The following is a 1153433-nucleotide window of genomic DNA, read 5'->3' on the forward strand; positions in this document are numbered from 1 at the left end:
TGTAGAAAAGTATGTTGTTGTATAACATGTATCTGTCTTGTAAAGTGTCATTGTGTTGTTGTACTATGATTTGTTTTATTTTGTACCAGTGTGGATCTGAATCTTGTAGCGTTGCCATGTTCTTGCATAGGTCTATGTAGTATTGTGTAAACTGTTTGTCTTGCATGAGTAGTATTCTGTAATCGTGTGTGTTCTCAAAGTCTGTATTGTTATGGTGTAATCCTTGCGGTAGTCTTGAAAGTGTGTCAGCTATTATGTTGTCTTTTCCCTTGATGTGCTTGATTTCAAAAGAGTAATTCTGTAATGCAAGTGCCCATCGTGTAAGTCTAGGGTGAATGAGTTTACATGACAAAAGGAATGTAAGTGCTTGATGGTCAGTGTATATAATGGTATGTCTTCCATATAGATAATAATTAAACTTTTTAAATGCCCATATAATAGATAATGTTTCCAATTCTGTGGTGGAGTAAGATCTTTCACATTCTGTTAAAGTACGACTGGCAAAACCAATGATCTTAATATGTTCTGAAGTTTCTGTATTAACAAGTTGAAATAAACAACATCCCAAACCAATGTTTGATGCATCACAAGCAATACAAAAGTTCAAATTGAAGTCTGGATGTTCCAGCATGTTAGAATTTACTAAGGCTTCTTTGATTTTAGTAAAGTCATTTTCACAGTCATGGTTCCAAATCCATACCTGGTTCTTCTTTAATAAGTTTAGTAAGTATCTGCTATTGAGTAACTGTTTAGGTATGAATCGTCTGAAAAACGAGCATAGACCGAGAAATGATTTTAACTGTTTCTTATTAGTGGGACTGGGGAAATGTCTGATAGCATCTAATTTTGAAGGGTCAGGTTTAATGCCTTGTGTGTTGATGATGTGTCCTAGGTATTTGATCTCACAACAAGCAAATCTAGATTTACAAATATTGGCAGTGATACCAGCTTGTGTGAATCTGCATAGTAAAGTGTTCAGGGTATCAGTGTGATCCTTCCAGGTTTTTGAGGCAATCAGTATGTCATCTACATAGTGTGTAACAGTTTCTAGTAAATCATCACCGAGTACAGAGTTTAGTGCAGTAATGAATACTCCTGAGCTTACATTTAGGCCAAATGGTAATACACAAAATTGATAAGTTCTGCCACCAAACATAAAGGCTGTATATTTTCTGGATTCTTTGCTTATTGGCACCTGCCAAAACGAATTTTTAAGGTCTATTGTAGAGAAATATTTTGCATCCAAGAACTTCTGAAGTTGTTCGTCAAGATTTTCTGGTTGTGTCCTCACAGGTAAGATAATTTGGTTGATAGCTCTTGCATCTAATACTAACCTGATACTTCCATTGTGTCTTTTCACTACATGCAAAGGGCTACAATATGGAGATGTTGATGGTTCTATAATATTCCATGTAATCATTTTCTTTAGTTCTTCCCAAACTGCAGGTCGCAGAGCTAGAGGTACATTGTATGACTTGTGGTAATAGATTTGGTGAGGCTTGACTTCAATCATATACATATATGTGTTGATCCTACCTGGCTTACTAGTGAAAACATCCTTATTCTTAAGTAAAATATGTTTAAGCTGGGATCTCTCCTCTACATTAATAGCATCACATTCTGATAACTTAGAATTAATTTGTGTAAGTACATCATTCACTCCCTCACCGTGTGATACAGGTTGTTGTGGGGAATCTATATCAGTCTCACGTATAATCTGTATCTTGTAGCCAGAACAGTGCTTGTTATGGTCTACTAGTCGAGTGTCCAAGTTCAAAACTATGTCTCTGCCTTCATACTTAAAATAACAAATGCCTTTGGAGAAGTCTATAGTACAGTCCTTCTCGCAAAGAAAATCAATACCCAATATACAATTGGCAGCAAGGTTTTGGACAACTAGGAAAGGCCATTGTACGATTCCATTTCCCATATTAACAGTCACAAATACCTGCTTATTAACTCTACTTGACTTATTACCTAATGCAGTTAATATTAAACAGTTCTGAACTGGGAACTCTGGTATCTTAGAAGTTTTCTTCATCATAGTATAAAAATTGTGAGAAATCACACTGACAGCAGCTCCTGTATCAATAATTATGTTAGTAGGTATACCTCCTACAATGCCTGAGGTGGAAGACAGTACAAATCTTTTCTTTACATTGTGACATTGTGTGTTGTCATTTATCAGATCATCAGCTAAGTTTCCACTTTCATTATATCTTAAGAATAGTGTAGGCAACTCTTGTTGTGTAAATGTTAATTTTTCTTGTTTCACAGTTTCACTAGCAAGTGTGTATTCAAACATAGTTTCTAAATTGAAGTTGCCCCCCAAATGTTCCTCAGTCACGACCTGGGGCTCAGTAATGACTGGTTCTAGTTTACCTGGTTTGTCTGGTCATTGGTAAGTGTAGTTGTAGTTTCATTAGCTACCTCAATAATATTTACATTTGGATACTGTCTTTGCCAATCACCTGTCTGTTTTCGGTTGGCTGAAGTCACTTGTTGGTTTGTGTTGCTTGTTTGCACAAAATTCCCTTGTGGCATCTGAACATGATTTTGTGGTGGCGGTTGCGGTGTTTGCCACTGTCTCACATAATACTGGTTGTCGTTCTGATTAAAGTGCGGTGTAAGTGTTCCATTTCTTGTGTAATCTGTGTTGTTGTTTCTTTGCCAGTGTTTCTGTTTGCTTTGTGTGCGTTGTTGTTTCCACTATTCCTTCTTGAATTAAAATTGTTGTTTCTTCGTTTTTTGTACGGGTTATCTCCCTGCGTATAGTCGTAGTTGTTTGTATGCAGCTCTGAGTTTTGGTGATTGTTTTGCATGTTTACTGTGTGTTGTGAATTTTGCTGTGTGTTTGGTAATGTAGCAATGTAGACATGTTCATTCCTACTGCGTGGGTTGTGTGTTGGTTCTCGTTCTTCATATAGTAAATCAACAGCATCTAACTTTTCCAAAAAATATTCAGGATCGTCGTCCGGTAAGTACAGTAATTTCTCTTTAATATTAAAAGGAAGTCTTGCTTTCAGTGATCGGATCACATCTTTTGGTTTCACTGGTTCATTAAGGAAGTGTGTCATGTTTAGGTACTTCTCGAAATATCTGCGCAGGTTGCCGTTTTTAGGATTGAAGTGTTCGGGTTCAGTGACTTGTTTGCGGATACGTTCCTGCACAGTGGGTGACCAAAACTTATTCAAGAAGGCGCGTTCAAACTGCTCGTATGTTACACATCTGTCGCTTTCATGGTAAGCCCAGACAGCAGCGTCCCCTTGAATGTAATCCACAACGTACGCAATGCGTTTGTGGTCGCTCCACGAACGTGGGAATGCGTTCCTAAAAGCTTTTAAGAAGATGACAGGGTGTACAGTGTTTTTGCCTGGTATAAAAGGTTGGAATTTACGGTGCTTGAATAGACTTTCTTCTTGTTTGTTACGTGTTCGTCTGTTTCTTTCCGTGTAATCATTGAATTCTTCCCTGTGTGTACATGGTTCTTCATCAGAATAATTGTATTGTATTTCAGGTGATGGGTATCTGTTGCTATGCGTGTCAGTGTATTGTGTATTTGAGTGTGGAAATTCGTGTGTGTACATGTGTTCATTTCCGAATCGAGATTTTCTTCTGTGTGTGTAAAAATGTGTAGTGGGTGTACTATTCTGTTGTGCTTGGCATTGAGTTGTCTTTGTTTGCATATCGTCATCGATTACTTGTCTATTGTTGTTCATGTATTCCACTACAGAATCGTGCACAATATGTGGCAATTTGTTTTGTATACATTCTTCAAAAATTTCGTCTTTGTGTGCCGTCCATTCTTTAAATTGTGAATTAATGCGAGACAAATGGGGTTCAGCCTCTATCTGTATTGTTGTGTGAATCTGTTTGTGGATGTCAGCTACGTTTGTTTCTATTGTATTCACCTTTAAATTAATTTCGTCACATGCGTGCGTGTTTGATTCTAGTTTGCAATTAATAGTTTCACAGGTTTTTGTCAAGTCATTGATGTGGTTGGCATTGTCGCTTTGTCGTAATTCTAAATTTTCGAATTTTTCCGTAAGATCGTCGACCTGTTTGGAAAGACGTGCGTTAATTTCATCTACCTTTTGAGTCAGTGTGGCGAAGTCTGATTTTATGTCATTTCTGAAGGCTGCATTGTCTGTCATTAATTGTGAGAATTTTTCGTCATTGTCTTGCTTAATATTGGATATGCCTTCCAAAATTGAATTCAGTATAGCACCAAAATTTTGATTGCAAAATGAGCTTGCCCCCGCCGCGTCATTAGACGTGACGTGGTCTCTCAGGTTTGGTTCTGAATTGCTCCTCTCGGCGTTTATTTGTGTCTGTAGCGGATTATTTTGATGTGTTTGCGTGTCTGTATTAATTTCTGTGTCTGAATGTGTCTGTGTATCCATGTTTGCATTACTTGATTGTTGTTCCATTGTGTACTGGTGTCGAGTTTTTACCATATCGTGAATAAATTGTGTGCAAGAAAAAAATCGTTTAAACGCGTAGTGTGAAAATGTACTGCCTATGTGTGTGTTTAAATGACTGAGAATGATTGAGAGATGACTTTAAAGATCGAAAGTAGCATACGTGTTAATGGTGACTAGCCATGTTGCTTGAATCTTGTACAATGTCGGCCATATTGTGCAATGTAACTTGCGTATTGTTGGATCGGAATGTAATCGTCTGAATAATGAGATTTCGTGGAATTTGGAAAAAATTACTGAATGGAAACTGAATACTGAATTTAATGCTGAGAAAAATAATTTTGAATGAAAAATGTGCTTGGAATCAATTGTGGATGCGCGAGTGCTGCGTCTTACCGTACATATCGTCTTGATGAGAAGATTGCATTTCCAGTCCAAATTGTCTCCAGATTTTATTCGTTTTCTTCAATATTCTCGTCACATAGGTTGTTACCGGTCAGGATGTACATGAAAAAGAACAATTAGTTGTAGTACAGATACAATAATGAGTCCTGGCACATAGTCGCCAGTGTAACAAATAAAAAATATTAAAATAAAATAATAATAAAATATAATAATAATAATTTGTAATAATAATAATTGTTAGTTTGGATAAGTAATTGAGGGATTAAAATTTTACGCCGTGAATTTATCGAGCTTCGCACGTCCGAAGATGTACGGAACGTAGCCAGGGCTCATTATGTATTTTTTTTGTAGACAGAGTCTGATATCTGACCTCAGCTTCAATCATGAAGATGGAGTGACTAAAACTACTAAAACAAAGCAAAGCATAAGATTAAATAAACATATATTCATTTCAACACATACATTACGATATAAATTACACTTACGTAAAATTCTAGATAAATAATGGCAGATCATTCACAAATGAGAGCGACTTATTAATTCTGCGCCTCTTTTCTGCTAATAAATATCAATATGGCTAACTGTGGAGCCGCACAAAATATTAAATCCTTCTAGGACAACGAATGACATGAGAGTGTTGATGCCTACTCGCTGTGACAAGAGAGCGGTGTTAATTGCTTTATTTTGCATTCTCTTGTCTTAAAAAATCGATACATATAATCTAAGTTAACTAACTTAAATATTATCTGTGCTCTAGTGCAAATGGTTCCTTAAAAACGTCAATAAATGTTTATTGAAGACTATGTCATAAATAGTTGCTCTACATTGGCAATTACGGTATTTTGTGGAGGAGATGAAAATTAATTTCTTCGGAAGAACAAATTATAATTTTTTGTATATGTTGGAAACTGGAAAGGTGTTTCATGGGTCGTGCGGCTAAAAGTTAGTGGATTACTTATATATTTGAAGACAACTTGAAAAAGAATACAAATTTGATTCATTCACATTCGTCATGACTATTCAACGTATCCCATTAACTTTTTCTTCGCTTACTGTACAAAGTCCCAGCTATCCGAGAAGGGAAATTTAAATTATCAATTAATGAATAATTTTGGTGGACAGCAGAGAAGCTACGACTCTGACGAGCTTGTTTGCTGTCTGAATCGTTATGTGGTCTTCAACAATGTGAGCTCCAAGTTCACTATGCAGAAAACTACTCACATTTACACTACTGGCCATTAAAATTGCTACACCACGAAGATGACATGCTACAGACGCGAAATGTAACCGACAGGAAACAGTTGCTGCGATGTGCAAATTATTAGCTTTCCAGAGCATTCACTCAAGCTTGGCGCCGGTGGCGACACCTACAGCGTGCTGACATGAGGAAAGTTTCCAACCGATTTCTCATACACAAACAGCAGTTGACCGGCGTTGCCTGGTGAAACGTTGTTGTGATGCCTCGTGTAAGGAGGAGAAATGCGTACTATCACGTTTCCCACTTTGATAAAAGTCGGATTGTAGCCTATCGCGGTTGCGGTTTATCGTATCGCGACATTGCTGCTCGCGTTGGTCGACATCCAATAACTGTTAGCAGAATATGGAATCGGTGGGCTCAGGAGGGTAATATGGAACACCGTGCTGGCTCCCAACGACCTCGTATCACTAGCAGTCGAGGTGACAGGCATCTTATCCGCATGGCAATAACGGATTGTGCAGCCACGTCTCGATCCCTGAGTCAGCAGTTGGGGACGTTTGCAAGACAACAACCATCTTCACGAACAGTTCGACGACGTTTGCAGCAGCACGGACTATCAGCTCGGAGACCATGGCTGCGGTTACCCTTGACGCTGCATCACAGACAGGAGCGCCTGCGATGGTGTACTCAACGACGAACCTGGGTGCACGAATGGCTAAACGTCATTTTTTCAGATGAATCCAGGTTCTGTTTACATCATGATGGTCGCATCCGTGTTTGGTGACATCGCGGTGAACGCACATTGGACTTGTGTATTCGTCATCGCCATACTGGCGTATCACCCGGCGTGATGGTATGGGGTGGCATTGGTTACACGTCTCGGCCACCTCTTGTTCGTACTGATGGCACTTTGAACAGTGGATGTTACATTTCATATGTGTTACGACTCGTGGTTCTACCCTTCACTATCCCTGCGAAACACTACATTTCAGCAGGATAATGCAGGACCGCATGTTGCAGGTCCTGTACGGGCCTTTCTGGATACAGAAAATGTTCGACTGCTGCCCTGGCCAGCACATTCTCCAGATCTCTCACCAATTGAAAACGTCTGGTCAATGGTGGCTGAGCAACTGGCTCGTCACAATACGGCAGTCACTACTCTTGATGAACAGTGGTATCGTGTAGAAGCTGCATGGGCAGCTGTACCTGTACACGCCATCCAAGCTCTGTTTGACTCAATGCCCACGCGTACCAAGGCCGTTGTTACGGCCAGACGTGGTTGTTCTGGGTACTGATTTCTCAGGATCTATGCACCCAAATTGCGTGAAAATGTAATCACATGTCAATTCTAGTACAATATATTTGTCAAATGAATACCCGTTTATCATCTGCATTTCTTCTTGGTGTAACAATTTTAGTGGCCAGGAGTGTAGTTTAAGTAGTGCATAAGTCTAGGGACCGATGACCTCAGCAGTTTGGTCCCTTAGGAATTCACACACATGTGAACATTTAGTTCTACCAACTTTCCATGCCGGCCGGTGTGGCCGAGCGTTTCTAGGCGCTTCAGTCTGGAACCGCGCCACCGCTACGGCCGCAGGTTCGAATCCTGCCTCGGGCATGGATGTGTGTGATGTCCTTACGTTAGTTCGGTTTAACTAGTACTAAGTTCTAGGGTACTGATGACCTAAGCTTTTAAGTCCCATGGTGCTCAGAGCCATTTGAACCAGCCAACTTTCTATTACGTCACCGTCTCCGTCTTTTCCTTTTTCTTGAAATCTAGGAGACAACTTATTTTATCGTCGATCATAATCCTTTTGGCGAAACATCACGCCGTTCTTCATTTGGTTTTCATTACAGTCGTAATTACGAATTCCGCTCTGCCATGTTGCCTCATCGAACGTTTTCGTTTCCTCGTAGTAATTCCCGCAATACATCTTCTCATATATCGCTAAGCCACCCTCTATTCTTGGATGGTTTTTGCGGTAAAATGTATGTCTCTTACTCACAAGTCATGACTGCTGATAAACATATTGTAAACTTCCATTTTCAAACACACTGGAAGTTTCGGAAATATCATAACTTTTGTAGATACCTATTCTACTCGTCAGAACTTACGAGTCTGAAGTATAGAGTGTGGCAACGATGATAACGAATGCAGCGAAGCGAGTGAATTTACAGCTTGACCCACAACATGCGCTGGCCAACACCGACTAATTATGGTATTAATATAAATAAGTCGAACCCTCAGACATTTAACTGTTCTATGGTTTAGTAAAGAAGTCTGCAATGAACGTGAGAGTTTTTGACTGAATCTTAAGTACGTGAAAGGAATACACTAATTTAAAAATTGAAATGATAAATCATGGACCTTGCCGTTGGCGGTAAGGTTTGTGTGTCTCAGCGATACAGATAGCCGTACCATAGCTGCAACCACAATGGAGAGGTAACTGTTGAGAGGCCAAACAACGTGTGGTTCCTGAAGAGGAGCAGCAGCCATTTCAGTAGTTACAGGCGGAACAGTCTGGATGTTTGACTGATCTGGCCTTTCAACATCAACCAAAGCAGCATTGCTGTGCTGGTACTGCGAACGGCTGAAAGCAAGGGGAAACTACAGCCGCAATTTTTTCCGAGAGCATACGGCTTTACTGAACGATTAAATGATGATGGCGTCCTCTTGGGCAAAATACTCCGTAGGTAAAATTGTCCCAATTCGGATGTCTGGTCGGGGACTACTCTGAATGAAAACTGGCGTTCTATGGATCGGAGCGTGGAATGTCATATCGCTTAATCGGACAGATAGGTTAGAAAATTTTTAAAGGGCAGTGGATAAGTTAACGTTAGATATAGTCGTAATTGGTGAAGTTCGGTGGCAGGAGGAACAAGACTTCTGGTCAGGTGAATATAGGGATATAAATACAAAATCAGATAGAGGTAATGCAGGAGTAGGTTTAATAATTAATAAAAAGAATAGGAGCGCGGGTAAGCTACTATGAACAGCATAGTGAGCACATTATTGTAGCCAAGATAGACATGAAGCCCACGCCTACCACAGTAGTACAAGTTTATGTGCCAGCTAGCGCCGCAGATGACGAAGAGATTGAAGAAATGTATGATGCGATAGAAGAAATTACTCAGATAGTTAAGGGAGACGAAAATTTAATAGTCGTGGAGGACTGGATTTCTGTAATAGGAACGGAAGAGTAGGAAAAGTAGTAGGTGAATAAGGGCTGGGTATAAAGAATAAAAAAGGAATCCACCTGGTAGAATTTTGCACAGAGCGTAACTTAATCACAGTTAACACTTGGTTTAAGAATCATGAAAGAACATTGTATACGTGGAAGAGGCCTGGAGACATGAGAAGATTTCAAATAGATTATGTAATGGTAAGACAGAGATTTAGGAACCAAGTTTTTCACTGTAAGACATTTCCAAGGGCAGATATGGACTCTGACCACAATTTATTGGTTATGAACTGTAGATTAGGACTGAAGAAACTACAAAAAGGTAGGAATTTAAGGAGATGGGACCTGGATAAACAGATAGAACCAGAGGCTGTAGGGAGTTCCAGAGGAAGCGTTAGGGAACGATTGACAAGAACAGGGGAAAGGAATACCGTAGAGTACAGAACATTAAGTAGACGTCAGCGTTTTCAGCGTCTGAGGTCTACTGACTGTTCTAGACATGGTCAACTTCAGCTGATGGTGCTTGTCTGAAGATGGCCTCAGACTAGGCCGAAACCGGTTATTTTAAATAAAATAACCATTGCGACCCAAACTCCTTTTCACTGATAATAGCTTACAAGATTTCTATTCACGAAGAATGTTACCAAAAATTTTGATCGACAGTGTTCCTTGGAAGAGAATGTAAATTTGATTTCTACACCTATAATTCTACTGACAGGCTATAAACTTGGGATAATAATCGATATTTTAATTTTGTGGTTACTTCAGGGTGAAAAATGGACACCATCTGAAAGTGATGGGATATCATCAACTTGTGACTTTTCGTTCACCCTCTCACCGCGCCTGTTTCCTTCAAGTGCGCCATCTTTGCTAGAGACAGTGAGACCAGTTTCTGCCACAGTCTCAACGCCCTATCGATCGAGATCTCCCTACTCCTTCACGTTCATCAGAATTTTTCAGACCTCATACGAAGTTGTAAATAATAGCAACATAAAACCGGTTATTTCAGTTTATTTTGAGCGGTGTTAACCCTCGAATTAAACTGAAGACAAGTAATACCGATTTACCAGAAAACCAGTTCTTCCAGTGATACCCACCATCCTTAATCAGAGCTTGCACGAAAGATTTAAGTCACCAATGTATCGACTTGTTACTACTGTGGGCCGCAAACCCATCAACTTAATTACGTAAAGCTCGCAAGAAGGGTAAAAAAAGAATTACATAAATATTTCTCATCATTTGTTTCACAAAGATTTAATTTTTTAATAAACATATTTTTCTTCTGACTGGTTTGGTGGGACGCACCACGAATTCCTCTTCTGTGTCAACCTCTTCGTTTTAGAGTAACACTTGCAACCTACATGCTCCATTATTTGCTGGATATATTCCGATCTCTATCTTCCTCTAATACCATGGAAGTTATTCCCTTATGTCTTAACTGATGCCTTACCATCTTGTCCCTTCTATCTGTCAGCGTTTTCCACACATTCCTTTGTTCACCGATTCTCCTATGGACCACCTCATTCCTTATCAGTCCACCCAATTTTCAACATTCTTCTGTACCACCGCATCTCCAATGCTTCGAGTCTCTTCTTCTCCGATTTCCCACAGTCACTGTTTCACTACCATGCAACGTTGTGCTCCAAATGTGCATTATCAGAAATTTCTTCCTGAGACTGGCGGCCTATGTTTGAAATTAGTTGACTTCTCTCGGCTAGGTATGCCCTGTTGCCAGTGCTATTCTGCTGTGATGTCCTACTCGGTTCATCTGTCATGGGTTATTTTGCTGCCTAGGTAGCAGAATTCCTTAACTTCATCTACTCCGTGATCACCAGTCCCGATGTTTAGTTTCACACTGTTCTCACTTCTGCGACTTTTCATTCCTTTCGTCTTTCTCCGATTTACTCTCAGTCCATATTTTTTACTCATTAGACTGTTCATTCCCTTCACCAGAGCCCGTAATTCTTCTTCACTTTCACTCAAGATAGCAATGTCATCAGCGAATCGTGTCATTGGTATCAGTTTACTTTGAATTTTAATTCCAGTCTTGAACCTTTATTTTATTTCCGTTATTGCTCCATCGATGTATAAAATGAACAGTAGGGGTGAAAGCATCCTTGTCTTACACCTTTAATTCGAAAACCTCGCTCTTCGTCTCCCACTCTTATTAATCACTCTTGGTTCTTGTACGTTTCGCGCCGTTTCACATTGTCCAACGCTTTTTCCAGGTCGACAAATTCTGTGAAGGTGTCTTGATTTTTCTTTAGTCTTGCTTCCATTTCTTCAGTCTAGTTTCCATTATCAACTGCAATATCAGAATTGCCTCTCTTGTGCCTTTATCTTTTCTACAGCCAAATTGATCCTTCCTGTTCTGTTTTCCATTCTTTTATATATTACCCTTGTCAGCATATTTAAGGTGACTTTGCGATAATTCTCGCACACTCCACATTGTATTCTCCAGAGAACAGATTTCTACAAGGAACCGCCCTCTCATTTTCGGTAAGGAACGAAAGATAAGTAAAAAGCTAACGGAACGAAGGGCGAGGAATGCACCACAATCAGATCAATAGGGGGCGACATCTAGCTAGCGGCCGGAGATGCGTGCATCTCCTATTTAAGTGTTTGTTTTAATCGCGAGCTTTTCGATGCTGATGCTGAGTAAGTGTTGAAGGAGAGCATACAGCTGAAGTAATCAGCCTCCTGTTCACCTCCCAGGACAGAAACAGTGTACCCAGTCCGCCTGTGTATAGAATAAATTCTGTGTGCATGTGTGAGAAAGTGTTCGAAATGTTTGCAAATCTTGTATCTAAGGCGGAACGTGGGAACAAGACCGATATTCACCTAGTGGAATGTGGGAAACCGCATAAAATGCGCATCCAGGCTGGCCGGCACACCTAGTCCTTAACTATCTGGATGGATCCGATCTGGGGCCGGTATACCCCCCCCCCCCCTCCCTCTCACAAATGCTCGCGCGTTAATACGCGCCGATACACGGGCGAGTATGACATTCAAGAATGGAACGGTAGAGAAACACGCTGAAGGTGGTTCGATGAACATTCTGCCAACCACGTATGTTTCAGCTACAGAGTATTTATGTAGGTGTAGATGTTCAGTAATAGCGCTGTCAGGAAGACTATGGAATACTGATGTACAGGCAAGATGCTGCGAAATTCGTAGTGCAAATAATTCACCATGTCATTTCTTTGACAAATATGCTAAAATAAATTGGCAGTGGTTTTGTTTTAAGGAACTAATCTGACTTCCACATCACCTGTTCGAAAGAAACCATGAGAAGGCAATAAGGCAATAAGTCTCACGCAGACCTCGGAATGCGACAGTACGAGAACAATGTGTGAGTCCCAGCATTAATGCGTTCCGAGTGTCTGTGGGCACCACAATTGAACTTAACGAATGCAGCTGTCTTCAAACAGATGACAAGTTTTGAACGGCGTGTTCACTTCCATCCGCGATTATCGAACAATAGAGAGGGACAAAGTCACTTTGCACATTGAATTAGTTAGGGTGCAGCGCAAGACGACGGTGTATTAACTTGCTGTAGACCAGGTTTTGTCACTTAGGAGGTAAATCTCCTGTTATCCTTCTGTCATATGACCTGGCAATAATTTTATGTTTTCATTACTAATTTCAACATAATGTCTGGTGCTTGTAAATTTATGTATTTTATTCTATTCATAACTACATACAATAAAACCCTGGACTGACTGTTGAAGGAAGAGGTTATACTTTCAGCTCTTCCAGTAAACAGTGATGTATTGTTATCATGGGAAAATATCTCCTAACTGACAGAAGCAATAGACAATGCATTTGATAAAGGGGTCATTATTCAAGAAGAAAACCATACTAGTGAAGAAAGCATTCATCACACATTAGAAGCAGAAGACTGGGCTTCAGACAATGAGATTAGTAGTGACAATTTGCAAACTGTAGAAATAGTTCAGTCGAAAGACAAAAACACTCTGATTGGGCATCCAGTGGAAACAAAATGAAATTAATGAGGTTAGTAGTGACAATTTGCAAACTGTAGAAATAGTTCAGTCGAAAGACAAAAACACTATGATTGGGCATCCAGTGGAAACAAAATGAAATGAACATGTGGTCCAACCAGATATGCTACGTGCAGTATAAATGATATCAAATCTGCTTAGGAGTCAATTTGAGCAGCCATCTTGGGCTGTTTGTTGATGACGTTATCTTTTACTAAACTCATCAGAAGATAGAAACAAATTGCAAAACTATTTGCCGCGCTCGGTAACCGCGCGGTCTTAGGCGCCTTGCCTCGGTTCGTGCGGCTACCCCCATCGGAGATTCGAGTCCTCCCACGGGCATGGATGTGTGTGTTGTCCTTAGCGTAAGTTAGTTTAAGTTAGATTAAGTAGTGTGTAAGCCTTGGGACCGATGACCTCAGCAATTTGGTGTCCCATAGGAACCTACCACTACCGCAAAACGAACTAGAAGAGATACCTGAATGGTGTGAAACTTGAGAATTGATCCTAAATAATGAAAAGTGTGAAGTAATTCATATGAGTGCTAAAAGGAATCCGTTAAGCTTCGGTTACACGATAAATCAGTCAAATATAAAGACTGTAAATTCAACTAAATACCTAGGAGTTACAATTACGTAAGACTGAAATTGGAAAGATCACATAGAAAATGTTGTGGGAACGACAAACCAAAGACTGCGTTTCATTGGCACAACACTTATAAAATTTAACAGGTCTACTGAAAAGACTGCCTTCACTAAGCTTGTCTTTTGGACTACTGCTGCACGGTTTGGGTCCTTACCGTGTAGAACTAACGGAGTGCATGAAGAAAGGTCAAAGAAGGGCAGCACGTTTTGTATTATCGCGCAATGGGGAGAGAGTGTCACGGACATGACACAAGATCTGGAATGAACATCATTAAATCAAAGGCGTTTTTTGTTGTGTCGGAATGTTCTCACGAGATTTAGATCACCAACTTTCTCCTCCGAATGCGAAAATAATTTGTTGACACCTACCTACACAGGAAAGTCAGAGCTCGCACGGAAAGGTATAAGTGTTTTTTCCGCGCACTGTTCGAGAGTGGAATAATGGAGAAGAGTGGAATAATAGAGAATTATTGTGTAGGTGGTATGATGAATCCTCTGCCAGTCACAAGTGTGATTTTCAGAGTATCCCTGTAGATGTAGATGAAGTAATTATGAAGAGAGCTGTCTACAACATTGTGTTACAAATAATTAACGTTGAAGGCCAAAGAGTGTATGGTTACAAATAGGAACATTTAGATGAAATTAGATTATAAGCATATACTGGAGTATTATTGCTTGCTGGTGTTTATAAATCGTATGGCGAATCAACAAGCAGCTCATGGGATCCCAAATCTGGCTGAGCAATTTTTCGTGCCACAGGATCACTGAAGAAATTCTTTCGCATCTCCCGAGTGTTGTGTTTTGATAATAGGTCTGATCGATGAGTGAAAAGGGGAAATGACACCTATAAGGACTTATGCGAACAGTGGGTGAAAGTACTTGTAAATTTATAGAATGCTGGAGAAAATGTTATTGTTAATGAGAGATCGCTCTCCATTCAAACAATGTATTCCAAGTAAACACGCCATGTATGGAAAAAATATACGGACACTGTGCAACAGTGCTAATTCGTATGCTCTGAAAACATAAATCTACATAACAAAACCACCTGCCGTAGCACGTGAGATAAACGATAGTTTGCGTGTTGCCGTGGACCTGACATATGAGCTAAGATGACAGAATGACGCCTAAGTTATCACACGAAGACGGCCACGGTTCAGAATCCTGTTACCCAGAAGATACTATGGTGGATTCCTACAATGTAAAGAAACAAACGAACGTCGTGCTGACGATTACAATGCGAAATAATAATGAAATAACAAAGGAAATAGCAAGCGAAAAATGATATTAGGCTACAATACCACGAAAGGTGTAGTTGACAGGCTCGACCAACTTATTGCCACATGAAAGTGGCCTGTAATTGTATTTTACAACATGCTTGACACTGTTGCCTACAATGCTTTTATACCATAGAAAGAAATCAATCCAGAGTGGAAAGGGAATTTTCTTCACAAAAGAACAATATCTTCGACATATTAGGAAGACTTCTTATTACTTCGTACATTGAACCCAGGAGGAAACGGTTCCCACAAAATTCAACATCCATTGCAAATGCGAGAAAGACATAAACACTGGATCTGTCTATATTAGGTTCTACACCAAGCTGTAACAGCTACAAGCAAACTTACAACTGCGCCAGATGTAAATTTTGTCCTTCTATCTGTGACAATGACATTGCTGTTGTGTAGTCCAGATTCTGAGAAACATATTAGTAAAAGTCATGTTGCATCTTACTGCACAAGACGTAAAAAGTAATGTGTTATCACTGTAGTGTTCTGTGTCCAAAGCTACCATATCCACTATTATTTAACTGCATTTAGATGAACGATTTGCACTGAACAAGCACGTTATGTGCTAGACGTATAAAAAGAAACTTCCATGCACAAACGCACACATGCACGCACACACATACTCACACACATAAACACTCGCACACCTCTCTCTCTCTCTCTCTCTCTCTATCACACACACATACACATACACACACACACACACACACACACACACACACACACACACACACACACGCTTTGTGCTGGAAAGAAGTTTGTGCATTGTTACATTTTTGCATTTTGATCAATGTTTTACAACCAGGATACGTTGAGATTTATTTATATTTTGATATTCTTTGTTGAAAATAGATTTAACCAATATTTTTATTGTATTTTGAACTACGCAATAAAGAAAAGAATAAACTGATATTTACTTGTATTTTTCCGAAGTTTAATGGGAAGTTATCCACGTTACTTTGCTTGAATTTTAATTAGTACCAATATTACATTACATAATAATGCTTCACTCGGGTCAAACGAGAATTAAATCATATTAAATTTCATGTAATAATATTTCCTTCACTCAGCCTCCTAGAATTTTGTCCATTGGGTCATTATGATCCGATGTACCAAGACTATATACTACACACATCGAAAAAAGTTCTGCATCATCAGAAGATAGACATTGACTGTGGATATTTTGTCACAGATACAGTCCCTTTGACTGTTCCGAGATGTCACTAAACCCGCCCAACGATGGAAACAACAATGCATGAGCAGCGCCTATTAGACGGAGGGGTCCCGATAGCTGACCAGTTCCAGTCATTCCACCAGGAAGGAGGTACCCGCCTCGTGTTGTATGTAATTCAACCATGCCTAGACGGTCAATAGTGCGGTTTGATCGCGTCCGCATTGTTACTTTGTGCCAGGAAGCACGCGACCTCTATGGTCCCAGGTTCGAATCCTACCTCGGGCGTGGATGTGTATGATGTCCTTAGGTTAGTTAGGTTTAAGTAGTTCTAAGTTCTAGAGGACTGATGACCTCAGATGTTATGTCCCATAGTGATCAGAGCCATTTCAACATTTTTTTGTGCCAGGAAGGGCTCTCAACAAGGGAAGTATCCAGGTGTCTCGGAATGAGCCAAATCGATGTTGTTCGGACATGGAGGAGGTGCCTCGCTAAGGCCGCCCAAGGACTACTACTGCAGTGGATGACCGCTACCTACGGATTATGGCTGGGTGGAACACTGACAGCAACGCCAACATGTTGAATAATGCATTTCGTGCAACCACGGGACGTCGTTTTACGACACAAATTGTGCCCATGATGCACAACTTCACACCCTACGTTCATGATGGGTCCATCGTTGCAAACATTACACCATGCAGCGCGGTGCAGATGGGCACAACAACATGCCGAATGGACCACTCAGGATTGGCATCACGTTCTCTTGCACATGCTTTCAACCAGAAAAACGTCGGACACGTGTTTGGGGGCAACCCGGTCAGGCTGAACGTCTTAGGCACACTGTCCAGCGAGTGCTGCAAGATGGGGGTTCCCTGATATTTTAGGGTGGCATTATGTAGGGCCGACTTACGCCGCCGGTGGTAATGAAACGCTCCGTAATGGCAGTACGATACGTGAACGCCATCCTCCGACCGATAGCGCAACCATATCGGCAGCATATTGGCAAGACATTCGTCTTCATGGCCGAAAATTCAAGCTCCCATCGTGCACATCTTGTGAATGCCTTCCTTCAGGATAACGACATCGCTCGACTAGAGTAACCAGCATGTTGTCCAGACATGAACACTATCTAAAATGCCTGGGATAGATTGAAAAGGACGGTTTATGTGCGACATAACCCACCAACCACTCTGAGGGATCTACGCCAAATCGCCGTGGAGGAGTGGGACAATCCGGACTAACAGTTTTCATTTTACCAGATATAGACTGGGACACTCAGATGTTTAGGACGGGTGGTAGGGACAGAGCATTGAGTGACATTATACTGAGTGCACTATCCGAAAATTACCTCGAGCAATTAAACAGAGAACCGTCTCGTGGAGATAACGTCTTGGACCTACTGATAACAAACAGACCCGAACTTTTCGACTCTGTATGTGCAGAACAGGGAATCAGTGATCATAAGGCCGTTGCAGCATCCCTGAATATGGAAGTTAATAGGAATATAAAAAAAGGGAGGAAGGTTTATCTGTTTATCTGTTTAGCAAGAGTAATAGAAGGCAGATTTCAGACTACCTAACAGATCAAAACGAAAATTTCTGTTCCGACACTGACAATGTTGAGTGTTTATGGAAAAAGTTCAAGGCAATCGTAAAATGCATTTTAGACAGGTACGTGCCGAGTAAAACTATGAGGGACGGGAAAAACCCACCGTGGTTCAACAACAAAGTTAGGAAACTACTGCGAAAGCAAAGAGAGCTTCACTGCAAGTTTAAACGCAGCCAAAACCTCCCAGACAAACAGCAGCTAAACGATGTCAAAGTTAGCGTAAGGAGGGCTATGCGTGAAGCGTTCAGTGAATTCGAAAGTAAAATTCTATGTACCGACTTGTCAGAAAACCCTAGGAAGTTCTGGTCTTACGTTAAATCAGTAAGTGGCTCGAAACAGCATATCCAGACACTCCGGGATGATGATGGAATTGAAACAGAGGATGACACGCGTAAAGCTGAAATACTAAACACCTTTTTTTTTCCTTCTCTAAATCCACGCGCTAATGAAAAAATGGCTGACATCGAAATAAGTGTCCAAGGAATAGAAAAGCAACTGGAATCACTCGACAGAGGAAAGTCCACTGGACCTGACGGGATACCAATTCGATTCTACACAGAGTACGCGAAAGAGCTTGCCCCCCTTCTAACAGCTGTGTACCGCAAGTCTCTAGAGGAACGGAAGGTTCCAAATGATTGGAAAAGAGCACTGGTAGTCCCAGTCTTCAAGAAGGGTCGTCGAGCAGATGCGCAAAACTATAGGCCTATCTGACGTCGATCTGTTGTCGAATTTTAGAACATGTTTTTTGCTCGCGTATCATGTCGTTTCTGGAAACCCAGAATCTACTCTGTAGGAATCAACATGGATTCCGGAAACAGCGATCGTGTGAAACCAAACTCGCTTTATTTGTTCATGAGACCCAGAAAATATTAGATACAGGCTCCCAAGTAGATGCCATTTTCCTTGACTTCCGCACTGTCGCCTGATAAACAAAGTAAGAGCCTACGGAATATCAGACCAGCTGTGCGGCTGGATTGAAGAGTTTTTATCAAACAGAACACAGCATGTTGTCCTCAATGGAGAGACGTCTACAGACGTTAAAGTAACCTCTGGCGTGCCACAGGGGAGTGTTATGGGACCATTGCTTTTCACAATATATATAAATGACCTAGTAGATAGTGTCGGAAGTTCCATGCGGCTTTTCGCGGATGATGCTGTAGTACACAGAGAAGTTGCAGCATTAGAAAATTGTAGCGAAATGCAGGAAGATCTGCAGCGGATAGGCACTTGGTGCAGGGAGTGGCAGCAGACCCTTAACATAGACAAATGTAATGTATTGCGAATACATAGAAAGAAGGATCCTTTATTGTATGATTATATGATAGCGGAACAAACACTGATAGCAGTTACTTCTGTAAAATATCTGGGAGTATGCGTGCGGAACGATTTGAAGTGGAATGATGACATAAAATTAATTGTTAGTAAGGCGAGTACCAGGTTGAGATTCATTTGGAGAGTCCTTAGAAAATGTAGTCCATCAACAATGGAGGTGGCTTACAAAACACTCGTTCGACCTATACTTGAGTATAGCTCATCAGTGTGGGATCCGTGCCAGGTCGGGTTGACGGAGGAGATAGAGAAGATCCAATGAAGAGCGGCGCGTTTTCGTCACAGCGTTATTTGGTAAGCGTGATAGCGTTACGGAGATGTTTAGCAAACTCAAGTGGCAGACTCTGCAAGAGAGGCGCTCTGGATCGCGGTGTAGCTTGCTCGCCAGGTTTCGAGAGGGTGCGTTTCTGGATGAGGTATCGAATATATTGCTTCCCCCTACTTATACCTCCCGAGGAGATCACGAATGTAAAATTAGAGAGATTCGAGCGCGCACGGAGGCTTTCCAGCAGTCGTTCTCCCCGCGAAACATACGCGACTGGAACAGGAAACGGAGGTAATGACAGTGGTACGTAAAGTGCCCTCCGGCACACACCGTTGGGTGGCTTGCGGAGTATAAATGTAGATGTAGATGTAGAACAGTGTCTTGACGAACTTGTGGATAGTATGCCACAAGGAATATAGGCATGCATCAATACAAGAGGGCGTGCTTCTGGGTATTAGAGTTACCGGTGTGTACAGCAATCTGAACTACCACTTCTGAAGGTCTAGCTGTACGGTGGTACAACGTGCAATGTGTGGTTTCCATGACCAATAAAAAGGGCGGAAATGATGTTTATGTTGATCTCTATTCAAATTTTCAGTACAGATTCCGGAACTCTCGGAACCGAGGTTATGCAAAACTTTTTTGATGTGCTACGTGAGCTGTCGAGATTCAACGTTTTCGTGTACACTCTTTAAGACAGAGGTACTTTCCTGGCGTTTATAGGTATTTAATTAAGATGTTTACAGGGTATGCTTGCTTATTTCCTAGTTCATAACCAAATTTTGCGTCAGTGAAACTTTGTAGTGCTTCTTTCTAACACTAGCTTGTTTCACGTGCGCTATGGGACATTCTATTCTATCTTCCATATAAAGAAACTCGAAGTTTGATGTAAGTACTGCAGGTTTAGTTATCTGAGCAATTTTGAAAGTTTTTTTACTTCTGGCTTCCTGTATCGAATAATTACCATAGTTCACCTTTATTAATCTGTTAGTTGTTTGAACTGTGTGTAAATTTATTCGAATTTGTTGAATAAGGCAAAAGTTATAAATTTGTTAAAATTGTGATAATATTAATAAATGTGCGATGTGTTAATGCAACTGTGATTCAATGCCTCGTTTCCATCCTTTCTTCTCCTAAGACCCCAGTAAATGCTACACAACTGCGCCATCAATAGTTATGTCTCACATTATCAACGAGTATAATGAGAATCTCTAGCAACATCAGCGTTTTAATGAGGATTGGTGTCATAAATTCATTTTTACTTTCCAACTTTGCTTTTCAGGATAGGGAGGACAAGTATAATGGCATGTGTAACTTCATTATTCTCACTGAAAGACGTACAGTCACTATTAATGAGTCATGGCTATATTTCATTAAACCACTTATGCTTGGGAGCTGATGCTACCAAAATTCGATTTCCCTATTTGCTGACTTTGCCAACCGTTGTCTGCTAAATTTCATTGTAACTAATGTCCTCTATGAGGTTCCAGATATTTGCATGGGATTTTTTCTTTTACCTTTGCACGTGAAACTTTATAATTAATTTTGTATTTACATAAGTCACGTTTTTGATTTCATAGACAGTAAATCCAATCTCAATCAAAATACGTGAATACCCCCACTCAGGAAACAGCGCTCAGGGCCAAAATTCATTTATAGCGTTAATCAGTCCGTTACATAACTTTCAATTAAGTTTAATTAAGCACTTAACCCCGAGGAGAAGTCTCTCTAGTTCCAGAAATTTACGAAATAGATCGTAACAGTCAGCTCAGGCGGGGTTTCGCAACTGAAATAAATTGTCCGTATTGAGTTTAGCAGCAACAAGAAAACCGCTAGTTTGACCAAAAACTGCAATTTAAATTGCAGTCACTGCTATCGTTGGATTCCAACACACAATGAATACAAAGACAGTAGAGGAAAAGGATAGGAAACCACGTAAGTAAGAACGTCGTGTCTGTATCAAAAATTACCAGTCTGTAAATTCAAATGACAAAGTCCAGCTGTAGTTAGCATACAGTACCTTTAGTCTGGAGTCCGAATAAAGAGGGTAAGAGGCCACGATCAGGAGTCAATTACGAAAGCTTCCGAGCAGGTGTCACCTTGGCATCGGTGATCAGCCAAGCTTCAATGAGGTAGGTCAACAAATGTGTGTTCAACTGTAATGTCTGCGCGTCGCTGACGAGAATGACGTGCAACAATTCCTACGAGTGTCCGCTTAACCAAAGTATAGGACATTCACATCGTAGTGGAGCAGGCATGAAGGTTTGTGCCGTTTATGATCATTCCCATGAACCTGAAACGTCTGCAACTATTGTTCACGCACATGGCTGTGAAAACGTGCTGGTGCAGAATCATGCTAGAAGCACATCTGTTGTCTTCGCTGGCATGGTACATCCTCCAACAACCATGCAATACGTTGCTGACAATAGCTACTGACTAACAATATTTACGTTACAGAGATTGTGAGCGGTGTTGTTTGACAAGTCGCGGATGCTGAGTTTGAAAATTAAATACTTCTTTTAGTTATCGGGCTAAGTGTTTCTAATGGCATACTACCTTCTACCTATCGAAATCGGTGGAAACACTGCATATTATTTTGTGACGTAACTTAAATATCTTGCAGATTTAATTGTTGATAAATAATGGAAGTAGGTATAAGGAGCTACCACACATGACCTTCAGTTTGGAAATTTATCTCCAGAAAATGAAGGTTGTGTGGCAGTACGGTCAATGAGTCATGCTTGAACACACAACTGCATTTTTTGTTTGTTGACACTTGCATCTCAGCATTGAGAGTTCGGACAGTTGCTGAAAGTGGCTGTCTTTCCTAAAGGTTTGTGCTTTGTGTCTTACGTTTTCTCTGAAGAAGAAATGCTTAGTAAGTAGAACAAGATTTTTTTGTATCTAGAGAGTTAAACCTCAAACAGCCAATCTGACACATAATCTTGTTGGAAATAAGTGCTACGAACTTTATTTCGAGTATAAGCGTAGCGTTCAGGACGAGAATTGGGACACCAACATTATATTCGTCGTCATGCACTGCTGGCAGGCTGGTTAAAAGAATTTCATGCCCTTTGATGCCCCTTGTTTTGAGGAGTGATGAATATCCGATACCTGTTCCTCCTGGGAACGTGAAAATGAGTAATGTCAAATACCTCAAAGAAAACGCAGAACAAAACAAACGGGATGTGCATGTCAACTCTACGGTTCGAGGCCACGGTGATTTAAATTTGTCGAACCGACAGGCCTAGCCCTTTATTTTCTTAGTAAAAGGATGGTTCTTGTTGTCAATGCGGAAGTGATTGTTTATTGTGAGTGATGCACCGTTTCCTTCTTAATATTTCTGCAAGAAGGAAAACGATTTTTGTAATGATACCGAATTCCCCGTGATGACTCTTCGCCCCAATTTCAGTATAAAGAAGTGGCGCTCGCTCATGAATTCCAGGAAATTTTATCTCAAATGCTTATCCTACCATCGCTACACATCACACTGGGTTTTGTCAAAAACTTCGCGAAAGCAATAAACAAACCTTCACCTGAATTCATATATATGAAATAAAAGTTTCCAAGGATCAATGAAGCAAAGATAGATGAAGGAATATTTGTACGATCGCCATAGAAGTGTCTGTAAATCTTTAGTTAAGCGTGGTCCACAGAACTATCGCGATATTCTACAAAAACCGCTATGATCATATCACCTTATGGGACGCAACATGTCATTAAAACTACAGTTCTAAAATGATTATTTGGAGTTCCACCTTGTCAAACCTGGCGCCACTATTGACAAATATGGATAACGGTTCCATCAGGGCGCTTCTGCAAGGGAGAGGCAAAGGAAGCATCACAACGTTGTCGGTTTGTTCTTACGAAGCAACGTCCATGAGGAAACATTTCGCAGGGAGTACGGATTGAAACATTTGTAGCTATGACTGTTTACATTTCATTACTCATATGGTATTCATTTCTTTTATTAAGTTGTGTTCTGTCAGATTTTTTATTGTTTGTATTTGGAATCCTTATTGTGAGGTCATGTCATATTGCAAGATACATATAACATATACGTAAGATGAAATGAGCATTTACAAAAACTATTTTTACGTAGATACGGAGGCTGGTACAAAAATTTTTAAATAATATCTGCATTTACGAGGGAATTATCTCTCAAAAACACTGCATAATGTTTTTATTACCTATCCAAAGTGTGTCATAAAGTGAGGACATGTAACACGTTGGTTATCTGTACATTGGATGGTAACGTGAAGATTCGTTACCCCATTCATGACGTTCACGAGAATACGATATCTGCTGGCACTAGATTTCGTCCACTCCATTCTCTCATCTTCATCATTATCGTCATCGTCATCATACAACACAAACATAAGACTGTAGGTACAACGAAAAGACTGTTATAAATTGATCTTTTGGACAAAACCTTCTTCTGACCGGAAACACACAGACATTCACACAAGCTAGCAACCGAGCACAGTTCTTTCTAGAGTGGCGGAAGATAAGTCATATGTGTGTTGGGTGTCTTTGCTTGTGCGAATGTGTGTATTTCCATTCTGAAGAAAGGTTTGACCAAAAGCTCAGTGAGTAACAATCTTTTCGTTGTACCTGACTGCAGCTCAAGACGTAACTTTTACGTTGAGTAGCAATCTATCCTTTGTTTTATATTGTTGAATTTCCAACCAGGACTCGGCATTGTTTAAATCTACACTCTACAAATACACATACTACACAGTTCTCACATATCCTTATGGTATGGGTCCAACGTATGTGCAGGCAATTAAGATATAACAGCAACAATGTCGAATGTTTACGTTTCTTTTAAAAAGACCGCATGCTGATACATTAATTGAATACAGCGCTGACGCTCTCTTTCTCAAGATGAAGATTTACTTCAGTCCACACATGCTGATTACTGAAATCCGCAAATTCACCTCTTTGAAGACTGTGTTGAATGTAAACAGAGGACCTGCACCATACATTTTCAATATCCATTGAATGAGCTGTAATATGCCACGGTGGTCTTGTGGCTACCAAATATCTAGATTGCTTTGTTTACCTTTGTGACCTACAGCAATGATGTTGACCTAGATTCTGATCAACTTTGGTTCCATCATGTGACTCAGGTCGCTGACCACTTAATGATAACATCACGAGACACACCACCTTAGCTGTGAGGTCATCAATCCCCATCCCATTTCCCCCTTCCCTCCCTCTCCCATCCCGTCCCCCCTTCCCCCCCCCCCTCCCCAGCCAATCACAGCACAATAAAAAAAATGGAACAACCAATCAAAGTCTAAGATGGTGGCACTAGTCCATTTGTGCTACTATGAAAATTAAGGAAAGAAAATATGCCCCATTCTGCCCTTGCGCCCCGCCCCCCTCTCCAGCCAATCACAATACAGTAATAAAATACATATAAAAATACAAATTCATGTAAACTGGTAAAGATATTTGCCACCCCTAGACGCACACGTATTTTTTAAAAATTTTATGGCGTGTTCAAAAGTACACAGTTATAATGCAGTGTTTCACTTAGTATCAAAAAATTATCTCCCTGCAGCTAACACCTCCAGCTGTTGTCACCCTCAGTAGCTGACATCCTCAGCAGGTGAGATCTACCACAGTAGCTGACACCCATGCACTGTATGCTTAAATGTTTGCACCACATTCAGGAAAAGTATAAATATTCGTTCTAAACACATACACACGCACACACAGAGCAGAAATATGGATTACTTCATTTATGTATGAAATTGGGCATGTTGTGCTTTTGAGTACCTACTTTCAGCTGCATTTAAAGGTCATCCAACTACCAACTTACAGCTATTTTGCAATATCAACATTCAAGACACACAACACAAAAATTGAATTCACATAGGAATTTTGGTAGGGTAGCAAAAACGAAAACAAATATTGTAACAAATCTTTACTGAAATTTTCAAATACATTTAGATACAGAGAACAATTATTTCCTCATTTTTATTCACTGTAGTTTTAATAATACCCAGCTTACTTTTTAACTTATAATTTGCATGTTCATCTGAATCATCTAATTCTTTCGCCAGCCTATAATTTGACAAAAGCATAGAAGGTATGTTCTGATTTCTAATACATATCTAATTTCTTTCATATAAACTATTTCTTTGATGGATTTACCAATTAATTCCATTGCTTCTGGCAATTCTTCTAGCTGAAATAATTCATGGATTCTAAGTTTTTGTTTTATTCCTGGCATTACACTTTTGTTAATACATTCCACATCATCTTGGATGTATGTTACAGATTCATCTCCTCCACATTCTTGAGCACTTTTCTGTATAGGACTTTAACTTAATAATAATTAGCAAATGGATGCTCATTAAAAATAGTTACTATATTGGTTTTAAACTCTGCAAATGGCTTTTCTGTTGCAACATGCACAATTTCCAGTCCTCCACACTTAGATGTAATTTAAATGTCCTTTTTAAGCAGATCAAAAAGAGAATGAAAGTTTATAAACCGAATTTTCTTATATCCTCTAATGTAGTAGACTTCTTCTGAGAATCCTGCAATGCATGGCCACTTTCTGTTGGCATTTGCAGTGAATGCTGATATTTTGTATTCCCCAATAGTCTTCAGATTTTTCTAAATGCTATGGTTAAAGTAATATGTAGGACTTGCTTGCATCTCTGCAATGGCTTCTTCATTTTGCAGTTGTAGTTTACATTCTTCCACTATCGCAGTTTTTTACGTTATACTCCAGTTTTCGTTTTTTGACTTCATTCTCTGCTACTTCCTGGTTTCTTTTGCACATGAATAACACATTAATTGCACTTAAAGATCTTTAATAGGAAATGGGTTGTGTCTGTGTAATGCATGTATTATTTATTGTAAGATTCATGGAATAAAATTATTTGTAGGAACTAGTCCTAATTTGGCTATGTCTAATTTGGTGAAACTGTGGACAACAGTGTCCTGGATTGAGAAAACTATGTTTCCACACACTTCTGTATGACAGTTATGTAGTTTTTGTTGAAGTCTGTCGGTTTTGACATAATTTACAGGTAATTAAATGAAACTATAGGCAGGTAGAACAAACTTTATGTAAGTTTCTCTTTTGATTGTGTGGAAGGTCTAATCACAGGCTATTCAACTTTTGTCTATTCTTCGACCCCAAGTACATAAACTGCTGAACACTGTTGAACAACTGTAAGTTTTCCAATAATTTACATCACACAGGAAAGAAAGGAGCACATTGGAAATACCGTTTGTTGGCATTTCATACACTTGAACAATTTTCCACAGAGTCAGACACACCATACATCTAAAGCTATGGTTCAGCTTCCAGTATGGTAACACCATGTTCTTTAGTAAACCAAGAAGTAAAAGTTTCTGATACATAAATATTAAGGCCCTTTATAAAATCAGGATCATGGTTAGCAACATCTTTGTTCACTCCTAGGATTATAATTCAACATACTAATTTGTTATACACCTGTACAAATGAAACTCATCTACATTAGCAGTCAATCCTAAATGTCTTATCTTTCCCTACAATAGATATAGAATCAACATTTATTTGTAGGATGTGTCTACTACATTTCAGTAGCAAGGAAATGTTAGATAACCACATATCAAATTGTTTAGTTAACAAACCATTAAAAGAAGAATCACCAAAAAAAGAATCATATGTAAATTTTCAAACTTCCTGATTTACACAAAATTGTCCTTTGTTATTTATGCCGATTTGGAGAGTTTCTTATTTAAGATGGATAATTGTCAGCCAGATCCAGAAAAATTCATATGCATGGAAATATCAAGTATATTAATGGACATTATAAAGATCAAGATGTTTATCATGGACCAAATTGCCATAAGAACTTAACTGAATGTATAAATTAAGATGCTGACAAAATTGGAGAATTTATTCTAAAATTGAAGTTATGGAACCATTAGCACCCAAAGAAGACTCAAGGCAAGCACGATCTAAAGTTTGCATATTGTGTAGATGTTATTATACAAGAAACAATAAAAAAAGTATATCAGTCCACAATGTAATAATTGTAATTTAAACTACAGTGTCCCAGTTCTGCACCTATTTATTCACATAATTTATCAGATATATTCTCATTTATTTGTGAGAGAACTTGATTATGATAAAGAAGAACTAGACATAATACCAAATACTGAAGAAAAATATATCAGTTTTGGTAACAAAAAAGCAAATCTGAGGATGAGATTTATTGACACATTTCGGTTTATGACTTATTCATTTGGCAAACTTTAATCAGATTTGAAGAGAGATGAAATGAAAAACATTAGAAAGTTTTTCCCAGGATTTATTCAATCCAATGATCAGAAAATGTGTTTATCTATATGATTACATAGATTCTTGGAAGAAATTTCAAAAGGCACAGTTACCAGCAAAAGAAGAATTTAACAGTAAACTGAGTGTTGTGAAACAACAGATGAAGATTATAAACATGCAAAAATAGTTTGCAAAAAATTTAAGAAAAAAGATCTTGGTGAATATCATGATCTGTATCTTAAAATTGGTGTGCCATAATTGGCTGACATATTTGAAAATTTTATAAAAACTTGTATAGAAGCTTATGGTTTAGACCCATCTACGTATTTCACAGGATGCAATGTTCAAAATAACAAAAAAACTACTAGAATTATTACATGATTACACTATAACTCTTATAGCTGAAAAAGGAATTTGATGAGGAATATCACATTGTTGTAAAAGACATATCAAGGCAAGTAATAAATATATGAAAGACTTTGATGATAAAAATATGTCAAATTATCTAGTATATTTAGACACAAACAGTCTATTCAGCTATGCTATGAGTCTATATTTACCGTTTGGGGGATCTGAATGGGATGAACCACAAAATAAGCAAAAATTCTGACACTTCGCAAATTGGTTACATTTTTGAAGTTAATTTAAGGTAACCAAAAGAACTACATGATTTATATAAAGATTTACCTTTTGCCCCCAAAAATAGAATTGTACCTGGAACAAAGGAAAGTAAGTTAATGACCTCTTTGAATCACAAATATAATTATATAGTTCACTATAAAAATCTGGAACAGTATTCATCTCTTGGAATAAAGCTAACTAAAAAACATATAGTTTTACAATTTAAGCAATATGGTTGAAAAAGTATATAGACTTATGCAGAAATGAGGACGAAATTGAAGACTGATTTTGAAAAAGATTTTGTCAAATTGATGAATAATTCCGTGTTTTGCAAGAGAAAGGAAAATATAAGAAACAGATTGGATATAAAATTAGTGTCAGTGGAAAAAAGTGTGATAAACTGGTAGGAAAACCAAACATTAAAAGGAGAACTGTATTTAATGAAAATCTAGTTGCCATCCATGTGAACAAGACAAAATACACATTTAACAGACCTATCTAAATTGGTATGAGTGTACCTGATTTATCAAAAGAAGTGATGTATGATTTTCACTATGGAATAATGAAACTGAAATATGGAGAAAATATTGAGTTGTGTTATCAAGATATGGACAGTCATATATACAATATACAAACCAAAGATTTCTATGGAGACATGAAATTTATTATTTTCATATGAGTGATTACCCAACAGATAATATTTTCGATATTCCACAAGTAAGCAAGGAAGTTTAAGATAAAATGGAACATGGATGTTATGGAAAAATAATGGAAGAGCTCTATGGTGTAAGAGCATAAATGTATGGCTATAAAGTTGGTGACAAGGAAGAGAAAAAATCTAAAGGAGTTAAAAAATGTGTTGTTAAAAAACGAATAAACCTAGATGATTATAGAGCTTGTTTGTTTAACAATAGAGAACATTACAGAACTATGAATTTAATATGAAGTTCACATATGGAATTATACAGTTGAGGTAAACAGGGAAGCATTGGGTCCTCATTATAATGGAAGATATGTTCTGGAAAATCAGATACTTACATTACCATATAGAAATAGTTTTCTATTTCTTTTAATGTTTTCTAATTTAGGTTCTTTGATTATTGAGTGAGAGACTTTTGAAACTGATCTATAAGCTTTAATATACATTTTTAATATTTTTGGTAAATTATTTATCGGTAAATTATTATTCGCTATTCCTTTATGGTCAGAAGGCAATCTGAGTTTTCCACTTCTTCCCTTATTTCTATGTCACTTTCCCCATAACTATCAAATCTCCCTTTGTATTTTTGCTCTGCATAAACTCTTTGATAGATGAATACTCTGTGTTCATTACTTCCCAAATGATCTATAATTAAATATTGTTTAAAATATTCTCTACAAGTAATACATTCAACCTGCTTCTCTCTTGGTTTGTTATTTCTCTCAATAAAAATGTCAAATTTAAATTTGTTCCACACATTACTCATATTTATATAAAGATTATAAGAATCTTATTATTTTTCAGGCCTCAAGCCTCAGACTGGTAATTGTTGGCAGATGAGGCCTAAAAATATTGATAATGAATTTCACAATGTCCAATTTTTGATTTAATTGATTACCACTGTTTATCTCATTTTCTTCTTGGGTGCACCTAGGTGTTTGTGTTTCTTTGATTAAAAAACTTAAAATTTCGGTAAGTTCAATGCAAAAATAATGAATGGAGTAAAATCCATGCACCAAGGTGGCTTTGTTTTTTTATTTAAAAATCTACTCTGTTTGTGTATGTTTTTATAAACAAAAATATCGATTTCTGCAAACTTACACAGTAACACCTTTTGATTACTACTCACATTTGTTCATCCCTGGCCCGACCTATCGTCAGTGCCTCATACCAGCAGTAATAAATACTCAGTCTTCCAAGCCTTTGTGTTCAATTTTTATGTTACAGTACGTCAGCTACGAGGCCGAGCCTGTGACGTGCTTCTACTGTTTGCCAAGATGACACCACCTCTGAGGCTTCTACTTCACTGATTTACCATATTCCTACACTTTGTGCTGCCGACCTCTCAACCACTGATGAGAAGAGTTGAAGACATCTACCTACGGCTCGCTGCAATATTTAGGACGGATGATGACTGCTGCTGCTGCCCCAATTGCAGCATGAAGGCAGCCATCGATATCCTTTGGTGGAAGGGCTATGCTGTGGACCATCTTCTCCACGTGCAGAGCAGCTGAGAGGTTACCCAAGCACAATCCCATTGACGTTGAACGAGAATGCTCTGCCAATTCGCAGTTTTCGTCTTGGTCAGCTTCGCCTGCCGGATCGGCTATGCTGTTTGCCCCTGAGGCCTGTCACCGGAACGTGAGATACGCTCTGACGGCGACGTCCGCCAGAGTTCACTAAGACAGCATCAGCAACTTCAAGGCTCTGATGCAGCACTGCTGCCAGCCTGTACACCGACACAGAAGAGACTCTACTGTTGTAATAGTCAATGAGCAAATTCTTGTTCCCTTTATGATATATCATTAGCGAACGCACCTACTATCCTGCTCCACCACACACCACAAGAGCTCTCAGCCCAGGTCACTACAGAGTCCCTCTGAGCTCCATGCTTACTTGCTTTAGAGCAGAGTTAACCAAGGGCTGACCATGACGCCACAGAACTTGCACAAAGAGCTGCCGCTTAAAACCGTATTTTTCATTTGTAGGCAGGCTACTTGTAGCTCCTCCAGTTACCAATACACGATATTCTTTGTTGAAATTCTTACACTTGTTTCCTAAGTTTTCTGTTACATAGCTACAACAAGCACTCAGTTTCGTGAACCTTGTGACCTTATACTCTGTATCTATTTTTTCGTGAAGCTGCTGGCCTACACATGTCCAATGACTAATACCTAGTAGGAGAACTCTTATTTTCCTGGAACTTCCTGGCAGATTAAAACTGTGTGCCGGACCGACACTCGAGCTCGGGACCTTTGCCTTTCGCGGGCAACTGCTCTGCCATCTGAGCTACCCATGCACGACACACGACCCGTTCTCACAGCTTTACTTCTGCCTGTATCTCGTCTCCTACCTTTCAAACTTAGGCAAAGGTCCCGAGTGCGAGTCTCGCTCCGGCACCCAGTTTCAATCTGCTGAGAAGTTTCAGCGCACACTCCACGGCCGAGTGAAAATCTCATTCTTCTTTTCCTGTTCTTGGAATTATCAGTGAGTTTCCTAAATATGTTAGACTGCACCATACATGCCTTTACATCTGTATCAGGCGCCCACTTCTCTAAATCTGCCAGCAAGCGAAATATATTACTTAGTTGAATTTGGAATTTACTAACAATATTTTGCACTATCTGCCCTTTGCATACCACTTTTCTCCTAATACCCCTTACCGTTTTTCCACTTCAAGTGTCACATCATAATTCGCACTTTATAACTATGCTTGAAGAGCCTCCTGTTCCTTTATTTCCCAGTCTATCTGGTATAATCAACAATTCCACAGTAGAACCTCATTGACCACTCCATTCTCTGTCCCACTCCAATCTTACCAGTAAAACCATAACCTACAACTTTTGCAAAACACTCCCCATTTAACTAACCTGCAGCATCATCCATAATTATCACACATGGCTAATCGATTTTATAAAGCATTAACCTTGATACAATGGAAGGAAAGCCTAGAGTTACTCAACAGGAGGCCAAGTCGATTCTGCATCACAAATAAAATATTGGTTAGCTTCAGTGATACACTTTAATAGCTATTACTTAACTTCAATGCAGTTCCTGTCCACTTGAATGACAATATATATTTATTACTGGCATAGAGCTCAAGGATAACTGGAACAGTACTGAACGACAGTTACATATCATGGTACATCTGACAGGCAACTATAGCACTGTATTGTGTATAATCTCCTACCTCAAATAGCAGTGCAGATACAGGCAAAACCTGTTTTTTCATCCCCTGGAGTATAGGCTGCCCTGCACAACAGGCATGTTTTGTGGGGACAGTATTAGCCTGCCAAAGCAACCAGCCTTACAGACCAGCCTACATTTACAGAAAAGAGACAGTTGTCTGGGTCTCAACATGTTGGCTGGCCTACATAAAAGGCATGTTGTGTTAGAATAATATCAGCCTGCTTCATCAACTTGATTTGCGTGGCGGCCTGTACATCAGGAGTAAATGGACGATTTTTAAGCCCCTGATTTGTAGCCAGTGCTGCATGACAGGTGTGTTGTGGGAGTCGTATGGGACTGGTTTAATGAACTGAACTTCAAGGGCCATGTATGCCAATGAGTGTGGCTGGAGACAGGTTGAGATGGATAGAGGGGGGTATGGACACAGCAAGGGAGAGAAGGACATGGACAGAGGAAGAGGAGGAGGAGGAGATGCATGAGGCAGGTGGAAGGTGCACAGAGGGGTAGAGGGCAGGTCGAAAAGGAAGGGGAAGAGCCAAAGACTGAAAAAACAGTTGGGGAGTAGGATATGCTCAGAGGCAGGGGGAAGGTCAGAGACAGGGGGTGTGGAAATGGACAAGGAGAAAGGGAGGAAGAGATGACGATCCAGAGAGAATGGCGAGGATGAGATAGACCTAGGCAGATAGAAGTGGAAGGACGAGCTGGGCAGAGTGTGGGAGGGAGAGGTGGACACAGAGAGTGGAAGGGGGAGATGTGTTCAGTAAATGCGTTGAACACATACATGGACAAAGCCAGCCATAGGGAAAAGGCTTGTTTAACTGTAAACTTTGGTACACAGTTCTGACTGGAGCACTGCACCCTAACGTAAGTACTCCTGCAGTGGTGATGGCGTTTGAATCGCTTGAGGTCGTGTCTTAGGTGACGATTCTCATTAATGGCTGAGTCTGGCAGCAAAGTCTAGCTTGTCGTTCCGTCGTCAGGTAGCAACTGTGACCTGGGACCAAACTCTCCAGATGACGCGACAGGAATGAAATAGAAATTTTTGTTACTCTTTTCCTAAAAATTTCGTTCGTAAAATTAGACCTAAAATTATGACTTTAGGCACTAGAAAAAAAAACATAGTTTTTACAGTTTTTTGCCTTACTTAACACTTCATTAAAAGTTCAGTAATGTAAAAACACATATTTATAACAAGATACGCTTAAAATTGATTATACTCTGTGATTTACGTAATAATTCGTGGCAGCGCAATTTACAACGATGTCGCGGACGCAGTGTTTGAGGTCAGGAGCGTCATAGACGGCATTCGTTACTTTGTTGTACAGTAAGTAAAATTTGTGCTTACAGAACTGTAGGACCGGAGATTTAATTGCATTCTGGACTTTCTATCAGACATAACGCATTGTTCTTAAATGGAAAAAAATGTGATATGTAAGGTAATTTGACGAATACCCCAAGGAAGTGTGATAGGGACATTACTGTTTACAATATATGTGGACGATCTAGTGGGTTCGTAGACGATACAGTTGACTTCAGGAAGATAGTAACGCTAGGAGACTGTAAAGAAATGCAGAAAAGCGTGAGAAGGATCGATGATGGTTGCACGGACTGGCAATTGATCCTGAACGTACACACTTATGCGCAAAAATTAACGAAGATATTTGCTATTAATTAATTAGATTACTGGCGAAAAATGACTGGAAATATTTGAATCACTGGAGCGACCTAAAGTGAGATCACCACATAAAACAAATTGCAGGAATGACAAGTGTCGGACTGAAACTCATTGGAACTGTCTTAAGAAAATGTTATTCATCCACGAAAGAAGTGTCTTACAAGGCGCTTGTTCGCCCAATTTTTGAGTAGTTAGTATCACTATGGAGCCCTTACCAGGCTGTATTAACAGAAGTGATACGGAAGATCCAGAGAAGAGCGATGTATCGATGTATTCCGCCATGGGATTGTTTGGCCGTAACGCGAAATGGATGCAACGATAAATCCAGAGAAGTTAAATCTCATACGGAGGGTCACCGACAGTCTTTCTTCCCAAGCACCATTCGTGAAGGGTGGAAGATGTAGTGGTACCCTCCGCCATACGCTGTAAAGTGGCTTGCGGAGCACAGATGTAGCTGTAGCAGCAAGGTATGAGGTGATGATGCTTTACGCCATGATTAAGGAACTGTGCGCATACTCTTTCTTGGTAGGCCCTTGTTTTAGCGGTACAGAAAAGTGATTTAGCTGGACATGGAAAAGGCGAGAAAAGAACGCGCAACTACATTGTAAGTACAGTTGAAGACCATACTGAGCTGAGAGCAACATTCGGTAAATGGAAGTTCTTGTAGAATACGTTATACGGACTTCCTAGTTTATGAGGAAATGGAAACGTTTACAAACAGTTGTGCACTGCAAGAAAATTATTCAGCCCTCGACAAAGATGCAACGCAAAATGCATGATTTGAATAAATTTCTAGGTTTAGTTACAGGAAAGGAATATGAATCACAGTTCCTGTACAAGAAAGAAGATAAATTTCAGCGAATATAAATCACATTTCCCGTACAAGAAAGAAAGTAAATTGCAGTATTATAAATTAGTGGATTTATTAATAATTGTGATTGTGCAATTCTGAATTAATTCCATCTGATACGACACAAGATGTTAACGCTAGAAGAAATCCTTACGAAGTACTGAGGACAACTAATGGCAGACTCTGTTGAAAGTGAGCGTGTATTGTATCATAGAGGAAAACATGAGTTTCAAAACAAATTAATTTCAGGTTACATGATATCTTTATAATTGGTGTCAGTGAAATTCACCTGATACGGCAGCAGATGACAATCGACAAATTATGTCGGAAAACGCACGTAATCCTATACCAGCGTTATCGAAGCCTCTTCGCTACAAGCGCCCACTTAAAAGCAGGGTCCAAGTTTCTCATGACGCACATGTTCAGTGACATTGGAATATAAGTTACTTGTTTCATCGTCCTACTGGGAAAGTACGAATCCACCGAATCTCATCATTATTTGTTAATTCTATGCAGAGAGGCTATATTTTAGTGCGTTTCCATTGTTAGTGCGTTTTCCTCATTACTCTTGCATCATCAGCTAAGAAACTTACGTTGTTAATATCGCTCTCACGCTCTTTAGACTTCCTGCTTCTGAGTATTTCAACGTTAAAGATAATGTCGTTGTGCAATAGACCGAAATACAATTGTTCAGACACACAACTGTGTACAAGGATTAGAATCTTTTGTCCTAAGATAACAAATCACGTCTATTGCAACGCCTTTAGGGTAACGAATAAATGTATAAATAATAATAACTATGTTTTCAATTCCACGTTGTACTAATACTTGCGCTACTATCGTAACGTAAAAGGTGAACTCTGTTCCGAAAACAACGTGTACAGCTTCTTCTAAAAAGAGGTATTTGCCTCTAATTTGTGAATTGCTACCTGTCACCACATAGCACAAAAAGCAAGTCGACTATTTTGAATCTACTAACAGCATTTTATCCATTCATCCAAAAGAATATTCTGTTTACCACTTTTTACAACTGAATGATTTATTTCGAACGAAAAAAAATTTCTGTATTAAAAATAAAGTCGTTTACTGCTGTCAAATAGAGGGAAGCGCAGGTAAAAGTATAAAGGAAATGCAGCGAAATTAGAGAAACGAAAATCTGAAACGGGCTTACCATTTATTTACAATGAACAATACACTTATAGAAGATGTTGAACGTGACCCCTTGTAACAACAGCACACGGCTGCGCACGTCTTAGCATATTCAGATAAACTCCGCGTGAAATTCAGATATCGGTGGCGGCAACTTCACGGCTAACATTGTCTTTCAGTTCCTGTATTGCGTGTGGATTTGTTTCATAGACCTTGCTCTTCATCAAGTGTCCCCACAGGGAAAAAATCTCATGCTGTTAGATCCGGCAAACGTGGTGGCCGTAAGTGTTTGCCGACAATTCGTTCCTCAGTGAAGACGTTATGGACCAATTCCAGGGTACCTTAGACGCGTGGCATGTTGCCCGACATCTTGCTGGAATGGGTGGTAATGTTTTTCAATATTCAGTGAGTTGAGCACAAAGTCTATCAAAAATTTCCGTATATGAAACAGTTTTTCTTCAGCAAACGTCTGCAATAACTTCTGGTGTGCGAACTGAAGGGATTATTTGTCGTTTTACGTTTTGCACAGATCCGTCGGTGCGTCAGTTTTTGTACAGACTGTGTATTACTCTCTTTGCTGGTAGTCCTTGGCGGCGAAAATTTCACGAATTTCCTTTATCCAACCTGTTTTCACAAATGCTTTCACAATTATAATTCTTTCATGTATCGGGAAACTCATTTTGCAGCCTGCAAAGACAAACGTCTAGCTTCATCTATGAAATAAACTGAAATGCTGGCAGAAGCACTAACAATCGATTATTGCATAAAACTGTCCATTGTTGCAGTTGTTTACTCTATTTCAGATGTCGAAATATTGCATTCGCATTCAAAGGGGAAGCGAGTTACTTCAAACTGGGCCACCCTGTATATTTGTAAACCTGTGGAGCGATTTTTATACTGCTCTGTCAAATAAAGCGCGAAAAAGTATCTGCTCGAAAGTCATTGAAGAACACTACGGTAGTAGTCTTCCACTGACCAGTAACCGGGCTCTCATTCATGCTGTGGTAGGAAATGATGGTGTGTCCGTTTCTTATATGACGAAGTGGTGCTTCCGATAAATAGTCCTCTGAACAAATACCCTGCTCCACCTTTTCTTTTCACTTGACTTCCAGAGTTTAAACTCAACTTATTCATCTAAAACATGTTTATGCATGTAGTATACATAATTGTACAGAGAAAATACACAAGCGCTTGTTTATAGAATTGAGAGCTGAATATGTCAATCTTCTCTTTTTATTTTTTTTTTTTTTTTACAGTATAAATTTTCAGCACATGGTATGAGAGTATGTTAGACAAATAAAAATAGTCATACCACTGACACCAAACATTTTTCCCTATATTCTTAAGAAAATTAGCACTCGGTTTATAAATTCAAATGTCTTTAGTAAACGCAAGAGAAGAGGCTGGTTCATGGAGGGGTGACCCATTCACACCACAGTCCGAACATTCGGAGTCAAGTTTTAGACACGGAAACAAGATGTAGCTTTCATCAGATTCTGACTGAGAATCATGCTCAAATGCAAGGAAATAATAAATATTGATACTATACAGGGCGTTCTGAAATTCTCAGTACGGTCTAGGACTTGTGGACGGGAGTGAATGCATAATATTTTGAATGGGACCTCATGTCCGGAAACATCATCCAACGACGCTACACAGCTTCTAAGTTACAGGCGCCAACACCTGTAAATGAATGTATACAGGATGTTCATTTTAACTGAAGACATTGAAATATCTCGAAAATTATACCACGGATCGAAAAAAGGTATAATTCCAATATGTTTGTCTCGCTCGGCGCACAGGCTATACCACATTCGACCCGCCACCCTACCCCAGGCGAGGGTGGCGGAGCGTAACTTCTTCAATGGGAGCCACGTTTTTTATTGCAGATTACGATTATACGGCAAAATGGAGGTATTTTCTTTGTTCCGCCACAGATAGCGGCGTAATCTCTGGAATGGAAATGGGTACACAATGGTAATTTACGACTTGCTACTCAGTTGCCCTTGAATATCCATGCTGCGAGTGTAGGACTGGCCATTCGCAACGTTGTACTTCTCCGACTTATCGAACAGGGGCTACTCGATGAGTGGCCATGTAGTGAACTACGACATATCACAACAAGCAGTACACCGCAACCGGAGCACATGTATCCTGCAGATGTAGAACAGATAGCGACTCTAAATGTTACAGTACTTGCGCAGTGTATTGCCTACACAACTACCTGTCACTTAGGGAACAAACGTGCAAGTGAACGATGAATGTTGCAACAACATAAGAAAAAATTTAAATGAACCTTATTTACGGAGAACGTAGAGAAATCTTGAGGCTGCTGTTGCCTTGTATGCCGAGCGTTTTCCTGGGAAGACTAGCTCTCGTTTGTTCTCTCACAAGGTTGAGAACGCCTTCATGTCTGATGGCAGCGTGCAGACCAGTAAACGGAAACGATGCAAACGTATTACAGAAGAAACTAATGAAACACGTGTACTAGTGGCAGTGCACCACAACCCACGGATAAGCAACCGACAGTTACACTGGCCCTTAAAATTGCTACACCAAAAAGAAATACAGATGATAGACGGGTATTCATTGGACACATATATTATACTAGAACTGACATGTAATTACATTTTCACGCAGTTTGGATGCATAGATCCGGAGAAATCGGTGCCCAGAACAACCACCTCTGGCCGTAATAATGGCCTTGATACACCTGCGCATTGAGTCAAACGGAGCTTGGATGGCGTGTACAGGTACAGCTGCCCATGCAGCTTCATCACGTTACCACAGTTCATCAAGAGTAGTGACTGGCGTATTGTAACGATACAGTTGCTCGGCCACCATTGACCAGACGTTTTCAATTGGTGAGAGAGCATCTATATCCATATCCTAACAAAATAACGGTAAAGTTCGCGTCATAAGGTACTCTTTATTAAGCCACACATTAGAGTTCCTGCTCCAATAAAGTAGGAAACACAAAAATAAGGGATGATTCACTCACATTTGTGTGAGCCATAGTCTAATCCTATTTTCTCGATTGCCACAAAATGACGTGTGATAGTTCTAGACACTTATGCGAAGCTAAGGCATTATAATATTATTTCGAGATGTTTTCCCTATATAATAGATTTTATTCGAAAACCGCCTACGATTTTAGAACTCCCAATACTTATACGATCATCTCACTATACCTGGAATTCTATAAACATATGACTACTGAAGCGTTTTCCTTTTCAATTTACTACAAGAAAAACACTGAGATATTTTAAATGAAAATTTAACCAGTAAGTCAATGCAAGAACGAAATATGATTATTAAAGCGTTGATTATAATCCAACACCGTGACGAACGAGAGAAACGTACAAAGATGGCAAACGTGATCCAAAATTATAGATAAATGGAGTGCATGATTGCTGTTCAAAGACGCACTCACGTAATATTTCAGGTTGCAGCCTATTGATTTGTTGTGGCACAATACGTCAAGCCAATGGAGCGTTTACCGACGTCATTGTTCGAATGCAATTGACCGATCAACTAACAAGTTCATTACGTAACAACCATACGCAAAAAACTAAAAGAAGTGATCGTCAAATTTATTTCGAGGAGGTTCTGCTTAGTGATACAGTATAAATAACGAAGAAACGTAATGTATTCTGTCGTCACACCCTAGAACAATTCGTCACGAATCTTCTCTTTACGGTGCCTGAAAAAATTCAGAAATTCGTACCAAGTTATGGTTATTAACGTGAGAAACAATCACACCTAATGTTTTGAGTGAATTCCACATTTACAATTATAACAGGACCTCCTGTTTAAGTCAAAATTACGGTACACAGAAACATCGATTCTTACGTTACAACTGCCAGACATTACACATGGCGAGAATAATTTAAGCAAGCTCTTTCGCCTGTTTTTACAAAAGCTTACCTAGATTTTTGTCGTTTCAGCAATTTTTCCTCGCTTGTGAAGTCTGTGACCAAAAATACATCCATTAGTATTAAAGACAAAGTATTCCACACACTGAATGAAACGAAAAGTCACATTTATCCCCGAATCAACACATTATTATCGATGTAGAATTACTGTATGATTTATAGTTTCACGCAACATCGTGAGAGGTTGCATACATATAGATTGATGATAAATTATATATTGCTATAATATCTGCACTCTTACTTTTGTTTAAATTCAGTGTCATGTGGTTGTCCTATGTGACGTACGTCCAATTCGCGTCAGCAGTATTCTGATATTGTCCGGGAATAACTCTTACGTTTTGTATGCAGCTTCTTAGGTATATAAACGAATCGAAGTCAGGCATTTGCTTTACCAGTGGCTGAATGTCGCTGATCAACATTCCATTCATCCTCCACCATTGTCAGTCCCGAGTACTTATATGACGTTTGGGAATTGTACGACTACCAGTATCATAGTTACCTCCGATACCTTTGCCGATTAGTCACCAGCTGTTCTTTTAACACTGCTTGCATCTACCTCTAATCACCAACAGCAGTGGACCTTCTCGGTCCACCACGTCAATAGTTTTCTGCACTCGCCTGTACTCCATCCCAATAAGCTCATATCTTGCCACATTCGTTATCCCTCTACTGACGTTCCCCAGCTACCCCGTCAGCGGAGAAGTTCTGTAGTTTAACACTATATATCTCCAGTGTCTAAGTTCACCAGGTATTTGCTCGACGTTTTCTGATGTCATCGGAATATACAAATACGCTCATTAAAGAATGTAATACTCTAACAATTCATTTTACAATCATTCCTTAATACAACAAATATTCGCTTTTTTCCACTGTGCAACATACGTAGCTGATCGGCCTTCCTTGTTACTTTAACTTCAGCCTACCTGAAGTGTTGGCAGAAGAGCCAACACCGTGTTGCTAGAGGAGGCCGAAATGCAAGATTTTAAGCTCACGCAGATTGGCGTGAGGTCTGGAACATTACAAGGAAATGAGAACTTAGGAAAACGGACGTAACTGGTAGAATACTTAACTTTAATCCACAATTGGTGTACATCGCTCTTGACTGTACATGCTTCACAATATAAGTATCAAATGCTATGGCGCCTTGCTAGGTCGTAGTAAATGACGTAGCTGAAGGCTATGCTAACTATCGTCTCGGCAAATGAGAGCGTATTTGTCAGTGTAGCATCGCTAGCAAAGTCGGCTGTACAACTGGGGCGAGTGCCAGGAAGTCTCACTAGACCTGCCGTGTGGCGGCGCTCGGTCTGCAATCACTGACAGTGGCGACACGCGGGTCCGACGTATACTAATGGACCGCGGCCGATTTAAAGGCTACCACCTTGCAAGTGTGGTGTCTGGCGGTGACACCACACTACCGACAGAGAAATGTCACACATTGACCAGCAGAACGAGCTCATGAACTTACAGAGACAAGTCATTCTCGTGCAAAACTTATACGTACAAGCCCAATGTGACAGCACGTAGATACTTTAGGAAAATTTTTAATCGGAGTAAGTCCGGGAGAGTTGGATCACTTTTTCTTTTTTTTTTTTTTCTGGCAGCATATTTGTATAGAGCGTCATATGACTTTACGTATAACGCATTATTGAGATACTTACACTTTTAAAATACAAGAGATGTGATAAAATGAAAATATAAATATGAGTTCATCCTACCCATAGATGAGTATGGGTGAGGTGGACCACTCTACTGGGAGACATGGTCCGTATAAAAATAACTGTATTTGAAGAAAAGAGCCAACTAAAATTGCGTATTTTACTTGGAATATGTTGCAATGAATGCAGAACTATGTTATTAAATATCTCATCAGTTTGTTATAAACCTTGACTGAGCATTCGTTTTTGTAATGAATCCTTCGTTTTGTTCAGCCACTTGCCTGTCTTTCTCTCACCATAGCAATTACACTTGTTACCAAATGTTGAATGACGATCATGTGACCATCGTGAACAGGAAATACACTCAAAGCCACATTGTGATTTTTATTAGTTTCTTAATCGATTCCACCACATTCTAGGCATTCATCTTCATCCAGTTCAGCAGAGTTATTTTCGTAATCTTCTATTATGTCCGCATCTGAAGATTTGCAGTACTTTTTTTTATTCTGCAGCCTTTTTGTCCCTTTAGTGATCTTTTTGCGGCTTCTTTTTGTTTCCTTTCTGTTCTTATCCCTCTTTTTCTTTACAGTTTCAACATTTTCAGCAGAGTTTAGCCCTTTGGATACAGTTGCTGCTTTCCTCTTCAAATTCATGCTTTTATAAATAGAAGAAATGGGTGCTATTTCTTTCGTAAGTTTTGTATTTTTTTGCTTAGGAGTAGTCAGTTTTGAGGTGATAATCTTGGAAATTTTAAGTTTAGTGGGAGAGGTGTCCGAAGTTCTGTCCATGAAGGAATTTGACGTAAGCAGATAATTCTACTCTTTTGATACTATCTCTGGTACTAGCTCTGAAGCCGTTAGTTGGCGTTTGTGTGAGATTCTGCCGTTTGTTGCCACTGTTCTATCTGTGCAAATAAGCCTTGTCTGGGACTACGCCCATCCTCAGTGGTATTATTCCACGTGCCTTGAAGCTATATTTAATACTGCTCCCTCTGTCCCACATTAAAACGAGTGGTCCATCTCCCCCAAATAACACCGGTGCATCTATCCCGATTGTCTGGGAGAGATAGACCACCTCGATCTCGACCCGCAGGTAGCGAACTCGGTTGCCTCCATCTTTCTCAAGCTGGTAATAATAAAACTGCATCAGTATTGTGCAAAATAAGCCTTAATACTGAAATTATGTGACTACAGGATAAAACTTCTTGGCTTACCAGAAAAAAGGATGAGATTTTTCTTCAAAAGTAAAACGAAAATGATAGAAAGTCTCGTGCACCACATTACCATGTCGATGACATCAACTATTCAGATGCTTAGCCAGACGTTAAGTAAATGCCATCAGTGCTCCATCACTCTGGACATACAAGTGAAACATGAGTTTTGCCTTTATTTGAGTTGATTGCTACATTATGTGGTTTGGTAGAACCTAATATGATGCCTGCAGCGCAGGCTGCAGAGACATTCCATTGTCATTGTCTGCGATAGAAGTGGCAAGTTCGCAAAAGCAGAGCAAACAAGATTTGTGAGAAAATGTAGGATATAACTGAATTGTACTTAGAATGTGATAACACTGTCTCACGTCTGACTTCATACAACATCTTCCACTACCGAAATGTCCTATGCGTTATATCTACTTACGTCAACTATGCACCAAGCGCTTCTGTATCAACAGCTTAAGGACCAAAATATCTCAGTTATTTTTTATCATGAAATGGAACAAAGAAAGGAGCTAATGAAGTATGTAGCATATTGTTCAAATAAGTAAATCATTCTTGATCTCGTTAAGCAAATAATCTTTACTTCTTTTTGGTCCTTTGTCCTGGATAAAAATGAAAACACATGATGATGATTTGATTTTGTCTTTTGTAACTGATTGCGACAAGATAATGCAGAATTTTCTCATTAAAAACTTTCCTTGCTTTCGAATATACCAGATTTAGGTTCAATAAAGAAAAACGCAGCCGGATGGAAAGGTGTGAATGTTTGACAATGGTAAATATGGCCTCGCTACATCATTCTGGTTTCCCAACACTGCAGTAGTCACGTATCAAAAGCCACAGTGACCATAGTATCTTGATCTTTGCTACAAACTCTTCGATTCCGCTGTGATTCAACTACTTTAAAAAATCCAAGTTTGCACTTCGGTAGCAAATAAGAGAATACCGCATGACACAAAACTATGCATACTTTGTAAAGCTGACTCTATAGGGGATGCATGTATTAACATATATTGTTTCAATCAAATGTATGTGTTTATTACCTGTACTTCTGTAGTCTACAGATACGTTAACCTCAATATGTTAATTGTGTACAAACGCAGAGTTTTACAGGTAAATCCCCTTCATGAATGATGAAATACACAAATCTGCGTATTTTAAAATTATCTGTGTTCGGTTTTAGCCTTTCGAGATGGAGCACTGCGACTGTAAGTCCAGCTTTCTTAGCCACCATCTGGCCTTTCCCTGGAAGTAACGCAAGGTCATGTTGATAACAAGAAGTTTCAAAAATGTGGCAGGTAAGCGTTACAATGTTATCTAATCTTTCCGCTGGTAATCACTTCTATTGTTTATCAACAAATTCTTGCACTTAGTGAAACGTGCAGACGTACGTGATGAAGCGACTGTGTTCTATATGGGAACACTTTGATTTTTGCCTCTAGCCATCCATGTAAGTATGAAAAGGCCCACCAATTCAGTTCAGAACCTGTAAGAGATTTCCTTCCACTTGGTGTATAACACATGAATAAACACGAGAATAAATTCAGTTGGGAACGTCATGCCACAGAATTACTGAAGCGCGTAAGGAAGTCTGTATTTGTAATGCGAATGATGTCAGATGTAGGACTCAACTTGATCCAAAACGGGGTCCAATATTCAGGAACACACATTTTCAATAAATTAACGGCACTCGTTAAAACCTTGGTTTCAGATATAGCACAGTTTAGTGTTTGAAAGCTTTTCTTTTCCTTACTCTATAGATGAATATCTGAACTGCGACTGTTGGACCAATTTAAGTAAAAATAACTTCAATTTCGACAACACTTGGTCACAACAGCTAAGATTAGGTGTATTGTGTGTCATAAATTTATTAAAAGTGATTATTTTTTTGTAACTATTAGCAGTTTCAGTTTACTGTAACTTGTTGGCATGTCTTGACAATCTCCTACGTTTTTTATGCTATACTTTCTGACAAGTTCCATATCAACGAGAATCATTTCATTTTCCGGTCCATGGAACAAAAACTGGAGCTAATCTAATATAGCGGAAGTTTAGTGTATTTTCTTATTGCGATTTTAAATGAAAGGCATTTTTTGAGTTTATACAACATCGTCATGCACCAAGGAACAAATATTGTACGTAAATTAAAAAGAGTTGCAATCGAGAAAATCTTGTCAAACCTGCATTTAATAATCTATCCGTTACCTTTTTATTCTATTACATGCCAACTATCAGTGAGTTAAATAAAATTAAGTGGAACTACGTACATGAAAAAAAGTTCAGAGAGTTCCGGAATCTGTACAGAAAATAGAGATCAACATAAACATCGTTTCCGCCGTTTTTATTGCTCATGAAAACCACACATTGCATGCTGTACCACCATATAGCGAGAACGTCAGAAGCAGTGGTCCAGATTGCTGTACACACAGGTACCTCTAATACCCGGTAGCACGTCCTCTTGTATTGAAGCATGCTTGTATTCGTCGTGGCATACTATCCACAAGTTCATCAAGGCACTTTGGTCCAGACTGTCCCACTCCTCAACGGCGATTCGGCGTAGATCCGTCAGAGTGGTTGGTGGGTCACGTCGCCCATAAGGATCCCTTTTCAACCTATCCCAGGCATGTTCGATAGGGTTCATGTCTGGCCACTCTAGTTAAGCAATGTCGTTATCCTGAAGGAAGTCATTCACGAGATGCGCACGATGGGGGCGCGAATTGTCGTCCATGAAGACGAGTGTTTCGCCAATACGTTGCCGATATGTTTGCATTATCGGTCGGAGGATGCTATTCACATATCATACAGCCGTTACGGCGCCTTCCATGTCAACAAGCGCCGTACGTCGGCCCCACATAATGCCATCCCAAAACAGCAGAGAATCTCCACCTTGCTGCACTCGCTGGACAGTGTGCCTAAGGCGTTCCGCCTGGCCAGGTTGCCTCGAAACAAGTCTCCGACGATTGTCTGGTTGAAGCCATATGCGACACTTATTGGTAAAGAGAACGTAATGCCAATCCTGGGCGTGTTGTTGGGGCCATCTGCACCACGCTGCATGGTATCGTGGTTGCAAAGATGGGCCTCGCCATGTACGCGTTCTGCCCCATGCAGCCTATTGCGCACAGTCTGTCGTAACACGACGTCCTGTGGTTGCACGAAAAGCATTGTTCAACATGGTGTCGTTGCTGCCAGTGTTCCTCCGAGCCATAATCCGTAGGTAGCGGTCACCCACTGCACTAGTAGCCCTTGGGCGGCTTGAGTGAGGCATGTCATCGACAGTTCCTGTCTCTCTGTATCCCCTCCATGTCCGAACAACATCCCTTTGGGTCACTCCGATGCGCCTTGGCACTTCCGTTGTTGAGAGCCCTTCCTGGCAAAAAGTAACAATACGGACGCGATCGAACCGCGGTACTGACCGTCTAGGCATTGTTGAACTACAGACAACATGAGCCATGTACCTCCTTCCTGTTGGAATGACTGGAACTGATCGGCTGGCGGACTCTCTCCGTCTAATAGGCGCTGCTCATTCATGGTTGTTTACATCTTTGGGCGGGTTTAGTGGCATCTCTGAACAGTCAAAGGGACTGTGTCTGTTACAGAACATCCACAATTATTTTTAGGAGTTCTGGGAACTGGGGTGATACAAAACTTTTTTTGATGTATTTATTATTAAAAAAATCAGTTACAAGTTGATTGCATTTTGACGTAGAAACTATTGCAAACTAATATAGATTTCCATTTTGAAGAAACATAAAATTATTAAGACATCAGAGAAGTTCATATCACTTGCAAATGACAAATATTCCAAGGTAGAAGACTTGCTTCCACTTAAACGTACAAAATGCTGCATGACTGATGAAGTATGGCCTAAGTGTCCAAATGTTATGTAACTAGATTTAAAAATGCATAGAATTTCAGTCACCACTAAATTCTGTTACTGTAGAATTAACAATGTTTTTCAAGTAGTTTTAATATATTACACATATCTTAAATGTGTAGAAATAAAAATCTTTACAAATTTAGCACAAAACACTTTATGTCTCACAACAACAATCAAAATATGAAATGCTGGAGACTGTTTATGGCTTTCCCTAGAGCACATTGCTTCAAATAATTCTGAAAGTAGTCACTTAATTGAAACACCTCCAAGGTAACTGTCCTCAAGGCACGACAGTGTAACCTACATCCAAAGCGCAACAGTTTCTTATTTTTTCATATTTCACGAGTGCATATGAATGGTTTGGGCTGTAAAGTACTGCATATCAGTACCATCTTTCATGCGCTGTGAGTATGCGAATGTGTCCATCGCTACCTCTAAATCAACACTCCAGTGTTGACCTCATTACCAGGCAAACTATAATACAACTGCACTATTAATGTGTGTAAGTGTGTTAATCTAAATTATACTGTTTATGTGAACAACAGTTCCATTTTTATACCATTTAATCTGATCTTAAGAGAAAATATTTGTGAAACAGTATGCAGCAGCCAATATTTGTTCTTGAGCTCTGATTTCTATAGGTTCTATATTCAGCCAGTGTCATAATGTCTTTACATTTGAAAAAGTGTCTTCCAGAACATGAGAATAATCTGCTCTGCTTTACCTGCAATATGGTTATGAGCTCATCTTGTTGGTGATTTATGGAAAGTGTTTAAATGAAAGAAGGCTCAGAATCTTTCGCTCTGAGCTATAAATAACTGTTTTTGCTTTCTATGTTGGAACCAACAATTGTATAAGAAACTAGTACCAATTGCACAATACCAATTAAACATGCTTGACATTTTGTCAAAGAAAACATTTTCCACTTTTTTATTTGCAATACGAGCGTCATTCTTGCACTCTCAGCATTGCAACGCAGGTGTTACTTTTATCAATATTTTTGTGCAGTCTCACATCGTATGTCATCGATCCCTTGACAGCTGTCTTCTAACCCACACACTCTCACTGCTGAGGCATACCTCAAGCCAGTTGCGTCCAACTGTGTTTTATGCTGTAGTCACATGAAAGCCTACAGAATTTGACACCAAAAAAGCAATGAAACAAGCGCCATAGACATGCCCATGACAGATGCGAATAGTTTCTTCCTTTATGGTACTTTTATAATCACACCTGCAAATAAGGGGCCACTGAGTCCAATGGCGAATTTAATTTTTAATTTACTTATAAAGAATTTTAATTATTTGTACATTAATGACAATGGGGTGTGACATCTAAAGTAACCAAGTGTATGATCCCCTTACATACCTTCCCCACAAAACAATAGCAAATTTTCCTTAAAATTCTTTATCAGTATTTGTAGTAATTCAGCTTTTAGAGCAAAGGAAATCCTATGCTCTGAACTTCACATAACATGATAAAAGAACATGGAGACTGAATCAAATTAAAGTTGAAAAATGTGTGATTAATACTACACACTTCCCTAACGCATTCTAACCAAGAATGATTCTAGGGAACCCAACTGCCCTACCTAAACACTTGGTTGTCCTTACAAATAATGTCTTTAGAACTGTAAAACACAAAAATACTGTATCTAAAATTGAGTAAATTAAAGGTCAATAGAAATAATGTCAAAGTTTAATAAAAATACTAACATTTAGAGAAGCTTCATAAAATGCTGTTGACTGATGAAGTGTTGGTCTCTTTTGAATTATCCACCCCAGCGCTAATGTTGTTGTTGCCAGGAAGTCCTTTGCTCACTTTTCATTATTTACTTGTATGATCATGAGATATTCTCATGTAACCATTACATGTAAAGCAAGAAACAAAAGAAATGTAATTAGTAAAAACCTAAGTTTATAAAGTTGGTTATATGCAACTCACAATGATTATAAAGATTCAAATTAGACATAACAGATATTCTTCACGAAAATAAGTCCCACAAAATGTCAACATGTCCTAGAATTAAGACCAATACAATAAAATTCCCATCACCCATATGTAATGTTCATAAATGATATACATATTGTGATCACAGCTCTCTATTCTGGGCTAACTGTGTCTATAAACCATGGTCAACGTCTTCTTTAACAATAGGAACCATTTTAAATTATTCATAAATGTAATGAGATTAGGAGTGTGGTATTTTCGCTAGATCTTCCTGCTGTATAGTGTTTCCAATTTCACAATACAAGAATACAGAATACCTTTTAGTTGTAAAAGACCTCTAAATATACTCAAGACCTTCTTATATTTATTTCTCTGTTTCCCAGAAAGATTATGAGTTGTCACTAAAACTTTTTATCTCAAAAAGAATGTCTTCAGCCTTGTATTCAAATTTTCTCCTGTTTCTGAATTCTGCTGCTTTCTGTGCAATTCGACTGTGATATCCCCTACATAATGTGTCCTTAACGGTTGTGAATAGGGAAATCTTATTGTATCGCTGATAATGTCACTAGGTTCCATATTAAAAAGAACTTAATTCTGCTGATGCAAGTAGTATGTTACTTAAACACTTCCTGAAGAAACATATCTGGAATCCGAAGCATTGGGACGTCGATGGCAATATATATAGCACATTTTCCCAATTCTCTTGCTATTCATCCTATCGAATTTTATGTCAGATGTTACAGAGTAGTGTAAATGGGCTTGATGCCTAACTAAGCACCTCAGGGGGCTCACGGTTCTTTCGTGAGTCTGTGCATGGCATACATGGGGCCCCAAGATATTGCAGCTAATTCCTACTTCCCCGGTGCGTTTCCTTTACCCTGCCCTCTCTCCCTATCCTCGCCCCTTCCCTTTTGCCCCTTCCTTCCTCTCTCGGTTTTATTATTTATGTCGACCTGGCTATCCACCTGGTTTCCTGTATTGGTTGCAATTTTGTTTTCTTTTGCCTGTTCTTCGATCCTTTTTGGCGTTTGGGTCCCCATTTGAGGTTTGATCTGCACTTCAAAATTTCCTGTTTTTAGTGTTAGCCACTTGGAGAAGAACTCCCTCCCTAGCATCTATGGTGTGAATTCCTCTGCCCCCTTCCTTCTCCTCTCCTTTCCTTGCTGTAGCCCCCTTCGACCATGCTAGATGACCAGCACATGTAGCCAGTCCGTGTGGTGGGACTGTTATGTACCCATATGGCTGAGCCCCCTGACAACACAGGTATCACACTAGTGATACCTGAGCTGTCCCCTCCTCATGTATGCCAAGGAGTGGTTGCTTATCTTCTTGGAGCATCAGAACTCCCAGTAATGGCTGCCTTGCCAGACAGCTCCAGCTGTGGCTGGGTGGCGCCCATGAGGAGAGCCCCTGGTTGGAGTGGGTGGTATCAGGGCAGATGCTTCCCGCATGAAGAGTACGAAGCTGCAAAAATCTGGTCATCCTCAAATGGTTATCTCTTCGATAGGTGAAGGATCACTGAATGCTTCTTTGTATGACCTGGCAACTTTCCCTCCCTTGCTACACCATGGCAGGAGGCCCAGGATCAACATCTTGGGATAGAACTCTTTCCCTGTTACCTCATGTCTAGGATGGATGGGGGCCCATCCACCGCCAGGAAGCCATTGTTTTTCGTGGAAAATACTGAGAACAAGTGTGGTGAAGGAAGATGCAGTTGGGCTTCCTGTTGATCAAAGCTTCTTCTGCCACCCAAACCGCACCACTTCATGTCTGTGATCATCTTGGCAATGTCCCAGTGTCTATTACTCCTCACCAATCTCTGAATATGGTCCAGCGAGTGATTTTTTATAGGGACCTGCAAACTGATGAGGAACTCCAGGCTAATATGGAGTGACGTGGTGTTCATTTTGTTCAATGTGTGCAGAAGGGTCGCAAAGACAACTGCACTGGTACTGGCGCTTTCACTCTGGCTTTCGAGGGAGGTACTTTCCCAGAGAAGGTCAAGGTTATGTGCTACAGATGTGCTGTGAAGGCGTGCAGTGCTTTCGGTGCTTGTGTTTTGGGCATATGTCTTTCCATTGCACGGCGGACCCTCTGTCTGGAGACTGTGGACATCCACTCCATGAGGGAAGCCCCTGTGTTCCACCACCTGTGTGTGTGAATTGTGCTTACCGCCACTGCCCTCGTTCATCAGATTGCCCAGCTTACAAGAGAGAAATGAAGATTGAAGAATAGTAGTCCCTAGATCTACTGTCCAGAACTGAGGCTCACCAAAAGTATGAGAGACTCTATCCAGTGTCACTATCTTCAACTTTTGTCTCTATTATTCATTTCCTCCTCCTACCTCTTCCTTATCCCAGCCCCATCCTCCTCTCCCCTCCCCCTCCCGCGCAGTTCCCACGACTTCCTGCCCAGGAGCCGTTCCCCCTCAACATCCCTTCTGCCCCCAGCGTCTCTCAGGCTGGGAGACTCCTACCATGACTCGGCCATGAGACTCACTGTGTGTGCGCCCCAGAGTCGTCCGGTCTCTTTCGGTTCCAGATCTTGCAGATGCCTGTCCCTCTGTACCCTGCCCTACGCCCCCTTTGATGGAGATGAAGCAACATAAATCCCAAGACAAGGCAGCCACGGTGCGCCGGAGGTTCCATCTGCATCTTGTTAGTGACGACTACTGCCTAAGTGTCATAACCTCCTCTCGGCTTCTTTACATCTCATTTGTACCCCACCATATGATCATCCAGTAGAGTTGTAACGGATACTATTGTCGCCTACCGGAAACGCAACTTTTTGTTTCCTCCTATTCTGCATTCTGTCTCGTTCTTCTCAAGAAATGCATTTCTGTGATGACCACTCTCCAGTCGCATTCGGGAGGATGACGTGCAACAGGAATCTTGATGCTGCTGACATCTCTCTGACGGTTCAACCCTTCTCTAAGAACATCGTGGACTAGCCGTCTCGTTGAATGTGATCTCAACCCTTTGGAATGCAGTGCGACCACAATGCCCGCTCTGCTCTACAGGTTGGAACCACTTGAGACCATTCAAAACCATTCTATGAAATTTGACAGAGATCCGAAGCAGCAAAGAATTCTTTTTCATTGCTCCTGTTTCAAGACCTCTTGTGGCGCGGTCACTGAGGGTACGACATTGACACATGTTTGAATAAAGCGGCAAAGTGTTCTTCTAAAGCCCTTAAGTTCGGCAATAACTTCGGTTGCAGCCGCCCACATTTATTGGTTTAGAACGCTTCCCAGCGGCTCCACTCTGTATACCAGAGCAAACACTGCAATCGCACTGCACTCCAAGCTGTGCGATCACATTCAATGGGACTGCTAGGCCACGATGTCATTAGAGAAGGGCTGAAGTGTCACGGAGGGCAGCATCAAAGATTGTCAAAAACCTCTTCCTGTTGCACATCGTACAGCAAATTGTCGTTTTCCACCGCGAAATACGTGGGAATCAATGATCCAATTAGAGCGGTGGTTACATTGATGCCCTTTATGCCACACCCTGAGCCCATTTCGCGACGATTGCGACCGGCGGCATGGGTAGAATTGTGGTAAAATTTGGTGGCAATGTGACTTCATTAAACTACTTTACACGTAGCATGAACTTCTGAGCTCTGACTTTTTTTCGTATGTACCGACATCTTGCTTTTGTACCGTCGTCGAGAGCGAGGGTGATGTCGCACGGCCAACACTTTTGTACCGTTATTGAGGAAAGTTATAGGCTTTGAGCCAAATTTCAGATTTATGCGTTGAAGTGCGAAATGATTACGGGGTTTCGAAAAAGTGATCCTTTAATTCTGTTGCGTAGTGTAGTATTAGGACAGACTCCTGCAATACCACACGCGTTTAACTAGTACAGATCTTCCTGTAATATTCTGGCTTTGCAATCTAACATTATTTGTTCTTTCCGGTTGCGACTCAGCAGTTCGTAGTGATGAAATGTTTCTGTTTCTCATAATGCTATCACTGCCACACCGCAGTTGATTTCCGACTTCGATCGCATCAGTCTGATGCAAGAGGTCAATCATTTGCATCTTACCAGATGTCGGTAGGCTGCAGTGTTATATCTGTTTTGAGACGAGAACTAATCAGTACACATTTTGTTTACTTGGTTATCTACAAATGAGGCTGTAATTGCGTCATACGAAATTCGTTTTTCCTAGCATAAGAAGTTTTTACGAGTGGAAGATAATCTTTTATGGCAGATTGAGTGACAAACCAAAGTGCTGGTGCTTTGAAATAGCTTCTGTTGTCAGGGTGATAGGCTGCGTCTGTTGTTTTTCTCGATCTGCGTAGTACATTGCTGGCGGAATAAAAATCAGAATGTAGACTAGAAAATGTCAACTCACTGTGCTCATCTTTGTCACAGAGCTGATTTAATGTGGGGGTACATAAAATCGGGACAAAACGAATTTTTTTATGAGAATGGCATGGCTTCCTGATATACATTTCAGAACAGAGGTAGTACGACAGGTCTTTAAAACGGAAGTTGCACTTGTCGTCTCACGCTATGACCTTTGTGCAACAAAAATGGCGCATTGTCAGATGAGAGTAAATGTCGTTTGTGTGCTGCAAACACAGTTCTGCTGCAGAATGGATAACACTGCATCACAGCGTGGGGATGAAATGATGCGCAACTGGAAACGTAGGGGGAGTCTTCTACCTTGGAACACTTTACAGATTTCCAACTCTAGCGAGTCCTGTAATAGATGTTTAGTATACTTTCTTATTCCATTTTTAAATGACGGAAGTCATTCTTTATGTGCTGCAGCCTTTTACTGAAATTACAAAAACTCTTCCGGAAAATAAATGTTTTTCCAAGTGTAATAACATGATCCGAGGTACAACATGGTCATGTACCTAGGAACAAATACAGCAGAGTCCCGCTAATCCGAACCCTGGTAATCCGAACGTTCGGTTAAACTGAGCATGAAAAATATTAGCCTATGTATGGAAAATTGTGCCGTAAACTGCTGTACATACGCACTATTTTAATTTACACAGTACAGTAGACGTGTTTTAGAAAAATTGGTAAGAATACATTAAGTTTAAACAATGCATAACAATGAAATAAAAGCTGTCAAAGTTACTAAAATACAGCGGACATTTTATCCCTCCTTTTTAGATGACAAAAACTCAGTCTTCTTTTTGGCATAATGATGACAGTGTGTTATATGACGCATGATTGCGCCATCGTCTCATAAACATCAAATCAGCAGGTGTAGCAGGGGGCTGTTGCTCCAAATAACGTAGCGCGAGGTCAAGGGCTTCTGCTGCGTCAATATGTGGCACCAGCTCTCCTTTATCGCTTTCAGGCTCATTGTCACTTCCGTTACAGCAGTCCACTTCTTCCTCGTCTCGAGTCACAGCAGCAACTAAATCAGCGTCAGTAAGGTTCTCCACACGTGCCCCATCCGATGCCATCCACTCACCTACGTCTCCTTCAATACCTTCTTCACATCCAGGGATTGACTGTATTATTTGTAGTAGATTTTCCTCTTCACTTTCAACTAGGTTGTCCTGAAATTCAAGAGATGTCCACAGTTTTCCCCACAATTTTCTCGGAGTAGTTTCTGAAATATTCTGCCATGCCTCAGTGGCCCAAAAAACAACATCTTTCACATTGGTCTTTTTTATTTGCTTGGATCAAAATTTTTAAAAGTTGTTTTCTGTAAATTAGTTTTACTGTTTGCAGTACACCCTAGTCCATCGGCTGTAAAATGGGTGTAACATTCGGCGGCACACTTCGCCACACATTTTTTCCATCACATAATTCCTTAGTGCTGGGGTGAGATGGCGCGTTACCAATCAAAACGATTGCACGGGGAGACAAATGATTTTCCTTAGAAAACCGTCGAACAGAAGGAACAAACTGGCCGTGAAACCATTCTTTGTACAGTTTAACATCCATCCATGTTTTTCTTCTGGTTGCGATATTATACGGACGGGTAGTTTTTAAAATCTCTGGGCCCAGCAGATTTGCCGATCAGCATTAAAGGCAGCTTGTGATCACCAGCAGCGTTGCTGCACGCTAATAAAGTCACACGATCTTTGCACATTTTAAAACCAGGAGCATGGTCTTCTGCTTTTGATGTCAGGCATTTTGTTGGCAATGCCCTAAAATTAAGGCCGGTCTCGTGAGCGTTATAAATTTGTTGGGGAGAATACCATACCTTTCTTATCATTTTTGCAGACTCATCCAAGTATTCCTTCGCTGCATCACGGTCAGAAAAAATTCCTCTCCTGTAATCGTTAGCTGACGGAATCCATGACGTTTTTCGAATCTGTCCAACCAACCTGTACTCGCACTAAAAGACTCATCACCATTCATTACGCAGGCCACGATGGCCGTGCGGTTCTGGCGCTGGAGTCCGGAACCGCGGGACTGCTACGGTCGCAGGTTCGAATCCTGCCTCGGGCATGGGTGTGTGTGATGTCCTTAGGTTAGTTAGGTTTAAGTAGTTCTCAGTTCTAGCGGACTTATGACCTAAGATGTTGAGTCCCATAGTGCTCAGAGCCATTTATGAACCATTCATTACCTTTTTCAGGTAAACAGGTAAACAGCCTTCTCGTGAACGAATGCTCCACTCAAAAGAGTTCCCCTTTCTCTTTCCTGCGTAAACCAAAGGAGAAGAGCTTCATCCACTTTATCGTACTGGGACTGTTTCAAAATCTGCCCAATTTCGAGTGTCTTTCCCGAAGACATTGCACAGGACTGTTCAAGCTTCACTTGGTTATTCTTCTAATCACTAATGGTTGCTTTACCAATACCCAGTTCCGTTGCCAGTTTAGATACATTCTCACCATTGTCTATCCGCTTCAAAGCATTCAGTTTTTCATTGAGGGTTAACGTTGTATGTTTCCGTTTACTCATGACGAAAATACGTACACCATTACACCTGAACGAATACAATACCGTACAAGTGTTACATGTGCCAGCGATCGATAACTAACATAAACATGCGCTTTGCGAGCCAACTGACAGTGCGCTGACCTCAGACACTACAAAGGTCTCAACAACGCACAACAACAAGTTCATGGAGTGAGAGTGAGCCATTGTTCCCACATTTGTTCCCATTTGTTACCATGGTGTACCTACTTATCTGCTTGGTATACCTCTTTCTCGAAACTCGTCACCGTAATTCCGGCTAATCCGAACAAATCGGTAATCCGAACAATGTCCGGTCCCAGTTAGTTCGGATTAACGGGACTCTACTGTATTCCATTGAAATTCAAAAGCGTTGCAATCGAAAATAATATTCTTCAATAAAATTCTTCAGGGTATCAGACCGCATCGTCATAATTTAAAATGCGCCAACGTTTCGGCCAGCGTTGCAGCTAGCCTTCATCAGGGCCTTACGTTAACTGCTAAATGAACACACTTGATTCCTTAAATAGCTGCACGAGAAAACCGTGTCGTTACTTGATTGGCTGTAAAGGGAGGAGGAGGAGGGGTGAAAGGTATGCTTTATTGGTGTTTCCTTTATTATCTGTCATTGGCTGAAATAGCTGTTTTCTATTGGTCTTTATATTAATCCACCCCATTGGAGGAGACGGACGAATAGCGAACAGGTGATGGCTGTGACGTCACACTGTTTCCATGCTGTCCAGAAGCCGGCTGCGGCGTCCCATTGCTCTGTGCGCTCGCGACCACTGCGGCTCTCCGCGTGTCTGCATGGGCCGCCACGGCTCTGCCGCCGCTCCGTAGCCCTGCTATTGCAGGCAGCCAAGACCTCGGAAGCTTGTACCCGTCCTCTCTATTCATGTTGGCGGGTCTTTTGGCTATTTCTATCGCCTCTCTAATCTTTCTTTTGAAAGTGAGAGGCTGTTTCGCCAGGACGCGGGCTTCTTGAAAAAATATTGGTTTCCCGCACTTGTCTCGGTGTTCCGCCACTGCTGACTTAGTGTGTTGTTTCAGGCGGATATATCTTTCATGTTCCGAGAGCCTTGTGCTAATCGGACGTCCCGTCTCACCTATGTAGACTAATCCACACGCACAACCAATTTCATACACGCCAGCTGTGTGTAGTTTGTCAACTGCGTCCTTGGTAGAACCGAGCATGTCTAATATTTTGTTTCTGCTTCGGAAAATTGGTTTGATGTCGGCTTTTCGTAGAATTTTGCCAATACGTTCGGTGACCCCTTGTACATATGGTAACACAGCAATGCTCTGTGCCTCCTTCTCCTCTTCCCTATTAATCTTCTCCCTTGTCGACATGGTGCTGTCTATCATCTGCTTCCCATAGCCATTAGTTCCGAAGATGGACCTGAGGCGTTCAAGTTCTGTCTTCAGATGTTCTTCGTCGCTTATCCTGTACGCTCTCTTCGTTAGCGTGTGCAGGGCGGACTTCTTCTGCGTGGGGTGATGGTGGGAGGAGGCGTGAAGGTACCTGTCCGTATTGGTTGGTTTCCTGTACACTTTGTGGCCAAGTTTACCATCAGGTTTTCGATAAACTTCCACGTCGAGAAAAGGCAGCACCCCATTCTTCTCTGTTTCCATTGTAAACTGAATTTTCCTATGCTGTTGGTTAAGGTGCTTGTGGAAGTTCTGTAACTCCTCTTCTCCGTGGGGCCAGATGACGAAAGTATCATCGACATAGCGAAGCCAACAATTTGGGCGTAATGGTGCGGACTGGAGGGCTGTTTCCTCAAATGCCTCCATGAAAATTTCTGCTGCGATAGGCGATAGGGGTGAGCCCATAGCTACACCGTCAGTTTGTTCATAAAATTGACCTCTCCACTTGAAATAGGTGGTCGTCAGACAGTGGCGCACAAGCTCACATATATCAGGTGCCACGCGTTCTTCTAGGATGTTCACAGTATCTGACACTGGGACATTCGTGAATAGGGATTTGACGTCGAAACTAACCATCAGATCTTGGTCCGTAACACGCATTTCCTTTAGGAGAGACACGAAGTGAGTGGAATCCTTAACGTAGGACTCGGTTTGGTGCACTAGGTGTCGGAGCCTAGGTGCCAGTTCTTTCGCTAGGTTGAAGAAGACAACGGCCGCGGAAGCCTACGCTTACGAAAATAATATTGTCAATACCGTATTTAGTCACACAACATTTACGTTATTTCATTACTAAACATCAAAAATCAGTAAGTGACATCAGATTAAGCGGAAGTATTATCAGAAACCAGTTACAAGTTAATTACATTTTGAGATTGAAGCTATTGGAAACTGACATAGGGCTTAAGTATGTATAACTCGAAATATTTACAAATGCTGCACAAAACACAATCCCATGTCCAACAACAATAAAAACTGTGTAAAAAGGTGAAAACTACTTATGGCGGCCTCTAGTGCACATTCCGACAAGTGATTCTAAAATCACTCAGTGGACTGAAGTACCGATGAAGACCAATATGTTTTCCTATGTGTTCTATCCTCTAGGTACAACTCTCCCCCTAGTTGAAGAAGCCGGACAATACGATTGTTGCTGGCAAGAAGTCTAAATTGTATACATATTCACCGTGAAATGATGATGGAATGTGGACCAAATGCAATGTCGCATCCCAACTATTTGCCCAAGTCGCACATGAATGACTGATGTTGATCTGGAATTTCAGACGTTGGACTGTGCGATTACCACCTTTTCAGCAAGATAAAAGAATATTTTGGAAAATGGATGTTGTAATGCCAAAGGCGTTCATACAGTGGTACGCGAATGCATCCGTGGCAAAGTGGTGGGTTTCTGTCTTGAAGGAATTGAGCGATTGATAGAACGCTTGCAGAAAATTGATGACTGTGCTGAAAAAGTGTCATATACCTGTGTATATTATGCGATTGTTTTTGTCAAAGTTGTCATGTGCAACAATTAAATTCCAATAAAGTAACTGATCCAGCCCATCTAAGTTAACCTTTAGCTAGACACCACAGTACAAATACGATTAAAGTTAATATCAGTGATTGCCTGAACGAAATCATGGTATGTAAGCCACTTCCAAAGCGCCACAGAGTATCTTCCAGCCCACACCATCCACACACTGAGGGTTGAAAGCTTCATGTGGTTTTCTGTGCGCTCAGTACCTTGCACCTTTTGAAAAGACTCGCATCTCCTCAGGTCACACTACAAGCGTCCATCTGCCTAGTGTTCAGTTTCTGTGTTGCTTGGCTCATTCCAAAAGTTTAGTGTCATGTAGCGGTGTGACCAATGGCCTGACTCTAAAACTCCGTGTCATGTAGTCCCCTTCGCAATGCTCATCTGTGAACTGCTTTGAAATGGAGCTGCAACCAGTGACAGCAGAAATAAATTCTTGCCTTATTGGAAACCTATTGTCATTGACAAGAAGTGACACTCGTCTCGGCTCACTGTCATTTAGAGTATTGCTATGACCACTGCTCCTATGCCCTGTTACACGGATGTGAATGGTAGACCTATCCTTGTAGACGCCTTCGACAGTTCGCATGGTACACCAATAAATCGAGAAACTGCATTCACGGTATGGCCATTGTCACGTCCAGAAACAATAGCTTCTTTCTGCCGCTGACATTTCTCCACGTCAGACTCTTTACTCTGTTGATACAACTGACAGGTGTGTACACACCACATCACTGCCATTAGTTAGATCAGCAGTGGAGAGTCACTTGACCACCTTGTACAATTTCAACATCTATATCACACCAAACGAACTTGGTGTTAGCTTTTTTTATTAAGCTTGTGAAGAGCGAACCGTGAAGAAATGTCACGGTTGCTTCTCTGCATGTCTTTCTTGTCTGTAGCGCTTTCCTTTTCAAATTCCCGCTTCGCGCTCTGCTGCTTCCTTACCCCGGTCAGAGGGCGCTGTGGCGTTGCTGCGGCCGGCTGCCTGCCGTGTTTGCGAGAGTGTCGATCTGGAGGAGAGACTCTATTGCAGACGTCGGAGATCGTACAGGAGGCCACGCCGTTTTGTTGATTTTTTGGGGTGACTCGTGTCAGGTGTGATGCATCTTTAAGACCGTGATAGCAGCCAATGTTACTGTCGTGTGACTAGGGCCTCCCGTCGGGTAGACCGTTCGCCGGGTGCAAGTCTTTCTATTTGACGCCACTTCGGCGACTTGCTCGTCGATGGAGATGAAATTATTAGGTCAACACAACACCCAGTCCCTGAGCGGAGAAAATCTCCGACCGAGCCGGGAATCGAACCCGGGCCATTAGAGCCGGCCGCGGTGGTCTAGCGGTTCTAGGCGCGCAGTCCGGAACCGCGCGACTGCTACGGTCGCAGGCTCGAATCCTGCCTCGGGCATGGATGTGTGTGATGTCCTTAGGTTAGTTAGGTTTAAGTAGTTCTAAGTTCTAGGGGAGTGATGACCACAGTAGTTAAGTCCCATAGTGCTCAGAGCCATTTTTTGAAACGGGCTGTTAAGATTGACATTCCGTAGCGCAGACCACTTAGCTACCGGGGCGGACCAATGTTTTGGTCACAGATGGATCAAAGGCGATGAGGCCTGGTTGTCCATTGAAACTCCTATCCTACGAATGTCGTCGGACTTTAACTAAGACGTTTTGACCATTATTTTGCGTTATTTGCAAGCAACTGCGTATAACGAAGCGAAAATCCCTATTAATGTACCAGTACAAAATAAATGCCCAGTCTTTGGAAGCGGTAACGTCCGTCAAGTATCTGGTGTGACTATTCGAAATGATCTCTAATGGAATGAAAGTAACGGATAAGGCGAACTCTAGGTTGCGGTTTATTGGTAGAATCCTGAAGCGATGCAGTCTTTCAACAAAGGAAATAGCTTACAATACATTAGTTCGTCCAGTCTTGGAGTACTGTTCGTCTGTATGGGACCCTTACAAGTTCGATCCGATTCAAGAGATTGAGCAGGTCCAAAGAAGAGCGACAAGATTCGTGACTGGTACATTTAGCCATCGCGAGAGCGTTACAAATCTCGTAGAAAGTTTGGAGTGGGACACACTTGCAGTTAGACGGCGCGCTAAACAGAAGGGGCTGCTCACTAAATTCCGAAATCCGATCTTCACCGAGGGTGTAGAGCACATATTATTACCACCACTTTCAGCAGTGATCACGATTCAAAGATAAGCGAAGTAAAAGCTCGTACTGAAGCGTTCAGACAGTCGTTTTTCCCTTGCGCGATCCGCGAGTGGCGAGTGGGACAGAGGAGGGGGTGGGGGGGGGGGGGGGAATACGACTTTGGAGCGAATTGTGCCCTCCGCCACACACCGCTTGGTGGCTAACGGAGTATATAATTATGTAGATGTAGACAACTGGGGATTCCGGCGTCTACAGTAATTCGGCGAAGATTGTTTCGTCGGAGTGCAAATGACTGGACAAGGAGCAGATTATTTAATGTTCACATTATGCTCGTGTTCCGCGTGTGCTGTTTGCGAGTGTAAACTTGACTCTCACCTTTGTTTGTTGAAATGGTTCAAATGGCTCTGAGCACTATGGGACTTAACAGCTATGGTCATCAGTCCCCTAGAACTTAGAACTACTTAAACCTAACTAACTTAAGGACATCACACAACACCCAGTCATCACGAGGCAGAGAAAATCCCTGACCCCGCCGGGAATCGAACCCGGGAACCCGGGCGCGGGAAGCGAGAACGATAACGCACGACCACGAGCTGCGGACTTTGGTTGTTGATTTTGAGCACATCGTCAAATACTGAATCCAAGTAGTGACTTTCAGTTAATTAGCTGGATTATTCCTTTCCCTCGTCACGTCGCGTGTTAAATGGCAAAGTAGAATTGTAGACCTTAACTTACTACCTCATTTGCGTGAATTCAGTAACAGAGCCTAGCCTGTTAACTAATTAAGACTTGTGGTAAACAAAGGTATTTAAGTATGTTGTTTTAAAATATCTCAAATGTGTCAATGATTTATGTTGCGTTAATTGATTCTGGGGTATGAACGGATGTGCTGGCACGTCTGCCGTGTAAGGGAATCCTGCTAGTTTGATTACCTTCTGACCAGGGTCCTTGCTCGACGCTTGTCTTTAAATACGCCTCTAACCTAGTTGGCGTGTGTTGTGGCTATTGTAAATTAATCACTGCTCAATAGCCCAAGACCGTCAGCCATCAGAAGCCGTGTATGTGTTATTTATTCCTTTATTCTAGTCAATCTATAAGCATGCTATTCTTAATTTGTCACTCTAGGTAGCCATTAAGTTGCCATTTTCGGGGTGTCTAGATGGAGTGCGGCTCCTTTGAGTATAAATTTGTCAATTTCCAATTTATTGTTTTTCCACCAATTTTTAATTGTGCATATATATATATATATATATATATATATATATATATATATATATATATATATATATATATATATGCACAAAGGAAATAGCTTACAATACATTAGTTTGTCCAGTCTTGGAGTACTGTTCGTCTGTATGGGACCCTTACAAGTTCGGTCCGATTCAAGATATTACAAATTATTGAAGCGATTTAACAGCCGTACAATAACTTTATTATTTGAGATATTTTCACAACGCTTTGTACACACATACAAAAACCAAAAAAAGTTTTTTGGGCATTCACAAATGTTCGATATGTGCCCCTTTAGTGATTCGGTGGACATCAAGCCGTTAATCAAGTTCCTCCCACACTCGGCGCAGCATGTCCCCATCAATGAGTTCGAAAGCATCGTTGATGCGAGCTCGCAGTTCTGGCACGTTTCTTGGTAGAGGAGGTTTAAACACTGAATCTTTCACATAACCCCACAGAAAGAAATCGCATGGGGTTAAGTCGGGAGAGCGTGGAGGCTATGACATGAATTGCTGATCATGATCTCCACCACGACCGATCCATCGGTTTTCCAATCTCCTGTTTAAGAAATGCCGAACATCATGATGGAAGTGCGGTGGAGCACCATCCTGCTGAAAGATGAAGTCGGCGCTGTCGGTCTCCAGTTGTGGCATGAGCCAATTTTCCAGCATGTCCAGATACACGTGTCCTGTAACGTTTTTTTCGCAGAAGAAAAAGGGGCCGTAAACGTTAAACCGTGAGATTGCACAAAACACGTTAACTTTTGGTGAATTGCGAATTTGCTGCACGAATGCGTGAGGATTCTCTACCGCCCAGATTTGCACACTGTGTCTGTTCACTTCACCATTAAGTAAAAATGTTGCTTCATCACTGAAAACAAGTTTCGCACTGAACGCATCCTCTTCCATGAGCTGTTGCAACCGCGCCGAAAATTCAAAGCGTTTGACTTTGTCATCGGGTGTCAGGGCTTGTAGCAATTGTAAACGGTAAGGCTTCTGCTTTAGCCTTTTCCGTAAGATTTTCCAAACCGTCGGCTGTGGTACGTTTAGCTCCCTGCTTGCTTTATTCGTCGACTTCCGCGGGCTACGCGTGAAACTTGCCCGCACGCGTTCAACCGTTTCTTCGCTCACTGCAGGCCGACCCGTTGATTTCCCCTTACAGAGGCATCCAGAAGCTTTAAACTGCGCATACCATCGCCGAATGAAGTTAGCAGTTGGTGGATCTTTGTTGAACGTCCTGAAGTGTCGTTGCACTGTTATGACTGATTGATGTGAGTGCATTTCAAGCACGACACACGCTTTCTTGGCTCCTGTCGCCATTTTGTCTCACTGCGCTCTCGAGCGCTCTGGCGGCAGAAACCTGAAGTGCGGCTTCAGCCAAACAAAACTTTATAAGTTTTTCTACGTATCTGTAGTGTGTTGTGACCATATGTCAATGAATGGAGTTACAGTGAATTTATGAAATCGCTTCAATCATTTGTAATAGTCCTCTATATATATATGGTGTTACAAAAAGGTACGGTCAAACTTTCAGGAAACATTCCTCACACGCTTAATTTCCATGTTAGAGTTCATTTTAGTTTCGTCAGTATGTACTCCAACGTGATCAAATTGTAAATTTTCACAATCAACATGTGTGGGCTGACGAGAATCCGCACGCAATTGTGCAATCACGTCATCAACACAGATTTTCTGTGAACGTTTGGGCAGGCATTGTTGGTGATGTCTTGATTGGGCCCCATGTTCTTCCACCTACGCTCAATGGAGCACGTTATCATGATTTCATACGGGATACTCTACCTGTGCTGCTAGAACATGTGCATTTACAAGTACGACACAACATATGGTTCATGCACGATGGAGCTCCTGCACATTTCAGCCCAAGTGTTCGTACGCTTCTCAACAACAGATTCGGTGACCGATGGATTGATAGAGACGGACCAATTCCATGGCCTCCGCGCTCTCCTGACCTCAACCCTCTTGACTTTCATTTATGGGGGCATTTGAAAGCTCTTGTGTACGCAACCCCGGTACCAAATGTAGAGACTATTCGTGCTCGTATTGTGGACGGCTGTGGTACAATACGCCATTCTCCAGGGCTGCATCAGCGCATCAGGTATTCCATGCGACGGAGGGTGGATGCATGTATTTTCGCTACGGAGGGCATTTTGAACATCATTTCCTGTAACAAAGTGTTTGAAGTCATGCTGGTACGTTCTGTTGCTGTGTGTTTCCATTCCATGATTAAGGTGATTTGAAGAGAAGTAATAAAATGAGCTCTAACATGGAAAGTAAGCGTTTCCGGCCACATGTGCACATAACATATTTTCTTTCTTTGTGTGTGAGGAATGTTTCCTGAAAGTTTGGCCGTACCTTTTTGTAACACCATATATATATATATATATATATATGGGTGGAACCTAAGTTTTTATTACTTTCGAGCTGTAATTAATGTCATATTGTAAAGTGGAAATTAACTGTCGCCGTAAGGTGTTGTGATCGGTGCACTTTACTCATATTCATCTTGATGTTCCAGTCAATGTTTAAACTTGCTAATTTTTTCTTTACATGGAGTGTGCCTGCCTTGATGTTATAAGTGACTGTTTCATAACCAGTCTTTTTTTAACGCGCCTAGGTGCATATTAAATTTGTGGGAGAAGTTAAAGTGTGGTCCTCTGTTGAACTTCAACAAAAAGTGCAGTAAACTGAATCAGGTGTTTGTTATTGTTCTAGTGCTATTATCTGTCAAGTGTAACACACGACATTTTCTTGGTCTGTTACTAATTGTTACAATAAATGCAAATTTCAGTGAAGCGATGAGCTATTTCAGTTGTTCCCGTGATTTCCTATCTCCGCATTTGTTAATCTAAACTCATAATACTTAATTGCTTAAGTACTGGAGGGAGGTACGCGTGTCCCAGCGAGTAAGAAATATATGCCTTTGATCGACAGATACATCTTCGGTGGTTGTGACTAGGTGGCAAGCGGAACATTAGGAACATAGAGACGCCCATGCACTGATAGTGCTGTCTGGTGACAGTGCTCTCAGAGCACTGCTCTGGTCTGCAAGCAGGGTGAGCGCCGAGTTCTCGGAAAGAGTAACCAGCTGTGTTTCCGGGTCTGTCCCGGCGCAGGAGGCCGGTGCATTGTAGCTGATAGTCGGCAGTATGCAACAGGGCTCTGTCTCCCGTCAAGAGCCGTGACTCTTCAAATGGCTCTGCGCACTAAGGAACTTAACATCTGAGGTCATCAGTTCCCTAGACCTTAGAACTACTTAAACCTAAGGACATCACACACATCCATGCCCGAGGCAGGATTCGAACCTGCGACCGTAGCAGTCGCGCGGTTCCAGACTGAAGCGCCTAGAACCGCTCGGCCACTAAAGGCCGGCACCGTGACTCTTCGAGAGGGTTCGATAGTCAGGGGCATAGAGGACAGATTTATCTCTAGAATGGTGTGTCTTGAAAGACGACATTGCCAGGGCAGCACGGCAGTTGGGCCTTGTATTCGTAGTTTAATTGCGTCTCGCTGCAGTTCCACTATGCCAGCATGTCTTGAGCGTACTACGTCGGTGTTAGAATGATGAGTCTCATTACGTTGTTTCAAGAAATTACCCGGCTTTCTCCAGGCAGCGTACCAGGCTATATCGTCCTGGTTTCCAGTGTGTTGTTTACTACGAGCTCACTGAGAGTGCAGCGCAGTATAAGCCGTATTTAGAATAAGGTATAACATCAGTATGTATTCCCCGACTTTACACCAAGAAATCTTTATAACTTATGAAGAGTTTCTGTGTAATTCTGACCCGAGTGATGGGCAAGTGCTGTTTCTATTCAGTTACAGTAACGGCTAATTAGTACCTCTTGATTCTGGCCTGTAAATTTCCTGAGCCGTTCTTTCAAGCAAAGTGCTTTAACCCTAGATCACTAAACCCGTCGCACCGAGCGAGGTGGCGCAGTGGTTAGACACTGGACTCGCATTCGGGCGGACGACGGTTCAATACTGCGTCGGACCGTCCTGATTTAGGTTTTCCGTGATTTCCCTAAATCGCTCCAGGCAAATGCGGGGATGGTTCCTTTGAAAGGGAACGGCTGACTTCCTTCCCCGTCCTTCCCTAATCCGATGAGACCGATGACCTCGCTGTCTGGTCTCCTTCCCCAAACAACCCTACCCCCCCCCCCCCCCCTCCAGCCTAAACCATCGAAAAATTTATAGTTGGTACCGATTCGCGGTTCCCGCCAATCTGTTATGTCAATATGTGTGTAAAACAGTATATTTCTTACTTATTTTTTGTGTGATATACGAGTGGAGACTTTATTATTGTAATTAACTAATGCATAAATTGCAAATTATGACTTACACTGAATAAAATATGGAGCAGCAAAATTTACGACGGTTTAGTAAGAATGTAACAGTAACCTCCTTTAATGTTCTAGGATTAAAGTTATTAGCTCATTCAGCTGTCGCCGTTGTGTGGTAATTTAAAAATTATTTACAGATTTTAAGTATTTTTGGCTGTTGAACTTAGGAAGGTTTCCTTTATCGTATGTGTGCGTTAACTGTATCAGAATCGCTTATTCGTAAACGGAGATAAGGTATAAAAGTAATGTTTTGGGGAATGAGAATAAAACTTGTAAATCTTTTCCGTTCATAGGGAGTCAAACTTTACATTCATTACTTGATTTGTCCATATACGTAGGACAAAAGGTTTCGTACCTAAACAATGCAGTATAATTGCAAAAATATATTCGAATTTTGAAAATTTTCTTGCCTTACGCCTTTATATAAATAAATACATAAATATATAAATAAACGCTCATATTTGAGGAAAAAATATTGAAGAATATTATATGCCCATTAACTACTTTATTTTCACCTCTTTTAGAATAAACAAATGGTTTAAAATATACATAATGCCATTTAACGAATGCCTGAAATTTACGAAACGTTATTACCGAGAATAATTGTTTATGGACCACTGGAGGAGAGGTCTATGGAAGTCTTTATGCTCGTCTTGTATGTTTTTCGTGGTTTTAGGTAAGTCCATAATTTTATGATTGATAGGCAGTTTTTCATCATAAAACGCTCCTACACTTGGAATTACTCATGAGACATTCATATGAAACTTGTGCCTTACCGCAAAAGTGTGCGCTGTTAAACATATGTGTTGTGAACTATGCCTGTAGTGTTTTCGTTGTACTCAGACTGCATGAAACTAGCGAAGTTGAAACGTTTTTTTTTGGGGGGGTGGGGTGGGGGAGGAAGGACGTGTCGTGCTACAGTTTGGAAGGTAGGAGACGGAGTACTGGCGGAAGTAAAGCTGTGAGGACGGGGCGTGTGTCGTGCTTGGCTAGCTCAGATGGTACAGCATTTGCCCGCGAAAGGCAAAGGTCCCGAGTTCGAGTCTCGGCCCGGCACACAGTTTTAATCTGTCAGGAAGTTTCACAGTATACAATTGAAGAAACGCATTTTTGGGCACTTCCAGCATGTGGTCTCCGCTCATTGCATGGGACGTGAAAGATGAACTGTTTTGTTCATTTATAAAGGGACATAAGTCAGGTCACTTAAGACGTTACACAAATAAACGAAAAAAAGACCAGGCTTGTTTGTTCCATTCTAAGCATCAGACTTAGTTTCTTTCATTATCAAATAATGTCTACAATCAAAGAAATGGTTTCCACCAGTAACTCATTTTCACCAAAAACTGACTTATGTCCTTTCACAAATAAGCGATTCTTTCTTGGTTACACATATTTCGTGTGTTACAGCTAACTATTTACTGGATTGCAAAAGCCTTGTAAATATAAGCGTTAACGGGGAGGCCGTGGCGTACGCTATAGTAAATACAGGTCGTTTGTTGTGACCACACTGCCACTTGGTCTCCACATTGTACATGGAAGCTAACATCGCCGCTGGTTCTGTAAATTACTATCATAATCTGTGTTTTTTCCAATAGCATTTGTTTAAGTATTGTAGGTTTATTCTTTTAAAGTTCACGCGTTATCATTTGCTGCAGAACGTAACTAAAGGAACTTAAAGTTTTCAATAATAAGTTAGTTTAATAATTCTTTTTGGTTGGAGTTATTTTTAATTAATTTTATTCCGATCAAGATTATTACTTTCTTGTTCTGAGCGACCGTGTTTTATTATAAAAGAAAATGTGAAATCTGTTTTCACACTCTGAGTTTTTAAATTTTATAGGTAAATTTGTTTAAAGTATAATGGCTTTTATTAAAGTCCAGCACCATACCACTCCACCATCTAGCTCTCAACCACTTGAGCCATTAGTATCCCCTTTTAAGGGGTTGACTAATACTTCGGTCAGTGAGGTTACCAAAATGGAATAAATGCGAACACCTATCAGTTGGAGCGCAGAATCAGGAAATTACGTAATAGTCCAAAATGTGTGCTTATACTGCTGTCTAGTAAGCCAAGGATCAAAGTTAAATTCCTGAAAGTTATAGTTTAGAATTTGACCGACACCCGAGATGGGTAACGATCAAGAAAAACACCCACATCCTTGTGAAAGGGAACCCTCCAAGCATTTGCTTCAAATAATTTACGAAAACCACAGAATACTAAAAGAGGTCGTGGAAGTTCCCTGTTTCAGTTACAACGCTGTATTCACGAGCTGTGCCAGGAACAGATTGGAGGTGACGAAGAAAGCTTTGTCTCGTAAAAGGGTGTGCTGGCGTCAGATATTGCTAGAGAGTTGATGAATATTCCTTTTTACTGAACATTTGTCCCAGTTTGGCTAAATGCTCTGAGCACTATGGGACGTAACTTCTGAGGTCATCAGTCCCCTAGAACTTAGAACTACTTAAACCTAACTAACCTAAGGACATCACACACATCCATGCCCGAGGCAGGATTCGAACCTGCGACCGTAACGGTCGCGCGGTTCCAGACTGAAGCGCCAAGAACCGCTCGGCCACCCCGGCCGGCTGTCCCAGTTTAAAACTTTCTTCAACCTCATGACGGGACTTTAATAGTGCAACGCTGAAAAATTCGGGCGTTGCGGGAGCTATCAGCTAAGCAATAACTTTAATATTCTAAGAAACACAGCTTTACTTTCGGAATGAGTTGTGTTAGAACGTAGCAGCTAACGTGGTTAGTCAACTTGCTGAATTCGTAGTTTATTAAATAGGATGAAATAAGTTTATCTACACTAGTATAAACGTAGACGTGACCACCAGTGACTTTAGTCTGACATCGTTCCAGACCTCCCTCCCTCACAGAAGTCCGAGGACCGATGAGGTATAGGATACTGAACGCGGCTTGTGGTACGCCGAAGGCAGCGACGCTATGGGGGCGCTCTCCACTATAGTGACTGACCAATAACAGTTGAGAGGGACAGGGGAGCGGGGGTAAGGGAGGTGTCAGTTTATTCTTAATGTTTCACATATATTTCATTTGAGATCAGATGACTTCTGGCAGGTCAATGCTTTGGTTCGCGCCTTTTATTATGAGACAGCTACAAGCGAAAGATATTTGCAGAACTCTGCTAGTACGTACACTGATCATCCAGCACATTGTGACCACCCATCCAAGACACGGTATGTTCACCTTTAGCGCGGATAACAGCGGCGACGCATCGTGGCATGATGGTAATGAGGCCTTGGTAGGTCGTTGGAGGAATTTGGTACCACATCTGCACAAACAAATTATCCAGTTCTTGTAAATTGTAGGGAGGGGGGCGATGAGCTCTGACGCCACGTTCAATCACATTCCAGATGCGTTCGAACGGGGTCAGATCTGGCGAGTCAGAAACCAGCAAATGAGCTGAAACTCGCCACTGTGTTCCTCGAACCACTCCATCACACTCCTGGTATGGAAATGCCATGAGCCTAGGGCCTCCCGTCGGGTAGACCGTTCGCCTAGTGCAAGTCTTTTGAGTTGACGCCACTCCGGCGACTTGCGTGTCTATGGGGATGAAATGACAATAATTAGTACAACACAACACTCAGTCCCTGAGCGGAGAAAATCTCCATCCCAGCCGGGAATCGAACCTGGGCCGTTAGGTATGACATTCCGTCGCGCTAACCACTGAGCTACCAGGGACGGGCACACTCCTGGTGACATGGAGCATTATCTTGTTGAAAGTAATGTGGTCATCATGAAGGCTGTAAGTGGTCTGCAACCTGGGTACAATACTCCTTGGCAGTCATGGTACCTTGCAAGAGCTGCACTGGACCCGTGAATGGTTCAAATGGTTCAAATGGCTCTGAGCACTATGGGACTCAACATCTTAGGTCATAAGTCCCCTAGAACTTAGAACTACTTAAACCTAACTAACCTAAGGACATCACACACACCCATGCCCGAGGCAGGATTTGAACCTGCGACCGTAGCAGTCCCGCGGTTCCGGACTGCAGCGCCAGAACCGCTAGACCACCGCGGCCGGCGGACCCGTGAATGCCCACGTTAATGTTCCTCAGTACATAATGGAGCTACTGCCAGCTTGTTTTCGTCCCGCAGTACAGGTGTCAGGGAGTTGTTCCCCTGGAAGACGACGGGGTCGCGCCCTTCTATCGGTCTCATGAAGAATGAATCGGAATTAATTAGACCATCCAGTGCTGTGCCCCTAAGCCAATGTCCAGTGCTGATGGTCATGCGGCCATTTCAGTCATAGTTGCCGATGTGGTTTCACCACGTGTCCATCACAGCACTCCTCGAAAACCCGACAAGTCGTGCAGGTTCCGTAACGCTCGTGCCGAGCCTCCGGTCAAACAGGAACAGATCGCACACCTTTCCCATCCTACACACCAACGGCACGGTCGCTCATACTACATGCAACGTGTGTGTGACTGCTACCAGCCATTCCTCACCAAGTGACGTTGCTGTCGCCTGGACCAGTTTGTATCAATAGTGAGACGGTGGCCGTAACGCCTGGATATCAGTGTATGTGATGTAGCGTGCTAGACTTTCCGGTGCACAACGTTACTGGAGAACTGAGTTACGCTTAGTTTATATTATTTTTAAGTGTTATCTTTATTGTAAGTCGTGTTAAAGTACGTAACTTTTTTTATTTTGTCTGTTGCGTGCAACTTACCGAGAGGAGAGGAGAGAGGACCAGCGTCTGGTCAGTAACGGTCGCGGAAAACCAACCAGCCGATGGCCATCCGACAAGAGAAGACGCCACTGGAACCATCTGCATAAGTTATATTTAATTATTCTGTAGTGTTAAGGAAAAGTAAATGTGTTATTATAAAAGACGAAACGTTGTGAGATCGCAAATAGGTTAGTCTACGCCCATCTGCCAAACTCTGTTCTATCTGCCAAATTGTTAACAGGACTGAAAGTATTATATATCTGTTTATGATAACAAGTTTTCTTATATACTGCATTTGATTATTTCTGAAGAATATAATAAAGTTCATTCAGAAGTTTTTCATTGTACAGGACGAGGAAGAAGTTGTTGGAAAAGTTAAAAATGCATTAGAAAAAAAAATTGGGAGACTGTTAATGAACATCTCTTATTTTGCAGCGATTAAATCCATTTCAGCCAAAGAAAAGAAATGAGTAGTGGAAGTTAGACTTTCTTTCCTATTCATTTCTTCGAAGACACAGGTAAAGTCTATAGCCAGTAATGAAATTCATATGTCAAAATTCAGTAACAACACGTCGCTTGCAATATACGAGGCAGTGGTTAGCACGCTGGACTCCCATTTGGGAGGAAGACGGTTCAATCCCGCGTCCAGCCACCCCGATTTAGGTTTTCCGTGGTTTCCCTAAATCTCTCCAGGCAAATGCCGGGATGGTTCCTTTGAAATGGCACGGCCGACGTCCTTCCCCATCCTTCCCTAATCCGATGAGACCGATGATCTCGCTGTCTCTTCCCCAAACAACCCAACCCAATATACGAGGTTTATTCGAAAAGTAAGCAACGATCGGTCGCGAAATGGAAACCACAGTGAAAATCCGATGAAGGTTTGCACAGGTGTGTTGAGCAGAGGCTCTAGTATGCCAGTCGATCGCGTCACGTCATTCTTTTTAGTTCTGAGCACACAGGGAGCACATAAAGATACCTAGAACAATAGTGTCTCCCGCCAGGTACGAGGGCCTGGTGAGAAATTTCGCCTGAAGCTATACAGCCAACATTACCTAACTGTCGTGCGTTTCCTTCTTCAAGAGAATTCTCAGCTGCATTCTGCAGGGGCAATGAAGATGCTCTTGCATCGTTTTCAATTGGAAATGTTTGATTACCGACAATACAGCCCGTAATTGTCTCCCTCTGCTCGCATGAACCGCTGGTTATGAAGACAACATTTCGGCACAGACAACAAGTTGTAGGCCAGCGTAGAGAATTGGCGGAAAGTACTGGCAGCTGCCTTCTATAACGATGGTATTGGAAAGTTGGTACAACGCTACGACAAAGTCTAATCGGTGACTGTGGAGATAAGTAGCTGGAAGTTGTAGCTAACTGTTGCAAATAAAACAGTTTTGATTTTCACTCTAGCTTCCATTTCCCACCCTATCGTTCCTTACTTTCCGAATAGCCTTCGTATGAACAATGGATGACCTCTAGGACAAGAAATTCCGATACACACTCTAAGTTTTCATAGCTACAGAAAACTCAGTATGAGAAAAAGACGAATTTTAACGACAGAATGAGATGAATATGTAACGATGTGTGGCCAGAATAGACCACAGATATTTCAAGAGAGGTTCAGAAAAAGATTCCTCTAAATACTGACCATGTCTAACAAATTATCGAACGCGATGACGATTTGCAGCCAGGCCCATCGTATTATCAAATGGTTCAAATGGCTCTGAGCACTATTGGACTTAACTTCTTAGGTCATCAGTCCACTAGAACTTAGAAGTACTTAAACCTAACTAACCTAAGGACATCACAAACATCCATGTCCGAGGCAGGATTCGAACCTGCGACCGTAGCGGACACGCGGTTCCAGACTGAAGCGCCTAGAACCGCACGGCCACACCGGCCGGCATCGTATTATCCCCCTGTTGCTAGTATGTTGCAGTGGGACATAATGGCAGGCTATAACACAACCCTAGATGCTAAGCTGTGACAAATCAGTTGATTCAATAACAGAAGCAAGACGGCCTTCACAGTATCTCTTGCATGTTACGGCAAAGGTAAGTCATTCTCTATACTTAATACACTACTGGCCATTAAAGTTGCTACACCGAGAAGAAATGCAGATGATAAACGGGTATTCACTGGACAAATATACTAGAACTGACATGTGATTACATTTTCACGCAATTTGGGTGCATACATCCTGAGAAATCGGTACCCATAACAACCACCTCTGGCCGTAATAACGGCCTTGATACGCCTGGACATTGAGTCAAACAGAGCTTGGATGGCGTGTAGAGGTACAGCTGCCCATGCAGCTTCAACACGATACCACAGTTTATAAAGGGTAATGATTGGCGTATTGTGACGAACCAGTTGCTCGGCCACCACTGACCAGACGTTTTCAATTGGTGAGTGTCTGAAGAATGTGCTGGCCAGGGCAGCAGCCGAACATTATCTGTATCCAGTAAGGCCCCTACAGGACCTGCAACATGCGGTCGTGCATTATCGTGCTGAAATGTAGGGTTTCGCAGGGATCGAATGATGGGTAGAGCCACGGGTCGTAACACATCTGAAATGTAACGTCCACTGTTCAAAGTGCAGTCAATGCGAACAAGAGGTGACCGAGACGTGTAACCAATGGCACCCCATACCATCACGCCGGGTGATACGCCAGTAGGGGCGATGACGAATACACGCTTCCAATGTGCGTTCACCGCGATGTCGCAAACACGGATGTGACCATCATGATGCTGTAAACAGAACCTGGATTCATCCGAAAAAATGACATTTTGCCATTCGTGCACCCAGGTTCGTCGTTGAGTACACCATTGCAGGCGTTCCTGTGATACAGCGTCAAGGGTAACCGCAGCCATGGTCTCCGAGCTGATAGTTCATGCTGCTGCAAACGTTGTCTAACTGTTCGTGCAGACGGTTGTTGTCTTGCAAATGTCCCCATCTTCTGACTCAGGAATCGAGACGTGTCTGCAACGATCCGTTACAGCCGTGCGGATACGATGCCTGTAATCTCGACTGCTATTGATACGAGGCCGTTGGGATTCAGCACGGCGTTCCGTATTACCCTCCTGAACCCACCGATTCCATAGTCTGCTAACAGCATGTCGCGATACGATAAATCGCAATCGCGATAGGCTACAATCCGACCTTTATCAAAGTCGGAAACGTGATGGTACACATTTCTCCTCCTTACACGAGGCATCACAACAACGTTTCACCAGGCAACGCTGTCAACTGCTAGTTGTGTTTGAGAAATCGGTTAGAAACTTTTCTCATGTCAGCACGTTGTAGGTTTCGCCACCGGCGCCAATCTTGGTGAATGCTCTGAAAAGCTAATCATTTGCATATCACAGCATCTTTTTCCTGTCGGTTAAATTTCGCGTCTGGAGCACGTCACCTTCGTGGTGTAGCAATTTTAATGGCCAGTGGTGTATATTGCTCTTTCTCCAACAACTAGAGCTATGACCCACCGATTTGAACTGATATACTCTTTATCGTAGAGATACATCACACGTCAATTAGCCAGGAAGTTCTATCTGACAAGTTCGCATCAATCAAATCATGACTGTGACAGAAAAACAAATGATGCAGAGAGAAGAGTTTCTGTGATGGTTACACAACGCAGTGGACAGGTTGCCCGCGGCTTTAGAGACTCGTCAACTTCTGCCGTGCTGTCATTGGCCACTAAGAAAATAATGGAGTAATTACTGTCAGTGTATATTCTATAGTTACAAAAAGCGTTCGTCTGCTCACGTTTCGAGAACTCTCAAAATTCGAGAAATCACCTGACACTATTTAGTCGCCTTGTATGACACAATATTCACTGCCTGGTCACAAATGTTTCCGACGGACTTTGGTGCAAGACAGTTTGATACTCCAATTTTCCCCAACAACACAATTTCGTCAGAAAGAATAAACTGCCTTCTACTCCATTATTTGCGTCTCGCAGAACGATTAGAAGCCTAGATACTGGACTACGCAAGACCTGTTCGTTCTTCGGCGACTACCCAAAAATGAAGGTTTCGCACTCTGTCGGCTTAGCAGTATCATACTGATTAGATAACATTACAAGTATCTAATTATCTACAGCTACATCTACATCCATACTCCGCAAGCCACCTGGCGTTGTGTGGCGGAGGGTACCCTGAGTACCTCTATCGGTTCTCCCTTCTATTCCAGTCTCGTATTGTTCGTGGAAAGAAGGATTGTCGGTATGCTTCTGTGTGGGCTCTAATCTCTCTGATCTTATCCTCATGGTCTCTTCGCGAGATATACGTAGAAGGGAGCAATATACTGCTTGACTCTTCGGTGAAGGTATGTTCTCGAAACTTCAACAAAAGCCCGTACCGAGCTACTGAGCGTCTCTGCTGCAGAGTCTTACACTGGAGTTTATCTATCATCTCCGTAACGCTTTCGCGATTACTAAATGATCCTGTAACGAAGTGCGCTGCTCTCCGTTGGATCTTCTCTATCTCTTCTATCAACCATATCTGGTACGGATCCCACACTGCTGAGCAGTATTCAAGCAGTGGGCGAACAAGCGTACTGTAACCTACTTCCTTTGTTTTCGGATTGCATTTCCTTAGGATTCTTCCAATGAATCTCAGTCTGGCATCTGCTTTACTGACGATCAACTTTATATGACCATTCCATTTTAAATCACTCCTAATGCGTACTCCCAGATAATTTATGGAATTAACTGCTTCCAGTTGCTGACCTGCTATTTTGTAGCTAAATGATAAGGGATCTATCTTCCTATGTATTCGCAGCACATTACACTTGTCTACATTGAGATTCAATTGCCATTGCCTGCACCATGCATCAATTCGCTGCAGATCCTCCTACATTTCAGTACAATTTTCCATTGCTACAACCTCTCGATACACCACAGCGTCATCTTCAAAAAGCCTCAGTGAACTTCCGTTGTCATCCACCAGGTCATTTATGTATATTGTGAATAGCAACGGTCCTATGACACTCCCCTGCGGCACACCTGAAATCACTCTTACTTCGGGAGACTTCTCTCCATTGAGAATGACATGCTGCGTTCTGTTATCTAGAAACTCCTCAATCCAATCACACAATTGGTCTGATAGTCCATATGCTCTTACTTTGTTCATTAAACGACTGTGGGGAACTGTATCGAACGCCTTGCGGAAGTCAAGAAACACGGCATCTACCTGTGAACCCGTGTCTATGGCCCTCTGAGTCTCGTGGACGAATAGCGGGAGCTGGGTTTCACACGACCTTTTCGAAACCCATGCTGATTCCTACAGAGGAAATTTCTAGTTTCCAGAAAAGTCATTATACTCGAACATAATACATGTTCCAAAATTCTACAACTGATCGACGTTAGAGATATAGGTCTATAGTTCTGCACATCTGTTCGACGTCCCTTCTTGAAAACGGGGATGATCTGTGCCCTTTTCCAATCCTTTGGAACGCTACGCTCTTCTAGAGACCTACGGTACACCGCTCCAAGAAGGGGGGCACGTTCCTTCGCGTACTCTGTGTAAAATCGAACTGGTACCCAATCAGGTCCAGCGGCCTTTCCTCTTCTGAGCGATTTTAATTGTTTCTCTATCCCTCTGTCGTCTATTTCGATATCTACCATTTTGTCATCTGTGGGACAATCTAGAGAAGGAACTACAGTGCAGTCTTCCTCTGTGAAACAGCTTTGGAAAAAGACATTTAGTATTTCGGCCTTTAGTCTGTCATCCTCTGTTTCAGTACCATTTTGGTCACAGAGTGTCTGGACATTTTGTTTTGATCCACCTACCGCTTTGACATAAGACCAAAATTTCTTAGGATTTTCTGCCAACTCAGTACATAGAACTTTACTTTAGAATTCATTGAACGCCTCTCGCATAGCCCTCCTCACACTATATTTCGCTTCGCGTAATTTTTGTTTGTCTGCAAGGCTTTGGCTATGTTTATGTTTGCTGTGAAGTTCCCTTATACAGCGCTAAATGGCATTGCTTTGGAGACTGGAAAATTTTTCATTCAAAAATTAGTTATTTTGACTTGGAGGGAAAAACTAAATCTTCTTTTTGCAGTAATTTGATTTAATTATCAAGTGATCTTGGATTTAGCAGTTGATTTAGTATCGGCATAATTCGTGCAAGCAGCGGCGGTTATACGATTGATACAAGTGATTATTATTGGTTAAGACAGTTGTTTATATTTTTTGGGTTAATATATATATATTTGTAAGGTGAAAATTGAAATTTATTTGTAGCTATTTTTATGAATCTGTGAAATTTAAATAATAAACTAGCATTAGATACCCTATTATTTTAAATGTTAATTATACTTACCAATGTACTATTAGTTAAGATCTTTAAACCCAAAGAATTTGGCGGTATCTCATTCCATTCAGAAGAACCTACCCCGTGATAGATAATACACGCCGCGCGGGACTAGCCGAGCGGTCTCAGGCGCTGCAGTCATGTGCTGTGCGGCTGGTCCCGGCTGAGCTTCGAGTCCTCCCTCGGGCATGGGTGTGTGTGTTTGTCCTGAGGATAATTTAGGTTAAGTAGTGTGTAAGCTTAGGGACTGATGACCTTAGCAGTTAAGTCCCATAAGGTTTCACACACATTTGAACATTTGATAATACACGATTTATTCTACTTAATTTACTAATTTGTATATCTCCGATATCAGAGAACCTTTTTAGAGTTATATTTCTCAGGATATATAATTATAAAATATTTCAGATCAAGGTACAGCTTCATTAATAGAAATGGATGTTGATACATTTACGTATAGCCACTATACGGGTCTTATTTTTCATGTACATCTAGACTGCACAAACCACCTAAAGGTGCGTGTTGGACGGTACTTGTGACATCGCTAGTACGTCTCTTCCATCGTCGTTTAACTAGTGAGGGCTACACGGGAAGAGCGTATGCCGCACGAGATTGTAGAGCAACTCCGTAACGCTCTGGTGGTTACTAATCCAAGAGCTCCGCACTGAGCAACAACAGTCAAGCACCCATCGAACTAATTTCTGAGTCACTCATCTTGTGGATGAATTAAATTTCCTTAAGATGTTTTCGATAAATCTCAGTCCGCCGCTTGCTTACCCTATAACTAGTTTTATGTGGCCATCCCAGTTTAGGTCACTAGTAGATACAGGGTGACAATTATTGAACTACATGAAAAAAAAAACGTAAATCATTTACAAACTACAGCGTGCACACACTTTATTCAACATGTGACCGTCACTACAGATGATCGGATTAAGGTTATGACATGTTCGATATGTCTGCCATCATTGGCGATGATATGATGCACACGAATAGCGAAATTCTGCATGACCCGCTGATGTGTCGGAACGTCGATGCTGTCGATGACCTCCTGAATAGCTGGTTTCTGCTCAGCAATGATTTTGGGGCTACTGCTGTACACATTGTCTTTATTTATCCCCAAAAAGGAGCCGCGTGTGTTGACATCCGGAGAATACGGCGGCCAATCGAGGTCCGTGCCAGTGGCCTCTGAGTACCTCACAGCCAGAATGCGGTCCCCAAATTGCTCCTCCAGGACGTCACACACTCTTCTGCTTCGATGGGGTAGAGCTCCGACTTGCATGAACCACATCTTGCTGAAATCAGGTTCACTTTGGATAACAGGGATGATAACACCTTCCAAAACTTTCACGTACCGTTCGGTAGTCATCGTGCCATCAAAGAATATCGCACCGATTATTCTGTTACTGAACATTGCACACCGCACAGTCACCCGTTGAGGGTGAAGAGACTTCTCGATCGTGAAATGCGGCTTCTCACGCCCCCAGATGCGCGAGTTTTGCTTATTGACGAACCCATCCAAATGAAAGTGGGCTACGCGCGTGCATGCGCATCATGCCCCACGGCCAACTGTGTAGTCTGAGCATCCTACCGCAAATCGTTCAGAAGTTATGACGGTTTTCTTTCATGTAGTTCGATAATTGTCACCATGTATTTACCCACCAGTGGTGTCATTGACGTCTCCCGTCAGCTGAGACCCCGCACCAATCATCCACCCTTCGCAGGTCATCCTGCATTTCGCTACACTCACCTGACGTTTGAAATTTCTTCTGGATATCAGCATCATCTGCAAACATCCTCACAAAGTTTCGGTCTTTATAAACTAGATCTGTTATATATTTCGTAAATAGTAACTGTCACATAACACTTCCCTGTGCTATCCTCGGCCGGCCGAAGAGGCCGTGCGGATAAAGGCGCTGCAGTCTGGAACCGCAAGACAGCTACGGTCGCAGAATCGAATCCTGCCTCGGGCATGGATGTTTGTGATGTCCTTAGGTTAGTTAGGTTTAACTAGTTCTAAGTTCTAGGGGACTAATGACCTAAGCAGTTGAGTCCCATAGTGCTCAGAGCCATTTGAACCATTTGTGCTAACCTCGGAGCATCATTATCCGTAGATTTTCTGCTAGGAAGTCCTGAATGCAGCCCCACATCTGATCTGATACTCTGTAAGTTAGTATTTGGTTCAGTAAATGATGATGTTTGGTTTGTGGGGTGCTCAACTGCGCGGTTATTAGCGCCTGTACAAATGCCCACGCTTTGCTCAGTCAAATCTCGCCACTTTCATGAATGAAGATGAAATGATGAGGGAAACACAAACACCCAGTCACATGGAGACAGGTAAAAATCCCTGACCCCGCCGGGAATCGAACCCCGGACCCCGTTCTGGGGAAAGGTGAACGCGACCGCGAAACCACGAGCCGCGGACGATCAGTAAATGAAAGAGAAGATCCATATCGAGTGCTTTCTAGAAGTCAAGGAACACGACATCAATCTACACACCGATGTCAACGGTACTCTGGATTTCATGGAGGAACAGAGCGAACTCAGTTTATGGAACCCAAGGTGATCTTGAGATTTTAATTCACAAGAAAATGACGTGAGCGTAAAACACTTACCAAAATTTCACAGCTCATCTATGCAGGTATACATTTACGTCCACCTGTCCGACAAATGTTCTTCAAAATTTGTGAATGTTATTCCTTCTTCTGAACCTGGGACGCTACTGACAATCTAAGTCATGGAAATCCAACATCGCAGCCGTATTTTCAAAGTATTTATTATTCGGACGACTAGTTTCGACGCTACAATTGCGTCATCTTCAGATCCTATTATTAACCAAAGAAATACTTCCAGTCAATGGCTCACGTATGTTAGGACCTGTACAATAACTATGTGTCGTGAACCGATTTTCATCAGGAGTGTATAATCCGAACGGGGGAATGAGCAGTGAATGCGCGTTCTGAATATGCACACCTGATGAATAGCGGTCCACGGCACATAGTTACTGTTCGGATCCATGAGCCAACGACGAGGTACTTATTTGGTTAATAGTAGGACCTAAAGATGACGCAAATGTGACGTTGAAAGTAGACGTCTGAATAATAAATACTATAACAATACGGCTGTAGTGGTCGATTTCTATTACACCTTGAAAATGGCCTGTACTTTGTCTAGTCGCTTGCTACCTTCAGTTGATACAGCGAGCTACGATAAACTGGATAAGGTGCAAGTTTCGTCACTTAGTGGTGTACGCTCAGTTGTTTGACTTTTATTTGTATTGCATTAATTTTATAACAAATCTGGTCTGGTCATTTGATAGCGCTGATCATACACTTCGTCTCAGTTGCATAATTAGTTGGGAAGTTACTAGTTTTTTTAAACATCAAACTCAACACATTTAGGCGCTCAATGTAAACTGAGTACTGCCCATACAGATTGAGCCTCTTTTTACACGTGCTTAATCGATATGATTAGTCCTCTCTGTCCTTAGTACTCTCTACTTTGTAACTTCACTCATTCGGTTTCTATTATTGGGGTGGGTTTAGGCGACTTTGAATTTGGACCACTGAGTGCTGCGTCAGACCTGTAGTTACTTCTGTGCGCGCCAGGAATGATCATACGTTTGCTAATTTTACAAGGTTAGTACACTTTGTATTTCAGCGCTGAAATTATTAATCACCCTGACGTCACCCTACCAAACCACACGTTGTGAAATAAAAAATTTTATTTCGTAATTTATAACGGCGCAGTGTCTGAAACAGTATTTTTGTGCCGCTCTTATCATGACAGCAATTGCATATTGATTTTCAGCAGTAGCTGATCAGTATATCTCTCACTGGGTTATGTCTGATGGCCTATCCTAGGTTTTAGCCAAACGTATCGACCGTGAAATGCCATCACACACCTTTATTTAGTTCTGGTCTCTAAGCAGAACGCACAGTCGCAACGACTAAATAAAGACCTGTGTAAGGAGATGGAGTTCACCCTTTAATAACAGAACACTGTTCTTCTCTGAAAGATATTAAGTGAAACTCATCAATGAAAAGACCCAGAAAAAAATTTACGTGTAGTGAGAAGTCTAAAACCCCAAAATAACGTGTTTAATTAAATCAGCAAAAGTATGGAAGCAAATATTCCACAGTATACAGCGCGAAGCAGACTACACTGATGAAAAGCTTTCTGGTTTCCATCTGGGTAGCACTGTCTAAACACAGCGACGCTTCTACCAGTGTCATATTCATCATTTTCTGTTTATCCTATTGGAAAACAGAGCTTCCATCACTGGTATATGCTGGTAGGTCTATATCCACCTGTGCGGCTGGTCCTGGCGGAGGTTCGAGTCCTCCCTCGGGCATGGGTGTGTGTGTTTGCCCTTAGGATAATTTAGGTTAAGTAGTGTGTAAGCTTAGGGACTGATGACCTTAGCAGTTACGTCCCATAAGATTTGACACATTTGAACATTTTTCTATATCCATGCAAACAAAAAAGAACGTCGCCTCAAAGAAATCCTTGGATACTGAAACTGAACGACCAGTAACATTTTTGTGTTTACGTAGCGCAGAAAGTGTACTGGAAGTTTTCTCTGTTTGGCACGGCAAGAGGAGATATTTCATTGCTGTATTCTGGGGTATGTCAGATATCAGAAACAGCTGTACATCAAGCGATAGCTGAATTTTACTGAATTGTCGTAGTGAGGTGTAGTGTACCTTCAGTTTTTACGCCACCATCCAGAAGCTGAGGCTATCTGTCGTATATCAGTGGTAGGACATAAGCAACCCAGCAGCAGTAGGATATACTCCTGTCCAGCGTGGAGATATCCTTTGAGTTACAACGTTCTCTTCCAGCCCTGTATCAATTTAGGGGAGCACACAACAGACACGTGCCTTTCTGCTTCACTGGGAAAGCACACTTTGACAAAATTAGTATACCTGGTGTTTTAAAACTCTGAATGGTTTATTCACTCACCTCATCGAAGCAATCATTCATCTCATTTGCTGGTCTTTCGGCTATTCACAAATCCTGCGTATTGTTCTAGTGTTGATGTCCTGAACGCATGTCGTTACTGCGTACTCTCTTGTTTTTTACCTAGATCTTGATTTCAAATATGTACAGGAGAAACGTGTCTTCCTAAAGACGCCCCACAGCATCTGCAAGGGCTACTTAGCGCACGTCAGCGTGGCTGATTGATACATTTACTGAAAGTCTTTAACAAGTGAAAATGTAACAGCGGGTTTATCGTTAAACAGTTTTATATCACTAATTTCTTTCGTTCCACCATTCATCTTTAGCCAGTGAAATATCTTTTTTTTAGTATATGCATGACGAGTACCGCTTCACTGTTGGAATCAGTTTGCCCTGATCTATGAGAACACAACAGCGTGGATTCCGTAATCTCACTGTGATGCCTCACTAAGACATGCCTTGATGTCCCTAGGCGACTGTTTTAATTGTAAAGAAAATCCAGCTAAATATAGGATACAGCATAAAGATAAGATGACAAACTTCGAGTACAAGTGCTCGTGTTAAGTTAAAAATGGCACGCAATACAGATCACTTCTTCCAGCTATGTGAATATATTTGAATGTTGAGCTCATATTGCGTTGCGGTAAAAAATTGTGTACATCGTAGGATCGGCGTAACACTAGCAACACTAAACAAATATTATCATAAGATTTAGTCCACAGTGGAGCACACAAAATATATTTCCAGTGCAAGGAAGATGTCATGTTTCAAAATAAATGATTTCAATGTTATTAAATTTATTGACAAGATTATTTCCAACTCAAACAATAAAGACTGAATCATCTTACATCTTATAAATATAAGAGAACCATATCAAACACGTAAATTTAACAAATTACGGCAGATGAGTTCACAAATGCGAGTTGCCTAACTGAAATATATTATTCTTATAACGAGATACACAAACCTTCTTTTTCGCTCCAGATGTATGTTATGATTAGATAACCTCCTAGAGTATTGTGTGCTGATTAATGATTATTATAAGTGGCCCATTTGCGAATCTTCCGATTATAATGTAAGTGACAAACGAAAGTTATATCTGGAAACGCGTGTAAGTCTACATCAGCATTAGCGAGGCCACTTCAGCACAAGGAGACACTTCAAACTGACCTTCTTGGTGCTATGGACATCTCATCACACTCACAGCTAGTGACATTTGAGGAAAGATGTTTCACCATCTTACCGAGTAAGAAGAAATGCGTCTCGTTTTCTCACTGACACTAAGTTTTCTCCTAAGAAGAAGATCGATTCAGTTCTCTACTACGTGTGAAGATAGTTAGGCAATTTCGAAGTCTTCACTGGATCTCAGTTATTACCTTGGTTGTCGATTATAATATATTCCTCGAGTTTTTTAAGTATTCAGATGTTTTCCAAAGATTGCCGATATACGACCAACTGGTTTTCCAGTTGTCGTTAAAGTAAAAGTTCTTGGACGTATCAGACGATACTCAAGCGTTGGCGTTGCTCCTGGGCCGAATGGTAGTTCAAAGCGTCTCTCTTCTTCTCCGCATGATAAGTCGACATCAAAAGTAGTGTGGTTTTGGAGCCCCTAATACAAGCAGTAATCAGCCAAAAAATTCACCTTATGATCATTGAAAACAACGGATAGAGAAGATGTGCGTTAGGATAATTTAGGAGAGAATCTAACTTCAAAGATCAGTAAGCCGTATCAAGTGATTTATCAGGGCGAAATTCTCTACACATATCTCCAAAGGAAACAGATTGGAAAAACCGAATTTATAGCTTTGTATCTGGTGACCTGCGATCGAAAAGGTGCATGAGCAACCCACTCTTCTTTCGTACCAGTTGAGACTGGGCGCTATCATTTGGTGTTGTGTGTGGGTTCACTTTCGCTTGGCATTCTGGTTAGTTGTCCCGACTGAGTTCCTGGTTGGTTGTCATCAGTTTGGCATGTAGTGTTTCCTTAGAAGTCAGCATGTGGAGCACTTACATGGTGCAGTAGGGCAGAGCGGATGCTGCTGCACTCATACATCCTTCCAGTTAATCGTCGAGGCCATGGATAGACGATTTCGTAATAGCTAATAAAAGTTGGCAATACCTGTGAAGAAAGGCAGTCATCAGAAAGTCGTTCGCTGGAACAACATTTCTTTTGACAGCGCGAAGAAGCATCTTCACAAATCAAAAGATGCTTTCCTAACTGTTCAAACATTGTTCAACACAGTAAGTCTACACTAGCACGCCTCCTGTCAGATCTAAATTATCAACTTGTCCACACACCATTAATGTAGTGCCACTTGTTCATTATAGTTATTAATGCTGCATTTCACTGATTCCCATAAGAGTTTGAGCCTGATATGGTGTGCGTCGTCTGTACTGAAGGGATCGTTGGCTGTCTCGCCTATATATTATGTGATCAAAAGTGTGCGGACACCGCCAAGAAATACGTTGTTCATATTAGGTGCATTTTGCTGCCATTTACTGCCAGATAATCCATATCAGCGACATCAGTAGTCATTAGACGTCGTGTGAGAGTAGAATGGGGCCTTCCGCGTAATTCATGGATTTAGAACGTGGTCAGGTGATTGGGTGTCACTTGTGTCATACGTCTGTACGCGAGATTTCCTAAACATCCCTAGGTCAACTGTTTCAGATGTGATAGTGAAGTGGAAACGTAGGAGAACACGTTCAGCACAAAAGCGTACAGGCCGACCTCGTCTGTTGACTGACAGAGACCGCCGACAGTTGAAGAGGGTCGTAATGTGTAATAGGCAGACATCTATCCAGACCATCAGACAGGAATTCCAAACGGCATCAGGGTCCACTGCAAGTATATGACAATTAGGCAGGAGGTGAGAAAACTTGGATTTCATGGTCGAGCGGCTGCTCATAAGCCACACATCACGCCGGTAACTGCCAAACGACGCCTCACTTGGTGTAAGGAGCGTCAACATTGGACGATTGAACAATGGAAAAACTATTGTGTGGAGTGGCGAAGCACGGTGTACAATGTGGCGATCCGATGGCAGGGTGTGGGTATGGGTAAGGCCGGTGAACGTCATCTGCCAGCGTGTACAGTACCAACAGTAAAATTGGGAGGCGGTGGTGTTATGGTGTGATCCGGTTTTTCAAGGAGGGAGCTTGCAGCCCTTGTTGTTTTGCGTGGCACTATCACAGCACAGGCTTACATTGATGCCGGCTGCTGTGACCGAGCGGTTCTTGGCGCTTCAGTCCGGAACCGCGCGACTGCTACGGTCGCAGGTTCGAATCCTCCCTCAGGCATGGATGTGTGTGATGTCCTTAGGTTAGTTAGGTTTAAGTAGTTCTAGGGGGCTGATGACCTCCGATGTTAAGTCCCATAGTGCTTAGAGCCATTTGAACCTACATTGATGTTTTAAGCACCTTCTTGCTTCCCATTGCTAAAGAGTAATCCGAGGATGGTGGTTCCATCTTCCAATACGATCGATCACCTGTTCATAATGTACGGCCAGAGGTGGAGTGGTTACACGACAGTACCATCCCTGTAATGGAGTAGTCTGCACAGACTCCTGATCTTATAGAACACTTTCGGGATGTTTTGGAACACCGATATCGATACCTCTCCTCAGTGCAGCACTCCGCGTAGAATGGGCTGCCATTTTCCAATAAACCTTCCAGCACCTGACTGGACGTATGCCTGCGAGAGTGGAATTTGTCATCAAAGCAAGGGTCGGCCAACACCACATTGAATTCCAGCATTAGCGATGGAGGGCGTCACGAACTTATAAGTCATTTTCAGCAATGTGTCGTGATACTTCTGAGAACATACACACACACACCCACACACACACACATATATATATATATATATATATATATATATATATATATATATATATATATATATGTGTGTGTGTGTGTGTGTGTGTGTGTGTGTGTGTGTGTGTCATTTCAGTCATTTTTTAATTGTTTGTCCCGATACCGTTTTTGTCGTTTTTGCGGTGATTAATAACAGAAGAGTATCTACCACTTTCCATTCTTCTTCATACGCCATAAACAGAGGTTTTACCATAGGTGTCCTCTACTATTGATACGAATAAATAGTAGTATCCTATTCAGGACAGTGGACCTGTCTCCGACTGACTCACCCAAAGCGTAAGTAGACCTGTACCCCACCATCCCTATTCTCTGCTCCCCATTGCGACTTCTTGACACTAAACGGCACTACACGACTTACTTGGCAACATTCGAGCAGCCTTCGCTTTTAGTACAGGGGCAAGCCGGCTGATCTGCCCCTCTGTTAGACACAGATCAGGCGAATTCGGGCCTGTCTGCCATGCTCGATGTCACAATGACCTCTCTGGCAGGTAGAGATCATTCCAGTGGTGTAAAGTACAGCAACAAGGAGGATGCATCATTTTGTGTGTTGCTAAGTGCTTTTTCGAACATCTATCCTCAATTTCGATTGACACAATTCAGCATTGCTGTCTCCTAGCGCCTAATGCTTTAATCTGATCAAAACTTCTGTATCCCACACCATACTCATTCATGCATTTATTCACTCACTCATTCGCAAATCGTGTTCCATTAATCCCACCACGAAGAAATGCCTTCAGACGTGTGTAAATGATACTTCTGTAAAGTATGCAACAGTAAATAATAATTAATGCTACCCTATTCACATTGATAATTGTAGAATTACATCTAAACTGTGTTGTAATTACCTTGTTGCACTGCAGAAAGATATATCAGGCAATTGAAATTGTTTTTAAATTTTCCCCAATCAGGCCAAGCCAAACAAAGACAAGCTCGAGTGCAGTTTCACAACCAGAATGTCAAACAGGCAGGAGATCCGACACTCAAACATCGTGGCATACTGCCGAGATCACCGCTACACATCTCTAGATGGAGACGTCTGAATAGCCAATCCAGCAATGTGATCTCACTGTGAATTTAACATAACCTCATTCTGACAGCACTGCAATGTGCCATAATGACACACAAATCTTACACAATAACGCCCGACAGTCTCCTGTTATCACAGAATGCGCCAAGCTGAAGAGTTGAAACCCACAACTGAGCACTGAGGAATGGCGAAGAACACTGATGAACCCCAAAAACGAGGCCACAGTCCGTCATCCTCATCGACTCATGACGCCATTGCCTCTGCTAGACAGCTACAAATACTCAGGCTGCAAAGCCCTTCTGTATTCCAGCTACAGTGAGCCAGTTTCAAGACAGAACTGATGCTATGCTGACTACCATTTGCCGGGTGGCTACTATGTTCGAGGTTGCAGGCAGCCTTGTGTGCTGGACTCAGTAGCATGAGCTGCCGACCCCTCCCTTTCTACTACCAACTCACTTTCAGTCAAACTGATGTGAAGACATGGAGTCTTCCAGCACCAGTTCGTTGGGGACCAAACTGGTGGTGTCTGGTACACTGTCAAAATGTCACTGTACAGGGGAGGCGCGCTAGCTGCTGCTGCTGCTGCCACCCAACTTACATATGTGAGAGGACACTGGGGTCAACGGTCTTCCTCTTGGGGGAAAGGCTATGATGTACGTACCACTACCGTCGTCCATGCAGAGCTGCTGGAAGCTTTCTGGGGCACTTCTTAGGTATCCACAAGTATGCCTTACTGAAAGGTGTCGTCGAGCTGCGGCATGTAACTGAAACCGAAACTAAAATGTCTAAACCGCTAGTGCTGTCTCATTAGCGCCCAGGAAGCCAGACAGGTCGTCACCCCCGTGCTTCCCTCTTCGTCATCCTTCATCAATAATGGTCACAGCCCACTGAACCTTGCAATATGTAGGAGGGTGAGTCAAATGAAAAACTTAAATATTTTTTTTTAATATTACTTATTGTGCAGAAGTGGTACAAAGCTGTATCACTTTTCAACATAATCTTCCCCACGCTCAATGCAAGTCCTCCAGCGCTTACAAATTGCATAAATTCCTTTAGAGAAAAATTCTGTTGGTAGTCCGCGCAACCACTCATGCACCGCGTGGCGTACCTCTTCATCAGAACGAAACTTCCTTCTTCCCATTGCGTCTTTGAGTGGTCTAAACACATGGAAATCATTTGGGGCAAGGTCTGGTGAGTATGATGGATGAGGAAGACACTCAAAATGCAGGTCTGTGATTGTTGTAACTGTTGTATGGGCAGTGTGGGGTCTTGCATTGTCATGCTGCAAAAGGACACCCACTGACAGCAATCCACGTCGCTTTGATTTGATTGCAGACCGCGGATGATTTTCTAGGAGATCTGTGTATGATGCACTGGTGACAGTGGTCCCTCTAGGCGTTTAATGCTCCAAAATGGCGCCTTTTTCGTCCCAAAAGAGAGTCAGCATAACGTTCCCTGCTGATGGTTCTGTTCGAAACTTCTTTCGTTTCAGTGATGAGGAATGGCTCCATTCCTTGCTCGCTCTCTTCGTTTCCGGTTGGCGGAAGTGAGCCCAGGCTTCGTCCCCAGTAACGATTCTTCCAAGGAAGCCATAACCTTCTTGTTCAAAGCGCCAAAGAAGTTCTTCACAAGCATCAAGACGTCGTTCTCTCATTTCAGGAGTCAGCTGCCGTGGCACCCATCTTGCAGACACTTTGTGAAACTGGAGCACATCATGCACAATGTGGTGTGCTGACCCATGACTAATCTGTAAACATGCTGCAGTGTCATTCAGTGCGACTCGGTGGTTTCCCTTCACTACGACTTCAACCGCTGCAATGTTCTGTGGAGTCACAACTCGTTGTGCCTGACCTGGACGAGGAGCACCTTCCACTGAAGTCACACCATTTGCGAATTTCCTACTCGATTCGTAGACTTGCTGCTGTGACAAACATGCATTAGCGTACTGAACCTTCATTCGTCGATGAATTTCAATAGGTTTCACACCTTCACTACGCAAATACCGGACAACAGAACGCTGTGCTTCCCTGGTGCAAGTCGCAAGTGAGGGGGTCATCCTTATACTGATACTGCGACGGTATGTGTGCATCTGCACTATGCTGCCACCTACAAGCCGTTCTGCAAGCTGTTTGTAGCACGCTAACGAACCTACAGGATAACGGCGCGAAATTTCGATTTGTTATTACAAATTTAAGGTATTAATTTGACTCACCCTCGTATGTCAGGAAAAAAACATACTTTGAAAAAAAAAGCCATTTTTTCTCTTCTTGTACAATCAGATGCTGTTTTTACCTGTCCCTTCAAGCAAACTTCACAGAGGTTAATTGCACCTGTCTATACAAAGCCAAAGTCAAGGTCCATTTAATACAAACATTAGAATTAGGCACTGTTTACATACCCGAGTTTAAATATTCTGACATTAGAGAAGAGCTAATTAATAAGTTATTGTTTTAGATTATTTTGAACATATGAGGTTTTCAGTTTCCTGTCTGATATCTACTTAATGCTGTTTCAGACTTTTCACCAGATTTAGAACTTTAAAACTTAATTCTGAACACTAGATCTGGACGTTTAGTCAGGTTGGAAATTAATTTTACTTCCGTTATTATGGTTGCGAATTCCGCAACTCATCCCAAAGTCACCATAGCTATTAATCACAAAGTGATTAATATGTCTAAGTACTGGCAAGTAAGTGTAAGAATCCCCACGTGGATTCTGCGAGACGTTCAGTTACTCAATTTTCACAATAGTCTTACTGCAAGTAATTTAGGATAATTATTTCTTGTGCTGAGCTGCGATACCCCAGAAGATCATACCACCTGACTATACTGAGTGTAATTACACAAATTAACACAATGACAGACATTTCAAAGCCCAAAACGGGCAGAACTTATCGACGTCCTGGTGGCACAAGAATTTCTTAACCATCCCGATTGCTAGGAACTTCACAAATAGTGTCTCATCCAATGTTTGCTCGTTGCGTTCTACTTATGGTGCCTGCAACACATTTTTATTTGACTGGAATTGTCAAGTATGAATTTTTATAAAACTAAAGGTTTAGATACTTGCTGTGAAGGAGTCGCAAGCTGTTTCCATAATTCTCTGGAGTGTGTCTCATACGTGCGCGTTTGGACCCTTTATCAGTATATTTGTGTCAACAGCAAATATGGCAGATTTGTAAGAGTTCTAGAACAGCCCCGATGCATCATTTATTTAGATCAAGAACAGGAGCGAATTAAGCACCGAAAATTGCGGGGCATCATATTTAATGTTTCCCCATTCCCGATATAGGCCCTTTCTGTCCAGTCAGTTGTTAGATGACCCTCTGCGTTGTGTTGTTTATGACTCCACTTAACGTCATACCATATTAGATTTTGTGGGAGAGTTTTTACAGTCGAAAGATTTGGCAACGTTACAAAAAATGTGAACAAGATAATTCTTCAAGCTATACGAACATGGAGCTTCGTGAGATCATATATTGGGAAGCAAAATAAAATGTTCAAATTACCTTCCATTAAGAATGTGGGTGCACTTAACGATTATGAATCACTTTCAAATTACAGAGCACAGCAGTCAGTCGTCCTGTTCTTTCAGGTTTCATTAGGCAAATCTATAATCGGCAAGTGTCTAGTCATTATCAACGCAATATATCATGGTATCAAAGCATGTTCTAGTACGTCAGTCCCTTGTTGTTCTGGCTTCTGTCACTGCTTGTTCAAGACTCAAGAACTGTGACGTACTACGACATGCGTTGATACCATGAAATAGTGCACTGATAATAGGTAAGCAATAGCCGAAATCTAGACTTGCCTAATAAAATCTGGCCGGCCGGAGTGACCGTGCGGTTCTAGGCGCTACAGTCTGGAACCGAGCGACCGCTACGGTCGCAGGTTCGAATCTTGCCTAGGGCATTGATGTGTGTGATGTCCTTAGGTTTGTTAGGTTTAATTAGTTCTAAGTTCTAGGTGACTGATGACCTCAGACGTTAAGTCGCATAGTGCTCAGCGCCATTTGAACCATTTAATAAAATCTTAAAGAAAAGGACGACTGATTGCTGCGCTCTGTCATTTGAAAATGCGTTGTTGTTAAAATGTCGTTTCCACAAACATGATTCGCTACCCTTCAGTAAGCTACCCTCTGAAATAAGGAACGTATATCTATAATTTTAGAGGCTAGTTGCTACCACAATACGTCTTAATTGAATGACTCCTTACAAAGTTAACTCAGTGAGGGCGCTACCGAGTCACTACAAGATTTTAATACTGTCATGTATACACATATCAAGACATACCCAATCAATTTTTTTCTTTCATAATACCTTCAACTACAGTATTAGTTACGACTCATCTCGTAACACATGGGCAACCTTTCTATCTGTTTCATTCACTGTGTTCTTTGTTGGCCGTATTTTTGTAATTAATTCATTGCAGGACATTTCCTTTTCAAGGGCGTGTGTTATGAAAAAACAGAGGACTACACCCATTAGCAGTGGTGATCAAGCCCAGTAACCTTCAAGCCGTGCAAAATTTATAATAGTCATCTACATCTATACTCCGCGAGCCACCTTACGGTGTGTGGCGGAGGGTACTTATTGTACCACTATCTGATCCCCCCTTGCCAGTTCCATTCACGAATTGTGCGTGGGAAGAACGACTGCTTGTAAGTCTCCGTATTTGCTCTAATTTCTCGGATCTTTTCGTTGTGATCATTACGCGAGATATATGTGGGCGGTAGTAATATGTTGCCCATCTCTTCCCGGAATGTGCTCTCTCGTAATTTCGATAATAAACCTCTCCGTATTGCGTAACGCCTTTCTTGAAGTGTCCGCCACTGGAGCTTGTTCAGCATCTCCGTAACGCTCTCGCGCTGACTAAATGTCCCCATGACGAATCGCGCTGCTTTTCGCTGGATCATGTCTATCTCTTCTATTAATCCAACCTGGTAAGGGTCCCATGCTGATGAGCAATACTCAAGAATCGGACGAACAAGCGTTTTGTAAGCTACTTCTTTCGTCGATGAGTCACATTTTCTTAGAATTCTTCCTATGAATCTCAACCTGGCGCCTGCTTTTCCCACTATTTGTTTTATGTGATCATTCCACTTCAGATCGCTCCGGATAGTAACTCCTAAGTATTTTACGGTCGTTACCGCTTCCAATGATTTACCACCTATGGCATAATCGTACTGGAATGGATTTCTGCCCCTATGTATGCGCATTATATTACATTTATCTACGTTTAGGGAAAGCTGCCAGCTGTCGCACCATGCATTAATCCTCTGCAGGTCCTCCTGGAGTACGTACGAGTCTTCTGATGTTGCTACTTTCTTGTAGACAACCGTGTCATCTGCAAATAGCCTCACGGAGCTACCGATGTTGTCAACTAAGTCATTTATGTATATTGTAAACAATAAAGGTCCTATCACGCTTCCCTGCGGTACTCCCGAAATTACCTCTACATCTGCAGATTTTGAACCGTTAAGAATGACATGTTGTGTTCTTTCTTCTAGGAAATCCTGAATCCAATCACAAACCTGGTCCGATATTCCGTAAGCTCGTATTTTTTTCACTAAACGTGAGTGCGGAACCGTATCAAATGCCTTCCTGAAGTCCAGGAATACGGCATCAATCTGCTCGCCAGTGTCTACGGCACTGTGAATTTCTTGGGCAAATAGAGCGAGCTGAGTTTCACATGATCTCTGTTTGCGGAATCCATGTTGGTTATGATGAAGGAGATTTGTATTATCTAAGAACGTCATAATACGAGAACACAAAACATGTTCCATTACTCTACAACAGATTGACGTAAGCGAAATAGGCCTATAATTATTCGCATCTGATTTATGACCCTTCTTGAAAATGGGAACGACCTGCGCTTTCTTCCAGTCGCTAGGTACTTTACGTTCTTCCAGCGATCTACGATAAATTGCTGATAGAAAGGGGGCAAGTTCTTTAGCATAATCACTGTAGAATCTTAAGGGTATCTCGTCTGGTCCGGATGCTTTTCCGCTACTAAGTGATAGCAGTTGTTTTTCAATTCCGATATCGTTTATTTCAATATTTTCCATTTTGGCGTCCGTGCGACGGCTGAAGTCAGGGACCGTGTTACGATTTTCCGCAGTGAAACAGTTTCGGAACACTGAATTCAGTATTTCTGCCTTTCTTCGGTCGTCCTCTGTTTCGGTGGCATCGTGGTCAACGAGTGACTGAATAGGGGATTTAGATCCGCTTACCGATTTTACATATGACCAAAACTTTTTAGGGTTCTTGTTTAGATTGTTTGCCAATGTTTTATGTTCGAATTCGTTGAATGCTTCTCTCATTGCTCTCTTTACGCTGTTTTTCGCTTCGTTCAGCTTTTCCTTATCAGCTATGATTCGACTACTCTTAAACCTATGATGAAGCTTTCTTTGTTTCCGTAGTACCTTTCGTACATGATTGTTATACCACGGTGGATCTTTCCCCTCGCTTTGGACCTTAGTCGATACGAACTTATCTAAGGCGTACTGGACGATGTTTCTGAATTTTTTCCATTTTTGTTCCACATCCTCTTCCTCAGAAATGAACGTTTGATGGTGGTCACTCAGATATTCTGCGATTTGTGCCCTATCACTCTTGTTAAGCAAATATATTTTCCTTCCTTTCTTGGCATTTCTTATTAAACTTGTAGTCATTGATGCAACCACTGACTTATGATCACTGATACCCTCTTCTACATTCACGGAGTCGAAAAGTTCCGGTCTATTTGTTGCTATGAGGTCTAAAACGTTAGCTTCACGAGTTGGTTCTCTAACTATCTGCTCGAAGTAATTCGCGGACAAGGCAGTCAGGATAATGTCACAAGAGTCTCTGTCCCTGGCTCCAGTTCTGATTGTGTGACTATCCCATTCTATACCTGGTAGATTGAAGTCTCCCCCTATTACAATAGTATGATCACGAAACTTCTTCACGACGTTCTGCAGGTTCTCTCTGAGGCGCTCAACTACTACGGTTGCTGATGCAGGTGGTCTATAGAAGCATCCGACTATCATATCTGACCCACCTTTGATACTTAACTTAACCCAGATTATTTCGCATTCGCATTCGCTAATAACTTCACTGGATATTATTGAATTCTTTACTGCTATAAATACTCCTCCACCATTGGCGTTTATCCTATCCTTGCGGTATATGTTCCATTCTGTGTCTAGGATATCGTTACTGTTCACTTCCGGTTTTAACCAACTTTCCGTTCCTAATACTATATGCGCACTATTTCCTTCAATAAGAGATACTAATTCAGGAACCTTGCCCTGGATACTCCTGCAGTTTACCAATATTACGTTTTTTCCTGTTTTTGGCCTCAGAAAAACAGTTTGCTAAGGCTGTCTGATTCGTGAAGTTCAACAGAAATAGTCACAGACACGTACTTTCATAATTCAGCGCACCTGAAAAAAATGGGCTTGCATAGCTATTATTTGAATATTGTAATGTGAGTGTTGGCTCGTAGTAACAGTGAACCAAATCGAACAAGTGTTATCTTTCTACTTATAGCGTTCAGCTGTGCGACGATGACGATTCCTCAGTTTTGGAAGCAATGACCTGGAACAGAAAGGATTTGTAAATCATCTGAAAGAACATATAATTTCTAAATATTGTCTTTATTTAACATCATAGTAATCTGCGAAATCCTTCCATGCGATATGTACGAAACAGCAGTCGGCCAAACACCCATCAACCCGCTTAGCTGCACTTGGAACGTAACAGCATACAGAGAAAAGTTGCTTATTACGAGGGCGTGCTGAATCGTAATGCCTCCGAAATTTGTATGTGAAAACCCTTAAAACTTTTTTAATAAAACAAACGTTATTAACATTCCACGTGTTTATTCTTCCCCAAATGGGAGACCAGTTTGATGATACCGTTATTCTAGAGTGTATGAGTTTCTTGACGAGGCCACAACCTCACCTCTGCTAGCACCGATTCATCACTATCAAATTGAAGTCTTCCAAACCTTGGGAACAGATAAAAATCGTACGGCACTAAATCGGGACTGTATTGAGGATGGTCAGTGACAGTGAACCCACGACGCTGGATTGTTGCAGATGGCGCATCGCTCGTTTGTGGTCTGACGTTATTATGCTGAAGGGGAAAATGCTCCATGAGCGGACGAACTCTTCGTATGCGAAACTCGATTAAAGCACGCTATTCCCCTCGCACCAACGTAGTTGTTACAAACCTGGATGTTACACGCTACAATTTGGAACCCTCTAGTTTTACTTGAAAACAAAGATGTACAGAGTGTCCATAAATTATCTTTACAACTTAAAACTTTAGTGTCTTTAAAACTATACTAGATATTAAGAAATGGTTTTCAACATGTGAAAACTCATAAAGTTTTGTTTCCTCATTCATACACATCAATGTGTGCACCCTTAATCGCACGGATAATGTGTGGTCGGAATTCCATTTCCCTCCTCGCACGATTCAAGATTTCTACGGTGACATGTTAAAAATGCATTACAAATCCGTAAGATCAAGTCCTGTAGGTCTCTAACCTTGCTTCGATACACCATATCCCTCAAAAAATCTGATGGTGTTTAGTCAGGAGATTGTGACAACCGCTGAGTTGTACCATCTCGTTCAATCCACCTATCCGGAAACCTTTTATCTAGACACTGGTGGACATTTAATTAGCAGTGAGGTGGTACCCCATCCTGCTGGAATATGACATCTGGTTGTAGGTGTTCCAATTATGGCACAGCAAACTCCACTAAGATGCCCAGGTGATTAAAAAGAATGGGCTAATGATGCAATCATGCTTCAGTCCCCAACAAACATTGACCTTGAGACTGCCTTTTCCATTTCACGTGTAACTCGAGGATGCTGTGAAACCCATATATGAACATTATGAGGTTTCAATTCGCCAGACAGATTAAACGTTGCCTCATCGGCGAAATAAATCTTTTCCATAGTTTTCGACAATCTTGCCTAGCATATCATCTGCGAACTGTTCGCACTGAGGTTTGCCCGCAGGCCTTAACGCCTGAAGCAGCTGCACCTCGTAGGGATATAGACGTCGCCTCTGAACGTTAGACATCGAGCACTGTTGAAAGTCTGAAGTTGGAAAGATAATTTATGGGTGTATTTTGAAACTCTTCCGTTGGCCCATGTTTGCATAAAAACAACAATATGGGATTGTGGGCCTCCCTTGATGCAACACACTTTTGTTTAATTTTCTTTACCGAACTAGTTTCAGCGAAAATATCATTATCATCAGTGATTTTTCTCTATTCTAAAACATGCAATATTAGCGTCGTTATAAACAGTACAAAACGTTATTACATGTTAATTGTTTGGTCAAGACATTATATTGTGGGAATACTTTTATAAAACCTTATTTCCTTTAACAAAGCATAGTTTCTACGCTCGTTGCCTTAGTAACCAACGAACCTGAGTACATAATAGATTGCGTAACAGCATAGCGCACATCAAAATTATATCTACAATGTCATCGCAATTCCCAATAGCATAACACTGATGTACCGAAGTTCACAATTTCATATTTGTTAATTTCAGCCGCTGATACAGTTACAGATGACAAGCAGTATGCCGAAGAAACGGCAAAAAAGACAACCACAAAAAATGTGACATAAATTACTGAAACAAAACTAAAAACCATACTGTGACTTAAAGTAAATAAGGTATTTAAAGCTATTCACACGAAACAATATTTGGAAGAAAACAGTACACAAGTCATTACTTTTTATAACGTATATATTGGCGCTAATTTTGCGTGTTTTGGAATAAAGTGAAATCCATTGATGATGGCGATATTGTCGCTAAAACTAGTTTCGAAAATAAAATAAAATAAAAGTGTTTTGAATCAAGGCAGACCCACAATTCCGTATTGATGTAGAATATTAATAACGTTTGTTTTATTTAAAATAGTTTTCACAGAATAAATCGGAGGCATTACTTTTCAGCACGTCCTCGTACCAATTTCTTGTAAGGTTTGAATTCAATATTTTATTTGTGATATGGTCTGAATATTTGTGGATCACGAAGCCCGGCGGCAATATTCAACAAGAGAGTGGTCTTGCAACGTGGCACTATCGAGTGCCATAATACAAGCAATAATAAAGAATACGAAAGAAATCCGAAAGAAGTGGATCGATAAACAGTTATCTTGTAACTGAACAGAAAGAAATTCGTTTACAAGATCGCATGGGTACTCAAATCTAAAAGGCCAAGTTCCAGACTAACACGAGAAAACTGGAACATCATGTACACATTTCACGGTTTTAAAAAAAGCAAAAACTATTTTATGCTTCAGGAGAGGGTGAAAAATTTGAATTTACGGCATGGCGAATTTAAAAAGTAATGTACGGCGCTATAACCGGCATCGATTCAACTAAGTATGAGCAGCCTATTAGCTTCCGTTTTACAAGGCGCCACTCCCTATCGTGGAGTAATCAAAATCAAGCCCTGCCAGAATAACTCACCACTTTCACTGAGCTTCACCATGGAAAATAAATCCAAATAGTCTCACCCAACCCTTTATGTATTGTACAATCTCAACAACAGCACGGACCTCCACCAGACAAATGTAGAATTCTTTCCGAACATGACTCCACCAAATAGCATCCCATCAGAATCGGGAACAGAAAATAGACTAGACTGGCGAATATTCTTTCAAATAAGAATGGTCTCATGTGTTGGTCGAAAACAAAGCGACTCCCCAAAGATGTGAAACTGCTTCAGTGACCACGCAAAGAGATTACTGCAGAACTTACATCGATTAATCAAAACTGATTAGGGCAGACCCGCGTAAAGTAGTGATCCAGTAAAAGTACAGTATAATGGGAAGAAACGAAAGTGCCAACAGTACAGGAAAATTTCACATTCCTTACACGACAATTTCATTTCATCTTCACCAGTCTCCTGCCAAGTACAATCTCAAAGTCTTCCAGTGATTTGATTTCTGTCTTTCCCACTGACCAGATTTCGCACGCATATTGTAATCACAGTTTTTTATAAATCTTGTTCTGATGTCAAAATTCAGTTAGTAAAAATTTCTTTTTATGGAATAACCCTTTAGCTTGCGCAATCCTCTCTCCTATGCCTTTCTTGGGTCTTCCTCGTTTATCTATTGTACTTCCGAGGTAGCAAAATTCGTCACCGTCTTCAAGAGCTACTTGAACAAGTTTAATATTTAACCATACAACGTGTCCTCCTGCTGCGTACACCGTTACCGTACTTGTTTTTCTTTCTCTCATCCATACTGTACCCATCTATTGGCATACGCTATACTCCATTAATGAATTCTTGTTCACTTTTGGTGATTACGGCACATCACAGCGAGTGTACTGTCCTGATTTCTTGCCTATGAGCTTCGAGTACGTCAATATCACAAGTGACAAGTCTGGGAATCTCCTAGCCTATGCACAGCTGGTTTTGTTCCCAATACAAGAACCGTACACGGCTTGCAACGTGCTCACCAATAATAATGGAAGCAGCTACCATCCAAACTTTCCGGCGTTATTGAAGGAGTGTAGTGCCAGAGCTAATATTGTACTGCTCTTAGTCGCTCTAGCATTTCTTACCAGTTGTTCTAGTTCGGTATTAGTCTCTTCAAAACTCATTTCGAAAAAATTTCTTCGCAGTCCTTTAGTGCCCACTCTTTTATTTCTCTCTCAGCTGCTGACTCACAGATGAGCGTTGGCTATCGCAAGTCGCTCCGATCCCTGTAAAAACTTTCCTCAGATTACGCAGCGCGTCATCCTGACAACACCTCGTTACCGCACAGTGACGATATTTTGATTTATCATGGGACCCGTGAGAATGGCTTCTACTCCATTTGTTAAGAATCTCGTATCTGAAATAACACCAAATTAATGTAATGACACTGCATCCTTCGTTCAAGATAATTAGAAAAACAAGACGTATATAAATCATCGCAAAACAGACAGAACACTATGGGCTTGCAGTAGCCTGCAAACATCTTACAGTTGACGTGAACTGTAAGTGTCCCACTACTTTACAAAATTTTAGTTCATAATGACTGTTTTTTAATGTCAGTGGTTGATGCATTTCTATCTCTCACAATTTCTAAAAGACTCGTGAAGTGTTTCACATTCTAGTAAGTGTAGTACTATTTGTATATATGAATAAGTAAAAAACAGCAGTTATAAAAGTAATATAAGCGTCATTTACGTGTGCTTCGGGGTAGTACCTTCGAGTTATTAAATCTGTTGGATTTATCAAATGTATGTTTCTGTCAAATGAGACATAATGCTTTTACGCAGCGTTGTCAATGTTCTGGACAGGTTTACAAGTCTTTATAATGATAGTTTTCGCGTTTATCTGCCATTGCTATCTTCCGAATTGAGCGGCCGATATTTTTCCGATAGACTGGTGACATGTCACCAGTCTCACGAATTCTACACACCAAACTGAATAATCGTTTGGTTTCCACTTCCGCAGAGATTTTGCAAATTTCGCTGAGATATATTCTATCCCTTCTGGCGGTCCGGAGTGGCCGAGAGGTTCTAGGAGCTTCAGTCTGGAGCCGCGCGACCGCTACGGTCGCAGGTTCGAATCCTGCCTCGGGCGTGGATGTGTGTGATGTCCTTAGGTTAGTTAGGTTTAAGTAGTTCTAAGTTCTAGGGGACTGATGACCTCAGATGTTATGTCCCATAGTGCTCAGAGTCATTTGAACCATTTCTTATCCCTTCTGCCTTATAGCTACATCTACATCTATATACATACTCCGTACAGTGCGTGACGGAGAGTACATGTAACACAACTAGTTTTCCTTTCCTTTTCCGCTCGCAGACAGAGCGAGGGTAAATCGACTGTCTATACGCCTCAGTATGAGCCCTAATTTCTCGTAGCTTTTGTTCGTGGTCTCTATGCGAAATGTATGTTGGCGGCAGTAGGATAGTTCTGCAATCAGCTTCAAAAGCGGGTTCTCTAAACTTTCTCAGTGGTGTTCTTCGAAATGAATATCTTCTTCCGTCCAGCGATTCCCACTTGTGCTCCCAAAGCTCATCTACAACACTTGCATGCTGATCGAACGTACCACCAACAAATCTAGCACCTCGCCTCTGAACTGATTCAATGTATTCTTTCAATCCGACCTAGTACGGATCCCAAACACCCGAGCAGTACTCAAGAACAGATCGCCCTAGCATTCTATATGCGGTCTCCTTTACACATGAACAACACTTTCCTAAAATCCTCCCAATAATCGAAGTCGACCATTCGCCTTCTTAGCCACAATTATCACATGCCCGTTCCATTTCATATAGCTTCGCAGTGTTACGCCCAGATACTTAAACGACGTGACTGCGTCAAGCAGGTCTCAGCCAATGCTGTATCCGAACATTTTTTCTACACTAAGATCCACCTGCCATTCATCACACCAACAAGACATTTTGTCTACGTTAACCTACTGTCACTTATCTTCGACACCTTCCAATGCAGCACAGCGTCATCAGCAAACAACCGCAGATTACTGCCCCTCTGTCTGCCAGATCATTTATGTATATAGAGACTAGCAACGGTGCTATCACACTCTCCTGGGGCACTCCTGATGTTACCCCAGTCTCCGATGAACACTCGCTGTCGAGGACAACAAATAAATGGTTCAAATTGCTCTGAGCACTATGGGACTTAACTTCTTAGGTCATCAGTTCCCTAGAACTTAGAACTACTTAAACCTAACTAACCTAAGGACATCACACACATCCATGCCCGAGGCAGGATTCGAACCTGCGACCGTAGCGGTCGCGCGGTTTCAGACTGTAGCGCCTAGAACCGCTCGGCCACCCCGGCCGGCCGAGGACAACATACTGAGTCATATTACTTCAGAAGTCTTCGAACCATTCACAAATCTGGGAGCCTATTCCGTATGCATGTACATTCGTAAACAGTCTACAGTGAGGTCCCGTGTCTAATGCTTTTCGGAAATCTGCATGTTGCCCTTCATCCACAGTTCGCAGTATATTACGTTTCTGGGTTTCGCACGAGCGATGCTTTCTAAATCACTGCTGTTTCGTGGACATTAGCTTTTTGATCTCAAGGTCATTTATTGCATTAGGACTCAGAATATGTTCTAGAACTCTGCAGCAGACCGATGTTACGATCACTAGTCCCTAATTTTGCGGGTCCGTTCTCTTAGCCTGTAATATACAGAAGTGACCTGCGCGTTTTCCAGTCGCTTTGCGCTGGCTGAGAGCTTCGCGATAAATGCAAACTAAGTAAGAGGCCCATTCTTCGTAAAAATGAATTGGGATTCCAATCTGATCTCAAATTTTCCACAGTCCTTTTAAATTCTAATATTGGATCCCCTATCTCTTCCAGATCGACTCGAATTTCTTCTGTCGCTTCATCAGACACCACCTCCAACTCATAGAAGCCTTCGGTGTACTCCTTTCACGTACCCGCTCTCTCCGCCTTTAACAGTAGAAACCCCACTGCACTTAATATTACCACCCTTGCTTTTAATTTCACCGTAGGTTGTTTTGACTTTTCTATGTGCTGAGTCTGTCCTCGCATCGATCTTTTTTTTTCCTTCGTTTTCTTCACATTTTTTCCTGCAGCCATTTCGCATTGGCTGCCCTTTTTATTTCTCTCTTAACTGATTTATATTGCTGCATTCCTGTTTTTTTCTGGACATTTTTGTACGACCTTTTCTAGCAACAGAATTATTTCTTCTGTTACCAAACGCTTCCTCGCAGTTACGATCCTTGTACCCATGTTTGTCTATTCTAGCCATTTTTAGTGATGTCCACTCTTCTTCAACGCAACTGCCTACTCTGACATTCCTCACCGCAGTGTGCACATCATTAGTGAACGAACGCATCACATTGTTCCTCAGTACTTTTGTATGCTACTCCTCCCACACTGATTCTTCCGGACGATCCTCTTCAACTTCAATCTACTCTTCATCATTACGAAATCGTGATCTGAATCTATATCTGTCCCTGGGAACGCCTTACAATTAAGTATCTGCTTTCTGAATCTTTGTATGGCCATGACGTAATCTTGCTGGAACCGTCCCGTGTTTCCGAGTCTTCTCCTAGTATACCTCCTCCGCTTGTGATTCTTAAACAGAGTTTTCGCTATTACCACCTGAAATTAGTCTTCTCCACTGTCATTCTTGCTGTCAACTCATATTTTTCCATAAACCTTTCTTCTTTTCTTTCCCAACAACCCCCTTCAATCCTCCATGATTATTAGATTTTCATCTCCGTTTACATACTGAATTACCTGATCAATATCGTCATATACTTTCTCTATCGCCTTCGACGTATATACCTGAATTATCGTAGTCGGCACTGGTTTGCTGTCGAATCTGTTAAGAATAAAACTGTCACTGAACTGTTTACAGTAGCTTACTCTATGCCCCGCTTTGCTATTCGTATTGATACTACCCTATATACGTCTGACCAGAAATCCTTGCCTTCTTTCCATTTCACTTTACGAACTCTGGATTGAGCCTTTACATTTCCCTTTTCCTATTAGGTTTAAACTTCTAACATCTCATGCTGTGACACGTAGAATGTTACTCCTTCGTTGTTTATTCCATCTTATTCTCATGGTCACCTCCCATTTGGCAGTACCCTTCACGAGATCCAAATGGGGGACTAAAGTGGGATGTCTGCCAATGGAGAGGTCATAGTGAGTGTAATTATGTAATACGAAGATCACTGAATGTGTGATTGAGAGCTAACAGTAACAACTACATACTCTGGAGCTACGAAGAAACATGTTGCCAACTACCTTGCTCGCTGTATGTTGTAAGGTGGTGCCTTGTAGCAGAATGGGGCCCTGAGAGACTTACACATGAGTGTCATTGCTGTGACAGCCATGTGTACATTTCCAGCATAACAAGGCATTATAGTGATAGCTGTTCTGAGTCTGACTGTTGGCAGAGACATCTGGGGAGGATGCGACTGCTGGTGGTGGTGGCGAGTGTGTGGCTGGTGGCCGCCGTGGGGCAGGCAGGGGCCAAGCCGCCCAACATCGTCTTCATCGTCGCCGACGACATGGTGAGTCGCCATGCACTGAAATCCTTTTTTGTTAAGTTTTCAAGAGGGACTGTCGGACAGATGCGCTCAACTATAGCTGTAGGTGTACATCACTGACATCAGTTGTTAGAATTATGGGACACGTTTTGCGGCAGCATTTTATGACCTCTTTGGATAGTGAAAATTTCTATCGCAGTTTATTAGATCGTGCAAGTTTATCACATGTAAGGCAACCTTATACTGTGTGACATGGAGTAGAATGAACTCGACTCATCAGAATCACAATGTCATGACTATGGTCTTCAAAGTTAATAGTTCACTTTACTTTTTGCCAATCTGGGAACCAGGTAGGATCAAAGCGAACTGAGTTGTTAAGTTTACGATCTCTCTTATTATTAAGCACAGATCTAAAGATTGTACTGGCAGTGGAATAGAAAGTGAAAGCTTTCACTTAGTTTCGATCCCACAAATTATTCGTCTCGTCTCTAGGTTTGAGGCGTATTACTGACAACCGTGATAAATCGATTGAATAATAAAGAGAAGTTATGGTTAAACTACCAACAACCACAACATCTGTAGTTGTAAACTTTCGAATTAAATGGCTTTTCTACTTTAAGCTCTATATGGTTGCAGATAGCAAACTGTTGAAAGGAAAGCAAGTACAACCCAAAACATAAAAACCATAAAACCACAGCATGTGTTAACAAGGTGTACCTGTACATCTACAGAAATTCGTCTGTTTTTCAGATTTGTAAGTACCAGCTTAAAGACCCAATTTTATATTTGCATGCATATTAAAGAATATCTTTCGTGCTCAGTAAAAAGGAAATAGAAGCTCACAGACGACGGTGAAATTACAGCGAAATGCGTCTGAGTTACAGAAAGAAAGAAAAAAATGGTGTGTAGCTCAAGGCGGACCCCCCCTCCAAAAACAAGAGTGCAAGTCATTTTTCAGCGTATTAAGTAAGAGGTAACGCCATAGCAGATAGTATTCTTGTAGTTTGCTATGGCTAGTCACTTCTTTCCTCATTGGTGTTGGTCTATCTAAGCACTCCTTTTTTTTCAATCTGGACGCGCAAAATTTTGAAAATCTGATTTTTTACATCGGCCAACATTCCTTAAATGGAAAATCCTGTGATATCTCAGAGGATCAGAATAAAATGGCGCTCTGAACTGACTGAGATCTGCTACTGACTCATAAATCCTCTGCAGTCCATGTGCTAGGCACAGTCTCACCTCTGATCCCACAAAAACTGCATATGTTAATACCTTAGCCATAACGTCTATTTATTATTCAATCGGTTTACGAGGTTCGACACTAGTACGCAATAGACATAGGGACGAGAAGAATAACCTGTGGGACGGAAACTAAGTGAAAAGGTCTTTAGTAATAAACAGAGAAAATGAGAAAATGAAATATTCTATAGGGAAAATAGCACTCAACTTTGTGGTTTGAACACAGAACAATTCCAGCGTTACGGAGGACAGTACCGGAACAGCCGTGAAAACTGGAATGGGAACATTACAGTCTTAAGATAGGAAAATAATATCGTACATTTTCAAGATTATTGAGAAAAATGGGTGCTTCAAAGGAAAAAGAGCAGGAAGATAATATTTCGTGAGAATGTAGTTCACAACCTAAATAAATTGCGTAAAAGTTTAAAACAACGGTTAAGAATAAAGGTTTGGAGAAAATTATGTTATAAATTAAACGTGAACAATAAAAGGAAGGGGGAAAAAAGAAGGTGACACCATTTGAAGAGTGACACTACGTAAGGCTTTAAAAATTTCCTGTATCAGAGTGTCTGGATTTTCGGTACAGGAATTGTGGAATACGAAATGTTTGGAACGTCTCATAAAACTGAAGACTACACTACTGACCATGCAAATTGCTAAACCAAGAAGAAACGCAGATGATAAACGGGTATTCATTGGACAAATATATTATACTAGAACTGACATGTGGTTACATTTTCACGCTATTTGGGTGCATAGATCCTGAGAAATCAGTACCCAGAACAACCACGTCTGGCCGTAATAACGGCCTTGATACGCCTGGGCATTGAGTCAAACAGAGCTTGGATGGCGTGTACAGGTACAACTGCCCATGCAGCTTCAACACGATACCACAGTTCATCAAGAGTAGTGACTGGCGTATTGTGACGAGCCAGTTGCTCGTCCACCATTGACCAGTCGTTTTCAATTGGTGAGAGATGTCGAGAATGTGCTGGCCAGGGCAGCAGTCGAACATTTTCTGTATCCAGAAAGGCCTGTACAGGACCTGCAACATGCGGTCGTGCATTATCGTGCTGAAATGTAGGGTTTCGCAGGGATCGAATAAAGGGTAGAGCCACGGGTCGTAACACATCTGAAATGTAACGTCCATTGTTCAAAGTGCCGTCAATGCGAACAAGAGGTGATCGTGACATGTAACCAATGGCACCCCATACCATCACGCCGGCTGATACGCCAGTAGGGGCGATGACGAATACACGCTTCCAATGTGCGTTCACCGCGATGTCGCCAAACATGGATGCGACCATAATGATGCTGTAAACAGAACCTGGATTCATCCGAAAAAAATGATGTTCTGCCATTCGTGCACCCAGGTTCGCCGTTGAGTACACCATCGCAGGCGCTCCTGTCTGTGATGCAGTGTCAAGGGTAACCACAGTCATTGTCTCCGAGCTGATAGTCCATGCTGCTGCAAAAATCGTCGAACTGTTCGTGCAGATGGTTGTTGTCTTGCAAACGTCCCCATCTGTTGACTCAGGGATCGAGGCGTGGCTGCACGATCCGTTACAGTCATGAGGATAAGATGCCTGTCATCTCGACTGATAGTGATACGAGGCCGTTGAGATCCAGTCCGGCGTTCCGTGTTACCCTCCTGAACCCACCGATTCCATATTCTGCTAACAGTCATTGGATCTCGACCAAGGCGAGCAGCAATGTCGCGATACGATAAACCGCAATCGCGATAGGCTGCAATCCGACCTTTATCAAAGTCGGAAACGTGATGGTACGCATTTCTCCTCCTTACACGAGGTATGACAAGAACGATTCACCAGGTAACGTCAACTGCTGTTTGTGTATGAGAAATCAGTCGGAAACTTTCCTCATGACAGGACGATGTAGGTGTCGCCACCGGCGCCAACCTTGTTTGAATGCTCTGAAAAGCTAATCATTTGCATATCACAGCATCTTCTTCGTGTCGGTTAAATTTCGCGTTTGTAGCACGTCATCTTTGCGGTGTAGCAATTTTAATGGCCAGTAGCGTAATATTGGAAAATAATATCGTTCATTTTGAAGATTATTCGGAAGAAATGGATGCTTTAAAGGAAAAAGAGCAGGAAGATAATCTTTCATGAGAATGTAGTCTACAATATAAATACATTGCGTCAAATTTTAAAATAACGATTAAGGATAAAGGTTTGGAGAACATTATGTTATAAATTGAAAGTGAACAATAAAAGGACGGGGGAAAGAAGAAGGTGAAACTATTTGAAGGGTGGCAGTTCGTAAGGCTTTAAAAATTTCATGTATCAGAGTGTCTGGATTTTCGGTACAGAAATTGTGGAGTACGAAACGTTTGGAACGTCTTATGAAGCTGAAGACTAGCTTTGTTGGATACGCGATTTAATAGCCAAACAGGGAGGAAACAGTTTTCTTCAGCTTATTCAAACGCGTGACACGGAACAGTGGTAAACAGATATAATCGATGACATTTTGTCTTTATATTTCATGGCGCTTCCCTCAGTACCACTGTATCTTTAATCCGTTAATCCACCGTAATACCTGTGTAAAATAGGCCCAAATGATTAATAATAAAATACGGTAGTTTCATTACAGACGTGTGCTCATGAGCTAAGGAATGTGTGTGACGTAGCAAAACGTGTTGCAGGGCTGGAACGACGTGAGCTTCCACGGTTCGGACCAGGTGCCCACGCCCAACATCGACGCCTTGGCGTACCACGGGGTGATCCTCAACGGCCACTACGTGCAGCCAGTCTGCACGCCGTCCCGGTCGGCCATCATGACCGGGAAGTACCCCGTCCGGCTGGGTGAGTCTGACGTCAGCGACGGTCCGTGCTTAGCGCTGCACCAGCGCTTTCTCATTATAATGCCATGTGAGAAGATTGATCACAGGAAACTCCTCTAGTGTCTCTCAAACTTGCTTTGTGTATAGTCCCTTTCATGTTACCTCTGTGTAAGTTTTCGTTCTGGTTCTCAATTTCTGATACCTCTTCTTCAATTGGAAGTAGAATTGTAACCCACTTCCTTCCTACGACCTCGTCAGTAATTGTGATATTTGTGTGTTCAAGCCCCTTTTGTTTACTCAGCTAACTGCAGAGAGCAAATGCTGTTGCGTTACCAGCAGATGGATTGCTCCACTGGTTTTCCATCTACGTGTGTGCGCTGTGACATTGGACACATCGTGTTGTTGCAGGCATGCAGGGCCACGTGATCCTGGGGGACGAGGTGCACGCGCTGCCCGAGGGCAAGATCCTGCCGCAGTACCTCAAGGACCTGGGCTACGTGACCAGAGCCATCGGCAAGTGGCACCTGGGCCACTACTCCAAGGTCTACACGCCCACCTACCGCGGGTTCGACTCCCACCTCGGCTACTGGAACGCCGGCGTCGGCTACTACGACTACATATTTGCAGACCAGGTAACCAGTCGGCTTCTTTTTTGCACTACAAGTCACCTCTTTTTTTTATAATTCAGTCACGAAACTTTTTGGATTACGGGATTGTGCGCTTGGGCCCCTAACGCAATAGTATAAGATCCTTAAGCTGATGGTTTTAAGGCTTTTGGTGTTTTACATAGCCCTCCATGCACTGAGCCTTCTTAGAATCATGTGAAATAGTTATAAAAGCCCTTCTTTGAGATGTTGTTCAACTCAAGCGTCACGTTGGCCTGAGTGTCGGTTATTTCGTCAAAGCGTTGCCCCTTCATGAGAATTTCGGCATTTTGTTGTTTTGTGGTAGGTTCGTGTTGATAATCGTTATTCGTGATGATTTTTTTTTTTTTTTTTTGAGAAAAGCTTGTTTTACATTTCAATCAAGTCGTGGCAGGCATCCATGCATCGTTGTTTTTGTTTGAAAGGTGTGCTGGACAAACTCTGCACACATTTTCCTCTTCTTCAAAGTTTTGTACATGGCTGCACGTTCAGAGACCGTGAATAGTTGCAACTGAAAGAAAACAGCCCTCGGTCACTGTTTTTAACAAATTAACTGGGTTTCAACACTGCTAGAAGTGTCTTCCTCAGAATTTAAATCAAAGAATGGTCTATAACATGGTCACAGAATTATGACTAAAAACGTATGATACAGAGTATAAGTACAGAATCATCGTAAAAGACTGGCAGTACTTATATATCATTTATAAAATAATAAATATGCCAAAAGGGCATTAGTCACAAAGATATTTAAGATAAAATTGTGATGGCGAGCCACTAAGGTCTCCTCGTTACCTGCGCGGTTACAGATTTTGTGACTAATGCCCTTTTGGCATATTTATTATTTTATAAATTACATATAAGAATTGCCAGTCTTTCACGATGATTCTGTACTTATACTCTTATACTCTGTATCATACGTCTTTAGTCATAATTCTGTGACCATGTTATAGACCATTCTTTGGCCGCGCGGGATTAGCCGAGCGGTCTCAGGCGCTATTTCATGGACTGTGTGGCTGGTCCCGGCAGAGGTGCGAGTCCTCCCTTGGGCATCGGTGTATGTGTTTGTCCTTAGGATAATTTAGGTTAAGCAGTGTGTAAGCTTACGGACTGATGACCTGAGCAGTTAAGTACCATAAGATTTCACACACATTTGAACAGACCAGTCTTTGACATAAATTCTGAGGAAGACACTCCTAGCAGTGTTGAAACCCGGTTAATTCGTTAAAAATAGTGACCGAGGGCTGTTTTCTTTCAATTGTGTCTTCTTCAAAGTATTGTGTAGAATGTCTTGAACGTGGATTTAGAGATGTTGCGAGATACAACAACGTTGACGTACTACAGTAGCACGTCCACGGTTCAACTCTGTCAGCACACAACTGACTTGCCGAATACACGTCTCTTGTTTACAGTATTTGGTTCAAGCTACCGCCGTAGTTATTGAGCTGACGTCGGGTATACGCCAGGAATAAAATCAGTCTCTGAGCTTTCTGTAGAGACGATGTATTAACTACCACAGCTTAACTACAGGCTCAGACGCTTCTCCTGATGCGATAACGAGACACTTCTTGATGTCAATCTCTACTCCGCACTGAACAATGCCTCTGACAAATGTCATCAGGTACATACGTGCAACGTTGGTTTCAAACTTACATAATATCTCCACATTGCGTTAGACAAAAAGTTCCACGTTACTTTCATTGTCTCGGAATGGCCTCTGTTTGATATCATGAATGGACAAACACCTGTGATCTTATTGCCCGCCCATAAGATGCAAAACGTTCTGTGTATTTTTGGTACATCAGCCAGGTGTGTAATGAATTTGGTGATTTTAGTTTCTGAACTCGTAATTTCATTGCGCTCCCTTACATTATAAAGCATTGTGGGCATTAGACTGACGTGTGTCATATTACGACGACACAGGCGATTATCCTTCGGTAATGGCTTCTTGACCAGAGGTGATCTTTTTTCTCGATCATTAATTCGTTTTTTGATAGGATTGTTACAAGAACTATAAAAATTTCTTGTTATTGTGGAGAGTAAATGAGGTTCTCTGAGTAAAACCACATCACACTTGTGGCTGAGTGATATCCTTTCACTAGATGGTTTCTTGACTACCAACTGTCCTTCACATGCAGTGTGTAAGACGCGGAGAACAACACGAGCTTCTCTGAGACAATGTCCCGTCGGTAGCTGAGTGTTGCGTTTTCCCCGGCAGGGTGCCCACGGGTACGACCTGCGCGAGAACCTGACGACGGCGTGGCAGTACAACGGCAAGTACGCGACGGACGTGTTCACCGAGGAGGCGGAGCGGCTGATCCGGGACCACGACACGGAGCGGCCGCTGTTCCTCTACTTGGCGCACCTCGCCTGCCACCCCGGGGACCACTCGCAGCTCATCAACGCCCCGCAGGACCTCATCAACAGCTTCTCCTACATCTCGCACCCTGACCGCCGCATACTCGCAGGTGACCCGTGTCGCACTCTGTTACTGCTTTCCGTCCTCCTATGAACACCTTCACCACCAGTGAGGTGATATTGGGACGGAACATTTAGTGTCCAAAGTGGCACTTCAGCGTGTTGTTCATAGCTTATGGTATTAATATGACTCAGATATTGTTATACACCACGGTCTGTAAATTATGGTATAATAAGTGGGAATATTCTTATGTTGACAGCGGTGATGGCAAAGATGGACGAGTCTGTGGGGCGTGTGGTGACAGCCCTCCACGAGCGCGACATGCTCAACAACTCCATCATAGTGTTCGTCGCCGACAACGGGGCGGGCAGCGACGTCAACTGGGGGTCCAACTTCCCGTTCAGAGGCGTGAGTTAAATCCTCCTATACTCTCGTACAGTCTGAAGTCGGAATTGTGTTGTGTTATTTTGGACACATTTTCTTAATGAAATGTAATCCCCTTCGTAGCCATCCTCCGTAGCCGAGATCGCTAACACACGTTTTTGTCCTGGAGCTGACTCTGAGGCAGACTCGTTCGAATCCTGGTCTATTTGGTGCTATTCGAGAGAAAAATATCTGCCGGCACCAGGTTTCACCTTCTGCCTTCTCTCTTCATCATCGTACAAGATAAATATAACACTAGCTGTACAAGCCTGCATTACACTGACCTAACCTCTATATAGAGCCAACGGCCTTGCCGCAGTGGTAACACCGGTTCCCGTCAGGTCACCGAAGTTAAGCGCTGTCGGCCTGTCACTGTTCTGAAACGGGGTGCACTCAGCCCTTGTGAGGCCAACTGAGGAGCTACTTCGGTCTCGTAAACTGACATACAGCCGGGAGAGCGGTGTACTGACCACATGTTCCTCCATATCCGCATCCAGTGGCCCCGGTAGGCTAAGGATGACACGGCGGCCGGTCGGTAGTATTGGGCCTCCACAGCCTGTTCGGAATGAATTTAGTTTTTTAGTTTAATCTCTATATAGACACGTGTGAAACACCTCTCGTTTCTCCGTAAGGAAAGGCGCCAATGAGTGTGGAGGAAGAACAACATTTTCAACAGGAGGCTGAGCCGAAACAGTGGGATTTCAGGTCTACGATATCATACATTTACGTTTTTACTGCTCTATAGCGTCAAGTGTCCTAATTGCAACGTAGTGGTTGCACTCTTGGTTTTGGAAGGACCATAAAACTCTTACAGCGGGTATAGGAAGATGTTATTGCTCTCTTCCTCCTGTTGATGGTTCCTCTGGAAATATGCAACAAAAGCTATAGGCAACCCTGTCTACGTTGGTGGCACAGAGCAGAAGAGGAATGTGAGAACCGCTCTCAGAGGGAAATATATCGTACAATATTTCACAACTGATTTATTAAACAGCAAAAATTACGAAAGGTAATTACAATACTCGTATCAAACAGCCACATTTGATTAAACTTAGGAGTTCAGCCAGTAAACAAATCAGAATATGAGACTCAGAGAACTTCCATTCAAAATGATGAACTCTGTGACACTGTAATTATTCGAAAATCATAAAGTAATCTTACATATTTTTTTATAATTTTCAGTGCGATAGCGTCCGCAGCTGCGATGAATTTTTGAATGATTTCTTGAAGCCTTCAGCTGCCATTTTCTTTATTTCCTGTACGATTGTACAATTTCCGCCTTAGGCCATTTTCAAGTATTTTATGGACAAGTTTTTGGTAACAGATTATGCCATATACGTCCTTGCTCCTATGACATCATGTTATGCTCATAAATTAGTTCGAGGTGTTCACGCTATTTTAGGAGCACGTTACTTTTGAGCAGTTGTTGAAAGCTTACCAAAAATTCATCCATAAAATACTTGAAAATGGCGTAAGGCCGATACAGTCGTACAAGAAATAAAGAAATTGGAAAGTAAAGGCTTCAAGAAATCATTCAGAAAAAATTATATTGTTGAAAATAGTGGCCTAGTTCACTGTCTTAAAGATTTGCGTCACTGAGTAGTGACTCTGTTAATAATGTTTAATGATCACAATATAATCTTATATAAAAGGCCAGCTTGGATTAGAGATATTACGAAAAAATATCGGCAAAGACACGAACAAAATTTATCCAACAGAATGAAACGCTACTCTCCACAGTAAGTGGTGACTGTGGTGACTATGGAAATGACTTATTCAATGATATTACTCCAAGCACCAAATGACCCTAACAGCAAGTAACTGCCATGAGAGGAATACAATAAGATGTTATATTACTGCTCCGCCAACACGTGGAAGTCCGGCACCAAATCGCTCAGTGTTCCTCGCACCAACGGAATGAAAACTGAAGTAGACACGCCAGCCGGCTGGTTGCCGTCAGGGACAACTCTCCACAGGTGGCACGTACCTGTTTGCCTGAGCCAACGTGAGGCCATCAGCGTCCTCCATATGGCCCAGCGGCCTCACTTGCCAAAACAGACGGGAAAACCACCTTGAACGGACTGTGCCAATCGCTCCTCAGTTGATACTTCTGTATCGTTCCCGCCGCTGGCTTCTCCAGGAAGCCCAAGACATTGTCGTTGGATCTTCTTCTTCTGCAACCTGCTGGTGGCTCGAATTGAAATTTCCAGATTAATCGCTTTCGTATTGCCTCACCTGTCCCTTGCAAAATGTCATGTTTCAAATTACAGCTGTTCACAGAGAACTGCTTCAAGAGTATGGTGTTATATTTTCTGGCCAACTTGTGTCCTTTCAATGGTCAGAAAACCCCAGATTCGGCGATTTCCTAAGGATGATGGTGGTTCTTCCCAAGTTATCTATTCATTGGAAGCATAATCAATTTTCTTTAAGTAAGAGTTTTTCAAAAACCATCAGACCCAGAAAAAGGCCACTGCAGTCGTGGCCGAAACGTTGGTTTTTTCTCCAGCAGCAGTAGTTTTTACATTATGACGCGGTACCATACCCAGGAAACCTTTATGTCGACTGACTTGTGCCACGGAAGCCAACGCAACTGTATTTTTCAAAAATGTTTAGCAGTGTGTTTCTCAGATATTGTTCTACTACCTAAATTTCGTTCAGAGGTATTGTGAAAAAAAGATTGAGTGGGTTCAAAGTACATGTTATATTTCGTCACAGGGTGTTTCAAAGGGGTGACAGATCACGTCATGCGAAACAACTTTTGTTAGAGAGAAAATGTTCGCTGACACCTCCCAGAGACGCCAGAAGTCCCTTAGCATTCACTGTTACTGTGAAGAAGAAGCTTCACCGAACTAATAAAGTCTATTAACCATGTGTGGAGCACACTATCTACCCCAGTAAACATAGATTTTCAACAAGAAAATCTGTGAGTGTCTCTAACCGGGGGAAGATATTTTAGAAGTGAATGAGTAATTTCATTTATGCTCGTTCTACCGCCTTTCACACGGAACAGATGTCTGGTTGATAGGCAACACACATTGCATACGAGTGCCGCAAAATGCCTGTGCCCTGCTGCCTATCAGGTGCATAACCAGTCTTAACGAAGCCTAACCTAGCCGGGAAAACTTCAGCGAATATTTTGTCGCTAACAAATATTTCTCCCCATGGCGCTATCTATCGGCCCTAAACGTCTGTCGCAATGACTCTGAAACACCCATTATATGCAATACAAGAGTGCCAGAATATGCGCAGAAGCCTGCAACTCCATGTGCTGAAACTAAGGTGGTCAGCAAGTACAGAACAAATTTTGAAATACCAGAAGGCTCCTTGTGAGAGGCACAATATATTACTTTCAACGATATAGTAACCGAGTAGTGTTCATCATAGGGAGACTAGAGGGAATCCCATACATGCAAGGATATAAAACATTCTTTCACACAACACTCGAGAGCGTAATGGGGAAGGAGATGCATAATACATGTGTACGTACTTCACAGCTTCCTCCGTATACTTTGCGGCGGTTTGCGGAACAATAATGTAGTTGCAGTATGTGCAGTACACATTCTATCTGTGTCTGCCTGAAGAGATGTACACTTGCCGTATTTGAGTGAAACAATTGTTTTTCTTATGTACTGTGTCCCGAAACGCTGCATTAAATTTCTTACCTATAGAACATTATATGCAATTTGTAATACGGTACGTGTCATGCTGTGACGTGTCGCGTTGCTTTGTTTGCAGATAAAGAACAGCCTGTGGGAGGGTGCGGTGCACGGCGTGGCTGCCGTGTGGAGCCCCCTGCTGCAGATCACGTCCAGGGTGGACCACGAGCTGATGCACATATCGGACTGGCTGCCCACGCTGTACGCCGCAGCAGGTATGTCCAGGGGATAGAGGTGGTGGGAAGAGGGGGCAGGGTGCTCATTTGGGAGGGCACCCAGGGAAACGGTCGCATCTGATGCAATCGTCAATACCACTCGCATGTAATGCCAGTATTTCCACACAGGACGTCCAGAGCAGTGTGGGGGGAGGGGTGGAGCTCATTTGTTGGGAGAGCTGGCCACCAGATCGGTCACGACAAATGTTGGCCATACTGGGGAGTCCCATCCTTGTGGTTGGTTGTTGTCGTCTTCACTTTGAAGTCTGGTTCGATACAGCTCCCTATGCTAGTTAGTTCTGTGCAAGCCCCTTGAGCTCTACTACTAAAACCTATATCCACTTGAACATACTTGTTGTATTCCAATCATGGTCTCGAATTTTTACCCCCACACTTCCCTCCATACGAATCTGACAATTCATTAACATCTCACAAGGAACCCTTGAATGCCAGATCGAAATTTCAATATTTAGTAAGGTTCGTTTGAAGAAAACACTTATGACAGGACAAATGTTGGCTGCCAATGAGTCTCCATGTGCATTAGTAGGGCGACAGAAAATGAGAGTCCGCAAGGGGAAGAGATCAACCTTCTACGGTATGTATGTAACATATTTCACAAAATGGACATCGTCGACGTTTAAGCAATGTTCGAAACAAACCATTAACTTGCACCTTGAACACTGAATAAAAAATAGCGCGCCACAGTGATCATAAATGTTCGCACCATCAAGAGCGAAGACGTGCTCCTTGGCAGTTACAAACCCTGCAGGACGTCCAGTTTGGTATCCACTGTTAAAGAATGCTTACACAGACAACTTTGTGCAACTGAGAACTGGTGGAATGGATAGCATGCGACCGAATGCGCAACTGTCTCTCGAGGAGCTTATTGGGAAGCTGGCTGAATTTGTCCAGTGGTTCCAGGTGAACTGCAATGTCACACACTTTTCAGGAGGGACAGTTTTCTCTTTGAAGTATGATTTTTAAATGCAGACCAGGGATCAAGGAAAAACAAGTTTTTTGACTAGCTATTGGTGAGAAGCAGTGCTCATACCATAGTCGCAGTTGTCTTACGCCCATTTTCCCACTATTGCTTGCTGTAAGGTAAATATCCCTCTCTGCCCTTGCAAGATCACGCACACGAGAAAGAATCGTAGGGGGCGGGGCTCCTCCAACTTCTCGCAGCACAATAAGTAACTTTCCAGACAATTTACCATTCAGATTAACAGCCGGCATAAATGTATAGAAATGCATCAAGTCATTGATGCTACTTATCTTGATACAACTCTCTTGGTATCTCAGATTTCCTGGAATCCTTTCATAAGCATTTCCTCTTCAAATACGGATTGGTCAGAACTGAAAGCAAATTTCTTTACTGAACGATAAGTTCGTTTATATCATCTTCGGGCGGATTCCGCAGTTTGCTATGCATCGTTAAGTTGACGGTTGGTTTGAAATGTCATTATCTTACATCTTGCAATTCTGTAGCACTTTTATGCAACTATCCACTGGTTCCCTTGATGATGATGGCGATGTTTGGTTTGTGGGGCGCTCAACTGCGTGGTTATCAGCGCCCGTACTCATACCCAATCTGTACACAGTCCAAACGGGCTACATTCATGAATGGTGATGGAATGATGAGGACAACACAAACATCCCGTCCACGGACAGAGAAAAATCCCCAACCCGGCCGGGAATAGAGCCCGGAACCCCGTGATCCACAGGCAGCAATGCTAGCCACTAGACCACCAGCTGCGGACCCACTGCTTCCCTTGAAATCACTATAATCTATGTCGTAACCGATTTGATGAGCATAAAGTAGCAGGTCACTGTCATACACATCCTATAAATTGTGTCGAGCATCCCTGAAACGCGCAAACACCAGTTTTTGTAACAAGTGCGCCTTGTCCTCCCTTGAACATCCGTAATTTTCCTAACGCACTACAATGACGCATTGCTGCGAACTTATTCAAAATCTACTCATAACTGTTTTTGTACTATGCAGAGAATGACCTTGTATGTACGTAATTATTTATAGTACCTGCTCCTTGAACAACGACTGTCCTTTTCTACGTTTCACTGGAGACAGGATTTGTGGCTTCCTGTCCGACAAGGATTATAAACTTAATGGCTCTACACATTTTTCTACATCACTTTCACTTGCTAAGCACGTTTCGTCGTGATTTTACTCCTCAGTATATTGTCCGAACAGTCGAGGGTATACGAAACCACACACATCCCACTGACTCACCTTGAAGAAATACTAATACATCATCTGCCACTTCTTTTCCACTCAGCGAAATTTCTTGGCTTCCTTTCTGATGAAATGTCAACTACTACAATTCTTTTTGTAGATATAATGCAATGTTTGCTTTGATTATCATTGCCATTGCTCTGCTTTGTATCAGCTCCACTAGCACTGTAGCACTGCTGCGAGTTACTCGTGGATTAAGCAATTCAGCTACGCTCCAGTAGTCTCATACGGTGCTCACCGTTGGGTGTCTGCAGTCCCACCCCCTGCTGCCATTGGCAACCAATGCTGTGGTTTCATGGTAGACAATGTGTGGAGTGACGAACGCCGTGAACATCTTTGGTCTTTTGCGATCCTACACACAAGGCATTCCTTGTCAGATTGTAACATGTCAACCGATCCCTTCTTTTAGACAAACTGTGCCATTTATATCTTTTACTCACAGTTCGATTCAACAGCGCTCATTAGTTGTTCGATCTTCCGATCTACTTTCGAGAATTCTTCTGTAGTTTCCCATTTGGACACCTCTTGTTCTCTTCTTGCCTGAGCTATGCATCATCCATATTCCATTTCCGTACAATGCTACACTTGACAAATACCTCTCTATTTCGGCCAGCATCAGTTATTTTGCTGCCCAATTACCAAGATTAATCTGCTGCTGTTAGTTTCCCATTTCCCAGCCTAGCTCCCTAAGTAGCGTATGATTCAATTCAGCCTCACTCAGTTACCCCTCATTTACTTTTTTGACGTTCTTTTTAGTACAGATCTTTTTGAAATGTGGTGCTTCAGAATAATGCTGAAGATTTTATGCTAATAAATAGGTATTAAATCAGTGGACAAGCGAAATTTGTGGCACAAATTGATTTAAAATAGGAGTCGCTTTAAAAGGCACATTATGAGGCACCAAGTAACTGGGGGGAGGATTAAAAGCGGAGCGGGAGACCAAGGCTTGAAAACAGTAAGCAGGTGCAAATGGATGCTGAAGGTAGCAGTCATGTACAGATAGACAGGCTTGCACAGGAGAGATCAGGGTGGGGAGCTGCATAAAACCAGTCTTAGAACAGAAGACCACAAACTACCTCTTAAAAGAACAACTTCTGTAACCAAAAACAAAGGTCCTTTGAGTTAAAGTGTGAACGTATCGTAGCGAACTGTTCATTCTGCATTAATATTGAAACGTCCTTAAATTTTATTGTAAGTTTCATAGCAGCTAGATCCAATGCAGCTCTTCTGTATGTGCACACTGAAGCCTGAATGTAGGCCCATACCCTTACGCAGCTGCCTTTTGCAGGAGGTAATGCGTCAGACCTGCCGGACGACCTGGACGGCGTGAACATGTGGCCGCGGCTGGTCTCTGGAGAGCCCAGCCAGCGCACGGAGATACTCCTCAACTACGACGAGGTGGCCGAGAACGGCGCCGTCCGCGTCGGCGACTGGAAGCTCGTCAAAGGTCAGTAGCAGCCCGGTCCGCGCTGGCGTTATCTGGAATACCACTCCACGTGTAACAACAGTACTAACGGTGCAAAGGCACAGTAAGTAGACAAGTTCAGAGATACGTTGCACAATCTGTGGTTCCAATGACCATAGAGACCAGAATAGATAACTCTGATGTGTCCTTTAGAGATATAACTACTATGTGTTAAGAGCTAGTGATATTTTATTTCGTAGGTCGAAGAATAGTTCATAACGAATTGTCTCCAGAACACAATCCAGCGGTACATCGGCAGGAACAAGAGATATTTAGATGCAAGTAGTTCTTCAGGTATTTGTATGATAGTGATATTTTGCTACCAGAGTTCTGCCATGAAAGATAAGAAAGCTCGTACAGCCAAAAGTGTGGAGAAGAATGGAAAGGACACTGTAGGATTTAGCTCTAGAAAAGGCAATCATGAATTCGAATTAATACCAGAAAAACGATTGACAGAGGACAGAGAAACATCTATGACTTTCTTTAGCAGTTAGTTAACTGGCAGAGCATTTAGAAAGGGAAGTACGAAACATAGAGTGAATAGTTTTGTGACGTTGGTATGTATCTCAAGCCATAGAATGTGTACTGTAATTTTCAGATGATGTAAGACAAAAACTTGTAAGAGAGCAAGAAGCGAGAGTATATGAAGAAGTAATAGCGACATGATGTTGGGCAGTTGCATTTAGTGTATACACAATCTGGTAAAAAGTATTCGGACACCCCTATGTAAAGAGGAATTGACCACTAGACACCACGACAGGTGGATCCTCCAGTATAAAAAGATATGGGCAGTATTGTGGTATCGATGGGTTAGTCGAGAGAGCTCAGAGACTTTGAACGTGGACTAGTTATTGCACATCACCTGAGAAACAAATCCACTGCGGACATTTCAACCCTTCCAAAGCTGTCCAAGTTGACTTTTGGCAACGACATGGAAACGTCAAGGAATAACTACAGCTAAACTAAGACCAGGTAAACCTCATGTACTGATGGAAAGGGATTTTGTGCGGGCAACTCATTTCCGAAGTAAGTGCTAAACGAAGTTTGAGGTGATCCAAGGAACGACACGACTGGACATTGGATGACGAGCCATTCAAAGAGATAGATCATGCTACACCCTGTTTGAATCCAGTGGAAAGATTTGGATTTGGCGAATGCCTGGAGAACGTTTCGTGCCATTACATCTAGTGCCAACAGTGAAATACAGAGAAGGTGATGGTATGATATAGAGGTGTCTTTCGTGGTTAGGGTGTGGCACCCTTATTGAACTTAAGTAATCGCTATATGGAGAAGGATATGAAGACATTTTCCAGAATTGTGTATTGTGTACAGTAGGGGACATAGATGATAAGTGATTGTATCAGAACGACATTGCGCAATGTCGTAAAGGAGTATTTGTGAGGTGATGGCTGGTGAACAATAACATTCTTGAAATCCATTTTTCTACCCAGAATCCCAACCTGAACGCAATAGAACACCTTTAGACTGAGTTACATCTACATCTACATCTACATACATACTCCGCAATCCACCATACGGTGCGTGGCGGAGTGTACCTCGTACCACAACTATCATCTTCTCTCCCTGTTCCACTCCCAAACATAACGAGGGAAAATTGACTGCCTATATGCCTCTGTACGAGCCCTAATCTCTCTTATCTTATCTTTGCGGTCGTTCCGCGAAATATAAGTTGGCGGTAGTAAAATTGTACTGCAGTCAGCCTCAAATGCTGGTTCTCTAAATTTCCTCAGTAGCGATTCACGAAAAGAACGCCTCCTTTCCTCCAGAGATTCCCACCCGAGTTCCTGAAGCATTTCCGTAACACTCGCGTGACGATCAAACCTACCAGTAACAAATCTAGCAGCCCGCCTCTGAACTGCTTCTGTGTCCTCCCTCAATCCGACCTGATAGGGATCCCAAACGCTCGCGCAATGCTCAAGAATAGCTCGTATTAGTGTTTTATAAGCAGTCTCCTTTACAGATGAACCACATCTTCCCAAAATTCTTCCAATGAACCGAAGACGACTATCCGCCTTCCTGCCATTACATGCTTGTCCCACTTCATATCGCTCTGCAATATTACACCCAAATATTTAATCGACGTGACTGTGTCAAGCGCTACACTACTAATGGAGTATTCAAACATTACGGGATTCTTTTCCTATTCATCTGAAATAATTTACATTTATCTATTTTTAGAGTTAGATCACCTACTTCGCTCCAAATCCCAGCATCCAACATCATTACCTTCTCTGGCTTCGGCTCTGGAGGGAGAATGGGCTGCCATTCCTACAAAGACATTCAGACACCTCACTGAAGATGGCCCCAGAATAGTTCAAGCCGTCATAAATGTAGAGGTGGACACGCCGCATATTAATGTCCAGTAATATGTGGCAGGATACTTTTATCAGATAATATACATGATATTGTAAGTAGTTTGGACAACAGCAGTAATAGCTGTGTTGGCGCGGCAGGTGTGCAGAACAATGACTACTACGCCGGGGCGAGCGGCGCTGAGGACCCGCTGTTCACGCCGGCCTACGACCCAGAGGAGGTGCTGGCCAGCCCAGTGGGGCAGGCGCTCTCCAGCGTGGTCGGGGCGTCCCCGGAGGCGGAGGACGTGCTGAGGCTGCGCGCTGAGGCGACCGTGTCCTGCCCGGAGCGGCCCGCCCACGGACTGTGCAACATCACGAGCAGCAGCGGCTGGTGCGTCTTCAACATCAGGCAGGACCCGTGCGAGGCGGGCGACGGCGCTCCCGCCGACATGCCGGAGGGCCTGGTGGACACACTGCTGGAGCGGCTGGAGACGCTGTCGCAGCCGCTGATGCCGCAGCCGGGGGCCAACGTCACGCAGACCGACCTGGCCGACCCCAAGCGCTGGAACAACACCTGGGTGCCCTGGGTCGACTGCCTCGAAGACGAAACGGATCCCATGTGCAATGTCATCACGTAGATACTTCTCTCTCGCTCAACACATATTTTGTACCAATACTTTGATGTGCCTAGTTGAAATACCAATAAAAGTGTGTCACATATCGTACTTCGTGATTTTCTCTCAATATCAGTTCCAGTGGAAAACCAACAAAAGTTGCCTGCATTAAATAGAAAAATATAGAGGAATCTTCGGTAGATATCACAGAGGGAAGCCAACTCCAAAAGCCTATTTTTGGTGGCAAAAGGTCAAATCTGTGTCTCAAGCCGGTTACCTGGAACCTCTCTATTCACCGCGGCACTAGGAGGGTTAGGGGTGATGGGCGACTCACCCCAGCCGCCTTTTACCCCAGGGAGACATCCCCAATAGTTATATTGACAGCAGGCTTAGTGGACCTGTGGCCGTCCTAGAGGGGATGGAACAGGATAAATCCTCGACCTGGTATCTCCTGGCTGGAGCCTAATAATCTACCTACTAGACCATGACGGCCATCAGTTTACGATGGCGTCCTCAAGAAAGCAATTCGTACAACTAAATGCAGTAAACACATTGTCCAGTAGCACGTAACGTAAGGCTAACCGAAAAATATGCCGTTATAAATAAGTAACAGGATTTAGACATTCAGAATTATCCATCTTCGTGTATGCAGAATAAATCAATTAGCTAGCTTGCAACCGTAAACGAGGGAAACACATTATCTACAGGACTTCAACGAGTACCGAGAACAGCATCGTGAGAGTGATGAGGGATATGCCTTATCAATGTACAGGGTTCAAAGCCAACATCAGAGTATATACTCCATTATTGCCATCCCATCCTCAAGTGTATGAGTATCCTGTATAACCTTTCAGACCTTCTATGAACTGTCAATGACTGTTAGCTTCCACATTACTAGTGACGTACAATCATATAGAACATTTGTGAGCGAAGTGGAAGAAAGAATTGCTAACAGTCCAGAGCATTACATGGTTAGCCCGGTAAGAGACTAAGTCGCCCTCGCTGGAGTGAGTGAAGATACAAGAACATAGTACAGAGTGAAAAACATAAAAGCGAATCCCTAATGAAACCGCTATCTGACTTTACGTATGAAAGGCTCTAAGACAACTAGTGCGACTTGCGGGTAAATACATTAGTACTGATTACTGCTGCCGTTTATCAGATGGCCAGCAGTCAGTATGATATTGTGAGTGCAGCTGTGATCATGTAATATGTCTTATTCTATCCCGAAGAGGATGTCTATAGTTGAGGCCTATATTCGTCCACACTCGTTTGAATTAAAAACGTCAAGCGATCATCGTAGGAAAAATTCGGAATGTCAGTTACCAGCGAAGAGTAGCATACACGATTTACTGAACAAATTGGCCAAGTGTGAGTAGGGTTCGCGCACTGAGTGTTCGGTACAAACTTAATTATGGATATATATAGTTCATTCTTGCCGAGTCCGCGGCGGGGGGTCTCGGGTTCGATTCTCGGCGGGGTCGGGGATTTTCTCTGTCTCGAGATGACTGGGTGTTGTGTGTCTTTCATCATCATTTCATCCTCATTCACTCGCAAGTCGCCGTAGTGGCGTTACAGAACTTGTGGAGCGGCGGCCGAACCGCCCCGCGAGGAGTCTCCCGGCCACCAATGCCATACGCTCATTATTATTGTTCTTGCCGAGAATCAAGAATCTGAAAATTTTTTCTCTTTTATCGATAATGGCAAAATATCGGCCCCGGGAATTCCAAGACCGTATCAAAATCTTTACACTAGTTCCTCAGACTAGCGCGAAGATACAAAAAAAGCGAGCATGGGACTTCAGTTTACATATAAGATACAAAACATTTAATATAACATTTTATTTACTTACTAAAACATGATAACACACTTCATTTTTGCATGCAGTAATATTTTTCTGTTATGCTTTTGATGGCGGATAACTGCGTTGTAAGTTCTAATGGTAAAATGATATTCTTATATGATATTACAATTTTTTCCTTTTCTTGTACTGTGGAACCTTGCTTGTCGCCAGATTTCATGAATCTAGGTCAACGTTTAGTACCATATAGGTTTTGATGAATGAGTTTGCGAGTATCAGAATATGTGCCACAAATCACCGTATCTTTTGGATGCATTGACTTAGAAGCCAAAATGTGTTTCACCAGCAAGGGACCGTAGACCTTACCCTAAAAGCTGTGTACAACAGGTTAGATGTTAAATACAAAACTAAATAGACAATCTGCCTTTACAGATCCACAGACTGCTGCCGGTAATGGAAAGAGACTTTAGACCAGCCCATAAACATCAGTTCCAAGTTATCCCATCAACTAGGTGTTAAATACAGCGGGGTCCAGAAAACTGTTGAACTCTTTGACAGTTAATATCTTTGGAACAAAGTCACATACCATTGAAATTTTTCGCGGTAGCGCAGTCCATTGTTTTCTCAACAGGTCTCGACGCGCGTTTTGCAGCAGCTGGCAGTGCATCAATGAATGATGTATGATTTTCATTTAAGCAACGCGCAAGTGGTACTGGAAGTGCGTAAACATGATAGAGGTACAACGGCAATGGCGTTATGTGTATGAACTCAGCAAAGAACACGTATAACAGTTTATGGGATTAGGGATAAATCTGAAGCCGACGGTACTATTCAGGATGTGCATGAGGAAAGGTCTGGCCGACCAAAGACATCAACAAGTCTAGCATCCAGGGCCGTTGTGTTGTGACATTTAACTCGGTCGTCTCAAAAATCTATAAAACAGGGTGCACGTGAAAGCCGGGTCGGCCGATGAACTTTACAACAAATTCTGAAGGCTGCAAAGTTGAAGATCAATGCACGATATGAACGAGGACGACCCGGATCGAAGGTTGGAGTACTGTGGGTGGTCTGAAGGCATGCTTCGCGTGGATGAACAATTTGCAAGGTTGGTTATCTGGTCTGACGAGGCGCATTTCAGACTGAACTGTACTGTAAACAGCCACAACTGCAAGGACTGGTCTCTTGAAAATCCTCAAGTTCACGTGGATAAACATGGTACTCTACCGGGTGTTAAGGTGTAGTGTGGTCATGCCATCGCGCAGTTTGATTGGCCCATTCTTCTTTGAAGGTACCGTGCAGGTAAGGTGCTGCAAACAACAATTTACCTGCCATCCGAGAGGCGTTTGGAAATCCAAGATTTTATGTTCAACATAGCACTCCCCATCACTACCACAGAGATGTCAAAGCTTACTTGGATGAAAATGAACCTGTTCGATGGATATATCGAAAAGGAGCTGTTGAAAATCCACCAGAACTACACCTCTTAACTTCTACCTATGGGGACCTTGAAAAATGAAGTATATAACCAGAAGTCAGCGACAATGAACGCGCTACAAGAAACCATCGAGGCGCCCCGTGAGGCAACACTGACAGCCGTAGATCAGTCAGTAGTTCAGTGCCATCGACGTTGTTTAGCTGCCAATGGGGGTTACCTTGAGTAGATAAAATAGCCTTCCCCCCGCGCAAGAATTGTAACGACATGTCATTTAATATGGACTATTAAAAAGTATCTACATTTCTCTGGACCCCTCTGTACATATCATGCCTAAACTTCTTTGTGAATTAGTTATTGCAACTGGCTTCTCGAAAACACTGTTGGTAGACAGATAAACCTGATGTATTTTACGGCAGATGAGGCATTATTTCAGTTATCCGGCTTTGGTCAATCGGGGAATAAAATGTACTAGATGCTGCGGAATCCTCAAGAGATATTCGAAAGTCCACTTGTTTGATGTGCAGTTGTGCGGTTTCCTGTAACCGCTTTTTTTTTTTTTGTCATCAATCTACTGACTGGTTTGATGCGACCCGCCACGAATTCCTTTCCTGTGCTAACCTCTTCAACTCAGAGTAGCACTTGCAACCTACGCCCTCAATTATTTGCTTGACGTATTCCAATCTCTGTCTTCCTCTACAGTTTTTGCCCTCTACAGCTCCCTCTAGTACCGTGGAAGTCATTCCCTCATGTCTTAGCAGATGTCCTATCATCCTGTCCCTTATCAGTGTTTTCCACATATCCCTTTCCTCTTCGATTCTGCGTAGAACCTCCTCATTCCTTACCTTATCAGTCCACCTAATTTTCAACATTCGTCTATAGCGCCACATCTCAAAATCTTCGATTCTCTTCTGTTCCGGTTTTCCCACAGTCCATGTTTCACTACCATACAATGCTGTTTGCTCCGTCCGTCATTGGTTATTTTACTGCCTAGGTAGCAGAATTCCTTAACTTCATTGACTTCGTGACCATCAACCCTGATGTTAAGTTTCTCGCTGTTCTCATTTCTACTACTTCTCATTACCTTCGTCTTTCTCCGATTTACTCTCAAACCATACTGTGTACTCATTAGACTGTTCATTCCGTTCAGCAGATCATTTAATTCTTCTTCACTTTCACTCAGGATAGCAACGTCATCAGCGAATCGTATCATTGATATCCTTTCACCTTGTATTTTAATTCCACTCCTGAACCTTTCTTTTATTTCCATCATTGCTTCCTCGATGTACAGATTGAAGAGTAGGGGCGAAAGGCTACAGCCTTGTCTTACACCCTTCTTAATACGAGCACTTCGTTCTTGATCGTCCACTCTTATTATTCCCTCTTGGTTGTTGTACATATTGTATATGACCCGTCTCTCCCTATAGCTTACCCCTACGTTTTCCAGAATCTCGAACAGCTTGCACCATTTTATACTGTCGAACGCTTTTTCCAGGTCGACAAATCCTATGAAAGTGTCTTGATTATTCTTTAGCCTTGCTTCCATTATTAGCCGTAACGTCAGAATTGCCTCTCTCGTCCCTTTACTTTTCCTAAAGCCAAACTGATCGTCACCTAGCGCATTCTCAATTTTCTTTTCCATTCTTCTGTATATTATTCTTGTAAGCAGCTTCGATGCATGAGCTGTTAAGCTGATTGTGCGATAATTCTCGCACTTGTCAGATCTTGCCGTCTTCGGAATTGTGTGGATGATGCTTTTCCGAAAGTCAGATGGTATATCGCCAGACTCATATATTCTAAACGTGAATAGTCGTTTTGTTGCCACTTCCCCCAATGATTTTAGAAATTCTGATGGAATGTTATCTATCCCTTTTGCCTTATTTGACCGTAAGTCCTTCAAAGCTCTTTTAAATTCCGATTCTAATACTGGATCCCCTATCTCTTCTAAATCGACTCCTGTTTCTTCTTCTATCACATCAGACAAATCTTCACCCTCATAGAGGCTTTCAATGCATTCTTTCCACCTATCTGCTCTCTCCTCTGCATTTAACAGTGGAATTCCCGTTGCACTCTTAATGTTACCACCGTTGCTTTTAATGTCACCAAAGGTTGTTTTGACTTTCCTGTATGCTGAGTCTGCCCTTCCGACAATCATATCTTTTTCGATGTCTTCACATTTTTCCTGCAGCAATTTCGTCTTAGCTTCCCTGCACTTCCTATTTATTTCATTCCTCAGCGACTTGTATTTCTGTATTCCTGATTTTCCCGGAACATGTTTGTACTTCCTCCTTTCATCAATCAACTGAAGTATTTCTTCTGTTACCCATGGTTTCTTCGCAGCTACCTTCTTTGTACCTATGTTTTCCTTCCCAACTTCTGTGATGGTCCTTTTTAGAGATGTCCATTCCTCTTCAACTGTACTGCCTACTGCGCTATTCCTTATTGCTGTATCTATAGCGTTAGAGAACTTCAAACGTATCTCGTCATTCCTTAGTACTTCCGTATCCCACTTCTTTGCGTATTGATTCTTCCTGACTAATGTCTTGAACTTCAGCCTACTCTTCATCACTACTATATTGTGATCTGAGTCTATATCTGCTCCTGGGTACGCCTTACAAACCAGTATCTGATTTAGGAATCTCTGTCTGACCATGATGTAATCTAATTGAAATCTTCCCGTATCTCCCGGCCTTTTCCAAGTATACCTCCTCCTCTTGTGATTCTTGAACAGGGTATTCGCTATTACTAGCTGAAACTTGTTACAGAACTCAATTAGTCTTTCTCCTCTTTCATTCCTTGTCCCAAGCCCATATTCTCCTGTAACCTTTTCTTCTACTCCTTCCCCTACAACTTCGCTCCAGTCGCCCATGACTATTAGATTTTCGTCCCCCTTTACATACTGCATTACCCTTTCAATATCCTCATACACTTTCTCTATCTGTTCATCTTGAGCTTGCGACGTCGGCATGTATACCTGAACTATCGTTGTCGGTGTTGGTTTGCTGTCGATTCTGATTAGAACAACCCGGTCACTGAACTGTTCACAGTAACACACCCTCTGCCCTACCTTCCTATTCATAACGAATCCTACACCTGTTATACCATTTTCTGCTGCTGTTGATATTACCAGATACTCATCTGACCAGAAATCCTTGTCTTCCTTCCACTTCACTTCACTGACCCCTACTATATCTAGACTGAGCCTTTGCATTTCCCTTTTCAGATTTTCTAGTTTCCCTACCACGTTCAAGCTTCTGACATTCCACGCCCCGATTCATAGAACGTTATCCTTTCGTTGATTATTCAATCTTTTTCTCATGGTAACCTCCCACTTGGCAGTCCCCTCCCGGAGATCCGAATGGGGAACTATTCCGGAATCTTTTGCCAATGGAGAGATCATCATGACACTTCTTCAAATACAGGCCACATATCCTGTGGATACACGTTACGTGTCTTTAATGCAGTGGTTTCCATTGCCTTCTGCATCCTCATGTCGTTGATCATTGCTGATTCTTCCGCCTTTAGGGGCAATTTCCCACCCCTAGGGCAAGAGAGTGCCCTGAACCTCTATCCGCTCCTCCGCCCTCTTTGACAAGGCCGTTGGCAGAATGAGGCTGACTTCTTATGCCGGAAGTCTTCGGCCGCCAATGCTGATTATTTATCAGAATTTAGGCAGTGGCGGGGATCGAACGCGGGACCGAAGACGTTTCGATTATGAATCTAAGACGCTACCCCTAGACCACGGGTACAGTCGTAACCGCACAGTGAGAATAATATTTTTTGATCGGATTATCGGCACCCGAACATACTTCAGAATCCTCGAAGACCTGTATGCGCTATCAATTGACAATTTTTTTATTCGTGTCAAAGACGTCAATTACAAGGGAATTAACAGAAATTAACAGTTATAAAACATGCAAGTAGACAGTGAACATTGATCCAAATGGCTCTGAGCACTATGGGACTTCAACGTCTGAGGTCATCAGTCCCATAGAACGTACCTAACTAACCTAAGGACAACGCGCACATCCATACCCGAGACAGGATTCGAACCTGCGGCCGTAGCAGTTGCGGGGTTCTGGACTGAAGCGCCTAGAACCGCTCAGCCACCGCGGCCTGGCACAATTAACATTAACATTTAAACATTAAAAAGGACAAAGAGATCTATAATTAACTTGCTTTTGCCCAAAAGTGAGCTTCGTTCGAAGCATTACTGTAATCAAACAGTTAGAAGTAATTGTACATAAATGAAAATTCATAAATACACTTAAGTATAGACTAACAGGCATTGAATTACTCGTAAATTGTCTTCGCCCAGAAATGGGCAACGTCCAAGGCTTTAGAACTGGCCAGCATCAAGTCTTCTTCGCCGGCCGTTGTGGCCGAGTGGTTCTAGGCGCTTCAGTCTGGAACCGCGCTGCTGCTGCGGTCGTAGGTTCGAATCCTGCCATGGGCATGAATGTGTGTGCTGTCCTTAGGTTAGGTTTAAGTCGTTCTAATTCTAGGGGACTGATGACGTCAGATGTTAAGACCCATAGTGCCCAGAGCTATTTCATTTAAACACTTCTTCGGTGCATGATGACGGGCACAGACGACAGTTGCGCAGGAGAGACATCGTCTGCTCCTCTCCACGCTCACAAGTTGAGCGTCCTCTAGCGTATCCCCATTTTTCAAGAGTTTCTTTACACCGCCCAACACCGTAATCTACTGAGAGACTTCCAGGTACACCAGGAGCTCTTTTTTTCTCCACATGCCTAGCCTTTGATTTGTGTTGTTGTTGTTAACATAGACCCTCTCGAAACTTTTTCTAGACTTCAAGCAAGACGGTGATGGCGAATAGCCAAATAATGCGTGAGCGTCAGATGTCAGGGCTCTACGTCCTTCTGCTTGAGCAGCTGTTTCACGCCTGATGTAGGGTGGAGCTATACCTGCTAGATGATGCAGCTGCTCCACTTTAGTGGGTCTCAGGCACCCAGTGATTATGCGGCACGTCTCATTCAGAGCGGTGTCCACACGTATAGCATGGTAGGCGTTATGCCAGACAGGCGCTGCATATTCGCCCGCAGAGTAGAACAACCCCAGAGCCGAAGTCCGAATACTGACTGGCTGCGCACTCCAGTTAGATCCCTTTAGTTTTCGTATGATATTATTCCTTGCGGAATCTTTCATTTTGGTGTTCTGACAATGCGTTTTGAACGATAGGGTCCGATCTAAGGTCACCCCAAGATATTCTGGGGAAAATGAATGTTCAAGTTGTTTGCCATTCCGTGAAATATTTAGTTGTTGGTTGGCCTGTCTGTTTCTTAAGTGGAAAGTACAGACTTGCGTTTTCGTAGGGTTATGCCTTTAGCTATTATTTTTGTAGAACCGTCCTAGTTCTACCAGTGCTTCAGACAGCTTATTTTTGACGTTATGTAAATCCATTCCCTGGGTGATCGATGCAAGATACGCATAGAGAAAACTCCTGGTGTACAGTGGGAGTGGTCGGTCGTTCGTATACATATTAAAGAGTATAAGGGCTAGAACACTACCCTGGGATAGCCCAGTTCTCTGTAGTCTCCATCTACTGCGTCGTCCTTTAAAATCCCACGATAAATCTCCTGTTGCTAAGGAAGTTGGCTATTAAGGTGGTTAAAGTAGAGTCATTAGTGATGTCATAAAATTTTTTCAGGAGTAATTTATTGTTCACAGTGTCGTATGCAGCAGACAGGTCAACAAAGGTCACGCCGGCTACCATACGTGATTCAAAACCGTCTTCGATGTACTGGGTGAGACTGAGTATCTGTAATGTGCGGCTTCTACCCGGGCTAAAGCCAGCCTGTTGAGGTATGAGCGCAGAGTCAATTGCTTCTGTCAAGTGGTACACAATCATTCTCTCCAAGATTTTATACAAATGCCAAAGAAGAGATATGGGGCGGTAGTTCTTAGGGTCATTGCTCTCTTTGCCAGGTTTAAGGATAGCGATATCATGAGCTTTCCGCCAGGCTTTGGGGATCCTACCACATTATACGAAGTTGTTGAAAAGATCTAGAATCCATTTTAGTATTGCAGGACCAAACCATTTTATTTGTCCATTCCTAAGATCATCTAGCCCAGCAGCCTTTCATGTTTTACACTTACTAATCGCTCTCTGCAGCTCTTCTGAAAAGGAAGATCTACACAGGTCGGTAACAGAAGTACGCATGTGACTAGACTTTGGCTTGATGTTTCGGTTATCCGATTTCCCATGGTTGATGGGCAATATCGTTGGCTGTTATTTTTTCTTGGAGGGTCGTTCTAGCAGGGTCATTATTAAGGCGTCTCATAAGTTTCTAGGCTTTCTGGCTGTTCTTACTGAATTCAGTTTGCTCCATAAGCTTGATCCACTTATCCAACTTGGCGGTTGATATTGATTCAAGTAATTGCAATCCACGAGATATTGTTTCTTCGCCTAAAGGGTCTTGCTCAAATACTGTGTAGTAGCGATCAAGACCTGATGCTAACTCAGGGGAGAGTCCTTGCACGTATTTAGTTCGACATGCACGAGGGATGGACTTTCTAGAACATTTGCTCACAGCTCTTACGAAACGATCGTATTGCTCAGCGTGTGGGCTGATAGGTGTTACCTCTTGATCAAGAAGAGTTGTAAACTTCTAGTTTGCTTTTATCAAGTTATACCAGCTGCGGAGCAGACTGTAGACGTATTGCAGGCAAGATCTGACACATGATTGGTCTATGTTGAGATTTAGGGATCGGCGAGCATACTGTCTTTCTGAACAGTTGTGTGATGGTGTCGCTGGCAAATATGAGGTCAGGATTGTATCCACGCTTCAATTGCGCACAGTTAAAAGATGTGTATAAGTGTCATAGACCCAGAATCCGCACAGTTTAGTACTGCATCTCCATTGTCGTCATCTTCACTATAACCCCAACTGGTACTATGGCTGTTAAAGTAGTCTATTTCACACTTAGTTGGCTGGCTATGTGAATTAGGTGTTTCTTGAGAAATGAAGTCTTCTGTGGGAGGTTTATAAACGGATGTTACCGTGACACCATGCAGCTCAACTGTTATGATTTCAATATTGTTATTTGCAGTAATTCGAGTAGAGTTAATATTTAAGCTGGATTTTGCAAAAATGGTGCTGCCATACTGTCCATGAGATCGTTCTGCGACGTCATGCCAAGTACTCTGTAGCGCCTGGCTTGAAAGCCCCGATGTGTCTCCTGGATGCAGAGTATGTCACGACTACTGCGCTGGCACAGCTCCTTAAGGAATTCCTCCTACCGGTTGGTTAAGCATTCTATATTAACAGAGACTATAGTCAAAGCTGGCCCTGATATGGGCAATTTTGAAACACGCTGGGTTGCCATTTCGGTGGCTGATGTCTTCGGAGTGGAAGGATTAGCCGGCTGTTACACCGTTATCAGGGGACGCCCGGATGTGCTCTAGATCAGATATATTCACACCCTGCAGGGAGGCTCCATCCGTGTCCGCCAACTGACAATTAAAAAGAATAAAGCTTCTTCCAACAAGACGGAGCAAAGTGCCTCACATGAAACGTTTCACTTAAAGATATGAACGTTCCCCCAAAGGTTGTGAGTTTGTCGTTTGGGGCTACTTAAGCGGGAGAGTTTATGCATCTAATCCCCACGATATTGATGAAGTAAAGGTGGATATTCTACGAGAAATCACGCAATCGACAAGAACTTTTTGCGTCAGACGACTCTCAATACGATCGGTCGAGCAAAAAAGTGTATCGATACCCACGGTAATGGTTTTGAAAATCGTTTATAACAATAATGTTGAGCCGGTGCGAAGCTGGTTGGGGAGTGGTAAGCTGCTGGGTTAACAAAATTGTATGTATCATTCTTAAACAGTTGCTTATTATCAGTTAGCGACTGAATACTTTACAATTAGTAAAATACGCAATTTAACAGTGGGAGCACTCTTGATTAGTAAATAAGGCTGTTAAAGACAGAGGCTCACCACGTCAATACATACAATTTTTAAAATGCGTTGGTCAAAGATGACAATTTAAAAAAAGACGAAGAACGCTGTACTTTTGCAATCACAAAACAAAACCCCTTTTCTTTTCCTACCAAATAATTTAAAATACTAAGCAGATGCAGCAAGAATTATTAATTTCCACATGGCCCTGCTCGTCAACACACTACTACAGGTCATGAACCTCAGCTGATCAAACAAATAATTACACTTAGCAACTGTACAAACGGCTTAAGGTCCAATGATAAGTGTTTACCACGGTGGAGCTCTTCCAACTAATTAAATAGCACATAAAGACCACCTTACGCAGCACAGACCAATCTTAAGTGAGCAAAATTTCACAACTCAAAAACCTTTAAAAGCATTTAAGACAGATGCAAGACAACAGAATCAACTACCGGCGGCCGTGCATACAAGTTTTACAATGGGCGACGGTGCTTTAGGGTTTACACGAACTTTGGTTATGAATAATTACTATAAAGGACCTTAACCTAATGACCAAACATGCATCCATGGGCAGGCAGACTATCAGGCTCATAACCACAGTTATGTAAACGGAATTTAGAAGCATTCAGCTGTAGTAAATCGTATGTTAAATTAATTACAATTATATGTAAAAGTCCTCTGGCTTTTATCATATACAACTGAAATAGAACGCCAAACTAAGGCAAAAACTTAATTTCATGGAGTTACAGGTAAGCAAGGTCCAGAGATAAGGATTTGTGTGGCATTTTTATGGATGTCTTGTCCGAAAATTACCTTGAGCAGATAGAGAACCTATTCGTTAGGGTAACGTCTTAGGCCTCCTGGCAACGAACAGACCTGAACTTACTGAATCAATTGACATAGAGGAAGGTATCAGTGATCATAAGGCTGTGACACCATCTATGATGACGGGTCCTACAAGGAATGTTAAGAACACTAGGAAGATATATTTGCTCAGCAAGGGTGACAGGATACAAATTTCAGAACATACAATTCAAAGGCCTATTCAACATGCCCTAGACAAGTACACTCTATGATCAAAAGTATCCGGACAGCACCAAAAACATACGTTTTTCATATAGGGTGCATTCTACTGCCACCTACTGCCAGGTACTCCGTATCAGCGACCTTAGTAGTCATTAGACATCGTGAGAGAATAGAATGGGCCACTCTGCGGAAATCGCGGACTTCTAACGTGGTCAGGTGATTGGGTGTCACTTGTTTGATACGTCTGTACGTGAGATTTACACACTCCTAAACATCCCTAGGTCCACTGTTTCCGATGTGATAGTGAACTGGAAACGTGAAGCGACACGTACAGCATAAAAGTGTGCAGGCTGACCTTCTTGAATGTGAAGAGGTCTTGGAGAAGGAGCAGGTTATAGGCTAATTTGATCCACACTCGTGAGGCTGAAATGCAGAAGCAGATGGAGAAAAAAATTTAGAGTTACGCAAAAGTACATCCATGATATTGGACGGATCCGATCCTGGTATTGCATTTGTGAAATAATGACAAGTATTTAATAGGTGAGTAGAGGTATTGAGAACGCCAGTGGCTAAGAAACAGATGGGGTAAACAGAGGGTGTGAAAATCTCGCCGCCTATCCGGTCGCGTCCGACCTGAGCGTACGAAAGAGTGATACAGTCAAACAGCCGGATGGTGCAGACATACCGTATGGCAGGATTCGTCGTTTCCTCGAGTCTTCTGGAATTTTCACTGTACAGTTCAATTACCCTATCGATCTCGTTTTATGCAACTCTCAATGTTATATCCGGCCTTCAAAAACCATCCACCTGTTTTTAATATTCTCTCACTCGCTACGCAGAAACTGGTAGTCCTACAGAGAAAAATGAGTAGGACATTTTTGTAGGAAATTTAATGTAGTTCTGGATGGAGGCCACGATTTTCCATGTATTAAAAAAAGCCGTATAAAAGTGGCCTTCAAACGCATTTTCATCTTCTACTCATTCCTCACTAGTAATGATTTCTACTTTGTTGTTCATGGCACTCCCTCCTACCACTGTACAAAAATATCCGACAACGTGAGCTAACCCGGTATTTGACGTTTCTTGGTCTCTATTGGCTGGGCTATTTCGCCACCAACATAGTCGGCTATTTCGTTAACATTATTAATCTAAAGGCGCCCGTGAGGGTAAGGAAAGAAAACTGAATTTTGTAAACGTTACGCTAAAACTAATTACGTTGACAATTCTATCTAAACTTCATCCTTACAAGCACAGTAGTTTCGTAGTCAGAAGGCCTGACTAATACAACACTGTAATTGCTTTTTTATGCTGTTACAAGTCTGAAAATTGTTAGGTAAAATTTACACAAACGTCAATTTTACAATTTGTAAGTGCTCGAGAAAGCCAGTGGCGTAATAAGGCCAGTAAATGAAGACCTGAAAAGGCTGAATGCGAAAAACAATGCATACAATCGTTAATTTTAGTACAGTGGTTGGAAGAAGTGCCATAAGCAACATACTAGAAATCCTGACCGGTGGGGGCTGAATGTGGGAGTGTAGATACGTTTGGAGATCACTTCTGCACGCTTTTGCCAAATAAATCGAAAACTATGGCCTCTAGCAGAAATGTATCTCACTACAAAATATAACAGCATTAAATTTCCTACAAAAAGGTGTTGTTCACTTTTCCTGTAGGACTAATACTTTGCGCCTAGCGAGAGAGAAAATATGATAATCCCCCAAGTGGTTTTTGAAGGGCAGTTTTATCATTGAGGGTTGCATAAAACGACATTGGTAAGGGCAGCTGAATCAGCCTGTGTGTGCCGTGTTGAACTATAAAATTAGTAAATACATATTTGGCAGGACTATAGATTGGACAAATTCTCGTTTCAATGGAGGTGGAAATATTTTTCTAAATTTTTAGTGTGCTTATAAGCAAGGTAAAGATTTGCTGACACTCGTAGTTACCGTGCATGTGATTACAGTGTTACTAGATTGTCAATCTTTAACGTCCATTTACTACCGGAAATATGCACAGGACGGAATTTTGTGAGAAACATTTTTGTATTTTCAGTATGTGCGTTGCGATGTTCGAGTGCGTAGGTTCCAGTTTTTGTTTACTAGTCCTTATTACTTTTCGTTAATTGCTTCTTATTCGTAACGAATTTGAGTGTGAGAGACTTAAGAAATTTAATGACAGTTCGAGTGTATAGTTGGCGACCAAAGGGTCGGGTTTGGCGGCTTTGGCGTTATTTGTACTCACGATTTTTTTGTTAAATCCTGCCCCGTAACATTTGTGGCTGCTTGTGTATCTAATTTTTTCATGTAAGATATAAGATTATCTAAGGTCGTTCAAGAACACTGGCCAACCATGAGAAGCAGTGTGGACATATCAAGTACTATATAGGATGTGGTAGGTACTATGAAGAAAACTTCGAAAAAAGGACCGTAAACACAACTGAAGAAGGCAAGAACTGGATACACGAGCTGTTGTGGGAGAGGCATTCCAGAAAGGAAAGCACAAGCTTCCGTTTGATAAGACCTATGACCTTGCAAACACGAGCTGATATTACGAGAGACTGTACAGGAATGCAATAGAGATTACTACACACACACACACCAGCATAGACAAATGCGAAGCTTAATGTTACCTGGCTCTTGTTAAATCGAAAAAGGTTGTGCAGCAGTGACCAGCCTCCCACCACTGTGCGATATCAAAAGTATTTACAAGTGCAGCGACCATCTCGAAATTCAGAAACAATCAACGTCACGTCCTTGCGTTTAGGTTCGCGGCAGCAAATACACTGACAGAAAAAAAGATCGTAATACCAAGTAGTTGTGCGCCATAAACGAAAGTCTTCCTACATCTGAAAAATGTTTATCCAAACTTGGCGCCAGTTGCATAAGAATGGGGTTAGCAACGCCACTATGAGGAAGCAAATCTGCATTAAATACACGATGTAACGGTCGTCAGCATTAGTTACCCTTGAGGTTGGACGTTATTAGTTGTGCTCGTCAAGAACATCTTTCAGGCCACAAAGACGCCATTACCAGCACGTCACTGAGTTTGAACGAGATCGTGCAATAGGGTTACCAGAAGCTGGATGTTCCTTTTGCGATATTGCAGAAAGACTTTGGAGGAATATGACTACTGTACATGACTGCTGACAGTGGTGGTCACGAGAATGTACAGTCGCAAGAGGACCGGGCTCGGTACGGCCACGTGGCACTACCGATAGCAATAGCCGATCGTACTGCATCTGCAGGTGCAATTTAAGCTGCAGTTGGCACCAGTGACTCAACGAATCTTTACAAATCGGTTATTTTAATGACAGCTCCGAACAAGAGACCCTGTAGTGTGCATTCCTCTGACTGCAAACTACGGTCATATGCAACTTGTGTCAAGCGAAAGCTCATTGAAGGGCAGGGTGAAGGTCTGTTGTGTTTTCCGTTGAAAGCTGGTTCTACGGTACCAGTTAGGAGGTGGCCAGCTGAGGGCCTGCAGTCGACCTGTCTGAATGCTAGAAACACCGGACCTACACCTGCAGTTACGGTCTGGGCACGACTTCATATAAAAGCAGGAGCGCTCTTGTGGTTATCCCACGCACTCTGACTGCAAAACTGTACGTCAGTCTTGTGATTCGACATGCTGTGCTGCCATTCGTGAGCAGCATTCCAGGGGGTACTTTCCAACAGAATAACGCTCGTCCACGTACTGCTGTTGTAATCAAACATGCTCTACAGAGTGTCGACATATTGCCTTTATCTATTCGAAGACCAGGTATGTCTCCAATAGAGCACATATGGGACATCGTAGGTGACAACTCCAGCGTCTTCCATAAACAGTATTAACCGTCCCTGTATTAACCAAGTGCTACAGGCATGGAACTCCATCCACACCCGGCACAGTGCATGAACAATTGCTTTCTTGCATTCAACATTCTGGGGCTTACGGCGGTGATAAATTACCAGTATTTTGCATTTTCAACGGCTTGTCTCGCGCTTTCGTTAACTTGTGATCCTGCAATGTTAATCACTTTAATGTGTTACCAAGACAAATGTATTCCCGAAATTTCACTACTCTACATGAATTATTGTTTAGTGTTGCGATTTTTTTCCCGTTGGTGCGTTAGCTTCAGTCAGCAGTGAGCCATTGTGTGAGTCGATCGCATATACAAGCCAAGATTTTATGCTTGTGTAGAGACGAAACCTCGGTCTTACCAAGAAAATCAGTGGAACCACCACATAACTGCCCGGAGAATTTTGATGAAAGCGGCAATTCCAATCATTAAAATTATTATGGAGAGTTTCTTCCGCAGTACACCGGAGAAGAAATATCGGGTTTATCAATGAAAGTAATGGGACTATTACATGACTTCAATAAATTGTCTCGAATGAAAAACAGCCCACAGTTGCACTAAATTATGTTTATTTTAAACCTTGACATGGTTTCAGCTATAATAATATAGCCTTCTTCATAAGTCATATACACTAATAAATGAAAAATGTCTTAGACCAGAGGCTGCGTCAAGACCAATAAAATAATTTCAACAGACATAAGCCTGTTTCGAACATAAGTAAAATTGCATATGGCACCGAATGTTCTCCACCACTACCTCTATGTAACCATATGTAATTTTACTTATCTTCGAAACAGGCTTATGTCTGTTGAAGTTATTTTATTGATCTTGACGCAGCCGCTGGGTTAAGACATTTCTCATGTATTAGTGTGTATGACTTCTTATTTTTTTTTTTTTTTTATTTATTTATTGTTCCGTGGGACCACATTTAGGAGAAGTCTCCATGGTCATGGAACGAGTCAATACATGAAATTATAACACGATTGTAAAAACAGATAAAATGAAATATAAGAAATATATTCAGGCGACAAGTCGTTAGTTTAAATAAAGAAAATCAAGAATGTAACACTGGAATTTGCTTAATTTTTTAGCTCTTCCAGGAGCTCCTCGACAGAATAGAAGGAGTGAGCCATGAGGAAACTCTTCAGTTTAGACTTAAAAATGTTTGGGCTACTGCTAAGATTTTTGAGATCTTGTGGTAGCTTATTGAAAATGGATGCAGCAGAATACTGCACTCCTTTCTGCACAAGAGTCAAGGAAGTGCATTCCACATGCAGATTTGATTTCTGCCTAGTATTAACTGAGTGAAAGCTGCTAACTCTTGGGAATAAGCTAATATTGCTAACAACAAACGACATTAAAGAAAATACATACTGTGAGGGCAATGTCAAAATTCCCAGACTATTGAATAGGGGTCGACAAGAGGTTTTCGAACTTACACCATACATAGCTCGAACAGCCCGTTTTTGAGCCAAAAATACCCTTTTTGAATCAGAAGAATTACCCCAAAAAATAATACCATATGACATAAGCGTATGAAAATATGCGAAGTATACTACTTTTCGTGTTGAAATGTCACTTATTTCAGATACTGTTCTAATGGTAAATAAAGCGGCATTTAGTTTCTGAACAAGATCCTGAACATGGGCTTTCCACAACAGCTTACTATCTATCCGTACGCCTAGGAACTTGAACTGTTCCGTCTCGCTTATAACATGCCCATTCTGTCTGATTAAAATGTCAGTTCTTGTTGAATTGTGGGTTAGAAACTGTAAAAACTGAGTCTTACTGTGATTTAGCATCAAATTATTTTCCATAAGCCACGAACTTATATCATGAACTACATTATTTGATAATGTTTCAATATTACACACAAGATCCTTCACTACCAAGGTGGTGTCATCAGCAAACAGAAATATTTTTGAATCACCTGTAATACTAGAAGGCATATCATTTACATAAATAAGAAACAGCAGTGGCCCCAGCACCGACCCTTGGGGAACGCCCCATTTAACAGTGCCCCATTGGGACTGAACATCATTACTACTCTCAATATTGCGGAGGATTACCTTCTGCTTTCTGTTCTTAAAGTAGGAGGCGAACCAATTGTAAGCTACTCCCCTTACTCCATAATGTTCCAACTTCTGCAGTAATATTTTGTGGTCAACACAGTCAAAAGCCTTCGTTAAATCAAAGAAAACACCTAACGTTCGCACCCTTTTATTTAATCCGTCCAAAACCTCACAGAGAAAAGAGACTATAGCATTTTCAGTTGTTAAGTCATTTCTAAAACCAAACTGTACATTTGACAGCAAATTATGTGAATTTAAATGCTGCAGTAACCTTGTATATACAACCCTCTCGATAACTTTAGCAAACACCGATGGCATAGAAATAGGTCTATAATTGTCAACATTATCCCTGTCTCCCTTTTTATAAAGTGGCTTCACTACCGAGTACTTTAATCGGTCAGGAAACCGACCACTCTTAAGAAGGCTATATTATTACCATGGTCAAGGTTTAAAATAAACACAATTTAGTGCAACTGTGGGCTGCTTTTCATTTGATACAAGTTCGTAACGGTTGCTGTTGTCGCTGCCGTGATGAAAATAAAAATAATTTTAGTAAATGTAGCACTTCCAGGAGTAACATTAATCGTTATAGATTTTTCTCTTAATGCTCAAGATTTTTCTTTCCTTTTTTTTTTTTTTGCTATTTTCTCCATTCACATACTATTCTCGCGAATACAGCCCCAAAAACACGTACATTTCATTTAATCAATGTCAGATCCTAGTGTTATATTCCTACTATGCCTGAGGCTGCTACCGATGCTCATTTATTCTCATTCTGTGTCTGACTTGTCACTTAAATATCTCTCTTTCTCTCTCTCGCTATGTTTCTATATCCTTCTCCTCCTTCAGTTCACATGTGCATTCTGTAGAATAGACGTATTCGAATCGTGATTACTAGACAAGGTGATAGGAGAATGATGGTGTTAATTTAATCCAACATTACACTTCATTTTTATGTGTTCATAAACTGGTAGCAACACCTCATCGCGAACGAGTTTTTGGACACAAACACCGTGATGTCGTGGATGTCAGTGTAAGCAAGGGCCATACCCCGAACCAATTTCAGGTACTCATAGCTATAAGAAAAACTACTAAAATGACTACAACTGTGTTATAAACACACACATTTATTCAATGACACACAAATACTCAACTTCAGCCCGCATCTCGTGGTCGTGCGGTAGCGTTCTCGCTTCCCACGCCCGGGTTCCCGGGTTCGATTCCCGGCGGGGTCAGGGATTTTCTCTGCCTCGTGATGGCTGGGTGTTGTGTGATGTCCTTAGGTTAGTTAGGTTTAAGTAGTTCTAAGTTCTAGGGGACTGATGACCATAGATGTTAAGTCCCATAGTGCTCAGAGCCATCTGAACTCAACTTCAAGAGATCGTTGTACATTATTCCTCGCCTGTGGTAACTGTTCACAGACTATTGAATCCTGTTAGTACACACTGGTCTTCTGTCCGTTGTAGGCACTGTCGTGGTGGTGTCGAGCTCTGTCAGAGAGCGGTCGAACCTTCTTCGGACAGGTGAGCAGTGATGAACTGGAGCGCTGGTGACGACGGCGACTGTGGTATTTCGACGAGTTCTCGCTGGAACTCTCGCAGGAAAACACTCCCGACCACACTCTGCTGGTCAAGCCACGCAGCCCGGGTTACAGCATGATCGGCAGTGGCACTAAGCTGCGGACTATGATACCGGATACGGAACAGCGATACGCGTATATACAGATGGCGGAAAGTATGGCGTACCCAAGGTGTAACAGGGCAGTGCACTGGCGCAGCTGTTATTTGTACTCAGGTTATTCATGGGGAAAGGTTTCCGAAATGAGTATTGCCTCACGACGGGAATTGACAGACTTTGAACGCAAAATGCCAGTTGGAGCTAGACGCGTGGGACATTTCATTTGGGAAATCGTTGGGGAATTCTATTTTCCGAGATCCACAGTGCCGAGAATAACAAATTTCATGCATTACATCTCACCACGGACAACGCAGTGGCCAACGACCTCCACTTAACTACTGAGAGCAGCGGCGTTTGTGTAGAGTTGCCATTGCTGACAACAAGAAATACTGCGTGAAGTAAGCTCAGAAATCAATACAGAACGTACGACAAACTTACCCGTTAGTACAGTGCAGTGAAATTTGACTATGGCAGCAGACCACCTACTCGAGTGCCTTTGCTAACAAGACGGCATCGCCTGCAGTGCCTCTCCTGGGCTCGTGGCCATATCGATTGGACCCTAGGTGACTGGAAAACCGTGGCCTGATTATATGACTCCAGATTTCAGTTGACGGTAGGGATTGAGTGTAGACCCCACAATGCAACGGACCCAGATTCTCGAGAAGGCACTGTGCATCCTGTTCGTGGCTCAGTAACGATGAGAGTCATGTCTACGTGGAATGCCGGCCGGGGTGGCCGAGCGGTTCTAGGCGCTACAGGCTGGAACCGCGCGACCGCTACGGTCGCAAGTTCGAATCCTGCCTCGGGTATGGTTGTGTGTGATGTCCTTAGGTTAGTTAGCTTTAAGTAGTTCTAAGTTCTAGGGGACTGATGACCTCAGCAGTTAAGTCCCATAGTGCTCAGAGCCATTTGAACGATTTTTTCTACGTGGAATGAACACGGTCCTCTGACGAACTCAACCGATCATTGACTTCAGACTGTTATGTTAGGCAATTTCTAGACCATGTACAGGCATTCATGGACTTCATGTTTCCGATGCAACTTTTATGGATGTCAATATCGGACATTTATGAAACGTAATCGAGAGGCCAGTTCGTGCACAAAATCCTGCACCGGGAACACTTTCGCAATTATGGACGGCTATACAGAGAGAATGACTCAATATTTCCGCAGGAGACTTGCAGCAGCTGTAAGTAGGCTGTTTAGGTTTTCTTATTGGTAACGCCACGTAGCGCTCTGTATGAAAATCACTGGCTGTGCTGTGTGCAGTCTGTGGCTAGTTTGCATTGTTGTCTGCCATTGCAGTGTTGGGCAGCTGGATGTTAACAGCGCATAGCGTTCGGCAGTTGGAGGTGAGCCGCCAGCAGTGGTGGATGTGGGGAGTGAGATGGCGGAGTTTTTAAATTTATAAGACTGGATGTCATTCTATATATATTATGACTATTAAGGTAAATACATCATTTGTTCTCTATCAAAATCTTTCGTTTGCTAACTATGCCTATCAGTAGTTAGTGCCTTCAGTAGTTAGAATCTTTTATTTATCTGGCAGTAGTGGCGCTCGCTATATTGCAGTAGTTCGAGTAACGAAGATTTTTGTGAGGTAAGTGATTTGTGAAAGGTATAGGTTAATGTTAGTCAGGCCCATTCTTTTGTAGGGATTATTGAAACTCAGATTGCGTTGCGCTAAAAACATTGTGTGTCAGTTTAAGCCCAGTCACGTACATAATTTTTCAAAAGGGGATGTTTCACAGCTTGTTAAATAAATAAATGTCGTGCGACTAGGGCTTCCCGTCGGGTAGACCACCGGGATCTTTCGATTTCACGCCACTTCGGCGACTTGCGCGTCGAATGGGATGAAATGATGATGATTACGACAACACAACGCCCAGTCCCTGAGCGGAGAAAATCTCCGACCCAGCCGAGAATCGAACCCAGCCCTTAGGATTGAAATTCTGTCGCGCTGACCACACAGCTACCGGGGGCGGCAGTGGCTTGTTGGGTCCACGCGACGTCGAGCTGCTGCACTACGATTTTGACGTTTTATTAGTTCCTAACCAGGAGCGAATTGTATATTTTCACCTGTGTGCTTTAGTAGTTTCATTTCTTGAGTTTCTGCGTGTTACTTCAATACTTAATAGACACACTTCTCACGTTCCCGTTTGCGCCGGAAAGTCAACCAATTCTGTGACATATTACAAGTTCCCAATCGGGAATGAATTACTTAGTCTCACCTGCGTGTTTTGGTAGTTCAGTTTTTGAATCTCTGTGTGTTAATCTAATTTAATGGACACTGTTCTTCCGCTTTCCTCCATTTCCGCAGTGCATTTCCGTAACGCGTTTCGGTTGTCCTTGTTTGACTGTGTTGTGTAGTTTTCCACGGTCTTTAGTATGAATAGGGACTGTGATAGCTGTATGCGGATGCGAACCGAGCTGGTGACACTTCGCTCTCAGCTCCAGGCTTCAGTTACACAGCTTGAAGCTGCAGTGGATGGGCATCACTGTTGTTGGCCGGCCGTGCGGATGTATCGGACGTCCAGCACGTCTGAGGCGGCCAACGGGCCCGCACCCGTGGCCAACCCAGTTACTGCTCGCACTGAGGTTGACAACTCACCCGTGGGAAGTCGCCTCGTGGCGTGGCAGGCAGTGAAAGTCTTCCCAGGGGCCGCACGTATGACCTCACGGATTAGTCTGACAAGCAGGTTCCATGCGCTGACCCTCATCCAGATGCAATCGCTTGTTCTGTTTCAGAGGGAACCTCTCAGCGTGCAAGATCCGGTCACAGAGAGGGGGATTACCGGTAGTTAGGAGCTCCAACGTTAGGCGTGCTGTGGGGCCTTTTTGGACATGGCTGCCAAGGAGGGGAAGAAAGCCAATGTATGCTCCGTATGAATACATGGGTGGAGTCATTCCATACGCCGAAAGGATCCTTCCGGACGGCATGAAGAGCACAGGGAGCAGCCAACTGCAGGTGGTGGCTCCAATAATGTGTGTCACTTTGAATCAGAAGAGATTCTCTCTGGTTTCATGCGGCTTGTAGACGTGGTAAAGGCTATCAGTCTTGGACGCGAGTGAAATCGGAGGTCACCATTTTCAGCATAGTCCACAGGACCGATTGCGGACCTTTGCTACAGAGACGAGTGGAGGATCTGAATCAAAAGCTCAGACGGTGCTGTGACCGTGTAGACTGCAGATTCCTCGAGTTGCACGATAGGGTGGCTGGGCTTCGGGTTCCGCTGAATAGGTCAGGAGTCCACTACACGTATGAAGCGGCTGCACGCGTAGCAGGGACATTGTGGCGTGGACTGGGCGACGTTTTAGGTTACAGGATCTCGGGGAAATATGAAAGGGCTTCAGTTTCAAATGATGCAGTTCGAACATAGAAAGAACGTAGATACAGGGACCTTCGGTATATCAGCTGTAAACTGTCGAAGCTGTGTCGGGAAAGTACCAGAACTCCAAGCAATAACAGAAAGCACTGATGCTCAAATCGTTATAGGCACTGAAAGCTGACTGAAGCCATAAAAATGTTCATTTTTGAGAAGAAGCTAAAAGTGTTTCGAAAGGATAGGCTAAACACATTTGGCGGTGACGCGTTTGTTGCTGTTGAAGTAGTTATCTCGTAGTGAAAGTGAAGCAGATAGTTCGTGTGAGTTAGTATGGGCAGAGGTCATTCATGGCAATCGGAATAAAATGATAATTGGTTCCTTTTACTGACCTCCCAACTCAGATGATACAATTGCTGAAAGATTCAAAGAAAACTTGAGTTTAATTTCAATCACGTACCCGACTCACAAAATTTTAGTTGATGGTGACTTTAATTTACCCTCTATATGTTCGAGAAAATAGATGTTTAAATCCGGAGGTGCGCATACAAATCATCCGAAATTATGCTAAACATATTCTATGAGTTATTTCGAACAATTATTTCATGAGCCCACGCCAATAGTAAACGGTTGCGAAAACACACTTGACCACTTAGCACCAAATAATCCTGAGCTAATAACGAGCATCAAAACGGCTATAGTCATTGTTGACCACAGGTTTGTCGTAGCGAGATTTAATATTGTAACCTTCAAATCCTCCAAAAATAAACGAAAAATACACCTATTCAAAAAAGCAGATAAAAATTCACTTGATACCTTCCTGAGAGACAATCTCCACTCCTTCCAAATTAGTAATGTAGGTGTAGATCAGATATGGCTTGAATTCAGAGAAATATTATCAACAGAAATTGAGAGATTGATACCCAATAAATTAACAAACGACTGAGCTGAGCCCCCTTGGCATACAAAATGTATCAGAGCACTGTTGCAGAGCACGCCAAATTAAAACGAACGTAAAAACCCCAAGATTGGCGATCTTCTACAGAAACTCGAAATTTAGCGCCGACATCAATGCGAGATGCTTATAACAGTCATACCACGAAACTTTATCTCGAAACTTGGCAGAAAATCCAAAGAGATTCTGGTCGTATGTAAAGTACGCTAGCGCCAAGACACAGTCAGTGTCTTCTCTGCGCGAGAGTAATGGAAATACTATCGACGAAGGCAGAGTTACTAAGAACAGCCTTTCGAATTCCTTTATCAAAAGGAGAAGAAGTAAATATTTCAGAATTCGAATCAAGAACAGCTGCCAACATGAGTAGCTTGGAAGTAGATATCCTCTGAGTAGTAAAGAAACTTAAGTCACTTAATACAAGCCAGTTTTCTGGTCCAGACTGTATACCAATTAGACTCCATACATACTGACGCAATAGCTCCATACTTAATAACCAGATACAACTGCTCGCTCGATCAAAGATCCGCACCCAAAATCTAGAAAGTTCGACAGGTCACACATAGGTGTAATCCACTAAATTGCGGGCCTATGTCATTAACGTCAATAAGCAGCAGGATTTTGGAACATATATTGCGTTCGAACATTATGAATTACGTCGAAGCGAACGGCATATTGCCTCACAGTCAACACAACTAGCTCTTTACGAACACGAAGTGTTGAGTGCTATTGACAAGGGATTTCAAATTTATTCCGTATTTTTAGATTTCCAAAATACTGTTGACACTGAACCACACAAGCGACTTATAGTGAAATTGCGTTCTTGTGGAATATCGTCTCAATTATGTGACTGGATTCGTGATTTACTTTCAGAGGGGCCACAATCCGTAGTAACTGACAGAAAGCCATCGAGTAAAGCAGAAGTGATTTCTGACGTTCCCCAAGGTAGTGTTATAGGCCGTCTGCTGTTCCTTATATTTATAAACTATTTAAGAGACACTCAGAACAGCCGTCTTAGATTGTTTGCAGACGATGTTGTCGTTTATCGTCTTGTAAACTCATCAGAAGATCAAAACAAATTGCAAAACGATTTCGAAAAGATGTCGCAATGGTGTGAATATTGGCAGTTGGCCATAAATAATGAAAAGTGTGAGGTCATGCACATAAGTGCTATAAGTAACCCACTAAACTTCTGTTACACGGTAAATCAGTCTGATCTAAAAGCCGTAAATTCAACTAAGTGCCTAGGAATTTCAGTTACGAACAATTTAAATTCTAAAGAACACATAGAAAATGTTGTGGTGAAGGCAAACTAAAGACTGTATTTTATTGGCAGAACACTTAGAAAAGCAACAGAGCCACTAAAGAGACTCCCTACACTACGCCCGTCCGTCCTCATTAGGAGTACTGCTGCGCAGTGTGGGATCCCAACCAGACAGGAAGTTCAAAGAAGAGCAGCACGTTTTGTATTGTCGCGGAATAGGGAAGAGAGTGTCACGGACACGATACAGGATATTTGGAGTGGATACCATTAAAACAAAGGCGTTTTTCATTGCAGCGGAATCTTCTCACGAAGTTTCGATCACCAACTATCTGCTAGGAATGCGAAAATATTTTGCCGTCGCCAACCTACATAGGAAGAAGCGACTTCATAATAAAATAAGTGGAATCAGAGCTCGCAAAGATATAGATTTCTTATGCGCACTGTTCGAGGGTGGAATAATAGAGAATTATTGTGAAGATGGTTCGATAAACCCTCTGCCAGGCACTTAAGTGCGATTTTCAGAGTATCCATGTATTTGTAAATGTAGAAATGCCGTTCAAAAGCAGTTTCTACACAATGTTTGAATGTATTCCATGACTTTTGTCAGATAAGTATAGTTCCGACCGCAGGTCACTAGAATTTGCTGAAGGGCTCCTTCGCCTTCCGAAGTAGCTATCCAGCAAAGATTGTGTCGTTTGAGGGAAATCTATCTTGCAGGAGTTGCCCGTCGCTTTTACAACACACAAAATGCTATTAGAAATTAGTTTCATATTGATGGCACTGTCATCAGTTACTAAAATGCGTACAAAATTCTAGTTTTATCGAGTAATATGGAATAGAGAATATGTTGATTAAAGTTTTCAGCCACAAAGACGCGTCAGTAAAATTATAGTGTTACCAGAGGCAGAAGAAACCAGGATAAACTGCGTTCAACGACTTTCCATATATTCAAGAGATATTCGAAAGTTTTAGAAGATACGCTATGAGCTTCTCTCACTTTTAATATAGATGCCCTACTTCGTAAGGTATTTCCGCCAGTGAGGGCCTAAACTAGGTATTCTAGTTTTTCTCTCTTCCATCCACTGAAGTGACAACCAGCATCAACATCAAGGTACAAGACTATGACAACACAGCAACAATACTATCAAAAGAGAAATATAGCAATGTTCCTCAGTAACGCAGTAAATTCAATAATTAACATTTAGTGCTTGTGCCATGTACTGTCATACCCAAAAGCATCCTAACGACCTGAATTGCGGTTGGCCTGATTTGTATGCAGCCCACATAGCGTAGCTGTCTTAAGGTCCTCTAATTTCTTTCTAGTATAATCGTTTGACTATACAAAATGCATACCACATGAGCACACTAGAGAACACTGTCCTTTTTAAGTAATCAGTCCAGGTTGCAAATCCTAGGAAATGCGTCACTAGAGGTAAGATACTCCTTAACGCTTGTAAACTCAATTTTATTACAGTAAGAAACATTTCAAAATCACCACCACATTCATTAGAATTTGAATTAACTAACTCTGTCACATAAGTGATACCAGTATTCTTTAGGCAAAATTAAATATTTTTATGAACAAGACGTTTTGAGATAATATATGGACCCCTAACGTTCTACGACAATTGGAACTATTTTTCCTCTTCAAAAGACTTTTCTACACATGTGAAACGTCGTTCCCCATACAAAAGGTTGGTCATAAACTGGATGTTGAACTAATCAGTTAAAAGCAACGTGATTAACAGCGGCAAACGCTCTACGGGAACTTCAAGTTAACATCGTAATCACTAGTAACATCTCCGTGCTCATGACTGAGAAATTATTCGTGCACATTTTTTTTAAATTTTAACGACATGATGAACTTACTTGTTCTGGATCTGGACGGAAACAGAGCACGAACAGCCATTGTAACCAGAAAATGTTTTCTTGCCTGACCAAAAATTCGATAACAGCAACATTCGTCATTGGTGACCAGGCATAAAGAGCCATCGAATACCGAAATTTTCATCAGCATCAGTTAGCAAATCTGAACTTGAAAATATATGCGCTCTGCCTGGAATCCTGATAAGATCCTTATTTCCTTGTTAACTAGCCGCTAAATAATTTCAAGTAACAAAGTTTGCAATTGTTTAAAACGAAGTGATATGATGTAAAATTTTGTGACGAGCCTAGCACGTAATCAGATTAGTCACTAAGTAAAATCAGATGTTGGATAACGAATTTTTTCACCAGCTGCGAGATGTCTGAATCTGAAATGAGGATACAATTCTTTTACCTGACCGAGAATCGACCCCGGACTTACCACCGTTGGTTTCTATCCATTATTTGCTTGCTCACCAGTGGTGAGATGTGTGACTGTTTGACTAGAAATTACTGCTCCTATTGTTATTGTTGGCAGCGCGAGGTAGCCGTGCAGTCTCAGGCGTCTTGTCACTGTTCGCGCGACTACCCGCGTCGGAGGTTCGAGTCCTCCCTCGGTAATGGGTGTGTGTGTGTTGTCCTTACTGTAAGTTAGTTTAAGTTAGATTAAGTAGTGCGTAAGTCTAGGGACCGATGACCTCAGTAGTTTGGTCCCATAGTCCTAATAAAATATTTCCAATTGTTATTGTTGACAACTCATGAAGACACATTAAAAATGAAAATTATTTATCACTGGTAGTCCGTCCGGGTGCATATGCTATGGTTTGAAATGAAACCAAGAATATTTTGGGACAGGACCAGGATTCTAACCAACATACATGCATTTCTTGGAGACCCAGAGGAGTTTGAGTCTTGGGGAAAACAACGAAATGATCGAACTGTATCGCACTGTGTGGGTCAGATACCAAGAAAGAGGAGGTCCGAATTCGAAACCCATCCAGCACCAAAATTTTCAACGTCTCAACATCAAATAAAGTAAAAGCTCTTCGACCTTAAATAATCATTGATTCATTAAATAAAATCAAATTTCTAGTGTAAGAAAGCTCACTGGCAACAATCTGTTCGCAGCACCTCTGGCCTCTAGTATGGCCAAAACTAAACCGGCTCTGCCCCAGTTGCTAGTGAAAAGAAACGATGTTTGTAATGCGATTTCAGAACTGCCGTGCAACCTGATGTTCTTCACTTAGCGTTACAAGCGGTGAGAAAGGTCTGCTAGTGTGTGTTTAAAATACAGGTCCGAAGTGGAAATCGTACTCAGACAACTCAGACTCTAAGACCAATCCACCAGACCACATTATTCTCCACATGCTATCTTCAGCATGTAAGTTACGGTGCGCTTAGCTTACAAATTACACTCCTGGAAATTGAAATAAGAACACCGTGAATTCATTGTCCCAGGAAGGGGAAACTTTATTGACACATTCCTGGGGTCAGATACATCACATGATCACGCTGACAGAACCACAGGTACATAGACACAGGCAACAGAGCATGCACAATGTCGGCACTAGTACAGTGTATATCCACCTTTCGCAGCAATACAGGCTACTATTCTCCCATGGAGACGATCGTAGAGATGCTGGATGTAGTCCTGTGGAACGGCTTGCCATGCCATTTCCACCTGGCGCCTCAGTTGGACCAGCGTTCGTGCTGGACGTGCAGACCGCGTGAGACGACGCTTCATCCAGTCCCAAACATGCTCAAGGGGGGACAGATCCGGAGATCTTGCTGGCCAGGGTAGTTGACTTACACCTTCTAGAGCACGTTGGGTGGCACGGGATACATGCGGACGTGCATTGTCCTGTTGGAACAGCAAGTTCCCTTGCCGGTCTAGGAATGGTAGAACGATGGGTTCGATGACGGTTTGGATGTACCGTGCACTATTCAGTGTCCCCTCGACGATCACCAGTGGTGTACGGCCAGTGTAGGAGATCGCTCCCCACACCATGATGCCGGGTGTTGGCCCTGTGTGCCTCGGTCGTATGCAGTCCTGATTGTGGCGCTCACCTGCACGGCGCCAAACACGCATACGACCATCATTGGCACCAAGGCAGAAGCGACTCTCATCGCTGAAGACGACACGTCTCCATTCGTCCCTCCATTCACGCCTGTCGCGACACCACAGGAGGCGGGCTGCACGATGTTGGGGCGTGAGCGGAAGACGCCCTAACGGTGTGCGGGACCGTAGCCCAGCTTCATGGAGACGGTTGCGAATGGTCCTCGCCGATACCCCAGGAGCAACAGTGTCCCTAATTTGCTGGGAAGTGGCGGTGCGGTCCCCTACGGCACTGCGTAGGATCCTACGGTCTTGGCGTGCATCCGTGCGTCGCTGCGGTCCGGTCCCAGGCCGACGGGCACGTACACCTTCCGCCGACCACTGGCGACAACATCGATGTACTGTGGAGACCTCACGCCCCACGTGTTGAGCAATTCGGCGGTACGTCCACCCGGCCTCCCGCATGCCCACTATACGCCCTCGCTCAAAGTCCGTCAACTGCACATACGGTTCACGTCCACGCTGTCGCGGCATGCTACCAGTGTTAAAGATTGCGATGGAGCTCCGTATGCCACGGCAAACTGGCTGACACTGACGGCGGCGGTGCACAAATGCTGCGCAGCTAGCGCCATTCGACGGCCAACACCGCGGTTCCTGGTGTGTCCGCTGTGCCGTGCGTGTGATCATTGCTTGTACAGCCCTCTCGCAGTGTCCGGAGCAAGTATGGTGGGTCTGACACACCGGTGTCAATGTGTTCTTTTTTCCATTTCCAGGAGTGTAGAAAAGGTGAAAAAACTAAGTTCTCCATTAACTGGTTAATTATCAACACGGAAATTATTCTAGTCTCTTGTCAGAGGGCTGCGAAGAGGCTTTTGGCATCATAGCCTCGATTTGAAGCCATTTCGAAATTTTCAGTATTTCAAGAAATTTCTTAGACCGAAAAATGCCATTGTAGAGTGCGAAGTTACCAAATATTTCGATTATTAACTTCTTCCATCTGCTGCTCGTCCACGCGTGCTTATAGGAATCATTTAATGCTTCCAGGTCAGCAGTTGCCCACAAACAGGTAAATATTTACACGGTAACGCCAAAGGAACTGGAATAGGCACGGTTATTCAAATACAGAGATATGTAAACAGACAGAATACGGCGCTGCGGTCGGCAGTGCCAATATAAGACAGGTGTCTGGCGCAGTTCTTAGATCTGTTACTGCTGCTACAATGGAAGGTTATCAACATTTAACTGAGTCTGAACGTGGTTTTTGTAGTCGGCGCACGAGCGATGGGACGCAGCATCTCCGAGGTAGCGATGAAGTGGGAAATTTCCGGTACGACCATTTCACGAGTATACAGTGAATATCAGGAATTCGGTAAAACATCAAATCTTCGACATCGCTGCGGCCGGAAAAAGATACTGCAGGAACAGGACCAATGACAACTGAAGAGAATCGTTCAGCCTGACAGAAGTGCAACCTTTGCGCAAATTGCTGCAGATTTCTATGCTGGGCCCTCAATAAGTGTCAGCGTGCGAACCATTCAACGTAACACCATCGATATGGGCTTTCGGAGCCGAATGCCCACTCGTGTACCCTTGATGACTGCACGACACAAAGCTTTACGCGTCGCCTAGGCCCGTCGACACTGACATTAGATTAGACTGTTGATGACAGGAAACATGTTGCCTGGTCGGACGAGTCTCGGTTCAAACTGCATCTAGGAATGGACGTGTACAGGTGTGGGGACAACCTCATGAATACATGGTCCTTCATGTCAGCAAGGGACTGTTCAAGCTGGTGAAGGCTCTGTAATGGTGTGGGACGTAGGCAGCTGGCGTGATATGGAAACGCTAATACGTCTAGATATGACTCTGACAGATGACACGAAACATCCTGTCTGATCACCTGCATCCAGTCATGTCCAGTGTGCACTCCGAAGGGCAATTCCAACAGAACAATGCGACATCCCACACGTCCAGAATTGCAACAGAGTGGCTTCAGGAACCCACTTCCTCTGGCACACCAACCTCTCCAGACATGAAGATTATTGAACGTATCTGGGATGCCTTGCAACGCGCTGTTTAGAAGAGATCTCCACCCCCTCGTACTCTTACGGGTTAGCCCTGATGGGTTAATGGTGTCAATTCCCTCCAGCACTACTTCAGACATTAGTCGAGTCCCACGTCGTATTGTGGCACTTCTGCGTGCTCACTGGGGCCCTGCACGGTATTAGGCAGGTGTACCAGTTTCTTGGGCTCTTCAGTTGAAGTTCGCAGCAAATGGTTACGGCGTTCGGTGTCAACTGGACGTTAACAAGTACCTATTTAGCTCCAGAATTAAATATAGACTTTGCAGCACAGTGTGCGCTGATATGAAACTTCCTGACAGATTAAAATTGTGTGCCGGACCGATACTGGAACTCGTGAACTTTGCCTGTCGCGGACAAGTGCTCTACTTACTGAGCTAACCAAGCACAACTCACAACCCGTCCTAAAGCTTTAATTCTGACAGTATCTCTTCTACTAATTTCCAAACTTCACAGAAGCTCTTCTACGAAAGATGCAGAATTAGCATTCCTGGAAGAAAGGATATTTCGCAGACATGACATAGCCAAAGCCTCGGGGATGTTTCCAGAACGCAATTTTCATTCTGTAGCGAAACGTACGCTGTTTCATATCAGGAATCCTCGATAACAGACATATTGGCTGAAGCGTCGTGCGACCTTTGCATTCAAAGGCAACCTTCAGAAATGGGAGCAGCAGTACTACGCGCTCTAATTTAAAATAAAAATCTCAAAGAGCAGACCATCAATGCATTTTTTTGATTGTTATCAGTTGGTTTATTGAGAATTCTAAAACAATATTCCTACTGGTGACTACATATGATATCTTTTCATTAACTTCTTGAGAAAAATTAATGGCTGATCGCTGACGAAAGTCATATACTCGAGCAGAAGGCAGTGTGAATATAATATTTTGCTTGGAGTGGCTAAATTAGGGTATCGTGCATCACGGAACCTCCCCAAGGAGGAAAATACGGCAACTGGAGTTTTGGCCAACAATTTAGGCATGTATTGGTCGTAGTGTAAGAAATACGACGTACAAAATTTCATCCTGTTTTGATACAATACGCTAACGCACGCTACCGATTTCTCTAACAAAACTGTCGAAGAACTTGAGAAGTCATCCCTTGCGCGCTTATTTTCTGTTCTTATGGTCTCGTATGTTTATCTTGCAAGCTCCTTATCGAAAACCAGTCAAGAAAATTCCTCTCTCGATGGAAAGTTACTTCAAACCTCGTCTGAGAAAGTCTTTAACTCAGACCCACTAGGTTTCTGCAGGCATAGGATCGTAACCTACCTGAGCGTTGTCAGACTGTTTTAGATAATGTAACAGAATATACAGCTGATGATCAATTTCCCTCTGATGTTTACTGTTTTGTTCAATAAAATGATGATGAAAGTTAACCCTGTAGGGACTATATAAATGACTGAGAATGAAGCAAAATTTTCTAGAGTTCTAACAACATTTATTTTTCAAAAGAATAAAAAACAGACATAAATTATGGTAAACAAGTTTTGATTGAATACTGTAAACAACTAACAGGCGGTTTAAGACCACAATGGACAAGGATCCTGGGTGGCAATTTGAATTGATCTGACGCTGAGCAGACTTTGATTGATCAAATCTACTGCGGTCTCACTGAATAGGTGCAGCTGAGAGCAAGTGGCGATTGAGATGTACGCCCTGGCAATGTCGGAGCGGCAGTACGATACCCTGTTTACTTCGTGCGGCGATGTAACTTGCAGCTGGCGAGACGGAAATGGCAGAGGTGAGACGTAAGGCGGCCCCTGTGAATCGACCGTGGCCACGAAAGAAATGCAAAAATCTCACGGTCAAGCGATCAGGCAGACGGATCGCAATTTACCCTCTACCAGGGACCTGAAATCACAGTTGATTTCAGTGCGTGACACACTCGTTAGCTGGTCGTACCAAGGACCAATTTGGCTCACTTATACGACAGAGCACACAAGGATACCAAACGTCAAGGCTGGTAAACCAAAAACGAATAAGTGTGCCCCTCAGCAAACGAGTAGTCCGAGACATTTGAAGTCACACTGTCGGCACTGTAATAACTTCACCAGAGGTTCCCCAGTCTAAACTACTCGCAAGTGAAGTCATTTTTAGGACAGGTCTCAGGAACCAACTACGAGCAGAAGTTGCTTCGAGTCCAGCACCCAAGTGCTTCGCATCCCTCACGAGAAAAATTTAAAAAAAGAAAAAAAAATCGGTTTTCCAACAAAGTGCATAAACGACACCGCCTTCACGCCATCTTGTGCCAATCACAGGGGTTCTATTGGTACTAAATCTCCCCTTCCACACGACATCACAAACTCATGTTGACCCAGGGCAACAGTTAAGAAACCTGCACCTCTGGGAAAAAAAAGAAACCGCCAATTACTGGCTTTTTTAAGTTTTCGTGGAGGGGGAAGATGTTTTTATCTGAAGTCATGTTGCTGCCCACACCATGAAGTGGACCCGTAGATATTTATCTAAATAGCCTGTGCCTTGGAGCCTGTTAGTCCTAGCTATGAGGTGTAATAAAGACTATCTCTAAACGTTTCTCATACATCCACAGAGCACAGAAGGATATAGAGCGGCCTTGGGCCGGCGTGGGATATGCCAGGTAACCCCGCCTCCCTGGACACCTACCGCGCTGGGGCCCTGCGCTGCCGTTCCCGCCTCGGTACCGTTAATTCCTTCCTTTATGCGAACAGGTGTGCAGTCTAGAGCTTTTCGTTGATCAGTCCAGTGTTGGTTCGGTGTAGAGTCGGAAACAGGTTGTTATTGTGTGAGATTTTGCTGTTGTGCGCGAAAATTTTCCTGCTTTCGAATGGGTATGTGTGTGGCGAACGGTTGTAATAACCGTAGAAAAAAAAATCGAGAGGAGAAGAATTTCTTTCCACCGCTTTCCTTACGATCCAGAACTGAAGGAGAAATGGACTCGAGTAATCAGAAGAGACAACTGGAAACCTTCAACTCACAGCCGTATCTGCAGCTGTCATTTCAGCGAGGAAGACTTCGAGAAACCTTCTCCTTTCCGAAGATATTTGAAAAAAGATGCAGTTCCTCCGACATTTAGTTCACATCCACCACATCTACAGCCATCAACATCAGCTTCAAAGATAAGAAGAGTTCTCAAACGTGTTACTTCGCCTATTCCATCGTCAGTGAGCGAAAAAGTACCAAAAACTGATTTAACGATAACTAAAGAAAAACTAGAAAAGACCCAACAAAAACTATATGAGTCTAGAATAAAACTGCGGAATATGAAACTGAAACAAAAGATACTGCAATTAAAAGTGACTAGTTTAACAGATATCGTTAAAGAATTAAAAAGAAAAAATCTTATTCAGTCAGAGCACGGCGATTTGTTGTGCAACATTTCTCCAACATCTTTGTGTCTTGTGCAGAGAGAGTCAGAAAACCGAGTGAATCCAAACATGAAGAAACAGTACGATGACTGCATACGGAATTTCGCCACGACGTTCCATTTCCTCTCTCCTAAGGCTCACAACTTTGTACGACACACTTTTCAGTCTTCCCTGCCGCATCCACGAACAATTGCTAAGTGGTTTTCCTCCATCAATGCTGAACCAGGTTTCAGCTCAGAAGTCTTCAGGTACTGAAAGAAAAATGCAAACTTCATCATAGACTTGTGTGCAGTTTGATATTCGATTCAATGGCCATTCGACAGCATGTTGATTGGGATGGAAAAAAGTTGTATGGATACATGGACCTCGGGTGTGGAAATACGGACGACGGAGCCCCAATTGACAATGAAGTATTCGCCATTCATCTCCTGTGCATCAATTCATTGTGGAAAATTCCTCTGGGTTACTTCTTCATTAAAGGGATCACTAGCGAACAAATTTATTGTCTGATTTCTCAGTGTTTGCAACTTCTGTCAGACATAAACGTAAAAGTCGTCTCAGTCACCTGTGATGGTACTTCATCCAATTTTACGTGTTTCGGAAAATTTAGTTGTAATTTCAAAGATCCAAAGCAGCTGGTAACGCATTTCGAAACAGGACCTCATCATGTCAATGTGTTTTTCGATCCATCACACATGCTAAAGTTAGTACACAATTCTCTCCATGACTTGCAAGAATTAGTGGACTCAGATGGGAGAGGTATATGCTGGAAAGTCTTCAGTAAACTGTTACATTTGCAACAAATGGAAGGTATGAGTGTGGCTAATAAAATAAAAAATCAGCATGTCTGGTTCAAAAATCAAAAAATGAAAGTGAAGCTAGCAGCTCAGTTGCTTAGTAGGAGTGTGACGGATGCACTGAAATATTGTAAAATGATAGGCATTCCAGGATTCGAAGACTGCGATGGAACTATCAAATTCGTAAATATTTTTAATGATTTATTTGATGTACTAAATTCCAGAACTATTAGAGAAAAATATTTAAAACAAGCAATAAATGAAAATAATGAACTTGATGTTTGTCTAACTTTCGAGAGCGCAAAAACTTACATTCTGCAACTAAAAGGAAAAAACAGCAGATTATTACTCAATGGTCCCGGTAAAACTGGTTTTACGGGTTTTCTGATATGCATCAACAGCATGCGCAGAATGTATGTCAGACTTATAAAAGAGGAGAAGTTGCTGAAATATATACCCATCTATAAAATAAGTCAAGACCATTTGGAGAGACTCTTCTGCTATATCAGAAGGAGAGGAGGAAACAACGACAACCCAAGTGCTTACGAGTTTTGCCACTTGTTCAGGAAAATTATTGTGCATAAGCAGTTGCATGGAAGTGATGTTAACAGTGGAAACGTAGTACCACTTGATAATATTGACCTTTTAGGACTTGGAATTGGAACTAAATTAAGCATTGAAGATAAAATAAATGTGTCTACGCCTAAATCAAGCTTGTTGGATGCAGAAGTTTCAAGGAGCAGTGATGAAGAAGATGAACCCTTCTTACAAATGGAGCCAGTTTTTTCCTCGTTATGTATGGATGTTGTGGAATACAGTGGAGGATACGTTGTGTGGAGCCTAGGGCGGAAAATAAAATGTGAAGAATGTTTGGTGGCAATCAGTCGACATAACTAAAATATGCCTTTGAACTTAGCTGTCAGTTTGGTTTCAATTAAAAACCGTGGAGGGTTGGTGCAGCCTTTGTCTGATGTGAATCGCATATGTAGGATTTGTGAAAACATTTTTAAGGCAAGCACATTGAAAGGGAGCACAAAGAGCAATCTTACCTTTTATTGCAACAGTTTGCTCAACCAGTGCTCAAATCTCAATTTATTTGTCGATCCGCCACACTTCTCAAATGGTAGGGAAGACAATCACAGAAACTGGATAATTGACAGCATTGGGAAAATTTATTTTGCTATTAGAATCAAGAAATATATATGCGTTAAAAACCAGAATATTGAGGAACAAAAAATTAGACAAAAACTTAAAAAAATTGTTCAAGACCAATAATAAAAATTTGTTAGAAATAATTAAGCTTACTCCTTTATTTATTTACTCATTTTAATTTATGATAATGTCCAAATTAATAAGATATTAATGCTGAATTATGCTAGGATTAAAAAACAGATTTTCTGATATGATTTCTAAGAAGAGAATGGTGCAGACAGACAATGAAAAAGAATTGTGCACAACCTATTTGCTTTCTCCGATATTTCTTTTGTGAATATATTAAACATAACAATAATCTACAGGTAATTTTGGATGCTTATTGCCATGCAAAAGTAATAAAATTAGCAAGCAATTATACACTCCTGGAAATGGAAAATAGAACACATTGACACCGGTGTGTCAGACCCACCATACTTGCTCCGGACACTGCGAGAGGGCTGTACAAGCAATGATCACACGCACGGCACAGCGGACACACCAGGAACCACGGTGTTGGCCGTCGAATGGCGCTAGCTGCGCAGCATTTGTGCACCGCCGCCGTCAGTGTCAGCCAGTTTGCCGTGGCATACGGAGCTCCATCGCAGTCTTTAACACTGGTAGCATGCCGCGACAGCGTGGACGTGAACCGTATGTGCAGTTGACGGACTTTGAGCGAGGGCGTATAGTGGGCATGCGGGAGGCCGGGTGGACGTACCGCCGAATTGCTCAACACGTGGGGCGTGAGGTCTCCACAGTACATCGATGTTGTCGCCAGTGGTCGGCGGAAGGTGCACGTGCCCGTCGACCTGGGACCGGACCGCAGCGACGCACGGAAGCACGCCAAGACCGTAGGATCCTACGCAGTGCCGTAGGGGACCGCACCGCCACTTCCCAGCAAATTAGGGACACTGTTGCTCCTGGGGTATCGGCGAGGACCATTCGCAACCGTCTCCATGAAGCTGGGCTACGGTCCCGCTCACCGTTAGGCCGCCTTCCGCTCACGCCCCAACATCGTGCAGCCCGCCTCCAGTGGTGTCGCGACAGGCGTGAATGGAGGGGCGAATGGAGACGTGTCGTCTTCAGCGATGAGAGTCGCTTCTGCCTTGGTGCCAATGATGGTCGTATGCGTGTTTGGCGCCGTGCAGGTGAGCGCCACAATCAGGACTGCATACGACCGAGGCACACAGGGCCAACACCCGGCATCATGGTGTGGGGAGTGATCTCCTACACTGGCCGTACACCACTGGTGATCGTCGAGGGGACACTGAATAGTGCACGGTACATCCAAACCGTCATCGAACCCATCGTTCTACCATTCCTAGACCGGCAAGGGAACTTGCTGTTCCAACAGGACAATGCACGTCCGCATGTATCCCGTGCCACCCAACGTGCTCTAGAAGGTGTAAGTCAACTACCCTGGCCAGCAAGATCTCCGGATCTGTCCCCCATTGAGCATGTTTGGGACTGGATGAAGCGTCGTCTCACGCGGTCTGCACGTCCAGCACGAACGCTGGTCCAACTGAGGCGCCAGGTGGAAATGACATGGCAAGCCGTTCCACAGGACTACATCCAGCATCTCTACGATCGTCTCCATGGGAGAATAGCAGCCTGTATTGCTGCGAAAGGTGGATATACACTGTACTAGTGCCGACATTGTGCATGCTCTGTTGCCTGTGTCTATGTGCCTGTGGTTGTGTCAGTGTGATCATGTGATGTATCTGACCCCAGGAATGTGTCAATAAAGTTTCCCCTTCCTGGGACAATGAATTCACGGTGTTCTTATTTCAATTTCCAGGAGTGTAGTATGTGTTAAAAAAAGTAAGTTTTTCAGTGAAAGTAATGCCATGCAATTTGATTGGTTTTTAAGTTTTTTTTATCTCGCCACCTATATTATTTAGTTTATTTGTTCATCTCAATGAATACGTTAATAACTAACAACTAGAGATCAGAAAATCAGGTGAGATAAGGTAGGAAGCAAAAAATTAGGAAGGAAACAGAAGTGCGGGCTGTGCCCAGCCGGCCAGGTAGGTGCCCAGAGGGGTGAGACAGGCGAGCACTTGCCGACCGGGCCTCCTCCGTGGGGGAGGCCGCTCTATATCCTTCTATGCTCTGTGCATACACCAGAGTTTCTTATACAACTGAGGTGGCCGATGGAAGTGGTTCACAGGCCTATTTGCAGTATTGGCAAACACAAAAACTCGCAAATTTTTATTATGCATGGCTCTGCACACAACGCCCGGTTTACAACTCTACTGTGTAGATGCGTTCTTTCAGTCTCTCATACCCAGCCCACCCTTCCACTGGCACTGCTGCAGGTAGCTCGCCATTGTTCTGCTGGAGACCTGTCGTGATGAAGGGCTGCCCTGTATGGCTGTGGGCCTGTCCGGCAAGATTTACTGAGGGATGGGCTCGCCGCCAACTGGATTCAACTCCAAACATGCTGTTTCTACGAGTAAAGAACCATAAAAATACCTCATGCTTTTAGCGCCCTACCAGGCTCCATCAACGTCTGCGCAGGCTGTTAACTTTCTAGAGTCTTGCTAAGGTGTGTCAGGTTGTAACAAAATCTTTAATAATTTTCCGTGTACAAAATCTAGGTGAGAGAGTAACTTGTCCTCTCTCAATGGACAATGCTATTAAATTATGCAATTTACTTATTAAAATGAAATTCAAACTAACGTGTTATCCTTATGAAAAAAGTCTACTTTAATGAAACATGAAGCGTCTGTAACAGGAGCGTCCTATATCAGCATGAATTAGTCTCATACTTCTCATTCTGGAAGTTGAAACGGTCTGTGTTTACTTGTTGTCCTGTGTCATGATGATGTATTTTGGAAGTGTGGCGTTTCATTAGTAAAGTTTCCTTACTGATTTTAGATCTGTCTGCATGTAACGACTAAAAATATATGCGTTAGCGAGACTAGATCCAAACAGCCCCCACTTTACACATTACATGATATTTAGCAGAACGTTGCAGCAGTGTGCTAGGACATACAACCTCCAACATAAAAGAGGACGTTAACTGAAATTTCCACGTCTAACGACTTTCCTGGGCTCAAAAACACAAATTAATAATTTTATTTCAAGACTTATGTGAAAATCACTCAGACAATTTGCTGCAAATGATATGATGTTTCAAATGAATATTTTAAGCTAATTCTTTGTCATCAAGGAAGTAACTAGTCGGTCACAAGGTTGCCAAACATATCCTGCATTGTGGCCAAGATTCGGTTACCCTTCTAACAGGAAGAATACCAGCTTCGAGTAGTTTAGGAAGTGAATACAATTCGTGTTTCAAAGTTGTGGCAGCCGAACGCCGGAATAACAAATTATATGTCAATGATTCTTATTTGCATTTCTGTAACTGAGTCTAGGGACTAGAACACCGAGTACAAACAAGACAACACAAATCATTAATTGCCATAATTATTTGTGTTTTTTTCTCTCTTAAGGGTACTGAAATTCAAAAACTCATCACTAGATACGTTTCACATTTTTAGAACATCATTATGAGTAGTCAAGGCATATTTTTTATCATAACAGATTTGGAAAATATTTTTCTTTAAATAGATGTCATTGGCACTTTCCATGAAAGACGCGCACATAAATGAAGACGCAACAACACCGCATCGATTCCAATACGTAACATCCACAGGGGGATTTCGTAAGCTACGATAACATGAAGTTTCAAATCAAGAAATGCTACTATGCAGGGAACCATAAGAAATGACAGAAAATACCGGCTTAAAATTCCGTTGAAAATTAAATTAGCATTCTGCTCAACTTCGATTCCAGCTTCTAGTAATACGAATGGAGAAGTTGTTATAAGAAAGTGGAACAAGGAACACAAAACGCTTGAGTAAAAATGCCATTCAGTTCATAAATACTGAAAGAAAGATAGGTGTCATCTATTTAGGATTATTAAAATATAAAAGTTGCTGATACTTTGTCAACAAAAGCAGAAGCTCGTGTGTTGAAGATCTTTTCAACGTGTAGCATGTTTAAGACAGAGAGAATCCGAAATAACCAGGTTCACCAAGCTGACCGTGGTGCTGAGAGTCTATGCGTCGCTTCCGCAGAGTGTCATTAATTTAGCTCCTAACGTTTTAGTATTAACGACGCTTTAGGCTACCACAACAGCCTTATGAGAATTATCGAGTACTATTTCGGCGGCTCAGTTGGGCAGACAGCTCTAGAATTTGCAGAGACTATCCATATGCTACTGAATCATAACGCGAAACTACCACTACAATAGATTATACACCATACTTAACTTATGCCTGTGACAGAATTACTCGACAGGGGGTGAATAGCGTCAGCAGCACTGTACCCCGCTGTAAACACGACACTGTCTCAGTAAATGACAGTTAATCGCTGCAAAACGCTCTATGTTCACATTTTTCTGCCAACGACTTTATCATAGGATTACCACCCGGTAATCGGGTCGATAGATGAGTGTTGTGGTCTACCTCTCCACCGTTCACACCCACTCCCTCTCCCCCACCCACCCACCATACCCACTCTGGATGTCTCATAAGTTACGACACCGAACGCAGATTAAACCTAAATGAAACAGCTTATTATCAGATTTTCTGACTGGGTATTCCACCGTTGTTCTGAAGAGAAACACTTACGGAAAACACGGATATTCCGTATGGCGATTATCCAATGGTTCCATTCTTCCAGGCCCATTAATCGAAAAATTGTGAAAATAAGCAACAGAGAAGTAGCTATGAATTAATACATAACGGTCAGTGAAATGTGGAATACTCTATTAGTCATCTGATGGTTTATGAAAAACTACTGTTTGACTTACACAGCACTGCAGTACGAACTTAGGGGTTCTGTAGGAATGTGGTACTTAAATTCGTTGCGGTATTTATCAGTTAAGATAGAGGAGAAAGAGAAAGTTTGTGGTTGAGCATATTATTCCAGCGGGATTTGAGCCTGTGGCTATACAATATTAGTAGCACTCACTAAGGAATCAGGAAAGTGAACATTCTCGCAATGGTGTAGTACATATTGAGGGAGAGAGAAATAGTTTAATTATGTATCTTATAATTTAAAGTACAGGATGTTTCAAAAAGAATATACGTATTTCCAACGCACATATTTACTAAACTTTAAGACATACGAATATGAAACTTTACACACATATTTACGAACCTCTCAAGTTCAGATCACAGATATTCAATATGCCCTCCATCAGCGACACGAACAATATCTCATAGATACTCAAATTCCTCCCATTCTCGGGAAAGCATGTCCTTCGTCACTGATGTTATGGCAGTACGGATCCGGTTCTTCAACTCTTCCAGGTTCTGTGGGAGTGGTGATACATAAACGTTGTCTTTAACGAAACCGCACAGGAAGATGTCAGAAGGCGTCAAATCCGGTGATGGTGTAGCCCAGCTGAGACACGCTAAGTCGCCAGCTCCTTGACGACCAATCCAACGATTCGGTACAGTTTCATTCAGATATTCACGCACTTGGCGACTCCAGTGAGGGGGTACCCCGTCTTCGTGCAGCCTCGAAAACGACCAGTTTTGTATCATAGCGAGATACTGCTGACTGTTAACAGTGTTTCCATCAATGAAGAAAGGGCCGTAAACAGATGATCGGGATATCGCACAAAACACATTGACTTCGGGCGAATCTCGTACAGGTTTGATGGCTGCATGTGGGTTCTGTAAACCCCAAATTCGAACATTGTGTTTGTTTACCTAACCAATAACATAGAAAGTCGCTTAATCACTGAACACGATGCGCTCTGCGAAAGTCTTTATCATTATTAATAGCATCAAGAATCTCGTTACAAAATGCTACACGTTTGCGTTTCTCAACAGGACGCAGAGCTTGCAATAGCTGTGACTTGTACGGCTTCATAACCAACCGACGTCTCAAAACACGCCAAATTGTTGTTGTAGGCAGTTGTAACTCCCAATTGGCGCGACGAGTTGATTTTGAAGGACTACGTTGGAAAGCAGTTTGATTTGGTGCAACATTTTCTTCAGGAACACGAGAAAGGCCAGGACTGTTTCCTTTACATACACATCCTGTACCTAGAGACTGTCGATAACGTCTGTGAATGTTCCACCCATTCGGAGGATTAGTTTGCTACTTCAACCTGAAACGTCTTCTCACTGTAATCACGAAATTGCACTTCGCAAACTCGTGAACACAATATGAATTCTGCTGCGGAGTAGCCATTTTAAACATATGAATTATCAAGCAAAACAGAAGACAACTGACATCTATCGGCCGTTAATATAAACTAGACTACGTATTTGTTTCTCCAATACCCGAGCTGAAGCGCAGCGACCGATATAGTTTAGACAAAATAATACTTTGTAATACGTATATTCTTTTTGAAACACCCTGCAATGCAACGCATTTCAAGCATGATTTGTTCATCATCAGACACTTACGTATACAGAAAACTGTTACATTAAGATAACTTATGTTAATTTAACTTAACGTAGAATTGTTTTATTCACTGTTCTCTAGAGTGTCTGTTGGAGGTTCGGCGGAAAGTGCGTCAGTGAATGGTCAGAGATCAACGTCGAGTGGTGTCTTCAGCTGGCGTGGAGCTGTGTTTCGTTGTTATTGACACCATAGATTGTGCGGGAAACCGATAGTTTTGCAACAGTTACTGGGGTGCAGTATTGTGTGATGCACTTTTTACATGATAAACAGACAAGCGTCGCTTTATAGCTTTTCTCCGACATAAAAGTCCATTACCTTCCAGTCGCTTTCTCGCGGTTCATGTATTGCTAAAGAACTGAGAATTCTCTCCCAGATGACGGCAACTGAAGAATGGATTTCTGCATATGTTGTCGAACAGACATTAGTCGGCTCTATCGCTGGACATAATGGCTGTGTGTATGTGTATGTATATGTTTCGTGTGTTTTGTGTATAAAAGAGAAGAAACAACAAAAATTGCATTCAGTATCAATGTGCAGTAGTTTAATGCAACATCAAATTTTAAAATCAATTTTTACTCAGTGTGTGTCCTGTGTATTACGTTAGTCAAAGTCTTGGAGGATGTATTTCGTCTGTAATATGTTTGGCATACACAGTGTGCTCTGGACGGCGTGACTCGCGAAAAGAGCAGCGGCAAACACTGCACAAGTGTTGATATTGGCTGACCGACACACACTGAGGTATACGCTAAGACATAAACAGGAAGCCACCACCGTGGCTCTGAATGTAGCGTGCCGAAATCACTATCTGCGCGATCTTCCAGTAGTCAAAGAGAGACTCTGTTCTCATATGCGATGGAGCAAGTGGGACAAGTATCATTTTATTAGTCATGAAAAAATTAACAAGTGATAGTATCCACTCTCATTTGACTCCAAAAGAAAGACAACCTTCTCACAAAGGAACGTGACGTAATATTTATTCAACACACTAAAAGAACTAAGGAGCTTTCCTGCCCTGATGGTTGTTGTTTTGTTGTGGTCTTCAGTCCTGAGACTGGTTTGATGCAGCTCTCCATGCTCTATCTTGTGCAAGCTTCTTCATCTCCCAGTATCCACTTCAACCTACATCCTTCTGAATCTGTTTAGTGTATTCATCTCTTGGCCTCCCTCTACGATTTTTACCCTCCACGCTGCCCTCCAATACTAAACTGGTGATCCCTTGATGCCTCAGGACATATCCTACCAACCAATCCCTTCTTCTAGTTGTGCCACAAATTACTCTTCTCCCCAATTCTATTCAATACCTCCTCATTAGTTGTGTGATCTACCCATTTAATCTTCAGCATTCTTCTGTAGCACCACATTTCAAAGGCTTCTATTCTCTTCTTGTCCAAACTATTTATCGTCCATGTTTCACTTCCATACATGGCTACACTCCATACAAGTACTTTCAGAAACGACTTCGTGACATTTAAATCTATACTCGATGTTAACAAATTTCTCTTCTTCAGAAACGCTTTCCTTGCCATTGCCAGTCTACATTTTATATCCTCTCTACTTCGACCATCATCAGTTACTTTGCTCCCCAAATAGCAAAACTCCTTTACTACTTTAAGTGTCTCATTTCCTAATCTAATTCCCTCAACATCGCCCGAGTTAACTAGACTACATTCCATTATTCTCGTTTTGCTTTTGTTGATGTTCATCTTATATCATCCTTTCAAGACACTGACCATTCCGTTCAACTGCTCTTCCAAGTCCTTTGCTGTCTCTGACAGAATTACAATGTCATCGGCGAACCTTAAAGTTTTTATTTCTTCTCCATGGATTTTAATACCTACTCCGAATTTTTCTTTTGTTTCCTTTACTGCTTGCTCAATATACAGATTGAATAACATCGGGGAGAGGCTACAACCCTGTCTCACTCCCTTCCCAACCACTGCTTCCCTTTCATGTCCCTCGACTCTTATAACTGCCATCTGGTTTCTGTACAAATTGTAAATAGTCTTTCGCTCACTGTATTTTACCCCTGCCACCTTCAGAATTTGAAAGAGATTATTCCAGTCAACATTGTCAAAAGCTTTCTCCAAGTCTACAAACGCTAGAAACGTAGGTTTCCCTTTTCTTAATCTAGCTCCTAAGATAAGTCGTAGGGTCAGTATTGCCTCACGTGTTCCCATATTTCTACAGAATCGAAACTGATCTTCCCCGAGGTCGGCTTCTACCAGTTTTTCTATTCGTCTGTACAGAATTCGCTTTAGTATTTTGCAGCCGTGACTTATTAAACTGACAGTTCGGTAATTTTCACATCTGTCAACGCCTGCTTTCTTTAGGATTGGAATTATTATATTCTTCTTGAAGTCTGAGGGTATTTCGCCTGTCTCATACATTTTGCTCACCAGATGGTAGAGTTTTGTCAGGACTGGCTCTCCCAAGGCTGTCAGTAGTTCTAATGTAATGTTGTCTACTCCCGGGGCCTTGTTTCGACTTAGGTCTTTCAGTGCTCTATCAAGTTCTTCACGCAGTATCATATCTCCCATTTCATCTTCATCTACATTCTCTTCCTTTTCCATAATATTGTCCTCAAGAACATCGCCCTTGTATAGACCCTCTGTATACTCCTTCCACCTTTCTGCTTTCCCTTCTTTGCTTAGAACTGGGTTTCCATCTGAGCACTTGATATTCATATAAGTGGTTCTCTTTTCTCCAAAGGTCTCTTTAATTTTCCTGTAGGCAGTATCTATCTTACCCCTAGTGAGGTAAGCCTCTACATCCTTACATTTGTCCTCTAGCCATCCCTGCTTAGCCATTTTGCACTTCCTGTCGATCTCATTTTTGAGACGTTTGTATTCCTTTTTGCCTGCTTCATTTACTGCATTTTTATATTTTCTCCTTTCATCAATTAAATACAGTATTTCTTCTGTCAGCCAAGGATTTCTACTAGCCCTCGTCTTTTTACCTACTTGATCCTCTGCTGCCTTCACTACTTCATCCCTCAAAGCTATCCATTCTGCTTCTGCTGTATTTCTTTCCCCCATTCTTGTCAATTGTTCCTTTATGCTCTTCCTGAAACTCTCTACTACCTCTGGTTCCTTCAGTTTATCCAGGTCCCATCTCCTCAAATTCCCACCTTTTTGCAATTCCTTCAGTTTTAATCTACAGTTCATAACCAATAGATTGTGGTCAGAGTCCACATCTGCCCCTGGAAATGTCTTACAATTTAAAACCTGGTTCCTAAATCTCTGTCTTACCATTATATAATCTATCTGAAATCTTCTAGTATCTCCAGGGTTCTTCCATGTATACAACCTTCTTTCATGATTCTTGAACCAAGTGTTACCTGGTGGTAGGATAGTAGATCTTTGTGTATATCTGCATTCAGCACTGACAGCTGCCACAACCCTTTACAGAACTGACGTGGCAGGGAGCATCATTATCATAACATTTCAAACATCTTTCAGTAAGCCGTCAGGAGATGAACCGAAAGTCTAATTAACGCCGCTGTCCGTGTCCTATTCATCCCATAATGGAGTGTTAGGTAAAGTAGTCTCATGTTCCAGCAATTACACTTTGACAATGCCCATTCGAAAATTCTGATGGCCGAAAGGAGCGGTTAGTGTGATAAAATACCAGGCATTAATTAAGATCAGACTGCTACAATTCGAGGAGTACTGAAAATGGAAATTCACCTTCACAGGCGCTTTTCGCTTTTCTTGGCAAAGCATCAGCAGCAATTATACTGTAATCATCACGAGTAGATGATAGAACGGTATGGGCGCTCGGAGAATGTGGTGGTGGTACACGATCTACCTGTTCTGAATGACGTTAATGATTGTGCACTGAATCTAACGCTGCCCACCTCGGTAAATACAGCGTGTTGGCGTTGTCGCTTCTTATGACAAACAAATCTGATTAAGCTCTACCTATATCATCTTGCTCTGCAAGGTAGCATACACTATGCAGTGATGTGTGACTATGAACATCTCCCCCCTGATATGCCGTCTCATGTTACCCTCTAAAACAAGCAATTAATAGAACCAAAAAACTCCTCACATTACAAGGGAAACACCTGTCAATCTGCTCAGTATAATATATGTAACAGCTATCTCATTAGCACTAAGGAGGCACAGAATTTATTCTTGCGGTAAATATTACTTAATTTCTGCAGACAACTGCTCAACAAATAACTGTCTGCTATATAACTGTAATTAAAGTCATTACACAGCTCTTGTATGTCACAGTTAGTTAAGTAATCAGCTTGCTATAATGTCGCTTCTACTGTTCTGAAATATACTAATCCTTAGTTATTTGAATAAATGGACACTACACTCTGGGTCATATGTATTTGACATGTTTTATCGCCATCACAAAACTGTGATTCACGAAAGGGTGCGGTTAAATCCGCATTACACGAATAGTAAAATAAATGTGTTTGCGTATTTCCTCAGAAAACAGTTACATATAAAACGCCATCTGAGGAACGTTTGGCTGCTCAGTAACAGTCAACGGACTTCCAGGACTGGAACTAAATTAGTCTACTTAGTCCACTACATATATACTTGTGATTTTGATGAAATTTCCTGAATCGTTCGTGCATAATACGTACCAAGGTTGCAAACTTTAAGTTTTGGACTGCAAGAAGGTTATTTACAGGAAAATTACAATGCCTCATCAGGTTACCTTCCATTAGGAAAGTTGGTGCACTCAGCGACTGTGGTATTACTTATAAATTATATAGCGCAGCAATCAGTCGCCCTTTTCTGTAGGATTTATTTGGCAAATCCAGATTTCGGCTAGTGCCTAGCCATTATCAATGTACTATTTTCTAGTCTTGATACATGCCAGTTCCCTGTTGCTCTGGAGTCAGTCACAGTTCTTTGAAAACTAATCTTTGAGCAATTGAGTAGTATTCAAAGAACTGTGACTGACGTCCGAACAACAGAGAACTGACATGTATCGAGACTAGATAATAGCGCATTGATAATGCCTAGACAGTAGCCGAAATCTATATTTGCCAAGTAAAACCTACAAAAAAGGGCGACTGATTGCTGCGCTATATAATTTATAAATTTACAAAGTACAATTCCTCTCATCAATTATTTTGTTCATTAATTGTTGTCATCCTTGCTAAGTTTAGGATCCAGGATTCTGTAGAATAATATCGTCCAAATCGGTGGCAGACTACACATTGCAACACTGTAACGTTACGGCACAGTTGCTCCAGAGTACCAATAAATCACATAAACTTTGGGAAGCCTAAATCGTAAGTGAACAACTGACAGACAGAAAGTCTACCACACGATACTGCACCACAATAACTGCTGTAAAAGATCCACCGAATGGCGCGTGGTCGAGGGTACCTCGTACCATTATTAGTCGTTTCGTTTCCTATTCCACTTGCAAATAGAACGAAGGAAAAACAATTGTCTATATGACTACGTAGGAGCTCTAGTTTACAGTATCCTATCTTCGTGGTCCTAATGCACGTTGTATGTTGGATGCAGCAGAATTGTTCTGCAGTCATCCTCCACCGAGGATAACACGGCAGTCGGATGGTCCCGGTAGGCCACTCGTGGCCTGAAGACGGAGTGCTTTTTAGCTTCAAATGCCGGTCCTATAAATTTTCTCAATAGCGCTTCTCGAAAAGAATGCCGGCTTCACTCTAGGGATTCCCACCTGGTATACAAAGCATGTCCGCAATACTTGTGTGTTGTTCGAAGTTACCGGTAACAAATATAGCAGCAAGCCTGTGAACTCCTTCGGTGTCTTCCATTAATCCGCCCTGGTACGGATCCCATACACTCGAGCGGCACTCAAGAGAAGATCGCACCAGCGTCTTAAACGCGGTCTCCTTTACAGATAATACATACTTTCTTAGAATTCTCCCAATAAACCGAAGTCTACCATTCGCCTTTCCTATCACAATCCCCACATCCTCTTTCCATTTCATATTGCTTTGCAACGTACTCCCAGATACTTATAGGACTAACTGTGTCAAACAGGACCATTACGGGATTGTTTTTCCTATCATTAACTTACATTTTTCTACATTTAGACCTAGTTGCCATTCATCACACCAACAAGAAATTTTGTTTAAGTCATCTTGTATCTTCCTGCAGTCACTCAATTGCAACAGCTTACCGTACTCCACGGCATCATCAGCAAACAACTGCAGATTGCTGCCCTCCCTGCCCGCCAAATCATTTATATAGATAGGGATCAACATCGATACTATTACACTTCCCTGGGGCACTCCTGATGATACCCTTGTCTCTCACAACCTACGGGATTCTATTATTTAAGAAGCCTTAGAGCAACTCACATATCTCTGAACTTATTCCATTAGCTCGTACCTCCGTTAACAGCTTGCAATGGGGCACCGCACGAAACACTTTAGGGAAATCTAGAAATAAGGAATCTGCCTGTCATCCTACATCCACAGTTCGCAGTATATCCCTTGAGCGATGCTTTCTAAAACCATGCTGATTCCTGAACATAAGCTCCTCGGTCTCAAGAAAATTTATTATAGTCGAAATGAGAATACGTTCAAAGATTCTGTAGCAAACCGATGTTGGGGATGCTGGTAAGCAGTTTTGTGGGTCCACTCTTTTGTCCTCATACACAGGAATAAGATGCGCTTTTTTACAGTCGTGTGCGCAGGGCGAGAAATTCAAGCTAGGTAAGGCGCCAATGCCGCAGAGTACTGAAACTTCCTGGCCGATTAAAGCTGTGTGCCGGACCGAGACCCGAACTCGGGACATTTGCCTCGGTCCGGCACGCAGTTTTAATCTGCCAGGAAGTTTTATATCAGCGCACACTCCGCTGCAGAGTGAAAATCTCATTCTGGAAACATCCCCCAGGCTGTGGCTAAGCCATGTCTCCGCAATATCCTTTCTTTCAGGAGCGCTTGTTCTGCAAGGTTCGCAGGAGAGCTTCTGTACAGTCTGGAAGGTAGGAACGAGGTACTGACAGAAGTAAAGCTGTGAGAGAGGGCGTGAGTCGTGCTTGGGTAGCTCAGATGGTAGAGCACTTGCCCGCGAAAGGCAAAGGTCCCGAGTTAGTGTCTCGGTCCGGCACACAGTTTTAATCTGCCAGGAAGTTTCGAATCAGCGCACACTCCACTGCAGAGTGAAAATCTCATTCCGCAGTATACTGTTTAAAAAACCGAACTGGGATTCCATCTGTACCTGGTGTCCTACTCGTTTTCAACTCCTTCAGTTGTTTCTGTAAGCCAGAGATGATTATTACTATGTTGTCCATACGAAGTCTGTCGACTGGTCAAATGATGGTATGCTTCTACGATATTACTGTGTAGACGATTTCTTGAAATTTAAAACTTTGGCTTTCGTTTTGCTATCTTCAGCTGCCACACCGAACTGACCAAGAAGTGACTGGATAGAAGCATTAGGCGCACATAACGATTTTACATGTGACAATTAATGATCTGTTTTGTTTAGTTTGCAGTCGGCGCATCTGAGTATTATCAGCGACGACGCAATATTCCTTAAACCCAGTTACAGAAAGGTATAATATGGTATTTCAGTGCTCGGGCGCGACGTCTTTGAGACACGATCAGTGCTCACTTCCTAGACCGCAATAGGCTGATATTCTTCCTGCTGGAAGTGTAACCGAATCTTGACAAAGATGGAGGATATGTTTGGCAACCCTGTGACCGACAAGTTACTTCCTGGATGACAGAATTAGCCTACAATATTCACTGGATTCATTCACGTCACATTCATTAAATAATCTTAGTGATTCTCACATAAGGTATCAAATGAAGTTATCATTTTTGTGTTTTTCAGTCCAGGAAAATAATTCAACGTGAAAATTGCAGTTAATCTGCCCTTTTACGTTGCGACCTTATATGTCCTATCCAGCACCGGAGCCATAAAGTACAGTACGATGCTGCAGTATTCTGCTAGCTGTGTGGCAAAATGTTTGCAAAATGTTTGTGGAGGCTGCTCTGTTTCCCAGTTCCTGTCTCACTAAATCATACATTTTTAGCCGTTTCGTGTCAGTTATATGCAGTCAGATCTAAATTTGATAAGGAAACTTTATTTATGAAACACTGCTTCATCATGACTCAGGACAACACATAAACACAAACTGTTTCGAAGTAAAGACTGAGTAACATCTTATTAATTCGTGTTGATATAGACACACTCCTGTTACAGATACTTTATGTTTCATTATGATAGAAACATGTTAATATTAATTTCATTTGAATTACTTCAGAGCATATTTTAACAGCGTTGCGCATTGTTTTATTTAATAAGATAGTAAATATAAGAAATTAATCACCAACAGCATATTATCTACAGTAGTCTGACGATGCTCAGGTAATCAATGAGGAAACTTTATTTATGAAACGCCATATTTCCAAACTATTCCAAGACTGTAGAAACCTATTGGATCTGAGTTGAAGATGTCATCAGATTCCAAAGAGGAATTTACTGATTGATTTTCGGTAAGGAGCTTGAGAGATAAACATTTGAGGCCATAAGATCAGAAGAATAAGCACGTAAGGGATTACTTTTCAAGTTCCTCAACAGTTTTGTTAGTGAAGTCGGCAGAGAGCGTGTTGCACTAACACGTGATTTGAAGTTTTGAATGGCATTTTTCTTACACTACGACCAATATATGCCTAAGTTCTTGGCAAAAATACCACCTGCGGTATTCTCTCACCTGGAGACGTTTTCGTAATACACCACATCCTTTTTCAGCACTAGGGGCAAAATAATATATTGACAGTGACCTTTGATACAGTATATGTCTTTTGTCAGGGCTCAAACATTAATTTATCATAAGAAGTTAGTATAAAGACATCGTAACAGTCATCAGTGGAAATATTGCATTACAATTTTCAATAAGCCAACTTATGACGAGCAAACAAAAATTCGTTAATAGTCTCCTCTTGGACATTTTGTTTTAATTTAGAAGATATAGTACTACTGCTCCCGACTTCTGAATTTTGCTTTTGAACGTAAATGTCGGACTTCAGTCAATATGTCTGTTGTCGAGACTGCCTGAATATGCAAAATCATTCATGCCAGAACGTTCATTCTTGAAGCAAAATTTTCTTATACTGTTTTACCCAAAAGCACTCACCCCACATACAAAACAAAGGTTCAGAGTTGTGTCTGTCACCTTCACTTCTCTATTAAACCCAAAGCGAACAATATGTCACAAATGTTAGACCTTTCCCCATTGCGACTATTTTTTGTCACACTTGAACTCACTACGCAACTGTTCAAAAATGGCTCTGAGCACTATGGAACTTAACTGCTGAGGTCATCAGTCCCCTAGAACTTAGAACTTTTTAAACCTAACTAACCTAAGGACATCACACACATCCATGCCCGAGGCAGGATTCGAACCTGCGACCGTAGCGGTCGCGCGGTTCCAGACTGTAGCGTCTAGAACCGCTCGGCCACTCCAGCCGGCATCACTACACAACTGTGAGATAAATACAAGAGCTTCAAATAAGAAAATGACTGTGAAACTTTTTGCTATTGCAGGTCGATTAGGAAATTAATCGAATGATATCTGAAGTTCCACCAGACTGATAACTTTAAGTGGGGTAGGACGTCAAACTGGCCGACTTGGAGCACGAGAGGCATCACAGGACATTTTAATTTCCACTGCCTATACTTTTACAAATAAACTCATAAAACTTTGTCAGCATGATCAGGAAGGGTTCAGGATTCATGCTCATAGCTGTGGAAGTTCAAAAATATAACAAAATATAGTATTTTTCTTACATGTGAAATGTCATCATTTTTTCACTTACTATTGGCTGCATTCGTTGCTATAGGCACACTTTTCTTCATAAGTAAGGGAGATTCTTCGATCTAGGCGCTCAGTCCGGAACCGCGCGACTGCTACGGTCGCAGGTTCGAATCCTGCCTCGGGCATGGATGTGTTTGAGGTCCTTAGGTTAGTTAGGTTTAAGTAGTTCTAAGTTCTAGGGGACTGATGACCAGAGATGTTAAGTCCCATAGTGCTCAGAGCCATTTGAACCATTTGATTCTTCGATGAATTTTGCACAGCATACAAACCATACTTACAAGTGTATGAAACTCTAGAATTTTCCAAATCTATTAAAAACTGTGATAAAAATTGAGACAATTAACCATAAAAATTTGAGTTTTTTCTAAACGTGAAGTTTCAAATGTAACAGTTCATTCATTTTTTCAGTAATTAAATAAATTCTAGAGTTTCATAGACCTGTAAGTATGGTTTGTATGCTGTGCAAAATTCATAGAAGAATCTCTCTTACTTGTGAAGAAAAATGTACCTATAGCAACAAATGCAGCCAATAGTAAATGAAAAAATGATGACATTTCACATGTAAAAAAATTTATTTTGTTGTACTTTTCAACTTACATTGCTATGAGTTTGAATCCTGAATCCTTCCTGGTCGTGTTGACAAAGTTTTATGAATTTATTTGTAAAAGTATAGACAGTGGAAATTAAAATGTCGTGTGGTGCCTCTGCTGCTCCAAGTCGGCCCGTTTGACGTCCTACCCCCCTTAATCGATTATCCGATATGCGATTTAAAGAAGCTGCGGAATGGAGGGGACTCAAACGCACGACTTTATGTTTAGAATTTCTGGAATGACTTATGTGACAGAATTAGCTTACAGGCGTTGAGGAGTATCTCATCTCTAGTGACGCGTTTCCTAGTATTTTCAATATTGTGATGTTAATTTGTATCTGGACTTATTAACCTAAAAAGTACAGTGTTCTCGAGTGTGCTTTTGTGGTACACATTTTATGTAGTGGAAGGACAGTAATAGAAAGAGGAGACAATTACGCTATGTGAGCTAATGCAAATCAGGGTTAACACAATTCAGGTCGGTCGCTTACTTTAGGGTATGATAGTACGTTAATTTCAAATTTTACTGCGTAACTGGTCAGCACCATTAAAGGCGCACTTTTTCTAAATCCCGTAGTTATCTCCCTTTGCTCTAAGCGGCCTACCTAGAACCATCCTGTGAAATGGCGCAAAAGCATGACACCCTCCGGTCCGGTGAAGCTTCAAACAGCAAGCTACCGATACATGCAAAAAAAGGCCAAACCTCACAAGTTCATTTGGTGTGTAAGGTGGGTTAATGATGTCACATTTGGCACAAAATTTCAGCGCAGTTCTTCCCAGAGCCATCGTGGACATGTGTCGTGGTGAGAATGTCGTCGCACGCCTTCCTACCCACGTTTCACCCCCTCTTTCAACGTCTCTGCGATGTAGGTTACATCCGCGGCGCCAAGCGTTTAAATCGCGAGACTTTCTTACGTGTTGCAAGGAAAAATTTCAGATACACCGCCGCTCAGTATCGATCTGGGAATGCCTCAGAGGGTAGCATAAAGAGCGTCAATGGAACCATCCCTTCTTTGGAACGATTCATCCCTTCTCTAGGACATCGTGGGGTTGCAAATACGTCGAATGCAAGCGCACCTCTTTGGAGTGTAGCGTGACGACAATTTTTGCTCCGGCGTGCAGGATAGAATCACTAGGGATCGTGCAAAATCATTCAAAGAAATCTGGAAGTGATCGGAGAAAGCAAAGGGTGTTCATTGTTTCACAGTACAGTCCTCCTGCTCTGCGCACTCATGTGGAGTGATCACAGCGGGCAAGGCGAAGGCGGAGCGTGTTGACGGGGGGGGGGGGGGGGTGAGGGGGTGAGGGCGGAGGTTCGACAGTGAAACATGCGTGAATGAAACGGAGATGGGTTCCTGTATGTCCCGCCAATTCCGCAACATCCTCGGTGCAATGACAGACTGTCTCTGTACGGGTATATTCTTAAAGTCCCCAACAAAAGTTAGAGAGCGGCACGAGGCTGTTGCAAAACTGGGGGGTTTGCCGTTTTATTCAAGCATATGTCAATAACACATGCCCGCTATCACACCACAGAAGGGCGCGGAGAAGGAGGACTGTAAAAGGATAACACCGCGCATTCATATCATAGATACACCTAGCTGGGCAATGGATCCAACCTCCTTCGGTGTGGATGCACAAATAAGTCTGATCTTCTGTGGGAATCGCAGAGTAGCGAACACGGAATCAATGGACACGGACTGCTGGAAACTTGGCACTCGGTGGTAATGTGGATCGGCCGTGAGATGTGGCGAGATAGTGCAGTTGCGATAGCTAAAATGGTTCAAATGGCTCTAAGCACTATGGGACTTAATATCTGAGGTCATCAGTCCTCTAGACTTAGAATTACTTAAACCAAACTAACCTAAGGAGATCACACACATCCATGCCCGAGGCCCGATTCGAAGCTGTGACCGTAGCAGCAGCGCGGTTCCGGAGTGAACCGCCTAGAATCGCTCGGCCACAGCGGCCAACTGTTGCGATAGCGCTGTGTCCCGGATGGCGCAGTGGTTAACGCACCTGCCTCGTAAGCAGGCGATCCCTGTTTCGAATTTCAGTCCGATACACATTTATCTCGTTGCCGCTGATTCCGCATAATGACAGCAGTGATCCCCTTCGATTTACTTATGAGGATGAACACCTGCCATGCACACGACGTTCGCCTACATGCATCGGCAACTTCTCAGACAATGAACCATCATGGTGTTGCATGCCCACAAGGCGTAGCATCCGCGGACTGCGTCGACCACAACAAGGAGGACAGACGGCACGACAAATGCCACCAGAGGTCTTCTGTGCCAGGGACCTGTTTTCTCCCCCGTGTCACGTGTACGGAACTGGATCGGCGCGAGTTTCTCCGCGCCCCGACTGTATAGGGCAATGCAAGCCAACATGTAGGCAGTTTGCGCCACCAAAGCTCTGGGCCAATTCATGCGCCGCCACTTAGCAGCTCATCAGTCAGAGCCTGGTCGGAAGCAAACGCAGCGATATCCCGTGACGTACCTGTCTGCCAACTACGCCGAAAACTCAAGCTCCGGAGTTAAGGATTATCAGTTCCATTGTCTTCACGTCGTACTACGTTTACTCACTGTGCGGTCAGATGTATGCCTATTAGTGTCTGAGCAGTTGTATTGTTTTCTATTGAGAATCCTCAATTATTTGCTAGATGTATTCCAATCTCTGTCTTCCTCTACAGTTTTTTCCCCTGTACAGGTCCCTCTAGTACCATGAAAGTCATTCCCTCATGTCTTAACAGATATCCTATCATCCTGTCCCATCTCCTTATCAGTGTTTTCCACATATTCCTTTCCTCTCCGATTCTGCGCAGAACCTCCTCATTCCTTACCTTATCAGTCCACCTAATTTTCAACATTCATCTGTAGCACCACATCTCAAATGTTTCGATTCTCATCTGTTCCGGTTTTCCCTCAGTCCATGTTTCACTACCATACAATGCTGTACTCCAGACGTACATCCTCAGAAATTTCTTCCTCAAGTTAAGGCTGATATTTCATATTAGTAGACTTCTCTTCGCCAGGAATGCCATAGCTAGTCTGCTGTCGATTTCCTCCTTGTTTCGTCCGTCACTGGTTTTTTTTTTTTTTCTGCCTAGGTAGCAGATATTCCTTAACTTAATCTACTTCGTGACCATCATCAATCCTGGTGTTAAGTTTCTCGCTTTTCTCATTTCTACTACTTCTCATTTCCTTCGTCTTTCTTCGGTTTAATCTCAATCAGTACTCTGTACTCATTAGACTGTTCATTCCGTTCAGCAGATCGTGTAATTCTTCTTCACTTTCACTCAGGATAGCAATGTCATCAGCGAATCGTATAATTGATATCCTTTCACCTTGTATTTTAATTCCACTCCTGAACCTTTCTTTTATTTCCATCATTGCTTCCTCGATGTACAGATTGAAGAGTAGGGGCGAAAGGCTACATCCTTGTCTTACACCATCTTTAATACGAGCACTTCGTTCTTGGTCGTCCACTCTTATTATTCCCTCTTGCCTGTTGTACATATTCTATATGACCCATGTCTCCCTATAGCTTACCGCTACTTTTTTCAGAATTTCGAACATCTTGCACCATTTTACATTGTCGAACGCTTTTCCCAAGTCGACAAATCGTATGAACGTGTCTTGATTTTTCTTTAGTCTTGCTTCCATTATTAACCGCAACGTCAGAATTGCCTCTCTCGTGCCTTAACTTTTCCGAAAACCAAAGTGATCGTCATCATCAACTTTCTTCTCCATTATTCTGTATATTATTCTTGTAAGCAACTTGGATGCATGAGCTGTTAAGCTGATTGTGCGATAATTCTCGCACTTGTCAGCTCTTGTTGCCTTCGGAGTTGTGTGGATGATGCTTTTCCGAAAGTCAGGTGGTATGTGGCCAGACTCATACATTCTACACAACAACGTGAATAGTCGTTTTGTTGCCACTTCTCCCAATGATTTTAGAAATTGTGATGGAATGTTATCTATCCCTTCTGCCTTATTTGACCATAAGTCCTCCAGAGCTCTTTTAAATTCTGATTCTAATACTGGATCCCCTATCTCTTCTAAATCGACTCCTGTTTCTTCTTCTATCACATTAGACAAATCTCCCCCTCATAGAGGCTTTCAATGTGTTCTTTCCACCTATCCGCTCTCTCCTCTGCATTTAACAGTGGAATTCCCGTTGCACTCTTAATGTTGCCACCCTTGCTTTTAATGCCACCGAAGGTTGTTTTGACTTTCCTGTATGCTGAGTCTGTCCTTCCGACAATCATTTCTTTTTTGATGTCTTAGCTTCCATGCACTTCCTACTTATTTCATTCCTCAGCTACTTGTGTGTCTGTATTCCTGAGTTTCCCGCAACAGTTTTTTACTTCCTCCATACATCAATCAATGTCTAATTATTGCTTATCAAGCATCTTCCCTGGGAGATATAGCAACACCCTTGCAATCGTGCTTCAGTCCAAAGTGGTGAGATCTCGCTGAATGGGGTTGCAAGCCTACGATGTCCGTAAAGAACGTTTAAATCGCCCAGTGAGAGTATCCAAGTGTCAAAGGGTGCGGGGCAAAAGCAGGACATGTGGGTACCAAGCAGCAATCGGTATTGCAATTCTAAACTGTCGAAGCTGCGTTGGTAAAATACCGGAACTTCAAGCGCTGATACAAAGCACCGAACCTGAAATCGTTATAGGTACGGAAAGCTGGCTGAAGCCAGAGATAAATTCTGACGAATTTTTTTACGAAGACACAGACGGTGTTTAGAAAGGATAGATTGCATGCAACCGGTGGTGACGTGTTTTTCGCTGTTTGTAGTAGTTTATCCTGTAGTGAAATAGAAGTGGATAGTTCCTGTGAATTATTATGGGTGGAGGTTATACTCAACAACCGAGCTAGGTTAACAATTGGCTCCTTTTACCGACCTCCCGACTCAGCAGCATTAGTGGCAGAACAACTCAGAGAAAATCTGGAATACATTTCATATAAATTTCCTCAGCATGCTATAGTCTTAGGTGGAGATTTCAATTTACCAGGTATAGACTGGGACACTCAGATGTTTAGGACGGATGGCAGGGACAGAGCATCGAGCGACATTATACTGAGTGCACTATCTGAAAATTACCTCGAGCAATTAAATAGAGAACCGACTCGTGGACATAACATCTTGGACCTACTGATAAGAAACATATCCAAACTTTTCGACTCTGTAAGCGTAGAACAGGGAATCAGTGATCATAAGGCCGTTGCAGCATCCCTGAATATGGAAGTAAATAGGAATATAAAAAAGGATGGAATGTTTACCTGTTTAGCAAGAGTAATAGGAGGCAGATTTCAGACTACCTAACAGATCAAAACGAAAATTTCTGTTCCGACACTGGCAATGTTGAGTGTTTATTGAAAAAGTTCAAGGCAATCGCATAATGCGTTTTAGACAGGTACGTGCCGAGTAGAACTGTGAGGGACGGGAAAAAACCATGGTGGTTCAACTACAAAGTTAGGAAACTACTGCGAAATCAAAGAGAGCTTCACTGCAAGTTTAAACGCAACCAGAGCCTCTCAGACAAACAGAAGCTAAACGATGTCAAAGTTAGCGTAAGGAGGACTATGCGTGAAGCGTTCAGTGAATTCTAAAGTAAAATTCTATGTACCGACTTGACAGAAAATTCTAGGAAGTTCTGGTCTTACGTTAAATCAGTAAGTGGCTCGAAACAGCATATCCAGACACTCTGGGATGATAATGGCATTGAAACAGAGGATGACACGAGTAAAGCTTAAATACTAAACATCTTTTTCCAAAGCTGTTTCACAGAGGAAGACCGCACTGCAGTTCCTTCTCTAAATCCTCGCACGAACGAAAAAATGGCTGACATCGAAATAAGTGTCCAAGGAATAGAAAAGCAACTGAAATCACTCAGCAGAGGAAAGTCCACTGGACCTGACGGGATACAAATTCGATTCTACACACAGTACGCGAAAGAACTTGCCCCCCTTCTAACAGCCGTGTACCGCAAAGTCTCTAGAGGAACGGAAGGTTCGAAATGAGTGGAAAAGAGGTCAGGGAGTTCCAGTTTTCAAGAAGGGTCGTCGACTAGATGCGCAAAACTATAGGCCTATATCTCGATCTGTTGTAGAATTTTAGAACACATTTTTTGCTCGCGTATCATGTCGTTTCTGGAAACCCAGAATCTACTCTGTAGGAATCAACATGGATTCCGGAAACAGCGATCGCGTGAGACCCAACTCGCTTTACTTGTTCATTAAACCTAGAAAATATTAGATACAGGCTCCCAGGTAGATGCCATTTTCCTTGACTTCCGGAAGGCGTACGATACAGTTCCGCACTGTCGCCTAATAAACGAAGTAAGAGCCTACGGAATATCACACCAGCTGTGTGGCTGGCTTGAAGAGTTTTTGGCAAACAGAACACAGCATGTTATTCTCAATGGAGAGACGTCTACAGACGTTAAAGTAACCTCTGGCGTGCCACAGGGGAGTGTTATGGGACCAATGCTTTTCACAATATATATAAATGACCTAGTAGATAGTGTCGGAAGTTCCATGCGGCTTTTCGCGGATAATGCTGTAGTATACAGAGAAGTTGCAGCATTAGAAAATTGCAGAGAAATGCAGGAATATCTGCAGGGAGTGGCAATGACCCTTAACATAGACAAATGTAATGTATTGCGAATACATAGAAAGAAGGATCCTTTATTGTATGATTATATGATAGCGGAACAAACACTGGTAGCAGTTACTTCTGTAAAATATCTGGGAGTATGCGTACGGAGCGATTTGAAGTGGACTGATCATATAAAATTAATTGCTGGTAAGGCGGGTGCCAGGTTGAGATTCATTGGGAGAGTCCTTAGAAAATGTGATCCACCAATAAAGGAGGTGGCTTACAAAACATTGATTCGACCTATACTTGAGTATTGCTGATCAGTGTGGGATCTGTACCAGGTTGGGTTGACAGAGGAGATAGAAAAGATCCAAAGAAGAGCGGCGCGTTGGGTCACAGGGTTATTTGGTAAGCGTGATAGCGTTACGGAGATGTTTAGCAAACTCAAGTGGCAGACTTTGCGAGAGAGGCGCTCAGCATCACGGTGTAGCTTGCTGGCCAGGTTTCGAGAGGGTGCGTTTCTGGATGAGGTATCGAATATATTGCTTCCCCCTACTTATACCTCCCGAGGAGATCACGAATGTAAAATTAGAGAGATCCGAGCGCGCACGGAGGCTTTCTGCCAGTCGTTCTTCCCGCGAACCTTTCGTGACTGGAACAGGAAAGGGAGGTAATGACAGTGGCACGTAAAGTGCGCTCCGCCACACACCGTTGGGTGGCTTGCGGAGTGTAAATGTAGGTGTAGATGTAGAAAGAGTGTGCAGAACGTCGTCCAGTTGCTGAGTATCGCACTACGAACCGTAGTTTTCGACTGCGAAACGTGTGGAAATCAACGCACCAAGGCACGGGTGGTTTCACTGACGCCCTTTCTGTCGCCTTCTGAGGTCATTTCGGGTCGATGTTCAGCGGTGGTGTGTCTGAAGTGTTTTTTCTTCGGACACAAAGAAGAAAACCGTTATTTTATCTCTGGGCGTCGCTGGTGTGACCTCTGTCGCAGAGGCGTCAAAAGAAGCAGTGAAATGTGGTTGCTGTGTACAGATGCGAGCAGAGTTGACGATTCTTCGCTCACAGCTCCAGGCTGCGTTGGCTTCCGTCACACAGCTTGAGGCTGCTGCCAAGGGGCATGACTGTGGTGGGTCGCTTGCAGGGATGCAACAGACGTCGAGCATGGTCCACGTATCCCCCGATCAGTCCACTGCTGTGGCTGCCCCGGGTACTGCCTGCACTGAGGTTGACCCTTCACCCATGGTTGAGTGGGAGATCATTCCAAAGTCTAGCAGGCAGCGAAAAACTTTCTGAGAGACCGATCGTAGGGCCTCCCTGGTTCATTTGACGATCAGGTTTCCGGCGTTATCTGTAGCAGACGATGTCTCTGAGCCGGATGCAGTCGTCCAACCTGTTCCAGATGAGGCTTCTCCGGCTGCAAGGTCGGGGCATTTTCTGAGGGTGGGTTTGCTGGTAATTGGGAGCTCCAACGTTAGGCGCGTAATGGGACCCCTTATGAACATGGTTACCAAGGAGGGGAAGGAAGCTAGTGTGCACTCCGTCTGGATGCCATGGGGAGTCATTCCGGATGTGGAAAGGCTGCTTCTAGAGCACATTCTCTCTAGTTTCGGGTGGCTAGCGGAAAAGGTAAAGACAACCAGTTTTGCCTGTGAGATTAAGGCGAAGCTCACCATCTGCAGCATTGTCGATAGAACTGACTGTGGTCCTTTGGTGCAGAGCCGAGTGGAGGGTCTGAATCAGAGGCTCAGGCGGTTCTGTGACCGTGTAGGCTGCAGATTCCTTCACTGTCACCATCTGGTGGTCGGTTTCCCTGTTCCGCGTAAGAGGTCTGGGGTATACTACACACAGGAAGCGGCTACACGGGTGACAGAGGCTGTATGGAAGGGACTGGGTGGTTTTTTAGGTTAGAGTGTCGCAGGGAACCACAGAAAGGGCGTCTGTCAAAAAGAGGACAGGTAAAACACAGTAAGTTAGTTGGAGAAACGATCGGTATTGTAGTTGTAAATTGTCGTAGTTGTATTGGTAAAGAACCAGAGCTCCAAGCCCTAACAGAAAGCACTGAAGCTCAAATAGTTATAGGTACAGAAAGCTCGCTAAAGCCTAAGATAAGTTAACGCGATTTTTTTTTCAAACGATCTAACAGTGTTCAGAAAGGATAGTTGGTGGTGGAGTGTTTATTGCTACCACAAGGAGTTTGCCTTGTAGTGAAATTGAAGTAGATAGTTCCTGCAAAATAGTATGGGTAGAGGTTATACTTGACAATCTGACAAAACTATTAATTGGGTCGTTTTACCGGCCCCCCGACTCCGAAGATATAGGTGCTGAACAGTTCAAAGAAAACTTGAATCTTATTTCCAATAGGTCCCCCACACAAACAATTATAGTTGGTGGTGACTTCAATCTACCCTCGATACGCTGGAAAAATTATACGTTTAAAGCAGGCAGCAGGCATAAAACGTCATCCGAAACCGTACTGAATGCTTTCTCAGAAAATTATTTTGAACAATTAGTTCATGAGCCCACTCGAAGCGTAAATATTTGCGAAAGCATACTTGACCTCTTGGCAACAAGTAATCCTTGACAAACAGTGAGTATAGTGAAGAATACAGGGATTAGCCACCACAAACAGTTGCTGCTAGGCTGAATGCCGTAACACCTACAAGCATCAAAAAGAAACGCAAAGTACATCTGTTTAAAAAAACTGATAAAAATGCTCTTAAGGCCGTTTTAAGAGAAGTCTTCACTCCTTCCGATAAGTCCCCAAGACTGATAGAGTTTTACAGAAGTTAGAAATATAGCGCGTACTTCAATGCGAGACGCTTTTAATAATTTCCATAACGAAACTCTGTCTCGAAATTTGGCAGAAAACCCAAAGACATTCTGGTCATACATAAACACACCCGTGGCAAGACGCAATCAATACCGTCACTGCGCGATAACAACGGTGAAGTCACTGATGAAAAACATGGCTCTGAGCACTATGGGACTCAACTGCTGTGGTCATCAGTCCCCTAGAACTTAGAACTACTTAAACCTAACTAACCTAAGGACATCACACACATCCATGCCAGAGGCAGGATTCGAACCTGCGACCGTAGCAGTCTCACGGTTCCGGACTGCGCGCCTAGAACCGCGAGACCCCCGCGCCCGGCGAAGTCATTGATGACAGCGCTACTAAAGCAGAGTTATGAAACACCTTTTTCCGAAACTCCTTCACCTATGAAAACGAGGTAAATATTCCTGAATTCCAATCAAGAACTACTGCCAAGATGAGAAACATCGTCGGCTGCCGTAGCCGAGCGGTTCTAGGCGATTCGGTCCGGAACCGCTCGACCGCTACGGTCGCAGGTTCGAATCCTGCCTCGGGCATGGATGTGTGTGATGTCCTTAGGTTAGTTAGGTTTAAGTAGTTCTAAGTCCTAGGGGACTGATGACCTCAGATGTTAAGTCCCATAGTCCTTAGAGCCATTTTGAGAAACATCGAAGTAAATATCCTCGGTGTCGCAAAGCAGCTTAAATCACTTAATAAAGGCAAGGCATCTGGTCCAGACTGTATACTAATCAGGTTCCTCTCGGAGTATGCTGATAATAGCTCCATATGTAGCAATTATATACTACCGCTCGCTCACAGAAAGATACGTACGTAAAGACGGCAAAATTGCTAAAGTCACACCAATTCCCAAAAAGGGGAGTAGGGATAATCTGTTGAATTACAGGCCCATATCACTAACGTCGATTTGCAGTAGGGTTTTGGAACATATACTGTATTCGAACGTTATGAAGCACCTCGAAGAAAACGATTTATTGACACGTAACACGGATTCAGAAAATATCGTTTTTGCGAAACACAACTAGCTCTTATACTCATGAATTAATGAGTGCTATCGACAGGGGATGTCAAATTGGTTCCATATTTTACATATCCAGAAGGCTTTCGACCCCGTTCCTCACAAACGTCTTCTAACTAACCTGCTTGCCTATGGAATTTCGCCTCAGTTGTGCGACTGGTTTCTTCATTTCCTATCAGTAAGGTCACAGTTCGTAGTTATAAAGTAAAACCAAAATAATATCCGGCGTTCCTCAAGGAAGTGTTATAGGCCCTCTATTGTTCCTGATCTATGTTAACGACATAGGAGACAATCTTAGTAGCCGATTTACATTGTTTGCAGATGATGCTGTAATTTACCGTCTTGTAAAGTCGTCAGATGACCAAAACGAAATGCAAAATGATTCAAATAAGATACCTGTATGGTGCGAAAAGTGGCAATTGGCCCTGAATAAAGAAAAGTGTGCAGTTATCCACATGAGTACTAAAAGAAATCCGCTAAATTTCGATTACGCGATAAGTCACACAAATCTGAAAACTATAAATTCAACTAAATACTAGGGATTACCATTACAAAATTGGAACGATCACATAGATAATGTTGTGGGTAGAGCGAACCAAAGACTGCGCTTCATTGGCAGAACACTTAGAAGGTGCATCAGGTCTACTAAAGAGACTGCTTACACTACGCTTGTCCGCCCTATTCTGGAGTATTGCTGTGCGGTGTGGGATCCGCATCAGGTGAGACTGACGGATGACATCGAAAAAGTACAAAGAAGGGCAGCTCGTTTTGTATTATCGCGAAATGGGGGAGATAGTTCCACAGACATAATACGTGAATTGGAGTGCAATCATTAAAACAATGGCGTTTTTCGTTGCGACGGGATCTTCTCATGAAATTACAATCACCAGTTTTCTTCTCCGATTGAGAAAACATTCTGTTGGCACCCACCTACATAGGGAGAAATGATCATCATGATAAAGTAAGAGAAATCAGGCTCGCACAGAAAAATTTAAGTGCTGGTTTTTCCCGCGCGCCGTTCGAGAGTGGAACGGAAGAGAGATAGCTTGCAGGTGGTTCATTGAACCCTCTGCCAGGCACTTTGTTGTGAATTTCCCATCGTGTGACACGTCCACGGAAGCGATGGGTAGATTTATGGTGAAATTAACCCACCTTATACGTCACATGAACTTCTCAGATAAGGGCTATTTTTTGCTATTTGAAGCGCCGTAGAAGCCCAGAGGGCGACGTCGCATAGATCAGTTACCGATGAAGGATGAAGGCATCTTTGAGCCAAATTCGAACTTCTGAGTTGTAATGAGAGACAATCACGGAGCTTCTAAAAAGTTACGATTTAATTGTGTTGCACAGTATGTTGTAGTAGTAGTAGTAGCAGAAATACACTCCTGGAAATGGAAAAAAGAACACATTGACACCGGTGTGTCAGACCCACCATACTTGCTCCGGACACTGCGAGAGGGCTGTACAAGCAATGATCACACGCACGGCACAGCGGACACACCAGGAACCGCGGTGTTGGCCGTCGAATGGCGTAGCTGCGCAGCATTTGTGCACCGCCGCCGTCAGTGTCAGCCAGTTTGCCGTGGCATACGGAGCTCCATCGCAGTCTTTAACACTGGTAGCATGCCGCGACAGCGTGGACGTGAACCGTATGTGCAGTTGACGGACTTTGAGCGAGGGCGTATAGTGGGCATGCGGGAGGCCGGGTGGACGTACCGCCGAATTGCTCAACACGTGGGGCGTGAGGTCTCCACAGTACATCGATGTTGTCGCCAGTGGTCGGCGGAAGGTGCACGTGCCCGTCGACCTGGGACCGGACCGCAGCGACGCACGGATGCACGCCAAGACCGTAGGATCCTACGCAGTGCCGTAGGGGACCGCACCGCCACTTCCCAGCAAATTAGGGACACTGTTGCTCCTGGGGTATCGGCGAGGACCATTCGCAACCGTCTCCATGAAGCTGGGCTACGGTCCCGCACACCGTTAGGCAGTCTTCCGCTCACGCCCCAACATCGTGCAGCCCGCCTCCAGTGGTGTCGCGACAGGCGTGAATGGAGGGACGAATGGAGACGTGTCGTCTTCAGCGATGAGAGTCGCTTCTGGCTTGGTGCCAATGATGGTCGTATGCGTGTTTGGCGCCGTGCAGGTGAGCGCCACAATCAGGACTGCATACGACCGAGGCACACAGGGCCAACACCCGGCATCATGGTGTGGGGAGCGATCTCCTACACTGGCCGTACACCACTGGTGATCGTCGAGGGGACACTGAATAGTGCACGGTACATCCAAACCGTCATCGAACCCATCGTTCTACCATTCCTAGACCGGCAAGGGAACTTGCTGTTCCAACAGGACAATGCACGTCCGCATGTATCCCGTGCCACCCAACGTGCTCTAGAAGGTGTAAGTGAACTACCCTGGCCAGCAAGATCTCCGGATCTGTCCCCCATTGAGCATGTTTGGGACTGGATGAAGCATCGTCTCACGCGGTCTGCACGTCCAGCACGAACGCTGGTCCAACTGAGGCGCCAGGTGGAAATGGCATGGCAAGCCGTTCCACAGGACTACATCCAGCATCTCTACGATCGTCTCCATGGGAGAATAGCAGCCTGCATTGCTGCGAAAGGTGGATATACACTGTCCTAGTGCCGACATTGTGCATGCTCTGTTGCCTGTGTCTATGTGCCTGTGGTTCTGTCAGTGTGATCATGTGATGTATCTGACCCCAGGAATGTGTCAATAAAGTTTCCCCTTCCTGGGACAATGAATTCACGGTGTTCTTATTTCAATTTCCAGGAGTGTAGTACTACTTGTTGTTCTCTTTAGTCTGACGACTGGTTTGATGCAGATCTCCATGTTAGTCTTCATAACTATTACAACCCACAACACCCATTTGGACATGTTTACTCCAGCCATGCCTTGCTCCTCCTCTATAATTTTTACTGTTCCGCCCCCTTCTCCCCCCCTCTCCCCCCCTCCCCACCAGCTCTCCTCCCACATACATACCTCTACAAGAAAATTCAGGATTCCTTGATACCCCTTGATGTGTCATATCAACTGATTTAGTATTTTAGTCAGATTGTATCAAAATGTTCTACCCAACTAATATTCTATATTGTTCTATAGCACCATACTTCAACAGCTATATATCGGTCACATATCCTACACTATCACTTTAGCATCTAGGCTACACTCCAGACACATACCTTCAGAAAAAAACTTCCTGTCACTTATATGCACACTCGACGCTGACAAATTTCGCTTTTTCAAAAATGCTTTTTCTGTAATTCCCAATCCGGATGTTATATCCTCCCTACTTTCTTATCTAATTCACACAGCATTGCCTAATTTAATTCGACTACATTCCATTACTCCTGTTTTACTTTTGTCGGTGTTCAACTTATAACCTCTTTTGAAGACACTATCCACTTAGTTCAACTAAAATTCGAACTCCTTCGCTGTCTGTAACAGATAACAGTCTCACTGGGAAACCTCAAAGTTCTTCTCCCTGAACTTTAATTTCCTGTCCAAATCTCTACTTGATTTGCTTTACTCCATGTACAGATTGAATAACATTGACGGTACGCTAAAACTCGCTCCGTATTCTTCTCAAATAACTTCTCCCTTTCAACACCTTCGACACATAATTGCATACCGCTTTCTACACAAGTTGTAGATAATAGATAACATTCTCTATTTTATCGTAGCTACATTCATTGTTTCGTAATATAAGTTCCAGTCAGAATTGTCAAAAACATTCTAAAAGTCTACAAGCGCTACAGGCGTGTGCTTGCCTTTCAGTAGTCTATCTTTTAAGATAAGTCGTAGGATCACTATTCGCTGGTGTGTTCCTACATTTCTCCGGAACCCAAACTTGGTTTCCAAGAGTCTTTTAATTCTTCCCTTAATAATCCGTGTCTCATTAAACGGATGGTTGTGGTTTATTCATAACTGCAAACACCTGCCTTATTTCGAATTGTAATTGCTACATACGCGTTGAATTCAGACGGTATTTGCCTATATCATACATCTTACAAGACAGGTGAAATAATTTCTGATAGTCATTATTATGAGTAGAATGTTTTAACATCTCCATGTGTTCAATAATGCATGTTGCAATGAACGTTGATTCCTATTTTCGCAGACTTTCTCTTTAAAATGTATGATGTTAATTTTTGCGTGCTTAATATTTAGATGCTATCCTTACTTTTTTATGCTGCCTCATACTCTTTGTTCCGATCCTTCTGATTCATAAATATTCATTTTCATTTTTAGTGTCATCTTGACTCGATATTTTGGCCTCTCAGGTGTTTAGTTCATTTTATTTTTCGATGAACATAATATACTTTTTCATGAAGTACATGATGTGCCCAGTATTAGTACCTACATTTCTCATCGCAAGCACCGTTTGTTTATACTCTACCTCGCATTTTACATCGCTTGATAGATTTTAAAAAAGATTTAGTACTTTCTATGTATTTTTTTATATATAGTATTGATTGCTACTGAAATTGGCGCTCTGTTTCTTTCATTGAGCGATCTATATTAGTTTATTTTTCACTTGGTGTATGACAAGGAACAAAGTCCACGTGAGGTTTCCAATCTTTGCTCCTTGGTTCCATACAGTCTTTAAAATAATGTGATGTGGTACTATTTATTTACTTAATATAAGATGTATATACATGAGGAATATGTTGGTATTCTTATTTGTCCAATAAAGTGTGCCTCAAAATGAAAGTTTATTATATTTGCAGCATTTCTCTGTTCGATATTAGTATCATTACTTATCCATTTTGGTGAAATATACGGCGAACATAAAGACACATGTTAGTATTTATAAATTGTGAATTATGCTGACTCAACATTGATATTATAATTTCAAAATATTTATGGAATTTATACCTTTATGGATCATTCTCCTGTAAAAAATGTCAAAGGTTGGTCTCCGTGCGTCTACACGTATCATTCAGGTGCTGATGACCTACGATATAAGGCATTCGTTAAGTCTAGCAGGCAGCAATTAATACATTCCTCATTTTTCAGTATTTCATGTAATTTGTGCTTATTTCATATATTACTTTAACGTACTGTATAAAATATTTTATTACGTCTGTTTGTATGCCCTTAAGTGATTACCTGATATACCATACACAACTAAAAGTCTGGCATGCCAGCAATATACTCGATTTAGGCGTGCGAAACGGACGCGAACACACAACTCACGAAGTGCCCGACGTCATGGACGCGAACACAACTCACGAAGTGCCCGACGTCATCTCAAAATGAGGCATATGCGCTGCACGCAGCAGAGTGGCGCAGTGGAAGCGTGCTGGGCCCATAACCCAGAGGTCCGTGGATCGAAACCACGCTCTGCTAAATTTTTTTTTTTCGTCGATCTCGATTATTAAGCATACGTCACATGTAGTATTGAAACGTTTTTGATGTGCATTCAATCCAAATGCAATTATGGATTATGACGTCTGGTTTTGCGCTTGTAAAGTAAAATAATCTGATAATTACAATATTTAAGTAGGATTTTTGGACTGTAGTGTGGTATATTAATGTGAGTTGTCTAATGTATTATTTATACATGGCGAAGTATGCAGGCAATGCAGTGCTCTTCCACGTTAGTTTTTGCAGGTGCTGGTAAATGACCAATGGTCGAAATTAGTTAACCACTGTATTTCAATAAACAATGTTCACGTTACATCTATAAAGGATCATGGTTTCTTTTGTAAAGTACACCCATCAAAAAAAGTTTTGCATCACCTGGGTTCCGAGAGTTTCGGAATCTGTACAGAAAATTGGAATGGAGATCAACATAAACAACATTTCCGCCCTTTTTATTGCTCATGAAAACCACACATTGCGTGTTGCACCACCATACAGCGAGACCTTCAGAGGTGTTGGTCCAGATTATTGTACCTCTAATACCCAGTAACACGTCCTCTTGCACTGATGCATACCTGTGTTCGTCGTGGCATATTATCCACAAGTTCATCAAGGCACTGTTTGTCCAGATTGTTCCACTCCTCAGCGGCGATTCGACGTAGATCCTCAGAATGATTGGTGGGTCCATAAACAGCCCTTTTCAATCTATCCCAGGAATGTTCGATAGGGTTCATGTCTGGAGAACATGCTGGCTACTCTATTCGAACGAAGTCATTATCCTGAAGGAAGTCATTCACAAGATGTGCACGATGGGGGCGGGAATTGTCACCCACGAAGACGAATGCCTCGCCAATATTCTGCCGATATGATTGCACTATAGGGCCGTTACGGGCCTTCCATGACCACCAGCGGTATACGTCGGCCCCACATAATGCCACCCCAAAACAGCAGGGAACCTCCAGCTTGCTGCACTCGCTGCACAGTGTGTCTAAGGCGTTCAGCCTGAACGGGTTTTCTCCGACGACTGTCTGGTTGACGGCGTATACGACACTCGTCGGTGAAGAGAACGTGATGCCAATTCTGAGCGGACCATTCGACATGTTGTTGGGCCCATCTGGAACGCGCTGCATGGTGTCGTGGTTGCAAAGATGGACCTCGCCATGGACGTCGGAAGTGAAGTTGTGCACCATGCAGCCTATTGCGCACAATTTTGAGTCGTGTAACACGACTTCCTGTGGCTACACGGAAAGCATCATTCAACACGATGGCTTCGCTCTCAGGGTTCCTCCGAGCCATAATTGGTAGATAGCCGTCATCCACTACAGTAGTAGCTCTTCGGCGGCCTGAGCGAGGCATCTCATCGACAGTTCCTGTCTCTCTGTATCTCCTCCATGTCCTAACAACATCGTTTTAGTTTATTCCGAGACGTCTGGACACTTCCCTTGTTGAGCGCCCTTCCTGGCACAAAGTAACAATGCGGACATGGTCAAACCGCGGTATTGACCGTATAGGTATGGTTGAACTACAGACAACACGAGTCGTGTACCTCCTCCCCGGTGGAATGACTGCAACTAATCGGCTGTCGGGCCCCCTCCGTCTAATAGGCGCTGCTCATGCACGGTTGTTTACAGCTTTGGGCGGGCTTAGTGACATCTCTGAACAGTCAAAAGGACTGTGTCTGTGATATGATATCCACAGTCAACGTCTATCTTCAGGAGTTCTGGGAACCGGGTTGATGCAAAACTTTTTTTGATGTGTGTTTAGAGGCTGTGGATCCGAAGAGAAACAAAATGTTTCGTCGTGGTTTGTTCTCCCACAGATATTAATAATTCTGATGGAGTGTAATAACGTCTGTTCATATTAGGTCTTTACGAGGTCTTCTCACGGTCCCGTATCTCCCGTATCATCTTCGCCTACTTTCTCTTGACTTCCCGTTCGTTTCCTTTGTATACCCTTTCTATATATTCTTTTCACCTTTGAGGCTTTCCTTCTTTTCTTCGAACTGGTTTGTCATCTGAACTCTTAGTATGTGTACAAGTGCTTCTCTTCTCTCCAAAGCTCCTTTCAGTTCTTCTCTTGGCGGAATGTATCTTTCTGATAATCATGCATGCTACTTAACTTTTATTCGTCTGATTCATATTTTTCCCGCTTCACTTTCTGTACGTTTATATTTTCTCCTTTCATCAATTGCATTCAATAACTCGTGTGTTATCCAAGGGTTTCCATTAAGTGTCATCTCTTTGCTGAGTTGTTCGTCACCTGCCTTCATTATACCGGCTTGAAAAGCTACCCCGTCTTCTTTATTGACTTTTTTTCCTTTGCTTCGCTCAATATTTGCACAATGCTTCCTTAGAAACTCTTAACAAGCTGCGATTCCTTCAAACCATCAATGTCTCACCCTCATAATTTCTTATCACTCTCCTGGTCCCGGCGGAGGTTCGAGTCCTCCCACGGGCTTGGATGTGTGTGTTTTCCTTAGGATAATTTAGGTTAAGTAGTGTGTAGGCTTAGGGACTGATGACCTTAGCAGTTAAGTCCCATAAGCTTTCACACAGATTTGAACATTTTTTATCTTATCACTCTCCAGTTTCTACGGTTTTAACCTGCAGTTCGTAGCCAAAAAATTATGGTTAGAGGCTACGTCTGCTCCTGAAAATGTTTTACAGTTTAAAATAAGATTTCAGAATCTCTGTCTTACCATTAAATAATCAATCTTGAACGTTCGTATCTTCAGATCTCTTCCATGAATACAACATTCTTCCATGTTTCTTCAACGAAGTTTAGCAATGATTGAATTGTGCTCTATGGAAAATTCTAACACACGGTTCCCCTTCCATTCCTTTCCTCCTTCTTCTGCTATTTTTCCTTCTCTTCATTTTCCTCATACCGAATTCCAGTCGCTCAACACAATTAAGCTTTCATCTCCCTTAACAATTTGGATGATTACTTTTATTTCATCACATATTCTCTCAATATCTTCATCTGCAAAGCTAGTAGACATTTAAACTTGTACCACAAGGCTGGATGTGGACTTTCTGTCTTACCTAGGAGACCCAAATTCTATAGTGATGCACAAATTTTCACTGCTACCTTCTGTTTTGGATTGAACTATGAGTCCTTCATCACTGCCACTTCTGATGTCTGCAGTTTCAATTCGATCTTTCCAGTTTACAATTGTCAAATTCCTTTCAAATGTCCTATTTCGGACTCTGTTTTTTTTCTGCTCCCACTTAATGTCCACATGCAGTGGAAGACGTAAATCTTCTTCGCGGTAGTAGCTGATATAAAGCCTAAGACATTTGAGAACTGATACTTGTTCAAGGATCTAGCCAGTAACAACAATTTTACAGCTGTCTAGTTATTTTCTATAGGAAACCAACATTTCCATTCCTCACGGCTCATTAAGGTTTCATTTTCCAGATGATCTGTATAAAATGAAGACACACTTGTACAGTTTATGTTCATCATCCTGGATGATTGTCACCTCATAGGCGAGGAACGGTCAGTTAATGTAACATTTTCTGTTTACAGCAACCCTTGAAGGACTACCAGGCATCACTTGATGTATCCTAAACACACACAAAAAAGTCCTCTGACCTTACAACGTATAGTTATATATGCAATAAAGAAAACTTAACACACAGCAGCTAAGTGCTGCTTCAGACTGAAACCTGAAACAAAACAAAAATGCACTCAGCACGCAGTACTTAGGAGATACCTTCGAACTGCACAAAAAGGAGTACTCACATTGTGATACAACACGTTCGTAGCACTGTCCATCATCTATATAAATATTACTGTTAGAAAGAAATTTTTAGTATTAACTTAATCTCATACTATTTGTCTTCTGCTTTTCGTTTAAGATCTCATTTGTGCTGTAAGTCTCCATAAGAAATAAGAAGCGGGATTAAGATTTAAGAAGGATAGTGATGTCCATATCTACAGCACCAGAGGAAGAACTGATCACCCGTTATTAAAACTGTCAGTGGCTTAGGAAAGAATTCAATATCGAGCACCAAAAATTTTCGTCATTTATCCAATAGCATAAAGCGTTTGACACGTAGAGAAACAAGTTTTAAATCTAATCTAAAATCGTCTCTCCATGACAACTCTCTCTATTCCTTGGACGAATTTTTATTTCAATCTGGTAGCCTGAAAAAAATCGCACTTTTGAAGTGTAGTTTCATGACTACAAAGTTTAGCCATGCGGAGTGGCCGCGAGGTTTGAGGCGTCATGTCACGGACTGCGGGGCCTCTCCCGCCGGAGGTTCGAGTCCTCCCTTGGTCATGAGTGTGTGTGTTGTTCTTACCATAAGTTAGTTTAAGTAGTGTGTCAGTCTAGGGACCGATGACGTAAGCAGTTTGGTCCTCTAGGAATTCACACACATTTGAACATTTTAACTACAAAGTTATGTGTTAATTAATGTTAATACTGATCATGTATGCATGTCCTGCAAATAGACTCGTTCCACATCAATAAAAGAATTGTTCAATTGTTCAGATGTTCTGTGGAACATGTAACTAAGATTGTGATATTAAACATGGCTTACGACACTCATAATAAAAATACAAAGGCAGACACATCAAAGTTTCTTTTAAAAAGATCCTGCAAGATATCCTAGACATAACATCGAAGGACTAGCAAACAGATACAACGCGCGATCTATATCTACATCCACATCTAAATTTAAAATGGCAAGCTATCTTTCAGAATGTGTCGGAGGCAGCGACGGGCGCCACCACTGCGTCACTTGCCCCTGTATCTGTTCCATGCGCAAATAGTGTGTGGGAGTAATCACTGTCGGCAAGCGTTCTTATGAGTCATAATTTCATTGATTTTTCTCGTTGTGGCTATTTCACAAGAGGTATGTGGAAGGAAGTAATACGTTGCGCCACTCTTCTTGGTGCATACTGTGTGTCCGGTTAACAGTAAATCTCTCTGTGATGCACAGCGTCTCCTTTTAAGATCTGGCCCCGGAGTTTGTCGATACTAAAAGAACTTTTGAGGAAAAACACCATCTTCGTTCGATTTTCTTTATCTCTCCTGTTAATTCAACATTATAGGAATCCCAGGCTGACATTAATGTCCAAGCATGAGTCGTGAGAGCATTTTGTAAGCCGCTTTTTAATAGCTGAAGTACATGCCCTTAGCATTCTTCTTCTGACGTTTCCCTTGTTACATGCTTTTTTTTTTTACAACTAGTGAACGCGGTCATTTCGTGTTCGTTCGCTCCAGATGGTTATTCCCACATGTCCTACTGCTGTTACTGACTGCAGTGATTTATCGTAATCCAACAATAATGAAACTGAAACTTCCTGGCAGATTAAAACTGTGTGCCCGACCGAGACTCGAACTCGGGACCTTTGCCTTTCGCGGGCAAGTGCTCTACCAACTGAGCTACCGAAGCACGACTCACGTCCGGTACTCACAGCTTTACTTCTGCCAGTACCTCGTCTCCTACCTTCCAAACTTTACAGAAGCTCTCCTGCGAACCTTGCAGGACTAGCACTCCTGAAAGAAAGGATATTGCGGAGACATGGCTTAGCCACAGCCTGGGGGATGTTTCCAGAATGAGATTTTCACTCTGCAGCGGAGTGTGCGCTGATATGAAACTTCCTGGCAGATTAAAACTGTGTGCCCGACCGAGACTCGAACTCGGTTCGCAGGAGAGCTTCTGTAAAGTTTGGAAGGTAGGAGACGAGGTACTGGCAGAAGTAAAGCTGTGAGTACCGGACATGAGTCGTGCTTCGGTAGCTCAGTTGGTAGAGCACTTGCCCGCGAAAGGCAAAGGTCCCGAGTTCGAGTCTCGGTCGGGCACACAGTTTTAATCTGCCAGGAAGTTTCATATCAGCGCACACTCCGCTGCAGAGTGAAAATCTCATTCTGGAATAATGAAACTCTTCGCCTATTTACGGCAAATGCGCTTAGTTTCGTTCAACGTAAGCTACCAGACCCTGTACGAAGTGTTGACTGGGAACGGCAAACGCTGAACGCGGAACTGTGAGAAAACAGGAACAATCCAGGGCAGATTCGCTTTACATACCACTCTTTTCGAACATATACAAATTACGATAGTTTCACATTTGTAACATCTGACAGAAAAAACGTTGCAAAACTGTAATAAGTTAAGATATTTAAAAAATATAAAATTGAAAATGGCGCTTCTGAAACTGACGAGGCCCATATATAAATTAGGACATATACCAGTCGACTTCCAGAAATACCTCATGGTTTCTATATCGAAGAAAGCGGCAAACTACAAAATATAAACAGTACCGAACCTTAAGTCTAATATCACATGCAACAGAGATTGTCATAACGATAATTCTGAAGAGACTGAACGGAAGGTGGATGACACGCTGAGCGACTATCAGACTGGATTCAGAAGCGGATCAGTAACAAAAGAGGCGATTCTGACATTAACGCTCCTAATAGAAAAGCAAATAGAGAAAAGTGAAACAAGGTACATTGGCTTTTTAGACCAAAAAAATGCATTTCATATGCTCCCAGAATGAGATTTTCACTCTGCAGCGGAGTGTGCGCTGTTATGAAACGTCCTGGCAGATTAAAACTGTGTGCCGGACCGAGACTCGAACTCGGGACCTTTGCCTTTCGCGGGCAAGTGCTCTTCAAACTTTTTCTTTTAATCTCATTTTGTTCGTTTTCGTTCGTTGTATCTGCTCTGGGCGGACGACGAAAGACACCCGTTCCAGTTCGTTGTTGATCCATTAACTCAGTTTTTTTTTTTTTTATTACAGAGGGCTAGCCCTCTGAGCGAGCTCGCTGAGCTACCGTGCCGTCAGCCAACTGAGCTACGCAAGCACGACTCACGCCCCATCCTCACAGCTTTAATTCCGCCAGTAACTAGTCTCCTAACTTCCAAACTTTGCAGAACTAGCACTCCTGAAAGAAAGGATATTGCGGAGACATGGCTTAGCCACAGCCTGGAGGATGTTTCCAGAGCACTTGCCCGCGAAAGGTAAAGGTCCCGAGTTCGAGTCTCGGTCCGGCACACAGTTTTAATCTGCCAGGAAGTTTCATTTTATATGCTGTCTAGAAAGATATGTTGAGAGTACGGAAGAAAGAACGTCTAAAATACAAAGACAAACGAGTGATAGAATTTGTACGTACGAAATGGTTGTGATTAGGAACTCTCATTTGGAAAAATAAGCAAAATTCAGAAAATTAGAATCAATGCTTACCTGCTGAGAGCCAAAGACAAAGTTCGCGAAACAGCTAGGGTGGTTATCAATATTATTACGTAGATCTTAGATAAGCTGCATTACGCAGATGGTATTGCTGTGGTGATGGAGACGAAAAGAGATCTAGACAGGGTCCTCAACAAAATGGAGAGGATTTTCTGTAATCAGTATGGTATGAGAACAAACAACCGAAACACTAAAATTGTGCTATGTGATACTGAAGGAGAATATACTGAGGTGATAAAAGTCAAGGAATAGTGATATGCAGGTACACAGATGGCGGTAGTATCGCGTACACAAGATATAAAAGCCAGTGCACTGGCAGAACTGTCATATGCTGTCAGGTGATTCATGTCAAAAGGCTTCCGAAGTGATTATGGCCGCACGACGTGAATTAACAGAGTTTGAACGAGGAATTGTAGTTTGACCTAGACGCATGTGACATTCCATTTTGGAAATCGTTACGTAATTCAGTATTCCGCGGTCCACAGTGTCAAGACTGTACCGAGAATACCAGATTGCCGTCATTATTTCCCAGCACAGACAACACAATGGCCAACGGCGTTTACTTAACGACCGAGTTGCCACTGATGACAAACAAGCAACACTGCGTGAAAGAACAGCAGGAATCAACGTGGGACATACGACGAGCGTATCTGTTATGACAGTGTGGCGAAATTTAGCATCAGTGGGCTATGGCAGCAGAAGAACGACGCGAGTACCAATGAAAAAAGACGACATCGCCCGCAGCGCCTCTCCTGGGCTCGTGACCATACCAGTTGGGCCCTAGAAGACTAGCAAATCGTGGACTGGTCGGATGAGTCCAGAGCTCAGTTTGTAATAGCTGATGGTAGGATTACAGTGTAGCGCAGACCTTAACAAGTCATGGGCCGAGTTATTCAACAAGGCGCTTCCAAGGTGGTGCTGACTCCATAATGGTGTGGCTCCATTTACATGCAATGGACTGGGTCCTCTGGTCCAACCAAACCGATAATTGACCGGAAATTGTCATGTTCGGCTACTTGGAGACCATTTGTAGCCATTCATGAACTTCATGTTCCCAAGCAACAATTGTTTGTGATGGGTTCGAAGAATTTCATGGGCATTTCGAGCGAATGATTTGGCCACCCATCGAACATTTATGGCCAATTCGCACAGAAAATCCTGAATGAGCAACGCTTTTGCAATTGGAGGTTTCCCAAGACTTTTGTCACCACAGTGTATGAACCTTTAAGAATGAGAACGGGAATAGAGGAGCAAGAAGTAATAGAGGAATTTACCTATTTGGGAATGAGGATCACAACGGATGACAGAAGCAGAAAATAAATTGTGATTATAATACAGTGGGCGAAATTTCATTTAATTTGAGAAAGAACTTACTACCAGCAAGATTACCAATCTGGAAATAAGGAAACATATCATGAAAGCATTTGTTTGGATTGTGACCACATACGGGTATGAAACTTGGACAATAGGAAAAGTGAGTAAAGCAGACGACTAGATCCTGTAGAAGTTTGGTGTTACAGGAGGAAAATGAAGATTAGCTGAGGAGACAGTTATCAATAAAAAGGCGCTGAGAAGGGTACTGGAAGCCAGGTCTGTGTGGAGGTACATCCATAAAATAAGAGACAAACTCGTGGGACACTTTTTAAAACACAATAACGTCATTCGAACAATAGCAGAAGGAGCTATTGTTGAGGGAACAGATCGCCAGTTGCAACCAAGGATTATGAATTGTAAGGTATGTAGTACTATGCAGAAATGAAGAGGAAGGCAGACAGAAGAAATGGCGTACTTCAGGATTGAACACTTGAGAGAGGGAGAGAGAGAGAAATGCAAGTTTAGGTAAAGATGTAACTACAAATGCTTCACATCCAACGAATCACTGAATGTGCACAGCATTACCTCGTTTTTTTCTGAACAGTAACAAAGAATACGCTATCGACATCACTGTCACAACTAGAATCAAAATTCCCTGTTTTTCAAATACAGAAAATCGACGATGGCTAGTAGCTCCTTAATCTTCCAGCACTTAATTTGCTGGTCAGTGGAAGGTGAGGAAGTTTCGTAGGATGGAAAGATCATGCAGTATGAAACCTAAAATCACCCCACATTTTCTTTACACTGATGGAAAAAAATCACAACATCAAGAAGGTGTTGTGCGGCATAAATGGAAGTTTGTAGGCATGTTGTTACAGCTGAAAGATGATGTCTATTCAAATATCATACCAGTGGCATAAGAGTGCCATAGTAGTGGCACTAAGAGGATGCAAATCAGGTTTGCTTTAAATACACGCTGAAACGGTCGTGAGTGTTAGTTAACTTAGAGATCGGACATGGTCAGTTGAAACATGGCTGCTTCGTTCAGTGACCGTTTCTAAATTAATACTGAAACAAATGTGCCCTCGGTCACTATTTTTTGTCTTATTGACCAGGTTTCAACACTTCTAAGAGAGACTTCAACAGAATTAAAACAATTAAAATTGGCTGTTCATTATTTTATATGTGACATGTAAGTACTGCCTCTGTCTTTTATTGTTAGTCAGTACTTACAATTTTATACAAAAAATGTCTTTTCCTATAAATTTGTAACTATGTTATAGGCCATTATATTAGAACAAATAAGCCCTCGGTCACAAATATTAAGTCAAAATTGACAGGTTTCGACGCTACTATGAGCGTCGTATTCAGAATAAACTAACTGTTCTAAAACATATTAGGTATATAATACATTAATAAAATTAAAGTTTGTAGTGACTGGAAAGAGATGCAGTACTTACAAGTCACATTTAAAAAAAATCTAAGCCGGAAAGGCGACGTCATGAATAGTTTTAAATAAGATGGCGAGCCGCTGAGGGCTGCTCGTACTTGCGTGAACAAGGGTTGCAACAAGACTGAACCTTAGCAACTATGTTCAAAGTTTTATGTTATAGGCCATTTTAATTGTTTTAATTTCGATGAAGGCATTCTTAAAAGCGATGAAACCTGGCCAATAAGACAGTGACGGAGGGCTCATTTGTTTCAATTTTAACGGTCAGTTGATGTTAGTCAAGCAGCCCTTTAAGGTAACAAAGACACCATTATTAACGCCCCCCTGAGTTTGAACGAGGTCGTGTAATAGTGTTACGAGAAGCTGTATGTGTCTTCTGTGCTATTGCAGAAAGGCTTGGCAGGAATGTAGCCACGGTACGTGATTGCTGGCGGCGGTGGTAACGGGAATGTACGGTCGCAAGGAAACCGGTCTCCGGACGACCTCGTGGCACTACCGAGGGGGAACACCCTTCAGCAGCAATTGGCACCACAGTGAGACAACGAACTGTTACAAATCGGTTGCTTCAAGGACAGTTCTGAGCCAGACACCCTGTAGCGTGCACTGCGCTGACCCCATACACCGCAATTTGCGACTTCAGCGGTGTCAAGCGACTGCTCATTGAGGGCAACATGGCAACATGGTGGTCTGTTGTGTTTTCTGATGAAAGCTAGTCCTGCCTCTGTGGCAGTGATGACCGTGTGTTGGTTAGAAGAAGGCCAGTTGAGGGCATGCAGCCAACCTGTCCTCGTTCTAGACACACTGGACCCATACCTGGAGTTATGGTGAGGGATGCGATTTCTAGGACAGCAGGAGCACTTTCGTGGTTATCTCGCGCATCATGACTGCGAAATTGGACGCGGTTTGGTGTTTCGATCTGTTGTGCTGTCTTTCACGAAGAGCATTGCATGGGATGTTTTACAAATTGATAACGCTAGCCCACATACCTGTTGTAATCCATCAAGCTGCACAGAGTGTCGATATGTTGCCTTGTCCTGCTCGATCACCAGATCTGTTGCCAGTCGAACAAATGTAGGAAATCATCGGACTACAGCTCCAACGTCGTCTGCAAACAGCATTAACCGTCCATGTACTGAGCGACCAAGTGCAACAGGCATGGAACGACATCCCACGAACTGACATCTAGCACTTGCTAAACGCACCGCATGCACGGTTGCATGCTTGTGTTCAACATGCTGGCGGGTACACCGGTTATTAACGTACCACCATTTCACATTTGCGTTTACGCAAACCCTTGAATATGCTACCTAGACCAATGTATTTCATATTTCATTATGCTGCACAGTATGAAGTTAAATTCTAACGATTTCAGCTTACATCACGTTGTGTTTGTCAGTTCTGAGCAACAGCTGTCCCTTTGTTCGCTTATATGCGGCTTCCTTGAATACTATCTCAGTATTGTCGTTAATGTTTCTACTCTGACCTTTCCTTTCCATCACAATGCACTGGACCAAACTGGACTGAAATGAAGTAAAATATGCTACCATTCTTTGCTTGTAGGAAAGCGAGCGAGAAACAATTTCAGCGTTTCCCATTTCCAGTCTTCAGCTGGCAATACTCTTAAATGGCTCTGAGCACTATGGGACTTAACATCTCAGGTCATCAGTCCCCTAGAACTTAGAACTACTTAAACCTAACTAACCTAAGGACATCACCCCCATCCATGCCCAAGCAGGATTCGAACCTGCGACCGTAGCAGTCGCGCGGTTCCAGACTGAAGCGCCTAGAATCGCATGGCCACCGCGGCTGACTGGCGATACTCAGCTTTTTTTCCCTACGCCAAGTTCCCTGTCGCGCTTGCAATGACCCAGGCGGCTGTTATGTACTGTTAATAACTTCCATTTACTGCGTATTGGTCAAAGAGGTAAATTTATCGATCTTCAGATCCATAAATAATATTTTTCTTGAGACATTTACAAAAATCTCACTCAGCTTGTTTCGAAACAACTGAAGAGATCCGAAGTAATGTATCTCTTCCTTCCTGCCTCCATGTCCTAGTAGAGGTCAGACGATAGTAACTGTTCTCGCTCTAAACTGTACGTTAATCATATGCATAGGCTGTGGATCAGCTCTTAATAAACCAGGTTATGTACCAAAACCTTTTATCATATATAACGATCAATGTGAATCAACTTCCTGGACAATTTTCTTCTAGTTTTTTTTAAATCTTAGCACTATCGCTACCAAAGTTCGACTGTATGTTATCCGCTACGAAGTACTCTTCTTCAATGATACGAGAGGTAAAACTTTAACTAATCCGTAGGTGTAGGCCGATGTCACCACAAGCAATAGGAACACAGACCCAGCAGATATTGATTAGACGTGGCAACTTTCCTACAGATACAAGCATTTGCCGCAAACAGCTCCTCACCGCTTTCGGCGTCAACCATAAAATCATTTATACGTGTGTAAACTGTAACGCCGATGTAGCACTCCGTGACGTAATTCCGAAATTATTTATGCGCCCCTCGATTTCGTCTGTGTTAAGAGCGGCGTGATGAGTTCTACTTGCTAGGGGAGAATGGAGCTTCTTCTGAGAGGCAGAAATAAAGCTTATTCAGACGCCTGACGTAAGATTCACAATGGCTTGCGGTTGCGTGACGCACATAAACAGGAAGCCGACATTTTCCGGGATGAAGTCTGATAAACAGCATCCCATCTCCAGCGAGATGAGGTACCAGATTCTGCAGCAGACTTCAGCTAATTCAGTTGCCGTTTAACGTCCGCGATGCAAGTTGCACGGTTCGTGCTGTGTGTACTGCCCCTTGCCTCTCTTGCTTCGAGCAGACAGGTCGCTCATATCGGGCTCCAACGGCAGAAGAGCATCGATTCCAATGATTTGGAAAATAGAGGAAGCGAGAGTGGACGACTGAAAGATTACGGGTTTGACGCGACAGGTGGTCTAGAGAAAACGCCTCGTAGAATTTCCGCAACAAATGGAGTGCAGGAACCGCTTCTGGCGAAAAGTGTCTACGATGGTGGCAAGGACTTCCGGAGACAGGTTGCATCTTCCGATGAGTCTATTGGTAGCGTCGTGGAGTTTCAAGAAGAATACAAAGAAGCCGAACGTAAGCCATTTTCACCACCGATTGAGAGGATTATCTTCTCCTTCGCCAAGCGTCGCTTGGAAGGTGACGCTGAGAGGACAGACGACGAGAGACCCTCAGGAAATAACATCGGAGCTACACCTGGAGAGCACGAACCACAGAGGGAGGACGCTAACTCCGCACACAAAGGTGACAACGGCAACGTCGATCACCCGTCTCCCGACCAAGACGAAGACTCGTCAACTGGCGGAGATCTCGTCCGGATCCGGCGTGGTGTCTTCTCCGTGCCGGGCCTGAAGACGATCCCGGAAGTGCTGGACATGGGCCGTGGCAGGTGCAGAAATCCGCACCGCCTGGGCCGCGGCCAGGTTTTCTGCCGCCCAGTGTGGTAGGCAGCTCCCATGTTTTTTAATCTCTCGCCTCCCCCTGAACGCCTTCCTTTCCTTTGCCCTCCTCTCTGTCTGCCCGAAACAGTAATCCACTAACAGCCTCCCTCTCGCATATTCCTTACCCGAGCCCAAAATCTTGTCCCAGCGATACAAATAAAGTCAGTTCAAAATACTTCATACAAAATCGTATTTTTTCTACATTTAATAAATCTAGCCACGGATAGCTTAAAACCGCATGGGTCCCTATTCAGCGAAATGTACTCATATTTTTTAACTGTATTATTTTACATCAGTAAAACAGTTGAAAGAAACCTCGAATAAAGTGTTGTTTCATTTATTACAAAAGTAACTAGCGTCGTGTACCTTGATTTTTGAATCATCATCTCAGTAACAAGTCAACACTTCTCTGACTGCTACATTATTAAAACTATCCTTCACAAATGACTTATTCTCCAGAAGCAAAATAAAAAATACATCAAGTAGATGTCGTTTAAATACTATATATATATCGTCAGAAACAATACTTACAATATATATCGTCAGAAACAATACTTACAATTTTGGGTCTGCATAAGCTGCCAGTCTATTGGAGCTTATACTTCTACACAAATATACAATCAATCCATTCCTTACTCTTAAGATTCCTTATACATACGTTTGTTTCAGCAAAATAACCAGATTTTAACCTAAGCGTTTACTACTATCTTGCTTCATAAATTATACACCCACGCTGCGAAAAACTACTTTTTTCTTGTTATTCACCCTAATATCGCTTTTATACTATTGAGTATCAAAGAAGTCTTTAATAAAAACGTATTCTTACATCCTCAAAAGTTATTTACTGTTCACTGTATGCCTCCGAAGTGTTGTAATTATGAAACAGAATGATAATCTCTTTTCGAGTTTGCTATATATATAAGCAGCTCTATCTTGTAAATGAAACGATTTATTTTTCTTACTGTACATATGTTCAATCAAAGCCTTCTTTGCTCTACTAATAAATAAGTATTATGCGAAATAGCTCTTCATATAATAAATATATTTCTTTTGTTTTTTAGAGTAGCGATAACTCGGTGATGTTATACTTTCCTAGTCAGAGATCACTCATTCTGACTCTTGATTATTCCTGGTAAAGAGATTCTTTCAAATCGTTTAAAAGATTCAAAACTAATTATTCTCCCTGCATTTACCAAACTCATTGAATTAGTTTTAATCTGACTGTGATTTCTTGTAGGTGAGTTGAGAATGAGGGTAAAAGGGGTTGTTAATAACTGACGTCATGCCTGCACTGCCGAACCAGTCTGTCGAGTTGAAAGTACTGGAATGTGTTGCAAGCAGTATGCGTTTGGACGGGCACGAGCGAGTAGAAGGAAGGGGGAGGAAGAGATGGAGAGTGAGTGCGAGGAGGACGAGATGGACAGACAGAGGGAGGAGGAGCAGCAGGAGGTGGACAGATGGGTGATGAGGAGGAGATGGATAGGCAAAATGGGGGAAAGGAGATGGATGGTGGATAGATAGAGGAGGAAGGAGGAGATGAAGAGATAAAGGGGAGGAGTAGATGGATGGGGAAGAGAGGAGCAGATGGACACAGAGAGGGGTGTTTGGAGATGGACAGAGAGATGGGTGAGGAGGAAGTGGATAGAATGGGGAGAAAGGAGGAAGGAGGAGGTAAAGAGATGTAGGTGGAGGAGGAAATGGAGCCCGCATCTCGTGGTCGTGCGGTAGCGTTCTCGTTTCCCACGCCCGGGTTCTCGGGTTCGATTCCCGGCGGGGTCAGGGATTTTCTCTGCCTCGTGATGGCTGGGTATTGTGTGATGTCCTTAGGTTAGTTAGGTTTAAGTAGTTCTAAGTTCTAGGGGACTGATGACCATAGATGTTAAGTCCCGTAGTGCTCAGAGCCATTTGAACCATTTTTTTGAGGAAATGGACAGGCAGGGAAGGAGCTGACGGACAGAGAGAGACAGAGAAAGACAGAGAGAGGTGTAGAAGATGAACAGAGAGATGGGTAGGGTGGAGATGGACAGAATGGGGGTAAAGGAGGTGGACAGATAGACGAGGAAAGAATGGGGTGGAGGAGAAGGACAGATAGAGGGGGAGGAGAAGGTGGACAGACATGGGACGAGAGGGGTAAGGAGGAGAGCGACAGAGAAAGGGTGAGGAACAGAAAGAGGGGACAGGAGGAGCCGTGTGCAATACATGTGAAATTTGCATACACAGGTGAAGCCACGGGTAAAAAGCCAGTTGATTTTAAGTTGTAACAGTTTTTGTCAATGCGTCACATTTTAGACTTGAACTGTGGACCTAAGGACAGAAAAATTTTCGTATCACACTCCATAATTCAGCGTCACACAGTAAAACGTCGTGACATTTTGGCTGTGAAAGCCTGATTTGTGTAATCCTTAGTGCAGGAAGCTGGACACCTTACACTGCAACATTCAGTGCAACACAATGGATGGAATATTAAACATGCATGAAACCTGGAGGATAAACATACAGACTGTATACACACAATGTGCTGGAAGATGAAAATTAGTGATAGGGAAATAAAATAGGTTCCCAAAACCAGCACTAATTGTGAGATAGATTAGCACTAACCATACGTCTAACGAATAGATGCCAGGGTTTGACTGTACTCTGTTTGTTCAACTGTGTCGGTCTACGCCATTTGGTGGAAGGTTACGCCAACAAATTACTTTCAGGTGAACAAAAAAATCACTGTCGTTAAAATGTGCCGTAGAGAATGATCAAAATAGTGCACAGTATAGAATATTGGAAGAGAACATGTATATAACTCCATTTGGAAAAATGTTTGCAATACTTAAAAGGGGGGTTGATGACATAGCATGGCGTTGAGTGTGTTCTTGAAATGTTAGAAAATATGATTTCTTATGTAAATGATACTTACTTCTAGTGTTTGAAAAACTGAGCAGTGATGAGCAAATAAGCCTAAATAGTGTTATATTATCGACAAATAACTGCTAATGGTAAATTTTTGACCGAAAATGCACGCCGCCCGCAGCATATGCAACAGGTACTGTACTTTATGGGTAAACCGCCATTGAATTGACTCTAGCCTTAAATAGAAACAGTATCGGTTACTCAGGGAGTGAAACCATTTAAACATCCTGAATCTCAAGACATTGTGGATACCAACGAGAAGTTTATTACCCAAAGGAGGTGGTCGCCTAAGCTGACGTTCACATTTGAAGGTAAACAGACGAAGTAAGCTCTTATTTTCACTATCACATAAAATTACATGAGCCGTAAAGACCTAGATAGCTCACAAGATGCTGCGAAACATGCGTCTAACGGAGATGCATGTTAGCAGCAAATCCTAACGCCTGAGTGTTTTGGCAGTATGTTGCAAGCAAGACTACTTAAACAATTCGTGTTACAACTGCAACAGCATCTATATGAAGTTAAGTGAGTGACCTTAAATTTTTCAGATTTTTCAGTTACATTACTAACAAGTTTGTCGGACAGAACTACCTGCATGCTAATTTAAAAGTTTTCCGAATTTTCCATCAGTCCGTCAGTGTAACATATTTTGCTTTTACTGCTATGATTACTTTATTATCAGTCGAATCATACTCTGTGCTGTAGCAGCATTAGACATCGCTGATCCATGTAGGAGCGTAATCTGGAAAGTTTCCCACCTAACAAAAAAGTAACGTATTTTTTCGTCAAATTTATATTTATTTTTCAGCATAATCTCCTTGTAAGTCTATACACTTCTCTCAGAAATGCTGCCCTCGCTTTAATTCGTCCTAAGGCGAAGGTGATGCTCTCTTCATTCGACGATAATTTCTGTTCTCGGAGTTAAACTTTTACCAGAGGGAACAAAGAAAAGTCGCTTGGAGCTCGATCAGGTGAGTAAGGAGGATGGTTGCCCAGCTGAAACCGCAGTTCGTGGATTTTCGCCACGGCACCCGCTCAGGTGTGAGGTGTCACAGAATGAGCAATTGTGGCACCCAGCGCGCGGTCAGTTTTCTCATTCCTAAATTTACAATCAGTATGTGACAAACACATTCCTCAATTATGCTCATAACCTCTGCTATCTCCCTTGTCTAAATTCGACAGTCATCTAGCACAGTTTGGTGAACTTCAGCAAACGACTATCAAACAAATCTGAGGGCCCTGAATGGCTGAATGTTTGATGAGTACCTCACTACGTAAGCCCAAACAAATGCCCCAACTTTTATTGACATGTGCTGCTGACAGGCAATTAGATTTAAGATATGGTCGGCAGTCTGCAGCCATGTATTTCATGCCGCAAGTGTGCGAGCAACATAAAACAATTTTAGACCAGGTACGTTTTTATTTTTTGTTCATCATTGAGTGAAAAGCAAATTTCTCAAATTACTACATTATTTTGCGTCTCCAGAGAGGTCCAATCGGGGCTGTAATTACAGTATGATAGTGAAACTTGGTAAACATTCTAATGCGTTAATGCGAAATCGATTTATAGTGGAGAAAAGTTAGTTGCGAACTTGGCCACCAGGTGCAAATCTAGTGCTGTGAATGCAAAAAGAACTATTTAAATGTTTCCATATGTAATAGATCAAAAATGAGACGTAGGCAGAAAAGGTCAATCAAGTGAGAAAAGCCGGTCGGAGTGGCCGAGCGGTTCCAGGCGCTACAGTCTGGAACCGCGCGACCGCTACGGTCGCAGGTTCGAATCCTGCCAATGGATGTGTGTGTTGTCCTTAGGTTAGTTAGGTTTAAGTAGTTCTAAGTTCTAGGGGACGGATGACCTCAGCAGTGAAGTCCCATAGTGCTCAGAGCCATTTGAACCATTTTTGAAGTGAGAAAAACACAATGTTAGAGTACAAATGTTCAAATGTGTGTGAATGTCTAAGGAACAAAACTGCTGAGTTCATCGGTCCCTAGAGTTATACACTATTTAAACTAACATAAACTAACTTATACTAAGAACAACACACACACAGCCATGCCCGAGGGAGGACTCGAACCTTCGGCAGGAGGGACCGCGCGGCCAGTAGAGTACAAAGAGCAAGGTTCTTGTTACTGATGATATCAAGGACTTTGATAAAAACCGTTACCGTTGCTAATTTGATGATTTCGTAGCCACTGAGCCAGTGTGATAAAACTAAGCTTAAAGAAGCTCAGATAGTTATCTGCAGCAAATTCAGAGTGAGATATCGACTAAAGGCACACAAAGTGACTCGTCATGACCGGCAAGATGTTAAATTCCTTCAGAACAACGTTGCAATCGGAGTTCGTACGTGGACTGTTAGGAATGAGAAAGTTACTAGGAATAATAAGTTCCCTTCGATGCCGATATGCTGTGAAGATACAGCTGTACTACTCCAGCTGAATATGGATGAAAACTCGAGTGGTCTCTCGTAACATTTATCTTGCCAGTGGCTGTGTTCAGCCAGTACATGTACGTTTCGCAGTGTGATCCTACAAAAATCTGCCGTTGGCCAGTCTCTTGCCTGCTTCTTGTTCGATAAATGTTAAACGAATTCTTGGGTGGGAATACGGAATTCTTAAATTTCTCCATATGGTACCACGTCACTTTACATTGACTGTAGGATGTGTGAAATATGAATACATTCAAGGAAAATCGTTGCGGCTCGTTGAAGGGCCTTTGAACAAACTCGTTGTGGAAATGGCACCTACAGAGTTCGGAGGTGTATAATACAAGCAAACTTGTGTACACAGTTTCACGCAACGTGTTCGAACTATCATCACATCCACAACAACCAGTCACCATGAATATTGCTGACTTCTAGTAAATGAGTTTTCGCTCCCCACGTCGCTCGTCGCCGTCGTAAATCAATGTAATATCTCGACGTTTACGATGATCTTCATATGCCACGGCAAAGACTGCTTTATCGACCAACTTAACAAACGAATATTTTTCCAAATCATTTCTCGTTGTGCTACATTCTGAGGTGCTTAAGTCACTGTATCGCTTTAAAGATGATCTATGGTTGAAGACGATTTTGGTTAGCTACGTCCCCACACTTAGTGCTCAAGGCTTCTGTGATGTTGCAGTTACTTCTTATTATTTCATTAAGTTGTCATCACCCTGGAATGTTTCACTCCTGATAAATTATACGTTGTACAAATGCCATCCATAAAAAAGAGGTCAGGTCCGAATGCAACCCTGACAAGACACACATGGCGAAGGAGTACAGTGTTGTAATAACGTTCATAGGTGGGTATACCGTGTTCAAAGATGTGGTCAGTACCCCAACGCAACACTCTGCCTCCCCACACCATACCACCTGGCCCATCAAAACGACCACATTCGATAACGTTCGTCAATGCGTTATATACCGTCATATGGTGAGAGATGGTAACACGTAATGTACCCAGAACATTCGTGCGTCTTTTCAGAGCTTCACCGGCCCTGAATTCATTTTAATGGATGACAATGCTCGACTTCATCGACTTGTGCTCGTGGCTGTGCTCTTGGAAGAAGAGGATACTCGGCAAATGGACGGGCCTGCCCGTTCCCCCCGACTTAAATCCCATCGATCTCGCGTAGGATGCGTTTTAGAGACTTATTGTAGCACCTTCATAGAAGACTTCATAACATTTAAATTTATATCCTATGTTAACAAACTTTGTCATTTTCAAAAATTCTTCACTTACTATTGTTAGTCTGCATTTTATATTCTCTTCAGTTTGACCATCATTAGTTATCCTAATCCCCTAACAGCAAAACTCATCTACTACTTCCAGTGTCTCATTTCCTAAGGAAATTCCTTAAGTATTTGACTACTTTTCATTTCTGTTGTTTAATTTTTCTTTATGTTCATCTTCTGACCTCTTTCCATGGCAGTATCTACGTTCTTGAACTGTTCTTCAAATCCGTTGTCATCCCTGAAAGGATTACATTGTCATCAGCAAACTTTAAACTTGTTATTAGCTTTCTCTTTCCACATTTCCCCTTGGTTTCCTTTACTGCATGCTGAATGTACGAACTGAAGAACATCTGGAATAGCCTACAATCCAATCTCCTTCACTTCTCAACTACCGTGTAAGTTTTGTATAATCTTTCACTCGATGTATTTTATCCCTGCTACATTTAGGATTTCTAATACTCTATTCCAATCACCGTTGTCAAAAGTCTTCAAATGCTGCAGAAGTAGGTTTTTTTCCCTTCTATCTTCCAAAATAATTCCTAGGGCTAGTTTTACCTCGCGCTTTTTTGGGACTGAAATTATTACATCCTTCTTGGAGTCTAACGGTATTTTGTCTGTCTTATATGTCTTACACTGCACACCACGTGGAATAGATTTGTCACGGCCGGATTTCAAAGAGATCTAAATAATTCTAAGCGAATTGCAGTGTAGATGACTATGTGATTAGTCTAACACTTCAACTTTTTCCACTCGTTAACTAGATCCTTGTAAGAAAGTAATCGAAAATTTACAAATGTGTCCCATACATAGTTGCTACGAAGTCGAAAGCTGTGTCGTAATGATATGTTCTGAGTGCATTATAACTGTCATATGTTCCAGTCATTCCCCCCCCCCCCCCTCCCCATCAACAACAGTATGTACTGTCTGAGTTTGTTATCAGTTTCAGCCGTTTTAGAGTCTGCGTACGCGAGTCTCTTAATGAGAACTAGTGACCAGCCAACTCCTAATTCTTTATAGAACCCCCGCGTATAAAACATGTTCAATATTTATGAGAACATATATCCCGAATTATGTGTTGCACAGTGATATTATTCTGAGAGGTAATTCAGTGCTATATGTGGACACCGCCAACAAAGTGTATTGCAAATAGAGTTAGGAGCAAATAAGTAAAAAATAAAAACATCACACCTGATGCTAAAGTATTACTGCGTGAACAGAGAGAATGTAGTAAACGATTTTTTCCTTTCATTATTTTGAAGAGAGCGTCAGCGAGAAAATTTTTAGAAATGCGTTGAAATTATGTACAAAGTTGATGGAAGTCGCTTAGTGCTGTTGTTCTGATACTGGATCGATACCGTCTGGGTAATTTGCCTGTTGTCAGTTAAACTACCACAAGACGTGTACAAAGTTTAACTTTGATATTTAACTTAATGTGTTAAACCTTTAAGATTACACATTTTATCTATAATTCTAAGCCACTATCTCAGAACCCGGATCCCTGTACCACTTGCATTTTGCTTATCCAGGGGAAACAAACATTTGACAATCAATATCTCGTGTAATTATTGTCCACACTTAAAACTTTAAAATGCTATCACACTATACTCATTAACAGATACAGTCTCATCTTAAAAATTTAACACAATAAAACTATGCGTCTTTTTTGAGGCAGCGTAACTGACGGCGTGTAAATACCTGGACTTCATTCACCCATCACTTCAGAATGACAGCACCTAGCGACTTCCAATAGACTTTACACGTAATCTCAGATAAAACTTTTTCTCGCTGTCGCTCCCCACAAAATGATGAAAGGAAAGAAGTTTATCGCTTACTACATTTTCGCTGTTGATATACACTGAAGCGCCCAAGAAACTGGTATAGGTATGCTTATTCAAATACAGGCATACGCAAACAGGCAGAAAACGGCGCTGCTGTCGGCAGCGCCTATATAAGACAACCACTGTCTGGCACAGTTGTTAGATTGGTTACTGCTGCTACAATGGCAGGTTACCAAGATTAGGTGAGGTTGAATGTGGTGTTATAGTGGCGCAAGAGCGATGGGACACAGCATCTCTGAGGTAGCGATGAACTGCGAATTTTCCAATACGACAATTTCACGAGTGTTCGTTGAATATCATGAATCCAGTAAAACATCAAATCTTCGACATCGCTGTCGCCGGAAAAAGATCCCACAAGAACGGGACCAACGACGACTGAAGAGGATCGTTCAACGTGACAGAAGTGCCACCCTGCAGATTTCAAAGCTAGGCCATCAACAAGAGTCAACATGTCAACCATTCAACGAAACATCATCGATATGGGCTTTCGGAGCCGAAGGCCTAGTCGTGTACCCTTGAGAACTGCACGACGCAAAACTTTACACCTTGTCTGGGTCCGTCAACATCGACATTGGACTGTTAATGACTGGAAACATGTTGCCCGGTCGGACGATTCTCGTTTCAAATTTTATCGAGTGGATGGACGCGTTCAGGTATGGAGACAACCTCATAAATCCCTGGACCCTGCATGTCAGCAGGGGACTGTTCAGACTGCCGGAGGCTCTATAATGGTGTGGGGCGTGAGCAGTTGGAGAGATATGGTACCCGTGATAGGTCTAGATACGACTGACAGGTGACACGTACGTAACCATCCTGTCTGATCACTTGCATCCATTCATGTCCATTGTGCATTCCGACGGACTTGGACAATTCCAGTAGGACAATGCGACGCCCCACACGCCCAGATTGCTACAGAGTGGATCCAGGAACACTCTTCTAAGTTTAAACAGTTCCGCTCGCCACCATATTCATCAGACATGAACAATATTGAGCATATCTGGGATGCTTTGCTACTTGGTGTTCAGAACAGATCTCCACCTCCTCGTACTCTTACGGATTTACAGACAGCGTTGCAGCACTGATGGTGTCAGTTCCCTCCAGCACTACTTCAGAAATTAGTCGAGTCCATGCCAAGTCGTCTTGCGGCACTTCTGCGTGCTCGAGGGGGCCGTACACGATATTAGGCAGGTGTACCAGTTTCTTTGACTCTTCAGTGTATAACGTGCGTTGTAATAAAATGAATCTTTGAATGTGAAACTTTATTTAGTTACCCTAAAGGATTTTAACGTGATTGAATATTTTGAGAACTATGATCTTAATCTGCATTCATCAGAAGAAGATTAATTTTGAGGGTCAAGTCTCCTTGAAAATTATTGGAAGTTATTGAAGTCTGAAACAAAACATAACAGTTGCGGCACTCCGAGGCGTTTTTGTTACCCACAGTCTTAGCAGAGCCCCAAGTGGCCAGCAGGAAACAGTTCTGAATTCTATCGAATGGGTGCTAATAATGACGTTTATATTGATTTCTAATATAGTTTTTACAATATAGAGTGTATACATAGCAATACAAATCGAAAATAGTTAAAAATGACACTAAATTTGTTATTCTTTAATATCCTAAGGATCCGGGAGGTACGAAACAGTACATTAAAGGACGGTTTATTTGCGATTCTCTTCTAACACAGAGGTACTTAACGAAGTCGTTTTCCTTTAATAAGAAAAAGTTGCTAGTAAACAGTGATAGACCTGTCTTTTTGCAGAAAGATGTCGTATATCTACCCTGCAAAGCAGAGTTTTGTTCGCTACACTGTTAGCCAAATCAGTGAATGTGGAATCTAGGGAACTTATATGGAATGTAATACCCATATTATTTAACGCACTACATAAGCCACCACACCAGTAGCTTAAGCGAAAACCGCACAGGTGTGATAACAATAAGTCATCAAAAGTAATAAAACTGTTTCCCAACACAGAAGAACACAATTGCACACTTGTTGCTAAAACTGAGCTGCAAACGGCAAGAATCTACAGCAGATTCGCATTTGAAGCAAAAGTAATTACACTTACAAAACTATTCGTATATTAGGAAATAAAGTGAAATGTAAAAAGTGGCGAATCATTAGACTCCACAAAAATTTTTAAGTATCAAGGAAAGTATATATGATAGAAACAAGAAACAACAGAAATATATTCTTTTCATGAATGAAATACGTGGTTATATTCTCTTGCTGTCAGAGGAGTAAGCTGAAAATACACACATCAAAATAAGTTTTGCATCACCTCGGTTCCGAGAGTTCCGGAACCTTTACAGAAAACTGGAAAAGAGATCAACATAAACATCATTTCCGCCCGTTTTATTGCTCATGAAAACCTTACACTGCATGTTGTACCACCATACAGCGAGACCTTCAGAGGTACCTCTAATACCCAGTAGCACGTCATCTTGCATTGATGCATGGCTTTATTCGTCGTGCCATACTATCCACAAGTTTATCAAGGCACTGTTGGTCCAGATTGTCCCACTCCTCAACGGCGATTCGGCGTAGATCCGTCAGAGTGGTTAGTGGGTCACGTGGTCCATAAACAGCCGTTTTCAATCTATCCCAGGCATGTTCGATAGTGTTTGGCCACTCTAGTCGAGCGATGTCGTTATCCTGAAGGAAGTCATTCCCCAGATGTGCACGATGGGCGCGCGAGTGCCTCGCCAATATGCTGCCGATTTGGTTGCACTGTCGGTCGGAGGATGGCATTCACGTATCGTGCAGCTCTTACGACGCCTTTCATGACCACCGGTGGTGTACGTCGGCTCCACATAATGCCACCCCAAAACAGCAGGGAACCTCCACCTTGCTGCACTCGCTGGACAGTGTATCTACGGCGTTCAGCCTGACCGAGCTGCCTCCAAACACGTCTCCGACGATTGTCTGGTTGAAGGCATATGCGACACTCATCGGTGGAGAGAACGTGATGCCAGTCCTGAGCGGTCCATTCGGCATGCTGTTGGGCCCATCTGTACCGCGCAGCATGGTGTCGTGGTTGCAAAGATGGGTGTCGGGAGTGAAGCTGTGCATCATGCGGCCTATTGCGCATAGTGTGAGCCGTAACACGATATCGTGTGGCTACACGAAAGGCATTATTCAACATGGTGGCGTTGCTGTCAGGGTTCCTTTGAGCCATAATCCGTAGGTAGCGGTCATCCACTGCAGTAGTAGCCCTTTGGCGGCCTGTGCGAGGCATGTCATAGACAGTTCCTGTCTGTCTGTCTGTATCTCCTCCATGTCCGAACAACATCGCTTTGGTTCACTCCGAGATGCTTGGACAGTTCCCTTGCTGAGAGTCCTTCCTGGCACAAAGCAACAATGCGGACGCGATTGAACCGCGTTATTGACCGTCTAGGCATGGTTGAGCTACAGACAACACGAGCTGGATACCTCCTTCCTGGTGGAATGACTGGAACTGATCGGCTGTCGGATCCCCTCCGTCTAATAGGCGCTGTTCATGCATGGTTGTTTACATCTTTGGGTAGGTTTAGTAATATCTCTGAACAGTCAAAGGGACTGTGTCTGTGGTACAATATCCAGAGTCAACGTTTATCTTCAGGGGTTCTGGGAACCAGGGTGACAAACTCTTTTTGATGTGTGTATATACGTATTCTAAAGTATTTCTGCGTGGATAAGTTGTCGCTTATGTCATTTTATATTTATTTCAAGATAATTCACGTCTCTTGGTAACCAACGCACAGAAAGCAAAAATATAACAACTATTTCGATAATTAAGTAGAAAATAATTAAGAAAACACATTATGCTTCCGACACATATGACTGTTCGCTTTCCCACCGCTTGGAGCGCTAGTGTCGCTAGAACTGTCAAACAGTAACAATTTACGCATCACAGTGTGTCGCGTAAATGTATGTATTTGGACTGGATTTGAAGTGAGTCATCAATCGATATCGTTATAGTCAAGATCAGATACACAAACTGGCTTTCTTTAATTTTCGAAGGCACAGAAGTTTGTGGAACAGGTGATAAACAAATAATTGAAATTTTGTCTCTATCTACTTCTGAGCCTGCAGAAAGTCCATCTGATTAGTTCACTGAAGTAATTCAAATTCGTTGTTGTGTACACCTCTGGAAAGGAAGTCTGATACGGTCAGGCCGGATTACCATACGTAACTGATTACCGGTGTTGTATGGTAAAAAAAAAATAAACAAGAGAAAGATGGTCACGTGGAGCTGCTCGTGGCGGCCGTGACCACGAAACGCAAGAACAGACGTCGATTGATGCACAGTTTGAGAGGAGAGTGAGTGATTGCAGTGAAGGATCACGCTTTCGTCGCGTGGCCAGCGAACAACGGCTACAACGTGCAGTGTCCTGATGCTACCAGCCGGGCGACCGACGTCGCGAGTAACGAACAACAAGACGCAGAGTTTGTGCGATAAAGTAGCAGCCGAGCGCTGTTGATAGAGAAATTTGGAATTCTGGGTAGCAGCAGCCGGGAAGGACCGCCACCGACTCGTCGCGTCCTGGTGGTAACTCCCACGCATCACCAGCATCGAGTAACACGTCCTGTTGGGCGCCTTCATCGACCTGACTTCTCTGGCAAAAGTCCTGCGCATCCTAACCAGGCAGTACAAACGAAGGACACTACAGCTACTGGCAGGCTGCAGTCTGCACCACTAGCCAGCTCTCCACCAGTGGAAACTTACTCGGTGAGTGCAGTTCACATTGACAGACAATGCGAGTGTCCAGTGATATGTCGGAGAAACAGACTTAACTTTGCCAGTGTGATAATGATAAAAAGATCCGAGTTTTAAATTAATAGTAGTCCCATCAGAGGACAGTATAATGCAGGGCCGGCCAGAAATTCCGCACGCGTGCGGTGCTCCTGCTCATGTGCAACTTCCGGGTCACAGCGTGCACGCCGCAGCCTTCACCATTCATGTAGTGCACGTTTCTACGCACAGATGCTTTATCCACTTGCTGGGATATTCTGTACCGGCGCATTCTAGTGCTCTTACCACAGCTTGCAAGCCAACCGTGGGAAGGTATTTCGCATATTAAACATTTCAAATACTGTCACAGTCTACTCTGAGACGTCTACTTTTATTGTAACAGTTTAACCCAGTGAAACAAGTGATACAGTTAACAACCGTGGGTTTTTATTAAAGCAGCTTGACTGACGGCACGTAAATACGCGTAACGTTTTTGATCTAGTATTTAAGAAAGAGAGCGCTTTGCGACTTCCAACGAACCTTAATCATGATTTCAAATAACATTAAACTAATGCAAGGTTTCCTATAACTAATTCTCGGTGCCCTCAGTTACACCCACATAATTTCTGTCTCACTGACCTCTGCACAGAATGATAACAACAAAATCAAATGGCTCTGAGCACTATGGGACTTAACTTCTTTGGTCATCAGTCCCCTAGAACTTAGAACTACTTAAACCTAACTAACCTAAGGACATAACACACATCCATGCCCGAGGCAGGATTCGAACCTGCGACCGTAGGGGTCGCGCGGTTCCAGACTGTAGGACCTAGAACCGCATGGCCACTGCGGCCGGCCCAATGATAACAACAGACCTCTCGATGATCACCTGTTATTTCAATACCATTATTGCTATATCTTTCATCAGTTACGTCTGAAATCTGCATAATAACCGACAATTAGATGAATGTTATGTTTTATCGACTTCAGCTGAGCGTAGCCCTTCACACATTAAAAAAAACCCTAAATGTAAGTATACATTGGAACAATCGGTTTAATGACCAACTTTCCTGATAACAATGTAACATGGAGCAGAATGAGGCAATAATGCATAGTTAGTAAACAATAATTTTTAATTATGAAAGGAGTAAATCCAAACACGTTTATCACTGGTCATGAGAAATGATAATCAAGTTGATGTGTCGCATCCATTTTCTTAAGGACATTTAATTTTGCTTGCCGTTCTGCACCGTTGCGTACACTACACTCGTGTTCGTGATATGTATTGTAGTGTCTTTCAATTGAAAACTTACGCTGGCCGCCTATTATTCGGCGGCCCAGCAAGCATTGTGAGTTTTCACCAACGGCTACAAAAAAGATTTGCAGTTCCCAGTCATTTTTAAACGACTGAGAACATAGATCTCCCGTCCTTTGCTTTTTCACAGTAACTGCCATTTCTCAGTACTTCTCTGTTAAGGATACGGTTACCAGGGGTAAACGAGACTGGGTATGATGCGCTCTTGCTTGTACTACATAAACAGGGAAGTGGAGCCGCCGCCGTTCATTCAGGACATATTTCTAATAACAGATGTCGCTGTCGCACACGTGCGCACATGTGCAGCACTTCCGCACGTCTGCACACTGTGCAGCGTTTGGCCGGCCCTGGTATAGTGGATACGAAACAATGACCTTTGTAGGGAAGAGTGATAAACTAGAAATTAGGCACATGAAATGCATTCGCAGTTGCGAATATGGACGACCATCAGCTTTAAATGGAATGACGACAGTAAAAATTTGTGCCTGTTCGAGAGTCGAACACGAATTTCCCACTTATCGCGAGGGGTCGCCTTCTTTTTAAAAATATTTCTGGAAAACATTAATAAGTATGATGACTAACTGAAACCCTCAACTGCCGACAGGTGCTGTTGATATACCTCGATATGGACAGCTGAAAATGTGTGCCGATCTCCTTCTTACATGGCAGACGCTCTATCCATCCTTTTTTTTTTTTTTTACTCATTTTGTTCGATTTTTGTTCGTTGCATCTGCTTGGGGCGGACGTCGTAAAACATCCGTTGAAGTTCGTTGTTGATCGATTTACTCAGTTTTTTTATTACAGAGGGAGCTAACCCTCTGACCGAACACGCTGAGCTACCGTGCCGGCTTAAAAGGTCTCTGAGCACTATGGAACTTAGCTTCTGAGGTCATCGGTACCCTAGAACTTGGAACTACTTAAACCTAACTAACCTAAGAACATCACACACATCCATGCCCGAGGCAGGATTCGAGCCTGCGACCGCAGCGGTCGCGCAGTTCCGGACTGTAGCGCCTAGAACCGCTCGGCCACTCCGGCCGGCATCTGAGCCACCGAGGAGACAGATGAATGGCGCGACTGCAGGGATTTATCCCTTGCACGCTTCCCGTGAGACTAACATTCCCAACTGTCCACAATTCTACATATGTAATGTTCCTTATAGACATTTGCCCATCCATCAACAACACCTGTAGGCAGCTGAGGGTTTCAGTTAGTCATCATTTATTCCAGGGAAAAGCTGCACGGTCATCAACAGTATTCTGTTCTTTCGAGAACAGTTACTGTCTTCACATATATAATTAAAGGCTACCCAGTCATTGACCTTCGTCTGTGCGAATGCGCACAGGTTGGCCAAACTCTTACGGGAATCGCCAAAGCGTGCGCGAGTAATGGATGGATGGGCAAATGTCTATAAGGAATGTGAGTCTCACGGGAAGCTTGCAAGGGATAAGTCCCTGCAGTCACGCTATTCATCTGTGTCCTCGGTGGCTCAGGTGCGCAGTCAGCCTTCGGCGGCGCAGCGGTTCGGACGGTGTTTACGTCCCTGCCGCACGTCTGCGCAAGAGGTGTTTACGTTACGTGTGTAGCGGTGTGTGGCGGTATACATAGAACGAATCATGGCCTTGTCGTTCCGCAAATCGACACTGAAATTTAGTTTTGCTAACGAATATTCTCGACCGAAAGCTTACGAGATCGAACGTTATTTACGGGACGAGGTGAAAATCGAACCTGACGTTCTAGTTGGAATACACTTATCTATAGTCAGCAGCGTGGTCTGTGTCAAGCTCATAAATGAAACGGCATGTGACGAACTACTACTTCGACACCGACAAGGACTTCGTTTCTGCCATTCGGACGGGATGTTGGAGCGGTAACAGTTGAACACGCCGGCATGGGCCTCCGAACGATCCGCGTCTTTGAGCTTCCATTCGAAGTGCCAGAAGAATTGGTGACAGACGCCCTGCGTCCTTACGGAACGGTCCTATCCCACGTGGCTGAAAAATGGGCGAGTTTCAAGACGTATCCTGTCCTCAATGGGGTCAGACAAATACGGATCGAACTCCGAAAACACGTCCCGTCATACTTGTACATCGCCGGTTGTCGGGCGATTGTCATTTACGACGGACAACCAAGGACGTGCTCTGGATGTGGGAAGGAGGGACACATACGTGTGCTCAACGAAGGTTATTACAGCTGCCACGGGATGATCCACCCCTCACGCCGCATCCGACTGTGCTCCCCATGACTTACGTCGCCGCATTACGCGATGACGTAGGCCGCGAGACAGACGCGTACCAGAACACACAGACAGCGACGGATCGTGGCGAGCCACAGAAAGACGACGTTGCGGTGGACCGCCTGCAGCAGTCACAAGACGCCCTCTCTTCGGTTCCGCTTGCGGCCCCTTCACATAACGCACTTGGAGACGTCGATCATACGACGGCGCACGATTCCGACGTCCCCCACGAACAACTGGAGACCATGCTGACCTCTGATTCCGAGGCCCGGCAACGTAAATAGCGATCACCAAAACGCCGGAAGAAGCGTCGCCTCACGGTGGAGAACGACCACTCTGATCTAGCAGACAATTCTGAGAAGTTTACGGGTACAGAACAGACGACCAGGGATACAGAAGAACTGCCTAGCGTGGATGCAACGGTGGCCAGCGGGACGGCGGCACGACCTACCGCTGACGATGCTCCAGAGACAGCGAAGGAGCTCGATAGACGGCAACAGGCTACTGAGGAGGCTACGGCGCCTGCACCGCACGACAACGATGGGACACTAGGGGACTGGTCAGAAGAGCCACCCCCGTGGGGAACAGACGATGCCGAAGGAACTGCTCCCAAGCACTCTCCCGGTGTAAGGCCGGCAGGGTGCACGGAATAACGGCAGACCATATGAGGGTACGGCGGGGGACGTTAGTACGACAGCAGCCTATGTACGGAAGAATTAGCGACCGTACGGTGCCCTATCTACGTTGACAGCCGTGCAACAAGCTTATCGGATAGGGTCTGTTAACATCAATAGCACTGGGACGCCGGTAAAAACCAAGATGCTCAGTGACATGATAAAGGCTGCGGATTTAGACATAGCACTATTACAAGAAGTTCGGGTACTTCCCCCCTCGGACTTTTACGGTTACGACATTTACTGTTCCCCGTGTGACGAGAGGGGCGTTGGCACAGCTATACTATTAAAGGAAGGGATACGTGCAGACGAAGTAGAATATTTGCCTTCTGCCCGTGGTACGGCCGTGACCATAGGTGGAATACGTTTGATCAACATATACGCACCGTCAGGCTCGGATAAGAGAAGGGACAGAGCAGATTTTTACGCCCATGAGGTTACACCGTTGTTCCAGGGACGATACGATGGTTGCATGCTCGGCGGAGGTTTTAATTGTGTGCTCGATAGAAATGACCAACAACCTAATTATACTACTTGCCAAGAACTTAGGGAGCTGGTCAACGGGATGGAATTAGTCGATACATGGGACCTGAAGTATCGAAACCAACCAGGATATACATTTTTTACTAGCCACTCCGCGGGCCGTTTGGACCGGATCTACGTTTCAAGGGCGTTAGCAACGTCGACGGTGGACGCAGAAATATGGCCGACGGCGTTTACGGACCACGAGGCATATATTTGTACGGTTAACCTTAATAGACAGCAGGTGTGGAGACGGAGGGGTAATTGGAAGATGAACGTCTCCCACCTGCGAGATGCAGAATGCCGACGCATGGTGGAGGACGCGTGGCATGGCTGCCTCCGTCGACGAAATTCTTTCGGTTCTGTCCTGCAGTGGTGGATCGAGTGCGCGAAGCCACCTTTACGGAGGACGTTAATAGGTTACGGGAAGGAGGTTTCTCAATGGCAGCGCACGACCACGGAGTTTTACTTTACGGCTCTCCGGGAACTGTTAGCTCAACCACCTACACCAGAACGCCAGACGGCCGTCCACCGAGTTAAGGCGAAGCTGGTACAACTTGCGACGCAGCGGATGGCAGGTACGATGATACGCGCGAGGTCGCAGGATTTCCTGCCCAACGAGGTTCCCTCGATGCATTATGTGATAAAGGAAAGACGAAGAAGACGCAGGAATTTAATACATGAGATCGATCTCGGCGATGGCCGTCGTTTTACAACACAGAGGGGCATAGCACAGGCGTTCATGGATCATTTTAGCAGATCCTATGCGAGCAACGGGGAGGGTCAGAGGGAGCTGGGGAACGTCCTGGAAGAGATCCCAGACGCGACGAGTGTGAACGGGGAAGCGGACGGGTTATCTGAAATTACGTGTGAAGAGCTGGAGGAAGCGATTGCACGAGGTGCCTGCAACAAGTCCCCAGGTCCAGACGGATTCCCGTTGGAATTTTACCGTGCCTTTGTGACCATTATGACACCGATGTGGCTATGTATGTTTAATGAGCTTCTGCAGCAAGAAGTACCGGTTCACATTCAATTCACGGAAGGGCTCATGATACCACTACCAAAGCCCCGTGGTGGCAAACGGCCTTGTGATTATCGCCCCTTGACCCTCCTTAATAGTGACTACAAGATCTTCATGCGCATCCTGGGAAGTCGTATCAAAAAGTCGCTGGAGAATCGAATACATGCCGATCAGACTTGTCTTGGCGGCATCAGTAATATCCACACAGCCTTGGGAGACTATCGTGACGTCGTCGCCCTCGCGGCTGCATGCCGCCTCCGTGGGGCGATGGTTGCAGTAGATTTCGATCATGCATTTGATCGCGTGGATGTGTCTCGCCATTATTGACCAATGCTGTGATGCGGTTGTTGCACGGCGCCAGATCAGCGATGGTGGTCAACGGAGGGAGAACTGAGTATTTTAAGATCTTAAGATCAGTAAGACAGGGTTGCTCCACGTCGATCCTCCTTTATGCAATCGCCTTAGAACCGTGTCTCGCAGGCCTTCGCTGCCGTCTTAGCGGGATCTCCCTACGGCAATTATCATTCAAATGCAGAGCATACGCGGATGATATTGTGTTCCTCGTACGGAATGAGAGGGAGACTCAAACAGCACTGGATTGGCTACAGACGTATGGGATGGCAGCTGGAAGTGTGGTCAACTACCGAAAATCACAATTCATGCATGTGGGGCGTGGCCTAGAAAAAGGAACGGAAGGACCCTTACCTGCGGTGGAAACCCTCCGCTGTTTGGGTATCACCTTTCATAAAGAGACAGCGAGAACAGCTGCGGACAACTACCGAAGACTGTTACTCAGAGTCCGCACGGCAGTACGACTAAACGCCCTACGGTCGATGGATATGCTGCAGCGAGTGTTACTCGTCAACCTTCATCTCGCGCCCATGATGTGCCACCTGACGCACCTTCTTCCCTTGACGCGCACGATGGCTATGAGGATTCAGGCGGCTTTTGGGTACTATGTGTGCATGGGACAACTCTTTAAGGTACAGTACAACACGCTTACCCTCCCAGCGCGAGAGGGGGGCGTTGGTTTAGTGAACGTGCACGAGAAGGCGCGTGCCATGTATATTAATACTATGCTCAAACGGTGGCGCAACAGGAATCACTCGCTTACGGGGACGATCATCGAAGAACTCGTACCCACATCGCATCTTCCTCCAGTCAGTGTCGGCCATATATCACCCCCTTTAACGTATGTGCGCACGTTCCTCGTGGAACACAGTTACGTTCGAGAGCGTTTACCGACGACCCGACAGTCGACATCGAAGGACGTGTACCATCCGCTTCTTCGACAGATCGCCCGGAATAGGGTGGAACGCAAACATCCAGCTGTTAATTGGCACGTGGTGTGGCGCACGGTCCACCACCCCCACCTACCTACATCTGTCAGCTCAACATGGTACATTGTCGTCAACAGAAAATACCCTACAAATGATAAAAAGTACGCAATACATTTGGCGGATTCGCCCTTGTGTCAGCAATGCGGCGTGCTGGATACGGACGACCATCGGCTGGTCTGCGGCGAGGCATTGGCTGTCTGGACTCTCGCAAGAAAGATAATTGCGTTCATGCGGCGCACTATCTATACAGCAGTATGTTCTGACATAGTATTTTTTCCAGAGGAAACGTATTTTCCGCGTCATAAGACGAACGCAGTGGCGTGGATCACCGGTATGACGGTCCATTACATCTATCGAGACACACGTACGAACTTACTGAACGTCCTGGATTACTGGCAATACTTGCAAGATGGACACACAAAACTATTACGGCTACAAAGGTACAAGAATTGGTATGCCAATTTCCTGGTAACGGTATTTGCGGACCCGCCATATACTTGGGGTGTGCCGGGTAGGCAAAGATGAGCGGCGGTGCTTTCGTTGTGAAACCGACCAAGTAATGTGATCGACTAAGAACACTATGCGCGTATACATCATTACAAAGAGTATTTAAAAAGGTTTTTTTTCACTCAAAAACAAGTTCAGAGATGTTCAATATGGCCCCCTCCAGACACACGAGCAATATCAACCCGATACTCCAATTCGTTCCACACTCTCTGTAGCATATCAGGCGTAACAGTTTGGATAGCTGCTGTTATTTCTCGTTTCAAATCATCAATGGTGGCTGGGAGAGGTGGCCGAAACACCATATCCTTAACATACCCCCATAAGAAAAAATCGCTGCGGGTAAGATCAGGGCTTCTTGGAGGCCAGTGATGACGTGCTCTGTCACGGGCTGCCTGGCGGCCGATCCATCGCCTCGGGTAGTTGACGTTCAGGTAGTTACGGACAGATAAGTGCCAATGTGGTGGCGCTCCATCCTGCTGAAATATGAATGGTTGTGCTTCTTGTTCGAGCTGAGGGAACAGCCAATTCTCTAACATCTCCAGATACTGTAGTCCAGTTGTAGTAGCACCTTCGAAGAAAAAGGGACCAAAAACTTTATTGGCTGAAATGGCGAACAAATGTACAACTAAAAGAAACTTTATAGCTCCCTTAATTCGCCGACAGATAGTGCTTAGCTCTGCCTTTTGTCGTTGCAGAGTTTTAAATTCCTAAAGTTGTGGTATTCTTTTTGAATCACCCTGTATTTCTTCGACATCCCTTTTTTTCCAAAGCAGAAATCATATCCCTTTTTTTATTTATTTAGATCGCATAGCATGCCCTCCAGGCGAAAAATGATGATGTGCGATTAGCATCAATAACAAACAAAACGAAAGTGTAATTAAAAACACCGCTGGCCGTGGTGGCCGAGTGGTTCTAGGCGCTTCAGTCCGGAAACGCGCCACTGCTACGGTCGCACGTTCGAATCCTGCCTCGAGTATGGACGTATGTGATGTCCTTAGGTTAGTTAGGTTTAAGTAGTTCTAAGTTCTAGGGGACTAGTGACCTCAGATGTTAAGTCCCATAGTGCTCAGAGCCATTTGAACATTTTTTTTTTAAATTCAAACACCCTCCTGGTAAAACAAACAAATTGGCATCCGCGTCCCGCCAACTTGTTGGTAGAAGCAGTCCGAATCCTAAGACTATCAGATAAGTTCCACGTCTTCACGAAGAATATTCCATTTTGTCGGTACACTGAACCGAGTCCTGGTATTACACACTCACACTGAAATCATCTTCTCATAGCCGGAGCGCCCCAACTGCAGGGGGGGAGTCGAAGAAGGCACCACCCAAAAAGTTGGCACAGTACTCAAGGTACCTCGGATGGGGCATGAGAAAAGTCGATCTTGCAGGAATGTCCAAAAATCTAGAACACTCTTATCGTCTTCATGGAACAAATAAGAGATCGAGAGACCTTTTATCCAGTTCACCACGTTGGTCTTCGTACGTGGGAAATAAGTCTCATCTGGGAACATAAGTACCTTCGGTGTAATGGCATGGGGAGCCGTACGTAGAAGAAGGGCAAGCATTTTCTGAATCGGTTGCCATACTTCTGCAGAAGATCAAAGGGTTCAAATGGCTCTGAGCACTATGCGACTTAACTTCTGAGGTCATCAGTCGCCTAGAACTTAGAACTAATTAAACCTAACTAACCTAAGGACATCACACACATCCATGCCCGAGGCAGGATTCGAACCTGCGACCGCAGCGCAGAAGATCCACACATCAGTCGATGATCGTATCAAGCGTGTGACAACGAGGGCAAAGCGGCGAATCTGCCATGAGCGTATGGCATCGTTAGCCAGGAGGCCCCATTTGGGGAAGTTCGGCCGGCAAGTGCAAGTCTTATTTCATTTGACGCCATATTGGGCGACTTGCGTGCCAGTGATGAAGATGAAATGACGAGGATAATACAAAACTCAGTCCACGAGCAGAGAAAATCTCCAGCCCGGTCGGGAATCAAACCCGGGCCCGCTTGCATGGGAGGCAAGCATAGTACCACCCACCTAAACAGTCGCACATTAACAACGCCATACCAAGTCACATAAGCGTACGTGTCGAGGAGGACATGGTGCACAGAACGCCAAACCACGGTCCATGCGACAATAGGATATCGGCTTTCCACAATATTCCGGGTATGATTTCTCATGATTAGGCGATAAATATCACGTGCCATAGGGTTCCTGGCATTGGGGAAGTCGGCATGGAAGCCATTTGGCTATCCGAGAACGACTCACGGGCAGACCCAAACTTCCATATTTCGTCATCCACGTGCCATGTGCCCACATTCCGTTACACAGCTGATGGTAGTCCATACTCGCAATGGCGAATACATTTCATGCATTTCAGGACGGTTGTAGTCGCCACAGCGCCTGTTCCTTCGTACACGCATACATGTCCAACGGAACTTTACATCGTAATTCGGAATAACACAGGCACTGCAATATCGTAGAAATTGGACAGTACTAATAAACAGTTAATCATTTTAACTTGGCTACCTCAGGCTACTTTTTGTTCCCCAATTTGAAGAAATGGCTGGTGGGACAAAGATTTTATTCAAACGAGGAGGTGATTGCAGGAAATAACAGCTATTTTGCAGACTTGGACAATGTCGCGGTGTGTGAGCGGCATAAACAACGCGCTGCAAGTCACCTCGGCGGCCATTTTTTTGGGTAAATAATCCCCCTCTCTTTTTCTGTCCGTTTTGAATCTAACCACTGACGATGACTAACCAATAGCGGAAGCAGGCATTTCAACCAATAACCCTTCTCCAGCATAAGTGTGGAATAGTCCTTTCTATCCAATTGACGATGGACCGCCAATGGTATTCACAGGAGATGTGCTGCCAGCGCCCCTTCTTCTGCACCAGAGCGGGAATATTAGCCTATGACTATGGCCCACCAATGGTAGACATATGAATTTTAACCAATACTATCACTTCTCCAGCACGAACGCCAGAAAACTCCCCCTATTTAAGTGGACGCGACACTCGTCTCTGACAGTGGTCTAGCAGTAGTGGACACCAAAAGATCCTGAAGAATATCCTAGCAGAGGGGTCGAAACGTCGAACATTTTAGAAAAAACACGACGCGGGCTAATAACTCAGAAGACTTTAACTTCAATGCCTATTATTTGGAAGGGATCAACAAATTAGAACAGCGTTAGACAAAGTGTATAAGTCTAAAAGGAGACTATGTCGAAAAATAAAGAAGGTTTACCCCAACCACATAAGTAGTTTTTATTTTTGCACGGACTTTTCAAACGCCCCTCGTATTCCTACGCCGCCCGGGGCATTTAAGTGCATACAACATCTCACTCCAGGAAAGCTCGTCTTGAACTTCACTACCGCTGATACCGCAGGCATGCAAATGCTTAACGTCTAATATGTAACAAATTAACTCATTTGTAAAGTAATTAGCAGTATGGAACTGCTTTATTCATGAGAATTCAATTCTTTGAGGAATCGGGAGGTTTGCTTTTTGAGTAGATTACGACAGCATTTCAAATTTTTAAATTCAGTCAATAATTCAATACCGTAAATCAAATTTTTGGTGGCTATCTGCAACTTTTGTGGTCCTGTCCTCCTCAGTTGCGCGTAATACTACGGTATATTGATAATTAAAAACAGCAAATTGGCGCTCATAGGAAGAACAACACCAAAAATGCAACAGGAGAGTAATATGTAAAAAACTGTCTACGCAACCTGCCACTGATGATGCCTTGCAGAAAATAAAGGCGAAACGCGTATGGCACTAAAATTGTGTTTTTTGGTGGCTGTCTAAGCCAACCTATAAATGAAATGATCGTATCGCATTGTTGGCCGGGAGGGCCCCATTTGGGGGAGTTCTGCCGCCGCATTGCAAGTCTTTTTAGGTGAGGCCACATCGGCGACTTGCGAGTCAATGATTTATTTATTTAACCTGATCAGATTTGGGCCATCATGCCCTCTCTTACATCGGACCAGTGTTCCACACATGTAGCATTTCACACATCAAAGTTACATCATGACAATAGATTAAATAAGAAAATTAGATTACTCTTGTGATAATATGAATAAAGAGTAATGACTAAGACCCAATAAAGTAAATGCTGGCTGTATTTTTACATCGGCTGCTATACATACAAATTATGATAAAAGCATTAATAATAACAGTAAAAAAATCAAATAATAATGATAAACATGAGAAAAATTGGCACTAGTAATGAAGATTTGTGCTGATGTACGCTGTGTAAAGTAGATGTCTACTAGTATAGCGAGTTTGGGGAAGGGAGATTTAAGGAGGGGGAAAGAGGGGAGTAATGAGGTGAAGTGCATTCATGTACAGAGGAAGACATTAATGTTGCTTAAGTAGATACGTCATTAACTGTTTTTTGAAGCCGGACATGTTTTTAAGTTCTCTAACATAACGAGGGAGGTTATTCCAGAGTCGGGTTCCCGCTACTGTAAAGGACTTGGAGAAGGTGACTGAGCGATGCAGTGGAACAGAGAGGATTTCATTATGATGGGAACGTGTGTTTCTGTCATGTTGTTCCGACATAAGCGTTAAGGACGAGGAGAGATATGAGGGACGGTGTACATTTATAAGGCAGTAGATGAGACAGAGTCTGCACGCAGCCAGGACAATTTTGCATATGCTGGTGAAATGTGATCAAAAAGTCGAACGTCACAGATATATCGGACGCAGGCATTCATAACCAGTTCCAGACGTCGCGAATTTTCCTGAGAGAGGCCTTGTAGGATAATATCGCTGTAGTCAATGATTGGGAGTATAAGCGTTTGTAGTAATTTCTTTTTCAGATCGAAAGGGAAGAGTTTTTTATATTTTTGTAGGATATGAATGGATGCTGATGACAAAGGATGACAGCCAAATCAGTTGCAGGATAAAAATTTATTAAAATTCCTGAACAAGGTTTGGGTATATATTAATATATCTTCATCAGAAGTAAAAAATCTAAAATTACATCATGCAATGGAGATTAATAAAACAATTGTGCCAAAGGCGTCGTCAATAATTAAGACATCTTCTCCATTTGTACAACATGACTATAGGCACAGGGACAATGCGAATAGTGCCTGTCCCTATAGTGATGTTGTACAAATGGAGAAGATGTCTTAATTACTGACGACGCCTTTGGCACAATTGTTTTATTAATCTCCAGTGCATGATGTAATTTTAGAAGGTATATTTATTTATATATACCGAAACCTTGGTCAAGAATTTTAATAAATTTTTATCCTGCAACTATTTTTGTTGTCATCCTTTATCGTGAAGAATTTCAACAGTTGCTGTTTCAGCCATGTTTAAAATCTTGGGATGCTGATGCTTTTTTGCACACTGCAGTTACGTGCTCTGTCCAATTTAGATTTTCATCTATTATTACTCCTAAACTCTTTGCTGAGGGAGAGAAGTTAATATTTGTTCCATTTAGGATAAGAGATGGTACGGATTCCCGATGTTTTGGGCTAATGAGCTTAGAGTGACCAACAAGTACTACTTGGATTTAAAAAAAAAATGGTTCAAATGGCTCTGAGCACTATGGGACTCAACATCTGAGGTCATCAGTCCCCTAGAACTTAGAACTACTTAAACCTAACTAACCTAAGGACATCACATACAATCATGCCCGAGGCAGGATTCGAACCTGCGACCGTAGCGGTCGCGCGGCCCCAGACTGAAGCGCCTAGAACCGCTCAGCCACACTGGCCGGCACTTGGATTTTAGATGGGCTTAGTTTTTTGATAGTGCATCGAGGTCAGTATTGAAATTTTCAATAGCTTTCTTATGATTGCTTGGTTTCGCACTAAGATACAGTTGAAGGTCATCAGCATACACATGATATTTGCAGTAGGTCAGAACCGATGACACATCATTGACATACAGAGAGAGAAGGACAGACAACACCCAATCCCCTGCCGGGAATCGAACCTGGGATCCCTGCGTGGTAGGCGGTAAGCCGGCCTGAGTGGCCGAGGGGTTCTAGGCGCTCCAATCTGGAACCAAATGGCTCTGAGTACTATGGGACTTAACATCTGAGGTCATCAGTCCCCTAGAACTTAGAACTACTTAAACCTAACTAAGCTAAAGACATCACACACATCCATGCCCGAGGCAGGATTCGAACCTGCGACCGTAGCGGTCGCGTCGTTCCAGACTGCCGGCCGGAGTGGCCGAGCGGTTCTAGGCGCTACAGTCTGGAACCGCGTGACCGCTACGTCGCAGGTTCGAATCCTGCCTCGTGCATGGATATGTGTGATGTCTTTAGCTTAGTTAGGTTTAAGTAGTTCTAAGTTCTAGGGGACTGATGACCTCCGATGTTAAGTCCCATAGTGCTCAGAGCCATTTGAACCATTTTTTTGGTAGGCTGTAATGGTACCGCTACCCTGCGGAGGCGGACCTGTAACTGGGGCCTAGTGATTTTAGACATTTAGTTACATGAATTGCCTTTACAAAATAAAGTTACCTTTTTTTAATTAACATATTCATATCCTTCATTTACATGGTCCAATATGGAAAATAAGTATTTATTTAAAAAACACAAAGTAAGCCACTCAACACAGCTCGACTTCAGTTTGAACTCAGTTTTAGACATTTAGTTACATGAATTGCCTTTAGAAAATTAAGTTACCTATTTTTAATTAACATATTCATATCCCTCATTTACATTGTCCAATATGCAAGATAAGTATTTATTTTAAAAAACACAAAGAAAGCCACTCAACACAGCTGGACTTCAGTTTGTACTCAGGAAGGTGCCACGAAGGGCTGGAGAGCGGCAGCGGCACGCTAGACTCCAGTAGTGTCCCTGATCCAGGCCCTGGCGCTGGCCACGTTGCCGTAGACGGCGACCGGGCCGAGGCAGCTGGAGTTCCCCCAGGAGACGACGCCCAGCTGCGTGCCGGCGTGCACGAGCGCGCTCCCCGAGTCGCCGTGGCAGACGGCGCGGCTGGGGTGGCCGGCGCACAGCATGCTGGCCGTCACGTGGTGGACTTCGCCCAGGCGCGCCTCGCACTCGGACCGGTCCAGCACCTCGAGGTCGGCGCTCTGCAGCTCCTCCGCCGCCCCGCCGTCCTGGGTGGTGCCCCAGCCGGTGGCGGTGACGGGCAGCCCTGCCGGAGGGTCGTAGCCCTCAGCGGGCAGGACCACGGGCTGCACTGTGGGGCCCAGCGGGAAGGGCTCAGCAACCTGCGCAACGTAAGCGTCGCAGACAAAGGCTAGGCGCAAATTGAGATGCGTATAGCGCGTGTGGCGCGACGCAGCGCAGCGCGCGTTTTTGTAACATCACAGGCTCAAATGGGACCCCGCAAATTGCGACGCGACGCGACTGGCACGCGACACGCGCCTGCGCCAGGTCGCGCGGCGTTGTGGTTGTGGCACAGTTTCTCGCGCCGCGCGTCGCGCGTGCCTCGCTAGCACCGTGGGAAATTTGAGGCGGGGAGCGGAAAAGCAGCCCGGCCACATGCTCACATCGGAACGGCGCATATGAGCAGTGTACTCATACGATAAATTTTGCCTCACCGTGTACTAAATTTTATTGCCTTTAGGTAGTGTTTCGTTTTTCGCCATTTAAACGCTCCCGCTTTCTCCGTTAGTAAATTATACTTTTCTGTTATTTATATCTGTATAGTTTTGCATTGTTTTTCTTCTGTCAAGAAAAATGCATACTTCAGTAACTGACGAGCCATGGGCCGCTGGAATTGTATCATATGCCTCCGCGATGTTTTCAGATCGAAAGAAGGGACAGAGGGTAGTGAATAAGGAAGCAAGCGATATTATAAAATCATACGATTAAGAATTAAGACAGGAAAGTAAAACAGGGTTATCTTCTCGCTGCCTAATATGCTGGCCTATCTGTACAATCTGTTACAAAAATTTAACAATTGGCAAAACACTCTCCTCCTTAAGCGCTATCATTCGCCAAACTTACGTTTCGATGTCTCGAGCGGTTTAGGAGATATGAGAGATGTTGCGAGTATTTCATTCTCGAGGGCGTGAGATCGCAAGTGAGAGCGCTACATGGGATCCATTTTCTCGAGATCGGAGGCAAATAGACCTCCTCCCAAGAAAAATTCAGCATGTTAGCTAAATTTCATACGCAGCAACATATGGTGTAATACGCACGAAACGCAAAATCATAGCGACCCCTAATTTTGGTTGCAAACTTTTTGAGTTTTGCGTAGTGTCTTACTAAAATGAGTACCGTGTGATCAAAAAGTCAGCATAAATTTGAAAACTTAATAAACAACGGAATAATGTAGATAGAGAAGTAAAAATTGACACACATGCTTGGAATGACATGGGGTTTTATTAGAACAAAAAAAACACCCCATATTGCTAGACGCGTGAAATATCTCTTGCACGCGTCGTTTGGTAATGATCGTGTGCTCAGCCACCACTTTCGTCATGCTTGGCCCCCCAGGTCCCCAGACCTCAGTCTGTGCGATTATTGGCTTTGGGGTTACCTGAAGTCGCAAGTGTGTCGTGATCGACCGACGTCTCTAGGGATGCTGAAAGACAACATCCGACGCCAATGCCTCACCATAACTCCGGACATGCTTTACAGTGCTGTTCACAACATTATTCCTCGACTACAGCTATTGTTGAGGAATGATGGTGGACATATTGAGGATTTCCTGTAAAGAACATAATCTTTGCTTTGTCTTGCTTTGTTATGCTAATTATTGCTATTCTGATCAGATGAAGCGCCATCTATAGGACATTTTTTGAACGTTTGCATTTCTTGGGTTCTACTAAAACCTCATGTCATTCCAAGCATGAGTGTCAATTTGTACCACTCTATCTACATTATTCCGTGATTTATTCAGTTTTCAAATTTATACTGACTTTTTGATCATCCGGTATATCACAATAAGAATCGTCATTAGCGAGGTAATGGGCACTTCACCACGAAGCTGACATATAACGTTAGAAGTAAGGCAAAAATCATATATTTTCAGTGAATAGTTTCTGTAAAATCGTTTGAGAAAGATAACAGGTTGCGCGCGCTTCGGTTCTGCCAGCGCAGAGCGGCCCCAGTCGGCGTGTGCGAAGTATTGTACACGTCGCAATATGCGCTGGACCCGCGCGACTCGTGCGGCACGTGCGTGTCGCGCTGTAGTGTCGTGTCACGTCACACGTGCTATACGTGTCTCAATTTGCGCCTAGCCTAAATCTGGTTGCTGAAAATGAGGGTGAGATTTGCGTGTACTTTCGTGTTTAACCCACCAACTCAGTTACCGTAACTCTCCCAGCCTTATGTACACAATGATCAAAATCTAGGTATGCAATATACACCATTGTGACCGATTGATTTGAAGTGAATACAATAGCTGGGCACAGCTGTTTCCCGACTGAATCAAGTCTCACCAACTGCGACATGGTCGCGTATACAAACAGTGATCCAATACTGTGAAATGTCTTTTTTTTTTTTCAGTCTTTGATCACAATATGAATTCTTTAGACGGTGACCGGTTTCATTCCGTAAAGACCATCCTCAGATCTTTTATACACCATGTCCTAAAGTGATTAGGCCATAATGGCAATACTTATATGTTTTGACGATGCCATGATGGCCTAATCACTTTAGGCGTAAAAAAGATCTGAGGATGGTGATTACGGACTGAAACCGGTCATCATCGAAAGAATTCATATTTTGATCAAAGACTGAAATAAAAAACATTTGAATCAAGTCTGATAATGACAAAAAAACGTAGGTGCTCATATGCTGTATGAAGGACAAGGTACGCGGCGTGTTTTTTAAGTAAGTACCGTTTTGAAATTAAAAAAAGACGTTCTAAGATATCTCAATAATTTTTACATGAAAGCCTGTACCTTACTCTACGCACTGACGCCATTACAGTCTGATTCTTCCTTGTTTACGTCGTGTACTGAGTGTTTAAGATGCCTCCGATAGTCGTGAGTCCCGCCGACTGTGAAGTACGGGCTGTTATAAGATTTCTTAGTGCTAAAGGCCTATAAAAGCGATCGATATTCATCGTGAGATCTGTACAGTTTACGGAGAAAACATTATCAGTGATGGAATGCTACGAAAGTGGGTGAGAGCATTTAAAGATGGCCGCACAAATGTGCATGATGAACAACGGAGTGAGCGTCCTTCGGTCGTTAATGAAAGTTTAGTGCAGTAAGTGGACAATCGACATCTACATTTATACTCCGCAAGCCACCTCACGGTGTGTGGCAAAGGGCACTTTACGTGCCACTGTCATTACCTCCCTTTCCTGTTCCACTCGCGTATGGTTCGCGGGAAGAAAGATTGCCGGAAAGCCTCCGTGCGCGCTCGAAACTGTAGAGACTGAAGCAGAAATATTCCACGATGTCCTACAACAAATTCCGCATGTTTTCAACCGAAATTGGCCGAGAAAAGGACGTGTTGCATTACTTATTGACCGCCCCTCGTAGATGGTATACCAATCATGTAGCATTTTCTCCTTTTTAAGACTCCCAATGGCCTGCCTGAAGTCCACGTAGAGGTTATGAAGCTCAGTTTTACTATCTCATTTCTGTTCATGTACTTGCCTCAGGACAAATATGATCTGTTGTTGACCAATAATTCCTGCATCCACACAGTTGTTCTCCCAATAAGTCTTCTGCATATGGAGCTGGCTTGTACGTAATACTAGACAATTCCTTACACTGTACATTCAGTACAGGGTACTTCGGCAGTAATTAGAACGTCAAGTCTTGACCCTTTTCAAATTCTCACTTGATACCGTATCCGTAGTTGCGTGGCTTCGCTCCCTTCTCCCCATTTTTTAGGCAGTACCTACAATACTTACTATTAGCTGGATTCTTCTGTCTTTGGATGTACAATATCTACATCTACAACTACATTTATACTCCGCAAGCCACCCACCGCTGTGTGGCGGAGGGCACTCTACGTGCCACTGTTATTACCTCCCTTTCCTGTTCCACTCCCGTATGGTTCGCGGGAAGAACAACTGCCGGAAAGCCTCCGTGCGCGCTCGAATCTTTCTAATTCGTGATCTCCTCGGGACGTATAAGTAGGGGGAATCAATATGATACCTCAACCAGAAACGCAGCCTCTCGAAACATGAACAGCAAAATACACCGCGATGCAGAGCGTCTCTCTTGCAGAGTCTGCCACTTGCGTTTGCTAAACATCTCCGTAACGTTATCACGCTTACCAAATAACCCTTTGACGAAACGCGCCGTTCTTCTTTGGGTCTTCTCTATCTCCTCTGTCAGCCCGACCTGGTACGGATCCCACACTGATGAGCAATACTCAAGTACAGGTCGAACGAGTGTTTTGTAAGCCACCTCCTTTGTTGATGGACTACATTTTCTAAGGACTCTCCCTATGAATCTCAACCTGCACCCGCCATAACAACAATTGATTTTATATGATCATTCCACTTCAAATCGTTCCGTACGCATACTCCCAGATATTTTACAGAAGTAACTGCTACCAGTGTTTGTTCCGCTATCATATAATCATACAATAAAGGATCCTTCTTTCTATGTATTCGCAATACATTACGTTTGTCTATGTTAAGGGTGAGTTGCCACTCCCTGCACCAAGTGCCCATCTGCTGCAGATCTTCCTGCATTTCGCTGCAATTTTCTAATGCTGCAACTTCTCTGTATACTACAGCATCACCCGCGAAAAGCCGCATGGAACTTCCGACACTATCTACTAGGTCATATATTGTGAAAATCAATGGTCCCATAACACTCCCCTGTGGTACGCCACAGGGTACTTTAACGTCTGTAGACGTCTCTCCATTGAGAACAACATGCTGTGTTCTGTTTGCTAAAAACTCTTCAATCGAGCTACACAGCTTGTCTGATATTCCGTAGGCTCTTACTTTGTTTATAAGGCGACAGTGCGGAACTGTATCGAACGCCTTCCGGAAGTCAAGGAAAATGGCATCTACCTGGGAGCCTGTCTCATGAACAAATAAAGCGAGTTGGGTCTCACATGATTGCTGTTTCCGGAATCCATGTTGATTCCTACAGAGTAGATTCTGGGTTTCCACAAATGACATGATACGCGAGCAAAAAAGATGTTCTAAAACTACAGCAGAGATATAGGCCTAGATTTTGAGCATCTGCTCGACGACCCTTCTTGAAAACTAGGACTACCTGTGCTCTTTTCCAATCATTTGGAACCTTCCGTTTACGTTGTGTACTGAGTGTTTAAGATGCCTCCGTTAATCGTGAGTTCCGCCGACTGTGAAAAATGTTCAAATGTATGTGAAACCTTATGGGACTTAACTGCTAAGGTCATCAGTCCCTAAGCTTACACACTACTTAACCTAAATTATCCTAAGGAGAAACACACACACCCATGCCCGAGGGAGGACTCGAACGTCCGCCTCAGAGCGCTCGGCTAATCCCGCGAGGCCCGACTGTGAAGTACGGGCTGTCACAAGATTTCTTAGTGCTAAAGGCCTATAAAACCGATCGATATTCGTCGTGAGATCTGTGCAGTTTACGGAGAAAACATTATGATTGATAGAATGGTAAGAAAGTGGGTGAGAGCATTTAAAGATGCCCACACAAATGTGCATGATGAACAACGGAGTGGGCGTACTTCGGTCGTTAATGAAAGTTTAGTGCAGGAATGGGACAATAAGGTGAGAGAAAACAGGCGCTTTACGATTTCCTCCTTGCGGGATGACTTTCCTAATGTTTCTCGTTGTGTTTTGTATGGCATTGTGACCGAGCACATGAATTACCGAAAATTGTGCGCACGTTGGGTACCGAAAATGTTGACGGATGTGCACAAAACGAAACGTTTAGACAGTGCATTGACTTTCCTTGAGCGGTACACCAAGGACGGTGATGATTTCTTAAGCCAAATTGTTACGGGCGATGAAACATGGGTGGCCTACGTCACACCAGAACCAAAGCAACAGTCCATGGAAGTCGAGCAAGGGCACCGTTTTGCTGCAAGACAATGCCCGTCCGCATTTGGCAAATCAGTCCAAAGATCTCATCACATCTTTTCGATGGGAAACTCTAGATCATCCTCCGTACAGCCCCGATCTTGCGCCCAGTGACTACCATCTGTTCCTAAACTTGAAGAAACACCTGGGCGGTCAGCGTCTTCAAGACGATGACGAGGTCAAAACAGTGGTGATGTAGTGGTCAACAAGTCAGGCGACAGACTTCTATGAGGAGGGTATTAAAAAACTGGTACAACGTTATGACAAGTGCCTCAATATTGACGGAAATTATGTAGAAAAGTAGATTAAGGTACAGGCTTTCATGTAAAAATAAAATTATTGAGATATCTTGGCACATCTTTTTTTAATTTCAAAACGGTACTTACTTAAAAAACACGCCTCGTACCTTGTCCTTCACACAGCATATGAGCACTTATGGTTAGTTTTTTTGTCATTATCAGGTTTGATTAAGTCGGGAAACAGCTGTGCCCAGCTATTGTATAGTAAACACTACATCAATCCGTCACATTGGTGTATATTGCGTATCTAGATTTTGATCACTGTGTGGGCATCTTCAGTGCTAAAAAAACATGTGAAGAACAATTTACAATAAGGTAATATGCATGCCAGTATATTTCCAGAAGGTGGTGCCCCACATCTCTTATATGTTTGAAAAATGTCGTATTACCGCTTTTAACTGCTGAGAAAATACTTCATTTACACAACCAGTTTCAGTCAAAAAAATGGTTCAAATGGCTCTGAGCACTATGGGACTTATTAACCTGAGCCACCATCTTACTCTGTTACTCGCTCCTGTGAACGGGAACGCGTTATGCAGATCTTGGTGCCTCTCGCGTCCATCTAGAAAAGATAACCTGAAGATGCCTAAATAAGGCAGAACGCGTGGTTGAAAAATAAAAAGAAAATTGCAACCACGACAGTTTTTTAACCAATACTGTTAACCACTGGTTTGCTGTATGCCACATATGGACTGAAAGAATTACTATGGGACTTAACATCTGAGGTCATCAGTCCTCTACACTTAGAACTACTTAAACCTAACCAACTTAAGTACATCACACACATCCATGCCCGAGGCAGGATTCGAACCTACGACCGGACTGAAGCGCATAGAACCGCTCGCCCACAGCGGCCGGCTCCAGTTTCAGTCGTCTGATCGGCATAAAATTATACGTGACAAACATTACAGGCTTAAACCGTCACGAATCTGTTAACTGATGTAAATGCTAACACCAACACACACATAACGGAATATCACATACTCACATGAGAGTATTCACGGTATCATGTCAGGCGAAATATGAAATCATTATCGTTAGTTGATAAAACTGAATAACACTCTGGAAACTAAAGTATACAATAACACAGTGAAGTGACTCTTTACAAAAAGCGCATACCATAAAGACGTAAATGGTTAACATTTGCACAGTTACCTATCATCATGCTTTAACATGCAGGGTGAATCAGGAAGATATACAAATATTTTAGTATGTCATTCTACAAGTAAAACTAAAGAAAAAAGCTCATATAAACATAGGTCCGCAAATTTTTAGTTACGGAGTTACGGCTAATGAAAGATTTTGCCTGAAATTTAGCAACTTCGCAAATATGAAGCCATTGCAAAACTGTACGGGATTAAAATAAAGCACAATTGCCGTTTATTTTGTTGTTATTGGTCTGGTGAATCTAATAAAAGATGTTCCAGTCGTGTGTCTGCAATACAGTTTTGCGATGGCTTCGTATTAGACAAATTGCTAAATTTCAAGTAAAATCTTTTATTAGCCGTAACCCCGTAACTAAACATTTTCGGACCTATGGTTTTCTTTAGTCTTGCTTGCAAAATAACATATTAAAATATTTGCATATCTTCGTGAATCACTCTGTATATTATGTCGTCATAATACATATTATGGCATGCTTGTATGTGCTTTTTGTAATGAGCTATGCTAGGAGTAATGGTTTACATGTACTCGTAGGCACTAGTGTGAAACGAGGTGTAGTCACATTCATGTGTGTACTGCCTCACTGCGCAGTAGCTTTTATGGGACACGTCGTACGGATACATACAATGGGAAATGTCTATATATATTATACTATTACAGAAATAACGCTGCAGTGGTAACACCGGTTCCCGTAAGATCACCGAAGGTCTGCACTGTTGGGCTGGGCTAGCACTTGAATGGGTGACCATCCGGTCTGCCGAACGCTGTTGGCTAACGGGGTGCTCTCAGCGCTTGTGAGGCAAACTGAGGAGCTACTTGATTGAGAATTAGTGGCCCCGGTGTCGTAAACTGACACAGGGCAGGGAGAGCGGTGTGCTGACCACATGCCCCTCCATATCCGCATCCAGTGACGCCAGTGAACTCAGGATAACACGGCGGCCGGTCGGTAACGTTGGGCCTTCCAAAGCCTGGTCGGACGGAGGATAAGTAATATACTCAGTTTCAGCACCTCACATACACACACTAAAGCGGCACTTGCGTGCAATCTACGACCACCTGAAGGTTGTAACAGATACGGAGACGTAAGTTGGCTGAAATCATGTTCCATGAAGTGATCAGCTAATTAAACTCAATAATTGTTCATATTATGACATATAAAAGATCTTATGTAGACGGACATGACAACTGTTGGACATAATAAGCTTCTAGGCCCAACTATGTTTAACTTGTGTGCAGTGAGGTTACTTGGCGTTACAGATACAGCAATTACTTTTATAGATGTAAAAAAAAATAGCTGGATAATGTGTACAAGTCAGTCTCATTCTGCCAACGGCCTTGTCAAAGAGGGAGGAGGAGCGGACAGAGGTTAAGGACACTCTCTTGTGCTTGGGATGGGGAAACTGCCCCTAAATGTGGAAGAATCAGCAATGATCAACGGCATGAGGATGCAGAAGGCAACGGAAAACACTGCATTAAAGACATATAACATGTATCCACAGGAAACATGGCCTGTAACTGAAGAAGTGTCAAGACGATTTCTCCATTGGTAAAAGATTCCGAAATAGTCCGCCATTCGGATCTCTTGGAGGGGACTGCCAATGAGAAGGTTACCATGAGAAAAAGATTAATTAATCAACGAAGGACAACGTTCTACGAGTCGGGGAGTGGAATGTCAGACGTTTGAATGTGGTAGGGAAGCTAGAAAATCTAAAAAGGGAAATGCAAAGGCTCAATCTAGATATAGCAGGTGTCAGTGAAGTGAAATGGAAAGAAGTCAAGAATTTCTGGTCAGATGAGTGTAGAGTTATATCAACAGCAGCAGAATATGGTATAACGGGAGTAGGATTCGTTATGAATAGAAAGGTAGGACAAAGAGTGTGTTACAGTGAACAGTTCAGTGACAGAGTTGTTCTTATTAGAATTGATAGCAAACCAACACCGACAATGATAGTTCAGGTATACGTGCCGACAGCGTAAGCTGAAGATAAAGAGATAGAGGTATATGAGGATATTGAAGGGGTAATACAGTACATAAAGGAAGATGAAAATCTAATAGCCACGGGGGACTGGAATGCAGTTGTAGGGGAAGGAGTAGAAGAAAAGGTTACAGGAAAATATGGCCTTGGGACAAGGAATGAGAGGAAAAAGACTGCTTGAGTTCTGTAATAAATTTCAGCTGGTAATAGCGAATACTTTATTCAAGAATCACTAGACCAGGTGATAAAAATCATATATTGGATTGTAAGGCGTACCCAGGAGCAGGTATAGACTCAGATCACAATATAGTAGTGATGAGGAGGATGCTGAGATTAGTAACGAAGAATCAATATGCAAAGAAGTGAGATACGGAAGTACTAAGAGATGACGAGGCGTACTTCAAGTTCTCCAAAGCTAAAGATACGGCAGATAGCAGTAGCTCAGTTGGCAGTAGAGTTGAAGAGGAATGAACATCTCTAAAAAGGGCAATCACAGACGTTGGAACGAAAAACATAGGGTAGAAAGAACGTAACTGCAAAGAAACCAAGGGTAACAGAAGAAATACCTTAGTTGATCAATGAATGAAGGAAACACAAAAATATTCAAGGAAATTCAAGAATACAGACATACAAGTGGCTGAGGAATGAAATAAATAGGAAGTGCAGGGAAGCTAAGACGAAACGGCTGCTTGAAAAATGTGAAGAGATCGAAAAAGACAAGAGTGTCGGAAGGACAATAGGAAAGTCAAAGCATATAGGAAAGTCAAAACAACCTTCGGTGATATTAAAAGCAAGAGTGTCAGCAGAAAAAATGCAATGGGAAGCCCACTGTTGAATGCAGAGGAGAAATGCGATAGATGGAAAGGGTAAATTGAAGGCCTCAATGAGGGTAACATTTGTCTGATGTGATACAAGAAGAAACAGAAGTCGATTTAGAAGTGATAGGAGACCCAGTACTAGAATCATAATTTAAGAGAGCTTTGGAGCACTTAAGCTCAAATAAGGCAGAAGGGAAAGATAACATTCCATCAGAATTTCCAAAATCACTGGGGGAAGTGGCAACAAAACGACTCTTCACGTTGATGTGTAGAATGCATGAGTCTGGCGACATACCTTCTGACTTTCGGAAAACTATCATCCATACAATTTCGAAGACTGCAAGAGCTGACAAGTGCGAGAATGATCGCACAATCAGCTTAACAGCTCATACATCCAAGTTGCTAAAAAGGTTAATATACAGAAGTATGGAAAATAAAATTGAGGATGTGTTAGATGACGATTAGTTTGGCTTCAGAAAAGGTAAAGATACCCGAGAGGCAATTCTGAATTTGGGGTTCATAATGGAAGCAAGACTAAAGAAAAATCAAGACACTGTCATTGGATTTGTCGACCTGGAAAAAGCTTTCGACAATGTAAAATGTTGCAAGATGTTCGAAACTCTGAGAGAAAAAGGGGTAAGCTATAGGGAGAGACAGGTAATATACAATATGTACAAGAGCCAAGCGGGAATAATAAGAATGGACGACGGATTACAAGGGGCGTGCAAAAATAAAAACTACTTACGTGTTCGGGGTAACCTTTTTTTATTTTTCGACATAGTCTCCTTTTATACTTATACACTTCGTCCAACGCTGTTCTAATTTGTTGATCCCTTCCGAATAATAGAAATTGTAGAAGTCTGCAAAATAGCTATTAGTAGCTGCAATCACCTCCTCGTTTGAATAAAATTTGTCCCGCCAGCCATTTCTTCAAATTGGGAAACAAATAGTAGTCCGAGGGAACCAAGTCTGGAGAATAGAGTGGATGTGAAACGAGTTGGAATCCTATTTTGGGACCACAACCGCTGAGGTGTGTGCTGGTGCATTGTCGTGATGGAAAAGGACTTTTTTGCGTTCCAATCGCCGGCGTTCTCTTGCATCTCGGTTTTCAGACGATCCAATAACGAGGAATAATAAGCACCTGTAATAGTTTGACCCTTTCCCAAATAGTCGATGAGGATTATCCCTTGCGAATCCCAAAAGACAGTCGCCATAACCTTTCCGGCCGAAGGAATTGTCTCCGACGTTTTTGGTGCTGATTCTCCCTTGGTAACACATTGTTTAGTTTGTTGTTTCGTCTCAATAGTATAGTTATGTCCCCCCATGAACCATGAACCTTGCCGTTGGTGGGGAGGCTTGCGTGCCTCAGCGATACAGATAGCCATACCGTAGGTGCAACCACAACGGAGGGGTATCTGTTGAGAGGCCAGACAAACGTGTGGTTCCTGAAGAGGGGCAGCAGCCTTTTCAGTAGTTGCAAGGGCGACAGTCTGGATGATTGACTGATCTAGCCTTGTAACAATAACCAAAACGGCCTTGCTGTGCTGGTACTGCGAACGGCTGAAAGCAAGGGGAAACTACAGCCGTAATTTTTCCCGAGGGCATGCAGCTTTACTGTATGATTACATGATGATGGCGTCCTCTTGGGTAAAATATTCCGGAGGTAAAATAGTCCCCCATTCGGATCTCCGGGCGGGGACTACTCAAGAGGATGTCGTTATCAGGAGAAAGAAAACTGGCGTTCTACGGATCGGAGCGTGGAATGTCAGATCCCTTAATCGGGCAGGTAGGTTAGAAAATTTAAAAAGGGAAATGGATAGGTTGAAGTTAGATATAGTGGGAATTAGTGAAGTTCGGTGGCAGGAGGAACAAGACTTCTGGTCAGGTGACTACAGGGTTATAAACACAAAATCAAATAGGGGTAATGCAGGAGTAGGTTTAATAATGAATAGGAAAATAGGAATGCGGGTAAGCTACCACAAACAGCATAGTGAACGCATTATTGTGGCCAAGATAGACACGAAGCCCACACCTACTACAGTAGTACAAGTTTATATGCCAACTAGCTCTGCAGATGACGAAGAAATTGAAGAAATGTATGATGAAATAAAAGAAATTATTCAGATTGGAAGGGAGACGATAATTTAATAGTCATGGGTGACTGGAATTCGAGTGTAGGAAAAGGGACAGAAGGAAACATAGTAGGTGAATATGGATTGGGGGACAGAAATGAAAGAGGAAGCCGCCTGGTAGAATTTTGCACAGAGCACAACATAATCATAACTAACACTTGGTTTAAGAATCATGAAAGAAGGTTGTATACCTGGAAGAATCCTGGAGATACTAAAAGGTATCAGATAGATTATATAATGGTAAGACAGAGATTTAGGAACCAGGTTTTAAATTGTAAGACATTTCCAGGGGCAGATGTGGACTCTGACCACAATCTATTGGTTATGACCTGTAGATTAAAACTGAAGAAACTGCAAAAAGGTGGGAATTTAAGGAGATGGGACCTGGATAAACTAAAAGAACCAGAGGTTGTACAGAGATTCAGGGAGAGCATAAGGGAGCAATTGACAGGAATGGGGGAAATAAATACAGTAGAAGAAGAATGGGTAGCTTTGAGGGATGAAGTAGTGAAGGCTGCAGAGGATCAAGTAGGTAAAAAGACGAGGGTTAGTATAAATCCTTGGGTAACAGAAGAAATATTGAATTTAATTGATGAAAGGAGAAAATATAAAAATGTAGTAAGTGAAACAGGCAAAAAGGAATACAAACGTCTCAAAAATGAGATCGACAGGAAATGCAAAATGGCTAAGCAGGGATGGCTAGAGGACAAATGTAAGGATGTAGAGGCCTATCTCACTAGGGGTAAGATAGATACCGCCTACAGGAAAATTAAAGAGACCTATGGAGATAAGAGAACGACTTGTATGAATATCAAGAGCTCAGATGGAAACCCAGTTCTAAGCAAAGAAGGGAAAGCAGAAAGGTGGAAGGAGTATATAGAGGGTCTATACAAGGGCGATGTACTTGAGGACAATATTATGGAAATGGAAGAGGATGTAGATGAAGATGAAATGGGAGATACGATACTGCGTGAAGAGTTTGACAGAGCACTGAAAGACCTGAGTCGAAACAAGGCCCCCGGAGTAGACAATATTCCATTGGAACTACTGACGGCCTTGGGAGAGCCAGTCCTGACAAAACTCTACCATCTGGTGAGCAAGATGTATGAAACAGGCGAAATACCCTCAGACTTCAAGAAGAATATAATAATTCCAATCCCAAAGAAAGCAGGTGTTGACAGATGTGAAAATTACCGAACTATCAGCTTAATAAGTCACAGCTGCAAAATACTAACACGAATTCTTTACAGACGAATGGAAAAACTGGCAGAAGCCAACCTCGGGGAAGATCAGTTTGGTTTCCGTAGAAACACTGGAACACGTGAGGCAATACTGACCTTACGACTTATCTTAGAAGAAAGATTAAGGAAAGGCAAACCTACGTTTCTAGCATTTGTAGACTTAGAGAAAGCTTTTGACAATGTCGACTGGAATACTCTCTTTCAAATTCTAAAGGTGGCAGGGGTAAAATACAGGGAGCGAAAGGCTATTTACAATTTGTACAGAAACCAGATGGCAGTTATAAGAGTCGAGGGACATGAAAGGGAAGCAGTGGTTGGGAAGGGAGTAAGACAGGGTTGTAGCCTCTCCCCGATGTTGTTCAATCTGTATATTGAGCAAGCAGTAAAGGAAACAAAAGAAAAATTCGGGGTAGGTATTAAAATACATGGAGAAGAAATAAAAACTTTGAGGTTCGCCGATGACATTGTAATTCTGTCAGGACTTGGAAGAGCAGTTGAATGGAATGGACAGTGTCTTGAAAGGAGGATATAAGATAAACATCAACAAAAGCAAAACAAGGATAATGGAATGTAGTCTAATTAAGTCGGGTGATGCTGAGGGAATTAGATTAGGAAATGAGGCACTTTAAGTAGTAAAGGAGTTTTGCTATTTGGGGAGCAAAATAACTGATGATGGTCGAAGTAGAGAGGATATAAAATGTAGGCTGGCAATGGCAAGGAAAGCGTTTCTGAAGAAGAGAAATTTCTTAACATCCAGTATTGGATTTAAGTGTCAGGAAGTCATTTCTGAAAGCATTCGTATGGAGTGTAACCATGTATGGAAGTGAAACATGGACGATAAATAGTTTGGACAAGAAGAGAATAGAAGCTTTCGAAATGTGGTGCTACAGAAGAATGCTGAAGATTAGATGGGTAGATCACATAACTAATGAGGAGGTGTTGAATAGGATTGAGGAGGAGAGGAGTTTGTGGCACAACTTGACCAGAAGAAGGGATCGGTTGGTAGAACATGTTCTGAGGCATCAAGGGATCACCAATTTAGTATTGGAGGGCAGCGTGGAGGGTAAAAATCGTAGAGGGAGACCAAGAGATGAATACACTAAGCAGATTCAGAAGGATGTAGGTTGCAGTAGGTACTGGGAGATGAAAAAGCTTGCACAGGATAGAGTAGCATGGAGAGCTGCATCAAACCAGTCTCAGGACTGAAGACCACAACAACAACAGTATAGTTATGTAGCCATGTTTCATCCACAATGACGAAACGACGCTTAAAGTGCTGCGGACTCTTCCGGAACAGCTGCAAACCATCCTTGCAACACTTAACACGGTTCCGTTTTTCGTCAAGAGTGAGCAATCGCGGAACCCATCTTGCGGATAGCTTTCTCATGTCTAAATGTTTATGCAAAATATTATATACCCGTTCATTCGAGACGCCCACAGCAATAGCAATCTCACGCACCTTAACTCTTCTGTCATCCATCACCATATCATGGATTTTATTAATGATTTCTGGAGTCTTAACCTCCACACGGCGTCAAGAATGTTCAGCATCACTTGTGCCCTTATTGCACACTTAGAAAATTTTGAAAACACTTATAAACTCTTTTAATTGAAGGTCCAGAGTCACCGGAATGTTTATCACGCTTCTATTTAGTCGCCTGAGTCGTTTTGCCTTTCATAAAGTAATGTTTAATCATCACACGAAATTCTTTTTCGTCCATTTTTTGACATTCACTCGACTTCCTTGATTCACACGAATTCCAAACGTCAAGAAATAGACCAATATGGCTCAAACTTGGTGTGCGTTCTTTCCAAAGATGCTACTAACTAAACATGACCTCGATACCTATCTACAGCGATCTCCTTACACGTATGATGCATTGACAACATGTATTAACTTTATTTTTCCTTCACAGTTCGTACGCTTTATCATTTTATTTGTTATTTTATCCTTTTAAAAACTTATACAGTATATATAAAACAAACAAGGTGGTTTCAACTAAAAGCAGTGAACAATGTTTTGCAGTTGTACGTGGTGGTAACTGCGTGTACTAGTCAGTGGCGTCAGTTAGCACATTTTACAACTGAAAAGATTTTAAAAATACAAAGCATCTCGTTCACATATTTTATTAACTTAGGTATTATTTTTATGATCAACTGCAGGAGCCTTGTGATATAATACATAGACACCAAAATAGCCTCTCGTGACTAGATTGCCACACTGGCCATGGAAGAGACCTTCAAAAGTATGTGTGCTAATGAAATTCTATAGGATGAAACTAGTGATAACGGTTTGAAGGTTGCCTACTTTGCTTCATTGAACAACGTCTGCCTTGACCAGAGGACGTCGCCAAGGAGGCTCCGAAGAAGGGCACAGCTGTTCGCGGAAGCGGGTGCGGTAAGATCCTGCCATATGTTTTGGCGGCGAATGCGGTTACCTCCTTTAAAGGCAGCTGCCGCTAGACCACTGCAAGTGCCTGGAATACAGTGACTGTGCGTGCCGAATTCGCCTCCCTGTACGCAAGTCCAGGACCGGGTCGACACGGCTGCACTCGGTCACCGTGAGAATATTCGTTGTCTTTCCCTCCAATTCTTGTTATCCGGTCGATTGCGTCTGGCCCGCCACCGTCTGTAGGCGTGAAGTGTTCTACCAATGAGTCACACATGGCTAGCGCCTAGCAGCCAGTACCAGCCTCCTGCATGTTCTGTAACCGCAGCAGGCCGGAGTGACCGAGCGGTTCTAGGCACTTCAGTCTGGAACCGCGTGACCTGCTTCGGGCATGGATGTGTGTGATGTCCTGGTTATTTACGTTTAAGTAGTTCTGAGTTCTAGGGGACTGATGACCTCAGATGTTAAGTTCCATAGTGCTCAGAGCCATTTGAACCATTCGTAACCGCAGGTGATTTTCCGATTTTTTCATCCAAAATCGTGGGACATTTCTATTCGATAATTAGGTTGAAAAGACAGAATTATGGAAATGCAACAAGAAAACACCAAATTTACTTTATAGTTGAATTTCAATTGACATTTATGGTAAATAACGCAGGAAATGTGAAAATCGCTTCAGCGTTATAAAAGCAGAATAAACTTACCGATAAATTTTTTGAGGGTTGTTTATCGTGAAGCAGTGCTCCACACACAAGCTCAGAAATACGGATAATAAACTGCTGTTACAAGAAAGTTTCTGCATGAGAATGTGAGTTACATTGGAAGATGCAAAAAACGCTATTCCCGATGTTCCAGCGGCGAAGAGAGCAACCTCCCATGTTCCAGAGCAACACAAAATAATTTGACAGGAAAATAGCAGCATACGATGCTGCGGAGCAACAGAAAAGTATTCGACGGGAAAATGGCGACTTCCGTGTTACAAAATAGAACTGAAGTTAGATCCGACGCGATTGTCGCTGGCGCTGCACAGAACTGAACGCACATGTCCGCGTCACCCGCAGCTGGAGGCTCAGGATGCGTTCAGTAACACGAGAACCGGACATTTCGGCGTGGGTCCTCTGCATTCACGTAAATAAAGCTAAATTCTTGCTGTCACTGTAGCAATCAATGGCTGGATGTCGTCCCCTCCATCTAGAGTTTTTTAAAAAGTCGGTAGTTGGGGTCAGAGAAGAAGAATTTTGGCCACTTGTCACGCAGAAGAGCCGTTCAGAGTAGGAAAGCTTATAGCGTTTCCCAAGCCCTCTACCAAGTAGATGAGCGTCATCTCACTGGTAGTGGAACATTCATGATTAAACTGAGCTTTAAATAGCTTTGTGATTCATTATTCTAGACAGCTTCGCGCTTGTTAAGTTGGAGCTATTTCTCAGTCAACGTCAAGAGAGATTATTTTCATTAACACTAACGGAAAAAAATCGCAACACCGGGAAAGAATTTTGCGACATAAATAAAAGTTGGTAGACGTGTTGCTACACCTTATGTCTACTAAAATTTCGCTCAAATCGCATAATAGTGCTCTAATAGTGCCCTAAATAACTAAAAGTGTGAGGTTATCCACGTGAGTGCTGAAAGGAACTCGTTAAACTTCCATTACACGATAAATCAGTCTAATCCAAAAGCCGTAAATTCAACTAAATGCATAGGTATTACAATTACGAACAACTTAAATTGGAAGGAACACATAGAAAATGCTGTGGGGAAGGCTAACGAAAGACTGCGTTTTATTGGCAGCACACTTAGAAAATGTAACAGACCTACTAAGGAGACTGCCTACTCTACGCTTGTCCGTCCTCTTTTAGAATACTGCTCCGCGGTGTGGGATCCTTACCAGATAGGACTGACGGAGTACATCGGAAAAGTTCAAAGAAAGGCAGCATGTTTTGTATTATCGTCAAATATGGGAGAGAGTGTCACAGAAATGATACAGGATATGGGTTGGACGTAATTAAAAGAAAGGCGTTTTTCGTTGCGACGGAATCTTCTCACGAAATTCCAGTCACCAACTTTCTCCTCCCCAATGCGAAAATATCTTGTTGACACCGACCTTCATAGGGAGAAACGATCACCACGATTAAATAAGGGAAATCAGAGCTCGTACGGAAAGATATAGGTGTTCATTCTTTCCTCGCGCTATACGAGATTGGAATAATAGAGAATTGTGAAGATGGTTCGATGAACCCCCTACCAGGCACTTAAATGTGATTTGCACAGTATCTATGTAGATGTAGATCTGAGGACGCAAATCAGGTTTGCTTTAAATAAACACTGTAATGCTTTCCTTTGATATTGGATGTGGTGAGCCGATGTTAATCAAGAATGCCTTTAACGAGACAAAGATAACATTATCAACATCTTGCTGAGCTTCAACGGGGTCGTATAATAGGGATACAAGAAGCTGGATGTTGCTTCTGCGACATTAGAGAAAAACGTGAAAGGAATGTAGTAAATGTGCATCATTGCTGGCAGTGCTAGTCCCGAGAATGCACGCTCGCAAGAACACCGGGCTCCGAACGACGACGTGGCACTACCGAGTGGGAAGCCCGCCCGGTTAGCCGAGCCGTCTAACGCACGGCTTTCCGGATTGGGAAGGAGCGCCTGGACCCGGCACGAATCCGCCCGGGGGACTTGGGTCGAGGTCCGCTGAGCCGGCTTATCTGTGGATGGTTTTTAGGCGGTTTTCCATCTGCCTCGGCGAATCCGGGCTGGTTTCCCTTATTCCGCCTCAGCTACACTATGTTGGTGATTGCTGCGCAGACAAGTTATCCACGTACGCGTACACCGCCATTACTCGACCACGCAAACATAGGGGTTACACTCATCTGGTGTGAGACGTTCTCGGGGGGGGGGGGGGGGGGGGGTCCACCGAAAGAGGAAAGAGTGGTTCGGTGTGGGGTGGCGGAGGGGTGAAGTGGACTGCGGTACTCGTCGTGGGGTTGTGGACTACTGCGGCTGCAACGGGGACGGAGCCTCTCCATCGTTTCTAGACCCCCGGTTAACATACAATACAGTACCGAGAGGGAAGACCATCGTATTCGGCCTATGGCTCTACCGGATCGTACTGCATCTGCAGCAGCAATATGAACAGCAGTTGGCATCATAGTGGCACAACGCACTGTTACAAATTGGTTACTTCAAGAACGGCTCCGAGACAGACGCCCTGCAACGAGCATTCCACTGACCACAACCCACCGCCATTTGTGACTTCAGTGGTGTCAAGCGAGAGCTCATTGGAGGGCAGGGTGGAGGTCTGTTGTATTTTCTGATGAAAGCTGGTTTCCCTCGGTGCCAGAGATGGCCGAGTGTTGGTTAGAAGTCGGCCAGTAGAGGGCGTGCAACCAACGTGTCTGCGTGCTAGACACATCTGACCTACATCTAGAATTACGGTCTAGGATTCAATTTCGTATGACTGCAGGAGCACTCTCGCGGTTATTCCATCCATCCTGACTGCAAATCTGTAGTCAGTCTGGTGATTCGACCAGTTGTGTTGCCATTCATGAACAGCTTTCCAGGGGGGGGGGGGGGGGGGGTGTGTTTTCCAACAGGATAAAGTTCGCCCAAATAACGCTGTTGTAATACAGCATGCACTACAGAGTTTCGACACTTTGCCTCGCTTTACTCGATCTACAGATCTGTCTCCAGTCCAGCATATATGGGTTATCGTCAGAAGCCAACTCCAGCGTCATCCACAAACAGCAGCCACGCGGGTTGGAGTCGCGCGGTTTGAGGCACCATGTCACGGATTGCGCGGCCCCTCCCGCCGGAGTTTCGAGTCCTTGAGTGTGTGTGTGTGTGTGTGTTGTTCTTAGCATCAATTAGTTTAAGAAGTGCGTAAGTCTATGGGTCCATGACCTCTGCAGTTTGGTCCATTAGGAATTCACATCCATTTGCATTTGCGCAAACAGCATTAAACGTCCCTGTATTCACCGACCAAGTGCAACAAGCACGGAACTCCATCCCGCAAACTGAAGTCGGCCGCGGTGGTCTAGCGGTTCTAGGCGCTTCAGTCTGGAACCACGCGACTACTACGGTCGCAGGTTCAGATCCTGCCTCGGGCATGGATGTATGTAGGTTAGTTAAGTTTAAGTAGTTCTAAGTTCTAGGGGACTGATAACCTCAGATGTTGGGTCTCAGAGCCATTTGAACCGCAAACTGATATCCGGGACCTGTACAGCACAATGCATGCACATTTGTATGCTTGCATTCAACTTTCTGGCGGTGACACCGGTTATTAATGTACGAGCATTTCGCATTTGCAATGGCTTATCTCGCATTTAGTATTATGTCAGTGTTAATCACTGAAATATGTTACCTAGACACATGTATTACCGAAATTTGATTGCTCTACATTAATTGTATATTGGTGTTGCGATTTCTTTTGTCAGTGTAGTTGCAATATGTTTTCTGTCATTTTAATAGTATACATCCAGATTTAAGGTAACAAAAAAAGGACTTACTAATTCCAGACTTGATTTGAATCTAAGAACTAAATGCCTGTCCTACAATTGATTATAGTTATGTGATACTTATAATAACTGTAACCCCTGCATTCCTAATTTGCTTTCCTCAATGTGATGGTATTCGATTGGAAAGCAGGTGGCAACGTTTTTGTTTAAATATGAAATGTGAGAATATTTCGAGGTGTGATTACTATTTATGGTTTAGAAGCATTGCACTGAGCTCATCTCAGACGGGTTGAAGGCAGGTTAAAGAGAGAAATGGCTCTGAGCACTATGGGACTTAACATCTGAGGTCATCAGTCCCCTAGAACTTTGAACTACTTAAACCTAAGGACATCACACACATCCATGCCCGAGGCAGGATTCAAACTTCGACCGTAGCAGTCGCGCGGTTCCGGACTGAAGCGACTAGAACCGCTCGGTCACCGCGGCCGGCTAAAGAGAGAAGAAAGTAAAGATAGGCAGCAGTGCTTATGTTCAGCTGGTATTGAGGAGCTGGGCGTCTGATACGTAAAATGTGCACTCTTGCAGGGTGGCTAATTCAGATTCTGACTACTACTTAGTAGGAACAAAGAAGAAGTTTGTCACAGGTGCTGAGGGAAATAACATCGCAGTAAAGAAAGGTAACGCAGAACAAATGACAGATCTACAGTTGGTGATTCTCAGAGCATACTGAAACAGGAGCTACAAACAGAGGATGTTGGAAACCAAGAGAACAACAGCAAGAGAACAATAGCAGAGGAAAATAAAAATACGGTTTTTATTACCTAAGAGTAGTGGTAATTTGTCTAAGAGGTCCTTCACAACTATGGGATATTTAAGGAATTTGGGTCTAGATGTAGCAGATGGACTTGTTTGTTATTTATTACCCATCAAACTGTTTCGTATACTGGACCATCTTCAGGTTGTAAAACATGATCAACTGAGTATAATGAAGAAGCTACCCACACATGCAAAACGTGCCAAAAATCATATGTAAATGGTCGCTTGTTCTCACAATAGTTGTATAGCATATTTACAACGTTATGAGAACGTTGCACCAGTAAAAATGATGACTTAATTTTATCGTTTTCATGTCCACTGCTCGTGGTCTTCTGACTAACATCAAGTCCTCTTGATCACAGTGCCCCCAGTTTGATTCCTGGCTGGATCAGTTTTCTTCGCACGGGTCATGGATGTTTGCGTTGTCCTAACCACTCCATCTCATCGCCAACACAAGGCCGAACAACCCCATATGAAATCTCCTAGCCAATAATGCCATACTACAATTTCATTTTCATAATTTTCATTTTTTGTTAGTGTTATATGCCATGGTCGCATTGTAAATATGGCTTTTGTGTGATGATCAGCTGATCATGTTTTATGTAGGCTGACGATGGTCCAGTATAGACCGAAATCGGTTGCTGAATAATTAACACGAACAACTGCAGCTGTTGTATACACAATGAAATTCACAAATAAAACTGGTCACATTGATATGTTGCTGTCAGGGATATGTTGCAGTATCACTCGAAATTATTTTCGAAGGGTGGCAATGTGGACTGGTTGTTACAGCCTAACGTTTCACGAAGGAGCGGCTGTTGGACGTGTTCACTTCCGGTACACGTCGCAAAAGTTCTGTCTGTTCACCTAGCTACCTGTAATAGCTGTGTCTCTCTGGCAGAAGATCTCGCACAGCCGTAGGACCGCTGATTACACCCGTTGTGACTGTAACGACAATCGAAGATTCTCTAAATCTGCTGAATGCGTTCGTAATTTTTAGTGATGCCGGAGTAGTTTGTTGCCGTGGTGCAATGTGAGCCACCACACTTCATTATCGCAAAGCAATGACTACACATGAATTAAAAACGCTTTGTCACACTATGTCCATGCCACAGCCATTGAGCTGAAGTGATACCAGAAAGCCGATGTCCAGGTGTTCTCCTTTCAGTCATTTAGAGGCCAGGAAAGCCTATGAGATACGAGAAAACTTATCTCTCTGTTCTTTCACGTGTCACCTTCGCATTTTCTCTGTAGTTTCACGTGTCAGCCACGTACCGAGCGTGTGATTACGCCGTATCACAAGGCAATGTGCGTTGTTCAGTCGCGTTTAACCGATACAGATAGACGGAAACTAACCCGACAAACAGTACTAACATAATTTCAAAAACCGATTTTCAATGATGATTTTAGGAATATACAACCCCGTACATACATGGATAGTGAAGAAAAGATTAGGTGAATTACAACATTCATAGAGGCATTTAAACAATAATATGTGACTGGAGCTTTCAGACCAGTTTCCCGTGAACTGCGGTGTAAGACAAGGCTGTTTACTGGCTCCCACACTCTTCTCACTTTATTTCACAGCTGTTATGAGAGATGCGACCAAAGCCTGCAGTGGTCAAATGGGTCTTGACTCGAGAACAGACAAAAGTGTCTTCAACATCTCTCGCCTCAGAACAAAAAGACGCGTAAATAAAATATGTATCTTAGAAATTCTTTATGTACATGACATATGTATGATGGCTAATTCTCCTGAATCTCTCCAAACATACATGAACCCGCTAATTGACTCCTGCAGAAGATTTTGTTTAGTCATAAGCATTACCAAGACGCAAGTTCTTCAAGAACCACTTAAGGGTTCCAATACAGACGACTGCAATATTAAGCTGGACAACGAACATTTGGAAAACGTGTCACACTTTAAATATCTAGGTAGCCAAATTAGAAGCGACAACATACCGACAACAGAAATTGCAGCTCGTATAGCCAATGCAGCCTCAGTTTCCGGCTAACTGAATCATATGGAAATCACATGATCTCAGACTACAAACTAAAATTGCTGTCTACAGAGCAATAATATTACCAACTTTACGCCTCTGAAATCTGGTGCTGTTATAAATCTGACGTTAGGAAGCTAGACACCTTTCGTCTTCTCTGTCTGAGATCAATTCTCCGCATGAAATGAGAAGACCGTGTTCCAAACACGGAGATTTTGCGTCGCCTGAAACTGCCTGGCTTTGAAGCTCTCTTAATGAAACACCAATTGAGATGAAGTGGCCATATCATACGCATGGACGACAGTACACTTCCCAAAGCGGTGTTCTATTCAGAGCTCTCGTGTGGAAAGCGGCGGCAAGGTGGCCAACACCTGCGATATAAAGACACCATCAAACGCCACATCACAGCCTGTGGCTTTCCGAGCAAACGTCGTGAAGAGCTTGCATTGCACCGATCAGAGTGGCGGTCAACTGTACACAAGAGTGTGGAACAATTCGAACGTATCCGCCTAAAGAACCTGGACGATAAACGAAAGCTCCGCAAATCTAAGCCCAAGCCTAATTACATATATACGTGTAACTCCATTTGGCAACTGTATTGTACTTCGTCCGACCGGATCTTCAAAGCAAAGCTCGGTTTTGCAAGCCACATCCGAGCCCGCCACAATACGGACTAAACGACTGATGGAGTCGCTGTCACCGGACACAGCGAGGAGGACATCGTGTGACTGGAACGGAGAAAAGCCCTAATAACTGGCATAGTGGAACGTACCCTCTGTCATGCACTTCACAATGGTTCCCAAAGTATAGATGTAAATCTTCTGCAAGGGTCAATTAGCCATTAATGTTGCATTTTGATTATAATGGTGGTATTCGACACGCTTGAGATGGTCAGCACCGGAAAAAATGTGGAAATGGAATGTGATTGTGAGAACGAAAGTCAAGATGGGATGTAGGCAGAGAGTTGATGGCGGCTTGTGGGTTGGAGACAGAATTTGTCATGTGCCACTACGAAGGTTGAGATGGAAGGGAGGAAGAGAGACTGTGGTTTAATGCCCCGTCAACAATGAGTTCATTGGAGATGGAACACAAACTCGGATAGAGGAACTATACAGCACGAAATCGTCCGTATATTTTTCAAAGGAAAGATCACAGCATTCGCCTAAAATAGTTCAGGGAACGACAAGAAATCTATATTTGGATGGCCGGATATGGAGATTTGAAATGCCATCCTTCCAAATACGAGTTCAGTGTATTATCGTCTAGCCACTTCGCTCGGCGATTGAGCGAGACAAAATATGTACTTGATGCAAGGATTGGAGATGCCGTGCTAGACAAGGTGAGAGTAAGATCAAAGAACCTTCTTTAGATGGAAGAAGGGGCAGTGGAAGTGGTATTGGGAATATGTAGAGGTAGCAATTAGGGTTAGCTAGTGTAGTTTTTTGAAGCACATGGGAACGTACAAGGAGGTGGATGTTTAGTAGAATGATGGTTACAAAACGAATTATATCTTCGGTTGTTGGTGTGACTCATCGGGAATTGTTTGGGGGGAATTATGTGTCGATAGCGCGGTTACGGACGTTTAATTCAGTTTTCGGCGGGCAGGCTTCACCTGAAGTCCATATCATATGCATCAAGTTTCGTCAAAGTTTGCCTGTTGGTTAACAGCTACCGGGGCTGGAAGTCTCACCTGCCGGACAGTGTAAGGACTGCGGCAAGTTGATTGGTGGCAAAAATGTCTGTTTCACGAGTCAGCTTTCAGAAGATATTAACATTATTAGTTGGTTTTCGAGGTTAGGCTAAAGAGCGAAGAAAAAGAGCGAAAGAGTTGTCAATAAAAAGCAAAAGTTCAGAAACTCTGGTTTTGTTGTCTTCACGTTTCACGAAGAATTATTCTCCCTGTTTAACATCCAAGAGTCCAGTGAATTCTTAAACTCGCACTGCAGCCTTAAAACCAGCCATGATTGCGTGAATGAGTGAGACATATTTACGACTGGCTTTCAATAAACAATACAACACTTTTTTTCTGAGAACGGGTTAGTTTTATTCAGGATTCCAATTCTCCATATTATTTCTCACTCTTTTGGCTACAAAATGGTGGCATAATCTAGGTTCAATGCGACGGCCTTATGCCACATTACTGGGAGAACCTGTAGGCGCACATGGTACGCCACTCCACTGATCGACGTGTAAGCAACGTTTTGCTGCATCAATAACTTCCCCTTCAAGGCGGATAGTTTTCTTCGGTTCATTGGTAGAATTTTGGGAAGATGTGGTTCATCTGTAAAGGAGACCGCTTATAAAACACTAATACGACCTATTCTTGAGTACTGCTCGAGCGTTTGGGATCCCTATCAGGTCGGATTGAGGAAGGACATAGAAGCAATTCAGAGGCGGGCTGCTAGATTTGTTACTGATAGGTTTGATCATCACGCGAGTGTTACGGAAATGCTTCAGGAACTCAGGTGGGAGTCTCTAAAGGAAAGGAGGCGTTCTTTTCGTGAATCGCTACTGAGGAAATTTAGAAAACCAGCATTTGAGGCTGACTGCAGTACAGTTTTACTGCCGCCAACTTACATTTCGCGGAAAGACCACAAAGATAAGATAAGAGAGATTAGGGCTCGTACAGAGGCATGTAGGCAGTCATTTTTCCCTCGTTCTCTTTGGCAGTGCAACAGGGAGAGAAGATGCTAGTTGTTGTACGAGGTACCCTCCGCCACGCACCGTATGGTGGATTGCGGAGTATGTATGTAGATGTAGATGTAGAGAAGTGCGCCTGCAGTTTTGTGGCCATGAACACGCTGAAGTCGATTATTCAGTTTCTTGAGGGTAGCAAAATACATTTCTGAGTTGATCGTCGCACCACGAGGGATGACATTAAACGGAATGACTTCTTCAGAGTCCCAGAAGACCATCATCGTGGCTTTACCGGCTGGCTTTCAACTTTTTATTGGGAGGAGAGGTGGCGTGCCGCCACTCCATTGATTGCCGTTTTGTTTCCGGTTCGAAGTAGTGAACATGTATTTCATCGCCTTTGACGATCTTTGACAAAAATTGTCACGATCAGTCTCGTAACGCGCAAGCAGTTCCTCACAGATGGTCCTTCGTTGCTCTTCATGGTCTTCTGTTGGGCGGCGAGGAACTCAGCAGGAACACACATTTGAGTATCCCAACTGGTGGACGAATGTGCCGGAACTACTAACTAGGCGTTTGGCTGTGATCCATCGATCATCTCCAATGAGAGTGTCCGCACGCTCCAACGTTGCAGGAGTCACAGTTGCTTGCCGCCGGCTGGCATGCGGGAGACCGAACGGGTCATCGCAACCTTGTTGCGATGTTGCCAGACGCCTCGCCCAGTGATTCCCCGTGCTTTTGTTCACTACCAGGTCTCCATAGATATTGCACAAACGCCTATGAATATCTGCGATGCTCTGGTTCCCCGCCAAAAGAAACTCAGTGACAGCTCGCTGCTTGGAACACACCTCCGCTTTAGACGCCATTTTGAGGGCTACACATAGAACCTCCACTTTATGAACCTATAGAGACTGAAGCAGAAATATTCCACGATGTCCTACAACAAATTCCGCATTTTTTCAATCGAAATTGGCCGAGAAAAAGACGTGTTGCATTACTTATTGACTGCCCCTCGTAGATGGTATACCAATCATGTACCATTTTCTTCTTGTTAAGACTCCGAATGACCTGCCTGAAGACCACGTAGAGGTTATGAAGCTCAGTTTTACTTTCTCATTTCTGTTCATGTATTTTCCTCAGGACAAATCTGATCTGTTATTGACCAATAATTCCTGAATCCACACAGTTGTTCTCCCAATAAGTCTTCTGCATATGGAGCTGGCTTGTAGGTAATACTAGACAATGCCTTACACAGTACATTCAGTACAGGGTACTTTGGCAGTAATTAGAACGTCAAGTCTTGACCCTTTTCAAATTCTCTCTTGATACCATATCTTTAGTTGCGTGGCTTCGCTCCCTTCTCCCCATTTTTTAGGCAGTACCTTCAACACTTACTTTAAGCTGGATTATTCTGTCTTTGGATGTACAATATCTACATCTACATTTATACTCCGCAAGCCACCCAACGGTGTGTGGCGGAGGGCACTTTACGTGCCACTGTTATTGCCTCCCTTTCCTGTTCCAGTCGCGTATGGTTCGCGGGAAGAACGACTGCCGGAAAGCCTCTGTGCGCGCTCGAATCTCTCTAATTTTACATTCGTGATCTCCTCTGGAGGTATAAGTAGGGGGAAGCAATATATTCGATACCTCATCCAGAAACACACCCTCTCGAAACCTGGACAGCAAGCTATGCCGCGATGCTCTTGCAGAGCCTGCCACTTGAGTTTGCTAAACATCTCCGTAACGCTATCACGCTTACCAAATAACCCTTTGACGAAACGCGCCGCTCTTCTTTGGATCTTCTCTATCTCCTCTGTCAACCCGAATGTTGGACGGTAGCTGTACATTTATGGTGAGATCGTCTTCTGAATTCCAATAAATTACTCTTTCCATCTATTCAGGATGTCTTATTAATCTGTCAGCTAATTTTTCCATTACACGCTATTATTTTAAGTCTAGGTTTCCTCAAAGTCTTTGATCCATCAATATTTTGGGTGCCATTATCAGAACAGCAGTATTAAGAGAGTTCCATTCTCTGTCTTCATGCAAAATCTGTGTAGGTTAAGATCAGAAACATAGCTTCTGTAAGGACATTCCAAAAAGGGAATTAAACACAATAAGGGAAACAAAAAGCGATAGTTAACAACATGGCGCCCAGGGGCCCCACTAATAGTTTTCACTTCCCTCATCCTTCCCACCATTCCATCCCTCTCAGTACTTAATCGTTTTCTTCTTCTTGCGGATTATCTACTGATGGCACCGCTTCTCTGTCCTCAGTTGCCTTCTGTCTTGACGTTCCTCAAGATTCCTACACAGGCTGTTCTGAAAATCCCATTACCAACTTCTAGGACTGGTAGAGAGGAGCGAATGCAGAATATTTTGAATAGGAACCCATGTCCGGAAACAAACCGATTCCGTTCTATGACGGTTTCAGTTCAGATGGGTAAAGCGTCCACGTCTGACATACCTCCTTCCACTCAAGCTAACTGATCCTGCATACTTGATCTTCCTACAAGACGTACTGGACCCGTTATTGAAAGCTGTGCACGAACTGACCTCTCACTTATGTCTCATAAATGTTCTATCGGATTCATGTCGGGCGATCTGGGTGGCCATATCGTTAGCCCGAATTGTCCAGAATGTTCTCCAAAAAAGTCGAGAACAAGTGTGGGCCGGTAACGTGTTTGGGAACATGAATTTCATGAATGACAGAATATCGTCTTCATGTAGCCGAACATAAATATTTCCAATCAATGAACGGTTCATATGGACCATAAGACCCAGTCTATTCCATGTTAACACAGTGCACACCATTATGGAGCCACCAGCAGCTTGCAAAGCGCCTTGTTGACAATCTGGGTCCAGCCAACCATCAACTGAAATCGGGACTCCTATGACCAAGTGTGATAAACCTTTTGCATTTCCTTTATGTTTTCGTCTTCCTTAAAGGCAAAGAGACAAGATGAAGCGGTAGCCCATCATAGAGCCTATGCCTACCGTCATGTATTTTTTAACTTTCAGTTGTTAATAAACAGAGGATTTTTTCTGGTACCGGTAGGAGGAAGGAGGGATTCGCGCTCAGCTAGTGAAAGAGTGAGAAGCACGTCAATTTTTTAGCGAGTAATTGTAGACCGCCATTTTGGGGTCGCTAGGAATAAGTGAGGAGTATGGATTTCATATGTGCACCGTTTAGAGAAATACAGTATTGTTTTATTAACAGATAGGTCGTGTGAGTTGTTATTTCAAATAGTACAATAATTACAATCACTGAAGCCCACCTGTGTACTTTGGAAAATTACGAAGATCCGATAAGCTTAATAGGAACACGGTCAAGACTTCAAAGGTGAACGCGGCGACCAAACATAGTATTATAAAGAATGGTAAGCACAAATCTACAGCGGAGAAAGAAACTACTCCGCCCTGCAAAATAATATGAACTAATACGGACTTATTTCCAGGCACAGCTCAGCTTATTGTGCTTGTCATTCACGCCGAAAAATTAATCTCATTAATTCAATACATTTTAAGAAGCCACACATTTTATTATCATCTATTTCATTATTTTATTATAATATAAAGTGGCGACAGGTGACAGGCACGATACGCAGTGGGCAAAACTGTGAGTACTAGTATTGTTAGGAAAATGAATATACATGTATGTTAACGATTTCTTTATGTTCCATGTACGCTGATGATGTGACGGAGACGATGATGTGGTACTGAAGAAATGCTATAAAAAGGAAATAATAAATAAATTAGAAGGAAAAAAGGCGACAGTACCGAGAGCACACAACAAAGCACAATAGAGGAAGTACGATTTACAAGACAACAATCAGGTAGGACTGCGCAATGCATATAGAGAATGCGTTCCCAGTAGACCTATTAGAAAATCCATCCACCTATTTCCTAAATTCCAGAACCTAAAGCTTCAGATATTAACGCTATTGTAGTCAAGTGGAGATAATGACATTTCTTTATTAGTATAGAAAGTATATTGACTAAAGAATAGCTGAGACTATAATTACATACAACTGTATATGCATTTTTTTTTCGCGTGAGAAGTAGCGCGGAAGTAAAATCTTAAAAAAGAAAATTTTTATTTTGATAACTGCAGTGGTATAAGGATTTCTATAATGGAGGGTCAAAACAATAAGGAAATGTCATTCGAAAATCATAATGCGAATGTAGTGGATGTTCATTTGCAAAATGCAACAATGAGTGGTTTGGAACTGTTTAACGGTGATTATTTGGATGCTGGGCGCGACATGCCATTGTTGCATTCGACGCCCGTGAATACAGAACATTTAATTACAAGCAATACGTTAATTACAGTAGACGTAACTAACGGCACCTCGAGGCCAGAGAATATTTTAAATGAGAGCAGTACGCGTAGTACGGACGCAGATGCTGACAGGCGTAGGCCGGAAGTGAATACGGAAGATATGCAAGCCTTATTTCGAGCCTTAACAGAATCCATACAAACAAGCATGAATGCAATGAAAGCAGACATAAATTCAAAAATGTCGGGCTTAGAGACTAAAATGTCAAGTTTACAAACGATACAAGCAGACATGACTAACATGAAAGCAGACATGACCACAGTGAAGTCCGAGATCGAGAAGGTTAATACAAACATGACACACATTTCAGACGACGTAAAAAATTTGCGCACAGAACTCAGTAGTCTGGACACGAAGTTCACACAGCAGATTTCACAAATCTCCACGGAGGTGGATAGTAAAATTAATGAACAAGTACAAATTTCGGTTCACGATATGGGTGAGAAATTAAAAGGCATAGTGGGCGAAAAATTTGAAACACTAACACACACGTATCGACAGGAGCTATCCGGAATTAGAGAAACCCAAGAGAATTTACAGGCAATGCAAAAGAATACGCAGGTCAACTTAGACAATTACAGTCAGATGTAGCGAAACTACATTCTTTCTGTAACGACTTGCCAGAAAATGTAGAAAAAATCACATTGGAGGTAGGATTACTTAAGTTAGAACACAAGAGGATCAACTCAGACATTTTGCACCTTTATGAATCGGTAAAGAGCAATGCAAAGGACGACAATACAACGTTCGCAGAAAAATGCGTACGTGAACAGCGTACCTATGTGGAAGCAGTAAAGGAAGTAATGGGGGACAAGGAAGAAGAAATCTTAAAACGCGTAGAACATGATATCAGGCAGTTAGAACAACGGTTAAGAGACGAAATAGTTAACAAAGTACGGTAATATCATCGCCTGGGGCGGTAAGCGGAGCGATAAACAGCCATCCGCCAATGGGAGGAATCAGTGGCGCGGACAACAATGCCCAACCCACGCCGCGCGACCGCATGTCGACGCGCGACGCGAGCAGCGGGCAAAACTTTGCTGAAACAAATATACCATCACCGCAGGGAAATGCTGTTCCGCCGTGCTGGACAGCGTTGTTAATGGATGAGAGCTTAATAAAACATCGACAGTTTCCCGTATTCTCAAATGAGAAAAAGCGAATGCACCCAGTGGTGTTTGTCCGAGCCTTTAGAAACGTACTGCCCAGGACTTGGACAGAAGCTCAAAAAATTAAATATGTAGTAGGACACATCGAGGGCGATGCCCTTTTGTGGGCTACGGAGATGTCAGAACTTTGCGAGACATATGAGCAGTTTGAGAATGCATTTTTAGATAAATACTGGTCAACAGCTATCCAGGAGAGGTTAAGACGAGAGGTATTTAACCCAGTACCATATCATTCAAAATTCGGGGGGCTAAGAAGCTATTTTGAAAAATACCTAAACAAGACCCGTTACTGGAATAATCCGATATCTCATGTCGATGTACTGAAAATCTTAAAGAACAAGTTACCTGCAAATGTTAGGGAAAAATTAATAACTGTTCCCGAATATGATCTGGAGTATTTTCTTTCAGTGCTCGACTCAATAGATCTGATTCATGAGGATGGGCAAGCCACACCTAGTTATCGTAACGGTAATGAGCACAACCCAAACGGGAAGAACTACGGTAACGGCAACGGCTTTGGAAATTATAACGGTCGTGTGCGTATGAATGAATGGCATCCGTATGTACCGCCGCGCCACAACGGAAATCCGTACAATCGGTCTACCTACCAGCCACAGAGTGGCCGAGGGTCGTACGAAACTAAATATCAGCCGTATAGGTACGGTAATGGCAGAGACAATAGAAACTCGAGGGAAAACTTCGACAATGGGCGACAAGGAAATGCAAATTACCAGGAACGGAATATGCAACACAGGGATCCGAGAGATAACAGGCAGCCCGTACAGTCAAATCGAAACAACCGGGACACGAACTGGCGAGCACGCGAACATACAGTAAACATAGTAGAAGTGACGGCAGAAAATGAAACAATACCTTTACCGGCCCCAGGAAATAACAATCGAGCGTGACTAGAGGAAGAAGGTAATGAACTGTCAGTGTCCCACAGTACTAATATGAGCGACTTAAACACTAAAGCGAACAGGAATGGAAAGGAGGAAGCAGACACTGAAACAAACCTACACATACAGCATATCCGGAATCTATTTTTAAGGTATGATAAGGGCGCAGAAATGAAAGAAGACTTGTTTATCGAAGAGAAAGAAACAACACGCAAGGTAAGTGAAATTATTCAAGCAATAATAAAGGTAAAGGTGGGAAACATAGATGTACTAGTTGTTTTGGATACTGGCGCGTCGACAAGCCTGATGTCTACTAGCTTGTTCAAAGAGATAGCGAGGGAAGTAAATGTTCCCACACTACCTGTAGAGAACTGTAAGATCGTAACGGCGACGGGAAGTAAATCTAAAGTTATAAAATTACAGGCCAGCATACCCATTAGCATATGTGGCGTAATTTTGCAGTGTACTTTCTTGTTGGTAGACAAACTTATAGTGAACTGTATGCTTGGTATGGAGGTGTTCAGAAGATATGGGATAAAAATAGATATTGGCAGCGGGGAATGCCAGTTTCATGTAGGGGAGCGCACGCTGACTATGGACTTAATAAGAACTACAATGACAAATCAGGTTAGGCCGATACCAGACATTAATGTTAAATTTGTCTACCCTCAACCCATAGTGGTAAAGGAGATGGAACTTGATGACTCTGGTAGGGAGATCCTCGATGAGCAAATAGTAGACAGTAAAATAAATAAATCCACTTGTCTTAACAGTGAACAGCGAAGTGAACTGACAAAATTACTCTTCAAATATCATAACATTTTTCGTAAACAACCTAGTGTTATTAAGGGATATGAATATAAAATGGAAGTATACCCGCATGAAACTTATTGTAGAACGTCTTATGGCACCCCTTGGGCAAAGAAAGAGGCAGTAAGAGAGGAAATAGAGCGCATGATTAGTTGGAGGGTTATTGAAACATCGCACTCACCTTACTGCAGTCCGATTCTCGCAGTTGGTAAAACCGACGGAACGGTGCGGTTGGTGTTAGACGCGAGGGAAATAAACAAAATCATCGTTCCTCTAAGAACAAGGCCAGAGAATCTAGAAGAGCAGTTATTAAAGTTCCATGGCGTTAAGTATTTAACATCCCTTGATTTGAAAGCTTCGTACTGGCAAATTTTATTACATGAAGAGAGTAGAAAGTATACAGCTTTCATAAATGCCGGGAGGAGCTACCAATTTAGGGTGCTGCCTTTCGGATTAAATGTGAGCGCTGGTGTCTTTATTGAAGCATTAGACAGGGTTCTTGGACCGGAACTGCTTAGCCAGGTTACACTCTACGTTGATGATTTATTAATTGCAACTCAAACATGGGATGAACATGTAAGTATTTTGGAAAGGATTTTGCAAAAATTTGATGAATACAATGTCACAGTTAACTTTAAAAAGTCTGAATTCGGAAAGGAAAAAGTAAAATTCTTAGGGCATATTATTTCACCAGTAGGAATTCTACCTGACCCCAGTAAACTAGATGCGATACGGAATTTCCCAACACCCTATACTAAGAAACAATTAAAAGGTTTTCTAGGTATGGCCTCGTTTTTCAGGAAGTTCCTGCCACAACAATTATTGAACAGTAGTTCACTATTAAACTTACTGCGTAAAAACCACAGTTGGTTGTGGACTAAAGAATGTGAAAATGATTTTCAGCAGATTAAGCAGGCGCTGATTAACGCGCCTATCCTGAAACACCCAAATATGGAGTTGGATTTTTGTTTAAGCACCGATGCTAGTTATCAGGGGCTCGGTGCGTGCCTGTTTCAAATAATAACAAAGGATGGTAAGGAAGAAGTCAATGTAATCAGTTTTGCCAGTAGAACCCTCACAGAATGTGAAAGATCTTATTCGGTAACTGAGCTAGAAGCATTAGCAGTAGTTTGGGCGTTTCGTAAATTTCAATATTACCTTTGGGGAAAACATACCAAAGTTTACTGTGATCATCAAGCCTTGTCTTTTCTTCTGACGTGCAAGTTGTTACATAAGAGAATAGCGAGGTGGTGCCTGTATGTCCAAGAGTTTGATTTTGAGATGGTGTACATAAAAGGGGAACAGAATGTTTTGGCAGATGCACTATCACGGTTACCTCAAGGTCTTACCGATTTCCACGAGTTAGAGGAACAAACATCAGACTTCAAGGTCCTTTTAATAGAGGATGGAACCTTTAAACCATATTATATTAAAATGTGCAAAAACATGCAACGTTTACAGGAAGAAGACCCGAGATGGAGCAAGGTAAGGAAAAAATTGCAAGTTAGAACACACGAACGTTTAGAGCAGTATTACATTATACATAATGGCGTCCTCTTTCACAGAAGAGATCGACGAATGGATAAGTGGTGTGTGTGCATACCTCAGGAATATGTGGAAAACTTAATTCAACACACGCACCGCACATGGGGGCACTATGGAGTGCTGAAGTGTGCCGCCAAAATTTCTACGTATTGTTATTTCCCTAATATGAGGCGACGTATAGAGCAAGTAATCAGACGCTGTGCGGTGTGTCAAAAGGTCAAACATCAGAATAGGACCAGTCTTAACGCACTAAACCCAATAATACCAAAGCAACCAAGAGATCTTGTATCTATTGACGCCGCAGGTCCTTATCCCCAAGCCCGCGGCGGAGTTAAATACATCGTAGCCCTGTATGATGTTTTTAGTAAGTATCTCCAGCTGTACGCAGTCAAAACAGTTAGGTCAGGGCCAATTATAAGGCGAATTCTGGAAGACTACATACCACGCATCGGGAAACCACAGGCAGTCCTAACTGATAACGCCTCAAATTTTACATGTGACCAATGGAAATCATTTTTAAAATCACAAAACATACGTCATATTTTAGTATCCAAGTTCCACCCGGAAGCAAGTCCCGTCGAACGGTGCTTCCGTGAATTTAATAGGTTTATCCGCGCATATATACCACAGAACCAAAGGAAATGGATAGAATACCTGGGTCCGTTTCAGCACATAGTAAATCACCTACCACACACATCCACAGGGCACACACCAGCCGAACTAATGTTTGAAAAGATGGGGCTAGATGAATGGGCAAAACCGATACCTAAATTAAGGCACAAAGACGTAATCTTAGAAGAGAAAGTACGGCGAGCGCTAATAACATTGGAAGAGCAAGCTCAGATAAGGAAAGGAATTTACGACAGGAAATTGAAAAACGTAACAGAATTCCAGATTGGACAGGAGGTACTACTAAGAACGCATCCGAAATCATCGAAATTAAAGGCATTGAATAGAAAATGGCAACTGTTATATGTTGGTCCGTATATCATCGTTGACAAGCCACATCCGGGGTGCTACTTGATAGGAAATATAAAAAATGGTAAAATAAAAGGCATGTATCCACATAAAGATTTGCGGAAATTTATTAAATGAAAATTCAAATCTCATTCTGTCCTTATCTGTTGCATCAGTAAAACGCAAGAAGGTAGGAGGTTTGTCGCTCTTTGACGAATAAACCGACTGGCGCTCGGTTCCTCTCCAGCTAGGGGGTACAATATTTATATTTCCGGTGCCCTCTCCCTCTTCTACTATCCTGCTTAATCAATAAGGAATGTTCAATCTTCTTTTACTATCTAACATGCAGAGAGTGAGATTCAGCCTAGTGAAAATAAACTTTTCTTGTATTTTGATATTGTACTTTCTTAAGATTTAATTCACAGCGCGCGAGCTTTAAGCGAGAGGCAAGAGCGATGGGGTATACTGAGCCGTGCTGCCGCGCTTAAAGCAGAGCGTACTTCAACAATTATATACGGAGCGGCTTAACAGCTGATCGTAGGGGCCAAGTAGGCAAAAAGCAAGGTTGAGTTCAGTGTCCCCTGTACGATGCGCAAGACACACTGCGCACCGCGACGGAAACCATTCTAGAATTTAAGCGAATCGGCATCCACACCGCCTAACCAGCTGGACAAAATAGGAGCAATAGGAAATAGAGTACCTATCAGCTAGTTACTCTGACGTAGGTGAGCAACACAAACTAAACGAACAGAGACATTTATTCCTAAGTCGGTGACTATACTGTAAAGAGCATTAATGTTAAGAGTAAATCATTAGTTTAAGCATATGCAGCTTTAAGAAAATGAGCACATGGACGCAAGTAAGCTATAAGGAGAGTAGAATACGCTAAATTTGTGAACTCAACATATTCTATTGAATGTACATAGCTAGGAATAAGTATAAGTATTCGAAGTAGAAGAGAATATATACAGGAAATGACCTATCCGACTATATACAACAGGACTAAGACAAGTTGAAAAGGGAAGTAACAACATGTACACTTGAAAGAACGCGATTAGCACATAACTTAAGAACTAAGCGACTTACATACAACACATACGCGAGCGACGATGTGAAAGGTAGAATGAGACATAAACATAGAAAAATGCGTGTGACTGAGACGTGCGTGTGACTGAGGCATAAACTATAAAATAACATATCGTAGAACTACACTTCTTTACAGACAACATTAGAAGTAGTGAGCTTAATGTACAGGGAGAATACATATCCACAAATTTGTTATTACAGAGCTCACCTATGTTAGTTGCTATTAATTACACGATACCTTATAGTATAAGCAGCAAAATAAAGCTGTAAACATGAATTGAACAACACGCGGGAGATAAGCTAAGTAAATACAAACACCAACCAATACGCACACAACGTAATTGCATGAACTTAAAACAAAAGAACTGAGGTAAGTACTGTATGTTTGCAAAAGCGATATGGAGAAATAAATGAAATTTCACTGCTGGATAATATTTTGAAGTAGAGAGATTAATTAGTTAATCTACGTTTGTGGTGACTTACCGTGCATGGAGCGAATCTAGGAGAAGAGAATGAAAGTGTATTAGAGTAATACGAGTTTATTTATATTTGTGGAAAGAAATAAATAGTGCGGTGGTTCTAGTGTGAGAACCCGGTGGGTAGTACATGAGTATAAATGGCGATTTATGTGGAATATTTTTAATGAATAATTATATGGGTATACGGCGACGAATATGAAGATTAATGTTACAAGGGTACCTAGGAAAGGGCCACGAAGCTGACGTAAGAAAGAATACCCTATATAGTTTTAAGTCTTAGAATGAATGGTTGTATGAGTGGGGAAAACAAAGTATGATGATGCATGTACGGTAAGTAATTATGAAAACGAACATCACGAAGAAGCAGTGAGTAGTATAGGACAAACAGTGAAGTCGATAGTAACAATGGTACATGATAAACATTTGAAACACACCACAGCACAGTGATTTGCTACACAGACATCAGAATGTAAAACAACCTAGTATGAAAAATATTTCCTTAGCGACTAACTGTTACAGCTCGAGAAACTATAAGGTTAATATAAATGAAAATATGATACACGATTCGTATGAGGAATGAACACAAAATGCAGTGAAACAATATTTTCTACACTGAGTTCTTGCACGCAGAAGCGAAAGCATCATTTTAGCACTTGCGCGTTCTTATCTATCGGTAATGAATTATGAGTGGAGCAACATATGACAAAAATACGGTAAAATTATCGGTCACACGTCACAAAGGTAAACATGTACATGTCGTCGAATCAATAAGGCAGAAATATGGCTTGAAATATATATTCACGAATGTGGAATATTACGACGATTAACAAGCAGTGATGAAGTCAGGTTTGTCAAGGGATAAAACATTCACCACACTCACTCACAAACGAGCATTTGTAATTATTATACATAGTATGAAGATTTATCAAATGCCAAGGATAGAATAAGTACACTAACGACGCACTACAAATAGCAATCCTAGAAGTAGCTTGATCTCTGAAGCAGACCTTAGCAAATCCTGTTTTCCATGTAGTGAGTAGTGCTGGAACGTATTTTCTATGTGTATTTTTGATGCTAAAAAGACGCAGGAGGTTGGACCTGCAAGTCAAGAGAAAAACAAAAATTCAGAACAAATGAGAGATTCCTTCTAATTTACTTATTAGTGTGTAAGATGGATGATGCCTAACATGGAACCCATATAGGAAATGTGAAGGTGACTTGTACATTTATGTGTCAACTTTGCTATTGTCAATGTCGATGTCTATGAAAATATGTATGTAGTATTGGATGTAAAAACGCGCAGGAGGTCGGTCCTGCAAGACAATAACAAGAAAGAGCAAACATTCAGAACAAATGCAAGATTCCTTCTAATATACTTATTGCTGTGTCAGATGCTGCTTAACATAGAGTCCATATACGAAATGTGAATGTGAATTGGACATTTATTTGCCAACTATATAATTGTTAATGTCGATGTCCATATAAAATGTATGTATGTACTCTTTTCTTCTTTTCTATGTGTATTTGTGGACGTAAAAACGCGCAGGAGGTCGGTCCTGCAAGACAAGAATAGAAAATGCGAATGTTCGGGATAAATGAAAGATACTTCCTGATTTACGTATTAGTGTGTAAGAGGGTGCATGTCATGGAGTCCGTATATGAAATGTGGATGTGAATTGTAAATTTATGTGTCAACTCTATTATTGTCAATGTTTATGTCTATGTATGTACTATTATCAATTTTATGTGAGATTTTATACTTGAAGAAGAACAACTTATGTATGTATGTGAAGTGCAACGCGACGGACGAGTAAAACACTCGCACGTGTGAAGTGATACAAAAATATTAAGGCGTGATAATATTGAAAATAACGGCTCGGCCGTAATATGAGTAAACGCTGCAGTCTAGCAAAGTGAATGCAGAGAGCGTGATGCGTGTGCGACGGAGATATCAGAGGAAATCAGTATGACCACGAGTTGAGGTGTGAGAACCGCTAACTATAATGCACGACGGAAGATAATGCCGTATCCTGCAGTGCGGCTCTTACCTTCAATGTCACTGGCCGAAATCCTCGCCCAGGCGCGAGATGAGGTATTGGTGTTCTTCGGTTGAGCGTTGGAGCTGAATCCGTCGTATCCAGTATCCGGACTGGAGGGCAAATACAACACCGACTTCACGAGCCTGGAGCGACATTACAGTGTGGGCGCGGGCAGTGCTGCTGCTCACGTGGCGTTTGCGTCACTGAGTAGGGTGCGTTAAACAATGAGCTGCTGCTGGCCGTAAGTGCAGCGAACAATGAGATAACGTGTGTCGAAAGGGCAGTTTATCAGAATGGCTAATAAACCAAACACCAAGGAGAAAAACAATTATTAAAATATGGTGAAAGGACAATGTAAGAAATGTAACATTTTCCTCCTGATAATACTACTTAATAAATGTAAGGAGAAATAAGAGACTACGACGTTAGCACGCCATGGACGTGCGATATGTAATATGAATATATGTGAATGTAATTACGTGATATAAGTATATGTGAATGTATTTATATGTATGAATTTGTAATGGCCAAGAAAATGAGCTTTTTAGATATATTTGTAGTAACATAAGGGTATTAAAACTCCATTGACGTGCACCAAGTGACTGAACTATGAGCCCCAAGGTTAATAAGACTACTGTATACTGTCTCCCTAAATAAAGAGACTTATTTCCGACAGTATACAGTAGGGGGGCATTTGTGATAAACCTTTTGCATTTCCTTTATGTTTTCGTCTTCCTTAAAGGCAAAGAGACAAGATGAAGCGGTAGCCCATCATAGAGCCTATGCCTACCGTCATGTATTTTTTAACTTTCAGTTGTTAATAAACAGAGGATTTTTTCTGGTACCGGTAGGAGGAAGGAGGGATTCGCGCTCAGCTAGTGAAAGAGTGAGAAGCACGTCAATTTTTTAGCGAGTAATTGTAGACCGCCATTTTGGGGTCGCTAGGAATAAGTGAGGAGTATGGATTTCATATGTGCACCGTTTAGAGAAATACAGTATTGTTTTATTAACAGAAAGGTCGTGTGAGTTGTTATTTCAAATAGTACAATAATTACAATCACTGAAGCCCACCTGTGTACTTTGGAAAATTACGAAGATCCGATAAGCTTAATAGGAACACGGTCAAGACTTCAAAGGTGAACGCGGCGACCAAACATAGTATTATAAAGAATGGTAAGCACAAATCTACAGCGGAGAAAGAAACTACTCCGCCCTGCAAAATAATATGAACTAATACGGACTTATTTCCAGGCACAGCTCAGCTTATTGTGCTTGTCATTCACGCCGAAAAATTAATCTCATTAATTCAATACATTTTAAGAAGCCACACATTTTATTATCATCTATTTCATTATTTTATTATACTATACAAGCCACAATTTTCCCGTCGTCTAGAGTCCAACCGATACGGCCACGAACCCAGGAGAGTCGCTGCAAGCAAAGGTACTAGCATCGGTGGCCTGCTGGCACAGCCATTAACGCCAGATTCCACCATACCGCCCTAAAGGATACGTTCGTCGTACGTCCCACATTGATTTCTGCGGTTACTCCATGCGGCGTTGCTTGTCAGTTAGGACTGAAAAGTAGACGCAAAAGCCGCTGCTCTCGGTCCTCAAGTGAAGGCTATCGGCCACTTCGTTGTTCGCCGTGGGAGGCAATGCCTGAGATATTGTATTCTCGGCACACTCTTGACACTGTGGATCTCGGAATATTGAATTCCCTGGCGATTTCCGAAGTGGTTGTAAGTAGGTTGTTTATGTTTTTTCTTATTGGAAACGTTACGTAGCGCTCTGTATGAAAATCACTGGCTGTGCTGTGTGCAGTCTGTGGCTAGTTTGCATTGTTGTCTGTCATTGTAGTGTTGGGCAGCGGCAGCTGGATGTTAACAGCGCGTAGCGTTGCGCAGTTGGAGGTGAGCCGCCAGCAGTGGTGGATGTGGGGAGAGAGATGGCGGAGTTTTGAAATTTGTAAGACTGTCATGAACTGCTAGCTGGCAGTAGTGGCGCTCGCTGTATTGCAGTAGTTTCGAGTAACGAAGATTTTTGTGAGGTAAGTGATTTGTGAAAGGTGTAGGTTAATGTTAGTCAGGGCCATTCTTTTGTAGGGATTTTTGAAAGTCAGATTGCGTTGCGCTAAAAATACTGAGTGTCAGTTTAAGCACAGTCATGTATAATTCTTCAAAAAGGGGACGTTTCGTATGTCGACCCTTAGCCTAGGATATCTCACTGGGATCTTCTGATTTTTTCTTGTAGTATGTGTAATTAGTGTAGCTTTTGTTTATTGCTAGCGCGTAATTGTAGAGAAAATCTCCTTTGTAGTTGCAGTCTTTCATTGTTGTACAGTAAAACAGTTGTGGCATGCATGTAGATTTGCACCAAGTATTTCGCAGCTGCAATTAACTAGATATTATTTTCAGTGTTATGTTAATGTGTTCTCTTATTTTTGCTATTCAAATTGTGCTTTTCTGTGTTATCGTGTGAAATATTGTGACAATAATGGCGTGTGAAAAACGTAACACTAGGCTCCAAAGTAAACTGAGAAATAATAGTGACGACGAGCGTAGCTTATCAGCACCACTGTGTAATGAAGTAACAGACATTCAAAGTAGTAATATGGTAACTGTGCATAGGGAAATGGAGCGGGCGTCAAATAATGGTGTAGACAGTGAAACAGGTAGTGAACAGGGAAGCGTTATCGATCGATCGGTCGGCAACAGTTCGCCTCAGGAATCGGGAATGACAGAACACAATATTGCAAATACTGTAGACTCAGATTTTGGGTTCTCACCGTTTTCTCAAATGAGTCAAAACACATTTTCCGCTTGTCAAAATGAGAATGTTGCCGGTGCAAATTCACTGCCGAAAAGCACTGAGGAACATGTTTTAGACACCAGTGCATTGTTATTACAATTAATGCAGCAAATGGGACAAAAGCTTCAAAAGTTAGACACAATGGAACAAAATCAGAGACAAACACAGCAAAAGCTTCAAAAGTTGGACACAATGGAACAAAATCTGAAACAAACACAGCAAAGGCTTCAAAAGTTAGACACAATGGAACAAAATCAGAGACAAACACAGCAACAGCTTCAAAAGTTAGACTCATTGGAACAAACTCTTGAACAAACACGTGAAGATTTAACTACTGAGTTACATAACATTGAATCGAAATGTCAAAAAGTCTGTAATGACGTAAAAACTCAAATTTGTGAGCATTTTCAACCTATTTTTTCGCGGCATGAAAATGCATTACAGAATCACGAAGCAGCCATAAAAGAACGGCAAACTATTGTTCATGAAAATCATGAGACCTTGCAAGCTAAATTTGACTCAGTTGCATCTACCGATTTGGTTATGCAACTTGCAAAAACTCAGGAAAACTTAAAGGACACAGTAGATACTCTGAAACTTGGTTCAGAAAAACACACTGAGGAAATAAGTACACTATCGGAGAAAGTAGCCGAACTTTCGGATCAGTTCACTAATTTATCTACGAAGGTAGATGACAATCTGAATGGCACAAAACCGGTAGTCTTTAATGACACAGAAGAGTGCGAACAAATTAGGAAATTCAATCAAAATCAAATCAATATACAGTACAAAAGAGAAATCCGGGAAGTACAAGATCAGTTGGCACAAATAATACAAAAATTACAAATTTCAGAGGACACTCGCGCTCCAACACGGGAAGAGGGACTTAGAAATACGGAAAAGCCGCAAAATAATAACACAGGGCATTTCGGAAGTTATGAAAGAAATTGGCAATGTGCACTGAATTTTGAGATGGAACCGCCGACACGACCTAACAATGACCGATATGCGACTCGCCGACACGATGATTTTGACTATAAGCTGTTCATTACTACACGTAAATTCAAACCATTTAAGAATTCTGGCAACGACATTCATCCACAAGCGTGGCTTCATCAATTCTCTCATTGTTTTCCTCCCAACTGGTCATTACAACACAGATTAGAATTTATGTGTGGCTACTTAGAGAATGAACCAGCTGTAAGAATGCGATCGGTCATTCACGACTGTCACAGTGAAGGAGAATTTTATCATGCCTTCCTCTCAGCATATTGGTCTCAAGCTACACAAGACCGAGTAAAACATAGTATCATAATGAGGAAACATTTCGAACAATCTGAATTCTCCAGTCTTGTGAAATATTTTGAAGACATGTTGCACAAGAATCAGTACCTGTCAAACCCATACAGCCCCTCAGAACTCATCCGCATTTGCTTAATCAAATTACCTGAACATTTACGACACATTATTTTGGCAGGACGTTGCAAAGACGACATTGAAGCTTTTCAAGGACTCTTACAAGAATTAGAAATTGACACAGACAGTCGCGGGATGCGAAAACAGGAAAACAATCACTACAGGTCACATCCGTCACAATTCCGTGACAACAGAAACAATAACTGGACACGACAAGTCTATTCTTACAACGCAAATCGTGACCAAAACAGACACCACCCATATGACAACCACTGGCAGAGTAATACCAGTTACAGAGAAAGATCCCATTTCCGTAGTAATGAATATGACAGAGATTACCATAGAAACAGACAATATGGGAACAAAAACAATTATTATCAAGGGAGACAGAATAACTTCAGACGCAACAGTTCAGCGCGCAGTTACAATTCTGGGAGAAATTCTCCACCACATGACCGACAGACAAGAAACTACAGGAACTACCGACATGACGACAGACGATATAATCATAACGACAGACCTGAATTTCATCAGAACTGGCGAGCTTCAAACAGGGCAGGGCCTTCTCGTCAGGGTGAATTTGTAGAAGTTAGGTCTCCTAATCCCAATAACGACGCGCGCCAACAAAGAAACAATGACCCGCACCGCAGGCAGCCGCGTGCGCCGGCCGGCTCAGAGAAAAATAACATAGACGCTAACCTTGAGAAAAATTTTAGCACTCCTCACCGACATATACCACATGATAATTGCGTTAAAGTTGAAACTCTGCGTACTAGGAAGAGTAAAGGTTTACACCACATTTCACATGTAAAACCGTTTATTGAAAGATAATCTGCTTTTTAACTTAGTCTTTGCCATAAAATTTTTCACGTCACATTTCTAGTATGCTTTGCCAGACTTAAGAAACTGTTAACATGCAACACTGTTTGAAGTTAAATATCCAGTCAAGAACCACGAGAACGTATTTAAACAGAAATTATGAAGGCATTGTTTTAGTGAACAGACGACACAGTGTTGTATTTGTACATTCTTGCTTGTTAGTTGCACGATTATGTAACGACTATCAGGCTTACATACTTAGGACACATACTGGTACTGCTAATGAGATTTTAATGCAACATTTTGGTTTACTTGAAAATACATTCTGGATTTAAAGTACTTTCAGTGAGATACCAGATGACACCGTGGTTAGTTTATGTGACAGCCACACGATTTTATCACGACGCTACTAATGAGTGACAATTTACAATGTTGCTTTTTCAGGGTTTCTGTTTTATATCTGCACAGTTTTTCTGTATTATTCTGGAAATTAAAACATGTTTTAGTAGTAACTTTTGTGGTATAGCTACAATGAGACTGCCTTTTCCGTAGCACAACAATACGTTACAGCACAGTACTTTCTTCATCACGGCAATAAGCGTAATAACTAAGATATCTATACGCAAAGCATTTCACTTTTGTTTATCATGAGGTAAGTACATTGTCTTTTGCAGAACTTAGCTTTCGGAGGACAATAAATATGACACTTCCACAGAGATTATCTTACAACAAGACGCACAGTTTAGCGCTACAGTACACGTATTTGAGTGATTAATTTTGTACTTAAAACATTTATTTTTAAAGATATTTGAAGTACAATGATACAAAGGTTTTCCATGATACATTTCATTCCATTGCTGTAATCTGTAACACCTGAGGGTATAATTACATTAATCCTCAGGGGGGTACACGCTTACTTTGTGTACCATGTGTTTGGCAAGCACAAGGAGCCCTAGCTAATATGGTATCTGCTTATACAACTTTACACATCGGTACCATGTTTCTCTAACACAGAATTACACAGCTATCTGATTATTTAGCTGAGAGAGACAAACATTTATTTTACTACATCAGTGACAGATGTTTACGTAATTATACCGTTGGATAACTTCGCACTTACGAAATTGTATTTTGTCTGTACTTTGTGAACTGTTAATATTTTTTCGGAATCATTGTGATACTATGAGAGCTTTGAATGATGTATTTGGTATGGGATCATGATTTTTAAAGTACATTTGAGGCAGATGACACTTTTGACATGAGCAGAGAACTTTTTTTTTGTTTTGAAATTATTGGAGGAAGCTATGACGATTTTGAGAGTTGACTGAGGTGTTATGATGTTATTATTACGATGACTATGTGTATTATGCTGTTGCGGTATGTTTATGATCAGTAAGCTGATGCTATATGAGTTACTTGATTATGCTACGTATCTGTTATGATGAAATATTGAAGAAATGTCGACGAATGAGGTAAGGAATAAAGAGTAGTGGTTGTGAAAAAGGTTGTTGGAAACCAAGAATCGTACTTTAAGAGTTGTGAAATGTATGTAAATGCGTGAATGTATTACAATGCCGACAAAAATTTTTTGGACACTGTTATATCAATAGGATTTTGTTTCTACACATTTGTAACGCAAATTCTCAACCTGTGGAATTTTTTTATATGAGACTGTCACTGTAGCGCAAACTGCTGTCGTAAATATTTCGGTAAGAAAGTTATGTGACCACCTTCACGTAATGCGTCGTGGGCACCCAGCTGCGCGACTGATGCCTGGAAAAAAGCCATTAATGTGTGCCTTTCAGAGGCATGGGTGGAAAAAAAAGAGGCCATTATCCTCGCTATTGACATTTCTTTGTCGAAAGCATCACACATACGACACGCTCAAACTTGAAAACGTATGATAACACTGTGGCGCTCTTAATTTATTATATTTACTGAAATGTCTAATGAAATGATGAGAAATATTTTATGTCTATACACCTGATTATGACTACTGTCTTTCTAGTTGAGAGATTTTCTGTACTACCTTATGAAATGCCATATGGTGAATGAATGATGTTTCATGCCTTCCTTTGTACATATTTGCTCATTTTCTTTAATATCTAGTTTCTAGCTGCACTGCAGCATTGGTTAAAATAGAATTTTATAGATGTACTAATATAAATATTTTCTGTCTACAGATCCAGTAAATACTAATTTTGTAATACACTTTTCAAAAAAATGAGGGCGCACAAAAAGACATTTACCGTCACAGGAACTGCATATATAATTTTCTTTTCAAGTACTTGGTAATTTCTTTTGTAGAAATAGTTGTGGTGCACCACTTTAATTACATAGACATTAAAATGTGATTATACATTTCCTTTATCTGCATTGTTGTCTTTAGTGTACTATTTTTTCTGCTTGAGTTCTGTCATGCTTAGGTGTAAATTATAGCATTTGATGCTGCTGTTTGCCAGGCGTAGTGCTACTAAATTTCACTTTGCATTAAGCCAGTTTTACTACTGATTTATTTTTCTTGTTTGCTGCTCATTGCCTTATATTAGCTGTAATACTGATACTTGCTTTGCCAATTTGAATATTTTGTCTTGCTGTTTGTGTTAACTGTTTTGTGCTGCTGCATTGCCTCATCCCTTAGTTTAGCCTCTGAGCTCAGTAGATTTAAGTTTGCTTAAGATGGGGTAGGCAATATAAGAGAACGAGTTGTGATGAATTGGAAGAAATGCATTGAGAAGTTATATGACAAATATTTGGGCCAGAATGAGTATTGTACAATGAGAAATAATTATTTTGAAAGAAATATGAATAGAATACAGAAAGGAGGTATAGGTAGGACTTTTTGGGAATAATGAAGAACGAAGGGAGATCTCCAAGAAGTAAAGAATGTTTTGTTTTTTTTTTTTTTTTTGCAAAATACTGCAGTAAAACAATCCCTGTCCTTTCCCCTTGTGTTATTACACTTTGTGAATTTGTGTTTTTCTTGTCTTTATGTGTTTAGCTAATAAGATTTACGTCATAGAATTTTTCTGATAATGTGTTATTTACTTTGTAAAGATGCTTAGACATTATTTATTCTGTTTTGTTTTAATGCTCATGTGTGAAGTTGATGTTTCAAAAGTTATTCTGATCTATTATGTATGAACTTATGTCATAATTCCTGTAACACTGATGTATATGTATATTTCTATTCTTTTGTAAATCCTGTATTACTACAAATGTTATCTGTATAGTTATGTTCTTTAATGATGTATTTTGTACCTTTGTTATTGTATTCTCATGTTATAATATTGTAATTGACACCAGTTCTTCAAATTAAGTATCATTTCACTGCACACGTTTCTGTTGGTCATAATATATGCACAGTATGTGAGCAGTGTGGACTGTTAGTGTTTGGACATGTGTTAATAATTCAGCAAGGGACTGGTTAACAGCATTGCTGGTTCTAAGGACATTCCAAAAAGTTTTGTGAGTACACAGGTGGTGGTTTATGGACTTGCTATATTGTCCGCAAGACTCTTCGATGGTGATTGTGCACCTGCACAGTCGCAACAGATGGCTGCTGGCCGTCTCTACATGGACTACAGTGGGTCTGCATCTTTGATGGCACACCAATACCATTATCTCTACAAGGGCTATAGTGGGTCTGCATCTTTGGTGGCCCACCAATACCATAATCTCTACGAGGACTGCAGTGGGTCTGCTCTGTGGTGACCTACCTACCAATATTCTTCAAAACTTCGACTGACTCTGCTGTGGGTTTGTTCTGTTGTGGACCATTGCCTGTCTGCATGTCAAGAGTCAGCACTGACTTTCCGTTGGAAGGACAACACTACTTCTTCAAGACTGCATGGAAATCCACTACTTCCGCGTGCATTTTCTTGTCATTGCTCAGACTTTGAGAAAAACACTGCTATTTTACTGAGATGAACGATCAGGACTGTCTTTATGGACTGTGATAAAATTTTAGCTTTTGACCAACATTGTATCAATAAGTGTGTGCATTTGATTTCTTTGTTATTGTAATTATGAAAAATTTTATCAAATCATTATTGGCCACTGCCCAAACAATTTGTAAAATTTTTTGTGGGGAGCATGGGGGCTATGTAAGTAGGCTGTTTATGTTTTCTTATTGGAAACGTTACATAGCGCTCTGTATGAAAATCACTGGCTGTGCTGTGTGCAGTCTGTGGCTAGTTTGCATTGTTGTCTGCCATTGTAGTGTTGGGCAGCGGCAGCTGGATGTTAACAGCGCGTAGCGCTGCGCAGTTGGAGGTGAGCCGCCAGCTGTGGTGGATGTGGGGAGAGAGATGGCGGAGTTTTGAAATTTGTAGGACTGTCATGAACTGCTATATATATTATGACTATTAAGGTAAATACATTGTTTGTTCTCTATTAAAATCTTTCATTTGCTAACTATGCCTATCAGTAGTTGGTGCCTTCCGTAGTTTGAATCTTTTATTTAGCTGGCAGTAGTGGCGCTCGCTGTATTGCAGTAGTTTCGAGTAACGAAGATTTTTGTGAGGTAAGTGATTTGTGAAAGGTGTAGGTTAATGTTAGTCAGGGCCATTCTTTTGTAGGGATTTTTGAAAGTCAGATTGCGTTGCGCTAAAATTACTGAGTGTCAGTTTAAGCACAGTCATGTATAATTCTTCAAAAAGGGGACGTTTCATGGTATATCCGATGCAGTCTAGCTTCATCTACCATTGTGCTTTCAAAGTCTGTTAATACCCTTCGTACGGCCACAATCACGTCGGAAACCTTTTCACACGAATCACCTGAGTACAAACGACAGCTTCGCCAGTGCCCTCTCCTTTTATACAGTGTATATGCGGTGGGGTTGGGTTGTTTGGGGGGAAGAGACCAAACAGCGAGGTCATCGGTGTCATCGGATTAGGGAAGGATGGGGAAGGAAGTTGGCCGTGCCCTTTCAAAGGAACCATGCTGGCATTTGCCTGAAGCGATTCAGAGAAATCACGGAAAACTTAAATCAGGATGGCCAGACGTGGAATTGAACCATCGTCTTCCAGAATGCGAGTGTGCTAACCTCAGCGCCACCTCGCTCGGTATATATACGATGCTATAGCCATTTCCATATGTGTATATTGCTATCGCATGACTTTTGTCACCTCAACGTAATGATGATGATGATTATGATGATGTTTAGCTTGTGGTGCACTCAACTGCGCGGTCATCAGTGCCCGTACGAAGTCCCAGTTTTTACACAGTCCATTTTCTTTTCACAATCCAATCTGGTCACTCTCACAAGTGATGATGATCATGAAATGATGAGGACAACACAAACATCCAGTTCCCGGGCAGAGAAAATCCCCAACCAGGCCGGGAATCGAACCCGGGACCAAATGGCTCTGAGCACTATGGGACTTAACTTCAGAGGTCATCAGTCCCCTAGAACTTAGAAGTACTTAAACCTAACTAACCTAAGGACATCACACACATCCATGCCCGAGGCAGGATTCGAACCTGCGACCGTAGTGGTCGCGCGGTTCCAGACTGTAGCGCCTAGAACCGCTCGGCCACCCCGGCCGGCCGAGGACAACATACTGAGTCATATTACTTCAGAAGTCAGTCGGCGAACCCGGGACCCCATGATCCTGAGGCAGCAATGCTAGCCCCTAAACCAAGAGCTGCGGACATCAGCGTAACGAACAGCGTTGTGTAATGGGTGTACTTTACTGACCATTAAAATTGCTACACTACGAAGATGACGTGCTACAAACGCGAAATTTAACAGAAACGAAGAAGATGCTGTGATATGCAAACGATTAGCTTTTCTGAGCATTCACACAAGGTTGGCGCCGGTGGCGACACCGACAACGTGCTGACATGAGGAAAGTTTCCAACCGATTTCTCATACACAAACAGCAGTTGACCGGCGTTGCCTCGTGAAACGTTGTTGTGATGCCTCGTGTAAGGAGGAGAAATGCGTATCATCACGTTTCCGACTTTGATAAAGGTCGGATTATAGCCTATCGCGATTGCGGATTATCGTACCGCGACATTGCGTTGGTCGAGATCCAAAGACTGTTAGCTGAATATGGAACAGGCGGGTTCAGGAGGGTAATAAGGAACGCCGTGCTGGATCCCAACGGCCTCGTATCACTAGCAGTCGAGATGACAGGCGTTTTATCCACATGGCTGTAACGGATCGTGCAGCCACGTCTCGATCCCTGAGTCAACATTTGGGGACATCTGCAAGACAACAACCATCTGCACGAACAGTTCGACGACGTTTGCAGCAGCATGGACTATCAGCTCGGAGACCATGGCTGCGGTTACCCTTGACGCTGTATCACAGATAGGTGTACTCAACTACGAACCTGGGTGAACGAATGGCAAAACTTCATTTTTTCGGATGAATCCAGGTTCTGTTTACAGCATCATGATGATCGCATCCGTGTTTGGCGACGTCGCGGTGAACGCACATTGGAAGCGTGTATTCGTCATCGCCATACTGGCACATCACCTGGCGTGATGGTATGGGGTGCCATTGGTTGGTGTCTCGGTCACGTGTTGTTCCCATTAACGGCACTTTGAACAGTGGACGTTAGATTTGAGATTTGTTACGACCCGTGGCTCTACCCTTCATTCGATCCCTGCGTAACCCGTAATTTCAGCAGAATAGTGCACGACCACATGTTGCAAGTCCTGTACGGCCCTTTCTGGATACAGAAAATGTTCGACTGCTGCCCTGGCTAGCACGTTCTCCAGATCTCTCACCAACTGAAAACGTCTGGTCAATGGTGGCCGAACAACTGGCTCGTCACAATACGCCAGTCACTACTCTTGATGAACTGTGGTACCGTCTTGAAGCTGCATGGGCAGCTGTACCTGTACACGCCATCTAAGCTCTGTTTGACTCAATGCCCAGGCGTATCAAGGCCGTTATTACGGCCAGAGGTGGTTGTTTTGGGTACTGATTTCTCAGGCTCTATGCACCCAAATTGCGTAAAAATGTAATGACATGTCAGTTCTAGTATAATATTTTTGTCCCATGAATACCCGTTGATCACCTGTATTTCTTCATGGTGTAGCAATTTTAATGGGCAGTAGTGTATTATGAAACAGCAGATGTAGTGGCCCACCTGTACAACGGCGATGTCGTATTCGGCAGAAATGATGCTGAACTCGTCGTGGATGATGGCCTGCGAGACGTTGAGGACGACCCCGCCGCTGCCCCGCGTGGACGTGCCCGCCCTCACGGTCATGTTGGCCACCTCGTGCCGGAAGACGCAGTGCGCGGCCGTGAGCGCCCAGCTGTCGCCGATGACGGAGGCGCCGCACCAGTGGTCGCCCGCCAGCTGCAGCGACACCATCCACGGGAAGTCGGCGATGCTGGCGTCGGTGCCGTTGATGATGCGTCCGTGGCCGCTGGCGGACCACGGCGCCCCGGCTGTGGGCGCCGCAAGCGCGCACGCCTGCAGGCAGAGCAAGGCAACCACACCGCGCAGCATGGCGACGACTGGTGAATCCAGCACGCTCCTGTCGGCGCGTGCTCTTATAACGCCGAAATGCAGAAAATGGAGCTGGCCTTCAACCTTGTTTCCTGTGCGGGAATCTGTCAATCGAACTCGAACAATGGCTGCGAGGTGTTATCAGAGCTGATAATGACCGCGCTCATACACAGAAGCTTACAGATCACAAGATCGTATCTCCAAAAAACCGACCAACCTTAAAGTAGGTGGATGAAAACACAATGAAGTGTTCACTCTTATCTACCAGTCACTGAACCTTCTAATATCAAGGCGTACGTAACACTACGATAAGATAAATCAAAATATCATGAAGGTAATTGATATTTTATTTACTGCAGCTCTCCTCTTTAATGTCAAGATATTAAGGACTTCATTTATTTAGTAAATGACAACTTAATGAAGGCTTTAAACTCATCTTCCACTCCCCGTAACTTCTCTTTAATGTCAAGGTATCAACTATTTTATAAACGGAAATTTAATGATGATGGTGGGCAGTTAGGTGGTGGAGTGGTAATAAGGTTCTGGACGCAATTTAAATACAAATATATTTTCAACGTCAATTTATTTATTTATTTATTTTATTTTGCATATGGCAATATAGCGACAATATTTTATATAAGTACAACAATATGTAAAAGAAATGTATAAAACAAAACAATGTGTACTGGCAGAAGTAAAGCTGTGAGTACCGGGCGTGACTCGTGCTTCGGTACCTCAGTTGGTAGAGCACTTGCCCGCGAAAGGCAAAGGTCCCGAGTTCGAGTCTCGGTCGGGCACATAGTTTTAATCTGCCAGGAAGTTTCATATCAGCGCACACTCCGCTGCAGAGTGAAAATCTCATTCTGAAAACAATGTGTAAATAGTACATGTGTAAAAAATAAGCAATAGCACAAAAGGATAAAGTACAAACACTCAAGACAAGATAACTACACGTTAAAAGCTTGGCAAACCTGACTAGAAACTCATTCATATATTTAAAGCTCAATATCTAGATTGCACAGCCATTCCAAAGCAGAGGGTTTCACATATATAACCTCAGAGACAGGTCCGTCGTATTTTCTTAAGGGGCATTCCTCAATAATATGGCGGACGTTCTCTTCTGGCGCTCCACAGTCACAGGCTGGTGAGTCGCATAGATCCCGGGCAACGGACTGCGATAGCAGGACGGCAGAAAGTCTACACAAATGGCGGCCTATCATTGATCTCTCACGGCCGCACACAGCGACAAAACCAACGTCAATTTATTTACCATAAATAAATAATAACAACTACTACCGTTTGACAGAACCTCCACAAAGATCAATTAAGAACGCCTAAAGTTTTAGTTACAGAGGAATGAAATTTGAATGTTCAATTTAAAAACAAAATCTTTTAAAATTGCCTTAAAGTTTAGGTTCAGAATTACCCAACTTTCAAAACATGTAAAATGAATATCATTGATTTAGCAGAACATATAGAATAATAACCTCCTTAAACGGCAAAATAAATTACAACAGTTACAGGCAGCAACTTTGAAAAGCAACGCCCTTCTCATAACCCACTACAGTTTCAACTATTCTAATGCTCAATACAGAAAACCTGTCCGCAACATGAAACACCCCCGTTTAAATTCCTTTATTAGATTTTGCGTGTGATTTACCGAAGCCGCCAAACAGTTAATTATTATGATTATATGACCGTGTGCTTAATGGATGAAAGGCTACCGGTTTTTCTGCTGTGGTTTCTGGGGTATTTCAGTTAAGTGCGGCTGCTCTGAGACGGAATTGTTAATGACTGAAAGTTTGTCTATTATTAAAGACTATAAAGATTGCGATGTACAAACTGATATGTATTTTCTATAATAACACGCAAATTCTGAGGCAGTTGCTACCTTTGCCTTACACGTTTAATTATGGTTATATCTTTTTATTGGTTGCTGATTTTAAGTACTTCGTCACACGTAATGATGATGGTTAACATTTACAACAATCCTCACTGCAATCCATGGTTTTTGCTGGCCGACGCGGTTGACGCTAAACACGTAATTCGGCACTTGTCACTTTTGGTTTCATATGACTCTCGAATCGGTATCGATGAGGGTCCACCCCACAACGATCAGGGGGACGCGCTCATTTGTCATACTCCGGTGAATTTACCGTTTACTACTCACTCAACACTCGCCTCACTGCCTCCTGCAGCGCTCGACAATCGACTCCTGTCTGCTATCGACCTGGGTATCGAATACTAGCATCTATATTCGTGGATTCACGGATCCCTCACAAACACATCAAAATCTTTATAGACAAGAGCAATACGTAATAGCTGCGTTAAATAGAACTAAACCTGACACCACTACGGGATCTAATTTTCTCATTAAAAGCTTCGAAAACTGCATTTGATTCGGCCAATATTGGATGTAGCCGCAAAATGATGGCTGCCAAGATAATTAGCTAACGGCCTCACCCTCTTAAGCTATGCTATGACAAAAAAAGTCAAGCTGTGCAACACACGAATACTCACAAAAGTGTGATACTTTGCTCATATCCTCCAGCTGGAAAAAAAAAGAAAAAAGGAGTCTATAGAACAAGCGATATACTGGTTTATATGGAGGGATGAAATCATTTAGGTTCCTCTTCACACCTCCACCCTCAGCTTAAATAAGGATGAACTGGGACTAAACGGCAGTTTTCGTCAACAGAACTAAGTGTGTAAGAGAAAAGTGACCACACTCGACAACTGTTGTAATGTTTCACAAATATCGCCCGACATCAGAGCTAGCGCCAGTTAATATTATCAGAATCCCACACTCATTGAACTTTGACCGAAATTATTAACTCAATGAAACCTACGACCAACAGATCTCTTAAAACAAGAGAAAGTTCGTTACATGCCCATTGCTGTCAAAGAAATACCAATTCCTAATAAATGGGAGCTGCGACTACCACAGCTCAACTGGAAAATCGTGTGGGAAAATTTATGAAAATAATACCAAAAAGCGGCAGATCGACTTGATACAAAATGATAAACCGGACATTAGCGACCAACTGCAAGCTTTACTCCATTCATTTAAAACCGTTATCCGCACGTGGAAATTGCAATTCGGAGGACACGATCGAACACCGTTTTGAGTGTCAGAAATTTGTCGCGATATTGCACACAGCAAGGGGCATGATTCGACTGTTTAATAGAATGGACATACGCAGTATATTGGTTTCTAACGAAATGATACCCATGTAATGTCCCCACAGAAAATACCCTCTACCACGCACCAATTAATCACTGTCAATCAAACCATCCACATTCATTCACTTTGGAAAAGAATCTGATCTGATTTTCTCGTTATATATGCGGCGACAGCTCGTCGACGCCAAAGTATTTTCTAGTACGTTTATTCTTTGAAATAACAGAGATGCATATATGCATTCTCCATGGTTGTTAGAGTGGTAACTAGGACAGCTTCTGGAGTATCTGTTGAGGGATTGACGTGTTTCTGAGAGATACATATTCTGCTTTTCTTCTCGCTAAAGCGAGCCAATTAACATTTGTGCCGCTAGCGGTTTGTTTGAAGAGAAAGAGACTGTAAACGGAAAATAATTAAGACGTGGAATCACCGGAGATCTGGACATGTATTGGAGATGGATTTAATACACGATTTCCTTCATAAATAAGGTTTGTGACTTTTTTGTTCTGGAGTGAATGAACGAATGAGTTTTTTCTGAATCATTTGATGATCACGTTGGCCCTGTAATTAGTGGGGAAGTTTCAGCTGTGTCGAAGAGAGCCTGCAATCACTGAGTCTGTGTTAAATCGTCCAAAAAGGCTTCGTACACATCTGGAATCCGCAATCTTTCGTAAAAGGAACAAATTGTCCACACGATTGGTTCTCCCGACTGAATGCAGTGTTTAACAGTAATAATAAATGTAAAGATCTCTTACAGCAAGCCAGCCGCTGATTACCAAGACGAAGGACTCCACCAAAGATTCTATTTGGCTGATTTCACGTAATGAAATATTATATTAAAAACTGTACATAGATAAAGGAGAGAGAGAGAGAGAGCGAATGAAAATAGAGATAATACTAATAATCCTCCATTAGTCTAACTTTTCGCCTGTCTTATCACGGATCAGCCAACAAATGGGAGGCCCTTACTTTACTGTATAGATTTATGTGTGAAGGTGAAGGGATCTTAAAGGCAATAGATACACGTCCATACAGACAAGACATTACACAAAGTTAGCGGCCAGCTGCATTCATCATCTATTCTTAGATGAAGAGACAGCAACTTATTATCCTCAACAATTAAGAAAAAAGTTAAACCCAAATGGAAATCATTTCCAAAATCAGAGCCATAGATCATAGTACATACAATTCATATCATTCTTAGATTTAAATTAACGGACAACTTACAGTACCTGGCATACTTCGGGGATGAATACGAGAAAGTAACTGATCATCCTAAATACAGACTTACGTACGCGAATTTTCTCAAGATTCCAGTGTGTAAAGTTTACCATAATGTTTTGAGATGCAACCTCACACACACACAAAAAAGAAATATGATGTGAATTCTACAAACGTGTCATCTAAAAAATAACTCAATGGTCAATTTCTTGCAGATTTCCGTGCAACAGACTGAAATGTGAATGTGTTATAATGCACACTGAAGCGCCAAAGAAACTGGTGAAGGCATCAGTATTCAAATACAGAGATGTAAGAGCAGACAGAACACTGCGCTGCGGTCGGCAACACCTATATAAGTCAACTAGCGCACGGAGCAGTTGTTAGATCGGTTACTACTGCTACAATGAAAGGTTCTCAAGATTTAAGTGAGTTTGAACGTGGTATTACAGTCGGCGCACGAGCGATGGAACACAGCATCTCCGAGGTAGCGATGAAGTGGGGATTTTCCAGTACGACCATTCCACGAGTGTACCGTCAATAGGAGGAATCCGGTAAAACATCAAATATCCGACATCGCTGCGGCCGGAAGAAAGTCCTGCAAGATCAGGGCCATCGACGATTAAAGAGAATCGTTCAACGTGACAGAAGTGCAACCCTTCCGCAAATTGCTGCAGATTTCAATTCTGGCCATCAACAAATGTCAGCGTGCGAACCTTGCAACGATACATCACCGATATGGGCTTTCGGAGCTGAAGGCCCACTCATGTACCCTTGATGACTGCACTATACAAAGCTTTACACTTCGCCTGGGCCCGTCAACACCGATATTGGACTGTTGATGACTGCAAACATGTTGCCTGGCTGGATGAGTCTCGTTTCAAATTGTATCGAGAGGATACAATTGTCAGCAGGGCACTGTTGAAAATGGTGGAGCCTCTGTGATGGTGTGGGACGCGTGCAGTTGATGTGATATGGGACCCCTGATACGTCTAGATACGACTCTGACAGGTGACCCGTAAGTAAGGATTCTGTCTGATCATCTGCATCCATTGATATCCATTGTGCATTCAGACGATCTTGGACAATTCCAGCAGGACAATGCTACACCCCACACGTCCAGAATTGTTACAGAGTGGCTCCTGGAACACGCTTCTGAGTTTAGACACCTCCGCCGGCAACCAAACTCCTCAGACACAGGCATTATCGAGCATATCTGGGACGCCTTGCACCTTGCTGTTGAGATCTCCATCCCCTCGTACTGTTACAGATTTATCGTCGGCCCTGCAGGATTCATGGTGTCAGTTTCCTCCAATACTACTTCAGACATTACGTGAGTCCATGCCACGTCGTGTTGCGGCAACTTTGGCTCTTCAGTGTAGGCTATATAATTACTTTTAAAATGAGTTTGTTTTCTCTTGTTATATGAAACTGTTAAATGTAAATAAATATCCTTGAAAAAAATACTGAAATGCATCTACATCTAAATCCACATCTACATGGTTACTCTGCAATTCACACTTAAGTGCCTGGCAGAAGGTTCATCGAACCATTTTCATACTACTTCTCTACTATTCTCGAATGGCGCGTGGGATAAAGGAACACCTAAAGCTCTGATTTCTCTTGTTTTATTATGATCATCATTTCTCCCTACGTAGGTGGGTGTCAACAAAATACGCATTCGGAAGAGAAAGTTGGTGACTGAAATTTCGTAAAGAGATTTCGCCGCAAAGGAAACCGCCTTTGTTTCAGTGACTACCACCCCAACTCGCGTATCATATCAGTGACACTCTCACCCCTACTGCGTGATAACACGAAACGAGCTGCCCTTCTTTGCACTTTTTCGATATCCTCCGTCAATCCTACCTGGTAACGATCCCACACCGCACAGCAATATTCCAGCAGAGGATGGACAAGTGTAATGTAGGCTTTTTAGTGGGTTTGTCGCATCTTCTAAGTGTTCTGCCAACGAAGCGCAGTCTTTGTTTCGCCATCCCCACAATACTATATATGTGGTCTTTCCAAATTAAGTTGCTCGTAATTGTAATTCCTAGGTATTTAGTCGAATTGACAGCCCTTAGATTTGTGCGATTTATCGTATAGCCAAAATGTATCGGATTTCTTTTATTACCCATGTGGATGACCTCGCACTTTTCTTAGTTTAGTGCCAATTGCCACTTTTCGCACGATACAGAAATTCTCTCTAGATCATTTTGTAATTGGAATTGATCGTCTGATGATTTTACTAGGCTGTAAATTACAGCGCGATCTGCAAACAATCTAAGGGGGCTGCTCAGATTATTACTTAGGTCATTTATGTAAATCAGGAACAGCAGAGGACCTATGACACTAATTTGCGGAACACCAGATATCACTTCTGTTCTACTCGATGATTTACCGTCTATCACTGCGAACTGTGACCTCTCAGAGAAAAAAATCACAAGAATTCAACAGTACTTTAATGCACAGATAACTCATAATTCAGCTGCCTGCCAACAACACATTTCTTCTGAATTCTCCTATTCTATTTTACCACCATAAATATAGAGTATTTTTCAAACATGCATTAAAATGGAAAGTCCTTAATTCAGATTTACAGATAAACAAGACACAGATAGGTTCAATATATATAAATAGAAAAACAAATTGTAACACTGGCCCAAGTGAACCACATAATTCCGAAAACATATTAGCTCTATCAGGGAAGGCTCTTGGGCGTATTCAAGATACGGACGTGGAAAAATAATAAAAGACCTTTTAACAACTGAGCATTGCATCAGTATTAAAACTATTACGTTAAGAACCAAACTTCAGACAGGGAAACCATGGCAGCGGCAGGTACGGCAGGCCAGGTATGAATATCATGGTTTACAATAACGGGCAGTACTGGGTAAATTACGCCCGATTGCTACAAGATAGAAAACATGAGGAATGCCGTACTGAACCGGGAGGCCGTAACGTCACAGAGGCTACGGTGAAACGGGAAGCGACGCGGACTGGTTGCGCCCGGTGAACCGGCGGATAACCAAAAATACCCCGGACCAGCGCCTCCAAACGCTACGAACAGCTCGTAAGGCCACAGCCGTAGGCAATTTTATAGTCGCTACACCAGTCGGAGAAGCAACAACTTCCAATACAAATCAGACTCAATTTCGATCTCAGTGGTCACTAACACACATGGCGGCCCACAAGAGCAGAGCAGACGGCATCAGAAAATGCACAGCACTCTTACACCCATAACAGCACCTATGCGTCCGTAATGCCGGGTAAATCAGCTGCGTCGACATTAGGCCCAGGTATTGCCGACAATACAACTCTAGCGACCCACTGACTCGGATGTGGTCAACAAGTCGGCCAAGCAACTACAACCAAAGACTCAACTAACAGGCCACCGAAGCGCTACCCGGCGACTAGACAGAGACGGATCGTGCCAGTAGGCAAAGATGTAAAAACAGAACGAGCGATATCTAAAAGGAATGCAGCAGTGGCTTTAGTCACATTCAAGTTACGTGTTAACAGTTTCCGCCAAGCAGAGAAACCATACTGCTAAACTCGAACCTTGTCTTCTGCTGCAATAAGAGGCTCGAAATGGCGGGTAAATAGACCTTCTCGAACGTTCTGCCCAAGCTGCTAAGAAAACTGACAGGTCGATAGTTGGTAGCAAGCGTCAATACTTCCACGCCTTGGGGAGTGGGACCACCTTAGCAATCTTCCAAGTCGACGGAAAATCCTGTGTGAGAAGAGCCCTTATAAATTCTCACGAGGAGCACCAAGGGTTTAGGAGGCAATACTTCAGGCGTAGGTTGGCAATCTTGTCCACACCAGGCACGTTATTCCCATTCAGTTTTCTCGTAACAGCCCTTACTTCGCTGGGCGGCGTTAAACGTGCTTGCAGATGGTCGTCATCCGTGATGATCCTGTACACGTTCTTACTCCCCTAGGAGTGAGATCAGCCCGTAAATTCTTGACCAACTTCCATTCTTCCCTGGTCTGTATAAGGAAGGAAGACTCCATACTCTGTTCCAAAATCATACGCCTGCCTGTCCACTCTATGTAACAGTCAGTGGTAAGCCGAGTTTCTCGTCCATTGCTACAGTTTGCATGACCAAGCTCTTCAAACAAAGGAGGTAGTGTATCGGAGGTCCGTTGGTCCTCCATTACTGTGAAAGAGGATAGCTTGTAAGCTTTCCGAATTTTGCGTGCGAGGTAATCCACAGCGTAATCGATTTGGGGCGGTGTCTGCACCTCCAAAGCAGGAACAACATTGCTGTTCAACTAACGCTGGAATTGGGTCCTGTTAGTTTCCAGGTAGACATGGCGAGACTGACAGCTGACATCTCTTTTGCGATAGCGTTGCCAGGACAGGGCTATAATCCGATGATAAGTGGCTGACCGTCTCGAACCGACGGTCCACACCAAGCCTGTAGGTGATGGCAATATCACCCAGAAGTTGGCGAAATATTGGTCGGCTCTATGGGACCCCAGACTTTCAAATCAATTCCTGTTCCAGTCTGCATAGAGCAAGGCCATTGGGGTTGGTGGTACGCGAGTGCGTTCTAGAGAACGCATGCTCACGCCGTCATACAACCGACTCGCATGTCGCTGCCCCCTAGCTTCTCAAAGACCACAACTCCACAGAGACAGTAATCGATAGCCCCTGTACCACGGCTCACTTGATTTTGAACGTACCTCACTATTCTCCAGTTGAGGGTCAAGGTATTGAAAATGTTATTTACTTTATACTTCAGTTACAACAACATACCTCCGTAGCCGAGGTCGCTAATGCACTCGGGTGCAGCAGCGGTCTACATTTCAGGTAGCGAAAACAAACGACATTAAAGTGGTATTTTCAAAGGTTACATAGCCCGCCGGTTCTAGGCGCTTCAGTCTGGAACGGCGCTACCGCTACGGTCGCAGGTTCGAATTCTGCCTCGGGCATGGATGTGTGTGATGTCCTTAGGTTAATTAGGTTTAAGTAGTTCTAAATTCTAGGGGACTGATGGCCTCAGATGTTAAGTCCCATAGTTCTCACAAGGGAACCTCCCCATCGCACCCCCCTCAGATTTAGTTATAAGTTGGCACAGTGGATAGGCCTTGAAAAACTGAACACATATCAATCGAGAAAATAGGAAGAAGTTGTGTGGAACAATGAAAAAAATTAGTAAAATATACAAACTGAGTAGTCCATGTCCAAGATATGCAACATCAAGGAGAATGTGAGCTCAGGAGGTCCCGTGGTCCCGTGGTTAGCGTGAGTAGCTGCACAACGAGAGGTCCTTGGTTCAAGTCTTCCCTCGACTGAAAATTTTACTTTCTTTATTTTTGTAAAGTTATGATCTGTCCGTTCGTTCATTGATGTCTCTGTTCACTGTAATAAGATTAGTGTCTGTTTTTCGACCGCACCGCAAAACCGTGCGATTAGTAGACGAAAGTACGTGCCGCTCCAATGGGAACCGAAAACATTTGATCGCAAGGCCATAGGTCAACCGATTCCTCCACGGGAAAACACGTCTGATACATTCTATACGACACTGGTGACGGCATGTGCGTCACATGACAGGAATATGTTGTCGACCCACCTAACTTGTACACTTGGCGAATGGGTAAAAAGATTCTTCTACCTTGCGCGATTTAGGTTTTCTTGTGGATGTGATAATCACTCCCAAAAAGTGATGAAAACATAAGAGTTTGTCACATAAACTGAAAATAAAAAACTAAACTTTTCACTCGAGGGAAGACTTGAACCTAGGACCTCTCGTTCCGTAGCTACTCTCGCTAACCACGGGACCACTGCGCTCCCTGTCTCCCAGTCTCCTTGATGTTGCCTATCTTCGCATGGACTACTCAGTTTGTATATTTTACTAATTTTTTTCATAGTTCCACACAACTTCTTCCTGTTTTCTCGATTGATCTGTGTTCAGTTTTTCAAGGCCTATCCACTGTGCCAACTTATAACTAAATCTGAGGGGGGTGCGATGGGGAGGTTCCCTTGTCAGAGCCATTTGAATCATTTGAAAGATGGCATATTTCCCGCAACGTTCATTCCAGCTTTCTCTCGTAGCAAGTTTTAAGATAAATAAAAATTAGATCTGCAACAGGATCTGGTATTTGGCTGGGAACTGAGACTTTGTTTTGACAGCCTTACTCACATTTCAGACTGCGTGCTGGGTACCTCTCTTGTTGATATTAATCGTAACACACTCGACCCAGTCACGTTAATGTGACCACCGCCTAGGTTCGACGACAACTTGCAATAACCAGACGGCAGGTATCAACACTAGCAGTGGAAGGCATATAAAGCTTGTCGGGGCTGAAGGTGGCCTTTTCAGATGAATCACGCTTCATATTTCATCGGACAGATGATCGTCGGCGTGAAACGTCTGAAAGCAAACATCCTGCAACAATAGTCGGAAGGAACCAGTCTGGTGCAGGGAACGTCATGGTCTAGGGAATGTTTTTGTGGCATTCCGTGTGTGGCTCTGAGCACTATGCGACTTAACTTCTAAGGTCATCAGTCGCTAGAACTTAGAACTAATTAAACCTAACTAACCTAAGGACATCACACACATCCATGCCCAAGGCAGGATTCGAACCTGCGACCGCAGCGGTCACGCGGTTCCAGACTGAAGCGCCTTTAACCGCACGGCCACACCGGCCGGCATTCCGTGTGTGATCTCGTCATTCTGGAAGGCACAATTGGTTAACACAAGTATGATCTATCCTTGGGGATCATATTCAGCCTTGTGACAGGTGTCCACATTAATGCGACTGGGCAGAGTGTAGCGATAACTTACATGTGGCCGACAGATCAGTTCCTTTCGAGAAGAGTAGGCAACGTACCAGCACCTCTTCCCAGTTCTCTCCCAGTTTTTAACCCTAACAGTACAAACACAGTAGGACGATTCAAAAGTACTCATCACTGTCATCCGTAATAAACCGCCGGCCGGAGTGGCCGTGCGGTTCTAGGCGCTACAGTCTGGAACCGGGCGACCGCTACGGTCGCAGGTTCGAATCCTTCCTCGGGCGTGGGTGTGTGTGATGTCCTTAGGTTAGTTAGGTTTAATTAGTTCTAAGTTCTAGGCGACTGATGACCTCAGAAGTTAAGTCCCATAGTGCTCAGAGCCATTTGAACCATTTTTTTCGTAATACACGGATACGTCGACGAGGCAATTTAAAAAGTGAGTTACACATTACCATGTCACACCAAGTAACTTTTATTGAACGCTGCAATGCACTTCAAGGCGTGACAGATACAAGACATTATTTTTAAACACAATCATCACCAAGTCAGTGAAAACAAAGAGCGAGGGAGAAAACCGGTCGTTACGTTCTACCAAATGTTTAATTCTTCTTCGACGATAGAATTCCGCTCCTTGCTTACTGTGAAAGTCATCGCTGGGAAATTTCTTTGCACCCCTACCCCTCTCCCCCCCCCTCCCCCCCTCCCTCAAGTTGAGATGAATTGTGTGTGAATTCCTAAGGCTGCTGAGGTCATCGGTCCCTAGACTTACACACTACCTAAAATAACTTATGCTAAGAACTACACACACACCCATTCCCGAGGGAGGACTCGAACCTCCGGCGGGAGAGGCCGCGCAATCAGTGACATGGCGCCCCTAACTGCGCGACCACTCCGCGCGCTTCCCCCGCAGGAGTTCCTTCAGCTTGCCAAAAAGATCGACTGGACATCGACGTCCGAGGTCGATGTTGATTGCCTTCCTTCCCCATCAGCGTTCACCCACGTTAGTGCGACCTTTGGCAAACTGCACTGCATTTGGTTCGTATGCCACCAGAATTTCACGTTGAATTTCGTTCGATTTCGATGTATGGCCCACAAGAATCTTACCGTCACGCGTACTTCAACTTTGAAGTACGTTTTCAATTGTGGCACAATTTCACTCGCAAACTGTGATGCACATCTACATCTACATGATTACTCTGCAGCTCACAGTTCATCGACCAACCTCCAAGCTATTTCGCAACTGTACCAATCTCGAACGACGCACGGGAAAAGCGAACTCTTACATATTTCTGTGAGAGCTGTGATTTCTGTTATTTTATTTTGATGATCATTTCTCCCTGTATAGGTGGGCGCCAACAAAATATTTTCGCGTTTGGAGGAGAAAGTCGGTAATTGAAATTTCATGAGAAGATATCGCCGCAATGATAAACGTCTTTGTTTTAAGGATTGCCGCACCAAATAGCGTATAAGTGACACCCTTTCCTTCATTTCGTGATAATACAAAACGAGTTCCCTTTCTTTGAACTTTTTCGATGTCCTCCGTCAATCCTGTCTGATGCAGATCTCACAACACACAGTAATACCCCAGAAGAGGGCGGACAAACGTAGTGTAAGCAGTCTGTCTTCTAGACCTGCTTCATTTTTTAATTGTTCTACTAATAAATCGCAGTCTTTAGTTTGTTTTCCCCACAACTTTACCTATGTGGTCGTTCCAAATTATTTCTTATTGAATTCCCTAAGTATTTAGTTGCATTTACAGCCTTTAGATTTGTGTGATTCATCGTATAACCGAAATTTAGAGGATTCCTTTTAGTACCTCATGTCGATGACTTCACACGTGCTGTCCACACCACCACGGAACTGTTTCCACAGGAAACCAAGAACATGTACTCTGTCCTGACACTGCATCACTCTTGTTGTGCAATGGTCTTATTGTGGGACGATGCGCGTAACGTACTTTCTGAAGTCGCTACGTATGTCCGCACTCCGCAAGTCATCTCAGGGTGTATGGCGGAGGATACTTCTGGAGATTCAATCATTTTCCCCTTTTTCTGCCCCATGCACGAATGGTTTTGGCAAAAACGACATTCTATCAGCGTCCGTCCGAAATCTTCTCTCTCTGCTTTCCCATCATTGTGCTTTCATGTGATGTACATTGCTTGACAAAAAATGCGAAGGACTCAGAGAAGAGGGAGGAGTAGAAATGAAACTTCACGAGTTCACAGGTTATGTCAACTTAGAAAGAACTTCGCAGTATGAGCTAATTATCAGTATGACGTAGCACTCCCTATCTTATCCTGACACAAGCTCGTCCACAACCGTCGTGAATGGTCCTTGATATCCTGAGTACTGGGATGATATTGACGTCCAAGCAGGTCTGTTGCGATATGAGTTAAGCGAGAATATATAGTACATTGCCGAGCAAGATACACTACTGGCCATTAAAATTGCTACACCAAGAGGAAATGCAGATGATAAACAGGTAGTCATTGGACAAATAAATTATACTAGGACTGACATGTGATTATATTATCACGCAATTTGGGTGCATACATCCTGAGTAATCAGTACCCAGAACAACCACCTCTGGCCGTAATAACGGCCTTGATACGCCTGGGCATTGAGTCAAACAGAGCTTGGATGACGTGCCCATGCAGCTTCAACACGATACCACAGTTCATCAATAGTAGTGACTGGCGCATTGTGACGAGCCAGTTGCTCGGCCACCATTGACCAGACGTTCTCAATTGGTGAGAGATCTGGAGAATGTGCTGGCCAGGGCAGCAGTCGAACATTTTCTGTATTCAGAAAGCCGGCCGAAGTGGCCGAGAGTTTTTACGCGCTACAGTCTGGAACCGCGCGACCGCTACGGTCGCAGGTTCGAATCCTGCCTCGGGCATGGATGTGTGTAATGTCCTTAGGTTAGTTTGGTTTAAGTAGTTTTAAGTTCTAGGGGACTGATGACCTCAGAAGTTAAGTCCCATAGAGCTCAGAGCCATTTGAACTATTTTTTGTATCCAGAAAGGCCCGTACAAGACCTGCTACATGCGATCTTGCATTATCCTGCTGAAATGTAGGGTTTCGCAGGGATCGAATGAAGGGCAGAGGCACGGGTCGTAGCACATCTGAAATGTAACGTCCACTGTTCAAAGTGCCGTCAATGCGAACAAGAGGTGACCGAGACGTGTAACCAATGGCACCCCATACCATCACGCCGGGTGATACGCCAGTATGTTGACGACGAATACACGCATCCAATGGGCGTTCACTGCGATATCGCCAAACACGGATGCGACCATCCAAACCTGGATTCATCCGAAAAAATGACGATCTGCCATTCGTGCACCCAGGTTGGTCGTTGAGTACATCCAAACCTGGATTCATCCGAAAAAATGACGATCTGCCATTCGTGCACCCAGGTTGGTCGTTGAGTACGCCATCGCAGGTGCTCCTCTCTGTGATGCGGCGTCAAGGGTAACCGCAGCCATGGTCTCAGAGCTGCTGCAGACGCCGTCGAACTGTTCGTGCAGATGGTTGTTGCTTGCAAGCGTCCCCATCTGTTGACTCTGCGATCGAGACATGGCTGCACGATCCGTTACAGCCATGCGGATAAGATCTCTGTCATCTCGAGTGCTAGTGATGCGAGGCCGTTGGGATCCAACACGGTGTTTCGTATTACCCATCTGAACCCACCGAGGCCATATTCTGCTAAGAGTCATTGGAACTCGATCAACGCGAGCAGCGTTTCGCTGCCCAACCCCAGTTAGCTGCCCTTTCGCGTCTATAGCACATGATCTTTATTCTGTTGCAACTTGTATGGCCAGTAGCGTTTTATTTGAAGCTTACTCGCATGCAACTGACTGCGAGAAAGCGGCATTTTGGCTGACGCTCTCTCTATTCGTTGAACTAAGAGAGCTTTGCTTCGATGTTAACTATTGTGAAAAAATATAGTCTAGCTTATGATCTTAATGAGTATGGACGAGTATTTTACAGCTTAAGAGAGAAGGCATTGTTGCGAGACAGCCATCTTTAATTGAAAGTCATTTTCTGATTTTGTGCGAGAATAATAAACCAATAAACTTAATTTCTCGGTGGCATAAATAAGTTGTGCATTGCGTAAATTATTCTCCATCTTATGGTTTCACATTTTCAAACATTTGTACATGCTTAACACTACGAGACATTTCCTTACACTGAGCAAGCTCGAATCTGCAAACTCTATACGGCCATTAATTTAAAGACTTTTAAACAAATCCACTTCGACGGACAGGCTTCCATAGAAAGGAAATTGGACCGTAGTTAACGTAAGATTCCTACAGATTCAGCACGCAGTTCGACGACCGGCAGAGACATTGGATACAGCTTACAGTCAGCGTACAGCAGCAAATCTCTAGTCTACCATGCACAGTGCCCTGAACATAAACGTCGTCTAGTAGGATCTGTTTAGTTATTTATTCATTCCAAAGACCTATACTCTTTTCTTAGCGAGACTGAATACTAAAGAACTAATTCCTTGAATCAGTAATAATAATAATTATTATTAAATCAAAGCAGTAGTTAAATGATTAATAATAATAATAAAAGCAGTTCATCTAAGTTACTTTGTCTCTGAAAGGAAAGTTTCAACACAGATCTCCATACAATAACTGGCTTCAGGGTGAAATAACGAGTTCTCTCATGAATCATTACATCTCAGTCAAATTAAAACAACTTACTTTTCACGTGAGAGGCAGTTACAGGTCCCGCACGTATTGTAGCTGGGACAGATCAGGGGATCTGGCCACAGGATTATCTCAATATCATGCAAGCAGTTGATAGATATGTGCCATGTATGGACGAGGATTGTCCTGCTGAAAAATGGCACCGCGATACTGCCATGCAGACGTGACGCATGAGGAGGCAGCATGTCCGTGATGTACCGTTGCTCCGTCAGAGTTCCCTCAGTCACTACCAGCCGTGACCTAAGGACTCTCCACACAAGACATCAAGAGTAACACCGCTGTGTCACTCCAACATGTTGGAAGAATGGGACCTCTACCCAGGCTGACACATTACTCGCCGACAGTGGTCATCTGTATCAGCGCAGAACTGCCATTCACAGTTGTATCCTCATCAGCACGCCACGATTCCCGGTAATGCAACCACTGAAAGCGCAACCGCTTGTGAAGTTACCAGCATCCTACGCATGGAACGGTAATTACCTAGTCCAGCTGTTATTAGTTTGTGGCCAATGATATGGGATGACGCAGAATGTTCCAGGGACTCCAGCACTTATTCTCGAATGACAGCACAGATGTGATGTGATGTGATGTGATGTGCTTAGTACACAATACGCCAGTCCTTGCTTCTAGTGGTCAGATGTGTTTGACCGGAAACTTGGCGACAGTCATGCCTGCCCTTTTGCTCCCACGCAGTCCAACATCAGGGCACTGTCACGTCCGAAAACAATACAAATCTGGATGTTGCACGATTCGACCCAGCAAGCCAAATGGAGATCCACCGTGAGTTCCCTTTGAAACTTCGACTGTTGCTGTAATGCTGACTCACACGGGTATGTCTTTTACAGTGATCACTCGACACCTGACGCTGTTCACCCACCCTATATCCCTTAACACACTAAACACGAGCAACACTAATGCATGAGCCGTGGCGGCGGTACTAGGGTGTTCGACTTGCATCGCTGATATCGATATTCGGATGTCCTGCTATCTTTGACTGCTCCCCCGGCGGGTTTTCCGGGTGAACGTGTGACGAGTGATGGTTCAAATGGCTCTGAGCACTATGGGACTTAACATCTGTGGTCATCAGTCCCCTAGAACTTAGAACTACTTAAACCTAACTAACCTAAGGACATCACACACATCCATGCCCGAGGCAGGAGTCGAACCTGCGACCGTAGCGGTCACGCGGTTCCAGACTCAAGCGCCTAGAACCGCACGGCCACACCGGCCGGCCTGTGACGAGTGAGTCTCCGGTCGGCGTTCAACGAGCCAACTTGTGTTGAAAACAAACCGGCGTCCCTAACCGTGGTGCATGGGCCTCGCCGTGCTCGCCGCCCTTGTCTTTTGGCGCGCCGGATGTACGGTGCTGATCATTGGGCGCCTTGACGTGCAAAATCGTGGTGGGTTCGTCGTTTCACGCTGAACAGCTTCCCAGCTCGTAATTCGCAAGCTCCAAGTTACGTATGACTTTTATTCTGTGTTTAACTAAGAAGATTGTTGAAATTTATTGTGGCATGGGTAGCTGCCGGAGATAATTCTGAACTTGGTTCCAGTGGCTATTTTAAGGAGGCTGATGTTCCTCATTCCGTTTCTAATCATCCATGGAATGAGTGTTTTAAGTGGTTTTCGTGTAAATTTTAACTTGTTTTTGGACATATTGTCCGCTTTGGGACTGACTGCGGTTGTGTACGTGCCCGCAGCCGTAGAGTTAATGGTTTAATCATTTGTCACGGCAGCATTCTGTACGTTTATATAATGTTGAAAGTGCCTTAATGCAACAGGAAGTGATCTCTAAGTTTTCGGCTAATTTACTTGGAGACGGGTAATGTGAGAGTATTGCTCCTTAAGAATTTGGGGGCGTGCTTATTATATATTCCAGTGTGGCTGTGATTTGACGCCGGCCGATGTGACCGAGCGGCTCTAGGCGCTTTAGTCTGGTACCGCGCGACCGCTACGGTTGCAGGTTCGCATCCTGACTAGGGCATGGATGTGTGTGATGTCCTTAGTTTAGTTCGGTGTAAGTAGTTCTAAGTTCTAGGGGGCTGATGACCTCCGATGTTAAGTCCCATAGTGCTCAGAACCATTTTTGTGATTTGAGTGTTTTCATTGTAATCTATTTGTACTGCAGGCCATTTGTTAAGACTGTTCGTTCCCTTGCGTCGGCGCGGTTATGGATTCTTGTCAGGACCGCTCATTGTGGGGCCTGTCGGATTATATATAAATATACACCGCCTGCTATGTGACCTTGTGCACAACCCGTGGGGAGTGAACGCTAATATTGCCTACCGGCCGTAGCGTTGTTGCTTCCAAACACTGCTGTGGGCCTTAACGCTGTTCTCTTAAGTGCAATTTTGGAATCATTCTGTGTCATTATGTCCGTTAAATGAGGCCACCTTGTTAATATTGGCGTTTCTGTAAGTCATTTCATTGATTGAGTTATTACTAGCCCTTCTTATTTAACACTTGTGTTAATCATTTGTCTATTTTTAATGAACGTGCAACTTGTTATTATTCCTGTGTGCAAATTTTGCGACCTTGGTTGGCCCAATTTGTATTTTTAGTATAAGCATGTTTCACTGTGAACCTTTATGTGGGCACTTCAGTTTCATCAATCTTTAAGATCTCTTTTTCTTTATGAAACTGTGGTATTACGTTGCTGTGTAACTTTGGTTGGAAGTGTATAGTGTTATTAGTCTCTTGAGACATGGTTAACCAAGAACGATTGTTTGTGATTGATTATTCACCGTCCCTACTGTCAATAATTTTGGTACCGGACGCAAAATAATATGATTCTTACTCGTGTTTCTGTAATTCAATCAAAGTGAAGATTTGTATATTGCATCAGTAAGAGGGCAAATGTCCGAATTGAAGTTTATAATAAAGTCTGTTTTGAGTCAAATTAAAATTGTAAAACAATCACAAGCTTGTCCATCACCAGTGACCCGGACTTCCCATTTCCTTTAAATAACTGTGGTGAGATTTTATTTTTGATTTTCTAAAGAACTGGGTAGTACCACGGTTCAATGCACACTGGTGGCCATTCTACCTGTCACAGAGGACTGCACTTCTAATCAGTTACTCGTAATCCAATTGTGTGTACTTGTACAAAGTCGCATTCACATCCAACCACGTATTCTGGATGCTTCATTTTTTGCTAGGCAGTATGTATGGGGTGGAGTATAAGCATCACGGACAAAAAGTACCCCTCAGTCACAGGAGACATCATGTTACTACAGTGTAACATCGTCTCTAGTCTTTGTAATGGCCTTAGTTTGGTGAGGAAGAGAGTCCACAAGTTTCTTCAGATATACCGTATTTGACACACTGTAAACACTCATTGATGATTAGATCACACAGAACTACCAAACTGAGCTGACGTTAATTGCTATGTTTCATTTGTTGTTCCAGAATGTCCAAAAGTTTTCAGCGGGATTAAGATCGAGTGACTTAATTGGCTAGCAGAGTTGCTATAGGATGCCTCAGTGTCAAAGCGTGGAATGAATGCATGCAGCCATTGTGACAACTTTGTTGCCATCTTGGAAGATATATGTGATTTCAATCTTTCTCGGCGTATTCCACTGATGAATTCTTCTCGGACTGAAGCTTCCTGGCAGATTAAAACTGTGTGCCGGACCGAGACTCGAACTCAGGACCTTTGCCTTTCGCGGACAAGTGCTCTACCAACTGAGCTACCCAAGCACGACTCACGCCCCGTCCTCACAAATTTACTTCTTTCTGCCAGTACCTCGCCTCCTACCTTCCAAACTTAACAGAAGCTCTCCTGCGAACCTTGCAGAATTAGCACTCCAGAAAGAAAGGATATTGCCGAGACATGGCTTAGCCACAGCCTGGGGGATGTTTCTAGAACGAAATTTTCACGCTATAGAGTGCTTCCCATTAGAACATTCTCAACAGGATACTGGGAGTAAAAGGCAGCCTGGGTGGCTGACTAGTAGGATAAGGATATCATGTAGAACAAAGTGGGAATTATATTAAAATGTTAGAAGTAGTCACAATCAAGTTACAGTAGCCCATTACAAACAGTATTGGAAGGTGCTTAAAAATGTTATTAGGAAGGCAAAGAATATGTGAGTACACAAACAGAATAGCTAATTCACAGGTTAAAATTAAAACCATATGGTAAATTGTGAAGGAAGTGTCTGGTCAGCAGCACAAGGTCGACTTTATTAAGTCAGTTTCTATTACTGATAAATCAGATATAAGCACAGTATTTAACAATCATTTTCTGAGCATTGCTGGTGAATTAAATAAAAATTTAGTTTCTACAGGGAATCATATAACTCTCTTACCAAATGCCTTTCTGAGACTGATGTCTGAAATACTCCTCTGTAATACTGATAAGGGGGAGATTGAGTAAATAATTAAACCACTGAAGACTAAGGGCTCTCATGGATTTGATGGAGTGCCTAGCAGAATATTAAATTACTGTGCTGCACATACTAGTACTGTACTTAGCCATATTCGTAATTTTTCCCTTAAGGAATGGTCAGTTTCCTGACTGATTCTCAGCAGTAAAGCCGCTTAATGAAAAGGGAGAAAGGGCTAATGCAGACAATTTTAGACCTATTTCTATGCCATCAATGTTTGCTAAAGTTATGGAAAAGTCTGTGTACATAAGGATAATTGATCGTTTTATTTCACTTAATTTGATATCACACTTACAGTTCGGTTTTAGAAGCGTTACAACAACTGAAAATGCTATATTATCTTTTCTCTGTGAGGTACTGGATGTATTAAACAAAAGGTTTCGATCGGTACACATCTTTTTTGATTTAACTAAGGCGTTTGATTGTATTGATCACAAAATATAGCTCCAGAAGTTGGACCATTATCGAATAGAGGGAGTAGCTCACAATTGGTTTACCTCTTACTTTAACAACAGACAGCAAAAGGCCATTCTTCACAGTGTTGAGAATGGCTATGATGTATGGTCTGAGTGGGAACAGCAAATAGGGGGTGCCCCAGGAATCAGTGCTAGGACCACTTCTGTTCCTTATTTATACAGGGTGGTCCATTGATTGTGACCGGGCCAAATATCTCACGAAATAAGCATCAAACGAAAAAACTACAAAGAACGAAACTTGTCTAGCTTGAAGGGGGAAACCAGATGGCGCTATGGTTGGCCTGCTAGATGGCGCTGCCATAGGTCATCCAAGTACGACATCATCCAAGTGTCCTGACCGTTCGCCGGATAGTTACGTTATTTAAGGAAACAGGAAGTGTTCAGCCACATGTGAAACGTCAACCACGACCTGCAACAAATGATGATGCCCAAGTAGGTGTTTTAGCTGCTGTTGCGGCTAATCCACACATCAGCAGCAGACAAACTGCGCTAGAATCTGGAATCTCAAAAATGTCGGTGTTGAGAATGCTACATCAACATCAACTGCACCCGTACCATATTTCTATGCACCAGGAATTGCATGGCGACGACTTTGAATGTCGTGTAGTTCTGCCACTGGGCACAAGAGGAATTAAGGGACGATGACAGATTTTTTGTACGCGTTCTATTTAGAGACGAAGCGTCATTCACCAACAGCGGTAACGTAAACCAGCATAATATGCACTACTGGGCAACGGAAAATCCACAATGGCTGCAACAAGTGGAACATTAGCGACCTTGGCGGGTTCATGTATGGTGCAGCGTTATGGGAGGAAGGATAATTAGCCTCCATTTTGTCGATGGCAATCTAAATTGTGCAATGTATGCTGATTTCTTACGTAATGTTCTACCGATGTTACTACACGATTTTTCACTGCATGACAGAATGGCGATGTACTTCCAACATGATGAATGTCTGGCACATAGCTCGCGTGTGGTTGAAGCGGTATTGAATAGCATATTTCATGACAGGTGGATTGGTCGTCAAAGCACCATACCATGGCCCGCACGTTCACTGGATCTGACGTCCCTGCATTTCTTTCTGTGGGGAAAGTTGAAGGATATTTGCTATCATGATCCACCGACAACGCCTGACAATATGCGTCAGCGCATTGTAGATGCATGTGCGAACATTACGGAAGGCGAACTACTCGCTGTTGAGAGGACTGTCGTTACACGTACTGCCAAACGCATTGAGGTTGACGGACATCATTTTGAACATTTATTGCATTAATATGATATTTACAGGTAATCATGCTGTAATAGCATGCGTTCACAAAGGTACATGTACCACATTGGAACAACCGAAATGAAATGTTCAAACGTACCTGCATTCTGTATTTTAATTTAAAAAACCTACCTGTTACCAACTGTTCGTCTAAAATTGTGAGCCATATGTTTGTGACTATTACAGCGCAATCTATCACAAAACGAAGAAAGTGGTCCAACTAAAACATTCATATTTCTTTACGTACTACACGAATATGTATTAAAAAATGGGGGTTCCTATTTAGAAAAAACGCAGTTGATATCTGTTTGACCTATGGCAGCGCCATCTAGCGGGCCAACCATAGCGCCATCTGGTTTCCCTCTTCAAGCTAGACAAATTTCGTCCTTTGTAGTTTTTTCGTTTGACGCTTATTTCGTGAGATATTTGGCCCGGTCACGATCAATGGACCACCCTGTATAAATGATATGCCCTCTAGTATTACAGGTAACTCGAAAATATTTATGTTTGCTGATGGAACTAGTTTGGTAGTAAAGGATGTTGTGTGCAACATTGACTCTGTTTCAAATAATGCAATTCATGACATACGCTCATGGCTTGTAGAAAATAAACTAACGCTAAGTCACAGTGACACTGAGTTTTACAGTTTCTAACATACAATTCAATAAAACCTGACGTTTTAATTTCAGAGAATGGGCGTATGATTAGTGAAACTGTATAGTTGAAATTTCTAGGTGTTCAGCATACATTCAGGAAAGCATGCATTCAGGATCTTGTTCAAACACATAATGCTGCCATTTTTACTATTTGAATGGTATCTGAAGTAAGTGGTCGTTCGATACGAAAATTAGTCTACTTTGCTTTATTTTCATTCACTTATGACGTACGGTATAATATTTTGGGGTAACTCTTCCCATTCTCAAAGGATATGTTTGGCTCAGAAACGGGTGGTTCGGGAAGTGGTGTAAGTTCACGAACCTCTTGTCGACCTCTGTTTATTAGTCTGGATATTCTGGAATTGACCTCTCAATATATAATATATTCTTCACTTTCGCTTCTTGTTAACAATATCAGCTTATTCTCAAGAATTAGCAGCTTTTTCTCACTTAATACTAGGTAGAAATCCAATCTGTATTTGGATCGTACTTCCTTGACTCTCGAGCAGAAAGTTGTAGTATATTTCTGCACCCATTTTCAATAAGCTACCACAAGAATTCAAAAATCTTAGCAGTAATCCACGTACTTTCAAATCTAAACTGAAGAATTTCCTCATGGGTCACGCCGCATATTCTGTCTTAGACTTCCTTGAAAAATTGAGCTGATTACTGTGTTATATTGATGACTGCATTTACATAAACTTACGGATTCTTTTTTGGGTTCATAAACATTTTATTTTATCTGTTATTACTTTTAAATTGTAATTTTATGTACTGACACGTTCCATGACCTTGGAGATTTGCTCCTCAATTTGGTCCAACGGAACTAGATGTTTAAAATGAAATAGATAAATTAAGGTAGGCCTACGTTTATAATATCAAGCTAAGGTTTCCCCTAAAGTTCTCGGTTCCATATGGTGGTGTCTTGGCGTCGGTAGAAGAATATTACTGTAAATCTGTGCCCAACTTTGACACTGAGTCTTGCTCAAACAATCTACCATGCAGCTCTAATTTCTGTCTTGACTGATTTGCGCGCTGCGACGAGTACACCACCTTCATTTCCTATTAGGAAGCAGAAACTGTTGCATCATGAAGCATTAGTCCGATATTGACCAATCTTTACGGAGATAATTAAACTTTCATTCCACTCATAACTGATATCGATCTTTAGCATCAGTATGATATGGGACCATCAAAGGCATGAATACGCTCTTGTGTCTGTTGTAATATGAAAATACACAGGCCCCGACTGTCACTTCGAAGATTGCCTACCCACGTCTGTGTCAGTTCATGAAGATTACTGTATGGATGCTGGTATGAAAGTATGTCTTCCCATCACATCCAAGACATGCTCCGTGGTTAGCAAATCAGGGGATCATGAGGACAGTCAAGTATCCGTACATTCTTCAAGACTTTTGTGGGATAAACTGCAGTTTGAGGTCTTGCATTATCTTAGTGCAATATGCCATTTGCTACCTTGGCCATGAAGGGTATAACAACAAGTTTTACCATCCTTTACACATACTGCTGAGCATTCAACCTTCCTCCAACGCTTACCGGATTAGTCTCGTTTTTATATCGGTTAACTTCCTACACCATGATTCCAGGAGTTGGAGAGATATGTGTCTCGAAAATCAATGTCTCCTGTGACCATTCAACAGTTCGTCTGTGAACATGTTGGAATCGATCTCAGGCCCAGGAACAGGAATGATGCTCATCCCTGAAGACCACAGAACGCCACTCCATGTTCCAGTTGTCTCTGGCCCTGCACCATGCAAGTCTGTCTTGTCTACAAGCAACTCGCAACTTGTCCTAAGTTGTTCTAGACACTTCATGGTGACACTCTGCTTGTAACCTATGACCAGATATCACCTGTTCCCATCTGTCTACGCCGTGTGTCCCAGTTCTGTTAGGATTGTTTGCATGAAATTCCAAACTGCGAATCTATCTCGTGCTGAGCTGCGGCGTTACGATCCTTGAAGCTTCAACAACAGCCGTGTAGAAGGTCCAAGCGCTAGCCTCGCTGCAGCAGGCGCCCCAGCCGCGAATGTAACAATACGTGGCTGACACTCGGCGGAGAATGGCGAAGCAGTAGCACGGCAACTTCAAGTTTTATGTTTGTGGGCGAGAATATGTCGAATTTGTCCCGAATACCGAAAGGCTGGTCCCTGGTCGATCTTCCACAACGACGACCCAACCATTCCCTGATGTCTTGACGAATGTCCTATCATTCAGGTGCTTCTTATCTTCAGTGTTCCCACATGTTAATTTCTTTGCCAGTTTTGCGGAGAACATTCCCATTTCACCAGTAAATCTAACCTTCAACATCCTTCTGTCGCACCACATCTCAAATGATTCGATTCTCTTCTCTTTCAGTTTTTCCAGTACATGATTCTGCAACAAATGCATATTCTCAAAAATTTCTTCAGTCAAACTCCGAGTAGCTCCACTGTTGCTATCTCAGCCATATTCAAAAGTGTTCAAACCACTTGTATTACTTATGAAAATCGGTAAGTTGTGTAAATTGGGGTCATGTTAAAAACATCTAAAATAATAAGAATTTTTTTGCATCATATTCGAAAACGCAAAGATATTGACGACACTCGCGCAATTTACAGTATTTTCATGTCAAAAAATGAGCAAACACACACACGTATTTCACTAAAAATGTTTACTTCAAATGGTGTCTTATCTCATCAGTAAATTCCGTCTCAGATCTTCCGATTTTACTGGAAACTATGTAGCATCATTGTGGAATATGGGAACAAGTATAAAACATAAACAGTCAAAAATCAAAATTCACTTTTGCAATTTAATCAACGAATTAAAAATACATATCCTACAAGACTTCAAAATGCGAAATAAATCAACTGAATCTTCATGTGTGTGTTTCTTATTATCGTCAACACATGGTAGCAAAAAAATGCAATGTTAATGCCAAGTGTCACAATGTCGAAATGAATCGCGCTCTCTCTCTCTCTCTCTCTCTCAAACACACACACACACAAATATCTGTCAAAATGTACGCGAAAACACAACTGTGAATTCTCAAATGATGTCCCTTTGTTATTTCCATGGCTAAATTGTTGCAAAACATCTGTGGCCAAAAAATAACATGCTAAGCAGACAGTTGACATTCCATTTTTAACCCTGTACTTGGTGTAAGCCACAATGTGCACTCAAACATTTCTACATCTACACTGTTCTATAAAGGAAATTATGCTTGGCAACTGTTGATATGTTAATTGAGTGCCTAAAATGTCTGCAAAAATACGTCAGCAAGACAAAAATGCAATGTTTACGTTTACTCTCTCTCTCTCTCTCTCACACACACACACACACACACACACACACACACACACACACAAATATCAATCAAAACTGATGCCTAAAATATGACTGTGGAGTCACAAATGAAAATGCCCCCATGCTATTTTCATGTCTAAATCGCTACAAAAACATGAACTTTGCTAAAATATCGTGCTAAGTAGATAGATAGCTACTGATTTTAGGCCTATGTGCAAAAAACCTAATTTCATGGAAGGCTGTGAATATACCATTCGGAAATATGGTGACAAGCTCTCTAATATGTTTACTAAATGTTTTACCATAATAAATTACTAAATAACACCAAAATCTAATTTTAATCCTTCAAAATATGAGATGTAAAACATACAGCATAGCCAAAAACAAACTAATTGCCCAAGTGTCATTTTAGGAGACGAAGAAAGTGTTTTGATGAAATCATGGTTGCATTTTGTAATACGCAAGGAGACCTTCATAATGCCCAGAATGTGAATGTAGCTTGTCATATAGTCTTCTATACAACACTCTCAGCAGAATTTTAGCTGCATTGACCAAAGACAATGGTGGACAACATCCAACACGCAGAGATGAAGATGCTTAGTGGTGGAAGCTAGGAACCCATCACTGCAGCTTTCAGAAATGAGAACATTTTCTGCTGGACTGTTATTAAATAACAGAATGAAAGGCCACCATCAAACTGTATTCAAGGTAGAGTTGAGCACTTCGTGGCCAGACACATTGTTGAACACAACATGCTTGATTTCAGTGGCTGATTTCCCTCTCCCAAGGCTTCTCTCAATCATATAAATGTGAACTGGAAATTGTCATTACAGCACATCCTTCTGAGGTGGATGCTCGGGTCAGTTACACCAAACAACACCTTGTTGTCAGGAGTTCATTTATTCACCTCTTCACACAAGCAAGGATTACAAAGAACTGGATGGTGGAACTGCACAATGATAATGTTTAGCTTAGTTCAAAGACGATACTCAGATCAATACTGGTGTCGACCTCATCGGTGCCACATAGCCCCCCCCCCCTCCCACAGTACGGAGTATTCTTGAGAGGCCAGTGGGAGGAGGGGGGGTGACTATGGTGTCAGCAGGGGTGGTCCACGGGAGCCGGACCACGGTCAGCTCGACAGCGTCGTTGGGTAGCTATGTGGGTAGATGTCGTGAAGGAAGATCCGGCCACCGAACCTGGAAGTCGCTGAAGCACACCGGGCGTTGTACTGGACGTGCTGGTCGTGCAGCGACAGGTAGGCCGGCGGTTTGCAGGAGGAATGGAACGACGATGACGATGTTTCCGGAGGGCATGGCAAACACACGAAACATGCCCAGGTCGATGTTGGGCAAGAGGTGGACACGTTTCACCAGGTGGCAGGGAATGGCGGAGCTTGTGTCATGAGCACTGGATGAAGGGATGGTGGAACTGCACAAAGATAACGTTTAGCTTAGTTCAAAGACAATACTCAGATCGATACTGGTGTCGACCTCATCAGTGCCACACTTCAATCCCATAATGCATCTGGCTTCAATCTGTGCTATCCCATGTCCCATTCCCACCTCCATCCCCAACACTACAACCCTATGCCCCGCACTTCACTCAATCTACACTCACTGTCTCCTCTCCGTGTTATTATTTCTGCCCCTTCCACTAATTATCACCTTGTTCAGTAATGAACGATTCACTTAGTCTAAGGAGGGACCTATTCTCATTCAGATGGCCATAATTCTGATTTCACTAGAAGTTTGGCCATCAAAGTAAAATAGTGTTTAGTCAACATAATTATTGTCACCTTACATTATTTTACTCAGACAAGCACTGCAATAGGAAATTCTTAGTAGTGTTAGATCAGATGAAGGATGTCTGACATTGGAAGTGACAAGGAGCTTTCTGTGAATGCCATGAGAATTGAAAATTTGTACCACACTGTGATTCAAACCCAGATTTTCTGCTTGCCTCACTCACTGGGTTACATGAGTATGCAACCAAGACTGACTATAACTTCAATTGTCACTGGAATTTTCACCTATGATTTCTGTATCTTCATTAGTTACAACAAATTTAGTACACTGCAGGAAGTTTGACTGTTTCTCGATGATTTTTGTTAATATTGTTTCCTGTCTTTGCACATTTACTTATTTCTTCTCCCATCAATGCTTTCATTTCATTGGTTTTAATTCGGTTCTACTCGTTAAAAGCAGTCTGGCACAAATTTTCATTAGTGACAACATGTTGGGTAGAATGACAATTGACAAAAAATAAAATGTTTGAGCTTAATGCCACTTTAACAACAAGCTCAATACAGATGAACAATGGGTTCATATTGAACAAAGATTGGGTAGGTTTCTGATCATTGACTTTTTGAAAGAACAATTCTGGCATTCATGAGATGTAATTTAAGTTGAACCTAGAAAATCTAAGTATGACATTATGGATAGAGATTTCAACTCTGTTCCTCCTAAATCCAAGTACAGTCTCCCAACTACCTTACATGGTACAAAGAACACTGTTGATGTAATTACACACTTGATTTCTACCTATCCCCAACATTCCCAGTTTTTACCAATGCAACTGTGTTTTAGTCACTGGGAGTACCCCTTTCACTTCTATTCATTTCCACAGCCCCCATAAGAACATGAACATTCACAGTACATGATACTACACTGCAACAGCTCTAGTCACAGAATCACACTTACCTGTGCACACTTGACGTACTATGCTGATGAAGTGTGTTAGTTAGCATACACATACCTCAGTAAAAGAATATGTTACCAAATTACACAAACCTATGAAAATCATAATATTCAGGCACTGACTGATAACTAGCCTCATTAATAGCAAATGCCATAAAAATAAATTGGTGTGAGATATGAAGATAATGACTTTTTTAAATTCTTTTGCACGATTATTACTCAATGACTGTAAACTATGTTTTTGTTATTTTTATTTCCGTTGAACAAATACTATATCACTGTTTGTATATTATCTCAGAAAAATACACCTAAAAAAAAGGCCAAAAGTGAAAAACATAGCTGGCCGAAGTGGCCGTGTGGTTCTAGGCGCTGCAGTCTGGAACCGCGAGACCGCTATGGTCGCAGGTTCGAATCCTGCCTCGGGCATGGATGTGTGTGATGTCCTTAGGTTGGTTAGGTTTAACTAGTTCTAAGTTCCAGGGCACTAATGACCTTAGAAGTTGAGTCCCATAATGCTCAGAGCCATTTGAACCATTTTTTTGAAAAACATAACATATGCCATTTTTGTTTTCTATTTCTGTTTTTACATCTAAATCTCCATCTGCATCCATAATCTGCAAACCACTGTGAAGTGCACTGCAACAGATACTTCCTACTGTAGGACATGTAATGTTTCTTCCCATTCCATTTTCATGTGGATGGCAGCAAGAATGACTCCTTAAATTCTTGTGTATGCTGTAATTAGTATAATCTAGTCCTCATGGTCCCATAGGGAATGGTATGTAGAGAGGTGCAGTGTATGTTTCGATGTGTCACTTGACTGCTGTTCTTGGAACTGTCCATGTTTGCTTTCCTGGAATAGTCTGTCTTTAGGTTGCTGTCAGTTAGAGTTTATTACCATTTCAGTCACACACTCCTGTAAGTCAAGCAAACCTGTCGTCATCTGTACTGCCACTCATTACATACACACACTATCAACAAGTATTCCTATTTGGTGTGGGTCCTACATACTTCAGCAATATTCTAGGACAGACGGAATGAGAGTTTTGGAAGCAATCTTCTTTGTAGACTGACAGCATTTTCTGGAGTACCCTACCAATGAACTGAAGTCCGCCACCTATTTTACTGATGTGATTATTCTATTTCATATCCCTATAAATTGTTGCAACCAGGTATTTGTATATTTGACTGATTCTATTTGTAGCTCATGATACTGTAACCACAGGACACTTCACTTTTGCTTTTTGTGAAATGCACACTTTTTATATCAACGAAGAATTAAAGCCACAGTAGTTGTCAATCCTTACACCATTTAGAAATCTTGTTGGGTACTGACTAAATGTATGAGCATCTTTTTTAAGACATATCTTCATTCTAGATAACTGCACCATCTTGAAAGAGGCTGTATGGTCATTAAAACACAAATTAACAATAAAGGACCTGTTTTCTGCTTCCCTGAGACATGACTGAGGTTATTTCTACATCTGTCAATCACTCAGCATCCAAGATAACATACATCACAAATGTCATTGGATATCTCATATAATAGACCTTTCATTAATAAGAGTTTGTGTACTATTGTGCCAAATGCTTTTGAAAACAAAACAAAAATACTCTATGCACCAGATTGCCTTGATTCATACATAGCTTTCAGGATACCTTCCGAGAAAAGATAGAGTCGTGTTTTGCATTACTGATATTTTTTGAAAAAGCTGGTTGGCATGAAGGACATCATTCTGTTTTAATACATCTTACTATGTTTGAGCTCAGAATATATTCTAAGAAGGGAAACTCCCCCCTCGGATTTAGTGGTAAGAGGGCCAAGTGGACAGCCTGTCAACAACTGAACACAAATAAAGCATGGAGATGAGAAGAAGGTGTAATGAACTATGAAAACAAAAGCAAAATAGAAACAGTGAATGGTCCAAGGACAAGAAGTAAAATATAGTGCAGCCTAAAACAGCAATAGTGTCCTGGTAAAGTGGCACTGTGTTAAACTCCCAAGCATGCCAAGCAGGTAACCCATGTTCAAGCCTCCCTCGTGCCCAGTATTATTATTATTATTATTATTATTATTATTATTATTATTATTTTCCACTGTTCGCTTATCTCAAATTTGTGTCTGAGTCATGGTGTAATGTCTGTTTGCAACAGCAAGGTGTAAGATAGGGACCTATAATGACAGTTGATTCTGCCCAACTAGTCTGTTAGCAGCCAAAAGGAAGTGGCTCATGAATGGGAACCACAAGTGTTTAATAACAAACAACTGAATCCTCCATCAAAAACCATGTCTGATGTGACATACATGGCATTAGTGGCAGTACGTGCGTCATATGATAGGAATATCTTACTGACACACCTAATTTGTATGCATGGTGAGTCAGAAATGCCTCCTTGCCCGATTTAGGATTTTCCTATGAATGAGAATGTGATCACTCCCAAGGAAATGATGACAACATAATAGTTTTGTCACATAAGCTGCAACAAATGAATGCAACAGTTCTGCAATCACACAGTCTCTCCGTGCTCTTTCAAAACATAAATTTTTAATGTTGCTTAAGTTGCATTCCATTTTGGAAGTTTTGACTCTCGAATTCTTTTGTTGTAACATAGTCCATACCCATTTATTTGTTGTTTTCATTTCTGTGAGATGTCTGTGTGGTATCTTGCCTGTTCTCACTATTCATCATGTTTACTTGTGACAGTAACATATTCCTACCACATGACTCATATTTGATAGCAAATGTGTAGTATGGCAGCTGCCAAGACAACAGAAAGAGAACAAACATTTCAATGAGAGGATGGACAGTTCATAATGTTGTGAAAAACAAATAAATGGCAGGAGGGAGTTTTGAACACAGCTTGTCTGCTTTACAATCCAGCACCATGACCACTTAACACGACAATTAATCTTCGTTCGATACTGCACTTCTTACACTTGGACCATTCACTGTTCCTGTTTCCTCCCCCCACAGTTCAGTACATTTTCTTCCTGTTTTCATGCTTCAGTTTTTAACAGGCTATCCACTGGGCCACCTTACCACTAAATCTGAGGGGAGTGTGATTGAGAGTTTCCGTTGTAAGATTATACAACAAATTGGTTTTACATTATTGGACAACAGCTTTGTGGTCCACTTCAACCACTCTTCTTATATATGGGCATTACCTATGGGTGCAGTTCTTTGTTTGAGGAATATGTAATATATTATGGTCAAAAGAAGGGCTCAGTTGCATCTTCTGTACAGAATTTGACAGTGGTTACATCAGGTCCTGAGGTCTTGTTCAAGTTTATTGATTTTAGCTGCTTCTGAACACTACTGATGCTAATATCTGTAGTATTCGACTCTACAGTGATATGAGAATTAAACTGGGCCAGTACTCCTGGATCCTTTGTAAAGGAATATTTTATGTACATTTTAGCATTCCTCTTTCTACTTTGCTACCCTCAATTTCAGGTCCTGTGTCACCCAAGCTCTAAGTTTGGTGCTTTTATATTTTACATTTTTTTGGGTTTTGTCAGAGATCTTTTAACAAGATTTTGCTACGGTAGTTGTTGAAGGTTCCATGCATGCACTGCACTTTTGATGTTATAGATGTAGTGTTCAGTCAATTATTCTCTCCTGTTCTGAGCTAAAAGTTTGAAGTAGTTACTGAAATATGACACTACTGCTGCTTTATCTAATTTACTGAACATAAAAATATTACTTCCTTAAGTTGACATTTGTACCTTGGAAATCATTGCTGCTGATACTGCCTCATGGTCACTGATTTCCATTATATTTAATGTATTTTTGTCATAAGTTATCTTCTGAGAAAGCATTTAATATTGTTTTTAAAGAGGTTTTCATGCCCAAAACTTACAAAACTGTAATTTTTTTTTCCAGTCACTTATTAGAAGATTATACACCCTCCAAAGATGACAATAGGACTGGGAAACAAACATACTACTGAGGTACCCTTTAAAATTTGTTGACATATGGAGTTTGTAGTTAATAAACTGAAAAAATTTTCTCAATGGTAAACAAGCTGAATAGAATTTTTCAATCAACTTGTCAGTTTGTTTCTGCCCACATTTCAGTCATTTTATACATGACCATCAGTATCTATTTTCAAAGTCAATTTGACAGTCTTATTTTGTGCTTGGTTTTACTCCATTATCATATAGGTTACTACACAATTGTGGAGTTACATGTTTTTAAAAAAACACACTCCAGTTTACTGCAGCCTTATCACTGCATCATGCAGTGCCACTGTATTGGCTATAGTGCATAAAAATAAACAAGTGATTGTGGTCAGTGCACATGTTTCAGTTTCTACACGTTAAAAAATACGAGGGCTGTTTTTCTTTCAACCTCCGATCGTCCATCTAAGCAAGTAAGGGGTAGGGAGGGGCCGGACCTGCACATCATGCAATTGCGCAGCTCCCCCATCACAACCTCTGCCGTTTTCAGCTGCTGTGTGTCAGTCATAGCCGAGCTACGTCCGTGTAAACATGGCTGCTAAGCTCGATGTTCCCGCCAAATGTGAGTTACGAAGTGTAATCCGTTTTCTGCAAGCAGAAGGATGTAGTGTTGTGGAAATCCATCGCAGAATGAGCAACGTGTATGGTGATAATGTTATGAGTGATGGTAGTGTTCGGGAATGGTGTCGAAAATTTAAAGAAGGACGAACAGACGACCATTATGAAGGTGGACAAGGTCACAAGTCTGTTGCCACTGTAGGCTTCGTTGAGCGTGTTGATCAGGCGGTGAGATGCAAACGAAGGTTTACAATTAGCGAACTGTCTGATGAATTTCCAGACATTTCAAGGTCTGCTTTGTACACAATTGTGACTCAAGACCTAGGCTATCGAAAATTGTGTGCACGTTGGATCCCAAAAATGCTGAGTACCGACCACAAAACGCAAAGGATGGCGTCAGCATTATCGTTTCTCACACGTTATGCCAATGAGGGAAACGTTTTTTTTAAGTCGATTGTTACTGGCGATGAAACGTGGGTCCTCTATGACAATCCTGAAACAAAGGAACAATCAATGCAGTGGATGCACACAGCTTCCCCAAGCAAGCCAAAAAAGTTTAAACATTCACTGACGAAAAGAAAAACAATGGGCACTGTGTTTTGGGACCATAAAGGAGTGCTGCTGGTGGACTTTATGGAGCAAGCTACGACGATAACCAAGGAAGTTTATTGTGAAACTTTACGTCATCTATGCAGAGCCATTCAAAACAAACGCAGAGGAATGCTTTCATCTGGCATTGTTTTGATCCGTGACAATGCCCGACCACACAGTGCCAACATGACAAAAGACCTCATCAGAAAGTTTAAAAGGGAAGTTTTTGAACATCCACCGTACAGCCCGGACCTAGCACCAAGTGATTATCACCTGTTCCAAGAACTGACGTCATGGTTAGGTGGGCAGCACTTCGCTACTAATGAAGAACTTCAGGATGCCATCAAGACTTAGCTGTCCTCACTGGCGGCAACATCCTTCGAGGAAGGCATCGAAAAGCTTGTGTCACGGTATGACAAGTGCCTCAATCGTTTTGGCGATTATGTAGAAAAATAAGTTAAGACTTTACTGTACTTTTGGTAATAAAATTATTATTTTCTGTGCATTTTTCTTTTATTTACAGCCAATCGGAGGTTGAAAAAGAAAAACAGCCCTCGTATGTAGTAAATATCAAGTGCTGCAGTAAAACATCAGCTGCACTTCCTTAGTTTCTCCTGGTTTTTCACATGAAAAGTTCAGGTCTAAATCCGACCTCTATCCTGATTCAAACTGAGGTGTTATTGATAAAATAAGGAAGAAATAAGTTTAGTCTCTGTAACTGAAATTTTCAAAACAACAAGGTAGCAACAAAACACAAATTTAAAGATACTGCGACACAAATGGGGTATTGAATAGGGAAATGTTAGCTCACACAGGTACGAGCTCTTAGCATGGAGTAAGGATCTATGTTTATGCCACTCGAGAGACCTAATAACTATATTCCATAGGAAGTTATAGTCGTATGACAGAAAGCATGCACCTGTAATGTTTTATGCAGGTTCCACTTCACTTGTGAAAAGCTAATGCATTCTGAAACATTTGTTTCCACACAAAATGATCTCAGTATTTACAGGCTGTCAAATGAATTAGGAAGATTAGTAATGTGTTACAGCTAATTTTTCCTACAATTTCTTCAACATTATGGTCTTCATCTTCTACTTATTATTCTGTTTCCAAAAACCCACTGTTCCATCCAACTACCTCCCCTTCCTCCTCTCCCCCTCCACCTCACACACACACACACACACACACACACACACACACACACACAAACACACAAACACACACTTGCTTGTGTATCAGAGTTCAGACAAACATTTCATTTTTTCTTACATCTGTACATTTTTTCTTCCAGCAAAGAATAGATCAAAAGGTTAAGACTGTAACATCCCATTTATGATGTGACCATTACAGACAGGATGTAATAATGCACTGAAGAAGTATGTGGAAGGAAATCAACATTGATGTTTTTAAATCAGTCAACTTAGCAGTCGCTTTAAAATATGTTTCCAAAACCCAGAAATGATTATTCCTGCAAAAAGCATGGTCACTGCTTTAAACGAAACCCTGTGTCATCTGATCTGGCTCCACATCTGTTCTGATTATAGCTGTTGGTAAACAGATGTTGTTCTGTGCCACATCTGACTGTCAATGAGTAGCATAATACCAGAGACTGTGCTGTAGAATGTAACTTCGTGTTAGTGCTGACGAAATTACCAATTTAAAAACAAATGTTGCATGACAAAATCCTGAATATGCCTACTTCATGTATAGCATTTACCATTGTACGTTTTTATAGTAACACTAATTATTATTATTACAATTTTGATAATACAAATACACTTCTTCGGTTTTCTGCTGGATCGTATTGTGTAACTCACACAATATTTCATCGATGTAACTGCTCGACATCATCAGGTGGTGGTAGCTGCTGCTGTCACTGCTGCAGGGCACGACTGACGATAATCGTACAGTGGCCTCGGAATTTATCATGCTGGGAGCAGGTAATACGTGAGTGCAGGAAGACGCTCGTAGTTGGAGGAAAGCGTCGCTCCTGGTGCTCCCTGCTCAGAGCCACAGAAAGGCCATCCATGCATGCACTATGGGCAATGACTGTGCTGCTGGATGCTCCTGCGCTTAAAGTCTGAACTAAATCTCAGTTACGCATTGTGTCACTTGATGAATTGGAAGTTCTTGTTTTTCCCTGTTGCGATTTAATGGTAGCCAGTGCCAGAATACAGGTAGTGCTTAGTTGAAAACCTGCATCCCTGTTGATAAGATTGTCCGCCGAACGGATATGTATGGCCTCCTTAACAACACAGTCCCAGAAAGATGACACTGGGGATAAAATTTTCATCTGTTCATAAAGCATGCAATGTCCCGTGTCCAGGCAATGCTCCACTACTGCTGATTTATCAGGTTGCCCCAGTGTGTATGATGATGATGTTCAACGCAATGTTCTTGCACAGTTTGGCATGTCTGTCCAATATAAGATTTTCTGTGTTGGCATGGGATGTTTTACATGCCACATTTCCTAAGGCCAAGGTTGTCTTTGACTGAGCACAAGAAATTCCTCAATTTTGCTGTTGGCTGAAAAACACACTTGATAACGTGCTTTTTGAGGATTCTTTCTATTTTTGAAGACATGCCACCAAAATAGGGCAAGAGCGCAGTTGTAGTGGGTGCCTCTGCATCTTCATTTACATCCCTGCTTCAAGTCTGCTTAGAACAGAATGCACGGTGTATCTGCCTGTCGGAATAGCCATTCTGTTGCAGTACCGTTCTCAGGTGTTGTAGCTCACCAGGTAGACTGTCGGCATCTGAGATTATATGTGCTCTATGCACCAAACAGTGTAGGACACTACCATATTGCACAGGATGATAGCAATTTGTGGCCTGCAAATATAGCTCTGTACGAGTTGATTTGCGAGATGGACGCTTTGTCCCAGTATATCATCAGTTTTTCTTCTAAGATGTCCAGGAATGGTAAGATGCCATCCTTTTCCACTAAGATTTTAAACTGTATATTGGGACGGAGTAAGTTCTGATGCCGGAGAAACACAGGTAATGCCTCTATTCTGTGGGGCCACACCACAAATGTATCGTCTACACACTGCCAGACACAATAAGGTTTGAGACTTGCCGACCTCAAAATCTTCCATAAAACAGTTGGCCACCATGAGAGACAGAGGACTTCCCATGGCGATACTGTCCACTTGTTCAAAATACTGGTCATTGAATAAGAAGTAAACTGAGGTAAGCACATGTTCAAATAATGCCACAATGTCTCTCTCAAACTGGCTGCTGATAAGCTCTAATGATTCCTACAGAGGTAATTTTGTAAATGAAGATATAACATCAAAACTAACCAAAATATCCAACACTTGTAGCTTAAGTGTCTTCAGGCATCCTATGAGTCCTCTGCTTATCAGCAGCCAGTTTGAGAGAGACATTATGGCATTATTTAAACATGTGCTTACCTCAACATATTTCATATTCAGTGACAACTATTTTGAACAAGTGGACAGTGTCATCATGGGAAGTCCTCTGTCTCTCATGGTGGCCAACTCTTTTATGGAAGACTTTGAGGAAAAAGCACTGTAGTCGGCAAGTCTCAAACCTTCTTGTTTCTCGCAGTATGTAAACAATACATTTGTGGTGTGGCCCCATGGAATAGAGATATTACCTGTTTTTCTCCAGCATCTGAACTCACTCCATCCCAATATACAGTTCGAAATCTTAGTAGAAAAGGATAGCATCTTAGCATTCCTGGATGTCTTAGTCAGAAGAAAAGCTGATGGTATACTGGGACACAGCGTCTATCATAAATCAACTCATACGGAGCTATATTTGCAGGGCACAAATTGCCATCATCCTGTGCAATGTGGTAGTGTCCTACGCTGTTTGGTGCATAGAGCACATATAGTCTCAGATGCCGACAGTCTACCTGGTGAGCTCCAACACTTGAGAACGGTACTGCAACAGAATGGCTATTCCGACAGGCAGATACACCGTGCATTCTGTTCTAAGCAGACTCGAAGCAGGGATGCAAATGAAGATGCAGAGGCACCCACTACAACTGCGCTCTTGCCCAATTTTGGTGGCATGTCTTCAAAAATAGAAAGTATCCTCAAAAAGCACGTTATCAAGTGTGTTTTTCAGCCAACAGCAAAATTGAGGAATTTCTTGTGCTCGGTCAAAGATGACCTTGGCCTTAGGAAATGTGGTGTGTATAAAATCCCATGCCAATGTGGAAAATCTTATATTGGACAGGCATGCCGAACCGTGTAACATCATCGTCATACATGCCTGGGGCAACCTGATAAATCAGCAGTAGCGGAGCATTGCCTGAACACGGGACATCCCATACTTTATGAACAGATGGAAATTTTATTCCCAGTGTCATCTTTCTCGGACTGTGTTGTTATGGAGGCCATACATATCTGTAAAGTGGACAATCTTATCAACAGTGATGCAGGTTTTCAACTAAGCACTCACCTGGAATCCAGAACTGGTTGCCATTAAATATAACAGGGAAAACAAGAACTTCTGATTCATCAAGTGATGCAATGCGCAACTGAGGTTTAGTTCAGACTTTTACCGCAGGAGCATCCAGCAGCACAGTCATTGCCCATAGCGCACGCACAGATGGCCTTTCTGCAGCTCCGAGTAGGGGGCAGCAGGAGCGCCGCTTTCCTCAAACTACAAGTGTCTTCCCGCGTATGCATATTGCCTGCTCCCAACATGATAGATTCTGACGCCACCACATGATTGTCATCAATCACCCCCTGAAGCAGTGACAGCAGCAGCTACCACCACCTGATGATGTCAAGCAGTTGCATCAATGAAATATTGTGCGAGTTACACAATACGATCCGACGGCAAACCCGAGAAGCGTATTTGCAACAGGACTGTCGGAAAAGCATGAAAAGTCACAATTTTGATAATAATAAAGAAAGTAATAAATACCAATCTCTGTATGAAGTTTTTATGTTTCAGCCATGACTTTTACAACACAAGGTAGTTTCTTTCTTATCTTCTCAAAGCATTGTTCCACAGCGTACATAAAGTACATAAATTACAAAATGGTTATATTTCCTCATGACTTAAATTAGCAGAAATTCAAAAGAAACAGATCAAAATTCAGTAACAAAAATAAACAACTTCAGGAAAAAAGATTTTTCCAACTAATATCAGTAATAATAATAGTAGTAGTAATACATTTGCTTGGCAGCTCATATTAATGACAAGAATACAGTAATTATGTATGTAGGCCCCTAAGCATCTCACAAAACATTCAACCTTCATTGAAAATACATTCATATTTTAAAAGTAATTTTCTTTTCTACATGTAATAGTCAATTCTTGATACATTCTTAGACCGATGTTCCAGGAATGTAATTTTTGTTAATCTTCATTATTTACTGTCATACCAATGTTAAACTTCAAAACATTACAAAAAATTATTATTGCCTTCTATTTTGATAGTCTTGTATTTATGTTGTTATTTTACACATGAAAATACAAATGTTTTTTTCTGAAATAACCAGGTTAATTTTACATCGGTTTGAAGCTCCTTTCTTTTAATGCCTTATGGAAAAGGGCTTTAAGGAATATCAAATTTTGACAAGAGAAAATTACAATAAATAATGTACAATTATTTCATACACATTCAACTGTAGGTGTAACACAATGTAATCAGGTATAAGGTTTAATTCTTATAAAAAAATCACCGATGTGGAATATACTTTATATTATGGCTATTTACATCTCTTCATAGTGAAAGTATTTGGCAAATGAAAATTCAATGATACTGGACAATTTCAGTGTCAAAATACATCAGTCTCCAACAGTACAAGAGCGTACTTCCATCAATAAATCAATGGATCTAATAGTCCATGCATTCTTCCAGCACAGTAAGATTTCTATCACCATTTTCGCAGCCCAAGCAATTTAGATCCACAGGGTCTAAAACAAACAAAGTTGTCTTGAGTTAATAAATTTGGCCACCAGTGACAGTAAAAGTAAAAATATTGTGATTGCCAGTTTAAATCAGCAAATTAAAATCATGAAAAAGAATTGGTCTTCATATCACAATCCTCCAAGCAATGAAATGAGTGCTCTGGTGAAAGTAGATAACTGTTTAAGTTTTCTGAGTTTCACATCTTTTTCAAAAGTTGAGAATGTGAAGAGAGACATATTGGTGAGAATTAGGAAAGGATACACAAAATATAGTATTATGCAATCATACAGAGAGATAATAGTAACCAAAATTATGGCTGCAATACGGAAGGAAGCAAATATACAATACAAAAAAAAATTAAAATGTGACATCAGTAAGGATGCTAAAATCAAATGAAAGATGACCATCCCCTGAAGCCTCATCTGTAGTCCCATTCACAGATGAACACTACATCCTCCATCTTGTCCAGAAATAAATATCCTCTGCCTCATCATCACATGGCTCACATACCCACTGAGAAGCCAGAAAATTGTGCCCACTTCATTACACAGTTCTACCTACAATTGAAACAACTGAACAACATTAGCTACTAGGGCTTTCTACCCCTCTGAACATGAAATTAGTTCACACACCCGAGCAAAGGTCTTTTTCAAAAAGTCTTAAGACTGAAGTCATTTTATTGTAGTGCAAGTGTTGTGAATTAATATTCTTCACAACACAAAGCTTCCTGCAGCAGTACATCATGGCAAGCATGTTTTCCATCTTTCATACATCCTCTGGAAGTGGGCAGCCACAAGGAACTTCAGGCTGCATTCTGGAGTTACTTGTACTGCTTAAACTGCCCTAAAATCATCTGAATTCTAGCAGATCTCATAGATGATATCCAAGGTCTCTATATTAGATTTAGTCAGTTCAACACAAAATTTGATGAAAATTCTAAGGTTCTCTATTTGTCACCCAAAACAGAGAAGGCATTCAGATGGTGGAGAGCAGTGTATACAGCTTTCCTTCTCGTCCCATCCAGTAAGTCTCCTCTGACCCGGGGTTCAGGGTGACTTTCTGAACTCTCCCCATTTCCTACACCTCACCAACCCTTTCCCTTCATAATTCTTCCTTCCACTTCAGCACTTCTGCCACAAGGAGGAGCCACTGGCTCTGGAAGCTAGCAGATTGCAATAGCTTTATATGTGTGTTCTCCTGCTGCCACTTCAAGCGTAGATTATTTTATTTACATTTTGCATGCAGCTTAGGCAACATGTGTGTTTTGGATTTTAAAAAGTCACATACTAAACAACATGGAAACATTTACTAATGAATGTTGTTGTTGACAGAAACTTACAGAAAAGAGGATATGGAAAAAGAAATTACAAGAGTCTGTGTCTCATTTAAGTCAACGCTGCACTTTGGCTGCCTGGCTACAAGACCAGTACGTGTCTTTCACAAATCATTGGAGCAAAGCAGATGACAAATGACTGACACTGCATCTCAACACATGTGAAAGTCCGTAAGATTGTACAAGGTGTCTCCAGTGGACATTGACACAATGGTCAATGCTTTGAATTCACATTTGAGAGAATGGGAACCAGAATTCCTGTCTGGTTAATGAGATTTGGGTTCCCCTAAACAGAATACTGCACTGATCCCTCTGAAAAGGCCATGACCAATTTTTCTACCTATGCCTTGTCCATTCCCTGCTTGTGCCGTATCTTTAATGTCTACCCATTGGCACAACATTAAACCCCAATCCTATTTTCACTCTTTTTGTTAAATTACTAGAAATATCCTCTCCAAGTAGAGTTCCACTTCTGAATTCTACTTGTTCACATGGCTGGGAAGTACACTTCTCATCATGGCTGTGGGAGTGTGTGTCTGGGTGGTCATGCATGTCAATGTGGGTACTTTTGCTAGAAAACAGAGTAAAAGCTTAAAACCTGGTATGAATTTTCTGTTACATGTTTCTAGGCTCCACTTATCAGTCCATTATAGGCGAGTGGTTGCCTTACCCTTATTTTATGTATTATTCCATTCTGGAATTTCCATCATTGTTCTACACTGAAGAAAGACTGCTTCATGAACTCTGAGGAAGAGAGAGTAAATATAATGAACAAGGTGTATACACTGACAAGGGAAAAAATGCTTGGATTTTTCTTGGATTCCCAGTTAAAAATGCACTTTTTCTGTGTTAAGTGAGAGGATACTTTCCCTCAGAACTGTGAGGCATACAAATCCTTTGAATGGTTAAGGTTTTGTACATTGGTGTATAACTTCTTCCTGGCACTTTAGAAAAGGAAACTTAAGAGAAAAAAAAGAACAACACATTTTTGGAAGGATCTTTGATGTGCACATGTACACTGCATATTTTTGTATTATGAAAGTATAAATTTGAATTCCACCAAACACAGCACCTTTGTTTCTGAAGCATTGAAATCGATATTGTGATATGCTTTTGTGAGCCAATCATAGTTCATGTCACGTGATCTCACCACCAGATGACAGCAGATATTCAGAGCATAGGACATGTGATGTAGTCAACCGTTAAGTAGCACAAGCACACAAATAGAAAATGTTAAGGTTTAAATTAATATACACAGAGTAGCTATAAGAAGAGACAAGCTTTCACATATACTATTGGTATTTCTTTGCATGTGTTACATGTTAAGATACATCACACCAATGTTCCAGTAAAATTTTAAATAATGTCATAAATGTCCAGTCTTCTGGGCACAAAATTCTTCTAAGTGGCTGGTCCTCAAAGTGTCAAGTTTTAAATGATGAGAGTCAAATGCTCTGTGATATAAGAAATTCATTGCCCATCTCACACATAACATAATTCATCATGCATAAAAGAAAATTTACTTTCAAAGTAAGGCTTTCCAAACCACCCTTCACAATATTTTCTCATGACCTGTTAGAAATAAGTTTATTCAGCAGTTGCCAGAGAGCACCAGAAAACAGGTGTTATCACACATGCACAGTTACGACGAGGCAGGAAGCCCATATGTTATACATATATAGCATTAAGAGGTCTCTCACTACGCCACAGAGAAACACTTAACAACATCAGAGGACAATGCAAGAGCATTGGAATTTCATAAATCATACTAAAACGCATAATTCAGATTAAAGTGTACATTTGTATGTTCAGATTCAGGCTGAAGTAGGCCCCAACCTGATATTAAGCTTTTCGGCACGCAAATTTTCTCGGTGTATCAATACTGTATTACCTCATATTAGGTTCTTTATTATGGCAAAATGCCATATGTGCAGAAGATTAAAATGTGCACTTGAAATTACGTGAACAGCTGAAAGTAGCCAATAGTGTGGCTTTGTTTCAAATAAATTGACTGCCTCTGTGAAAAGATTAATGAAAGCCAAATTTCTTTATCAAACTGACAAAAATAACTTCAATGTTCTGCAGGACGATTAATGTTTGATTGCTGAAAATGTGGAAATAGAATAAAATCAGAAAACCGAAACCAATACACATTTTAGCTTTCCGTAATTATGTGAATGTATTTTAATTCACTTCACAGCTCCTGGCCACAGTTCATTGTTTTCATTTGATGTGAGAGCTATAAATGAAGAAGAAACAACAAAATCACTAGACAGACACAGGTCACAAGGAAACTACCCCCCATCTCCACTCCAACTCACACTGCTCTGCACATGTGTGAATCTGGCAGCTTCGGTGTGCCACAAAATTTTTTGAGGTAGCCAGAAGCAGGAAAAGCTACTGCTCATATGCGACTAACTGCATACGCACATGAGCCCTGGAAACTACTCCAATGAATCTACTGTAAACAGTTGTGACTTCACACTCACGGGAAGCTGTTTGTTGTTAAGTTACATAGTCTTCATCCTGAAGCCTTTGACACAGTTTGCTGTTGGTAGACACTTGTGTGTTCACTGTGTTTTGTTGTTGTAAATGGCACATTTCCTTTTGCAACTTAAGTTTTATTTTGGTTTTTCCTCTCGTTTATGTTTTATTGCTGCAGCATTATTCTGCAGTAGTGAGATACAGTAAAATTCTTTATTATAATATCAGTTCTTAACAGTAAAAATTACAAAAATTTAACAGAAGCCAGCCAGTGTGGCCGTGCGGTTCTAAGCGCTTCAGTTTGGAACCGCGTGAACGCTACGGTCACAGGTTCGAATCCTGCCTCGGGCGTGGATGTGTGTGATGTCCTTAGGTTAGTTAGGTTTAAGTAGTTCTAAGTTCTAGGGGACTGATGACCTTAGAACTTAAGTCCCATAGTGCTCAGAGCCATTTGAACCATTTTAACAGAAAACAAACAGTGAAAAATTTCTGGAATCCTAATAATAATAATAATAATAATAATAATAATAATAATAATAATAATCCAGGTTTTCTCCTGGATGAAAAAGTTCCTGCATTTTTCTCAGTTGTCCTGGGGCATATACACCGTGAATGAAGCAACTGAAGACATTTTTGATAAACAGTTCCCCAAGTGTTTTGACCAGCTGCCTAGAGTGTGTCGATGAAGAAGAGGAGGAATACTGAAAGGAAGCTTTTTTACCAATTCCATGACTTTTTAATTGACATAAAAATGTTAAAGATTATCATTATAAGAGTGATGCAGAACTCTCACTTGATGATTACTGATCTTGTATATTAAGCCCACCATTTATTTTATCAGTCCAATAAGGACTCACTACTTAACAGAGTACGTGAATAAGACACACTACAAAAGGCACCTAGATAGCACTCCAAAACACTTTCACATGGCCTATCACATATTAACAGATGCATACTATTTCACCGTTACAGCACTGAGAATGCATCTGCTAGTTATGAAAAAACTATAATGAATTGTGTGTCCAGCATGGCGCCATGTAGATGCACAGACATGTGTGGATGAGGGTACATGCACATGTGTTCTCTGTATGTATCTGTACTCTAGCTCAAGAAAGGATTATTCCCAAAGCTAACAAGTTTTCTTTCTTTTTTTGTGTGAGCCTGTCCACGACTCAATGCTTTTGCTTTTCAGTGAGTATTCTCCTCCACTCCTAAAGTATAAACAATGGCATATCACATAAATTTGAGTTTACCAAAATAGTGAGGGTACTGCACATCTGTCACTGGTAACTTAGCTAGGCAAGGATTAGATAATGAACTCCCAATGGTCTTGAAAGCATCACACTGGCACTCACTTGAAATAATTTCACCAAACTGCAAACAACCTAATATTTAGATATCCCTTTCTAGATGTGACTAACAAAAAATGGTTCAAATGGCTCTGAGCACTATGGGACTTAACATCTATGGTCATCAGTCCCCTAGAACTTAGAACTACTTAAACCTAACTAACCTAAGGACATCACACAACACCCAGTCATCACGAGGCAGAGAAAATCCCTGATCCCGCTGGGAATCGAACCCGGGCGCGGGAAGCGAGAACGCTACCGTGCGACCATGAGCTGCGGACTATGACTAACAATGTGGAACTTTGCTTACTAACTGATCACTGTGCACATGTGTGTTCTAGTGTAATTACCATCAACTGTAATCAACACTGATATCAATGAAAGATAAATTTCTAACCTATTAAACAGGAAATAAAAAAAAATTAACAGTCTGCCCAAAAGTAGATGTTCCTTTAAGCCTACATATAATTCAGTAAAATATAACTTTATACTTACAAAGCTTAGTTGGGCTCTAGCTTCCAACAGCATCTCAAGCTGCGAAAATTGTGCAAAAAGCTGTCCGATTTTTCTTAATGTTTTCTCCACAGCGAGTCATCTCTTTATACAAAATTTCTTTTACTGGCTTCCATTTGACATTAATTACTGGAGCTTTAGATGGTTCCTCAGATTCTAGTAATGCTTGAGAAGAATACATGTATTTTATAGCTTCTTAAATGGCACTTCAGCACTTTTTAATCACAATGTCAGCAGTGTTCCTTGATATAAAGAACATGTATTTCTATAAAAGAATGAGATCAATTGTATATTCAACCACAAATAAATAAGATGTGCTTAACATTTATGTTTTTCAATTACATTTGGCTTTCTCAAATATATGCAACACTATCAATTATACACTGTGCTAACAATAGTCTATATATAGTTTTTTTACACAACTCCTTTAATCGTCTCTGAAAATTTAAAGTAAATAACAGTTCTAATTCTTAACAGATATTTGTCTTTTAAATTCTATACATGTATACTAAACTTTATCACATGGTATCTGGATTAGGAGTAACATCTACTAACACCAAATAAGAGCTGAAAACATTTATCACAATTCCAGGAAAATGAAAATTAGCAAAGAAGGACCGACATCAAATACACAGACATAAAAGGCATTTAAAACACTATTTGTACAATAAATAACACAAAACACAAAATTACTGTCATTATTAGATGTCTATTTACAGTGGCAAACTACAAGCTAATTTAGGAAATCATTATCCTGATTTCAATTATGTAACTGCACTTGGATCACTGAGATTATATACATATTCAACTGATGTCAGTGGTCCAATGAAAAATGAAGAGTGGGGTAAATATTAACTGACCATCAGCTCAGACACTTAGGAACCTATAAGACTGTGTTATGTATTAGACCAATGAGTATTCATACCCATTCACTTCTAAAAAAAATGCCCAGTCAACACCAAGATCTGCAAGTTTCTTACTCTCAGATTGCTCCTTACATACTGAAGTTCATGTGGCAAAGCTTATTTCACACTAAACCCAGTTTTAAGTCTTCTAAACACAGCTTAAAAACTATGCTTGCAAAACGACATCTACAAAATAATGACTATTGTGCTGTACAAATAAGAAACACTCTTAAAGAGAGCTCACAACAGATTTGATTTTACTTAAACATAGACCAGTTTAAATTATTCTTGATAAAAATACAAAACAAAGGTTTGCTGTTATTTACATTCACACTCTAGATAAACACTTCCCTGTCTACAAAGACTATGGCAGTTGTATTGACAAGAGGTCACATATTATGTATTTTATATATCCTCTTCTTTCACAGAAAGCTGGGATCACCAATCATCTGCAAAAGATTGAAAAAGTCATTAATAATTGCATACTACATAAGACATCACAGCATCATTAGTAAAGTAAAATTTAAATAGATGGGAAACTACTAACACTTGTTCAGAGTTCTCAGTGTATACCAATGTTCAATTAATTTTGTATCTTGAAATATTATTTTACACCTGAGTATCAATATATAATATTCTCCGAATCTATGGAAAAGCCAAGTTGATTTGCTATGAAATCCATCACAGAATCTACCTCAAAAAAGCAAACATTGCATTCTTCATTGCTTGATACTCTATGGACATCTGTGGGGAATACTATCCAACTGAGGAAATTCAGGAAAAGTAAAATAATATTACTCAGTGCAGAGATAATAACACAGCTGTACCATACAAAAAGGCTCTTTTATATCAGCTAAATCATTGTGAAAAGGATAGGACATTACAGAACACTTTACAGGTGAATTATGAAGGAGAATGCATTTTCAGCAACATTAAATGATAATTTTTTGAAAGATTTCATGATGCCTTCAGCTGCCATTCTCTTTATTTCATGTATCATTGTATAATTTTGGCCTTAGGCCATTTCCAAGTATCTAAAACCAAAGCATTATACATCAGAGACAGCTACACTTGTGATTTTGATGTAGGAACAGAGACATTAGTTACACTTCTGATTTTGATGTAGGAACAAGTCATATCTGTAGATATCCTAGGCACATTATAATTTACTTTATGGATGAGTTTTTAGTAGTAAATTATGCCATTATGTCGTTCCTATGATTCCATGTTATGCTCATAAAATTAATCCGAGCTGTTTTATACTATTTTAGAAGCACGTTACTTTCGAGCAGTTGTTGCAAAAGTCTTTGATATAAGGAAGATTATAATTATTTTACGGAAATTTGTTAATTAACCTGCATATGCTTTTGTTGTCAAATATATTTAACTATCGTTCATCATTGGTGTAAATATGTCTGTAAGCAATTTCTTTAAAATAATTTGCAAAAATTTGTTGTTTTATTGTGGTAGCATGTAATTTTCATTTTTGAATAGTTGGTACAAAGGTCTTATATATGAAAATTACAAGACGCTGCAAGTTTTCCATTATGGGACCTGGAAATAATTGCTATGTTCATGGCAAAAGGCCTTGGTTGATATGCTACAGATAATATAAAGAAACATGAAAAAGCAAAAAAAAGACACACTTGCAAATTATTATATTTTGAGAACCATAGATATCAATGTTAAATCCCACATTCTAACCTGTGAAATGTTTAAGGAAATGTTACAAATATATCAGAAGACTACAGACTCAATACTGTACACGGAGAGTTCTATAACTTTGAATACAACAGAACTCTTGATACAATGTCCAATATTGATAAAGTGCAAACCATAGCATTCATCTCTTACTGCCTGGCACAGAATATTGACGAAATAGCACTGATCTCAAAACTGCCTGACAAATACAAACTTTTGGAAGTGCTTAGGACTCATTAGTAAGGAGGAGTAAGCATTGGGAAAACTGAAATAAAGACTTCAAGAAGAAGAAAAAGATAAAATGAATAAAAATAAAGAAGAAATGTTTTCCATTCAAAGCCACAGATTACAAGAAGAAAGGTCAAAATAAGAAAAACGATAAATCTGCGAAGTGCTTTGTATGTGGAAGTTCAGGTCACCATGCAAGCAACTGTAAAAAGAAGCATTGTGGTGACATGAACAAAATACAGTGTTCTACGTGTGGAAAATATCATCTGGGAGAGTGTTGGGCAACAAACAAACTACCCCTATCTAAGTAAAAAAAAAAACAAAAAAAACCAGAAATCATTCAACTGAAAAATGTTACTAAAAAGGGGAACGTGAGAAGATGAAGAAATCATCAAAGACATTTTTTCTTTTAGAAGTATTTGTGACAGTAAAAGAAGAGAGTAAGACTCATAAAATAGATACAAAGTTTGTTGTTGAGAGTGGAAGTAATGAGCACACGTCACAGAAAAGGAAAATTATATCAAATGTCAAGAGCTGCAAAGATACTAAAATTAAGATTGCAAATAGAAAGTTCATGTGTTTTAATCTTGCTGGTGAGTTTGCATCACGACAGCTGTTGTTGAAAAATGTGTCCCATCTCCCTGAATTGTCAAAAATTTTACTGCCAGCAAATGCCATTTCCGAAAAAGGAGGAGTGGCAATATTTGACAAGGAAAAGATAAAGATTGTGAAAGATGGAGAGGTTATTTTGGAGGGCAACAAATCAGAAAATGGACTGCACATACTGACATAAGAAGTGACCATAAAAATAACCACCAATGATACAAAATAAGAAAACCATTCAGCAGCACAAAAAACTATGATGCCTGAATTTCAATTACCTGAAGAAAATATCAGAACTGTTAAAAGGTGTAGACAAAATTGTGTTGGAAGAGGACATGCCTTGTAAATGTGTGTCACGGCAAAGCAAGTAATAAAATAATTCAACACTGTGCATTGCAGAGAAACAAGCAAGATCTCTTGAGATTATTCACACTGATGAATGTGGTAAGGTAAACCCAACAACATATCTCAATGAAGAATATTTTTTAACGTGTCCATTATACACATTTCTTAAAAGTTTATCTTCTGCACACAAAAGATGAAATGGAAGACCACATCAGAAAAGATGTAAATGAGAGTTAAGCTCATTTCAATCTGAAGACATAAAAAATAAAACGTGACAGAGGAGGAGAGTACAGAAGCACTGACTTCAAAGAAAGGTGTAAAAAGAAAGGTATAATGATTGACTACATTATTAAATAATTTCCTCAACTGTATGGTAAGGAAGAAAGAATAACCTTAATATTACAAATAAAGTAAGGGCCATATTGTTTGATTCAAAAATCGGAAACAAAATGTGGGGTTTTGCTGTTTTGACTGCAGCTTATCTCATGAACAGAACTTCTACTACAGCTGTTGATGTGACTCCAGCTCACATGTGGTAGGGTAGAAGATCAAATTTGTAAAGACTGGATATTTTTGGATCTCTGGTGTTCACAAAATAACTTGGGTATTTAAAAGAACTGAGTGTAAGAGGTGAATGAGGTGTTCTTGTAGGATGGGTACGTCATATGGCGTCCTAAGATTGGAAAATTTTCTGAAGCAAGCGATACTGAGTGTATTCACCAATATGAAGACAAAAATGAGGAAACAAAAGAAGAAGGAACAAATGTAGCTGTAGAAATCCAAATTTTTGAAGAACTATATGAAAGAAGAAAAGAACCACAAGAACAAAGAGAAAAACCAGGAGAAAGAAGAGGCCATGTGTCCTCAGCAGCCAGAGACTGCGAGCATGTGAGTCTGAGTTGTGCTTGTGTGGATGTGTGTGCATGTTCCACATCCAATGAAGGCCTTGTTGGCCAAAAGCTCATTTTCTGACAGTCTTTTTGTTGTACCTATCTGTGACTCAGCATCTCCACTATATGGTGAGTATCAACTATCCTTTTTGCCCCTCCTTTTTCATAATATTGTTGGTAAGTCAAACTGCAACCATGGACAGTGTTTTGATATTTGAACTCAGTACTGTTGAGTTTATGATGGAAAAAGAAGAGCAGGAATGAAAATCAGAATATCCAGAATGGATTACAGACCTCAGATATTTTGACGAGCACAGTTCAGTTTCATAAGCTCATGCTGGCCGTTTGCCATTCCAGTGGAAAGCACCTCTGAGCATATGCAGATGTAACTGACTGACCTGCAAGGGAATTCCCATTTTAATGGCAAGTTCTTTTACGTAAAAAGTGTCCATGACATCTCCATTGCTTTCCTCAGGTAGTTTTTCCAAAGTCTCCTTAATGAGGTTGCAAACGTGCTACAATATTTTGATCAACAAATTTCTGTGAAAGACCTTATTTCAACTATGAAACTACGGGGGCAAATCAGAAAGTCTTTGCCCCTCCTTTTTAGCCAAATTATGGCTGTATATGTAAAGTCAACATATTCATTCCCAGCTTTGGATCCTTCTTGGTATGTGCAAGCCTTATCAGCTGGTAACTCCACTGCATGGAACTGCTGTCAGTTGTTAAAGATGATGGTTGTGCTTCACGTATCCACAGCATTAGAGCAACGAAGTTTGATTCATTTTCTATGAAGCAAGGTATGAACACACTTCGAGATCTAAGGGAAATTCAGCCCACATATGGGGAAAACTGTGACTGAGAACTGTGAGATCACGGTGGTGTAAGTTCGACACAGTCCGTAAAGTCTTCAATGACAATGAGTGGTCCACGAGCTCGTGTTCGTCACTGACTGATGACAACACTTCCCTTGTAAATGCAATGGTGACAGAAGATCAGCATGCGCACATCACGGACATTTCCTGGCAGTTCAGCATATCATATGGGAGTGCTTACTTCATCATTCATGGCCCTTAGGGTACCAGAAAGTTTCATCTCGGTGGGTGCCTCAGCTGTTGGATGACATCATGAAAGGCAAGTGAATGATGTCTTCACTGAATCATCTGGAATGGTATTCCAAGGAAGGTGAAGATTTCCTGGACTGCACTGCTACTGATGATGAAACATGGATACTGCACTACATGCCAGAATCCAAGCAGCAGAGCACAGTATGTAAACATCTGGATTCACCTGTGACAAAGAAATTTCTATACGGTGCCATCTTTTGGGAAAGTGATGTTAATAGCCTCCTGGTATAATTGTGGGCAACTCCAGCTGGATTTCATGCCACAAAAAGCAACAATCAATGTTGACAGTTATCGTTCCACACTGTCATGTCTGAGAGCTGCTATCAGATGAAAGCACTGATGGATTCTCGATGTGGACAATGTGATTCTGCTCCACGAGAATGCGAGACAACATATGGCAATCAGAACTGCTGAAAATCTCTGAGCATTTCACTGGGAGATTCTGGACCACCCATCATACAGCCCAGACCTCGCCACTAGTGATTAATCATACTTTTGAGAAGTTCCTGGCAGGACAGTGATCCACAAGTAGTGATGAACCCAAGACATAAGTCCAACAATGGTTTCATAGTCAGCTGGATGAATTTTACCAGAGGGGCACCTCAAATTTAGTGCTGTGATGGAACAAATACGTAAACTAATGCGGGGACTATGTGAAAAAATAATGTAACGTACATGGAATAGGATGTGTATTTGCCATTACCTGCATGTACCTTACTTTGGCTCATAAAAAATAGGGGCAAAGACTTTCTGATTTGCCCTCATAAATGAGTCGTGATTACATGGCAACTTGAGTGTGAAAACCTGTGAAACTGTTCACATGTCAACAGTTTGTACCATATAAAAATCATGTATTCAATGCACCAAAAATAATTAAATAATATTGAAAATTTATTTTGTATGTGATCTATGTTGTTGAGAAATGTGGAATATAAAACCAAGTGGTATGCAGTGTGATTCCTCTGCCAATTAAAAGCATCACATTCACAGTTTCCCCGTCTTCCCCCTCATGCTCAGACACTGTGTCATGGCGTTGGGGTGGATGTGGATTAAAGCTGAGTGCTATGACACCTTTATCAGGTATTGCCCACGAGCTGAAATCCTGACTGCTCTTGATGTAAAAGAAAAGTCTTCGTGGGATTTCCAGAAGGATACAAGGCACCTGGGAAAATTAGCCTGCTCAAGAAGGCACTTTATGGTTTGAATTAAGTTTCTCTGAATAAGAAACTGAATTAGTTTCTTAAGAATGAAAAACCCATCCAACTGAAATCCAACTATTGTGCTTGCAAATCAGATACTGAGAAGAAATTACACATTGACAATGGGTTTCTATTTGGAGAAGACATCTGTCAAACGCAAAAGTCTTGCAATAAGTGGAGAAAATTTTTGACATTAGAGCTGATGAAGAACCGACAGTTTATCTTGGCCTTGAGATAAAAAGAATGAAAGAAAGTACTTATATTCACCAAGAAAAATATGCTAAAGAAGTGATGAAAATGTATATAATAAATATTCAAAAACTATGACAACTCCAATTTCATGGCAAGGAAAAACTGAAGAAATCAGGGCAGCAAAGTCAAATGTTCCATATTGTAAAGTGATAAGCAGTTTTTTGTATTTAGCATGTAAAACCAGATTAGACTTGGCATATATAGCAAACTATGAAAGCAGATCAATGAGTAATCCAAATCATTCAGATATCCAAAATCAGATGAGTACTTTAAGGTACCTAAATTCAGCGACAAGGGTTGAAATATTCAACTTGTCAGAAAAAACAAGTACAAGAATAATTGACTTACTGTGATGCACATTTCACAGGTGACAGGGAAGATAGAAAAAACACTACAAGTTACATATTTCTGAACAATAATGTTCCAATCATTTGGTGCTGCAAGAAACAGTGTGTTGTTGCACTATCTACTACTGAAGCAGAATATGTATCTGCAGCACAAATATCAAGAGATGAAAGTTCTGAAGTGTTTCATGGAACAACTGCTGAATAAAAACAGGAAAATTACACTCTGTGTGGACAACCAATGCGCAACAGCAATGATGAAATATAGTCAAACGTCAAGAAGAAGTAAGCACATTGATGTGAAGTATCATTTCAGCAGTGATGAACTAAATCACAGATTGTTTAACTTACAATACTGCCAAACTTGAGAACAACTTGCTGATATTCTAACTAAATTTCTCCAGGGTAGTGCTTTTAAAAGACTGAAAGAAAAGTTGATGTTTAATTGAAATTGAAATCTTTTGTTTGCTTTTATTAATTCAGAGACTATGGTCAGAACTGTTTTGTGAAATATCATACACTTTCGTTTAAGGGAATGTGTTGGATTTACAAAGATCCTACTAAAGAAAACAATCTGTATGTATTAATGTAAGATCTCTGTTGGTTGCTATTTACAATAATGGATGAAGACTCATTTCTTTTTAGTCTTGTGGCTTTCTGTACTCTCTTAAAATAAGAATCTCCCCAGAATTTTCTGTGTTATCCTGAGTCATAGATTTCATAATGAGAAAAACTAAGGACAAATCCAACATGGGCATAAACTGGAATGAGTAATCTAGGCTTACCACATCTGTATTTTTCTGATAATACTGTTCTTCTGGTGGAAATTTAAAAAAATAATGATTACCAAGCTGGGTGGAATGGCCAGTTCTGTTCAGCCAAAAATAAATGACTATAACTCAAACACAAAGTGCACAAAAGGTGGATATCTATTTACTCAAATTATAGCATAACAGAAAGTACAAGATGCTAACTGATCTGCGTATCTCAGCAATATTATCTGTAATGGTGGGTATATAGAAGCCAATTTTAGCAGCAGAAATGAGTAAGCTTTCGCAGTCTTCCAAAGAATATCATCCATATGGCTAATAAACTCTTCAAGTATGTCCACAAAACTCTGGTTGTACTCCTCCACCATCCTACCAACGGCCACAAACATATGTGGGGCCTCGAAAATGTCAGTAAATTCAACACACACACTCTCAATGTTTTCCACCAATGTTGTTTGTTAATAATTTTGAAAGTCAGTTATTATAACCACATTTCATATGATGAAGTGCTGAGAATAAGTGATCTATACAGCCTGCACAAAATCATTGCTGAAAGAATACTGAAGCTTGCTGGGCATGCTCACTACATGAAAGATGGAAGAATCTCCAAATAAGCATTGTTGTGGAAACCAACAGATGGATACAGAAGCAGAAGAACACCTTGTAACATTGGAAATGAACTATTGCAAAAGATCTCCAACCCATGCACACAAAATGAGAGGAAGCTGAAAATGCAGCAGCTGATTGAGTTTTCAGGAGGAAACTTTTCATCTGATGTGCTACTTGGCATTAGAGGAACTAATTCTTAGTAAGTACTCAGTTACATGTTAAGTTATTTGGCAAGTAACAACATAGTAAGATCACAACAGTTGAGGTGAAATTAGGTCAAGGGCACTTCAGTCAAAGCTACTAAACAGTTGTGTTTGGTGCTTGTAAAACATGCTGATGGATGAGAACTGGGTGTAAAGATAAACTTAAACTTGCAACATTTCTCCAATAAATTATAATGGTACACAATTTAAAATACACCCTTAATTAAGCACAAAGAAGAGAACTATTCATATAGACTTATACAAGCATGACAATTACAGGTGGAATGTTGACAGCTACAAGTGAAAACAGTCTGAAACACAATCCTTAAATTCTGACACTAGAATTTCTGTTTTTAACAGAGGATTCATTTGGGGATGTCTTTGCTTACAACTACTTTAAAAACAGTATACAGTTATATAAAAGTATATGGTTATATAACTTTCCAGAGTTTCTTAACCACGAACCTCTTCATCATTCCTAAAATCCCTCAACATGCAAGCTAGCCTTTCACCTGCAGAAAGAACCACAAACGTCATTTACAACTGTTTTGAAAACATCACCTCTGAATGACAAGATGAGCAGTATGTGGTTGTATAAAAATAATCTCTTCCTGTTAACTTTCCAGAATTTCTTAACCTCAAACCTCATTGTCGTTCCTCAAAACCCTCAACATGCAAGCTAACCTTACATTCGCAGAAAGAACCACAATGCACCTACTAAAACTGATCCCAACCTTATAATCCTACCTGCTGACACAGGCTCTACTAGTGTTGCTTGGAACCACAAGGATTACTTGGTGGAAGGATTTGTAGGTGTCAGATTCATTCACATCCAAACACTGCCACAGTGACCCCATTCCAGAAATCCAACAGGATCTCCAGTCTCTCCTCAAATCCCTATGTCGATCCCAGAACCTCTCCCTGGATTACACCTCTCTCCTCAGATCTACAATTCCCCACACTCCTATCTTCTACATGATTCCTAAAGTCCATAAACCCAACCACCTCGAGTGCCCCATTGTGGCCAGTTACTATGCCCATACCGAGAGAATCTCTGCTCTCATAGATCAACACCTTCAGCCTATTACCCACAACCTACCCTCCTATATAAAAGATACAAACCATTTCCTCCACAGACTCCCCACGGTTCCTGTTCCTTTACCACAAGATGCCCTGCTTGTCACTACTTACAACACCTCTCTTTACACTATCATCCCTAATGCCCATGGCCTTTGCCACTATCTATCACTACCTGTACCAATGCCCGATGGATTCCAAACCTACAACCTGCTTCCTGGTCACCATGGCCAACTATATCCTCAACCACAAATGAAGGTATCACCTACAAATAAACCCAGATTGTGGCATTTGTCGACCGCACGGCACCATGCTATGCCAGTCTCTCTGCAGATCATCTAGAGGAATCCTTCCCATTCACTCAGAATTCCAAACTCCTCACTTGGTTCAGATTCACTGATGACATCTTTGTGGTCTGGGGCAAGGGTGAGGACAGACAGATTATCCACTTTCCTCCAGAACCTCAAAACCTTCTCCCCCATTTGCTTAATCTGGTCCTCCTCAACTCAACAAGCCACCTTATCCTTCCCACACCTCTCACAGTGATATTCCAGCACCCACCAAACCTACACAATATCCTTGTCCATCCCTATTCAACCACTGCTCCCAACCCCTTGCCTCATAGCTCAGATCCCTGTAATAGACCTCGATGTAAGACCTGTTCCATATACCCTCCCAACACCATCTACTCCAGTCCAGTCACAGCTATCACCTATCACATCAATGGCAGGTCTACCTGTGAAACCAGTCCTGCGATCTACAAGCTATGCTGCAACTATTATTCTGCATTCTAAATGGGCATTGCATCAAACAAGCTGCCTGTCTGCATGAATGGACACTGACAAACTGTGGCCAAGAAACAGCTCGACCGTCCAGTTGTTGAGCACACTGCCCGGCACAATGTTCTTCATTTCAATGACTGCTTCACAACCTGTACCATCTGGATCCTTCTCATCACCAAACTGCCCAAGTGGGAACTATCCCTGCAATATAGGCTACATTCCTGTAACCCTCCTTGCCTCAATCTTCGTTAGTCACTGTACTTCACCCAGCTATCCCCTTCCTTGTTCCCACTCCAGCACTGCACAGCCTTCTATTCCCCCAACACACCCACAGTCTTTTTACCTCTCTCCTTTTCCGCTCCTGCCCCTGTCTAACCTCCCGACTGCACCTAGCAACCCAAGCGCGTTACTGGCCACTCCCACAAGCAGCATTACACCCTCCCCCACCCAAACCCTGCTATCCCTCCCCCCCCCCCCCCTCGCCCACCCCACCCCAGCCTCTTGCTTACTCCCATCATGCGTTGTTGCTCGTAGTCTGGCCTCAGCACCCACAGACACTGGTCGTGTGTGTGTGTGTGTGTGTGTGTGTGTGTGTGTGTGTGTGTGTGTGTGTGTGTAGTCTAATTCAGAAGGAGGTCTTTTGGCCAAAACCTTACTTGTTGAGCAGTCTGTGTGTTGTGCCTGTCTGTGACTCGGCATCTCTACTATGTGGCGAGTAGCAGTCTATCCTTTTCGTAATACTGTCATTACTCCATCCCAGATTTTCCATCGCTTAGTTATATCATAAGTAGGGTTCAGCTAAACATGCAGTAAAAAATGACAAAATATGTGCTTATAATATGGGCTTAAAAATATAAAATATGGAAAAATTATGGAGACAAAAAACTACAATTTTCAAATAAACCACGCTTTATTACACCAAAAACAAACAATTTTATGCTTCTCCAGTTTCATGCGCTTTTTTTTATTTTCAAAATTAAAACTATTTCTGTTTGAACAGAAGAATTGTATTGACAAAGATCTTTGAAACTGCAGGATGTGACTGGAGCAAACTTAAATTTGGACAATTCTGGAACTGAGTATGGGACATGAAGTTCATCATCTATTCTTCCATACAGCATACTGTTAATTTTGTCAGCAGATTAAGACCTTTATTTTTCTCAAGTGCCTAGTTCAATTTTTCCTTTACCAGCTTAGCAATGGATCCTTCTGCTTTGCTAATTTTCATTTTTATGCCTTCGATAATCTTTACATTATGTCCATTATAATTATCCGGGCTGTTATGCTGTGGTCGGTTGATGAATTCTGTGTCCATTCTCAACGTTTCGTCTCCGACTGCAGGAGACATCTTCAAGGGGGTCCGTAGCTCGATGGAAGGTCCAACACACCCACTGGCTCACTACTGACAGTAGTCATGGACATGATATTTCTGGCCGTGAAAATCTACATTTTAGTATCAATCTTTACATTGTCTTTCAATTATGTTCAAGGGTTTTCCAGTCCCTTAATATGATGCAACAAAAAACAATAATTGTTTTTGATGTGCACTAAATCACTCTGTAGAGTATCATTTTCAGGAAGTTCTTTCGTATTCAAAATACAAGCAGACTCATGTTCAAACTGAAAAATAATTGTTTTAATGTCACAGAAATCCTCAACATAGTATTCAACTTGTCAGCATTGGTTTCTTCAAATGCCAACAGAAAGGATTTGCTTGATTTATCTTCAGATAGTCATCCAATTACTACAATGCCAATGCACTGCCTTGGGTGGCCATAGTCTCATCGATTGTGACCCATATAGGACCATCCTGAATTACGTCTCGAATCGACACCGTACAATCCTTGTAAATGCTGCCGACATAGTTTTTTTAAATGTAGATTCATCAGGAATATGTTTGCCTGAATATCTCTCTAGGATGCTTTTTTTAAAAAATCGGTTGTTTAATTTCCATACAGGTATATCTGCACATATAATGGCATAACACATATCTTTCGAGAAGGTAGAACTTTGGGACCCACTGGCTGTTGCATCATCAAAAAACTGTTGTTTGAATTGATTCTCTTTTTAATTTCTACCTGTGTTTTAAGATAGATAGGCACTGTGATATTAAAAAAGTTGCTCAGTTGACACAGCTTTTCACAGGTATTACAAAACAGTACTTTGCCGTCTGTACTCAAAGACTGCTTTGGAAATCTTCACTCAATTTTTGCAATTTCAAACACAACAGTTGCTTGTACATGAAAGAACATAGACGTGCAAAAAATACAATGATGCGCAGCAGCAAACATCATTGTTATCAACAGCAAATGACATGGATGTGAAGTTATACATAAGGCTAGCAAAATACTTGTGGAGGTGTGCATCAGATGTTGCGCATTGACTGAAACACTCGAGTATAACAGTGAGGGAACATTTAATGCTGAAGCCTTATTGTGCACGTTGGTGGCATGAACTATCCAACCAGATTGTAAGGTCTAACTGGAGTTCCACATGAAAGATAATTGAATGACAAAACAGAAAATATGTAGAAACAGAAATCACATAACATATCTATAACGAAAACAGCATATGAGGCACTGTCTCTAAACTTCTTAGTAAGCCCTTGTACTCTAGTTTCAACTGACAGGTTTCACAGATGTCAAAGAGTACCGACAACCTTAGTCATCGAAAGAAATTGTGTTTTAGCTGCCTTAATTTAATATCACATTCATTAATACAAACAAGTGTCATTTTATAACAGTGTGTTTATAAATATGCTTTCATGAAATCTTATAACTTTGGTGAGACAGTTTCACTACAGGAGACGACTGGTAGGGAAGGGCATGTTCACAGCAGTGGAAAACCATGTCAAAAACTGTCCAAAAACATCATTTCTGTGCTTCGCTATCCTGAAGAGATTTTGCTTATTTCCCTCTTCCCACAACATTAACAGGGTTGTAGGCTATCTGAAAGACTAGGCTGCTTCAGATGGTGCGATTTGTGCTTTCGGCTCGTCCATTCCGAGACCAAGAATCTCACTTTGAAGTGTCATTTAATGAATTTTTTAATGCTATTACACTTTAAAAAGATCAGGTTTATATAATGTTGTGTTGAAAATATGGGCTTATGCAATTCTGATACAAAAATATGGACTAAACTTTGAAATATGGAAAATGAAAGTTACATTTTCAGACTTCAAATGTCATGATTTATGTAGAAAACTACTAAAAGAGTGAAAATTATCAAAACAAAAAAATAATTAGTTATTTGCAAAATAATTTAAACAGATAGATATAAATTCTACTCATCAAGCGGTGGTGGCAGGAGAACACACACACAAAAGGTTTATCTTTCACAAGCTTTTGAAGCAAATGTCTCTGCCTTCTAGCAGAAGAGTTCAAGGGGACAGAAGAGAGCTGAGGGGAAAGGGATGGAAAGGTTTAGGTACAGTGCAGAGAAGTCAACCAGAACCCTGGGTCTGGGGAGATTTACCAAATGGGATGAAAAGGAAAGACTCCTTCTCATTCCATCCAGTAAGTCTCGTCTGACCCTGGGTTCACTGTACCCCTTTCCTTAAACCTCTGCATTCCTTTTCTTTCACCCCTCTTCCTTCCACTTTAACTCTTCTGTGAGAAGAAGGAGCCACTGGCTTCAAAAGCTTGTAAAAGTAAAAAAAAAAAAAAAAAAATTTGTGTGTGTTTTCTACTGCCACTGCTTGGTGAGTAAAGTTTTTATCCAAACATTTGCATTAAAATGAAAATATGTAGTTACATATTAATCTGGGCCCTCATCATCAGCTAGACTAATTACCAGTAAACCCTATTCTTAAAGAATCAAACTCCAGCATATAAAACAGATTGAAACATCTGATCATTTTGCAAATGAGTTAACATGTTAAATATTTGACATAAAGCATGTAAGTGAGAAAAAGTTACAAAAGATTTGAAATTACATGTAGAGTTTACTGGAAGTTGCTAAATACTCCCATTCTCAAATACTGGATAAATAAAGTTTGAGTATTTGTGCGCTATCAGTTATGCTGCCTCAATACAAACAAGCAATTTCTAACTGTAACACTTGTCTTATTGTGTTAAACTATTAAGATACGATTATAACTCTTAATGAGTAGATTATGAGGCCATTTTAAATTTTTAAATTAGGTCAATAATCATGCTAAATACTGAAAATCAGTTTCTGTTGCCCTTAGAAACCATTAGATCAGCAACCTGCAACTGGTATTGCATTCTGGGATAGTCACTCTGTAATAGCATGCTTTAATGTATATCACTGTAATGGCATGTATTGTTTCAAGTAAATTCATATCTTGTTTGATGCAGACTGAAAAATGTATGAAATTTCTACTGTATCGCACCTCAGAGGGGAGTTTCCTTACGCCACTGAAAGCCATTGTTCTTCGGTTGTTGCAAACGGCTTGCTGCTGTGGTATGTTTCCGCCCTGCTGCAGCATCCAGTCCATTCTTCACACCTGCCACAATTCGTAGGGCAGGATTTGTCACAATGCCATTTCGCCGTGGCTTCAGTAGTCCTCTGCAACAAATGTACACCACCTCCTTTTAAAATTTTACGTTTGAAAACTGCATAATAAAACAATAATACAATACTGGACAATCACAGATGGAATGCAATGCCTATTAAACACACCTCATGTGTCACAGACATACAAGGTGGAGCATATCAAATATCAAAATTTATTCCAAGTGATAGCATTATTTAATTCTACCAATAAAATGTTTACTTACCTGGATTTTCTCCTTCCTTCCTGAAAGGAAAGTAGCTGAAGGCACTTACATAACTACACAAAAAAACCAACTTCAAAGAAAAGAAAGACACTTATCTTACTTACAACTGCCTTTCTTTATTGTTTTTCTCTTATTTTGTTGCCTGTACATTCCTCATATTTTTTATTATTTCAATAAAACATGCAATGAGGGCATTTAAGGAAACAACAATAAATGAAGTGCCAATGGCTTGAGCAAGGAACCATTACGCAGCTTAAATAAACCAAAATCACTATGATCTGATCAAGATAACCAAAGAATACAGTAGTGTAACTTCAACTGCTAATAAAATGGAGTTGCTTTGCTTTCTTATGCAATAACAAGAATAAAATTTAGTTTTGCAACACATTCTTTAATGTAAATGGCAGTAAATAATTTATATTAATGAACATAGAGGTTGGACAAAATTATATGAATGTGTACTGAAGCATCCAAAACAATCTCTGAAGCATATTTAAATCCTGAATGGTGCTCAATGGAATTTTATAACCAAAAAAGCTGTCCCAGTTCAATGAGAGGTCTCATTAGATAGCAACAGTGTCTTTATAAATACAACGACAATGGCTTCATGATAAACAGATTGTGGACAGCAAAGGAGATGTTTTATTCCATTCTTGTATTTGTTGAACATACTTACTGAATTTGAAGTTATACCACTGGCAATTTTATAGTCTACGAATAGGCATTCCATGCTAGAAACAGGGCTTGGATCACTGCACATGATCACATACAATGGTTTTTTTTAAACCTTACAACATATAGACAAGCATTATTTGGTTATATTTTGACTAAAGTTCAGTCTTGATCACACGCAGTTGACTGCGTAGCAGCGAGGAGAGCTCCGCCTACCATCCTAAGGGAGCCATGAGTCTGATGATGGTTTTGTAAAGAGAACCGAAACCGGTTACCTATATCATTAAAACATAAATAGTGTGATCAAGACTGAACTTTAGTCAAAATATAATAATTAATTGATCACTGTTTTCCAAAAATGTTTACCAAAATTGTACATTATATGGTTGTCAAAATCTTTATAAAAACTCCACTTCTTTCACAGTTGAAGGCAATCTGTGTAATGTGTTTGCAAGATGTCTGCCAATAGTAGCCACACCTCAAATGTTTAGTTTATCATTCCTGTTGAAAGACTCTTGTTAACTCTTGAGCTCTTTAAGTGTGTATTAAGCTCAGCAGATACTTTCACGGCAGTGGTCTTTTAGGTATCATAAATAATAATCTGATATATCTGCCAGCATGTTTACTTTTTACTCTGTGATATCAGATGTATTACTGTATATGCAACCGATATTGTGGATGCAGCAATTAAGTGAATACTATCACAGCTGAAGGATGAAATAGTAAGCAATGGGCAATAAACACTATATGATAATTAGGGCTTCAACACTGGACTTGGCCAATTGCATTTTCTTAATTTTTAAAGTTTTTAAAGAGAGAAAGAGAGAGAGAGAGAGAGAAAGAGAGAAGTGGCCAGTTGTGAGTGAGATTCACATACTGAGGACTCTGTACAAATTTAATTATGTATAATATAAATGGCCATATCTTTTGATTGCATTGGCTTAGAAGCTTACATTTATTGCGCTCCTGAGAAACCTTAATGTGTGGCATAAACTTCAGCTTGATACCTCTATCCACTCCTGAGATAAAGGTTTAACAGCTAGACAGACAGACAACAAAGCGATCATATAACGCTTTAGTTTTAACAGATACACGGAACCCCAAAGAGTGTCTGAATATGTGTGACTGTATGTGGATTGGTGAAAATGAGAAAAGAATATGGGTGCAAGAGTAAAGCAAAAATAATATGATGACCAGGGGTGGATCCTCTTGAAGCTCTGTAATAGATATTGTGGAACAAACCACCAAAGTCTAAAAACAATGTGGTATGTAGAAATAAAAATGACAAAGAGGTGAGAGACAATGGAGGAAAGACTATAATGAAGATATACAGAGAAAACAGCATAATTGTGAAAGTAATGAAGTAGACAATATGGAAATTAGTAAGTGAGAAGTTAAATAAATCGTAATATAGAGGTTATTTACAATCAGATTTGTTTTCATACAAGGACTATATTTCACTTCTAAACTAGCACTGCCTAAATCTCTTACACTTTGCACAGGCTATCATTAGTGAATAGTTGCTAAAAGATTCTTGATCATTACTGACAAGTACCACCAAATCATCATTAAGTGTCCAGCTTCTAGAACCAGTCTGCTGTGGAAGTTGTTATCATCTGACAGTTGGAGCAACACTAGCTACCCTAGCAAGTAAGCTAGCCATAAGATTAATGCCTTTTAATTATATTTCTACCTAATTAACACAGTGGTTGTTGTATTTTTTCATTCCGTGCATTAGCAAATTTTCAAGGGACATGAACAATAATGAAATAATTGTAAAAGCAACTGAATCTCACTGATTCAGTTACATAAGCTAGAAGTTACGGATGAAGAAATACTTTCGAATATGTGTATAACTGCAGCTTGCTACACTGAAAGCAAGAGGATGTAAATACACATTTCAGGCATGAGAAGCATATATTTCTGTTTTTGTCTGTTAGTTATTACAATAGGTATTTTCCATGATACGTAACAATTTTGTATGTAGTCTAATAATTCATACAGTCGTACACTTCACCTGACTTTCTGACATCTTAACATTTTTGTAAATTTTGTTACTTTTGCTTCAAATGCATATGTGTGTAAGATTCTTGCCATTTGTGGCTCTGTTGTAGCAACAATGTGGAACTGGTTTCTTTGCTAGTTTGATACAGTGTTATTGCTTTTGACACACTATTACTACATCTGTGCAGTTTTCTCTTGAGTTACAGTCATGTTGACTTATTTGGTATGTTCAATAATATAGATATTGGATTCCAGTCAAGGTTCCTACATTCCACATTCACTGATTTGACTGGAAACTAAGTGAACAACATTTCACATTGTTGAGCAGATACACATCTATCTGCAAAAGTTCAGGTCTTCTGCAGTTTACCATCCATTTTTTTCTTAAAAGGAAATGATGTTCTTCAGTAGATATCTGTAGGTTATAATCATAAGTAAACTGTCCTGTAATGTATGATTTCATACCTCCCGGGCAAGGGTGCAAATACTGCTTTTCCTTCTGTATTCTCTGATGGCAATTTTAAATCTCCATTTCCTAGATAAATAACTTACGTCACCCATTTCTCATTGCAAGCTTTCAGAATCTTTGCTTATAACCTCTTCTCCCTCAACAGTTTTACTAACTATTCTTTCTTCATCAATTACCACTTCCAGGTTTGGAGGATCGGGTCGTGAAGTGGAAAATCTTTATCATTCTTTTAGCAATTTAGATACTGGACCAACAACACTATAAAATTACTTATATTTTAGAAAAAATTTTCATCATTTTTGTCTGTCTTGCAAGAGTTAACTTTGTATCATCTTTCTTATGACACCGTAAATCAAAATGTCAACAAAAACTCATGTTTTACAGCCATAAAGTCATCAAACTGTGAATTTGTTCTTCCTCATTTTTGGACTCAGTAAGCACAGCACTAACAGTAACACTCAAAATATGCCATGCTATACTCCACGAAAACCTTTGTACACTGTAAATGCGAAAACACAAGAATGAACTTATAGAAATATATTCTCTGTAATGTCATATACAATGGAATAACACATGTGAGGAGGATGTGAACAAACACTGAAGCACATTCTGCATCACATTCCATTGTTCTTGATTAGTGCCATGACTAAAAAAAATTTTTTAATGACAGCACTCTTATTCGAATGTACAGTATTTCACCACCAAATCCCACATTCTTCCGGGATAATTCTCACCTCCCCCTGCCTCCCCCCTCCAGTTTTTACTCTTGCTAACAGTCAGATATAAATTATAACTCCTTCATGAGCCCTAACATTACTTACTTAAAGCATGTCACTGACAAATAAAAACTGTTGTGTGAGAGAATGAAAGTGCACATACCACCTGCTCATTCTCTTATGACCACCTGTTTTCAACACAATATTTTATGGAAAGAAATTCTCCACCAGAACAAGTATATACCATCTATGATTAAGTTGTGGATACAGTGTTCTTGTGCACTCCATATCTACATTTACATTTGCACACTATAAAGCATAATATGGCACATGCCAGAAGATATTAATTGCACCACCATTCCAGTTTCAAAAACATGTAGTGTGTGGGAAAAACAACTGTAGGTGATTTAACCAAGTCACAATGAAAGGTTTACATATGAAGAAATAACAAGATTTTTACCTTACCTGTCTTGCACAACATCTAACTGGAGTTTGTGAGAGTTTCTGTGACTAATGTTGACCTGACAAGCTTGCGGTAAATCGCAAAGCTCTTATTTAAATCTTTTCTAGTGTTTCCTTTAATCCAACTCTTTAGGATTCCCAGATGGGTGAAGAAATCCTAAGATTAGTCAGATGAGAAATTTTATAAGGGATTCACTTGATGGATGAACCAAACTTACGCAATCTTCAACTGAATCTTCATCAAGCAACTTAATTTTCTGCAGATGAATAACTCTACAGTTTTGATCTTTTTGTATGTTCCCAATTTTTCACCATTTCATGTATGTTTTATTAAATTTTCTTCATGGGGTACCCACACACAAATTAGCTAACTAATCATCCACATGCCTTATTTCACATTTGCTATCTCTGCAAAAGAAAGAATTTATGTTCTCATTGGAAAAGAGTGATGGGGAGTATCTCAGCTATTAATTTCAGTTTTGTGTGTGAAGAATGTTTATTACAGATTACTAGCAACCCAGTTTGGCTTTACACAGATGGTACTAAATATCTAAGACCAGACAATCTGACTGATGTAGCAGTAATTCCGTTTATGGGGTACTGCATAGAGGTATTGGGGAATAATGTTATGTATTGAATATCATCACTTTCATATAAATTTAAAAATTAATGCAGCACACACTACTTGGTGGCATACTGCAGCACATAGAGGCTTTAATGGACTGCCTGACTGCAACACCCAAACAGTGTAAACTGTGTCTCTGTGGTCACTCATATGTTGGTGAGATGATCTGCCCCAAGTATCAAAACCCTACAGCAGCTCCACAGATGAGTAATAATAAGAATAATAATAATAATAATAATAATTTCATTTCCCTCAATGTCCCGATGCAAATTTTTCTAACTGGACATCACTTCACTGTTTTCTGTCTCCCCAATCAATTATTTAACATGGAAGCCAAACCACATTTCACATCTGGCAATGTCCACATCATTGACAGGTGAATGCTATGTTCAAAGACTGAGTTTTCAGACAGACTCTAGACCACCAGGCCTGACTCAAATTCTCCTGGTGTCTGTACCACTGGCTGTACCCCAAGATGGCAATACATCTATTTTTTGGAGCGACAGTGGATTTTAATTAATCACAGTTCAGCCAATTTCCATGAAACATTTATAAATTATATACATTAACGTTCCTCACCAATCAAACAATATATTAGTCAAAATCCTTACAGTAATTCCTGAGATTAGCCCATACATACAAACAGAAGTGAACGGGAAACTTCAATTTATGAATACAAAGACTATTGCCTCTAACGAAACTATCTTCATTCATTTTGCTCTTTCTTTTTTAATTTAGTTGTCACATATTGTTTTCATCCTAAAGCACTTATACCTCAATCAAATCTGTAACAAAGTCCACTTGGTCCTCAACATTATCATACATTTCTGGACCTTACTGCAATTGGCACATTTATGTAAATAATTTTTTTCTTATTAATTTCTTGATAACTGTAGATATCGGCATTCCATACCTTTATTTGCATCATGTAAATTCTTATATTTCTTACCCATCAATCGTTTATCCTGTCATTACATCCCATGCTTGCCAAATCACTTATGACCACTATGTAACACTGTGCAGTATAACACCATCTCCACTGATGAACAGGTCCTGGTAAATATTTATTTTTTTATTTCATCTCATTTTCAGCAGAAATTGTGATTCAGTAACTAAGCACATAATAAAAACTAGTGTTTCCTTTCAATGTTTGTTGTTTCATGTTTAAAGGAGTAATATGCATTTGATATTCGGATACTCATATTATGTTGCAATCACAGTATATCTCACAAATTTACTGGTTGTGGTTATCATACCCACATCATTGCTCAAAACATAAATCTTATTCAAACAGTAAAAGCTATTTACTGTGATGACACATTTAATATATTTTTTATATATCTGGGAGATTAAATTTTTCATTAACAGATTTCCACCTTTTGTTATAAAACAAACATTTCCATTTGAAAATGACAAACCTCAGGACTGAATTGGTAGGAACTATCTGTATCAAATTGGGGAGACGAAAATGTGTTTCGATAGGTATTTTACCTTTTTCTGTGTTTCAGCCAGACTTTTGCTGTTGCCTTCATAAGTGATGATCTTGTGCCTATCTTGACATGTTTTTGAAGCATCCCAGCATTCCATATTTTGTACCTGGCAATATTGAAAATGTACCTCAAATTAAACTTCCACCAACCGATATTGTATAGGAATTTTGACTGCTTATAAAAGCATTAGTGTGGTAAATTCATGTATGAAAACTGAATTAGTGCTTCAGCACTTTGTATAGGTAAAAGTAAAATTGTTCCCAATATAAGTATGATCATTACATTTCCTTTGTTATGTAACTTTTCTACTCAGAACTAGTACAAAAAAAAAAAAAATTAATAAAATGAAACCTAGGAAAAGTAGCACAGAAATAAGAGGGAACAATCTTCTCTTTACCTAAATACTCATTGGTTGAATGAAATCTGGTGCCTCATGGCAGCAAAGAATACATATATTTGTAAGTTTCAATGATGGATTATTTATATTTACAATTAGTAGAAATGACTTTTAGACTGGTGCAAGGTAATGGAGCCAACAGACCGTATTTTACTGCCTTTGAGACATATGTATGACTGGAATATTTTGAATTTTTATACAGAATATTTCCTTTTTATGTTTTATTCCTTTCCGTTCATCAAAAAATGACAAATCTCATCCAAACAGCTGTTTGATAACACCAGATCTTGACACTTCATATTTCATTCTGTCACCCTCTCCTCCTAAGCAGACGTGACCGAGCCAGATTGTAGCCTTTTCACCATAATGCAAAATCTACATGTTGTAAACTCCTTGTGAAGACAATCCAGTAAAAGAAATTTAAGTTATAAATAATGAAATAAAAGCACATGCATGACGTGAAGGCCAATGTATCTTTTTCTGCTTCACTCCCTGAGCAACGGTTAAATTTATGACACTGTTTCATCCAGAGTGACAGCATCCTCATGTTTCTTATTTAGGGTGACTATAGTGTGGACCAGAACATTTTTCATAACATAAATGCCTACCTAACTGGAGTATTATTAATGATGAATATTCCTCTTGATTTCAGACCTACAACAGATTGTGTAAGTTCCACTGTCAGTAGCCAGTTATTATCTAACAATATTTTTCATTCATTCATCATGCTCCATACGACCCATTAGGAAGGGGACTCTTCAAGGATGTAAAATGACTCAAGGTATTTATAAACAAAAGACAAGAAAATTTATACTTAAAACTGTTTTCCCCAAATATCTAGACTCCTGAAACTAAAACCTCTCAGAAACTACATCTGCAATTCTTAACACATTTACCTTCACTGCTTATTTATCAGCAAAGTCCAAGAGGCCTTCCACAGAGAGTAGCTGTGTATTAAAACTATCTTCATACTATACATATATTTCAGTTAATGTACTGAATATCAAATATTCAGTTGAATATTTGCCTCGAGTTTAACAGCTATGAAATAAAGTAATTACTATTCCCCAATACTACAGCAAGAAAAATAAAGCTGCAGCCTTAACATGATACTGAAAAGTCCTGGATGGAATAGAAAGAATAAATATGATCTATCAACAAATAGTTACGATGCTGAGCAGTAGATGCACACAGACATGGTTGAGCTTGTGGCTAAGCTTTCTCAGGAATATCAGTCCCTTAGGAATCATACACAGAGGCACTTCAGCAGTCATTTTTCCCACACTCCATACACAAATGTAACTAGAAGTACAATAGTGTACACTCTACCATGCACTACACAATGGTTCAGAGCACAGGTGCAGATGTAGATGGTACAGGTGCAGACGTAAATGTAGATGAAGACCTAACAAGCAAACAGAACACGCAGCACTGGAAAAATGCCACTGTTTGTTTATTAGCTCTGAGAAAGGGCACTGTCCAAAAGCTTAGCTATAAGCTTAATCTACATTATGTGCCTGGTTACTGCTTTAAGCATCAACTTTATGGCAGGTGATTCTCTTTATTCTTCCAACAACTTCATAGAGTGCATTGGAAAGTTTGACTGAAAATGAATTATAATGACACTAAAAGTACAATGAACACAACAAAAAGGAAAATAATATGAATATTAAGTTTTGAAACTAGCATATCAGAAGTCAAAGACAGAAACTGGCAGAAAAATATAAGAGTGAAAAATGCATGGAAAAAATTTGGAAAGATGAACAGGGTTTTTGAATTAAGTAATGTCTGAACTGGAGAATTTATAATAAAAATCAATTACCCAGTTTTGGCTTATGATAGTGGAACGGACTTTTAAAGCAAAAGACATTTTAAAAAGGATTGCTCAAAGAGCAATGGAATGAAGAAAGACAGTAAAACAATCAAACTGATCAGGAAACAGGCTGGAGTGGAAGACAATTATGATTATAATGGAGATGGATGAAACATGTAACCAGATGAACAGATGCTAAATGAAGGAAGAGAGGTGCCCAGATTAAAGACGAATAGATGACATAGAAAAACATGCACAGTTGCACATAGCTGAAGATTCTAACGCATGGAAAAGTTTAGTGGAGGCCTCTTTACAAGAAATATTATATAGGGTGGTAAGAAAGTCTGAAAAGCCTGTAAGGATGTTGGACGGTAGGCTGTGCCGTGAAATAATTTTTAAGAAAAAAATTCAATATGTTCTGTCACTTCTGAGTTAATTATCACAGCTATTCAGGCTGTTGTGTGTGAAAATTCAAGTGGCCTGCCAATTAACTCTAACTCAATAACAGTTCTCAAATCTTTTTCTTAAAAATTACTTCTCACCACAACCTATCCTGTAACACCCAAACAACCTTTCCAGATTGTTTCTGAAAACACGTAAAGAAATAAAAAAATTCAAATGTGATTATCTGACATTTCCACACACCATGACCCTCAAACAACTGTAAATTACAAGTATTTCATTCTCTTTTAGTTAGCGTCTGTAAATTCATCTATTCACACCACAATAATTAAGCTCTTACTTTCCAAAGTATCTGAGTGTAAATCCTTTGTGTACTAAAGATTAAGACAAATCAAACACAGTGTGTCCTCTGATCTTCATGACATAAAAATACTATGTATAATCATTTACTACATATAACTCTTTAACTGAAATTAACATTTTTAGAGGAGACCTGATGACTGACATTCAGTTGTTTTTCTAAATCAAGGTTCTGAGTAGGTACACATGATTTGAACTCCAACATGTCATTAAAAAATATATTTTAGTACTACAGTCTGGGCACGATTCAGTTACTATAAATAAAATATTAAAAATCAGCATATGTGGAATCAAAAACCCACAGTTAGACATAACCAAAAATCTTTTAAAACATTGAATTAAACACTCATTAATAATAATGACATACACAAACTCTAAATACCTTGATAAAGTCAAATAGCTGCAAGGAAGAAAGTCCTTCAGCCATATAGCATTACAGAACTAATTACATTCAAAAAAACTAGCTATACAGATCTGTACTGTAAAATGAATCATCCTTAAGTCCTCAAATTTTGCTCACTATTTGACTTTACAAACTGAAAATTTGACAAACAAAAGCAAATATGACTACTTGCTCCACCATTACATGCAACTTACCCGCCACCAGAGTTGGCATTTGTGTATTCAGATGCACCCTGAGATGACAGAAGACCTGGAGGCCCTCGACCCACAGCACTTGCACTGTTACCGAGAATTATCCTCATGTGTGTGTCACGTGCAAAGTGGGGGTCTGCCATTAGGGATGCGTTCCTATAAAGGAAAGTGGTGTCAGTGTGTAGTGTATGGCAGAGTCTGAACTGTATATACAATCAAGAGTACATGTGAAACCAATGATCATGATGAAAAAGGCCACTTCAGATATATGATAAATCTTTATTTCTGGTGCAACTAGTTTCATAAAGCTGAAGCGGTCTTACTCATCATGGTTCAATTCTGCAGAGGTGGACGACCACAGTACAAAATTTTCTGCAATGCTGATCAAACACTACACTGCTAAGTATCTGTAATTATAAAACATAGCATTATCTTTGAAACAACTGTGCTGTAATGATGTTGACATAGCTGAACACAATTTTAAAAAAGTTTTTAAATGCATGTCTATGTGTGTGTTATCAAATAATTTCTTTCTCTCTCTCTCTCTCTCTCTCTCTCTCTCTCTCTCTCTCTCTCTCTCTCTCACACACACACACACACACACACACACACACACACACACACACACACACACACACAGAGAGAGAGAGAGAGAGAGAGAGAGAGAGAGAATCAGTGAGCTCACTCTGAATTGGACAGAGATCCCATTATTGCCAGACATGTTTTGCAAGAAATCTGAAAAATCCATCGTGTAGAGCAAAGACAACCAAATATAACAAATGCCACAATTCATTATGATGTACCCAAAAAGCTGCATTTCTAATGTTAAACTTCAATGGCTTCACATTATTCCACAAATCACAACCAATGACAACTGGTTCCTATGCTTATGCTGCAGGGTTGTCAGATTGACTTACCTACATAGACAAGGCTAAATATCATGTTTTGGTAAAGTGAACACACATGGATCCAAAATTGCGACTGCATCATTATTCACTATGAACTCAGTAGCTGAAAAACGGATGGACGTTGACATTGTGGTAGGTTGATACTGTAAAGTTACAAAAGTGAAGATAAGGATGGGCAGGAATTTCAACTAGGCTTTAGAAAGAAAAATCCTGACATTTGCCTACAAATAATGCAGGAAAACCTAAATCTGAATGGTGGAAAGCTATCCTTAGTTAGAAAACAAGAGGCACATGTTAGTCCTGCTACAGCCCATCAACAGTAGCCAACTCTCATGGAAGCACAACAACTACGTACCAAAGAAGCTACAGCTAGTAACAAGATCTTACTTATTTTGTAACACACTGTGCTGAAGTTTCAGTGATATGTTCTTGAATGGAGTTGTTGATGTGTATGACCGATATATCCTAACTTTATTTGATGGATATTCTACACATCGTTTCTCTTGCAGAAAGGAGAATCTTTATTATCAGAGTTCTCACAAAGCAGCAAAGAAACTTTTTAACTTATAGAGGGATCGGAGCTCACTGCAGCTTACAATACCACCATTTCATATTCATTAAATTTAGTGATGTGTAAATGACAATTCTGAAAGATCACACAATCACATACCTATATAAGATGACTGAAAAGGAAAAAGCGAGTTTCAGAATATCAATGGCCAACTACTTTTTTATAGACAATTGATTGACATTACATCACACGCCTAGAAATGTAAGGAATTAAGCCATTTTACAGGTATCACCAGGAACCATTTATTAATGTAACTGTCTCCCTTCCCATTATATCAACACAAGTCCCTCTATTCAGGAGACATTTTCTGATAGCTGTAATATTTACAGGAGTCATTTTGTTGGGGCTTGACCACAATTATATATTTTTCCCTGAGACTGTCTGTTAAAGAATGAAAACATAGTTCCTACTACATGTGGTGTTCATGTAGAGATGTACTAAAACTAATCTTTCCTCATCTAAATACATTCAGATTGATATATTTATCATAAGAATAGGTTAGTTACCAATGCCGGCAGCATATTTACTGCTCTGGCAACAGAGTATTTAATGCTCTGAAGAATTCAGTAATATCTAGTGAGGTTATCACAGATCCTGAATGTCATTTAATCTGAGTGAAGTTAAGCATCAAAGGTGGGTCAGAATGGTAATCACATGCTTTTATACACCTGTGTCTGGCTCTGTAGTGGTAGAGTGTCTCAGAGAGTACTTGCAGAATTTGGTAAATAAGTTTCCTGATCATGTTTTTGTAATAGGAGTGACTTCAACCTGCCAGGCATTGATTGGGAGAGTCAAGCTATCAAAGCTGGTACCAGAGCCAGAGGCAGGGATTCATGTAACATGATTTTTAATGTCTTGTCTGAAAGTTAACACAAGCAGGTAGTTAGAGAACCAATTGGTGAAGGTAACATCTTAGATCCCACAGTAATAAACAGATCTGGAAGATTCTTGAATCAGTTAATGTAGAGGAGGTATCTATGACTACCAGTGCTGCAAGGAATGTTAACAAAGATAAGAAAATATTTTTGCTTAGTAAGAGTGACAGCAAACAAATTGCAAGGTATCTGAATAGGCAAAATCAAACATTTCAGTACCAAGGATGAAAGTGTGGAGCACAAATAGAAAAAATACAAAAGCATCATTCAATATACCTTAGACAAATGTGTTGCGAGCAAGGTGTTAGGGGATGGGAAAGACCCACCATGGTTTATGAGCCATGTTACAAAACTGATATGTAAACAAAGAGAGATTTGTCACAGATTCAAGAGAAATCAAAACCTAGCTACCAAACAAAAGCCCAACAAAGCAAAAATGATCCTAATGAGAGCAATGAAAGAAGCATTTAATGTCTTAGAGAGTAAAATATTGTTAAAAGGGAAAATGACAGCCACAAGGCTGAAATAGTGAATTTTATCTTCCAAAATTATTTCACTGGATCCACCATCCAACTATCATACGAATTTTGATATGGCAATATTGAAATTGGACATCAAAACAAAAAAAACAACTATTAGGTGGTACAAAATACTCTCCATTACAACTAATACATTTACCCCACTGGTGCTTCCACTGTTTGAAACATTTTGGTAGTCATCTTTAGAAATGGGTGACAGCTCCTCCATTGTTTTCTTTCTTGACTTCTTAAATGTTAAACATTAAAACACTTTCTTAAAAGTTGTCAAATTGGTGCCCTTTCATGCCCACTTTCACGCATTGAAATATGAAAAAGCCACACAGAGCCAGGTCAAGCAAATAAGGCGCATGGGGCAACAAAACCATGGCATTTTTAGCCAAAAACTGGCTAACAGAGATGGCTGTTTGTGTACATGTGTAGTCATTGTGGAAGAACCAGTCTCCTGAGTGCCACAAATTGGGTCTTCTTAAACGAGCACTGTCGTGCAATTTCTGACAGTTGATCAGTTGTCAGTCGATGGTCTGTGAACACAGGCCCTGGATTTTTTTCAATATTTCCATCAATTCAGGCAGTTTATGGAAGTCTAGAACAAGGTTTGTCATCGATCAACATGTCGCCATTTTTAAATTGAGCAAATCACTCTCTTACACTCGAGTTTTTCCCGTAGTGTCATCATGGAAAGCTGTTTACAACATTAAAACAGTTTCAGCTGCATGTTGTTCACTTAAACTAACCATCATAAAAAACAAAACAAGAACAAAACAGTGCTTGCAAAAACAATCATAATTAGCAATGAGTTGCACTATACACATCTAGTGGCAGAAATGCATACTACACAAGCTCCGCCCAAGGTGAAGGGTTTTTTTTACATCCTTGTACAGTTGCTTTGCAGTGGAATGGTGTCAGGGCCAGATAACATACCTGCAAGATTCTACAGAGATCAAGAGAAAGAACATGCTCCCCTTCTATCTGAAGTTTATCATTGGTCACTGGAGCAACAAAGGGTACATTCTGACAGGAAAAGAAGAAAGCACCTCAGTCCTGTTTTCAAAAAGAGTTGTAGGAGATGCACGTAATTGTAGGCTTCTATCATTGATGTCAATCTGTTATAGAATTATAGAACTTGTTTCATGCAAATGTGTTATGACAAACTTTAAGAACAACAGTTTTCTCTGTAAAATTCAACACGGATTCCACAGAAAGACACCTTGCAAAACTCAGCTCATGCTGGTCCTCCACAAGATCACAACACAGCAGACGTCAGCACTCAAGTTAATGCCATGTTCTTCAACTTCAATAAAACACCCGACAGTGCCCTGCTCGCCGTTTAGTGAAAAAATAAAAGCTTACTGAGTATTGGACCAGATTTGTAATTGGATTCTACACTTCCTTGCAAATAGTGTGGACCATTACTGTTTACAATGTATATAAATGATCTAGTAGAATCAAACAATGGAAAATCCAGGATGGAATGTAACACTACGAGAGAAGGAAAGTTGCTACTCACCATACAGCGGAGATGCTGAGCCGTGATAGGCACAATAAAAAGATTCACACAATCATAGCTTTCGGCCATTAAGGCCTTTGTCAGCAGTACACACACACACACACACACACACACACACACACACACACACACACACACACACACACACTAATGCAAGCGCAACTTACACACACATCTGCAGTCTCAGAGAGCTGAAACTGATCTAGTAGAATGCGTCAGAAGCTCTTTTGAACTGTTTGCAGATGATACAGCTGTCTATAAGAAGGTACCAATGGAAGAAGACAGCAGAAGGACCTACAGAGGTTTGATGAACAGTCCACAGACTTTGACGCTGCATTTAAAGAAATATAACACACTGTGTATTCATAGGAAAATAAGTCCACTAATGTAGAACTACTCTATTGATGACAAATTGCTGGAAATAGTAACCATCACAAAATATCTATGAGCATTTATATAGAGCGACTTTAAGTGCATTGGCTGCATAAAACTAATAGTAGGAAAATCAGGTACCAGACAGATTCCCAGAAAGAATCTTAAGGCAATTTAATTCAACCACTAAAGAAGTGGCTTACAGGGTGCTTGTTTGACTGCTTTTTGAGTAGTGTTCATCAGTCTGAGACCCTTACTAGGTAAAACTGATGGAAGAGAGAGATTATATAGGGTGGGGGAATGGAGAGAGTACTCTCCGAGAAGCTTCGGACAACATATTACTTTCACCTACATATGTTTCATGAGATGACCATAATAAGAAAATTCAAAAAATGGAACCAGTGCAGAGGCTTACCAACACTCATTCTTCCCACGAGCCATTTGCAAGTGGAAAAGGAAAGAAGGGGATCGGTCAGTGATACCAGAAGTACCCTCTGTCACATACTGTCAGGTGGCGTGCAGAGTGGAGATGTAGATAAACACAAATGTGCAGAATTTTGGCTACTAGCAACATGGCTGTGCCACCTTCTCCACAAGGAAGAAGAGATGCAGTGTCCACACCTCCACTCCAATATGACTGCAACTGCAGCACACCCATGTGGGGTGGGTGGCCTGGCCTTAAGCATTGTACACTTTCTACTCAGGCATCTACAGGCCAGCTACGACCACAACAGTCCTGAGTTGTATCTCCTTCATTACATGCAACTTACCCGCCACCAAACTTGGAATTTGTGCATTCAGATGCAATCTGAGATGACAGAAGACTTGGAGGTCCTCGTCCCTCAGTGCTTGAGCTTTTACCAAGAATTATCCTCATGTGCGTGTCACTTGGCGAGTCTGCCATTGGGGATGCAGTCCTGTAACGCAAAGTTGTGCTGCTGTATAGGATACGAGTGTACAGCACACAGTTAACTGCAGATACAATCAAGAGTACATGCGAAACCAGTGCTGATCAAACATTACACTGCTAAGTACACTAGTCAACAGCCATTTTGCATCTGGGATACGATATATTTACTAGTATGTATTTTGGTGTATAGAATCCGAATATACCTTTCAAAATGTTCTAGAACATACCATTTTTGAGTTTTTAAAGGTTTTTTTATTTTTTGTATTCAGTATTTCGCTTTTTGCTGTTCTTCTGTTTTGATGTTTAATTGTTTGTTTTTGATTTGCAGAGGGGAGCTAGAAGATCTACAAATCGTCAGTAAGTGGTTGGAGTGGTAATCCAGTGGTGTGAAAGAGATCCTCAGTGAGCATTTCCTGTGAAAGATAGCGTAAACTTTGTGTGTTTAAAACTTACACTAAGAAAAATGGCAATTAGTGAGTCTCGTTGCGGCCTAAACCACCCCGACAACTTTTGTATGTATGTGGGAAATTCACTCCAAAAGCCCAAAGAAAACCATACACTGATTTGGTTAAGAAGGCATATAAATTGTATTTTGATTGTGCTGTTGATCAAGGTAAAAATTTCGCACCTCATATTGCCTGCATAAATTGTACTACAACCTCAACCAAGTGGATGAAAGGAAAACTCCGAGCCACGCCATTCGCTGCTCCGATGGTGTAGTGTGAGCCTATAGACCATTATTCAGACTGTTACTTCTGTCTTACAAATATTTTGGGACATTCAAGCAAAACTAAAAATAAAGTATCCAAATGTATCTTCAGTGCATTTGCCCATGCCCCATGATGAGGGGTTGCCTGTTCCTGTCTGTAACTTGAAAGCCACCGAACCATACACCATGTCAAGTGAATCAGAAAGTATTGAACAGAGAGAAGAGTACTGCCCTCAGTATCATGACACTTCACCTCAGATCTTTAATCAAAAGGAACTGAACAATTTGGTTCATGAACTAAAACATTAAAAACAGCAAGCTGAACTCTTGGTGTTCAGACTGTGACAACAGAACCTTCTAGCTCCAGGGACAAAAATTTCCTGTTTCAGATCAAGAGGTGCTTCCCTTGCTCAGTATTCTGATATGCAGAATTCAATGTGTGTATGCAGAGATGTCAATGGTCTGATATGCAGCTAGGTGTACAACATAATCCACAGAAGTGGCGACTATCTATTGACTCCAGTAAAAAATGCATAATGGCAATGCATTTCCATCGGTACCTTTGGCTTACACAGAAGACATGAAAGAAACTTATGAAACCATGGCTTTGCTGCTGGAGGCAATCAAATAGAAGAATCATGAACGGCAGCTTTGCTGTGATTTAAAAGTTGCACTCCTTACAGGTTTACAGGCTGGATACACAAAATACAGCTGCTTTTTATGCCTTTGGGACAGCCGTGGCACCAAGAACCACTATACAGTCAAGGAATGGCCTATAAGGAAGTCACATAATCCTGAAAAAGTAAATGTGAACAATACCCCATTTGTGGAGCCCGATAAAATCATTTTTCCTCCCCTTCATATCAAATTGGGCCTTATCAAAGACTTTGTAAAAGCTCTGGATAAAGAAGGTGAGGCCTTCAATCACTTAAAGGGAAAGTTTCCCAAATTAAGTGAGGCAAAGCTGAAAGAGGGTGTATTTGTTGGACCACAAATAAGAAAATTACTGAAAGATCCAACCTTCGATACCAAACTCACAGATATCCAATTAGCTGCACGGTCTTCTTTTAAAGCAATTGTAAAAGGCTTTCTGGGTAACAGAAAAGACAAAAACTATGTTATCATTGCGAATGATCTGTTGGACAACTATAAGAACATGGGGTGTAGAATGTCGCTTAAAATTCACTTCTTACATCCTCACCTTGATTTCTTCCAAGAAGATTTGGGAGCCGTAAGTGATGAACATAGTGAACACTTTCACCAAGACATTCTTACCATGGAACACCATTACCAAAGGCAATGGAACCCTTCAATGGTGAGTGTCTACTGCTGGGGTCTTGTTTGGGAGAGCAATGAAACGGCAAACAAAAGAAGAGCTCAATCATCGCATTTTTCAAAAATCAAAGTCGATTAAAGGTGAAAATATCTTCTCAACTAATTTGGACCTTTTATAGGCATCATGCCCATATATACATACGAAATAGTATTGATTTCAAAAGTTCTGAATGTGTATTTTTGTTTGTCATAATTGTGTCAATTTGCGCTATTAGCATTTTTTATTCTGCTGTGTATCTAGGAAATATGACATCATACAGAAAAACTGATTTTACCAGTGTATTCAGCACCCCAAAATGTAATTTTTACATAAATCCACCCATTTACAAACCAGATGCAGAAAAAAAGTTTAAATTTGTTAACTAGTAGTATCTGTCATTGTAACACGCAGTGTAATCTTTGAAACCATTGTGCAGTAAGGAGGTTTACATAGCTGGAAATCTACAACATATAACATATTTTTAAACATAGGTCTGTATGTTTTATCAAAGCACACGCACACGCACACGCACACGCACACGCACACATTGAAGGCAGTCAGGTCAATCTGAAGATGACAGAGATATCTGCTGAAATATCAGCTTACTAACTGGAGTTCTTACGATCATTAGCTTTTTTTGTAAGAAATCCAAAAAATTAAGTCATGCAGAGGGAAGACAGATTAATACAATAAAAACCGTAATTCATTATAATGAACACAAGAACTTGCATTTCTATTGTTAAACTTCAACCATGACACATTATTCCCCACATGTCATGGCTATACTGCATGGTTCTGAGACTGACTTACCTACTTAGAGAAGGCTACACGTCATGGTTACGGTAAAGTGAACATAAACAGCTTCAAGATTGGCGCTGCATCATTATTCACTACAAATGCAATGGCTGAAACATGAATGTGTGGTGATGTTGGAGAAGGCGTAAACTGTAAAGGTACAAAAGGGCATATTTTTAAGATAGTATGAAGAAAAAGAGTGCACAGAAATTATTAGATGGAAAGTAAATGTCTATAGATACAATTCTGATGTTGTTTCAGTGACTCACTCATCAAAAATGAAATCCAAGTAAGAACTGAATAAGGATGGGGGAGAAATTTCAACTAGACTTTTGAAAGGAAAATCCTGACATCTGCCTACAAATAATGCACGCAAAACTAAATCTGGATGGCTGTGCAGAGGTCCTTAGTTATAAAATGGGAGATACATGTTAGATTTGGTATAGGCGATCAGCAGCCATAGAATGAACAGTAGCCAATTCACATGGAACCACAACAATCACATACCAAAGAAGCTACAGCTAGCCACAAGACCTAACTTATTTTTTAATACATTGTTCCAAATTTTCAATGATAATGTTCTTGAATGGAGTTGTTGTCATGTATGATAGGCAAGTCCTAACTTTACTGGATGTACATCGTACACATCATTTCTCATGTAGAAAGGAGAATCTTTATTATCTGAATTTTAACAAAGTAGCAAAGAAACTTTTTAACTTATAGAGGGATCGGAGCTCACTGCAGCTTACAATATCACCATTTCATATGCATTAAATTTAGTGATGTGTAAACTACAAATCTGAATGATCCCACAATCAGATACATATACAGGGTGGTCCATCTCATGAAATAAGCATCAAATGAAAAATCTACAAAGAATGAAACCCGTCTAGCTTGAAGGGGGAAACCAGATGGCGCTATGGTTGGCCCGCTAGATGGTGCTGCCATAGGTCAAACGGATATCAACTGTGTTTTTTAAAATAGGAACCCCCATTTTTAATTACTACTTATGTAGTACGTAAAGTAGTTGAACCACTTTTATTGCTTTGTGATAGATGGTGCTGTAATAGTCACAAATGTATAAGTACATGGTATCACGTAACATTCCTCCAATGCGGACGGTATTTGCTTCGTGATACATTACCCGTGTTAAAATGGACCATTTACCAACTGCGGAAAAGGTCGATATCATGTTGATGTATGGCTATTGTGATCAAAATGCCCAACGGGCGTGTGCTATGTATGCTGCTTGGTATCCTGGACGACATCATCCAAGTGTCCGGACTGTTCATCGGATAGTTATGTTATTTTGAGGAAACAGGAAGTGTTCAGCCTCTTGTGAAACATCAACCATGCCCTGCAACAAATGATGATGCCCAAGTAGGTGTGTTAGCTGCTGTCACAGCTAATCTGCCCATCAGTAGCAGACAAATTGTGTGAGAATCGTGAATCTCAAAAACGTCGGTGTTAAGAATGCTACACCAACATCGACTGCACCCGTCCCATATTTCTATGCACCAGGAATTGCATGGCGATGACTTTGAATGACGTGTACAGTTATGCCACTGGGAACAAGAGGAATTACGGGATGATGACAGATTTTTTGCGCGCGTTCTATTTAGCGACGAAGCATCATTCAGCAACAGTGGTAACATAAACCGGCATAATATGCACTATTGAGCAATGGAAAATCAACTATGGCTGCAACAAGTGGAACATCAGCAACCTTGGCGGGTTAATGTATGGTGCGGCATTATGGGAGGAAGGATAATTGGCCCCCATTTTATCGATGGCAATCTAAATGGTACAATGTATGCTGATTTCCTACGTAATGTTCTACTGATGTTACAAAAAGATGTTTCACAGCATGACAGAATGGCGATGTACTTCCAACATGATGGATGTCCGGCACATAGCTCGCGTGTGGTTGAAGTAGTATTGAATAGCATATTTCATGACAGGTGGATTGGTCGTCGAAGCACCATACCATGGTCCGCACGTTCACCCGATCTGATGTCCCCGCATTTCTTTCTGTGGGGAAAGTTGAAGGATATTTGCTATCATGATCCACCGACAACGCCTGACAATATGCGTCAGTGCATTGTCGATGCATGTGCGAACATTACGGAAGGCGAACTACTCGCTGTTGAGAGGAATGTCGTTACACGTACTGCCTAACGCATTGAGGTTGACGGACATCATTTTGAGCATTTATTGCATTAATATGATATTTTCAGGTAATCATGCTGTAATAGCATGCATTCTCAGAAATGGTAAGTTCACAAAGGTACATGTACCACATTGGAACAACCGAAATGAAATGTTCAAACGTACCTGCATTCTGTATTTTAATTTAAGAAACCTACCTGTTACCAACTGTTCGTCTAAAATTGTGAGCCATTTGTTTGTGACTATTACAGCGCCTTCTATCACAAAGTGAAAAAAGTGGTCCAACTAAAACATTCATATTTCTTTATGTACTACACGAATATGTAATAAAAAATGGGGTTCCTATTTTAAAAAATGCAGTTAATATCTGTTTGACCTATGGCAGCGCCATCTAGCGGGCCAACCATAGCCCCATCTGGTTTCCCCCTTCAAGCTAGACATGTTTCGTCCTTTGTAGTTTTTTCGTTTGACATTTCGTGAGATATTTTGCCCAGTCACAATCAATGGACCACCCTGTATAAGATGACTGAAAAAGGAAAAAATGGGATTCAGAGTATCAATGGCCTATTATTTCACAGAGAATTGACTGACATCACATTAGATGCCTAGAAACGAAAGAAATTAAGAGATTTTACAGTTATCATCAGGAACCAACTATTAATGTAACTGTCTCCCATCTCATTATATCAACACAAGTCCCCTTATTGAGGAGACATTTCCTAATTGCTGTAATATTTAGAGGAGTCATTTTGTTGAGACTTGACCACAATTATATATTTTTCACTGTGATTGTTTGTTAAAGAATGAAAACATAGTCCCTACTACATGTGATGTTCACGTAGAGATGTACTAAAACTAATCTTTCCTCATCTAGATACATTCAGATTGGAATATTTATCATAATAATAGGTTAGTTACCAATCACCACAGTATATTTACTGATTTAAGGAATTCATTAATACGTAGTGAAGTTATCATGGATCTCGAATGTCATTTAATCTTGGTGAAATTAAGCATCAAATGTGAGTCAAGATGGTAATCACATGCTTTTACAGACCTCCTGTGTCTGGCTCTGTAGTGGTAGAGTGTTTAAAAGAGAACTTGCAGAATTTTATCAATAAGTTTCCTGATCATGCTTTTAAAATAGGGGCGACTTCTACCTGTCAGGTATTGATTGGGAGAGTCAAGCTGTCAAAGCTGGTGCCAGAGACAGGGATTCATGTAACATGATTCTAATGTCTTGTCTGAAAATTACTACAAGGAGGAAGTTAGAGAACCAATTGGTGAAGGTAACGTCTTGGATCCCATAGTAACAAACAGACCTGGAAAATTCTCGAATCAGTTAATGTCGAGGAGGGTCTTAGTGTTCATACAGCATCTATGACTACAGGTGTTACAAGGAATGTTAACAAAGGAAGGGAAATATTATTGCTTAGCAACAATGACAGGATACAAATTGCAGGGTATCTGAGTAGGCAAAATCAAATACTTCAGTATCAAGGATGAAACTGTGGAGGACAAATGGAAAAATACAAAAGCTTCATTCAAAACACCTTAGGCAAATGTGTTGCAAGCAATGTGTTAAGGGATGGGAAGACTCACCATGGTTCATGAGCCATGTTACAAAACTGCTATGTAAACAAAGAGAGATTCATCACAGATTCAAGAGAAATCAAAATTTAGTTGCCAAACAAAAGCCCAGCAAAGCGAAAATGATCATAAGGAGAGCAATGAAAGATGCATTTTACGACTTTGAGAGTAAAATATTGTCAAACGATCTGTCTCAAAACCTTGAGAAATATTTTTCATATATAAAATAAGTAAGCAATTTGAAATCATCTGATCAGCCACTCAGTGAACATAATAGAACTCAAAGGGAAAATGACAGCCATAAGGCTGAACTACTGAATTTGGTTTTCCAAAATTATTTCACTGGAGGAGATCGTAATACAGACCCACCTTTCAACTATCATACGAACTTCAAAATGGCAGATATTGAGATAGCAGATCATGGAATAGAACAACATCTACAGTTGCTTTGGAGTGGAAAGACATCAAAGACATCAGGACTGGACCTGTTATAGCAGCAGTTTACCATTGGTCACTTGAGCAACAAAGGGTACTTAGTGACTGCAAAAAAAAAAAAAAAAAAAAAAAACCACCTGTTTTAGAATTGTGGAACTTGTTTCACGCACATGTCTTATGATGATCCTTAAGAACAACAATTTCCTCAATAAAATTCAACACATATTCTGCTGACAGACATCTCAGCTCATGCAGTTCCTCCACGAGATCCACAACACAGCAGATGTCGGCCGTCAAGTTGGTGACATGTCCTCAACTTCAAGCAGACAGTTGACAGGGTCCAGCACTGTGATTTATTGAAAAAATTAAATCTGACTGAATATCGGACCAGGTTTGTAATTCGCTTCAAGACTTCTTTGCAGATAGAACTCAACATGTCTTAATGGAGCAAAATCAACAGATGTAAAGACAATTTCTGGAATCTTCAAGGATATGTGACAGTACCATTACTGTTTACATTGGATATAAATGATCTAATAGAGGGCATTAGAAGCTCTTTTGAACTGTTCGCAGATGACACAGTTATCTATACGAAGTTACCAATGCCAGAAGACAGTAATGACTTGCAGAAGGACCTACAGAGGATTGATTGAACAGTCAATGGACTGGCAGTTGACCCTGAATGTAAATAAATGTGACACATTGTGCATTCATAAGAAAATAAGTCCACTAATGTATAACTACTCTATTGATGACAAATTGCTGGAAATAGTAACCATCACAAAAATCTAGGAGCATGTATTAAGAGCGACTAAGTGCAATGGTTGCATAAATCTAATTGTAGGAAAAGCATGAGCCAGACAGATTCACAGGAAGAATCTTAAGGAAATTTAATTCCACCACTAAAGAGTGTCTTACAAGGTGCTTACTCGACCACTTCTTGAGTACTGTTCGACAGTCAGACACTTACCAGGTAACACAGATAGAAGAGAGAGATAAATCCAAGAAAGAAAGGAGAGTTTCATCATAGGGCCATTTAACCAGCACAAGAGCATTACTGAGATGCTCAAAAAACTCCAAGGGTAGATGTTACAAGAGAGCAATAGTTCATTGTGCAGAAGTTTACTACTTAAATTTAGAGAGAATACTCTTCAGAAAGCTTCGAACACATTACTTTCTCCCACATACATCTGCTGTGTTGGGGATCTGATGGAAGAACAGAGTGAATCCATGTTGAATTTTATAAAGAGAATTGTTGTTCTTAAAGATCGTCATAATACATGAGCTCAGAATGAGTTCCGTAATTCTATAACAGATTGGAGTCAATGATAGTGGCGGCATACAATTATATGCATCTCCTATGACTCTTAGACAAAAAAGGGAATGAATTGCTATTTTTTTCCTGTCACTATGTACCCTTTGTTACTCCAGTGACCAATGATAAATTGCTGCTAGAAGGGTAGCATGTTCTTTCTCATGATCTCTATAAAATCTTACGGGTATGTTGTCTGGTCCTGATGCCTTTCCACTGCAAAGCAGCTGTAGTTGTTTTTTCATTCCATGATCTGCTATCTCAGTATCTGCCATTTCGAGGCTTCCCAACAGTCATTCTTACCACGAGCCATTCACAAGTGGAAAATAAAATGGGAATGGGAGGGAGGGGAGGGGGGGGGGGGGGGGAGATTAGTCAGTCTGTCAGTGATACCAGAAGTATCCTCTGTCACATACTGTCAGGTGGCGTACAGAGTGGAGATGTAGATAAACACAAATGTGCAGAATTTATGGCTACTAGCAACATGGCTGTGCCATCTTCTCCACAAGGAAGAAGAGATGCAGTGTCCACACCTCCACTCCAATATGACAGCAACTGCAGCACACCCACGTGGGGTGGGTGGCTCAGGCTCAAGCATTGTACACTTCCTACTCAGGCATCTACAGGCCAGCTACGACCACAACAGTCCTGAGTAGCAGCTCCATCATTACATGCAACTTACCCACCACCAAACTTGGAATTTGTGCATTCAGATGCAACCTGAGGTGACAGAAGACCTGGAGGTCCTCGTCCCTCAGTGCCTGAGCTGTTACCAAGAATTATCCTCATGTGCGTGTCACGTGCAAAGTGCGAATCTGCCATTAGGGATGCAGTCCTGTAAAGCAAAGTTGTGTTGCTGTGTAGGATATGAGCGTACAGCACACACTGAATTGCAGACACAATCAAGAGTACATATGAAACCAATGCTGATCAAACTACACTGCTAAGTATCTGTCATCATAACACACAGTGTTATCTGTGAAACTGTTGTGCTGTAAGGAGGGCGATATAGCTGAAAAACTATAACTAAAAACATATTTTTAAACATATGTCTGCGTTTTTTATCAAATATAGTCTTCAGTTTGATTTTACATACATACATACATACACACACACACACACACACACACACACACACACACACACACACACACACACACACACACACATGCGAGTGCACACGCACACGCAGTGAAGTCAGTCAGCGCAATCTGAAAATGACAGATGTATCGATCAAAATACCAGCATAATAACTGAAGTTCCTATGACATTAGGCTTGTTTTGTAAGAAATTCGAAAAAACAAGTCCTGCTTAGGGAAGACAAACTTCAAACACAGCACAATATTCCACAAATCACCAACACTGACTACAGGTTCCGATGCTTACACTGCATGGTTCTGAGACTGATTTACCTCCTTAGAGGAGCCTACGCATCATGGTTTTGGCAAAGTGAATATACACAGTTCCAAGACTGGGGCTACATCATTATTCACAATTAATGTAATACCTGAATCATAAATGTATGGTGATGTTGGGGGAGGTTGATATCATAAACGTACAAAAGAAAAGATTTTTTACACTGTAAACAGAAAGAGTATATACAGGGTGAAGCGAAATTCACGCACTCGGGCTTCGCAGTGAGTCTCCTCACATGCCAGCGACAAAAAAATGTCTCTCACAAAATTTCATTAAGCGAGTGCATCTGGCAGAAAAAGGATGTTACAGAGCGGCAATCTGGCAACATTGTAATCACATGTATGGTAACTAGCTTCATCAGCACATCGTAGTTGTGCTGCACAGTTGGTGCAGAGGATAGAGTTTTGGGTCAGCATGCAGGAGGTCGTGGGTTCGATCCTGGATTAGGGCGCAATTCTTTTATTTTCTAATTTCATTCTGACATTTCATACTGTAATATACGCCGTTTCTTATGTCACATGTATCCTAAATTTACAACATTTTGTAACTCTGAACATAAAAAATATGTGGTTAGACAAATAAGAAATATAGCTGAAGCAAATGACCTGTCTTAGGACAGAATAACTACAAAAACAATATCAATTTCGAGATGCTAAAGATGCACCAGTTCCATGTAATGCACATTACCCCTCTAACAGACATTGTTCTGCATGATTCATACGGACATCGCTAATTGTGAAATGTTCTGTTTTGAATTACACTGTGTCCCTAATGGTAATAGACATGATGTTTCCACAATCCCATCGATATAATAATAATAATAATAATAATAATAATAATAATAATAATAATAACAACAATGCATTGAAATACGTACTAAACAGCATGCGGTTACTAGCCTCGTGTTGAAAGGCTTGGGACCATGGTGGTATCACATACAAATAGTAACCAAGTTTGGACATTATTCACAAAGCACATTGGCAGTCCTTTTGGTAACATTAAGGCCCTAACCAAATGTATGGAATAATAGTTGCTACTAATCTCTGGGACCATTGGAGGAGGATACAAAGAAAACAGGTTTCACATCTAGTGGATGAGGTAATTGTGAAAATCCACGACATGAAAAGCACTTCTTTCAAAGCTGACTAATCTTCCATTTCTATGATTGTAGTATGTAAGTGCAAGTGTTTTCTAGAGGACCCACTGCAATCACTGTTGATGATTAAGATGGCAGATAAAGAACCACCTACACTACATTTACCAAATAAAAAACATAGGCCTCAACCCAGTATCAAACTGTCAAACTGCTGCATGCTAACCCAAAACTCTATCCATTGCACCAACTGTACAGCACAATGAATATGTGCTGACAGAGGTAGTTACCATACAAGTGGCTACAGTGTTGCCAAATTGCCACTCTTTAACGTTCTTTTTCTGCTGGATGTATTAGCCAGCAGAAATTTTGTTAGAGACCTTTTATTATCGCTGGCAAGTGAGTTGTGCTTCAAAGCCCGAGTGCGTGAATTTCGCTTCACTCTGTACATAGGAAAATATATATATAGGAAAATACATATATAGGAAAATACATATATAGGAAAAGATCAAACAATGGAAAATTCCGGACGGAATGTAAGAATGGCAGTGTGGTTTCAGTTGCCTGAGACTGCAGTCGTGTGTGAGAATTTCTTTGTGTGTGTGTGTGTGTGTGTGTGTGTGTGTGTGTGTGTTGGGGGGTGGGAGGGGTGCACACACACTTTTGTGTGTCTATTGTTGACAAAGGCCAATGGCCGAAAGCTTTAACTGTGACAGTCATTTTGTTGTGCCTCTCTGCTACTCAGAATCTCCGCAATATTGGAAGGAAAAGAAATTACTTATATTAAATTTTAATGGTGGTCAGTGATTCACACATTAGAAATGAAATCCAACTTGGGATTGGATAAGGATGGGGAAGGAATTTCTACCAGACTTTTGAAAGGAGAATCCTGACATCTGCCTACAAATAATGTGGGAAAACCTAAATCTGGATGGTTGGGCAGAAGTCCTTAGTTATAAAATGACAGGTACATGTTAGTCTCTGCATGGCCAATCAACAGCCATAGAATAAACAGTGGCCAATTCATATGGATGCACACCAATTTTTAAAGAAGCTACTAGCCACAAGATCTACATTTCACAGCTATCACCAAGAACAAATTATCAGCATAACTGTGTACATTCCCATTATATCAGTACAAGTCCATTTATTGAGGAGACATTTCCTGATAGCCATAATATTTACAGGAATCATTTTATTGAGTCTTGACCACAATTATACATTTTTCTCTATGACTATTTGTTGAAGAATGAAGACATAGTCCCTCTAACATATGGTGCTCACGTAGAGATCTACTAAAACTCTATCTAGATAAATTCAGATTGGAATATTTGTCATAAGAATAGGTTAGTCACCAATGACAGTGGCATGCTTATTGCTGTAAAGAATTTTATAATTTTTATTGATGTGATCACAGATCCCACCTATCACTTAATCTGGGTGAAGTTAAGCATCAAAGGTGGGTTAAAATTGGTACTCAGATGCTTTTGCAGACCACCTGTGTCTGGCACTGTAGTGGCAGAGCACTTCAGAAAGAACTTGCGGATTTTTGTAGATAAGTTTCCTGATTGTGCTATTGATATAGAGGTAATTTCAACCTGCCAGGTATAGATTGAGAGAGTCATGCTATCAAAGCTGGTGCCAGAGACATGCACGATTCTTAATGTCTTGTCCAAAAATTACTTCAAGCAGCTAGTTAGAGAATCAATTTTTGAAGGTTGCCCCTAGCAACAAGCAGGTCTGAATGTTCTCAAATCAGTTAATGCAGAGGAGGGTGTCAGTGTTCATAAGGCTCTGATATCATCTATGACTACAGCTGTGACAAGCAATGTTAAGAAAGATAGAACAATGATTTTAACCATTATTTTTATATTCCTTCCTGGATTTTCGATTGAGAAAAATAATTTTCTTTAACAAGAGTGACAGGATACAAACTGCAGGGTGTCCGAGTACACAATGTCAAATATTCAGTGCTGAGGATAAGGAAGTGCAGCACAAATACAAAAAATTCAAAAGTATCATTCAATACACCTTATAAAAGTGTAAACCAAGTTCATGCCATTTTCATGGCCTTTAGGAAGGTACTGGGCACTGTCTTGCACTGCCATTTAAGTGAAAAAATAAAAGCTTACCGAATATCGCACCATATTTGTGAAACTTCCTGGCAGATTAAAACCTTGTGCTGGACCGAGACTCGAACTCGGGACCTTTGCCTTTTGTGGGCAAGTGCTCTACCATCTGAGCTACCCAAGCACAACTCACGCCCCATCATCGTAGCTTTACTTCCGTCAGTACCTTGTCTCGTACTTTCCAAACTTCACAGAAGCTCTCCTGATAACCTTGCAGAACTAGCACTCCTGCAAGGTTCGCAGGAGAGCTTCTGTGAAATTTGGAAAGTAGGAGACAAGGTACTGGTGGAAGTAAAGTTGTGAGCGCGGGGCGTGAGTCATGCTTGGGTAGCTCAGATGGTAGAGCACTTGCTCGCAAAAGGCAAATGCCCTGAGTTCGAGTCTTGGTCCGGCACACAGTTTTACTCTGCCAGGAAGTTTCTTACCAGCGCATACTCTGCTGCAGAGTGAAAATGTCATTCTGACACCATATTTGTGACTGGATTCCAGACTTCCTTTTAGAGAGAATTCAACATGTCACTCTTAACAGAAAAAAATCGACAGATCTAAAAGCAATTACCGGAATTCCCCAAGGATGTGTGATGGGATCATTACTGTTTACAACATATAAAAATGATCTAGAAGAATGGGTCGTAAGCTCTTTTAGACTGTTCGCAGATGATACTGTTGTCTATAAGAAGGTACCAATGCCAGAAGGCAGTAATGATTTGCAGAAGGACCTACACAGGATTGATGAACAGTCCATAGACTGGCAGTTGATGCTAAATAAGTATAAAATGTTGTGCATTCACAGGAAAAGAAATACACTACTGTATAACTACTTTATTGATGACAACATGCTGGAAACAGTAACAGTCACAAAATATTTAGGAGCATTTATCCAAAGTGACTTAAAAGTGCAAAGACCCTATAAAACTAATAGCAAGAAAAGCAGGTCCCAGAAAGATTCACAGGAAGAATCTTAAGGGAATTCAATGCAACCCCTAAAGAAGTGGCTTACGAGGTGCTTGTTCGTCCACTTCTTGAGTACTGTTCATCAGTCTGAGATCCTTACTAGGTAGAACTGTAGGAAGAGAGAGAGGTAATATCCAAGAAAGAGAGAAAAGTTTCACCACTGGATCGTTTAGTCCCAGGGTGTCGAACCTTTTATCTTACCTGGGGCACACTGCAAGAAGACTAGTATTTTTTGGGCTGCACATAGTGAACTTAACACTAATGATAACTACTGCTGAGAAAGAGAGAGAGAGAGAGAGAGAGAGAGAGAGAGAGAGAGAATCATCATGTGGTGAGAGTTTCAAATTGAAAATGCAATCTGTTGTAACTTTATATAAATAGAATTTTTTGAATTTTTTTACCATTCATGTGGATGCTCACTTCTTGGGGCACACTGAAACTTGCTCTGGGCTGCATGTTGCCCACAGGTCATGAGTTAAATGCCTCTGGTGTAGCCCATGTGAGAGCATTACGGAGAAACTCAACAAACTCCAGTTGTGACACTACCAAGAGAGGCACTGTGCTCCATGGAGAGGTTTGCTATTGAAATTTTAAGAGAATACTTTCTGAGAAGATTTGGACAACATATTACTTCCTCCCACATACATCTCGTAAGATGCTGACAATAAAAAAATTCAAGAAATAGAACTACTGCAGAGGCCTACCAATCATCATTCTTCCCATGCAATGTTAACAAATGGAACAAGGAAGGGGGGGGGGGGGGGGGGGGAGATCAGTTAGTGGTACCAGAAATACCCTGTCACACACCAACTGGTGGTTTGCAGAATATTGATGTAGATGGAGGTAAACACCAATGTGCAGGATTTTTGGCTACAAGCTAGATGGCTCCACTATCTTCTCCACAAGGAAGAAAGGATGTGGTGTCTGCATTTCTACTCCAATATGACTAACTGCAACCCACCCATGCATGGTGGGTGGTCCAGTGTCAGACATTGTCCACTTTCTGCTCAGGCATCTACAGGCGATCCACAACCTCAACAGGCAAGCTATAGCCGCAACAGTCCAGAGCAGCAAGGAAGCAACGATGAATACAACACAGCTAGACTTGGGGCGCTACCAGTGCAGTCACTGCTCTCACTATCTGTCAACATTCCCAGCCAGTGTGGGACTATCCCCCATCACACTGTACACCTCTGCCATGGCAGTACTTTGGCCAGTGCACAGCCTCTGATATGCCACTCATCATTAGGAATTACGCCAAGCAATTATGCGGACTGCTCCATGGACCCTCAGTCAGTGGACACTCCTGATCAGGGTAAACCTCCACCAACCTGAGAAGTAATCTCTCGACGGATCCTGACTCGCAGACCTAAGCTTCATTCTATGTCTCAATGTGCTACAGTTTTACCTTGCACCTTCCACACAGTGACTTGATAGGATTAGCTCATCCTGTAAATCATATCAGAGCTGTACCATTACCTGTAGTATTATTTCTTCTTCTAATCGCATCAAGAACAAATGAGTTGTTATTTCCAATCTACTGGGCTGCAATAATTACTGTGTGCACTTTCACAACTCAATCACACAGATACTTCACAATGCAACACAGAGAATGAATTCAGAAAACCATGTCTGTTTTGTTTATCATTTCACTCCCAGACATGCTGTGCTTACAAAAAATGTTACACTGAAGCTGAAAGAGTGAGCTATTTGCCAGCTCTTGTGCTTCTATTATTACATATACATATCCTACAAATTAAATTGAAGTTTGAGAATCAGCAAAGACAACATAACAGTATATATTTAAAAATGCACAGTGCTTACGTCGTGAGCAGGCCTCCCTTGTGCAGCCCTGTCTGCTGCTGCTGAAGCGGCAACTGCTGGTGCTGTGGTGCAAGAGCTGCGGGGTTCAGGGCAAGGGGAGAGCTAGGCACCGCCACGTCACTCAGAGGCGAATGGGGCGGTGAAGCGTAGATTGGGCTCTGGGGCTCCGACTGCAGTGGTGACAGCAGCCGGCTCAGTGGGCGGGTTCTCGTACCCCTCGAACACTGTTGTAGTTGTTGCGTGAATGACAGTACAGCCTGCAAGGATGACCATGCACCATTGTAAGTGATTACATTCTTAATCGGACTATGTTGCTTTTTAAAATATATTAAGACAGTTGATAATAACAACAGCGTTTAATACGAAGGCTAAATCTTTCTGCCACATGTTGTTGTGGTCTTCAGTCCTGAGACTGTTTTGATGCAGCTCTCCATGCTACTCTATCCTGTGCCAGCTTCTTCATCTCCCAGTACCTACTGCAACCTACATCCTTCTGAATCTGCTTAGTGTATTCATCTCTTGGTCTCCCTCTTAGATTTTTACCCTCCACACTGCCTTCCAATACTAAATTGGTGATCCCTTGATGCCTCAGAACATGTCCTACCAACCGATCCCTTCTTCTGGTCAAGTTGTGCCACAAACTTCTCTTCTCCCCAATCTATTCAACACCTTCTGATTAGTTATGTGATCTACCCATCTAATCTTCAGCATTCTTCTGTAGCACCACATTTCAAAAGCTTCTATTCTCTTCTTGTCCAAACTATTTATCGTCCATGTTTCACTTCCATACATGGCTACACTCCATACAAATACTTTCAGAAATGACTTCCTGACACTTAAATCTATACTCGATGTTAGCAAATTTCTCTTCTTCAAAAACACTTTCCTTGCCACTGCCAGTCTACATTTTATATCCTCTCTACTTCGACCATCATCAGTTATTTTGCTCCCCAAATAGCAAAACTCCTTTACTACTTTATCTCATTTCCTAATCTAATTCCCTCAGCATCACCCGACTTAATTCGACTACATTCCATTATCCTCGTTTTGCTTTTGTTGATGTTCATCTTATATCCTCCTTTCAAGACACTATCCATTCCATTCAACTGCTCTTCCAAGTCCTTTGCTGTCTCTGACAGAATTACTATGTCATCGGCGAACCTCAAAGTTTTTATTTCTTCTCCATGGATTTTAATACCTACTCCGAATTTTTCTTTTGTTTCCTTTACTGCTTGCTCAATATACAGATTGAATAACATCGGGGAGAGGCTACAACCCTGTCTTACTCCCTTCCCAACAACTGCTTCCCTTTCATGCCCCTCGACTCTTATAACTGCCATCTGGTTTCTGTACAAATTGTAAATAGCCTTCCGCTCCCTGTATTTTACCCTTGCCATCTTTAGAATTTGAAAGAGAGTATTCCAGTCAACATTGTCAAAAGCTTTCTCTAAGTCTAGAAATGCTAGAAACGTAGGTTTGCCTTTCCTTAATCTTTCTTCTAAGATAAGTCGTAAGGTCAGTATTGCCTCACGTGTTCCAGTATTTCTACGGAATCCAAACTGATCTTCCCCGAGGTCGGCTTCTACGGCTTTTCCATTCGTCTGTAAAGAATTCGTGTTAGTATTTTGCAGCTGTGGCTTATTAAACTGATTGTTCGGTAATTTTCTCATCTGTCAACATCTGCTTTCTTTGGGATTGGAATTATTATATTCTTCTTGAAGTCTGAGGGTATTTCGCCTGTTTCATACATCTTGCTCACCAGATGGTAGAGTTTTGTCAGGACTGGCTCTCCCAAGGCCGTCAGTAGTTCCAATGGAATGTTGTCTACTCCGGGGGCCTTGTTTCGACTCAGGTCTTTCAGTGCTCTGTCAAACTCTTCACGCAGTATCTTATCCCCCATTTCATCTTCATCTACATCCTCCTCCATTTCCATAATATTGTCCTCAAGTACATCGCCCTTGTATAGACCCTCTATATACTCCTTCCACCTTTCTGCTTTACCTTCTTTGCTTAGAACTGGGTTTCCATCTGAGCTCTTTATGTTCATACAGGTGGTTCCCTGATCTCCAAAGGTCTCTCTAATTTTCCTGTAGGCAATATCTATCTCACCCCTAGTAATATACGTCTCTACATCCTTACATTTGTCTTCTAGCCATCCCTGCTTAGCCATTTTGCACTTCCTGTCGATCTCAATTTTGAGACGTTTGTATTCCTTTTTGCCTGCTTCATTTACTGCATTTTTATATTTTCTCCTTTCATCAATTAAATTCAATATTTCTTCTGTTACCCAAGGATTTCTACTAGCCCTCGTCTTTTTACCTACTTGATCCTCTGCTGCCTTCACTACTTCATCCCTCAAAGCTACCCATTCTTCTTCTACTGTATTTCTTTCCCCCATTCCTGTCAATTGTTCCCTTATGCTCTCCCTGAAACTCTGTACAACCTTTGGTTCTTTCAGTTTATCCAGGTCCCATCTCCTTACGTTCCCACCTTTTTGCAGTTTCTTCAGTTTTAATCCACAGTTCATAACCAATAGATTGTAGTCAGAGTCCACATCTGCCCCTGGAAATGTCTTACAATTTAAAACCTGGTTCCTAAATCTCTGCCTAAATCTTCTGCCACGTATGGTAACAATATTTATTTTGAGATGGGCTTTAAGGTTCTTGAGGCAATCCTTGGGTGGCAACTAAAATAATTGTATATAAATTATGCAACACACAAAGAAGCATAGTAGATAAAATAGAAGTTGTTGGTCAGCACTGTCATAATTATGTAATTTACATAAATGCATGCATATATTAAACAATGGAGACTCCATGTAGGAATATCAACATGTAGGAAATGACAGATTGCTACTTCCTGCAAAGAAGACGCGTCAAGTGCCTTAATAGTGCCTGTCTGTAATTTGGTTCAGTAGCAATCTGCCTTTTCCAACAATTAAGTTAAGATCCTAGAACATCTAATTTTTTATCATTAGTGTGGCTTTCCATAAGATCATCATCAATAAATGTTAAATTAGTTTTTTGTAAACTATAGGTTCTCACTCACTCAGGAAACCCAACTGCCACTAGTTGACAACCTATGGGCGCCGATCAACAAAGACTGAGACTAATATTTGCCTGTTGCCTCCATGATAGTTTTCTGTCAGTACTGTGAATATTTCAAAAGAGATGATTTTTATGTATAAATGTCCATAGGTGCTGCAGCACTCTTATCAGTACATTGGTAGTAAAGCGCTAATTTGTAGACACATTTTGCATTTCACATACCAAACATTGGAGGTAACACAAGATGAAAAGTACGGTGCAGTAAAATTGTGTGTTCATTTAAAGTTTGCAGCCACTGATACTTACAGAAAGCTGTAGCAAGCATCTGCGGAGATGCACTACATTGTGCAACGGTGTTTAGGTGGTTCAAGGACTTCAAAGAAGGCTGACTTGTCTGTGTTAATTAATGTGGGCCTGGTGCTTTGGCTTTTGCTTTGACTGAAGTCCCCATCAACACAGTTGCTGTGGCTGTCTGTGAGGATCAGCGAACAACATTATGTAACATAGTGAAGTATTGAGAAGTGTCTTTACAATTCTGCATGATCATCTCTGTATGACCCCTATTTGTGCCCATTGGCTGCCACCCCTGTTGACTCAAGAACAGAAGGCTATGTGAATGGAGACAAGCCATGTGGTGCTGTGCCTCTGCAACTTCTCTTTTATGCATTTCTGGAATCGGTTATCACAGGTGACACTCATGACTGCATCATTATGATCTGAAGGAAAACAAGCCGGCACAGTGTGGAAATCATCACATATTCCAACACAAAAAAAAAAAAGGTGAAAGTTGTTCCATCTCTACAGAGAGTGATGGTAGCCACATTTTTTGACTGTCATGGTATGATTTACCAGCATGCAGTTCCCCTCACAATACTATTACAGCTGCATACAACACATTAGTACAGGCTGTGTGACAACTATCATAGTCGTATACAAAGTGACTTTTTCCACTGTGTACGAGCTCTAGGGATTGATCAATGAGAAGATATGGAACAAAAAAGGTCTGATTAACTAATGTCTGGAAATGCACCCTCTCCTGCCATAGTAATTGGTAATGTTATGTCCAATTCACTTCTCTTACTGACTTAGCTTGTAGTGGATGTAATACGGCATTGTGCATAATGGTTCCATATTCAAATCAAGAGCTTGCCGACACGGTGTTTACTTATGGAAAGGCAAATGGGAACTGGCAGTGGGCAGCAAGGTTGGATTGGGAGACCTATCTCCACCAACAACAACCACAGCATTCAATGTTTGCAACAGTGTTTCGTCATTTGTCTGAGAGGTATCTTCAACTTTCATAAGTCATCTGTGAGACAGTATGCAGAACCCCCATGATATGGTGACAGCGAATCATCAGCATCGGTGAAGCCAGAATACGTGGGCCTGAATAATTGGTGATCACAGTTTGGGACCAGTCCTCCTTCCATGTTGCCTAACAGGCCGGAACTACTGGCATTTCTTGCAGGGGACTTTGCCATCCCCTACTGCAAGAAGTATCACTGATGATTTGAAGGGTTATGTGGCTGCTACATGTTAGTGCTACAGCCCACTTCACCATTAACATTCAGATGCATTTCAGTTGTCTTCTCTGGTTGATGGATCAGACAAGGGGGTCCAGCTGCTTGGCCTGCTCATTCACCAGATCTCAACCAGTGCGATTTCTAGTTATGGGGCCATCTCAAAAATACTGTGTATGCAGAGCCCATTTCAGAAGTGGAGACACTGGGGCAGAGTATTCATGCTGCCATTGACACAGTTCGGATGCAGCCTGGCTGATGTGAATGTGTGAGACAAGGCATGCTATGGCATGAACATGCATGCACTGAGGCACATGGAAACCATTGTCAGCTCCTACTGTAACTGTGGCTGCATGGTGCAGTGTGTATTAGACTGCAGTCTCTGTAATACTGTATTACTGAATAAATGGTCTCTAGCATGGAAACCATGCATTTCCGAACATAAGATCATTAAACCTTTTTTATTCCATATCCTCTCATCTATCAGTCCCTAGAGGTTGTACACAGTGAAAAAAATCACACTGTATAAATTATGCAGCACACAAACAAATATAGTAGCTAAAATAGAAGTTGTTGATCAGTACTCTCATAATTAAGTAAGCACATTCCAAGGAAATGATCAGATCTTTCTCAGATGGGGTTGTGACTCATCGCAGCAATGCATAGTCTCACACCACAAATCAAATCATGCAGTTTCTGGCTCAATTCAACATTAACTGAGTCTGCATACACCTCATGGCCCTGATCTTACAGCCTGTGATTTCTTTTTATTCCCATCGCTAAAGACAAAGCTTCAGGCCATTCGATTTGAGAATTCCTGACGTGATCAAGAAAAGTGAGAAGATTTTCACGTACCGGACAAAAATGGGCTGCATAATGTGTCTGAGGACTGGCAGAGCTGCTACAAAAAGTACATTCAAGTAGGAGGTGAGTACTTTGAAAAATATCATGTAAACTTTGTATTGGAGTAATAAACATCTTTGAAAAAAATCAGTCTCAGTCTTTGTTGGTCAGCTCTCATACATATAATTTTACACAGAGCTGACAACTGATTTTAGACTCCCATGAATGGCTAGATTAACGGCTAACTAATATTTTATCTACATTGTTGCAGTTCATGTTGTTATTAATGTTACACAAATGACTGTATTTGTGAAATTTTTATTTCTTTGTGTGCTTCCCTGTAACTATTTTCACATTCTGTTATGCACCAGCACAGAATTCTATTAATGTTGACAACATATGGTGTGTATGAGGAACAAGGTAAGGTCAGAAGACTGGATTGTTTTTTATAAGTACTATATTGCAAACTGACTCAAAAGAAGGGTAGTGCTGAAAGGACACATGATGAAGCATCAAGGAATAGTTCATGTGGTAATGGAGAGAAATGAGAGGGTGGAAATCACAGAGGGAAACCTAGGCTTGAATAAAGTAAGTAGGTTCATATGGATAGAGGCTGCAGTAACTATCTACAGTAGTTGCACAGGATAGATTAGTGTGGAGAACAGCAGTGAACAAATCTTCAGAAAAAAAAGTTTGCAGTACTCTGCATAGGTGACAGTTGTTATACAGTGGCTAAGCCAATGAATGATGAAATCATTGCTAATTGGATGCATAAGAGACTGCTCCTTGGTATCCTCTCTATACTCTTATAAATTTTGAAATTTTTTGTTCACATTTCTAAGTTCCAGTACTTTACATTAGACTATCAATTTGCTTCTCTCGCTTTGTTTTCATACCACAGCGATAGGTGCCAATCCCATTGTTTGCAAGATAACACACAGGACACAAAGAGGGGCAAGCAACAATCATGAGAGCATCTCCAAATTCACATATGTACACACTCTTCACAGCTATAAGACTCATGCCAAACTTTTGATGGTGCAATGATGTGAGAAGTATCTAAAATTTAAATTTAATCTGTGTGCTGCCTCCCTGCACTTGTCTCAGGATCTTTGGCTGACTTGTGTAATTGCTAGCCTTACTTTTGCTGGCACAAGTCACTAGCTCTTCCATTTCTTGTAGGTGAAATGCCAACAAAAGAACTAAATAACCATTGCACAAAGAAGACCCCAAAAATAACAACGGGAGAAGATGTATCAGGAAATGGTTGTCAAAGCCCCACAGATAAAAATTAAAATTTCATGTCCTAATGTCTCGGAATATAATGGGCTATCAGCTACCCAAAACCAAGTCACATTCTGCCTAGTGTATGAACAGCAGTAATGGGAAGACAGGTGTTCACAAGACTACCCTCATTATAGCTGATGTAGACAATCCAATGCATATCTCCTCAATAATTCTCACAAGGCTGGGTCTCACCAAGGTAAATTTCTGCACCTTACCAAGAACTGAACCTGTGCCTCTCATGTGGCAGTTGGCCACCCTGCTCTCACAACTGCCACAGAAGTAGACTTGATGACAGAATCATAAACTAAACTGAATCACAATGGCAACAATGATCTGTGACTATTGATCTGGCACAGAAATATTATGTACTGTAAAAAATATGTACACATATTAGGAAAGCATGCCTCATTTGCTTGTAACTATTATATCTTTTTCATTTTCTCTTTCTAAGAAAATCAGCCCTCCAAACTAGTATGCAAGCAGACCTTCCATGCCATGTCCACACTTTGGCCTAATCCACCATCTGTCCTAATGAATCAGTTGCAAAGAAGTACACATCATTACCCAACACTTCCCTGGACTGGAGCAACTTAACCACATCCTTCACAATGACTTTACTAGAAATGAGAAACGTCCTTCCCATAATACTTCTCATCTCTCTCAAAGTTGTATTCTGCTGTCCACCAAAGCTATGAAATAGCCTGGTCCATCCTAATGCCTGTGGAGCCATCCGAAACCCTTTTCCTGTGGAAGACCTAGTCTTTACACCTGCCTTGTTCAACCCTTCCCCCTCCCCATCAGGAAATCCTCTTTCAGTCACAACTCAGGCACGTCCTAAACTATCAGAGGAATGACTGTCTGTGAAAGCTGTCATGTTATACACCAATTGTGCTGAAACTTTTACACAGCTTTTTACACAGGCATGACCACCAACCAGCTGTCCCTCAAATGAATGTCCAATACCAAACTGGGGGATAAAACACAGACAAGCACAACAAGAATGAATTCATTGGTTGCACCACCACCTAGACCATCTGGATCCTCCGCATCCAATACCAGTATCTCTGAAATAGGGTGGTTGGACAAAAATGTGTAAACACAGTGGAAAATGCATGTTTCAACATGTATGCAGATGCTAACCAAGTCTGCTGGTTGTGCAGTTGTATTTGACCATAAACGGCACATGTGCAGTGTCCTCAATATGTTACAACTGTCAGTTATGGTCAGAAGAATGTTATGTGTAATTGTGAGTGCATTATGCTGGAGTTAAGTGATTTCAAATGTGGGCAAGTTGTTGGTGCTTGGACAGTGGCTGCTTCTATAACAATGGTAGCTGAAGTGTTTGGTGTTTCAACAGGCACCACATTGAAAATTCATACCACATACCGAACTAAAACTAAATTCTGTCCAAAGAAGCCTTGGACGGCTCTGTGGTACTGACCAACTGCCGTGTTATCCTCAGCCTATTGAACACTGGATGCGGATGAGGAGGGGCATGTGGTTATCACACCGCTCTCCCAGCCGTTGTCCGTTTTCATGACCAGAGTCACTACTTCTCAATCAAGCATCTCCTCAATTTGCCTCACAAGGGCTGAGTGCACTCCGCTTGCCAACAGTGCTCGGCAGACCACACTGTCACCCATTCAAGTGCTAGCCAAGCCCAACAGCACTGAACTTTGGTGATCTGGCATGGACTGATGTTTCCACTGTGGCAAGGGTGTTGGCTATACTACATACAGGAAAAGCAGGAAAACATCATCTGGGAAGTCACAAAGTGGACAAAAGTGTGCATTGGGTGACCATTACAGATAGTCACTGAAGAGGATTGTGACAAAAAATAAGGGAACAAGAGATTGAAAAGGCATTGCATAAATGAATGTCACATTCATGAAGTCTGTCAGCACTAAAACAACATAAAGGAAGTTTAATAAACAGGGAACTGCAGGATGAGCTGAAACTCCAAAATAACTCGTGTGAGACGCAAATGCCTGTAAAAGGAAAATGTGCAGCCGAAGCCATAAAAACTGGGGTATGGAGCAATGGAAGAATGTCATTTGGTCAGACGATTCTTGTTTCACACTGTTTCCAGCTTCTGACTGAGTTTGCATCCCAAGAGCGAAACAAGGAAGGGGCTTGGTGAAGATATGGATAGCGGTATCATAGTATTCTGTGATCCCATTGATACTATGCAAAATACATTACTGGATTATGCAACCATTTTGGTTGATCAGGTCCATCCTATGGTACAATGTTCATTCTGAAATGGTGATGCTGTATTCCAAGACAGTAGGGCCCCATTTCAGACAGCTCACATTGTTTTCTTGTGTGCATGAGGAGGAATTGTTGCATCTCCCCTGGCAACCAGACTCACCAGATCTCAATGTTATTCAGCCTTTGTGGTTTATACTTTGGAGAGAAAGGTGCACAATTGCCATCCACCTCCATCGTCCTTAAGTGAACCAGCCACTGTCTTGCAGGAAGAAGGGTATAAGATTTCCTTAAAAACCATACAGCACATGAATTTATCCATTTCGAGATGACTGAAAGCTGCATTAAATGCCAACACATTCCCTACATTTTATTAAGCATGGTCATGTTTTGTGCATCTTTGGTGCTTCAATATTTTTCTCCATTCCATGTGTGTAATAGAGCATTTTCTTCACGATATATCTTTTGGTTACTCAATCCTCCTTGTGTGAATTCTGCTAATGCTTGTCCCACGTCCATTTCTATTCCTGTCACATCACATCATTAATCTACACTTATACTTACCCCTCTCTCTCTTTTCCTGTGCTCTACGTATCACCACCCCCACAATTCTTCCACTCCAATCCTACATATCACTGTGTGCCACACACAACTTCTTGTGCCTGCACCAGACTCAGCTCACCACTGCCACATTCCTAAAACATTCCCTTGCTGCCTCTCGCTCCCAGCCATCAGCCACTCTTCTCACCACCCCTTCCACCTCCTCCCCATGTCCTTAATCCTAAGGTCCCACTCCACCTTAGAACCATTCACAAAAGTTAGGCTGCAGTACCGGAATAATGTTGTTAGCTTGGATATTGGAGCCACACTTTTGTGCATAGTTGTGCCTGTTGAGTGTTTGACACTTCATCTACATGAGGGTTATATTTACCCTTCCGTTATTTGTATTCTACCCAGTACTTCCCCATACTGCATTATAATCAGCTGCATGTATAGTAGTTCATCACAGTTTGTGGTTGTAATCCGCCATCCAGAACAAAACGTATTCAAAAGACAGTGTTAGAATCTAAAGATTGCAGAAGTGAAATACAAGCTTTCGATATGTACTGAGATTAGAACTATCCTGCACATATTACTGTCACAATAATGTAATTTAAATGGTAATGGCTCATTATCCAGGAAACTAGTTCACTGTACTAGTGGCTACACAATTACCTGATGTTGAGGATGCTGCATCGGTGTAGACGGAGCTCCTAAAGCAGTACTAGCAGTGCTCGTACCACCAGCAGCCCCAGGCTCCTGGGATCTCTGCGAGCTCTTTGTAGAGCCAGTGAAGTTGCTGCTGGACTTGCTGTTGCTGGAGTTGTTACCAAGTGACACAAAGGAGCGCCGCTTGCCAGAGTCCGGAGACTCGACAGGTGAGCAACTTCGGCAAGGCCCCGGCCCCGGAGGGCACAGCACCGCCGAGGAAGGTTTCGTCTCTGCTGTTGAACCCGAAGTCAGCGAGGTTGCACTGCTGCTGCCACCTGCCACATTAACAAAGATAGTAACGTCATTGTCTACGTAAGTAGTTTCTTGAAGATGGAATCTACACTGAAAAATCATCATACTCTGATTGAAACTATTTGTTAATTCACTTTGCCACATGCCACTACTGTGCTTCCTGGCTATGGGTGGTAATGCATGCTGTTATGTAAATCTGTGTGTCTCCCAGATCTATGTTGGGATCACCAGAGGTAAAATATGAGAACATATGTCTTTTGTTGACACTGTTTGTAAGGGTCAACAAGACAACAGGAGGCTGGCGGGTCTCATGTACCAACCACCCACAACTTCAAAATATGCAATTATTTAAGAAAATGAAGGTCATCAGTATGTGGCAGTGACTGCTAAACTGTTCATCATGGTCACTATCTGAGTCACAAACTTAAGTCACCCCTTTTCTTTCCTCATCCTGACAACAGTCTCACAATGTGTTGTATATTACTTAAAATCCAAATCATATACTCAAAATTAGTATCTTTTATTTCTCATAAAAATATGTATCATCATGCAGCTGTGTTTTCTTGTTCCATAAACATTTTGTGGTCTGAATTCATTTTGTGTATAAAATCAAGACTCAGTGAAGTTCACCGTTTCCAAATGGTTAAGATTCATGCAATACGGTAAAAACTTACATAAAATGAATGCTTTCTACAATTATGATAATAATTGTATAAATCACGGGGAATCACATTTGCTATGCATTTCTGAACATTCCTCCTCTTATCTCATGTATCAAGACATGGAAGTCCTGTTTCATTGACATTTTTCTCTTATTTTTCCTTGATAGTAATACACACAACCATTCTACTTGCACACGTCAAGCTGACTGTTGACTGTTTGTACGAATACTTTGGGAACTGATATGGGAGGTCTCCCATTTTCCATTTCTCTCTCAAAGTATTATCACACACTGGATACAAATTGACACTATCTTCATTTAAGTGAAATTCCTTGTTCAGCCTCCTTTGCTGTTGTGTTTCAATCATGAGCCCAGGGACTGTGCCTTTTATTTCGTATTTACCCCACTAAAGATGACAAAAGTCATGGGATACCTCCCGACATCGTGTCAAACCACCTCCTGCAAAGTGTACCACAGCAGTTCGACGTGGCACAGACTCAACTGGAAATCCCCTGCAGAAATATCAAGCAATGTTACCTCTACAGCTGCCCGTGATTGCGAAAGTAGTGTTGGTGCAGGACTTTGTTCATGAACTGACCTCTTGATTATGTCCCATAAATGATTGATTGGATTCATGTTGGGCAATTTGGTTGGCCAAGTCATTTGCTCAAATTGCCCTGAGTGTTATCCAAACCAACTGCGAAGACTTGTGGCATGGTGACATGGCACACTATCATCCATAAAAAGTCCAGCATTGAATGACTGCAAATTGTCTCCATGTAGCCGAATATAACCAGTTTCAGTCAATGATCTGTTCATTTGGACCAGAGGACCTAGTCCATTCCACGTAAACATAGCCCACACAATTATGGAGGCACCACCAGTTTGCACTGTGCCTTGTTGACAACTTGGGTCGATGGCTTCGTGAGGTCTGCGTCACACTCAAACCCTATCATCAGCTCTTACCATCTGAAATCGTGACTCATGTGACCAGATCATGGTTTTACAGCCCTCTCAGATCCAACTGATGTAATCACGAACATAGGAGAGGTGCTGCAGATGATGATGTGTTGTTAGCAAAGGCATTCGCATTGGTCATCTGCTCCCATAACCCGTTAACACCAAATTTCACCGCACTAGCTTGACAGACACATTCGTCGTACATACCACATTGATTTCTGCCATTACATCACACAGTGTTGCTTGTCTGTTAGCACTGATAACTCTATACAAATGCCACTGCTCTTGGTCATTAAGTGCAGGCTGCCAGCCACTGCATTGTCCACGATTAGAGGTAATGCACGACATGTGGTATTCTCAGCACATTCTTGACACTGGATCTCAGAATGTTTAATTCCCTAACAATATCCAAACTGGAATGCCCCATGCATCTAGCTCCAACTACCATTCCACATTCAAAGTTTGTTAGTTCCCATTGTGCAGCTATAATCACATCCAAAACCTTTTCACATGAATCACCTGAGTACAAATGACAGTTCTGCCAATGCACTGACCTCTTAAACCGTGTGTATGTGATAATACTGCCATCTTTATATGTGCATATTGCTATCCCATGACTTTTGTCACCTCAGGGTACAATATTGGTGGCAGAATGTGTGTGTTTTCTACACCACATTTATTGGCATGTGAACCTGTGAGTTCTAATGAGAGGAAAACAGTTCCAATGAGTGAAGTGTCTAATAACAAATAATTTGAATCTGAATATTATATTCTCAATGCTTACTCTCCTCAACTAATAGAATTATTTTTCATTTCACACAGCTAAGGTTAAAAGATGATTATTCTAAACCAGCATAGTAATAAAATTTCTTTGGCATGCAAGGAAACTGTCTGTGATAGACAAAAGATTAAAATAATGAACAAAATAACTCCTACTTGACAGAAGAAAACTATGTGATCTATTTTTATACAAATTTGGGAAAAAAGTGCAATCAGTTACAGGGTAATTATTTAATTTTTCATTTGAGATGAATGGTTTGATTGCATTCAACAAGGAAATCGGGTAGATTTTTTACTGTTTAAATATTCAAAACTATGATAAAAACAGTTAATGAAATCAAATATTGAGTAAGCAGAGAGATGTAAGATTCAATATGACGATGTCTGATGAAGATACAAGAATAATGATACGAAATTACAGTAAGGTATCTATTCATTTCATGGCTGGAATACAAATGGGATACTGTGTGTGGTATTACTGCATTTTATCACTGTCTTCTTCAAGTGCATATAACGGTAATTTCTGGATAGGCACTTCAGATCAGTGTTGTAAGACTAACAAGCTAGCCTCAAACGTTACACAGTTATATTCATTAGCAAAACGGAATAATATTGTTGAATACACACATTTTTTGCACATAGTTAACCTTGATGCTTTTTCTGATAATGTTATGAGATTGTGGAACTACAGATAGAGAGTGATGGAGATGAACACAGGAGTGAATAGACAGGGAGGAGGAAGAGGAGTACAGGCACTGGGGAGAGCACACATTTTTTTCCCAAAAGGCCTTTTACCTCCACTAGTACTTCTGGCTTGTGATGTCCTGTGTGAAATAGAAAACTCCTCAAGGAGTCTCACGACACCCTCATGACCGCTCTTGGCAGCGACGCGTAGAGCGTTGCGGCCACAGCGATCAGAGTGATTAGGATCTGCACCGTGCTCTAGGAGTGCACGGACACAGCCTTCATGTCCCTCCTGAGCAGCTATACCTGGAATTTTGTGGATAGGTATGATACAGGTTTAGTTTACAAATATAGGAAGGCAATGAAATTAGTTGATAAACATATAAAACACCTTTAATAATACAACAAATATAATTGCACCGAAATTTAAAGTGAGCTGTTTACAAATAATTTAATTTGTTTCAGGGTAATTTTTTCCTAATCACACTAAGGTATGGTATCTTCATACATATGAAATTCACTGATTTTAGAAATGTTTGTTTCTACTTTTTTTCAAATCAAATTTAAGATAAGAAAAATATATTCCCTGAAATTTACAGAAATCCTGTTCAATGAAAAGCCCAATATTTCTTGTTCTTCATTTTTCTCACTTTCACTGAAAAATAACACCACCTGTAAGCCTGCACATCTGCCCCAAAACAGGCATCTGATCCCATACTTCGACAAGTCATACATCCTCTGGTAGTGATGTCTTTTTATTAAGAAAGCCCGGTGGTCTCCCATTCCATTTCTGAGATAAGAAGCCACCAATCAACTGTCCCACAAGTCCCAGCAGAAAGCTCAGTCGATGGTTATCTTGATATTCTCTACTTAAAACACTGAAGCATCAGTAACTGTCATGTCAATTAGGAAATAATTCCAGCATTTGAGAGTATGTTAGCTGACTGCACACAGCATTCTCATTCTCATACATGATCAAAGTTATCAGCAGCTTTCATGAACTCACTGTATGTGACAATAGGTGGTAAGCTTAGTATCCTTTTAGTTTGTGTTCATTTTCCTAAATAGTGTTGAGTTGTCTTTGGGACTGTCCTATGTTGTGACTATGGCCACATGTTTTCTGTCCTTTCACTACATGACAACAATACCATCTCTGTACTGAAACTGTAAAGCCTTTGGATAAGAGCGAAGACAGCTTATTCTTTTAAAGATATATTGCATATTTAGTATCAATGAACACATCTTCTGCAAGTTCTGAAAGCTTATGCTGGATATTAGATGAGATCAGAACTGGTAATGTTTACCAAGAACATAGAACATCATTATGTCATTGGGATGTATACTTCCCATGGAGTTGGAAAGGTTTAACACCAAAGTTTATAAATATGACTAGTTTATTCCAGTGCTTACAGAAGAGCACTTAATCATAATTACATCAGCTTGATCATATTTACATCAGCTTACCTAGTGCAGTGGCCCCCTGATTACACGTGTGGTCAGGTCTTGCCCCATGTTCCAGAAGCAGCTGCACAATGGCCGCATGTCCCTGCCATGAAGCCGAGTGCAGTGCTGTACGGTTCTCATTGTCTGTGGCATCAACATCTGCACCTCCAACAGTCAGCAGTAGTGCCACCATTTCTGCATGTCCCTGCCATGCACTTACGTGCAACGGGGTACGACCCTGTTTGAAATGGAAATCCAACCATCAATAATTGTTTACTTACGAAAACTCATGAAATAATATTCATTTAAAATATGATCACAAACAGGCATTTACCTCAGAATCTCTTGTTTCAACATCTGCATTCCCCTCCTCTAATAACAGCCTTGCCATGGCCAATCTGTTCTCAAGAGCAAGAACATAGAGAGTGCTCCGTCCGTCTGCATCTAATACGTTAACATCAGCACCGTGGGCCAGAAGGCTGATCACAACATCACTGTGACCTTCCACTGCTGCTAACCTAGGAGAAAATTATAATGTTACAGTGTATATGGTGTAAATATACTATCTGCAGGCATTTTATTTGTCTCTGGCACGAATAATAAGTCATAAAAGAAATAGTTTATCTGACAGTCTTTGTGCTCAGACAACAGGATAGCACAGCATCATCCACAGTGCCAGTGTTTAATGAAGTGTGTCAGTCATCACACTGCATTTCAAGAATTTTTTGTGTTAAAACAAGTGATGAAAAATATTTTGTATCATCACATTTTCTGTTCACTAGGACCTATCACATACAGCTTCCGTTGGATACACAAGTCAATTTAAACCTTGTTATAGACTCTACAACTATACCTACTCTCTGCAAAACACTGCACAGAGCTTGGCAGAGGACATGTCCCACTCTGCCAATTATTAGGGCTTTCTCCCATTCCCTTCATACACGGATCGCACAAGGAATGATTGCTTAAATGCCTATCTGCATGCTGCAATTAGTCCAAGATTGACTTTGTGATCCCTATTGAAGTAATGTGTAGATCAATCATTTAAAGTCAGTTCTAGAAACTTTCTAAGCAAGTTCTCATTACATAGCCTGTTTTTATCTTCAATTGTCTGTCAGCTCAGTTTTTTCAGCATCTCTGTGACACTCTCCCATGGGTCAAACAAACATGTGACTGCTTGTGCTGTATCCATTCAAAATCCTTACTAGTCCTATCTCGTATGGGTCCCACACACTTTAACAATAATCTAGGATGGGCTACATGAGTCTTTTATTTGAAGTCTCCTGTGTAGACTGATAGCATTTCTCTAGTATTCTACCTATGAATCACGGTCTGCCAACTGTTTTAGCTATGATTAAGACTATGCAATCATTCCACTTCATATTCCTACAACTTGTTACATCAATGCATTTGTATGAATTGACCGATTCCAACAGTAACTCAATGATATTATTATAGTCATAAGATACCTTCCTCTCCCCCATTCTGTGGAGTGCACAGTTTCACATTCATGAACATTTACAGCAAGCTGCCAATCTTTGCACTATTTTTCAGTATTATCAAGATCTCACTGTATGTTTGCACAGCTTCTTTCAGACATTACTTCATTATAGAGGACTGCATGGTCATGCAAAAAGTCTGAGATTACTATTAATGTTGTCTGCAAGATCATTAATACACAACATGAAGAGCAAGGATCCTGACATTCTTCCTTGGGGTATACCCAAAGTTTCTTCTACATCTGTCAACGACTCTCCATCCAAGATAGTTTGCAGTGCCCTCTCTACCAAAAAATCCTGGGTCCAGTTAAAAATTTTGCTTGATATACCACATGGTCATACTTTTGATAATAAGGGCTGAGGTGGTACTAAGTCAAATGCTTGTTGGAAATCAAGGAATACCCACAGCAAAGCACAAACAAAAGGGTCATTTATGTGTAAAATCAGTACAGCCTACTTCATATATCCCCAACTCTTCACTATCTCTTTCTGAAATAGAACATAAGCAGCATAACAGTAGTACACAGATGAATGATACATTGAAACCATTTGTTCTCATGAGCATTCTTCAGTACCTTGTTCATTAACCATACAATAGTTTTGTCTGTCAAATGAACATCTGTCTGTTCTAATTCTTTGAATAGTAAATTGTATGTCATCATCATACCCATTTTAGATGTTCGTATACCATGAGTTAAGGCAATAGAGGTGTCACTAAAATGCACTACAATAAGATCAGTCCACGAGAAATCTGTAAATTACATGAAAATACTATGGGGAGGTAAGTGTGGAAAAAGGATCATGTAAACTAGACAGTAGAGAAACCATGGCTATTCTGTATATAGAAACAAATCCTACAAAAGAAAATACTGAAAGTAAGTAAACTGTACTGTGATCGGGTCTCAGCACCTGTAGACAACAGTGGCCATGTGTGTGCGAGTTGTGCTTGTGTGAATAAGCGTGAGTTTTCCATGTCCGATGAGAGACTTAGTCCAAAAGCTGAATATATCTTGCATTCTTTTTCAATGTGCTTGTCAGCAACTCAGCACCACTCCTATGTGGTGAGTAGTGTTCTATCCTCTTCATATTACAAATAGTTGGGAAATAAAGAATTCTTGCTTTTAAGTGTGATGTATCTCTTACATGAAACAATGTTCTATTTTCTTTTCTTGGTGAAGATGAAAGCACAAAATGCTGAAAGCTATGCTGGATGATTAGTTTTAGACACATGGTGTTTTAAATTACTCTTGCAATATCTGTTTTGTTTATTATAAACACAAAGTCTTCTGTGAGGGATTTGTTCTTCTGTATTAATTATTCTTCATTTATTGATTCAAGGAAGAGTAGTCAGAGGACTATAAACCTATTAAATCTATACAAAAGTTTCACTCGCCAGCTACTGTATGACTCACACCAAAAAGGAAGATGGATATCAACATTTCACCATGAAAGGCTACTTCAACCACAGAGAGAGATAAAGGACGAAAGCTCTCACATAAGATTTCAATTTATTTCAGTACCATGCAAAACAGCTGCTTTACTGATTTGTGCCTCTTTTAGTTTTATGTTGAACTAGGACAAGAAGACTTTGCAACACTGTATCACCGTTAGTTCAAAGTGTACGTGACCAGTACCTGAGGGCAGTTTTCCCATCGTGTGCACGCTGGTCAGGAGGGGCAGCATGCTCTGAGAGCAGCATCTCCACTAGCAGCGAGTGCCCTTCCTGGGCGGCCAGCAGCAGCGGTCCTTTCCCGTCATTGTCCGCTTCATCCACCCTCGCTCCTGCCTCCAGGAGAGCTTCACACACATCCTTATGACCTTCAAATGCTGCATAATGCAATGGAGTCCATCCAGAATTATCTCGATGCTGTTCATCTAACCCTGTAATGTTGAAAAATTCAATTTGCTACAGAAAAATCTGGAAATAATTCATCAAGCACTACAAACTGAGATTTTACATTTAAAAAAAGAAATTTGCAACACAAAGCTGTTCTCAACGCTAGCATTGGTATGAACTCTGCAACTGACGATATCAGTACTGCCATCATCCAGGTGAATGATGATATTCTTCAATGTTCAGATGTGCGCAACAACTAGGACTTAAAGTATGTGTAAAAATTTCCCAAGTAGTTTTAGTATCCGCTCAGAAATTAATTAATTCATTAAGTCTGTGAACAACTGCCTCTTATTCTTCTCAACAGTTTCCCAATACTGTATCAAAAAATAATGCAGTGCTTGCCCTCAAATGGACATAAAATACTGTGTGAGGATTGATGGTGCCACCTTCAGTCGTGTTTTTAAAATTCCTTTATTCACTGTATGAGGCTTTGGTGCTACACTGTCATCAGGCCTTCAGTTGGCAATAATTGGCTCTGCATCTACATATATAAAGGGCTTGCTATGCACATAAAAAAGTTAGAGTATTTATTTGACATGTGTAGTGAGCCCTTCAAACATGAACTGAACTGCAGACACTGATTTAATTTATCCCTCGTAATGGTAGGATGGATAGTTGGTTTTAATCCAATCATCGTCAATTGAGGTCCTGACAATGGTCCAGTGTAGTGCCAAAACAAGTCACACTGAATGAAGGAATTTTAAAGCACCAGCTGAAGGTGGTACCATCAATGCTCACATCTTTCCAGTTGCCAAATACAGATAGATATACAAAAACTAAAATACTGATGTCACATGCTAGAAGACTCCTGCTATCCTCTATGCCCTCCAGAAGATTCGGAACATATTTCCACAGGATTTCAAACATAAACTTGTTTTATGACACACACTATGAAACAACCACTATTGTGGTGTAATTCAACACATCATATGATTAGTGAAAACTCTAGAATTAAATGTGAATTGTTGTGTATGTTACATCTGCAGCAGCCATCTCTTTGCTTCATATGCTCAGCTACAATTGTTGCAACCAGACAAATTATATGACCACTATACACTATGTCTACTCCATCAGCTCCTCAGTACACATGCATTCTAGTACCTCTCATCAGAGATCACATATTTGTCCTCTCATAATAAATGAAATACCAGGTCTCCCTTACCTAGTATCCTACATGTGCCCATCTATAAAACAAAAACATTTACAAACAGCTTCTCTGTTGCTGTTGTCAGCCTCCAGAACAAGCAAGCCTGCACAATGCGCACAATTCAATGCCATGTTGCTTTTAAGAAGCCGAAGCACTTGCTTCTGCCAATCTTGTAATGTTTCTCCAAAAATCAATGTAAATGGCCTGCCACACAGTAAAGCAAATGCTTCAATCTCCTCCCAGTCTTCAGTAACACCACTTGATTTTCCCCCACCTACTCTCTCTCTCTCTCTCTCTCTCTCTCTCTCTCTCTCTCTCTCTCATCCCTTCTCTTATGTCCACTGTTCCTAGCACTTGCAGTAATAAACTCTATGTCATAGTAAATGTAACTCATAACACACTCGTAGTGTAATATTTATATAGAACACCTGGTTAAATGCATGAGGAGGTAGACCTAGTCTTGCCAGGTTAAATAAATAAATAATAAACTACAACTGAAACTTGGATTACAAACCCCTGTCGAGCAGCTGCCGGACAACATCGGTGCCACCTTGTGCAGCAGCAACACTCAGCACAGTACGCCCTTCAGGGTCAATGCTATCAACATAACAGCCCCAGAACAGAAGCAGCTCCACTACCGATGAATGCCCCATGGATGACGCAGCCCACAGTGGAGTGCGACCTGCTCGATCTGCGTGGTCAACATCAGCCTCGTACTCCAGAAGTAATTCACAAACATCCCTGGCAACATAAAGACGTTTTTAGAATGGTTCAGTTGTCTCAGTTATTCAGAGATGCATAACACAATTACAGCAATGACATCCACTGCAACTGGAGCATCAAAAGAAATATTGTTCCTTGACAAGCACAATATCTGAGTCATTAATACGAATTTTCAATTGAGCACAAAAATATAATAATTGTAAATTAAGCAAAAGAGTATCTACAACTTTTAAAGAAACCAGCCTGCAATTATAAGACTCTTAAGCACATGAATGTGAAGGATTAGTGGAGAAGAGAGTAACACAGGGTTGATGGGTGCATTGAATGGCTAATTATGGGGTGCTGAATTGAACCAGAGGGAAAAGAAATTTATACCACAATTAAATAATTAAAAGAAGGTCTGTTGATAGGATATACCCCGAGACATCAATAATCATCAATTTGGTAATGGACAGAAGTGTGGAGGGTAAGAACTGACAGGGCAACCAAAGCTTCAATACAATAATCAAGTTCAAATGGAGGCACGTATTATTTAAATATTTAAAATCATAAACAAAGTACCTTTGCTAGACCTCACACTGGTCATTTTGATACCACATATGTCTGCTTCCAACTATTTGTCTGGCTATGAAAATCTGGATAAAAATCCATTGTACAGTTTACAGGGAGTATTTGTTTTCACTCTGCTAAAGCATTTGACCAAAAGTTATGCCCAATAAAAAGAAAGCTGATTCAACTGATTTTATTATATGAGTAATTAGTACTGTTCCTTAAGTTTTTATTATTTAGTTTAAACAAAGCAAACGAATTCTATGACAAGTAATGCATTACATACCTGTGACCTTCAAAGGCAGCAACCAGCAGTGGGGTCATTCCATCTTTGTCCTGGTGGTCCACAGCAGCTCCACGTTCAAGGAGGATATTTACTACCTGAAGTGCAAATACAATCATTGGAGATTCACCATATTGTGTAATCATAAACTGGCAAGTGTAATAACAACAAATATCAGGATAATATGAACACAGCTCAGAAATTCTGTAAATATCTGGATATAGTTAAACTGCTGCAGTGTATGTGACTGCTGATAATTTGAGAAGCCACACCATTTGGGAGGCAGATAGGTGGACACAAATGAAGAATATTACAATTATAATCCAACTGTTATAACATATTTTTAATAATATGTATTATTGGATGGGGGTGAGAGTACTTCACTCCCACTCTAAAAAAAATAATTAAAAAAGCACAATTTGTAATTGTAGTTGACTTATATTAACAACATACTTTTTAAAGAGGTATCGATGACAGTAGTGTCCAGAACTTGATAACATCTTTAGCACACTCTTTGCAATACCAGTGCATTTTCAGTAATGTGTACTACCAAGAGCATGTGGTGTTGGGGCATTGGAGGGGGAGAGGGTGGCAGTACTTCATGACCACCAGAAAAAATTTCTTTAAAAATTAATTTTGTTAAGTATTGTTGACTTTTACTAAGAACATACTTTTTTAAGACATATGCATGTTAATAAGCAACCTGAACATGAAAATTTTGAATATGACATTCAATGTGAAATTATGGGTTAAGTTTAAACAAAAAATTTAAAACATTTAGGGATTCTGGTATAAAATTTCATTAAGAGCAAGAAATATTTTTTTCAAATTTTTAAAATACAGCATCTGACTAGATTACAGTATTTTAAAAAGGTGAGCACAAAGTACACCCCCTGCTCCACAAAAACTGGTATTGCAATGATTAAGGGGGGATGTAACAGATTTTTGTCCAAAAAAATCGAGTTTTCAAAAATATTATTTTCTTGATCTACACAGTTTAATCCATGTTGTGTGTGCATTTTATCACAACAGCAGCTTTAGAAATGCCTTTAAATTGTTAAACTGATTAACTCTGCACTGGCGGCCGCTCCCACCTTTCCGACATTTGGGAAACTGCTTGCTTCATCAGAATTTTTGTCAGCGTGAAGGCTATTTTTTTTTCAATATCTTTGGCTGACTTCTATATCTCTGGCTGACTTCTATATCTTTGCCTGTAAAATTTCTTGCATGTGGTTTATTTACATTTTGACAATAGTAACACATATTAGTAGGTGGAAGGTTGGATTCAGAAACCTTTACGTGGAAGTCAAGATTTATGCATAATGGGTGGTGGAAAAACTATGTTTAGGAAATTGAGGTTTCATGGAAATCAGTTTACCAACAAAAACGAGGAAGCAGCACTAAATAAAGAACACAAGCTCTCAGCTTCAGCATCAAAACTTGAGACAGGAGAATTGTACAGGTGCATGAATGATGTTGATATGGATTCCACTTATTGATTTAAAGCTTCTCATCAAATAGAATTTGTTGAAATCTGCTGGACCACAATGAAGCTGAAGGTGACAATTTTCTGGATAGCACTGTCACCGGAGATGAGACATGGTGTCACCACTATGAGCCGGAATCCAAAAGACAGTCCATGGAATGACGGCATGTGTATTCTCCATCAAAGAAGAAATTCAAGAGTGAAGTGGTGTGTACAGTCTTCTGGGATAGCCAGGGTACGGTTCTTTTGGATGTCCTGGAGCCTGGAGAAACTGTCAATTCAGCAAGCTATGAGATGACACTGACTAAGCTGAAAGCTTGAATTTCTAGGGTAAGGCCAGAGAAGGAGGCCAACTTTCACCTGCAACATGATAATGCCAGGCCCTACACCAGTTCTGTGACCACAAAACTCATTGCAAAATTCAGCTTGGCTGTTTCACCACATCCACCATACAGTCCCGATTTTCAGACTTCCATCTCTTTGAGTCTCTGAAAGATGGACTACATGGCGAACATTTTAAAGATTCAGATGCTGTTGTCAAAGCTGTAAGGAAGTGGTTAGCCTCAGCTGGTTCTGATTTTTACAAGCATGGCATGCAGACTCTGGTTCATCATTGGCAAAAGTGGATAATGAATGGTGGTGACTATGTGGAAAGATGAGAAATCTGTAGCTGAAATATTGCTCTATTCAGCTGTGCTGTTGTGATTTATGTATCTCCTGTAGTTTCCATTAATCAAAATAGGAGGCATTACTTTCGAAACAACCCTCGTCTGTCATGAATAAACTGTATTGGTACAGAAAAAGTTTCATGTTAATTAAAATTTCAGTTTTGCGGTTTGTGGTTTCATAATAAACACTGCTTGTACAATGTCCTAGCATGCAAGTCATGGTGGTCAGCCAAACCATGCTCAAATTCACACTGTGGATTAATAACTGTAGGCTGGTACTCCAACCAGTCTGAGTGTGGTTTCTATAAGGTTTCCCATCCATGTTTAGGCAAATGCTGAGCTGCTCTCCAAATTCTGCCTCAGAGAATATGATACACAACCAGTTAAAACATAACAACACACAGAACAATGTTTACATCATTCACAGGCAGATGCCGCACATTAATTTCTTCCCTTAGATTACCATGACGACTGTGATATCAGGAAAAGCATCTGCCACAAAGTTTAATGAAATAAAATTTGTCAAATCCTTATGAAATGGACCCCACACCGGACAGGTAAACTCTGCAGAAAAGAAGAAGAAGAAGAAGAAGAAGAAGAAGAGAAGAAGAAGGAGACGATTATAAACACTGTATTCCAATACTCTGCTTATGTCAGTGTCACAACATTCAAGCTTATCCAATGTCGTCATTCTTTTTAAAGCCACTATGTGACATACTGTGGTTACAAAGAAATTACAAAACCTGTGGTGGAGCAAGAGTTGATAATATTATAACACTGAGAATGGATGAGTGCTGTGAATACATCATCACCAAAGTGTTGCAATTCAATTTTTGTAGTTTGACCACAAGCACTGAAACTTAATTGTGGTGTGACAATTGCTGTGCAACTATTCATGAGACACTGGTTCCCCAGAACAATAAGAAGATTAATAATATAAATCAAGCTCCATCTAATCAGTAGAGTACTCAACTACAGAAACCACATCAAAAATAATATACATCACTCTAACATAAATATCAGCATCTCAGCACTTTCCACACACTCCGTAAGTTTTCAAACTAAATTTCTTCTGACATCTTTTAAATTTTAACAATAACCCCGTCACTATTTAGCTCCCCGCAAAAACATCTTTAAACAGTTATAAACATTACCCCAGCCAGAATTGCACTCCTCGTCCATTCAGAGCATTGCAACAGCAATTTTGGAAAAAATATACATAGCATATTTTTGAAGTATTTTAAAATTTAAACAAATATTCACTTAACAATAAATATTTGCATAACTATAAACTACAGCACACAGGTCAATGACTTGATTTCATTTCTTAGTGAAAGATACTTTGAAATGAAGAACGTTTGCTGATATAGAGCCTAGGTGTATGGGACCCGTACCAAATAGAACTAACAGGGAATATAGAACATATACAAAGAAGGGCACCATGAATAGTCATAGGTTTGTTTGAGCCTTGGAAAAGTGCCACAGAGATACTGAACGAACTGAACTGGCAGACTCTTGAAGATAGGCATAAGCTATCCTGAGAAAGTCTGTTACTAAAGTTTCAAGAACCAGCTTTAAATGAGTATACTACAACCCTCTATGTGTCACTCATGTAGGGATCCTGAGGATAAGATTAGACTAATTAAGGCATGCACAGAGGCATTAAAAATCATTTCTCTCACACTCCATACATGAATGGAATGGGAAGAAACCCTAATAGCTGGTACAATGGGACGTGCTCTATGCCATGCACTTCACAGTCATTTGTACAGTGTAGATGTAGATGCAGACATAGTTGTGAGTGAGTTAGTCACTACCTTGGAGAGGACCATAACTAGGGACATCATTTTTACCTTTTATCTTAAGAAGTCACACAGTTTTCCTAAGTAATTATTTTCTATCAAAACAATAACACCAATGAGTTCCAAAGTGGGGTAAAAAAGCATCATGTTTTCTCTTCAAATCGGTAGTTTGAAAAGTTCCAATTTTTATTCCATAACTGCACAAACAATGGAATATTACCATGTATCAAAGATATTTGTGTGTCAGTTATTAAGTGTTATTCTGATTGCAAAAGTGTCTTACATTTCAAACTTGAGCGCTCAGGGAATCTCAACTATTTGTGTAAGTACCAGCCACTTTACAATTTACATTAAAGATCACCAATAGCCTGTACTCTAGTTATTGTAAAATATTTGACTGATAGTATTTCAATACTTCTTCATTGAGTTGTCCTAAAATAAGCAACAAATTACCTAAGCTTTTCATTTTTCAACAATCATTGATGTATAGTAACACATTTATCTTTTGGATGGAAACATGTTTTAGTAAGAAAAATATAAAAATACATCCTGCCAATGGAACAGATCTATTTATGGTACACTTCTCCACTGCATAGTGTGAAAACTGGCAACTGACCCTGAATGATGAAAAGTACCAGGCCCTCCACATGAATATTAAAAAAAAATTCAATAAACTTTGATTACACAATAAATCATACAAATTTAAAGTTGTCAGTTTAGATAAATACCTGGGCATTATTATTACAAACAACTTAAATGTGAACCATCAGAAAGAAAATGTTGTAGAAAAGACATACTAAAGACTATACTGAACAAGATGGTGCAGTGGTTAGTAAGGACAATAGTTCAACCTGTGTCCGGCCATCCTGATTTGAGTTTCCCATGATTTCCCTAAATTGCTTCAAGCAAATGGCGGAATGATTCTTTGAAACGGCATGGCTGACTTCCTTTCCTAATCTGATGGAACCGATGACCCCTCTGTTTGATCCCTCTCCAAAACACCAACAACCAACCAACTACTGAATACTACATTTTATTGCCAGTATACTTAGAAGACACAACAAATATACTAAAGAGACTGCCTACAATACAGTGGTCCATCCTCTTCTGGAATATTGTTGTGCATTATGGAATCTTTATCAAACAGGTTGACAGAGGACACCAAAAAAGTTCAAAGGACATGTTGTTTTGTACTACTGCAAAATATGGGGGAAGAGTGCCACGAATATGACATGCAAGTTAGAGTAACAAAAATTAAAGCAAAGGCATTTCTCCATTGTGGCCAGATATTTTCATGAAATTTCAATAACCAACTTCGTCCTCCAAATGCAAAAATATTTTGTTTGGAAGAAAGACCATGATGATAAAGTAAAATAAATCAGAGCTCACATGGAAAGATTTAGGAGCTCAGTTTTCCCATGTGACTATTTGAGAGAGAAACAGTTGAGAAATAGTCTAATAGTGGTTCTATCAATTCTCTGTCAAACATGTAAGAGTGAACTGCATGTTAGTCATGTAGATGTATACAAAAATGTGACTACTTTTGTGCTCCTTTCAAATACCATGCAGAAAAGTTGCATGAATAAAGGTTATGCTTATGTTTAGTTACCTTCACATATCCTTCATTTGCAGGCACACAGAGAGCTGCTACAGACAGTGCTGTTCGACCATCAGCATCTTCATGGTTGATCTCTGCTCCAAAGTCGAGCAAATGCTCAACTATCTCAGAATGACCCATATATGCTGCAGCAATCAAGGCCGTTCGCCCCTCATCATCTGTTCGATTTACGTCAGCACCGTGTCGAAGCAGGGCCAGGACGATGTCCTCATGTCCTCCCCATGCGGCAGCTCGCAGTGCTGTCCTCTGGTCAGAGTCTGCACAGTCAACAGCTGCACCGTGCGCCAGAAGTGCTTCCACAACCTGAGAAACAGTTCTTTGTCTTCACAACATACTACACAGCAACAGCACAGAGTAACAAATGTGACATCATTTTTGCCCACAACAGACAAACTGAATACTGGAACTATTATGTCCTTTTGGATAAATCTCAAAGCATCAGTGGGTTACATTCGGGGACACAGCTGCCTTCGATGACAATCTTCCTTACAGCAGTAAACGCTATGCAAAACTCAGAATACAAAGGACGGATTCGCTCTGAACATTTAACATGAACAGCAACACCATTCTAACAATTCACAGCAGGTTCAGACACTGCTGCCAGTAGAATTTTTACCTATTTTTTGCAAACTAACTCTTACAGAAACATCTTGTTTTCATACTGCACTAAGATGTGCAATGTTTACAAAAGATTACATCATCTGCTTCAATAGCCAGAATTAAGCTAATCAACAGACATTTGCTTTCAATTTTTGGGCTGTTATTGTAAAAGAACTATTGATTGGCTGTATAGAAACATCTAAAACACCAAGTATCTCTTGTAAAACATCCCATAGTAATTAACAGCCAGTTTCAGCATGACAGGGCAACAACACATCTTGTGCGCAACATTTGTGGCCAACTTAGTGTCTAGTTTGGGTAATGATTTATTGGTCACAGATAGTCTTATGAAGTCTTGAGAACCATATAGTTTGTGGTATGACTGTGAGGTTTGTAGTAGCCACTGAAGTTTTGTACCAATTTCCTGGGATACTAGAGCATGTAAACTGTGTTGTACTACTAGCAGTCAACATTTTAAGCAGTTAAAATGAAAACATTATGTACTGTAAAAGAACATGTAGTAAAGAGCACAGTAATTAGTGTACATGTTTTACTTGAAGACTGTAGGCTTACTCATATAATTTTGGTTATCTGTTCTTGCATGCATTTTACAGTAAAGAGACAGAATTTATTTATTCAACCCTATCTGATTAGGATTGTCAAGACCATCTCTTACAGCAGACCAGGATACACACACACCTTTTTTACATCATAAGTACCTAAGAAATAACAGCTTCAATACGACAAGTAACATTAAAATGAAACTTCCTGGCAGATCAAAATTGTGTGCAGAACCAAGACTCAAACTCTGAACTGTTGCCTTTCGCAGGCAAATGCTCTACTATCTGAGCTACCCAAGCACAACTCACGACCCATTCTCACGGATTTAATTCCACTAGTGCACATCTCCTACCTTCCAAACTTCACAGAAGCTCTCCTGCAGAACTTGCAGAACTAGCACTCCTGCAAGAAAAGATATTGTGGAGAATGGCTTAGCCACAGCCTTGGGGATTTTTCCAGAATGAAATTTTCATTCTGCAGCAGAGCGGGCATTGATATGAAACTTCCTGGCAGATTAAAACTGTGTGCCGGACCGAGCACTTGCCCATGAAAGGCAATGGTCCCGAGTTTGAGTCTTGATCTAGCACACAGTTTTAATCTGCCATGAAGTTTCATACCAGTGCACACTCCACTGCAGAGTGAAAATACCATTCTGGAATATTAAAATGATCACAGTGTCTGAATTGAAATGCGAGTAACTAATATTGCAAAAATTGGCAGTTGACCCTAAATAGTGGAAAATGAGAGGTCATCCACATGAGTGCTAAAAGGAGTCCGTTAAACTTCGGTTACATGATAAATCAGTCTAATCTAAAGGCTGTAAATTCAACTGAATACCTATGTACTACAGTTACAAACAACTTAAATTGGAAGGAACACACAGAAAATGTTGTGGGGAAGGTTAACCAAAGACTGTATTTTATTGGCAGGACACTTACAAAATGTAACAGTTCTACTAAGGAGACTGCCTACACTATGCTTGTCTGTCCTCTTTTAGAATACAGCTGCAGAGTGTGGGGTCCATACCAGATAGGACTGATGGAGTACATTGAAAAAGTTCAAAGTAGGACAGCGCATTTTGTATTATCGTGAAATATAGGAGAGAGTGTCACAGAAATGATACAGGATTTGGGATGGACTTCATTAAAAAAAAAAGACGTTTTTTGTTGTAATGGAATCTTCTCACGAAATTCCAATCACCAACTTTCTCCTCCAAATGCGAAAATACTTTGTTGACACTGATCTACGTACAGAGAAACGATCACCATGATAAAATAAGGGAAATCAGAGCTCGTATGGAAAGATATAGGTGTTCATTCTTTCCGCACGCTATACGAGATAACAGAGAATTGTTAAGGTGGTTCGATGAACCCTCTGCCAGGCATTTAAATGTGATTTGCAGAGTATCCATGCAGAGGTAGATGTAGATGTACTATATCAAAAGCCGTACACGATCCTAGATGATTATAAATCTAGTATGTCAGTCCCAAATTGCTCAATAACAATGAACTGTGAAGTGTGTCTTCCCCATGCCAAAGCACTAGGTGAAAATTTCCAAATAAACTATAACACTATATCAACAATGCAAGGAAAAGACAGATTGCTACTTACTGTAAAGATGACATGTTAGGCTGCAGACAGGCACAATTAAGAGATTTACAATGCTTTTGGCCACAGCTTTCATCAGCAAAAGAAAAACACACACAATTCCTACACACAAGCAACTGCCAACTTCAACACCTCAAATCAGAATACAACTATCACGTGGGATGCACACAGGAACCTGGAGGCGGATCCCTCCAGATTGCTGCTTGCATCCATATGACAGCTGCATTCCAGCTCAAGATACTGGAGTTGATGATCATGTTTGCCTGAGGTATGCTTGCTTGTGTGGATGAATGGTGTGTGTTTCTCCCTTGCTGACAAAGGCTGCGACCAAAATCTGTACGTAAGTCCCTTTTATCAGTGCCTGTCTGCAACTTAAGATGACTTCTTTATGGTAAGTAGGAATCTATCTTTCCTACACAATTAAAAGACACTTACACACTAGCTTTCAGCCACAGCCTTCATCAGAAAAAGAAACACACACACATTCATTCACACAAGCAAGTGCACCTGATGCACAATTGACTAATAGCTCAGACCAGGCATTTTGGTCTGAGCGGAGCGACGGTGACCATGTCCCCATGAGGTGTGATTGCTTGTATGAATGGATGTGTGTATGTTTCTTTTTCTTTCTCTGGTGAAGGCTATGGCCGAAAGCTAGTGTTAAGTGTTTTTTAATAGTGCCTGTCTGCAACTTAACACATCATCTTTATGGTAAGTAACAATCTACCTTTCCTTGCATTTTTGATATTCCAACCTGGAGTTTCCATTGTTTGATAATACTATGTCATTAAGGATGCATATACACTCCTGGAAATTGAAATAAGAACACCGTGAATTCATTGTCCCAGGAAGGGGAAACTTTATTGACACATTCCTGGGGTCAGATACATCACATGATCACACTGACAGAACCACAGGCACATAGACACAGGCAACAGAGCATGCACAATGTCGGCACTAGTACAGTGTATATCCACCTTTCGCAGCAATGCAGGCTGCTATTCTCCCATGGAGACGATCGTAGAGATGCTGGATGTAGTCCTGTGGAGTGGCTTGCCATGCCATTTCCACCTGGCGCCTCAGTTGGACCAGCGTTCGTGCTGGACGTGCAGACCGCGTGAGACGACGCTTCATCCAGTCCCAAACATGCTCAATGGGGGACAGATCCGGAGATCTTGCTGGCCAGGGTAGTTGACTTACACCTTCTAGAGCATGTTGGGTAGCACGGGATACATGCGGACGTGCATTGTCCTGTTGGAACAGCAAGTTCCCTTGCCGGTCTAGGAATGGTAGAACGATGGGTTCGATGACGGTTTGGATGTACCGTGCACTATTCAGTGTCCCCTCAACGATCACCAGTGGTGTACGGCCAGTGTAGGAGATCACTCCCCACACCATGATGCCGGGTGTTGGCCCTGTGTGCCTCGGTCGTATGCAGTCCTGATTGTGACGCTCACCTGCACGGCGCCAAACACGCATACGACCATCATTGGCACCAAGGCAGAAGCGACTCTCATCGCTGAGGACGACACGTCTCCATTCGTCCCTCCATTCACGCCTGTCGCGACACCACTGGAGGCGGGCTGCACGATGTTGGGGCGTGAGCGGAAGACGGCCTAACGGTGTGCGGGACCGTAGCCCAGCTTCATGGAGACGGTTGCGAATGGTCCTCGCCGATACCCCAGGAGCACCAGTGTCCCTAATTTGCTGGGAAGTGGCGGTGCGGTCCCCTACGGCACTGCGTAGGATCCTACGGCCTTGGCGTGCATCCATGCGTCGCTGCGGTCCGGTCACAGGTCGACGGGCACGTGCACCTTCCGCCGACCACTGGCGACAACATCGATGTACTGTGGAGACCTCACGCCCCACGTGTTGAGCAATTTGGCGGTACGTCCACCCGGCCTCCCGCATGCCCACTATACGCCCTCGCTCAAAGTTCGTCAACTGCACATACGGTTCACGTCCACGCTGTCGCGGCATGCTACCAGTGTTAAAGACTGCGATGGAGCTCCGTATGCCACGGCAAACTGGCTGACACTGACGGCGGCGGTGCACAAATGCTGCGCAGCTAGCGCCATTCGACGGCCAACACCGCGGTTCCCGGTGTGTCCGCTGTGCCGTGCGTGTGATCATTGCTTGTACAGCCCTCTCGCAGTGTCCGGAGCAAGTATGGTGGGTCTGACACACCGGTGTCAATGTGTTCTTTTTTCCATTTCCAGGAGTGTATGTCTCGAATATATTGTTTTGGAGCATACACACCATTTTCATACTAATTTCCATTCAGTTGTGTTTGTTGTTTTCTTTATTTGCAATTGATTTCAAAGCCTTTATGGCTTCACCTTCAGGCACACAGGCACAGCTGTTTAACAAGGTTTACCTGTGGATGTATTTCAGTTGTACCCAAGCATCTGAAGATGAAGTAATAGAAGACTTTGAAACCAATTGCAAATAAAACAAGCTACAAGCAGGGCTGTGTGGGAAATTACCACAGCATATAACACGTATAGTTAAAAACAAAATAATTTATAGCTGAAGTTCCCATTATCAAGTGTCATGGAAGCAACAAGATTACTTGATTATTTCTTTAATGAAAATGTCAGCAGTTCAAAATCTTATTTAGACTCACGTCAACATCTGTTTACGAGATAATTAATCTCTGCCAAAGTACAGTACAGTAACAAATTCATACTTCCGTTCAATATGCAATCATCAGAATAAGATGCAACAATAAGAATAAAAATCAACCACTAAAAATCTGGCAAGCCAGTAATTACCTGAGTGTGACCACCCCAGGCTGCAGCCCTGAGTGCTGTCCAGCCATCGCAGTCTGCATGGTCCGCGCGCGCCCCTGCCGCCAACAGGGCTGCCACAACTGCAGCATGCCCATGCCTCGCAGCCAGATTCAGAGGTGTCTGGCCATGTCTGTGGAATAGAAGCAATAGAAAGTAAACAGAATCTATACAGCGGAGGTGAGAAACTAAAAGACACAGAATCTTGTGGCTATATATAAAGTGGTATATTTACTGTCCTCTTTATTTGTGAGATGAGTAGAAGGGAGAAAGGTAGATTTCAACGTCTCATTGTTGTGCAGATAATTACACATTAGAACTACATCAGCTAATTGGATACGAGAGGAAACTGCAATGGTTTTCTTGAAGCAATCATCCCAATGTTCGTTTGACATCACTTAAGTGATTTCTGGCATTCCCCAAAATAGTGTTATAGACCCTCTGCTGTTCCTTATCTATACTAACAATTTAGGAGACAATCTGAACGGTCATCTTAGATTGCTTGCAGATGATGCTGCCATTTATCATCTATTAAAGTCATCAGAAGAACAAAACACATTGCAAAATGATTTAGAAAAGATATCTGTATGGTGCAAAAATTGGCAACTGACCCTAAAAAACAAAAAGTTTGAAGTCATCCACACGAGTGCTAAAAGGAATCAGTTAAACTTCAGGTACATGATATTTCAGTCAAGTATGAAGGCCTTAAATTCAACTAAATACTTAGGAATTACAATTATGAACAACTTAAATTGGAAAGAACACACAGAAAACATTGTGGGGAAGGCTAACCAAAAATTGCATTGTTTTATTGGCAAAACACTAAGAAAATATAACAGATCTACTAAAATGACTGCCTACACTATGCTTGTCCATCCTCTTTTGGAGTAATGCTGTGCAGTCTGGGATCCTTACCAGATAGTAATAACAGAGCACATTGAGAAAGTTTAAAGAAGAGTATCACATTTTGTATTATCATGAAATAGGGGAGAGAGTGTCACTGACATGATACAGGATTTAGGGTGGACATAATTAAAACAAAGATGTTCTTCACTGCGGCAGAATCTTATTAAATATTTATCACCAACTTTCTCCTCTGAATGTGAAAATATTTTGTTGATGTGAACCAAATGAAATGATCATCACAATAAAATAAGGGACATCAGAGCTCGCACAGAAAGATACAGATGTTGGTTTTTTCCGTGCGCTGTCTGAGATTGGAATAACAGAGAATTATTATGAAGGTGGTTCGATGAACCCTGTCAGGTGCTTAAGTATGATATGCAGAACATCCATGTAGATGCAAAAGGAAAATGGGGCAAACCTAAATCTGTGTCAGTGGATAGAGGATTGAAAATTGTAAACATAAGCCCTGTGTGTCAAAAAATCAATCATTATTTTGCTCACTTTTAAAGAAGGTGTCATCAAAACTTTCAAGTTTTTCAAGCATGAGCATCAAGTTTGTCCATTAGAGCCTGGATAGAATTCTTCTTTTCAAATACTGCTTGCCACATACACATGTTAATAATTTTAGAACACTGTTATTGGGGATTTTTTACTCAAGCCCTTCAGGAAGACAGTATACAATCACTGACCTTGCTGGCACACATATAGAGGGATTTCTGGGACAATTCAAGGGCAGCCAACTCAATGAATGGATGATACTGATTTCAGAATTATGGTCTCCACTAAAAATAAATACGGTAATTTCTCTGCTGATGATTCATGATTCTCATTGTTTTCTTGCATAAGATGAGCATGAGAAAGGAAGAGGAGGAGGAGAAACAATTTATGTTAATTTTTAGATTTCTTACTCTTCATTAACACTGTTGTTTAAAGGCAAAATTAATCTGCTGATTTCACAGTGCAGAAAATACATTTTCAAATTAAAAGGTTAGCAGATGGCACTAAATATATAATTTTCTTTTTCGGTTCACTATCATGTAACAATAGCTTAACATGGCAGAGAAATCTACAGTGCATATAATATGCAGTACAGCACACTAGTTTTATGTCATAGAACCAGCTAACATTACAATCCATGTTTTCACACCAGCATCTGCCATTTCACGTAATGATTGCGTGATGCACATTTTCTTCATAAATTTTGTAGTGATAGCATGCTGGAATGTAAACAACTGCTAAGACTCTGAGGAAGTCTTAAAATTTTTAAAACTAGTCATTAAAACAAGAAAATATAATTAAGAGAACATTTCACAATGCTATTTGGGAAAACATATAAACAAATTCATGTGAAATGGAAACCAGAAACAGCTGCATATTAAGATCCTTTACTTGAAACCACAACCAGTTTCATAGCTTAAAGCCTCATCTTCAGGTGAGATCAATTACATCTTGTGATACCCAAAAGTAGGGATGGATATAACACCCAACATTCACTATCCAAATAATAGTAATCTGCCAAGTGAACATACTGTTACATAATAACTAGACAAAATTCAAGAGCAAGATCTTGCACTATATGGGCTCCAAGCACCAACACGTTAGCCCTGAGCCTGGAGGAGCAGATGGCAAGTACACTATGTACACTCACTTGGCGAATTACTATTACTGGGGCAGCAGATGTTGGGCCTTCTATACAATCCCACTTTTGGGTCTCACGTGATGTAATTTATATATCCACCTGAACATGTGGTTCTAAGCTATGAAACCAATTGTGTTTACAAATAAAGGACCTTACACACAACTGTTAGTGGTTTTCATCCCACAAGATGTATGTCTACAGCAATGGTTTCCTGAACACAAAGGAGATTGCAATACAAACAGATGAAATGGATACTTGTAAAACAAAGAATAAACATTCAAAGGAAACCATACAATTTTGTCATAAAATGTTTAGACATACCAAGTGACATGATATATCATGACATTCAGTTACAAAAAACAATGAATTAAGACTTTTAAAAAAGGAATATATTGATATGTTTGCAAAATTAGTTGACAACAAATGTAAGAATTCTTCAATTGAAAACTCTACAATATTGATTATGCGAGGCAGATCTCTGTTTTCTACATACTGCCATAGACATTCCCATATAATAATCTCTATCACATACACTACCCACATTGCATTGCAGCATTCTATAGAACTTTCTTGCTGTGCAGATAAAGCAACCTCTTGTGAGTGTGGACATAGTCTCATTACTGTGAAAGATTGGAATTTCCACCAGTTTCCTTTCTGTTTAAGCTTGCAGTGACTCAATTTTCTGACCTATCCAGTTAAAATTTAACTCTTACATTCCAAGGCTGATCTTCTTTTCAATAGCAATTTAACCCATTTAGTATGGGACCCCCTCCTTCAGGATATGGCAAATTTTATTTTGGTATTTAGTTCTGTTGCCAGATGCCCTTCAAGGAGGTTGTGGGTGCCATCTGTGTGTTTATTGTGTCAACTTTTTTCTGTGTGTTATCATATTTCAACTGTTTGTATATAATATTCTCCAAGTCAGAAATTTCAGACCAGCCCAGCACTTGCCTAAATGAGCGTAGGAAAATTCCTGAAACCACACCCAGCCTGACTTGTGTAACTGCCCACAGTCATTACTCCACCACATGGCTACAGCTTTATATGAAAAAAATGCACTACATGCTGGGCTGAAGCTAGCCAATGCCCTACCAAAAAGTCTCACAACCCTTCCTACTAACAAATTAAAACATCAGCTAAAAAGAATTCTAATTGAAAACCCTTTTTATTCCCTAGACGAGTATTGTATCTGTATGAAAAGTGCTTCATAAGTATGTCAAGCTCATAGTTTTAAGTAACCTACAACTAATATAATGTTGATAAAAACAATATTTGTAATATTGTGATTGTATACTACCAAACGTAAAATCCATCAAAATGTAAAATTTATTAATACAACCAAATCTTTAGTTTGTAATTTATAAACTGACGTATTCAGAAGAATAATCTGTATGATGTCCTGAAACTGTATTATTTCTAGGGATTGTATTTGATTATTCGATGTTGAATAAATATTATTATTATTATTATTATTATTATTATTATTACAATCTGGGTCTCACATACCTTCCTGCCTCACAAGCTAGCATTCTGCTTATTGTGCTATAGGAGCAGGTGATTTACTAAGATTGATAACACAGGTATTTCTTATTGTTTGAATTTTCGGGTCAGGTACACAAACATCAGAGGTAAAATTAGTGAAGTATTTTCAGCATTAATTTATTAGATGTTACAAAAATCACAAATCAATTTTCCTCAGTGGCAACACAGGGTAAAGTACTGGCTTCAATAAATATTTGTGGACTGTTGAGTCCACCAAAGACAGTACCTGTCAGTCGCCTCCAGACAAGCGCCAGGCCTGGCGGCTGCCAGCGCCAGTAGAGCTGCATCTCCCTCGGCAGCGAGGGCGTGCAGCAGCGTCCTGCCACCAGAGTCGGCTCGGTTCACATCTCCGTCTGCCCCCAGTAGTTCCAGCAATGGATCTACGGGGGAGATAGGGCGTAGAGGGCTGGCGTTGCCATCTACGGATATCTGCATTGTGAAACAAAAGAATCACTTCAGCTGACCTATCAAATTCTCCTATGTGGAAAATATCGCTACCTATTCTTGTAGAGGTATAACAGCCCTGGCAGTCAGTAGCTTTTTACTTGGGGTGACGATGGCAGAGAGAGCTGTTGGAAACTGAAGTACTTTATTCAAAATTACATGGCTTGAAGACTGAGAAGTTTTATTCAGACATGACACCATGAATGACTCCAGGGACTGACAGCATACCAAAACTAATAACAGTAGTTCAGGTACACACACCGACACCACAAGAAGTAGATAAAGGGAGTATATTTGCGGACCGAGTGTGTAAATAAGTATGTAATGGAAGACAAAAAATATAATAATCATAGTGGACTGGACTGTTGTGATAAGAGAAGGAATGGCAAAGAGAGTTATAGAAAAATATGGGTTCAGTGTTAAGGATGACAGAGAAGGAACTCTATAGGTTCTGCAATAAAGTTTAGCTATTAATAATAAACACACTACTCAACAATCACAAGAGGAGGAGGTGTACTTGGAAAAGTCCTATACACACAGAAAGATGCCAGATGTATTATATCACAGTGAGACAGAAATTCCAAAACCAGATGTTCGATTGTATGGCATATCCGTAAGCAGATATAATCTCAGCTCAAAAGTTAAAAATTATGGAGAAAAGACTAAAATTTAAGAATGTGGTCAGGAAGAATAACTGTGCCAGGAGGTGAGATAATGAAGTACTGAGGAAGATAACGTGTGTTTCAAATTCTCTGAGGCTGTAAATATTATGATAATGAAAACTTATGAATCCTTATTAGCAGTTCAGTTGAAGAGAAACTGTCTTCCTAAAAAGGTCAGTCACAGGAGGTGGGCAGATGAATATGGGCACAAGGAAACTAACTGCAAAGAAACCTTGAGTAATAGAAGAAATAATTCAACTGATCCATGAAAGAAAGAGATACAAAAATGTCAAGAAAAGGAAGGTATACAGCAGTGTCAGTCACTTAGGAATTAAATTCACACTAAATGCACGGTATCTCAAACAAAATGGTTATTATATGAATGTAATAGAGGGAAACATTCCACGTGGGAAAAATATATCTAAAAACAAAGATTCTGTAACTTACCAAATGAAAGTGTTGGTACGTTGATAGAGACAATAACAAACATGTTATTGTCTTTATCAACGTACCAACGCTTTTGTTTGGTAAGTTACAGAATCTTTGTTTTTAGATATAAAATGGTTATTATAGACATAGAAAGTAAGCAAAATGGAAACTGTTGTTGGTAGAACAGATTCAGTATGCAGAAAATTCAAAATAACTTCTGGTGAAATTAAAATCAAAGTTATCGACATTAAGAGTGCAAAAGGAATTCCAGTGTTAAACATAGAGGAGAGAGGAAATAGGTGGATAGAGTAAACTGTGGACTGTACGAAGAAGAGGAAATGTCTGCTGAAATAAATCAGGATGACAGTGAGACAGGGTACCCAGTACTAAAGTTACAGCCCTGACAGAACTTTGGAAGGCTTGTAATCACACAAGGCAGAACAGAGAGAGGACTTTCCTTTGGAATTCCTAAATTTGTTGAGTCAACTGTCAACAAAATTATTATTTAGGTTAATGCACAGGATCTATGAACTGGACACATACAATATGTACAAAAATCAAGGAGGAGCAATAAGAATGTAAGAACAATGAAAAATTGCTCAGATTAAAAGAAAGAGTGTAAGAGGGGGATACAGTCTTTCTCATTTACTGTTCAAACTGTACATTGTAGAAGCAATGGTGGAATTAAAAGAAAGGTTCCAAACTGAGATTAAAATTCAGGGTGAAAGGCCTGTCAATGATTTACTGATAACATTCCTCTCCTCAATGAATTATAGAAGAATACAATACCTGTTGCATTGAATGAAGTCTACTGAACGCAGAGCAAGGATTGACAGTAAACCAAGGAAAGACACAAAATTTACACAACAAAACCATGAAGATACCAGCGAAAGGTAAAGGTAAGGGCAAAGGTAAATTCTGTGGCACAAGCCTGTGACTGGGCTATTGCACTGGCTGCAGAAGGAGTGCAGGCCTCCTTCACTTAAGCACTAGGACGGGGAGAGCAGCAAGCACATCACCCCAGTTCCCTTTCACCCTTGGGAAGGATCCGTGACATTCATCTGACAGCAGGCTTAATGGAGCTGGTGCCACCCTGGAAGGATAGGAACAAGGAAAATTTCCCCTCCCTTCCACAACTCGGGATTGAACCCGAGACATCCATAGCCAGGATCTCGTGCTCGTCACACAAGCACATGAAGACACCAATTAATACTTATCTGTGTTACAGTCTTATAGTCATAAATTTTGTTTTCTCAATTTACAACTAACAAAAAGCATGAAATCAAGTCTGCATATTAGAACAAGGTGAAAATTTCTCAACTTAATGCTGAGGTGGTATTGATATCAATTAAATTCTGTTTTAGTTAAAATGTTTTTGTCATAATACATTCAAATGTCAAGCTGACATACAGAACAAGTGAATTGGTTCAAATGGCTCTACTATGGGACTTAACATCTGAGGCCATCAATCCCAAAGACTTAGAACTACTTAAACCTAGCTAACCTAAGGACATCACACACATCCATGCCCGAGGCAGGATTCGAACCTGTGACCATAAACAAGTGTATTATATATTTTTATAGCAGCCATGTTGCACAATTCACTGACATGGACAAACCTGATTACTATGCCTTCTTGTTTTCCTTTGAAAGTTTATCACTAATAAACATTCATGTACAGCTGGTGTAGTCCTATTGGGAGCCTGTTCCTGATATCCAGTAGTGGGCCAACAATGTTGAGGTGAATGTGTGTGAACCAGTGTTGTGTGGGTGAAGGTGGCCACAGGGGAGTGAACATGGAACATAGGATGGGGCCCAGTTGCTGCAGTCACACTGAATGCCCAGCCAGATGAAGTACTGTTTCATGAGGATGGCAGAAGTATGGATACCTGGATGAGTGAGGCCATGGACACAGTCAAATGCCAGTTTTCAGAAGGTGCGTGTGTGTGTGTGGGGGGGGGGGGGGGGGAGGGGGAAGGGCAGGGGCGATTGTTGGAACCATCAGGTTATGAAGGATCCACAAGGATATCACATCAGATCTTATGGTCAGAGTCCGCTGTGGATCTTAGCTGGAGCTTGAGGCCCAGTTAGCATTCTGAAGGGCATGGGCTAGGTCCACATCCCCCTCTTGAGCAGCAGCTAGGACACTGTCATCTACGGCTTGCACAATGGTGCACGAACGGCTGAGGCAACCTGCCATAAGGTTGTTGATGCCAGCAACATGCCGGACATCAGTAGTGAATTGTGCAATCTACTCATGTAGCATAAGCTGTCACTGTGAGATCTGGTTTATGTATTTTTTGCAAAAACAAGAGGAGGGGGGCAGTAGTGTGTGAATATTATAAAGATGCTTACCTCAACTGAAGATCAGAAATAGCAGATGGCTTCATGAACTATGAGCAGCTCACGGTCATATGCACAAGGCATGGCTGGAGGTGCGAGCACGATGCGTTCGGCTGACCCAATGGGGACAGATTTTGTGAGCACACGGAGTGTGCTAATTGGAATAATAATAAAAAAGAAAACCAAGCATATTTAGGTAATGAGACTCTGTACTTTGGTTCAGAGGGGACCATCAGTGAAGGAACGATTTAGGTTCCTTTCTATGTTCCTAAGGGGCATCACTAAGGAAGGTAACAATAAATAATTGGGCATGCTGGAAGAAGTGCACAAGCCGATTCAAAGATGATATTCCTAAAAGCTAACAACTACAGCAGAATTTAATGAGTTACTGCCTCTTAATCTGGGAGGGCACTTGTTTGTAGTCGAGTCTTTGAATAGGGAGGACCATTAACGGCTTACAGCCTTTGTTCAGCATCATCTGGCAGCATGGGAAAATCCACTTCAGTGGCGGGCTTGGCAGCAAAGGGGTGCCAAAATGGTGAGGTACGGAATAGTAATAAACCCACCTGATCCTCTTGGTGCACACTGCACTTCAGTTCACTATTTACACTGCACGCAGTATTCCAGGTGCTGATACCAGGGGGACAAACCAGGCATCCAGCATCAGGCTTTGTACATCCGCAATCAAGGGAAGCACCTCAGGGGACAACAGTTCAGGAAGGTGGTGCAGAAAATGTGGTAACACTCCTATTGTTAAGTGAACTGTGACTAAACACAGGCACTGGATGAGGAGTAAGACTTCTGCTGTTTGTGTGTACCATGGCAACGAGTGGAACACGATGACGCGAGACACATTGCTTTACATGGGCGAGCTGCTAGAGGACTCCCGGGAGATGATTCTCATCGAAGGGGAAAAAGAGATTGCCTGAGTGATGGTTAGGTGGCCATTGCATCCAGAAAGCATGGCCATCTAAGCTCTACCTCCAGCAGAAGTGAACGGCGAGCATGTTGGGAGGGATGTGGTGGTACCTCGGCTGGCAGGTGCTTCACTGATCACTAGTTTTCAGTCTGCGCAGGCCACTGTCTGCTGCTACAGGTGGAGGTGATGGAAGGAGTAGCCACAAGGAGAAATGATCGCCTAAGAGAAATCGGAGCTTGAACAGAAAGATCTAAGTGCGTGTTTTTCAAGTATACTTTTTGAAAGTGTAATAGTAGAGAAAGCATGTGAAAATAGTTCAATGAACCATCTGCCAGGAACTTGATTGTGAACTGCAGAGCAGTCATGCAGATGTAGATGCAGACATAGTTGTATACATATCCATGATAATGTGTTGGAAATGAGATACCAGAAAGTTTAGCAACTACAAATTTCTGTAATATTCTCCATTCTCACACTACATCTGGTGTGCTCCAACTTCCACTTGTCCTATATCTGAAGAGATTTGTGGCTGAAAACAGGTTTTGAGTCCAAAGAAGACATTGTAGCAGCAGCAGGTGAGTACCTTGCAGAGTTTCCACAATCACTCTTCAAGGATGGTATTTACAAACTAGAAAAATATTCATTCCTACCTTGTGTACAACAATTTTTATTTTAAATAAATGAAAAAATCTTAGCTATAAAACGTAGACTACTGGATGTATGCAACTGGTATCTTCACTGTTGCTGACCTGACTAGAAAGTGCTACATCTTCCGTGCTATCTATGATAGCTAAGGTACTAATGTCTAAGGCTGTCGATAAGGCCGCATCACTATGGACTTGCTCCTCTGTAGGCACCCTGGCCCCTGCATCTGCCAGGAGCCTCAGCACCCTGTTGTCCTTCGGCAGTGGCAGCGTCCTCCATGCATTTGCTGTTGTGTAGTCTCCGTCATCAACCTGAATGTGCAAGAAGTACACAATAAGTGACTTATCCAATGGAAGAAGCTGCAAAAATCATTTTTAATAGTAAATAAATACTTTGTGCTATTCTCAACCAAGAACATTCCATTTGATATGATGTGACTTGGTGATTTGTGACTCAGTATTTTTTAATCAGGCAACTTCTCCTTGGCATCTCTGGAGCAGAACCCCTTACACACAGCAGGAAAGAGGGAAGTGGTCACCAGGAATCAAAAGTGAGATCTCTGCATTAGTAGCCAATGAAATCAGAGATTATTACTGGTGTGTGCAGTAGTCTGCGAGTTTTGCTAAATGGGCAGTGAAATAACTAATCATGGTCACAGTAGACAGAACGTAAAATACAGGCTGGTTGCAACATAAAAGCGTTTCTGAAAAGTTGAAATTTTTTGACACAGAATATAAATTTAAGTGTTAGGAAGTCTTTTCTGAAGGCATTTGCTTTCTGAGTAACGGTGTATAGATGTGAAATGTGGACAATAAATAGTTCAGACAAAAAGAAGTACAAGCTTCTGAAATGAGGTGCTACAGAAGAATGCTGAAAATTAGCTTGGTAGTACTAACTGTACTGGGGAAAATTAAATTTATGGTACAAGTTGACTAAAAGAAGGGATCTCTTGACAGGACACATCTGAGGCACTAAGGAATTGCCAATCTGGTAGTGGACAGTAGTGGAGGGTGTGTGTGTGTGTGTGTGTGTGTGTGTGTGTGTGTGTGGAGTCGTAAATATTTTAGAGGGAGATCAAGGCTTGAATACAATAAACAAATTCAAATAAACATAGGTTACAACAGCTACACAGTGATAAGATGCCTGTACAGGATAGATTAGTGCAGAGAGCTACATCAAATGAATATTTACAATGAAGACCAAAGTAACAACACATCTCATAAAATGACTGACTGGTTGGATGCAGCTTGCTACAATTTCCTGTCTTCATCTCAGAGTACCATTCACACCCAACATTCTCCATTATTTGTAAGATTTACTCCCCTGTATTGCTTTTCCTCTAAAGCTCCATTCTGGAACCATGGGAATCGTTCCAAGACATCTTAATACATCTCCTGTCACTCCGTCCCTTCTTCTAGCCAGTATTATTCACATATTCCTTCCCTTGCAATTCAGTGGAGATCCTGCTGATTTCTTATCATATCAAGCCACTTAATTTTCAGCACTCTTCTGTAACACCAACTCTGTTCTTTCCTGTACTCCCACGATCCCTGATTCATTTCCATACTATACTGTGTTGCAAAGTTACATCCTCAGAGACTTTGTTACCAAATTAAGACTTGTTTGATACTAGTTTACTTCTTTTGGTAAAGAAACTACTCTCTGTCTCTGATATTCTGCTTCTTATGTCTTCATTGCACTGTCTGTCAGGGACTATTTTCCTTTCAAGGTAGCATAAATCCTTTAATTATTCTAATAACTGGTCACCAATTTTGACACTTATTTCATTACTACTGCTCTTCATTTTCATCTTTATTTGTTTTATCCTCAACGTATATTTTGAATTCTATACCCTTTTCATTCCTTTGAACAGATCATGTAATTCTTCCTCACTTTCACAGAGGAAAGTAATTTCACCAGTGAACCTTAACATCGATATCCTTTCAACCTGAATTTTAATCCCACTTCTAAACTCTTCTTTTATTTCCTTCACTGCTTTGACACACAGACTGTATAGCAGAGGAGAAAGTCTGCCAATCCTGCCTTATGCGCTTTTTAATTCAAGCACTTCTCTCCTGGTCTTTCAATCTTAATGTTCTTTTTGGCCCATATAACATGTTGTGTATACATACCTATGCTGTGTGTTTCCCACCTACTCCAATAGTGGAGTGTCATTGTGGTTTTCAGTTTGAGGACTGGATTGATGCAGCTCACCATGCTAGTCTAACTGCATGCGCCTCTTCATAACTGCTGGAATCTACCTCCACTCAAGTGTGTTTACTACCACAAGCCTTAGTGTCCCTTTATTATTTGCCACTTTTTGAAAGTATCTATTCTCCTCATGCCTTATCCATGTTTCACTTCCATGTATGGGTACACTCCAGATAAAAGCTTTTTGGAAATACTTCGTAACACAGAAATTTGATGATAGCAATTTCTTGGTATTGTCATTCTGCATTTTAAATTCTCTTTACTTTGGCAACCATCAGTTGTTTTTCTGTGCAAACAGCAAAGTTCATCTATTAGTTTTAACCTTTCATTTCCTAATCTAATTCCCACAGCATCACTTGAGTTAATTCATGACTACTCTCCATTTCTTTGTTTCTCTTTTTTTCAATGCTCATCTTATAACCTCTTTTCTAGATATTATCCATTCCCCTGAACTGATCTTCCAAGTTCTGACAGAATTACAGTTTACCCAGCAAATCACAAAGATTTCATTTTGTCTCCTTGAAATTTAATTTCCTTTCCTAATCTCTCCTTCATTTCCTTTACAGCTTGTTCAATGTACACATTGAATAATAATGGTAATAAGCTACATACTTGTCTCACTCGTCCTCAACTACTGCTCCCTTTCACGTTCTTTGAGTCTTACAGCTGCAGTTTAGCTCTCTCTGCAAGTTGTAGATAATCTTTTGCTCACTGTATTTTAATACTTCTGTCTTCATAATGTCAAATAATGTATTCCAGTCAGCAATGTCAAAAGTTTTCTCTACATCTATAAAGACATAGATGACTATTTGTCATTTGCCTTTCTTAAACCTATATTCCAAATTAAGCATCAGTACTGAGTCATAAGTTTCTATATTTCTCCTGAACTCTACATGAGGTCAGCTTCTACCAGTTTTTCCATGTTCCTGTAGATAACTTGTGTTTATATTCTGCAACCATGACTTATTAAATTGACAGCTTGAAAATCATAAAACCTTAGACAACACTTGACAAATAACTAATTGAAGTGTTGTTTGTTTGCAACTAATTCTAAATAACAAATACAAATCCTGCAACCATATTTTTTGAGTGTGCCAAAAATAACATACCTCTAACAGACAGTCTTCAACAGGTGCCCCACTGTCAATGAGCCACAGCACGAGCACAGTGTGCGGGTCAAGGCCAGCAGGCAGGGCCTGCACCTGTGCTGCCGGCTGTGGCTGCGGTGGCGGCCACTGCGACCGGACCATGTGCATGGCCAATGACGGGACCTCCTCCACGGGGAGCTGCCGCCCAAACTGGGAGAGCGACACGGCCAGCATGCCGTGACCCGCCGCAGCAGAGCACAAGTACTTCTGCGTGCAGTGCTTCACATCGAGCAGCCACTCGGCGAAACTGTGGTGGAAGAGCTGTGGTGGGCTCCCGCTGCTGCCACCCTGCGGTCAAAGAGGAGTGTACTGTTAATGACAGCATGGACTCACTTATATTGAACAACACAATTAATCAACAGGTGTTATTGCAAATCACTGCATTTCTTGTATTCAAAAAATACAGTTCATTTGCTCATATTTAATCGTTGGTGCTAAGTTTGTCATGGAGCAGTTCTCCTGGAAGTAAATCTTTTGTGCCATTACAGTCTAAGCCTCACAGATGCTGTGACTGAATAGGGTCCAAGTAAATTTCCAACAGATGGCCTCTATGGACTCGGGGTAGTGTCACGTTCTGAAATCCCACATGCAGGGTGAGTAACCTACTTCACTTCCGAAAATTTTTTAATACACTAAATATGTTCTTAATCTATTCTCAGTTTGATGAACAGTCACTACAGCCTCATAACGTAGGCAACAGGGTGTTACTGTAATCTGATTAACCACCACCATTTACGTATGAAACTAATTTTTTCAGATGAAATTAGGTGGCTTTATGATTCCATAACAGTAATTCAAGTTGAGTTCTGCTGCTTGTTATCTATTCTCCTTAAGTACATATATCCTCAGCTAATTCTTCATTACAGAAAATCAGTGCAGATCTAAAACACATATACAAATTAATAAAGCTACACTACTAAATATTTTATGAGAGGCACAAATTAAATGGGCTTCAGCATTTTTTCTACTACACCTGATGTATGCACACTTTCAATTCCACTGTACATCATTCACAATTAATCAACTATCTCCTAGCTTGTCAAAATATTTTATTATTAACAGAAGCATAAAATTCTGATTAGTCTTTATTCAATAAAACAAAAGAATATCAGATAAATCTAGTATGTACTTCAAGACATCCTCTCTTTTTTTGACCCTTCATCATAATTATCTACATCTACACTCTGCAAACCACTGTGATGTGCATGGCAGAGTGTACATCCCATCTTCCATTCATGTAAGATGTGCAGGAAGAGTGATTGTTTGAATGCCTCTGTCCATTCAGTAATTATTCTAATCTTATCCTCTTGATCCTTATGTGAGTAATATATAAGGGATTGTAGTATATTCCTACAGTAATAATTTAAAGCTGGTTCTTGAAAATTTGCTAATACATTTCCTCAGGATAGTTTACACCTATCTTCAAGAGTCTTCCAGTTCAATACCTTCAGTATCCCTGTGACACTTTCCCACAGATTAAGCAAACCTGTGGCCATTCATTCTGCCCTTCTCTGCTTATGTTCAGTATTCCTTTGTTAGTCCTATCAGGTACAGATTCCACACACTTGAGCAATATTCTAGAATCGGACGCACAAGCGATTTGTAAGCACTCTCCTTTGTAGATTGATTACACTTACCCAGTATTCTATCAATAAACTGAAGTCTACCGCGTGCTTTACCCATGACTGAACCTGTGTTGACCATTCCATTTCATATCCCTACAAATTGTTATACCCAGGTATTTTGTATGTGTTCCACAGTGACTCATTGATATTATAGTTATAGGATAGCACATATTTTTGATGTGTGAAGCACACAATTTTACATTTCTGAACATTTAGAGCAAGTTGCCAATCTCTGCGCCACACTGAAATCTTATTAAAATCTGACTGAATACTTATGATGTTTCTTTCAGATACAATTCATTATAGATAACTGCATCATCTGCAAAAAATAAACTGGTTTTACTGTTAATACTGTCTGCAAAACCATTAATACACAACATGAACAGCAAGGGTTCTAACAGACTTCCCTGGGACACACCCAAAGTTACTTCTATGTCTGATGATGACTCTCCATCCAAAGTAACATGACGTGTCCTCCCTACCAAAAAGTCCTCAACCCAGTCACAAATTTCACTTGATACCCCCATATGTTGTACTTTTGACAATAAATGCAGGTGTGACACTGAGTCAACTTGCTTTCCAGAAATTGAGAAATATTGCATCTACCTGGTTGCCGTGATCGAAAGTTTTCAGTACGCTGTATGAGGAAACTGCAAGTTAGGTTTCACAAATCCATGCTGGTTGGTATTGAGGAGGCCTTCTGTTCAAGAAATCTCATTGTGTTTGAGGTCAGAGTATGTTCCAAAATCTTACAACAAATCGACGTCTAGGATACTGAACAGTAGTTTTGTGTCTGTCTGTCTATAGCCCTACGCTAATGTTTATGGCACAATTTTAAGTTACTATGGAGATTAGATGCTGCTCCAACTGTGGCAATGGACTGCCCACACAATCATACTTGCAAGACAAACCTTTGATCTACATAAACTACAACAGATATGCTTCTCTGTATGACACAAAGTATACAGGAATACACTGTGGCAATGTATATCCACAACCTTTCATCAAATGACCACCTCATCCACTTCCTCATCTTCCCTAAGACATCACTGTAGATAAACCCAGGGAAAACACACTAAGTGACAGTCTGGTTTACTCATATGTTGGCCAGACTAAATATCTGTTTATACTTTTGATCAGATGCCTGAACACCTGTTGGCTCAAGTTGGGCTCCAATTGTTCTTTGGCAGCTAAGATAGTATTGGAGGTAATTGGTGTACACTACTCAGAACTCTTGAGTTGCTCATCAGTTCACAGGGCCTACTGAGCAGCTTTAGGTGGCAGTTCAGAATGAAGTTTCACGATGCAGCATCATTTGTGGATTGTTTATGCAGTCACAGAAATCATTGCTTAGAATCAATAGTTGTTCAACAGAATCAAAACAACCAACAAAAAACTGTTGCTTCCCCATTTGCAAAGTGTGTGCTGTAATATGATTTTTTTTTTTTTGTGCAAAAGGATCTTAAGCATCTCAAACTCATGAGGATGTGTGCCTACAGTAATGAGTGGAGGAAAGTTTACACAATGATTTTGATACTTTAAAAGGAACTTCTAAAATGCTGGTGATGTGATGATTTGCAGAGTGACTGCCCCAGGTATGTAGACCACTGGAATCTTATAACTAGTGGGCCACAAACTGTGATCTGATCCACAATTGATGCCCTGGTTGACAAAGTTATTTGTGTTGGATGCACCATTGTTTACACAATTGACACTGAGAAGATCAAATAACAAAACTGTGTGCAAGGTGCATACTGAAAATGGTTATCGAACACCACAAAAACAGAAAAGAATATCAAACAGCTGAGTATTTTTTACTGTTGTCAACAAGATGGAGATGATTTGTTTTCTGGCATGGTTATGAGTGGATTTGTTTTCTGGCATGGTTATGAGTGACAAGACACTAGTATCTTATATCAATGCAGAATAACAATGGCAACCAATGCAGAGGTGCCATTCAACTTCACCAGAACCAAAAAAATTCAGGCAATCTCATTACTGAGTTGTAAAATGTTGGCTACCATTTTCTAGGATGAAAAGTGTGTTCTTTCCTTGACTTCATGGAATTTGGGTCAACTATTACAGCTGATGTGTACTGTGAAACACTCAGCAAACTAAGATGTACCATTTAAAACTTAAAGTCTAGACAACATTCAGCATTTCTGTTAGGAGCTTTTCAATCGTTTGTTCTATAGTTCCAACCACACACCCAGTGACTCTTGCCTATCAAATAAATTTTCACTCTATGGAGTAGTGCACACTGGCCTGAAACTTCCCGGCAGGTGAAAACTGTGAGCCTACCCAGAACAACATCTGGATATATCCATCAGCAGAGCATTTCCGAACACAAAAGATGAAGGTTCAAGGTTTGAGTCCCTGTCTGGTACACAATTTTGATCTGGTAGGATGTTTCACTATTATTTCATTTTGCATTTGAAACAACAGGTTGTTCAAAGAACACAAGACTCCTAGTCAGTTGGTTTAATTAATTTGCAGAGTTCTTCCTTGCAGATGAACTGAAGATGTTACTGTGACTCACAAAAAGGTGCTTGGAAGTGGATGGCAATTACGTGGAAAAGAGGATTACATTTTCAGGGAAAAACTGCCAATAAAACCTTTTCTAATGAATACAAAGTGAACACCAATAAAACTGACAAACTATAGGGATGGGTTTCCGACTGGAAATGGAAGAAAAAGGTCCTACGAACATATGTCTGGAAACAGACAGTGTATGTGGAACGACAACAAATTGTCTTGGAAGACAAAACAGAACTGCACTGCACTGCACCGCACTGCAGTCATGTCACAACAGATGTCCAAAGTGGCCTCCATCAGATACAGTGCATTCAGTTGTCATGCATGATACACAATCATACTTTGGCTTACACCATGTTGGCAGGCCACTAGCACTAAGCTTGTACTAGGGTTTTTCTCAGTATCGTGTAGAACAAGGTCTTTCAATCTGATGTACGCACAGTCTGCCACCTCCCTATACATTCATCTGTCTGAAAGGACCCCTGATCACACAAATGTTCAAAAAAAGACTTGAAATATTGTGTGATGTATTAGGTGTCTTTGGGTGTTTTTGTTTTGTTATAGCCATGCTGCCTCTCCATCTGCTTGGCGGTACACAAACACCATCTCAACTTGTTCCCAACATGAGTACCAGACCATTATGCTGCTTACAGTATGCTACGTCAATCACAAAGCCTGCAACACACAAGGAGCAACATCACATGGTCAGAGGAACTTTCATTTATCAGCACCGCCTACTGTGCTAACAATGCATTTGGAGGCATACGTTTTTCCTCCATTTTCTGTTATGAATCTGTTCCTGCAGTTTGTCAGTTTTATTAATGTTCACCTTGTATTTTTATTATGGTAGAACAGCTCTTACCTTTTGAACACACCTCATATGTTTATGAACACAGACTCTTTCCCAAACATGCCAATGACATAATTAATGTGGCTCATAGTGTACTTTAGGAACAGGACCTGGTTTGTGGACTCTATTTTTCACAGCAGCTACAGAAATTATTATTCCTTTTATAATGAGCAAATTGCCTTTTTGCTCAAAACTTCTCCACATTGTACAGGGTAATTCAAGAAGAATACCGAAACTTTGAAAATCTGTATTTAATCAAATAAACATGAGGGGACCTTGGGTAACTAATCAATGTGAAAAGTACTTGAAGTTTTTTTTTCAGTAGAACGCAAGTTCATAAATGTTCAATATGACTGCCTTTAGACCCTCGAGCGACATCCCCCTGATACTCGAACTCATTCCACACTCTGTAGCATCTCCGGCATAACAGTTTGGATAGCTGCAGTTATTCCTTCTTTTAGTTTCTCAGTGTTAGCTGGTAGATGTAGTTGAAACACCATATCTTTAACATATCCTCATAGAAAAAAATTACAGAGGCTGAGGTCATGGCTTATTGGAGGCCAGTGATGAAGGGCTCTGTCATGAGCTGCCTGGCAGCCAGTCCATTGCCATGTATATCTTTCATTCAAATAGGCACGGTCAGATAAGTGCCAATGAGGTGGTGCCCCATCCTGCTGGAATATGAATGGACATACCACTTCTTCAAGTTGAGGGGACAGCCAATACTGCAACATAACCAGATAGGTTTGCCCAATTACAGTTGCACCTTTGAAGAAAAAGGGAACAAAAACTTTATTGGCTGAAATGGCACAGAAAACATTCACCTTAGGTGAATCACATTCATGTTGAAATTTTTCCCAAAGATTTTCAGTGCCCCATATATGGACACTGTGCAGATTCACTTTCCATGCTATGTGAAATGTTGCTTCAGCGCTAAAACTAGCTTTGAAATAAACCAGTCATCTGTTCCCATTTGCTCAAAGACAGACTAGCAGAACTCTATTCTTTTCATCTTATCACCTTTGTGAAGTACTTGAACCAATTGCAGATGATAAGGTTTCCTTACTAACCTTTTCCTTAGGACTCAGCAAATGGACAGATGCAGAATTTGCAGCTCTATGCTAGCTTGGTGGGTTGATTTTCTTGGACTGCAAGCCAATGCTTCCTGAATGCAGCCAACATTTACTTCACTCGAGCATGGCTGTTTGGAACTTTCTTTGGTTGATTGGTTAGTTGATTTGGAGGAGAAACCAAACAGTGAGGTCGTTGGTTCCATCAGGTTAGGGAAGGATGGGGAAGGAAATCGACCATGTCCTTTCAAAGAAACCATCCTGGCAATTGCCTGAAGTGATTTAGAGAAATCACAGAAAAACTATATCAGGATGGCCAGATGCGGGTTTGAATCGTCATCCTCCTGAATGTGAGTCTAGTGTGCTAACCACTGCACCATCTCACTCATTCACCCTTTCTTTGTGAATTGTTTATATCAAAGTACGTTTGCTGTACTCAATAGCACAAAAAGCTTTTTGATGAGTCATCCCCATCATGACAATGGAAATGAAGGTTACATGTTCAACAGCACTCCTAGTGACCAAATGAAACTTCAGAGATTCCTTCAATCAGCAACAGAAAGAGTGTAGCTCTTTTTTTCTTCTTTTCAGAGTTCTTGATTTTCAAAGTTGTGGTATTCATTTTTGAGCCTTTGATTGTGGCACCATACACAATCATTAAACTGGCTCCAGGGAGGTAGGGCCCCTTCCTTATTCCTCCACTGGGGAAATTCCTGTATGGCGCATCCACACATTGCGGGGGTGAGCATCCTACACTTCAGTTGTCCGGGGTGCTATGATGGCTGAGTTCAGGAAGGGACCCAATCCCGTGGGGTATAACACGGAACCCATGCCCAGGGTTACGGGTGAAGAACTTAAATGGCAGCGATGGCGGAGAAGAAAAACTTAGGAGTAGCGTAGCTGGCAGATGGGGCAACCCTCCTTTCTGGGGATTAAATGAAAAGGGAACCACTGCCTTGTGGTGGAGGAGAAACTACAAAGGCTAAGGGAGACAACTCCAACAGAAAATTCTTGCATTGGGCCTAGCAAGCTTGTAGGAAAGTCTTCATATATTGCTTTCAAAACACAGACAAGCCTCAGAATGAACCACTCAGGATTTGACCCCAATGCTTCTTCTTTAAGTACTGGTGTGAATGATGGGAGACCTGATGATATTCATCAGTACAAGAAAAGGAAACCAAATGGACTAAAAAATAACCTACATATTGACACTATTAATATATTAACCCTGAATGGAAAAATGGAAGACATGACAGATGCACTAACAGAGAGAAAGTTAGATATTTTGGGATTAACCGAAATGAAGTGGAAGGGAAAAGCTGAGAAGAATTTGAGAGGAGGAGGAAAACTGTACTGGAGTGGGAACAACAGGTTTGGAAGAAATGGTGTGGCAGTGATGGTGAATAAGAATGTACAAAGCTGTATTGAAAGTGTGAGATGTATATCAAACAGGATCATAATCTTAAACCTGAGATTAGAAAAAGAAACACTAAAAGTTATCCAGATTTATGCACCTCATGCACGATGTAGCGAAGAAGAGAAGATGGACTTTGAAAATGAGTTAGAGAATCATATAGAGAGTGCTAATATAGTGATGGGAGATTTTAATGCACAGGTAGGCAAAGACAGAAAGGGATTTGAGCATGTATTGGGATGTTTTGGATATGGAGGCAGAAATGAAGAAAGGGAAAGACTCCTGGCTTTGTGCCATAGGAATGGAATGAAAATAGCAAACAGCTGGTTTATGAAGAGAGGAAGACATGTTATCACCAGATACAGTTGGAATGGAAGAATCAAGAGTAATTGATTATATTCTAGTAGATAGTGAATGGGGAGAGAAAGTAACAAATGTGAAGGTAATTCCAAGTATGAGTGCAGATGGAGACCATATATTACTGTTGGGACAATGGAAAATGGATCAATGTGTGACAAATAGAAAACACAATAAAGTTATGAGGATACAGGATTGGGAACTGAAGGAGAGTGAAAGTGCTGAGAAGTATAGAGAATTAATCAAACAAAAATTTCCAAAAGAAGTTTTCTGCAATGTATAAAAAAAATGGAGTTTATTCACAGGCACTTTAGTCAAAGCAGCACAAAAAGTACGTGTTAGAACATCTGGAAAGGAAAAAGTAAGACAGACATGTTGGTGGGATGATACCACAATCCAAGCAGTTAGAAGAAAAAAATGGAGCATGAAGAAAGTGGTGGAAAACTAAAAATGACGAGGACCATAAAATGTATAGAGAGGAAAAGAAGGCGTGCAAAGAAATAGTGGAAACAGCAAAGAAAAAGGCATGGGAAGAGTTTACACACACACACACACACACACACACACACACACACACACACACACACGCACACACACACACAACTTGAAGATGTGAAGAGCAATAAGAAAATGTTCTATAAAATGATGAAAAATAAAAGGAAGGCTTCTGAAGATGGAAACAGAGGATGGTACTGTGACTGAAGATCCAGGGAATAAAAAAGATCTCTGGAGAGAACATTTTAAGAAACTGTTAAATGCTGAGGAGCACGTACACAAGGAAACAACAAATAATGCAGAAATTGAGAGAAGTTGGGAAGCGGAATTAGGACAAATTACACAGGAAGAAATAGAAATAGGTGCGAAGAAGATGAATGGGTTGGGGTGGGGTGGGGGTGGGGGGGGGGGGGGGGGGGGGAAGCCCCAGGACTTGGTGAAGTATCAGTGGACATGATAAGAGCAATAGGTCCAGTGGGAATGAAGTGGCTGTATAGAGTACTACCAAGTGTGTGCAGAAATAGTACAATACCTGATGATTGGAGAAGAGGAGACATTGTTCCCTTCTTCAAAAAAGGCAATAGAAGACTTTGTAAAAACTACAGAGGAATAACCCTTAAGAGTCATACAGCCAAGATTTTTTTTTTTTAACTTACTAAATCGAATAAGTGGAAAGGAAGAGAAAGAGCCGAGTGAAGAACAGCATGGGTTTAGGAAAGGAAGAAGCACGATCAACCTGATATTTTCTACCTGTCAACTGTTGGAAAAAAGTTGGGAGCATAACAAAAGGGTTTTTATAGACCTAGAAAAGGGAAAGACTCTGGGAAGAATCGAAGAAGATAGATACATTAATGTACATAGGACACAATTGTAGAATTAGAACACCATTGGGGAACTCTGAATACTTCAAAATAAGACAAGGACTTAAACAAGGAAGTATTCTATCTCCTGCACTTTTTAATATTGTGATGGCAGGAATGAATGGGACAGTTAAAGATATAGTAAAAGAAAAAGCAAAAAGATTATTTTTGCAGATGATGTGGTAATATGGGGTGATAAAGAGGTAGATGTACAGTTACAACATGGTGCGTGGAAGGAAATAATGAAAAGGCATCGATTAAAAATAAATAAAGATAAGAGTGAAGTAATGGCATTTGGAAGAGACAAAGGGATCAATGGAAATATTACTGTGAATGGAGAACCCCTAAAAGTGGTAGACAGTTTCACTTATTTAGGGAGTGAAATATCTAGTGATGGAAGAATAACCTACAAAATTAATAGGAGGTACAGAAGGGAGGCAATTTCTACCAAACAATAAAACACCTGATTTGAAATAAGGAAGTTTCAGAAAAAGCAAAACTCCTTATGTATAAGAGTTATTACTTCCATATTGTCACCTGTGGAGGAGAAACATGGACAATGACAAAAAGGGACTGGAGCAGACTGCAATCAGGGGAAATGAAATTTCTCAGAGCAGTTAAGGTAAAAACAAGAATGAGAGTAGTAAGGAATGTAAATATTAGAAAGGGCCTTAAACAAGAAAGTATGAGAGAAGAAATTGAAAAAGAGTGATTAAGCTGGTATGGGCATGTTAAGAAGATGTGTGGGCAGACTCTCCCCAAAATTATGGGAGAACTAAAGATGGATGGAAAAAGACATAGAGGGTACGCAAGAACATGGTGAAATATGGGAGTGAGAATATCTGTTGAAAGGAGAGGTGTGACCTGGCAACAAGTGGAGGAAGATAAGTGGTGGGAGGACCGAGCCAAATGGAGAGGACTCATCAGCACCCAGCAGAGAGAAAGAGAGAGAGAGAGAGTGTGTGTGTTTTAGTTATCCCTATTGCCCAAAACCTCAAAAACATTACTAGTTTTGTTTATAACTGTGCCGCTCACTTAACCAAATAGTGATTGCTCTCATTATTTGCATTTCACACCAGTGACTAATTCATCAAATTATTATTTGTTGATATTAAATGCTCTTAATCTCAGCCCATCACAGATTTAGGTTTAAGTAATTGCAATTGAAAGCCTCTGTTATCCATGCACACCTCAATAAATTTCTATCAGACATCTAACAAGCTTTTTTATTTTATTTTATTTTATTTTATTTTTAAGGTGTGCTAAGTCGGACTGCAAAGTTTTAATTTTGATAAAATGTGGGAACAGTAATAGTGGCTTCTAAATAAAATTATTTACCATCAAATTGTGGTTAATTGTTGTTTTACCTTCTAAAATATTCAGTAATACAAATTTTAAGTGGAAAGCTGTCTCTTCCAGAAGGCAATAACAGCTCAGAACCCTCCATTAAACAAGAGAGAAAAACATAGAATGTATAGTCTGGCACATATAAGGCAAGAATTGCACACTCTTATAGAATCTGAAGCTCTAGACACATTAAAATATACCTGTGCGAGTACTCTCCTCAAGAGGTGCAGTCTTCTAGCAAAGTCCTCTCTCGTGATCTGGCAGTTGTGCACCCTCACACACCGGAAGAGCGCGTCGTGGGACAGAGGCCGCCTCGCAGCTAGCATTGCATTGAGCAGTGGCTGAACCTTGGCGAACTGTTTCCTGCTGAACAGCCGCTGGCACAGCCACAGGTACAGGCCATTCAGAGTTCCCGGTATTTCGCGAACCTGAGGATGTCGTATACAGACACATTTTAAAAAGGCACATTTATCTAAAATTACATTACAGTAATCATATTCTATATGAATATTTAGAGGGGTGTCCAAGATATGAAAAGAAGTCAGAGATACATGTGCTATATGACTGAGGACGTATTTTAAACTGCAGGCTTTCTCAGTGAATTCCACTGATGAAATCTTGAATTATCAGTTGAGTATAGTATCTCAATAAGTTTCCTACTCATCATCATCATCCAGTGAAGTTCACAGGAAGATTAAAAATAGGAAACATGTCAACCCTTTGCTTCAAGACAATGATGATATTGACAACACACTACAATAAGTAACACATCCCTATAATATGTCTTCACAAACATTACTTCAGTGTGCCATTTGTGTGCGGATTGTTCACTGGTGCAAGTGCAGTGGAAGATTAGTTACATTGCGAATTAACATATGTACTATTTTAAATCTCTGGTACTGATTTGTTCTGGCCAAAATTAAGCCCTGCCTATGGTAGCAGTAGCATTGGGGATTTTAGTACCTTCTAGATTTCTCACTTAATAGAGATTCTTGAACCTATAGAAGCAGGCTTTCATAGCACTACTGGTGAGTCTATTCAAATGTAACCAGTTCAGCTTTTTTAGCACTCCCTTCACATTAAACTGTGTGTCTAACCAACATGCAACCACTCATAATATCTTCCTTTGCATACGTTCAGTACCCCTATAGTATTTGGCATGGAGCCTACACACATTAGCAGTGTTTATTTATTTATTTATTTATTTATTTATCAGTCATGCCATTGTAGAAATGATCTTGTCATACACAGAAATTAAGAATATGGAATGTGCAAAATGAAACTGCCTACTACATGTATCAGTAAATCTAAAATTTCTTTACATAAGAATAGTGTATAATAATTTCTTTCCCATCAATAACTACATAGGCCTATAGAATAAATGGTAATACATTGGGTTGGAGCATAAATTCACAGCATTTCTCCATACTTTTAATAAACACAACAAATACACATACCGGAGACCATAATCACCAACAATATATTCTCCCTCGCTATTTACAACAGTCTGCCAATACTGCAGTAACTTTCCAAACCTGTGACTGTAGAAATCACATGGTTTTGAAGCAACGAACTTGTCGAGCCATCTTTGGAGCGCATTTTAATCTGGAGAGAAAGTTCCTTTAAGGTTGTTCAACAGAGAGCAGAAAAGATGAAAATCTGAGGGCACTAAATCAGGTGAATAAGGTGCATACAATTGCTCTTGGACTGCGCCTACAAGACATCTCAGTTGCTGACAATAAATGTCAGCAGTGTCAGTTACACCCCGGGGAAGCAATCTGTAGTACACCCATTGTCGCTGGTCCATCAGATGCATAATGTTATCTTTTATGGATGTGCGTGTTTGTACTGGGACCTGCTGCTTATGTTAGCATAAGTGCACCATTTCTCATTAGCAGTAACAATACAGGATAGGAATGATTGGTGTTGTGCATGAGCCAATTTATTAATGGCAAGCAGAGATGCACACAGGCCACCTGCTGATTTTTTTTATTTTGGTTTAAAGCATGTGGAACCCATATGCCTGATTTTTTAACCTTGCCCAATGCATGAAAATGTTGCATGATGGTGGAATGATCACTGCTCAAAAAGAGAAAACAATTTTCTTGTCATGTTCTGTCCACTGGGATTATCCCCGTACATGTTACAAATGTTTTTGGCTGCATAAGCTGCTTTCAGCCCTCTACTGAACTCAATTAGAAGAATATTTTGGAAATGTTTTGATTACTCCACTGGGCTCTCCATTTTCTAGCATCCACAGCTCCACTCACTATCCCTAAATGACAAATCAACATTATGTAAACACAAACAGCAACACTGAACGACAAATAAAAAATGACAGTAGATAAATAAACCCATTGCAAGCAGAATACCAACATAAAAAACAAAAATGCTATGAACTGATGCACCAAACTAATAGATAGTAAAGTGGTACAATATAAAGTGAAATACACAAAAATATGAACTTCTCATACGAGTTATCACACAACTGCATTATATATACATTGGAGATTAACTTATAAAATAAGCTTCTTGCCCTTAAAAATGTTGATTTATTAAAGAGCAACATTTATCAATTAAAAATTTTCTACGTATTAATTTAAAATTTATATTATCCTGTAAGTCTTTCATGAACTGCGCCAATGCATTATAGGGTTTAATATCCAAATGGCTTAAATGTTTCTGAGTTCGTGATCTTTTGATTTCTTCTATGTGGATACCATTCCCCTTGACAGCATTTGTGTGGAGACTGCTTAGATTTGCTTTGCTTAAGAGTTCAAAAAGAATCACCCAATTTTTAAAAAAAAGTAACAATTTTGTTGTGTGAGATACGCGTGTGAACAAAGCGTTGTTGGAAAGAGCAAACTCTTGAGCTCTGCATGGTTCCCACTAGGTAGCCACACTGGCATCTGGAATTATGGGAATTTTTAAATCAAAGGATTACTGAATGATGGATCGGTCACACTGGACCAAATGATTCAGCCTTATGTTACTGGCCTCCAAGGTCATCAGACCTTGCTGTATGTGATTTTTTTCTTGTGGCTGTTAATAAAAGACTCTATTTATATGCCACCACTACCAACAACAATGAATGAACTGAGACATCGCATAACAGCAGCTGTGAAAGCTATAACTAAAGACATGTTTGCTGCAGTGTAGGAACAATTTGAATACCACATTGACATATGTCATGCATCTCAAGGCATATTGAACACCTATGAAAATGTGTAAAAAAATCATTGTATGTGTTTATTAGTTTCAGAAATACAGATGTGCCAAATCGGATGGTTCTTTTTGATACACCTAGTATAAAGTGATGGCAGAGTAAGTATTCCCAGTTTCCGGAAAAGAGGTCTGCAGTGAGCTCATGTAGGACTATGAGTAATTAAACAAACAGTCCACTTTTGAAAAATAAAAATTTATTTTAAATTAGATTTTGAACTGATCCAGAATGCTGTTCCACATGAGGCAACGGAATGAAAATATATCATTCTGATGCCTTTTAAAGTGCAAACATTTTCAGTAACTCTCAGTGCAAAGCAAGCTGATTTAAGTCTGTGCGTAAGGAAACTTAGAGTGTCATCCAGTTCTAGGTTGATGTCTTTGTCGTGACTCATTTTACCAAACTGTATATACTTTGTTTTCTTTGCATTCAGTGTAGGTCTAAGCTTATTTGCACAGAACCAAGTCTCAATACTTATTGGGATGTTATCAGTGATGGAACGTCAAGAGTTTTTAAAGTTGCTCACTATTAGACTTGTTTCATCTGCATATAATACAATTTAGGCAGTATCCTTTTGTAACTTGGAATCACTCACATATATGTGAGAAAAGGTAGTGGTCCCAAGATGCTGCCTTAGGGTACTTCTCAAGGAACTCCTTTCTAGGAGAGGTTGTGTTAGTGAAAACTTAATTGAGTCATTGGAGGTATGTAAATCTGAAGTACGACAGATGGCATATGGGTGGAGGGCGGGATTCTAATACAGTTAAACCAACGTGACCCCTGTAAACAATGAAGTAATAAGCCAAAGTAGTCAACAGTTTACAAATATCTTGTGGTCACCAAGGATTTCATGAAAGAATGTAATGGAATTTTCCAAAATTCGATGCAACACGATGGCTATGAGGCACTCGCAGCCTGTGGTTTGGCCGTATTGGGGAAGGCTACGAATGTGTTACCCGTGTGGTCAAATTCTTAAGCGTAAGTGAGGCCTACAGATTTTTCTCTATTTCCTTCAATAATTTCTACAAATATGACCTTAAGACACATACATGTAAGGGATACGAAAACCATAAAAACGCACCTTAAGAAACAAAAAGAAACTTTCAAATAGCGTACGCGAAAAAGCAACCGCCGTTAGAAAGCAATGGACTTGATAGCAACTGAGAGTAATGACAGATTTTGAATCTTCATTTCATCTAACCGTTCGTGAAACTCGCGCTAGGTGGTGAAATTTACATTACTGTATTGTAGTGCAAGTAGCGTGCCTTTGCGACAGTGGATAAAATTTTTGATGGGAAAAAAAAACTTGAACCGTATCACAAAATTCATATTAAACGTCGATTAATGGCGTGTTAAAACACACACACACACACACACACACACACACACACACACACACACACACACACACACCTGTAAGCACAGGAACCTGAAAATTGTGTAGAAATTGTTATGACTCCTCTTACGCTCAACTCGTTGATCGTTCTGCTACAAAATAATGGCTCTGAGCACTATGGGACTCAACTGCTGAGGTCATTAGTCCCCTAGAACTTAGAACTAGTTAAACCTAACTAACGTAAGGACATCACAAACATCCATGCCCGAGGCAGGATTCGAACCTGCGACCGTAGCGGTCTTGCGGTTCCAGACTGCAGCGCCTTTAACCGCACGGCCACTTCGGCCGGCCGTTCTGCTACAGCCACGGCCCAAACTCTACCACATGGAGCTAACCGGCATTTCATGTCACAGCCTTCAGACTAGCTATTAGTCGTTTGAAAGACAACAATCAGTATCAACAGTTTCAAAAAGATGACTATTATTGGTTAAAACCACTTAGAAAACGCACATTGCTTTCTGATAATTCAAATGCTGCAATATGTCACTTACAAAGTCGCGCCGTTTGGTTCATCACTGGAGTTGCAAGTAATGTACTTAATTCTACCTGTAGATAGCAGCACAATCTCAAGAAGTGTAATGCCTCCATAGTACACCTCAATTTTCTAACTGCTGTCATCACAAGAGCAGACAACATAAAGTGTGATCATCAAGCACAGCACTGGGTGACTTGTTTTCTGTGGGAGCAGATGTAAACATTGCGGATGTTTAACGACGATTGGTAGCAGTATGTGAATAGAGTTCGTTGTCGCACCCACTGCAGGACAGCTCCTCGCAGATTCGTAAGTCTGCGAAAAGACGTCTGCTCAGAGGTTTCTTCATAGCCCCGAATGGGTGGTAATTACAAGGGGTAAAGTCGGGAAGATGGTTCAAATGGCTCTGAGCACTATGGGACTTAACTTCTAAGGTCATCAGTCCCCTAGAACTTAGAACTACTTAAACCTAACTAACCTAAGGACATCACACACAGCCATGCCCGAGGCAGGATTCAAACCTGCGACCGTAGGGGTCACGCGGTTCCAGACTGTAGCGCCTATAACCGCACGGCCACGCAGGCCGGCAAAGTCAGGAAGACACAGTGGGTGTGGCAGTATTTGGAACCCCATTTCAGCGATGGTTGCTGTGGTTTCCCGACTCATGTGGGGATGGGCGTTGTGTTGCAAGAGCACATTTCATGGCGGTGCACGCTCTCCACACACTGTAACCACTCGACTGTGTGCATACGCAGCGCTTACGCGCTCCTTCCACATAAAACATGTCGTCCAGCGTTGTCCTTGATTATCACACTTCATGTCGTCCGATGGTGTAATGACAGGAGTTGGAAAATAGCGGTATACTGTGGAGGGATTACAGTTTCGTGATTGTGCTGCCACCTGCATTTAGACAAAAGTACTACATACTTGCAACTGTAATGAGCAGTCAACCGAATAAATGACAGGAAAATGTACACGCGCAAACAAACTTGACACCGGCGCCGTGGCTGATGGGAGCGACCGTAAGGCATTTCCCATGTATAGTCGCTCCCATCAGCCACCGCGCTCAGTATCAACTGTGTTCGCACGTGTAAATAAATCAAAGGGAAAGCCCTTCGCAATATACAGCATGCCATAAAACTTGTGCATCTATTTGAAATGCAAATAAAACGTTTCATAAATTAACTATAAACTTTTTGTTTGTTTGCTGCAGATTGTTGCTGTGACTTTGGAGATTAAGCACGAATACGCGGAGTAATAAAGAACATTTTTCTACAATTGAATTGTACTTCGTGCAGGGACAACAAAGTGTTCAGCGAGCCCAGCGGCATACAACAGAAAACTCCGTACTGCAGCAAAAAACATGTCATAAAGAAGAGATGTCTGTCAGTCTAGTGTAACTGGCAATGTTGCAGACTAAGTCAGTGGTGGCTGTCCAAAATCCCCGCGGGACGCAGGGAATATTGACAACGCCCGCGCATCAATGGCAAGCAGTCTCTCAAAGTCAGTTCACCGTTGGTCTCAAGAAGTTGGCATGCCAAAATCTTCATTATGAAGAATTTTAACAGCTTACTTCTACACATTCCCCTACAAAATTTAAATTTCCAAAAGGATATTGCCTGCAAAAATATTGAAATTTGCAAATGAATTTCTTTTACTGGCAGAAGAACACAGTTTCCACATGAAACTTATGATAAGCGATTAAGCTCATTGCCACTTCAGCAGCCTTATAAATAAAACGGTCGCATTTGGGGCACAGAACAGCCATAACTTATCCGCAAAACCGCAAAAGATCTCTCCACAACTAACGTGTTGTGAGAGATCGTGTTGCATTGTACGTTCTGTACATTCTTCTTTTTCGAAAATGCACAAAAATGATTATTACTATGAATGTTGGACATTACCTTGACACGTTAAACACTTTTCCAAGGCTATTAATGGCTGTGAAAAAAGACTGTTTTCAGCAAGACGGCGTAACCTGCCATATGGCATGTCAGACCACAGCACTTCATCGATAAATGTTTCCTGGTCGAGTTGTGCCTTGTAATGGAAACATCAGCTGGCCACCACAATAGCCGGAACTCTCGAATCCTGAGATTATTTATTTAGGGTTTTCTCCGGAATTTCGAGGATCGCATGATATTCTATAGCAGACATTAGCAACCTTACGTGACCCACGAGCCTGATCCACACTGAAGCTTACGGGCCACCTGGTCACGTGACACAACAGCAGAGCACCTAGCGCATACTGTCAGAACTATGGCGTCAGTGACAATGTTTCTGTGGTAACGGACCGATGTGCAAGACACCCCTTTGCCGACACGCCACGGCAAGAAATTATGCCTCAGTACACGCGTTTTTGAGATGCATTCAATTCATAACAACCCCATCTTCAGATGTTTACATTTATTTATGCATCGTGAGCATTGTTTACATACGCTGTTTGACAATAGCTACGTATCTTAAAAAGTTCGGCAGCAAAATTTTGCAACGCAGTTAGTAAAGAAATAATGTTCATAACATGTAAGTAAGTGCAAACATCTGTTCAGATGGGAAGCCAGGCATCTTGAAATGAGATCATGGAAAAATAAACGCCCCTTTAGGCAACTGGCTGCATGTATTTTATAACGAATTACTTTCAGTTTCAACAGTTGCGTTCCAAAACGCCTATAATGATGATTAATTATTTATTAATGTTTATATGAGAAAGAACAGGAAAACAAAATATGGCAATGAGATAAGAAATGGCCGTCGACAAGCCATTTGGAGTAACAATGTTTTTTTTTTTTTAAAAAAAAAAAAGCTCAACGCTGGATAGGGCGCACGGCACTCCGAGACACAGTGCTGCACAAGGTATATATAACTCCCAGACGCCCTTGCGCGCCTGGACGCCACGGAGAGGACGTTGCAGTGCTGTGCATTCAGTGGAAGACGGAAGTGGTAGTGTACATTCAATAAAAGTAATTTTTTTGAGACAGTCATGAGCAATGGTCACCGTAACTGTGCCGTGGCACATTGCATTAATACTCCTCGAACGACGACGGCCGTTATTTATCACGTTTTTCCCAAGGATGAGCACTTGCAACGTGAGTGGATAGTTCGATGCAAACGCAAGGACAAAGTGAATGTGAAAACTGCACGTGTGTGATCAGCTCATTTTCGGCTTGAAGATTATGAACGGGATCTGAGAAATGAGCGTCTAGGGTTACCTTCAAGAAAGAAGTTATTACCAACAGCAATCCCCTACATAAAAAATGAAAATTGAAATTTGTGTGAAATCTTATGGGACTTAACTGTTAAGGTCATCCAGTCCCTAAGCCGCACAGTCCACGATTGCAGCACCTGAGACCGTTCGGCTAATCTCGCGCGGCAATCCCCTACATAAATATTCCGAACTGACATGGGGAAGAAATTGCGGAAAGTGGTGTTGCAAACGAAAGGGTAAGACGTCTGCACATACATAACACTTTGAATAATTAAAACTGAAAAATTACCGTAATACAAACGAATTCACATAAATGCAACGCTTTTTGACGCATTAATGTATTGCTTTACGGGAGTGAATGACCCGCTATATTGTACAGGCAATAAATAATGTTGCTCAGGTGTATTTCCTTTTCCTCCTGGATATAATAGCTTCATTTGTCGTAGAAATAGCCGTTATTTTTACGTATTCTCGATATGTTAACTATTTAAAGGTAGTATATAGTTCAAATGACAAAATCAGCATATTTCGCGTAATTTGTTTAGATTTAGTTGTGTAAGAATAGCCGACACGGACCAGTTGACTTCGTAGCGTAGTGGTATGGTTTCTGTCTCTTATGTTGGAGGTCATGGGTTCGTATACCTGTATTTCGTTTTACAATTTTATTTTTACATTTTATCAAATTAAGCTATTGGAGCCGCTTATGCCACTGATATTTAATCGCTTTTGTCAATTTATCTGATTTTTAGTGAGAAATTAATGCAGTTGTACAGTACTTAGTAAAAAATTTTAGGAATAGTAGGCCTACACGGTAAAAAATTTTAGGAAGAATAAAATTAAATTCATTCTTTAGGGATCCGGAAGTCGTGCACAATGCTGTGGAGCAAGAAGTTTCCAAAAGCGAGCTTTGACGACTTTAAAAACTGTCACCGAAGAAAAAGAAAGTCGACCGAACCACATGTACAGATTGCGTTCATGAACTCACTGAAGTAGTGAATAAGGATTTGGAAATTAAGGAACTGAGGGCCGAGCTTGAACTTTTAAAAAAAACTGAATGCACAGAAAGAAGCGGCATCAAAAAAATGTTTTACGAAGTAAAACGAACGATCTCCGACGTGTTCTTTCGTTAAAGCGGGCAGAAAAGTCATCTGACGCGAAAGAAAAAGTCAAATTGCACAAAAGTGTAAATTGTGTGTTGTCAAAGTGTTTTACACCGGCGCAAATAAGATGCCTATTAAACGAAAATAAAAGGGTAAGTATAATTCAGAGGACATTGCCCATGCATTGACTTTAAGAGCTCTGTCACTTAAAGCGCCGGCCTTGTGTCCGAGCGGTTCTAGGCGCTTCAGTCTGGAACCGCGCGACCGCTACGTTCGCAGGTTCGAATCCTGCCTCGGGCATGGATGTGTGTGATGCCCTTAGGTTAGTTAGGTTAATTAGTTCTAAGTTCTAGGGGACTGATGACCTCAGATGTTAAGTCCCATCGTGCTCAGAGCCATTTTAACCATTTTCACCTAAAGCATAGACTTATTTGCGAAAGCGAAATACTCCTTTGCCGTGCAGGGCAGCCTTTCAGAAATGAATTTAAATGCAGCCCGGATATTCTTGAAGATATCCCGTGTTTATTGAAAGCCAAGTCACACACTTTTACTACTCAAGGGAGACTAGCAGTTCTGACATTTGACGAAATGAATGTTGATGGCCGCATATGTTAACGATTCGTCTGAAGACGTAGTAGTCGGACCACATTCCAGTGTACAAGTTTGCATGACACATGGGTTGTGTAAGCAGTGGAAACAACCAGTTTACTATGATTTCGACACTGTGATGACTAGTAATTTGCTTCAGAGCATCATTAAGGCAGTTGAGGAATCAGGAATGAGTGTTGTTGCTGTGACGTGTGATATGGGCGGAAAAAATATAAAACTCTGGAAGGAACTGTCTGTCGATACAGGGAGAACTTATTTCGTAAATCCAGCAGACGACACCAGGAATGTATGGGTTTTCTTCGATGTACCATATCTATTAAAGTTATTACGGAACCATTTTTTGGATACAGGCATTACGCTACCTGATGGATCCAAAATATCTAAGGCAGCTATACAGGAACTTTTAAAGCCTCGAAAGAGTGACTTAACGATAAAACACCACATTACTGAAGCGCACTTAAACGTAACTGGACGAGCAAGGCAGAATGTACGGATGGCAGCGCGCCTATTTTCACGACGAACAGCTCAGGCTTTGAAGTATGTTCTTCATTAAGACGTTGAAAGTAATTTTATTGAACTCGTTAACGACTTCTTTGACGTCCTGAACTCTTAGAGTTCCAAAAGATGAATGCTCACCCCTGCGTATTGGGTTTGGAATGAATCTCACAATTCAAGAAAATACTTTGAAGAGATTCTTAGTATCTGTTCAGCAATGCACGTTGGTGACAAAGAAAGAATGTTGCCTTTCCAAAAAGGTTTCATAACTTCAATAAAATCTCTCTTTGGTCTTTTCGAAAGTCTGAAAAGTATGGAAGTTAGCTATATATTAACTTGTAGACGGAATCAAGATTGCCTGGAAAACTTTTTTTCTAGGGTACGAGGATTAGGTATATTTCATAACAATCCTACACCTTTTGAAGTATGGAACAGTATACGTTTCCTTATCTGACGGGTAATGCAAGTGATATTTCTTATTCTGGGAACACGCCAGTTACTAAAGAATTAAACACAGAGTCTTCCTAGTGTGACGTCGGACCGGATTCTGCATCCCTAAGTTTCATTACCAGTGAGCTCTGTAAATGTTGCTGACGAAGCGCACCTACGAGAAATCCCAGAAACTGTGAATGTGGAAGAAAATTTACTGACAGACGTCGTAACAATGGGGGATGACTCTGTAATTTCAGATGTTCTTCCAGATGCGGTAAAATGCATTGCAGGCTATATTGCATTTAAATGCCACAACATTGATAAATCACTAGGCTTTCCAGGAGCAAAAAATGAAGGAGATAATGCTGCAGACTGGATATCAATTATATCTCGTGGTGGTCTTTACACTCCAACGTCAGCATGGGAAAACAGAATGTTGCAGTTTGAAGAAGAATTTGCTGCTTTTCACAGAAATGGAGTGTGTAAACAATAAAATGTCGTTAAGTTCTGTGCTCTGTTTTAAAACAAAAGTTTCCTGAGGTTCATGAAGCAGTTATTACTCTTTACGTAAAAACGAGAACATTTATAAGGATTAGGCATCTCAATCAAGAAGCAAAGTTGGAAGCAATGAAGAAATGTGCCGCAAAGAGGAAGCAGTTATGGATTGCATCGTCGTCTGGTAAACGACAGTAGAAACAGACTACTTTAACATTTGCTTCTTCATCAAACGAGTGAGTTATGTTTCATCTTAATTATCATTTATTTACTTTTAATGTGTACAAAACCTGTCATGCCCCTTGTTTTGACTTGTACAGATGCGTATCGAACGAAACCGAAAGTAAAATGATCGAGTATCATGGCACTGAGTCTGTGGTACAGCGCATTTGCCGTGTAAGCATACAGCTACGTTGCGCTAGGGTCCTCGTCGTGACGTCACGGCGCTCCACCCAATAGCAAGCGTTTTCGCCTGAGTGCCCCCCCCCCCCCCCCCCCGCCCTCCCTGAGTCCTGCATACGTGGCCTCCAAGATCGCCAGACATTACCCCAAGCGATTTCTTCTTATGGGGTATGTGAAGGAAAGTGTGTTCCTCTCTCCGTTACCTCGTGACGTCTAGATGTTGTTCGTGCTGCTGGTGGACATTTAAAGGATGTGTAATAACATAGCAAAAACTTTTAAGATTTTGCGAGTATTTTTTAGTTCATTCCATGTTGGTAGTATATTTTTTTTCGATAAATATGAGTTTTGAAATCATGTCATTCTTTTTGAAGCACCCTGTACTATACAGAAGCCAAACTGGAAACGGGCGAACAACACAACGACTTGTCAAACCGAAAATACTCGCCCTCTCACGCTCAATACGTAATGGTCATACGGAGAATATTTTCGTCGGAATCAATACTGATCTTCAATATTTCTAACTAAACTTCCGCCGGGTCATCCTCTGCCGATAGGCGTCACGGCAAGCAGATATGGAGGGGCATGTTGCCAGCATTCCACTCTTTCAGCCGTTATCAGTTTTCGTGACCAGTGCCGCTACTTCCCAGTCAAGGAGATCATCAATTGGCCTGACAAAGGCTGACTGCAGCCCTCCTCCAAACAGCGTTCGGCAGAGTCGGACGCTCACCCATCCAAGTACTAGCCAAGCCCAACTGCGTTTAATTTCAGTGATCTGACGAGAACCGATGTTATCACTGCAGCAGGGCCTTTGGCTATCAATATTTCTCGTACTGACAATACGACAACACTCACCATCAGAATGTTATTATGAGGGTAATCCTATTTTTTTATAAGTACATAGACCTGTTTATTTCTACAATGGTTTACATCAGTTTACAGCTTGAACATTTAGCTATTTTTCGACGTAATCACCATTTCTGTCGATACATTTTTGTAGACGCTGTGGCAGTTTTTGTATGCCCATGTCACATCAGCTCGCCGCCATCCTGTTCAGAAAGTTATGAACCTCTTCTTTCACCTCGTCGTCGGAGCTGAATCGCAAGGTTTCGTCACCTGTGACGATTGGGTCCAGAAAGTTGTCCTGTTCGGCTGCAAGGCGTTGAAGAAATGCGCGGGAAGCATCAACTCGTACCGAGCGAGGTGGCGCAGTGGCTAGCACACTGGACTCGCATTCGGGAGGACGACGGTTCAATCCCGCGTCCGGCCATCCTGATTTAGGTTTTCCGTGAATCGCTTCAGGCAAAAGCCGGGACGGTTCCTTTGAACGAGCACGGCTGACTTCCTTCCCCGTCCTTCCCTAATCCGATGAGACCGATGACCTAACTGTCTGGTCTCCTACCCCAAACAACCCAACCGATCAACTTGTTGCCGAATGTGGTCCTCAGTCAACATGCGTGTCACCCATCTTACGCACACCTTCCGGTAGTTCAATGTTTCCGTTAAAATTCTGTGAGCGGTGCTTCGGGAAACCTCAGGAACCAACGTGCAGAGATCATCCACGGTGGTCCGCCGATCTTCACGCATGCTTTGCTCAACATTCAACACTGTCTCCTCAGAAATTGACCGTCTCCCGCTCCGCTGTTCGTAGCGAATTTCGGTCCGACCAGCTGCAGACACACTACACCACTTCGAGCATTTTTGACATCCATGCACGACTCAACACACGTTTCCTTCAATTGGCGATGGATTTCAATTGGCGCAGTGCCCTTTGCGTTCAAAAACCGAATGACCGCGCAATTCGCACTTGGCGGTAACATGCAGCGGGAGCTCCATTCTCAACGGCTGCCAAGCCAGGATTGAGCGCCTCAGCGCAGCGTGCGCATGTTTACACACAGCGCGTGAAGCACTCTTCATAACAGTGTGACCAACTGCCACACAAGCGGAGTTCTGCACTTATATAAAAAAAGGAGACCTTATTTTTGGGATTACCCTCGTATAATGACGTACTGACAATAACATTGAAACAGTGCGGCTTCCTTCCTTTCCGTTGGTTGGTTGGTTGGTTGGGGACCAAACAGCGAAGTCATCGGTCCCATCGGATTTGAGAAGAATGGGGAACGAAGCCGGCCGTGCCCTTTTAAAGGAACCTAAATCTGGATGGCCGAACACGGGTTTCAACCGTCGTGCACGCGAATGCGAGTTCAGTGTGCTAACCATCGCGCCATCTCGTTCGGTCTTTCCTTCCTTGTGACATTTGTTCTATGCTTGGGATTCCTGACAACAATACATCGATATATCTGAATCAGTTACGCGATATTTTTAATCGATATTAATCCAGTCGTTATACCGGTAACATCAATATTTTGTGGCGATATAATCAGAAAACAATATTTCGGTCATCTACTCGTAACAGAGAAAATTTAACTTTTACTTCATTTTTTAATACTGAAATAATTACAGAACAAGAACGGTAGCCATAGTTTTTCCTTTAAAGGTCTTAGAGAAATTTTGACTTGTCAGTTGTGTAGTTTGGTAACCTTCTATCTTTTGAAAGTAACTGTGGTAGAACAGTTTGAAATGTAATTCTCGAAACGTGGAAGGTAAAAAGAGAGGAACTCTAGACATTGAAGACATTTCTCCAGAATTATTAGTATATTTATAGAATCAATAATCCTTGCACAACCTGGATAGAAATATCTCAGTCGAGTTCCAGTCTGTATTTCATAGCTACGCAATATTCATCAGCTGAGGGAACTTCAGTTGCAGCAGGAAGACTATTATGAAAAGCTGGTGAAGAAATTTCTGGTCAGAGAAGTAGATAAAAAGCAGAACATGCCAACAAATTACTTTTTTAAATTTCGTAGACAGTAAATTTCATTCATATTATCCGTATTTTGAGTCTTTTTCGTAAGACTTTTCTGATGATATCTAAAATAATGTATTATTAAATTTGGTTTTTCCTTAATTTTTTTATCAATCCAGAAAACCGACTCCTCACAGTTTTAAATAACACGTGATATTATTAAGTTATTGTTCGATTAATCACCGTTATCGGTTTTTTTAGCGGTGATATCCGATTCTAGCGAATATTGATATTCATCATTCGAAGTCCCATCCCTAAATGTTCCATTACAGACGATAGGCACGAATCTTATGTTGTTAGCACCGTACGAAATGGCCGGAACTGCTCAAACCAATGACAGCAAAACTTATTGAAACCTTTACAGGCTGTACGGCCAATAAGAAAGCATTACTCATGTAGCGAGCCGAGCGTTGGCGGAAATTTCCGAAAATGTATCCCAGGCGTAGTGTAACTGGATAATTTCACTCTCTCTTGCACTAAATTTCCTCTGCGGACCGGTTTGAAACAAATGGCTGGCGGATCTGGGTCGTGGCCGCCAGTTGCCGATCAGCTGTGCTACAGATTCCTTTCTGTCAAAACGTGAAAAGTGGACATACCTGGCCCTGGTCTTTCACAAATGAATTCCAGACTTTCTTTTTCTACCGCCTTTATCCCGCATTGTGCGCAGGGTCGGCATGGTTAAGTACGGAATTGGCTTGGTTAATTTTAAGGGGTGGCCGGATGCCCTTCCTGCCACCACCCCATACCCCCCCAGGACGGAAGTAGTCTAACCCACCTGTCTGCGTCTAGTGTAAATCGTGAAATAGTGTGAATGTGTTTCAAATGTCTGCGTGTAACTGAGGCGGGACGTGGGAATAGGCCCGGTATTCACCTAGTAGGATGTGGAAAACCGCCTAAAAACCGCATCCAGGCTGGCCGGCACACCCGTTGTCGTCGGTAATCCGCCGAGCGGATTCGATCCAGGGCCGGCGCGCCTACCCGAGTCCAGGAAGCAGCGCGTTAGTGCTCCCGGCTAGCCTGGCGGGTCAAATGAATTCCACACTATAGGCTGTAAATAGCTACGAACATTTCAGTCGTAACGAAACAAATTATCTGCTTTTGGGACACCCTGTATCTTTTAGCGCGGCTCCGCCACCGAGCTTTGTACTATGAACCGTTCTTGTTATGAGCTATCCTCATGCCAAGACATCTTGACAATGGCGGCAGGAGGCCTAGACAAGTAGGTCAGAGCAGAGTAGAGCAGCGTAGAGCAGTGCAGCCAGAGACTCACCTCCCTGAGCACGATGAAGTTCTCAGCGACGCCGTCGAGCACCTTCTCGAGGTAGAGGAAGCAGCCGTTGCTCTTGATGTGCAGCTGGTTGAGCATCTCGGCGGTGTCGCGGCTGATGTGCTGCCGCAGCGCGTCCTCCTGGTCGAGCCGCGCCAGGATGTACTGCTGGACGTCGCGCACCACCTGCGACTTGCGCAGGTCGTCCAGCGCGATGCGCCGGAAGCCCGCGAACAGGCGCGCCACCGCGCGGCTGTGCCTGCCACCACAACAAACCCTCCTGTAATCCTTCACTCTCCCGACAGCCTCACATTCCTCATGCGAGGTCGGTCTAAACTGTTTTGAACGATATCGGTTACAGTTTCACTGGGTATCAGTCTCTTGGTATCGGTCATTTCTTTATTTTTGTATGTTCAGTTTTATTTTCTGTGCAAATAACAGTTGTGTACGTTGTTCTGTTATATCTAGATAATTAACCAAAATGGTTCAGTCCCCTAGAACTTAGAACTACTTAAAACTAACTAACCTAAGGACATCACAAACATCCATGCCCGAGGCAGGATTCGAACCTGCGACCGTAGCGATCGCGCGGTTCCAGACTGTAGCGCCTAGAACCGCTCGGCCACCCCGGCCGGCGATAATTAACCAGCTTAATGTGTAACTGACACTTCGTGAATAACCAAATAACATGGATAATCCAAAAACACAAGTTTTTATCAGAAAATGCTATTTACGAGGGTGAGTCAAATGAAAACCTTAAATATTTTTTTAAGTTCTATTTATTGTGCAGAAGTGGTACGAAGCTGTATCACTTATCAACATAATCTCCCCCACGCTCAATACAAGTCCTCCAGCGCTTACAAAGTGCATAAATTCCTTTAGAAAAAAATTCTTTTGGTAGTCCGCGCAGCCACTCATGCACCGGGTGGCGTACCTCTTCATCAGAACGGAACTTCTTTCCTTCCATTGCGTTTTTGAGTTGTCCAGATATATGGAAATCTCTTGGGGCAAGGTCTGATGAGCATGGTGGATGAGGAATACACTCAAAATGCTGGTCTGTGATTGTTGCAACTGTTGTACGGGCAGTGTGGGGACTTGCATTGTCATGTTGCAAAAGGACACCTGCTGACAGCAATCCTCGTCGCTTTGATTTGATTGCAGGCCGCAGATGATTCTTTAGGAGAGCTGTGTATGACGTACTGGTGACAGTCGTCCCTCTAGGCATGTAATGCTCCAAAATAACGCCTTTTTCGTCCCAAAAGAGTGTCAGCACAACTTTCCCTGCTGATGGTTCTGTTCGAAACTTGTTTGGCTTTGGTGATGAGGAATGGCGCTATTCCTTGCTCGCTCTCTTCGTTTCCGGTTGGTGGAAGTGAACCCAGGTTTCGTCCCCAGTAACGATTTTTGCAAGGAAGCCATCTCCTTCTCGTGCAAAGCGCCGAAGAAGTTCTTCACTAGCATCAACACATGGTTCTCTCATTTCAGGAGTCAGCTGCCGTGGCACCCATCTTGCAGACTCTTTGTGAAACTGGACCACATCATGCACAATGTGGTGTGCTGACCCATGACTGATCTGTAAACATGCTGCAATGTCATTTAGTGTCACTCGGCGGTTTTCCTTCACCATGGCTTCAACTGCTGCAATGTTCTGTGCAGTCACAACTCGTTGTGTCTGACCTGGACGAGGAGCATCTTCCACCGAAGTCACATCATTTGCGAACTTCCTACTCCATTCGTGGACTTGCTGCTGTGACAAACACGTATCACCGTACTGAACCTTCATTCGTCGATGAATTTCAATAGGTTTCACGCCATCACTACGCAAAAACCGAATAACAGAACGCTGTTCTTCTCTGGTGCAAGTCGCAAGTGGGGCGGCCATCTTTATACTGATACTGCAACGGTATGTGTGCATCTACACTATGCTACCACCTACAGGCCATTCTACACGCTATTTGTAGCACGCTTACCAACTTACAGGATAACGGCGCGAAATTTCGATTTGTTATTACAAATTTAAAGTTTTCATTTGACTCACCCTCGTACAAGATACAAAGGGCGTTCAAAAAGTTTTGCATAGTCGTTTCTAATTTTTTTATTTTTTGCAGAAGGAGAATGAAATTTTTTGTGAAGACACTTGGAAAATTTACCTATATGTTGGTATACAGGGTGGTCCCGAATTCATGGTACAAACTTTAATGGTAGGTGCAGGACATTGTAACAAGGATATATTGTATAGGAATGTATAGTCCCAGGTGACGCGGTGAGGCGTAAACAGGGGAAATAACGGCCGAAAGGAAAACGAAAGATTTTATTGAAATCGTTGTTGACAAGTGTCATGTTTACAGTAAGTGTTCAAAATTGCGTCCACCATGAGCGATACATGCTTGACAGCGTCGGTGCAGCGATTGGCGTACACGTTCAAAGATGCCTGGTATTTCACGCACACCTGCAGCAGCTACAGATATGCGAGCAACGAGATCCTCATCTGAGTCAACTGGAGTCTCATAAACAAGACTCTTAAGATGTCCCCATAAAAAGTAATCGAGGCAAGAGAAATCAGGAGATCGGGGTGGCCAAGGGACTGGTCCACCACGCCCAATCCATCTAGCACCAAACGTGGCATTCAGGTAATTCCGTACAGCAGTGCTGAAGTGTGCTGGCGCTCCATCGTGCTGAAACCACATGCGGTTACGAATGGCGAGCGGAACATCTTGCAGCAGTTCTGGTAACACTTCTTGCAGAAAAATAAGATAGCTTTCGCCACAGAGTCGCGTGGGTAGTAAGTATGGCCCAATCAAAAAGTCGTTCACAATACCAGCCCACACATTAATACCGAAACGTTGTTGATACGCATGTGGACGCGTTGCATGTGGATTATCTGTTGCCCACACATGGGAATTGTGCGCATTAAAGACACCCTCGCGTGAAAATGTCGCTTCATCTGTAAATAGCACATGACCTACGAAATCCGGCTGCAACGCACATTGCTGCAACAACCACTGGCAGAAGTTCACGCGAAGAGGATAATCTGCCGGATTCAATGCTTGTACTTTTTGAAAATGGAAGGGGTGTAAGCGATTTTCATTTAACACTCTGCATACAGTCTGATGACTCACATGTACGTCACGCGCAACAGTTCTTGTGCTTGACTCGGGTCTATCAGCCACTATGTTCAAGATGCGTTCTTCCAGTCTTGGAGTGCGTACAGCTCTTAATCGACCAGCGTCATGTCTGTTGACGTCGAACGTACCTGTTTCACAAAGTTGACGATGTAACCGTTGAAAAATTCTATGATCCGGCATTCGTCGATTAGGATACTCCGCGCGATACATTCGTAACGCAGCTCTGGCGTTACCATTTGCACGGCCGTACATGTAATGCATGTCTGCTTTTTCTGCATACGTAAAGTCACCCATCGTCTACGGCAGCACAATTGTGAATGGCGCTTGTCCCTACTGCGATACATCATGTTCATCTACTGCCCTCTACCGGCAGTGACACCAACCGATCACTCCATTTCTCTTTCCCCTGTTTACGCCTCACCGCGTCACCTGCGACTATACATTCCTATACAATAAATCCTTGTTACAATGTCCTGTACCTACCATTAAAGTTTGTACCATGAATTCGGGACCACCCTGTATAAAAGTATTTTCTTTTATTTACAGGTGAACCATAATGTACCATGAAGTAGATGTCAGGTTGCGACAACGGTCGGTAATGGAGTTCCTCTTTAAGACCAGCGATGACTCTGCCACATCGATTCACAAGAAGTTGCCCCCTGTTTATGGGAGGACACAGTGGACCGCAGCAGTATCCAGCGGTGGTTGTAGAGGTTTGAAGATGGTGATTTCTGTCTATTGGACAATCCGCGATGCGGTAGGCCATCCACGACAGTGAGTGACGTTAGTAAGGACACCATTGATCAAATCATTAAAAATGACAGATGTTTGGCGACACGACAGCTTGCTGAAATGACTCGTTTGTCATTGGGTAGTGTGGTATCACTGGTAGAGTCACCAGGGTACAGAACAATCTGTGCAAGTTGGGTGCCTCGATTATTGATAAGAGAAATGAAAACGATGAGGAAGAACGTGTGCGAGAGTCTCATGAAGACCTTTACTGAAGAGTGGAAACTGTTTTGACGGCGTCGTTACCCAGGATGAAACATGGTTGTTTTTGTCCGAACCTGAGTGCAAAGCCAGAGCATGGAGTGGCGTCGTCCAGGTACCCCTCGGAAGAAGAAACCAAGACTTTCACGAACATCAGGCCGAAAGATGATGGTCTCCTTCTTCTGCGATCCGTGTGGTGTCATATTCATCGAATTTTTGGAACCTGGCTCCACAATTAACCGGGACCGTGACTGTTATTGGACAAGCTGCGACGTGCCATCGAGACCCACAGCTTCAGGGCCAGCTGTTCATCAGACTACAACATGACAACGCCAATTCACATACAGCTCTTATGACGCAGAAGAAAATCAGGAAAATGGGTTCGAAAATTGTTCCTCATCCTCCCTACAGTCCGGAGTTGTCTCCGTCTGATTTTTAACTCTTTGGTCGTCTGAAGGCCCACCTGCGCGGTAAAACATTTGATAGTGAGAAAGACCTTATTTCCTGTGTCAAGCGATGGTGTAGAAGTCAATCCCCAAAATTTTACCAAAGTGCATTTACGTCATGGAAATAACGTTGGGCCAGATACGTCACAGCTGAAGGAGGCTGCATTTAGTACATCTACATCTACATCTACATGGATACTCTGCAAATCACATTTGAGTGCCTGGTACAGGGTTCATCGAACCGCCTTCACAATTCTCTATTATTCCAATCTTGTATAGCGCGCGGAAAGAATGAACACCTATATCTTTCCGTACTAGTTCTGATTTCCCTTGTTGTATCGTGGTGATCGTTCCTCCCTACGTAGATCGGTGCCAACAAAATATTTTCGCATTCGGAGGAGAAAGGTGATTGGAATTTCGTGAGAAGTTTCCGTCGCAACGAAAAACGCCTTCCTTTTAATGATTTCCAGCCCAAATCCTGTATCATTTCTGTGACACTCTCTCCCATATTTCGCGATAATTCAAAACGTTTTGCCTTTCTTTGAACTTTTTCGATGTACTCCGTCAGTCCTATCTGGAAAGGATCCCACACCGCGTAGCAGTATTCTAAAAGAGGACGGACAGACAAGTGCAGTCTCCTTAGGACGTCTGTTACATTTTCCAAGTGTCCTGCCAACAAAACGCAGTCTTTGGTTAGCCTTCCCCACAACATTTTCTGTGTGTCCCTTCCAATTTCAATTGTTCGTAATTGTTATACCTAGGTATTTAGTTCAATTTACGACTTTTAGATTAGACTGATTTATCTTGTAACCGAAGTTTAACGAGCTCCTTCTAGCACTCATGTGGATGACCTCACACTTTTCGTGCCATTCAGATAGCTTTTAAGTAGCTAAATGTTCCAAATATGTTCAGAAAAAATTTCATTATTTTCCTACAAAAAACAAAAAAATTAGAGACGACTGTGCAAAACTTTTTGAGCGCCCTCTGCACAGTGTCTCAGGTTTGTTGTGACTGCTTGTGTGAAAATTCAAACTGCAATGCTATCTCGTGGTGAGTTCCAGCGTTATGATTGTTCTTGTTTCAACAACAGCCGTGTAGAAGATCAAAGCGCTGGCATCGCTGCAACAGGCGTTCTGGCCGCGAACGGAACACTGTGTCTGACGCTCGTCAAGTTTTTTGAGCCCCCATCGTTTATGACTGAGGAGTTTTTGGATCACAATGCTGGATCACCCACGGTATTCTCCGGATTTGGCTCCAGCCGACTTTGGTTGTTCCGCAAATTGAAATAGGCTATGAAAAGACGACGTCAACGACGCAGTTACGGACACCCAAGAAAACTGTACTGCAGCACTAAACCCAGTTGCGAAAAAGTACTACAATGACTCTTTAAAAACCCTTTTAAACGATTTCACCTGTGTACTGATTCAGTGGGAGACCACTATGAATAAATAAAGTAATTTTGTAAACATAATGCACGGCTTATTTTTCAGAGCCACAGTCACAATGGAACTGGAACAGAGTGCATTCGCAAAACAAACTAAATGTCAAATTTAAAAGCATTACTTAGGCGTTACACGCCGCAAAATGACAACTGATTTACAAAATTATTTTTAAATACACCGAATTTTGTTGTATTTCAGTTCAGCTTCGCGAAATAATTGGTCAATTTTTTCTGATCCTGACGAAAGATCACTCTTTTTCCGGAGAGTCTAAACATCAGTATACGCAAATGAATTTATTCCTGCATACTATAACAACATATCAGCGCATTTCAGTGGTTAGTTATGCTAGATGACGGACTTCTAGGTACCCTCATCTTTGCTGTTCTCCTCTAACGAGCACAATTAGTTTTCTACATCCGTTTCACTAAGCAGTTCAAATCGCGGTTCATAAGCGTCGCTGTTTAACTACTGGTGGATGTCTCCGTCGTCTACGCCTTCACAGACAGAAATTTAGATTCACTCTAATCGTAACAGAATACTTCAGGCTTCATTTTTTTTATTTTCTTTTTCTAAAATCACCATACCATGCAAACAAGGTAAATTATCTCCTCACACATGCTGTAATTGGGAGTTTGCTGTATTTTTTAACACAATATAAAATTTCGATATTTTTAAAAGTTATTTTATTTTATAAAATTTATTTATGTACAATTGAAACATGCAATTATCAGTTTAAGACCCAAAATATTAGTTAAAAATATTGTACGTAACTCTTAGAACTACATACGTATTTGGCAGCCATGTTTAGTATTCATGACAGCATGTTTCTATGTTCCGTCCTTACAGTTAAATGAAAGGCAGTTTGTTTATTGCCATATGGGTTTCGCTTCTTTTATTAATGAAGCATTATCATCAGTGGTTTTTAACACTATGCAACAATGAAATTACTACTGGGTGAAATTAATGTGAGTGTTGTGTAGTAGTGTGCGCTGATACCGATTTTGCAATCAGGAATGTTGTAAGACGTCTGGATTTAGCGTTATAGCTGAAAGTCATGTGATATTAAAAGCCTGTACATGGATTAATGCATCACCGACCAGTGTTCGATGTACAAGTGTGTGTGTGTGTGTGTGTGTGTGTGTGTGTGTGTGTGTGTTCTCAAGTTTAGTCTCCTTTATGCGTTTGTGGAAAGGTAAGTGTGCAGTAGTAAAAACGAACAGGCAGGCTTGCACAAGTTCTAACTAGTTCGCGACAAGTTCTAACTTGTCCGTGAGCTTGAGCATGCAGGCAGGTTTCAACATATTTTGTAACAATTTCTTCTGTTTATCCATCGGTCTGATTCAGAGGTGACTAGAGAATAGTTCGTGCTAGTGTAGTTCTGCGTTTTAGTAGTCAACAGTCGCAGTAACATGCATTTAATCCTAGGACGCCTAAGGGGGGGGGGGGGGGGTCGTTGAACCCACAATTTTTTTATGTCCCCTGCTTTTGCACAAGAAACTTTCATACTACATATTCCCTTTGAGTTATTTTTTGTTGGCTGTTTTATGAAATGTATTTTATAGAAAATTCCGGCTTTGAAAGAAAAAATAAATAAACTTATTATGGGTCCAACAAACTCTCCCCCCCCCCCCCCCCGCCCCATTAGGCTTCCATGCTATAGAAAATTTCCCTTAGTAGGATTTCGTATTTCTCATCTCTACAACAATGCAAGTTAGTTTCTTGTTGGTTGGTATTCTTGATATACACAAAAATCGGTTGATGGCAGTCAGCTGTTATTTATCTCGTAAACTTGGAGTGAGTTAGTGCAGTTCCCTACTGTTCACACCCAGATTTAGAAATGACTAAAAGAATACGTGACTCGTCTTTAGAAAGAGTTCTAAATGAAATTTTAGATGAAGATTCTGACTCGGGGAATGAAAGTGAATATGAGGATGGTGTATGGAGTATGATTCAGATCGGGAAGGTGATGTGGGTGTTAGAGAGGATGAAGATGGCGCAGCTTCAGGCAGTGACCATCAGGATGTTATTGTGGCCAAGTCTGGAAGAAGGTACGTAACCACACAACCTAGAATTCCTCGGAGGTCTGTTGCTAATATAGTAAGAGAGCAGGCAGGAGTAACTCCAGCTGGTGTTTGCCATTCACCTGGAGAAGCCTTGAAGTTACTTCTTACGCCTGACATCATGGATGTTATATAAAACATTCAAATGAAGAGGCAGCTAGGCGAAATGTTACTTTGACTAATGAGAAAGAATTGTATACTTTTATAGGAATCCTGATACCTATGGGGGCAAATAACGACAATTCTGTCAGTGTACACGATCTTTGGTCAGACCTAATGGGGCGGCCTGGATACAATGGTATTATGGCAAGAGAACGTTTCAAGGAACTTATTGCAATCATAAGGGATCTAATGAAGGGTAGAGCCCACGGGTCGTAACACATCTGAAATGTAACGTTCACTGTTCAAAGTGCCGTCAAAGCGAACAAGAGGTGACTGCGACGTGTAATCAATGGTACCCCATACAATCACGCCGGGTGATACGCCAGTATGGCGATGACGAGTACACGCTTACAATGTGCGTTCACCGCGATGTCGCCAAACACGGATGCGACCATCATTATGCTGTAAACAGAACCTAGATTCATCCGAAAAAATGACGTTTTGCCATTCGTGCACCCAGGTTCGTCGTTGAGTACACCATCGCAGGCGCTCCTGTCTGTGATGCAGCGTCAAGGGTAACCGCAGCCACGATCTCCGAGCTGATAGTCCATGCTGCTGCAAACGTCGTCGAATTGTTCGTGCAGATGATTGTTGTCTTGTAAACGTCCCCATCTGTTGACTCTGCGATCGAGACGTGGCTGCACGATCCGTTACAGCCATGCGGATAAGATGCCTGTCATCTCGACTGCTAGCGATACGAGGCCGTTGGGATTCCGCGCGGCGTTCCGTATTACCCTCCTGAACCCACCGATTCCATACTCTGCTAACAGTCACTGGATCTCGACCAACGCGAGCAGCAATGTCGCGATACGATAAACCGCAATCGCGATAGGCTACGATCCGACCTTTATCAAAGTCGGAAACGTGATGGTACGCATTTCCCCTCCTTACACGAGGCACCACAACAACACTTCACCAGGCAACGTCGGTCAACTGCTGTTTGTGTATGAGAAATCGACTGGAAACTTTCCTCATGTCAGCACGTTGTAGGTGTCGCTACCGGCGCCAACCTTGTGTGAATGATGTGAGAAGCTAATCATTTGTGTATTACAGTATCTTCTTCCTGTCGGTTAAAAATCGCGTCTGTAGCACGTCATCTTCGTGGTGCAGCAATTTTAATGGCCAGTAGTGTATGTACATAGAGAAGAGGAGAGACATGTTTCTCAGAGCTCAGCAGGAAGCTTGCAGCCTTAATGCGAAAGCAGCGTCGGACTGACCTGCGAGCGGTGCAGACGAGGGCGAGCCAGTGCGGGAAGAGGTGGTGCGTGGCGGCGAGCAGTTCTGCCACGGTGCGCGACGGCCCCCCGCCCGCGCTGCCGCGGCGCGCGCTGCTGCTGTTACTGCCGCCCCCGCCGCCCCCGCCGCCCGAGGCCAGCGAGGAGCCGCCGGCGGAGGAGGTCTGCGCCTCGTCGATGGAGTCGACGAGCAGGAAGAGCGCGTGCCGCGGCGGCTCCAGCTCCAGCAGCGGGAACAGCACGGCACGCTTCAGGGCCTCGTCAGGGTCGCGCTCAACGCTCTCCGGCCGCAGCGCCGCCACGATCTCGGGGTCCGTGCGCACCTGCGGGCACGCCGGCGCACATCCGCCCATCAGAACACCTTTCTGGGGAAGCAGCAGTCTCAGGCTCGAGGAGGGAACATGTCGAAAAACTGCACATACTGAGGTGACGGAAGTCGTGGGACACCTCCTAATGTGACGACATTCTTTCGCCGGACGTAGTGTAGCAACTCGACATGCAGAAACCTTGAACCATGTTGCCTCTACAGGTGCCCACAATTGCGAAAGTCATGCCGGTGCAGGATTTTGTGCACGAACAGAGCTCTCTATTATGTCCCATAAATGTTCAGTGGGATCCATGTGGGGTGATCTGGGTGACCGAATCATTCGCCCCAACCGTCCAGAACGTTCTTCAACCAGTCGCGAACAATTGTGTCCCGGCGACATCCATAGACGTTCCATCGTTGTGTGGGAACATGCTGTCCATGAATGGCTGCAGATGGAGCAATAGGACCGGGCACATTCTATGTAAACACAGAGCACATCATACTGAGTCACCACCAGCTTGCACAGTGCTTTGTTGACATCTTGGGTCCATGGCTTCGTGGAGCCTGCTCCAGACTCGAACTCTACCATCAACTCTTACCAACCGAAATCGGGACTCATCTGACCAGGTCACGGTTTTCCGATCGTCTAGGGTTCAACCGATGTAGTCACGTGCCCAGGAGAGGCGCTGCAGGCGATGTTGTGCTATAAGCAAAGGCCGTCTGCTGCCATAGACCATTAACGCCAAATTTTGCCATCCTAACGCATGTGTTCGTCGTACGTCCCACGTTGATTTCTGTGGTTATTTCTCGCAGTGTTGGCTATCTGTTAGCACTGACAACTCTGCCCAAACTGCGCTGTGTTGCCTGTGATGAGCTCTCGATCTTTAAGTGAAGGTCGTCGGCCTCTGCGTTCTCCGTTGTTGGAGGTACGGTTCAAATTTGGTATTCTCGGCACACTCCTGGCACTGTGGATGTCCAAATATTGAATTCCCTGATGATTTCCTAAAGAAAAAGTCCCATGCCTCCAGTTACAACTACCATTCAGCGTTCATTGTCTGTCAGTTCTCGTCAACTGGTCATGATCTCGTCGGGCACCTTTTCACACGAATGACATGAGTACAGACGACAGCTCCGCCAATTCACTGTTCTTTTATACATCTACATATATACTCCGCTAGCCACCAAGCGGAGTGTGGCGGAGGTCACAATTCACGCCAAAGTCACATTCCCCTCCCCCCCCCTCCTCCCCCCGTCCCCCTCTGTTCCGCTCGCGGATCAAAAAAATGGCTCTGAGCACTATGGGACTTAACATCTATGGTCATCAGTCCCCTAGAACGTAGAACTACTTAAACCTAACAAACCTAAGGACAGCACACAACACCCAGCCATCACGAGGCGCTCGCGGATCGCGCGAGGGAAAAACGACTGTCTGGACGCATCAGTACGAGCTCTTATTTCCCTTATCTTCGAATGATGATCATTACGCGATTTGAAAGATAGTGGTAATAATATGTACCAGTCACGAATCTTGCCGCTCTTCTTTGGACCCTCTCAATCCCCTGAATCAGCCCCAATTGGTAAGGGTCCCATACAGACGAACAATACTCTAAAACTGGACGAACTAACGTATTGTACGCTATTGCCTTTGTTGAAGGACTGCATCGCTTCAGGATTCTACCAATAAACCGCAATCTAGAGTTCGCCTTACCCGTTACTTGTGTAATCTGATCATTCCATTTGAGATTATTTCGAATAGTCACACCCAGGTACTTGACTGATGCTACCGCTTCCAAAGGCTGATCATTTATTTTGTACTCATACGTTAACTTACAGTTATAAATGATATGTCAAATGAAACAGCAACTCAGTTGTGTTTGCCACCAGTGCGCATGCGCAGCGCACAATGTTTCCGCCGCAAGTAGCGAAGATGGCGACTAGTGAACAGAATACGTTTCGTGTCTTGCAGTTTGCAAAGACCGAATCTGCAGTTACTGTACAACGTGCGTTCCATCTGAAGTTCGGTTGTGATCCTCCAAGTGATAATAACATTCATAGATGGTATTATCAATTTGAAGATGCCGGCTGCCTTTGTAAAGGGAAGAGCACAGGACGACCAAGAGTTAGTGAAGAGACCGTTGAGCGAGTGAGAGAGTCGTTCACTCACAGCCCAAAGAAATCAGTCTGGAAGGCTAGTCGTGAATTACAAGTTCCCGTGTCGACTATATGGAAAGTTTTAAGAAAACGCTTACAACTACGTCCTTACCGTTTACAGTTATTACAGGCTCTAAAGCCGGCAAAACATGGATTACGTGCCAACTTCGCAAATGAAACGTTGTTTCATGACGATGAAGATTTTCTGGATCATGTTGTCTTCAGTGATGAATCGACCTTTCACCTTAGTTGACGTGTTAACACTCATAATATGCGCATCTGGGGCTCAGAAAATCCTCACGAGGTAGTACAAATGCAATGAGATTCCCCTAAAGTGACTGTTTTTTGTGCAGTATCGCGGCGGAATGTTTATGGGCCTTTCTTTTTTGGTGTACCTACTGTAACTAGCACTTCTTACCTTGATACCCTGGAGCAATGGCTCTTCCCTCAGTTGGAAGAAGATGAACTAGAGAACTTCATTTTCCAGCAAGATGGTGCGCCACCCCACTGACGTAGCGAAGTACACGATTGGTTGAACTTCACCGTACCCAAGTGCTGGATAGGCCGCAAGGGGCCCAATGACAAGGCTTGCTTTGCATGGCCTCCGCGTTCACCCGACCTAACGCCATGCGATTTTATTCCTTTGGGGCTTCATCAAGGATCGTGCGAACGTGCCTCCGCTACTAGCAGACTTCCCTGAATTAAGAAACCGGATTGAAGCAGCTGTTGTTACAATCACTGAAGACACACTTATCAACGTTTGGGAAGAACTCGGCTATAAACTTGATGTGTGCCGTGTGACAAATGGCGCCCACATTGAACATTTATAAAGTTCTTGGTAAAACTGTGAGTTGCTCTTTCATTTGACATATAATTTATAACAGTAAGTTTAATGTATTAAATATTATAAAGTGTTAAAACCCTGATATTCATTTATAACCACCCTGTATGTTAATTCCTGTCGCGCGGCCATAACGACGGCGGAAACATTTTCACATGAATCGCCTGAGCACAAATGACAGCTCCGCTAATGCACTGCGCTTTTATACCTTCTGTACGCGATACTGAACCCATCTGTATATGTGCATATCTCTATCCCATGACTTTTGTTATATAATTTTGGTACCTATTTTGATTCTACCTGTTTTTGTATTTTAGCACCAATGGTGACCATGTTATAGCGGAAATCTAGATCTGCAATATTTTGCGACTGGCTGCTGTTCATTTTTTAATCTGAACAATCAACAGTCTCCGTGGACACAGGCACCCAAAGGATTCCAATTCAATTAAGCTGATAGAATGTTTTGCAAAGACAGCATGAGTGCCTGTGAGCGGAGAAAGATATTTTAGAAGCTAATTTTGCTCATCCCAGTCCCTTTCAAACGGAGCATAGGACTAGCTCGTAGGCAATACACGCTACATACATATGCACACACTGCCATCTCTCAGGGGCATATCCAATACGAAATGACGACTGGCATCGCCGCGGAGTGTCAGTGAAGTTTTTGTCGCTAACAAAAATCGTACCCCATGATGTGAGCTATCATCCCTAAACGTGATGGAAAGACTTTGAAACATCCTTTATATGAAATGTGGAGAAACACAAAATTTTGCAAAAATAACAGCGAATTTGACAAAAAATAATATCGAATTTGGAAAAGCACCAAATTTTGAAAAAAAAACAATTTGGCCAAAAATAACACCAGACTGAGAAAAACACTGAATTTGGCAAAAACTACACCGAATTCAGCAAAAACAACCCGGAATTCGGCAAAAATAATGCAGAATTTGGCAAAAATAACAGCACAAAAAATACGGTAAAAACACCGAATATTGCAAGAAAAAAACAAGACCGAATATGAAAGTTCCTGGCAGATTAAAACTGTGTGCCGGACCGAGACTCGAACTCGGGACCTTTGCTTTTAGCGGGCAAGTGCTCTACCGACGGAGTTACCCAAGCACGACTCACGCCCCGTCCTCACAGCTTTAATTCCGCCAGTACCTCGTCTCCTACCTTCCAAACTTCACAGAAGCTCTCCTGCGGTAGAGCACTTGCCCGCGAAACGCAAAGGTCCCGAGTTCGAGTCTCGGTCCGGCACACAGTTTTAATCTGCCAGGAAGTTTCATATCAGCGCACACTCCGCTGTAGAGTGAAAATTTCATTCTTTAAAGACCGAATATGTCAAAAATATCTAATTTGGAAAACAATGAATTTGGCGAAAAAGTTACTGCCAATTTGGAAGAAATAATCGAACTTTTCAAAAAATAGGACCCAATTTTGCAAAAAGTACCACTGAATTTGGCAAAAAATAGCACCAAATATGGCAAAAAAATCACTGAATTTGGAAAACTGTAACACAGAATTTCACAAACAGTGGCACTGAATTTGGAAAAAAATACCAAATTCGGAAAAAAATCACTTTAGTTGGCAAAAAAAATTACAGAATAATGCAAAAATATATCACAGAAACCGCAAATAAATCGATGAATGTGGCTAAAAAGGAACAATGAATCTGTCCAAAAAAAATCAATGAATATGGCAAAAAAGTATCACTGAAAGTGCCAAAAAAATAAAACCAAATCTGGTGAATGATAACACTGAATTTGGCAGAAAATAACACCGATTATGGTCATAAAATCAAACGATTTTTTCCTTTCCTTAGTTCGGAGGTAAAGATAGGGATAGAGTAGTTTGCGGAGGTGCACGAAACCAGTCTTCGGACTGACGACCACAACAGCGAGTGACGAGACAGACACACGTCGGCGCGGCGCCGGACCCACCTTCTCTGCGTATCCGTCGGCGGTGGCGCCGAACGCCTTGGGCAGGTGCGGCGACGAGGGCGAGGTGGCGGCGTCGGCGGGCGCGGGCGGCGGCGGCTGCGAGCGCGCCAGGAGCTGCGCGACGAGCGCGCGCACGAAGTTGGCGGGCGCCAGCGTCGCCTCGTCGGCCGCCTGGCAGAAGTGGAAGGCGAGCAGCCGGCGGCGCAGCGCGCGCTGCTGCCGCCCGGAGGGGCCCGCGCGCGGCCACACCAGCTCCCGGCACAGCGCCGTCTTGCCCGTGCCCGGACCTGCGCACCCAGCACACACGCCGCTGCTTCACCTCGCACGAACGCTGCCGCTTTAAGGCGCGAGGCCCGTTGCAATTGAGACGCGTATAGCACGTGTGAAGTGACACGATATGCGGGGGTTGTCTTTTAAGTAAGGGCCGTTCGCGCGTATAGTCCCGTAGTTCGCGCGGACGCCGCAACGAGCCACCGCGCCACTTGCCGGCATCCTTGCCGTTCACACTGGTGCAAGTTGCAGCTCTGTAGCTGACGTGTACGCATCGCTGTGCTACTTTATAATGTTTACGATTATTGAATCGCCCGCCGCGTGTGAGATACGGTCAGTGATACGTTTTTTGACCGCGAGAAGCCTATCAGCTGCAGAAATTCATCGTCAGTTAACAGAAGTTTATGGCTTGAATGCAATGAGTGAAGGTAAAGTGCGTCAATGGGTTACAGAGTTTAAAAATGGTCGTCAAAACGTCCATGACGAAGAACGCTCAGGCCAGCCCTCAGTGATCACTGATGATTTGGTGACTGCAGTCGAAACAAAGATTCGTGAGGACAGAAGATTCACAATTTCCACTCTTTCTTTGGAATTTCCACAAGTTTCAAGATCGGTTTTGTACAAAATTGTGTCTGAAAACCTAAACTTTAAGAAACTGTGTTCCCGGTGGGTACCCAGACTCCTCACAGAGGACCACAAAGGGAAGAGATTTGCCACTTCATTGGACTTTTTGATTCGTTACGAGGAAGAAGGGGATGACATGTTGAGTCAAATTGTCACTGGAGATGAAACATGGGTATCCCATATCACTCCCGAAAGCAAGCGACAATCGATGGAATGGCGACACACAACCTCACCCGTCAAGGTCAAAGCCAAACAGACGCTGTCAAAGCGCAAGATTATGGCAACTGTGTTCTGGGACCGGCGCGGTGTTTTGCTAGTGGACTTTATGCCACGAGGAGCGACAATCAACTCAGATGCCTACTGTGCAACTCTAAAGAAGCTCCGCAGAGCAATTCAAAACAAAAGGCGCGGCATGCTGACAAAAGGAGTTTTGCTCCTGCACGATAACGCTAGGCCTCACACCTCTCAAAAGACTCGGGATTTGATTCTTTTGGTTGGGAAGTTTTGGACCGTGCACCATACAGCCCCGACCTTGCTCCTAGCGATTTTCACCTTTTCCGGTACCTGAAACACCATCTTGGCGGGCAGCGCTTCAATGACGACGATGAAGTGAAAGCGGCCGTGAACTTCTGGCTGTCGGAGCAGGCGACCGAATTCTTTGAAGAGGGAATTAAAAACTTAGTTGTACGGTATGACAAGTGCTTAAATAAACAAGGCAACTATGTAGAAAAATAGGTAAAATTGTGTAGAATCAGAAAATAAAAGTTTTTTACAAAAGTATTTGTATCTTTTTTTTTAAATAAAAACGGCCCTTACTTAAAAAACAACCCTCGTACAATGCGACGTACGTACCGTGCAGCCCTGCACATACTAGGGCACGTATGAGTGTGCCCTCCAGGCGGAGAGACGCGCACATTCCAGATGCTGGTTACTCGCTTACGGCTTGCCAAACTGAGAACGTGTGGTACCCGAATAAATTGTGCTCGTCACAGTTACAGTTGGGTTCCGAGGAGGAGGAGATTAGTTTTTAACGTCCCGTCGACAACGAGGTCATTAGAGACGGAGCACAAGCTTCGGTGAGGGAACGATGGGGAAGGAAATCGGCCGCGCCCTTTCAAAGGAACCATTCCGGCACTTGCCTGAAGAGATTTAGAGATTTAGGTGCAAATGGTTCAAATGGCTATGAGTACTATGGGACTTAACAACTATGGTCATCAGTCCCCTAGAACTTAGAACTACTTAAACCTAACTAACCTAAGGACATCACACAACACCCAGCCATCACGAGGCAGAGAAAATCCCTGATCCCGCCGGGAATCGAACCCGGGCGCCGGAAGCGAGAACGCTACCGCACGACCACGAGCTCGGACAAGAGATTTAGGGAGATAACGGAAAACCTAAATCAGGATGGCCGGAGACGGTATTGAACCGTCGCCTCCCAAATGGGAGTTGTGGTAGATTCTTTCAGTGTTTGTCTATTTTTTGTTTGTCTGTTGTCGATGTATTATGTTCGCAGTAAAAGGTCGTAACAACGTGATGAAATTGTCTCTGACAGTGCTGTTAAAAGAATTACTGTTTGTTGCGCGTATGAAGAGTCTTGGGAGAGACGACTGGATATTTTTAGTAACTATTCATACATGAGATTGCAGGTTCGAGTGCTGTTGTCCACGTCTCTTCCCGTACACGTCGCATTCAATCTGAAACAATTCTTCTATTTCAATACTTCCAAAAATACTAATAAAGGTCGTGACGCTCACCTTTGTTCTCATGAAATAATAACAGTTTATTGTGTGTCTTGTAGAATTCTCCACATAACATCAAAATAAACGAACAGAAAACTCTAGTTACCCTTAGTTACGAGTAAACCACAGAGAGAGTAATATTCCGAGTCAACGATATAATTATCATAGAGTCTCTCAGATAATGTCTTTGCCACTTAGCTTTCTCACAGTCGATTCAGTACATTATATATTTATTACACTACAGAGTCCAGTAGTGAATTAAAATCACCTAATACAATGAAATGCCAAAGAAACTGGTACATCTGCCTAATATCGTGTAGGACCCCCGCGAGCAGACAGAAGTGCCGTAATACGATTTGGCATGGACTCGGCTAATGTCTGAAGTAGTGCTGGAGGGGATGGACACCACGAATCCTGCAGGGCTATTCGTAGGTCCGTAAGAATACGAGTAGATGGAGATCTATTCTGAACAGCCCGTTGCAAGACATCCCAGATATCCTCAATAATGTCCATCTCTGGGGAGTTTTGTGGCCAGGTGAAGTAGTAAATCTGGATGGGTGGGGTATCGCATTTTCCTGCTGGAATTTCCCATGGGAATGCACAATGGACATGAATGGATGCAGAGAATGCTTACATACGTGTCACCTGTTTGAGCGTCCGCCCCAATAGCTTAATGTTCAGTGTGACGGACTGCCGTCTTCAGGGGCCCGGGTTCGATTCTCGGATGGGTCGGGGATTTTCTCCGCTCACGGACTGGGTGTTGAGTTGTCTTCACAATTTCCTCCCCATCCGGCGCGCAGGTCGCCCAATGTGGCGTCGAATGTAATAAGACCTGCACCAAGGCGGCCGGTCCTGCCCCGTAAGGGGCCTCCCGGCCAATGACGCCAAACGCTCATTTCCATTTACCTCTCAGAGTCGTATCTAGACGTATCAGGGTCCCCTATCACTCCAACTGCACACGCCCCGCACCTTTACAGAGCCTCCACCAGCTTGAACAGTTCCGTGCCGACATGCTGGGCCCATTGATTCATGAGGTTGTCTCCATGCACCTACACGTCCATCCGCTCGAGACAATTTGAAACGAGATTCGTCCGACCAGGCAACATGCTTCCAATCATCAACAGTCCATTATCGGTGTTAACGGGCCCAGGCGTAAAGCTTTGTGTCGTGCGGTCATCAAGGATACACGAGTGGGCCATCGGCTCCGAAAGCCCACGTCGATGACGTTTCGTTGAATGTTCCGCACACTGACACTCGTTGATGCCCCAGCATTGAAATCTGCAGCTATTTGCGGAAGGATTGCACTTCTCCTATGTTGAATGATTCTCTTTAGTCGTCGTTGGTCCCGTTCTTGCAGGGCCTTTTTCTAGCCGCAGCGATGTCGGAGATTTGATGTTTTACCCGATTCCTGATATTCACGGTACACTCGTGAAATGGCCGTACCTGAAAATCCCCACCTCATCGCTACCTCGAAGATACTATGTCCCGTCGCTCGTAGGCCGACTATAACACGGAGTCCATACCAGCTTAAATCTTGATAACCTGCCATTGTAGCAGCAGTAACCTGTGCCAGACACTTGTTGCCTTATATAGGCGTTACCGACCGCAGCGCCGTATTCTGACTGTTCACAATCTTAGTATTTGAATACGCAAGCCTATACCAGTTTCTTTGGCGCTTCAGTATAAATATACAGATCGTTTCAAAAACAATACACGCGTTACAAAGTAGTATGTGATCAAAACTATGCATAGCTGCACCTCGACTTGGTTACTGGAGGAACGAATACATTCTCTAGTTTATATTCATTCGCGCTAGATGTCAGGTGTCTTCTGTTTGCATGATTACCGTCACATGTTGCAAAATGACTACTCCATAGCAGACATTATGTTGTATTCTCGAGTTTGCGGAGCGGAATTCCGTGACTACAGTGCAAATAGGATTCGGGTTCAAGTAGCAAACTGATCCTTCAAATTCGCAGGTGCTATCGACAGTTTGTAGACACAGCATCTGTATGTAAAGGAAAGAGTTCTCGACGCCCTTTTGTTTCTGACGGAAATGTGGCACGATTTCAAACCGTTTTCCAACGTATTCCTATAAAATCTTTTCGTCGTGCCAGTCGGGAGTTACAACCGTCAGCAAAAACAATTTGGCATGTTCTGAGACGTGGTAGGTTTTGAAGCTGTAAAAGGTACAGATGCTGCAGGCTATACGCCATGACGACAAATGCAAACGTGTGGCATTTTCTGACAAGCTTCAGAATGCTACTGACAATTGTATCACTTTTGTGCAATGCATCTTGCTCACTGATGATGCGCCTTTCTGTCCGCCTCGATAGCTGAGTGGTCAGTGCGACGGAATGCCATGCAAAGGGTCCCGGGCTCGATTCCCGGCTGGGTCGGAGATTTTCTCCGCTCAGGGACTGGGTGTTGTGTTGCCTTCATCATCATCTCATTCCCATCGACACGCAAGTCGCCGAAGTGGGGTCACCTAAAAACGACTTGCACCAGGTTACCGGTCTACCCGTGGGAGGTCCTAGCCACACAACATTTCATTTCATGCGACTTTCCATCTTAGAGGGAAAGTAAACACAACGTTCGAATTGGGAGCGTACAGTACCCACATGCACACACTGAACATGAATGAGGTTCATCAAACGTCAATGTGTTTTATACGATATCTCACTGATCTGTTTACGGTCCATTCTCCTTTGATGGGAGAACCATTAACGGTCAGATCTATGTTGCTATGTTACAAAACTGGTTGTTTCCGAGGCTGACCGAGGACATCTTCATTTTTCAAAAAGACGTATACCCCTGACGCGAGTCCTCAAGTCCATGAATATCTGAATGAAGCCCTACCGAGCCCTTCAGTTCGTCGTCAAAACGTCAACGACTTAGCACGCTTCATCTGGCCTCCACGGTCACCTGATTTGACGATCTGTGGCTTCGTCCTGTGGGGTCCATTAAGGATAAAGTTTACGCACCAAAACTACCACAATATCTACAGCAGTTCAAGAACCGGGTCCGTACTACCGTAACGTCAGTGACTATGGACACGCTTACCCGAGTATCGGAGGAATTCGAGTATTGAAGTGATACTGTTCGTGTCACCGGTGGAGGACATATTGAAGATCTGTAATCTAAACTTGATTCCTAAATACATGTCCCAAGTTTCATAGTTGCACGTCTTACAGTTTAATAACTATATGCGTTCGAAATAGGCACTGCATACTCTTTTTGAAACACCCTGTATTTTGTCTGAAAGGAAAAGCTGTGGACGATTTCAAACTACGGCGAAAATGAGTAATGCAGATTTTACAAATTACTTCAGAAAGAGTAGAAAGCACTTCTCCGAATTATATGGCATCATACAGCACGCCATTGACTCAAATGAATGTAACGCATAGGAGCCGATTGCAACTGAACAAAAACTGAGTATTATTGAGGCAGGTGATGGACACTGACATTGATTCTTTTCTTGAGATCTGAAGACACTGTGGAGGCAGTAGATACAATCCCAGTGGCTAATGGTTCACCAGTAATTGGACTGTGCACAGTTCTTGACAAAAGAAAAACAAAACTCAAAACTATGTGAGCCGTGCTGCGGATCGCGTTGGTTAGCATCGTTTAGTTGGTATAGTTACGGTTGTCTTCTTCTTATGTTCATTGGCGCCACTCCGTTTGCAAGCGTTGTCTGTCCGCTAGTGGCAGCAGCGGCGGTTATCAATATCTAGTGACGGTGGTACTATCTTTGGGGCGACGTTGTGGTGTTTCCGTATCGTGAGAATCGGCAGTTCGGTTGATGACGGACGAGCAGCCAGGTCCGCGCAGCACGCGAACACGCCGGGACCACTGGCGGCATTCATGCACTGCCGGATGGAAGGGCTGTAGTCACGAGGGGTACAACCTCATTGTCAACCAGAGTTGATCGGGCCTTAATTCAAGTAGTCAAACCCCCACCATTTTGAGATCTCGCTATTTGCTTGCGTGTTGCTACTCGCAGTGTCACCGAGACGAAGAGCAGCGAGTGGAGCGTCTGGGAAAGGCGAACCCAATTAGTCTTCCTCCACTTCTTATTATGAATTGTTGCATTCTGTATGTTATTATTTGTGAAGTTCAACTAGTGGTATTTTTCCTGCCTTGTGGCCACTAACACTACAGATACATGCCCTGGAGCTTAGTGTATGTTACGGCAGTGTACTTTTCCTCGCCTTGCCACTGCTGTCCGGTAAGGCGTGTAGTTCGACAGCTTCCTTAATTTGTGGGCTGGGGGGTGCTTTTTTCCCCTACCCTGGTAGTAGTGGTTCCTTTCTGCTTTTGGATGCTCTAAAGACTGGAGTCTTAAGACGTAGTGCTGACTGCCGGTTCCGGCTTGGGTGTGTTATTCCATCGTTGCATTGGTCATCGCACGTTAGGTAGATTCGGCAAATGATTATTGGTCATCCAGAATGATATTTTCGCTCTGCAGCGGAATTTGCAGTGATATGAAACTTCCTGGCAGATTAAAAATGTGTGCCGGACCGAGACTCAAACTCGGGACCTTTGCCTTTCGCGGGAAAGTGCTCTAGTATCTTCACAGAAGCTCTTCTCTTCGCAGAAGGTAGGAGACGAGGTACTGGCAGAATTGAAGCTGTGAGGACGGGTCGTGAGTCGTGCTTGGGTAGCTCAGTTGGCAGAGCACTTGCCCGCGAAAGGCAAAGGTCCCGAGTTCGAGTCTCGGTCGGGCACACAGTTTTAATCTGCCAGGAAGTTTCATTATTGGTCATTCGTTTAAACTGCCACTAGTCTGAGTTAGCATCTCGTGAAGTGAACGCAACTCTTGGCTGCCTGTCTCATTGCTTGTGAAGTTTTGACGGTACTTTCCCAGGTCGATCCTTGGAGCAACGTCTGCGGACCCCCTCCTCTCCCCCCCTCTCCCACTTGGCTTGGTTAGATTTGATGATTGTTTAAAAAAAAAATATATATATATATATATATATATATATATATATATATATATATATTAAAGACTGTAATTTCAAGTTTGAAGATGTTTTAACTGGTTCTTAAGAGGATTGCTGGTCAGGCCTTCAGGAATGAAACAGTTTTAAATTATCACTATTGGGGCCTTCAGCTGAGAAATAATTGATTTTGTTGTCATTAGGGCTTTCAGCTATAGAACACTTATTAATTTATTGTTACCTTTTATCTGTTATTGTTTCCAAATAAAGTGTATGTGATTGATTACGGCCCCGTCCACAACAGGAACCCAGTCCTGTCTTCCTTGGTACCAAGTCTCACTATATGTATGTAAATAAGTGAAAAGTATAATGTACTAATGAAAAAAGATCGACAGCTACAGTGGCGAAAACGAAATGCTACTCAGTGAGAGTGAAGTTCAGAAATAGTGCAGTATTTTTCGCACGGCCAATACTGCCGTTGCTCATATGCACTGTGCCGAAGGGAGGGCGATGGGGGAGGACCGCTTTGCCGCTCCCCGCTTCACCTCTCCCACGGCGTCGCGCGGCGCGACAAACTGTGCCACAACCACACCACCACGCGATATGGCACAGGCGCGAGTCGCGCCACTGAAGTGTCGCGGACCAATCGGAGCGGTCCCACTTCAACCAGTTAAGTAACAAAAATGCGCGTTGCCCTGTGCCGCGCCACACACGCTATGCGCGTCTCAGTTTGCGTCTTGGGAAATGGACTACCGGCCTCTATTCAGCAGCAAAGGGGCCCGTGTAATTCTAAAAGGACAGTTACTAAAATTAGAAGGAAGGTCAGCGTTGGCCGTAATTTTGATGATTTATTAACAGCAAAATCGATTTATTGTGATCGTTTCATAGCTCCTGTTACTGCTAATAACTAGACACCAGTGCCTACGAGCCTTAATTTGTACGCTAAAGCACTGAAGGTGATCATTATGTGATCGAAAATCGATTTTGCTGTTAATAAATCATTAAAATTACGGCCGACGCTGACCTCCTTGTCGTTGAGTATACAGCACTCTATGGAGTCGCCAATCAAGGATAGTTACTATTTACAATATATACACTATCAGATCAAAAGTATGCGGACACCTATTAGTGGACATTAACATGCGGTGTGTGCACCCTTCGCCTACATAATAGCTTGAACTCTGCTGGGGACACTTTCAGTCCGGTGTCTCAATGTCTGTGGTGGAATGGCAGCCCATTCTTCCTCAGGAGCCGAAACTAGCAAAAAATGGTGACTTGGGACGCTGTCGCCTGGAGCGAAGTCGATGTTCTAAGTGAAAAGTGTTCCATTGTGCTCATATCGGGACTCGGGACAGGAGAGTCCATTTCAAGAATATTGTTGTCCACAAACCATTGCCTCACAGATGCTGCTTTATGACAGGGTGCATTGTCATCCTGATACAACCAGTCACCGTCTCCGAACTGTTCCTCTATTTATATGAAGATAGCATCTGTTCTTTCAGAGATGGCCGAAAGAACAGATACCATCGGTGACCGTGCAGCTCGTTAGAATGAAATTACAATTAAATCAATACAATGAAACGAATACCCTTAGCTGCATACAGGCGTTGATATACAGATACCCCATCTTGCATATATATATATAGTTAAGGCTCACCGGTCATTTGACCATCTTCTGTGCGGATGCACAAACAGTGCCCGAACTCTTACGGGAATCGGTAAAGCCGCGAGTAATGAGTGTAATGGGCAGGGGCACTACGAATATAGTGCGGGACAGTAAGTTGGGAAAGTGGGTCTCACGGGAAGCGTGCCAGAGATAAGTCCCTGCAGTCGCACTATCCTCTGTGTCCTCGGTGGCTCAGATGGATAGAGCTTCTGCCATGTAAGCAGGAGATCCGAGGTTTGAGCCCCAATTGACGTATATCAACGCCTGTATGCAGCTAAGGGTATTCATTTCATTGTATTGATTTAACTGTAATTTTGTTCTTCGATTGTGCGCAGAACACAATGTTGTTAAACGTGTTCATATTCTTCGGCATTTAAGCATTTCTTGATCGCAATAAGAGAACTACGCCCTAACCACGAGAAACACCCCCACGCCACAAACTACCGCCCCGCCGGCCGGGGTGGCCGAGCGGTTATAGGCGCTACAGTCTGGAACCGAGCGACAGCTACGGTCGCAGGTTCGAATCCTGCCTCGGGCATGGATGTGTGTGATGTCCTTAGGTTAGTTAGGTTTAAGTAGTTCTAAGTTCTAGGGGACTGATGACCTGAGTAGTTAAGTCCCATAGTGCTCAGAGCCATTTGAACCATTTTGAACTACCGCCCCCGTACTTCAAATATGGCCAAATAACTTTTTGCAACCATTAGCCAAATCCAAACCGTACCAGTGGATTTGCATAGGGTACAGTGTGATTCATCAATGCAAATCCCTCGTTTCCAGTCATCCTCAGTTTATTAGCGTCGGACTTAAGCGTCGTTTAGCAATCACTACAGAAATTTGTGGCTTACTGGGAGATACTCGACCATCGTACCCCATTCTTTTTAACTTGGCACGTGCAATCATTGCAGCTGGACTGTCGATGTCACTTTTTAACTCATCTGTGATTCCTTACGCTGATTTCATGCACTTTTTTCAGCCACTCTCCGCAACGCTCGACCGTCCCCTGTCTGTCGGTACCGAGGAGATTTCAAAAAATAATGCAACACATTTTTTCTCCGCCAGTTTCGGTTGAAAGACTGCGGAAATTGTTATGGCAAATGATGGAATATTCCCACTTCAGACCCTACACTTCCATGAAGTTCCGATAGGTCGCAGCGCTGTACGTAGCCTTCAAAATGACGTCTGTAACGGAGGTGGGTTCCAGGCAGAGAGCTGTCATTCAGTTTCTTTTGGAGGAAAGTCGGAGGGTCGAAAGACGTTCATAGTTGCTTGAGGAATGTCGATGCAGAACTGGCAGTGAACAAAAGCACGGTGAGTCGCTTGGCGAGGCGACTATCATCATCACAAAAAGTTCACGCAAAACTGTAAAATCTCTCGCGTACTGCCTGGTAGTAGACAGCTGTGGCTCTTGCAGTGCTATCCTGAGGAAACGACTTGAGGGTGTTCGTCATCACGAAAATGCAAACTAACTTCTCCTTCTCCGTTACAAAGCAAGCCATCATCCAAGTCTGCGCATCCGAGAGGAGCTCACAAAACTTCACTGGACTGTTCTTCCTCATCCACCCTACAGTCCGGATCTCGCTCCATCTGAATTCCGTCTGTTTGGCCCAACGAGAGATGCACTCCGCTGTAAACTGTAGATGATGGGGACTTTATTTTATTGTTGCAGGACGACGTAGGCTCCGACGTCGACCAGCTGAGTGGTAAAAAAAAAAAAAAAAAAAAAATGCGGGCTCACTCACTCATCTTATACTGTCCCCTCTTTGGGGAAGCGTGTGGGGGAGTTCGTAGCCTTTCGGGTTTTACGCCTCTGTGTACTTGTGTGTGTGATTTTATCTGTGATTTTTTGGTGTCTGTGAAATGTGATGAATGTTCTGTATGTGTCTGGTACTTTTCTGAGGTTGGCGTGATGTTTGGCAGTATGTGGGAGGGAGCAGGATTAGGGACTGGATATTGGGATTTTCTCTTCGACTTAGTCGTCGAATATCGTCATTGGGCGTTTGCGCTTATCGCTAGGGAGTGGATGAGAACGTTTCCTCATCTGGAAGAGCCCTCATAGAAGGCCCTTGCCAGATCTTGGAAACGCTTTCTAAGGACTGGGATTTCACCTGGGGCGTGCAGATCATCGGTAGGGAATCCGAGACGTAGATGCAGTGACCCCCTGAGGGCGCGGTTCTGCGGCCTCTGGAGTTTGTCCAGGTGCTGCTTTGCCGCGTATCCCCAGACATTCTGGCGCAGACTTTCCTGTGGACTTCCTCTATGTGGGGTTTCCACGTAAGACGAGAGTCCAAGGTTACGCCAAGGTACTTGGCGGTTCTGCGCCAGGGGAGTTGGTTTCCGTTTAGGTGAAGGTGGAAGGGGGGGTGGTGGGAGGGGCGTTGAGGAGGTTCGCGCCTTCCGAGCCTCCGGGTAATCAGCGTAGCCTGCGTCTTTTCAGAGTTGATGGTGATGTGCCAGTGACGGTCCCAAGTTTCTGTGCCATCTAAAACCCTTTGTAGCCTACGGATGACCAGTTCCTTGTTCGCATTTCTCGTATAAAAGGCTGTTTCGTCTGCGTACTGTGCGGTGTGCACCAGGGGGGCCGTTGGTGTATCCGACGTGTACAGGCTGAACAAAACGGGTCCCCAGGACCGATCCCTGTGGTACCCCAGAATGAATAAGCCTTTTGGTGCAGGTGGCAGTTTCTACTTTGCCAGAGACAGTTATGCCCGTGAGACAGCTTTTGATCTGGTTAACTATGCTCCTGGGAAACCCTTGTGTGTATAACTTGTAGAGTAGCCCTCAATGCCGTACTGAGACGAAGGCTTTGGCTACGTCTAGTAGCACTATCCCGTAGTAGCCTCTGTGGTCGAAGCCCTCTGTGGCTGCTTCAACCACTCTCATGATCTGTTGTGGGGCAGAGTGGTTCTGCCGGAATCCGAATTGGAAATCCGGCAGAAGTTGCTCTCTGGTGATATGTTCCTGTATGGGTATTAGCTGGAGGCGCTCATAGATCTTGCTGAGAATTGGCAAGAGGCTAATCGGCCTGTAGTGCTGGGGGAATAGAGGGTCTTTCCCTGGTTTGTGTAACGACAATGCGGGCATGCAGCCCATCCAATCAGGTGGTGTAAGGCGATGACGTTGAACGCAAAATATGTTCAAAAATAGAGTTTTCTAGTTTAAAGATTGGATAATAATACGGGGTATTATAATCCTGAATAAAACCAACCTGCTTTCAGAAAAAAGAGTTTTGCGTTACTCGTCGAACCCCCCCCCCCCCTCCTCCCTCCGTAAGTGAAGTCTGCCTGGCTTGGTTTAGCAGTGGTTGTTCCTTCGCGTTTCCGCTTCACAGTCACATCACTAACAGTCGACCTGGACACCTTTAGGATGATTGAAATGTCCCTGATGAGTTGTTCAATGACTAGTCCACGTTCGAAGTCTCTGAGCCCTCTTAACAAATCCATTCTGTTGTTACTCCATCTCTGCTGACAACACAATAGTCCTCGACTCCGTCCTTATCACAATGGGGTGTCGCGATACTTCAGATCAGACAGTGTTTTAGGTGGGGAGACAAAGGGGGTCAGATCAGACAGTGGGAGAGAGAGAGAGAGAGAAAGAGAGAGAGAGAGAGAGAGAGAGAGAGAGAGAGAGAGACGGCGGGCCGTACTCACCGCCCACGATTACGGTGCCTCCAGAGCCCGCACCCTTGCCACCTGCGGAGGCCCTCTGGTGCTGCTCCAGCGAGTGCGCCAGCTTGGCGAACGCCCACTCCCTGCAGAAGAAGCGCTTGCTGCCCCCGGCGGGCGGCGCGTCGCCCACGCCGCCCGCAGGCGCCGCCCCCACAGCCGCAGTCGCCACCGCAGCAGCCGTGTTGCCCTCGGGGGACGACATCTCACTGGTCGGCAGCCGGCGCCATGGCAAAACAGGTACCCTCGCGTGTCAACACAGCTCCCCAACTGGAAGATTTCTAGATTCTCCCCCTCCTCGTAACCACCTTAAAAGAATAACACAAAAAACACGCCTCTCTCGGTAGCAAAAAAGTGGTGTGTTATTAACTGGCGCTTGAGTTACTCTACACAGCTCTTGAGACGGATCGAAGTATAAATATACTGTGGACGACAATTTGCGGTGAACAGGTATATTCCCTATGGTAGTCTTCAACGACGCTAATTACTATCACTTAGATATAAACGAGGAACTTTTCTTGCTGTGTCTTTCCCACTGATCACGACAGTCTGCAAATAACCGTGACTGAGAACTGAGGGAACGCTCCTCTCACGTCCAGTTATTTGAGGATCCTGTCCACACTAAGGCCACTAATTACTCTAAGACTCACAGCACCTGAAGTGAATGGTAGGCCATTCGGTAATACTGCCTGACACTTGGGAACTTATCTCGACTACTGCTTTGGCTATAAACAGGTAACTGCGGGAGCGTCAAAACAAATGTTTCTCTCTCTCGATCAGCCTTGACACTTCCCTAAATAGTTAAACGCTTTGGTATTGTGGGTAACTCGCGAAGCACTCCGCCTAGAATCGTGTTGTCACGAAAGACGCGAGAGTCGACGCTCGCTAGGCTCGGCCAGACACCTCGCCGCTCGGTGAGGTTCCGGACAGGTGTCGACCAGTTGGCCGGCTCTGAGGCTACGTCCCGCAGAAGAGCCCGGGTGGACCCAGCGCCGGGTCCGTGGAGCAGAGACACGGCAGAGGAGACGGCATGCCCCTATCTGGGGACGCGGCAGCATCGGGCGGCGGGCGAACTGCCGCCGCTGCAGCGATGTGTTGTCAGGGCACAGGCGTTGCTGGTCGCGGCACGCATCAGTTCGGCATCCATCTTCGGCAAAGTAGTCTTCAGTGGCACGACGTCATCACGCCCAGTCTGAAAAGAAGGAAGATTCCACTAAAAACACGCGCTGACATCAAGGTTCTCTACTCCAACATTACCTTTCACAATAAAAATAAACTCTGAGCTGTAACCTGTCATGTACTCAAGCAAATGCTACCTTAGGAATTCTGCGATACCAGGGGAGATCGGTATCTTCATTTAAAATAAATAAATTCATATTGCACGTATTTAAAACAATGTTGAATTATTTTAAATAATCTTTGTAAATTCATTTCTATCAATTTTGCTAAACGTGTACCAGTGATTATCTCCGTCGTTCATATTGAGGGGGGTAGGACGTCTACATCTACATCTACGTGTACATCTACATTTATACTCCGCAAGCCACCCAACGGTGTGTGGCGGAGGGCACTTTACGTGCCACTGTCATTATCTCCCTTTTCTGTTCCAGTCGCGTATGGTTCGTGGGAAGAACGACTGTCTGAAATCCTCCGTGCGCGCTCGAATCTCCCTAATTTTACTTTCGTGATCTCTTCGGGAGGTATAAGTAGGGGGAAGCAATATATTCGACACATCATCCAGAAACGCACCCTCTCGAAACCTGGCGAGCAAGCTACATCGCGATGCAGAGCGCCTCTCTTGCAGAGTCTGCCACTTGAGTTTGCTAAACATCTCCGTAACGCTATCACGGTTACCAAATTACCCTATGACGAAACGCGCCGCTCTTCTTTGGATCTTCTCTATCTCCTCCGTCAACCCGATCTGGTACGGATCCCACACTGATGAGCAATACTCAAGTATAGGTCGAACGAGTGTTTTGTAAGCCACCTCCTTTGTTGATGGACTACATTTTCTAAGGACTCTCCCAATGAATCTCAACCTGGTACCCGCCTTACCAACAATTAATTTTATATAATCATTCCACTTCAAATCGTTCCACACTCATACTCCCAGATATTTTACAGAAGTAACTGCTACCAGTGTTTGTTCCGCTATCATATAATCATACAATAAAGGATCCTTCTTTCTATGTACTCGCAATACATTACATTTGTCTATGTTAAGCGTCAGTTGCCACTCCCTGCACCAAGTGCCTATCCGCTGCAGATCTTCCTGAATTTCGCTACAATTTTCTAATGCTGCAACTTCTCTGTATACTACTGCATCATCCGCGAAAAGCCGCATGGAACTTCCGACACTATCTACTAGGTCATTTATATATATTGTGAAAAGCAATGGTCCCATAACACTCCCCCTGTGGCACGCCAGAGGTTACCTTAACGTCTGTAGACGTCTCTTCATTGATAACAACATGCTGTGTTCTGTTTACTAAAAACTCTTCAATCCAGCCACACAGCTGGTCTGATATTCCGTAGGCTCGTACTTTATCAGGCGACAGTGCGGAACTGTATCGAACGCCTTCCGGAAGTCAAGGAAAATAGCATCTACCTGGGAGCCTGTATCTAATATTTTCTGGGTCTCATGAACAAATAAAGCGAGTTGGGTCTCACACGATCGCTGTTTCCGGAATCCATGTTGATTCCTACAGAGTAGATTCTCGGTTTCCAAAAACGACATGATACTCGAGCAAAAAACATGTTCTAAAATTGTACAACAGATCGACGTCAGAGATATAGGTCTATTGTTTTGCGCATCTGCTCGACGACTCTTCTTGAAGACTGGGACTATCTGTGCTCTTTTCCAATCGTTTGGAACCTTCCGTTCCTCTAGAGACTTGCGGTACACGGCTGTTAGAAGGGGGGCAAGTTCTTTCGCGTACTCTGTGTAGAATCGAATTGGTATCCCATCAGGTCCAGTCAAACTGGACGACTTGGAGCAAGAGAGGTACGAGAGGACATTTTAATTTCCACTGTCTATACTTTTACGAATAACTTCATAAAACTTTGTCAGAATGGCCAGAAAGGATTCAGGATTTACACTCATAGCATTGGAAGTTCAAAAATATAAGAAAATAATTTTTTTTACATTTAAAAGTTGACATTTTTTCACTTACCATTGGCTGCACTTGTTGCTATAGGTACACTTTCCTTCATAAGTAAGGGAGATTCTTCGATGAATTTTGCACAGCATACAAACCATACTTACAGGTGTATGAAACTCTAGAATTTTCCAAATCTATTGAAAACTGTGGTAATAATTGAGATAATTAACTATAAAATTTGAGTTTTTTCTAAACACGAAGTTTAAAAGGTAACAGCACATTCATTTTTCCATAAATTAAATAATTTCTAGAGTTTCATACACCTGTAAGTATGGTTTGTATGCTGTACAAAATTCATCGAAGAATCTCTCTTACTTATGAAGGAACGTGTACCTGTAGCAACAAACGCAGCCAAAAGTAAGTGAAAAAAATTATGTAAGTTCACATGCAAAAAATAATTCTTTTTAATGTTTTTGAACTTCCACTGCTATGAGTGTGAATCCTGAATCCTTCCTGGTCATGCTGACAAAGTTTTCTGAATTTATTCGTAAATGTATAGACAGTGGGAATTAAAATGTCCTGTGGTGTCTCTCCTGCTCCAAGACGGCCCGTTTAACGTCCTACCCCCCTTAACTCTCTGCTTTTTACAGTATCTCTGTTCTTCGCTGTGTATGGACTTGGCGGAAAGTGGTTGTAGATGGGAGTCGAGTAGTTTCTGATGCTACATAAAGCAAATGTAATGTACGCTGCGTTCGTTCATATTGTGTCGTCATAATATGCGAAATGTTGCAGAATACAGAAGTTTAAAAGTTCAAATACTCTACAGCATTCAGTATATCGAGAATTTCTTTCCGTGTCTGAAGAGGACCATCGGACATTATTCTGCCTCTACGGAAGACAACGAAGCCATCTTCAAAATAATCAACTAAGTAAAATTTCATCTTTTCATGTGTGGATCTGTCCTTCGATGCAGTTAACTTAAAAATAATGACAACGCGTAGTTTCAGTGTAAGTAATTGAATGTACAACATTTAGTAAGGACATTACAACCATTAGATACCCTCTCCTTTACATTATATATGTAGGAAGCTAGCAGGAGCAGGTGAGGTAGAAAACTTGATACTGCAATTAAAATTGGTTTTACTATGTACTTGGCTTGCATGGTCTTTCTTGCTTTGAAGACAAGTGATTGAGTATACAGCACTGAAGAGGCACAACATAACCCTAAGATATCCTTTCCTCTACATTAGATAGGTATGGTGTCTGCTCTTCCAGTCATGGTACGTAGTACGTAAGCCTGACGGCATATCGATCTTTCGGTGCAAAATGCACAATAACGTCCGACGTCTCGCGGGAATACATTAGGGCTGCGAGCGAAGAGGAATAACAGATAGGGGACACGGCTCTGTGGTGTGCAGCATATGGAGATTTTCGTCGGGTGGCAGACGTCAACGGATAGCCAAACGGTTAAGACGCTCGATCGCGTGAAGCAGGAAATTTTGGTTCGACTCGCAGTCCGGTACAAAGTTTTACTTGTCGCCAACGAGTTATTTCAATGCAGCAAAAATTTATTTCTTGACACGTTGTTCTAAAGGTACAACATTCCAACCGACATGTACACATATGAGTAAAGAGATCATGATGACCGAGCGAGGTGGCGCAGTGGTTAGCACACTGGACTCACATTCGGGAGGACGACGGTTCAATCCCGCAACCGCCCATCCTGATTAGGTTTTCCCTAAGTCGCCTCAGGCAAATGCCGGGATGGTTCCTTCGAAAGGGCACGGCCGACTTCCTTCCCCATCCTTCCCTACCCGATGACCTCGCAGTTTGGTCTCCTCCCCCCAAATCAACCCAACCCCATCGTCATGATGATTGCCCACTGCCAGACTAATGCCGCCTGGTCGAGTTGCGTGGACGTGACGCAGTAAGGAAAGTGTATAAACGGAGTACAGACATATAGGGAATCATTCCAGCAATGATACGTTGCACAAAACGGGGAAATCGATTGATATTAGCTACTCTGTTCTGGGTACGAGCATCTCATAAACGGCGGAGCTGGTCGGCTGTTCGCGTGCTACGTTTCGCGAGTGTCTGAGGAAAGTGGTTGGAGGATGGTGAAACCATAAACGAGAGAAAAGGTCTTGGACATACACGAATCAACAAACACAGTCTGAAAAGCAGGACAGGAGGCGTTCTGTGGGACATCTGTGAGAGGCTACACTGCTGGTGAAGAAACAACTGTTTTGGAGCTCGGCGTTCAGAGCACTACAGTCGAATATGGGACTCTGCAACAGGTGACCCCTATGTTGACCCAACAACGCCGTCATTTACGATTGCAGTGGGAACGTGATCGTCCAAATTGAAAGATGGATTAATGGAAACGTCTCCGCTCCGTAGGTGGTGTGAGGCGAGTATTGGTTAAAAAGAGACAGGGAGCAGGCGAAAGATAGCGGATAATGGACACAGGAGAGCTAATAATAGGTGGAAGGATGTGAGTAACAAAAATAAGTACGAGATGGAGAGAGATGCCTATGGTAGCTGACGAGGAGAAGGCGTGAGAGAGAGCTGAGTGTTTTGGAATAAGTGGTTCGTCAGGAAAGAGAGAGAGATAGGGAGTGAGTAATATGGGAGTTTACTATTTTTGTTAAATCCAGCAGAAATTGCTGATAAATACACATCATTAACTTCCGATTTCACTGACGCTCTTTACTCATTTATGCAAATCTTAATGTATGCAAAGTAGTACTCGGTGGAGCTGAACTGCTCCAAATAGTGCAACACACCAACGTATCTCCCATCGCCAGAATATGCGACTACAATTTTTTTCCTTTATTGTTAGGTAATGTCATAATTTCTGCTGCTATGTAGCTAGCAGATGAATGAAATGACATCAGGCTTAAACAACTAAACGCGATGAAACCTTGTTGGTCGGGTGTAGAAAGAGTAGTGTTGTTATGAACAGCTGCGCGCCTGGCTGGTTGTAATGCCGCGTGAAAGTGCCGCTGTGCGGGTTGCCGCTCGATGCAGCGCCAGGCGTCAACCCCACGCGACATTGTCTGGCTCGATACGACTGCCCCGTACACGGTAGTGTCTCGCGTCACACAGCGCACACGTGTGTCTCTGCGCGGCAGCCACCGGTCGGGACGGAATACAGCACTACAGGACTTACCCGATGCTCTGTCATAACTCCCTAATAAACAGACTAGGAGGTACCATTCTGTCATCACACGTCACCCACGATTTCGTTTGCAATTTGTGGAACGAAGTGAGGAAGTTGATTACAGTTTGCCACATGTCTTCCCCATGGCTAGATTAACGTGGCTGTTTCACCTAATAACGTTCCTGACAGATACTACTAGTGATTTCTGGCTTATGACCAATTCCATTGACTGGTCGCCGATCCCTCCACAGAATTATCTGAATGATAACTCTTTCGCCATTTGATTGATTATTAATTTCCTTCTAGATACACTTCTAGAACTTCCATTTTGGAACCTTTTTCAAGTGATTCATTATTGCATTTCAGAAATTAGTTACATTTCATGTCATAGTACATCACGGCTACAGCCAATTTTTCGTCACTTGTATAATAGTATAATTACCATTCCCCTTGTCCTGTTCCTTTCATCTGTGATTCAGCATATTTGTTATTCGACCTTACAGAAATCATCTTGTTAACGCCACTTACATGGTTTGTTAGAGAACCAAGTGCAAGCATCATGTAGGCTGTCAAAAATTTGTACTGAAACCCTCCCTCAAATTCTGCTGAAATTCTGTGAAGTTGAGAAAGTAAACATTGAAGCTGTGAAGCTACATCATGAACAGTGTCCGAATGAATCGACGGCTTTCGGTGTTCAACTGAGTTGGTGAATCCATTTTTATGCACAATGTTTCGGATGCCGACATCGCCGCGTTCTTCAGGTTGTGCGGTCTGTGTTATGTGTATTCCAACCTGACGGTGAAGTCTTGTTGCTGGTGAGCCGCTGTTTATTTTTCACAGATTGCACTGTTATTTCGTGACGCACCCACGCTCTTACCGTTTCCCGGTTCTAGTGGATGAAATGCCCTGCGATATCTTGATAAATTGAGTGCTGGTCCCCAAATATTGTTCAAATTGAAAACTCCGCCACTCTTCATTAAGTTTTCGGTTATCTAGGCCACTAGTACCTATAACAACACAGCTCAAAACACCTGAGAAGACGACTGGACCAGTCCTCGAAATACCGCAAAGAAAATGGAACCTATAACTCGGCTGAACACCCTAAAGCACCCTAATAATCAAACGCGACGAAAAACATGACAGATCCCAATTTGTTTGACAACACTAGGTTAGAGTCTCGGTGGGGTACACGGTTCAAATAGCCTAGAAATATGAAAACATGGAAAATTCCGCAGAAAGGTGTATAAGAAACTGAGATACATAGCAACCTACGACGCCAACCGAAGTTTGCGATTTCACTTTATTTTCGGTTTCCGTAGTCCGACCAGGACTCGATCCGCTATCTGTTACCAGGCACGCAGTTTACCGCTAGGCCATCAGGATTGACATGAAAACGCAACAGTATGTACAGCATCAAATTATTAGCGAGTGCTGTCGAGAAATCCCGCGCCATGTGTAATTCCTTGGAATGAGTTGGTGATTTCGGAAGCACGGCCACTAGGATGTGTAGATTACTAGTGTACTGGAGTGGACTGTGATCTTGCCAGTGTCGGCATATTCTACATACAGAACAGAAAATAAATTATGTACAACAGTAAGTTGTATTTATACATGAACAAATGTTATACACTGAAGAACCCGGACAATATTTAGAGTAAGCAATAATTGCCTAGCCGACGACAGAAGAAAATTTCTAACCGAAGATGAACATATATACATAGTATTTTGTAATTCGTTTCCAATTGTCCAATACTGCACGCAATCTTGCGGTCAATCGATAGGAAAATGCTGAATATTTCAGTCTCTTGATGTGAGAACGAAGACAAATACCTAAATTTATCTTTACAGTTTTTATTTTTCATTTGTGTAGCGAACTGTATATCGTTGCAGCAGTCGAGCGGTCTTTTAGAAGTCTCACATCAACTGCACGTAAGCTCAACTGTCTCTTACGTAATGCACAGTGAAGCATATAGACAGCCATCTGCTTATGACACAACCAGTACTTCATGCATTTTATGTAACATTGGTTATGAAATGTGGTTTAACACCTGCGGGCGGCAGAACGGGCATACGGCCTTTTTTTTTCTTTTTCTCTCCTCTCATTTCCTTGCTTCAGTAACCACAGGATTTTTACGCACATACGGTAACGTAACTCTATTGCTCGGCAAAGCAATCTGTAGATCTAGCTGTTGTGGGAAGTGACTTGCTCACGTGACAAGGTATAGCAACGTTCCTGTTGAAGGCAGTGCAGTGCAGCTACACAAAGAAATCCCAAAGCCACAGCACAGCAGCACGCCGCTAGAGGAATCAAAGAAATGGCGCAGCCCACTAATAAAACGGAGACGAGCTGCGCCATCTTTTTTAGGGTCCTGTAACGGCGTGCTACGGTACTCTCCTGCTGGAACTTCTTTGCTTATCGGGACTGCAAACATGTACCTAGAACCAATAAAAATTACTTTACTTTTTTTGCAGGTAATCATTAAAAGTTTATGATTACGCTCGTAACGGGACGAAATGGTAAGAGTCGAGTGGGATTAGCCGAGCGGTCTAGGGCGCTGCGGTCATGGGCTGTGCGGCTGATATCGGCGGAGGTTCGAGTCCTCCCTCGGGCACGGGTGCATGTGTTAGTATAATTTAGGTTAAGTGGTGTGTAGGCTTAGGGACTGATGACCTTAGCAGTTAAGACCCATAAGATTTCACACACATTTGAACATTTGAAATGGTAAGGTGTAAAAGTTACTGCAGCAGGATAACAAGGCAGTGTGTTGCGCTGTTAGAAGTTGCTGCAGCAGGATCACAAGGCAGTGTGTTGCGCTGTTAGAAGTTGCTGCAGCAGGATCACAAGGCAGTGTGTTGCACTGTTAGACAACCCGCACATGAAGAGGCATAAATGAAGCCCCTTGCCTACTCGAGTTGGTAACCGGTCGAATGTGTATCTCTTCCTGTGCCGATAAACAGGGCTTCAAGACTGCGTGACTGCAAAAGTGACTCTCCAGTAAATCGCTTGCAGTGCGTTGCCAGTCAGTTGCCAGCGACTCGGCGCCCGCGTTGGCAAGCGAACTGAGTTGGATCGTCACCTCGAACAATGCTATGTGTATGTTTAATTCAAAGAAAAACGAGAAAATTATGACGACTGGCTTTCAACGGGAAGCGGAAAGACATCCCATTTTATATAACTACAAGCTCCCAGGCTATTACAGGAAGGATTTGCCAGAGAAAGCGCGGTCTGAAGCATGGAAAGAATTTCATGTGAACTGTATGTCGTGTACTGCATGTTTATTGTTCACAATAAAGTTACTGGTGCATCAACGGGAATACATGTACAAATAATGGAAAGCATCCCGGGAGTGGTCTTTTGTGTCACTAGCTGGCTGTGTCGTATAAAATCACATTGTCAAGCGCAAACGAACAGTGGAAACAACGGGAAACGACTACAAATCTCCGATACGCGTAAAAGCATTGGTGTCCACATATAAATGATAAAGTGCACAAACCTCAATCACATTACCCTATTTATACAGGATGTTACAAAAAGGTACGGCCAAACTTTCAGGAAACATTCCTCACGCACAAATAAAGAAAAGATGTTATGTGGACATGTGTCCGGAAACGCTTAATTTCCATGTTAGAGATCATTTTAGTTTCGTCAGTATGTATTGTACTTCCTCGATTCACCGCCAGTTGGCCCAATTGAAGGAAGGTAATGTTGACTTCGGTGCTTGTGTTGACATGCGACTCATTGCTCTACAGTACTAGCATCAAGCACATCAGTACGTACCATCAACAGGTTAGTGTTCATCACGAACGTGATTTTGCAGTCTGTGCAATGTTTACAAATGCGGAGTTGGCAGATGCCCATTTGATATATGGATTAGCACGGGGCAATAGCCGTGGCGCGGTACGTTTGTATCGAGACAGATTTCCAGAACGAAGGTGTCCCGACACGAAGACGTTCGAAGGAAGCAATTGATCGGCGTCTTAGGGAGCACGGAACATTCCAGCCTATGACTCGCGACTAGGGAAGACCTAGAACGACGAGGACACCTGCAATGGACGAGGCAGTTCTTCGTGCAGTTGACGATAACCCTAATGTCAGCGTCAGAGAAGTTACTGCTGTCAAGGTAACGTTGACCACGTCACTGTATGGAGAGTGTTACGGGAGAACCAGTTGTTTCCGTACCATGTACAGCGTGTGTACGCACTATCAGCAGCTGATTGGCCTCCACGGGTACACTTCTGCGAATGGTTCATCCAACAATGTGTCAATCCTCATTTCAGTGCAAATGTTCTCTTTACGGATGAGGCTTCGTTCCAACGTGATCAAATTGTAAATTTTCACAATCAACATGTGTGGCCTGAAGTGAATCCGCACGCAATTGTGCAATCACGTCATCAACACAGATTTTCTGTGAACGTTTGGGCAGCCATTGTTGGTGATGTCTTGATTGGGCCCCATGTTCTTCCACCTACGCTCAATGGAGCACGTTATCATGATTTCATACGGGATACTCTACCTGTGCTGCTAGAACATGTGCCTTTACAAGTACCACACAACATGTGGTTCATGCACGATGGGGCTCCTGCACATTTCAGTTGAAGTGTTCGTACGCTTCTCAACAACAGATTCGGTGACCGATGGATTGGTAGAGGCGGACCAATTCCATGGCCTCCACGCTCTCCTGACCTCAACCCTCTTGACTTTCATTTATGGGGGCATTTGAAAGCTCTTTTGTAGGCAACCCCGGTACCAAATGTACAGACTTTTCGTGCTCGTATTGTGAACGACTGTGATACAACACGCCATTTTCCAACAGGGCTGCATCAGCGCATCAGGGATTCCATGCGACGGAGGGTGGATGCATGTATCCTCGCTAACGGAGGACATTTTGAACATTTCCTGTAACAAAATGTTTGAAGTCACGCTGGTACGTTCTGTTGCTGTGTGTTTCCATTCCATGATTAATGTGATTTGAAGAGAAGTAATAAAATGAGCTCTAACATGGAAAGTAAGCGTTTCCGGACACATGTCCACATAACATATTTTCTTTCTTTGTGTGTGAGGAATATTTCCTGAAAGTTTGGCCGTACCTTCTTGTAACACCCTGTAAATCTCAAAATTTTTCAAAGTAAAAGTAACGATGTGTTAAGGCGGAAGAAATCAACTGAGCCAAATCACTGTAGTACTGTTCAGTCGTTCTATGAAAAGCTATGGCCTTCGACTCTATCTTTCCAGCAACTTGGACGCTACATAAAGTCTTCGGTTTACGTTCCTTCTACGGATGAGTCCTTTATTTTCTTCGGTTTCTCACTGCAACAACATCTTCCTCTGTGCTCGACATGCCGAGTATAACCAGAAGATGTTGATGCTACGAAGAATACTCGCCCGCTCCCTCGCCCGCACGCGGCGACTGCAGTTGCTCACTTCAGAGTTTCGCGGTGTGCAGTACTGCGCTGCCAACCAATCGGCAACCAGCTGCCAATAAACAGGGTGGAGCGAATAACAGTGGCCCGGGAGAGAGGATTACGACTGGACGTGATTGTACGAGATGCTATCCAAAATTTTCGAGACTGGTGCTGTCATCTGTTGAAAACCTTAACTTTGGGCTAATGGTCACCATCACCCTAGAAGTAATTCCCATACGCACATACACACTGGTTCCAGCCTCTCTGTCACTGGTCAAACGTTTTCTGGAAGTCCTGTTCTTTGAGGTTGTTTATCACCGCCAATGATTCTTCTTGAATCCTCTCTAGAGTGTCGAACCGACGGCCTTTCAACTTGAGTTTCAGTTTTGAGAATAGCGCGAAGTCGCAAGGCGCCAAATCTGGTGTGTACGGTGGGTGGGGTACAACCGCCATGTTGTTTTTTGCCGAAAAGGTCCTGGTGAGCAAGGACGTGTGACAGGGCGCGTTGTCGTGATGCAGCAGCCAGTTCCCTTGACGTCAAAGTTCGGGCCGTCGTCGCCGCACGTTTTCACGGAGCCGTCGCGAAACGTCACAGTAGTACGCGGTATTCACTGTTTGGTTGGGTGGGACGATTTCTTTGTGCACAATTCCACTGGTATCAAAGTAAACGGTGATAATACTCTTCACTTTGCTCTTCACCTGTCTCGCTTTTTTGGGTATTGGAGAGCCGGAGCTCTTCCACTCAAACACACACGTACGGCTTATGCTCTGTCCCCCAAACACTTGTTCAATCATTGCAAGGGTCTCCGTGTTTGTGTCTCTCGTCACGTAAATGGAACTGCATAATATTGCGAAACGGTATGCCATTTCTTTTTGCGTTAAATTGTGTGAAAACGCAACGAAAACTTACGGTCAGATTCAGAAGGCTTTTGGAGAGGAGGTTGTGCCAAGAGCTCAAGTTTTTCGTTGCCATAAAATGTTTAGTGAAGGCAAAACTAATGTTGAAGATGAAGACCGCAGTGGACGACCATCAACCTCACGGACGGGTGTCAACTTGGCCAGGGTGAGTGAACTCGTACAATCTGATCGAAGATTATCCGTGAAAATGATTGCAGAACAACTGAACATCAATCGAGAAACGGTTCGTCTAATAATAACTGAAGATCTTGGTATGAGAAAGATTTGTGTAAAAATGGTCCCCAAAAATCTCACACCACAACAGCGAGAAAAACAGAAAAATGTGGTAGCCGATCTGTTAGAGCAAACGGAAATCAATCCAGAGTTGTTCAATCGTGTTATCACTGGTGATGAAAGTTGTTTTTTTCAGTACGATCCAGAGACAAAACGCCAAAGATAGCAAAGGTGCTCAAAGGGATCACCCAGACCAAAAAAAGCTCGCATGTCAAAGTCAAAAGTGAAATGCATGCTTGTGTGCTTCTTTGATTCCAAGGGAATTGTTCATAAAGAGTGGGTGCCTCCTGGACAAACAGTTAACCAATATTACTACTAAGAAATTTTAGAAGGACTTCGTAAAAGAGTTCCTCGTATCCGTACCAACATTGCTGATAATTGGATTCTGCATCACGATAATGCGCCATCCCATACTGATCTGTCAGTACAGCAATTTTTAACCTCAAAACAAATTTCACTACGACCACGGCCACCTTATTCACCAGATATCGCTCCGTGTGACTTTTTTCTATTTCCAAGAGTCAAAACGGCGGTCAAGGGACACCATTTTCAAACAACACAAGGTGTCCGAAAAGCTGTGACGACGGTCTTGAAGGATATTACAGAAGATGAGTTCCAGAAATGTTACCATCAATGGCAGAAGCGCTGGAAAAAGTGTGTGCAGTCAGAAGGGAACTACTTTGAAGGAGACAACACTAAACTTGACTAAATCGGTAAACAACATTTTTTTCACATCAGTCTATTTATTGTCGCACCCCGTATTTGATCGCTACCCACTTCCATCGTCGTTACCGGAACTCGCCTCGATTCTTCAGGTAGAGTAGTATAATATTCTCTTTAAAACTATACAGGGCCTTCAGTTATCTATTCAGAGACGACCGAAACGAGTGTCCTACACCGTATTAGGCTCGGCAGTGTGTTGTGGTTTTGGTGTTTCCATGCTTTTGTCCAATCCCAGTACGTACAGCGAGATTGGACTGAGAAAAGTTTGGGACTTGTACGGGCACTGATAACCAGGCAGTTGAGCACCCCACAAACCAAACGTCATCATCATCATCATCATCATCATCATCATTATGTGGATTTTCTCATTTTCGGCCCGTATTGCCGGTGGAATAAATCCCCAATCGTCTCTGCTCAGATATATACTTTCCTTATCGTGTAACATTCCAGCAATACCACAATGCGGCATTCGGCGCACGGTGGATAGTGTTTATAATTTTTTGACCCATCGGTGCACGTGGATGTAAATTGGGACTCAAATTATCCCGGTTAGACTATACTGCACAGTATTTCGCACATGTCAACAGCATTACACACACACCATTACATCAAAGCTCACGTCTGGTGAAATTTTCATCGTTCTAGAAAAGACTGTGGATATCTACATATCGTGAGAGAAGTTCTTCTTTTAAAGGTCACCTGCTATTAACGCGGACTGTGAGCGTCGTGTTGTGACGTGAAAAACCGAGCCCTAATACCAACGCCGGTTTCACTCACACTACCGAAGTAACGCCAACGACACACAAACAGCGGGCTATACTATTAGCGGAACAGCAGTTGGGACCATGTTACGCAGTTGGCAACATTTTCTTTTTTTTCTGGCCCATCAGGGAAAAATTTAAAGCAATTTCCGCGCAGCAACACCCGTTTCCATGAAAACGGCGTACGCAATTACGAAGGGCAGTTTGTGTTGTGCGCAATATGCACGCACATCGCGGCTCTGTGAATGTGCGACACACTGCAATTTCGCAACTAACACCAGTCACTGTAAAACGCCTCAGCCTTTCTTCAAAGCAGCCTGTAGTATTTTCGCTATGTCCTCCAGCTTACAGACAACGTTTTTCTAACAGTTACAACCACTCTGAATTAATGTTACATAGTACATACACAACTGGCCATTAAAATTGCTACACCAAGAAGAAATGCAGATGATAAACGGGTATTCATTGGACAAATATATTATACTAGAACTGACATGTGATTACATTTTCACGCAATTTGGGTGCATAGATCCTGAGAAATCAGTACCCAGAACAACCGCCTCTGGCCGTAATAACGGCTTTGATACACCTGGGCATTGAGTCAAACAGAGCTTGGATGGCGTGTACAGGTACAGCTGCCCTTGCAGCTACAACACGATACCACAGTTCATCAAGAGTAGTGACTAGCGTATTGTGACGAGCCAGTTGTTCGGCCACCATTGACCAGAAGTTTTCAATTGGTGAGAGATCTGGAGAGGGCAGCAGTCGTTCTATATTAATAAAGGCCCTGCAACATGCGGTCGTGCATTATCCTGCTGAAATGTAGGGTTTCCCTGTTGACTCAGGGATCAAGACGTGGCTGCACGATGAAGGGTAGAGCCACGGGTCGTAACACATCTGAAATGTAACGTGCCGTCAATATGAACAAGAGGTGACCGAGACGTGTAACCAATGGCACCCCATACCATCATGCCGGGTGATACGCCAGTATGGCGATGACGAATACACGCTTCCAATGTGCGTTCACCGCGATGTCACCAAACACGGATGCGACCATCACGAAGCTGTAAACAGAACCTGGATTCATCCGAAAAAAATGACGTTTTTCCATTCGTGCACCGAGGTTCGTCGTTGAGTACACCATCGTAGGCGCTCCTGTCTGTGGTAAACGCAGCCATGGTCTCCGAGCTGATAGTCCATGCTGCTGCAAACGTCGTCAAACTGTTCGTGAAGATGGTTGTTGTCTTGCGAACGTCCCCATTTGTTGACTCAGGGATTAAGACGTGGCTGCACGATCCGTTACAGCCATACGGATAAGATGCCTGTCATCTCGACTGCTAGTGATACGAGGCCGTTGGGATCCAGCACAGCGTTCTGTATTACCCTCCTGAACCCACCGATTCCATATTCTCCTAACAGTCGTTGGATCTCGACCAACGATAAACCGCAATCGCGATAGGCTACAATCGGACCTTTATCAAAGTCGGAGACGTGATGGTTCGCATTTCTCCTCCTTACACGAGGCATCACAACAACGTGTCACCAGGCAACGCCGGTCAACTGCTGTTTGTGTATGACAAATCGGTTGGAAACTTTCCTCATGTCAGCACGTTGTAGCTGTCGCCACCGGCGCCAACCTTGTGTGAATAGTCTGAAAAGCTAATCACTTGCATATCACAGCATCTTCTTCCTGTCGGTTAAATTTCGCGTCTGTAGCACGTCATCTTCGTGGTGTAGCAATTTTAATGGCAAGTAGCGTACATTAATGTTACGTAGTACTTACCTCTACCTCTATATGATTACTCTGCAATTCATACATCAGCAGTACAAGAAACTGCACAATTTATTAGCTACATGAAAATTTGTGCCGGACCGGGATTCGAACCCGGATTTCCTGCTTCACGCGAGTATTAGCCTAAAACTCTTCGACTATCCGACACGCCTCTCGGACCGATCAGGCCCACATATGCCACTGCGTCCACGTCCTGCTGTTTGTTGGCGTTCCCGCACACGGAATACTTTATTATCGTTGTACGGACTGTGTGGGCATGTAATACTATTTTGCAGAGTTTGCGTTTTATGATGTACTATGCAGGAATGTCTGAAGGGCATTGCATACTACACCGTAAGACACACAGATTGCAAAATAGTGTCACACTTAAGTGCCTGAACCACTTTAAAATTATTTCTCTGCCGTCTGACTCTCGAATTGATTCGATTAATTAACATTTAAATCTTTCCGTGCGACCTCTGATTTGTCTTTTAGCGCGGTGGTCATTTCTCGGTGGGAGTCAACAAAATGTTTAGGCATTAGGATAAAGTTGGTGGTGATTGAAGTTCCGTGAAAAGATGTTTCACAACGAAAAATTACTGTTTTAATGATCGGCACCTCAACTCCCTTATCATATCGTGACACTCTCTCCCCTCTTTCGCAATAGTATACAACGAGCTGCCGCGCGGGATTAGCCGAGCTGTCTCGGGCGCTGCAGTCCTGGACTGTGTGGCTGGTCCCGGCGGAGGTTCGAGTCCTCCCTCGGGCATGGATGTGTGTGTTTGTCCTTAGGATAATTTAGGTTAAATAGTGTGTAAGCTTAGGGACTGATGACCTTAGCAATTAAATCCCTTATCTGGAAAATGCTCCCGTCTCGCTATCAGCTTTGTTTCCCGTTTTTCACACCAACAGCACTGCAGTGCCAAGTCGTGTAATCTGAGCGGTGAAAAAATATTAGAAAGTTGGCACGAACATAGAAGCATCCGAGAGAACCATGTGTTTCATAGATGTGATACGTGCATCTACGGCCACAGGTATGAACGTCCAAATGAATATACACACTGAAAATGGACGTTCTCACTGCCATCGTTGTGGTACATGGCGTACGTATTCTACATACACTGATCAGCAAGAACATTATGACAACCTATCTAACAGCGTGTATTCAACCTTTAGCACGGATAACAGCGGCACACGTCGTGGTATGGAAACAACGATGCTTTGGTAGGTCGCTGTAGGGAGTTGGTACCACATATGCACACAAAAGTCACCAAATTCTTGTAAATTCCGGAGAAAGAGAGAGAGAGAGAGAGAGAGAGAGAGAGAGAGAGAGAGAGAGAGAGAGAGAGAGAGAGAGAGGGAGGGGATGAGCTCTAACGCCACATTCCGTCACATCCCAGATTTGTTCGATTGCATGAGTTAGGGGGCCAGCGCATCAATTGGAGCTCGCCAGTGTGTTCCTCTAACCACTCCATCACACTCCTGGCCTTGTGACGTGGCGTATTATCATGTTGAAAAATGGCACTACCATCGGGAAACATGGTCTTCATGAAGAGGTGTACGTGGTACGTAACCAGTGCACGATACACCTTGGCCGTCATGGTGTCTTGCAGAAGCACCGCTGGACCCACAGATGCCTACTTGTACGTTCCCCAGAGCATATGGAGCCACCGTCAGCTTTACTCCATCCCACAGCACAGATGTCAAGGAGCAGTCCCCTGGAAGACGATTCATGAGACCGTACAACGCTCTGCCACTGCGCCAGCGTCCAGTACCCTCGGCCACGTGCCCATTTCCGTCGTAGTTGCCGATGGCGTGGTGTTACGTTGGCACATGCATGAGTTGTTGGCTGGAGAGACCCACCGGTTGGAGTGTTCGGTGTACTGTATGCTAACACACACTTATACTCTGCCCACCATTAAAGTCAGATGTTAGTTCAGTCACAGTTCGCCGCCTGTTCTCTTTTACCTGACTGCCCAGCTATGAGACCGCCAAATCCCACGACGTCTGGACGTGGTTACACCACATGTTGAAGACACTCACCACGCACTCCACGAACACACGACAAGTCGAGCAGTTTCCGTGCCGAGCCTCCGGGTCATCACAATTTGCCCTCGGTCTATCTCAGACAGATAGCGCGCCTTTCCCATTCTACATACGGACAGCAAGCTCACTGATGCTACACGCACCTTGCATCGCCAGGTGACGCTGCTATCGCCTGAACGGTTTTATATCGTCAGTAGCGGGCCTATGGGGTATCGTCTCAGTTGTGCGACTGGATTCGTGATTTCCTGTCAGCAAGGTCGCAGTTCGTAGTAATATGCGGCAAATCATCGAGTAAAACTGAAGTGATATCAGGTGTTCCCCAGCGAAGCGTCCTGGGACCTCTGCTGTTCCTGATCTATATAAATGACCTCTGTGACAATCTGAGCAGTTCTCTTAGGTTGTTCGCAGATGATGCTGTAATTTACCGTCTAGTAAGGTCATCCGAAGACCAGTACCAGTTGCAAAGCGATTTTGAAAAGATTGCTGTGTGGTGTGGCAGGTGGCAGTTGACGCTAAATAACGAAAAGTGTGAGGTGATCCATATGAGTTCCAAAGGAAATCCGTTGGAATTCGATTACTCGATAAATAGTACAATTCTCAAGGCTGACAATTCAACTAAGTACCTGGGTGTAAAAATTACGAACAAGTTCAGTTGGAAAGACCACATAGATAATATTGTGGGGAAGGCGAGCCAAAGGTTGCGTTTCATTGGCAGGACACTTAGAAGATGCAACAAGTCTACTAAAGAGACAGCTTACACTACACTCGTTCGTCCTCTGTTAGAATATTGCTGCGCGGTGTGGGATCCTTACCAGGTGGGACTGACGGACGACATCGAAAGGACCCAAAAAAGGGCAGGTCGTTTTGTATTATCACGTAATAGGGGAGAGAGTGTGGCAGATACGATACGCGAATTGGGATGGAAGTCATTAAAGCGAAGACGTTTTTCGTCGCGGCGAGATCTATTTACGAAATTTCAGTCACCAACTTTCTCTTCCGAATGTGAAAATATTTTGTTGAGCCCAACCTACATAGGTAGGAATGATCATCAAAATAAAATAAGAGAAATAAGAGCTCGAACAGAAAGATTTAGGTGTTCGTTTCTGCCACGCGCTGTCCGAGAGTGGAATGGTAGAGAGGCAGTATGATTGTGGTTCGATGAACCCTCTGCCAAGCACTTAAAGGTGAATTGCAGAGTAATCATGTAGATGTAGATGGTGGTCGGTGGTCATAATGTTCTGGTTGATCAGCGTAGGTTACGAACTCTAAACCTTTCTCAAGCTTCAGCACCTGTGTTTTCATTTTCAAGGGCAGAAACTTGTCAACTACCCGCAGGCAAAAACGGAAGTGTGATCACAAATCCGGATGAAAATCGATACGTAGTTGATATTAGTGTCGTGAATTCTCGTTGGGCTCCATTTATGATATATTCAAAAAACCTTAAAAATCAAGAAACCTTTTTTTCAAAAATCTTTGAACTGCCTGGATGGCATACATAGATAATGTAGACTAGTTTCAACTGTGAATGCAACCATTCTCCGATCATGCTTGTACGAGACGTAATCTGTACAAAAACTGGATGTATCATGCAGTATCTTGCAGGCAAGTTCAATGAACAATTTTTTGGTTGTGACAGCACAACAATAATAGGACGCCATGGGTAATAAAATCAGAGTTAGACGTAAAACATAAAAAGGTCGTCGTTACACCATGTAGTATGTTAACTTTGCTGTCGCATAGCATAACGGCGAACTTTTTATATTCCATGAGTGTGGTGCGTCCAACGGCGATAGTAGAAACAGGAGTGTCTCAAAAAGCGCTTTCACAGTGTCAGTGTAGATACAGGACTTGCTGAGTATAAGCCCACCTCGTGCGTCATTGTATGTGATACAGCTGTACGATCCTTGCACGCTCAGGCGAACAATACGTCACTCTTCTCGGACGCTATAGTCGCGTGGGGCTATTGAGATCCTGCATGGTGTTGAGCCTCGGCTTTCCGAATCCGCCCTCATCCGCCCCAGTACTGCATCATTCACAGAAGACAGTCTTGGGATTCTGGCTGGTGCGAGACGCAGTATTTCAGAATAATGAATTGCAGTCTCGATAGGCCATGATGGTGCCTCTGTAGAATTCTGGTAGTTATTGCCAGATGCTTCTCCTTGTTTCATCAGTCACAACTCGTGACCGCTTGTGCAAAATTTCACCAGTGTGCAACAGTATGGTGGCCTTTTGACTTATAAGGCTAGTAATCGTAACTAAATTTAGTATATTAATTTTATATATATATAAACTGATTTGTATAAATGTATTTAAATTTTATAATTAATCGTTTAACATTGCAAGGAATAAAAGGAACTGAAAAAAAATTATGGTGGCAGCCCGAATCGAAACCCAGCAGACGAATTGCCAGTCAGTGTGCTTGACCACTGTGTTACAGAGCCAATGCATAAACTGCTGCTCAAAAACCTCTTGTACTCTGCACGTAAATCTTTAAAGAGCGGTTTACCTCTTCCTACATCCTACTCAGGAGAAATATACTAGAAACTTGAAAGGGGCGAGTACCTGCTTCTATTAACATAGTTCGAGCCGAATCAGTAAGTCTCGTCCACACCCTTCTGTTATTGGATTTTCACTTGGAGTAAATCTTCTTAACTCAAAACTGCTCTTTCTCCTTCAGAGATGCACTGTAAAACAGCCTTTTCATAGATCATTTGCAGAAAACACTTTCATAATAAATTTCCTCATGTAAGTGCGTGCCGGCCGCTGTGCCCGAGCTGTTCTAGGCACTACAGTCTGGAAACGCGCGACCGCTACTCTCGCAGGTTCGAATCCTGCCTCGGGCATGGATGTGTGTGATGTGCTTAGGTTAGGTAGCTTTAAGTAGTTCTAAGTTCTAGGGGGCTGATGACCTCAGATGTTAAGTCCCACAATGCTCAGAGCCATTTGAACCATGTAAGTGCTTTGTTTACCATCAATAATCTTCTGACTTGGAACGGTGGTAATTGAAAATAAACTGAATACATTAATTTTATGTATATAACTGAACCGTTCAAATGTATTTAAATTTTATAACTGATAGTATAACATTTCGAAGAATAAAATAAAATGAAACAAGAGATTATGATAGTAGCAGGAATCGAACCCGAGCTAATGAATTGCCAGTCAGTGCGCATAATCACTCCGCCACAGTGCCATTATATAAACTAGACTTCAAGAATCTTTCACACTCTATGCTTCCACAGTAGGCTACACGCACTTTCAAAGATAAACACTGCTCTAGTGCTGTGAGCAACATAGCACTCACAGTGCCGGAAGCGATGATGTCACCTCCGAACTTGCGAACTAAGAAGAAACAGCTGCGACACCTCACCGAGTTGATCACAGCGCGGCTGTTTACCATATCAGCACTCAACACTAGTTTCTACTTATCGCAGAGACAAAAATAGCTTCTCGTCCGTTTTATTTGCATATCAGCATGCATTTGAAGAGAAATGGCGTAATTTTAATCCCATTTCCGGCACGTATTCGAAGAGAAACAGCGTAATTTTAGTACAATATCTACACTGTGCTATAGCACATTAGCACATGATAGCCGGCCGGTGCTGGTCATAACACGATCTTCTCGCAAACAAACAACATTGAAATTCGAGATCAAAATCAGAAACACACTGTACAATCAGTCTTTATATATAGAATGCAAATGGCGTTACTCCTACGTAGGCCAGCGGCTGGACTGAAATGCTAATACACTGGCGGAAAAAAAATCGCAACACCAAGAAGGAGTTGTGCGACATACACGAAAGTTGGTTGACGCGTTTCTACGTCTGAATAATGAAGTCTACTCAAATTTCGCGACAATTGCATAATGGCACCGCTATGAGGGTGCAGGTTTGCTTTACAAATACACTGTAACGGTCGTGAAAGTTAGTTGCCTTTGAGCTTGGACGTAGTGACTTTAGGTTAGCCTACAATTCCTTTAAAGCAACAAAAACGCCATCATTAGTACCTCACCGAATTTGAAAGAGGTCGTGTAATAGGGCTACGAGAAGTTGGATGTTCCTTCTGCGATATTGCAGAAGGACTTCACAGGAATATAGCCTCTGTATATGATAGCTGGCAGCGGTAGTCACGGAAATGTTCGGTCGCAAGAAGACCGGACTCCGGACGGCCACGTGGCACTACCGATAGGTAAGAATGGTTCAAATGGCTCTAAGCACTATGGGAGTTAACAAACGTGAAATCTTATGGGACTTAACTGCTAAGGTCATCAGCCGGGAGTTAACATCTGAGGTCATTAGTCCCCTAGAACTTAGCACTACTTAAACCTAACTAACTTAAGGACATCACATACATCCATGCCCGAGGCATGGATGCGACCGTAGCAGCAGCGCGGTTCCGGAATGAAGCGCCTAGACCCGCTCGGTTACAGCGGCCGGCTCGTTGTGCATCATGCAGACTATTACGCACAGTTTGAGTCGTAACACGACGTCCTGTGATTGCACGAAAAGCATTATTCAACATGGTGGCGTTGCTGTCAGGGTTCCTCCGAGCCATAATCCGTAGGTAGCGGTCTTCCACTGCAGTAGTAGTCCTTGGGCCACCTGAGCGAGACATGTAATCGATAATTCCTGTCTCTCTGTGTCTCCTCCATGTCAGAACAACATCCCTTTGCTTCACTCCGAGACGCTTGGACACATCCCTTGTTGAGAGTCCTTCCTGGCACAAAGTAACGATGCGGACGTGATCGAACTTCGGTATTGACCGTCTAGACATGGTTCACTACAGACAACACCTTCCTGGTGGAATGACTGGAACTGATCGGCTGTCGGTACCCCTTCGTCTACTAGGCGCTGCTCATGCATGGTTGTTTACATCTTTGGGCGGATTTAGTGACATCTCTGAACAGTCAGAGGGACTGTGTCTGTGATACACTACCCACAGTCAACGTCTATCTTCAGGAGTTCTAAGAACCGTGGTGATACAAAACTTTTTTTGATGTGTGTATATTCCTGAAATTTCATTACTCTGCATTAATTATTTTTTGGTATCACTACTTTTTTCCGTCTGTGTAATATGCATGTCCGAGCATGTAGTCCACTTCAAGGCAGTGTGACGCCACCTTCATGGTGTTGCACGTTTAATAACCACTAGCGTACAAACGTGACGCGCCACTTCAGATGTAGGCTTGGGGCCTTTTTGGAGGGACCACCGCTCGTCCTCCGCCGCCGAGCGCTGCAGCAGGTGCCGTGTTCTTCTGGGGGCTGTTTCGCCGAGATCTGGGGAGATGCCGGATGGCGCTGATTAGCGGAGACTTAATTACGGCAGAGCGTGGGCGGTGCGCGGGGCGGGGGCGGGGGGCGGGGGCGGCACCTGGCTTGAGTAATGGCGGCAGACGCGCTGTGACCGCCTGCCCCCGGGCTGGCCGCTTCATTACTCCGGAGGCGGCGTAATTAGCCGCGCCCACGACTCGTCCTCCGACGCCACTGCAGGTGCTCGCGCAGAAGACCACCACTCCAGCGAAATTTCCTTCTTTCCTTCTCAGCCCGCCGAGATTGCCAGGGTTGTCCCACGACGTGCGACTGTCGGTCGGTTTGAGCCAGAAGGCAGAGTATGATTTAACTCGTATGTATCTTGTTTGTTAATGGTACTGTTTCTGTCGTTACAAGTGCGTATCATAACTAATGATTTGGAGATTATGCATGGTGAATTACGCCAAAGAAGAACGACTAAATATAGTGCAATTTTATTTTAAAAATAACAGCTCTATTTCTGATGCAAAGAGCTTATCGCAACCATTTTCAAGTCAGACACGGACCGTCAGCGACGATGATTCATCAACTAATGGCACGCTCAGAGGAAAAGGGTTCTGTGATGAGCCTTCCGCCTACTGGCAGACCATATTCGGCTCGCAAAGAAGAGAACGCTGAAAACGTTATGTCCAGTGTCGAAGAAGAACCAGAAACACCAAAGAGAAGACGTTCGAGGGAATTTGACAGGTCCTGAACATCCTTAAGGAGGATTTTAAAACACGATTAACCGAGGATTCCATACAAAATAAACTTAATGCAGCAACAGATACCCGTGGACCACGAACTTCGCCGAAATTTTGCGATTCGCATCCAAGAATTGGCCAGAGAAAACAATGAATTTATTCATCAAAGTTATCATGTCAGAGGAAGCTCATTTCTATCTGAACGGCTTCGTAAATAAACAGAACCGTTGATTCTGGTGTACTGCGAATTAAAGGATAATTCATCAGCGCCAACTGCACCCTATCAAGCATACGGTTTGGTGTAGGGTGACCTCGCAGGAAGTAATCGTGTCTTGCTTCTCTGAAGCTGATAACAGTGACAAATTGCCAATTATTAGTGAGAGATATCGGGACATGAGTGATAATTTTTGCGTCCTGCAGTAGAAAATCGTCCCGAAATGTGTGTTTCAGCAGTATGGGTCAGCCCCCCCCCCCCCCCCCCCCCCCCCCCGCACCCCCACCCATACAACCAGAGCCATAATGAACCTCCTGACGCAAATGTTCGGTGAGAGGAAAATTTCAAGGAATTCCATGTTAATTGGCCGCCACATTACCCCGACCTTACGGGCACCAATTGCTACCTCTGGGGATAGCTTAAAGAAAAAATTTGGAAATTTGTGGTAAGGTCCTACGGGACCAAACTGCTGCGGTTATCGGTCCCTAGGCTTACACACTACTTAATCTAACTTAAGCTAAGGACGAGACGCACACACCCATGCCAGAGAGAGGTCTCGAATCTCCGACGGTGGGAAGCCGTGCGAACCGTGGCAAGATGCCTTAGAACGCGCGGCTATCTTAAGGAACGTGTGTACGGGAACAATGCTGAGGTGTATGCTTCATCCGAGACAAACAGGTCCTTGAGTGCTGATTTTCCTATTTTGTACTCTAACCAGAGCCTACGAACTTGTCGAATTAGCGGCCATACTGGCATGTCGCCAGCATTATCTTACAAGTCTTTTGAGATCTGACCTTATAAATGTTTATATAACAGCTACCTGTATGTGGCTACGTGCTTCTGTGGCTCCCAAAGAAACACACGCGGGTTTAAACAAACGATTTTGATGAAACTTGGAGAGTATGTACAGGGGTCAAAATAATCCAATATGTATTTTTTTTGTTTTTTCCCCAATTTCGCTTTTAAGGGCTAAAATATGCTCCGAAAGGTAATTTGGTATCTTGGCTTAGAGGGAATATCTTCGAAACCATGGTACATAAATAATGTGTTTCGTATAAAAGTTGAAATGTAATGAACGTTCTTGAAAAATGTGCAATCTATCTTCTTAATAATCGGAAATTTCCAACAGACTCTACCACAATTAATTAATTTTTAAAAATGAAATTTTTTATGCAACATAAACTAAAGGAGCTATCACGCCTCAACTACCTGTGTGTAATAGTGCTAGTTTCTCAAATACCGGTTTTGGGGAAAAAGCTGTACGTAATGTTCTATCAGAGAATTTTCAATATATCTAACTACCATGTGAGTATCTAAATCTGTTAGGTACAGTCGCCCTTCCTCTGTTGAGCGAATTTAGTCGATTTCCTATCCCGTGGTCACTTATTTCGATATCTTGCACGATTCCATTTCCTTTGCAAGAAATGAAGGACGGCGTTCAGCGAGAGAAACATAGTTGGTAACGGAACTTTTTTGTTTTCCATTTTTCATGTAGCCCTCGACTGCCTTTCCCTCGGTATAAGAAACGTGGGCCCAGGTTGAAAGATGCAGTAAGGGCAACAGTCAGAGCAGTGGGCACAGGGGGTGGACCAGCAGCATCCGAAGTGACGCCGAGGTGACAGCAAGTAATTCGTATTCGGGAGGAACGTTTGAGATCCGTGTTTCCACAAACATTCAGGTGCTTCCCTGCATGGCTACTAGAAAACAGCATTCTGCAACAAGGGGGGGGGGGGGGGGGGGTCGCTATCTGCAGGTGCTCTGAGGGCTGCGGGAATTTCTCGGATTACAAGACCACACAAACTACAGAGCTATTTGGAAAGGGGAGCTGCAGTGTAGTGAAGTGTGTAAGTATATGTCGAGAATAGCACACCCTAGGCAGTTATGTTAACCGGGGGGCCTGGAAACTACGGAGAGGCTCCGCCCCGCCGCAGCTGCAGTGGTCCGCAACCCCACGACGACTACCGCAGTCCACTTCATCCCTCCGCCGCCCCACACCGAACCCAGGGTTATTGTGCTAGTTTCCCCCCAGGGAACGTCTCACACCAGACGAGTGTAACCCCTATGTTTGCGTGGTAAAGTAATGGTGGTGTACGCGTACTTGGAGAACTTGTTTGCGCAGCTGTCGCCGACATAGTGTAGCTGAGGCGGAATAAAGGGAACCAGCCCGCATTTGCCGAGGCAGATGCAAAATTGCCTAAAAACCATCCACAGACTGGCCGGCTCACCGGACCTCGACACAAATCCGCCGGCTGGATTCGTGCCGGAGACCGGCGCTCCTTCCCGCCCGGAAAGCCGTGCGTTAGACCGCACGGACAACCGGACGGGCTACCCTAGACAGTACGATTATGTAAAATACAATACTATTAGGACTCATATGTGAGAACTATCATCATCATCATCATCATCATCATCGTCATCATCATCATGTCTTTTGGGTGGTTGTCAGCTCTCCACTTGGATCTGTTAGAAGCCAAAAATGGTTCAAATGGCTCTGAGCACTATGGGACTTAACTTCTGAGGTCATCAGTTCCCTAGAATTAGAACTACTTAAACCTAACTAACCGAAGAACATCACACACATCCATGCCCGAGGCAGGATTCGAACCTGCGACCGTAGCGGTCGCGCGGTTCCATACTGTAGCGTCTAGAACCGCTCGGCCACCCCGGCCGGCGCACACTTAAAGATTCCTGTATTATGTAGGCCTATAGGTTCAAATGGCTCTGAGCACTATGGGACTTAACTTCTGAGGTCATCAGTCGCCTAGAACTTAGAACTAATTAAACCTAATTAACCTAAGGACAATACACATATCCATGCCCGAGGCAGGATTCGAACCTGCGACCGTAGCGGTCGCTCGGTTCCAGACTGTAGCACCTAGAACCGCACGGCCACTCCGGCCGGCGTAGGCCTATAGCTTGTTTTAAAACTGCCAGTCACGGTCTTTCTCAAGCTATATTTCCTTGTGATGTTCCTTCAAGAACATTTACAAGGAAGTGCTTGTGTTATGTGAGCAATCCACCTGTGGTTTCGCCGCTCTATTATCCTCCAAAATCACCTTTCTTCGTCAATAATTTGCAAGATGGCCTGTATATTTCCACAAAATGTATTGTTACCGATATACGACTGGTGGCACGAAGGACGTGTGTTATGAACCGCTTCACAGGGATGTGTCCTTCGCACTAGATATCTGCTGCGAACAAATGAGATTCCTAGCAGTCGCAGAGTAGTAAATGCGACCTGGAAGACAGCACCGCGGAGCTTGTTTGGCAAACACGCCTACTGCATGTCTTCTATTCTCGCATCCACATATGTTCACCTTTCTCACCCCTTATCGATCAACCACAAAGAAAGTTGTTTTGTTTTGCCGACTGCGCTTTAAACGGGGCTTAACTCAGAATTAGCAGTCGCTCCACGCGTGGGATCGAAAAACTACTTGCGCATCATTAGACAGTTTTCAGTAATAAGGTGAAATATATTGTTTACAATTTCTCTGATATTTGTATACATTTTGTACAATAACCTAACGAGAAACGCTATTAATATGCACTACACTAATACAACTGATGTCTCATCATAATACAGGGTGAAAGTTATTGAACTGTATGAAATAAAGTCGTCATAACTTTGGAACAGTTTGCGTTAGGACGTAGAAACTGCACGATTGGCCGCGGGGCATGATGGGAATTACTATGCGCCGTATGGTTTGGTTTCGCGACGAAGCCCAGTTTCATTTAGATGGGTTCGTCAATAAGCAAAACTGGCGCATTTGGGGGACTGAGAAACCGCATTTCTCGATCGAGAAGACTCTTCACCCTCAACGGGTGACAATGTGGTGTGCAATGTCCGGTTACGGAATAATCGGTGCGATATTCCTTGATGGTGCAGTGACTACCGAAAGGTACTTGAAGGTTTTGGAAGATGATTTCATCTTCATTATCCAAAGAGACCATGATTTCGACAAGATGTGGTTAAAGCAAGATTGAGCTCGACCCCATCGAAGCAGGAGAGTGTTTGATGTCCTGGGGACCGCATTCTGGCTCTGGGGTACCAAGGACACTGGCATGGGCCTCAATTGGTCGCCATGTTCTCCAGATGTGAACACATATGACTCCTTTTTGTAAGGCTATATTAAAGACAAGGTGTACAGCAATAACCCAAAAACCATTTCTGAACTGGAAACAGTCATTCAGAAGGTCGTCGACAGCATCGATATTCCAACACTTCAGTGGGTCATGCATATTTCGCTATTCGTCTGCGCCGCATCATCGCCAATGATGAAAGGCATATCGAACACGTCATAACGCAAATATGAATATCTGTAGTGACGTTTACTAATTTAATAAAGTGTGTTCACGCCGTAGTTTATGACTAATTTGCGTTTTTCATATTTTTCAATAACTGTCTCTCTGTACCAACAACGAATGGCCATCTTAATTAAGTGCGAAGGCCTTTGTCACATTCAAGTAGCTTTACCAGATTACAATGTAAATACGACAATGAGCCTATGAGAATAGTTGCTGAATGAAACACAGTTAACAGAGCATTCAGTGATACGATTTTATTAACAGATTTCTGTATTTTCAGTAGCGGTTCCGCAGTATTTTATGTTTCTTCCCTCCAGACCTGCTCCTTACTGGATGAAGCGAGACGTCTTGTGATGACAAAATTTCCAGAGATATCGTTCTGAGTTCGATATAGCCGTTTGTAGCTGTCACAAAGGAGGTAAAATGTTACTCTCGCTCCAGTTTAGAATTAAGAGCTACTGCTTCTTACTCTTTACAGTGAATCGACATTTTCATGGAGCAAGTGACCAACTGCAGCATTCATCGCCTCCCCATTGCCCTCGTGATGGCTGATACAGATAATTCGCAATGCAGGCAACGAGATTTGCTGTGCTAAAGTTATCTCCCCTGTCTGTAAACATAATCGATGACACACCAAAGTGGAATTCATTCAGAATCTTTGACTGGTATACTGTCCGCCCCCGGTAGCTGCGTGGCACGCCAGCACGGTAACTCAGCGTGTTCGGTCAGAGGGTTAGCTGTCCTCTGTAATAAAAAAAACTGAGTTAATGGATCAGCGACGCCCGCCACGAGCAGATAAAAAAATAAATAAAAAAACAGTGGTCAGCGCGGCAGAATGTCAATCTTAAGGGCCCGGGTTCGATTCCCAGCTGGGTCGGAGATTTCCTCCGCTCAGAGACTAGGTGTTGTGTTATCCTAATCATCATCATTTTATCCCCATCGACGCGCAAGTCGCCGAAGAGGCGCCAAATCGAAAGAACGGTCTACCCGACGGGAGGCCATAGTCACACGATATTTACCTTTTTATTGGTATACCACGAATACATAAAGTGAATCTTGCAAGATAATTCACTGTCATTCCAGAAACTAACAAAACTATCACAGCGTCAACAGACATATTCCACTTTCATAGTCGTAGCAGGATACTTATATTTCTACAGGCAATGTCTTTGTTGAGTGGGCTAACAATTTAGGACTGCACCTTGTGCATCAACGGTGCAGCAGCTTAATTACTTCTCTGACGACGTCGTGAGGAGTATTCTAGTATGTATGATGAGGGCGAAGAATTGAAAGTTGCACAGACTACTGCAATACATACGAAAGAAAATAAACGTAATCCGCTGAGTTAGAGATCCATTTCATTGACATCGACATGTAGCACGACGGGTATACAAATACTTCGTTTCGACGTCATGAAATACCCGGAACTATATTACCTATTGACATCAAACCAGTACGGTTTTGGAAAGTATCACTCTTGTGAGACACAGCTGGCACTTTATTCGCACGACGTACTGCGTATAGGGGGATGTGAAATCGATTCCATATTTATAGAGTTCCGAAAAGGCTTTTGATATCATCCGTCATAGGCGGCTTCCAACCACACTGCTTTCCTACACCGTCTCAGCTGCGCACCTGGTTCGTGATTGCCTGTCCGAAAGGTCACAGTTCGCAGTAACTGACGGGACGTCACCTAGTGAAACAGAAGTGATAAGTCTGATCCCGCAAGTAGAGTGATGTAGACCTTCTGCTAACTATTTAGCAGACAATCAGAACATGTCTCTTAGATTTGTGGCAGGTAATCCTGCGCGTAGTGAACTCCTCAGAAGAGCAAAGCGAATTGCAAAATGATGTTGTTAATATATTTTCACGGTGAAAAACGTAGCAATTGATCCTAAACAAGAATATGTGTAATTTTCTCCACATGATTACTAAGAAGGTTTCGTCAAGCTTCGAGAAAGTGAAACAAATTTGAGATAATGTTTGTTATGACTTATCCACTATTTCCGCCTTATGAAGTTACCATATGATACTTCAAATCGCCATCAGTCCACATTGACGTAGGTTTATGGTGACAACCTTAAATTATTACGGCAAATGCCTGGATCAGTCCTTTGAAAGTACACAGACTACTTCCTTCCCCATCCTTCCCAGTTCGAGATTCTGCTTCACGTCTAATCTCATTTTCAAGGAGACGTTTTACAGTAATTCTCCACCTTTTCTTTTAGCCTTAATTGTCGCACGAAGATTAATTAGTCGTCTCACTTGCCAATTATCGGATACACTGCCATTGGCCATAGTAGTCGCAGAAGCGTCCTTCATCAACGCCTGTGTCGCCTTTCTGAATGTGATGATTAATTTATCTCAAAACTATCGTACTTGAAACGATACAACTTGATTTTTTCGATAGCACTCACTCCATACAGTGCACAGGTGTTTCGAAGTGGGTCAACTGCTTTCACCCTTTTAATAAAACCAGAGAAAAAATGTCACAAATGTTAGATTTTACTGCGTTTTAGACTCCGTTTTCTAATGCATAAACGACGTTCCTCATAACGTTTAAAATGAGAAGTATTCAAGTTGTCATGGCACTTGCTGTAGAACAAATTTGAAGAAAATAAGACCGTAAATAAATACGCTTAAAGCAACATGCCACACAAAATCTTCCGGAGGATGCTGAAACATGGTATTATATCATACGCAACATTACATAATGCTATACTTGCTAATTCGAGCTCAGATAAGTCCGCTCTAGATCACAGGCTCTATGCCCAATGCGTCGCGATCACTTGGGAGCAAGTAGGTCTGTATCAAGTGGCCGCTGGCTGATGGCTCTGAAATTACTCTTATCTTGACAGAAACTCAAGAGCCCTTTTACAAACATGTTCCCGCAACGTTTTTCTATTACTCGCTGGTTAGAAAATCAACGAGACTGTCTCTGACCTACTGTCAGACTGACCTCTTAGCAGACAGAATCAATACGGCTTAAAAAAGAAAGGAAAATGTTGGGTTTGACATCACGGCTTTCCGTCCGCACTGCGTGACGTTGACTACTAGATCACGAACACGTTATTCACAACAGCAGCTCAAGTGGAAGTCAATAATTCACGTGCCATGTGCTGCGTACCCCATTATGACAAAAACGTGATGCAAACACATGTGAAATTCCGTGGTTGGTTGGGCTGAGGCTAGCGTTTTAAATGAACGCATTTTGGTATATTAGTTCTATTTATTTATATCACAAGAATTGCGTCAAGTGAAATGGTTCAAATGGTTCCGAGCACTATGGGACTTAACATCTATGGTCATCAGTCCCCTAGAACTTAGAACTACTTAAACATAACTAACCTAAGGACAGCACACAACACCAAGTCGTCACGAGGCAGAGAAAATCCCTGACCCCGCCGGGAATCGAACCCGGGAACCCGGGCGTCAAGTAAAATATTTCAAGTGAAATATTTCAACCTAAAGCAATTACTATACTACAACTTTCACAATATGAATCTTCGTTATATCAGCAATTTGACTGTATTGTTGTTTATTTAATTATGACCTAGGTTTCGGCCTTTTATGCCATTTTCAAGTGTTTGAGTTTATGTCATTAACATATATTGCAGGACATTAAATAAACAATAATACAGTCAAATAGCGGTTTGTTCATTTACAAGTTATAGTATAGCTGTTGCTCAAACATAAAAAACTGAGGCTAGCTTTTAACGGCTAAGGTGTAGGTTTGATTCTCGCTGGAGGGGTATCAGTTTTTAACAGCCACAAACATACACACACTATATCCGTAACGCCAAATAAAAAACGCAGGACTGTACCGTGGTTCAAACTCAACATTAAACATGTCAATTCTCTACTGACTGAAACAGAGTTGGATTAGTTTTGGCTGACAGAGGCAGAAGTCGCTGCATGCTCTCTGGTAAGCTTTCTTACAGTAGTAATGTTATTTTAGTTCATGAACCAATCCTCATTGAAGGTCGTAGGACCTTAATTTCTTAGTTTAAGTGACCTTGAGAGTTTGAAAATATTGGCACTGGACTGGAACTCGAGTTCCGATTCCAATATTTCTCTGGATTTGGTACCCTTAGAGAGGATACTATCCCATCACTCCGTTGTTTCCTCACGACGCCAAACCCCTCCAGGTCTCTACGAAGAGCACGATCCTAACTACTAGTGAAAGGGAATTCGATAGCTGATAACTCTACGTGTGGGGTGAACAATGATTATATGCGCGGGGTTGGAGTCCCAGGCAGCACAGAACTATTCGTTGCGTTGCTTCTAGCCGAATATGAGCTCATCTCGCTATTGCTGAAGAAAGAATGAATATTTTATGTCTATACGCAGCTATACGACAATAGCGAAATGTGCCGGGTTCGAATCCCTGCCAGGCAAAACTCATTGGTATCATCGTTTCAGATTCCAATATGATGCTATCAATTCATATAGGTACTGGGTTCTACTCCCCGTCCATCACCACAGCTTTACTTCATGGCGTTTCACATTTGTGTGCTGCACATTATTAAATACCTTTCGTGGTTGTTTCTCAGGAGCAATGAAAGCTTCATGGGACTCCCGCCACAGTGGTAAATGTATCGTCATTTATTTACAGGTTCGGACATTCGGCCTTGTAAACTGATACTGGTGAAAACTTTGATATTTTACGTCTCTTTATGCCTAGTCGCGTCTCTATCAACACGCTAGTTTCATTTGGGTAACGGTGGGTTCAAATTCAGATCACGAACAAAAACTAGTCATGTCATTTAATGGGTATGAAAGGATTTCTGAAGTGTACTTATTATAATGAAGTTTAATTTAGAAGCGTTAGGGACGGTCTCATCTCTTATAACGTGTTTTCTAATATTTGTTGTATTGCGATATTAATTCACATCTGGACTGACTGCCATAATGAGCAGTGTTCTCTCGTGGTAACCATTGTGCAGAGTCAAACGACTGTACCCCACACTTTTTCAGCGTTTAGAGGACCTGCGACACAGCTACGTCATGTTGGCTGCATTCAGCAGTGCCCCCCCCCCCCTCCATTTTTTTTGTCAAGTGTACCTGGTGCGCCAATGTCCAAGGGCTTTTACGTGGTCATTTCCGGTTGGTTTTCCCCTTGCTACCTGCAACCGTCATCCGCAGCAGCACCGGGAATCCAGGATCCCTTCACCTTGAAACTTTCTTCTTTCTTATTGAAGCTGAGCAGGCGGGATAGATAGCTCTTCTTTAGAGCCACAACTTCCGTGTCGGCTAATTTTACTAACTGGTCGGTATCACACAGCGCTTGTTCTGCCAAGACCGATTTCCCCACCGGCCTCAACCTGCAAATGCCGCTTATGTTCTGTTATCCTGGTGTTGATTGATCGTCCAGTCATTCCAACATAAATTTTTCCGCATGTACATGGTGTGCAGTATATTCCCGAAATTGCAGGTGGGCCCCTTTTTTCCTTTGCCGATCACGGACTCTCTCTGATCTTATTTGTCAGTTTATAAATAGTCTTACGCAATGCTTGCGAACTATACGGCGGATTATGACCGTTATTCTGGGAATGTATGGCTGAAAGGCCGTACCCGGCATTTCTTTTTCCAATGTGTCACTTGTTTGACTCTATGACACCTCTTATGTAACTGGTGGAGTACCTATTGCTCCCCAGAACGCTTTCCATGTGTTGCGGCTCACATATCCGTCTTAGTGTATTAATCATGCCTCTTTTCTAGCTCGGGTGGCGATTTGACAGTTTGTGTAAGTATCGGTCCGTATGTGTCGGTTTTCGACACACGGTGTCCCATGTTTTCACCATCCCTTGTAATCAGAACATCTAGAAATGGTAGCTGCTTCTACTTTTCTAACTCTATGGTAAATTTATGTCGGCATGGAGGCTGTGCAAGTGTCTTAGGAAGTAACCTAACTGCTTCTCGCCATGGCTCCACATAGCGAATGTATCATCAGTGTATCTGTACAACAGCTTAGGTTTACAAGTAGCCAAGTGCAGTGACAGTGCTTCGAAATGTTCCATGAAGAAGCTGGCCAACAATGGACTAAGAGGACTACGCATGGTGACGCCTTCCAGCTATTCGTAGAAGTTGCAATACCGCGTGAAATGAATGAATGTCGTGTGACTAGGGTCTCCCGTCGGGTAGACCGTTCGCCGGGTGCAAGTCTTTCGATTGGACGCCACTTCCGCGACTTGCGCGTCGATGGGGACGAAATTATGAAGACTAGGGCAACACAACACCCAGTCCCTGAGCGGAGAAAATCTCCGACCGGGAATCGAACCCAGGCCCTTAGGATTGACATTCTGTCGCGCTGACCACTCAGCTACCGGGGGCGGACCCGCGTGAAACAGTTCGCGCTGAGACATGCATGAAAGAGCTTGTTGATGTTTTGAGGGAAAATAGAACCGATGCGCTCCAGAGAGTCACTGAGTGACACTTTAGTAAACAAAGAAAGAACATCAACGCTTACCAGGATGTCGTTTGATCCAAGTTTTAGTTTCTTCAGCTTCTCAATGAAATGTCGTGAGTCCTTTACGAGTGTGTCAGTCTTCACCACGTGCGGCTGGAGCAGAGAGACCACGTGTTCCACTAGTTTATAATTCAGTCAGCTAGGACTGTTAAAATCGGTCTGTGGTTACTAGACACTTCTTGTAGAAAACAATGAAAATAGCACTACCTGTCTCTGGACTGTATTCAAAACAAACACTAGCACTACTGGCACTATGGCTGACTAAAGAGATTGCCGGCCGAAGTGGCCGTGCGCTTAAAGGCGCTGCAGTCTGGAACCGCAAGACCGCTACGGTCGCAGGTTCGAATCCTGCCTCGGGCATGGATGTTTGTGATGTCCTTAGGTTAGTTAGGTTTAACTAGTTCTAAGTTCTAGGGGACTAATGACCTTAGCAGCTGAGTCCCATAGTGCTCAGAGCCATTTGAACCATTTGAACTAAAGAGATTCTCTCCGACTGTATTCAAAACAAACACGAAAACTATGGAACACTATTACTAGCACTCGACAATTAAAGCTTCCAAAAAGCAAAAACACACGTCGCTCAGTTGTAGAATTTTGGAACACGTATTATGTTCGAGTATAATGACTTTTCTGGAGACTAGAAATCTACTCTGTAGGAATCACCATGGGTTTCGAAAAAGACGATCGTGTGAAACCCAGCTCGCGCTATTCGTCCACGAGACTCAGAGAGCCATAGACACGAGTTCCCAGGTAGATGCCGTGTTTATTGACTTCTGCAAGGCGTTCGAAACAATTCCCCACAGTCGCTTAATGAACAAAGTAAGAGCATATGGACTATCATACCAATTGTGTGATTGGATTGAAGAGTTACTAGATAACAGAGCGCAGCATGCCATTCTCAATGGAGAGAAGTCTTCCGAAGTAAGAGTGATTTCAGGTGTACCGCAGGGGAGTGTCGTAGGACCGTTGCTATTCACAATATACATAAATGGCCTTGTGGATGACATCGGAAGTTCACTGAGGCCTTTTGCGGATGATGCTGTGGTATATCGAGAGGTTGTAACAATGGAAAATTGTACTGAAATGCAGGAGGATCTGCAGCTAATTGACGCATGGTGCAGGGAATGGCAATTGAATCTCAATGTAGACAAGTGTAATGTGCTGCGAATACCTAGAAAGAAAGATCCTTTATCATTTAGCTACAATATAGCAGGTCAGTAACTGGAAGCAGTTAATTCCATAAATTATCTGGGAGTACGCATTAGGAGTGATTTAAAATGGAATGATCATATAAAGTTGATCGTCGGTAAAGCAGATGCCAGACTGAGATTCATTGGAAGAATCCTACGGAAATGCTATCCGAAAACAAAGGAAGTAGGATACAGCACGCTTGTTCGCCCACTGCTTGAACACTGCTCAGCAGTGTGGCATCCGTACCAGATAGGGTTGATAGAAGAGATAGAGAAGATCCAACGGAGAGCAGCGCGCTTCGTTACAGGATCATTTAGTAATCGCGAAAGCGTTACGGAGATGATAGATAAACTCCAGTGGAAGACGCTGCAGGAGAGACGCTCAGTAGCTCGGTACGGGCTTTTGTTGAAGTTTCGAGAACATACCTTCACCGAGGAGGCAAGCAGTATATTGCTCCGTCCTACGTATATCTCGCGAAGAGACCATGAGGATAAAATCAGAGAGATTAGAGCCCACACAGAAGCATACCGACAATCCTTCTTTCCACGAACAATACGAGACTGGAATAGAAGGGAGAACCGATAGTGGTACTCAGGGTACCCTCCGCCACACACTGTCAGGTGGCTTGCGGAGTATGGTTGTAGATGTAGATGTAGGTCTTAATGCAACATTATTCTTATGGATCTTTGGTAATTCACACGGCCGAGGTGGTACAGATTACCAAGGATCCATAAGAACAATGTTCCGTTACGGCCTGTGTGGACGTGCGCGTATGACCAGCGTTCCCACGCAGGCTCGCGTGCACGGCGGGAACAAAAAGCTAAGTATGCGGTCGCTTCCTGCTGTTGCGACGCATTAACTAGACCCGCTTCCAGTGACGTCACCGACAAGTGCTGCCTCTCCGACCTCAGGCGCTCCTTGTGGCCTCCGTACTGTGGCCGCTTCCTCGCGTCCGCCTACATCACCGTCTCCATACATTCTCCGGAAAACACTGAAGTGCATGACAGAGGGTACTTAGCATGGGTGAAAAGTATTTAAACCGACAAACTCTGGCAGGTTGTAGAGGACATCAAAACAAATATTTTTCCCCAATGTCATTTTTTCCTATGAGGATTATTTAAACCGGTGGAGGCCGTATTACGCTCTTCAGTTGTTAGAGGCCGTATTACGATCTTCAGTAGTTAGAGGGCGTATTACGCTCTTCAGTTGCAGGCAACTGCTGTCCACCAGTGTATTAGTGCTTTGTCTCTGTTTACTAATGGAGCGATACACCTGGAGTGAGTACACCGATATGCTTGGTGTGTACTACGTAGCGCACCACAACGGACGAGCTGCACAGCGAGTTTATCAACAACACTATCCTAATCTCCGTACCCCGCATCATACGACCTTTGCTGCTGTGTACCAATGTCTGCGTGAGAGCAGGCCATTTTGCAGATTACCTGGGCAGGGACGCCGTCGCACGGTAAGACCGCTGCAATTGGAGGGAGCGGTCTTGCAGCATGTGGGGCGGGATCCTTCAGTCAGCACTCGTGTAATTGCACATAACATGGGGACGAATCAGACGAATGTAAGAATAGTCCTTCGAGAGCAATTGTTACGTCCACTTCACTTACAGGATGCCCACAACCTGGAATCAGTTGATTATCCACCCAGAGCACAATGTTCGCAGTGGTACCTGGAACAGTGTGAAATGCATCCTACATTTCCATCCTCTGTGTTGTTTACCGATGAAGCAACTTTCGGGCGTGATGGAGTCTTAACCATGCACAATTCGCATGTTTGGAGTGAGGATAAACCACATGCCACAGTTACTAGCGCTCATCAAGTGCGGTTCTTCGTTAATGTGTGGGTCGGTGTTGTTGGGGACTGTATCTGCTACCTAGGACATTAAATAGCAGGCAATATTACATAAATTCTCGCCAGAGGATTGCCAGATTTGCTGGAAGACGTCCCGCTCCCTACAAGACAACACATGTGGTTCCAACATGACGGGGCGCCAGTACATTTCAGTCAACATGTGCGTCGATTCCTGGACCGACGGTTCCCAGAAACGTGGATTGGCAGAGGTGGTCCTGTACCGTGGCCTGCTCGATCCCCAGATATGTCCCCTCCGGACTTTTGTGTGGAGAGAGATGCGCAACCTTGTTTACGCAACTCCTGTTGCATCAGAAGAGGATCTGGTTGCCCGGATAGTAGCAACAGCAGGAACAATTCAGAATACTCCTGGGGTTTTTGCCCGTGTCAGACAGAACATGATCCGAAAGTGTAACCTTTGTTTATGTGTCAATGGAGGCATTTTTGAAAATCTATTGTAATTGAAATTGGGTTTTGTTAATGTGTTGTCTCCTGGTCATAAAAAAATGGAAAAGTGTTTGTTGGTTTAATTAATTTGCCGCCAGAGAAATCTTCCTCTGCCGGTTTAAATACTCCTCATAGGAAAAAATGACATTAGGGAAAAATATTTGTTTTGATGTCCCCTACAACCTCCCAGAGTTTGTCGGTTTAAATACTTTTCACTCTGTAATCAGGATTTCTTCCGGTTAAAATTGCGTACGAAGAGAGGGGACGAATTCTTAAATGCCTCTGCGCGCGCCATAATTAGTCTAAATCTTGTCTGCATCTCTAAGGAAGCGACGCGTATGGGCTGTATTATATTTCTATATTTGTCACATAATACTGGTTTTTGAGATTCTGTAATTGGGCTTTGCGTCTGTCTTGAAGAGTCAGCCAGTTCAAGTTTTTCATTTCCGTGATCTTCTCCGATGAATCAATCAAGCCTGTGACCATGGCGATGACGTTCTTTGTATACGTTCAACATCGCCGTTAGCCCCATTTGGTACGGGTCCCGTGCACTTAAGGCGGTATTACACGTCATACATAACGCGTACAAGTCAGGTAATGACGGCCTGCCAACTAGCGGCAGAGCGGATGAAGCTACGATTTTGGCAGACGGTTTATCCGCCGGCAAGTAATAGGAGTCGTTCTACTCTGCAGTGGATTCGCGCATGCATAGTAGAGCCGATGTATACACGCATGCGCAGAACACAGCATTTCGAGTTGGCGTTCTGCTTTTTAATGTTTTTGACCTGCAATCAACAGACTTGTTCGCTATTGCGCGAAATATATACACTTGTTTCAGTTATTTTTTATAAATACATAAATAAAACAAATGAGAATTCTGTTTTTATACAGCCATTGAAAAGAGCTGTATACCTAACGACAGCTTCTGATTCTATAAATGAAATGGAACAAAAGTAAGCGTCCTTATTGAGGCTTATAGGAAGGAAAGGTACGTATGTGATTCTCTAGATACGCTGTACTATAACAACTACATGTACAAAAAATTCTAAGCTTATACAGGGTGTTACAAAAAGGTAAGGCCAAACTTTCAGGAAACATTCCTCACACACAAATAAAGAAAAGATGCCCGGAAACGCTTAATTTCCATGTTAGAGCTCATTTTAGTCTCATCAGTACGTACTGTAAATTTTCACAATCAACATGTGTGGGCTGACGAGAATCCGCACGCAATTGTGCAATCACGTCATCAACGCAGATTTTCTGTGAACGTTTGGGCAGGCATTGTTGGTAATGTCTTGATTGGGCCCCATGTTCTTCCACCTACGCTCAATGGAGCACGTTATCATGATTTCATACGGGATACTCTACCTGTGCTGCTAGAACATGTGCCTTTACAAGTACCACACAACATGTGGTTCATGCACGATGGAGCTCCTGCACATTTCAGTCGAAGTGTTCGTACGCTTCTCAACAACAGATTCGGTGACCGATGGATTGGTAGAGGCGGACCAATGCCATGGCCTCCACGCTCACCTGACCTCAACCCTCTTGACTTTCATTTATGGGGGCATTTGAAAGCTCTTGTCTACACAACCCCGGTACCAAATGTAAAGACTCTTCGTGCTCGTATTGTGGACGGCTGTGATACAATACGCCATTCTCCAGGGCTGCATCAGCGCATCAGGGATTCCATGCGACGGAGGGTGGATGCATGTATCCTCGCTAACGGAGGGCATTTTGAACATTTCCTGTAACAAAGTGTTTGAAGTCACGCTGGTACGTTCTGTTGCTGTGTGTTTCCATTTCATGATTAATGTGATTTGAAGAGAAGTAATAAAATAAGCTCTAACATGGAAAGTAAGCGTTTCCGGACACATGTCCACATAACATATTTTCTTTCTTTGTGTGTGAGGAATGTTTCCTGAAAGTTTGGCCGTACCTTTTTGTAACACCCTGTATGTTTTACGCGAAGGAGCATATACTTTTACTTTCGGTATGTGCACATATCACCACAATTGCTGAACGTACCGAAGTGTTTGTTTTGACTGTATCTTTTCTATTATTTCAGCATGACAGGAAGGATGTGACTCCTTTTCGTGAGGCTATATTAAAGACAAGGTGTACAGCAATAACCCCAAAACCATTGCTAAGCTAAAAACAGCCTTTCAGGAGGTATTGACAGCTTCGATGTTCCGATACTTCGGTGGCTCAAGCAGAATTTCGCTATTCGTCCGCGCCACATCATCGCCAATGATGAGAGGCATAACGAATATGTCATAACCCAAATCCGAATATCTGTAGTGACGTTTACATGTTTAATAATGTGTGTGCACGCCGAAGTTTGTAACTAATTTACGTTTTTTCTTCATATAGTTAAATAATGGACACCCTGTACATTTTGCATTCAGCCGTTTCGTTAAGGGCGCCCGTAGTAGCGGGACATTATTTAAATGTACTCAGACGCTAAATTTAGTGTCTCAATGACGTTATTTACGCTGGTAACTGAAATTTTCCAGGGGACTTATTCTGTCAGGCCCCTTAGTACGATGGTTCACTCGAGACAAGCTTTAATGACTAAATTATTACTAAACTTTGCGCTCGAGATTGAATGACATTTAATGAAATTCAAACCTCATTTTATGAAAGGTAGCCGCCACAGCGTGTGGCTGAGGGCACTGTGTGTACCACTGTCCTGTTCTTCGAGCGGGGTGGCGCAGTGGTTAGCACATTGGATGCGCCGTCGGGAGGACAGCGGTTCAAACCCGCGTCCATCCGCCCGGATTTAGGTTTTCCGTGATTTCCCTAAATCACTCCAGGCATACGCCGCGATGGATCCTTTGAAAGAACACGGCCGATTTCCTTCTCCATCTTTGGCACAATCCGAGCTTGTGCTCCGTCTCTAATGACCTCGATGTCGACGGGACGTTAAGCCCAACCCTCCTTCCTTTCCCGTTCCAGCCGCGAGTGGTGTGCAGGAACGCGTGAACTCAGCTTAATTTTACCTTCATGGTCTTCTCAGTCAACAATAGCCATCCACGTTAAGAACACTGGGCACCCATTCAGTGTGTTAAAAAAAACTCCGTTATGTACTGCGTAAGATGGACAAAGGATCCCAAATGGATTTATACGAAGAACTTGAGATCTTCATAGAAGCCACAATACATTGTAACCATGTCGCTGAATAACAGGTTAGAATGTTACAATGTAAATTTCTTTAAAAAAAATTCCCGTGCTGAATGTTTATTCCAATTATAGCGAAGAGCCTTCGGTAATATTTATCCAACAACACTAGACGTAATTATGTACTGGTTTTTCAACAGAAAAAAAAACAAACTGAACAACACTGAATAAGTAATTAAATACTGAATAATCACACTGTATAACTTCTGCCATGATGTAAATATGCTCGTGTAAATAATGACTGTATTGTTAGTGTCTGTATTATCTTAGCAGTTGAAGCATGGAGACATTATAAAGGTTCGCTATCATTTCAAGAAATCGTAAATTGGATACTTTTAGAAAGAGATAATCGTGGTTTGTTCGAAAGCGTTTAGCAGCTCGTAAAGTTATTTTCCTTTGTCCTTTGGTGCAGATTTGACTTGGAGTGCATCAAAATGGCAACAGACCATGAGAAGGCAGAATCCAGATCTGAGACAACGGAGCTGCGAAATTATAGACGCCAGCATGGGAGAGCATCACGGCAGGAAACCAAGCATGATGGTTATGGTTCAAAAACTTAAGAGAGACAGGCAGGTTCAAATATCTTGCTCTAAATGGAGTTCATCTTCTGTCTCATACAAGCCATTAGATTTCTTTTTGTGCGGTTACGCCAGAGATCGCGCGTACACGCAGCCAATCAGTGACATTACTAGACTTCTTGCATGAACCAGTGAATAAAGTGAAGCCGATGGTGCCGCCATGCTAACCCGTACATGGGAATAACTTTAGTATTCCTTGACCTTCTACGAGACGAGGGTACACACAAATTCTCGCATAAGGGAAAAAAGAGATACTTTCTGGCTGCTGAACGTGTTACAACGAACTGCATCCTCTATGTCTAACAGTTTCAATAGTTATGATTTTCTGAAATGATAGCGGGACTTTATCGACACCCTGTAGGTGTTACCTTAGCAGATGGAGAATCAAGGTGCAGTCCATAGGAGTTTGAGTTGAAGAATCGTCAGCATGCTCTATCTATTCCACTGTAAACAACCGAATGAGAAATTGGAAATGACTCGTCCATCCTTGTGCTCCATGTCCCACATAAGGATACATTCTTACTGCATGCATTTAAGAAATTCCTTGAGATTATTTAAAAATACAGCACACGGAAAGGCATGCACTACAGAAATTAATTTTTCATTGGTGGTCAACAGTATTTAGAAACATAACAAAAACGGAACACCCAGCAATAAATCTTATAGCTCTTAAAAGGAATGTGTAATTAACAAGTGACGTTCAGGTAACAGTTAGGCACACAATGATGGCAGCATGCTACGGCAACGAATATGTAAGTAAATACTGAATAACAAAAGTGACTCAAGCCCAGAAGTGTTGTTTTACAAGCTACATTAGGCACACAATGATGGCAGCATGCTGCGGCAACGAATATGTAAGTAAATACTGAATAACAAAAGTGACTCAAGCCCAGAAGTGTTGTTTTACAAGCTACATTAGGCACACAATGATGGCAGCATGCTGCAGGCCAGAAGTGTTGTTTTACAAGCTACGTTTTAATAGTAAACGATGTGCGGCAAGCAATTCTGCCAATGATTTTGAAACAGGTTATGTCAACGGCTTACTTTACATTTTCTAATCGATAGGAGAGAAAGTAGTTACTGTAAATTCTAAACTGTTTACACCGATAAGAAGCTAAATATCCTTTTCTGATCTTTTCTCATCACAAAGCATCCAGTCTACGATCCTCAAATCTCTTTATAATTTTTGCTCTAAAAGTTTGTGACACACTTCAGGTATAGCACCAGATGATGTGTGTCCCAAACGAAACGATTCATTTTCATGAAAACCATGTAATCAGCTCCTCCTTCGTGGGTATTTGGCATGCTCTCTATGTAAAAGAAATAATAGCGATTGTTTCCCGATAAATTGGCGGTAAAACATTCCAGGAGGTGCGTGAGCTGCACTGCCACAGATATAGAAAAGACCCAGCAACAAGGATCATTGTCAAATAACGACCATCAGCATCTAATGACGTAGTTCGGAGCGTTGATGAGGCACTGAAAGGAGTCCTTGGGCGTTCTTTCGCCGTATGAGCCGCGAGTTGGAACATTTCACGACCCGGTGTCCTAGAGTACTCATCCTTTTAGGCTGAGGAAGAGGGTGCAACGCGACATCTGGAGGAACAAAATTATGCCGCCGGTATGGAAATGGGTGCCGACATTTTGCAGGCCGTGGAAAATGAAAACCTGTTAGATAACATACTCTGCTCATATACAACCGTTCGCTCGACGATAGATCCGTATCCAAAGACTGGAAAGTTGCACAGGTCACACCAATATTCAAGAAAGGTAGTAGGAGTAATCCACTAAATTACAGGTCCATATCGTTAACGTCGATATGCAGCAGGATTTTTGAACATATATTGTGTTCGAACATTATGAATTACCTCGAAGGAAACGGTATATTGACACACAGTCAACATGGGTTTAGAAAACATCGTTCCTGTGAAACACAATTAGCTCTTTATTCACATGAAGTTTTGAGTGCTATTAACAAGGGATTTCAGATCGATTCCGTATTCCTGGATTTCCGGAAGGCTTTTGATACTGTACCACACAAGCGGCTCGTTGTGAAATTGCGTGCTTATGGAATATCGTCTCAGTTAAGTGACTGAATTTGCGATTTCCTGTCAGAGAGGTCACAGTTCGTAGTAATTGACGGAAAGTCATCGAGTAAAACAGAAGTGATTTCTGGCGTTCCCCAAAGTAATGCTATAGGCCGATTGGTGTTCCTTATCTACATAAACGATTTGGGAGACCATCTGAGCAGCCGTCTTAGGTTGTTTGCAGATGACGCTGTCTTTAATCGACTAATAAAGTCATCAGAAGATCAAAACAAACTGCAAAACTATTTGGAAAAATATCTGAATGGTGCGAAAAGTGGCAGTTGACCCTAAATAACGAAAAGTGTGAGGTCATCCACATGAGTACTAAAAGGAACTCGTTAAACTTCGGTTACACGATAAATCAGTCTAATCTAAAAGCCGTAAATTCAACTAAATACCTAGGTATTACAATTACGAACAACTTAAATTGGAAGGAACACATACAAAATGTTGTGGGGAAGGTTAACCAAAGGCTGCGTTTTATTGGCAGGACACTTAGAAAACGTAACAGGCCTACTAAGGAGACTGCCTACACTACGCTTGTCCGTCCTCTTTTAGAATACTGCTGCGCGGTGTGGGATTCTTACCAGATAGGACTGACGGAGTACATCGAAAAAGTTCAAAGAAAGGCAGCATGTTTTGAATTATCGCGAATATGGGAGAGAGTGGCACAGAAATGACACAGTATTTGGGATGGAAATCATTAAAAGAATGGCGATATTCGTTGCGACGGAATCTTCTCCCGAAATTCCAATCACCAACTTTCTCCTCCGAATGCGAAAATATTTTGTTGACACCGACCTACACACGAAGGAAAGATCACGAAGATAAAGTAAGGGAAATCAAAGCTCGTACGGAAAGATATAGGTGTTCATTCTTTCCGCGCGCTATTCGAGATTGGAATAACAGAACTGTGAAGGTGGTTCGATGAACCCTCTGCCACGCACTTCAATGTGATTTGCAGAGTACCCATGTAGACGTAGATGTAGATTTTACACACGTGGTTTCGTGATCCGTCTCAACTGCCGGATATTCGTCGAGAACAATCCTCATAAGGAGCTATAATCGGAAACAAACATTTCGAAACTGAACTTCCGCCTTTTTTTCCAGAGCAAAAGTTGTCATGTCCAGTTAGCTTGACATGCTTGAGTTTTTCCTGGAAGAGCAACTGGATCTGAATTCCGTTGTGCAATAGCAGGACGGGGCTCCTCCCCATTTTGTTTTCATTATTTGAGATTACCGCAACCGCATTTTCCCTAGACCCTGGATCGTTAGATGTTCACCGCGTTTGGCGGCTCCGAAGGCATCTTCCACGTGTAAAGGGATAAAACTCAGTAGGTTTCCCCTGATCAGATTGCGGAGACGGATAATAGCACGACACCCGATCAACTACGGAACGTGGTCTAGTCTATGGCGAAAATGTGGTCTCTGTGTTGACATGCAGGTTGGGCATTTTGAACTTTAATGGTTTCTAAAGCCTCGTATGTGCCCTTGTTGTATGTACTATGATTCAGTGATGATATTACGCATTGATGATGAAGAAGGGTAAATATACCAGTTTCAGGTACGGGGTCCCAATTCGGAAACGACCCTGGGAAAGGTATAAGCGAAACTCTACTCGAAGTCCTCTGAGTGCTCCCCAACACCCTTACGCAATTTTCCCTATCGATACACCAGTAACGGCGTCCCTGTCTGCATGTCAGAGAGGCTGAAAATCCTAAATCTACGGTACAGTAATAATGAATGCCGAAACTTCCTGGCAGACTAAAACTGTGTGCCGAACCGAGACTAGTACTCGGGACCTTTGCCTTTCGCGGGCAAGTGCCGGCTACCAACTGAGCTACCCAAGCACGACTCACGCCCCGTCTTCACAGCTTTACTTTTGCCAGTACCTCGTCTCCAACCCTCCAAACTTAACAGAAGCTCTCCTGCGAACCTGCAGAACTTGCCCGCGAAAGGCAAAGGTCCCGAGTTCGAGTCTCGGTCCGGCACACAGTTTTAATCTGCCAGGAAGTTTCATATCAGCGCGCACTCCGCTGCAGAGTGAAAATCTCATTCTGGAATAATGAATTCCATTTACCTGCACAAGTTTGAGGAGCTGGTACATTTACAACAGTTGCTCACAATGGCGTTCCCCAGAGTCAATAGAAGCATAGCATCGTCGCACAAAGTTGTGCCTTACCCGTTATAATATCCCGGCATCGCTTGCATACCATCACAGGCAGCGAAAATTCTTGCCAGGAGATCCTTTTCAGTCTCGACAGGCATAGCGAACACAAGACTTTCCACTTCGCCCCACAAGAAGACATGAAATGCGATGAGATCAGATGAATGTTCTCTCTGCCTATCCATTTTTCACGTACTGTGTGAGCCAGGTGTTCTCGAAGCCTCACTGTAAACTGAGGTGGGACTCCATGTTGCAACCACGACCGTTGACGAATAACAAGTGAGATAGGTTCCAGGAACCTGTGTATTGCCCTGTCAGAAGTAAAAGAACGATTTTTGCTTATAACTTTCCACTCGGTCGTTACCGCACCAGTGTCACTCACCTCGAATTGATACATTTACCCTTGTCCGTCATCGATGAAAGTTTGTAGCATAATCACGGAATCATCCTATACATTCTAAAGTTAGTGCCGAGTCGATGCAACCATACTCATCTGTCACTGCATGTTCGTTTCAGTTCCATACAGTTGTCACGTCCTATCTTCTTTTCTATGTCTTCTCATAAATACACTACTGGCCATTAAAATCTCTACACCACGAAGATGACGTGCTACAGACGCGAAATTTAACCCACAGGAAGAAGATGCTATGATATGCAAATGATTAGCTTTTCAGATCATTCATACAAGGTTGGCGCCGGTGGAGACACCTACAACGTGCTGACATAAGGAAAGTTTCCAACCGATTTCTCATACAAAAACAGCAATTGACCGGCGTTGCCTGGTGAAACGTTGTTGTGATGCCTCGTGTAAGGAGGATAAATGTGTAACATCACGTTTCCGACTTTGATAAAGGTCGTATTGTAGCCTATCGCGATTGCGGTTTATCGTATCGCGACATTGCTGCTCGCGTTGGTCGAGATCCAATGACTGTTAGCAGAATATGGAATCGGTGGGTTCAGGAGGGTAATACGGGACGCCGTGCTGGATCCCAACGGCCTCGTATCACTAGCAGTCGAGATCACAGCCATCTTATCTGCATGGCTGTAACGGATCTTGCAGCCACGTCTCGATCCCTGAGTCAACAGATGGGGACGTTTGCAAGACAACAACCATCTGCACGAACAGTTGGACGACGTTTACAGCAGCATGGACTATCAGCTCGGAGACCATGGCTGCAGTTACCCTTGACGCTGCATCACAGACAGGAGCGCCTGCGATGGTGTACTCAACGACGAACCTGGGTGTACGAATGACGAAACGTCATTTTTTCGGACGTGAACGCACATTGGAAGCGTGTATTCATCACCGCCATATTGGCTTATCACCCGGCGTGATGGTATGGGGTGCCATTGGTTACATGTCTCGGTCACCTCTTGTTCGCACTGACGGCACTTTGAACAGTGGACGTTACATTTCAGATGTGTTACGACCCGTGGCTCTACCCTTCATTTGATCCCTGCGAAACACTACATTTCAGCAGGGTAATGCACGATCACATGTTGCAGGTCCTGTACGGGCCTTTCTGGATACAGAAAATGTTCGACTGCTGCCCTGGCCAGCGCATTCTCCAGATCTCTCACAAATTGAAAACGTCTGGTCAATGCTGGCCGAGCAATTGGCTTGTCACAATACGCCAGTCACTACTCTTGATGAACTGTGGTATCGTGTTGAAGATGCATGGGCAGCTGTACCTGTACACGTCATCCAAGCTCTGTTTGACTCAATGCCCAAGCGTATTAAGGCCGTTATTACGGCCAGAGGTGGTTGTTCTGGGTACTGATTTCTCAGGATGTATGCACCCAAATTGCGTAAAAATGTAATCATATGTCGGTTCTAGTATAATATATTTGTCCAATGCATACAAGTTTATCATCTGCATTTCTTCTTGGTGTAGCAATTTTAATGGCCAGTAATGTACTTCACCCTACGCCGTGCTGTCCCTTTATTTCCTAGCACTTGCCCTTCAAGAATATTAATGATGTGTTGTGTCTGATGGCATGTCCAATTTTTTTTCCATTTCGTTTAATATAGAGAAATATGTCTTTACTATTAAACATTAGTTTCATGAAAACGATCGTTACTTTTGAGGCACCCTGTAATGTCTTCCCTCGTCTTGTGACACTTCTCTGCTATGAAAGAAGAATCACTCGACCCCTTCGCGAACCTGACCTTGAACTGTTCAGCAGAATAGCAAACACTTGTTCAGCCAGACGGCCACCAGCCGCAAGTACGCATATCTGTTTAGCTGACGGCTCAAAGTGGAACGGAAACGAAAGCAGGCACATTGTCGCGTGACGCACAATGCAGCTTGTTTACAGCCTTGGACGGCTGCCAAGTGGGCATAAAGCAGCCCGACCGCAAATGCTAACAAATCGTTTAGAGTCATAAGCGGGACTTGCGTTTCACACGCGCTCCGTATTCTCTCCTCTTGGGCGCTGGCCAACGTACCAAACACGTACTCGCGGAAAGAATGTTACCCGTGGGCACGCCGTTTTAGCGTGGCCAACTTCGCTACAGTATATCGAGGACTCTGAGAAAGTTATTAAGAGGGGCATTCAATAAGTAATGCAACATTTTTTTCTGAAAGGTGTTTTTATTCAGGAGTCCAGTACACGATATTATTACTCACTCTTTTTGCTACGAAAACGTATTTTTCAACATAAACTCCGTTCAATGCGATGGCATTACACCATCTCTCATGGTACCACTCTACTGGTCGACGTCGGAGACAACGTCTTACTGTATTCATAACCTCCCAATCATCCGCTTTCCGCGGAAAGCATCCTTCATTGGGCAAACAGATGGAAGTCTGAAGGAGCAAGATATGCGTAGAAGGGATGAGCAAGAACAGTCCACTGAAGTTTTTTTTAAGTTTTCTCTGGTTCCAAAACTTATGTTTAGCCTTGCTTTGTCATGGAGAAGTTCGTTTTCATTTATGTGGGTGAAGTCGTTTCTTCAATTTCCTGAGTGTCGCACAATAAACTTCAGAGTTGCACCAGGAGGGAAGTCATCAAACAGGAAAACCGCTTCAGAGTCCCAGAAGGCCATCGTCATGACTTCACAGGCTGACGGTACGGTTTTGCACTTTTTCTTCGGAGGAGAGATGGTGTCGCGCCACTGTATGGATTGCCGTTTTATTTCCGGCTTCCGATTGCCGTTTTATTTTCCGGTTTCCGATTGCCGTTTTATTAGTTTGTGATCCGTCAATCACCTCGAATGAGTGTATTCGCACGTTCCAAAATTATAAGAGTCGCAGCAGTGTACGGGCGGTCAGCTCACGGGATATCGGATACGTCTGATCGACGCAGTTGCGATAATGACCGACGCCTCTCCCAACGACTCGTCGTGCTTTTGTTCACTGCCCGGTCTCCGAAGACATTCTGCAAGCGCCTATGTTGCTTGTGACGATGTTCGACAAAAATTTGTCACGATCAGTCTCATAACGCGCTAGGAATCCCGCGCAGATGGGCCTTCGTTGCTTTTTATGGTTTTCTGTTAGGCGGTGAGGAATCAAATGGGCCACGCACCTTTGAGTACCCCCGCTGGTGGACGAGTATGTCAGCACTACCAGCTGAAATGTCCAGTTGAGCAGCGATCTATTAGTTTGTGATCCGTCGATCACCTCGAATGAGTGTGTCCGCACGTTCCAAAATTGCAAGAGTCACAGCACTGTACGGGCGGTCAGCACACGGGATATCGGACACGTCTATTCGATGCTGTTGCGATAGTGACATACACCTCGCCCAACGACTCATCGTGCTTTTGTTCACTGCCAGGTTTCCGAAGACAATCTGCAAGCGCCTATGAATATCTGCGATGACCTGTTTTTCGCCAAAAGGAACTCAATGACAGCTGGCAGCTTGGAACGCACCGCCGTCATAGCCGCCAGTTTAAAGGCTAAGTGTAGCTCCGCCAACTTTAGGAACTTCATTAAAAACTAAAGGGTCTGAAGCGGGAATAATGCACGATGGCCCACAAAAATTCTGCATTTTTCAGAAACTGGCGAAGAAAAAGACGTGTTGTATTATTGCACGCCTGTCGCAGATACAGTATCTTTGGTTATCTGTGCTAGTAGGTGGCTAGTGCTACAGACGAGATCTAAACTGAAACATCCTAGCGTTTAAAACTGTGTGCTGGGTCGCTACTCGAATCTGGGAGCTTTGCCTTCCGCGGGCACGCACTCCACCCACTGAGGTATCCAAGCAGGACGGACTCGCCGTCACAGATTGCCTTCCGCCAGTACCTCATTCTGGAGACCTAAACCGATGGGGGTCAGGAACGAATTCAAAAGGAAGGAAGGGGCCATGGGATATATGAAAGAACATTTTACTAGACGTTCTAATTCTTTTTACATGTATCAGATTCGAAATCACTCAGCTAATTTCCGAATGATAAAATAGCGTGAAACGGAGTTTCTCGTACATGGCTGGAAATTTTAGGAAATTGGGAGTTATGTTTAACACAGAGTACACGTCAGTAGCTTACCCAACCAGAAAAAACAAAAAAAAAACAAAAAAAAAAACAGTGCAACAAAGGCACTTTTATACTTCTTAAATCAATTGCATGAGATACGTAAGTCTCAAACTTTAGAAACATTTGAAGAGTATGTATGCCCAGGTCGGCTACTAGGTACGGTAACGTCGCAGTTTCTGAAATTTTATCGATTATTTTCAGGTTCACCCTGTAGAGATTACTCACATTCTTGCGCTTGTGCCTTTGTCCCGCAGGTACGCAGGGTCAGTATGGTTAATAGGCCGGATGCCCTTCCCGCTGCCACTCCGTACCCCCCAGGATGGAATTAGTGTACCCCAACTGTCTGTGGCGAGTGTAATCCATGGAATAATGCGAAAGTGTACAGATGTCTGCGAGCCATGTAATTGAGGCGGGAAGTGGGGACCAGCCCGGCAGTCACCTAGGGGGATGTGGGAAACCGCCTAAAAACAACACCCAGGCTGGCCGGGACACCGACTGTCGTCGTTAATCCGCCGGGCGGATTCGATCCGGGGCCGGCGCGACTACCCGAGTCCACGAAGCAGCGCGTTAGTGCTCTCGGCTTTATTTCATGAAATAAAAAATTAAAATATTCAGCAACCCATTTTCCAGAGCGTAGAAGAGACGGCCGATGCGTTGTTCCCTCTTCGACAAAAGTTAGGACATCTGTTCCAGAACACGCAACGTCGTATTTCTATATTCCTTCCTTTAATTCTGTGATTACTTTGTCAGCACGAGTTTTTTTTCCACGTTCTTCTTTGTTGCCCAATTAAAAACTCTAGCTAGATGCATGTAGCAGTTGTTTTCTCCTTGTTGGAAATAATGCTGCCGAGGGATTGGCTAGCAGGGCGCCAAAGGAGAGACAGTAGCGGTGCGTAGAACGGCCATCATATTTGGGGAAGAGTTGCCAGCTAATTTAAGGACAACATCTACCTAAACAGCTTCATAGATGAGAGTGGCGGCGCGTGATGGAGCAATTTGGGTGATGGGCTGTCTGGCTGGTACCTGGTGCGTGCCTAGCGGCCGTAAGTCCGTCCTTAAAGGGGCGTGGGGGAGGGGTTGAGGGGGGGGGGGGGGAGGGGCTCCGAACCGACACAGGCGGCCCTACTGCCCTTACTGCCTACCGACTACTCGACCGCCTGCCCTGGAACTTGGCACTGGCGCTTCCACTGCGTTCGTACCATAGTTCATTCTGGGAGTCCGGTGGTAATGGTTGGTGGTTTCCAGAATGAGATTTTCACTCTGCAGCGGAGTGTGCGCTGATATGAAGCTTCCTGGCAGATTAAAACTGTGTGCCGGACCGAGACTCGAACTCGGGACCTTTGCCTTTCGTGGGCAAGTGCTCTACGAACTGACCTACCCAAGCACGTCTCACGCCCCGCCCTCACAGGATTACTTCCGCCAGTACCTCGTCTCCTACTATCCAAACTTCACAGAAGCTCTCCTGCGAACCTTGCAGAACTAGCACTCCTGGAAGAAAGGATATTGCGGAGACATGGGTTAGCCACAGCCTCTGGGATGTTTCCAGAATGAGATTTTCACTCTGCAGCGGAGTGTGCGCTCATATGAAACTTCCTGGCAGATTAAAACTGTGTGCCGGACCGAGACTCGAACTCAGGTCCCGTTTCATGGTTGGTGGTGTTTGCTTGTCCACCCTAGTGCCTTCCTCCACACGGACAGTTTTAACGTGAAGCACGCCAAACATTATTTCCAACGTGACTGGTGTACGCTCAGAAACGAGCTGGTACGTCATACAGAGCGTGCATCTCAACGTGATCTGCTGCGCAATCCAGCGGCAGTTGTAGTTACATCTTAGGAGCAAGCCACAGTATTTGTTTGCGGAAGAGCACACGCGTAAAGTAGGTACGTTACCTGTGCTAGCGGTCGGCGAATATCAGCAGAGGGTATTGCGAAGCAGCTGATGGACTGCACAACGAATTGTCACTCATATTTAACACTTTGCCTGACGTGCCTTTGGAGTCATTAACTCCACCCTTAGGCATTTTACTTTTCAAAATACACGGGAGAGCGTCTCAGCTCGGCAGCGTTTATTGTGGTAATTGTCACTTTTAACTGTTTATCTTTCAGCGTGTCTAATAAGGGCGGTAGAACGTCAAACGGGACGACCTGGGGCAGGATGGCACCACAGGACATTTTAATTTCCACTGTCTATACTTTCACAAATAAATTCATAGAACTTTGTCAGCGTGACCAGAAAGGATTGAGGTTTCACACTCGTAGCAGTGGAAGGTCAAACACATAACAAAAACTTTTCTTACGTGTGAAATTTCATCATTTTTTTCATTTACTATTGGCTGCATTTGTTGCTGTAGGTACACTTTTCTTCATAAGTAAGACAGATTCTTCGATGAATTTTGCACAGCATACAAACCATAGTTACTGGTGTATGAAACTCTATAAATTATTTAATTTATGAAAAAATTAATGAGCTGTTACATTTTAAACTTCATGTTTAGAAAAAACTCTAATTTTATAGTTAATTATCTCAATTTTTTCAGTTTTTAATATGTATGGAAAATTCTACAGTTTCATACACCTGTAAGTATGGTTTGTATGCTGTACAAAATTCATCGAAGAATATCTCTTACCTATGAAGAAAAATATGCATAAGCCGGGCGCCTGCTGCGGAGCACCATACGCAACAATGGTCACTTAACGGTTGTTGAGAAGACACTGTTGACAGCCCCTTGGTTCCTCTGGGCGGTCCATTGCTCAACAGTTCCACATATATTCGCTCGTACACATCTTCGCAGCCGTCGTTTACCCGTCCCCTGTAGTCCGTAGTGCACCACAGTTTCCTCGGTCCGATTTTGGATAGCACCATTTTACCACACACTGTGTATTTTAACCACGGCTGCATGCGGACAGTTTACAAACTTTGCCGTTTCAGAAAGGCTTCCAGCTTTGGCACAACTCAATGATTATGTCCTTTTGCACTTTAGACAAATTGCTTCGTTCCCAAATTACGACAGAAACAGCACTGTCCCCCCACCAACCCTCCGACACGCTTTGTATCCCCTCTACTGCTAGTGCTGCTACCTATCACCTGTGCATGGTTACTGCATATTGGCGTCGAACGTGGCCGAGCGGTTCTAGGCGCTTCAGTCCGGAACCGCGCTGCTGCTACGGTCGCAGGTTCAAATTCTGCCTCGTGCATGATGTGTGTGATGTCCTTAGATTAGTTAGGTTTAAATAGTTCTAGGGGACTGATGACCACAGATGTTATGTCCCGTAGTGGTTACAGCCATTTGAACCATTTTTTGACGTCGACCACATTAATGTGACTGCATCTCACTGGCAACGTGTCTCTCCTCGAAGCAAATTCTGACGAACCACATTCAATCGTTCATGCTGGGACATGCGCAGCAACGTGAAATTCCACGTTGTGACCTCAAAAAACTCGACCACAGTGGCTTTCACGTCCCATGTGAGGACAGCTCAAGGCATTAGATTCACAAACGGAAGGAGCGAGGTTCAAATCCGCCTAAGGCCATACTGATTTAAATTTTCTGTGAATTTCCTAAGGCGATATGGGAAAATACCAGGATGATTCCTCTGTAAAGGTTACGGGCGATTTATCCTTCCCCAATCTGAACTTGGGCTGCGTCTTTAATGACCTCATCGTCGACGGGATATTACGTACCAATCTTCAGGTTGCTAATATTTAAAATTACGAGACCGTCACGTTCATATTACTTTTCCTCATATTTCAACAAATAAAACTTAATATTTTCAACTTCCGTAACAACATGCACAGAGTAGTACGAAATGGGATAAAATGGTACAAAGAATGGCACTGGATGAGTAACAAAGTGCTACCCACAGGTCCAGCGAAGCTGCAAATAAAAATATTTGGAGTACTTACTGACTGTACCGTAACGGAAGAGAGCTCTGCGAACTTACCTGAAACAGAAACATGACATGGTCATTGCACAGGTAAATTTAACAGTCACATTGTGGTGAATTACACGATGGGACCTTAAATCTATTGTGAGACAAAGGGTATTGCTTGCAAATTGCTTGGTGTGTTACAAGACGACTACCTAGCCCTAGCAGGATCCGGCTGTAGCCTTCCTGTTCTTTTCCCTCCTCACACCTCAGCCCCCCCCCCCCCCCACCCCCCTCGCGGCTGAACTCGGAGCGCTACGCAGTAGCATTCGTGCTTACAGAGCGCTGGATGGCCAAGTCTGGCGTAGAGTTGGAATGAAAATTCAGAGAACAGGGTTATCTAAATGAATATTAACTCCAAATTCATTAATTTAAACGATTTAAGGAGGGAACGCCAGGAAAGTTCTGAGGGCACGACTAAGTCGACAAACACCATCATAGTTCAGCCAGTTTGCCAGTATTTGTATCATCTAAAGTGAGTCAAAATCCCTACAGTTGTTTCTGAGATTAGCCTTCATATATGGACAGAAAATCTCGGCAGGGTGCTTTAAGTTATAATACATGGTGTTTCCCACTACGCTTTTCTAAGGCTAGCACCCTCATCTTCAGATTAGAGAGATGAATATCTATTGTGTTTCCTTTAAATTTCCCTTGTGTATAAAATAATTACTCCGTGCATTGATTTATTGTAAAACGCCGCCGCGCGGGATTAGCCGTGCGGCTGGTCCCGGCGGAGGTTCGAGTCCTCCCTCGGGCATGGGTGTGTGTGTTTGTCCTTAGGATAATTCAGGTTAAGTAGTGTGTAAGCTTAGAGACTGATGACCTTAGCAGTTAAGTCTCATAAGATTTCACACACATCTGAACATTCTTTTGTAAAACGCCATATAAGTCAAACAATGTAAACAGGAGTGAAGTCGATTACAAAGTAAGCTGCACACAGCACAGAGCTGTCATATACACGCGTTTATAGCCGTGAAATGTATCCATTATCGAAATCAGTCCTTGAATCATTTATCACTTCAGTGACATTTAAGGATAAGGCGAAGCACGTACTAATTCACACATATTATAAAATTCGATGTGTGTGTGTGTGTGTGTGTGTGTGTGTGTGTGTGTGTGTGTGTTTTCCTAAACCACACAAGCGATTTCAACCAAACTTGGTACAAATATCCTTTACTGTCAGGTAACAATCTTTGTGGGGATAAGAACTACTTACCTAACATATTTCAGGAAATATAACATCATACAATGATGAAAGGAGAAAATATAAAAATGTTGTAAACGAAGCAGGCAAAAAGGAATACAAACGTCTCAAAAATGAGATCGACAGGAAGTGCAAAATGGCTAAGTAGGCATGGCTAGAGGACAAATGTAAGGATGTAGAGGCTTATCTCACTAGGGGTAAGATAGATACTGCCTACAGGAAAATTAAAGGGACCTTTGGAGATAAGAGAACGACTTGTATGAATATCAAGAGCTCAGATGGAAACCCAGTTCTAAGCAAAGAAGGGAAAGCAGAAAGGTGGAAGGAGTATATAGAGGGTCTATAAAAGGGCGATGTACTTGAGGACAATATTATGGAAATGGAAGAGGATGTAGATGAAGATGAAATGGGAGATACGATACTGCGTGAAGAGTTTGACAGAGCACTGAAAGACCTGAGTCGAAACAAGGCCCCGGGAGTAGACAACATTCCATTAGAACTACTAACGGCCTTGGGAGAGCCAGTCCTGACAAAACTCTACCATCTGGTGAGCAAGATGTATGAAACAGGTGAAATACCCTCAGACTTCAAGAAGAATATAATAATGCCAATCCCAAAGGAAGCAGGTGTTGACAGATGAGAAAATTACCGAACTATCAGTTTAATAAGTCACAGCTGCAAAATACTAACACGAATTCTTTACAGACGAATGGAAAAACTATTAGAAGCCAACCTCGGGGAAGATCAGTTTGGATTCCGTAGAAACACTGGAACACGTGAGGCAATACTGACCTTACGACTTATCTTAGAAGAAAGATTAAGGAAAGCCAAACCTACGTTTCTAGCATTTGTAGACTTAAAGAAAGCTTTTGACAATGTTGACTGGAATATTCTCTTTCAAATTCCAAAGGTGGCAGGGGTAAAATATAGGGAGCGAAAGGCTATTTACAATTTGTACAGAAACCAGATGGCAGTTATAAGAGTCGAGGGACATGAAAGAGAAGCAGTGGTTGCGAAGGGAGTAAGACAGGGTTGTCGCCTCTCCCCGATGTTGTTCAATCTGTATATTGAGCAAGCAGTAAAGGAAACAAAAGAAAAATTTGGAGTAGCTATTAAAATCCATGGAGAAGAAATAAAAACTTTGAGGTTCGCCGATGACATTGTAATTCTGTCAGAGACAGCAAAGGACTTGGAAGAGCAGTTGAATGGAATGGATAGTGTCTTGAAAGGAGGATATAAGATGAACATCAACAAAAGCAAAACGAGGATAATGGAATGTAGTCGAATTAAGTCGGGTGATGCTGAGGGAATTAGATTAGGAAATGAGACACTTAAAGTAATAAAGGAGTTTGGTATTTGGGGAGCAAAATAACTGATGATGGTCGAAGTAGAGAGGATATAAAATGTAGACTGGCAATGGCAAGGAAAGCGTTTCTGAAGAAGAGAAATTTGTTAACATCGAGTATAGATTTGTCAGGAAGTCATTTCTGAAAGTATTTGTATGGAGTGTAGCCATGTATGGAAGTGAAACATGGACGATAAATAGTTTGGACAAGAAGAGAATAGAAGCTTTCGAAATGTGGTGCTACAGAAGAATGCTGAAGATTAGATGGGTAGATCACATAACTAATGAGGAAGTATTGAATAGGATTGGGGAGAAGAGAAGTTTGTGGCACAACTTGACCAGAAGAAGGGATCGGTTGGTAGGACATGTTCTGAGGCATCAAGGGATCACCAATTTAGTATTGGAGGGCAGCGTGGAGGGTAAAAATCGTAGAGGGAGACCAAGAGATGAATACACTAAGCAGATTCTAAAGGATGTAGGTTGCAGTAGGTACTGGGAGATGAAGAAGCTTGCACAGGATAGAGTAGCATGGAGAGCTGCATCAAACCAGTCTCAGGACTGAAGACCACAACAACAACAACAATGAGATACGTGAGAAACTGCCGCACTTTGCATAGATTTTAAATGTTTTATATCTTTGCTATCAACTGTATTCGCAATAAATATCGCAGAAAAAGTCCATCTATGCCGCAAAGTACACCTACAAAAGTATATCGCGGTACCACATATAATGTAGTAAATATGACGTCATGAACACTGAGATGCGTGGAAAACTCTCGCATTGTGCATGACGTTTAACCTCACTAGTTCTTTGCTAGGAACTCTATTCGCAACATGTTTTGCAGACAGTATCCACATATGCCGCTGGATGTATCTACAAAATTATATCATTGTATGGCACACAGATCAGGAGATATTACGTCATAAACACTGAGATACATGAAAAATTGCTGCATCATGGATGAAGCTTTAATACATGTATTCTTTGGTACTAAGACACTCGTACAGGCAAGTCAAATTAAGGAAATCGCTGATACCTGGCAGCGTTTTTGACAGCTTTCAACTGGGAAGCGCAAACGGCTACAGGCGAAAACCGTAGCCGTTTATCGAGCTATGAAGAGGCGTCGCCATATAGAGTTTACAAAATCGTGTTGTACACACGCGCAGCAGCCGCGCCCAGCCTACAGAAATTGCCCGGGATCATGTCCCTTAATGCAGATATTCTACTTATACATTTGAACATTGCGCACTTTTCTTTGTACGACTGTTTCATAATTTCAAAAGTGTTTTCAGGGACACATGAAAATGAAATTTTTTCGGTATTCACTAAAAATACAGTTCATTTATTGTTTTCGTTTTTAACAGAGAAGTGTAAAAATTAATACACGGGAAACACCGGGTTAGTCAGTTATTTTCATTGGATGTTAAAGAAATGTGACTTTAGCTGTGTCTGAGCATGTAGCCCACCAGCATAACAGAATAGTGGCGCGGGTAGCCGAAGCAGTAACTCGTAGGGGCCAAGGCAACGACAGCAAAAACAACATGATTTCGCCATCACAATAACAGCCACATCTTGTTGTCAAGGTAAGTTAGGACGATCCTGCTGCGAAACAGGCCAAGGGCCGCTTATGCCCGTCGGCAAAGTCGTTGTGGCATCCGAGGCGACGGATCAAAAGATTTTGGAAAGGTCTCGTCTTGTCGTAAGAGTTCGTCGCGTGCTCTTTAAATGTGTCAAATACAAGTTCCTCATCAGCTGCGTCGTAAATGTACGCCGCTGGGAAGTTCCTCGGGGCATCATATATCCGTCGTAGAGCTTTGTTTTGGAGGCGTTGGGGTTTGCTGAGATGAGTCTTCGCAGTTGCTGCCGAGACGGTGCAGGCGTAGTCCATTATTAGCCGGATGTAAAACCTATAAAGCTGAAGGCCACAGGCAGTGCCCAGAGCTGAACGCCGATTGTTCAGCAGATAAAGAGCGTCCAGGGTGTTGGTCGTGTTCTTCTGGACTTCATCGACGTGGTGCTTCCAGAGGCGCTGGCGGTCCAGTCACACCGAAGTACTTCACAGCTGGTGTCCATGAACTGCCAAGTCGAAGAGCGTAACGTGGGGGATGTTTGGCGGTCGCCTCCCAGTCAGCAGCAGAGCTTGACTATTCGCGGCGTTACGCAGCGACCACGAGCATTCGCCTCGCCGACGCAGGTGACTGCCGCAACGCCCATAGAACACGCAGCAAACGCCGGCCTAATTTCTCCGCATTGTCGCGTGATTGCAAACAGCCGACACCAAATCCTTTCTCCAGTACAGTACTTTCAGCGTTGCACGATCAATGTCCGTCAGTTCGAAGCCTACCGCTAGCCTGGTAATGCCGCCAGCGGAGTCAACCACGAACTGCTAGCATTCAACGTCTCCGACACATTGAGACTTGTCTCACAAGGTTCTGTGTCCCCCCCCCCCCCCCCCTCCAATATATGGTTCAAATCTGCGTACGGCCATCCTGATTTAGGTTTTCCGTGATTTCCCTAAACCGATTCCGGCAAATCCGGGATGGTTCCTTTGAAAGGGGACAGCCGACTTCATGCCGCATCCCTCCCCATATAAACCAACCTCCCCCCCCCCCCCAATGTGGTATATCACGGCTTACTACTACTTTGTTATGTTCTCGAACAACCGCTATAAACTGTGGTGCTTCTGGACATAGAACTTTGGCACTTAGAATCAGCATGCCTGCCTATCTCGGCAAACAGTATTAAACTAAACAGAGGCGATAAAAGTCATGGGATACCTCCTAATAGCGTGTCGGACCTCATTTTGCCCGGTATAGTGCAGTAACTCGATGCGGCTGGAACTCCTCCGCAGAAATTTTGAGTAATACTGCCTCATAGCCGTCCATAATTGCGAAAATCTCTCGATTATGCCCTATAAATGTTCGATCGGATTTATGTCGGACGATTTGGGTGGTCAATGATTCGCTCGAATTGCGCAGAATGTTCTTCAAATCAGTCGCGAACAACTGTGGCGAGGTGACATAGCGCAATGTCATCCACAAATATTCCAACGTTGTTTGAGAACATTAATGGTTGAAAATGGTGTCCAAGTACAGGAACATAACTATTCCCAGTCACTTATCGGTTCACTGGGCCAAAGGACCCAATCCAGTCCATCTAAACACAGCCCATACCATTATGGAGCCACCACCAGCTTGCACAGTACTATGTTCACAACCTGGGTCCATAGTTTCGTAGAGTCTGCCCCACACTCGAACCCTACCATCAGCTCTTACCAACTGAAATTGGGACTCATCTGTCCATGCTGCGGTTTTCCAGTCGTCTAACGTCCAATCTATATGGTCACGAGCCCAGGAGAGGCACTACAAGCGATGTGTGTTAGCAATGGTAGCACTAACAACTCTACACAAACGACGCTGCTCTTGGTGTTTAAATGAAGGACGTCGGGTATGTATTTATTATTTATTCGAATCTTCTGACTGTCTGTTCCTCTCCTCCCCCCCCCCCCCTGGCCTCTCTCACTCTCTCTCTGTCTGTCCCCACTTACACCCTTCCCTCTCCACACTATCATACCTACCCCAGGAGGAGGTTGCTGTCTCTTAACCTCAGAGAATCTCTCTCTAAACAGTAAATAGCATGTGTACCAAGTTTGGCTGAAACCAATACAGAGGTATAGGAGGACCTTTTTCCCCGTGGCTTCGAATATATTTAAGAAACACTTGGGGAAAAAATTAATTCCCCCCCTTAGAGCTATCAACTCACTCAAGATTTATTGTTGCAACAGTGCATATGGAGGACACATTAAATGAGTACATTTACAGATCAGTAGCACACGCGGTTCTGAAGTACAAGGCATCAATCCATGCTGAAGCATCCACATTAGTACGTGGTGTGCCTCCACATGAGACAAAGCAGGTGTTGACTGTGGCATTCAGTCCATGGTATATATGGCGAATACTGTCGTGGGATACGTTATCCCACGTCTGCTCGACCTGGTCATGTAGTTCCGTGAGAGTCGTTGGTTGATGAGTCTCGCCCCACATACCGCACACATTCTGGAGTGGACATAAGTCCAGAGATCGTGCTGGTCAGGGAGCTGCTGCACGCTTTGCAGAGCACGTTGAGTTTCATGGGCATAGTGTGGGCGAGCATTGTCCTGTTGGAACAACACATCACCTTTCTGTTGCAAGAACGGCAAAAGAACGGCCTAACATGCATCACGTGTCGAGCGCTAGCCAGCGTCCCCTCCACAACCACCAAAAGTGAACGATAGTTGTAGCTTGTCGCACCCCAAACCATAAGGCCTAGTGTGGGGCCAGTGAATCTTGGACAAATGCACTCTATGAGAAAGCCCTCACCAGGTCTACGTCGTGTGTACATACGACCATCACTTTCGCACAGGCATAATCTGCTTTCAAGAATTAGATTTTCACTCTGCAGCGGAGTGTGCGCTGATATGAAACTTCCTGGCAGATTAAAACTGTGTGCCCGACCGAGACTCGAACTCGGGACCTTTGCCTTTCGCGGGCAAGTGCTCTACCATCTGAGCTACCGAAGCACGACTCACGCCCGGTCTCACAGCTTTACTTCTGCCAGTATCTCGTCTCCTAACTTCCAAACTTTACAGAAGCTCTCCTGCGAACCTTGCAGAACTAGCACTCCTGAAATAAAGGATATTGCGGAGACATGGATTAGCCACAGCCTGGGGGATGTTTCCAGAATGAGACTTTCACTCTGCAGCGGAGTGTGCGCTGATATGAAACCTCCTGGCAGATTAAAACTGTGTGCCCGACCGAGACTCGAACTCGGGACCTTTGCTTCGGTAGCTCAGATGGTAGAGCACTTGCCCGCGAAAGGCAAAGGTCCCGAGTTCGAGTCTCGGTCGGGCACACAGTTTTAATCTGCCAGGAAGTTTCATAATCTGCTTTCATTGCTGAAGACCACGTGCGCCATTCTGTTCCAAGTGATCCTCTGACGGAACCAGACGAGTCGTGTACGTAGTTGCTGTGGCGTCAGTGGAAAACGGCTAGAGATACGCATACCCATAGCTCCACAGCTAATAACCGGTTAGCAACAGTTCGCGTTGACACGTGTGGTCTCACAAGGCCTCTTATGTGCGCAGTGGTACACTACTGGCCATTAAAACAGCTACACCAAGACGAAATGCAGATGATAAACGGGTATTCATTGGATAAATATATTATTCTAGAACTGACATGTGATTACATTTTCACGCAATTTGGGTGCATAGATCCTGAGAAATCAGTACCCAGAACAACCACCTTTGGCCGTAATAACGGCCTTGATACGCCTGGGCATTGAGTCGAACAGAGCTTGGATGGCGTGTACAGGTACAGCTGCCCCTGCAGCGTCAACACGATACCACAGTTCATCAAGAGTAGTGGCGTATTGTGACGAGCCAGTTGCTCAGCCACCATTGAACAGACGTTTTGAATTGGTGAGAGATCTGGAGAATGTGCTGCCCAGGGCAGCAGTCGAACATTTTCTGTATCGAGAAAGGCCCGTACAGGACTTGCAACATGCGGTCGTGCATTATCCTGCTGAAATGTAGGGTTTCGCAGGGTAGGAAGGTAGAGCCACGGTCCGTAACACATCTGAAATGTAGTGTCCACTGTTCAAAGTGCCGTCAATGCGAACGAGAGGTGACCGAGACGTGTAACCAATGGCACCCAGTACCATCACGCCGGGTGATACGCCACTATGACGATGACGAATACACGTTTCCACTGTGCGTTCACCGCGATGTCGCCAAACACGGATGCGACCATCATGATGCTGTAAACAGAACCTGGATTCATACGAAAAAATGACTTTTTGCCATTCGTACACCCAGGTTCGTCGTTGAGTACACCATCGCAGGCGCTTCTGTCTGTGATGCAGCGTCAAGGGTAACCGTAGCCATGGTCTCCGATAGTCCATGCTGCTGCAAACGTCGTCGAACTGTTCGTGCAGATGGTTGTTGGAAACGTCCCCATCTATTGACTCAGCGATCGAGACGTGGCTGCACCATCCGTTACAGCCATGCGGATAAGATGCCTATCGCCTCGAGTGTTAGTAATACGAGGCCGTTGGGATCCAGCACGGCGTCCGTATTACCCTCCTGAACCCACCGATTCGATATTCTGCTCACAGTCATTGGATATCGACCAACGCGAGCAGCAATGTCGCGATACGATAAACCGCAATCGCGATAGACTACAATCCGACCTTTATCAAACTCGGAATTTAACCAAAGGGTCACAAGTGTCTAATTTAGGGCGTGTAATGCGAAAGGTGCGGTGCAACCACTAAACGAGTTTGAGCCGAGAAATTTCGACGAAGAGAAACAGCATGTGAGCCAGAACATCTTTGTGATGTTAGCTACCGCGGTTTTAAGGCATTGTAGTATTTATTACGTTCAACTTACAATTGTAAATAATACATCAGACGAAAAAGCAACTCAAACTGTTTTCTTTGTATACCTGTGCGCAATGGGAAGAGTATGGAATGACAAAGAGGGACTGAAAAACGTGTTGAACGATTGCGAGTCTTTCACGCTTAGCCCCAAGAAATATCACCGCGGAAAGTTTATGGGCCTTTCTTTTTTGCCGAATCAATTGTAACTGATGTTTCTTATCTTGATAAGCTACAACTACGGCCCGTGCGTCAATGGGAAGAAGATGAACAGCACATCTTTATTCGGGAGCAAGATGGTGCGCCGCCTCACTGGCATAACTCAGTACGCGATTGGTTAAACGACATTGTATCTGATCGGTGGATTGGGCGAAGGGGCCGGTTGACACAGCATTTTATGCGTGACCTCCACGTTCACACACGATCTGGAGCGAGCATGTGTACGTGCCTCCGATAGCAGCTGATCTGTCCGACTTTAGAAACAGCGTTACTGCAACAGTTACTCCTGACACATTGATCAAGGTTTCGGAGCAACTCGCCTATCGACTCGATGTGTGATCGGTGTTCACACCGAATAATTGTAAGAAAAACTGTGTTTTTCTTTCATTTTGTGTATTATTTATAAGTTTAAGGTGAATGTAATATATTCCCTATATTCATTTTGAAACACCCTATATTATATGTGGCCGAACACACAGTCTGAGTCTGTCAGTATAATTTGCTGTAAGACATAAAAGTTTGCAAGTACACTCATTAAAATCCTTCTGAATGTACTTTCTTTTATTTTTTATTTGCTGCTGTATGCATCTGACCTGTCACGTGACTATGATAAGCTGTGTTTCCACTGTACATCTACGTAAAATGGAATTGCTTAAAACTGACAATTTTTGTGTTAAGAAAATAGGACAATAGGAAGTTAGGAAAGAGTGTAGATTTACTGAGTGCCATCACCGTTACTTTCGACGATGGAGTACCTCAGAGAGCCATTGGGTCTCTCGCTCCTGGGCAGCCACCACCCCATATACCGCTTCATGCCACCCGAGGGCGAGGACCTCACAGTCCAATCTCCATTATTTTTTCGTAACATTCCCGTAACAATGACCAGTCACATTTAGTCATAGCTCATTTATTACTCTACACCTTTTTTTAGAATTCTGCTATGTGTGAATACATATGTATGTTGCGTCATGTATACTCTAGTGATCAGTACTGTTCTATGGTTAGGACATTTGAGCTGGTTGCATTAAAGTTAGTATTTCTAGTGCACCAGATAGCCTCTGTTAGTATCTAGCATTAGTGCTGTGTTGGTCCATCTTCGCCTCCGCTGCTATCATCTGATCACTATCACTACTACTGCCGCGTGTCTCGCTAGTATTGTACTGTATTCGCCACATGCATTTTGTATCAAACGTATATTGTGGCAGGAAGAGACACCCCACCACCATCGAAGCCGTTGCTGTTATGAAATGGCTTGCTTGCACGCACCATCTACACGAAATTGCCCCAGGGCTAAATAGGGTAACACAGATTAGCAACAATTTATAATGATTTATTGATAGAAGTTTAGCAATACTTACCTGGAGTATGAAAGTATGAAGACTGTGCATGGCAAAATAGTTTAGTGTTTACCTAATCTGACCTGTTTCTAAACAATAGTACAACCCTAAACCCCATTATTGACGACTAGCATCTTTTGTACTGTATAATGCCCATTTGGACCTTTTTTTGCAGCGCTGTATGTAAGACCAGAGACACTGCCCTCATACCGTCTGACGATTGTCTTGAGGTACTGCCTGTTACATGGAGCTGTGCACTGCTTCTATTCAGATTTGACGGGTCGATGTCCAGTTGACAGCTATTAGTATCAAGTGAGAGCAGATGCAGAACATAGTTATTGTAGCGTGCGCCCTCCGTTGAGTCCAACTGCAACTAAGTTGCCCCTGAGTGACAGGCAGTGTCCCGCATCTCTCGGAGAACACAGCATGTTGTTTGTGGAGTCTTTCGTCGCCTGCGCTCGTTGGTACCTGAACTCTCTTCATTGCAGGTACTCTGCAGGTAGCGTTCCAGATAATGAGTGTATTGAAGCGTTAGGTTATAAAATACTAAAGCGGTAAAATAGTAGCTTGCCTTCACTCTGAGTAAGGCCGCTACTCCACTGTTGAAAAGTCTCCCATATTACTCTCTTTTTTTTTTTTTTTTTTTAGTTCGAGGATTGTTTCAAAACTCCTGTTCACGGCTCATGCGCTACCGTTACAGTGGCGAGAGCAAGTTGAAATTCATGTTAGTTGTGAGCGAGACTTTCGGCGTGACGGTCGTATATGTGTTTGTTGGTTCGTGTGGCTGCGTCGTGTGTAATTCAGTTTCAAACTGGAAGCTGAAAAAGAAGTGGAAGTCCATCAACTGCAACAGACTACACCCCTCAGCTTATTGGTAATGACATTTTGAGAGAGGATCGACGTAATAAACATGTGAGAAAATTCCATATGAGGCCAGACTATCTGTCACTTCGGTTTACAGAGACATAACTGAAAGGTTAAAGATGAGAACAGCTGCAGGCAGATGGGTTCAGCACGATCTGAATGAAGAGGAGAAAGCCAAAGAATCGCAGAGGAATTGGTTCAACGTTATCGAACAGACGTAAAATAGTTTCTGAAATGGACTGTTTCACTTGAGGAGTACTGGATATGAGATTTTGAGATAGAACGGAAATCTCAGGCGTCACATTGAGAAAGTTTTGAATCTCCATACCCGAAAAATTTCCGTCACCGACAGGTTAAAGATGAAACTTATGATGATCTTTGTGTATGACATGAATGGAATCAGAGCTACAAATAACCTGTCTCAGGAGACGTCTGTAACAAGCTGCTTCTACAAAATGTTTTGTGCCCGAAAATTCACCACAGAAGGCCTGGGATGCTTGCCACTGGTGTCCTCATTTTGCATTGCAATGTAGCGAAATGCAGGAAGATCTGCAGCGGATAGGCACTTGGTGCAGGGAATGGCAACTGACCCTTAACATAGACAAATGTAATGTATTGCGAATACATAGAAAGAAGGATCCTTTATTGTATGATTATATGATAGCGGAACAAACACTGGTAGCAGTTACTTCTGTAAAATATCTGGGAGTATGCGTGTGGAACGATTTGAAGTGGAATGATCATATAAAATTAATTGTTGGTAAGGCGGGTACCAGGTTGAGATTCATTGGGAGAGTGCTTAGAAAATGTAGTCCATCAACAAAGGAGGTGGCTTACAAAACACTCGTTCGACCTATACTTGAGTATTGCTCATCAGTGTGGGATCCGTACCAGATCGGTCTGACGGAGGAGATAGAGAAGATCCAAAGAAGAGCGGCGCGTTTGGTAACCGTGATAGCGTTACGGAGATGTTTAATAAACTCAAGTGGCAGACTCTGCAAGAGAGGCGCTCTGCATCGCGGTGTAGCTTGCTCGCCAGGTTTCGAGAGGGTGCGTTTCTGGATGAGGTATCGAATATATTGCTTCCCCCTACTTATACCTCCCGAGGAGATCACGAATGTAAAATTAGAGAGATTAGAGCGCGCACGGAGGCTTTCAGACAGTCGTTCTTCCCGCGAACCATACGCGACTGGAATAGGATAGGGAGGTAATGACAGTGGCACGTAAAGTGCCCTCCGCCACACACCGTTGGGTGGCTTGCGGAGTATCGATGTAGATGTAGATGTAGATGTAGTGCCCTACAAGTGACAGAATCGCTCGACAAATACGGATGGGAAATACTTCCTTCCCCACCACACAATCCTGATTGAGGCCACCAGACTTTGATTTGTTTCGCAAATTGAAGTAATAACTCCGTGGAAAAGTTTTGATACAATAATCAAAACTTCCACTGAAGCGACCCGACAAGTCATACACATCAGCAATGAAGGTGCCCTATCCGGAATACAGAAGTTGCGAAAACGTTGGAAAGCTCTCTTATATTGAAAGTCTGCAAAATTACTTTGTAAAATAAATTATTTTCTTCAATTCTGTCCTACAATGTGCAGAAATTTTGAAATGAACCTCGTACTTTTATAAAATTCCGCGGCATTGCAAACACAGGAATTGTAATGAGTGACATAGGTCGGGGAAGCCTAGGTATTTACATCTAGGTGGAGGTGCTCTCTCATACTGTGAACTATCTTCAGGGAGACAAAAGTGAATCGATTAGTGCACAGATTTGGGACCGGGGAGAGGGGGGGGGGGGGGGGCATGACGGCGACGACTTAGTGCAGTGCATTTTATATGCGAAATGAATTTGAGATGTACTGACGGAATTTCTTTTGCGATCAATGCGCGCGTGATAAATCTGGCATATTTTCCAGTAGAGTATCATGCAAAACCGCCTCGCATGGGGGAGAAAGATATGAGTCTCTATTCGCTCGTCGGCGCTGGAAATGTCAAAAAGAAACGGGCAGTGAATGTGCGTGTTGCGTGTTTGTGTGTGTGTGTGGGGTCACGGGGAGTGGGAAGCAGGCAAGAGCAAAATGGGAAACAACTCGGGGGATGCCATTTAAAACTTGTGCTTACGCAGTCGTCGCCGGCGTATTTCGGCTCCTTAAATTGCGTCCGCGTTGTGTGGGGGATAGCGACCGGAGAACGGCAGTGTGATGCAGATAAGGGGGAGCGGCGGCCAGCTAGCGTGCGGATTGTGCGCCCTCTCTCTCTCTCTCTCTCTCTCTCTCTCTCTCTCTCTTCGTGTGTGAGTGTGGGGGGAGGGGGGGAGGGGGCGTGGTTGGGGGGGGGGGGGGCGCGGCGGACGCCACTTTATGCGTGCGTCGCGTCCTCCCGGCGCCGGCCGTCCTCCATGCCAGACGGCAGACTCTCTCTGCTTCCTCTAGCGACGCCGGTTCCTCCTTCTGAAGCCTTATCTGACGCTGGAGCAATGGCCATCTCAGTTCCGTTTAGTTGGGTGGTTATCTACTGCCAGCACGTTTTCTCTCGATGTCTTGATATACCGGGTGATCAAAAAGTCAGTATAAATTTGAAAACTTAATAAACCACGGAATAATGTAGATAGAGAGGTAAAAATTGACACACATGCTTGGAATGACATGGGGTTTTATCAGAACAAAAAAAAAAACAAAGTTCACAAAATGTCCGACAGATGCGCGTCGTTTGGTGATGATCGTGTGCTCAGCCGCCACTTTCGTCATGCTTGGCCTCCCAGGTCCCCAGACCTCAGCCCGTGCGATTATTGGCGTTGGGGTTATCTGAAGTCGCAAGTGTATCGTGATCGACCGACATCACTAGGGATGGTGAAACACAACATCCGACGCCAATGCCTCACAGTAACTCCGGACATGCTTTACAGTGCTGTTCGCAACATTATTCCTCGACTACAGCTATTGTTGAGCAATGATGGTGGACATATTGAGCATTTCCTGTAAAGAACATCATCTTTGCTTTGTCTTACTTTGTTATGCTAATTACTGCTATTCTGATCAGATGAGGCGCCATCTGTTGGACATTTTTGAACGTTTTTTTTTTTGTTCTAATAAAACCCCATGTCATTCCAAGCATGTGTGTCAATTTGTACCTCTCTATCTACATTATTCCGTGATTTATTCAGTTTTCAAATTTATACTGACTTTTTGATCACCCCGTGGTATGGCCAGTTGTATAAAGCAGTTTATCACAAAAAAATCAGCTCCGATCAAGCTTGAGAGCGTACCTCGTCCTCGGAGCTCCATGTCACTCACTGTTGAACCGGACTAAAATACTCTTCGTCTGTACGAAGGTGGCTTCTCTCTGTTGCTCCGGGAGGAGAACGATTGGATACTACAACACAGAAAATACACTGAAGAAATGGTTCAAATGGCTCTGAGCACTATGGGACTCAACATCTTAAGTCATAAGTCCCCTAGAACTTAGAACTACTTAAACCTAACTAACCGAAGGACATCACACACACCCATGCCCGAGGCAGGATTCGAACCTGCGACCGTAGCGGTCCCGCGGTTCCGGACTGCAGCGCCAGAACCGCACGGCCACCGCGGCCGGCTACACTGAAGAGCCAAATAAACTGGCAAACCTGCCTAATACATGTATGGATCCCGCGAGCACTCAGAAGGGCCGTAATATGACGTGGCATGGACTGGACTAATGTCTGAAGTAGTGCTACAGGGCATTGCACCATGAATCCTGGAGGCCTGTCCATAAATCCGTAGAGTACGAGGGGGTGGAGATCTCTTCTGAACAGCACGTTGCAAGGCATAACAGATAATGTTCATGTCTGGGAGTTGGGTTGCCAGCGGAAGTGTTTAAGCTCAGAAGAGTGTTCCTGGAGCCACTCTGTAGAAATTCTGGACGTGTCCTACTGGAATTGTCCGAGTCCGTCGGAATGCACAATGGACATGAATCGATGCAGGTAATCAGACAGGATGTTTACATAAGAACACCTGTCAGAGTCGTATCTAGACGTATCAGGGGGCCCGTATCACTCCAACAGCACACGCTCCACACCACTACAGAGCCTCTACCAGCATGAACAGTTTCCTCCTGACATGCAGCGTCCATGGATTCACGAAGTTGACTCCATACCATTACATGTCCATGAGCTCGATAAAATCTGAAACGAGACTCGTCCGACCAAGCAACATGTTTCCAGTCGTCATCAGTCCAGTGTCGGTGTTGACGGGCCTAGGCGAGGTGTAAAGCTTTGTGTCGTGCAGTCATCAAGAGTACACGAGTGGGCAATCGGCTCCGAAAGCCCATATCCACGATGTTTCGTCGAATGGTTCGCACACTGACATTTGTTGGTGGCCCAGCACTGAAATCTTCAGCAACTTACAGAAGGGTTGCACTTGTGTCACATTGAACGATTCTCTTCAGTCGTCGTTGGTCCCGTTCTTGCAGGATCTTTTTCCGGCCGCAGTGATGTCGGAGATTTGATGTTTTACCGTATTCCTGATATTCACGGTACACTCGTGAAATGGTCCTGTAGGGAAATCTCTACTTTATCGTTACCTCGGAGATGCTGTGTCCCATCGCTCGTGCGCCACTGTAACACCACGTTGAAACTCACTTAAATCATCATAACCGGCCATTGAAGCTACAGTAACCGACCTAACAACTGCGCCAGCCACTTGTCTTATATCGGCGTTGCCTACCGCAGCGCCGTATTCTACCTGTTTACATATCTCTCTATTTGAATACGCATGCCTATACCAGTTCAGTTTATTAGTCCATTATATTACATCACAGATAAGAACAATTACTTAATTTCGTGCAATCTATTTCCACAACTACACCGTGAGTGTTAACAACTGCCTTAGAACATAAACGTAGCACTTGATGCAGACAAAATAGAAGTATCTCATACACAGTACAGTTAACAGTAAGTTTCACGTAGCGTTGTGCATAATATATGAATCATACAGCTGGAGGCAACGCTGTCGTCTTAGTCGATGACCGCGGACTGGGCTGAGGGGTCCTGTGCTTGTTCGGTCGTTAGTAAAAAGAGTGGTTGGGCGGCGTAGAGAAACGTGGCAGCCGGCCGGTGTGGCCGTGCGATTCTAGGCGCTTCAGTCTGGAACCGCCTGACCGCTACGGTCGCAGGTTCGAATCCTGCCTCTGGCATGGATGTGTGTGATGTCCTTAGGTTAGGTTTAATTAGTTCTAAGTTCTAGCGGACTGATGACCACAGATATTAAGTCCCATAGTGCTCAGAGCCATTTGAACCAAGAAACGTGGCTATCTCTGGTATCTACAAACACATGACTACTCTGCAATTCACTCTTACGAGTTTGGCCGAGACTAAATGGCTCTGAGCACTATGGGACTCAACATCTTAGGTCATAAGTCCCCTAGAACTTAGAACTACTTAAACCCAACCAACCTAAGGACATCACACACACCCATGCCCGAGGCAGGATTCGAACCTGCGACCGTAGCAGTCCCGCGGTTCCGGACTGCAGCACCAGAACCGCACGGCCACCGCGGCCGGCTTGGCCGAGACTTTGACAATGTTTTTCGATCATTCCAATGTGAAAGAGCGCGCGAGGAAAAGAACACCATATTTTTTCGCACGAGCTCCGGTTTATTTTATTACGATGGTCACTTCTCCCTAAGTAGATCGGAGTCAACAAAATATTTTTGGATTGTGAGGAAGACGTCGGTGATTAAAATTTCGTGAAAATATCTCACCTTCAACGAAAACCGCCCTTGTCCTAATCATTGCCACGTCAACTCGCGTGACGCTTCTATTTTGCAATACTACAAAATGAGCTGCCCTTTTCTGACTTTTGCAGCACTCTCGTATTGGGTTACACATAGATCACAATCATTCGCTGGTCTGTAATGCTCTTAGACAGACGTACTTTCGGAATTACTGAGATTTGTCTTCGAAAACACAGAATATTCTCTTAATTTCGTTGCTAAAGCACATCTGTGGCATCGTCAGTAGGTATTCAATAATATTGCATATCTTCATTGCTCGTTTTTTGGTATCGAGAGATGGTCATGTACTTTGTTCGAGTGTGCTGACGTATAGAAGTGGCCCCCGTCTGTTTGTTCAATAAATAATTGCGTTAGAGCCCATCATAATTGAGTGACACTAATAAAGGAGTCGCCGTGTTTCATGTTAGTTTTTTCGTCAGTAAGTAGTTTATACATTACTTGACATTTGATTTTGATACAAAAATATAAATAATTAGAAGGTAACTAAATCATATATACAGCCGTATTATAAGAGATCGGTTTAGCTGGCAAAAGAGTCGTATGTTGTATTCAATGATTTTTTAATGTACATGTACGTAAAATTAACAAACACTCTAAAACGCTCTGTCTGCATTATATTCGGGTTTTCCCATTAATACGTCTGCTTTACGTGTAAACGAAACGCTGAGCTCTGGGAAACAGAATTTGAGTGTAAGATTTACAGTAAGATGCATTATCTTCTGATAGTGTGCATTAGAATAACAGAGGTGTTCATTATACACTTATCTAAATTTCTACCAAACCCTACTCGGTGTTCTGTAAATAATTTTTGGCAGGACAGTATTTATTATTTAAGAAGTACTCTTTAACGCACTTTTTAAAATATCTGCTTCAGCTTTCACATTCAAATGGCTCTAAGCACTATGGGAATCAACATCGGAGGTCATCAGTCCCCTAGACTTAGAACTACATAAACGTAACTAACGTAAAGACATCACACACATCCATACCCGAGGCAGGATTCGAACCTGTGACCGCAGCAGCCGCGTGGTTCCGAACTGAAGCGCCTAGAACCGCTCGGTCACCACGGCCGGCTTTTCAGGTTTCAAATGAAGATAATGTGCATGAGAATAGCAGCATAGAAATAATAAACAGACTGCTCATACAAACAGATGAGTGGTCTGAAAACCAAACTAAGTAGCAAATAAGAATACTAACAGTAGGAACCCAACAATGATAGAAAATATTTAAGCAATGAATTTTTAGAAAAGTATTTTCCGAAAGCAGGCGAAACTCAGTTCTACATACTGTAATATCACGTTAGTTACGGAAATACCTACTTTGCAGCTGTAGTTCTAGGAAAAAAACACCATTCTGTGGACTTTAGACAGTAACAGTAATGGAGATGAGTTTTTTTTTTTCAGCGCGTGTGCCTCTGCGTAATACCGAGTCAGTAATGGACAACTGTAGTTCCGGGAAGACTCGTTGGAAAATAAACGTTGACGAGCCGGCGGCGCGTGGTTAATAGAGCGCCGTTTGGCGTCTCTTTATGGCAGTGACATAAAACAAGGCGGCAGAACGACCTGAGATACGGCGAAACGCAGCAGCAGCAGCAGCGCAGTAGTGATTTGATGTTCAAGGAAAAAGCTCTTATATGGGTAAAACTGCTCCCATCGATCGGTGCAATTCTACTATTTTGTATATTTAGAAAGGACAGGCTGCAGACACCGGACCATAAACATCTTGAATACCTGAAGCGATGTGGGATATACGAGATCATCCAATAAGTAAGTTTCCCTATTTTATTTCTCTTCAAACTAAACTGCGCCCGTGACTTGTGAGGGTTGGAGAGTTCAGCTGGGCTGTGTAGACAGCGCTCACATCGGCTTACGGTGCGTACTGCAGCATCTTCCCTGTACAATGCCAGTTAGCCTGAAGTAACCACTAGAAACTGTGGCCTCTCGAGAGCTGCGCCCGGCCATTCGTTTTTTTCGCAGCAAAACAACTATCCGCCATCGATATTCATCGAGAGTTTGTCTATGGCGAAGGCTGAATGATCATTCAAATAGTTCGTTATTGGCTCGGAAGTTTCAACTGGAAAGTGTTCCCGCACCCTCTATATTCACCAGACCTTGCCTCCAAGTGATTTTTATATGGTCCCAACTCAAAGGTCATCTTGGAGGTAAGCACTTCAACACAGATGGTGACGTCCCATCAACAGTGGACAGCTGGTTATGACCACAGAACCCGACGTGGTACAACACCGATTTGGAAAATCTTGTATCACATTACCAAAACCGCTTGGAAAAATAAGTCCACTAAGCAGAAAAGTAACGGAATAATTGCACAACGTTAATTCCTTTTTTTCAACAAGGTAAATTGTGTTTAATGTTATATGTATAATGTCATTACATTTTCACGCAATTTGGGTGCATAGATCCTGAGAAATCAGTACCCAGAACAACCACCTCCGGCCGTAATAACGGCCTTGATCCGCCTGGGCATTGAGTCAAACAGAGCTTGGATGGCGTGTACAGGTACAGCTGCCCATGCAGCTTCAGCACGATACCACATTCCATCAAGGGTAGTGACTGGCGTATTGTGACGAGCCAATTGCTCGGCCACATTTGACCAGACGTTTTCATTTGGTGAGAGATCTGGAGAATGTGCTGCCCAGGGCAGCAATCGGACGTATTCTGTATCCAGAAAGGCCCGTACAGGACCTGCAACATGCGGTCGTGCATTATCCTGCTGAAGTGAAGGGTTTCGCAAAGGTTCGAATGAAGTGTAGAGCCATGGGTCGTAACACATCCGAAATGTAACGTCCACTGTTCAAACTGCCGTCAATGCGAACAAGAGGTGACCGAGACATGTAACCAATGGCACCCCATACCATCACGCCGGGTGATACGCCAGTATGACAGTGACGAATACACGCTTCCAATGTGCGTTTACCGCGATGTCGTCAAACACGGATGCGACCATCATGATGCTGTAAACATAACCTGGATTCATCCGAAAAAATGACGTTTTGCCATTCGTGCACCCAGATTCGTCGTCGAGTACACCATCGCAGGCGCTCCTGTCTGTGATGCAGCATTAAGGGCAACCGTAGCTGATAGTCCATGCTGTTGCAAACGTCGTCGAACTGTTCGTGCAGATGGTCGTTGTCTCGCAAACTTTCCCATCTGTTGACTCAGGGATCGAGACGTGGCTGCACGATCCGTTACAGCCATGCGGATAAGATGCCTATCGTCTCGAGTGTTAGTGATACGAGGCCGTTGGGATCCAGCACGGCGTCCGTATTACCCTCCTGAACCCACCGATTCCATATTCTGGTAAGAATCATTGGATCTCAACCAAGGCCAGCAGCAATGTCGCGATACGATAAACCGCAATCGCTATAGGCTACAATCCGATCTTTATCAAAGTCGGAAACGTGATGGTACGCATTTCTCCTCCTTACACGCGCCATCACAACAACATTTCACCAGGCAACGCCGGTCAACTGCTGTTTGTGTATGAGCAAGGCTGCTTTTATGTCAGCGCGTTGTAGGTGTCGCCACCGGCGCCAAGCTTGTGTGAATGCTCTGAAAAGCTAATCATTCGCATATCACAGCATCTTCTTCCTGTCGGTTAAATTTCGCGTATGTAGCACGTCATCTTCGCGGTGTAGCAATTTTAATCTGAGTGTCTCCCATTTCCAAGCGTAATTTTGAAATTTGTCTCAAAGATGCCTACAACCTTCATCTGTAATGGTGCAAAAACGTGACACCCTGCGTCGTCATCCTCGCGCTCGGCAACGCTTCAAACAACGAGCTATCGAAACATTTAGAAACAAGACCACAGTTCAGAAGTTCATGTGAGCTGTAAGCTGTAAGGGGGGTTAATGATGTCACATCCGCACCAAAGTTCATCACACGTATGCCAAAGCCACCTTGAACGTGTCACACAGTGGGAAGGTCGTCACAGCCACTCTTACCAACATTTCACCCCTTGTGCTGTGGCCGGCCGCTGTGGCCGAGCGGTTCTAGGCGCTTGAGTCTGGAATCGCGCGACCACTACGGTCGCAGGTTGGAATCCTGCCTCGGGCATGGATGTGTGTGATGTCCTTAGGTTAGTTAGGTTTAAGTAGTTCTAAGTTCTAGGGAACTGATGACCTCAGAAGTTAAGTCCCATAGTGCTCAGAGCCATTTGAACCATTTGAACCTTGTGCTGTTTAAGACTTCCCCGCCGTAGTAACTGCTTCATCGGTTCACGGGCGCAGCGCCGGATAGTGTTGTGGAAGCTGCGTTAATTTTTAGACGATACAGCTGCTCGTCGTCTTCAGGTGCCTACTGACGTGAGGCTGCAATGGCTCGCAAATATATGGACGCTGCCTCGGAGGAAAAGCGCTGACACCAAGAATTGGGCACGCCGTGCTCTATGATTCGTCTACGATGACGCTATAGTCTCAACCCTGGGCGCCTGCGCTTTTCTATCGAATCAACATATATATTGGCGTGCTATTGCAGCAACACGTGGACCCCCCCCCCCCTTTTGCTATTCCTCTCTTCCCCCCTCCATCCCCCCCCCCTCATCTGTCGGGTCCTCGCCCCTCCCCCCCCCCCCCACCTGCCTTCGAGTCTACTCTATAGTGCAGTGCTTCAGTGAGTGTTTAAGTGTTGTGCGTCCCCCTTTTTTAAGTGTTGCGAACACATACCATACTGTCGCTAGGTGTGGTTTTTTTTAACTCTTGCGAACAGAAACCATACTGGCGCCATGTTTTTTTTAAATTGTGCCTGTCTAATTACTATATGTTTTAATCAGCATCACCGACAATTTATTTTTCTTTCTCTCTCTCTCTTCTGCAACTTTTCGCCATTTCACAGTTTTAAACAATCACCGTTTTATCGCCTGTTTTTATTGTTGCTATCTACTCATTATGTTTTTAACTCTTCTGTAGGCTGAAGAGCAGCATATTACGCTGCTGCCAGCCCACCCCCCTCTGAGGAGGGAGGGGGGGGGGGGAGTCGAAATTCAATAAAGAGAAAAAAAAAACAGCAACACGTCAGTAAGCACCTGAAGATGACGAGTAGCTGTCTCGTCGAAATACTCGTATTATGAACCAACGAAGCATTTAATTCCTTCTTTCGACGCCTCCGCCGTGGAAGTGCGACGCCAAGCATTTATATCACGTACCTTTATTGCGTAGCCGAGAAAAACATTTCAGATACACCGCCACCAGAAAGCCTCAGTAGGAGTTGAGATTTTCGTTTCTTAATTAATTTTAAGCCTATAATCATTTGAAGCTGCAAATTATTAATGCTTATTAAAAATAAACATTCTGTTCACGTACCTGTCTTAGTAAGAAGGTGCCAGGTCATTTCTAAATGGTAGCAAATAAATTATAATAGATAGTAAATAGAACAGGTACAGTCGGCCTATGGACGTGGATCTTTTCTTTACTTCGCAGTTTACATGACGACAAGGGCTAGTTCTTCTGATGCTCCCGTCCACTGCTGGTCACTTGCAGGTCACCATACCTCGACTGTAGGTCGAGTTTGGTATTCGTAGTCCTCGGTTGGTTTCAGCCTTTGGCTAGAAGGTCGAACGCCCTATAGTGGACATTGTTCGCAGGTGGAGGACTTCATACTTCCTTTGTGAGCAGCTGCCTCCCGTCGAATCGTCGGTGGAGCGGTTCCAGCCAGACGGTACAGCTGCCCTTTGAGTGCAGAATTCAGATATCCGCTGGACAGCCTCCAGTTGAGTGAGACAGCTCGAGACCGTGGACAGTTCGCCACCACGTCTCTGGCGCTTGCTGGCCAAACATCTTGTGCCGTGCGTCGAAACCTTACGGAAACTTTTGGTATTTTTCGACTTTGTACACCTCTGGTGGAATTTCTGGTTGTGCAGAGTCCCTTTGCCAGAGAATCTTGTAGTCCGCGAGGTGGCGTGTGACGGGCATCGACGGGAGTCTTGTGTTGGCAGCGGCGAGCCGGGCCCTGTGCTGGGAGCAATCCATGTAGTTGACAGCCGTTGTTTGAGAAGCTGTAATTCCGAAAGGAGAGCATCTTTTGCATGCAATACTGATGTTGCGCGAGCCCGTCGGTGTGGCCGAGCGGTTCTAGGCGCTTCATTCTGGAACCGCGCGATCGCTACGGTCGCAGGTTCGAATCATGCCTCTGGCATGGATGTGTGTGATGTCGTTAGTTAGGTTTAAGTAGTTCTAAGTTCTAGGGGACTGATGACCTCAGATGTTGAGTCCCATAGTGCTCAGAGTGATTTGAAACATTTTGATGTTGCGCGAAGGATATCGACGGTTGAACCAATGGTTGGAGGTCTGTACAGCCGTCACTGTGTGGCCCCGTGCCTTGATTGCATTTACTCATGAGTACTGCATAACTCCACGTGACGCTGAGTAACTTGATTGCTGAGTACTTGTCCATCTGTGTGTTTTAGTTATTCATCTTGAAAAGTTCTAATTGAGTCTGCCCTTGTGGGGTGTCATTAGTTCCACTATTTGCTGACTGGTCATTTGTTTCTTTTAACTGTTATGTTACAAGCTTGTCATTGAGTTTTCTCTGTTGGGGGCTATTATTTGTACGCATGTGTGGGACCAGTGGTAACTGATTATGTTTCAAGTCTCTTCAGACCAGTTTAATGATGTATGTAATATATTTCCATGAAGTGTGCAAAAGACTGGCGTGTGAAATAAAATAAGATAGCAAGATTACGGCTCTGTAAACTCACTGAGACAGCAGCGGATGAATGCTAATGTTTCAGATGAGTTCTTGAGTTAAGTAATTATCTTTTGTATCTGAACAGTTCACATCTCTTAATTTGGTGATAATATGGAGGAGGTTTTCACCTAAACTTGTTTTGAAATTGTTCAGTACTCCTCTACAGTAAATGAACAAATTTTAAACTGTGGCACGAGATAAACTGGAGTGTACAAAAAACTTTTGATACGCTGTGATTTGCGGTTGTGTATTTCAAGTACTTTTACTAAATTGCATTTATCTGAATACTGTTTTTAGGTTTGAATTGCTCTCAGTTTTTTGTTATAAATTTTGTCTAAGGGTTACTACATGCATTTTAAAGCTAGTATTGCAGAATTTAAATTTTTTATCACAAGTAGTTATCGAGGCAGAGTTAAATCTTTTAATTGATGTTATAATTGATTTGGACTCAAATTTGACACTACTGTATCACCGATATTTTACCCTTGATATTGGACCAGTGTATATAATATCGGTTAAGAGTAAGCCTTGAGATGGCTACCCTTTAAAAGAAGAAAACAATAAAAGGAGGTAGGACAATATACAGATGGGTCCAAAAAAATGTATCCACTGTTTAATAGTTCATAACTTGTAAACTAATTGACGGAGTTGTCTCATTTTTGGTGAAAGTGTAGCTTAAAGTCTAGCTTAAAGATATCACTGTAGGCGTTCGAAATGGTCACCATTAACATCCACACACGAACGATGCCGCCGAACTGCAGCACGAACTACTGACTGCAACGTGTTCAGTTGGATATTTGCACATGAATGTACGATGGATTCTCGAAGTTCATCCAATGTGCGTGGCTTTTGTCGATAAACGACGTCCTTTAGTGTTTTGAAGACAGCAAAGTGGAAGTGCTACATCCCACGATTGCTACACGCAATGAACGAGGACGACCCATATCGTAGAATGGAGTACTGCGAGTGCTTTACTAACATGGTGCGCAACGATGAAGAGTTTGCAGAGATGATTGTGTGGTCTGCTGAGGCACAGTTCAACCTCAATGGTACAGTAAATCGCCACAGTTGCATCTACTAGGACGCCGAAAATCCGAACGTCCATGTAGACAAAGCCGTGAATTTGCCAGGAGTAAATGTGTGGTGTGGGTTGTCTTACCGGGGATTGATTGGGCCATTCTTCTTTGACCCGACACATTTACCGGTGAGGTGTACCTTCAGAAGCTTCAGACATCCATTTTACCTGCCATCCGAGGCATGTATGGAGACGGAAGAGTTTACTTTCAGCAAGATGGTGCCCAAGCCCACTATCATAATCGTGTTAGGGCGTATCTCGACGAAAATCCACCAGGAAGATGGATAGGCCGTAGAGGTTCTGTGGAGTATCCACCACGTTCCCCAGACCTAACCCCTCTGGACTTTTACCTGTGGGGAATAGTAAAGGACGTCGTTTATCGACAAATGCCACGCACATTGGATGAACTTCGAGAATCCACCGTACATTCACGCTCAAATATCCAACTGAGCACGTTGCAGTCAGTAGTTCGTGCTGCAGTTTGGCGGCATAGTTTGTGTGTGGATGTTAATGATGACCATTTCGAACACCTACAGTGATATCTTTAAGTTGGACTATAAGCTACACTTTCACCAAAAATGAGACAACCCCATCAATTAGTTTGCAAGTTATGGACTTTTAAACAGTGGATACATTTTTTTGGACCCCTTTGTATTTTTAATAATTGTTGGGTAAGAATTGTTTGTTAATAAATTTGTTTTAAAGGATGTATGTATTAATGTTAGCCCGGCACCTCTCAACTCCTCAACATCTCCTACCATACCACATCTGCTGATTTAACTTACTTCCATAGCGAAGATCCCAACGGCTACTTTCAACTAACACAACCGGATTATCGAGCCTACGCACAACTTCAGCTGCACCGACGGGGAAGAAAAAAGAATGGTAAGTACTGTGAAACACGGCCTTAAGCCTCAGTGAATGGAGGGCGGGGTTTGTGTTAGACGTACGCATCCCATCGATGGCATATTTCTCCGCTCGTTAGCCGCTCTCATTCTGAAGCCTTCGTCGCAAATTCGTTTCGCAGGATTACTACACTCTACAGACCGGTTGTCTCGCAACCTTGCGCCTTAGGAGCTCAGCGCGAGGCGTCTGCTTCTATTAGCAGCTAGCTGCGACCCCCCGCCGGTCTCGCGAGGTCGCCCCCCCCCCCATCCACCCCCTGCCCGCCACACACACCAGCATCACAGGTCATAGCTGCCAACTGCGTGCGATCATATCCTTTCCTCCGCATTGAACGTCCTCTGGCTGGATGGCTTACAACTCAAGATTAGGAGCACTTTACACCAACTGCGCCTGTCGCACGAAACATGGGACAGAACTGACAGTAACAGCAAAGCAAGTCATTCTCCGTACCACAATGTTGTAGTTAAGCACACAGTCACGAAAACTCTTTGCTGTACTCCTGTATTTATGAATCATTACATCCTCTTATGGCTAGCTCGAAGCAGCCACTGAAATTCGATTCGGTTATGCGCTGCCAGTTAGAGCCTACACAGCGCACACTTAAAAACGAGGTACACTTAGTCATTTGGATTTGCTGCTCTTGCCTTCACCGTGTTTGCAGATAAAAGTTACTGGATGTAAGGTTCGCCTGTTAGCCAATGCACCGTTTTTTCATACGTTTCAGCGCCTGTGTGCCATCGTTAGTTGGTTTTCTTTATTTAAAAAAAATGTGAATGCATTTCAAGTGGTAAATAATCTACAAAAATTAGGCCTTGAGAGAGTTTGTTTTTTATCATTATATTCATTTTACATTATACGGTTATGCAGAACCCTATCTGCATTATCACGTACGAGTTATGCTTTACGTAAAAATGAAAGAAGTATACTGATTTGGGCTACGTAAGTAACGTTACACGCCATAGCTGTGTTTGCCGCTTGGATATTCTAATGCTAAGTGCCAGGCTACAAATTCAGGAAGTGTGGGACTTTTCCTGTCACTGATCGCTTCTTTCACATCTAGCAATCATACAAACATGTGAAAAATTCCGAGTAGCATTGTGGTTCGTGGTCCGCGTTAAATGGTACGCCCTCATATACACTCCTGGAAATTGAAATAAGAACACCGTGAATTCATTGTCCCAGGAAGGGGAAACTTTATTGACACATTCCTGGGGTCAGATACATCACATGATCACACTGACAGAACCACAGGCACATAGACACAGGCAACAGAGCATGCACAATGTCGGCACTAGTACAGTGTATATCCACCTTTCGCAGCAATACAGGCTGCTATTCTCCCATGGAGACGATCGTAGAGATGCTGGATGTAGTCCTGTGGAACGGCTTGCCATGCCATTTCCACCTGGCGCCTCAGTTGGACCAGCGTTCGTGCTGGACGTGCAGACCGCGTGAGACGACGCTTCATCCAGTCCCAAACATGCTCAATGGAGGACAGATCCGGAGATCTTGCTGGCCAGGGTAGTTGACTTACACCTTCTAGAGCACGTTGGGTGGCACGGGATACATGCGGACGTGCATTGTCCTGTTGAAACAGCAAGTTCCCTTGCCGGTCTAGGAATGGTAGAACGATGGGTTCGATGACGGTTTGGATGTACCGTGCACTATTCAGTGTCCCCTCGACGATCACCAGTGGTGTACGGCCAGTGTAGGAGATCGCTCCCCACACCATGATGCCGGGTGTTGGCCCTGTGTGCCTCGGTCGTATGCAGTCCTGATTGTGGCGCTCACCTGCACGGCGCCAAACACGCATACGACCATCATTGGCACCAAGGCAGAAGCGACTCTCATCGCTGAAGACGACACGTCTCCATTCGTCCCTCCATTCACGCCTGTCGCGACACCACTGGAGGCGGGCTGCACGATGTTGGGGCGTGAGCGGAAGACGGCCTAACGGTGTGCGGGACCGTAGCCCAGCTTCATGGAGACGGTTGCGAATGGTCCTCGCCGATACCCCAGGAGCAACAGTGTCCCTAATTTGCTGGGAAGTGGCGGTGCGGTCCCCTACGGCACTGCGTAGGATCCTACGGTCTTGGCGTGCATCCGTGCGTCGCTGCGGTCCGGTCCCAGGTCGACGGGCACGTGCACCTTCCGCCGACCACTGGCGACAACATCGATGTACTGTGGAGACCTCACGCCCCACGTGTTGAGCAATTCGGCGGTACGTCCACCCGGCCTCCCGCATGCCCACTATACGCCCTCGCTCAAAGTCCGTCAACTGCACATACGGTTCACGTCCACGCTGTCGCGGCATGCTACCAGTGTTAAAGACTGCGATGGAGCTCCGTATGCCACGGCAAACTGGCTGACACTGACGGCGGCGGTGCACAAATGCTGCGCAGCTAGCGCCATTCGACGGCCAACACCGCGGTTCCTGGTGTGTCCGCTGTGCCGTGCGTGTGATCATTGCTTGTACAGCCCTCTCGCAGTGTCCGGAGCAAGTATGGTGGGTCTGACACACCGGTGTCAATGTGTTCTTTTTTCCATTTCCAGGAGTGTACTTGTTTGGGCAAGCCAGTTTAAAGGTTGCAGGAAGCGACATACAACACCAAGTAGGTTCATGCCTGGTAAAGAAGTGTTGTGTGGAAGGTAACCTTCACGTAGAGAACGGATCCAGCTTTTGAATCGTTTTCATTACCACTGGGGCGTGTGTGTGCCACTTTAGTGCCGTCTAAAAGACATGCGGAGAACCGACGCGTCTGACAAAGAAAACGAGGCAAGCGCCAGAACCCAATTTAAAGTAACTTCGCTCAAAGAAAGAGGCGTCACAATAAACGAAAACGTCTCTCGGCTTATCGATAGTTTCCGAGAAAACGACGATCAAACTTTTCGAATAATTTTTGTGCCTTTTAGCGCGTAAAAAGTCCTCAAAAGTGGTTGGCGTCGCGGGTTCAAACTTTTGCACCTCCTGTTCGAAAACTAATTTTTTCTTTTTTTTCTCCGTTTATCCATCCATGCCCTTAGGAGATAAATACATGAATGTTTTCTAAAGTATTCTGTAATAACATTGTACTTATTCGTCTACTAATTGTAGATGTGGTGAATGAATTTAAAATAAATGAATAAATAAATAAACAATAAATGAGTGGAAAAATTATTTTATATTTTTTCTGTGGAATTCCTGTAGTATATCTTGATTCATAATCAGCTGAAAGTGCTAGTTTTCGGAAAAATAATCCGATATGAGTGATTTGCCGCGAAATTATTGCCAACGCGTGAAATCTACAGCATCGTTAACGATGTTGCTTTCCCAAGTGAGGTTCATACGAAGAAATGTCACTATAGGAAATAGGGCTTCGCATGACGCACATGGTGTTCGGAATTTCTATGTTTCGAATGGTTCTACGATAGGCATTATCCAAGGAAATACACCAAATCTTCTATAAGAATAAGTGTAAGAATAAAAAAATGGGTTCAAATGGCTCTGAGCACTATGGGACTTAACATCTGAGGTCATCAGTCCCCTAGAACTTAGAACTACTGAAACCTAACTAAGGACATCACACACATCCATGCCCGAGTCAGTATTCGAGCCTGCGACCGTAGCGGTCGCGCGGTTCCAGGCTGAAGCGCCTATAACCGCTCGGCCACTCCGGCCGGCTGTCTCTGGTTACAAGAAATGTGTCCGACGCCAGGGTGACTACGTTGAGAAATAAATGTGTATACATCGAGAATACAGATGCAGAGTGTCAATAACGTCTGTTTTATTTTAAAAGTTTTTTGAGTTTTCAAATAAAAAATTCGGTCTCACTACTTTTCAGCATGCCCTTGTTGAAGAAAACAACGTGTGTAGTGAGTGGCATGTGGGAAGATGATGATGTTCACGCATTCGTTTTACAAGCTGTAATATCCACCATATTGCGTCACAATCACACTGTGTCACTCGTTAATTACGAAATAGTGATAATAGTAATGGTCTTTTAAAATACTTTAGTTTTATGACCGAAACACAATTGAGCTCTTAATTTTATCCTTCAGATAATTACACGTTTCCCTCCTGAGGGTAGTTATCTCCAGGCTGGGAACCACTACTGTAGTGCCTCTCATAATTCTCCAGTCTTTCATTTATGTTTGAGTCCGCCCCCGGTAGCTGAGTGGCCAGCGCGACAATGTCACCTAATGGCCCGGGTTCGATTCCCGGCTGGGTCGGAGATTCTCTCCGCTCAGGGACTGGGTGTTGTGTTGTCCTAATCATCATCATTTCATCCCCATCGACGCGCAAGTAGCCGAAGTGGCGAACAGTCTACTCCTCGGGAGGACCTAGCCACACGACATTTTACATTTTTTAGTTATGCTCGAAATTTCCCTGACTTTTCCAGTAAATCTAATTTCCCAGAGAATTTTCGAGTTTCCATGTTTGACAGACGCGTGTGTTGATTGAGAACCGTCCACTTCGATTATGTATTTTTGCACATCGATTTCCCGGGAGTTATTTCTAATATTTTCCGACCGTTCGCTGGTCGATCCTTGGAGTGAACATCTCAGCCAATGAATGCCTAAGGCGTGGTGGTGCCAAGGGAGCGCGTAACATTTGTAGAAGGAAGGAAGTTATATTTTAGCAGTTGTAAAGAGTCAGTTGCGTGGAAGCGGCTGTACTGAGGCAGTCAGACTGTTGCAGATGTGCCACTTAGTGCAGAGCATGTTGTTGCGTTAGTCGATGCTGAGTTTTGCGCGTGATCTGCGTGTTATTTTGACTTTGCGCGAGCAGCCAGTGCTAAGCCGGAAGAGGCCGGTTGGAAATTGTTTGTAGCAGGCAAACTGGGATCTGACAATCCTGTTGCCGCTCAGTCGAAAATAAGGCGTGCATGATGTTGGTGTTGGTATTGAGAGTGGCTGCAACATTGGTTTTGAGAGAGCAAGCTATGTTTTTTTGAACCTATTTTGGAAAGCACGTATTGTTCCTCTCTATTCATTCTGCTCAGCGATCCGAGGTAAAGTGTTTCTGCTTTCCTTTTTCTTACGATTTGGCGTGTATCTGGCGGCACTGTGACTAATGAGGTTTTCTGACGAAGCACATACCACAGTGACGACTAGGCTAAGCTCGTTGTTCAGCATTGTTTACTTTCGTATCCGATATCTATCGCACGATCTGGAGTTAGTAAATCACTGTTTCCAGTCACCAAAACAGATGGGAAATATTTCTGTACTTTTCTTGATTGTGTGATTCAGGAATGGAGCCAAATGTAACTGCAATAAGTGTAGCATATACTATCTGTTGTATTAATGTACCTAGGATTTGTTGCAGTAATTAGTTTAATAAAGCGGAAGTTTATTTGAGTTTTCGTATATCTCTGCTTCGGTCGGGCTGCTCCCATCTCATGCTTTTTATAAAGCAATAATCAATAAATATTTTGTCATTAATGTTAGTGTGGATTATTAACTTTTGCTGCCTCAATACGGAGGAGTCGTAGTTGTATATTTTGGTCATTTTTCTAGTAGTCACGCTGTCCAACGACGAAGCTGCTCTGTCAAGTCCTCATCTTATTCTTTCCGTGTTGTGTGGCGTTATTTTATTTTTATTTTGCGTATGGCAGTACAGCGACAATATTTTATATAAGTACAACAATATGTAAACGAAATGTATAAAACAAAACAATGTGTAAATAGTACATGTGTAAAAAACAAGCACTAGCACAAAAAGATAAGGTACAAACACTCAAGACTAAATAAGTACTTTTAAAAGCTTGGCAAGCCTGACTAGAAACTCATTCATACATTTAAAGCTCAATGTCTAGATTGCACAGTCAATCCAAAGCGGAGGGTTTCACATATATAACTTCAGAGACAGGTCCGGCGTATCTTCTTAAGGGGCATTCCTCAACAATATGGCGGACGTTTTGTTGTGGTGCTCCACAGTCACAGGCTGGTGAGTCGCATAGACCCCACTTGTACTTATATGAATTGCATCTTGCATAGCCCATTCTGATACGGTTTAATTTAGTCCAGGTACATCTCTTCAGGTCAAAGTCCGGTAATTCCAGAGTGGGGTTGGATACCTGGTTTATTAATTCCAGAATCATTCCAAAAGTGCCGCCATTGCTCCTTGATGTCAGGTTGATGTTTTTGTGTATTAACCCATATAGGCTTCCGTGACTTCAAGCGGGTCGATGGTATTTCGTTCAAAACATTATCGATTAGTAGATTCTGTGGGTAATCTGAGTCATGAATTTTTGACCACTCTCTTGCTGCTGCTTCTTGCCTTCTCAATTGTGCTGGTGGGATATTGCTTAGAGTATGCAGCCAAGGGACTGGGGTGGATTTAATAGTACCCGTTATTATCCTCATACACTCGTTCAACTGGGGTTTGACGTGTAGACAACCTCGAAGATGGTGCACACGGGGCAACGGACTGCGATAGCAGGACCGCAGAAAGTCTACACAAATGGCGGCCGAACTAGATCATTGATCTCTCACGGCCACACACAGCTACAAAACAAGAAAAATAAGAATGCTATCATCGAGAAAGGCTCTTCTGAGAGCCAACAGACTAAAGATATTGGACCCATCGTCCATGTTCTGCAAATTAATGTAATATGTGGCGTTGTCAGTTCATATACGAGTAGCTGTATGTGTCAGTTTTTACTCTCATGTTTAAGGTTAGGTATTGACCGTTAGTAGCCTACAGAGGTTGTACATTAAACGAGCCTCCAACAGGATCTATAAAATACTGACAGACTGTAACATTGCGCAGTGAATGTATTGGTGTCCGTCGAACCGTGCTTCGATTTAGTTAGACGCTCATCATCGAAACAGATATCACCTTTTAATAGACGTCATACAACGCCGCCACCAAGCTCCGTCTCTGTTACGGAGATAAATTACGTAGCGTCGGAGGTACGTACCTGCAGACGCCTCTAGTGTGGCACAACGGGACGGAGTTTGCACAGTCGGCATAACGCGATCGCTGAAACAACGCGACGCCGCTTTCGTCGTCGCGAGCCCGCGCAGAACAATGATGGCCAGACGGTGCCTTTGTGGGCCGCGGCGCCTGCCCGCCAGCCGGTAACAAGGCACTACTTTCGCTAACAAGCCTCCGGTTGCCTTTGTGCCTTTGCCTGGCCTGTTACGGGGCCGCGCCTCCTCCCTAGCAGCCATTACGGCTTCCAGTGACGGCCCCACGCGCTCGTTGATGTGACACGTTCGACCTCGCTCCCACGCGGAACACAACGACCGGCTGCAGACGCTTCGATTGCCGTGCGGAGAAGTGCTCTCTAAATGGTGACAGACGCGCCGCCCGTACGGCTTGTCTACGGGCTGCCTTGCCGGCGAGGGCGAATGTCTGGAGTGGAAAGGTGTCGAAAGAAACTGGCCAGTGATTCTGGGAGAGACGACAGCCCACACCGTAAAAGAAGACAAAAGAGGAAGGGCACTATAGTGCAGTGCGGGACACTGTGGTGACGATCAGCTGCCGTATTCAACGAAGAATGAAGTCGCAAACTGCGATTACGGTTCCGCATCAGCTGTAGAATATTTCAGAACAAATATAACTTGTGCCGAACCGGGTCCCCAACCTGGATTTCCCGTTTGGCGCGAGCGAACGTCTTAACCACTTCCGCTAGCCGAGCACGCATCCAGGAGCGGCCCAAATCTCCATTTGTCTTAGTTTATTCGCTCTCTTGTGCTGGCACTATATTACCGTAATTCTGCTTTCTCTCGTCACTGTCTTGCTATGGTTTGAAATACCGTACTGCAAAACACTTGGGCTACCTTCGTTACGAAAACACCCACCATACATGCACCAACAATTTTCCACAGTTCGAATTCACTTACACTATGTGATCAAAAGTATCCGAACACCTGGCTGAAAATGACTTACAAGTTCGTGGCGCCCTGCATCGGTAATGCTGGAATTCAATATGCTGTTGGCCTTGATGACAGCTTCCACTCTCGCAGCCATACCCTTCAGTCAAGTCCTGTAAGGTTTCTTGGGAAATGGCAGCCCATTCTTCAAGGAGTGCTGCACTGAGGAGAGGGGTTCCAAAACATCCCAAACGTGTTCTATAGAATTCAGGTCAGGACTCTGTGCAGGCCAGCCCATTACAGGATCTTATTGTCGTGTAACCACTCCGCCACAGGCCGTGCATTATGAACAGGCGCTCGGTCCTGTTGAAAGTTGCAATAGCCATCTCCGAATTGCTCTTCAACGTGCTTAAAAGGTCAGTGTTGGGCTGTGGTGTGACAGTGCCACGCAAAATAACAAGTGGTGCAAGCCCCCTCCATGAAAAACACGACCACACCGTAAGAACACCGCCTCCGAATTTTACTGTTGGCACTACACACGCTGGCAGATGACCTTCACCGGGCATTCCCCACACCCACAACCTGCCATCGGATCGCCACATTCTGTACCGTGATTCGTCACTCCACACAACGTTTTTCCACTGTTAAATCGTCCATTGTTTACGCTCCTTACACCAAACCAGGCGTCGTTTGGCATTTAACGGCATGATGTGTGGCTTATGAGCAGCTGCTCGACCATGAAATCCAAGTTTTGTCATCATCCGCGTAACTGTCATAGTACTTGTAGTGGATCCTGATGCAGTTTGGAATCCCAGTGTAATGGTCTGGATACATGCCTGCCTATTACACATTACGACCCTCTTCAACTGTCGGCGGTCTCTGTCAGTCATCAGACGAGGTCGGCCTGTACGCTTTTGTGCTGTACGTGTCCCTTCACGTTTCCACTCCACTATCACATTGGAAACAGTGGACCTAGGGATGTTTAGGAGTGTGGAAATCTCGCGTACAGACGTATGACACAAGCGACACCCAATCACCTGACCACGTTCGAAGTCCGTGAGGTCCGTGGAGCACCCCATTCTGCTCTCTGACGATGTCTAATGACTACTGTGGTCGCTTATATGGAAAACCTGGCAGGAAGTGGCAGCACGATGCACCTAATATGAAAAACTTCTGTTTTGGGAGGTATCCGGATACTTTTGATCACATAGTGTAGCTCCGACATAAAGCACCAGTGAATCGCAAGTGGCGGTGGTTTGGGGTTAGCAGAATCCTTGCTACTGGACGTGTGGCTCGGAGCCGTCCTTGAAGTAACCGATTTGTAACAGTTCGTTGTGTCACAGTGGTGCCGACTGCTGCTCAGATTGCTCAGACGCAGTACGATGCGCGACAGCCATACGCCGATCACGATGGCTTCCCTCTCGGTAGAGCCACGTGGCCGTCCAGCGCCCGGTCTTCTTCAGACCGTAAATTCTTGTGACCACCGCTGTACAGTGGCTACATTCCCGCCAAATCGTTCTACAGTATCGCAGAAGGAACACTCAGCTTCTCGTGGCCCTATTACAGGACCTCGTTCAAATTCAGTGAGGTGTTGAAACTTCTTGGCAGATTAAAACTGTGTTAAAAGAACTTCTGTGAAGTTTTGAATTCAAGCTGTGGGGACTGGTCGTAATACCTCGGTTCCGAGAGTTCCGGAATCTGTACAGAAAATTGGAATAGAGATCAACGTAGCCGGCCGTTGTGGCCGTGCGGTTCCAGGCGCTTCAGTCTGGAACCGCGTGACCGCTACGGTCGCAGGTTCGAATCCTGCCTCGGGCATGGATGTGTGTGATGTCCTTAGGTTAGTTAGGTTTAAGTAGTTCTAAGTTCTAGGGGACTGATGATCACAGATGTTAAGTCCCATAGTGCTCAGAGCCATTTGAACCATTTTTAGATCAACGTAAACATCATTTCCACCGTTTTTATTGCTCATGAAAACACACATTACGTGACGATTAGAGCAAGCATTATTCTTCAGCAATTTAAGCTGTCAAATTGGATGAGATACAAATAAAGATCTTGGAACGAAGATGGCCAGTTTGGAACGTATAGACGTAACACGTCCAAGAACAGAGCTCGGAAAGATACGATAGTCAAGTTCTGTGAAACTATGATCCTTCCATTGAAAAGGAAGACATGACGATTAGGGTTTAACGTTCTGTAGACAGCTAGGTCATTAGAGACAGTGCACAAGCATAGATCATTGAAGGACAGGGAAAGAAATCTGCCGTGTCCTTTTCGGAGGAACCATCCCCGTATTTACCTGAAGAGATTTATGGGAATTACAGAAAACCTACATCTGGATGGCCGGACGAGGATTTGAACCATCGTCCTCCCGAATACTCATCCAGTGCAGTAATCACTGCGCCACTTCGTCCCTTATATGGCAGTGAAAGCTGGATGCCAAAGAAAAGAAAGGAAAAAGTAGAGAAAAGAGCACCTGAGTGATATTTTTAAGAGCAGCATGTGGTCACGATAGTATAGATCATATAAGGAATTAAACGTTGTGGCAAGATCTTGAGGTGGAAGTAGTCCAGGAAAAAACAGAGAAGTTCCACAACAACTGGTATGAACACATACGAAGGAAGGACAGTAAAACACTTCCAAAATTAGTTTCAGTTTGTTAAACCACGTTGGAAGAGAAACCTCGGAAGACGTACGAAGAGATGCAAGAAATATGAGAAGCAAATGCAATGGAGTGAAGAAGTAAAAGCAATGAGGTAAAGACGATGAAACGACGAAACAAATAGCACGGTCGCGTATAGTCAAACCGCAACGTCCTACGCGAGTGAAGGGAAGGAGTAGGCTTCACGTACATCTTTAAAAAATCCGTTACGATCGATATGAGTAATTATTGTCTGCGTCCAGTGCGACGTCAGAAAGACCTCGTAGGAAAATTCCGTGAGCAAGGTCAGACGGAACGTTCTCTGTGGACAGAGCTCCACCATCGTTACACAGCTGCGCCTCTATACAGAGGAACGCCTGCCATAGGAAGCGTGGATTAGTTGGCTAGTGAAGTGGGGAGTGGTAGGGGAGGGGAAGGATTAATCCCAGAGCAGGCAGATGCAGAGCGACAGGAAGTGACGTCGGCGTAAGCGCGTGTTGTGTGTGTGTGTGTGTGTGTGTGTGTGTGTGTGTGTGTGTGTGCGCGCGGTAGGGAGGGGGAGAAGGAGGGGCGGTGAGTGGGTTGTGTCCTACGAGACACCCACGCATCGGGGACAGTGGATTCGCTGGCGGCACCGGAAACCAAACGCTCTGTCCGGCGGCGCCGACACTGAACTCGTCAGCAGTTTATCCCCGTCACACTCACATACACGCTTCACTCCACAGACTCACAGATGAGCAGCCGTCGTTTGCACTGTTTCAAAAAGTGTTAGAGTTTTTGCCAAGAATGAGTATGATGAGAAATTTGGACACCATAAGCAGGAAACAGAAAATTCTTTTAGGCCAATGATTCGAAACCTTTTTGAGATAATTACCAAAAGTGGTTCAAATGGCTCTGAGCACTATGGGACTTCACATCTGTGGTCATCAGTTCCCTAGAACTTAGAACTACTTAAGCCTAACTAACCTAAGGACATCACACACATCCATGCCCAAGGCAGGATTCGAACCTGCGACCGTAGCGGTCGCGCGGTTCCAGACTGAAGCGCCTAGAACCGCTCGGCCACATCGGCCGGCAGATAATTACCCCTGAGTGCAACCAGATATTAGATAGTACCACACCCCGCCTCCGCCTCCCCCACTATCGTGAGTATTAGTGGCTAATTAAAGTTTAGAATGAAAAATAATTTTCTTTGCTCACTTTTATTATTGAAATGACGAAAGATAAATGTACTTAGTTTCTGTCGGTGTCTTATTAAACATCGAACTGATGAATCAGTGAGACAACCGGTACTGCGTATTTCTAACAACCTGTTTTTACAAAATGATGAAGCAATTGTCAGCACATCACAAATGCTTCCTACAATTCCTCCTCTGAAAAGAAAGCTAACTAACAACACAGAGTAGACCCTTCTTAGGAAAAAAAAGGTTTTTCTGTGTCACTCTTGACCCTTGTGACAATTTCCTTCTTTCGCACATTGTACCCAATTTAAAATCAACCAGCTAATTTAAAATATGCGCACTATACTTAGGCCTACTGTTTGTAAATGTCTTGACTGCTGGAGTGCTTCTGAACTGGAAGAAATTTGAAGACTTCAGGCTACCAAAACATTATGTCTGACCACTACCCTTAAGAACAACAATAATAATAACACAGCATATACCACACAACAGTGTTACAGTTGGGTTGTTCTGTCAATCTTTTCGCTTATGTTCAGAAATGAAACAATTTCTTGTCTATTTCATGAACTACCTGATACTCGGACACGGCACTTTTCATATGATATTTAGACATGTGTGATGCATATGTCTCAATTTGACTGTCAGACATGCTAAATTGGCGGATTGGTCGTCGAAGCACCATACCATGGCCCGCACGTTCACCGGATCTGACGTCCCCGGGTTTCTTTCTGTGGGAAAGGTTGAACGATATGTGCTATCGTGATACACCGACATCGCCTGACAACATTGTCAATGCATGTGCGAACATTATGGAAGTCGAACTACTCGCTGTTGAGAGGAACGTCGTTACACATATTGCCAAATGCACTGAGGTTGACGGATATCGTTTTGAGCATTTATTGCATTAATGTGGTATTTACAGGTAATCACGCTGTAACAGCATTCGTTCTCAGAAATGAAAAGTTCACAAAGGTACATGTATCACATTGGAACAACCGATATAAAATGTTCAAACGTACCTACATTTTGTATTTTAATTTAAAAAACTACCTGTTACCAACCGTTCGCCTAAAATTGTGAGCTATTTGTTTGTGACTATTACAGCGCCATCTATCACAAAGCGAAAAAAGTGGTACAACTAAAACATTCATATTTCTTTACGTACTACACGAATATGTAATAAAGAATGGAGGTTCCTATTTAAAAAAAACGCAGTTGATATCCGTTTGACCTATGGCAGCGCCATCTAGCGGGTCAACCATAGCGCCATCTGGTTTTCCCCTTCAAGCTAGACGAGTTTCGTTCTTTGTAGTTTTTTCGTTTGATCCTTATTTCGTGAGATATTTGGCCCGGTTACTATCAATGGACCACCCAGTATATTGGGAACGATCTATTTGAATATATTAACAATGAAACCAACAAGTATTACAGTTAAAATTGCAATAGAAGGAAACTGGATAAAAAAATGACAAATTTGTCGACGTTACGAGATCCGAACTTAGAAAATAGTTTGAGCTGCTTGAAAAAAAAAATCGATGATTACTGATCAACGAATCCGTTGACAGACACATCGATATTTCGCAAAACGATGTCCCGCAACCGATACAGACAAATATTATCATTTTTATATTTTTCCGACAACAACAATAAACTGGATAATGCCGACCACCTTGTCAAATTTCAATTTGTAATTGATTATTTTTCCAAAAAGTTTAAAGAAATGTTTAATCTAAGTCAAAACATCTCAATTGATGAAGGAATGATACCGTCGCGTGGACAGTTAAATTCCTAAGTTTACAATCCGCCGAAAATTACGAAGTACGGCATACTCATCGGATGCTGTGTGATTAGGGTACGGGATACATTTCCTCATTCAAGATATATTCCGGCGATGGACAACCTTTAGCAAAAACAGTCATGGAACTTTGACACCTTGATATGGGAAACGGCATCACCTCTACATGGATAATTATTATAACAGTGTAGAACTTGCAGAGAAGTTACTTGAAAAGATAATTCACCTTTGTGGAACAATACGGCAAAATAGAGGACTTCCGGAATAATTAAAGTGAACAAAAGTCAGTGTATTTGAAGCTTGTCATCAACTGAAAGGTGACAAGCGGCCGGCGAAAAGCCAAGTAATACGAATTAGCGCTGCAGGCGCCAAGCAAATAAATCTGTACGAGGCGTGCGGACGGCAATGTGTTTTGAATCATGTCCGGGGGACCATCATAAGTCGTGCAGGCTTCAGTGTAATTACTGACTATGAGTAGAAGAGTCATTTCTCCTCCTCTCATTGCGTATTTCTTTCAGTTAACAGTTCTTTCTATGTATGTCCAAGTTTCCTCGAGCTGTGGTACTTGGCAGAGACGCAACACGCGAAAGTTACTTGCGTCGTTACGTTTTGCCTATCAGTGTATTATCATTTGCGAATAAGTCCAGTAGGACTACGTAATTGGTTTTTTCTGTTTCGAAATTGGTTGTAGTATGAGAGATAATAAGTAACTCAATACAGAATAATAAATAGGTAGGTAAATAAATTTTTAGTAAATAATAAAAATAAAGTCTCGTTATATGAAAAAAACTCCCGAATAAGAGTGTTGCGAGGAAGAGCTTTTACGCCCGTTATCTCACAAGGGAGAAGAAACGAACCCTTATCGCAGTTGCCAGTATACATAAAATAACTCTTTCATACTCAACGCAGCATTCCATCACAGTTTCTGGGAAACTGTTTTCCCGTGCTTGTAAGAAACTAATAGAGAGGCCAATCGTTTAACCGACGAGATAAAGGATGTTTACATCAATTGCTGCAAATCTGGTAACCTGACAAATCACATTTACTAAACATATCTTGACAACAATTTAAAACAATACGTGGCTGACAAGTTTTGTCTGATAATGGTTCCCTGGGGTGGACAAAGTAATACTGTATGATAGCATGATTATAAAGGACGAGGGTCAACCGACGTGCAAGATAGAAGTAGTAATGACCAAATGCACACCTGTGCGCCAGCCGCGTGATTTTTTTTTTTTATCGTCAAGTTGAAAACTTTATTTCGAGGCTCCAAAATTGCATTCTGATTCTCGGAATCTAGAGGGAATTGCACAACTGCGGGGATGCAATAATGATTTACAGCGTAAATCATTATGAACTTCAGCAGCGATTTTGTATGGAATGTTATCGTATGCGTGAGACGCATCAAAATTATTTTCTGAAAAAGAAATATTTTTAAATGTAAACCAAGTCTTTTTCCCGCCGAATTTTCGGAAGGAATGGTATAAATGCGAGAAGATTGCATTCATTATATGCTCTTGGTACCACAAGTATATTTCCTTCGACAGTTCATAACACAAGTACCATCCATCCTGTTGTTCGAAAGATATGGAACAATCGTGAAAGAGCCTTTGTAAAGTGGCCAGGCTTAAATTTTTAATTCTGGACTAATCCAATACGTTTGATAAATTTATTTCTCTACCTTGTTGTTATTCATTTACTTATCTTGTTAACGCTCATATTCCTTCCAATTTCGAAATGAAAAACGTAAAATAATGCACTTGGGTCTCTAACACAGGTTCTGTGTTCCCCAACCTGACGCCTGAGGCGCTTTCGCACCATATGGGTACGAAAGCGGCGGTCGTAGAGGTTTCTTTCCTCGATTCGTAGGAAAGTCTGCGATTGTGGCCCCCATGTATGGTGAAGGAAAATGCTCACGTTTCAATTATCTGTATCAATTTTAAGTGGATTGCGAGTCTTGAACCTTCGGGGTGGTTTTCTCAAATACGAGGGGTAGGGGTGGGTGGGGCTGGGGAGAGGGGGAGCGAAGGCCCTGTTGAGCCAAAACACCTTAGAGTTTTTCCTCTTTTGATTGTACACAAGCGATCTACCAAACATGAGCAGAATCGGTTGGCCTTGTCCGAGGCTTTCTCCTTGTGAGTCGATATTGTTTCAATGCCTGTTTTCTTGTTCAAAATTAGTGTTTTTGATCCACAGGGGGTATCTGGTTTAATTATTGTGTTATAATGTCTTAGTTTTGTATGCTTGGAGAGACATTTCTTGTAGTACATATTTTGTGCAAGTCGGTATGCAGTTTCCATATTTTGGCACTTAATTTCGTATGCTTTTCTTTCGATTCCATTTCCCTGAAGGGTTTCACCGAGATATTTAAACTGTGGAACTCTTTTCATTATGCCACATTTTGGGTCCATGAATTTTAGCGCTTGTTTATTGCAGGCCACGTGTCCCATCTTTTCAGAAGCTGTCTGGAAATCGACTCTTTCTGCAGTTCCCTTCACGAGTCCAATCTAATTGTGGGCTGATGAAACGACGCTCGTTAAGATTTCCTAATCACCTGCAAATTCTACACAATCTATAGATAACTAGCTTCTGCCTAAAATCTTTGGCTGGTAAATTTTGAGGATCCATAACTGTCTGCGCCATTCTTGTGCCAATTGGTCAAGGACGGAGTTGGAAAGTAATGGAAACAGCCTGTTTCCCTATCTTGCTTCCGCTTTGATTTCGAAAGGAGCCGAGGTTTCCCTGGCAAATTTAATCTTGGACTCGGTGGCTATCAGTGTCTGTTTTATGACTGCAAATGTTTTCAGATCTGTTACTATTATCATTGAAACATTATATATATTTTATTGCTATTATCATTAAAATATTAGGCATCTCAGCCGTTAAAGATTATTGGGGTGAGAGAGCGGGAGAGACTGTAACAAACTATGATTCCCTCACCCGCCCTCCACAAGATCCGAATCCTGCATCTGCGCCTGCCCTTGTACGAGTGACGCAAGGTCACAGCACGCCGTCTGCCTACTACAAACTGTAACGAGCCTTGCGGAGTATAGACGCAGATCTACACTTTTTTTTTTTTTGGTCATCAGTCTACTGACTGGTTTGATGCGGCCCGCCACGAATTCCTTTCCTGTGCTAATCTCTTCATCTCAGAGTAGCACTTGCAACCTACGTCCTCAATTATTTGCTTACAATCTCTGTCTTCCTCTACAGTTTTTGCCCTCTACAGCTCCCTCTAGTACCATGGAAGTCATTCCCTCATGTCTTAGCAAATGTCCTATCATCCTGTCCCTTCTCCTTATCAGTGTTTTCCACATATTCCTTTCCTCTCCGATTCTGCGTAGAACCTCCTCATTCCTTACCTTATCAGTCCACCTAATTTTCAACATTCGTCTATAGCACCACATCTCAAATGCTTCGATTCTCTTCTGTTCCGGTTTTCCCACAGTCCATGTTTCACTACCATACCATGCTGTACTCCAGACGTACATCCTCAGAAATTTCTTCCCCAAATTAAGGCCGGTATTTGATATTAGTAGACTTCTCTTGGCCAGAAATGCCTTTTTTGCCATATCGAGTCTGCTTTTGATGTCCTCCTTGCTCCGTTCGTCATTGGTTATTTTACTGCCTAGGTAGCAGAATTCCTTAACTTCATTGACTTCGTGACCATCAATCCTGATGTTAAGTTTCTCGCTGTTCTCATTTCTACTACTTCTCATTACCTTCGTCTTTCTCCGATTTACTCTCAAACCATACTGTGTACTCATTAGACTGTTCATTTCGTTCAGCAAATTCTTCTTCACTTTCACTTAGGATAGCAATGTCATCAGCGAATCGTATCATTGATATCCTTTCACCTTGTATTTTAATTCCACTCCTGAACCTTTTTGTTATTTCCATCATTGCTTCCTCGATGTACAGATTGAAGAGTAGGGGCGAAAGGCTACAGCCTTGTCTTAACCCTTCTTAATACGAGCACTTCGTTCTTGATCGTCCACTCTTATTATTCCCTCTTGGTTGTTGTACATAGTGTATATGACCCGTCTCTCCCTATAGCTTACCCCTACTTTTTTCAGAATCTCGAACAGCTTGCACTATTTTATATTGTCGAACGCTTTTTCCAGGTCGACAAATCCTATGAAAGTAACGCCAGAATTGCCTCTCTCTTCCCTTTACTTTTCCTAAAGCCAAACTGATCGTCACCTAGCGCATTCTCAATTTTCTTTTCCATTCTTCTGTATATTATTCTTGTAAGCAGCTTCGATGCATGAGCTGTTAAGCTGATTGTGCGATAATTCGCACACTTGTCAGCTCTTGCCGTCTTCGGAATTGTGTGGATGATGCTTTTCCGAAAGTCAGATGGTATATCGCCAGACTCATATATTCTACACACCAACGTGAATAGTCGTCTTCCCCCAATGATTTTAGAAATTCTGATGGAATGTTATCTATCCCTTCTGCCTTATTTGACCGTAAGTCCTCCAAAGCTTTTTTAAATTCCGATTCTAATACTGGATCCCCTATCTCTTCTAAATCGACTCCTGTTTCTTCTTCTATCACATCAGACAAATCTTCACCCTCATAGAGGCTTTCAATGTATTCTTTCCACCTATCTGCTCTCTCCTCTGTATTTAACAGTGGAATTCCCGTTGCACTCTTAATGTTACCACCGTTGCTTTTAATGTCACCAAGGGTTGTTTTGACTTTCCTGTATGCTGAGTCTGTCCTTCCGACAATCATAGCTTTTTCGATGTCTTCACATTTTTCATGCAGCCATTTCGTCTTAGCTTCCCTGCACTTCCTATTTATTTCATTCCTCAGCGACTTGTATTTCTGTATTCCTGATTTTCCCGGAACATGTTTGTACTTCCTCTTTTCATCAATCAACTGAAGTATTTCTTCTGTTACCCATGGTTTCTTCGCAGCTACCTTCTTTGTACCTATGTTTTCCTTCCCAACTTCTGTGATGGATCTTTTTAGAGATGTCCATTCCTCTTCAACTGTACTGCCTACTGCGCTATTCCTTATTGCTGTATCTATAGCGTTAGAGAACTTCAAACGTATCTCGTCATTCCTTAGTATTTCCGTATCCCACTTCCTTGCGTATTGATTCTTCCTGACTAATGTCTTGAACTTCAGCCTACTCTTCATCACTACTATATTGTGATCTGAGTCTATATCAGCTCCTGGGTACGCCTTACAGTCCAGTATCTGATTTCGGAATCTCTGTCTGACCATGATGTAATCTAATTGAAATCTTCCCGTATCTCCCGGCCTTTTCCAAGTATACCTCCTCCTCTTGTGATTCTTGAACAGGGTATTCGCTATTATTAGCTGAAACTTGTTACAGAACTCAATTAGTCTTTCTCCTCTTTCATTCCTTGTCCCAAACCCATATTCTCCTGTAACCTTTTCTTCTACTCCTTCCCCTACAACTGCATTCCAGTCGCCCATGACTATTAGATTTTCGTCCCCCTTTATATACTGCATTACCCTTTCAATATCCTCATACACTTTCTCTATCTGTTCATCTTCAGCTTGCGACGTCGGCATGTATACCTGAACTATCGTTGTCGGTGTTGGTTTGCTGTCGATTCTGATTAGAACAACCCGGTCACTGAACTGTTCACAGTAACACACCCTCTGCCATACCTTCCTATTCATAACGAATCCTACACCTGTTATACCATTTTCTGCTGCTGTTGATATTACCCGATACTCATCTGACCAGAAATCCTTGTCTTCCTTCCACTTCACTTCACTGACCCCTACTATGTCTAGATTGAGCCTTTGCATTTCCCTTTTCAGATTTTCTAGTTTCCCTACCACGTTCAAGCTTCTGACATTCCACGCCCCGACTCGTAGAACGTTATCCTTTCGTTGATTATTCAATCTTTTTCTCATGGTAACCTGCCCCTTGGCAGTCCCCTCCCGGGGATCCGAATGGGGGACTATTCCGGAATCTTCTGCCAATGGAGAGATCATCATGACACTTCTTCAATTACAGGCCACATGTCCTGTGGATACACGTTACGTGTCTTTAATGCAGTGGTTTCCATTGCCTTCTGCATCCTCATGTCGTTGATCATTGCTGATTCTTCCGCCTTTAGGGCAATTTCCCACCCCTAGGCCAAGAGAGTGCCCTGAATCTCTATCCGCTCCTCCGCCCTCTTTGACAAGGCCGTTGGCAGAATGAGGCTGACTTCTTATGCCGGAAGTCTTCGGCCGCCAAAATTTAGGCACTGGCGAGGATCGAACCCGGGACCGAAGACGTTTCGATTATGAATCAAATACGCTACCCCTAGACCACGGGTCATCTCACTACTGGCCATTAAAATTGCTACACTGCGAAGATGATGTGCTACAGACGCGAAATTTAACCGTCAGGAAGAAGATGCTGTGATATCCAAATGATTAGCTTTTCAGAGCATTCACACAAGCTTGGCGCCGGTGGTGACACCTACAACGTGCTGACAAGAGCAAAGCTTCCAACCGATTTCTCATACACACACAGCAGTTGACCGGCGCTGGTGGTGAAACGTTATTGTGATGCCTCGTGTAAGGAGGAGAAATGCGTACCATCACGTTTCCGACTTTGACAAAGGTCGGATTGTAGCCTATCGCGATTGCAGTTTATCTTATCGCGACATTGCTGCTCGCGTTGGTCGAGATCCAATGACTGTTAGCAGAATATGGACTCGGTGGGTTCAGGAGGGTAATACGGAACACCGTGTTGGATCCCAACGGCCTCGCATCACTAGCACTCGAGATGACAGAGATCTTCTCCGCATGGCTGTAACGCATCGTGCAGCCACGTCTCGATCCCTGAGTCAACAGATGGGGACGTTTGCAAGACAGCAACCATCTGCACCAACAGTTCGACGACGTTTGCAGCAGCATGGACTATCAGCTCGGAGACCATGGCTGCGGTTACCCTTGACGCTGCATCACAGACAGGAGCGCTTGCGATGGTGTACTCAACGACGAACCTGGGTGCACGAATGGCGAAACGTCATTTTTTCGGATCAATCCAGGTTCTGTTTACAGCATCATGATGGTCGCATCCGTGTTTGACGACATCGCGGTGAACGCACATTGGAAGCGTGTATTCGTCATCGCCATACTGGCGTATCACCCGGCGTCATGGTATGGGGTGCCATGGGTTACACGTCTCGGTCACCTCTTGTTCACACTGACGTCGCTTTGAACAGTGGACATTACATTTCAAATGTGTTACGACCCGTGGCTCTATCCTTCATTCTATCGCTGCGAAACCCTACATTTCAGCAGGATAATGCACTACCGCATGTTGCAGGTCCTGTACGGGCCTTTCTGGATACAGACAATGTTCGACTGCTGCCCTGGCCAGCATATTCTCCAGATCTCTCACCAATTGAAAACGTCTAGTGAATGGTAGCCGAGTAACTGGCTCGTCACAATACGCCAGTCACTACTCTTGATGAACTGTGGTATCGTGTTGAAGCTGCATGGGCGGCTGTACCTGTATACACCATCCAAGCTCCGTTTGACTCAATGCCGAGGCGTATCAAGGCCGTTATTACGGCCAGCGATGGTTGTTCCGGGTACTGATTTCTCAGTATCTATGCACCCAAATCGCGTGAAAATGTAATCGTATGTCAGTTCTAGTATAATAAATTTGTCCAATGAATACCCGTTTATCATCTGCATCTCTTCTTAGTGTAGCAATTTTAATAGGCAGTAGTGTAGATGTGGACGAGACGACCTTGCCCAGTCCTACGTAGAACACCGGTGTGAGGCCGGGCTTAGGTTGCCCTCGGCCTGCAGGAAGCGGCAACCTGTCACGCAGACGGACTACACGCAACCTCGCCCCGCGACCCCAACCAGCTACCGGAATTAGGGCGCGGCGCCTCTGCCGTAGCAACCAGCCGGAGGACATCCCAGGGTGACAGGGTTACCAACTGCCAGTGGCACGCGACTAGTTCCTTCTTCCGGCTGTCGCAGAGTTTACTTCGTGGGTTCGTTGTGTCGTGGATTCGATACTTTGGTTGTAAGCGCTGCGGAAGATGACGGTGGCGCGATGAACAGCATATTCAATTCCATCAGAGTGCTAGAAATAACGGCAACTGCCCTGCAAAAGGCGGGGAACTGGAAGAAACGTTTGGTCACGACGAGATGCTTTCGCTTTTTTTTCTTCCTTTTTTGTCATCAGTCCTGTAACTGGTTTGATGCGACCCGAAACGAACTCCTCTCCTGCGCCAATCCTTTCATCTTAGAGTAGCACTTCACTCAGCCTCGTGATGCAAATTGAGAAGCTACTCGACCGAACCGTAGCGGCTCCGATCAAAGAAAACCATCGTAACGACGGGGACAACGATGTGCTGACCACACGCATCCTCAAATGAGGGTGACACGGCGGTCGGATGGTCCCGATAGGCCACTTGTGGCCTGAAGACGGAGTGCTTTAGAGTAACACTTGCAGGCTACGTCCTGGATGTATTCCAGTCCCTACCTTCCTCTACGGTTTTTATACTCTACACATCCCTCTAGTACGATGGAAGTTATTCCTTGATATTTTAACACATGTCCTATCATCCTGTCCCTTCTTCTTGTCAGTGTTTTCCATATACTCCTTCCCTCTCCGATTATACCGATAACCTCCCCATTCCCTACTTTATCAGTCCACCTAATTTCCTACGTTCTCCTGTATGACAACATCTCACTCGCTTCGATTCTGTTCTGTTCCATGTCTCACTGCCCTACAATTCTGTACTTCGAACGTACATTTTCAGAAATTTCTTCCTCAGATTAAGACCTATGTTTGATATCAGTTGACGTCTCTTGGCCAGGAATGCCCTTTTTACCAATGCTAGTCTGCTTTTTAAGTCATCCTTGCTCTATCTGTCATGGGTTATCTCGTTGCCTAGGTAGCAAATTTCCTTCATTTCCTCTACTTCGTGATCACCAATTCTATGTTAAGTTTCTTGTTGCTCTCATTACTTTCGACTTTCTTCAATTTACTCTCAGTCCATACTCTGTACTCAGTAGACTGTTCATTCCCTTCAACAGATCCTGTAATTCTTCTTCACTTTCACTAACGATAGCAATGTCATTAGCGAATTTTCATATTGCAATTCTTTCACTTTGAATTTCTATCAGTCTACAATACAACAAAGACGGATTACAGAGGTTAATACAGTGCATATTCTGCGTAAACCCCAAATACCATCAAAAATGTGGTACGTTGGACATCTAACCCCTGTGGTAGAAAATATAACTAAAAAAATAATGGCTGTAATAGGCTCGTATATATGGAGGTGTGAAATCTTGAAGGTACGGATAAACGTCATAACCCTCAAAAATCAAATGGCTCTGAGCACTATGGGACTTCAGTTCTGAGGTCATCAGTCCCCTTGAACTTAGAACTACTTAAACCTAACTAACGTAAAGACATCACACACATCCATGCCCGAGGCAGGATTCGAACCTGCGACCTAGCGGGCGCGCGGTTCCAGGCTGTAGCGCCTAGAACCGCTCGGCTCATAACCCTCCCAAGGGGCCTGGGCTAATAGATCTCTTCTTCTTCTTCTTCATCTTCTTCTTCACTTCAAGCGCATGCTTACAGCCTATTTCGTCTTCACAAAGCCACCTTTTCCTTGGTCTGCCTATATCTCTCTTCCCTACACGTCCACACACTATTCTTCCTGTCACCATTCATTCAATATGGTTCTTCCATTCCGTTATCTCGTTTTCTGTTCTTTCAATCATGCAGAATATATTTAATTCTTATTTCAAAATTCTTTATTTAATCTCTCAGAGCAATCTGGAAGTATTTTACGAAGAGCTGTATCAATTAAGTACAATGCTTCATTTGCTTTAAAAGATTTTAAAAGAGGAAGGGGGAGCCACAAAAAAACTTGGGACATCCTATGAGGAAGAAACTTAATAGTTTACGATAAAAATAGAAAGTAGCTTTTCTACTGCTTTTGTCTACTTAATATGCGTTTTTTGCTTGTATGCCTTGAAAACGGACAAATTAGCATGCAAAAAGAGAGTTCTTCAATCTCAGTTTTCACCCTTTAGCACTGACTATTCGTAATGCCCAAATAATGGTATGATCCTCGATTAGAACATAATTTTTTGAGCAGAGTTTCAGAATTTTGAATCAATAGGAAGACACTTGATTTTTTTTTTTTTAGGTATTCAGCCACTTATCACTTATCGAGAAAAGCAGCGAACGATGGACGGAGTTTTCTTTTGTTAGCGTATTTACTATTTTGATTCCATGCATCTTGAAACGGAGGAATAAAAGATCAAAAAACGGCTACTTCAGAAACCGTTTATTTTGAGGGATTTTAACCACCAGGTCAAACTGGCGTAAAAAGAATCACGATACAACCGAAAAACGGTTGTTTCAGCAATAACAGCCATCCCTACGTGCCAGCCATTCTGAAGGGGCTATGACGAAATATTTGATGACCATGTATGTCCCTTTTGGCGCCACGTCTAAGATCTCAAAGAAATATGATGAATATTTCATCGAATTTCTTTCTTTGAGAGAGCAATCCCAGCCTAAGGCAGAGAGATTCCCTGGTAGAGGGTACTTTACTAACGGACTTGGATGCAAGCATTCAGCTACAGTTAGGTCACACAGTGCTTTGGTTCTGAGGACAATGAGAGACTCACAGGCTGTAGGCGCTGGCCCACGAGCAGCTCTGGCCACAACCGCAAACCCACAACCTCCACGCAGCGGAAATGGCAGCCGCCTCCTACACGCAGACAGCTGCACCACCAGCGAACCGATCAACTCTACAAACACCACAGACTCCCGCTAAACTATGCCTGCCAATCGGGGCTCTACGAATTTGAAAACTGTACACCTCTAGGCTCAACCTGTGGTGAGTATCGAACCAGGGGAAACTTTCTATTAGACCAGTTTTCGAATTAAAAGTCTATGCAACTTCCTTGTCTCAATTTATTATCGTGTCAGAAATAAAAAGCATATAATCAAGAAAAAGAAATCGGTCGCTGACATCAGTTTATACACTCCTGGAAATGGAAAAAAGAACACATCGACACCGGTGTGTCAGACCCACCATACTTGCTCCGGACACTGCGAGAGGGCTGTACAAGCAATGATCACACGCACGGCACAGCGGACACACCAGGAACCGCGGTGTTGGCCGTTGAATGGCGCTAGCTGCGCAGCATTTGTGCACCGCCGCCGTCAGTGTCAGTCAGTTTGCCGTGGCATACGGAGCTCCATCGCAGTAGCATGCCGCGACAGCGTGGACGTGAGCCGTATGTGCAGTTGACGGACTTTGAGCGAGGGCGTATAGTGGGCATGCGGGAGGCCGGGTGGACGTACCGCCGAATTGCTCAACACGTGGGGCGTGAGGTCTCCACAGTACATCGATGTTGTCGCCAGTGGTCGACGGAAGGTGCACGTGCCCGTCGACCTGGGACCGGACCGCAGCGACGCACGGATGCACGCCAAGACCGTAGGATCCTACGCAGTGCCGTAGGGGACCGCACCGCCACTTCCCAGCAAATTAGGGACACTGTTGCTCCTGGGGTATCGGCGAGGACCATTCGCAACCGTCTCCATGAAGCTGGGCTACGGTCCCGCACACCGTTAGGCCGTCTTCCGCTCACGCCCCAACATCGTGCAGCCCGCCTCCAGTGGTGTCGCGACAGGCGTGAATGGAGGGACGAATGGAGACGTGTCGTCTTCAGCGATGAGAGTCGCTTCTGCCTTGGTGCCAATGATGGTCGTATGTGTGTTTGGCGCCGTGCAGGTGAGCGCCACGATCAGGACTGCATACGACTGAGGCACACAGGGCCAACACCCGGCATCATGGTGTGGGGAGCGATCTCCTACACTGGCCGTACACCACTGGTGATCGTCGAGGGGACACTGAATAGTGCACGGTACATCCAAACCGTCATCGAACCCATCGTTCTACCATTCCTAGACCGGCAAGGGAACTTGCTGTTCCAACAGGACAATGCACGTCCGCATGTATCCCGTGCCACCCAACGTGCTCTAGAAGGTGTAAGTCAACTACCCTGGCCAGCAAGATCTCCGGATCTGTCCCCCATTGAGCATGTTTGGGACTGGATGAAGCGTCGTCTCACGCGGTCTGCACGTCCAGCACGAACGCTGGTCCAACTGAGGCGCCAGGTGGAAATGGCATGGCAAGCCGTTCCACAGGACTACATCCAGCATCTCTACGATCGTCTCCATGGGAGAATAGCAGCCTGCATTGCTGCGAAAGGTGGATATACACTGTACTAGTGCCGACATTGTGCATGCTCTGTTGCCTGTGTCTATGTGCCTGTGGTTCTGTCAGTGTGATCATATGATGTATCTGACCCCAGGAATGTGTCAATAAAGTTTCCCCTTCCTGGGACAATGAATTCACGGTGTTCTTATTTCAATTTCCAGGAGTGTACATTGGCTGAGCAGAAATTTGCCACGTCAAAGGCATTCAGCGACGTCCTCGTCGGATCTCTCGTGGTGCATGCGCGTGGAAATAAAGATCACTGTAATAGATGATTGTTGGTCTGTACGGTACCACTCTTGCAGAAATCTGACTAAACAGCAAGGCGCAACTTCTGCAGGTTAAGTGAGTGGATGCTGCTGAACTCAATGACTGTTCCTTTAAAGAGTGTAGAAAAATTTCCGCTACCTGTCACAATAATAGATTATTTATTCGTCACACGACCGCTTTCGGGCTTGTGCACATCCTCAGATGGTTATACGTTCAGGTACATCTACATCTACATCCATACTCCGCAAACCACCTGACGGTGTGTGGCGGAGGGTACCTTGGTACCTCTATCGGTTCTCCCTTCTATTCCAGTCTCGTATTGTTCGTGGAAAGAAAGATTGTCGGTATGCCTCTGTGTGGGCTCCAATCTCTCTGATTTTATTCTCATGGTCACTTCGCGAGATATACGTAGGACGGAGCGATATACTGCTTGACTCCTCGGCGAAGGTATGTTCTCGAAACTTCAACAAAAGCCCGTACCGAGCTATTGAGCGTCTCTCCTGCAGTGTCTTCCACTGGAGTTTATCTATCACATCCGTAACGCTTTCGCGATTACTAAATGATCCTGTAACGAAGCGCGCTGCTCTCCGTTGGATCTTCTCTCTCTCTTCTATCAATCCTATCTGGTACGGATCCCACACTGGTGAGCAACATTCAAGCAGTGGGCGAACAAGTGTACTGTAACCTACTTCCTTTGTATTCGGATTGCATTTCTTTAGGATGCCTCCAATGAATCTTAGTCTGGCATCTGCTTTACCGACGATCAACTTTATATGGTCATTCCATTTTAAAGCACTCCTAATGCCTACTCCCACATAATTTACGGAATTAACTTTTTCCAGTTGCTGACCTCCTATATTGTAGCTAAATGATAAAGGATCTTTCTTTCTATGTATTCACAGCACATTACACTTGTCTACCTTGAGATTCAATTGCCATTCCCTGCACCATGCGTCCATTCGCTGCAGATCCTCCCGCATTTCAGTACAATTTACCACTGTTACAACCTCTCGACATACCACAGCATCATCCGCAAAAAGCCTCAGTGAACTTCCGATGTTATCCACAAGGTCATTTACGTATATTGAGAATAGCAACGGTCCGACGACACTCCCCTGCGGCACACCTGAAATCATTCTTACTTCGGAAGACTTCTCTCCATTGAGAATGACATGGTGCGTTCTGTTATCTAGGAACTCTTCAATCCAGTCACACAATTGGTCTGATAGTCCATATGCTCTTACTTTGTTCATTGAACGACTGTGGGGGACTGTATCGAACGACTTGCGAAAGTCAAGAAACATGGCATCAACCTGGGATTCCGTGTCTATGGCCCCATGAGTCTCGTGGACGATTAGCGCGAGCTGGGTTTCACACGATCGTCTTTTTCGAAACCCATGCTGATTCCTACAGAGTAGATTTCTAGTCTCCAGAAAAGTCATTATACTCGAACAACATACGTGTTCCAAAATTCTACAACTGATCGACGTTTGAGATATAGGTCTATAGTTTTGCACATCTGTTCGACGTCCCTTCTTGAAAGCGGGGATGACCTGTGCCCTTTTCCAATCCTTTGGAACGCTGCGCTCTTCTAGAGACCTACGGTACACCGCTGCAAGAAGGGGGGCAAGTTCCTTCGAGTACTCTGTGTAAAATCGAACTGGTATCCCATCAGGTCCAGCGGCTTTTCCTCTTTTGAGCGATTTTAATTGTTTCTCTACCCCTCTGTCGTCTATTTCGATATCTACCATTTTGTCATCTGTACGACAATCTAGAGAAGGAACTACAGTGCAGTCTTCCTCAATGAAACAGCTTTGGGAAAAGACATGTTCATATTGCTGGAGATCACAGTATAAATACAAAAATATTATTTGCTGGTGATTAAACAGATACAAGTGGAACAATCGTAGGTGGCAAGGCAGCATTTGTCGAAAATATCACTATTATAATTACGCTGTCTTGCATCTCGTGATACTGGAGCGTGGCCTGTGGAGAGCCTTCCGTGTTGTCCACTTCTCTGAATGACCAGAAGGAACTCTTCCTTCGGAACCATCCGTTTCTCAAAATGTCGACATTTCAAGCGCAAATCTGCGATCGCTGCTTGCTGCGGTGCTCCTGTAAGAGCTTCACTAGTTGCCAGGAAGTTCTGATTTCAGCCGAGGATGTGCTGGCTGACTGCCATGTAAAGCATGGGCTCCCGGGGACATAGTCTTGCTTTTCTCGCATCTAACAGTTATCTCGCGTCAATTCAGAAGGGGCTAGCCCAGCGAGACAGTATTTACCTGCACGTGTAGATCTTTAACGAAATGGTTCAAATGGCTCTGAGCACTATGGGACTTAACTTCTGAGGTCATCAGTCCCCTAGAACTTGGAACTACTTAAACCTAACCAACCTAAGGACACCACACACATCCATGCCCGAGGCAGGATTCGAACCTGCGACGTAGCGGTCGCGCGGTTCCAGGCTGTTGCACCTAGAACCGCTCGGTCACTCCGGCCGGTGGTCTTTAACAACCCGTGATAATGCGACAGGTCTCATTAAGCGCTACATCTATTTTTCTGGTATTGCTGCACGTGTTGTTGTATCCGGACAGCGCGGAACAACAAATACTGGAGGCAAGAGTGGAAAAAAACGGTGAATCCAAACACTCCGCGAGACTGCAGCCTAAAGCCGTCGGCACACGGACCGTGCATCCGAACGTTGAGCGTTGAGCGTGCCGGGTTTTTGACGTCATAGCGTGGAACAGCACGCTCGGGAGTCTTTCCGAACGTGCAGAGGAATATCTGGCACGTCAGATATTCTGAGCGTGCGTCTGAGCGTTGACCAATGAGATGGCACAACGCCACCTGCGTCACACGCACGCCGTCTCCCTTCGGTTCAGAGTTGTGAGGCGCCATATTGCCATTCATTTCAAGCCTATATGTATATATGCCGTTCCGAGCACCAGCAAATTGAGAATCTCTGCAAAACCCGTTGTTAACTGTGTGATTCGTTCCAATGAAATACTGTGAAACATCATATTTGTGGAAAAAGAATTATTGTAACTTGCGTATAATGGGAGTATGCCATTTGAAGGCAGCGACACACTGAAGATCCACCCAAAAGACATTGTTCTTGGTACAATTTGTTATAATTAAATTTCAGTTAGTAACATATCTACGATTAATGTTTTCAGTAAGTGCTAAGATACTATGATTAGAAGCAAAAGGTGAAATGTTGGTTTAGCGTTGGGGCGATGGTTCGCGTCGTGACACAACCATTTTTTTCTCTTAACATTCGCGTTTTTATTAGGTTCCGATACTTTATTATTAGTTTAATACAAGTGTAGACTATAATATTTGATGTTATGTAAATACAAGTTCACCTTTTTTGGGGGGGGTGACTTTGTTCGATTGGCTTAATCTAAAGGACAGCTTGCGCTACTTGTATAAAAGATATTTTACTCCTTCTTCTTTTACGCTTCGTAATTCTGCTACCGGGTAGGAACAGTGATCAAGTAAGACTGATCTCGGGGTTTTACTAAATGTGGGAATCATGAAATAATGTTTATCTTATGCGGAGAAGTATTCCAAATTTGTGACGCACTGTTCGTAACGGAACTTTTACAAGCCTGTGTCCTTATCGATTGGACACGGTACTTTCCTTTTCGGGGACGATGGAAGAAATGTGCCTTTTAATAGAGCTAACGTGAGAATTTTACGCGCGCCCTTTGGTTAAACAGTGTGATTTACGAACTAGAAACATCCCTCAACTGCCGCTGGAGTGCGTTGCGATCGCGTATACTACGTTGGGGGCCACGTACCGTATGCACGAGTCGTATCGCTCCTGAGCGTTCAGCAGCACGTCGAACTTGGCACGCTCAACGTTAACGTTCGACAGCACGGTCCGTGTGCCGACGGCTTAACTTCGCACTGCCCTCCGTGGTGGGGCGTGCGTTAACTACTCCGGGCGCGCAGGAGTAAACAGACCGGCGGTGACCACGCGGTGGCGTGCATGGCCCGTAGTCGGTAGGTTGCTGTTTACCGTATGTACGCCGGCTGTCGTTGCTGGGGTTACAGTGGCAGCGGCTTAAGCCGTCGGCACACGGACCGTGCTGTCGAACGTTAACGTTGAGCGTGCCAAGTTCAACGCGCTGCTGAACGCTCAGGAATGATGCGACTTGTGCATACGGTACGTGGGCCCCAACGTGGTATAAGCGAACGCAACGCCCTCCAGCGGCAGTTGAGGGATGTTTCTATTTCGTAAATCAATCTGTTTACTCAACGGGCGCGCGTAAAATTCCCACGTTAGCTCTATTAAAACGCACGTTTTCTCCATTGTCCATGAAAAGGAAAGTACCATGTCCAATCAATAAGGACACAGGCTTATGAAAGTTCCATTACAAACAGTGCGGTACAAATTTGGAATCCTTCTCCGCGTAAGATAAACATTATTTCATCATTCCCACATTTTAGTACAACCCCAAGGTCAGTCTTCCTTAATCACTGTTCCTACCCAGTAGCAGAATCTTTGCAACTTGTGAATTACGAAGCGTAAAAGAAAAAGGAGCAAAATATCTTTATAGTCTACAAGTAGCGCAAGCTGTCTTGTAGATTAAGCCAATCGAACACAGTAACCCCTCCAAAAAAGGTGAACTTATATTTATATAACATCAAATATTATAGTATATACTTATATGAAACTAATTATAAAGTATCTGAACATAATAAAAACGCGAACGTCAGGAAATAAAATTTAGTAGTGTCAAGACGAGAACCACCGCCCCAACCAACAAGCAATACAAGACAATGACGCTACTCGTTACGCTTTTTTTTTCTTTTTTTTTTTTTTTTTACTCATTTTGTTCGATATGGTTCGTTGTGTTTGGTCTTGGCGGACGTCGCAAGACATCCGTCCAAATTAATCGTCGGTTCCTTGACTCAGCCCTCTGACCGAACACGCTGAGCTACTGTGCCGGCAAAATAAAGAAAGTAAACGTCTCACACGAGGAAAGACTTGAACCAAGGACCTCTCGTTCCGCAGTTGCTCACGCTAACCACGGGACCAAAATTACGTTAAACCAACAACAGACCAATAGCAGGCAATCATATTATCTTACCCCTTGCAGAATACCTTATCGTAGCTATGTTACTAATTAAAATTTAATTATAACAAATTTAACCAAGAATAATGCGTTTTGGGTGGATCTTCAGTGTGTCGCTGTCTTCAAATAGCCTACTCTCATAATACGCAAGTTGCAATAATTCTTTTGCCACGAATATCATATTTCTCATTATTTTATTGGAACGAATCGCACAGTCAACAACGGTTTTTCCAGTGATTCTCAATTTTCTAGTACTCAGAAACGGCATATATACATATAAGCTTGAAATGAATGCCAATATGGCGCCTCACAAACTGTGTACCGAAGAGAGACGGCGTGAGTGTGACGCAGGTGGCGTTGTGGCATCTCATTGGTCAACGCTCAGACGCACGCTCAGAATATCTGACATGCCAGATATTGCTCTGCACGTTGGGAAAGACTCCCGAACGTGCTATTCCACGCTATGGCGTCAGAAACGCGGCACGCTCAACGTTCGGATGCACGGTCCGTGTGCTGACGGCTTTAGGTTTGATAGCACCTCCGCTGTTTAGCGGCGGTGGTGCTGCCCCCTGTCGGCCGTTAGCTGAACGCCATCTGACCCCTGGCCACGGAAAGCTGTGCGCCGCTGTACGGTCATTAATGATACTGCACAGAACCATGCCGAACCTGCAAATTCAGTACTGGAGTAACACAGCGCTAGCGCAGCTAGTTCTCACGGTGCATGGATGAGTTTTCTGTTTCATGTTTTGGCAGTGTTTTCTTTCTTTATGTAAGTCCACTGTCATTAGCAGATATTTCTGAGTCCTTCCCAGATGATCAGAAGGGTTTTAGCTGCTTGTTTGTTCCTGAGATAGAGCACGCAGGTCTGAGTTTTGTCGGAATTCGGCTCCAGGTGATAGCAAATTCTTGCAGGGCTTTAGACAATGTCTGTTCCATCTTTTAAAAACAGTCGGTCTCACCAGTGATTGCACAGTAAGCAGCATAAACAAAACTAGGGGTTCCTTAGTGTTATAGCTGATCGTTAGGGTAGGTATTGAATAATGATAGTGCGAGCACATTGCTTTGCGGTGCCCGATTCTTCTGTGCTCTCCAGTGCTTCTTTGTCCCTGAATTTCCATAAAGGATCTCCGGTTCTGGAGGAGGTTTCTGATGCACACGAGAGTGAAGTCTGTGGTCACGTTATAAACTTCTGTTAAAAGAAGCCGACGACTGACTGTGACGTAAGCTGGACACAAAACATCACACTGCTTCTCGCAAGAGAAATCGTGCAAAAGCTGTTCCTTGAACGATCACATACCTTGGGTGTTAACAGAAATTACAGTCAACTGACTACTCGAGACAAGTGAGTCTACTACAATGCCCCTGGCGATTTTCCCCGTACTAAGTAATATCTCCCATGAGTGATCGTATTTGTTTACACGTCGGCGCCAAAACTGTGTATCTTGTGTGAGGTGTTTTCCTTGGAATTTGGCATCGGAATAGTGACAGTGTGGATACGAATGGCTACCCTTTTTTAAAAAAAAAAATCTAAATCTAGTAACACAATGTAGGAACATGAGGGTATGAATACAATTTTTACAAAAAATCTAAATCTAGTAACAGAATGTAGGAACAAGCAATGACAATATAATTAACTTTTGACCAAATCAAAATTCATACTGAATATTCTTGATAAAGGTCGTGCGGTTATCCTCAAAACTGAAAAAATAGGAAACGTGGAGTCTAAACATTGAAGCAAACCTACACTTCCCTGCTTAAGAATATATTCAGGGTGCAACGAGTGTAACTGCAGATACTTCTATTGGTGACCGAGGACTGTGTACTAAAGAACATTACGTCAGTATTTACGTTATCTGTAGACTAATAATTATAGCTATTAAAAGTAGTACATTTTTAGGTTGATTAGTGCCTTGAAGTGCAAGTGGCAAGTGCACTCCATTAATGCTCATTTCTGCTGGGCAACAGGTCATATATTGAAGTGCGGGAGCGTGGAGGCAAAACTGTTAAGATGGTACTGCCAGGCGTAGTCCACTTAATGATGCAGTTACGATCGTGCAGAAAATGTCAGGTCATTAAGGTTGTAATGTGTTCGTGGGAATACTGTTCGGTGCAGAGAGAAAACAGCCAACACACTGATACGTGTACATATTAAGGTACCACATGTAAAAATATCTCCACTTATATTCATTACTCCCTTTATATTTACAATCATGTCAAACAATATTTACAACGCAGTAAACAGCAGCTTTCTACTTTAGCCTGTTACTCTTTTTTTACTCCTGTAAATGCCAAATAACACCGAAAATCTTTTCTTTCGTAAAATAGTTCTATTTCTCCGTTGAAACTATTTTCTACAAAAAACGTTTATATGTTTATGTTCTTATTTGTATATAATTTAGGCTGCCACTGTGTCCAGCTGTCTCTCCACCAGCTTGAACAGCCCCTGCTGACATGCAGGGTCCATGGATTCATGAGGTTGTCTCCACACCAGTTTCTGTCCATCCACTCGATACAATTTGAAACAAGACTCGTCCGACTAGACAACATGTTTCCAGTCATCAACAGTCCAATGTCGGTGTTGACGGGCCCAGGTGAGGCGTAAAGCTTTGTGTCGTGCAGTCGTCAAGGGTACACGAGTGGGCCTTCGGCTCCGAAAGCCCATATCGACCATGTTTCGTTGAGTGGTTCGCATGTTGACACTAGTTGATGGCCCAGCACTGAAATCTGCTGTGATTTGCGGAAGGGTTGCACTTCTGTCAGGTTGAACGTTCTCTTCAGTTGTCGTTGATCCCGTTCTTGCAGCATCTTTTTCCGGCCGCAACGATGTCGGAGATTTGATGTTTTACTTGATTCCTGATATTCAAGGTACACTCGTAAAATGGTCGTTCGACAAAATCCCCACTCCTTCTCTACCTCGGCGATGCTGTGTCCCATTACTCGTGCGCCGGCTATAACACCATGTTAAAACTTACTTAAATCTTGATAATCTGTCATTGTAGCAGCAGTAACCGATCTAACAACTGCGCCAGACACTTGTTGTCATATATAAGCGTTGCCGACCGTAGCGCCGCATTCTGTCTGTTTACATATGTCTGTATTTGAATACGCATGCCCATAACTGTTTCACTGGCGCTTCAGTGTAATACTGCCATATCCTCCACTATAAAGCAACATACGCCACGGCGCATGGCGGCCGCACCTGCGTGAGGGGCAAGGGCACGGCGGAGCTACGAGGGGGCGCTGCGATTATTTGTAAACGCGGCGCGCCAGAATTACTCCCCAACCGGGAGCGAGCAGGAGCGACCCGCCCGCCTCCAGGTTCCACAATAATTCAGACGCCGCCGCCCGGTCTGTAAACAAACACCGGAAGCGCGAGGCGCTCGGCGTATTTCTGGCGCCTCGCCACGGGGAGCACAGGTAGCGCACGCCGAAAGGTGACCTGGGACCGGGACTCGACGCTAGAGATGGGTAGTTCGCGGACGAACGGGTGCAAAGGAACGGTTCACCAAGATGAACGAAAAGACCGAGAAACGAATTCCAAGGAACGATCGGTTCATAGTTCACTTCGGTCGCGCCGGTCTACTTATAGTTTCCGGGAACGAGGAACGGTCGGTTCATAGTTCACTTGTTCACTTCGGTCGCGGCGGTCACTTCGGCAGTTCTCGTTCCGGCCTCGGTCGCATGCTCGTCTCAGTCTCGGTCTCCCTCGGCCGCACTCGTCGTTCTTCGCATGACCACCTGTCTCAGTTCCACTGCCGACTGCTCCTAGTTAGTTCAGCACCCAGCTGTTCGTTTCGTTCACTGCGCTCGCCTGTTTTATTTATTTATGCATGTGTTCCAAACTGTTCTTGCACTTGGTTCTGGCTATTCAGCGTCCACGACTGGTAATCAAAAAGTATTTTATAGTTACGTAAATTACATGAAAATTACGTTGTATGTAATAGGTACGTCGTTTCAGGTAACAAAGGGGCTATCAGCTCACTTCATTATATCGATGAGCAGCAGAAGACATACTTACAGCAAGGCAAGTTTTTTTGTTATTAAAGTATTTTTTGGTTTCATCGACTTGATTTAGCAGCTAACTTTCAATAATTTGCTTAATTTTTAGTGTAAGAAAATTCATATAAAACGATTTTCGTGTATCTTTCATATACAAAACATTATATTTTGGAAGGCTCTAATTATTTTTAAGTTTGGTTGTTTCCAATTTGCATTACCTGCTAGTTTGGTTTCTTTGCAAAAAAAAAAAAAAAAAAAAAAAAAAAAAAAAAAAAAAAAAAAGTGGGTTGTGGGTCGTTTTGGCTCAGTAGGAAAAGCGGTGCCTCTCCATTTGAAAAGACATAGATAGCCATAAAATCGTATTTACTTACTATCTCAAAAACATTTGTTCAGAAGGAGCTTTCAAACCAAAAACTTCACTACTGCGAACTTAATTATTATTATTATTGCTAGATTAACTTTAATAATGCAACATAAAAACCTAATTTTTACTAAGCGTGTGACGCAAGTATGAGAAAACCACATTTTTTTATGCTTCTAAAAAGTCTCTACTTCGCCTACGAACTCAGAAACAACGTGAAGTGTATATATAGGGTGTAAACGATTATTGTTTACAACGTAGCATAGCTATGTAGTGGAAGTCGAAACGAAGAATTTTATACAAGACACTTGTGGTCTTAAGTTGGGAAACAGCTACCAACAGGTTTACAGTATTGCATGAGCTATAGCCCATGCGCATCGCGTGAGATTTTCATGTCCTCTTCTCCAGCTCTCTACACGTCGTCATCGATTGTTTCGCAATTGCATTAGCTTGTTATTTCTTCACTGCCTAATTATTACATGTTTGTCTGTTTGTTGTATCTGCTCGTAACGGGCAACACATCGTCCGTAATTGGCGAGCAGTCTGTACTCTGGGCCGATTTTCCGTGCGTCACCCTATATTATTTCCCTGCGATCAGCCACACAAGGCTACAGTTGGCTAAACGAGAGGTTCTGCAGAATCACAGAAATTACTTCTAAAAGTGTGTAAGAATTCAGTAACGAATGAAAACTCTATACTCCAGGGGGGAAGCAAGTGCCCCCTCTTGGTGCCCTCCATCCTTCAGTCACCTACACTACTAGTTTTCAGTTTTTCATAAGAACCATACACCAAGCACAAATGAACGGTGAACGAGTAAAAATGAGCGGTTCCCAAAAAAGAACGATCAGCAGTGAACTAGTTCCCAAGGATGAACGAGTTTGCCCATCTCTACTCGACGCTACACATCAGAATATCGGCGAATGGAACGTCAGTCACTCACCTTAAAACAGCGCACTGTCCGTTCTGGAGCGCTCAAGATGGTCGTCAACCGGTAGCAAGTAGGCAGGTGATCATACATCGATGACGTAAGCCACGACCGTGAAGTGGTGCCTATGTGCCAGTCGATCCAAGAAACTTGTCAGCTACTTGAAAAATGGTCTGCAAATAGAAGGGGGTCTCTTTTAAGCCGCCGACAGCTACTCTGTGATTCTGACAAGGCGGGAAACCTGGAACTCTTCAGAGAGCCAATGAATTGGACCAGAACGTCGAAATATCTGGGTGTCCACTTGGACTAGAAGTTTACATGGAAGGAGCATATCCTTTACCTGCACAAACAAACGACCCAGAGGCTTGGCGCGCTCTACCATATCCTGAATGCAAAGTCCTCATTCTTCGTAAATTGTGATCTCTACATCTACCAGATGAGGGTACGGTCGGTCGTGGATTATGCCTGTGAGACCTGGAGGATGCAGCTCTAGGCATATCAAGTCTACAAGTCTCTATGTCTACAAATCCAAACTGATCTTCCCCGAGGTTGGCTTCTACCAGTTTTTCCATTCGTCTGTAAAGAATTCGTGTTAGTATTTTGCAGCCGTGCTTTATTAAATTGATAGCTCGGTAATTTTCACACCTGTCAACACCTGCGTTCTTTCGGATTGGAATTATTATATTCTTCTTGATGTCTGAGGGAATTTCGCCTGTATCATACAACTTGCTCACCAAATGGTAGAGTTTTGTCAGGACTGGCTCTCCCAAGGCTGTCAGTAGTTCTAATGGAATGTTGTGTACTCCCGGGGCCTTGTTTCGATTTAGGTCTTTCAGTGCTCTGTCAAACTCTTCACGCAGTATCATATCTCCCATTTCATTTTCATCTACGTCCTCTTCCATTTCCATAATATTGTCCTCAATTACATCACCCTTGTATATATCATCTGTATACTCCTTCCACCTTTCTGCCTTCCCTTCCTTGCTCAGAACTGGTTTTCCATCTGAGCTCTTGATAGTCAAACTGATGGTTCTCTTTCCTTAATATTTATCTATAATTTTCTTGTAAGCAGTATCTATCTTACACCTAGTGACATATGCCTCTACATCCTTACATTTGTCCTCTAGCCATTCCTGCTTAGCCATTTTGTACTTCCTGTCGATTTCATTTTTGAGACGTTTGTACTTCTTTCCCCTTTTTCATTTACTGCATTTTTATATTTTCTCCTTTGATAAAATAAATTCAATATCTCTTCTGTTAACCAAAGACTCTCTTTACTACTCCGAAGTCTATTGGAGAATGTAATCCAGAAAACTGCTAAATGACATTTTTTAAATAAATTAGTGATTGCATTACAACACATCTTTGTAATATGGCCAATGCACCGTAGAAGTAACTATCTGCCACAACGATTAGTTTAGTTTATACATTCATCACAAGATCGAAGCTCTGTTACCTTGCTGACCTGTCCACCCAGAAATCTCGTAAGTACCAAAAGCTGATTTGAATAAAACAGCATGATGATCTACCTTCTTGTTTATCTAGTGACACTTGGAGTCTCTGACTTCAGTGAACAAAAGTTCTTAGTATCCGGCCATAGCTACTTGCCATGCGATAGGGACTTCGAGAAAAGGAAGAGGCTTTCTAAAGCTTTTGTACCTGAAGACCTGGGTGATACTGTAACATCAGCTACATTACTTGAGTGAAGAAATTTTTATCAATATACAGTCTGGAGCCAAGTCTTTGGTTACAAAGAAAAGTTGCAGATCCTGTCTTTTTACCTACTTGATCCTCTGCTGCCTTAACTATTTCATCACTCAAAGCTACCCATTCTTCTATTACTGTATTTCTTTTTGCAGTTCTTGTCAATCGTTCCCTAATGCTCTCTCTCAAAATCTACAACTCCTGGTTCTTTCAGTTTACCCAGGGCCCCTCTCCTTAAATTCCTACCTTTTTTGCAGTTTCTTCAGTTTGAAACGAAGAGAAAACTGCACAGCGGAAAGGAATTACGGAGTCGACTGGACGAGACAATGAAGTCGACGGCGGCCAACATGCGGCTCTGCCTGGTAGCTACCAACCAGTCCCCCCCCCCCCCCCCCCCACCCATCACACCATCCCACGCCACTTGCAGCCCTTCGACCAGACGAGGCCAGGCGAGCGCTACGCTGGTAACAAGATTTGCTCTCGCTTCAAACGCTAGCGGCCCGTATCGGCGGCGCTTTGACGAGCCCTGTGTTCCGTGCGCTACCGGTCTGTTCCGTCGGCGGGGCGCGCTTTACTGCTACACAAACGCCGCCCACGCTCGCCTCTTCCCGCCCGCGTCACGTCCCACTAACCTCCAGCCATCACGCGCAGTGGGCCCTCTGCTCTTTTCGCTACTGCGCCGTGTCCCCTTGTTTACACCTCCTGTTTACGTTCTTCGCGAAAGAAGTTGATTGGGTTCAGAAAGAGCAGCGAGAAGAGAGGAAGGTCACAGCAAACACGTTTATCTCCAGGCACAGCTCTCTCATACTGTTTCCTTCATATCTCGTTTCCCTTCTTATTTTTCAAAAAGCAGGCGACAATTAGTTCAGTACATTTTGCCAAAGCCTTTTTGAAAAAACTACCTTCAATCCAAAGATTGGTTTGAAAACAACGGAGGTTACTACAGTGGCCGTCACGAAACTGTGGTCAAAGTAACCCAACCTTCTTAAAGCATTGCCAGTTAGTGATAATTTCAAATGTTAGTAAAATTCCGAAAAAAAATTAAACATATCTGTTTTTAGTCTAGAATATCCTGCGGTACTTTCCAAAAGAAAATTCTTACCGTTCAGAAAAAAATTAAAAAAAATAAAAGCTAACGTTTCAAGAAATATATATATATTACTTCAACCTATGACAACCTATTGGTTATGAACTGTAGATTAAAACTGAAGAAACTGCAAAAAGGTGGGAATTTAAGGAGATGGGACCCGGATAAACTGACAGAACCAGATGTTGTAGAGAGTTTGAGAAAGAGTATTAGGGAACGATTGACAAGAACGGGGGTAAGAAATACAGTAGAAGAAGAATGGGTAGCTTTGAAAGACGAAATTGTAAAGGCAGCAAAGCATCATGCAGGTAAAACGATGAGGGCTAGTAGAAATCCTTGGGTAACAGAAGAAATATTGAATTTAACTGATGAAAGGAGAAAATATAAAAATGCACTAAATGAAGGGGGCAAAAAGGAATACAAACGTCTCAAAAATGAGATCGACAGGAAGTGCAAAATGGCTAAGCAGGGATGGCTAGAAGACAAATGTAAGGGTGTAGAGGCGTATATTACTAGGGGTGAGATAGATATTGCCTACAGGAAAATTAAAGAGACCTTTGGAGGAAAGAGAACCACTTGTATGAATATCAAGAGCTCAGATGGACACCCAGTTCTAAGCAAAGAAGGGAAAGTAGAAAGGAGGAAGGAGTATATAGAGGGTCTATTCCGGGGGCGATGTACTTGAGGACAATATTATGGAAATGGAAGAGGATGTAAATGAAAATGAAATGGGAGATATGATACAACATGAAGAGTTTGACAAAGCAGTGAAAGACCTGAGTCGAAACAAGGTCCCGGGAGTGGACAACATTCCATTAGAACTACTGACAGTCTTAGGAGAGCCAAACCTGACAAAACTCTACCATCTGGTGAGCAAGATGTATGAGACAGGCCAAATGCTCTCAGACTTCAAGAATTATATAATAATACCAATCCCAAAGGAAGAAGGTATTGACAGAAGTGAAAATTAGCGAACTATCAGTTTAATAAGCCACGGCTGCAAAATATTAACACGAATTCTTTACAGACGAATGGAAAGACTGGTAGAAGCCGACCTCGGGGAAGATCAGTTTGGATTCCGTAGAAATGATGGAACAAGTGAGGCAATACTGACCCTACGACTTACCTTAGAAATTAGATTAAGGAAAGGCAAACGGAAATCACAAAATTAATTTTGGTATCATCTGAGAGACTATTATTGCACCGTGCCACCTATGAACGCAATTTTTTTACGAGGCACTCCGTGCGTGGCAGCCCGCGAGTACTTGTTGGCAGCCGCTTGGATTTTTGTTGCCTCATTAGGACCCAGAATATTTCCTACCTTCGGATTTTTTTTCTATTTTCTGCTGTTACAGACCATTCATCACTGTATTCATCAGCCAAAACGCTGATATACGCAATACAAAAGAAGATGTAGGTACGAGCGGCGTTTGAAAAGTCCGTCCAAAAATAAAATTTATGTGTTTGGGGTAAACCTTTTCTTATTTTCGACATAGTCTCCTTTTAGACTTATACACTGCCTCCAACGCTGTTCTAATTTGTTGATCTCTTCCGAATAATAGGAATTGTGCAAGTCTGCAAAATAGCTATTAGTTGCTGCAATCACCTCCTCGTTTGAATCACATCTTTGTCCCGCCAACCATTTCTTCAAACAGGGGAACAAATAGTAATCCGAGGAAGCCAAGTCTGGAGAATAGTGGGGATGTGAAACAAGTTGGAATCCTATTTCCATTAATTTTGCAACCACGACTGCTGAGGTGTGCGCTGGTGAACTGTCGTGATGGAAAAGGACTTTTTGCGATCCAATCGACGGGGTTTTTCTTGCAGCTCGGTTTTCAAACGGTCCAATAACGATGAATATGCACCTTCAATAGTTTTACCCTTTTCCAGATAGTCGATGAAGATTATACCTTGCGAATCCCAAAAGACAGTCGCCGTAACCTTTCCATCCGAAGGAATGGTCTTCGCCTGTTTTGGTGCAGATCCTCCCTTGGTAACCCATTGTTTAGATTGTAGTTTGATCTCAGGAGTATAGTAATGTATCCATATTTCATCCGCAGTGACGAAACGACGATTTAAGTGCTGCGGATTCTTCCTGAACAGCTGCAAACCATCCTTGCAACAAGCGTGAGCAATCGCGGAACCCATCTTGCGGATAGCTTTCTCATGTCCAAATGTTTATGCAAAATATTATGTACCCATTCATTCGAGATGCCCACAGCACTAGCAATCTCACGCACCTTGTGTCATCCATCACCACATCACGGATTTTATCAATGATTTCTGGAGTCGTAACCTCCACAGGGTGTCCAGAACGTTCAGCATCACTTGTGCCCATATGGCCACTCCGAAAATTTTGAAACCACTTATTAACTGATCTAATCGAAGGTTCAGAGTCACCATAACGTTTATCAAGCTTCTCTTTAGTCTCCTGAGGCGTTTTACCTTTTATAAAGTAATGTTTAATCACCACATTAAATACTTTTTCGTCCATTTTTTGACAATCACCCGACATCCTTGATTCACATGAATGCCAAACACAAAGAAATAGACTAATATGGCTGAAACTTGGTGTGCGTTCTTTCCAAAGATGCTGGTAACTAAACATGACCTCGATACGCGCCGCTGGTGCCATCTGTCGGACTTTGCACGGACTTTTCAAACGCCCCTCGTACTTTCAGGCTATTTCCGTAGACGAGCAAAATAGTTGTTCATATGGTTTTGTGAAGCGCTGATAACTTCGTCTTTGAGCACCCCTAACCTACACACACGATTTTGTGAAATTCAAGTCTTATGGAATTATACTATCAGGCCATTGTCCTCAGCGCACAGTAAGTGTATTGTGCACAAAAACTTCGCCCTGCTGCAGTGTCTTTGCATGCTATAAACAACTTGCTTCAGTCATCACACTTTCTGAATCGGAAACCAAGTGAGCAGAGAAGGCGAAGAACGGAGGTGTCTGATCCACAGTAATTAATTTTTTCTCGGAGATCGTTATGTTTTTCTAGCAATCGAATACTGTCCTCTGTCGTAGTAACACGCACATATTTTTTTTATTTTTTTATTTTTTAAATCGTCAAATTCCGTAGAGCCGCGCGGGATTAGCCGAGCGGACTCGGGCGCTGCAGTCATGGACTGTGCGGCTGGTCCCGACGGAGGTTCGAGTCCTCCCTCGGGCATGGGCGTGTGTGTTTGTCCTTAGGATAATTTAGGTTAAGTAGTGTGTAAGCTTAGGGACTGAGATTTCACACACATTTTCAGATTCCGTAGATTTCCGTTCTCATTTACGTCCCTTTCTTGGTGTGGTATCACGCCGCGAAGTTGGTAACGGCATGCAAGTTTCTGTCCAATGTAGCCGTGCAGGATCTGGAGAAACCAATGGTGCGCACCCGCTGAGCCACTCCTCCATCACCTCCATTCCACGAGCGCTCTCTGCCGTCGCGACATAGGACGGCCGACAGCAGCCTCTGAACCCACCTGCAATTTGAGCCTCTTCTCTATGACACCATCGTTAGTGTTTTGTTCAGCGAGACTCATCCCTGGTGACACAGTGATAGCTGGACTCTGTTTCTTGCTGCATTATTTGTAATGAGTCTTTGAATGCTTGAAGAAATACAAGTTAAGTAAATCTTCTGTTTCTCTTATTAATTTGTTCACTAATCATTTCTGCTCCTGTCCAGCTTTCCTACGACAGTTTCCGTGCCACTCTGTATCCCATCACTCTTTACCATTGGGTACGATGTCAGACACAACACATGGAGATTATGTCGATGTTTCGGTGCACTGTTAATACGGGAAACAGTTGATTCGGAAAAACCACAAGCTTTTGCTGCCAGTTTATGAATTTGCGCAAAATTTATACTCTTCCTACTTCTTCACTGTTGGCCAACATGACAACTTTAGTTTGTTTTCGAATGTCTTGCCGCCCTTTAAGCACACCGACCGGAGTGCGCTACACATGGGACCATGCTCCTGCATTTTGCTCACTGCGGAAAACAAGTCAGTGCACCTTTCGACACAGAAGATTGAGACCACATGCGAACACACGACATCGCACACAAACACCGAACATACAGCTGGTGCTGACCTGCACTGCTACAGCGTGTGTGTGTGTGTGTGTGTGTGTGTGTGTGAGAGAGAGAGAGAGAGAGAGAGAGAGAGAGAGGAAAAAAAGCTGTGAAGTGGAAAAAAATCACAGCGCTAAACGTTGCGCGACCTTCAGATGTCCATTCTGACGGCCACTACTGGAATGGTCTTTTTGGAGGAATTTGTAACTAAGCAATTACTAGCTAGCTATCGACTCGCAAAAATTAGGGGAAATACCTCCTCCTCATCATCTATTTACGCTTCCCACGATGTTTCTCATCGAGCAGCGCGCCAGACGACATCCTTCGTGGCTGCTGCTCGCTCTAAAACGACCTGCTGCATCTCACGGAATGTGCATCTCAGCGTGATTTGCGATCGCAGCGCTCTCCAGCGGCCTTTGTCGGCTTTATTTAGCTCGCAAACCACACAGTTTTGATTTTTTTTTTTACGAAAATGGACGTGCGTAAAATAGCTGCGTTGACTCTGTTAGCGATTGTCGAAGAAGAACGGAGAAAATGGCGAAGAAGATTTTGGACTCATCGATGGGTTGAAAAGCGATTTCTGGTAGAGTAACACTGCATATGCTGCACAAAGATCTGAGATATATACTAGTATAAGTTACTAGTTAACTCAGCTGAATCTTCCATCAGATTTTCTTTTTAAGTTGAACACAACTGAAGTGCAATGCTTGATGTAAGTTAGTGGGTGCACAGTACACTGACTACCATGACTATGAAGGAACTTACTTCCACATAGGTTTCAACATGGAGATCCATTTCCCAGTTTCATTTAAGAGGGGAATTTTTCAAAGCTTCTCACCATCATACGAAAAGATGTTTACCGACATGACAAAAAGATGAGGCAGTCCATAAAACGAAGACACAGAAATATATTTTTTACCGGAAGTTTTATAATAGCAAAAATATACAGTGAGTAACTTGTATTTACTTTCTAACATATACCGGCAATCGCATTATCTGGCCACTGAGGAAGCTTTCCAGTCGTTGATCTATGCAGTAAGAACTGCAGCAGATACATTATTTATAATAAACTAGCGAACCCGGCAATGCTCCGCAGTTGCTAAATGTGTGTGTGTCAGTTGATTATATATTCTAATCTCCTGCTGTCCCCTTTTTCTATCCTTCTGTCCATCTCCTCCTCCTCCTCCTCCTCCTCCTCCCCCTATACCTCTCCATTTCCTCTCCCCTCCCCTTCTTCCCCCCTCCCTCTGTCAATTAGTTATCCATTTATATTTTATTTTATATGTCTATTTATTTCATTAACAGGCTCAGCATCCGCTCCTTCTTTCGCGTAGACTGCATGACCTGCAGAGATTTTTTTGTTTTCACGTAATCGCATTTTTATATCGTTCTTTCACGCTAATTAAACCCATGGTTTTTCCCGAATGTACCTCTACCCAACAAGCGATTCTGGTAGCGGGAGTCCAAAGTTTTTGTTATATTTCTTTATGTCTAACCGAGAAGCAAAATACCAATTCCCATAAATTTAGCGTAACGAAATATTTCTTAAAAATTATCGTACTCTACCGCTAGGGGCTGAATTTCCAGAAACACAGAAACAGGTATCTTTTATTTCTGACCGACAAGTCAAATACCAATGTTCATAAATGTAGCTTTAAAAATACTTTAGTAGGCCCTTAACAATGATATATTTAAAAAAAATGATTTCACCCATTATTTCACCACCACTGAACTCGTATTTCTGAAACACGTATTTCTTTATTTCTGACCGAGAAACTACACACCAATTTTCGTAGGTCTACGTTCAAAATTGCGTTAATAGCGACATTAAAAACACACACACACACACACACACACACACACACACACACACACACTTCATCCCTTAGTCCAACACCTTAGCGTCGGAATTTCGAAAACTCCCTTCTTAAACGACGCCTACAGTATAAGATCTCCGCCTTCTCCAAATTTAAAGTTTCTATCCTTAGCTGTTTGCGCTGGGCGATGACTGTAGTCAGTCAGTCAGGACGCTGCCTTTTATACATAGATATTTGCAATTCGAGCCAACGCGTAGACCATTTGACTGCAGGATCACACCTACAGACTATTATTTGCAGCGAGTTAGCTGCTTGGCGTGAAAGCACACGTGTGCGGCTCGATCACACACTGAAGAGCCAAGGAAACTGGTACACCTGCCTAATATCACGTAGGCTCCCCGCGGGCACGCACAAGTGCCGTAATACGACGTGGCATGGACTCAATGTCTGAAGCAGTGCTGGACGGGACTAACACCATGAATCCTGCAGCTCTGTCCATAAGCCAGTAAGAGTACGAGGGGGTGGAGACCTCCATTGAACAGCACGTTCCAAGGCATCCCAGATACTCTCAATAATGTTCATGTCTGGGGAGTTTGGTCGCCAGCGGAAGTGTTGAAACTCAAAAGCGTGTTCCTGGGGCCATTCTGTAGCAATTCTGAACGTGTGGGATGTCGTATTGTCCTGCTGGAATTGCCCAAGTTCGTCGGAATGCACAATGGACATGAATGGATGCAGGTGATCAGACAGGATGCTTACGTACTTGCCACATATCAGAGTCGTATTTCGACGTATCAGGGGTCGCATATCACTCCAACGCCACACGCCCCACTCCATTACAGAGCCTCTACAAGCTTGAACAGTTCCCTGCTGACATGCAGGGTCCATGGATTTATGTGGTTGTCTCTATTCCCGTACACGTCCATTAGCTCGATACAATTTGAAACGAGACTCATCCGACCAGACAACATGTTTCCAGTCATCAACAGTCCAATCTCGGTGTCGACGGGCCCAGGCGAGTCGTAAAGCTTTGTGTCGTGCAGTCATCTAGGGTACACGAGTGGGCCTTTGGCTCCGAAAGCGCATATCCATGATGTTTCGTTGAATGGCTCGCATGCTGCCAGTTGCTGGTGGCCAAGCTTTGAAATCTGCAGCAATTTGCGGAAGAGTTGCACTTTTGTCACGTTCATCGATTTTCTACAGTATTCGTTGGTCCCGTTCTTGCAGGATCTTTTTCCAGCCGCAGCGACGTCGGAGATTTGATGTTTACCGGATTCCTGATATTCACGGTACACTAGTGAAATGGTCGTACGGGAAAATCCCCACTTCATTTCTAACTCGTAGATGCTGTTGTCCGGTCGCTCGTGCGTCGACTGTAACACCACGTCCAAACTCCCTTAAATCTTGATAAAGCGCCAGTGCAGCAGCAGTAACCCATCTAACAACTGCGTCACACACTTGTCTTATACGAGGTGTGACAATAAAGTAATGAGACTGATGTGAAAAAAATGATGTTTACCATTTTAGTCAAGTTTAGTGTTGTCTCCTTCAAAGTAGTTCCCTTCTGATTGCACACATTTCTGGAACTCATCTTCTGTAATACCCTCCAAGACCCTCATCACAGTTTTTTGGACATCTTGTGTTGTTTGAAAATGGTGTCCCTTGAACGCCGTTTTGACTCTTGGAAATAGTAAAACGTCGCACGGAGCGATATCTAGTGAATAAGGTGGCTGTGGCAGTACTGAAATTTATTTTTAGGTTAAAAATTGCTGTACTGACAGCAGTATGGGATGGCACATTATCGTGATGCAGAATCCAATTATCAGCAATGTTGGCACGGACACGAAGAACTCTTTTAGGAAGTCTTTCTAAAATTTCTTTGTAGTAATATTGGTTAACTGTTTGTCCAGGAGGCACCCACTCTTTACGAACAAAAAAATGGCTCTGAGAACTATGGGACTTAACATCTTAGGTCATCAGTCCCCTAGAACTTAGAACTACTTAAACCTAACTAACCTAAGGACATACACACATCCATGCCCGAGGCAGGATTCGAATCTGCGACCGTAGCAGTCCCGCGGTTCCGGACTGCAGCGCCTAGAACCGCAATACCACCGCGGCCGGCTTTATGAACAGTTCCCTCGGAATCAAGGAAGCACACAAGCATGCATTTCACTTTTGACTTCGACATTCGTTCTCCCTTCACTAAACATTTTATGCCAACGAAAAACATGAGCTCTTGACACAACCTCCTCTCCAAAAGCCTTCTGAAGCTTACCGTAAGTTGTCGTCGCGTTTTCACCAAACCTAACGCTAAAGGAAATGGCATACCGTTGCGCAATTATGTGGTTCTATTTCTATGACGAGAGACACAACACGTGTTAACTTATTACAGCACAACTCACGACTGAGCAGTTGCATCGATGTGCCGCTTGGACTAGAAGCAGCTTATAGACCAAGGTCAAAGATATTGTGCCTGCCGGAGCCTGCAGGGTTGCCACATGTTGCAAAGAAAATCAGTCCCATTACTTTATTGTCCCACCTCGTATAGATGTTGCTGACCGCAACGCCGTATTCTGTCTTCTTACATATCTCTGTATTCGAACACGCATTCCTATACCAGTTTTTTTGGCGCTTCATTGTATGACTACTTTGAGCCGTGCGTAGCCCAAGTAACATCATGTAATGTCGCAAGTGGTCTGCTCATGTGGGATGCTGTTTAGGGTGCATGTACTCAGCAGAAAACCCGTAGGTAGCGTCACAAGCGAGAGGATGCCTTTAGCATGTGACAGTAGCGGGAGAAGAACGCTTTGTTCGCGGTCCCACAGCAGTGCTTCCGTCAGGCGGGTACCGGGCTATCAGCGAGAGCCGTGTGTGTCTCAGGGGACCGTATCGAGGAGACCGACAGGCGGCGGCCGGTGGTCCGCCATAAAAAGTAATTCCGGCGGCGGCGGCGGGCTTTGATAAGACGGGGGCGGCAGCCCCGGAGTGACTGACAGGGCAGACACCGCCCGGACTCATCAATCTCGCGCTATCGGCTCAGCTCGGCAGCAGGGACCGTGGCCGTCCAAAGCGCGTCCAACCCCGCCGATAACCGGGACACACACCTCGACACGCGAAGACACGCACCCACGTCCCCCCGTACTACAGGGCACGCGATCCAGGCGCGCCCAGATAGGGTGGGAAATGGTTGGACGGGATTTCCCATTTCAAACCATTGTTCGGTCTGAAAGGGGCGCCTGCTGGTAAAAGAGGGTAAGCTACGAGGCTAATCCCAAAAGTAACGTCTCCATTTTTTTTTTTTACAGGTACATAGACCTGTTTATTTCTACAATGGTTTACATCAGTTTACTGCTTGAATATTTAGCTATTTTTCGACATAGTCACCATTTCTGTCGATGCTTTTTTGTAGACGCTGCGGTAGTGTTTGTATGTCCATGTCATACCAGCTCGCTGCCATGCTGCTCAGAAAGTTATGAACCTCTTCTTTCACCTCGTCGTCGGAGCGGAATCGCTTTCCGGCCAAATGTTCTTTGAACCTAGGGAACAGGTGACAGTCAATGGGTGTCAAGTTAGGACTACAGGGTGGGTGGGTGGGTGATTATCTTTCACTCAAAACTGTTGCAGGAGAGCAACGGTTTGCCGAGCGATGTGTGGGCGAGCGTTGTCATGGAGAATGTGTACGCCCTTGCTGAACAGTCGTCTTCTCCGGTTCTGAATTGCCCGTTTGAGTTTTTTCAGAGTCTCACAGTACCTGCCAGCGTTAATTGTGGTCCCAGCGATTTAGCTCCGACGACAAGGTGAAAGAAGAGGTTCATAACTTTCTGAACAGCATGGCGGCGAGCTGGTATGACATGGAAACTGGCACAGCGTCTATAAAAATGCATCAACAGAAACGGTGATTATGTCGAAAAATAGCTGAATGTTCAATCTGTAAACTGATGTAAACCATAAACAGGTCTATGTACTTATAAAAAAATAGGAGACCTTACTTTTGGGATTACCCTCGTAAAACATTCTACAATTTCATCCTTCGTTTCTCCACATGCAAGCTGATCTGATAGAAGTCGTTGGAGAGCGATATGCACGTATACAGATGGCAGTAGTACCGCGTATACGAGGTATAAAAGAACAGTGCATTGGCGGAGCTGTCATCTGTACTCATGTTATTCATCTGCATCTACATTTATACTCCGCAAGCCACCCAACGGTGTGTGGCGGAGGGCACTTTACATGCCACTGTCATTACCTCCCTTTCCTGTTCCAGTCGCGTATGGTTCGCGGGAAGAACGACTGTCTGAAAGCCTCCGTGCGCGCTCTAATCTTTCTAATTTTACATTAGTGATCTCCTCGGGAGGTATAAGTAGGGGGAAGCAATATATTCGATACCTCATCCAGAAACGCACCCTCTCGAAACCTGGCGAGCAAGCTACACCGCGATGCAGAGCGCCTCTCTTGCAGAGTCTGCCACTTGAGTTTGCTAAACATCTCCGTAACGCTGTCACGGTTACCAAATAACCCTGTGACGAAACGCGCCGCTCTTCTTTGGATCTTCTCTATCTCCTCCGTCAACCCGATCTGGTACGGATCCCACACTGATGAGCAATACTCAAGTATAGGTCGAACGAGTGTTTTGTAAGCCACCTCCTTTGTTGATGGACTACATTTTCTAAGGACTCTCCCAATGAATCTCAACCTGGTACCCGCCTTACCAACAATTAATTTTATATGATCATTCCACTTCAAATCGTTCCGCACGCGTACTCCCAAATATTTTACAGAAGTAACTGCTACCAGTGTTTGTTCCGATATCATATCATCATACAATAAAGGATCCTTCTTTCTATGTATTCGCAATACATTACATTTGTCTATGTTATTCGTGTAAAAAGGTGCCCGACGACATCATGGCCACTCGACGGGAAGTGACAGCGGAATGGTAGTTGTAGCTAGAGGCATGGGACTTTCTCTTTAGGAAATCACCAGGAAATTTAATATTTGGACATCCAAAATGCATGTATACAGATGGCAGTAGTACCGCGTATACGAGGTATAAAAGAACAGTGCATTGGCGGTGTGCCGAGAATACCAAATTTGAGGCCTTACCTTCCACAACGGACAACGCAGAGGCTGACGACCTTCACTTACAGATCGAGAGCTCACCACGGGCAACACAGCGGAGTTTGGGCAGAGTTGTCACTGCTAACAGACAGGCAACACTGCGTGAAATAACCATAGAAATCAAAGTGAGACGTACGACGAACGCATCCGTTAGGATGGCGAAATTCGGCGTTAATGGTCTATGGCAGTAGACGGACTTTGCTAATAGCACAACATCGCCTGAAGCACCTCTCCTGGGTACGTAACCACACCGGTTGAACCCTAGACGATCGGAAACCGTGACCTGGTCAGATGAGTCCGATTTCGGTTGGTAAGAGCTGATGGTAGAGTTCGAGTTTGGAGCAAGCTCCACGTAGCCATGGACCCAAGTTGTCAACAAAACAGTGTGCAAGCTGGTGGTGACCCATTATGATGTTCGCTGTGTTTACATGGAATGAACTCGGTCCTATTGCTCCATCTGCATCCATTCGTGGACTTCATGTTCCCACACAACGATGGAACGTCTGTGGATGACAATGCGCCATGTCGCCGGGCCACAATTGTTCGCGACTGGTTGAAGAACGTTCTGGACGCTTCGAGCGAATGATTAGGCCACCCAGATCATTCGACATGGATCCCACTGAACATTTATGGGACAAAATCTAAAACTCAGTTCGTGCACAAAATCCCGCACCGGCAACACTTTCTCAATTATGGACGTCTATTGAGACAACATGGCTCGGTATTTCTGCAGAGGACTTACAACGACTTGCTGAGTTCATGGCACGAGTTGCTGCACCACGCCGACCAAAAGGAGATCCGACACGATATTACGAGGGAATCCACGACTTTTGTCACCTTAATGTATTTCTCAGCATAGTCACCTTGTCGACGAAAGCATTTCTCCCACCGAGAGAAAAATTTATTCATACTGTCGTTGTAGAATGATTGACTTTGTTGACAAAGCCACAACCTCACCTCTCCTTGAATCGCTCCATCTCTACCACAGTGAAGTCTTCGAAGGTGCTCTTTGAGTTCTGGAATCAGATGAAAATCCGCGTATGCTCCGTGTCTGGACGAGCTCTTTGAATTATAAATTCGACTACAGCACGCTGTTTCTGAGGAACCGATATAGTTACGTTACACACAGTCAGGTTGCACGCTACAATTCGCAACCCTTTAGCGGTAGAGGGCTGCAAATATGTAGAGAAGAAGGAAAAGATGTTGAATGTAAATAACGATTTTTTTATTTAAGAACATTTATGAGTTTTCGCACAAGAAATTCAGCGGCATTACTTTCCAGTACGTCTTCGTACCAAACATAAACCCGAGTTACTTCACGTACATGAGCTGGACTACAGGTCCGTAAGAGTCCAATGACGTGAAACGGACGGCGTAGCCGAGAAGAGACATGGAAGGAAGATTAGATTTTAACATCCTATCAAAAACGAGGTCACTAGAGACAGAGCACAAGCTCGGATTACTTCAAGGTTGGGGACGGAAATCGGTCGGGCACTTTAAAAGAACCATCCATCCAGGCTTTTGCCTCAAGTGATCACGGAAAATCTAAACGTGAATGGCCGGACGGAGATTTGAACCGTCGTCCTCTCCAACGCGAGCCCAGTTTTCTGACCACTACGTCACCTCGCTCGGCTTAGGAAGGCAGTGAGACAGGGTTGTAGCCCCTCCCGTGTATGTAATCATAACTTTAAACAGACCAATAGAGGAATAAATCCAAGGAGTGATTTGGAATGGCAACTTAAGATGAGCGAGACGAAATTAAAAATCTGAGATTTTCCAATGGTATTGTAATTGGTTGGGAAAGAATTTGGAAGATCAGTTGAACAAAATAAATAGTGTTGAAGAAAGATTATATGATGACTAACAATATAACAAAGAAAATGGACTGTAGTCGAAATTGTCATTGCCACTGATAAAATGGAGATATAATAAAATTACGAAACCGACAGAGTTGCGCAGAAGATTTTTTTATTTAAATGGCGACCAGTTTGGAACCTTAGTCTATTACCAAGCCATCGTGTAGAGCACAGTGTAACGTGTTACAGTTAACATACACAATAAATAAGGTCAATCACAGTACAAGGACATTTCACAAGATGGCCACATACCACATAGGTACTGTGATAATGTCTGTACGCTGGCGACGCTGTTTGTGTTAGTTGCTAAGTGCAGGGTACATTTTGCATACGACAGTCCAGTGCTGCCTACAGCAGAATAACGTTAGGTGAGCATTGAATATCCTTACATAATCCGAGGTATGGGGCGCCGAAGGAAGTGAGCCATAGGGAGGTGTTTCCTTTATTTTTCGAAATTGTAAAATAATAGTTTCATATTGCCAAAAACACAATCACAAAAAAAAAATTCCTTGACTTTTCGTGACTGCAACCGGATGAAGTAGACTTCTTGCCACTGAACACTCACCTGAAGATGGCTGAATTGTTGTCAGCTGAAATATCATGGCAAGAAGTCGACGTCATCCGGCTGCAGTCAAGAAAGTTCATGGAAAATTTCTTTTGTATACATCTTTTATATTGTGACTGTGTTTGACATTCGCCTAAATTGGATATTATATACGGACAGATGTAGCAGTAATTTTCTAAAATAAAAGCAAAATCCTCTCCAGGGCGCACTCCCTTCAGCGGCCTTTCCCTTAGTTTACCTAACGATGTTCTATGCTTACGTAACATTGTTTTGTTGCAAGCAGTACTGAACTGTATGCAAAATGTACCTTGCTCTTAGCCACTCACAGAAGCTATGTGAGCAGCCTACACACATTATGGTAGCACTTGTGGGATGTGCAATCATCTTGGCCGGCCGGTGTGGCCGTGCGGTTCTAGGCACTTCAGTTTGGAACCGCGTGACTGCTACGGTCGCAGGTTCGAATCCTGCCTCGGGCATGGATGTGTGTGATGTTCTTAGGTTAGTTAGGTTTAAGTAGTTCTAAGTTCTAGGGGACTGATGACCACAGATGTTAAGTCCCATAGTGCTCAGAGCCATTTGAACCATTTTTTGCAATCATCTTGTCAAACGTGCTTGTACTATGATTGATGATTGACCTACCGAGAGAGAGAGAGAGAGAGAGGGGCGGGGGTGTCTACTACATCTATTTCGTACTCCGCAAGCCATGTGATGGTGTGTGGCAAATGGTAGAACTGTACCACTAAATCAGCGCTCCAGTACTGTTCCATTCGCGAATAGCGCGTGGGATTGTAAGCTTCCGTATTGGCTTCAATTTCTCTGATTTTCTCCTCGTGGTCATTACGCGAGACGTATGTGAGGGGGGGGGGGGGGGGGGGGAAGCAGTATGTTGCCCGACTCTTCGCGGGAAGCGCTCTCGAAATTTCAAAAAATGTTCAAATTTGTGTGAATTCCTAAGGGACCAAAATGCTTAGGCCATCGGTCACTAGACTTACACACTACTTAGACTAACTTAAACTAACTTATACTACGAACTTTAACTTATACTAAGAACAACATACATACCCATGCCCGAGGGAGGACTCGGAGTCAGTGACATGACGCCTCAAACCACGCGACTACCCCGCGCGGCCGATATTTCAATAGTAAATCTCTCCGTGATGCACAACATCTCGCACCCCTGTAACATCTTCCAATGGAGTTTGTTGAGCATCTCCGTAAAGTTCTCGCGCCGACAACTTAAGATTCTTCCTTTGAATCAGAGTCTGGCACTATTTGTTTTATGTGGTCATTCCGCTTAAGGTCGCTCTGGATAGTTACTTCTAGATATTTAAGGCGATACTGTTTCCAGTGGTTTCTCATCAATAGTGTAGCTGTACAGCAGTGGATTTATTTTCCTATGTATGCGCAATATGTTACATTTATTTGTTTAGGGTCAGCTGCCGGAACCTGCACAGTTCTTCATTTTTCTGGAGGTCATTCTGCAAATCGTTACAATTTTCTGGCGTTGATGTTTTGTTACAGACAACTGCATCATCTGCGAACAGCCTTTAAGAGTATCCGACGGTCTACTATATCTTTATACTCACTTTAAACAGTAACGATCCCATCACACTTCCTTGGGGTACGCCGTAAGTTACGTTTACAAAAAATGGCTCTGAGCACTATAGGACTTAACTTGTGAGGTCATCAGTCCCTTAGAACTTCTTAAACCTACCTAACCTAAGGACATCACACACATCCATGCCCAAGGCAGGATTCAAACCTGCGACCGTAGCGGTCGCGCGGTTCCAGTCTGTAGCGCCTAGAACCGCTCGGCCACTCCGGCCGGCGTTACGTTTACATCTGTCAATATACCGAGAGGAAATTGTGTGTGAATGATAAAACCCTATCCTCGAAAATTTCGTCCTCTCATACTTCCTCTGTGTTAACGCATGTGACGTGTCACAGATCTCATTTGTACTAAGACTACGATACACGTGAGGTGCCTAGTTGCTTCCACCGCCCAGAGTGGAATGCGTAAGTTCTAAATAATGTTCACCACCTGCAGTCTTCCACAGTAGTTGTCCCCTGTACAGAAAATAGCACGTAGATCGTGAGTGCATTATCTTGAGGCTGGAACAAACTGTTAGCGAGGAACTGGTATTGTAAAAATAACTAAATTCTGAACTGACTTGTTCAAACGGGATGCCACTCGTTCTTTTATCAACAGAATACCAGAAATTGCACCATTACTGACCACTTTACGAATCACAAATAATTTCCATTCTTCAGACTTTCACAGGGAATAAAGTAAATAATGAAATGCAGGTTTGCATAATTACTATCAAACTATTGCTCTTTACGTGTTAAAAAGAAAGAAATTGCTACTTAACTGATACCGACCACGGAAGGCTACATGTCTGTTCCCCGACACTGCCGATAGAGCTCTGATGTGGGTGCCTAGGATCTCCAAAGTACGTGGTCTGCCTTTTCGTTTAGCAACTGTTTATTATTCCGCATGTAATTAACACTTTCGCCATAATAGAACGATAGCCTACTAGTGAGAGATGTTTTTATATGAAATGCAAATACGTTCACTGTTTAGTTTTTATAATATCAATAACATAAGTTTATGATTTTGGCGTGCTGAACACAGTAGCAAGTCGTGGAGAAGTATCGCAATCTATGCGGCCTTTCTCACGAAAAACGTAGCGAATAAATTACCTGTCACCGGTACCTCACGCCACATTACGTCATCTTCCCCCTGCTGCCTTTTCCACTGCTTTGAGAAGAGATTCTAGCAGCTGAATCTGATTGCTGTAAACACAGAAACATTACCTGAGGTCCGGAATTGATCGCCATTTCAATAAAAACACACGTCTGTGCAACTCTGACCGTTACGTAATTTCATTGGTTCATAGTACGTAGCTGCCTACTGCCATCCGGCATGCTAGAAGTGAGCACAAATGGAGGCAGGCTGCGCTTTTTTGTGGTGCGGCAACACAATTCTCTCAATGTGTACCACGACTATGGACAAGTACTCGCAAACAAACAAAAATTACACTACTGGCCATTGAAATTGCTACACCACGAAGATGACGTGCTACGGACGCGAAATTTAACCGACGGGAAGAAGATGCTGTGATATGCAAATGATTAACTTTTCAGATCATTCACACAAGGTTGGCGCCGGTGGCGACACCTACAACGTGCTGACATGAGGAAAGTTTCGGACCGATTTCTCATACACAAACAGCGGTTGACCGGCGTTGCCTGGTGAAACGTTGTTGTGGTGCCTCGTGTAAGGAGGGGAAATGCGTACCACCACGTTTCCGACTTTGATAAAGGACGAATTGTAGCCTATCGCGATTGCGGTTTATCGTATCGCGACATTGCTACATTGGTCGAGACCCAATGACTGTTAGCAGAATATGGAATCGGTGGGTTCAGGAGGATAATACGGAACGCCGTGCTGGATCCCAACGGCCTCGTATCACTAGCAGTCGAGATTACAGGCATCTTATCCGGATGGCTGTAACGGATCGTGCAGCCACGTCTCGATCCCTGAGTCAACAGATGGGGACGTTTGCGAGACAACAACCATGTGTACGAACAGTTCGACGACGTTTGCAGCAGCATGGACTATCAGCTCGGAGACCATGGCTGCTGTTAACCTTGACGCTGCACCACAGACAGGAGCGCCTGCGATGGTGTACTCAACGACGAACCTGGGTGCACGAATGGCAAAATGTCATCTTTTCGGATGAATCCAGGTTCTGTTTTCAGCATCATGATGGTTGCATCCGTGTTTGGCGTCATCGCGGTGAACACATATTGGAAGCGTGTATTCGTCATCGGCATACTGGCGTATCATCCGGCGTGATGGTATGGGGTGCCATTGGTTACGCGTCTCGGTCACCTCTTGTTCGCATTGACGTCGCTTTGAACAGTGGACGTTACATTTTAGATGTGTTACGGCCCGTGGCTGTACCCTTCATTCGATCCCTGCGAAACCCTACATTTCAGCAAGATAATGCACGACAGCATGTTGCAGGTCCTGTACGGGCCTTTCTGGATACAGAAAATGTTCGACTGCTGCCCTGGTCAGCACATTCTTCAGATCTCTCACCGATTGAAAACGTCTGGTCGATGGTGGCCGAGCAACTGGCTTGTCACAATACGCCAGTCACTACTCTTGATGAACCGTGGTATCGTGTTGAAGCTGCATGGACAGCTGTACCTGTAGAAGCCATCCAAGCTCTGTTTGACTCAATGCCGAGGCGTATCAAGGCCGTTATTACGGCCAGAGGTGGTTGTTCTGGGTACTGATTTCTCAGGATCTATGCACCCAAATTGCTTGAAAATGTAATCACATGTCAGTTCTGGTATAATATGTTAATGAATACCCGTTTATCATCTGCATTTCTTCTTGGTGTAGCAATTTTAATGGCCAGTAGTGTAATTACGTAACTTTACTTTGCCTGTGTGGTAGTTAAAACTTTATGACTAACCGTCGTATTAAGAAGAGCAGGTTTTTTTAGTCTTTTACTGTTGCACCATCCGTACGGCAAAATCTCGCTGAAGGTAAAGATGCGATCCATAAGGTGCGCACTCGAGGGAAATTGTGTGAGCGGAGCTAAGATGGTGGAAGGCGCGGGATTGGCAATACACAGCAAGACGGCGCTTCCTCTACTTCCCGGGCGGAGCGCCCGCGTTGCCATGGCGACCAACTTCGTTTTCGCCCCCTCCCGGCAGCCCGCATATCTGCCCGCCTTGTGCGCGCCTGATCGCATTTGTAACCCTCGAAATACCGCCAACTGCTTCTCCCACTTTCATTCCCAGCATTATTTGTAGCAAAAAAACCGCGGCGAACGCGAGATATCACAGAATAACGAAGCGGTCTGGAGAACTACCGGCAGTCACGCCGTGGATGTAATTACAGTTTCTGATGGGGAAATGGGAAATGCAATCCAGTTTCAAGACAGTATTAGCAATAAAAGATAGACAAAATATCAACAATCGAAAATACGGATTTCGCCGATACTAGCAGTCAGCTTCGATCCATGTGACTGTGCAAACGCACAACCAAACTGACTCGTCCCAACCTAACCTAACAGCCTGCTATACTAAGCATCAGTCCACTAACAAACCAAGAAAAATATTGAAAAAAAAATCTCAGAGCTCTGTTTGCACACTAAGTCACACGGAACTGCATACTCCATGTCACTGCATTAAGACAACTCGTTGCTATAAGGTTGTTACCAAATATCTCGAAAAGTTCTTGACCGGTTTACTTCAAATTTTTGCATGATATTCTAATAAACATTCAGACTGACTTCAGCTATACATTTTTTTTAAACATTAGTGTACAGGTTTTCTGTTAAAACCTAGTGCAAGAAAGAAAGGGCTGTGTTGTGAAAATCAGAACGAAAATAGTGATAGATCAGAAGAGTTTAAAGACAAGACTTAAAAACACAGCTGAAGCAGTACTGCATGAGGAGCAAATGGGTTTTAGGAAAGGACGCTCCACAACAGATGCAGTTTCTATACTACAGCAAATAATAGAAAAACGGAGAGAGTAAAATAAAGAAACACACATTGATTTTATTGACTTCAAAAAAGCTTTTGACAACGTCAATATACAGGCACTTTAGGAAATAACGACGAATTGTGGATATCCAAAACATTTAGTAAATGCGATAAAAAGTTTATATCAAGACACAAATATCACTCTAGATCTCAATGGTAAAACAGCTAATGAGATATCAACTAACAAAGGGGTACGACAAGGCTGCTGCATTTCTCCAACTTTGTTCAACTTCTACATTAATGAAATAATACATAATTATATGGAAATCAGAATTTCTGAAAGGCATCTACCTAGACAGAAACATTCTTTTAAATAATTTACTATACGCCGATGATGCAGTGATCCAAGCAGACAATCGCAAAGGAATCTACTTGATAAAGCAAATAAGTGCAAAATTTAACATGGAAATCTCAAAAGAAAGAACCAATCAGAACCAAAACAGTGACAGATCAGAAGATTTTAGAGCAAGTAAACCATTTGAATTATCTCGAATGTGAAATGACATATGGCTACAGCAGAGATATTGAAATTAAGCTCAGTAAATTCAGCCGAGTGTGTGCAACAATTAACAGAAACTTAAAAAACAAAAACACGAAACACACTCAAATTAAATTTTACAAAACTGTTGCAGTTCCCACACTGCTCTATGGAAGTGAGACATGGGTGATTACCAAGAAGCAAACAGCCGGATTCAGGTACAAGAAATAAAATTCCTTAGAGGTGTTAAAGATTGCACAATAGAAAACGGGCTAAGATATCTAAGATATTAAAGAAGAACTGCAAATCTGTAGCCTAAATGGTAAAATTCGAGGTTGGAAAATGGAGAGTGAGATACTTCCCTTAAAGGCAAGAAATTATAAGTGCAATGGGACAACAGACAGACGAATACCCCGACAGAGATGGGTACTGTAACAGGCAATTCCTGGCTAATACCTGAAGAGAAGATGAAGACTTATTGCGAGAAAGAATGGGCTGTGTTGTGAAAATGTGCGGTTTAGTTTTCTTTCCCACAGGCAGTTTTAACTATAAGGACCGATCAAAAAGTTAGCGTTCGAACTCAACACTAATCCCTTGCCTACGCATCGGAGTCGAGCTACGTTGCATACAAGTATGCGCTACAGCAACGCCCTTGAAAGGAAACTTTTTAATCGCCCTCTTATACGATATCAGGGCAATTATAACATTTGGCAGATCGTTTTTCTCAGATATACTCTTTCTCCTTACATATAATTTTAAACGGAAATTGCATACACAACTGCGTACTGTTTCGTTTTCTTCATCGCAAAGAGTTTAACAGAAAACTTGTATTTACAGCTTATTGGTTTATGATTAGAAAACTACTGCGGTATCTGAATCGTACGAAATTATGTAATCCTACCCGTTTGCAGATTAAAACTAAGCGAAAAAATATCACTGAAACTGCTATCTTTGCAGGCCCAGCAGCAGAGAGGTCCTCATACCCTGCAAATCTATGATCCCAACCGATTTACGCGTTTACTTTCAGCGACTTTAGTTCCCAATCAAGGTTTCACTGGTAATAACAATAAATAAGGCTCAAGGTCAGAAAGAGGGGGGGTGATGAGATGGACAGGAAAAGAGGTAGGGAGGGGGCAAAAGGATGTGGAGGGAGAGATGGACAAAGCGACGAGAGGAGAAGATGGACAGAGACATTCGCACTGAAATTAAGAGCCGTCGCGCTCTTTAATTGAATTTGGATCAGATGGGAAGCGTGCCAGGATTGCCGCGACGTTCAAGGCGACCGCTCGCGTTAGATTCAGGTTTGAGTCCCGACACAAATTTTCACCTGTCTTCTTTGGATGTAGTTCAAAGCCCGAATGTGACTGATCTCGATCGTTTCTCTTTACTCATATAAGTAACAGCCGCTGTTTCATGTAGGGGTGTCTGCCCTGTCGAATATTTCCGACAGAATAGAAACCACGCATATGAAGGGCGAATCAAAAGAAACTTGCACCGCAAGTGTTGAGGGAATAGAAAGTGATATTGGTGCGCAGTTTTCACAGAATGGACTGGTAGTCAGGGGCTCGTATTGCTAGCCAGGAGCCGGCTGCTGTGGCCGAGCAGTTTTAGGCCCTTCAGTCCGGAACCGCGCTGCTGCTACGGTGCCAGGTTCGAATCCTGCCTCGGGCATTGATGCGTGTGATGTCCTTAGCTTGGTTAGGTTTAAGTAGTTCTAAGTCTAGGGGACTGATGACCTCAGATGTTAAGTCCCATAGTGCTTAGAGCAACTTTTTGTTAGCCAGTAAACATATTGTGATAATACAGAGAAAGTGTATCTTTTGTACAAAATATGACTATTGACATTAAGAAACTAAATGCAAGGTAAATTGGAACGTCAGTGCTGTCTGTTGCTGAATCCTAATACGAACCGTATCGCATTTTGAAAAGTTTCCACAACACTTGTTTGTGCCATTCAGCCCGCGTAGTTGCTAGGTACGATATTATTATGTTTGCTTACAGTGTGCGTGTATGTTCCTTGAGTGGATTGTGACTTGATAGTCAGTGTGTGTCAGTCCAAGCAGTAGATCGTGATTGGACGACGGGATTTATCAATGCAGTGAAAGCCGACAGGCTCATCGTGTATGGGGAGTGTAGGAAGTAAGCAGTTCGTTCTTGTTAGGTGTATGCGGCAAGATATCCCAATAGAATTCAACCACCTCAGCAATTATTTATCATCCTTCTCAACTAATTCCGTGAAGGTGGTAGTTCAACCGAAGAGGGGGAAATTAATGTTCTTGCTGCTGTTCCAGTCAATCGGCACGTTAGTTCCCGCGCAGTCGTACGAGGAAGCGCCATGAGTCAGGCAAGTGACCTACGCATTCTCCATCGATATTGGTTCCATCTCTTCACATCTCTCTCCGTCAAGAACTGCATGGAAACGGTTATGAGAATCGTGTTATCTTCTGTACATGGGCATTAAGACAGGACAGTCCAGATATATCATGTACCGTGTTGTCCGCCCAGATAGCTGAATGGTCGTCCGCCTGCCTTGCTGAGTGGTAGCCGGCACGGTAGCTCAGCGTGTTCGGTCAGGGTTAGCAGCCCTCTGTAATAAAATTTTAAAAAAATTGAGTTAATGGACAAACGACGAACTGAAACGGGTGCCTTGCGACGTCCGCCCCGAGCAGATGCAATGAACTACAAACGAACAAAATGAGATTAATAATAAAGAAAAAAAGTTGTACCGTTTTTGCCTCCCATGTCAGCGGGCCCGGGTTCGATTCCCGCCTGGGTTGGATATTTTCCCCGCTCGTGGACTGGGTGTTGTGTTATCCTCATCATCATTTCATCGACGTCATCGGCGCGGAAGTCGCCCAATGTGGCATCGAATGAAATAAGACTTGCATTTGGCAGCCGAGCTTCCCCCAGATGGGGCCTCCCGGCCAACGATGCCATATGCTCGTTTGCATTTTATAAGGTAGCCGGCACGCTAGCTCAGCGTGTTCGTTCAGAGGGCTGCGTGCTCTCTGTAATAAGAAAACTCAGTCAAGGAACCAACAATCAATTTGATCTTGTGACGCCCGCCCAGACCAAAAGCAACGAGCTATACCGAACAAAAAAAAAAAACCTGCACCAAGGTGGCAGGACCTGCCCCGTCAGGGGCCTCCCTGCCAATGACGCCAAACGCTCATTTCCATTTCCCATGAATCGTGTTTAGTGATAAAGCCGCATTTACGAATAATGGCTCGCCGGAACATGCATTAGTGGGATCCCCATTGGCTTCGTCAGGTGGAACATCAGCGTTCATGGAGTACAAATGTATGGTATGGGATAGTGAACCATTATCTCATGGGACCATTTTTCATAGACGGAACGCTCAACGCACACGAGCATCGCAGCCTCCTAGCAGACCATCTTCCACATGTACTAGACGACGTTGGTCTGCAGACTATCAGGAGCCTGTGGTGTAAATTAATGGCTGTCCAGCCCACAGTGCACGAAGTACTACAGCATGTCTTCGCCAACTCTTCCAAATCGTTGGACGGAGAGGACCTGTGCCTCAGCCGGCCCGTTCCAACGATATGACGCATGTAGACTTTTTTTTTCCTTGGGCAAAGCTGAAAGACGCTGTCTACAAAAAAATGGCACTGAGCACTATGGGGCTTAACTTCTGATGTCATCAGTCCCCTAGAACTTAGAACTACTTAAACCTAACTAACCTAAGGACATCACACACATCCATGCCCGAGGCAGGATTCGAACCTGCGACCGTAGCGGTCGCACTGTTCCAGACTGTAGCGCCTAGAACCGCTCGGCCACTCCGGCCGGCCCGCTGTCTACAATCTGCTGAAATGCTCGCACGTGTGCAACAGTCATTACATACCAGACTGAAAACATGTATTGCTGCTGCCCTTGGTCATTTCGAACACAATCTGTGATGGTATGTTGTCTCTTTACTGGTCAGAAGTGTGCGCTTGTATTGTTCTTTAGTGTGTGCTACCACAGGTATTATACAAATATCGGTGTATTACTTATGTTGAACGTAACAGTGCACTGGCACAAACTCGAGTCCGCACAACGGCAACTCTACCTATCTTAAGGAATCATGAAGTACCGTCCCCAAACGGCCAGTGTGGCTATTACAAGGCACGAGTGCTTCTGATTCGAGGCTATCCTGGGCGCCACGTGGCAGCAAAGTGAATTCCGGACAGAGAGGCTAGTGGTAGACGGTAGCCGGCGAGGTGCCTCTACAGGGAGTGGTCCGCTACGGTCCTGGCTGATGGCCGCTAACGGGGTTCCCCGCAGCGCGTAATTGCGTTAGCCGCCGCGGCGACGGCGATGGCGCTGCTAATGAAATGGACGGCGAGTGGACCTTGGAGGCGGCTCGTGTCATTTGTGCACCAAACTGCCCCACCCGCCTGTGTGTGCCACGGCCGTCGGCATTATGCGCAACTGCTGCCGCATGGAGGAATCGTCCGAAGTGTTCCACAACATCCAGTCACACAACCAAAAATATTTTTGCAATCTTTAAACTTGAGAAAGGCCTTGCGGGAGCTGCGAAAGTCACTAGTGGGACATGGGAGAAACTGCACTCTGATTTAAATTAGTGTATTTCTCCAATCAGACGACTCAACGTCACGTTCGAACAGTTCACCATTGCCAAACTGCAACAACAAATGGTCAGAATGAAATTTTCACTCTACAGCGGAGTGTGCGCTGATATGAAACTTCCTGGCAGATTAAGACTGTGTGCCGGACCGAGACTCGAACTCGGGACCTTTGCCTTTCGCGGGCAAGTGCTCTACCGACTGAGCTACCCAAGCACGACTCACGCCCCGTCCCCACAGCTTTAATTCCGCCAATACCTCGTCTCCTACCTTCCAAACATCACAGAAGCTCTCGCAGGAGTCGTGCTTAGGTAGCTCAGTCGGTAGAGCACTTGCCCGCGAAAGGCAAAGGTCCCGAGTTCGAGTCTCGGTCCGGCACACAGTTTTAATCTGCCAGGAAGTTTCAACAAATGGTCAGTTCATTTCCAATTTCTTGTCTGGCTTCCTTTCTTGATGTGCTGCGTCCCGAATCCTGGGTCTGACCATTTTATTTCACAGTCTGTCAATCATGATAACCACCAAAAACACACATGTCATGCATATTACTCGATCGACTTCCCCGTTTCGTCGACGCCAGTTCTAACCCTCTAGTGCTAGAGGACTCCTAATTGTAGCATGTAACATGGCGGTGTAAAACGTAGCTACGTCGGAGCGTGAGAAATAGCGTTTCATAATCGAGTTTCTAACAGCGTAAAACACGCCTCCAACTGAAATCCATAGAATAATGAAAGCTGCGTTCGGCGTTGATTCTATTGACATCGGTAATGTGCGACATCGGGATCTTTGTGGTCGTAATGAAGGAAATGGTGGTTCTAAACTCAACGTGTGTGAAAGAGCGCCGAGTATTTCCAAAACTTAAACAACAGCTTCGAGAACTTCACTTTGATAGCGATAAAGCGCACAAGTAGTGAGGTTGAGCCCCGTCAACAAAGTCAAACATTCTACAGTGACGGTATCAACAAACTGATCTCTCGTTGGGAGAAATGTGATCGTCGCCACGGTGACTATGTGCAGAAATAAATATGCAGACATACAGAATAAAGATGTATAATATTAATAAAATTTGTTTTATTTACAAAGCTTTAAGGGTTTTCAAATAAGAAATTCGGAAGTATTACTTTTAAGCACGCTCTCAAAAATGGTTCAAATGGCTCTAAGCACTGTGGGACTTAACATCTGCGGTCATTAGTCCCCTAGACTTAGAACTACTTTAACCTAACTAACCGAAGGACATCACTCATATCCATGCCCGCGGCAGGATTCGAATCTGCGACCGTAGCAGCAGCGCGGTTCCGGACTGAAGCGCCTCGAACCGTTCTGTCACATCTGCCGGCTCAGCACGGTCTCATGGATTCATTTGTGCAGACATTCAGTCGGATTATTAATTAGAAAGAACCCGTAAACTTCGGATCAAAAAAGTTATCCACGATCGGGCAGCGGGAAGTTGTTATAATTTTGAGCGCAGAAAGCTAATTCACTACACCGTACAACTACGCTTGCGCTAATTACACAATTCGTATGATTTTCGTTTCCTCTGCCGATTTGGCTCTGTGACAAGAGTGTGTTGTTGTCGCATGCAAGAAAGTCACTTTTTAACATCAACTGCTTTCATTGATAGTGGGTTCTCTTCCTATCACACTTATACAGTCTTTTTCAGGAGGAACGGTCAGTATTTAGAGATGGGGCAGGAATGATTATTTGAAGAAAAAAATTTTCATATGTACATATGCACTATTCCGAATGGTTCCTGGGATAGAATACATTTAACGTCCATTTGTTATTGGGCTAGCAGTACGCACGTGTGTCTCTTACCCACCCAACCTCTTTGATATTTTATTCTAGCCAAACCAACCTCGCTGCTTTCAATCACTTTACTCGGGATGTCTTTCTGCCATTAAACTAACTCGTCGAACGCGCAGTTGTCCATGGTGTGGCGTGAGTGAAGTAGTGGAATGGACTGACAGTGTCTCAAAGAGAAGTACCGGTTAACTGCCTGCGTACACGCGCAGGCTAAAATGCCAAACTTCTGCAGTGAAGAACATTCAGATATGGTGTACGTTTACAGCTTCTGCGATGGTATTCCTCATGCCGCTGTCTAAGAATACCATCGGCGCTTTTCGACACCTCGAATTCGTGTTCGTAGAGTCTTTACCGGAGTTTTCAGTACATTGCGTGAAACAAGTATTCTCCAGGTTCCCATTTTTCCTCTGAACATGTAGTTCAACAGCCTGCGCAGGAACAGCAAAACATTGTTGAAATGGGGCAGCGTAGTCCTACTACCAGTACATGGCGTGATGTGTACGATAATACTGAGGGTTGTTCATTTGTATATCAGGCAATTTATTGAATAATACAGAAAATAAACAACAACGTAAATTAAATGTGTTCTCTCTCGGAAACTATTTGGAACAGGGCATATGTGCATATGAAGTTTTTTGCTTTAAATGATCGTTCCTGTCATTTGCCTGATACTGACCATTCCTTTATTAATTTGTATTCTCTGCTACCAGACACTTGCTTTTTATGTTTGATTTAACATACTGCAACGGGTTTCGAACATGTTCTGTCGGTCTTCAGGAGTTTATGCATCCAGTAAATTGTTCTTAAAAGTAAGTTATTTTTAACTAAACTGAAAGAACGATTTTAGTACTGTTCGCTGCTGGAGTGGCTGTTGGGGTATTTGGAGGGAGGCGGGCTAGTGGTTGGCCAGCAATCTATGTCCAGTGACGTCTTCAGCTGGTGTGGAGTTGTGTCTCATGGGTTGTTATGACTGACACCACACTGTGTGCAATGCAGATAGTTCTGCATTAGTAATTATGGTCCGAAAATCGTGTGGTAAACTTTTTTATATGACAGTTGTTCACTCACGAGTTTGGCGTCTCAAACTTACGTTTTTTATCCTTGCTACACAGGTGGAGCTGTTGTGTAACATTAAATTATTGTACTTTTTATTTTGTCACTGTTTCTTGAACGTAACTCACTGTACCGATCTTCCTACATATATGTAAACACCACATACTTAATACAGCTCTGTCTGTATACTGAGGATAAATAACACAGCTTTGGGACGTCAAAATCGTACTTGGAAAGCTGTCGTATATGAATGTGTACACACTATTTTCGCAATATAATAACTGATACAAAACTGTCTGCATCTCACACAGGTTCTGATGTCTGTCATAACAAACAACGAGAGACAGAAACTTCCTGGCAGATTAAGACTGTGTGCCGAACCGAGACTCGAACTCGGGGCCTTTGCCTTTCGCGGGCAAATGCTCTAGCAACTGAGCTACCCAAGCACGACTCACGCCCCGTCCTCACAGCTTTAATTTCATTCTAGAAACGTCCCCGAGGCTGTGGCTAAGCCATGTCTCCGCAATATCCTTTCTTCCAGGAGTGCTGGTTCTGCAAGGTTCGCAGGAGAGCTTCTGTGCAGTTTGGAAGGTAGGAGACGAGGTACTGGCGGAATTAAAGCTGTGAGGGCAGGTCGTGAGTAGTGCTTGGGTAGCTGAGTTGGTAGGGCAGTTGCCCGCGAAAGGCAGAGGTCCCGAGTTCGAGTCTCGGTCGGCACACAGTTTTAATCTGCCATTAAGTTTCATATCAGTGCACACTCCGCTGTAGAGTGAAAATTTCATTCCCGTAACGAGAGACAGCTCCACACTAGCGGAAGACAACACTGGACATCACTATGAGGCCAACCATTGTATACATCAATGCTGAAGATGGGGAGCAAGTGCTCGAAATACGTTGCAGTATCTTAAACACAAAATAAATAAGAGTGACTGGTAGCAGAAAATAGAAATAAACAATTATGTAACACAGTCACAGTTCCCAGCATAGCCAAAATTAATTGATAATTTTACCTGAGACACTTTGTATGTCTGACATCGGCTGTATATGGTGAATTAATAGTGAAAAGGCTGTACCTGTACTACTGAGGCAGACTTTGGGAACCGCCACAGCAGCTTCCTCGGCCTTCGGAGTCGCAGGATGCTTCCTGCCTGCCGCACTTTCACCAAATGGTTGAAATGGCTCTGACAAGGGAACCTCCCCATCGCACCCCCCTCAGATTTAGTTATAAGTTGGCACAGTGGATAGGCCTTGAAAATCTGAACACAGATAAATTGAGAAAACAGGAAGAAATTGTGTGGAACTGTGAAAAAATAAGCAAAATATACAAACTGAGTAGTTCATGGGAAGATAGGCAACATCAAGGACACTGGGAACGCAGGAGTGCCGTGGTCTCGTGGTAACGTGAGCAGCTGCGGAACGATAGGTCCTTGGTTCAAATCTTCCATCGAGTGAAAGTTTAATTTTTTATTTTCAGTTTATGTGACAAACTCTTATGTTTTCATCACTTTTTTGGGAGTGATTATCACATCTACAAGAAAACCTAAATCGGGCAAGATAGAAGAATCTTTTTACCCATTCGCCAAGTGTACAAGTTAGGTGGGTCGACAACATATTACTGTCATGTGACGCACATGCCGTCACCAGTGTCGTATAGAATATATCAGATGTGTTTTCCTGTGGGGGAATCGGTTGACCTATGACCTTGCGATCAAATGTTTTCGGTTCCCATTGGAGAGGCACGTCCTTGCGTCTACTAATCGCACGGTTTTGCGATGCGGCCGCAAAACACAGACACTAAACTTATTACAGTGAACAAAGACGTCAATGAACGAACGGACAGATAATAACTATGCAACATAAAGAAAATAAAATTTTCACTCGAGGGAAGACTTGAACGAAGGACCTCTCGCTCAGCAGCTGCTCACGCTACCACGGGACCACGACGCTCCTAAGCTCATTTTGTCCACGATGTTGCCTATGCGACCCGTGGACTACTCAGTTTGTATATTTTGCTTATTTTTTTCACAGTTCCACACAATTTCTTCCTGTTTTCTCAATTGATCTGTGTTCAGTTTATCAAGGCCTATCCACTGTGCCAACTTATAACTAAATCTGAGGGGGGGTGCGATGGGGAGGTTCCCTTGTGAGCACTATGGGACTTAAGATCTGAGGTCATCAGTCCCCTAGAACTTAGAACTACTTAAACCTAACTAACGTAAGGACATTACACACATCAATGCCTGAGACAGGATTCCAACCTGCGACCGTAGCAGCAGCGCAGTTCTGGACTGAAGCGCCTAGAACCAACACCGACTCAAAGGTAGGCTTCGGCGCTTGTTCGTGACGTCACGTCAGCTAGGCACGGCGAACGCCAGGTCTGTTGCAGGCATACTCACAATGGTGGTGTCTCCCTCCCTGACACAGGAAAATGTGAAACTATTGGCGGTAGTTGACCAACACACATTGTTCTGAGAGATTTCTGCAATCAATTAATTGTGCAATTCATTTCACTTCTTAACAAATAGTGTACTACTGAACTTAAATTTCCACCTGTTTTAAGGATTGACATACATAAACAACTGCATGGTCCAGCAGCAACATAATTCGTGCTTCTTTACCTTATTTGTAAATCTGAGGAAGTTACGTTTGTACTGGGTTGCTTTTACAAGAAATTGTGAACATATTGGTGCTCTTCTTTAGGTATCTTGGTTGACTATGGGGTGAAGAGCACTGAATGTTAATGAAATATCTTGCAATTGTACACTTTGCGGGAGAGGGTGGGGGACAGAAGGAGAGGCAAAAGAGAGATACTTGTTTTATCAAATAAAATTTTTTTATGTTATAAAGTTTCTCCTTCCAGCTGCAAGAGGGGAATTTTATCTTTTCTAATGTGCATGTTTAAAAAAGTTCAAGCTCAGCAGTATTTTCGATGTATGAAGCTATTTTGTTTCCTGTTTAGAATTCCTTTCGTTGAAAAAAATTGTTCAAATGGCTCTGAGCACTATGGGACTCAACTGCTGAGGTCATTAGTCCCCTAGAACTTAGAACTAGTTAAACCTAACTAACCTAAGGACATCACACACATCCATGCCCGAGGCGCGCAGTCCGGAACCGCGCGACTGCTACGGTCGCAGGTTCGAATCCTGCCTCAGGCATGGATGTGTGTGATGTCCTTAGGTTAGTTAGGTTTAAGTAGTTCTAAGTTCTAGGGGACTGATGACCACAGCTGTTAAGTCCCATAGTGTTCAGAGCCATTTGAACCATGCCCGAGGCAGGATTCGAACCTGCGACCGTAGCGGTCTCGCGGTTCCAGACTGCAGCGCCAGAACCGCGCGGCCACTTCGGCCGGCCCTTTCGTTGAAAACGACTGTAATCTAATGACTGGCAACGGTTGGACATTTACACATGTAAATTAGTTCACATTTCCAGTGACGATGTCAAACGAAAATAAATAAATTAATAAAAGAAACGAGTTCATTGTAAGGGGGTTGGGGTAACTTTCGATAACAAAATGGATTAAATAAATATAGTTACTTGAATGTAAAATTTCCGAAGCTTGCAATGGGGCAAAGCATCTTCTCATATTGATCTACGTTTGTTTCGACAGGATTCAGTAATACAGAACTATGATCTTCATTTGCAGCCTTACGAGAGTAAGAAAATCTTTCATCTAAATAAAACTGCAGAATCCAAAACAATACCAAACAGTTTGTCCAAAAATAAGAGATTTATAGCGATAAGCACTCCCAGGCGTTTCTGCCTGCAACAGACCTGGCGTTCGCCGTGCCTAGCTGACGTGACGTCACCACCAAGCGCCGAGGCCTTCCTTTGAGCCGGTGTTGCTAGAACCGCTCGGCCACAGAGGCCGGCACAACGTAGCCAGGCTGAGCGATTTGTGCACGACGAGTGCTCGCGCCCTGTCAACTGACAGCTGGTCTTGCGCCAGGTTCTGCTCGACAGCAGCTCAGGCGTCCGCCCTTACTGGACCCGTGGTGAAGTGTGGACAAACGAGTCGCGCTACTGCAACGTCCACCATCCGGCGCAGAGATTTCGGTTGACTCTGGAGGGCGAGCAGCCTCGCTAACAGCGCGCTGTTTACAAGAGGTAGCGTCATGAGGCCTCGCCTGTGCTGTGCCGTGAGACGAGTCTATTCCGGTAGCTCGCTCACGTCCATTACGGCGCGGCCCCTACACACGGGACCGACCGCAGCACGTGCCGCTTGTTTGGAGAAGACTGCCTCGCCCCCTCCGTCTGGCCTCCCACACTACAACACGCCGTGCTGAGATTCACCACGTTTCCCTTACTTCATTGTAGCACTATCGCGACGTAAAAGAAATAACACTTCTAGTAGTACTATTCTCCTTGTTATTGTTTCGTTGTTGTTGTTGTTGTCATAATTAGTCCGAAGACGTACCTCTCCATGCCAGTCTATCGTGTGCAAACCTCTTCGTTTCTGCATAACTACTGCAGCCTACAAGCAACGGAACCTGCTTACCGTAGTTATGCTTTTGTCTCCTTCTACAAGTTTTACCATTTCCCCCGCCACCACCCCTTCCCACTTGGCTGCATTACCATAACGACTCCTTGATACCTCAGGATGTACCCTATCAACCGATCCCTTCTTTTAGTCAGATAAGGACGCAAATTCCTTGTTACCCCAATTCCATTCAGGATTTCCACAACAGTTATTCGAGCTAGCAGTCTTGTCTTCGCATACTTACCTGTTATCCAAGTATATTATAAAAATGGACTCATAAATGAAACTTCCTGGCAGATTAAAACTGTGTGCCGGACCGAGACTCTAACTCGGGACCTTTGCCTTTCGCGGGCAAGTGCTCCACCGACTGAGCTACCCAAGCACTATTCACGCCCCATCCTCCCAGCTGATATGAAACTTTCTTTCAGGAGTGCCAGTTCTGCAAGGTTCGCAGGAGAGCTTCTGTAAAGTTTGGAAGGTAGGAGACGAGGTACTGGCAGAAGTAAAGCTGTGACGACCAGGCGTGAGTCATGCTTGGGTAGCTCAGTCGGTGGAGCACTTGCCCGCGAAAGGCAAAGGTCCCGAGTTCGAGTCTCGGTCCGGCACGCAGTTTTAATCTGCCAGGAAGTTTCATATCAGCGCACACTCCGCTGCAGAGTGAAAATCTCATTCTGGATTCATAAATGTTTGTATGTTCCACATCTCCTTCTAAACCACTTGACCCATTTCAACCATACCTGGTACACATATCTCTTACTGTCAGGTAACAATCGCTGCTGGGATAAGAAACACCTACCTATCACAGTTCAGGAGATATGACGTCATAAACACTGAGATGCGTCAATAAATGCTGTACCTAACATGAAGTTTTAATACATTTATTCTTTAATGCTAAAGCACTCATACAGTCGAGTTAACTTAAATAATCACTCACATATCACAGGACTTTTGACAGCTTTCAGCTGCAACGCACATTGCATTGCAGACACATGAAACAGCTGTCGCCAGCAAGCAGAAACCGTCCAAAATACTGTACTTACTACATGTACTACATGTGTACATTATGCATATTTCTTTGTACAATTAATTCATAATTTCTAAGGTGTTTTCACGAATAGATGGAAATGAAGTTTTTCCGATGTTACACTATGAACACAGTTCATATTTTGTTTTAATTTCTAATATGAAATTCGCAGAATGAATACTTGGGCACTGCTGGGTTTGACATATGTAAAGTAGCGTGTATGTATGTCTGGGATCTTCTCCCAAACCACAGGATCGATTTCCACCAAATTTTGCACAAAAACAGCACAACTCATGAGTACTAATACTGTGGGTTTTATAGCCTCTTAGCTCCAATAGGAGTGGAGATATCGCCAAAAATGTGTCTTTCTCATCCCATGGTGTATAGGCTGCCCTGTGTGACATGAATGTTGTGTGGGAACAGTATCCGCCACATGAACTTGATTTGCAGGGGATCCTGATGTGAAGGGAAAGAAACAGTTTTCCAGGCCCCGATATGTAGGCTGCTTTGCATATGAGGTATGTTGTGTTGGAGTAGTATCTAACTGCTTTAGATGATGGCATGTACATCAGGGACAAAGCCGCAGATGTGTAATGTGCCCTGCATAACAGGCATGTTGTGGGGCTACACGTGCGGATGAGCATGGCTGGGGACAGGTTGAGTTGGATATAAGAGAGAATGGAGAGAATGAGGGCGAGGAGGAATGGACAGAGAGAGGGGTGGGGGGGGGGGGAGATACATGAGGCAAGTGGACGGTGTAGACGAGTAGTGGGCAGATGGAAAAGGAAAAGGGAGAGGTGGAACTAGAAAGAGAGAGGGGAAGGGGGTATGTTTAGAGGGAGGGATGGAGGAAACAAACAAAGAGATGGAGATGAGGATGTCATCAGAGATAGGGATGGAGGAGTTGAAGAGACACAGAGAATGGGGAGTAGAATGTAGACAGATAGACGAGGGAGGATGAGGTGGGCAGACAGAGAGAAGAAGAGGTGGACACAGAGAGGGGGATGAGAAGGAGGTGTATTCAATATGTGTCAAAGGCATATGTGGGCAAAGGCTGCAGGGGAAAGGCTAGCATTAAATGTTAGCACATAGGTACTTCAGAAAGTAATTTAGACATGTTGTCCTAGACCAAGACTACTGCTAAATAAAGGCAGCGCACTGTCAGATGAAAGTGCATGGCTCAGGCCTCCTGAGGACACAGTTTCGCTGATGTACAGGTGACAGATACATCACAACTTGAGAGGGAAATGATACAGCAACTAAAACATACTTCATAGTTGAAGTAAGCTGGACAATACGATTCTTTTGGGCAAAACGTCTAAACCGCACATAAATTAGACGTGAAATTCTGACGGTATATGGACCAATTGTTTCATCGTGTCTGGCAATAGAGAAACGGTGCCAACAGTTTGACTACAGCCACACAGATGTGGCTTTTGCTGATCGGGAACGACGGCCAATGACATCTAACATAGATGATAAGTGCCCAGGCAGTCGAGGAACTGATTCACAGCAGTCACAAATTCTCTGAAAATGAAGACGTCCACACAGAAGTTCTCGAATGGCTCCGTGATCAAGGACTGGATTTCTTTCGTCGAGGAATTGACAGACTGGTTGAACGTCCCGGCAGTTGTTTACAAACATTTCGTGACTATGTTGGAGAATAATGTATCTGTGGGACTTTTAAGTTTAGTGCAGAATTCAAAAAAAGTAGGTATGCAATAATACTGTATAACTTACGTTTTTAAGTCCTCTGGTATATTCTTTATTCTCAGGAACACTTTCCGTGCTATTGCTAGGCTGCACTTTGTATCCTCTTTACTTCGCCCGTCGTCTGTTACTTTCCTTCGCAAACAGGAAATCTGATCTACTACTTTGTGTGTCTAATTAATCTAAGCCCCTCAGCATCGCCTGATTTTATTCGGCTATATTTCAGTACTCTCGTTACACTACTGTTGATGTTAATCTTGTAACCTCTTTTCAAGACACTATTCATTCAACTCAACTGATTCCTCAACTTCGTTAGTGTCTCTGAAAGAGTGACAATGTAATTAGCAAACCTTAAAGTTTTGACTTATGTTCCCTGAACTTCAACTTCCATTTCCATCTTGTTCTTCATTTTCTTTGTTTCTTGCTCACTGAACACCCTGAATGTCACCAAGGATAGGCTAAAACAGTCTCACTTCATTCTCAACTACTGTTTCCCTTTCATGTCCTTCGAATATTCTAACTGTAGTCTGGTTTCTGTAAGTTGTAAATAAACGTTAGCTAGTTGTATTTTATCCCTGCTGCCTTCGGAATTTCAGAGTGTATTCCAGTCAATATTCCGAAGTGTTACCTCTATATAAATGCTATAAATGTAGGTTCCCCTCTCTTTAACCTATCTTCTAAGATAGCAGTAGTGTCAGCACTACCTAGCGTGTTCCTACATTTCTCAGAAACCCAAATTGATTTTCCAGTAGGCATGCATTAATAAAAATAAATAAAAAACTCAGAAATAACGAAATGATCGAGCACAGCAATCAAATTCGTCGAAAGAGTGGTGATGTACAGAAGAAGAATTAAGGAAGAAGAAAAAGAAGAAGAGAGCGAAAAATCTTACGTAGTACACTGGGCACAAATTATAAAGACGGGGTCTAACAAGGAATCCCTCGAGTGCGAGGTTGCAAAAGGCCAATGATGTTTACGGCATTCGACGCTCCACGTATTGTCTTCCATGCAGTCCCGATATTGACTGCTAATGGCGACAGCGGGTGGTACTGGAGGTTTCGAATGGTGAGCACAGCACGAGGCTACGGAGCGTAGTTGAACTACTTGGTCCTCGAGTAGTTCACAACAGTGCAACAGCGCTAGTGGTGTTGAGACAAAGCAGAGCAGTGGCAACAGTAAACAAGAACAGATGCCGAAGCTGACATTTTGCCAGAAAGAAACCCAAGGAGTTTCGCAGAGTAAGAAAGAAGTGGCACATGATATGTTAGCGTTTCTGCATGATGAGTCTATGGAATGTGTGGTGTCGTATACGCTCGACTGTGAGGACAATGTACTTGAGGAGTTTAGTGATGACGATACGTGCTTAACAAGTGAAAGTGATATTGAAATAGGTGTCCAGCCACATAATTCATCATCCTTGCCGGACAGGGAGCCACAATTTCCGACTCCAGTGAAAGGTAGTAAGACACATTTGTTGTCCAAGGAGCGGGCATTAAACATAATTACGTACATGGAAGATCACCTGCGGCATAGTAATTACGAACAAATTTCGAAGACAACCTTGTGAGTGGTGCACCACAGCCGTGAGTATTCTTCTTGGGTATTAATAATCGCTTCCGCTGTATTTTTGTCCTTTATCACTGAACCACTACCACTTTCGTGGCGTTAAAGCCACATCTTCGGGTGACATGATTAAAACATTACAGCGGGAAAGCTCGGAATCTTCTTTCCCCAACATTCATTGTCTATCACACACGAAACACCGCTAAAAGACGGTATGTCATAGATTAAAGACTGCCAAATTCCAATACAGTGGATGGGTCCAAAACAAATCGTATCAAAGTGATCGCTTCTCCAATCTATATGGAACCGCGTACAGGAACGCGGCCGCAATCAATTTTTTTTTTTTTTTTTTTTTTGCACCCATCCACTATATTGGAATTTGGCAGTTTTAATCCATGACATATCGTCTTTTAGCGGTGTTTTGTATCTGAGAGACAATGAATGTTGGGAAAAAAAAATTCCAAGCTTTTCCGCTCTAATGTTTTAATCATATGTCACCTGAAGATGTGGCTTTAACGCCACGAAACTGGTAGTGGTACAGTAATGAAGGACCAAAAAACAGCTGAAACGATTATTAATATGCAAGAAGATTTCGAAGAAGTGTGCATAAGGAAGACTACGGATATTCAAGGGAGGACAAGGCGCGTGTTTGCGCGTTTCAAGGGTGCTCGACGCAATTAACAGGATGTTTTTAATGGCTCTAAGCATTATGGGACTTAACATCTGATGTCATCAGTCCCCTCGACTTAGAACTACTTAAACCTAACTAACCTAAGGACATCACACACATCCATGCCCGAGGCACGATTCGAACCTGTGACCGTAGCAGCAGCGCGGTTCCGGACTGAAGCGCCTAGAACCGCTCGGCCAGAGCGGCCGGCTAACAGGATGTGCATGTTAGTGACCTACTACGTTATATACATCAAACTGCACGCAACATAGATTACAATGATGTCAAGGGAACCAGTGGATGGCTACATAGTTCCAAAACGTGCTACAGAATTGGAAGACGTGAATAACGAAATTTCAAACAAAGCATTGTCTTGACGAAGCACAGTAAACTGGGGAATCGGCCATAAAATTTATAGATGGGATAAACAAACTTCTCCCATCGTCAGGAACTTGCTTTCAACTCCAATCAGTCGGGGTTTGAGGGTGATACGCATATGAAGGGAACACTGGGAATGAGAGGTGCCAAGAGAGTCGGGTCAAGATCAACTAACGTCAATGCCGAAATGCATTCGCATACAATTATTCCGACTGTGAATCTGGGTGGTACACTGGCTGGAAAAAAGTTATGTATTGTGCTACGAGAAGTTGGAGGTGCTTTGCCCCCTACGGCTCTTCCTAGTATGCGTGATGGTCTAAGGGCAACAGGGGATATTTACATCACAGCAAGCAAGAGTGGGAAAATGGGTTCAAGAGAACTGCAACTACAGCTTGAGCACTGCTTTTGGCCAATAGCTGCTCGAAGTAATTTTGTTTTTCATGATTCCTGGTCGGGGTATAAAAATCATATTCCTTTGGAGCAAACTATCCCTCCTGGAAACTGTGTGACATTGCAGTTATTACCAACTGGAACAACTGGACAAATTCAGCTCCTTGAGGCTTGTTTTTTTCCGTGACTATAAAATATATTACCGTACTGGCTACAGCTACGCCTCAGAGGAGAGCCAATTTCACAGTAAGCTCCACGACTGTTTCCAATTCGGTTGTATGCCAACACATTCCATCAGCTCTCATCACTCCGTTACACCAATATGATTCTATAAGCATTCTTTGGGAGTGGATACTCAGCTGGACATCCTGCACGGTTTGTAACTCCCAAGGAGTTCGCCTTCGATCTTGGTGACAACCTTTGTAACCACTGTGGCGCGCCATTTTTCATTCGGTTTGTTTTGAACATTTATTGAATGTCGACGATGTCCATTTTGTGCAGTGAAATACATACTTCCATAGAAGGGTGATCTCTGCACCTCCCGGACACTTATTTTCTGTCGCCCTCCTGATGTACATGGCGAGTCATTAGCAGCTAAAATTTTTCCCGTCGCAACTGTTAACACAACACTTTCAAATTAGCCTTACTAAAAATTGAACTTGCGACTTCGCACTCCAGCTGTTTCTAGGAAGCAAAATCTGAACAATGAAGGTTTCTAAAATATAAAAAAATTACGGACACAATCGCAAACGCAGATTTCGGTTAAGAAGAATGACTGGTTCCAAGTAGACGAAATGCTTCTTCAACATTTTTAAGTCAAACCCCACCAGAGTGTCGTGGTACAACAACGGCAAGACCTGCAAAACTGAGACATCCTCAGAACAGCTGCAGCACAACGTTTATGTTCGCAGAAGCGAAAGGACAGTACACACTTTCGGCGCTCGTAACTTGTGCAGTTAACAGACGATAATACGACCGTTCCACTGTGCTCTCAAAATATCCATGACACTGAAACTGGCCTTTTGGAATTAACTACAGTTTTCACTTGCTGGACACGCAGCGCGTATTACACAAGGAACTGGGTCAACAATTTGTACGTGTCTCTGTACCTTCAGACACTGCGTTGGTATGACTTTTAACAAAATAAACTGCACTTTAGAATTTTTCTAGCTGTCATGCACTTCTGTTGCACCTTTGAATGTGTCTAAATACTTCACAAGTTCTTTTAAAGTGTTCTTATCATTACTAATACATTTTTCAGAGACAATTTTCTTCGCAAGCATTTCATGATTATATCGTACTGTCTAACTACAGACCGTAGCATTTAAAACAAGCTGTTCCACCTAGCCTCTGTTGGAGGCTGCACAGTATAGCTATGGTGTGGTAGCTTATAATTGTAATTCGTATGCGGATAACTGTTTCGTTCGTGGCAGTAGTCCCGTGTTGATCGGAAGTACAATAAATAAGGTCGCGTGAGGACCATGAATTCTCATAAAAGTACTTTGAATTTCACAGAATTTGTGTAATGAATGTACAGTTCCCAAACTGCAGAATACTGAGCGTCAACAGTACACTAACATTTACCAAATTCTTTTTCTTTTCATTTATGGGCATACCAACGCCTCCGAGAGTGTTATCGTCTTACAGTAGTTCATCGTCAGGGCCCATATGTTGGAGCGCAACGCACTAACGACAGCAGTACAGGTGAGGGCAGGTAAGCCGAACAGAATGAGGATGGGCGGATGGACTTTGAAGACGCAGTGCCAACTGACTCACGCACTCCTGTTAGGCTACCGCTTCTACATCTACATGGAAACTCTGCAAATCACATTTAAGTGCCTGGCAGAGGGTTCATCGAACCACCTTCACAGTTCTCTATTATTCCAATCCCGTATAGCGCGCGGAAAGAACGAACGCCTGTATCTTTCCATTCGAGCCGTGATTTCCCTTATTTTATCACGGTGATCGTTTCTTGCTAGGTAGGTCGGTGTCAACTAAATATTTTCGCCTTCGGAGGAGAAAGTTTGTGACTGGAATTTCGTGAGAAGATTCCGTCGCAACGAAAAACGCCTTTATTTTAATGATTTCCACCCCAAATCCTGTATCATGTCAGTGACACTCTCTCCCATATTTCGCGATAATACAAAACGTGCTGTCCTTCTTTGAACTTTTTCGGTGTACTCCATCAGTCCCATCTGGTAAGGATCCCACACCGCGCAGCGGTATTCTAAAAGAGGACGGACAAGCGTAGTGTAGGCAGCCTCCTTAGTAGATCTCTAATATATTTTCTAAGTGTCCTGCCAATTAAACGCAGTCTTTCGTTAGCTTTCTCCACAACATTTTCTATATGTTCCTTCCAATTTAAGTTGTTCGTAATTGTAATTACTAGATATTTAGTTGAATTTACGGCCTTTAGATTTGACATTTATCGTGTAACCGAAGTTTAACGGATCCCTTTTAGCAATCATGTGAATGACCTCACACTTTTCGTTATTTAGGATCATTGCCAATTTTTGCACCATACAGAAATCGTTTCTAAATCATTCTGCAATTTCTTTTCATGTTCTGATCACTTTATTAGTCGATAAAAGACAGCGTCATCTGCAAACAACCTAAGATGGGTGCTCAAATTGTCTCCCAAATCGTTTATATAGATAAGGAACAGCAAAGAGCCTGTAACACTACCTTGGGGAACGCCAGAAGTCACTTCTGTGTTACTCGATGACTGTCCGTCAGTTGCTACGAACTGTGACCTCTCTGACAGGAAATCACGAATCCAGTCATATAACTGAGACGATATTCCATAAGCACGCAATTTCACTACAAGTCGCTTGTGTGGTGCAGTGTCAAAAGCCTTACGGATATTCAGTGATTCGGAATCAATCTGAAATCCCTTGTCACCAGCACTCAACACTTCATGGGAGTAAAGAGCTAGATGAGTTTCACAAGAACGATGTTTTCCAAATCCATGTTGACTGTGTGTCAATAGACAGTTTTCTTCGAGGTGATTCATAATGTTCGAACACAAATATGTTCAAAAATCCTGCTGCATATCGACGTTAACGATATGGGTCTGTAATTTAGTGGAGTACTCCTACTACCTTTCTTGAATATTGGTGTGACCTGTTCAACTTTCCAGTATTTGGGTACGGATCTTTCGTAGAGCGAAAGGTTGTATACGATTTTAAGTAAGGAGCTATTGCATCAGCATAATCTGAAAGGAACCTAACTGGTACACAGTCTGGAACAGAAGATATGCTTTTATTAACTGATTTAAGTTGCTTCACTACTCCAAGGATATTTACTCCTACATTACTGCTACAGGCAGCTTGTTCCATAGTGCAATGCTGATTACGGTTTGGGCAGTTATTTTCTTTTGAAATAAACGTATTTTGTTTCCATCACCACCAAAAATGCTGAAATCTAATTAACTTCAAACATGAAATGGATTAGCCAATGTTGTAACTTGACCGTATTCAACAATGTAAACTCAGCTGTGAGAAACAAAGATAATAATAATAGTAACCATAATAATAACAGTGTGCAGAGAATGCAACCATATCGTTTGTCTACTTCACGTTACCGAAATGAATGCGAAAACTGCAGCAGTTTTCTAGTTCCATATTCGAAGAAGGAAGGAGGAACCAGCAAGACTTCTAGAAGATAGAGCAAAGAAATAAGAATTTCCTTACAGAGGCGGAATAAATAAGGCATGAACTTCTCCCCGGAGGGACGTCAGAAGCACTCGCCAGCGCTGGATCTCTCCGTCAACAACTGCCTTCATTTCCGCTATAAACACGCCTTTGAAAATAAGCGGCGCATTGAAACAGAGCTGGCGAATGTAGCGGGACAGTAAATTATTTTAACGTTCTTTTCTCGGCGCTCCCAGCAGACCCGCGAGAATTAAAGAATTAATGAGGACGGAAAGACGGGAAGCGCCAGAAGCCCGACGAGGGCTCGTGGGATGCGCGGAAAATTGCCAGCTTTCAGAACGCGCTGTCTTCCTTGGAAATACAAGAGCGGAGGAAAAATTCAAGACGTTCCGGTCATTCGCGTACTCCTGCCCGATTACAGCAGATCAAAAGGCCACGCTCATGAAGTTTTTCTGTATCTCTCTGCATAGGTGCCAGACTAAAATTCCACAGATGTCCAGTTCAGTCCTACGTCGGTCCTTAAGGAAGTTCCAGTACCACCAATACCACATTGGATACGATATTTGGGGTCAAAATCAGTACATTAACCTGTATGTTGCATAACATCGAAACAGAAGTATCGATACCGGGAGTATCGCAAAATATCGATTTATTACGTCGTTTATAGAATTTCTTGACCATAAAAGGTCTTGTTTAGAATGCAAGGCGAATTATGAAAATGACACTGTGCTTTTATGAAAAAACTTGAGTGCCAGATCAGTTATCGACGTAAGCATTAAAAGAAAAGTATTCCAACCGCAGACAAATTACAAGCCATCATATAAACTGTCCTATTACGGTGCTTTAGTACAACCTCTTCTTTGATAAAGATGTACTCATTCACAACGAGCTTTTTTTAAAAAAACAAACGCACTCAATGCAAGATGTAAGAATTATTCTAGGTTTTCATTGACTAATAGGCAACGGCCTTGCCGCAGTGAATACACCGGTTCCCGTCAGATCACCGAAATTAAGCGCTGTCGGGTGTGGGCAGCACTTGGATGGGTGACCATCCGGGCCGTCATGCGCTGTTGCCATTTTTCGGGGTGCACTCAGCCTCGTGATGCCAATTGAGGAGCTACTCGACCGAATAGTAGCGGCTCCGGTCAAAGAAAACTATCATGACAACTGGGAGAGCGGTGTGCTGACCACACGCCCCTCCTATCCGCATCCTCATTGAGGATTACACGGCGGTCGGATGGTCCCGATGGGCCACTTGTGGCCTGAAGACGGAGTGTGCATTGACTAATACATGTATAAAATCAATAAAGTAACCACTTTTTCGAAGTAAATATGTAAGTGGTTAATGATGTTGAAATTCACTCTAAAACAAAAGGAGGAGCACCACGAAGGAATAGTACGAATGGGACGCAAATCTGTAGATGAGATGTGCATGTAGAGACAAAAAAATAATTACAATTTCAGAAAAATTGGATGATTTATTCACGAGAAAGTGTTTCACAAAAAAAATGTTCAAATGTGCGTGAAATCTTATGGAACTTAACTGCTAAGGTCATCGGTCCCTAAACTTACACACAACCTAAATTATCCTAAGGACAAACACACACACCCATGCCCGAGGGAGGACTCGAACCTCCGCCGGGACCAGCCGCACAGTCCATGACTGCAGCGCCTGAGACCACTCGGCTAATACCGCGCGGCAGAGTTTCACAAATTGAGCCATTCAAAAACGTGTTGGTCCACCTATACCCCTTACGCATGCAATTATTCGACTTGACACTGATTGATAGAGCTGTTGTATGTCCTACTGAGGGATAGTGTGCCGAATTCTGCCTAGTTTGCGTGCTTGATCGTCAAAATCCCGAAATGGGTGGAAACCTTCTCAATTGGGGAGAAATCCGTCTACCTTGTTGGCCAAGTTAAATAAGGTCTGGTAAGTACGAAAAAAAGCTGTAAAAAGCCCAGGATGGTTTGCCGTGTACGGCAACAAAACGGGGCTTAGAATATTGTCAACGTACCGCCGTGCTGCTAGGGAGCGGCGGATCGGTGAATGGCAACCAGACGCGTGCTCCTATGAAAAGAAATGACAACCCAGGCCACCACTCCTGGTTACCAGGTCATATGGCGGGCGGCAGATTGGCTGATGTCCCACGGCTGTCCCGGGTGTCCCCAGACACGTCTTCGGCCTGGAATCGCATTGACTAGCGTAGAATTGTCTTCAGTGATGAGTTCTGCTTCGAACTGAGCCTCGATGACCAACGAAGATGTGTCTGGAGGCGCCCCCAACAGCGTTGCGATACCAATCTGAGCAGTGCGCGGCTCGTGTTCATGCCGTTTCTTGCTCGGCAGCTTCTCTTTACCGAACTGTCGCCTCGTTTCTTATTCGATTTACTGGCGTCACTAAGTTACTGGCTTGCCTGCCCGTGCGTGGCAGCAGCAGCACGTATCGATAAACGTACTGTCGTATTATATTTGAAGCGCTAGTATTTCCGGCTCGTCGTGTGTCGAGGGTTCAGTCGAGACGGAGTGCCTGTGAGATCCGGACAGCCAGTACTCGCCGACCGCTGGCGAAACACATGCACTGTCCGACGGGAGGGGACTGGAGCAGGAACAACCGTTGGTTGGTCGTTAGGTAGGTCGAGTATTTGGTCTTTTGACCGTTCCTGGACCTCGTCAGTTGGTCATCTTGTCAGACGTGGGTCGGTTCCTTCCTTGTGCAGAGATGTCGGGTGTCCAATGGGCAAGTGTTCCCTCTGCATGGTTGGGTCCGAGCCAGTGTGCCCGGTCGCCGTGTTTCCGAGTTCCGAACGCACATCGAGGGAGTCGGGTTGGAGCTGCAGTGAGCTCTGGACAGCCATGACTTGCCCGACCGTTACCGACACACGTAACTTGAATGAGGACGACCTTGGTTAGTCGTTCGGTCGGTCGTCTCATCGGACAACGTGTTTAGTCGCCGACCGCTTACGGACACAATGTGTGTGTCGACTTGTGGTTTCTCCTTGCTGTTCTACAGGATTGTCGAAGTTCTTAGTGCAAGTGTTTACGTGGAACTGTGTGTAGCTTGTCTGATTTCCACTGAGGAGTTATGAATGCTGTCTGCGTACTGGAGTAGGCAGTCGGTCGGTTGGAACAGAGCAGCGAGTGTGCGTTTTCTCACCGTGTTGATGCTGTCCGGCACGGCGTGTAGTTCGACAGTCTTTGGTGCTTGTTTATACATTTTTGAGGGGTTATTGTGCCTTGGCTGTTTTTAGTCGCCAATTTTGAAGACGTAGTGTTGCTGGTATCTTCGTCCTCGGCTGATATTTTCCGTTGTCGTGCCATTGGTCGGCGGAAGGGAATTGATTAGGTTGTTAGTCGGTCCTTCAGCCGTCCCTGGGCCGGGTTGCCATCTGATTACTTAATCTTATTCTTGGCTGCCTGTCTCACCTAAATTAGAGTTACCTTCTCAGGCCAACCCTTGGAACCCTTCTGAGCACCATTGTAGTGTTATTGTGATTTTTGTCTCAAGTACTGTGCGGCCTTCAGCCGCCTATTAATTTAGTTTGTTTTGATTTTAAAATAAGGCCTTCAGCCGTCTTAAATTAAAATTTGAAAGGCCATTTGTTTAAAACCTTTTAAAATTTTCTTACTGAAATTCTTGTTATCCAGGCCTTAACCCCTCTGATCTTCTATTTTGTAACTAAGGCCTTCAGCCGTGTGTATTCCTTAAGGCAATTTTAATAAATTGTGTTATGGCCTTCAGCCATATTGTTTAGGAATTCTCTTAAGGGTATTTGTGTTTAAGTGTTTTAGCAAAATGAAGTTTGTATGTTTGTGCAACTAACAGCAACTGATTTGGCCCCCTTTCCACAATCTGATCCGCTCTGTCCTGCGAACCCAGATTTTACAATCTGACCTGACTGTTGCCCAATATATGGGCCGACAGGTAGGAATGATGGTCTAGGTTATCATTTCTTTTCGTAGCAGAAGATGCCTGGTTGTCGTTGGTGGCACCCTTACACCGCAGCAGTTCATCGACGATATGCTGCGCACCCTTTCGTTGCCCTTCATGGCAAACTATGGCTCTGAGCACTATGGGACTTCATCAGTCCCCTAGAACTTAGAACTACTTAAACCTAACTAACCTAAGGACATCACACACATCCATGTTCGAGGCAGAATTCGAACCTGCGACCGTAGCGGTCACGCGGTTTCAGACTGAAGCGCCTGGAACCGCTCGGCCACACCGGCGGGCCATGGCAAACCACTAGGTTGGAAAACGTCAAGTTGCACTACAGCCCGAGATTTACGTGAAACTGTAGGACTCCCTATAACTGACTGTGTGAGCAACCTAAAATGTCGAAACAAAGGCAAAGGCATGTTTGCTGGAATACGACTACGTCTAGTTAGGCACTGTGGTGTACAAACCAACCGAAGCGGTTGAGAGCAGTGTTACACGCTGTAGCATGTTCTATCGAAGAGCAAAGATGATTTGAGTGTCGCGCGACCAGGTGCTTTGTTTGGAAATTCCGTTACATAAGAAAACTTAGCAACATTCACTGGACAATAATATGGCAAGGTAGACCGCACAAGCTCGCTAATGGGTTTCCCACTTTTTGCTTCGTTCCTTTTGACAGGGTAGATTGGACAAAATCGTTAACGTTTTTTGACTTCGTCCTTCGCTTATTTCTTTAGATTGTCCTACATTATTGGTGATATTACCTTATTTTGCACGATCGCCTTCAGCACTTTCCACGGTGTACACGTTGCTCGTCCAGCGAGACGACCCACAATGCACAATGTTTCTCACGCGCGAATATAAAAAAAAAATACGGTTCATATGGCTCTGAGCACTATGGGGCTTAACTTCGGAGGTCATCAGTCCCCTATAACTCAGAACTACTTAAACATAACCAACCTAAGGACATCACACACATCTATGCCCGAGGCAGGATTCGAACCTGCGACCGCAGCGGTCGCGCGGTTCCAGACTGTAGCGCCTAGAACCGCTCGGCCACTCCGGCCTGCCACGAACATCCAAACAGCTACTTATTAACCTAATGGATATGGTTTACTAACTGTAAGGAAGCTCGCTTTGTGTTTGGTCACCTTCCCTCTATTTTGGCCGGTAAAAGGAAATGTCAAGCGATAGCTACATTTTTTAACCCAATACTGCTTTTACACGATCTAGTCACATTAATGTGAACATCGCCTACGTTCAATCTCTCATACTCACATGTGGCTGGAGGCAGTACTAGCAGTGGAGGGTATATACAACTTGTCGGCGGGTGGCGGGAAACAGTACAATCGTTGTCGCAATTCGGAAACGGTTTATCTGACACCGAAATGACCATGATCATTGCCTTTCGGGCGAAGCGTAGGAGCATTTCCGAAAAGCCTAATCGTACTGCTGTGGTTGAACTATTGCAAAATGGCGCTACACAGAACCGGCGCCGAGGCAACGACAGGGGTACCACGAAAGAGGAGAGGAATGAACGACAGCTGCGGAGACGCGTTTGGGAGAATACATGTGCAACTACCGAGTAACTGAATCAAGAGACTACCAACAGTATCTCCTCACCGACCGTTCAGCAAAGGTCGGTGCAGCGGGCGTCTGGTTCATGCACCCACGCTGATCATCACTGACGAGGACCGGACTTCGCACGCCAGTACCACAACGGGAGTCCACTGGGTAGTGTAACGTGACGTTTCAGATGAATCACGTTTTATGCCCCATAGAGGAGACTGTCGTTGGTGTGAACGGCGTGAAACGTCTGAAAGCAAAGGGTCCAGGCCACAGGAGGGAGCGTTATGGCATGGGAAATGTTTTCGTGGCATTCCCTGGGTGATCTCGCCGTTCTAGAAGGCACAATGGAACAACAGAAGTATGCAACTGTCCTTGGGAACCATGCCCATCCTTACATGAAATTTCTTTTCCCTCGGCACGGTGGTATCTACACTCATGCTCATAAATTAAGGATAATTGCAGAATGTGGTGCCACACAACGTGGCACTACCCAAAACTGGCGCTAGTACCATAGGCACGTAGGAAACACACACGACATAGATCTGTAAGTCCACGGTATTGGCGATAAGTTGAGAAAACCATCCCGAAACACATGTGCTACAAAACACCACTGTTTCCTGGGCAAGTACCCCGACATCAGTATGGGATATGATCACCATGTACACGTACACAGACCGCACAACGGGCTGGCATACTCTGGATCAGGTGGTCGAGCAGCTGCTGGAGTATAGCCTTCCCAAGACGTGCAGCGATACGTCGAACGAGAGCACCTTAGACGCGCTCGATGGGGTTTAGGTCTGGAGAACAGTCAGGCCACTCCATTCACCTGATATCTTCTGTTTCGAGGTACTCCTCCACGATGGCAGCTCGGTGGGGCCGTGTGTTATCAGGAGGAAGGTGGGACCCACTGCACCCCTGAAAAGGCCGACATACTGGTGCAAAGTGACGTCCCGGTACACCTGATCTGTTACAGTTCCTCTGTCGAAGACATACAGGGGTATACGTGCACCAATCAGAATCCCACCCCACCCCATCAAACCACGGCCTCCATACAGGTCCCTTTCAAGGACATTAAGGGGTCGGTATCTGGTACCCGGCGAGAATCACTGTTCAGACTATATCTGGACTCGTCCGTGAACATAACCTGGGACCACTGTTCCAATGACATTGTACTGCGTTCTTGACACCAGGCTTCACGGGCTCTCCTGTCACCAGGGGTCAGTGTAATGCACCTTGCAGGTCGCCGGGCGAATAAAATGGTTCAAATGGCTCTGAGCACTATGGGACTTAACATCTGTGGTCATCAGTCCCCTAGAACTTAGAACTACTTAAACCTAACTAACCTAAGGACATCACACACATCCATGCTCGAGGCAGGATTCGAACCTGCGACCGTAGCAGTCGCGCCGTTCCGGACTGAGCGCCTTAACCGCGAGACCACCGCGGCCGGCGCCGGGCGAATAAACCATGTCTGTTCAGTGGTCTGTAAACTGTGTGTCTGCACACAACTGTTCCAGTGGCTGCGGTAAGGTCCCGAGCAAGGCTACCTGCAGTACTCCGTCGCCATCTGCGGGCACTGATGGTGAGATATCGGCCTTCTTGTGGTGTTGTACACTGTGGACGTCCCGTACTGTAGCGCCTGGACACGTTTTCTGTCTGCTGGAATCGTTGCCATAATCTTTAGATGACCCTGTGGTACACGGAGGGCTCGTGCTACGACCTGCTGTGTTTGACCAGCCTCCAGTCGCCCTAGTATTCTGCTCCTCACTACGTCATCAATGTGTGTTCTCTGAGCCATTTTCAACACACAGTCACCATTAGCACGTCTGAAAACGTCTGCACACCTACTCGCTGCACCGTACTCTGACATGCACCAACACACCTCTGTATATGTGGACTGCTGCCAGCGCCACCGTGCGACGACCGCAGGTCAGATGCACCGCATGGTCATACCCTGAGGTGATTTAAACCCGCAAACCGCCCACCAGACCGTTGTTTCACCATGTGTCACCATTATCCTTAGTTTATGAGCATGAGTGTACATAGTGGACAATGCACCGTGTCACACAGTTCGCAGTGTACGTGCGTGGTTCGAGGAGCACCAAGATGAGCTTACCGTACTCCTCTTGCCACCAAACTCCCTGGGCTTAAACCCAATAGAGAATCTCTGCGACCATCTGTGGCAGTTCGCGACATGGATTCTCAATAGAAAAACCTAGCGCAGCCGGCCACGGCACTGGAGTCGACACGGCTCCAGATCCCTGTAGGTACCTTCCAGAACCTCACTGACACTCTTTCTGCACGTCTCGCAGCGGTCCATGTTGCTAAAAGCGATTATTCAGGCTTCTGACAGGTGCTCAAATCAATATGACTGGGCACTGGTTCAAATGGCTCTGAGCACTATGGGACTTAACATCTATGGTCATCAGTCCCCTAGAACTTAGAACTACTTAAACCTAACTAACCTAAGGACAGCACACAACACCCAGCCATCACGAGGCAGAGAAAATCCCTGACCCCGCCGGGAATCGAACCCGGGAACCCGGGCGTGGGAAGCGAGAACGCTACCGCACGACCACGAGATGCGGGCTTACTGGGCACTGTATTTCGAGTTTAAACCTCTATGGAGTTAAAGTGTACTGTCTCTCAACGAACAGAGGATGCAACATTTTTATTTTTGCATAGTCTATTTCACTATTTTATATTTCTTTAATTGCTGCTCATACGAACAAAATAAAATTGTGAGCGAAAACACCGGGACTACTATCCACAGCGATATCGAATCCTGCCTGGTGGGGCTGCAGGCACATGACGCGAAAAGAAAGGTTTATATGCGGAGCAGACGAATGGGGAATCGATCTAGCGTCGATACGCGCCGAAAATGGGGAAATGTTCTGACCTAAGCGACTTTGACAAAGGCCAAACTGTTATGCACGTCGCCTGGCAACCAGAGTGTTGGAAACGGCGAAGCTTGTAGACTTTTTGTGTGCCTGCCGTGAGCATCTGTGGGAAGACTGTGACACGGCAAGTACGTGACAAGTTGGAATACATCCGCGACTCGTCACAGAAAGTGGGTGCCAGATGTCTGCCAGTTCTGTAAGAGGGATGGGTGGTGGTATCTAGCAGAGTACAACGCTGCTTTATTGTTTCGGTGCAGGTTGTTCAGTGCACATTAATGAACGTGGTGCTCTGCAGTAGGCGACCTCTTACTGTTCCCACCTTGACCCAATGCCATCGTTATTTGCAGTTGCAATGAGCGCGTGATATTCAGATTGGAGCGTGGATCAATGGAAACGTGTTGCCTGGGACGGTTGAAAGATGGACCATACTATGGACGCACACTGGGGTGGGGGTGGGGGGGGCGTGTTGCCTATGGGAAACATTCACCTGGGTTTCTATGGGACCTGTGGTAGTAATACAAGTCACTACGACAGCTCTGGACTGCCTGAACATTATTGTAGACAGCATGCATCACTCCTTGTTTGATGACTTCCGTGATGGCTTGATCTGAACCCAAAAAACACATATGTGGCGCTATAGGGCGCCAGCTCCAAGCCCACAAACCACCAATCCGTAATTTAAGGGAACTGATCTGTGCATTGATATATAGTGCCACGTTACTTCCGGAACCTACCAAAGACTTGACGAGTTCATGCTGCTACATAGTGTTCCAAAGGTGGACCAACACGCTCCTGAGCATGTGGTCATAATATTCTGGTTCATCAGCGCAGTACATCACCTTCTGATATAGAGTCATACGAGGAAGCTGAAGTGTGTGACACCTATCGTGTGCCGGTAATAGGAGAAGTATCCACGATGGAAGAGCACGTTCAAGCTGCCTTCTGCACATCCAATCCGTAGACCACAATCCACTCAGGAATGCCGATTGGTGATTATAGTACCGTACTGACGGGCTGTATGTCGTAATGCGTCTATCTACTCTTCTTTCTACGGATTATATCCCAGAGCTCTAGGTTCAGGGATGTGACCTGATGAATTGAGATGGAAGTTAAGCAAGGGCATATTGTGTGTTACGTCCCTGGCAAGAAGATCGACACACTACTCTTGTCACATGCCTTGGTGAGCTAGAATCCTAAGAAAGTTCACCAAAGTTCCATACAACTATAGTTCACAGACCTTCAAATTGTAATCGTTTCTGTCTGTCCATATTACTTGGAAGTTGACGGCAGACAGTGTGTACAAGAACATAAGATGTGATTCAGTCTACATTTAATTAACAGTCAGATCAAAAAGAAAATACTTATGGATGGAGTAAGTGCCTTGCCTCGCTGGAGTACATGACAAATAGGACAGCTAACAGTATTTTTGGAGAAGATAACACCACTTTAAATTGGAGACCATTCGTCATTTATACAGACACTAGAGAAAGCGCCAAGACAGTGAGAGGACAAGATCAATAAGACGGAGGAACTATTACACTGACGCACATAATGTAAGAAAACAGAATTAATCTAACATTAAGGCACATGTACATGTAATTCTCCCAAAGAGAGAGTACACCCAGGCAATAAAGCATCAATGCTCGTCACGGAAAATTTCTTAGTGGATTAAACCAGGCAATATTGAGGTCACAAGGGAAGGCCATATGCAACCAAACTAATTAATACGGCTATAAAACGGGCCGTTATCGGCAGAGAGGTTCAAAATGGTTCAAATGGCTCTGAGCACTATGGGACGTCTGACGTCATCAGTCCCCTAGAACTTAGAACTACTTAAGCCTAACTAACCTAAGGACATCACACACATCCATGCCCGAGGCAGAATTCGAACCTGCGGCCGTAGCAACAGCGCGGTTCTGGACTGAAGCGCCTAGAACCGTTCGGCCACTACGGCCGGCGGCAGAGATGTGGTCCATTAATCATATGTTGTACGGAGTAGTCAGCGTACGTAGCAGCAGATGAAGACTTAGTTTATTCAGCCAAGAGAAGAGGATGGGAAGATTCTGGGGACATATAACTTCGAGGTAAGTAGTTATTGTACATTTCTTGGAACAGCATTGAACAGAGAATACCTGTCCCTGGCTCAACGAATAATACTTCGGAATTTCAGTAAATAACAGGATCAACTTATAGCTGACGACTTGTTTCCTGTACTGCAAAGAGAAGTGGCCATACATTAATACTGAAATAGGCCCAGGGGGCCAATAATTGGCGGAACGTGTGTGACTTAGAACACTCGACTCTGAATCATTTCGATAGTTTACTGACTGCAGAGTAAAGGGTAAGAGATCTGGCATCTCACCTACTCTAATTCTCTATAATCTCACTTGTATCTAACAGCTCAATGAAAGTGTGATATCAAAGCAATAACTTACAGCTTCTGGAGAATCTATCTGCAACATTGCTTCTTTATAGTTATAATACTGACATTATCAAACTCCCAATCAAACAAGGAAATTCTTTCTCTCTCTCATTTCTGTTATAAAGGTTGTGAAGGCTTAATCCTTTTCAGAAAAGCACCCCAATGTCGCCAACGTCCTTATTGCACCATGCAAGTAACACCAACTCCACAATGGTGAACGGCAACACCTATGCTGGGACGCAACAAATCCAAGCACCCTGATTCACTGTGATTACTTAGCAGTCGCTGCCTCTTCCATTAACACTCACTGCTCTGGAGTGTGACCACAATGTTCGAGATCAGGACAAGAGAAGAAGCTGCCAATGCGTGGTTGATTAGTTATCTGTGAATATTGTGCCCTGCTTCTCAATGTTATTCATTGCATATGAAGATGTGCAAAGGTGCAAGTCGCGCAAAGGTGCAAGTCGTGCAAAGGTGCAAGTCGTGCAAAGATGGAAATCCTGAAACTGTTCAAAGCTGCAAATGCAGGCACAGCAAGAAAGCCCTCAGGATGGCATTTGGAGGGTGTTTCTTCCATGTTACAAAGAAGACAAGAGTGTATTCATGCCAATGCGTATCACACATCAGTACTGAGTGGATTGAAAGTTTAATCATTTATTACCATTTATCTCATGGATAAAATACCGGACTTGTTTCGAAAATAGTCTACTTTCCAGTACAATTGCACACAATTTCAATAAGAAATTACGGTTTCAGTCGTCACCGGGCATCTTCATCTCTTAAGGCAGATACAACAGTTCACATCATCCACTGAGAAAACAACATTGGCAATGATGCCTCCAGTACGACCAAAATTTCGCTCTTTCCAAAATATCGGACTGTTGCTTGAAGGTGTGACACTATTTCCGTCACTGAAATAAAACAATGAAATGCAGAAGAAATGGTACTGGACGCCAAAATGTAGGAATCTAAATGGCACCTGCATGTTGTTAGGAAGCCAGAAAACAGGTTTTTCATGTGAAGTTCCCCAGTAGCAGCCTTAAGGAAGGAGAGATGTAGGAGGATCTACAACTACATCCATAAACCACAAACCACCATATAGAACATCGTGTAGCGTACTTTAATCGTTCCCTTTCCGGCTCCTCTAGTGAATGGAGTGAGGGGAAAACGACTATCTATATGCCTCTGTACAAGCCCTTATTTCTTTTTTCTTGTCTTCGTGTTGCTTACGCGAAATGTTCGCTAACAGCAATAGAACTTAAATATTGGTGCTCAAAATTTTTAACGACGTTCCGAGAAAAGACTGTCGTCTTCCCTACAGGGATTTCCATTAAAAGTTCACAGAGCGTTGCCGTAATACAGGCTGTCACATGCTGATCAAACCTTCCGGTACAAATACAGCAGCAAGCCTCTGAATTGTTTCGATTACTAACTTTAATGCGACCTGGTGGGGATCCCAAGCACTCGACCAGTAATCAAGATGAGTCGCACTAGTGTTCTATATGTGGTCTCCTTTACATAGGATGTCCGATGTTGCAACAAACTTCCAGGGGGTTATAGAGGGTATCTTGAAGAATAAATCCACGGCAGGAACCTGTATCCAGAACCGGTATCCAAAGATCCTCTAAAATCTCCAATGCTTTTGGGTATGTAGGAGACATATAGATTATAGCTATGGTAAATGGTGTCAGAAACCGCCATCGACCAAGGCAACAAGAGCATCACATTCATAGGAGAGAAGGCCTGTCTTCGCAGCAACTAACTACACCTTCTGCATTGGCGATTGTGGCAATCAGTTGCGACCACTGAATAACAAACAACATTGCTAGACGTTTCGCCTACAGTTCGTCAGCGTACACAGTCATGTTTCCTGCCGAAAGGTTGGTGCAGTGGCAGCGCTAGCACCTGTAACTTCGAGGCTATGCAGAGTAGTTCGATGACGTTTCCGAACACGGTTAATATTCTCCATCTGATCCTCAAGCCAACCCCTCGAAGTTTGTCGCAACATTTCAGGGCACCCTGTATGAAAGCTACGCTTATCTAAAATTCTCGCCACAAACGGAAGTCAACCATGCGCCATCCCTGCTACTATCCACACGAATTCGTTCTATTTCATATCGCTTTTAAACGAATTTAAAAGACGTGACTGTCTCAGGCAGCCTACTACTAATGCTGTATTCTAACACTACATTGTTTTTCTACCCATCTGCGTGAGCTCAGCCGGCCGCTGTGGCCGAGCTGTTCTAGGCGCTTCAGTCCGGAGCCACGCGGCTGCTAGGGCCGCAGGTCAGAATCCTGCTTCGGGCATGGATGTGTGTGATGTCCATAGGTTAGTTAGGTCAAATGGTTCAAATGGCTCTAACCACTACGGGTCTTAACTTCTGAGGTCATCAGCTCCCTAGAACTTAGAAGTACTTAAACCTAACTAACCTAAGGACATCACACACATCCATGCCCGAGCCAGGATTCGAACCTGCGACTTTAGCGGTCGCGCGGTTCCAAACTGTAGCGCCTAGAACTGCTCGGCCACTCCGGCCGGCTGGTTAGTTAGGTTTAAGTAGTTCTAAGTCTAGGGGACTGATGACCTCAGATGGTGCTTGGAGCCATTTGAAGCATTTTTGCGTTAGCTCATATTTCCCATATTCAGAGCAAGCTGCCACTCATCATACCGAATGGATATTCCATGAAAGTCGTCATCTGTATTCCTACAGTCACTCAACATCGACACTTTCTCGTTAATTACAGAATAATCAACAAACATTGTAAGTAGGCTGTTTAGGTTTTTATGTTAGTAACGTCAGGTAGCGCTCTGTGTGAAAATCACTGGCTGTGCTGTGTGCAGTCTGTGGTTGGTTAGCATTGTTGGAATATTCGCTATTGTAGTGTTGGGCAGTTGTGAGCAGCGAGTAGCGTTGCGCAGTTGGAGGTGAGCCGCCAGCAGTGCTGGGTGTGGGGAGAGAGATGGCAGAATTTTAAGAGTGGACGATCTGGACGTGCGTCCGCCAGAAAGAGTAAAGTTGTAATACTGGATATCATGATAATGCCTTCTGAACATTATTAAGGTAAATACATTGTTTGTTCTCTATCAAAATCTTTCATTTGCTAACTATGGCTGTCAGTAGTAGTAGTACCTTCAGTAACTAGAATCTTTTATTTAGCTGGCAGTATTGGCGCTCGCTGTATTGCAGTACTTCGAGTAACGAAGATTTTTGTGAGGTAAGTGATTCATGAAAGGTATAGGTTATTGTTAGCCAGGACCATTCTTTTGTAGGCATTTTTGAAAGTCAGATTGCGTTGCGCTAAATATTGTGTGTCAGTTTAGTGTTGATCAGAATAAGAGAGTAATGTCTGGGTACGTTCAGTTTTGCTCAGCTGCCTGCCTCGGGCATGGATGTGTGTGATGTCCTTAGGTTAGTTAGGTTTAATTAGTTCTAAGTTCGAGGCGACTGATGACCTCAGAAGTTAAGTCGCATGGTGCTCAGAGCCATTTTGCTCAGCTGTTTGAAAATCAAATAACGTAGAGGTTTACCAGCACTATTTCTAAATTTTTCTAAGGGGATGTTTCAACAGTAGCAAACTGTTGTTCCCCTTATCCGTTAGATCGTTTATGTGCGTAGAGAACAAGAGTGGAACTACCACAATTCTCTGCGGCAATTCTAACGATACCCTGTCTCTGGTAGTGTCGATAGACTGATTTGTGTAGGCACAACAATTTGCTAATGGATGATGATAATGGTGAGCCGTCAAACAGTACGAAACGAGCCAAACAAGGCTGACAGCTCGTCTTGGAGAGAGTGGAGGAGACGCCCGCTGGGAATTGCGGCCGTCGCTTCCCTCTGGGCCACGGAGAGACAGACAGGCACGAAAGGACGGACAGACGGTTCCGCGGCGGCGACTGTTTTTCCAGCCGATTGAGACCAATTACCGGCCCGGGGGGAGAGAAGACGGCAAGCAGAGCCGGTGCCATAATTAAGGAGCGGGGCTGGCGGCAGATATCGGTCGCGGCCGGAGGGGCGCAGAATTGGATATCTGGCGGAGCAGCCGCGCAGAAATACCTCATTTCCGGCGGCATTCTTCCGCAGATGGCAACTGCGCTGGCGGAAGGGGCGGGGAGACGGGGACGAGGAATAAGCGGGCGGAGCCGCGGATAAAAATTCACGGTTAATTCGCGTCCGGAAACGGGAGGTAGGCGGCAACCCGGTCCTCGATTCCAGGGGCCCGTCTTCTCCTTAGCAACTCAAGGCAGATTCTTTTCAGTGTAGTTATGCTTCTAAGCATAAAAAATAATAAATGTAGTGTAGTAAAATTTCGGAAAGACATTTTACTAGGTACCATATTTACGTGGTTAACATTCCAAGATCACAGGTTCACGTAAGCACGAGATAAGCCATGGCAAATATTAAATGCTTGTACATTAACAACCGGTGTAACCGCCAGAATGTTGACTGCAACCGTACAAACGTGCGTGCACTGTGTTGTACAGGTGCCGGATGTCAGTTTGCGGGGTGGAGTTTCAGCCTTTCCCACTTGGTCATGCACTATAGGGATGGTTAATGCTACACTACATTTCCATTAAAATTGCTACACCACGAACATGACGTACTACAGACGCGAAATTTAGTCGACAGGAAGAAGATGCTGTGATATGCAAATGATTAAGCTTTTCAGAGCTTTCACACAAGGTTGCCGCCGGTGGCGACACCTACAACGTGCTGACATGAGGAAAGTTTCCAGCCGATTTCTCATACACAAACAGCAGGAGACCGGCGTTGCCTGGTGAAACATTGTTGTGATGCCTCGTCTAAGGAGGACAAATGCGTACCATCACGTTTCCGACTTTGATAAAGGTCGGATGTAGCCTATCGCGATTGCGGTTTATCGTATCGCGACATTGCTGCTCAAAATGGTTCAAATGGCTCTGAGCACTATGGGACTTAACTGCTGTGGTCATCAGTCCCCTAGAACTTAGAACTACTTAAGCCTAACTAACCTCAGGACATCACACACATCCATGCCCGAGGCAGGATTCGAACCTGCGACCGTAGCAGTCGCGCGGCTTCGGACTCAGCGCCTAGGACCGCTAGACCACCGCGGCCGGCCATTGCTGCTCGCGTTGGTAGAAATCCAATGACTGTTAGCAGAATACGGAATCGGTGGGTTCAGGAGGGTAATACGGAACGCCGTGCTGGATCTCAACGGCCTCGTATCACTAACAGTCGAGATGACTTGAAGCTGTCAACAGTTTTATAAACTGTCATCCTACTCCTCCTAGAGTATCTTCGACTTCTGTACGGCATCTGTCAAGGCATCTTATCCGCATGGCTGTAACGGATCGTGCAGCCACGTCTCGATCCCTGAGTCAACAGATGGGGACGTTTGCAAGACAACAACCATCTGCACGAACAGTTCGACGACATTTGCAGCAGCATGGACTATCAGCTCGGAGACCGTGGCTGCGGTTACCCTTGACGCTGCATCACAGACAGGAGCGCCTGCGATGGTGTACTCAACGACGAACCTGGGTGCACTAATGGCAAAACGTCATTTTTTCGGATGAATCCAGGTTCTGTTTACTATATCTACATCTACATGATTACTCTGCAATTCACATTTAAGTGCTTGGCAGAGGGTTCATCGAACCACAATCATACTATCTCTCTACCATTCCACTCCCGAACAGCGCGCGGGAAAAACGAACACTTAAACCTTTCTGTTCGAGCTCTGATTTCTCTTATTTTATTTTGATGATCATTCCTACCTATGTAGGTTGGGTTCAACAAAATATTTTCGCATTCGGAAGAGAAAGGTGGTAACTGAAATTTTGTAAATAGATTTCGCCGCGACGAGAAACGTCTTTGCTTTAATGACTTCCATCCCAACTCGCATATCACATCTGCCACACTCTCTCCCCTATTACGTGATAATACAACACGAGCTGCCCTTTTTGCACCCTTTCAATGTCCACCGTGAAGCCTACCTTTGGCTCGCCTTCCCCACAATATTATTTATGTGGTCTTTCCAACTGAAGTTGTTCGTCATTTTAACACCCAGGTACTTAGTTGAATTGACAGCCTTGGGAATTGTACTATTCATCGAGTAATCGAATTCCAACAGATTTCTTTTGGAACTCATGTGGATCACCTCACACTTTTCGTTATTTAGCGTCAACTGCCACCTGCCACACCATACAGCAATCTTTTCTAAATCGCTTTGCAACTGATACTGGTCTTCGGATGACCTTACCAGACGGTAAATTACAGCATCATCTGCGAACAACCTGAGAGAACTGCTCAGATTGTCACCCAGGTCATTTACATAGATCAGGAACAGCAGAGGTCCCAGGACGCTTCCCTGGGGAACGCCTGATATCACTTCAGTTTTACTCGATGATTTGCCGTCTATTACTACGAACTGCGACCTTCCTGACAGGAAATCACGAATCCAGTCGCACTACTGAGACGATACCCCATACGCCCGCAGCTTGATTAGAAGTCGCTTGTGAGGAACGGTGTCAAAAGCTTTCCGGAAACCTAGAAATACGGAATCAACTTGAGATCCCCTGTCGATAGCGGCCATTACTTCGTGCGAATAAAGAGCTAGCTGCGTTGCACAAGAACGATGTTTTCTGAAACCATGCTGATTACGTATCAATATATCGTTCCCTTCGAGGTGATTCATAATGTTTGAATACAGTATATGCTCCAAAATCTTACTGCAAACCGACGTCAATGATATAGGTCTGTAGTTCCTCCTACTACCCTTCTTAAACACTGGTGCGACCTGCGCAATTTTCCAATCTGTAGGTACAGATCTATCGGTGAGCGAGCGGTTGTATATGATTGCTAAGTAGGGAGCTATTGTATCAGCGTAATCTGAAAGGAACCTAATCGGTATACAATCTGGACCTGAAGACTTGCCCGTATCAAGCGTTTTGAGTTGCTTCGCAACCCATAAGGTATCTACTTCTAAGAAACTCATTCTAGCAGCTGTTCGTGTTTCAAATTCTGAAATATTCCATTCGTCTTCCCTGATGAAGGAATTTCGGAAAACTTCGTTCAATAACTCCGCTTTTGCGGCACAGTCGTCGGTAACAGTACCATCGGCTCTGCGCAGCGAAGGTATTGACAGCGTCTTGCCGCTTGTGTACTTTACATACGACCAGAATTTCTCCAGATTTTCTACCAAATTTGGAGACAATGTTTCGTTGTGAAGCCTATTACAGACATCTCGCATTGAAGTCCGTGCCAAATTTCGCGCGTCTGTAAATCATGATGGTCGCATCCGTGTTTGGCGAAATCGCGGGGAACGCACAATGGGAGCGTGTATTCGTAATCGCCATACTGGCGTATCACCCGGCGTGATGGTATGGGGTGCCACTGGTTACACGTCTCTGTCACCTCTTGTTCGCATTGATGGCACTTTGAACATTGAACGTTACATTTCAGATGTATTACGACCTGTAGCTCTACCCTTCATTCGTTCCCTGCGAAACCCTACATTTCAGCAGGATAATGCACGACCGCACGCTGCAGGTCCTGTACGGGCCTTTCTGGATACAGAAAATGTTCGATTGCTGCCCTGGCCAGCACATTCTCCATATCTCTCACCAATTGAATACGTCTGGTCAATGGTGGCCGAGCAACAGACTCGTCACAATACGCCAGTCACTACTCTCGATGAACTGTGGTATCGTGTTGAAGCTGCAAGGGCAGCTATACTTGTACACGCCATCCAAGCTCTGTTTGACTCAATGCCCAGGCGTATCAGGGCCGTTATTACGGCCATAGGTGGTTGTTCTGGGTACTGATTTCTCGGGATTTATGCACCCAAATTTCGTGAAAATGTAATCACATGTCAGTTCTAGTACAATATATTTGTCCAATGATTACCTGTTTATCATCTACATTTCTTGTTGGTGTACCAATTTTTATGGCCAGTAGTGTCGTTGTGGATGACGCTCGAATTGACGTCCGATGATAGACCCGTTCGTGCTCGAGTGGAGACAGATCTTATGGTCAGCCAGGCCAAGGAAACATGTCGACACTCCTGAGAGCATATTGGGTATGTGGACGAGCGTTATCCTGTTGGAAAACACCTCCTGGAATGCTGTTCATGAAGGGCAGAACAACAGGTCAAACCACCAAGTGGAAGTAAAAATATACGGTCAGGGTGCGTGAGATAACCACGAGAGTGCTCCTGCCGTCATGTGAATTCGCACCCCAGACCATAACTCCAGATGCAGATCCAGTGTGTCTAGCACGCAAGCCGGCCGAAATGGCCGAGCGGTTCTAAGTCTGGAACCGCGCAACCGCTACGGTCGCAGGTTCGAAACCTGCCTCGGGCATGGATGCGTGTGATGTCCTTAGGTTAGTTAGGTCTAAGTAGTTCTAAGTGCTGTTGGACTGATGACCCCAGAAGTTAAGTCCCACAGTGCTCAGAGCCATTTGAACCAATCTAGCACGCAAATCAGTTTGGTTGCAGGCGCTCACCTGGCCTAACCAACACACGGCCATCATTGTTACCGAGGCAGAATCAGCTATCATCAGAAAAAGCAACAGACCTCCACTCCACCCTCCAATGAGCTCTCGCTTACCACCACTGTAGTCGCAAACGGCGGTTCTTTGCACTCAATTGAACGCACGCTAAAGGGCGTCTGGGGTGGAGCTGTCCTTGAAGTAACCCATTTGTAATAGTTCGTCGTGTCACTGTAGTGCCAACTGCTGGTCAAAGAGCTGCTGCAGATCCCACTACGATGCGCCAGAGCCATACATCGATCAGGACGGTCTTCACTCTCGGTAGTGCCACTTGGCCGTCCGGAGCTCGGTCTTCTTGCGACCGTACATTCTCATGAACACCGCTGCCAACTATCGGGTACAGTGGCTACATTCCTGCCAAATGTTTCTGCAGTATCGCAGGAGGAACATGCAGCTTCTCGTAACCTTATTACACGACCCCTTTCAAACTCCGTGAGCTGTTGATAATGGCGTCTTTGTCGCCTTAAAGGCATTCCTGAATAACATCAACTCACCACGTACAGTCTCGAAGGAACTAACACTCATGACCGTTACAGCGTGTAATTAAAACAAACCTGATATGCGTTCTCATAATGCGCTACTAGCGCCACTCTTAGGCGACTGGTGCAAAATTTGAATAGACACCATTTTGCAGATGTTAAGACACGCCTACCAACTTTCGTTTATGTCGCTCAGCTCCTTGGTGTTTCCGTCAATGTAGTTACAGCTCAAGGATAATGACCGCAAAATGACGGACTTTATTTTAAAGTGCATCGTTATCTAGAGTAAAAGAAAGGTGACCGAGAAACTAGTCACCAGCAGGAGATGATATGCAAATAGCGAATTACATAGCCTCTATCGTTGAATATGGAATCAAGATTCTTCAGGAATGCAATGTCCAACTGAACCCATTTATTGATGATTAAAAAGTACTGAGACCCAGATTTGTTACGAATAAATAAGCCGGTCATTTAAGGAAAGTATTGGTGGCAACAGTATTATAATTTCCATATAGCTCGACATTGCAGTCAGTTCAAAAGGCAAACATTCGTTACTTGGCCGATGTTAGGTTCTGAGAGCAACGTAATCCCGTAGCTGCATGTACGAAGTCTGGGGCTGCCAGCACAAACGCCGACTAGCTCTGACTACACTACACTACTCTATAATTCACTACACTTAAGTGTAGACGTCGAGACTCACCAAATAAATCAGCTTTCATCGCAGCCTAACACCCACACGCACAATCTGGAACAGAACAGGAAAATATTTTAGTAACAACGTACTATAACAATGTCTACAACAATTTCATTACTCAAAGTGACATTATGCTTCCTTACAGGGAGGGTATTGCAGTTTTGACAGCTTATCTAGAGTAAATTAAAAAAAAGAAAGATGTAGCTGCAGCAAGAGCTGAAGGAATTTTGGACATAAATGATTTATTTTTTCTATACCCATAAATGCTGCAAAATTTTATGTCTTAACGTCAGTAGTTTTTCATTGCTATCATTCTGCCTCAGAAACAGCTACTAGTTATATTGTACATGAGGTGTCACATGAAGCATACTTAACAGAGTTTGTCATAGTTTCTGGTTCTGTCGTCTTATTTGTTATTGTGCTAGATGTGTTAAAGAACTTATTTTCTCCACTACCGCTTCTGTAACAATTAAACTTGCATACCAATGTTTTCATTTTATTTTACCGCGAAACCACAAAGTCCCTGCAATCCGCTGCAACGTTAAACAAGGCGACAGCAGCGGAAACTATGACGAGCTCGGGTGTTCACGGTTTGGAAGTGTTCGGTTGCCGGCAGAGCTCTGATTTTTATCGCATACTATTGCAGCTGCTGGTTGCGAGTTAAAATGATTCGGTTAAAAGACACGCAGCGTCAAGGTACGGGAGTCACATACAAGGCGTACGAATTTACTTCGCTTTGAAGACAATTATAAAAGAGACTGCATTGTTCGGAGAGAAACATAACACGTCTTTGCTATTGTGTAGTATACGTGTGGACACTCAAAGAATAAAAACCACACCAATGTAAACAAAAAATGTAGGACCTCAAGATGAGAGCTATGGCTGCTATTTCTCCACAGTATTTTCAGACATTTGCTTCTCATATACACTCCTGGAAATTGAAATAAGAACACCGTGAATTCATTGTCCCAGGAAGGGTAAACTTTATTGACACATTCCTGGGGTCAGATACATCACATGATCACACTGACAGAACCACAGGCACATAGACACAGGCAACAGAGCATGCACAATGTCGGAACTAGTACAGTGTATATCCACCTTTCGCAGCAATGCAGGCTGCTATTCTCCCATGGAGACGATCGTAGAGATGCTGGATGTAGTCCTGTGGAACGGCTTGCCATGCCATTTCCACCTGGCGCCTCAGTTGGACCAGCGTTCGTGCTGGACGTGCAGACTGCGTGAGACGACGCTTCATCCAGTCCCAAACATGCTCAATGGGGGACAGATCCGGAGATCTTGCTGGCCAGGGTAGTTGACTTACACCTTCTAGAGCACGTTGGGTGGCACGGGATACATGCGGACGTGCATTGTCCTGTTGGAACAGCAAGTTCCCTTTCCGGTCTAGGAATGGTAGAACGATGGGTTCGATGACGGTTTGGATGTACCGGGCACTATTCAGTGTCCCCTCGACGATCACCAGTGGTGTACGGCCAGTGTAGGAGATCGCTCCCCACACCATGATGCCGGGTGTTGGCCCTGTGTGCCTCGGTCGTATGCAGTCCTGATTGTGGCGCTCTCCTGCACGGCGCCAAACACGCATATGACCATCATTGGCACCAAGACAGAAGCGACTCTCATCGCTGAAGATGACACGTCTCCATTCGTCCCTCCATTCACGCCTGTCGCGACACCACTGGAGGCGGGCTGCACGATGTTGGGGCGTGAGCGGAAGACGGCCTAACGGTGTGCGGGACCGTAGCCCAGCTTCATGGAGACGGTTGCGAATGGTCCTCGCCGATACCCCAGGAGCAACAGTGTCCCTAATTTGCTGGGAAGTGGCGGTGCGGTCCCCTACGGCACTGCGTAGGATCCTACGGTCTTGGCGTGCGTCCGTGCGTCGCTGCGGTCCGGTCCCAGGTCGACGGGCACGTGCACCTTCCGCCGACCACTGGCGACAACATCGATGTACGCCCCACGTGTTGAGCAATTCGGCGGTACGTCCACCCGGCCTCCCGCATGCCCACTATACGCCCTCGCTCAAAGTCCGTCAACTGCACATACGGTTCACGTCCACGCTGTCGCGGCATGCTACCAGTGTTAAAGACTGCGATGGAGCTCCGTATGCCACGGCAAACTGGCTGACACTGACGGCGGCGGTGCACAAATGCTGCGCAGCTAGCGCCATTCGACGGCCAACACCGCGGTTCCTGGTGTGTCCGCTGTGCCGTGCGTGTGATCATTGCTTGTACAGCCCTCTCGCAGTGTCCGGAGCAAGTATGGTGGGTCTGACACACCGGTGTCAATGTGTTCTTTTTTCCATTTCCAGGAGTGTAGTTGTCTAAAAATTGTCGCTTACCGCTTCTGGCTGCAAAATCTTTAATTCAATGTGCTACTTGCCATTTCCGGTAAACATACTGTTTCCAAGCGAGCTTCTTGCAAAGCGCTGTGCATGGCCGTCTCACACATATGTCAGACAACTTGTTAACGATACTGTTGAATGCCGGTTGTTGCTCGTAATGCGCGAGCGCCATCTTAAGTAAAGCTCTGTACCCAATGTGACCGGTACGGAAGACGTATACCGTTTTTAGGTTCTGAACTTTCTAGATAATTTTAAAATTGGGTAACCACAGCTAAAAGTAGTTCTACATTATTACTTCACAGTTCCTACACTGAACAGCTTTTTTTTTTTTTTTTTTTTAATACGCGTGTTGAAACTATTAAAATGAAACTGAATGAAATGTCCAGTGGTCCGCTGTAGCTGTATTTGTTCAGGTCCCTTTTGAACCCCCACACCCGGTTTCGAAATTTTGAGTTCCATCTTCTGGTGTTGCCCGTATTAGTTCAATTTCCGTCACCATCTCTGTACCCAGACAGCAGACACAGCACCCACTCGCTCGTAGCTTACGTAGTCATCTGGTATGTTGGTGGCAAACGCACATGAGCGTGTCAGCTGTTGTCACTACAGGGCCTCGTACTTCCCTGAATAACATCTATGAGGGGCATTTTGTGGCTAGTCATAAACCGACAAGAGCATATTTTAATGGGAACGTGTAGGGTTCGCGACTTAGACATGATTTTCATCATTGACGATGTTTTTTTTCTCATTGGACGGTAGTTTTGTGTCAGCTGAGGAATGCTGAAATCTTATAACATTTATATTTACACCAACTGGTAGAGTGGGTTTATACTGACCTGAACAAATATAGCTACAGCGGACCACCGGACATTTCGTTCAGTTCCATTTTGATAGTTTCAACACTTGTATTCAAAAAAGCAAAAAAAAGGAAAAATGTTGACTGGATGAACTGTCAAGCAATCATGTCTGAATTTTCCGAAAAAAAACATTGTTTGGCGCACATACTGTAACTAATATCTGCATTTAAAATTAATTAGTCTAGCATAAAACAGGAATAAAAAGTCAACTATACTGTACAAATTACACTTGTATGTCTTTTTCGCTTTTCTTGACGTATTGTATTCCTTTGTTCGTTGTAACTATCCACTAAAAGCAATTAAACGAGTAAGAAAAGATGCAGTACTCTTCAAGAATTTAACTACGAAATGAAATATAATCAGACGTGCTGGTTCGGTTATACGTCTCCTTTATTTGAGTATTTCAACCCTCTGCAGACAAATAAAAACTTTGATACATCAACAATTCAGCCTTACAATATTACACAAGAACTTGGCTCATGAATTTGTTGAAATTAAAAAAAAAGGTTCAAATGGCTCTAAGCACTATGGGACTTAACTTCTGTGGTCATCAGTCCCCTCTACTTAGAACTACTTAAACCGAACTAACCTAAGGACATCACACACATCTTTGGCCGAAGCAGGATTCGAACCTGCGACCGTAGCAGCAGCGCGCTTCCGAACTGAAGCGCCTAGAACCGCTCGTCCACAGCGGCCGGCTTTGAAATTAAAACATATAGCTCTTTGCTACATGATATATTCATTGGTGAATCTCAAATCTTAAGATGATTTACAGTGATGCACAAATTGCTCCTGCTCCATTTCTCCCTACAACAGAAAGCCATCCATCTCTTGCGGCTTGTAAAAGTTCTGCCGAAAGCACAGCACTGTGGTATTATTTGTATGGAAACAAAACATGTCCTACGTATGGACGTCGACAGAAATTTATCAAAGAGAGAATCACGACTCCAAATGTGCCGTTTTGACCTAACCGACTAGTTGAGTTAGAGAACGTGTTGTGCCACAAGCAATAAATTTTACAGGAAGTACACCAAGCCCGTTGTAACTTTTGGTAGTTATACAGTCATTTTTTTAACGCAGATAACTGTTATACCTTACAGATAAGCATATTTCATTAAGACATTCGAAGTGCATCTTTTATATAATTAATTAGAACATGGAAGTAGGAAACCTTCAAATAACCACCAAACTGATTGGTAGAACCAACTCTAAACAGCCTAGAACCGAGCCAAAATCGTCCTCTACTCCCTGGTACGGCGTGTTATGATGTTGCCATGACAACTGGTCTAGAGAACTCTTATCCATACTGCTAGATGCCGCACCCATGTAGTGTAAGAACCATATAGGTAGTTTAAAAAGGTCGAAACATATTTTAGACATTGATATTTCACTATTTTTTCCTCTCTTTCAAGGCAGATATTTGTATTTCTTCTGGATTTGGGCTCACTATCTACAATATAGCACATGATCGTGATCTTCACACTCTACTACAATCGTCCTACCATGTAAAACTGGATGAAGTCCCAGCAAGTTTTGGTTGAAATGGCTCTGAGCACTATGGGACTTAACATCAGAGATCATCAGTCTCCTAGAACTTAGAACTACTTAAACTTAACTAACCTAAGAACATCACACACATCCATGCCCGAGGCAGGATTCGAACCTGCGACCGTAGCGGTCGCGCGGTTCCAGACTGAAGCGCCTAGAACCGCTCGGCCACACCGGCCGGCCAGCAAGCCTTGATGGGTCAAATTCAAACCTATTGTAAGACTGAGCCGTACTGCAGCTGAAGCGGCAACGCTTGTGGTTAGTGCGGACGGATGGCGGCAGGTAAACTTCAGCCATTTTGAACTCTTCTGGATGCTGGAACCGACGCTTCCTGTAGCTCATTAAGGGCTGTACAAGGAAGCGACAACAAAAAGATCGGATATTCTATATCGACAACGTTCTGTAAAGGTTCACATCCCTCAGAATAATAAAACACCGAAACCGCCACCACGGCACGAAAAACAGTATAATTTTCCGCGGACAATCCGACAACTAAATATTGTGGCGCTTACTAAAACCATAGTGTTTCCCCTTGCATGCTAAATACGATGTTGAGTGGAATCAGAGACAATCATTTCTAGAAATGCATGAAAATTCCAAAGTTAATCTACTGCAGAATGATTTTTTCACTTTGCAGAATAGTGTGAGCTGGTATGAAACTTCCTGGCAGATTAGAAATTTATGCAGCACCGGTATTCGAACCCGGGACCTTGGCCTTTCGCGGCTCAATTGCATTACCGATTGAGCTACCCATGCACGACTCACGGCTTTACTTTCTCCAGTATCTCACACCTACCTTCCAAACTCCACAGAATTTCTCCTGCAAAACTTGCAGGACCAGCACTCCTGGAAGAAAACCTGCCAGGAAGTTACATTATGAGCGCACACACTGCTGCAGAGTGAAAAATTCAACCTTCAGACATCACTCAGACTGCGGGTAAGCCACGTCTCCGCAATATCCTTTCCTCTGAGAGAGCTCTGCTGTCCACTCACATTTATGTGACCACCTGTCAAATGCCTGAATAACCAGCTTGCAGCGCAGACCGCTAGGAGAAGTGTAGGAAGAAAATCGATGAGGTTATGGGAAGTATCGATAGGGATCTGGAGCCACTTCGGCTCCACTGCCGTGGCCAGCTGCGCTAGGATACTTGGTTGAGGATCCATGGCGCGAACAGCCCGATCGAGTTAGTCCCACAGAATTTCGATTGGGTTTAAATCCAAGTAGTTTGATGGCTAAGGGAGTACAGTACACTCAAGCTGGTACTCTTCGAAACGCGGACCTATACCACAAGCTATGTGATTTGCACTGTCCTGCTGGTAGAAGCCATTGTGCCGAGGAAAAACAACTGTATGTGGGGATGAACATGGTCCCCAAGGAGGGATGCGTAATCTTGTTGATCCATTGTGTCTTCAATAATGATGAAGACACCCAGGGAATGCCATGCAAACGTTCCCCAGACCATACGCTCCCTCCACCGGCCTGGACCCTTACGACGATAGTTGCAGGGCATTTGCTTTAAGATGTTTCACGTCTATGGAGCATAAAACGCGATTCATCTGAAAAGGCCTTGTGTCAGTACTCGGGGATCTCCAGTTAGGATACTACTGTGCAAATTCCAGCGTTCGTCGTCGATGAAAAGCAGTTAGTATAAGTGCATGAACCAGTCGCCCGCTTCTGAGGACCGATCGCCGAACGATCTTTGGAGAGACACTGTTGGTAGCGCCTTCGTTTATATGGACAGTCAATTGCTCAGTAGTTCTGTTCGCCCGTACACATATCCGCAACAGCCGTTCATCCCTGTTAACTATTAACCACGGTGCACCACAGTTGCCTTGGGACCGGTATTGGATAGCATCATTTTGCTCAAAAATGGTTCGAATGGCTCTGAGCACTATGAGAGTTAACAACTGAGGTCATCAGCCCCCTGGAACTTAGAACTACTTAAACCTAATTAACCCAAGGACATCACACACACCCATGCCCGAGGCAGGATTCGAACCTGCGACCGTAGCGGTCGCGCGGTTCCGGGCTGAAGCCATGCGAGGTATATTTGAACGCTGGCAGCAGGCGATCAGTTTACAAACATACCCGGCTCTGGAATGCTTCCAACGTTGGCCCGAAAGACTAATGTCCTAAGGGATGTAAGATAAATCGCTCTGTTTCCGCATTACGACAACTACTGCAATGTTCTCCGGACTCGGTTTATATTCAATCCACTGTTAGTCCTGTTGGTTCTGTGAGTACGTATTGCACGTTGACGTCGAGCGTGGGTGGTGGTCACATCTGACTCGACTGTGTAGTACCTCAGTTATGCTGGAGAACTGCGAAATTTGGAAGGTACGAGGTGAGATATTGCGGGAAGTGAAGCTTCACGAGGACGGGCCGTGGGTTATGCTAAGTCGGTAAGGGTTTCCCCGCGAAAGGCAAAGCTCTGGTGTTCGAGAACCGGTCTGACAGCCAGTTTTAACATGCCGGGAAGTAACCTACCGGAGATTCCAGGAGGGACAGTTACCCATCTGCCCCTCTGACAGCCCCAGCCCCCACACCCTTGCGGACGCCTATGGGTCTATCTTATGTAACAGGAGGCTCCAATACGACTGGAGGTCCCACGTGATCATTTCAGCCAATCACGAGCTGCAGACGCCGGCAAGAGGAGGGGAAAGGGATGGCCATACTTTCCCTGCACAAAGGTTAACGCCTTAAGGCTCCTGATTACTGACGACTAAAAAAATTTTCAAATGTGTGTGAAATCTTGTGGGGCTTAACTGCTAAGGTCATCAGTCCCTAAGCGTACACACTACTTAACCTAAATTATCCTAAGGACAAACCAACACACCCATGCCCGAGGGAGGACTCGAACCAGCCGCGCAGTCCATGACTGCAGCGCCTTAGATCGCTCGGCTAATCCCACTGACGACTGAGATCTATGGCGAGAGCACGAGTGGGAATAGCGTAGAAGAAAAGTGGATGTGTTACATCCCATACTTGCCCCTCCATCCCGTCAATTTCCCTGCTCCGTAATTTTTTTTTTCCATGGCAAAGATTTGGAGGCTGTCGCGAGGCAGTACGCGAGGTCGCATACTAACGAACCGCGAACGTTTCGATCCCCTCATCAAGGGGAGCAGGTCGACGCGTGCAGTGACGGCGCGGCGCAGCCCGACTCGCCGGCAGGCCGAGTTAACTCATCGGAGCCTGTAATTGGTTCCCCGCGACCGATCCCGCAACGCACTTGTCGGGCGCTCGCCGCTCATAATGAACGCCATCGATCGGCCAGCCGAGCCCCTGGAGTCGCCGCCGGCGGCAACGGCGACTTCCGGCGCGCCTTCCGGTGCCCGCCGCTCCGCCAATTACGGCGCCGCGGTCCCATCTGGCGTCCGGACGCTGCCCCGCAAGGCGGGCCCAGCCATTAATGCGGCGCCACGTCTTCCACCGCACCCCGAGACCCGCATGGGCAATCGCAGCTCCGGTGGATTTCTCTATTGCTACTGCAATGTTCTCGGGTTTCGCAAAAAGAAAGCAAATACACGGTTCCAAGTCGAGCCTCCAACTACTGTTTATGTCAGAGGTTGAAAATAACGCTGCAGTTGTATGTTGTTGTTGTTGTTGTGGTCTTCAGTCCTGAGACTGGTTTGATGCAGCTCTCCATGCTACTCTATACTGTGCCAGCTTCTTCATCTCCCAGTACTTACTGCAACCTACATCCTTCTGAATCTGCTTAGTGTATTCATCTCTTGGTCTCCCTCTACGATTTTTACCCTCCACGCTGCCCTCCAATGCCAAATTTGTAATCCCCTGATGTCTCAGAACATGTCCTACCAACCGGTCCCTCCTTCTAGTCAAGTTGTGCCACAAACTCCTCTTCTCCCCAATTCTATTCAACACCTCCTCATTAGTTATGTGATCTACCCAACTAATCTTCAGCATTCTTCTGTAGCACTACATCCTTTATTGTATCATTATATCATAGCGGAACAAACACTGGTAGCAGTTACTTCTGTAAAATATCTGGGAGTATGCGTACGGAACGATTTGAAATGGAATGATCATAAAAAATTAATTTCTGGTAAGGCGGGTGCCAGGTTCAGATTCATTGGGAGAGTCCTTAGAAAATGTAGTCCATCAACGAAGGAGGTGGCTTACAAAACACTCGTTCGACCTATACTTGAGTATTGCTCATCAGTGTGGGATCCGTACCGGGTCGGGTTGACGGAGGAGATAGAGAAGATCCAAAGAAGAGCGGCGCGTTTCGTCACAGGGTTATTTGGTAAGCGTGATAGCGTTACGGACATGTTTAGCGAACTCAAGTGGCAGACTCTGCAAGAGAGGCGCTCTGCATCGCAGTTTAGCTTGCTGTCCAGGTTTCAAGAGGGTGCGTTTCTGGATCAGATATCGAATATATTGCTTCCCCCTACTTATACCTCCCGAGGAGATCACGAATGTAAAATTAGAGAGATTCGAGCGCGCACGGAGGCTTTCCAGCACTCGTTCTTCCCGCGAACCATACGCGACTGGAACAGGAAAGGGAGGTAATGACAGTGGCACGTGAAGTGCCCTCCGCCACACACCATTGGGTGGCTTGCGGAGTATAAATGTAGATGTAGATTTCTGAAGCTTCTATTCTTTTCTTGTCCAAACTATTTATCGTCCATGTTTCACTTCCATACATGGCTACACTCCATACAAATACTTTCAGAAACGACTTCCTGACACTTAAATCTATACTCGATGTTAACAAATTTCTCTTCTTCAGAAACGCTTTCCTTGCCATTGCCAGTCTACATTTTATATCCTCTTTACTTCGACCATCATCAGTTATTTTGCTCCCCAAATAGCAAAACTCCTTTACTACTTTAAGTGTCTCATTTCCTAATCTAATACCCTCAGCATCTCCCGGCTTAATTCGACTACATTCCGTTATCCTCGTTTTGCTTTTGTTGATGTTCATCTTATATCCTCCTTTCAAGACAATGTCCATTCCGTTCAACTGCTCTTCCAAGTCCTTTGCTGTCTCTAACAGAATTACTATGTCATCGGCGAACCTCAAAGTTTTTACTTCTTCTCCATGGATTTTAATTCCTACTCCGAATTTTTCTTTTGTTTCCTTTACTGCTTGCTCAATATACAGATTGAATAACATCGGGGATGGGCTGCAAGCCTGTCTCACTCCCTTCCCAACCACTGCTTCCCTTTCGCGCCCCTCGACAATTATAACTGCCAAACTGCCATCTGGTTTCTGTACAAATTGCAAACAGCCTTTCGCTCCCTGTATTTTACCCCTGCAGTTGTAAGGTTCTTTTATTTAGGACACGACCGGTTTCGGGCTCTTATACGCCTGTCTACAGGTGTCGTACCTTCGTGCTGTGACTCCGAGCGCCGACGTGGACGAGTACAAGACGCGGTGGACTCCATGCTCTGCGCTCGCCGGTAGCACATCGTGTCTTGTACTCGTCGACGGCGGCGCTCGGTATCACAGCACCAAGTTATGACACCTGAAGATACGCGTATAAGAGCCCGAAACCGGTCATGTCCTAAATAAAAGAACCTTACAACTGCAGCGGTATTTTCAACCTCTGGTACGAGTGTCACTCCAAAAGAAATGCACACTACTTTTTTTTTAAATCCATCTTTTATTCTACATGTTTGAAAGTTATGCAGTGTATAAATACATCCATTAGGAACAATATTTTCATTTCTCCACATAATGTCCATCCCTCTCAACTGCCTTACGCCATCTTGGAACCAGCGCCTGTATACCCGCACGGTAAAATTCTGGACCAACCTGTTGGAGGCACAGTTTGACGGCGTGCACAAGGTAGCCATCATCTTCAAACCTTGTTCCACGAAGAGTGTCTTTCAGTTTCCCAAAGAGATGATAGTCAAATGGAGCCAGGTCAGGACTGTAAGGCGGGTGTTTCAGTGTTGTCCATCCGAGTTTTGTGATCGCTTCCATGGTTTTTTGACTGACATGTGGCCGTGCATTGTCGTGCAACAGCAAAACATCCTGCTTTTGCCGATGTGGTCGAAAACCACTCAGTCGAGCTTGAAGTCATCAGAATTTATGGTGGTTCCACTTGACTTGATGTCCACAAGTAAGAGTCCTTGTTGTTGTTGTGGTTTTCAGTCCTGAGACTGGTTTGATGCAGCTCTCCATGCTACTCTATCCTGTGCAAGCTTTTTCATCTGCCAGTACCTACTGCAACCTACATCCTTCTGAATCTGCTTAGCGTATTCATCTCTTGGTCTCCCTCTACGATTTTTACCCTCCACGCTGCCCTCCAATACTAAATTGGTGATCCCTTGATGCCTCAGAACATGTCCTACCAACCGATCCCTTCTTCTGGTCAAGTTGTGCCACAAACTTCTCTTCTCCCCAATCCTATTCAATACTTCCTCATTAGTTATGTGATCTACCCATCTAATCTTCAGCATTCTTCTGTAGCACCACATTTCGAAAGCTTCTATTCTCTTCTTGTCCAAACTATTTATCGTCCATGTTTCACTTCCATACATGGCTACACTCCATACGAATACTTTCAGAAATGACTTTCTGACACTTAAATCAATACTGGATGTTAACAAATTTCTCTTCTTCAGAAACGCTTTCCTTGCCATTGCCAGCCTACATTTTATATCCTCTCTACTTCGACCATCATCAGTTATTTTGCTCCCCAAATAGCAAAACTCCTTTACTACTTTAAGTGCCTCATTTCCTAATCTAATTCCCTCAGCATCACCCGACTTAATTAGACTACATTCCATTATCCCTTAGGAATCGAAAAACACAGTAGCCATAACTTTTCCAGCAGAAGGTGTGGTTTTGAATTTTTTTTTCTTTGGTGAATTTGCATGATGTCACTCCACTAATTGCCTTTTTGTCTCTGGTGAAAAATGATGGAGCCATGTTTCATCACCTCTCACAATTCTTCCAAGAAATTCATCTCCACCATTCTCTTACTGTCCGCCCTCGGTAGCTGAGTGGTCAGAGCGACACACTGTCAATCCTAAGGGCTCGGGTCCGATTCCCGGCTGGGTCGGAGATTTTCTTCGCTCAGGGGCTGGGTGTTGTGTTGTCCTAATCATCATCATTTCATCGCCATCGACGCTCAAGTCGCCGAAGTGGTGTCATATCGAAAGACTTGCACCAGGTAAGCGGTGTACCCGACGGGAGGCCCTCGTCACACGACGTTATTATGTATTCTCGTACTGTTCCAAAAGTTCGCTGCATACCGTTTTTCTTGTTTCTTTGTGAGCCACTGTCAACATCCTGGGAACCCACCTGGCACAAACCTCTTTTAACGCCAACACTTTCAGTATTCTGCAAACACTTCCCCTATCCCAACGTAGCGTGACAAGTAGTTCACTGTGATCCGTAAGTCAGCAGTCACCAATTCGTTAACTCTCAGCACATTGTCTGGAGCGTGTGCAGTACGAGGCCTGCCGCTGCGAGGACAATCCTCAACATTGCCGTGCCCGCTTTCATCATGTAACCTGCTGTCCACCGACTAACTGTACTGCGATCGACAGCAGCATCTCCATACACCTTTTCCAACCTCTTGTGGATGTTTCCCACTGTCTCGTTTTCACAGCACAGGGATTCTGTGACAGCACGTTGCTTCTGACGAACGTCAAGTGTAGCAGCCCTCTCGACGACATGCTGTGACGGCGCCACTCACGGGAACAGGTTGAACTAAGTTTGAAAACAAGCGGGAAGGACGTATCTACACACTGTAAAACTTTCACACATGCAGAATGAAAACTGTATTTTTACAAAAATAGTGTGCATTTCTTTTGGAGTGACCCTCGTATAATGCTCAGTTGCGGATGATCCTGCGACAGGGTGGTTTATTGTTTCTGTCACATATGATACACTACCTTATCAAAACTACACGCACATGCCGATGGAGTGCGTAATTCGGCCAATAAGGTCACTAAAGGCGAATTCGACAACATGAGGCGCGGGGTATTGTGTTGTCAGTAAAGGTGCAGTAATAGCAGAGTGTGTGTCTCAAGACAGCTCAGTGACTTCGAACGGTGAGTAGTCATTGGCTATCACCTGATTTAGTGAAAAAGCGAAGGAACAACCATACCTAAACCAAGACTAGGCAGATATCACGTACTTATGGATGAACAGAGACGGGAAGGACTCACACGTAATTTCCGAAGTGTTACCAGTCCTCCAGCTAACACAATGAATGTTCATAGGGAGCTAAAACTTGGGCGGTGTAATGCTGAGCAGCACCTTATCAGCCACACATTTCTGAAGTGAATGCTATGCGATACTTGGGTTGCTGTAAAGAGCGACGCCACCGGACATTGGGCGACTGGAAACGAGTGATTTGCGGTGACGAATCACATTATAGTCTGTAGCAATCAGGTAGAAGCGTTTGAGTTTGGCAGAGCTTTGGAAAACGTTACCTACCATCATATGCTGTGATATCAGTGAAGAACAGAGGTGGTGCTGTTCCGGTGTGGGGGTGTTTTTAGTGGTTAGGGTGTGGTCTTCTTATTGAGGTTAACACAGGGCCAAATGTAGAAGGGTACGAACACATCTTTTAGCATTTTGTACTGCGTACAGTGCACGAAGGGTTCGGAGATGATGACTGATTGTATCAGCTTGATAATGTCTGCTGTCATGAAGGAGTATCTGTGAGGCAATGTTTTGTGGACAATAGCATTTCTGAAATGGTCTGGCGTTCTCAGAATCCCGACCTGAACACAATGGAACAGGTACGAGATGAGTTAGAACGTCGTCTTAGTTCCAGATCCCGGCGTTCAATATAATTACCTTCTCAGGTTTCGGTCTTGAAGCGAGAATGGGCTGCACTTCTTCCACAGGCATTCAGACACCTCACTGAAAGCGTCCCCAGCAGAATTCAGGTGAATGATTGACACGCACCAGCTGTCTAGATTTTTATGACCAGAGAGTCTATAGCATTTAAAATATCGATCGTTCGCAAGGTGTGCTGTATTTCATACATACACAGACGGTACCTTATTCGAAACACTCTGCAGGACGATAACGTCAACTACGACCCCTTTCACACAGGAGGTTGTGCAATTGGACGCAGTGGGCCGCTCTGTCCGCCGCACACACCCAAATCTCTCTCTTAATATAAGTCTACAATCTGCAAGCCACCTTATGCTGCACGGCCTAGGGCCCCTTCTACACCACTGTCGCTTCCCCTCTTTCCTGTCCCAGTCACGTACAGCGAGCAGGAAGAATAATTGTTGGTAAGCCTCCGTGTAGTCTCAAATCTCTCTAATTTTATAGGTCATGTTTTTTTCGTAAAATATACATAGGACGAAATAATTGGTCAGCTTCAAGCAAACTGGATGAGTACCTCTCTGACTCTTCCCCGCTTACTAGACGAACATGTGACGAAACGCGCTGTTCTTCTTTGTAAGCCAGCTCCTCAGCGAGCGGACAACACTGCCCACATATTTTCCACTGCGTGTCAGCATCATATCTGCCTTTCTCGCGATGAATGTTATGAGGTCGCCCCACTTTAAATCTCCCCGTCCATATTCTCCCAGATATTTTATGGATGTGACTGCAGCACTACAATAATGGGTCTTTCTGCATATTTACGTGCAGCAGTTCACATCTAGTAATGTTGAGAGCCCACTACATATAAAGTGTCGACCCTCTGTAGGTCTTCCTGCATTCCTTTCCTTCCTGGGTACCCCGTGCAATGTTCTACACTGATCGGCCGAAACGTTATGATCAAATCTGCTTAAAACATTTGGACTGCAACATTGCAGTATTTCTTTTCCGTAGCGCAGCGGTAGCGTTACCGCCTACCACGCAAGGGGGGTCCGGCTTCGATTTCCGGCGGGGGACTGGGTGTTGCGTGTCCATCATCATTTTCATCACCATTGACACGCAAGTCGCCGAAGTGGCGTCAACTAAAAAGACTTGCAATACGTCGGCCGAACCCCGAAGGGGAAATCCCGGCCAATAAATGCTGTACCATCGTTTCATTTCATTTGCGTGACATACGCTCCACATGTTACTGGTAGGTTTCCAGAAATAGCCAGCACATGTCAGGCTAGTCTGGTAAATTAGGGTCCGCTAGTTCGTGTTCTCGGAGCTAGCGCCCAACAGCGTCCAAATTGTGGTCCATCGGGTTCAGATGAGGCAAATTTGGCGGTAAAGAGATCAATTCACTATCATATAGCAATACTCTAGCCTTGTGAGACGAGGACAGTCATGCATCTAGAAGATGCCACAGCTAAAGAGGATGCATCTACCGTGAGGTGATGCAAATGGTTCAAATGGCTCTGCGCACTATGGGACTCAACTGCTGAGGTCATTAGTCCCCTAGAACTTAGAACTAGTTAAACCTAACTAACCTAAGGACATCACAAACATCCATGCCCGAGGCAGGATTCGAACCTGCGACCGTAGCGTGAGGTGATGCAGGTGTCTGCAATAATGTTGTCGTAGTCCATAGTCCCCAGGCCCCAAGGAAGCCCAGGTTAATGACAGCCACGGCATAATACTAACCCCTTCGTGGCGTGGCACATCTTTCCGACCCTGTTACCCTGGATGAAGGCATATCTGGACACGACTGTCGACCTGGCGTAAAACGAAAAGTGACTCATTCGACCGGGCGACATGTTTCCATTGAGCCACGGTTCAGTCTCGATGACCCCGAGCGCACTGCATCGTAACTGACGACTGACGTTAGGTCAACGGGGAACACGTAGGGGTCGTCTGCATCAAAGCCCCCAAGATGCTTCGAAACACTTCTGTCTGTACAAACTTTGTACTCTGTCAGATCTGACACAGAGCACCACCTATCCTGGTTCTCTGAGAGAGAAAACTTCCGATATCCACTTTCTGGGACGAGGCATGGTCATTCATCACCTCGTCGCGTACTCGCGGTTTCATCATTCTTAACAACTTCCCATAGAGGCTCACGGCTATAGCACGCGAACGACCAACAGCTTCGCAGTTTCCGAAATGCTTCGTGGAAGGCACCGAGCCACAACAGTTTCTGCTTTGTCGGGCCGCAACAACCGCCGCTTTATCGAAGCAGCTTACAAGGGCTGGACAAAAATATGCAAACGCCACAAGAAGTGCACGCTTCAACATAACTACAGATGCTAACGAAGCCCGCACGTTGCACTGCTGTATTTGACCATAAACGGAACCGCTGCAATGTCCTCAATATATTAAAAGTGTCAGTCCTGGTCAAGACAGTGCTCTGTGTAGATGTGAGTCGTTTACGGAGGAGCTAAGCGATTTCGAAATTGGGCAAACTGCTGGTGCTCTTAGGTGAGTGCTTACGTAAGCAAGGGAGCGGAGGTCTTTGGCGTATCGAAGATTTGTACAGCATACAGGGAAAGCGGAAAAGCATGGTCCGCTAAGTCACAACGCGAACGGAAGTGTGTGCTGAATGATCGGTCATTGAAGTGGACTGTGAAAAAAATGAGAGGGAGACAGCTGCAAAAGTCATTGCAGAGCTGAATGCCGCACACGCGAGCTCTGTCAGCGCGAGCAGCTATTCCCAAACTACATATATGTGTGGCAAATACTCGTAACAGGAAACCTGGTCCTGAAGCTATAAAAACTGTACTACGGACCAATGGAAGGAACTCACTTTGCCTGGTGAGCCTTGTTTCACACCGCATCCATCTTCTGGTTGAATTCATATCCCCAGAGAGAAACATGGCGGGAGTTCGGCGGTGATCTGGACAGCCAAATGATGGTATTCCAAGGGCGCCATGGTTTCTCCGCATCGTCGCATACCTGCCTTGGACTGTGTGACCATTGTGGCTGATCAGGCTATCCCATGGTACAATGTTCGTTTCACAGAGGTGATGGCCCAAGACGACAAGACTTCTGTTCACACAGGACTGGTTTTGTGAGCACGAGGATGAACTGTCACGTCTTCTATGGCCACCACGGCCACCAGATTCCAATACTATTCAGCCTTTGTGGTCTGCTTTGGAGAGAAGGCTGCACGATCGCTGTTCACCTCCATCATGCTTACTGGACTTGCACTTTTTTACAGGAACAATTGTATATTATTCCCTCGATAACGATACAGGGTCTGTATTTATCCATTACGAGGCGATTGGAAGTTTCTAATGTCAACGGGTTCGCTACACCTGATTGGGCAGAGTAATATGTTGTGTTTGTGGTGTTTCCATATTTTTGCGCAACCCCTTTAGGCCAGTGGATTTCTCCATTTGGGGCCCGCGTTGTCGTTAGAATGATTCCGGACTCGTCTTTGCTCCGCTTACATACTTTCCTCACTGCGGCATTTTCCCGCAATGCCACCAGGTGCATTATATTAAAAAACTAGAAACCCGCCTCGATTGCAAAAAAGCACCCAGTGTTAACATAGGTTTCGGCGTAGATAACTACACCTTCTTCAGAACAATAAAACCCACAAGTGCCTAAGAAGACCTTTGTCAATGATTAAAAGAACACTATAGCTATACATTGTATATCTGTATATTGAGCAAGCAGTAAAGGAAACAAAAGAAAAATTCGGAGTAGGTATTAAAATCCATGGAGAAGAAATAAAAACTTTGAGGTTTGCCGATGACATTGTAATTCTGTCAGAGACAGCAAAGGACTTGGAAGAGCAGTTGAACGGAATGGACAGTGTCTTGAAAGGAGGGTATAAGATGAACATCAACAAAAGCAAAACGAGGATAATGGAATGTAGTCAAATTAAATCGGGTGATGCTGAGGGGATTAGATTAGGAAATGAGACACTTAAAGTAGTAAAGGAGTTTTGCTATTTGGGGAGCAAAATAACTGATGATGGTCGAAGTAGAGAAGATATAAAATGTAGACTGGCAATGGCAAGGAAATCGTTTCTGAAGAAGAGAAATTTGTTAACATCGAGTATAGATTTAAGTGTCAGGAAGTCGTTTCTGAAAGTATTTGTGTGGAGTGTAGCCATGTATGGAAGTGAAACATGGGCGATAACCAGTTTGGACAAGAAGAGAATAGAAGCTTTCGAAATGTGGTGCTACAGAAGAATGCTGAAGATAAGGTGGGTAGATCACGTAACTAATGAGGAGGTATTGAATAGGATTGGGGAGAAGAGAAGTTTGTGGCACAACTTGACTAGAAGAAGGGATCGGTTGGTAGGACATGTTTTGAGGCATCAAGGGATCACAAATTTAGCATTGGAGGGCAGCGCAGAGGGTAAAAATCGTAGAGGGAGACCAAGAGATGAACACACAAAGCAGATTCAGAAGGATGTAGGTTGCAGTAGGTACTGGGAGATGAAGAAGCTTGCACAGGATAGAGTAGCATGGAGAGCTGCATCAAACCAGTCTCAGGACTGAAGACCACAACAACAACAACAACAATAGCTATACATTTATAAACGAAAAAAAGGAAAACACAAACAGTACATATGTACAAAGTCTAAACCGTTACTTAACTTTTAATCATTGACAAAGGTCTTCTTAGGCACTTGTGGGTTTTATTGTTCTGAAGAAGGTGTAGTTATCTAAGCCGAAACCTAGGTTAACACTAGGTGCTTTTTTGCAATCGAGGCGGGTTTCTAGTTTTTTAATATACTAACCAACGATTGCTGACGCGCTGCGATGTTGAAGGTTCTTAAATTCGTACCAGCAACCAGATGCTACTGAATCTCTCACATGGGGCTCGCTTTGCATGGCCTCCACGTTCATCCGACCTAACGCCATGCGATTTTTTCCTTTGGGGCTTCATCAAGGGTCATGTGTACGTGCCTCCGCTACCAGCAGACCTCCCAGAATTAATAATCCGGATTGAAGCAGCTGTTGCTACAGTCACTGAAGACACACTTATCAATGTTTGGGAAGAACTCGGCTATAGACTTGATGTGTGTCGCGTGACAAATGGTGCTCACAATGAACATTTATAAGGTTCTGGTAAAACTGTTTGAGTTGCTCTTTCATTTGACATATGATCTATAACGGTAAGTTTAATATAATAAATATTATAAAGCGTTAAAACCCCGATATTCATTTATAAACACCCCGTATTTGGGGTCGTCAGTATATTTGCTTCTTACAGTTATTTATGACTTCATCACTGAATTAAAAAAAAAAATGGTTCAAATGGCTCTGAGCACTATGGGACTTACCATCTGACGTCATCAGTCCGCTAGAACTTAGAACTACTTAAACCTAACTAACTGAAGGGCATCACACACATCCATGCCTGAGGCAGGATTCGAACCTGCGACCGTAGCGGTCGCGCGGTTCCAGACTGAAGCGCCTGAACCGCTCGGCCACCCTGGCCGGCTCACCACTGAATAAAAAGTGGCCACGAGGAACTTCTACCGATCTGTGAGAGAGAAATTTCGCGTTATGCAAAAGCTACACCATTCGATAGATGATTTCTGCACTGGTCTGTTTCTTCAGTTATTTCGGCTTCCTGGAAGTAGGACTTATAATTTGGCCTCGCCATTGTCTCTTGATGGTGTCCTCCAGCAAGCACGAGAACTTTGCCAGTAAGTTCTGTAGCCCGCTGTACCTTTCATACGTTTTTACGTCGGCCTACATCGCGCCATTTCGCTGGCGAGAATTAACTTAACCCGCTGCCAAGTTTCACTTTCACGCGATGGCCGTCAGAATGTCGGCTGCTGCCAATAACCGTCATGTTTAAAGGGCCGCCAGAACTTGGTCTGCCTGAGAAGTGCTCTTGCGGCGGATTAACTTGCTCCGTACCAGGAAATTCCGTTCGCCGTCTTCTTTCTCCCTTTTTGTAGCCGTTGCCTTTACAACTATAGAACGTTAATCCCACCATTGAAATGAAATTTAAAGGAGTGTCGCGTAGAATAAATTTACGTAGTGAAAACTCTAAAAACAAAATCTGCCATGTATTTTACCGTTGGAAATGTAGGAGGAGGAGGAGGAGGAGGAGGAGGAGGAGGCATCAATATACATCTACAGAGAAACAGCGCAAGCCACTGCACATTGCATGGAGGAAAGTACTTCTCAGTCCTAATCAATATGCGTATGGGGCGAGGGAACGTGAGTTTACCCTTTTCCGAGCCCTTATCTCTCCTTCATATCGTTTTGTAGCATTCCTACCAAATATTTAAAGACGTGACTAGAGTTTACCACCGGTATTGTTATCGGTTTTCCAATAATTCTGCGTAAATAAGGGCCGAACACACGGATGCTCAATAGCAGCGAGTTTATTTAAAATATAATTAGAAGAAATTCTACAAAACTGGAAGAGGAAACGTCACAAAGAATGGCGTTTGACAATAAACAAAACAAAAAAGACCCAGTAGTGGGTGAAGATAAACGAGAAGCCTTGGATGTATGCAAACTCAGAAACGCCTGTACATTTAAATACTTGTGCGTCACTTTTACAACAAACGGACGAAGCAGACAAGACTTCTGCATAAATAAAAGTGGAAATGTTCAAAATCTGAAATCTCCGTAAGTTATCCGCCGATTCCTTTATAATTTGACAGAACATTGCATTCGGATGCGCGCGTGTTTTTATAAAACAACTGGAGCGCCATACGGCATATAAATCTTTGTATTACATACATAATAAATACCCATTTTCACCAATGAGTATATAAAAACACATTGCATTTATTCCCAGTTGCGAATACAGACAACCATGATGTGTGTACTAGAATGAAGACAATGAGAATTTTTGGCGGACGGGGCCTCGAACCCGGGGTTTTCCGCTTTACGATAGCGGTCTCCTTAGCATTGGCTATCCATGCACTGTCCACGACCTACCCCAAACTTCCACATGTTGTCGCTTCTCTTTCACAACCTGTACTCTTACGCATATTATGTAATTCCCATACAGAGGAGGACATTTTAACTGAAAGTCACTGCCTGATATCGCCAGATAAATTCGATATTGTAGTGCCGGCTGTTGTTAAGGAGACGATGCCATGTTCCTTCGGACATACCGTGTATCGTTATCGTGGACAGTATAGCAATTTAGCAGAGTGGCATTTCTTTTTAAATATGTATAAATCCACGGTAATGTCCTTAAAACAAAGAAATAATACGATAACGATACACGGTATGTCCGAAAGAACATGGCATCGTCTCCTTAACAACAGCCGGCACTACAATATCGAATTTATCTGCCGATATCAGGCATTAAAATGTCCTCCTCTGTATGGGAATTACATAATATGCGTAAGAGTACAGGTTGTGAAAGAGAAGCGACAACATATAGAAGTTTGGGGTAGGTCGTGGACAGTGCATTGATAGCCAATGCTAAGGAGACCGCCAGCGTAAAGCGGAAAACCCCGGGTTCGAGGCCCCGTCCGTCAAAAATTTTCATTGTCTTCATTCTAGTACACACATCATGGTTGTCTGTATTCGCAACTGCGAATAAATACCATGTGTTTTTATATACCTACTGGTATATATAAACAAAAACGGTGCGTAACATTTTTGTTTATTATGTATATAATACAAAAATTGGATCAAGTTATGAGCATTTGTTCATTAGAAGAGTTGTGTTTCAAAATAGCGAACATGAACAAGTGCGCATAGCTCTTAAGTCATGCGTTTTCGGACATATGTTTACTGGGCATTTTCCCCATGTTTTAGTCCATACTACCACTTCCCAAAATATGGAAAGCAAAGAGCTTGCAGTGGAAGAGATTTGTTTCACAGTATAGAAGATCAAGAATTGCTCATAGCTCTTAAGGTATGCTTTTTAGACCCCATGTTTACTTGACTTTTTTTGTTTCGAATGATTATTCCTCTCAAATCCTTGAATATCTCCAAACTGTTCCTCTACTGTACGTATTGCATAGTGCTGTAAAATATGTCCACATCCTTCGGCATTTAGCGTTTTCTTAAGTGCAATGTGGGGACTATACTGTGATCAAGAAGAAGACCCTCATACCTAACACCACCGCCCCCATAGTTTCCTGTTGGCACTACACAGGATGGCAGGTAGCGTTCACCAGGCATTCACCAAACCCATCACTCCAAATCAGCCACTGTACAGTGATGTCTCTTTGTACTTTATGAAGCGTCACTTGACATTGACAACAGAAAAGTGTGGAATATGAGAAGTTGCTCTACCACTGTACCCCATTCTTTTTATCTCCTTACATACAGCCACTGTGAAAGCTGGACTACTGCTAGCGCTTTTGAACTCACGAGTATTCCTTACACTTTTTTCCTGCATTTTTTTTATAACCACCCTCCACAATGTTCGACGGTCCCTGTCCGTGTATACATGAGGTCTGCATGGTCTTTGTTTAGCTGTGAGAGTCGTACACGGCTCGTGTTCATCCCATTAATTGCTTGTCATCATCTACTACGGTAGTGCCGCCTCGTTTTCTTATTCCAGTAAATATGCTTTTTAGACCCCATGTTTACTTGACTTTTTTGTTTCGAATGATTATTCCTCTCAAATCCTTGAATATCTCCAAACTGTTCCTCTACTGTACGTATTGCATAGTACTGTAAAATATGTCCACATCCTTCGGCATTTAGCGTTTTCTTAAGTGCAATGTGGGGACTATACTGTGATCAAGAAGACCCTCATACCTAACACCACCACCCACATAGTTTCCTGTTGGCACTACACAGTAAATACGCCAGTAAATACTGGCGTCACTAACTTCCTGCCTTACTTGCCCGTGAGTGGCGGCAGCAGCGCATATCGATAAGCGCACGCCGGCCGAAGTGGCCGTGCGGTTAAAGGCGCTGCAGTCTGGAACCGCAAGACCGCTACGGTCGCAGGTTCGAATCCTGCTTGGGGCACGGATGTTTGTGATGTCCTTAGGTTAGTTAGGTTTAACTAGTTCTAAGTTCTAGGGGACTAATGACCTCAGCAGTTGAGTCCCATAGTGCTCAGAGCCATTTGAACCATTTGATAAGCGCACTGTCGGACCGTCTCTGGAGCGACCGATAGTATTTCCGGGTCATCGTGTGCCGGGTAGTCAGCGAGTGGGAGACGCACTAACAGTGCAGTCGCGACGGAGCAGCAGTCGCGGACGGACTAGCAGTCCAGTGGGTCTGTTGGCGTGGAGCACCAAGCAAGCCTCCGTCACGCGACGTCGGGCTGGAGCCACTGGCGGCGTGCACGCGCGGTCGTAGTGTGAGGTGTTGCTTGCGAGTGCTACGAAGTTCGACGCCCACCGATCTTGAACATGAAAGTTCAGTCCTCACTTAACTTACTTACGAGCCTCAACTGTTTACGTTTCTTCGTTTGATACTGGTTGTCGCTTTTGGGACATTCCCGCAAGCAACAACGTGTGTGTATTTAAATCGGCTAAGATTCCAGTCGTCTTCCTGTGAAATTCAACTTAATTTATTCCCTGTTATGGAAGTTCACCAGCGGCATCTTCAGGCTTGTGGCCGTTGACGTTCCGGTTACCTGCCATGGTCGTTGACGTAATTTTAGACAGTGTATTTTCCTGGCCGTGTTGTTGCTATCCAGTGTGGCGTGTAGTTCGACAGCTGAGGTGGTGCTGTTGGTCACTGGGGTACCAATATTCTGTGTGTCATGTATTGAAATTTTGTGGTCATTTTGCTGGTTGCGTGGAGTGGAACTGATTTGGTTGATTGGTCGGTCAGCTGTCTGTCGGTTTCGTTGCCTCCAGATTAAGAAGTAGTTGTACCGGCTGCCTGTCTCACCTAAACGGGCGTTAGTGTTACAATCCCAGGCCAACCCTTGGAAACTTCTGAGCGCCATTCCTTGTGTGTTATATAGTAATTTCCCTGTTTAGATTTTTGTGATTTCGTTGATGTGTCACTTTCAGCCGAGTGTCAATATCTAATAAATTAATGTCCTTGTCTTGCCCTTAAGCATGAGATTGTTATTCTTTATCTTACATGAAATATTTTAAGATACAGCCTTCTGCCCTTTTGAAATTGAGACTCTTCTTCTAGGGCTTAAGCCGTTAAATTATTTGCTGGTGAGCGGCCTTCAGCCGAGTTTTAATATCTCTTAAATTAATCTTCTTGTCTTGCCCTTAAGGCATAAGATTGTTATGCTTTTGAACGGGGCCTTTAGCCCAATTTGTATGGAATGTTTTAAGATAAGGCCTTCTGCCCTGAAACTCCTCTTATTGCTTAATATGGGACCTCCAGCTTAGCTCCATTAAAATTAAATTGCTAAGGCCTTCAGCCGATTAGATTGAAGATTTAGAAAATATTCTTGGGTGAAACCTCCAGAAGAACATTTTATTTCAATTTTGTTTAAGCCTTGTGTCTTGGATTTTGAATGTGGCCTTCAGCCGATCTAATCAGAGAAGGTCGATTAAAGTTTTGAGTGTTTTGCATCCTTGTTGTAATATTGTGTGTTGATAAATAAAGTTTGTATGTTGAGTGCAACTGACAGGAACTCATTTTGGCCCCTTTCCACAACCTAATCCGCTCTGTCCTGCTAGCCCAGGCATTTCACTGTGGTTATTCCTTCGCGTTTCCACTTCACGATCACATCACTAACACTTAATTTGGGTAGCTTTAGAAGGCGCGAAATGTCCCTGACGGATTTATTACTCTGGCGGCATTCGATAACTAGTTCAATTTAGAAGTCACGAAACTCTCCTGACCGACCCATTCTAAAGTTACTGAACCTCTAGTGAGAACACGATACTCCTCGTGTTCGTTTATACTGACAGGTCGGCATCTCATGACATCCAGCGGTCAGTTCGGCATAGCATTGTGGTGCAGTAACGTGTGCGTATTTCCTCATCAGAATCCGACTCTGATTTAAGGTTCACGATAAGTAGCAGCGAGGCAGTGCGTGCCATGTGAGAAGGAGCAGGGAGGAGGCTGCGCTCGTCGCCAGCCTTGGCGCGCGTATTTTTTGCGCGGCGGCCGCGTGTAGTATTGGCAGGCCGCCGGCGGTTATTGGCAGCGTCTGTCAGGCCACACGCTGACGGCTCCCTCCACCCCAGATCCTGGAGCAGCGCCGGCTGGCTTCACGGCATGGCGGCACGTCACGTCACGTCTGCACCACGTCGAGTAGTCTCCCGTTACCGTAAAATGCGGTTCGAGAAAAACTTGGCATAAAGGAGCCGCGATTGCCATGCGCACCGCTCTTCTACATTAAACATGTCTTTACAACCAGCTTGAGTCGACTGAAAGCACAGGGGGGAACCTGCCGCTTAAAATGAAGCAACGGCCCGTTTTCGATTGCTCGTCACTTACTGGTCGGCGTCCACAACTTTTTTTTTCCAAGCCTGGCTTTGCGCACTTAAAAAAAATCGGTGACTTTTACTACCTCATGATTTAAAACTGCACTATCGGGATAGATGGCAAATAACCAACTTTATTTTTTGAGCGCATGTACCGTGTAGCAGGAATAATACACCATTAAATTTTTTGAATGTTTTTGTGAGGTCTTCAGCTGCCATTCTCCTTATTTCATATACAATTCTACCGTTTCGGGCATAGGCCATTTTCAAGTACTTTGTGGACGGTTCTTTAGTGGTATTTTCCCATGTAGGTCTTAGCTCCCATGACTGCATGTGATAAAATAAATTGGAAAAGATTTTTCCTTATTTTAGGAGTACGTCACTTCCGACCAATTGTTGCATAGCTCTTGTATATAAACCTTTTCTAATTTATTTTATGACTATTACATGCAGCCCTAGGAGCAATTATGTACATGCCCTAATATACCACTAAAGAGCCGTCCACAATATACTTGAAAATGTTCTAAGGCCGAAATTGTACACTCGCACATGAAATAAAGAGAATGACAGCTAAAGTATCATGAAATCATTAAAAAAAATTCATCCCAGCTGCAGACCCTATTGCAAAGAATTATGAAATTCGTTGGTTATTTGGTGGTTCAGGATGGGAAATTTAGTACATGAACTTGCACGTCTGGCAGAGAAAATGACATAGTCTAGCTGGGCATCGAGTCAAACTGTGTTTCGGTAACACATACGGATAGTTCTGCTGTACCAACGCTTAACACCTGTAGTGTTCGCAACTAACATCACATTAAAGCTTCGAATGTGCCTAACACACAGGGGACAATTTTCCGGAAGACAGACTGCCATCCGTCCAACGCAATAACCGCTGGAGACGGAGACCTATTCTCTTCCGCAAGACACGCTTTACCCCAGCGCCTGGGCCAGACCATACGTGTTCACTCCAGTGAGTTTCCACGGCCAGTCACCGATTTTGTAAGGATTCCATCATTCTCACTCGAGACCAGTCTCCGCAACGTCGCTGCCGTTCACGTCCGCGAATCCGTGAGCACAAAGCAGTGGACTTATGAGTGTCTTGACCTACCCGCCAAAGAAGACGGGAACTTTGTCGACGTGGTAGACATGTGGACCTGCTTAACTTTCAAACGGCTGCAAACCGGACTTAGACAGTTTTCCTTCCTACGGGACATCAGTTTCATTCATTCAGTTTATACTTTAACACTAACCGTCCTATGGAGTTCTGACTGCTGTGGAGTGTGTGTTTAATGAACATAGACTCAGTGACAATTTAGCCGTCCTTCACTGCCGGAAGTATTATTTTACTCTTTCAAGAAGTGACTCATTTTATGTTTTGTTTCAATTCACATCGGAGTATGGGTGCTATTAATTTTTGATAACTTGTTCAATCAATGCTGCCTGCTTTTTTCTTTTTTCGTTTTAACTTCATTTCATACTGATTCAACTCTATGTAAATCGAGGCTGGTGACTGTCGGCGCGCCAATCCCTCAGCAACACAATGACCAGATGTTTTCGCTTGCTGAGACAGCTGAAGAGTGTGTTGCACCGGCGATATCTTGGTAAAAAGACAAAGTCACGAGGATCTCGAAGACAGGGTACAACTACTGGCCTGAACACGTTAGAAATTTAATGCCTGTTGCGGAAATTAGCGGCTGTGCAAACCAGAAGTGATAGCGTTGTTTTCCCCACGGTACTTCGTACCATCAAGCAGAAGGCTGCTCCAGTATGACGAATACGTGCGCAATCTGCTTACGTTCAGTCTCCTCGGAACCTCCACACAGGAATGCGTTTACCATAATGCTGTATCCAGAGCAGATACTAGTCTGCAGAGACGCTGAGCTACCACTTATCTGTCCAGTGTTTGCGATGCGCCCACCACTGTGGGTGCGTCTCTGAGCTGTCCCAATAAACGAAGCCGGAACAGTGGTCATTGTCTTGACAGTCCGCGATGCTTCAGACGCCGTTGGTGCTATCCGCGTGGTACCTGTCTTGCTGAAATCGAGCCTACTTTCTGGCTCGAGATGCATGACGTGGTTGTATCATACTGCACGGCCGAGCGAGCAATAGATCTGTCCTCTTAGGCTTTTTTTTTATTATTATTATTACTGAGGGAATAAATTCTTTCTCATCCTATTGCGTACTTTATTTGAATCAGCAGAATTGAAAATGCGATTCACGTGCGGTCGCTCCTATTCTGCAATATTTGTGTTGAACAACTCAAGCAGTGTCGGAAGAGGAGAAAATTTTAGTGACTGGGGAGAAACCACAAATGGCGTCCCACAGGGTTCAATTCTGGGTACACTTTATATATGTGAATGACCTTCCACATAACATGCAACGAGCAAAACTGGTATCTTCTGCAGACGATACTAATGGTATAATAAATTCCATTAGAGAGAAAAGAACAGAAGAGTTGGTAAATGATATTTTCCAAGGAATTATTAAGTAGTTTTATGAAAACTGACTGTCCCAAAATTTTGAAAAAAAAAACACACTGCAATCACTAATGTACAATAAATAGTGCTATAGCAACATCTGCTGTATCACATGGGCTGGAGTCAGTAAACAGGGCAGAATGTACCAAATTTTTGGGTGTACATATTGATGACAACTTTAACTGAAAGAAGCATAATACTGAACTTCTCAAGCAAATTCAGTTCAGCCAGTTTTGCTCTTTGTGTAGTTGCTGATTTTGGAAACAAATGCACCAATCTCCTGACATATTTTGCATATTTCCACTCAGTAAAGTGGTACGTAATCATTTTCTGGGGTAACTCATCACTTAGAAAGAAAGTAACGACTGCACAAAACCGAGCAGTAAGAATAATATGTACATTCACCCAAGGACGGCATGTACGTACCTCTTCAAAAAGCTAGGAATTTTAACTGCGCCGTCACAGAACATAAATTCGTTAATGAAAGTCGTCATAAATAACCCATCACAATTTGAGTCCAACAGTGAAGTAGATACCAACAACAATAGCGGGAAAAATGACCTTTATTACTTGTGGTTAAGCTGTCAGTAGCTCACAAAGGAGCTCAATATGCAGAAACAAAAATTTTTGATCATTTTCCCAACAACACATAATGTCTGACAGGTAGCGAAGCAAGTTTTAAATCTAATTCAAAATCATTTCTTCTGGAAACTCCTTCATTCCACTGACGAAATTCTACTTAAAAACTGGTAGCTAGTAAAAAAAATTAAGTTTAGTTGCATGAGTAGGACTAAAAATAATAACGTCATCATGAATGTTAACGTAAATCACGTGCATATGCCCTGTAAAATGACTCGTTCCACACCATTTCGATACAAGAATCGTTCAGATGATCTGTGGAACATCTTACTAACTTACCAACAAACCCATTGATTCCATACTATCGTGACAGTCGTGGCATCCCGACCAACAATACCGTATAACGGTAAACCACAGTCTCGGTAAGCTACGAAGTGTCCGAATATGTGTTGGTAGACGATTAATTCAAGTAGCTAATACTGGAATGCAATTTCTGAATGAGAAATACATATTGTGAAGATCGTGTTACTCCTACCGTCTGTTGTGGTTGTGCTGAAATGCTAATCATTTGACATGTCAATCTGATTTTGTTGACGCTGCTTCTATGGCGACTTAGTGACTAGCTTTATAGTATTACTAGTAAACTACCGTACGACCTTTGCTGAACATACGTGGTGTTACCAAAAAGTAACAAGAATTTTTGTTTTCTTAAAGAATTTTTATTTATTCATCAAAATCAACTTTGTCTCTTTCAAAGTAATCCTCCTAAGATGTAACACACTTGTGTTAGCGCTTTTTCCAATCTTGGAAGCACTTCTAGAATTCACTTTTCGATTTGATGTTCAGCTCCTTCAGCGATTATGTTTTTATGTCATTAATAGTGGCGTCACGACGTCCTTTCATAGTTATCTCCAGCCTCGGGGTCCATGTACAGCGAGCTTAACTTACGGGTACTATTCGTTACTGACCGTACGACCATAAGGGAGGAACTCATGGTGAATTATAATCGAAGAAAACAGTGAGAAGAATTCTCACACGTCATCGATCTTGTCGAATTTTTTACATTCTTGGCTCTTGATGCAGTTTCCACTAGGGCGTTTGACCCTCAGTTTCGACGTCATAATCGTATACTCACATGTCGTTACCTGTTATAACCTCCTTTAGTAGTTCTGGATCGTTGTCTACTTCATTTAGCAATTCCTGATCGATGTCTACGCGGCGCCGTTTTTGGGCGTAATTCAACATTTTCGGAACAAACTTATCTGTTACACGTTTCATGCCAAAACATATGAAAATATTGCTTTGCATGAGACAAAGCAAATGTCGACAACATCAGCAACCTCTCTGATGGCGACTCGGCGATTTTCTAAAGCCATTTTTTTCCTTTTTCCACATTCTCGTCTGTTATTGGTGTGCTAGAGCGTCCAGGGCGGTTCTTGTCTTCAACGTCCTCTCGGCCTTCTGTGAAACGTTTCTCTCTCTCAAACTCTTGTTTTACTTAAAGCCACACAGTAAACATTTCGAATGCTGTGCTGCATTTTTATTCCTTTTTTTAAAGTAAAACTTAAAGCAAATTCTTTGCTCCATCTTTTCACAAAGCAAGAGGCCCCGAGCACTCGAAAACACGTATAACCTTTTCGACTGTCAACAACAGACTAAACATTCAGAACCGCTGAAAATGCAAATATACATCAGGAAGATCTGTACCAACAAGACAATTTTTTTTCTTTTTTGTTTTGACAATCGGATGAATGGAGCTCGCAAAAATTAAAAAGTATCCCTTTACTTTTTTATCGCACCTCGTACATGAAGATTTATGAGATATTATTCACTGTATAAGTCACAGTAGTTTTAGATACTAGTAAAATAATAACGTTTCCATATATATACGGCACCGTCAATGAACAGAGTATCCCTGAGATCTGTCTTTTATTGCTATCGGCTTTATTTAATAATTACGAATTAATATCAACGGTTTGGCTCAGATTTCAACTCGATGGAATGTACGAGGGTTGCCTAGTAAATAATGCCCCATATTTTTTTTCTCCAGAAGTATTTATTCCACAACAATCAAATTTACATATGTGAAAGACTGATGTTTTGTCTACTTGCTTTATTTTTCCACATAATCTCCTTCAAGTTCGACGGCCTTTTTCCAGCGAGACACAAGAGCGTGTATTCCCTGCCGGTAAAAATCTGTACTCCGCCTACGGAGCCAGGTTGTCACTTCGTGAATCACTTCTTCGTCATCGGCAAAACGTCTTCCACGAACGAAATTCTTCATTGGCCCAAACAAGTGAAAGTCTGAAGGAGCCAAATCGGGGCTGTAGGGTGGATGGGGTAACACTATCCAACCCAGTTTCGCGATGTGTTCACAAGTCCTCAAACTTGTGTGAGGACGAGCGTTATCATGCTGAATCAAAACATCCTGTGGGTTAACATGACGCCCAAGGCGCCGGAAGCGCTGCTTAAGTTTGTCTAATGTTTTGACATAAGCCTCTGAATTAATGGTACTGCCTTTTGGCATCACATCAATGAGAATTACGCCCTCGCAATCCCAAAACACAGTCATCATGACTTTTCCGGCTGAAGGAACTGTTTTGAATTTTTTCTTCTGTGGAGAATAAGCATGACGCCATTCCATCGATTGTCTTTTTGTTTCGGGCTCAAAATGATGCACCTAAGTTTCATCACCTGTCACAATCCGTGACAAGAAGGCCTCCCCGCCAACGTGAAAGCGTCGCAACAAATCGAAAGAAATGTCTTTTCTTTGGGATTTGTGATCGACAGTAAGACACCGAGGAACCCATCTTGCACACACTTTTGAGTATCCAAGCTGATTGATAATCACATCCACACTTCCTTTGCTTACTGACAACTCCAGTGCCAATTGTCGAGTCGTAATGCGTCGATCCCGTCGAATGAGAACATCAGCCCGCTGCAACATGTCAGGCGTGACAGCCGTGGGAGGCCTTCCCGACCGCGGCAAATCTCGGAGCTCCGCAGCACCGCCCTCTGATGTTTTCACCCTCTGTGCCCAGCGACCAACAGTACTCCTATCGACTGCAGATGTTCCGTAGACTTTGCACAAGCGTTTATGAATATTGCCCACGGTTTCTTCCTCTGCTACGAGAAATTCAATCACTGCACGTTGTTTATGACGGATGTCACCTGCAGACGCCATTTTAGAACATTCCTACACCACCGCTCTCTGTCGGAGGAAATTGAAACTTTGCGTACACACGCGAGAAACTTCAAATAACTCGCACCTAAAGTGTCACATTTCTAATATTTTTTATTTCGGAGAAAAAAAATATGGGGCATTATTTACTGGGCAACCCTCGTATATAACGTTTCATAAAATACGCTTTACATAAAGTTCTCGAGATGTGGTCGAAGATTTAATTATTACGGGTAAACGTTCGTACCCCTGATTCTCTAAGAATCAAACTCGCATCCTTAAATCTCTTCCGTTTTAAGAAAAACTAGTTTTTAACGTTAAAGGCTATCAATTCAACTAAATACCTAAGGATTAGCATAACAAATGAGTTAAACTGGAACGACCACGCAGATAATGCTCTGGGGAAGGCGAACGAAATACTGCGTTTTGCTGGCAGAACACTCAGATGATGCTACAGGCCTACTAAACAGACTGCTTACAATACGCTTGTCCGCCCTTTTCTGGAGTATTGCTGGGCAGTATGGGATAAGTACCGGATAGGATTAACAGAGGGCATTGAAAAAAAATTCGAAAAAGGACACCTAGTTTTGTGTAATCGCGAAATAAGGGAGAGAGAGTGACATGTGATATCCAGTTTGGGATGGTAATCATTAAAACAAAGGCGTTGTTCGTTGCGACGCGATATTTTCAAGAAATCTGAATCACCAACCATCTCCTCCGAACGCGAAAAGTTCTTTTGACGCCCACCTGAAAAGGAAGAAATTAAGATAGTATAAGCGACATTAGGGTTCAGACGGAGAGATATGTGTTCGTTCCGACGGCGTGCTGTTGGTGAGTGGAACGGTAGAGAAATAGACGAAAGTTGAAACTTCCTGGCAGATTAAAACTGTGTGCCCGACCGAGACTCGAACTCGGGACCTTTGCCTTTCGCGGGCAAGTGCTCTACCAACTGAGCTACCGAAGCACGACTCACGCCCGGTACTCACAGCTTTACTTCTGCCAGTATCTCGTCTCCTACATTCCAAACTTTACAGAAGCTCTCCTGCGAACCAGGTCCCGAGTTCGAGTCTCGGTCGGGCACACAGTTTTAATCTGCCAGGAAGTTTCATATCAGCGCACACTCCGCTGCAGAGTGAAAATCTCATTCTGGAAACATTCCCCAGGCTGTGGCTAAGCCATATCTCCGCAATATCCTTTCTTTCAGGAGTGCTAGTTCTGCAAGGTTCGCAGGAGAGCTTCTGTAAAGTTTGGAATGTAGGAGACGAGATACTGGCAGAAGTAAAGCTGTGAGTACCGGGCGTGAGTCGTGCTTCGGTAGCTGAGTTGGTAGAGCACTTGCCCGCGAAAGGCAAAGGTCCCGAGTTCGAGTCTCGGTCGGGCACACAGTTTTAATCTGCCAGGAAGTTTCATATCAGCGCACACTCCGCTGCAGAGTGAAAATCTCATTATAGACGAAAGTTGGTTCAAAAAATGGCTCTGAGCACTATGGGACTTAACTTCTGTCATCAGACCCCTAGAACTTAGAACTACTTAAACCTAACTAAACCTAAGGACATCACACACATCCATGCCCGGGGCAGGATTCGAATCTGCGACCGTAGCGGAGGCGCGGTTCCAGACTGTAGCGCCTAGAACCGCTCGACCACCCCGGCCGGCGAAGTTGGTTCGATGAACCCTCTCACGGGGAGTGAATTGCAGAATGGTCGTGCAGATGTAAATGGTCATAACGTTTTTTTTTCTGTTGAAGAAAGTGATCCTAATGATGGCGTCTTAGTCTTACAGCGAAACACCAGCGAAATACGAGAAAACGCCCTATTTCTCGTCGTCCTCCGGCGCACACCTGAATGTTTTGATACAAATCTTCAAGCAACCTCGCATTTGATTACTGGCGTTAGGAACATCTGCTCCCACGCGCGGAATGAATGGCGCGTGACAGATTGTGAGATCGAGAACAAGTACACGGCATCCTCTTCCGAACAAGGAAAGGCAGAGCTGACGGATGGGACGAGATTTTAACTCGGACCACCTAAGGAGTTCGCCTGACGTGCGTCGGTATTAGCATGCGAATACCCTCCTCTCCTACTGAGCCGCGCCTCGGAATGTAATCCGAGACGATGGCAAGGAGCGACAGCCCGATCCGCAGACGAAGATGGCCGGCTACACCGACAGGCTGAATGTAAGCCGCCTCCCGCGACACGTGCCTCATGAATTTCGCCCACTGCACGGCGGCCGCTGCTGGGAAGGTCAAACATACCGCGGCCTTTACACACGCGCAGTTACAGCACCACAGGCGCGCCTCTACATGTTCGCCAGTCAGGTCCAGCTGACACTCGCTGTGCTTGCGCGCCAATCACGTCAATGTGACCACCTGTCAAAAGCCTAAATAACAGTGTTTTTGTAACGCTGACCGCTGCGAGACGCGGAAGAAAAGAGTCGATGAGGTTCTGGAAGGCATCTGCAGAAATGTGGAGCCGTGCGGTCTCCACTGTCGTGAACAGCTGCGCTACGTTCCTCGGTTGAGGATCCATGACGCTAACAGCCCGATCGAGGTGGTTTCAAACATTCTTGATTGGTCTGTTTTCCGTCGTTCCTTAGTTGCTTCAAAATTCGTGGAGGTATATTCCGTCTATGCAGCTAATTGAATATAGTTTGTTTATTGCCATACCTAAGGACATCACACAGCTGGCCGGGGTGGGCGAGCGGTTCTAGGCGCTGCAGTCTGGAACCGTGCGACCGCTACGGTCGCAGGTTCGAATCCTGTCTCGGGCGTGGATGTGTGTGAAGTCCTTAGGTTAGTTAGGTTTAAGTATTTCTAAGTTCTAGGGGACTGGTGACCTGAGAAGTTAAGTCCTATGGTGCTCAGAGCCATTTGAACCATTTGACATCACACAAATCCATGCCCGGGGCAGGATTCGAATCTGCGACCATAGCAGCTGCGCGGTTCCGGACTGATGCGCCTAGAACCGCTCGCCCACAACGGCCGGCAGTAAATAAGTGTTCCGCGAAAAATAACACGCTGTGTTATTTATATTTTGACAATACTAATTATTTTTTAAATTTCATTATTAGTTACGATTTAAAATTGAAGTAATCACCGAATAAAAAAGTTTTTCTCATTTAAAAAAAAATTATTGAGCTATAAAATAAACGAAGTGTTCCATCAAAGAACCAGGATTCTCATAGCCATCAGAGGAAAACTTCCACAGTGTATTCCCCGCTGCAATGTGTAAACCTTTCCTACATCTACGAATACGACAGACATACTCGTCCAGTACGACGGGAGCTCGCAGCCCTTGACTCCGGCCGCTGTGTGGAAACCAAGTGGCTGCCAGCCGGCACGTCACGTCTCCCCCCCCCCCCCCCCCCCCCCCTCAGGCGGCGGCCAGCGCGCTCGGGCAGTCTGGAGCGGGTTGCGCGTCCAGATAACGTCCGCCGCAGCCTCCGGCCGGCTTATCTGCTCCGCTGCCGTCTCTCTCTCTCTCTCTCTCTCTCTCTCTCTCTCTCTCTCCCTCTCTCTCTCTCTCTCTCTCTCTCTCTCTCTCTCTCTCTCTCTCTCTGTGTGTACCTCCCTCCTCCCCCTACTCCCCCACCCACCCACCACCACTGCTCCACGGCCGTTGCTCGGCTGCAGCCGAGGTCCGCCAGGCGCCATTCCCACGCCGTAACGCGTATTCCTTTGTTTCTGGACTGTGTCCTATCGTACGTACCCCACACTGGGTTTCTTCTTCCCTTTTCAGTGCTCTGGGGCCAAACATTTCTCGCAAGCATACCACTACCCGCCCCGCTAGGACGACACGGGCGCGATTCTCAGCAATCCACTGCATCAGGGAGCAGAATTGGATTTAAATCTGTTCATTATACATATCCCACAGACGATCATACACAACCAATGTTTGAGCACTTTTCCAGTGTATGGTGACACGTTAGCTCGCCAGATAATGGCACTCCTCGTCTCAAGACAGCATATCACGTTAGCGTTCTACATTGTTTTATGCTATTTTATTGCTGGCGTTCGCTGCTTAGGGAAAAATTGCTACCGATGAAATCTGGGTCATCCCATTCTCTTTTCTGATCAGAACATGACTTGATTTTATTGCACCTGATGATGCGGCTAAAATGTGGCGAAACCGGCCGTAATCATAAATAAAGTACTTACAGCTGAGGCGGTTTCATCTTCAAAACAATTAAAAATCAGTCAACTCCTATAAAAGAACTGTAGGTATCAATCTGTGTGGACGTGAAATGGAACGATCATAGAGGCTCACTCGTAGCTGAGGAATCTGACTGGTTTCGTTTGATTGGCTGGATTGGGGGAATGCGGCTAGGCCACAAAGAGACTGCTTACAAATCACTTCTGCATCCCAACTAACAACACTGCTCAAGCGTGTGTGAGAAGACGAACTGGGAATAATGAATGTGCACAAAAAGAGTGCGAAAAATGTGGTGAAAGGTGTATTTAACGCACCGAAGAGCGTCACTGAAATGACGGAGGAAAAACTGAAAGCCCCAAACTAGTGGACGTCTCAAGATAGACGCTAATTATCACGCAAAACCAACTGACAAGTTTCTGGTACCGGTATTAACTGAAGAATCTAGAGATATTTTTGACCCTTCGCAATTACCCGTAAGGACTTTGAACCCAAGATTAGAATCATTTCAGCATGCAGAGATACATTTAAGCAGTCATCCTTTTAGCGTTCCATACGCGAATGGAACGAGAAGATGCCCTAACGTGTGGTTCCGTGTTAATCAACCCTACTTACGCAGCTGATAGAGGTTTGCCATCTGTGTGTGAAGACGTAGACGTATCGGCAGGTCCTGAAGAAATCCCAGTTCGGTTTTACAAAGAGGAAATGGTTCAAATGGCTCTGAGCACTATGGGACTTATCATCTGAGGTCATCAGTCCCCTGTCCGCCCCCGGTAGCTGCGTGGTCAGCGCGACGGAATGTCAATCCTAAGGGCCTGGGTTCGATTCCCGGCTGGGTCGGAGATTTTCTCCACTCAGGGACTGTGTGTTGTGTTGTCCTAATCATCATCATTTCATCCCCAGACTTGCACCCGGCGAACGGTCTTCATCACTGGCACCTAGCTCTTAATGTAGAAAACTGTAAGCTACTGCAGATGAGTAGGAAAAACAAACCCACAATATTCTAGCCTAGCATTAGTTGTGTCCTGCTTGACACAGTCAAGTCGTCTACATATCTGAGCGTAACGTTGCAGGGCGATATGAAATGGAACGAGTATGTGTGAACTGTGGCAGGGAAGGAGAATTGTCAAACTGCAGTTTATTTTGGTATAAATATGCTTCATCTGTAAAGGAGACAGCATAATGGACGCTAGAGCAACCTATTCTTGAGACCATTCGGCTGTTTGGGATTCGCATCAGATCGGATTAAAGGAAAACATCGAAGCACTTCAGAGCCGCGCTGCTAGATTTGTTACCGGTGGGTTTAATCAACGGGCAAATATTACAGAGATCCTTCGGCAACTGACATGGGAATCACTAGAGGGAAGGCCACGTTTTTTTCGATGAACGCTATTGAGAAAATTAAGAGAACCGGTATTTGAGGCTGCCTGCAGAACGATTCTACCACCGCCAACGCACATTTCGCGTAAGGACCATGAAAATGAGGTTAGAGAGACTAGCCCTCATACGGAGGCGTATAGACTGTCGTTTTTTCCTCGCTCTGTTTACACGTGAAACAGGAAAGCAGGTGACTAGTAATGGTACAGGGTATCCTCCGTCAAACCCCATACTGTGGATTGTGGAGTATGTGTGTAGATCTAAATGTGTCAATAACAAAAACGTCAATATAAGTCAAATGCAAGAAGTATGGCCGTCCGTACAGCGCGAGAAGCTCGCATTTCACGGTAGACCCATCAACTGGTCAAGAGCTTGTTATTTATTGCGACATACCGTCTTCCCATTAGCTGATTGCACCTTGACACAATGACCACTTCCAACGTTTGCTGTATATACCGTGCTAGAATCCAGCACGTAACCCACAACTGAAGGGCTATGATGCTAAGGGAGTTAAGCGCCAGTTTTGTACAAACTGTGTTTTCTACTTCGTCAGGTATCCGCCTCGGTAGTTGCGTGGTCAGTGCGGCAGACTGTTAATATAAGGGACCAGGGTTCGAGACCCGGCCGGTTCGGAAATTTTCTTCCGCTCGTAGACGGGGTGTCGTGTTGTCCTTATGTTCGTACCGTCGCAGCTGGCATTCCACTATTGAGATGAATGTATGGTCACGTCTCGAAAGACAATAAATAAGGGAAAAACCTTCGTAAGGTTGTATGTGAACAGGAAGAGTTATCTCCAGTTACGACTGATGCATTTACTACGTAGGCCAATAGATAACATGGGGGTAACTCGTACGAGTTGTGCATACTAATTGTGGAAGTGCAGAATGTGTTACACGAGTTGGCTATACTGGACATAGAGGTTATGCACATCTGCCTGCTCTGGTCGTTTTGTAGTCTGCCTCTTTTGTGTCTTCATTGGCAGTAGAATGGATAGAGAAATAAATACGAAAGCGAAGAAACAGAAAACAATGGTAAAAGAGGTCAGTTCTGGAAAAGCGAAGAAATTTTTCTTCTTGATGTAGCAATGAACACCATAGCTACAGACGAAAGGAATTTATTTTGTGGACTTTTAGCAAGCAGCTGAATGATCATTAACACAACTAAGATTATTAGAAGTACTGCCTCATGGATTAAAATCACCACGACTGAGGTAATTCAGGTAAAGGCATCTGGTGAAACAGAGGAACGGTAAATGATCAGAGTGTTGAAAAAAGAGTGGCAAAGTGAAAATTTCAAAACGTTAACATTCAGTGAAGTCACTGGAGCAAAAATATTGTCTTCTGAGAAGAAAGAGAGACAGTATGATGGAATACCTACCTGACGTGCACGAACAGTTTTAAATTGAACTGTGCCATGACTGTACACTAAAATGTTCACTGGAGGTAGAAATACATTTCTGAGGTGATTGGATAATTTTACTTGTTCCGTCTCAATTGCATTACTATATAATTTTTACTGCAGTGATTACTGGTTTCGGGTCGACACGCCCATTCTCAAAGCACAAACCCTGTTATTAACCGCAACTAGTCATAAAACATTGTGTCAAAGGCACGAATAGCTTCTGTACAGAAAATCAGATCGTGGAACAAGTATTCTCACTGCTATTAGCCTACGTGTCTACTGTTGCACTTCACTGACAAAACCAATATATTTCGTATTACAAGACTTGTTTAATAGACTTAACCTATTTATTTTTTCAGTGCAAATTTGTTTAGAAAGGTCAGTGTTTAGTCGGTATTTTTGGATCATACTAAGTGATAACTTGCTCTCCTACAGTCAATGAACAAGTGTTAATATGGAGTTAGCGCACATTTATTTTCACGTTGTTTGAACAAAGTTTAATGTGAATAACCTAGAAAGTACATTTTATTTCAAAAATGGCTCTGAGCACTATGGTACTTGACATCTGAGGTCATCAGTCCCCTAGAACTTAGAACTATTTAAACCTAACTAACCTAAGAACAGCACACACATCCATGCCAGAGGCAGGTTTCGAACCTGCTACCGTAGCGGTTTCGCGGTTCCAGACTGAAGCGCGTAGAACCGCTCGGCCACTCCGGCCGGTGAATCCCAGAATGGATCAACTGTCTACATACATGATTGAGTTTGTACAGAATCCTCAACGTGCGAGTACTAGTCACATGTGGTCTCTTTTTACTTCTTTTATTCCTTTGCGATCGCCGTTAGTGTGCATAGAATACTCAAAACTGTTACAGAAGAAGGAAAAGAAGAAACAATTCAGACCTTGTCACACCACGGCTCGTTTCGTCGAGACGGCGTGTAGCTGCTTCTCGTCACTGACCGATGAGACGGCTTCACACGTGTACAACAAACGCAACTTGTAACTTGGACACCGTGTTCTGACACGCCACGCGGCAGCTACGACTGCGGCTGCATGCAGTTTGAGCGGGGGCGCCGCACGTTGCATGCAGGTGCTGGGTGCCGGCGCTGGAGAAATCCACGGCGGCTGACTCAGCAGTGATGTCACCTGCCCCGCGTAAAGACACGGGAGAACCGCTACGCCACGCTAGCCGCCGCCGCAGCCGACCCGGGCTGACGTGAGTAGCTTCGTTCAGCTTAATTGGCTTTCACAGCATGTGGGTGCCGGAAGTTAATATTTCGTTATAGAATTCAAATACCACCAACCGGTGACTCATCGTCTCTGTCTTAATTCGAGTGTAGTTTTCAATGCAAAGAAATGGAGTTCCACAAGGGTCAGTTTTGGGTCCAATACTGTTTAGTAAACGATAATCTTTGTTGGGTATATGCGTAATTACTTTCCATTTAACGAACAATACCAAAATGGAACGCAAATTTCATCACATTCTACACACGCAGCAACAAAGAAAAATTGTGAAGAACGTCTTCAAAAGGCTTATAAATTGGTTTACTGCAAATGGTCTCTTCCTTAATTAGAAAAGAATCCACTCCCATACATCTATGGTCACAACATAAATGATATTTACTGAAAGGACGGGAGTTAGCAACTACGGTATAATCGTTAGGAAGTAAATCAGTTTGTTTCATGTTCTACGAATTATTTTCACGTCAAATCGCAATAATGTCATTGTACACTCTCATCGAAAATTAATTTGTAAATAAGCTTATATGTTGGACATTTATAAGTGTCTACACACTACAATAATAGAAATTCTTCTGTGCAATAGAATGAGTTGTCAAGGCGAAACTGTTTCAATCGATTTTCAAACTTTACTTTGCTTTCTGGGTCAGTTATCAAAAATTTTTGTTGCAGCATTGTGCACGCCTGTTTGCGCTAAAGACATCCTTAATATGGAAACAATAAATGTCTTTTTTTTTCATTTCGTATTTTCCTTGGGTACATCATTATTCCTTTTGAACTGCAGTGGATTTTGTAAAACAAATTTCATGAAGAAACAAAAATACTCAGAAGTCCTTAAACAGATGACAACAAGATGATCTTGGGTGAGCACCACATATTATTCTTACAGCACATTTTTGAGCAATGAAGACTTTCTTTCTTAAAGATGAGTTACCCCAGAACGTTATTCGACAGGACATTATTAAACGAAAATATGCAACATGTATCGTCCGCAGCTCGTGGTCGTGCGGTAGCGTTCTCGCTTCGCGCGCCCGGGTTCCCGGGTTCGATTCCCGGCGGGGTCAGTAAAGCTGTCACCAAGCCGAAGGTTGATTTCAATACAACAGTGCTTTAATAGGCTCTGTCATGTTAGAAATGGTATGGCGTTGCCCTCTTCCGGCCTCTGAACTGAATTAGCCACGCAGTTATACACGGGACCTGCAATTTAATATCGATTTTGAACAATGGTACAGCGCAGCATTTTTCACGTTAGCAAACGTTTTACCAAGAGGTAAAAGAAGTTCAATATCAGAGATAAAAGTTCTAGGACTGACTGAGGATCAAACCAGAGTCCTCTAGATCCATAGCCGAACTGATTACCACAATTTTTTTTATCCACCGACCACTAGAGAGCATCAATGCTCAACAACAACTATCTAATTTCAGTTTATCCTATGTACATGGGTTGTGGTGTGGGAATTTTATGACACTATGAAACAAAGAGAAAAAGGTCATAGAAAAGTATTTATTGTTGGTGGTACAAGAGGTGTTCAAATGAAACGGTACGAAGCGTCGTAGCGACCAAACAGGTTGAAATCTGAATATGCCGCCTTGATATAATGAGACACGCATGCAATGGCAGCATGCGCCGCCACTTCCTCCTGAAACACTCAAAGCTGTGCGCTCATCAGACAAGGTGATGCTTACCGTCTTTTTCAGTGTCTGATGTCTGATACTCACGGAATTCCCCGACCACGGATAAACGATTAACCCTGACGCGTACTGTGAGACATTCCGTATCCAGCGCATCTCTATCAAGACCAAACAGCCTAGGCTGCTCACGGGGATAGTAATTCTCCTCCTCCACACGCCTCCAAGGTCACACACAGTGTACAGGCCAAGTTCAAATGGCAGCAGCTTGAGCATCCGCCCTACAGGCTGGCCTGCGACTTCCACGTGTTTGGTCCGCTAAAAAAACAACTCAACGGGAAGAGCTTCAACTCGAACGACGATCTGAAGGACACCATGGGGGGACTGGTTCCTGTCACAGCCACATGAATTCTGGGAACAGGGAATCTTTCGGATCGTGAAACAGTGGGATATTTGTGGTCAGGCCTCTGGTGATTTTGAATAAAGAGTTCAATTATATCCTCAGTGCTGTTTCATACCTTTCTTTTACCATCTCGGATAGAAAAAGGAGAACCAGTGGAGGAATTCCTTTTATTAATGTAATCAAACAATATGTTTCGTATTACTGACTGGTACAGAACATCTGAGCCGACACGCAACATTGCATACTGGGGGACTGAGTAGCAGGAAACTGATGCGGATGTGAGAAATCACGAAGACTGAGCTACGGATACGAGCAGCAACTTCCACACCTAGCTGTTCTATGAAAATAGCTATAATTAACAATGTACTGTTATAAAATGAGTCGCTGCTTTGTATCTGAACTGCACTGGCGAACTTCGGTTGCGGCAGACTAGGGACTAAGGAGGCAAGTCATGCCTCAGGACATGCTCGTTAAGCAGATGCGTTAATCACTATGTCACTTTGGCGTAGTGGCTCTGCACAACTGCGCTAGAGCACATCCCTCATTTTCATTCGCCGCGTACGTACATCGTAGATGTTTGAGACTTGCCGGCCAGTGTGGCCGAGCGGTTATAGGCGCTTCAGTCTGGAACCGCGCGACCACTACGGTCGCACGTTCGAATCCTGCCTCGGGCATGGATGTGTGTGATGTCCTTAGGTTAGTTAGGTTTAAGTAGTTCTAAGTTCTAGGGGACTGATGACCTCAGATCTTAAGTCCCATACTGCTCAGAGCCATTTGTTTGCGACTTGAGCAGGTCCCTGGGACCATACAGTTTCGTTTGATTAAAGCACCTATGCCTGCGTTTCAGGCAGGATCCCCCATTTCATTCGATGTTGAGGTGCTGTTCCAATACAGTTGGACAGCCCCTGTAATGCTGTTTGAGTTTTTGGGATAATATCAAGTGGGCTGGGGCGCAAATGGGAATTTGGATTGAGGACGGAGGCGTGCTAGTGTAGTCCGTGCAGTTTTGCAAAGGCACTGTGCCAGGGTGGCGTAGTGAGCAGGAGGCATGGTTTCGAACCCTGGCCTTGCTACAAACTTTCATTTGTCACTTCGATCTTCACATATACTCCAGCCAATGTTCGGCCGTCCCTGTGCGTCAGTACATGAGGTGTATCTGGTCTGTTTCGTGGTTGTTCTTTCGTATGTCCATGTCACAATCACACCACCGAGCGAGGTGGCGCAGTGGTCAGACACTGGACTCGCATTCGGGAGGACGACGGTTCAATCCCGCGTCCGGCCAACCTGATTTAGGTTTTCCGTGATTTCCCTAAATCGCTCCAGGCAAATGCCGGGATGATTCCTTTCAAAAGACGCGACCGACTTCCTTCCCTAATCCGATGAGACCGATGACCTGCTGTCTGGTCTCCTTCCCCAAACAACCCAATCCCCCACAATCACACCAACAGTCAACTTGGGCAGCTTTAGGAGGACTGAAATTTCCCTGATTGATTTGTTACTCAGGAGACATCCAGCGACCAGTTCACGTTCGAAGGCAATGATCTCCCCAGACCGACCCATTCTGTTGTTATTCGCTCTCTGCAGAGACCACAATACTGCCAGCCTCCTTTTGTACTGACGGGTCCGACTCATGACATCTATTGGTCGATTTCGCATTACAAACCGGTGTCCCGATATTTACCATCAGATATTATAGTGTATTGTATTGTACTGTACTGTATGGAACTGGGGACCGAGAAAGGGCGGAGAGGCTTCGTCCCCGCCGTAGCCCTCAGTTGTTCACAACGCCACAAGAGGCTACAGCAGTCCACTCACCCCACCGCCGCCCCGTACCGAACCTAGGGTTACTGTGCGGTTCGGCACCCAGTGGACCCGCGGGAACGTCTCACATTAGACGAGTGTAACCCCAATGACTGCGTGGTATAGTAATTATGGTGTACGCGTACGTGGAGAAAGTGTCTGCGCAGCAATCACCGACATAGTGTTCAAATGGCTCTGAGCACTATGCGACTTAACTTCTGAGGTCATCAATCCGGACATAGTGTAACTAGGCGGAATAAGGGGAACCAGCCCACATTCGCCGAGGCAGATGGAAAACCGCCTTAAAAACCATACACAGACTGGTCGGCACACCGTAGCTCGACACTAATTCGACGGGCGGATTCGTGCTGAGGAACGACACGCCTTCCCGCCCGGAAAGCAGTGTGTTAGACCGCACGGCTAACCCGGCGGGCATCAGATAGTGTACACGACTGTAGCGAAAGAAATGAATGATTATTAGGAAAAGCAACCAGTCTGTGTATTACAGTTACTCACGAGGGCCGAGTCGCCTGGGAAGAGACAAGTTGATTTTTCTTGGCTTCCAATGCGCTTCCGGTGTGTGTGTGTGTGTGTGTGTGTGTGTGTGTGTGTGTGGTGGCCACTAACCTCGCGACGTGTGTGCGGCGAGGTGATAAGGGAAGCAGAGGCCCCGCTGTTTGCCCGGAGGTTGTCCTCTCTCCACACGACCTTACGGGAGAAAGCTCTCGCAGGTGGAAGCCGGCCGCTCAATAAAGGAATTTATGGAGGTGGGGCTAGTGCGGGCGGCGGAGTGCTCCGGAAGAGGCTACGTGGAGTCCAAGGCAGGACAACGCCGCGAGGTTACGGGGCTTCACACTCGGAGAAACCGTGACGCCCCGAGAGATGTGGGTCACGCGTTACAGATACACCTGCGGTGTGAATCGGCGGCTACTTGTTGGGTGACCTTTGCACATCGTAAGTGAATGTAAAACACTAATTTTTCAGTTACCATACAAGCCACTCTTTTTTATAGCCCCTTCATCTTGTGAGTACTCCATGTAACATTAATACGACCCGAATTGTTCGAAAAATTATCAATAAAATCCGTTTTTCTGTTCTGTAGCATTTTGACTATGCCAAAGTCCAATTTGACGTTGTATTGTTTCAGTTGCGGTGTAATCTTCAACATGATGTCGACACGCCAGTAATGCTCATACAGTGCGATTCAGCTGCCCCTAACGATGCTACTTTTTGCAATCCCCAGTGTTATATTTGGCTTTCAAAAACAACGCGCGGGATTTTCTTATTCTCTCACTCCGTATGCGCGAACTATCAGTCCCACAGAAAACATGAGCATGACCACTTTGAAGGAAATTTAATGTAGCTAAATTTTGTACTGGGATACGTTTTCGCTAGAGGTCTTAGTTCAAAATGGTTCAAATGGCTCTGAGCACTATGGGACTTAACATCTTAGGTCATCAGTCCCCTAGAACTTAGAACTACTTAAACCTAACTAACCTAAGGACATCACACACATCCATGCCCGAGGCAGGATTCGAACCTGCGACCATAGCAGTCCCGCGGTTCCGAACTGCAGCGCCAGAACCGCTAGACCACCGCGGCCGGCAAAAACACTACCCCTAGACCACGAGTACAACGGTCTTAGTTTCAGAGTTATTAAAGAAAAACGTATGAAAGTGACATTCAAACGCACCGCCATTCCCATGCTCAGCCCCCACTGGTCAGAATTTCTAGTATGTTGTTCGTGGCACTCTTTCCTACCACTGTACAAAAATTTGTGGCTGCACTAACTCTTCGTCTTCACTGACAGGCCTTATTAAGCCACCGACTTTTTCGAGTACTCCAATTGTAAAATAGATGTTTGTGTGTATTTTACATAATAATTCTGTGAATTTTAACAGCAAAAAGGGAACAACGACATCGTTATATTAGTCAGGTCTTCTGACTACGAAATAGTGTGCTTGTATCGGTTCCAGGCGCTTCAGTCTGGAACCGTGCGACCGCTACGATCGCAAGTTGGAATCCTGCCTTGGGCATCGATGTGTGTGATGTCCTTAGGTTAGTTAGGTATAAGTAGTTCTAGGGGACTGATGACCTCAGATGTTAAGTCCGATACTGCTCAGAGCCATTTAAACCATTTTTTGAGCTTGTATGGGTTAAGTTTGGATCGAACTGTGGACATAATTAGTTTTGGCGTAACATTTACGAAAGTCGTTTTTCTTCTATTACCAAAATGGTTCAAATGGCTCTGAGCACTATGGGACTCCACTGCTGAGGTCATTAGTCCCCTACAACTTAGAACTAGTTAAACCTAACTAACGTAAGGACATCACAAACATCCATGCCAGAGGCAGGATTCGAACCTGCGACCGTAGCGGTCTTGCGGTTCCAGACTGCAGCGCCTTTAACCGCACGGCCACTTCGGCCGGCTCTTCTATTACCCTCACGGGCACGTTTAAATTAATAACGTTAACCAGATAACTGAATACGCTGGTGGCGTAATAGCGCAATCAACAGAGACCATGAAAGGTCGAATATCGGAAATAGTTCGTGTATTCGGAAATATTTACACAGTTGTGGTAGTGTGTGCCACGAACAACATACTAGAAATCCTGACGGGTGAGAGATGAAAGTAAGTATGGAACACTGGCCTCCAGCGAAAACATTTCGCTGATCAGTTGTTTTGCAGGACCAATAGTTTGCGCGTAGCGAGCGAGAGAACATGAAAATCTCGCTGGTCGTTTCTCAAGACCCGATGTAAAATTGCGGGTTGCGTAAAACGATATCGGTAGGAATAGCAGAATTGCCTTATATGTTGGAGTTACAGAGTATTCTTGATTGCAGTTTGCCACATTGCTGTGCAATATATAAAAAATAACAGAAGTTACCTAAATTTCGTCTTTGCGACTGCTAAAAAATGTTATTTTTTTTCCATACACGTTTCGTTTTTATTCATTTAAAACATCGACAGTGGCGGCATTTTTGTTCGACATTAGCTTATATCGGGAAGTGTCGTCTGCTTACGCTATTTTCAGGGTTTCTCTTTTCCTTGCTAACTTTTTTCCATGTGGGATGCAAATGCAAGACAGCCGCACTAGCTTCCGCTGTATCTTATTCGCGCGTTTCGCGGTCATGGTGTAGCTACATGTGACCACACTTACCTAACATTCACCACAAATGTTACCGGATAATTTTATCATACAAATGAATGCAACTGATCTTCGGGCAACATTGTCGGGCTATATTGTCGGCAGCTTTTATGGGGTGCGTGTAGATATCTTTAGATAACAACTAGGACCAACATGGCTGAGTAAGGCTATGGTCCATCAAATACGTAGAAGGCTGCAGGAAATCCCTGTCTCACTGTGAACGCCAAACGTTAGATTTTTTATTCGATTTGGAGCTCCTATGGACCACGTAAATAAATGTTACTAGTTTAATTTTCGGTTTTTCCAATAATTATTCATTGGATTAGAGTGCTGTTGTTTCCAAACAGCCGATCACTTTGCTCCAGCTTTCATTATCTGTTTTATTTCGCGGTAGAAACCCACAACCTTCCTCCTAAATGAATTTCTGTTCAGAATTTCAAAATGTCTAGGGTACATCTTGCTGCAAAAATTTTTCTAATGATCTTTCTCTCTTCTCTTTTGAATTTTTCAAGATAGCGTTTCCGGTTAGGTGTCAGTATTTCGCTTGCGTAGAGGTATGTTGGCTTTATGACTGTTGTGGCGCTGAATTCTTGTCTCTATTATTATTATTATTACTCTCTCTAGTTTTATACAAAGGGGAATATTACATTTCAGTAACGCAACTGTGAATGTCTTTTGCGACGACGCGTACTACGACAAAACTTCCTTCTTCTCAAGTCGAAGGAAGCAAGTGGTCTCGCCGAAGCCAACGCGATCCGTTAACGTGGTCTCTTCTCCCCCACCACCCATCTACTTCCCACACCCTTCTAGACTGCTGGTGAGCAAAGCAATTACCGGCTCCCCTGGCTTCTTCCTCCCCCCTCCCCCCCGCCCCACCACCCGGTCGCTATCACCAAATTATCGGCCGGACATCAGCCAGCAGGCTATCCGGAGAAGCGATTAGCCGCTGCTAATTCGGCACCCTTGTTATCCTCGTCCCAGCCTTCCAGCTCCACCCGCCGCAGCCACCTGGAACGCAGCGATCACCCCGTAGCCAACGGCACGTTCAAGGACACGCCGGCCTTCTCCATCTCTCTGCATCTTCTCCATACTTCTCCAACACATGGAAAAGCCTTTTTTTTATGAACTAGCTCGGTGGTTTCTAATCTGGGTATAATAACCCCTTGAGTGTCGCGGGATGTAAAACGATATTCAATTAGGGGTATATATGAAAATAATTCACTTATAGCTTGGCGGACAGGGGTGTACCCAGAATCCGATTCTCCAAGGAGTTTCAGTTCGTTACTCTCTCTCTCTCTCTCTCTCTCTCTCTCTCTCTCTCTCTCTCTGTCTCTCTCTCCCTCTCCCTCTCCTCCCTCTATCCCTCCCTCCCTCCCACCCCCTCCCCCAACCCGAAAATTGTTAATGGATCGCAAATTCCTACTATAATTACTGGCCATTAAAATTGCTACACCACGAAGATGACGTGCTACAGACGCGAAATTTAACACGCAGGAAGAAGATGCTGTGATATGCAAATGATTAGCTTTTCAGAGCATTCACACAATGTTGGCGCCGGTGGCGACACCTACAACGCGCTGACGTGAGGAAAGTTACCAACCGATTTCTCATACACAAACAGCAGTTGACCGGCGTTGCCTGGTGAGACGTTGTTGCGATGCCTCGTGTAAGGAGGAGAAATGCGTACCATCACGTTTCCGACTTTGATAAAGGTCGGATTGTAGCCTATCGCGATTGCGGTTTATCGTATCGCGACATTGCTGCTCGCGTTGGTCGATATCCAATGACTGTTAGCAGAATATGGAATCGGTGGGTTCAGGAGGGTAATATGGAACGCCGTGCTGGGTCCCAACGGCCTCGTATCACCAGCAATCGAGATGACAGGCATCTTATCCGCATGGCTGTAACGGATCGTGCAGCCACGTCTCGATCCCTGAGTCAACAGATGGGGATGTTTGCAAGACAACAACCATCTGCACGAACAGTTCGACGACGTTCGCAGCAGCATGGACTAGCAGCTCGGAGATCATGGTTGCGGTTGCCCTTGACGCTGCATCACAGACAGAAGCGCCTGCGATGGTGTACTGAACAACGATCCTTGGTACACGAATGGCAAAATGTCGTTTTTTCGGATGAATCCGGGTTCTGTTTACAACATCTTGATGGTCGCATCCCTGTTTGGCGTCATCGCGGTGAACGCACATTGGAAGCGTGTATTCGTCATCGCCATACTGGCATATCACCCGGCGTGATGGTATGGGGTGCCACTGGTTACACGTCTCGATCACCTCTTGTTCGCACTGACGGCACTTTGAACAGTGGACGTTACATTTAAGATGTGTTACGACCCGTGGCTCTACCCTTCATTCGATCCCTGCGAAACCCTACATTTCAGCAGCATAATGCATGACCGCATGTTGCAGGTCCTGTACGGGCCTTTCTGGATACAGAAAATGTTCGACTGCTGCCCTGGCCAGCAAATTCTCCAGATCTCTCACCAACTGAAAACGTCTGGTCAATGGTGGCCGAGCAACTGTCTCGTCACAATACGCCTGTCACTACTCTTGGTGAACTGTGGTATCGTGTTGAAGCTGCATGGGCAGCTGTACCTGTACACGCCATCCAAGCTCTGTTTCAGTTCTGACGACGAGGTGAAAGAAGAGGTTCATAACTTTCTGAACAGAATGGCGGCGAGCTTGTATGACATCGGCATACAAAAACTGCCACAACGTCTACTAAAATGCATCAACAGAAATGGTGATTATGTCGAAAAATAGCTAAATGTTCAAGCTGTAAACTGATGTAAACCATTGTAGAAATAAACAGGGCTATGTACTTATAAAAAAATAGGAGACCTTACTTTTGGGATTACCGTCGTATAGGGGCCCATAGCGGATCCTGTACCTGCTAGGTAACTGGAATACATGCTGAACCGAGGTGACAAATGTTAATCATTTTTGCAGAACATACTAATGTACATATCATGTGAATATGAACGTCCTATCTCTAGTCGTTCACGGTGTTCCGTTTTTTTTCTGAACATGAGTGTAGATCGCTTACCTTTGCAGTGCAGCTAGAAGTAAATGGAGTAGTATTTCTGTATCTCCCTTGGTAAAGGTACGTTTGGAAACGGAACTCAGCACTACTTCTTTTGCTTTACAACCGCCAATGTCGGTTCCCGTATCAATCTGGTCATTGCCTTTGGTGCAACTGAAACCTTGTGAAACGGTCAGAATTTATTTGGGTTTTGTGACAGATCTTTCTGCATGACTCTGCTACGGTACTCACTGAAGGTTTCACACATTGCCCTCTTGACAGCCAAACGCGTTTCATTCGGCATCTCTGTACCCGTAGCCCTACAAGTGTTAACCTATTCCGCAGTAGTCACATGAGAGCATGCTCATGCTTCAAATCTTGCAAACTACACTTTGCCAATGTATAGACCGATACCGAGCGGGGTGGCGCAGTGGTTAGCACACTGGACTCGCATTCGGGAGGACGACGGTTCAATCCCGTGTCCGGCCATTCTGATTTAGGTTTTCTGTGATTTCCTTAAATCGCTCAAGGCAAATGCCGGGATCGTTCCTATGAAGTGCACGGCCGACGTCCTTCCCCGTCCTTCCCTAATCCGATGAGACCGATGACCTCGCAGTTTGGTCTCTTCCCCAAAACAACCGAACCCCATAGACCGATAGCTACATGAACAACAAGCTGGATTTCGTAAAGGAAGAGGGACCAAAAGTCAGATTCCCAACATACGATGGAATATGCAGAAGGCAAGATAGTTCCTGGATGATCTGCATCTCTACTTCATTGATCAGCAAGTGCCTTTGACTGTATCGACCACAATAAACTACGGGAGTGGGAGTATCATATCAGCTCATTTGCCCCAAACGAAGTTTATACTATGACTATGAAGCCGCAATGAAATCCTGTATGAAGGAATTAATGATTTAAAATTCAGAAAGGAGTACGGTTGTTTGTAGGGCACGTTACGAGGAATGGCAGGATAGATGAAGGACAAACTGGAATTAGAACAGGTGGGATAAATACAAATAACCTTAGACTTGCAGGTGATAGCATCCTGGTTTTAAAAGTGAAGAAGAGTTCAAGATCATCTTATTGAAGGTGAAAGAAGCGAGCGCGAAGACTGGACTAATGTCAAATGTCAAGAAAACGACTAGTATGTCAGCTACACCTATGACTTCATAGCGTCTATGAGGAGAAACGATGAAAGTAGTTTGTTTTCGGCTATCTCGGCCCCCAGGTTTCTGCTGGTGGTGACTGCACCCAGGAAATCTAAGAGACGCTTCTTACTTTGTAGAAAGGCAATGTCCTACCTTGACAATGTTTTAAGGAGTCGAGAGATAACTTTAATGACAAAGATGCGTACAATAAGGGGTGTGCTTTTCCAATTTGTGACGTACGTATGTGAGGCCCCGATCACAAGGAAGGCAGAACGTCGTGGAAAAGATTCTTTTGAATTGGGGTGTTGGAGGAAACCTTTTACGAGCTCCATGGACTGCAAAGAGAACGAATGGGTCGATATTAGAACAAATAAATTGCTCATTGGAACGTCTGATACAGAAACAAAAACTGGCCTACTTTGGGAACACCGTGAGATGGATATGGCGGTTATTACTGGAACAACCGGTGTTCGGTTATAAAGGTTTTTCCATCTCCCGTTTAACCTGACTCTTAAAACCGCTCATAGTAACTGAATTGTTAAACAATCGATTCTAGTTTTTTTTTGCTATTATTTCTAACAATAAACGTAGACATCGGACAAAGGTAGAAGAATTCTAATACGTCTTCAGCCTTTAGCATTACATGTTTTAAGATAAACAGACTCAAAATATCAAATGATATCTTCCCTACTTTTTTCGAAAAGAAATGAAGGGCTGAATATTACCAAAAAAAAAATCACCAGTCTTCCACTACCGATCTCCTTTTCTAAATCTTTGTAGTTTGGGATCATATCACTATTTGGGCATTACTAATAGGCAGTGGTAAAAGGTGAAAACTTAGGTTGGAAAACTATTCCGTATTAAGTTGCCCATTTCCATGGGATAGAAGCAGACAGAACCATATTATGTAGATGCAGGCAGCAGATCGGCTACTATCTATTTTTATGTTAAACTATGAACTATGGACCTTGCCGTTGGTGGGGAGGCTTGCGTGCCTCAGCGATACAGATGGCCGTACCGTAGGTGCAACCACAACGAAGGGTATCTGTTGAGAGGCCAGAAAAACGTGTGGTTCCTGAAGAGGGGCAGCAGCCTTTTCAGTAGTTGCAGGGGCAACAGTCAGGATGATTGACTGATCTGGCCTTGCAACATTAACCAAAACGGCCTTGCTGTGCTGGTACTACGAACGGCTGAAAGCAAGGGGAAACTAAGGCCGTAATTTTTCCCGAGGGCAGGCAGCTTTACTGTATGGATAAATGATGATGGCGTCCTCTTGGGTAAAATATTCCGGAAGTAAAATAGTCCCCCATTCGGATCTCCGGGCGGGGACTACTCAAGAGGACGTCGTTAACAGGAAAAAGAAAACTGGCGTTCTACGGATCGGAGCGTGGAATGTCAGATCCCTTAACCGGGCAGGTAAGTTAGAAAATTTAAAAAGGGAAATGGATAGGTTAAAGTTAGATATAGTGGGAATTAGTGAAGTTCGGTGACAGGAGGAACAAGACTTCTGGTCAGGTGACTACAGGGTTATAAACACATAATCAAATAGGGGTAATACAGGAGTAGGTTTAATAATGAATAAAAAAAATAGGAGTGCGGGTAAGCTACTACAAACAGCATAGTGAACGCATTATTGTGGCCAAGATAGACACGAAGCCCATGCCTAATACAGTAATACAAGTTTATATGCCAACTAGCTCTGCAGATGATGAAGAAATTAAAGAAATGTATGATGAGATAAAAGAAATTATTCAGGTAGTGAGGGGAGACGAAAATTTAATAGTCACGGGTGACTGGAATTCGAGAGTAGGAAAAGGGAGAGAAGGAAATACAGTAGGTGAATATGGATTGGGACTAAGAAATGAAAGAGGAAGCCGCCTGGTAGAGTTTTGCACAGAGCATAACTTAATCAACTTGGTTCAAGAATAATGAAAGAAGGTTGTATACATGGAAGAAGCCTGGAGATACTAGAAGGTATCAGATAGATTATATAATGGTAAGACAGAGATTTAGGAACCAGGTTTTAAATTGTAAGACATTTCCAGGGGCAGATGTGGACTCTGGTCACAATCTAATGGTTATGAACTGTAGATTAAAACTGAAGAAACTGCAGAAAGGTGGGAACTTAAGTAGATGGGACCTGCATAAACTGACTAAACCAGAGGTTGTACAGAGTTTCAGGGAGAGCATAAGGGAACAATTGACAGGAATGGGGGAAAGGAGTACAATAGAAGAAGAATGGGTAGCTCTGAGGGATGAAGTAGTGAAGGCAGCAGCGGGTCAAGTAGGTAAGAAGACGAGGGCTAGTAGAAATCCTTGGGTAACAGAAGAAATATTGAATTTAATTGATGAAAGGAGAAAATATAAAAATGCAGTAAATGAAGCAGGCAAATAGGAATACAGAAGTCTCAAAAATGAGATCGACAGAAAGTGCTAAATGGCTAAGCAGGGATGGCTAGAGGACAAATGTAAGGATGTAGAGGCTTATCTCACTAAGGGTAAGACAGATACTGCCTACAGGAAAATTAAAGAGACTTTTGGAGAAAAGAGAACCACTTGCATGAATATCAAGAGCTCAGATGGAAACCCAGTTCTAAGCAAAGAAGGTAAAGCAGAAAGGTGGAAGGAGTATACAGAGGGTCTATAAAAAAGCGATGTACTTGAGGACAATACTATGGAAATGGAAGAGGATGTAGATGAAGATGAAATGGGAGATATGATACTGCGTGAAGAGTTTGACAGAGCACTGAAAGACCTGAGTCGAAACAAGGCCCCCGGAGTAGACAACATTCCATTAGTACTACTGACAGCCTTGGGAGAGTCAGTCCTGACAAAGCTCTACCATCTGGTGAGCAAAATGTATGAGACAGGCGAAATACCCTCAGACTTCAAGAAGAATATAATAATTCCAATCCCAAAGAAATCAAGTGTTGACAGATGTGAAAATTACCGAACAATCAGTTTAATAAGTCACAGCTGCAAAATACTAACGCGAATTCTTTACAGACGAATGGAAAAACTGGTAGAACCCGACCTCGGGGAAGATCAGTTTGGATTCCGTAGAAATATTGGAACACGTGAGACAATACTGACCTTACGACTAGCATTTGTAGACTTAGAGAAAGCTTTTGACAATGTTGACTGGAATACTCTCTTTCAAATTCTAAAGGTGGCAAGGGTAAAATACAGGGAGCGAAAGGCTATTTACAATTTGTACAGAAACCAGATGGCAGTTATAAGAGTCGAGGGGCATGAAAGGGAAGCAGTGGTTGGGAAAGGAGTGAGACAGGGTCTAGCCAATCCCCGATGTTATTCAATCTGTATATTGAGCAAGCAGTAAAGGAAACGTAAAAGAAAAATTCGGAGTAGGTATTAAAATCCATGGAGAAGAAATAAAAACTTTGAGGTTCGCCGATGACATTGTAATTCTATCAGAGACAGCAAAGGACTTGGAAGAGCAGTTGAACGGAATGGACAGTGTCTTGAAAGGAGGATATAAGATGAACATCAACAAAAGCAAAACGAAGATAATGGAATGTAGTCGAATTAAGCCGGGTGATGCTGAAGGAATTAGATTAGGAAATGAGACACTTAATGTAGTAAAGGAGTTTTGCTATTTGGGGAGCAAAATAAGTGATGATGGTCAAAGTAGAGAGGATATAAAATGTAGACTGGCAATGGCAAGGAAAGCGTTTCTGAAGAAGAGAAATTTGTTAACATCGAGTATAGATTTAAGTGTCAGGAAGTCGTTTCTGAAAGTATTTGTATGGAGTGTAGCCATGTATGGAAGTGAAACATGGACGATAAATAGTTTGGACAAGAAGAGAATAGAAGCTTTCGAAATGTGGTGCTACAGAAGAATGCTGAAGATTAGATGGGTAGATCACATAATGATGAAGTATTGAATAGAATTGGGGAGAAGAGGAGTATTGGGCACAACTTGACGAGAAGAAGGGATCGCTTGGTAGGACATGTTCTGAGGCATCAAGGGATCACAAATTTAGCATTGGAGGGCAGCGTGGAGGGTAAAAATCGTAGAGGGAGACCAAGAGATGAATACACTAAGCACATTCAGAAGGATGTGGGTTGCAGTAAGTACTGGGAGATGAAGAAGCTTGCACAGTATAGAGTAGCATGGAGAGCTGCATCAAACCAGTCTCAGGACTGAAGACCACAACAACAACAACAACATGAATGGATCACGAAGGTTATAATTTTTTGTTGACGCCATTTCTTTCTTTCTTTCTTCTTTGCAATTTCATACAAATGACACACAAATACTAAGCTTTTGAGTAAAATTTGTACTTTTCTTTTCCTTTAACTATTTCAAACGAGAAATCGCCTTTTAGTGAAACATACATTTTTAATAGGAATTTGACTTTTTTAACTGACAAAACCGAAAAATGTTCTTTCAAAAATTCAAATGAACTGGTTAGATAGCATGCAAAATACGATATTTACCGAAAGCAGTTACACGACAATAGTTAAAATTTTAGTAATGAATTTATTTACCCATTGGTCAATATTCACTGTCCAATTTGTTCACAAATACTGTAAATTGATTCCTTTCATGAGAAACAACATTATTAAAAGACGATGCCAATCTTTCCGAAGCCACAAAACTTACTCGTACTACTAAACTCGTTTTTAAAATGTTTTACTTAAAAGCCAAAAAATTCGGACGACTGTTATGCTAAATTGATATATCAGTACTATACTTGGTTATCAGTAAAAATAAAAATACCTGTTATAACCGAGAACAAGAATAATACCGAACAACACTCGTTGTTCACAACTAAAATACCGGTATCGGTTTTAATGGCCTGGTTTTTCCCATCCCTGCTACGCGAGCACACTATGCGCTGAAAAGTCCCCTGATGTACGGACAGCGGTTATTACTGAAACAACCGGTTTGCGGTTATGCCAGTTTCTTTCATCTCCAGTTTAACCTGACTGTTAAAAACGATCAAAACACAGGTTTCTGAAATAGTCGACTTTCGGTTTTCAGTTGCTATTATTTTAGGTAATAAATGTAGATACCAAATAAAGATTGAAAAAAAATTGAGACTCCCTAACATTTTTGCATCATACATTTCAAGATACGTAGAAGCAAACTACATATAAAATTAAACAGGTAAATGAATGAAAAATTATGCCGCCCATGCCGGCCACTGAGACCACGCGGTTTTAGGCGCTTCAGTCCGGAACCGCACTGCTACTACGGTCGCAGGTTCGAATCCTGCCTGTGTGTGATGTCCTTAAGTTAGTTAGGTTTAAGTAGTTCTAAGTCTAGGGGACTGATGACGTCAGATGTTAAGTCCCATAGTGCTTAGAGCCATTTGAACCATTATTCCGCCCACTGAGGGATTGAATACTACAAAAAAATCGCCAGTATTCCATTTTTTGGTCTCTGTTCAAATTTACGTTGTATTCGATGATGGCACCACTATTTGGTAATTGCGAGTAGCCAGTGCTAAAGGTTGAAAACTGGTATTAGAGATCTCTATTTTTCATGTGAAGTGCTACGAACATCGTCTAATAGGCCAGCAATACTGTATCGATTCTCGTGTGTTTGTCAACCATTTCTGTCAGGTTTGTTGCTAAAACATCACTTATAGGTTTTTCCATTGTCTATAATTACACAATATTTCAAAGCAACGGAAATTTTACTAATAAACATTACTCGTTTTTGAAACAAGTTTTATTTAAAGTCCAAAAATTTTAACACCACTGCTGCAGTAAGCTGACGAAACGGCTTTTTACCAGGTTGTTAGTAAAAAATGGAAAAAAAGTGTTATAACCGAGATCATACACAGATCGTAAATATCGGTTGTTTAAAGCTTCCATCTCAGTGTCCGTTTGTCCCATCCCTACCCTGATGCTGCGGAACATCGAAGGAGAAGAGGGCGGCAAAGAATGAGATAGATGAACAATGGCATCACAAAAGTTACGGATTCCAACCTGGAGACAGGGAGGAACAGGAAGAGAGAGAGAGAGAGAGAGAGAGAGAGAGAGAGAGACAGTAGTAACCGTTACTTTACTGTTAATGTTAACCTTCTTTATCGCTTATGGATTATTTTTCGTCTCGGTTTCCTGTCAAACAGTCTCGACGAGCGGTGCGTAAGAAAACTCTCCGCGAACCAGGTACAGCGCCAACGCCGCAGAATAAAAGCAAGGGCACAACCAGGGGGAAAAGATGCCATATTGAAAGCGGGGGGCGGTGGGGTGGCCCGCTTCTGGTTGTGGCGGTGACGCGACGCCTCGCTGACGTAACGGCGGCGCGAATCAGATCTGCTGGCGGGAGGCGCTGACGCGAGAATTAAAACGCAGGCGTGTCGAGACCTCCGCTGTGGCCCAGGCGTCGGCAGGCGCAAACACAAGCAGCGTGCGTTGGCACAGCGAAAAAGAAAGGCTGTGGTGGGAAGGTAGGAGAGTGGGGGGGGGGGGAGTGAGGCAGAGGGGAAGACTTGAGGAGAGGGGAGGAGGGGGCAGCCGCCCGCAGCAGTAATTACCGGCGCGGCGCGCAGGAGTGCCACTACACAAAATACACGCGGTGCCCGCGCGCGTGACCGGCCTTAACAAGCTGCGCTGCCGCTGCGTCTGCCGCCCCCGCAAAGTAAGAGCCTGCGCCGCCTCCACCTGGCCTTTCCCCACACTCGCTCGCAAGACGCACTTTGCGGAGCCGCGCCGCGTCACGGCAGGTATCGCGGCTGTCATCTCACATCGCACGATTTTAAACAGGCAGTCAGTCTTAAGCCTGATCTGCACGCAACCTTTTGCCTTCACTCTTGCATGATCGTGACACACTTGTCAAATAAAACGTTATGTGTGGACAGAAGTTTGACAGTCTTGCATGAGCTGATTTAAGTTGGTCAAAGTCGAAAAAAAAAAAAAAAGACTGATGGACTGGAGCTTTGTGTACACGCACCACTACCGACAAGTGTGTACATGTAGATAAACGCCAGTCTTAACCGCTCAAACTCAGTTTCGCTGCTAATCTACTCTAGGTGTCGCTAGAGCTTCCGACTGCAGTTGTAGCGCATGCAGTGATGAAATGAAATGGCAGACTTGCGACAGGGGCCTCATGAATTTTTTTGAAGCTGAAACTTACAAACCTTCTTTGTGGTACTTTGATTTACTTTCCTTCTTTAATGTCGAAGATTGCAGTAACCAACAACATCACGGTCAAACACGGAAGATCAATGGAGCAATGAAGGATATATAGCGAACGGAAAAAAGCGCAGATCATTCCTGTTTTCAAGACGGGTCGTAGGACAGCTTCACATAATTGTAGAACGCCGGCCGGAGTGGCCGAGCGGTTCTAGGCGCTTCAGTCTGGAACCGCGCGACCGCTACGGTCGCAAATTCGAATCCTGCCTCGGGCGTGGATGTGTGTGATGTCCTTAGGTTAGTTAGGTTTAAGCAGTTGTAAGTTCTAGGGGACTGATGACCTCAGATGTTAAGTCCCATAGTGCTCAGAGCCATTTGAAGCCATTAATTGTAGACCTATATCGTTAACGTCAATCAGTTAATAGAATTATGGAATGTGTTTTATTTTCAAGAATTATACCATTTTTGGAGAACGAAAATCTCCTCTTTCGCAAACAAAGATGTTGTGGAACTCAGATCGCTCCACGAAATCCATACCGTTGTAACCAACGACGGTGCGATTGATGCCGTGTACCTTCACTTCTGAAAGGCATCTGACGAGGCCCCGCACTTTTGTTTAGTGGAAAAAGAAAATAAATTGAGCTCTCCGTGTATCGGACCAGATTTGCGAGAGGATTCAAGGCTTCCTTGCAGATATAGCTCAGCACGTCGCTGTGCACTGATCAAAATCGACAGATATAAAGGTAAGGTAATTCCCATAGTACCACAAGTAAGTGTGAGAGGACCGTTACTCTTTACAATGAATATAACCGATCTTGTAGAAAGCGACAGATGCTTTTTAAGACTGTTCGCAGATGATGCGGTTCTCTGTAAGAAAGTAGGAACACTAGAAGACATTAACTGTTTCCAGAATGATCTACAGACGATTGATGAATGGTGCAGGCTCTGGTATTCGACCCTGAACGTAAATAAATGTAACATATTCCGCATGCAGAAGAAAAGTAATCCACTATTGAACTACTCCACTACTGATGATAAACTGCTCGAAACAGAGTATTCGGTAAAATATCTATGAATAACTATCCAGAGCAACCTTAAGTGGAATTATCACAAAAAACATAGTGTAGAAAGCAGATGCCAGACAGATTCATATGAAGAATCTCAAGGAAATGTAACTCATACATGAAAGAAATGGCTTGTAAGGCGCTTGTTCGATCGATTATTCAATGTTTTTTTATTCCAGTCTTTGATCACAATATCAATTCCTTTGACGATGACCGGTTTCAGTCAATAATGACCATCTTCAGATCTGTTCTACATCATGTCCTAATGTGATAAGACCCGGTCATCGCCAAAGGAATTGATATTGTGATCAAAGACTGGAATAACAAACATTTGACAGTATTGAATCACTGTTCATATTCGCGACTATGTCGCAGCTGGTATTATCGAATGCTGCTCATCGCTATACGATCTTTACCAAGTGGTACTGATAGAAGAGAGAGCGAAGATCAAGCAGTGTTGCTTGTCTGTTAGCACTTACAATTCTACGCAAACGCCGCTGCTCTCGGTCGTTAAGTAAAGGCGTCGGCCACTGCGTTGTCCGTGGTGAGAGGTAATGCCTGAAATTTGGTGCTGTCGGCACACTCTTGACACTGCGGATCTAGGAATATTGAATTCCTAACGATTTCCGATATGGAATGTCCCATACGCCGAGCTCCAGCTACCATCCCGTGTGCAAAGTCTGTTAACTCCCGCCGGATACCTTTTCACATGAATCACCTGGGTACAAATGACAGCTCCGCCAAGCACTGCCCTTTTATGGCTTCTGTACGCGATACTACCGCCATCTGCATGTGTGAATATCGCTATCCCACGACTTTTGTTGAGGCAACAGCAGCAAGCTAGGTTTCCACAATCTGCAGACGGCCATTAGACGCCAATTCGTCGCACATATCATGGCCAAGCGTCAGCAGGTAAATATCTTAATTCCCACAAGAAATCTTTCAAAAGGTGGAGTAACAATTCGATGCCGATACAGAACACATGGTTGCTGTCGGACGTTTAGTGGCGTGTGGAAAAGTACCCTGCAACTCTCACCCCGGTGTCCCGGTGTAAAAGGGGTCCCAAGTAGCACCCAGAGCAGTTGACGTCCTGCATCCAAACTGACTTCTCCGTACAGCTGAGTCCTCGCCTGCAGCCTCGGGTAGGATTACGCACCTCTCCTATTAAAGCCTAATATGTAAGACTTGTAGCACTTTGTGTCTGGTGACACTTGTAATATATTTGTGAACGGAGGCTTGGTGGTTTCTACAAAGCGTTCGTAACACAGTTATACACGGAGATTTGATGGTCTCTGTTAAATTTGGTAAACACTTATTTGCTGAGACTTGGTGATCTCTTTGTTACCACTGAGAAGCTACATTTTAGTTCTGAACTGGTTCATGGTCCTAGAACGACTGACAGATTTGTGTGTGAACTCTCATCTGTCCTGATTCACGTTATCAGGTAGAGCTTCTAGCCTTAGTTTAACTAAACGACAGTACGGACTTCAGTGTAACCTTCTCTCAGATGTTGTATTGAACTATAAATAAAACTCGATTTATGACTTGGGTTCTACCCCTGAAATCTTCTCATATCCCAGCCGAGTTCCAGCTCAGCTCAAAACATTATAGCTTTCAGTTTAAAGTTTCTCTGTAGCTGACAGCCGGACGAACCCATCTCTGCCAAGAAAATACTGAAGCCACTCGCAGAATTCCAGAGGTAAGTCATTTAGTCCTGTTAAGCCTTTCCCACAGCGACGCGACAAGCTTTTAAGTGATAAGGAAAAGGAATTTTGTGAAGGCTGACGGTGGAAACCTTCCGCAAGTTCGCGCGTTAATGGTCTCTTCGTTTTTCAAAAACAACGCAAATTTTGGCCATTATAATTATCCGGGCTGTTATGCCGTGGTCGGTTGATGAATTCTGTGTCGCTTCCCAACGTTTCGTCTCCGACTGCGGGAGACATCTTCAAGGGGGTCCGTAGCTCAATGGAAGGTCCAACACACCCACTGGCTCGCTAGCGCTGTAGTGGTATGGGGCGTGCGCTGTTTAAGTGATATGGGGCTCCTGACACATCTAGATATGACTCTGACAGGTGACAGGTACGTAAGCATTCTCTCTGATCATCTACATCTACATCCATACTCCGCAAGCCACCTGACCTTCATCCATTAATGTCCATTGTGCATTCCAGTGGGCCTGGACAATTCCAGCAGCTCAATGCGACACCCCACACGTCCAGAATTGGTACACAGAAGCTCTTCTGAGTTTAAACACTTCCGTTGGCCACTAAACTCCCCAGACATGAACATTATTGAGGATACCCGGAATGCCTTGCAGCGTGCTGTTCAGAAGAGATCTCTGCCCCCTTGTACTCTTACGGATTTATGGACAGCCCTGCAGGATTCACTCCAGCACTACTTCAGACATTAGTCGAGTCCATGGCACGTCGTGTTGCGGCACTTCTGCGTGCTCGCGGGGGCCCTACACAATATTAGGAAGGTTTACTAATTTCTTTGGCTTACAGTGTATATACATACATGCACACTTTTCGATGGTATGTAGCGATGAACGGCCTTATACTTTTAAAATACGCAAGTCAGCTACGTATATCTTTACACTGTGGGTAGATTTAACTCATTTCCTATCTGACCTAAGACTGAGAAATAATCAGCTAGCAACAAACATAAACAATTGATTGTAAAAATATTTTAATTTATTTTTAGCAAGACAGATACTGTAATACTCTTGTGCACTTGCGGACGGCCTCTTGTAAAGTTTTATTTATTTACTGATTTATTTATTCCTACTCGGAGACTCGCGATCTATAAATAAATTTCAAGTTCAGTGGCAGCATGGCACGATTTGTGTGTGTAGTAGAGCAGATCACGGTCTGGCCCCAGAGTCAACAGCGGAGGTTGGCCGTTAGCACGTACTTAATGCGGCTGAGAATAGCACTGAGCGAAGCCGGGCTGACCGCGGCGCTAGCGACCAAAACAACCGAGCCGCTGTTCCTCACGTCCAGATCAGCGCAGACACGCTGGTCCACGGCATCGGGCAAGTGGTGAGCGGACTCGAGGGAATCCTCCCACGACGCCTTACTAGCTCTGAACATCTTTCTTTGCTCGGGAGCGGATGCAGCTGGAGTACATAGCGTCCCCAGTCAAGTAATACGAAAAGACTTAAAAAACAGTATTTATAAAGAAGAGACATTTTAAAATTGGATAATATATATTTTTATCATGTACCCGTAAAATAATAATTTCCCTGTGTAAGTTTAGGGTGCAAAGAAATATAACAAAATGATCTAAAGAGACGACAAGATACGCTCTTTTGTTAATTTTTTAGTCGTCTTCACTTCTTCTCTTGTCTTGGTTGCGTGCAGACGGACATCTTGCGAATGCTGGCAAATGTAAGCATATTTGTACTAATTAAGCAGATAATATATTGATTTAATATTATTGTGCACTTTTAATTTGTAAGAAGTGATCCCTATTTCATGTCCGCCTTCCTTGAATTAACCTGCATTCGAGTAATTTACAGTGCAACAATCGCAGCGGCCGATGCAGTCAACGACGCCATTACGTGGCGATATTAACTTATAAAAAATTAGCGGAAGCGAAAAACTCGCCCGCTATTAACGTAATATTCATTTTTCTCCACAGCCGCCCGACGTTGCAGAAAATATGTAGCTTTAAGATTCTTATTTTCAGTACCATAGCCGAGAACCAGAGCCAGGACTCCGACTACAAAGCAATGGTTAACGGAGATAAGAAAAAATACTCTCGCGCGTGTGTGGGCCGTAATTGTAATTAATAACTAAAGATTTTTTGCTTTAAAGTGAACTGACTAGCCGAGGAAATTAATATGAAAAGTTTATTCCATTGTTCAACTTATATGCTCATGTTTTAAGATTCAGTGAGTCTAACATGCATTAACGTAACAAATAATTTAAGATTAATATTGTTAAAAAGGAGAACTTCACGAAAGCATTTAATTGTAAATCAAGATTGAATGAAATATTTTGATTACGGCCCACCACGGAAGTCGGCAAAATCAAAATAATAATAATAATATATTAAATTACGACGGCCGACGGACGCGAGAAGTACTGAGTACTGAAAACATCTATTTGCATTTCCTCTGCCGATTGGCCAATACACTCTACTTTGTAATCACCCGGTCATGATCATTTGCGTGTTTAAAACATTCCCATCTCGGCATTCTGGCGAGAAATGTCTCAGTATTGTAACTAATTTTGGCATATAATGTATAAAGACTATATCTACAATGTCATTATTTCGTATTTAATATGCAGACTGTACGCAAGAGACGTGATTTTGACAGATCGTCATTGTGTCGTAACACTGAAGCTGTAAACAAACTAGTTATAATATTAAAAAGTCAACGACAGGAAGAGTTTACCTGCCGATATGCAGTTTCCTGTCATTTAATTTTAACAAATCGCACATAAAACGACGCGTTTTTGAAAGATCCTCAATCTGCTCATTATTTGAAAGAGATTATATTCATACTACTAAATATGACGTTTAACGCCATACAATATGTCCGCTGCTATGTTCTGCCGATAACGTAAAACACTGTCGCTTCTCATTGGCCGCGTTCATCCCCAAGAGGCAAAAATCTAACATGCCATATTCTTTGTTTCACGCTCCAAAGTATAGTGGTGGGAGGAATTCCACGCTGTGACGTCACCAAGTCCTCGTCCACCTGCCTTTTTACGTCCCACGAGAGCACGGCTTCACAGCTTTGGCGATAACATCTTAGTCTGAAAATGTTGAGCACGTACTCCATATTTGTTGAGATCAAAGCGGTACAACACGAGTTTCCGGCTGAAGCGGCAGGACAGTTTAGCCAAATTTGGCAATCAGTTCCATCGTAAAACTGTTGCTGGGCCTAGTGTTACTGCGCTGCAAACGGAAACTGGTCTTATTTTGTGACCTGACTTTAAATTCGGGATCTCGTCCCCGTCAGTTTCGTCTTGTAGCATTTTGAGTTCACCATTGCCTTGGGCTTCAAGACATTCACAACAATCAAGCCCTGTCTACACGATAAGATTGTGCGATCACTTTGCAGTTGTCCATGTGTTGATCTTCTCATTTGTTGGATAACTCGCAAGTTGTCAGTGAATGGACTGTCTTCTGGATTCCGACTTGTAGTGGTGACACCATGTCTCATCTCCGTGGATGATGGTGATGAGAAAATTGTCAACTACTGCCTCGTATTGCTTTAGCAGGTTCCGAAAAATTTCTCTTCAACCATTTTTTTGGTGTCTGGCGAAAAACATCGAAGAGTACGTCAGCCTTCAGAAAGTCGCAGTATTTTAACATTGCCACATGGCTAGAAACCCGAGAGCTTTCCATCAATAGTATACGCTGGGAAGGTCTATATTCACACATAAAATTACTTTTATTTGGCGTCCGCAGTGCGTTCGCACTTCATTACACTACCACATTTAGCTCGGTAAACAAAATACGTGACAGTTCTTAATGCGACAGCTCTACATCTACATGGATACTCTGTAAATCATACTTACAATTATTTCACTCTTGAAAAGAGCGCGAAAAGAATGAACAGCTACATCTTTCCCTTATTTTATTGTGATGATACTTCCTCCCTATGTAGGTCGGCGTCAACCAAATATTTTCGCATTCCGAGGAGAAAGTTGGCGATTGAAATTTCATGAGAAGATTTCCGCAACGAAAAACTCCTTTGTTTTAATGGTATCCATCCCAGAGCCTGTATCATGTCTGTGACACACCCTCCCCTGTTTCGCGATAACACAAAACGTGCTTTCGTTCTTTGAACTTTCCCGATGTACTCCGTTAATCCTATCTGGCAAGGATCCCAGACCGCGCAGTAGTACTCCAAAAGAAGACGGACAAGCGTAGTGTAAGCATTAGATGTTACATTTTCCAAGTGTTATGCCTATAAAACGCAGTGTTTGGTTTGTCTTCCCCACAACATTTTCTGTGTGTTCTTTCCAATTTAAATTTCTCGTAATTTTAACTCCTACGTATTTAGTGGAGTTTATGGCCTTTAGACTAGACTGATTTATCGTGTAACCGAAATTCAACGGATTCCTTTTAGCACTTACGTGGATGACATCACACTTTTCATTATTTGGGGTCAATTGCCAATTTTCGTGTAAGTAAGGGATTACATTGTAGACTATCTAGCAAACAGTATCAAGGTTTTTTTTTTTTTTTTTCCTAAGTGGAAGCGAAAGTAACCACCAGTGTGGATATAGAAAACTGTGCGCAGTGAAATTTGCGTCCCTACAAGAATCTGTGAAATTTGTATGCAGTATTTCTGGAAAGTACCTGCTCAAGCTTAACAGCTGATGCATACAAATTGCTGGTTTTGTGGGATACAGATAAGAATGGAAAAGAAAATTGAGGATTTGTTCGATGGCGATCGGTTTGGCTTTAGGAAAGGTAAAGACACCAGAGAGGAAGTCCTGATGTCGCCCACGATAATGGAAGCAACACTTAAAAATCAAGACACAGGATTTACAGACCTCAAAAAAAAAATAGTTCGACAATATAAAATAACGCAAGATATTCCAAATTCTCAGAAAAATAGGAGTAAGCTATAAGGGAAGGACGGGTAATATCATGTACAAGAAACAAGAGATAATAGTAAGAATGGAAGACCGAGAACGAAGCACAAGGATTAAATAGGGTGTAGGAGAGGGAAGTAGTCTTTCGCCTCAACTATTCAATCTATACGCCGAAAGACCATTGGCGTAAATATAAGAAAGGTTCAAGAGTGAGATAAAAATTTAGAGTAGAAGGGTAGTAATGATAAGATTCGCTGATGACATTGCTACGCTCAGTGGAATTAAAGGAGGATTACAGGATCTCTTGAATGGAAAGAACAGACTAATGAGTACAGAATATGGATTTAGAGTAAACAGAAGAAAGACCAAAGTAATGAGAAGTAGCAGAAATGAGAATAGTGAGAAGCTTACCATGAAAACTGATGATCACGAAAACAGACTAAGTTAACTAATTCTGCTACGTAGGCAGCAAAATAAGCATTGAACGAACGAGAGGACATACAAAGCGAACTAGAAGGCGAAGAGGGCATTGCTGCCCGAAGGAAGTCTACTAGTACCTAAGACAGGCTTTAACTTGAGGAAGACGTTTTTGCGAATAGTTATTTGGACAGTAGAATTGTTTGGTAGGGTATCATGGTCTGCGGGAAAACGGAAGAGAATCGAAGCATTTGCGATGTAGTGCTACAGAAAAATGTTGAAAATTGAGTGGAATGATTAGGTAAGGAGGTTCTCTGCAGAATCTGCGAAGAAAGGAATGTATGGAAAACACTGACGAGAAAAAGAGATAGTATGATAGGGGATGTGATAAGACTTCGGGGAATAAATTGCGTACTACTAGAGGGAGCTGTAAGGGTACAAACTATTGAGAAAGCCAGAGATTGGAATACATCCAACAAATAAGTGGGGACTTAGGGTTTGAATGGGATCGGTTTGTTTTGTGGAAGGAGACCAGACAGCGAGGTCATCGGTCTCATCGGATTAGGAAAGGACGGGGAAGGAAGTCGGCCGTGCCCTTTCAAAGGAGCCATCCCGGCATTTGCCTTAAGTGATTTAGGGAAATCACGGAAAACTTAAATCAGGATGTCCTGACGCGGGATTGAACCGTCGTCCTCCCGAATGCACGTAGGGTTTAAGTGCTGCTTTGACATGTAGATGTTGGAAGAGGAGAGGAATTTGTGGCAGGCCCAATAAAACAAGTCACAAGATTGATGACCCATAAAATATAATTAAAAAAAAATAAAACAATTGCTCATCCCTGGATACGGACGATGTTTTTTTTTATGTTTATTTTTAAAGAATGCTCTGTCATGTACATGAGATACGATTTTCGAATTTCGTGCGTGTAATTTCGTTTTTATGTTGTTCCTTGCAATTTCCGAAGATCCAGTTATAAGTAAAAGTTGTGTATTTGCGTTCGACAGGAAATAAGTTACGGTAACTTGTGATCGTAAAAATTTTCTCATTACAGCTCTCCAGCCCAATTCCTCGGGACACCACGTAGGAACCCTAGGCTCTTCTAATTTCCGGGCGGAGTTCGGACTGGGGGATTAGTGTGGGCCTCTCCTCGACCTTCCGTGGGCGAAAACTTCACTGGGCGCGGTGTAGAGTTCACCAGCTTCCTTGTCAGTTGTGACGACCGCATCGAGCGCTCGGCACGGAGTGAGGGACAAAGCGATAATAAATGCGAGCACCGCGATCGATGTAGAGGCGCGGCTGTAGAGTGGGAGGTAATTAAAACCGCCATTAACAAGTGCACACGCCTGCGGGCTGCGAGTGCTTGGAAATCTGGCAGCGGTGCACAGGTATAGTGGCGCGAAGTCTGAATGAGAAGCACGAATCTGTAGGCTACGGGCTCTCTACCGACAAACACGCCGCGCCACCTGCCTCGCCGATACATCCTCATCCGTCATCTCGCTGTAAAGTCTCCTAACTACAGAGCAAGGAGTTACACACACACACACACACACACACACACACACACACACACACAATTTTAAAAAGAAAATAGTCGTAGACTATTTGCATAATCTGTCGATTTACGAAACTAAAAGTAAAAAGGGAAGCCGCAAGAATTCTGTTATAATGACTGAGCCGTGATAAAAAATTGCTGTTTTGAAGAGCGCGCCGCAGCGCGTTGTGAGAAGCAATCACCCTCCGTTTCTGGCGGTGGCGCCGCTGTGGTAATCGCAGCTTTTGGTGTCTCCCTCTGGTGGGAAAGCGGAAAGGTTGCCTGTTCACGTGCATTTAAGGGGCGCTATCAGCTCGGCAGCCCCCCCCCCCCCCCTCATATTCTATAAGTCCCTCCAGATCCTTGAGCGTCATGCACTTCGCCTCGCCTTCTGTATACGCCTCCCGTCCCCCACGCGGATCTTCTATGACCTCATTCCTTTCCCCCATCTGCTCCTGTTCCTCGAACATATCTGCATACTCTATACCTCCCAACGCCTTGATCCCCCTCACCCCCTGGTTGCTCCTCTCATCTCCCATCCCCGCCCCCTGCCACTTCACTGTTGTGTCCCCCCTACCCTCCATCTCTACAACCTTCATCTCCTTTCCCAAGGTGGCTTCTGTCGACTCCCCCTCCTGGATGATGCCATCTCTCCCTCCATTTATCCCTCCTATCAACTCTGATCACCCACCCTCCTTTTCTCCACCCTTTTCTTGGGCTCCCTCTCCCCCCCCCTTCCATCCTCTTTTTTCCCCACCTACCCTCTCTCTGCCCCCCTTCTCTCCCCCGAGTCCTTTTGCATTTCCCTCCTCTGCCTTTTCCCATTCCCTCTTGCATCTACCCTGCCCCTCCCCCCCTTATGAGTCCTCTCCCTCCTTTGGTTCCCCCCCCTTTCGTTTTTCCTCTCCTCCCTCCTTGTTTTCCCCCTCATCTGTCCAGGTCCACCACCCCATCTGCTCTAGGCTATGGTGCGTCCTCTTTGTGCCGACATTTTAGTGCAGTGTTTACAGTGAGTGTTCAGTGTTGTGTGTCTTTTCCGAAGTGTTGCGAATGGCCATCATACTGTCGCTTTGTGTGATTTTATATCTCTTGCGAACCGAAACCAAACTGTCGCCATGTTTTTAATTGTCTGTGTACTATGATACCTGTCTGCACCCTGTGTATTTTATTCACTTTGCCAACCCTGTGCTTTATGTTTTAACTTTCCCCAATTTTCCGCCGTTTTACAATTTAAGTCCCCGTTTTCTCGCCTGCTTTTATTGTTTCTTAACTTCTCCTTACATTTTAAAAAGTCTGTAGCTGCACAGCAGTGTAATAAGCTGCTGCTAGCCCGCCCCCTTCGGGGCGAATCGAAATACAATAAAGAAAAATAAAGAAAAAAAAACTCGGCAGGGGGTCAGTCGGAGTGAGGCTAGGTCAGTCTCGCGTCACCAGTTGCTGGTCTGTCTCTCGTTTGTATTTGTGCGGCAGTTAGTGTCTGTCTATCGTCGGAGTGCTAGTATGTCTGTCCTTTGCATCAACTTTAACGCCAGAACATAAGAGTCTTGCCACTCCGCCAGTAACAGAACTCAGCTAGTGGTCGCCCGGTCGGGGCTGAGTTCCTGCATCTGAGTCTGCGCGTTAGGCCGCCAGTCTGCTCGAGTTAGCGGTTGGATCGGTCGGTTGGTCGGTCGCGCACAGAGACACGAGATGACGTGTCCGCCTTGAGCGTTGGCGCATGTGAGGTCCCCACGTGAGTCCAGTGGACAGCGCCGTATAGAAAGGAGTAGTGGCTTCGCGGTTTACACGAAAGCAACAGGAGCGAAACCACGACATCGAGCTGGCCGGGGCGAGCTCCGACGCCGTGAGACGGGAGATCGGCGCACCTTCCTGCGTCCGTTGAAGCGGCTGGCAGCGGACGGTTCGGGAGAGCGTTGAGGGTGCTGCGCCAGGTCTTCACCAGAAATCGCAGTTTATTAGAAGTCACGTGGTTGGAGATATGTTGTTTCATCTACTTGTTAAATTCTACTTGTTTTCATGGTGAGGTCACCAGCCGCTTTCTTTTGGGGTCGTCCCACCATTCTTCTCCGTTTGCCCACACGCAGGAAGGTGGTTATTTGTGAATTGGGTGTCCGCTTTCCGCTTGTGGAATTCGGGAGTTTTAGAGCAATCTGCGGTTCGGGATGTTTAGTAACCCCCCCCCCCCCCCCACCGGTCAATCTGCAGTACATTAATAGCTGCCTCTGTCATGTTTGTCGGATTCGGTGTTAACGAATTTATAGAATTAAGGTGAAGGCCGAATTCCTGAAATGTTTTTATCTTGCCTATCATCTTGCGAGGCGGTACATGTGTAATGTAGAGCATGTTGTAAACTTTATGTAAGTCTGAATTTCATGGGTTTTATTTAAATAGTCATTTTTATAAAGTTGCCACCCTTCCACTGTAAGAACCCTTTTAAAAACAAATTGCACTTTTGGTGGCAAATAATTTCTTAGTGTGAGTGTTTGTACCATTTCCATCCCTCTTATGGGGTGTGAGAGTTGTTAAAATTTTTAGTTTAAAGTAATCTGGTGTGTTGCAAATTTTCACCAGTGTAGTTTTTCAGAGCTCGTTGTGAGCGGTCGTGACTACGGCCGTGTTGAAAGGGAGCAGAAGCTTCTCAGACCGAAGGCTCCTACTGTAAAAAAATTGTTATTCTGCAACTGAATAATTGTAACTTGATATTTAGAGGGTGCTTTCTGATTGTAATTTTAAATCTGATTTGAAAAGGGTTTTAGGAATAAAATTCACATTTATTAAAGGTAATTTTATTTTCCATCAGTTACTTCCTGGCAACTACTTCCACGCTCACCTAGTGCGATTGAATGTGCTAATATTCTTCGTGAATCGCTAGTAAATAAAGTAAATTATTGAAGAAAAGGTTTTGAAAGTCTAAATCTACGGTTCAGACAACACACTGAGGTGACAGAAGTCATGTGATATCTCTTCATATGTCAGACCATCTCCTGCCAGGCGTACAACAGCAATTCGACGTGGCATGGAGTCAACACGTCGTTTGAAGCCGCCTGCAGCAGTCCGTAACTCGGAAGCGTTGCCAGTGCAGGATTTTGAACACGAACTGGTATCAAGATTAATTCCCATGAATTTTCAACGGGTGGTCAGATCATTCGGTCAAATGGTCCAGAATGTTCTTCAAACCAGTCGCGAACAATTGTGACTCGGCGACATGGCGCAGTGTCATCCGTAAAATTACATCATTCTATGGGAACATGAGGTCAATGAACGGCTAAAAATGGTCTCCAAGTAGCCAAACACAATCATTTTCAGTCACTGATCGGTTCAGTTGAAGCAGAGGACCCAGTCCATTCCATGTAAGCACAGTCCACACCATAACGGCATCACAGTCAGCTTGCACAGTGCCTTGTTGACAACTTGGGCCCCGCACTCGAACCCTACCATCAGCTCTTACCAATTGTAATGGGGACTCATCTGACCAGGCTACTGTTTTGCAGTCGTCTAGGGTCCAACTGGCATGGTCAAGAGCCCAGCAGAGGCGCTGCAGGCGATGTCATTCTGTTAGCAAAGACACTCGAGTCGTTCGTCTGTTGTCATAGCCCATTAATTACGATATTAATTATTGATAGAATACTGGGAAGTGCAATCAGTGTACAAATGAGACTGCAGAAGAGACTGCTTACAACACTCGTGAGTCCGGTTCTAGAATATTTCTCAATTGTGTGGTATCTGTGGTGTCACCGCCAGACACCACACTTGCTAGGTAGTAGCCTTTAAATCGGCCGCGGTCCGTTAGTATACGTCGGATCCGCGTGTCGCCACTATCAGTGATTGCAGACCGAGCGCCGCCACACAGCAGGTCTAGAGAGACTTCCTAGCACCCGCCCCAGTTGTACAACCGACTTTGCTAGCGATGGTTCACTGACAAAATACGCTCTCATTTGCCGACACGATAGTTAGCATAGCCTTCAGCTACGTCATTTGCTACGACCTAGCAAGGCGCCATGTTCAGTTACTATTGATATTGTGAATAATGTATAGTCAAGAGCGACGTTCACCATTTATGGATTAAAGTTAAGTATTCCACCAGCTACGTCCGATTTCTAAATTCTAATTTCCTTGACCTGTTCCAGACCTCACGCCAGCCAGCGTGAGCTAAAACGCGTGCCTTTCGGCTTCCTCTAATATCACGGTGTTGGCTCTCCTGCCAACTCACAACAGTATCCATACCAGATAGAACTAACAGGGGATACTGAACACACACAGTGAACGACAGCACAAATGATCACAGGTTTGTTTAATCTGGGCGAGTGTTACAGAGATAATGAAGGACGTAAACTGGCAGACTCTTGAAGACTATCCCAAAAATGTCTATTAACAAAGTTTCAAGAACTGGCTTTAAATGATTGCTCTGCGGATATACTTCAACTCCCTACATATTGCTCACATAGGAATCGTGAAGATAAGATTAGAATAAGTACTGCACACACAGATGTAATCAAATAATAATTCTTCATGTGCTCCATATGTGAATCGAAGAGGAAGAAATACTAATAACTAGTACAATGGGATGTACCCTCTGCCATGCACTTAACAGTGGTTTGCAGAGTATAGATGTAGATGTAATGCCACATTTTGCCGCACTGTCCTAACGGATGCGTCCCACACAGATTTCTGCGGTTACTTCACACAGTGCTGCTTGTCTGTTAGTACTGAGAACTACACGCAAACGCCTCTTCTCTCGGTCGCTTGGTGAAGGCCGTCGGCCACAGCGGTGTGATGTTATCCTGAAATTTGGTGTTCTCTACAAACTCTTGACAATGAGTATCTCGGAATATTAAGTTTCTTAACAACTTCCGTAATGGAATGTCTCATGCATCTAGCTCTAGCTACAATTCCACGTTCGAAGTGTGTTTATTCCCATCGCGTGGCTACTATCACGCGGGAAATCTTCTCACATGAATTACCCGAGTACAAATGACACTTCCACTAATTAACTGTTCTTTTTTAACTTGTCGTACGCAATAATGCCAACATCTGTAAATCTGCTTATCGCTATCGCTCGACTTTTGTCACCGCAGTGTATATTTTCGTTTAGAGTACAAATTTCTGTTCGTCAATAGGTCAGTGACAAAACCACCCACGAATGGTTAAATAACGACACCCACAAACCAGGATCTGAGCTGCTAAGTGCCATGTTTTTCTTTTGAATTTTAGATTAGAAACAACTTTTGTAGAACAAATTTCGTGTTGTTAAATTACCGTAAGTACTACATAGTACATTTACTATACGTATAGAAAGAAACATGTATTACAAGTCACTGAAGAAGATTCATTATAAAAGAAGCGAAACGCATACGGCAAAAACAAACTGCCATCCAGAGGCAGGCTGAACTTACCTCCATGGACAAATTAAATCTTTAAAGGTGAGAATAGAGCGTTTTTTAACGGGACTCTTAAATTAAAATTCTTCATTCAACGTTTTGTGCACCACTAATACTGACGGTTATTCATGGTTTTGCTACAGCTGATGTGGTGCGTGTTGTGTGTTTAATTCCTTTGTACTTCACATCATAGCGTCTGCAATTCACTGTTCGTTTTGTTATTTGCGGAACTATACCTCTCTGAACAAGGTCGCAAGCCTACAGCTGTAACCGTACCGTGGCTGTTGATTACAGTTGTTGCCAACTACTCGCTTCATGTCCTCCGCCTGCAGTTAAACCAGTCTCCCTCCTGGAAACGTCGGCAGCCATTGCCTCGCAGACATCTCACGTTGCAGGAGACCATCTTTCAAGTTTTGTTATTACTTAAGGAGTCCTTTGTACTAGGTTCCCCACCTGTTCCCATTCGTCCTCGCTCTGTTAATTTATATCCTTGCTTTGTTTTCCGCTTGCTCACTGTATAAAATCAGACACCTTTTTTCTCGGACACTACAGTTCCAGTGCTGCGGTGTTCTCTCTATCTATATATCTATCTACCTCTGGATCTACCTCTGGATCTTTCTCTGGATCTTTCTATCTCTGTATCTATCTATCTTTGTATTTCTCTGTCTCTCTCTCTCTCTCTCTCTCTCTCTCTCTCTCTGTGTGTGTGTGTATCTCTCTCTCTCTCTCTCTCTCTCTCTCTCTCTCTCTCTCTCTCTCTCTCTGTGTGTGTGTATCTCTCTCTCTCTCTCTCTCTCTCTCTCTCTCTCTCTGTGTATCTCTCTCTCTCTGTCTCTCTCTCTCTCTCTGTGTGTGTGTGTGTGTGTATCTCTCTCTCTCTCTCTCTCTCTCTCTCTCTCTCTCTCTCTCTCTCTCTCTGTGTGTGTGTGTGTGTGTGTGTGTGTGTGTGTGTGTGTGTGTGTGTGTGTGTGTGTGTGTATCTCTCTCTCTCTCTATGTATCTCTCTATCTCTCTATGTACACATCTCTATCTCTCTATGTACACATCTCTATCTCTCTATGTATATATCTCTATCTGTGGACAGGTATCAGCCATCGCAAGTTGCAATACCTGTACGAATGGACCTAAGTGTTTCGTTCTTTTTTATATTACGGTAGACTGGTGTCCATTATTGGCTTGATCTACGCCATTGTTAACACTACATGGTAAGCTTAACGCTTTCACTACCACTGGAACGCATGTGTCCAACGAAGGACGTACTAAGAGGAAGAAGGAAACTAGAACAAACATTTTATGAACCAACTGTCAAATTACTTTATGCAAAAACTGTTTCACACCGTATCCCAAAGAGAAGGGTGGATGTGACTGTCACACGAGACACTCGAATTTGCACGTAATGATTAAGAGCTTGTCATTTGGGTCTAACGAAATGACAAATATTTGTAACAAATACGATTAAAGCATGATAATATAAATCATAAATGAAAATACACGATGATCATTCAGTTACATGGTGACCATCGAGTATGTTCGACGCCAGTGTGCAATAACCACTTACAGAGGGCGGGTGGCAGCATTAGCAGAGGGCGGTGTATAAAGAGAGTACGGGAAACAGGCAGTCGTCCTAATGTGGAAACGGAGCGATTTATCTAACATCCGAAAGGGCACGATCATTGGCTTCCGGGTCAAGAGTTGAAACATTTCCAAAACGGTTAAGTCTGTAAATTGTTCGTGTGCCGCCGTGGTTAACGTATATCGTGCATACCAAAATGGTGCTATCCAAAACAGGCTCCGACGCAACTGTGGTGGACAGCGGGCCATAGATGACAGAGGTCAGTGACGGCTGCGGAGATGTGTACGGGCAAATAGACTTTAAGCTGTTGAGCAACTGATGAACCAAGGCGTCTCCTCAACGAACGCTTAACGGGCGCCTCGTTTACGCACCCACGCTGACTGCTGTTTTTCGGCGGCCAAGGCTGGAATTTGCACGCCAATCCTGCAATCAGGAGCGAGCGTTACGGTTTGAGGAATGTTTTCACTGGTATTCCCTGAGTAGTCTTCTCATTCTGGAAGGCACAATTGATCAAAACAGAACTGCATCTATTCTTGAGGACCATGTCCACCCCTACATGCGGTTTGCTTTTCCTCGGCACGATGGCACCTACCAGCAGGATAACGCAATGCATCACACAGCTCCCAGGGTTCGTGCGTGGTTCGAAGAGCACCAGGCTGAGGTTACCGTACTACCCTGCCCACCAGACTCCCAGGATTTAAACCCAGTCGAGTATCTGTGGTACCACTCGATCAACGTGTCCGCGCCGAGGTTCCCCAACCGAGAAACCTAGCACAGTTGATCACAACACTGGAATCCGCACGGCTCCACATCCCTCTTGGTACCATCCGGAACCTGAATGACTCTCCTCCTGCAAGTCTCTGTCTGTTTTGTGTGTCTTCTAGTTCTTACAGTGTCATCTTCCGAAATCCGGAAATACTTTTTTATAACTCTTTATGTCACCCCTTTGCCCGCACTGGAAAACGAAACAGCGGGAAATATTTTATCGTATTGTTACCTCTGACTACGGCATTAATTAAAATGACCAGATATTGTCTTTCACACCGAAAACAAAAATGGTAGTGGAAGACACGCTGAAAAAAAAATACACACGAGATGGAGTCAATAATGCTACAAGCTCCCACGGCACTCGAAAATACAGTACATGTAAACGCGTAATATGCTACACATGAGAGAACGTAACCGGTTCAGTACTGAAGGGGGTACACACTGGCCGTGTGGCCACATGTTTCGCAGAATCTGCCGCCTCGGAGTCTCGGACCGTGCCAGACATACACTTCGCATTACCGAGCTGTTCTGTTCTCTGCTGTATATGAGTCCAACACGCATAGTCGACAGTCACTGCTGTGAAAGTTGTTAGTGTCTGATAGCTGAAGACACAACAGCGTCCCTAGCGGCAACAAAGCCATTAGTCACTTAAGATTATATGTGCCGGGAGATTAATGTTGGGGTCAGGGATTTTCTCTGCCTCGTGATGGCTGGGTGTTGTGTGCTGTCCTTAGGTTAGTTAGGTTTAAGTAGTTCTAAGTTCTAGGGGACTGATGACCATAGATGTTAAGTCCCATAGTGCTCAGAGCCATTTGAACCATTAGATTAATGTTCGTTTTTCATTTTCTATTTGATTTACGAAACAGTTCTATACTTTTATTTCCCAAGCGTCAGCAAATATGTAGAGACCTGAAGAATGGTAAAATAATGTAAATAGAGCCAAAACTCATGAATGGAACTACAAAGGCTATGACGCCGTTATAACGATATACTTTCCAAACTGTATAAACTCCAACTTATCCCACCGACACCACGAAGGTACATACACAGTACTTCATCCACAGGATGTGTATATTTGTGTTGCTGACGCTTCTTATCACTGACACTTTCTTTGGCACATAACATTCTTGCACCAAGTCGAGTCTAACTATTTCGTCATTATTGCAATTCACTCGACTTTCCAATTCACGAATACTTGTTTAATATAATTAGTACTTAAAGACGAGCGTGACGAAAAATCCTGACGTTTATAGCCCTCATATACTACCGGCTGTGGAATTGGTTTCTTTCTTGTAGGGAAACAATTTGATTGCTTTTATCGTTTTATTATCACGCCTGAGCGGTAGTTTTCTCTTCAGCTACAGTTAAGCTGCTTATCGGGTACGTTAGATAATGCAGGTATTGCATTCCAAACCATTTTCCTATTTTACTCACTTATAAACTCGTTTCTGTGGAAGTCACTCAACAAAACTTCGCGTTATTTCGTAGATACGCGATGTCTTTTTCTCAACTCATGTCTTCTGCTCTTTGCTATACACGGTCCAATCACATTAATGTGACCGCCTGCGGAAAGCCTGAACAACTACCTTTTGCAGCGCGGACGTGCATGAACAGAGTCAACAAGGTCCTGAAAGGCGCCGCAGGGATGTGGAAGCAGTGCGGTGGCCAGCTGGGCTAGGTTTCTCACTTCAGAATGCCCTCCTCCAACTACAACGACTGGGAAAGGAGGTGGTTTTCTGCTGGGTTCCAGGGCACGTCGGCAGTGCTGGGAACGAAAGGCCACTTCTCGCAGCCAAGGAGGTGTGTCTCGATCCGCAAGTAGCTCAGTGTGTCATCCCCCTGCACGCACTCACCTGGCTATTGAGCTCACGAGTCATGCGTCGGTGGGAGGATGTGGCTGGAAACGACTGACTATAAGTTCCGTTTAGTCAAGCACACAACGCGTGTGTGGTGTACTTCTTTCCAGCCCCGTAGACTGGACGAGGTTCTCCTCACTCGGCTTCGGATAGGCCACAGCCCTATGACGCATGGCTTCCTGCTCCGGTAAGAGGGCCCTCCAATGTATGGTGCCTGTGGCGTCCAGGTCAATGTGCGCCACGTTTTATTGGATTGCGTTTCATTTTCTGACCAACGGGCCGCGGCTGACTTGCCGGCGGATCTGCCATCTCTTTTAGGAAATACTCAAACGAGTGTGGTTAAAGTTCTGTGACTTGTCCAATGTTTTTACCAAGATTTTAGGGAGAGAGTCTTAATTTGTTCACAGGATGACTGGCTCGCCCATATTTTACGTAAATGGCCAGCCAGTGACAATTTCCTGTGGCATCCTTGACGCTCCTTTCTCGTTTTCCTTACGTTTTATTTTCTTATACAGCATTTTTGCATCTTTTCCCGCTTTCTTTGAGTGTATGCTTCTATTTTACTAAATTTGTCCACATTCGTTTATTTTAATGTGTGTCAGGGCGCTGATGACCTCGACGTTGAGCGCCCGTAAGCCCCAACACACACACACACACACACACACACACACACACACACACACACACACACACAAACGTTTCTCACTTGAGGATCCATGGCGCAAACAGCCCAATATAGGTGGTCCCACAGATTCCCGATTGGGTTTACATCCGGGGAGTTCGATAGCCAAGGGAGTACGGTTAGCTCATCCTGGTGCTCTCGAACCACGTACGTACACTGCGAGCTGTGTGACACATTCCATTGTCCTGCTGGCTGATGGAATCGTGCAGAGAAAACAACAAACTGAATATCACAGCGGACATGGTCTCCAAGGATAGATGCGTACTTGTGTTTATCCACTGCGCCTTCTAGAACGAGGAGCTCACCCAGGTACTGCCATGAAAACATTCCGCAGACCATAAGTTTGTTTATAAATAACTCATCTCCTACCAGTCACGATTTTCTTTATTTTATTTTCGCACGACGCGTTTCGGGAAATGATTCCCATTTTCAAGTGCGTTTGAAAATGGGAATCATTTCCCGAAACGCGTCGTTTGAAAAATAAAGAAAATTGTGAATGGTAGAAAATGAGTTATTTATAAACAAACCTATTGTTTTCACAATCGCAGGCTTTCAGAACCATTTATAATGGATCAAATCATATTCCGCAGACCATAAAACTCCCTCCTCCGGCGTTGACTCCTCCAACGATCGTTCCATGACCGTACACGCCAAAGGCCATCAGTCCCATGAAACATAAAACGTGATTCATTTAAAAAGACCACTTGTTGACACTTACTGGAAGTCGAGTTGCAATACTGGCGTGCAAAATCCAACCTTCGTGTTCGAAGAACAGAAGGCAATACGGTGCATGAAGCAGGCATCTGCTGCGGAGTTCCGTATGGAGCAAAGTTTGATGAACGAGGAGACACTGATGGTAGCCCCTCGGTTCGAGTCGGTCAGTTGCTCAACAGTTTTATGTCTACTCGCCCTTACACATCTACGCAGCCATCGTTCACCCCTGTGATCTATGGCCCGCGGTGCACGACAGTTGCCTCGGCACCGATTTCCAATAGCGCCATCTCCTTTAACCAAGGAGAAACACGAACAGTTTACGAACTTAGCCGTTTCGGAAACGCTTCTACTCTTGGCCCGAAAGCTAATGATGATGCCCCGTTTCTGCACTATGACAACTACTATACAATTTTCTGCATCCGCGACACTCTTTATATACCCTCCACTGCAAGTGCAGTTACCTGCTGTCTGTGAATGGTTATTGCACATTGACGTCCTCAATAAATGACTGCAGGTTACGAGGAAATCGTAACCAAACAGTCTTATACGAGGGTTGGAACTTTACTAGTGGCAACTATTTATTTACAGCTCGTAAAAGATAAATAAGCGTTTCAAAGTTACACTGACCTTCAAAGTAGCCAGCAGTATTGTGCATAACCCGTTGCCAGCGATGTGGAAGTCGTAGGATACTCGTAGCAGTGCCAGTTGTGTTGACAGATCGAGCGGCGCGGTCTATTGCCCGACGAATTTGTAGCAGTTCTGAAGTGAATGCCGTGAAGTGTTTCCTTCAGTTTAGAAATCGAGTTGAATTTACGAGGGCTTAGGTCAGGGGAGTGCAGTAGGTGGTATAGCACTTAGCAGCCCCATCAGTCGAACAAATCAATAACAGCTTGCACTGTAAATGCTTTAACATTGTCCTGCAAAATAATGGCGAGGTCCTGCAGAAAGTGTCGTAACTTCTCTCTCTAAGCTGGTCGTAGGTTGTGTTCCAAAAATGAACAGCACAGAGACAGAAGTGATAAAACTTTCTGCAGGACCTGTCCATCATTTTGCAGGACAATGCTCAAGCACGTACAGTGCAAGCTGTAACTGATTTGTTTGACTGACGGAGCTGCTAAGTGCTATACCACACCACCTACTGCACTCCCCTGGCAGTGAGTTCAACTCGATTTCAAAACTGAAGGAAACACTTCACAGCATTCGCTTCAGAACTGCTACAAATTCATAGGGCAATAGACCGCGCCGCTCGATCTGTCAACACAACTGGCACTGGGACTTTAAAGGTTAGTAAAACTTTGAAACGCTTATTTATTTTTTACGAGCTGTAAGTAAATAGTTCCCACTATTAAAGTTACAACCCTCGTATGTACTGTTTGTATACCTCTTGTGGCCTTGGGAAACCTAAGGAATGACGAATTTGATGTCTTATCTTTGTTACTGCAACACTACGAAGTCCATTTCGTACAAACCATGTTACTTATCAATACAAACGATATTATCCACATCCGTCGAGTACCTTATTCAACAGAACAGCAGACTGTGCGCTGGGCGCCAGTAGACAGAGCGCAGCATAAGTCTGGCTAGTGGCTACAGTGTGTGTCGGACTATGACTGTGTACACTGCTGTGGCAGAGTCCCCTCCCCTCACAACCCCTGTTTCCACCCCTCCCTCCCCCCTCCCCCTTCGCCCCGCCTCCTAGCGACGTCAGCAGGCCTGCCGGCAGAGTTGGTGTTCTGGCAGAGGCGGCTCTCTGGGGAGAAGCGCAGCTCAGAGCAGAACACGGCAGCCAGCAAAGCTCCCTCCGGGAAGCCAAGGGACGGCCTGACCCGCTGCTGGCTTGCGTTCTGCTGTCACCTCCTGATCCAACCAGGCCAGCCGCTGGGGCTCTGCAGTGCGCACACAGCTAGCACGCCCCGTAGTGTGTTCAAAATTACTGACAGCCGTCCTCTACATCCACATCTACATGGTTACTCTGCGATTCACACTTAAGTGCCTGGCAGAGCGTTCATCGAACCATTTTCATACTACTTCTCTACCATTCCACTCTCCTCTTATTTTATTATGATGACCATTTCTCCTACGTAGGTGGGTGTCAACAAAATATTCTCGCATTCGGAAGAAAAAGTTGGTGACTGAAATTTCGTAAATAGATCTCGCCTCAAAGAAAACCGCCTTTGTTTCAGTGACTGCCACCCCAACTCGCGTATCATATCAGTGACACTTTCACCCCTACTGCGCGATAACACGAAACGAGCTGCGCTTCTTTGCACTTTTTCGATGTCCTCCGTCAATCCTACCTGGTAAGGATCCCACACCGCGCAGCAGTATTCCAGCAGAGGACGGACAAGTGTACTGTAGGCCGTCTGTTTAGTGGGTTTGTCGCATCTTCCAAGTGTTCTGCCAACAAAGGGCGGCTTTTATTTCGTCTTCCCAACAATATCTTCTGTGTGGTCTTTCCAATTTAAGTTGCTCGCAACTGTAATTCCTAGATATTTAGTCGAATTGACAGACCTCAGATTTGTGCGACTTATCGTATACCCAAAAGTTATCGGATTTCTTTTAGTACCCAAGTGGATGACCTCGCACTATTCTTTGTTTAGTGCCAATTGCCACTTTTCGCACCACACAGAAATTCTCTCTACATCATTCTGTAACTGGAATTGATCGTCTGATGATTTTACTAGACGGTGAATTACAGCGTCATCTGCAAACAATCTAAGGGGGCTGCTCAGATTATCATGTAGAGCATTTATGTAAATCAGGAACAACAGAGGGCCTACGACACTACCTTGCGGAACGCCAGATATCACACCTGTTCTGCTCGTTGATTTACCGTCTATCACTACGAACTGTGACCTCTCAGAGGAAATCACGAATCCACTCACACAACTGAGACGATACTCCATATGCAAGCAATCTGATTAATAGTCGCTTGTGAGGAACGGTATCAAAAGCCTTCTGGAAATCTAGGAACGTGGAATCGATCTGAGATCCGTTGTCGACAGCTCATTACTTCATGGGAATAAAGAGCTAGCTGTGTTGCACAAGAACGATATTTTCTGAATCCGTGTTGGTTATGTATCAATAAGTCATTTTCTTCAAGGTGATTCATAATGTTCGAGTAAAGTATATGCTACAAAATTCTACCGCAAATTGAGGTCAGTGATATGGGTCTGTAATTCAATGGGTTACTCCTATTTCCTCTCTTGAATATTGGTGTGACCTGTGCTACTTTCCAATCCTCACACTGGACTTGATGAACTTTCAGTACCGACACCTAAGTTAAAATCCATCCCAAGTAACCATCTTCACTCGTGTAGAAAATAATTGTAGTCTTCCATAATGTTCAGGTTGCGATATTTAACAATCGGAACTACCGTGCGAAACGTCACAATTTTTTTTTTCCTTCTTACCTTTATTCAGAGATCCTTTATTCAACGGAAAACAATACTTCTACGACGAGAAAAGAACTCGCGAAGTGTAATAATCGTAATAACACTCATTTATTTTTCATCTCTATGAGTAAAAGGGAGAAACTCTTTTTCACTCGTTCCGTTCTTCTTTTCTTAGCTGTTTTCATGGTCCACTTCTAGCTTGTATCTGTACGGACATATTGTCCATGTAAGTCTTCTTAGATAATAAGTAACGATAAATGAAATTCATTGTCATTGTAATGTCGCCAACGACCTCGCCACGTTGGTAACAACGGTTCCTGCCCAATCACGGAAGTTAAGCAATGTTGGGCCTGGCTATTACTTGGATGGGTGACCATCCAGGAAAACCAGGTGCCGTTGGTCTTCAACGACTCGTAAGTCGCCTGGGCCCAGCTGAATTACTTGCACCAGGCAGTGATGCCACACGACATTTATTTTATTTTAATGCCAACATTGCGTCTAACAGCTCATCTTTTGAATCAAGAGGTGAGTTTTCGTTATCAGAAAAATGGTTCAAATGGCTCTGAGCACTATGGGACTTAACTTCTGTGGTCATCAGTCCCCTAGAACTTAGAACTACTTAAACCTAACTAACCTAAGGACATCACACACATCCATGCCCGCGTTATCAGAATTAGCCGGCTTGGTCCCGATCAGATCAGCCGCCATTGTGGCCATATCATTAAGATAATTACTATTTATATTTAGTACATAGAAGCTGCTTGTTTTATCTTGACGAAATCCGATATGCCAGGGCTAACAGAAATTGGCGAACTTATAATTTGAAACTTCGCTGTCACAGAATTTTAACAGACAGTTATTTTCAAAAGTATACTGATTGTTCTCACTGCTCGGTTACAGCGTGAGAGAAAGATATTTTATCCTAAAATATTTGTTATGAAAAAATTTGATATATTTTTCTCTCTCACCGATGTGACGGACGTTTCATGTTATCTGAAACCACGGTTCTCTAATGAATCAGTACAAATTTGAATATAATTTACTCGGAAAGATTTTTCGTATTTTCTTCTCTCCTCAGATGGCGTGTAACGTGCGTTACCGGTGCCAGGACCCACTAAAAAGTTTAAAGACCTTTTCTGACATTTTTCTATTGTTTCATTAACTTTTTACTAATATTTAACTTGCATGACGCGTTTCGGCGTCAGGCTGCCATTGTCAGATACAATCCAGTTACATGTACATCACACTAATCTGAAGCGTGATAAGTTTCATTTGCTGTGGTTGTCAATGAGGTTATGTATCGAAATACAATCATGCATAGAAAGACACACGCGCTATTTGTATGATTACATCATTTCATCGGCGCGTTTACTTACATTTTTGTTGGACATTTAGTTGTCTGCAACACAGAGCATAGCGACAAACACATCACAGTTCAGCACTTTCATATACAGTTGTTTACATCATTCCAGAGAGTCTTAATTACAAAACTAAACTAGTCTAACTGCTAAGATAGTAATACACAGTAAAGATGAAACGTTACTATCTTAGCAATTTAAACTAGTTTCTCTTTGGAGTTAAGACTATTTAGCATGATGTTAACAACTGTATGTGACAATGTTAAGCTCTTATGTGCTTGTCAGTGTGCTGTTTGTGCCGGTCAACTAAATTTCCTACACAAATGGAAGTAAATGCACTAATGAAATGATCTCAACATGCATATCGCTTAATGTATACACAAGAGTATATGTGTATCTTTCTATCCTGATTGTATCTGAAGATAACCTCACAGGCACACATAGTAACTGAACCTAATCACACGCCGGCCGCGGTGGTCTAGCGGTTCTAGGCGCTCAGTCCGGAACCGCGGGACTGCTACGGTCGCAGGTTCGAATCCTGCCTCGGGCATGGATGTGTGTGATGTCCTTAGGTTAGTTAGGTTTAAGTAGTTCTAAGTTCTAGGGGACTGATGACCACAGATGTTAAGTCCCATAGTGCTCAGAGCCATTTTTGAACCTAATCACACTTCAGACTAAAGTAATGCACTTGTAACTGGAATGCACCTGTTGAGGTAGCATACTGCCGAAACGTCTCTTGCAAGTTAAATATTTGTAAAACAGGACTGAAGGAGTTGAAATTATTTCTTAAACTTACAATACAGTCGCAGTCCGCAGAACATTCCATATAACATCGATAAATTCAAGTTTCACAAGACCGTATCTCATCTCCTTTTGACAATCAGCTACTAAATACTGCCAAAAGGCAACACCAAGATAAGATCTACAGGTAGCGTATTCAGCTGTCGACGTCACATTTCCAGATACTTTATCACAATAAATCATATTAAGAATGACATGATTTGGACAGATCTTTAATGAGCTGCATGCTTAATGTTTTTAGTGTTTTCAGTTCTGAGCTTGACCCGGTTTATGTTTTTCGTGTGTGTTCAAACCGCGAAATTTACGAGTTCGCGTGATATCACGAGTCCTGTGCCGGGACCAGCGAGATATAAGGGCCCTGCAACGAACTTGTGACGTCACACTAGTAGGCTTGTCCGCCGCACTTTGGAAACGCTCGCCTCCGTACAGGAAATCAATATTTAATTGAAAAGGTACCAAGTAAAGATCTTAATTTTGTCGTGTACTATCGAGAATTTGCATGCACGTAAAAGCGCAGTTAAGAATTATGAAACTCTTCTGAAACGCCGGCCGCGGTGCTCTTGCGGTTCTAGGCGCTTCAGTCCGGAACCACCCTACTGCTACGGTCGCAGGTTCGAATCCTGCCTCGGGCATGGATGTGTGTGATGTCCTTAGGTTAGTTAGTTTTAAGTAGTTCTAAGTTCTAGGGGACTGATGACCTTAGATGTTAAGTCCCATAGTGCTCAGAGCCATTTGAAGCATCTTCTGAAACAGTTACTCGCTCCCCACTGGAGATGATTGCTGACACTCTCAAGACCTGCAGTGTCACGTGCTGTGGCGTACGTGACACGGCATGCCTTTCTCGTGGGCCTCGCCCTGAGCTGTAATAGCCAGACGGCAGCAAATTGAGCAGCCTCCACGCTGATTTAAGTATTTGCGAAATTAACTTGCCATATTTGTTGGCTCCATACACTGAGCTGTGGCTGGTTCATGTTTTGCGTTGGATTAAACCTTGGTTGCTATTCTGTGTTTAGTCTTCCGTGGTTATCGGAATTACGCTGTTACCCTCTCTTTCTGCGGGTGGCAGCAGCGGTGTGTATCGATATTCACACCTTGAACTATCTTTGGCATGGCGCTTATAGTTTCCGGCTGTGTGCGGGCAGTTGGTCGGTTGGCGTGGAGCTGCGAGGAAATCTGCGCGGCGCGTTGTTTGACCGGGCCCACTGGCGGCCTCTATGCTGTGTCGGAGTGTGGGGTGCTGTTCCCACTGCTACGAGATTTGTGGCTCACCGATCCAGGACATGAAAGTTGTCACGACTGTTCACATTGTGTCGTTTGGAGTTCGTTGTCGGCTGTTGGGATATTCCCGCGACCAACAACATGTGTTTTCAAGTCGGCAAATTTTAGCCGTGGTCCGCTGGAGTTTAACTGTACTTGGTTATTCGAACTGAAGTGCACCAGCGGAATCTTCTGCTTTGTGCACTTTAACGTTCCGGTTACCTGCCCTAGTCGTTGACGTAAATTCAGGCAGTGTATTTTCCTCATCGTGTTGTCACACTGTCCAGCAGGGTGTGTAGTTTAACAAAAAAAAAAAAAAAAAAAAAAAAATGGTTCAAATGGCTCTGAGCACTATAGGACTCAACTGCTGAGGTCATAAGTCCCCTAGAACTTAGAACTACTTAAACCTAACTAACCTAAGGACTTCACACACATCCATGCCCGAGGCAGGATTAGAACCTGCGACCGTAGCAGTCGTGCGGTTCCAGACTGTAGCGCCTTTAACCGCTCGGCCACTCCGGCCGGCGTAGTTTAACAGCTCAATGTATAATTGGTTGTGAGTGCCGATACCTTCTACGTTGTTCCATTGAACTCCCTGTTGTGTGCTGGTCAAGTGAAGCAGAGGTTATCTTGTCTGTGTGTCTGTTGACTGTCTGTCGGTTGGGTTGTCATCGGATCGACAGTGGTTGGGCCGACTGCCTGTCTCACCTAAGCGAGCATTAGTGTTTGAATTCCAGGCCAACCGTCGGAACTTCTGAGTGCCCTTGGGTGTACTGCCTTTTCTTGTTTGTTCTTGTTGTTTGTACTTGTATGGCTTCTAGCCGATTTTTAGATTAAGGTTGTTTTGTTCTTTAGGTTTGGGCCTTCACCCTAATTTAAGAACTGTTTTACGTAAAGCCTTTGGCATTTTTAAAATTTATGTTATTGAGTCTTAAATGTTGGGCCTTAAGCTGAATTTGAATTTAAGTTGTTTTTCTCTTAATGTGTCAGATTCTTAGGGCCTTCAGCCTAATTAAGTAACTGTGGTAAGATAAGGCTTTGCCTTTTAAATTTCTGATTTTGGTTGAGCTTTAAGTTATCGGTTTTCAGCCGTTTTTAAATGAAAGTGGTCTTGCCCTTAAGGCACGAGATTGTACGGCGCATTCAGCCACTAATTAAGTTCCAAATCTAAAGTTGCGCTTTTTTAAAATTTTCTTGGCTCTTGTAATGTTTGATCAAATAAAAGATTGTATGTTTGAGTGTAAATGACAGCCGCTTCTTTTTGGCCCCTTTCTACAGCTTAAACTACCTGTCCTGTCCTGCGGGTTTAGCAGGGCGTCTCATACACATCCTTGCGTATTACGAATATACGTAGTTTAAGTAATACACAACATTGAAGATCTCTCCAAAACGCGTGATTTTTAGCACAATTTATTCTGATAAAGTTCCGGAAAGTGTCACATCGATGGCTAAACATGCTGTCGCACATATCTCCGTTGATGTGAAAATCTTTACCTGGATTTGCGCTTGTTTTGTTCATAGTTGGTTCTTAGATCGGATATGGGCGCACAAAGTTCCTTCACTTTTATGTTATAAATTTCTGACTAATAAACTGCACACTAGACTCACATTAGCTGTTTCCAGACTCGTAGTGTGCTATAACTATGCGCAAGAAAATAAAACGCACAAGAACTGAGGCACAACACACCGCAAAAAGAAAGTTGCTAATAACACACTTTAACGCGCAGACGCCGTCTCCGAGAATGGAAATTCTTAGCAACTAATGTTAACAGGACATGTTTCGCGCGTTGATTTCCTCTTATCATTCGTGAAAGGCTCGCTAGGTAATGCCACTTGGGTTCCGTATTTTTGTGCAGTATCGCAAACCATTTACAAACTTAGCATACATCTACAACAGTAGACGGTTTTTTATTTCTTTTTTGCATTGCCAATTCTATCTTCAACATTATCAAAACAATATTTCACGTCGATTAATGACGCATCAGCGCATAACAGAAATATATAGAAAGAGGGATTCTGTGGTGAAGGTTCAGCCACTCTACCACCTCCTCGTTGCAAGCAGCGGAACGAGAAAATTATCTGGAAGTTGGTAGCAAGCCCATCAGCCGTCATCACTCGGAATGTGTTTCTCATCGGAAAGCACGCGCTGAACTATCTGCAACATCTCACAGAACGTGGTCCTCTTCGCGATTTGCAACCGCTCCGCTCCCAAGCAGTAACTGTCAGCCGCACCTGGACGCAAATCACGAAGTTAGTTAACGAAAATGGACGTTCATAAAACAGCTGTGTTAACTCTGTTAGTGATCGTCGGAGGAGAGTGGAGAAGATTGCGAAGAAGATTCTGGACTCGTCGATGGCCTGCACAACGAATTACTCGTAGAGGAACACAACATACGATGCAGATGACAAAGAAAATGTACAAAAAAATATCACTTATGGCAAAAATATAATATAAAACACACTATTAATACAAAAGTGCTAGACCCTCAGCCCCGGCTCCACTGCTCCTGCTCTTGCGTACTTTTCTGCTTTCTACAGCCGCGCGGATTGGCCGCGAGGTTTGAGGCGCCATGTCACGGATTGCGCGGCCCCTCCGCCAGAGGTTCGAATCCTTCCTCGGGCATGGGTCTGTGTGTTGTTTTTAGCATAAGTCAGTTTAAGTAGTGTGTAATCTAGGGACCGATGACCTCATCAGTTTGGTCCCTTAGGAATCCACACACACACACACACACACACACACACACACACACACACAAACACACACACACATGTGCTTTCTACATTGCCACATATTACAAACGTCCCTCGTGTACGCACGCAGCTTGGTTCGCGCGGCGAGTACGACCGTCTCGGGCACGCGGTTAGATTCCACGGCGACGTCCCCCTTTCGTCGTCTGGATCAGTGTCTTATGCTTCAGTACACACTCACTGTGGCGTAAACGAATTGCCGCTAACATTCTCCATCCAGCACGGCACCCTCCTTTCAACAGCTAAAGTAAGTCTGTATCGAGTCCTATAGTTCCTATGTACTTTAGCTACGTTTCCTATTCATATACAAAAGAAAGGAAATAGAAGTATTCCTCAGAATTACAGATCCGTTTCACTGACGTCGATTTGTAGTAGGATTTCGGGACGTATACTGTGTTCAACTATAATATAATTACGCCGAAGAAAACGTAGCATGAGTTCAGAAAATATTCTTGGAAACACGAAATAATGAGAGCTAACCACAGGGAATCAAACTCCTTACACACTTCTGGATTTCAGTTTCTCACCAGCGGCTTTTATTCAGACTGAGTGTACGGAGTACCGTCTCGGCTGTGCGACTGGATTCTTGGTTCCCTGTCAGTAAGGTCATAGTGAATCAAAGTGATGCACTAAAACAGAAATGATATCTGGAGTTCCCCAAGAAAGAGTTAAAGGCCCTCTAATGCTCCCAATGTATATTAATCGATATGAACTATTTAGCTGACAATCTGCGCAGCCCTCACAGATTGTTTGCAGATGATGCTGCCATTTTCTGTCTAGTACAGTTGTCACAGAAGATCAAACCCGACTACAAAATGATTACGAGAGGATGTCTGTGTGGAGCAAAACGTGGCAATAACTATAAAGAATAAAAAGTGTGAGGTCATCCACGCGAGTACTAAAAGGAATACCTACGTTAAATTTCGAGTACACGATAAATCAGGCAAATTTTAAGGCTGTCAGTTCAACTAAATGCTTAGGGATAACAATTAGGAAGAACTTAAACTGGATCCATCACATACAAAATATTGTGAAGAAGGTGAACCTAAGACTGTGTTTTATTGGCAGAACACTTAAGTGGACTCAACAGATCTACTAAGGACTCTGCCCACATCACGCTTGACAGTCCTCTTCTGGGGTAATTCTGCGCGGTATGTGATCCTTACCAGATAGGATTGATGGAAAGCATCGAAAAAGTTCAAAGGAGGACAATTCGTTTCGTATTATACCGCGGAATAGGGTAGAGAATGTCAGGGGTGTGATACGGAAGTTGGGATGACAATCGTTAATACAAAAGAGTTTCTCGTTAAGGCGAGACCTAGTCACGAAAATTCAATAACCAATTTTCTAGTCCGAATGCGAAAATATTTTGTCAACTTCCACCTGCATAGGGAGAAGTTACCATCGTAAGAAAATAAGAGAAATGAGAGGTACAACGCAAAGAGTTAGGTGTTTATTTTTCACACGTGCTTTCCGAGAAACAGTCTGAAAGTGGTCCGATGGCCCTCGGCCAAGCAGTTAAATGTGAACCACAGAGCAGCCATGTAGCTGTAGATGTACTCTTGTTTAGCACTGCTTAATGTTACTGAATGGTGCCCTCAGCTGGCTGAATACTGTGACCCTACAATCTCAGAGCACAAGATTTTTTTCTTTTAAACGAACTATTGGACTTTTTCAGTTCTGACCTCTTCCCCCCTTACCCCTCTTACTAACTGAGGCTCTGAGAACCATTATGGCCTGAACTATACCATCATCGACTTCGATGGTTGGTTGGTTGTTTGAGGTTTAAGGGACCAAACAGCAAGGTCATCAGTCCCTTGTTTCAAATATGCTCCATTCCGCTAATGGGACATCTCAGTAAAGTCAGAACAATAAAACGGAAAAAGGGAAAAACGTAAAAGCGCAGTCACGTTGTCATTGGTAAAAAAAAAAACAAAATGAGGGAAGTCGGCAAGAGAACGAAACCAACACTATGCTGAAGCAGCATAGGCAAGACCACCTGTGACTTAAAAGGTACAACGGCTATAATGTAGAAAGTACGTATGGGAATAGAAAGACTAATCAAGCCTTAAAAAAAAGGGTAAAAACAGAGTAAAAGGGGAAGAAAAGAGGATTTCGGTCAGGGAGGTGAATCGGGAATCTCCGAACACTGCCTACAGTGGGAGACACCCAAACACTCACCGCCCTGCCCCAACACCAGAGAGAGATTAAAAACCTTAAAACTGAGAATAAAAACCACTTTCCCGGAGGAAACCGAGAACCAGAGAGATCATCCGGGAATCGTCAGCCAACATCAAAGGTAAAGTGTGGGGGAGTGTGTACTTAGCACGCAGAGCCAAAAGAAGCGGGCATTCAACATCGACTTCGAGATGTATGCATGCTCCTGAAATCTGTTGATCTTTTGCTGACCCAGATTTATCTTTGTCTGTAGGCCCACACTGTATATATGAACTTTCAGGAATAGCTGTCTTGCTGTTTTCTCGGGTATTCACTTCCATATGGGCCTAAAACACAAAGCACAATCTTGTTACTCTGCGCTGCTGAATTGTTATCAAGGGTAGGCAACATAATTTACTGTCTACATCGTCTACGTAGTGGTAATACTTCATAATCGGATGTGTATCTTCAGTTTTATCTGAACCTCAAGAAACAGTATGTGCTTTATAGGAATGATGATAATCAGGATCATGAAGTGTTGGAATAGGTCATAATTATATGTATGGTGTATTTCGTATTTTTCTTTATGTTTTGATTCCACTTTCACATTAATTACAAACCTTACAACAGTTGTAAGGTTGGTTGTTTTTGGGGAAGGAGACCAGACATCGAGGTCATCGGTCTCATCGGATTAGGGAAGGATGGGGAAGGAAGTCGGCCGTGCCCTATGAAAGGAACCATCCCGGCATTTGCCTGGAGCGATTTAGGGAAATCACGGAAAACCTAAATCAGGATGGCCGGACGCGGGATTGAACCGTCGTCCTCCCGAATGCGAGTCCAGTGTCTACCCACTGCGCCACCTGTTGTAAGGCACTACTGTCTCTCGCCTATACGGGGTGATTCAAGAAGATATGCAAATATCTAAATACGTTATTCTAAAAGTACAACTAAAGAAAAAAGTTCATATAAACATAGGTCTGCAAATGTTTGGTTACAGAGCTACGGCTAATAAAAGATTTTGCCTGAAACTTAGCAACTTCACTAATATGAAGCCATCGCAAAACTGTATGTGGTTAAACTAAAGCACGATTTCCATGTCCCAGACGTGTATCTTCAGTTGTTTTCCAGAACACCCAGAGAAGCAAAGATCATTATACAAGTAAATTTGTTTACTTTCCATTAAGAGTGTAGAAACGTGTACGTCATTGTTGGCAACCGTTAGTGAGGTGTTTCATTCGTTTCCTAATCTTGAAACGAGTAAGTTTTCTTTACTGTTCAGTGAAAGACCATAATAAGAACAGCGTATTTAAGCGAAACTGTATAGTATCTGTTGTAGTTCGTAGATTATTTATGAAATAGGGATGTCGTTCAAATTTACGACCGAAGAATAAGCCGATATCGTTGGGTTGTCGTTCAAATTTACGACAGAAGAATAACCCGATATGGTGTTTATTTGTGGCAAATGTGATGGTAAGTCTATATTTCGAAAGTTACGGGTGACAGGTTCTCTACCTAGCGTTCATAATAAGTATGAGCGCTCTATACGTGAAGACGATGATGAAGGTATTATGGTACTGCCGAATATCGTGTAGAGCTCCCGCGAGCACGCAGAAGTCACGCAGCACGACGTGGCACGGACTCAACTCATGTCTGAAGTAGTTTTGGAGGGAACTGACACCATGACACTTGCACTGCTATCCATAAATCATTAAGAGTACAAGGGCGTGGAGATCTCTTCACACTGCAAGGCATCCCCGATAACTCAGTAATGTTAATGTCTGTTTGGTAGCCAAAGGAAGTGTTTAAGATCAGAAGAGTGTTCCCGGAGCCACTCTGTAGCAATTCTACGCATGTTCTGCTGGAATTGCCCAAGTCCGTCGGAATGCACAGTGGACATGAATGGATGCAGGTGATGTGACAGAATTCTTAGTACGTGTCACCTGTCGGAGGGTGGTCCCATATCACTCCAACTGCACACGCCCCACACCATTACAGAGCATCCACCAGTTTCAACAGTCCCCTGATGAGATGCACGGTGCATGGATTCATGAGGTTGTCTCCATGCCCGTACACGTCCATGATCTCAATGCAATTGGAAATGAGACTCGTCCGACCAGGCAACATGTTTCCAGTCATCAACAGTCCAATGCCGGTGTTGACAGGAAGAATAGAGGCATAAGGGTTTGTGTGGAGCAGTCCGTTAAGGGTACACAATTGGACCTTCGGGTCAGAAAGCCCATCTCGATGATGTTTCGTTGAATGGTTCGCACGCTAACACTTGTTGATGGCCCAGCACTGAAATCTGCAGGGTTGCACTTCTGTCACATTGAACGATTTTCTTCAGTCGTCGTTGGTTCCGTTCTTGCAGGATCTTTTTCCGGCCGCAGAGATGTCGAAGATTTGATGATTTACCGGATTCCTGGTATTCACGGTACACTCGTGAAATGGTCGCAGCGGAAAATCCCCATTTCATCGCTACCTCGGAGATGCTGTGTCCCATCGCTCGTGCGCCGCGTTTGGACTTGGTTAAAAACAATTCAGACCAATGAGACTGGTGGTTTGTCTATAAATTTTATTTTCACAAAGGTTTATTTTTATCAGAACTTTGTGTCTGTGCTTTGAGCCTTTATAGTTCTCAATGCCTCAACGACGCACTGCAGGTAGTAACCTTCCGACGCCTTACACGAGAGAGTCCTTAGAAAATGTAGTCCATCAACAAAGGAGGTGGCTTACAAAACACTCTTTCGACCTATACTTGAGTATTGCTCATCAGTGTGGGATCCGTACCAGGTCGGATTGACAGAGGAGATAGGGAAGATCCAAACAAGAGCGACGCGTTTCGTCACAGGGTTATTTGGTAAGCATGATAGCGGTACGGAGATGTTCAGCAAACTCAAGTGGCAGACTCTGCAGGAGAGGCGCTCTGCCTCGCGGTGTAGCTTGCTGTCCAGGTTTCGAGAGGGTGAGTTTCTGGATGAGGTATCGAATCATTGCTTCCCCCAACTTATACCTCCAGAGGAGATCACGAATGTAAAATTAGAGAGATTCGAGGCACGCTTTCCGACAGTCGTTCTTCCCGCGAACCATACGCGACTGGAACAGAAAAGGGAGGTAATGACAGTGGCACGTAAAGTGCCCTCCGCCACACACCGTTGGGTGGCTTGCGGAGTATAAATGTAGACGTAGATGGTCGGACACTGAATAGAGAATCATATAAATCCCGACGGTCTGTATATCTTTACCACCTTTGTAAAATGGGGCTTCATGTTAGCCGCCAGGGGTGGGAGTGCTGTTGACAGCCAGTGAGAGGAGCAATATCCAGTGTCTCCCTCTGCCGCTGAAGAGCCGCATAAGAACGCTACTGGCATGCCGCCCGCCAGGCTGCATTCTGAACGACACGTTCCAGAGACAGCGCCACTCATTCAGTTGCTTTCCCAGCGCAAGCCGAAGCTGGACCAGCTAGCAGCAGCAGGCAGCCCACCCAAGAACGGCCGCGTCGGCTCGCCAAGCACTCGCGACGCGCGCACGTCGCCGCCCGCGGAATGCGCGCTATGCGGCCAGCGCTTCATTTCTCGGCCGCCCCGTCATCTTTCTCCGCGTCGCTTACGCGAGCAGCGTGTGTCATCGCGTCGCCTACTCCCACTCGTCTTCGATTAGCCGCTGCAAGTCTCCGTCAATGAACGGCACTGTACTGGTGTGCCCGGCCCAGCACTGACTTCATACATAATACGGTGCCACAGGGTGAAACAGGAAAACCACCAATACTTCAAGAATGTCACCTACACTAATAACAAACCTGTAAAACTGTTCTGTGTCTGAACACACTTCTCTAACACGACTAGATGATTTTTAATGGGGTTTTCACAGATAATTTGAGCATAATTTCAGACACCGCATAGGCTTCATTTCATCAGAAGCGGATCACGGTTCTAGGCGCTTCAGTCCGTAACCGCGCGACTGCTACGGTCGCAGGTTCGAATCCTGCCTCGGGCATGGATGTGTGTGATGTCCTTAGGTTAGTTAGGTTTAACTAGCTCTAAGTTTTAGGGGACTGATGACCTTAGATGTTAAGTCCCATAGTGCTCAGAGCCATTTGAACAGTCACATTCATAGACGTAAAAAAATGGTTCAAACGGCTCTGAGCACTATTCACTATTAACTTCTGAGGTCATCAGTCCCCTAGAACTTAGAACTAGTTAAACCTAACTAACCTAAGGACATCACACACATCCATGCCCGAGTGTGATTAGGTTCAATTACTCTGCGTGCCAGTGAGGTTATATTCAGATACAATCACTATAGAAAGATAGACATATACTCCTGTGTATACATTAAGCATTATGCATGTTGAGATCATTTTATTAGTGCATTTACTTCCATCTGGTACACACAGCACGCCGGCCGGTGTGGCCGAGCGGTTCTAGGCGCTACAGTCTGGAGCAGCGCGATTGCTACGGTGGGAGATTCGAATCCTGCCTCGGGCATGGATGTGTGTGATGTCCTTAGGTTAGTTAGGTTTAACTAGCTCTAAGTTTTAGGGGACTGATGACCTTAGATGTTAAGTCCCATAGTGCTCAGAGTCATTTGAACAGTCACATTCATAGACGTAAAAAAATGGTTCAAACGGCTCTGAGCACTATGGGGCTTAACTTCTGAGGTCATCAGTCCCCTAGAACTTAGAACTAGTTAAACCTAACTAACCTAAGGACATCACACACACCCATGCCCGAGGCAGGATTCGAACCTGCGACCGTAGCAATCGCGCGGTTCCCGACTGCGCGCCTAGAACCGCTAGACCACCGCGGCCGGCAGGCATTTTAATACTCAAATTAAGTCTCTCTCATCAGAACAGCACTGGAACACGTAAGAAATCCTCAGCAGAAGTACAGAGATATCTCGGGTATGAGAGATACAAAATACGAGGATATTTAATTTTGAGGCTTTAAAACTGCAGGAAGATTAGCTAAGCATCTTTTATGGAAATTCTCATAGCTCATATGAAATCTTAAAGAAGGTAAATGGAAGTTTTATGACAGTAAATGTTATCGCATTGTGTGTGTGCTCGGAACTGAAAGTAATATCCCTGACGGTTAATAGTCAAAAAACTACCACATGAATATGCAGTCACGTAATGAACTTTGAAAAGAGGTTGAGGAACTGCTGAGGCTCAATTATCTATGATTAATAGTGGTACTTGTTAAAAGGGACCAAAAAAACTACATCTCTGAAATCACGAATTCGGTGCAAGTAAGTGATGCCGAGTGATCTGAACTGACTTATTAACGGCAATTCGGCTTTCGTAAAGAATTTATACGACCGAAGTAAACTGTTTTAGATGTTTGCTGTTATCTTTCAAGCCTACTGTAACAAATGCCGAGGTGATAGTTTAGCATGCATATCCCGATTTTTAATGAGAGTATTATCTCTGATTTAGATTCATATCTGAAGTGAACATAGATATTTAACTTTTATTAACGAGTTCCGATGGTAATATCAAATTGTAGGCAGTTATTTAGACGCTTATTGGTGCTGAAAAGGCTTATCGGAAGAAAATTTCATTCTATATGTACATGAAAGAAGACATTACCACCAGAAATTAACGGAGTTTGTGAACGTCGATTGTTTCACGAAAGTTGCAAACGTTTCCCCGCGAACAGTATTCAACATTCTACGCCCAAAACTATCCCTTGGTCTCCTTCTGATCAGCGAAAAGATTCTGTTATTGAAGAATAGAATTTAATAGAAGAAGATTTTAATTGGATGAAGACTGATGCGGATTCGCCTACTTCCTGGTCAGATAACGATTCGCATCAGTGTCTGGACGAAACAGTCTCAGCAACGACTACACAAGAAATAAAAGTCTTTATCTACTGAATAATTCGTCGCAGACAGCCTGTACGTAACATCAGGAGAGACGGAACGACGCAACCTCCATCAGGTGCAATACTTCAGACTGTCACAAGCGTATAACTTCGTGGCTATTATGTACCTTTATTACGCCAGGCCGTTCATTTATGAGTATATTTATTTACTTTTCAACCTGATGTGCTTGCTCACTGTGCACCTCAGACGTACTGTGTCTGCCTCGCCTACGAATAAATATTCAATTTCCACAGCAGAAATAAATAGTATATCAGCAGGATGCCGACACTTGGTGACAACATATCGATTAGCAGCTTCCTTGTCGGCAACTCGAGACCGCAAATGAGGACGTATGAGAAGGCAGCGTCGACGCGAAGGGCTTCCGTTTTACCACTCGCTTCTTAATTGACCGTGGAAGAATGTCGCTAATTGTTCTAAGTGAACACGCACAATTGTGGCTGGGTCGTCTCACGTAACAGATAGTGACCTGGTTGTCCGTGCGCGGTAAACATTACAACTGCGACTACTGCTTCGTCATTACTCGCACGTAATAAATATCAAAGAATTCACATTAACTGTCCTCAAATTAGCGACGGCAGAATGTTCTTGAATGTCACTTTCTCTTCGTGGCCCTTTCGGGTATACTAACTGCAGCATCCAACGTATTACAACGATGTTCATTCTCGTGACAACTAACACACGTGCGTTCTCGATACATGCAGTGTTACTCACACTTTTCAACTTTTTATGGTCTTCACTGATGTCGTGTAACTCCAAATATGGGAACGTTTTAGCCATTAATACAATGGATACCTTCAAATACCGCAATACATCAGATGTAACTCATCCTGCTTTCCTTAATTGCTTACGGCGAATGCTAGCACGTTTCCTTTCAAAAGGACACGATTAATTTCCTTACGTATCCTTGTCCAGTGCCACCTGCACTCCGTATCTATAACAACGAGATATAAGGGGTTTGGAACAGAATGAATCGCCTCCTTCATGTCAAACAGTGGCGATTCCGAACACTTCGGTGATTCGAAACACAACTTGCGTTCGTCTCACACGACACCCTGAAAGCCATGCATTAAGGAGATCTGGTGGATCCAGTATTTTACTAACCTAAGATTGCTCGGTCCTCACTTTCTGCCGTCTTTCTACGTCGTCCGCCTCCTTCTAGAAGCAGTGTTCGGCCATCGTTCGCCCGGTCCTGCAAACATAATCTAATAGTGGCATCGCTCCTATTCTAATATCGAATGATTCGCCGTTTACTCCAACCTGTTTCTTTGAGCGCAACTGCACGTCCTCTCTCAAATGCTGATATCTGCGTATACCGTACAGCCGCCTGTTTACGAGGCAAAGCTACTGTAGACCTTAGTACACGGAATCAAAGTCGCAAAGCCCTGGTATCGAATATCCCTTACATACTGTCGTTGCCAACTGCGCGGTGAAATTGCGCTGCAGAAACACACATTCCGCCATCGGTCGCGAAAGTTTACAATTTTTCATCTTCCTTCGACACCCGTATGAATATCAATTTATGGCCAATTCTCACGACTCCGTCTTTTTCCAATTGAATATATTACAACTCTGTGATCACCGAGGGCATGTTGTTGTTGTGATCTTCAGTCTTGAGACTGGTTTGATGCAGCTCTCCATGCTACTCTATCCTGTGCAAGCTTCTTCATCTCCCAGTACTTACTGCAGCCTACATACTTCTGAATCTGCTTAGTGTATTCATCTCTTGGTCTCCCTCTACGATTTTTACCCTCCATGCTGCCCTCCAACGCTAAATTTGTGATTCTTTGTTGCCTCAGAACATGTCCTACCAACCGGTCCCTTCTTCTTATCAAGTTGTGCCATAAACTCCTCTTCTCCCCAATTCTGTTCAATACCTCCTCATAGGTTATGTGATCTACCCGTCTAATCTTCAGCATTCTTCTGTAGCACCACATTTCGAGGGCATAATAATGTAAATAATAAGTGATTCATTTCTGCTTAGTGATTCAGTCATACGAATTAGTTGCAAAACATTAGTACAAATCTCTCCTGGCTACGAGTATTTAATTCATTAACGATATTGATATGCACGTTATCCATTACTGAAACTGTTTGCTCTCTGGCAGCATACAGTACCGCAAGATGGGCACACAGAGATCGAGGCGCATCGCATGTAAACAGAGCAGCAATTACAGCTGCAGAAGGAGGTGCCCTTCAGTTTGGCGCCACTACGGCATTGCAACAGCTCCAATAAGGAATGGAAAAAAAGTAAGGACCACACACTTTACATCTGATAATACGTCGGGGGAAGGGCAGAAGATCAGGGTTAACGTCTCTTCGATGTCTCCTTAAAGACGGACCATATGCTCGGATGGAAGAAGGATGAGAAGGAAGGCGAGTGTATCCTTTTCAAAGTAACCATCAACCATCTATATCTATATCTAGTGGACATCTACATCTACGTGATTACTCTGCTATTCACAATAATTCAATGAACCACCATCAAGCTGTCTCTCTACCGTTCCACTCTCGAACGGCACGCAGGGGGGGGGGGGGGGGGGGGGGGGGAAAAAAGGTTTAAATGGCTCTGAGCACTATGGGACTTAACATCTGAGGTCATCAGTCTCCTAGAACTTAGAACTATTTAAACCGAACTAACCTAAGGACATCACACACATCCATGCCCGAGGCAGGATTCGAACCTGCGACCGTAACGATCGCGCGGTTCCAGACTGAAGTGTCTAGAACCGCTCGGCCACACCGGCCGGCGCACGCGGGAAAAACGAGCACTTCAATTTTTCTGTGCGAGCCCTGATTTATCTTATTTTATCGTGGTGATCATTTCTCCCTTTGTAGTTGGGTGCCAACAGAATGTTTTCACAGTCAGAGGAGAAAACTGGTGATTGAAATTTTATGAGAAGATCCCGTCGAAATGAAAAACGCCTTTGTTTTACTGATTGCCACTCCAATTCACGTATCATGTTTGTGACACTATCTCCCCTATTTCGCGATAATACAAAACGAGTTGCCCCTCTTTGTACTTTTTCGAGGTCATCCATCGGTCCAACCTGATGCGGATCCCACACCGCCCAGCAGTACTCCAGAATAGGGTGGACAAGCGTGGTGTAAGCAGTCTCTTTACTAGACCTTTTGCACCTTCTAAGTTTTCTGCCAATGAATCGCAGTCTCTGGTTTGCTCTACCCACAATATTATCTATGTGATCGTTCCAATTTAGGTTATTTTTAATTGTAATCCCTAAGTATTTAGTTGAATTTACAGCGTTCAGATTTATGTGACTTATCGCGTAATCGAAATTTAGCTGATTTCTTTTAGTACTTATGTGAATAACGTCACACTTTTCCTTATTCAGGGTCAATTGTCTCTTTTCGCACCATACAGATATCTTATCTAAATCATTTTGCAAGTAGTTTTGATCATCTGATGACTTCACAAGACAGTAAATGATATCATCTGCAAACAATCTACATCGGTATTCCGCAACCCACCGTAAGCTGCGTGGAAGTAGGTACCCTGTACCACCACTTGTCATTTACCTCCTGTTCCACTCGCAAAAAGAGCTAGAAAAAAACGTCTCTCTGTACGTATTAGTATGAACCTAATTTCTCGAATCTTATCTTCGTGGTCCTTACGCGCGATGTATATTCCCGGCAGTAGAATCGTTCGGCAGTCAGCTCCAAATACCGGTTCTCGAAATTTTGTTAATAGTGTTTCGCGAAAAGAACGCCACCTTCCTTCCAGGGATTCGCATTGGAGTTCCCGAAGCCCTCCTCTGAATTTCTTCGATGTCTTCCTTCAGTCCGACCTGGTATGGATCCCAAACACTCGGGCAGTACTCAAGAATAGGTCGCACCAGCGTCCTATATGCTGTTTCCTTTATAGGTGAACTAGTCTTTCCTAGAATTCTCCCAATAAACTGATGTCGAGCATATGCTTTCCTACCTGTTTTCACATGTTCGCTCCACCTCATATCGCTCTGCCACGTTACGCCTAGATATTTAAAAGACTTGACTGTGTCGAGCTGGACAGTGTAATACTGTAACCGAAAATTACAGGTTTGTTCGTCCTACTCATTCCAATTAACTTTCATTTTTCCACATTTTGGGCTAGCTGCCATTCATCACACCAACTGGAAATTTTGTCTAAGCCGTCTTGCAGCCTCCTACCGCCACCCAACTTCGACACCTTACCGTACACCACGGCATCATCACCAAACAACCGCAGACTGCTGCCCACCCTGTCAGCCAAATCACTTATGTATGTATGTAAAGAACAACAGCGGTCCTATCACACTTTTCTGGGGCACTCCTGACGATACCCTTGTGTCTTATGAACACTCGCTATCGAGGACACAATACTGGGTTCTATTATTTAAGAAATCTTCGAGCTACTCAGATATCTGTGAACTTATTCCATATGCTCGTGCCTTCGTTAACAGCCTGCAATGGGGCATCGTGTCAAATGCTTGCCGTAAATCTAGAAATATGGAATCTAGCCTGATTCCCTTGAACCCAGTATATCATGTGACAAAAGGGCAAGCTGAGTTTCGCACGACAGATGCTTTCTAAAAACCATGCTGATTCGCGGACACAAGCTGCTTAGCCTCAATAAAGGTTATTATATTCGAACAGAGAATGTGTTCAAGGATTCTGCAGCAAACAGGAGTTAGGGATATTGGTGTGTAATTTCGCTGGTCCGTTCTTTTACCTTTCTTATGTACTGGAGTCACCTGCGCTTTTTCCCAGTCGCTTGGGACTTCGTGCTGGGCGAGAGACTCGCGATAAATGCAAGCTAGGCACGGGGCCGCTGCCCTAGAGTACTCTTTGTAAATTCGAACTGGGATTCCATCCGGACCTGGCGATCTATTTGTTTTCAAATCTTTAAGTTGCTTCTCTACGCCAGGCATGCATATACAGGGTGTTACAAAAAGGTACGGCCAAACTTTCAGGAAACATTCCTCACACACAAATAAAGAAAAGATGTTATGTGGACATGTGTCCGGAAACGCTTAATTTCGATGTTAGAGCTCATTTTAGTTTCGTCAGTATGTACTGTACTTCCTCGATTCACCGCCAGTTGGTCCAATTGAAGGAAGGTAATGTTGACTTTGGTGCTTGTGTTGACATGCGACTCATTGCTCTACAGTACTAGCATCAAGCACATCAGTACGTAGCATCAACAGGTTAGCGTTCATCACGAACGTGGTTTTGCAGTCAGTGCAATGTTTACAAATACGGAGTAGGCAGATTCCCATTTGATGTATGGATTAGCACGGGGCAATAGCCGTGGCGCGGTACGTTTGTATCGGGCCAGATTTCCAGAACGAAGGTGTCCCAACAGGAAGACGTTCGAAGAAATTGATCGGCGTCTTAGGGAGCACGGAACATTCCAGCCTATGACTCGCGACTGGGGAAGACCTAGAACGACGAGGACACGTGCAATGGACGATGCAATTCTTCGTGCAGTTGACGATAACCCTAATGTCAGCGTCAGAGAAGTTGCTGCTGTACAAGGTAACGTTGATCACGTCACTGTATCGAGAGTGCTACGGGAGAACCAGTTGTTTCCGCACCATGTACAGCGTGTGCAGGCACTATCAGCAGCTGATTGGCCTCCACGGGTACACTTCTGCGAATGGTTCATCCAACAATGTGTCAATCCTCATTTCAGTGCAAATGTTCTCTTTACGGATGAAGCTTCATTCCAACGTGATCAAATTGTAAATTTGAAGAGAGGTAATAAAATGAGCTCTAACATGGAAAGTAAGCCTTCACATAACATATTTTCTTTCTTTGTGTGTCAGGAATGTTTCCTGAAAGTTTGGCCGTACCTTTTTGTAACACCCTGTATATAAGGCTCACCGGCCATTTGACCATCTTCTTCTTTGCGGATGCACAAACAGTGCCCGAACTCTTACGGGAATCGGCAGTAATGCCGCGAGTAATGAGTATGATGGGCAGGGGCACTGTGCATATAGTGCGGGACAATAAGTTCGGAATGTGGGTCTCACGGAAGGCGTGCCAGAGATAAACGAAGTTTACCGGATGTCATGTGATGTTCGCAAAGAATAAATACAATGATTAAAAAAAGTGAGATGGACAGAGCATGTAAGCAGGAGATCCCGGGTTCGAGTCCCGGTCAGGTCACATATTTTCAACTGTCCCCGTTGACTTATATCAACGCCTGTATGCAGCTAAGGGTATTCATTTCATTGTAAATGACGGTATATTTGCACGGTTCTCCTACGTGAACGATTTCTTGAATGAAATTTAATACTTCGGCTTTCGTTTTGCTAGTTTCAACTGCCATACCAAACTGGTCAACAAGGGACTGAATGGAAGCCTTAGATGCGCTTACCGATTTTACATACGACCAAAATTTCCTCCAGTTTTCTGCCAGATCTTTTGCTAAGGCGTGACGATGGTAATTGTATGCTTCGCGCAGAGATCTTTTCTCAGACGCGCGAATCTCGACAAACCTTCGCTTGTCGTCGTTCGTGCGTCCCCTTTTGAACCTAGAGTGCAACAGTCGCAGCTTTCTCAGCATCTTACGAATTTCGTTATTAAACGGTGGTGGGACTTTTCCATTCTCTATCTAGGCACGTAACTCTTTAGACCGCGGTCTACAATCAGCTTAAACTTTGCCCACAATTCCTCTACATCTATCTTACTCGCGCTAAGAGATGCCAATTCACTGTTTAAATAAGATGTTAATAACTGCTTATCTAGTCTATCCAGCAGAAACACCCTCCTAGCCTTCTTGATTGATTTATTAACTTTTGTAATCGTAGTTGCTATAGTGACATCATGATCGCTAAGCCCCGTTTCTATACTGACGTTGTCGATAAGATCGGGCCTATTTGTAGCTACAAGGTCTAAGATATTTCCATTGCGTATGATCTGACGAGTTAGCTGCTCGACACAGTTTTCAGAAAACATATTCAAAAGTATTTCGCATGACTGTCTGTCTGTACCCATCCTGATTGTCGGCTCAGTTTATTTAGGGTAACCACGGAAAACTAGCACGCCGATCCTCCCGAATGTCAATTCATTGCCCATCCCGGCCGGCCGGGGTGGCCGAGCGGTTAAAGGCGCTTCAGTCTGGAACCGCGTGACCGCTACGGTCACAGGTTCGAATCCTGCCTCGGGCATGGATGTGTGTGATGTCCTTAGGCTAGTTAGGTTTAATTAGTTCTAAGTTCTAGGCGACTGATGACCTCAGAAGTTAAGTCGCATAGTGCTCAGAGCCATTTGAACCATTTTGACCCATTGCCCATCCTGCTTGATGTCCGATAAGGTGCAGCGGTGGAGACCAAGGTGCAAATGCTGTCGGGGCAATAGCAGCGAGGGCGCCAGGGCAGAATAAGCGAACAATGCGCGGATTTCCGGCGGATGTGCGATCACCAGATACGCTAACTGGGGAACCGACTGTGGCATCAGTCGATGAGCGGAGGGCGACATCAGATGGCGTACAAAGTAGAGATACTTCGGATGTCACGATTTTAACAGTAAACTGCCGAATCATTACTCCGAAGGTAGGTAGGTGGTTAGTGTTTAACGCCCCGTCGACAACGAGGTCATTAGAGACGGAGCGGAAGCTCGGGTTAGGGAAGGATGGGGAAGGAATTCGGCCGTGCCCTTTCAAAGGAGCCATCCCGGCATTTGCCTGAAACGATTTAGGGAAATCACGGAAAACCTAAATCAGGATGGTTGGAGACGGGATTGAACCGTCGTCCTCCCGAATGCGAGTCCAGTGTGCTAACCACTGCGCCACCTCGCTCGGTTCATTACTCCGAATGAACCGGACTTAACGCGATCGTACATAATGCGGGAAGCAACAGTTATGCTGAAATGAATAACAAAAATTAAGCATACGGCAGGAAAGGGAGAGCCGTATCAAATAATGATAAGTCAGTTTCCCACGGACAAGGGGCTGCACCTTCTCGTCATCATCGATTTCATCCGACTTTGTGCTATATGGCGAGGCTTCCCCGGGAACGAAAGTGATAGAAGAGGGAGCTCCAATTGCCAAGTATTTAGAAAAAGTTCCATTTTTGGCCCGGGTCGGGTGATGGTTCAAATGGCTCTAGGCACTATGGGATTTAACATCTGAGGTCATCAGTCCCCTAGACTTAGAACTACTTAAACCTAATTAACCTAAGGACATCACACACATCCACACCCGATGCAGGATTCGAAGCTGCGACCGTAGCAACAGCGCAGTTCCGGACTGAAGCGCCTAGAACCGCTCGGCCACAACGGTCGGCGCGGGTTGGGTGAAGCTTGAGCCATTTATGTTAGGGTACATGCGAGGTGTGGAGCAGAGGAAGAAGCACAGAACGGTAATCCGAGGGTTGTGGGATCGAGTCCTATGCGAGTTTTCTTTTCCTTTCCAAATTCTACGTTACTTATACTGCAAATAAAGCAAATTGATGTTCAGTATATCGTATTTATTAATATTTTCACAAAAGGGGAGGACAAACAAGTCCACAATTATACGACGAGATTTTTCAAGATCAAGAAGGACTGCCATCGTGCAGAATTAAAGTTATTTTTCCCCCACCCTCTCCCAAATGCACTCTGCTGCACAACCCTGTGGCCTCTATTTTTATCGTCGGGTAAAGAATTGATGAATAAACTTCAAAACTGCTTTGAGTTCATTGGAAATAAAAAAACAACACATCCCGCAAAGACTGCATGAAAATACATTCCGCTGTACATCACCAGCTGCCTTCGCCAATATTTGGCGAAATCATGCGTTTCTCGTGGTTTGTTGCCTACTACAGTAACTGGGTGGCCAGCGCAGTTGACTGCCATGTGAAGGATCCGGGTTCGTTACCCGCTACTGCTGGGGACTTTCCCCGAGAGACGACTGGAGCGAGGTGCACTCAGCCCCGTGGCGCCGCCTGGGCTACGTGACCGAGTAGCAGCTGTTCAACGTCGCGAAAACTGACAACGGCCGGGAGAGCGGTGTACTGACGCCACGCTTCCCCATACTGCATCCAATGACGCCACTGGCGGAGGATGACCTGGCGGTCGGTCGATACCGATTTGACCGAAGGGTCTGCGGACAGACCAGCTTCTGTGTCATGTCTTGTTTTTAAGTTCTGACAAGTGCTAAAGGCTCACGGTCGAAATTACAATATTGGGTTTTACCAATTATTAATTTTCTAGTCAAAATGCGACGACGACGTCATCTACAAAATTTTATGTGAGTAGGAGAAGTTAATTTCACTTTTTGATTGAGATTTCTCGAATACATTACTTTGCAACGTCACATGAACACTTGCAGGCACGCACATTACTACTAGCCAATGAGGCCTACCCATAAACAATAAATAAATATTGTCATCTAATACTGTTCCGTGTTTGACAGAAATTTTTGATTGACAGGAAATGAGTTAAGATGGCGGACACCAACTCTGTTTCCATAGGGAACCGTTGTGCACAGCGGCTTTATATTATTACAAGGAAGAACAGAAAAACAGCAATCCGTTGAAATCCCATTGGTTTATTATTATTCTTGCATATCCAGCTTTCAGCTACAAATAGCCATTTTCAGCGCAAATATGGAATAATAAGAATAAGAATAATAAAATGGTTCAAATGGCTCTGAGCACTATGGGACTTAACTTCTGAGGCCATCAGTCCCCTAGAACTTAGAACTACTTAAACCTAAGGACATCACACACATCCATGCCCGAGGCAGGATTCGAACCTGCGACCGTATCGGTCGCGCGGTTCCAGACTGTAGCGCCTAGAACTGCTTGACCACCCCGGCCGGCTAAAAAAAACACTGGGACTGCGACTGATTGCTGTATTCTTATCTGTGTCTATAAGCCCGCAGATGTCATTTATGTTGAAGTTCCCCGGGAATATGTAGTGCAAAAATAGCTTTGAATGTGTTTAATGTAACGAATAGATTTCCAAAAACAGTGAAACATGATTTTTTTTTGTTTCTAACAAAGTCAAATACCAAGGATGTAGCTGTAAAAATATTTTATTAATTCTTTAATAATAATTGATATTAAAAAACTTCGGCCACCGGCCTTGCCGCAGTGGTAACACCGGTTCCCGTCAGATCACCGAAGTTAAGCGCTGTCGAGCTAGTCTAGCTCTTGGATGGGTGACCATCCGGTCTACCGAGCGCTGTTGGCAAACAGTGTGCACTCAGCTCTTGTAAGGCAAACGGAGGAGCTACTTCATTGAGAAGTAGCGGCTCCGGTCTCGGAAACTGACATACGGCCGGGAGAGCGGTGTGCTGACCACATGCCCCTCCATATCCGCATCCAGTGACGCCTATGGACAGAGGATGACACGGAGGCCGGTCGGTACCATTGGGCCTTCATGGCCCGTTCGGGAGGAGTTGAGTTTTTTTCTTAAAAAAAAAACAAACTTCCACAGTATTTCACCCCCATAGGAGCTAGTTTTCCAATTTTCGTAGGCGTAGCTTCAAAATTGCTTTAATAACGACATATTTTTAAAGAACCTTTCAGCCCCTATTTCACCCCGTTAGGCGTAGATTTTTGAAAAACCCCTTCTTAAACGACGCCTACAGCATAAAACCAACCCCCTCTGCAAATTTCAAGTTTCTCTCCTTAGTGATTTGGAGTCGGTGATGATGGGTCAGTGAATGAGTCAACCAGTCGCCACACTGTCTTTTATACATAGAGATTATAAAATAACGCTTTCTTTGCCCCACTCTGGGGCATCTGCGGTAGCTAAGAGGCAGTTCGAGGATGTGTTCCAGCCCGAGCTGCCTGGAGCGGCAGCGCTTGCGACGAGACCCCCGTCTGTAAGCGTGGCCAACGATAAATACAGGCCTAAACACATGTCTGCAAGGCGTCTGCAGTGTAGTGTTAACAGTCGGCCGACACCGAGGAAATTTGAATCTCTCTTGTACTAACTGCCCTTATTTTAACCTTCTTGGCCGACAGAAACTCTTGCTTTGTTAAAAATTTCGTCCAACTTCTTTGACCAATCTACTTTATTTGAACTATTACACGGCCGTAAAATTTATCGACGTAGTTGCTTGGGAATGGATGCTGAACAGTTCTGTTTATGTTGGTGGCAAGTGCACTGCTGGAAAAGAAAGAGAAATGGGAACTATGGCGGGTGACACCGTGGACAGCGAGAGGAGAAGCTTGAAGTGTTCACCAGAAGGAGCTACAGTGTGAGAACATAAAGAACAACTAAAATTATTTGAGAACAGGCGAACGAACATTTCAGTCTGCCCTGGTGCGACTGGTCCGTCATACTTGCATAAACGAAACTCATTTAAGAAATGCCATTTCGTAATATCATTCATTATAATCGATGTTTTTGAAAACTTGCAACCGTTTTATTCACAATTTAAATAATGAAACACTGCACTAGTTACATAATATTTCGCCGCGCGAGATTAGCCGAGCGGTCCAGGGCGCTGCTGTCATGGACTGTTCGAATCCTCCCTCGGGTATGGGTGTGTGTGTTTGTCCTTAGGATAATTTAGGTTAAGTAGTGTGTAAGCTTAGGGACTGATGACCTTAGCCGTTAAGTCGCATAAGATTCCACATACATTTGAACATTTTAACATAATATTTCAGGCTTAATATCACGTTTTTCGAGAATTTATTCTGACTACAAAAAGAAAAGTTCACATAGGTATTTTATAACGTGTTTGTATGTGTGTTTGGAAAATTGGAAATTTGTGGTAAGTTCCCTAGGCTTACACACTACTTAATCTAACTGAAACTAGCCTATGCTAAGGATAACACAACAACTGTCCGAGGGAGGACTCGAACCTCTTGGGAGGAGGGGGGGGGGGAGAGAGAAAGGGAGAGAGAGAAAGGGAGAGAGAGAAAGAGAGAGAGAGAGAGAGAGAGAGAGAGAGAGAGAGAGAGAGAGAGAGAGCCGCGCGAACCGTGGCAAGGCCCCTAAGACAACGCGGCTGCCCCGTGCAGCTGTATGTGTGTTGTTCTGCCTATCTTGCCCTGCAGTTAAGTTATTATTGTTAACTGATGTCGGACACATTTATTTTGGGTAATTTTCCGAAACGTCAAATAAAATACCTATGTACGTCTTTGTACTTGATCCTGAGAATAAATTCTCATTAAGCGTTGTGCATATCGTCAAAAATACGTAATTAGTGCAGTATTTCATGCTTTAAATCATGAATGCTGTTCCTGCTAAAGATGGCATCGTGGCTAATTTAAGATTTTTAGCGACAGCGAAAGCTATTCCAGCTTTAATATATTACTCGACTCTCACAATGTGCTAACGTATTATTCCAGAAACATGCAAACCAATATGTAAATCACCCAACGACGCAACTATGAAGGTTGTGTTAGGTTATATGGAGTACAGATAAACATATTTCATTTATGTATACTTTGAACACACTGAGCTTTTCATACCTCCATCTCCTTCCGTATCCTTCTTCTTACATTTACAGTGGAGCAACTGCGAATGCAGCTGATTGCTGCAACTATTTCTTTGTCACACTGCAACCGGTTGTTTCGGTTTTTGTACTCAGCGTTCTTTGTGGTATGAAACATCTTGTATTTTTGATACTTTACGACGACCACTGTGGTGATAGCCACGCTACAAATGGGTCAAATGGCTCTCAGCACTATGGGACTTAACATCTGTGGTCATCAGTCCCCTAGAACTTAGAACTACTTAAACCTAACTAACCTAAGGACATCACACACACCCATGCCCGAGGCAGGATTCGAACCTGCGACCGTAACGTTCACGCGGTTCCAGACTGAAGCGCCTAGAACCGCACGGCCACACCGGCCGGCGCCACGCTACAAAAATGCTTCGTCATTTTATAGCTTAAATGCACTAAAGGAAGCGCTGTGACACGTAAACGATGGCCTCATGCTAAAATTGGTCAAAGATCGTTGCTAGAATCTTCCCTACTACACTATCAATGATATGATCAAAGGGCTTTGATACAGACACAAAAATGTCCGTGGGTTTCGGTAAGTATATATCGTTGGCCACGAACACTACACTGCTGACGTCACACAGCCGTGCGCTCAGGCCTGTATTTATCGTAGGCCACGGTCCGTAAGGCTGTGACGTCATATGCGAAATAGGGCTCCCGATTGGTCAGCGCAGATGACATTCGGGAGCAGTCGCTCGAGCACACCGAGTCTACTCCGTGTGAAACTGACTTCAAGGTTGACGAGCGAAACAAGAGCGTAGCAAAGGAAGGAGGCCGGGTGGAGGAAGAGCGTTCCCTGCGAGACCGTCGGCGGCTCGGAAGTCTGTGGTGTGCGGCAGGAGATTGAAGGGAACAGCTCGGGCCGGGCAATTAGGCGTGACCCTGGCTGGCTGGCTGGCTGGCTGGCTGGCTGCCTGCCTGCCTGCCTGCGCGGCACACTGCAGCTCAGCGATTGGAGGGAAGCAGCGCCCCGGGGCATTCCGTGGCCTACTTCCCTGCGGTTCACGGCCCCGTCTGGTCGTTACTATCGACACGACCAGCGCCACCTGCCCCGCACCACCACGACCGCCGGAGATGGCGCCGAGCGGACATACCGAATGTCAGGAGGCATCTGCGAGCAGGTAAGTGAATGTCTAGCGCAGCCAAGATGTGCTGTCATAGATGTGGCGGAGGAAAATACAGTAACCTTTAAGGCGCTCGTAAATAATCAAACTTGTTTTCAAATACGGTCTTATCTAGCCACGGTTTGTCAAACAAGCCGGTAAACGTAAACTCCGTCCACAGGCCCTGACGAGCCCAGCGGTGCCGATCGGCCGCCGTGTCATCCTCAGCCAAGAGGAGTCACCAGATGCGGATATGGAGGGGCATGTGGTCAGCACACCGCTCTCCCGCCCATATCTACACTACTGGCCATTAAAATTGCTACACCACGAAGATGACGTGCTACAGACGCGAAATTTAACCGACAGGAAGAAGATGCTGTGATATGCAAATGATTTGCTTTTCAGAGCATTCACACAAGATTGGCGCCGGTGGCGACACCTACAACGTGTTGACATGAGCAAAGTTTCCAACCGATTTCTCATACACAAACAGCGGTTGACCGGCGTTGCCTGGTGAAACGTTGTTGTGGTGCCTCGTGTAAGGAGGGGAAATGCGTACCACCACGTTTCCGACTTTGATAAAGGACGGATTGTAGCCTATCGCGATTGCGGTTTATCGTATCGCGACATTGCTACATTGGTCGAGACCCAATGACTGTTAACAGAATATGGAATCGGTGGGTTCAGGAGGGTAATACGAAACGCCGTGCTGGATCCCAACAGCCTCGTATCACTAGCAGTCGAGATGACAGGCATCTTATCCGCAAGGGTGTAACGGATCGTGCAGCCACGTCTCGATCCCAGAGTGAACAGATGGGGACGTTTGCAAGACAACAACCATCTGCACGAACAGTTCGACGACGTTTGCAGCAGGATGGACTATCAGCTCGGAGACCATGGCTGCGGTTACACTTGACACTGCACCAGACAGGAGCGCCCGCCATGGCGTACTCAACGACGAACCTGGGTGCACGAATGGCAAAACGTAATTTTTTCGGATAAATCCAGGTTCTGTTTACAGCAACATGATGGTCCCATCCGTGTTTGGCGACATCGCGGTGAACGCACACTGGAAGCGTGTATTCGTCCTCGTCATACTGGCGTATCACCCGGCGTGATGGTATGGGGTGCCATTGGTTACACGCCTCGGTCACCTCTTGTTTGCATTGACGGCGCTTTGAACGGTGGACGCTACGTTTCAGATGTGTTACGATCCGTGACTCTAACCTTCATTCGATCCCTGCGAAACCCTACATTTCAGCAGGATAATGCACGACCGCATGTTGCAGGTCCTGTACGGGCCTTTCTGGATACAGAAAATGTTCGACTGCTGCCCTGGCTAGTACATTCTCCAGATCTCTCACCAATTGAAAACGTCTGGTCAAAGGTGGCCGAGCAACCGGCTCGTCACAATACGCCAGTCAGTACTCGTGATAAACTGTGGTATCGTGTTGTAGCTGCATGGGCAGCTGTACATGTACACGCCATCTAAGCTCTGTTTTACTCAATGCCCAGGCGTATTAAAGCCAGAGGTGGTTGTTCTGGGTGCTGATTTCTCAGCATCTATGCACCCAAATCGCGTGAAAATGTAATCACATGTCAGTTCTAGTATAATATATTTGTCCAATGAATGCCCGTTTATCATCTGCATTTCTTCTTGGTGTAGCAATTTTAATGGCCAGTAGTGTAAGTTTCTGAGACCAGAGCCGCTACTTCTCAATCAAGTAGCTCCTCCGTTTGCCTCACACGGGCTGAGTGCATCCCGCTTGCCAACAGCGGTCGGCAGACCGGATGGTCACCCATCCAAGCGCTAGCCCAGCCCGACAGCGCTTAACTTCGATGATCTGACGGGATCGGTGTTACCACTGTGGCAAAGCCGTTGGCAAACAAGCCCGTACGCGTACCTTCATCTACATGATTACTGTGCAACTGAAAGTTAAGTGTCTGGCAGAGGGTTCCTCGAGACACCTTCAAGCTATTACTCTGTCGTTCTACTCTCAATCGAGGTGCTGGAAAAACGAACATTCTGTGAAAGCTCTTACTTTATTATGATGATCATTTCTCCCTACATAGGGAGAAATCATACTTTTTTCGCATTCTGAGGACAAGGCTGGTGACTGAAATTTCACAAGAAGAGCATGCTGCAACGAAAACGACTTGCTTTAATAACTGTCACCCGAATTCACGTATCATGTCCGAGGCTTCTGCCTCCCCAATTTCGCGATAATCAGTACGAGCTGCTCTTCTAAACTTTTTCCATGTCTTCCGTCAACCCTACCTGATGTGGATCCCACAGCGTACAGCAATACACCGTAAGAGAGTGGACAACCGTGATGTACACAGTCTTTAGTAGACCTGTTGCACTTTCTATTCTGCAAATAAATCGCAGTTTTGGTTTGCTTTCCACTCAACATTATGTATGTGACTTTTCCAGTTTAAGTTATTCGTTATTGTAATCCCAAAAAATTTACTTGAATTTACAGCCATTAGATTTGTTTGCTTTATCGTGTAACCGAAATTTAGCAGATTCCTTTTAGTACTCATGTGGATGACTTCACACTTTTCATTATTTACAGTCAACTGCCACGTTTCTCTTCGTACAGATATAATCTATAAACCACATTGCAATTAGTTTTGATCATCTGATGACTACCATGAATCCTGCAGGGCTGTCCATAAATCAGTAAGAGTACCAAACGGTGGAGATGTCTTCTGAACAGCACGTTGCAAGGGCATCGCAGATATGCTCAGTAATGTCCATGTCTGGGGAGTTTAGTAGCCAGCGGAATTGTTTAAACTCAGAAGAGTGTTACTGGAGTCACTCTGTTGCAATTCTGGACATGTGGGGCGTCGCACTGTCCTGCAGCAATTCCCCAAGTCCGTCGGAATGCACAATGGATATGAATTAATACAGGTGGTCAGACAGGATGCTTACGTACGTGTCACCTGTCAGAGTCATATCCAGACGCATCAAGGGTCTCATATCACTCCAACTGTTCACGATAAAGGCCATTACAGAGCCTCTACGAATTTGAACAGTCCATGGATTCGTGTTGTTGTCTCTATACCAGTACACGTCCATCTACTCGATACAATTTGAAGCAAGACTCGTCTGACCAGGCAACACATTTCCAGTCATCAACAGTCCAATGTCGGTGTTGACGGGCCCAGGCGAGGCGTAAAGCTTTGTGTCGTGCAGTCATCAAGGGTACTTGAGTGGGCCTTCGGCTCCGAAAGCCCATATCGACGATGTTTCTTTGAATGGTTCGCACGCTGAGACTTGTTGATGGCCCAGCACTGAAATCTGCAGCAGTTAGCGGAAGGGTTGCGCTTCTGTCACGTTGAACGATTCTCTTCAGTCGTCGTCGGTCCTGTTGTTTCAGGATCTTTTTCCGGCCGCAGCGATGTCGGAGATTCGATGTTTTACCGGATTCTCGATATTCACGGTACACTCGTGAAATAGTCGCAGCGGAAAATCGCCACTTCATCGCTACCTCAGAGATGCTGTGTCCCAACGCTCGTGCACCGACTGTAACACCACGCTCAAATTAACTTACGCTTTGATAACCCTCCCATTGAAGCAGCACTAACCAATCTAACAACTGCGCTACACACTTGTCTTATATAAGCTTACCGACCGCAGCGCCGTATTCTGCCTGTATACATATCTCTATATTTAAGTACGCTTGCATAAACCAGTTTCTTTGGCGCCTCAGTGTATTTGTGACACAGAAAATTTCTTGTAGCATTCACATGCGAGAAACGGTTTGTAGCTACAGTCTGGAACCGCGTGACCGCTACGGTCGCAGGTTCGAATCCTGCCTCGGGCATGGATGTGTGTGATTTCCTTAGGTTGGTTAGGTTTAAGTAGTTCTAAGTTCTAGGGGACTGATGACCTTAGAAGTTAAGTCCCATAGTGCTCAGAGCCATTTGAGCCAAACTGTTTGTAAGGAACGCGTGTGAAACTTGGTCGCTGGTTATATAAAGATAACACATTGAAAAGAACAAATGCAAATGTTTAGATTCTACTGACATAAGCTGGAAAGGGACGGGCATATTCGAACGCGCTGATTTTTTCCCCCTTTTTTCAAAAAAAAAAAAGGATAGCTCCTGAGAAAAAAATCTGACAAAATATTTTTTCCAATATTCACTTATGAAATATTCATGGTGGCGGTGCACATTCACAGGCCAAATTATCATATTTAGCCGGGGCGATTTTTACAGCCCCGTAAATCAGGGGAGCGACTTATCGCCGGCGCTATCTGCTACTGCTGAATTCTCCGCGGCGCGGTTGGCCGGCTCGGCGGCCGCATGCAACGCCAACTTCTGAGCCGGCGAGAGGGCGCCGCACAGACCACACCGCAGAGTCCGCGCCTACGTGCGCCGACTCCTCAACTTCCCGGGCCGTTATTCGGCTCAAATCTCACCTAGAAGTCCGCTGCGAGGCTTATGAGCTTGAGAATGTGAGTTATCTAAACGGACACGAAATAAATTTCTTCAAATTACATGGCCTTATAAAGAAACTGCACTGCCGCAGTCAGTTTATCAGGGCGAACTTCTAGATGCTACGTGTACAGAAAGTGTCTCATTCGTGGTGTATATCGTGCGATATACACTGGCGAAGCACGAGTGTAAAGACATTAACAGGCTTTCTGCAGCTATCCCTTCTTGTCTCCTTATATCACGCACGACCCGTTTCCCTCGCCGCCCCCACCCCCACCCCACCACCACCACCACCACCACCACCACCACCACCACCACCACCACCGATGCACACTTTGTAGCCGGCCGAAGTGGCCGAGTGGTTCTAGGCGCTACAGTCTGGAACCGCTCGACGACTACGGTCGCAGGTTCGAATCCTGCTTCGGGCATGGATGTGTGTGATGTCCTTAGGTTAGTTAGGTTTAAGTAGTTTTAAGTTCTAGTGGACTGATGACCACAGCAGTTAAGTCCCATAGTGCTCAGTGCCATTTGAACCACACTTTGTACATTCCACACCCTCTTCATATCAAAGAAAACGTCTGCATAAGAGGTTACATATCTTTGAACAAATCTTTGAAACCTGTTACACAGAGTCCAAAATGTTGACTCGCTCCAAATCCTCTTCAGCCCACCGAAACACACCAATATAACTGCTTAGCTTTCTTTACATAACCTCTCTGTACCTGCAAGAAAACATATTTGGCTACTCCACATTCTCTTCAACCCACCGAAATGGACCCACATACTTTCTTGCGTGATCTCTCTCCGCCTTTAGCACAAACTCCTCCTCGGGTTAGAAAAAATATATGGAAACGCATGATTGATCGTAAATGCAGATGTTAACCAAGTCTGCAGGTTGCTATGCTGTATTTGACCACGAACGACACGTGTGCAATGTATTCAATACGTTGCAAGCGTCACTCGTGGTTAGAATAGCGTTCTGTGTAACTGTTAGTGCTTTATGTCGGAACTAAGTGAATTCGAAAGTGGGAAAATTCTCGGCGCTCTTAGGGCGGGTGGTTCCGTAATCAAAGCAGCCGAACTGCTTGATGTTTCAAAGAGGTACCGTGCCGAACATTTGCATCGCATACAGCAGAATCGTATGATCAGGATCCGCTAAGCCACAAATCAGACGAAAGTGTGTGCTGAGTGATATTGACGGACGGGCACTGAAGAGGATTGTGACGAAAAATAAGAGGACGACAACTGCGAGAGTCAGTGGAGAACCGAATGTCGCACTACCGAACGCTGTCAGCAGCAAAACTACCCGAAGAGAGGACCATAAGCAGGATAGCAGGGCAAGCTGGTATTCCAAAACCACTTACCAAAGATGGAAATGTTCGTAATACGAAAGCGTGGTGGGCAGTGCGTAAGGCCTGGATAATGGAGCAGTTGAGGAAATCATTTGGTCGGATGAGTCTTGTTTCACACTGTTTCCAATTACAGGCCGAGTTTACGCCTGGTGAACTCCGTCCCAAAACCTACGATGGAGACTTGTTGCTGCCAAGAGTGGAACATGGCGGTGGTTCGGTGATAATTTTGGCAGCCATATTGTGATATTCCATGGGCCCAATGACTACTCTGCAAGGTCACATTATTATGTGACTATTTTGCCTGATCTGGTCCATCCACTAAAGAATGTTTGTTTCTCAATGGTGATGCTATGTCCCAACACGACAGGGTCCCTCTTCACAAAGCTCACGTCGTCCAGGACTGGTTTTTTGAGCACAAGGTTGAACTGTCGAATCTACTGTGGCCACCACAATCACCAGATCTCAATAGTATTGAGATTTTATGGTCTACTTTGGAGAGAAGGGTACGTGACCGCTATCCACTTCCCTCCGTTACCTAACTTGCAATTATTTTGCAGAAAGAATGGTATAGAATTCCCTTGAAAAGCATACAGGACGTGTATTCATCTGTTCCGGAACAACTAGAAACTATTGTGAATGCCAACGGGTTTCTATAGGGTTTCCACATTTTTTCATCCCCTGTAACTGCTCATGTATCTTTGTCTAACCTCACCCCACATGTAACGCAAGATGCGACATCCTCGGTCACGTCAAATTCTGCTCAACGCAATGAAATGTATCCGCATAACTGCTTACCTATATTTACTCACTCAGTCTGTAATGCAACATCCGAGCCGGCCGTTGTGGCCGAGCGGTTCTAGGCGCGTCAGTCCGGAACCGCGCTGCTGCTACGGTCGCAGGTTCGAATCCTGCCTCGGGCATGGATGTGTGTGATGTCCTTAGGTTACTTAGATTTACGTAGTCCTAGGCCTATGGGACTGATGACCTCAGAGCCATTTGAGCAACATCCAAGAGCTTCGCATATTGCATGTCCTCTTCCATCATGTGCCGTGATTTTTTTTTTTTTCGTCAGGATTGTATTCCTGCCTGTCCTGCTTGGTCGCACCAGTGCGGGTTAGGTAAACTAGTCTCGCCAGAGGACGCGGGTGGCGACATGTTCAGAAAGGAACAACGTCAGTCTCAGGCTTGGTCTGGGAACGTGACAGCGAGTCGGGATATATGGTGGAAGCGGCGAGGTAGCCTTGAACCTGCGCCAGATGTCGCTATTAGCAGCTGCAGACAGGTTTTCGGGTGCAAGCGGGTCTTGTATGGCCGACTGACCACAATTATTTTGCATCGGCATGGCTGGCCCAAGGAATCGCTCCAGAGTCAGAGCGGGCAGAAGATCGTTAATGGCCAACGAGAAAGCAGACCCTGGAAAATAGAGTGCGGTGGAGCCGCGAGTAGCGTGGAAACGGCAGCAGTGAACAGCAACGGTCACAGTGGACAAGTGGCCAGCTGTCACATGGACGTCTTCGAACTGGGGTAGCAGATGGTGTCTGCCTGCTGGCGCCCATAAGACGTCGGCAGCTCAAGTGAGGAAGGAAATACGGAGGAAAATCTGGGTACGGAGGGACAAAGCAGAACATAAAGTGACGTGTTCAAAAGGGTGCCGCATTTCTTGTAGGTAAGATTTGGTAGTTGCCAGATTTTGGCCGACTAGATTAGTGTACGGCGGTGTACGCCGGGGTAAGCGAAATAGGCGTGGTTGAACTTGGGTGTAATGAAGCACAGCGAGGCTACGAGGTATTTGATTTTGCCAAAATTTTTTAAAGAGTATTTGCAGGGCGGGGCCATTGTGTCATCGTGTGTCATTTTGACTTCAACTTGTAAAACGACAAGGCTGTTAAAAAATAACTGTGTATCAGTGATACCTAAGTTATCGTATTTTTGATTGTTTCCATTTTTCTTGTGGTTGGTAAAGTAATGGCGTGTTCTGTGGACGTGTTGTCTTCTCGGGGTTTGTCTCAGATATGGTGAAGGTTCGCACTAGTGGACTGTAATTAATTATAGGAAACCTCTCTATGTGTCCTGTTTTATTTTGGCGCTCCCTTGTTACTTACGAGCAGAAGGAAGTTGTCATCTTATGAAACTACCCTCTTTCAGAGTCCTTGTGGGCACAAGCAATATTACTTTTATTTATCTGTCTGATGTATGCATGTAATTTAGAGTCAGTTCTGAGGTGTACGCTCTAAGAAAACAAATAGCGATTCACCACGAAAGAATATGCAAATTGGTCACAAAAAGATATTCAGACAGATATTGACGGAAAAGGTAAAATTGTAAAATGTGACGGCCCACGGATGAATATATGAAGCTGCAGCGCCATTTCACAGAGCAGCTGGCTAGTATAGCAAACAGAGGACATCCCGATAACAGCGCCTGAAGTCCCTACAAATTTCATTCCGTGTACACAGTTGGACAGTAATTATGCCTCACAGACAGGGGCGTGAAAGACATCTGCAGATGTCAGCGTTTGAGAGAGGACGTGCAGTTGGGCTCAGAGAAGTCGGCTGGAGTATTCGGCGAGTCGCTCGACATTCGAATACGAACGATGCCGTTATTCGACGACGCTGGCAGGAATGGGTGAACAATGGCCGAACACGACGTCAAGAAGGAAGCGGTCAACCTAGAGAAGACAGGACGTAAGGAGTGAGGCACTCACAGCCCCGGATTCAGTATTATCATCGATCCTGCGTACAACTGGTGCATCAGTGACCACAGGGACCATTAATATCGACTCACAGGAAGAGGGGAGACTCGCGGCACCCCTGTCGTTGACCTCTGTACACCAACTACCCAATTTGCAGCGGTGTCGGGCACATTCGGCCTGTAATCGCATTGAACAGAGTAGAACTATCTTCAGTGATGAGTGCCGTTTCGAATTGAGTTGAGCCCAAACGACAAGCGAATAAGTGTGTGGAGAATCCACATACAGCAATGCGATATCAATCTGACTGTCGCTCGCCATACAGCCTGAGAATCAGGAGTGATGGTCTGGGATGCCATTTCTTTTCGTAGCAGAACCCCTTTGGTTTGTCGTCGACGGCAGTCTTACAGCACAGCGGTATGTCGACGATATTCTACTGTTTTGTTGTCCTTCATGGCAAGCTATTCTGGGCTTACATTTGAGCAAGATTGTGCCCGCCCGCACATGGCGAGAGTTTCTATGCTTGTCTTTGCGCTTGCCAAATCCAGCCTTGGCCAGCAGGGTTCCCGGCTCTGCCCCCAGATGAGAACGTTTGGAGCATTATCGGCAGGACCCTCCAACCAACTCGGGATCTGGACGATCTAATGCGCCAGTCGGACATAATTTGGCACGACATCCCTTAGGAGGACATCCAACTATTCCATCAACCAATGGCAAGCCGAGCAGGTGCTTGCATGAGCGCCATAGGTGGATCAACACGTTGTTGACTTGCTCAACTTATGAAGCTTTTTCTGTTTAGTAAATCCTTCAATTATCTATCAAATTGGTAATCATTTGCTTGTCTATACTTGTATTGTCGATTTCCGTCCCACTCTGACATTTCCTTCGGGATGTGTTGTTTTTTGCTATTAAAGTGTACTCTGGTTGACAATTTTTGAGATACTGATGAGGCGAAATTTTGTTTTCACTTCTTCTTTCATCAGATTATGGATTGTTTATTCGCAGTGGTTGAGGGCAAAGACTTCGGTATTCGCATATGCCCTACTGTTGTAATTTATTAAACAATAAATTACAGATTCATTGTAAGTTCACGCATGCACAACCTCCGGCCTAACGAACTCCGATGCAAATCTTGCGCCACAGCCTACAAGAAACCCGTTCACAAAATAGCTTACCTACAGGGTGTATCAAAAATGACCGGTATATTTGAAACGGCAATAAAAACTAAACGAGCAGCGATAGAAATACACCGTTTGTTGCAATATGCTTGGGACAACAGTACATTTTCAGGCGGACAAACTTTCGAAATTACAGTAGTTACAATTTTCAACAACAGATGGCGCTGCAAGTGATGTGAAAGATATAGAAGACAACGCAGTCTGTGGGTGCGCTATTCTGTACGTCGTCTTTCTGCTGTAAGCGTGTGCTGTTCACAACGTGCAAGTGTGCTGTAGACAACATGGTTTATTCCTTAGAACAGAGGATTTTTCTGGTGTTGGAATTCCACCGCCTAGAACACAGTGTTGTTGCAACAAGACGAAGTTTTCAACGGTGGTTTAATGTAACCAAAGGACCGAAAAGCGATACAATAAAGGATCTGTTTGAAAAATTTCAACGGACTGGGAACATGACGGATGAACGTGCTGGAAAGGTAGGGCGACCGCGTACGGCAACCACAGAGGGCAACGCGCAGCTAGTGCAGCAGGTGATCCAACAGCGGCCTTGGGTTTCCGTTCGCCGTGTTGCAGCTGCGGTCCAAATGACGCCAACGTCCACGTATCGTCTCATGCGCCAGAGTTTACACCTCTATCCATACAAAATTCAAACGCGGCAACCCCTCAGCGCCGCTACCATTGCTGCACGAGAGACATTCGCTAACGATATAGTGCACAGGATTAATGATGGCGATATGCATGTGGGCAGCATTTGGTTTACTTACGAAACTTATTTTTACCTGGACGGCTTCGTCAATAAACAGAACTGGCGCATATGGGGAACCGAAAAGCCCCATGTTGCAGTCCCATCGTCCCTGCATCCTCAAAAAGTACTGGTCTGGGCCGCCATTTCTTCCAAAGGAATCATTGGCCCATTTTTCAGATCCGCAACGATTACTGCATCACGCTATCTGGACATTCTTCGTGAATTTGTGGCGGTACAAACTGCCTTAGACGACACTGCGAACACCTCGTGGTTTATGCAAGATGGTGCCCGGCCACATCGCACGGCCGACGTCTTTAATTTCCTGAATGAATATTTCGATGATCGTGTGATTGCTTTGGGCTATCCGAAACATACAGGAGGCGGCGGGGATTGGCCTCCCTATTCGCCAGACATGAACTCCTGTGACTTCTTTCTGTGGGGACACTTGAAAGACCAGGTGTACCGCCAGAATCCAGAAACAATTGAACAGCTGAAGCAGTACATCTCATCTGCATGTGAAGCCATTCCGCCAGACACGTTGTCAAAGGTTTCGGGTAATTTCGTTCGGAGACTACGCCATATTATTGCTACGCATGGTGGATATGTGGAAAATATCGTACTATAGAGTTTCCCAGACCGCAGCGCCATCTGTTGTTGAAAATTGTAACTACTGTAATTTCGAAAGTTTGTCTGCCTGAAAATGTACTGTTGTCCCAAGCATATTGCAACAAACGGTGTATTTCTATCGCTGCTCGTTTAGTTTTTATTGCCGTTTCAAATATACCGGTCATTTTTGAAACACCCTGTATGATTACCTAAACTCTCTCCATCTACTGAACTATATCCAATAGATATGGACGCATAGGATAGAACAGTAGGTTTCTGTATAGATCGCCTGTGAAGGATGATTGTACAAGGGATCCCATTTCATTCAATGTGAACGTCACCCATACGAGAACAGCTACATCGCCTGCCTAAATGGTGTCTTAGAGGGTTGCGGGATGTATCGCCCCACGTGGCTATAGACATAACCGTAACCTCCATTGGCGTGCAGCATCGTGCATTGTGACCCATGAGTTCAGGCGAGGTTTCCCGTACTCCGGGCATTCAACAGCGCAGCTGCTGCACTAATGATGATCGGACGTAGACATGAGGGGGATGTGACTTGTGTACTACATAGCGCGAAGGTCGCCGTGAAAGATATGGCTGCTCACCAGTTGGTGTCTTCAACCTTTCAATTGGATTTTGCCCAGTGTAGTTAACACGTATGGCAGCAGTCTTCCATGAAACGGAAAGCTCACGATATCTTTGACAAGTAGCACTTGATATACCCCATGCCTCCTCGACCTCGCACGATTTCAGTTTAACTTCTCGGCAACGACGAAGATGATATATAAACAGTACAAACATGAACAGGATAAGCATGAGGAATGAAATCAGACGTATTTCTTTCAACGGAGCTATCGCGGGTTTGGCCTGAATCCACATATAGAAAACAGAGAGAACCTTAACCCGGCTGGTGAAATAGGCATTTGGACACTTGTTCTCCGGACTGCAAATCCAGTGCGCATCACTCAGAAGGAAGGCGCGATCACATACCCTGACACATCGCAACTTGCCTAAGCTCGTTCAAATGAAATACAGACGGCCAGTCTGATATCATGCAACTAGAGTCAATTTTCTGTTCCTTGGCCGGCCGCGGTGGCCGTGCGGTTCTAGGCGCTCCAGTCCGGAGCCGCGCTGCTGCTACGGTCGCAGGTTCGAATCCTGCCTCGGGCATGGGTGTGTGTGATGTCCTTAGGTTAGTTAGGTTTAAGTAGTTCTAAGTTCTAGGGGACTGATGACCACAGCAGTTGAATCCCATAGTGCTCAGAGCCATTTGAACCATTTTTTCTGTTCCTTGTGAAGAATGTCGACATTTTGCCTGCCCCTATCACGTTTTTTATTTTATTTTTGTTTCTCCAACGTAACGTGACCTAACTTACGTTTGCTAATACTTTGTACAGATGAAACATTTTAAATTATAAATCCTCTATAACTGTTGAGTGATTCTTCATTCCAGCTCAAACAGGGCTACTCCCAGTGAAGCACCGACGTTCAAGTCAACCTACAGGGCGCCTGGATTTTACGATGTGCAAAGGACTGCTGACGAAAAGCAGGTAATCACTGTATGTAACTTAAGGGAGTATTGCGTTACATGTATTTTAATACAAATATTTTCACAAAACATGCTAGATGCGATAAACGTTCTTTCTCTATCTGCCACCCTCTCTCCTTAACCTTCCCCCCCCCCCCCCCCCCGCAACTTTCATCTCTGTCCACTACCTGTTAGGCACCTGTGAAACACACTATTAATCCTCTCTAAAGCATTATCCGCTTCGTTTGTGTACAGTCGCTTGTTTAGTTGTTGTATGACGGGAGAGGTGCTTACAGATATTTAGCACAATGCAATTTGGCTGTAAAGCTGCGGGAAAAAAGGGAGCGGCAAGAGGAACGTTATGAGGGAAGAAAAAAAATCTTTATTGCCCATGTTAATGTTGGAGCAACCTGATACGAGAAATTCAACAGTACTTTTTTTTCATGCGTGCCTGTACGGCAGGGAGGGAGGGGTGTAGAGGGTAGGGGGGAGGTGGGGGTAGGGGAGGGAGGGAGGGAGGGAGGGGGAGAGAGAGAGAGAGAGAGAGAGAGAGAGAAGATGTGCATATTTTGGCAAGAGTAGTTTGTACGAAAGGTTCGCCGCAAGATAAAGCTCACCGGACGAAATGTTCGTTACTCCTTTCAGAGCACATTTGTCACTCCGGAGTCCTGCAGATGATGCAGAAACAGGTGGTAACGTGACCTCCTTCCGCTGACATGGCTCACAGCAGTGAAGTAGTGTGTTACATTCCAGTCCGTTGTATGCCATTACCACAGTAGGACTGGTCGATTTGGATGCGTGACAGAATATAAGAAAGAAGCTATGTTGTTTGGACGTGCTACCCGTCACCACAACGTGAAAGAAGCTTTATTCATCGTAAACGAGGTAAACAAACAATGAGAGTGATGTTGATTTCTGCAGAAAGAAGGGGGAGACAGTACCTATAATTACGTACAAGAAATTACTTAAGATAATCGTTTACTGTTCCTTCTCAGTTGCATATTTTTTATTAGAATACATGTTTCGATCAGTCTGGGTGATCTTCGAATTTAAGTTTACTACTGGCAAAAAAAAAAAAATAAATAAATAAATAAATAAAATAAAAAAATAAAAAAAAGAAATTAAACCACCTGAAAAAACGAAGTAGAGTTTTCTCCGATGACGGCGTATGCCACCTTAGATGTACTGATAATGGTTTAAACGTCTTCCGCTAAAAGAGAGCGCAGAGACCTAGCTACCAGAGCGTAAGCTTTGTCCACTCTTTACTAGCTAATGCTCAAAGCCAAAAGGTGCAAACGTGTGAAGCAAGCAGGCAACCATGCCACGGGGTCGCACTCGTGCATCTTACAGCAACTGAGTTTAAAAAGGGGTCAAACTGTGAAATTTCTAGTGGAGGAATGGTAATTTCAGAGTATTGGTACACAAGTTGGACAGGTTGCGTCAGTTGTGGAACGACGCTGGCATCAGTGGTCACGTGGACATTCTCACACCCGTAGACGAGGTTCTGGACGTGCACACAGCACAGCCGCTCTCCAGGATCTTCGAGCTGTCTGCCAGTCACGCCACAACAGTGACGTGCAGAACTCGACTGGTACCGTCAGAGGATCACTTGGAAGGTGGAATGGGGCAACGTGGTCTTCAGCGAAGAAAGCAGATTACGCCCGCATGGAAGTGATGATTGCTCCTACGACAAAGACCTGGCGAGCGCTGTCTCGCAGAGTGTATACATCCACGCTTTGTCCGCCCCATAGCTGAGTGGTCAGCGTGACGGATTGCCGTGCTACAGTCCCAGGTTCGATTCCCGGCTGGGTCGGAGATTGTCTCCGCTCAGGGACTGGGTGCTGTGTTGTCTTCATCACCATTTCATATCCCCATTCGGCGCACATGTCGTCCAATGTGGCGTCGAATGTAATAAGACCTGCACCAGCCGGCCGGTGCGGCCGAACGGTTCTAGGCGCTACAGTCTGGAACCGCGCGACCGCTACGGTCACAGGTTCGAATCCTGCCTCGGGCATGGATGTGCGTGATGTCCTTAGGTTAGTTAGGTTCAAGTAGTTCTAAGTTCTAGGGGACTGATGACCTCAGAAGTTAAGTTCCATAGTGCTCAGAGCCATTTGAACCATTTTTTTGAACCTGCACCAAGGCGGCCGGACCTGCGCCGCCAGGGGCCTACCTGCCAATGACGCCAAACGCCCATTTCCATACCCCACGCTCTATGGTCAGGGGTGCGATGAGCTACAGCAGTCCTTTACCTTTGGTGCTTTCGAGGAGACGCTAACCAGGTTCAGTACTTGAAGAATGTTGTTAGACTCGTTCTTTTGCAGTTTTTGAAAGTGATATGTTATTCCAACAGGGTAATGCTCGTCCACACGCTACCCGTGAGACTCAACGTGCTCTACAAAATATACATTAACTTCCTTGGCCAGCACGATCTCCGGACTGGTCTCCAATCGAACAAGCATGGTGTATGGTGCGATGAGAAGTGACTCGTGCCACTCGTGAGCTAACAAGTCTTACAGAACTACGTGAACAGGTCGAGCAGGCGAGGCATAACGTATCACGGGACAGTATTCGCCGTGTGTACGATCGACTGGATGCCAGAGTCAGCACCTGAATTTCCACCGGTGGAGGCGACACCGCGTACTAATACGGGTGTTTCAGTATGGGTCGATACCTGGTACCTCAGAAGCGCTTGTGCCATTGATCTGATTTGATGTACTCCATATGCCCCGCTACAACAATAAATCTTGAGTGAATTGGAAACTTCTCAAAGGGTGAACTAATTTTTTTCCGGCAGTGTAGATGCGTCAGCAATCCGCCTTGACACTCGGAACCACGTATCAGAGTACTCTTATATGTAGTTCTGATTAGACAAGTTGCTGATGCAACTTCTGAGATCTGAAGATGATCCAGACTGATCGAAACACGTAACCTAATTAAATTGCGCTACTGAGAAGGAACAAAATTTTGATATAACTTAAATGTCAATACAGTTGCTGAGTCTCTGAAGACGATTACGTCAGCTATAATAAAAGTTGCTGTTCTCTCATATCAACAAGATTTATATTTTCTGATTTCAGATAGCGGTAGAACAGCAAAAAAACGACATCAAGGCAAGAGAGGCAGAACAATACACACGAACACATCACACAAAACTACCAGCAATACTTGATAATTGGGATAAAATCCTGAAACGCGTTGTGCTATGCATGAGTAAAAAATGTATCTGGTGTAGTGTCTTATTAACAAATCATCAACGAAAGTTGCTTGAGTTATTGATGCATCAACACGAACTGTCCAGTGCGTCTACAAGGAACGGTGTACCACGCACAGCCATATTACCTGGCGCAAGGGCGGCTGTTGTAACAAGATTCTAACCGACAGGGCCCGGTGAGTAGCTTCACTAATTGACAGTGTGACTAGTACCTCCCGTCGAGTAGGCCGTTCGCGGGTGCAAGTCTTTTGATTGGACACCACTTCAGCGCCTTGCGCGTCGATGGGGATGAAATGATGACGATTAGGAAAACACAACACCCAGCCCCTGAGCGGAGAAAATCTCCAACCCAGCCTGGAATCGAACCCGGGCCCTTAGGATTGACATTCTGTCGCGCTGACCACTCAGCTACCGGAGGCGGACACTAATTGTCAGTGACAACCGGTAACAAACCCGACAGGAATTGCTGCTGACAGTGAATGTAGATCCTCCTCAATCAGTTATCGAGTGAACATTGCAAAAGGAATTGCATGCAAAGGGTCTTTATAGTCGGTTACCTCGCAGAAGACTCCCGGCAGCAAGTCTTCAGTGGCCACATTATTATAACAGCATCTGGACAGTAGCTGACTAGATGGGTGTAGAACAGTTCAAAGAGTCCGGATTTTGCCTCTTTCCAAATTATACAGTGCGTCAAGTGCATCGGCGGCCCACTGAGCCGTTTGACCTGGAGTCTAACGAGGTTTTACAGGGACTGGACAAGAGTATGGGAACACTGCGGGAAATACTTGCTTGGGCACAAATGCAGATGCTACCCAAGCCTGCCGGTTGAACTGTTGTGTCTGACCACGAACGGCGACTGTGGAATGTCCTCAATACGTTGCAAGTGTCAGTCGCGGTCAGTACAGTGTTCGGTGTATTTATGAGTGTGTTATGTAGAAGCTAAGTGAAATCGTAAGTGCTCGTGCAGTGAGTCCTTCCGTAATGTGGGAAGACTAAGTGTTTGTTGTTTTATGAGACACATTATTTAAGATTTAGACTGCATGCAGGGGGAGTGGGAAAACATCTTAAGCTAAGTCACAACTCGGACGTGTGTACTGAGTGATCGTGATGGACGCTCATTGACGAGGACTGTGATGTTAAATAAGAGGACGGCAGCTGCAAAATTCACTGCAGAGCTGAGAGTCGCGCTCGCGAACCTTCTCGCAACAAAACAACACGAAGGACAGGTTTTGAGAGCACGAGGGTGAAATGTCGCGTAAGTTGGGAACTGCAGGGCTGTTAGAATTTCAAAACAACTCAGCAGTGACGCAAACGCACGTAACGGGATAAGGTGGTGCCGAAGCCATAAAACATGCACTAGAGAGCAATAAAAGAAAGTCGTTTCATCGGATGAGTCTCGGTTCTCACTGTTTCCAACTTGTAGCCGAGTTTACGTTCGAACAGTGAAAGGTGGTGGGGGTTCGGTGATGAATTTGGCAGCCGTACTGTAGTATTCCTTGGGGTCGATAGTTGCTCTGCAAGGTCGCACTACTGTCAAGAGTTACGTGGCCATTCTGGCAGATCGAGTCCGTCCCATGGTACAATGTTTGTCTCCCAGTCGTGATGCTGCGTTGCAAGACGACAGAGCCCCTGTTCACACAGCTCCCGTCATCCACGCTGGTTCTGTCAGCATGAGGATCGAATCTCCCTGGCTACAACATATATCGATTCTTTGTAGTCTACTTTGGGGAGAAACTTGTGTGGCCGCTATCCACCTCTATCGTCATTACCTGAGCTTGCCGCTATTTCGCAGGAACAATGGTATGAGATTAGCTTTCGACGCGTCCAGGATGTGTTTTTGTCTGTTCCTAGACGGCTGGAAGCTGTTGCGAATGCCAGCTAGTCTCCTACATAGTATTAGGCACGGTAATGTGTTCTGTTTGTGGTGTTCCCATTTTTTTTATCGAAGCCATGTCGTCAAACCAGATGGGGTCGTCTGAGTATTGGGGGTGGTTTTGGTGCCATCAAGTGAACCCACGCATACAAGTTACCGTGAACACGAACCAGGACGTTTACTTCTACAGACCGAAGAGATATACTGGTACGACGTTATTAAGGTCTCTGCGCGATCGATTCGAATCGTGCTTCAATTTATCACAGAACCATTTCATGGTCTTTTAAAGTGTTGGAGAAAGGAAGAAAAGGTCTGCGACGAGTGCCTCGGTATAGCAGAGCAGTTTTATTATTTTTAACATGCTGTAAAATGTAAATTTTAAGATGTCCCACGAAGGTGAAACGTGTTGCTAATAAAAGAATACGTTGAAACCAAGACTGTTTTTAATTCAGACATTCAACTTACGGTTGCTGTACCAGACGGCCTAATGGAGTGGAAGATATTTGACGACAAATAAGAGTTACACTTTCAGGAAAAAACTAACTTTGCATAGCAGATTAATGACTGTGAAGCACAATTTAGTTTAAACGCACAAATCTAAAGATCTTCATTGATTTCTCAGCTGTTTTTTCCATAAATTATATCTTAATTTTGATCAAATAAACCTGTAGGTGGAAAAGATTCTCTCAGTGGGTGCAGTGCTGGCAAGCAAGAAATAAGGCACTAATGAAGTACTTGTAAGAATGGGTTAGTTTGTTGAATAAATTAATCATAGGAATTTAAACTGAACTACTTAATCGTCAATACGAAATAAGTTCTCCTAATTAACAGGAACTAAATACAGGGTGTCCCAGGAGGAATGGTCAACATTATGAGATATGTAGGAACGCTCATTGGACATATGCTCTACTCTGAATGGCTTCTGAGATAGTACACAGTTAATGCATTATTTGTTTTTGTGCAAGTGGTGCTAACATACAGTCGTGACGTATTTCTGCCATTCAACTAACCTGTCGAACACGCAGTTGTCCATGATATGTTATGAGTAAAGTAGTTCAAGAGATCAGAGTGTATCAAAGAGAGGCATCGGTTAAATGTGTTTGTACATCCACTGGCTAAAATGCAACACATTTCCACTAATGGTGAATATGCAAAAAAAAAAAAAATGGTTCAAATTGCTCTGAGCACTATGGGACTCAACTGCTGTGGTCATAAGTCCCCTAGAACTTAGAACTACTTAAACCTAACTAACCTAAGGACAGCACACAACACCCAGCCATCACGAGGCAGAGAAAATCCCTGACCCCGCCGGGAATCGAACCCGGGAACCCGGGCGTGGGAAGCGAGAACGCTACCGCACGACCACGAGATGCGGGCGGTGAATATGCAGATATGGTGTATGTTTACGACTTCTGTGATGGTAGTGCTCCTACTGCTGTCTAAGAATACCGTCGACGCTTTCCGACACGTCGAATTCCTGATCGTAGAGCGTCACCACCCTTTTCAGCACACTGAGTGAAACAGGTATTCTTCCGAGTTCCTAATTTTCTGCTGAACATGTAGTTCAACCACCTGTTCAGAAACAGCAACGCATTGTTGAAATGGTACAGCTTAGTCCTACTATCAGCACAGGACGACTTTCTGAACGTATATATGTCCCACGAACACATGTATGGCGAACATTGTGTGTGGAAAGTTTGTACCCATTTCAGATACAACATATCCGCTATCTTCACATTGCCGACAACGCCACACGATTAGAATTTTGTCACTGGTTAAACTACAATCGTCATTTGCTTTCATTACTAATATTCACTGATGAAGCCACATTTACAAGGAAATGAATCGACAACATAGATAGCGACCATCGATGATCGCAGGAAAATCCACACGCTACGGTTGAAACCAATTTTCACGTTCGCTTTTCCATCAATATCTGGTGCAGGACGGTCGGTAACATGTTGTTAGGTCCACGCATTTTAGAAGAGCGAATGACGAGAAAGAATTATTTGCAATTTTGAGAAGGTTCGATCCTTTGGTCATGAGGATTACAATGTACGAGTACTTCCGGTAAGACGAAGCCCCTCCACATTTTACATGACGTGTAAGGGAACATCTCCAACCACACTTACCCTAATCGTTGGATTAGTCGTGAGAGTACAATTAACTGGCCACCAAGTTCGCAGACGTTATGCCATTACATTTTTGTTTACGGGGTTGGATGAAGCCTGAGGTGTACAAACGAAAATTGAACACGCGAGATGAACTGTTCGGTCGCATCAAGGACGCTGCTGCCCTCATTAGGAAATGTACAGAGGCACCCTGACAAGCAACAGATATGTTCTCCCAAGAGTGCACAAACGCAATGAAGTTGGCAGTGGGTTATTCCAACATTTATTGTGAACTGTACAGTAGCTGTAATGTGGCGTGTAATATAACATATCGGGGTGAATGTGTTAAAAGGCCCAATTTTCAGCCGGCCGGAGTGGCCGTGCGGTTCTAGGCGCTACAGTCTGGAACCGAGCGACCGCTACGGTCGCAGGTTCGAATCCTGCCTCGGGCATGGATGTGTGTGAAGTCCTTAGGTTTAATTAGTTCTAAGTTCTAGGCGACTGATGACCTCAGAAGTTAAGTCGCATAGTGCTCAGAACCATTTGAACACACTTTTCAGTTGCTACTTTGTAAAAAACATGTCCGAGTGTTTACTGTTGTAAGTATCTAAATGTGTAAACCTGACAATGCTTTAGCCAACGGCCTTGCCGCAGTGGTAACACCGGTTCCCGTCAGACCACCGAAGTTAGGCGCTGTCGGGCTGGACTGTCACTTGGATGGGTGACCATCCAGTCTGCCGAGCTCTGTTAGCAAGCGGGGTGCACTCAGCCCTTGTGAGGCAAACTGAGGAGCTATTTGATTGAGAAGTAGAGGCTCGGGTCTCGTAAACTGACATACGGCCGGGAGAGCGGTGTGCTGACCACATGCTCCTCCATATCTGCATCCAGTGACGCCTGTGCTCTGAGGACGACACGGCGGCCGGTCGGTACCGTTGGGCCTTCATGGCCTGTTCGCGCGGAGGGTTTGACAATGCACTGAATGATACAGAAAATAAATAACAATGTACATTACATGTGTTCTATTTCGGAAAGCATTCGGAACGGAGCGAACAGAGCGTATGTCTGTATGTTTTTTTTGTTTTTTTTTCTTCAAATGATCGTCTCTGTTGTATCATTGAATACCCTTGGACACCCCGTATACGCCTTCTGAGGAAGTCACTCTCAATGACTTTGGGTAATTAATATTTTGAGAGAACTGAGCAGTTTAAATATTTGAGATCGATAGTCACCCACTCAGATGACACCTTTTTATGAAATTAGAATTTAATAGCAGTCAGAAGGGTCTATTTTGCGTCCTGGCAACTATTCTCTTCAACATTATTAATGAGTAGCAACAAATTAAGCATTTATGAAACTATATGATTATATAGACCTCCAAAAGTCTCACACATATATGCAGACTGAAGCTGGAATTCGAACCTGTGTCTCCTGCTCACTAGGCAGATGCACTGAGCAACCCTGGCCTTCCTCGATCCAAATTCCCATCCACGCCGCAGCCCACTTGGTATTTGGAATTGGTACAAATTTTGATTAGTCGCTTCAGTCTGCATGTGCACATCATTTATACAACACTTACAAGAGCAGCTGTACACTGTATACAGGGTGTTTCCGTAAAAGCGTGCAAAAATGTAACAGGATACAGAGAATGCTCCACCGAATAATTTGAGATAGGGAATCTGGGGTCGGAGAAGCCAGCGTAAGAAGATACGGAAATAAACTCGTGTACCGCTTTGTCTAGGATCACTGTTTTCCAGGATATTTACAACAAACATGCGTACAAGCTTACACATACTGTGCTGTTTTTTACATGTACACTCATTATTTCCTGCACGTAAACAAGGACGACAAGCCTGATTACCAGGAAGTCGTCATCCAGGTTCTTTTTACTTGTTCATAAGGTGCCTCTGTTGTATCACATTTACATTGTCCCATGACAGAACGTGCTACGGATCAACGACGGACCCAGTCATTCAGAGACGTACAGTACAATACGATGGAGCAGTACCGTTACAGTATTTCCTGCTCACTGGATTGGAAGGGGAGATCGTATTCCATGGCCTGCGAGGTCACCTGACCTGAATCCCCTTGATTATTTCCTATGGGGATATCTAAAGTCCCTTGATTGTGATATACCAATGGATATGGAGATGAAATTAGTTGCCAGAATTGTAGCTGCCTGTGATGCGATTCGAAATACACCAGGCTGCGTCAGAAACCTTTTCGCCGATGTCATGCTTGCATTGAGGTTGCTGGGCATCAGTTTCAGCACATTTTGTAAGATACAGTACAAATTGTACGTTCATTGTGTCAATGATGGTATTTGCAATAAACAAATGTAAATAATGTAAGTGATGTGATTTTATTCCTATTATCTCCTTAAGCTGGCTTCTCCGACCGCAGGTTCTCTACCTCATATTCTTCAATGGACCATCCTCTACGTCAAACTTTTGCACGCTCTTACGGAAACACCCTGCTTAGAGATGCATCAGTTATAATATGGAACTCTGGCAGACTAAAATGGGCGGGGCACGTAGCACAGGTAAGTGATATAGGAGTAGCTAAAAGGATATCAGATCTAAGAGGACGGACTCAAACGAGAACCAAAATAGCTAGCTGTATGGAGTCGTGGAGGACCCGCAGAAAGGGAACAGTGGGCAATAGTTGGATCGTTATAACTGGCGGAGAACTGTTGAAACCAGGGTTCACACTGAACTGTAGACGCACAGAAGAAAGAGCTTATAAATAGACTGCTGAAATTATCCTCAGTCAGAGCACCTTGTGTATCGTCTCTCGCGATGTGGTGTAATCCAGTTCCGTACTGCATCACAGTTGCGAGAGTGCAGTCTCGTGTCAGAGAAATGCAAGTCCTCACAGTTGCGCAGCGCAGAGGTGGCGCGAATTTCCCGCGCGTAGCTGGGAACGGGAGAGAAAGTTGGGGCGGCAGCCGTACCGGCGCCTATACAGCGGCGCATCGCAGGCGGCGGTGGAAGAAAGGGGCAGTGATGCGGCGAGCCAGCGCAGTTGCGAGGTCATTAACCCCAATTTCTGTTCTGCTTCCCGGAGCGCGTGCGAATGAGGATCCGCCGGCTGCTTCGGGGGCCCGCAAACTTTTTGTTCTGCTCTCCTCGTTACGACGGCGACACAGATACGTGCGAGATAGCGGCCGACTCCTCGCGCTGCACTGCGGGCCGGGTTATGACAGCGGAAACAGGTACACAGCTTTCCACACCCATTGTCCGCCGCCCTGTGGAAATCGCGAGAGTTGCAAATTCGTTTCCTGCCTCCCCGACACATCCTCCTGCTCATCTCACTATCTCTCGTTTCTTCATCATACGTTTTTTACAGCACTTCGTCCCGGGAAATGTCGCGAGATGAGTACCAAGAACAAATACACCGAGACATTCACTGAGGTGACAAAAGTCATCCGTACCTCCTAACATCGTGCTGGACATCTTCCTGCTCGGTGTAGTGCAGGAACTCAACGTGGCATGGACTCAGCAAATCGTTGGAAGTCCCTTCCACAAATACTGAGCCATGCTGCCCCTACAGCCGTCCATAATTGCGGAACTGTTGCCAGTGCAGGGTTTTGTGCACGAACTCCCCTCTTGATAACGTCCCATAAATGTTCGATGGGATTTATGTCAGGCGATCTGTGGCCATCTCGTTCGCTCGAATTGTTCACAACGTTCTTCAAACCACTCGCTAGCAATTGTGGCCAGGTGACATCGTCATCTACACTACTGGCCATTAAAATTGCTACACCAAGTAGAAATGCAGATGATAAACGGGTATTCATTGGACAAATATATTATACTAGAACTGACATGTGATTACATTCTCACGCGATTTGCGTGGATAGATCCTGAGAAATCAGTACCCAGAATAACCACCTCTGGCCGTAATAACGGCCTTGATACGCCTGGGCATTGAGTCAAACAGAACTTGGATGGCGTGTACAGGTACTGCCCATGCAGCTTCAACACAGTACCACAGTTCATCAAGAGTAGTGACTGGCGCATCGTGACGAGCCAATTGCTCGGCCACCATTGACCAGACGTTTTCAGTTGGTGAGAGATTTGGGGAATGTGCTGGCCAGGACAGCAGTCGAACATTTTCTATATGCAGAAAGGCCCATAGAAGACCTGCAACATGCGGTCGTGCATTATCCTGCTGAAACGTAGGGTTTTGCAGGGATCGAGTGAAGGGTAGAGCCACGGGTCGTAACACATCTGAAATGTAACGTCCATTGTTCAAAGTGCCGTCAATGCGAACAAGAGGTGACCGAGACGTGTTACCAATGGCACCCCCATACCGTCACGCCGGGCGATACGCCAGTACGGCGATGACGAATACACGCTTCCAATGTGCGTTCACCGCGATGACGCCAAATACGGATACGACCCCATGATGCTGTAAACAGAACCTGGATTTATCCGAAAAAATGACGTTTTGCCATTCGTGCACCCAGGTTCGTCGTTGAGTACACCATCGCAGGCGCTCCTGTCTGTGATGCAGCGTCAAGGGTAACCGCAGCCATGGTCTCCGAGCTGATAGTCCATACTGCTGCAAACGTCGTCGAACTGTTCGTGCCGATGGTTGTTGTCTTGCAAACGTCCCCATCTGTTGACTCAGGGATCGAGACGTGGCTGCACGATCCGTTACAGCCATACGGGTAAGATACCTGTCATTTCGACTGCTAGTGATACGAGGGCGTTGGTATCCAGCACGGCGTTCCGTGTGACCTTCCTGAACCCACCGATTCCATATTCTGCTATCAGTCATTGGATCTCGACCAACGCGAGCAGCACTGTCGCGATACGATAAACCGCAATCGCGATAGGCTACAATCCGACCTTTATCAAAGTCGGAAACGTCATAGTACGCATTTCTCCTCCTTACACGTGGCATCACCACAACGTTTCACCAGGCAACGCCGGTCAACTGCTGTTTGTGTATGAGAAATCGGTTGGAAACTTTCCTCATGTCAGCACCGTGTGTGAATGCTCTGAAAAGCTAATCATTTGCATATCACAGCATCTTCTTCCTGTCGGTTAAATTTCACGTCTGTAGCACGTCATCTTCGTAGTGTAGCAATTTTAATGGCCAGTAGTGTATAAAAATTCCATCGTGCTTTGGTAACAAATTGGCTCGAAGGACCAGAAGATAACAATTTCCAGTCAATGATAGGTTCAACTGGACCAGAGGACCCAGTCCATTCCACATAAACATAGTCCACACCATTATGGATCCAGCACCACGTTGCACAGTGCCTAATTGACAACTTGGGTCCATGGCTTCGTGAGGTCTGATCCCCACTCGAACGCTACCATCAGCTCTTACCGACTGACATCGGGACTCATCTCACCAGCCACGATTTCCCAGTCGTCTAGGGTACAACGGATATGGCCACGAGCCCAGGACAGTTTGCAGGCGATGTCGCACTGTTAGCAAAGGCACTCGCGTCGGTCGTCTGTTGCCATAGCTCATTAACGGCCAAGTTCACCGCTCTTTCCTAACGGATACGCTCATCGTACGTCCCACATTGATTTTTGCAGTTACTTCACGCATCGTCGCTCGTTTATTAGCATTGACAACTCTACGCAAACGCCGCTGCTCTCTCTCGTTAAGTGAAGGTCGTCGGCCAGTGCATCGTCCGTGGTGAGAGGTAATACCTGACATTTGGTATTCTTGGATTTCGAAATATGAATTTCCTAATGATTTCCGAAATTTAATGTCTGATGCATCTAGCTCCAACCACAATGCCTCGTTCAAAGTCTGTCAGTTCCCGTGGTGCGGCCATGATCACGTCGGAGACCTTATCACACGAGTCCTCTGAGTATAAATGACAGCTCCGCCAATGCACTGTCCTTTTATACCTTGTATATGCGATACTAACACTATCTGTATATGCGCGTATCGCTGTCCCACAACATGTCGGATGGTACTTCGCTTATATCAGTGGTTTGCATAGGAGCATCACCTGGCGCGCTGTTCTGAAACTTTCTGACAAACTCTGAAGCTGACCAGGACTGTAACCAGAAATCTCGCCTTTCTTCAGCGTGTGCTAGTCCAGTAAGGTGTGCAGGAGAGCTCTGCCAAGATTGGGAGGTAGGGGAGGAGCTTCTCGCGAAACTGAAGGTGGAAAGGCTGGTTATGGATAATATCTGGGTAGTTCAGTTGCAGAAAATACTGAAACTGCTTTCGTCCTCAGAAGTCTCAATCACTTGTCGGACTTTCCTTTTAAAGAGATTACATGCTTTGGCTAGTACCCGTAAGTTGTAGAAATCCATATCCTTGCCACAGTTCTCCTGATGTTCTGCTGGTGCAAGTTACACACAGCGTTTTAAACTCGTTTGGCGTTGCTGCTCTTTCTTTCACTGCCTCCCAGTTTCGCCTATGTTCTCTTTGCCACAGCCAATAGTCACTTCATACGCTCTCGCAGTGTAGAATTAACTAGGTGCGCCCGCTTTGCATCGTAACAAGCCTAATTGTGTTATGCCTGAAAAATGTGGTCTTTATGCTAACTCTCCGAAAAATTTTTCTTGCACGATCAGTAGCTTTAGAAATGAACGGTAGCCGTACGGAGTGAGTGGGCGGTTCCTAGTCCTTCTTATTCCCATAATTAATTCTACTTCGTTTGAAGGCTCCATCCATGAGCAAACCGTCATAGATCTTGGCCTTCAGTGTCTCCTTTAAGACATTCAGCACCGATGCCAAACCGTTATTGTCACGGACACGAAAGGCACGTGAAAAAACAGTGTTGGAGACTGCTTGATTCTGATCTGGGTGGTGGTGTAAAGTGGCGTCGCCGGCCGGATTGGCCGAGCGGTTCTAGGCGCTACAGTCTGGAACCGCGCGACTGCTACGGTCGCAGGTTCGAATCCTGCCTCGGGCATCGATGTGTGTGATGTCCTTAGGTTAGTTAGGTTTAAGTAGTTCTAAGTTCTAGGGGACTGATGACCTCAGAAGTTAAGTCCCACAGTGTCAGAGCAATTTGAACCATTTTTAAAGTGGCGTCTAAACACCTGTTTGTGTTTGTAGGCTCCCTATACACCTATGGTAGCCAACATTCCTAAGATCATTAACCCTGAGTGCAATCAGATATTAACTAGTACCCTCTCTCTCCACCCACCCCACCTCCCTCACGCCACCATCATCGGTATTACCCCGAGTGCAATCAGATATTAGCTACTAACGCTCATCTATCATCAAGATTAGCACGTAACTACGAGGGTCGTTCAATAAGTAATGCCCCTCATTTTTTAAAAAGCCATTAATATAAATAGACAAACGTCCTTGTTGGTGTTTCACGTCTGATGTTTGTTCCGTGCGCCGGTGAAGTTTCGGACCGTTCTGGCAGATGACAGAGCCGTAGTATAGCGTCAAAATGGCGTCTACATACGACTCACGTTATAAGCAGCGTGCTCTTATTGAACTCCTGTATGCAGAAAAAGAAACCGTGGTGAACATTCATAAACATTTGTGTGCAGTGTGTGGCGACGCAGCAGTTGATAGTACAGTTGGGCGATGGGTAAAGAAAGTTACAGCCTCAGAAAATGCAGAAAAAGAGCTCCATGATCAACCACGCTCGGGACGTCCTGTCACAGCCACTGCTCCAGACATGCTCATCGTGCGGATGCCATTATTGGTTCCGACCGGCGCATCACAACTCGACAATTGACTCTACAGTTGTCGGCCAGCATTGGCAGTGCGTCTGCAATGATCGAGGCTCTCGGGTATTCAAAGACGTGCTCACGATGGGTTCCACAAATGCTCACAGCGGACCACAAGATTCAAAGAAAGGCCATTTCATCTGAATTGTCCGAGCGTTTTGAGACCGACGGAGAGACCTTTCTGTCACGGATCGTTACGGAGAACGAAAGCTGGGTGCACCACTTTGCGCCGGAAACAAAGGCAGTCAACGGAGTGGCATCATCCTCATTCACCACAAAAGAAGAAATTCAAGGCAACCCCTCTGTCTGAAAAGTCGTGGTGCCAGTCTCCTGGGATTTTGATGATGTCATTCTCGTGGATGTGATGCCAAGAGGGTCAACCATCAATATAAAGCGCACGTGAAGACTATGTGTTCGATCGGACAAGAATCCAGCATAAATCTAGCTCCAACACGATAATGCACGGCCACACACAAGTATGAGAACCCGGCAACACAGCGCCAAATTGTGTTGGACATCATTGCCTCATCCACCTTACAGTCCAGACCCGGCGTCCTCGGACTTCCACCTCTTTGGGTTGCATAAAGATTCTGTAAGGGAGACACACTTTGAAGATAACGAGAGCGTCAGTCACGCAGTGAAAACATGGCTTCGCCTACAGGAAAGATCTTTTACCAGCAGGGAACACATGCTCTTTCATAACGTTGCCGTACGGCCACAGAACATGATGGAGACTATGTAGAAAAATAGGACACGGCCAAGACTTGTTGATGTATATTGTCACGAAGTTCTGACTCTTAACAATAAATATGTTCTGAGGAAAAAATGTGGAGCATTACTTAGTGAACGACCCTCGTAGAATTAAAAAAAAAAGCATTTTCTTTGAACATCTCATTTTTAAAATGACGAACGATAAACGATATTTATTTTTTGTGGGTGTTTCATTAACTGTCGAAGTAACGAGTCAATAACACAACTGGTAAGCTTATTTCTAACAACATTTTTTATAGAATGATGAAGAAATCATAAGTGGGACCTAGAATTCCTTCTCAGAAAATAAAGCGAACTATCCATATTTAGGACAGAGACTAGGTACAAAATATGCTGCCTCTGCACCAATTCTCTCCTTGGCGAGACTAACTCCACCCACACCCAGCACCTCCACTTAAAATAAAGCCAGTTAAAATGTGTGCCCTATACTTGGTACTTGCTGAATTCCATACTGCTAAATTTGCGGAAATTGGAATATTTCAGGCTGCCAATACTTTATCACCACTGCCGCTAGTAACAACAACAGAAACAACAATAACAATAATTTGTGGGCCCTAAAGCAATTCAGTGGCTATGACATAGTTACTATTGCAGTGTGCTGCTCATTATTTCCTTTATTTGTTGCGAAGGGCAAAAGAAGAAATTTTTGGTCCATTACGAGAACTACCTATATAATTCGGAGAAGGTATTTTCATGAGTTATTTGTGCATATGTGACGTAAACAGTGGTTGGACAAACATATGGAAACACTGCGAGAAATGCATGGTTGAACGCAAATGCAGACGCTTGCCAAGACTGCAGTTTGCACTGTTTTGTTTGACTACGAGTAGCATCTGCGCGGTACCCTCAATACGTTGCAAGTATCTGTCGTGAGAAGAACAGTGTTCTGTGTAGTTGTGCATGCACACGTTGGTGCTCGTATGGTCACACCTTTACATCTTAAGACTTCTCTCCGCTGAGGATGACAGGTTGTGTTCCGTTTGTTAGAAATTCAGCAACCCAATCACAGTTTTTCTGATATTAAATTCACTCGTATTTTTTTTTTTAGTATGCGGCAACGTGGAGCTATATACACTGAAGCACCAAAGAAATTGGTATAGGCATGCGTATTCAAATACAGAGATATGTAAACGCAGAATACGCCGCTGCGGTCGCCAGCGCCTATATAACGCAACAAATATCTGGCGCAGTTGTTAGATCGGTTACTGCTCCTACAATGGCAAGTTATCAAGATTTAAGTGAGTTTGAAGGGGGTGTTATACTTGCCGCATAAGCGATGGGGGACAGCTTCTCCGAGGTAGTGATGAAGTGGGGATTTTCCCGTACGATCATTTCATGAGTGTAGCGTGAATGTCAGGAAACCGGTGAAACATCAAATCTCCGACATAGCTGCGGCCGGAAAGAAGACCAACGACGACTGAAGAGAATCGTTCAACGTGACAGAAATGCAACCGTTTCGCAAATTGCTGCGGATTTCAATGCTAGGCCATCAACAAGTGTCAGTGTGCGAACCATTCAACGAACCACCATCGATATAGGCTTTTAGAGCCGAAGGCCCACCCGTGTACCCTTGATGACTGCACGACACAAAGCTTAACACCTCGCCTGGGCCCGTCAATACCGACATTGGACTGTTGACGACTGAAAACATGTTGCCTGGTCGGACGAGTCTCGTTTCAAATTGTATCGGGCGGATGGACGTGTACGGGTATGGAGACAATCTCATGACTCCATGGACCCTGCATGTCAGCAGGGGACTATTCAAGCTGGTGGGGGCTCTGTAATGGTGTGGGGCGTGTGCAGTTGGAGTGATGTGGGACCCCTGATACGTCTAGGTACGACTCTGACAGGTGACACGTACGTAAGCATTCTGTCTTATCACCTGCAACCATTCATGTCCGCTGTGCATTCCGACGTACTTGGTAAATTCCAGGAGGACAGTGCAACATCCCACACGTCCAGAATTGCTACACAGTGGCCGAAGTAACATTCTTCTGAGTTTAAACACTTCCGCTGTCCACCAAACTCCTCAGACATCAACATTATGAGCATATCTGGAGTGCCTTGCAACGCGCTGTTCAGAAGAGATCTCCATCCACTCGTACTCTTACAGATTTGTGGACAGTCCTGAAGGATTCATGGTGTCAATTCCCGCCAGCACTACTTCAGACATTAGTCGAGTCCACGCCGCATCGTGTTGCGGCAGTTCTGCGTGCTCGCGGGGCCCTACACGATATTAGGCAGATGTACCAGTTTCTTTGGCTCTTCAGTGTAGTTACTGTACAGCATCAAATTAAGTAAACCATAGCACGAAATTTTGAAGAGTTTACAGATGCAAAAAATGCATTGCATAAATTTTGCGGATGGTTAGTTGTAGTCAATATATTGTTGTGTATGGAATGTAGATAAGATACCGAAATTAATTTTAAACTTAGAGCAGATCGATATCACATTTTGTTCTTGAGATATTGGTTTTTATAACTGTAGGACGATAGCATACAATGCGCCCATTCCTGCCCCTGCGCATCGGAAATCATATCCTCATATCAATCGTCATATTTTTTTGAACTGTTCAAGATACCGAAACGAGATATTTTGCAAATGATAACACGCAAAGAGGCATTTATATTTATGATAAATACTCAAAAATTTTTATTCACCAAGATGTGGAAGTAATTCGTCCGCAGAAGTGAGAGGGTTAGCAAAACAGGACGTGTAAAGAAGCCCATAGCGCATAAGTTCTCTAAGCGTAGATTATGAGGAGTTTTCGAGCAGTAGTTCACATATCAGCTTTGTAGTCTACTGGTTAAGCACATGGACTGGCCATCTGTCGACGCGGGTTCGATTCCCAATGCTGTCATCATTTCATTTTTACATTTTATTTCATTCTTCGGAATATTAAACAATTAATTATGAAATTTAAATATATTTAAACAGTTCAATTTATATATGTAAAATTAATACAATCAATTTAGTTAAGATTACTACCTTGTAAGTCCAAAAGCTATAGGCCATTACATTGTTGGCTTCTGGTAAAATTTTGCAGGAGCCGCCGCTAGAACAGAGCGAGCTGGGTTTCAATGAATCGTCGTTTTTGGAATCTATGTTGGTACCTATAGAGAAGATTTTCTGACTCCAGAAGTGTCGTAATACCCGAGCATGAAACACGTTCCAATATCTACAACTGACAAACGTCAGGGAGATGGACCTATTGCTGTATGCGCGCGTTCAACGATCGTTCTTCGAAAGAAAAATGACCTGAGCTTTTTTCCAATCTTTACGAACGCTTCGCTTCTTCAGTGGCCTTCGGTGTACCGGTACACCGCTGTCAGAAGATTGGAAAGTTCTTTCGCATACTATAAGTTTAATGAAGCAAATGTAGCTTTTTTCTTTCAGCTCTAAGAAATGAGCCTATTACCACTGTGTGCGCTAAAAAACTTACTTTAGGGATCCAACGGAATAAGCAGGGTGTCTCGAAATGTACACTACCACTTCAGTGTCATGTAACTCGACTTGTAATTAACTTGCAGAAAAAACGAAGTTTGATGCACCACTTCAAAATGTTATTTTATGTAAGGTAATGAATAAATGTTTTGGGTCTCCAACTGACAAGAGCAACACGGCTGAAAAAAAGTATTTCTTTGTTGTTGCAGGGGACTAGGAGCACTATAGATGAATTTAAGAATGGTGTGTTGCTTTGTATATTGAAACGAAGTCAGAGGGCCAAGTTCAGATAAATTCCAGAGTGCGATATGGGAAATCACCACCCTCTCGGCCATTCACAAGATAATTGCACAGTATGTTCATGGAAACAGGGAGAGAATTCGACAGATATTTCGCCGGCCGCGGTGGTCTAGCGGTTCTAGGCGCTCAGTCCGGAACCGCGCGACTGCTAGGGTCACAGATTCGAATCCTGCCTCGGGCATGGATGTGTGTGATGTCCTTAGGTTAGTTAGGTTTAAGTAGTTCTAAGTTCTAGGGGACTGATGACCACAAATGTTAAGTCCCATAGTGCTCAGAGCCATTTGAGCCATTTTTGACAGATATTTCCATTGTTCACCACCGAAGTCTCTTTGTAAGGCATCAAAAGAACTGCACTGCTCGTACGACAGTTCACTGGGTACTGGTAAAGCGTCTTTGTTGACTACATACCGTACGTGCTACATGGCGAGCGCATGTAGAACTTCATGAAAGGACCAGAATCAAACTTAGAGTTCGTGCATCAGTCGAACTTTTTTCTCTACGTTAATTTACAGACGAGTTATGTGACACTGAAGTTGTAGCGTACCTTTTGAGACACCTTGTATAATGAATAAATACACGTAGTACCATTCCGACTGAACATTTGGATACCTATGTCAGCGATACTCTTCTTTCCTTGGTTCACTTGTCGATGACACCAGCTCCACAAAGTTCCGCATTCTTCCGGAAGTTCCAACTACACGTACCTGCAGTTCAAGTGGGACGCAGTTGTTAGGAATAAGGAGACCACGTCATCACAGACAGAAAAGAAGTCCGGGGTAGTGGATCAATAGCACAGAAGGGAAAGGACAAGTAGAAACTCACAGCAGCTCTTTACGTTACTGACGCAGTAACACTGTTTGAACTTTCTGGTGGCCAAATGGTCTCAAAGTAACTGTCGATGACTGCCATGCGTACTTTTTTACGCCAACCATGCAACAAAATAGAATCGCTGGAAGCCTAGCGCTCGCAACAATAACAATTTACTATACCAATGGAGAGTTTTAATCACATTTTCTTTTGTTCCGCCGTTTACAAAACGAAGGAAGCGAAAACGCTCGATTTGCTAATGAACTATTTTCCTGATCCTTTGTCGTAGAAATCAAAAGATTCCGGGTTGAATCCTCAGTTGGGACGAGGATCTTTTTTTATCACTTTCGATGCCTTTCGCCTCTGGTGATGATTTGAACATGTGAAAGGTACGAAGATGCACAGCGATTAGGAATCCACGTGAAAATGTTCGTGCAAATCAGATCACAGGTCTGAAGAAGGCATCGATAGATCAACTCTACTTGCCTAAATTGATTGTTCACACTTCGGAGAGAAATCATTACAAATGAAAGTAACGTTCATTGTCACTTGAGAACGCGCGATTGAAGCATTACCGGTCACGATAAATTAAACTGTAAACAACTCATTAAACAACGTTTCATTTCACACGTCCCACGTCATAACGTTTATCGTGAATGTGAACAATGTAACACGAAACTAACTAATCAACTAACCTTTCTAACTGTCTATGGCTACTCGCATGATTGCCAGCTGATCTTCCACATAAATAAATGTAATATAATGAGACACACACGTCAGAGAGCTCGCAATATCTGTCTGGAGCGATTTAGGGTGGAACGGCCAGATAAATCTGGACATGGGGATGGGTGATGCTGTGCCGAGAGTTGTCGAAGGATTCCTAAAGAAATGTGTTTCACCCACGAAGCGGTCGCTCAGGAAACACCCGCCACTTCCGGAGCGACGATCGGCGGTATAGGTCAGTTATCAAGATGGATTAATGTGAGGGGAAGAGATTAAATGGTGCAAATGGCTCTGAGCACTATGGGACTTAACTTCTGAGGTCATCAGTCCCCTAGAACTTAGAACTACTTAAACCTAACTAAGGACATTACACACATCCATGCCCGAGGCAGGATTCGAACCTGCGAGCGAAGGGGAAGAGAGATAGACGATTTTGTTGTTGTTGCTGCTGTTGCGGTCTTCAATTGGGAGATTGGTTTGATGTAGCTCTCAACGCTAGTGTACGACGTGTGTGAGAAATGCAATGACAATGACTTTTTATCTACCAAAGTTTTTTTTTTCTAACAATAGTGGTGTTCCCCTCGGCAGCTATACATCGACGGAGCCGTTGTTCCCATTCTCGGTAGCAGCGCTGAAAGGCCTCAATTGGTAGGGCCTTTAACATGCCTGTCACATTCTTTTGAATGTACTCCAGTCCCAAAATGACGTCCTTTTAAAGACATTTTTCAATTTTGGGAAAAGAAAAAAGGTCACAAGGACTCAGCTCAGGTAAACAGGGAGACAGGAAAAACAGGAATGCCTTTTTAGGACACACATTTCGTAATGGGAGAGCCCCTGTGATATGAAGCGTTGTCATGACGCAGCATCCATTTGCCTGGAATGTCCCATCTCACTCGGTTCACCAATTTCTTGCGCCTTTCAAGGCCATCTTTGCAAAACACTTGGTTGACAGTTTATCCCGGCGGAACAACCTCGAAAGAGCACGCACATGTTTGACGTTCTCGTTGGTTTTTGAATTTGGTCTCCCTGAGAGAGGTTCATCTCCAACGTGTTCTCAGCCTTGCAAACTTGATTTGTGCCATAGAAAAACTTGTGCTCTTCATAAGGAACGTCCCCCATAGGCCTGTTTCAACTTTTCAAGGATAACACTTGCGGATTCCCCAAATTTAACACAAAACTTGATGACATAACGTTGCTCTAAATTTCGCTGCTTCCATTTTTGTAACAACCAACAAAAACACAACTTCACCGATGGTGCTCTCAAAAATCACGTGATGGCTCCAGGGAGCTGAAACACTGAGCATCTGGAAGGCATGACCACATCGGGCTACATGAGTAGACCAATCTCTGCATAACTACCGCAACTTACATCCATTTCAATCGGCTTACTGTATTCGAGCCTTGGTCTCACTCCACAATTCTCTCCACCCCCCCCCCTCCCCCACCCTACCACCACCCATTCCATTATCAAACTGGCGATTCACTGATGGCTCAAGATGTGTCCTGTCAGCCGATACCATCTTTTAGTCAAGTTCTTTATATCCAAATCACTCTCCGCAACCCACCTAACGGTGTCGGAGGGAAGCTCTGGTACCGCTAACTGATACCCTCTTCCCTGTTGACTGTCGGTTAGTCTCTGTATTAGCTCTAACTTCTCTAATTTTCTCTTCGTTGTCATTTCGCAAGCTGTATGTGGGAGAAAGTAATATCTTGTCCGACTCTTCCCGAAAAGTTCTCAATCGAAATTTCAATAGCAAATCTCTCCGTCATGCGCAACGCCATTCTTGAAACGTCTGCCAATGGAGTGTGCTGAGCATCTCTGCAACGCTATCGCGCCGACTTTAACGATCCCATGACGAAACGCGCCGGTTTTCGTTGGATCTTCTATATCTCTTCTATCAGTCTTACGTGGAAAGGATCCCACATTGATGAACAATACAGGCGAACAAGTGCCTTGTAAGCCACTGCCTTTGTGTATGAGTCGTATTTCCTTAAGATTATTCCTATGAATCTGAGTCTGGCATAACCTTTTCTTACTATTTGCTTTACGTAGTCATTCCACTTAAGGTCATTCTGGATAGTTACCCGTACATGTTTTACAGTAGACACTGTTTCCACCATTTATCATCAACAGTGTATATGTGCAGTAGTGGATTTCTTTTCTTATGTATGCGCAAAACACTGAGGTGACAAGTCATGAGATACCTCGTACTATCGTGCCGGACCCCCTTTTGCAACTGGACGTGGCACAGACTCAACAAGTCGTTGGAAGTCCCCTGCAGAAACACTGAGCCATACTGCCTTTATAGCTGTCCATAAGTGCGAAATTGTTGCCGGTGCAGTATTTTGTATATAAATTGGCCTCTTGATCATGGCCCATAAATGTTCGATGGAATTCATGTCGGGCGATTTGGGTGGTCAAATCATTCGCTCGAAATGTCCACAACATTCTTCAAACCAATCACGAACAAACTGTGGCCCGATGACATGTTTTGGAACACGAAATCCACGGATGGCTACAAATGATCTCCTATTAGCTGGATAGAAACATGTCTAGTCAATGATCGGTTCAGATGGACCAGAGCATCCAGTCCAGCCACGTAAACACAGCCCACACCATTATGCAGCCACCACCAGCTTGCAGAGCCCCTTGTTGACAACAAATCTATGGCTTCGTGGTGCCTGCACCACACTAGAACTCTAGCATCAGCTCTTACCAACTGAAATTGGGACTCATCTGAACACGTCACGGTTTTTCAGTCGTCTAGGATCCAACCGGCATGGTCACGAGCCTAGGAGAGGTGCTGCAGGCGATGTTTTTAGCAAAGGCCCTCGGGTTGGTCGTCTGTCGCCAAAGCCCATTAACGCCAAATTTCATCACACTGTCCAAACGGATACGTTCGTCGTACATCCCACTTCTGCGGATGTTTCACACACTGTTGCCTGTCTGTTAGCACTGACAACACTACGAAAACACCGCCGCTCTTCGTCGTTACGTGAAGGCCGTCGGCCACTGCGTTGTACTTGGTGAGACGTACTGCTCGAATTTTTGTATTCTCGGCAGATTCTTTACATTGTGAATGTCGGGATATCGAATTCCCTAACAATTTCGGAACTGGACTGTCCTGTGCGTCTAGCTCCAAGCACCATTCCGCGTCCCGCACCTGCATATCGCTGTCACGTGACTTTTGTCACATTAGTGTACGGTACAGTGGCAATAGAAGTAAAGGTTAAAGTTCAAGTCAGTTGTGGAACCGCTATGTTACGTACAGAATTTGCAGTGGCTGAAGGTGCAAGAGCAACATAATTAAAATCAAGAGTAAATCGGGGGTATACAGCAATATTTTGACAGTCTTCCTTGAGTGCACCAACCGCGAACAGAATAGAAAAACGGGGGACGGAGGAGTGAGATTGTGCTACCTCAAGTACCTCTATCATACGATGTCTTTAGAATTGAAGGTATAGAAATTTCAACGAACAGTCGCGGTCGAAATATAGTCACTACGGTATAGGCAACAGAAATTGGCCTCATCAGTTTTTTCAGCCTGGCGTCACAGAAAGCGAAGTAGGAGGGGCAAAAATCAATAGCTTGAATTTGCCCTGCTTTCCTCGCGCCAAACGGGCGTTAAATTTACGCCTCCGTTTTTATGAACTGCGACAGCTAGAAGTGTAATTATTTCGGCTGAATACGCAGTAAACCACGGTCTATTTGACTTTCAGGTCACGTCTCTCAGAACATTACGTAATGCGGCGAGGTGGTGAGCGACCTTTAAACTCTAAGGCAGTCCACAATATTGAAGATACTTCGAACACGGTGGAGACTAAAGGTGGTCACATACGTAACTAAATGTTAGACAAGTGTGCATGATCAAGTAGTTTGTGCAAACGTGCATGCTTGATACTGAAGATATACAAAGAAGAGCAGCACAAATAGTCACAGGTTTGTTTTACCTGTGCGAGAGCGTCATAGAGATGCTGAAGAAACTTAACTTGCCGATGCCTGGAGATAAACGCCAAACTATTCCACGCTAAACGTACTTACAAAGTTCCAAAAAGCATCGGGGAGTCTTTTTATACATAATGGTCCAGCCAGGAAAAAGCACCGTAAGCACTGAGGCAGTCATCCCACCTACGTACTAAGTAGGAGATACCTGCATGGTATGACACCGTGTCCTGCTGCGTAAGTCTGTAACTGCCTGCTGCACATTCTCGTCCGACTAGAAATGTCGATCCTTCAAGGCCTTTTTTCAAGGGTCCGAAGGCGTGATAATTGCATGGGGAGAAATCAGAACTATAGGGTTGGTCTTAGAGTGTCGCCCACGTGAGTTGGCATAGCTTCTGCCTTATCCTTATGATGTTTGCGATATTGGGACGTGCGTTATCATGCAGCAGGAGCACCCCTCGTAGTTCAACAACAGTGGTTCCCGACAGACATGCTGCGCCGTACACATTCTTCATTTTCCGACAGATGTTGTAACAAATTAAATTTTGTCGTGGAATTAAGTAGCTTGCTAAGAAATATGTATATCGTTGGACTCATTCCGCTAGGGTCGATGCAATTACTACGTTGTTCTACTGTATAAAACAGAGGAGGCTGTCTTAGAGTGCTTCTTGCTACCCACTTCTTCTTCTATCTTTATAAACGCAAGTTCACTATTTTTACACCTGTAAGGTAATTGTGAAAAATAATGTTAATATTGGGTTATAATGAGTTGTTATCTTACTGAACTTGTATCTTAACCATCTCTAATTACCTGTACAGATTTATTTTATCTCTTAGCAGTTTAATTCCACAGGCAAGCGGAAGTACTGTGACGCGTCAATTATGATCCATCAGTGTGCTATCACACTCATATTTGGATCCTTTCTATTAGAACCAGCAGTCTACGTTATTTTATATATGAAGTCCGATTATTCTTGTTGTACACTGCGACATATTTCGTCGCATTGTAATGCATATCAACACGATTCTCCATCGCCCAACTTATCGCTCTCCCACGGCGATCCCTGCGAGTGGTTTCATCATAACAGGAAATTTAGCAGGTAACAAAGCGTAAATTCAGGTCCATTGTGGAGTTATTTTTACTCTCTCTGTACCCTTTGAGATTCATCGCACCTCCGAACAATTAGCATTCTGAGGTAAAATTAGATCTGGCATTCCATTTTTATTCCGACCTTTTTACGGGATATGTAACACAATGTCTACCGGTGTTGTCCTTCGATAGCCAAGAAATGCTATGGGAAATAAGTTTAAGAAATTTTTAACTAATGACTGTGCATGCTGTAATTTAATTATCACATTGGCGACACCGGTTTAATATGCGCTCTAGCTAAAGTGCCCTCTGCTGGAATTAGTCTCTTGTATAAATACCAGACGCAGTCTGAGTATTAGCAGCACGTACCATGTACCTACATGTTTAACTTTACGACGATTTACATCAGAATACTTGAATCTTGTGTATGGCTGCTATACGTGGTTATATACATTATATATTTTATGTATCATTAAGACTTGTTAGATTTAGCGTTAACTTATTGAACCTGCCGCTTACACAATACTTATCCTTGTAACAGATCTGATGATGGTAGTATGCCGAAACCGGTAATAAAGTGTAAGAAGTCTGTATGACCAAGACGAACTTGTGAAAATAAAGTGCCAAAAATGATTGCGGACTCATTTATAGACTTTACGTATTCAATTAATAAATGCGTAACAGCACGCTGGTCCTGTTGGGACGCATTTAGCAACTACGTCGCCATAGTTCACGTTTCTGCATTTACCGCAGCCACAGCCAAGCACTAATCGCTTGCCTACTTGTCAGCACTTATACACTGGTACAGGGATGCGTATTCAAATGCTGAGATATGTAGACAGATAGAATACGGCGTTGAAGTCGGCAACGCCTATATAAGACAAATGACTAGTGCAGTTGTTAGATCGGTTACTGCTGGTACAATGGCATGTTATCAACGTTTAATTGAGTTTGAACGCGTGCGCAAGTGTGTGTTTGTGTTTGTGTGTGTGTGTGTGTGTGTGTGTGTGTGTGTGTGTGTGGGTCATTGGTCCCTAGACTTACACACTATTTAAACTAACTTATGCTCCTAACAACACACACACCCATGCCCGAGGGAGGACTCGAACCTCCGGCGGGAGGGGCAGCGCAATCCGTGACAGGGCGCCTAAACCACGCGGCCACTCCGCGCGGCTTGAACGTGATGTTATAGTCGGCTCACGAGCGATGGGACACAGTATCTCTCAGGTAGTGATGAACTGAGTACTTTGCCGTACGACCATTTCGCGAGTGTACCGTGAATATCAGGCATCCAGTAAAACATCAAATCTCCGACATCACTGCTGCCGGAAAAACATCCTGCAAGAACGGGACCGGCTGCGGATTTCAATGCTGGGCCATCAACAAGTGTCAGCGTGCAAATGATTCAACGAAACATCATCGATATGTGCTCTCGCAGCAGAAGGCTCACTCGTGTGCCCTTGATGACTGCATGACAAAAAGCTTTACCCCTCGCCTGGGCCCAACAGCGATATTTGACTGTTGATGTCTGGAAACATGTTGCTTGGTCGGATGAGTGTCGTTTCAAATTGTATCGAGCTGATGGGCGTGTATGGGCTCTGCATTTCAGCAAGAGAGTGTTCAAGCTAGTGGATGCTCTGTAATGGTGTGGGAAGAGGAGGATATTGGTGTTTAACGTCCCGTCGACAACGAGGTCATTAGAGACGGAGCACAAGCTCGGATTAGGGAAGGATGGGGAAGGAAGTCGGCCGTGCCCTTTCAAAGGAACCATCCCGGCATTTACGTAATGGTGTGGTTCGCGTTCAGTTGGAGTGATATGGAAATCCTGATACGTCTAGATACGACTCTTGACAGGTGACACGTAAGTAAGCATCCTGTCTGATCAGCTGCATCCATTCATGTCCACTGTGCATTCCCACGGACTTTGGCAATTCCAGCAGGACAATGCGACAACCCAAATGTCCAGAATTGCTTCACAATGGCTCCAGGAACGCTCTTCTGAGTTTAAATAATTCAGTTGCCAGCCAACCTCCCCAGACATGAACATTACTGAGCATATCTAGGATGCCTTGCAACGTGCTGTTCAAAAGAGACCTCCACACCCTCATTCCCTTATGGATTTATGGACAGCCCTGCAGGATTAGTGGTGCAAATTCTCTCTAGAACTACTACAGACACTAGTCGAGTGCATGCCACGTTGTGTTGTGACCCTTCTGCAAGCTCGCGGGGGCCCTACACGATACTACGTAGGTGTACAAGTTTCTTTGGCTCTTCAGTGTATGTAGCCGCGCTACGTTGCATATACGCTGCAGCAACGCCCTCAGACGCAAACATTTTGATCGCCCCCTACATTTCAGTCACTTAAAGCATCGCTTCCTTACAATCCGCAATGACTATTTACAACGCGAACAGGCGCCTTTAAGCACACATTCTTATCGCGATCCATACGCTAATCGAACAGGAAGTTTCAAAATGGTTAAAATGGCTCTGAGCACTATGGGACTTAACTTCTGAGGTCATCAGTCCCCTAGAACTTAGAGATACTTAAACCTAACTAACCTAAGGACATCACACACATCCACGCCCGAGGCAGGATTCGAACCTGTGACCGTAGCAGTCGCGCGGATCCAGTCTGTAGCGCCTAGAACCGCTCGGCCACTCCGGCCGACGAACAGGAAGGAGCCCTCTGCCACACTCCGACCGACGAACAGGAAGGAGCCCTCTGCCATGTATTTCACAGTGGGTTGCTGAGTACAGACACAGACGTGCAAGAAAATAAAACACTTCCTATCAACAGCGAGTGATCACTCGTTTATAAAACGTGATTGTCAAATGGCTGCTGGTGAGAAAAAGCTGGCCTTGCTTTCACTTAGAGCCCAACGTTGCTCGAAACGTATGTGGAATCTTTGAAGCATACATTATCGCATAACATTTTATTTAACTATTTAGTTGTGTAGAGCCAAGAATTTTTCGTATGGAACGGAGGAAAAATGGTTTCACGCCCTCTCTCTAGAGAGACAATTACAGGCGACACAGAAGCGCAAATAAAAATGGAACTGCTCCAGCAATGCCCTTGCTAAATAACCATGCACTGGCATTCGCCGTAAGTGATTGAGGCAAAAAATACAAAGATACTCTGGTCGTATGTAAAGTATGCTAGCGGCAAGACACAATCAATGCCGTCTCTGCGCAATACCAATGGAAATACTATCGATAATAGTGCTGCTGAAGCAAAGTTACTAAACACAGCCTTCCGTTAATCCTTCACCAAAGAAGATGAATCAAATATTCCAGAATTCGAGACAAGAACAGCTGCCAACAATAGTAACTTAGAAGCAGATGTCCTCGCAGTAGTGAAGTAGCTTGAATCATGTAATAAAAGCCAGCCTTTAGGTCCAGGTTGTATACCAAATACATTCCTTTCTGAGAATGCTGGTGTAATAGCTCCGTACTTAATCATATACAACCGCTCGCTCGAGATAGATCCGTACCCAACGACTGGAAAGTTGCACAACTCACGCCGATATTCAAGAAAGGCAATAGGAGTAATCAACTAAAATTAGAGGCCCAAATCATTAACGACGATATTTTCGAGCATATATTGTGTTTGAACGGTCTACTGACACAATCAACACGAATACAGAAAACATCGTTCTTGTGAAACACAACCAGCTCATTACTAACACGAAGTGTCGAGTGCTATCGACAAAGGATTTCAAACTGATTCCCCATTTCTAGATTTCCAGAAGGCCTTTGACACCGTACCTCATAAGCAATTTGTAATCAAATTGCGTGCTTATGCAATATCGTCTCAGTTATGCGATTGGATTCATGATTTCATATTAGAGAGGTCACGGTTCGTAGTAACTGACGGAAAGTCTTCGATTAACACAGAAGTGATGGGACAATATCGTCTCAGTTATGCGATTGGATTCATGATTTCATATTAGAGAGGTCACGGTTCGTAGTAACTGACGGAAAGTCTTCGATTAACACAGAAGTGATTTTCGGCTTTCCCCAAGGCAGTGTTATAGGCCTTCTGTTGTCCCTTATCTATATCAACGATTTAGGAGACAATCTGAGCAACCGTCTTATGTTGTTTGCAGATGACCTTAGGAAGATCAAAAGGAATTGCAAAATGATTTAGATAAGATATCTGCATGGTACGAAAACTGGCAATTGGAATCCGTTAAACATTGGTTACACGATAAATCAATCAAAAGTAAAGCCGGGAAATGTAACTAAGTATCTAAAAAACACAATGACGAACAACTGGAAAAAACACAAAGAAAGTATTGTGGTGAAGATGAACCAAAGACTGAGCTTTATTCGCAGAGCTCTTAGAAGATTCAACAGATCTACTAAAAAGACCGCCTATACAACGCTTGTCCGTCCTGTTTTGGAGCACTGCTGCATGTTGGGGGGTGCTTACCAGACAGGATTAACGGAGTGTACCGAGGAAGTTCAAAGAAGGGCAACACGTTTCCTATTTGATATTAAAACGCTGTCTTTGGCATAAAGGCAGTCGGCTCTGGGCGATTTTAGTGTCTGTGTATGTGCCTTTACGGCAAATAGGAAACAGACACCATTAGTGACAGTCTACGTAGTGTAGATAAACCACGACTGTGACGATGCCACTGGGAGAACAGTTATCGTATGATGAAAAAGCAAAAATCAGTGCGTACATGGAAATAGGACACTAATCGTCAAATCGCCAAGAGGTTGAACCTTCCAAGTACAGTGATTGATAATTTCGTTATATTGAGCGTATGAAATGGGCAGACTGGGAGATATGGGCAGAGTATAAAATTATTTGAGGAGTCAAAAAGGTTCTTTTCCGCAAATCAAGCACTACAAACCGCAGTTATTCTCAGCTTGTTGCTCATTTACAGTTTCCAGCAACTGACAAAAATTTTGCTTTCAAGAAACGATTGTAGAAATCTGTTCTAACACCGAAACTTAATAAGGCTGATTAGGAGTTTGCTGAAGAACATATGTTATAGACTTAAGAATAGTATAAAATGATCTTCAATGATGAGAAGAAATTTAGATCAGATGAGCCGCAATGATTTCAGTATTATTGGCAAGATCTGAGAGCAGAGCAGCAGGTAAGAATAAGCAAAAATTCCGGTTATGATTTGGGCAGCCTTCTGCGCTAAATGGTTGAACGTCCACTAGTCTTCACAGAACGTAAGGTTCGGAGGCTTGTCTGCTCTGTGAAGTGGGTTAGATGATTATCTTTGGCATTTCTGCCGAAAGAGCACAATGCTGGTGCACGCACAAGTGTTTCCGAGCACACCGTTCATCGTACATTGTTGAACACGGAGCTCCGCAATCTACCACCCCTACGTGTTCACATGTTTACCCAATGACATCGCCAATTACGATTGCAGTGGGCGCAGGATCATCGGGATTCGACAGTCGATCAATGCATATGTGTCGGCTCTTCGGGTGAATCACATGTTTGCTACAGTAGGTCGATGGTCGTCTCCACGAACGCCGTCATGGGGGCGAACAGCGACTCGAGACGTGCAACGCGCCACGGGCGTAGACCAGTGGGAGCTATATTGTGTTATGGGAGACATCCTCCTGTGCTTGCATCGGACCTGCGGTAGTAGCCGAAGACACGCTGACAGCTGCGAACCATGTGCATCCCTTCATGCTTGACGCGTTGCCAGACGGCGATGTCATCTTTCAGCAATATAATGGTCCGTGTCTCGGAGCCAGAACCGTGCTACAGTGGTCTGAAGAGCATTATATTGAACTAACGTTATGTCACGGTGACCAAATTCGATTTACCTAAATCCTAAGGAACCCATCTGGGTCGCTATCGGGTGCCATCACCACGTACGCAAATCAGCGGCCTGTTATTTGCGCGAATTACATGATCTGTGCTTAGACATCTAGCGCTACACACCTCTGCAAACCTACCAACGAACTGTCTGATCCCTGATACGCTGAATCAGTGATGTATTTAGCTCCAAAGACGGACAAACAAGCTATTGAGCAGATGGTTATAATGTTTTGGCTCATCAGTGTTATGAGGCTCAAGATTTAGTAGCGATCAGGTCGCACGGGGCTAGAAGACTTCTGATAATAAAAGTCAATAAAAGTGCGAATTCATCGTGGCAAAAGTAACGAAAAATAAAAGTAAGATATGGTAACCATTCAGCGTCATAATGTAACACAACTTCATTTCAAGCAGCAGCACACGCAATTTAAGACGCAGTGCTATGAAGTCCAAGAAAGATACCTGGAACTTCGTACTTAGCAGCTGCAGGTATAATGTATATTCGCATCACATAGGTAACGATTACGTCGACCATTAGCATCACCAAACCAAGCGAGTGATACTTGGCACACTTACGGTTATGGCCGGTGACGTCACTTTCCAAGCCGCATGCGCCACCTGTGTCCACACTGTATACATCGCACGTTACCAATGAAATACGGCATTCATGGAGCGCACTAAAATTTCTGTAAGCATATTCTGTGGGGACTTCACAGCACTGAATCCACGAGAATCACTTGAGTATATGGTAGCAATGTGAGCCTGAAGATGTTAACAGGAACATTCAAAGTTATTACTTTTCTCCGGACAGATGCCGCAGTCGTACAACATTTGAGCCTATCTTACTGCACACGTACGAAGCAGAGAACGACAGATTTTTATTTTATCGACCGCCAACGTTGAACCTGGGTTTATGGCTAAACCGTAAGAGCAGGATGGAGAGCGCTTAGCGTACTGCGCGTATCATTAGCATCAAACCGGAACCGTAACGTGAGTTAATGTATAACGCTTTTCCTCACATTTCGTGCTAAGGTAGGAACTTTTTCAGCAAAAGTATTGTTTCCGTTTTAACACATTCATTTATTAGTGCAGGAATGGTGAATAATTGCTAGTGTTACGAAATCAGATCTATGTTCGTAAAAGAAGAAAAACTTTAAAAAATTAAAAAAAAGGCAAATAAGTCACGTGACTTTGAAGGCAGTATACGTTGGCGACAAACATTCTATTTGCGCATCTGAATCGTTACTCCTTACATATTCCGACTGTATGGTTTAACTGGTGAATGGCTCGTATTCAAACTGCAACCAAGAGGCTACATATTGGTGTATTTTTTTGACAGTTGAAGCGAACGCGTCAAAGATCGTGATGCGGCGAACTGTCATCTCCAAACGTAGCGCGTGAATTGAACATTTCTTTATCTTTACTTTAGCGTGTGTGTTTTGTTGTTGGCTCACACGAGCTTAAGAAGATGCATTCAAAACCAGCATGGAAAATAGAGAACTATATTCCACATTCACGTACAATGGATTTTTTTTAATAGGCTACTGAAGACTTTCGGATTACATGAGGTGTAAGTAACGAAATATCTTCCACGTCTGCTAATTATATGCGTCAGCATCAATATAAATCCCATTATTTTCACCCGCACTGCTGTAGCTGCACATTACAATACATTAAGTGCATCTAAACAGCCATTATGTGATGTTAGCCTGCAGTGTCTCGAAAGTTTGCTAGTGCAAGAATAAAAACATAAAACAATGTATGGAACTTTAATGCGACAAGTGCACCCAGAATGGTTAATTCAGTAAAGCGTGTGGTCGTAGTTTCAATACAACGAGCAACAGATCCTAAATATGATACTGCAGAACTGCTAAAACACTAAGGTTGAGTGTAACACTTCAGAGTCTGAGTGCTTGCTTAAAGCAATTCGAGAATCACAAGTTGTACTTCGAGTATTAATTGCTTTACTCACTAAAAGAAAATAAAACGATGCTTTACTCACTGTTTTAACTGCGTACTGATGATGATGCTGAAGTGATGGGGACTACATGCAGAAAACTATCCACTGTAGTCCACCGCTGCAAATCTTTGTAGTCTCCCGCACTGATGATATTAATGGCCTCCAAATTGTGGAACGACACAAAATTCTGCGACACACACGTGCGTAACACGATGACGGTACCCAAGACGCGGGGCAATTGTGTTTGTCGGCGGAGCACTAGCACAGAGAACACAGCCTTAACGGAAAGCACGAAGGACGCACAACAGGTACCTGGAACACTTGAATGTTCCACCTCCCACAGCGTCGGCTTCGGCGGTTTGCGAGAATAGCGAGCGGTGTCGCGGCAGAGTTGGCGCCCCTGGCGCACAGCAGGAGGCTCAGAGGGCACTGGCGAAAGCAAGCGAGTCGGGAAGGCAGGCAGAGCGGCGATGCTCCCGGCCCCGCCGGAAGTGAGCACTTCCTCCGCTAGCTTTTTTCTTGGTGGCCGGCGCGGGTGGCTGCAGTGGAAGCGAGCGACGGCAGGCACGTGCGCGCCACGTGACGGTGCCTCGGGGTCCTCGCCTGCGCAGCGTCAAAGGCGGACTGCCGGCGTGCAGCCGCCGCCGCAGACACCGCAGCGGTCAAAATATTTAACACCGGCGTGGGGCGCACGTCTGCCAACTGCACGCACGCACTAGCCAGCGGCAGGCAACGCGGCGGCCTCGCTCCCCTCCACAGCACACAACGGTCCCCACTCAGTTGAGCCGCTCACTTCTCTCCCTTCCCCCCCCCCCCACTCCCCCCACCAGACACCTCCCCACCAACGCAGACAAAACGCCAAAGCCTTCTCGTTGTACAGGGCCTCCCTGCGCGAGTAAGTTCCTCGTTCCTCCCCTGTAGTGACAGCAGAGGTTATGTCCGCGCCGCTGATAACTGGTTTGAGCAAGCTTAGGTCTTCAGGCAGTCGTGGCCGAGTGGTTAAGGCGTCTGACTAGAAATCAGATTCCCTCTGGGAGCGTAGGTTCGAGTCCTACCGACTGCGAACATTTTTATTCGTAATAATGCTCGTCACAAACGTGTGTCATACTAATAATCAAGATAATACAAGGTTAAACACTTGGAGGACATCGTAAGCAGGAATACAACAGACCAAGCACTGCTGACAAAGATATGAAAAAAAATTAGAATCAGTAAAAACCGGCATCTCCTCCATTTCTAAGAGAACTATAGACGGAGAAATCAATAATAATTGATTTCAATAGCTCCTGCGGAAGATTGAAATGCAAACACTATATAAAATAATTGAAGAAAACGCATAAAAAGAAGGTCCTTCACCATCTGCCACTCAACCCAATTTCATTTCACTTGTTGCCCCTCACTTTTTTCCTCCAACTCACTCTCCATCACACTTCTATGCACTTAGTATTCACTCATCTTTGCTTCTATCCCCCTCCTTCAGCACGCGCCCCCCCCCCCCCCTCCCAACCTACCTATCACACCAATTTTAAACTTCATCACTACTCCTCCATTTCTCTTACACAGTATATGAATAAACAGTAACACAGTTAACTAGAGTGACATACGCATAACGAATTACAGAGCGGGAAACATATAGACCAAGAGAAACTAGTGGCAATGTGGACAAGACTACAAAACAAGATATACACTTAAAAGTATGCAAATAAACAGTGAACAATGGTATACGAAACTGAGCTGTATTAAATGTCAAGAAAGCATAGTTCTGCAAATCAGCGTTAAATTAAACCATAATTCTCTTTGCCTAACGGAGAGAAGAACCAAAACAGTGCTAGCAGACGTCATTTCCTGATACAGGCGAAAAACCAAGCAGATACTACCGTAAGTAAAAACTAACAATTTGTTAACGAACTGTTTTTCGATCTAGAAAACAAATGAATTGTAAATACCTTTAATTAGATACCAATGTTGATGCTTTGCTCCAATAAAGCGAAACTCGTCTGCTGAGAAAAATACGCATTTTCACGTAGTTGTAATGAAAGTCAAAAAACCCTCAGAAATTACTCGTATTACATATAATTGAAGAGATTTTGTAAATTGCCCGTAGCTACGTTAACTGATACATTCATACACAGTTGAACACTCATACACAATTCCAAAAGTTTTTTTATTGTTGCAGCCACACTTCAGATTTGTGCCACGAGAGCGCAGCAGTGAGCAGTTAAGGCAAGATGGCGACAGGCACCGAGAAAATGTACGTTGAGCCTGAGCTAGATTCACATTAGTTCCTCGTTACAGTGCAACAAAACTTAAGAAAAAAGTTCAACGAAGATCCATTTACTGACATCTCCATTCGGTGACGGTATGTTCGGTTTGGAGCTTCAGGATGCCTCTGCAAGAGGAAATCGACGGGTCGGCCTGCAGTGACTGAGGAAACGGTTGACTGCTTGCGAGCGAGTTTCGTAAGTAGCCCCAGAAGTCGACAAACAGAGTAAGCAGACAGCTGAACACATCGCAATCAACCGTTTGGACGATCGTAAGGAGACGACTGAAGCTGAAGACTTGCCGCTAGCAATTGCTCCAAGCCCTGACTCTGTGACGACGTCAGACGCGTTGAATTTTCGGCACAGTTGCAACAGCTCGTCAAACTCAATGAACCAACTTTTTTTTGCGAATGGCATAAAGTACAGGCACAATGTGACGAATCTGGGGGACAGAGGATCCCCACAATATCATGCAGCACACTTGAGATTCACTAAAAGTTAATGTGCTCTATGCACTCTGCACTCTCACAGTTTAAAAGTTTACAGTCCCTTTTCATTCTGAGAAAATACCACTATAGAATATGTGTTTGGACGTGCTGGAAACTGATAGTGTGGACTTCATCCACCAGTGGGATGCTGCTGCGGACCACGTCCAATATGATGATCGTGGCTTTTTTAAACAGGAAATGGAGAAACTGGTGGATGGGTTGTGGTGAGGTTGATGATCAGCAATTCATGTCATGGCCTCCACTCTCTTCTGACCAATGCCAATGCGATTTTTTGTGGGGGGGGGGGGGTATTTTTTAATTGTTTACTCTTCCTCTACCAACAAAAAAATGGCTCTGAGCACTATGGGACTCAACTGCTGTGGTCATAAGTCCCCTAGAACTTAGAACTACTTAAACCTAACTAACCTAAGGACAGCACACAACACCCAGCCATCACGAGGCAGAGAAAATCCCTGACCCCGCCGGGAATCGAACCCGGGAACCCGGGCGTGGGAAGCGAGAACGCTACCGCACGACCACGAGATGCGGGCCCTCTACCAACAAACCCGCCAGAAGTGCGAGCACGCATCGACAGACATGCTGCACTGAACCCGGAAATAACTTGATTATCTACATGATATCTGCAAATCAGTACGGTGCACATATGGTGCAAATGTAATGTGTCAAAAAACTTTTAAAGTTTTCCTATCTGTGTGGAAAGCCTTGTGACAATGTGTCAAAACGAGTAATATTACTACTTCAGTCATATTTTAATAACCTTGTATTTATCACTTGAAATTGCTGCTCTTACATTGGCAGTGGTTGCAGACAAAATTACTGAATAAAAGGTTCGCCTGTTATGCAAAACACTGTTTCTTCAAGTAGGTCCAAACATGTTTCTACACTTTTATGCCATCGTCAGTGGGTTTTCTTTATTCAAATCTGTGAAGCGTAAAAATGTTTTAAGAATAACTAATTTACGAAATGGTTCAAATGGCTCTGAGCACTATGGGACTCGACATCTTAGGTCATAAGTCCCCTAGAACTTAGAACTACTTAAACCTAACTAACCTAAGGACATCACACACACCCATGCCCGAGGCAGGATTCGAACCTGCGACCGTAGGAGTCCCGCGGTTCCGGACTGCAGCGCCAGAACCGCACGGCCACCGCGGCCGGCTAATTTACGAAATATTATGCCTAAAAACCGTTTTTGTTTGTTGCTGTCATTATCTTAATTTTACATTATAGTCTTATGCAGAACTTCCTGTACACCATCATCGTGCGGTAGCGTTCTCGCTTCCCACGCCCGGGTTCCCGGGTTCGATTCCCGGCGGGGTCAGGGATTTTCTCCGCCTCGTGATGACTGGGTGTTGTGTGATGTCCTTAGGTTAGTTAGGTTTAAGTAGTTCTAAGTTCTAGGGGACTGATGACCATAGATGTTAAGTCTCATAGTGCTCAGAGCCATTTGAACACCATCATATATTGGTTGCAACTAAACATAATTTTGTTTTGTGAAGTTATTTCCCGGCTATATTTACGATTTCTCACATCGATCTTTGGCAAAATCCTTTTCCGTCAGAGTGTGGATCTCAGCAACTCACGTGAACGCATCCGATAAAGGATTTGCCAAAGTTCTACGTAAGTAATCGCAAATACAGGGGCGAAATATATTCACACAACAAAATTCACACCAGCTTCATTTAATTGGAGATGATAAGCCACTGGTACGTGATAATGTACAAAGCCCCCCCCCCCCCCCTGCATAACCCTATAATATAAAATTAAGGTATTGACAACAACTAACATAAACTGTTTTAGGCCCAATTTTCGTAGAATGGTTATCACTTAATATATTTTAAGATATCACAGATTTCAATAAAGAAAACCCACTGACAAAGGTACTGAAGTGTCTTTGGATCTATAAGGAAAAACAGTGTTTTGCGTAACAGGCGGACCTCATTTCCCACAACCATGATGACTTGCATGTTGGGAAGTTTATCTATACAATTAATGGGAGTGTAAAGACAAGTCGTTGATTAAAGTCTTACCAGAATTCGTGAAAAGTGACCGATTTAATTCATATTTTTACTCGATACTGTACTGAACATTCGGACGGGCGTTAGCAAAAATTCGAAAACTTCCTGACCGATTTACTTCAAAATTTTACATGTTACTGTAATGAACATTCGGGTTTATATGTGATACATAAATATATACGTTATAAAGTGGAAAAGTTTCCACCAAACATCTCGAAAAGTTCTTGACCGCTTTACTTCAAATTTTATACACGTTACTCTAATAAACTATCGAACAGACGTAGGGGAGGAGGAGATGGACAGATACAGGGTGAACAGGAGATCAGATCAAATATTCAGTTCCCATACAGACATAGCAGTTTCGAAGCATTGCCAGGTTTGCTAGTGTATTACACAGGGTGTTAGGAATTTAAGTCTAGATATTTCTATGGATGACTGAGGAAGCGTACTGAACAAGGTTACATAAATATTTACTTTATTGCAATGTAATAATTATAGCTATTACGAGTAGTATGTTTTCAGGCTGTTTAGTACTGACCAACTACGAGCGACACAAGCAAGCCATTAATGATTATTTTCCCTGGGCAGCAGTGGGTGTGTGGGCTCAAAAAAGATAGTGTATAATGACAAGCGTAATCCAATTCGTGGAGCAGTTGTAACCACGCAGAAAACATCGGGCAGTAAAATATGTTACATGCAGTGAAAAAACAACTAACACACTGAAGTGGGTACATATTAACATACCAGTTGTCAAGATATCTGTACTAAAAACCGTAACACCCTGTATACGAAACAGAAAGCTCGTCGGAGACATGTCTAACGTAGATATTCTGAATTTACAATTTAGTTTCGATACCGGAAACTGCGTTAAACATGACACAGTACGATAGATCTACGTCTACAGACACACTCCGCAAGCCCCATCTCGAGCATCGCGGAGAGTATCTTGTACCACTGCTCGACTTTCCTCTTCCTGTTCCATTCGCAAATGGAGCGAGGGAGACACTACTATCTTTATACTTCTGTAATGGTCCTGATTTCTCTTACCTTGTCTTCGCGGTTCTTACGCGAGATGTAGACTGGTGGCAGTAGGTTCGTTCTGCAATCTGTCGCATACGCTGGAAATACAAACATCAAAAGAAGTTTTGCATCACCCCCGTTCCCAAAAGTCCTGAAGATAGACGTTGACTGTGTATATTGTATCACAGACACAGTCCCTTTCACTGTTCAGAGATGTCACTAAACCAGCACATAGATGTAAACAACCCCGCATGAGCAACGCCTATTAGACGGAGGGGGTGCGACAGCCGATTAGTTACAGTCGTTCCACCAGGAATGACGTACACGGCTCGTGTTGTCTGTAGTTCAGCCATGCCTACACGGTCAATACTGGGGATCGATCGCATCCGCGTTGTTACATTGTGCCAGGAACGGCTCTCAACAACGGAGGTGTCCAGGCGTCTCGGAGTGAACCAAATCGATGTTGTTCGGACATGGAGGAGATACAGAGAGACGGGAACTGCCGATGTTTGCCTCGCTCATGCCGCTCAAGGGCTACTACTGCAGTGGATGACCGCTACCTAAGGACTATGGCTCGGAGGAACCCTGACAGAAACGCCACCATGTTGAATAATGCTTTTCGTGCAGCCACAGGACGTCGTGTTACGACAGACTGTGCGCAATAGTCTGCATGATGCCCAACACGTCCAATGGACCGCTCGGGATTGGCATCACGTTCTCTTCACCCATGAGACAATCGTCGGAGACGTATTTGGAGGCAACCCGGTCAGGCTGAACGCCTTAGACACACTGTCCGGCGAGTACAGCGAGGTGGAGGTTCCCTGATATTTTGGGGTCGCTTTATGTGGGGACGACGTAAGCCGCTGGCGGTCATGGAAGGCGCCGTAACGGCTATACGATACATGAATGCCATCCTCCGACCGATAGTGCAACCATATCGGCAGCATATAGGCGAGGCATTTGTCTTCATGGACGACGATTCGTGCCCCCATCGTGCAAATCTTGTGAATGACTTCCTTCAGGATAACGACATCGCTCGACTAGAGTGGCCACCATATTCTCCAGACATGAACTCTATCGAACATGCCTGGGATAGATTGAAAAGGGCTGTTTATGGACGACGTGACCCACCAACTACTCTGAGAGATCTACGCCGAATCGCCGTTGAGGAGTGGGACACTCTGTACCAACAGTGCCTTGATGAACTTGTGGATAGTACGCCACGACGAATACAGGCATGCTTCAATGCAAGAGGGCGCGCTGCTGTGTATCAGAGGTACCGGTGTGTACATCAATCTGGACCACCACCTCTGAAGGTCTCGTTGTATGGTGGTACAACATGCAATGTGTGGTTTTCATGAGCAATAAAAAGGCCGGAAATGATGTTTATGTTGATCTCTATTCCAATTTTCTCTACAGGTTACGGAACTTTCGGAACCGAGGTGATGCAAAACTTTTTTTGATGTGTGTATAAACTTCCTGAATCCTGCTTCGCACCAGGTATTCCCATTTCTGTTCATGGGGCATTTTCGTTGTTTGATCAAAGCTACCGGTAGTAAATCTTGCAGCGCGCCTCTGAATTGATTCCATGGCTTCCTTTACTCCAACCGGTTGGGGATTCAAGAATGTGTCGCACAAGTGTTGTAAACGCCGCGTGCTTTATAGGTTCAAATGGTTCAAATGGCTCTGAGCACTATGGGAATTAACTTCTGAGGTCATCAATCCCCTAGAACTTAGAACTACTTAAACCTAACTAACCTAAGGACATCACACACATCCATGCCGGAGGCAGGATTCGAACCTGCGACCGTAGCGGTCGCGCGGTTCCAGACTGCAGCGCCTAGAACCGCTTGGCCACTCCGGCCGGCTGCTTTATAGGAAGTTTCGCTTATCTACAATTGTTCCAATAAACCGAAGTCGACCATTCGTCTACCCTTCTACCGACCTAACGCGTTCGTCCCATTTCATACCGCTTTGCATCGTTACACCTGTTGCGAAACTCAGCTTGTCCTTTTCTCACATGATATGCTGCGAACTGTGAAATAAGGGCAACAGGCAGATTCCAAATTATTAGAGTTTTTGGAAAGCGTTTGATACAATGCCCCATTGCAGCCTATTAAAGAAGGTACGAGCATATGGAATAGGTTCACAGATATGTCAGTGCCTCGAAGATCTCTTCAGTTACAAAACCATGAATGTTGTCCTGGTCGGCGAGCGTTCATCAGAGACAAGGGTATCGTCAGAAGCGCCCCAGGGAAGTGTGACAGGACTGATATTATTCTCTAAGTACATGAAGGATGTGGGGGGGGGGGGGGGGCAGAGTGAGCAGCAATATGCGGTAATTTGCTGACGATGCTGTGCTGTACGGTAAGGTATCGAGGTTGACTGACTGAAGGAGGATACAAGATGACTTAGACAAAATTTCCAAGTTGGTGTGACGAATGGCAGCTACCACTAAATGTAGAAAAACGTAAGTTAACGCGGATGAGTAGGAAAAACAAACCCATAATGCTCAGATCATTAGTATCCCGCTTTAGACAGTAAAGTAATTTAAATATCTGCACGTAATGTCGCAAAGCGATATAAAATTGAACGAGCATGTGTGGTAGAAATGGTGACTGATCGACTTCTGTTTATTTGGAGAATTCTAGGGAAATGTGGTTCATCTGTAAAGGAGACTGCCTGAAGGACGCTAGTGTGACCTATTCTTGAGTACTGCTCGAGTGTTTGGGATCCGTAACAGGGAGACACCGAAGCATTTCAGAAGAGGGCTCCTGGATTTGTTACTGGTGGGTACGAATCATTTGCAAGTGTTACGGAAATCCTTCGGAAATCAAATGGGAATCCGTGGAAGGAAGGTGACATTCTTTTCGAGGAACACTAGTGAGAAAATTTAGAGAATCGGCATTTGACGCTGACTGCTGCTGCCCCCTACCCATCAGATCATTTGTGTTTATGGAGAACAAGACCAGCCTTATTACACTTCACTTCACTAACGCACTCCTGACAGTACCATTGTCTCCGACGAACACTCCCCGTCCACATTCTGGCTTAGACAGTATTATTTAAGAAGTTCTCGGGATACTCTTGCATATAAGAAGCTATTCCGTATGCAGGAACCTTCGCTAACAGTCTGCAGTGTGGCATTGTGAGAAACACTTTCCAGAAATGTAGGAATAAGTAACCTGCCTGTTGCCATCCACTCGAAGTTCGAAAGATACCATGGTAGAAAAGGCCACGCTGAGTTTCGCACGACCGATACTTTCTAAATCCGTGCTGATTTGTACACTAAAGCTTTTCTGCCCCAAGGAAATTTTTCTTCGAGCATAGTATGTCCTCAAGAATTATGCATCAAACCGACGTTAAAGATATTGGTCTGCAATTTTGCGGGCTCGTTTTCTATCCTTCCAATATACGGGAGTCACCTGCACGTTTTTTGCAGTTGTTTTAGACTTTTCTGTTGGGCAAGAGATTTACGAGAAACGTCAGCTAAGTGTGGGGTCAGTGCTGAGAAGAACACTCTGTTTACACCGAATTGGGATCGCATCTGGTCCTGGGACTTCTTATTATTTCTTTTTTCAATTCTTTCAGCTGCTTTTCGACGAGAGACGTGACTATTTCTGTGTTCTCCACACGGGCGTTTGTGTGACGGTCAAACGATGTCACACTAGATTGGTCGACGAGTTATTGGATAAAAGCTATTCATTCGCTTAGTAATTCTACATAGGATGAGAATGTTCTAGTATTCTCGGCAAGTCCTTCCGCTAACGTATTAGTGTGAAAGTAGTATGCTTTGCGCATCGATATTTTTATAAATGCATAAATTTCTACTACCTTTCACTTGTCGACATTTTGGCGTTCCTTTTTGAACCAAAAATAAACTATCTTATTCAGCATTCTCTGAACTGTCTTATTACACCATGGTGGATCTTTTCCGTTCTTCATCCCCTCACTCGGCACATACTTCTCCAGAGCGCGATTTACTAAACTTCTCCTATAATTTCTTTAAGTCCATCGTATTGGAACTAAATAACGCCCGTTTGTTGTCTAAATAGGGTGTTAACAACCGCTTTTCTGCTCTTTCCGGCGGATAAACTCTCCTAGCTTTGTTAATGGATTTATTAAGTGTAGTAATCATGACATCGTGATCGCTAAGTCCCTATCTTTACAGACAGTGTCAATAAAGTTAGGCCTGTCTGTAACAACAAGATCTAAAATATTTCCATCAGACCTGTGCATTAAATATTCAGTGGAACGACGTAAGGCATTGGGGTCTCTCTGCTACACATCTCTGGACGTCAGAGCATCTGACGCTGCGTGCACTACACCGCACGAAACAAAACGAATACCTCAGAGAGAAATAACGAAACACAAGCAGAAACGTAATCTAATTCCTATTACATAAATACATGACTGGTTATCAATATATACTATTTAATGGTTATTCGTATTCCTACAAAGTCACAAAAGAGAACGTTTACTCATACATGTTTAATGTCGAGAGTACAGAAATTTTAAATCAAACAAGACATTCATGAGAATCTTCCCAAATTAAAACTTCGAAATTTCTGTACCCTCATTGTTTGATTCGATGAAACAAGAAAAAATTGTGACCGAAGGCGTTATTATTATACTTCCTGTGTACTGGATACAGCCACATTAATAGATGCAAAACATGGATAAAACTAGAATACATACTACACACAAAAAATAAGTCCATCGCATAAATAAAATGTATAGAATTTGCATGTAGTATAAAAGCTTTTGTAACCGACGAACTCTATTGCACTTTTTATACTATAGGACGAGAAATCCTTATTTCCATCTGGACCTGAAACTAACTGCCGAGAAATAAATTACTCATTCAAAAATTGTGCACTGTTTTCTTCCTCACTGACACTCTTTGAAACCACCCTTCTGCAACTCTTCTGCAACACTTATCTGCTATATACTTGAAAGTTTTCTTCCGTGTTACACAGGCGCTGTGACAAAGGACCACAGACTGGCATGGAATAAATGATACACTCCAAAAAATACAAGAACAGCCAGTGAGAAGGGAAGTGTAGAGCAGCCACCCACGCTGATGAATTACGCGAGATTGCAAAGCAGCTTCGGCAGAAGCGCTTACTGCGGCGGGTTTGTCAACGCGTCATCACTTGCGTTCGCCGAAATAGGTTTCTTCTCACTCAGCGAGTCACGTTGACGCGTCAAGTGTGGGTGGAACTGCATGATAAAGGTTCCACTTTTACTCGAGTTACGTAGCTCCTTAACATACGAATAGCAGCAGCTGTTTCTCGTTTGGTGACACGTTAATCGCTAGATAACATTCCGCCGAGTACAGCGCCCATTCCCGGAAACTGAAACAACATCTAAGCGCAGCAGAGTACCTTACGGTGTGTGTTACTTCTGGAAACAGTTATCATTTCCCTCTTCCCTGTTGCATTAGTGAAAGGTGCGTAGGAAGAAATTAGGGCCGATAAGCCTCCGTATGGGCGGTAATTTCGTTGATTCAGTCGTCGTCACAATTTCTAGAAACGTATGTGGCAAGAAACAAATTGTTGTCCGACTGTTCTTGGAACATACGCTGTCGAAATACATTATGATGGACAACGCCTTTGTTGTAGCGACTGCCGTTGGAGTTTGTTGAGCATCTCCGTAAAATTCTCTCCGGCCGCTGTGACCGAGCAGTTCTAGGCGCTAAGTCCGGAATCGCGCTGCTGCTACGGTCGCAGGTTCGAATCCTGCCTCGGGCATGGGTGTGTGTGATGTCCTTAGGTTAGTTAGGTTTAAGTAATTCTAAGTCTAGGGGACTGATGACCTCAGATCTTAAGTCCCACAGTGCTTAGAGCCATTTGAACCATTTTAAAATTCTCGCGCAGACTGAACAATCCCGTGACGAAACGCGTCGATCTTCGTGCGATCTTCCTTACTTCCTCTATTAATCCTACTTGTAAGTGTCTCAGACGCATAAAAAAAACTCAAGAATCTGTGGAGTAAGTGTTTTGTAATCGACTCCTAGCCATCTTACTGTACTTACTGTTGCCAGTCAAGTGTCGCCAACAGTCTAATCGCACAGTAGTTGATAATTTTGCTTCCAGACGCGCAATACGTTACATCTGTTCACATTCAAGGTCAAAAACTCGAGAAGTTCTTGACCCATTTATTTCATTTTTCTACACTATACTCCAACAAACGTTCGGACGTAAATAGGCAAAACTGTTAGCAAAATTCCGAGAAGTCCTGCATCAATTTACTTCAAAATTTTTCACGATATTCCTATAAATATTAGGAAATAGGATTTATATATTTAATATATATAATACGAGTTCACATTCTAAGACAAAAAAGTGCACCATGAAGGAATTATGCGAATGGGACGGGAATCGGTAGATGTGACGTACATGTACATATAAAGAGATCATTAAAATTTCAGAAAAATTGATCATTTATCAAAGAGAAACCGCTTCACAAATTCCTCCAGAACAGGCCATGAAGGCCCAAAGGTACCGACCGGCTGCCGTGTCATCCTCAGCCCACAGGCGTCACTGGATGCGGATATGGAGGGGGATCTGGTCAGCACACCGCTCTCCCGCCCGTATGTCAGTTTCCGAGACCGGAGTCGCTACTTGTCAATCAAGTTGCTCCTCAGTTTGCCTCACAAGGGCTGAGTGCACCACGCTTGCCAAAAGCACTCGGATGGTCACCCATCCCAGTGATAGCCCATCCCGACAACGCTTAACTTCGGTGATCTGACGGGAACCGGTGTTACCACTGCGACAAGGCCGTTGGCTCCTTCACAAATTGAGCAAGTCAATAATTAGTTGACCCGTCTGTGGTCCTTATGCAAGCAGCTAATCGACTTGGCATTGATTCATAGTGTTGTTAGTTATCCTCCTGAGGAATGTCGTGCCGAATTCCGTCCAGTTGGCGCATTACATCGACAAAATCTCGAGCAGGTTGCAGGGCCCTGCCCGTAATGTTCCAAATGTTCTCAATTGGAGAGAGATCCGGAGACCTTGCTGGCCAAGGCAGGGTTCAAATGATTAAAATGGCTCTGAGCACTATGGGACTTAACAGCTGAGGTCATCAGTCCCCAGAACTTAGAATCTATGAACCTAACTAATGTTTGTGAAATCTTATGGGACTTAACTGCTAAGGTCATCAGCCCCTAAGCTTACACACTACTTAACCTAAATTATCCTAAGGACAAACACACACACCCATGCCAGAGGGAGGACTCGAACCTCCGCCGGGACCAGCCGCACAGTCCATGACTGCAGCGCCTGAGACCGCTCGGTTAATACCGCGCGGCTTAAACCTAACTAATCTAAGGATATCACACACATTCATGCCCGAGGCAGGATTCGAACCTGCGACCGTAGCGGTCGCGCGGTCCCAGACTGAAGCGCCTAGAACCGCTCGGCCACACCGGCCGGCCTAAGGCAGGGTTTGGCAAGCACAAAGACAAGCAGTAGAATCTCTCGCCGTGTGCGGGCGGGCATTATCTTGCTGAAATGGAACCCTAGGATGGCTTGACATGAAGGGCAACAAAACGGGGCGTAAAATATCGTCGCCGAGAATGACAATCAAAGGGCAATGGACAGAAGTGGTATCCCTCCCTCACCATCCTCCCTAGATGTCGGGCCGTAGGCGGGGGAAGTCTGGTTGGTGTCCCACTGCTGTCCAGGGCGTCTCGAGACACGTCATCGGGGCTCGATTCGAAACGGGACTTATCACTGAAGACAATTCCACTCCAGTCAAAGAGATTCCAGGCCGAATGTGCCCGGCACCACGGCAAACAGAATAAAACTTCAAGGGATGAGAGGGTGTGTGAAGTTATTGCAGTGATCACAAAATCGAGTAAAATTTACGAAGAACTGGGCAGTTTGAGCCATGTACACATGCACTGATTCGCTTTGGAAGGATGTAATCAATCCGTTTCACCCTCTCCTGAAGCAATCTGGCCAATAAACATTGTAATTGATCCTTGATAGTCTGAATACTGTCGATGGGACAGACTTGACACCCGAGCTGACCCTGCACATGTTCTACGAATACCTCAACATCACACAGACGGCGAATAAAGACACGTACCATGTGTGGACGAGCATTGTCCTGTTGCAAAGTGGTACCCCAGTACTGTCCCATGAGAGAAAACACATGAGGACGCTGGATGTATGCACGTTGTGCCGTTAGAGTTCCCTCGATCATTACCAGCAGTAACATGACGTCATACACAATGGCTCGCCACACCATGATGTCAGGAGTAAGGTGGCTGTGCACCATCAAAAGTTTGGAGGAATGATTCCTCTGCACAGGTCGGCGCCATAGTCGCTGACGATGGTCATCCGTGGTAATGCAGAACCGCGATTCATTTCTGAAAAAGAACAGAAGCCATTCACCTGCAGCCCATGCTTTCCGCTCACCGTATCAGTCCAAGTGACACTCTTTGCGTTATGGTGTCCACGACAGTCTGACAGCCTACGCATGGGTCGGTAATTCTCTAGTCCGGCTGCTGCTAACAACCGCCCAATGGTGCGAGGAGGCACAGAATGTTTCAGGGAGTCCATTATTTATGCACAGATGGCCTATGCATAAGTGAAGGGGTTACTATGTGCTTAGTATTCAATACGGTGAATCTCGCTTGTGGTGATCAAAAGTGGCCGACCAGAAGATTCACGACGAGTATGGTATTCGTCACACTCCGATGTACTGCAACATCGCGCCATTGCCACATCCGATTGTTCCATAAATCTGGATACTGCACTATTCGACCAGGCGGCCAAAAGTAGATCGACAGTGAGGCACGATCTAAATTCTATCAGGTGCTGGTAATGCTGCCTTCTACCAATACGGGCATCTCCGTGTCCTTCACAGTGACCATTCGACCACTGACGCTTTTCACGCCCTTATGTACCCTAGAGGATCTGGTAACAACACTAAGCAGGAACAACGCTACTGTACGAAGTTAACTCTTACATTCGAGCATGTCTTCTGGATGCTTCACTTTTATTGTCAGACAGTGTATGTGACTTTCAGAAATTTTGCGTGTGTTTTGTTCGAATTAACAGTCATCAAATTTCATGCTTTTTCGAGTCACGTTGACAAGAAATGCCGTTTTCCGAACCAGATAGAGACTTGAAAGTAATCTTCCATGGTTACAGAGGGCGGTACGCTCGGATAGCTGCCTGTAGATACTACTGGTCGCGAACACGTCACAAGTTTGGACAAAAAACATCAGATGCTAATAAAAATCTTACTCTAATTTAACACATCTGTGGGAGTGGTTATAAGTAAAGTGCAGCACTCACAGAGGTCCAGTGTGGGCTGTAATTACCATATGGCAACGAAACTTGGTAAATATGCTAATGTCTTAATGCGGAACCGGATACACTAGAAAAAGTTAGTTCCTATTTTGGCCACCAGGTACAGATATGGCTATGTGAATGCAAGAAAGACGTATATAAATATTTTCATATCTAATGGATTAGAAACGGGATGTGGGCAGAAAAGGACAAACAAGCAAGAAAGGCGCGACGTTGATTTCATTACTAACCGCTGATTACACAGTTTGTTCAATATGAGCACCGGATACATCGACTAGATGCTGTACTGCGTCAATTTGCACATGGTGGCCAAAATTTGAACTATTTTTTTTTTCGAGCGTAGGCGTAAATCGGCCCCGCTGTAACGCATTAGCACATTTACCAGGTTTCGCTGCCGTACTATAAATACAACACATACTAGACCTCCGTGAGTAGTTGCAATTAATTATCGCCAACCGCTATAAGTTCTCGGTATAAGGAAGACTGTGGAAGATGCGTTACATCAAACGCTTAAAACCAAGGTTCGTCGGAGTAAAAAATTTGTGAACATGAAACATCTTTACAACATGTGCATTTTCAACTTCTCGCGGCGTAATGAATAATCCATTAAATTTCGGGCATGCAGCCGAGCAAATAAAATTTCTTCTACTGATATTTCGGCCGCGTATCGTCCGGCCATCTTCAGAGCGAGTCACAAGACTGATGACAAGGTGCCAAGCGCGGCCTTATATGCTCCACCGCGGCGGTACTGCGCATGCGGGTCACAGATGCTGCGCCGCCTGTGGCGAAAGCGTACGGACGTTCGATGTGCTTATCGATGTTTGATCGGCGGCGATGACACGGTGACGACTTCTCTGCAATTTAATTAGTCCAAGAGCCGGATTCCATGCTTTGTCCAAATTGAAACCTTTATCTCTGTTTATTAAATGCATACAAATCTATACCTTCATGCCAGTAGCTGCCATCACCCTTCTCAGAGCATGGGTGTCCTTAAGACCTTAGTGCATCGGGCGCACTGTGTATCCGATGAAGACAATTTACAAGGAGAGCTAACATACCTCAAGAGTATTTTTAAATCGAATGGATATTCTCCCCAACAAATTCGTAGAGCATTCGATGTAAAACCTAAAAAGAAGGTATACGATGCGGAAGAAGATAGTAATTTCTTCAGATCTAGGGCGTTTCTGCCTTATGTGGGTGCTCTTTCTTCAAAGATAGGCCGTATTCTAGAGAGACACAGTGTTAAGGTGATCTTCCGGCCCCCCACGAGGATTGCGGCTTTACTCGGCTCTGTAAAGGACGATTTATTGCTTCGTAAGGCGGGTGTGTACCAGATTCCTTGCGGAAATTGTGAGCAGTCATACATAGGTCAAACAACACGCACCGTTCATGAAAGGTGTGTGGAGCACCGAAGATACACACGCCTATTACAACCAGACAAGTCAGCTGTGGCCGAACATTGTATTGATACGGGTCATTCCATGAATTACAGTGATGTGAAGATTTTAACATCCACCTCTTCTTTTTGGGATTCTGTATTCAAGGAAGCCATAGAAATTCGATTAGCCAACAATTTAATAAACAGAGATAAAGGTTTCAATTTGGACAAAGCATGGAATCCGGCTCTTGGACTAATTAAATTGCAGAGAAGTCGTCACCGTGTCATCGCCGCCGATCAAACATCGATAAGCACATCGAACGTCCGTACGCTTTCGCCACAGGCGGCGCAGCATCTGTGACCCGCATGCGCAGTACCGCCGCGGTGGAGCATATAAGGCCGCGCTTGGCACCTTGTCATCAGTCTTGTGACTCGCTCTGAAGATGGCCGGACGATACGCGGCCGAAATATCAGTAGAAGAAATTTTATTTGCGCGGCTGCATGCCCGAAATTTAATGGATTATCTTTACAACAATATGTTTCTGTGATTGTAACGTTTTAAATCAAAGACACTTAAGATCCTTCCTTTTAAGCGTTTGCTGTAGCTTCCAAAGAATTCAAACATCCTGTCAACAACATAACAATTCGATATCCTGTGACAGACACTAATTAATCGTTACTCTCGCAAACACGTGAACACAGAGAGAAAATGACTAATGATTATATACAGAAGAGCTGGTACACCTGCCTAATATCGTGTAGGGACCCCGCGAGTACGCAGAAGTGCCGCAACACGACGTGGCATGGACTCGATTAATGTCTGAAGTAGTGTTGGAGATAACTGACACCATGAATCCTGCAGGGCTGTCCATAAATACGTAAGAATACGAGGGATGAAGATCACTTCTGAACAGCACGTTGCAAGACATCCCAGATATGCCCAGTAATGTTCATGTCTGGGAGTTTGGTGGGCAACGGAAGTGTTTAAACTCAGAAGAGTGTTGATGGAGCCAGTCTGTAGCAATTCTGGACGTGTGGGGTGTCGCATTGTCCTGCTGCAAGCACCGAAGTCCGTCGGAATGTACAATGGACATGAATGGATACAGGTAATCCGACAGGATGCTTAAGTACGTGTCACCTGTCAGAGTCGTATCTAGACGTATCAGGGGTCCCTTATCACTCCACGCCCCACACCATTACAGAGCCTCCACCAGCTTGAATAGTCCCCTGCAGACATGCAGGGTCCATGGATTCATGAGGTTATCTCCATACCCGTACACGTCCATCCGCTCGATACAATTTGAAACGAAACTTGTCCGACCAACAGGCGAGGCGGAAAGCTTTGTGTAGTGCAGTCATCAAGGGTACAAAAGTGGGTATTCGGCTCCGAAAGCCCATATCGATGATGTTTTGTTGAATGATTCGCACACTGACACTTGTTGGTGGGCCAGCATTGAAATCTGCAGCCATCTGGGAAAGGGTTGCACTTCTTTCATGTTGAACAATTCTCTTTAGTCGTCGTTTTTACAGTCGGATCTTCTCCCGGCCGCAGCGATGTCGGAGATTCTATGTTGTAGTATCGGATTCCTGATATTCACGGTTCATTCGTTAAATGGTCGTACGCGAAAATCCTCACTTCTTCCTTACCTCTGATATGCTGCGTCCCATCGCTCGTGCATCGACTGAAACATAGCGTTTAAACTCACTTAAATCTTGATAACATGTCATTGTAGCAAAAGTAACCAACCAATAAACTGCCCCAGCCATTTGTTGTCTTATATATGCGTTGCCGAACGCAGCGCCGTCTTCTGGCTGTTTACGTATCTCTGTATTTGCATACGTAAGCCTTTACCAGTTTCTTTGGCGCTTCAGTGTAGCAGCTATGTTCCGAGAAGTTAGATGCAAAGTCATTGGAAGAAAGGCGTTGTTTAAAGAAGAATTCGAGTTAGATAATGTGGTGTCACCGCCAGACACCACACTTGCTAGGTGGTAGCCTTTAAATCGGCCGCGGTCCGGTAGTATACGTCGGACCCGCGTGTCGCCACTATCAGTGATTGCAGACCGAGCGCCGCCACACGGAAGGTCTAGAGAGACTTCCTAGCACTCGCCCCAGTTGTACAGCCGACTTTGCTAGCGATGGTTCACTGACAAATTACGCTCTCATTTGCCGAGACGATAGTTAGCATAGCCTTCAGCTACGTCATTTGCTACGACCTAGCAAGGCGCCATTATCAATTGCTATTTATCTTGTGATGCATGTACCGTCAGACCGATGTTCACCAATTATGGATTAAAGTTAAGTATTCCAGAAGCTACGTACTATTTTTGCTACTATAAGACCTTGACCTGTTCCAGACCTCACGCCAGCCTGCGTGAGCTAAACGCGTGCCTTTCGGCTACCTCCTAGTGGCTTGGTTGTCTTGCCAAGTCACAACAGATAACACAATAAATCTATGGCCACCGTCGTGTATGATGAGCGGGGACTAAGGGTATAAAATTAGAGAGACTAGTTGGCGAAGGTACCTACACATTAATATGGAGTGTGTCCACGCTTCACCTCCATGCAGGCTTCATTTGTGCTGAGGACGCTTTCCATGAGGTCTCTGAACGTCTATTGAGGAATGACACCCCATTTTTCCTCTAGAGCCGAAACAGGGGCGATAGTGATGTTGGACGCTCGGGTCTATAGCGACATCTCGACGATGTCCCATTGAGTTTAGGTCGGATTTCTGGCCAGGCCAGCCCATTTCAGGAATGATACTGTCCACAAACGCCAGCTCTGTCCCCCACAGAACATATGTGGGACCAGCTAAGACGTCTGCTTCATTGTAGTATCAGTAAGCAGGATATCAAGCCTCGGGTATAACAAGTGTGAGCCATCTTGCCTCAGGACAGGATATAACGGCTTTATGACACCCTTGCGAACCGAATCAGTGCATACATGGGTTGTGTTGTGTTGGGGGAAGAGACAGGGAGGTCATCGGTCTCATCGGATCAGGGAAGGACGGGGAAGGAAATCGGCCCCGCTCTTTCAAAGGAACCATCCCGGCATTTGCCTGGAGCGATTTAGGGAAACCACGGAAAACCTAAATCAGGATGGCCGGACGCGGGATAGTGCATACATCGAGACTGAATCAGTGCATGTGGACTGTCACGTGATAAATGTTTTCCAGCTGGCAGGTTCTTCGTAAATCGGGCTCGATTTCGTTATCATTGAAACAGCACGACATATCCTGTCAATTCATAAAGTTTCATTTCATTGTCTCCTCTCCTTCTGCGTGCTTAACTTTTTCTGTCAGGCACTGTGTCAAATTGTCTCAACTCTTCAGCGCACGGATACTTCCCTAGGCTGCAGACACGTATCTTCAAAGGAACAGAAAACTGATTAAACCAAACTCCGTTCGAACAGGTCTCGGAAGTCCCAACAGTACCGATCGACCGCCGTGTCACCCTTGAGCCGTCCACGGCTCGCGTTTATCCCATTTATTGTTTGTCATCTTCTATTACGATACTGCCGCCTCGTTTTCTTATTCCATTTACTGGCGTCACTAACTTCCTGCCTTACTTGCCCGTGAGCGGCAGCAGCAGCAGCGTGTATCGATAAGCGCACTGTCGTACCATCTCTGGAGCGACCGATAGTATTTCCGGGTCGTCGTGTGTCTGGCAGTCAGTTGGAGACGGACCAGCATTGCAGTCGGGACGCAGCAGCAGTGAAGTGGGGGGACGGAGCGCCGGTGAGGCGCAGCCAGCCAGTGCTCGCCGACCGCTGGCGACACACATGAGCTGCCGACGGAGGGAGATTGGAGCGGGACGACCGTTTCGTTCGGTTGGTCGTCTCATCGGTCGACGTATAGTTGGTCCTTTTCCCGTTTCCGGGCTGGGCAGAGCAACAATGTGTTTTCAAGTTGGCAAAATTTTAGCCACCCTCTGGTGTTTAACTGTACTTGGCTATTTTGAACTGAAGTGTACAAGCGGAATCTTCTGACTTGTGGCCGTTAACGTTCCGGTTACCTGCCATGGCCGTTGACGTAAATTCAGGCAGTGTATTTTCCTCATCGTGTTGTCGCTGTCCAGCACGGTGTGCAGTTTGACAGCTCAATGTATAATTGGTTGTGGGCGCCAATACCTTCTACGTTGTTCCATTGAACTCCGTGTTGTATGCTGGTCGGGTGGAGCGGAAGTTATCTTGTCGGTAAGTCCGTTGACTGTCTGACCGTTGGGACGTCGGATCGAGAATGGTTGGGCCGACTGCCTGTCTCACCTAAGCGAGCGTTACTGTTTGAATTCCAGGCAGACTCTCGGAAACTTCTGAGCGCCGTTGGGTGTACTGCCTTTCTTATTTGTTCTTGTTGTTTGTAATTGTAAGGCTTCTAGCCGATTTTTAAATTAAGGTTGTTTTGCCCTTAAGGCGTAAGATTGTTTGGGCCTTCAGCCTAATTTAAAGAACTTTTTTGAGTAAGACCTTTTGCCTTTAGCCGACTTTGAATTAAAATTGTTTTGCTGTTAAGGTGTCAGATTGTTTGGGCCTTCAGTGTAATTAAAGAACTGTCTTAAGATAAGGCCTTTTGCCTTTTAAAAATTTAATTTGGGTTTGAGTCTTAAGAGATGGGCCTTCAGCCGATTTTTTAAAAAATTAAAGTTGTTTTGCCCTTAAGGTGTGAGATCGTTTGGGCCTTCAGCCTACGTGCAGGAACTGATTTAAGATAAGGCCTTCTGCCTTTTTCTGATATTGGTTTGAGTTTTAAGTTATTGTCTTTCAGCCGATTTTAAATTAAAGTGGTCTTGCCCATAAGGCATGAGACTGTATGGTGTATTCAGCCGGTTATTAAGTTCCGAAAATTAATGCTGTGTGTGTCTTTTTTTTTAAATTTTCTTGGCTCTTGTATTGTTTGGTCAAACAAATCAAGTTGCATGTTCGAGTGTAACTGACAGCCACTTATTTTGGCCCCTTTCCACAATTTAAACTACTTGTCCTGTCCTGCGAGTTTAGCAGGGCGTCTCAATCCTCAACCTACAGACATTACTGAATGCGAATATGGACGGACATACGGTGAGCACACAGTTCTCCTGACCGTTGTCAGTCTTCGTGACCAGAGCCGCCACTTCTGAATTAAGTAGCTCCTCAGTTCGCTTCACAAGAGCTGAATGTACCCCGCTTGCCAAAAGCGGTCAGCAGACCCGGATGATCGCCATTCAGGTGCTAGTCGAGCCCGACTTCGCTAACTTGTGTTACCACTGCGAACGGACCGTTGGCAGAAAAATAACGGCGTACTTTATTTTTTCGAGATGACAGTTGATACTTCATGAGGACCTCACGTACTATATTCACAACCTTCGAACTAATCAGTTCGGTCGAGCTGAAAGCGCGAGGCTTATCGATTTCGATTCAGAACTGCAGTCGACGGAACAATAAAAAGTGTATGCACTCGGCGCTACAGGTCAAAAATAGACGGCTGCCCCCTCAAACACTGGAGGCTTTCCACGAATTCGTGTCAGCCAGCTCAGCGTGTAACTCGCACACGAACTATGGCGTCTTATTCATGCCGGCAGAAGGCATGTCAAACATTTGAGCTGTAAAGCATTTCCTCCCCCGCGGTGCAGCGTTCAGCAAACGCGCAACACCGGAAATAACAATGAGTGCTGTTTACGCAAGCGCGGCACGCTCTGGCCTACGTCACAACCGATACGCGACAAGCGTAGGACGCCAGCCGTTCGCGGTATAACGTTACAGCGTGATGCAGTATGTTTCATTGTCCAGTCGAAGGCTGTCGCCTGGAAATAGTGATGCCCGGAGGAATATCAATCAAAAGAACGATGGTTAATGCATGAGAAAATCTTGAAAATGCCGTTGCTAAACTTCTTGAAAATGTCGCTGTCACCGCCAGTACGTTATGTAGGTATGGGCGCGTCCAGTATTTTCAGGAAAACCACACACAATAAATCTACATCTACATCTACATCTACATTGATACTCCGCAAGCCACCCAACGGTGTGTGGCGGAGGGCACTTTACGTGCCACTGTCATTACCTCCCTTTCCTGTTCCAGTCGCGTATGGTTCGCGGGAAGAACGACTGTCTGAAGGCCTCCGTGCGCGCTCTAATCTCTCTAATTTTACATTCGTGATCTCCTCGGGAAGTATAAGTAGGGGGAAGCAATATATTCGATACCTCATCCAGAAACGCACCCTCTCGAAACCTGGCGAGCAAGCTACACCGCGATGCAGAGCGCCTCTCTTGCAGAGTCTGCCACTTGAGTTTATTAAACATCTCCGTAACGCTATCACGGTTACCAAATAACCCAGTGACGAAACGCGCCGCTCTTCTTTGGATCTTCTCTATCTCCTCCGTCAACCCGACCTGGTACGGATCCCACACTGATGAGCAATACTCAAGTATAGGTCGAACGAGTGTTTTGTAAGCCACCTCCTTTGTTGATGGACTACATTTTCTAAGCACTCTCCCAATGAATCTCAACCTGGTACCCGCCTTACCAACAATTAATTTTATATGATCATTCCACTTCAAATCGTTCCGTACGCATACTCCCAGATATTTTACAGAAGTAACTGCTACCAGTGTTTGTTCCGCTATCATATAATCATACAATAAAGGATCCTTCTTTCTATGTATTCGCAATACATTACATTTGTCTATGTTAAGGGTCAGTTGCCACTCCCTGCACCAAGTGCCTATCCGCTGCAGATCTTCCTGTATTTCGCTACAATTTTCTAATGCAGCAACTTCTCTGTATACCACAGCATCATCCGCGAAAAGCCGCATGGAACTTCCGACACTATCTACTAAGTCATTTATATATATTGTGAAAAGCAATGGTCCCATAACACTCCCCTGTGGCACGCCAGAGGTTACTTTAACGTCTGTAGACGTCTCTCCATTGATAACAACATGCTGTGTTCTGTTTGCTAAAAACTCTTCAATCCAGCCACACAGCTGGTCTGATATTCCGTAGGCTCTTACTTTGTTTATCAGGCGACAGTGCGGAACTGTATCGAACGCCTTCCGGAAGTCAAGAAAAATAGCATCTACCTGGGAGCCTGTATCTAGTATTTTCTGGGTCTCATGAACAAATAAGGCGAGTTGGGTCTCACACGATCGCTGTTTCCGGAATCCATGTTGATTCCTACATAGTAGATTCTGGGTTTCCAGAAATGACATGATACGCGAGCAAAAAACATGTTCTAAAATTCTACAAGAGATCGACGTAAGAGATATAGGTCTATAGTTTTGCTCGACGACCCTTCTTGAAGACTGGGACTATCTGTGCTCTTTTCCAATCATTTGGAACCCTCCGTTCCTCTAGAGACTTGCGGTACACGGCTGTTAGAAGGGGGGCAAGTTCTTTCGCGTACTCTGTGTAGAATCGAATTGGTATCCCGTCAGGTCCAGTGGACTTTCCTCTATTGAGTGATTCCAGTTGCTTTTCTATTCCTTGGACACTTATTTCGATGTCAGCCATTTTTTCGTTTGTGCGAGGATTTAGAGAAGGAACTGCAGTGCGGTCTTCCTTTGTGAAACAGCTTTGGAAAAAGGTGTTTAGTATTTCAGCTTTACGCGTGTCATCCTCTGTTTCAATGCCATCATCATCTCGTAGTGTCTGGATATGCTGTTTCGAGCCACTTACTGATTTAACGTAAGACCAGAACTTCCTAGGATTTTCTGTCAAGTCGGTACATAAAATTTTACTTTCGAATCCAATGAACGCTTCACGCATAGCCCTCCTTACGCTAACTTTGACATCGTTTAGCTTCTGTTTGTCTGAGAGGTTTTGGCTGCGTTTAAACTTGGAGTGGAGCTCTCTTTGCTTTCGCAGTAGTTTCCTAACTTTGCTGTTGTACCACGGTGGGTTTTTCCCGTCCCTCACAGTTTTACTCGGCACGTACCTGTCTAAAACGCATTTTACGATTGCCTTGAACTTTTTCCATAAACACTCAACATTGTCAGTGTCGGAAGAGAAATTTTCGTTTTGATCTGTTAGGTAGTCTGAAATCTGCCTTCTATTACTCTTGCTAAACAGATAAACCTTCCTCCCTTTTTTTATATTCCTATTAACTTCCATATTCAGGGATGCTGCAACGGCCTTATGATCACTGATTCCCTGTTCTGTACATACAGATTCGAAAAGTTCGGGTCTGTTTGTTATCAGTAGGTCCAATATGTTATCTCCACGAGTCGGTTCTCTGTTTAATTGCTCGAGGTAATTTTCGGATAGTGCACTCAGTATAATGTCACTCGATGCTCTGTCCCTACCACCCGTCCTAAACATCTGAGTGTCCCAGTGTCACAGGGACGAGACCTGTGCACGTTCCACAAAATAAACTCACCAAACAAAATGTTAGCCACTCGCCTAAAAGAAAACACATGTTGCTTTCAAGTGCTTTAGATGGTGCAAAGTGCAGGGTGATACCAGCCGGTCATGAGACGCTCCACCGCTCAATTTTTCTTCCACTTTTGAATTTCAAGTATTATTCAGAAAGCATGATCTTACTGACTCCTCGTTTGCCTTCCTAACGTACTTGATTCGAAGGGAGCCTTTTTGACATTTAAATACCGCACAAATGTATCTTTTTACGTGCAAAATAGCTAGGTCCTGAACAGATGACGTTTTTGACACTTCATTTACAGCAGCTTTGCGTGAAATATTTCCATTTTTCCACAGCTTATTAATTAAGTTTTCATTCATTACCCTGATTACTTTCAAGCAGTTAAATATTTTCGTGCCGAACTAGACCTCATGCTGGTCACTTTGATACCCCGTTTACCTGTTTCTCTTCCTTTGTTTGGATATGAAAATTTGGACAAGGCCTCATGGTGTAAGTTACAGGGAGTCTTGTTTTCGCTCTGCTCACACGTTTACAAAAACGTATCAAGTGTTAATCATATGATAAAATAGTCCTTTCTGCGTGCTGTCATTTCCAAAACTTGTCTTTTCGATGTCTTGAAACCTTTATGAGATACAACGATTTTTACGACCACTTGATTCCCGAAGCGCAGGAAAAGGTTAGGACGCGCCGCGAGCGACCCGCCCGCGGATATAACAACCAATATCTCAAGAACGAAAAGAGATATCATTCCGGTTTAAACTTCAAATACAATTTAGCTATATTGGTTACATTTTATACGCAGTAATGTATGGCCTTAAATGAACTATACGGAAAATCTATACAATGTGATTTCACCTCTGCAAATTCTTAAAAATTTCGTGCAACCATGTACTCAATTTCGCGCAGCACAGTAACGATGACAAATAACGAAAATAGATTCTGACCTTTATCATTTAAGGATATCAAGCTATAGGTTACGGAAGAATTAAATTTTTTCACCGAATAGTTTTCTTAAAATCGGATGTTAAGTAATTCATAGCTGCCATCGCGTCCGTTCCACTGCTTTGCCAAGAAGACACGTGGCTGTCGCTCTGTGTCGCGCGTGCTGTAGCGACAAGATTCAAACACGTCTGAATTCAAACGTCGCCAGTTGCAGCGGGGGACAGGCAGCGACATAGATGTCGCTCATGTAACTACACGAGCGGTTGTGTTTTGTCGCTCGCTTCTGTCGCTCACGTAGGACACGGCCTAAAATTTAACCATCTAGGATATCCATCTGCTGCGCACACCATTGCCTGTGTTTGCTTTACGTTTATGTGCACATTGTAGCTACCAGCTAGCACACATTCCATTCCGTTAAGCAACTGACTACGTACCTTGTTAATTTGACGCTAATCGGTATTCACCTCGTGGTCTAGTGGCGGGCGTTGCAGCCTTTAGACCCTTGTCTAGGTGACAAGTTCGATTCCTGGCCGCGTCGGAGATTTTCTCTGTTCGGGGACTGCGTGTCTGTGTAGTCCTCATAATTTCATATCATCACCAACAACGCGCAAGTCACCATAGCGACGTAACATTCACGGTCCATTCACATCTATGTCACCACTGCTTACGTTCGACATCAACGTGTAATAACCACTCACAGACTACAGGTGACAGTATCAGCAGTGCAGGTTATACAATGCTTATCGGGGAGAAGCGGAATACAATGCAGTCGTCGTAATGCGGAAACGGAGCGATTAATCTGACGTGCAAAAGGGCATGATCACTGGCTTTTGGGACAAGCTGGTCGAGTGTCGCCGTGGTTAAAGTACACCGTGCGTGACAAAATGGAGCCGAGACAACCGTGGAGCACCACGGGCCGTAGATGACGGGGGTGAACGATGGCTGCAGAGATGTGTACGCGTGAATAGAAGTACCACTGCCGAGCAGCTGGCCATCCAGATGAAACAAGGGGCTACCAGCAACGTCTCCTCAACGACCGTTCAGTTTCAGCTCCATCGGATAGATGGCCGTTGGCGCTTACTATGAGTAAGGTTTGGAAGGTAGCATCCTGTAACAATCGAGGGAGTGTTATGGTCTGTGGAATGCGTTCGTGGCATTCCTTGGGTGATATTTCATTCTGGAAGGCACAATGGACCAACGCAAGTATCCATCTACCCTTGGGGACCATGTCCATCCTTATATACAGTTGGTTTTTTTCTCGGCACGATGGCGCCCACCAGTAGGACAATGCAATGTGTTACACAATTCGCAGTTTATGTGCATGGTTCGAAGAGCACCTGGATGAGTTTACAATACTCCTCTGGCCACCAGACTCTTCAAATTTCAACAGAATCGAGAAACTGTAGGACCCCCTCGATGGTGCCGTTCGCACCATGGATCCTCAGCTGAGAAAACTAGCACAGATTGCCACGCCACTGGTTTGACAAGTGGTCAGATTAATGTGAGTGGACCGTGTAGAAAGACTGTGTCGAACTACCCCTGAAGAGGTCTCCTGGCAAATAATGCAACACGGTCATTTAATCGTACCTGACGTTCTTTCCGTGACAAACAAGTCCCAAATCATGATAGGTTTTCACTTCTTCATTGTCTCTACTACGTATAAAATGAACAGCAGTGGTAACAATGAGCAACCCGGCCTCATACCTGTCCTGATTCTTGACTCCTGTACCATTAAACCAGAGCAGACTTTTTCACACTGTGGCACATCGAGAGTGTGGATTATCTTTTTTCCCTGCGATTTATACCACACTACCTATGAATAAAAACATTTTATTCCATTCTACTTTAGCAAAAGCGAGTGCAGAAATTTGCCTGCAAGGGACCAGCGACCATTAGAAATTAAAACTGTAGGGCATCCTCAAGTCGCATGTAACCTTTTCTTTATTTTTACACGTTTCACTCGACCAACGCGAGCACCTTCGGAACCGTGGAAGTACGTGTGTTACCACATTATACAATGAAATAAATTCACGGATTCAACTTACAAAGAGATAACTTACATTACGTAGCTCACGCTACAAATATTGGGCTATGTATAGCGCCGCCGTCATACATAAAATGTAGTAAAAAATGGTTCAAATGGCTCTAAGCACTATGGGACTTCCCCTAGAATTAGAACTACTTAAACCTAAGTAACCTAAGGACATCGCATACATCCATGCCCGAGGCAGGATTCGAACCTGCGACCGCAGCACCAGGGCGGTTCCGGACTGAAGCGCCTAGAAGCGCTCGGCCACAGCGGCCGGCAAAATGTAGTAAGTTGGTTGTGTAGTGTTACAGTAAGCTCTCTGGTCAGATATATTGTTTAAGATTAAACAATAGGACGTATCATTTCTTATTGAGCAAGTCAAAGTCCTATCGATATGCGCTTTGGTTGAAACTACATCAGGAAGACCAATTTAAAATAATGTAATACAAAAAACACTAAACTATGGCAAATATCTCCGGCTTTAACGGGCGTTCACATAAGAGTCTAAAAAAATACGTGGTTATTAAATACGAGGGTTGGACCTTAAATAGTGGCAACTATTTATTCACAACCGACACATAAGAGTTACATGTTTGCCCCTGCTACTGTCCTTCAGAGTAGTCACCAGCGTTGTGTGGAACCCGTTGTCTGCGATGTGGAAGGCGCAGTATACCGTTAGCAGAGCCTGTTCTGTTGATGGTGCGAATGGAGCGGCTTACTGCCTGTCGAATCTCTGGAACAGTTGTGAAGCGAATGCCACGAAGTTGTTCCTTCATCTTCGGAATCAAATCAAAGTCACAAGGAGTTAAGTCCGGGCAGTATGGTGGATGGCACAGTACTTCCCAGTCCCATCGACCGAACAGAGCAGCCACAGATTGCGCTGTATGCACCTGTGCACTGCCGTGCAAAATGATGGGTGGGTTGCGCAGAAAGTGTCGCCGCCTCTTTCGCAAAGCTGGTCGCAGGTGATGCTCCAAAAACGAACAGTAATATTGTGCACTGACGGTCTGCCTTGGAGGAACGTAATGCATTAGGATAACACCATCACAGTCATACACGAGAATCACTGGAGACCGCTCCATTCGCACCATCAACAGAACAGGCTCTGCTAACGGTGTACTACGCCTTCCACATCGTTGGCAACGGGTTCTACACTACGCTGGTGACTACTCTGAAGGACAGTAACAGACGCAAACTTGTAACTCTTTTGTATCGGTTGTGAATAAATAGTTACCACTATTTAAGTTCCAACCCTCGTAAATTTTAGTAAGACTTAGTAAAACTACAGACTAAAATTATAATTTATTATTTTACGCGTATTAACACACACATGTCATCTACATAACAGGTTATTAATGCCATTAAAACTGACCTATATTAACGTAGATTAAGCATTCCATTCAGACAGGGTGGGATGTTTCCTCTTACGTCTGCAACTATTAGAGTGCGATATATGAATCGGAAGGTATTTGCAATATACATATTTGATTCCAATATACAGATCTGGTACGCATAGGTATTTCTGTATACTAATAACTGTAACAATTTTCAAACTGTATGGAACTATGGTATTTAAGCCAGACTGCAATTAGAGCGACCGATCATGTTGGCTCTGCTGACGTCGTAAGTGTCCCGGCGTAACGAGAAGCGGCGACACGAGGATGAAGAATGGAAGAGCAGAGAAGGCTGTCAGACGACGTCAGCCAATACTACGCTACAAGGACGACACCAAGAGAGGAGCGGCATCCACACGAAGAGAATGCAAGCGCCGCGCCGCCTGGTGCGGCCGGAGTGGAAGACTAGCCGTCATAGTAGCGCTACAGCAGTGACTTATGAACTGAATTGTTTTGCTTGCATTGAAATTGTATGTACCGAGGACATTGATTATTTGCATGTCGCCATTTGCTTGCGACACACCTTTGTGAATGCGCAAAGTTAAGCATTGTCAACATAAGTTACTGTAATAAACTCCATTAACATGATTTGCTTGAATTTTTGTCTAACGATCCGAGAAACAGCTTCCTAGGCACCCTACATTAGGCGAATGGGCAGGATACTACAATAAGATGATAAAGAGTCGCCACTTTCAAGGGCACAAACACATTTCTAAAATTGATAACTGGTTAAAAATACCTTTTAAATGAATTAATTAAAATTGCCGTTTTTTGCGACGTTGACTAACGTAAGTCGTAATTGTAATTGCTTATTAAAATCAATCAAAACCATCTACAACTAAATTTATATGATTGCAGAACGTTCAGTACATGCTACTTGCAACTGCCCTAAAAATGTAATTAGCAAAAGCGTTCTCAATATCTACAATTGCTATGTATATTTTCTTTTTTTCCCCACATCTGCTCTCTATTATTAGTCGCAATGATACGAGTAAAACTGTTTCTCTGCCGTTCCTCCTGTACCCAAACTCATCCTCTGCTCATCAACTTTGAGGTTTCCCTCCCATCCTTCGATAACGTACTCTCGTCACTATTTTCGAGGCAGGTGGAAGACTACTGTGTAAGAGGTCCATGACTAAGGAATTTATTGCTGGCGCACTCGAGCAGATCTCATTTCGATGGACTGCTCACTCGCTGCCTGCGACATGTAAGCTACAGTAGAATCGCAGACCAGAGAACAGTGTCGGCAGCAGTAGTAGTAGTAGCTCGCAGTCGGGCGGTTGGGCCGGTCGTGCCTGAGCGATGTAGTATAAGGCCAAATCAGCCGCGCGCATATCTAATTTGTTGCAGCTAAATTTGTACTACTGTTATATCAAGTCCCATGTAAATGTTTTAAAAAATCTTTTAATAATAATCTTTCTTATAAAATTAACTTTTGACAATCATTCATCTGAATTTAAAGAATTTACTAATTTCTGCAGTCCATGGTCGTCCCGATTAACGTAAGGAAACGTCAGTTGTTTCTCTTTATACATGACAAATCTAGTGGCCAGCATTGCACTGGGCTGTGCCAGAAAAATTTCTTACAGGAGCAGATATATACGCGTTATCCGGCGACTTCATTGAGGTAAGAATTTTCAGTTTATGCAGAAGGATCTTACAGGGCCATGACGCAGCACTGATGACGTCCAAATTTACCAGTTTAGACTCACAGTCAGTTAATTATTGGAAGGTTATATATGAGTTACATTTTTATTGGGAGGTTAGTCACGTTATTATTGCGAGGTTACGGAATAGTATTCTGTTGGGAGGTTACAACTCATAGTGTGGTAATGTTCACTTCTATACTTTTTGCTCTCTTCGGAAACGTAAAAATGATATTCTTTTCAAAATCTAATCCAACTTCCCCAGAAAAAGTTTGATTTAATGTAATAATTAAGATAAAATGAAATAGAGTAAAATAAAATCTAATAAGACAAAATTTGTACAAACCTATAACAACGTAAAGAAAGGACACTAAACAGCATGTACAGTGAGTTCCACACGCCATAATTTTAAATGTATCGTCCGCAACGATATCTCTGATAGTGGCCTCGAACCTGTAATCAGTGCGATTTTGCACAGTGTATAGGTAAACAGTGTGGCAGTTGAATGTTTTGTTTTGTCGGTTGCAATTTAAAATGAGTGCAAAATATCCGCAGCGTCACGAGGTAGTGTTCATTGTAAATCAACGAAAGGGACCAAAGCTTTTATATGGCCCTGCTGCTAAAATTCTAAGAAAGTCAAAGATATTAGTTGCGAAGCGGGTCAAACGATATAGAGAGGTTGGAAACGTGAATGATTTACCGGAGAGACAGGTAAGATACCAGTCTATAAGCGATAATGCGGGCGATTGGATTAACTATTACACTACTGCCCATTAAAATTGCTACACACCAAGAAGAAATGCAGATGGTAAACGGGTTTTCATTGGACAAATATATTATACTATAACTGACATTTTCACGCAATTTGGGTGCGTAGATCCTGAGAAATCAGTGCCCTGAACAACCACCTCTGGCCGTAATAACGGCCTTGATACGCCTGGGCATTGAGTCAAACAGAGCTTGGATGGCGTGTACAGGTACAGCTGCCCATGCAGTTCCAACACGATACCACAGTAGTGACTGGCGTATTGTGACGAGCCAGTTGCTCGGCCACCATTGACCAGACGTTTTCAGTTGGTGAGAGATATGGAGAATGTGCTGGCGAGGGCAGCAGTCGAACATTTTCTGTATCCAGAACCTGCAACATGCGGTCGTGTATTATCCTGCTGAAATGTTTCGCAGGGATCGAATGAAGGGTAGAGCCACGAGTCGTAACATATCTGAAATGTAACGTCCACTGTTCAAAGTACCGTGAATGCGAACAATAGGTGACCGAGACGTGTAACCAATGGCACCCCATACCATAACGCCGGGTGATATGCCAGTATGGCGAGGACGAATACACGCTTCCAATGTGCGTTCGCCGCGATGTCGCCAAACACGGATGCGACTATCATGATGCTGTAAACAGATCCTGTATTCATCCGGAAAAATGACGTTTTGCCATTCGTGCACCCAGGTTCGTCGTCGAGTACACCATCGCAGGCGCTCCTGGCTGTGATGCAGCGTCCAGGGTAATCGCAGCCATGGTCTCCGAGCTGATAGTCCATACTGCTGCAAACGTCGTCGAACTGTTCGTGCAGATGGTTGTTGTCTTGCAAACGTCCCCATCTGTTGACTAAGGGATCGAGACGTGGCTGCACGATCCGTTACAGCCATGCGGATAAGATGCCTATCATCTCGACTGCTAGTGATACGAGGCCGTTGGGATCCAGCACGGCGTTCCGTATTACCCTCCTGAACCCACCGATTCCATATTCTGCTAACAGTCATTGGAACTCAACCAACGCGAGCAGCAATGTCGAGATACGAAAACCGCAATCGCGATAGGCTACAACCCGACCTTTATCAAAGTCGGAAACGCGATGGTACGCATTTCTCCTCCTTACACGTGGCATCCCAACAACGTTTCACCACGCAACGCCGGTCAACTGCTGTGTGCGTATGAGAAATCGGTTGGAAACTTTCGTCATGTCAGCACGTTGTAGGTGTCGCCACCGGCGCCAACCTTGTGTGAATGCTCTGAAAAGCTAATCATTTGCATATCACAGCATTTTCTTCCTATCGGTTAATTTTCGCGTCTGTAGCTCGTCATCTTCGTGGTGTAGCAATTTTAATGGCCAGTAGTGTATTTATAATAGTATCTTTTATTTCATACAGATGACGGCGTACGCTTTCTTGTGGAACTCACTGTATTTACCGTAAATTTATTTCAATTCTACATACTTGCTTGGTTTGGTGGTAGTCTCGGAAAGATTTCAAGTACATTCAGTCCACTGCGGACCATTCTAACCAAGCTGAGTTCAGGTACTCTCCAGATGTGATATGTCTCTGCACTACTCTAATCTTTGTTAGTGCAGGGTGACGCTACTCTGATTCTAATAAAAAACTTCCACTAACCATCTAAAATTGATGTAACGCCAGGGAACCACTCGCGAGCGATTTCTGCCCGCTCCCCCCCCCCCCCCCCGCCCCCCCCCCACCTGTCAAGTAAATACTTCGCATAGAACGAGACCGCAATCGACGAACAGAGTGCGCCCAGGCTGTACAGGGAAACATAAATTCCGCGGGCGCGGCCTGCGGCGATAATTCACTTCTGGGCTTGAATAAAGCGAGGGGGCGAAAAAGGAACGTCGCTCCCCACCTTTTGTGGATGATGGAGTGCGCAGACCCTCTCCCCGCAAGAGGGCGCTGAATGATGAAGACGCGCCGAAGGAAAGAGAACGTCGAGGAGCTACGAGGGCTCTCCAGCGGCCAGCCTTCCAAAAACTGAGTTTTCTGGCGCGTCGCGACAGTCGATTTTACAGTGCTGGCGCCTTTCTGCTCCAACAGAATGAGCTGTCACGCTTTATTCACAATCGTGAAATTGTAAGCAGACAGAGAGGATGGCGAGGACTTAACCTCCAGAGGCGACAACCGTGTACCACCGACGAACACATAAAAAAGTAGAACAATCACTTACCCACCTTGTCCTTATACTACCTGACCAAGAAACCGAGGTACCCAGAAACGGAGAAGGATACGAATGAAACTTTACATGTTGAGAGAGTACCTGATGTTATTTCGCTGAGTACGAAATAAATTACAAAGAACTTGGCAGTATAAGCCCATTTACCACGGTAACGTTGCGTCCCCTCTAGCCTGGATGCATGCACTTCATTCGGTTGAGAAAGCCGTTGTTTCTATTCCTGAGGCTAGCTGGCCTCCAACTGTTGTAATTGGGCCTTTATATCCTGGTTCAAATGGTTCAAATGGCTCTGAGCACTATGGGACTTCACAGGTCATCAGTCCCCTAGTACTTAGAACTACTTAAACCTAACTAATATAAGGACAACACATCCATGCCCGAGGCAGGATTCGAACCTGCAACCGTAGCGGTCGCTCGGTTCCAGACTGTAGCGCCTAGAGCCGCTCGGCCACACCGGCCGGCTTATAACCTGGACACTGTCACCACGACTGATTTGATTAGATTAGATTACTACTTGTTCCACAGATAATGAATACGACACTTCGTAATGATGTGAAACGTGTCAGGTTAATAAAAGGTGTCCATCCAATATACTACATTACACAAAATATTTTTTTTTGATGGGAGGATGGGGAAATTACCCAATTACTATGTTCAAAAATTCATCTTATGAGTAGAAGGAGTAGCCAGTCAGAAATTCTTTTAATTTCCTTTTAAATACTATATGGCTATCTGTCAGACTTTTGATGCTATTAGGTAAGTGACCAAAGACTTTTGTGGCAGCATTATTTAGCCCCTTCTGAGCCAAAGTTAGGTTTAACCTTGAGTAGTTTGCAGTAGGTACTGGGAGATGAAGAAGCTTGCACAGGATAGAGTAGCATGGAGAGCTGCATCAAACCAGTCTCAGGACTGAAGACCACAACACTACAGTCTGGAGCTGCGCGACCGCTACGGTCGCAGGTTCGAATCCTGCCTCGGGCATGGATGTGTGTAATGTCCTTAGGTTAGTTAGGTTTAAGTAGTTCTAAGTTCTAGGGGACTGATGACCACAGCAGTTAAGTCCCATAGTGCTCAGAGCCATTTGAACCATTTTGAACCACAACAACAACAACAACAACATAGTGAAGACCATCCTTTCTCCCAGTGTTGTAGCCATGTACACTGCTATTACTTTTGAATTCATTCAAATTGTTAATAAGAATTTTCATATATATATATTGTGAGGCTACAGTGAAGATCCCTAGCTCTTTAAATAAGTGTCTGCAGGATAATATAGAATGAGCTCCAGCAACTATTCTGATTACACGCTTTTGTTCAATGAACTCTTTTACTGAACGATGAGTTACCCCAAAATATGATGCCATACGAAAGCAGAGAATGAAAATAGGCGTGGTAAGCTAATGTACTGAGGTGTATATCGCCAAAATTTGCAATGACCCTAATAGCATAAGTAGCTGAACTCAAACGCTTCAGTAGATCTTCAGTATGCTTTTTCCAGTTCAAGCCCTCATCACTGCATACACCTAGAAATTATGAATATTCTACCTTAGCTACCGATTTCTGATCGAAGTCTGTGTGGAACTGTATATACTATGTTTTGTCAAAGTTTAATGAGAGCCCATTTGCAGAAAACCACTTAATGATTTTCTGAAAAACATCGTTTACAATTTCATAAGTTAAAAATGGTTCAAATGGCTCTGAGCACTATGGGACTTAACATCTGAGGTCATCAGTCGCCTGGAACTTAGAACTACTTAAACCTAACTAACCTTAGGACATCACACACATCCATGCCCGAGGCAGGATTCGAACCTGCGACCGTAGCGGTTGTGCGGTTCCAGACTGAAGCGCCTAGAACCGCTCGGCCACAGCGGCCGGCTCATAAGTTAATTCTCGTCTGTTGGGTGTGACAGCTATACTTGTATCGTCAGCAAAAAGTACCAGCTTTGCATCTTCGTGAATATAGAATGGCAAGTCATTAATATATATTAAGAACAGCATAGGATCCAAGATCGAACCTTGCAGCACCCCATTCTTGATTGTGCCCCAGTTTGAGATATCACTAGTTTTTTGCATATTATGTGAACTGCTTATTTCAACTTTCTACACTCCTCCAGTTAGGTATGATTTAAACCATATGAGCGCTGTCCCATTCATACCACAGTACTGGAGCTTATCTAGAAGTACTCCATGATTCACACAATCAAAAGTCTTTGACCGAACACAAAAATCCCAACTGGTGACTTCCGGTTACTCAGAGCATTTAATATTTCATTAGTAGAAGTATGTATAGCATTTTCCGTTGAAAAACCTTTGTGGAAACCAAACTGACATTTTGTTAAAACTTTATTTTTACAAAGGTGTGAAGCTACTGTACAATTCATTATTTTTTCAAGAATTTTGGATGTCCGTGTTGGTCCCACACACGTTCTATCAGGGACATACCTTGGTATCTTGCTGGCTATGGGAGTACCTCGACATCACGCAGAAAGTTGGTATGAAGTTCCTGATCAGCAGTCTGTGAACCAATGTCCTGGATTAAATTCCAAACTTCTGCGGAGTGTCTCATGAAATGAGGGCATGGGACACTGTTATTGATCTGTCTGTCGGATGGGGACATTAAGCTTGGCAGTCCTCTTCGTGCTCTTCAACAGGAGTAGGCTACATTCCAGCGCCAGATTTCATCCTCTCCCTTCTCTCATCGTCTCCAACGTGAAAACGACACTGCACTACAGAATCACCCACTACGGTGACCTGCACTTAACAGTTACACTTATGCACACACCTCTCACACGAGGCGCGTTTTTTAAGTAAATACCGTTTTGAAATTAAAAAATACGTACTAAGATATCTCAATAATTTTATTTTTACATGAAAGCCTGTACCTTAATCTACGCACCGACGCCATTACAGTCTGATTCTTCCTTGTTTACGTTGTGTACTGAGTGTTTAAGATGCCTCCGTTATTCGTGGCCCCGCCGACTGTGAAGTACGGGCTGTTGTAAGATTTCTTAGTGCTAAAGCCCTAAAAGCGATCGATATTCATCGTGAGACCTGTGCAGTTTAAGGAGAAAATATTATGAGTGATGGAATGGTAAGAAAGTAGGCGAGAGCATTTAAAGATGGCCGCACAAATGTGCATCATGAACAACGGAGTGGGCGTCCATCGGTCGTTAATGAAAGTTTGTGGACAATAAAGTGGGAGACAACAGACGCTTTACGATTTCCTCCTTGCGGGATGACGTTCCTAATGTTCCTCGTAGTGTTTTGTATGGCACTGTGGCCGAGTGCTTGAATTACCGAAAATTGGGCGCACGTTGGGTACCGAAAGTGTTGACGGATGTGCACAAAACCAAACGTTTAGACAGTGCATTGACTTTCCTTGAGCGGTACCACAACGACGATGATGATATCTTAAGCCAAATCGCTACGGGCGATGAAACATGGGTGGCCTACGTCACATCAGAATCAAAGCAACAGTCCATGAATGTTGAGCAAGGGCATCGTTTTGCTGCAAGACAATGCCCATCCGTATGTGGCAAATCATATCAAAGATCTCATCACATCTTTTCCATGGGAAACTCTAGATCATCCTCTGTACAGCCCCGATCTTGCGCCCAGTGACTACCATCTGTTCCTAAACTTGAAGAAACACCTGGGCGGTCAGCGTCTCCAAGACGATGACGAAGTCAAAACAGTGATGATGCAGTGGTTGACAAGTCAGGCGGCAGACTTCTATAAGGAGGGTATTCAAAAACTGGTACAACGTTATGACAAGTGCCTCAATATTGGCGGAAATTATGTAGAAAAGTAGATTAAGGTACAGGCTTTCATGTAAGAATAAAATTATTGAGATATCTTAGCACGTCTTTTTTTAATTTCAAAACGGTACTTACTTAAAAAACACGACTCGTAGTTTGCAAAGTAAAGGTGCAGGCGCCGGCCGCGGTGGTCTAGTGGTTCTAGGCGCGCAGTCCGGAACCGCGGGACTGCTACGGTCGCAGGTTCGAATCCTGCCTTGGGCATGGATGTGTGTGATGTCTTTAGGTTAGTTAGATTTAAGTAGTTCTAAGTTCTAGGGGACTGATGACCACAGAAGTTAAGTCCCATAGTGCTCAGAGCCATTTGAACCAGCCAAAGGTGCAGGCGCAAATTATAGGGAAATCCTTTCCAATTAGGTGGCTGAGCCTGCCCATCAACATCTCCCAGCTATTCATCCCATACAACTGTACTTTGTGGGTTGGAATTGTATGTGGCTGCCAGCTCCTTATGCCCACTCAGTACAACTTGCAAGGAGTTTAAGACAGTTCAAAGAGTGACGCCTATGCACAGGTGGAATGTATTGACACTCAGGTGGTTTTCTGCTTTCATATTCTTTGGCTTCAGCAACTCTCAACCAAACTGTCAACTTCTAACCAAGTCTAGAACACGTGTTAAGCTACAGACTAGTCTGTCACCACTAACAGGTTTTTTGCTTTCACTTTCGTTGGGTTCGCCAGCCCACAAACAGAGTGAATACGAAAAGCTGCTTATTCCTGCAGGAACACCAGGCTTCGCAGAACCGCGTCTGCACACAAGTGTTCCAATCCCTGACAGACACTGTCTACAAAGACAACCAAACTAGCTACAACGTGTGCCCGCGTAAATAAGAGGAAGTGTGTGGTTTATTCATGATTAGCTGTTAACCCAGTAGCTTTGTTGTGAGAAGTGGTGGTGGGTAAGTAAGCTACTACTCGAAATAACGTCAGCTACCCTCGCATGTCTGCTTGTTCGGGTAAGCAGAGCTCTCCCTTGAGCTATCCCAACTCATGATACGTCGTCATGCACAGCGTTGCTGATGAACAGTGCGTACAGAGGGGATTGAACTGGAGTGTGCATCTATGCATTGTGCTATTGAAGTAGCTATGCCTTCTACAATGTGTACATTATATGAAGGGATTATTTCAATAGTGGTACAGGTCCATTACCTCCACTTTTCTGTCTGTAATGCTTCTGGCATTAATGGTCCAAACAAATAGAAAGAAAGGTTCATCTCTAGCAAGAAGCCATATACTTGAATATTTCTCGTATCTTAACTGCAGATTTTTCAGCGCTCATTTAACTTTAGGACTCTGTATCTCAGAATGAACAAAAGTGGACTTCTACTACTATTAAAATACGCCCTTCATATAACTAATGGAACTGAAGTATTGATTAAGCATATTGAAGATGGTATAAGCATTGTATTCAGTACTCTGAGGTATATCATATAGCACATATCAACCAATAAAAGCATTTTCACAAATGTGATAAACATCAAAAGGCAAAGACTAAAAAGCTTTTTCAGAGAGTAAATATTTTTTCCTGCTTCGCGTGATATTATTCATATCAGTAAGTATCTTGTACTAACACTTCCTAAAGCACTAACACTTCCTAAAGCAGCCTGTTTTTCCTGAGGGTTCAACCCATCTCGTTAGCAATTTTGATCGAAATCGTTTCAGAAGGTTAGAAGCGAAAACCTAATAAAGTTACTTTCGCATTTATAACAGTAGTTGTGCTGGCTCACGCCTTAGCCAGCACACCGGCCGGCCCTAGGAAACGCTGAATAGCAGGCGCTGAACTAAGCGCGCCTATGACAAGAGAAGGCCAAGACACGCCCCCAGGCTACGCGCCGATAACGCCTGAGGGGCATCGTGTGTATAGGCAGCCGCCCCCGACTGAGCTAGCTCAATCTCTCAATCAGCACCTCAGTACGCCGTATCGGGACTCAGTTTGCATTGCACCTCAATTCGTCGCACTGTGCTCCATACCTCCACAGTGATAGTCCTCGCCTCGCACCTTAGCCAACTGTGAGGGAAAGTTCGTCATTGTATACAAGGTGGTTCATTGATAGTGACAGGGCCAAATATCTCACGAAATAAGCGTCAAACGAAAAAACTACAAACAAAGAAACTTGTCCAGCTTGAAGGGGGAAACCAGATGGCGCTATGGTTGGCCCGCTAGATGGCGCTGACATTGGTCAAACGGATATCAGCTGCGTTTTTTTGAAATAGGAACCCCATTTTTTATTACATATTCGTGTAGTATGTAAAGAAATATGAATGTTTTACGTGGACCACTTTTACCGCTTTGTGATAGATGGCGCTGTATTAGTCACAAATATGGCCCACAATTTTAGACGAACAGTTGGTAACAGGTAGGTTTTTTAAAATTAATATGCAGAACGTAGGTACGTTTGAACATTTTATCTCGGTTGTTCCAATGTGACACATGTACCTTTGTGAACTTATCATTTCTGAGAACGCATGCTGTTACAGCGTGATTACCTGTAAATACCACATTTATGCAATAAATGCTCAAAATGATGTCCGTCAACCACAATGCATTCCTGTCAACAGCGAGTAGTTCGCCTTCCGTAATGTTCGCACATACATTGACAATGCGCTGATGCATGTTGTCAGGCGTTGTCGGTGGATCACGATAGCAAATATCCTTCAACTTTCCCCACAGAAAGAAATCCGGGGACGTCAGATCCCGTGAACGTGCGGGCCATGGTATGGTGCTTCGACGACCAATCCATCTGTCATGAAATATGCTATTCAATACCGCTTCAACCGCACGCGAGCTATGTGCCGCACATCCATCATGTTGGAAGTACATCGCCATTCTGTCATGCAGTGAAACATCTTGTAGTAACATCGGTAGAACATTACGTAGGAAATCAGCATACATTGCACCATTTAGATTGCCATCGATAAAATGGGGGCCAGTTATCCTTCCTCCCATAATGCCGCACCATACATTAACCCCTCAGGGTCGCTGACGTTTCAATTGTCGCAGCCATCGTGGATTTTCAGTTGCCCAATAGTGCATATTATGCCGGTTTACGTTACCGCTGTTGGTGAATGACGCTTCGTCGCTAAATAGAACGCGTGCAAAAAATCTGTCATCGTCCCGTAATTTCTCTTGTGCCCAGTGACAGAACTTTACACGGCGTTCAAAGTCGTCGCCATGCAATTCCTGGTGCACAGAAATATGGTGCGGGTGCAATCGATGTTGATGTAGCAATCTAAATACTGATGTTTTTGAGATTCCCGATTCTCGCGCAATTTGTCTGCTACTCATGTGCGTATTAGCCGTGACAGCAGCTAAAACACCTACTTGGGCATCATCATTTGTTGCAGGTCGTGGATGACGTTTCACGTGTGGCTAAACACTTCCTGTTTCTTTAAATAACGTAACTATCCGGCGAACGGTCCGGACACTTGGATCATGTCGCCTAGGATACCGAACAGCACATATGGCACACGCCCGTTGGTCATTTTGATCACAATAGCCATACATCAACACGATATCGACCTTTTCCGCAATTGGTAAACGGACCGTTTTAACACGGGTGATGTATCACGAAGCAAATACAGTCCGCACTGGCGGAATGTTACGTGATACCACGTACTTATGCGTTTGTGACTATTACAGCGCCATCTATCACAAAGCGAAAAAAGTGGTCCAACTAAAACATTCATATTTCTTTACGTACTACACGAATATGTAATAAAAAATGGCGTTCCTATTAAAAAAAAACGCAGCTGATATCCGTTTGACCTATGGCAGCGTCATCTAGCGGGCCAACCATAGTGCCATCTGGTTTCCCCCTTCAAGCTAGGCAAGTTTCGTTCTTTGTAGTCTTTTCTTTTGATGCTTATTTCGTGAGATATTTGGCCCGGTCACTATCAATGGACCACGCTGTATAGTTGTGATATGGACACGGACAAGATTCAAGAATTAGTACATGTTAGTGATTGCCGTTAACCACAAAACTTCTGATTTGACAACATCGAAGTTAGGTACGCAACTGCTTCCAGTAATAAAGTGTATTTTAATCGCGAGCGCATTTCGTATTGTTTTGAGAGGACACCGGCCACCCACCTATCATATCACCCTCTCCTCATCCAGCCAGAAAACAAAAAACATTACAAGAGGGCGCACCCAAAACAGTAGTACGTATAAAACTTTCAGTTACGATATCTTTTTTCAACGTAACCTGGTTTAGATGAAATAAGTAAAATGAAAGAGAGACACACCATAGATATATTGCAGCCACCATGCGCAGCAGTGCGTCGATTCGTCCACCCAGCTTCCAGCAGGCCCACAAAGCGATGCCGTTCAAATGGCTGAATCTGTTCAACAGGACTACGTACTCGTCGGTGTGGCATGGATGTTCCCTGCAATGAATGTCGCTTATACTGTTCGCCTCTGAATTCAGCACAATTGCTGCCCGCAAAGTAAAAACACGGGCCTCGTCAGCGGCATGCTCAGTCCGCCAGTGTGCGCGTATTATATATACCCTAACGCTACTGAGCACAATTCTTGAAGGTGCTGCCTTTTTTTCCGACAGTGTAATTTTAAAACAGTCCAAACTGCAGATTTTAACCACTCGTGTTAACACGAATGTCCACGTACAGAATTCCTTAGCTCAAAAACCTCCCTACCAGTCTCACAGGTTCACAACATTAACCTCTGATAGCCAGGAAGAAACAAAACTCATACTAACATGACAAAAAGTCGAATTCCTATATCACACCCTTCGGAATCAGTGCAATGCTATACAAGACATCCCTGTTGGCTAAGCTTTAGTTCACGAATACTGTGTAACGGCAGATGATGATGGCAGCTCAGTCAGTGGCACAATTAAACAGAATAACCCTTTAACTGAAACAATATACTTACAGTCCTCATATTCTGATTAAATTGTTAACTATATCGAATTTCGGTATTTTTAAGATGAAGTTTCACTCTGTAATTAATTTACCTACACTGTACATAAAATTTTACTTACTTTTCATGCTACTGGCGCGCGACGCCACCTGGAACAACAGAAAAACAGAGTTAGAGGAAAGGAGTAAATATACTGTTTATATAAATGTGTGTGGTTTTCAGTTTCTTAAATTTGTTTAGCTGCTAACTAGTTTAGAAATGTATTGTTATTGACCTTTGTAAACTCCCTCTATTTTTTGAGCGCCTGACGCGTCTGTTGCAAGGCCGACTGCACTTGGAATTTTTTTCTACGGCTGAAAGTACACTTGTTACAACGTCTTTATGCTTCAAATGACTGCATGTTGTATTTATAAGGGAAACCTTGGCAGTATACGCACATATATCGCCTGTATCTACTCCTACATCTACACGATTAATCTGCAATTGCCTTGCCACGGGTCTTGCGGCTCCCCCCGCCGGAGGTTCGATTCCTCCCTCAGGCATGGGTGTTTATGTCTTGTCCTTAGCCTAAGTTACTTTAAGCAGTGTGTGAGCCTAGGGACCGATGACCTCATCAGTTTGGTCCCATAGGAATTTACCACAAATTTAGAACAAAAAGAAAAAGAGGAACAAATTCTACCACCACTCTGCAATTTACAGTTAAGTTTTTGGCCAAGGGTTAATACAAACATGCTCATACTATTTTTCGACTGTTCCACTCTCGAATAGCACGTGTGAAAAATGAGCACCTAAATCCTTCCGTGCGAATGATGATTTCTATTATTTTATTACTATGATCATTTTGCCTGTGTAGACGGGAGTCAGAAAAATACACACACACACACACACACACACACACACACACACACACACACACACACACACAAAAGACGCACCGGGAAGGATTTATACGAATGTGATGGAAACTGGTAGATGTGATGTGCAGACAAACGATTACAATTTCAGAAAAAATGGACGTTTTATTCACGAGAAAGAGCTGCAAAAATTGAGCAAGTCAGTAAGCGCTGGTCTATCTCTGGCCATTATGCAAGCAGTTGTTCGGCCTGGCATTGACTGATACAGTTGTTGCATGTCATTCTGAGGGACACCGTGCCAAATTCTGTCCAACTGGCGCGTTATATTGTCAAAATCCCGAGCTGGTTGGAGGGCAGAGCCATTAAGGCTCCAAACATTCTCAATTGGGGAGAGATCCGGGAACTTGAAGGCCAAGGTAGGGTTTGGCAAGCACAATGACAAGCACTAGAACCTCTCGCCCTGTGCAGGAGGGTATTATCTTGCTAAAATGTAAGACAGATTGGCTTACCATGAAGGGCAACAAATTGGGGCTACGTACTGCTGTGATGTACGGGTCCCGCGGACGACAACCAAAGGGGTCCTGTTATGAAATGAAATGATACCCCAGACCATCTGTCCCGGCAACGGCCTTGCCGCAGTGGATACACCGGTTCCCTTGAGATCACCGAAGTTAAGCGCTGTCGGGCGTGGTCGGCACTTGGATGGGTGACCATCCAGGCCTCCATGCGCTATTGCCATTTTTCGGGGTTCATGTAGCCTCGTGATGCCATTTGAGGAGCTACTCGACCGAATAGTAGCGGCTTCGGTCTAGAATACCATAATGACCAGGAGAGCGGTGTGCTGACCCCACGCCCCTTCTATCCGCATCCTCCACTGAGGATGATACGGCGGTCGGATGGTCCCCGTAGGCCAATCGTGGCCTGAAGACGGAGTTTTTTTTCTTTTTTTTCAGTCCTGTTGACAGTGAGGTTGGTATCCCATCGCTGACAGGCGCATCTCGACACATCTTCACTGTCCACCAGAGCTCAGTTTAAAGCGCAACTCATTTCTGAAGATAACTCTACTCCATTTAATAAGATACCAGGTCAAATGTGACCTACACCACTACAAAAGGGCTTATTTGTATACAGACATCAACGGTAGTCGGCGCAAGGGGCGCCGTGAGCTCGGCGCCTTTTGTGAGCCGCCCATTAATAGTCCTTGTGGTTACTGAAGCATCAGTTGCACTTACTGGTGATTACTCCGGGGCTCTGATTGCCTCTGACGAATCCTTTGTCCTCCTCTGTCGCCTCTGTAGATCGACCTCTTCCTTCCTGACACTGTGTTCGGCCAGAGTTCATCTATTACTCCGAATAATGGCATCGCTCCTATTCAAGTATCGTGTGATTTGCCGATTATACCAATTGGATTGTTTGAGCCAAACTAAATGTCCTATCTCAAATGCTGACATCTTCGTATATTGCTCACGAGTCCGTCTGCGAAGTCCAACTGAGTGCACGGAATGAATTTCGAAAATACTTTCCGCCATGGTATCGACATACACTGTGTGATCAAAAGTATCCGGACACCCCCACCTACTGTCAGGTACTGCATATTAGCGACTTCAGTAGTCATTAGACATCGTGAAGAGCAGAACTGGGCGCTCCGCGGAACTCACGGACTTCGAACGTGGTCAGGTGATTGGGTGTCACATGCGTCATACGTCTGTAGCAAGATTTCCACACTCCTAAACATCCATGGGTCCACAGTTTACGATGTGATAGTGAAGCGGAATCGTGAAGGGAGACGTACAGCACAAAAGCGTACAGGCCGACCTCGTCCGTTGACAGACAGAGACCGCCGACAATAGAAAGGGTCGTAATGCGTAATAGGCAGACATCTATCCAGACCATCACACAGGAATTCCAAACTGCATCATGATCCACTGCAAATACTATGACAGTTAGGCAGCAGGTGGGAAAACTTTGATTTCAAGGGCGAGCGGCTGCTCGTGAGCCACACATCACGTCGGTAAATGCCAAACGACGCCTCGCTTGGTGTAAGGAGCGTAAACATCGGACGATTGAACAGTGGAAAAACGTTGTGTGCAGTGACGAATCACGCCATACAATGTGACGATCCGATGGCAGGGTGTGGGTATGGCAAATGCCCGGTGAACGTCATCTGCCAGCGTGTGCAGTCCCAACAGTAAAATTCGGAGGCGGTGGTGTTATGGTGTGGTCGTATTTTGTTATTTTGCCTGGCACTATCACAGCACAGGCCTACATTTACGTTTTAAGCGCCTTCTTGCTTCACACTGCTGAAGAGCAATTCGGGGCTGGCGATTGCATCTTTCAACACGATCGAGCACCTGTTCATAATGCGCGGCCTGTGGCGGAGGGGTTACACGACAGTAACATGCCTGTAATGGACTGGCCTGCACAGAGTTCTGACCTGAATCCTGTAGAACGCCTTTGGGATGTTTTGGAATGGCGACTTCGTGCCAGGCCGTACCGATCGACATCTATACCTCTCCTCAGTGCAGCACTCCGTGAAGAATGGGCTGCCATTCCCAGAGAAACCTTCTAGCACGTGATTGAACGTATGCCTGCGAGAGTGGAGGCTGTCAACGAGGCTAAGGGTGGGCCAACACCATATTGAATTCCAGCGTTACCAATGGAGGGTGCCACGAACTTGTAAGTCATTTTCAGCCAGGTGTCCGGATACTTTTAATCACACAGTGTATCCTGTTTTTAACATACTTGTCAGCTGCGCGTTGAAATTGCGCTACAGTGTCACACATTCATCCATCGGCCGCCAATGTTTACAATTTTGGATTTTCTGTTGACACCTGTATGAATATCAAATTGTGAAAAAATTACGTAACACCTTCGTGGAGTCTCGCTTTTTTCTTCTCTTTGAGTTCATTTTTTGATTCGGAGGAGGAATTCTGTGATTGAAATTGCCGCGCCGAAATGGCTGCCACCGCCATTTGCTTAGATATCCGTGAAACTCTCTTCTTCAGTATCGTATAACAGGATTTTAACGTAAATTTTCTAGTATTAATATGGAGAACCTCTCAGTTTAATTGTTTTCGATCAATTGCCACTTTTCGCACGATGCAGATATCTTGTCTAAATCATTTTGAAAATCGTTTGTGTGTACTGAGCGGTGCAATTTGACAAGACACACTGTATCCAGATTTTTATGTCTCAACGTCATCGATTACTTGTTACTGATGATGGTGACGCTTATTGGTTTAAAGGAGCTAATTAATCATCTGCTCCTCGACTCACAGGAAAATAAAGTAAAAAGCCATGAAACGAGAAAAGGAGAATTGTTGTCTCCAGGGTCTGGGGCCATGTCATCGTGTTTGAAAATGTACGCGACAGTAGCTTTAGCCAGATAGTCAAAATTGAGATCAAACCCAGGATGCTAAAACTGAACCTGGTCACTCAAGGATACACCAGGAAGGGTCATCACAGTCAGTACAACTAAAGTGGATCGAAATACTAAAATGGGGTGAGAAAATGTGGACCACTAGAGAGCTGTTAAGTAAATCGTAAGGTTAATATAAAAGACATACACAAAAATTTCAAAATTCACGACAGTACGGAAGGGGAAAATTGGTTGAGGCCACTCCGTGTACACATCGCAGCGGGAGGTACTCCCACTCCCCCCTTCTCCCCCCCCCCTTACCGCGACTCCTGACACCGAACGTGGAGGTACCGGGTGGTTATAATTAAAGTGCAGCAATTCACAGAGGTCCAGTATGGGTGAAACTGTCATTTGGCAGCGAAACTAGGTACATATTCTAATGCGTTAATGCAGAATCAACTTACGCTGGAAACAAAATTAGTTCCAATTTTGGCCGCCATATCCAAATTTGGTGCTGTGGATGCAAGACGTATAGAAGTGTTCCATATGTAGTGAATTAGCAACGGGACGTAGGCAGAAAGGATGAAACAAATGAAACAGGCATGATATTGATTTTTTTTATTAACTGTCGCCTGCACAATTTGTTCAGTATGAGCACCCGAGATTCTGCATCCGTTAAACGACGTAATCAACAGCTGCTCGCACCAGTTCCATTGCAATCGCAGCAACTTATTCCTCTATATGGCCTTCAGATCAGATAGAGACAGAATGTGTCCCTGGTAAATACGTTGTTTTAGATACCACCAGAGGTAAAAGTCACATGGATTCAGATCAGGTGATCTTGCAGGCCATGCATCTGAAGAACCTCTGTAGATAACACGTTCGTATAAGGTTTCATTAAGCAGATCTTTCACTGGTCGAGCGACCCGAGATGTAGCTCCATCTTGCACGAAAACAGTGGTTTTCACGAAGTTGCGCTCTTCCAAAGTAGGAATCACATCCTGCACACGGAGGTCTCGATAACGTGGAGATGTCACGGAACACCTGACACGTCCTCTGGGTGTATTCTTGACAAGTAAGAACGGACCAGAAATAAAGGTGCTTCTGTACCCGCACCATGCAGTTACACATATGGCGGGTCCAATGGCTCTTCGTAGGCAACACGCCGTTTAGCAGTACCCCAAATTCGGGAATTCTCTGTATTCACTGCAACCTGTAAAGTAAAATACGCCTCTTGACTTCATAGAATATTGCCCGGCCACATGTCATCAACTTCGATCCGTGCCAGAATGCAAAGAGCAAATTCTGAGCTTTGCTGCGGATCATGAAGTTTCAGTTACCGCACCATCTGGTTCTTCTACGGGTACCAGTGTAAAAGAGAGTGCAAACCTTTCCGTACCTTTGACCATGGGATGAAGTGTTCTCGTGTCACTGCACGAGCACTAGCATTGTCCGGGGCACGTGTTGCATGGTCAGTCATAGCAACAGCCACGTCGTCAATAACTTCTTCCGGTGGTAGGTCGCCTTCCTCTTCCAGGTGCCTCATCAAGTCCACCCGTCTTTTCGAATTTCATTATCAACCTCCTTAAACCATTTAATTACACCAGGCATCTCCTCAGATCTTTCAGGCAGCGAAACTCTCTCAGTGCAGCACAGTAACTGCTGCTGTTCACATAAATCAGTTTCGCTAACTCTTTTCGAAAGACATCCTATTCACTTACGTTATGTCGTGTCAAATGACAGCATAGATACCGTACCGAAATACATTACTGGCCATTAAAATTGCTACAAGACGAAGATGACGTGCTACAGACGCGAAATTTAACCGACAGGAAGAAGATGCTGTGATGTGCAAATGATTAGCTATTCAGGCATTCACACAAGGTTGGCGCCGGTGGCGACACCTACAACGTGCTGACATGATGAAAGTTTCCAGCCGATTTCTCTTACACAAACAGCAGTTGACCGGCGTTGCCTGGTGAAACGTTGTTGTGATGCCTCGTGTAAGGAACAGAAATGCGTACCATCACGTTTCCGACTTTGATAAAGGTCGGATTGTAGCCTATCGGATTGCAGTTTATCGTATCGTGACATTGTTGCTTGCTTTTGTCGAGATCCAATGACTCTTAGCAGAATATGGAATCGATGGACTGAGGAGGGTAATACGGAACGCCGTGCTGGATCCCAACGGCCTCGTATCACTAGCAGTCGCTATGACAGGCATCTTATCCGAATGGCTGTAACGGATCGTGCAGACACGTCTCGATTCCTGAGTCAACAGATGGGGACGTTTGCAAGACAACAACCATCTACACGAACAGTTCGACGACGTTTGCAACAGTATAGACTATCAGCTCGGAGACCACGGCTGCGGTTACCCTTGACGCTGCATCACAGACAGGAGCGGCTGCGATGGTGTACTCAACGACGAACCTGGGTGCACGAATGGCAAAACGTCATTTTTTTTCGGATGAATCCAGGTTCTGTTTACAGCATCATGATGGTCGCATCCGTGTTTGGCGACATCGCGGTGAACGCACATTGGAACCGTGTATTCGTCATCGCCATACTGGCGTATCACGCAGTGTGATGGTAGGGGGCGCCATTGGTTACACGTCTCGGTCACCTCTTGTTCGCATTGACGGCACTTTGAACAATGGACGTTACATTTCAGATGTGTTACGACCCGTCGCTCTACCCTTCATTCGATCCCTGTGAAACCCTACATTTCAGCAGGATAATGAACGACCGCATGTTGCAGGTCCTGTACGGGCCTTTCTGGATACAGAAATTGTTCGACTGCTGTCTTGGCCAGCACATTCTCCATATGTCTCACCAACTGAAAACGTCTGGTCAATGGTCGCCGAGCTACTGGCTCGTCACAATACGCCAGTCACTATTCTTGATGAACTGTGGTATCGTGTTGAAGCTGTGTGGGCAGCCGTACCTGTACACGCCATCCAAGCTCTGTTTGACTCAATGCCCAGCCATATCAAGGCCGTTATTACGGCCAGAGGTGGTTGTTCTGGGTACTGATTTCTGAGGATCAATGCACCCAAACTTTGTGAAAATGTAATCACATGTCAGTTCTAGTATAATATATTTGTCCAATGAAGACCCGTTTATCATCTGTATTTCTTCTTGGTGTAGCAATTTTAATGGCCAGTAGTGTACAAGCAGCATACAGCGCCTGATTTGCACCTGGTGACCATAATTTGAACTAATTTTTTTCCAGCGTAAATCAGTTCTGCATTAACGCATTTGCATATCTACCAAGTTCCGCTGCCATACGATAGTTAAAGCCCGCACTGAGCTTCCGTAAGTAGAGGCACTTTAATTAAAACCACGCAGAACACTTAAGTTCGTTATAAAATTCTGTTTCAATCAGGAAACGTAGGATTTTGGTAGCTGCTGACCGATGACATCGAAACGCCTCAAAAGGAAACTGTAAAATAAATAACTGCCATGAGAACAAAACTTCGTGTGTTAAAAGTGCTGAAAATGACCGCTGAGTTCTTACTGATTGTATATCCCGTGTTGTATATATACTAGCTCGTTTATCCAACGAATGACACCCCCGAGGCCTTTGAAAACAGTGCAACTCATCGTAACAGTGCACCCCCCCCCCCCCCCCCCCCGGCCTCTTCCAGACGCAGCAGTAAGAGTGGCAAAACTGTGCCGCGCACGGCCTCACGTGCTCGGGTGACGAGCAGCGCGTAAAATGGAACATCGTAAATCCTGACGGCGGCGCGTGTGTGTCGGCCGCGGCTGAAGCGAAGAAAAGAAAAGACGAGAAGAGCTTATGACGGCCACTCCTCTGCGCGGCCGCCGCCGTGGACGCGAGCGCAGAGATTTATGGGAGGGGCCAAAAACGCCGGGCGACTCGTCTCCAGAGCGTCACGCGCCGCCAATGATGTACGGCGCGGCGGCCCGGCAAGTCCGCGGCTCCAGGGTGCGCTCTGGAGGTGCTGCGGCAACTGCCGGAGTAGTCGGCGGCAACAGCTGGCTGCTGTGCACTCTGGACTGTGTGACTCTGGACTACGACTGTTGATATTTTTAAAAATATCGGCAACACTATATATCGATATTTAAAAGATATCGTTATCGGCGACCAACACTTCGAAACATAATTGATATATCGAAGGAAGAAGTTTTGACCCATCAGTATACAGGGTGGTCCATAGATAGTGACCGGGCCAAATATCTCACGAAATATGCATCAAACGAAAAAACTACAAAGAACGGAACTCGTCTAGCTTGAAGAGGGAAACCAGATGGCGCCATGGTTGGCCCGCTAGATGGCGCTGCCATAGGTCAAACAGGTATCAACTGCGTTTTTTTAAAATAGGAACCCCCACTTTTATTACATATTCGTGTAGTACGTAAAGAAATATGAATGTTTTAGTTGCACCACTTTTTTCGCTTTGTGATAGATGGCGCTGTAATAGTCACAAACAAATGGCTCACAATTTTAGACGAACAGTTGGTAACAGGTAGGTTTTTTTACATTAAAGTACAGAACGTGGGTATGTCTCAACATTTTATTTCGGTTGTTCCAATGTGACACATGTAACTTTGTCGACTTATCATTTCTGAGAACGCATGCTATTACAGCGTGATTACCTGTAAATACCACATTAATGCAATAAATGCTCAAAATGATGTCCGTCAACCTCAATGCATTTGGCAATACGTGTAACGACATTCCTCTCAACAGCGAGTAGTTCGCCTTCCGTAATGTTCGCACATGCATTGACAATGCGCTGTTACCAACTGTTCGTCTAAAATTGTGAGCCATTTGTTTGTGACTATTGCAGCGCCATCCATCACAAAGCGAAAAAAGTGGTCCAACTAAAACATTCATATTTCTTTACGTACTACACTAATATGTAATAAAAATGGGCGTTCCTATTTAAAAAAAAACGCTGTTGATATCCGTTTGACCTATGGCAGCGCCCACTAGCGGGCCAACCATAGCGCCATTGCTTTCCCCATTCATGCTAGACAAGTTTCGTTCTTTGTAGTGTTTTCGTTTGACGCTTATTTCTTGAGATATTTGGCCCGGTCACGATCAGTGGACCACACTGTGTGAAAATATCGTCTGAACATTGTAAATATACTGCCGGTTTTAGACCTGTATATTTAACTACTGATATATAATGGAATAGAAGGAGTTGTCCAAAAGAAATAATTTTAAGCTAGATGTAAAACTTCATCTGCTACCTGCCACACGCTTTATGTTGTTGGGCAAATGATCAAAGAAAGAAGCTGAACTTAATTGTTTGAGAAGCTCAGTAGTATGCTTCTTCCAGTTCAAGTTGTCATGCATGTGAACACCCAAAAATTTGGAGACATCTACCCTGTTAACTGAATCCTGTTCATATGCTACATCAATTGTCGGTATAACTCTATTCGGTGTACAGAACTGGATATAGTGAGTTTTTTCAAAATTAAGGGAGAGTACATTTTCTCAGAACCACTAAATAATTCTTTGAAAGACGTCCTCAACAATATCTTCAGCTGCTTTTTCTGGAATCGGGTTTATTATAACACTTGTGTCATCTGCAAAAAGTACTAGCTCTGCTTGCTGAACGTTAAGTGAGAGTTCATTCACATGAATAAGGAACAGCAGAGAACCCAAAATTGAAAACTAGTTAGACTCCTTCACACAATGAAAGTAAAATTTTATTCAACTACAGTTTCAAAGGAACATTTTCAAATATGTACCGAAAACCGCGAAAATAATATAAAATAAAAATGTCAGAGTTCGATATTACCGTTTCAGTATCGATATATCGCGGACGAAATGTCGTCCATTTTAACTGATCTTTACTGAAAGAAATATCGATATTTTAGACCCCTAGTTAGACACCCCTCACATAATGAAAGTAAAATTATATTCAACTACAGTTTCAAAAGAACAGTTTCAAATATTTACCGATAACCGCGAAAATAATATAAAATAAAAATGTTAGCGTTCGGTATTACCGTTTCAGTATCGATTGATCGTGGACAAAATATTGTCCATTTAAACTGATGTTAACTGGAAGAAATATCGATATTTTATAAACAGCTCTAGTCTTGACACAACCAGGCTCCTGAAAAAGCAGCAGCAGCAGCAGCAGCAGTAGTAGTAGTAGTAGTAGTAAGCTCACCTACCAAAAAATTAGTGTTCCAGGGGCGCAGGCTTACTTGGCGCAACGATGGAGTCACGTGCTCAACTGTTCGGTACTGCCTCTACGTGAGCATAAGGCAGTAGCGATCAGTGGAGTAGACTGAGAAAAAAAAACCGGAACACCAAAAAATAATTGATGTACAGTAATAAAATCTCGGGGACTACATTTGTCTAGGCAACATATCTAAGTGATTAACATTGCAACATCACAGGTTAATGCAGACGCGAGATAAGCTATCACAAATCTGAAATGCTGGTACATTAATGACCGGCGTAACCACGAGAATGTTCAATGCATCCGTGCAGACGTGCATGAATGATGTTGTACATGTGCCGGATGTCACTTTTTGGGATGGAGTTCCATGCCTGTTGCACTTGGTCGGTCAATAAGGGGGAATGTTAATTCTGTTTATGGATGACGCTGGAGTTGTCGTTCGAAGATGTACCATATGTGCTCAGTTGTAGACATATTTGGTGATCGAGCGGGCTAAGGCGACTTGTTGACACTCGGCACAACATGTTGAGTTACAACAGCGGTACGCGGGCGAGCGTTATCCTGTTGCTAAACACCCTCTGGAATGCTGTTCATTAATGGCAGGAGACCAGCTCGAATCATCACACTGGCATACAAATTGCAGTCAGGCGAAATCATACTCAGGACCATAACCTCAAGTGCAGGAAAAAAATTGGAAATTTGTGGTAAGGTCTTATGGGACCAAACTGCTGAGGTCATCGGTCCCTAAGCTTACACACTACTTAATCTCACTTAAACTAACTTACGCTAAGGACAACTCACACACTCATGCCCGAGGGAGGCCTCGAACCTCCGACGGGGTAAGCCACGCGAACAGTGACAAGATGCCCTAGACCGCAAGGCTACTCCGCGCGGCTCGTGTAGGTCCAGTGTGTCCAGCACGTAGACAGGTTCATTGCAGGATCTCAACTGGTCTCCTTCTAACCAACACATCGCCATAATTGGCACCAAGGAAGAACTAGCTTTCATCAGAAAACACAACAGACCTTCATCCTGGCCTCCAATGGCCTCCCGCTTGACATCACGGAAGTCACAAATGGCGGTGGTTTGGAATTAATGGAACGCATGCTACAGGACTTCTGACTCGGAGCTGTCCTTGAAGTAACAAGAAACACTCGTTCGGCTTATACTTGAGTATTGCTCAATAGTGTGGGATCCGTACCAGGTCGGGTTGACAGAGGAGATAGAGAAAATCCAAAGAAGAGCGGCGCGTTTCGTCACAGGGTTAATTGGTAAGCGTGATAACGTTACGGAGATGTTTAGCAAACTCAAGTGGCAGACTCTTCAAGAGAAGAGCCGGCCGAAGTGGCCGTGCGGTTAAAGGCGCTGCAGTGTGGAACCGCAAGACCGCTACGGTCGCAGGTTCGAATCCTGCCTCGGGCATGGATGTTTGTGATGTCCTTAGGTTAGTTAGGTTTAACTAGTTCTAAGTTCTCGGGGACTAATGACCTCAGCAGTTGAGTCCCATAGTGCTCAGAGCCATTTGAATCATTTTTCTTCAAGAGAAGCGCTCTGCATCGCGGTGTAGCTTGCTGTCCAGGCTTCGAGAGGGTGCGTTTCTGGATGAGGTATCGAATATATTGCCTCCCCCTACTTATACATCCCGAGGAGATCATGAATGTAAAATTAGAGAGATTCGAGCGCGCACGGAGGTTTTCTGGCAGCCATTCTTCCCGGGAACCATACGCGACTGGTACAGGAAAGGGACGTAGTGGCACGTAAAGTGCCCTCCGCCACACACCTTCGGGTGGTTTGCGGAATATAAATGTAGATGTAGAAAAGAGTTCGTTGTGGTGCCCAAATTGCTGCTGCAGATGCAGTGTGATAAGCCAGAACCTTACGCCAAACACGATGGTCTTCCCTCTCAAAAGTGCCACGTGGCTATCTCCTGCCCGGTATTCTTTCGATCGTACTGTCCCTTGACTACTGCTGCCAGGAATCATATACAGTGGACACATTTCTGCCATGTCTTTCTACAGCATCGCACAAGAAACATTCAATGTCTTGTAGCCATATTACACGACATCGTTCAAACTCATTGAGGTGTTGATAATGGCGTCTTTGCTCCCTTAAAGAACAGCCAGGGTCAATACTTCTAACATACAGGTACTGGTTTCTGTAATTATGCCTCCGGCTGGTTTCTTTTTGAACGCTCCTTGTATTATACTTGCCTGATTATAGACACACAACTCGGGCATGGATGTGTGTGATGTCCTTAGGTTAGTTAGGTTTAAGTAGTTCTAAGTTCTAGGGGACTGGTGACCTCAGAAGTTAAGTCCCATAGTGCTAAGAGCCATTTGAACCATATAGGCACACAAATAACCCTTGATGAAATCGGGGTGAAGTTGACCATCTTTGCTCGAGGGGTTCTTGTATGAATAAACACTCTTGAACGCGACAAGAAAGTGACCTAATGAACGCAGCAACAATGTGACACAGTGAAGGCAACGACAGCAGTCTATAACAGTCTAGTGGTGGAGTGAGGAAGACACTGTTGCAAGTGTCTGCATTTGTCACATAGGTAGCAGTTCTATTCGTTGCAGCATATAGTTAAGAGGGTAAGAGTTGTCAGAGTGAAAATGTCGCGTGGGAGCAAGTGTAATCCGGGTTAATTGAAGAGATATAGACTCAATGGTTTTGGAAATTTAGAAATTTTTAATGGAAAAATTAGCATTAACAAGACCAGCCAGCCGACGGTATAAAATTCCTAAAGCAACTATAATAAACAGTATTCATGGCCTTCATGGTAAAATACAAGACGGGTCGCCAGCTTCTAGTGCTAAAGAAGAATGCGTTCTTTCGGAAACTGAAAAATATAATCTGTGGTCACACTTTTTTTGGACTTAATACTGTCTTTGTATGTTACTATGAAATTCGTATTAAAATGTAATTATTATGACAATTTATTTACCAATTATTGGTAAAGTTTCAGAATAATTAAACTTTCCCTAAAGTGATAAACAGTCCACAATTGAAACTTCCTGGCAGATTAAAACTGTGTGCGGGACAGAGACTCGAACTCGGGACCTTTGCCTTTCGCAGGCAAGAGCTCTACCATCTGAGCTACCCAAGCACGACTCACGGCCGTCCTCACAGCCTTACTTCCGCCAGTACCTCGTCTCCTACTTTCCAAACTTCACAGGAGCTCTCCTGCGAACCTTGCAGAACTAGCACTCCTGGAAGAAAGGAAATTGCGAAAACATGGCTTAGCCACAGCCTGGTGGATGCTTCCAGAATGAGATTTTCACTCTGCAGCGGAGTGTGCGCTGAAATGAAACTTCCTAGCAGATTAAAACTGTGTGCCGGACCGAGACTAGAACTCGGGACCTTTGCCTTTCGCGGGCAAGTGCTCTATCATCTTTTTTTTTTATCGGTATTGTTCGTTGCGTTTGGTCAGGGCGGACGTCACAAGACATCCGTTCAAGTTGATCGTTGATTCCTTTACTCAGTTTTTTTATTACAGACGGCGCACAGCCCTCTGGTCGAACACGCTGAGCTACCGTGCCGGCGCCAACTGAGCTACCCAAGCACGACTCACGCCCCGTCCTCACAGCTTTACTTCCGCCAGTACCTCGTCTCCTACCTTCCAACTACAGTTATCACATAAAAGATAATCGGACGATTTCACCCATAGGTCAGCTTACACAGAATATATATTTTATTACTGCGGCCATAGCTATGAAAGAAAAACCAATACATTAATTTTATTCGTTACAGAAATTTTTGAGTTTAAAATCCAAATCTGCATCTTCGCTTTGTTTGACGGTATTCACGAAGTTCGTATTCGACCTAACGATTTTGCTCAGTCTATCGTGCGAAACTCGATCCTTCATGCTAATTTACATTCCAAACGTCCACTTTGCCGTACGTGATAATGGAAACTGCAGTCGGCGTCTACTTTTCTATCTGCTAATCGATACGAGCTGATTCATCGTCGCTTCCCCTCCTCCCCCCTCGTTTGTTGTGACAGTACGTTTGATAGAGCGAAAAAATAAACAGATTAAAATTATAAACAGGTGGCGAGGGCAGGCGAGGCTCGGAGCGACAGCTCGCGCGCATGCCGGCAGCTGGTGGGCTGCAGGTGAGTGATGAATGGCGACGACGCGGCGGCAGTCCGCCGGCCGGCTCCCTGATTGGTCGTTGCGGCCGGCCGTAATTGCGGGCTTTGTGGAAACGGACGCCGTCCCCCGGGTCCACGCGCTGCTCTTCTCTGGTCAGCTAACGATCGGCGCTGCTTCCACGCTTCGCGGCCCCCACTGTCGCACACCGCATCAGCCCAAATGAGCTACCGGATTCGTCCCAGGTGGCCAAGCTCACCAGCAGTAGCAGCACTGCCCCAGTCTAGCCGAACTATCATTAGATTAGGCAAACTTTTCGTTCCAACCATCTACAAAAAAAATGTTCAAATGTGTGTGAAGTCTTATGGTACCTAACTGCTAAGGTCATCAGTCCCTAAGCTTACACACTACTTAACCTAAATTATCCTAAGGACAAACACACACACCCATGCCCGAGGGAGGACTCGAAACTCCGCCCGGACCAGCCGCACAGTCCATGACTGCAGCGCCTGAGACCGCTCGGCTAATCCCGCGCGGCTACATCTATAGTATGTAGAATATTGTCGATAACAAAGATGCACTACTGGCCATTAAAATTGCTACACCAAGAAGAAATGCAGATAATAAACGGGTATTCATTGGACAAATATATTATACGAGAACTGACATGTGATTACGTTTTCACGTAGTTTGGGTGCATAGATCCTGAGAAATCAGTACCCAGAACAACCACCTCTGGCCGTAATAATGGCCTTGATACCCCTGGGCGTTGAGTCAAACGGAGCTTGGATGGTGTGTACAGGTACAGTTGCCCATGCAGCTTCAACACGATACCACAGTTCATCAAGAGTAGTGACTGGCGTATTGTAACGAGCCAGTTCTTGGCCACCATTGACCAGACGTTTTCAGTTGGTGAGAGATCGAAGAATGTGCTGGCCAGGGCAACAGTCTAAGATTTTCTGTATCCAGAAAGGCCCGTACAGGACCTGCAACATACGGTCGTTCATTATCCTGCTGAAATGTAGGGTTTCGCAGGGATCGAATGAAGGGTAGAGCCCCGGGTCGTAACACATCTGAAATGTAACGTCCACTGTTCAAAGTGCCGTCAATGCGAACAAGAGATGACCAAGACGTGTCACCAATGGCACCCCATACCATCACGCCGGGTGATACGCCAGTATGGCGATGACGAATAAACGCTTTCAGTGTGCGTTCACTGCGATGTCGCCAAACACAATTGCGATCATCATGTAAACAGAACCTGGTTTCATCCAAAAAATGATGTTTTGCCATTCGTGCGCCCAGGTTCGTCGTTGAGTACACCATCGCAGGCACTCCTGTCTGTGATGCAGCGTCAAGGGTAACCGCAGCCACGGTCTCCGAGCTGATAGTCCATACTGCTGCAAACGCCGTCGAACTGTTGGTGCAGATGTTTGTTGTCTTGCAAACGTCCCCATCTGATGACCGAGACGTGGCTGCACGATCCGTTGCAGCCATGCGGATAAGATGCCTGTCATCTCGAGTGCTAGTGATACGGGGCCGTTGGGATCCAGCACGGCGTTCCGTATTACCTTCCTGAACCCACCGATTCTATATTCTGCTAACAGTCATTGGATCTCGACCAACGCGAGCAGCAATGTCACGATACGATAAACCGCAATCGCTATAGGCTACAATCCGACCTTTATCAAAGTTGGAAACGTGACGGTACGCATTTCTCCTCCTTACAAGAGGCATCACAACAACGTTTCACCAGGCAACGCCGGTCAACTGCTGTTTGTGTATGAGAAATCGGTTAGAAACTTTCCTCATGTCAGCACGTTGTAGGTGTCGCCACCGGCGCCAACCTTGTGTGAATACTCTGAAAAGCTAATTATTTGCATAGCACAGCATCTTCTTCCTGTTGGTTAAACTTCGCGTCTGTAGCACGTCATCTTCGTGGTGTAGCAATTTTAATGGCCAGTAGTGTAGATAAACTTTCCGTTCCATACATCTACAGTATGTAGAATATCGCGGAAAACAAAGATACATAGCCGCGAGGAGTGGCCGCGTGGTTGGAGGCGCAATGTCACGCATTGCGTGGCCCCTCCCACCGGGCATGGGTGTGTCTGTTGTTAGTCTTAGTCTTAGTCTTAGTTTAATTAGCATGTAAGTGTAGGGACCGATGACCTCAGCAGTTTGGTCCCTTAGGAATTCACACACATTTGAACATTTTTGAACAGAGATACATAATAAATTCACTGTGTGATCACAAGTACCCGGACACCCCTATGTAACCCGAAACTGGCGAGAAAATGTCACGAGACGCGGACCCTCTCTACATCTACATCTACATCCATACTCCGCAAGCCACCTGACGGTGTGTGGCGGAGGGTACCCTGAGTACCTCTATCGTTTCTCCCTTCTATTCCAGTCTCGTATTGTTCGTAGAAAGAATGATTGTCGGTATACCTTAGTGTGGGCTCTAATCTCTCTGATTTTATCCTCTTGGTCTCTTCGCGAGATATACGTAGGAGGGAGCAATATATTGCTTGATTCCTCGGTGAAGATATGTTCTCGAAACTTCAACAAAAGCCCGTACCGAGCTACTGAGCGTCTCTCTTGCAGAGTCTTCTGCTGGAGTTTATCTATCATCTCCGTAACGCTATCGCGATTACTAAATGATCCTGTAACGAAGCGTACTGCTTTCCGTTGGATCTTCTCTCTACTATCAACCATATCTGATACGGATTCCACACCGGTGAGCAGTATTCAAGCAATGGGCGAACAAGTGTACTGAAACCTAATCCGTTTGTTTCCGGACTGCATTTCCTTAGGATTCTTCCAACGAATCTCAGTCTGGCATCTGCTTTAGCGACGATTAATTTTATATGGTCATTCCATTTTAAGTCACTCCTGATGCCTACTCCCAGATAATTTACGGAATCAACTGCTTCCAGTTGCTGACCTGCTATATTGCAGATAAATGATAAGGGATCTTTCTTTCTACGTATTCGCAGCACATTACACTTGTCTACATTGAGATTCAATTGCCATTCCCTGCATTATGTGTCAATTCGCTGCAGATCCTCCTGCATTTCAGTACAATTTTCCATTGTTACAACCTCTCTATATACCACAGCATCATCCGCAAAAAGCCTCAGTGAACTTCCGATGTCATCCACAAGGTCATTTACGTATATTGTGAATAGCAACTGTCCTACAATACTCCCCTGCGGCACACGTAAAATCACTCTTACTTCGGAAGGCTTCTCTCCATTGAGAATGACAAGCTGCGTTCTGTTATCTAGGAACTCTTCAATCCAATCACACAATTGGTCTGATAGTCCATATGCTCTTACTTTGTTCATTAAACGGCTGTGGGGAACTGTATCTAACGCCTTGGGAGGTCAAGAAACACGGCATCTACCTGGGAACCCGTGTCTATGGCCCTCTGAGTCTCGTGGACGAATAGCGCGAGCTGGGTTTCACACGATCGTCTTTTTCGAAACCCATACTGATTCCTACAGAGCAGATTTCTAGTCTCCAGAGAAGTCATTATACTCGAACATAATACGTGTTCCAAAATTCTACAGCTGATAAACGTTGGAGATATAGGTCTTCAATTCTGCACATCTGTTAGACGTCCCTTCTTGAAAACGGAGATGACCTGTGCCCTTTTCCAATCCTTTGGAACGCTACTCTCTTCTGGAGACCTACGGTACGCCGCTGCAAGAAGGGGGGCAAGTTCCTTCGAGTACTCTGTGTAAAATCGAACTGGTATCCCATCAGGTACAGCGACCCTCCTGCATAAAAGGAGGCTGCGTGTATTGCGATGACTGCAGAGAAGCAGTAACAGCAGAGCGTGCCGGTCACGTGAGCTGAGTGCCTTCAAAAGTGGACTGGTCACTGGATGTCACCTGCGTAACAAAACCATCAGAGGCGTTTTAGCATTTCTAAAGCCGCCGAGTCAACAACTGGTGGTGTGGCCGTGTATTGGAAACGCGAAAGAACAACCACAGTTAAAACTAGACCAGACAGACCTCACGTGCTGACGGGCAGGGACTGTCGAGCATTGCGGAGGGTGGTTGTAAAAATTCGCATGAAATCAGCGGAAGCAACCACTCGTGAATTCCAAATTACTACCAGTAGTCCAACTAACGCACTGACTGTGCGTTGGGAGTTAGACGGAGTGAAGTACAACTGTCGGAAAGCTCCTCATAAGCGACACATTTATGCAGTCAGTGTCATCGAATCTCGAGGTCAATGATCGGTGTATATTTTCCATATGTTTACATTTGTTTAGTGTCAACTCCAGCTAGTGGACGAGTTAAGTTAACCCGGATTAATTGGTGTTACAGGAGAGTTATATTCAGTTTTTAATAACACCTTATCTATGTAAATGGCATGCCATGATAACGTTTATGAACAAGTCTTGAAGGAGAATTGTATTACCAAATAAGAAAAAAAGACGCTGTTCGTGTCTTCGCAACGAACTAAGTTACAAGAAAGGCCGTCATGCTGGTTAATGTCCCCCTTGTAACTAAACAACATTTCTTTGATACATTTTTTACTTTGCTTCTGTCCAAATAGTTATTGGGTGTGGTCAAATAAATGGGGAACCCTCTATATCAATAGGATACATGCAACGCCAGAAAACTGCATCGAATGTCTGGAAGGTCTGCAGAATGTCGATGCCTCGTGCAAAGACTGGTGGCCGATCCCCGAAGTAAACAGATTTCGCGTATTGCGAATTAATGGTTGGAAATACCAAGTATCATTCGGCAGCACTTAACACCCGCCCGTGTAGCATAGTGCGCACTGCAGCACGAGTCAGACCGGCGTTAACGACCGCGGTCGGTGCACCGGCCAATCTGAGTGTGGCTTTTAGGCGATTTCACAAGCTATTTTAAGCAAATGCTGAACTGGTCCCCAGTATCCATCTCAGAAAATAAGATACACGAACACTTAAAATACGATCATAATCAGAATAATGCTTACATAATTCAGAGACAGATTGCCTAAGGTAACTGACGACTGCGACGACGGGAAGGGCAAAGTCTTATAAAATAAATTTGCCGGATCTTGAGTACAGTGGACCCCTTACTAAACAGTATTAACGGCAAGTTAAAGAAGTAGAAGAGGAAGGAGGAGGAGGAGGAAAAATCAATTATATTTATTGACTACTAGCCTTTTTCCTGCAGTTTAGCCCGAGTGTGCATTCAACACATATATGGAATGCACCTCCCTCTCCCCATCTTAGCATCCAGATCTTCCTCCTTATGTCTATCAACCTCATACTCCCACCTTTATCTTTCAGTTTCTCCTTCTCACTCATTTTGTCTCTCCATCTCCATGTCCACTTCCTCATCTCCCTTTTCGACCTGTCCACTACTCCTCTACATCTTCCACCTGCCACTTGCATCTCCCCCTCCTCTCTTGCCTCTGTCTACTTCCTCCTCCTTATCATTCTCACCATCCATGCTCATAGACGCATGTAGGCCCTACAATACAGTTCAATAGAGCAGACTGATGCTATTCCCACAACATGCATTTCATGCAGGGGCTTGAAAATAATTTATCTACTCCTGACATAAAGGCTGCCGTGAAAAGTCTGTCGATAAAATATGCTAACGGTACACCAACAGAACTTGCCTGTCATGCAGAGCAGTCTACATGTCAGAGCCTGGGAAACTGTTCCTTGCCCCTGACATTTATGCTGCCCTGCAAAGCAGGTTGCTTTGGCAGGCCAATGCTGTTACATAACAACATGCCTGTTGTGCAGGGGTTTGGGAGGCAATCCCAGCCATACATATATACTCACATACACTCCACTTTATGTATATAACAGATGTATAGCTGGAAACAGATAAAAATGTGAAGTATGTGGAAGTATATATTTGGAGGGATCTAAGAAGGAATGCCCAAATAAAAAAGGTAGGAAAAGTAGATGCCAGACTGACATTCATAGGAGAAGCAACTCATCCACAAAATGAGTGTCACGCAAAAGACTCATTAGCCAATTCTTATACATGGATAGTCAGTCCGGATTCTTAACAAGTAGGATTAATAAAAGAGACAGAAATGTCCAAAGAAGAGTGGCACATGCTATAACAGGCTTGCTTTGTGAGTGTGAGATCGTTGGAGAGATGTTCATAAACCTCCACTGTTAGACACTATACGAGAGGAATTGTTTATCATAAAGAAACTTACTGTTAAAATTCTGTGAGAATATGGACCAAGAAGGGCCAGGCAACATATAACTTCCTGCCACATATGTCTTGCGAGACATATGCCATGACGAAAATATCAGAGATATCTGAGCTCCCACGCAAGTTTGTAGACAGTCATTCTTCCCACGTCCTTCTTGCGAATGGAGCAGGAAAGGGTGAAATGGCAGTTGTATCACAAATAACTTATGCCATACACCGTCAAATGGTTTTCTGTGTATAAATGTAGATTTACATGTTGAGCTCCAAGTATCAGCCAAAATATATGGCGTCAGCATTAAGCTTCAACATCATGGATACTGGTCACAAAACAAGCAAAATTTTAAGTTATGCTCATATCATTACCAGATAAAATACGTCACTACAGGCTTCGAACCTCCGGTCATAGTCAAGCGAACATTTATAACTATTTACGTGCATTTAGTTACACTTTAAGTGTGACATCCTGTAGATTATTGCTATATTTCGCTCTTGGTATTCAAGGGATGAAGGTTGCCTAATGGACTGATGGCCAAAGTGAAATTTGTGGAAACTGGCGTCCAGGGTATGATCTTCATACTGTTCTTCATCACTGCTGCCACCCGCATAAGTTGTATGACAACGTTTCAGTGGTCTGAAGTTGTCTGTTAAGGAGCAGACAACGTTTGTGTTATAAGTTTCGATACAACCACTTACTAACAACAGCCTTACAGCATACATATTTCCTTGATGTAACAGTCAATCACGGTTTAAAACAACAGTAATATTCATAAACATAACAGACCTGTAGAAATGAAGTGGTAGTAGCACACAAGAGTGTATTTTGAAATACTGTGAGGTATTTGTTTGGTTAAATTCAAAGATGAGAACAATAAAGAAAAATTATATAGAAGCCAGAAATGTAACTACCGATATACCAGTAGGTGACGGATTCGAAAACACTACAGACAACGTGATCAAGCCTAATTTTGATTAAATTGGGTTATGACTTTCTTCAGTGCACCACCTCAAACTGACTCATACTGTATTTCACTCAGCCTTAGTGTGGCACAGAAAAGACTGAGGTGTTTAGCCACAAAACATAAAAATCTTGTGACACTTACTCAGTGATGTGAACAGTTTAATGGATTATAAAATTAGCTTGAAAAACAAACCGAAATCATGTTTGCTTGAAAACTAGTGTGTGTGTGTGTGTGTGTGTGTGTGTGTGTGTGTGTGTGTGTCACAGAGGTCATTGACAGTGAAACTAAGTATATGTAGAGTTATCATAACATAAATTTGAGTTTTTGAGTTTCTATTACTATTTGTCTCAGTGATTTCGAAATGACACAGTTGAGTAGTATTTAGTTTTTAAACATAATAATTTTCATAAATTATAATCTGTTTTAGACATTATTATTTCATGGAGTTTAGAGATGTGGGATTTTGTCTAGGAAAAATGCGAATTTTCTTTCAAATAAATGGAACGTGAAATGATATATGGTTGAAAACGGTATGCCTCAGTGGTTCCAAACTGAAACCACCTCCTTAAAACAATTTATTGTCTACAATTTGCCAGTTACTTCTTGTATTCGTTGTTTACAATGATAATAAGTATTAACTTTATAAAAAATTAGAATATTTTTTCATATTGTCGGGGCTCAACGCATTAATAAAATGAACTATAATTCTAAAACCGTTTCGTCACATATTTCAGCGAGAAATTTCAAGTTTGATTCATGAAGCATGCAGATAACTGAACTAGACATGTGTGAAAATGAAGATACAATTTTGGCCCACTGACAGATGCCTTATTATTTGGGGACATGAAGTCAACCAATGGCTGTAAATGGTCTCCAAGTAACCAAACACAACCATTCCCAATCAGTGATCGGTTCAGCTGGACCAGAGGACACAGTCCATTACACGTAAATACAGCCCACACCATTATGGAGCCAGCGCCATCTTGCACAGTGTCTTGTTGACAACTTGGATTCGTGGCTTCGTGGGGTCTGCGCCACACTCGAACCCTACCGCCAGCTCTTACCAACTGAAATCGGGACTCATCTTACCAGGGCACTGTCTTCCAGTTGTCTAGGGTCCACCCGATGCAGTTATGTGCTCAGCCGAGGCATTGCAGGAGATGTCGTGCAAGTAAGAAAGGCACAGGTGTCAGTTGTCAGCTGCCATAGCCCATTAACGACAAATTTCGCCTCACTGCCCTAACGGATACGTTCACCGAACGTGCCACATTGATTTCTGCGGTTATTTAATGCAATGTTGCTTGTCTGGTATCACCGACAACTCTACGCACACGCCGCTGCTCTCGATCGTTAAGTGATGGTGGTCGTTCACTGCGTTGTCCGTGGTAGGAGGTAATGCCTGAAATTTGGTACTCCTGGCACACTCTTGACACAATGGACCTAGGAATATTGAATTCGCTAACGATTTCCGAAATGGAATGTCCCATGCGCCTAGCTCCAACCATCATTCTGCATTAAAAGTCTGTTAATTTCCGTTGTGTGGCCGTAATCACGTCAGAAACCTTTCCATATGAATCACCTAAGTGCAATTGAGAGCTCCGCCAATGCACTGCCCTTTTATACCTTGCGTACGGGATATTACCACATCACTATATGTGCATATTGCTATTCCATGAATTTTGTCACCTCAGTGAATATCCGTCAGAGGGCAGCGCCGAATCTCGGGGAATACTGACAAGGGAACCTCCCCATCGCACCCCCCTCAGATTTAGTTATAAGTTGGCACAGTGGATAGGCCTTGAAAAACTGAACACAGATCAATCGAGAAAACAGGAAGAAGTTGTGTGGAACTATGAAAAAAAAGCAAAATATACAAACTGAGTAGTCCATGTGCAACATAAGCAACACCAAGGATAATTTTAGCGCAGGAGCGCCGTGGTCCCGTGGCTAGTGAGAGCACCTGCGGAACGAGAGGTCCTTGGTTCAAGTTTTCCCTGAAGTGAAAATTTTAATTCTTTATTTTCGTGAAGTTATGATCTGGCCATTCGTTCATTGACGTCTCTGTTCACTGTAATAAGTTTAGTGTCTGTGTTTTGGCGACCGCACCGCAGAACCGTGGGATTAGTAGACGAAAGGACGTGCCTCTCCAATGGGAACCGAAAACATTTGATCTCAAGGTCATAGGTCAAACGATTCCTCCACAGGAAAACACGTCTGATATATTCTATACGACACTGGTGACAGCATGTGCTTCACATGACAGGAATATGTTGTCGACCCACGTAACTTGTACACTTGGCGAATGGGTAAAAAGATTCTTCTACCTTGACCGATTTAGGTTCTCTTGTGGATGTGATAATCACTCCCAAAAAGTGATGAAAACTGTGGTGTCACCGCCAGACACCACACTTGCTAGGTGGTAGCTTTAAATCGGCCGCGGTCCATTAGTACATGTCGGACCCGCGTGTCGCCACTTTCAGTGATAGCAGACCGAGCGCCACCACACGGCAGGTCTTGAGAGACTTACTAGCACTCGCCCCCGTTGTACGGACGACGTAGCTAGCGATGCACACTGACGAAGCCTCGCTCATTTGCAGAGCAGATAGTTAGAATAGCCTTCAGCTAAGTCAATGGCTACGACCTAGCAAGGCGCCATTAGCAGTATATTGTCTGAAACTATAGAGTCTCACTTGTATCGTATGAAGCATGTCTCATCAAGAACGATGTATACAAAGGATGGATTAAAGTTAAGTATTCCAGCAGCTACGTACTTTTCTTTATAGCATTCATTACGTATCCTGTTTCAGACCTCACTCCATCCTTCGTGAGTTAGCGCGTGCATCTTGGCCGCCTCTTTCAATTAGTGTGCGTAGTGTTGGCAAGTCTGCTGACACTACAAAAACATAAGAGTTTGTCACATAAACTGCAACAAATGAGTGCAACAATTTCGCAGTCGCAGTTTTCCCTGTGCTCTGTCAAAACATATGTTTTTAACGTTTTCAAATTTTTCCGTGTGTAGACCGTCAAATCCTGCATATGTGCAAGCAAATCCTGGAATTTTGGAGAGCGAAGTTGATTATGTGTGAGTGCCTGAACTTTGATAATTATCTGAAAACAGAAAATTAAACTTTTTACTCGAGGATAGACTTGAACCAAGTACCTCTCGTTCCGCAGGTGCTCACGCTAACCACGGGACCACGGCGCTCCTAAGCTCAGATTATCCTTGATGTTGCGTATCCTCCGCATGGACTACTCAGTTTGTATATTTTGCTTTTTTTTTCATAGTTCCACACAACTTCTTCCTGTTTTCTCGATTGATCTGTGTTCAGTTTTTCAAGGCCTATCCACTGTGCCAACTTATAACTAAATCTGATGGGGGTGCGATGGGGAGGTTCCCTTGTGAGAGCAATTCGTCTCGGACATAGTGACTGTGAGGATAACGATTCGGCGAGACAGTGGCCTTCAGCCAGTGCAGCACGCTATCTCTCACTCCCAGACAGTGTTTCTCGCGATGACACAATCATGACCACGCCACTTCATAGCTATGTCGCTGCGTCTAGGGTACGGCACACACTGATACCATATGAATCACGCAGATCTCCTTGGCTGTCGCATCTGACAAGTGGCTGATAATACACCAGGGTTACTGCACACATTCAGCTACTGATTACTAGATACCTCGGTAATTTGCTGTTACCCATCTTTAGAACGCAATCACGCCAAGGATCCGCGCTGCGGCAGTGCACGTGCCGTATAAATTCCTGACGTTCATCACTGTACTGGCTCAACAGTCCCTCTATTACATTTTTCCTCTTATGGGCGGGGTTTTGCGGTGCACGGAGTGGTTATAATTAACTTCTTGACACAAGTTTCCAGCCGCGGTGGCCGTGCGGTTCTAAGCGCTACAGTCCGGAACCGCAGAACTGCTACGGTCGCAGGTTCGAATCCTGCCTCGGGCATGGATGTGTGTGATGTCCTTAGGTTAGTTAGGTTTAAGTAGTTCTAAGTTCTAGGGGCCTTATGACCTAAGATGTTAAGTCCCATAGTGCTCAGAGCCATTTGAACCATTGGAACCATTTGAACCATTCAGGATGCAACACATTAAGCCGGGCATCTGTCAATTAACTAAGTAGCTGCGTTGTTGTTGCGCACCGAGTAACAGGTTGTGGGATATCGATCTGTTCAGTTGACATTTTTACACTCTCTACTAGCGAATAATACTTAAAACTGAAATGACAATCTTTTATATGCTATTTGCTAAACCTATATTTACTTAATTTCATAGTAGTTAACTTGTATTAATCCCAATTAACAACGGGACATGCCATGCCATATTTACTGTTTGAAAGTACGCAGTAGTCCAAAACTTAAGTAACGACAGCATACAATCTAGTATGATTTTGATCCCAACTCGTAAATGACCGACTCAGTTACAACATAATAGAAGCAGAACCGAAACTGATGTTACATAATTTACAAAGATACTTGTTACAGAAGTAACTATCTTTTTAAGAATTAATATTTCATCGGGAATCCTAGGTGACGCAGAGTCCGCAATGCATGTCATATTTTGTGAAACTAGCCGGACTGAGGTTTTGTTGTGATATATAACACTCAAATCGCGTCGTAACTTAAAAACTCAACTTATTTGTACTCTTGTTAACCCCAAAATTCGTTTTAGATTTCTACATCGTCAGATTAATGAACAACAATGACAGTGTGATAATGAAGTAACATTCTGAAGAAACTGACTTTAAATCGTACGGATATGTCTGTCGAACATTTTTCAAAGCAACGTTTTGGTCAAACCTGTACTATTGACAACAGGAACTGAGGAATCACATTTTCATAAGTAATCACGACTACAATAACATATCCTTTCTTGAAGAAAGTGGGTAAGATGTGACTCATATTTAACGAATGCTGTTTTCTGTTAATCACCTGCGTAAGATCATATTGTAAAAGATAAGTTGAAACTGGCAATACTGCTACGACTCCATCGCTTTGACACAGAAAGTCACTTACTGTTAGGACGGTTTAATAACCAGGCGTGAATGCAGTGTACTCTGTATATCGAAGTTTTCTTAATAGAATGCGCAGTGTATCATCGCACTGTGCAGAAGTTAGTTTACCAGTGAATAAATGAATATTCGCAACAAAATTTACGGTCAGTGTATTTATATAAAAGACAGTAGAGAATATTAAAAATTTTCTACACAGAAAAACAGATGACCCTAGGAAAACTCAAAACACAATTTCATTTTGGAGAAGATCAACAAGACACGAGAAATGTGAAGATTTACTTTGAACCCTCTGATCAAGAGTTTCTGCTGTTCTAGTGCTTATCTCAAGTGAAATGTGAGTGCATGTACAGATTCGTGGCAGGGATGTCGAAGGCTGTTTCAAGCACCCGAGCTTAACCTAGAAATCTAGAAGATTACTTTCAAGTGAAAGGGACAGCCATTTAGAGGACAGAAAATTTAGATGGTTCAAATGGCTCTGAGCACTATGGGATTTAACATCTGAGATGATCAGTCCCCTAGACGTAGAACTACTTACACCTAACTAACCTAAGGACATCACACAGCCGGCCGGAGTGGCCGTGCGGTTCTAGGCGCTACAGTCTGGAGCCGAGCGACCGCTACGGTCGCAGGTTCGAATCCTGCCTTGGGCATGGATGTGTGTGATGTCCTTAGGTTAGTTAGGTTTAATTAGTTCTAAGTTCTAGGCGACTGATGACCTCAGAAGTTAAGTCGTATAATGCTCAGAGCCATTTGAACCATTTGACATCACACACATCCATTCCCGAGGCAGGATTCGAACCTGCAACCGTAGCAGCAGCGCGGTTCCGGACTGAAGCGCCTAGAACCGCTCGGCCACAGCAGCCGGCTGTAGATTTATTATTTGAGTCCTATTTATACAGCTCACAGGTCCTATTTATGCACCTCCGTTTGGATTGCTATGCGCTAAATAAAATGAAGAACCCACAAATTCAATCATGTATTCTTCCGACTACGCTGTATACGTTCAGAGACTACAGAAACTAAAAGTCCGTTATTTTCTATGTTTCCTGGTGTTGCAGTTTTAAAGGGCAGCAGTGGCAACACAAACAAATCTACAAAACGTGTCCGGTGTGGCCAGCAACGTCACAACGTCGCGATCTCTATGAAGTACGAAATGTAATGTATATCGCAGATAGTTTTCTTCGGTACTGGCTCTGAGATTAAGAGCCAGCTGTGGTAACGAGCAGGACACACAACAGGCCGCAGCTGTCGTCCGGCGTGTAGTGCGGGCTGCGGGCTCTCGCGTGTTTATATTCCGGCCTGCGGACGGCGCGGCGGCGGCTGCGACAAAGCGGCTGTCAGCTGCGACGGACAGCGGCCCGCTTACGCCGAGGTACAGTCGCGCCAAACACCTGCCTCCCTCTCTCCCACTACAGCGGCGGCGCGGCCGCTGTCTGCTGCAGGGGTGTGCAAACCACAGCGAATACCCTTCTAGCAGCGGCACTCACGAAAATTTAATTGTAGGGTTACCGTAAAGATGTTCAGGATCTGCAACCAAATGGGCCCACTGAGCATTGTCTCCACACTTTCATACTTTTGTGAACTTGGACGCCACGCCACAGTGTGCGTACACCGATATAAAAAGGTCTATATCTACATGTACATACATACTCAGGGTACCTTGTACCACAACTAGCATCTTCTCTCCCTGCTCCACTCCCAAACAGAACGAGGAAAAAATGACTGCCTATCTGCCTCTGTACGAGCCCTAATCCCTCTTATCTTCGTGGTCTTTCCGCGAAATATAAGTTGGCGGCAGTAAAATTGTACTGCAGTCAGCCTCAAATGCTGGTTCTCTAAATTTCCTCAGTAGCGATTCACGAAAAGAACGCCTCCTTTCCTCCAGACTCCCACCCGAGTTCCTGAAGCATTTCCGTAACACTCGCGTGATGATCAAACCTACCAGTAACAAATCTAGCAGCCCGCTTCTGAATTGTTTCTATGTCCACCCTCAATCCGACCTGATAGGGATCCCAAACGCTCGAACAGTACTCAAGAATAGGTCGTATTAGTGTTTTATAAGCGGTCTCCTTTACAGATGAACCACATCTTCCCAAAATTCTACCAACGAACCGAAGACGACCATCCGCCATCCCACAACTGCCATTACATGCTTGTCCCACTTGATATCGCTCTGCAATGTTACGCCCAGATATGTAATCGACATGACTGTGTCAAGCGCTACACTACTAATGGAGTAGTCAAACATTACGGGATTCTTTTTCCTATTCATCTGCATTAATTAACATTTATCTATATTTAGAGTTAGCTGACATTCTTTACACCAACCAAAATCCCATCCAAGTCATCTTGTATCCTCCTATAGTCACTCAACGACGACAGCTTCCCCTACGCCACAGCATCATCAGCAAACAGCCGCACATTGCTATCCACCCTATCCAAAAGATCATTTATGTAGATAGAAAACAACAGCGGACCTACCACACTTCCCTGGGGCACTCGAGATGATACCCTCACCCCCCGATGAACACTCACCATCGAGGACAACGAACTGGATTCTATCACTTAAGAAGTCTTCGAGCCACTCACATACTTGGGAACCAATCCCATATGCTCGTACCTTAGTTAGGAGTCTGCAGTGGGGCACCGAGTCAAACGCTTTCCGGAAGTCTAGGAATATGGCATCCGTCTGATACCCTTCATCTATGTTTCGCAAGATATCATGTGAGAAAAGGGCGAGTTGCGCTTCGCAGGAGCGATGCTTTCTAAAGCCGTGCTGATGCATGGACTGCAACATGATACGGGATGGAGATCAGTGGTGGCGTAGCGAGGGCGTGGGGGCGGTAGGGGGGCCCAAAGGTGTCTGTCATGCTCTGAATGCCACTTTCAGAGGAATGCAAAATGGCCTCCAAGACACACAAGATTTTCCGGAAAATATATCATTATTACAGTAAATTTTATATATTATATTATGTGTTATATTATCTGTTTCTAGAGGGGGAGGGGACGCCAATAAAGTGTAGTGTCGTATCGTGGGCGCAATTGGTGGGGAGGGCACCGAAGTGTCGTACCCCGGGCAGCGTTATGTTCGCTACGTCACTGGTGGTGATGGAACTGTTATTGCTGCCTCAGACTGTTGGCGCAGCACAGCCTCTTGGTGCAGAAGTTGGGAGACCTGTCTTGGTGCCAATTCTCCGAACAAGGGAGGAATTAGTGCCCCTCCATTTCGCTGTGGCTCCAACACAAAATTCAAAAGTAACGGCCACATTATGGATTTTCGCCATCTTGTGTACTTCTAATTAAATAGTTAATGTGAATATTACTTCGCCACAGTCAATCGACAGCCCTCCCATTTGGTGATATCCATTGGCCAGAGAAAATTAATCTTCTTATATAAAATGATTGATTTATTTTAGTAACCAACGGCAGCTGGGTTTCGTGTGCTGATGTGCTACAAAACACTGTAAATATCACCGCGCGACTGCTACGGTCGCAGGTTCGAATCCTGCCTCGGGCATGGATGTGTGTGATGTCCTTAGGTTAGTTAGGTTTAAGTAGTTCTAAGTTCTTGGGGGACTGCTGACCACAGTAGTTAAGTCCCATAGTGCTCAGAGCCATTTTTTTTTTTTTGTAAATATCACTCTGAAACTATACCATTTCTCTTCGAATATAAGCCAGAAATTGCACTAAAATTACACCATTTCTCTTCAAATATGAGCTGGAAACTGCACTAACATGCGCATAAAATGGAGGAAAGCTTGTGTAGCGCTCTCTTCGCAGCAACTAGAAACCCGTGTCGACTGCTGTATGATGGTCAACTGCACAATGATCAACTCAGAGAAGGGACGAAGCAGTCTGTTTTCGCCTGTGCATGCTGTGATATGACGTCATCCTTTCGAACACTGTGGGTACTATGTTGCTCACAGCACCAGGTCGGTATTTTTCCTTCAAATTATGTGGAGCATACCGTGTAAACGTATAGTATGGGGGATTTTTGAGGAGCCGTTGTTGTAACACCGCCGTGGCTGAGAACACTGACTTGCAGTTTGTCGACTCCAGTTCGATTCTCACTGTTACCAATACTTTTTCCATTTTATTTCATTCCTCACAATTTTGAATAATGAATTATAAAATTTACATATATTTAAAGAGTTCAGTTTGTATACGTAGCCGGCCGCAGTGGCCGAGCGGTTCTAAGCGCTTCAGTCTGGAACCGTGCGACCACTATGGTCGCAGGTTCGAATCCTGCTCGGCATGGATGTGTGTGAAGTCCTTAGGTTAGTTAGGTTTAAGTAGTTCTAAGTTCTAGGGGACTGATGACCTCAGATGTTAAGTCCAATAGTGCTCAGAGCCATTTAAACAATTTTTTGTATACGTAAAATTAACATGTTCAATTTAGTTATTATTAGTACCTTTCTAAGGCAAAAGTCTATAGGCCATCACATTGCAGTACATGGTAAAATATTGCATGTGCCACCACTACGAATGACTTTTTAATCAATTTTAATTTTAAAATCAACAGCCTCAGTTGCACAGATTACCTAGATTTACCTAGCTTTCAGTCGGGATAACCCAACCTTCTTCAGAATAAAAATAGCTACCGTTTGTCCATAGTGGACATCGTCAAGCTAAAACTACAAATCCGTAAATTATCGTCAGACTGTAAAAACTTATCTGAAACTGCCTCAGCCCCACTTCGCCACCGCGATGCGGCAGCCACGAGTGCTGTACTCCAACTGAGGCTTTTGATTTTAAAATTAAAATTAATATTTATACAGTTGCTGACAGGGCCGCGAAATGTTGAAAATATTTAAGTTCTTACCTGCCGACTTTTTAATCATCTAGCAGTCAGTTACACGATTACTATCAATTGACATTTTGCAATCAACTCGAATCTGCAATTGAAATTAAGAAGTAATTCGGCTCTCTTTCTTCGTGACCGGAAATGGGCATGGCAGCAGTCATGGCTTCGCCAGGTGCACTGTACGCCTCTGAAAAGTCTCTGCATTACAAGCACACCAGTGAACTGGAATCCCACACACCCGCAACCTGTCATGAGACCAGCTAGAGCGTCCCCCTAGTGCTAAGTTGACAGGCGCCACGTCGTTCCTCGTCGTTTGCTGACTTCGACACGCCGCAGCCTGTTGCTGTCTTCAGCGCCCCACTGCCCGGACACCGCCGCTGTTGTCCCTTGTCAACTGTGAGACACTTCGTCGCTGGCCGCTTGCTTATCGCCTGCAACTCTAGCGCAGCCCATCGTCGGCGCGGCTTCGGCGGACGACCCCGAACCCACACCACTCAATATGAAGATGGTATCTGTTCTTTCGGACATGTCTGCAAGAACAGATACCATCTTCATATACACTACTGGCCATTAAAATTGCTACACCACGAAGATGATGTGCTACAGACGCGAAATCTAACCGACAGGAAGAAGATGCTGTCCTATGCAAATGATAAGCTTTACAGAGCATTCACACAAGGTTGGCGCCGGTGGCGACACCTACAACGTGCTGACATGACGAAAGTTTCCAACCGATTTCTCATACACAAACAGCAGTTGACCGGAGTTGCCTGGTGAAACGTTGTTGTGATGCCTCGTGTAAGGAGGAGAAATGCGTACCATCACGTTTCCGACTTTGAGAAAGGTCGGATTGTAGTCTATCGAGATTGCGGTTTATCGTATCCCGACATTGCTGCTCGCGTTGGCAGAGATCCAATGACTGTTAGCAGAATACGGAATCGGTGGGTTCAGGAGGGTAATACGGAACGCCGTGCTGGATCTCAACGGCCTTGTATCACTAGCAGTCGAGATGGCAGGCATCTTATCCACACGGCTGTAACGGATCGTGCAGCCACGTCTCGATCCCTGAGTCAACAGATGGTGACGTTTGCAAGACAACAACCATCTGCACGAAAAGTTGGCAACGTTTGCAGCAGCATTGAGACCGTGGCTGAGGTTACCCTTGAAGCCGCATCACAGACAGGAGCGCCTGCGATGGTGTACTCAACGACGAACCTGGGTGCACGAATGGCAAAACGTCATTTTTTCGGATGAATCCAGGTTCCGCTAACAGCATCATGATGGTCGCATCAGTGTTTGGCGACATCGCGGTGCACGTACTTTGGAAGCGTGTATTCGTCATTGCCATACTGGCGTACCACCCGGCGTGATGGTATGGGGTGCCATTGGTTACACGTCTCGGTCACCTCTTGTTCACATTGACGGCACTTTGAACAGTGGACGTTACATTTCAGATGTGTTACGACCCGTGGCTCTACCCTTCATTCGTTCCCTGCGAAACCCTACATTTCAGCAGGATAATGCACAACCGCATGCTGCAGGTCCTGTACGGGCCTTTCTGGATACAGAAAATGTTCGACTGCTGCCCTGGCCAGCACATTCTCCATATCTCTCACCAACTGAATACGTCTGGTCAATGGTGGCCGAGCAACAGACTCGTCACAATACGCCAGTCACTACTCTTGATGAACTGTGGTATCGTGTTGAAGCTGCAAGGGCAGCTATACTTGTACACGCCATCCAAGCTCTGTTTGCCTCAATGCCCAGGCGTGTCAAGGCCGTTATTACGGCCGGAGGTGGTTGTTCTGGGTACTGATTTCTCAAGATCTGTGCACCCAAATTGCGTGTAAATGTAACCACATGTCAGTTCTAGTATAATATATTTGTCCAATGAATGCCCGTTTATCATTTGCATTTCTTCTTGGTGTAGCACTTTTAATGACTAGTAGCGTAGTTAATGCTAAGCGGCCATTGACTTCCTTCTTCTGTGCTGGATGCACACACATTGCCCGAACTCTTACGGAACTCAGTAAGATTGTATGCCGCGAGTAATGAGTGTAATGGACAGGGGCATTACGAATGTAGTGTGTGGACATAAAGTTGTTAATGTGGGTCTCACAGGGAGCTTGCAAGGGATAAATCCCTGCAGTCGCACTATCCTCTGTGCCTTCGGTGGCTCAGATGGACAGAGCAACTGCCACGTAAGCAGAAGATCCCGGGTGCGAGTCCCGGTCGGGGCACACAATTTCGACTGTCCCCGTTGATGTATATCAACGCCTGTCCACAGCTCAGGGCCTTCATTTAATTACCGTTTCACACCACTCAACGCCGTTCACCCCCATCTGTCACCTACGTCCCCAATTATTTGTTGGATGTAATTCAATCTGTGCCATTCTATAAAGTTTTTACCCTCTACACCTGTACCATTAAAGTTATGCTAACAGATGTATTATGACGTCTTATCATCCTGTCCCTTCCTCTTGTCAGTGTTTTCCATATACGAGAGTCACTCCAAAAGAAATACACACTATTTTTGTAAAAATACAGTTTTCATACTGCATGCGTGAAAGTTTTACAGTGTGTAGATACATTGAAAGGGTCCTGTAGCCACCTTTCATTAGTTCGGTAGCTCATTTTCAATAGTATTTCTCTTTCTTTTCTTGTGTATCTTTTCTTATAACTCATAGTGGTGTGATTGAATGAATGTCGTTGTGTGTCACGTTGCTAGACGGTGGCGTAGTCTGCTGCAGAAAGTCTGCGATAGTCATACAGATCCAAAAATGGTTCAAATGGCTCTCAGCACCATGCGACTTAACTTCTGAGGTCATCAGTCTCCTAGAACTTAGAACTACTTAAACCTAACTAACCTAAGGACATCACACACATCCAGGCCCGAGGCAGGATTCGAACCTGCGACCGTAGCAGTCGCACGGTTCCGGACTGCGCGCCTAGAACCGCGAGACCACCGCGGCCGGCCCATACAGATTCAGCAGCAGTTGTACAGAATAGCCAACTCTCGTAGTGGTCAAGTAGGCAAAGAGGTTTGCGCTACTTGTGAGAAATCCACCTGCGTTAGGTTGGTGGCAGTAATGGCATCTTTGGGTTTTCCGGTGCACGCGGAGCGTGGAGGAGGCTGGAGAGGAAAAAGGGTGGCAGTCTGTCGCCGGTACGGGAAGCGTCCACAGCTGTGCTCCAGTCGAAGAAGGGTGAGTTAGACTGACCGCGTGGCGCGCTGTTACTTGGCGAGAGGAGATCTGTTAGCTTTTGGACTCGCTTTTCAAATCTGAAAGATTGCTTTGCCTTGTCGCAGCAAGGAGTGCAAAACTTTCGCAGATTTTTCTTTTAGTAAATTTCTGTAGCAGACTTGTATCCGCCGGAAGAGCGCCACACAAAGGTGTCGATAAGAAGTGAGCACTCGCTTCTGTATGAATGTCTGTGCCTGCATAAGCTTTCATCTTTCTAAATATCAATAGCTTTGGCTTCTCGTAAATTTTCCTTGCTTTATGTGTCTTTCGTCCGTGGGGAGCCAACCACGTGGTAGAACATTATAGTTTGTTGGGCTACCGGCATCACTAACTGCCCGATCGCATGTTTGTTTTAGATAATGTTAACATGATTTTGTGATGTGATATTGTTGCAGTTTGGGCACTATACCTAGAAATTGTGTCTCCACAAACCACGTGGGCACGCGGGTGTACTGCGAAAGGAGTACCGTTTCACGAGTTACTGCGACCAGTTATCAGGCAACAGCAATTGTATGAATGATTCACACCAATGATTTTAGGTGTAGATTATAGCGGTGAACGTATCGACGCTCTTCTTCAATGTTATCAGGAATTGTGTACCTGCTTCACATCCATGTCTTACAAATAAATGATTTTATCCACAATTTCCTCTTGTATTCCGAGGTTACGTTTTTGCACCTAAGCCACTTACCTCGTAGCTTTCCTGTTAGCACATCCAACGCGTTTCCTTACGCACAGATCCAGCGATTAGTTTCCCTTTATTTTAAGACAAATGCCTTAGATTAAGTCTTATTTTCAGGTGTGTTGCTGGGAGCTGATCTTCTGCACAGTGTTCTTGCATGTGATATTTTATTTTAAATGTTTGATTGTCGTGAACAGTGCACGGGGAATACTATTAATTACATCGTATCCCCTATGAGCGACATCACAACGTATGCATTTTTGTGAGTTTTTGGTCTGTGATCAAATTAACTTATTTTCCGACTCGACCAAACCTTTGATTAGTTGTATGGTTAGAGTCGGTGGCGACCCTAATCTTCTCACGTTAATTTCATAAGCAATAAGTATTTCCATTCCCAATAATAACGTAATAACCCGTAGTAACAGGTTAGTTACAACATCCTTCCCGCTTGTTTTCAAACTTAGTTCAACCTGTTCCCGTGAGTGGCGCCGCCATAGCATGTCTTCAAAATGGCTGCTACACTTGACGTTCGCCAGAAGCAACGTGCTGTCATAGAATTCCTGTTCTGTGAAAACGAGACAGTGGGAAACATCCACAAGAGATTGAAAAAAGTGCATGGAGATGCTGCTGTCGATCGCAGTACAGTTAGTCGGTAGGCAAGCAGGTTACGTAATGGAAGTGGGCACGGCAATGTTGAGGATTGTCCTCTCTGCGGCAGGCGTCGTACTGCAAACACTCCAGACATGTGCAGAGAGTTAACGAATTGGTGACTGCTAACAGACGCATCACAGTGAACGAATTGTCACGCGACGTTGCGATAGAGGAAGGAAGTGTTTGCAGAATACTGAAAATGTTGGCGTTAAAAAAGGTTTGTGCCAGGTGGGTTCCCAGGATGTTGACAGTGGCTCACAAAGAAACAAGAAAAACGTTATGCAGCGAACTTTTGGAACAGTACGAGAATGGTGGAGATGGACTTCTTGGACGAATTGTGACAGGTGATGAAACATGGCTCCATCATTTTTCACCAGAGACGAAGAGGCAATCAATGGACTGGCGCCATGCAAATTCACCTAAGAAAAAAAAAATTCAAAACCACACCTTCTGCTGGAAAAGTTATGGCTACGGTGTTTTTCGATTGCGAAGGACTCTTACTTGTGGACATCATGCCAAGTGGAACCATCATCAATTCTGATGCATATGTGACGACACTGAGGAAACTTCAAGCTCGACTGAGCCGTGTTCGACCATATCGGCAAAAGCAGGATGTTTTGCTGTTGCACGACAATGCACGACCACATGTCAGTCAAAAAACCATGGAAGCGATCACAAAACTCGCATGGACAACACTGAAACACCCGCCTTACAGTGCTGACCTGGGAAACTGAAAGACTCTCTTCGTGGAACACGGTTTGAAGATGATGACTCCCTTGTGCACGCCGCCAAAGAGTGGCTCCAACAGGTTGGTCCAGAATTTTACCGTCCGGGTATACAGGCGCTTGTTCCAAGATGGCGTAAGGCAGTTGAGAGGGATGGAAATTATGTGGAGAAATGAAAATATTGTTCCTAAAGGATGTATCTACACACTGTAAAACTTTCAAACATGTAGAATAAAAGATGGATTTTTAAAAAAATAGTGTACATTTATTTTGGAGTGACCCTCGTATTCCATTCCTCACTGATTCTGTGGAGAACCTCCTCATTCCTTACCTTATCAATCCAACAAATTTTCAACATTCTTCTGAAGAACCACATCTCAAATGGTCCATACTAACACCTCTCACAATAAGGGAAGCAAAGAGCTTGCAGTAGAAGAGATTCCTTTCGCAGTATAGAAGATGAAGAAGTGTTCATAGTTATTAAAGTATGGATTTTAGAGCACATGTTCAGTAGACTTTTTTGCTTCGAATGATCGTTCTTGTCATGAATATTGACCATTCCTCCTGGGACACCTTGTACAATTTTCCTCCCCGCCTACCTCGTCACACACTTGACTACAACGAACAAAACATCATACAACCACGTTAAACTATCAGTCCTTCTTTGGGACGTTGTTCAACTCGCCTGTCACAATGTCTTGATTGTAGATTACTTGGTCAAAGTGTTGACCCTTAATACAAATATCTGCACCTTGTTTTATGGTATATTTAAATTGGTGACACCGAGTTTCGTCACCCTTGATGATTTGTTTCCAAGAAAGAATTGCCCATGTTTTGCGTTTAGAACAAGTCACGGCAGGCTTCCAAGCATTTTGTTTTTATCCGGAACTCATGGTGTGCAGGACAAACTTTTCACGTGCTGTGTGGTCGAATGAATATGTGTTGTTTACAGCTGTTAGCTCAAGCTGCTACCGTAATGACTGCGGTGACGGCGCTTACCAGCCAATAATAATATCAGTCTTGGAACTCTTTCGACAGACGACGTACTTAATATAACATCAGAAATTTCCCAAAATTACAAACACCGCGTTTATAACCAGGGCTAAAATGGAAAATGCATTTAGCAACGAACCTCTTTACTGGACTAAATGCTACTTTAAGAGAAACATAATCATTTTTTTCAAATATTATAGTGTGTAATTGTTATTGAGTGATTGCATTTATCACAGTGTATTAGAATAAATGCAATGTCAATAAGGCTGTAATCACAGTTGGAGGAGGTATTAATTTTAACAAATGTCTCGTTTTATCAGTGTTGATATCAACTGTTCTTAGTCTGTTAGTAATAACAGTGTTTTTTCTTGTGAGCTCCAAGCTGTGAAACCAAAGATGGCGTGGATTCTGTTCCTGAATCGCCAAATACCAAATGCATTTGACGTTACAGTTCATGTCCACTGACACTGTCCACCCCGTTTCCTCTGTGTTAGCGACTGCACTACGCAAATCACCATTTTCGCCAGTTAGTGATCCCGATTATTGCGCCTTATACTTACAAGTTCCACTATCCGTTGTGGATGAGTCATCTGATACAGCTCCTTAGCTCTGTTGAGAATCGTGAGTGTAAGTTTTTATTTCTGAGTTTGCAATACTAAAAAGGACTATATGTTGTTTTTAACTCAACTGGTATGTGTACGTCCTTGAAACGATCTTGGCCATGTTTCCGGGCAAACTGACAAGTGGCAGGGCTGAGCTAAGCTACACACTGTTTGGGTACTAGGCGCATTTGTTACAGTGACACAGTGGGCGCTAATTGTGAGCAAAGACTGAGCATTAAATTCTGCGTTAAGCTCGGTAAAACCACTAGTGAAATGCGGACAAAGATTAAGCAATTATATGCAGGCGTGGCACTTTCGGGAAGTTGTGTTTTCGAATGGCAAAAAGGCTTCGCGAGGGCAGAAATTCAATACAAGACGATCCCAGAGCTGATCGCCCGTCTACAACACATACCAATTCAAATTTGGAACGTGTAAGACAGTTATTTCAAGAAGACCGTCATGTAACTGTTCGTGCGGTACCAGAAGAGCTTAATTTGAATCGTGATGGGTGTCATAAGATTTCACGCGAAGATGAAGCAAAATGGGAACTTAATGTAAAACTCGTCCCTCACACACTAACAGAGGAACAGGAAGAGGAAAGAGGGAGAATTTCTGCTGAATTATTGGATAGCGCGTGGCGTGATCCCACATTTCTCTCAAAGATTATTGTTGGGGCTGAAAGGTGATCTACCAGTATGACCCTCACACGAAGCGTCGAAGTGCTGAATGGCAGAGTCCTGGATCACCCGACTCGAAAAGAGGCAAACGACAATCTTCGATAACAAAGACAGTTTTGGCCGCATTCTTTAATAGTAAAGTACAGGGTGTTTATAAATGAATATCGGGGCTTTAACGTTTTATAATATTTATTACATTGAACTTACAGTTATAAATGATATGTCAAATGAAAGAGCAACTCGAACTGTTTTACCAAGAACCTTGTAAATGTTCAATGTGAGCACCATTTGTCGGACGGCACACATAAAGTCTATAGCCGAGTTCTTGCCTAACGTTGATAAGTGTGCTTTGCAAGGCCTCCACGTTCACACGTCCTAACGCCATGCGACTTTTTCCTTTGGGGCTTCATCAAGGATCGTGTGTACGTGCCTCCGCTACCAGCAGACCTCTCTGAATTAAGAAACCGGATTGAAGCAGCTGTTGCTACAATCACTGAAGACACACTTATCAACGTTTGGGAAGAACTCGGCTACAGACTTTGTGTGTGCCATGTGACAAATGGTGCTCACATCGAACATTTAGAAGGTTCTTGGTTAAACTTTTTGAGTTGCTCTCTCATTTGACATATCATTTATAACTTTAAGATTAATACAATAAATATTATAAGGTGGTTAAACACCAATATCCAGCCGGCCGGTGTGGCCGAGCGCTTCTAGGCGCTTCAGTCTGGAACGCGCGACCGCTACGGTTGCAGGTTCGAATCCTGCCCCGGGCATGAATTTGTGTGATGTCCTTAGGTTAGTTAGGTTTAAGTAGTTCTAAGTTCTAGGGGATTGATGGCCTCAGATGTTAAATCCCATAGTGCTCAGAGCCATTTGAACCATTTTTGAACCCGATATTCATTTATAAGCACCCTGTATTAGTTCATCATGAGTATGCTGCTCCAAGTCAAGCAGTGAACAAAATTCTGTACATCCAAGTCTTGAAACGTATGCGATAAGCAATACAACGTCGCCGCCGTGATTTGTGCCATTGTCAGGACTGGTTCCTACTGTATGACAGTGCAAAACCCCATACCGCTTTATCTGTTACCGAGTATCTGTCCAGAGATGATTATTGCCATCCGACATCCGCCATATTCGCCCGACCTCTCGCCTTGCGGTATTTTCTTGTTTCCGCCATGAAAAGGTGACTCAATGGAAAGCTTCGTGGAAAACATCGCAAACACCAACGGGTTGTGACGAACAAGCCTACAAGCATCACAGTTGAAAATCTCCCTACTTGCTTCCGAGACTTCCAGAAACACTGGCAGTTGTGTATAGATAGCCAAGGAGACTATTCCGATAGGAGCTAGGATCTTCACTTGGTATTTTTTTAAAAAACCTGTCCTGGAACTTTTCTAACAAAGAGAGCATTATTCTTGTTAGCAACTTGGATGCATGAGCTGTTAAGCAGCTTGTGCTCCTCAGCTACCGGAAGCCAAAGTGCCACCACGAGGCTGCTCTACTGGCCGCGTGATAAAAATAAAAGAGTGTCGGCGATGCGCTCTCCGTGCCTGCGTGCAGTCCTTTGTGCACGCAGAAGGAGGAGGAGTCTGAATGGTGAGCTAGGGCCGTGTTATCAGCGACCGGGCGGCCCATGAAGTGCGAGCGGCCGCCGCCGCTACCCATTGTGCAGCGCTAGCGATTATCAACCGGCGGCAAAGGCCCGGCCAAAGTTAGCGCGAGGCGAGCTTTTGTTTCCGACTTTTTTTATTCACCTCCGCGGAGAAGCGAGCGTAAATATTTACACTGGAAACTCGGCGCGTCAGGCGCTCGTCAACTTTTGGTAACTCCGGCGGCAGGTGTAATGAGGTTATGATAAAGTCGGCCTGCGCGGCGAAGTTTTTAACTCAGTCCGGAGAAAGATCACGCCGCATTATCATGTTCACAATGTGTCTCCGAGGGAATTCTGCCTACTGCGAAAACTCTGAACACCACACAGTCAATCTTGTGGTATGTCTCTGTAACTTACAAAATCATAAATGAAAGGACTTTCTTTACTTCAGTTTTTCGTGACTGGGGCTGTCATTTTTTCGTTCTATACTGGACTAAGTCAGTACCTTCGGGCTTTCTTAGCCAGAGATCGTCTAGGAAGCAACGTAGAGGACAATTTCAACAGTTAGATGTCCCATGTTTTGTATTTCTCCACAGTCACACTTATTGTCATCAGGTTCCAATAGGCTCCATTTTATCATACTGGTTTTGACAGGGGCTACACCAGTTTTAATACAGTTTATCGTTTTCCATCACCTGTAGTTCATTTCAACACCACTTGATGGATGTTCTAAAGTAGGGTAGCCGACGCAGGGTTCATCCACGGTGCAATTGAGGAACTGATATGTTGATTTTACTCTTTTTAATTCCTAAGTGCTACCGTACAGTGGATGGTGCTCGTCAAATGTCATTTTGAAGCCGGCCGGAGTGCGGTTCTAGGCGCTGCAGTCTGGAGCCGAGTGACCGCTACGGTCGCAGGTTCGAATCCTGCGTCGGGCATGGATGTGTGTGATGTCCTTAGGTTAGTTAGGTTTAATTAGTTCTAAGTTCTAGGCGACTGATGACCTCAGAAGTTAAGTCGCATGGTGCTCAGAGCCATTTGAACCATCTTTTTGAAGTGCTCTTTATGTTCATTAGAACTTGGTACTGCTGAAACATGAGGCTTGGGAGAGCTTTTCCAGTGGAGTGGGCTTCACACATCCTGTGACTAGTCTACAAGTTTCTTTAAGGCTTTCATCGATCTTCTTTGCATGCGCCAATCTACACCAGTTAGGATACGTGTACTCAGCTGAGGAAAAGCAAAGTGCTAAAGCGCTGGTTTTAAGCACAATAGGTTTGATGCCCACTTACTGGCAGTTAGCTTTCGAACGATATTTTTCCTTTCAGCTGCCTTATGTTGGGGCGTTTCGTAGCCCCGTTTCTATGTGAGGGACCAGTCAAGCATCACTCTGAGGTATGTCAGCTGGTCTGTGTGCTCAGGTCGAGTCATTCCAGTTAATGTGCAGCTTTCTATTTTCGACGCATATGTGTGGTGGAAGGCGCAAAAGGGAGCACAATAGAAACCTCCCAGTGTGCATTTTCACCAGAAGCCACCACGTGACTAGAAAATGCTGTCGCTTCCTGGAAACAATGTCCATAAGAGCATCCACCAACCCTTCCACCAAAAAATTAAAATAAAAGGCACTTCTCAGGACCATCCCTGACAGGTTCACAGATATCCATAAAATTGTTACTTACCTTCATTGAAAAATGTTCAGCGCACTAATGAGTACGCTGATGAAACTCACTGACGCAAGGAACATAGGTACTGTGGATTACCCGAACCACTATGACTAAGCATTGTCGTTCCCTGCAGACCCATGTGCAGCTCTTGTGCCGCGAATACTTTGTTGCGCACGTGCACAACTCCAAAAAAACGTTCCGTGAGACAAGTTATGGATTGGTCTTGGGATCCCCCTGCCTCAATGCCAGCTAGACTGGATTGCTCAAAAGAACTAAGTTCTACAAGGGCCCACCCTCTCGTTCTCGGGAGGGAATGAAAGATGAGTAAGAAAATAACATAAAAAATTTACAAGAGCGTAACGGTGAGGGGCAGGCCGTCAGATCGATGGCGGCTAGCATGCGCCCCGCCGGCTGCAGTCTGTGCATCTCTGTCCTTCTAAACACGTTTCCACGCTACACTGATTTTTGGGTGTTTCAAAATGAACACCGGATCTGAAAAATCAGTTATTTTTATTTTTGGCGGCAACGTTGTTTTTACATGTTTTGTTATTAGTGATCTTTTTGATACTGAGCTTTTGACTTCCAGGTCAGTGTTTGAGGATGTACTGTTTCTACTGGGTGGACTTTGGTTACAAAAATGTAAACTAAATATTACGATACATTTTCAAAATAATGGACAAGTACGCCAAAGAAGAAGAGATAGAACTACAATGGACATGTTATTCCATGGACTCTTGCGCTTATATGCATGAACTATCTTTCCTTTGTCTTTCACTTATCTTATCTGCTTGGATTCGGACCTAAGAGGACGTTCTTGTGTGAAGCTCATCTTGCTGTTTTTTTTTTTTTTTTCGTCATCAGTCTACTGACTGGTTTGATGCGTCCCGCCACGAATTCCTTTCCTGTGCTAACCTCTTCATCTCAGAGTAGCACTTGCAACCTACGTCCTCAATTATTTGCTTGACGTATTCCAATCTCTGTCTTCCTCTACAGTTTTTTCCCTCTACAGCTCCCTCTAGTACCATGGAAGTCATTCCCTCATGTCTTAGCAGATGTCCTATCATCCTGTCCCTTCTCCTTATCAATGTTTTCCACATATTCCTTTCCTCTCCGATTCTGCGTAGAACCTTACCTTATCAGTTCACCTAATTTTCAACATTCGTCTATAGCACCACATCTCAAATGCTTCGATTCTCTTCTGTTCCGGTTTTCCCACAGTCCATGTTTCACTACCGTACAATGCTGTACTCCAGACGTACATCCTCAGAAATTTCTTCCTCAAATTAAGGCCGGTATTTGATATTAGTAGACTTCTCTTGGCCAGACATGCCTTTTTTGCCATAGCGAGTCTGCTTTTGATGTCCTCCTTGCTCCGTCCGTCATTGGTTATTTTACTGCCTAGGTAGCAGAATTCCTTAACTTCATTGACTTCGTGACCATCAATCGTGATGTTAAGTTTCTCGCTGTTCTCAATTCTACTGCTTCTCATTACCTTCGTCTTTCTCCGATTTACTCTCAAACCATACTGTGTACTCATTAGACTGTTCATTCCGTTCAGCAGATCATTTAATTCTTCTTCACTTTCACTCAGGATAGCAATGTCATCAGCGAATCGTATCATTGATATCCCTTCACCTTGTATTTTAATTCCACTCCTGAACCTTTCTTTTATTTCCATCATTGCTTCCTCGATGTACAGATTGAAGAGTAGGGGCGAAAGGCTACAGCCTTGTCTTACACCATTCTTAATACGAGCACTTCGTTCTTGATCGTCCACTCTTATTATTCCCTCTTGGTTGTTGTACATATTGTATATGACCCGTCTCTCCCTATAGCTTACCCCTACTTTTTTCAGAATCTCGAACAGCTTGCACCATTTTATATTGTCGAACGCTTTTTCCAGGTCGACAAATCCTATGAAAGTGTCTTGATTTTTCTTTAGCCTTGCTTCCATTATTAGCCGTAACGTCAGAATTGCCTCTCTCGTCCCTTTACTTTTCCTAACGCCAAACTGATCGTCACCTAGCGCATTCTCAATTTTCTTTTCCATTCTTCTGTATATTATTCTTGTAAGCAGCATCGATGCATGAGCTGTTAAGCTGATTGTGCGATAATTCTCGGACTTGTCAGCTCTTGCCGTCTTCCGAATTGTGTGGGTGATGCTTTTCCGAAAGTCACATGGTACATCGCCAGACTCATATATTCTACACACCAACGTGAATAGTCGTTTTGTTGCCACTTCCCCCATTGATTTTAGAAATTCTGATGGAATGTTATCTATCCCTTCTGCCTTATTTGACCGTAAGTCCTCCAAAGCTCTTTTAAATTCCGATTCTAATACTGGATCCCCTATCTCTTCTAAATCGACTCCTGTTTCTTCTTGTATCACATCAGACAAATCTTCTCCCTCATAGAGGCTTTCAATGTATTCTTTCCACCTATCTGCTCTCTCCTCTGCATTTAACAGTGGAATTCCCGTTGCACTCTTAACGTTACAACCGTTGCCTTTAATGTCACCAAAGGTTGTTTTGGCTTTCCTGTATGCTGAGTCTGTCCTTCCGACAATCATGTCTTTATCGATGTCTTCACATTTTTCCTGCAGCCATTTCGTCTTAGCTTCCCTGCACTTTCTATTTATTTCATTCCTCAGCGACTTGTATTTCTGTATTCCTGATTTTCCCGGAACATGTTTGTACTTCCTCCTTTCATCAATCAACTGAAGTATTTCTTCTGTTACCCATGGTTTCTTCGCAGCTACCTTCTTTGTACCTATGTTTTCCTTCCCAACTTCTGTGATGGCCCTTTTTAGAGATGTCCATTCCTCTTCAACTGTACTGCCTACTGCGCTATTCCTTATTGCTGTATCTATAGCGTTAGAGAACTTCAAACGTATCTCGTCATTCCTTAGTACTTCCGTATCCCACTTCTTTGCGTATTGATCCTTCCTGACTAATGTCTTGAACTTCAGTCTACTCTTCATCACTACTATATTGTGATCTGAGTCTATATCTGCTCCTGGGTACGCCTTACAATCCAGTATCTGATTTCGGAATCTGTCTGACCATGATGTAATCTAATTGAAATCTTCCCGTATCTCCCAGCCTTTTCCAAGTATACCTCCTCCTCTTGTGATTCTTGAACAGGGTATTCGCTATTACTAGCTGAAACTTGTTACAGAACTCAATTAGTCTTTCTCCTCTTTCATTCCTTGTCCCAAGCCCATATTCTCCTGTAACCTTTTCTTCTACTCCTTCCCCTACAACTGCATTCCAGTCGCCCATGACTATTAGATTTTCGTCCCCCTTTACATACTGCATTACCCTTCCAATATCCTCATACACTTTCTCTATCTGTTCATCTTCAGCTTGCGACGTCGGCATGTATACCTGAACTATCGTTGTCGGTGTTGGTCTGCTGTCGATTCTGATTAGAACAACCCGGTCACTGAACTGTTCACAGTAACACACCATCTGCCCTAGCTTCCTATTCATAACGAATCCTACACCTGTCATACCATTTTCTGCTGCTGTTGATATTACCCGATACTCATCTGACCAGAAATCCTTGTCTTCCTTCCACTTCACTTCACTGACCCCTACTATATCTAGATTGAGCCTTTGCATTTCCCTTTTCAGATTTTCTAGTTTCACTACCACGTTCAAGCTTCTGACATTCCACGCCCCGACTCGTAGAACGTTATCCTTTCGTAGATTATTCAATCTTTTTCTCATGGTAACCTCCCCCTTGGCAGTCCCCTCCCAGAGATCCGAATGGGGGACTATTCCGGAATGTTTTGCCAGTGGAGAGATCATCATGACACTTCTTCAATTACAGGTCACATGTCCTGTGGATACACGTTACGTGTCTTTAATGCAGTGGTTTCTATTGCCTTCTGCATCCTCATGTCGTTGATCATTGCTGATTCTTCCGCCTTTAGGGGCAATTTCCCACCCCTAGGACAAGAGAGTGCCCTGAACCTCTATCCGCTTCTCCGCCCTCTTTGACAAGGCCGTTGGCAGAATGAGGCTGATTTCTTATGCCGGAAGTCTTCGGCCGCCAATGCTGATTATTTACCAAAATTTAGGCAGTGGCAGGGATCGAACCCGGGACCGAAGACGTTTTGATTATGAATCAAAGACGCTACCCCTAGACCACGGGAAAGTAGATTAAGGAAAGGCAAACCTACATTCCTAGCATTTGTAGACTTAGAGAAAGCTTTTGACAATGTTGACTGGAATACTCTCTTTCAAATTCTGAAGGTAGCAGGGGTAAAATACAGGGAACGAAAGGCTCTTTACAATTTGTACAGAAACCAAATGGCAGTTATAAGAGTGGAGGGGCATGAAAGGGAAGCAGTGGTTGGGAAGGAAGTGAGACAGGGTTGCAGCCTCTCCCCGATGTTATTCAATCTGTACATTGAACAAGCAGTGAAGGAAACAAAAGAAAAATTCGGAGTAGGTATTAAAATCCATGGAGAAGAAATAAAAACCTTGAGGTTCGCCGATGACATTGTAATTCTGTCAGAGACAGCAAAGGACTTGGAAGAGCAGTTGAACGGAATGGATAGCATCTTGAAAGGAGGATATAAGATGAACATCAACAAAAGCAAAACGAGGATAATGGAATGTAGTCAAATTAAATCGGGTGATGCTGAGGGGATTAGATTAGGAAATGAGACACTTAAAGTAGTAAAGGAGTTTTGCTATTTAGGGAGTAAAATAACTGATGATAGTCGAAGTAGAGAGGATATAAAATGTAGACTGGCAATGGCAAGGAAAGCGTTTCTGAAGAAGAGAAATTTGTTAACATCGAGTATAGATTTAAGTGTCAGGAAGACATTTCTGAAAGTATTTGTATGGAGTGTAGCCATGTATGGAAGTGAAACATGGACAATAAATAGTTTGGACAAGAAGAGAATAGAAGCTTTCGAACTGTGGTGCTACAGAAGAATGCTGAAGATTAGATGGGTAGATCACATGACTAATGATGAGGTATTGAATAGAATTGGGGAGAAGAGAAGTTTGTGGCACAACTTGACTAGAAGAAGGGATTGATTGGTAGGACATGTTCTGAGGCATCAAGGGATCACCAATTTAGCATTGGAGGGCGCTGCATCAAACCAGTCTCAGGACTGAAGACCACAACAACAGTGTGTAAGCTTAGGGACTAATGATTTTAGCAGTTAAGTCGTATAAGATTTCACACACATTTGAACAATTTTTTTTTTCTTTTTTTGTTGCGCCTAGAACCGCTCTGCGACTCCGGCTGGCTCATTTGATTGGTTCTTTCAAATAAATAAATTCGATTTATAGTATCTTCAACATCCTTTATAACTTTACTAGATGAGAAGCTGTCGTTGCTCTGGTATGTATATGTTCCAATTTTATATCAATCAATCGCCTCCTGCCCACTCTCTTTGTCCATCCCCTCCTCTTTACTCTCTCCGTTCATGTACTCCTCCCACATTTCTCTCTCTTTTCCTTTACGCTCCGTCTATCTCCGCCTCCCCCTCTATTTCTTTCTCACCCCCTCCAAGTTCAAGTCCCTATCTCTGTCCATCTCTCTCTCCCCTCCTCCTCTCCACCTCTTTCCTTTTTCTGTCCACCTCCTCCTCTCACCCATCTCAGTGCATCTACTCTCCTATCCGTGTCAATTTCCTCCTTTGCCTTCTCTGTCTTTCCGTCTCCTCCTGTCGCCCTCTTGATCACATTGTCACCACTACCCCAGAATGAGGCTGCTGATTCTTACCACCCTAGTACTTCTTTCCAGATGGTAAGTAGTGTGTGCACCAAGTTTTGTTGAAATCGATCGAGGCGTTTAGGAGGAGCATTTTACCAGTGGTCTTGCCTACATACGCACATGTCACGATATTTAACGTATTTCACATATATCCGGACACATAGTTCACCTGTACACATAGTTCATCTATATGTCTAGAGAATTTCGCCCTGTAGTTTCGCTTCCAAATCTGAATGTTTATGACGCCATATCTCTGAACCATGTGTCGTACAATGACATAATTTTACAGCTACATTCAGTGGTACATCTAAATAATGTCTGCAAAGGGTTCTGCGAATATAGTTAGCAGTAAGAAGTAATAAATTAAAACTACATGCATGATCCGGCAGTTTTTCTCGAATCTCTGTGTTTATGACGTCATATGATCTGAACAACCTGTCGCACAGTGATATAACTTAGAAGGTACATTCAGCGATATGTGTGAATACTATCTGCAAAATGTGTCACGAACACAGTGAGTAGTAAGGAAGTAATAAATTAAAATGTCACGTACGATGCGCCAGTTTTACTGCATGAACAGCGAATGTGTAGTGAGCGATACACTGATTTCCTTCCATCATTTTGTGGTGGAGAAAAAGTTTCGTAATGGTTTGAAATTGTGTGTAAATTTGTCGCAAGACACTAAATGCTCTCATTCTAAAATACTGGCTGAATAAAGTCTGATTATCCGCGTGTACTGGACTACATTCCTTTTTCACCCCTACCCGTTTGATAGGCAGGATGTTCTCTCTAAACAATAAGTGATATATGTATGAAGTTTGGTTGAAATCGGTCCAGTGGTTCCGGAGGAGATGTGGAACATGCAAACACACAGTGTTACGATATATATGGATAGAACGATAATTCGTAACACTCGTGTGCTTGTGCCTACACTAGTATGCTGGGGTTACAGGAAAAACACGTACAGGTATTACGATGTATCCCGGGCTCGACATTTATTTTTGCATTATTAATTTCGTTGTTTTTAGCGGTCCAAATCTGACGGTATTTTGTCACAGAAGAAAATTCACCGACAAGCAAGTAGACGTTTTTACGTTAACCCTTTCGCTGCTGTGGGCTTGTATACATGTTGCTATGCCGTTACCCAGGTGTTTTGGACACGTATACGCGCACCGCCTGGATTCTCCTACAGTGCTATGGACGTTTGAATGCGTCCTGAGCCGCCGTCCTCTCACTGCTGCGGACGAGTTACTCCCAAATCTCAGTAAATAAAGATTTTTGGAGTATTTATCATACAACATATATGCCTCATTACGCGCTATCATTTGCAGGAAACGTCGTTTCGATACCTTAAATCGTTCATGAACTGTAACGATTGTTAGGACGACACAATTCACAATGCGCACGGACGTGGACAGGCGCATCCTTCGGATATAAAACCCAACAACTCGACAACGAAATATAATTCTGCTCTCAATTTTAAATAAAGTATCTTATCTACGTTTCATTCTCCGCAATGTATGAGCCAAAATCAACGACACGCAAAGTTTACGCAATTCGTTTTTACCTTTGTGAACACATTAAAATTTTGTGAAATGTTTTACTTAGTCTGATGGAAGACAGTACGTAATGCGGATAACGAAACGAAATTCAGTTATTTATCGAGTCAACATATGAGACTGTAATAGTTTCGAAAATTCGCACGATAAGTACACTGAAGAGCCGAAGAAAATGGTACACCTGCCTCATATCGCATAGGGCCCCCGCGAGCATGCAGAAGTGGCGCAACACGACGTGGCATGGACTCGACTAATGTCCGAAGTAGTACAGGTCGGAAGTGACACCATGAATCCTGCAGGGCTGTCCATAAATTCATAGACTACGAGGGGGTGGAGATCTCTTGTGAACAGCACGCTGGCGGGCATCCCAGATATGCTCAATAATGTTCATGCCTGGTATGGTGGCCAGCGGAAGTGTTTAAACTCAGAAGAGTGTTCCTGGAGCCACTCTTTAGTAATTCTGGACGTCTGGGGTGTCGAACAGTCCTGCTGGAATTGCCAAAGTCCATCGGAATGCACAATGGACATGAATGGAGGCAGGTGATCAGACAGGATGCTTACGTACGTGTCACCCGTCATAGTCATACCTACGCGTATCAGGGGTCCCATATCACTCCAACTGCTCACGATTCACACCATCACAGACCCTCCACCAATCTGAACAGTCCTTGGATTCCTGTGGTTGTCTCCATACCAGTGCACGTCCATCTACTCGATACAATTTGAAACGAGGCTCGTCCGACGAGGCAACGTGTTTCCAGTCATTAACAGTCCAATGTCGGTGTTGACAGGCCCAGGTGAGGCGTAAAGCCTTGTGTCGTGCAGTCATCAAGGGTACTCGAGTGGGCCTTCGGTTCCGAAAGCCCATATCGATGACAGTTCGTTGAATGGTTCTCACGCTGATACTTGTCGATGGTCGAGCATTGAAATCTGCAGCAATCTGCCGAAGGGTTGCACTTCTGTCACGTTGAACGATTCTCTTCAGTTGTCGTTGGTCGGAAGTAATATCTGGCGTTCCTCAAGGAAGTGTTATAGGCCCTCTGTTGTTCCTGATCTATATTAACGACATAGGAGACAATCTGAGTAGCCGTCTTAGATTGTTTACAGATGACGCTGTCATTTACCGTCTTGTAAAGTCATCAGATGATCAAAACGACTTGCAAAATGATTTAGATAAGGTATCTGTATGGTGCGAAAAGTGGAAATTGACCCTGAATAAAGAAAAGTGTCAAGTTATTCACATGATTCCTAAAAGAAATCAGCTAAATTTGGATTACGCGATAAGTCACACAAATCTGAGGGCTGTAAATTCAACTAAATACTTAGGGATTACAATCACGAATAACCTACATTGGAACGATCACATAGATAATATTGTGAGTAGAGCAAACCAAAGACTGCAATTCATTGGCAGAACACTTAGAAGGTGCAACAGGTCTACTAAAGAGACTGCTTACACCACTCTTGTCCGCCCTATTCTGGAGTATTGCTGTGCGGTGTGGGATCCGCATCAGGTGGGAGTGACGGATGACATCGATAAAAAGTACAAAGAAGGGCAGCTCGCTTTGTATTATCGCGAAATAGGGGAGATAGTGTCACAGACATGATACGTGAATTGGAGTGGCAATCAGTAAAACAAAGGCGTTCTTCGTTGCAACGGCATCTTCTCAAGAAATTTCAATCAGCAATTTTCTCCTCCGATTGCGAAAACATTCTGTTGGCACCCATCTATATAGGGAGAAATGATGATCACGATAAAATAAGAGAAATCAGGGCTAGAAAAATTTAAGTGCTCGTTTTTCCCGCGTGCCGTTCGGAAGTGAAACGACAGAGAGACAGCTTGAAGGTGGTTCATTAAACCCTCTGCCAAGCACTTTATTGTGAATAGCAGAGTAATCACGTAGGTGTAGATGTTCTTGCAGAATCTTTTTCCGGAGATCTGGTGTTTTACCGGATTCCTGATATTCACGGTACACTCGTGAAATGGTCATACGGGAAAATCTTCACCGCTATCTCGGAGATGCTGTGTCGCATCGCTCGTGCGCCGATTATAACACCAAGTTCAAACTCACTCGAATCTTGATAACCTGCCACTGTAGCAGCAGTAACTGATTTAACTACTGCACCAGACACTTGTTGTCTTATACAGTCTTTGCCGACCGCAGCGCCGTATTCTACCTGTTTACATATCTCTGTATTTGAATACGCTTATACCAGTTTCTTTGGCACTTCAGTGTATTTCGTATGGGACGGAGTGCCGTCTCTCAGCATGGCCAGCAGCATTTGGAGTACGGTACGGCCATAACAAAAGCAGGCTCAGCAAGGTATGCGAAGTTCTCCTCTGTAGCAACGAAAGAGTTAATAGGTCGAGCGACTCGTTTTACACTACTGGCCATTAAAATTGCTTCACCAAGAAGAAATGCAGATGATAAACGGGTATTCATTAGACAAGTATATTATACTAGAACTGACATGTGATTACATTTTCAAGCAATTTGGTGCATAGATCCTGAGAAATCAGTACCTAGAACAACCGCCTCGGGCACTGAGTCAAGAGTAGTCACTGGCGTATTGTGGCGAGACAGTTGTTCGGCCACAATTAACCAGACGTTTTGAATTGGTGAGAGATTTGGAGAATGTGCTGGCCATAGCGGCAGTCGAACATTTTCTGTATCCAGAAAGGCCCATACAGGACCTGCAACATGCGGTCGTGCATTATCCTGCTGAAATGTAGGGTTTCGCAGGGACCGAATGAAGCGTAGTGCCACGGGTCGTAACACATCTGAAATGTAACGTCCACTGTTCAAAGTGCCGTCAATGTGAACAAGAGGTGACCGAGACGTGTAACCAATGGCACCCCATACCGTCACGACCGGTGATACGCCAGTATGGCGATGACGCATACACGATTCCAATGTGCGTTCACCGCGATGTTGCAAAACACGGATGCGACCATCATGATGCTGTAAAGAGAACCTGGATTCATCCGAAAAAATGACGTTTTGCCATTCGTGCACCCAGGTTCGTGGTTGAGTACACCATCGCAGGCGCTCCTGTCTGCGATGCAGCGTCAAGGGTAACCGCAGCCACGGTCTCCGAGCTGGTAGTTCATGCTGCTGCAAACGTCGTCGAACTGTTCGTGTAGATGGTTGTTGACTCAGGGATCGAGACTTGGCTGCACGATCCGTTACAGCCATGCGGATAAAATGCCTGTCATCTCGACTGCTAGTGATACGAGGCCGTTGGGATCCAGAACGGCGTTCCGTATTACCATCCTGAACCCACCGATTCCATATTCTGCTAACAGTCACTGGATATCGACCAACGCGAGCAGCAATATCGCGATACGATAAACCGCAATCGCGATAGGCTACAATCCGACCGTTATCAAAGTCGGAAACGTGATGGTACGCATTTCTCCTCCTTAGACGAGGCATGTCAACAATATTTCACCAGGCAACGCCGGTCAACCGTTGTTTGTGTATGAGAAAGCGGTTGGAAACTTTCGTCATGTCAGCACGTTGTAGGCGTCGCCATCGGCGCCAACCTTGTGTGAATGCTCTTAGAAGGTAAATATTTGCATATCACAGCATCTTCTTCCTGTCGGTTAAATTTCGCGTTGTAGCACGTCATCTTCGTGGTGTAGCAATTTTAATGGCCAGTCGTGTATAATGACACCCCAGCGACGGCCTGATTTCTCGTGCCACCACGCTGGCCGTAGTCTCCAGTGGATTACTAGCGTGGGCGGGTGCGAAGTACTCCCGCGTGACACGCCGGTCGGTAGCTGCTATGTGGGTCACGCCCTTTGCCCTGTCGCGGCTGCCTGGCCCAGACGGCAAATGTGTTTCTCGGCTGCCCCGCGCCCCACGGAGGGACAGGACAGAAGGGAAGCGCCGAACGGAGAAGAGGCGCTTATTAAAAGCGATCCGTCACGAGCCCAGCCACCGCCTCGCCGTGAATCGCAAGGCGGCCGCGCGCCGCCGCGCTGGTGCCCCTGTGTGATTTGTGCGCCGCGGCGCTGATATCTGCGTCACCAGCGCCAGCCACCTCGTTACGGCCGCGAGAGGCCGCCGCCTGCCGTCTCCGTAAAATACGGCCTGCCGGCACAATGCCGACGCTGAGCGGCCCGCCGTGTGACCAATGCCGCTGTACCCCGACCGCGCCAGTAAAACTGCGACGCTACGCAGTAACTGCTCACACGTCCCGCATGGGTCGGGTATTGGCTCGATACTGCTTCAGTTGTTCTGCTCCTGTTATCCCAAACTCTTCCTCCAGATTACGAGTATTGATTGATATGATCTGGAACAAGGGGTATTAAATAATTTTGCTCTATAAAGCCTCTCCCCGATGTTATTCAATCTGTTTATTGAGCAAGCAGTAAAGGAAACAAAAGGAAATTTCGGAGTAGGTACTAAAATCCATGGAGAAGAAATAAAAACTTTGAGGTTCGCCGATGACATTGTAATTCTGTCAGAAACAGCAAATGACTTGGAAGAGCAGTTGAAAGGAATAGACAGTGTCTTGAAAGGAGGATATAAGATGAACATCAACAAAAGCAAAACGAGGACAATGGAATGTAGTCAAATTAAGTCGGGTGATGCTGACGGAATTAGATTAGGAAATGAGATACTTTAAGTAGTATAGAAGTTTTGCTATTTGGGGAGCAAAATAACTGATGATGGTCGAAGTAGAGAGGATATAAAATGTAGACTGGCAATGGCAAGGAAATCATTTTTGAAGAAGAGAAATTTGTTAACATCGAGTATACATTTAAGTGTGAGGAAGTCGTTTCTGAAAGTATTTGTATGGAGTGTAGCCATGTATGGAAGTGAAACATGGACGATAAATAGTTTGGACAAGAAGAGAATAGAAGCTTTCGAAATGTGGTGCTACAGAAGAATGCTGAAGATTAGATGGGCAGATCACATAACTAATGAGGAAGTATTGAATAGAATTGAGGAGAAGAGGAGTTTGTGGCACAACTTGACAAAAAGAAGGGACTGGTTAGTAAAACATGTTCTGAGGCATCAAGAGATCACAAATTTAGCATTGGAGGGCAGCGTAGAGGGAGGCCAAGAGATGAAGACACGAAGCAGATTCAGAAGGATGTAGGTTGCAGTAAGTACTGGGAGATGAAGAAACTTGCACAGGATAGGGTAGCATGGAGAGCTGCATCAAACCAGTCTCAGGACTGAAGACCACAACAACAACAACTATAAAGGCGCCTAGACTTCTTAAAACCGAATGTAATATGCAGGGTGTTTCCTTAATAGCGTACAAATATTTAACAGGACATAGAGGATGCTCCACTGAACAATGTGAGTTATTGAACCTCGGGTCAGAGAAGCAAGCTTAAAGAGATAATAGGAATAAAATTACATTACTGTGTACTGTGTACGTTAGTTAACTGCAAATACTACACTACTGACCATTAAAATTGCTACATTACGAAGATGACATGCTACAGACGCGAAATTTAACCGACAGGAAGAAGATGCTGAGATATGCAAATGATTAGCTTTTCAGAGCACTCACACAAGGTTGGCGCCGGTGGCGACACCTACAACGTGCTGACATGAGGGAAGTTTCCAACCGATTTCTCATACACAAACAACAATTGACCGGCGTTGCCTGGTGAAACGTTGTTGAGATGCCTCGTGTAAGGAGGAGAAATGCGTACCATCACGTTTCCGACTTTGACAAAGGTCGGATTGTAGCCTATCGCGATTGCGGTTTATCGTGTCGCGACATTGCTGCTCCAATGACTGTTAGCAGGATATTGATAAAGGTCGGATTGTAGCCTATCTCGATTGCGGTTTATCGTATCGCGACATTGCTGCTCTCGTTGGTCGAGATCCAATGACTGTTAGCAAAATATGGAATCGGTGGGTTCAGGAGAGTAATACGGAACGCCGTGCTGGATCCCAACGGCCTCGTATCATTAGCAGTCGAGATGACAGGCATTTTATCCGCATGGCTGTAACGGATCGTACAGCCACGTCTCGATCCTTGAGTCAACAGATGGGGACGTTTGCAAGACAACAACCATCTGCACGAACAGTTCGACGACGTTTGCAACATCATGGACTATCAGCTCGAAGACCATGGCTGCGGTTACCCTTGACGCTTCAGCACAGACAGGAGCGCCTGCGATGGTGTACTCAACCACGAACCTGGGTGCACGAATGGCAAAACGTCATTTTTTCGGATGAATCCAGTTCCTGTATACAGCATCATGATGGTCACATCCGTGTTTGGCGACATCGCGGTGAACGCACATTCGAAGCGTATTCGTCATCGCCATACTGGCGTATCACCCGGCGTGATGGTTTGGGGTGCCATTGGTTACACGTCTCGGTCACCTCTTGTTCGCATTGACGGCACTTTGGGCGTTACATTTCAGATGTGTTGCGACCCGTGGCTCTACTCTTCATTCGATCCTTGCGAAACCCTACATTTCAGCAGGATAATGCACGACCGCGTGTTGCAGGTCCTGTACGGGCCTTTCTGGATACAGAAAATGTTCGACTGCTGCCGTGGCCAGCACATCCTCCAGATCTCTCACCAATTGAAAACGTGTGGTCAATGGTGGCCGAGCAACTGGCTCGTCACAACACGCCAATCACTACTCTTGATGAACTGTGGTATCGTGTTGAAGCTGCATGGGCAGCTGTACTTGTACACGCCATCCAAGCTCTGTTTGACTCAATGCCCAGGCGTATCAAGGCCGTTATTACGGCCACAGGTGGTTGTTCTGGGCACTGATTTCTCAGGATCTAAGCACCCAAATTGCGTGAAAATGTAATCATATGTCAGTTCTAGTATAATATATTTGTCCAATGAATACCCGTTTATCATCTGCATTTCTTTTTGGTGTAGCAATTTTAATGGCCAGTAGTGTATGATTGACACAATGGACGTACCGTTTGTACTGTATCTTACAAAATGTGCTGAAACTGACGTCCATCAACCTCTACGCTAGCAAAGACACAGGCGAACAAGAATCTGACGCACCATGACAAATATCCCTGGTGTATTTCGAATCACATCACAGGCAGCCACAATTCTGGCAACTAACATCATCTCGAAATCAATTGGGGCCTCATACCCAAGGCACTTTAGATATCCCCAAAGAAAACAATCAAGAGTATTCAGGACAGGTGACCTCTCACACCATGGAATAGGACCTCCCCGTCCAATCCAGCGACCAGGAAGTGCTGAACTGATATTACCCTATCGTATTGTACTGTAAGTCTCTCAATAGCACTGAATAATGAATGGGTCTGTCATTGATTCATAGCATATTCTGTCATGGGACAATGCGAATGCGATTCAAAAGAGCCACCTTACGCACAAGTAAATAAAACTTGCATCATGATTTCCTGATAACCAGGCCCGTCCTCCTTGTTCCCTTGCAGCAAATAATGAATGCACATGAAAATAAACTGCACAGTACGCATAAACTTGTACGCATCTTAATTAACCAGCCGCTGTGGACGAGCGTTTCTAGACCCTTCAGTCCGGAACCGCGCTGCTGCTACTGTCGCAGGTTCGAATCCTGCCTCGGGCATTGATGTGTGTGGTGTCCTTAGGTTAGTTAGGTTTAATTAGTTTAAGTCTAGGGAACTCATGGCCTCAGATGTTAAGTCCCGTAGTACTTAGAACCATTTGAGCATCTTAGTTGTAAATAAGCTGGATAACAGTAATGCTAGACAAAGGGTACACAAGTTTACTTCCATATCTCCTTAAGCTGGCTTCCCCGACCCCAGGTTCAGTACCTTTAATTGTTCAAAGGAGCATTCTCTATGTACTGTTACATTTTTGCATGCTCTTACGGAAATGCCCTGTGTGTGTTGTCATGTATCAATACTAACCCATGACTGACTTCAAGTTGGCAATGAAACTGCAAGTTTTCCATCAGATGCCGACTACAGTCGTATGAGATTCAGTGGACCCAATGGTGCACGACCGCTGAGCCACGCGTCTGGCGGCTCGGCACCACAAGCGCCCTCTGCCGCCATAATATAGGACGGCTGGCGGCAGCCAGAAAGCCACTCGAACTCGAACCCTCTTTGCTACACACCACTACGCAAACGCCGCCTAGTAGCGGCTCTGACAACATCGCCCGTGCATTAGTTCAGAGAGTCACATTTTGTTGACATTCTGACACAGGGACTCTGTTTCTTGTTGCAGTATTTGTAATGATCCTTCCTATACTTGGGTAAATAGAAGTTAAGTAAATCTCCTGTTTACTGTGTTGTTCGCTAAACATTTCTGCTGCTGTCCAGCGTTTCTACGACAGTTGCCACACTATTCTGTACCCCATCTCCCCCTACTGTTGTGTAGAAAGCTGTACACTACAATACCTATGTTTAAAACTGTGTTAAAATCAAATGTAATAACTATAGAGGTATAAGCCTCCTAGATTCAGCCTATAAATTATATCAAACGAAGACAAAGTTCGTAAATGAGTCCAGAATCATGTTATGGCACTTTGTTTGTAAAGGTCCATCTTGATCAAATAAGTTGTACAATTCATAATTACTGTTTTCGGTCATTGCCATTTTAAGATGTGTTACAGATAGAAAAATAGTAGTGTGGTAAACTAAGTTCACTTAGCTGAAGCTAATTCTACAACAGGCCTGGCACTGCACGAATGAGCAATAAAAAATATTAGTATTGTTAACAGCCATGAATAGCAGCCACCCATGCCATAAAAGTATCCTGATACACGAGTTGCGCTCTGTATTTATACAAACAAGTGAGGCTAGTAGATGTCACTAATATTATGATACATGAGTTACAGGCAAATTGCTTTGTCATGCTGAACGATTGCAATTAACACATGTGATATTACTTTTATTCTTTTTATTCAGACTTTTACACAATTAGGTTATTTACTTTGCCACCCTAGGAGCTTCCTATTATTGCTCTTTGCACGTTTTATGTGGATTTTTTTGATTTTATTTCCACATATTGTATGTCAATTCATGTTTTCTTGTCAGACGCTCATTCTGCTACATGAAATAATTTTAATTAATGACCATGCACATTGCATTTTAATCAATGAATTTATTCATTTACCGTAGCATTAGTGCCCACTACTCGCCTTAGTTATTTGTATAAATACGAGTACAGGACGCACCCAGGCCATCGCCAGCACTTATTATGTACTTTGCCACCCTAGGAGCTTCCTATTATTGCTCTTTGCACGTTTTATGTGGATTTTTTTGATTTTATTTCCACATATTGTATGTCAATTCATGTTTTCTTGTCAGACGCTCATTCTGCTACATGAAATAATTTTAATTAATGACCATGCACATTGCATTTTAATCAATGAATTTATTCATTTACCGTAGCATTAGTGCCCACTACTCGCCTTAGTTATTTGTATAAATACGAGTACAGGACGCACCCAGGCCATCGCCAGCACTTATTATGTAACTACATATAAATATCAGAATACTTTTATCGTATGTATGGCTGGCATGGATTGCTGTCAATCATGTTGATATTGTATTACTAGGCCCATTATAGAATTAGCAACAGTTAATTGAACTTACAAATTATATGCTAAAATCCTGAATGCAAGACTGAAAAGTATTAAGGGAAATCTAATGCCTGAAGAACAATCAGAATTTAGAAAGGAATGATCAACTATTGTCAATGCTTTTACACTACAACAAATTACAGAGTAGAGACAAGAATTCAGTGTGGAAACCCATCTTGCTTTCACAGATTTTGGAAAAGCGTTTGACAATGTGAACAGAAAAATGCTATGCCTGAACGAGGTTACCCATCTCATTTCATAAATGCTATCAAGAGTCTACACACAAACAACGAAACTGTTATAAATGTGGGAAATATAATCTCAACGTCATTGAACACAAACAACGGGGTACGAGAAGGATGCTGTATTTCTCTGACACTCTTCAGTATGTACGTAGACGAAGTAATCTCTAAACGGAATGTGCTGAATAAAATGGGAATATGTTTAGATTGTGACACCAACCTAAATGTAATTTTATATGCAGATGACCGAATTGCAGAGAATGAAGATGAGATTCAGAGGAGCGTCCGTAAAATGCAGTAGATAGCCTCAGACCGCAACCGAACTTCGTCTATAAAGAAAAGAAAAGTGGCGGTATTTCTGAGCATACGACCAGTAAAATCCGAAACAGCCTCGAATAATAACATCTTGAAGCAAAATTAAGCATTTTGATGTGACATCACTTACGAGTACACCCAAGACGTGGACCATAAATTAAATGTCACTTTCACCTGTTGAACGATCGTAAAACGTTTGAAGAATAAACCAAGGAAAGAAACTCAGCTGAAGTTTTATAAAACCATAGCAGTACCAACAGTTATTTATGGAAGCGAAACATATGCAACAAAAAAGACAACAAGAAAAGAGAATATAAACTCAGGAAAGGAGATTCCTAATACGAGTAAGATGTACAAGGAAAGATCGTAAAAGAAATGAGGATACAAGGAAAGATTTAGGAATGTATAACCTAAATGAAAAAACAGAGGACAATATGAGAAAATAAAAGAAACAAGTAGACCGTATTAATGATGTACGACTGCTGGTAAAGGCTCTCAATTACAAATACAATGGATGAAGAAATCTAGGAACACCATACAAAAGATGGAGAACCGTACAGGTAATTTGACTAAGACATGAAGAGAAGAAGAAGTAAAAAAACTTTTTGATATTTATGTGGATGAGGTCATAGCTAATTGAGGACAATTTTTCTCGAGTCTATAATTTTCTCACTGCAATATACCTTAAGCAGAATTTTTAATAAGAGTGGTTGGATGTACAAGGAAAGATTGTAAAAGAAATGAGGATACAAGGAAAGATTAAGGAATACATAACCCAAATGAAAAAAAAAATAAAGGAAAATAGGAGAAAAGGGAAGAAACAAGTAGACTGTATGAGTGGAGTAAGACCATTGGTAAAGCTTCTCAATTACAAAACGACTGGAAGAAGAAATGTAGGAACACCATACAAGAGATGGAGAACCGTAACAGGCAATCTGCCTAAGACAAGAAGAGAAGAAGAAGAAGAAGAAAAACTTGTTGATATTTATGTGAATGAGGTCATAGTAATATGAGAACAATTTTCCTCACCGCAGTATACATTAAGTACTATTTTATGCGCAGACAATGTTATTGTACAACAGACAAGATAATTTACAAAGTGGACTACAGATCTTAAAAAATATAGAAGGACGGTATGATCTGGTATCCTAACATAAATTAGAAATAGGGGTGTTTCTACACAAAAATACGGTAAGATCCAAGTATTGAGATAAATGACAAAATATTGGAGCAGGTATCCACCTTTAATTATCTTGGATGTGAAATATTCCCAAAAATAGATCACAAAATACTAACAAAACTTTCCAAACTTCAACATACGTATTGAACAATTCATAGAAATCTGAAATACACACCGAACGAGGTGGCGCAGTGGTTAGCACACTGGACTCGCGTTCGGGAGGACGACGGTTCAATCGTGCGTCCGGCCATCCTGATTTAGGTTTTCCGTGATTTACCTAAATCGCTCCAGGCAAGTACCGGGGTGGTTCCTTTGAAAGGGCACGGCCGATTTCCTTCCCCATCCTTACCCGATCCGATGAGACCGATGACCTCGCTGTTCGGTCTCTTCCCCCAAACAACCCAAACCTCTCAAATACATAGCCTAAAATGACATTAAACTGAGCCGTTCCGGTAGTATTACATGGAAGTGATACGTGCGGGCTCTTGAAGTTAGACAGGAAAGAAAAATTCGACAGCTGCGATGATAATTCTCAAGACAGTGAAAGGCTGCACACTAATGGACAAAATACGAGACACACAAATATGACAAGAGCTACAGATTTTCGATTAGGAAGCCAAAATTTTTTAAAAAGAAGTCACCTAGTGCAAACATTTATAAAGAATGCAGCAAGATCATCTGTCTAGAGTCGCCATGAACTACAAGCCCACTGGACAGCTAACAAGTAAGTGTCGGACGTCCGAGCACAACATTTCCAGAACAGGCTGTGCTGCCTACTACATGAAATGTGGATGATGATGGTGACGAAAAACTATATTAATACACTAAGAAAGGAGGAATAAAGAAAAGAAAACTGATATTTTGTGGTCATCCGTACAGGAAGAATGACAGTAGGCTGAAACAGTGGTTGAACATAGGTATAGAAACACCGAAAACACAACACACTACTACACCTAATGCAGTGCAGAAAACCCACTTGCATTCAAAACAGCTTCCAGTCATTGCGGAATGGGTAAAGACAGGTACTTCATGGTTTTCAAAGTAAGCTCATACTATTCCTCCTGCAAAATAGTGACAAGTTCGAGTAACGATGGTGGAGGTGCATATTGACCACTCACACTTCTCCCCGAGGTAGACGCCAAAGGCTCAATAACAGTCAGATCTGATGGTAACTGTAGTGTTCACGGGAGATACGACAATTCACTCTCGTGGTCAAGAAACCGGTCCTGGACGATGCAAGCTGTACGAACGGGAGCTCTATCTTCTTGGAACACAGCACCACCACTGGGAAGCAAACAATGTACCTTAAGATGGACATTATCAGCCAAAATATACACACAGTCCTTGGCAATAATGCGACCTCGCACAGTAACCATGGGACCTATGGAAATGGAAATGAGCGTTTGGCGTGATTGGCGGGAGGCCCCTTGCGGGGCAGGTCCGGCCGCGTTGGTGCACGTCTTATTACATTCGACGCCACATTGGGCGACCTGCACGTCGGATGGGGATGAAATGATAATGAAGACAGCACAACACCCAGTTCCTGAGCGGAGAAAATCCCCGACCCAGCCGGGAATCGAACCCTGGCCCGTAGGACGGCAATCCGTCATGCTGACCACACAGCTATCGCGGCGGAAGCCATGGGGTCTATGGAATACTACGATATGGCTGCCCCAATCATCTGTGAACCCCTGCCGTGTTTCACTCTTGTGACGTGAACTCGGCCAGAAGTTGGAACAGTGTGAAACAAGACTCATACAAGCAAATCACTTTCCTCCATTGCTCCACAGTCCCGGCTTTATGGATCCGGCACCACATTCCCCAGTTATGGGCATTTTCGTCACTGATGGGGACCTTTGGAATTCCAGCTCGCACTGAAATTCTGTGCTTACGGAGCTCTTTTCGTGTGCTTTTGGTGCTGACAAAAAATGGTTCAAATGGCTCTGAGCACTATGGGACTTAACATCTGTGGTCATCAGTCCCCTAGAACTTAGAACTACTTAAACCTAACTAACCTAAGGACATCACACACATCCATGCCCGAGGCAGGATTCGAACCTACGACCGTAGCGGTCACGCGGTTCCAGACTGAAGCGCCTAGAACCGCACGGCCACACCGGCCGGCGGTGCTGACAGGGTTCACAAGTGTGACATTCATTTCTGCGTTGTCTTCTGCAGCTGTCGTCGTTTTATTCTTCGTCACAATCCTCTTCAATGATTGCCTCTCACGATGGCTCCACACACACTTTTGTCCGCATTCTCACTAAGCGGACAATAATTTTCCGCTTTCCCCGTATGCGGTTTAACTTCAAAAATGTTCATATTTGTGTGAAATCTTATGGGACTTAAATGCTAAGGTCATCAGTCCCTAACCTTACACACAATTTAACCTAAATTATCCTAAGAACAAACACACACGCCGGCCGGAGTGGCCGAGCGGTTAAAGGCGCTACAGTCTGGAACCACACGACCACTACGGTCGCAGGTTCGAATCCTGCCTCGGGCATGGATGTGTGTGATGTCCTTAGGTTAGTTAGGTTTAAGTAGTTCTAAGTTCTAGGGGACTTATGACCACAGCAGTTGAGTCCCATAGTGCTCAGAGCCATTTGAAGCATTTTTTTGACAAACACACACACCCATGCCCGAGGGAGGACTCGAACCTCCGCGGTTTAGGTCTTTGATACAATGCCTCTCCAAACACCAAACACTTCGGCTATCTCACCTACAGAGGCACCCACCATACGAACACCAGCAATTTTTCCACGTTCGAACTCACTTAAATGCGACGTAATGCGCTCACAAGCACACAGAACACTGCTCTGATCACGACCCACGCTTGTAAAGTATCGAGGATATTTCACAGGCTCCGTTTGTAATCAAACAACAGCACCACACTTACGCTTGGCTAGCATCTGCATTTATGTCCAATCATGCATTGGGTTCAAATGGCTCTGAGCACCGTGGGACTTAACTTCTGAGGTCATCAGTCCACTAAAACTTAGAACTACTTAAACCTAACTAACCTAAGGACATCACACACATCCATTCCCGAGGCAGGATTCGAACCTGCGAGCGTAGCGTTTGCGCGGTTCCAGACTGTATCGCCTAGAACCGCTCGGCCACCCCGGCCGGCCCAAGCATGCATTGTACGGGCTGTTTCATATATCTGTTCATCCCCTATAGATGTTGTTGGTATTATTGCACTTTGTTCCATTACAATAAGAGTAAACATAAAGCTCTACCCGTTACTGCCCGCACCATAAGCGTAAACTGCGCGCCTTTTTAAAGCAGGCGATATCCTCGCCCGCGAAGCCATCGTCGGCGTCCGTCATCTCCACACAACGCTTAAGGAAAGTAAAGGTCGCGCAAAGTGAACGCCGGCAGCTGCTATTGCTGCTCTCTGACGTACTGGCGGTCGCGCCTGCGTTAAAAGGCCTCTGAAGACATCGCTGTCATCGCCGACGGTTTCGGCTAGTAGCACCAAAAGCGCAGACGCGCAACGGCAAAACATGGACAGTTCGTAATAGGTCAGACCAGAAATGAGCACGACTTTTTCGTAGCAACTAATAGCGGACGGTTGCGAAATTTTAAGTCTCCAGACTGGCACGACGTTGTCACGCCTGCTAAGTGAATTACCAAAGTTCTTATCTCTCCACGAAGGCCTGCAACGCATGTGGACCTTTCTGCTCCTGGAAGCTTACCATTCAGCTTCCTCCTGTTTCATTTACTTTGAATTTAGAAGTGGTAATGAACTCATTTTTTGTATATACTGTTATAACAATCATGATCATAATAAAACAGTTATAATAATGATAATTATATATTACATGAATTTCACAGTTGACTGCCTGGCCTTACAGATGACCGCGCATTTATTTCTGATTCGCTAGACATAGTTGCAAAACTAATGAATGAATTCAGGACGCAGTGAGCCATGGAAACACTCCAGATTTTCTTTTAGCAAACTGTATTTATTGCAAACATCAAGTCACCGTTCAGAGTACTGGAGGAAGAAGAATGGGAAACCAAATGGATGCTGAAGTTTAAATATCTACGAGGATGTGCTCAGAAGTAATGCCTCAGAATTTTTTATGTGAAAACACTTAAAGCTTTTTAAATAAAACAAACTTTATGAACATTCTCCACTTGTATTCTTCATGTCTACTTATCTATTTCTCAACACTGTCACCCTGCCGACGAATACATTTCTCCCAACGCGAAACCAATATCTTGACACTGACACTATAGAATGTTTGACTTTGTTGACGAAGCCACAACCTCACCTCCGCTTGAACCGCTTCGTCACTACCAAAGTGGCATCCTCGAAGGTGTTCTTTAAATTTTGGAAACAGATGGAAATCGGACGGTGGTAAGTCGGGACTGTATAGAGGATGATCGATGACAGTGAACCCAAAGCGTCTGGTTGTTGAAAATGTCATAGCGTTCGTGTGTGATCTGGCATTTTCATGATGAAAGAACTCGATTACAACACGCTGTTTCTCACGCACCGACGTAGTTACGCTGCACAAAGCCATGTTGCAAGCTAGAATTAGGAGCCATCTAGCAGCAGAGGGCTGCAAATATACAGACACAAAGAACAAACGAGCACAATGTTAATAACGTTCGTTTTATTTAAAAAGCTTCGAAAGTTTTCACATAAAAAATTCGGGTGCATTGCTTTTCAGCACGCCCCCTTAGGACAATGTATAGAGCCAAACACCTCTGAGAAAGACGGATCAGAAAAACTGAAGCAGCATACCAACTAACCGAAAGTGTCTGCAACCGTGAAGTCTACACACATAGACAATGCTAACAGACACCGTTCGTTGTAGAAGGATTGTTTACGATAGTAGTATTTTCCATATGAGTTCTACAAGACAGAGTAATCAGATCTTCAAGAAAACCATGGAGGCGTGGTTCGCCGAGGTAGGAAAAGGCTCGTAAGAAGTGGGGATTAGATTGGAGGATATCCATAAATGTATTATGCTCAAAAGCAGACTCAAAGGCACCTTGCTTTCCGAGAATAGCCGGAACTAAAAACTGACAATAACTCGGCTGAATGCGGGAATACTGGGCTAAAGTTAAGGAAAAGGAAAAGTGTAACTGAAACAGCTTTGTCCGGAGACGGCCGATACAACAATAAGAGAGATATCAAGACACAAACTAAAGACATTAGTTGCCAGTGGGCATGGGTTCATAACAATGGCGCAAATTGGAAATTTGTGCCGGAATGGAATTCAAACCCTTGTCTCCTGCTTACTAGGTAGGCCACGTAAGGAGAAGACTTGGGTACGAATCCCGATCTGACACAAATTTTAAACTTGCTCCATTGATATAAATCAGTGCCCACTGGTAGCTAACGTCTTCAATTCCTTCAGAATTTTTTTTCTGTTCGTGGCAGTATGGCACAGCAACCAGCGAGGAATGTTTTGAAGAGATAAACAGTCTTTGCAGTCAAGACTGTTTATCTCTTCGAAAAAATTTAATACGTTATTTATCTTGATTCGTATTGGCTGCAGGAAACAAAATGGTGCCTGTTCTTTCGGACGTGTCCAAGAAGAGAGATATAGCATTGAATATACTGAATTTAAGAGATGTTAATCTTACTGAGTTGAGCAATTTACTCATTACGTTCTTGCAGAATGTGAGTAGCTGCAAGTAATAGAAATGTATCGCAGCCGTACACGAGGAATCAGACGTGGAGAACAAGTTGACTGCTCAGAGGATGCGCGAGATACAATAGGATTCGCATTTGAAGCGATTTGCTCTACGTCTGTCAAAATTCACTGGTACAGGGAACTAACATTTTCGGCAGTAGATATACATTTCCCCACCGAGTTTCTGCTTAGCATCGTAGCCAATTGCCTGATTTCCGAACAGCCAGGCTTACGGTCACGCGGTCAAGGTGATGAAACCGATCGGGCTGTGGGAGTGCTACAGTTCGTTCGCCATCTAACACCGGAAGAACGATTGTCGGCATCTCTTTGTCAGTGTGTTCGCATCCGCTTTTCCGCAAACCGCCATTACAATACTTCTTCTGGTTGGCCAACATCGATTCTGGAAATGCGGCTCTGATTGCCGGATATCAGCTCCTACAATCGGGCTACGGTCCGATTTATAAGGAAGTTACTCATTTCCCTTCGTAAATAGACGAAAAGCACACTATATGATTATTATATAGAAAAACTTACCTACACGTTGTAATCAGCACAGTTTAACTTCTTAACGACAGTCTCATACCCTGTGTAGCTGGCTAATTTATAAGAGCCTGTTCAATGAGTAATGCAATACATTTTTCTTCGTGGCCAATTTCGGCTGAAAAAATGCGGAATTTGTTGTGGGACATCGGGGAATATTCTTCAGCCCCTATAGTTTCATGAAGTTCTGGCAGGTGGCGGCACTATATGTAGCCTTCAAAATGGCGTGTATAGCGGAAGTGTGTTCCAAGCAGAGAGCTGAAAACCAGAACATCTGCAAATATTCATAGCCACTTACAGAATGTCTACGGAGACCTGGAAGGGAACAAAAACACGGTGAGTCGTTGGGTGAGGGGTCTCTCATCGTCAAACAAGATTGCACAAACCAGTCCGCCTGCCCGCCGGCCGACCGCAAACAACAGCGCATTGTTGGAACGTGCGGACACTCTCATTCGAGGTGATCAACGGATCACAATCAGACATCTCGCTTCTCAATTCTACGCCTTCCGTGGTAGTGCTGACACACACATCTAGCGGTTGGGGTACTCAAAGGTGTGTGGCCACTGGGTTCTTCGGCGCCTAACAGAAGACATAAAGAGCAATGAAGGACCATCTGTGCGGAATTACTCGCCCGTTACGCGGCTTACCGCGGCAATTTTTTATCGAACATCGTCACAGGCCATGAAAAATGGTTTCATCACTTCGAATGGGAAACAAAACGGTAATCTATGGCCTGCCGGCACACAACCTCTCCCCGGAAGAAAAAGTTCAAAGCTGCACCCTCATCCGGCAAAATCATGGCTACAACTCCAGCGTCTCTGAACGGGTCATTCTATTTGCTGTCCTCCCTCAAGGTGCAACGATCAACTTTGAAGTGTACTGTGCTACCCTCAGCGTGTTCGCCGCCCCAAAAATAGATACGAACTTCTACTTTTCCATTACAACGCAAGGCCTCATATAAGACTGCGCACCAGAGAGAAGCTCACGAAACCTCACTGGACTGTTCTTCCTCATCCACCCTACAGCCAGGATCTAGCACCTTCCGACTTCCATCTGTTTGGCCCAATGAAGGATGCACTCCGCGTGAAGGAGTACGTGGATGATGGGAGGGTTGTTGATGCAGCAAGACGTTGGTACAGGCCCACCCAGTAAGGTGGCGTAAGGCTGTGGCACTGAATGGAGATTATGTCGAATATAGGTTTTTGTAGCTAAAAAAGTGGGGACTATTATTGTGTACTGCAATCCTGGATAAAACCAACCTGCTTTCATTAAAAAATATGTATCACTACTTACTGACAGGCCCTCGTAAATTGGTATACCCACTCTCGCCTTTAGTGGCAAAGACTCTCGATCATAGCCGGCCGAAGTGGCCGTGCGGTTAAAGGCGCTGCAGTCTGGAACCGCAAGACCGCTACGGTCGCAGGTTCGAATCCTGCCTCGGGCATGGATGTTTGTGATGTCCTTAGGTTAGTTAGGTTTAACTAGTTCGAAGTTCTAGGGGACTAATGACCTCAGCAGTTGAGTCCCATAGTGCTCAGAGCCATTTGAACCATTTGAACTCTCGATCATACTTAGTTCTATTTCAGTGCTCTGGATAAAGAATGTATATTTTCTCATCAAAAAGTTTTCTATCCATTTCAACACACCAAAATGTTAGAGCGCAGTAATGTTCCAGCAGTGAATACTTCGTACTTTTTTCAAAATTCACGTGATATAGGGGTGTGTACTGGTATTATTTATTTTAAGGGCATTGTGTCGTGGTCTAGGGCACGTTTCTGTGCCGAAAGTTCGTCTCCTAACACTGGAAACATTATCAGAAGCTACAAAGACTTAGATAGTACTTTCAAACGTAAACAAGCTCCTCAGGCCGAACTGTTTGTAGGTATCCACTCAGCGGGCAGCCCGTGACGTGTGTGGTTTGTGGGATGAAAGGGACCAGACTGCTACGGTCATCGGTCCTCCCGTGACGTTATCAGACCGCTGGAAAAAACGCGGAGTCGCTCCGACGTGTGTTATGGAGCTTGCGGTGGGGAACAGTTGGCTCTGTCTGTTTTATTTAGCACTATGGTACAAAACTTGTCTAATTTCAGTCCTTCATCCTTTCTGTGAAAGCTATTTTTGTACTTCTGAATATACAGGGTGTAAATTTTAAGTTGACAATCCAGAATAAGTCGAAAAATAAGCCTCACACGAAAGAATGTGTAGAATCAAAAGTTGAGGGGGACATCTGTTGGTGCTAATATTTGCCCGCCACCGCAGCCGCATGGGGGTGGGGCGGGCGACAACTTTAAAATTTCAAATGGGAACCCCCATTTATTATTGCAGAATGAGATTCTACATAATAAACAACGTACATGTTGTTTAAACATTTATTTTGATTCTTGGTACTTGAATGCTCTCATTTTTGCGTGGAAAATGGTTAATGAGTTCACTCGTTAGTAAGTAGGATGTTTGGTTAGTTAGTTAGCTAGTCAGAAGATTTGTTTGATAATTAATAGTTTGTGAAACAAACAAAACTTATCCGAATCTGTGGAAAAAATTAATATTTGGTTCAATTCTTGTAAAACTCTAATTCCTATCTTTCAAACCCCACCCTACGGCGAGAGAGGGAGAATTTTAGTTTTAGCGAATAAAAATTTACGAAGTAAATACGTATATTTTATTTGTCCGTAACCATTTTCCACGCAAAATGAGAACATGGATTTTCTTGAATTACAGCGCAAACTATCAAGAATCAAAACAGATGTTTAAGACAACATGTATGTAGTTTTTTTATGTAGAATCTGATTCTGCAATAAAAATGGGGGTTCCCATTTGAAATTTTAAAGTTGACTCCCGCCCCACCCCCAGGGGGTTGGGGTCGTGGGCTAATTTAACACAGACAGAAGTCCCCCTCGAAAATAATCAACTTTGAATTCTACATATATTTTCGTTTGTAGCTTATTTTTCGAATTATTCTGGTTTGTCAAAATTTACACCCTATATATGGGCTCTCTTTACATCCTATGATAGTAATTACTGGATCTTGATAAAAGAAATAGAATTTGGTGTTTTCCTGGTTTCAGTGCATGATCCGCTACTCCCGATTTAACCTTGTTGCTTAGACGACAATTGCTCTTGTTTTCCTTAAGCCAATTGTTAATACGTCTTTAAGTGGTTGCTATTTGCACTTGAGCGAATGAGCAAAGGATTTTGTATACTCCTGCTGTGGTTCATACGATAAATCGTGTTTTCTGTCGGCAGGTCGCATGTGTGTGGACAAAACGGAGATTGCTGTAATCCATAGCTTATCGTTTGTAATTACGGAGGATTCTGATAAATCGCGTCCGAAGTGTGGCAATATGTCTAACTTTACGTTATAGCTTATAGTAATACAGGCAGTACAAACCACTATAATAGGAGGTGAAGCTGATTGCAAGATTGCCTCTTATATTACGGAGGAAAACAAATGTAAACACACTGATATTCTCGGATTTTGTCGTAATCAGCATTTTAAAGCTTGTGCAATAGAAATAGAAACTCACGAAAAGCTCATGCTAAAAGCGATGATACACTGGTCACCATCTGGTGATTTCGAATTGTTTACTAAACAACTACACGCATTATTGAACTTCATAGCTTCCAAACAGAATGAGGCGAAAGTAAGTGAAAAAATTAATTTAAATGTCAAAGGCATTCCAAGCCTACAGTCCTACTAAAGACCCCTGTCGTCTCATATGATCTAACTCCCCCTCTTACAATTTACAACAAGACTTTCGGAATCCAGCAGTGGTGTTAATGATATTTCTGTAGACATATGGCGACTGTAAACTGCAGGAGTAATTGACGAAAAACGAATTGAGGGCATTTGAAATGTAACTATTTGTGAAATACGGACTGGAAATACACTCCTGGAAACGGAAAAAAGAACATATTGACACCGGTGTGTCAGACCCACCATACTTGCTCCGGACACTGCGAGAGGGCTGTACAAGCAATGATCACACGCACGGCACAGCGGACACACCAGGAACCGCGGTGTTGGCCGTCGAATGGCGCTAGCTGCGCAGCATTTGTGCACCGCCGCCGTCAGTGTCAGCCAGTTTGCCGTGGCATACGGAGCTCCATCGGAGTCTTTAACACTGGTAGCATGCCGCGACAGCGTGGACGTGAACCGTATGTGCAGTTGACGGACTTTGAGCGAGGGCGTATAGTGGGCATGCGGGAGGCCGGGTGGACGTACCGCCGAATTGCTCAACACGTGGGGCGTGAGGTCTCCAATGTACATCGATGTTGTCGCCAGTGGTCGGCGGAAGGTGCACGTGCCCGTCGACCTGGGACCGGACCGCAGCGACGCACTGATGCACGCCAAGACCGTAGGATCCTACGCAGTGCCGTAGGGGACCGCACCGCCACTTCCCAGCAAATTAGGGACACTGTTGCTCCTGGGGTATCGGCGAGGACCATTCGCAACCGTCTCCATGAAGCTGGGCTACGGTCCCGCACACCGTTAGGCCGTCTTCCGCTCACGCCCCAACATCGTGCAGCCCGCCTCCAGTGGTGTCGCGACAGGCGTGAATGGAGGGACGAATGGATACGTGTCGTCTTCAGCGATGAGAGTCGCTTCTGCCTTGGTGCCAATGATGGTCGTATGCGTGTTTGGCGCCGTGCAGGTGAGCGCCACAATCAGGACTGCATACGACCGAGGCACACAGGGCCAACACCCGGCATCATGGTGTGGGGAGCGATCTCCTACACTGGCCGTACACCACTGGTGATCGTCGAGGGGACACTGAATAGTGCACGGTACATCCAAACCGTCGTCGAACCCATCGTTCTACCATTCCTAGACCGGCAAGGGAACTTGCTGTTCCAACAGGACAATGCACGTCCGCATGTATCCCGTGCCACCCAACGTGCTCTAGAAGGTGTAAGTCAACTACCCTGGCCAGCAAGATCTCCGGATCTGTCCCCCATTGAGCATGTTTGGGACTGGATGAAGCGTCGTCTCACGCGGTCTGCACGTCCAGCACGAACGCTGGTCCAACTGAGGCGCCAGGTGGAAATGGCATGGCAAGCCGTTCCACAGGACTACATCCAGCATCTCTACGATCGTCTCCATGGGAGAATAGCAGCCTGCATTGCTGCGAAAGGTGGATATACACTGTACTAGTTCCGACATTGTGCATGCTCTGTTGCCTGTGTCTATGTGCCTGTGGTTCTGTCAGTGTGATCATGTGATGTATCTGACCCCACGAATGTGTCAATAAAGTTTCCCCTACCTGGGACAATGAATTCACGGTGTTCTTATTTCAATTTCCAGGAGTGTAAGTACACAACACCCCTGGGTTCAATGAAGAGTGTATACTGTTCTATAAAATTACCTACGGTTCCCAGGAAAAGTTTAATAAATTTAAATTCCAGTTTTTCTCTTTATTTTGCAATTATTAGTCCACGTACACAGTTCAACAGCCACTGACCCTAAACATCGCAGTTCATCTTTCACAGCAGAGCTATAGGCCACAGTGGCGTTCATAGTAATGATAGCTCAACCGCTCGTGTGAACGGACACGGTATCGAAAGTGAAGTATCGATACTCTGGTCAAGACTGAATTTTTAAAGAAAAGTATCGTACTCGTAAAGGTATCGAAAGAGAACCATCGATATCTTGATGTATCGGTGCTCCATTTCTATTTATTCATTTATTTATTTTTATGCTTCTTTGTCCTGCATCGGCGCAGAGTCAGTATTATTATCAACGGATCTGGCATCGTTGGCCGAGAGGGTGGTCGGACGCCCTTCATATCGCCACGGAGTTACCTCCCCCGACACGGAATGTGAATACATTAACTTCCGATTCTTTCTCCGTACTGTCACTCAAGAACCATATTGTAACCAATCGCTTTGCTGATAATTGCTGATACTGCGAAGATACTGCCCGCCTTTTGAAAATAAATGCTCGAAGAACACTAAGGTTGTTGGTACTCGTTGACTATCTCATGCAACTGGGGGAATAGAGTCTTCACGTCTTCCCAATGCACTAAAGGATTAGTCTACAATGATGACATACAGGTATTACCAAATAAAGACTCGTTCCAGCCTTTTAATCAACCAGATTCGGTGTAATGTTCCGGTGGTGGAAGGATCTGTCGTTGTGATTAATCCCAGCATTGCCCACGGTACGCCCGATCGCTGATAATGACATGCCGTCTCGTGCGTATTTCTCTGTGTTGCAATCTTCAAGGAAGTCTCTTCCAATGTTTGATGATGTTTCGTTTGTGGGGCTCTCAACTGCGCGGTCATCAGCGCCGTACAAAGTCCCAAACCGAGCGAGGTGGCGCAGTGGTTAGCACACTGGACTCGCATTCGGAAGGACGACGGTTCAATCCCGTCCCCGGCCATCCTGATTTAGGTTTTCCGTGATTTCCCTAAATCACTTCAGGCAAATGCCGGGATGGTTCCTTTGAAAGGGCACGGCCGATTTCCTTCCCCATCCTTCCCTCACCCGAGCTTGCGCTCCGTCTCTAATGACCTCGTTGTCGACGGGACGTTAAACACTAATCTCCTCCTCCTCCAAAGTCCCAATTTTTACGCAGTCCAATTTTTCACGCAATCCAATGGAGCCACTCTCATGAATGATGATGATGATATGATAAGGACAACACAAACACCCAGTTCCCGGGCAGAGAAAATTCCCAACACGGCCGGGAAGAGGTCTCTTCCTTGTGTTAGCCCCATTAATATAATATTCATACTGATGTTCAGCCAATTAATCCTACCATAAGATCTTTCATGTACGCCGATGATATAGCAGTTGCTGCCCAAGGAAGAACTTTTGAGGAGGTGGCAGAAAAACTAAAAACAGGTCTTAAGACACTATCTTACTGTTATGACAGTAACTACCTGAAGCCAACCCCTTCGAAGACACTCAGTGGCTAGGAGGAGACTGAGCATAACATGGAGAGGTCAACAACTAACACATTGCGATACTCCAAAATATCTGGGAGTAAAGTTGGACTGTTCCCTCACCTTCAAAGACCACTGCACAGAAACTAAAATGAAAGTCTGTGATAGGAACAATATTATTCGAAAACTGACGGGCAACAAGTGGGGAGGACATCTGGATGTTCTCCGCACATCTGTCCTTTCTTTGTGCTTCTCTGCTGCAGAATATGAAGCATCTGTTTGGAAGAACTCCAGCCACGCCAAACAGAAAAATATAGGCCATAAATGAAAAAGGACGCATTGTGACAGGCTGCCTGCGAGCAACCCCGGTTAACAAAATCTACTATCTCTTGGGCATAGTACTTCCCGATATCCGAAAGAGAACTTTAGCTGAAATGGAAAGACAGAAGCTGGAGACAGGCCCAAAATATTCCTTATTTGAACATGCACATCAATCACCAAGACTGAAACCGCAAAAAAGTTTCCTGCAGACAACACAACCAATTCCGACACCAACTGCAATGCTTAGAATACAACTCTGACATAGTTCATCATCAAAGGAGTATTAGGATGAATTCAAAGAGGAACTAGCTGCTGATCACCATCTCCCATACAAGACATGGAAGATCCTCTATAGTCTGAGAACTGGGGTCGGTGTAAGATAAACATGGATAAACGGGGGTACACCTCATAGGAGTGAGTATGGTGAACCCCAAGACCATCAGCACCCACTCAACTGCAGGGAACTGGCAGAAACTGTCTCGATGGACGATTTGGTTGTCGCTAATGATAAGGCAGTTCGAACAGCGGAATTCTGGGCACCACTTGGAATATAATCATGTGTAAATATTTGTGTGCGTGTGTGTGTGTGTGTGTGTGTGTGTGTGTGTGTGTGTGCGTGTATGATTCAACAATATACAGGATGGCCCATTGATTTTAATTTAAAAAATCTACCTGTTACCAACTGTTCGTCTACAATTGTGGGCAATATGTTTGTGACTATTACAACGCCATCTATCACAAAGCGAAAAAGGTGGTCCAACTAAAACATTCATATTTCTTTACGTACTACACGAATATGTAATAAAAATGAATAACTTTTTAATCAATTTTAATTTTATAATCAACAGCCTCAGTTGCACAGATTACCTGGATTTACCTAGGTTTCAGATAGATTATATAACGGTAAGACAGAGATTTAGGAACCAGGTTTTAAATTGTAAGACATTTCCAGGGGCAGATGTGGACTCTGACCACAGTCTACTGGTTATGAACTGTAGATTAAAACTGAAGAAACTGCAAAAAGGTGGGAATTGGAGGAGATGGGACCTGGATAAATTGACTAAACCAGAGGTTATACAGAGTTTGAGGGAGAGCATAACGGAACAATTGACAGGAATGGGGGAAAGAAATGCAGTAGAAGAAGAATGGGTAGCTCTGAGGGATGAAGTAGTGAAGGCAGCAGAGGATCAAGTAGGTAAAAAGACGAGGGCTAATAGAAATCCTTGGGTAACACAAGAAATATTGAATTTAATTGATAAAAGGAGAAAATATAAAAATGCAGTAACTGAAGCAGGCAAAAAGGAATACGAACGTCTCAAAAATGAGATCGACAGGAAGTGCAAAATGGCTAAGCAGGCATGGCTAGAGGACAAATGTAAGGATGTAGAGGTTTATCTCACTAGGGGTAAGATAGATACTGCCTACAGGAAAATTAAAGAGACCTTTGGAGAAAAGAGAACCACTTGTATGAATATCAAGAACTCAGATGGAAACCAAGTTCTAAGCAAAGAAGGGAAAGCAGAAATGTGGAAGGAGTATAGAGAGGGTCTATACAAGGGCGATGTACTTGAGGACAATATTATGGAAATGGAAGAAGATGTAGATGAAGATGAAATGGGAGATATGATACTGCGTCAACAGTTTGACAGAGCACTGAAAGATCTGAGTCGAAACAAGGCCCCGGGAGTAGACAACATTCCATTAGAACTACTGACGGCCTTGGAAGAGCCAGTACTGACATTTGTAGACTTAGAGAAAGCTATTGAGAATGTTGACTCGAATACTCTCTTTCAAATTCTGAAGGTGGCAGGGGTAAAATACAGGGAGCGAAAGGCTATTTACAATTTGTACAGAAACCAGATGGCAGTTATAAGAGTCGAGGGGCATGAAACGGAAGTAGTGGTTGGGAAGGAAGTGAGACAGGGTTGTAGCATCTCCCCGATGTTATTGGATCTCTATATTGTGCAAGCAATGAACGAAACGAAAGAAAAATTCGGAGTAGGTATTAAAATCCATGGAGAAGTAATAAAAACTTTGCGGTTTGCCGATGGCATTGCAATTCTGTCAGAGACAGCAAAGGACTTGGAAGAGCAGTTGAACAGAATGGACAGTGTCTTGAAAGGAGGGTATAAGATGAACATCAACAAAAGCAAAACGAGGATAATGGAATGTAGTCGAATTAAGTCGGGAGATGCTGAGGGCATTAGATTAGGAAATGAGACACTTGAAGCAGAAAATAACTGATGATAGTCGAAGTAGAGAGGATATAAAATGTAGACTGGCAATGGCAAGGAAAGCGTTTCTGAAGAAGAAAAATTTGTTAACATCGAATATAGATTTAAGTGTCAGGAAGCCATTTCTGAAAGTATTTGTATGGAGTGTGGCCATGTATGGAAGTGAAACATGGACGATAAATAGTTTGGACAAAAAGAGAATAGAAGCTTTCGAAATGTGGTGCAACAGAAGAATGCTGAAGATTAGATGGGTAGATCACATAACTAATGAGGAGGTATTGAATAGGATTGGGGAGAAGAGAAGTTCGTGGCACAACTTGACTAGAAGAAGGGATCGGTTGGTAGGACATGTTCTGAGGCATCAAGGGATCACCAATTTAGTATTGGAGAGCAGCGTGGAGGGTAAAACTCGTAGAGGGAGACCAAGAGATGAATACACTAAGCAGATTCAAAAGGATGTAGGTTGCAGTAGGTACTGGGAGATGAAGAAGCTTGCACAGGATAGAGTAGCATGGAGAGCTGCATCAAACCAGTCTCAGGACTGAAGACCACAATATGTAAGTGTGTGTGTGTGTGTGTGTGTGTGTGTGTGTGTGTGAGTGTGTGGTGATTCAACAATATATGCATCGCATGTTGTACTCTGGACTAATACAAATAAATTAATAAAACAGCCAGAGCAGTTTTCCGTGTACCTACTCGTATATGGTGGAGTCGAAGAGAGCGACCGAACGCGGGCGATACCGCTGGCTTCGACAGATGCAGCAGTCACTCGCTGTTGCTGTTACGTTACGCGCTCGGCCGAGAGCCTGCAGGGTCGCGTTTCCCCATCGGCGAGTAACTGCCCGGAGAACCGCCCCGGCCGCGCCCGAAATAGTGCGAGTGGTTTAGGCGTGGCAACCTTTTGTTGTCGTCCCTAAGCGAGTGTGTGCCGAGCTGAGCCGAACCGAGGCGGGCCCAGAGCGCTAAGGAGGCGGCAGCGGAACACCGCACTCCGCGGCGGGCTGCGTAATTTTCTTCCCTCGGCGGCGAACCCTCCCCCACCCCCGTCACGCCTAGCTGTCCGCCCCGCATTCACACGATCCTTTTCAGAAACGAGCCCTCAAGGCTGAGGGGGTAACGCCTGTGAAACACTTGACGGGAAACGGTCCCGCTGTCTTTGTCGAAGTTAATTCCGCGCGAAGGGGAGAAAATTACTGGAGGCGAGGGGGATCGATGAGGGTTTGCGGGGTGCCGGAGTGCCGGGGCGGTAATGGTGGCGAGACGTCACCAGCGAGTAGCCACCCGAGGGCTGCGGACAACGATGTAGGCCTGTTTTTCTCCTGCTGGGGAACACTGGCGGTTATTGGGTCTTTATGTCGCTGCGGAAACACGCATTGACAGGACCGACGACATGCATGAGATTGACAGGGAGCGGGAGGGGGGCGATTAGTAGGGAGGGGAGAGGGCCGAAGAGAGTGAGAGGACGAGAACAAAATCTGAGACTGCAGGAGGAGGAATGAGCGGGAAGAACGTGGGAAGACGAAGAGAGACTGAGGGAAAGAAAGAACCTGAGATGTCAATAAACACATGAGAGGTGGCATGAGCCCCCTCTCATGTTTCTATCTTACTCTGAGTAATTCGATTTTCCTCTCTAATTGCATGCGGTGAAAAGTTGCTATTCCTTCACACCCGGACTTCCCACGCAGTGTCTCTGGTCACCTGGGTGGTCCAGTGACAGGCGGGTTATGCTGATCTTAAAAGGGTTATGCCGACAGGTGTGAGAAAGTCGAGTGGATGCTTTCCAGACGCCGACATTGTCATAAGAGTGGGGGCGACACGCCCACAGGGGCCTGACGGAGCGGCTGGGCTAGAGATTCCGTTACTTCGCAGAAACTTAGTGAAAACAGTTTCTGGCAGGCTACCAGCGAGGCGTGGGAATGACTTGTGTTCCCTGGCAGTCTTGGCGGGCAAATTCCCGCGTTTTCTGCAAAATCATAACTGTGATTGGCTTGCTCAGGGCATAGCCCCGTGACGTAGCAAAATCATGGAATAGTAGTGCGTCGGCAATAGAGTTGCTGATTGGAACGTTTAACCATGGCCACTGTCATGGGGGTGCCAATGTTCTGTGTTCAGCTTGTACGGGTGCTCTTGAGGGAGTCGGCTATCGCCTTTCAGTCGGAGTAGGTTACAAGACTGAGCTCTCGCTGCTCTGGACATCCTACCTTCCGTTGGCTGTCTAAGATACTTTTATTTGATTGTAACTGTTTGACGAAGTTGCTGAAGTTTCGACTTCAACGTAACTTTCCGAGTACAGTTGGCAATTGAGTGTTCTGTATACAAGCGGCCTATGTTGTCCGTCTTGAGCAGTTTTGGCTAAAGTTGACTATATCAGAGTTACTGCATGACTTCGCTTGTTAAAATCACTCACTGTACCGTCAGTGATTGTGTAGCGAGCCATCTTCGTCTACCCTCAGAGGCGTATTTGTGCTGCTAGGAAGTCTTTAGTCTGGAACAACCAGACCAGGAGAATTTGTTTCGGGCTACACTCGCGACGTTATCATCACCACGACGGGATGTCGAAGCAACCAGCCATCGCCTCTGGTATGCCAGATCGTGACCTTGTAGTTAAGAAGACAGCTTGGTAATGTATGTCCGCAGCACTGGCTAATCAGGGAATTTCGCAATGTGACCGTTAGAGCTCAGCAGAGCGCGCCTGTTCTCGTCTTTTCTAACGTGGTTCTGTCTTGGGTGTTCATTGTCTGAGTTCTCACTACTGTAGCTGCAATTAATATTGGGTTGGCTGGGCGTTTCTCTTAAGATCTGAGTTGCAAGGAATTGGCTCCACATACCACTTGGTCATAAACGTTACAATCTAGTTTATGGACAACCTCACCTCCACAGCATTTATTTGACTATCCAATTTGACGTATTGTAAATGTTTCATGTGTTTTCTTTATTATTTTGAGTTTAGTCATAATAAATCAAATTGTTATTTTGGACAGAACTTTCATTCTGTGATCGGTAAAGCAACCCTTTCATTTCTCACTACGTTAATGAAACTTTCCTTTATCAAATTAATTTCTATCAAATTAAATTATTGCAGGTGCCAAACTCTTTTCTACTCCACTTGCAGGGTCGATTAGAGTCAGTTCGCGTTTCTTCTTAATCCATGTGCAACAGCAAAAGTCGGAGTTAGAAAAGGGGGAGCTTAGTGCATCATTTCCATATGAAGATTCTAGAATAATTTAGTGTTAAATACACTGCTACCCCCGGCACCTCGCACACTGACAGAAAAAAAAAAAAAACCGCAAGACCAAGAAGGAGTTGTGCGCCATAAACTAAAGTTGGTAGGCGTGTTTCTACATCTGAAAGATGTCGTCTATTCAAATTTAGCGCCAGTCTCATACGTTTGTGAGCGTTGCCTACCTTTGGGACTGGACGCGGTGAGTTGATGTCCGTCATTAATGCCTTTACGGCGAAAGAGACGCCATTATCAACACCTCACTGAGTTTGAACGAGGTCGTGTAATACGGCTACGAGAAGCTGGACGTTTCTTCTGCGATACTGCACAAAGGCTTGGCAGGAATGTAGCCACTGTACGTGAATGCTGGCAGTGCTGATCCCGAGAATGTACAGTCGCATGAAGACCCGCCTCCTGACGGCCACTTGGCATTACCGAGAGAGAAGACGATCGTGTTCAGTGTACGACTATGGATCATCGTACTGCATTTGCAGCAGCAAGTAGAGCAGCAGTTGGCACCACAGTTACACAACAAATAGGTTACTGCGAGGACAGCCCCGGACCAGACATCAAATTGTTCAAATGGCTCTATGGGACTTAACATCTGAGGTCATCAGTCCCCTAGAGCTTAGAACTACTTAAACCTAACTAACCTAAGGACATCACACACATCCACGCCCGAGGCAGGATTCGGACCTGCGACCGTAGCAGTCGCACGGTTCCGGACTGAAGCGCCTAGAACCGCTCGGCCACCGTGGCCGGCGAACCAGACATTCTGTAGCGTTCATTCCACTGACACCACCGCCATTTGCGACTTCAGTGGTGTCAAGCGAGAGCCAGTTGGAGGACAGAGTGAAGGTCTGTTGTGTTTTATGATGAAATCTGGTTCTGCCTCGGTGCCAGTAATGGCTGTGTGTTGATCAGGAGGAGGCCAATTGAGGGCTTGCAGCCAGCCTGTCTGGGTACTAGACACACTGGACTACGCCTTTAGTTAGGGTCTAGAGCGCAATTTCGTATCAAACCAGGAGGACTTGCGTGGTTATCACAGACACCCTGACTGCCAATTTGTGCGTCACTCTGGTGATTCGACCTGTTGTGCTACCATTCAATGACGATTCAAACCCGCATACGGCATCCTTCCCTAATCTGATGGGACCGATGATCTTGCTGCTTCGTCCTCTCCCCAAAATCAACCAATCAATGCCACCATTCATCAACTGCATTCCAGGGGGTGTTTTCAACGGGATAACGCTCGCAAAGATACCGCTGTTGTAGCGCAAGACGCTAGGCGCTTCAGTCCGTAACCACGCGGCTGCTACGGTCGCAGGTTCGAATCCTGCCTTGTGCATGGATGTGTGATGTCCTTAGGTTAGTTACGTTTACGCAGTTCTAAGTCTAGGGGACTGATGACCTCAGATATTAAGTCCCACAGTGCTTAGAGCCATTTGAACCATCTTTAATCCCAAAACACGTGTTGCCGTGGCCTGCTCGATCACTAAATCTGTCTCTAATCGAGCACATATGGGACATCATCGAACGACAACTCCAGCATAATCCACAAACAGAATTCACCGTCTCTGTATTGACAGACCAATTGCAAAAGGCATGGAACTCTGTCCCATAAACTGACATCCGGCACCTGTACAACACAATGCATGCACCTTTGCATGCTTGCATTCAACATTCTGGCGGTTACACTGGTTATTAATGTACTACCATTTCACATTTGAATTGGTTTGTCTCGCGCTTACATTAAGATGTGATCTTGCAATGTTAATTCCTTAAATGTGTTACTTACGCAACTGTATTCCCGGAACTTCATTAATCTACCTTGATTTGTTTTGGTATCGCGATTTTTTTCCGTCAGTATAATACGAAGGACGTTCCGAAAGTAAGTTTCGTTATGGTTTTTCACTCGGAAACTTGATTGCCAAAAACAACTACACCTTGGCATCAAAACACTACACCTGGCACTATTTTTCGACGCAGTAGCCACCGACATTGAGACATTTGTCGTAGTGTACAGTCAGTACCCTGCGATTCAAGGAATTATCTCACAGCCTGCCCCATCTCAGCACTGGTCTGAAAGTGGTGCCCCGCCGAGAATACGGCTTTCAACGCAGGGGACATATGAAAGTCCATTGCGTCTAGATTGGGGCTGTAGGTCGGGTGATCCAGTCTCTCCCATCCGAAGCAACTAATCTGATCCTGTGTGAGACTTGCCGTGTGTTATTTTGCGTTGTCGTCCAAGTGTACAACACCTTCACTCAAGAGCCCTGGTCTCTTTCACAGAATGGTTAACTCGAATTTAGTGAGGCTGTCACAATAGCGTGTCCCTCTGATGGTTCCTTGCTGGACGAAATCAAGGATAATTACATTTTTTGCGTCCCGAAACACTGTGGCCATAACCTTTACTGCGGAAGGTGACACAATTTCTTCCCCAATGGTGAACTGAGATGCTTCCACGTCATTGACGCGGCCTTCGATTCTACGGTAAAGTGATGAAGCCATGTCTTGTTCCCTATGATGATTCTCAGCAGGAACTAATTTCGATCTCACGTATACATCAAGTGAACGAATCTGATTCCAATTCTTGCATTGTTATCCGGGTTCTTGATTTTCGGCACCCACCTTGCAGACACTTTTCGGTAACGCGACATGGAGCACGTGACGGGCTTGAACGCGGCCATTACGCAGTGTGGACGCCACGTCTGACACCATTATGCGCCTGTCCAGTAACACCATATCCTGTTCTCTAGTAATGTTGTTTTCATTCATTGATGTGGAGAGACGCCCACGTCTACCTTCATCCTCAACACTCTGCCGCCCTTCTTTGAACATGCAACACCAGCGACCTACCATTTGACGAGACATGGCCTCTACATCCTACACTGTTGTAGGCGTTAATGGATGACGGACACATTATTCCCTCATGCCCATTCACAACGGATAAAAGCGCACGCATCCGTTGGCGACCGCATTGTCAGTATTTTCTCTTCTTCGGCGCTCTGCGCATACGTCATTCTTCTTCCGCTGACGCCCCTTCCGTCGTTTAACCAGCAACAGGTGTCTATTGAGGAGGTGTTTCTTTGGTCACCTGGTGTACCATCTTCTCTTTGGAGACAGGCACAAGTAAAGAGGATATTGGCATGAAGCAACTTGATAGATGTTTCCTCATCGGCATGTATACTGCACACGCCATTTTAGGTATGTACCGGAGGGTTCAAAATGTACCGTTGTTGACCACCGCCCCTTTCCTTATTCTAACTGTGAATGGCGTGCGAGGAAAGCGACTGTAGTAAGCTTTGTACCAGCTCCAATATCTCTAATGTTATTTAGGTGGTCTTTCTTTGACGTACACTATCTGATCAAAACTACCCAGAAATATATTAGTGGACGTTAATTTGGTGCGACCCCACCCTTCGTCCTCATGATGGATTGAACTCTGGTGGAGACAATTTCACGGATATGTCAATGTCTATGGAGAAATGGCAGCCCATTCTTCCTCAAGAGCCGAAATCAGAGGAGGTAGCGATGTTGGGCGTTAGGGTCTGGAGCGAAGTCGATGCTCTTACTCTTTCCAAAAGTATCCCACTTGGTTCAGGTTGGAGCTCCGAGTCCATTTCAGAAATATGATACTCTACAAAGCGTTGCCTCAGAGACGCTGCTTTACGACAGGGTACACTGTGATGCTGGCGCAATCATCGTGTCCAAACTGTCCCTCTACTGTACACAGTACATAATGATGTGTAAAATTTGATCACATTCTTCCACACGGACCGTTTCTTAATCTCAATAATAATACATCATGATAGGTACCGTTCTCCAGGTATTTGCCAAACTAGAATCAATCCATTAGTTTACCACAGGGTATACTGTGATTCTTTACTCCAAATCACTCGTTTCCAGTCATCCAGTGTCCAGTGGGGTCACTATTTACACCTCCTGAAGAGTCACTTTACACTCGACGATTGTACCCCATACTTTTTAACTTCGTACGCACAGTCACTGTGCTAGCTGGACTTCTGGTAACACTTTGCAACTCATAAGTGATTGTTTATGCTGTTTTCATGCGATTTTTACGACTGCCCTCCGCAATGGTCGACTGTCCCTGTCCGTCAGTACGTGATGTTTGCCTTGCCTTTGTTTAGATGTCATTGTTCCTTTACGTTTCCATTTCACAAACACATCACCACAGCTGCTTTAGAAGAAATGAAACGTCCCTGACGGATTTGTTACTCAGGTTCAGTACACAATCGAAGTCACTGAGGTCTGAACAACCATCTCGGCTGTTACTCCTTCTCTACTGACGACACAGTACTGTTCGCCTCCTTTTATACGGGCACGTTCGCCTCTTGTGACATCTAATGGTGAATTCGCATTGCATAGGGGTCGCCGGATCCTTCTAATCGTATCTGCACAATGGTGGAAAAGTAGACGGTACGCTGTGTGTGTTTTGTTCCGAAACAAACGTGTCCACTCACTCACGATATTTGCTCTTGCCTACATAATGTCTACATTATTGTTTGTCCTGAAGCTTGCGCTGAGTACTGCTAGGTTCTGTCTCGTGTTTGTTTTAAAAATTTGGAGATTTGTGGTAAGATCTTATGGGACCAAACTGCTGAGATCATCGGTCCCTAAGCTTACACACTACTTACGGGGAAATTTACTATCTTTTGGTTCAAAAAATCGATTTTTTAAAAATTGCATTTTTGGATCCATAAAAGTTTTTAGAATCCACCCCTGAAACGGTTTTTCCGAATACGGAACGGAAATGTTTGTTATTCACGGTTGAACAACAAAATGCACCTGCCTGAAATCGGCCTTTTTCACGCACCAGTTTTTTTCTTTCGGAGGACGAGTTATTGTACCGTTGCTAGGGAGGAAACAGACAAAATTCAAATGAAAGTTTGAACGCGTGTGTTTGTAAGTTAGCTCCCAAGCATTTGCATTCTGGTGCGAAGACTGTGGATATTCCGACTTTCCTGGCAGTGAGCAGCTTCAACGAAGGGTATTCAGCAATTCTGAAGACCATGACAACGATGGACGTCACCCTGGGACTCTATTCGACGCACTTCGCCAAGCATTCGGAAGACCACAGGATTCAAGCGGCCGAAAACCGATTGTCACCGGCCGTACGAGCGGCTCTGGAACAGTGCAAGATGGCCCAGATCGAGAAGAACGCCCTCTATGAGGAAGAAGAAGGACTATTTTATGGACCCGGAATAGCAGATTGAACGTAAGTTGCATAATATTGCATTTATATGTGGTCAAAACTTCCAACACGTTTTTCTCGAAATGACTTTTTGTATCGCGCGGTACGGTAACTTCAAATCTACTGAACCGATTGGCATGATTCTTTGTTTCCGGCGAAGCTAACTAAATTGTCTAGGAGTTATACCACATTTATTCCGATCCATCAACTATAAATATTTTTACGTGGCCGACGAACCCGAAAAATCTATGAAAAACCCCTATTTTTCTTCAAATGGCCGCCATTTTGTTTCCTATGGTCCAAATAGCTTAAGCGAGCTACAACTCCTAAAGAATGTTACATATTTAGTTAACGTCAACTCAATTTTGATTTCAGACGAGCCGGCTGACCTGTGACATACCGCGCGTGGAGGTCTACATCGAAATTTTGTTTCGTTCCGACGGCACTTCCGCCTTTGCTCTTCGACATTTCTGGTCGAAAAAATTTGTTTGTAGAGGAAATATCAATAAGCATTTTGACCAAATTTGACATTGATATCTATAACACATCCCGAGAAAAAATTCTCAAAGAACATGCTTTTTTCGGGCCAAAGATAGTAAACCTACCCTTAATCTAACTTAAACTAACTTATGCTAAGGACACCACACACACCCATGCCCGGGGGAGGACTCGAAACTCCAACGGGAGGAGCCGCGCGAACCGTGCAAGACGCTTAAGACCGCGCGGCTACCCCGCGCGGCCATGTTTGTTTTACCGGTGTGTGTGTTATACATTAACAGTGTGGATACGTTAGCTGCTGAGGGTATGGACTCAACTGAATGAAATGAAAGAGCGGCAAAACTGTTCTGTGTTGATTTGTGACGACAACTTCGTCATCACAATCGTTTTGCATCTGAAGACTGCTGTTGTATTTCTCTATTTTGTGTTATATGTTTTGGTTATTGTATGTTACAGTCCTTTATCACGGTTGTGAAACTATTTACACAGTAACAAAGATAATTTGGGTAGAAAACTGAATAAATCATAATTACACTATTACTCTGCAACGAGCCGTCAAAGACCACAGCCCGCTTATACCAAAATACTCAGAAAATACCCCTGAACAACCTCCGTAATTTTCTCTGTGGATTTCTGCGTCACGCTGTCCATTGTGAACAGTAATATTCTTGTAACATTCTCTTGGGATACGCCTGAAACTAGTTTTACGTCTGGGAATATCTCTTCTTTCCCTCGCCTCCTTCCCCCCCCCCCCCCCTCCCCCACCCTTCCACCCATATTAGCCAGTTTAGCGTCCTGTGGCCACTGTGCTCGTTATAAACGAATTAAGATAGCTGTGTACATCGTTCCCCTTTCTAATGGTGGGCTTACGGATGCAAATGCTCAAATAATGTTAGGCCTTCAATTACGAGTTCAGCGTTTTCTCTTTGCTTTTACAAGCGGTGCGCTCATTATTTTGTGGGACTTCTGTTTGGGGCACCCTTCTCGAATGTGCCCGATACTTCTTTTTGCTGCTTTTCTGAATTTATGCCGTCAGTTGCGGGAGCCAGAATTCTGAAACTCCCGCAGCCACGTTTTGATTCCGCATACAAAACATTAAAGGTTCTACAACACGATGTTCCTAACGTGTGTACATCTGGATCAGCACCCCAAGCCTATGTGTTCGGAACTGCAGACCGTTTAATGTCGCTCGATTACACGCGGGATGTTCATGGTAATAACTGACCGCACGGTTCCGCACAAAGTCGACATCATGGAATTAAACAGACCAGAAAAAAAAACGCTATACCCCCACAGTAAGCAAAATGTGTCATTTCGATTTTAAGTCATACCGCTGCTTATATTATCAACCATCATCACACAAGACATGAAGAATACTATGCACCTATGGAATGCGAAAAGCAAAGATGGCGAAGAGGTTACGTTGACACGTATGGTAACATGTTGAAACTTATGGTGCAGATGTGAATCAGTTTGTGTAAGTCACTACTTAGTACAAAACAACGTATCACAAGAACATGGAAAACCAGCAGAACTTACAGAATTATCCTACGTTAATATCATTATTATTTCTTATATTTTCTTTTTGGCAAGGACCCAATTTTAGTTTCTACAAGAAGACATTTTAAATCATCAGGAGATTATTTACATCTACCTGAAGACATATATCACTTACCATACTAACGTGACACTATTCTTTTAGTTATGGAAAACGTTAAGAAAAATACAATAAGATGGAAAAGAAAATTTCTCTATCACAACTATCCAGAACAAAGCTATTCTGTGAGCAATAGCAGGGTATTGCTTGAAATTTTATAGCTCCTGTCTCTACCATTACAAATATCAACACCCTATACATATATGCAAGACTAACATAACTTTCAACAAGAATATTTTCAAGATTTGAAAACTAACCAGCCCATTGTGGATTAGTGCATTGATGTGAGGAATATTAAAGATTCTAAAAGACTATTTCCTACGATCCATGTATTGCCATCTATACACAGGTGATTAATTTATCCTGTGGTTCAATGATGGAAATGGAACTGTTTACTACATGAAAATACCGTGATGGTTCCTTTCAAAGGGCACGGTCGATTCCTTCCCCATTCTTCCCTAATCCTCTGGACAGATAACCTCGCTATTTGATGCCCTCAACCAAATCAACGATCCAACCAATGACGTGTTTTTATAAATCTGCGGTACACTTGCTTGAAATCTTATGAGAGGCCTGCATCGAATGTTAACGAAAGTCGACAGTTGTTTCTCCGGTCGTCGATATCGTGCGTGACGTGTGCGTCTAAATAACGTCACGTATGCGCGAAGTGTTGTGAAACGAGTGTTACCCGTCAGTGTTGTACAAAACTAAGTCAAAGAAACTAAATAAACGGAATATCGAATACGAGTTACGTGGCGGACAATAACGAGGTTTTCAAGCGCTTATCTTACAGATAAGGAATGAATGAAGATTGGGTTTAATGTTCCGCCCACATCGAAGTCATTAGCAACGGAGCACAGCTCGGAGTGTGTCAAGGATGGGGAAGGAAATCGCCGTGCCCTTCTCAAACGAACCATCCCTGCATTGGCCTGGAGCGATTTATGGAAATTACGAAAACCTAAATCAAGTTGGCCGGACGAGGGTTTGAACAGTCTTCTCTCGAATGCGATTCCATTGTGCTCACCACTGCGCCACATCGCTCGTTACCATAATGTCCTTGTGACGTGAAAAGTGCCGTCTAGGTTTGCGCACACCTTTGTCTCGCTGGTTAATGCGCCATCACGGTGCTCGTAAACAGACACACAGCTACTGCTGCAGCCGCTTCACTGCATGTGAGCAGAGGAACTCTCCCACGAGAGGACAACGCCGCAGACGGCCGTGGTTCAGCCTTTTATCGTCTCGCCTCGCTATGTTTGACGCTTCATGCGGGGCGAACGCCATATTTACGACGTTGACGTCATCCGACGCATATTCGTCTTGTAACCGTGGCAGCGGCTAACAGCATGCGATCCGAGAGTGTGGCTGAGACAAATGACACTGCACTTCACACGCAACTTAGCATTTTACAGTTTTATGACATGTACACGCGACGAACTGTGTACCGCAGAATCGACTTCATTATCCATACTAATATTATAGATGCGAAAGTAAGATCGCCTGTTACGTTTCTACTAGTAAACTGCTGATTTCGATGAAATTTGGTATGCGGATAGCCTGGACACTGAGGAAGAATATAGCCCACTTTAGAAAGTGTGGCCGGCCGGGGTGGCCGAGCGGTTCTAGGCGCTTCAGTCCGGAACCGCGCTGCTGCTATGGTCGCAGGTTCGAATCCTGCCTCGGGCATGGATGTGTGTGATGTCCTTAGGTTAGTTAGGTTTAAGTAGTTCTAAGTTGTAGAGGACTGATGATGGATTCAAATGGTTCTGAGCACTATGGGACTTAACATCTGTGGTCACCAGTCCCCTAGAACTTAGAACTACTTAAACCTAATTAACCTAAGGACGCCACACACGTCCATGCCCGAGGCAGGATTCGAACCTGCTACCGTAGCAGTCGCGCGGTTCCAAACTGAAGCGCCTAGAGCCTCTCGGCTACATCGGCCGGCAAGACTGATGACCTCAGATAAGTCCCATTTTTGGGGCGTGCGTAGTTGGGAATGATATGGGACCCCTGATACGTCTGGATACGACTCTGGCAGGTGACAAGTACGTAAGCATCCTGTCTGATCACCTGCATCCATTCATGTCCACTGTGCATTCCGACAGGCTTGGGGAATTCCAGCAGGACAATGCGACACCCCACACGTCCAGAATTACTACAGAGTGGTTCCACGAACACTCCTCTGAGTTTAAACACTCCCGTTGGCCACCAAACGCCCCAGACGTGAACACTATTCAGCATATTTGGATGCTTCGCAACGTGCTGTTCAGAAAAGATCTCCATCCCCTCGTACTCTTACGGATTTATGGACAGCCTTGTAGGATTCAAGGTGTCAGTTCCCTCCAGCACTACTTCAGACATTTTCCTAGTCCATGTCACGCCGTGTTGCGGCACTTATGCGTGCTCGCGGGGACCCTACACGGTATTAGGCACGTGTACCAGTTTCTTTGGTCCTTCAGTGTACATAATTACAGAAACGAAAGAAGCCTTATAATAATAATCCCCAACGCACAGAGGAGCCGAAATCTGTAAACAGATCTTGGCTGCCGCCATTTTGAGAGGAATTAATAAATTGTTCAAAGTGGTTAAAAGATTCAAGTTTAAACGAAGCAAAGTGGTTAAAAGATTCAAGTTTAAACGAAGCGTCTTCTTCGTCTTGAGGCGCGCACTAACACCGGACATCCCGCCGTCCCAGCGGTCGATTCTGCGCCAGGTTAGGAAACTCCTGAGGCAAAAGGAAGCGGTCACTTCTATGGTCCAGCAGGTGACAGTTAGCAGCTTGACCACCGAGCAAGTTGGCACCGGAACTACTTTTTTCAGCCGCACACACAACAGTGTGAAATGCCGACCAGCTCACAAAAGGCCTGAACGTCGTCGCTACAGCCCATTCTCGAACGTCTTCTCGTAAGGTCCATCAGCTGTCTTCTCGCCCACAGATACGTTCCGCCATACGACGGTAAAGCTTAACGGTTCGTGACTTCGGGCACTGTCTAATAATGATGGTCGCATTCGATCGCCGTTTCCGTCGTATGGCGATTGCGAGTACTTCGCGATACTACAGCAGCGCCACATAATTCTACCTCCCCCCCCCCCCCCCCCCCCCCTTCCCCGGTCAGCGCTTTTTTTGCCGAAACTTAGTTCTCATGGTTCAGGATTCTCTCCCAGAAGTGTTCTCAGTTGAAGTTGTGTAGGTATTGGTAAATACTATTTGTATACAGGGTGGAGCAGAGGAAACGCATGTTTTTCACTGTTGAATGACTGGGACACAGTTTGATGAAAATAATAAAAACAAGCATTAAGTGATGGATTTTTTAATGCGGTTCTGAAATATACATACTTTAATTAGGTTCGAAAAACAATGTCTTGGAGATGACGTCCTTCTTGCTGAATACAAATTTGGATCATCTCCCGAAAGTTACGCATGGCTCTCTCCAACATTTCATTCGGCACGGCTTCAGTTTCCTGATGAACGGAATTCTTCAAGTCATCGACTGTGCCGAGGATTGTTCATGTGGACTTTTGATTTTAAATATCCCCACAAAAAGAAGTCGCATATAGACAAATCAGGTGAGAGAGGGGGGCCAGTAAACATCACCATATCTCGAAATAACATGTCCTGCGAACATTTGTCGAACCACTTCTATGGATGCTCTCGCCGTGTGAACTATGGCACCGTCCTGCTGAAACCACATTTCTCTCATTTTCACGAAGAAAGCTGTTTAACATTTTAACGCACGCTGTCACAGTAACTGCAGTTCATTCCTCTTCAAAGAAACAGGATCCAACAATCCCCATCTCTGCTATGCAGCACCAAACTGTTACTTTTAAACTGTGGAGAGGTCTTTGGTGTAATTCATGAGGGTTCTCTGGCGCCCAATACCGACAATTTTGAACAATGACATAACCGTCTACATGAAAATTTGCTTCATCACTCATGAAGACTGTAGCATCTGCATCTTCCGTAAAAATTTCGTCCATTGCACGACTTAACATTCTGCGTTGCATAAAATGCCCTTCACTAAGCTGGTAGACGATCATTATCTTGTACGGGTGAAGCTTAAGATCATTATTTAAGATGCGGTGAAGCGAACGACGTGACATACCCAGTGCTACAGCCTGTCGTCTAGCCGATCGTTTCGGATTGTCCGCGCGGGATTAGCCGAGCGGTCTAGGGCGCTGCAGTCATGGACTCTGCGGCTGGTCCCAGCGGAGGTTCGAGTCCTCCCTCGGGCATGGGTGTGTGTGTTTGTCCTTAGGATAGTTTAGGTTAAGTAGTGTGTAAGCTTAGGGACTGATGACCTCAGCAGTTGTCCCATAAGATTTCACACACATTTGAACATTTTTTTTTTTTTTTTTTTTTTTTCGTACTAGCGAGAACTGCCGTTCTCACTCGGTCTACATTTTCCGAAGAACGAACTGAACGGGGAAGACCAGGTGGTTTCTTTTTCATCACAGATCCATTACTTCTAAACGCTGCAACCCATCGGAGTACAATATTTCGATCAGGCATTGCACCACGACGTCCAACTTTAAACTTGTGACGGAAAAGACGTTGCACTGTGACTACGGAATCACTGTACTGCTCGACAACGAACACATGATGCTCTACGCTCCAACGCTCCGTAGCTACTGAAACTGCATTGTATGGGCAGTCTGCCAACATTCATTCAAGGTCAATACCCCCTCTAGTCGCTGTTTACTAGTGGTTCAAAAACCATGCGTTTCCTCTGCTCCACCCTGTATGTCTCGCTGTGTGTGTGTGACTACGTCAGTGGAGGCTGCCCTCGCTTAAGGGTGCATTATTCCGTGCTAGTTTCAGAATATATCTCTCTGTGCTACTTTCTAAATCATTTATTCGTGTTGCGATTTCTACCACCTTCCCCTAGTATCGATTCAAATCAGTGGCTCCCTGCAAGCAGGATTGTAATCCATACCTTCCCACGGTCATGCCTTCCCACGGTCTGATACTGGCTGGAATAATAACATGAGATCCCGATGGACTACAAGTATCAATATTTATCTCGCCCGATAACTGGTGCAAGCTCTTTTCATTCAGGTCGCCTGTGATACGTAAACTGTCGCATTCAGTTTACGTGTGGTGGTGCACGGCAGGATATATTTAACAAAGATGTCCTTTACCAAATACTGCACATGAAAACTGAGGAGCACCCAGCATACAAAATTTCCATAGCCTCGTATAACTCACCCACTGCTACTTGTTGCCTGACGTCAGACTATTAATGCAGTCGACCAGAGCGACGTCCTTGTGCCAACAGAGGCTCTGCAAACGGCTTGAGAGAAAATTAGCCCCCAGCCACTCGACATTGCCCGGAGCTACCAGTGTGTGTGTGTGTGTGTGTGTGTGTGTGTGTGTGTGGGTGGGTGGGTGGGTGTGGGTGTGTGGCCTTCTGCAAGCTCCTGGGACCCAGGACGACCGCCGTGGGTCGGCGACCTGTTGCTCGTCCGCGTGCATTATTGAAGCCGTGCACTTCACCCTCTGCGGATACCCGCGGGGGCGGACTGCTCCTTAGCGACACCTCCCGCCGCCGACAGTCCACTTGCTGGCCACTGCGTGCTGGATGGCTCGTGAAGGTACATCCACTTGACAAGATGGCTGTGATCAACATTTCAGTGGAAGCTCACAGCGACACAGCCGTCACCCGCATCGCATCAGACTTACGAAATGCAATAGCAATTATTCATATGCAGTTTAATGTTTCACATCAAAAATTCAGTCTGGCAGTGGACGAAGCAGAAATTAGCTTTCATTACCAGAATGACCCCTCAGCCGTAGAGAAGCAACTACAAGAATTTTTAACATGTTGCAGCCCTGTCAGGAACTGTGATAAATTAATACGTCAAAGGTCCGCCTCAGCTGCGAAAAGTTACTGGTCTTTATCCAGGTTTCAGCTAGAGTAATGTAGCCTTCTTCAGAAGCATAAAATAAACTAATACATGCCAGAATAAGACACGGTGAAACATAAAAAGCTAAAGTACCGTGGTAGCACGTCAAGCTACGTTACTTAGCTGAGGAACAGCCTCGGCTCCACTTCAAGGAAAGCTGTCAGTTAGCCGCGGACGCTGCGTTGGAACTGACTGTGGCACCGATGATGACCTAAGCTTAACACACCCAGCCAAACATAAATGCGTAGTTATGTAGAGCCATAACATAACGTTAGTCAAATTTCGCGTTAACAAATCGACTTATTACTCCATGTATAATGGAAATTATTTTATTTCCCCCGGGTTCCCGGGTTCGATTCCCGGCGGGGTCAGGGATTTTCTCTGCCTCGTGATGGCTGGGTGTTGTGTGATGTCCTTAGGTTAGTTAGGTTTAAGTAGTTCTAAGTTCTAGGGGACTGATGACCATAGATGTTAAGTCCCATAGTGCTCAGAGCCATTTGAACCATTTTTTTTTTATTTCCACTTTCTCCTAACCCTGATAGGTTCTCGCGTTACGGACATATAACCTTGTTTATCACCCACATGAGATCGTGCAGAACCATATAACTTAGAGGTCATCATTTGGGGCTTTTAATCTAACAAGCTGAACTTAACGTCTAAGTAAATTTTCTTGTCAGTTAATAAGGTCTCGGTTTATAGTTAACGCTCATCCGGACTCTATCTACTTAGTGCCTTGTCGTCTAACAAATTTATGGTTTAACATTATAGGTAATTTCCCAGTACATAACATAAAGACAGCCAATAGTAGGCCCTCTTGGCTTTCCGTGCGCGCATGCCCCTGATCCGCTGTCAAGCTCAGTACATATACGCGTGCCACAGTCAGTTCCAACGCAGCGGCCGCGGCTAACCGACCGCTTTCCATGAAGTGGGGGCGGGGCTGTTCCTCAGCTAAGTAACGTAGGTTGCCATGGTACCACGGTATGTTTGACCGTGCCTTATTCTGGCATGTATTAGTTTATTTTATGCTTCTGAAGAAGGCTAGATTACTCTAGCTGAAACCTGGGTAAAGACCAGTAACTTTTCGCAACTGAGGCGGATCTTGGACGTATTAGAAAACAAATATGTCGCCAGGTTTTACAAAGAGTGCTGTACGGAATTGGCCCCGTACATAGCTTGCATTTAACGCGATTCTCTTGCTGCGTGCAAAGTCCCAAGCGACTGCGAAAAGCGCCGGTAACTCCTGTATATAATATGCGTAAGAGAATGGACCCGCAAAATTATAGACTAATACCATTAACATGGGTATGCTGCAGAATTATTGAGTATATTCCCAGTTCGAATATAATGAAGTTCCTTGAGACGGAAAAGCTTCTCTACACAAATCACCTTGGTTTAGAAAGGATCGCTCGTGCGAAACTCAGTTTGCCCTTTTTTCACTTGATATCCTGTGAACTATGGCTGAAGATCAATAGACAGATTCCATATTCCTTGATTTCCGAAAAGCCTTTGACACGATGTCGCACTGCTGACTGTTAACGACAGTACGAGCGTACAGAATATGTTCCCGTATATGTGAGTGGCTCGAAGTGTTCTTAACCCAGTGATTTGGCACAGTAGTTAGCACACTGGATTCGCAGTCGGCAGGACGAGGGTTCAAAACTGCGGCTGACCATCCAGATTTAGATTTTTCCGTCATTTCCCCAAATCGCACCAGGTAAATGCCGGTTCCTTTGAAAGTGCGGCCGCGCGGGGCAGCCGATTGGTCTTAGGCACCTTGTCACGGTTCGCGCGGCTCCCCCCGTCGAAGGTTCGAGTCCTCCCTCCATAGGTGTGTGTGTTATCCTTAGTGTAAGTTAGTTTAAGTTAGATTAAGTAGTGTGTAAACCTAGGAACCCATGATCTCGGCAGTTTGGTCTCATAGGAACTACCACAAATTTCCGAAATTTTCCTTTGAAAGTGCACAACCCATTTCTTTCCCCATCGTTGACACAATCCGACCTAGCGTTCCGTCTCTACTGACCACGATGTCACGGGACGTTAAACCCAGTCTTTCTTCCTTCCTTTTCGAAGGCTCCTTAAGTAATAGCACCCAGTATGTTGTCGACGGCTAGTGTTCGTAAGAGACAAGGGTATCTTCAGGAGCGCCCCAGGAAAGCGCAATAGGACCGCTCTTTCTCTCTCTTTCTCTCTCTCTCTCTCTCTCTCTCTCTCTCATATAAATGATCTGACGGACAGGGTGAGAAGCAGTCTGCGGCTGTCTGCTGCTGATGATGATGATGTTTGGTTGGTGGGGTGCTCAACTGCGCGGTCATCAGCGCCCGTACAAAGTCTCAATTTTTACACAGTCCAGTTTTTTTACACAGCCCAATATAACCACTATCACGAACGATGATGATGATGATGATGAAATGATGAGGACAACACAAGCACCCAGTCCCCGGTCAGAGAAAATCCGCAAGCCATCTGGGCTGTTTGCTGATGATGCTGTGGTGTACGGGAGGGTGACGTCGTTGAGTCACTTACAAAAAAATTATAGTTGGTATGTTGAATGGCAGCCAGCTATAAATGTAGAAAAATGTAAGATAATGCAGATGAGTAGGAAAAACAATCTCATAATGTTCAAATATAGCATTAGTAGTATACTACTTGACAGAGTAAGGCCGATTAAACATCTACACTTATTGTTGCAAAACGATATGAAATGGAAAGAGCTTGTAAGGATTGTAATGGGAAAAGCGAATGGTCGACTTCTATTTGTTGGGAGAATTTTGGAAAAATGTGGTTCACGTGTAATGGAGACAGCATATAGAACACTAGTGCAACCCATTTTTGAGTACTGGTCGAATGTTTGTGATGCCCACCACGTCGGATTAAAGGAAGACACGGAAGAAATGAATAGGTAGGCTAAAATCAAACAATGGAAAATCTAGGATGGAATGTAACAAAATTATGAAATGGATTGTTGCTACTCAGCGGAGATGCTGAGCCGCAGATAGGCACTATCAAAAGACTGTCACAAGACAAGCTTTCGACCATCAAGGCCCTTGTCTAAATAGACGACACACACACACACACACACACACACACACACACACACAAACGCAAACGCCACTCTCACACACGACCGCAGTGTCTGGCAGCTGTAGCCACACTCAAGAGTGTGCATAATTCCTTCGTGGTGCGTCTTTTTGAGTGCACTGCCGATTCGTAAAATGTACGATAAGTTTTGAAGTGGGCACGAAATTTCCTTCAAAGTCGTTTGAAATTTCGTAAAAAAAATCCATTTTATTTTGCTGGGTTGGCGAACACGGTTGTAAAAAGTAATACTGGACTCAAGTATGGTTGCTAATACATTAGTATACATTCATAGTGATTTAATATGCAACCAAAAAGCTATTTTAAGTTATTAATATTGTACATTAAAATAGCGCTAGTTTTCAGGCAGCTTAAAGTTGATATTTGAAATACGTTTTAACATTGTTTTTGTTACCTCACGTCCTGTATACTGGTGGGGAGATGGTTATCTTTAAATAGGTTTTAGAGAGACGCCAAACGGCAATTCAGAGTGAATTAATGTCGTGGTATTTCGTGTACGCTTGCAATACTTGTAATTCCTGTCAAATGGCTCTGAGCACTACGGGACTCAACATCTATGGTCATCAGTCCCCTAGAACTTAGAACTACTTAAACCTAACTAACCTAAGGACAGCACACAACACCCAGTCATCACGAGGCAGAGAAAATCCCTGACCCCGCCGGGAATCGAAATTCCTGTCAATACCACCAAAATGTAATAATGCATAGACATGTCCCATATCAGTTGTTACCTTGACGTCTGTTGTAAGTTGTATACTAAATAAACATTGTGCCATGAAAAATGTTTTGGGTTATGAACATTTTGCCAGTATCCCACCCTCGGATTCGGAAGGACGACGGTTCAAACCCGCGTCCGTCCATCCTGATTTAGGTTTTTCGTGATTTCCCTAAATCACTTCAGGCAAATGCCGGGATGGTTCCTTTGAAAGGGCACGGCCGACTTCCTTCTCCATCCTTCCCTAATCCGACGGGACCGAAAATAATTAGCATGACTTTGATATTCCATTTTGACTGACACGCCTTCTTAGGATGAGGAGATTTACTGGTTTTCCATTGGAAATATCCATAGACCAAAGTTTTTATCTCCAGTGACAATTTTGGACATGAAGTGCGGATCTGAACGAGGACGATTCTTCAACTCCGTGCGAAATGACTTATGATTTTCGTTCTGTTCATCATTCAAAAGTCTGGGAACATATATTGCACTGACTACTCTCATTCACAAATTATGGATTAAAATGCTTTGCACGGGCCCTTGCGACATGTTAATTTCTTCGGTAACCTCTCGAATAGTTATTCGTCGATTTGAACAAACAATTTTTTCCACTTTTCACGTTTTCTTCTAACATTAATGGACTTCCCACCGTTGCTCGTCTTCTACGACACATTCCCGCTTTTAAATCACTCATAGCACTAGTAAACAGTCTTCAGAGTTACATCAGTATCAACTATACACCAACTTCAACATTTCGTGAGTTACTTTAGCACGTTTTTGCAACTTCAAATAGAACTTAATGTTCGGGCATTGTTTGAAATGCATGATACGCGACAGACGGTGAACACAGTCCTACTCTAGCGTCTCTGGACACTGACTGTCAAGTCAGAACGTGTTCCCAACTTGACGCTGCCTGCCTCAGCGGATCAAGTTATAGGACAAGTTATATGGAAATGGCTGTAGCATGAGCAGTTGCCGCTAAAATATGTATTCACGTATTTTTTGATCACACCTCGTACTTCTCAACTCAGTCAACCTGGCGACAAACACATCTCTCCCAACGAGAGACCACTTTAGCGATGGCGTCACTGTAGAATTTTTGGCTCTGTTGACGGAGCGACAACCTCACATCTGCCTGCACCGCTTCATCACTATCAAAGTGAAATCTTCGAAGGTGTCATTTAAAGATTGGAAACAGATGGAAATCATTTGGCGCCATCTCGGGACTCTATGCGGGATGATCGATGGCAGGGAATCCAAGGCGTCGGACTGATGCGGATGTGGCAGCGCTCGTGTGTGGTCCGGAATTGTCATGCTGAAAGAGGGGGTGCTCCACGTCTAGACAAACTCTTCGAATTCGAAACTCGATGACAGCACGCTGCAACTCACGGAGTTACGCTACAAATCGCCATGTTACACGCTAGCATTCAGAGTCCTCTAGCAACAGAGGGTTACAAATATGCAGAAATGAAGAATACAGATGTAGAATGTTAATAACGTTTGTTTTATTTAGAACGCTTCTAAAAGTGTCCACATAAAAAATTGGGAGGCACTACTTTTCAGAACGCCCTCGTATATGCTGCAGTGGTGGTAGGCTACTGCGTGTTTTGTTTTGTTAAACGCACAATTTACATTTTTCTACATTTAAAGCAAGATGCTAATCTTCGCACTAGTAAGTGACGTGATCAAGTCTGTTTTCGCTACGGTCGGGAGATAGTTTCACTTTGTAGGGTAACAGCTCACGAGGAGAACATGGTAAATGACTGAAACTTCTCTCAGTGGAAGGGGGACCAAGTGAATGTGTGTCTCGACTTATCCGTATATACCCGACCGTTTCTGAAACAATGACGGTCAAAGTTTTCGAAGTATTTTCAATGTACTTTTATGCGCATTTTGTCGCTATTTGACGTCACGTGAAGTGGTGGGTTAGTGGTTAGCGTCGCGGCATGTTAATCGTGCGCACCGAGTTCGAAAAACGATTATTGTTTCTATTTTTGTTTCTCATTTATATGCCCATGTCTCTAGGAGATTACTACACAAATGTTTTCCAGTGTACACTGATATAACGTTGTCCTTATTCGTGTGCTAATTATATGTCAGATGAATGAATCAAAAATGGGAAAATTATTTGAAACTGTTTTCGATGGAATTTCTGCCGTATACGTTGGTTCATAATCAATCTAAAGCGCCCATTTTCGGAAAAGTGATCCGTTATACATAGCTCGCGGCGAAATTATTGCCACTGTGTTGGCAACGCGCAAAATCTTCACCAATGTTAAAGACGTTTCTTTCGCGAATGAAATTCATACGAAGAAATCTCACTTCGCGCGATATCCGTGGTGATCGGAATATCTGTGTTGCGAATGTTTCTACGATCAGTATCATCCAAGAGCAGACACCAAATGTTTCTGAAGGATAAACATATGAACAAAATATAAGAATTAACATAATAATTGATGTGACAATGAAATATCAGCATAAGAGAATTTAAAAAAGTCTGTAGCTCTTCAGCGTACCACATACATACACACACACACACACACACACACACACACACGCATTATACACTCCTGGAAATGGAAAAAAGAACACATTGACACCGGTGTGTCAGACCCACCATACTTGCTCCGGACACTGCGAGAGGGCTGTACAAGCAATGATCACACGCACGGCACAGCGGACACACCAGGAACCGCGGTGTTGGCCGTCGAATGGCGCTAGCTGCGCAGCATTTGTGCACCGCCGCCGTCAGTGTCAGCCAGTTTGCCGTGGCATACGGAGCTCCATCGCAGTCTTTAACACTGGTAGCATGCCGCGACAGCGTGGACGTGAACCGTATGTGCAGCTGACGGACTTTGAGCGAGGGCGTATAGTGGGCATGCGGGAGGCCGGGTGGACGTACCGCCGAATTGCTCAACACGTGGGGCGTGAGGTCTCCACAGTACATCGATGTTGTCGCCAGTGGTCGGCGGAAGGTGCACGTGCCCGTCGACCTGGGACCGGACCGCAGCGACGCACAGATGCACGCCAAGACCGTAGGATCCTACGCAGTGCCGTAGGGGACCGCACCGCCACTTCCCAGCAAATTAAGGACACTGTTGCTCCTGGGGTATCGGCGAGGACCATTCGCAACCGTCTCCATGAAGCTGGGCTACGGTCCCGCACACCGTTAGGCCGTCTTCCGCTCACGCCCCAAGATCGTGCAGCCCGCCTCCAGTGGTGTCACGACAGGCGTGAATGGAGGGACGAATGGAGACGTGTCGTCTTCAGCGATGAGAGTCGCTTCTGCCTTGGTGCCAATGATGGTCGTATGCGTGTTTGGCGCCGTGCAGGTGAGCGCCACAATCAGGACTGCATACGACCGAGGCACACAGGGCCAACACCCGGCATCATGGTGTGGGGAGCGATCTCCTACACTGGCCGTACACCGCTGGTGAATAGTGCACGGTACATCGTCGAACCCATCGTTCTACCATTCCTAGACCGGCAAGGGAACTTGCTGTTCCAACAGGACAATGCACGTCCGCATGTATCCCGTGCCACCCAACGTGCTCTAGAAGGTTTAAGTCAACTACCCTGGCCAGCAAGATCTCCGGATCTGTCCCCCATTGAGCATGTTTGGGACTGGATGAAGCGTCGTCTCACGCGGTCTGCACGTCCAGCACGAACGCTGGTCCAACTGAGGCGCCAGGTGGAAATGGCATGGCAAGCCGTTCCACAGGACTACATCCAGCATCTCTACGATCGTCTCCATGGGAGAATAGCAGCCTGCATTGCTGCGAAAGGTGGATATACACTGTACTAGTGCCGACATTGTGCATGCTCTGTTGCCTGTGTCTATGTGCCTGTGGTTCTGTCAGTGTGATCATGTGATGTATCTGACCCCAGGAATGTGTCAATAAAGTTTCCCCTTCCTGGGACAATGAATTCACGGTGTTCTTATTTCAATTTCCAGGAGTGTACATTGAAGCGCTAAAGAAACTGGTATAAGCACGCGTATACAAATACAGAGATATTTAAAAAGGCAGAATACAGCGGCGCGGTCGGCAACTCCTTTATAAGACAAGTGTCTGGCGCAGTGCCGGCCACGGTGGCCGAGCGGTTCTAGGCGCTTCAGTCTGGAACCGCGCGACCTCTACGGTCGCAGGTTCGAATCCTGCCTCGGGCATGGATATGTGTGATGTCCTTAGGTTGGTTAGGTTTAAGTAGTTCTAAGTTCTAGGGGACTGATGACTTCAGATGTTAAGTCCCGTAGTGCTCAGAGCCAGTATTCAAATACAGAGACATCTAAACAGGCAGAATACGGCGCTGTGGTCGCTAATACCTACGTTAGACGACAAGTGTCTGGTGCAGTTGTTAGGTCTATTAATGCTGCTACAATAGCAACTTATCAAGATTTAAATAAGTTTGAACGTGGTGTTATAGTCGGCGCACGGACGATGGGACACAGCATCTCCGAGATAGGGAAGGAGTGGGGATTTTGTCGAACGACCATTTCACGAGTGTACCGTGAATATCAGAAATCCAGTAAAACATCAAATCTCCGACATCGCTGTGACAGGAGAAATATCGTGCAAGAACGAGAACAACGACGACTGAAGAGAATCGTTCAACGCGGCAGAAGTGCAACCCTTCTACAAACTGCTCCAGATTTCAATGCTGGGCCATAAACAAGTGTCAAGGTGCGAACCATTCAACGAAACACCATCGATAAGGGCCCCCGGAAGCGAAGGCCCGCTCGATTACCCTCGATAACACAAAGCTCACGCCTTGCCTGGGCCCGCCAACATCGACATTGGACTGTTGATGACTGGACACATGTTTCCTGTTCGGACGAGTCTCGTTTCAAATTGTATCGTGCGGATGGGCGTGTACGGGTATGGAGACAACCTCATGAGTCCACGGACCCTACATGTCAACAGGGGACTGTTCAAGCTGCTGGAGGCTCTATAATGGTGTGGGGCGTGTGCAGTGAGTGATATGGGATACATCTAGATACGTCTCTGACAGGTGACACATACGTAAGCATCCTGTCTGATTACCTGCATCCATTCATGCGCCGGCCGCGGTGGTCTAGCGGTTCTAGGCGCTCAGTCCGGAACCGCGCGACTGCTACGGTCGCAGGTTCGAATCCTGCCTCGGGCATGGATGTGTGTGATGTCCTTAGGTTAGTTAGGTTTAAGTAGTTCTAAGTTCTAGGGGACTGATGACCACAGATGTTAAGTCCCATAGTGCTCAGAGCCATTTGAACCATTTTCCATTCATGCCCATTGTGCATTCCGACGGACTTGGGGTGTTCCAGCACGTCCAGAATTGCTACCGAGTGACTCCAGGAGCTCCCTTCCACTGGCCACCAAACTTCCCAGACACGAACGTAATTGAGCATATCTGGTCTTGTATCCCGCCTGGTTCAAAAATGGCTCTGAGCACTATGGGACTCAACATCTGAGGTCATCAGTGCCCTAGACTTAGAACTACTTAAACCTAACTAACCTAAGGACATCACACACATCCATGCCCGAGGCAGGATTCGAACCTGCGACCGTAGCGATCCCGCCTGGAAGGCGGCGTGTGGGTCTGCTCCTGTGAACCGAATGGGTAGGCCGAATGTAGGAAGTGAGCAGTAGCAGGTGAGATCAGATTCTCGGTACAGTTTTTTACGTGAAAGTACATTTAATAGAGAATATTACTCAATGACATACGTAACTTTGCAACTGAAGAGCCCGTAGGTGCGATACCGTATTCCCGTCGTAAGTTAGTACAAAGTCTCAACAGCAAGCCAACACCCTCTGCCGTCGAAGCGATGTTTCCAGGTCGTCTGTTCTTGATGAAATGGGCAGAATCTGCAGCGGCGCTCGTAGAGCTGGACAGCGCCGGCTAGAGAGCGCTGTCGTCGGTGTCGGTGTCGTAGTGCCAACCTAAGTACTTGCACCTACGCCGTGGCATCGTAGCTATCGATACCACATCTGGGATCCCCTGCAACGCGCCATCCAGAAGAGATCTCCACCCCGTCGTACTCTTACGGATTTATGGACAGCCGTGCAGGATTCACGGTGTCAATTCCCTCCAGCATTACTTCAGACAATAGTCGAGTCCATGCCACATCGTCTTGCGGCACTTCTGCGTGCTCGTGGGGGCCTTATGTTGTGTTGGCAGAAGAGCCGAAACCGTGTTACTAGAGGAGGCCGAAATGCACGCGTTTTAGCTCACGCAGGCTGGTGTGAGGAGGGAAGAACTATACTGACGTGAGGTCTGGAACATGGCACGGAAATTAGAATTCAGAAAGCGCACGTAGCTGGTTTGATACTTAACTTTAATCCATTAATGATGAACGTCGCTCTTGACGGTACATGATTCACAATATTATCTGTTCAGAATAATAACTGAATATGGCACCTTGCTAGGTCGTAGCAAATGACGTAGCTGAAGGCTATGCTAAACTGTCGTCTCGGCAAATGAGAGCGTATGTAGGCAGTGAGCCATCGCTAGCAAAGTCGGCTGTACAACTAGGCGAGTGCTAGGGAGTCTCTCTAGTCTAGACCTGCCGTGTGGCGGCGGTCGGTCTGCAATCACTGATAGTGGCGACACGCGGGTCCGACGTAAACTAACGGACCGCGGCCGATTTAAAGGCTACCACCTAGCAAGTGTGGTGTCTGGCGGTGACACCACAATGACCTAAGCAGTGAAGTCCCATAAGATTTCACACACACATCCATTGTTCATTCCGACGTCCAGAGTGGCTCTAGGAGCTCTCTTCCGCTGGCCATCAAACTTCCCAGACATGAACGGTATTGAGCATATCTGGGATCCCCTGCAACGCGCCATTCAGAAGAGATCTCCACCCACTCGTACTCTTACGGATTTACGGACAGCCGTGCAGGATTCACGGTGTCAATTCCCTCCAGCACTACTTCAGACACTAGTCGAGTCCATGCCACATCGTCTTGCGGCACTTCTGCGTTCTCGTGGGGGCCCTACGCCATATTAGGCTGTTTTATCAGATCCATTGGTCTTCAGTGTATAATGGAAATGAGCGTTTGGCGTCATTGGCCGGATGTCGCGTACGGGGCAGGTCCGGCCGCCTTGGTGCAGGTCTTATTACACTCGACTCCACATTGGGCGACCCGCGCGCCGGATGGGGCTGAAATGATGATGAAGACAACACACCACCCAGTCCCTGAGCGGAGAAAATCCCCGACCAGCCAGGAATCGAACCCGGGCCCGTAGGACGTCAATTCGTCACGCTCACCACTCGGCTATCGGGGCGGACAGTGTATAATAAATGTATGACACTTATTTTGAAATCCAGTTGTAATTTTACAATTTAAAAAAATGTTCAAATGTGTGTGAAATCTTATGGGACTTAACTGCTAAGGTCATCAGTCCCTAAGCTTACACACTACTTAACCTAAATTATCCTAAGGACAAACACACACATCCATGCCCGAGGGAGGACTTGAACCTCCGCCGGGACCAGCCGCACAGTCCATGACTGCAGCGCCTTAGACCGCTCGGAATTTTACGATTAATATAACGCATTTGTATCCCTTAGTTTGATACGAAACGTTCGTGTAGTAACCATCTACTGACATGGATAGATAAATGAAAAAAATAAAAGCAAATTAAATAAATACAACAATCGTGTTTCGAACACGTGGCGCAAAATTAAGAAGCCACTGTGGTAACACCGTAACAGGCACACTGTCTGAAGATTCCGCGCGGCGAAAGACACATAAAGGACCTCGGAAACTCTGAACGTTTTCTCAGAAAAGTATCTGCGGATAAGGCGAGACTCATGTTCGCCTATTTTGATCCCTCTTCTACCGGGCGAAGAGAAATCGCGAGGTGGCACTTATCGTGCTCTCCTCGTTGGTTACTCCACAGCCAGAGCAGCAATATCGTTTGACAATGCTCTCGCCAGATTTGCTGCCAGCTCTTGCAAGGCGCGTACGTAGCAGGCGAGCAAGCAGAGCTGTTGTGAGGAAGCGACGGCGCCAGCGTGGGTGCCGTGTGTGCCGCGCTGTGCTGTGCTCAGGAAGCGGGGCACGTGCAGGAAGCGAAGCGACATCCTGCCGCCGCCGCCAGGGGGCCAGCGCCGCCGCGGTCAAGGACCGACACACCACACAGGCAGGCACTGAAACTGCGCGGCCAGACCCGCACTCTGGGTGAAGGCCACGCCAACAGGCGCGCACGTTCTTACGGCTGGCTGCAGCCGCTGCTCCGTTTAACAGTGCACAACTAAAGTCACGGCCCAGCAATAAACACTGCATTCACACTAGTGAGCCAATTACAATATCCGACAGTAAAAGTGACACACCTAAAAGACTGAATTTTCTCGGTTTGAAAAGACAGAAAGAGCGATCTGTTTTACTTGCTAAAAATATTCTATAGCCGAGATGGCATAAATATTTCCTTATTTAAAACTTCTGGTATTGGCAGAATTTGCTGCTGATCGTAGGTTGTGTTCCAAAAATGAACAGCATAGAGACAGAAGTGATGACACCTTCTGCAGGACCTGACCATCATTTTGCAGTACAATGCTCAAGCACGTACAGTGCAACAATTTGTCTAGTCTACATCTACATCTACATACATATTCCGCAATTCACCATACGGTGCGTGGCGGAGGGTATCTCGTACCACAACTAGCATCTTCTCTCCCTGTTCCACTCCCAAACAGAACGAAAGAAAAATGACTGCCTATATGCCTCTGTACGAGCCCTAACCTCTCTTATCTTATCTTTGTGGTCATTCCGTGAAATGTAAGTTGGCGGCAGTAAAATTGTACTGCAGTCAGCCTCAAATGCTGGTTCTCTAAATTTCCTCAGTAGCGATTCACGAAAAGAATGTCTCCTTTCCTCTAGAGACTCCCACCCGAGTTCCTGAAGCATTTCCGTAACACTCGCGTGATGATCAAACCTACCAGCAACAAATATAGCAGCCCGCCTCTGAATTGCTTCCATGTCCTCCCTCAATCCGACCTGATAGGGATCACAAACGCTCGAACAGTACTCAAGAATAGGTCGTATTAGTGTTTTATAAGCGGTCTCCTTTACAGATGAACCACATCTTCTCAAAATTCTACCAACCGCCATTACATGCTTGTCCCACTTCATATCGCTCTGCAATGTTACGGCCAAATATTTAATCGACGTGACTGTGTCAAGCGCTACACTACTGACGGGTTGCAATTGAGAGTGGGTGGTACTGTAAGCCGCCACTCCTGAAATTCCTCACTATTGCCCTTGGCCAGTGCCAGCGGTTGGGTGTCGTGAAAGGATCAGCTGGTTGATCCAAGGACCTTCATGTCGTTATTGGGTCCAAGTTAATATTTATTCAAGGAATAAATATTAACTTGGACCCAATAACAACGAAGCGAAGAAATGTAAGAAAATCGATATGTGACCGAACTTTGCTGCGAGACAGGATAAGCTATTACTGATTTGTTTGACTGATGGGGCTGCTAAATGCTATACCACCTACTGCAGTCCCCTGATTTAAGCCCTCGTGAGTTCAACTCGGTTTCTAAACTGAAGGAAACACTTCACGGCATTCGCTTCAGAACTACTGCAAATTCGTCAGGCAACAGACCGCGTCTCTCGAACTGTTAACACAACTGGCACTGCTAAGAGTATCATAAGACTTCCACGTCGCTGGCAACGGGTTGTAAACAATGCTGGTGACTACTTTGAAGGTCAGTAAAACTTGGAAACACGTATCTATTTTGTACAAGCTGTAAATAAATAGTTAGCACTATTAAAGTTTTAACCCTCGTATTACGATCTTCCACGGTGAAACAATTTCGGAAGACCAAATTAAGTATGTCGGCCTTCTGCCTGTAGTATTATGTTTCGGTGCTTGTACGGTCACTGACCAGCCAGGTACTCGTAGGTACCGAAGATGCTTTGGCCAACGGTCTGTTAGACGGGATATATGCTATTGCAGCTGTTGTCGCATACACAGACGAAATCCTGGTAGTTCTGTCTGCAGACTCCAGGGCGAGTTTTGAGGAAAAGGCGAAAGATGTGCTTGCTCAGCTGTTCATAAAACCACGTACATACTTCTGAAGGGAAGTCTTTCTCTTAACAGAAATCTTTCCCTGAGGCTTGACGGAATACCTGTAAAACGTAGCACTGTTTGTGGATATTTAGGCATTGTCCTAGGCGAGAAAAGAGACTTTTTAGAAGATGTAAAATCTTTTACTCAGAAAGCGGTCAAGTTTGTGCATAAGACTGCCCGTGCTGGCGCTGCAGACTATAAATTACCGTTGCATATGGTGCGGTCATATCACGAAGCTATCTTCAATGCCATTGCGGGCTTCGCTGCCAGCTTCTGGGCGCATTGCTTTAGACCAGGCAGCTACAAAACGATACTGCGACGAATTCAGCGGAGCGTACTTCTGAGGCTCACCGGTGCCTTACACACCAAACCTGTCGAGAGAATACTGGTAATTCTCGGGGTATGTCCGATGGGTATCGTGTCAGTATACAGGGTCTATTGGTTGGGGCAGGTTCCCGGGTTCGATTCCCGGCGTGGTCAGGGATTTTATCTGCCTCGTGATGGCTGGGTGTTGTGTGATGTCCTTAGGTTAGTTAGGTTTAAGTAGTTCTAAGTTCTAGGGGACTGATGACCATAGATGTTAAGTCCCATAGTGCTCCGAGTCATTTTTTTTTTTTTTTTTTTTTTGGTTGGGGCATGAGCAATGTGATCATGTGTACGAGATCACACGAACGCATGTTATTGATAAAAGACTTTTAGGAGTCTGGAAGTTAGAAGAATGGCAGTCCGACTCGGACACCAGGGCCACTGCAAGGCGTGTTTACATCATATTGCCAGGCATCAGTAACAGACTCAAACTGCGTGACATTGCCCCGACTCGAGGTGTGATGCACCTACTAACAGGCCACGGTCCGTATCCCAAACATCTGCATCGAGTGGGATGCAGTAACACATCAATCTGTGAATGTGGAGAGGAAGGTTCCGTTCATCATGTCTTTCTCACATGCCCCCTTTTTTCAGGCAGAGAGAGACTGCAGACAATTAGACTGCGATCTGCGAACAGTTGTAAGTGACCAAAACTTTTGGACCAAAATCAGGATAATAGCACTTCGAATATCTAAAATGCAACTGCTTAACTTTCGATCTATAAGATCAAGTGGACGCTCTGAGTATGAGACTAATGTCAACAGGTCACAAGAAGCGTTTCCTCAGTTACAGATAACTATAGGCACCATTTATTAAGGGAAAGTTCATGTATATAACCAAAAATACAATAAAAAGAAAGGAAAGAATGCTATGGCCACCCACGAGGATTTCCTAGGCAGGCACGTATCAGTGTGAATGAAGTAGAATAGTGTAGCGATAATAGATTTAAAAGCAGGTGTAGTTCTAATTAGTTGGCAAACCTCGAATTCATCCGAGGCTGCCTGTGACATGTCTAGTAATGTAAGGCGAAATTTATTCACTTGGAACTTGAGTTAATTCCCTTTGTCTCATGTTACTTTTTTTTACAATTGATTCTTAATTTTCGAGTGTTCTGCTTTATTTCTACTGTAATATTATCAATGGTTGCTGTTAACACGATTTCCTCTACATACACTGTATGTCACCATGATTAACCGCCGGCCGCTGTGGCCGAGCGGTTCTAGGCGCTTCAGTCCGGAACCGCGCTGCTGCTACGGTCGCAGGTTCGAATCCTGCCTCGGGCATGGATGGGTGTGATGTCCTTAGGTTTAAGTAGTTTTAAGTCTAGGGGACTGATGACCTCAGATGTTAAGTCCCATAGTGCTCAGAGCCATTTGAACCTTTTTTGAACCATGATTAACGAATATGTACGATCTGTTTAGAGTTTCCTGATAACAGGTCAAAAATTTGTAGCAACAAATTGAACTGAACTGTACAGAATTGAATTGTTACAACACAAAAATAACACGGAGATTTCCGTTGAGAAACTTTTCTGCCGTCCACCTTACAATCTCGATTTCGCACCCTCCAGCTACGGTAACTGACCACAAGTGTCTGCACACCTCTGTGTAGTCCAGGATTGACAACTAGTCGTCACGAGAGATGGGACCGGCCAGAATAAGTGTGTGACTAGGGCCTCCCGTCGGGTAGACCGTTCGCCGGGTGCAAGTCTTTCGATTTGACTCCACTTCGGCGACTTGTGAGTCGATTGGGATGAAATGATGATGGTCAGGACAACACAACACCCATTCCCTGAGCGGAGAAATCTGCGACCCAGCAAGGAATCGAACCCAGGTCCCTAGGATTGACATTCTGTCGCGCTGACCACTCAGCTACCGGGGGCGGACGTTTTGTTAGTTGAGAAGGAATAACAGCAGAATGGGTCGATTAGGAGAGCCTGGTGAGTTCGGACGTGGACTACTGATTGGGGCCGGCCGCGGTGGCCGTGCGGTTCTAGGCGCTGCAGTCCGGAACCGCGGGACTGCTACGGTCGCAGGTTCGAATCCTGCCTCGGGCATGGAGGTGTGTGATGTCCTTAGGTTAGTTAGGTTTAAGTAGTTCTAAGTTCTAGGGGACTGATGACCACAGATGTTGAGTCCCGTAGTGTTCAGATCCATTTGAACCATTTTTGACTGTTTGGATATCATCTGAGTAACAAATTCATGAGGGGCATTCCAATCCTCCTAAAGGTTTCCAAGCCGACAGTTGATGAAGTGACTGTAAAGCAGAAATGCGAAGCAACAACCACAGCTAAGCCACAGGAAGATCTCATCCACTGACGAACAGGGACTGTCGAACGCCAACAGAGGGTGCTTGCAAAATACGAAAAAGCGCAGAAATCAGCGGACAGGTCTGCCACCGTAGCTGAGTGGACAGCCCGCCGGCTTATCTTGTGGGAGGGGGGGCGAGTTCGATTCCCGGCTGGGTTGGAAATTTACTCCGCTCAGGGACTGGGTACTTGTTCGTCTTGATCATCATCATTTGAACCTCATCGATGCGCAAGTCGCCGATGTGGCGTCACCTCAAAAAACTTGCACCCGGCGATCATGTCTACCCGCCGGGAGGCCCCCTCCACACGACATTTCATTTTCAGAGGAAGTAGTAACTCACGAGTTCCATAGCACTACCGGTAGTGCAGCTAACGCAATGACTGTGCGTTGGGAGTTAAAAGGAATGGCGCACAATGGCGGAGCACCTATCCAGAAAGACACATTTCTGCAGTTGCTGCTAAACGACACTTGAGATGCTGTAAAGAGCGACACCACGAGACAGTGCAAGGCTTGAAACGAGCGATATGGAGTGATGAATGATACGATGGAAGGATTTACCTTTCGGCGAATGCCTGGAGCACTATCCCTCCGATGAGGTGTAGTTGGGTTGGGTTGTTGGGAGGAGGAGACCGGACAGCGAGGTCATCGGTCTCATCGGATTAGGGGAGGATGGGGAAGGAACTCGGCCGTGCCCTTTCAAAGGAACCATCCCGATATTTTCCTGGAGCGATTTAGGGAAATCACGGAAAACCTAAATCAGGATGGCCGGACGCGGGGTTGAACCGTCGCCCTCCCGAATGCCAATCCATTGTGTTAGCTACTGCGCCACCTCGCTCGGTGATCAGGTGTAGTACCAAGAGTGAAGTACAGAGGAAGTGGTGTTACGGTATGGGGGTGTTTTGCGTGGTCAGGTTATGGTCCCCTTACTGCGCTTAAGAAAACGCTAAACGTTGAAGGGTGTGAACGGAACATTGTGTACTGCGTGCAGCAGACAACTCTTCGTAGACTGAAACTGTTTTGGTGTGGGTGATCGTCGACCTCTCGACCCCTGCTTCCGACATCACTACCGTATCTGGTTTCTGCTCTTGGGGAAGTATGGGCTGCCATTCCTCCATCGACATTCAGACACCTTATTGAAGGTGTTCCCAGCAGAGTTCGAGCTAAAAGGTGTCCGAATGCTTTTGATCAGAAACTCTGTTACCTCCTGTTGCTCGCGAAACAATGCATTAACGGACATCGGTTGAATAGGGCAGTGTCAACTGTTTGTAACCCCAAGTGGAAGGAGCTAGTGTAACGTTGCAAAAAGTCATCAGAAGTTTACGGTGACTATGTGGAAAAGGGAGTAGATTTCTGGCAGTAGAAGCCTTTTTCTTTTTAGGATTCCGCCCCTCAGTCGGTAGAAATGGAACCCTTATACGATCACTTTGCTGTCCCTCAGTCCGTCCGTCTGTGAAGACCCCTTTTGGTAGGCAACGTGTAGAAGTAGCAAGTTGAACTTCATGACAAATACCAAGGCCTACGATCCCTTCGCGGTGTAAAAACTTCAGCTTCTAAGTTAATGTAGTCAAAAGATATAGTCGTTTATGTCACATATTTTGATACTCGCAAACCCACTCATCAAGTTCGCAGATCCTGGTACAGTGGCTAGCGTTGCTGCATCTGGATCACGGGGTTCTGGGTTCGATTCCCGGCCAGGTCGGGGATTTTCTCCACTACCGGACTGGCTGTTTGTGTCGTCCTCATCATTTCATCACCGTCCGTGAAAGTGACGAGACTGGACATTGAATTTGTATGGGCCCTGATAACCTCGCAGTTGATGATGATGATATCGGGGCGCTCATCACTCATCAAAACCTACGGATGAACCTCAGGATGCGAGTCCTGCTAGCACTTCTCCGGTTTTGTTAATGCCTAAGCGGCCTTTACTTACCGAATACGCCTCGCATTTGCCTATTTTGTACTAGAACGTAGTCTCTCAGACGCGCTACGAAAAAACACGCTGTTCGGGCGAAGAAGTGACAGGAACAGCAGCGAGCAACCATCCACGAAACAGAACAAAAAAAAGGATTTTCCAAGAAATTAAACGGGCTGTTCTAAATTTGGATTTCCGGAAGTGAACGCAAAGGAAGAGGCGGGAATTACAGACGGAAGGGAAAAAGCGAGGTGGACTTCATTCCTCTGGGAGCGACCGAGCGCGTTGAGAGGCGAAATTCAAAACAAGCGAGCATCATCAGAGAGAGCTGCGGCGCGCGCATGCGCACAAGCGCCTCCTCGCGGAGAGCCATTAGTGGGATGCACTCCGCTCCCTTCCGCCCCTCTCCGGATTGCGCGCATTGTGTCGCGTCGACGTCTGCGTCTGCGTCGGCGAGCAGCATGTCGCCTCGCCTCGCCTCGCCTCGCCAGAGAGAGATTCCTTTTTTTATCCTCTCACTCGCCTTTTCATGCTCGTTCGACCGACAAATGTCGGGTAGGTCGCATTTCGCCACCTTCTTTCTTTTTCATGGCTGCCGACTCACTTTTTTTTATCTTTCCGGTGAGAGATCCTTTTCCTCCCCGAGGATTTCATCGCCCAATAAATGCCGTTAGGGGAGTTTGACCGCGCCGCCGCCACAGGCGACAAATCAAATATTCTCAGAGCAAGTAAGCACGTTAAAACGAGTCGTTGACCACTTCATCTCGCAATTTGTTGTGTTATGGATCATAAAAAGGCAAATCAAACATTACCCGGAGTCTTTTTTAAAGATTATTTATATGGAAGCAGGAGTGGTGTGGTGTAAATAAGTACATCTCTACGAGGTGCAGTTCAATTATAAGACGGGTGTTCAATAAGTAATGCAACAGTTTTTTTTTTCTCAACCAGTTTCGGGTGAAATAATGCGGTATTCGCAGTGGAACTTGGTGAAATTTCCCGCTGCAGTCTCTATAGTCTCACGAAGCTCTTATAAGTGGCAGCGCTACACCTAGCCTTCAAAGTGGAGTCTGTAACGCAGGTCCGTTCCTAGGACAGAGTTGTCACTGAATTCTTTTGGCGAAAAACCAGAGCATCGCAGACATTCATGAGCGCTTGCAGAATGACAAAGGAGACCTGAAAGTCATCAAAAGCACGGTGAGTCGTTGGACGAGGCGCTTGTCATTGTCGCAACTAGGTCGCGCAAACCTATACGATCTCCCGTGTCCCGGCCGGCCGCACGCAGCTGTGATTTCTGAAATATTGGAACGTGCGGACACTCTCATTCGAGGTGATCGGCGGGTAACAATGAAACACCTCGCTTCTAAACTGGAAAACTCCGTCGGTAGTGCTGTCACACTCATCCACGAGTTGGGGTAGTCAAAGGTGTGTGCCTGACAACTCTACGAAACGCCGCTGCTCTCGGCAGTTGAGTGAAGGCCGTCGGCCACTGCGTTGTACGTGACGAGAGGTAATGCCAAAAATTGGTATTCTCGGCACAGTCTTGACGCTGTGGATCTCGGAATATTGAATTTCCTAACGACTTCCGAAATTGAACGTCCCTTGCATCCAGCTCCAGCTACCATTCCGCGTTGAAACCTTTGGCACGAATCACCTGAGTACAAATGACAGCTCCGCGAATGCGCTGCCTTTTTATATCTTGCGTACACGATATTACCGCCATCTGTATATGTACACATCGCCATCTCACGGCTTTTGTCACCTCAGTGCGGAGTATTTGCGGGGAGGTTTTGTCATGAAAATCTTTCGATTTATCAAGTATACCAAAACACGTTGGATTTCATCGATTTATCGAAGTTTTCTAAAGGAAGTTGACAAGAAATTTGATTGTTGTTGGGTTGTTTTGAGGGAAGAGACCAAACAGCTAGGTCATCGGTCTCATTGGATTAGGGAAGGACGGGGAAAGAAGTCGGCCGTGCCCTTTGAAAGGAACCTGGAGCTATTTAGGGAAATCACGGAAAACCTAAATCAGGATGGCCGGACGCGGGATTGAACCGTCGTCCTCCCGAATGGGAGTCCAGTGTGCTAACCACTGCGCCACCTCGCTCGGTAAGAAATTCGAGTTATGGAGAAATTCAATTTATCGAATTTCGAATTAGCTGCAGCTGACGGTATTTTAACGTGCTAGAAAACATTTAAACACGACAGTCAAAAACGGTTTCCAAAATTTGGTTTCCGTCTCCCCGAAGTTGTGTACCATGTCAACACAGTGAGAGAGAGAACGTTTGGTTGTGTGAGTGTGTTCTTGGTACCGCACGAAAACATGCTATAACGCTCAGGGAGAAAGTGCCCATTTCTGCAGTCAAAACGCAATTTTGGGCAGAAGGGCGGAGACCGGTTGTGCGACTATATTGAATCGACAGCGGCGGCGGCCTCGCGGGAGGTTGATGAGGGGTGCGGGACAGGGGATGATCGCCCCCGGGAGCGCTAATGGAGGGTGGAAGAGAGGGATGGGGTGGGCGCACCGCCTAACGATCCCCGCCGTACCTCGGCCTTTGTCCACACCCCCTCCGTCCCGTTCCGCTGGGGGATGGGATCGACTCTTTCTACGTGAGACGACGCAGCGACTCAGACGGGGTAATTTATTTCCTTATTTAGTACATAAAGAGCGCTTTCATGTCCGGACCCTCCGCCACGCGTGCTGCTGTGATGAAATAAGATAGCCCTCCACTCGTTCTTGTCTAGTTATACCTAATTCCGTCTCATAAAAAGACGCCGGGCTCCGGCAAGTCAGTTCCTCTGTGACGGGTTTCTGTCAGATCACCTCCGGAGCCGGACTTGAAAGAGCTGCTCCCGCCCGTTATTAAAACAACCTCGCCTGCGTCGTGGAAAGGGTGGATTCTTACTACACGTCTCCTCTGTTTTCATCCCCCGCCATCTCCAACACGTTGGCTAAAAAGTTTTACTCCGCCTGTTGTCTTCACCGTGCCACGCTGCCCGCATAATACATACGCTGCATGATCGAAAGTGTCAAGACACCAAAACACTATGCAACAATGAAAATGTAAATCGAATGAAAATAGCCAATTCCTATCAATTCTAATGTGCTGAACGCGAATATCACAAAGACAACTCAAAATTAGCTCTAGTCTTCATTTTGCACTGTCTTATTATGGTGAGATAATTATATACGGATTTTTATGTTAAGTTTAAAATCAAATATTATAATGGACTGTCAGAGTCAGAATAACTGGTAACAATGGATTATATTATTGTCCCTGGTCTTGTGTGCAATATTTTGGATACAAACATTTTGATACCAATTTTAGTGATCTTTTTGTCTCCCTCCTCTTCAACTTCAGTGACTTTATTAATGCATGTAATAATTTTTACACATTTCTTTCCAGATTAACTACCAGTTGTTCAAGTTGACTGCTATTGAAGTGAACACATTTTCCTATGAGTGTGGAGAAGTGATATTCATTTCACAAAAACAGCAGATAACTCCACTGCTTAAAAAAGCTGTAAGGTGGCTATAATTTTGCACCTTACAATCACTCATCTACATATTTTGACGTGAGTTACAACCGCAATTAGGTATCACTTGATATGTTGTACATCGTATATATGAATATTTAAAGAAGACTGACATTGTCACGTACACCTTGTAAATAGTTGTTAACGCTTGTTCCATGAAAGGTGATGGAGTGTTTTTATTATCAAAACGGCGTAATGAATGATTGCCTATACTAGTTGAGGTGTGGAAATGAAACGGCAGGCGTAGCTCAGGCCCTGGGTGGAAAAGCCCGCACAGGCGCGTTGGTCCTGCTTAACAGTGGAAGTAACCCTAGCCGGACGGTCGGGGCACCTGAGCGCTGAAGCACAAATGAGTGGCGGCTGGCCGTGTTGCAGCTAGGCCGGAAGGATAACTGGAAACTCTGAAAATCTTGGACGCAGCAGAGAGGAACAAGGAAGCGTTACTTCGGAAATCACACAGGCTGGGTTATTTCCGAAGAGTTTTACTCTGAGAAGTGTACCATTGTATGAATTCCTAATTAATGGATACAGGTATTTCCTCGCAAACTTTCCGCGCTGGATAACAAAAGTCTAAAATATGGTTGGTCGGCGTTCGGAAGAAACCGTAGAGAGGGAGAATATTCCGTGGTTTCGAGAATACGATTCACCTTCTTTAGCTAGAAGGGAGGGGAACCAAGCTTTTCAGGGCAGCCTGCAGTGGAGAGAAAGGGTCTTCCGTTTAGAGTACCGTGTTTGACGGTCGCTCAGTATCAGCTTTCGTCGGTACAAAGGGACTTGCTGGCTTTGGTCTCTGGAGATTTTATAGTTAGAACGGTTAGGCACTGTACTGTTGTAAAGTTATATGATTCTGGACTCCGCCTCTGGGTAGGGAGTCTTCGTTGAGTATGCAGCGTTCAGTGATTGAGAGCACTACTTGTGTCTATACTCACGTAGAGACGTTTTCTGAATTCCGTCCTTGTGGCTGGGAGTTCGTATTTCTTGTCTGTAGAACAGAGAGAGGAGAAAACAGTATTATACTAGTCAGAGGACCGCCTTCTACCGTCCTAGTGTTCGAAAGAGTTTATTTTGTGGCTGGAGTTCTTCCATCGTCCCAGACGTATAAAATCACCATTCCGGCGCACCGGACGCAGTACATACGGTCATAGTGCTAACTGTTTCGGATTATTAGGGCTATAAGGCTAAACGGTTGTGATCACGTAAGTTTTATTTCCACTGTGGTTGCACACCACTGAAGATCATCTTTGAAAGTAGTGTCTTTTAGTGTTTGCTACGTAGATGATGTCAGTCATTTCGCGTTATTTACATTAGATGCTGTAGCAAAAAAAAGGGGCAGATTTGTGCAATTGATCAGTAATTTTAGTTAGGAAATATAAACATTTGTAATATAAAGGGTTTTCTAATCTACAATAAATGTATAAGCAGAAACAACATTTATTATTTAGTACTTACTAGTTCCCTTAATCATTCATTTATGTTTAGGTTGTAATTTATATGTTAAACAGCAATAAGGAGGAAATAATATCACAATTAAGAGATCCTAAGATCTGCTTCAGGGGGTAGTCAAACAGGGCCAAATCTTTATTTTCGCGTTCAGGATTTTCTGTTGTGCTCATTCATTTTACACCTGCCTGGAGTAATATCTTGGAAAGCATATAGTTGTTATTTTGGGTGCAAAATACACCGGCCGGAGTGGCCGAGAGGTTCTAGGCGCTACAGTCTGGAGTCGCTCGACTGCTACGTTCGAAGGTTCGAATCCTGCCTCGGGCATGGATGTGTGTTATGTCCTAAGGTTAGTTTTTTTTTTTTTTTGCAAAATACGTGATTAGGGAACCCCGGGCTCCACATGTGATCTGCAACACTTGTACTAGCAACCTCAGGAGCTGGATGCGTGGGAGAGGACGTTCAATGCCCTTTGCAGTGCCCATGATCTGGTGTGAGCCAACTAACCACTGCCACTTTTGTGTGGTTCCTCCTATCAAGAGCCGGCCGCGGTGGTCTAGCGGTTCTAGGCGCGCAGTCCGGAACCACGCGAATGCTACGGTCGCAAGTTCGAATCCTGCCTCGGGCATGGATGTGTGTGATGTCCTTAGGTTAGTTAGGTTTAAGTAGTTCTAAGTTCTAGGGGACTGATGACTACAGATGTTAAGTCCCATAGTGCTCAGAACCATTTGAAACAACCTCCTATCAAGAAGGGAATATTTAAGAAGAAGAAGCACACAGTGTTCTGCCCTAACATTCCATCCGCCATCTGATGCCCAGTTCAACATGGGGAAGGATTGCCAATACCGGAACCACCGACAGATACGAGATTACTTCTGATGGGGATTCTGAATGTCCTGAACCATGGACATCACAAGATCCCAAGTTTCTTCCAAATATATCATCAACTGATGATCCTCAAAAATTGTTTCAAAATGAGTTAAGTGATATCATTAGAGATTTGGAGCTTTCTAAAGTTAAGGCTGAGATTTTAGCACCAAGATGCAGCAGCGCAGTTTTCTGGAAAACAATGTGAAAGAGCGTCATTTGGGACTCGGGAGAACATTCAAAAGAGTGTGAGCGACATGTTAAAGGTTCTACCAGTTGAAGTCTTTCATCACTGCTGCCAAGACTAGAACATCTCCGCCGGTGTGTAGCTGCCGAAGGACACTACTTTAAGCACTCCGTCTTCAGGCCACGAGTGGCCTACCGGGACCATCCGACCGCCGTGTCATCCTCGGTGGAGGGTGCGGATAGGAGGGGCATGGGGTCAGCACACCGCTCTCCCGGTCGCAAGATGGTATTCTTGACCGAAACCGCTACTATTCGGTCGAGTAGCTCCTCAATTGACATCACGAGGCTGAGTGCACCCCGAAAAATGGCAACAGCGCATGGCGGCCTGGATTGTCACCCATCCAAGTGCCGACCACTCCCGACAGCGCTTAACTTCGGTGATCTTACGGGAACCGGTGTATCCACTGCGGCAAGGCCGTTGCCAGGAAACTACATTAAAGGAGGATAATATTGTTGTTTGGAAAAAAAATAAAATGTTTGATAGATCAAATATCAGTTTCATTACTTTTCTCACACACCTCGTATACTGGACGGAATATCATTTACATACATGAGTAACAATAGTAGACCTAAAAATTGAGCCTTCAGGAAACTCATACATGAATTATCTCCAGTCAGGATCACATCCGCGGCTATATTGGTTGAATTGCTAAGTACACCTTCCTGCCTTTTTTAGGTTGGCTATACCATTAATCGCATAAAAATTCCATTTATCTAGGAGAATAAAATGATTCAGATTGTCAAATGCCTTAGATAAGTACCAGAAAATACCCACTGGCATCATTTTACTATTTATTTGTCGTAAAATTTGATGAGTGAACATGTATAAAAAAAAAGAACATGTAAACAGCATTGCCGGCCGGAGCGGCCGAGCTGTTCTAGGCGTTACAGTCCGGAACCGCGCTGCTGCTAACGTCGCAGGTTCGGATCCTGCCTCGGGCATAGATGTGTGTGATGTCCTTAGGTTAGTTAGGTTTAAGTAGTTTTAAGTTCTAGGGGACTGATGACCTCAGAAGTTAAGTCCCATAGTGCTCAGAGACATTTGAATCATTTTAAACAGCATTCTCAGCAACCCTACTGAAACGCAAAGTGTGAGTTGCTAGTGATACTATTGTTGATTAGGTGAGATATGATGATGATGATGTTTTTGTTTGTGGGGCGCTCAACTGTGCAGTCATCAGCGCCCATACAAAGTCCCAATTTGTACACAGTCTAATTTTTTTTTACTCAGTCCAATCTAGCCACTGTCATGAAAGATGATGGTGTTAAAATGATGAGGACAACACAAACACCCAGTCCCCGGGCAGAGTAAATCCTCAACCCCGCCGGGAATCGAACCCCGGACCCGGTGATCCAGAGGCAGCAACGCTAGCCACTATATCACGATCTGCGGCCTTAGGTGAGATAGTATTCTAGAACACTAGTACATTGATCTCGATTACTTGGGTCAATGGAAACGCCGGTTGCTTCTACTGTCGTTGCCATTAGTCTATCAATGAGTACGGCGGCACAAATATAAAGAAAGGTCCCCTCGTACTTTGTGTGTCACCGGACGGCGGATGTCGCTTATTCCTAGGAATAAGAAGAAGGTTTAACATTCCTGCCCGTGTTTTAACGACCCGTGCGGCGGCTACCGACACACAGGCGGTCCACCTGGTGACGCACCCTTTCCCCGCCCTCTCGGGCCTGAAACAGCAGCTGGACAGCAGCGGATGTCCACCCTCCAGAGCTGTGCTTCGTTACAAATGCGGCGGCTCCCGGGAAAGGGAATGAGCGGACATCAGCGGTGGGGTCGCAGACGTCTACCCTATCCTACGCTACCCTACCCGCCCAGTCGCAGCGCCAGCACGCCGTGACGGATGTGCGGCTCAAATCACGGGAGCGCCCCTCCCCCACGCAGACGTCAGCAGGCGCGATTTATGCTACCACTCCCCGCGGTCACTCCTGCTACCCCTACACAGGACTCAGAGGTGAACGCACTCCGGTTGCTTGTGGTCGCCCTCTGGGGCAGACCTGTCAGCGTCAAATCGCCGGTAATGGTGGAAAATGAAAAACAAAAACCGCTACAGACGTTCACGACACACACAGCCACACACCCATGACGTGACACTGCCGTGACCAGCCCTGGCTCCTGCCGGCGAAGTTAAAAATACGACCTACAGGGGATGGACAAAAATTCGGAAATACCAAAGATACATCACACTACCCAGCCTAATACGATGCAGGAAACCCGTTGGCATTCAAAACGCTTCCCAGTCGTCTCGGAATTGATAAATATAGGTCCTGTACGTGAGCAAGATGTATGACACAGGCGAAATACCCTCAGACTTCAAGAAGAATATAATAATTCCAATCCCAAAGAAAGCAGGCGTTGACAGATGTGAAAATTACCGAACTATCAGTTTAATAACTCACAGCTGCAAAATACTAACGCGAATTCTTTATAGACGAATGGAAAAACTGGTAGAAGCCGACCTCGGGGAAGATCAGTTTGGATTCCGTAGAAATGTTGGAACACGTGATGCAATACTGACCCTACGACTTATCTTAGAAGAAAGATTAAGGAAAGGGAAACCTACATTTCTAGCATTTGTAGACTTAGAGAAAGCTTTTGACAATGTTGACTGGAATACTCTCTTTCAAATTCTAAAGGTGGCAGGGGTAAAATACAGGGAGCGAAAGGCTATTTACAATTTGTACAGAAACAAGATGGCAGTTATAAGAGTCGAGGGACATGAAAGGGAAGCAGTGGTTGGGAAGGGAGTGAGACAGGGTTGTAGCCTCTCCCCGATGCTATTCAATCTGTATATTGAGCAAGCAGTAAAGGAAACAAAAGAAAAATTCGGAGTAGGAATTAAAATCCGTGGAGAAGAAATAAAAAGTTTGAGGTTTCGTATTTCTGTCAGAGACAGCAAAGGACCTGGAAGAGCAGCTGAACGGAATGGACAGTGTCTTGAAAGGAGGATATAAGATGAACATCAACAAAAGCAAAACGAGGATAATGGAATGTAGTCGAATTAAATCGGGTGGTGCTGCAGGAATTAGATTAGGAAATGAGACGCTTAAAGTAGTAAATGAGTTTTGCAATTTGGGGAGCAAAATAACTGATGATGGTCGAAGTAGGGAGGATATAAAATGTACACTGGCAATGGCAAGGAAAGCGTTTCTGAAGAAGAGTGATTTGTTAACATCGAGTATAGATTTAAGTGTTAGGAAGTCGTTTCTGAAAGTATTTGTGTGGAATGTAGCCATCTACGGAAGTGAAACGTGGACGATAAATAGTTTAGACAAGAAGAGAATAGAAGCTTTCGAAATGTGGTGCTACAGAATAATGCTGAAGATTAGATGGGTAGATCACATAACGAATGAGGAGGTATTGAATGTAATTGGGGAGAAGAGGAATTTGTGGCACAACTTGGCAAGAAGAAGGAAACGGTTGGTAGGACATGTTCTGAGGCAACAAGGGATCACAAATTTAGAATTGGAGGGCAGTGTGGAGGGTAAAAACTGTAGAGGGATACCAAGAGATGAATACACCAAGCAGATTCAGAAGGATGTAGGTTGCAATAAGTACGGGGAGATGAAGAAGCTTGCACAGGACGGAGTAGCATGGAGAGCTGCATCAAACCAGTCCCAGGACTGAAGACAACAACAACAACAACGGTTTTTAAGGGGCTATTATGCCATTTCTCCTGCAAAATAGTGGCAAGTTCAGGTGGTGATGACAAAAGTATACAGCGATCACCAAAGTAGACCACAAAGATCCAATAATATTGAGATGTGGTGACTGTGGCGGCCAGGGACACGCGACAATTCATCCTGATGCTCGCCAAACCAATCTCGGGGCAGTTTGAACAGGGCTGCTGTCGCTTAAGAACACACCATCAGCACTGGGGAACAGAAATTGTACCATGAGATGGAGCTGATCTGCCAAAATAATCCTTGGCAGTAGTATGGCCTAGCAGAGTAACCATGGGGCCCATGGAACACCACGACATTGCTGCCCAGATCATCCCAAACCCATGCTTCGTTTGCATCTTGGGGAATAGAGTCGGTTAGAACTTGGAAACAGTGTGAAACAAAACTCGTCCGGCCAAAATGACTTTCTTGTATTGCTCCATACCTCATGTTTTATGGCTCCCGCACCACGGTTTCCTGTTAGTAGCATTTCTGTTACAGAGGAGCAGCAACGGCGTTGTCGCAGTGGTTACACCGGTTCCCGTCAGATCATCGAAGTTAAGCGCTGTCGGGCGTTGCCGGCTCTTGGATGGGTGACCATCCAGGCCGCCATGCGCTGTTGCGATTTTTCGGGGTGCACTCAGCCTCGTGATGCCAACTGAGGAGCTACTCGACCGAATAGTAGCGGCTCCGGTCACAGAAAACCATCATATCGACCGGGAGAGCGGTGTGCTGACCACACTCCCCTCCTATCTGCATCCTCAACTGAGGATGACAAGGCGGTCGGATGGTCCCGATGGGCCACTTGTGGCCTGACGACGGAGTGCTTGTTTATCGCTGATGAGTAGTTTTGGAATTCCAACTGGCCCGGCAACACTCTGCTTATGGAGTTCCCTCCGTTTTGTTTCGTTGTTGACAGGGTTCGCGAGTGCGACGTTCAGTCATGCAGTGACTTTCGAAGCTGTCGTCGTCTTACTTTTCGTCACAATCCTGCTCAATGACCGTCCGTCATCGTTACTCCGTCGGAGTTCTGACTTACCTGCTGAAGTTTTTCTCCTTTCACGGTGTAAGGTATAAATCTTCGATACGGTGCCTCTTGATACATCAAAAACTACGGCTACCTTTGTTACGGAAGCTCCAATCATATGAGCATCAACAATTTCGCCACGTTCTAAGCCACTTAGTTCTGACACAATGCTTTCGCAACTACTCAAAACACTGCTCTGACCACGATTCACACTTGTACGGGAGCCGTTCGTCGTCGAATTCAACAACGCAAACTCCGGGCTTGGTTAGCATCTGTACTTACGTTCAAGCATGCATTTCTCGCGCTATTCTCGGATTTTTGTCCAACTGCTGTACTTGTAGAGTGTGACGTTATATTTGCATTCACCTCTCCGCACGCGCAGCGCTAAGTTTCTACAGTCGTATGACTTGTCTGGCATAGCGGTAATTTTGTCTAGGGGCCACTGCGTAGAGTTACGATTAAAATTCAAACAACAATGTCAGGTAATCGAATATTAAGTGAGAATACTAGTAACTTAATAGATTTAAGTAGAGCAGGCCAGGTAAATTCTCAGTAGGCAGGACTTAATCCAAAAACATCATAGCTGAGCCAATTTGCACGAATAAAAAAAAATGTTCAAATGGGACTTAAATGCTAAGGTCATCAGTCCCTAAGCTTACACACTGCTTAATCTAAATTATCCTAAGGACACACACACACACCCAAGCCCTAGAGAGGACTCGAACCTCCGCCGCGACCAGCCGCACAGTCCATGACTGCAGCACCTGAGACCGCTCGGTCTCACGAATATTTGTAAATTATACACACAAACCTACCTCGTGAATCGGTAGCTATATTAGTGAAAATCATATCAAAATCCGTGAAGTAGTTCCTGAGATTATTCCTCACACTCTGAAGCAAAGACCAGACGGCGGACTTCTATTTATAATATGTAGTGATCAGCGGCCTTTAGTGAACATACCAGAATTCAGAAAAATTAGCAGTAACACTAATTATACAGAGTGTTCAGAATCAGTCTGAAAAGGTTGTAAGGGTGTTGAGTGGTAAGCTGTCCTGAGAAGTAATTATTAAGAAAAAAATTCGATACGGTGCGCCGTTTCCGAATTATTCTGCATTGAAGACAATCAGGCGCGCAAATACAAACGGCCAGCCAGAGACGGTGACGCTAAATGGGTTCTTCGTTTGATTTCCTAAAACCGAGCAAGAGGACGATACAAAAATTGGACATGGGACGATAGTAAGGATCAGACCCGAGCCAAAGGCTGAGCAATCAACTGTGCCGTCATGTGCCCAATGAGAACAACTGAACCTAATTGTATCCGGCGGGTCTCTCGAATCCGCGAGTGCAACTGCGTCAATCCTAATTAACTTGGAAACATAACGTATTTGTTGACTATTATTTCTCAGTACAATCTACCCTGCAACGCACCTACAAGTCTACCCATTACATCAACTAACTAAAAAGTGGATCTACTTCTCATTTTATACTCTAGTTGGTTCAGGAAAACATAGCTTGGTTTCCATACTTTCCCTCGTATTCAAAATGAGTGTTTCGATCTTAAAAATTTTAAATGAGTCTTTTTCTTAAAGTTTTGAAATGATGCATTATGATAATTAAATGTTTGAATAGTATGAATAAGTCTATATTTTCTTTGAGATCAGAATATTTGTCCCCTATTCTTTACCTCTGATGACAGTCCCAAGTTACTTCATCAAAACATAGCATAATTTTCATATTTCAGCTTACATCCCAAATACATCTTTTTATGTATAAGGAAAATTAGAGTCCGTGAGGACCTTTATTACTTAAAAATGTCTTACACAGTGTCCTTTTAAGGAAAGATTTTCTAAGTGTTTCTGAACGAACAACAGTGTTTCGTAAATGGCGCCCACTGACGTGACAGCAGTGGTGAAATGGTTGCTTCTTACAGAGGCTGAAAAGTTTCCCCAGCGGATAATTTCTGCCGCGATGAAACAGCGGAAAGGGACGGAAACGTGTGCAACTGTTCGGAAAATGGAGTAAAAGCGGGACAGGGGCGCGCATGTTAAGGGTCGAAGGGCCCTCAGCCCTCTGCCCTCCACAACCGACTGGCCTTCCATCTCATCTCCTCTGAAGCCAAGGAATGGGGAGGGTGATGGACGAGCTCTTTCGCTGTTATGGCCGCAGACTGATCGTGGAAAAAAAAAGGAAGTACATGTCAAAAGCATCGGCACTAAACAGTACATGAAATATACTATCTCTCGAGAAAATGATAGGGATATTCCGAGAAGTATCTCTGGCGACCTTGACGGAATGGAATGGGTCCGTTTCGATTAATCTGCGAGGATATAGCGGAAATAATTCTCATGGAGGAACGGGCTGACATTAAGTTCCGAATCTTTCATTCGACAACAGCCAGCGGCACAATCCTTGCCACATCATGTCACGTAGGTGCACAGACGAAAACTGAATACATAAGGGGCAGCCAGAAAGATTCCATTTGAGTTTGTTGCTGCAGCGTAGCGCGACTTGGATGCGGATATATGATATACAGTGTGGTCGGAAATTCCCGTTACAATTTTCTAGGACAAGTAGAAGGTAGTCAGTACAAAACATTTTGAATAGGAACCCATCTCCGTAAACTTATCGTTTCCGTTCTACGACAGTTTCAATGCAGATGATTATCTCATCCACACCCACATGAGGAATGTACTTAGGCGTGACCCAGTACAATTGTTGCAATCCATTTGAAAAGAAAACCGACTCGTTCCGTTATTACGCATTTGTATTACAACTTACACCTCATGGTTTACATTAGTCGACAGCAACAAGAACCCAGCATCTACGGCACCAGCCGCAACGTACCGATGCATTACAACAGCGGCTCGATGTGGCGACCACCGACTTTGTTACACACATTGTACCTCCGAAGCATGTTCTGGTGCACTCTCTCCATCCCCCCTGGTGTCTCTTCAGTGTCTTGTGCAGCGGTCAGAACTCCTGCCAGCAGATCTTCCTCTGTCTCTACAGGTGACCCATAAATTAGGATCTTCATACGACCCCACAAGAAGTAGTCCATAGGGGTTAGATCCGACGATCGTGGCGGCCACGCGGTTGGATCACCACGGTCTATCCATCTTTCACCATACCGTCTGTTGAGATGTCTCCGGACAACCAGTGAAAAGTGAGGTGGTGCTCCATGATGCTGAAACCACATTTCCTGACGGACATTCAAAGGCAAAGCTTCCAAGAACGGGTCCAGTACGTGTCGTACGAAGACTAAGTATACGGGACCCGTGAGTTTGGTCGGAAGGAGGTATGGTCCAATCACATGACCGTCCAGAACACCTGCCCATACGTTAATTCCAAACCTGTCTTGAAATCTCTGAACATGCGTGGCATGAGGGTTTTCGTCCGCCCAGACATGGCTATTTCGAGCATTCAGAACACAATCTCTCGTGAACCTACATTCATCTGTGAACTCGACGTGGAAACAGGGGCAAGTCGATGCAACGGTGCAGGAACCATGCACAGAAGGCGACGCGTTGTGCAAAAAGTCTGCTGGACCCATAGCGTGTACCCTTTGTAAGTGGTACGGATGTAATTGTTGCTCATGCAGGACGTCCAAGACGGTACTGTGACTAACAGCCACTGCACGCGCAATTGTTCGCGAACTCGTTGACGGGCTATCTTCAATGCGACGGAGTACAAAATGGTTCAAATGGCTCTGAGCACTATGGGACTTAACATCTGCGGTCATCAGTCCCCTAGAACTTAGAACTACTTAAACCTAACTAACCTAAGGACACCACACACATCCATGCCCGAGGCAGGATTCGAACCTGCGACGGAGTACACCTTCTTCAAATTCGGGAGTGCGGCGTCGCCGTGGACCACCACAGTCCTGCCTCCTCACGGTGAAGGTACCAGTTTCTCGCAGCCGTTGTGTAACTGGGGCAAACAGTTTGTGTGACGGAGTGTGACGGTGTGGAAAACGTTCGTGATACAGCCGACTAGCAGCTCTTCCGTTACCTCCAGCTTCGCCATACACAAGGAGCATGTCTGTGTATTCTGCAAACGTGTACTGCACCATGTTTCCTCTATCGGTGATGCACAGGTACTGACTCGGTCTCACAGCAAAGCGGACAATAAGTGACATCTGGGGATCGTTTGACGTAGTACACGTCATCGTGTCTGCCCTGTTCCATACCAGAACAGGGAACTCTGAGACGTTTCTCTTGGCCTAAGCAGACGTTGACGACGTACACATCTGAATTGAAACTGTCGTAGATCGGAAACGATACGGTTCCGGACATGGATTCCTATTCAAGATGTTTTGTACTCAGTACCCTCTGCATGTCCTAGAAGTTTGTAACGGGAATTCCCGACCGCCTTGTATGTAGGCAATGGATTAGTGTGGCATTCGACTCTTCCTGACGCGCGTGCGGTAAATACAGAAACGTGAATTATGGTGACAGTATTACCAAATGTGTTCGAACAGGAACAACGTGCTGGTATCTTTTCTTGGCGACCGGAAGACAAACACCAGTAAACATCCATCGGAGAATGAAAACTGTATATGGGACAGCATGTCCGTCGGAAACCACTTCCAGGAAAACTGCGACAATGAGCGATGCTGCTTTGGCATATCGCACGTCCGCACATGGCAAATGTCGTAAAGCGGAAGTTACGCCATCTGAAGTGAGGGACACTCCAGCATCCGCCCTATAGTCCTCATAGTCGACAATTCCAGTCGGACGAAGGTGTGTAGCACGCTGTTACGGACTTCTCCACAAAGCATGACACGGTGTTTTACCTGAAGGGTTATGTTCAGCGTCGGTGAAATGATTGCCTCAGTCTTCACGGAGATTTTGCCTGATTCGCATACAGATTCCAGACTACGGCCTCAGAACAAACTTTGTGATCACCTCATACACAACCATTCCTCTTCAACATTTACATATACATCCATACTCCGCAAGCCACCTGATGGTGTGTGGCGGAGGGTATTTTGAGTACCTCTATCGGTTCTCCCTTCTATTCCAGTCTCGTATTGTTCGTGGAAACAAAGATTGCCTCTGTGTGGGCTCTAATCTCTCTGATTTTATCCTCATGGTCTCTTCGCGAGATATACGTAGGAAGGAGCAATATACTGCTTGACTCCTCGGTGCAGGTATGTTCTCGAAACTTCAACAAAAGCCTGTACCGAGCTACTGAGCGTTTCTCTCGTAGAGTCTCCCACTGGAGTTTATCTATCATCTTCGTAACGCTTTCGCGGTTACTAAATGATCCTGTAACGAAGCGCGCTGCTCTCCGTTGGATCTTCTCTATCTCTTCTATCAACCCTATCTGGTACGGATCCCACACCGGTGAGCAGTATTCAAACAGTGGGCGAACAAGTGTACTGTGACCTACTTCCTTTGTTTTCGGATTGCATTTCCTTAGGATTCTTCCAATGAATCTCAGTCTGGCATCTGCTTTACTGACGATCAACTTTATATGATCATTCCATTTTAAAATCACTCCTAATGCCTACTCCCAGATAATTTATCGAATTAACTGCTTCTAGTTGCTGACCTGCTATATTGTAGCTAAATCGTAAAGGATCTTTCACAGCACATTACACCTGTCTACGTTGAGATTCAATTGCCATTCCCTGCACCATGCGTCAATTCGTTGCAGATCCTCCTGCATTTCAGTACAATTCTCCATTGTTACAACCTCTCGATATACTACAGCATCATCCGCAAAGAGCCTCATTGAACCTCTGATGTTATCCACAAGGTCATTTATATATATTGTGAATAGCAACGGTACTGCGACACTCCCCTGCAGCACACGTAAAATCACTCTTACTTCGGAAGGCTTCTCTCCATTGAGAATGACAAGCTGCGTTCTGTTATCTAGGAACTCTTCAATCTAATCACACAATTGGTCTGATAGTCCATATGCTCTTACTTTGTTCATTAAACGACTGCGAGGAACTGTATCAAACGCCTTGCGGAAGTCAAGAAACACGGCATCTACCTGGGAACCCGTGTATATGGCCCTCTGAGTCTTGTGGACGAATAGCGTGAGCTGGCCCTCTGAGTCTTGTGGACGAATAGCGTGAGCTGGGTTTCACACGATCGTCTTTTTGGAAACCCATGCTGATTCCTACAGAGTCGATTTCTAGTCTCCAGAAAAGTCATTATACTCGAACACAATACGTGTTCCAAAATTCTACAACTGATCGACGTTAGAGATATTCTACTCTTAACGAGGAGATTAGGGGCTAGGAGGGTGTCTCACAAGTAACGGCCAGTATTCAGGGAAATGACAGGAACGATTATTCGAAGCAAAAATTCTAGTAAACATGGTCTCTGAACTACTTGCATTAATAGCTATGAGCACCACTTCATCGTCAGTATTGCGAAACAAGTATACCTTAGTGGAAGCTCTTTGCTCAAATGGTTCAAATGGCTCTAAGCACTGAGGTCATCAGTCCCCTAGACTTAGAACTACTTAAACCTAACTAACCTAAGGACATCACACACATCCATGCCCGAGGCAGGATTCGAACCTGCGACCGTAGCAGCAGCGCGATTCCGGACTGAAGCGCCTAGAACCGTTCGGCCACAGCGGCCGGCAAGAAGCTCTTTGCTTTCCGTATTTTGAGAGGTTGTAGTGTGATCCAAAACAAGTAAAAGTCAAGTAAACATGGTTCTAAAGTGCATACCTTAAGAGGCATCAACACTTGTTCATCTTCGCAACTGTGAAACACATCTCTTCTACTGTACAAGTGCTCACAGCTTTAACGTGTCCATTTTAGAGTCCATGTTTACTGGACAACTTTTTAGGGTCAGTCGCTACTATTGGACCATGAAGATATCTTATCTAAATCATTTTGCAATGAGTTTCGATTTTCTGATGACTTTACTAGACGGTAAGGAATAGCATCATCTGCGAACAATCTAAGAAAGCTGCTCAGATTGCCTCCTAAATCTTTTATACTGGTTAAGAACAGCAGATGGCGTATAACACTTCCTTGGTGAATCCAAGACATCACTTGTACTTCACTAGACGGCTTCCCGTCATTTACAGCACTGCGACCTTTCTGACGTAATATCAGGAATTAGTCGCACAACTGGGTCGATACTCCGTAGGCACGCAATTTGATTAGAACTTGCTTGTGAGGAATGATGTTAAAAGCGTTCTGGAAATGTAGAAATATGGAATAAAGTATAGATCCGCTGTCCATAGCACTCATTACTTCGTGTGAATAAAGAGCCATTATGTTTCGCCCAAACGATATTTTCTTGTGATGGCTCGTTAATAAAACGCCTCAGAACAGCTTCCTGAAGCTTTAAATCCTACAGCGAAAGTAGATACTCACCAGAAGTTCAGGATCGGGAGGAGCCGCACAACCTGAAACGGAAAAGAGAATTACATTAATAATTCAATGAAGCTAAATAATATAGTTTCTGTCACTGTTGTGCACCTTCGCAGTTTATTTATTTATTTTTTGTGTTGCAACAGTACAATTATTAAGAAGGAATCAAGGAACATTTGGGTTTATCGTTATTTTGAGGGCGACATGATTAGAGACTACCTTTTTTTATTTTTTATTTTATTTTATTCTTTTGTTTATTGCCCTGTGACATCAACCATTTAGCCACAGAAGTGAGTAACTACAGACTTGCTATATTATATATGTACAGCAAAGGCATTAGTAATTAAATTAATACCAGTTAAAGTTCATGGTACACTTTGTACATTCACACATTGAACAGTCCACTTATCATAACTTCTAACGCTGAATTCTTTGTGTCTGCCTCATAACTCGATATCCGCTTCTTACAGAAACCGATTAATACTATCCGTTGTGGATAGCTGCTGAAACAGGTCCGTCACAGAGGTATGTTGGGGATTCCTGCACTGCTCAAGGCCTTGAGAATTTTTTGGCGTCGTCTGTCATAGTCTGAACATCATAGTCTCTCATGGTTGAGGTCTTCAATCTCAGTTTGGTGGGCTTCGCAGTACGGAGATGGTTGATCTTTCATCCTATAAGGATGTGTAGAGACGAAGTTATTCGGAGATCATGAGGCATACTCGTCTACTAGCATTACATGAATCAGCTTGCTACAGACGTCATTTATTGGTTTACGTATTCGAGTGAAAACTGAGAGGTAAACTCAGTGTGAGGTCATTCACATGAGTGCTAAAAGGAACGCGTTAAACTTCGGTTACACGATAAATTAGTCTAATCTAAAAGCCGTAAATTCAACTAAATACCTAGCTATTACAATTACGAACAACTTAAATTGGAAGGAACACATAGAAAATGTTGTGCGGAAGGCTAATCAAAGACTGCGTTTTATTGGCAGGACACTTAGAAAAGGTAACAGACCTACTAAGGTGACTGCCTATACTACGCTTGTCCGTCCTCTTTAAGAATACTGGTGCGCGGTGTGGGATCCTTACCAGATAGGACTGACGGAGTACATCGAAAAAGTTCAAAGAAAGGCAGCACGTTTTGTATTATCGCGAAATATGGGAGAGAGTGTCACAGAAATGGTACAGGATTTGCGATGGACATCATTAAAAGAAAGGCGTTTTTCGTTGGGAGGGAATCTTCTCACGAAATTCCAATCGCCAACTTTCTCCTCCGAATGCGAAAATATTTTGTTGATACCGATCTACATAGGGAGGAACGATCACCACGATAAAATAAAGGAAGTAAGAGCTCGTACGGGAAGATACAGGTGTTCATTATTTCCGCGCGCTATACGAGATTGGAATAACAGAGGATTGTGAAGGTGGTTCGATGAACCCTGTGACAGGTACTTAAATGTGATTTTCAGAGTATCCATATAGATGTAGAAATGGGCCAAAATAGCGCAAGATATCTCAACATATACACCGAGAGATAACGAAGCTGCAGAAAAAAATCACTTGTGATGGCAGCTAAAGGGGGTAAAAATTCTGGGTGAAAAGATGCCAAGGTTTTTCTTTCCTGAATGAAAGTGAGGATGAATTACAGGACATGTTGAATGGGTCCAAATGTTCCAAATGGCTCTGAGCACTATGGGACTGAACTTCTGAGCTCATAAGTCCCCTAGAACTAAGAACTAGGTAAACCTAACTAACCTAAGGACATCACACACATCCATGCCCGAGGCAGGATTCGAACCTGCGACCGAAGCGGTCTCGCGGCTCCAGACTGCAGCTCCTAGAACCGCACGGCCACTACGGCCGGCTGCTGAATGGGACGAAGAGTCTACCGACCAAAGGATATTGATTCAGAGGAAACCAAAGAGTGACCAAAGTATTGAGGAACAGCAGCGATGATTGAGTGGCAAACGTAGCATGAAAATAGGAGACATCTATTACACGAAGTCTAGTGGGCGAAGTGAAGGGATCCCACTATCTTCGAAGCAAAATTACGTGTGACGGAGAAAAGAGGAAGTACGAGGGTAATCTCAAAAGTAAGGTATCCTGTTTTTTTTTTATAAGTGCAGAACTCTGTTTGTGTGGCAGTTGGTCACACTGTTATGAAGAGTGCTTCGCGCGCTGTGTGTAAACATGCGCACGCCGCGCTGAGGCGCTCAGTCTTGGCTTGGCAGCCGTTGAGAATGGAGCTCCCGTTGGATGTTACCGCCAAGCGAATTGCGCGCAGTTATTCGGTTTTTGAACGCAAAGGGCACTGCTCCGATTGAAATCCATCGGCAATTGACGGAAGTGTATGGTGAGTCGTGCATGGATGTCAAAAATGTTCGTAAGTGGTGTAGAGAGTTTGCAGCTGGTCGGACCGAAATTCACGACGAACAAAGGAGCGGGAGACCGTCAATTTCTGAGGAGACAGTGTTGAAGATTGAGCAAAGCATGCGTGAAGATCGGCGAATCACCCTGGATGATCTCTGCACGTTGGTTCCGGAGGTTTCCTGAAGCACCGCTCACAGAATTTTAACGGAACCATTGAACTACCAGAAGGTTTGCGCAAGATGGGTACCACGCATGCTGACTGAGGACCACATGCGGCAACGGGTTGATGCTTCCCGCGCATTTCTTCGCCGCCTTGCAGCCGAACAGGACAACTTTCTGGACTCAGTTGTCACGGGCGACGAAACGTGGGCATACCACTTTACACCTGAGACCAAGCAACTATCACGCCAGTGGCGGCATCCTTCTTCGCCAAAGCCGCGGAAATTCAAACAAACACAGTCTGCCGGTAAAGTCATGACAACCGTTTATTGGGATCGGAAAGGGCCCACTGGGACCACAGTTAATGCTGACAGATACTGTGAGACTCTGAAAAAACTGAAACGGGTAATTCAGAACTGGAGAAGAGAAATGTTGAGCAAGGGCGTACACATTCTCCATGACAACGCTCGCCCACACATCGATCGGCAAACCGTTGCTCTCCTGCAACGCTTTCAGTGGGTCATAATCAACCATACACCCTATAGTCCTGAATTGGCGCCCAGTGACTATCACCTGTTCCCTAAGTCAAAAGAACATTTGGCCGGAAAGCGATTCAGCTCCGACGACGAGGTGAAAGAAGAGGTTCATAACTTTCTGAACAGTATGGCGGCGAGCTGGTATGAGATGGGCATACAAAAACTGCCACAGCGTCTACAAAAATGCATCGACAGAAATGGTGATTATGTAGAAAAATAGCTAAATGTTCAAGCTGTAAACTGATGTAAACCACTGTAGAAATAAACAGGTCTATGTACTTATAAAAAATAGGAGAGCTTACTTTTGGGATTACCCTCGTATATAAGAAGCAGACTAGTACAGGCATAGAGGGCCTTGTCAACCAAAAAAACTCTGCGAGAATCAAACATCGGCTTTAATTTGAGGTAGAGATTTTAAGGGTGGACGCCTGGACTACAGAAGTGTCTGGAATGCAGTCATGGACTGTGGAAAACAAAAAGAAAGAGAGTCCAACCGTTGCGAGATGCGGTGTTATACACTGTCATTCATATGGTCACCAATCAAAAGCCTGGATAAGCACCATTTAGAGCGCGGATCGCTGCGACGCGCGCAGGAAGAGAGTCAGTGAGGTGCTGGAAGGTACCGACAGGGATCCTGAGCAATGACCAGCTGGGTTTCTCGACTGAGGGTCCATGGCGCGCACAGACCGATTGAAGTAATCCCACATATTCCCGATTGGGTGTAAATCCGGGGAGTTCAGTGGTCATGGTAGTACAGTTACTCATCCTGGTGCTCTGTCAACCACGCACGTACTCTGCGAGTTATGGTACACATTGCATTGACCTGCTGGTAGGTGGCACCGTGCCGAGGGGTACATGTAGGGATGAACACGGTCCCCAAGCATAGATGCATGCTTATGTTGATCCATTGTGTCCTCCAAATTGACGAGATCATCAAAAGAGTGCCTCAAAAACATTCCTCAGACCATAAGGATCTCTCCTCCGACCTGAACCCTTGCATGGTGTTTGCTTTCAGACGATTTACGCCGTACACGCCAGTGGCCAATTGTCCGATGGAATAGGTCACCTCTCGCCACTCAGTGGACGTCCAGTTGTTGCACTGGCGTGCAAATTCCAGGCTTCATCGCCGATGAACAGCAATCAGCATGAGTGCACGAATCAAGGACCTGCTACGGGGTCCATACGCAGCAACGTTCCCTGAACGATCGTTCCGGAGACGTTGTTGGCAGCCTCTTGGTTCATCTCGCGGTCAGTTGCTCAACAGTTGCTCGTCTACTCGCCCGTTCACATCTCTGAAGCCATTGTTCACTCCAGTCATCCATGGCCCGTAATGGACCAAAGCTGCCTCGGCGCTGGTGTCGGGTGCGCCATTTTGAAATGCACGGTATACTTTAACCACGGCGGTGAACTGTTTACAAACTTACCCGTTTCGGATATGCTCCCACCGTTGACCTGAAAGCCAACGATACATAGCTCCGTTTCCGCATTACCACAGCGACTGTACTGTTTTTCCGTATGCCTGCAACACACTTCATATACAATGAAATGTACCTGCATACAGGCGTTGATATAAGTCAACGGGGACAGTTGAAAATGTGTGCCTCGACCGGTATCTCCTGCTTGCATGGCAGTCACTCTCTCCATCTGAGCCACCGAGGACACAGAGGATAGCGCGACTGCAGGGACTTACCTTTGGCACACCTCCCGTGAGAACCACATTCGCAACTTATTATCCCGCACTATATTCGTAGTGCCCCTGCCCATCATACTCATTACTCGCGGTTTTACTGCAGATTCCTGTAAGAGCTCGGGCACTGTTTGTGCATCCGCACAGCAGAAGATGGTCAAATGGCCAGTGAGCCTTAACTTTGTATATATGAAGGCATTTTCAACAGTCTCCGTTGGCTTACACCAACGCCTGTATGGAGCTAAGGGTATTCATTTCATTGTAATTTCATTCTAACGAGCTGCATGGTCACCGATCGTATCTGTTCTTTCGAACATGTCCGAAAGAACAGATACCATCTTCATATATATATATATATATATATATATATAGTGAAGGCTCACGGGCCACATGACCATCTTCTTTTGTGCGGATGCACAAACAGTGCCCGAACTCTTACGGGAATCGGCAGTAAAGCCGCGAGTAATGAGCATGATGGGCGGGGGCACTATGAATATAGTGCGGGACAATAAGTTGCGAATGTGGGTCTCACGGGAGGCGTGCCAGAGATAAGTCCCTGCAGTCGCACTATCCTCTGTGTCTTCGGTGGCTGAGATGAATAGAGCGTCTGCCATGTAAGCAGGAGATCCCGGGTTCGAGCCCCGGGTGGAGCACACATTTTCAACTGTCCCCGTTGACTTATATCAGCTCCTGTATGCAGCTAACGGTTTCACAAGCTGCGACATCGTCGCGAAAAAACACAGTGACCCGTATATGTAATAAGTTTCCTTTAATTTACGTCTATGGTCACAATCTTCTTTGTTTAACAGATTACCGGTTTCGGTCTTTAATGACCATCATCAGCTCTGTTAGGACTTTGTTGTTATGAAACAGATCTGATGATGGTCATTAAAGACCGAAACCAGTAATCTGTTAAACAAAAAGGATTGTGACCATAGACGTAAATTAAAGGAAAATTATTCCGGCTAAAGGTATTCATTTCATTGTAATTTCATTCTAACGAGCTGCATGGTCACCGATGGTATCTGTTCTTTCGAACATGACCGAAAGAACAGATACCATTTTCATATACAATTCATATAGCCTCCAATACTAGTGCTGCCATCTGTCGTCTTTGAGTGTTTGTTGCACGTTGGTGTAGAACATAGACGATGGCCACATTAGTCTAAGTAGAGCGATAAGATAAGAAATCAAGAGGTTTTCCGTAGTCAGTGAGGGTAGCAATACAAAACATTATCGAGAAGAAGGGTAGGATGATAGAAAATATGTTAATACGTCGTTGAATATGTTTCACGGTACAAGAGGGCAAAAGTGTGAGGGAAGACAGACAAAAATTATGGAAGAAGACAGGCAAAAATTGTAGGGTGGGAGCCAGATAGCGAAATATGTAACCACAACAAATAATTGGGGACACTGAATGTAGGTGCTACTCTGAGATGATGAGATAATCGGAAAAGATGAAATCCTAGCGGGCCGTATCGAAGTCAGAAGACTGACGAAAAAGATAGAAACGCGGAATTACAACAGCGCAGCGCTAAATTAGCAACCTACAATTTTTACCTCTGCGATATCTCGATCCGAAGATTACATCTCGAGTTCCTCTACTCAGGACAACAATGGAGCGAAGCCAGAGAGCGTGTCCGTCACACGGTCGCGCCTCTGCTAATGACACCACGTTCAGGGCGCTCATTAAAATCGTTAATTGCACCACGTGCAGCGCGAAAATTGCTGCCTCAGAAGTAACGTCGTACAAACAAAGCGTTCACCTCGTCAAAGTTATGGTTCTATTTCGTTCAAACTGCAACCAAATTGAAATCCAGTGCAAATAAGTCGCGTTTCGGGAGGGTTGTAATTACTGTTTCTGCGATAGATTACTCGTATCCAGCAAGGCATGGATGCGAAGCCTCAGGCGAATGACTAACGAAGTAGTATCCCCACCCAAACTGTAACTGTCCGATTACCTCCGCCACCGAAGGACTCCATAAAGTATTTTGTTCTAGAATAACACCGAACCATACAGTTTCGTAGGGAATGTACTCTGTATCTCTAATTGAATACAAAAATACAATAAATGGTTCCAGGATTCGTATGACATGCGACAGTACAATTAGTGCAGCTAAGTAGTCATTAGTTTGTGCAACAAACTTGTTAAGCAATCTAAAAAATGGTTCAAATGGCTCTGAGCACTATGGGACTCAACTGCTGAGGTCATTAGTCCCCTAGAACTTAGAACTAGTTAAACCTAACTAACCTAAGGACATCACAAACATCCATGCCCGAGGCAGGATTCGAACCTGCGACCGTAGCGGTCTCGCGGTTCCAGACTGCAGCGCCTTTAACCGCACGGCCACTTCGGCCGGCTAAGCAATCTATATTCGGGAAATTTTTGATGATTCTATCCTGCCAACATCTTATATGGTTGAGAAACCTGCGTTTGTATTGAGAGACTAAAATCAAAATAAAATCTGCAATCTAATGTAATATTTCAGGCCCTTCCTAAGTGATATGAGTCAGCATCGATATTTAAGTTTCGATAGCTAGGGTATCAGTATTAATATCAATTTCTTAACATTGTAAGAATAATAGTAGCGTTTGGTTACTAGCGTAATGAGAATTAAATTGTATATATGTAGCATAGAAGAAGACCTACCAGGTTAGACGAGAGCGCTAATGCGCTGCTTCCTGGACTCGGGTAGGCGCGCCAGCCACGGATCGAATCCGCTCGCCGGATTAACGACGAGGGCAGGTGTGCCAGCCAGCCTGGATGTGGTTTTTACGTGGTTTTCCACCCCTCTAGGTGAATACCGGGCTGCTCACCACGTCCCACCTCAGTTACACGACTCACAGACATTTGAAACACATCCGCACCTTTCCATGATTTACACTAGACGCAGACAGATGGGGTACTCTGATTCCGTCCCAGGGGGTACGGGGTGGCGGCAGGAAGGGTATCCGGCCACCCCTTCAAACTAACATGCCAAATCCGATTTAACCACGCCAACCTCGCGCAAGCGATAGATAGATATGTAGCATAGAAGAAACACAAATGCAACAGAAAAAAATTAAAAATCATACATAGTCCATAATAAATGTATACGTTTTCAGCAATATACAGGTTGTTAGAGGTATAGGTATGGATATTGTGGTAACTGGTATCTTAATATGACGCATTTCGATACGCTAGTTGTTTTTTCTCTGCATGTACGAGTCTTACCACAAACATATCACATAATTTACTTCCTGATGTTTTCTGCACAGTCGGAACTGTGCCAGAAGTGGACTACGCCTATCAAGACAGACTACCAGTTTTGCGCTCGCTCACCCACACTTCAATACTTGACCTGCTACCCAGGAGAGAATAAACATTAATGGGTTTTTGTGGAACTAGTAATTTGAGGCACTAAGCAACCTAAAAACATACTACATGTAATAACTGTAAATATTAGTCTCCAAATGAAGTAAATATTGATATAATGTTGTTCACAACACTGTCCTTGGTCATCAGCAGAAATAATGCACATACGTCTCTAACACCCTGTCCATCAGTAATATTAAGTAGTGAGACATAATTTGCAAAAATTGTTTGAGTATTGATTTTATACTCGAGTTGGTTCACTGTAAACGTGGCACAATTGTCTTTTAAATTAACTTATTGCAGATGAGTCATTTTGCCTCAAAAAATGTTTCAAATGGCTCTGAGTACTATGGAACTTAACATCTGAGGTCATTAGTCTCCTAGAACTTAGAACTACTTAAACCTAACTAACCGAAGGACATCACATACATCCATGCCCGAGGCAGGATTCGAACCTGCGACCGTAGAGGTAGCGCGGTTCCAGACAGTAGCGCCTCGGCCACACCAGTCGACCATTTTGCCTCAACGAAAAACTCATAATTATGCACGTGTGGGCAGTATAAAATTTATGTTGAGACCTGTATTTTGTTCACCGTTGCAACATGTTCTTCCTGTCCTTATCTTTGGATTGGGTTGTACAGTGTGTTCCGAAACTATTAGTTTAAATTAATGCAGGCGGTAGAGAACATCAAAACAAATACACTCCTGGAAATGGAAAAAAGAACACATTGACACCGGTGTGTCAGACCCACCATACTTGCTCCGGACACTGCGAGAGGGCTGTACAAGTAATGATCACACGCACGGCACAGCGAACACACCAGGAACCGCGGTGTTGGCCGTCGAATGGCGCTAGCTGCGCAGCATTTGTGCACCGCCGCCGTCAGTGTCAGCCAGTTTGCCGTGGCATACGGAGCTCCATCGCAGTCTTTAACACTGGTAGCATGCTGCGACAGCGTGGACGTGAACGGTATGTGCAGTTGACGGACTTTGAGCGAGGGCGTATAGTGGGCATGCGGGAGGCCGGGTGGACGTACCGCCGAATTGCTCAACACGTGGGGCGTGAGGTCTCCACAGTACATAGATGTTGTCGCCAGTGGTCGGCGGAAGGTGCACGTGCCCGTCGACCTGGGACCGGACCGCAGCGACGCACGGATGCACGCCAAGACCGTAGGATCCTACGCAGTGCCGTAGGGGACCGCACCGCCACTTCCCAGCAAATTAGGGACACTGTTGCTCCTGGGGTATCGGCGAGGACCATTCGCAACCGTCTCCATGAAGCTGGGCTACGGTCCCGAACACCGTTAGGCCGTCTTCCGCTCACGCCCCAACATCGTGCAGCCCGCCTCCAGTGGTGTCGCGACAGGCGTGAATGGAGGGACGAATGGAGACGTGTCGTCTTCAGCGATGAGAGTCGCTTCTGCCTTGGTGCCAATGATGGTCGTATGCGTGTTTGGCGCCGTGCAGGTGAGCGCCACAATCAGGACTGCATACGACCGAGGCACACAGAGCCAACACCCGGCATCATGGTGTGGGGAGCGATCTCCTACACTGGCCGTACACCACTGGTGATCGTCGAGGGGACACTGAATAGTGCACGGTACATCCAAACCGTCATCGAACCCATCGTTCTACCATTCCTAGACCGGCAAGGGAACTTGCTGTTCCGACAGGACAATGCACGTCCGCATGTATCCCGTGCCACCCAACGTGCTCTAGAAGGTGTAAGTCAACTACCCTGGCCAGCAAGATCTCCGGATCTGTCCCCCATTGAGCATGTTTGGGACTGGATGAAGCGTCGTCTCACGCGGTCTGCACGTCCAGCACGAACGCTGGTCCAACTGAGGCGCCAGGTGGAAATGGCATGGCAAGCCCTTCCACAGGACTACATCCAGCATCTCTACGATCGTCTCCATGGGAGAATAGCAGCCTGCATTGCTGCGAAAGGTGGATATACACTGTACTAGTGCCGACATTGTGCATGCTCTGTTGCCTGTCTCTATGTGCCTGTGGTTCTGTCAGTGTGATCATGTGATGTATCTGACCTCAGGAATGTGTCAATAAAGTTTCCCCTTCCTGGGACAATGAATTCACGGTGTTCTTATTTCAATTTCCAGGAGTGTATATTTCGATAAGGAACACAATTATGGACACTGAAGTCAACTTGTAACGTTAGGGAACATTTTGTTAGTGATGCTCACGTAAGCTGTTGTGTCGGTATTGCTGACTGGAAATGTGTACTGAAATTCAAAACCTCTCTGTGTACAAATGGTTGGCTGTTCTGGTTGGATGTTCCACTGAATGTTGAATAAAAAACATACTTCCAGTACGATGGGGCGCCAGCGCATTTCAGCACTGCTGTGAGGAATTCATCTCATAGCTCCCTCAGAAATAGATGGATTGATCGAGGTGGTCCTGGGCGGGCCACTCAGGTCACGTGACCTCACGTCTCCGGATTTCTTCCTCTGGGGGGATGCGAAGCAGTTGACGTATGAAATCGTTGTGGAAGCAGAAGAAGACCTCGTCGCTAAATTTCCATCACTGTTGATACAATTGTGGACACGTCAGGTATCTTCAGACAGACACAATAATAAACGGTGCGACGGTGTACTGCGTGCACAGACGCAAATTGTCACGGTTTCGAGCCGTTCCTGCGAATACCACTGCTGCAATTAGCATGCTAAGCCACCTTCTGTGTAAATCGTCCCTAGCGTCAGAAATTGCTGTCAGAGATCTTATGTAACTTATGTACCTGACTAACCTCCTGTATTTTGTTTTTCAACGAATAGTTTCGAAACACACTGCATACTCACGTTGGTCTATGGCAGGACAGCATCCATATTTTCCCATGTATTCTAAGTATGTCCTTTTGTGTTCAAGGGAGCCTTAAAATAGTAATAAATATCGTGCGATGTCGTAAGTATTGATACTTTTGTTCCGATATTATTGAGGTATCGATACAGCTTTAGGTATTGGTATCGATATCAAATAGCTCGTTGCATTAAGTGGAGCGCTCTGAGGCGCGAGACAGAGAGGTGAGACAGGTACAGATCGAATCCGTCGGCGGATTAACGACAGCTGGTCTGGTATGCTACCCAGCCAGACACTGGTTTTTAGGAACGTTTGGGCAAATGGTAGTCTGGTTCTCAATCTGTGCCTCAGAAAACACAAACAGTTAAGTTATATCATACACAACAAACACCATACGATTTACGAGCAGATGGTACACATGACTCCTCTCAACTGGATTAGCTGACGACTGTGAGGACAAGCTAAAAAGTTAACCGTTCCATTACCACTTTTTTCGGAGTGAAAGACATTAATGTGGTAGTCGGAAGTAACAATGTGAAAAAAAATCCTGATGTCTCATTTTCCAACGCATGGAAGAGCTGGTCATACAGTGTTATACACGAGCACCATCGGGATTTCAGAAGACAACTGCGCAAAAACTACAAGAAATAAGGAAATAGATACCCATCAATGACCTAGAGAGTCTCTAAAAGTTTGTAACTCACATTTCAGATGCTCAATATGGGCACCGTTTGTGACGCGGAGGACGAATAGGCCAGGAAGGCCCGACAGCAGCTCACTTTGAAAACCTCATGGAGTTGCCTACCTGCGGGCGCGAACTAATTCGATGTGACAACGTAGAGCGGATCAGGTAGTTTCAATGAAACCTGAAGACAGCGCAACCTACGGGTGCAAGCTGTAATTATAAGAGTTCTGCAAACCATTAGCAGGTTTCTTTTTACCAGTGGGACAGAGGTACATAGCAATAATAAGTAGCAAATTCCCTCCGGTTGTCTGATAAACTAACTTCATTTACATCATACACCGCAAGGCACCCAACGGCATGTGGCGGAGGGTACTTCTGTTACCACTAAATGATCTCCCCTACCATATTCCACTCGAAATGGTGTGTAGAAGAATGTGTGGTAGCACCAAGAATCGATACCACACAAGGGGCGTCATTCTGCTGTGCCAAGTTGGCAGCACCGACTAAGCAAGTTACCTAAAGAGCTAGCCACGGGCGACCGTTTTCCCCAAACACCTTTGCCTGAGGCGTACGCCCCCTTGCATCGGCGCCGCCAGCACTAAACCCCACGCCGATAAGAGGCCGCTGCAAGCCTCCAGTCTCCAGTGTTCTGGCTCCAGCACGCTGGCTACAGCTATAGACTACACCAGTCTGAAATCTTGTCAAGGTCTGACAAAATTTACACTCCCTCGTTCAGATTGTACTTCGTTGTAGGAAACTGCATCACCTGCGAAAATTCTAGTGTTACTACTAAGTCGAGATGACAGGCATCTTATCCGCATGGCTGTAACGGATCGTGCAGCCACGTCTTCATCTCTGAGTCAGCAGATGGGGACGTTTGCAAGACAACGACCATCTGCACGAACAGTTCGACGACGTTTACAGCAGCACGGACTATCAGCTCGGAGACCTTGGCTGCGATTGCGGCTGCGATGGTGTACTCAACGACGAACCTGCGCGCACGAATGGCAAAACGTTATTTTTTCGGATGAATTCAGGTTCTGTTTACAGCATCATGATAGTCGAATCCGTATTTGGCGACATCGCGGTGAATGCACATTGGAAGCGTGTATTCGTCATCGCCATAATGGCGTATCACCCGGCGTGACGGTATGGGTCACCTCTTGTTCGCACTGACGGCACTTTGAACAGTGGACGTTACATTTCAGATGTGTTACGAGCCGTGGCTCTACCCTTCATTCGATCCCTGCGAAACCCTACATTTCAGCAGGATAATGCACGACCGCATGTTGCAGGTCCTGTACGGGCCTTTCTCGATACAGAAATTGTTCGACTGCTGCCCTGGCCAGCACATTCTCCAGATCTCTTGCCAATTGAAAACATCTGTTCAATGGTGGCCGAGCAACTGGCTCGTCACAATACACCAGTCACTACTGTTGATGAACTGTGGAATCGTTTTGAAGCTTCATGGGCAGCTGTACCTGTACACGCCATCCAAGCTCTGTTTGACTCAATGCCCAGGCGTATCAAGGCCGTTATTCGGCCAGAGGTGGTTGTTCTGGGTACCTATTTCTCAGGGTCTATGCATCCAACTTGCGAGAAAATGTAATCACATGTCAGTTCTAGTATAATATATTTGTCCAATGAATACCCGTTTATCATCTGCATTTATTCTTGGTGGAGCAATTTTAATAGCCAGTAGTGTAACATGAGCAGCAAAGGACTCAACTCTGGGGTACGCCCGAATTTACTTCTCCAGCTGTGGATTACTCTCTATCCATAACAACATACTGCATCCTCCCTACCAAGAAATCCTCAATCCAGTGACGTATTTCGTCCGATGCCCCAATTGTTCATACTTTTGATAATAAACGCAGATGTGACGCTGAATCAAGTGCTTTTCGGAAACCAAGAAATACCGCATCTACCCGATTGCCTTGATCATTTGCTTTCAGGATGTCATGTAAGAAAAGCGCGAGTTGATCATTGCACCTTGGGTCGTTCCGTATTTCATCTAAGCTGCTGTTTCCAGTGAGTTGTCGCCAATAGCGGAATCGAAATATTTCAGACGTCATCAGTTTCTCCCATTCCGCTCGTTTCTAGTTAAATACTCGTGCACAAGATAATTAGTGCAACTTTTGTTTCCTGCTTCCGATCATATTTCAATGATAACTTTAATCAGTAAGACCAAGAAGAGACTGGATGATCCTGTAACTCGGAGAATTGGATTGGATTTTTTTGGGGGAAGAGACCAAACAGCGAGGTCATCGGTCTCATCGGATTAGGGAAGGACGGGGAAGGAAGTCGGCCGTGCCCTTTCAAAGGAAAACGCGGAGAATCATCAACAAGAAAACATGTACTGTTTTACTGGCTCGACTCGAAGAGAAAGTCGGCGCCGTAATGGCGGCTGTAAATGGTGATACAGACGCACCCTGCCACTGACGTTTAGCCACTAGGGGCACACTCCAAAGTCGGAACGGCTGTGGTGCTGCTAAGAACTCCGACAGACGGCCGTCGCTGACGCCAGTCCACACTCCTAGCAGACAGTCGTCAGAGGCCTCGAGAATCTCTGTTTACGACATCGTTGACTGCCACTCCTGCTGTCTCCGTGAAAGACAGTCTACGTATACGACTGAGATCTGGGCCCGCGTTATTTCTCAAATGGCGACGCAGTTTCTTACAGTCCGCAACGAGTCTATTTCGACTGTCATGGCTCTGTGCACTACGATAATGTAAAACTCGTTCTGGAAGAGCAAAGCTTTGTAGATACGCCAACCAAGGCCTCGAATAATCTGGGAAAGGAGCCTGGAGATAATTTTACAGATTTTGTTGCTGTTGTTGTTGCAGGTAAAATGTTCCAAAGGGAAGTTTCCGACTTGCCTTATACAGAGTTTTTCGGTGTCTTTGCCCAACACGTCTAGACATAATAGATCACGTCATGGAGAACAACGTTCTTTTGAGACAAAATGCTCGCTGACATTTTCGAGCAATGATATGCGCTCTTTAATATTCGACAACCCTGGGAGGGCGAGGTTTCACCGAACTAAAGGGCTCAAGAAACAGCTGTATTGCATACTGTCCACCCCACTAAATTAACAGAGTGATTTTAGACAGTAGGAATGGTTGACTCTAGGCCGAAAAAGATATCTCAGAAGAGAATGAAGGACTTCAATTTTGTTCAGCCTAGCACCTTTCACTAGGAGTAGATGACTGTATGATAGGCAACACACGTTGCGCGGGAGCGCAGCAGGTTGCCTATTCCCTGCCGCGTCTCAGGGACATAGCCAATACAAAAGGACCCCTATGGTCACCTGGAAGCGTCGGCGAACATTAATTTTCTCTCTAACGAAGGTTACTTCCCCATTACGTTCAAACAGTACGAAACACTCTGCATAAAACGTCATAGCCAGGTCTAGATTTTCAGAACAAAGTTAAGCACATAAGGCAAAAATTAGTACGTGGCGAACGTCCACATCTGCGTGAATATCACTGAAGTCGCTGACAACAATTGCACGGCAAGGCGTGACAGCACTTCCCTTTGGAAATCTGTTCGTTTGGTTGCCCATCTGCAGAAACGAACTAATTCGTATGGAGTGGATGATTAATCTAAATGTTCTGACACCTGCTGTCTAACGTAACTACACCAAGGGGAGTATTATGAATCGAAACTTGTAGAGATGCTCTTTCCACCTCATCATCTCTGCATAACTATTGAAACCTACACTGAAGCGCTAAAGAAGCTGATATAGGCATGCGTATTCAAATACAAAGATATATAAGTAGGCAGAGTACGGCAACGCATATAAGACAACAAGTGTCTGGCGCCATTGTTAGATCGGTTACTACTGCTACAATGGCAAGTTATCAATATTTAAGTGAGTACGAACGTGGTGTTATACTTGGTGCACAGGCGATGGGACACAGCATCTCAGAGGTAGCGATGAAATGGGGATTTTCCCATACGACCATTTCATGGGTGTACCGTGAATATCAGAAATTTGGTAAACATCAAATCTGCGACATCGCTGCGACTGGAAAGAGATCCTGCAAGGTTGGGACCAACAACGGCTGAAGAGAATCGTTCAACGTGACAGAAGTGCAACCCTTCCGCAAATTGCTGCAGATTTCAATCAATAAGTGTCAGCAAGCGAACCATTCAACTAAACTTCATCGATATGGGCTTTCGGAGCCGAAGGCCCACTCGTGTACACTTGATGAATGCACGACACAAAGCTTTACGCCTCGCCTGGGCCCTTCAACCCGACATTGGACTCTTGATGACTGGAAACATGTTGCCTGGTCGAACGAGTTTCGATTCAGGTTGCATCGAGCGGATGGACGTGCACGGGTATGGAGACAACCTCATGAATCCATGGTCCCTCCACGTCAACAGGGGACTGTTCAAGCTGATGGAGGCTCTGTAATGTATTTCGACGGACTTGGGCAATTCTAGGAGAACAATGCGACACCCCACGCGTCCAGTTTTGCTACAGAGTGACTCCAGGAACACACTTCTGAGTTTACACACTTCCGCTGCCCAGCAGATTCCCTTGACATGAACATTATTGAACTTATCTGGGATGCCTTGCAACGTGCTGTTGAGAAGAGATCTTCACCCCCTCGTATTCTTACGGATTTATGGACAGCCCTTCAGGATTCATGGAGTCAGTTCCCTGCAGCACTACTTCAGACATTAGTCGTGTCCATGCCACGTCGTGTTGCGGCACTTCTGCATGCTCGCGGGGGCCCAATGCGATATGAGGCAGGGGTACCATTTTCTTTGGCTCTTCAGTGTATATCGCTTTTAACCTATTTGCTGTACCAGTTTAGCTCTGGACAATCTCTGTAATTTCTATCCTCCAACCTTGCCTCCAATAGCAAGCTAAATATTGTAGATATTCACTGATGCCTTCGGATGCGTTCTGTCAAAAGGTCTTTTCTGTTAGTCTGATTGTGCTATTAATTTATTCTTCCGCAACTGATTTCAGTAGCTCCTCACAATAGCTATTAGATTTGCCCATCTAATCTTCAGATTCTTTTGTTCACCGCATTTCAAAAGGCACTATTCTCTTCCTGTATGAACCGGTTATGGTCTACTATTCCCTCCCATGCAAGGTTTCACTCCACCTGACATTCATATTCAGCGTTAAGAAAATCTGCCAAAACAGCAAGAGCGATCTACTATCTTTAATGTTCTTTATACTTTTGACGAAATTAGCTGGTAATTGTTTATATCTTGTTGATTACCTAAGTTCACGGCAAGCTTGTTTCGGCTATTTGGCATTATCAAGCGTTCTTGTTGGCATTGCTTCTCTATATAATTATTCCACATCGGTGTGACATTACGATAAGATTTTATCTCGCGTTATACTTACGTCTAGATGGAGTGACATAAACAAATTATCTTGGCGTGTAAGTTTTTTTACGTACTATGTTGTAAACAAAGGTTACGTATTTATTCCCTATAGAAGAATAATAGTGAAAGTTTGTGTTATTTTTTGACAGTTCTAAAATGGTAGATAGTTCCAATGATGCTTTATGTTTACACGTAAATTATATCCTAGACAATCAGATTCGTCTTTGGATAGAGCTGTTGTGCATTATGTAGATGTGAGACCTAAACGTTGTCTTTTGTTCTTTGTGTATCGTGTTGTGTTTATCTCTTTTATTTTTCTGTTACGTCAATAAAGTTTTAGAGAGAAATATATGTTTGAGTTGCGTCTGTTCGTTTAGGATGTCATTCGGATATATTTTTGTGTGTGCATAAATTCCCAGTTCTTTCAAAATGTTCGTGGTTTGATCTTCTGGTATCTTATGCAGAATTTTCAGAGCGTTTTTGATTATGTTCAATGTATGATTTTTATTTTTTAACTGTAGGTAAAAACCTATTTGGCAGCTTTAACAATCTCTCGTGTGTTCTTTAAATCCGATACTAAAACTTAGTCCTGTATGCTCGACGTAAAAACTATTGCAGTCGCCGCAGGAAATTTTGTATACACCTGTGTTAGAAAAGATAGAGACGTCGCTTTTCTCTGCTCGCAACTTTGTAAGTTATTGGCAGTCCCAAATGTTAGTCGTATTTTCACATTTCTTAACAAGTTGTTTATTTTGTGTAATACGTCACTTATATTCTCAATTTTCTCATCAACGCCTGATTTAATTAGAGTACACTCCATTAACATTGTTTTACTTTTGATGATTCTTTACGAGGTGCGACAAGAAAAGTAATGAGACTGACGTGAAAAAAAATGTTGGTTACAGTTTCAGTCAAGTTTAGTGTTGTCTCCTACAAAGTAGTTACCTTCTGATTGCACACACGTTTTCCAGCGCTTCTGCCATTGATGGTAACATTTATGGAACTCATCTTCTGTAATATCCTCGTCACAGTTTTACTCACATCTTGTGTTGTTTGAAAATGGTGTCCCTTGACCGCCGATTTGACTCTTGGAAATAGAAAAAAGTCGCACGAAGCGGCATCTGGTGAATAAGGTGGCTGAGGTAGTACTGAAATTTGTTTTGAGGTTAAAAATTGCTGTCCTGGTTCAAGTGGCTCTGAGCACTATGGGACTTAACTTCTAAGGTCATCAGTCCCCTAGAACTTAGAACTACTTAAACCTAACTAACCTAAGGACATCACACACATCCATGCCCAAGGCAGGATTCGAACCTGCGACCGTAGCGGTCGCGCGGTTCCAGACTATAGCGCCTAGAATCGCTCTGCCACCCCGGCCGGCCAATTGCTGTACTGACGGAGCAGTATGGGACACCGCATTATCGTGATGCAGAATCCAATCATCAGCAATGTTGGCACGGACACGAAGAACTCTTTTACGAAGTCTTTCTAAAATTTCTTTGTAGTAATATTGGTTAACTATTTGTCCAGGAGACACCCATTCGTTATGAACTATTTCCTTGGAATCGAAGAAGCACAAAAGCATGCATTTCACTTTTGACTTTGACATGCGAGCTTTTTATGGTCTGGGTGATCCCTTGGAGCACCATTGCTAACTTTGGCATTTTGTCTCTGGATCGTACTGAAAAAACCAACTTTCATCACCAGTGATAACAAGGCTCAACAATTCTGGATTGTTTTCCGTGTTTCTCGCTGTTGTGGTTTGAGATTTTTGGAGACAATTTTTACACAAATCTTTCTCATACGAATATCTTGGGTTATTATTAGACGAAACGTTTCTTGATTGATGTTAAGTTCTTCTGCAATCATTTTCACAGATAATCAGACCGTACAAGTTCACACACCCTGGCCAAGTTGACATCCGTCTGTGAGGGTGATGGTCGTGCACTGCGGATTTCATCTTCAACATTCGTTCTGCCTTCACTAAACATTTTGTGCTATCGAAAAACTTGAGCTCTTGACATAGCCTCCTCTCCAAAAGCCTTCTGAAGCTTACTGTAAGTTGAAGTTGCGTTTTCACCCAATTAAACGCAAAAAGAAATGGCATACCGTTGCGCAATATTATGCGGTGACATTTCAGTGACGAGAGACACAACTCACGACAGAGCAGTTGCATCGATGTGCCGCTTCGACTAGAAGCAGCTTACAGACCAAGGTCAAAGATATTGTGCCTACGCAAACCTGCAGGGTTGCCACATCTTGTAAAGAAAATCAGTCTCAATACTTTATTGTTGCACCTCGTATTACAACCAATTTCGAAGACATTATCCTTTCTGTTCAACAGCAAGTCCTTTGCTGACTTGGTTTCCTACACTGCTTGCTGAATATATAGACAGAGTAACATCGGAGCACAGTCTTTCTCTCTTCTCGACTACTACTGCCCTTTCGTGCCCTTAGAATCTTACAGCCGCAGCTTGGTTCCTGCACAAGTTGTAGATAACCTTTTGCAGACGGAGGAAACTCCCCGCTGGTGTCTCCCTGTAGAGCTGGTCTTTTACCCTCGGCCAGGACGGCTCCTCGTTATTGGCCCGGCAGACTATAAAGAGACCTCTCGGCTTGGTGGAGGGTTGCTTTCCGAAGTAAGGTGGGCGGCCGCGAGGAAACGTCCCCGCGTCTCGTCGCCGGCACTTTTAGTGTCCCAGCGTCCCCGAGTGTAAAGGAGCCGCAATGGCGCGATAAAGCGGTGCAGTGTCTGGCCAGCTGGTGGGTGGCGCTCTGAGAGTCCCTAGCTATCTGATGGCTGCCCACCGCCTGGGAGAGGTGGCCGGGGGGCAGCTTCGCTTTGCATGCAGCCATGCCGCACCACCTGCCACTTACTACCTGTGCTGCGGCGTCTGAAAAGGCAGACCGACGCGGACAGAGCACGCTGTCAAAGACAGGCTGTGGACCTTGCACAACCGAAGGCGGCGATAGATGTCTCTGAAATCTGGGTATCGTTAGAGAGCTCGTACCTTTATACAGGCTGTTAAGGAATGACACTGTAAAAATTTGGGAGACCCTGGATCAGGGATCGCGTAGAATTCTGCACGTGTGGTCACGCGCATGTGCGGACCTCTCTCGCCTGCCTACGCACTTCCCCCACTACCACGCCACGCTGCTGAGCGGGAGGTGGAGGAAGAGGGAAACTGCAAAAGCGCCGGATTTAAATGGCAATGCACTCGTGCTAGGAACAATCAATGGCCTGCATGAGGCTTGGGTTGTATTTCATACTAGCGTACAAACATACCGCCGTTTGAGTCTCGTACAGATTCCCGTATGGAGGACATAGTGATAGACATCCCTGGAGTTGTGAAGTAGCTGAATGGGTTGAAAATAAACAAATCGCCAGGTCCTGATGGGATTCCAATTCGGTTTTACAGAGAGTACTCTACTGCATTGGCTCCTTACTTAGCTTGCATTTATCGCGACTCTCTTGCCCAACGTAAAGTCCCGAGCGACTGGAAAAAAGCGCAGGTGACGCCTGTATATAAGAAGGGTAGAAGGACGGATCCTCAAAATTACAGACCAATATCTTTAACATCGGTTTGTTGCAGGATTCTCGAACATATTCTGAGATCGAATATAAAGAATTTCCTTGAGACAGAGAAGTTGCTGTCCATGCATCAGCACGGCTTTAGAAAGCATCGCTCCTGCGAAACGCAACTCGCTCTTTTTTCACATGATATCTTGCGAACCATGGATGAAGAGTATCAGACGGATGCTATATTCCTTGACTTCCGGAAAGCGTTTGACCCGGTGCCCCACTGCAGACTCCTAACTAAGGTACGAGCATATGCGATTAGTTCCCAAACATGTGAGTGGCTCGAAGACTTCTTAAGTAATAGAACTCAGTACGTTGTCCTCGATGGTGAGTGTTCATCGGAGGTGAGGGTATCATCTGGAGTGCCCCAGGAAAGTGTGGTAGGTCCGCTGTTGTTTTCTATCTACATAAATGATCTTTTGGATAGGGTGGATAGCAATGTGCGGCTGTTTGCTGATGATGCGGTGCTGTACGGGAAGGTGTCGTCGTTGAGTGACTGTAGGAGGATACAAGATGACTTGGACAGGATTTGTGATTGGTGTAAAGAATGGCAGCTAACTCTAAATATAGATAAATGTAAATTAATGCAGATGAATAGGAAAAAGAATCCCGTAGTGTTTGAATACTCCATTAGTAGTGTAGCGCTTGACACAGTCACGTCGATTAAATATTTGGGCGTAACATTGCACAGCGATATGAAGTGGGACAAGTATGTAATGGCAGTTGTGGGGAAGGCGGATAGTCGTCTTCGGTTCATTGGTAGAATTTTGGGAAGATGTGGTTCATCTGTAAAGGAGACCGCTTATAAAACACTAATACGACCTATTCTTGAGTACTGTTCGAGCGTTTGGGATCCTTATCAGGTCGAATTGAGGGAGGATATGGAAGCAATTGAGAGGCGGTCTGCTATATTTGTTGCTGGTAGGTTTGATCATCACGCGAGTGTTACGGAAATGCTTCAGGAACCCGGGTGGGAGTCTCTGGAGCAAAGGAGGCATTCTTTTCGTGAATCGGTACTGAGGAAATTTAGAGAACCAGCATTTGAGGCTGACTGCAGTACAATTTTACTGCCGCCAACTTACATTTCGCGGTAAGACCACAAAGATAAGATAAGAGAGATTAGGACTTGTACAGAGGCATATAGGCAGTCATTTTTCCCTCGTTCTGTTTGTGAATGGAACAGGGAGAGAAGATGCTAGTTGTGGTACGAGGTACCCTCCGCCACGCACCGTATGGTGGATTGCGGAATATGTATGTAGATGTAGATGTAGAAACCCACCCTCGCCCAGGTACGTACGAGGGTGGGTCAAATGAAAACCTTAAATTTGTAATAACAAATCGAAATTTCGCGCCGTTATCCTGTAAGTTGGTAAGCGTTTACAAACAGCGTGCAGAATGGCCTGTAGGTGGCAGCATAGTGCAGATGCACACATACCGTCGCAGTATCAGTATAAAGATGGCCGCCCCAAATACGACTTGCACCAGGGAAGAACAGCGTTCTGTTATTCGGTTTTTGCGTAGTGAAGGTGTGAAAACTATTGAAATGAAGGTTCAGTACGGTGATGCCTGTTTATCACAGCACCAAGTCTACGAATGGTGTAGGAAGTTCGCAAACAACAAGTTGTGATCCACAGTAGATTGCAGCAGTTGAAGCCATAGTGAAGGAAAACCGCAGAGTGACACTGAATGACACTGAAGATTAGTCATGGGTCAGCACATCACATTGTGCATGATGTGCTCCTGTTTCACAAAGTGTCTGCAAGATGGGTGCCACGGCAGCTGACTCCTGAAATGAGAGAACGACGTGTTGATGCTTGTGGAGAACTTCTTCGGAGCTTTGAACGAGAAGGTGATGGCTTCCTTGCAAGAATCGTTACTAGAGCGATACTTGGGTTCACTTCCACCAACCGAAAACGAAGAGAGCGAGCAACGAATGGCGCCATCCCTCATCACCAAAACCGAAGAAGTTTCGAACAGAACCATCAGCAGGGAAGGTTATGCTGACACTCTTTTGGGACGAGAAAGGCGTCATTTTGGAGCATTACATGCCTAAAGGGACGGACCACTGTCACCAGTGCATCATACACAGATCTCCTAAAAAATCATCTGCGGTCTGCAATCAAATCAAAGCGACGTGGATTGCTGTCAGCAGGTGTCCTTTTGCAACATGACAATGCAAAAGCCTCACACTGCCCGTTCAACAGTTGCAACAATCACAGACCTGCATTTTGAGTGTCTTCCTCATCCATCATACTCACCAGACTTTGCCCCAAGTGATTTCCATATGTTTGGACCACTCAAAGACGCAATGGAAGGAAAGAAGTTCCGTTTTGATGAAGAGGTACGGCACGCGGTGCATGAGTGGTTGCGCGGACTACCAAAAGAATTTTTTTCTAAAGGAATTTATGCACTTTGTAAGCGCTGGAGGACTTGCATCGAGCGTGGGGTAGATTATGTTGAAAAGTGATACAGCTTTCTACCACTTCTGCACAATAAATAATATTTTAAAAAATATTTAATGTTTTCATTTGACTCACGCTCGTATTTATTGCTGTGCGTTAAGATCAGCCCCATGCAGCGTCTGGCCTTCTGATTAGTGTTTATGATGTCATGTCGCCTGAACTATATGTCGTACAATGATACAGTTTTTCAGTTAATTCAGTGATGTAGGAACATACTGCCCGCAATATGTGTCGCAAATATAGTTAATGGTACGAAGTAATGAACTAATGTCTCATGTGGTACGTTTGTGCAAGAACAGCAGGAAAGTAGTAAGCGATATGCTTTTCCTCTTTCATCAGTTTGTTGAGGTTGCCAGCGATCAAACATTTCGCGAAGATTTGAAATTACTTCTAAAATTTATAGCAAGTCGCTAAAAAGCTCTCCTTCTCAATCACTGGATGAATAAAATCTGAGAATTCACGCGTCATGAGCTACGCATTTTTTTCATCTCCACCGCCTGGCAGTAAGGTATATGTGGAGCAAGTTTGGTTGAAATCTGTCCAATGGAATTATATTCCACCCATACTGGACGGTAGTTTTGTGGATCAATTTGGCTCTGAGCACTATGGAACATCTGAGATCATCAGTCCCTTAGAACGTAGAACTAATTAAACCTAACTAACGTAAGGACAGCACACACATCCACGCCCGAGGCAGGATTCGAACCTGCGACCGTAGCGGTCGCGCGGTTCCAGACTGAAGCGCTTAGATCCGCTCGGCCACACCGACCGGCTTTTGTGGATCTATTCTACTTCTTGTAATCTGGAGTGACCTTTTCTTCCAATTACTGTGCACAGCTGTTTGTTCGAGGGATCTACGATAGATTACAGTTAAAAGAGGGAGTCGCAAATTCAGTATACAATCTGATAGTGATCCCATCAGTTCCCGGGAATTTGTTTAATTTCAAGGATTTCAGCTGTCCCTCAACGCCACTAACACTAACAGCTCTTCCTCTAATCTTCTCAGCGGTACGAGAATTAAATTGGAGCAAGTCTTCTGGATTTTCCTTTATAAAGGAACATTAATTTTGAAAACGGAGTTACGCATATCTGCTGTTACTCTGCTACCCTCCGTTTCCGTGTCATGCACGAGTGACTGGACGATAACTTTGGTGCCACAAACAATCTTTACATACGACAAGAATTTCTGTGGGACTTCGTTCCACAGCTGGTTCCTTTGGTGTCATCCGTGGCATCCTTACAGCACAGCGGTACAATGATGAAATTCTACGCCCTTCCTGAAAAGCCATCCTGTGCTTACATTTCAGCAAGGTAACTCCCGTCCACACACCGCGAGAGTTTCTACTGCTTATCTTCGTCCTTGCCAACCCCGACCTTGGCCAGCAAGGTCGCCGGATCTCTCCCCAGTTGAGAACGTTTGGAGCTTTATGAGCAGGGCCCTCCAACCATCTCGGAATTTTGAAGATCTAACGCGCTTATTGGACAGTATTTGGCATAATATTCCACAGCAGAACATCCAATAACTCAATGCCGAGTAACTGGTTGCATAAGGACCAGAGGTGAACTAACCCCTTATTGATTTAAGAACTTTCAGCATTGCAGCGCGTCAGTAATCGTAAGTATCGAAATAATTATGAAAGATCCGCCTCGACTGCACAAACTGCCTGGTGTTTACCTAGGTTTCAGCGTGGAGAACCACGCCTTCTTCAGAACAAATATAAAACAGCTTGCCTAAATAGGCATAGTCAAAGGCTAAAGTCAACACCTATAGCGGCAAGACCCCATATTTTTTTTTTTTTTTTTTTTTTTTTTTTTTGCAAATACGCGGTACATATGTACCAAGTCAATGTTACTTATCTCAACCCTGTGTGTGGTGCCTCGCCCCAGCCAACGTACGATGGTCACAGGCTCTCCACCGAACTGACTGCTCAGTTTGTGAAGCCCTTTCTCTTGAGTGAAACATCCGCTTTTCTGAAACTGTAGTCATTTGTTCGTCGGTGCATCCCATTCGGATAATTCCTTCGTGGTACCTCTTCTTTCGTCCTAGAGTGTACCTTAGATAAAAGAAAGTATTAAGAAGCAAACTGTCGTGGCACAAGGCAAAGCTGAGGCTCTCGTGCAGGGACGTTTCATTTCTGCCGCAAAGTGAAAGCTGGGATTAAGTAATAAGAATAGGAATACCTTCGTCCCTTCAACTTACGTAATAAACTTCATCGTACCCAAACAAGTACCTTAATTAATAATGAGCGCTAAAACAGCACGAAAAACTACTGGCTAAAAAGCTGTCCGTGCTACTGCAGCCCGGCATCTCCTTCAGAGACCGATTGAAAAAATAAAATGAGAGAGGCCAACGCCCTACACGAAAGGCAGTGCCACAGCGCTGAACCTTCTGTGTATTCGGACAGTGGGAACTGCCGTGGTTCCTGCTGATAACGCTATCGACGACGGCCGAGTCCCCAGCTGTCTCCTCGCTGACACAGCAGCCCATCCGGATAGAGATAGAGGCCTCCGGCCGATAGCAGACGCCTCCACATCCAGTGAGAACGGATCTCTTCCCGTCTCCAACGCAATCTGCATCTACGTTTATAGTCCGCAAACCACTGTGCGGTGAAAGAGGAGGATATTTAGTGGCTTTGCTAGCGTTTGTCTTTTGCGCTCCATTCGCAAATGGAACAGGAAATGACTACCTGCATGTAGAGTTGCGTCTACCAAAACTACAATCGTTTTGGTACAATACATAAATGACGTACTAAATCGTAGGATTAGCGGCACTATGGTAGAATTGGCAGGGAAATAAACATAAGTGAATGTATAAGAGAAAAGACGACTTATCCCTGTTTGTCTGTCTGTCTCTATATTTGTTTGTTTGCATAAAATTAGAACCACAGATTATTCAATATTAGCCCATTGTGTATTTTACATCCTTACGGAATATGCATTGCATTTTATGAGCAATAAAACTTAACTGATCCCGTAACTTCTACGCCTTTACATAACCAAGATAATTACTTTTGATGCAAGTACAGTTTACAAGCACAAAAATAAAAAATCTGCACGATTATTGTTATTATTTTGTACTCAGTAGAATGTACTTCTTCATGATCAAAGACAAGAATTTCCTGTTCTTACTGATGAATGAGAAAGTTGTTCCTGAGTAACAGAAACATGTTTTACATAAACTCGACGAAGTATTGAAGCGATGTTTGGGGTATACTTCCTGTGTTTTTTTTTCTCAATTTGTCTCTTTTTCCAGAAAACTGTGTTTTCTAGCGCTACAAGACAAATATGTGTTGTTGTTTCTAGTTTTATTATAAAATCAGGAATAACAGAAACATGTTTTACATAAACTCGACGAAGTATTGACACGATGTTTGAGGTATACTTTCTGCGGGTTTTTTTTTTTTTTCAATTTGACCCTTTTTCCAGAAAAATGCGTTTTCTAGCGATACAAGACAAATCTGTGTTGTTGTATTTATTTTTATTATAAAATCAGCAATTTTCTAATAAATCCTGAATGAAACACTGACAATTTCAATTTTGCTATAAACGCTCGTCATTTTTAAGTAAGAGACAGGAGAATATCTATGTAGAACAAAAATATTCCATATGTTACACAGCCATTTGTAAATCCTAACTCAGTTTCTAGACAAATCATCGCTTCCGATTTCTTGGGGAATTTAGTAAGACATTCATGGCATATGTAAAGAAAACTATCGATTTGATGTAACGCCCCACAGTTATGCAACACACCTAACGTACAGGTACGATCTTAAGTGACCAACGCTACTGGGTAAACTACCATACTCTATACTTACTTACGGTAGTCTAGGTCGACTACGGTAGTATTACAACTCTATCTGAATAACTCTGCACGTAACCTAGATGCATTATTTTATTCTTACGGCGATTACGCGTTGCAAGCAGTGAATGCGTTCTGCAGTCCGTCGCAAATGCTGTTCTCTAAAGTTGGTAAATAGCGTTTATCAGATAGGTCGTATTTTTCTTTCCAAGGATTGCCACCTCTGCTAGCGCAGCATAGATTGCTGACTTGTGCATTGCCTATATAACTAACGCTGTTATATGAGCTAGGTTTTCTAGCGGTTGTGCCTGTTTGCTAAAACTGTTGGCAATCGGCAGTTGGATTCGTTTCTTTCTTTCAAGCGTGGGGTCTCGTTCCAACATATGACCATGGCTGGAATAACTGCTCGGTAGAAAATAAGGGAGCACCAGGATAGCAGGTTCAACAAAATACCATAATAATAATAATAATCCAGAAATGTAAAAACCAGCGCGATTATAGCATTCCATAACGATGAGATTGATACAGGAAGGAAATGACCAAAAATTACAGTGATAATCACTGTACAGAACAGGTACTGTCTCTTAATGATTCATGGGAACCGTTAAGACAAATTTATATCAGCAATTTAAGATACAATCTCTCCCTATTGCAGGCAAGCTAATGAGCATAACAAAACATTGCTTGCGACCCTTATTTGCTAATGTCCTGAACACACTTTAATGCACTGTGATATTAACACCCTAGGTCCAAGTATTGATAAACGGTTGGAAAAAGCATGAAGGCATGGCAAGAATGAGTACTGTGGAGAACTGAACTAGCGACATACATGGTTCTAGACAAGGGCCTGAAAGCACAGCAAGAAATGCATGCTTGAGCATAAATGCACATGCTAGTCAAGTCTGCAGGTATTTGGCAACGAACGCTACCTGTGCAATGTCCTCAATACGTCGCACGTGTCACTCGTGGCCAGAACAGTGTTTTGTGTTGTGAGCGAATTCTGTCGGAGCTCAGTTCACATTCGAACGTGGGTAAATTGTTGGTTCTCGTATGGTGGGTACTTTCGTAATCAAGGTAGCCGAAGTGTTTGGTCTTCCAAGAAAAAATTGGAAATTTGTGGTAAGGACTAAGGGACCAAACTCTGAGGTCACCGGTCCTTAGGCTTACGCACTACTTCATCTAACAGAAACTGACTTACGCTAAGGAAAACACACACAGCCATGCCCGAGGGAGAACACTCGGACCTCCGACGTGAGAACCGTGACAAGACGCCAAAGACCGCACGGCTGCTCCGCGCGGCGGTCATCCAAGAGGCACCGTTTCGAAAAAACAAGTTCAAATGTGTGTGAAATCTTATGGGACTTAACTGCTAAGGTCGTTAGTCCATAAGCTTACACACTACTTAACCTAAATTATCCTAAGGACAAACACACACACTCACGCCCGAGGTAGGACTCGAACCTCCGCTGGCACCAACCGCACAGTCCATGACTACAGCGCCCCAGACCGCTCGGCTAATCCCGCGCGGCACTGTTTCGAAAATTTATACCGCATACTAGGGAAGCAAAACATATCAACCCCTAAGGCACAACGAGAACGAAAGCGTATACTGAGCGACAGTGACAGACGGTCACTGAAGAGGATTGCGACAGAAAACAAGAGGACGACAGCTGCGAAAGTCACTTCAAACCGGAATGTTACACTCGCAAAACCTGGGAGTACCATAGAAACACCAAGGGAAATGTATGGGCGAGCTGTTACTACAATATTACACATTAGTGACGCAAATGCCCGTAACAGGAAAACGTTCTGCCGAAGCTATAAAATCTGAACTATGGAACAATGGAAGAACGTCGCTTCGTCGGGTGAGTCTTGATATACACTGTTTCCAACTTCTGGCCAAGTACACATACAAAAGCTAAAACATGGCGAGGGTGCTGTGGGATTTGAGCAGCCGTATTGTGATAACCTATGGTTACACTGTAAGGTCCCAATACAGCCAAGGATTATGAGACCATATTGGCTGATCAGATCCATCCCATGCTACAGTTTGCGTTTCGCAATTGTGATACTGTGTTCCCAGTAGAGTTGGGCAAAACTGTTCTTTTCAGAGATCAGATCAGAACTGTTCACTCCCTGAAATGAACTAGCTCTTTTTCATGACTCACCACTCATTCACAATAGAAAATAAATGGAAGGCACATTGCCCTTTAAACTTGGTTTATTCCAGTACTATATCTGTATTTTGATCTTATTTGATCCTATTTTGAAGTAACACAGACAATGTGTAAGAATTTTGTATTGTTTATTGAAATTTCCACGATATGACAAAGATTTTGATTATTGATTTATTTTGCACTATCGTGGTTTTTGGGTGATCGGAAAATGTTGTAACTTGGGATTTACATTAACAATATATTTGGCTATAATATATTAAAATTTCATTAACCTCGTACAAATACATCGCAAGCCATATATTTTTAAAGTGAACGTTTCCTTCCGAAGACGCCTAAGATTGCAAAATCCGTACCAGAATAAGAAAAAAAAATATAAATTTGACTGTAAGACTAAAGTGCTGCATATAGCCTTACGCAGAATAAAACAAGGAAAATATTGGTGTATCACATTTTGCGATACGTTTATCGGTTCGCTCGTAATTAAAGCGTAAATTCGAGTGTCCATAATAAAAATCCTATAGTAAGAGGAGTCGTCAGGAACCTAATCTGATCAGTTTAAACAAATAAAAATAAAATAAAAACAAATGATGTATGCATAACATAATAATGTAATTTACATAGCGGTATTACTACGAAGAACAATATCCAGTAGAGACGAACTCCGATGCAGAGGCGCTGAGTCGAGCTGTATTACTGCGTGAGCTAAGACCGCAGAGACCAGAGTGACACCTGAGTTGCTTTGCTCAACGCTCTGGCTAGAGTCGAGAACGGTGGGATGAGCGTTGAGCGGGCGAGTTCCGAGGGTGGGGGGAGCGGTGAACGGCCATCAGTCACCCGCTCCGAGACAAATCGTCCGTTCTCTTGCGAGCTGGTTGTTGCAAGTAGTTCTTATGTTCTCTGCTAGGAGGCTCTCTGTCCTGTTGCTCGCATCAACTGCCCAGAGGGCAGGCATGATAATACGTCCGATTTTTTTTTCTTTGTTTTTGAGCACACCTTGTAAATTCTTTGCCTGGCTTCACAGCAAGGTCTAGAGAGGAAATATCAGTATCTAGCGCTGCTGCAGTCTCGGCGGCCGTGAGATATCAATAACATTACGATGCTTAATATTCTGCAAAACATGACTTCATTCGCAGAGGAATTCAAAAGTGGTCCTAAGCACTATGGGACTTAAGAACTGAGGTCATCAGTCCCCTAGAACTAAGAACTACTTAAACCTAACTAACCTAAGGACATCACACTCATCCATGGCCGAGGCAGGATTCGAACCTGCGATCGCAGCAGTAGCGCGGTTCTGGACTGAAGCGCCTAGAACCGCTCGGCCACAACGGTCGGCTGCAGAGGAATGCTTGACTTCCTCAGTTCTCTAACACTCGTTAATCGTGTCTGTATTGGAACACAAATATGGACACCCTACGCTAACTACTGTCGGTCTGACAGTCCATCTTCATGTTCCTATACCGGACCGCTCACCTCCACCTGAATCTGATCCACATGGAGCGTCGACACAGAGTGAGAGTTAGGAGAGATGCGCTCGCTGTTTTACCATCGCGGCTTCGGAAAAAACAGGAGACTACCTACGTCTGGGTGATAAAAACTCTAGTGACACTGGCGCCAGCTCCTGCAGTCATCGCCTGGACGTGGGAAGGACTTTTGTAAAGGCATGCAGTTGGCACAAACTGTGCACGATGGAGGGGAGCTTCTAACAAAGTAGCCCCATTCAAACTTTGCTGCTTCTCATTGGCCCGTTATAATGTGAATTTCAAATTAATAATTAACAGGTAATATAAATTATGTAATATTGTGTTGTATAACATATATACTTCTGTATCATTTCCGTATAAACAGGTTTATTTAATTATTTTAATTGTACCCAACGCTACTACACTGTAAATTGGATGCAACGAAATATCTATGTATTTATAAATTTTCTGCGGTCACGTCATTGTATATATAGTACACAACTCGCCATTAAAATTACTACACCACGAAGATGACGTGCTACAGACGCGAAATTTAACCGACAGGAAGAAGATGCTGTGGTATGCAAATGATTAGCTTTTCAGAGCATTCACACAGGATTGGCGCCGGTGCTGACACCTACAACGTGCTGAGATGAGGAATGTTTCCAACCGATTTCTCATACACAAACAGCAGTTGACCGCCGCTGCCTGGTGAAACGTTGTTGTGATGCCTCGTGTAAGGAGAAGAAATGCGTACCATCACGTTTCCGACTTTGATAAGGGTCGGATCGTAGCCTATAGCGACTGCGGTTTATCGTATCGCGACATTGCTGCTGGCCTTGGTTGAGATCCAATGATTCTTACCAGAATATGGAATCGGTGGGTTAAGGAGGGTAATACGGAACGCCATGCTGGATCCCAACGGCCTCGTATCACTAGCAGGCATCTTATCCGCATGGCTGTAACGGATCGTGCAGCCACGTATCGATCCCTGAGTCAACAGATGGTGACATTTGCAAGACAACAACCACCTGCACGAACAGTTCGACGACGTTTGCAGCAGCATGGACTATCAGCTCGGAGACCCATGGCTGCGGTTACCCTTGACGCTGCATCACGGACAGGAGCGCCTGCGATGGTGTACTCAATGACGAACCTGGGTGCACGAATGGCAAAACGTCATTTTTTTCGGATGAATCCAGGTTCTGTTTAGAGCATCATGATGGTCGCATCTGTGTTTGGCGACATCGCGGTGGACGCACATTGGAAGCGTGTATTCGTCATCGCCATACTGGCATATCACCCGGCGTGATGGTATGGGGTGCCATTGGTTACACGTCTCGGTCACTTCTTGTTCGCATTGACGGCACTTTAAACAGTGGACGTTACATTTCAGATGTGTTGCGACCCGTGGTTCTACTCTTCATTCGATCCCTGTGAAACCCTGCATTTCAGCAGGATAATGCACGACCGCATGTTGCAGGTCCTGTACGGGCCTTTCTGGATACATAAAATGTTCGACTGCTGCCCTCGCCAGCACATTCTCCAGATCTCTCACCAACTGAAAACGTCTGGTAATGGTGGCCGAGCAACTGGCTCGTCACAATACGCCAGTCACTACTCCTGATGAAGTGTGGTATCGTGTTGAAGCTGCATGGGCAGCTGTACCTGTACACGTCATCCAAGCTCTGTTTGACTCAATGCCCAGGCGTATCAAGGCCATTATTACGGCCAGAGGTGATTGTTTTGGGTACTGATTTCTCACGATGCACACAAATTGCGTGAAAATGTAATCACATGTCAGTTCTAGTTGAAAGGTCTCTGTTGGATTCCTTTCATGTTAATTTCTTAAATCTGTTGCCATTTACGGCATAAATTCCTCTTCTAAATTTACTGTGGTGTTTCTGACTCTATCTGGGAGGAGACTGAGCAGTGGAACGTGTTACTTTTACACATAAACAAGAACAATCTGTCACACTACTACACTTTAACACACAGTTTATATGTAATTCATGTCACTAAGTCTCATACGGAACCTACATCCCCTTTCTTTTATATACTGTATATGATAAGATGCTGTCATCCCCCTTCCCTTCTGTGTGAAAGGATGAATGAGCAAATGTATTTCTAGTTGCATGCTTGATGGTAGCAGACAAGCCTGTCTGCCAGAGAACAGTAGGACCAACGTCGGAACAGATAGCTACACTTTCTAAAAGCAAAGAGGTTTCTAATCTTGGTATGGCCCTGTCCGTCCCTTGTCATGTTGGTATAGGAAGCTGCCTCTCTGGTCACTCCGTTTGTATCTGTGAAGCACCCTCGGTAGGGGCCCACGGCAGTCGGTCTACGGCGAGAGTCTGAAGTGGTAAGATCTCCGGCTAAGCACGTCTCTGCTACGTCCGTAGGACAATGGATTTCTTAAGTTCAGCCTAACTGAAAATTTAATTACCTTTATTTCAGGTATAGATCTAAAATATCTAATGTTATCTTAATTTGCAACGCAATGTAATTCGAGTGTGAAGTTCAGAATATCTTCCAGTAGTTGCTTTGTCACTAGTTTGTGAGTAAAGTGGAAGCACGTGTTGATGAACCGTAACTCTAACTAAGATCATCAATCTTAAATGAGAATGTGCGTGATATTATAACGTCTCGTCTTGACAATGTTTTTCAATATAGCAACTTTTCTTTATGTACAACCCATGTGGGGTGTACTTTGTGAGACCAGTACCACGTGCTTATACAATTGTTTGACCCGTCAGGTTAATAGTGAGATGATAGTAACCAGTTTGAGGTTTTTCTTTTGTAAATTGCGTTTCGATGTAATTTATTTTAACTATCAAAATTATTGTGGAGTTACACTCTTTGTGTAAACCAAGTTGACCACGTGAAGCATGTGATGTAACTATCAAAGTAGCCCTCAGCTATTATTTTCAGGAAGATTTTACAGAGAGTTAGTATGAATTTAGTATACCAGTGTGTGATAATTTCATGACGGACAGGATTGCGCTACGAACGTAACTTCTTTGGGTGAAAATTGAATCGGTTGGTTGTGGTTAATTTCCTATTGCATATGTTTCAACGTTCTTCGTGTGTTATTTTATGAATGCAGTGCTGTATGCAGTCTTCCAATCTTGGCTCCATATTTGATGCGTTCTGTAAGATTACAAACTCACATTTTCACAATCCTAAATAAGGCACCAGTTTAGTTATGAATCCTGTTTGATATGCTGAAAGTTTAACTGAACAATGATCAATGTTATATATATATAATCACCGGTTGTCGTAAGATGACTATTAAAAGATTATAATTAATGTTAGTCTGGTTGGGAATTTGGTAAGCTAGACTGGATACCTGGTGAAACAGTTGCTCAGTAATGTAAGGTTAACTTCCCCAGAGAGCTCACAGCTTTTAACCCCGCTTTTATTGTCTTGAATATCAGCACCGCTTTCAGAACAAATTAATGCATCAACGTTACATAGTATAATATATTTGTCCAATGAATACCCGTTTATCATCTGCATTTCTTCTTCGTGTAGCAGTTTTAATGGCCAGTAGTGTATCTCTGGGTGAAAAATTCTTTGGCACTGATTTATCTTTAAAGAGCACTATTTGTGTACATTAGTAGCATTATGAACAGTGGCTAGTCGCTGTTTTCTTCGTTTCAAGAATCAACTTGTAAAGCAAGCCTGCTACCGTGGCAAGGGGCGACCGGGCAGGCTGTTAATAACACGCGCGTCCCTCGGTCTCCAGTGCTTTCGTTAGCTGATACCGCCGGAGCGCCTGGGTTATTACTAGCGAAGCAGAGGATCTGGGCAGCACACTGGAGCTCCTCCACGGGGGGCCCACAAGGTCGCTCACAGCGTAGAAGCGGCGTCTTTGAGCGCCGCCGGGCCAGACCACGGCGCGGAATGCGGCCAGCCTAATGCCGCGGGATGACTTGCAGCCTGCCACGGATTAAACGAGGGCGTAAGCCACGGCTTCCTGGCCTACACGGGCTGCACCCAGCCCAGGCACCATCCGCGTCCAGCACTCACTGACTCACTGCCAGCGGGGCCAAGTTCGCTGCTCGCCACGTATGCTCTCGAGCCCGGAATTTTATGGGAGTACCACAGTCTTTAACCCTTCCCTATACGGAACGGGTTTCTTATCGCGAAGCACGCCGGACGAGTTATGGTTCAAATGGCTCTTAGCACTATGGGAGTTAACAGCTGAGGTCATCAGTCCCCTAGAACTTAGAACTAGTTAAACCTAACTAACCGAAGGACATCACACACATCCATGCCCGAGGCAGGATTCGAACCTGCGACCGTAGCGGTCGCGCGGTTCCAGACTGCAGCGCCTAGAACCGCTCGGCCACTCCCGCCGGCGGACGAGTTATCTTTCGTGGCTGCTGCACGCTCTGAATCGACTTGTCACATCTCAAGGAACGTGCTCCTCATCCTGATAACCGACCGGCAATTATCGGTTGCATCTACAGGCAAATTACACAGTTTATGAAAATGAGTGAGCACATAGCCCCTTTTACACATGTTCGACTTAGCCTAGTTGTCTCAACTGACTATTCGAGACAAGCGAGTCTACTACAGTTGTTTTACCCCTGCACTGAGTCTCCTGTGTTTCTAGTGTTGATGCCGGTCGTAGTGGCCGTGCGGTTCTAGGCGCTACAGTCTGGAACCGAGCGACCGCTACTGTCGCAGGTTCTAATCCTGCCTCGGGCATGGATGTGTGTGATGTCCTTAGGTTAGTTAGGTTTAAGTAGTTCTAAGTTCTAGCAGCCATTTGCATTTTTGCTAGTGGTGATATCTGGCGTTCCGCAAGGTAGTGTCATAGGCTCACTGCTGTTCCTGATTTATGTAATTGACCTAGTCGATAATCTGAGCAGCCCCCTTAGATTGTTTGCAGATGACGGTGTAATTTGCCGTCTAGTAAAATCATCAGATGATCAATTGCAAATTACAAAATTATCTAGATAGAATTTCTGTATGGTGCGAAAAGTAGCAATTGGCACTAAATAAAGAAAAGTGCGAGGTCATCCACATTGATACTAAAAGAAATCCGATAAATTTTGGGTACACGATAAAACTCACAAAGCTAAGGGTTGCCAATTTGACTAAATACCTAGGAATTACAATTACGATCAACTTAAATTCGAAAGACCACATAAATAATATTGTGGGGACGGCGAAACAAAGACTGCGCTTTGTTGGCAGAACACTTAGAAGATGCGACAAACCCACTAAAGAGACAGCCTACATTATATTTGTCCGTTCTCTGTTGGAATGTTGCTACGCGGTATGGGATCCTTACCAGGTGGGATTGACGGAAGACATCGAAAAAGTGCAAAGAAGCGCAGCTCGTTACGTGTAATCGCGCAATAGGGGTGAGAGTGTCACTGATATTATACGCGAGTTGGGGTAGCAGTCACTGAAACAAAGGCGGTTTTCTTTGCGGCGGGATCTATTTACGAAATTTCAATCACCAACTTTCTCTTCCGAATGCCAAAATAGTTTGTTGACACCCTCCTACGCAGGGAGAAATGATAATAAAATAAGAGAAATTGGAGCTCGAACGGAAAGATTTAGGTGTTCCTTTTTCCCACGCGCCATTCAAGAGTGGAATGGTACAGAAGTGGTATGAAAATGGTTCGATGAGCCCTCTGCCAGGCACTTAAGTGTGAATTGCGGAGTAACCATGTAGATGAGGTTATTTTTGTTTACACGTCACAAGCGGAAAATTTCCTTATGCCGTGAGAGCTGTCTGCTGTGCAGTTTTGCATCTGAATGCTAAAAGTGAGGTAAATTCTTTACACTTCTGAGAACTGAAGGAAAAGAAAAAGTGTAATCCAGACACTTCAGCGCATTAATTTGCCCGAGAATATATATATGCAGGACTGAACTCAATAGCCAACAAAGATAGAATAACCAAATTACAAAAAGCATATAAGCTCACTTGGAATCATTATAATAAGAAATCTATTTCTGTCAATGCAAAACTAAGGCATTACAACACAGTAGTCCTACCAGAAGCACTTTATGCTGCAGAAACTACAGTGATTCATGGTCATACGAAGATCAGAGAGATTGAAATGCAGGAAAGAAAGATTCTGAGAAAATATGTGGACCAGTGTTTTAGGAAGGAATCTGGATGAAGAGGCCAACTAGAGAGATTTATAAAGACATAGAAACAATAACAGACACCATTAGAAAGAGAAGGATGAAATTTTACGGACATATCAGCAGGATTAGCAAAAGCAGGCTCACAAGACAAATCTTTGAGATAGTAAACAAGAGCAAAAACAAGACAAAGTGGATCACTGAAGCAGAGCAAGACATTAAAGAACTGGAAATCACATAAGACAACATAAACAATGGAGAACAGTTTAGAAACATCGTAAAGAAACACACACTTAAAGAAGAACACACGGAGAACAGAACGGGAAAAAGATGGTCGGAAGAACGCAAGAGAGAACACAGTGAACGTATGAAGAGAATTTCGGAAGAAAGAAGAAGAAATCATGACTATTCAAGTTCAATGGCTCTCTCAAAAGAGAATAATCGAAAATAATAATAATATGCAATCACATTAAACAATATCTAGAACATAGTACACAGCGTCTCTTCTTTATCCTTTGTATCTCATTTTATTTTTGTAAGGGCGAAATAACATCGAAAATTACTTTTGTCGTCGCATAATTCTGATTTTTCCACTATTGAAATAATTTTTCGTTAAAAAATTTTTATGCATGCGTAGACTTTTTCTCTGGAAAACGTAAATACCCCTTTTTATTTCTGATATTTCGTTTTTCTTGTAAGAGAATACTAGTAGTAAAAAAGATCAGGATTCTGAGTAACTTTTCAGTGTGTCACGAAAATAAAGTAAACAACACAGTAAAGATTACGAAGACACGAAAGCATAAAATCCATTTCTACAATAGGAGTCAGCTCGGCCAGAATAGGTTAACTTCCGATCTTAGCAGACGGTGCCATAGTCACTTATTTCTGCGCATGAGTAGTGTGCGGTAAACTCGGAAATTCAGAACTCCACACTCGGCACAAAATGCAGATCACTGACGTCATTCACACACTCGCGTCGTGGGCGCTTGCTGATTTACACACAGGCACGAAAGGCGCGAGCACCACGAGCGATCGATTCCGACGACAAATTCTCTCATGTAAAGCGAGGTTAAAAAAGCTGAGTTAACTTTGTCAGCGTTCGTCGAAGCAGAGCAGACAAAATCCTGAGTAATATTCTGCACTCGTCGATGGCTGGAACAGCGAATTGCTCGTAGAGGAATGCTACATACGCTCCAATTGACAATATCAAAGAAAATGTGCTATATATTAGTTTTGGCAAAAATTATATTATAAAATACGCATTAATGGTAAAATACTTACATCGCTGCCCCAGCTGCACTTCTGTTCCTCTCTCTTATTTTTTCTACTTTCTACGTTGTCGACGTTCCGCGTATTTCACAATTTTGTCTGGTGTTGCTTTGAAATTAGTAAGCTTGGCTTAACGCTCTTCACTCTGTCAGACATGTGGCATAGCGCCTCGGCTCGACAATGTTCGTGATGATAATTCCTTCTTTCAACGTTATGCAGGGTGTAACAAAAAGATACGACCGAACTTTAATGAAACATTCCTCACACAAAGAGGAAGAAAATACGTTATGTGGACATACGAGGAGCGTTTGAAAAGTCTGTGCAAAAATAAAAACTACTTACGTGCTTGGGGTAAACCTTATTTATTTTTCGATATAGTCTCCTTTTAGACTTATACACTTCGTCCAACGCTGTTCTAATTTGTTGATCCCTTCCGAATAGTAGGCATTGTCCAAGTCTGCAAAATAGCTATCTTTGTACCCCCAGCCATTTCTTCAAATTGGGGAACAAATAACATTCCGAGGGAGCCAAGTATGGAGAATAGGGGGAATCTGAAATGAGATGGAATTCTGTTTCCATTAATTTTGCGACCACAACTGCTGAGGTGTGTGCTGGTGCATTGTCGTCATGGAAAAGGACCTTTTTGCGGTCCAATCTCCGGCGTTTTTCTTGCAGCTCGGTTCTCAAACGGTCCAATAACGATGAATAATATGCACCTGTAATAGTCGATGAGGATTATCACTTACGAATCCCAAAAGACAGTCGCCATAACCTTTCCGGCCGATGGAATGGTCTTCGCCTTTTTTTGGTGCAGATGCTCCCTTGGTAACCCATTGTTTAGATTGTTCTTTGGTCTCAAGAGTATAGTAACGTATCCATGTTTCATCCACAGTGACGAAACGACGCTTTAAGTCCTGCGGATTCTTCCCGAACAACTGCAAACCATCCTTCCAACACTTCACACGGTTCCGTTTTTGGTCAGGCGTGAGCAATCGCGGAACCCATCTTGAGGATAGCTTTCTCATGTCTAAATGGTTATGCAAAATATTATGTGCCCGTTCATTCGAGATGCCCACAGCACTAGCAATCTCACGCACCTTAACTCTTCTGTCATCCATCATCATATCACGGATTTTATCAACGACTTCTGGAGTGATAACCTCAACAGGGCGTCCAGAACGTTCAGCATCACCTGTGCCCATATGCCCACTCCGAAAATTTTGAAACCACTTATAAACTGTTGTAATCGAAGGCGCAGTCACCGTAATGTTTTTCAAGTTTCTCTTTAGTCTGCTGAGGCGTTTTGCCTTTCATAAAGTAATGTTTAATCACCACACGAAATTCTTTCTCGTCCATTTTTTGACAACCACTTGACTTCCTTCATTCACGCGAATGCCAAACACAAAGAAATAGACCAATATGGCTGAAACTTGGTGTGTGTTCTTTCCAAAGATGCTACTAACTAAACATGACCTCGATACTCGCCGGTGCTGCCACCTCTCGAACTTTGCACGGTATTTTCAAACGCCCCTCGTAGGTCCGGAAATGCTTTCTTTTTATGTTACAGCTCAGTTTCTACAATTCTTCAACACATTAATCAACGGAAACACACAGAAAAAGAACGTATCAGCACAGTGTGACATACTTTCCTAAATGAAATGTTCAAAACGCTCTCCGTTAACAAGAATACATGCATCAAGCTGTACTCAGTTTGACTCCTTCATCCTCTGATATATCCCTGGAGAATTGTTTCAAACTTCCTTCTGTCGGGGCACCGTCTGTTAATCTCTCCCGACACAAACGCTGAACGAGACCGCGATTACCGTCTGCTGAACCTTACGACAAATGGGCATCTGCCAGCTCCGCATTTGAATACTCTGTCATTCCACAGTACCGCAAACCACAAAGTCTGTGACGAGTACTAGAGAGATGATGTCATGTGCTTGCACTGTCCCTGATGGACGTTAAGCTTTTGATAGTACGTGCCTGATGACAGTACAACAATGAGGTTAGTTTCACGTGAACACAAGAACTGAAGAAAGTCACCTGTAAATCTTAATTTCGTACTATAGGAACAACAAGCACCGATGGTGAACCTAAGATTTACTACTTATTGTACATTCTACCAAACGAGAACAAGAAGGCATTTTGAACATTTTACATAAGAAAACATTTCATGTAATAATGAGACGTCCTCTTTGTGTATGTTTCCCATGATTAATGTGATTAAGAATAATGTAGGAAACACGGAAATAAAACTTTTCCAGATCCATGTCCATAAAGCACATTTTATTCCTCTATGTACAAGAAATGTTTCCCAAAAGTATGGCCAAATTTTTTTGTTTCACAGTGTATAAGCACTGCTCCTCCTTGATTGAGTCTATTACGATTCATATTTATTCCCGCGACCATTTGCTAGCCTTAATGTCATCGTTGTACTACGAACTGAACTGAAGTGTGAACTGTGTTGCAGCTGATTGGTTCGTGTTCCTTACCACATTCACAAACTCGAGCAACATCCGTCTCGGGGAGAGAGAGCTATTATTTACAATACGTAACATCAGGTATTACACATCATACTTCTATTACATTAATAAGAAACTCTCAGAATCTTTTCGAAAACATAAAAAAAAATGTTATGGACGTAGCCGGACATGAACCTGAAGTCCTTGCGCTCCTAGCTTATGACTCTGAGGTAACGGGCGAGTTGTGGTACCATGGAAATATTCTATACTCGGAGTTGGAGTGGCCCCACACGGGCCACTCGGCGGGCGCAGGTCGCTAGGCAGGCCGACCACGCGGTGCCGGACGTTGGCCGAAGCAAGAGGGGTCCAGCCACGTGGCTGGGAATTCCATGGTGACGCTGTGTCGATGAAGGAGACACGCCGGGAGTGCCAACGATGGCGGACTTTGTCAAACCATCATGGCAGGCATTTCACAGTTCGTACAGAAATTAATAGTAACCAGATGAATCATGATACCTCAAAAAGAAACATGTGCATTACCATTCTTTGCACGACGATTCTGATGGTGTAATAAGATTTTCAATATATTTATTAGTTTAAAGTTTAGTATGTGACTGTAAATTGTACAAGTAACACCCAGCAACGAATTTCCAAAATCTAAACGGCTGATCCGCTTTTGTCGATCGACGTGTCTTTAGAAAGCTATTAGTGCAAACCTAAACTGGTATGATTTACAGGCATGTAACTTGAATAGTACATGAGTTATTGCAGGTCAAAGTGGCCAATTAGTATTGATCGCGTCAGGCTGTAAGTACTCCACAGTTACACGAAAAAACGGTAGCAGCATGCTTATAAATATATTTATTCATCTCTGTCTTTGTTTATATCCGATATATGCTATTCATGAAGAAATTAGTTAAATATTTACTGTGCTTTAGAAAGCACAGAGACATCAGGCTACTGGTCTACCTTTTGTTGCTAGTCCTCTGATATATGTTTATTTTATTTGTTTATGTATTTAATAATGTGTGTTAGAGAGTGTTTATGATCCAGCCAAAGGAATATTTATTTAATTTCAAGTTATTTAAATGTAAATCCACTATTTCGAATGTGTTTCACTATGTTTGCGAATGTGCGCTGGCTTGAAGACATGGTGGGAGTGCTCTAGCCAATCACAGCACTCGTGAATGGGGAGACTGGATGAAAGTGGGAGGACAGTATGGGAGAGGACACAGGAGTGAGTGGACGCGGAGACGGCGCGAGGGACGCACGGTCGCGAGAGAGACTGAGTGTGGAGCGGTTTGCGCATGGTCACGAGAGATATAAATACACTCCTGGAAATTGAAATAAGAACACCGTGAATTCATTGTCCCAGGAAGGGGAAACTTTATTGACACATTCCTGGGGTCAGATACATCACATGATCACACTGACAGAACCACAGGCACATAGACACAGGCAACAGAGCATGCACAATGTCGGCACTAGTACAGTGTATATCCACCTTTCGCAGCAATACAGGCTGCTATTCTCCCATGGAGACGATCGTAGAGATGCTGGATGTAGTCCTGTGGAACGGCTTGCCATGCCATTTCCACCTGGCGCCTCAGTTGGACCAGCGTTCGTGCTGGACGTGCAGACCGCGTGAGACGACGCTTCATCCAGTCCCAAACATGCTCAATGGGGGACAGATCCGGAGATCTTGCTGGCCAGGGTAGTTGACTTACACCTTCTAGAGCACGCTGGGTGGCACGGGATACATGCGGACGTGCATTGTCCTGTTGGAACAGCAAGTTCCCTTGCCGGTCTAGGAATGGTAGAACGATGGGTTCGATGACGGTTTGGATGTACCGTGCACTATTCAGCGTCCCCTCGACGATCACCAGTGGTGTACGGCCAGTGTAGGAGATCGCTCCCCACACCATGATGCCGGGTGTTGGCCCTGTGTGCCTCGGTCGTATGCAGTCCTGATTGTGGCGCTCACCTGCACGGCGCCAAACACGCATACGACCATCATTGGCACCAAGGCAGAAGCGACTCTCATCGCTGAAGACGACACGTCTCCATTCGTCCCTCCATTCACGCCTGTCGCGACACCACTGGAGGCGGGCTGCACGATGTTGGGGCGTGAGCGGAAGACGGCCTAACGGTGTGCGGGACCGTAGCCCCGCTTCATGGAGACGGTTGCGAATGGTCCTCGCCGATACCCCAGGAGCAACAGTGTCCCTAATTTGCTGGGAAGTGGCGGTGCGGTCCCCTACGGCACAGCGTAGGATCCTACGGTCTTGGCGTGCTTCCGTGCGTCGCTGCGGTCCGGTCCCAGGTCGACGGGCACGTGCACCTTCCGCCGATCACTGGCGACAACATCGATGTACTGTGGAGACCTCACGCCCCACGTGTTGAGCAATTCGGCGGTACGTCCACCCGGCCTCCCGCATGCCCACTATACGCCCTCGCTCAAAGTCCGTCAACTGCACATACGGTTCACGTCCACGCTGTCGCGGCATGCTACCAGTGTTAAAGACTGCGATGGAGCTCCGTATGCCACGGCAAACTGGCTGACACTGACGGTGGCGGTGCACAAATGCTGCGCAGCTAGCGCCATTCGACGGCCAACACCGCGGTTCCTGGTGTGTCCGCTGTGCCGTGCGTGTGATGATTGGTTGTACAGCCCTCTCGCAGTGTCCGGAGCAAGTATGGTGGGTCTGACACACCGGTGTCAATGTGTTCTTTTTTCCATTTCCAGGAGTGTACTTTGGAGTGCGGACTTGTGAACTTGTGAGACTTCCGAGGTTTCTACAGTGACGACGTAGTATGCATTTAGAAGTGAATATCTCACGAGCTATGTTGTCATTCGTGACTAATTACGTGCAGTAGGAATCTATTGTTTCCCTTCTATTCAACTCATATTTTATTTAATTGCTGGACCATCGACACCAATAAGTGTTTTGCAGAAATATACTACATTCTCAAAAGTACTTATACTATCGTACTCATCAGTTAAAGTCGTTAAGATAGTACCTGCAGATTTTTTTAATTGCAATATTTTATTTATAAATTTCTAGATTATATTTGCGACTGCCGAGTGATAGGAACCTTCGACCATTCGATTGATGTGTATATTCATACTGTATACTGTAGACTCAGAAGTATTTGCCTTCTAATGCGGCAATTACGTATCCCAGCCCCTAGACAACGAAACCAACCAAAACTTTTAATATTTCAATTCTGAGTCGCAGGGTACCTAGTTGAGAGCCACCACATCACCATTTCATTTTCTATTTGAAAGCCCGCAACTCTATCAGCTACACTACGGTTTAAACATGTGATTGGTGTCGTAAGTTATACATTGTCCAGTCACATTAATGTGACTACCTGCAAAAAGTCTGAATAACGACCTTTTGCAGTGCGGACCACTGTGAGGCGTACACGAAGAGAGTGAATGAGGTTCTGAAGATACCAAAAGGGATGTGAAGCCATGCTGTGGCCACCTGCGCTAGGTTTCTCGGTTCAGAATCTATGGTGCGAACAGCCCAGTCGAGGTGGTCCCTTAGATTCTCGACTGAGTTTAAATCCGGAGAGTGCGGTGGCCAGGAGAATGTGATAAACTCCCATGGTGTTCTTCGAACCTCGCACGTACAGTGTGAGCTGTGTGACATGTTCACTGTCCTGCTGGTACATGTCATCCTGTCGGCGAAAAACAAATGGCATGTGGGGATGGAAGTTGTCCCCAAGGATATATGCATGCTTGTATTGATACACCGTGCCTTCCAGAATGACGAGGTAGCCCAGCGAACGCCACGAAAACATCCTCCAGATCATAATGCTCCCTTCTCCGGTACAGAAACTTCCGACCATTGCTGCAGAGTGTTTGGTTTGATACGTTTGACGTCGTACACGCCAACGGGCATCAGTCCAGTGGAGAAAATGGTTCAAATGGCTCTGAGCACTATCGGACTTAACATCTGAAGTTATCAGTCCCCTAGACTAAAAACTACTTAAACCTAACTAACCTAAGGACATCACACACATCCATGCCCGAGGCAGTATTCGAACCTGCGACCGTGGCAGCAGCGCGATTCCGGACTGAAGCGCCTAGAACTGCTCGGCCACAACGGCCGGCTCCAATGGAGCACAAAATATGAGTCGTCTGAAAAGGCCACCTGTCTCCACTCAGTGAACGTCCCGTTACAGTACTGGGTGCAAATTCCAGCGTTGGTCGCCCATGAACAGGAGTCAGCATGGATAGCTTAACCAAACGTGTGCAGCGGAGTCCTAAATGCAGCAACGTTCGCTAAACGGTCGTTGAGGAGGCACTGTAGGTAGCTCATTGCTTCATCTGAGAGGTCAGCTGCACAACTGCTGCACGTCTATTCGCACGTACACATCTCCGCAACCCTATTCACTCATGTCATATTTGGTCCGTGGTTCACCACAGTTGCCTCGGCTCGAGGTTTGGGTACCACCATTTTTTCCTGTACGATGTTCTGTAACCACAACGCAAGTGAACTGTTTACGAACTTAGCCATTTCAGAAATGCTTCCATTTTTGCCCAAGAGCCCCTTTTGTATGCCACATAAATCCCTCCGTTTCCGCATTACAACTTCTGCACTGTTTCCCGCATCCGCACAACATGCCGTATATATCCTCCACTGCCAGTGCTGCCAACTTCCTTGCGAGAATTGTTATTGCACGTTGATATCCAACATGGATGATGGTCATGTTGATCTGACTAGACAGTGTAGTATGTAATTTACACAAATGCCTAAAGACTGTAACCTCAGATGCCATTATTTGATATTTAACTACAACAAGTCGTAGCAAAAACTTTCGTTGAGAAGCCTTAAACCACCGATATGTTATTTCTCGCCATTCTATTATAAGGAATCCCATCAAAAACGACAAGTTTTCGACAGATTCTCATTGTGCCGGCAGCTGGCCGTTGTGGCCGAGTGGTTTTAGGCGCTTCAGTCCGGAACCGCGCTGCTGCTACGGTCGCAAATTCGAATCCTGCCTCGGGCATGGATGTATGTGATGTCCTTAGGTTAGTTACGTTTAAGTAGTTCTAAGGCTAGGGAACTGATGACCTCAGATGTTAAGTCCCATAGTGCTTATAGCCATTTGAACCATCATGGTGTCGGTAAGTTGTATTCATAACACGTTCGCTATAACATAAATACCACCAAATACGAATTCCAACTCATCATGACTTAATCCAATATGGCATATACTAAGTTCTGCTTGTAACAGAAAACCGTTCCTGCGTCTCAATGACCACGATCCTCGCCACGGGGCAAAAATCTGACTTGGCAGATTCTTCGTCTCAGGCTGCGCAACGTAGCGGAAAGCGAAATTCCACACTGCGACCTCACAAAACTCGAGCAGTCCCTCGTCCACGAACGCTTTCACGACACGTGGCGACATTCCTACTCATTTTTGTCACTCGATGCAACAGCAGCGCATCAAGTGGACAGTTAGCTACACTGCTGAATGCGAACAGCATTGTTGATACTGATTTTAAAGTACTTTTTATAAAAGGAAATGTATTTAGAGCAATACAATGCAGCAATAATAAAAAGAAGACACTATAACACCATATTTGTCCTACTTCAGGTTTGCTAAGGGTCTTAAGAAGAATGGGACATTGCATTACAGGTCTGCGTATTTACATCTACATTACATCTATACTCCACTAGCCGCCTTACGATACGTGGTGGGGTGTACACTGCAGCAGTGTCACTTATCCCTTGTTTTATTCCCATCGCTAAAGAGTAGGAGGAAGCACTATATTAGTTGAAACTTCCTGGCAGATTAAAACTGTGTGCCGGACCGAAACTCGAACTCGGGACCTTCGCCTTTCGCGGGCAAGTGCTCTACCATCTGAAGTACCCAAGCACGACTCACGCCCCGTCCTCACAGCACTACTTCTGCAAGTATCTCGTCTACTACCTTCCAAACTTCACAGAAGCTCTCCTGCGAACCTTCCACGAGTGCTAGTTCTGCAAGGTTCGCAGGAGAGCTTCTGTGAAGTTCGCAACGTAGGAGACGAGGTACTGGCAGAAGTAGAGCTGTGAGGACGGGGCGTGAGTCGTGCTTGGGTAGCTCAGATGGTAGAGCACTTGCCCGCGAAAGGCAAAGGCCCCGAGTTCGAGTTTCGGTCCGGCCCACAGTTTTAATCTGCCAGGAAGTTTCATATCAGCGCACACTCCACTGCAGAGTGAAAATCTCATTCTGTAGACTATATTAGTTGACTCTTCTAACAACGTATGCTCACGAAATTTTAACACTTAACCACACCATGATGCTCATCGCCTCTCCTGTAGCGTCTGCCACTAGAGTTGCGTCGTTCTCTTGAAACCTACAGACCCTTACTGAAGATTAACGTTACTATTTAGGAACATGGAACGGGGAGTAAATAGCAGGATGCATCGTGTTTTCCAAAAAGGCTTTGTGTACCTGCACACGGACTTGTAATTTAGTTCGCTGCATTTTGAGAGAAAACAGTATATATACGTGGAAAACTCATGAGTAATACAGTTAGTGCATCAGTTAACATACAAAATAAGTCAACACTGCTGTCGGTGAAGAGAACCGTCATACATGTGTGATAATGAAAACGACACGGAAGAAACGCGTTCAGTAATTACAGCTACTGAAGTTCACACAAGCACTTGACAGAGGGTTCATAGAAACATTTTCAGGCTATTTATTGATCCCTGCATCTTCAACAGCAGGTGGGTCACATGGACGCCTAAATCTTTCCCTGTGATCTTTGACTTCTCTTCCCTTATTACGACGGTAATTTCTTCCTGAGTAACTGGGAGTCAACAACATATTTTGGCGATCGATGTGGTGATTGAAATTTCGTGAAAAGCTTAGGTTGTAGCGAAAAAGGCCTTTGTTTTAATAATTGCCACATCAAATCGCGTTATCACATCCGTGACACACTCTCCCCAATGTCGCAATAATACAAAACGAGCTGCTATTCTTTGAAATTTTTCGATGTCCTCCTTCAATTCTATCTGGTAAGGATACCATACCGCGCAGTAATAATCCAGAAGAGGGCGAACAAGCGTAGTGTAGAGAGTCTCTTTAACAGATTTATTCCATTTTCTAAGTGTTGTGTCAATAAAACGCAGTCTTTGATTCGCCTTCCTCACGATTTCTATGTGATGGTTCCAGTTTAAGCACTTTCTAATAGTGATTCCTTCATACTTTCTTGAACCTATACTCTGTCAGTTACTGCGAACTGTGAAGTTCGTGTCAGGTAATCACGAATTCAGTCGCACAACTGAGACGATGGCTCACAGCCACACAACTTCATTATAAGCCGCATGTAAGAAACGGTTTCAAAAGCGTTATAGAAATCTAGAAATATGGGATCAGCCTGAGGTCCCCTGCTGATAGCATCATTACTTAATGGGCATAAAGATCCAGCTGTGTTTCACAAGGACATTTTCGAAATCCTTGATGGTTATGTGTCAACAGAACGTTTTATTCGAGGTATTCCGTAGTGTTGAAACACAGTACAGGATCCAAAATCCTGCTATAAGTAGATGTCAGTGATGAAGATCTACAATTAAGCGCATTACTTCAGTTTCCTTTATTGTGCATTGTTTTGACCTCTGATAACTTCCAATCTTTAGGTATCGAGTTTTCCTAAAGCGAGCGGTTTATATTATTGCATAAATTGGGGTATTTCCTTAGCATACACCGAAAGGAACGTAACTGGTGTACAGTCTGGACCGGAAAACGTGGTTTTAATAAGTGACCCAATTTGCTTTACTACGCTGAGAGGTACCTATATTCAAATTACTCACGCTGGCGGTTGTTCTCAGTTCGAATTCCGGGTTGCTTACTGCGTTTTCTTTTACTAAGGAATTTCGGAAAAATGTGATTAGTAACAGCGCTTTAATGCCACTGTCGTCGGTAACACTGCCATTACGCAATGAAAATACTGATTGTGTCTTTTCGCTGGCATACTTTACATACGACCAGAATCTCTTTGGATTTTCTGTCAGATTCCCAGACAGAATTTCGTTGTGGAAAATATTAAAAGCACCTCGCATTAAAGTTCAAATGGTTCAAATGGCTCTGAGCACTATGGGAGGCCATCAGTCCCCTAGAACTTAGAAATACTTAAACCTAACTAACCTAAGGACATCACACACATCCATGCCTGAGGCAGGATTCGAACCTGCGACCGCAGCGGTCGCGCGGTTCCAGACTGTAGCACCTAGAACCGCTCGGCCACCCCGGCAGGCCGCATTGAAGTTCATGCTGAGTTTCGAACATTTGAAAACCGTTGCCAGTCTTGGAAATTTTCCGTTCTTTTTCTAAATACGGCATGCTCATTTCGTTGCTTCTGTAGCAGTGTGCTGACATTTTTTATATAGCATAGGGGATTTTTTCCACCCATATTTACTGGCCTTTTTTTTGGTTTGGTCCACACTAACACCTGTCAAAATTTGGGATACTTTTTTAACACCCTGTACATGTATAAATAGCACTCAACGCTATTTAGAACAGGAAACGACCGCCCCGCCTCAATAAGTTTCCCCACCCATCCTCTGCGGGAGGACGGCATTGGCTTGGCGCCGTGATAGTTTAATTAATTTGTCCTATCGGAAGAGCAATCGCAGAACGCGGCACATAAATCACAGGGGAGGCCCGTTATGACGGCTATTAATCACCGCAGCATCCCCCGGTCCCGTCTCCACCAGCTTCCCAGCGTCTAGAGAAAACCGCAAGGCCCACGAGATGCCTCCGCCTGTGCAACTTCTTCAGGACAGCAGAAGAAGAAGAAGAGAGGATTGCAGTAGCAGCGCTTAGTCATCCACGCTTCCCGGCTTTCGCCAAACTAGTTGTTATTTTTCCGTCAGGCTGCTCAATACGACAAATATGATTACCTACATTACGCGCAAGCGTGACAAATTCATGCGAGACGCTTATGGTAGCCCTCCAAATCCGATTGCTACGCATATAGCTTTTCTTCATTCTCTGCTCATGGCGGGTTCCAGAAGAACTTGGTTACCTTTTTAGACAAATCGCTGAAAGATGTATAGTTCAGAAAATGTACAACGTAATGGCGAATCATGAAGGTTTGCCAGAAAAGAATTCATCTTAGGTAGAGGCGTACAGTGCAAGACGCTTTCGTCAGTCCACTATGAGGGTCGCACACATTCAGATGCCGCTAATTTCATGGTCACTGATTGAGAATTGGAGGTAAAAAGGGACGCAGTCACACACCATTTGTAAGCAAACAGCCCCAAACGCGATATGTATAGGCTCTCAAAGATCAAGCAGCGCTGAATTCCAGCAAAACAGAGGAGTTCCAGAGCGAGGATAGTTCCAGCGCGCGGAAGAGTTTCAGGTAGAGCAGCCTCCGATGAACAACAGCCTACAATAGATACTTTGTGAGCATTATACTCAGTTAAGGTTTTATATTAATAAGTAATTGCAAATCTTATTGGTACGTACTTCTGGACTGGAGTTACTGGTTTCCATTGCACATTTGTCTACATGAACCTATATCTGTATGGCACTTTCATTCTGCCAGATAAATTATCCTAAGAGTTCGATTACAGCAACGGAATCTGGAGCTTACATGTTTCGTGGCCTGTAGTACGATACGTTTCTGTGTACACCCGAATCTTTAATGGTCCGGAGTGGCCTTTAAGTCAGGCAACTGATTGGAGAATCTAATAAGCTTCATCTATGTTTTTTTAGCCGGCCGGTGTGGCCGTGCGGTTCTAGACTCTTCAGTCTGGAACCGCGTGACCGCTACGGTCGCACGTTCGAATCCTGCCTCGGGCATGGATGTGTGTGATGTCCTTAGGTTAGTTAGGTTTAATTAGTTCTAAGTTCTAGGCGACTGATGACCTCAGAAGTTAAGTCGCATAGTACTCAGAGCCATTTGAACCATTCTTTCATCTATGTTATGGACTAGTGTCTGTGCCTTTCTGCGAGTTCATTGGAAACACGTGAAGCAGCAATAAAAAGAAGACCACTACGCCAAACCCAGAGCCTCATTTCCTTACTATCACCGTATCTATCACCTTAGCCTAACATCCGAGTCATCCTGTACTGTCTTTAGTCACAGAGATGTGGAAAATCTCAGCTAGACACCGTCGGCGTCTCACTCCTGTACGTAGTCAGTCGTGTACCAAGAAACTGGTGACCAATAATCCCTCGTCACCTGTGATTGGAGTGTGAGCTTCTGAGTCATCATCATCATCATCATCATGTCCTCCTCGCCGAGTCCGGCGACAGCGACTCCATCAGTCGTTCAGTCCGTATTGTGGCGGGCTCGGATGTGGCTTGCAAAACCGAGCTTTGCTTTGAAGATCCGGTCGCACGAAGTGCAATACAGTTGCCCAGTGCAGTTATACGTAGAGATGTAATCAGGCTTGGACTTAGATTTGCGGAGCTTTCGTTTATCGTCCAGGTTCTTTAGGCGGACATGCTCGAATTGCTCCACACTCTTTGTGTACAGTTGAGCGCCACTCTGATCGGTGCAATGCAAGCTCCTCCCAACATTTACTCGGAATGCCACAGGCTGTGATGTGGCGTTTGATGGTGTCTTTATATCGCAGGTGTTGGCCACCTTGCCGCCACTTTCCACACGAGAGCTCCGAGTAGAACGCCGCTTTGGGAAGTGTACTGTCATCTATGCGTACGATATGGCCACTCCATCTCAATTGGTGTTACATTAAGAGAGCTTCAATGCCAGGCTGTTTCACGTGACGCAAAATCTTCGTGTTTGGAACACGATCTTCCAATTTCATGCGGAGAATTGATCTCAGACAGCGAAGATGAAAGGTGTCTAGCCTCCTAATGTCAGCTTTGTAACAGCGCTAGGTTTCCGAGGCGTAGAGTAAAGTTGGTAATATTATTGCCTTGTAGACCGCAGTTTTAGTTTATAATCTGAGATCATGTGATTTCCATACTCAGTGATTCAGTTTGCCGAAAACTGAAGCTGCATTGGCTATACGAGCTGCAATTTCTGTTGTCAGGCTGTTGTCGCTTCTGATTTGGCTACCCAGATGTTTAAAGTGTGACACGTTTTCCAAATGTTTGTTGTCCAACTTAATACTGCAGTCGTCTGTATTGGAACACCTACGTGATTGTTGAAGGACTTGCGTCTTGGTGATGCTTATGACTAAACCAAATCTTCTGCATGAGTCATTTAGCGGGTTCACGTATGTTTGGAGAGATTCAGGAGAATTACCCATCATGCATACGTGATCTGCGTAAAGAATTTCTAAGACAGATTTTTATTTACGCGACTTTTTGTTCTGAGGTGAGAGATGTTGAAGACACTTTTGTCTGTTCTCGAGTCAAGACCCATTTGACCACTGCAGGCTTTGGTCGCGTCTCTCATAACAGCTGCAAAATGAAGTACGAAGAGTGTGGGAGCCAGAACACAGTCTTGTTTTACACTGCATGTCATGGGAAACTGGTCTGAAAGCTCGTTTTCATGACGGATTTTTGCCATGATGTTGTCATGAAATTGTCTAATCAAGTTAATAATTTTGTCAGGGCAGCCGGTTTTCTTTAGTATAATCCAGAGAGCTTCCCGTGGGAGTCGGTCGAATGCTTCTTTCAGATGTACAAAGCACATGAACAGAGGCTGATGTTGCTCTAAGCTTTTCTCTTGCATTTGTTTGACAACAAATGTGGCATCCACTGTGCCTCTGTTCGGGCGAAAGCCACACTGGGTCTATGGTATCACTTTTTCTGCAAGGTGCGTTAGCCGGTTGTTGAGTATCTGAGCCAGAACTTTCCCTACTGCTGAGAGAAGAGAGATTTCCCTGTGAGAACTGCAGTCAGAAATGTCACCTTCTCCGTTGTAAATCTCGCAAATGCAGGCATCTTTCCAATCTTGTGGAATTATTTGTCACTCCGAAATCTTTGAAATTAGAACAAACAGTGGGTTTGTAATGCCTGGTCCACCATATTTGTAAAGTTCTGATGCTAAGTTGTCTAATCCTGCTGATTTGTTACTTTTCAGCTTAGCCAATGCTGAAATTAATTCACTGAACGAAGGGGCATCAGCAAGTTGTTCATCGACTGGCAGGCCTTCAAGTGATTCTATGTATGGAATATCAGTCGTCTGATGGTTGGGATGAAGAACGTCAAGAGCTTCTGAGTAAGCATGTTGCAAGCCACATCGGGTTACCACAACAGCAGTCAGTCGCAAATTACTTTTTTTTTCATTGTATGTTTGCTGCAGATCTACCCACATGTTCAGAAAGAACAGAACACCTTGAACGACTAGAAATAGCACGTTCATATTCACGGGACATTTACATTAGTTAGTTCTGCAGAAATGATTAGCATTTCAGTCGCCTCATTTCAGCATATGTCCTGTTGTCCAGTAGGCACAGGGTCCGCCATGGACCCTGGTAACTCATTCGATGCGTGATGGCATCAAAGCGTAAAAGGCGCGAATGGCGTCCTGTGATATAGCCATCGATACAGCATTCACCTGGTTACAAAGTTCATCTGTGGAGGTAGGCATTGGGTGACAGTGCTGCACCCGTCGTTTCACCATGTCCCACACGTATTCGACTCTCGAGAGGCTGACATCCTGTGTCACCAAGAAGGCACATGTTCGCGCAGCAACATGTGGTCGTGCATTGTGTTGCAGCAAAATGGCGTCTGGGGTGTTGTGCAGAAAGGGTGTGGCTACAGGGCGCAGGATGTCATTCACGTAGGTCACACTGGTTTCAGTGCCCCGGACACACACAAACAGTAATTTGTGGTTGTACCGTACAGCACCGCAGGCCATAAGGCCTAGCAGGCGCTGTATGTCTTGTGCGAATGCAGTCACTGTGATGCCGCTCCCCCTTCAGCGGCGAACCATAATGCGGCCATCATTTTCAAACAAACAGAACCTGGATTCGTCCGAAAATGCCATCTGATACCATTCCTGTCGCTAGTTCAGTTGTTCCATACACATTTGCTCTCTAGCATGTTTCTCCACGTTCGTGAAAGGTAGGCGGAGAAGTGGACGACACCCACGTAACCTATGCCGTAATAAACGGCTACAGACTGTCACCCATAATAAGTGTACGATGTGTCATACTGTTCCACTGTTGCGCCAGAGCCGAGGAGAACGCAGATGTGTCCTGCAACGCCGTTCGGATGAGGTGTCGATCTTCTCGGGGAGGGGTGGGGGTGGGGGTGGTCTAGGTGGTGCGACCTGACCCATCTCGTCGTGTTCTACGGCCTTCCGTGAACCATTCTGCACACACCCGTTACACTGCCGAAACACTTCGTCCCACACGAGCAGCTGTTTCCCGGATTGATGCGTCACATTCTCTCGTGCCAATAATGCGCTCTCTTTCAACCTCACTGATCTGACGGTACGGTTCGTGCATACATCTGCAAGGAGTCCTGCATTTGCTCAAGTCACACTGTTCCATTACCTTCATTTATAGCGACAACGAGAGCCTCAGGCATATTTTACCGGTAGGTGGTGTTGCGCCGCGATGGCAGTGTTGACCTCCAACTCGCGAGTCGACATGGTTCAAACACTAATCATTTCTGTAGAACATACTGATGTACATATCCAGTGAATATGGACGTCCTATCTCTAGTCGTTCAAGGTGTTCTGTTTCTTCCTGAACACGAGTTAGATTTTAACCAGTGCGTGGCAGCCATCAGTGCGATAAGATGCAAGTCAAATCACCATTACCGAATGCATTTGAAAATAGCCGCTACCAGTCAGTATTTCAGATCACACTTTAAATAAACACAGTCGCTGAGCACATGTGTTCCATATGGAATACAAACTGACCTACAACGATGTGGTACGTAGCACGCTGTATACACCAGCAACCTTGTGGCACTACAAGGGGTCAGCCTACACAATTAATTACTGTATCGAAAAAATATTTGGATTTTTTGCAGCTACATACCTGCGGCCTTGGTACGTATTAAAATCTGCACGCCGTTAGACAATCCAAAACAAAATGATGCAGTCCATTTATAAAGCTTAGCAGCGTGTGGTATTTCGTTTTCTTATTTTGAAGGGGAATAGCGATTCAACAATCAACGGTGAGTTGGTGGAAGTGTACTGCAATAGTACACCACTAAACGAAGATTGGAAATGGAAAATCTTCTAAGTGCCTAATCTGAGATTTGTGAGGAGAATGAAAAAAGTGTATCTTTCCACAGTCCACTGTTGAAAGCAGCGACATATCAACAATACGCTGTGCCCAACGTAACGCAGGTATCCATCGATACTGCCATCCAGGTTCCTGCGGGCCCACAATGCGACCAAGTTCAATTGGCTGAAGATACCCAATGTGAGAACGTACTCATCGGTCGGCCATATATATGCCCCAGAATGAATGTCACATACACTGTTCACTTCTAAACTAAGCACATTATTGCCTACCTACTCTCTGGAGTACACAGACAAGTCTAAGCGCCGACACCCGTGACAACTTAATCACGAGCACTACAACTTCACATGCACGTATTACACCCTTGTGCAACCGAACACAGTCCTTGAGGATGTTGCATTTGTTTCTATTTTTTTCTTTTTGTTTTTCGGCAGTGTACTCGAGGCAGTGCTCGGCGATATCTGACTTGCTTTTTTTTTTCGGGCGTGTCGCTGATGTTATTTGCGCTTCTGTTCGATTCTTCTAATAGCACTCAGTGTGGAATGAAGACCTGAATGCATATTTTTAATCAGTTAGGCAGAGAGAACCTGAGATACCACACCATTCTCTTCGAAACAATAAGCATTTTGGTGCGGTTTTCCTCGGTTTTTGTCACATTACTGGTATGTTTTCTACACTCCTGGAAATGGAAAAAAGAACACATTGACACCGGTGTGTCAGAACCACCATACTTGCTCCGGACACTGCGAGAGGGCTGTACAAGCAATGATCACACGCACGGCACAGCGGACACACCAAGAACCGCGGTGTTGGCCGTCGAATGGCGCTAGCTGCGCAGCATTTGTGCACCGCCGCCGTCAGTGTCAGCCAGTTTGCCGTGGCATACGGAGCTCCATCGCAGTCTTTAACACTGGTAGCATGCCGCGACAGCGTGGACGTGAACCGTATGTGCAGTTGACGGACTTTGAGCGAGGGCGTATAGTGGGCATGCGGGAGGCCGGGTGGACGTACCGCCGAATTGCTCAACACGTGGGGCGTGAGGTCTCCACAGTACATCGATGTTGTCGCCAGTGGTCGGCGGAAGGTGCACGTGCCCGTCGACCTGGGACCGGACCGCAGCGACGCACGGATGCACGCCAAGACCGTAGGATCCTACGCAGTGCCGTAGGGGACCGCACCGCCACTTCCCAGCAAATTAGGGACACTGTTGCTCCTGGGGTATCGGCGAGGACCATTCGCAACCGTCTCCATGAAGCTGGGCTACGGTACCTCACACAGTTAGGCCGTCTTCCGCTCACGCCCCAACATCGTGCAGCCCGCCTCCAGTGGTGTCGCGACAGGCGTGAATGGAGGGACGAATGGAGACGTGTCGTCTTCAGCGATGAGAGTCGCTTCTGCCTTGGTGCCAATGATGGTCGTATGCGTGTTTGGCGCCGTGCAGGTGAGCGCCACAATCAGGACTGCATACGACCGAGGCACACAGGGCCAACACCCGGCATCATGGTGTGGGGAGCGATCTCCTACACTGGCGGTACACCACTGGTGATCGTCGAGGGGACACTGAATAGTGCACGGTACATCCAAACCGTCATCGAACCCATCGTTCTACCATTCCTAGACCGGCAAGGGAACTTGCTGTTCCAACAGGACAATGCACGTCCGCATGTATCCCGTGCCACCCAACGTGCTCTAGAAGGTGTAAGTCAATTACCCTGGCCAGCAAGATCTCCGGATCTGTCCCCCATTGAGCATGTTTGGGACTGGATGAAGCGTCGTCTCACGCGGTTTGCACGTCCAGCACGAACGCTGGTCCAACTGAGGCGCCAGGTGGAAATGGCATGGCAAGCCGTTCCACAGGACTACATCAAGCATCTCTACGATCGTCTCCATGGGAGAATAGCAGCCTGCATTGCTGCGAAAGGTGGATATACACTGTACTAGTGCCGACATTGTGCATGCTCTGTTGCCTGTGTCTATGTGCCTGTGGTTCTGTCAGTGTGATCATGTGATGTATCTGACCCCAGGAATGTGTCAATAAAGTTTCCCCTTCCTGGGACAATGAATTCACGGTGTTCTTATTTCAATTTCCAGGAGTGTACATTACTGCTGACTGAATAATAACTGGTTATACACTTCACTGTGTAGTACTGAGAATAAAAACAGTGTCGCTTTGAAAGCATGAAGAGCAATTAAATATTCACATCAAGTGCCCGTTCATTTACTTGCTTTGTAGAAACACATTTGAAACGAAATTAATTTCAGTTTCATTACTCCGAAACAATTATGTAATTACACTTATTATGTGATCAAAGAAATCGTAACTCTGAATAATTTGTCAGCCGTAAGAGATATTCTTACTGCAAATTACTTCCCACAGAATAACCAACTTTTGCTTCCCAATGTATTTAATTAACATGGAAAATTGTCAATCATATACCACATATACTGAACAGCTTTTATCGTTTTAGACTCTTGTCAGTGTTTGATATTCGTACACTTCCATTTACACATGCTGATTCCGTGATGATGTTACAAACTTTCACGGATGATGGAGAAGGGTAAGTGTATCAATTAGATATAAGAAATCCTGGTCCGAAAACGACCAAGTAGAAAGGTAAAGGCGAAAATCGTTCTGAAACCTCTGGTAGTGGACGTCTGCTACTGGACTCTTCTTGCCTTCCACATTTTGGGAGGTGGTAGTATGGACCAACACAAAAAAAAGTCCACTAAACGTGGGCTCTAAAACGCACAGCTTAAGAGCTATGACTACTTAGTCATTGGAGCAGATGCTTTTCACAACAGCAAAGATGAACAAGTGCTCCTAGCTCTTAACCTATGCATTTTAGAGCCCATGTTTACTGCATTTTTTTCCTGTTTTGGTCCCTATTACCGCTCCCGAAAAATGTTAAGCAAAGAGCTTGTAGTAGAAGAGGTCCACTATCAGAAGTATCAGAACGATTTGCGCTTATAACTTTCGACTCGGTCGTTTTCGGACCAGGGTTTCTTACATCAAATTTACGCGTTTACTCTTTTCCATCATCCGTGGAAGTTTTTAACATTATCACAGAATAACTCTGTATGTACATATAAAGCAAACGACGGCGTACGCGCTTATGTGTGTGTGTGTGTGTGTGTGAGAGAGAGAGAGAGAGAGAGAGAGAGAGAGAGAGAGAGAGGAGGGAGGGGGAGGGAGATGGGAGAAGGGGAGAGAGAGAGAGAGGGGGAGAGGGAGAGGAAGAAGGAGGGGAAGGGGAGGGGGAGAGGAAGAGGTAGGGGGAGGGGCATGGGGAGGGGGATGGGAGGGGTGAGGTAGAGGGAGGGGGAGGCGTAGGAGGAGGGAAGGGGGAGAGAGAGAGGGAGGGAGGGGGAGAGAGTGAGGGAGGGAGGGAGGGGAGAAATAGAGAGAGGGAGGTACCATAATTGCAGATCGCCTGGAACAGCTTCCACTTAGCAGACATCTGGCTTATTACCTGGTAGATGAATATAGGGTGGAAATCGGTAGATCGGAACTCATTTCGAAGTGGAAGGCTTCACTGAAGACAATTCTGCTTCAGTCAATGAGATTCCAGGCCGAAGACGTGTCTGGGGACGCCTCGGACAGAAAATGTGCTTCACAATAGCAAAGATGACTGTCGCCTACTACACGACCTGACAACCCGGAGTGCTATTTATTTTCATGCCAGGACCCACTTGGCTGTCATCCACGGCACCCTTACAGCACAGCAGTACGTTGACGGTATTCTACACCCTCTTTTTCTTTTGCCCTCCTGGATTTACATTTCAGTAAGATAATGCCTGCCCGCTAACGGCGAGAGTTTCTAGTGCTTTCCTTCGAGCTTGCCAAACCATATATTGGTCAGCAAGGTAGCCGGATCTCTCCCAAGTTGAGGACATTTGGAACATTATGGGCATGGCCCTCCAACCGTCTCGCGAGTTTGACGATTTAAGACGCCAGTTGGACAGAATTTGGCACGATACCCCTCAGGCGGACACCCAACACCTCTGTCAATCAATGCCAAGCCGAACAACTGCTTGCTTAAGGGCCAGAGGTGGATCAGCGCATTACTGACTTGCCCAATTTGTGAAGCTCTTTCTCTTGAATAAACCATTCCATTGTAATCATTTGTTTGCCTCTACATGTACATCATATCTACCGACTTCCGTCCCATTCGGATAATTCTTTCGTGGTGCGTCGTTTCTTTTTGTGTGTGTGTTACTGTATTAATCTAATCCTCAGGAGAGCATACTTGTCGCTTTGGAGTCCTGTAGGCGTTGTAAAACTGGTATCACGTGGTGACGAGACCCACCGCTAATGTAAGCCACAGCATTGTAGTAGTTGTTACGTGCCAGTCGGCCGTAAGAAATCAGCGCAATAGAGAGGTGGACATGGATATGACACAGAATATCGGAGAGGAGTTATCGTGTTTGCACGGGCCTATGACCACTTCAAGAATGAAGTTCCCCGATTCGTTGCTGCAGGAACGAGGAATGTACAACGTGTCTACAAAGGATGATGTACCATCATCGCATCCGCGAACAGAGTGGCAGTAGAAGTATCCTATACGTCAGCGACCGGAGAAGAACGACAGGCGTTGCCAATGACAATCGGTTTTAAAGCCGGCAGGAGTAGCTGCAGTCAGTGAATGCAGATCCATCTCAAGTAGTTTCCGAGCGAATACTGCAAAGGAAACAGCAAACAATTGACATTTGGAGCCAGATGCCTCGCAAGAGGGCGTTCCTCACAGCTGTACATAAAGATGCGCGTCTTCAGTGCGCCAAACAACGCAGAAAGTGCATGGCAGCTGACTGCAGACTCGCAGTGCAGTGCGGCGAGTCGCGGCTTTGTCTCTTTTCACCGAGCGCCCCGTGATACGTTTAACACTCAGTATGTGGAGGGTTAGATCACGCTGGAGGTGGTTCTATGACGTTTTGGGGGTGTTTCTCGTACTACGACTTGGGCCCACTCGTTCAGGTTACCACGAACATGACCCAGGACCTTGATTTCAACATTCTCGGTGGCCACATTGAACCCTATGTTGTACGTATTCATGATGAGTGTGCTGTGCACGTTCCCGTTTTCCAAGATGGCCACAGGCGTGTTCATATTCCTGCGAGACTACGCTGCTCGTCTGGCACACACCCGGGCAACCTATCGCTCTTCGCCTACCCCGCTATACTACCCAGTCTTAATGTTACAGAGTCCGCCCCGATAGCTGAGTGGCCAGCGTGACGGATTGCCGTCCTACGGGCCCGGGTTCGATTCCCAGCTGGGTCGGAGATTTTCTCCGCTCAGGGACTGGTTGTTGTCTTCATCATCATTTCATCTCCATCCGGCGCGCAGGTCGTCCAATGTGGCGTCGAATGTAATAAGACCTGCACCAAGGAGGCCGGACCTGCCCCGCAAGGGGCCTCCCGGTCAATGACGCCAAACGCTCATTTCCAATGTTACAGAAAATGTCTCTGTTTCGAAGGGTGGGTGAACACTTCCCCAATTTGGTAGCTGAACAGTGTACAGGGCCTATTCGTCACTGAATGGCTTCAGCTGGACATGTCATCCCTACAGAAACTTGTCGACTCTCTCTCTCTCTCTCTCTCTCTCTCCTCAGTACAACGGACTGCCTACGGAGACTGAGGTGAATGTCGAGATATTTTCTTTGTAAAGTTGTAAAGGACACGGCTGATTACATTCCTCATCCTTATCTAATCTGATTTTGTAATCTGTCCCAGATCATCTCGTCGTCAGTGGGAGGTTAAACCCAAATCTTGGTTGGTTGGTTGTTTTGGGGGAAGAGACCAAACAGCGAGGTCATCAGTCTCATCGGATTAGGGAAGGACGGGGAAGGAAGTCGGCCGTGCCCTTTCAGAGGAATCATCCCGGAATGTACCTAGAGCGATTTAGGGAAATCACGGAAAACCTAAATCAGGATGGCCGGACGCGGGATTGAACCGTCGTCCTCCGGAATGCGAGTCCAGTGTGCCCAAATCTTGCTCGTCCCGTTCTTTCCAGTGGTCGGTGGTATCAGTGCTCGTAAATTAGGAGATCTGTGGGCACGCCGCTTTATTAGGGGCCCGGCAGCGGGGAAAGAGGGATGTCCCGCGATATGAGAGAGTAAGAAGGAGCGCTGCAGCGGCGGCATTAGCATTTAGAGTAGGCCGCAGCAGCCGGCCGTGTACAGACAGCCGGCCCCGCCTCCATATGGATGAGATGAGAGGCTGCAGATACCGCGGTGTGCATCGCGGCGTGCGCAGCCGGGCTTGTGGACGGAGCACGTGACCCTCACGACTCGGCACAGGTTGCCCAGGGCGCAGTCCGCCCGCTCGCAAAGCTGGTGGCAGGGCCCAGACAGCTGGCCGTCACCTGAAACTCACTGGGCCATCTCTCTCACCAAACGGCTGCTAACTGGCCTCCTATCCAGCTCCTCTCAATTTGAGACAATTGTGTGAAGTGACACTTGTGGTTAGAAGCATTGATATTTCTGCGGAGCCCACGGCTCTACAGGTAGTTCCACAAAATTTCAGGCGAACTGCCGGATCATGCAATGTAGGCTTTCACGGCCGGTGTTGTCTTCACTTGAAACTTCCGGGCTGAGAGGCCGTGTCGATGCATAAAATTTCCACCTGACGTCTCCATCTGCGGGAGACATCTTCTAAGGTCGTCCTGTAGTTGGTAGAGCTATGCCGGACGACCTTAGAAGATGTCTCCCGCAGATGGAGACGAAACGTCAGGTGGAAATTTTATGCATCGACACGGCCTCTCAGCCCGGAAGTTTCAACTGAAGAGAACTGCCGGATGTTTGCATCTGCCTGCCACAATATTTCGGCGCAGAGACTTTATCATCTTCAGGTGATGAAACTTCCTGGCAGATTAAAACTGTGTGCTGGACCGAGACTCGAACTCGGGACCTTTACCTTTCGCGGGCAAGTGCTCTACCAAGCACGACTCACGACCCGTTCTCACAGCCTCAATTCCGCCAGTACCTCGTCTCGTATCAGTGCACACTCCGCTGCTGAGAGAAAATCTCATTCTGGAAACATCCCCAAGACTGTGGCTAAGCCATATCTCCGCAGTATCCTTTCTTCCAGGAGTTCTAGTTCTTCAAGGTTTGCAGTAGAGAGCTTCTGTGAAGTTTGGAATGTAGGAGACGAGGTACTGGCAGAATTGAAGCTGTGAGGACGGGTCGTGAGTCGTGTTTGGGTAGCTCAGTTGGTAGAGCACTTGCCCGCGAAAGGCAAAGGTCCCGAATTCGAGTCTCGGTCCAACACACAGTTTTAATCTGCCAGGAAGTTTCATATCAGCGCACACTCCGCTGCAGAGTGAAAATCTCATTCTGGAAACATCCCCAAGGCTGTGGTTAAGCCATGTATCTGCAGTATCCTTTCTTCCAGGAGTGCTAGTTCTGCAAGGTTCGCAGAAGAGCTTCTGTGAAGTTCGGAAGGTAGGAGACGAGGTACTGGCAGAATTGAAGCTGTGAGGACGGGTCGTCAGTCGTGCTTGGGTAGCTTGAGAGGTAGCATGAGCACCCTCTCATATTTCTATCTTACTCCGAGTAATTCGATTTTCCTCTCTAATTGCTTGCAGTGAAAAGTCGCTATTCCTTCACACGCGGACATCCCACGCAGCGTCTCTCGTCACCCGGGTGGTCTGGTGACAGGCGGGTTCTGCTGATCTTGAAAGGGTTATGCCGACGGGTCTGAGGGAGTCGAGTGGATGCTTTCCAGACGCCGACATTGTCATAAGAGCGGGGGCGACACGCCCACAGGGGTCTGACGGAGCGGCTGGGCTAGATTTTCCGTTACTTCGTAGAAACTTAGTGAAAACACTTTCTGGCGGGCTACCAGCGAGGCGTGGGAATGACTTGTGTTCCCAGGCAGTCTTGGCGGGCAAATTCCAGCGTTTTCTGCAAAATCATAACTGTGATTGCCTTTCTCAGGGATAGCTCCGTGACGTAGCAAAATCGGCGCAGAAATTGGCACCAAGTATCTCCATTGGTGGAATAGTAGTGTGTCGGCAATAGAGTGGAATTTTCCGCCGGTTTTCAGGTTGTTGATTAGAACATTTAATCACGGCCACTGTCGGGGGCGGGAATGTTCTGTGTTCGACGTGTACTGGTGCTCTTGAGAGAGTGGGCTCTTGCCTTTTGGTCGGAGTAGGTTACAAGACTGAGCTCTCGCTGCTCTGGACAGCCTGCCTTCCGTTGGCTGTCTAATATACTTTCATCTAATTGTAACTGTTTGACGAAGATGCTGAAGTTTCGAATTCACCGTAACTTTCCGAGTACAGTTGGCAATTGAGCGTTCTGCGTACAAGCGGCCTATGTTGTCCGTCTTGAGCAGTTTTGGCTAAAGTTGACTGTATCGGAGTTACGTGTGACTTCATTTGTTAAAATCACTCACTGTACCGTCAGTGATTGTGTCGAGCCTTCTTCGTCTCCCTCAGAGGCGCATTTGTGTTGCTAGGAAGTCTTTAGTCTGGAACAACCAGACCAGGATAATTTGTTTCGGGCTATACTCATGACATTATCATCACCACGGCGGGACATCGAAACAACCAGCCATCGCCTCCGATATGCCAGATTGTATCCTTGAAGTTAAGAAGACAGCTTGGTAATGTATGTCCGCAGCACCGGCAGATTAGGGAATTTTGCCAGGTGATAGTCAGAGCTCAGCAGAGCGCGCCTGTTCGTCTTTTCTAACTTTGTTCTGTCTTGGGTGTTCATTGTCTGAGTTCTCCCTATTGTAGCAGCAATTAATGTTGGGTTGGCTGGGTGTTTCTCTTAAGATTTGCGTTGCAAGGAATTGGCTTCACATACCACTTGGTCATAAATGTCACAAGGTAGTTTATGGACAACTTCACCTTCACAATATTTATTTGAGTGTCCAATTTGACGTATTGTAAAGGTTTCATGTGTTTTTTTTATTATTTTGAGTTTAGTCATAATAAATCAAATTGTTATTTTGGACAGAACTTTCATTCTGTAGATCGGTAGAGTAACCCTTTCATTTCTCACCACATTAATGAAACTTTCCTATGTCAAATTAATTTCTGTCAAATCAAATTATTGCAGGTGCCAAACTCTTTTCTACTCCACTTGCAGGGTCGATTACAGTCAGTTCACGTTTCTCCTTAATCCATGTGCAATAGTAAAAGTCGGAGTTAGAAAAAGAGGGGCTTAGAGCATCATTTCCATATGAAGATTCTAGAAGAATTTAGTGTTAAATACACTGCTAGCCCCGGCACTTCGCAACACTTCTGGCCATCTTCAGATGATGAAACTTCCTGGCAGATTAAAACTGTGTACTGGACCGAGACTTGAACTCGGGACCTTTGTCTTTCGTGGGCAAGTGCTTTACCAAGCACGACTCTCGACCCGTCCTCACAGCTTCAATTCTGCCAGTACCTCGTCTCCTATCAGTGCACACTCCGCTGCAGAGTGTAAATCTCATTCTATGAACGTCCCCAAGGCTGTGGCCAAGCCATGTCTCCGAAATATCCTTTCTTCCAGGAGTTCTAGTTCTGCAAGGTTCGCAGAAGAGCTTCTGCGAAGTTTGGAAGGTAGGAGACGAGGTACTGGCAGAACTGAAGCTGTGAGGACGGGGCGTGAGTCGTGTTTGGGTAGCTCAGTCGGTAGAGCACTTGCCCACGAAAGGCAAAGGTCCGAGTTCGAGTCTCGGTCCAACACACAGTTTTAATTTGCCAGGAAGTTTCATATCAGCGCACACTCCGCTGCAGAGTGAAAATCTCATTCTGGAAACATCTTCAGCTGAGACTGGCGAAAACTCCCTGAACTCTGGTATTTAAGGCCCCTCCGGCACATGCGTGGTAGATTCACTTGGCGTTGCGCGTGAGCTACTTGATCGCGTTCGATTCTGCGGCGCCGCGCGCCCTCCGTGGTGAAAACTCACCGCATCGATATCAGTTCGATTGTCTTCCCGCGGTTCCATCACAGAACTACGCCGGCTCACCTCTACAGGTAGTTTTCTATTTTCACTGGTGGGTACCGACTGCTCGCGAAAAGGTTGCTATTTTCCCAACTGCAAGCGATCAGTTTCAGCATTAATTCAGCAGAACAGATCGGCTGTGCGCGAGTGTTTTATTTCCTACTTGGAAATGTTTGCGCTGAACTATCGGTAGCACTGCTACCATTAGTCGCTTTCTCCGTGCCCTGCGCTGTGCTTTGGGTCCCAGTTCCGTCTCCTGCTATGGGACATGTTAAGTCAGAAATGGATTATAACGCTCCTGTGGAGCATGTGACAAGTGAAAGAAGCCATAAGTTCCTGGAGTAAATTCGAAAAGATAGGGAAGCACGCCGCGAAATACCGTGGAGGTGCGCAGCAGAAACATCTAAAGTTACACATTTATAAGTAATTAAGTAAAGTTATAACATAAGCAAACGATACTTCAACCCACATTCTTTTTTCTAAGGAATCATTCACAATTATGAAGCCACTGACAACTTAAACAGACAAATAGCTTACATTAATGTAAAACGAAAGGCTATTGCTGAGTCATATGAGCGACTTTCAAAAGCAATTTGTAAAGAAGTTTCCTCCAACGGGCTCGGTATTTCCAGTCAAGATGTTACTAACATTATAAATACATGTATCGGGCCAGATGGTCTGTTATGCCGCCATTACCGAAAACGTTAAATAAGTTCATAGAATTTTGCAGGGAATGTCTACTTTAAGCAAGAAGAAAGAGAATCTGCTTCTCATCAACGACTCTTAACTTTAATATCGTGTGCTTTTTCACTGAAAGTAATTTACGACTGCTTTCTGACAGTGACAAACTCTGTGTTGGCGGTACCTCCGACTACTGCTGAAAATTTTTTATGAGTTGTTTAAAATTCATGTGTCAATCAACGGTCAGAATATCCTCTTAGCATTTTGTTTGTTACCCAAAAAAGGGCAGTTGCATACGAAAAAGTGTTAACTGAAATCGTAAATTCTTGTGACGATATGATATGTATATTAAATTGCAACCGTCAGTCACTGTGTCTGATTTCTAAGTACGAGTTGCTATACATAAAGTACTTACTCTGGTGTGACCATTTTCATCAACAGTAGACCCCATTATGAGCGTCATCAAGCATTTTTAACCGCACCTATGACTGGTCCAACTTAACAGTCCCAGAGAATCCCGAGTCTCTGAAAATGGAGAAGGAAAATGCTGTAGTGCCAACTTAACTTGTGTTTTCCTCCGCCCGCGGTTACTTGACTCAAATATTGACCAAAAGGCGCCGCTGATCTGTTTGGAAAACTGACGGCGCACGCCTTGACCACTCCATCAAGGGGTAAACTTAAGGTCTGCGGCTTTCAAATTCTTTGCGTTCATTAACATACAACCGAACTGTCACACTCCAGCCTAGCCTACACCTTGTATAGAAAAGTTCTCGGTTTACTTGCCACATCATATTCGGATGAAATGAAGCTTTCGATGGCTGCCTCTGTCGTCGTCGTCGTTAGGGTGCGAAAAAAGACTGTCATAAAACTTTTGATGCTCCCACCTTTATTCCCAGTAGAGCTGTATTTGAACACATCACAATTCGGAAAATCTCAGGTCCTGTTTGATATTTTGATCAGCCTGAGATTTGGCGGTTTTTTTGTACCATCACTACGACCTGTCTAAGCATTTTTAATACACTATGAATTTTAATAACAAAAATAACTGTGAAAGACGGACTGAAATGTCTTCTAGGGTGTGGGTCACGCGTGACAACGGCAAGTAATAAATAAATAGAAGATTGGAATCATGATTCGGTCTAAATCTCGAGGTTTCGTTCACCCCCCAATCTAGTGACGTCTGATGATACTATCTCCAACACTGGTCTTGCCACTGTAATCCACTCTCGCCATAAAAATTACGGTCATTTTATTACGACACATTTCGTTTGTTCAGTATTTAGTTCTTCGTTAGTTGTCTTGATTGTTTCATTTGAATGTTGCCGTCTTGTTTTCAGACTGATTAAAATCTTCAAATGTTTTTATCTGTTATTCTAATATGTGAACAGGGACTGAATTGCTCATTTGCAACCGATTTCGCAAATCGTTACCATCTCTCATAAACAAGTAAAATATTATAGTGAGTTCACTCAGTTAGTATGTTTTGAACGACACCGCTCCTATCTTTGCCTGCTCCATTTACTTAAAAATCACCATAAATGATTATGTATCCATACGTGCCGGTAGTGTATGAGAACTCGTATTGTAAATTTGTTCAAACAGAGTAGGTGTATGTGCACTAGTAGGATTTAATGCTTTTTTTTAATGGCTCTGAGCACTATGGGACTTAACATCTACGGTCATCAGTCCCCTAGAACTTAGAACTACTGAAACCTAACTAACCTAAAGACATCACACAACACCCAGTCATCACGAGGCAGAGAAAATCCCTGACGCCGCCGGGAATCGAACACGGGAACCCGGGGGTGAGCAGCGAGAACGCTATCGCACGACCACGAGCTGCGGACTTTAATGCTATTTCCTCCAGTGTTTCAATACATTGTTAAATTTTGAGCAGTGCCCCAGCTCATTGTTGTTTTCGCATAGTCTGATTTTAAATGCTGATCACAGAGTTCCAATAGTGCGTGAGCATGTTTGAACAAACGAGGGTACCCCTAACCCCCCCTCCCCCCTCTCGGACTCCTATGATCATCACCACATACTACTCGTCGTGCATCTAAGCACCAACTAGCTCAAAAAATTTCATACGACGTGAGCTTTCACGACATCACTCACAAATAATTTCATGTTTTACAACCGTTAGTTTTCATACAAAGTTCTTACGACAACAAATGGTAAATACACTTCTTTTGACTTGGACGGCCTTAGTAAGAACATTTAAAGAGAAATATTTTTACTATAAAATTTAATTATTTTGTTTTAGAACTAGAAACAGTCGTAACAGCTTCCACTATGTATAAATGCAACAGCTGTAATATTATTTGACATTTATTTTTAATAACAGCTTGTTTCAAACTGTAGTAGAAAATGATAATGGCAGCTAATTTTTTAATCAGAGAAAAGCTTATATACAAAATATTGGGCAAATGCGATTACGACATAAGACGATAATTAACATATTTAGATTCAAATGGCCTCACCACTTACAGAAAATAATAACTATCTTGAAAAAAGTTATGATCGATGTATTATGAAAACATTGTTTGCACGGAGTAATTATTACATAAATCAAAGGGAATCGTCTTTTTGGTATAATTTTAGCATTAAATGAATAGTCTACATGAGTTGGACAACTCCAGAATATCAACTCATTACGATGCCCAGTACCATGTAGGAAAACCGTTGGCGTTCAAAACAGCTTCTAGTCGTCTCAGATTGGATAAATACGGGTCCTGTATAATTTTTGGTTTTAAGGAAAATCTTACGCCATTCTTCCTGCAAAATAGTGTTAAGTTCAGGTAACAGCGATCGAGGTGAATATCGATCAGACACCCTTCTCTTCAAAGCACATCACAAATGCTCAATAATAATCAAATCTGGCGAGTGTGGTGACCACGGGAGACATGACAATCCATCCTCGTGCTCAGAAAGCCAGTCCCAGGTCATGAACGCTTTGTGGGCAGTTTCACTCCTGGGACGTAAACTCTACCAGAAGTTGGAAATGGTATGGAGCAACATTCATCTGACCTCCTTACGTTGCTCCATAATCTAGGTTTTACAGCTTGGGCAGTTGCATCTCTGATGTGTGGTTTTCGAATTCCACCTCCGCCTGAAATGTCCTGACTCCAGAGCTCCCTCCGTTTCGTTTCGTTCTTGACAGGGTTGGCGAGTCGCGACACACAGTTATGCAGTGACTTTGCAGCTGTCGTCGTCTTACTTTTCATCACAGTCCTCTTCAATGGCCATCCGTCGCGGTCACTCAACTAATACTTTCGTCGGCGTTCAGACTTAGCTGCTGATGTTTCTCCGCTTTCCCTGTACGCGGTATAAATCTTCGATACGGTGCTTCTTTATTTACCAAACACTATGTCTACCTTGTTCACGGAAGCACCCATCATATGAGCATTAGCAGTTTTCCCACGCTCCGACATAGGGCACTCACAAATACACGGAACACTGTCCTGCAGGCCGCTGTGGGCGAGCGGGTCTAGGCGCTTCAGACCGGAACCGCGCTGCTGCTACGGTCGCAGGTTCGAATCCTTCCTCCGGCGTGGAAGTGTGTGATGTCCTTAGGTTAGTTAGGTTTCAGTAGTTCTAAGTCTAGGGGACTGATGACCTCAGATGTTAAGTCCCATAATGCTCAGAGCCATTTGAACCATTTTGAACACTGTCCTGACCATGATGGGCACTCGTAGTGTGTGGAACACAACGCACATGCGCCGTTCGTGGTCAAATACAACAGAGCAACCTGCGAGTTTGGCTAGCATGTGCATCTACAGGGTGTTCGGAAATTCCCATTACAGACTTCAAGATTTCGGAGAGTGGAGTGAGCATATAATATCTTCTATAGCAACCTTTGTCCGCAGATGAGTAATGCGCACTCGTCTGCTGAGGGAAAGAGAAAACTACAATGAAATGAATACCCCTAGCTGCATACAGGCGTTGATATAAGTCAACGGGAACAGTTGAAAATGTGTGCCCCCACCGGGACTCGAAGCCGGGATCTCCTGCTTACATGGCAGACGCTCTATCCATCTTTTTTTTATTAATCTCATTTTGTTCGTTTTCGCTCGTATCTGCTCGGGGCGGACGTCGCAAGACATCCGTTTCAGTTCGTCGTTGATCCATTAACTCAGTTTTCTTATTACAGAGGGCAGCTAACCCTCTGGCCGAACACACTGAGTTACCGTGCCGGCACCATCTGAGCCACCGAGGACACAGAGGATAGTGCGACTGCAGGGACTCATATCTGGCACGCCTCCCGTGAGACCCACATTCCCAACTTAGTGTCCCGCACTATACTCATAGTGCTTCTGCCCATTATACTCATTACTCGCGGCTTTTTGCCGATTCCCGTAAGAGTTCGGGCACTGTTTGTGCATCCGCACAGAAGAAGAAGATGGTCAAGTGGCCGGTGAGCCTTAACTAAATATATAAAGATACCATGTTCATACATATATATAAAGAGAAAGCTCTCAGAGATGATTGTCCTGGTATGCAATAGGATGACGTGTACTACGTCAGTCATCTAATGTCATCTGACTACTGTCTTGCTGCAAGACTTATTCATTTTACTGTACGTACAGTATGCTGGATTCTTTATTTGTTTCGGAATAATGTAAACACGTAATATTTGAGTGTTAATACAAACAAATGTGTTTAGGTGATAAATGGATGTTTCATTAAGTTCCCTTCCGAACGGTTACCTAATAATTGTACTTCGTCACGCCTACTTAAATTCCTCAAGGACAAGTGGTTGAGTTAAACATCTGAGTCGAAACCGTCGTGTAACGGAAACGATACCTTACCGGATACGAATCCTATTCAAAATATTTCGTACTCACTCCCCTCTACAAGTTCTAGAAGTCTGTTAAGGAGATTTCCGAACACAGTGTTTGTTGAAGCAACAATTTCTCGCGGCACTTCCATATCTGTGTGCAACTCCTGCACGTTTGAATAAATGACAGAAGTGAAACAACGTATCTACGTAGAAGGTGTTACAGTAATCAAAAATTGCAGGCACGGGAACCAAAAACGACGAGTGAATCGTGTTCTTTATTAAAGTGGTGGGCCGCATTATTCATTAGAACAAGATGTCCAGTTTCATTACAGCCATTAATAAAGATGGGCGGATAAAGGGACGTCTTCTCACAGTAGGAGCGGAGAAGTGCAATGCTGCCTACGTGTGGTGGGGCACAGCTGGAAAACAGACAAGGTGCAATCTCGAGGGAGAAGCGTGTGTGTCAAGGACTGGGGCACGCGCCACTTGAGCCCATCTCGCTGCGTACTGAGGTCCGCCCTGCTCAATCGAGCGCTCCGGTAACCCTAGCGTAACTCAAGTCACAGCACGGCGTCACATCGATTGCCGAGTTGTCGCACTGGATTCCAGGTCAACGAGGCCAGCTCCACTTCACAAGCCTACTGTTTGATTTTGATCTGTGAGCACTGACGCAACCGACTGTTACGCAGCTCTGGATGTAACGAGTGCATGAGTGTCTTGTTTGCTGGTCTAATACGGAAAACAATACGATACTGCATTCCGTCTTAGGTGAAACATTTACGCGGGGTTGTCCCCGAATAGATCTCTGCAATAACGTTTGCGGACGAACTAACGCTTACGGTGTTTACAGAGAATCGTAATCATAATACCTAACACATCTATACGGACAGAATACACTGAGGTGGTAAAAGTCATGGGAGAGTGATATGCACATATACAGACGGCGGTCATGTTGCATACACAAGGTACAAAAGGGTAGTGCGTTGGCGGACCTGTCATTTGTACTCCGGTAGTACATATGAAAAGGTTTCCCACGTGATTGTGGCTGCATGACGGGAATTAACATACTTTGAATGTGGAATGGTAGTGGGAGCTAGATGCATCGGACGCTCAGTTTCGGAAATTGTCAGGGAACTAAGTATTCCGAGATCCACAGTGTCAATTCTGTGCCGAGAATACCAAATTTCAGACATTATTTCTCACCGTGGACAACGCAGTGGCCGACAGCCTTCACTTAACGACCGAGAGCAGCGGCGTTTGCGTTGAGTTTTCAGCGCCAACAGGCAAGCAACACTGCGTGAAATAACGGCCGAAATCAATGTGGGACGTACGACGGATGTATCCACTAGCACAGTGCGGCGAGATCTGACGTTAGACGACTAACGCAATGCCTTTGCTCAAAGCATGAAACCGCCTGCACCCATTCTTCTAGGCTCAAGTCCATGCCTGTTGGAACCTAGAGGAGTGGAAGACAGTGGCCTGGTCAGATGAGTCCAGATTTCAGTTGGTAAGAGCTTATGATACGGTTCGAGTGTGTGGCGCAGACGCTACGAAACCACGGATCCAAGTTGTCAACAAGGCACTGTGCAAGCTGGTCGTGGCTCCGTAACGGTATGCTGTGTCTTTACGTGGATGGTTGACTGGAAATGGTTACGTTCGGCTACCTGGAGACCAATCAAGGACTCCATCGTCCCAAACAGTGGTGCACCACGTTACCGGGCCACAATCACTCCCGATTGGTTTGAAGAAGATTATGGACAGTTCGAGCGAATGATCTCGCCACCCAGTTCGCACGACGTGAATCGCACCGAACATTCGTTGGGCATAATGGAGAGGTCATTTCGTACACAAAAGCATGCAGCGGCAATACTTTCTCAATTACGGACGGCTAGAGAGGCAATAAGGCTCAATATGTCTGCAGGAGTCTTCCAAAGACCTGATTGAGTCTACGGCGCGTCGAGATGTTGCACTATGCTAGGCAAAAGAAGGTCCGACACCTCAGTGCAGTGCGTCCAGATTCTTTCATGTCATATTTGTTCCATAAATATATACACTTCTGGCCATTAAAATTGCTACACCACGAAGGTGACGTGCTACAGACGCGAAATTTAACAGAAGGGAAGAAGAAGCTGTGATATGCAAATGATTAGCTTTTCAGAGCATTCACACAAGGTTGGCGCCGGTGGCGACACCTACAACGTGCTGACATGAGGAAAGATTCCAACCGATTTCTCATACCCAAACAGCAGTTGACCGGCGTTGCCTGGTGAAACGTTGTTGTGATGCCTCGGTTAAGGAGGAGAAATGCGTACCATCACGTTTCCGACTTTGATAAAAGTCGGATTGTAGCCTATCGCGATTGCGGCTTATCGTATCGCGACATTGCTGCTCGCGTTGGTCGAGATCCAATGACTGTTAGCAGAAAATGGAATCGGTGGGTTCAGGAGGGTAATACGGAACGACGTGCTGGATCCCAACGGCCTCGTATCACTAGCAGTCGACATGACAGGCATCTTATCCGCATAGCTGTAACGGATCGTGCAGCCACGTCTCGATCCCTGAGTCAACAGATGGGGACGTTTGCAAGACAACAACCATCTGCACGAACAGTTCGATGACGTTTGCAGCAGCATGGACTATCAGCTCTGAGACCATGGCTGCGGTTACCCTTGACGCTGCATCACAGACAGGTACTCAACGACGAACCTGGGTGCACGAATGGCTAAACGTCATTTTTTCGGATGAATCCAGGTTCTGTTTACAGCATCATGATGGTCGCATCCGTGTTTGGCGACATCGCGGTGAACGCACATTAGAAGCGTGTATTCGTCATCGCCATACTGGCGTATCACCCGGCTTGATGGTATGGGGTGCCATTGGTTACACGTCTCGGTCACCTCTTGTTCGCATTGACGGCACTTTGAACAGTGGACGTTACATTTCAGATGTGTTACGACCCGTGGCTCTACCTTTCATTCGATCCCTGCGAAACCGTACATTTCAGCAGGATAATGCACAACCGCATGTTGCAGGTCCTGTACGGGCCTTTCTGGATACAGAAAATGTTCGACTGCTGCCCTGGCCAGCACATTCTCCAGATTTCTCACCAATTGAAAACGTCTGGTCAATTGTGGCCGAGCAACTGGCTCGTCACAATACGTCAGGCACTACTGTTGATGAACTGTGATATCGTGTTGAAGCTGCATGGGCAGCTGTATCTGTACACGCTATCCAAGCTCTGTTTGCCTCGATGCCCAGGCGTATCAAGGCCGTTATTACGGACAGAGGTGGTTGTTCTGGGTACTGATTTCTCAGGATCTATGGACCCAAATTGCGTGAAAATGTAATCACATGTCAGTTCTAGTATAATATATTTGTCCAATGATTACTCGTTTATCATCTGCATTTCTTCTTGGTGTTGCAATTTTAATGGCCAGTAGTGTAGATTTTATGTTGGTTAGGATATTTGTACACATACTTCATCTGTACCTGTAGTGCATTTCGCCTCCAGTAAAATCTGAATCCTGAGGAAACTTGAACTCTGGCTATGTAAGAAGTACGCGAAAAGCCCTGCTAGAGGTGCTGTGCCGTTTCCTTCCTCCGACCTCTGAATTGAACTGACTTGATCAACCAATTATAGGCGGTGCTACAGATTAACGTACATTAAGAATCACGGTGAAACTAGGTATTTTTCACATCAACAAAGACTGCTAGACCTGAAAGAAGTGGTAAGCGACATATAAGAGTGGTGATACTGACCGGGTATCGAATCTGAGGCAATTGAATTTGGAATTTCACCACTGAGCCACTTGAACCGTACAACCTTTTTGAACTAAAAAGTAACATATTCGGCCACAAAACAATAATTAAAAACGATAATGCACTCTTTCCATTGACGTTAATCCCATGACGACTTTACTGGATTTTGTTTAGTTGGAGTACATGAAACGCCTGAAATAGTAGTAATTTGCAATCTAAGAAAAAAAAAGAAACGACCCACTACGAAGAAATTATGCAAATGGGACGGAAATCGGTAGACCTGATGTATAAGTAAAGACAAAGAGATGATACAGTTTCAGAAAAATTGAATGAAGGGGAAGAGCTTCAGATATAGAGCGAATCAATAATGTGTTGGTCCCCCTCTAGGTCTTATACAAGCAGTCATTCGACGCTGATTGACACAGTTGTTGAATGTTCTCCTGAGGGGTATTGGGCCAAATTCTGTTCAAAAACGATTCAGATGGTTCTGAATACTATGGGACTTAACATCTGAAGTCATCAGTCCCCTAGAACTTAGAACTACTTACCCCTAACTAACCAAGGACATCACAAACATCCATGCCCGAGGCAGGATTCGAACTTGCGACGGTAGCAGTCGCGCGGTTCCGGACTGAAGCGCCTAGAACCGCTCAGCCTCAGCGGCCGGCCAAATTCTGTACAACTGGCGTGTTAGATCGGCAAAATCCCAAGCTTTTCACAGCAGGACCCTTTGGTTGTCATCCGCCGCACCCGTACAGCGCAGCAGAACTTCGAAGATATTCTACGCCTCGTTTTGTTACCCATCATGGCAAGCCATCTTGGGCTTAACTTCAGCAAGATAATGCCAGCCCGCACACAGCGAGAGCTTCTACTGTTTATGTTCGTGCCTGCCAAACCATACCTTGCCCAGCAAGGTCGGCAGATCTCTCCCCAGCGGAGTACGTCTGGAGCATTATGAGCAGGAGCCTCCAACCAGCTCGAGATTTTGAGCCTGAAAGTTGTAAATGAGTTTTTCTATATGGGGAGCAAATTAAAAGACAATAGTAGAAATAAACAGGACATAAAATACAGACTGACAACTGCAAGGAAAATTTTTTATGGGAAAGACAAATATGTCATTACAGCATATGAATTTAACTGTTAGGAAGCATTTACTGGAAGACTTCTCTGCATTGTAGGTTTATATGGACGCGAAAAGTGGGAGATAAACAGTACACAGAATAGTAGGAGCTTTCGAAATCGGGAACTACAGAAAACTGCTTAGGATTATATGGGAAAATGCTACAAGTAATGAAGAGGTACTGAATAAAAATGGAAAGAAAAGACGTTTATGTGTCAATCTGACCAAAAGACGGGACGGATTGGTAAGACACCTCTTGGGGCATCAAGGAATAGTTAACTTGCTAATGGAGGGAAGTGGGTGGAGTAGAAATTATAAGAGTGTGAACAAGGATTGACTACTACTGTAACCAAGTTCAAATGGATGTAGATTGCAGTGGTCACACATACATGAAGAGATTTGCACAGGATGGAAGCAGCAAGGGTACGAAACTAATAACTCAACTGTGGCTAAAACTGATTCCGGAAGCTGCTCTGCGAAAGCCAATTCACATTTCCAGAATAAACAGCCTGACAAGAAAACTGAAGCATCCAGAATACGTGGTCGGATGTCAAGCCAACTTGGTACACATGCACACAATCTGCGGATATTTAATAATTAGACTTACAACTCTGTGACGGGTACTACGGCCACCAGATTTCCTTGGTTTCCCTCATATATAGTGCTGTTACCACGCCTTGCAGGATATATAACGGGCGTGAAGAGGGTGAGATTTTGAAGCGGGACCGTGAAGGACACGAAAATGCGGAGACAGCGTTATCAGCACCTGACAGAGTCTGAAAGCGTCCCCACTGTGCGACTTCATGTGGCCGGTTGGTCGAATCGTGCAATATTCAGATTTGTGGGGCGTTCGGACGTGACAGAGGACCCCTGTTGGAGTGCATGGGAACATCAAGACAGGCTTATTCGCCGTCAAGGTTCAGGTCGGCCACGTCTAATCAACGCGCGGGATGATCGCCATATGGTGCACGAAGCACGCCTCAACTGCTTCACATCCGCGCCTGCCATTCAGGAACAAGTAATGGAATCCTTCTGACATTCTCTGTTGTTCCGCACCCCTACGAGTAGCGGTCGGGCTAGGAAATTGCTGTCCCATAGGTAGCATGTCTGCCGTTAACAGAGCAACACAAACGGCTGCGTCTGGTGTCATGTTGTAACCTAGAAGTATGGATTGCCGATGACTGGCATTGCATTGTGTTCAGCGATGAATCGTGCTACTACACTACCCCGGATGACCACCGTTGGCGAGTTTGGCGGCGAACTCTGGAGAGGTCATATTGTTCCAGAAGACAGTGAAGTTACTCCCAGCGCTATGAGGTGCGGAGCCATCGGGTATGACTTCATGCCACGGCTGGTAATGATTGAGGGAACTCTGGTAGCACAATAGTATGTAACGAACAGTCTGTGTCGTCATGAGTTACCTCTCATGAGAAACTACCGTGGAGCCATTATTCTTGAGATACTCTCGTAGCCAGCAAGACACCGAGATTGGCCCCTTACAGAACTTGCGGTATACGATCTCGGACATCAACTGCATGCCAGTGCCACTATCCAGTACATCAAAACAACTGTGTGCCAGCTAGCCTCGGGTGAGGATACAACAGCTTGCACACCCTTGGCAACCAAATCATTCCATGGATTCAGGTCAAATGGCAGATATTAATTAGAGGGCTTATACTGCTGAGATGTTTGTGAGTTTGAGTGTTTTGCAGTCACTGAAGCAATATCGCATATCTTCTCATACCGAGAAGTTTCATTTCGTTTTCTCTCCCTTTCTGGGTGCTTCACTTGTTTGTCGGGCAGTGTAGGTATTGGGGTATTTACACATCAACCAGATGGTTCAAATGGATCTAAGCACCATGGGACTAAAAATCTGAGGTCATCAGTCCCCTAGACTTAGAACTACTTAAACCTAACTAACCTAAGGACATCACACGCATCCATGCCCGAGGCAGGATTCGAACCTGCGACTGGACCAGCAGCGCGGTCCCGGACTGAAGCGCATAAAACCGCTCGGCCACAGAGGCCGGCATCAATCAGAAAACCAGAAGCGGTATTGGGAAATTCGTTGACGGGAAACTGTATTTGGAAGCGACGTAAACGTGTGGTAGATGAGACAACGAATCAGGACCACTGGCCAGTGCTTTGTATCACAGGGAGGGGCGACGACAACGCAGGAAGTCGCTGTGGAAGGGTTACTGAGATTTGAGACAACTCTCGGCGAGGGTCAGGAACACGCCATTCCATCTGCGGCGCAGTAATTGTCCCGGCTCCCCCAGAGAGACGGATCGGGGCCCGGCAGCGGGGCGATGTTTGCACAGCGCGACTGCGGGATCGGATGTCTCCTTTGTGGGGCACGGACTCGTTTAATGGTTCCGTCCGCGGACGCTAATTGTTTCCGTGGAGCAGCGGAGGCCCTGGTCTCGTCTGCCTGCCCACGGGCCCGATCCGCTCCCAGCGTTCCTCGCTCTGTGCTACACCTAGAGCGACACACCGCTGCTCTCCCTGCTACTCTCAGAACGTGAAACCAACGATCGCCCGCACTCTCCAGCACGGTAACAGCTGTGCATACAGGAGGGAACCGACATATGGGGTAGACTATTACGACGGCATGCCAACAGCGACACCAGTATACACAGTGGTTAAAAGGTATTTTTCATACACTACAGCACTACACGTCCAGTCACATTAACTGCCCATGTTCGACGTCAACGGCCGAGCGGTTCTAGGCTCAGTCCGGAACTACGCGACTGCTACGGTCGCAGGTTCGAATCCTGCCTCGGGCATGGATGTGTATGATGTCCTTAGGTTTATGTAGTTCTAAGTTTAGGGGACTGATGACCTCAGATGTTAAGTCCCATAGTGCTTAGAGCCATTTGAACCATTATTGCAATAACAGGGTGTATACGTGGACAAAGGAAAAAAAATTCCCGGATTTTTCCCGGATTTCCCGGTTAAAAATACACTTTCTCCCGGGTGAAGATACACTTTTTCCGTTTTAAGTGACAGTATACTTTTATTCGGCACTGTAAAACTAGCCGGCCGGTGTGGCCGTGCGGTTTAGACGCTTCAGTCTGGAACCGCGTGACCGCTACGGCCGCAGGTTCGAATCCTGCCTCGGGCATGGATGTGTGTGATGTCCTTAGGTTTTTTTTTCACTAGCTGCTTATATTTTATGACCCACTGTCTAATTTCTTATGGTGGGTCGTATATTGCCACTTAGCCGCTGTGACTGGGTCCGGGGTCCACAGTGACTGAAAGTAACACCACACCGGCTCCCGTCCCCACTCACACCGTTGCCCGTGTCCCGCCACGTGGAGGCGGGCTCTGTTTAGATCCATTTGATATCTTTTTTTTGTGTGCAGCATTAGAAAAACTTATAACTAATACAAAATCAAGTAAGATATTAATAAACAAAACGAAATTAAATATTTAGAAAGAAGGAAGGAAGAGAACTGAATAGAGAAGTTATAGGTATAATATTGCCCGTCACCTGGTTGTGGGCGGCGGCCCGGGTCTTGGAATGACCCTCAAGACGCTGGCCGTTGCTCACCATGCCTTTAACATCTACCATCCTAAAAACCACCTTAACTAGAAGAGATTAGGGTACGTTAAAGCTAGAAACTAAGACTAAGACCTCCATGTCCAGCCTGCTAAACTATTTACGATATACAATAGAGAGGTAACTGATTTTGTGCTTGGCTCAAAGTTGCTAATGAAAGGGTACTCGTGGTAAAAGTAATAAGGTAATGACGCTAACGGTTTGTGTTGAGCCTACAGGGCTCCTAGTAGAGTACATCAGGCGCAAGCACCTCCCGGCCCCGCCGACAACACGACCTGAACGGTGGTTTTCCCCGATCTACCATAGGTATCCGTCGGGTTGGGCTCAAAAGAGAGGAACCACAATTAAGATCCTTCCATCCAGGACGTGCGCCGCCGCTTACCAGGGGGGCGTAGGTCCCTTGAAGAAGTGCCCAACTAAGCTTCAGATGAGAAGTTCTTAGTATAGTGGAGGTTGAGGTATAGGCTGTGTAGGTTGGTTGTACAAACAGTTCACACTGAGCCAATGAGACTTACAATGATACGTGGTGTGGCAGTTAGCACCTTCCGGCCCCGCCAGCAACACAGCCTGAGCGGTGGTTTTCCCCGATCTACCATAGGTATCCGTCGGGTTGGGCTCAAAAGAGAGGGACCACAATTAAGATCCTTCCATACAGACTGTGCGCTGCCTCTTAACGGAAGGCGTAGGTCCCTTGAAGAGGTACCTAGCTTTAAGCTCTTATTGGACATGGAGATGCTGTTAACTATTTATATATAAGGTGCAATCTCTTTTAGGATTGTGTGTGACTTGTGCACCTCTTGTCGGTTGTTCCACTCTGTTCTTTGAATTTGACTTGGTTGACACTATGGATCATCCGCGCTGGACGCTTCAATATCTGTGTTGGTGCCCTGGTCTGTATCTGTTTCTTCTTCATCGCCCGTGGTGCTAATCATATCTGTGTCCCCCTGGGCATCGTGACGTCTGTTTGGACCGACTTGCCTTCGGTAGGGTCTGTTGCGCAAGTATTCTATTTGTTGGATCTTCGAGATTTCGTCCGTTAGTTTGTTGAGTTCAGTCCACCTTTCCGGGTCGCGTATTATGGCATGTAGTTCGTTCTGTGTGTTCAGGCGATTTATGTGTACTGTGTGTCTTATGTTCGTGCGTTGTCCGCAGAAGAAGACAGTATGTTCAGGGGAACCTTCTTCCCCGCATGTGCATCTATTAGTCTGCTGCAGACTCACGCGTTACAGGTGCGTGGGATAAGGGCCATGTCCTGTGATGAAATGTACCATACCGCGACTGGGATCAATATGTTTTAGTTTTAGTCTTTCCCGGATGTCAGGGAAGAAAAAAAAAAGAAAAAAAAGTGTCCTTAGGTTAGTTAGGTTTAATTAGTTCTAAGTTCTAGGCGACTGATGACCTCAGAAGTTAAGTCGCATAGTGCTCAGAACCATTTGAACCACTGTAAAACTCATCAATCCTTTGAATGTTTATGGTTTTATATACTGGAGTAGAATTTCCCGGCACTTTAGAAAACGAAACTCCGGGGGGTGGGGGGTGGGGGGGGGGGGACGACAGGTTTTGGAAGACCTTTGATGTGCAGCAACATGTACGCTGCATATTTTCGTATTACTAAGGTATAAATTCGAATTCATCAAACACTGCATGTCACTTTCCGAATCATTGAAATCGATATTGCGACGCGGTTTTGTAAGCCCGTCATAGCTAATGTCACGTGATCTCCCCAGCTGATGACAGCATAGGACACGTGATGTAGTCAGAAAAAGATCACTCTTAAGTAGCGCGAACACACAAATAAGAAAAGTTAATGGTTTAAATTAATATACATAGCATTCACATATAATATTGGTCTCGAAGATTAATAAGCTGGAAGAGAAGAAGCTAAGCTTCTACATATAATGTTGATCTTTTTTGCGCTTGTTACACTTTAAGATACATCACACAAATGTTAATGTCTGATCTTCTGGGCTCGAAATTCTTCTAAATGGTCGTCCTCAAAGAGTTGATTTTTAAATGAGAGTCAAATGCTATGTGATTTAAGAAATTCATGGTACATTCTCGCACATAGCTCATCTTAAGTAAAAGGAAATCTGCTTTGAATGTAACGCTTTTCAAACCACCATTTGTAATATTTTCCAGCGACCTGTTAGAAATAGGTTCGTTTCTGCAGTTACAAGAGAGCGCCAGATAACAAGCGTTACGGCGCTTGCGCAGCTACGATGACGTAGGAAGCCCATATGTTCGTACGTGTAAAACATTAAAAGATCTTATATTATGTCATAAAAGAAACAAGACACCAGAGGATACTTGAAGAGCGTCGGAATTTCGTGAACCATACTAAAACGCATAATTCGGCTTAAAATGCACATTCGTATGTAAATTTTCTTGGAGTGCCAGTAGTGTATTATCTCATGTTTAGTTCTTTATTATGGCATAATGCCATACGTGCACTTGAAATGCAGTGAACAGTTGAAACTACCCAATAGTGTGAAATTAAACACTTAGTTTCAAATAAATTGACTACCTCAACAGACGCCCGCAACTGCTCAAACGAATGTAATTTAAACAGTTGTCACGCCACACTCATCGGAGGCGGTTTGTTGTTACAAAGCATTCCATAGTCTTCCTAAAGCCTTTGACACACTTTGCTGTTGGCAGACGCTTGTATGAGCACTGTTTTGTTGTTGTATACGGCGCATTTCCTTTGAAACTCAAGTTTTATTTTATTTTATTGTTTTCTTTCTCTCGTCCATGTTTTGTTGCTGCAGTATTATTCTGCAGTAGCGGGGCACAGTAATATCCTTTGTTAGAGTATTGTTTCTTACCAGTCAAAATCACAAAAATTTAACTGAAAACTAAAACTATGAAAACTTCCCGGAATGCTAAACAATTCCCGGGTTTTTCCCGGTTTTCTCCCGGATGAAAAAATTCCCGGCTTTTTCCCGGATCTCCCGGTTGTCCCGGGTCGTATACAGCCTGAATAACCACTTACAGGTGGCAAGTGGTAGCAGTAACTGTGGAGACTACACAAAGCGTGTCTGGGGAATGCGAAAAACAGTACAGTCGTTGTCGTATTGCGGAAAACGAGCGATTTAATTGATACGCAAAACGGCATGATGGTTGGTTTTCGGTGCATGACCTCTGGCTTTCGGGCTAAGGCTGGGTTCCGCTTAATAGGTCAGGTGCCCTCTGCATTGACACATAGTCAGCACGGATTCAGCCGGCCGGGGTGGCCGAGCGGTTCTAGACGCTACAGTCTGGAACCGCGCGACCGCTACGGTCGCAGGTTCGAATCCTGCCTCGGGCATGGATGTGTGTGATGTCCTTAGGTTAGTTAGGTTTAAGTAGTTCTAAGTTCTAGGGGACTGATGACCTCAGAAGTTAAGTCTCATATTGCTCAGAGCCATTTTTTTTAGCACGGATTCAGAAAATATCGTTCTTGTGACACACAACGAGCTCTTTATACTCATGAAGTAATGAGTGGTATCAACAGAGGATATGAAAAAGATTCCATATTTTTAGATTTCCAGGAGTCTTTCGACACCGTTCCTCACAAACGCCTTCTAATCAAACTGCGTGCCTATGGAATATCACCGCAATTTTGCAACTGGATTCGTGATTTCTTGTCAGAAAGGCCACAGTTCGTAGTAATAGACGGAAAGTCATCGAGTAAAACAGAAGTAATATCCGGCGTTCCCCAGTGAAGTGTTATAGGCCCTCTACTGTTCCTGATCTATATTAACGACATAGGAGACAATCTGAGTAGCCCTCTAATACTGGCAACAGCAGGAGAGGAATATTTGAAAAGCAGAAATTTGTTAACATCTAATACAAATTTAAATGTTAGAAGGTTTTATTTGTCTGCAGTCTTGTCACGTAGTGAGTCATGGAAGGTGAAAACTGGAGACAAGAAAAGACTATAAAATTTTGATATTTACGTGAAATGTACTAGCAGTCTGCTAATACGAAGTACATCAACTGTATCATTTACTAGAAATAAAGGAAAATTTGTGCCAGACCAGGACTTGAAGCCGGATTTCCCGCTAATCGCGTGCGGCCGCCTTAACCACTTTGTCTATCCGAGCATACCTCCAGGACCAATTCTAACTTCCATTTATCTTAGTGTCTCGTACATACTGCTCGCACATTACCTGATTACAGCACAAGGTGAAACAATGTTTCGTTCGTCAGTTTTCCTTTTCTTCGGCATGAAATGCAGTTGTTGCAGTGTCTGTCTCTTACAGTGTATGTGCGGACACTGTATGAACACAGACATTATAACCATAAATGATGTACCCATGCCTCGACAGGATAAAATGACAACATATTTGTGTCTCTGTGCGGAGATCACGAATTGTGCGGGCATACGGGTTTGACTACGAGATGTTGGAACTTCGGATTGGTTCTGGAGGTGTGCTCAGGTAGCCACGAAAATACAGGTTCGCGTCCCCCTCTGGCACGAATTTTCATATGTTTACTAGTAAATGGTAGAGTTAATGTACGACAGTATTCGCAAACCGCGAATACATTTCATGTGTTTAATATGGCCGTAGATTGTCAGCAGTCGAACTACACAGACACTGTAAAACACACTGAAAGTGTAAAACACAGGGTGCAGTAATCGTACTTTTGGAATATGTTGCTATAGAAGAGAGTTGAAGCATAGGTAGGTGGATAGAATAACTCGTGAGGAGGTTCTGAATCACTTTGGTGAATAAAGTAAACTAAGGCAGTTTCGGCTAAAAGAGGGGACCGACGGATGGGGCACATCCATCGTCAATTTGATACGATGGGAAGTGTTGGCGGGTGAAAACTGTAGGAGGAGATCAAAGTCGAAAACAGTAAGCACGTTCAAACGGATGTAAGGTGCCGTAGTTATGCAGAGATGAAGAGCCTTGCACAGGATAGACTAGGGTGGGGAGCAGTATCAAACCAGCCTGCAAACAGAAGACAACAACACTACACATTATTATACGAGATAAGAGTTGGCAAAACTAGGGAAAACAACCGCTTGAAATCTATTTTCGGAAACAAACATTTGTTGAGATTGGGGTCATTCTACCCTGGGATGTCCTGGCCCTGAAGTTATTCATCACATCCAGCAGCGATGACAGTGGGATAAATATCACTAATTGTCCGATCTGCTTCTTCAGGACTTCAGTACCCTCATGTAAACCAGCATCTTGAAAATGGCTCCATCCAAAGCAATAATGGATATATGGAAACCACAGGTAACAAACGATCTTCATTGGTCTCGACCGTCCGAAAATCTCTCTCCTGGTCATCTAGAGCAGTGAACTAAATGGCGTTCTTTCAATCGCCAACGCTTTGGGGTCTGAAGATTCAGATTTAATCTCCAAAAATGGGGGATTTGCAGTCGGGGACCACTTGTTCTGCTGCCGGCTATGTGCCGCGTCGTATTCCGAGGAACGTCTGCTTCGGAATGCTCGAAACATCTTTTAAAACCTTCACTTACCGTTCGGTAGTCACTGTGCCATCAAGGAATATCGTACCCATTATTCCGTGACTGGACATTGCACACCACACAGCGACCTGTTGAAGATTGAAGAGACTTCTCGATCGCAAAATGCATTTTCTCAGTCCCCCAAATGTACCAATTTTGCTTATTGACGAACCCATCCAAATGAAAGTGGGCTTCGTCGCTAAACCAAATCATGCATGCGCATACTAATTCCCATCATACTCCGCGGCCAAACGTGCAATTTGAACGCCCTACGCAATTCGTTCAGACGTTATGACGATTTTATTCCATGTAACTGTCACCCTGTACATTCCTCACTGAAGGATATCGACGTAAACAGCAAACAGAGAAGAATATTTGAATCGCTACAGGAACGACAGATACGAGCGAGTGATGAGTTTCTCTACGTCTAGGTGAAAAGAAAAAAAACGTTGTAGGCCGGAACCCGTCTGGCTTCAGGTAAGAGCAGGACAGATGGGCTGCCACACGATGCGAATGTAGCGGCTCAGTTCCAGTCGGCTGCACGTGAGTCTGCAGCTCCCGCGGGTGCCATTCTGCTGCTACATGGTTGGCGAACTGCCGACGGAACCTAACATGTCAGCACATGCGTTCGAAACTGAGTGGTGCCACCGTGTCACACCTGATATAATTAACAATGTTTGGGACGCGTGTCAGTCAAGAGAGCTCCCGCAGGGAGACAGGGAAAGATGTCGGAGAAGCCAAGCGGATCTCTGAAGCATACTCTTCCGCAAAAGGAAAGCACACTAACTTACATAAATCATGGACCATTCGCCAATCTCAAACTTCTCTGAACCACAGAACATGGCTGTATACATGTATGATATACCTTTATGCCAAATTCAGAAGAACGCAAAATCCCCAAGACTGGCTACGTTTCACGGAAGCTCGAAATTTAGTACGGACGTCAATGCGAAATACTTTTGATAGTATCCACAATGAAATATTGTCTGAAAATATGGCAGAAAACCCAAAGAGATTCTGGTCGTATGTAATGTACACCAGTGGCAAAAAACAGTCAATACCGTCACTGCGCGATGGCGATGGAAATGTTACCGATGATGGTGTCACTAAAGCGGAGTTACTAAACATAGATTTCTGTACTTCCATCAAGAAAGAAGGCGAAGTAAATATTCCAGAATTCGAAACCAGAACAGCTCTTACCACGAGTGACATAAAAGTTGATATCTTAGGTGTTCCGAAACAACTCAAATCACTTAAGAAAGACAAGTCTTCCGGTCCAGATGGTATACTAATCAGGTTCTTTCAGAGTATGCAGACACAATAGCGCCTTTCTTAGCAATCATATACAGCCGCTCACTTGACGAAAGGTCTGTTCCTAAAGACTGGAAAGTAGCAAGGTCACACCAATATTCAAGAAAGGAAATAGGAATAACCCATTGAATTACTCATATCACTGACCTCAATTTGCAGTAAGATTTTGGAGCATATACTGTACTTGAACATTATGAACCACCTGGAAAAAAATGACTTATTGATACATAACCAACACGGATTCAGAAAATATTGTTCTTGTGCTACACAGCTTGCTCTTTATTCCCATGAAGTAATGAGTGCTATCGACAAGGGATCTCAGATCGATTCCATATTCCTATATTTCCAGAAGGCTTTCGATACCGTTCCTCACAAGCGACTATTAACCAAATTGCGTGCATAAGGAGTATCGTCTCAGTTGTGTGACTGGATTCGTTCGTAGTGATAAACGGTAAATCATCGAGTAGAACAGAAGTGATATCTGGCGTTCCGCAAAGTAGTGTCATAGGACCTCTGCTGTTCCTGATTTACATAAATTATTTCATCTGAGCAGCCCCCTTATATTGTTTGCAGATGACGCTGTAATTTACCGTCTAGTAAAATCATCAGACGATCAGTTCCAACCACAAAATGATCTAGAGAGAAATTCTGTGTGGTGCGAAAAGTGGCAATTGGCAATAAACAAAGAAAAGTGCGAGGTCATCCACATGGGTTCTAAAAGAAATCCGCCGGCCGGAGTGGCCAAGCGGTTCTAGGCGCTACAGTCTGGAACCGCGCGACCGCTACGGTCGCAGGTTCGAATCCTACCTCGGGCATGGACGTGTAGAATGTCCTTAGGTTAGTTACGTTTCAGTAGTTCAAAGTTCTACGGGACTGATGACCTCAGAAATTAAGTCCCATAGTGCTCAGAGCCATTTGAACCATTTTTTCTAAAAGAAATCCGATAAATTTTGGACTGTGCGGCTGGTCACGGTGGAAGTTCGAGTCCTCCCTCGGGTATGGGTGTGTGTGTTTGTCCTTATGATAATTTAGGTTAAGTAGTGTGTAAGCTTAGGGACTGATGACCTCAGCAGTTAAGTCCCATAAGATTTCACACACATTTGAACATTTGTTTGATAAATTTTGGGTATACGATAAATCGCACAAATCTAAGGGCTGTCAGTTCGACTAAATACCTAGTAATTACAATCACAAGCAACTTAAATTGGAAAGACCACATATATAATATTGTGGGGAAGATGCGCTTTGTTGGCAGAACACTTAAAAGATGCGACAAATCCACTAATGAGACAGCCTACATTACACTTGTCCGTCCTCTGATGGAATATTGGTCTGCGGTGTGGGATCCTTACCAGGTAGGATTGACGAAGGACATCGAAAAAGTGCAAAGAAGGGCAGCTCGTTTCGTGTTATAGCGCAATAGGAGTGAGAGTGTCACTGATATGATACGCGAGTTGTGGTGGCAGTCACTGAAAAAAAGGAGGTTTTCTTTGCGGCGAGATCTGTATACGAAATTTCAATCACCAACGAATTTTGTGGGGAGAAATGATCATCCTAATAAAATAAGAGAAATCAGAGTTCGAACGGAAAGATTTACGTGTTCCTTTTTCCCAAACGCCAATCGAGAGTGGAACGGTAGAGAAGAAAGATGAAAACGTTTCGATGAACCCTCTGTCAGGCACTTAAGTGTGAATTGCAGAGTAACGATGTAGATATAATGATGGAATAGGAGGTTAGTCCAACAAATAACTTTCTCAGATACACTGCACAACACAATTAAAGGGTCACTTTTTCGAGTCTCTTTAACAGTCCCTCATTGCGACGCAGAAGTTTGAAATTTGGCTCAAAGAGCCTACAATCTTCCTCTGTAACGGCGGAAAAGCCCGGCGCTTTCCGATGTCACCCCCGAGCTCGGCGATGCTCCAAACAGCAACGTGTCGACACATGCGAAAAAAAGCCACCAAATTTCGCCACAGTTGTGCCCAACGCCACAATGGACGTGTCACACGACGAGGAGGAGTCACACCGCTTCCTACCCATCTTTTCTTGGATGTCAGAACCGCGTCGCCCAGCTTTGAAATCACGCGGTTGTCTTGTGTGTGGCCGACGAAAACATTTCAGAGACATTGGCACTCAGAATCGAGACGAAAAGGCCTCTGGACGCGTCATAAAGGGCGACAGTGTCATCACCCCTTCCCTTGTGACGTTGATTCCCACACATTTCATGGTCGAAACGGGCAGGCCGCAGTGCGATGAGCAACAGGACAACCTGCTGACGCCACCCTTCTTTCAGGACATCGTGGATCTGCAACGCCACTGAACGTGATTGCGCCACTTTGGAGTGTAGCGCTACCGTAATTTTTGCTCTGGTGTTCAGGGCTGAACCATTAAGGACCGTTGAAAACCATCATCACCACCACCTTGGACAGTTTCCAGCCTCTGCCCTGGTCTGTTTGGAACATAGCCTCCCCATCGTCTTCTGTCTTGCCACCATCTCTCCGCCTTCACCTTGGTCCAGTCTTCTTTCGTCTGGACGCATTCCTCCACTCCTTTCAGCCATCTGTCTCTCGGTCTTCCTCTTGGTCTCTTTCCATCCAGTTTCATCTCGTGTACCCTCCTGGGTATCCTCTTCACCTCCATTAGCTTAACATGCGAAAACCATCTCAGCCTCGATTTCTCTATCTCCTCCTGTAATGATTCTACCTTCATTGACTCTCTGACCCTCTCATTTTTAACCTGTCTGTCTTTGTCACTCCAATACTGTTCCCCAAGAATTTCATCTCACTAGTTTGTAATTAGGTTTTCTCTCTTCCTTTCATGACTCAGGTTTCAGATGCATGTGTCAGGATCGGGTCATAGTATGACCGGTATATAACCTTCCTACTGATTTGGAGTACATCCTTGCTCCATATCAGGCTTTTGACAATCTTCCGAAATGCTTCTGCTTTTCTCCTCCGCTCGTTTATTTCTCTGTCGTATTTTCTATCTTCCTGTATCAGGCTTTCTAGGCACTTGAAACTCTCCACCCTCCTCAGTCGTTCCCACCAATTGTTATTCCAGCTGTTCCTCTCTCCTTCGTTCTTGTTGTGATAATCATCTCATTCTTACTTATACTAAATTTCATCCCATATTCTTGTACTGTTCATTCCCATACGTCCAACTGCTCTTGTACTTCCTCCTCCTTATTCCCCGAAATCATCAGATCATCTGCAAACACCATAGCTTTCATCTTACCTTCATCAGTTACTTGTGCTATTGTACTCATTATATCATCCATCACTACAATGAAGAGTAATGGTGAAAGTGCACTTCCCTGCCTCAAGCCATTCTTCTGTTCAGTCCAAGCTGATCTCTCTCCTCCCACTTTCACACAGCTCACACTTCCATGGTACATTTCCCTTATCCTCCAAATAATCTGTTTTGCTACACCTCTGTTCTCCACGGCTTTCCACACTTTGATTCTACGTACAATGTCATAAACTTTTTCAATGTCCAGGAAGGTCATTATTAGATCTATTCCATATTCATAATGCTGTTCCTGCTGTTGTCTTACTGTAAAAATTACATCCATCGTGGACCTTCCTCTTCTGAAGCAATGTTGCTCTTCTCTCATCCCTCCTTCTACTTTTGGCCGAATTCGTGCTTCCAAAATTTTTTTCAAAAATCTTTGCTCAATGACTCATCAATGTTATCCCCCAATAGTTCTTGCACTCTTTTCTATTTCCCTTCTTAAAGATAGTGGCAATATTCCCTTCTTCCAGTCTTCTGGGATCATCTTCTGTCTCCACACAATTTTAATTACTCGATATAGCCATTGTATTCCCACCTTTTCTACTTAGCTCATCAAGACCTGGTGACTTCCGTCCCTTCATCTAGCCCAATGCCACTTCTTCCCATGTAAGACCTTTTTCTATTTGCTGTTCCTCCTCTTTTTTCTCCTCAGCTTGTTCCTCCTCATCCACGTCTCCATTCGGGTTCAGGAGTTCTTCAAAATACTCCTTCCACATATTCTTGAGTTCCTCCTTATTCTCTACATCTTGGGCAATTTTGTTCACCATTCGGGCATAATCTGTCGTACCGTTCTTCCTCTTACTTTTAATCATCCCACATAACACCTTTTTTGAACCTTCACTATCGTCCTCCATCATTCTGTTTGTTCCACCCACTTTATTCTCTCCACCACTCTTTTTGCTTCTTTCTTTCTTGCTTGATACTCTTCTCTTGTCTCTACTGTTCCCTTCTGGAACCTTACCCTAAAGGCCCTATTCTTCTTCTGTACTATATCCTTTGTTTTATCATTCCGCCAGGATGTTTCTTTCCATCTCTTTTTGTTGCTTGTCCTCCCAAATATTGCTTCCGCCGCTGTTACTAATGTTCCCTTGAGTTCAAGGGATGTCACGTGACATCCGCTACGACCAAATACAACGAACAATAACGAACATCGTTGTCACGGTGTTGAACTGCTAAGCGGGCGAGCCGTGTTCACACCTACCTCGTGCCAGTTTATTTATTTTTCTTCGCATGTTCGCCGTACTCAAATTTGTGTCTGTTTCGTGGTATAACGTCTGTTTGCAACAGTGAGGTTTAAGAAAGGAACCTATAATGAGAGTTGATTCTGCGCAACTACACCGTTAGCAGCCGAAAGAAAGTGGCTTTCCAATGGGAACCGCAAACGTTTGATGACAAGGTGACAAGTCAATCGAATCCCCCAAAGGAAAACACTTTTGGTGTGTCATACACGGAATTAGTGACAGTACGTTTGTCATATGACAGGAGTCTCTTGTCGACGCACCGAATTTGTACGCCTGGTAAGTGAGTGAGATATGGCTCCTTGCCCGATTTAGGAGTTCCTATGAATGTGTGATCACTCCTAAGGAAATGATGAAAACATAATACTTTGTCACATGAGCTGCAACAAATGAATGCAACAATTTCACAATCACGCAGTTTCTTTGTGCTCAGCCAGAACATACACTACCGCCATTAAAATTGCTACACCAAGAAGAAATGCAGATGATAATCGGGTATTCATTGGACAAATACATTATACTAGAACTGAAATGTATTTACATTTTCACGCAATTTGGGTGCATAGGTCCTGAGAAATCAGTACCCAGAACAACCACATCTGGCCGTAATAACGGCCTTGATACGCCTGGGCATTGAGTCAAACAGAGCTTGGATGGCGTGTACAGGTACAGCTGCCCATGCAGCTTCAACACGATACCATAGTTCATCAAGAGTAGTGACTGCTGTATTGTGATAAGACACTTGTTCGGTCACCATTGACCAAACGTTTTCAGTTGGTGAGAGATCTGGAGAAGTAGTGGCCAGGGCAGCAGTCGAACATTTGCTGTATCCAGAAAGGTCGTGCATTATCCTGCTGAAATGTACGGTTTCGCAGCGATCGAATGAAGGGTAGAGCCACGGGTCTTAACACATCTGAAATGTAATGTCCACTGTTCAAAGTGCCGTCAATGAGAACAAGAGGTGACCGAGACGTGTAATCAATGGCACCCCATACCATCACGCCGGGTTATACGCCAGTATGGCGATGACGAATACACGGTTCCAATGTGCGTTCACCGCGATGTCGCCAAACACGGATGCGACCATCATGATGCTGTAAACAGAACCTGAATTCATCCGAAAAAGTGACGTTTTACCATACGTGCACCCAGGTTCGTCGTTGAGTACACCACCGCAGGCGCTCCTATCTGTGATGAAGCGTCAAGGGTAACCGCAGCCATGGGTCTCCGAGCTGATAGTCCACGCTGCTGCACACGTCGTCGAACTGTTCGTGCAGATGGTTGTTGTCTTGCAAACGTCCCCATCTGTTGACTCAGGGATCGAGACGTGGCTGCACGATCCGTTACAGGCATGCGGATAAGATGCCTGTCATCTCGACTGCTAGTGATAAGAGGCCGTTGGGATCCAGCACGGCGTTCCATATTACCCTCCTGAACCCACCGGTTCCATATGCTGCTAACAGTCATTGGATTTCGACCAACGCGAGCGGCAATGTCGCAATACGGTAAACCGCAATCGCGATAAACTACAATCCGACCTTTATCAAAGTCGGAAACGTGATGGTACGCATTTCTCCTTCTTACACGAGGCATCACAACAACGTTTCACCAGGCCACGCCAGTCAACTGCTGTTTGTGTATGAGAAATCGGTTGGAAACTTTCCTGTCGTCAGCACGTTGTAGGTGTCGCAACCGTCGCGAACCTTGTGTGACTGCTCTGGAACGCTATTCATTTGCATATTACAGCAACTTCTTCCTGTCGGTTAAATTTCGAGTCTGTAGCACATCATCCTCGTGGTGTAGCTATTTTAATGGCCAGTAGTGTATATTTTTAACATTTTTGTAGTTCCGTTCCGTTTTGGAAATTTTGACTCTTGAATTCCTCGCCGGCCGGTGTGGCCGAGCGGTTCTAGGCGCTTCAGTCTGGAACTGCGCGACCGCTACGGTCGCCGGTTCGAATCGTGCCTCGGGCATGGATGTGTGTGATGTCCTTAGGTTAGTTAGATTTAAATAGTTCTAAGTTCTACCGGACTGATGACCTGAAATGTTAAGTCCCATAGTGCTAAGAGCGATCTGAATTTTGAATTCCTTTGTTATGACATAGTTCACACCCGTTTTTTTTTGTTTTTTGTTTTTTTGTTTTCATTTCTGTGAGATGTCAATGCGGTATCTCGCGGTTTCATCACATTTACTTGCGACGGTAAAGTACTCTTACCACAAGACTCATATTCTGTAACCAATGTATAGTATGACAACTGCCAACACTACAGAAAGAGCACAAACATTTCAATGACCGGACGGACAGTTCATAATGTTGTGAAAAAAAAAGTAAATAAATGGCACGAGGAAGTTTTGAACACGGCTCATCCCATGACAGTCCAATACCATAACTACTACACCATGACGCCGTGGCTACTGAACTTTCCTTATTATTACTCTCGTTAACCTTGGACCGTTCACTGTTTCGCACTTCTTGGTCTTGGACCGTTCACTGTTTCTACTTTACTTTTTTTTTCACAGCTCGGTACACCTTCTTCCTGTTTTCATGCTTGATCTGTGTTCAGTTTTCAACAGGCTATCCACTGGGCTATCCTATCATTAAATCTGAGGGAGGATGGGGGCGGGGTGGGGGGGGGGGGGGCGATGGAGAGTATCCCCTGTGAGAAAAATCCGCAACACTGCCAAAACCCCAGATATAGCATGGCTTACTTTGCAGTATCTCTTGTCTACATTACTGGGTAGGCCCTCTGCAGCACAAATCCTGAAGGGGAAATTTCAACACCGGCGTTGCTATGAACAATAAGCGCCCCGTAGAAGCAACTTTGATTGCGCCTCTGCAAGCTGGAGCTGAAACGACGCCAGCTGCAGGTGTGGGCAGGCCAGAGGCGTTACCAGCACTGCCGTCCTTTATTACGGACCACCTTGTAATTCCCCCACCTCCATAGCGCTCGGTAAACGCCGCCTCGCAGAACAAACGACGAGCGAGCAGCGCACCTGCAGTCGGTCGGGTAAGCGGGCGTTCCCCGCCGCAGCTACGCGGCACTGTTTTCAACGTACAACGCCCGGCAACCGCGGAAGTCCCAGAAGTTCGCGATTTCCCGGTCGACCGAATAACTCCACTGCAAGACCCGTGGCTTCACAGATCACCGCCAGGAGAAAGCAGGATTGTTTCGGGGATAGCGACTACAACCAGAGCACCGAGAAGCTAAGCTCCATTTTGGAAACCACGGTCCGCAAAGGTTAATGAAGAAGGACTGATATCGATTATGAATGCTCTTCTCCTCCCCCCAGAACCCCTCCACCATTCATTTCCTCTACCATCGCAAAGACGATAAGTTGCGTGATCCTCCTAAGTTGTTAACTTCAGTTATTTCAGAAACTACTGGAGACATCAAAACAACTGCTTCGACAGTGTAAGTAATTACGCGTTGCGGGCTGTGAATGCTGTATGGCCCTATTAACTGTCCGACGAATCTTGACTGCTGGAACAGGGCGCATAAAAACGGAAGTAGTAGATAGTAAAAACTTATAATTCTTATTTGTTGTTCCGTCTCAAATGGTTCAAATGGCTCTGAGCACTATGGGACTTAACTTCTGAGGTAATCAGTGCCCTAGAACTTAGGACTACTTAAACCTAACTAACCTAAGGACATCACACACATCCATGCCCGAGGCAGGATTCAAACCTGCGATAATAGCGGTCGCGCGGTTCCAGACTGAAGTGCCTAGAACCGCTCGGCCACCACGGCCGGCTGTTCCGTCTCAGCTGCACATTTTTAATCAGATTATGTCCCTGCTTTACGTAAAATCATAACATGATAATACAACTGTACTTCGGCAGTATTGCTTCTCAAAGAGTTTGGTTACAGTCAGAGGTTTTCTGTTGAAGTGGATTACATTTGTATTTGTATTAAACTGTCGGTTACAACTGCTTTCACCGCCCGCTGTGGCCCAGCGGTTCTAGGCGCTCCAGTCCGGAACCGCGCTGCTGCTACAGTCGCAGGTTCGAATTCTGCCTCGGGCATGGATCTGTGTGATGTCCTTATTTTAGTTAGGTTTAAGTAGTTCTAAGTCTAGGGGGCTCATGACCTCAGATATTAAGTCCCATAGTGTTCTGAGCCATTTGAACCATTTTTGAACATCTGATATCGGCAAAAAAATGGTTCAAATGGCTCTGAGCACTTTGGGACTCAACGTCTTAGGTCATAAGTCCCCTAGAACTCAGAACTACTTAAACCTAACTAACCTAAGGACATCACACACACCCATGCCCGAGGCAGGATTCGAACCTGCGACCGCAGCAGCCCCGCGGTTCCGGACTGCAGCGCCAGAACCGCTAGACCACCGCGGCCGGCTATCGGCAAAAAATGACTATTTAAATTAACAACTGCGTTTACAATATTTTCATGCTACTTGGTTGTAAATAGTGAGAGAAATGGCAACTTAAAAAAAAAAAATGTAAAGTAATGAAATATCGGGAATACATTCGTCTAGGTAACATATGTAAGTGATTGACATTGCAAGATCACAGGCCAATGTAAGCGGAAATAAGCCATTGTAAATGTAAAATACTGGTATATTAAAAACGAGTGGAGCCCCCAGAATGTTGAGTTGAAGCATGCCAACATGCATGCGTTGTGTTGCACAGGTACCGGATTTCAGTTTGTGGGATGGATTCAAAAGGCTGTAAGCACTATGGGACTTAACAGCTGAGGTCATCAGTCCCCTAGACTTAGAACTACTTAAACCTAAGGACATCACACACATCCATGCCAGAGGTAGGATTCGAACGTGCGACCGTAGCAGCAGCGCTGTTCCGGACTTAAGCGCCTAGAATCACTCGGCCACAGCGGCCGGCTTTTTTGGGACGGAGCCCCGTGCCTGTTACACTTGGCCGGTCAGTACAGGCACGGTTAATGATGTCCCGTTCGTGCTCGATTGGAGACAGATCTGGACACCGAGCAGGGCAAGGCAACATGTCGACACTCAGTGGAGCATGTTGGGTTACAATAGCAGTATGTGGACGAGCGCTATCCTGTTGGAAAACTCCTCCGTGCGATGCAGTTCATTAATGACAGCACAACATTCGAATCACAATTGACGTACAAATTTGGAGTCAGGGTGCATGAGATAACCACGAGAGTGCTCCTGCTGTCAGACGAAAACGCACCCCAGACCGTTACTCCAGGAGTGGGTCCACTTTGTCTCGCACACATAAAGGTATGTTGCAGGTACTCAACTGGCCTCCTCCTAACCAACACACGGCCATCAATGGCACCGAGGCAAAATCAGCTTTCATCATAAAACACAACAGACATCACTCCGCCCTCCACTGAGCTCTCGCTTGACACCATGGCGGAGCTCTGGGCTCAGGTGAATGCACGCTACAGGGCGTCTGGCCCGGAGCTGTCCTTGAAGTAATCGATTTGTAACTGTTCTTTGCGCCACCGTGGCGCCAGCTGCTGCTCAAATTGCTGCTGGAAATGCAGTACGATGCGCCAGAGTCATACGCCTCTCAGTAGTGCCACATGCCCGTCTGGAGACCCGTCTTCTTGTGATCGTCCGTTTCCGTGAGCAACGCTGCCAGCAATCATGTACAATGGCCAAGACTGACTGCAATATCGCCCAAAAAATATCCAGCTTCTGGTACCCTATTACACGACTTCATTCAAACTCAGTGAGGTGTTGATAATGGCGTCTTTGTCACCTTCAAGACCTTCTAGACAACATCAACTCAGCATGTCCAGTCTCAAAGATAACTAACGCTCACGATCGTTACTGCAGAATTTAAAGCAAACCTGATTTGCATCTTCACTATGGCGCTACAAGCGCCCCTCTTGTCCGACTGGCGCGAAATTTGAACAGACAGCATTTCTTAGATGCAGAAACACCCATCAACTTTCGTTTATGTAGCACAACTCTGGCTTGGTGCTGCGATTTTTCTTTTCCCTGTTAGTGTATTTGTTTCCATGTCCCCTGACGACACAGCTACCAACCATACAGTTGTGTACTGTGGGTTGCCGTAGCTTCGACCCGTTAGCGACTTTTCCTCTGGAAGTCAGACGAAAACAATCTGCACCAACAGACACGTGCTGGATTGTTTACAACTGAACCTCCAGCAGTCGCCACGATACCGTGTGGCGCAAACCTCGCCGCCAGAGGCATAAGCATCGCCACAGGTACGTTGCCACTTCCTCGAGTCTCTGCCTCCACCTCTATCCTTCCACCAGACATGTACTTAGGAGCCGGCCGGAGTGGCCGAGCGGTTCTAGTCGCTTCAGTCTGGAACCGCGCGACCGCTACGGTCGCAGGTTCGAATCCTGCCTCGCGAATGGATGTGTGTGATGTCCTTAGGTTAGTTAGGTTTAAGTAGTTCTAAGTTCTCGGGGACTTATGACCTCAGAAGTTAAGTCCCATAGTGCTCGGAACCATTTGTATTTAGGATGTCAAATTAAACACATTTCAGCCGTCTAATTCCAAACTTATTTTATTTGGCTACCAGTGTCGGCGATTTACTACGCCATCTTCAGGCCCCTGGGCGACGTGTAGGAAGATTCCACCTCGGTTCAGATCAAAACAGGGGCCAGCAATACTGGTATTAGTAGATTTCTTCTTGCTATAGCAACACCTTCAGCCATCATCTGCTGACTGTTCGCAGTAAATCGCCGAAACTGGTAGCCAAATAAAATATTTGGAAACTAGACGGCTGAAAGGTGTTTAATCCGACATCCTGTATCGAACAGTCGAGTTCCGCAACCATCTCTGAAAAGATGGAGAGTGACATGTATTTAGGTTACTCCCGGACCACTCAGCACTTCTGGTGTCAAACCAACCGCACCTAGAGGTTCCTCAACCGGAGTTCCTTCACCGAACGTACTCAACACTCTGCAATCTATGCCGCCCATTCCCAGCGGTTCCCCACCAAGTGCACACTACGTTACATGTTTTACACCGACCTCAGCTGAAGTTCCTTTTTCAAGCACATGGTACGCTCCATGCTCTCGGCAGACCACATCTAGTGGTTCCTCAATCACAGTTTCTTCGCCAAGTGCGCTCTATCATTCACGCTCTATGTCGACCGACCCAACTGAGGAGCACCTCCCTACTACGTCCAAACGCCAGGCCGCTGTCGGGCGTATCCTCAGCTTACTGCTTTGCCGGACTTATTCTCCAACTATATACTATATGGCATCTGTTCTTTCAGACATGTCCGAAAGAACAGACACCATTGATGACTTGCAGCCGTCTAGAACGAAATTAGAACCATATTAATACCTTCAGCTGCTAACGGGCGTTGATATATATCAACGGTAACGGGTGAAAATGTGTGCCCTGGCCGGGACTCGAACCCGGGATCTTCTGCTTACGTGACAGACGCTCTATCCATCTGAGCCATGGACATGTCCGAAAGAACAGACACAATATCCATATAAGTATATAATTCTGGCAATACCGGCCATGACCTTCTCCTTCTCTGCCGATGCACACATATTCCCCGAACTCTCACGGGACTTGGTAAGAATATCTTCCAAGATTAATGAGTGTGTTGGGGTGGGACACTATGAATGTAGTGTGTGGACATACAACGTGAGAATGTGGGTCTCGCGGGAGGCGTACGCGAGACAGCCCCTAAAGTCGCACTATCCTCTGTGCCCTCGGTGGATCAGGTGGACAGAGCGTCTGCCGTGTAAGCAGGAGATCCCGAGTTCGAGTCCCGGTCGGGGCACACTGTAGGTAGGCTGTTTAGGTTTTTATGTTGGTAACGCCACGTAGCGCTCTGTATGAAAATCACTAACTGTGCTGTGTGCAGTCTCTGGCTGGTTTGCATTGTTGGAACTTTCGCTATTGTAGTGTTGAGCAGTTGGATGTGAACAGCGCGTAGCGTTGCGCAGTTGGAGGTGAGCCGCCAGCAGTGGTGGATGTGGGGAGAGAGATGGCAGAATTTTGAGAGCGGACGATCTGGACGTGTGTCCATCATAAAGAGTAAATTTGTAATACTGTATATCATGAACTGATATAATATGACGACTTTGGAATATTATTAAGGTAAATACATTGTTTGTTCCCTATCAAAATCTTTCATTTGCTAACTATGCCTATCAGTAGTTAGTGCCTTCAGTAGTTAGAATCTTTTATTACAACTTTATGACAAGCTTCTTAATATTCACAGCAGAGGCGATGCAACGTCCTAGCACTAAGCAGGCTCAAGTTTTTTTGTAAATTTGACTCGATTATGTAATCACTGGAATAACTTGATATACACTGGAGTGAAAAATATCATACCTCGTAATATCGTGTCTGATGCAATTTCGACCGTCGTTTTGCACCAATGGTATTGACACAACTAGTTGTTGGAAGTCCTGTGCAGAAATATCGAGCCATACTGTCTCTACAGCTATCCAGAATTGTGAAAGTATTGTCAGTGCAACATTTTTGTGCACGAACTGTCGATTCTATCATGTCCCATAGATGTTCGATGAGATTCACGTCGGGAATCTGGATGGCAAAATCATTCGCGGCAACTGTACAAGATGTTCTTCAGACCAGTCATTAACAACCGTGGTCCGGTGACATGGCACACTGTCATCAGTAAACTTCGATCATTAACTGAAAACGCGATGTCCATCAATGGCAGCAAATGATCTCAAAGCACATCTACATCTACTTGGTTACTCTGCAATTCACACTTAAGTGCCTGGCAGAGGGTTCATCGAACCATTTTCATACTACTTCTCTACCATTCCACTCTCGAATCCTACCTGGTAAGGATCCCATACCGCGCAGCAGTATTCCAGCAGAGGACGAACAAGTGTACTGTAGGCTGTCTCTTTAATGGATTTGTCGCATCTTCTTATTGTTCTGCCAAGAAAGCGCAGTCTTTGTTTCGCCTTCCTCACAATATTATCTAGCCGAATATAACAATTTCCAGAAAATGATCGGTGAAGTTGGACCATAGGACCTAGTCCATTCCACGAAACACAGCCCGAGCTGTGTCTTGTACAACTTGGATGCATGGCTTCTTGGTGTCTGTGCTACATTCGAATACTATCTCTTATCAACTGAAATGGGTCTCATCTGACGGGGGCTACTGTTTTCCAGTCGTCTAGGGTCCAACCGAAATGGTCACAAGCCCCGGGGAGGCGCTGCAGGGAAGACTACCATAGGCCGTTAACGCCAAATTTCGCTGCACTGTTTTAACGGATGCGTTCTTCGTAGTCCGAAGTTGATCTCTGCAGTTATTTCACGCTTTGTTCCTTGGCTGTTAACGCTGACAACTGTACGATAACGCCCTGCTCTCGGTCATTAAGTGAAGGCCGTCGGCCACTGTATTTCCAGTGGTGAGAGATAATGTCTGAAATTTGGTATTGTCACCACAGCCTTGACACCGTGGATCTCAGAATATTGGATTCGTTAACGATTTCCGATATGGAATGTCCAATGTGTCTAGTTCCAACTCCCATTCCGCTTTCAAAGTCTGTTAATTCGCGTCGTGCGGTCATTATCACCTCGGAAACCTTTCAGCATGGATCACTCGAGTCCAAATGACAGCTCGGACAGTGCACTGCCCTTTCATACCTTCTGTAGGCGACACTGCCTCCATCTGTATATGAGCATATCGCTATCACATGACTTCTGTCATCACAGTGTACCGTCTATGACCGTGGATTTTTGTTTCGTTTCCTCCTTCCTTTGACGGCGTTTCACCTTTTTTTTTCAAATGGTGTGTTAATTTTAAATCCATTACCATTTTTAAACAAATTTAACGTTACCCTGCAAAATCCTCGGAAGTTCCTAACATGACCATAGCTGTTAAGTCCCATAGTGCTCAGAAGTTCCTAACACACGGCTGTATGGCCTTCAAACCAAATGACAATGAATAATAAAAAAAATTAAAAGTATCGGACGCGACAACACGGCTAGCGACGAGGTACCGGCCACGACTACGATCAGAGAGAGTCGCGGCCGGCCCTCCTGCTGTTACACGAAGCCGCCAGCCTGCAGACCTCCCCTGAATGCACCGACTGGACCGGAAATAGAGGGGAGCGCCGGGGTAGCCGAGCGACGGTCAAAAAATGCCGGACTCCGCTGGCGGCGAGAGCACAGAGCAGAAGGGAAGTGACAGCCGGGACTGGGAGCTGGAAGCTGCCTCTGGTTCTGCTCCTGCCTGCAGGCGGCGGCCCAATCTCCAGCGGCCACTGGCCGGGAAAATTGGATGCGACCGGCGGCCGCGTGTGGTGGCTGGCGGGGGGCGGGGAGGGGGGGGGGGCACCCCCGAACTCCGGCTTGTTTTAGACGCAGCGTGGCCGCTCGCCTGCTCCAGGTGACTCCAGTCTGGCGACGACGGTGCCCTCGTAAGTGCGTCCCGAACTCAGGTGACAGGTCGGACTGAACTTCAGATACGTTTCCTGTTAAAACTAAGTGCTTTGTGGGAACTTGCATGGTGTCTCGCACACGGATACTCTGGAGAGGCTGTGTCAGCAATCAGAAGACGTCAGTGACTGGCAACCTAACAAGTCTGTGCAGCCATCGCAAACGTGGTGAAAACGAACGCAGCACCTACACAAAGATAGGAATAAAAATTTCGTACACTATTTGGTGCGATTTTTTTTCACAGTTCTGAGTTCACTGAAGTGTAGAAAGATAATTATTAGGTAAGTTTGAAACCAAGTCAATCATTATTGAAAACACAGTTTATTATAGTATTCCGCAGGAACTTCAACAGAAAGGGCGATTTACGAGGGCTGTCCAGAAAATAATTTGCGATTGATCGCGAAATGAAAATCACAGTGAAAATCAGAAATGTTTCATTTGTAACAGTTAGCTACACCTTTCAGCTACTTCTCTACGTAGTCGCCGTTCTGACTCAGACATTCGTCGTAGCGTTGTGCCAACTTTCCAATACCCTCATCATAGAAGACAGCCGCCAGTGCTTTCCGCCAATTCTCTACGCTGGCCTAAAGCTCGTTGTCTGTGCCAAAATGTTGTCTTCATAGCCAGCGGTTCGTTTGAGCATAGATGAAACTCAGTGGGAGACAATCACGGGCTGTATTGTGGGTAGCCAAACATTTCCAATTGAAACGATGCAGGAACATCTTCATTGCCCCTGCAGAATGAGGCTGAGAATTGTCTTGAAGAAGAAACCGCACGACAGTTATGTAATGTTGGTCGCATAGCTTCAGGGGAAAATTCTCACCAGGCCCTCGTACTTGGCGGGAGACACGATTTTCTATAACATCTTTACGCGCTCACTAAGAGCTCAGGAATGAAAAGAGCGACATAATTCTACCTAGAGTCATACTAGAGACACTGCCCAACACATCTTTGCAAAGCTTTATCGGATTTTCATAGTCGTCTCCATTTCGCGACCGATCGTAACTTACTTTCTGGACAGCCCTCGTATATTCTCCAGAGGGCGTATTACGTATTTTTCCTCAGAAAAATGCGATCAGTGACAAGTTTTGAATAGAATGAAATTTTCACTCTACAGTGGAGTGTGTGCTGATATGAATGATACGAAACTTCCTGTCAGATTAAAACTGTGCGCCGGACCGAGACTCGAACTCGGGACTTTAGCCTTTCGTGGGCAAGTGCTCTACCAACTCAGCTACTCAAGCAACCAAGCCCTTTCAGGAGTGCTAGTTCTGCAAGGTTCGCAGGAGAGCTTCTGTAAAGTTTGGAAGGTAGGAAACGAGGTACTGCAGAAGTAAAGCTGTGAGGACGGGGCTTGAGTCGTGCTTGGGTAGCTCAGTTGGTAGAGCACTTGTCCGCGAAAGGCTAAGGTCCCGAGTTCGAGTCTCGGTCCGGCACACAGTTTTAATCTGCCAGGAAGTTTCATATCAGCGCACACTCCGCTGTACAGTGAAAATTTCATTCTGGAAACATCCCCCAGGCTGTGGCTAAGCCATGTCTCCGCAATATCCTCTCTTTCAGGAGTGCTAGTTCTGCAAGGTTCGCAGGAGAGCTTCTGTAAAGTTTGGAACGTAGGAGACGACGTACTGGCAGACGTTAAACTGTGAGGACGGGGCGTGACTCGTGCTTGGGTAGCTCAGTTGGCAGAGCACTTGCCCGCGAAAGGCAAAGGTCCCCAGTTCGAGTCTCGGTCCGGCACACAGTTTTAATCTGCCAGGAAGTTTCATGTTTTGAGTACTACCTATACTTCTCTCGTTGCTAAAACACAGTACAGTTTATAAAGTTCCACCTCACCAAAATGCTTACGCAGCTGAAACTGCGACGAAATTCTGAAACAGTGTGTTATTAAACTGGTAAGAGTGGACAAGGTAGTCCAATGATTTAGGTGAAGGAACTCCTCCTCACTATAAAAATAAACATGTGATTTCTTCGCCAACGTTGTTGTAAAACCCACAGCAGATCTCGTTTCATCGGCTATCCATGAGCTTTAAAAAAAAACTGCATTATTACACTGAAAAAATCTGTAACTTGTATAGCGTGGTACATAAAGAACTTTGCGTATTAACCACAAGGTAGTCTCGTCCTTGTGTGATGTCATTTGTGAAAAAATCGTTTAAATATCTCGAACCGTTGATGAGATGCAAGGGATATTATCGACATTTCTGTCTTTCTCCATTGCTCGAGCGTGGAAGCAGAACTGAGAGCAGTACGCCCAATCTACTTCCTCTTGGCTGAAGATATAAGAGATGATAAAGAGGTTTCCGTTTGGGAGCGTTGCTGCAGCGTACACAGGGTAACAATTATTGAACAGTGAAGACGCCTTGAATTCAGGGTCGCCCACGAGCTGTGAGGTGCCTGCTGAGAGGTTTCGCCTGATTTATTGCAGCCCACATAACGTAACTGTTATACATTTCCTTATTCATGACACTTCTCGTCCGCACCCTGCAGGGGCAACGAAGACGATCCTGCAGCTTTTTGGATGGAAAGAGTTAGATAGCCCACCATGAGCCCACACTTGGTTCCCCTGAATTTCATCCTTTAACACACATGTTCCGCTGACACTTTTAGTCTTCAAGGGTGACGATTTCAACAGTCCTACGCTGCCATCATTTGCTCTTATGTGAACTTGTTATAAAATTGTTGCCAATTTCATAACAAGTTTTGAAAGATCAGATGATGGTAGCATAAGATCATTAAAACTGTCATCTTAGAACAGTAAAAGTGTCTACACTGCGATCGCGCCGTACGAAGTGTGTTCATTTCCTAACTTACCGATCGCCCCAAGGAAGAGCGTGTGTATTTTCTTTTTTTGCCAAGCTATTCAAAAACAACCCTAATTTTGTTAAAATTATTTGACATGGTGTCAAAAAGGTACACGTATAGCCAAAGAAAATAGCTTTTTCGCTTTCCAATGGCTAAAGAAAATTTTAGTAGAACTTAAATAGTATCTACATATATAACTTACTTATATCGACGTATCTTCAGTTCAAGGTTTTCGGAAGTAGGAGACAGTTTCCAAGAATCCTCAAACACGGTTGTCCACCTACAAACAAAATGAATTTGTGTCTAGCTAGTGTATTGCAAGTACTCGGACCATACTTGCCGAATGACCTTCGTCTATCGAAAATAACAGCGGTCCTGTCTTGACGTCGTCACTGGAATACTTCTCCGAAAGCGTGCGATGGTTTATGATCTTCAGTACGCACAGAACCGATCATAGGGAAACCTTCGCACACCGTGAAACGGTAGTCCAACAGAGGGAGAGAACGTCAAACACGGCGAACGCTGCCATCAGCGCGTCGTGGCAGCTGGGACCTCGTCGCAGTGAGACGGGATTTGGCTTGAGCGCAGACCCGACCACGGCCGCTGATGCACTCCCGGGTGTACAGACTGCACGGCGTGGCGTCGCTCCTGTACCAAACGCAATTTCCGGCTCCCGTCCCGCAGGCTCCCCTACTGAGAGCGGTGCCTTGTAGGCTGTAATTAGCAGACGCCTCGTCTTCTGCAATCTTGGCTCTCCCCGCGCAGTCGGCGATTCCCTCTAGCAGTTTGCCTTCACGCCGATACGAGGACGTAGACTCTGGGAAATGTGTTCCACCGCAGTAACAACAGTGGCTGCCCAAATCCAAGTAACAAGCGAGCGCGAAAGCGCGCCACGATAATACAGGGTGAGCGTAAACTCGTTCTCTGATTTAAAAAAATTATTTCTATGGAATTGTTCTACGTAAAGCTATACGGTTTGTAGCAAATGGTAGCTTAACTCATAACGTACACTGATGGAAAAAATCCCAACACCAAAAATATACGAGGGTGAGTCAAATGGAAACCTTAATTTTTTTTTTAAATATTATTTATTGTGCAGAAGTGGTAGAAAGCTGTATCACTTTTTAACATAATCTCCCCCACGCTCAATGTAAGTTCTCCAGCGCTTACAAAGTGCATAAATTCCTTTAGAAAAAAATTCTTTTGGTAGTCCGCGCAACCACTCATGCACCGCGTGGCGTACCTCTTCATCAGAACGGAACTTCCTTCCTCCTTGCATCTTTGAGTGGTCCAAACATATGGATATCACTTGGGGCAAGGTCTAGTGAGTATGTTGGATGAGGAAGACACTCAAAATGCAGGTCTGTTATTGTTGCAACTGTTGTATGGGCAGTGTGGGGCCTTGCATTGTCATGTTGGAAAAGGACACCTGCTGACAGCAATCCTCGTCGCTTTGATTTGATTGCAGACTACTGATGATTTTTTAGGAGATCTGTGTGTGATGAACTGGTGACAGTGGTCCCTCTGGGCATGTAATGCTCCAAAATGACATCTTTTTCGTCCCAAAAGAGAGTCAGCATAACCTTCCCTGCTGATGGTTCCGTTCGAAACTTATTTGGTTTTGGTGATGAGGAATGGCGCCATTCCTTGCTCGCTCTCTTCGTTTCCGGTTGGTGGAAGTGAACCCAGGTTTCGTCCCCAGTAATGATCCTTGCAAGGAAGCCATCACCTTCTCGTTCAAAGCGCCGAAAAAGTTCTTCACAAGCATCAACACGTCGTTCTCTCATTTCAGAAGTCAGTTGCCGTGGCACCCATCTTGCAAACACTTTTGAAACTGGAGCACATCATGCGCAATGTTGTGTGCTGACCCATGACTAATCTGTAAACATGCTGCAATGTCATTCAGTGTCACTCGGCGATTTTCCTTCACTATGGCTTCAACTGCTGCAATGTTCTGTGCAGTCACAACTCGTTGTGCCCAACCTGGACGAGGAGCATCTTCCACTGAAACCGAATAACAGAACGCTGTTCTTCCCTGGTGCAAGTCACAAGTGGGGCGGCCATCTTTATACTAATACTGCGACGGTATGTGTGCGTCTGCACTATGCTGCCACCTACAGGCCATTCTGCACGCTGTTTGTAGCTCGCTTACCAACTTACAAGATAACGGCGCGAAATTTCGATTTGATATTACAAATTTAAGGTTTTCATTTGACTCACTATCGTAATTAATGTAGAGTAATGAAATTTACAGAATACATTTGTCTAGGTAACATCGTTAAGTGATTAACACTGCAGGATCACAGATAGTGTAAGCACGAGATAAGACACTGAAAATTGAAATGTAGGTAAATTAACAACCAGCGTAGCCGCCAGATTGTTGAATGCAAGCATGTAAACATGCATGCGTTGTGTAGTACAAGTGCTGAATGTCAGTTTGTGGGAGTTCCATACCTGTTGTACGTGGTCGGTAAATACCGGGACGTTAAAGCTGTTTTGGCTCACAACAGAGTTGTCGTCGGATGATGTCCCGTCCGTTCTCGGTTGAAGAGAGATCTGGTGATCGAGCAGGTCAAGGCAATATCTCGACACGATGGCTTACAACAGCGGTATGTGGGCGAGCGCTATCCTGTTGGAAAACATCCCCTGGAATGCTTTCATGAATAGCAACGCAACAGACTGTCGTACGGATTTGCAGTCACGGTGTGTGGTATAACCACGAGCGGGCTCCCTCTGTCGTACGAAATCGCACCCGAGACCATAAATCTAGATATACGTCCAGTGTGTCTAGGGCACAGACGGGTAGGTTGCAGGCGATCACCTGGCCTCCTTCCAACCAACACACGGCCATCAGTGGCAACGAGGCAGAACTAGCTTCCATCAGAAAACACAACCGACTTCCACCCTGCCTTCCAATGAGCTCGCACTTGACAGCATTGACGTCGAAAATGGCAGTGGTTTGGCGTTAGTGGAATGAACGCTACAGAGCGTCTGGCTGGAAGCTGTCCTTGAAATTATCGATTTTTAACCGATCTTTGTATCACTGTGAGGCCAACTGTTACTCAAATCGGCTGCTGCCGAGGCAGTCAGATGCGCCAGAGCCACACGCCTATCACGATGGTCTTCCCTCTCGGTAGTACCACGTGGCTGTCCGGAGCCCGGCCTTCTTGCGACAGTACATGATCACCACTGCGTCCGCCCCAATAGCTGAACGGTCAGCGCGTTGGACTGCCACGCACGGGGGCCTGGGTTCGATTCCCGGTTGGAGTGGGAGATTTTCTCCCCTCACGGACTGGGTGTTGTGCTGTCCTCGGCGTCCTTTCATCCCCATTGTCGGCACGCAAGTCGCCCAATGTGGCGTCGCACTCAACAGGACTTGCACTTGGCTGCCGAACTTCTTGCCTGGGAACTCCCGGCCACCGACGCCATACGATCATTTCCACCACCACCGTCAGCAGTCATGTACAGTGGCTACATTCCTGTCAGGTCTTTGTGCAATATGGCAGAAGGAACATCCGGCTCCTCTTAGCCCTGTTTCACGACCCCGCTCAGACTAAGTGAGCCGGCCGCTGTGGCAGAGCGGTTCTAGGCGTTTCAGTCCGGAGCCGCGCTGCTGCTACGGTCGTAGGTTCGAATCCTGCCTCGGGCATAGATGCGTGTGATGTCCTTAGGTTAGTTGGGTTTAAGTAGTTCTAAGTCTAGGGGACTGATGACCTCAGATGTTAAGTCCCATAGTGCTTACAGCCATTGGCGTCTTTATCACCTTAAAGGCTTTCTTGACTAAGAGCAACTCACCACGTCCAATCCCAAAGGTAACTAACGCTCAGGATCGTTACAAAGCGTATTTAAGCAAACCTGATCTGCCTCCTCATATTGGCGCTATTAGCGCTACTCTTATGTGAGTGGAGCGAAATTTGAACAGACATCATCTTTCAGATGTAGAAACACGCTTATCAACTTTCGTTAATGTCGCACATGTCCTTCTTGGTACAATGTTTTTCGGTCAGTGTATTTTATGGATAGACTACCAATTGTCAATGCGGATTTTCGCTAATGCTACCTTAACTTGAGAAGTTTTTATGAATACACTTCCCCAATTTATGTTGCACCCCACAAGGAGACCATCAGACGTGTTAATAACGGATTTTGATGAGTGTTAGCTATGTTGTAGTGGGACTTGTCCAGAGTACCGGGCTAAAGGCTTTTCACGCGACGGTTCGTGGTCACCGAGCAGCCCTGCGTTAACGTTATATGGTCACCTCCTATGCCAGTAACTTTAGTCATGTTGCGAGCAGATGACCGTAGCACAGCGGCTAAAGTTCACAGCTGTAATACTGGCGGTGCAGGTCCATATCCTGCTGGTGTACTTTTTTTTAATTTTGTCGTATAAAATATCATTAAATAATATATATTACACAAAATTATTTAAAAATAATCATTTTCACCGCAGTAATTACATTAATAAATCGATCGGGAATAGATTACACAATTATCTTACTCGATATCGCTTGCTGTGCTAGAACAGGATTCCGGATAGTATTTGTTGCAGAATCAACTGGAAAAACAAATTCGTAGAGCACAATCACATTTAATGAAAGCGACTGTCTTGCAAGCACACGGATATTTCAGAAGCGATAGCTGAAAACACATATCGTTTGAATTAAAAAAAAAAATTCTCTCTTCGATGGTAGCAAATTATTAAATCGGTGCAGAATTAAAGAATTTCTCTTTTTTTAATGGAATCTTCCCTAGAAGAGGTTTCTCTATTAATCTTTAGCGAGTTGGGAATATTTTATATTTTTCCATGAAAATTTTAAGTTGGCTGGAAAAAATTATGATCACAAGGTTGGCGATCTGGAGTACTTTTAGGTGGGATAATTTTTACGCTGCAGGTGCATACTTGTCTTTCATTTACAAACATTTGATCGTATTGTGTATAATCAGTCTGCCCTTCCTAGAAGTCAATAACGTAAAGAAATTTTTCTTGTGCGAACTATGGAAGAGTACGGACTTTAAAAAAATCTTCGTGCAGCACTTTCGTAACTTACCCTATTTTGCGCAGGTTAGTTACATTTCTTAATTTATGAGTTGACTTGTCAACTCTTTTCAGAATGATACGGCAAAATTACCCGGGTGGTTCTTTCATACATAAAAAAACGTAAGGGAACATCTTTCCTTAACGGTACACTATACTGCGAAGCAATGACTGATCTTCTTCAAATCGATTATCGATCCTCGTTCCGCAAGGGGTCTGTTTATTGTACATGTGATCAAAAGTATACGGACACCTGGCTGAAAATGACTTACAAGTTCGTGGCGCCTTCCATCGGTAATGTTAGAATTCAACATGGTGTTGGCCCACCCTTAGCCCTGATGACAGCTTCCACTGTCGCAGGCATACGTTCAGTCAGGTGCCGGAAGGTTTCTTGGGGAGTGGCAGCCCATTGTTCACGGAGTACTGCATTGAGGTGAGGTATCGATATCAGTCGGTGAGGCCTGGCACGGTCACCGTTCCAAAACATCCCAAAGGTGTTCTATAGGATTCAGGTCAGGACTCTGTGTAGGCCACTCCATTACAAGGATGTTATTGACGTTTAACCATTCCGCCATAGGCGGTGCATTATGAACAGTTTCAAATGGTTCAAATGGCTCTGAGCACTATGGGACTTAACTTCTGTGGTCATCAGTCCCCTAGAACTTAGAATTACTTAAACCTAACTAACCTAAGGACATCACACACATCCATGCCCGAGGCAGGATTCGAACCTGCGACCGTAGCAGTCGCGCAGTTCCGGACTGAGCGCCTTAACCGCGAGACCACCGCGGCCGGCTATGAACAGGTCCTCGATCGTGTTGAAAGATGCAGTCGCCATCCCCGAACTGCTCTTCAACAGTGGGAAGCAAGAAGGCGCTTAAAGTATCAAAAATGACTCTGAGCACTATGGGATTAACTGCTGAGGACATCAGTCTCCTAGAACTTAGAACTACTTAAAGCTAACTAACCTAAGGACATCACACACATCCATGCCTGAGGCAGGATTCGAGCCTGCGACCGTAGTGCTCGCGTGGTTCCAGACTGTAGCGCCTAGAACCGCTCGGCCACACCGACCGGCAAAAATCAATGTAGGCCTGTGTTGCAATAGTACCACGCAAAACAACAAGGGTTGCAAGCCACGTCCATGAAAAACACGACCACACCATAACACCACCGTCTCCGAATTTTACTGTTGGCACTACACGCAGTGGCAGATGACGTTCACCGGTCATTCGCCATCCCACACCCTGTCATCGGATCACCACAATGTGTGCCGTGATTCGTCACTCCACACAACGTTCTTCCACCGTTCAATCGTCGAATGTTTACGCTCCTCACTCCAAGCGAGGTGTCGTTTGGCATTTGCCGGCCTGATATGTGGCTTATGAGCAGGCGCTCGACCATGAAATCCCAGTTTCCCGCCTAACTGTCATAGTACTTGCAGTGGATCTTGGAATTCCTGTGTGATGATATGGATAGATGTCTGCCTATTACGCGTTACGACCCTCTTCAACTGTCGGCGGTCTATGTCAGTCAACAGACGAGGTCGGCCTGTACGCTGGACCTAGGAATGTTTAGGAGTGTGGAAATCTCGCGTACAGACGTTTGAAACAAGTGACACCCAATCACCTGCCCACGTTCGAAGTCCGTGAGTTCCGTGTAGCGCCCCATTCCGCTCTCTCACGATGTCAAATGACTACTGAGGTCGCCGATATGGAGTACCTGGCAGTAGGTGGCAGCACAATGCACCTAATATGAAAAACGTATGTTTTTCGGGGTGTCCGGGTACTTCTGATCACATATTGTAGAATGGTACTGGCAGCAGGTTTCATCGGTGTTAATTACATAACTGAGGTCAGAATTAGGGATGAGTGCCTTCGTCTGTACCTTGATTCCTTCCGCAGCTGATAATACTTCGTTCATCGTTGAGAAGTCTTCTTAGCTGACACAATATTTGTAACTGTAACTACGAACCACAAAGAAATCCCTCCAAAACCCAGGCGATCATTGTAGGCAAAACCACCCCTTCCTTCCGCCTCCTTGATTTCTACACTCCTGGAAATTGAAATAAGAACACCGTGAATTCATTGTCCCAGGAAGGGGAAACTTTATTGACACATTCCTGGGGTCAGATACATCACATGATCACACTGACAGAACCACAGGCACATAGACACAGGCAACAGAGCGTGCACAATGTCGGCACTAGTACAGTGTATATCCACCTTTCGCAGCAATGCAGGCTGCTATTCTCCCATGGACACGATCGTAGAGATGCTGGATGTAGTCCTGTGGAACGGCTTGCCGTGCCATTTCCACCTGGCGCCTCAGTTGGAGCAGCGTTCGTGCTGGACGTGCAGACCGCGTGAGACGACCCTTCATCCAGTCCCAAACATGCTCAATGGGGGACAGATCCGGAGATCTTGCTGGCCAGGGTAGTTGACTTACACCTTCTAGAGCACGTTGGGTGGCACGGGATACATGCGGACGTGCATTGTCCTGTTGGAACAGCAAGTTCCCTTGCCGGTCTAGGAATGGTAGAACGATGGGTTCGATGACGGTTTGGATGTACCGTGCACTATTCAGTGTCCCCTCGACGATCACCAGTGGTGTACGGCCAGTGTAGGTGATCGCTCCCCACACCATGATGCCGGGTGTTGGCCCTGTGTGCCTCGGTCGTATTCAGGCGTGATTGTGGCGCTCACCTACACGGCGCCAAACACGCATACGAACATCATTGGCAAAAAGGCAGAAGCGACTCTCATCGCTGAAGACGACACGTCTCCATTCGTCCCTCCATTCACGCCTGTCGCGACACCACTGGAGGCGGGCTGCACGATGTTGGGGCGTGAGCGGACGACGGCCTAACGGTGTGCGGGACCGTAGCCCAGCTTCATGGAGACGGTTGCGAATGGTCCTCGCCGATACCCCAGGAGCAACAGTGTCCCTAATTTGCTGGGAAGTGGCGGTGCGGACCCCTACGGCACTGCGTAGGATCCTACGGTCTTGGCGTGCATCCGTGCGTCGCTGCGGTCCGGTCCCAGGTCGACGGGCACGTGCACCTTCCGCCGACCACTGGCGACAACATCGATGTACTGTGGAGACCTCACGCCCCACGTGTTGAGCAATTCGGCGGTACGTCCACCCGGCCTCCCGCATGCCCACTATACGCCCTCGCTCAAAGTCCGTCAACTGCACATACGGTTCACGTCCACGCTGTCGCGGCATGCTACCAGTGTTAAAGACTGCGATGGAGCTCCGTATGCCACGGCAAACTGGCTGACACTGACGGCGGCGGTGCACAAATGCTGCGCAGCTAGCGCCATTCGACGGCCAACACCGCGGTTCCTGGTGTGTCCGCTGTGCCGTGCGTGTGATCATTGCTTGTACAGCCCTCTCGCAGTGTCCGGAGCAAGTATGGTGGGTCTGACACACCGGTGTCAATGTGTTCTTTTTTCCATTTCCAGGAGTGTATCTCACCGTCTACGGCCGTCCTATCGCCCTCACTCCCACCCTTAAGTACCTTTGCGTCACCCTCGACCGTCGCCTCTCCTGGACTCCCCATCTCCGGACAATCCAAGCCAAGGCACGCTCCCGACTCCGTCTCCTCAAGCTCCTTTCCGGCTGTACGTGGGGTCTGGACCCCTCCACCATCCTCCACATCTATAAATCCCTCATCCGCCCTATCTTTTGTTACGCCCATCCGACCTGGATCTCCGCCCCCCCTATCTTTTATAAATCTCTACAAATCCTTGAACGCCATGCTCTCCGCCTCACCTATCGCATCCGTCTCCCCTCCCCCACGCGGATCCTGTATGATCTCATCCCCTTCCCCCACCTCCTCCTTTTCCTTGAAATGATACGGATCCTGTACACCTCCCGCAAACTCGATCCTCCTCATCCGCTTGTCTCACCCATCCTCTCCCACCCCCGCCCGCTGCCGCGCCTGTATTCCCACGTCCCACCCGGTCTCCATCTCTCCACCCTCCTTACCCTCTCCCAAGGTGGCTCCCGCCAGCTCCCCCTCCCTGATGATGTCTCCTCCCCTCCATCTACCCCTCCTATCAAATTTGATCCTCCCCCCCCACTTCCTGTGTCCTTTCCTTTAGGCACCCTCCCTCCCTTCTCTTCCCTTCCCTTCTCTTCCCTTCCCTTCTCTTTCCTTTTCTCCCATCCCCTCCCTCCTCCCCTCTCCCCCGGGCTTCCCCACCCCTTCCTCCCTCCCCCTCTCTCTCCTGCCCATGGCATCTCTGCTCTCCCCTCTCCCTCTTCCATTCCCCTTCCTCCTCCTTCTCTCTTGGCAGGTCCCTGGACTCTAACACACTCAGTGAACATTCGCGTGCCGGAGATCATCGCCATCAGTGTCTCGTGTGTGTGCCTTCGTTTGTGTTTTAGTGTTTATTCGCCGTCACGCCACCACCGTTCACGTGTGCCGTCGCCATAATCCATGTTATGTGCGCCGTGTCAACTAGTGTTAGTGATGTTTCTCGTCCAGCGTGAACGGCTCCATGCTTTTTTGTTTTTTAGTGTCTACATTTTTTGCCCGCCGTTTTGATTGTGTTCTCTGTGCGACCTATAAGTACTAGTTATTGTCAAACTCAAAGCTGAAGAGCGGCGTACTGTGCTGCTGACAGCCCGCCTTTGTATAAGGTGTTTAAAATCACAATAAAGAAAAAAAACCACAAAGAAAATACACAAATGAAGAAAACGTGCTCCAATGACTGATTTTATTAATGAAATTACTACGGCACAAACGACTCTTTTTGAATCATTTCGCGTGACATATACTGTGTACTGATTTTCTGTACGAAGAAATTGAAAAGAAAAAGAAAGAAAAAAGGTACATATGCTAGGTCTGAACCCGTAACACCAGCGTATAACCGAAACCTCACCCCCCTGCACTGCGCTTGCTCGGTCGAAACATCATCAACGTTTCAGATGTGTGGGGGGGGGGGGAGGGGGGGAGGGGGCACGTATAAAACGCCAACGTCGATTTTACTGTCGCATGATAGCCGCTAGCCAGGTACTCTGGACATGTCCCTCTCCAACATACCGAAGACGCATCTAAACCCGCGAGTAACGGGTCTGACGGTCCCCTTGTCAGTTACAGGAATTTCAACCATGGGCAGTGCTGTAGCAAGGACAAACTTTATACAGAAACACGTACGAGACAATGAAGTACAGGTCGTGCATAGCATTGAACACATTGACTGGACAACAGCAATACATGTTACAGAATAGGCCGATCACTTCTTTGCGATGGCCCACCAGAATGCGCCAGCGACCCAGGTGGCCTCAATAAGCAGGCCTGTGAACTGAATGGAAGCGCGACCTCTGAAATCACGCGCGTCATGAGTGAAGGTACATCAGGCAGTGTTTCAACAGGATGGTGGACCGCCACGCTGGGGGTTATCTGTTCGCCACTTCTGGGATGAAACCTTTCAAGACAGTCCAACATTATGGCCATTACATTCACCAGGCATAACTGCTGTTTACCTATCTTTGTGGGGTTATGTTAAGGATAAAGTCTTCAGTTCGGTAGTTTCTGATGTGAAAACTCTTACTGCACAAATATGAGATGCTCTAGAGACGGTGACGTAAGCCATGTTGACAATTGCATGGAGAGAAACTGAGAATTTCCTGGGCCTTCTACGGGCAAAAAACTGAGCACATAAGGGCAACAGACTGAGCACATATGGATGTGTATTCAAAACAAACTTCATCAGTTAAGCTACCACCTACAACTAGCTGCCTAACGGTATCTGGAATAATTCCTTAGAAATGCATTTTTGTAATCAGGAAAAGACGTTATGCTCATCCAGTACGTGTGTGTGTGTGTCTACGTACCATCACTTTCCCTCCGTTTCTACATCAGACGTAGACTCTGGATGGCAGGAAAGACACGAGTGGCTCGTCGCGATTCGAAATTTATTAATCAACCGTCCAAAGAGCGAAGTATTTAACACAAATTTTTTTAACCATCACGTCTTAATAGCTTCAGTACAAATACGGTACAATATAATCTGACAGTTATGGTACGCTCACTAACATATTTGCATAGGTACATATCGTTGGGGGAACGGTGGGAGGGAGAGTAAGACTCAAAAATTGACACTTTTTATAAAAATGGTTCAATCAGTTTTCAGAAGTGTCATGTCACAAAAACTAAATTTTATAGATGGCATAAATAACGTATTATATACCAGAGAATAGATGGTTATCCATTCACTTCGACAAGTCTCACTTGTATACGGATCCAAGTAGCTCAAAATGGTTCAAATGGCTCTGAGCACTATGGGACTCAACTACTGAGGTCATCAGTCCCCTAGAACTTAGAACTACTTAAACCTAAATAACCTAAGGACATCATACACATCCTTGCCCGAGGCAGGGTTCGGACCTGCGACCGTAGCGGTGGCACGGTTCCATACTGAAGCGCCTAGAACCGCTCGGCCACAACGGCCGGCAATACAAGTAGCCTCAACGTATTTTGTAAAAGAAAGCATTTTCCCTTGTAGGCTGCAAAAGTTATAATTTTTTCTTTTTTAAATTTGACGTAACGAGTGTATAAACCGAAGTTGACATGTATTAAAATGTGGTTCTCGGGTGAATGGTTGTTTAGTTCGTTCTCCATCTGTAGTGTACATGAACCTGCCACATATTTTACAATCATTCAGCTCGTATTCGATACAGAACATGCCAATATTGATTTCTGGTTCCAAATTTGGACTGAAAAATTGATCTGTATATCATATCCAGAGTGACATGGCGAATAGTGATGTTACGTATCTAAGTACTAGATGGTACACTGTGTCGAACATACGACTCTGTCATTTATTATGTTCCTAGGATTTTTAGATTTTTCCACAAGTTATTTATTTTATCCGTCCGTGTTTTTGTAGGCTCTTGATAATGACTCACAGTCGAAATTGGCCACTAGCATCAAATAAACAATACATTTTACGGCCTAAAAAGGACAACGTTTTCTTTCCCCAGTTATAGAAGTGTATGGAATTCTCTAATGAATAAAAACTCTGTACTAGAGATATCAGGTGCAGGGGGTGGGGGGTAAGCAGTGTCAAAAAAATGGTTCAAATGGCTCTCCGCACTATGGGACATAACTTCTGAGGTCAACAGTCCCCTAGAACTTAGAACTACTTAAACCTAACTAACCTAAGGACATCACACACATCCATGCAAGAGGCAGGATTCGAACCTGCGACTGTAGCGGTCGCGCGGTTCCAGACTGTAGCGCCTAGAACCGCTCGGTCACTCAGGCCCGCTAAGTAGTGTCCTTTCTTGTTTTGTAGGCACCTATGATTATTCATCCCCCCCATGAACCATGGACCTTGCCGTTGGTGGGGAGGCTTGCGTGCCTCAGCGATACAGATAGCCGTACCGTAGGTACAACCACAACGGAGGGGTATCTGTTGAGAGGCCACACAAACGTGTGGTTCCTGAAGAGGGGCAGCAGCCTTTTCAGTAGTTGCAAGGGCAATAGTCTGGATGATTGACTGATCTGGCCTTGTAACAATAACCAAAACGGCCTTGCTGTGCTGGTACTGCGAACGGCTGAAAGCAAGGGGAAACTACAGCCGTAATTTTTCCCGAGGGCATGCAGCTTTACTGTATGATTACATGATGATGGCGTCCTCTTGGGTAAAATATTCCGGAGGTAAAATAGTCCCCCATTCGGATCTCCGGGCGGGGACTACTCAAGAGGATGTGGTTATCAGGAGAAAGAAAACTGGCGTTCTACGGATCGGAGCGTGGAATGTCAGATCCCTTAATCGGGCAGGTAGGTTAGAAAATTTAAAAAGGGAAATGGATAGGTTGAAGTTAGATATAGTGGGAATTAGTGAAGTTCGGTGGCAGGAGGAACAAGACTTCTGGTCAGGTGACTACAGGGTTATAAACACAAAATCAAATAGGGGTAATGCAGGAGTAGGTTTAATAATGAATAGGAAAATAGGAATGCGGGTAAGCTACTACAAACAGCATAGTGAACGCATTATTGTGGCCAAGATAGATACGAAGCCCACACCTACTACAGTAGTACAAGTTTATATGCCAACTAGCTCTGCAGATGACGAAGAAATTGAAGAAATGTATGATGAAATAAAAGAAATTATTCAGATTGTGAAGGGAGACGAAAATTTAATAGTCATGGGTGACTGGAATTCGAGTGTAGGAAAAGGGAGAGAAGGAAACATAGTAGGTGAATATGGATTGGGGGACAGAAATGAAAGAGGAAGCCGCCTGGTAGAATTTTGCACAGAGCACAACATAATCATAACTAACACTTGGTTTAAGAATCATGAAAGAAGGTTGTATGCATGGAAGAACCCTGGAGATACTAAAAGGTATCAGATAGATTATATAATGGTAAGACAGAGATTTAGGAACCAGGTTTTAAATTGTAAGACATTTCCAGGGGCAGATGTGGACTCTGACCACAATCTATTGGTTATGACCTGTAGATTAAAACTGAAGAAACTGCAAAAAGGTGGGAATTTAAGGAGATGGGACCTGGATAAACTAAAAGAACCAGAGGTTGTACAGAGATTCAGGGAGAGCATAAGGGAGCAATTGACAGGAATGGGGGAAATAAATACAGTAGAAGAAGAATGGGTAGCTTTGAGGGATGAAGTAGTGAAGGCAGCAGAGGATCAGGTAGGTAAAAAGACGAGGGCTAGTAGAAATCCTTGGGTAACAGAAGAAATATTGAATTTAATTGATGAAAGGAGAAAATATAAAAATGCAGTAAGTGAAACAGGCAAAAAGGAATACAAACGTCTCAAAAATGAGATCGACAGGAAGTGCAAAATGGCTAAGCAGGGATGGCTAGAGGACAAATGTAAGGATGTAGAGGCCTATCTCACTAGGGGTAAGATAGATACCGCCTACAGGAAAATTAAAGAGACCTTTGGAGAGAAGAGAACCACTTGTATGAATATCAAGAGCTCAGATGGAAACCCAGTTCTAAGCAAAGAAGGGAAAGCAGAAAGGTGGAAGGAGTATATAGAGGGTCTATACAAGGGCGATGTACTTGAGGACAATATTATGGAAATGGAAGAGGATGTAGATGAAGATGAAATGGGAGATATGATACTGCGTGAAGAGTTTGACAGATCACTGAAAGACCTGTGTCGAAACAAGGCCCCCGGAGTAGACAATATTCCATTGGAACTACTGACGGCCTTGGGAGAGCCAGTCCTGACAAAACTCTACCATCTGGTGAGCAAGGTGTATGAAACAGGTGAAATACCCTCCGACTTCAAGAAGAATATAATAATTCCAATCCCAAAGAAAGCAGGTGTTGACAGATGTGAAAATTACCGAACTATCAGCTTAATAAGTCACAGCTGCAAAATACTAACACGAATTCTTTACAGACGAATGGAAAAACTAGTAGAAGCCAACCTCGGGGAAGATCAGTTTGGATTCCGTAGAAACACTGGAACACGTGAGGCAATACTGACCTTACGACTTATCTTAGAAGAAAGATTAAGGAAAGGCAAATCTACGTTTCTAGCATTTGTAGACTTAGAGAAAGCTTTTGACAATGTTGACTGGAATACTCTCTTTCAAATTCTAAAGGTGGCCGGGGTAAAATACAGGGAGCGAAAGGCTATTTACAATTTGTACAGAAACCAGATGGCAGTTATAAGAGTCGAGGGACATGAAAGGGAAGCAGTGGTTGGGAAGGGAGTAAGACAGGGTTGTAGCCTGTCCCCGATGTTGTTCAATCTGTATATTGAGCAAGCAGTATAGGAAACAAAAGAAAAATTCGGAGTAGGTATTAAAATTCATGGAGAAGAAATAAAAACTTTGAGGTTCGCCGATGACATTGTAATTCTGTCAGAGACAGCAAAGGACTTGGAAGAGCAGTTGAATGGAATGGACAGTGTCTTGAAAGGAGGATATAAGATGAACATCAACAAAAGCAAAACAAGGATAATGGAATGTAGTCTAATTAAGTCGGGTGAAGCTGAGGGAATTAGATTAGGAAATGAGGCACTTAAAGTAGTAAAGGAGTTTTGCTATTTGGGGAGCAAAATAACTGATGATGGTCGAAGTAGAGAGGATATAAAATGTAGGCTGGCAATGGCAAGGAAAGCGTTTCTGAAGAAGAGAAATTTGTTAACATCCAGTATTGATTTAAGTGTCAGGAAGTCATTTCTGAAAGTATTCGTATGGAGTGTAGCCATGTATGGAAGTGAAACATGGATGATAAATAGTTTGGACAAGAAGAGAATAGAAGCTTTCGAAATGTGGTGCTACAGAAGAATGCTGAAGATTAGATGGGTAGATCACATAACTAATGAGGAAGTATTGAATAGGATTGGGGAGAAGAGAAGTTTGTGGCACAACTTGACCAGAAGAAGGGATCGGTTGGTAGGACATGTTCTGAGGCATCAAGGGATCACCAATTTAGTATTGGAGGCCAGCGTGGAGGGTAAAAATCGTAGGGGAAGACCAAGAGATGAATACACTAAGCAGATTCAGAAGGATGTAGGTTGCAGTAGGTACTGGGAGATGAAAAAGCTTGCACAGGATAGAGTAGCATGGAGAGCTGCATCAAACCAGTCTCAGGACTGAAGACCACAACAACAACAACAATGATTATTCATAACTACCGCCAAGACTTCAGAAGAGTATTGCCCGAAAACTGCAAGACAAACGGAAAAATAACACATATCAGTGACCAGAACACCTCTCCAAATTTTTAGCTTACGTAAGAGGCCCTGAATAGGGGCTGCGTTAGTGAAGCGGCAAACATCAATACACGAGTGCAATAAATTCATCCAAATCGCTGCTGCTGGCGCAGAGACAGCAGCACACTTCGGAAATCAGTTCATTCGGTTGCCTATGCGAAAACGCAAACCAATTCGAACGACAATAACAATCAGTTGATTTGTATACAAGTTGTGACACGCCTGCCCCTTACTAGCGTGTTCCGAAATTACGTCAAGTCGGGTGCTAGATGTATATAAACCTTTGAGAGAAGCTCTGTCCACGGGTATGTGTCACCTTGAGGTGTTTCTTGAAGTTTTTGCGTAATTGCCTTCTGAAACGCCGGAGTTAGCTGTGAATAACCCTGCACTAAATTCTTGGCTGCTCGTCATAACACAGTGCTCCCGCAGAGGCAGGCTGACGAACGACTCGCTGCTTTACTCACTCCTGGCACACCGCAGTGGCTGAGTGGCCGTAAGTAAGTACGCCGAGTGGCTGGCCGGAGCGCTGACGGCAGCGAATTACCGCCGCGGAGAGCCACATTAGGACGAAAGGCCACCGGAGTCGGGAAATAGCACGCCGCGCCCTGGCACCGGCGGAAACTTGGCGAGAACCACTTTCCTCCTCGCTGCACTGCAGAGGAACGCGGTGAGTGGTGAATATTCCCACACCGGGTCTTCATTTTAGCTTCACTTTGAGTTCGCGAGGAGACTTGGACCAGTCGTATGGTACGTTACTACCCCTCTCTGTGTTATGGCCGGTGGCTCCGCGCACGGTCTTCGACGTGTGTGTGACGCTGCTCTCAAAAAGAGTACATAAAATCGCGTATTGTCCATGCTGTAGAGAGGACGTAAAATGCAAATTGACGATAGCAGGAAAAGTGTAAAACTTCCTGGCGGATTAAAAGTATGTGCTGGTTGGTTGGGTTCTTTGGGGAAGGAGACCAGACAGCGAGGTCATCGGTCTCATCGGATTAGGGAAGGACGGGGAAGGAAGTCGGCCGTGCCCTTTCAAAGGAACCATCCCGGCATTTGCCTGGATCGATTTAGGGAAATCACGGAAAACCTAAATCAGGATGGCCGTCGTCCTCCCGAATGCGAGTCCAGTGTCTAACCACTGCGCCACCTCGCTCTGTGTGCTGGACCGAGACTCGAACTCGGGACCTTTGTCTTTCGTGGACAAGCGCTGTACCAGCTGAGATAATAACGACTCACAGCCCCTCCTCACACTTTCCTTCTGGCAATACCTCACGAGTTAGTGAAGGTTTACCCAGCTTCATTCACAATCACTGGTTTAAATACTCTCATTTTCAAATCTTTTTTCAATATGGCCGTACATTGTTGACAACCATACTTGAAATTGACCTGCTCTTTTGCATGTGGATGTTGTGGTCCTCATTCCAAAGATTTTTTTGATGCAGCTCTTTACACTGGTCCACCGTGTGCAAGCCTCTTGACCTCTGCTCTGGGTAACTGTTGTAAGCCACATCAATTTGAACCGCATTGCTGTATTCAGGTCTTCGTCTTCCTCTATTGTTTTCACCGCCTCTCCCCGTCGCCGTCCCCCTCCCTACCCACAAACACTTCCCTCTCCATTACTTTCAGACATATCCGACATGAAGCGCCAAAGAAAGTAGTAAAGAGACGCGTATTCAAATACATAGATATGTAAACAGGCAGAGTACGGCTCTGCGGTCGGCAACGTCTATATAAGACAACACGTGTCTGGCGCAGTTACTAGATTGGTTTCGGCTGCTGAAAATGTCAGCGTACGAACCATTCAACGAAACATCATCGATATGGGTTTTCGGAGCCGAAGGCCCACTCGTTTACCCTTGATGACTGCATGACACAAAGCTTTACGCCTCTCCTGGGCCCGTCATCACCGACATTGCACTGTTGATGACTTGAAACATGTTGCCTGGTCGGACGAGTCTCGTTTCAAATTGTATCGACCGGATGGACGTGTACGGGTATGGAGACAATCTCATGAATCCTGTACGTCACCAGGGGACTGTCCAAACTGGTGGAGGCTCTATAATGGTATGCGGTGTGTGCAGTTGGAGTGAGATGGGACCTGATACGTCTAGACATGCCTCTGACAGATCCTGTCTCATCACCTGCATCCATTCATGTCCATAGTGCATCCTGACGGACTTGGGCAATACCAGCAGGGCAACGCGACACCCCACAAGTCCAAAATTGCTACAGAGTGGCTGTATACTTTAACCACGACTGCATGCAAACACATTACAAACTTAGCCGTTTCGGAAATGCTTCCATCCTTGGCCCGAAAGTCAATGATCATACCCTCAGTTTTCTCATTTGGACATCAAGTGCACAGTTTTCCGCTCGACACGCTTTATATGTCCTCCGCTACTAGCGCTGCCACCTTACGCCTATCAGTTGCTATTGCACGCTAACGTTGAAGATAGGCGATAATCATATAAATAACACTGAACCGTGTATTTTGCTGTTTTTATACAAACTTTGGCGCAGGTTGCGCCAATTTTGACCGGAACTTTTTCCTGTGAATCTGGTCAAATGCTACTCATTTCCCCAACTGTAGAAAGTCCTGACGGGTACGGAGTTTCTCGGACAGCCTGTATAAGTGTCGCAGACACAAAGGTACTTGCTGCAGCAAGTAGATCGATTCCGTATTTCTGGATTTCCGGAAGGCGTTTGACATTGTACCACACAAGCGGCTTGTAGTGAAATTGCGTGCTTACGGAATATCGTCTCAGTTATGTGACTGGATTTGTGATTTCCTGTCAGATTAGATTAGATTAATACTAGTTCCATGGATCATGAATACGATATTTCGTAATGATGTGGAACGAGTCGAATTTTCCAATATGTGACATAATTAGGTTAATTTAACAACATACTTAAGTTAATATAACAACTTTATTTTTTGTGTTTTTTTATTTTTATTTTTTTTATTTTTTTAATATTTTTTTAAATTTATATCTAAAAATTCCTCTATGGAGTAGAAGGAGTTGTCATTCAGAAATTCTTTTAATTTCTTCTTAAATACTTGTTGGTTATCTGTCAGACTTTTGATACTATTTGGTAAGTGACCAAAGACTTTAGTGGCAGTATAATTCAACCCTTTCTGTGACAAAGTTAGATTTAATCTTGAATAGTGAAGATCGTCCTTTCTCCTAGTATTGTAGTTATGCACACTGCTATTACTTTTGAATTGGGTTTGGTTGTTAATAACAAATTTCATAAGAGAGTATATATACTGAGAAGCTACTGTGAATATCCCTAGATCCTTAAATAAATTTACTAAGATGTTTATCACCAAAATTTGCAATGACCCTTATTGTATAAGTAGCTGAACTCAAACGTTTCAGCAGATCATCAATGTGTTTCTTCCAATTTAATCTCTCATCAATGGACATACCTAAAAATTTGGAATATTCTACCTTAGCTATATGCTTCTGATTAAGGTCTATATTTATTAATGGCGTCATACCATTCACTGTATGGAACTGTATGTACTGTGTCTTATCAAAATTCAGTGAGAGTCCATTTACAAGGAACCACTTAGTAATTTTCTGAAAGACAGTATTGACAATTTCAACAGTTAATTCTTGTTTCTCAGGTGTGATTACTATACTTGTATCATCAGCAAAGAGAACTAACTTTGCCTCTTCATGAATATAGAATGGCAAGTCATTAATATATAATAAGAACAACAAAGGACCCAAGACTGACCCTTGTGGAACCCCATTCTTGATAGTTCCCCAGTTTGAGGAATGTGCTGATCTTTGCATGTTACGAGAACTACTTATTTCAACTTTCTGCACACTTCCAGTTAGGTACGAATTAAACCATTTGTGCACTGTCCGACTCATGCCACAATACTTGAGCTTGTCTAGCAGAATTTCATGATTTACACAATCAAAAGCCTTTGAGAGATCACAAAAAATCCCAATGGGAGGTGTTCGGTTATTCAGATCATTCAAAATTTGACTGGTGAAAGCCTATATGGCATTTTCTGTTGAAAAACATTTCTGGAAACCAAACTGACATTTTGTTAGTACTTCATTTTTACAGATATGTGAAGCTACTCTTGAATACATTACTTTCTCAAAAATTTTGGATAAAGCTGTTAGAAGGGAGATTGGACGGTAATTGTTGACATCAGATCTATCCCCCTTTTTATGCAAAGGTATAACAATAGCATATTTCAGTCTATCAGGGAAAATGCCCTGTTCCAGACAGCTATTACACAGGTGGCTGAGAATCTTACTTATCTGTTGAGAACAAGCTTTTAGTGTTTTGCTGGAAATGCCATCAATTCCATGTGAGTTTTTGCTTTTAAGCAAGTTTATTATTTTCCTAATTTCAGAGGGAGAAGTGGGTGAGATTTCAATTGTATCAAATTGCATAGGTATGGCCTCTTCCATTAACAGCCTAGCATCTTCTAAAGAACACCTGGATCCTACTATATCCACAACATTTAGAAAATGATTATTAAAAATATTTTCAACTTCTGACTTTTTGTTCATAAAGTTTTCATTCAATTTGATGGTAATACTGTCTTCCTCTGCTCTTGGTTGACCTGTTTCTCTTTTAATAATATTCCAAATTGTTTTAATTTTATTATCAGAGTTGCTGATTTCAGACATGATACACATACTCCTGGATTTTTTAATAACTTTTCTTAATATAACACAATAGTTTTTATAATTTTTGATAGTTTCTGGGTCACTACTCTTTCTTGCTGTCAGATACATTTCCCTTTTCCGGTTACAAGATATTTTTATACCCTTAGTAAGCCATGGTTTGTTACAGGGTTTCTTACGAGTATATTTAACTATTTTCTTGGGGAAGCAGTTTTCAAATGCATTTACAAATATGTCATGAAATAAATTATATTTTAAATTGGCATCAGGTTCACGGTACACCTCATCCCAGTCTAACTGCTGTAGGCTTTCCCTGAAATTTGCAATTGTTAAATCGTTGACTGAACGTACTACTTTGGAGGACTGTTTAGTATTGCTGAATGGAGCTATGTCGTATATTGTAACTAGCTGTGCACCATGATCAGAAAGACCATTCTCAACAGGCTGAGCATTTATCTGGTTAAACTTATCTTGGTCGATAAAGAAGTTATCTATCAGTGAGCTGCTATTCTTTACCACCCGAGTAGGAAAATCAATAACGGGTGTCAAATTGAAAGAACCGAGTAATACTTCAAGGTCATTTTTCCTATTACCCTCTTTCAGAGAATCTACATTGAAGTCCCCACAAATAATAATTTGCTTCCCCTTGTCTGACAGATAGCACAACAAGGAGTCCAAATTTTTCAGAAATAGATGAAAATTTCCTGATGGGGACCTATATACAGTTACAATTATAAATGTGCCTTTATTTAATTTAAGCTCACAGGCACATGCTTCTATATGTTTCTCTACACAAAACTTTTTTGTTTCTATACTTTTTGCACAATGATAACTTTTGACATATATGGCAACTCCTCCTTTCTCCATATTTTCTCTCATTACATGTGCAGAGAGCTTATAACCACTTACATTTACCTTATCCATATCAGTAACAGAGTGGCCACAGTTCGTAGTAACTGGCGGAAAGTCATCGAGTAGAACGTAAGTGATTTCTGGCGTTACCCAAGGTGGTGTTATAGGCCCTTTGCTGTTTCTTAACTATATAAACGATTTGGGAGACAATCTGAGCAGCCGTCTTAGGTTGTTTGCATATGTTTATCGACTAATAAAGTCATCAGAAGAACAAAACAAATTGCAGAACGATTTAGAAAAGATATATGAATGGTGCGAAAATTGGCAGTTGACCCTAAATAACGAAAAGTGTGATGTCATCCACATGAGTGCTAAAAGGAACTCGTTAACTTCGGTAACACAATAAATCAGTCTAACCTAAAAGCCGTAAATTCAACTAAATACCTAGGTATTACAATTACGAACAACTTAAATTGGAAGGAACATATAGAAAATGTTGTGGGCGAAGGCTAACCAAAGACTGCGTTTTAATGGCAGGACACTTAGAAAATGTAACAGACCTACTAAGGAGACTTCCTAAACTACGCTTGTCCGTCCTCTTTTAGAATACTGCTTCGCGGTGTGGGATCCTTATCAGATAGGACTGACGGAGTACATCGAAAAAGTTCAAAGAAGGGCAGCACGTTTTGTATTATCGCGAAATATGGGAGAGAGTGTCACATCATTGATACAGGATTTGGGCTGGACATCATTAAAAGAAAGGCGTTTTTCGTTGCGACGGAATCGTCTCACGAAATTCCAATCACCAACTTTTTCCTCCGAATACGAAAATATTTTGTTCGCACCGACCTACATAGGGAGAAACGATCACCATGATTTATTTATTTTTCGAGACCAGGCCATAAAATGATTAAAAAAACTAATAAGTATTTATTCAAATAACAAATTTGCAAAATTAAATGCGTACAGTAGTATTTACGACACAGATTCAATAATACACACAAACAAGCAGCAGATAAACAAGTAGCAAGATGATTATATTTTTGACGGGCCCAGTATTCGGCGGTTGTCATAGCAGTTTCGCTGGCTGCAGCAAGACCACAGATAGTGCATGCAGCCGGTAGGTTCCTGCAGACTGGCAGACGTTGTTCGTCCTGTACGTCACCACACTGACAGGTTTCCTCCTCATTACTGAAGCCCCACTTCCTGAGGTTGCCTTTTCACCTTGACACCCCAACTCGCAGTCTGTTCAAAGTCTTCCATGTCACGTATGACAGGTGTGAACCTTCGGCATTTCCTCCTTGACCGTTATGTGATTGTCTTCAGCAGGAGTCTCACCAAAGCTCCTCTCTGAGAGTTCTGGGAGATGAACGAATTGCCATAGTTTTCTGTAGGAAGCTTTTTCTTGACCTCAGTCTTGGCTGTTAAGGGTCATGTCCGAACAAAGGATGTCTAGGGTCGATTTCTTGTTTTTTCTTCTCCACTTCCGTTGCAGCTTGCCTTCGAATGCGTGGCGGTGCTACACTCTATACCCATAATTTGGTACAGCTTATTGACAGGAGTAGGTCGTAAGCAGCCTGCAACAACGCGTCGGCGGTTGTCATAGCAGTTTCGCTGGCTGCAGCAAGACCACAGATAGTGCATGCAGCCGGTAGGTTCCTGCAGACTAGCAGATGTTATTCGTCCTGTACGTCACCACACTGACAAGTTTCCTCCTCATTACTGAAGCCCCACTTCCTGAGGTTGGTTTTGCACCTTGACACCCCAACCCGCAATCTGTTCAAAGTCTTCCAGGTCACGTATGACAGGTGTGAACCTTCGGCTATTTCCTCCTTGACCATTATGTGATTGTCTTCAGCTAGGAGTCTCACCAAAGCTCCTCTCTGCGAGTTCTGGCAGACGAACGAATTGCCATAGTTTTTCAGGGCTGTATCTACATGTTTAGCATGTGAAAAGTTTTGCCAGGCGGGTGCTGCGCATTCTACGGCGAAGAAACATAGCGCCAAGGCAGATGTTCTAAGCACTTTTGGCTGGGCACCCCAGGTGGTTCCTGTAAGTTTGCGCATGATATTGTTCCGCGCTTTTACTTAGAGGCTCGTTTCTTCACAGTGGGATTAGAATGTGAGGGAACGGTCCATCTTCACCCCCAGGTATTTAGAAGTTTCGCAGTGGAGTAGTTGTTCTCCTCTCCCAGTGATGTTCAATTTCCTGTTGGCTTCCCCATTTCTAAGATGGAATGCACAGAGTTGGGTCGTTCCAGGGTTCGGTTTCAGTTGGTTTTCACAGTAATAATTGGCCAAATTTTCAAGAGCTGTTGTCAGTTTCACGTCTACTTCCTCAAAGGTCTCACCTTGGGCAGCGAGTGCTGTATCATCAGCGTATATGAATGCCTTAGTTGAAGAGTTAATTGGCTGGTCATTTGTGTAGATATTATATAACAGCGGAGACAGCACACTTCCCTGAGGGAGACCATTCTTCTGCATTCTCCATCGACTCTTCTTGTCTTGGAGAGAGACGAAGTATCTCCTGTTTTGCACCATACACTCAAGGATCTGAGGTAGCTAAGTATGCTTTTCTAAGCAGTTTTTTGTGGTTAACAGTATTATAAGCCGCCATGAGGTCGATGAAAGCCACACCTGTTATTTCCCCCCTCTCATACCCATCCTCAATATGCTGAGTCAAATTAAGGATATATATCCTCAGCAAGACCTTCTCGGTCGGAAGCCGGACTGCTCTTTCATGAGTATTTCATCAATATACTCCGATATTCGAGTTAAGATCAGCCTTTCCAATACCTTGTACAAATGAAAAAGGAGTGAAACCGGACGGAAACTTTTTGGGTCTGTTGGTTTTTTCAAAACATGTTCAAATGTGTGTGAAATCTTATGGGACTTAACTGCTAAGGTCATCAGTCCCTAAATTATCCTAAGGACAAACACACACACCCATGCCCAAAGGAGGACTCGAACCTCCGCCGGGACCAGCCCGGTTTATTCCCAGGCTTTAAAAGTGCTATTACCTTGGCTAACTAATGAGGAGGTATTGAATAGAATTGGGGAGAAGAGGAGTTTGTGGCACAACTTGACTAGAAGAAGGGATCGGTTGGTAGGACATGTTCTGAGGCATCAAGGGATCACCAATTTGGTACTGGAGGGCAGCATGGAGGGTAAAAATCGTAGAGGGAGACCAAGAGATGAATACACTAAACAGATTCAGAATGATGTAGGCTGCAGTAGGTACTGGGAGATGAAGAAGCTTGCACAGGATAGAGTGGCATGGAGAGCTGTATCAAACCAGTCTCAGGACTGAAGACCACAACAACAACAACCTTGGCTTTACGCCAGATCTTGGGGATTTGCAGTTTTAAAATGCAGGTGTTCATAAGGTTTAATATCCACTGTTTTGTGGCAGGTCCAAACTTTTTGATTTGTTCCGTCCGTATTTCGTCTAGGACGGAACAAATCAAAAAGTTTGGACCTGCCACAAAACAGTGGATATTAAACCTTATGAACACCTGCATTTTAAAATTAAAAATGAGGGAAATCAGAGCTCGTACGGAAAGATATAGGTGTTCGTTCTTTCCGCGCGCTATGCGAGATTGGAATAATAGAGAATTGTGAAGGTGGTTCGATAAACCCTCTGCCAGGCACTTAAATGTAATTTGCAGAGTATCCATGTAGATGTAAAGTGCAGCGCCAATAAGAGCGAAGGTCCGACGTTTCTCCCGCCTTCCGGGCGCCGCCTCTTGTGAGGGTGGAGTGCGGCCTGCAGAACTCCCTGGAGCGGACAGCGGCGTCCCCGCTGCCGACAGGGGGTCTGGCCTGGTGCTGGCGAGGTATTCGCGGCACGAACGGAACGGCGCGTCAATCGATGAGGCCCGCGCCGTGATTGGCCCGACGGCTGTGTGGATCTTCCGAGAACGGCGCTGCGGCCCGGCAGACAACCACGCTGACAGCCACACTATATATATACTGCATATCTTTCCGCACGCGCCTGGTCGGGCAACGAGAAAACTTTCTACCAGAGAAACGTTGACGCTCTGTTTGATTGACGGCCAGAGCGAATGCCGTGACATGTTATGCATTGTCAAATGATTTGGCGTGCTCTTCCATTCCTTTTCGTTGCGTTCCGTTCAATTAAGCGTGAATCGACTTTTAAACGAGTTGTACTCGAACGACTTTCTGCCCAAAATCGACTTCTTCTTTGGGGCGTGCCTTGCGTGCTTGCTCGTAAAAGCAGCTAACCACGTCGGGAGTGAACCAGTGACGTCAATCATCTGTTGACTCTGCCGAATGTGGAGTTCTATAATCTTGAGAGCGTTACCAAGTAAGCAGAAACAGAGGACTGTGGCGTCGTCTGTTGACAACCAAAGTTGACCTATTTTCGTCGAGCTCACGCTTACTATAGTACTGAATTTTTGTCTTTTTAATTTTTATGGTGGCGTTTGTTTCGTTTTGTGACACACTGCAAATGTTACAACAAGTTTTGGCATTTGTCCTCCTAGTGTTCTCCAACAAGAGAGAAAATACATGAAACCGAAAAGATATTTACAGGTTTTACAACACCTGGACAAAGACAAAGGCTACTCTAGGGATAAATAGGAATGTAAATACATAAAGGATTATTAGGATTACCCGACAGTAAAAAAAGTCAGCTCCATTTGATGAGTTAAAAATTTTCGATGGTTTTTAGCACTGAGGAAGAAAACAAGATAGCAAAGATAAAGTAAAATTACGCTATTTACGAGGGAGAGTTTTTAAATGGGGGCCTTTTTTTTAAGAAAAATAACCAAAACTTTTATTTACAAATCATATCTGTTTCTGCGTTTTACATCAGTCTCTTTATTTTTCTACGTAGGTGTATTGTTTGTTTAGACACTTGTCATATCTTAAAACTAAGTTTTGAAATCCCTCTTCAAAGTAGTTTGCGCATGCTCTGACGTAGGTGTATTGTTTGTTTAGACACTTGTCATATCTTAAAACTAAGTTTTGAAATCCCTCTTCAAAGTAGTTTGCGCATGCTCTGACAGCCAATATGAGGTTTCAGCTACCAAAAAAAAAAAGGCGGAAATCGCTCGAAGCAAGGTCAGGGCTGCGCGGTGGGTGATCTAAGATGTCCCACCTGAAAGAGTCAGTTACCTAGGCCGCGCGGAGCGGCCGTGCGGTTTAAGACGCCATGTCACGAATTGCGCGGCCCCTCCCGCCGCAGGTTCGATTTCTCCCTCGGGCATGGGTGTGTGTGTTGTTCCCAGCATAAGTCAGTTTAAGTTAGTTTATGTAGTGCGTAAGTTCGGGGACCAATGAAAATGGTTCAAATGGCTCTGAGCACTATGGGACTCAACTGCTGAGGTCATTAGTCCCCTAGAACTTAGAACTACTTAAACCTAACTAACCTAAGGACATCACAAACATGCATGCCCGAGGCAGGATTCGAACCTGCGACCGTAGCGGTCTTGCGGTTCCAGACTGCAGCGCCTTTAACCGCACGGCCAATTCGGCCGGCAGGGACCAATGACCTCAGCAGTTCGGTCCCTTAGGAATTCACACACATTTGAACATTTTTTAGTTACCGAATCTGGATAGCAGTGTGAGGCCTTGAGTTATCTTGATGATCTAGCGCTGTGATAGCGTTTGTTTGGGTTTGACCTTGACAGGTGATGTAGAGTGCCGCCGTTCTACTGAATGTTGCCTGGATTCAGGGGTGAAATGGGATACCCGTCCTTCATCTCCTGTGACGATTCAATTCAATACGTCATCCCTTTCTTCGTCATAACCACTCAAGAAGGTGAAGGCACTGGCCAATCTCTTTCATTTGTGGTCTTCTTTAAGGAGTTTGGGTACCCATCGAGAGAACAATTTCCTGAAGTTAATGTTTTCACACACAATTTTTATACAATACAGACCAAGACACTTGAGAAAATTTCACTCACAGAGCGGTTATTGTGAATATTCTCTCTTCATGCATTTTTGTGCCTGTTGCAGACGCCAAATCTTCTGTGATCACAGATGGTCGACCTTAGCGTTCTTCGTCATGAACGTTTTCACGGCCTTTTTTGAACTCTCTTATGCACTTAACGCATATAACATTGCACTATCAACATACACCTCACAAAGCTGACGATGAATGTCTGCAGCCGACATGTTTCTTGCACTAAGAAAACGTTTAACAGATCGTATCTTATAGGCAGTGGGCGATTCTACAACCTTGAACATTTTAAAAATGCACAGTTCGGCGTACTAGTTAACTACATAGCTACAACTGACACCTGCTTATTTGAAAATGACGTGGGAAGTAGCGCGCATACTTGTTGTGGCGAGCTCGCCATTCTAAATATTGTTTTATATGTTTGTAGGCAAAAATTTTATGGAGTAAATATGAGTCGAAATTTTGAAATGTTTGGACGACACTTTCTCTGTTCTTTCAGCACTCAATTTCCCATGCGAGGTTGTTCAAAAACACAGAATATGAATTTCGTTCTGGTCATTGTCATTGCTTGTTCCTACGCTCTGTTACTGCAAGGGTTGACTGAAAAGTAATGCCTCCACCTTAGTAACACTTCAACAGTTGGCAGCATTGGTGTGCGGCAGGTACTGGCTTGTTCCATAGCCTCTTCTCTTCATCTCCAGCTGGAGGGAAGCCTTAGCATTGAACGGTTGTGTTGTTACAGTGCAAAGTATGGAACCCTGCGTAGACGGTCGGTCAATGCGATTGAAGCAACGTGCAGTCATTGAATTCTTGACAGCAGAAGTTGTCACCCCAAAGGAGATTCATCAGAGAATGAAAGCAGTTTATGGTGATTGTGTTGATGTGAGTATTGTGCGTCGTTGGGCGAGTAAGTTTAAAGATGTTGAGGCGGGAACATCTGACCTGCTTGACAAACAGAGTGTTAGACGTCCTGTGACAGCAACCACCGAGTTTCACAAGCAAAATGTTGACAGATTTATCGTCGTATCATTCAGGGAGAAATTGCAAGCACAATCGGCATTTCACAAGAACGTGTAGATCACATTATTGCTTTGCTTGGCTATCGGAATATCTGTGCACGATGGGTACTCCGGATAGTGACTCCTGAGATGAAAGCGCAACACCGTACGGCGTTCTCCATACAGTCCAGATTTAGCACTGTCTGACTTCCATCTGTTCCCGATAATGAAAGACGATCTGCGAGGACATCATTATGCTTCTGATGAGAACGTTGAGAGAACTGCGAGACTGTGGTTGGGGAAACAGAGTGTCGACTTCTTCCGAAACGGCTTGAGAAAACTTGTTCATCATTGGCAGAAATGTATCCAATTGGCTGGTGATTATGTGGAAAAGTGAATATTGGTAATTAAAGATCACATTCTACGGATTGTTTCTGCGTTTTATTTATTAAAATATTCATATCCAAACCCAATTAACGAAGGCGGAGGCATTACTTTTCATTCAACCCTCGTATATTTAGAATTTTTCGAAGAAAGGATTGTCCCTCGTAACAATATTTTCGTCATTCAGGACCCAAATTTCACAGCAGACGCAATTTTAGCGCTTACGTGTAAACAAATACGGCAGTCGCCAAAGGCAAGACTCAGTACAGGAATAATCCGCCAAAAACGCTGCAGTAGACTCATCTGCCACGACTGCTCGACTGAGACAAGAACTTCGCTCGAGTAAAAGGGGCTTTACTCTCACCCGTGCTCGAGAGTTCGCCGCCACGGCACTTGAGCGTTCCCCCTACCGCTCATCTTTGCTGCCGATGTCCGTCCGTTATCAACGTGCATGGAATCAGGTGGATGGTTCCACGATGGCGTAAAACGCACACTCGAGAGGGGGGAAAAGATATGAAAGATAGATGAGTTAAACGAATTCCTCGTCTACAAAAAAGACGTGATGTTTTTCACCAGACGCGTTTCGCTTTATTGAAGTAAAGCATTATCAGTGGTCTGTAATTAAGTTATTTACATTTTTATTTGCTTTTAGATCGAAAAACAGTTCGTTAAGAATAAGTTCATTTGTACTTACGGTGATTTTTTGTTGATTTCTCGCTTACATCGGGAAATGCCGTCTGCTAACACATCGTTGTTTTTCTGCGTTAGACACTGATAATTTTGGTCTAATTTTTAGTTGTTCTGCAGCACATCGTTTTTTTCCTGCGTTAGACACTTATAATTTTGGTCTAATTTTTATTTGTTCTGCAGAAAAGCTAAAAATCAAACCAAAATTATCAGTGTCTAACGCAGAAAAACAACGATGTGTTAGCAGACGGCATTTCCCGGTGTAAGCGAGAAATCAACCAAAAATCACCGTAAGTACAAATGAACTTATTCTTAACGAACTGTTTTTCGATCTAAAAGCAAATCAAAATGTAAATAACTCAATTATAGACCACTGATGACGCTTTACCTCAATAAAGTGAAACGCGTCTGGTGGGAAAAAAGCATCACGCATTTTTGTAGTTGCAACGGCAGGACAAAAATAACCTCAAGAGTTATACGAAGTGTGTTCAGAAAGTACCCTGGAATTTCATAACTTCGCGTATTTCATTTGCCCGAACTGCTCAAGATTTTCGTCGTTGAGCTCCCACACAGATGTCAAAAGTAGCTGTACAGTATTAGCCATATGGTATAGTTACTCTGCTGTCATGTTTCATAAAGTGTATATGTATTTTGGCAGCATCGACGATTATTTATTTTGTGACAAAATTGATCAATATACTGCTACACTGTCCAGTCAGCACGAGTAACCGCCTTTTGCACTACAGCACGTGTAGGAAGAGAGTCATTGAGATTCTGGAAGGTATCGAAAGGGATGTGAATCCATGCCGACTCCAGCTGCGCTAGGTTTCTCGTTGAGGATCCGTAGCGCGAACATCCCGATCGAGGTGGTCCCGCAGATTATTGATTGGCATTAAATCCGAGGAGTACGTTAAACTGATCCACGCGCTCTTCGAACCGCGCACATATACTGCGAGCTAAGTGACACGTTGCATTGCTCTGCTGTTAGATGCTATTCAGGCGAGGCAAAAAAAACTGCATGGACGGATGGACATGGTCCCCAGGGACATATGCATACTGATGCTTATCCAATGTACCTTCCGGAATGACTGGATCACGCAGGAAACGCCACGAAGACATTCCCCAGTCCACAACGCTCCGACGATTATAAGGTGTCTGCTTTCAGACGTTTCACGCTGTACATGCCAACAGCCTCCTGCGAGGTGGAGCATAGAATGTGATACAGCTCAAGAGTCTCCACTCAGTCGGCGTCCAGTTTCGGTACTGCCGTGCAAATTCCAACCTTCGTCGCCGATGAAAAGCAGTCAGCATGTGTGCATGAACTAGGGATTTGATACGGAGGTCCACACACACAACGGTCGTTGATGAGCCACTGTTGGTAGTTCCTCGGTTCATTTGAGGGCCAGACGCTCAACAGTTCCAGGCCTACTCGGCTGTACACATCTCTGCAGCCGTCGTCTATGGCCTATGGTGCACCACAGTTGCGCCTTGGTGGCAGTTTTGGATAGCGCCATTTTGCCATGCTCTGTTTACTTTAATCACGGCGGCACGCGAACAGTTTACAAACCTAGCCGTTTTGGAAATGCTTCTACTCTTGATCCGAAAGCCAATGATCATGCTCTTTGGGGAGTCAGATAAATCGCCCCGTCTCCGCATTACGACAAACACTGCACTGCTTTCCGTGCGCTCCCCCCCCCCCCCCCCTTCCACGATGCGCTTTATACGGGGTATTCAATAAGTCTCTCCGCAGTGCCATATGATTGTTAGCCGCGCGTGCCGTATGCCGCAGTGAATATACCGAGATGATACTCACTGCAGTATCGTTGTGCGTTTATTGTTTCGTTGAAAAATATGGGACCCACAATCCCACGTCTAGAAATTGCAATCCAAACTCCTATTTTCACAGAATGTAGTGGTTCCTCATGAATACACAATGGATTTGCAGTACTCCACATACGAGAATTTTGGGAGTTCATGTACCCGGAAGCATGAAACCACGCCTCATCAGTGAAAAACGTTTCATTAAGAATATTCCTTCAATTTTGCTGAACGAAATTTTTGAACCATTGACAGTAATGCAGTCTCTTGCCATGAACAGTATTTTTCAGTTCTTGCACGACTGTCACTTTTTATGGGAAAAGTTCTAATTTTTTTTCCTTACAGCTGTGTGGGTCGTTCCGACACTAACATCGATTTCCTGGGAGAGTTTTCTTACTGACTTGTTCACACTCATGTACATTTTATCGGAAATATCGAGTAGTTTATCCTCAGACAAAACGCTAGGACGACCACTTCTCGGTGCATCTGTCACTGAACCCGTACTTCGAAATTTGTTAATCAAATCTCGCACAGTATCGCGATGTGGGAGTGTTGTCTCCGGGAAAAATGGTTGAAATGGCTCTGAGCACTATGGGACTTAACTTCTGAGGTCATCAGTCCCCTATGATTTAGAACTACTTAAACCTAACTAAAATAAGGACATCACACACATCCATGCCCGAGGCAGGATTCGAACTTGCGACCGTAGCGCTCGCGCGGTTCCAGACTGTAACGCCTAGAACCGCTTGGCCACTGCGGCCGGCTTCTCTCCGGGAAAACTGAATTAAATGTTTGACTAACTGAACTGTGTATTTACCGCCAGTTTTGAACACTTGTTCGACTAAAAACACACGTTCTTCTGACAAAAACGAAACAAACGAACAAAGGAACTAAACTTAAACGTTCACGTCAACACATAACGACACACATCAATGATACTACTGACGCTGGCTGAGATAAATGAAACAGTGGAATGTTGGGAGAGTCCACTTGAAGGGAAGTAACCCAGGCAGGCGAACAGTCATATGGCACGCGCGGCTAACAATCATACGGCACTGCGGAGAGACTTTTTGACCACCCCGTATATCCTTCACTGCCGTCTGTGAGTGGCTATTTCACGTTGAAATCAAACCTAGGGGGGGATCACGTTAGTGTGTACTATGGAGGGCGGTTTTCAGGACGCTGTCTCTATGTCTGTGAATTCTGAATGGGGTAACATATGTCAATACTTTTACATTCGCAGCGATCGCTAGTATTCGCGTAATATGCTTAGCGCAGATTATTCATGTCGCGACTTATTATGTGGAGGCTAGATTTGTTACTAGAAAATCTTAGTGTAGGTAGTTGCTTCACGTTTGCCACGCATGTGTCCAGGAAATCGATATACCATCCTTGTCTTTTAGAGAATTTAAATGCATTGGATGTAGAAACAATTCTGGACCAAATGTACCTAACATATCAGCTCAGCTCTTTGTTCTACGCCTGTGCCCATGTGACTGCTCCAGGCAATGTCATTTAAGAGAGACACGTACTTTCCTTCAAATGTTTTCTTCGTTAAGATATAAGAATTAACTCGAAACAGGTTTTGATTCACTTTATTCCGTGCATCCGTAGTTCCTTTCAATGACTGAAATGTTACATCGTATAAGCGCACCACACGCATTGCATAGCACTGTGATTTGTTTCTGGTGTTGGTGCAGAGCAAAACAGTTCTCCCATTGCGCAGGTAATGATTTGTTCCAGGGCCATGATACGCAGTTCTTTGGTGTGTTTTAGGCCTATACAACTACACCAATTTTCATATACTTCTAAAGTAGAATCAGTAACTGTACGAGGTTTTAACGTACGACATTTCACATTGCAAAGTCGTGAAAGACAATTTGTAAAGTATTCCAGAAATGATAAATTCTCATGATAAAACCATGAATTATTAAGGTCAAGGAAGAGATTGAAAATTTCGGTTTTCAGTTTAACATAAAGTTTCACATAATAACTATTTAGTTACTAACTTACACACTCTCATTAGATTTAGAACATTACGCAATAGATTAGGGCCGCGCGACCGCTACGGTCGCAGTTTCGAGTCCTGCCTCGGGCATGGATGTGTGTGATGTCCTTAGGTTAGTTAGGTTTAAGCAGTTCTAAGTTCTAGGGGACTGATGATCTCAGATGTTAAGTCCCATACTGCTCAGAGCCATTTTAAGATTAGGGGCTCTACCGCCGACCCTGCTCCTCATTTCGTCCCTCTATGAATTTCCTACTGGTAACTGCATGCGCTTGCGTGACCTCATACCACTGTGTTATTGAGAGGGTATGTTGTGTACAGCACGTTTGATTTCCGTTTACGAGGGAATTTACTTTTTACACTGATGTTAGTGCAGCAGTCAGGTTAACATTCAGCTGTTCCCTCGTGTGAGCACTGATTCGTGTTTAAATTTCAGACATTGGGACGTATTTCAGTCGTGTGTTGTAGATTTTGGTGTGTATTCGCTAGAGTAAAGGGGTTGCGTACGTTACTGTAGCAGCCATTATACGAGTAATAAACCTAGAGAGGTTCGGAGGTTCGTAATTCCGTCCCCATTGCAGTTCCTATTTTGACCACGGGTAGAAAATTGGAACTGTTATTAAAATTTGATTTTATTCGCTATTTATAAAGGCTATTTCACTTTTTTCAGATGCGTAAACGCAAGTGGAGAGAAATGAGTTGGTTACACGAAATGCTTAGTCTGATATCACGAAACATGCTCTTCATCTACACAGGTACCAATTCATATGTGACACATGCTTATAGGGCAAAAATAACTTGAAAATATTGTTCATTATGGACATAAAGTGACTTACAATAGTGTTTGGCAATGTAATAATGGAAAAATACGTTTAAATTAATTATGCTTGTGAGAATTTTTATGAGGAACGAAATTAGGAACACTTCTGTGTGTTTCTGCTTTTGCAGAAGAATGATAAGTGAGATATTGACAATTTAAATGTAACTTGCCTAAAAGTGGAGAATAAATTAAGGTATACACAGTATATATCAGGCAGCCGGGGTGCCCGAGCGGTTCTAGGAGCTACAGTCTGGAACCGCGCAATCGCTACGGTCGCAGGTTCGAATCCTGCCTCGGGCATGGATGTGTGTGATGTCCTTAGGTTAGTTAGGTTTAAGTAGTTCTAAGTTCTAGGGGACTGATGACCTCAGAAGTTAAGTCCCATAGTGCTCAGAGCCATTTAGTCATATCAATTTTTAATTTCTTTAATATTTCAGGGCCCCCTACCGTATAAGTTACAGGGTGAGATTGAAGGAAAAAATAAAATTCTTTACGAAAAACGAAAATTTCCATATTTCGTACACAACATTGATTCCAGTGTCGTCATGAGGCAGGCTATTTATTGCATTTCGCTCAAGACGGTAACTGCAAAGTAATTTATCTGAATTTGTATAAACTTTCTACATCGTAGATGCAATGAAGAAGAAGCCGTGGAAACGTTTAGAGTCCACCGTACTCTCAACTACAACCGCAGTGAAGGCCTTGGCGCCGTGGCATGACGGAGCGGCAGCAATCGGCAGTTACGGCTGAAGAGTCGACTGCTGCCAGCGCCGACTGACAACAATCGATTAGCGGAGTCGGCCAGCAGGACGCTGATTGGCCGGGCAGACGGGCGCCGCGGCGGTAATTCGCCGCTTGGCTGAGAACACTGAAGCGGAAGGCCCGTGTCAACTGTCTGGACGTCCGCTAGTGCGGCCTGTGTCGCTTTGGGATTCTGCCCGCCACCTCCACACCATCCCACCAGATGTTATTCCTGATGCAGGCCGATCTCTAATGACTACTTTCACTGTCTACTACGACGCCCTAAAGGCGATACTACATGTCATAGACGGTATCAAGAGGTTGACTTCGAGACGACAGTAAACACTAACTATTTCATCGCACGCATTTTATCTTTTCGCCATCCCAAACTTATATTTCTTATATTTCTTGTTACAACCTTCATGATTATTTTATTTTCTTGCAGGCTGCTGCATCCAAGTGGCGAACATCTATATTACAGATAACTACCCTGGAACACAAGCAACTGCCAGCCAAGGTGGCCGAGCGGTTCTAGGCGCCACAGTCTGGAACCGCGCGACCGCTACGGTTGCAGGTTCGAATCCTGCCTCGGGCATGGATGTTTGTGATGTCCTTAGGATAGTTAGGTTTAAGTAGTTCTAAGTTCTAGGGGACTGATGACCTCATAAGTTAAGGCCCCCGATGCTCAGAGCCATTTGAACCATTTGAACGACAAGCAATTGTACCCACGCCCCCTAGTGGCTTGCAGGGTGAACAAAAATTTCCATTCCAGCATTTCGCGTAATTATGTGGGAAAGGTAATGAGACTATCAACACAGCGAGCGATCTGGCAACGCAGAGTTGTTCTACATTGAAGAGCCAAAGAAACTGGTACGCCTCCCTAATATTGTGTAGGGTTCCCGCGAGCATGCGTAAGTGACCAACACATGACATGGACTCTACTAATGTCTGAAGTAGTGCTGGAGGGAAACTGACACCAAGAATCCTGCAGGGCTGTCCATAAACCGTACGAGTACGAGAGGGTGGAGAACTCTTCTGAACAGCACGCTGCAAGGCATTCCATATATGCTTAATAGTGTTCATGTCTGGGGAGTATGGTGACCAGCGGAAGTGTTTAAACTGAGAAGAGTGTTCCTGGAGCCACTCTATAGCAATTCTGGACGTGTGGGGTGGTGGTGGTTGTGGTGGTGGTAAGTGCCTCTGGGACCATATTGCTGAGGTCACCGGTCCCTAAGCTTACACACTACTTAATCTAACTTAAACCGTGGCTGGACCCATAGACCGTGCGGCTACCCCGTGCGGCGGTGTCCTATTGTTCTGTTGGAATTGTCCAAGTCCATCGGAATCGGAATGCACAATGGACATGAATGGATGCAAGTGATAAGACACGATGCTTACGTGCGTGTCACCTGTCAGAGGCGTATCAAGACGTATCAGGGGTCCCATACCACTTCAACTGCACAGGCTCCACTCCATTACAGAGCCTCCACCAGCTCGAACAGTACCCTACTGACATGCAGGGTCCATATATTCATGAGGTTGTCTCCATACCCGTACACGTCCATCCGCTCGATACAGTTTGAAAAGTGATTCGTCCGAACAGGCAACATGTTTCCAGTCATCAACAGTCCAATGTCGGTGTTGACTAGCCCAGTAAAAAAGCTTTGTGTAGTGGAATCATCAAGGGCACATAAGTGGACTTTCGGCTCCTAAAGCCCATATCGATGATGTTTAATGGTTCAAATGGCTCTGAGCACTATGGGACTCAACTGCTGTGGTCATAAGTCCCCTAGAACTAAGAATTACTTAAACCTAACTAACCTAATGACATCACACACATCCATGCCCGAGGCAGGATTCGAACCTGCGACCGTAGCGCTCGTGGATGATGTTTAGCTGAATGACACTTCTTAATGGCCCAGCACTAAAATCTGCAGCAATTGCTCTGCAGGGGACACATTCAGTGAGATGCCTAAATATCAAGAGCCGAAACCACAGCAAGCAGTGGCGATGGACAATGGAGTGTAGAGCGAATTGGACGTCCTCGCTCGTCCCAAACACGTTCCATTGGATTCAGAACTTAGGGCAGACCAATTTATTAAGGAATGTTATTGTACACAAACCATTGCCTCACAGGGTGTCTTATTATGCTGATACAAACGACCATCGACTCCGAACTCTTTCTCTACTGTCCGCAGCACACAATGCTATAAAATGTATTTATGTCCTTTCGCACTTTGCGTTTTCTTTATCGCAGTGAAAGGACCACACCTAACCACGAAAAACACTCTTATTGCGTAACACCCAGTCCCCGCAATTCACTGCTCGCTGTACGTATGGTAGCAGGTAACGTTCTCCAGGTATTCGCCAGACCATATTCCTCCCATCGGATATAGCGCGATTCATCGCCCCAGATGATTTGTTTCCAGTTATCCCCCGTCCGTCCGCAGCTCGTGGTCTCGCGGTGGCGTTCTTGCTTCCCGAGTACGGGGTCCCGGGTTCGATTCCCGGCGGGGTCAGAGATTTTCACCTGCCTCGAGATGACTGGGTGTTGTTGTCGTCTTCATCATCATCATTCATCCCAATTACGGTCGGAGGAAGGCAATGGCAAACCATCTCCACTAGGACCTTGCCTAGTACGGCAGTGCGGGTCTCCCGCATCGTTCCCCTATGCTCTGTCAATGAGTATGGGACTTCATCATCCACCGTCCTGTGGAGTCGTTCTTTGCACGATCTCACCTTAGACTATACAAATGTGTGGCTTATGAGGAGCTGCTCGGGCACTGCATCACGTAGTTTTCAACTCGCTACACACAGTCATTGAGCTAGCTGAACTACTAGTAGCACTTTGGAACTTGCAACTTCGTAACAGTTAATGTTCCTAATTCCTAACGCCTCACTGTAAAGAAAAACGTTATTGATATCAAAAATAAAAGATAAACTTCATAAAATTCCATATACGAGGGCTAACTGAAAAGTAATGCCTCCACCTTCGTAACCCTTCAACAGTTGGCAGCATTGGTATGCGGCAGGTACTGGCTTGTTCCGTAGCCTTTTCTCTAGAGCTCCAGTGGGCGGGAAGCCTTAGCATTGAACGGTTGTGTTGTTACAGTGCAAAGTAAGGAACCCTGCACAGACGGTCGGTCAATGCGATTTAAGCAACGTACAGTCATTGAATTCTTCACAGCAGAAGGTGTCACCCCAAAGAACCTTCATCAGAGGATGAAAGCAGTTTATGGTGATTGAACTGATGTGAGTACTGTGCGTCTTCACTCTCGTAACGCGAGAGGAGTTCCTGGCAAATTTCTTCAAGTCTGTGCACTTTCATATGAGGAGTCAGCATCAGGGGTACCCATCGTGCACAGATCTTCCGATAGCCAAGTAAAGTAATAATGTGACCCACCCGTTCGTTTTATGTGACCCGCAATGCTATTTTGGGGTTCAAAAACAACGCGCGAGATTTTCATACTCTCGCGTTCGCTACGCGCCGGCTCTCAGTGCTACAAAACAAATAACAGGATTTTTTTGTAGGAAATGTAACGTAATTAAATTTTGTACTGGGATTCGTAATCGCTAGAGGCCTTAGTTATCGAGCCGTCCAAGAAAAACGTACGAAAGTCATCAAACGCAGCCACACTCCCACACTCAACCCCCAACGCATAGGATTTCTAGTACATTGTTCATAACACTCCCTCCAACCACCATACAAAAATCTGCCACTACACGAATTATTTCTCACAATCTGTCCCTTTTTTGATCTACGACGAGTGTCATTATTAGCCATCCGCTGTGGCTGAGCGGTGCTAGGCGCTTCAGTCCGGAACAGCGCGAGTGCTTCGGTCGCAGGTTCTAATCCTGCCCCGTGCATGGATGTGTGTGATGTCCTTAGGTTAGTCAGGTTTAAGTAGTTCTAAGTTCTAAGGGACTGATGACCTCAGATGTTAAGTCCCACAGTGCCCAGGGCCATTTGAACCATTTTGTCATTATTACGCCACGGGCTTTGTCGACCACTTACAAATTTTAAAATTGACGTTCGTGTAAAATTTAGTTCACAATTTTCTGAATTTTAACTGCACAAAATAAACAATTACGTCGTTCTATTCGTCTGGCTTTCTAACTACGGAATTACTGTGCTTGTAAGGGTTAAGTTTAGATCGAATTGTCAATGTAATTAGTTTGAGCGTAACGTATTAAAAAAGTCGTTTTTCGTTTATTACCCTTATGCACATGTTTAAATTAGCACTGTTACGTTTCCGACTATGCTGGTGGCGTAACAGCCCAATCACTAGAGACCAAAGAGGTCGAATATCGTGAATAATTGGTGTAGCCGGAAATTTTTGTACAGTGGTAGGAGGGAGAGCCACAAACAAACATAGTAGAAATCCTGACCGGTGAGGGATGGGTGTGGGGGTGTAAATGCGTTTGAAGCTAACTTTTATACGTTTGTCTCGAATAACTCGAAAACCGTGGCCTCCACAGAAAACGTATCCCAATACAAAATTTAACTGAATTAAATTTCCTACAAACAAATCCTGTTCATTTCTTCTATGGGACCAACAGCTTGCGCGAAGCGAGTGAGAGAATATGAAAATCTCACGCATGGTTTTTGAAAGCCACTTGTGACATTGCGGACTGCATAAAACGACATCGGTAGGGGCAACTGAATCACACTGTTTGTTGAAATTAAATGTACGTGCACCTCTGTCTACCACCGTATGCCGAGAAACTTCATGTCGATACGTCGACGGTTTACGAAATAAAATATGCGCATATTTTAAGAGATTCCACCTGTATTGTAGCTGAAGTTGCGGTGCTCCAGTAGTACCAGATACGCTGACCGCCGCCGAAATATTTGCACAATCACAGAATGACGTGGACTGTTAACGAGAAGAATTTATGGAAAGGGAAGCGGGCTGCAGAAGCCTACGAAGTTACAAACGACGTAATAAAAAGACTAAACCGAGCTTCCAAATAGCCGAGAAGAGGACACGCTACGTATGATTGGCATACCGGTGGCAGCCATTAAACCCCGCGTGGAATGACGCGCTGCTACATGGCAGGAACACACAACGCAGCCGTTCGGACAGATGGAATCCGACGGGTGCCAGCTAAGCCGGCCCAAATTACTGTAGCGCCGGGAAAACACACGCCGCGATACATTTGCGATAAAGCCATTTTTTCCTTGCGATGGACAACAAACAAACAGAACAGTCAAAACACAAAACGAGGAGGAAGATGCGGCGAAAAATTTCATCGCGATACGGATAGGTATCGGACGAATCGAATAACGCGGGCGAGCGAGCGGCGTAATCGCTTTTTGCGGCGGCACTAATAACACTGGCGTCGACGGCGGCGTTATTAGTGTAATGCCGGGCTTAGCCGGACCGCCTAATTCCGGCGGGCGCCCCCGCACGCTTAATAATGCACCGTGGAGAGGGGGAGGGGCGAGGGAGGAGGCAGAGTAGATTTGGGTGTCTGGCGTCGGAAACAGGCAGATCCGTCGCGTCTGAATGCAGGACTGTAGAAGGCGTTCCTCTACTACTGGACATGCCGTAGAAATCATCAGCTCAGAATCTCGCTGCTCTATAAATGGTCGTCTTTGCAGCCAGTCACATCACAGAAGATCCCACAATGGTACCATGGAAACGCGAATCGCTGAAAATGCCAAATGTTCAAATGGCTCTGAGCACTATGGGACTTAACATCTGAGGTCGAATCACCATATCGATGCACATATTTGCAGTCGCAGGCCCAAATTGGTCTACTTCTAACCAACACACGGCCATCACTGGCACCGAGACAGAACCGGCTTTCATCAGAAAACACAAGTGACCTCCGCCCTGCGCTCCAATGAGCTTTTGCTTAACACCGCTGAAGTCGCAAATGGCGGTGGTTTCGGGACAGTGGAATGCACTACAGGGCATCCGGTTCGGAGCTGCCCTTGAAGTAACCGATCTGCAACAGTTCGTTGTGTCACTGTGGTGCCTACTGCTGCTCAGATTGCTGCTGCGGAATTAGTTCAAAAATGGTTCAAATGTCTCTGAGCACTATGGGACTTAACTGTTGTGGTCATCAGTCCCCTAGACTTAGAACTACTTAAACCTAACTAACCTAAGGACATCACACACATCCATGCCCGAGGCAGGATTTGAACCTGCGACCGTAGCAGCTGCGCGGTTCCGGACTGAAGCGCCTAGAACCGCTCGGCTACAATGAGCTGCGCCAAATGTCAGACTGTAAGAAAACAAGGAAAACCCAAGACAGAGTCACACTATAAGCCATTGAGAAAGAAAATAAATTATTATAAACTCACATCATTTGTAACGTTTGATAGAAAAAGTGTTGCAAAACTGTAACGAGTTCACACATGGTCAAGTCACATTAATGTGACCACCGCCTATGTACGACGTCATCGTGCGATAACCATTGGTTCAAATGGCTCTGAGCAGCATGGGATGTCGGGGTACATGCGCAGGAAACAGTAGCGTTTTGTAGCACATGTGTTTCGGGACGGTTTTCTCAACGTATCACCAATACCGTGGACTTACAGATCTGTGTCGTGTGTGTTCCCTATGTGCCTATGCTATTAGCGCCAGTTTTGTGTAGTGCCACGTTGTGTGGCACCACATTCTGCAATTATCCTTAATTTATGAGCATGAGTGTAGATACATTTAATCAGTAAGGTCATCAATCGTCACAATGAAAATCAGTGCCCTTTTCCCATAAGTGAAAACTGATAATAGCCGCTAATTGCAGTTTTGGCATTTCTGATGCATCCGAAGATAGGGCTTGAAAACTCTGTTTTGTTTGCCGGCCCATTTTTACCCTTGCCTTTATTTCTTTTAATGTTCACGCTGTAATGGATTTCAATTGCCCTAAATACAAAACCTTATCAACAGTTCCTGTGACTCTGCTTTTAATCTCTGCTGTTCTCTTTTCGATATAGCACTTGTGCACTATCACACTTTTGCTATAATAAATTTTCAGCTCCACTATCAGACTTTCCCTGTTAAGTGCTTCCATTTGCTGTTGAAAATCGTCTGCAGTAGGTCAAATACTACAACACGAATGTGATGCAAATTCATTTTCTCAATTTAACTATCTGGAACAATGCTCTAGAACTGTCTGGAATAGTTTCAGTGGTTTGGAATGTCTATCACAGATTTCTCAAAAAAAAAAAAAAAAAAAGGAATGGCTCTGAGCACTATGGGACTTAACTTCTGAGGTCATCAGTACCCTAGAACTTAGAACTACTTAAACCTAACTAAGCTAAGGACATCACACACATCCATGCCCGAGGCAGGATTCGAACCTGCGACCTTAGCGGTCGCGCGGTTCCAGACTGTAGGGCCTAGAACCGCTCGGCCACCCCGGCCGGCTGCAATAGCGATTCACAGACGGCAGTTGGCAGCGTATATAAAGGGTGTGAAACAGTCAGTCCATGACGTAATGAGGAAACGGTGCGATTTATTTGAGGTCCAAAGCAGCACGACCACTGGCTTTCGGGCCAAGAGTGGAAGCATATCCGTAGCGGCTGTATTAACTGTAAACAGTTCGCGTGTCGCCATTGTTGAAGTACACCGTCCGTCGCAAAATGGCACTGTCCAAAAATGATGCCGAGACAACTGTGGTACACCATGAGCTACAGAGGACACGGGTGAACGACGGCTGCGCAGTGTATACTGGTGAATATACGAACAACTGCTCCACAACTGACTGTTTAGATGAACCACAGGGCTATCAACTGTGTCTCGTTAACGACCGTTCAGCAAACGACACTGCGTATGGACCTCTATAGCAGGCGCCTGGATCATGCACCCATGCTTACTGTTGCTCATCGATCGCGAAGGCTGGATTTAGCACGCTAATATCACAACTGGACGGCAACTGAGAGGTGTCACGTGGCCTTTTCAGATGACAGATGGAATTTGGCGTGTATAGCTTAAAAGTCTGGAAGCAAACATCCTGCAGCACTTGTCGGAAGGGTCAAGCCGGTAGAGGGAGCGTTATGGTTTGAGGAATGTTTTCGTGGCATTCCCTAGGTGATCTCGTCATTCTGTAAGGCACAATGGATAACACTATTATGCATCTATCCTTGGAGATCATGACCACCCCTACGTGCAGTTTGGTTTTCCTCGGCACGATGCTATCTACCAGCAGGACACTGCAATGTATCACACAGTTCGCAGAGCACGTGCATTGTTCGAAGATCACAGTATTGACACCACTGACACAACGAGGAATAAAATTCTCTGTATGAAGATGGTATCTGTTCTTTCGGACATGTCCGAAAGAATAGACACCATCTTAATATAGTTAAGGCTAACCGGCCATTGACCTTCTTCTTCTTCTCTGCTGGATGCACACGCATTGCCCGAACTCTTACGGGGCTCGGTAAGATTGCCTACCGCGAGTAATGAGTGTAATGGGAGGGGCATTACGAATGTAGCGTGTGGACATTAAGTTGGGAATGTGGGACTCACGGGGACCGTGCAAGAGATAAATCCCTGCAGTCGCACTATCCTCTGTACCCTCGGTGGCTAAGATGGATAGAGCGTCTGCCATGTAAGCAGGAGATCCCGGGTTCGAGTCCCGGTCGGGGCCCACATTTTCATCTGTCCCCGTTGATGTACATTAACGACTGTCGACAGCGTAAGGTCTTGATTTAATTATCATTTCAAAATTCTCTGTCTCATTTCAAGAAAATCGATCATGGTTAATATGTCCTCCTTTTTTCCAGCAAAGCGAAGAATATTTCCTAGTATGGGAAGGTCGTGCAGCTTGAAACTCAACAAAACACAACACATTTCCTTTTATGTTATTATGGTGCATAATATGCAGTTAAATTCTAATAATTTCAAGTAATATCACGTCGTCTTGGTTGTTTCTGAGAATTCCCTTCGTTTGTTACATGAAACTTACCTCGAATTCTTAGATCAGCATTCTTATTTCTATATGTACATCTACATCTATACTCCGCAAGCTGCGTTTCGGTCTGTGACGAAAACTACTTTGCGTACCAGCTCCCCCTTTTCCTCTTCCAGTCGCGAATGATTATGCTTTTAATCTAGCGGCGCCTTTCGTTCATTAAGGGCCGGACAGAAGAGATTCATTTGGAAAATAACTGAAATGAAGTAAATTATACCACTGCTTGTTACTTATTGAAAAGCGAGCAACAAACCGGTATATCATGTTCACCACCGCAGTCAGACAGTCTCGGCACGTACAATGATCCACATGAGACGAACGAAAGAAGTTATATACTGCTAAATCTAGAAGAGGTATTTTGAAGTACAAATGGGCTTCTCTGGATCTTTTAACCCGTTTCAAGATATCAGGTAGGGTACTTTCAGATGTTTACAGGAATAAATAAAAATATGTAATTTTTGTATTTTCAGCGTTTCTCATTATGTAGTCTTCAGTCGACGGTACAGTAAATATACAAAATGTGCTCCAGAGCACAATAAAATAGGCCTAATGTATGCGATATAGGGCGACGTAGGTCCGTCAGATACAGAGCGCCATAGCTAAGTTGGCGTCGTGTTTCTTGACTTCACGACACACTTCCTCATACTCGTTTGGTGAGCAGAAGACGAGCATACCGATTATCGGACCAGATTTGTGACTGGATTCAGGACTTCACTGTAGACTGATCTCAACAAACCGTTCTTAAAGGAACAAAACTGAGTAACTGAAAGGTGTGTTGTCGGGAGTAACCCAAAGACCGCTACTATTTACAATTTATGTAAATAATGAATAATGTACAGGGTGGCGTTATCTCTCTCTCTCTCTCTCTCTCTCTCTCTCTCTCTCTCTCTCTCTCTAACTCTCTGTCGTATGGTAGTGCCGCCGCCAGGTGCAAATCTTTTTAGTCTTTCTATATAACACCATTTAGGTGACTTGCTTATGAGTGATGATGAAACGATGATGAGGACAACATAACAGCAGTCCTGGAACGAAGAAAATCCACACTCCAGTCGTGAATCGAACCCAAGCCCGCTCAGTTACTTATCTGCCGCACTGACCATCAGCTACCTAGTCGAACTATTGACGTTAGGTATAGTCACCAATGAAAGTAATCTTGTTTTATAGACTACAGTGTACCATTTAATATTTTTTTCAGATCCAGTGAAACCACGGAGATGTCAGGACGACTAAGCAGTGACGAAAGAGCCAAAACTGCAGCCATATATGAGGTGTGGCAGTCTGTAATTCAAGTCCAACGGTGGTGGAATATCCAACATGGGAGGCAACCTCTTCTGGATGCAAAAACTATTAAAAAGTGTTACAGAAAATTAATGACTAACGAAAGTGTCGTCGACATGAAGAAATTAGGGTGGCCCTCGACTTCGTTATGAGAGCAAAAGGTGGTCACAGTGACGGGGATATTCGAGCGAAGCCCTTTAAAATCAACAACGGACTGCAAGAGAGATTGCCATTACACGCCGTCGTGTGCGTGCAGGTCTCGACAAAGAGTTACATTGCAGGCCGTGGACGCCTAATTATGTCCAAACATTGTACCCAGATGACTGCGACAGGCGTACTGAATTTTATGACACGATGCTCGCATGGCGTGAAGATCAGCCATGCCTGTTTGAAAAAATTCTGTCGAGTCATGAAGCTGTATTTCACGTAGGACGGTTGGTAAATCCTCATAGTAGCCATTACTTGGCAGAAGGTGATCCCAAAGACACCGTCGAAAAGTTACAGAGCAAGCCGAAAGTGATGGTGTGGCGTGTATTAACGTCTTTCCGAATTGCTGAACTTTATCTGTTGAGATAAACTATGCACGCTGAAAGATACCTGGAAATGTTAGAAAATTTTGTATGGCCTACAATTTCTGAATGGGACGAGTCAATGTACTATTATTTATCCAAGATGGAACTCTCCCAGACTACGCCTTCCCTGCAAGATAATGCCTTGACTACCGCTTCGCATGATGCTGCATAGGTCGCCGAGGACCCACAGAATGGCCATCACGAAGTCCAGACCTGACCCCATACGATTTGCTTTTCTAGTCGTACGCTAAGGAAGAAGTGTATCGCAGCGGACCAGAAACACGCCGTGAACTTGAGAGTAAGATATGTGACGTCATAAGTGGTGTTCTCGGGAAACGTTGCACGGACAATGCTGTTGTCTTTACGAAGGTTGCAACGCCGTAAGAAATGCTGAAAGACCTGCAGAGGATTTACTAATGGTGCAAGGACTGGCATTGACCCCGAACATAAATAAATGTAACGCATTGTACATAAACAATGCTGTTCCAAGTACACTGTTGGCAATAAAGCAATGGAGATAGCAACTACAGCAAAACACAAAGGAACAACCATCCGGCGCGACGTAAACTGGAATAACTACACAAAGAAAATGGTTCAAATGGCTCTGAGCACTATGGGACTTAACATCTGAGGTTATCAGTCCCCTAGAACTTAGAACTACTTAAACCTAACTAACCTAAGGATATCACACACATCCATGCCCGAGGCAGGATTCGAACCTGCGACCGTAGCGGTCGCGCGGCTCCAGACTGTAGCGCCTAGAACCGCTCGGCCACCCCGGCAGGAAATAAAGAAAATAGTAGACTGATATTCATAGGGAGAACAAAAACGAAATTTAATTCATCCAGGAAAGAAGTAGATCACAAAACCCTTGTTGGACCAGTTCTTGGCGACTGCTCACTAGCTTTGAATACTTACCGAGTAAGGTTCATACGTAGAAGACATAGAAAGATCTATCGAAGAGCGGCGAGTTTCGTCACGGATTCGTTTACTCGGCTCGATAGCAATGCGGAGGCGGTCAACAAGCTCCAGAGCCTGAAGCTACAAGGGAGGCTTTGCGCTTCACGGAGGGGTTTACTATTGAACTTTCTGGAGAAGTAGAAGGGTCGGGCAGAATATTACCTACTTCCTCCCACATACCTCACACGAAATGACTAGGACGAGAAAATGAGAGAAATTATATCATACGGAGCTTTAATGACAATCATTCTTGCCAAGCGCCATTGCCGGCCTCTGTGGCCGAGCGGTTCTAGGTGCTACAGTCTGGAACCGCACGACCGCTACGGTCGCAGGTTCGAATCCTGCCTCGGGCGTGGATGTGTGTGATGTCCTTAGGTTAGTTAGGTTTAAGTAGTTCTAAGCTCTAGGGGACTGATGACCTCAGCAGGTAAGTCCCATAGTGCTCAGAGCCAGCCAAGCGCCATTCGGGAATAGAACAGATTGTGGCGCGTCAGCCTTACATCACCAGGCCTCCACTGCCCTTATGATTCCCGGTCCTTCACAGACAGATGGTCTGGGAGCTCGTTCTTCGCTGTTCAGTAATGGTTGACCGCAGTGGAAGCGTCTGCGTCTCTCTTAATTGTGTCATAAGCTCACCGGAAAAAAATTATATACCCTTAGAAAAATCATTACAGGCATCATTTAATACTGTGTAAATCCGCCCCTCGATTCTGTTAGAAAGTGATTCCACAAGGTTGTGCAGGTACTTCGCATCCAGATTAAGCCACTCGCAGAGGATCTCATAGCGCAATTCCACCAAATTGCTGGGAAACTAATGCCGGTGAATTACACGCTGTTCCGACATGTTCCACGGCATTTTAAGGGGTTCAAGTCAGGTAATACTGTAGGCCAGTCAAGGTGTAATAGGATGAGGGACTGTTCAGCAAATCAGTCTCTCATTCTTCCAGCCCAATGAACTCTGCTGCTAACGTCTTGAAAAACAGGGGTAGGCCTACCAATAGCATACTCATCACGCAGATGTTGAGCGGAAGGCAACACTTGATCATTCAGAACGTTTAAGTACAACTGTATGTTCATTATAAGAATAACACTTCCAAAACATCGCAACCCACCTCCGGGTTACGAATGAACTTGCACAAACTCAGAACGAAATGCTTCATTTGGCCTTCAGTGCACTAATCGACTTGCATCATCTGTGAATATAGACAAAGAAAGTGATCTTCAGACCGCATTACGTTCTGCCAGTCACTTCCTGTACATGTTCGATGATTTCTAGCTCACAGTAGATGCCCATCTTCATGTGCTTGAATGAGCAATGGCCTCTTGCGAGGTGACTAGCTCCGAATGTTCATTCCATGCAGTTCCCGTCACAGTGTTATCTCACTAACAGCTTTGGATTGGGCCTCGTTCACTGCCTATTGCGGTTCCTGTGGGTTTTGGAAGCCATTTTGGATCACAAGCCGTGAAACGCGTCTGTGGTCCCTCTTTTTCTTTCTTACACCACTGGTTGTAGACTCGTTGCATAGTCCGCCGCGAAACAGCAACAAATTCGGGTACGGGCATGAGCACGGGGAAACATAATTCCCCTTTACGCCACTCTGTCACGTCCTCACTTTTGTAAACCCTTGTCGCCAGTTTTGTAAACGCCTCGTCGCTACTGCTGTGAGGGGGCCGAGTTTGTGACTTCGTGAAACGGCTTATGGTGCAGTACACCGGTAAGACAGTGTCTCCCTGCCACTATTACACAGCTAGGCCCAAGGGTCAGGTAAGAGGATAGGAGAACGAAGGTTCTACAACACTACAACAAACTACACTACTTGCCATTAAAATTGCTACACCAAGAAGAAATGCAGATGATAAATGGGTATTCATTGGACAAATATATTATACTAGAACTGACATGTGATTGCATTTTTACGCAATTTGGGTGCATAGATCCTGAGAAATCAGTACCCAGAACAACCACTTCTGGCCGTAATAATGGCCTTGATACGCCTGAGTATTGAGCCAAACAGAGCTTGGATGGCTTGTACAGGTACAGCTGCCCATGCAGCTTCAACACGATGCCACAGTTCATCAAAAGTAGTGACTGGCGTATTGTGACGAGCCAGTTTCTCGGCCACCATCGACCAGACGCTTTCAATTGGTGAGATATCTGGAGAATGTGCTGGCCAGGGCAGCAGTTGAACATTTTCTACACCCAGAAAAGCCCGTACAGGACCTGCAACATGCGGTCGTCCATTATCCTGCTGAAATGTAGGGTTTCGCAGGGATCGAATGAAGGGTACAGCCACGGGTCGTAACACATCTGAAATGTAACTTCCACTGTTCAAAGCGCCGTCAATGCGAACAAGAGGTGACCGAGACGTGTAACCAATGGCACCCCATACCATCACGCCGGGTGGTGCGCCAGTATGGCGATGACGACTACACGCTTCGAATGTGCGTTCATCGCGATGTCACCAAACACGGATGCGACCATCATGATGCTGTAAACAGAACCTGACGTTATGCCATTCGTGCACCCAGGTTCGTCGTTGAGTACACCACCGCAGGTGCTCCTGTCTGTGATGCAGCGTCAAGGGTAAGCGCAGCCATGGCCACTGAGCTGATAGTCCATGCTGCTGCAAACGTCGTCGAACTGTTCGTGCAGATGACTGTTGTCTTGCAAACGTCCCCATTTGTTGACTCAGGGATCGAGACGTGGCTGCACGATCCGTTACATCCACGCGGATAAGATGCCTGTCATCTCGACTGCTAATGATACGAGGCCGTTGGGATCCAGTACGGCGTTCCGCATTACTCTCCTGAACCCACCGATTCCATGTTCTGCTAACAGTCATTAGACCTCGACCAACGCGAGCAGCAATGTCGCGATACGATAAACGGCAATCGCGATAGGCTACAATCCGACCTTTATCAAAGTCGGAAACGTGATGGTACGCATATTCTCCTCCTTACACGAGGCATCACAACAACGTTTCACCAGGAAACGCCGGTCAAGTGCTGTTTGTGTATGAGAAATCGGTTGGAAACTTTCCTCATGTCAGCACGTTGTCGGTATCGCCACCGGCGCCAACCTTGTGTGAATGATCTGAAAAGCTAATCATTTGCGTATCACAGCATCTTCTTCGTCGATTAAATTTCGCGTCTGTAGCATGTCATCTTCATGGTGTATCATTTTTAATGGCCAGTAGTGTATTATGACCCCTCTAGCTTCGTGCCACGCGTGTTTTCAATGTGAAGGACTGTAGACACGTATCAGCAGACAAACAATACATTTAAAACTTTATGACTACTTTACGTACAGCCCCTATCACAGAGCGGTTCGCGAATCTCGGCCACCATTGCGGCACTGCATACCTGGAGGACCTTCATAGCCACGATGGTTTCTCTGGAAGTCACTGAAACAACTGCCAGCGACGGCGACGTACTCCGCTCTGTGCGCGGGCCAAGAGCGTGTCGCGACGCCGACCAGCCGGTGCTGCAAGCGCTCCGTGCGTGAGCCGCCGCGTTAAATCGGGACAAAGCAATCAGGCTGCTCGGAGTGTCAGCCGAGTGGACGGGGCGTTTGTTTCCCGCGCTCACTGAAAGCCATCCGTTTGCCGCGACCTGAAGCGTCCGGCACGAGTTTCAAAGCGAACGGTGGTCGGCACTTTCGCAATGGGTCTCCCGCACGTGGAGCTCTTGCGACGGCGTTGTGCTTGGCCGCGGGGGAAACGCAAATATTATGCTGAAACGATTTCTCCTCTGCACGAGAAAGAGTGGGACGTGGCGTGGCTGTCGTCGCAGCCAGAGCTATAGTGATTCACTATTCCGAGCATCTGCCTGTGAGTCCATTGTCTCTACTCTTTTCCAGTATTTACCAATGTAGCGTCACATGCAATACCCGTTTATTCTACATTTTCGTGATCACTTTGAATTTGTGTGCGTCTGCACATGCGCGCTTGTGTATGTATGTGTGTGTGTGTGTGTGTGTGTGTGTGTGTATGTGTGTTCAGATTTATGGCACTCAAAAGAGTTACTACAGCCCTACCAAAAATAACAGCCTTTTTGTGATGGAGAAGCTGTTTGCCTTCGGCACCTCAATGCCAGTTGCAAAACATCTTCCACATTTCCCGTTGCTATTGTACTGTCAACGGCTGCAAGAGAACAAGATGGTACAAATGATTCAAATGGCTCTGAGCACTATGGAACTTAACTTCTCAGGTCATCAGTCCCCTAGAACGTAGAACTACTTAAACCTACCTAACCTAAGGACATCACACACATCCATGCCCGAGGCAAAATTCGAACCTGCGACCGAAGCGGTCAAGATGGTACAGGAACAGGCTGCAGCATAATATCAATGTGTATCTTGAGCCAAAGCATTACACTCAACTTACACCGGAAGACTCAATTCCGCCTGTTGGGGTTCAGGGACGGTATCAATAATCAAATGGCTCTGAGCACTATGGGACTTAACATCTGAGGTCATCAGTCCCCTAGAACTTAGAGCTACTTAAACCTAACCAACCTAAGGACATCACACACATCCATGGCCGAGGCAGGATTCGAATCTGCGAACGTAGCGGACGCGTGGTTCCAGACTGAAGCGCGTAGAACCGCTCGGCCACAAAGGCCGGCAGAAGATATCGCAGTAAGGAAAGTTCACAAGGTGGCCAGAAACAGCCGGCCGGTGTGGCCGATCGGTTCTAGTGCTCAGAGCCATTTGAACCATTTTGGCCAGAAACAGCCTGAAATCTTTTAAGGGTGTTGCAGGGTACGCAATGCTGAGAAATAACTATTGAGGAAAAAATTCGATGTGTTGTGTCGTTTCCGATTTAATTAGCACTGAAGTTACCCAAACAGGCCATTGCGAACGCAAATTCAAGCGGCCTGCCGGAGGCGGTGTCACCGAACGTGTCCTTCATTTGGTTTCCTAAAACCGAAACAGAGAGCGATACATAAAAGTGGAGGTGGGACGGTCGTGAGGATCGAAGTCGAGCCAAAGGCTGAGCAAATTCGTGCGCTATCATCTACGCTATGAGACCAACTGGCATTAATTGTATCTGGCGTTCAGCTTGAATTTGCGCGCGCAACGGCCTGATCGGCTGACTTTAATGCTAATTGAATCTGAAACAGCGCAATGTGTCGAACGTATCGAATTTTTCCTTAACAATTATTTCTCAGCGCAACGAACCCTGAAACACACTTACAAGATTTTCAGACTCTTTCTGGCCACTCTGAATAGGAGCAGATCTGGATAGACGGTCCTCGTTTCCTCAAAAAATCGCGTTTCCTTGCATATTTGAGCACAGATATGGATTAAAAAAATCCCGTGCCACGTATTTTTGGGCATACCACGGTCGCCAACGGTCATCACCTTGTAATGTTTGATACAAATCGTACTATATATCTGTATGGTGCGAAAAATGGCAAATGACCCTGAATAAAGAAAAGTGTCAAGTTATGAGTACTACAAGAAATCAGCTAAATTTCGATTACGCGATAAGTCGCACAAATCTGAACGCTGTAAATAACAGCTAAATACTTAGGGGATCTCAATAACAAATAACCTAAATTGGAACGATCACATAGATAATATTGTGGGTAGAGAAAACAAAATACTGCGATTGATTGGCAGAACACTTAGAAGGTGCGACAGGTCTACTAAAGAGACTGCTTACACCACACTTGTCCGCTCTATTCTGGAGTATTGCTGTGCGGTGTGGGATCCGCATTAGGACAGACTGACGGATGACATCGAAAAAGTACAAATAAGGGCAGCTCGTTTTGTACTATCGCGAACTGGAGTGGCAATCATTAAAACAAAGGCGTTTTTCGTTGCGACGGGATCTTCTAATGAAATTTCAATCACCAGTTTTTTCCTCCGATTGCGAAAACATTCTGTTGGCACCCATTGACATAGGGAGAAATGATCATCACGATAAAATAAGAGAAATCAGGGCTCGCACAGAAAAATTTAAGTGCTCGTTTTTCCCGTGGGCCATTCGAGAGTGGAACGGTAGAGAGACAGCTTGAAGGTGGTTCATTGAACCCTCTGCCAGGCACTTTATTGTGAATAGCAGAGTAACACGTAGATGTAGATGTAGATGTATATAACACTTGTTCAAAAATGGTTCAAATGGCTCTGAGCACTATGGGACTTAACATCTGAGGCCATCAGTCCCCTAGACTTAGAACTATTTAAACCTAAATAACCGAAGGACATCACACACATCCATGTCCGAGGCAGGATTCGAACCTGCGGCCGCAGCAGCAGCGCGATTCCGGACTGAAGTATAGACTTGTGAAGAAGTGCGTACAGTGAGTTATGTATGTAAACATTACAAGATGATGACCGTGGTACGCCCAAAAATACGTGGCACGTGATTTTTTATCCATATCTGTTACTGTAGATGCACTTGAAAATGTGCAGTGCCCGAAATTAGTACTGTGAATAAAATAATTTAAAATAGAAGCCTTCTTCAAATGTATTGAGGCAGCGAGGCAAACACAGAAAAAATAGATTTATTTTGTATTCAAATACTTTTATTTGTTTCTTATGAATTCAGGTGTCAATGTCTTATTATTTCGGTTTCATGTGAAGACCGTGAGCGACGCCCTGTTCCGAAGCTGTGGCAGCCAAAGACGCTGAGCCGGCCGCCAGCACGCGGCAGCCGACAAGAGCGGTGTTGCAGATCTCTGGCTCTATTGCGCTCATTGAAATTAATTTGTAATAAAAGAATAATTTAAAGATTAGTATGTATCATCGTTTTGTAGTTGAAACTCTTCCCTTGTCCGCGTTTGCTTCCTAATGCTTCCCTATAAGGCAATGTCCTGACTGCCTGACTCATCAACGCCCAGCCCAAACCGCTGAGGACAGAAACTTGAAATTTGGAGTCGGTGTTCACCTTATACTGTAAGCCTCGTTTATGTAGGGATTCTTCCAAGTTCCATCCCTAAGGTGGTGAAGTAAGGGATGAAAGGCTTTACGAAAGTACAGAAGAAATAAAAACTCTGAAGTTCGCCGATGACATTGTAATTCTGTCAGAGACAGCAAAGGACTTGGAAGAGCAGTTGAACGGAATGGACAGTGTCTTGAAAGGAGGATATAAGATGAACATCAACAAAAGTAAAACGAGGATAATGGAATGTAGTCGAATTAAGTCGGGTGATGCTGAGGGAATTAGATTAGGAAATGAGACGCTTAAAGTAGTAATGGATGATGGTCGAAGTAGAGAGGATATAAAATGTAGACTGGCAATGGCAAGGAAAGCGTTTCTGAAGAAGAAAAATTTCTCAACATCGAGTATACATTTCAGTGTCAGGAAGTCGTTTCTGAAAGTATTTGTATGGAGTGTAGCCATGTATGGAAGTGAAATGTGGACGATAAATAGTTTAGACAAGAAGAGAATAGAAGCTTTCGAAATGTGGTGCTACAGAAGAATGCTGAAGATTAGATGGGTAGATCACATAACTAATGTGGAGGTATTGAACAGAATTGGGGAGAAGAGGAGTTCGTGGTAAAAGTTGACTAGAAGAAGGGATCGGATGGTAGGGCATATTCTGAGGCATCAAGGGATCACCAATTTGGTACTGGATGGGAGCGTGGAGGGTAAAAATCGTAGAGGGAGACCAAGAGATGAATACATTAAACAGATTCAGAAGGATGTAGGTTGCAGTAGGTACTGGGAGATGAAGCAGCTTGCACAGGATAGAGTAGCATGGAGAGCTGCATCAAACCAGTCCCTGGACTGAAGACCACATAAACAACATCTTGCTTCTACATGACGACAACGCGTCGTACCACATCTCGCTTTTGATTTGCGAATTTCTGGCTGGGAAAAGTGTTCCTGTCTGTCGACATTAGCCTTACTCGCCAGTTTTAGCGCCATGCGATTCCCTCTCCTTCCAAAAACTAAAATCGTGCTTAAAGGAAAGAGCCACAACAGAGCATCTCAACGCCCTTCCATAAGAAGCCTTCCACAAACGCTTCTAGTCATGGATTCAGCGTTGCGATGCGTGCATTAACCGAAGGACTGTTCTTTGAATGAGATTAAATCAAATTCCATGTAAGCTTATTAATTATTTCTTGATCACGCCGCATGTTTTGTAGTGTGAACTTATATCAACTTTTAGGAATGGGTTGTATTAACTCGATACCTTTAACGTAGTGTGAGTATCTGAGATGGGTGAGCGGAAATTTAGATAGTTCACTATTAAAATCGACGTTTGTTTTTGTGGTAATTGCGTTTGCAGTGAAACGCCTCTGCCGATGATTCGGTCGAGAGAACGTTCACCTCCAGCAGGCAGGCAACCAGCATAGCAGGGGAAAAATCAAAGCCGCTACTTAGCCGCGCACCGTTCGTTAACGCTGCTAAGACGCTCCTCAGACGCGGGCCAGACGTCCTTTGTGGTGGAGCCAGCCACGCCGCTGCGCGGTCCTTTCAGCGGCCGCTGCGGCGTCTGCCACAGTTCCGCCGCACCGCGACCCGCCCGGCCGCTTATCAAGACATTACCAATTCTGCTTTCGCCCGCCAGCCACCCCTTAACAATTAGCGTCTCCGTGGCCTGCAGAGGGGAGGGTGGCGGGCTGGATTAAAAGCTTTGCTCGGGGGGCGCCGCGGCGCCATGGGAAGCGGGCTCGGCCGTGGGGGAGCGCGCCGGCTCTAACGTCATTAAAAAAGTGTGCGGCTTTCTGTGCAGCTGCGCCGATAAGGGCGGACGCGACAGGGAATTCTGTTCTGCTGCAGCGGGCCAGGCCTCTCATTAACACGCCGTGTCGCCCCGCTGATCTATTCATCACCAGCGCCACACAGGGTCGCGGCTTGTCTGGAAATCTGGAATTCGGAGGGACTGAATGTACTGGAAAAGTCAGGAGACTCTCAGGGAGTGCTGAAAGACTAGTTCTGATAACTTCTCCCTTCCATCGTCATTATCATCTTCCGTCCTAGTATTAGGTCTCTTAACCCGTTACGATCTAGTCGAGAAGTTCTCCCATCATCTTTTCACTGATCGACCTAGCGATCTTGGGAGATGTCTGCTTTAATCAGCTTTTTCACACACTGAAGAGCCAAACAAACTGGTACACCTGCCTAATATCGTCTGTAGGGCCCCCGCGAGCACGCAGAAGTGCCGCAACACGACGGGGCACGGTCTCGACTAATGTCTGAAATAGTGCTGGAGGGAACTGACACCATAAATACTGCAGGGCTGTCGATATATCTGTTAGAGTACGAGGGAGTGGAGATCTTTTCTGAGCATCACGTTGCAAGGCATCCCAGATATGTTCAGTAATGTTCATGTCTGTGGAGTCTGGTGACCAGCGGAAGTGCTCCTGGAGCCACTCTGTACCAATTCTGGACGTGTGGGTTGTCGCATTGTCCTGCTGGAATTGTTCAAGTTCGTCGAAGTGCACAATGCAGCCGACCAGACGGAATGCTTACGTACGTGTCACCTGTCAGAGTCGTATCTAGACGTATCAGGGGTCCAATATCACTCAAACTGCACACTCTCCACTCCATTACAGAGCCTCCACGAGCTCTAGCAGTGCTCTGCTGACATGCAATATCTGTGGATTCATGAGGTTGTCTCCATACCAGTACACGTCCATCCGCTCGATACAATTGGAAACGAGACTCGTCTGACAAGGCAACATGTTTCCAGTCATCAACAGTCCAACATCGGTACGGACGGGCCAAGGTGAAGCGTAAAACTTCGTGTCATGCAGTCATCAAGAGACACGAGTGGGTATTCAGCTCCGAAGCCTATATCGGCGGTGTTTCGTTGAATAGTTCGCACGCTGACAGTTGTTGATGGCCTAGCATTGAAATCTGCAGCAATCTGCGGCAAGGTCGCACTTCTGTCACGTTGAACGATTCTCTTTAGTTATCGTTGGTCCCGTTCTTGCAGGACCTTCTTCCGGCCCCAGCGGTGTCGGAGACTGCATGTTTTACTGGATTCCTGATATTCACCGTACACTTGTGAAATAGTCGTACGGGAAAATTCCTGCTTCATCGCTACCTCGGAGTTGCTGTCGCCCATCCCTCGTTCGCCGACTATAACACCATATTAAAAATCACTTACATCTTGATAACCTGCCATCGTAGCAGCAGTAACCGATCTAACAACTGTGCCAGACACTTGTTGTCTTATATAGGCGTTGCCGACCGCAGCGCCGTATTCTGCCTGTTTACATATTTCTGTATTTGAATACGCAAGCCTATACCAGCTTGTTTGGCGCTTCAGTGTACGTTCCATTTATTTTGATTTCGTATAGCTGACGCACTGAATGATTTCCGCTTTTTCTCTGCTACGTCGGCAGATGGAAAGGATGAACAGAGAATAAATAAACCCCCTGAAGATGAAGAAACTTCCCCGAAATTTGTTTTAGTGATAAAACAAGAACAGTTGTGTTTGTTCAAGGGAAAACCAAATTTTCTTGCTACACATGAGCTTAGCGCCCGTTGCTTCGCTTGCGTATGTTCTCTGGTCTACATAGGTTTTTTTTCGTTAGTCAAACTTTTATGTTGTTCACAAACTGTAACACCTAAATTTTTCACTATAACTAAGGCCATAGAAGTACGGTCTTTCTGATTGTACATCTGACCAAAAGTGATTCCGGTAGCTCGAGTCGGAGGTTTTTGTTAATCCTGTCTTTTGAATTCTTGTGCCGATATTTTCACAAAAACTTTCATTCACGAAGACATATTTCTGTCTATGTCACCTAGGAGTCAAATATCAGTTATCATAGATTTAGCTTTGAAAGCGTTTTAATATAACGAAGTCTTTTCTTAAAAATATTCGTCCCCTGTTTCACCTCCTTAGGGCTTGAATGTCGAAAAAATGTGACACGTATTTTTTTATTTCTAACTGAGACGTCAAATATTAATTTTCATAGAGATAGATTTAAAAATGCTTTAGCAGACCTTTAATAATGATTTATTTAAAAAAATCTTTCAATTACCATTTTACTTCCTTAGTGGCTAAATTCCCAAAAATGGTGAAACACGCATTTTTTTTATTTATGACTCAGAAACTAAATACCGATATTCTTAGTACTACCTTCAAATTTGCCTTAATATCTACATATGTTAAAAAACCAGTTCAACCACTATTTAAACCTCTTACGAGTGGAATTTCGAACTGTCTCTTCTTAAACGATACCTATAGTATAAGGTCAAAACCATCTCCAAACTTCAAGTTTCTATCCTTAAGGATTGAATCTCCAAAAATGGTGAAACACGTACGCTTTCATTTCTAACCCAGAAGCCAAATACCAGTTTTATAGATGTTGCTTTAAAAAACCTTTTCACTATGAAATACTTTCATAAATCTTTTCACCTCTTATTTCATTCCTTAGAGGATTGAATCTCCAGAAACAGTGAGACATGTACTTTTTAATCGACAATCTAATTACAAATTATCAGGGGTTCAGCTTCAAAAATGCTTTAATAATGAAATATTTCCACAAAAACTTTCGTCGCTTATTTCAATCTCTTATTGGTCGATTTTACAATAACACTGAAACATGTTTTTTTTTCTTTCTAACCGATAAGCCATTATATATTTTCTTACGTTTAGCTTCAAAATTGCATTCATAATGATATATTTTCAAAAAAAATTTCATACCGTATTTCATCCCCTTAGGGGTTGAAGTTCCAAAAATAGTGAAACGTATTCTTTTAATTCGAATCGAGAAATAAAATACCTACTTGCATACAAGTAACTTAAAAAATGCTTTAGTAATATTTTAATAATGATTTTTTAAAACATTCACCCACCATTTTATTCCTTTCGTTTTTGAATTTCCAAAAATGCTGTAACACGTATTTTTTCATTTCTGAATAAGAAACCAAACACCAATTTTTGTAGCTCTAGCTTGAAAATTGGCTTAATAGCGACATATATATATTTCTTAATTTTACGGCCACTATTTTATCCACTTAGTGCTTGAGTTTCCAAAAACGGTGAAACAAGAATATGTTTATTTTTGATCGATAAACAGAATACCAATTTTCGGAGATCTTACTTCGAAATTGCCTTAATAGCTACATGTTTGTGTTGTGGTCTTCAGTCGTGAGACTGGTTTGATGCAGCTCTCCATGCTACCCTATCCTGTGCAAACTTCTTCATCTCCCAGTACCTACTGCAGCCTATATCCTTCTGAATCTGCTTAGTGTATTCATCTCTTGGTCTCCCTCTACAATTTTTACCTTCCACGCTGCCCTCCAATACTAAATTGGTGATCCTTCGATGTCTCAGAACATGTCCTACCAACCGATCACTTCTTCTAGTCACGTTGTGCCACAAGCTCCTCTTCTCCCCAACTCTATTCAATAACACCTCATTAGTTATGTGATCTACCCATCTAATCTTCAGCATTCTTCTGTAGCACCACATTTCGAAAGCTTCTATTCTCTTCTTGTCTAAACTATTTATCGTCCACGTTTCACTTCCATACATGGCTACACTCCATACAAATACTTTCAGAAACGACTTCCTGACATTTAAATCTATACTCGAAGTTAACAAATTTTTCTTCTTCAGAAACGCTTTCCGTGCCAATGCCAGTTTTCATTTTATATCCTCTCTACTTCGACCATCATCAGTTATTTTGCTCCCCAAATAGCAAAACTCCTTTACTACTTTAAGTGCCTCATTTCCTATCTAATTCCCGCAGCATCACCCGATTTAATTCGACTACGTTCCATTATCCTCGTTTTGCTTTTGTTGATGTTCATATTATATCCTCCTTTCAAGACACTGTCCATTCCATTCAACTGCTCTTCCAGGTCCTTTGCTGTCTCTGACAGAATTACAATGACACCGGCTAACCTCAAAGTTTTTATTACTTCTCCATGTATTTTAATACCTACTCCGAATTTTTCTTTTGTTTCCTTTACTGCTTCCTCAATATACAGATTGAATAACATCGGGCAGAGGGTACAACCCTGTCTCACTCCTTTCCCAACCACTGCTTCCCTTTCATGTCCCTCGACTCTTATAACTGCCATCTGGTTTCTGTACAAAATACCGTCTGCACGGGCGGAATGTTACGTGATACCATGTACTTACACGTTTGTGATTATTACAGCGCCATCTATCACAAAGCGAATATGTTATAATAAAAATATTTAACAAGAAAAAGTTGATATCCGTTTTACCTATGGCAGCGCCATCTAGCGGGCCAACCATAGCGTCATCTGGTTTCCCCCTTCGAGCTAGACGAGTTTCGTTCTTTGTAGTTTTTTCGTTTGATGCTTATTTCGTGAGATATTTGGCCCGGTCACTATCAATGGACCACACTGTATATATCAACGAGCAGTAACATGTCTACTGTTTAATACTTTTGATATCGATCTTAAGCGTTGTCGCCAACAATCCTAAATACCAGTAAGAATGAACTGGTTTCATGAAGTGTTGATCATATTTTCTTTCCTGCGTGCAATGTAGTCACAAAAGTAACTGGCTGAATTATTGTGTAAAAGAACATTGGTGGCGAGAGGTTCCCTATATCAGAACACTGAGAAGTCTATCCCGCTTATTCTCTGAGAGTATCATATGTAAGGAATGTCGAGGGTACTCTTGTGCACAGAAAAATAACAGTGGTCTAAAAACTCTTCCGTGGGGAACTCATTAAGTTGCCTCTGCATCCCGCGACGCGGCACCGTTAAAGCGGTTTGGTATTCTAATGTTATGTGAGCCTCACTGCCAGTTTTTTTAACTAATTTGTGTCTGATTTTATTCTGAGAAGGTCAGTAACGTGTGTAAATACCGTACATGTAAATTTGAGTCAAAAAGTACTTTGAAGTGAAGTGAAGTGCAGCTGGACAGCAACAAACTCTTTAGCGTGCAATCCCCGCAACGATAGTAGTTATGTATCTTTGAGTATGGGCTCTAAAAGAAAAAGACAATTGATTTATTAAAAAAAGATAACTGTTAATTTGTCTCTTGTGGAAAGAGGACGGTTTGCTAGGCCGTCGCCCAGATCGTATTGTTACATTTAATAAAAATTGGTATTTTGGTGATAAAACCGAGTAAAGTATGCGTAAGAGTTGCCAAACATTTATGTATACAAATTTTCTGGAACTGAAGAATAGAAATATCTTGTTTTTGGAAAAGGAGGTGAACTTCATTCTCGTTGCCGTCTATCAATCGACAGAATTGTAAATGTACAAAGTTCACTAAAACACATGAAAAGAAATGCATTCTCTATAGTTTTCATTCAATATGTAACAACCTCTCATAATTTCTTAATTGCAGTAGTTGGATTATGTTCTTGTACAATAGTATGGTGCTGAACTCCACTGACCAATTTTGATGCAGCAGGACTTGTAGTTTGAAGGAAGTTTGTGTGTTAAGCAATCTCCTTTTCTCATGAAAAGCAGACTGCTGTTTGATCTTATTTACTTACAACAGTGGTCCCTTAGGTATGAAAAGCTACGAAAACTTGGGCTCAAAGCTATCTGCAATACGGCCAAGTAACTAACAGAGTCGCATTTTAAACCTTAAAGAACAATAACTTCCTCAAAATTATAATACGTCACCAACTTGTGCAGAAGCTGATCATTCAAGGTGGTAGCAACCAAAATTCAGGTACCAGTTACGACTTAAAATAAAAATCTCAATCAAAAATCAACCTCTCTATCTCTCTCCAAACACATATATAAATATTAATATTATTAACATTAACTATCAGGAAAAGAAAATTGGCGTTCTACGGATCGGAGGGTGGAATGTCAGATCCCTTAACCGGGAAGGTAGATTAGAAAATTTAAAAAGAGAAATGGATAGGTTAAAGTTAGATATAGTGGGAATTAGTGAAGTACGGTGGCAGGAACATAAAATCAAATAGGGGTAATGCAGGAGTAGGTTTAAGAAAGAATAAAAAATAGGAGTGCGGGTAAGCTACTACAAACTGCATAGTGAACGCATTATTGTGGCCAAGATAGACACGAAGCCCACGCCTATTACAGTAGTACAAGTTTATATGCCAACTAGCTCTGCAGATGATGAAGAAATTGAAGAAATGTATGATGAGATAAAAGAAATTATTCAGGTAGTGAAGGGACGCGAAAATTTAATAGTCATGGGTGACTGGAATTCGAGAGTAGGAAAAGGGAGAGAAGGAAACATAGTAGGTGAATGTGGATTGGGGCTAAGAAATGAAAGAGGAAGCCGCCTGGTAGAGTTTTGCACAGAGCATAACTTAATCATAGCTAACACTTGGTTCAAGAATCATGAAAGAAGGTTGTATATGTGGAAGAATCCTGGAGATACTAGAAGGTATCAGATAGATTATGTAATGGTAAGACAGAGATTCAGGAACCAGGTTTTAAATTGTAAGACATTTCCAGGGGCAGATGTGGACTCTGACCACAATCTATTGGTTATGAACTGTAGATTAAAACTGAAGGAACTGCAAAAAGGTGGGAATTTAAGGAGATGGGACCTGGATAAACTGAAATAACCAGAGGTTGTATAGAGTTTCAGGGAGAGCATAAGGGAAAAATTGACAGGAATGGGGGAAAGAAGTACAGCAGAAGAAGAATGGGTAGCTCTGAGGGATGAAGTAGTGAAGGCAGCAGAGGATCAAGTAGGTATAAAGACGAGGGTTAGTAGAACTCCTTGGGTAACAGAAGAAATATTGAACTTAATTGATGAAAGGAGAAAATATAAAAATGCAGTAAATGAAGCAGGCAAAAAGGAATACAGACGTCTCAAAACTGAGATCAACAGGAAGTGCAAAATGGCTAAGCAGGGATGGCTAGAGGACAAATGTAAGGATGTAGAGGCTTATCTCACTAGGGGTAAAATAGATACTGCCTACAGGAAAATTAGAGAGACCTTTGGATAAAAGAGAACCACTTGTACGAATATCAAGAGCTCAGATGGAAACCCAGTTTTAAGCAAAGAAGGGAAAGCAGAAACGTGGAAGGAGTATATAGAGGGTCTATACAAGGGCGATGTACTTGAGGACAATATTATGGAAATGGAAGAGGATGTAGATGAAGATGAAATGGGAGATACGATACTGCGTGAAGAGTTTGACAGAGCACTGAAAGACCTGAGTCGAAACAACGCCCCGGGAGTAGACAACGTCCCATTAGAACTACTGATGGCCTTGGGAGAGCCAGTCCTGACAAAACTCTACCAACTGGTGAGCAAGATGTATGAGACAGGCGAAATACCCTCAGACTTCAAGAAGAATATAATAATTCCAATCCCAAAGAAAGCAGGCGTTGACAGATGTGAAAATTACCGAACTATCAGTTTAATAAGTCACAGCTGCAAAATACTAACGCGAATTCTTTACAGACGAATGGAAAAACTAGTAGAAGCCGATCTCGGGGAAGATCAGATTGGATTCCGTAGAAATATTGGAACACGTGAGGCAATACTGACCTTACGACTTATCTTAGAAGAAAGATTAAGGAAAGGCAAACCTACGTTTGTAGCATTTGTAGACTGAGAGAAAGCTTTTGACAATGTTGACTGGAATACTCTCTTTCAAATTCTAAAGGTGGCAGGGGTAAAATACAGGGAGCGAAAGCCTATTCACAATTTGTACAGAAACCAGATGGCAGTTATAAGAGTCGAGGGACATGAAAGGGTAGCAGTGGTTGGGAAGGGAGTGAGACAGGGTTGTAGCCTCTCCCCGATGTTATTCAATCTGTATATTGAGCAAGCAGTAAAGGAAACAAAAAATATATTCGGAGTAGGTATTAAAATCCATGGAGAAGTAATAAAAACTTTGAGGTTCGCCGATGACATTGTAATTCTGTCAGAGACAACAAAGGACTTGGAAGAGAAGTTGAACGGAATGGACAGTGTCTTGAAAGAAGGATATAAGATGAACATCAACAAAAGCAAAACGAGGACAATGGAATGTAGTCGAATTAAGTCGGGTGATGCTGAGGGAATTAGATTAGGAAATGAGACACTTAAAGTAGTAAAGGAGTTTTGCTGTTTGGGGAACAAAATAACTGATGATGGTCGAAGTAGAGAAGATATAAAATGTAAACTGGCAATGGCACGGAAAGCGTTTCTGAAGAAGAGAAATTTGTTAACATCGAGTATAGATTTAAGTGTCAGGAAATCGTTTCTGAAAGTATTTGTATGGAGTGTAGCCATGTATGGAAGTGAAACATGGACGATAAATAGTTTGGACAAGAAGAGAATAGATGGTTTCGAAATGTGGTGCTACAGAAGAATGCTGAAGATTAGATGGGTAGATCACATAACTAATGATGAAGTATTGAATAGAATTGGGGAGAAGAGGAGTATGTGGCACAACTTGACAAAAAGAAGGGACCGGTTAGTAGGACATGTTCTGAGACATCAAGGGATCACAAATTTAGCATTGGAGGGCAGCGTGGAGGGTAAAAATCGTAGAGGGAGACCAAGAGATGAATACACTAAGCAGATTCAGAAGGATGTGGGTTGCAGTAAGTACTGGGAGATGAAGAAGTTTGCACAGGATAGGGTAGCATGGAGAGCTGCATCAAACCAGTCTCAGGACTGAAGACCACAGTCAGTAAGATAAAAGTCATTTTATAACATGTCAGGAATGTCGAGAGTACTCCTGTGCACAGAAAAATAGCAGTGGTCTTAAAACTCTTCCGTGGGGAACACAGTAAGTTGCCTCTGCATCCTGCGACGCGGCACCGTTAAAACAGGGTGCTATGTTTCGCCCGCGTGCGAAAGGCATTCCGGTCCGGCTAGGCACCCCGAGGGACGGTGCTTCTTGCAGAAGGCGGCGCCGGCGCCGTGAGGAAGTGCACGCCGGGGGCTCAGTGGATGCGGATACACGCGCGCCGCCTCGCTCAGAGGACCGGACTCCAGCGACGTGGCAACGCGGGGCGCCCGGCAGTTTTTGCGCTCGCGAGGACCCAGGCCGGCGGCGGCACCTCGGCCGCCCTCACACCGCCAGCCTTTCCCCGTCCTCCGCAAATAGCCACAAGAACTGCGGCCCGCGGACGGCGTGGAACCAGCTGTCGCCGCCTTCCCGCTCGTTAACCCTGCGACGGGTTTATCGACTGGCCGCTCGCTACGTGCGGACCAGGACCCGTCTGTAGCCACGCCGTGCACTGCCGGCGGCGCTTCGTCCAGTGTTCCCGCTTCCGCGCTCTGTATCTACCACACGTGCATCTACACTCTCCAGGTCAGTTGTTGTTGTTGTTGTTGTTGTTTTTTGGGGAAGAGACCAAACAGCGAGGTCATCGGTCTCATCGGCTTTGGGAAGGACGGGGAAGGAAGTCGGCGGTGCCCTTTCAAAGGATCCATCCCGGCATTTGCCTGAAGCGATTTAGGAAAATCACGGAAAACCTAAATCAGGATGGCCGGACACGGCATTGAACCGTCGTCCTCCAGAATGTCTCCAGGTTACCCTATGGTGTGTGGCGGAGGGTACTTTGCCTACCACTGTCACTTGGCCTCTTTCATGTTCCAGTGACGAATGGTTTGCGTGAAGAACGATTGCTGCTAAGTCTCTGTGTGGCCTCGAATCTCTCTTAATTTTACTTTCAAGGTCTTTTCGTGAGATAGCGAAGCAGAAAGCAATAAACTGGTTGACTTTTCTGGGAACGTACGCTCTTGGAACTTTCACAATAAATCGTACCGTGATGCAGAACGCCTCTCTTGCAGCGTCTACCTATGGAGCCTGCTGAGCATCTATATGACGCATTCGATCTCACTAAATGAACCTGTAACGAAATGCGCTGCTTTTCTTTCGGTTTTCACTATTTCCTCGATCAGTTCTATCTGGTTCAAATGGTTCTGAGCACTATGGGACTTAACCGCTGAGGTCATCAGTCCCCTAGAACTTAGAACTACTTAAACCTGACTAACCTAGGACATCACACACATCCGTGACCGAGGCAGGATTCGAACCTGCGACCGTAGCGGCGAGCGGTTCCAGACTGTAGCGCCTAGAACCGCTCGGCCACTCCGGCCGGCTTTATCTGGTGTTCATCCTATATTGAGGAGCAATATGCAGATATTGGTCGAAAGAGTGCTTGTAACCTATTTCATTTGTTAATCGATTACATTTCCTGAGGGTCCTTCCATGGAATCTGTCTGGTATCTGTCCTACCAGCGATTCCGTGCACCTAATGTCGATCCTCTGCACGTCTTCCAACATATCCATACTATTTTCTGGCGTTGCGACTCCTCTGTATACAACATCATCATCCGGGAAAATCCATGCGGAATTTCCAACGTTATTCAATATGAAATTACAGTTACATCAATACAATGAAATTAACACCCTTAGCTGTATACGTCAACGGGGACAATTGAAAATGTGTGCCCCGACCAGGACTCGAACCAGGGATCTCATGCTTACATGGCAGACGCTCTATCCATCTGAGCCACAGAGGACACAGAAGATAGTATGACAGCAGAGACTTATCTCTGGCACGCCTCCCATGAGACCCACAGCCCCAACTTATTGTCCCGCACTATATTCGAAGTGACCCTGCCCATTACACTCATTATCGCGGCTTTACCGATTCCCGTAAGAGTTTGGGCAATGTGTGTGCATCCGCACAGAAGATGGTCAAATGGCTGGTGAGCCTTATCTATATATGTATGAAGATGGTGTCTGTTCTCTGGGACATCCTTGAGATATATTTATAGTTATCCAATATGTCACTTCTACGTTCTGTGAAAAGTAATGGTCCAGTAATACTCCCTTCCTGTGTACCCGAAGTTACTCATAGATTTGAAGATTTCTATCCATTGAGAATGACAAGCCCGGTTCTCTCTGTTAGAGACTCTTCACACCAGCCGCACAGTTGGTCTGATTCCGTGAAGAGCCAAAGGAACTGGTACACCTGTCTAATATCGTGTAGGGCCACCGCGAGCACGCAGAAGTGCCACAACACGGCGCGGCATGGATTCGACTAATGTCTGAAGTAGTGTTGGAGGGAATTGACACCACGAATCCTGCAGGGCTGTCCATAAATCCGTAAGAGTACGAGGGGGGTGGAGATCGCTCCTGAACAGCATGTTGCATGGCATCCCAGATATGCTCAAAAATCTTAATGCCTGGGGAATTTAATGACCAGCGAAAGTGTTTAAACTCAGAAGAGTGCTCCTGGAGCCACTCTGTAGCAATTCTGTCGCGTTGTTCTGGTGGAATCGCCCAAGTCCGTGGGCATGCTGGACATGAATAGATGCAGGTGATCAGATAGGATGCTTACGTGCATGTCACTTGTCGGAGTCGTATCTAGACTTATCATGG

General features: G+C 43.8%; 4 protein-coding genes, 1 long non-coding RNA gene, 1 other non-coding gene and 3 pseudogenes across 6 annotated transcripts; 5 read left to right on the plus strand and 4 right to left on the minus strand.

The window, feature by feature from the left end:
- The first annotated feature begins 98446 nt into the window (after positions 1 to 98446).
- Positions 98447 to 121154, plus strand: LOC124712335 (arylsulfatase B-like). Its single transcript, XM_047242630.1, has 10 exons — positions 98447 to 98598; positions 99291 to 99337; positions 103073 to 103116; positions 106997 to 107156; positions 107543 to 107766; positions 109994 to 110243; positions 110454 to 110602; positions 114350 to 114485; positions 118025 to 118183; positions 120676 to 121154. The coding sequence occupies exons 1-10, from the start codon at positions 98447 to 98449 to the stop codon at positions 121152 to 121154; spliced, it is 1800 nt and encodes a 599-aa protein (XP_047098586.1).
- Positions 121155 to 231521: 110367 nt separating this feature from the next.
- On the minus strand, positions 231522 to 234113 carry LOC124712336 (trypsin-1-like). Its single transcript, XM_047242631.1, has 2 exons — positions 234102 to 234113; positions 231522 to 231920 (listed from the first exon to the last, which is right to left on the minus strand). The coding sequence occupies exons 1-2, from the start codon at positions 234111 to 234113 to the stop codon at positions 231522 to 231524; spliced, it is 411 nt and encodes a 136-aa protein (XP_047098587.1).
- Positions 234114 to 281598: 47485 nt separating this feature from the next.
- LOC124712337 (trypsin-7-like) lies at positions 281599 to 283437 on the minus strand. The gene is made up of 2 exons (XM_047242632.1): positions 283069 to 283437; positions 281599 to 281610 (listed from the first exon to the last, which is right to left on the minus strand). Exons 1-2 carry the CDS (start codon positions 283435 to 283437, stop codon positions 281599 to 281601), a joined length of 381 nt encoding a protein of 126 aa, XP_047098588.1.
- Positions 283438 to 322131: 38694 nt separating this feature from the next.
- LOC124712338 (ankyrin repeat domain-containing protein 50) lies at positions 322132 to 473236 on the minus strand. Its single transcript, XM_047242633.1, has 25 exons — positions 473233 to 473236; positions 462252 to 462538; positions 456995 to 457335; positions 447556 to 447811; positions 431794 to 432021; positions 421002 to 421328; positions 417786 to 417992; positions 412466 to 412668; positions 408138 to 408285; positions 402586 to 402897; positions 397024 to 397118; positions 395980 to 396206; positions 394056 to 394302; positions 391257 to 391440; positions 390944 to 391160; positions 389591 to 389785; positions 386107 to 386417; positions 375987 to 376243; positions 369253 to 369405; positions 360106 to 360252; positions 354567 to 354719; positions 350999 to 351103; positions 344172 to 344347; positions 328765 to 330136; positions 322132 to 323108 (listed from the first exon to the last, which is right to left on the minus strand). Exons 1-23 carry the CDS (start codon positions 473234 to 473236, stop codon positions 344173 to 344175), a joined length of 4779 nt encoding a protein of 1592 aa, XP_047098589.1. The 3' UTR covers positions 322132 to 323108; positions 328765 to 330136; position 344172.
- Positions 473237 to 475312: 2076 nt separating this feature from the next.
- LOC124712208 lies at positions 475313 to 812498 on the minus strand. Its single transcript, XR_007005575.1, has 3 exons — positions 811992 to 812498; positions 656480 to 656524; positions 475313 to 476347 (listed from the first exon to the last, which is right to left on the minus strand). It is a non-coding gene; the product is annotated as an uncharacterized LOC124712208 (long non-coding RNA).
- LOC124712593 lies at positions 636897 to 637014 on the plus strand (annotated as a pseudogene).
- LOC124712878 lies at positions 738255 to 738373 on the plus strand (annotated as a pseudogene).
- Positions 812499 to 812930: 432 nt separating the features above from the next.
- Trnas-aga lies at positions 812931 to 813012 on the plus strand. Its single transcript has one exon. It is a non-coding gene; the product is annotated as a tRNA-Ser (tRNA).
- A 42942-nt stretch (positions 813013 to 855954) lies between these two features.
- LOC124712716 lies at positions 855955 to 856072 on the plus strand (annotated as a pseudogene).
- Positions 856073 to 1153433: the final 297361 nt, after the last annotated feature.

This window comes from Schistocerca piceifrons, chromosome 8, assembly GCF_021461385.2.
Source record: "Schistocerca piceifrons isolate TAMUIC-IGC-003096 chromosome 8, iqSchPice1.1, whole genome shotgun sequence".
NCBI lineage: Eukaryota > Metazoa > Arthropoda > Insecta > Orthoptera > Acrididae > Schistocerca > Schistocerca piceifrons.

What these genes read in the sequence shown, in the direction of transcription:
- LOC124712335 (XM_047242630.1), top strand. Translation starts at nt 98,447, where the DNA reads ATGAGCTTCGAGTACGTCAATATCACAAGTGACAAGTCTGGGAATCTC. An exon ending in TCATCGTCGCCGACGACATG is followed by an intron (nt 103,117 to 106,996) that starts GTGAGTCGCCAT and finishes AACGTGTTGCAG; the next exon opens with GGCTGGAACGACGTGAGCTT. An exon ending in GAAGTACCCCGTCCGGCTGG is followed by an intron (nt 107,157 to 107,542) that starts GTGAGTCTGACG and finishes GTGTTGTTGCAG; the next exon opens with GCATGCAGGGCCACGTGATC.
- LOC124712337 (XM_047242632.1), bottom strand. Translation starts at nt 283,437, where the DNA reads ATGCTGCGCGGTGTGGTTGCCTTGCTCTGCCTGCAGGCGTGCGCGCTT.
- LOC124712338 (XM_047242633.1), bottom strand. An exon ending in TTGAAGACTGTCTGTTAGAG is followed by an intron (nt 417,993 to 421,001) that starts GTATGTTATTTT and finishes TTGCACATTCAG; the next exon opens with GTTGATGACGGAGACTACAC. An exon ending in TTGAAACAAGAGATTCTGAG is followed by an intron (nt 391,161 to 391,256) that starts GTAAATGCCTGT and finishes CATTTCAAACAG; the next exon opens with GGTCGTACCCCGTTGCACGT.